We start from the raw sequence: 1,153,433 nt of genomic DNA, 5'->3' as shown, positions 1-1,153,433 counted from the left end.
GTTATGTTCTGCTCGCAGCTTGAGAAACCGTGATCATATTTTTCCAGCTTCCCGGTGTTTTTGAGCTTCTCTATTCATTCTTCACTGATTGATTAATTAAAAATTACAACATTCTTTACGAATTAAGAACATAGGAGTATGAAACTGAATCAAAATGTATAAATCTATCATTGCAGTACACTCTACTTTGGAAACATATTATGTGCAGTTATAGTATTTCTTATTATCAGGACAAAGTACCAATCTTTTGTTTGGTAAAAGGAATGGAATATACTTTCCATGGTACTGCCTGCAGAGGTCACTGTGCAGTTCTGTGTTTTTTTTGTTACTGCTATAATGAATGAAAAATTGTAATTCCATTTTTACTTTGGGTAAACTTGGTCATTAGAAATAACTTGATCATTCAATTGATGCTAATAAATACAATGCTAACATTTGTACAGTGTGACGTGTATAAGACTGACAATGTAATTTAATCACACATTATCAGCCTTAACTCAATTTTCATTATAATTCCGAACAGTGAAATAGCCTTAGTGGGTTTGTCAAACCATATAGCTTTCATATGTAACTTCTGTTTTGGCAGCAGTTTGATTTTAAAGGAGAAACCTGAATTAAACATTTTCTCCAGGAGCTGGCATACTCCAAAGGTTTCACCTTGATCTCATTTAATTTCTTGATAGATAACTATAAACATATTTCCATTCCCTTAATTATGTTTGTCTCTCAGTCAAAAGGCTACAATGAAAAGGGACCAGAAAGAAGGGCTGACACAGACACTAACTGCAGCATAATGTGTGAAAGAACACATTGAAGAGATGCATCCTTCAGCAATCATCCATCTGAAAGGATATTTAACCAGAGGACGTACTGAAACACTACAGTATGGTCATTCCCACCTCACTCAACAATTCTAAATAGTGCCCTGGAGAGCATGGCATCTTAATGGGTGAATCCAACCATTGCTTCCTCGAGGCAAAATATGCCTTTACTGCAACAAATGAGTTAGCACTATTGTTTGTGCTGGCTACAAGAGAGTGCATTACTCCAATCAGGCACAGTACAAATTTTCCAACAACCAGCTTCTGAATTTTTGGGACATATGCCAATTAGAGAAATTATTCTGAAAATGGTTCTGATGAAAGATCATTTATCTGAAACCTGCGATGGAATTCTAATGCCCCTCCCACCATGGGAGTCATTGACCTTGGGTGGGACTTTTTGGTTTCAGGTCGAGCAGGGTCACTTTCAATCCCACCTTTCAAAAAAAAATCAACAATAATGAGACAGAGTACAGAAAAGTGATAGAGAACTTGGTGAACTGGTCCAACAACAATAATCTCTCCCTCAATGTCACTAAAATGAAGGAGATAGTCATCAACTTAAGGAAGCATACTGGAGGACATGCCCCAGGCTATGTCAAAGGGGATGAAGTGAAAATGAGAGCTTCAAGTTTCTCAGTGTCCAGATCACCAAGAACCTGTCTTGATCCCTCCATGGCAACACTATTGTAAAGAAAGCCCACCAATGCCTCTACTTTCTCAGGAAGCTAAGGAAATTTGGCGTGTCTACTATGATTCTCACCAACTTTTATAGCTGCACCATAGAAAGCATTGTTTCTGGTTGTATCACAGCTTGGTGTGGCTCCTGTTCTATCCAAGACCGCAAGAAACTACAAAGGGTCATGAATGAAGTTCAGTTCATCACTCAAACCAGCCTCTCATCCATTGACATTATCTCTGTCTCAGCACGGTGGCACAGTGATTAGCACTGCTGCCTCACAGTGCCAGGAAGGGATCGATTCCCGACTCGGGGCACTGTCTGCGTGAAGCCTGCATGTTCTCTTTGTGTTTGCAAGGGTTTCTGCTGCAAGCTGTGGTTTCCTCTCACAGTATGAAAGACATGCTGGTTAGGTGCATTGACCCTGCTAAGTTCTCCTTCAGTATATCCAAACAGGTGCCAGAGTGTGGCGACTAGCGGATTTTCATAGTAACTTCATTGCAGTGTTAATGTAAGCCTCTTGTGACACTAATAAATAAATAAACTACACTTCCTTTTGCCTCAAAAAAGCGACCAACATAATTAAAGAACTCACGCAACCCCAAAATACTCTCTCCCACCTTCTTCTGTCAGGAAAAAGATACTGAAGTCTGAGATCACATACCAAGCAACTCAAGAACAGCTTCTTCACTACTGCCATCAGACTTTTGAATGGACCTACCTTATATTAAGCTAATCTTTCTCTACATCCTAGCTATGACTGTAACATTACATTCTGCACCCATTCCTTTTGCATCTCTACGTACGGCATACTTTGTGTAGCATGCAAGACTTGATGCTTTTTACTGTCTACTGTATACACTAAAACTATATACAATAATAAATCAATAAAATAAAAAAAACATTCAAACTGAATCCAATTCATTGATCTCACAAAAGGAACAATCAAGTTCCAAGCTGACAAGACCTTGGGCTTGATCTGACACTTCATCTTACCCAAAAGGCTGAGATATCTTTGAAAAATTACATCAAAGATCACCTTGGTTGTACCTCATCAGCCACCCTGATTGACTCAACCCTAGTCAGCAAAAACAACCTGCCTGATCATTGACTCTCCCACCACTTCTGACCCTAGCTTCTCTAGGAATGCAGAACTTACCTGGAATCAAACAGCTTCTTTGTTGCGCTGGATCATCAGAGGAAGGCAAACCATGTTTCCTTTGTATGGCACTTGCTGCAGTATTCTGGTAAATGTTCACTAACATCCTAAAAAGCTGGGACATTTAAACAGCTTTCCAGTGTGTTACTGTATGAATGAAAGGGTGAATGTATAAGTGGGTACAGGGTTAGTTAAGCGTTAAGACCTACTTCTGTTCCTACGTCTTATAGTAATCGGGTAGTATGGCAATTGGGTAGAGTTGTCGGTGGATAGGATGACAGGTGGTTGGGGGTTAAGGTCAAGTCAGGTCAGGTGAGGGGGCACTCGGGTCAGAAGACCTCCTCAGAAGACAAACACAGGACAAGGCAGACTGAGTATGCTTCGTCATCCAATACTTCCTCAGGACGGAGAAGCTATGACATTTTCTCTGGAGCTTTCAACATTTCATCAATGAAGACGAACATTTTGCCAAGGCCATCCCCACACCCTACTATTTGCCTTCGAACAATTGCGCAACCTCAAACAGACTATTATACGCAGCAAACTACCCAGCCTTCAGGAGAACCATGACCACAACACCACACAACTCCTTTGCAAGGCATGCTGGATCATCAACACGGATGCCATCATTTCACATGAAATCGCCATCCACCATGTACACGGTACATACACTTGTGACTCGGCCAATATTGTGTACCTGATACACTGCAGGAAAAGGTGTCCCGAGGCATGGTACATTGGCAAGACCATGCAGATGCTGTGACAACAGATGAATGGACATCTGTTCGTTTGTTCGACAATCACCAGGCAGGAGTGTTCTCTTCCTGCAATCATAGGCATTCAGCCTCCGATCTTCGGAAGTTGGCCTTCATGACACACAATGCAGAAACAATGAGCAGAAACTGATCGGCAAGTCCTGCACACATAGGATGACCTCAAGCGGGATTTGGGGTTCATGTCATGCTATCTGTAAACCCCATGACTTGCCTGGGCTTGCAAAATCTCACTAACTGTCCTGCCTGGAGGCAATACACATCTCTTTAACCTGTGCTCTCCAATCACATTGTCTGCATCTGTAAAGACTTAAGTACCAGTCAAGACTCACATTCCAATCATTATCTTGTAATTGAGTTTGTATCTATATATGCCCTGTTTGTGAAACAAATCCTGCACTCACCTGATCAAGGAGCAGTGCTCCAAAAGCTCGTGCTACCAAATAAACCTGTTGGACTTTAACCTGGTGTTGTAGATGACTTACTGATGGCAGCAGAGAAGTTGTTTTTGAGTCGATTGACATATGCCCTCAGTGTCTTGTACCTTGAAAAAAGTCCCTGGGAAACAGTAATTTCATTGAGCCTTCATGGGGCAAATGGAACATTCTGTGGTGGCATACAGAGTGGAGGACTCAATGATTGTCCAGTTTCATAATTGTCCAGGTACCGGACATTGATGTCAATACAATGGAAGGATTAAAGATAGGCAGACTGAAGAAGAAAGCATCTTTAGCAGATCTGGATATCAGAGCGGAAGACAGCATTGGAACATCAAAAATTGATTGATCTCTACCGGCTCCAGGGTTGATAGGATTGGAGAAGGAAGCAGATAAAGTGATGGGAGGAAGCACTGGAATGGAATCCTAACATTTTCCAATTTTTATGGAGGCAGTCAGGCAGTGCAGTTGAGCGCTTGCGGCATGTGGCATGCTATTTTGAACAGGTTTTTGAATTTTACCAAGACCACATGGGGCTTCAGTGGTTCACTAACTGTCAGGAGATGAGAGCTCAGTGGCAGGTGCGGTGACTGGAGGAGGAAGCAATTGAGAGCAGCAGTATTTCAACACAGAAAGAGTGAGAGACATTAAAGCATGGTAGGGAAAAGCTGGAGCTAACGCCAAGTGCATGTAAACATTGGAGGCAGATTATAGAAAGGCTCCCTTAGATGTGCAACTCATGAATGCAAAGTTTGGGATTTGAAAGGCTTCGAGGTGCATAAATTAGCAATGGGTCAAAGAGCATTAAGCTTTTGGCTCCTATAGATGAGGAGGAGAATAAGAAAAAGAGATAAGATACAACTGCAAGGAGTCCAGCTACAACACCTAGATGAGGAGTAGCACAGAGTAGGATGGAAATGATCACATATAGGGGTAGACACAGAGTGAAGTAGGGTGGAAATGATCATACATAGAAGTAGCAGAAGGCCCTACCCAATCAAAAGGGTCTACTGACAAAAACTCAACCCTATAGAGATCTTGCAGCATCAGTGTCATAAAATACCGTGGTTCTCCAGGCAGGTAGTGTCATAGCTGTATTCAATTCTGGATGAGGATTTGGATGTGGTTGTTATCCAGTTTCTCTGGAGGCGAGAGTCATCATGGCCCTCATTTTTTATGCCTCAAGATCATTCCAGGGATTCTTTATAGACATCTGTGGATCTTCTCATCAGCCCCTATTGGTGCACCAAGCTACTAACAGATGCCTTGTACCAGAGTGTGTAAGGTATGTAAAGAAGGGTAGCACTTCTCACAGATGAGCTTGTCAAAATGTTTTGGAATGGCTCTTCCTGTATTTGTCCTCACCTTCACCCAGTTCTCAGCTGTGCCTCCAATAAATTGATAGCATATGATGGTGGCCACACCCTGGTAAATCACATGACCAGACCAGGTAAAGGTCTCCCATCAGTGATTTAGGCATTTGTCTAACCTGCTTGTGAATACTGATTCCTGAAAACAGGCAATTTGAGACCAATTTAAGGTCCAATGATCTTGAGATGGGTTAGAATTGTATTGTGGAACACATAGAGCTTGACAAGACACAGAAGATCTCCCAAATACAAACTGCATCTCAATTTATCTCCAGCCATCTGGTCACAATTTGCCAATGGACCAAGATAGGTCAAGACAAAAGAGTGAGGCAAATGATATGGAATTCTCCCTCACTATAATCCAATTCATGTGCAAATCATGTTAATAATTTTTCTATCAGCTTTCATCCACCATCTTTCTGCCGCAAGGACTGGAACAATGGGTGAATGACATAGCAACAGGTGTGGATTCACTGAGAGGTGTAACCACAAACTGGTAGGCCGGTGGCTCAGACCATAGGGTTGTTTTTCACTGAAAGGAAGCAGAAGTGGGACTCACCACTCCCCTGGGTGACTGAGCAGCCCTTTTCAGAATGACATTGCTACTAGGAGGAAAGGGGGCTAGAAAAGTTGCTTTAAACATTTTCTGCTTCACCCTGCTGACCAATAGACTATAGCTGTCAGGGGTCCAATCGTCACAGTGGTAAATCAATGTCAAAAGAGAAAGTAAAGGTGACACTGGTTATGGACAATGCCACAGCTGACAGACCTGAGAGAAGAACTGCTGTATAATATCCAAATCACCATTCTCAGTGAGACTCATCTACCTGAGAAAGGTTGGCTCAGAGAAATCAGTGTAGGTTACACATGCTTTTGGACTGGCCATGAGAAGGATGAAAAGAGTTTAATGTCAGGAACCATTTCCTTCCCTGAATGGCAGCAGGGAAGTTACTCTCAGCAGTGTGTACATTTCTTTTATTCACTTGTGGGATGTGGGCCTTGCTGGCTGGGCCAGCATTTATTGCCCATGCCTAATTGTCCCTGATCTGAGTGGCTTGCAAAGCTATTTCAGAGAGTATGTGTGCAAGCACATGCAGGCCAGACCAGGTAAGGAGAGCAGGGTTTTTTTCCCCTAAAGATGAACTAGATGGGTTTCTACTGCAACAATTGGCAATGTTTTCCTAGTCATTATGAGACATTTAATTCCTACTTTAATTGAATTGAAATTCCACCATAAAGAACAAAGAACAACACAGCACGGGAAACAGGCCCTTTGGCCCAACGAGCCTGCACCGCCATATTAACAATGCATTTTTCCAACACCTCCCTCAACCCGTGTCTATGCTTATGGTACCCCCATTGGAAACCAGATTCAGGGGAGAGTAATTTAGGGACAATTTGTTACACCAATCAGCCTAAGAGCACATCTTTGGGGTGTGGGAGGAAACCGGAGCACCTGGAGGAAACCCACACAACCTCAGGGAGAATGCGCAAACTCCCACAGACACTGGCCCAAATCCAAGTATCTGCACAGCTAGCAGAATTTCTGATAGCCACTGAGCTGTTGTGGTGCCCATCTACTGGTCCAGTTTTAAGCATACACAAATGACTGCTGTGATGATTTGAACCTAGATCCCCAGAGCAGTGACAATACCAATCTCCCCATGACCAATCTTGATGAGGTCAAGGATGAATTCTATAATAACTTCCACTCCTTGATTGCCACTATTTCAACGTAAGACAAGTTAATCATTCTTGGTGACTTCAACACAAGAATTAGTTCAGATAACCAGGCGTGGGAAGGGCTCATTGGAAAAAAGCAAAGTTGGCAGTTGTGACAACATTGATCTTCTCATGCTTAAGATGTATGCTGAGCATGACCTCTTAATTATTATCAACAGTTTTGCACCTCTTTAGTCACATGAAGACATCTTGGATTTGCCTTTATTTTATGAATTGACATCTACATTACTGTGCCATCACCGGGGAGAGGGCCAGGTCCTCAAAAAGACATATGTCATTATAATTGCCACGACTTTATAAATTCTGAGATAGACTGCAGTAGATTAACGATTTGATTTTCTGTAGTGCAAATTGAAGCAAAAGAATCTAAGCCTGAATTCAGAATCTTAGCCAACAGGTGTTCTGGTGCTCAAAGCCTTGAACTATGTATATTTTCCATTTCAGTCTGCACTTGGTTATGCAGAACTGAACAGATCAAGAGTTTGGATCCCTTTGTTGATGCCTCCAACCTATATTGCATAGTCTGATGTGACTTCATTAGGTGTTGACATTGAGACACCAAAGAGTAATTATGGACATAGCTCTTGAGGTTTAAATCTCCATGTCAAGTCATTCAATTCCAATGCAAAATCAGAAGTGCACTTTCAAGACCTGTCAGCAGCTGGAATCAGGTCAGGTTAGTGGGGTGCAGCAACCTGGAAGACAGGAGGAGCAGCAATCCTGGTGATGTTGTACTGGAACTATGCAGATGTAATTCAGTACATAAGAAGATCCTATTCAGATACTTGTTACTTTTTTGATATTTTCTGTTCCCCTATCCTAGATACTTCGCCCTCCTTTTTTGATTAAAGGTTATTTGTGCTTTATTAGGATGGCATGGTGGCATAGTGGTTAGCACTGCTGCCTCACAATGTCAGGGATCTGGGTTCAATTCTGGCATCAGGTGGCAGTCTATGTGGAGTTTGCATATTCTCCCTGTGTCTGCATGGGTTTCCTCGGGGTGCTCTGGTTTCCTCCCACAGTCCCAAGGGTGTGCAGGTTAAGTGGATTGGCTAAGTTAAATTGACCCTTTGTGTCCAAAGATGTGTAGGTTAGGTGGATGCGCAAGGTTATGGGAATCGTGAGGGTGTGAGGGAGAGGTTGGGAGGGGCAGCAGTGGGCCTGCATAAGATGCCCTTTTGAAGAGTCAGTACAGTCTTGATGGGCTGAATGGCCTCTTTCTGCTCTTTAGGGATTCTATTGTTACATCAAAACTAACTTCACTGGAATAAAAAACAGAAAATGCTAAAGATTATCCAAAATATGTAAACAGAAAAGACAGGTTAGCATTTTTGGTTATATGCCCACAGTCATCTGAAAAGACATAAGGATAAACAAACAATTTAGTTAAATTGTTATAAAGAAACAAAAAGGGGTGTGTTAAGTGGAGACTATCAACAAAAACTCCAAGTGGCAATTCCCATTTTTGTCTTCTTTGTTATCTTTACTCTTCATTCATATCATAATGTGGTATGGCTTAATCTTGTTAGAGTCATCGTAATGGATACTGGATTTCTGCCTTTCCGTTTATTGTTTCCTTACAGTGCAATATATGATTTGAGGTCATAATTTCTTCTCCCTACTTTCAGCCGAGCAGCAACTACTGACTTCTGGTAACGTTTACCTAAATGCACTTATTCCATGTACAGTAAATATGGCATTTAAGGGCCTTAAAGAAATATCTGTCTGCATTATGATTATTTTACCGCAGCTCCAATACTGTTGAGATATTCTGTTTCAGTTGTAATTTGTTGGCATGTCTGGCAACATCTCACATGCTATTCTAAGAACTCTAGCAGATCTAAGTCTGTCTTCTATCAATATTTTCCTTTGCATCGACATTTCCTATAAAGTGATGCCTTATTACATGCTCAGAAATAAAACCATCAATGTTTTAGACAATTTGTTCAGTTCATTAACTGAGAAAAATATACACCACTACTACCACTGCTTCCTCTGGTTAAACTTGAATTGTTTGGCAAAACTGAGTGGCTTAGGGCTCAGGTGATTTCATTCAATGCAAATTTTCACTTTTATCTGGGCTGGAATGATCTGAATTCTCATTCAATGAGCACATTGCAGATCCACAAATACTAAGCAAAGCTGCTCTCTGTTAGAATCTATTTCAGGCTAATTTGCCTTAAAACAAAAATTAAGACCTGAAGTTTTGGCACAATGGGTGTTATTCTGATATCAAAATGGTATCTATGGTTGATGGTCATTCCTTTGGTTTGGACAGCACTAGGTTTAATTTGTGTGAGAGTGGTGGCACCAAGAATGTTCTGCAGAAGTATACAGAGTAGGTAAATTGTGACATACTTCAGTAGGTGCCAACCCTGCAATTTTTGATCCCACCATCCCAGTTAATGCTCTCTCTTAAACATGCACGTGTTCAGCAGAAAAAAATGTTGTTTCCCCCCCGCCAAGCTCACCCCATCTCATCACACTCAGCACTCCAACCAAACCTGCTATTTAAAGAGATGATCAACTACTTTGAAATTAGTTATTGGTTTCAATTGGCTCTATCTGAGTTTGTAGAAAGGTTATGAGTTTTCTACTGCTGCTTGATGAAGTTGACAAGGAGTCATTGTCACTGTAAGGAAAGCAGATATAACTTTAGATGAGCTATATTTGTACTGTTAAATATTAGAAATGCAGTATAGATTTAAGAGAGTTTAATTCAGTGTTTCTGTGTAAGGAAGAGTAAACATATAATTAGATTCATATTAGACAAAGATGTTTAACAAGTGTGGGGGAATGGGTTTCAGTTCAAACTGTGTTCCTATTGTGCTGAGAGAGTTTACGGTATGAAAAGTAAACATCAAGTTGGAGAAATAATGAGCTGTTGCTTAGCAATCAAGGACTTCTTTAGGTGAGGAATGCTTTTTCAGTTCAGTTTTAGCTGGATTCATAGCAGTTGGTTACGGAAGCCCAGAGAGGGAACATCTCGCTCAGTCTTGATCGAAAAAAAAAGCCAGACTATGACTGATGATTAACAAATCAAGTGCCAGAAACTTAAAGAACGGATAGTTAAGGATCTAGAGAAATGAGTTTCCAAGAAGGCTCAAGTTAAAGGAACAACGAGGAACTGCCTTGAGAGCAGGATTCTGTTCATGTAAGTTAAACACAGTAAAAAGCCTGACAACACCAGGTTTTAGTCCAACCTATTTATTTGATAATATACTCGCAAGCTTTCGGGTTAGCCCCTTCGTCAGGTGAATGGAGAGTTCTGGCCTCAGACAGAGCATATAAAGCACAGACAGTTTAGAGATTACTGATTAGAATGCGAATCCTTACACCTAACCTGCTGTTCAAGACCTGAAGTGGCTGATAATGTGAGTGGAAGGAGCACTGATCACAGTTTAAAGAGATGTGTATTGTCTCCAGACAGTACAGTAAGTGAGGTTTTGCAAACCCAGGCAAGATAGCCAAGTTCCGCACACATGAGGACGGTCTCAACAGGGATCTTGGGTTCATGTCGCACTATCTGTAACCCCCGTGACTTGCCTGGGTTTGCAAAACCTCACTTACTGTACTGTCTGGAGACAATACACATCTCTTTAAACTGTGATCAGTGCTCCTTCCACTCACATTATCAGCCACTTCAGGTCTTGAACAGCAGGTTAGGTGTAAGGATTCGCATTCTAATCAGTAATCTCTAAACTGTCTGTGCTTTATATGCTCTGTCTGAGGCCAGAACTCTCCATTCACCTGACGAAGGGGCTAACCCGAAAGCTTGCGAGTATATTATCAAATAAATAGGTTGGACTAAAACCTGGTGTTGTCAGACTTTTTACTGTGTTTACGCCAGTCCAACGCCGGCATACCCACATCATGTAAGTTAAAGCCAGACCTGGGAAGAGAAAAGCTGATGAGGTTGGCTGCCGACAAGCCACATATCTGAAACAATTGTAAGGTTTACTGTCTTTATTTCCAGTGTTTAGAGCAATAATATTCTGTTGGGAACTGGGTACTTGTGTTTATGTAAAATTTTGGATTCATGTTGCAATTCAAGAAAAGGAAACCTGAAAGGAGAGGTGGAAAACCTGATGCTGGATTCCTTCTTAAATGTGGAGTGGAAGTTTTGTTTGACAGGATAGAAGGATAGGGAAAATGTGGAATGAATTCTTAAATGAAAACAACTGATAGGAAGCATTGCTTTGAAAGAAGATTTTAAAGCATGTATTTATGGGAGTGGAGTTTGGAAACCCTCGCTTGACAATCAATTGTTGGGGGGTGGGTGGTTTTGAGAGAAATCCACAGAAGATTAGTCAAATGGCATTGGCCATTTGGTTCAGAGTGGAATGTAATTTTTGAAAACTGTATACTTTTGTGAAGCTGAGAGTGGGGGCTGGGGACCAAAGGAGTCTGTATCATAATCAAACTTTTCATGTTTAATAAATGTGTTTTTCTTGTTAAAACTAATTAGCAGTTCTGTGATTCCCCTCCTCCACATTCTCTAAAAAAAGGGAAAAGTTACAAACTTTTGAGCCACAGTTCCATTCTGTGATCTTCCTGTGAAATAGTAACCCCAACTGAGATCATAACATGATTGATTGAGCCTTTATTTGAGGACGATGTTTACTCAGAAATGTGAATTTCAGTTGTGGGTCTTCACATGATTGAACAGGCTGATTCTCGATCCATAGATCTTTGGGCACATGGGGCAGGATGTCCCATGAAGCAGTGGGATCAGGATTGCAGGATTTATTTTCTTTTTTCCCTTCTCTGCCATCATGCTACCTCATTATTAAGGCATTGGCACTCAAAGCGTGATTCCGCTTGATGGACAAGTTCTTGTCATTCTGAACAATTGACAGCAAGCTCCTCCCAGTCATTCAGGTCAGTGCTCTTCAAGGAGAGTTTCAGAGTGTTTTTGAAGTGTTCCCTTTGTTCTCGCATGAAATGTCTCTCATTAGAGAGAACAGGTTATTGGCATTCTGGACACAGCATCTAGTCCATCAAAGTTGATTTTGCAAGAGTTTTACCTGAATTCTTGTGGATCTTGCTTCAAGAAGCAGGTTTGTCTGACTGTCCTTCCATTGACCCTTTGAATCTGCGCGATGAGGTGGAGGCATTGCTTATGGAATATCTCTAGCACTGATACCCAGTCCAGGTCTCGCTGCAGTTCAGGAATGTGACGGGCATAGGAACGGGACTAGGTCATTTATTCCCTCAAGCTTAATTTGCCAAGCAGTGAGACCTGCACCTTAACTCCATAACCTGCTTTGAACCATGTCTTTTGTATCTGATTGTTCATTTAAAATCTGAAATTGGTTAAAAACAATCGATGTACCATCAATTATCTTTTTTAAACTTTTACCACCATATATTTGTAATAAATTTTGATAACTAACCACAGTCCACAAAGAACTGTGGGCATCTCTCTCTATTAGAAATGCAAGAACCATCTCCCTTGTTCATAAATAGGGGCAAGTGATATGAAGGAAGATGGGTTTGGTAGGAATGTTCTGTCATCCTCTGTGGTTTCAGTCCCACTGCTGCTCAGGGCCTCAGTTGTAGCCTCATCAGTGATGGTCGGCACTGTCTCTTCCATGCAGCCATGCCCATTTCCCATTGTTTAAATCTTACTGTTTCTGCTTATGTGTCACCTTGTCCCCCAAGAGGGAGGGAGGTGTGTCCGTGAGTGTGGTGGAACATGTTTGGTTGACAGGCCTGTCTTTTTTAAATAGCTGGTAGTGTGTTCAGGTTGAGAGATCTGGGTGTGAAGATGGGGTGAGGCTATCAATGTCATGTATGAATTATGATTGATAGAGAATGCTGGTAAGTGAGTGATGATATGGTTATTGATTAAGCAGTATGTGAGGCTAGTAATTCATCTGTAAGGATTCCATCACTGACCATAACCACTCATTAAACTTCTTCCTACACTGCATCTTCAGGGCTAGATGCCTGCATTGACAGCAGGATTTTTGTGTTCCCAGTGCTTTCTCAATGTCTGACGTGCTTGCCTGCACCTTTTAATTGATGACCTTTCTCCTCCTGTACTAAGGCCTCCAGCACAGCTTCAGAGAATCATGATACACTCTCTGCCCTGGTGTGCACTTTCACTGTTCATCATGTTGACAATGTCTTCCCCAGCCACTTTCAGCACCTGCTAAGTCACAAAACACCTCAGCTTTGAGAGGTGCTGACTGGCATTAAGTAATGCAAGCTAACTCTAAATGGTCCACGCAAACTTGTGCCCCCTGCACAGGCATGCAGATGTTGGATTGCATGAACAAAGAACAAAGAACAGGCCCTTCGGCCCAACGAGCCCGCGCCGCCGCATCTTCCCACACCTACCCCGCCCTGTGTGTATGTGAGTGGAACCCCTAATGTAGCCAGATTCGGGGGAGAATAGTGTCAAATTGGTACACCAATCAGCCTAAGAGCACATCTTTGGGGTGTGGGAGGAAACCGGAGCGCCCGGAGGAAACCCACGCAACCACAGGGAGAATGCGCAAACTCCCACAGACACAGGCCCAAATCCATGTATCTGCACAGCTAGCAGTGATAGTCACTGAGCTGTTGCGGTGCCCATCTGCTGGTCCAGGATTAAGCACACACAACGACACGAAGTACTAGGCCACTCCCGGAACCTCCAAGAGCAGCCCACGCACGACCCACCGTGTGCATGCCCCTCGTTTGACAACAAGGTGGACCGACCCTGTGGAATAAAAAGACAATACGTTAACATATAAAACTACATTTCCGGTGTCGTCCCGAGGCTCTGACCCTACTTAATACCCTCTGCTATAACCCTCCATCCTTGTTTCGCTCATGTGTCTGTCTAAGTAAACCTTAAACAAGTCCAACGTGCCTGCCTCCACCACCCTACTCGGTAGCGCGTTCCATACCCCCACGACCCTCTGCGTGAAAAACCTTCCTCTCATATCCAAATTATACTTCTCCCCCCTCACCCTTAGATCGTGACCTCTCGTAATTGTCCCCAATCTAGGGAAAAGCCTACCACTGTTTACTCTATTTATTCCCATCAGTATTTTATACACCTCTATCATATCCCCCCTTAATCTCCGTCTTTCTAAGGAGAAGAGCCCCAGTTTCTCCAACCTTTCCTCGTAACTCCATCCTTCCATGCCAGGCAACATCCTGGTAAACCTCCTCTGCACCCTCTCCAGGGTCTCCACGTCCTTCCGGTAGTAAGGTGACCAGAACTGGACGCAGTACTCCAAATGCGGTCTAACCAACGTTCTGTACAACTGAAGCATTAGACGACAGCTCTTATACTCTATACCCCTTCCTATAAAGGCTAGCATTCCATAAGCTTTCTTCACAACCTTCTCTACCTGTGTCGACACCTTCAGAGAGTTGCGCACCTGCACTCCCAGGTCCCTCTGTATCTCTATACTCTTCATTGGTCTACCTTTTATCACATAACTCCTCCCTGCATTATTCCTTCCAAAATGCATCACCTCGCATTTGTCAGGATTAAATTCCATCTGCCATCTATCTGCCCAATATACCAACCTATCTATATCCTGCTGTGTCACCTGACAGTCCTCCTCAGTATCTGCCAATCCTACCATCTTGGTGTCATTCGCAAATTTGCTGATCACACCACGTACACCCTCTTCCAAGTCGTTTATATATACTACAAAGAGGAGAGGTCCCAGTACTGAGCCCTGCGGCACACCACTGGTGACTGGCCTCCAGCCAGAAAAGGTCCCCTTGACAACTACTCTCTGTCTCCTATTTCCCAGTAAAAAGTCTGACAACACCAGGTTTTAGTCCAACCTATTTATTTGATAGGTTGGACTAAAACCTGGTGTTGTCAGACTTTTTACTGTGTTTACGCCAGTCCAATGCCGGCATACCCACATCATGACTCCTATTTCCCAGCCAGTTTTCGACCCACCTAGCTACCTGTCCTTGTATCCCATGTGCCTTAACCTTTTCTACCAGCCTACCGTGAGGGACTTTGTCAAACGCCTTACTGAAATCCATATAGATGACATCAACGGCTCGCCCATTGTCAACCTTTTTGTCACCTCCTCAAAGAATTCCACCAGATTCGTAAGGCAAGACCTCCCCCGAACAAAGCCATGTTGCGTATCCCTAATCAGATCACAACGCTCCAAATGCTCATACATCCTATCCCTAAGAATTTTTTCCAATAATTTTCCTACCACCGATGTCAACCTCACTGGTCTATAATTACCAGGGTTATCCCTACTACCCTTTTTAAACAGCAGTACCACATTAGCTACCCTCCAGTCTTCTGGGACCTCACCTGTGTCCAAAGATGAGACAAAGATTTGCGTCAGAGGCCCAGCAATTTCATCTTTCACCTCCCTAAGCAGCCTGGGATAAATACCATCAGGCCCCGGAGCTTTATCCGTTTTTACGCTACCTAAAAACCTTAGCACTTCCTCGTAATGGATATTTCCTTCCACTGATCTACAGCTCCCTCCAAGACACTACACGACACCAATCCCCTCTCCTTCGTGAATACCGATGCAAAGTATTCATTCAGGATCTCTCCCATTCCCTCAGACTCGATACATAGCTCCCCTCCCTTGTCCCTAAGAGGACCAATTTTCCCTCTAACCACTCTCTTGCTCCTAATATAAGAATAAAATGCTTTTGGATTTTCCTTAACCCTATCGGCCAAGGCCATTTCATGCCCCCTTTTCGCCCTTCTAACTCCCCTTTTTAGCTCCCTCCTACTCTCTCTACATTCCTCCAGTGCACTCTCCGTTCAAAGTTGTTTCGACCTAACACATGCCTCCCTCTTCTTCCTGACCAAGTCTTCTATACCCCCTGTAATCCACGGCTCCCTAATCCTGCCTTTCCCACCCTTCCTCTTTACCAGCACGTGCCTTTCCTGCAACATTTTCAGTTTGCCCTTAAAAACCTCCCACTTACCAACCGTGGACTTGCCAGCTAACAACCTCTCCCAATCAGTGTCCTTCAGCTCCCTCCTATCCGGCTATAGCTTCCCTTCCCCCTGTTCAGAACCCTCCCCTTCGGCCGGCACTCATCCCTTTCCATTTTTATCCTAAAGTAGACGGACTTGTGGTCACTGTTAGCCACATGTTCACCTATCTCAACCTCAACGACCTGCCCCGGCTCATTTCCCAGCACTAAATCCAGTATAGCCCCCTCCCTAGTCGGGCTAGTTACGTACTGCTCTAGGGACCCTTCCAACACACACTTTACAAACTCCTCTCCCTCCGTACCCCCAGCTCTAGGCACCTTCCAATCTACTCCAGGAAGGTTAAAGTCACCCACTACAACCACCGTATTCTTTCTGCACCTATCTAAAATGTCTCTGCAAATACCTTCCTCCACTGACCTCGGGCTGTTGGGTGGCCTATAGTATACCCCTAGCATCGTAATCTCTCCCTTTTTATTCCTCAACTCCACCCACAGAGACTCAATCCCTAACTCCTCCATATTGTCCTCATTTAAAATTAATCAGCTGCGGGAAATTTAGGTTCTGCCTGCATCGCAATGAACAGCCGTGGGTTAATTTTGCATCGCAATCCATGCATCCAATTTTGATCCTTTCCAATTTTTTCCCCAAAATCTTTCGACATAATCACAGCAGATGGACCCAATTTAGCTCTCCATATTTACCACCAATGTCGACATGTTATTTAAAAACTGCTGTGAAAATATTGCCCATTACCCAATAATAAAACTGCTAGCCTGAATTTTACTTGTCTCCAGATAGTAGGAGCAAAGGTGGGGGATTTGTAAAGTTGTGGTTAAGTCATTTCACAGCAATTTCCACCGCTGTTTCCTATCAGTGAGCTGCCCTCTCCAGGGAGACAGGAAGTCAATTTGCATAAGTAAGGGCACAGCTAAGGGCTGTTTTACAGGGCTGCTGGCCTTTGGTCAAAATTGGAGACAACTAGCTTCATGGAGGTGGCCCTCTGTCACAGTCTGAAGGGGGGCAGCTATCACAGCCGTAGGTCCAACAGAGGTGGGCTTCAGGAAGGGAAGGCAGCAGCCACAGCCCCAACAATCCCCTGGAGGATTTACCCCACAGTTGGAGTGGCCTACTGTTCTCAGGCAGCCCAAATTTAAATTTTTACTTCCCTGTATTAGGACAGATTTTGAGACAATCTGAGGCTTCTGTCTCTCCTGGTGGTGCTGATAGAACTTCAGAGCTGTCAGATCTCTTCTCCTTGTTAAAATTGGATGACGGCCTGCAGGCAGCCAATTAGGAGGCTGCCCTGCTGTAAAATTGCTGAGTTGCACTGGCTGACTTTTTGCCCCAACATTAGTCACAGTAAAATTCATATTTTATCTTAATACCAATCTGCTCTGCTCTGGGGTGTAATCAGTGTGCTCACTCCCATCAGAGGTCCTCTCATGTTCAATTAACAATATTGTTATGATCCTATCTTTCACAACTGTATTTTTCTTTTAAAATATGGAAAGATATTGCATTTTTTCGACACTTGGATGTTGACCTGTAGTTTCTTTAAAAGAAGAGTCACACGTTCACCTTTGGAGGTGAGAAGAGAGGCTGCCCTGATCTGCTTTCTGACTCTCTACCTTGCTAGAAATTCTGTGTGCGTGGTTATCAACCCCCTGCTAGAAAATCCTCATCTGAATATAACATATCTGCATTTGGAAACCTGTGAGATAAGAAGAATTGATCCTGCTCTATATTCTGCTCCATACCTTGCCCCTTTAAGGATCTATCTGCAGAGTCAAGATCACAAACTCAGGGAACCATTCAGGGAGCGGGGTGGGAGATCACCCTGGGAAGCAGGCTTACTGTTCCAGAACTTTCTCAGAAGCTGACTGGTAGCCATAAGGTTGATTGCCTCTGCAATTTAGTTATACATAAATAAATATTGTGGATGTTATTTACCCAACTGGTGAACAGGAATTATTACATTGACGATGAGGATAACAGGAAATAAAAATGGACATACAGGGAAGAATTGTCTGGAAGCATGTAGAACATTTACGAGGTCAGGAGTTGTCCCAGCAGCCAGTACTGACACCTGAAACCATGTTTCCAGCAGGAAATGTTGTTGAATACCCAAGCAGTGAAGTAACGAATCAATGAAGTAACAGGTGAGTCTGCTGTCTCCATGGAAATGGATGATGCTGAGTTATCAGTACCTGAGGCAATGCCTGGTATAGTGCTTTCTGCAGATAGCCAAAATGTTGTCAGTTTTTGGAAAGTTAGATTTGAAGTACAAGATTTGAGAAAACCAAAATACTGTGCTGTATTCTTTCAAAGAAGCTGAGATTCAGTGACCAAACAAAATATTTTAGAAGATAAAATCAAAATATTGCAGATGGTGAAAATGTGAAATAGAAACAGAATTCTAAAAGAACAAAGAACAACCCAGCACGGGAAACAGGCCCTTCGGCCCAATGAGCCCGCGCCGCCGCATCCTCCTACACCTACCCTGCCCTACGTGTCTGCGAGTGGAACCCCTAACTTAGCCAGATTCAGGGGAGATTCTGTTCAAATTCAGCAAGCCTGGCAGTGTCTGTGGAGAAAAACTGAGTTCATCACCGAAAATTTCTACCCTTGTCTGTAGCTGGATTCTCTGGTGCTGCTGCAATGAATGAAGTATCGGCTGAGCACCAAATTCTTCATTCTTGCTGTCAGCAAGGTGGTAGGGATGAAATTGAAGAATGTCGCCCAACATTTCAGATCTAAATGGCTCTCATTAGTTATCGGTGAACTAGACTTGAAATTTTGGCTCTACTCTCTCTCGCTCACTCGCTCTCTCTCTCTCCACAGATACCATCAGACCTGCTGAGATTTTCCAGCATCTTTCCATTTTTGTCTCATTAGTTACCTTTGTTTCTCTCTTCAGATGCTGCCAGATCTGATGAGTTTATTCAGCATTTTCTATTTTTATTCCAGAAGTTGTTTGACCAAGGCTCCGCAGAACTGAAGCATATATTTGTGTTGTTTATGTTTTCCAACTCCGCAAGATTAGGTTGACATTTCATTAGCCTTTTTGATTATGTTTTGTGCTCTACACTTGCTTTTAGTGCTTTGTATCTATGGACTCCTAAATCACTTTGCTTCTCCACAGTTCCTAGTGTCTCACTACTTCCCCTTGAATTTTTCTGGGTTTTTTACTATTTGCTTTCACCTCAAATTTTGTTAAAATAGTTGAGTACAAATTACAAAAGAGTCAATACATGCTTATCTCATTAAATAATACATTATTCAGTAAATTATACATGTAACCAGTCAGAATAGCAGGATCCATTTGTTAGTAAGGAAAATGAACTAACATAGAACTGATCAGCCATGATCAAAATGAACGGCACAGCAGACTCAAAGGGCTGAATAGCCTACCCCTGCTTCTATTTTCTATGTTTCTATAGAAAGTATGGGGCTGTTCTGTGGTTGCTGTGTGTTGTGTTCTGTATTTGTGTTCTTGAGGCCAAAGGATGAAAATCCATCTTTTAAGTCTGGTATTGTTTAATAAATGCAGCTACACACATGATAGTGTATGGCAGCAATATAACGAGCATTTTGCTGCACACCTCAGAAGCAAAATCTACATTGTGCATTTGAATTGTGTGAGTTGCCATCTTATTCATTGTGGCTTGATTATGCTTTGACCTTGAACGCTCTGATACATTGATTTCCTTGCTGTTGATATACTGTGATTTTTATCTTGAGTCAGATTTGTAGATTTTACAAAATTAGCAATAAGCATTTTAGAATTTTTAAGCAAATTGACAGTGACTGTGGATGTATTCGTTTTGGGAAATTGAGTTAACAAAGATAATATAAATGTTAACTAGTTGGTGGAGTAATGGAGAAAGGAAATGGAGAAGATTTCTGGGATGTGCTACACTGTTACAGCTGATTGTACTGCTTCAAAATGATGAGCACTGACACTGTTTTAATGTAAGGTATGTTGCTATATATTTTAAACTCAAACTTGGTGAGTTTGCTGAGATGTTATTTATAAAGATTGCTCATTAATTTTAGAAATTGATTGAATAAGTAATGAAAATCATACTCCTCATGCAGTTCAGTTAGCATCAACCCTGCACTGCTCATCCTTGCAGAATATGCATTATGGCCTTTTTCCTGTTAGAATATAGAATTGCTGTTCACTCTCTTTTCCCCCTTTATGCAGATTCCGTGTCCTACATCCCTGCTTAGTTCTGTGACACCTGGAACTAAGACTAGTGCAATGGAGCTTCCTAATTAGGAAGATACCATATGAAGTGCCTGGGCAGGGTTTGGGGGATGGGATAAGCCCCAGTGTGCAGCTGCTGATTATTTTGCATGGATGGCTGTAGAGAAAAGGGTGTTGTGCTGAAAGAGGTTGTTGGTTCTGGTAAGTGCAGATACAATTCACGACTGTCTTATATTATTTGTCTGTCGCACAGATTTTTTTATTAGAATATTCTGTTGCTGCTTGGGTTGTCGAGTAATGGATTTCAGTAGAACATGGCAAATTCTAGTTGCATTTTCACATCTATGATCTTATATATTATCTGAGCTAGAGCAAGACTTATTGCCGGTGAGTGAGCCTGATCTTTACTTTATGAATGTAAATGTGTTTAGTGGATTTAAAAAAACATTTTATATTAGGCATGCTTACAAGGAATAATGTATTATACTCACGTATTCCTGGAGAATATAAACTGCTGATAAAACAAAAGTCAGATTGTTCATGATTCATTTTAAGTTACACACACAAACTATTCAAAATAAATCCATCTTGCTTTTATTTAACAATGGGATTGATCTATTCCTATGAAGTTGTGGATCAATCTGATGGTAGCTGCAGTTGCCAGTTCACATTGTTGTCATGGTGATTGTACTATGAGCCTGAAATAATATAGCTGGATCTAGGCTGATGCAGGGCATTGTCATTGAATAGTTTGGGTTTGTGTCCTGCACGTGGCTTATTTTTGGCAGGTTAAGGATTAATTTAAGTAAAAAAAGTGAAGGATATTATACTAGATTTGTTAAATCTTGTAGTAATTAAAGGCAGGTATTGGCAGTTTAATCTGTTCTACTGCTCAGGCAATTGCATTATGGGCAATATGACTTTGAGGATCACATAATATTCTAATTATTTTTATAAAATGGGAGCATGCGACACAGGCAGTGCTGTAAAGGTGAACATGTTAATATGTAGAGCTAATAATTCATTGTTTTATATCATTGTTGTCAGTGTTAGCTTCATTAATTTTCTAGGTGTATTAGGGAAAAGCAATACTATGCTGTGGAAAGACATTGATGTATCTGATAAGCATATCTTGTTCAACATTATCAACCGTACTTGGAGCAAAAGCACAAATTTGATAAAAGGAAAGATTACTCAAAAGTTATCAGTAATTGTATGTAGTTGAACTCATGATTTTCTCCAAAGAATTTGAAATGCTTTAAGTTTTACAAACTCAATCCATTTAATTTTTAAGAAGTTTATAAAATTGTAATTCATGGCAATATTTCTAGTACTTGTAATTTAAAAATGATCTCTCATCCTATTTTTAACAATATACAAGGTTTAATCTGTTGATCAAGCACTTGTTTCTTCCAAAGTATTATGGAAGTAATAGATACAATTCTCATGGTTTTTAAATAGTGTTTAGAATGTTATTTCATTGACATTTTATCCTTTTTTAATCTTTGATTAAAATATCCAGTACATTGAACATCTGGATTAACTTTCTACCGTTTCTGTGGTGGGTTTAGAAAAGCCAGAATTCATAATGCAAATTAATTCATATGTTAATTCACATGTAAATATTAGAAATTGTAAAGTTTTTAAATAGTATGAGTATCTATACTACAGTGGAACCTGATTAATTCACCACAATAGAATATAATTACAAGCCTCTTAAATTTACTGTGCACTCCCTTTGCCATGCCTCTTGCTACATGTCTGCATTTGTCCTCCCAGTCAAATTTCATTCATATTACATTTGCTAGCAAAATCAGCTAGTCCAAGCCAATCTCCTAGGTCATTTGTCGACACACCCATTCAACATTCTTGCTGCAGACCTGGGAAAACTCATCGGTTGTGTCCCCATTAGATCCTTCAGCTACAGAAGTAAAGTTGCAGCCATTTGATGCACATGTCCAGTGATCAGATTGTCAATCGCCACATTATTGATCCCTGTTGATTGAATATAGTGTTTGTCTGTTTAAAATATGCTCCTGCAATTCTAATGACTGAATCATAGAGCACAGAGGGAAATTACTCAGCCCTTCGTGCCTGTATTGGTGCCTTGTAAGTTATTTAATGAATACCATTCCCCTGTTCTTTCCCCAGAGTCCTCTTCAAATTTTATATCATTCCCTTTTGAAAGTTCTTACTGAGATTACTCCCATCACCTTTTCAGACAGTGAATTCCAGATCATAACAACTTTGCTTTTTAGCCTCTCATGCTGCCTCCAGTTTGATTGACAAATACCTTAAATCAGCGTCTGACGCTTCTGCCACTGGAAACAAAGGGTGAGATTCTCTGGTCCCCCAACCGCGTGTTTCCCATTGGCGTGAGGTGATGCATTGTTTGCTAGTGATGGGATTCGCTGGACCTGCTACTGTCAGTGGGAATTCCCAATGACGTCACCCCACACTGACAGGAAACCCGCGAGCAGGCATGCGCTGCTGGTGGGACCAGAGAATCCCACTGGCATGAACTGCCAGAAAATTCCAGCCAAATTTTTCCTTATTTAACCAATCAAAATATTTTCTGAATGTCTCTATCAAATCTCTCCTTGACTTTTTTTCCTCTAAGGGAAACAATTCCAGTTTCTCTAGTCTCTCTGCAGGATCAGAGATTTTTATCCTTGGTATCAGCCTGGTAAACATCTTCTCCATAAGGCCTTGACATTCCTCCTAAAACTGATGCTTGGAATTAGACGTAATGCTCCATTTGTGACCTAACCAATATTTTACAAAGGTTAAGCATAATAAGGCAAACACTGGCATTTGAACTTATTTTCAAAGTTGGCAACTGCCTGAAATCAGTGCAACAGATGTTGCCAAAACAGAGGTGACCAAATGAAGTATCTAGGGGACAGTGGGTGGAATTGGTATGTTCTTCTTTGGCTGAATTGGTACTTTTGGTGTCATAGCTGTAGTTGTGCACATGGAAGGAGGATCTGTGTGACAGTGCAGGAATTGTTTGATAAGCTGCTACTTTGCCAAATGATTTATTTCAGGAGAAGAATGTACTGAAATGACAACAAAATTCTGGAAGTTCCAATTCCACTGGTCTTGCATGTGCAAAGATTCCTCCAGGTAATTAAAAATTAATATTGTAGGACCATAGATAATAAAGGCTGTATTGTAAGTTTAATGTTCTATTAATTCACAATGTTAAATATTGAATTACAGTGAACATCACACCTTAGGAAGGGTACTTTGGAAGGGGCAGGATTTTCCATTTTGTGTTGGGACTCCAACATCAGGGTTGAATTTGAATCCTGGACTTCAGTATGTGTGGAGCAGTCACACAAGTTTGATTTTCCTTGGATTGATCAATTAGTGGCCAGCAGGTGGATTTGCCAACATATTAAGAATGTCAAGCACTCTGTTGAAGATGGAGGGCATCCAGCGTGGCAGAAGCTACAGCCTGCTATTACATATAAGGAAAGAGAGAGGGTATCTCAATCTTGAGATGCACTCTCAATACTTTCAATTGCTTTGAAATAAAAAAATGACCACAGTTACTGGATCATCATTGTGGAGGATGTTCCTCTCCAGACAGCTGACATACTCCTGTTGCTGTGTGAGTACCAAAGGGTCAGTGGAAAATTTCAGTCCTCTGAGCAGTGGCCTTAGTTGGCCTTGTAAGGTGCTTGTGGGTAGTTAGGCTTTCTGCTCATGGTCTGGCTTTCCTGGACAGGATATAGCTGACAAAGCAGCACATCAGCCAATGATATGAAGTTATGTCTCCATCTCTGACCCCATTGCACTTCAAAAATTCTGTCCAAGAATTGCAGTGTAAATTTGCAAGATCCCAAGAGTCACAGCATGAGAAGAAATTATCTGCATACCTTAAAATATAGAAAGTTTAAAGAGATTATTTGTTTGTGTTCTCTAGGATTTTGGGAGATTAGCTGGTGAGAAACATTTTCCTTTGAAGCAAGTAATCTAGGACAAGATTCAAGACCTTAAGATAGGAGACAGGTCATTCAGAAGAAAAATTAGCAACCAACACACCAAGGCTGCTAAGATTGCAGGCTCTTCTTTAAAAAGCAGCTTATGTTAGCACAGTTAATCATTTAAAATCTCAGATAGATAGGTTTCTGCTCAGTAAGAGTACTAGTGGTATGGGCTGGAATTTTATCGCCCCGATACAGGGGCGGGCGAGGCTCACAGAATGGCATTTCCCGTTGGCCTCAGACAGGTGAGGTGGTAGAATTCCGGCAATGGAGTCAAGATCAACAGATGGATTTAGGATATATATCAGACATGACCTTATTAAATGACAGAACAGGCTCGAGGGGCTGAATGACATTCTCCTGTTTCTATACTTCTGGAATTAAATTGATTAATCACTATCTTATATTAGCATTATTGAAAATGCTTTATTAAAAGTTATCTGCTGTACAGTGTGCTGTATTGTATCTGAATGAAATACTGATATTGTCATATTTTATTGAAAAATATTAAACTTTCTAAGGACCATTAATATTGAAAGAAAAATCTGAACAACCAATGATCAACAGAACGAAACTAAGCCAGAAAATTTCATGTTTTAAAACAAAAGCATTTTACTATACAAGAAACAAAGAAAGCAAACACTACTAAATAAACACAGTTACGTTTTGTGGGGCCCCACCATATGTTTTGGGTGGCAGGGACCTGAAATAGGACAGGTCCCTTTATAAAATGGGCTGTGAGTGTGTCCCAAAATTGGCAGCCCACCCACCATATACAAATAAATAATCAAGCATCTATTAGACTTGTTAACAAGCTAATTGACCCTAACAACATCTGCCTATGCCCTAAAACATTTGGCATGAGCAGCTGGGCAGCCGAGTCTTAAAAATAAATTCTTCAATGGACAATAAGGAAAGGGGTGTTGGTTCCTCAGGTGCTGCTCTTTGGCAATCTCAAGGGAGCTCCCCTAAGTGCGAACCCCTTTCCTTCCGCACACACTTTTCCACCCCCCTCCCCCCCTTATCTTTGGCCTTCCCAAACCTTCCCTACCCAGGACTCCGGACTTGCATGCTCCATGATTGCTTGAGTTCTTTAGAATTTTGGTAGGTTAACTGGTGAGAAACATCATGATCCGTGAGTCTTCATCCCACTCCTGCATTCCTGGGAGCTGCCATTGATGTGCTCTCTGTGCTGCTGGGAAGATGGAGCTACTGGCCTGCAGCTCCAGTGGTGGGGACCTCCTCAGTGAGGGACGTGAGTCCCATTTGACTCCTGTTTAGCTGCCTTGCAGCACATTCCAGTGGCAGGGTTGGGTGGCGTGCTGCATGTTGCCTCTGTGCCAAACTTAGCTGCAATGGTGAGAAACTGAGATGACTAAACTTCCAACTACCCTGCCCCCGATATTATTCAGTCTTAGGTGAATAATTGTATTTTATATAGAAAGGTATTAAAAAAACTTCCCTTTTACCTTATTACTTCTCTCCAGAAAGTCTTTGGCCCCTTATCCAACTCCTGAGAGTTGCTTCACCCCCTGGGACCAAACCAAAGTGTCACAGCCCTCATAAATTAACTTTAATTTATCCTCAGTGTTCCAGCTGTTCTCCGATGTAAGATATGTTATAGGGATCCTTCCATTAGCTTTTGATGAAGAGATCCTCTGACATTTCTTAAAATCTTGTGAGTGCGGACTCCTCAGTTCAGACTTAGGCAACAATACATTCTCCAAGCTAACTGCTTTGAGCCTCCACCCCAGAAATACCTCCGATTTCTGATAGCTCTTTTGATTCCACAGTAGTTTTCTGGAACTTACAGTCATAGCAGACTCTTTCTTTCTGCTGCCTGCTGAATCGAGAGCTAATGCCCATCTTGGGTACATTCAGCTCCAAACCCAAATACCTTCTGGACAAAGAGCATAGGCAGCTTCTCAGACTTCCAACCAAAGCTTGCCACCCTGAATTACTTGCCATTAGGGCAACAAAGGTTAGTTGAAATGTCCACTAGATTAATTAACTTTTAGCTTTAAATTTAAACATTTTGGTTTTTCGACTCACCTGAATAATTAACAATTATAATGAAGTCAAGCAATTCATCGCAGATTTACTGTCTGCAGTTCCCTCATTAAATGAAGAATTGCCTACAATTTTTATGATTTTCACCCTGCTAACTCTGACCTCATGAGTACACAGGGAGCCCTTTGAATATCCTTAATTTGAGGCGTTCTTAAAATTTCTGAGGTTCAGCATTTAACGACCTTAGTCTTACGCAGTAATCTTCTGACAACTAAGCATGAATATGAAACGTGAATTAGATGATGATGACAACTATCTGATTAATAATGACAGCCTTGTTAAAAAGAGTATTTTTCATGATTCTTTACAGAAAATGATAGATGGTACAAAGCTAAATAAATCATACTCATATTGTGGAGCTTTAATATTATTTTGACATCTATCATTATACCTAATTTTTAACATGCCTTTGCTAGTAATCAAATAAGAAATGAGGACAATATTGTGCCTAGAGTGAGAAGAGAAATACTGAAACTATTATTTATCTTATCAGTAATAAGTATAACTGCAAGTTGCCTTCAGCTCACATTTGCAAGATGAAGAAGGTTAACCAATACCACCTATTCTGGATAGTTAGCGATGAACCATAAATGTGATTACCACTATTGCCATATCCTGAGAAAAATCAATTAAAAACACAATTTTGAGTGCTACAGAAGTTTGCTTAAGATATTACACACAGTGTACTACACAGTGGCATGGTGGCACAGTGGTTAGCACTGCTGCCTCACAGCACCAGGGACCCGGATTAAATTTCTGGCTTGGGTCACTGTCTCTGTGTGCTTTGCGCTTTCTCCCCATGTCTGTATGGGTTTCTTCCAGGTACTCTGATTTCCTCCCATGGCCCAAAGATGAGGGGTTAGGTTGAATGGCAATGCTAAATTGACCCTAGTGTCAGGGGAATCAGCAGGGTAAATGTGTAGGATTATGGGAGTAGGGCCTGGGATTGTAGTCAGTACAGAAACAATGGACCAAATAGCCTTCTTCTTTACTGGAGAGATTCTATGCTTCTATTCAAAGAAAAGCCTTAAATTTCTGAGCAGTGGCAATGGTTAGTGCATTACCATTGTGCACAACAGTTCTTTAAACCCAACACTTCTGCATATTCATTCCAGAATCTTCCAATTCCAGCTGTTCAGTGTCTCCTGGAGAGCTCCATTGGAATGGACTCAACTTGGGGAAAGAGGGGCATGCCTTCTTTTTTGGAATAGCTGCTGTATTCTGATAATAATTTAAAGATCCAGTCTTTTAATGAAAGCTAAAACATGGATGAGTGTATAGGTGGGAGGTGGGCTCTCAGTCAAGCCTGGACTCTTCTAAAAGAAATATGTGAATGAATTTGTTTACTTAGGTGAGAGAAGTTTGGTTTTGATTAGTTGACAGCTCTACGAAGTAATAATAAATTATTATTCTGTGATTTCTTTCATCAATGTTTATTTGCAAAAGGTTAAGAGGTGTGATGTATTTTCTGATACAGACTTTAAAAGTCTGTTTGACGTTTTTATAAGATTGGAGGAACAGCCTTTCTTTTTCAAATATTTATAAATGGGTTGTTTTTTATAAGTGGTTTCACACATGCCATTGTTATTGTAGAGTTCATTAAGTCTGTACATAAAATATACTGGTTGAATGGACATGGAGGGTCATGAAGGGTTTTAGGGGCCATTGGGGGTAAATAGGGGCAATGAGTTGACAGGCGAGCATATAAGTGGCATGGTGAGTGAGTGTGGGAGTGGGGGGCAGGTGTGAGGCCTAGAAGGCATAAAATGTATCCAAACAACTGAGGCAACATCCCAGAGAACTGAGGTAGGCCTTTTAACCTGTACACTTTCAGCTCTTGGTTACCTCTGTGGTCACCTCCGAACTGCTTCCTGGTGTCGGGCCCAACTCTATCCCATTGTTGTTTCCCTGAAACAAAAATAACACATAAGAGGGAACTTTAGACTAAGGTGTGCCTGCTGACTCTGGAAATTTGGCAACTTGAGCTACCTGCCTCGTTAGCGAGAATCTAGTCCATAGTTTGGATAAAAATGCGTATGATTGGTGATGGAACAATGACTTGCCAGGGCTGGAAGTTAAGAAAACTTTCCCCTTGATGAAAATAGTCAGAATGATTGGCCACTCATATTTTTGCTACCCACAGGTATAGAGTGCCATCAACTATACATTACCAATGCTGATACCCCCAAGAGCAACAAGGAATATTCATCATCTGCATGGATTTTGTTGTATTAATGTTGTACTGTGTGCAACTATGAGAAAATGTTCATGTAGGTATGGATCAGTTTCTCAGGGAGCTTGCATGATGTTGTATGCATGACAGACCAACAGTCCTGACCTGCTTAGATCTGGATAAAGCAATGAGAGAATGCTGTTAAGCAATGAAGGGTGTCTTATTCAATTCTGGCTGATGATTCCTATGATGAAATCCACCAATGAATATCAGGAGCACTACAATATGAGTCATATTACAACTAGATGTCATATTGACACGCTGAAGATGCACTTCAGCTTCCTAGAAACAGGTCTGGAGGGGTCCATCAGCATTTGCATCATTCTGCACAGTATAGCTCGCCAATGAGGACCAGAGAAGCCACTCAGCACTCCTCATCTGATGGTGCTTCCAAATGAGAGAAGGAAGTGTACGAAGAGGAAGTAGAAGATTAGGCCCTCAACTCCAGACTAGACAATTATACAGCTTCTCATGATGTCCTGTTAAGGTTTGGTTAGTCACTCACACTGGAAGAAAGTAACTCTCATGTTCCCTGGCTGCACTGATCTGTGACCAATCATCCACGCACTGCACATGCACCAATCAATCTCAGTTACTTCATGCCTTCACATTCTTCACCAAGCAACTGAAAACCCAAGTCACCAATAATCCAAAAAATGAGAAAATGGTGCAATATTTTCTGTGGCTTAGTAATTAAGCTTAACAAAACATTTTAATACACATACACTCAGTGAAATACAAAGCTGCCCCTTTCCTCCCCCTAACTCTCCTACATTGTGCAATCTCTGTGGCTTCAGCAGAGGTAGTGACAGGTGTTTGTGCCTTGCTCTGCCTTCTCTAACACTTGTAGCCGACGATCTTTAGGTGTAAGAACCCATGATGGCCAGGACAAAGACTGCTCCATCTGCAGCTGTGAAAGGGCAAACTGGGCCAATGGGAGAGGAGGCAGCATGTGGTTGTTGGTTGAGACATGTATACAATTTGAATGGAGTTTCATTTCCTTTCTGCTATCACAAACGGAGAAATGTACAACAGATAAGTTACATAAGTGACCATAATTCTATCTCCTGTGACCATAATTCTATCTCCTTCACAATTGCGTTGGAACGAGATAGGATCAGGCAGGCTAGGAAGGTGTTTGTCTGGGGTAAGGGGAGATACGAAGAAGTCAGGAAGTTACTTGGACAAATAAACTGGAAGGAGGCGTTCTTAGGGAAAAGTACCAAAGGAAGGTGGCAGATATTCAAGGAATGTGTGTCTGGAGCTCTGAATGACAACGTTCCAATGAGACGAGGGGGTTTTGGTGGGTCGAGGGAACCGTGGTGCACAAAGGATGTGTTGAACCTAGTCAGGAAGAAAAGGAAGGTGTACAAGAGGTTCAGGGAATTAGGAGATGTTAAAGATCTTGAGGAGTATAAGGACTGTAGGAGGGAACTTAAAAGGGAAATTAGGAGAGCCAGAAGGGGTCATGAGAAGTCCTTGGCGGGTAAGATTAAGGAGAATCCCAAGGCCTTCTATAAATATGTGAAAGGTAAAAGGATAAGAAGAGAAGGGATAGGACCTATAAAAGGTGAGGGGGGAAAGGTTTGTGTGGAACCAGAAGAAATGGCGGAGGTGCTTAACGAGTACTTCGCCTCAGTATTCACAGTGGAAGCCGATCTGGGAGATTTTGTTATGGATTTGCAGCAGATGGAAAGGATTGAGTATGTGAATATTAAGGAGGAGGATGTGTTGGAACTTTTGAATTCTATCAAGGTAGATAAGTCGCCTGGACCAGATGGGATGTACCCCAGGATACTGTGGGAGGCGAGGGAAGAGATTGCAGAGCCCCTGGCGATGATCTTTGCGTCGTCAATGGAGACGGGAGAGGTTCCAGAGGATTGGAGGATTGCGGATGTAGTTCCTATTTTCAAGAAAGGGAACAGAGATAGCCTGGGAAATTACCGACCGGTGAGTCTGACCTCAGTGGTTGGTAAGCTGATGGAGAGGCTTCTGAGGGACAAGATTTATGAACATTTGGAGAGGTTTGACATGATCAGGAATAGTCAGCATGGATTTGTCAAGGGCAGGTCGTGCCTTACAAGCCTAGTTGAGTTCTTCGATAATGTGACTGAACACATTGACGAAGGAAGTGCCGTGGACGTAGTGTACATGGACTTCAGCAAGGCGTTTGATAAGGTCCCCCATGCAAGACTTCTTGAGAAGGTGAGAGGGCATGGGATCCAAGGGCCTTTGGCCTTGTGGATCCAGAACTGGCTTGCCTGCAGAAGGCAGAGAGTGGTTGTGGATGGGGCTTTTTCTGAATGGAGGTCAGTCACCAGCGGAGTGCCTCAAGGATCTGTTCTGGGACCCTTGTTGTTTGTCATTTTCATAAATGACCTGGATGAGGAAGTGGAGGGATGGGTAAGTAAGTTCGCTGATGACACGAAGGTCGGTGGTGTTGTGGATGATCTGGAAGGATGGCAAAAGTTGCAGCAGGACATAGATAGGATGCAGGACTGGGCGGAGAAGTGGCAGATGGACTTCAACGCGGATAAATGTGTAGTCGTCCATTTTGGCAGAACCAACGGGATGAACGAGTACACTATCAAGGGCAGAAGTCTGAGTAGTGTTGAGGAGCAGAAGGATCTTGGGGTCCGGGTCCACAGGACTCTTAAATCGGCCTTGCAGGTGGAGGAGGTGGTCAAGAAGGCGTATGGTGTACTGGCCTTCATTAATCGAGGGATTGAGTTTAGGAGTCGGGAGGTAATGCTGGAACTTTATAAGACCCTTGTCAGGCCTCATTTAGAGTATTGTGCGCAGTTCTGGTCGCCTCACTATAGGAAAGATGTAGAAGCTATTGAAAGGGTACAGAGGAGATTTACAAGGATGTTGCCTGGACTGGGAGGCATGCCTTATGAAGTTAGGTTGAGGGAGCTGGGACTCTTTTCCCTGGAGAGACGAAGGTTGAGAGGCGACCTGATAGAAGTTTACAAAATGTTGAGAGGAATAGATAGGGTGGACTCTCAGAGGCTATTTCCCCGGGTTGAAATGGTCGCTACGAGAGGACACAGATTTAAGGTACTGGGAAGGAGGTTCAGAAGTGATGTTAGGGGTAAGTTTTTCACTCAGAGGGTGGTGAGTGAATGGAATCGGCTGCCGTCAGTGGTGGTGGAGGCGAACTCGCTGGGGTCTTTTAAAAGACTCCTGGGTGAGTATATGGGGTTTAATGAGATTGAGGGTTATAGATAGGTCTGTAGGTTGGTAGGTGATGATGTGCTCGGCGCAACTTGTGGGCCGAAGGGCCTGTTTGTGCTGTAGTGTTCTATGTTCTATGTTCTATGTTCTATACAGGGCTGGATGTTGCCATAGGGCAATGAGGCTGTTTCGAAGGCAGGTGAGTCAGCAAATTTGCTTTGCAGCGTGGCATGCCCGTTGCTTGATGTGTTGTGATCTCTTTGGTGGCAGGTTTGTGGCCTACTTAGGAATGAGGACGCCCGTGTGATTTTTCTGATGTTGGATTGGCTCCCCACTGAGTTAGAAGTCCATTGGCAGCTTGGAGGCAGCCACCTGGTAGCAAACTGTAGGATTATCATTTTCTCATTACCCTTCCTGGTGTAGAGTTCCCCTCTAGACTGATGGCCCTCTGAGCAATAGGTGCTCCATATTTTAATCTATTAATTAAGCTTCCTGAAAGTGCCTCCATTTTGAGGTGCTGTCGCACTCTGCTACCTGCTTTAGCAGCACCTGCCTCTGCAGGTTCATTGCTTCGAGCATTTTAATGCCTACCTAACTGGATGGCCTTCTAATAAGTTGCCTTTCTGAAGATTCCAAATGTCAATGTACTTCTGATCCATGTGGGATCAGGACCTCAAATGGTTCCAACGTCAGGATTGTTACAAGGTAAGGAAAATTCAGCCCTTTGTGAGTGTAAAGCTAATGCATTTGTTTTCTATTTAAAGCAGAAATGCTGACACCCATAGTTCGTGTGGCAATCATCAGGGCTTGCAAGGATAGCTTTATGTTTTGTGACTCAGATTCCACAGAGGTGATCAATCTTTCTTTGGATAAAATCCTCACATTAGCTTACATTCACATCCTTACCACAATACTGTACTGCTCAATGAGTTTCAAGTGCTAATGGGTTTCTGCACATTAGGAGCACTATTAATCTGAGAATGAATGACAGTCTTAAGAAATTGTAATAATAGATTGTGTCTTTGATGTGGCTTCTGGTTTGTTGATACAAGATAACAGGATTACGATAATACAACTTTTTCTGACATGGCAGAAAGGATTCTTTTCAGTATTTATAATATGAAGATTCTTTTATTAGATAGTGAGAGGTTCCTTTTCCCTGAGGAATGTAAAATATTTTTCATATTGCACGAAACCTGAATCCTGACATGGTGAGCAGCTATGGAGTATATATGGGGCCATAGAGTTGATGCCGCACATGGGTGATCTGTGGGGCATTGAGGTTATATGGAGCCTCAAGGAATAGCAGAGGTGTGGCATGATGTGAGGGGAACATAGGCTAACATGAAAAATAGTGGAGGATTGAGGGAGATGAGAATGATGTTAAGGGGACATTTAAACACTGTTGGGAACATAGATGCTCTCCTGGTGAACCAAGGTGGGCCTTCTAACTGCACCCCCCCCCACCACCCCCTAATGCCCACAAACCTCCCCACTCTGGTTCATTGCTCATTAACAACACTACGAACTGGTGTGAAAAACTAAAAAGGCAACGTTACACATGGGCCAGGTGTGTAGTTTGCAAGCTGCAAAAATGTGCATCTCAGATTTTCCTGAGCTCAGAAAAAGGTTCAGATTCCTTCAGCCAACTTCCCACGATATAATTTTTTATTACACCTCAGGGCTTGGGATTTTCAAAAAAAATGTTAAATATACCTTATCTGGCATCATGCAGTTACAATCATTGTGATCATGGCATACTTCTTCCCTCTTGATTGGGAAAATCAATACAGTACTTATCCTGATCCATTTGAAATGTTAACAACACTATATAAATACAAGCTGTTGTTGTCATACTCAAAGTTTCCTGAAGATAAACAAATCTTTTGCAATCAGCTGCATGCTCTGTAAAATTACACCACAAAGAGCGCTCCCTCCCCCGCCCCCAAAACTGCTAACGAAGAAAAGTTGTAAAGGATGGGACAATGTGATGACGATGCTTCCAAAGAAGCACAACCAGGTCATTCAAATGATCAGGCAGGGGATAACTGTGAAAATTGTCAGCAATGTCTAGCTGGAATCAAATGCTGAAAGGATTTTTGGGTAAATACACCACAAAGATAAAAGCTAACTGCAGGCAACCTTCTCTTGCTTCAATTTTCAGATTGACAACAATTGAATTAATATAACTTCATGGATAGCAGAAAAAAAGGAAATCAATTTTGCTGCATTGTTGCCGAGATGTAAACTTTCCACCGGAGTTTTGCCAAAATTTAGGCTCACCTCTCTCTCAGTACGACTAACGCTATTGCAAAACCCATAAATCACATTACCTTTACAGAGCTACAGTAAGCTAAACACTTGAGTCAATAACTGTGAGGCAGCAACGGAGTGGTGGCAGAGGGTGAGATTCCCTGAAAGCTCCTCCAGCTTTAAAACGGGAACTTGATTTGAATTTATTGCATGTGTTTCTCAGCCACAGTCAGCCAGGTGGAGAGGCTGACTGGCTGTTATGTGGGAAATCATTTGGAGATTGTAACAGATATGAGTTGGACTTGGGTGGATTGGTGGTATGGACTTGGGTAGGGTAAGGTGTTGAAGAAGAGAGTTGTAGATCAGGTAGTGACTTGTAGATTGGAGGCAATTCAAAGTCGAAAAGGCTGTGGAAACATCCGAGAATGGTGAATTTGACTTCAGAAGATCTTTGGAAGTGAATGGGTTGGGGGGGGGGGAGGGGTGGGGGGGGGTGGTGTTAGTGGGAAAGGAGCCAATTGTGGGGAAGGGGTGACATCAGCTGATCAGGAGTCAAAACTGCAGGACAAGGGAGGCACAAATCCGATCGATCCAGCCTTTCCCCTTTCCCTTCAGCTGTCAGGTTTCCTGATGTGGAGATTGGACTGAGGTAGGCACAATAAGAAGTCTCACAACACCAGGTTAAAATCCAACAGGTTTATTTGGAATCACAAGCTTTTGGAGCCCTGCTCTTTCAACAGGTGAGTATCAGCTTACAGCATCTGCCATGTCATCCCCAGAAACCATCAGAGATTCCCTCCCCTCCACACGTCCCGGAGCCCTGCATGGGGGTTTAGTCTCCGTTGCCCACCACTCAAATATGGGCCGAGGTGCCAGCGTGCATGTGGAGTTCAGGGTAGGAATCAGACTAGTTTGCATTAGGGCATCATCACAATGATGCATAGCTAATGGACCATAAGACATTGGAGATGAATTAGGCCACTCGGCCCATCAAGTCTCCTCCGCCATTCAATCAGGGCTGATATTTTTCTCATTCCCATTCTCCTGCCTTTTCACCATAACCCCTGACCCTCTTATTAATCTCTGTCTTAAAGACACTCAATCACCTAGCTTCCACAGCCTTCTGCGACAAAAAATTCTACAGTTTCACCACTCTCTGGTTGAAGAAATTCCTCCTCATTTCTGTTTTAAAGGATCGTCCCTTTAGCCTGAGGTTGTGCCCTCTGATTCTAGTGTTTCCTACTAGTGGAAACATCCTCTCCATGTCCACTCTATCCAGGCCTCTCAGAATCCTGTAAGTTTCAATAAGATTCCCTCTCATCCTTCTAAACCTCAACGAGTACAGACCCAGAGTACTCAACTGTTTTCTCATGTAACAAGCTCCTCATTCCAGGGATCATTCTTGTGAATCTCCTCTGGAGCTTTTCCAAGGCCAGCACATCCTTCCTTAGATATGGGGCCCAAAAGTGCTCACAGTACTCCAAATGGGGTCTGACCAGAGCCTTATGCAGCCTCAGAAGTACATCCCTGCTCTTGTATTTGAGCCCACTTGACTTGAATACTAACATTACATTTGCCTTCCTTACTGCTGACTTGGAAATCCTGGCTGCAGGGGTTAGAAATAACAAGCTTATTAAATTAGAAGAAGTCAGCATCCATTAAAATATTAAAATATCTTTGAGGTACGTTGGGGTTGGCTTCCAGATCTTTTACATTTCAATCCTGCTCCTCCCCTACCTCTATACACACACACACACACACACACACACACCGCACCCCCCCCCCCCCCCCCCGACTCTGGTTACTGCTGCCCATCCTAGGGATTTAAAACTACCGTTTATGTACTCTGGGTTTTAATAACGGATTGAATTAAGAATGTATGTAACAGAAGATGGTAGTCAAGACCACTAATTCGGCTTTCACAGAAAAATGAGCAGATGCGCAAAACTTGAGTTTGGAAATACCGGGAAATATTTCAGAATAACACAATAAAGGTGTGTTTTGAATTACTCAGTCACTGAACCTGTGGCCCTGATAACACATTGTGCATTGCACTTTTGTTGCATGTTAAAAAAGCGTATACTCCAGTTCATTATGTGGGATCTGCTCGTACATTAAAAATTACACAATACTTATTTATTCCCAGAGTATGATGCAGCAATCCTTCTGATCTTTCATGAATTCTTTGCAGCTTACATTCCTTGTTCAAAACCCTTGCCAACATCTTTTCACAACTTTCTAACCCCTCAACTGTCTATGCTGTCAGATCTTTAGTGCATCATCCAACAACAACAAAACAACATCTTATATTTACATAGCAATTTATCATAGTAAACACCCTACAACATTCCACAGGGCCATTTTCAAACAAAATTTGATACTGAGCCATATGGGATATATTAGAACAGATGACCAAAAGCTTGGTCAAAGCGGGAGGGTTTAAGAAGTCATGGATGAGCCCGGATAAATTGTTTGGAGTGTCTGCTCCGTAATGCTGACCAGCAAAAAGAATTGTGGAATCTTCAGTAAATTGAGTTCACTACAGTGCATTTTTGGTGATTTTTTTGCACTAATTTAAGAAGCATTGTGCATGTTCACAGAACAGGCCACTTCCAAGATGAATTAATCGCCATTGGGAATTTCCACTAATTGTTCTTGCTTGCAGGTTTTTGAGGAGGCTTCAAAATTTGAGCTAGATCTTTCAGTAGAGTCATTGAAACCCTACAGTGCAGAGAGAGGCCATTTGGCCCATCGAGTCTGCACCGATCACAATCCCACCCAGGCCCTATCCCCATATCCCTCTAACCTGCGCATCTCAGGGGCAATTTTAACATGGCCAATCAACCTAACCCGCACATCTTTGGACTGTGGGAGGAAACCGGAGTACCCAGAGAAAACCCACTTAGACATGAGGAGAATGTGCAAACTCCACACAGACAGTGACCCAAGCCAGGAATTGAACCCAGGTCCCTGGAGCTGTGAAGCGGCAGTGCTAACCACCGTGCTACCGTGTTGCCCATCAGAATCATTTACAGTTGAGGAGATGGCTATTTGGCGCTTGGGCACAAAGACACATCATTATGTTTTAAAAGTTATGAATGCAATTTTGAAAAAGAACAACAGTACTTCAATCCAACTTGAAAATAGTTTTCTTTATTTTCTAATGCAAAATTGGTACAATCACTGGTGGTGGATTGAAACTGAAATTAATTTTCTTTTGTGATAACCCTCCTCTCAGGTGTACTAATCAAACTTTACCAAGTTACCATTTTTTAATAGCTGAAAGAATATTTTTAAAGCATTTAAAAGCATTGGAGGTTATTTCTGCCGAAAGATGAAAACAGCCGCTAAATGGGTGCTGTGCTAATAAAACCAGCTTGTTTGAGAATCTGGATTTAACGCACAATTTTGTGTTTTGGATGACCTTCGTTTATTGAGGTTAGAAAATGGGAGGCCAGCCAGAACTGACTTGGTATAGTGAAATCCAGAGGTGACAAAAGCCAGATGAATGTTTCAAAAATAGATGTGCTAAGTGGAGTCAAGCTATGTTATGGAGGTGGAATTAGTCAGTCATAGTTGTGGTTCGGGTATGTGGTGAGAAGCTCATCTCTAGTTCAGATATTAAGTTCAATGACAGATAGTTACCAGGAACAGGGATGAGATCAGTGCCAAGAGAACAGAGCTTGAAGCTGGGACTGAAGACAATGGCTTCAGTCTTCCCATTATTTAATTGGAGAAAATATCTGCTCGTTCAGCACTGAATGTTGAATCTGAAAAATGATTCTCCGCGATTACAGTGGTTACACTGTGTGAATAATTAGGTGTTCTGAGGAATTTTCACTGGCATGACTGTAGTGGGGAGCCCAATCCATACAGTCTGCCAACGTTTTGGAACAGTTCTGGGATACTCTTCTGTTGAAGTATATGGGAGACATTTCGTGCACAGAAAAATGAGCATTCACTTGCTGTATTTTTCCATGGGCACCTCACAGCATTTGTGCATTATATTCTTTTCTGTTGACGTAGACCTGGAGACTTGTAAATTACATCATAGATACTGCTTTGTACCATGAGAAACCAGAATTTTAAAAAAAAAGCACTTCCTTAGTTTTGGGGTTTATCCTGAAATTCAATGAGTATTGATTTATGTAAAATCAGACCTTTCATCAGTCAAGAATTTGAGCAATTCAATGCATAACAGTTACCTTCAGTGACCTCTGTAGGTGCTTGGAATATAAATGATATAACGAAGTTCAACGCTGTTACCACCTTTTACTGGCAGAGCAATGTAATTATAGGTAGCTATGTCTATAACATAGAGGTGCTATTCTAGAATACGTTAGCAGGTCTTTAGTTCTCATCCTACTCTCTCCCTGAACTTCCTGTCGAGCACACCTATTGGACACTAACCTTGTCAACTTCCTTTTTGTCCCACTCACTGTTCCCTGTGCCAATTAATTTGTCATTGCAAGTGGATCAGCGTTTAGTTTCACAGTCTGCATCTCTCCTCAAAATGTACGTTGGCTTGTGAGCAAGGCCTGTGCTATCCATAACAGTGGTTGGTCACATCGATGCTGGAATTTGAAACAAAAACTGAAAATGCTGGAAAATCTCAGCAGATCTGTCATGATCTGTGAAGAGAGAATAGAGATAATGTTTCATGTGTGGATGACCCTTCATCAGAGCTAAAGAGAAGGAAAATTGGACAAGATTTATACTGCAAGATTTATGCTTGCATTGCAGGGGCTGGACTTGGGGTGGCTGGGATGTAAATGGTGATGATAAAGCTGAGAATAATGCTAAGAGCGTCCATTAATAGGAGGCAGAGAGTTGGTATCAATGGGTGCTATTCTGATTGGCGGTTGGTAACTAGTGGAGTGCTGCAGGGATCGGTGCTGAGGCCTCAGCTATTTACCATTTATATAGATGATCTGGAGGAGGGGGCTGAGTGTAGGGTGTCGAAATTTGCTGATGACATGAAGATGAGTGGAAAAGCAAATTGTGCGGAGGGTGTGGAAAGTCTGCAGAGGGATCTAGATAGGCTGAGTGAGTGGGCGAGGACCTGGCAGATGGAGTACAATGTTAGCAAGTGTGAGGTTATCCACTTTGGCAGGAATAATAGTAGGAGGGATTACTATTTAAAGGGCAAAAAGCTGCAGCATGCTACGGTGCAGACGGACCTGGGGGTCCTTGTGCATGAGTCGCAAAAACCCAGTCTGCAGGAGCAGCAGGTGATCAAGAAGGCAAATGGGATGCTGGCCTTTATAGCGAGGGGGATAGAATATAAAAGCAGGGAGGTCTTGCTGCAACTGTACAGGGCACTGGTGAGGCCACAGCTGGAGTACTGTGTGCAGTTTTGGTCGCCGCACTTGCGCAAGGATATTTTGGCCTTGGAGGGAGTGCAGAGGAGGTTCACTAGGCTGATACTGGAGCTGAGGGGGTTGGCCTACGAAGAGAGACTAAATAGACTGGGTCTGTACTCGTTGGAGTTTAGAAGGATGAGGGGGGATCTTATAGAGACGTATAAGATAATGAAGGGGATGGATAGGGTAGAGGTAGAGAGATTCTTCCCACTCAGAAAGGACAACAGGACTAGAGGGCACAGCCTCAAGATAAGGGGGGGCAGTTTAGAATGGAGTTGAGGGGGAACTTCTTCACTCAAAGGGTGGTGAATCTCTGGAATTCTCTGCCCATTGAAGTGGTGGAGGCTACCTCGCTAAATATATTTAAGTCATGGGTAGATAGGTTTTTGGTAGGCAAGGGAATTAAGGGTTATGAGGAGAAAGCGGGGAAGTGGAACTGAGCCACTTCAGATCAGCCATGATCTTATTGAATGGCGGGGCAGGCTCGAAGGGCTGGATGGCCTACTCCTGCTCCTACTAATTATGTTCTTATGTTCTTATTAAGAGATCAGAATGTGTTAATGACAGAACAAAGGTGCAGCATGTCAAAAGATAACCTGAGGAATGTGGAAGTTGGCCCCTTTGTGCAGAGTGAGGGGAGGGGGGATGTTGGGGGCTGTCGATTGAACATTGAGTTCAACAATGTCAGAGCATGAACTCTCTCCTCCACCTTCACCCCATTCCTATTTATTTTATTTCTTTTCATTTCATTCATCCATTTTTATTACTTTATATTCTTATTGCTATTTTTCCACTTCTAAAATTCCCTTCCCATCTTGTTTTCCAAACCACCCCCCTCCCCACTCACCACTCCTGCCTTGCTTCTTCAACTGCTTGTCTGACATTGTCTTGGATAAGCTCAGTTTCCTTTGTCTTCATATTGGAGAGCAAATTCTGTCCATTTTGATTTCAGTAAAATTCCACATGCCTCTACTTGTAACGCAACCTTCCTTCCTGACTAGACTAAATTATATTGCAACCACAAGAGTACTGCAAATTCTCAAACAGTTTCACCCACAACTATTCCATTATTAAGGTTGACCTTTTACACCTCTCAACATCCTGTCTTCTTTGACATGTTTAGGAGATTCCACAAGTTAAATCTAAATGTACAGTAAAATTTCTGTTATTTGACACTCTACCAACCAGAATTCTCTATTGACCAGCCTTTTATTGCTCTGTAGCACCACTTCTCAATGCCCTCACTCCATTTATACGCTCCTGCACTTCTCAAGATCCCACTTTTGATTTGATTTGATTTACTATTGTCACATGTATTAACATACAGTGAAAAGCCGTGGATAACAAAGGAGGTGAAGGAAAGTGTTAAATTAAAAGCGGAGGAATTTAGAGTAGCTAAGAGTAGTGGGCGAGAAGAGGATTGGGAGAGGTTTAAATGTCAACAAAGATTGACAAAGAAGTTGATAAAGAAGGGTAGGAGAAACTATGAAGCTGGGCTAGCGCTTAATATAAAAAAGGATAGCAAGAGTTTTTATAAATATATAAAAAGGAAGAGGCTGGCTAGGGTGAACGTTGGTCCTTTAGAGGATGAGAAAGGGGGCCTAGTGGTAGGGGATGGGGATATGGCTAAGGTATTGAATAACTTTTTTGTTTCTGTCTTCACGGAGGAGGACGTGAATAATTTGCCGGGTGTTAGCGATGGAAAGGTGGTAGGACTGGAGGGTCTTAATGACATTACTGTTACTAGAGAGGCGGTGCTCGACAGACTGGAGGGGCTGATTGTGGACAAGTCCCCAGGACCGGATGGAATGCATCCGAGGGTTCTGAAAGAAATGGCGGAGGTGATAGTGGATGCCTTGGTGGTTATTTTCCAGACGTCGCTGGATTCCGGGGAAGTGCCGGAGGATTGGAAAACGGCTAATGTTACGCCGTTGTTTAAGAAGGGTTCCAGGCAAAAGGCGGGGAATTATAGGCCGGTTAGTTTAACGTCTGTGGTAGGTAAAATGTTAGAATCCATCATTAAGGAGGAAATTGCGAGGCATCTTGAAGGGAACTGCTTGATAGAGCAGACGCAACACGGTTTCATTAAAGGGAAGTCGTGTCTGACAAATTTACTGGAGTTCTATGAGGATGTGTCTAGGGCGGTGGATAGAGGAGAGCCGGTGGATGTGGTCTTTCTGGATTTTCAGAAGGCGTTTGACAAAGTACCTCACAAGAGGTTATTGCAGAAGGTCGAGGGACATGGAGTTGGGGGTAGGATGTTAGCGTGGATAGAGGATTGGTTGTCAAATAGGAGGCAGAGAGTGGGGGTCAACGGGTGCTATTCGGATTGGCGGATGGTGACTAGTGGAGTGCCCCAGGGGTCGGTGCTGGGGCCTCAGCTTTTTACCATTTATATAGATGATCTGGAGGAGGGAACCGAGTGTAGAGTGTCGAAATTTGCTGATGACACCAAGATTGGGGGAACGGCAAATTGTGCGGAGGGTGTGGAGAGTCTGCAGAAGGATCTAGATAGGCTGGGCGAATGGGCCAGGAAATGGCAAATGGAATTTAATGTTGGCAAGTGTGAGGTGGTCCACTTTGGTAGGAATAATGGTAGGAAGGACTATTACTTACGTGGCGAAAAACTGCAGCAGGCGACGGTGCAGAGGGACCTCAGGGTCCTTGTGCATGAGTCGCAAAAACCCAGCTTGCAGGTGCAGCAGGTGGTCAGGAAGGCGAATGGGATGCTGGCCTTCATAGCGAGGGGGATTGAATATAAAAGTAGGGAGGTCTTGCTGCAGCTGTATAGGGCATTGGTGAGGCCGCAGCTGGAGTACTGTGTGCAGTTTTGGGCGCCGCACCTGCGCAAAGATATTTTGGCCTTGGAGGGAGTGCAGAGGAGGTTTACTAGGCTGATACCAGAGTTGAGGGTGTTGAGCTATGAGGAGAGGCTGAATAAACTGGGCTTGTACTCGTTAGAGTTTAGAAGAATGAGGGGAGATCTCATTGAGATGTATAAGATGATGAATGGGATGGATAGGATAGAGGTGGAGAGACTCTTCCCGCTCAAAAAAGACAGTAGGACTAGGGGGCACAGCCTCAAGATAAAGGGGGGGCGGTTTAGAACGGAGTTGAGGAGGAACTTCTTCACTCAAAGGGTGGTGAATCTCTGGAATTCTCTGCCCGTTGAAGTGGTGGAGGCTGCCTCGCTAGATATTTTTAAGACGCGGGTTGATGGGTTTTTGATAAGAGAGGGGATTAAGGGTTATGGAGAGAGGGCGGGAAAGTGGAACTGAGCCATGACAGATCAGCCAAGATCTTATTGAATGGCGGGGCAGGCTCGAAGGGCTAGATGGCCTACTCCTGCTCCTATTTCTTATGTTCTTATGTATTGTTTCTTGCATGCTATACAGACAAAACATACTGTTCATAGAGCAGGAAATGAGAGAGTGCAGAATGTAATGTTACAGTGATAGCTATGGTGTAGCGAAAGATCAACTTAATGCAAGGTAACTCCATTCAAAAGTCTGACAGCAGCAGGGAAGAAGCTTCTTAAATAGGTTGGTATGTGACCTCAGACTTTTGTATCTTTTTCTCGAGGGAAGAAGATGGAGGAGAAAATGTCCGGGGTGCGTGGGGTCCTTAATTATGACTGGCTGCTTTGCCGAGGCAGTGGGAAGTGTAGACAGAGTCAGTGGATGGGAGGCTGGTTTGTGCAATGGATTGACCTACATTCGCAACCATTTGTAGTTTCTTGCGGTCTTGGGCAGAGCAGGAGCCATTCCAAGCTGTAATACAACCAGAACAAATGCTTTCTATGGTGCATCTGTAAAAGTTAGTGAGGGTCATAGCCGACATGCCAAATTTACTTAGTCGTCTGAGAAAGTAGAGGCATTCACGGGCTTTCTTAACTATAGTGTCGGCATAGGGGGAACTAGGACAGCTTTTTGGTGATCTGGACACCCAAAAACTTGAAGCTGTCGACCTTTTCTACTTCATCCCCATTGATGTAGACAGGGACATGTTCTCCTTTACACTTCCTGAAGTCGATAACAATCTCCTTCGTTTTGTTGACATTGAGGGAGAGATTATTGTTGCCACACCAGTTCACCAGATTCTCTATCATCCTTGATTCACTTGAACATCCTTAAGTTTTCTTATTAAATGAAAACACAGAATGAAACTTACACCCCCATTAACTGGCATGTTTGATTAACTGCCACCTTCCATTCACAGAATCATAGAATTCCTACAGTGCAGACGGAGACCACTGAGTCTGCACTGACTTTCCAGCGGAGCGATTTCCCTCCCCCTGCTGCCCATTGCCCAATCTCTATAACTCCATGTATTTATGCCCCTAATCCCCTGATCTACACATCTTGGGATACTAAGGGGCAATTTAGCATGGCCAATCCACCTAACCTGCACATTATAGACTGCGGGAAGAAACCAGAGCACCCAGAGCAAACCCATGCAAACACAGGGAGAATGTGCAAACTCCACACGGGCAGTCACCAAGGTGAGAATCGAACCAGCATACCTGGCACTGTGAGGCAACAGTGTTAACTACCATTTTGCTGTACCACTCTTTCTCAGAACATTCCAGATAACAGAGATTTTCCCTACAAATTAAATTAACAAAATGGGTTTTAAGTGTTTCGCCATGTATTTTATTATACAATAAAACTATTAGATAATGACAGCAATTTATAAAAGTAATGAAATGTTAAATATTGTAATGGCTAGTCTTCATACAGTATTTATAATGGTTTTCATAGTATTTATCCTTACAGCATTTATTTTACTGTACTGATTCCATTGTCAATCATTTTATGTAGTCATAAATATAGATATATATTAAATTGATCAGTAATTGGTTATGTATTTCCAATTATAGCTAGGAAATAGTTAGCAGATCATGTGTTCTCTGTGGTACCATCAATCTCATTTATGGACATTTTTTGTTTATGGTATAGCATGGTAGCTTTATGTGAATTGTGAACTCACAGCTCATTAAACACAGATCATGAGGGGAATGCAGATAACTTTGGCTTAAAAGATTTATACATGCTGGGAATGAAAATGTCATTGTTTATGGGAAACCAAAGGGAGATGTAATTTATTTTTGAAGAAGGAGTTATCAGTCACGATGGCTGCTGGGTATGTCTCGGTAGCACACTTGTGGTTTTGCCCATTTTGGCGAAAGTGTTAGAGCAAGCATTAGGAGCATGAGCCACAGGCATGCAAGGTAGGCGGATCTGGAAGTTAGTCAGTGTGTGAAGCTGCCATTTTGTACCTTGTCACTTGATGTCCCCTCATGACCATGCAGGGCTGAATACCCATGCATGTCCAACAGGACTAGTTACAGGGATCATCAAACATTTTCGTGTTGGTTACTGCTTGATATCTACTGGTTCTTTCTGAGTTTGTAGAAGCGGTGTGAGTTTTTTTAGTGCTATTTAAAATTGTTGATGTCAACAGGGTGTGTTGCTGGATGTGGAGAAGGCCTTGGTTTTGATTTTAAGGATTCTACTTGGCCTACTTGCCCCCCGTCATGAGTGGTGTGCTCTGCAGAATGACAGGGAGGTTGAGCAAGAGACAACACAGAAGAGAACAAATTTCTTTAGAATGAGAATGGGAAGCGCTGTTAGCAGGAGGCTTTATTCTCTCTCAGTCTTAAGGGAGGAGTTCTCTTGCATCAAATTAAGCCAGGAATAGCGTGTATGTCATCTTTGCTCTATGAAGGAGATGCTCAGAGAAATCTTTCACTTGCCTCAAGAGCATGGCAAAGACAGTGCTGCTGTGCCATACAGATAACTGTGGCTGTGAACTTCACTGTGTTGGGATCCTTCCAGGCGAAGGTAGGAAACATCTCTAAAATTTCCCAGTTTGCTGTCCACTGCTATATAATGAAAGTTACCGATGTTTTGTATGCTAGGAGAGAATACATTGAGGTCTCTTTGACTAGTGAAAAGCAAATGGAGCTTGCATATGGCTTTGCCAAAATAATGGACTTCCCCTGTTGGAGGCTGCCACATGACTTTGTTGAGGCCACATCTAAATGTAGAGATGTATGACCATGATAAAGGGTTTGACTCCTTGAATGTGAGGTTAATGAGTGATCATGCTTAGCACACCTGACACGCAGGCTAATAGCCAGTTTCCTGGCTGTAATTGTGATAATTCCTGGCTTTATTTGCATCAGGACACATCAGTATTTAAGTCACCATGTCACACCCAAAGGATGCATATAATGAGAACCATGCTGCCCCATGAAGCAGTGAGAACACAAGGAATAGGAGCAGGAGTAGACCACATGGTTCATTGACCCCGTTCCGCTATTCAGTATGATCATGGCTGATTTTGGGCTTTAACCCCATTTTCCCACCTTCTCGCCATACATCCTTTAACTTCCCAAAAAAACAAAAATCTATCTCTCCCAACCTTAAATGTATAAAATGATGGAGCATCCAGAACCCTCTGAGGTAGAGAATTCCGAAGATTCATAACTGTTGAGTGAAATAATTTCTCCTCCCCTCAGTCCTAAATGATTGGCTCCATATCCGGAGACTGTGCCCCATGTTTTAGAATTCCCAATCAACAGGAACAATCTCTTTGTCTAAGTAACATGCCTCTTCATAATTCTGTCAGTTTCAATGAGATTGCCTCTCAATTTTCTAAACTGGAGCGAATATAAGCCCAATTTAGTAAGCCTTTCCTTAAAGGCTAACTCCCTCATCCCAGGGACCAATCTAGCGAACCTGCACTGTACTGTCTCTTATGCAAGTATATCTTTCTTAAATGAGGAGACCAAAACTTCACACACAATATCAGAGGTGGTCTCAACAAAACCCTGGACAATTGCAGCAAAACTTATTTATTCTTATATTTCAATCCCCTTGCCATAAAGGTTAATATGCCATTTGCTTTCCTCATTGCTTGTTACACCTGCATGCTAACTTACTTGTGTTCCTTGCACAAGCACACCCAAATATCTTTGAGCAACATTTGCAAGCTTACATCTTTAAAAGAAATTGTACTTGTCTATTCTTATCACCAAAGTGAATAACTTCATATCTTCCTACATTATTCTCCATCTGTAATTCTGTTGCCCACTTACTTAACCTGTCCAAATCTCTTTGCAGTCTCTCTGTGTCCCCTCCACTACTTACCTTCCCACTTAGATTGGTATCATCAGCAAACTTTGATACTTTACTTTCTGTCTCTTCATTTGTCATCAAAATAGATAGTAAACAGCTGAAGCCCCATCACTAATCTTTGTGGCACTCCTCTATTCACTGCTTGCCAGCTTGAAAAAGCCCCATTTATGCCCGGTCTCTGCTTTTTATCCATGAACCAATCCTCTATCCTTGCTAAAAATCCAATCCCACAAACCCTTATCTTGTCTGTTAACCTTTAGTGGGAAAACTTATCAAATGCTTTTTAGAAATCCAGGAATACTATATCTACTGTTTCCCTTTTACTACCCAACTAGTCACATCCTCAAAAAAATGGATAAATTTGCCAGACAGAATTGTTCTTTAGTAAAACCATGCTGACTTGTTCGGATCATTCTTTGCTTTTTAAAGTGCATTGTTAAGATTTTCTTAATAATAGATCCAGCATTTTCCCAATAACTAATGTTAATCTACTTGGTCTGTAGTTCCCTGTGTTCTCTCTCCCTGCTTTCTTAAAAAGTGGTGTAACGTTTGCCAGCATCCAATCTAATGGGACTTTTCCTGAGTCTAAGGAATTTTGGAAAACCACAGCCAGTACATCCACTATTTGTGGCTTTCTTGTTTTGAACCTGAAGGTGTAGACCATTAAGTCTTGGAGATTTGTCAGATTTTAATTCCTTAAGATTTGCCAATGCATTTTCCCTGCAGACATTAATTTCCTGAATCTTCTCACTCATCTAAGTTCCTAGGTTACCATCTCTTTTTGGTGTGAAACTTGTCTTCTGCTGTGAAGATAGATGCAGTAAGAAGTCTCACAACACCAGGTTAAAGTCCAACCAGTTTATTTGATAGGAAATCCACAAGCTTTCAGAAACGGTGTTCCTTCGTCAGGTGTGTGGAGGGTTCTGATCAGAGAAGGGCATATAAAGGCACACACAGTTTACAGAATACTGATTAGAATGCAAGTCTTTACAGCTAACCTGCTATTCAAGTCTTAAAGATGCAAACAATGTGAGTGGAGATAGCATTAGGCATAGGTTAAAGAGATGTGTATTGTCTGCAGACAAGACAGTAAGTGAGATGTTGCGAGTTCAGGCAAGTCATGCGGGTTACAGATAGTGCAACATGAACCCAAGATCCTAGTTGAGGCTGTCCTCATGTGTGCGGAACTTGGCTATCAGTCTCTGCTCAGCACCTCTGCGCTGTTGTGTGTCGTGAAGGCCACCTTGGAGAGTGCTTACCCGAAGATCAGAGGCTGAATGTCCGTGACCGTTGAAGTGTTCACCAACAGGAAGGGAACAGTCTTGCCTGATGATTGTCGGCCAATGTTCAGAACGTTCTACACACCTGGCGAAGGAACAGCATTTCCGAAAGCTTGTGGGTTTACTATCAAATAAACTGGTTGGACTTTAACCTGGTGTTGTGAGACTTCTTATTATGTTTACCCCAGTCCAACGTTGGCATCTCCACATTGTGAAGATAGATGTACAGGCTGGAATTTTTTGACCATTCACGCCAGTGGGAATTTCCCATCCAGCTGCAGTGAACAAAGGTTTGGCTCGTTGCCAAATGCTTCATCTTTGTTGCAGCGGGAGTGGTGTGAACAAGTGGTAAAATTGTGCCCAATATATTTGTTCAATTTCTTATTCCCCATAATAATTTCTCTTATCTTACGGCAGCACAGTGGCAAAATGGTTAGGGGGCAGCAAGGTGGCAGAGTGGTTAGCGCAGCTGCCTTGCCTGGGTTCAATTCTGGCCTTGGGTCACTGTCTGTATGGAGTTTGCACATTCTCCCTGTGTCTGTGCTGGTTTCCTCCAGGTGCTCCGTTTTCCTCTCATAATCGAAAGATGTGCGGGTTAGGTTGATTGGCCATGATAAATTGCCCCTTAGTGTCAAGGGAACTAGCGGGATAAGTATGTGGGGTTACTGGGATGGGATCAGGGAGGGATTGTTGTCGGTACAGACTCGATGAACCTCCTTCTGCACTGTAAGGATTCTATCTCTGCTTCTATTTATATGCTTTTTATATCTTTATGAAAACTTTTACAACCTGTTTTCAGAGTTTTGGCTAGTTTACTGTTATCCATTTTTTCTTTTTTTATCTAATTTTTGGTTGCCCTCTGCTGGTTTCTAAGACACTCCCAGTGCTCAGGCTTGCTACTGTTATTTGCAACATTGCATGCCTCTTCTTAATCCGTAACTTCCTGAGTGAGCTACTTTTTCAGGTTGAATTTTGTTTTTCAATGGAATATGTTTTTGTTAAAGATTTTAAATTGTTTCTTTTAAATGTTTCCTACCGTTCATTTACCTCCATACTTTTTTAGCCTACTTACCCAATTAAGCTTAGCAAATTCTCCCCTCATACCTATTTAAATTTAACATTTTTGTTTGTATGCCACTTTCAAGCTTAACATGGAATTCAGTGGTATTATGGTCACAATTGGGGTGGTCAAGCTCCATCTGCCTGGACTGTTTTAGAGGAACCCTACAGTGCTCACTGAAGGTTGTAGCACAATTCATTGTAGCCAGCTGTATCCTGTCTAATCTCACCATCATGACAGCAAAGCCCAATGCCACCAAGAGTGTGGTTAGCAGCCAAGAAAAGGGTGGAGCAAGAGGAAGAGAGGAGGCAATTAACACACTCCCTTTCGGACCAGGCTGTCTGTCATCAGCTCAACTAATTGCAGCACCAGTTAGTACAATCTCAGTTCCCTATTCAACAACAATCCCACACCTTCCTTCTTTCTCCGAGCATCGCAGCTTCCCTTGGCTAAATGCTGAAATACAAGCTAGCATAAAATAACCATTTAAACAATTTTATCAAGCATACCATCCAATATTTCATGCAAAAAAAAAACTGACCACCACTGTGCATTTCCTTAGTAGCTGTCTATGTTTGACCTAGTACCCTGTGCCTTGCTGTCCCACTGACTTTTGTGAGGGAGATGGAAGATACCTTTGAGCAACTACGGCCCTGGAAGGGCCTGCTTTGGATTGTATCACCCCAGCGTAGGCAGGAAGCTGTCTGAGCTGGTTGGCTGATGGGAGACAGCAATGGCAATTCCAAAGTGTCAGTGGTGATCAACTCAATGGCTTCACCCTGAAAGAGGACAGCATTCATAGTTCGTGGTCCATGGAGCCACAGCCACTCTTCTGGAGCGGCAGCTCAGTGAATCCAGTAATCTGTTCGAGAACAGATTGCTAGACTGCTGAGACATCCTTTGAATACTGATATTCACATCCATAGTGACAGCTGACTGAAACTGTGTGGAAGCAATCTGCTCTTACATTGCAACAAGCTGAGATTATATAAGTGTTGTTTGAGCTTGCACTGCAGTGCTGTCATTAGCTCATGCTGCAATGAAAGCTGAGACATCAGCCATCATATGCTCATCGGAGTTGAGTCCACAAGGATTTGCATGGAGCTGGCCACCTCTTCCATGCTGGACAGGATGGTCTCCCACGGTCTGAGCAAAGCCCTGTGCCAAGTTGTTGCTGGACTCCTCCATACTTCTTGAGAGTGACAGCAGGTAGTTTTCTGATAGGCCTGTCAATGTAAGTATTTCATTGTGCATACTCATCAGTCCCTGTGTGACATAGCACTGAGGACTGCAAAAATTGTCATCTGCCTGACCCTTTCTTCCCACTCCGACTACGGGCTACTTGTATCCGATGACTCAGCACATCCAAATCCTACCTGGATACCATCCTCAAAATTATGCACATTGGCATTATCTGAGCAGGTGGCTGCCATTATGAGGCTGAGTAACAATGTTTTATCATCATCGGTCTCTTTTCTTATCTTGGCTATCTGAAAGGAGAAAGACACATAGTTAGGGTTATGGCGAAGGAAAGCAGGGGAAGCCTACTACACCATTCATTGGGTGAGAACATGAATTGGAAGGATATAGCATTTGAAAATGCATTCACTGACATTGACCACAAGTCTGAGGTCATTGAAGTTTTGCAGCACTACATCCAGGCTCCTTTCCTGGCATTGACTACGATGTTAAATTGCTCCCACCGTGTTCTGTGTGTCTGCTGGAGGGGCTTCATACTTTCGCTCTGTTTCTCATATTCATTTCCTTAATGATCTTTCTCCAGTCTCTCCCAGTATGTGTCTCTCTTATAAAAGTGCAGTCTGGCTTTAAGTGTTACTGGCCGCACACAAACTTGGGTTCCTGCTGAGGTGTGCAGCCATTCAGCAGTGTGTTTAGTGCTGGCATGCATACAACTATTATTTAAATTAGCCAGCAGCGTGGAGTTTGTGTGCTGCTTGCATCATAATGAATGGTTAATGGTGCTTCACAATCCCTATGCCTGTTTTTTGGCTTACAGTTCTTCCCCCATTATCTTTTACCAGAAGTGGTAATTAAAGTAGAAATCATGACAGGTTTGGAATAATGGGGGTGAGGAATGCGGCTTACTGATGGATTGGCTTATAAAAAACCTGTCCACAACAAAAGCATATTGGGACTGGACTGAACAAACTGAGAGTTGGACCTTTGCCCTTCAGTGGACTGAAAGTCCCACCCTTGAGAGCTGTCCTGGCAGTGTCAGAGAATCATATTGGACACTGCTGGAACTGCAAGGAGGCACAGAAGAAAGTCTGATAGCCACGAAAGAAAGCTAAACCTTGAAGTTTTAGGATGGGGAGGGATCACAGAGCCTAGGGACTCGGGCAATGGGGGCTGGGTTTTGGAGGCGGGGGGGGTGGAATGAAGTTGTGGGGGGAGGGATTATATGGGATCTTGTGGCAGTTAATTGAGAAAAAGCAGATCTGAGGGGCAACCAATTTGGGCTTGAGGCAGTAACGGAGGCAGCTTGGTCAGCATTAGGTACTTAAAGGGCTATCAGCCTTAATTTGATGCTGCTAGGCCACAGAACCTTGACTGATTACTGCTGCCTTGAGTTCTCCTGCCACTACAACCTTAAGACAAATTTAATTTAAATAATGAAAATGCAAACCATTGAATTAATGGTTAGGTTACAGGAGGTTGAGGCATTTTGACCTTCTTTCAAGCACTCCTTGTCAGGAAGTCAGGGAGGTGCCATCATGCAGCAATGGGGAGGAGAAATAGTCAGGCACTCAGGGATCTTCATCACAGGACACTCTAAAGTTGTCCTACTGCTCCTCTGCGAGTGATCCAGCATATCTCAATCAAGCGGGTGTAGCAGCCAGCAAAATTGTCTCCATCTCAGCTGCAGGTGTTGGAGCGACATCTGGTATACAAAGAAGAACAAAGAACAAAGAACAACCCAGCACAGGAAACAGGCCCTTCGGCCCAACGAGCCCGCGCTCGTATGAGATAGCAAAAGATAGATTGAAGACTTTTGAAATGGCATAGGGAGCCACCAGTGTATATGTAGTGTAAATATGTTAAACACTTAATAAACTAATGATCGCACTTTAATGTGTCTTGGTGTTTGAGTGGACTCTTATGCAAAGATTGCATTCACTGAAATGCACCCCAGGCTTCTCCCAGGTGAAATTTCTCCGAGAGGAAATCAGATTGGGTCACATAATGGATGCAGTGAACACAAGCTCCGTAAAAACAAAGGACTGTGTTCTGAACTAGCAGTAAGAGACATGTGTTGCATCACTTTTCGAAGACGACCCACCAACTTGTATGACTTTCCCAATGTTATGATTAATCTTTCCTCTCTGACCCTTGAACCTCCCCCATTACACTGGACCTCATTATTATAACCATGCATATGCCTGCTGTACTTCCACTGAGCCCAATCCATCATCTTCTCCATACCCATTCTGACCTTGACGCCTCCCATTATTGAAACTACTTGTTCCTCACCTTTAAAGAGCCCCACTATGAAATCATCCAGCTCCTGCCTATGACTGTGGAGATCCCAACATACCATGTCCCACTCACCTCATCACTACTACTGTCCCATCCACTTCCCTGTACCCTCAGTTTAATCCCCAAAGACCCTGCTGTGGATACCACTAATCCCTCTCTCCCTTTGGTTCAATCCTCAACCACCAGCTTTGCACACAAAACCATTCCACTTAGAGCAGCACGCACGCTCACTAACAGCCAACCCTTCCACCCTTTTTTATAAGTCAACCCATTCAGGAGCAGCAAGCCGCATTCCTCACGCCCAGCCACACATGCGCTGTTCCCTAGTGACTCGTTCATCCTTACCTGGTCAACATCCCTCCCTTCTCAACACAGATGTGTGCTCTTCCCCAGTTAGATTTCCACTCTTGGCTAACCTTCCTGCTCTGTGTAACCTAGACTACCACCAGCAGATCTCAATCATGGCTTGGCATGGATCGCTGCTCAAAGAGGAAAGATCTGTGGCTACTCACTCCAAAGCACAGGTTGATGGCTACCTCACCTGGTGCACAGCACTCTATGCAGCTGTGAATCTGAAGGCTGATTGCTTGTGGATAAATTAATTGAGAAGGGGAACTTAATTCTGGCAAGCTGGCCTTTTAATGCGCATAGATGATATGCAAACGTGTGCTAAAGGACTTCCCAACGTCTGCTGTTGAGATGCTCAATCTGCCTTTACAATTTGAGAACTTATTAAAAGTCTACTTAGTATTCACGAGTAGGCTTACATTAACACTGCAATGAAGTTACTGTGAAAATCCCCAAGTTGCCACACCCCAGTGTCTGTTTGGGTACATGGAGGAAGAATTTAGTATAGACAACCCACCTAACCAGCACATCTTTGCTCAGTGGGAGGAAAGCAGAGAGCCTGGAGGAAATCCACGCAGACACCGGAGAATGTGCAAACTCCACACAGAATACGGCCCAAGCTGGAAATCAAACCCAGGTCCCTGGTGCTGTGAGGCAGTAGTACTAACCACTATGCTTCTGTGCCGCCCATTGAACTTGATTCTAAACTTTCAACATGCCCTTCACCTGCACAATTAAGTTTCCTTGCCCGCATTTCTTTCTGCTCACACTAGCATCAGAACATTCTACCCAACGTTTTTAAATCAGAAAATATCTCTATTGATTTTCAATCATTTCTTCGTTTGGTACAATGAAATGGGGCTTTTTTTTCACATTCAGAATGCACTTTGTGATGACATGACAGCAATTATTTTTATGTTGGATCATTTGCTGCAGGTGTAGCCATGTGTTGCAGTCCTAGCAAAGATGCTTCTGAAAACCCTGAGTTTGACTGCTGTGAGTCTCCATGTCGTATAATTACATTGTGATGTTTCAATGGAGCACATCGGTTTTGAAAGCAGACAAGTTTCTTCCAATGTAATTGTCTGAAGAGGATGGTTTGATGTTGGGTTTTTATGATGAAAGTTTTGTCTGTTGCTAATTATTCTGGGATTTCTGTGGTAGGCCTTACTTGATTTTCACTGAAAATCTTCCTCCTCGTTTGCAGCCGGAATTCTCCAATGCCACTGAGAGTGAATGGGGTTTTGGCTGGAACACCAAATTCTCCCATTCTCACTTGCAGTGGGTTGACCATGAATGAGATTGGAGAGTCCTGCTCATGATTAATGGAGATAGGAGCTTTGTAAATAAGTTTCAATTATAAGTCTTTGAGGGTAACTAGGTGGACATAACTTTTTCTGCACCCCAATCCTTTTGGTTCAAGGCAGAAGAGTCAGAAGAGTCTATACTAACTCTGTTTCTCTCTCCATCGCCAGACCTGCTGAATATTTCCAGCATTTCCAGTTTTTATTTCAGATTTTCTGCATTCACAGTATTTTGCTTTTATATCTTTCTGTCTTTATTTGAGGTGCTGCAAGTGGAGGCTGTAGTGCATTTTAAATTGTGTGTACATATACAGCAAGAGGTGAGCCCAGATTAACTTTAAAAGTACAGGAATAACTTGCATGATAAAAACATAATTTCAATAAATCGCATATAATTTCCTTTTCCATTTAGCTATTTTGAGGGATATTTTATCTATTTGTACACAATGTTTGAATTTAACACATTGGTGATGAACAAACCATATTAAAGGTAACACCTCCCCGTTCAATAGAAAACCAGGTATTTGGATGGCAATCTGATTTGGGGTTGTATAGGTATGAAACTACCAAAGAAAAACCAAAATGCTGGAAATGCTCTGCAGGTATGGCAGCATTTGGGAAGAGAGAAACAGAGTTAATGGGTGGGATTTTCCACACAAGAGGTGCTCATCATTGGCCGGTAGCAGGATCTTCTGAACCTGCCATTGTCAAGGCAATTTTCCGTTGAATGCACCACTTTTGCCGCTGGCATCCTACATTATAGAGAAGGCATATCCGTAGAGATGCAGAACAAGATGTGATGGGAGAGGTGCAGATACACAACAACATCTTGGCCACCTGCAGAGGATCTCTTGATGGGGATGTGACAGAAGGCTGCAATGGGTCTGCAAGCAGTCACCATTGTGGAGACAAAGGTAGCCCATGGCTACAGCTTACAGAACTCAGTGTCACCAATAGCTGCACCTTTTCTGAGAGTCCATGATTGATGTTGGAGGAATTAGAACTTCAGCTGTATTGGTAGTCACCCAATGCCAGCAGCATTCAGGGTGACCTTGACCTGAACTTCTATGCCTCAGGTTCATTCCAGGGCTCAGTGAAGACATGTGCAGCATTCCCCAATCTGCTACCCATTACTTCATCAAGGTAGTGACAGATAAGCTTTTCAGAAAGCTCAACCAGTACATAAATTTTCAAACTGATGCAGACAGGTAGATCAAGAAAACCAGAGGATTTTGCGCTGTTGTGATACAGTGGTTAGCACTACTGCCTCACAGTCCTAGGAACCTGGGTTTGATTCCTGGCTTGGCTCACTGTCTGTGAGAAGGTGACATGTTATCCCCATGTCTGCATGTTTCCTCCCACAGTTCCCCTAGGTGCAATATCTCATAGACTACATGTATATGACCATTAAAGCTTCCACAGTCCAGCCAGTGGTCTTCATTAACAGGAAGAGATTTAGTTCCCTTAGCATTCAAATTGAGCATAATTTTTCCCCTGCTCTTTCCATCTTCAAGATTTGTAGTCTTTTGCAGATTTTATTTCACATGGTATTGTCTTGTTCACATTTGGTCTTTATCTCACTTGTGCCTACTAACCACCTAGTCTTTGACTTGTGTTTATTAAGCTACTCTGTGGTACATTGTTAAAGGTTTCCATTTTTCATTAATTAGCACTTTCCGAATGTTAACTACAAAGTGAGTAAATTTGAAACTAGTTCCTTTGAATTTGGCCCTTTTAAATCAATTTTTATTTGTCCCACATCCTGCCAAATATATTGTGTAATTATTTAAATCCTGTGAGGAGTAAATTTCCTAACATTGTACTCTAACCTCGCATTGAAGTCTGCACTCCCTTCTGTACAAATCTAGGCATCTAAGTAAGGATGCCAATTTAAAGACTCATCCCACTTTTTCTGTTTTTACTACTTTGGCCTTGTAGTTCTCCAAATAGATTGCGATGACCCAGAATACTTCGAATTTTGTTTTTATTGGCCTGATATATAGGCCAATATATATATTCAGTTCCCAAGTTTCGGAAGTGAAAGGACCAGTCTCGCAATGTAATTGTGTTCAGTTTCTGCTTTTCTGATATTTTAGAGGGGTTGTGTTTAAGTTGTAAACCTTTAAGCACTGCAGTAGTTTCAACCTGTGATTCAAGGTAATATTGCTACCTTCTATGCTACATATATATATATGTGTGGAATAAAATAATTTTCTATATTTATTAATGCACTTGTATGGATAAAAGTTTATTTTATCTTTTGTAGTAAATATATTAATGACAGATTATTTAAGTGCATTTGCTTTATTTTTTAATCTAAATTGTTTGTCACTATCAGATTATTCCGTATCAATCAGAAGGATGGATGGCAAGGGCATTTTGGATTTTGCTTACATTGATAGTGCTAGCTACAAAACTAGCTGTAGTGGATGAATTATGCCAGTTTTTACAGGAGTCAAATTTGTTTAACCACATGTTGTTTTAAAACTGATTTTCACAATGGTTAATGGTTAAAGATATAGAATCCACAGTGAATAGTGCTACAAAATGTTAGGATGTGAATTTGTACATGTGAATTCTCACAGCAAATTCTGACTTATGTTGTCCAAATGAGCCACCATGCTCAAGGGCAAATAATAAATGGCGATTGCCTAAGGACTCAGCCTCTTTGTAGGTGCTACAGAGTTATTTTAGGGTGAGCATTAGAAATAAATTGTCCATTAATTTTACTGGGAGCATGTGTGGTTTTGAGAAAAATGACATAAAAAAACTCTGGGGGTGCCTTATCAAAATTTTTTCAGGCTGAGACAGAAAACAGGCGTGAAGCTTTCCAGCTCCACAGACCAGTTTTCTCTCCAGATTTTGAGCCCCTTAGTCAAAACAAAATGAGTGGGTGTGGTTTGTGCCCATCACTCTGGCGAGGCAGAGCCTCATAAAGCCAGCAAGACTGATTCCTCTGAGGTCGGGACACCATTTTTTTAAGGGTGCCTCAATCAGCAGAAAAAGTTAATCCCCTCCCCCACAACACCACAGAGATATTGGGGGTCTTTCTCCCCCCACCAATAATCAATGGCATTCCAATCCATCATCAGTGCCTTTTCTTCCTCCCCCTCACCACATATAAATGACTATTCCACCCCCCCACCCCAACTCCACCCCATCCAGTGAGTCTCCCACTAGGGTCACTCCAGCAGTGTCTCCTGGCACAGGTTGGCACTGCCAGTTGGCACTGCTAGTGGCCGCACCAACATGTTCCAGGGGGGCAGTGCCAGGGCAATGACTGGTCATGTCCCTTTCCTCTATATCTATCTCTGCACCCTGGAGGGATCTCCTCGACTGATTCTCATTTGTCTAAACCTGTTGTGAACCTTGCCGATGTGAGGGGAAAGAATCATGTGGCCAGGATGGGGAGTAGAGGCTGCAGTGAGCTGTTAATCATATTAAAATCTATTTAATTGAGTTTCCAGCCCTTTTATGGATATTTCCCGATTTTCTCCTCTTACGCCCATGCCGGCGATCCCGCACAGAGTGTGCAAGCTCAAAATCCTCCCCACATAATTGATAATTGTTTTAAAGTAGAAGAGAAATAGAACTTGAATTAATTGCTATACTGAAGCTTGTTGAATTTTAATTTGTTACGTAATTAACAACAGGTTTGTAACCGAGGTAGGGAAAAAAATCCTAAGTAAAGTGTATGAATTTAATGGGTAATTGAAAAGTTACCTTTCAATGAGTCACAACATTTCAACCTGCTTTTAAAAGACAAAAGCAAAGTCCTACAGATGCTGGATATCTGAATGAGAAACAGAAATGCTGGGCATACTAAACCCCCTCATGCCCTAATTCCTGTAAGGAGCCTGTTTCACTGTTTCATTCTCCCAGTTTCTCTGTCTTCATTGCATTTGTTCTCATGATGCAATCTTTCATACTATGCCTTTCTCCTCAAACAAAGACTACCTGCTCCTCTTCTATTCTACCTCATCTTCATTGACCCTCAACCACGTCCATTTCATTTTTTCCCACTTCTGCTTTAATTCCTTCCCACCCCCGCTCCCAGAAGCATGATAGCGCTCCCCGTGACCTCACCTTCCACTTCACCAGAAGATTCAATCATCCTCTGCCATTCCTGCCATCACCAAAAACATTTTCTTTTCCCTTTGAGTGTGGCAAAGGGACTGTTCCTTCTTTCCTGGTCCATTCTTCAGTCCCACCTTCTCTGGTACCTTTCTATCCCAATGCAAGAGATGCTACGCCTATTCTTTTACTTGCTCCCCACTCACCACACAAGTCTCCAAACTCTTTCCAGGTAAAACACATTTTACTTGTTTTACTTCATTTCTTTCAACTTAGTACACAATATTCAATGCTCAGAATGTGGTCTTGTCTACACTGTGGAGATCAATCACAGATTGACAGGCTGCCCCATGAAACACCTCTGTTCAGTCCATCACTTGTCATTTGAATTCTGCACCACTATTCTGTTCTGACTCTTCTGCCCTTGACCCCCTGCAGTGTTCCAATGAAGCTCACCACAAGCCATCTGGATTCAACATTTTTCTTTTTTTTTCTCTCTCCTTTTTCCCTTTCTTTCTTTTGGATGATAGCTGTTATGATTTTTCCATTTAAACCTCCTTTAGAAACACCTTTGATTCCTTTATTTTCCCTTTACTACTCTCTTTAGCCTTGGAGTGTGAACCCTTTTGTCATTTAATGTCTCCTGCCTTCCACTCTATCAGAGACCCTCCATTTTTTACCTTTTTCCACTTCCCATTTTCACTTGTTTAAAACCTATTGTATCTAATTTTTCACAGCCCTTTAATGCTGGGCTGAATTAAACAAGGCGCTGGATTCTTTGCCTCCTGGCTAAAATGTGGGCTGGAACCCACGGAGGGGAACAATTGGCCCTTAAAAGCCTTGAGGCAGATTTCAAGATCAGGAAGCCCCATGCTTGAGAGATTCCGACCAATCAGCGGCCAACCACTCTCCAGCATTTTGGGATTTGGATCTGGAGCTGGACTACAATAAATGTTGGAGGGTATCACTGGATGCCAAGCTGGCAGTCCCTGGCAAGGAGGAAGGGGGTGATGTGGGGTAGGGTGAGGAGGATGAGTGAACCAGGGTTCAGGAAAATGCAACCTTTGAGATTGGGGAAGGAGGGGTGGCTTGGGGGCCCTCCAATGGCTTCAGAGGACAGGATTATGAGGGATTCCACTTCTCACCTATAACCTTTGCAGGGAAACCTACTAAGTTGGCTGTTTGGCATGGACCTCTCCTGCCATTGGTTACATCCCAGTGGCGGTGAGGTGAGGACCTTAAGTGGGAAATAACTTGCCCACTTAAGGTCTCATTTGGTCTACTGATGGGGGTGGGGTTATATCCTTCACTACCACTGTGTGGTAAAATTGCAGTGGGAGCTGGGATAGGTGGGAAGGCAGTGGGCAGATTGCCAACTGGGTTTAATAAACCACTATCCTCCTGTCTTTCACCCTCTGATAGTGTAGTACAAAATTCAGCTAACTAATTCATTTTCTCCCTCCATAGAAATTATCTGATCTCTGAGTATTTCTGGCATTTTCTGCTTTTTGATAATATTGTTGACCATGTAATGTAAATGAAACTGTTCTTCCCGTAATTACTATTTCCTGTAAAACATTTGTATCCTAAGTATTCTGTCTGCTCACCATTGTTTTATTTATTTTTAGATCTACTGGCTGTTCATTCAGAAAAAAAAATGTCTTTTTCTCTCTTCTCTTATAGGTTTAAGTTTCAGCTGTATCAACTGTAAGTAACATAATAAAGTACACATCAAAAACTGGAAGATTGCCTAAATTTTATATAATCTCAACATGAACCAAGAAAAGAATGCTCTTTGTACCCCAGGGGTTAGGATCACGAACAAGCTCAACAATTTGGTGCAAGAAACAGCTATTCAAAACAGAAGTGAAAATCACCTGACAGCCACAGAAAGTCAAGCTCCAAATGGGGATGAACAGATCTTTCTAAAAATGGATACATTAAACTCAGAATACGCACAAGGAATAACATCTAAGCAGCCATCTTCTGATAAAAATTCACTTATAGGAGATGAGAAATCAAACAATGCAGCTGAACATCTGGGAACAATAGCCAAACAAGAACATAAGGCACAGGGTGTAAAAAGATTGCCTGAGCAGTCAGGTCAAGAACACGACACAGACAGGAAGAATACTTCTAGTCTCACCCTTGAGGTTGAAGCAATAGCAGAAACAAGCACAAAATGTCCTGATGGCAAAATTACTGAGGGAGTGACTGGAATAATGGCAAATGGAATATGTTGTGACTTAAAAGTCGGGGAGGATACTGGTCAAAGATCAGAAAATGCTATTCTCATGGATTTGGCTGAGAAAAAAGACAGCAGTAATTTTTTGGAGAAAAGCACAGCATGTGGAAAGGATGCACAGACCAAACGCTATGTAGAAGAGGAGCAGAAAAGGTAATTACTTGGAGGAGATGCATCTGGGGTTTGAGGTTCCTTAATTGCCTAGATATATGCTGCTGTTAGTGGTAACAGTACTTGATTTAGCAATGATAGAGTTGTTCTGATGCCAAACAAATTTGGTTTCAGGCTCATAGGAAACAATGGAAAGTATTGGTAGCATGAAAAAATGTTCTTTTGAATGCGTTATGATTTTCAAGCCATACTTTTATTTAAGAAAAAACAAAGTGCTGCAGAAGCTGGGAATCCAAAGCGTAAACAGAAATTTCTGTTTCTTTCAGATTTTGTGATTGTAATTTATTTTGTTTTAATTATCAATTGTCCATGAGAATTAATGAAAGCCAATTTCAATGATGCAGTTTATCACTTTTAAGATGTAGATGTTATAAGTGCTGGCAAATATCAGAATGCAAGATTGCCAATTAGCCCATGTTTCATTCACCCTAACATTTTGTGGCATAATTATGATCGACCAAGAGTATGCACAGAAGCAAAGTGTACAATCTGTGTCTTCCACTTCCTTCTGAGCCAATGGAGCAAATGAGGCAATGGCTGCTGAGTCTCAGTTTCTGCCTAGTTGTTATCCCCTTGGGCTGGTCCTCCAAGCAGCATGCTGCAAGTACTCCAATTCCACCAACACTTGTTCCTCCTCATTTGTGCTGTGTACTTTACAAAGTGCTTAATCCTACAACTCACCAATGTAATTCACTCCTGCCTCCACCAGTGGCAGAATATGTGCTCATACTAAAGAAAAGAAGCTGCTAGGTGAGTTGGTCGGTTGGGATAAATAGTACTGTGTGATTTAATAAATAACTAAAAGGAATAATTGAATTTGGTAATTAAGTAATTAATTAGAGCTCATAAGTATGGCAGGACAGGTGGTGTGTCAAGGCTGCAGTGTGAGGGAGCTCATGCATACTAGTGTTATCCAGGGCAAGCATATCTGCAACTCAGAGTCATTGAGTTGGAGGCTGAGGTGCAGGTAGAACTAAACATCAGGGAGCAGGAGAATTACCCTAAACTCTGTTTTAGGATGTGGTCACAGCCCTTAGGATAGGACCTTTAGGTTTGGAAAGTGTTCAGGAACAGAAGGGTGTAACTGCAGCTGGGGCAGATAAGGGGACCCAGAAGGCAGGATTTCAGGAGTGTCTACTTATGTAATTATCCAGCAGATTTGAGGTTCTTTCAACTCCTGGATGAGAGCTGGGGCTGCAGGTTGGATGAGCTAATTCAAGTGAGGGGGGACATGTAAGAATAGTCATTGCAGGCAACAGTATAATGAGGGAGATAAATACTGTTCTCTGTGGCAAGGAGCAAGAAGCCAGTTTTGACTGCCTGATGCCAGTGTTTGGGATATCTGCTCAGAACTGGAAAGGAACTTGCATTGGGAGGGGGAGGATCCAGTGGTCATGGTCCATGTAGGTATCAATGACATAGGCAGGATGTGGAAGGTGGTTCTGCATAGTAATTATGAGGAGCTGGACACCAAATTAAGATTCAGAACCTCCAAGGTTATAATTTCTGGACTATTACCTTTTCCACATGCAAATGAGTTTAGAGAAAATAATGCATAGCTCAAAGTTGGTGTGGGAGAAGTGGGTTCTGGTTTATGGGGCACTGACACCAGTGCTGGATAAAGTGGGATCCATACTGTTGGGATTGTCTGTACCTGAACCATGCTGGGGCTGATCTTAGAATAAAACCCCTATAGTGCAGAAGGAGGCAGTTTGGTCCATCGAGTCTGTACTGACTCTCCGACAGAGCATCTTACCCAGAATCACTCCCCTCCCTTTCCCTGAAATCCCACCATTTAGCCACATAATCCTCTAACATATTTGGACTCTTAAGAGGCAATTTAGCATGGTCAGTCCACCTAGCCTGCAGATCTTTGGACTGTGAGAGGAAACTGGAGCAGCTGGAGGAAAGCCACGCAGCAGGGGAGGATGTGCAAACTCTACACTGTCACTCCAGGCTGGAATCGAACAAGCTCCTTGGCAATGAGGCAACAGTGCTAACTATCATGATACCATGCTGATATTCTATGAGAGCTACATAACGAACAAAGTAGAGAGAGTCTCGGACTAAATAGTGGGGGCAAAAACATCAAATTTGAGAAGATGTGGTATGTCATAGAGTAGAAACAAGGCAAGGTGGTCAGTATTAATATGGGAAATAATAAATAGACCATAACAAAAAGAGTATAAATCTAAGAGAAAATGAATAAAAGGCTAAAACTTAAGGCTCTCTATCTGAGTGCATATAGCATTCAAAATAAAGGAGATGAACTGCTCATGTAAATAGAAATCTGATTGTCATTGCAGAAACATGGCTACAGGATGACACAGATTGGGACCTGAATATTGAATGGTATTTAGGAAGGACAAAAAGTTAAGAACAAGTGGAGGAGTGCCTTTGTTAATTAATAATTATTAGCACATTAGTGAAGGATGATGTAGGCTCAGGAAACTAGGAAGTAGAAGCAGTTTGGGTTGAGATGAGAAATTATAAAGGCAGGAACTTGCTTGTGGGAGTGGTGTATAGGCCTCCTAATTGTAACTACAGTGAGTTAGTGTAAATGGGTCTTTATCTGATTGGCAGGATATAATGAGTGATGTGCTGCAGGGATCAGTGTCAGGCCTCAACTTTTTACAATTTACATAAATGACTTGGATGAAGAGACTGAATATATTGTTGCTAAATTTGCTGATGACACAAGGATAAGTAGGAAAGTAACTTGTGAAGAAGATGTAAGGTGACTTCAAAGAGACCTAAATAGGTTAGGTGAGTGGTCAAAAATCTGGCATATTAAGTATGATTGGGCAAATGTGAAATTATCCATTTTCACGGGGAAAATGAAAAATAAGCTTATTACCTAAATGGCGAGAGATTGCAGAGCTCTGAAGTGCAGAGAGATCTCGGTGTCCTAGGTCATGAATTACAAAAGGCACAGCAAGTAATTAGGAAAGCAAATAGAATGTTATCATTTATTGTGAGGAGAATTGATTACAAAAGTAAGAAATCTGTACTTCCATTGTTTGAAGCATTGGTGAGACCATATTTGAAGTATCATGCACAGTATTGGTCTCTATTAAAGGAAACTTAAGGTTAAATTGAAGGACAGGAGAGCCTATTATCATCTGGGACTACAGCAACTTTACTTTTACTATATTAATACCAGGAATTGGTGGGTTGTTTTATGAGGGAATGTTTGATAGGCTAAGCTCTTATCCACTGGAGTTTAGAAGAATAAGAGTCGACTTGATCCTGAGGGGTATTGACAGAGTAGATGTGGAGAGGATATTTCTTCTTGTTGGAAAATCTAGGAATAAACATCCTTGTTTTAAAATAAATGCTCACTCATTTAAGACAGATGAGAGATGCTCACAGCTAGAGGGTGCTATCATGCATGCCCAGATCTCTATGTTCTATGGAAAGTGTATGTAGAACAGAGGTATCTGTCACTCTCCCAGGATGTTGTCCACCCCCGATCACTGGCCTCCCTGGCCGATTGCCTCCACCCCCCACCATCTGCCTCCCTTTAGGCCCTGTGCCCTTTCCTTAGGCTCTGCTCCATGGCACTGCCTGGTGGGTAGTGCCAGGGTTCCTGATGGATAGTGCCAGATCCAAAGTTGGCACTGCCCTCTCCGCCCAACCCATTCCTGATCACTCGAGAGACCTCCATGGTCTCAGGTCCTATCAGTGAGGCCATCATGTCAGGTCCTCATTGCGAAGGACAATTCTATTCTGGGCTCACTAATCATATTAAAATTAAGAGTGCACCTTTCCGTTGTGTGAGACTGATCACACCGGAGATCCAGGACTGGTCAGATCGTGGGAGGTGAGAAACTGATTGACTGGCGGGCCGAGTCAGTGAGATCACTTCTGTTGTGTGTTTTATACGTATGTTTAATTGCACTTTCTGAAACAAATCTGCATGCGTGTTTGAGATGTATAGACCCATTTCTTGAAAGGACTTCTCTGCTCTTGCTCTGAACTTGCATCCTTCTTTAGTTTCATCCTGTTTTCACTTATGCCCTCTTCAAACTCATCTTATTCAGAAGACTCACCTTCTGGTCCCCAGTTTAGCTGATGTCGTTAATAATTAGTTCTCTCCCCTGAGGTGTTGTTCCTCACTACTTTAATTCTGCTGTTATCACCCTCTTCAAAAAAAATCCTTGATTTACTGCCCTAGCTCTAATCTTTCCTCTTCAAACTTTTCGGATATGTTGCCAGCCACCATGCTCATCTTTCCCAAAGCTCCATGTTTGACTCCCTCCAATCAGGTTTCTGTCCTTGCCATTGTACTGAAACGACTGTTACCAAAGTCGCCAATTACATCCTCGGTGGCTATGTCAAAAATAAACTATCCTTCCTTGTCCTTCCTGATCTTTGATATGGTTGACCACACCATCCTCCTCCAACGCCTCTCCACTGTCACCAAGTTACGAGGGACTGCTCTCACGTGGTTCTAGTATCTCTAATCATAGCCAGAGTATCACTAGTGACAGCGTCTCTTCCTATTCCCACACTGTTGCCTCTGTTGCATCATGAGGATCTAATCCTGGCTGCTTCCTGTTTCTTGTCTACGCACTGCTACCTGGCAACATCATCAGAAAGCATAGCATGAGTTTTCTCATATCGTCTGTCCACATTCAGCTCTACCTCAGCACTACCCCACTTGACTGCAGAATTATCAGATTGCTTACCCATTTATATATTGGAAAATCTGAAGCCATTATAGTCTGTCTTCACTCCAATCTCTGTTCCCTAATTACTGATTTCATTCTTCTCCCAGGCAACTGTCTGAGACTAAACCAGACTGTCATATTTGACTCCAAGATGAGTTTCCAACAACATATCATCACCATCACTAAAACTACTCATTTCCACCTCTGTAACATCGCCTGCCTTCCTCTCTGCCTGTGCTTACCTGTTGCTAAAACCTTCATCCGTGTCTTTGTTACTTCTAGACTTGACAATTTCAATGCAGTCCCAACTAGAATCCCATATTCTACTATCTGAACTTCAAGTTAACCAAAAGTCAGTTGGCTGTCCTTGATTGTACCACATTCAGTTCACCCAATGCTTGCTGACTTATACTAGCTCCCAGTCAAATAACACCTCGATTTTAAAACTCCTTGTTTTTCAAATCCATCAATGTCCTTGCTACTCCCATTCTTTGTAAACTTCTCCACCCTGACAACACTGAGATAACTGCGCTCATCTAATTAAAATTTAGAGTTCATTTATTAGTACCACAAGCAGGCTTACATTAACACTGCAATGAACAAGTTACTATGAAAATCCCCTAGCCTCTGGCCTCTTGAAGATTCCTGAATTTAATTGCTCCATCGTTGGTGGCCAAGCTTTCAGCTGCCTAGGCCCTCAGCTCTCAAATTCCTCCCCTGAACTCTGCTGACACTCTTTCTCTTTTAAGATGCTCCCCAAAATCTATCTCTTTAAACAAGCTTTTGGCCACCTTCTTTAACATTGCCTTATGTGATGCAGTGTCTATCTTTGCTTTATAACATCTGTGAAGAGTCTTAGAATGTTTTGTTATTTACAATGTGAAGTTGTTATTTCTTTTCTGAATATGGGGCTTGGAAGCTCACCAATCAAAAATGCTCCCATGATTCCTGGTATCATTTAAGAAAGCACATTCTGACATGTGACACTTCAGTTTCAGCCTGTCTTCTTCCAATAAATAACCAGAAGCTGTCAGAGAGACAAAGAGATAAAAGTAAAAGACACTGGCATGGATAGTCCTCAGCAAATTGGTATGGAAAAAATGATTATTTAGGGCAGGGTTTTACAAACATTTCCAGCCACGGAACCTTGTTGACCTCTCAAGAGAACTGATGGAACCCCTGAAAAACATTATTCTTATGTTGAAGATCTAAATCACAAAAAAATTATTATTTTGCGCAATAGGCAGAAACATATAAAAAAAAAAGTATTTTCTATTCCTTATATGTCCACATTTATTATAATTTAAAATTACTGTTGGGCAGCACAGTGTCACAGTGGTTAGCACTGCTGCCTCAAAGCTCCAGGGACTCGGGTTCAATTCCTGGTTTGGGTCAGTGTATGTGCGAAGTCTGCCTGTTCTACCTGGGTTTGTGTGGGTTTCCTCTGGGTGCGCTGGTTTCCTCCCACAGTCTGAAAGATGCACTGGTTAGATGCATTGATCAAGCTAAATTCAGGTGCTAGAATGTGGTAACTAGGGGATATTCACAGTAACTTCACTGCAGTAATAATGTAAGCTTACTTGTGGCACTAATAAATAAACCTTAAACAAATACTTAAGTCTTACCTTTTTGCCATTTGTAATGGGAGGAGTGATGCTGCTTCTTTTACTTACAAAATTTGTTTAACATTTGGAATGTTGCTTGTACACATACAAAGACCCACAACCAAAATAAGCTCAAGCACACACACATACATGCTCCCCCCGCCTCATGTACAAACACTCATTCCCACACCCATCCCTTTCTCTCGCATACACAAATCCATCTCTTCCTCCCATCCACACTCCCAAGTATCTCTTTCTCCACCCACACTACCACTTCTCTTTCCCCATCCACACTCCCTCTTCTCTCTCTCGCTCCCATCTGCACTCTCATTTTTCTCTCTCTCGCTCTACACCTCAGCTTCTGCTTCTCACTCCCTGTCATGGCCTCCAAGTCGGCCACCCCTCTGCCTTGTGGCTGTGGTCTATCTTGCTGTCCAGTTGTCTTCACGCTTGCCCTGACTTTGCCTCTATTTCCAGCTCACCCAATCAGCGGCTGGGTTCTCAGTGCTTTCCCTGCTGATGGAACGGCCTATCAGTAGCCAATACAGTGTGAAAATCACTTTTGATTGGACAAGCTCATTTATAAAACAGAATAAAACTATTGAGTGATTAGCTGAAGAAAATGCCTAAAAATGAGCTTTATTCAAATAGAAAATGGCTGGACTTATCATGATATCCTGGTTTAGCCCCATGGTCCTGTGGATCCCAGTTTGGGAAACACTAATGTTGGAAAATATGGGCAGTTGAATTTGCATTACAGTTTAATACACCTGGGTATAATTTTCTTTCTTTGGAGGCAGGTTAGTTAAGCATACAAGTGCTGTAAATCTACTATTATTGCTTCCGTTCACTTATGCTTTTACTGTTTAACAAGTTGTAGCCTAAACTATAATAAAGAGAAGTCAAGGTAAATTATGTAAGGACATGAGATATCACCATAAATCAGAGTAGGATGATGAGGGTTCCCGTTTGATTATAAGATGCCTAGATGTTGGACAGTGAAATGCACTTTCTAGGTCACAGAGTCATACAGGTTTACAACATGGAAATAGGCCCTTCGGCCCAACTCGCCCAAGCCACCCTTTTTTTTTAAACCCCTGAGCTCGTCCCAGTTGCCTGCATTTGGCCCATATCCCTCTATACCCATCTTACCTATGTAACTGTTCAAACGCTTTTCAAAAAACAAAATTATACCCGCCTCTACTACTATCTCTGGCGGCTTGTTCCAGACACTCACTATCCTCTTGTGTGAAAAAAATGTCGCTCTGGGCCTTCTTGTATCTCTCCCCTCTCATCTTAAACCTCTGCCCTCTAGTTTTAGACTCCCTGACCTTTGGGAAAAGATAGTGATAATCTAACTGATCTGTACCCTTCATTATTTTATAGAGCTCTATAAGGTCACCCCTCAGCCTCTTACGCTCCAGAGAAAAAAGTCCCAGTCTATTCAGCCTCTCCTTATAACTCAATCCATCAAGTCCTGGTAACATCCTAGTAAATCTTTTCTGCACTCTTTCTAGTTTAATAATATCCTTTCTATAATAGGTTGACCACAACTGTACGCAGTATTCCAAGTGTGGCCTTACCAATGTCTTGTACAACTTTAACAAGACATCCCAACTGACCAATGAAACCAAACAGGCTGAATGCCTGCTTCACCACTCTGTCCACCTGTGACTCCGCTTTCAAAGGGCTATGAACCTGTACTCGTAGATCTCTTTGCTCTGTAACTCTCCCCAATGCCCTACCATTAATAAAGTCCTGCCCTCATTCAATCTACCAAAATGCACCACCTCACATTTATCTAAATTAAACTCCATCTGCCATTCATCAGCCCACTAGCCCAATTGACCAAGATCCTGTTGCAATCCAAGATAACCTTTTTCATTGTCCAGTATGCCCCCAATCTTGGTGTCATCTGCAAACTTACTAACCATGCCTCCTATGTTCTCATCCAAATCATTAATATAAATGACAAAAACAGTGGACCCAGCACCGATCTCTGAGGCACACTGCTGGTCACAGGTCTCCAGTTTGAAAAACAACTCTCTACCACCACCCTCTGTCTCCTGTCATCAAGCTTCTGGCTTCTGCCATCAAGGTCATAAGGAGTGTGGGTTTTTATTTTGCTGTGATCATGATGTTGAACCAGAGAATAAAACTATTGAGCGTGATTAGCTGAAGAAAACACTTAAAAATGTATCACCATCCTGTTCGCTCTAATAACATTCTTGATTGCAATGTTTCCCCCAGATTGATGAAACTTTCTCCATAGCATCTCCTGCAGATGCATTCCACAGCTGGACTATGGAAGAGCAATGCTCTTCCCCTCTGCTTTCCTTTGGATGTTAAATTTGATGCTAGTTCCCTTTTAATATCCCCTAATACTTGTGTGCTCCCAGTGAATCATGTGTGGTGTACCAGGACTGCTACTGTTCTATTTCAATGAGTTGACCTCACATTATAGCTAAAAGTATACCCAGCACCCCAGGAGCCTGGAATGGCAATATTCTCCTCTGTAGTTATAGAACTCAATTCATAAAATTAAATCTCTTAATGGAAATGATTCTTTTCTAACTGGAAGTAGGTAGGAAAAGATATATACATATGAGACTACCCAATTCACTCTTTAACACTTCCAGACTTATTTTTTCATGTAAGTGGAATAGAATTGTCCTTTTTTTTTATAAAATCCAGTATCTAATCTCCAACATGTTTCAAAAGGAGCTGAGTGCAAGTATCTTGATTTCCAATAAACTGTAATCCACCATCATGAATTGTAGAATGTAACAAGCATTTTTTTAATTTATTAGTTCTACAAGTAGGCAATGTTGCAATGAAGCCACTGTGAAAATCCCCTAGTCACCACACTCCAGCACCTGTTTGGGTATGCTGAGGGAGAATTTAGCATGGCCAATGCACTTAACCAGCACATCTTTCGGGCTATGGGAGAAAATCGGAGCACCCAGAGGAAACCCATGCAGACATGGGGAAAACGTGCTGACACCAAACCGGGACTCGAACCCCCAGGTCCCTGGCACTGTGAGACAGCAGTGCCACCATGCTGCCCTTTTGTTGATGGAATCAGTATTCTTTTTACATAGAAATGTGGACTTTGTAAATCTTTTTTCCCATGTATCGATATATTCACAACTATAACTTTTATAAAATGTTTCTTGTTTTCAGTGAAGTATTTCTATTTGTTCAGTAAAAGAGTAAATGCATTTATTAGAGCTATACGTTTAAATAAAGGTTTAAAATGTTACTAAATGTTATTCTGTTTGTGATGGTCTGTTAACAGGTTGATAGTCGAAGATATGATGCCTGATGGCGCAACTGCAGAAAAAGAACAAGTCCAAGCGAAAGACAGTCGAGATGGATTCAGCTCTACATTTGAAAGAATTGTGGAATCTGATCTTATGAAGGGGACTTCATACAGTAGCCTGGATTCTTTGGATGTATTGTCACTGACTGATGAGACAGATAGTTGTATCAGTTTTGAAGCCCCACTCACACCACTGATTCAGCAACGAATTAAGGAAACCCCTGAACTGTTACAGCAGAAACTGGTTCAAGTTGCTGAGCAGCGAGAAATCCTGGATGCTGGAAATAGCGATGACCAGGAATGTCAATCTAAGATGAATGAGGCAAGTGTTGAAAGTCCACTGAGACACTCACTCACGAGCAGCAGGTCTGAGAATGTGCTGAGCAGGTCCTCTTTGAAGTCCATGCCAAATGGTTTGCACAATGAGAGAGATGAACTAGAAGACGACATCAACAAGATAGTTAACTCCATCAGGTAAATAGGTTAAATAAAAGTAGTTTCATAGTAAATTAATTTTGTGTTGAACATTTTTAAATGTGTATTAACAAAAAAAATTGCTCTACTTTAACAATGAGAATTTTTCACTTTGGTCCTAGCATGTATGAATTTAATTATCAGGAAACTGTTCTCCGAGGCTATGAATTCCTTTCGAGTAATTTTAATGCAGTATGCAAGGCTAGATGTTCCCAAAATGATTCCTAGCTCATTAACACTCAGTAGTGGTGGGGAAGGTTTTGGGATGGATTTTGAAGGAGCCGTGTAATCTATCAAAATAGAATCTGAGAAAATTATTCCCGACTGTGTAGCTAAGAAAATTAAAAGCTGTACGGCTGGAGTTCTAGCAGAGGATGTGAAGACAAGTCCAGCATCAGAAGAGAAGAGTTGTGTTTAATTCACTCATTCATGAGATGCGGGCATTTCTGGCCAGGCTAATGTTTATTGCCCATCCCTAATTGCCCTGAACTAAGTGGTTTGCTAGGCTATTTCAGAAAGAAGAGTCAACCACATTGCTGTGGATCTGGAGTCACATGTAGGCCAGACCAGGTAAGGACAGCAGATCTCCTTACATAAAGGATATTAATGAATCAGACGAGGTTTTACAACAGTTGACAGTGGTTTCACAGTCATCAATAGACTTTTAGTTCCAGATTTTTATTGAATTCAAATTCCAATATCTGCCATGGTGAGATTCAAACCTGAGTCCCCAGAGCAGATCTTGGGTCTCTGGATCACTAGTCCAGTGACAATACCACTCTGCTATTGCCTCCCCATAGGAGCACAAGGCTAAAGAAAGTTGCAGAAATAGGAAGGGTGAGACAATGAATGATTTATTGATGGGGCAATGATTTTGAAATCAGTGTTTTAGAGGATAAGGAACTGATGTGATTGATGAAGATAGGGTTATTAGGGATGCGAGAGTTCATGTGGGATAGAACATGACAGAAGAATTAGAGATGAGTTATGATTTTTGAAGCAGAAGCACGATATTTCACTGGAAACCTTAAATTAAAACAGAATGCTGAAAATGTTCAGAGTATAAGCAGAGTCTCTGGAGAAAGAAAAACAGAATTACATTTCAAGTTTCTGGTCTTTCATAACTAGAAGATGTTTGAGATGAACAGTTTTTAAGCAAAGGAAAGATTTGTGATGGGGAAGAGCAGGAATGATCAAATGACAAAGGGGTGGAGGGGTGCAGAATAGCATAGAGAGAAGAAAGCATGGAAAGCCTAGCCCAGGAATACAGCAGAATAAGGCATGAACATCCAGTAGCATGAACCATCCCACCAATCAAGTACCAACAGGAGGGGAGGTGATTCTCCCAAAAAATTCAAAGTGTCAAATTCATGTAAAAACTGGAGTAAATCCCACTGTTTTTTTTCAGCAGAAGTTTCAAAATGAATCTCTACGCTCCATGTCCCACAGTGTGCACTTATGTGAATCATGTGAAAATTCTGTGGCAGGGCCTATTCCTGCTGGAGAGGCCAGCAGCAGGGGGTGGGGGGATGAGAGTGGTATGGGACAACATATATTTAATAGGCTAATTAACTAGAATTTGACGCTGAATTTTGGAATCTACCAATGGCACACAGAGACCGGGGGTTTGAGAACCTTGCCGCGTTGAAGAATGCAGCAAAGTGGGAGCTCAGTGCTGACTCTCTCAGCCAGCCTCTGACAAAGCCAGTGTGTGATAGCAGGGTGGGTGATGCACAGAGAGGGAAATGACAGAAAGGGAAAAAAATGTGTGAATGGGGAGGCATGCTGTTTGGTTACAAGGTTAACACTGGTACTATGGCACTTGCTCCCAAGGAACAAATTAGGATAAGGAGGAAAGTTGTCAGAGGGGATGTGGGGTAGATCAGGATAAAAGGCCTAGGAGAGAGGACATCTACCATAGGCCTCATCTAGCTAGGTTTCGGGGCCCTCTGGGAGTAGGTTGAGCAGCTCAAGAGGAAGGAAGGTCAGTGGGGCACATTGGAGGGGGGCAAACTCAGGTTGGGCAAGATGAAGAAGGGTACAGACAGCCATCCTAACAGCCTCCTATATACAGAAGTGACTATCCCCAGGAGAGAGTCCACTATTTGGACTAGGTGCTTGTGCAGCAGTGTTTATGAAGACTGTATCTCCTCAGGGCGGTAGTCTCTGCATAATTCTACAAAATGAACAGCAACCCATGGGAGTTAATAACTACCCAGTACCAGTGGTATTGAAGATCATTATGGTTTTCAACTTCTGGATGGCACGGTGGCACAGGAGTTAGCACTGCTGCCTCACGGCGTCAGGGACCTGGGTTCAATTCCCGGCTTGTATCACGGTCTGTGTGGAGTCTGCACGTTCTCTGCATGTCTGCATGGGCTTCCTCCGGGTGTTCCATTTTCCTCCCATAGTCTGAGAGACATAGTTCATTGGCCATGCTAAATTTTCGCTCAGTGTACCTGAACAGGCGCCAGAGCGTGACGACTTGGGGATTTTCACAGTAACTTCATTGGTGTTAATGTAAGCCTACTTGTGACACTAATAAATAAACTTGAAACACCTCCAGGTCTTTCCAAGGATCTATTGGAGACGTGAGGGATCTCTCAGTCTGTGGCCCATCTGTGCAACAAGGAGGTGGTCAATGCCATGTTCAAGAGGTCAGCAACTATGTGCACTACTACATCGATCAAGACAGTCAGGAGTGATATAATTTAAAGCTCATTTACTGAGTAAAGGAGTAATCTTGAGTCAGTCTTTTCTTAACATAGGCTTATTCACAAAATCAGGAAAACTCTAGCATGGTGTCCCTTTTCCTTCCATTGCCCCACCCCAGTGGAAACCAGGTCTTATATATAATGAAGAATAATGCCTTAATCTTTCACTAGTTAGTAACAGCTGCTCTCGCTTACAACTAGAGCATGCCCTTCATTCTGGTAAGATTGCAACAATAACAAAGAGGACAGTTCATTGGACTCAGAGCCATCATTGGCTCCCCTGAGTGTAGGGTAAGATCGATTGTGTGTATGTAACCTTAAAGGCACTCACGTTCAAAAGAAAGGGTTTCCACTTGCTCGATGGTCAACTACCAGATGTGGATCTTTAAGATGGCTACCTGGTTCCCAGGAAGTAGCCAAGTTGTCTGTGTATTTCAGCAGTTAAGGTACCACAACTTTTCTGGACCCTGTGTGCCTTCAGGGTTGGATATGTCTCATGCCTCATGCCTGTGAGGAACCTATGCTTGCACACAGAGAAGAGGCTCAACACCTGCCATGGATCCACCTTCAAGCAGGCTATTCAGCTTCTGAAGCTGTGATTCAGGGCTGAGATCAGTTTAGTGGAGCCCTTCAGTATGCCCTAATAAGGGACTTGTGAATCATGGTGGCCTGCTGGGCGGTGTTGAATAATGAGAACCTTGTTGATTGTGATGCTTCCTCAAATGATGAGGATCTGGAAGAAGGTGCTAATTAGGCAATGTAAGATGAATGAAACCTGGACCACAGGCAAGGTTCAATGAGATATACATAAGGAAGGCTCAGGACATCCAAATATATAGCCGTTTCTTGTCATTCTTATGCACTTTCAGAAATGGAAAAGTGTATGGAGAATGCACCTTGGCAGATAGAAGAATGTCATTAGCATGCCTGACACAGCGTGACACAAGATCAAAGTTCTAGGTGTAACCGATAACTGCTGACTTCCTCTACGATGCTTGGTTAGGTCTCCTTTGCCTATCCCTGGAGGACGACATCCTGCTTTTGTCTTTGTCGTGAAGGGGAATCTGCAGGGAGGCATTGTTAAACGATTGACCACCGGTGTCCAGCTTCTATTGTTCTTACTGCAGGCAGAAGGCAGCCATCAGAGAGAGCACTATTGTTTGAAAATAGCATTGGACAGAAAACTGGTTGATGGCGGAAACTTCCTGGCAGAAGCTATTTCAGACTGGTTTGAGGAAGTTACAAGCAGGGTGGATATTACATATTTAAAGTGATTGCAGGTTGCTTTAAGAACTGATCATATGATTTGAAGGTGATGTTGTTAGGGTGTTGCCACAGGCTGCTGTTTTACTTTCAGTTTTTTTTTGGGTGCAGTTCAGACAACACCTCCAAGAATAAAGCTGTTGTTGTTACTTTGAATCTACATATGCAAACCACATTTTTTTTAATGTAATACCCATAACCCCTAACATAGGTAAGGCAGTACAGAGGAAAAAAAATTGGCAGTGGCTCAGGACTTTATTTCATCGAGCAAAATTCCTAAGTAGAAAGGAAACAATTATCGTGGGTCTTCACACTTCGAATTTAGAGGACTGGGGAGAACCAACAACAGGATTGAAAATTAAAGTGCTAGGAAAACAAGTCGGAAAAAAAGCTCTCTAAGTGGTTTTAAAATAAGGTTTTTGTTTCTCCCTGATCAGAGAAGGGTGAGATTCTAAGTAGTATCTGGCATATTTTAAAAAAGTGAGACTGTGCTGTCATTTAGAAAAAAATAATCAAGTCGACGGTTTCCAAGGTAAAAAGAAGAGTACTTGGAAGTTTTAAATAAAGTACTGAGCAGTCTTGAGCCGCTAATGCATGCCATTGAAATGGCTGGTCAATTGGGATCCATGGGCCCTTAAATTAAGAAAATAAATCATTGCAGTTCCTGCGCTGAGTGTTTTCAGTGCTTTGTGTAAGTGACTAAAATTGAAAACAAGTTGCTCGTACCCATTTTTCTCAGTACAGTAGGAAGTAAAATTCACACCAGAACTTGGTTCATCCAACAAAGCCAGGAACAAATACTTACAATGACTTGATAAAAATCCTTGAAGAGCATACTCTCCAAAACCAATGATCGTTGCTGAAACAGCTCAGGTTCCACTGAAGGAAATAAGTGGAAGGCGAAAGCATTGCTTCATTTGTGGCAACGTTAAAAAGGCTGGCATAACACTGTGAGTCTGGGGAGTTATTCAAAGATTCTCTTCTAGATTGTCCAGTTTGTGGTTTCCAAAATGAGGCTACCCAAAGAAGATTGCTTACTGAACATGCTTTGACTTTAAAAACAGCAGTAGAAATCGCACTGTAGATGAAACTGGCTGCTAAAAAGACTTTGCAGGAATGAAGATTTACAAGTTGGAAACTACCATAAGTCGTCAAACTAGCAACAAGCAAGTCACAGATGTACAAAAATGGGCCATTCAGTGCGTGAACACTAGACCAAAGATAGTTAATGCAAGAATTATGGCAACAATGTGTCACATTGCAAAAGGTTGTTAGGCTAGACCAACTTCCCCTGAGAAGAATACACAAAAGGAGAATCTGGGTACCTTCAAAAAGAAGAACAAATTGCATTCTACGAAAAGAATTTGCAACACGGCAGAAAGGAATTGCAACTGTGAAGAAAAATATGTCCAGAAATATGACGAAGAATTCCAGCTGAGCATCTTATCCATACAGGTGAATCACATGACTTCTGAATCACCCAGAATCTAAGTGGACACCCTACGAGGATGGCGGTTGATACTGGTGCTGGTGTACATTAATTCCTGAGACTACATACTAACAAAAGCTGAAACATCTTCCTTTAAAATCCGCTGATGTGATTTTAAGGACATACACAAAATGGATTATGCCATTAAAAGGTCCCAAGTTGGCAGTTTATAATGTGGGAAAATGTGAAGTTGTCAGACAAATAAGCAGAGCATTATTTAAATGGAGACAATGTACAGAATGCTGCAGAGGATCTGAGCAACCTTGTACCATCATATTACAGAATAACAGAATTGTTATTGCATAAGAGGAAGCCATTTGGCTCATTGTTGTCTGCACCAGCTCTCTAAATGAGCAATGCACCTAGTTCCATTCTCCTGCTTTCACCTTGTAACCCTACACATTCTTTCTTTTCAAATAAGAGTCTAATTTCTTTTTGAATCCTTCAATTTAACTTGCTTCTACCAGACTCTCAGGCAGAGCATTCCAAACCCTCACCATTTGCTGCGTGAAAACGTTTTTCCTCATATCATTATTGCTTCATTTGCCAAGTATTTTAATTCTGTGCATTCTTTTTCTTGATCCTTTCATGCTTCTCTCCATCTACTCTATGCACACACCTCATGATTTTGAATACCTTCTCTCTTAGCCTTCTTTTCATGAATCATGAAATGTTAACATGCAGACACAGCATAAAATTAGGAAGACATAGAATGTTTGCCTTTGTTGCAAAGCGGATGGAGGATAAAAGTGTGGAAGTCTTGCTTCTATTGTGTAGGGCATTAGTGAGACCGCAACTAGGGTACTGTATAATGTTATAGTTACCTTATTTAAGGAGGGACATAGTTTCATTGAACATAGTCTCCATTGCTCACTGGATAAGATAATTTAAACACTAAAGATCCTTGACAAGAAGAAATTCCTGTTTATCTTTATTTTAAATAGAAGATCCTTATTAGACAATTCTAGGGTGGCACAGTTGCTAGCACTGATACCTCACAGTGCCAGGACCTGGGATAGATTCTCGGCTTGGGTCACTGTCTGTGCGGATTCTGCACATTCTCCCCGTGGATTTTCCCCTGGTACTCTGTTTCCTCCCATAGTCCGCAAGATGTGTTGGTTAGGTGCATTAGCCATGCTAAATCCTCCCTCAGGTATCTGAACAGGTGCCGGTGTGTGGTGACGAGGGGATTTTCACAGTAACTTCATTGCAGTGTTAATGTAAGCTTACTTGTGATACTAATAAATAAACTTTAGATTTCCCCAGGAGAGGAAACTTCCTCTCGCCACCTACCCTTCAAGCCCTCTCAGAATCCTGTGGGCAGGATTTTCCGTACTTCCCGCTGTATGTTTCACAGTGGTGGAAGTGGCCTGCCATTGACCAGCAGCAGGAGCCTTTGGTCCCGCCGTTATCAACAGGGTTTCCCTTTTAATGCAACCACACCACCAGGAACCCCAATGCGGGTGTTCTCCATCAGTGGGACCTGAAGATCCTGTCAGTGGAAATGCCAGAAGATTTCAGCCCATATGCTTCAATAAGATTACCTCTCATTCTTCTAAACTCCAATGAATGTAGGCCCAACTTGATCAACCTTTCTTCACTAGACAACTCCTCTTCCCAGGAACCTCCTCTGCAGTTCAGAGAGGAAGGTACGGAAAATCCTGCCCATAGAAATTCTGAAAGGGCTTGGCAGGGTAGATGGTGAGAGAATGTTTCCACTTGTAGGGAAATCTGGAACTGGGGCAAAGTTTAAAACTCAGGGGCCTTCCATTTAAAACAAAGATGAAGAAGAATTCCCTCTAGTCAAGGGTCTTCAATGTTTAAATTCTCTTATCTAGTGAACAGTGGAGACTGGGCCATTGAATGTATTCAAGACTGAGCTAGACAGATTTTAGATTGACAAGGAAGTTAGAAGTTATGAGAGTAAGCGGGAAAATGTAGTTAAGGCTACAATTAGATCAACCATCATCTTATTGCATGGCGAAACAGGCTCCAGGGACTGAATGGTCTACTCCTGCTCTGATTTTTAATGCTCTCATAGCCTCTTAAATATTGCACCAGTATCCCTACCTCTATTTTTCTTCTTGCCCTTGCTCTTCAATTGGACACTCCCTGTGCCTCTCCTGAATTAAGTGGTCAGCCACTGTGAAATGGCGAACAGTTGGCCAATGCATGTCTGAGCAGAAGCGGCATCAGTTTCCTGCAGCCTTGATTCAGAATGTAGCAGATAATGTTAGCTGCATCAACCCCTCACTAATACTGTATTCTGTCCAAAAGATAGGATTGTGTAGGGATGTAATTACATTACAAAACCATTGAGTGGCAGTGCTTCAATCTGTTTGCCTTTACGTTAAATGGAATTGAAATATTTTTATTAAAACCAATATTTAGATATCACTACTCCAAATACATTATCAATAATTAGCAATGCTTATTATCAAACTCCTACTCCAGCTCTAAACCTCAAAATTCCCTTGTGTTCTGCCTGAACAATTTTTGGCCTCCTCTTTCTACCTGTCCATGGGTGGGACCAGAAGACTTCATGGGCAGGAACGGCTTGAAAATTCCAGCCTATGTGTTTCATTGAATCCTTACAGTGCAGAAGGAGGCCATTCGAGCTATTGAGTCCGCACCATCAGCAATCCCACCCAGGTCCCATCCCTGTTACCCCATGTATTTATCCCACTTATCTCCCTGACACTAAGGAGCAATTTACCATGGCCCATCAGCCTAACTCGCACATCTTTGGACTGTGGGAGGAAATAAGAGCAAGTGTGCAAACTCCACACTGACAGTGACCCAAGATTGGGATCAACCCTGAGTCCCTGGCACTCTGAGGCAGCAGTGCTATTCACTGCACCTCCATGCCACCCTATTTCATCAAGATCACCTCTCATTCTTCTGAACACCAATAAATATAGGCTTGACTTGGTCAACCTTTCTTTTATTAGACAACCCAGATCTAGGAATCAGCCAAGGGAACCTTCTCTGAACTACTTCCAATGAAAATATGTCCCTCCGGCTGGAGTAGAATTTCTTACACAGAAATGTTTCGTCTTAATATCTGAAGAAACAATAAGGCTGTGTGATTGCTCCTCTTGGGTATAACTCCATTTGTCAGTCAAGACATACTGCCTTTTGCAACTCATCACTGAATTCTCGGTAGTTAAAATATTCTCCACGATCGTGGAACGACACACTTTCTGATATCTGTATATTAAGGGTCTGGTACATGTGGGATTAATTTGGGACTGAGTACAATACCACCCATATAGTGCTGTAAGGTAGCAGGTGGACAGAGCCATGTGTATCAGTAAGCATGGAGAGAGCTCCTAGATGGTATCCTTAAAAAGCTCCAAGGTAATGAAGTCATGGAATTAACCTACATATGACTCTAAAAACTTATTCAGATGTCCCAAACTGTAACCAGCACCCAACTGTAACCAGCATCCTACAACAATGTTCACTGTCTAGCTTTCCCATTGGCAGCGTATTTCTTCAGCAATGACTCAGCAGAGGTAATTTTATATTTAAAGAATAACTTGCTGGCTTCTCATGGGTGTCATTCTCAGCTTGTTCCGAAGAACAGGTTAAAATAGTAGCTGGATTGATATGGGATGCTGGCGGGTGATTTTAACTTATTAGCATTTAATCACCACAGTTGTTTTTGTTAAACTTCTTTGACATTTGCCAAGGAAGATAAAGGAAAATGTAATAATGGTGTCTATTCCTTTGAGATTTTTCAGGTAGAACCAGAGGATTAATTATTTCAAGTGCTTGCATTTGTTTTTACACTCTATTTGATACTATTTCTTGCAAGTACATATTTCCCATTAGGAGAAAGATTCAAATATACTGAACAAATGAATTAGAAGCTGGAAAAGGCTATTTGGCCCCTCGAGCCTGCACCATCCTATAAGATCAAAGCTGATCTGATTGAGGACCATTTTATATCTGTCCTCCATAACTCTTGTTGATCAAAAATCTAAAAGCCCTGAATATGTTCAATGAACCAGCCTCTACTGCTTTCTGGCAAAGAGAATTTCACAGACTACCGAACTCTAATGTTCAAACTGTGTCCCTTAATTCTAGACTCCTCCATGACTGGAAATATTTGTGTGTAACTACCTTGGAGTGGCAATCAACATTAGATTGCTCCTCTGTGCTTTAATTGTAATTACCATTTGTGGATTTTCTTCCATGCTTGTCTCACTCGTCCTTCCAACTCAGGCCAGGCGAGATCTAGTCCTCTAGATCCAGAGCTGCAGTCCAACAGAATTAGATTGAAGAAGGACAGACCCCTTTTTTATGACACTTAACTGCCATAAACCAGGTAAGTTAAAAGTCCAATTGAAATTGCCAAGCCAGGGAGAACGTAAGTGCATAGGGTTTCATGGGGGGGGTGGGATTTGGGAGGGTGGGAGTGGTAGGAAATACCATGGGGAGTTACATAGAAACATGGAAAGTAACAAATTAGAAGCATCAGTAGGTCATTCAGCCCTGCGAGCCTGCTCCGCCATTCATTTTGATCAAAGCTCATCATTGAATTCAATATCTTGATCCCCCCCATATCTCTTTATCCCTTTAGCCCCAAGAGCTGTATCTAATTTTTTGAAATCAGACAACATTTTGGTCTCAACTACATTCCGTAGTAGTGAATTCCACACATTCACACCCTCTGGGTGAAGACATTTCTCCTCACCTCAGTTCTAAAAGATTTACCCCTTATCCTCAAACTATGACCCTAGTTCTGGACTCCCTCACCACTGGAAGAATTCTTTCAGAATCTACCTTGTCTAATCCTGTTAGAATGTTATAAATTTCTATGAGATCCTCTCTCACTGTTTGAAGCTCCAGTGAATATAATCCAGCTGAGTTAGTCCCTCCTCATACGACAGATCTGCCATTCCAGGAATCAGCCTAGTAAATCTTCGCTGCACTCCCTCTATAGCAAGGACATCTTTCCTCAGATAAACACACCAAAACTGCACACAATATTCCAGATGTGGCCTCACCAATGCCCTATACAATTGCAGCAAAACATCCCTATCCTGATACTCAAATCCTCTTGCTATGAAGGCTCACATACCATTTGCCTTTTCACTGCATATTTGCAGTGACTGATGCACGAGGTCTGGTTGAGTACCAGCATCTCTCAATTTACATCCATTCAAATAATAATCAGTCTTCCTTTTAACTGCTAGCAAAGTGGATAACCTTGCATTCATTCACATTATACTGCTTCTGCCACACAGAGGCCCAACACTCAGCCTGTCCAAATTGCGCAGAAGCATCTTTGCATCTTCTTCACAGCCCACCCTCCCACCCAACTTTGTATCATGCAAATTTGGAGATAATACATTCAGTTCCCTCTTCCAAATTATTAATATATAATGTGAACTGTCGGGGTTCTAGCACCGATCCCTGCAGAACCCCACTAGTCATTGCCTGTCAATCAGAAAAAGAACTGTTTATACCATTTCTTTGCTTCCTATCTGCTAACCAGCTTTCTAACCATCTCAAGACACTACCTGCAATCCCATGTGCTTTATCTTTATATAGTAGTCTGTTATGTGAGACCTTGTCAAAAGTCTACTGGAAGTCTAAATAAATTACATCCACTGGCTCTCCTTAGTCAACTCTACTAGTTACATCCTCAGAAAAGTTCCAATAGATTTGTCAAGCAAGATTTCCTTTTGTAAATCCGTGTTGGCTTTGTTGATTATAATGCCGAGTTATGAAATCCTTGATAATAGACTCTAGCAACTTACCCAGTATTAATGTTAGACTCACTGGTTTATAGTTCTCTGTTTTCTCTCTACCTCCCCTTACATTAGTTACCCTCCAATCTGTAGGAACTATTCCAGAATCCGAAGAATTTTGGAAAATAACCACCAAGGGATGTACTATTTCAAGGGCCACTTCCTTAAGTACTCTGGGATGAAGATTATCAGGTCCTGGAGATTTATCCATCTTCAATCCCATCAATTTCCTCAAAACTATTTTTCCACTAATGCTGATTTCCTTCAGCTCTTCACGAAAACATGTTAGTCCCAGAACTTCTGATACATTATTCATGAAGCAAAGTGCAAACTTAATTCCTCAGCCACTTCTTTAGTGCCCATTACAAATTCTCCCATTCCTGACTGTAAGGGACTTACATTTGTTTTTGTCAATCTTTTTCTCTTTACATATGTATCAAAACTTTTACAATCGGTTTTTGTGTTCCCTGCTAGTTTACTTTCAAAAATTATTTTTCCCTTCTTAATCAATCCTTTGTTCCTCTTTTGCTGAATTTTAAACTGCTCCCAAACCTCAGGCCTATTGCTTTTTTTGCCAACTTGTATGCTTCTTCTTGAACCTGATACATCTCTAACTTCCCTTGTAAGCCATGGTTTGGCCACAATTGCCTTACAACTCTTGGTCGTAGTTAGTTAGGGTTTGGGAGAGTCCCCTGCAGGGGTGGGGTGAGAGGTTTGGGTGTAAGGAAGGTCCTCTGCTAGGTCAGGGATGTTGCAGGAGGCGGAGGAGGAAATGGGGGGAATCCCATGGCACTGGTCATTCTTGGTTTTTACAACTGTTACCCAGAAGGTAGAAAAGGTTTTAATTTTAACTTTTTCTGGGCAATTATGTGTAATATAGCCAGAATCATCTGAGGTTTGTGATTTAAATCGTATTTTCTGATGGCTCCCAGCCAATTGCTCCTGGAGATTTGTGCCTCTTACCTCTGAAGTTTCCAGACCTACCCAATCTGACACTGTGAAGCTCAGAAGTTATGAAATTGTCCCAACATCCATCCTTTCAAGTCCCCTCTGAATCTTATATGTTTCAATAAGATCACCTCTCATTCTGCTAAACTCCCAAGGGTAGCATCCCAACTTGCTCAATCAATCAAGTTAACTTCACTGAGTTGCATCTAATGCAGTTATATATTTTATTAAATAAGAAGTTCAAAACTGTACACACTACTTCAGATGCAGTCTCGCTAAAGGTGCTACACAGCAGGCACAACACTTCACCGTTTTTATACTCTATTCCCCTTGCAATTAATATCAACATTCCATTTGCCTTCCTAATCACTTGCTTTACTTGCATACTAATCTTTTGTGATTCATATACCAAGGCACCCAGATCTCTATGTTGTTCAGAATTTTGCAGCCTCTCCCCATTCAAATAATCTACTGTTGTTCTGCTCTTTGTGCTAAAGTGGACGAGTTCTCAGTTTCCCATATTATTCTGCATCTACCAATTCTTTCCCTGTTTGCTTAACCTATCTATATCCCTTTGTGAACTCTTGATATCCTCTTAGCTTATTTTCCTACATATCTTTCTCATCAGAAAACTTAGCTACAATACATTCGGTCTCTTCATCCAATCATTGAAACTAATCGTAAATAGTTGAGGCCCCAACACTGATTCTTGTGGCACTCCACCAGTAACAGCTTGCCAACCTGAAAATGACCAATTTATCCTTACTCTCAGTTTCCTGTTAGATAACTGAAACTCTATCCATGCTAATATATTATTGAATCATACTGCCTAGCCAAAAATTGAGAGCATGGAACACTAAAAGAAAATCTGATCAGAAACATAAAAACATAAAACATAAACAGAAACATAACTAAAAATCAGGTAGACAATGTTGGCCGAGTTGCAAGAGTATTTACCATGTACCTGGTGGATGGTATTCTCACGTGTGGTGATGGTATCCATGTCGATTATCCGGCATGTCCGACGACGAAGGGTACTCTGTCCTCTGTCGTCCAGTACTTCCCCGGAGCAGAGAAGCTACGACATCTTCTCCGGAGTCTTCAACATATCATTGATGAAGACAAACATCTCGCCAGGGCTATCCCCACACCCCCACTTCTTGCCTTCAGACAACCACACAACCTCAAACAGACCATTGTTCGCAGCAAACTACCCAGTCTTCAGGAGAACAGTGACCACAATTCCACACAACCCTGCCACAGCAACCTCTGCAAGACATGCCGGATCATCGACATGGATACCATCATCACACGTAAGAATACCATCCACCAGGTACATGGTAAATACTCTTGCAACTCGGCCAACATTGTCTACCTGATACGTTGCAAGAAAGGATGTCCCGAAGCATGGTACATTGGGGAGACCATGCAGACGCTACGACAACGGATGAATGAACATCGCTCGACAATCACCAGGCAAGACTGTTCCCTTCCTGTTGGCGAACACTTCAGTGGTCACGGGCATTCGGCCTCTGACCTTCGGGTAAGCATTCTCCAAGGCGGCCTTCACGACACACGACAGCACAGAGTCGCTGAACAGAGGCTGATAGCCAAGTTCCGCACACATGAGGACGGTCTCAACAGGGATCTTGGGTTCATGTCACACTATCTGTAACCCCCGTGACTTGCCTGGGTTTGCAAAACCTCACTTACTGTACTGTCTGGAGACAATACACATCTCTGTAACCTGTGATCAGTGCTCCTTCCACTCACATTGTCAGCCACTTCAGGTCTTGAACAGCAGGTTAGGTGTAAGGATTTGCATTCTAATCAGTAATCTCTAAACTGTCTGTGCTTTATATGCTCTGTCTGAGGCCAGAACTCTCCATTCACCTGTCGAAGAGGGAAACCTCGAAAGCTTGTGAGTATTATCAAATAAATCAGTTGGACTAAAACCTGGTGTTGTCAGACTTTTTACCGTGGCAAGTTAGGCCATTCTAAAATGGTCTGTATTTTCAGGAAATCTGTGTTTAAAGACAGGAGGAGAAATGCTGAAGGCACCTCTATTTAAGAATTTCATGACTTTGACAGCCAAGAAATCATCTTCCTAGGAGAAATAAAGGAAAAATAAAGCTCTAATGTTAGAGTGTTAACATTGATGTAAGCAGGCTAGACACAGTAGCTGGTGTCTCAGTGTTATCTGTCATAGCTTCATGGCTGAATGAAATGACACTGCTACAGTCCTCCATTCGACTCCAAGGATCACAGGAAGATATTGCAGATTTTTCAGTTCCATTTGGGGCAGGCTAGAAGAAGCAGAAACAGAATGCAGCAAGACAATATTCTAGACCTTTATTGTTTATTAAGGAAAGAGTGCAAGAGAATGAAGCCACTGTAAAAGCAGATGATCTGCTGGAAAAAGAGGTTCTGGACTTTACTACAATTTCTGACTCTACTACCAATGATCTTGAAGCTGTTGTTGCCTCCTTCAAGGAGAATTTCCCTTTTGTTGCAGAAAGTAATAAACAGGTGAGAAGTTTCTGCCTATCTACTCTATCTATGCCCTTCATAATATTATACATCTCAGTCATGTCCCCCCTCCATCTCCTCTGTTTGAAGGAAAACAACCCCAGGCTTTTCTGTGATTATCATAAGAAAATATCTAACATTAAACTTCAATGGTACTAACTGTTCACATGTCATGAATTCCAAAATTATGTAGAGAGTGAGGTCATTCTTATTACAAAACAGATATGTGACCCATGACAACATACCAAAATTCTTATGTGGACCACTCTGAAAATTATTATCCACCCCTAAGTTTGATACAACTGAGGGGCATTTCAAAGAACATTTAAGAGTCAACCACATGTGGGCCAAACCTGGTAAGGATGACAGATTTCCTTCCCTAAATATCGTTAGTGAACGAGGTGGGCTTTTATGACAATTGACAATGGTTTCTTGGTCACCATTACTGAGACTAACGTTATAATTCCAGGTTTAATAATTGAATTTAAATTCCACCAGCTAGCATGGTGGGATTTGAACCCGTGTGTGCCCCCAGAGCATTAGCCTGGGCCTCTGGATTACTAGTCCAGTGACATCACCAAACCTCTCCCCTATTGCTTGAACTGAAGCTATTTGAACTGAACCTTTATAATAATTATAGTACAAATATGTCTGCAAAGCATTTTCACTGCTGCACATGCTGGTTCTCTGCAAAGCCATGGAGAGGAGCAGCAAATTGAAAATGCATACAAAGTGCATGTTTCATTTTAGCTGGTTCCTTCGTGCAATGGGATTTGTAGAGTGATTAATTGAACCAGTTAGTATCTGCCAGACATACTTAATATCACAGGACCAAAAGTCACACAATCAAATTGTGATGTCACTGAGTAGAAAACGATTGAAACATATTAGCTTAAGCGATGCCATCTATTGTTTTTATACAGTCTCCATCATTATAAATGCTACTCTTCTGCTCCACCTTTTATTTTCATTGCAGATACAAAAGCATTTGTCCTTCTTAAATACATTTACAGATATGCTTTAGTTTTAATTTGTAAATTTCTTTGCAGCATTACACTTATCAGTATCAAAATCAAGTAGTGAACGTATAATTAATTGCAGCATCGTTTTCCATTGCTATGATCGTGAGTTAGAACTGAGCAGTGTCTGGTTGAGTTTATCATACCTTTTACCAGTATCCAGAGTCCGTAGACTGTTGAGGAAGTGCCATCTTATATAAAATTTGGCAGACAGTGTAGCTGCAGATTTTGTTGGCTGAGCCACAGAGTGGCACTGGTGCTCCAGTTGGAGACGTTGTAAGCCAGTTTAAGATAGAAAAATTGATGTTGATGTGAGAGACAAAGAGGCAAATAGCAGTCAAGAAAGATCAAAGCATTAAGTATGGTCGGAAAAGTTGGAGATATATTTTGCTATATCCTGTTCTCCCAGGGTTTGTCGAGCACTGGCCTTGAGAACAAAGGTTACGGATCACAATCTTTCAAAGAGTGCACTCAAGCTTTAATCCTTGAAGATGGAGAAAATGAGCTTTAGTGAAGAAGGAGAAACCTGTCTGCAGTACTTTTGTTGCAGCATCTATCTTTGAACGTTTTTGATGATTTTGAGGCTTGATTTGCAGTTCCTGACTGAGTTTAGTATAGCTGTAAGTGCCACATCTGAACATGACAATGTTTTGTACGAATTAATCAGAGAGTGATCCATATAAATCCACATGAATTAACTTAATTATATTAGTGAAAGGCTCAAAATGAATTGACACATCAGATTTTGGTCAAGATTTTTAAGTCACATCAGGAGCAGGTTTCATAGATCTATTTTGGGAGTAGGAACAGAGGTAGGCGGAGATGAAAATATTGATGTCGGCTAACGTGCCAGTTTACCAGCACCACCTGTACCCAATCTGCAATGATGTTGGTCCCATTGCTAAATTCATGAAGCACATGTATTGGACATCTAAAGTACTTGGTCCCTTACATAAGAACAAAGAACAGTACAGCACAGGAACATGTCCTTCGGCCCACCAAGCCTGTGCTGACAAATGTCGTCTTTCTAAACTAAAGACCTCTTGCCTCTAAGCAGTCCATATTCCTCTATTCGCTGCCTGTCTGTCAAGATGTCTCTTAAATGTTGCTATTTTATCTGCTTCTACCAACTCCTTTGGCAGCACATTCCAGGCACTCACCACCTGCTGTGTAAAAAAAAAACCTTGCCTCTCACATCTCCTTTAAGCCCCCTTAAACTTATGTCGCTTAGTAATTGACATTTCTATCCTGGGGAAGAGACTCTGACTAGCCATTCTATCTATCATAGCTTTGTAAACTTCTATCAGGTCACCCCTCAGCCTCTGACATTCAATCTCTCTTCATAGCTAATCCCTTCCAAGCCAGGCAACATCCTGATAAACCTTTTCTCTACACTCTCCAAAGCCTCCACATCCTTCTGGTAGTGTGGTGACCAGAACTGTATGCGATATTCCAGATGTGGCCTAACTAAAGTTCTATACAGCTCAACATGACTTGCCAATTTTTATTCTCTATGCCCCGACTGATGAAGGAAAGTATGTCATACACCTTCTTGACTACCTTATCCACTTGTGTTGCCACTTTCAGGGAACTGTGGATGTGTAAGCTTTGATCCCTCTATATGTTAATGCTTCAAAGGATTCTGCCATTTATTGTACCCTTTCCTCCTGCATTAGACTTTCCAAAATGGATCACCTCGCATGTGTCTGGATTAAATTCCATCTGCCATTTCTCCACCCAAGTCTCCAGACTATCTATATCCTGCTGTATCCTCTGGAAATCTTCCTTACTATTCACAGCTCCCCAAATCTTCCTGTCGTTCACAAACTTCTTAATCAGACCACCTACATTCTACTGCAAATCATTTATAAATATTACAAACAACAGGGGTCCCCTGCAAAACGTGATCACAGGTCTCCAGTCAGAAAAACAAAAATGTAACGATGACTGGCTGAGTTGAGAATAATACAGTTTATGTTTTGCTAACAAGATTCATGGCAATTCAAAGCAGGCACAGATTTTTCCAGTTAATTCTAGTATTGACACTATCCAATTTCTTTTTGCATCAATGATTTTTAGGATTCCCCAACCGATTTGCCAATTCTCAAGTTTTTAAATCAAAAATGGGTAAAAACAATATTTTTATGTTCCATTTGGTGTTCTACCTGAGACCCAACCAAGATGTTATGGGTTTCTGATATGGAATATCTGGAGTATTAACACATATTTTCAAGTTGCAATTAACCTAAAGGTTTTATGACTTTAGTTAGTTTATGGTCTGAATTTTAGAAGATTCTGCTTCTAGAAGCCTGGTTAGCTTATTTTGTATTAGCCTTTTACCAGCATTCCATTTAAGAACTGAACTCCATTTCATTTTTCCAGTTTTCAAGATGAAATTCAATCTTAGGTCATTTCGCCATATAACCTTGAAGGCACCCTTCAGTCAGTTAATGGGACACTGTTCCTACAGTATTGTACAAACAAGAGAGGTTCTGCCGTTTGAACCATAACAATTATTGCTGCTGAGAAGTCATTTCCAGTGAAGTACTTTGTTCTGTGCTGAAGATGTGAAAAGCACTGGTTATTTTCTTGTGTTAGTATGTTAAGCCAATCAGTTAATCAGGTGCAAACGTGATATCCATTTACACGCACAATGCTTACAAATATTGGCCAAAATTTTCCGGCCTACTACTGCTACAAGCGAGGACAAAGAATTTGGCATTCAGCCAAATCTCCGTTCACTGCAGCGGGACTGGAATTTTATGACCATTGAGTTTTCCTATAGGTTATGTAAATTTTGCATTAATATGATCAGTATTTTTATTCTTGTGCAGTTGGTCAGGAGGCATTTTTTTGCCAAGTGTATTTGCTACGCCCATAACGTTTGGGCAGTTGCTTTTTGAAAGGAAATTCTTCCTTTATGCTATCTGGAAAGAAAAGAAGGAACAGAGGAGGGGTGTCAGGTAGATGTGGCTGCACTAGAGAGAGACCGTAGTGTCCACATTTACAGGTGTGACCTTGTAACTGAATACAAAGATTTAAGGCCAGGAACATAAAAGTGCATTTATATAGTGCATTCAATAGAGAAAGTATCACTAATATGCTTTTCATAATAGGGAGGAAAAGTAAAATGAGCGGTGATGGAGTGATCACTAAGTCTTGGAGAGGCCTTCAAAAAATTGGTTGAAAAGTTGATTTTTGAGAAAGCTTTTGAAGGTAGAGAGAAAAATGGAGAAGGAGGCAGTTCATACAGGGAGATGATTCCAAAGAGTATTATCAAAGCAGTTGAAAGCTCTGCTACCAGTGGTGGAACAAAGGAACAAGGAGATGCAATAATGACCAAAGTTGGAAGACTGAAGGATACAGCATGGAATTAGAATTGGTTGAGGTTGCAGACCAGATATGGACTGCTGTTGGAGAATGTTGGACACACTAAGAATTCTCACAACACTGTGTTTACCCCAGTCCAACGCTGGCATCTCTACATCTGGAGATTGTTGGATACAGGGATTTTATGATGAGGATGATAAAAGGTCTAGATAACTTTTGTAAAAGATAAAAACAGTTCATCTCCATATGAGGTGATTTCCTTTTAAGCTGTCACAACCCTTAAAGGTACCAATAATCACTTGACAGATGTGCTAATTAGCTTTCAAGCACTAGATTTAAGATGAACCTGTAAAAATTATGCAGGGTCAGCATACCAACAGGTGCTTTAACAGGTGATCGACACCGGAACAGAAAAATCTATCCCACTGCTTTAATCCTTTTTTCTCTTCTCATAGAATCACTGAATCCCTACAGTGCAGGAGGAGGCCATTTGGCCCATTGAGTCTGCACCAACCACAATCCTACCTAGCCCCTATCCCTGTAGCCCCACGTATTTACCCTGTTAGCCCCCCTGACACTAAGAGGCAATTTACCATGACCAATCAACCTAACCATATCTTTGGACTATGGGAGGAAATCCTCGCAGACATAAGGAAAATGTGCATTCTCCACACAGATAGTGACCCAAGCCAGGAATCGAACCTGGGTCTCTGGCACTGTGAGACAGCAGTGCTAACCACCCGATCTATTGCTGCCCAATCTATATTTCGATCTATTGACAATGTTTTCTTCCAGATTAAACTGAACTGTTCTAAAACATTTCATATTTTAATTGGAGAGTAAACTATTTGTCTTTCATTGTGTCTTTCTCAGTTAATGAAATTTGCTTTAAAATCAATTGATTCAGAAAATGGAGATAGTTGATTAAATAATTTCTGTCACTGTCCACCACAAATAATTCATTATTTCATTAATGTGAAATCCAGTTGCATTGTCCCAAACGGAATTGTCAAGGAACTAATTGTACAGAAAATAAGGAGTGGGGGAGGTAAAAAGAGGGCTGTCACAGATGGGAGCAAGACCCCTTCCCACCTTTCAGCCTCAAGGTCTGAAAGAGCAGGCTTTTCCCTGCCCATCATATTACGGCAGCAGAGGTAGAATGAGGCCATTGACTGTCCATTTATTGGACCAGATAATTTATTTTTAAGTGTCACAATAGGCACAAGGGTGGGTGAGCTGGCCTTACCCACCCATGGTATAATGGAGGACAGTTCAATGGGTGCACAGCAAGGTAGTGGGGTGGCACCCATTCTATTGTACTTGTCCCCCTACCACCTGCAAGTATGCTAGTGGGAGCCTGACAAATCCCCCTTCAAATGAATGTAAGTTGTTGTTACTAGCAAAGGACAGGTTCTCAAAGCAGCTGAACTGTTTCTATTTATGACGATAATGCATCCATTGTTAAAAACATTTCTACTCTAGTTGTATGGCCTGTTAAATTTTGAAAAAAATCCTCCAATGTGGAGTTGTACAAAATAAAGTCTTTATCTTTTGATTCTAGCGATGCCAACTTTAAGGAAGTCCTCTCTGATTCTGATTCAGAAATGGACAGTACGGAACACCTTGACCATGGGAGCACTGACACTTTGGCTAATGGCTGCAAAACAGATATAGATCCAGCAAAAAGACTTGCCAAGCGACTGTACAATCTTGAAGGGTTTAAAAGATGTGATGTGGCACGCCACCTTGGAAAGAAGTAAGTTTGTGCATATTACTGGGAATTCATTTTCATCATTGGTTTACTAACTGCTTCCACCAAGTATTAGAATCGATATTTGAATGAAGACAAATACCACTGAAGTTCATTTAGAAGTGGACCCATTCATTTGTGCTATAACCATTAACTATTTGCATTAAAGCCAAACTGCCTTGTTTATTTTGGGCAGAAACAGCTGTAATAAGAGTCAGAACATTTCTAAATTATTGAGAACAGTTTGGAAGAAGAGTCATTTCACAATTGTTTTTCTCTCTCCACAGATGCTACCAGTCCTACTGAGTATTTCCAGCACTTTCTGGTCTGAGCCACTCAGGCAGTAAAGTAGATTAAAGTTGTTAGCTTTTCCTTTGTCACAGTATCAATAATATCCTGAAAGTGACTGCACAAATTTTTGACTGATTGTCATTGACAGAGAACTCAATACCTTTTCTTCACCTCTCTGCAATAAGAGTGAGAGAGAGAGAGTTTCATTAAGATGAATCACTCAGCAAAAAGGGAATGGAAACAGAGAAATTTTACTCTTATATTACATGGTACTGGCCATCACATTAGGCAGGCAAATCACATTCGCACAACTGCGCTCACTGTTAGCAATGGGGATTGTAGTATATAAATTCTGCCCTCATATTTCAGGGATGTAGTACATCAGACTTGTTATAAACAGTCGATCATTCATGTATAATTAAATGACAAAAAATGTATTAATTACACCTACCAAACTCTGGAGTCAAATTACAGATATGATTCAATAACTTCAACACTCTGGAAGCATTAAGAAGTCTGAGAAAGATTTGTGTATCATTGGTAGGGCAAAGCTGCAACTTGAAAATAGCATGGTGAACTTAACAGGAAGAAATCACAACAGCTGCAGCTAGAAAAATAAACCAATTGTTCGTGCAATGAGGCATGTCTGGGTAAAGAACAGTGGGGAAGTGTGGCAGGTGGATCTGAAACATTTTAAGGTGTGAGAACAATGCTAAACCAAGACAGATGTGGCTGTAAAAGAATGTTGTCCTCTCAAGGTAAAGCAAATCTGTAAATCAACTGAATTGATTTAAATACAATGTTAAGGTCAAGACAGATAAAATAGCATTTTCCTAATGTAAACGTTATGTGGAAGCAGAATGCAGCTAGAATAGATTGGAAAAGCAAAATATTTCAGTATTTGAGCAATCCAGCAATATTTTGAAATGAGCAGTTACTCAACAAGAAACAGTGATATGACTTTGTTATGAATAATTTGGTTTCCTGCCTCTTGATTCCCTTGGTAGACTCATTAACAGACATCTAAAAGCATGGTATGTGGACGCAATGAGATCTTGTTTAAAGGAAAGTTGAAATGTTAAAGAGTTGGATTGAATGAGAATACAGTGTTGCAGTATAGTTCCAGTAAGCTTTCAAAGGCTTATTGCATAACTGTGTGCCAGAAAGATTTACTGCCAGAGGGCAGGTGCAGCCATTGGTAGCAGTCTTCACTGAAAGGTGATTCCGTGATGCCAATGGGGACAGCCACGAACCAAGAGCATGTCTCAGGTTTTTTTTTACATGTTAGTGGATATTTAATATTTAATATTTACATATTAGTGGATATTTGCTGCTGATTCCACAATTTCTCAACATGCACTCCTTGCAAATTCTGGATCATGCAAGCCAGCCAGAAAATGTGCCGCTGATCTTAACTGGAGCCAGGATAAAGAAGAACTTGTTCTTAACTAACGTTATGAGTGCTGATGCATTGTAAATTCAGGGATAAAATCCGTTAGAATATTTTCATTTTGTTCTAAGTGTCTCAAATGCTTGTGATTGCCAGCTGAGAAATAGCACCTTGGTAGAGAGTTAAAAGCTGATAATATTTTAGGAAAGGACCAGGCAACATCATTATCACTACTGTATGGGGTAGGGGGTGGGATATTCTGTTTTTTTCAGAGTGACAATAGGCTAGCCTTGCACCTGCACCAGGCCACTCCTGTTTCTCTAACTGTCCATGGCAGTATGCATTGAAGCATTATCCTTGACACTTTAGGCAAATATATTGCACAACATACCCAAATTGAAACAAGTGGTTTCAGGCCCACTCACAATGTTTAGGCTGCCATGCCAATGAACTACCAAGGAACACTATACTGTTGGAGATTCTGTCTTTTGGATGAAACAATAAACTGAGGCCCCAATTGTCCCCTCAATTGGCTGTAGAAGATCCTATGGTACTACTTTGAGGAAGATCAGGTGATTTCTGCATAGTGTCCTGACCGATATTTATTTCTCAATCAACGTCTCAAAATCAGATGATCTGGTCATTTTTATATTGCTGTCTGTGGGATTTTTGTGTAACAACTCCTTATAGCACTACAATATCTACACTTAAAAATGATTTGTTTGGCTGTGAAGCACTTTGAAAAATGCACGACTTTCTTTCTTGCATCATCTAGTAAATTTGCACTGTACCCTGTTAACGGACAATATATCCTTCCTGAGGTGCAGTGCCCAAAACTGACCAAGCTACAGCTATCACATCCTCCTCTTTGTTTCCTAATCCAATAATTTGGTATTTCTTTCTTTTTTAGCAATGATTTCAGCAAGCTGGTGGCCGAAGAATATCTTAGTTTCTTTGATTTCACAGACTTGAATTTGGATAAAGCACTTAGGTGAGCAACAGTTGTAAGATGTAAGTATAGCCAAATCTGTTTTGTCAAAATAGAATTTTGTTTTATACGTTCATGGGATGTGGGTGTTACTGGCTGGGTAGCATTTATTGCCCATCCCTGAGGGCATTTAAGAGTCAACCACATTGCTGTGCATCTGGAGTCACATTTTGGACAGATCAGGTAAGGACAAGAGATCTCCTTCTCAAAAGGACATTAATAAACCAGATTGCTTTTTATGACCATTGATTCACAGTCATCATTAGAACTTTAGAATTCAATAAAAATCTTGAATTAATCATGGTGGATTCAAACCTTGGTCCACAAAGCATTACACTTGGTCTCTGGATTACCAATCCAGTCACAATATGCCACTACCTCTCCTTATTTGGTTAGGATAAATATGTTTTGTTAATAAAATATTTATTTATTATAAGAGGCATGATGCAATTAGCTATTGGTATTGTTAAAAATAAGATTTATGTTGCACTATTTTTATAAACTTTACATGAAGCTTTTATGCAGAAAAATATGTAATACATCTTAATATGATTATTGTGTTATTTCTATGTAATGACAAACAATGTTGGGCAAATTCTAATATGTTGACAAAGGGGTATTTCATACCACAGGTGGGCAGAATGGGCTTTTCAGTTTATCTTTTTTTTCTATGATCGTTTGGGTGCCCATGATCCTGGTGCTGTCTTCAAAAATTATACAAGGGTCAGAATTTTACTGGTCTGCCCGCCATGGAAATCGGAGTGGGCAATGGATGTACCATGGAAAAGTCCATAGACCTCAAGTGGGATTTTATGGTTTTGGGGCAAGCAAGGCCATAAAATCTTACCCAAGGTTTCGAAGAGATAAACCATGAGACTATTTCCATTGGATAGCCAACAGTAATGAGAGGACTGAAATTTTAGATAACCATGAAAAGAAAAAGGAACAGGTGAAAAAAATACTGACACAGAGGGAATTAGAATATGGACTTCTCTGCCACAAGTTGTTTTATTCTCAAGGTAAAGCAAATCTATAAATCAGTTGAGTTAATATAAATACAATTTTAAGGTCAAGACCGATAAAATTGTATTTTCCTAATTTTGTAAAAGTTATATCAAAGCAGAATGCAGCTAGAATAGATTGAAAAACAAAATGGTTCAATATTTGAGCATTCCAACAATGTTTTGAATTGTGCAGTTGTACTTTCCTCTAAAAGGCAATTGGTTAGTTGCTTGAAAAAGAGGAATGCTAAAGGGTATGGAGATCAAGGAGTAGAGTGGGATTGAACAAGATTGCTCATTTGGAGAATGCCAGCATAGATTTGATGGCTAAATGGCTGTCTTCTGTGCTATAATAATCTTTGATTCAATTTCACCGTAGTGGGAATCGTGGAGTTTCCACTTGACTGTGCTGGTTTTGTTTTTGTGAAATCCCCTGATACTGGCAACTGGCACAAAGGATTGCAGAATTTTAAACACAAATTGAGTTCAATAATCTGATTTTTATAAACATCAAACTGGAGGCAGGCTCGGTTAACGAAACTAACCAACCCCCAGGATGAATTAATAACCATTGAGAGTTTCTGCAAATGCATTTGTTTCCAGGCCTTTGAGGTTCCAAAAGTTAAAGTATAGCTTTGGGGTGCAAGAACACTAAAGACAATGATTCTCTTTACTGCTTTAGAGTTAATACCATAATTTAATGAGAAAATAGACTAGTATTTTTTAAGTTATTTTCAGCAATATAAAATCAAGTTGCTCACAGGTGGATTGACACTGTGACTTTACAATATTTTACTTTTTCAGCTGTGTTAATGAAATATTACTAAATTACAACTCTTAAACATGTCAGGAATTGTTTTAAAGCAGAAGAAATACATTGTAACACACTACCCGATTTGTGCAATGTTTGCTTTTGGCAATGTGTAATTGTTAAGTTGAGCAGAACTTCAGGGAAGATACGGGGGGGGGGGGGGGGGGGGGTGGTGGAAAGCACTCTTCAAAACGGGTGCAATTCAGTGTCCTCTTTGTAGCAAACTGGCAAATACCTCCTAGAACTGAAATTCTATCCCTTGTTCCCAGTATCTAAAGTTTTGATCACGTTGTAGTTCAGAATGTGCTCTTAGTATAGCTTACACTAGGTTTGGCCATCTTTAATTAGAATTGTAGAAATTTCAGCATGAAATTGCCCATTTTGCTGATGCAAATTCCCATTTAGCATTGTTTACACATTAGCCCAATTCTCTGTACTCTCCCCATATATGTCTTAATACTTTTTCTCCTTATGCTTATCTAATTAATTCTTAAATATTATTACTTATACTTGAGTAGCCATATTGCTGACAGCTTGTGTATTTGTGGACTCTGCTGTCCACATTCCTGTGACATGTTTGTCAGTCAACAGTTAACATTGAAACTGTCAATGTATGTGCATTTAGTGTAGGAATTACCACTATGTGCCTGACAACTGCTTAATCATTGGCCAAGCAGTTAATTCGCTTAAAATATGTAATGCATTTTTGCAGTAACTGAAATTTATAATTTTCAAATTAACATTTTAGAAATTTGAAATATACTATATTGCTGTGTGATTAAATTTTTCTGTTGAATTATCTTTTGTGTCTTTTAATGCCTTCTTTAAAGTTCTTACTTCAGGACCTCAGTCTGTCACATAGATTTTCAGTGGCCTTTCAGTGATGGAGACAGACGTATTTTAAAAATAGCACACTCTGATGGCATGCCAGTCTTCCGACGTCTCTGTGACGCAATGAAAGCTTTAAAGACAGAGTGGGAAGGTGACAGCAACCCATGCAGTCCCATTATCTTGCTGTTAATCTCACTGAAGAGCTATTTAACAGCCTGGAGAGAGACAGAATCGGATCTTTACAAATAAGAATGGAAGTGCAAAAGGTCTAGGGCCATTAGTTCACAGCTGTTGGGAGCACAGTGGGGAGCCATTATTTATTGTGGTTGCTGATTAAAAATCATTTACAAGAAAGGATAATCAAACTTGGGTGCTCATACAGAGACAAAAACTTTCCATTGCTTAAACAGAGTGGATTAAGTGCCTGACTAGTGGGTGTTTGTGCATTTGTTTTGAAGGCAGTTCTGGCTTTCTGCCCTTTCTTCTGCCTGCTCCATTCATCCAAGCAGCAGCAACCCCTGTTGTGGCTGCTGTTCCCCTTTGAAAATTGTCCTTCAGAACTAGTTCCCACCTTCAGGCCACGTCCACTCCACCAACTAGGTTCTGAACTCACTTCCAGCCTAATTAGGGCCTTTACCTTTAGAGGCTGTGTCATGCCATTGATGTGATGCAGAGGAAAGTGATTACTTATCTGCAAGGACTTGAGGTCTGAGATTCCTTGCTTTTGCCAAATGGCTTTTTACTGAAGTGGAGGTTAGTTTGAAGTAGTTCTCATTAAAATATTAATATTCTCTATTATGGAGTGCTCAGTCAAACAAAATCTCTGATTATCATGCCTGTGACGAGTGACAGCTGTTTCTCTTTCTGACTGTCAACAAAGATCATTTATTGTCAATGGATTTCTTTCTCTTTAATTGGTAGATTGAAAACTGAATTTTTAAAAATCCTTATGGTATTTTAAGGGTGCAGTTTTCTCTCATTTAAAAAAATCCTGGAAAACTATGGCCATGAATTTATGACTTCATTCCACCCATTGATTGGTGTGGTAAGGTGGTAAAATTGAGTGAGAGGCCAAAAATCAGATTTGCATTTGGTATTTCGTCACTCGCAATCTTACTGGCCCTGTTTTGCTAGCGAGATCAGCTTCATGCCCAAAAAGGGCAATGAAACTCATTTAAATATTAATGACATGCATTACATGTCATTAAGTGAGTTCCACACAGCATTGTCCAGTCTCACTTACACTTACCTCTTCGCCGGTTGGTCCTCTTGCAGGTGACAAACATTGCTTGTCTCCACCAGCAGAGACCAGACGTGATGGCCTTGCTGGGGATCAAAGGTCATCAAAGTCCCCAGGTGGTTGGAAGCGTGGGTGGGCAGTGCTCATGGTACAATGAGTGAGCATCAGGGTTAGGAGATGGGCATGGGGACATTCAGGGTGGACCATAGGGTCATGAGGGGGAACCTATCAGGAGGGTCATGTTGCAATGGGGGGATTACATTATCACTGAAGATGGGGGGAATGGGGGATGTGTGTAGTAGGAGGTTTCCCAATTGACTGGGAGATAGGGGCATCTGAGCAATGGGGAAGTTTCAGCAATATCTGCAATCCACTTGTATGCAAATTATGCATCCCTATGAAAAAACCAGAGTTGTAACATAGAAATTGTCCCCACCATAATCTGTTTAGAAGCAAACTTGTACTTGAAAGGAGTATTTACTTTTGTTGATTAATACCTAATTAGTTCTTGTTTCCCTTTTGCCAATAGGAGATTTTTGAAAGCTTTCCCACTGATGGGTGAAACACAAGAACGAGAGAGAGTTCTGATTCATTTTTCGAAGAGATACTGCCAATGCAATCCTGACTGTATCAATTCCGAAGGTATAAAAATTGCAATTAAAAGGTGTCGTTACACATAAATGATTGATTATTCGACATTGTTTATTGGTATAAGTTTCAGGAAAGAGAAAATGTATTTAAAGGTACTTAGCCTATATTGATTGCAGTTATATCTCTGTGGCAGATTCTGACAAACTTTTTTAGTGTCTCCTAAGCTGTATTTTACACAATGAGAACACTCCAAAATGTTGCAGTTAAAATCAGTAATGTTTTATATAAAGACACCATTCCATGTGGATGATATTTATCTGTCTTAAGTGTGAGAATGGAAAAGAATGTGTTGCACCATGAGTGCACAGATCTATGAGAGCCTGCAAAAACACTTCAGAAATAGGAATTTGGCCAGAGTGGAAGTCTGGTGAAGCAGGTGAAGGTGGAACCTTAAATCAGCAGCCAACAGTAAATAATCACAGAGGAGGAAAGAGAAAAAGGTGGCACCACAATCGATACAGAGTGAGGTACTGCAGAACCTGTGGAAGTGAAGATAAGTGTATGGGAAACGGGTTAGGTATCCCTTTTGTTTGATTAGAATCTGTAGGGGTTAATGTTAAGCTTGCATTAGTGAGGATTTAACGTTACTTCAGGTAAGTGTAAATCAAAAGTAAAATAAATGAACTAGGTGATTGAAATCAATACTGCAGTTAAAAATACTAATAACTGGCCAATCATGATGTAATTAATCATTGTAAGTAATGACTAATGTAAAGGAATGTGAAGTTGAGGTTAAAATCAGATCATTATGATCTTACTGAATGATGGAGCAGGCTCATTGAGCTCTGTGAAATACTCCTGCTTCTAATTTGTAAGTTTGTATTTTCAAATCAACCTGAATCTGTGCATTTGATAAATCCAGATCTCAAGTAACCAATTTGTTCAAGAAATAAATTACAGATAACATCCTTTAAAAATTAATTCATCTGTAAAGACATGGCAGTGCAGCTATTATGTCAGAATTGTAGTTTGTGGGAGTTTTGGACAACTCTGTTCCAAATGGCACATCTGCCTTGAACCTCAGTCATTGAGTTGGAGTCTGAGCTAGAGATAGCACATCACAATGAGAAGGAAAAGGAATTGCTGTCTAAGTTTCTCCAAAATACATTTACATATCAAAGGAAAACCTTAGTACAGGAAGACGAGAGTTTGACTGTCAGTCAGCCAGGTAAGGGTGATCATAAGTGAGGTAGAAAGCAGGATTTGCAACCAAGCATTTCGGCATATTACGCATGAAGATAGGAGAAGGGAGATGGAATATCTGTACAATAAAGTCCCATCATTCGTGACTTCCTCTTTCACAAATTTGCTTATCTACAGAAAAGACTTCGTACACCAGTTAACCCATTGCAGGCCCAAATTCACATATCAGCAGTTTAGAAAATAGAAGCCAAGATGCCAATTATAACGTGCACTCATTGTGCAGTATGCAATTTTCGGTGGAGAAAGCAAATTCGTGAAAGAGGAAGTCACGAACGAAGAGACTTAACTGCAGTTTCATTATTTGCAAAGTTTTGCAGGAATGTAACTCCCATCAACGGCAGGATTTTACTAGTTAAAGATAGGATAACGACAGTTGTAAAAAAGAGTGTAACTATCAGTCATTGCAATCAGAACCAATAGAGATTAAGATAAGAAGGGATCCATCACCCTAATAGGGATGTAGTGTCGATTAAATGGTGCATGGGAATTGGAGAAAGAAATATGTAGGTAAATCTGAGATGAGTAGCAGGTTAAGGATAATAATCGTTTCAGCCATCTTGAAGAAAATTAGCTTTTTATATCACTCCTGTGAAGGTGTATGTTATATGAAAGACATTATATAAATGCTCATGGTTGTTGTTGTAAACTGGCAAGAATATGTTGTGAAAGAATAAAAGTGAATCATGCTTTTAGTGTATGTGCAGGAACTCCTTTCTGACTCAATGTGTTAAGACGTCCAACAAGAAAATAATCACTGCTGGATCTTATAATGGATGATGAACCAGAATAGATAAAACTAGGATTAGGAGAACTTCTTAGGAGTAAAGGTACAGCATAATAAGGTTTAAGATTAATATTGAAAGTAACATTTAAGAGTAAGAACGGAATTTTACGAGATTTTTTTTGAAGTGTCGGGAGGGTATGAAACTGGGAGAGTTCCAGATCCATTTTTTGGGCACATTTTCAGGCCCAATTTTATGCACACAGTCTGCAAAGCTTTGGACTTGTCTGTTTCTGGCCAGAGAGGCTTTGGGCAGGGCTTAATGTGCCTGACAGCCTGTAGAGGGAGGCCGTGTGCATGTGAAGACCTCTGTTGCGCTGCCCCCCCCCCCCCCCCCCCACCCCCCCAACCCCCGGGACACTATGGGGCAATTAAGCATAGCCAATTCACCTAACCTGGACATCCTTGGACTGTGGGAGAAAATCAGAGCAGTCAGAGGAAACCCATGCAAACACGAGGAGGATATGCAAACTCCATGTAGTCACCCAAGGCTAGAATTGAACCCGTTCCAATAGATGATAAAAAAACAAATTCAGACGAAATTAAGTTCAATCTACAGAAAATAATCTCGGAGAAAGTTTTGAAAACAAACGGCAAACTCTCTACAATTTGAAATATTTCAGGTATTGGGACTATTCGGAGGTGCACTGACAGTGTAAATCTTCCAGAAGGCAGTCAGTTAAGAGGTCACTTCCGCATTTGCTGTCTAATTAAGGAAGGCAGCTGTATTCCTGAGGTGGGAGGCCAGTCAAAGGGTCCATAGAATTCAAAGAATGAAAGCCCCACCAGGAGATGTGGCTGCTGCTGAAGCAGGTCAGGGACAGTGAGGTTGCCATAAAACGAGGGTGACTTTTGAATCCTGCTGAAATGTGAATATGCTGAAAGTTCACAGCATTTAGTGCCATTAGTGTGTCGTACAATCCCTTCCTTAGTAATAGTCATGGTCTTGTCTGTGTCATTTCAATTTATGCAGCTTCATAATGGGGCCAGTGAGATGAGGGACCAATGGCAATGATCTGCTGGTTTGCTGCAGGGACACCACCTACCAGTGACTGCCTATCTTCTGACTCAGCAGGTGACTGGTCTGACACTGAGAATCCCATCGACACCTGCATCCTGGCACTAAGTGGATTATTGACTTACCAAAATTGGCTACTCACCACTGCCAGCTATGTAGCCACTGTTGCTTAGAGCCTGCCTTTAGCAAAATGATTTGGAAGCAGACACCCAGCAGGGAGCCAACTCGCTATCAATTTTTTACAATTTTCTCTGTCCTACTTTCAAACTCGCCTCCATAAGGCTGTGAGGTTTCCACCCCTCAAGACAAAAAAAGAAAAGAAATCTTTAAATGGGAGCCCATTGAAGTTCAAGAGAAATGTATTCTGTTAAAAGCCATAAAAAATTGGGAGTATCATAAATAAATGGAGAACTAAAGGAAAAATTGGATCTAATGAGAAACATACTACAGGAGAGGGAAATAAATGAAATATGAAGAACTTAGGGGAAAAGTTTAAAAAATATCAACATAGGAAATAGGATATAGGAGCAGGAGTAGGCCATCTAGCCCTTCGAGCCTGCCCCGCCATTCAATAAGATCATGGCTGATCTGAAGTTCCACTTTCCTGCTTTCTCCCCATAACCCTTAATTCCCCTGTCTATCAAAAACCTATCTACCCGTGACTTGAATATATTTAGCGAGGTAGCCTCCACCACTTCAACGGGCAGAGAATTCCAGAGATTCACCACCCTTTGAGTGAAGAAGTTCCTCCTCAACTCTGATCTAAACTGCGCCCCCCCCACCCCCCACCTGGAAGTTTAGGAAGGCAAAGAACAGTTTCAAATTAAATGATCAAAGTGTTTAAAAAGAAATGATAATGTATGTTATTGGCACACCAATAACAAAAAGAAAATTAAAATATGAATTAATAGATGAGCAAGAAAACTGATAGGTAAGAATTAAGAAATGGGAAACATCGACTAACAATTTCACTTCAATTTTTACAGAAGTTAGAAAAATAGACATTTCACCAGAGAATGAGCTTAAGAAGAATATTGATACTGTCAGGATAGAGAGGAAAAAGTAATTGACAAACTAACAAACTTGAAAGAGTACAAAACCCTAAAACCCGATGGTATACATCAGCAAGGACAGAAAATCAGTGATACTGCTGATTGATAATAAAGTGAGCCAAATAGAACTAAGGTCATCTTGGAAGAGTGTGGTAGACAAGCTAGTCTTTAAGGTATCAATTTAATCAGTTAGCTGCCACTCCACAACCGTTCAATGTCCTTATTGTATCCTTCTAGCATCTGGATGCTGCAGAAATCTACTGGACTGTCACTCTCTTGAGGATGCTCTGTAGCTTGTGTGAAAATTCCTAAAGTGTGTTAGAAATGCAAGAAGTGAATTCCTCTAACTTGTCCACCATCTTAACCACATGCATCAAAAATCATCTCCACTGCCTCTATATGAGATCAATATTCTCTGTGTTATTCTTTTGAAGACCACACTACTAATGTCACAATTACAATTAGCCTTGGAAAGTAGCACAACTTTGTATGTTACTGAAACATGTGAGCATGTCCCATGCTGTGAGTTGATTTTAATTCGCACCAATATCAGAAGGTTTGCGTTATAGCATTTTATTTCGATGTGCATAATTATAATCATTTTTTGTTTTAGATGGGTTCCATACATTAACCTGTGCACTAATGCTTTTGAACACAGACCTTCATGGGCATGTAAGTACATTTATTATTTTACAGATGTGATCCTCACTCTTCAATAGGAATTACATAATAAGAATAAAAATTCTGAAAAAGTACATTTTAATTTCAGCAAAGGGAAATAAACACAGCATATTGTTTAAAAAGTTGATCACATTAACCATTTCTCAGCTGACAATTACAAATGATCATTCTTGTTTCATGAAACCTGAGCATTAAAAATATTTTTCAAATTCATGTGTAATTATTTTTCTTCACAGCCCATCCTTGTTTTCGTTAAATATAACCTCAGATTGAGAATCAACATATTTACAAGTTCCAATAATAAATGAAATTGCAGGCCGAATCTCCTCACTTAAGTTCCTGCCGGAATGGCAGGATCATTTTTAGATTGGGAAACAAACTCTGATTTGTACAGTTTGTGGTTGCTGTTTCCCAGAGCAAACTAATTCTCCTCCTGCCTTTGGGTTCCAAGGCCAATCAGGGAGGATGGTCAGGATTATCACGCCTAAAGCAGCAATGAAGGATATTGATTTGAAGAAAGTGGAGGAGTCCACCCTCAGTATGAGTGCCATGATGTTTCAGTCATTTGTACTGATAATCACATCACTGAAAGTGTAGCCTAACTTATGGAGAAGTGTATCAAGTGTACCTTGGCCCGTACCAACTGCCTGCATGCACTGGTTGCCAATCCGCATAACCAGGATCAAAGCACTGCCTTGGTGACTGAACTCATATGAGCATGTGCATTCATCCACCAGAATTCGTCTGCCATGGCATCTTGTGGCAGAGCAAGGGAACGTGTAGCCTTTCTCTAGCTCTGCTTGCATTATTTAGAAGTAACTACACAAAGATGAGGTCTTAATTACACAAAGAGAATAATCTGGGTACCTATAACATTGTTTCATGAGCATTCCATTGTTGCCCTTTATTTGAATAAAATATTTTTTTGTTAACAAATGATTACCATATCCTCACTTTATGGATTTGCCCAGTGACTGGTCAGTTTAATTTTGATGAATGGCATGAACAGCTTTCATAAGAGAACTAGATGTGAATGGATGGGTGGCTTGTGCCTGTAGAAAGAAGGTTTGCTGGTGTTAAAGTGGGTTAGAGGTTTACCACAGGGATTATAATCAGAAGTTTTCAATATTCCCAGTACTTCTCAAGTCAAGCCTGTCTGGATGAGGGCATTGTGAGTGTCTCTGCAAGTGGATCTTTGGCTGCAAGCTCCAAAAGCACTTTCATGATGTTCTTTCTCCACCTCTTAATCTTCTCTACAGTGCCGTGTTATGAAGGACACAGCAACAATCAACGACACCCTTGTTGGGCATATTGAAGGGCACATCCAAAGCAGTCAAGGCATTGTATTCTAATTTAGATTAAACCAGTGGTTTGCTCTATTATAGTCCTTGAGGTAACTTGCCCTGTTATAGCCCTGAATGTAAGTGGGTATCGCTTGCCTACCAGATCGAGGCTGACTGGACAGAAAAGCTGTGGAACTTGAGACTACTGAAAGATGAATGAGTCTGTGGAACTCTTGCAAGGGACATTTATCCAACAGCCTGTTGGGGGCTTGGTTCCCTCAACCATCTCAAAGTGAATATAGTTGGAAGCCCTCACAAGCAAAGCATCTGGCTGATGTAGTTGTGAGCTGCAGATGGTGAGATTCTACGTATGTCAGTAACTGAACCCTAAAAGAAACTGCATGTAAAAAAGTTGAGGGCTGTAGTCACCTTGACAGCCAAGGCAACGATAGCCATTGCTTCTCTTGACATGAGGTCTGCTTTCAAGAGCCCACCTGCTGCATAAACCTGAGCCTTCAGAGTGTGAGCAGCAGAACCCATGCTGAGGTATCGCCCCCTCCAATGATCATCCTCTCTGTTTCATCCATTTTCATGTGGCTGAAGAGAAGGCAGCTGCTGGTGCTGGCATTGCTACTTTTGTTACTTTGGCAGCTGAGCTGGGGCACACCATACTTCCTCCTCAGAGATCTAACCAACTGTTGAATATGTAGACCCCATGTCACAGGGAACTTTCACAGTCAATAAGATAATAATATCAAGTGGTATCCGAGACCATTGATCGAAGTTACACAGTGTTGCTGTCCTCAAAAAAATCAGTGAGTTTAGGCTGAAAGAACTACACCTGTGAGTGGAAATCTTTTAATTTGACTGACCACAGGCTTGCTTGTTTCGCGCTTTGTAATGCTCATATCAAATTAGTTTTTCACTATGATTACTTCCCATTGTACACCCACCTTCCACCAAACTGGGGAATTGTAAACACAGCATTTAACATATGCGCTGTTGGGAAAGAAAGATTCCATGCTTTAAAAGGCTCAATTGTTTCCCCCCAGATCCTTTGGGTTCCCCACTGGAATTCAAAGCCATTCCAGAATAAGCTGGACAAGGATCAAATCACATCGGAATCTTGAACAGACGTCCTCTCCAGGACTTTCCCACCCCTAAGTCTACCTCCACCAAGCTGGAAAAATTCTAACCTGCATTTATTTAATAGCCTTAGCTTTTAATAACACTGATTATGTTGAATTAAACTCTTTCTTAGATGATGGTGCTTTATAGCAACTGTGGAGGTTCATATATAAAGGACGAGAAATAATTAGCACTTACTGGGCTATTCATATAGCAATTGTATACTTTCCAAACAGAACAAATTAATTTTCAAAAGAAGTCCTGGAATGAGAGTCAGTAAGGGAGAAATTGGGCTGTGTAGCACTAATTTAACAGGCACTATACACCCTCCCAATGTTCAAACATTGGGAGCACCCTGGCATCGAGAAACATGGCAGATGCCACATTTGGTAAAGTGGGTTGAACACATGCAATTATTACCGTCAGTAACATGCAAAACAGACAGATTATGACTTCAGTCAGTCTGCTGATTTGACCCCAATGCTGCCATTTACAAACTTCATGTTTCAGTCTAAACCCTGCGCAATCTTGCTCAACACATGTTAAATGGAATGAAGGAGTCCCCCTTCCACATCAGGCCTATTTAAAAGAATTATGAACTACTTGCAGGTTGGTTGCTGGATTCTTCATGCTTGCTGCTGGTGCAGCTGTGCCTGTTTCTGAAGTTTTTCTATTCTTGGTTAATGTTTGAATAGTCTACCAGGAATGGCCTGGCTGGGTATTGAAGTATATTTTTTATTGATTTTAAAGATTGTGCTGACATGAATGACCTGATGGGGCTTTTTCTGCGAATTAAGCATGACTGGCAAAATAAAGAGGGGCTTGTGTAGAGTGGGACAAGCTACAAGAAATGATGCAGGTGGATGGAGGAAACAGGCCATATCTGCTGAGGGTCTTTAGGAAGCAATTGATGTGCACCAATTTTCATAAGGACCAATGCTTGCGATGTCTCTGCTTCACAAAATAGGTTATGATTGAAATCTGCCAATTGCTGCAGTCAAGGTTGTCAAGCTGACAGGAGCTCTTAATGTTTAATGTATCCTACTCCTTTCAAGGTGACTGCTGGAGATATAAACAACATCTCACAATTTGTAATAATCGCTGCACAAAAATGTCACTGAGGCTCTCTATACACAGAGACAGGTTCATCTCATTCCCTTTTGTCAGAGACAAGCAGGTGGAACGAGGATCAGGGTTTACAGGGTTTGTCGGCTTTCCCTGTTTTGACTGTATATATACTGCCTTGCATGGGTCTCAAGAAACATTGGCCATTTTCATGATTCAAAGTGATTCCACTTTCCTCAACTCAAAAAGCACACTTTTACATTGAACTGGAAACAATACCAACATGTGAGGGAGTTAAGATATGGACATTGGATGGCCAGACACACAGGAAAGCTAAAAGCAGAGAAGTTGGTGGGCAAAGACCTAGATGCAGCCACAAAGAGAAAGCAGACAGACAGAGGAACACACTGATTTTTTGTGAGGCAAAGAAGCAAATCTCTCTCAGGAAGGGGTCTGTTTATCTGTCTGGCAGGAAAGGAGATGGGAGCTTTGGAAACACTCTGTGAACTGGCTAAAAAGGTCAAAAACTTGGAAAGCTTTGTGAATAGGTCAGAGAGACTAAAAAACTGGATGTTTTCCCAGAGATGGTGAAACTGAATCAGAGGGTTCCTGGTTGGTCAGTTGAAAAATAACTCAAGCTACATCACCAGGGTTGTTGTGACCCAAGAGCGAGAGGGTTTGCAGAAGTGTGCCTTGCTGATAATTATTGCATCCGTGAAACTCTGAGGTGAAAGCTATTGTTAGATGGGACTTCTGATCTATCATGCATGAAAAAGGAACAGCATATTGTGGAACGTTGTTGCTATATAGTGTCACATGTTCTCAGGAAGTGATGCAGTGCTTGTGGTTGTATGAAATATGTCTTTATTATCTCAATTATTTAAAGTGAAATTTACCATTTTAAAGTACCATTTTCCTGTTAATTCATGTTTCATTTGTGTTGGTTCCAATTTTTGTTAAAGTAAAAGCTACAAAAGATGAAATCTTGTAGGTAATTTCTTCTTTGGGACTCATTTGGTAAATTTGATTATTTTGCTTTCCTGTTTCTCCATTGGGGAATGATGACATTTGTTCTATATTCTTTAGATCTAAAGTGGGTTGCCAACATGTGCTTAAATTGAAATCCATTTGCAACAGTTTTGCCTGTTCACTGAATCTATCATTATCCCTTTGTAATGTTGTGCTTCCATTTATGCTACTTACAATACCACCTGATGTGTGGCTTTCACAAGTTGTTAATAAATAATTTACTAAATACATGAGATTCCAACAGACATCCTTTTTGGACAACTTAGTCACATCCTGCCAATTAAAGTACTTACTCATTAACTCCACTCTCTACTAATTTGCCTTCAATTCCATGATTTTAACTAACAGTGTCATGTGAGAGACATTTTCAAATGACTTGTGGAAGTCTATCAGAAGCTGCAATACAGTGTATTCCACAATGTGGTAATGGAGATGACCTCTGTTCTACCTTAGAAAGAATGGGCTCCAAGGTTTTGCAAAGTTTGTGCTGATCCTCTCCTTTCTCCTTGAAATTGAACACTTTTTTTGGCTTTCCCAATACACCAAATATTTGATTATAAACACAAATCAGCCTTCACCTGTAGTCTGGTCCCTCTTCTGCAGCATAACCAATATGTGACCAAACCCTCAGGAGTTGGCACCTGAGCTACCTTTATCCCCTGTCCTGGATCCTGCATATTTGTACCTGGTGTCTCACCACATGTAGATTGCAGCTCTGTTCTAGCCACTAAAACCAATGCAATGTCAGTGTCTGAACTGAACCAGCTGACAGCACATTCTAACTGTGGGTTTCCCAGTGTTGGGAGGGGTGGATTCAATGGAAAATCCCATTGACAGTCCTGGGACCAGAATGCTGGCCAATTGCGGGCTGCCTCCACTGCCGAGAAACACACTAACATGCTCTGGGTGGGGAGGGGGGAAAGGGCCCCCAGTGTCTGCTAATTTTCACTGCCTTCATCCCTTTCTTCACTGAGTGGAAATGTTCTAGCTCTTGGCTATCTGAAATGTAATAGAGACAATGATTTGCTTGTGGCAATTGAGAGAGGAGAAAGTGGGACGGGTGTTCTTACCTCATCTGCACATTGTAACTTGAAAGAGATTCTGGAGTGAGGGAAAAGTCTGAAGGAAGGAAGATCATGTGTATAGAAACCCTCAGTGGCCATGGCCTCAGTGATGTCCCTTCCCATCATGGCCAGCACTGTCTCCTTGATGAGATTTAAAACATGCAACATGCTTGGCAAATTACATCCCTCCACCTTTCCACCTATTCCACTAAGACCTTAATGCACTATCTAAAAACTTTTGTCCTTGCTTTCTCCCTTGTTTGGCCATCACTCAAAGCATTACAGCCCAAATTGTTTTTTGAAAAATATCCACAGTGCACTTTCCTTTAAACAGTGCAGTCTGCTTTTAAGTAGCATTTGTTTCTGAGGCTACAGCTGTTTGCGCAGCCAATGAACAGAATGCAGCAGTGATTTAAAAGAGTAGACAGCATTGATTTATCATGCAATGAATAGGTGGTGGCTAATCATGCACTGCAATCTCTTTGCCTGGTTCCAGGAGTTAGTCAATTTCTCCTCTCCGAAAAAGTCCATTGCACTTGGGGTGTACTGTCGCTTGCAGTGGTGGTTTGCCCAGGCTAGGCTAGAGTAAAGTCTCGGGGTAGCTACTGAGGTTAAACCGAAGCTTTACCTGATGCAAAGATGAAGCCCAGGATGGGGTGCAATGCCTCATCCTGTCAGCTTGGTTCTTCCTCACGTGGGACCATTAATTGGATTCAATTAGAATTTGTTTTTTTTTTGAATGGAATAAAAGTAAGTAGAAAAAAACGTAAATTTGCCATTAAGATTCGAGAAAATGCTCCAGACGACACAAATTAATTTGTTGTAGTCTGATATAGACTGTTCTAGAAAGATAGTGATAATGAATAAATTGAAATAAGGGACAGAAATTTGCAGCAAATCACCTGAAGAGTCAATGGGTAATGCATCCCAGCTGATTACAGTAGCACCATAGCTATTTAGATGCTGGAGATAGGACTTTCATACCCCACTAAGGGTGCAGATGATGTTGGTGGGGGTCTTGATAGAGAGGCCAGAGAGAGAGGGAGCAGCTGCAGAGGTAAGACCTTGGGAGTGGATCCAAAATGGAAAGGGGCCTTTTGAAGAGATGCTCCCTTCTTCATACCAGAGGCCCAAACAGAGTGACCTGCTCAGCATTCTCCCTACCCTGAGCTCCTTTTGCCAGCCACAAAACTGAGCCCAAGGTGCGAAATATCCCTTAAAGATCAATAATTGGCAATTAAGGGCATCAATTAAAGTGACAATGGACAGGTGGGTCAGGCCTGGTCCACTTCATGCATAATTTTAGACAGGAGGGCGGCAGAAAGGCCACCTAGAAAATTCTATGGGCCCTTAGAACCTAGGAACATAAGTCTTGGGAGCTGGGGTTGGCCATTCAGCCCTTTGAGCCAGCTCCACACTTCAATAAGATCATGGGTGATTTAGTTTTGGTTTCAGTTCCACTTTGCTGCTTGCCCCTACATAACCCTTGACACCCTTCATTGAAAAATTGGACTCAGGAGCAGACTTAAGAGCCTGCAAACCCACTAATGGGCGACCAAAACATACTACCCAATATATGATCAAATATAAATGCTGAAATACAGGTTTGGAGCAGAATATGAACAAATACATGTGGTACATGACTAATTTTCACTGTGGTATTTCACTAAGAACAACCCACATTCAGGGAATAGGTGGCCTTGTTGCACAGTGGACAGTGTCCCAGCTTCTGTGCCAGAAGCTCTGGATTCAAGTCCGATCCCAGGACTCGATGGCTGAAGAAGGTACATTCATAACAGGGCCAAATACATTTCAACTTGTCAATGCTCCCAACATATGGCAATGCAGGTAGTTAAAGCTAGACGGATTCCTTGGCAACTGTGCAATAGAAAGAAATTGAAACCTCTCCCATCATTATCCATAGCTTCAGGCAATAACACATATGTGAAAGTGTACCTTGTCACAGACACTCGGACTCCTTGGCGTGTCAGTTGGCTAGATGATTGTGTGAATCAGACTGGTGCCAACAGCATGGGGTTATTGGAAATTACAGTAGATTTGCTACGTTCAAGTTTAGAAAATATAGGAGAGCAAATTGAATATTGGAACTTATAACCAGAACAATGCTAAATGACTACACTTTGATTCATTCTTAGTTTTGGTGGAGGATATGAAAAAGAAAAATGGGAATGATATCAAGGGTAATGGGAGTGGGCTATAAGGAAACATTAGAAAATATTAAAGTGGAAAATGTTGCAATGCTACTGGATAAAGGTATAAAAAATTGAAACTATATAGGTAAGGTGAACCCAGTATATTACTTCAAGATATGCCAGGCCAATGGGTCAAGAGGACATCAATGTAATTGTGGAAAATTAAACCAAAACATAAGAAAATTGTATTTCCTTTAATGGGTGATTTCAATTTGCAATCATCTCTCAGTTAAGAGTGCAGTTAAAATAATTTAAGAGTGTTACAAATGCAGTTGAAAGCAAAGCTGGATAAATGGGCATATTTATGGTGCAAGCTCCAATAGATCAAATTATATTCTCAAACCTCTGTTCTTTCTTAAGTTTTTAAATTTTTTTTAATGGTTGTCATTAATGTTTTGCAGGATTGGAGGCAATAGTTTGTAATGTTACCTGAATTTCTCTAACGTATACTTCCAGTACTCTCCCATAAACCTGATGCTTGTAATCTGTTGTGAGCCAAGTACAATAGGGAGTATGTAACGTTGCATTGACATTCTCCAGCCTCCATTAGACCTGGTAACCTCCACTAGGAGAAATTTAACCAGCTGCATGTTAGATACTAACTTTTCTTTTACCTTTGTATCCTTTCTGATTTCCTGCGTTATTCTGGATCCTATATTTGGTGTCTCAGGTGGTAAGTGTAGTTCTGCTTAGTGCATGATTGTTGAAGTTAATGCAAACATCTGGTTATTTCCATCTCATGAACATTCACTTCTTCCAAATTCCATAAAATCAATGTATTCCATTTAATTTTGCTGATGATGAAAAATGCCTTCGTACGTGACAGTTTAGCTGGGTAGCAGAGAACCTTTCTATTGAATCACTAACATGATAGAAATATTTCTAATAAAAAGGATAAGGGGATATGGGGAAAAGGTGGGAAGGTGGATTTGAGATCAGGGAGAGATCAGCCATGATCTGATTGAATAGCAGAGTAGGCTCGAAGGGCTGAATTGGCCTACTTCTGCTCCTAATTCCTATGTCCCATTGATTGTGTTTTTGGTTCTGAATATTTGGTTGAAAGTGTAAACCAAAGTCATTCGCTGAGATATTATCTCTGTGGTGAGATAAAACCACAAAGAAATCTTTTACTGGTAAGTAATACATTAGGCCAGATTTCTAAACTGATCCTAAACTGCAGCATTAGTGAAGCAGCTATGCCACTTTTATACAATTTTATAGCAAATTAGTACTTGTAGAAAATTCTGTTTTTACGTTTTCTTGAGAGTGCTAGTTATTTTTGAAGACTTTCCCTGAATTGTATTTTAAAGTACTTTTGTAGCTGAACATGTATGTTTTCAGCAGTGTTCTTGATCATATATGATTCTTTCCACTTAGTAGAAATAGCTATAGCTACTTTAGGCAGTATTTACGTAAGTTTATGCTCATGAACTAAAACATCAACTGAGGCAATTACTAGGGATTGTAGAGGAACAGAATAAATTAACTTGAATTATAATGGCCTGTATGAATGTATTAGTTGCTACACAACATTGATCAATGAGCTACAGCTATGTAATTTGTAATGTGCACTTTTAATACGGTAATGTACATTTTTTTTGTTGCTGTCACTTTCTGTTTTGTATGGAGTCCCTACATGTGCCCTGCTTTCTTGGCTATACTTTTATATCTAATAATTATATAAATTCCAAATAGTTTTTTTCTAGCCACAGAATGTTTAATGTTGCAGTCAACAATTATCTGATTCATTCACTCATTCGATCATTCATTTTCATTCTCCTGCATGGTGCAACCTCATTGATATTTTAATTAAATTTTATTTGAGTATACGTGTAAGAACTATCAGATTCGTTGAAATAGTTGTGGTTGTGAAATATACTACTTAACATTTGCAATTTGGTTGAATATGTGGAATTTAAGTGACCGTATATAAATTACACGTGCCAATATTTGTTCTCAGCTGTGTTTATGAAGTTAATTTCGCTAACCTCAACAGGTTCTTGTCTTCACCGCGACCTTTTCCCAGTGTTACTTAAAATTCCTAACAGAAATGGTTGGGCCAATGAGCCTAGGCTTCAACTGACACTCTTTTACCTGTCTTCCAACATTTGCAGGAGTGTATTAGAGTCAATTTTCCTATTGGTGCATTTATTGCAAATATCTGTTCCTCAACTCTGGTGGGCAAAAAAAATCTATCCTTATCATCTGAATGGAGATATCCTGCTACTCTATAAAGCGTGATCTCATAACTGAAAGTGGTATTTGCATCCATTGGAGGACGGTTTTGTATAGATTTTAAAAATATAATTTCCAATATATTCAACACATCCTTAACCCTCTAATATTGGCACATAATAGAGAAATGTATTTCAATTAGCATTGCATGTAATTAAAACTCTGTTATGTTGAAATGTACCCATTTGAAAGAAAAGCTTCCAATTGGAAAATAACTGAAATTCAAAATACTTCAGTTTCATAACATTTTTGAAAAGATTTTTGGTGGCAACCTAGTATTTATGATGGTGAATTTCTGCCATGTTAAAAATGGGAATACAAGCACTATGATTATGATATTGGGCAATTTATTTCCAACACAATTTATCCATCAAATTGGTAGCATAATACAATATTGTGAAAAATACTTTTGGGGAAAAATTTAATGTTGATATTTGGGGGTTCCTGCTGAAATATTGGATGCCATTAATTGCCCACTTAAGGGGCTCAGTTGGCACTGAGTGGGCCATCCATGAGCTTTCCCATTTCCAATTTAATCATTCCCATCTGCCACCCTCCCATCCAATAAATACCACCCTTTCTACCAAATTTGCCTCGGGGAGGGCATTAAGTGTTCAGTTTCTTTGCACTACATAAAAAGTAGTTTTGCGAATGTTCTATGACTTTAAATTACAAGCATCATAGTTGCAAAAAGCAATCAAAAGAACAAATGAGCTGGTCAGAATAAGTGTGGAATATGTTCTAGCCATGGTACTTCAGTGAAGGAATATTGACATGATAAATAAATCATATATCAAAATGCGCTAGTCTGATCTCAGGATTCTGAGATCGGGCTCATTAGTTCCGCACAATAAACTTCTGGCCTGTTGCTAGCAGTTCACTGGTGGAGAGGGATAAATAATGTGCAGTGCAACTCTTAAAGGTGTTAATTATTACTTAAAGAAGTGTTTGTACTGTGACAAATATTATAGTAGAATGGTTAATTGTAGCTTTTAGGCAGACCTAAATAGAATTATGTTGTTTGTAATGCAGTTTCCATAGTTAGCACCTACAGCTTTTGGACAGGTGTTGGGAGCACATTTAATGAAAAATTGTAATTAAATGAAATTTAGAGGGATAACCATAGTTGAACAGGGAATGTCATAGGAGTGTAATAAAATTCCGGAAGCATTTACAGTACCTTAAGAACCATCTCAAACTCAACAGCCTTTTCTAAGACTCGGCACGGGGAGCTAGAAAGTGAATGAGATCTCCAACTTCAAGATTGGTCCATCAGTTCTCTGCTCTACTTTCTGAGGTGGTTGCACAAAAGTTGCCCTCTCCATGCCTGCAAGGAAGAAAAAGCAAATTTCGAACAAGTGCAACCCATTTACATCACTGGCTATCCATTTACAGCATGGTAACTCCAAGTTTTCCTGAAGCAGATGGCACAGTTCCACATCTGCCTTTTCTTTACTTATATCTGATGTGACAGTTCCATATGATCACTGCCTGTGTCCTATATTAGAACTTGTAGAAATTTTTGGTGGTTTCCTTTTGTTATGGCCAACCAGGCTATGTTGAACATGATTATCTCAGAACCTTCATGCAGTGGCTACCTTATTTCATGCTGTATCATTTAACACATGACATACTACAGTTGAGGTGTTTCTCAGAAAGCATCTGATTTCTGGCTGGACAAGTATTCATCTATTCTGATGGTGTCATTGGTCTTCTATCTAAATTCCTTTGGGAAGAGACACCTCTTATGCCTTATTTGTTTACAAAAGTGACAGGTACAGGTGTACAGATTCTGATAAGCATTTTCAGGTAGCTTGATTTGGTTGGCATTCTATTCTTGCCCATACATCTGAAAAGGGAAGTTCTATTGCAGTGGTAGTGATGCAAGGGGAGACATAAATAATACACAATAATTAACACAAACATCCCTGCGAGATGGAAAAGATGAAGAAAAGGAAACATTTAAGAAATGTATTTACTTTAACATAATTGTGCCATTTCCATGATCTCCCTTTGGGCTGAATTTTTCAAGGAGAGAAGTCCCACTGATAGGACTAATCATGAGAGTTTACCCTGCTTCAGTGGATTGTGGCACCATGGGGTGGCATTGTACTGATCAATTAAAGACGGTCCATGCCTTACAATCAGAGGGATGGCCATTCAGTGGCTTTGGCAGCAACACAATTGCCAAGCTACAGGACAATGAAGAGGCCTTCTCCGTGGTGAAATAACCTTCAAGAGAAGGATCTTTAAGCAAGTGGGGGCCAGGCAGGGAGGCCCTGGAAGTCGAGAGAAATGGCTCATATACAGACATTGCCGTTATAGAGGCCCTGTCATGACCTCTAGAGCATCCAGCAATGGTAGGCCCTCCCAACACGGGAAAAGTGTAAGTAGGTATTGATCCTTAATTGATCACGTAAATGGGTCCATGGGTAGCTGCACCACTGATAATATGCTATGGTGGTGAGAAGACTTAAGGTTATCTTCCTAACACCTTCCCCACCATGTTACCATACATTTTACCTCCCAGCTTGCTACAGAAAAAGAGTATTGTGGATGTACTTACACCACATGAAATGCAACATTTCGAGAAGATAGCTCACTACCTTCTCCAGGGCAATATACATTGGTAATAAATGCTGTGCCATTGTTTCTCACGTTTTGAGAATTAAAAATAAAGAAAGACAAAATTAATATTTAAGTAAATTGTCCATCTGAGTGAGCAGGGTGCTTCCATTGCCACTGGATCTGTCTACCTGAAACTGTCAAAGCAGACAGTCCAGTGGGGTGGAACTCGTACATTATTTTATCTCAGATGCCTATTTTAAGCTGCTACAATAGTCAACTAGGAGAAGAGAAACTAGGCTTGAGTGCACTGATATAATTGTATGCTGCTAATTACAATTTAAGTGCACAAAATGGGAGATGGTGGCATTGAATTAATGTCTCTGAACTAGTAACCCAGATGCTCAGATAAATGTTCCTGGGACATGGGATCAAATCCCATCACAGCACCCGGTGAGGTTTAAATTTAGCTATTAAATCTTAAATATAAAGCTAGTGTCAGTAATGCCCATGACAACAATCATTTTATTGGGCAGAATTTGTTGGAGAAAGAGATGGGCAGGCACTGAATGGAACAGGAAGCGAAGGTTCGAGTTTCTGCCTTTGGGATAGATACACCAAATTGTCTCGGCAGGTTGGAAGTGGGATGGCAGTGTCGATGGCAAGTGGTGAGGAGGTAACTGTAATGGACTTATAATGATTACTAATTAAAACACAAGGTTTTGCAATTAAATAATACCTAGGCTATTAAGTTGGAGGCGCATGGGAAACAAAGGCCTTCATGTTCGCGACTAATTAAAGCTGGCATGGAGGAGGCGTGACAGTCTTCGAGGTGGCAGCTGAGTGAGTCACTACTTGGAGGGATTGCAAGAAGAGAGCAGAGGAGGCTGAGCAGTAACATGAGAAGGATCGACAGTGAGCCAGGGAAGTTCAAGTGTGATTAAGGGTTCTCCAAGTTCAAGGGTGATCAAGGGAAGGTTTTCAATGGAAAGTCTAGGGTTATTAAGGGAAAGTTGAGAGCAATCGAGAGTGACCGAGGGAAAGCCCAGGGTGATTGAGAGGGGGTTAAGTGTGTACAAGGGAACGTTGAAGCTGATTGAGGGAGGATCGAGGGTGTTGAGGATAATCAAAAGATGGTTTTGGGTATTGAAGGAGGTGTCATGCAGTCAGCATCAAAGAGAAGCAGACTGTGAAGAATATCCTTCAGTCAGTTCTTGTTGAAAAAAGAGTCACATCACAGAAAAACCATAAGTTCATTGGTTGGTAAGAAACTGTGGTTAAGGATTGTCTATAAATTGCTGTAAATTAGAAAAGCATATATACTTTCAGCAAATAGCTGTACTTAACTGAGAAAGTTAGGGCCAAAATAATAACTAACAAAAATGGCATAAGGGAAGTAAAGTTCAGGCCTCCAAAGACTTAAGACATGAGGGGAGGCGATCTTATCAAACAATTCTAAGTCCAGGATGGGCAAGTAAATGGGAAAGCTGCTTGCCTGTTTTTTTTGGGTGAGTTCAAATCCCAAATCTTATGCACTTAGTGCATAATGGGCTAACCATTCCTCACCTGTAGGTGAATGGGACGGGACTTAAATCACCAGCCAACCTGCTGTAGCAGCAGAGGGCACTATTGCACATTTACAATGCCCCAACCCAGCCTCTCCCCCACCCCCCACCCCCCAGCTGTCACGGGGACCCGCAGGAGATTGTGAGCACTACATGCCCAGAAATAGACCAAGAGGCAACCCCACCTTTGTCATCGACCTTGCCAGGGGTGGGGAATCTCAGTAGCCTTCAGTCCTACCGCTGAGGTCATCATGATTGTTCCCTGTTCATAGGGACCAGGTGTTTTCCTCGCCGGGATGAGCCCGTCCTGGTGAGGCCACAAAGGCAAATGAGTTAGGACAATTGCGTCCTGGGCCCATTAAACCCAGGTAAAAGACATTTTACATCTATTTAAGAACATGGACAGGAGTAAGCCATCTGGCCCTTCGAGCCTGCTCCGCCATTCAATAAGGTCATGGCTGATCTTTTTGTGAACTCAACTCCACTTACCTGCCCGCTCATCATAACCCTCAATTCCTTTACTGTTCAAAAATGTATCTATCCTTGCTTAAAAACATTCAATGAGGTAGCCTCAACTGCTTCACTGGGCAGGGAATTCCACAAATTCACAATCCTTTGGGTGAAGAAGTTCCTCCTCGACTCAGTCCTAAACCTGCTCCCCCTTATTTTGAGGCCATGTCCCCTAGTTCTAGTTTCAACTGCTAGTGAAAACAACATCCCTGCTTCTATCTTATCTATTCCCTTCATAATTTCCTTCATGACTCGGAAGAGGGGACTGAAGAGTGGGTTAGTAAATTTGCTGATGACACCAAGATTGGTGGAGTGGTGGATGAGGTGGAGGGCTCTTGTAGGCTGCAAAGAAACATTGATAAGATGCAGAGCGTGGCAGATGGAGTTTAACCCTGAAAAGTGCAAAGTGATTCATTGTGGTAGGACAAACTTAAATGCAGATTACAGGGTCAACGGCAGGGTTCTGAGGAATGTGGAGGAGCAGAGAGATCTTGGGGTTCATATCCACAGAAAGGTTGCCACTCAAGTGGATAGAGCTGTGAAGAAGGCTTATCATGTGTTAACGTTTATTAATAGGGGGTTTGAGTTTAAGAGCCGTGGGGCTATGCTGCAACTATACCGGACCTCGGTGAGACCACATTTGGAATATTGTGTGCAGACCTGGCCACCTCACTATAAGAAGGATGTGGAAGCATTGGAGAGAGTGCAGAGGAGATTTACCAGCTGCCTGGTTTGGAGGGTAAGTCTTAGGAGGAAAGGCTGAGGGAGCTGGGACTTTTCTCTTTAGAGTGGAGGAGGATGAGAGGCGACTTAATAGAGGTTTATAAGATGATGAGGGGGATAGATTGAGTGGACGTGCAGAGATTATTTCCTCGGGTGGATGTAGCTGTTACTAAGGGGCAAAACTATAAGGTTCATGATGGGAGAAATAGGAGGGATATCCGAGGTAGGTTCTTCACTCAGAGTGGTTGGGGTGTGAAATGCACTGCCTGCTGTAATAGTGGAGTCGGACACTTTCGGAACTTCAAGCGGTTATTGGATAAGCACATGGAGCACACAAGAATAGTCGGGAGTGGAATAGCTTGATCTTGGGTTTGTACCTAACTTGGCACAATACCGAGGGTCAAAAGGCCTTGTACTGTGCTGCACTGTTCTATGTTCTAATTTTATATATTTCTATAAGATCTCCCCCCATTCTTCTGAATTCCAATGAGTATAACTCCAGTCTACTCGGTCTCGCCTCATAAGCCAACCCTCTCAACTCAGAATCAACTTGGTGAATCTCCTCTGCACCTCCTCTAATGCCAGTATATCCTTTCTCAAGTCAGGAGACCAAAACTGCGCACAGTACTCCAGGTGTGGCCTCACCAGCACCTGATATAGCTGCAACATAACCTTGCTGTTTTTGAACTCCATCCCTCTAGCAATGAATAAATTATTCAGCCTGTCGCTGGAAATGGGTGAGAGGCTGGTCGCGCTGGATATCTGGTGCCGGTAAGATCATGAGAGGCGAGAAGTGACCCACCCATCCAGAAGCAATTGTGGCACAAATGGCCAGTTAATAGCCTCTGCCTGCCACCATTGACAGTTCACCAGGTGAGCCATGTGCCTCTGGCAGGTTCGGAGGCGATGTACAGAGCATGAAGTTGCTTGGTCAGAATTCTCTCTAATTCCCACTTGCCGTTACCCCACAGTGATTTTATGCTGGGGCGGGCAAGGCCTCAGATTGGAAGCCTATCTTTACCCCAGTTAAGGCTCCAAGTGCCCAATTAATGACCACTTCAGTTCTGTTTCTTGCCCAGCCTCAATTTTTAGGTTGGTGGGCAAATACAGCTTAAGGGGAGAAACCTGGAAATAAGGAATGTTAGATCTTGGACAAGAAGGGGGCTGGATGACTGCCTCCATCTGACTGGAGGCTCTCTCCCCTTAAGGACTGGTGAGCTGGTGACCTTAGAACCTTACTCTGCGCAGCAACACCCCCCACCCTCCCCCCCCCACCACCCCTCCCAACTCCCCAGCTCCCAACCTTTAGTTTTGGAGGGAGGGTCATAAAATCACTGACGTAGATTGATTCTGGGACTCTGGTGCAGTTGGGGCACCAGATTCTTCTGCTTCCATCTTGGAATCCGTATCCTTATTATCCAAAGGGGCAGCTGTAGAGTCAGCTTCAAATGGTGGCCTGACACTGGCAGCAGCCGTCCCCATGGCTAATAACAAGGCCTGTACTAGCAAAGACTCCTTAATCCTGAGGTGGCCTATGTGCTTCCTCACAACTTTGCTCTGCACTTTTACATTATAAGACATTATAAGGCCTACATTCTCTGTTATGATCCCAGTTACTCAACTGAGATTTTCTGAAGTTCCTCATGTGAACCAGATCGCTGATTTTGAACTTTTTTTCTGTCCTTGCAGAATTATGATTATTATTCTGGTTCTCTTGATGCCCATTCAGAAGTACCTGAGCCATCAGAAGGTTTACCAGATTTTATAGGGGGTTTTCATTAGCCATATTCATATTTCTCTGGGTAATAGCGGTTAAAATGACTCCCTGAATTTAAAAAATAAAATCTGGAGAGAATTATAGTGAACACTACCTTCAGCCTTTCATTTTCAATACTGTAATATTGTCATTAGTCATGCCACAGATCCTTTGCCTTTGAATTCTTCATCTCTTCTCAAAATTTTACAGTAGGAATATTCAGTTCTCAGCACTTCCCTAACTGGAGCCAAGTTTCTGCCAAAACTATAGCAATATGCCTCGTCTTAGTAGTTGGTTTCACTATTATCCAATTTTATTCCTAATGCTTCAGGCATGCATCCATGGACACTTCAGTCCTATCTCATATTATTCCTTAGTACTTTTATCCCATCTAGTTTTGTCTGTTTTTCTACTTTTATCTTTGCAACTCTACTCAATGCCTCTCCATCTGCCCTCAGGTAAGTCTGACTTATTACGGAAGTTTATAATCAGAAAGTTTCTAATTTCACTGTAACTCCTTTTGGTTTAAAGTGAACTTATTGTTTTCATTCTCAATACCTGCATTATGTATCTTTAATTTTCTTTGTTATTTCAAGCAGTGTTTTGTTTGGTAATGTCCAGTTAAAAATGTATTTGATTATATCTGTGTATTCCAGAATATTGGAAAAAAGATGTCATGCCAGCAGTTTATTTCTAATCTGGATGGTCTCAATGATGGGAAGGATTTCCCAAAAGATTTATTAAAGGTATTGTTCATATTAATATAATAATAGCTCAATAACCTCTATTCACAGTTGTCTAGCAGGATAGGACACTCCTGGTTTTGTTCTCATTTATCCATTCATAATACAAGGGTCACTTGCAGTGGCTTTTCTTCCCACTCCCTGAATGTTGCTTCTGGCGTCTCCCAAGGATCTATCCTCAGCTGGCTCCCATTTCCTATATTTATGCCTCTCATCAACACCATCTGAAAACATCATTTCAATTTTACCACTTTCATTGGTGACACACAGCTCCAACTTACTACCAGCTCTCTGAACCCGTCCATTATCCCTAAATTGTCAGGCTACATGTCCAGCACCCAGTAATGGATGAGCAAAAGTATCCTCCAATTAAATATTGGGAAGATTAAAGCCATTCGCTCCTGGCAGAAGTGCCATTCCCTGACCAACAGCTCCATCCCTCTTTCTGGCAACTGTGTGAAGTTTGTTGGGGAGGAGGAGCGAGGTGAGGGGGTGGGAGGAGGGGTTGCGGATGTTGGGCCAATGTGGGATGTTGTTTCAGATAGTTGGTGCAGACTTGATGAGCCAAATGGCTCCCTTCTGCACTGTGGGGATTCAGTGAGCACACATTGATGTTTTTATTGAGACCGCCTATATCTTCTTAGCATTGTTTGATTCTGCCTCTGCCTTGGCTGATCTGCTGCTGAAGTTCTTTACTACCTCTAGACAGTACTATTCTAACACACTCTTGGGTGGCCTACCCTCCATTACTAGAAATTACCCAAAACTCTGCTGCATTGTGATAACTCACATCAGTCCCGTTCACTCATCACCTCTATGTTGCCTGTTAAGCATCACCTTGATTTTAAAATTCTTATCCCTGTTTTCAAATCCCTTCATGGCTCTCCATCCTGTACCTATTTCTGTATTCTCCTCTAGTCCAATGATACTCCAAAATATTTGCACTCTTGCAATTCTAGTCTCTCTTTTAATTATTATATCATTGAAAGCTATGCCTTCAGCTGCTATAGCCTGATGCTATGTAATTCCCTCCCTAAAGCCTCTTTTCTTCTCTTTCTTTCCTTAAGCTTTCCCTAAAAACATACCATTTGGACCAAACTTTTGACTATCTGACCTTGTACCCCCTTTTGTGTCTTGTTACCAAATTTTGTTTGATTATGTTTCTGTGAAGACCTTTGGGATGTTTTACCATGAATGTTTCCAAGTTTTTAACTTGAATACTTAGTCAATAGATGAATTTTTCGATAAAAGTCACACTGCAATTCAGCCTTTGGGTTATGAATGTGTTTTCTTGGCTAAAATACCATAGATACTTTAAAACATAATATACCTATAAATTGGTGCAGATTTTATAAAGTTTAATCAACTGAAATGTTGTAACCATGTTAAATAAATGTTTACTTGTGTAACTTCAAAGAACTGAAACGGCTGTCAAATTACCAAACTGCTGTTCATTGATGTACAAAATGTTCATTATCATAGTGGTATCATAAGAACATAAGAACATAAGAAATAGGAGCAGGAGTAGGCCATCTAGCCCTTCGAGCCTGCCCTGCCATTCAATAAGATCATGGCTGATCTGTCGTGTCTCAGTTCCACCTTCCCGCCCTCTCCCCATAACCCTTAATCCCCTCGCCTATCAAAAACCTATCAACCCACATTTTAAATATATTTAGCGAGGCAGCCTTCACCACTTCAACAGGCAGAGAATTCCAGAGATTCACCACCCTTTGAGTGAAGAAGTTCCTCCTCAACTCCGTTCTAAACTGCTCCCCCCTTTATCTTGAGGCTGTGCCCTCTAGTCCTACTGTCCTTTCTGAGCGGGAAGAGTCTCTCCACCTCTATCCTATCCATCCCATTCATCATCTTATATGTCCCAATGAGATCTCCCCTCATTCTTCTAAACTCTAACGAGTACAAGCCTAGTTTATTCAGTCTCACCTCATAGTTCAACACCCTCAACTCCGGAATAGTAATCATAATAGTAAGCTGCATTTAATGAGGTCCAAAGCTTACATACTTCATCAGGTGCAGGTTGCCATTGAAGGCCAAATAGGCTAGAGCTTGGCTATGTGATCTGTTGAAGCCAGGGTGTACCTCTAAAGCTGACGACAGATTCCCAAAATAATCATAATCTCGTAAGAGTGCTGAACATTGATATTCTGTAAAATGTATATCAAGGAACCAGAAAAAGCCATACTAAGCTGACACCCAGGTGTCTTGCCTCCCAGGAAAGATGCTGGATGATTCTCCACTTGACCAACCAAAATATCTCTGATTTAATTCAATTCAGATCAAATTAAATTTAGTTTACTAAAAATGTAATTTACTGAATTAGACCACGCTCCAGCTGCTAAGTGTGTTAAATCATTCTTTCTTGCCAAATCACCAAGGGATAGACCACAAAGTAAAAGTTGGTGCAAAGAGACTGAACAACATGTATAAAGTAATCAGAGTTATCTAGAAGTTAAGCAGCAAATTATTAATAGACAGTTACCACGATTATTGGACAATATTACTATACAAGACCATTCTGGCAATGGGGTTCTTAATTTTATTTGGATTTTCAGTTCTGTCTACACCCGCCTTACGCATGAGTGACAATATCTAAGCTGACTTGACGCTTGTCATTTTTTGATCTCAAAACTTTTATAAGATTAAATGTCTCACTCCCCTGCCTGCACCTGCCTTGTACTGTTTCAGCAATTGGTATTTTACTTCTTGTCTGAAAATACATTATACTTAAAATGTTTTTCTGCCTCTGCTTGGTAATGTTCTTCATGAGAACCTAAATGTGCTACCAAGAGATTGCTACTTCTGCAAGGACAAAGAGAGATAGCTTGCTCCTTCTAAAAAAAAGAAAGAAACATCTGCATCTATATGGTGCTATTTACAACCAACAACATCTCAAAGAACTTTACAGTTAATGAAATACACAGGAGCCAATTTGCACACAGCAAACTCTGACAAGCTGCAATGCAGCAATGATCAGACAATCAGTTTCTTTGTAATATTGATTGAGAGATAAATATAGGCCGGGATACCATCTGCTCCCTGTTAGACTGACTGGCAAATCATGACAAAAGCAGAGACCTTGAAAATCTGAATCCATGCCATTTTCTAATAGATCCCATCAGTGTTATGACAGAGGTTCGGTGATCCCCTCATGGATTTTCATGCCTAGAGTTGAGCAGAGCTTCTAAGTAGTACAGCAATCACTCTTCAAAAATCCATGACCAGAGATCCCACTCCTCGCTTTTATTCTGCTGTTGCGCTGATAGATTTGATAGGAGAGACAGAAGCATGATAATCTGTGTCAAAATGATTTGTGGCACAAGCTACAAAGTTAGAAATAATTGCATTGCGAATGGATGGAATTGAAGGATATGAATGGAACACGATTATCTGTAGTTGGAACCTGTTTAAACAAAATGTGTTAGTATTTATTTAAGCTTCATGGACTAATGTTGTAAATAGTATTAAGTTTACAGATGAGCACTTGGGACATATCACTGTTCTAGCAGCAACCGGGGCCCAAGGATTCATCAATGTCACCCTCAGCACACTTGCACATTGACCATCCACACTTACCTCGCAGGTTTCAATCTAAGTCTGCTCTTTTGAGCAATTAAGTGGAAAGCCGTCATTGGGGTCGAACTGCTATGTTACCCAGAGAAAATCCGGCTTTGAACCAATTTTTTCTAGTTTTCCAGTGCATTTTAAATGTTAAATATTATTTCTGACATTATTAGGAAAATTGCTTTCCAGCATTTTCTTTACCTTTTTCCTCCTAACATTATGTTTTTGTATAATCTGAAAAAGCTGAATTCTATCCTAATTCCCTGGAATTCAAGCCGTAACTGAAGCAAGGCTTCACTTTGCCACAAAGAATTGAAGAAAGTTGCATGAAGTATTTACTGTCTAAACTTTCAGGGGAGCTTAAAAAAAATCAAGGCATTTAAGTGAAGAGTTCCATTGTGATAGCAAATCAAATTAAAATTAGTGATGGGGATTGGATTTCAAGTAAAGTATTTCATGGCTAGCATGGCACAAGATGAAAGAAGACATGCTCGGACAATTACTGTGGACTACCCACACCTGCAATATATCTTCAATCAAATCCACAGGTAGTGGCGCAATTATCTGACAATGGGAAACTGGCCCTGCTGGCTCTGGTTAACCCAAAGTCATTTGGAGATTTATGCCATATATGTAGCAAGGCTACTTCCACTGCTGGTCAAATGCACTTCTTCCCTCAGCTTTTACTTTCTTCCAGGCCAATATAGGCAGCATCTGCAGTATTAGTCAATGTGCTGTCCATACATGTACCAAACTAGTGACTGATGCACAGGTCAGCCTGGCCAGTGCTTTCATTTCATTTCCCATTGAACTGCAGTTGCAATATCACAAATTACCAGCATCTATAATCAGCAAATGAAATACTGATGATAAATGCTTGGACAGTCCATCTTTGGCCCGTAAGTGACGATGGAGTTAGATGGTGCTAGTTTGATTGCTGAACATCTGGGTGTGCTAGAATATGGACATAAATGATAATCACCAAAAAAACTGCAAACTTGTATGAGGGCTTGTATGGATCAGTCGTAAATGTGGACCAATTTGGTAGGTAATACATATATATATTTGGAACATCTTCGTAGTTGAATAGTCTTATTCAAGGCAGCTTTCATAGTACATGTGCTTCATATATATTAATTCCCAAGTCTTACAGACACTATTCACATCTCTTTTTGTAATCTATCCTGTATTTCTGCCATGTGTCTTGAAGTAGCCTACTTCAACAGGAAACCCTTCATGCACCCTCACTTTGAAGGAGCAGCTTAATTTTTTTGAACTATTGTATTACACTCAGGAACTGTTCTGTTTTACTAATTGCTCACAAGTTCTATTTCTAACTTCCGTTGTTGTTTTCTCTTCCAAAGGCTCTATTTTCCCCAAGCAACTTATAGAAAGGCTGAAGAGTACTGGCAGCATTTTGAACTGCTGGTCTACATTTTTCCTCCTTATGTGGCCAATTACCTTAAAATGCTCATAGTCTTTGAATTTTGACTGTAGTTCTTAATAAAAGCTAATGGCTACAGCATTTCTCACCCAGCTTCCAGCTCATGTAGTAAGATTACATCACAATGTTCAATGTATCTTTAAACTGCATTTCTACAATGTATCATGTGAGCTCAATCCAGCCAAGAAAACATAATGGTCAAAGTTTAAAAACTTCTGCCACTTTAGTGCCTCGACTGTAAGGTCAATTCTCAGGTGTGAACATAACCAGCTATGATGATGCCTATAGCGATGGCCATCATTAAAACTCATGCTTCTCCACTTAAATGAACTACTGGAAAATGTCTCAATTATTGCCCCCACCCTTTCAAAGTTGCTGCTGGCTCGAAGGGCTAGATGGCCTACTCCTGCTCCTATTTCTTATGTTCATTCAACAGTCCTCAATAAAAAATATTGTTGACCCATCTGTCCTTGCACATTATCTCCCCATCTGTCATCTGCCTCTTCCTCTCCAAAGTCCTTGAACAAATTCCAATGTACCAAATCCCATGCCATCTTTCCTGCAATTCCTGGATTAAATCTCACCAATCAGGTTTCTTCTTCAACTATAGCATTAAAACAGCCTGAATCAAAGGTTCAGAATGATACCCAACGCATGGTAAATTTTCTTTCTTCACCCTTCTTGATTGGTCTGCAGCTTTTGGCATAATGGACCACATCATCCTTCTCAAATCAGAACCATAGAATCCCAACAGTACAATAGGAGGCCATTTGGCTCATTGAGTCTGCTCTGGCTCTCGTACTGAACTTCTTACTCAGGCCCAATCCCCTGCACCCTGCCCTTTCCCCATAACCCCACACATTTACCATGGCTAATCCCCTTAATTTACACTAAGGTGTCCTTATGGCATGGCCTATCCACCTAACCTGCACATCTTAAACCATGGGAGGAAACTGGAGCACCCAGATGAAACTCATGCAGACAAGGGGAGAACATGCGAACTCCATCCAAGGCCAGAATCAAACTCAGGTATCCAGCACTGTAAGGTCACAATGCTAACCACTTTGCCTTCATGCCCCCATTATTCATTTCAGTGGTCCCAGTTCAGTAATGTCTCTGTTATTAGAAAAGAGAGGTAAGGAGGAATTCCTTCTTTCAGAGGATCCACAGAGAGCAATGAAGGCTGGAGTTATTGAATATATCCCAGACACAGATAGTCTTTTATTAACTAGGGAGTTAAGGATTAGGGGGGATTGGCAGGAAAGCGAAGCTAAGGCCACAATCAGATCAGCCATGATCTTTTGAATGGTGGATCAGGTTCAATGGGCTGAATGGCCTCCTCCTCTTCCCATTTCTTATTTCTTCCATTATGTTCTGTCAAATATGATTTCCCTTTCTCAAAACCATGTTAACTCTGCCTAAATGTATTATTTTTCTTTAAATGTCCTGGTTAGTTCCAAAAGTATTGCTCCAAAAAGCATAGAAAATAGGAGTAGGAGTCAGCTATTTGGCCTTTTGTGCCTGTTCCGTCATTCAATGTGATCATGGGTGAGGTGTGCAGGTTAGGTTGATTGGCCACGCGAAATGTGTGAATTTACAGGGATAGCGCAGGGGAGAAGGCCTGGGAAAGATAGTGGGGGTGATTCTCCCATCCCACTGTGCTGCTTTTTCAGTGCAGTGGGCTGGGAGACTCCAGTGGAGGCTGTTTCACAGGCTCCCTGCTGGGCGCCCAGGCTTGCGCGCGTCTCCCAGCGCTGGATTTCCAACACTGTCGGCTCCGCGCCAGAAATCAATGTGAAAGTGCATAATGTATGCAGTGCCTAAATTAAATACAATTAACAGGCCCGGGACTGAAGTCTCAGGGCCTGCTATTAACTCTAGCGAGGTTCACTATAGCTCACCATTTGTAGGGAGTGAAAGGGGGCAATTAAGGCTTCTTAAAGGATTGGGTGCCGGGGGGAATGTCCCCTGGGCATTGTCACCTTGACAGTGCCAGCCTGGGGCAAACTGCCAATGCCTAGGGAGCACATTAGTACTGCCACCAGGCACAGGGCAATGTCAAGGGTGCGGGGCCTGATGGGGCAGGGCCTCATGAGGGTGGGGTCACTAGGAGGATGATCGGTGGGGGTGGGGGTGTGAGGTCCCACTGCCACTCTGCGCTTGGGATCAGTGGAGGAGGGAGGGAAGGAGGCCAGTGATCGGGGCTGGCCATCCGGGTTTGAGGGGGAGTAGGGGACTACAAATGAGTGGGAGTCCACATTGCGGAGTGGTTGGGGAGGTTGGGATTACCGGGGTTGGGGGGAAGGCCACAGCTGGCCTGGACATGCCTGGAAGATCACGATTGGGTTGTGGAGTGGTTGTACGGTCAGTGCTGCGGAATCACGGGGCTGGCCTGCAATTGGGAGGCCAGTGGACAGGGACCACCTGCGCCGATCTCGGCACTGACAGATCAGCGCGTGAGCCATGGCCCGCTCAGCATTATGCTGCCGGCCTCTCCAGCGGGAATAGGCCCCACCCACAGGTTTTTAACATAATTCATGCTCATGTACTCAACAGTGCACAGAGTGTGGGTGATTCTCTTTTACATTCCCCTATAAAACCCAATGTGATTTACTCCAGTTTTTATGCAAATTCGACTCTTAGAATTTTTTTGGGAGATTCACCCCCAGTCTATCAGAGAGTCGGTGCAGACTCGATGGGCCAAATGACTTCTTCTGCAGACTCCCATGCTCTCCCCATATCCCTAGACACCTTTAGTAATCTATCTATTTCCTTGTTAAATAGAAGGATGGTAGGAGTTGAGGGCCTGAATGCGATTACTGTCACTAGAGAGGTAGTGCTTGTTTGACTGGCGGGACTGATGGTGGACAAGTCCTCAGGACTGGATGGAATGCATCCCAGGGTTCTGAAGGAAACAGCTGAGGTGATAATAGATGCCTTAGTGATTATTTACCAAACTTCGCTGGATTCCGGGGAAGTGCCGGAAGATTGGAAAACGGCTGATGTTACGCCGCTGTTTAAAAAAGGTAGCAGGCAAAAGGCATGGAATTATAGGCTGGTTAGTTTAACATCTGTAGTTCGAAAAATGCTTGAATCCGTCATCAAAGAAGAAATAGAGAAGAATTGTTTGATAGAGCAGACGCAGCACGGATTCGTTAAGGGGAAGTCGTGTCTGGCAAATTTATTGGAATTCTATGAGGATGTGACTAGTGCGGTAGACAGAGGGGAACCGGTGGATGTGGTGTTTCTCGATTTTCAAAAGGCGTTTGATAAGTTGCCGCACAAAAGGTTGCTTCAGAATGTTAGGGAGCATGGAGTTGGGGGTAAGGTGTTAGCGTGGATAGAGGATTGGTTGTCTAATAGGAGGCAGAGAGTTGGTATCAATGGGTGCTATTCTAGAACATAGAACACTACAGCACAAACAGGCCCTTCGGCCCACGAGTTGCGCCAATCACATCAACACCTACCAATCTATAGACCTATCTATAACCCCCAATCCCATTAAATTCCATATACTCATCCAGAAGTCTTTTAAAAGACCCCAGCGAGTTCGCCTCCACCACCACTGACGGCAGCCGATTCCATTCACTCACCACCCTCTGAGTGAAAAACTTACCCCTAACATCACTTCTGTACTTGCCTCCCCGCACCTTCAATCTGTGTCCTCTCGTAGCGACCATTTCAACCTGGGGAAATAGCCTCTGAGAATCCACCCTATCTATTCCTCTCAACGTTTTATAAACTTCTATCAGGTCGCCTCTCAACCTTCGTCTCTCCAGGGAAAAGAGTCCCAGCTCCCTCAACCTAACTTCGTAAGGCATGCCTCCCAGTCCAGGCAACATCCTTGTAAATCTCCTCTGTACCCTTTCAATAGCTTCTACGTCCTTCCTATAGTGAGGCGACCAGAACTGCGCACAGTACTCCAAATGAGGCCTGACAAGGGTCTTATAAAGTTGCAGCATTACCTCCCGATTCCTAAACTCAATCCCTCGATTAATGAAGGCCAGTGCACCATACGCCTTCTTGACCACATCCTCCACCTGCGAGGCCGATTTAAGAGTCCTGATTGGTGGTTGGTAACTAGTGGAGTGCCGCAGGGATCGGTGCTGGGACCTCAGCTATTTACGATTTATATAGATGATCTGGAGGAGGGGGCTGAGTGTAGGGTGATGAAATTTGCCGATGACACGAAGATAAGTGGAAAAGCAAATTGCGTGGAGGGTGTGGAAAGTCTGCAGAGGGATCTAGATAGGCTGAGCAAGTGGGCAAGGACCTGGCAGATGGAGTACAATGTTAACAAGTGTGAGGTTATCCACTTTGGCAGGAATAATAGTAGGAGGGGTTACTATTTAAAGGGCAAAAAGCTGCAGCATGCTACAGTGCAGAGGGACCTGGGGGTCCTTGTGCATGAGTCGCAAAAACCTAGTCTGCAAATGCAGCAGGTGATCAAGAAGGCGAATGGGATGCTAGCCTTTATAGCGAGGGGGATAGACTACAAAAGCAGGGAGGTCTTGCTGCAACTGTACAGGGCACTGGTGAGGCCGCAGCTGGAGTACTGTGTGCAGCTTTGGTTGCTGCACTTGCGCAAGGATATTTTGGCCTTGGAGGGAGTGCAGAGGAGGTTCACTAGGCTGATACCGGAGATGAGGAGGTTAGTCTATGAAGAGAGATTAAATAGACTGGGTCTGTACTTGTTGGAGTTTAGAAGGATGAGGGGGGATCTTATAGAGACGTATAAGGTAATGAAAGGGATGAATAGGGTAGAGGTAGAGAGATTCTTCCCGCTTAGAAAGGATAGCAAGACTAGAGGGCACAGCCTCAAGATAAGGAGGGGTGCAGTTTAGAACAGAGTTGAGGAGGAACTTCTTCACTCAAAGGGTGGTGAATCTCTGGAATTCTCTGCCCATTGAAATGGTGGAGGCTACCTCGCTAAATATATTTAAGTCACGGGTAGATAGGTTTTTGACAGACAAGGGAATTAAGGGTTATGGGGAGAAAGCGGGAAAGTGGAACTGAGCCACGACAGATCAGCCATGATCTTATTGAATGGCGGGGCAGGCTCGAAGGGCCAGATGGCCTACTCCTGCTCCTATTTCTTATGTTCTTATGTTCTTAAATGTATTCAGTGACTTGGCCTCCACAGCCTCTGTGGTAGAGAATTGCACATGTTTATCACCCTCTGAGTGAAGAAGTTTCTCCTCCGTTCTAAATGACCCATCCCACATCCTGAGCCAAGGACCCTGTGTTCTTGACCTCCAGTGAGAGGAAACAACATCCCTGCATCCAGTTTTTCCATCTTGTTAGAATTTCTCAGGTGTCATTGAGATCCCCTCTCATTCTTCTGAACTGCAGTGAAGACAAACTCAGGTGATTCAATCTCTTCTAATCTGACAATCGTGTCAACCCAGGAATCAATCTGGTGAATCTTTGCTGCACTCCATCTGTGGTAAGTATATCCTTTCTTAGATAGGGAGACCAAATCTGCAGGTGTTATTTCACCAAGGCCTTGTACATCTGCAGTAAGACATCCTTGCTCTTGTACTCAAACCCTCTTGCAATGAAGGCAACACACTGTTTGGCATCTTAACTGCTTGCTGCACCTGTCTGCTTGCTTTCTGTGACTGGCATACAAGGACCCAGGTCATCAACATTCCCCAATCTATCACCATTTAAATAATACTCTTCCATTCTGTTTCTTCTTCCAAAGTGGCTAACTTCACATTTATCCACATTATACTGCATCTGCCAGGTATTTGCCCAATAGTATTTTACCTACTACCAATGTTAGGTTAACCCTATTTTCTCCCTATTTTATTGACATTGAAAATATTGTCATTCTCCAATTTGATGGGTCTGTTCCAGAATCTACAGAATTTTGAAAGACGATAACCAACGCATCCAATATTTCCATGGCCACCTTCTTCAGTAGCCTGGGATGTAGATTATCAGGCTCTGGGGATTCATCGACTTTCAGTCCCATTAATTTTCTCAACACGCTTTTTAGTAATACTAATTTCCTTCAATTCTTCCTTCCCAATAGACTCTTATAGTGGAATTCCCATCCTGCCTACCACAGGAATCGTAACGGGCGGGACACGGACCATGCAAAGGTCTGTTGACCTCGGGCGAGATTTTCCAATCTTTCTCTGTGAAGACAGAACTGAAGTAGTTGTTTCCTTGCTCTGTTGTTCCTTGTTATCTATTGTAAACTCTCCTGTTTTCAACTGTAAAGGACCCACATTTGTCTTAACTAATCTTTTTCTCTTTTGACATACTTATAGAAACATTTAGGCCGGAATTTTACCACCTCATCCATTCCAGAATCAGGGCGGGCAAGGCTCGCAGAATGGAAATCTCCATTGGCCTTGGGCGGGATTTTACGATCTCACCTGAGCGAGGTTGTAAAATCATGTCCTTAGACTCTTTTATGTTACTTTCCGTTTTACTCTTTTCCCCTCTTAATCAATCTCTTGATGCTCCTTTGCTGAATTCTGAACTGCTTCCAATCCTCAGGCTCACTACTCTTTCTAGCAACTTTATATGGCTCCTCTTTAGATCTAATACTGTTCTTAGTTTCTTTTGTTAGCATAATTGGGCTACTTGTGCTTTTGTAGCAGAAAGGAATGTATAACTATTACAATGCATACATTCATTCCTTAAATATTAACTATTGCCTATCCAATGTCATGCGTTTCAATGAAGTTCCCCAATTTATCATATTCAACTCACACCTCATATCTTTGCAGTTTCCTATGTTCAGATTTAGGATCCTAGTTTTAGATAGGAGTTCTTCACTTTCCATCCTAATGAAGAATTCTATAATGATATGATCCTGTTTCCTAAAGGACCCTGCCCAACAAGATTATTAATTAAGAAACTGTTCTTAACATGCTATGAACTGATCCTCAAGCCCAACTTTGCCAATTTGATTTAGCTTATCTCTGTGAAGATTGAAATCTTCAACTATTGTTACAATGTCTTTCTTACAAGCCCCATTAGATTCTGTCCTAGAGTGTAACTATTACACTACTGTCAGGAGGCATATAAACCATTCCCACCAGTGAATTATTTATTTTGCTCTTTTATGTCTCCACCCAAACTGATTCTACATTTTGATCTGTAAAACAATGGTTATTTCTCACCCTGGTATTGAGCTCATCCTTAATTACTAAAGCCATCTCACCTCCTTTTCCATTCGTACTGTCCTTCTGAAATGTTAAAAACATTTGAATATGTTTCTGTAATGGCTATCATGCTAATTTGTTTCTCATTTTGCTGTCAATTCATCCATTTCATTATGAAAGCTGCATATATTCAGATAAAGAGCACTTAATTTTGTCTTTTTACCAGTTTTCCCTACTCTAAGTTTATTTGCTGGTGCAGTCTTGTAGTTGTAGCTCTGTCCCTTCCTGTGACACCCTAATTATCAGTACTCACGTTGCTACCCCACCTTATTGTCTTTTCCTATATTTTTCCAAGCCTCCTCTCATGTGAATCCTCTTCCACCCTCCCACTATTTATTTTGATGTTCTTTCTACAGCCCTAGTTATACAATTCACCAGCATATTAGTCCCAGTGTGGTTCAGGTGAAGGCTGTTCCAATGATACACCTCCCTCTTTCTCAGTACTGGTGTCAGTGCCCATAAATCAAAACCCAATTCTGTCTCTCAATCTTTGAATCACACATTCAACTCTAATTTACCTCACGCCAGTTTGCACAGGGCTCAGTTCCACTTTTTAACGTAGTCCCCAGTCGCTCAACAGAACCTCTTTCTTAGTCCTGCTTACCTATGTTATTGGTATGCATGTGGACCACAACAACTGAATGTTTTCTCTTCCACTCCAAGTTTCTCACCATCTCTGAGGGCATATCTTTTATCCTGGCACCATACACACAGCACAGAACTTGGGATGCATGTTCTTGGCCATGAAAGAACAATATCTATTCCTTTAACTATACTGTTACATCCTACAACTGCATTCCTTTCTAACTTTTGAATAGCTTTCTGTACCATGGTGCAATGTTCAGTTTGCTAATGCTTCCTGCAGTCCCTCTCCTCATCCACACATGCTGCAGGAATCTCAAATCTGATGGGGAGTTGGAAGGGCTGTGGTTCTTACATTGCCATCTTTGGATTCCTTACACCTGTTTTACTTATGGTCACCCCCTCCTGTTCCTGAGCGCAGACCAAATCCAACAAAAGTGGTTTGAGAGATGTTGCCTCCTGGAACAAAGGCTGGGTTTGTCCCATGTGGGACTAAGTCCCATGGCGGGGAGCAACAGGGAGTATTTCCCATTGTGGAGCCCAGCAGAAAACATATCTTTTTGTCCCAACCTCATTAATTTTGCACCCATGAGTTTGGCACCAATTTCCGTGATGAGGCAGGTATGATCGTACTCGTCCTGCCAACTTGTGCGGGTGCCATAAATAAAAGTTGCCTAACACCACTGACCCACTGTTGAAGAAAGAAGATGGACCTCCTGAAATATGGAAGATGAATCTCCAGGAATACTCTTGAGGCTGTAAGATGGACTTCCTTAGTGACACTGAATCTGGAAGGTTCAGCTTTAGATGCTCCTGCCACATACTACTGTGATGTTCCAGGATCCATGTTCACTGGTGGCCTCCATCCCAAACTCCAGAGGCAGCTCCAAGCATTCTTCAGTTCAGTCCCAACTTCTGCATGGCACATTGTTCCAGACAACGTTTTTCCTTGCACTTATATAGACTCCTCCAATCTTCCAAGCATCCATCTCTGACCCCATCCCCACTCAACCAAACTTTCTGTTTTTCTGGAACTTGTGTTTCTCCCACTTCACCTCACCATGTCTTTAATCATGTGCAATTCCCTCCCTAAACTCCTTGCACCTCCTTATTAAAATCCTCTTTAAAAAAAACCTCTTTAACCTAGCCTTTGGTCATCCCTCCTAATAACTTTTCTTTTGGCTCAGCCACCATGTTTGACTTCCAAATCAATGAAGTGTCTTGGGGGATAGTCATTCTCTATTAAAGGCATTATATGAAGACAAGGTGTCTACATTTATGGAACCTTACCTCAACCAATGGGCTTGGATTTTCTGCTCAGTTGTACTTTTTTGACATAATTCATTCAAAATGAAACTGGTGGAAAAGACTGCAGAATTTTAATTGCCTAGAATGTTCAGCATAAATTGAGTCCACACTATATTTTGTGTTAGTTTAAAAAGCATTGTGCTGTATGGAAGTCCTACCCACAGAACTGGCTGCACTCCAAGGTGAATTAATCACCGTAGGGAGTTTCTGCTTGTTATACACATTGGTGGACTTTTGGGGAGCCTCCAAAAGTTTTTTTCTGGGTTCAAGCACGCTGACAGATATGTTTTAAAAGCTTACCAATATATTACTTTTAATTTAGTAAAAGAACGATGACTGTTCCTCAGTGTAAGTAGCAAAGTTGGTTACATTGTTTGTGATAAGCCTGTTTTCAGTTGTATTAATCAAACTGCAAATAAGCACTCTTAAATCTATCAATAAATATTTTTTAAAACAAAACTGTGCACAACTGCGCTGGTTCATGGTAGGTTTGACAACTGAATTTGACGATATGCAACTGAATTTGAATGGAAACTTGAAGAAAGATTTTATGTAAAACAAGCACAAATTTGTTTGTGATTTGAGCCTGAAGCAGAAACTCTATCCACGTGACATTTAAAAAGTTATTTGGTTTATAGGTCAGTAGGTTTACAAAGCACAACCAAAATTGGGTGACATTACATTTTTCTGATTGAACTAACCAAATAATGATGACCATAGAAAATAATTGTTTGCTAAGCATATTTAAATAATTCACTTTAAATTCAATTTTATGTTTAAATACCCACTAATAAAATGTAATTTATCTTCCTTCAGGGATTGTACAACTCAATAAAAAACGAAAAGTTGGAGTGGGCTGTGTAAGTGCAACTTTTATTTTGTGACACAAAAATACCCTGATGTATTTAAATTGTAATTGTGAAAAGAATTCAAATAAGTGTTTCAAGGCATTTCACAATACCAGTGATGAACCTTACACCTCTTCTGCCTATAGAACTTGCCACCTGAAATCTGTCCCTTGAATGCAGAAGCATCAAAAGGTTACAGCACAAAAAGATGTTATTTGGTCCATCAAGCCCCTGCCAGCTCTCTACAAGAGCAATTTAGTTAGTTCTACTTATCTTCCCTTCTCCTCTACCCTTTCCCTGTAGCTCTGCCAATCTGTTCTTTCCAGGTGCTTATAAAATTCCCTTCTGTAAACCTCAGTTGAATCTACCTCCATCCCCCATTTGGGCAGTACATTCTGAACCCTGTTCATTTGCTGCATAAAGGACTTTCTCCTTGTGTTCCCTTTGGTTCTTCTACCAAGCATCTTAAATCTATTTCCTCTGCTCTCTCTGCTGGTGAAAACAACCTCTCTGTATCTGTTCTGTCAAGGCTACTCATGAATTTGAACACCTCTGTCAAATCTTTTCAACTTTATTTTCTCCAGGGAGAACAACCACAGCTTGTCCAAGTTATCTTAAAAGCTAATGTCCCTCATCCTTGGAACCATTGTCATGAGTCTTTTTTGCACCTTCGCTGAAGCTTTCATGTCCTTCCTAAAGTGTGGTGTTCAGAATCTCGGCCATTAATATACATAATGAAAAGCCGTGGTCCTTGCACTGACCCTTGGGAAACTGAACTGTAAACCATTCTCCAGTCTGATAAACAGCTGTTTGCTACTACTCTGTTTCTTACTAATCATTTGTATTTATGCTTTTACTGTCCCTTTTATTTCATGGGCCTCAAACTTTCTGGTAAGAAAATAAAAGGAAGCAAATCCTGCACTCTAGATCCCACTACCTCATGGAATGTCCAACCCTATGTGCCCAAAGATCTACGTCAAAATCAGCCTGATCAGTTGCATGAAGACCCATGGCAGAGACTTCTGACTCTGAGTAGATGTCAACCTTGAATTAAGGGACACCCGATAATGACAATTATGTGGCATCTTATTAAAAGCTTTTTGGAACTCCATATAGATTATATCAATTGCATTACCCTCATAAACCCTTTCTGTTGCCTTGTGAAAAACTCAATCAAGTTGGTTAAATACAATTTGCCTTTAACAAAATTCATGCTGGCTTTACCTAATTTATACTTGTACAAGTGGCTGTTAATCTTGCCCCAGGTTACCATTTCTTCATGTTTCCCATCATCAAGACTAAACAGAATGGCCTGTAGTTTCTGGGTTTATGCTTAAATCCTTTTTTTGAACAAAGGTGTGACATTTCAACTTTCCAGCCCTTAGATTTAATTATTACTTGTGACAAATGTCTATTTTATTAGGTCATGGAAAGCTTTAAGTTTACCAGTTGACGTTGTAACACCTATTCTCTCAATTTCTTTCATGCCATCAGCAAACTGCCTGATTGAATTTCATGAGACCTCTTTCCTTACCACATCTACTTATATGTGTAGATTTTGCAATCAGCAGCAGTCGTATTGTTATAGTACCCGAGTTGAGAAATTTCTTGGAACTGCTCACATTCTGCTATTATTATATCACCAGAAGTGTGACTAAAACCCAGTTTATATGTGTAAAATGATGCTGTAAATAGAAATGTACTCTGAATTAAATTATATAATTACCAATCAGCATGCATGGTTGTAATGTGATTATTTCTGACCTTGAAGTATTTTTGTTATAAAAAAAAACTTTAAAATTTCTTTAGTAAAAGTGATTGGTACTTCCACTTTTTTTCTTTAAGAGATGAAGATGAGTTGAGGAAATCCCTGTCTGAGCTTGTGGATGATAAATATGAAAGCTGTCCTAAGAAAGTGACCAGAATAATTGATGGCAGTAACCCCTTCCTCGACATCCCTCAGGCACTGAATGCAGCAACCTACAAACATGGAGTTCTCAATCGTAAAACACATGCAGATATGGATGGCAAGAGAAGTGAGTATGTTTTCCAGCGTTGAGTTTTTTACAGACCAGTTAGGCAAACTTATATTCAGCAGCCTAAATATAAGTGAATAATTGAACAAAACCATTTTGGTGAAAATTGTGGCTGTGGCCACAGGTTCCTGATCCATGATGTTCCCAGTCAATGTATTTTGCTGAAAAAATAGTCTGTACTATGAGCATGAGTAGGTTTCATTTCCAAAGAATGGCTTTTTCAACATGGCACCTTGCCAAGTTCCCAAGTACAGATAAACAGGTCCCCAACACACACTGCTCAGTCAGCTGAGATTAGCATATTCAGCTTCCGGGACCTGGCCTGTTTTAAGCAGCTTGTTATGTTGGTGGCTAAAGTATCAGATGTATTTTGTGAATCTGGGATAGGTTTACCAATGTTTTTCCTTTTGTTAGTTGCCTTTGTTGAGATCTCTGCCATTTCATGATGTTCCCAGTCAATGGGAGTTTTCGGTGTCGGTATTCTCCTTTGCTGCTGGTGTTTAAATCGCACTGTGAGTAATGTTCATGGATGTTCTTTGCTGGCTTCTGAATGTGCTGGATGCTTTAAATCAAAGAGTAAGAAAGACCACCAAATGCATTACGACATCTGAGTTATTGTACTCACATTCATCACTAGATAGCAGGTGTAAGACATATAAACTTTAAAGAGGAGAGTAAACAGCAAATAATAAATAGCAACAATAGCAAAGAGATTATGTTAACTGACAGAAATGATTGATTAGACTATAGTTAGTAGTCTGTCCAGCCTTTAGGAGCTTTATTTTGGAAGATATGGAGGAGTACAAATGCAATTTTTGAAGATAATGGTCTGCATTTTTGTGGTCAGCGCCAAAGAAATAGCACTCACTCACTGCTTACGGCTGCAGTCTTTGTGCAGCCTTTTGAGTGCCAACGGTTGTCATCAGACATGTTATCCAGCTGCTATGGCCTGCTCACACACCATAAAGGATCTGTGGCATGTGAGCAGGACAAGTGACAGCCCAGCCTTCCAGTCAATCAAATCGAAGAATCCTTACCGAGGCATGCAGGAGGCGAACCAAAAAAGTAGAAATTAGAATAATGAATCAATGTACAGTACAGTAATGTGCAGAAGGAAACATAAAATTACAGAAAGAAAGATGGGATTAAGAGAGGCTCAAGAGATCAAAATGGAGAGTAAAATATAGTTTTTTGTATGTTTTATAGCTCCAACAGTAGTAAATTCTGATTCCACGGCCGGAAATCTTCCGTTCACACCAGCGCGATTCTCCGGTCCCACCGGCAGTGCATCCCTGCCTGCGGGTTTCCAACTGGGTTGGGGTGCTGTCAGTGGGAATTCCCATTGACAGCGGCAAGACCGGAGAGTCCCGCTGCTAGCAAACAATATGCCGCCTCCCACCAGTGGGAAACACACAGCTGGGAGGCCGGACAATCTTGCCCCACATCTCTCAAATTTAATTGTCAGTGCCAAGGAGATTGCTTAGTGATGATTAAGATATTTCACCGTGTTAAAAATTCACCCAACTTGATTGGACCAGCCCTAACTTTTTCCAGCATATTTATTGTTAACTAGTGGGTGTTTACAACAGCTTAGATGTATTTCAGTACCAAATCTAATGCCAAGTTACCAACAAAATGCAGCTTGTGGAGAAAAAGAGCAAATTAAGCAACGTCCTCACTTAACCGCACATGAAGAGACTTGGAAGTCACCGGCTGTTTTATTCCACAGTAATTATTTCCATTGGTCAATGAGGTGGTAACAAGAGGACCATCTTCCAGGCAAGCATCTATCACAGGAAGACTGTGGGAGAGAAATCCTGTTGTATAGAATGCAGCACAAGCATCTCAGGTAGTAACTCATGGTGCAGCAAGTTCCAAGGGAATCAATGCAAGTTTGTGCATAGAAAAGGTCCATGTAAATGCATTTCTCCGCAATGGATTATTATATGAGATTTGTCAGTCTTCTGCGCACCAATGTGCAATCCTTGTCATTTCTTAATAAAAGATCCTTGACATGGCTACGGCACTCTGCTTCTTTGACATAGCCCCATAGTTATTGACAACCGTATTACTTGGCTTCCTGTGTCTGTTATTTTAAACATCTTCAGTCTTATGAGGGAGCTGGGGAAAATACCCTGACAGAGTCGGTGCAGACTCAATGGGCCAAGCAGCCTCCTGCATTGTGGGGAGTCTATGAAAATTCCACAGTTCTAAAAAAAATAGAGTTAGCTCATACTGATATTTTAGCTTGAATCGAAATGTTTGTAGAAGAGAATTCTCTGTAGCACAAAATTTTGACTCCGTCCTTAGACGCAGCTCCACAAGAACACCCAAATTCTCTTTGTCAAAGGATGAAATGATGTCTCTTGGTGAAATTCCATTATTGCAGCACAGCATTTTTATAAGCCCAACAGGTATTTAATTTTCAGTCATAGAACTCCCCTTGCCTGTAGGAAGCACATGATGGTTGCGTAGATGACAGTTCCATAAACTTTGAATCTGGTGTGTTCAGCAGCTCCCCACTCCAAATCCAATATACTTTCTACTTGTGTAACAATCTTTAAAACGTTTAGCAGGAGAAAATTGATTTATTTGTAAATGGTATGCCCCAATTGACAGAAAGAGATTGATACACGCAACATATTCCATTGTACACAGATGGTCAATGCTTTGGATCCACTATCTATGTGTCCATTTTGAAGAGGTCTGGATTTGACCTGATAAACTTTTGTGCATCAACCAGTTCTGATTATGTTATTGTTTAAACTAACCAATCCTATTAGAATAACTATAAGTTGCTCAGTGAATGAGTTAACCTCCCCTCAAAGTCAACAAAGAGGAAGTCCAGTTCATAACATTATGAACTAATATTTTATTAGTACTTAGAATACTACTTTTTTAACATAATAAAAAAGTTGGAATTTGCTGAAAGCCTACTAGCGCCTCCATGTGTTCATCTATTTATAATGGTGCAGAAATTACAAATTTATTGTATAGGTTATGCAGTTATGCCAAGCCATAATTTCCTGGGACTTATTCACTGTTCTACAGACCTTCTCGCCAAAGCAGTTACAAGAGCTCTTACCCATCAAAATCAATTGCAAGTTTATAGATTTAACACTACTTTAAACACCATTGCTATTTTGTGCATTACAGATTGCTGCTAGTGGATTACAGGAAGGTTTTGGATGTACATTTTCTAACAAATAACAATCATGCTTTCTGTGTTATGATGTCTATATTATGACGATACTGTACCTTTAAGAAATGTATTTGTGTCATGTTTCTGGTGCAGGATTTAGTTTTAGCAGTTTCTTCTATTTATTGGTACCCCTTTGTCTATTGCTGGCATCCCCTGTTGTTATTGTAGCAGCATAATTGATCTTAATTGCTGGAATGTTTGTTTTAATCTGTTCTAACGCATGTTATGTCAGTTGTTACATTAGTTATGTTAATGTTTTCCCCTGGGCTTTTTCAGAGTGGGGTTTGGTTATAGTTTAGACAGTAAACATCATGTGGCTGGATGGAGCTAGGCTCACGGAGAGAAACCCAGTTTAGTTGCTGCATAGCTGTAGAGAGAAGTAGCTCCTTCTCTCTGTGAAGATAGGACACTAGGATCTGCTAGGAAATGGGTCTCTTTTTTCTAAAATTCTGCTGTTTGAAGTTAAATCTTTCTCTGGAGACTGTTGTATTAGAGTCAGAAGACAGATGTCTTTCTGTATCTGTCCAGAGGGCTAAAAGGCTGGAAACATAGCACCCACATGAGCATATGTGTTTTGTGCTGATTCTAAAGAACAATGTATGTCTGTGGGATATTGCTTAAAGTGGAAGTATGGAAATAGCTAGCCGTTAAGAATTATATCTTGCCAGTTTAAGCATTTCAATTGGTAAATATTATGCTAATTCCTTTATTATATTTTAACTGTGTTGTTAAGTAAAGTTTGTTTTAATAAATACTTCCTGGTGGGTCAATTGAATCGTACCTGGAGTGAAACACCTTATGCTCACCATAATGTCAAAATCAAAAAGGCTGGTGTCTAGTATAACTTTCGAATATACTTTGGAATCTCTGATCTAGTCCTAACAATATGCTAAACTGTAATTTTGTAGTTTAATAGAATTGCTGAAGTAAACAATTATTGCCACAATTTTCTTTACGGTGTGATGTAATAAATAACTGGATCTGCCCTCTGTTCTGCCCATTATTTTAACCTGATAGAACCTGCATAAATTTTACTTGTTATCTTTTGGAAACAAATCTAACTGAAGCAAAGGGGCATATAGTGTCTCTCTCTTTCTCTCTCTCTCTCTCAACCTTTCCTCGCCTGACTTTCATCTGTTTCAGTAGCTAATTATTCCTGGAACAGGTTGCTAGTCTGTTGGCAGGATCTCATAGCTTGAGGGGAACTGCAGCACATCAAGCATAGCACATTCACACTCATACACACAGACAAGCTCAGGGGCAATTTAGCATGGCCAATCCACCTAACCTGTACATTTTTGGACTGTCGGAGGAATGATATGGAGATGCAGGCTTTGGACTGGGGTAAGCACAGTAACAAGTCTCACAACACCAGATTAAAGCCCAACAGGTTTCTTTGGTAGCGCAAGCTTTCGGAGTGTCCTTCTTCATCAGGTAAGTTAGGAGTTGTGTTAATAAACAGGGCAAATATAGACACAAATCTAATTTACAAGATAATGGTTGGATTGCAAGTCTTTACAGGTAATCAAATTTTAAAGATACAAACAATGTAAGTGGAGAAAGGGTTAAAGAGATGAGTATTGTCTCCAGCCAGGACAGTTAGTGAGATTTTGCAAGCCCAGGCAAGTTGTGGGGGTTACAGATTGTGTGACATGAACCCCAGATCTCAGTTGAGGCCGTCCTCATGTGTATGGAACTTGGCTATCAGTTTCTGCTCAGCGATTCTGCACTATCGTGTGTCATGAAGGCCGCCTTGGAGAATGCTCACCTGAAGATCAGAGACCGAATGCCCGTGACTGCTGAAGTGTTCCCCAACAGGAAGAGAATGCTCGTGCCTGGTGATTGTTGAGCAGTGTTCATTCATCCATTGTCGCAGTGTCTGCATGGTCTCCTCAATGTACCATGCTTTGGGACAAGTCCTGTGCAGTGAAGAGATCTTGTCTGAACTTTTGCATAATGAAGAACCTTCAACCGATGCTACATTAGATGCATTGATGACACTTTGTTCCTTTGGACTCATGGCGAACAATCACTGAAACAACTATATAATGACATCAACAAGTTCCACGCCACCATCAGGCTTACTATGGACTACTCTCCGGAATCAGCTACATTCTTGGAGACATGCATGTCCATCAAGGGTGGTCATCTCAGCACCTCACTGTACTGCAAGCCCACGGATAACCTCACGATGCTCCACTTCTCCAGCTTCCACCCTAACCACGTTAAAGAAGCCATCCCCTATGGACAAGCCCTCCGTGTACACAGGATTTGCTCAAATGAGGAGGATCGCAACAGACATTTACAGACACTGAAAAATGCCCTCATCAGAACCGGATACGGCGCTCGATTCATTAATCGACAGTTCTGACACGCCACAGCAAAAAACTGCATCGACCTCCTCAGCAGACAAACATGGGACACGGCAGACAGAGTACCCTTCATCATCCAGTACATCTCCAGAGCAGTGAAGCTATGACATCTTTTCTGGAGCCTTCAACATGTCATCGATGAAGACGAACATCTCGCCAAAGCCATCCCACACTCCCACTTCTTGCCTTCAAACAACTGCACAACCTCAAAAAGACCATTGTCCACAGCAAACTACTCAGCCTTCAGGAGAACAGTGACCATGACATCATACACCCTGCCAAAGCAACCTCTGCAAGGTGTGCAGGATCATCGACATGGATGCCATTATCTCACGTGAGAACACGGTACATACTCTTGTGCCTCCGTAAACATTGTCTACCTGATACACTGCAGGGAGGGATGTCCTGAGGCATAGTACTTTGTGGAGACCATGCAGATGTTGCGACAACGGATGAATGAACACTGAACAATCACCAGGCAGGTGTGTTCTCTTCCTATCAGTGAACACTTCAACAGTCACAGGCATTTGGCCTCTGATCTTTGGGTGAGTGTTCTTCAAGGTGGCCTTCACGACACATGACAACACAGAGTCGCTGAGCAGAAATTGATAGCCAAGTTCTGCATACATGAGAATGGCCTCAACTGGGATCTTGGGTTCATGTCACACAATCTGTAACCCCCATGACTTGCCTGAGCTTGCAAAATCTCACTAACTGTCCTGGCTGGAGACAATACACATCTCTTCACTCACATTGCCTGTACCTTTAAGACTTAACTTGGTGTAAAGACTTGCATTCCAACCATTATCTTGTAAATTGAGTTTGTGTCTATATATGCCCTGTTTATGAACACAATTCCTCACTCACCTGAAGAAAGAGCGACACTCCGAAAGCTTGTGCTACCAAGTAAACCTTTTGGACTTTAACCTAGTGTTGTGAGACTTCTTACTGTGGGAGGAAACCAGAGCACTCAGAAAAACTCATGCATCACAGGAAGAATGTAAAAACTACACATGGATCCAAGTCTTTGTCGCTGTGAGGCAGCAATGCTAACTATTGCGCCACTGTGCCGTCCAAACAGCAACTGATATGTGTAAATATCTAGCATTGTGTCCATGAATACCAAGTTCAGCTATGGAGTTACCCACATAAAAATTTGAAGTCTTACTGTATTGCCCACCCTCAATTCACTCATATGGAAGGAAGTTAATGCCCTTCCTTGTGGCAGATTGGTGGTATGGGTCATTTAATCAGGCAGGATGGTGACAAGTGGGGACCTGGCTGCTTTCCTACTATTGCCCTGATTAAACCTAGGGCAATAAACCCCAGGAATTGCCTTCTGAGCCTGCTGCCAATTGAGATTCTATCGGTGTGTGTATTAATGCCTACCAAGGGGCCTCATCCTGCCTCTGATGGCATTCACCCAGCATCGGGAAAAAGACTTGCCATGTGGGAAGCCCCAACAGCAAACAATGGCAACAGCTCGGGCCATCCCAAAAATAGGTGACTGAGGGGCTCTCCAGGTGGGAGGCAAGGCTCCTGTCATCTTCATTGTACAACACCTAAGGACTCAGATACTGCATCCCGATTATAATCTCAGTATGATCAAGTCATTAGAAAATGACTATGTCCAATCTAAAACATTTTGCTTTTATAAATGCTATTGATAAATATGGCTTAGAATGTCTTTTTTCTTTTAGCTCCCAGAGGAAGAAGAGGATGGAAGAAATTTTATGCAGTGCTCAAAGGGACGATTCTTTACTTACAAAAGGTAGTCAACGAATAAAACATAATTGCATACATCAGGAATGAGAAATTTCTGTTGTTGGCAGAATACTAAATTTTGGATCAGGGAATTCTGCCATTTAAATTTATTTTTCAGCCCTCCGCCTGGCCTGAAAGAGCTATCACGCAACCCTGCTCTCTTGTATCCATCCCTAATTTTGACCTGGCTTTGACATACTGAGGACCTTAAGTGTTTTCCTGATATGGCCTCAGCTACATGAATTATTGCTACTGGACATGGCCAAGAGTGTGACCAGGGCCACAGGAGGGGGAGACCTGGTCAAGAGCTCCATCATGGCCAAGACAAGGATAGGATCAAGAGTGGGAGAGACTGAGCTTGAGAGCAGGAGAGGGGGCAGGGAGCGGCACTACGAGTGGAACCATTGAGGCCGGGGTGGATGAAAGGAGACTAGCTGAGGGGGCGGAGAGGTTGCATTGGGACACCAGGGTTACATGTGGAGCCCAGGCTGTTGGATCGGGGCCAACAGCAGGTGTGAGGCCAAGAGCGGGACTGGGGCAGGATCCAGGAAAGGTAAGAGTCAAAAGCAGGCATAGAATCAAGGCTGGGAGAGGTGCTAAGAGGATGGCGAGAATTGGAGTTGAGATCGGCGCTGAGAGTGGAATCAGGGCAGAGCGTGGGACTGGGGCTGGGAGAAGGAGCAGGGCCAATAGGAGCAGTGGAGCCAGGACAGGTGGAGAAATAAACGTAAGAGGGAAAAAGTGGGAGTGAGTGGAGATGGGAGGGAGGACATGAATGAGTAAATGAGGAAGGATGGGTTGGGAAGACTGTGTTGGGGAGAGAGGGACCTCAATTGAGAGTTTTATCACCGTGGAATATGACGTGTCTGGCTGAAACCTAGACTAGTGCATAAAAAAAAGAATATTTTTACAAAGCACTTCAAGAGTAAAGATTTTTATAAGTCTAATATGCTATTATATATTGATCTATAACATATGAACATTAATCCTAACATACCAAATGTTACTATGCTCCTTTATTGCTGTTTTGCTTTTGCTGGCATGTAAGGGTCACTGTAATTTTTAAGAGTAGTTTTTATTACATACATATTTGTTCTGGGATATGGGCTTCCCTAGCAAAGCCAGCCTTTATTTTATATCCGTAATTGCCCTTGAGAAGGTGGTGGTGTGTTCAAACCATTGAAATATAGCTTGCAAAGCACTGCCATAGTCTTTTGTTTGACTTCGCATGTGTATAATCTGGCAAGTTTCTTTCTGTAGTAGTATAGACTTTATCCTGTATTACATGTACTAACTACATTGACTGCTGAAATAGCACAATATTTTTAATGATTTGATATCAATGTACTGGTCCACAGTCTTGACAGGAATAGAAGATAAACAATGGAGAAACTAATGTTCCTACCCACTTAAAGTCTATTAATTGCACCCATTTAAAGTAGCCCAGAGGCAATTGCATTTCACTACAAATCATATAAAGTGCCAAATTACATGATTCCTTGCCACAAAAAAATTCAGGTCTTTGTCTTCTGACATGTATTAGAACTACAAATACCTGTAAGCACACGTTATCCAAACTAAAAGTTACTAGCAGCATGTAATGTTGTATATTTGCCCATTGTATTGAGCTGCTTTGTTAAAGTAGGGGCTAGGGGTAGAATTGTCATTTTTTAACCTTGGTAATATCAGCAACATCTGGGCAGAATCAACCGAACCAGCATGAAAGATCGAAAAATTTTAAACCTAAGTGAGTTATGCCCATAACCACGTCCATCTGCTGATTTATGATTCAGTTTGCCCAGATCAGGCCTTGCAAAACTGGTCCTGCTGCTACGTCAAGGTTACGAGATTCTGCCCAGGTAGTCATCTAGGAAGGCTGTTCAAATTGTGTGCATTTTCCTAGACACACTATCACAAGTAGGCACATTTTAAAAGTGTTTTTTTTTAATTAAACAATGTTTAATTTACTTATAAGCTGACCACTGTACATTAATGAACAATTACATGGTTCTGTGTAGTTTTATAAAGTAATTTTCAGGCATTTTAGTTGAAGTCTCACCAGTGAAGAACAGAGCACTGATTAAAAATGTTTATTTTTGGTGATGAACACATTTTCAGCTATGAAACAGTACCAGGAAACAATACCAAGATCCCGCCGGTTTAAATAGCCAGAAAATTCCCGCTGTGGTGTTTTTCTGCAATCCTGCCTAAAGTGGAGCAGGATAGCGACAAAACCCAGTGGTGAGGTCTACTGTCACTTCATTGTTCCAAACTACACTTCCTTCCACCATCCTGATCTTGAATAATGTTGACCATTACATCACCACTCCAACTTGCACATGTTGTCATGCCCTGAATCCCCAACTCATTTATCTCCCATCCTTGAGCTAATGCTGCATCCTGGGTCCATTTGGAAGTTGGTAATATGTTCAGGATAATGCCCATAATGGCCCTGAGGCCAGGGAATTCCTCCTTATAGACTCTGGTGAAGTTAATGGTATAGGTCTTGGTCTCTATTGAGGCCTGTAAAACTGTAGCTCCTCCAGTCTTCAAGCATCACTCTTCCTCTAAATCATCATCCAGTGCTGCAGTAGCAGCAGACTCACTAGAGCACAGCTTTGCTTTTGTGGCCCAGCAGTGGTGGTCTTCTTCTTTACATTGGAAAATTGCACTGGCATTTCACCAAAGAGAAGCACGTGGTTTGGAAGAAGTCAAAGTGGTAGGGAAAGGTCCTGCCCTGCTGCTGCTACTCTTTATCTCCTTAAAAATCTTGCCCACAATTTCCTGCCTGCCAAAAGTAAGCTATATTTAAATTAAGCATGTTGTTGTCAAATTATAAACCCTTACTACAATAAAGGGGAATGGAGAAAGGCATTTGGCAATTAAAAAAAACAATGAAAATTCCAATTAAATTTATGCTGTACATAAAATCAAGTATTGATTTCCATCCTATGTACTGTGACATTCTATTCTATTTCTAATTGGCGTTAATGAAAAAATGAAATGCACTAAATCAGTCCTGTCTCTTAGTATGCTTTGGGAAAATTAGCAACAAGTGGGTTAACACCTTTCATGTATACTGAAATGCATTTAACAAGTAGAAATATAAGAACAAAGGAACATGAGTAGACCACAAACCCGAGCCTGTTCCAAAGAACAAAGAAAATTACAGCGTAGGAGCAGGCCCTTCAGTCCTTCAAACATGCACCAAACATGCTGCCCGACTAATTAAAACCCTTTACCCTTACAGGGACCTACCCCTTTATTCCCATCCTGTCCATATATTTGACAAGACATCCCTTAAAAGTCACTGATTCCACTACCTCTCCTGGCAGAGAGTTCTAGGCACCCAAACCTCTTTGTGTAAAACACTTGCCTCTAAAACATGTCTCCTTTAAACCTTGCCCCTTGCACCTTAAACCCATGCCCCTTAGTACTTGACTCTCCCACTCTGGGAAAAAGCTTCTGACTATCCATTCTGTCTATGTCCCTCATAATCTTGTAGACTTCTATCAGATCGCCCTCAACCTCTGTCATTCCAGTGAGAACAAACTAAGTTTCTCCAATCTCTCTTCATAGCTAATGCCCTCCATACCAGGCAACTTCCTGGGTAAATCTTTTCCGTACCGTCTCCAAAGCCTCCACATCCTTCTGGTAGTGCGGCAGCCGGAATTGAATACTATATTCCAAGTACGGCCTAACTAAGGTTCTATAAAGCTACAACATGGCTTGTTAATTTTTAAACTCAGTGCCTCAGCCGATGAAGTCAAGCGTGCCACATGCCTTCTTGACTACCTTCTCCACTTGCATTGCCACTTTCAGTGACCTGTGTACCTGAACACCCAGATTCCTCTGCCTATCAATACTCTTAAGGATTCTGCCATTTACTTTATATTTCCCATCTGTTTTTGGCCTTCAAAATGCATTACCTCACATTTGTCGTATTCATAATGCTCTGGGGGCCTGGGTTTGAATCCTGCCATGGTAGTTGGTAGAATTTGCATTTGATAAAAAATAATCTGGCATTAAGAATCTACTGATGACCACAAAGCCATTGTCAATGGTTGGAAAAACCCATCTGGTTCACCTGTGTCCTTTAGGGAAGGAAATCTGCTGTCCTTACCTGGTCTGGCCTACATGTGATTCCAGAGCCACAGCAATGTGGTTGACTCTGAACTGCCCTCCAGGGTCATCTAGGGATGGGCAATAAATTCTGGCCAGGCAGCGATGCCCATGTCCCACGAATAAATTTTTAAATTCAGTTAGATCATGACTGGTTTATAACCTAACCTGACTTTGTTCCAAACCCTTGCCTACCAGAGTTTGCCTAACAAAATTGCCAATCTTAACCAATCTTCAGTAATTTTGTTTTCAGTACAATACAGTGCAGGCCTTCAGCCCTCGATTTTTTGTGGGAGAGTTTTTCAGATTCCATGTCAGATCCATCGGGGAGTCTCGATGGAAGCGAGTTTCCATTTCATCTCTAGGTCTCTAAATCGTGGTGGGTTCTGAGAAATGTGGTGTCAATTAGCTCATTAACATCTGGGAATACTGTGTCAGCTCCAACTGCCCTTCCCCTTAAACAAGGGAGGTTTTTCTACTGCCAGAAACTGAAATGGGGCCTCTTGTATGATAAATGGAATTTACATTACTGCAATTTACATTAAATCCAGCCCCTGATATCACCCCTGAATAGCGTAGCTTTAATTTTAAGGTAATTAGCCTTTCTTTGACGACCTCACTTGAGGGAATATTTTCTCTTCATCAACCCTATCAAGTTGTTTCATCAGTTTAGGCACCTCATTAGATCATTCCTTTATCTCTCTAGTCAAGAGTATACAAGCCTAGTCTAACCTCATAATTTAATTTGTTTAGCCCCACTATCATACTAGTAAATCTGCACTACTTCCAAAGTCAGTATATACCTCCAGGGGTGTGGTCCCCATAATTGAATGCAATTCTCTGAATGGATCTCACCAGGTATATCTGTAATGTAACGTATTCCACTTTTCAGCTCTCTTGAGATAAAGGCCACCATTCCATTAGCTTTTTAAATTAACTTTTATATCTGTTCACTAGCTCTTTCACCTGAAGTTTATCATAATAAAATCAATCAGACTCCATGAGGACTTCATAAGCATTATATTTCTTCAAGGTTAAAATTCAATGTGAGAAATAGCTATAGCACCTGCAACATGTTTTACTTAAATTGTCTGACTATCATCAGTTCAAATTATTGCTGAGAACCAGCTGAGTTAATACCTTTCAGAATATTTAAATGATATATGAGATAAAATATTCCTGAAAATTAGAAGTTTTAGTTGGCGTAATACATTTTCTTCATTGGAAATAATGTACATGGTTTCAGCAATCTTGAAACATTACAGTTGGTCTCATCACTTCTTGGGCTAAGGATAAAAAAACAAAATTCTAATGGGATGATGTAAATACAATTAGGCAGGAATAAGATTCTTCCACAGTCATATTGTTGGCTGACAAGCACTATCTTGATTCAAACTTGATGAATAGCCAGTTGTGTGAAATATGGAAGCACTGTTGGTGTGAATGAGGTGAAACAGGAATGGGAAGCAAATTTGACAAAAAAAAAAGTACTTTTTACTTTAACAGAATGGGATTGTTTTCATATTATACAATGGTCACCTTCTTCTCACCGATTTTGGTGAGCATCTAAAGAAAAATTTAATTGTTCTGTTTATCTGTATCTCCTGTAGGATGAATATAAACTAGACAGAGATTTGTCTGAAGTGGATCTGAAAAATGCTATTCGCATACATCATGCATTAGCAACAAAGGCCATTGATTACAGTAAACGGCCCAATGTTCTTAAACTGAAGACAGCAGACTGGAGAGTCTTTCTGTTCCAAGCACCGTAAGAATATTGTACATATCTATTTTAAGCATTTATGTTGTATTTGAACCAAATTTAATTTGGAAATACATTTTTGTGACATATTAGTTGTCAGCTAGTGTAACTCACTAAGTTATTTGTTCATTACCGACCGGCCGGCTCAGCAGATTTCAGGGCATGCTTTTCAGAGGCAACAGCTACTACTGAAAAAAGATCCACTGAAACACACTGAATAAATCGGTGCTGCAGCGTACTGTTTAGAGCACCAAACCTTTTATATTAAATGTGTTTTATAGTTTGGAATTTAAATTTAAGTGTTGATTGAAATCAACAAGATAAACTGATACCTTAATATCAGATCTATCATTGACCATAGCTCTCTTCACTAGCTGGGATGTGGATTTCGCAAGGCTGCCTGCTGGATGTCAGTCCCTTTTTAAATTAGTTGAATTAACAACCTGGAATTTGAACTAATAGGGCTACTTCAAAAACTAATAACTCATTCATATTACTGTCTTTACACTCATGAAATTCCGATTCAAAATCTGTTGTTGTGAAGGATGATATTGTAAACCATTTTGCAGGAGTTACACTGGTAAAGAAGTAGGCACAATTTAAAGCTCTTGGATATCAAAGATTTATATTAGCATCCTTCTTCCCTTAAATGTTCTCTTATTTATAAATGTGGACAGTGGGATTTGCATCATGACCCGTATGTTGGTTACAAAACAAGTTTTGCAATTCTGTCAGTTTTACATTTACATACAGTGTAGCATCTAAATCTGGGAGGTTTAGTTGGTCACTTTCTCGCATCTCAGTTATACTGCCTAAGGTTCAAATATGATATCAGCTTGAGAACATAATTTGGGCTTCAGTACAACCATCTCCTGTTTAGTTTTCCTAATGTGTTCCTAAACACGGTATGCTAGACAAAAACACACTAAATGAAAATCACTTTCCTGTAAGTAAACATACAAATATAAGAAATAGGAGCAGACGTAAGACATTTGGCAGGAATAAGTTGGAAGATCAGGGAGGGAGACAGGAAAGGAAGGGTCAGGGAGGGAGATGGCACGCAGGAGACGCAGTAAAGAGAGGCAACAAGTGGCAGTTTGTTTTCAAAAAGAAACTGAGCAAGTTTAGCCACCATGCTAAAATAGCAGCAGTATTATTAGAGAAGGTTCGTCATTTATCAGCCTTGTTAGATCAAAAATGAAGCATTTGAATGCATTTTAAATGGAGGATACCTGTACTATCCAGTGATGCACTTTCCCTTTCAAATCAAACATTAAAATGAAGACCTGTTTGTCAGTTCAAGTGAAGATAATATATCCCATCTATTCAGTGTCCTGCCCACCATTCATCTCTCAAGCAAAACATATCAAAATGAATTATTGGATCTTTCATTCTTTTACTATTTGAAGGGACACAATTACTGGACACAATTATGGCTGCCATATTTGCGTGTGGATCAACAGCAATAGCATTCAATGTCTTGAGGCGATAATGAGGCTGTTGCAGGCTTTGATGTTCAGTCTTTTAATTGATCACAACTTTAATCTTCAGGTAACTAGACCAAGTCATGGAGTTCCCTTAAACAGCTATTTTAATCAAGCTATATAGCTTGGACCCTAGAAAGCCAGTCTGTAACTAGCCAGAGTGCAGAATTGAGAAATATACAAGCAATTACAGTTTCAAATTTGATTGCAAGTAATTAGCAAGTACCAATCACATTTTAGGAATTATCTCTATCTGCTCAGAGTTATTGATTAAGATTACATAATTCAGATATTAAAACCAATCATCACGTTACACTTGCTTAACTGTAGTATTCAACTGATGTGAAGACTTGATCCATCATTGTTACAAGTTATTATTATTCCACTTGTGCCTGTGTCTGTATATCACTCCTTTTTTCTAGTTTCCAATGTCAGATTTAATTAATATTCTCAGACTGATGGCCTTGGTACTTATCCGTGAGGACTTTTATAAGAAGACCTTTTTTATAGCAGCTTATGTGATTTTTAAACTAGTGTGATGATTAACTCTCAGAGGCATTATTTAATTTTTTTTTTCTCTAAATAAAGTTGACTTCCTATGGATGCAAAACATAAACAGGACAACACTAATATTGTCTGCACTGATCTATAACCTGTGGGTAGATTTTCTGATCTCTAATGGTACAATAGGCAAAGATCCACCTTGTCTGAATTTTATCCATTTAGTAGTTAATTTTTGTACTGGCACCAGAAATGTCTACTAATTTACAGTTACATTTATTAAAATTAGCTCCTCAGTGATTTTATTTTTTGTATTTCCCAGTTTTTTAAGCCAATATTGTGGTCAGTTAACTGCTATGTATATAACATGGATGATGCAGAGTTGCTAGGGGCATATTCATTATGAAAATGCATTTAAGGAACCATACAATATGTAGTAGCTACTTGTGACTATTTCTGCAGTATTTTTGCTTAATTCTTATGTATTTGGTCAATACGTTTTGTGCCAAGTAATTTGGTGTGAACATTTTTTTGGTACTTTGTCATTGAACAATGTGTGCTAATTAATGGCTGTGTTCATTTTAACTGAATTAATTCATATAAGAACACATTTGCATGCTAAATTAGGCATTACACATCACTAAATATAATCTCAAATGCCTATCTTTCTTTATTTTCTCTAATTGGAAGCAAATATAATGGATGTAAAAAAGCTTTTGTACATGCTAGGGTAGGTCTTGCAATTGAGCTCCAAGTGAGCATTAGATGGGTGGTGAGATGCTTATTTCTACTTGATTGTTATATTTGCTGATTCCACAGGAAATTCAGTCTAACTCTGACAGTGGGAATCTTTAGTTGGTATTGGGCCTGGAGATGCAAGTGCATCAGTGAAGCATAGAAATGGGATGATGGGGACATTTAATGAGTTATGGCTCTTATAGAAATAAAATGATTGTTAGCCTCTAATATTTTAGGTATATTTCAGCCTTTGCACAATAAATGCAGTGTTTAGAAATTGAGTTAATATTAGCCATTAACTCCTTGGAAAGTTCAAGGACTTGACACAACACTCTATATTCGACTTATAGCGACTCTATTTAAATACATCTATGTTACTAGAAATACAGAATTGATTTTCAATGAGTTTTTCTCTGTGATAAGTGCAATATATTTCCTAAAAAGTTTGTTTTCATTTATCAATCAATAACATCTAAATCATGTAAGCAGAGCAATATAGATAGATTTTTTCAGGATCACGATAACATAGCATTTCTTAGGTTACAATTAAACGATGAAATATATCTGAATAACAGTCATAGTTCCACAAACAAGTTGGTGTTAAACCAACTGCTCTATATTTAAATTATAGTGCAATTGATGTATAGGTGTGGTGCAGAAGCAGTTTAGTCCTTCATTGCTGATGGCAGCAATCTGTCCCTGATTCAGTTGTTAAAAACAAATTGCTTGTGTAGTTAAAACTGTGTTCTAGATATATTGACAAGTTGGTGTGTTAAGGATGGCATGTTCTTTGATGTGATCCCACTTGTTACTCTGTGTGCTCTTCATTTAAATGCTGCTACATCTATTTCTGTTTTCCTTTTTCAACTAACTTTCTGCAGTTGAATCTTCCACCTCCATGTTACCTTTCCCAAAACTTACAGGCCCCATTTCCATTTAACCGTCTAGCACTGAATGGTCAATGTATAAACTTAAAAATGCTAAGCTGTTGCAATGAAGTCTTATTTAAGGAAGTCTAATCAATCTTGATTAAAACTCATTCAAATGTTTAAATCACACAAGCTCATTAAAACATATTGCTGTCTAGTGAACTTTATTTATGAAAGGGAAAAGTAATACCGTGTTGATTATTTCAGGTTAAGAATCATTATTCAATGAATCCACAGGTTTTACAGTTGTATTTTCATCTTGCCTTCTCTCTAGGATTATTTTCAGGGTAGCATGCTTTGCTGTAGATAGTGTGTTGCACAATATTGCAATTTCAGTAGGAAAGTAGCATGAAGGATACAGTTTTAAAATGCAAACAGCTGACTGCAGCCTGAACAGTGGCAATATGAAGATTTTTCTACAGTGCATTAGTCTGATTCTATCAATGTCTCAGAAAATGCCTTTTCTTTGGATATGAGTCATTTCCAAGTGGTTTAACCATAAACTGGATTTAAAAGCTTGAAACATTTTTGATGCAACATTCATGCAGTACCTATTTTCGCCTTTTCAGATTTTGGTATGTGTGAAAGAGAAAGGGCAGCTACATTAGATTTTCTTGAAACAAATAATTGTTGTTTACATCAATAGTATGTGCAATTTGCTTTCTAGATGATGTTGTCATTACAATTTGGATATTACCATTCTATCATGCCTCTAGGTGGCATCATGGAGTTTTCACATTTTAATGCTATCAGTCACACAGTCATATTTACAGTGGCATATCACTATCTGTGAATACTTATGATAATGTTGAATTCTAACCTAAAATAGTTAGTATTATATACTGACCTGATAGCTTTATTGCATTTCCTGTCTTTGCTCAATGACAACTAAATATTAAGTGTTAAAATAGACATGGCAGCTTTCAAAGTAACATGTACACTCCTTTTTCAACACTTAACAGAAGTGAAGAGGAAATGCACTCTTGGATATTGAGAATAAACCTGGTAACCGCAATATTTTCAGCACCCTCCTTTCCAGCTGCTATTGGCTCACTGAAAAAATTCAGCCGGCCTCTTCTCCCTTCGTCCACCACCAAACTCTCCCAGGTGAAATGTATACAGTTATGTAGTATGGAAATGATTAACTGTGAAGTGTAATATGCTACTGTCTGCATAATGATCTTTGCCATGGAATTGAGTTGGACCATTGATGGATCTATGGAGATTTTGTGGCACAGTGGGTAACATCTCTACCTCTGAACCAGAAGCTCCAGGTTTGAGTACCATCCCAGGATTTGATGGCCAAGGAAGCCGCATCCATAACCTGGCTGAACAGGTTGATTATCATCCTGCAAATCCTTCCAACACACACCAATAGAAGGTGGTAAAAGAGGCAGAGATTCCTGGTCAGCAATGTAATGGAAAGAAGGTTGGAGCCTCTACCATCATTACCCATATCTCCAGACTTCAACATGCCTATAGAAGTGCATGTTGCCACAGTAGCTTGGACTCCCCGAATGAATTACAGTGTATCACCACAACCTTAGTGATCTAAACACATTACTAAAATGAATTGAAATGTATGATATTGTAAACATTTTTGGTTGAACATCTAACTTGTTTTAATTCCATCAAAATGTTGCCCAGCCCAGAAAAAAAATTTCAAAAATTGCATGACTTATCATTATAGTGTTGCATAACCGTTAGTGGCAAGTAAAGCTTTAGTCAAAGAGTGGTCACTCTGAATCTTACTGCCTCATTTCAGGCCATTGATTTTTGAACCAGCAACAATTCTTTCAGTTTGATGTGGCTTCAATCTGAGTAAAGTTGAACATTACAAAAGCTAGAGCTGACTCTCTGGAATTTAGAAGGTTAACTGATGTTTTCATCAAACTTTTTGAAATATTAAGAGGAACTGATAGGGTGGGCAGAGATAAGCTATTTTCGATGGTTGGGCAGACTAGGACGAAGGGATATAGCCCAAAAATTAGAATTACACCTTTCAAAAGTATAGTTGGAAAAAGTTTTAAAATTCATTTATTAGTGTTACAAGTAGGCTTACATTAGCACTGCAATGAAGATACTGTGAAAATCCCCTAGTCTCCACTCGCAAAGAGTGGTGGTAGCTTAGATGTCCTGATGAAAAGCCATTGATCTGTTTCCCTCCACTGATTCTGCCTGACCTAGCTGCTGCATTTTTCCAGCATTTTTGTTCTTATGTTAGATTTCCAACATCTGGAGTATTTTTCTTTGTGTTAGTTTGTAACTCTTTTGCACAAATAACAGTTGATGTCAGATTATCTACTAGTTTAGAATCTCAAATGGATTGAGTTCTGCTAGCTAAAGATATTAAGGGGCAGAGGTGAGTTGAGGGAGTGAGGTCATAGATCAGCCATGGTTTAAAGGGTTAAGTGTCTCCTCTGTTCCTATTTGGAACCAATCTGAATCAGAAATAATTTGAATATCTGAACCAAAGTTTGTTTTTTTACCCTTAATTTGGGCATTGTCATATAAGGATAAATGTTCTAGTTTTCAACTCTATCATTGGTGGAATTGAGTGTATGCTGGCTGAGGACCGTTAATTAGAAATTCTGTGAGATCAAACCTGTTGATCATAAAGTAGGATATGGGAACTTTAATCAAAAACGGGTAAGAACTTGAAATATGGAAACATATTTTGAAAGTGTGCACATTGTAAAATACACAATTTCCTCTGGTTTTGGCAGTTTAGAGAATGGGCAATGAGGCAGGCATGTTCTTGGCTGGCAGGAAATCAGCATTTAAAGGATCAACAGCTGTTGGTTGACAAGACCATCAGAAGTAATGATTTTCTTTAGCTTAGTGCAAGGTGTTATTTTAACTCTTAATTTTTCTGTTTTGCTTTTGGAGAGAATAGATGGAGTTTTGGTCACCAGATTTTAGTTGTCTGCAATTCTATTTTTTTCAAATAGGCACTGTAATTGAGTTACATCTCTTTGTGTGTTGAGTGGAGAATGAGAGAAATAAATCAAGGATCGAAGGTGGATAAAAATGAATGAGAAGCCACATTTGTACACACAGCAATAGACAGAGAAAGAAGAGTCCACAGATGCTTGCTACACTTGACACCTGCTATCAAGGCATTTGAGGCAATCCTGAGCAGCAGAGTACAGATGCAACAAAATGTATTTACCTTCTTGGATAATTGCTAAATTACATATAAACATAAATAGCAATGATTCAGACACTTGGATCGATCTGAAGATCTAATAATACAGCTCCTTCAGCTCTGCTGCATACTGCGCCACCTTCTCATCAAAATCTGTACAAGCAGATAATAACACCAATTTACAGCAAAGAACAGAACAAGGCAGGGAGCCTGTACCTTCTTTTCTCAATGTACAAACACTTCTCTCCTGTCCAATTCAGTTTCCAAATACATTCTTCAGTTTTGGATTTTTTCTGACTTTGTATCTAGAGTATTTTATCTCCTGTATCTTAGGTCACTTGTATTTACTAATTCCCAACTCCCCTTAGCTTCAAGAGCATCTATTCTTGCCTTGAAATCTAGGTAAACATTTGAAAATGTGACAAGGAAATTGACAGTAAACTGTGTCTGGTAATTGTTTTTAATTCTGGATTGACCCGATGCCTCCATAAGATCTCTTGCCTCTGCATAATGTGATTGAATATTGCTATTTTGCTTCGAGCTTAAAATATCAAATGAATCTATTTGAGAAAAGATTAACAAATAACTAAGTTACAATCATTATAATTTAGCCTTATATTTACAGTAGTCAAACTTCCACCTAATTCCTCAAGTGGACAAAATAGTAAACACATTGTATATCTAAGAACTAAGCGAGGCCTTTGCAGTACTGTTAAATACTTTCTTTTTCTTACCTTAGAATATATTATCTCTGTGGGTGGGTAATAAATCTAAACTGTGGTATTGAAATTCAAATTGTTTCTGTTTTATTGGGAATGTCAAATTGATCGATTCTTTTCCTGAGATTTTAACAGTTTTTGATGTTCCAAAAAAGAGAGATTTCTTGTAGATAGGCCATCTGTTGTTGAAATTTAAGTTAGAACCATTAGCTATATGCAAATCATTCAATAGTGTTTAAATTTCAATTATTCCACTCTCCATCCTGAAACTTGTGCAGAGAGTTATGCTTATACAAGAGTTTGCAATAGCTGGTCTTTGTATAATCCGTGCATGTAATGAGGAGGCCACCTGTAGGAATTCAGGCAAATGCCAGTTTCCCAACACCCTTTATTGTGCACCAAAGGAAAAGGCTGTTCCCACAGTTTACAGACAGATAATCTTCATCTCGGAACCTACAATTCTGGTCCAGGTATGGTTTTGGGCTTAAATATCCCCACCGATTTGCTTTCATTCAAGCTAAGGACTGGTACTGGCAGCAGCTATTTCCATGGCTAATGGCATCTGGCCCTGAGATGGCCTAATTTTCTTTAGGGTTTTACCCTGAACTTTGAACTTGTAAGATATTGGTCCTGTTTTCTTCATTACGATCCCAGGGGACCCATCTGGGACCATTCCCATGAATCATGAATCAGATCGCCCTTTGCAAAAGTTCTTTCTATCCTTGCGGAATCAAAGTTTCTTTTCTGGTCCCTGTTGGGACTCCATCTTCCCCACCAAATTCAGGAATAATGAGCTCAGATGAATTATGGGTCCCGACTCTGCGACTCAAATGCATCAATCATTCAACACTATTTTTAAATGTAAATGTCCTGGCAGTGCTCAGCACTCAAATAGTTGCGCCAAGCACTTCCAGGAGACAGCAGCTACCTTCTGACACCCTCAGAAAAGGCAGTTTGCAGCCATGGTGGGGCCTTCCACTGCCTTGCTGAATAGAACAGGCTGTTTCCCAGAGGATCAGCAGTGTTAACATACAGGAAAGTAACCATGCAAGAAAAATAAAAGTGTAGCATTCAGCCCATAAAATTACAGCTTCCAATAAATAAAATGGAACTTTCTGATATCCCCGATATGAAACTGAGTGCCGGTCATTGACACACACCAGACTATTAGCCTTTTCCAATTCACTCTTTGAAAATTCTGTTTCCATCCCCTTCTGGTTCATTAACAAGCCTTCTAAAGGAGCTAAGTTGGCAGTTAATTGGAGGAGAGGAGATTCCTTGTTTACCCTGCCAACATTTTAAAAGTTTTATACTGCCCCGGAGGGAGCATAATCCAAAGACAACCTCTGGGATTGTGATTTTTAAATCAAACTCACAACAGGTCCCAACCCCACTGGCATTTGAAGCTCTAGCCCAGTGAGTCACTGAACAAGTATGACATCCTGCCAGGGCAGAAAGGATTGGGCTGGTTGCATATAAATTCTGCTGCAGAGAACTCAAAGAAGGACCACTATGGTGTGGGCCAATGCAATTGATTGCTTGCTACGTTGGCAAGCCTACTAGAAAACTTGCTGTCATTGCCAAGAAGCATGGAGCAGTCTGACACCAACGTGGCATGAGGATTTTCTCAGATTTTTTAGTTCATCCTTTCCAGTGTGGACATGATAGCCAACTCTATGAAGACATTTGTGGGCCAAACCACAGGGTTCGGCCTGTTGGCAGCTGCCTCAGCTTCCGTTGCAGAACAAGTTGAAGGCACCCAATGTCATAGTGGTGTAGTGGAATCTCAAATTAATGTTATACAGTTCCAGCTTATTGTAATGTTCCTGTCATGCACCCCAGTACCAAGACTCAAAATGGGTTTGTAGAGTCTCAACAGTTCAGTTCTCCAACAGATTAGTCAAATTGAATTGCTGCCCCATGGGAATGCCAGTGGCTCCACTGAGCATGAATCTGCTTTTCACCTTCAGGATGGCAGCATTTGTCCTCTCACTCCACTTATGCCCAGCTTACTGTGGACTGTCTGTCAAGCAGTCTAGGTTTCTGTCCTCCCATGCTGAGATGATGCAGTTCAAAACTGGGACTTCTAAGGCCAGAACATCTCAAGCTTGTGCTCTAAGTCCTGTTTCAGTCTCCTCCACTCAAACTGAGCAGCCTTCCACCAGCCATGTTGCAACCATTGGGATAGCTCTACATAGGAGCACTAAACAAGGCACAAGAACACGAGAGCTCGAAGGGAATGCCAAAGATGATTTGTTGCCTTTAGTGTGGAATATTGATTGGTTTGCTTGCTAAAGTTGGTTTGGATTGGTTGTTTTTTGGTGGCTTTTATTTCAACATTGTAGCTTGGAGGACACTGGTGGTCAGTAACAGAGAAAAGGCATGTTGTGGAACTGTAACAGAATGGGGAATTGGCATTGTGTTCAGTGAGATCACAGTCAGATATGCCAATTATGCACAGCTGAGTGGTGCTAGTTTCATAAATGCTATAGAGTCAGCTGGGTACTTCTTGCATCATCCAATGAAATTCGAAAAAGGGAGTTTTGTGAGAAATGATGACAGAAATACACTTTCCAAAATAGAACTTTCACAGCTAAAGGTACCATTTTCATTCGTTCCTCTGTAGAAAAATGAATGAATTGATAAAGAATAAAAAGTACAAATGGTGCTGCTAGCCCTATGCCTAGGGATATCTTCACCTTCACTATGATCTACTTCCTTTTTATCCTCACACCTCTGTGTTGAACTTGCCATGTTCAATTGACTGAGTGTTCTTAATATATGCACTACTTTGTCTTGCAAACAGAGAGGTACAAGTGTGGGAAGCACTTTGATGAGTGATAGCCAAGTGACTATCCTGCACTTCCCCTTATGAGTAAATGAACATATATCTCATGAATGTTAGCTGCTTGGAAAATTTGCTTTGTTGCAAGACCTTTTCAACTAATCACATTAAAACTGTCGCAGCATAGTCTGCATGTGAATCTTGTATTTTGTAGTCAGTATTGAAGCATTGGCACTTGCCACTGGGTTTCACCAAAATTTTCCACTCACCTAACACAGTGGTCCAGTGAAAACTTTGTTGAAAAGTCCAGAGGATTTCGCTATGAGATGGCCCCCACTGGATCCCTGCAGGATTGTGTAACTCACTTATACTGGAGTAATAAAGAGAAACCAAGCGCAACTTTTCCCAATGTGTCGCAGCTTGGTATGGCTCCTGCTCAAGACTGCAAGAAACTGCAAAGCATTGTGAATGCAGCCCAGTCCATCATGCAAATCAGCCTCCCATCCACTGACTCTGTCTGCATTTCCCGCTGCCTCAGAAGATTAAGGACCTCACACTCCCTGGACATACTCTCTTCCACCTTCTTCCATTGAGAAAAAGGTACAAAAATCTGAGGTCTTGCACCAACTGACTCAAGAATAGCATTTTCCCTGCTACCAACAGACTTCTGAATGGACCTACCTTATATTAAGTTGACCTTTCTTTACATCCTAGCTATGACTGTAATATTACATTCTGAACTCTCTCCTTTTCTTCTCTATGAATGGCATGCTTTGTCTCTATAGCACACAAGAAATAATACTTTTCACTATATACAAATACATATGACAATAGTAAATCAAATCAGAAGCTGTGAAAACAGACAGACCACAAGTAGAAAAGGCCTGTTTCTCCCTCACTGGCTTCCTCTGTTACAGTACTTGTTGAAAATATGGAAAATATAATTTAAAAGTTCAAACTCAGATGCATGTAAAATGGGCATTTGTCATAACTGTAAACAAAAAAGTGAACAGGTAAATAAGAGCATAATCATATTAAATGTCATAAAAAATTGCACAAAGAATTTTGAAAAGTCATGCCAATGTGAAGAGATTAAATTACTGTATTGCGAAACTGTGTCTGAAATCTCTTAAGTAAGCATTCCATGTAGAAACCCTCCTTCCAGTGCAATGTTGGCTTCATTGAAATTCATGAATGCGAGAAGAGCTTTTTTTTGTGTCCCTCACACTAACCCTAAAATCTTCTCTGAGAAATATTGTAAGAAGTAGCCAATTAACCTGAATTTAAGCCAATCCCTTGTTTTCTGAATCAATTTCAACATCAGAAAGTTAAACACTGCAGTATGTAGAGGAATTCAGAATCATCTAGAGCAACATCAGGATTTTGAGATATCTTGAGCATCAATGTTGCTGTCAGTTTTGGCAGTGTGATGACGGTTTTGCTGCCATTAGCCTTGCAAAATCTGGGCCATTGCTTTCTATGGATGACAGGAAATTGTATACTTTTGGCTATCTATGTGATAGTGCAGTGTCAGCCAACCTTAATTGGCAGACTTCCTGAGGCTATTTTTTTTCTCTCAATTGCTGCTATGGCTTCTGGATATTTGTGAGTGTATGGAATCTGGCAGCCACCTCCTGCTAAGCAACTGGGATATTCTGAGAGGAGGGTGTCCAATGATGTCTTTCCTGTACTTGTTCTACAGACATTTCCAAACATGCTGCAAAAATTGGAAATGATTAATCCCTTTCCACAGACATTAGTGACAGCTTTGCTCAGCAGTGACACTCTGGCAGCTTTTAAATCAGCTAAGAAAGCAAATGGCCTTTATAAATAGGAGCAGAGAGTGCAAAAAAAAACAATGCTAAAGCTTTACAAAACACTGGCTTCATCTGGAATATTATGTCTAAGTCTAGGCACGCTTTAGGATAAATTTGAACGCTTTGAAGAGGATACAGAAGTGATTTACTGCAAGAGACCTAACTAGACAGGAGAAGTAGGGGTTACTTTTCTTAGAGTAGAGGATAAGAGTAGATTTGATAGAAATGTTTAACACTTTAACTATTTCCCCTTTTGTTACTGCAAATTCAAGAGTTGGCTATCTACATAATGTCAAACCCTTTCCTTTTATGGTGCTTAGCATTTCTATAGCCCTGAATCATCTAGTCTCTTGGGGAACTTACCAATTCTGTAGCCCTGAAATCACCAGTCATTTCAGGTAAACTGTTTCTGCTTGGGGAACTTAATATTTCTCGCAGTCACCTAAGTAATCCGTTTCTACACCTAGAGCAATTCACGCCCGATCATCATTACGTACTCTCGTACCTTTGGAATGCCCTGATCACATTTAGATAGCTGTTACTGTTGCTGGGCAGATTTCTACCTTTCAGGCTTTTTAAAATTCTTGTTACTGTAGCTAGGCAGATTTCTACCTTTCCAGCCTTTTTAAAATTCTTGTTACTGTTGCTGCTAGACAAATCCTTGACAATATTTCAAAAAGGTAACCTGTAAGCATTGATGTTCAGAACTGGGACTTGGGAGTACTCGTACAAAGAGCACAAAGTTAGCATTCAGATGTGCAGCAAGTAATTGGGAAGGCAAATTGCAAGTTGGCCTTTATTACAAAGAGATTGAAGTAAAAATAGGGAAGTCTTGTAATGGTTGTCCAAGACTTTGGTGAGGCCATACCTGGAGTACAATGGGCAGTTTTTGGTCTCCACTTTTAAGGAAATATATATTCAGTACAACAAGCGTTCACTAGTTTGGTCCCTCAGATGAGGGACACATTCTTTGGGTCCAGATTTTCTGGTGTTTGGAAGAATGGGAGGTAATTTTATTAAAACATTCAAGATTCTGAAGGGACTTGATAGGCTAGATGCTGAGAAGTTGTAATCCCTGGCTGCAGAATCTACAACACAGGGACACAGTCTCAGGAAAAGACAATAATCATTTAGCACTCAGCTGAGGTGAAGTTTCTTTGCTTGTGAATCTTTGGAATTATCTACCACAGTTGGTCATGGATGTCCCATCATTGAAAATACTTAAACCCTGAGATAAATTTTTGGTCCCTCCGGGGAATTAAGGGATATGGAGAGCATGTGGACAAATAGAGTTGAAACTGAAGATCAGCCATATTGAATGCTGGAAAAGGCTCAATGGACCATATGTTCTACTTTTTTTTATGTTTTTAGTGACGTCCTGCTCCTCCTCATAGTGTGCTGTTGCAGTCACAGCCGATATAATCAGCATTAAATGATAATTTGACATGAAGTGCAACTTTTTATGCAGTATTCTTGATGCAAAAATGATTGAAATGGTTAAGCTTTGTTGTTGAGGTCCAACTGAGCTTTTGGCAGAGGTCTACATTTTAATTATCACTGAATTGTCTGACTTGGGAATCCGTATTCTAGAAGTCCCCTCTTTCAGTGATAAAAATAACCTGTAAGTTTTAAAACTGTAAAAATTTACTTCTGTTTTTGCTGAAGAATGATAGCTCATTTTTGCTTTAATCCCATATGCATGTTCTAAACAATATTTCTCGATGTAAAATGATTAAAAAATTTACTTAATGGTTATCTGTCTAAGAAAATTTTCCAGTCTGATTGTTTGCTCAGATTGCTTGGTGACTTCCCTGTCCCTGGTACTGTTAGTCCCCTATAGATGGTGCCAAAATGAGAGTAACATTTCACAAAGGGAAATCAGTGCCATGGAACAAGCCCATCTTTTAGCAGCTTTCTTCAAGGCCAGCGAAAGACGGGTGTCCCTTCCCCACTAGCTAGAAAATCTGATTCAGTAATGATTTGGATAACTTTAAAAGTGTGCCTGATAAATTCCAATGTTTAATTAGATTTTCCTCACACATAAATGCTCTCTGGAATTTAGAAGAATGAGGTGAGATCAAATTGAGTTATACACGATGGTAAAAGGTATGTATAAAGTAGACGTGGAGCAGACGCTTCCTCTTGTGGGGCATTCTAGGATGAGAGGTCATAGTCTTAGGATAAAGGGTAGCAAATTTAAAACAGAGTTGAGCAGGAACTACTACTCCCAAAGGGTTGTGAATCTGTGTACCACAAAGCGCGGTGGATGCTGGGACAGTGAGTAAATTTAAGGAGGAGTTAGACAGATTTTTAATGGATAATGGGTTGAAGAGTTATGGGGAGAAGGAAGGAAAGTGAGGATGAAGAGTACATCAACCATGATCGAATGGTGGAGTGGCCGAATGGCCTAATTCTGCTCTTATATTTTATAAAGATTTTCAATGGAATTAAATCACACAGGTCTTTCTCACAGTCCAAAAATGTGCGGGTTAGGGTGATTGCCCATGCTAAAATTGCCCCTTAGTGTACTAGGATGCTTAGGTTAGAGGGATTAGTGGGTAAAATATGTAGGGATATGGGGGTAGGGCCTGGGTGGGATTGTAGTCGGCGCAGACTCGATGGGTCGAAGAGCCTCTTTCTGCACTGTAGGGTTCTATGATTCTAGCTCTGATGAAGAGTCATTCAGACTCAAAATGTTGGCTCTATTCTCTCTCCATAAATGCTATCAGACCTGTTGAGATTTTCCAGCATTTTCTGTTTTTGATTCATATTCCAACATCTGCAGTATTTCGCTTTTATCGCACAAAGATGTATTTGTAAACTGCTTTAATCAAGCATAAATCTACAATAATTATAAAGCACTGACTCTTCCTGCATTTAATGTGTATTCAATTACAACTAATGTATAATATGTAAAATACAGGAGGAGCAGCTGAAGTCTCACGAGACCAAGTGGAAACAGATTTCAACTGAATTAGCAGAACATAGCACACACCCTCCTGAGAAGAATGTCAAATCGAAAGATGCAGAGGAATACAGACTTAAAGAGCATTATTTATTGTTTGAGGTGAGTATGCTTTTTGACATTTAACACCAAAAAAAAATAAGATGTGTGATGGCGGACCACTGAATATGCTTGGCATTCAAATGTATGCTTTTATGTTACATTTTTAATAGTCTTCTCTTTATACCACTTGAAAGTGAGAAGTTTCACAACACCAGGTTAAAGTCCAACAGGTTTATTTGGTAGCACGGGTTTCAGAGCGCTGCTCCTTCATCAAGTGAGTGAAGAGTTGGGTCCATAAACAGGGCATATATCGACACAGACTCAATTGCAAGATAATGGTTAGAATACAAGTCTTTACAGGTACAGACAATGCACGTGGAGTGTTTGTGAACCCAACTCTCCACTCACCTGATGAAGGAGCAGTGCTCCGAAAGCTAGTGCTACCAGATAAACCTGTTGGACTTTTAACCTGGTGTTGTGAGACTTCCCTTACTGTGCCCACCTCAATCCAATGCCGGCATCTCCACATCACTTGAAAGTGGCGCTGAGTAGCGGCATATTCACCTATTCATGGCCGTCAGTCGATTTATGTATATTGTAGAAGCTTGGTAACAGTATAATAAACATGCATTTCTACCTTCTCACTCCCTTCTTGCCCTCCTTCCTTCTCAACTGGGATTTAAAGGTTAGTAAGGTTATCTCTTCATCAAGATCCTTTAATGAAGGTCATTTTTTTCCTGAATTTCAATAGGAATAAATGGAAATTGCTTTCTGCGTTTAACTGTCACAATAGTTTGAATCCTTTTAGTCCCATAATGGCTCAGACGCAGGACAGCCTGGCAAGTAGGCAGGAGAGGCATGAGAATGGATTGCCATCATATTCCCATTGCCAGGAAATTTTCCCAAGGACAAGCAAGGAATTGGATCAATTACGCTTGTTCAGGCCTTGGGTGGTCAATTTTTTTGCAGTTTCACCAGCATTTTGTTATTAACACAGCACCACACTGCCCACCTCCCCCCCCACCAACCCCCCGCCCCCCCGCCCCTCGCCCTGTGCTGCCAGCTCAATGGAGGCAGATATGAAACTGTTGCCTTTTTACATGTTCCAATGAATGATTGATGTAATTAGCTCTGAAATGTATCAATGAAATGAAGTTTGACAGATGAAGATGCATTAGTCCAGTGATGAGTAAGGTCAAGCAGAGGCGAGCTTAATGAGGAAAATAACTTTCTAACATCTGACAACCTTTTACTATTCTGATTAACTTGTGGAGGATACAATATTGTAATCTTCAGACTGAATGAAAATCTTTTTAAGGACTAGTTAAAATTGTGAAAGTGTCATAATTGATTTAATTTGGAAAAAATCTGAATTTTAAAGTTCTAAGGCCTACATTTTTTGGATGGATTTTTTGGCGTGCATCCGCACCAACTTCAATAGCCCTGTTGTCAGTTAATGATCAACTGATTGGCAGCAAGTGGAAGGTATCCTGCCTTGGAGAGCTGTCAGACAATCAGATTGCCCATCTCACCCTCTTGCACACTGAGCACTGTGCCAAGGACTACGTTCAGGGAGTTGGTGTGCAGGTAAATGGCAAGAGTCCCGGGGAGGGGAATGGGGTGATTGGGTTAAAGAGGAATAGGCCTGGTTGGTGGGGAGGGGCTGGAGAGGTCCAGAGGTATCCGGTCCATGAGTGAAGGGTGCCTGCAGTCAGAAGAGGGCCTCCAATGGAGGCACCCTCCCCACCCCCCACCCCCCACCTCCTCCTGTCAATCAACCCATCCAAAATCGATAATGTTAACATCTATTTCGCAGCCTGGGTGATCCATTAACCACCAGCCTGAAAATTGAGGCTAGGCGAGAAAAGGCTCTTAAGTGGTCATTAAGTGGCCACGTAAGGATTTTAATGAAGGCAATGGTGGGCATCTTTCTTGAAGCCCTGTTCACCCTGGCATGAAATCATGTCCAGGTCAAGAAGGGCAGGTCCCAGAGGGAATCCTGACCATGCAATTCCCACCCCCCTCCCTCTCTCCCACCTCTAAAACCCACCAAAGGGGAGCATGACATGCTGATTCATCATTTCATTTTAATTTTTAAATTATTACATGAAGTAATAACCAGAGTTTGTGCAAAACAGCTTTTGCTTTTCCAACTTTTAAGTCAAGATTTAATGCAGTATGTAGATGATTCTCCATTGTTTAGCATTCTGTAATATGGAATGTTCTGCCCTCTTGAGTTAAACTTACTCTTGAATTATAATTTACCTCCACAGAAAAGTCGATATGAAGCATATATTAACCTACTGAAGGCAAAACTAAAGGTAGGAACTGATGATCTGGAAAAAATTGAGGCAATTATTTTCAGCTTTGAAAATGATGAAAATTCCTTGAGGAAGACTCAGTCTAGTCCTTCTCTGAACCAAGGACATTTTTCTCTAAATGGCAAAATGGAAAAGGACATTCTAGAACAGAAATGTTATCCCAAACAATGAGATGTACAGTTACATGAATTCACTAATTCAGAGTTACTCTTGCGTGGATTGAAGAATGGACAAGTTGCGAACGTGTGTTCAGAAATGTATTGGGCATAGTATTTAAAATTTACTTGTAATTTTTTTAAAGATTGCATCAATTCTAAATCTTTACTACTAACATTCCTTGAAGTTCTCTGTTTTGCTTCTCCTTCTCATCTTCTTACATGGTTTATTTTTCAACCCTGTTCAGGACATTATTTATCAAAATAAAACGTCCTCTGTAAGCACATATAACCCATTTTAATCTTTTTTAAATTCATATCTAACCCTGCTAATCTCTCCACTCATTGTTGCATGTTTCCATATATTCTTTCCTTACTGGACAGTGCACAGACTCAAGACCCTTCTAAGTTTTTGATCCCTGTTTTTTATTGATCTGTCAGGAGTGCTTCAAGCAGATTTGTTTTTCCATAAAACTTGTTTTTCTTTGGTGTTTAGCTACAACTAAAATGTGCAGATTTCATTGGTTAGTATGTTTGAATGTCAGTCTCTACGTGTCACTGCTTTAAAAGAAGCTCCCTGCAGTTTTTTTTTACGATTACTGTTATTTTCCAAAAATATTTTTTATTGCAGTGAGACATTAAATGACCGACAGTCTTTTGTAACATTACTGTCAGCCACTTTAAAGCTGCACTGTATGATAGGGCTCAACAATTTCAATGTCCTGAAAAATCAGGCAATAGTTTTATAAAAATGTGTTTTTAAAATGTTGTTTATAAATATCCACAGTGTGCATTATAAATAAATGTTCAAATAAGGGTTGAGCTCCTAGATTGCTTGTCATTATGATGGATGTTATGTATACATGGTAGTTTGCATGCTGGAAATCTGTTAATGTCTTTGGGGAAAGGAAGAGCTAACTTTCCTCATTATTGCTGCAATTTGTTATTTTTTAATCTCTAGGTCTCATTTTGCATATTAACTTGTTTATTCACTAAATGCCTGAGCCACTAGCTCCTCATTTTATTGGGGAAAGAAATGTGTTGCATCTTTATTTGACTACTGTTAAATTATTATCAAATATTGTACAGAAATGCTGATGCCTACGCAAGTATAATTTTGTGTATGGTGATGTGAATATTGTTAAATGCGATTTTGAATAACCAAGTATACTACTTCATTTTTCCTTACAAGAAGATAGTTTACTTGGATTTTGTTCACAGAATGCTAAAGCAATTATATGAAGGTATAATTTTTTTTCTTTGAAAAGCAAATCCTGACATCTGGCATCTAAGAGAATGCTGTATCTGTAATGGTGCTTCTTCTACCAATTGATTTTCTTTATGTGCAATATAATGTGTGTGATTGTGATATTAATCAAATTTGTGCCAGTATTTTTATCATGCTAATGTGCAAAATATAGCTTCTCTAGTATTGGGATCATTACTATCATTCACATTTGTTACAAGAATACAAAACAGTAAAATATGTTTGTTACAAACAGTACGCACACAAAATAAACAAACTGATATGTAGCCAGATAATGAAATTTGCTTTTTATTTCATCTTGTGAAATGCTTGGCCTAACAGAGCCATGAAGTAATTGGCAGATTACATTGATGGTTGCATAATATCTACTGTTAATTGTATTATCCCTTCCCCACACTGTTGCATTTTAATTCAGACTAGCAAAGCAATTTTGATCCTGAGCTCTCAAATATTTTCCAAATGGTTTTTGAAAGAACTGAAATGTATTCTTATTCTGAAAAGCTCAGGTTTCAGTAACACATTTATTTTCTATATATATATATATATATATATATATATAGAAAGGATTTTCCCAACCACCATTTTAGCAGCAGGCCTGCAACTTCAACTTGAAAAGCGCAGAAACAGAAATATCATAAATTGTGTTAATGTAAAAAAAAATCACTTTTCAGATTGTGACCATGTGGTGATTGTTAAATAGCGAGTATAATAACATGTGTAAGTCTGAATGGCTGTGGTGAAAGAGCTGACAACAGCAGATACAGCCTGGTCGCAACAGTTCCAGAAATTCTTTGCATTCATGTTGAACGGAAAATGGATCATGGTGACAAAGAAGCTCATTTAGGGACATTTTTTAAACATTGTGTCAGAGTTACTATGTGATAGTAATGCTATTTTTCTTCTGCATTTTCCAATAACCCTTGGAAAACTTAATAAGAATATCTATTTTATTAAATCCACCTTGTTCATTTTAGTATTTTGTATCAGCTCAGCAATGTAGTATTTTCTGGCACGTGCTTTGTCATTTCTTTCACCTTCACTATATTAGATATGGATTATCCAGGTGTATATGTAATAGTAATTGCTATTCTGAATTAAAGTGAATAGAAATTATAATCCTGCCATTTTCAATAGGTACCTCACACCTTACTTTTGTATTGATTTGTTTTTACTTTAATAATATACCCTACATGACTAGACGTTTATTTTACCTGGAAACAATGATACTTTCAGTAAATGTGCAATTGATAGATAGGGGGGCTGAAAATCTGAGAGAGACCACATCATGATGTACTCCACTGCTGATCCCAGGTTCAAAGGGTGTCCCTTTAGTAACATCAGTGACAGTTGACTATGTGGTTGGGATTCATTGATGGTGTCCACTTGCCCCCAGAGGCTTAAATTTATGGACGTAGCTTGTTGATGTGAATTGGTAAGATGTAGGAGCAGGCCTAGGAAGATCCTTGTCCTCTTTGTAAGAGCTGACATTACAAAATATGTCAATTTTCTTCAGTGGTCATCACCAAAATGCTCACCCAGACTCCAGGTCAGATGCATAGCTGTCGTTCTTGTCAGGCCAGTTAACCGGGCCTTATCTGACCCAAGGATGTAGAAACTCCTGACATTGGGAATTAGTAGGCACATTTTCTCCACGGGCCTTGTATGGGGTGGACAAGGCCCAAGAAGTTTCCCATGTAAGGCCATGACCCTAAATTAAGGTGGAGGTTCAATAGAAGGAACTCTAGACAGGTTTTCCAGCCACGTGCTCCCCAGGACCAGAAATTCTCACTCAAGGTCAACGGACTTTTACATGGTCCACTGAATTTTCTGTCCCCGCTGCGACAATTCCTGCGGCAGGCAGGACAGGAAATTTCCACCCTATGGATTGATAAGCTGATTGATAAACTGCTCTGAATTGAAACTAGTTTGAAATTACACCTCAGCAACTCAATAAAATAAGATACAAGTTAAATAACAGCATATGAAATTTAACTATTTGACATGACAATGTAACTTAGAGAATGGAAAATTCAATGTGGAAATAGTCTCACTTAATTTCAAAACATATACTTGAAGCAGTATTCCTGACCAGCAATGGCACAGATTATGTATAAATATAAAGCTCCTCTGCTTTGTGATTAATGGCATTTGGTCAGAAATTACTTAAATAGTCATTAATTTCACCATCGATAGGGTTGATTTTATTATGAGAGTGCCTAAGAAGTGGGTGTTGCTCATTGTATTTCCTCCCTAAATACTTACATTTGTGGAAAATGTCTGTACCTGTGGGCAGGACTCTCCATCTGTGCTCACCCCAAAACCCCGCTCGAGGTCAACAGACCTTTGCATGGACTGCCCCCTGTCTGCAATGATTCCCGTGTTGACGGGACAGGAAAATTCCAGTCTCTGAGTCAGATGTTCTGGGTTCAAGTCCAACCCAGCACTTGATCAAGGAAGGTGCATTCATAACGCAGCCAAACAGGGTTGACTATCAATCTGCAAATCCCTCCAAACGTGCCAATGGTTTGCAGTAAGAGTGGGAGAGATTCCTGGTCAGCCATGTAATGGAAAGAAAAATGGAGTCTCCACCATTATTACAGATTATCACATGCATGTAAAAGTGCCTGTTGCCACTGCAACTCAAATGCCTTGGGTGATGTGTAAGACACGCAAATATTTACATTGCCTGTATACACACCAGGCACAGCCCTCCTTTCCTGTACTGGGTCTTCTGCCTGAACTGAAGGAAGTCAGAACACAGCCAGCTCCTGCCATTCTGGCTGCTGCTCTTCAAAAGCAGATTTTAAAAAATTATTTCATGGGATGTGGGTGTCACTGGCGAAGTCAGCATTCATTGTCCATCCCTAATTGTCCTTGAGAGCAATTAAGAATCTGGAGTCACATATTGGCCAGACCAGGTAAGGACAGCAGATTTCTTTCCCTAACGGACATTAGTGAATCAAAGGGGTCTTTACAATAATAAATGACAGTTTTATGGTCATTATTTCTGAGGCTAGCTTTCAATTCCAGACTTTTCATTAATTGAATCCACATCCCCAGAACTTAGGAGAATATACCAATAGGGTTAGATGAAATAAGGTGGGAGGAGGCTCATGTGGAGCTTAAACACCAGCATGGGCCAAGTAAGCTGAATGGCCTATTTCTGTGCCAAAAGCTCAATGTAATTAAGTTTTACTGACTCTGCTTCGCCTTTGATCTGGCCCAGGACCTATGGATTCTCTTGGCATCTAATATCTCAGGGGAGGTCATTGTGCCAAGATTCTTCCATGTCCCTTTGGAAAGACTTCCTCTAACCTCACTAAAATACAATGCTTGGCAGATATCCATTAAAGATACAGAACTGCACTTTGCTAACACCACCTTTCAATACTGTCTTTACTCCCCTACCCATCTCCACGCACATCACTCACTCAGAATGTATGTGATGTGGACCAGCATGAGGGCTTCTGCATGTCACAGTGATGTATCCCTGCCCTCAGTCAACATTTAAGTCTGAGGACCGTTTTCGTGCTGGAAGCTGCAAAATAGCTTTCTCCTGGGTAAAAATTGGATCTCCTCTTTGCTCAACAGCTTGCATAGGTTGACTCATTTTTGTTCCCTATCTGCTAACCATTGAGTACTAGATACCTGAGCCAGTTTCAAATAATGCAAGCAAAGATAATAAATGTCCTTTGCACTTATGGGTGGTGCATTCTGAACCAATAGCGCTTAGCAGGAGCAGAAAGACAAAACCTGTTTTTCTGTACTGTGTGTAATAGAATTGATGCATAAAAACTGTTGGGTAAAGGTTATTTAACTCAATTTTTGTAACTGTAGTATTCTAAGAAATACTTACCATTTTAATTCCTTTTCAGGATTGTAGTACGTTGAGTATATTTAGTTTGAATCAATTTTTTGTACAATCTTCATTAGTGTTGATTATTATATTATTATGAATATTATTATATTCATTATAACACAATGAATATACAACTGATACTATTGCTTTTGCCCATTCTTTTTGTTAGCAGATTATGAAAAGGTGTTCTATTATGTATTACTGCTATGTTTGATTTGATCTCAGTTGTTGGTACAAATTGTAAATTTGCACTGTATAAATTTTTACCTTTTTTAAAAAACAGTGGTATAATTTTCATTCAGAAAATGCACATGTGGGGTAGCATAAAATGTATTTCCATATTTTTCAGTATTCTTCTAATTTATTTGTGTAGGAAGGTAGCTGAGAACTGTATTGTGGCCAAGGTGAAATTATTCACCAAGACGTTAATCAAAGTGTTAAAGAAACAAGACAGATGTAATTCTTTGAGAAATCTAATCGATGGTGCTAACTATTAAATAATGCTTACTGTACATGGAATTGCATTGTTTTCTTCAATTGACTTATTATCACTCTGGCTGTTAGGAAAAAAAAATATGTGTAACAAAGTATGTTAATTTATCATTTTGGACTTCAGCAAAGTATGGATCAATACAGAAACTGCCTGAAATCAACACAATCCAATTTTATTTTCACTGAATATTCTAATGAGGATATTGAGTCAAAAACCTTGATGGAATGTATACAATGTTTCATTTATTGGTAAATTTGTCTTTTTACATTTTCAAGTATGTAAACCTGCTGAGGCAACTTTAAATGATATTATTCCACGCTTGTAAACATTTCAAAAACTTGTGAAAGTTTATGTAATTATGTTAGTCAGAACACAACCTTTAGAAAGTGAAATAACAGTAAACCAAATTAAAGAATTGTTTAATTTTGTTCAATTCTGCCACATAACGAATGTAGTGCAGAAGGAAATGTGTGTACGTGTGTGTATTTAATTTTCACAATTAATTTTAATAATGCACAATTATTCTGCATTTTTAGTATGTACTTATTTGTATAAGTAGTAATCAATTAGCAGTTATCACACAATAAATAAGTAATATCAGAAGTCCTTTATTCTACGTTGTAAATACTGCTATTTGGAAGAACAACTTTGTTCTTATCATTTATCAATTGAAAATGCTCCATGTTAGCTAAGATCAAGCATCGGATCAAGCCACAGGTAGCACAGTGGCACAGTAGTTAGTACCACTACCTCATAGCGCCAGGGACCCTTGCACAATTTCCGGCTTGGGTTACTGTCTGTGCAGAGTCTGAACATTCTCCCTGTGTCTGCCTGGGTTTTCTCCACGTGCTCCAATTTCCTCCCACAGTCTGAAAGATGTGCTGGTTAGGTGCATTGGCTATGCTAAATTCTCCCTTAGTGTACCCAAACAGAGGCCAGGGTGTGGTGACTAGGTGATTTTCATATAACTTCATTGCAGTGTTAATGTAAGTTTACTTGTGACAATAAATAAATCAGAAAGCCCAAGATGGGGTGTAATGCCTTATCTTGTCAGCTTGGATCTTATTTGTCTCCCTTGGGGGGGGACCATGAATTGGATTCAATTTGAACTTGTTTTATGGAACAAACAAGGACGGATTTGGGTTTGCCCAGTCCATTCTGAACATTGGCTTTGTAACTTTAAGGATGGAGTAAAAATACTTTTAAAAAGATACCCTGTTACATTTTTAGAATGAGGGACAATTTTCAACTGTGTCTTATTTAGTTAGGGGCTTACTGACAATATTTCAGGAGAACTTAGGATAAATTGTTACAATTCCAGGTCTGGCCTGAAGCCTGTAAGCACTCTGAATATCTTTAATGTACTATATGCTAAAACAGAGTGAGCCAGGGTGGAAAAAGCCCTTCATCAACTAAACCAGATACTTGTGTCTTTCACATGTACTGCTGCAATTTCTCTAAAGGAACACTGAACAAAAATATGGTGACATATTGTTATATGCAAAGTAATAAACCACAGAATCAAAGGATATAGGGAAAGACTAGGAAAGTGAAGTTGATGAAGAAGATCAGTCAGGATTTTATTCCATGGGGATCAGGCTCTGGGACCTGCTCCTCTTTTTTAGACATGGATGAATGTACGTTTTAGGCATTTATAATTAGGCTCGCCTCTAACAGTAAACTTTGCAAAGTACTATAAAGAAAACATTACTCTTCCTCTGCCTCAGCATCCTTCTCTTCACCACTTCATTTCTTGCTTGATGTCCTCTCCCCCTATTTGCTCCAAAGTTGTGGACTTGTAGAAAAAAAAGACAAAGGTTAGAACGATGCTGCATTTTAATTCTTGTGTGTAGGGTTCACAGTTCAAGCAACAAAACAAGGAGCTTTTTAACTCACCTCACGCCATAATGATGCCACTGATCTTAGAACGTATTACAGAAAAAGCACTGTGAATTTTCTGGTGCTTGAGAATTCTCTCATAATGCACTGTTTGTGCCTTTAGGAAGACAATTACCCCTGCCCACAGTATGCTTATGTATTATGAGTTAACTCCACCACAGCCTTGCCCAGGCTACAAATTGCAGCATCTGTGAAATTGATCCTTAGCTTTGGGAGATACTTTTCTGATCCAGGGGAGTTGATGAACCTAGCTTCGTATGTCAGCCCTGCTGACCCATCATCTCTGCCCTTGGTGAACAACTCTTCATCTCCAGGTAGCTCAGTATTTAAAATTCCCATGTGTGTAAATTCCCTTCATCTGACCTATCCCCCCACTTTATAGCCTCCCCCATCCCAGCAATCACCATCCAACCTCTGATGTCCTATCCTGTCCTTTGCACAACCATTAGCAGCCATGCCTCAACTATTTAAGGCCCTCATTTTGGAAATAACGCCCTCCTTAAAACCCATGTGCTCAACTAAACGTTTAATTATAGAATCCTCAGATCATTGAGTCTGCACCAACCACAATCCCACCCAGGCCCTCTTCCCGTAACCCTGCATATTTACCCTGCTAACCCCTCTGACACTAAGGGGCAATTTAGCTTGGCCAATCAACTAACCCCCACATCTTTGTACCTTTGGGGGAAACCGGAGCACCCAGAGGAAACCCATGAAGACACGGGGAGAATATGCAAATTCCACACAGACAGTGAGCCGAGGCCAGAATTGAACCTGGGTCCCTGGCACTGTGAGGCAGCAGTGCTAACCAGTGTGCCATTCCTTATTATCTCATTTAACATCTCCTTATTTTTTAGTTTACAACTCTAGAAAGTGATTTGGAATGCTAAAGATGCTATTTAATTGCATGGTATTACATTGGACATCAATATGTTACCATTAAAATATGCAAGCTACAGATACTGTTACACACTACACTGTAATACAAATAAACGTGTTGTTTCACAATGCTATTGTGAGAACTTTCAAATAATCTCAGACCTGTCGTGACTGTTCGGCAAGATTGTTGATCTATGAAATGAAACCGCTGCAATATGCACTATTATTTCAGAAGTTAACATTTACACACAGTTTATCTTTTTCAATTCTTCGGGTTTTCATGGTTAGAAAGACAAGTCCACTAATCAAAGCCTCAAGATCAAGTGAGTGAATATAATACATCACAGCAATGACATATGACATTATTGAAGTTCATCAATAAAGTGAAAAGTTGGTAACTCATGGTACAGTCATAATTTGTATGAGTGAAAAACCTAATGATTTAATGTTCCATATGTGTTTAGATTTATTTTAGACAAAGTTATTGCGTTAAAATGAGAACATTTGTTAATTTAAGATGCAGACCCAGGCTGTGTTTTTCCTATTTTCACTTTAGCGGGAAAGCTGGCATTAGCAGTGCCTGTCGGATGGAATTCTCCCACGTTTAGCATGTTTAATTAGTCATAGAGTGGAACTTGCTGGGAGGCCTGGCTTTACAGAGATTGGGGCACCATTTTTAAAGGGCATCTTGATCCCAGCACTGAGAGACAGGCCTCTCTCTTCCCCCACAAGGGACATGGTGACTCCTGCTGATAAGCAGAACTCTCCAACCTGTCAGCACAGAGAGGCATCGTCTCCCCCACGTCACTGAGAAGAATGGGTCACCCACACACTGTGCAGGCATGTGGGCGCTCCAATCCCATCCACATCTCCCCCTGCTTCCCCCACACCCAGACAGAGCCAGGGATCTCAAGCCTCCGCTCCACGTTCACCACGAGAGAAACACTCTGGGATGGGCTCCCCTCCCCTCCTGGGCTTTCACATCAGGCTCTCTCCCCCCAACCCCACACTTTAGGCACTGCCCCCTTGGAAGTATCAACATTGTATTGCCCCCCTGGCCGTGCCACACTGACCTGGCTCCCAAGAATTGCAAGGAGGTAAGTGATGTGCCCTTGCTGCTGCCAGACTGCAGCAGGAAGGTTCCCCAAGGGACCCAGGGGTGATGGGGAGGCTTGGGCTCGGTGGAAGGGATTGACTTTGGGATTATCCCCAGGATGGGGTCTTGTGGCTGCACTGTCCTCGTTGTCCTGAGAAGGTGGTTGTTTGCTCTCAGGATGATTATTTCAGACACGATTCCATGAAACATTTTTGCTTTGAATTGCCATGGTCACCTTGGTATCCATGTCCTGTGGACACCTGGAAGCCTTCAAAATCACTGCAGCATTCCATTTTATGTTAGGGATTGGTCCAGGTGTTAAAAGACCTCTTTAAGATCTCTTATAGAAAGGACCTGTCAGTTTTATCCAGGAGATCCTCTTGCTTTCACTCATAAGGTCCAGCTGCTGTGAAATCCCTTTGAAGTGCTTTGACGGTCAGTTTCACTTTGGAGTTCTCCTTTTAACATTGAAAGAGTAGCATTTGGGCCCAGGATCCTCTGAAGTTGTTTGATTGATCGGTTGAATCACTTACCCTCTAGAAAAGAGCTATGTTTGTTTTTTTTCTCCCCCTTCACAGTTGAATGCATCTCGAGTGCTGTCTTTGTTTATAAACATTGCAGTTAGGAAAATTCTGACTTTGATTGACAGGTTGGATCATTTACAAGGTTTCACCTCTTCAACATATGTACACAGTTGCAAATGGTGCTGAACATTGTGCAATCATCAGCAAACATACCCACTTATGACCTTATGATATAGGAAAGGTTACTGATGAAGCAGCTAAAGATGGTTGGGCATAGGATGTTACCCTGAGGAACTTCTGCAGTGGTGTCCTAGAGCTGAGATGTTTAACCACCAGTAATAACTACCATCTTCCTTTGAGTATATATGACTGCAACAGATGAGGAGTTTTCTCCCAGACTCCCATTGACATTTTAATGCTAGAGCTCCTTAATGTCAGACTTGTCAAATGCTGCCTTGATGTCAAGGGCAGTCACACTCATGTCATCTCTTGAGTTCAGTTCTTTTGTCCATGGGTTAGACTAAAGTGATAATGAAGTCAGTATCTTAGTGGCACTGGCGGAACCCAAACTGGGCGGCACAGTGACATGGTAGCACTGACACCTCACAGCTCCAGGGACTTAGGTTCAATTCTTGGCTTGGGTCACTGTCTGCGTGGGATTCTCTGGGTGCTCCGGTTTCATCCCACAGCCCAAAGATGTGCAGATTAGGTTGCTTGGCCATGGTAAATTAACCCTTGGTGTCCGGGGATGTATGGGTTAGCGGGATTAGCAGGGTAAATATGTGGAGTTACTGGGAAATGGCTTGGGTGGGGTTGTTGTTGGTGCAGACTTGATGGGCTGAATGGTCTCCTTCCATATTGTAAGGTTTCTATAAACTGAACATCAGTAAGCAGGTTATTGCTGAGAAAAGTGTCACTGGATAGCACTGTCAACAACACCTTCCAACATTTTGCTGATAATCAAGAGCAGACTGGTGGAACTGTATTGGCCCAGTTCCATTTGTTCTACTTTTTGAAGGACAGGATATACTTGGGCAATTTTCCATATTGCCGGGTAGATGCCAGTGTTGTAATTGTGCTGGAAGGTTGGCTAAGGGGGCCGCTAGTTCTGAAGCACAGGTCTTCAGCACTATTGCCAGAATATTGTCAGGACTCATGCCCTTTGCGGTAAGCAGTGCCTTCTGTCACTTCTTGATATCACATGGAGAAAATTGAATTGGTTGAAGATTGGCATCTGTGATACTGGGGACCTCTGGAGGAGGCATCATCTACTTGGCACTTCTGGTTGAATGTTGTTGCAAATGCTTCAACCTTCATATTTTGCACTGTTGTGCTGGACCCCCCCATCATTGGGGATGGGGATATTTTTGGCGCTTCCTCCTTTGCATCTCCCTTTCACTCTGGAGAGTAGCTTTCAGGTGAATGGTATGATCAGCCTTAGAGATGTGAAGAAAAAAAGGTTGGTGAAGATAAATGTAAACTCTTACAACCAGAAACATGGGAATTTATAATGGGCAACAAATAATTGGCTGACCAACTAAATACATACTTTGGTTCTGTTTTCACAAAGGAGGACACAAATAACATACCAGAAATGTTGGGGAACACAAGGTTTAGTGGGAGGGAGGAACTGAAGGAATCCAGTATGAGAAGAGAAATGATGTTGGAGAAATTGATGAGATTGAAAGCTGACAAAATCCCCAGGCCTTGATAATCTACACCCCAGAGTACTTAAGGAAGTGGCCCTTGAAATAATGGCTGCATTATTGGTCAATCTTTCAAGATTCTATAGACTCTGGAACAGATTGGAGGGTAGCAAATGTAACTCCACTATTTAAAAAGGGAGGGAGAGAGAAAACATCAGCTTGATGTCAGTATTGGGGAAAATTCAAGAGTCCACCACAAGTTCGACCATGGTTAGCCAAGGAAGCAGGTCTCGAATCCATCCCAGCTGGAATGGGGATCAAACTCCGTGCTGTTGGCACCAATCTGATCCATCCTAATTGAACCAACTGGTCTCTGAGAAGTCTGAGTTGCTGTAGCAATATGCATTTTATACACTCGGTGTAGTCCAAAGCTATGAATGGTGGAGGCACCAATTCTTTCCATCATGTGGTTGACTAGGAACCATTTCTGCCCTTACCACCTGCACTACTATGTTGGAAGGAGTTACAAGTTGATGCTCATCCTGTTTAGTTGCATTATAAATGCACTTTCCTTGGCCATTAAATTCTAGAGGAGATTTGATCCTGGAACTCAGAGACACTACCCTCTCTGCCACATGATCTCCTATATGCATACCACATGTATATAATTTATAACATTCAAAAATGAAAGCTGGAGACAAAAACTATTCAATAATTACAGCTGTTTGAAAATGATAAGAAAAAGGTGCCTTCATATGGCATCTTTCATATTCTCAATAGATTTCAAGGAGCTGATTGGTCAATGGAGTGTAGTCACTCTTAATGTGGGAAAACACAGCACCACTATGCAGAAATCCATTCCAGCAATAGGATAAGTAACCAATTAAACTGCTTTACTGAAGTTGGTTGAAGGATAAATTGTGACCAAGACAGTAGGAGAACACAATTGTTCCTCTTCAATGATGCTGTAGGATTTTTTATTTCCAACCAAGATAGATGGAATTTCAGTTTAATGTCTTGATGTACTTCCCTTCTCCTGCAGTTGTTTATATTCTCATATTCATGAGTGACACGTGTGCGCAACAAAAGGTACAAAGGACAGACGTAGAAGATTTTCCCATTGAATGTGAACAAGCAGACAGCTACCACAGGGATGCTGCTGGATATATGATGAGATTTATTTTAATGTGATCAAATTAGTGTATAAGGGTTTTTTAATCATGTATTTCAGAAAGTATGTGACAAAGTTCCTCAAAAAGACTTTTAAATATGATTAAACCTTAAACTGCCAGCATATCAAGGGAAATTTTATGCTCTTTGAACCAACAATTATCAAAGCTTTCAGATGAAGAATCATGATGTTAAAATTAAAACTGGCTAAAAAAAATTTGGAAATAAAAAGCTGGTACCTCTAAAGATGACTGTAAATCTTTGGTATATTGTAAATACCCAACAGATTTAACTAATGTCCTTGAGAGAGAAAATTTGCCACCTTGATCCAGTCTGGCCTTTATGTAACTCCAGTCATACATCAATATGATTGATGCTTAAATGCCATCTTTATGCCGCAAAAAACACTTTATTAGATAAATCCACCACCTTCTGAATGCTACTACAGATGGGCTATTAATGCCAGCCGTGCCAGTGATGCTCACACCCCTGAATAATAAATAATAGAATAATACTGATATGCCAAAACACAGGCAGGGCCTGTCCTTGCGGCAGTGAAAAACACTGAAACTTTTACATTTAATATTGTAAAGCAGTTTATATCTTGTTATCACTACCCATCCATATTTGAACATGTGTTGCAACTACTCCCATCAATTTCCAGACTGAAACAGCTAAATTCAAATTAATGGATGCAATTCCTGCCTCTGCTGCTTGCAAACAAACAATGTTGACAAGTCAAATCTTGGCCATGATCTTAAAGTAATATCTTGTTGCAATAGCATTAAACCGCAATTTTCACATTTGCCATTCAGAAATGGGATTCACTCTAGGTCCTTGGTAGAATCAATCACCAGTTTGGGTTCTGCCAGAGCATCTTTGCTCCTGGCCTCATTACAGCCTTCATTCAAGCATAGACAAAAGAATGTTGGTGACTGTTGATGACCCCTCCCATCACTTTACTAATGATTGAGAGTGTGAGCGGACAGAAATTGGTCGAGTTGGATTTGTTCTATTTTTTGTGTACAAGATATATCTGGGCAATTTTACATATTGTTGGGTGGATGCAAGTGTTGCACCCAAAGGTAGGGGAGTCTAAAACTAGAGGGCATAGGTTTAAGGTGAGAGGGAAGAGATACAAAAGTGTCCAGGGGTGCAATTTTTTCACATAGAGGGTGGTGAGTGTCTGGAACAAGCTGCCAGAGGTAATAGTAGAGGGGGATACAATTTTAACTTTCAAAAAGCATTTAGATAGTTACATGGGTACGATGGGTATAGAGGATGTGGGCCAAATGTGGGCAATTGGGATTAGCTTAGAGGTTTGAAAAAAAGGGTGGCATGGACAAGTTGGGCCAAAGGACTTGTTTCCATGCTGTAAATCTCTATGATTCTATGACTCTAACTGAACTCCAGAGATGAGATGACAGTAAGTGCCCTTGATATCATGGCTGCATTTAACTGAATGTGGCATCAAGGAGCTCTTGCAAAACTGCAGTCAATGGCAATTAAGGGGAACTTCTCCACTGGTTCAATCATATCTAGCACAAAGGAAGATGGTTGTGGTCGTTGGAGGTCAATTGTCGCAGCTCCAGGACATCACTGCAGGAGCTCCTCAGAATAGTATCCTAGGCCTAACCATCTCAGCTACTTCATCAATGACCTTCCTCCCAGCTTAAGGTCAGAAGTGAGGGGTGTTCAACACCCTTTATGACTCCTCAGATACTCAATATACAGATAAAGCAAACCATATATTGAGAAGGAAAGGAGAGAGTGCAGAATATAGATGGTTCACAATCTACAAGGCACAAACCAGGAGTGTGATGAAGTGCTCTCCTCTTGCCTGGATACGTACAGCTCCAACTACACTCAAAAAGCTGACACTATCCAGGAACCTATCCACAGACATTCACTCTCTCCATTTCTGACACGCAGTGGCAGCAGTGAGTACCAATCTATAAAATGCACTATAGAATCTCACCAAGGCTCCTAACACAGTACCTTCAAAACCCACGACCATTAACAACTATACAAGGGCAGCAAATACATGGAAACATGAGCTTCTGAAATTTACCCTCCAGTCATTCACTATCCTGCCTTAGAACTGTATCACCGCTCCTTCACTGTCGCTGAGACAACTCCCTCCCTAACAGCACAGCGGGTACCGACACCAGAGGAGACTTCAGCAGTTTAAGAAGGCAACACCCCCTTCTCAAAAGCAATAAAGGATGAGTAATAAATACTGGTCTAACACCCGTGAGTGAACAAAATTACATCTTTGAACACCTTTCTGGAGGGGGGCTTAATGTGAAGATAAACAGCAAAATGTCTAGAAAACATTGGCCCATCTCAAAAGCTGCTTACATTGGGTCAGCGCCTGTTCCAGGCTCAGGGTCCATTGTGTGATCTTGGGGAAGCAGAGGAAATCTTAATACATTCTAGTGGGAGCTGAGAAGTTATAAAGTGGTCGTTTGCTTGCATTTGGGAACTGGGGACATGTCCCAGGCTTAACACAGAAGAAAGTTTCCAGTGAACAAATGAAAGCACTTCAGGCTAATTCAAGGAGATGCAGCTCCTTGGTGGAAAGGGAGAAATCTGATAAACTAGGTGAACAAAATAATGTTTGCTGTTTATTTTGCCCAATTTAGTAATTAGAAATTATGTTCAAAGTAAACAATGAGATTGTCTTGTTTGTGGTAATTATATAAATGAATTCATTTACAAATAGGTTTATGTTAATAATTCCTAATTAAAATAAGTCAAATGGGTATTGATCTGAGATACCCAACTATGAGTAATTGTCATTTACTGCATTTCAATAAATTCTACATTAGTGAAAGTCAAATATAACTGTTATATTAGATATTTAAAGTTTATTTGTTAGTCACAAGTAAGGCTTACATTAACACTGCAATGACGTTACTGTGAAATCCCTCTAGTCGCCACACTCTTGAGCCTGTTGAGGTCAATGCACCTAACCAACACGTCTTTCAGATTGTGGGAGGAAACTGGAGCACTCAGAGGAAACCCATGCAGATGTGGGGAGAACTTACAATCTCCACACAGACAGTGACCCAAGCCAGGAATCAAACCTGGGTCCCTGGTACTGTGTGGCAGCAGTGCGAATGACTGTGCCACCATGTTGCCCCATTACCATTTGATGCTTATTTACTGTGAATTTATAGAAAGTACAAAATAAAATTGCATGCATATAGTATATGCATGACTACTTCAAAGTGCTTTACAGCCAATGAAAAAGTTTTTGAACTGTAGCCACTATTGTAGAAAATGCAGCAGCCAGTTTGCACTCAGCAAAGTCCCACAAACAGCAATGCAATAATGGCCAAATAATCTGTTTTTGTTATGTTGATTAAGGGATAAATATTGGTCAAGACATCAGGCATCAGGAATAATTCCCTTGCCTATCTTTGAAATAGTGCCACACGATCTTATACAGCCTCCCAACAGGCAAGTGGTGAAAAATGCTATTAACTGCACACACTTCACTTTGCTGACATCACATGTTAGTTCAGGAATGAAGTACAACCAGGGAGATTCCACTCCCTCAATATCCTCAGCTTAACATCTCATCTGAAAGATCTACCTCCAACAGTGCAATGCTCCCTCAATTTGTACCTGCTGGAACCCAGAACCACTCAGAGGCAAGAGTGATACCCAGCTGAGCTCCAAATGATACTTCAAAGTGGAAGATTGAGGTTTGGGAGGTATAGTATTCTGATAAAACCCTGCATTATTGTTGAACACTCTTCTATGGTGTGACTGCAGCTTTAATAGAGCATTTAGAAGCCTTGATAGCCCCTGTGAAAAGAGGAATAGAGTGAACATTTCAGGTTGGAAGATTATTGACAGGGGAGCTGAAATGGCTGAGTGGTTAACTCTTCTGCCTGAGCCAGAAGAATGTGCGGTCAAGGCCCAGTCTGGGACTTGAAAACTATGAAAACAATTCACTGTGGTGAATTGGTGCCAGTTTTCAGCCTGGATAATGATAAGGAAGAGGACATCTGGCTCTCAGCCCACCTGCTAAATGCAAAAAGTTATGCTTGGTAGGAAAGATTGATCAACTAGTGTTGTGTAACATGGGAAAAGTAGGGGGAGAGCTAGAAAATCACTGACTGGAAAAGTTCACTCTTCATCTCTTTCCCCAGCTACTGCCTGATCTGCTAAGTATTTTTATTATTAAGAAGAAGTTGTTCAGAAAGGGGTAGAAGGGCTCTCACAGAAAGCCTTAATCGCACATGGTTTTCAGGGAGCAATTCACTTTCCACAATTTTAGCAATGGACAGCATGTAAATGTAACATCTCTACTTCATTATAAAAGTCATCAATGAAATCTGCCACCTATTGCAGGCAGAACTGCAGCCCCCAAGCTGAGCAAGGAGAGCATTACTACTGTTTGTGAAAGTGACCACAACTATAAAGGCATAGACCAGACCAAGCAACATTTGTAACACCTGCAGTTTGTCATCAACTATTGTATAAGAAAGGTGACTGAGGCTCTGCATCCAAAGAGAACTGACTACATTGAATTCTCTGCTGCCTGAGAGAAGCAGGTGGGTGAGCACATAGCTTCCTGAGGATTACAGGCTCCCCCATGGTGAAAAATGCTATTAACTGCAAACGTTTCACCTTGCTGACGTTGCTTGTCAATTCAGGGATGAAGTACAACCAGAGGGACTCCACTCCCTCAATATCCTTATACTCAGCACTTTATTCAGGTCAATGCCCACTATCCTGGCAGCAGTTGTGATACATTAATTCTCTGACGGTTCACTGTATCATCTACTTTTGAGCATAGCAAACCAGAGGATAGCTCCTGGATGACAGGGATTGTCCACTGACCACCTGCCTCCTGTAAGAGAGAGGGAAGTGTGTCAGTAAGTGTGATGCAATCAGTTTGAGTACTGAAAAAAAACCCTCAGAAGTCAGTGTCCCTTCACCATGTTCCCTTTATTTACAAACTCTATTCCACTTCAAGCGTGCTTCTGCTATACCCAGAATGCAGAAGACATGAAGTTCCCTATTTTGTATGTAGGTGAGGCTCCCTGACTGAGCAATCAATTATGAATCATTACATTCATACTCCAAGAGGCCAACCTCATGGGTCTCATTGAAGTCATTACAAATACCTGTCATGGTTCAATATGTGCAAATTGAGGGATGCAAATGTGAAGTTTGTAGGATAATTGCATGAGAATGAAGTGAAGCTATGAATGTGAGGTGTGAATTGTGGTTGATAGGTGAATGAGGGGGTAGATGGATGGTTGAATTAAATGTATGAAGCTGGTGGTTCAGTGATAAGGACATGGCATTTAAAGGTGCATTCACTCAACTTGGACCGCTTGTGTGATGCTATTGAACATTTTGCAGCACTGCGTCCAGGTCCTTTGTCTACTCTGCTGGCATTGACTGAAATTACGAACAGTTAATGTGTTTTTGTCCCTTACATATTACATGACTTACCTAGTTTGATGTTGCATTCATTCTTTTTTTCTGTCTAGCAATACTACACAGGTACATCTTTTGGAAGTATGTAAGTCTTGTACAATCACTGTTAAAATAAAATCCTGTTAAATTAAAAACAAAATATACAAAGGTATTATAAACTGCAAAGGTATTATAAACTGCATAAACACACATTAACCAAGTATTATGAGTTGGGTAAAGTGTTAGCATGAATTGAGGATTGGCTATCTAACAGAAAGCAGAGAGTTGGAATAAATGTGTGCTTTTCCGATCGGCAGTTGGTGACTAGTGGCATGCTGCAGGGATCAGTGCTGGGGCGTCAACTGTTTACCATTTACATAGAAGATCTGGAGGAGGGGACCGAGTGTAGGGTAACAAAGTTTGTGGATGACACAAAGATGAGTGGGAAAGCAAATTGCGTGGAGGACACAGAAAGTCTGCAGAAAGATCTGGATAGGCTAAGTGAGTGGGCAAGGATCTGGCAGATGGAATATAACATTGGCATGTGTGAGGTTATCCATTTTGAAAGGAATAATAGTAAAATGGACTATTATTTAAATGGTGAAAAATTACAACATGCTACTCTGCAGAGGGACCTGGGGGTTCTTGTGCATGAATCACAAAAACTCAGTTTGCAGGTGCAGCAGGTGATCAAGAAGGCAAATGGAATGTTGGCCTTTATAGCGAGGGGGGTGGAGTATAAAAGCAGGGAGGTCTTGCTACAATTGCACAAGGTACTGGTGAGGCTGCGGCTAGAGTACTGTGTGCAATTTTGGTCCCCTTATTTGACAAAGGATATATTAGCTTTGGAGGAAGTGCGGAGAAGGTTCACCAGGTTGATTCCGGAGATGAGGGGGTTAGCTTATGAGGAGAGATTGAGTAGACTGGGCCTGTACTCTTGGAGTTTAGAAGGCTGACTGGAGATCTTATAGAGACATATAAGATAATGAAGGGGATAGACAGGGTAGAAGCAGAGAGATTATTTCCACTTAGAATGGAAACAAGAACTAGTGGGCACAGCCTCAAAATAAGGGGGAGTTAATTTAGAACAGAGTTGAGGAGGAACTTCTCCTCCCAGAAGGCAGTGAATCTTTGGAATTCTCTGCCCATTGAAGCAGTGGAGGCCACCTTGTTAAATGTGTTTAAGTCATGGATAGATAGATTATTGACCAATAAGGGAATTAAGGGTTATGGGGAGCAGGCGGGTAAGTGGAACTGAACCACTATCAGATCAGCCATGATCTTACTGAATGGTGGGGCAGGCTCGAGGGGCTTGATGGCCTATTCCTGCTCCTATTTCTTATGTTCTTAGCAGTCCATTATCTATCCCTAGCAGAACAGGAATCATTGGGATTAAGGGGGAAAACTCTCTGTTGATTGGTTCATACTTAGCACAAGATGGTTATGGTTGTTGGTGGTCAATTATCTTGGTTCCAGGATATCAATGACCATTTCCAAAGTAATATCGCCCCTTGGCATTCATTGGAGGTCATGTGGTGCAGCAAGTAGTATCACTGCCTCTGAACCAGAGACTCCACGTCTGGGTTCCACCACAGAGCTTAATGGCCAAGGAAGGTGCAATCATAACACAGCCAAACAGATTGAATGTCAACCTGCAAATCCTTCCTACATGTCAATGGCTGGCTGTAAGACTGGGAGAGACTCCTGGGTCAGCCATGCTCGATGTGGGGTGGTGTGCCCTCAAGCTATAAGCTCCTGGTGACAGGGTAGCAACCTGCTCCAGAAACCATTAGCTATGGAAACAGATGAAAGCCTGTCTTAGTGCACCACTAGATGAAGGAAGAGAATTGGAATTGACATTCAATGGCATTAACATCACTGAATCCCCTGCTATCAACTTCCGGGGGATAGGGGGAGGGGAACTTGCAGGTGGTAATCACCTGTTGCCCTTGTTCTCCTTGATAGAGGTCATGGGTTTGGAAGGTGTTGTCAAAGGAGCCTTGGTGAGCTCCTGCAGTGCATCTTGTATATGGTACATGCTGCTGCCACTGTGAATTGATGGTGGAGGGAGTAAATGTTGAATACAATCAAGTGAACTGCTTTATCCTGGATGGGGTTGAGCTCCTTGAGTGTTGTTGGAACTATACTCAAACATGCAAATGAACAGTATTCCAACACACTCCTGACTTGTGCCATGTAAATGGTGAACTGGCTTTGAGCAATCAGGAGATGAATTACTCACTACTGAATTCCTAGCGTCTGGTCTGCTCTTGTAACTACAATATTTATATGGTTAATCCAGTTCTGTTTCTGGCCAATGGTAACACCCAGGATGTTGATGGTTGGGGATTCAGTGATGGTAATGCCACTAAATGTCAAGGGCACATGGCCATATTCTCTCTTATTGGGGGTATTATTGACTGACACTTGTGTGGGATGAAATTATCTGCCACTTGTCAGCCCAAGCCTGGATAATATTGAGGTCTTGCTGCATTTAGACATGGACTGCTTCAGAATCTGAGGAATGTAAATGATGCTGAACATTGTGTAATCATTCGTGAGCATCCGCACTTCTGATCTTATGATGGAAGGACAGTCATTGACAAAGCAGCTGAAAATGGTTGTACCTAGGATGCTACCCTGAGGAACTCCAATTGATTGACCTCCAACTAAGTTCCTCTATGCTAGGTGGGACTCCAACCTGCTTGGTCAAAGAGGTAGGTTTTAAGATGCATCTTATAGGAGGAGAATGTGGTCAAGGGCTAGTGAGATTTAGGAAGAAAATTTCCAACCTTAGGGTCTAGGTGACTTACGGTAAAACTGTTCATGATGTGAAATTGGCAATATACAGTTGGGGATTTCTCCCTCAACTTAATTTCCAAATGGTTTGCACTGGAAATATGTTGATGGACTTTCACATGTTCAGGTCCATTCATGGTTGGCTAAGGTTGCACTGTAGTCCAGTAGAAATGTGCCATTGATTTTTAAAGCTGACTTAAATCAAATAGCAACAGTGATATAGGGTGATTTCTGCATTATTGTTGGATTTTTGATTCCAGTCAGATCACATAATTACAGTGATGTTGTGCCTTCTATTACTGCTGTGCCTCCCTCAGGACCTTGATGAAAAATGCATACAATCATACTGTTCTTCTGTACTTAAACAACTGATTTAAAATAATCTGAGGAGATGAACTGGGAAAATCAACAAACCACATCAGAAGGCTTGAGTATTTGTTATTCAGTTTTACTATTCTTTCCCATTCTTTACCTAAGTGTTGCTATTTCTCAACAACTAAGCTGTATGTATTGTTGTGGCCCTTTGAGGGCAGAGGAAGTATAATTACAGACAATACAGTTTTTAATTGTATTACAACTGAAATTATTTCTTTTGATGAATTTCATGTCATCCCCGTATTTAATAGGTATGTTTTTACCGGGTACAATTTTCAATTAACCTTAACTGAAAGGCTTAGTTTCTAACGAGAGGAATAGTGTGTTTCTTATTCCTGAAGACGATAGTACTAAAAGTGAAGGGAGCACACATAGATGAAAGATGGCTACATTGATGATTGTACTGACAGATATGTGATTGACATTCATTACCGCAAAGTCTACACAGCAATGTTTCCAGAGGGAGGGTATATTCTACTGATCCCTCTCAAATTGCAAATCTTTCCATCAACACCTTCCTCCATTTCTTCTCTCATTTTTCTCTCTATAATGAAGGCTGTGGATGCAATAAATTTGAAACACAATGGAAAATGCGTGCTTGTGTTTTCTCACCAGGAGAAAAAATTCTCATAACTTTGTACAGCCTTGGAAAACTAAAGAATTTCTTTTTAAGTGCAGTCATTGCTATATAGGCAAATGCAGCAGTCAATTTGTTGACTTCAAGGCTCCATGAATAGAAATGAGCAAATGACCAAGTAACGATTTCTTTGTGATGTTTGTTGGGAGAAAGAATATCAGCTAGCGCACTGGGGGTATTCTTTCCTCTTCTTTGAAAAATTACCTGAGAGCCTTTACACCCATCTGAGCAGGATGATGAGATCTTGATTTAATATCTCTTTCATAAGCTGTGACCACTGTCCATGCAGCACTCTCTCAATACTGCAATGAATGTCCATCCAGTTTATGTATACAAGTACACAATGGGATTTGAATACACAATCCACTGATGCAAGTACCAGTGCTACCAACTAATATTTTTAGCAAAGGGTAGGAATATGGTTTTCAAGCATGGATAAAGTCACTACAAGATGTATACATATTTTTAATTTTACAGCTTTGCCTTCCAGTTATATTGTAAGACATGACAAACAGAATGCATAAAATATATTTTTAATAACCGGTGAAATAATCACTTTGGGCTTTGTCTAATCTTTGCTGTTGATGATATGGATTTGACATTTGATGCATTTGTAAGCCAGCCAAAGTAGAAGGGAATCATTTTGGATTTTACACTGAGTAATTCGAACCAATCAAAATAGTGCTGTGTAAAACGCAACTGCAGAATGTTCAAGACTATGGATCTGAAATAGGACAGACAGCATTTTGGAGTAAGTAAATAATTATGTCAGGAACACTTTACTGCACTATCATTATTGATTTTTTAAAATAATTCAATTTGCTGAAATGTACAACAAGAGTGAGACAAGGAAATAAATATATAGTGTGTTGTGGCAATGCTGTAAATATCCTCCCATCAATCATTTGGTGCCATAATTCCTCAGTGATTATGTCACACAGAGCATTCTCTTTGAGTAACACAATCCTGAAGATCATTGCTAGCCTGAAACAGTTCAACTGCATCAAAAACAGTACAACTAGTAAAGAAGAAACATTCTCAGGAGCAAATTAAAAGTTGAACCTAATCTTTGGTCCAGATGATATTTATACGGAGTTTAAGGTTTTTTCACCTGAATTGGAATGTTATAAGAAGCCTTCATTGACAGTAGCCTTGTAAATCTCCTTTCTACCTGCACAACACAACCTCCATTCCCAAAATCTATGTGTTCCCAAAGCTGATCATTAATAGTAGCAGCTATCTTGCCTGCACCTTTTGAAATGTTAATCTGCTGTTTGCTTCTGTAGGGAAAAATCAGGGGTCTCATTCTGTTTCGTTGTAGTCCTGGGTTGCAACACAGAAGTACTTTCATTTGGCCTTAATTAGCAATAAACTGGTATTTTCATTCAGAAGTGTGAAAAATGAAAAAATTCCATATGAACATAACGTGGATCCTCTTCTGATAATGAGATTATGGATTTAGTGTTCATCAAAATAGAGGATGCACTGAACCTGATCCAAGAGTCCTAGTTCTAGCTACTGAAAATGTAAAAGATGATTCACTTTCCAGGATCAGCATTGCTGAATTTCCACCAGAATATGAAATAGTAGATATTACACTTGTATTCAAGAAGGTAGGAAAGCAGAAAAGACTTTAAGCCATTTAGCTTGATGTCTGTCATGGAGAAGATGTTAGAAGCAATCGTTAAGGAGGTTGTAAGTGGAAATTCAGAAAAACTCAAGGTAACTGGGAAGAGTCAGCATGGAAATCATGTTGAACTCATTTATCGGAGTTCTTTGAAGGAGTAGCATGCACCATTGATAAAGTAGAGCCTGTAGACACACTGTAGTTGAATTTCCAGAAGAGATTTGATAAGATGCCACATCAAAGGTTATTGTACAAAATAAACACTCGTGGTGTAGGAGGTAACAAATTAGCATGGATAGAAGATTGACTGGCTGGCAGAAAATGGATAGTGTGCATAAATGGGTATTTTTCTTATTGGTAGAATGTGATGAGGGGAGTCTCAATGGGGCCTGTGTTAAGGCCTCAACCTTTTTCTGATTGATGTTATTGACTTCAACAAGGGCAGCAAAGGCATGGCAGCTAAATTTTTAGATGACATAAAAGTAGATGGGAAAGTATTGTGTGAAGTGTACACCTGAAATTGCAGACGGATATAGATACTTTGGGCAGGCAGACAAAAATCTGGTAGGTGGAGCATAATGTGAAAAAATGTGAAGTTGTTCACTTTGGAAGGAAGAATAAAAAAGAATTTTAAATGGAGGATGCCTGCAGAATTCTGGGTTGAAAAGTATCTAGGTGTTCTGGTGCATGGGTCACAAAACGTTAGTATCCAGGTATAGCAAGTAATTAAGATAGCAAATGGAATGCTATAATACAATCAAAATACTGCAGAAGCTGGAAATCATAAATAAAAACAGAAAATGCTGAATAAACTCACCAGTTCTGGCAGCATCTGTGGAGAGAGAAACAGAGTTAATGGCCGTGATTTTCCCATCCTGCCACGCTAATATTTTAATGCAGCGGGCCAGAAGATTATCATTTTGGCCAATTTGTGGGATTTCTGCATGTATTCATGCCCCGCTAGCATCTACCAGCGCCAGATTTCTGGCGGGGAAGCACTAAGATTATTTAAATGGTCATTTTAATATCATTTGAATGTGATTAGCGGGCCCAGAGCTGAAGTCTCCAGACCCACTAGCATCTCTCCCTTCCCCACCGCACCCCACCAGGAGTATTTCACTCCTGCGGGATTTACAGTAGCTCCCCACTTTCAGGGAGCTGGCAGCCTGTCCCCACTGGAATGAAAGGGGGCAATTGGGCGGCCCCCCAAAGTGTTGGATGGTAGGAGGGGGTACCCCCAGGCTTTGGCACTTTGGTAGTGCCCACTCTGTGCCACCCAGCACTGCCCATTGGGCAAAGTGCCAAGGCAGCAGAGCCTACAGGGCAGAGCTGAGGGGCAGGGTCTGATTGGGCAGGACAATCAGTGGGGTGGGGGGTCCTACTTTCACTGCAGAAAGGATCCATGAGGGAAGGAGAGAGTCAGCAATCGGGGCGGACTGGGGTGGTGGAGGTGAGACTGATGGGGAAGGGTCAGGACTTGGGTGGGGGTGGTGCGGTGGTGTCAGGACTGCGAGGGGAGGGCGTCAGGGCTGCAAGGGGTATCTGGACTGTGGGGGAGGGAAATTGATGGGGGGGAGCTGGAGATCGGGCAGGCTGGGAGCAGGTTTTTGGGACTGGCCTGAGAATTATCCTGGTGGGGCACCGATTTTAGCCATGGGGGAGGGAGGTGAAGGCCAGTGCTGCAGGTGTCACGGGCTTGGTCAATAATCGAGGTGGCCAGCAACTGGGAGGCCGGCAGTGTGGGGCCACTGTGCATACGCCGAGCTCACCACTGACAGCTCAATGCGTGCACAATGACCCGCTCAGCTCTATGCTGCCAGCCTCCCAGGCAGTAATCAGCCCACCCTCTGATTTTTAATAGTATACATGCTAGTGACCTCTGCAGTGCACAGAGTATGGGAGATTTTTCTCTGAACTCCCACTGAAGAAAAGTATAAATTATTCCCGTTTTCATGCAAATTCAACACTGAGTATTTTGTTGGGAGAATTTCGGCCAGTGTTTCCAATCTAAATGATCCTTCTGACATGTTTTAATTCAAATGTTCCAACAATCCGTATAAAATCCAAAACAGCATCTACTTTATAAATTATAATGTATCTATTACCACTGTTTAACTTCATATTGTACATTGGAAAACAGCACCTTTTATGATGGCCATGGAGGATATGGGGAATCATTGATAGATCTCCCCATGGTATATGAATTCCCCTATTGAGTGAGATGAGGCTTGCCCAATGGGGAAGGAGAAGCAGGATTTTAAAACCAGCTGTCTCTACATGGACCGGGGACTCTAGATCTTGGGGCTTTGACTTGTATACTGTAGCTGCAGAAGTGGTGCTTTATTCACTGTGTAAATACAGGGTGTTGGTAAACTGGCTTTGGTGACATTATTACACTAATAATAACAAAAAAGATCAAGGATATTTGTGAGTTAGAGAAATTCATGTATTATTTCCAAAATCAGTTTGGCTACCATTCGCTGAATGTTTAATTTATAATTGCAAAGTGATGGAACAATGAGCAAAGAAAGATACAGCACAGGAACAGGTCCTTCAGCCCTCCAGGCTTGTACTGGTCATTAAGGAGGTAGATGGCATAGCCTTTACAATATTTAAAATCATTTTGACTGGTTTTACTCAAATCATTTACTGATCTGCAAAGGGGCAGAGTGTTGCCATATAAGTATATTAAAAATGGAAAAGGGTCACAATATTTGATCAAAAACTTGTGCTTGTAGAAGATGCTTTCCAGTGTTTCTTGTTTAATTCATTAATGATAGTGCTTTGAGCTCACAAGACATGACTGTCCCACTGCATTCTTTTACCTCTAAGCCATAACCAACTCAGCTTGTGATAGGAAAATTCATGGTGAAGTCTTAGCAAGGGCAAATCAAAACAAATGCCTTTGGAGCTTTTGACCAGGGACATCAATCAACTTTGTCCCCATGTAATTACAAGACTCCTGGTAAAACTCACCACGATACTGAAAAAACAGTATACAACTGTTGGATCCAGCATATAAAGATACAGTCAGAAGGGGAACGAGGGAGAATTGTTAGATTCATTACATTGTAAAGATTGATACATATGGTTGCAGTTAATGTTTGGGTTTTAACATTTCCTCTATTCCTGTTACTTAATTGCTGTAAAGTTCGTTGGAGACGTCAAGTGGCCATGGAAGGTACTGTAAAAATGCAGATCGCCGTGTATCTAGAAAACAGATCAATCCAATTTGTAGTCTTTATTCCCAAGGAATCTATCAAAAAATATCAACTTCAGAAGTACAAACACCCTGCCCTGGAAATACCTGCATAGCTATGGCAGAGTCGAACCCCTGATGACTCTCAGCCAAGATATCTGATCTTGTGCTAAGTTCGAGAGGCAGGGTCATTCACACAGCAAGGATGGGCTACTGGTGATGGAAAAGTGGGTCAATGGCAGCCATCCTGACCTGTACCAATTTACCATTTGTTGAACTAGTCAAGTTCTCGCGAACCAAATGAGCTGAAGAAAAATCATTTGTCATTCTTCACTCCATCTAGAGCCACTGGGAAGAAAAAATGTACTCAACCCACTCTGGCATTTATTTCCTCACTCTTGGGTCTTTAGGAAGCCTAGGCCAGGTCTCCATTGGCATGAATTTCACCAAGGCCTTTCAAGGGTATAAAGGGTGGAATCTCCCAAGGAAGTGGATAGCACAATATGCAGTAGCTAGCACCTAATGCCTCACAGTGCCAGGGACCCCGATTCAATTCTGACATTGGGTGACTGTGTGGGGTTTGCATATTCTCCTTGTGGCAGTGTTGGTTTCCTCTGGGTGCTCCGGTTTCATACCCCCTCCCCCCTCCACTACCACCCCTCCCCCCTCCACCACCACCCCCCCGCCCCTTCCACACACAGTCCAAAGGTGTGCAGGTTAGGTGGATTGGCCATGTTAAAGTGCCTCTTCATGTCCCAAGATGTGTAGGTTAGGAGGATGAGCAGGATAAATATGTGGGGTGACGGGAATAGGGGCTGGGTGGGATGGTCTGTTGGAGAGTCAGTGCAGACTCAATGGGCCAAATGGCCTTCTTCTGCACTGTAGGGATTCTATGGTTCTAGAATTGTGATTCTAAGCACAATAACATCCTCAGTACCTTCTCCTCAATAGAAGTAGGCAGAAAATGTCCATGGTTACCCCAGACAAAATTTGAATGTCTCATCAAAATATGGCAAAATCCCAATGCAGCCACATTTGGGTCCATCACCTGCCAGTTGTCATTGCTGCTTTCACCCTCTCCAGCTGTTGGAACTTCAGGACCTCTATGTTATATTGGTGCTCAGTTGTATATATGACTCTGCTTCTCTTATTTTCAGTTTTGTTGCATTTGAGTTGATATTTTTGGTTGTGTTGTAAATTTGCCGCAGATATTTAGATTAAGAAGCCTAAGAATCTAAAAACACTGCAGATAGAACAGCAGATAATTGGGTTTGTCAATTTACATTAATTTCAAAACATGCTGGCTTTATACTTGACATTGTTTTCTTATAGCTGGAGCACTAGATGGCACTCTGCAGCAAAACAACACTGCAGCCCACAGTGAGGAGAAAAAGCAGAGCCTCTCTGCAGAAATCTCCATCTGCACTCGCACAAAGAAATTTCCCTACATATACATAGCACCTATCTCTACCACTGAGGATGAGCTCTGAATGGGGATCTGAAATGGTCAGGATTGGTTAGTGCAGTGGATTAAAACTGCCCCCCTCTACCCACCTTCAGATTAAGGATTTAAGTAAAAATTGAACCTAGTCTGTCAAGCTGAAAGTATCATTCTATGTGAAATAAACACATTCCTCAAGACTATAAATTCACAGCGCAAAGCAGCCCTTATAATTACATAATCTGACATCATGTGGCTCTGAATTGAATATTTCATTATGGAACTCGTATAGTAGCAGGACATCATAAAACAACCAAACAGGTCAACATGGTTTTATGAAAGGGAAATCAATGTAACAAGCAGGACGGATAGAGATGAACCAGTGTATCTTGATTTCCAAAAGCTGTTCAATAAAGTATCACATACAAGGTTACTATACAAGAGCTTGTGATGTTGATGGTAACATGGATAGACGATTGGCTAACTATCAGAAAGTAGGCATTCAGAGTAGATAGGCTGTCTTCAAATGAACAAAGAGGATGGAGTTCTCCCGTCCCACCCACCACAGGAATCTTAGTGGACGGGACGCAGGCCATGCAAAGGTCTATTGATTTCGGGCAGTGTTTTCTGGTGTTGAGTCAAGTGTAGTCAGAAAATCCCACCCCTGAAGTTCTACAGGGATCAGTTCTGCAGCCTCCATTATTGATGGTCGGTAATAATGACTTGGATGAGGGGGCCAAGTATATTGTAGCCAAAGATATTCAGTAAAGTAAGTTGTGAGAAATTTGCAAAGGGATATAGATAGGTTGAGTGGACAAAAATGTAACAGATAAAGGAATTTTCTGCTCCACCCAGCAATAGGAATTGTGGCAGCCTGAGGAAATAAATATAGCGTAAAGGAAAAGGTCAGCTCCCAGCCAACGGAAAATTCATTTGGAATAGAATTTTGTACTTCTGGCTTTGATGGCAGGTTATAGGTGGGTCGAGTTTACTGTTCAGTTCCATTCATTTATACCTCATGAATGCTCATTAAAAGGCCAACTCGCTGGAATTATATTCCCCCTTCAAATCAAATGCTTCACCTGTGAATGATTGGAATGGTCTGATTTGCGATGATATAAAGTGACGGCTCACCTACCGAACTTCACTACGTCTGCAACTTGGAGAACAGCAGACACTACTTTCAACTTCCTTTCACACCATAAGTGGCGCTTGTGGCACAAGATGTAGCAGGGCTGGGCATAGGAGGCATGATCAGCGGGAAATGGGTGAGACGGAGGCAGAAAAGGAGGAGCAGGGAAACAGGAGAGGGAAGAGGGAAATGGAGGCACAACTTGGACAGGGGAATACATGAGGCAAAGTAGAAACTGATGTAAGACTGGGAGGGATTAGAGAGGGGTGGCACAATGGTTAGCACTGCTGCCTCACAGCGCCAAGGCCCTGGATTCAATTCCGGCCTTAGGTGACTGTCTGTGTGGAGTTTGCACATTCTCCCCATGTCTGCATGAGTTTCCTCTGGGTGCTCCAGTTTCTTCCCACGCTTCAAAAATGTGCTGGTTAGGTTGAATGGTCATGTTAGATTGACCCTTAGTGTCAGGAACATTATAACCGATTATAGGGATAGGCCTGCGTGAGATTCTTGTCAGTGTAGGTTCAATGGGCCAAATGGCCTTCTGCATTGTGGGGGTTCAATGATTCTAAGACAGGATTCAGAGGAGGGGGTGTCAAGAAACAGAGTGGAAAATTGGCTTCAATGTCTGGGGCAATTGTTAAAAGAATGTCTATGGAAAAGTGAAAGACTGTCCAGGGGCAAAAGTTAGAAGCCTATTCAGGGATGTTTCAAGGACTGTCCTGGGACTGAGGTCACACCATCAGGGGTATATTTCAAAGACTGTCCTAGGGCTGAGGCCACAGTATCAGGGACATATTACAGAAACTGTCCTGGGCCTGAGGAAACACTCTTAGGGGCATATCACAGAGACTGTCCTGGGGTTGCATCGGACATGTTCGAGAGCTTTGCATGACATGAATGTCTTGGTCCCATTCTTGGACAGCGGAAGACCTCTCTGGGCATTTTTCATGCACAGAATGGTGCTGTTAGTCAACTGAAACATTTGATAATGTGGATTTGAGTATTGTGAGGCAGGACAGAGTAATATTTGGTGGAGTATCTGAATCCAGTATGGCAATAGCTGAAAAGTTATGTTTGTGGAGTATTGGATGGCCTAATAGGGAAGAAATCTGGAAAAGTAAATGTGCATGTGGCTTTGAGAAGGAGAGGGGTCAGGTTGACAAATAGCATAGGGACATCAACGTGAAGGTTCGGGAGGAGAACAAGAATACTGAATGAACAATGAGTGGATCAAGAGTAACAGGGGGAGACTGGAGAATCACAGGAGGAAGGGCAATTAGATGGTGGTGAGTATGCATTAGGATGGGAGGAACTTGGTGGGTTATAGGGGGAAGTTGGAAATAATCACGAAATAATGACACAGTTGGAAAAACAACCTGGAAAAAAATCAATTAGGGAGGAGTCTCAAGGCATGTGGGAGGAATTCAGCACAGCAGTTTTGGGCTAATTGAAGGGGCACCATATTAATTTCCTGCTCACACCATGGTGAGCAGTGCTCAGCTGCGTATGGAACCTGAAGGTCTAATGCACAATGAACAAGTTTTGCTCTTTTACTAGTATGAGCATTCAGGTGAGAATCCATGAGGTTTAGGTGCTGCGATGCACTTTGTCTTACAGAGGCAATGTGAAAATGGATACAGCATCAAACAATCAAGGTCACAGCTGTTGCATAGAAACGAATTGGACCTGACAAACATCAATGTTCCCTGTGTACTGGTCATGGTATACATGCTTACAGTCATGACATTGGTGGAGATTCTCCCAAGTCCATCCTCCCCCGCCACCCCACCCCCAACCAGAGATCCATCAGAGCCCATCCCCCTCTTCCAGCAGACGCCAGCGGAAGGCCAGGAAGGTGCTGCAGGCTGTCCAACGAGTGCAGTAAGAAGTCTCACAACACCAGGTTAAAGTCCAACAAGACTTCAACCTGGTGTTGTGAGACTTCTTACTGTGTTTACCCCAGTCCAACGCCAGCATCTCTACATCAACAAGTGCAGGTCAGAAGGATGGTGGAGGGAGAGCAGCCATCCAGATAGGTGGGGTGTGTGTTCTGCTGAGGGGGGAGGGGGCCTGCCTCCTGGGGGCGTGGGATCTGATCGCAGTTGGGGGGTGGGGGGGGGTCTGATCGAAGGGGGGTGCCTCCCTGGGGAGTCTGACCGTAGGGGGTAGGGGATGGGGGTGTGCTGGGAGGGCCTGCCTCCTGAGGGGGGGATGGGGGGGGGAGTTTGATTGCTGGGGGGGGGGGGGGGTGGCTGTCTCCCAGGGGGGTGGATTGCAGGGGGGTGTGCTCTGCCTAGGGGGGCCTGCCTCCCAGGGGAGGGGGCCTGATCACGCAGGAGGGGGGGGTCTGCCTCCCAGGGCGGGTCCGATTGCTGGGGAGTGGTGTGTGCCAAGGGGTTAGGATCGCAGGGCAGGGGGGTTCTGCCAGGGTGGTTAGCAGGGGGTCCGTGAAGGGTGTTTGAGGACGATGGGCTTCAGAGTTTCCCCTGCAGAATAGGAACCCGTTTTGGATTTTTATGCTGCAGGTTGATGACAGCGCGGATCCGGAACAGACCCGAAGACGGTAAAGTGGGGTTTGGCGGTAGAGCTGGGCGCACAGTTCATTAAGTCGATTTAAATGCATGCTAATGCATTTAAATCATCGGGCTGCCCGACTGGGGAGCAGACCGGATCCGCACCCATGTGTCGGTAAAGGTGCGATCTGCTTGGTTTTGGGTGCAGATCGCGTTACAGGCCCGATGTCCAAATTTACTGTGATTTCATGCCCGAAAACAGGCACGAATTTTTGGTAAAATCGGGCCCAATGACTTTTCATTCTAGATCCCCTAGCCAGAGGAAACAACATCCTGTGCAGTCTGTCCAGTCCTGTTAGAATTTTAGACATTTCAATGAAATCCACTCTCATTCTTCTAAATTCCAGTGAACACTGGCCCAGTTGATCCACTCTCTCTTCACAGCACAATTCTACCATAGTCAAGGCTCCTGGAAGATAACTGGCAATAGCTTACTGAGGATTACAGCATATGGGTCTACTGAGCCTTATTAAGACCCTCATTGTGAAGGAACAGTCACATCTGAGGGTAATGTTCAATAATCTTTCGACATCCAGAAGGTAAGCATCCTGCAACGGGTGGCTTGGGGATGCCATGTACTGACCGACGGGAGGTCAAAGCATTGAGACTGGATTCCTGTCTTGTATATAAAGGGAGACCATCCAAGGTGAACTACCATTGATTGCTCCATTGTGTCTGTTCACAGATACAGGGAAGACTGGACAAAGCAGGCTATAGGCAATGCTGCCTTGTTGATAGCTTTGATTAGAATGAGGAGAAAAATAGAGGCCTATTGTCAATTGACACAGCTCTGGGAAGACCATCACCCTGAGGAACAAGAGCCCAGCGGGCCTTCAGGAAAACCCAGACGCTGCTGAGGAGGGGCAAAATCCACAAAGGTATTTGGTTCAAAAAAGGGTCTGCAGAAGATGAAGCTCATTTATTGAGATGAGTGAAAGACAGTGCCACGGGCACCTTCGCTTGTCTAGGGATGTAGGAGCTCACATTTGCCACCTTCTACGTGAGGAACCCACACTACACAGACCTGGAGGGCTTCCAATGTGTGTTGCTTTGAAGGTTACCGCCGCACTGAACTCTTTTGCCAACTGATCCTTCCGCTAGAGACCTTTGCAGAATCCCACAATCGGTGACACACAAAAGCGTAAAGGAGGTGAGAGATGTCCTTTTCAATAAAGCTCACTGTTATGTACAGTTCCATATGGATGAAGCAAGTCAGGGTGACAGAGCTGTGGGATTTGCTGTGATATCAGGTTTCCCAAAAGTTCATGGTGCCACCAGCTGCACATATGTGGTCTTTAGAGCCCCTTGACAGTACCCTGTCAGACTGTTAAATAGAAAATGATTTCATTCTCAGAACGTTCAACTAATTTGTGATCAAAGAAAGCAGATCCTGCATGGATCCTACTGGTACCCAAGGGGCTCTCGTGGATCTTACATCTTGAGTCATTTGCAGGTGCCACAGGTTTTTGATATACCTCATCGGGGTAGGGTTGTCTCCTCAGTGTCAGAGGATACCCTCAAAAACATGACTGACATCCATTCCTCAGCCACAGAGTACGTCCCAGGAGAGCTACAATGCAGCAGGTTCAGTCACAAAGTCCTTAATGTAACAGACTATTGCCCTCTTAAAGCTGTTCTTTAAATATTTGGCTCAGTTAGGTGGGCTGTCCAATATTCACCACAGAGAATGTCTTGCATCATTGTTGTCTGCCATGCCCTGCACACCTTCATATGCAGAGGGGGGTACGTGTTGACGAGGAAAATACCAAGGAGCTAGACATCTCCTCGGATGAGGAGGATATGGAAGGGGATGAGGAAGAGGATTCAGACAAGCCACATGAGGATGTCATTACACAGACACAATGTGGCAGATGTGCCTTTGGCAACCTCATCGCTACAAAATTCCAGGAGAATAAGGGAAAGACACATTTTCACAATTGAATTTGTCTTCAGCTTTCGTTGCTGGGAACATAAGAACACCTTAATTCAAAGTGTGACTACCTCAAGAAAGTTCAGGAATATCACAAAAATCATGGAAGCAGCTTCAGCCACTTTATTCCTTATAACAATGCGGTCATCCTTGGAAGGCACAGTAGAATTGGCAACATGCAGCTGTTTTGGATTGCCTCTTAAGCAACTCCACATAGTGCAATCCTTTCAACCATGGTGTTACCAAGTCAGTGGGTATGGCAGCATTTAAGCAGCTGGAAAGTCAATTCAAACACAGATGCACTCAAACAGTATGACACCAGGTTAGTAAGACAGCCCTAACACAAAAACATTGTTGAATGGTTTGGACTTCCATGTCTCAAGAGGAAGCAGTATCTGGAGAACTCCACTTCAGCTCCTATAGATGCATAGTGCAGAGGGATCATCTTATTGCTGATCCTGAAAAGACCCTTGCACATCAGCTTGCAGTTACCAGTAACTCCACATCCTGCTGCAAATTTGTGAGGTTTGTTTGCATTGTCATCAGAGAGTGCTCACCAAGACCAGGGTTTAATTAATTACTAGCACTTTGAACCCTGCATTCATCACAAGGCTGACAAGTTTTTGTCCTGAATGACCATTGCGTTAGAGAGAAATATACTTGGCTCAGTCAGTACTGACACTGCAGTCAGCAACAACTTCTTCCCTTCACGGACCTTGCTGAAGACTTAGGAAATGTACAAAAGCATCATTTTCAGAGCCTGACTGTCCTTGAAATGGTCCAGTTCACAAAGGCCAATTCTTTCTAGATACTTCAGGTCAATGAGTGCACTGTCACCCAGTGAATTCCACATCGAGTTGTGGGTTGTGCTTTCACACAGGATCACATAAAGCCTTGGCTAAGCAACTGTCCAGGAACAAAGTAAGATCCTCACCACTAACATCTTCACCAAGAGCACACACCTCTGAAGTCACACACTCATACCCCTCTTGTAGGCATTTTTAATTTTCCCAATCGATCTTTAATTCCCTAGTTCAGTGTCATGCATGGGGAGATTGGGATCTAAGTTTGGAATGACGTTCAGCCTTAAACACCGAAACGACAACAAACTGTAGTGAGGCTTGAAAACATTTAGTGTTCAACATTTGATACAACTTTTTCCAAAAACTCGCTGTCACAAGATAAAAGTAATTTTAAAGTGCACTTTGGAAAAAGTTATAACATTCATCACAACAAATGCATGTGCTATCCGCAAACAACACTCATCAGTGCAACAGCTGCAGGATAATCACCAACCTGGATAAACAATTTTGCGGATTCGGATTTGAAAGGGGCCTAATCTTCATCAGTCATCCAAGTGTCTCTGGAGCTGTCATTGCCGTTGCCTGCTGTGGGCCTGTGTTGGTAAGATGACCCCAAGCCAAGTCTAGAACTAGCTCCCACTGAGGTGCATGTATCTGCACTGATGGAGGGTGCAGGTCAACACAGTGATGGTTCAGAGAGTATGTCTGCTTCCTCCTCAGACACAGTCTGGAGGCTGGGAATGAGTTGTCTGGAGGACAACTTTTCTTGCTAATATCTGAAACAGAGAGATGAGAGAATTAATAATTGACTAGGCAGGCTTTGACATTATAGATCACTGACAGTCATTGTCCATACGTTGTTGATGTATACAGAATGCACCATCACAAGCTTGTTGGGGTAGGCTGATCTCACCTTCTGCACAGGAATGATCCTTATTCTCTTCAGCCAGCTCTGTGGCCTGTACCCTGAGCAGAGAGAGTGTCCTCAACACTTTTTGTGGGAGATCTTGTCCTGTATAAATATAGATGGATTGATTGTGTGCTCTTCAGAAACACACATACCTGTTGATCCCCCATGCCAGTAGGAGTTCAAGACAGTTTGTGCAAAAACCCAGTCTGCAGGTGCAGCAGGTGATCAAGAAGGTGAATGGAATGTTGGCCTTTATAGCGAGGGGGATAGAATATAAAAGCAGGGAGGTCTTGCTGCAACTGTACAGGGTACTGGTGAGGCTGCAACTAGAGTACTGTGTGCAGTTTTGGCCCCTTTATTTGCGAAAGGATATATTGGCTTTGGAGGGAGTGCAGAGAAGGTTCACCAAGCTGGTACCAGAGATGAGGGGGTTAGCTTATGAAGAGAGATTGAATAGTCTGGGTCTGTACTCGTTAGAGTTTAGAAGGCTGAGGGGGGATCTTATAGAGACTTACAAGATAATGAAGGGGCTAGATAGGGTAGAGGTAGAGAGATTCTTCCCACTTAGAAAGGAAAACAGAACTAGAGGGTTCAGCCTCAAAATAAGGAGGGGGCAGTTTAGAATGGAGTTGAGGAGGAACTTCTTCACTCAAAGGGTGGTGAATCTTTGGCATTCTCTGCCCATTGAACTGGTGGAGGCTACCTCGCTGAATGTCACGGGTGGATAGATTTCTGATAGACAAGGGAATTAAGGGTTATGGGGAGCAAGCAGGAAAGTGGAACTGATCCACTTTAGATCAACCATGATTTTATTGAGTAGCGGGGCAGGCTCAAAGGGCTAGATGCCTTCCTCCTGCTCCTATTTCTTATGTTCTTATGAACTTCCATAATATAGTGATGTTAAAGTGCCTGGCAGATATTTGGTGCTAATGCCCCATCTATTAGTCGTGTGTGTTATCCCTGAGGAATCTCTAACCCTTAGAATACCTAATTTTCTTGTGAGAGTGTGCTTTTGGAGTGAGTAGACATTTCATTTATCCTGGTGGAGAGGAGCAGATCATTTGTCGCTTTGTGGCACTGCAGGCAGTCCTTCTTTGTTTGCTACCGTGTTAACCTTGTTTTGTGTTTCACAGAGAGATCTGGAAACTTGCATGGTTAAACATAAACAGTTTATTATAATCCTTAACTAAGTACATATCCAAGGTGTTGTCCTACAGAGGAACTGTCTCCATGCTGGATCCTTCCACAATCTACTCCACAGACAGTCTACAATCATATGATTCTCTATGCTAGTGCTCTGGGTGGCACGGTGGTGCAGTCTTTAACACTGCTGCCTCACAGCACCAGGGATCTGGCTTCAATTCCGGCCTAAGATCACTGTCTGTGGGGAACTTGCACATTTTCCCTACGCCTGTGTGGATTTCCTCTGGGTGCTCCAGTTTCCTTCCACAGTCCAAAGACGTGCAGGTTAGATGGATTGGCTATGCTGAATTTCCCTCTAGTGTCCAAAGGTGGTTAGGTGGATTAGCCATGGTAAATGCGCGAAGTTGTGGGGATAGGATGGGGAGTTGGCTTTAGTAAGAGAGACTGTCAGAGAGCCAATGAGCCGAAAGGCCTCCTTCTGCACTGTAGGGTTTATAACCCTACTCTGCCAAACATCCATATTCTACAAGCCTCCGAGGCTAATGTGGTCAGGTAGGAGGGTCTCCTGATCCCATCCTAACAAAGGAAAACTTTTCATCGTTCCTCGATAGCCAGGCCCAGGGTGGCTTTGCTGAAATACGTGAATGATGGTTTGGTTCTCCTCAGCATCATGGATTCCCTTTGCAACACCACACCTGGTCTGCAGTGAATGGAGGTCCATATGCCATTTAAATAAAACACCAGGACCTTCGACCCCATAAGTTAAAGCAGGATGGGTGAATCCCTGCTCAACCCACCAAAGGATTCACTAAGTGAATGCATAATTAATAAGCTTGAAAATGGACAATCACAAGTATTAAGCCGTCCTGCTGTCCAGCAGGAATCACACCAATATTGCAGCCTGCCCCTGCACTTAATCTACAGATGGAAAATTCTACCCTGAGTAGAATGTGGAGAAATGCTATTTTTGCAGGAAGAATGGAAAAGCAGAATATAAGTTAAACAGTGAGGGACTACAGAATACTGCAACGCAGAGGGATGTACACGAGTCACAAAATGCTGGCATGCAGGTACAGCAAATATTGCGGAAGATAAATGCAAGACTGCAAGTAGAGTATTGTTATATGGTTTGGTCCCCTTTCTTAAAGAGGGATACACTTGCAATGGAAGTATTCAGAGAATGTTCACAAGGTTTATTCCTGGGATGAAGGGTTGTCTAATGAGGAAATGTTGAGCAGGTTGGCCCATACTCATTGGATGAATGAGAGGTGACCTTATTGAAACTTGTACCATTCTGACTTGAGAGAGTAGGTGCTGAGTGGATGTTTCCTTCATGGGAGAATCTAGAACTAGGAGCACAATTTCAAAATAAGGTCTCTCCCGTTAAAGACAAAGATGAGGAGGATTTTCTCCTCTCAAAGGGGATTAATCTTTGGAATTCTCTGTCTCTGAGAGCAGTGAGGGCTGAATCATTGAATATATTTGTGGTGGAGTTGGACAGATTTTTGATCTACAAGCAAGTGAAGGTTTATGAGAGACAGGCAAGAAAGTGGAGTTAAGGTCACACTCAGGTCAGCATAATTTTATTGTCTGGTGGAGCAGGCCTGAGATGCCAAATGGTCTATTACTGTTCCTATTTCTTATGTTCTTAACGATACCAGATATGAAAAGTGGAAAAAGCCATTCTCAGGAACCTCCTCCACCATTTGAGTTAAAGTTTATTTATTAGTGTCACAAGTAGACTGACATTAACACTGCAATGAAGTCACTGTGAAAATCACCTAGCCACCACACTTCGGGAAAATTTAGCATGGCCAATGCACCTAACCAGCACATCTTTTGGACTGGGAGGAAACTGGAGCACCTGGAAGAAACCCATGCAGGCACAGGGAGAATGTGAACAGACAGTGGCCCAAGCCAGGAATTAAATCTGGGTCTCTGGCATTGTGAGACAACAGTGCTAACCATTGTGTCCATTAAGGCACGTTAGCTGACGAATTAATATGATAATCTCACCTATGGCCTCTTAACAGATACAAATTTGAGCTAAAAATATGAGTTATAAAATAAATCTAAACTAGATATTGCTGAACGATTGTGATATATATAACTGTGCAGTTTCACATATGCTCTATGTGGAAAATGCCTTCTGTCACTGTGTGTATGATGGCTCAAACAGCTGTGCATGTTTTGGTGGAGATGTGATTAAATTTATACTTCTGAGCATGTCAGGTGAAGAAGGATGCAAACAGTGTGAGCTTTGTCTGACTGTGATTTCAATCACTGCCTCTTGTGTTCCTGCTTTATTCTCCCTCTTCAACTGGAAAAGATCTTACACTTTCTTAGAAGAAAGCCTTATTGCCATTCTCCATGAAGGCCTTGCTTTCTATAACTAATTCCACCATTTGCTCAGCATGAGTGAACAATCATTGCAAACTACAAGCACTGATTCTTTTCTAAACCCGTAGTAAAGGAGGTAAAGCAATAGAGACAGGAAATTGACATTGAGTTAAGTGACAATTAGATACAGTAAATTAAACCAACATGAATTCCACTCTAAACCTTGCAATTTGTAACCTTGCAGTTTATTTGAATGGCTGATTTCAGGAATAAGAATGAGCTTTCAAATACATGAGAGTTCAGATTTGATCTTTTCATCAGAAAAAAATGGGGCCTAAATATTTTGGAGGTCAAGGTTTCCCCTTCCCGAGATCTATAGAGTCAGCAGGAAACACATCCACAATGACTCTGACTGCCTTGCAGCCATTTGTGTTAATTGGCTGTGGGCAGGATTCCCATCCTTTCTCTCAGGAGGAAGCCCCACCCTTGAGAACTGCTGGCCAATAGGACCAAGCTAGCAGCTTCTAGTCCCTGCAGTTACAAAAGCTGCAGTGAACAGAACAGCAACTTCAGGAAAATGCCTGAACTCAAGTCCTGGGAATGAACGGCAATGTACATTTACAGGGCCCTGGGAACAGGGTAAAGATGTTCGGTCACTAAAAACACAACTTGTTTACTTCCAGGTTAAAACGATATGGAGGCTTGCAATCCTGGCTGCAATCAGTACAGAAAGTGCATTTACCAGGGTGATTCCCTGACCCTGTGCCCCAATTGGTTCTCTGATCATGTGACTTTTACCCTGCAGATTGATCCTTAAAGGGTCAATTGTCACAGGCAAGGAGTTTGGAGAAGGTCTGTGGAGTGAAAAGGGGGCAATTGTGGTGTCAGGGGCAAGGCCGGGTAGAGGGAGGGAAGGAGTTGGGGGGTGCCGGGGGAAGATGCAGTGGCCATCAGACTTTAAGGGAGGGGAGGTGCACTCTGAATTGGATTATAACTCTAGCCAAAAATGTAGACTACCCTACATTGGGAACACTCTCAACAATCACTCTGACCTGAGTTAAAGGCAGCAACTTCACAGACACTTATTTTGTATCTGAGAAAGTGAATCACATCTCCCCCAACGAAAGCAACTATTAAGAGATATTACCTTTTTATATAACCTGCTAAATAATTTGTTGGCCAAATTGTAACTGCCGAGATATTATAAAGGGTCCAGAGATCTCTCTTCAAAAATTGTTTCTCCCCACTTTCAGAAAATACAAGAAAGGTGGGTTCAGAAGATTGTGTAAGGGACGTTTTACTTTACCAACAAGCTTACAAGTTTATTACAGACCTATTTAACACGCAATACATATTAAAGTGGATCTGAATATTGCACCATTAATGACTAAAGAAGATAAAAAGATAGATTTAGTTCTAATGCAGAATTCAATAAACTTTAAAAATACAACACTACATCTAAGAATATCCATCAATATTCAAAGTAACACTTGACTCAAGTCCCAGAGTGAGTCAGTTGTGGGGACAGTTGGATAGAAAAGCTATCTTTACGAATCCAATTACTTCACAGCTGGATAAACATTGATGGGGTTCTCCAGTACCATCTGCAATATTCTTGATGTTCTAGAAGGAAATTGAAACTGAGTAAAACCTTTCTAACCCAGGTTACTTCATTCTTTAACAACAATGAGTATTACCTCTTTGATTAACTCTTCCCCTTAGACGCATCCTTATTATTCTCTATTATTTGTTCAAATGGCTTTATTATCGTGAGCCAGGTATATAGTCATAATGGTCTAAAGTATACCCTTAATATCTTTCCTGTTTACCTCCTTTTTTCTATTTCTAAAGAAGTGATTTTAAACATTTGATGAAAAAATAGATTTGCAAAGTCTGTTTTTCTAATTTGCTGATGTAACTTTTAAGAGTGTCTTCAGAATAGGTAAACAGAGACAATGCCATCATAAAATCTTTTAAAGTTCCTTTGAAATGACTTTAAAGCTTTTTCTTATCTTTGCCAAGTGCGAACAGAAAACAAAACATACGCGACGAGGTCATAAAATTCCCCCAGTATTTCTAAAGAGGGATTTTTGCCTTGGGGGATATTGCTACATTAGAATTATAGAGATAGCTATGAGTATGTTAAGTATAAAAGCTTGTCATGTTTAAGTATTTCAATTGATAACATCTTTGCTAATTCTTTTGGTTATATTTTAACTTATTGTTAAATAAAATTTATATTAATAATAAAAACTTCCTAGTGGGTGAATCGAATCACACCTGGAGCAAAACACTTTAAGCTCATACTAATGCCAAAATCAAAAAAAAGGGGTCCAGGTTAACTTCATCATATAATTTGGAGTTTCTGAACTAGTCCTTAACAGTATTCTACATACTGATTCATGATTTCCTTCAGTTTGAAATCAGAAGGGTGGTTCTGATGGAAGCTTCCTCCTACACAGGTCCTCCCTTCCCCATCCATTCATTGTCAAACTTCCCCATGATAGGCTAAGCCTCCTGCCAGCCTACATATTGAGGTTGGGCAAGGCACGGTCCTTAAGTGACCAATAATTGGACAAGGTCAGATCCGTCCGAAGCATTGCCCACCCCAATGTAAAATCACTGAAAGGTTAGGATGGGCAGGAACCCAGGGGAATCCCATTTCTTCAATTTCAATTTTTGTGATCCATTCGTATTTATCTGAGTGCTCATTCCAGTAATTGCCCCATAATCAATGGGTGGCGTGGTGGCACGGGTGCCGTGGTGGCACAGCTGCCTCACAATGCCAGTGATCTGGGTTCAATTCTAGCCTTCAGTGACTGTGTGGAGTTTGCATGTTCTCCCCATGTCTGCCTGGGGTTCCTCTGAATGCTCTGGTTTCCTCCCACACTTTACAAAGATATTAAGTTAGGGTAAATTGGCAGTGTTAAATTGCCCCTTATTGTCAGTGGGATTATCAGGGTAAATACGTGGGGTTATGGGGATAGGGCCTGGTTGGAATTGTTGTCAGTGTAGGCACAATGGGCTGAATGACCTTCTTCTTCACTGTGTGGATTCTATGATTCTATGAAACACGATACAGTGCCTTTCACAACCATTGGTTTCCTCAGAATATTTTATAGCCAATTAAGTTTATCTGAAGTCAAATTACTATTGTAATGTAGAATTACAGCATTTACAGCACACAGTAAACTCTTATGAACAACAAAGTGATAATGACCAGATAATCTGTTTTTGGGATATTGACTGAGGGATAAATATCGGCCAGAACACGAGGGATACGCTTCTGCAAAATAATGCCACCGGATCTTTTAAATTGACCTGAGATGGCTGATGCAATCTTTGTTTAACAACTCATTTGAAAGACAACACTTCCAACAGTGCAGCAATCCCTCAGTATGACACTGGGATGTCAATATTGATTTTATGCTCAGGTTGTGGAGTGAGACCTGAACCCACAACTTCTGCCTCAGAGGCAAGAGTGTCTCTGAACCAAGGCTGACACAATTAATCACTATAATTGTACAAAATCTCCCTGGATTTGCAAATTGTGCATTTGGATTGGAAAATTGCAAATGACCCCCACCTCATGAAATTTCCGTCCACAATACTTAGTGGGGCTTGAGTTACACTGCGATTCTGGGGTTCTGATGCTTGTCCTTCCGGCAGCAGACATGGCCTCCTCAGGGTGCTACTGAGCTCAAGATCTGACAGCTTCTGATTGGTCGGCAGATCTCAGTTCTCAAGACTTATGCATCTGGGGTCTTGATTCTGGAGAAAGCCCACTGCTGACTGTGCTACTACCTGATTAGCATATGATTCAGAAGAAGCAGGACTGGTCTTTCACCAGCTCTCTAATCAGCAGACAAGATTGCATCCCGGGTAACTACAGGCCTGTCAGCTTAACATTGATTGTAGGGTCAGTTACTGGAACCTATCTCCAGAGATGGACTTGCAGATAAATATGAACTGATCAAAACAGATCAGCCTGGAACTCTAGAGGTTAGGTCATGCCAAAATTGAATTTTTTGAGGAATTTGTAGTCGGTGAACATGGAAGAGTGTCTATGGATACACCCCAAATACATTTGAAAAGATTCACAGAAGAGTTTATTAGTAAGCATGGAAGAATACGCAATTGGAAATAATGTAATGGGTTCTTAGTTGATTGGAATTTGATGATTAAGGTAAGGGATATAGAAAATGTTTCTCTACAAGTGGTTTATGTACATTGGTGTCTCACAAGGACCTGTACAGGGCTTTCAGCTGGTATCCCAGAAGTTGCAGATAACAATAAGTGAAGGGGCACAGTTAATTGTATAGATGGGAGCAGGACATTACAAAGGAACATGGATTAAATAAGTGGGCATAAGTGTGGTCAATGGAGGATAGTGCATGGAAATGTCGTCCACTTTGGACCTAAAATAGATCAATCTGAATATTTTTGTGACTCTGAGTTCAGGCACTTGAGGACTGGTCCAACAAAAATATTTGAAATTATAAAGAGATGATAAAATAGAAGGAAAGAAACTGATTCCTCTGGTGGTGGCAGCCAGTACAGAAAGGTACAATCTTCAAATCAGCAGTCAAATCAGGAAATGCATTTTCATACAATGGTTCATGGAAATCTGAAACTCTGTCCATCAGAAAGATGTGTATGTTGGCTCAGTTGAAAATTTCAAGACTGAAATCGGTAAATTATTGTTAGATTTAGAATTGAAAGGGGACACTTGTTGGCCATAACATAATCGAATGGCCAAATAGGCTTGAAGGGCAAACTGGGATAGTGATGTTTTCATTTTGCAATACATCGCAGTTGTGAAATCAGCAATAGCCCTTCAAAGTTTCTTTCTTTTTGTGACCATGTTTGTGGCAAACTTTCTTCCCAGCGAGAGGCAATGGAGAGTTTATGAATTACGGGTGATTTCAAGTCACAGTAAACAGATGGCAAATATCAGTAAGAATATCTTCACTGGGAAGGAAAGAGCACAGCTGCATTTGCTCTGCCAGTGCCAAGTAGTTGGTTCTTGGCCTGCAAATCATCTGGAAAGAATAATTAACAGTCACAATGAACACACTACTCAAATGAGACATTGCCGAACTCAATGTAGTGACTGAAGAAGCGATTTGTGTTAACTGCATTTTAAATTAGTACAATCGTGGCTTATAGCGCACTCACAGTTACAAGGGAATTCAACGCAGTAAATGTTGAGTTTTTTTTAGTCAGCTCTGCTCCTAATCATTATTTCAGCTGATGTTTTAATACGACATGCTAATACAATAAAGCTGCTTTCGTTCAATGTAGGAAGTGCAGACTGAATTAATAATGACAGTCAAGATAGAATGGCCTCAATTTGAATCTTACCCTTATCCAGACAGAATTATTATTAAGGGCAAAACATAATAAAAGACAATGCATTTAAGGGTAAAATGGTAGAAACAGAAGAATAACCTACTTAAAGATAATCAGTACATGACATCAGCCTGAGCCTTGTGCCATTTTGTTTGTTGTTTAATTTCATCGTTGAGCTTATGTGTTTTCAGTGATGCCAGGCAATCTACTCTATTGGAGGATAGGATTTCTGTCACCCACTTAAAGAATATCCACAATTTAAAATGAGGGGTCGATCTATTTGGTTAAAATCAGCACTGCAACTGCGGTGTTGGCTCTGGGAGAGAGAGAAGAGAGAGGGAGAGAGCAGGAGAGGTTTCAGCATTAATAATCCTTAAATTTCTGAAGGTATGTATTTCTGGGCAGTTAGGAAACCCATTTTTACTTTGCATAAATTTGTAGAGAAATATAGAGAAAGGATCAATTGGGAGAGTGCAATTTTGAGACAGTGTTGCATAGGTATGGTATGAGAAAGTCTTATTTTGTTGCTGGAACTGATCTGTATTTTTCTCTTCTCTTAGAACCCCCGTAACCTAGCTGTGGTGCTCAGTCTGGCCAGATTCATTATTTGTAAAGCCCTGCATGGCTGTTAGGCATCTTTCCTGTTGCTCTTGATTTCCTTGCACTGTGAAAACATATATGGGAAGACTACAAACTGTGGCAGGAAGCGATATGCTGATATAAAATCTTAGAATCCTACAGTGCAGAAGGAGACCATTCGGCCCATCAAATCTGCATCAACCACAATCCTGTCCAGGCCCCATCCCTACAACCCCATGCATTCACCTAGCTAGTGTCCCTGACTCTAAATGGTGATTTAGCATGTCCAATCCACCTAACCCATACATCTTTGGACTGCAGGAAGAAACTGGAGCACCCCACGCAGACCCCATGGAGAATCCTATGCAGACACAGGGAGAATATGCAAACTTCACACAGACAGTGAGGAGCACCCCACGCAGACCCCATGGAGAAACCCATGCAGACACAGGGAGAATGTGCAAACTTCACACAGACAGTGACCCAAGCCAGGAATCAAAACTTGGTCCTTGGTGCTGTGAGGCAGTAGTGTGAACCACTGTGGCACCATGCCACCCCACATTTACACATTTGGAACTGAATGGTCTTATTAGTGACAGGCAGCACGGTTTTGTATGAGGGAGGCCATGCCTTACTGATTTGATTGATTGATTGATTGAGTTTTTTGAGGAGTTGACAAAAATGATTGACAGGGTAAGGGCCATGGATGTTGTCTACATGGACTTTAGTAAAGCATTTGACAAGCTCCATCATGGCGGGCTGGTGCAAAAGATTAAATCACAAGGGATCAAGGATGAACTAGCTAGATGGATTCCAAACTGGCCTAGCCATAGAAAACAGAGGGTAGCAATGGAATGGTGTTTTTCTGAATGGAGGTCCGTAACTATTGGTGTTCTGCAGGGATCAGTGCGGGACCCCTGTTGTTTGTAATATACATAAATAATTTGGAAGAAAATGTAGCTGGTCTGATTGGCAAGTATGCAGATGATACTAAGATTGCTGGAGTTGCGGATAGTGGTGAAGCTCGTCAGAGGGTACAGTAGGATATAGATCGGCTGCAAAAATTGGGTGGAGAGATTGTAGATGGAATCTAATCTGGACAAATTGTGAGGTGATGCATTTTGATAGATCCAATTCAGGTAGGAGCTATCAAATAAATGACAACACAATCAGGAGCATAGTTACACAGAGAGATCTGGGAGTACAGGTCCACAGCTCCTTAAAAGTGGCAGCACAGGTGGAAAACGTGATGAAGAAAACAAATGGTGTGCTTGCCTTCATCGGCTGGGGCATTGAGTAAAAAAGTTGGCAAATTATGTTACGGGTATATAAAATGTCTGTTTGGCCACATTTGGAACGCTGTGTCGAATTCTGGCCACCACACCAACAGAAGGACTTGGAGATTTTGGAGGGAGTACAAAAAAGGTTTACCAGGATGTGGCCTGGTATGGAGGGTATTCGCTATGAGGAGAGATTGAATAAACTGGAATTGTTTTCCCTAGAAGGACAGAGTGGAGGGGTGACCTGATAGAAGTTTATAAAATTAAGAGGGGCCTAGATCAGCTGAACAGTTGGTAGTTTTTCTATGGCAGAAATGATAATTACAAGGGGCCACAAGTTCAAAGTAGGGGGGAAAGATCCAGTAGAGATGTACAGGAAATGCTTTTTTTAGACAGATGGTGGTGGGGGCTTGGAATGCACTGCCAAGTGAGGTGGTTGAGGCAGACACATTAGCGCCATTTAAGACTTATCAGGATAGACACATGAATAGGCAGGGAATAGATGGATACAGGTTGGTCTAGATATGACAACATGATCGGTGCAGGCTTGGTGGGCCGAAGGGCCTGTTACTATGCTATACTATTCTTTGTGCTTTAAAAGGGAGGACAGCCCTGCAGCGGATAAGGAGACAACCCTATGCCAAAGGGTGGAGGTAATCAAGGCACAAGTCATAAAGCTGGAAAATGTGCTGGCAGAGTCAACTAACTTGTCTATCTGTTTAATCTCTTCTCCTTCTCTCAAATAAGCATCCAGTAGGAGAATGGCACAAAGTATTCTCCAACATTGCTGTTAGAAGGGCAGCACCAGAGGTGCAGCAATGCCAAGGGCAAACCACCCCCAAATACTTCCAGAACCTGGAGACACAGCTATGGATCTCTGCAAGGTAATCTTAAATGGTTCTCATCATTTGGGGCTTAACTGTATGTGTAATATGACTGCAATATGAATAATAGAATATGTAATCTTTAATGTATTCTTTAAAGATTCTTTTCAAAAATTCATTTATGGATACGGGTACTGGCTAGGTCAGCATTTATTACCCATCCCTAATTGCCGTTGAGAAGATGGTGGTGAACTACCTTCTTGAACTGCTACATTACCTGAAGTAGGTACACTCAAAGTGCAGTTAAGGAAGGAGTTCCATGGTTTTGACCCAGTGACAATGAAGGAGCGGCAATATATTTCCAATTCAGGATGATGAGTGACTTGAATGGGAACTGGTGTTCCTATGTATCTGCTGCTCTTGTCCTTCCAGCTGGTAGTAGTCAAGGTTCTGCTTAAAGAACCTTGGTGAATTCCTGCAGTGCATCTTGTAGATGGCACATGCTGTCTCCATTGACAATGGAGGAGAATAAGGGATATGTCACAGGTTGAAATTATCCGTGACGCAAAACATCAAGCTGGAAAATGTATTGGCAGAATCAGCAAACTTGTCACTGTTGTCAGTGGCAGAGGGATTGAATGTTTGTGGAATGGGTAGCAATCAAGTGGGTTTCTCTTTCCTGGATGGTATCAAATCTTTTGAGCGTTGTTGGAGCTGCAATCATCCAGGCATGTGGAGAGTATTCTATTACACTCCTGATTTGTGCCTTGAACATGATGGGCAAGCTTTGGGGCGTCAAAAATGTGCAGGGAGAGAAAGGTCATGAGGTGAATTGCTTCTACTTTAACTTTTCTTATCTACTATGGTTTATTCCATATTACCAGATCCAATAGGAAACCCTCACTTGTTGAACTTTTTACATACTAGATTAGAATGATAAGTGTCTGTCCAGGTGTTTACAACAGTTGTCAGAGATTTTAATTTTTCTAACTTGTACTGGGTGTAATCCAGTCGGAACCACCTAACGTTGGCAATTTGAATTGCCCTTTCAGATGGTTCACAGCTTAAGGCAATTGGCCAGAGGAAGTTTGCACCTCTGGGCAATTGCCATGCAAATACTTACCTGTGAAGTTCCAAGAAGGATTCCCCAGCGCATCTTTGAGGTGACCCCTCAAAGCTGGGAACTTAGAAGTTATGGCTCATGATTTGCATTGACGTTTCAAGCCAGTCAGCTTATGGCCTATTACTCTTTGCAATTATAATAACCAACGTAGACTCAGGTGTAAAGCATTACAAAGTTTGCAGATTATACAAAATTTGGCAAAGTAGTAGATAGTAATAGGGATAATCATAGGCTTCAGATAACATAGATAGGATTGTGAAATGGACAGAAGAAAGAATGATCATGCTCAATTTGGAGAAATGTGAAGAGACTTAATATGTAAGGGCATCATACTATAAATGCTACAGTTTTGAGAAGTGTAGAAGAGCAGAGGAACCTTGGTGTCCATGTACACAATTTCATAAAGATAGCAGGTCAAGTTAATAATGTGGTTAAAAAGCATGTGTGTTACCTGGGTTTATAACCAAAGAGACAGAATACAAAAGCAAGAAATCATGTGAGAACTTTATAAATTATTGGCTAGGCCTCAACTGCAGTATTGTGGAAAATCTGGGCATCTTATTTCAGAAAATAGATAAAGGTTTTAGGAAGGATACAGAGGACGTTTAGCAAGAAGTTAACATAGGTGAGGGACATCAATTATAAGGAGAGATTGGAAAAGTTAGGACTGTTCTCCTTGTAGCAGGAAAAGTTAAGAGGTAATCTCAGAGTTTTCAAGATGGCAGGGCTTTGATAGAGTAGATAGAAGAATATTATTGCCTCTGGCAAGTAGGTCAGTAACTGAAGGACGTAGATTCAAATCATCAATTAAAAAAAATCAAGGGGAGAGATGAATATAAAAGTTTTAATTCAGAGTTGTCGGAGTCTGGAACGTCCAACCTGAAAAGGTGCTGGAAACTGATTCTATAAAGTCATTTTTAAAGGGACTTGGACAATAAGATAGACACATAGAAAATAGGAGCGGAAGGAGGCCATTTGGCCCATCGAACCTGCTCCACCATTTGTTATGAGCATTGTTGATCATCCAACTCAATCATCTGATTCTGCTTTTCCCCCATATCCTTTGATTCCCTTTGCTCCAAGTGTATATCTAACTGCTTCTTGAAAACATACGATGTTTTGGCCTCAACACCTTTCTGTGGAAGCAAATTTCACAAGCTGAGCATGTTTGGGTGAAGACATTTCTCTCATCTCCATCTTAAATGGTTACATTGTATTCTCAGACTGTGACACCTGGTTCTGGACACCCTCGCAATCCTTGCGTCTACCATGTCAAATTTTGTTAGAATTTTATGGGTTTCTATGAGATTCCCCCCTCACCTTTCTGAGCTCCAGTGAATACAATCCTGACAACTCAATCTCTCTTCCCTCGTCAGTCCTGCCATCCCAGGAAGCAGTCTAGTAAACCTTCTATGCATGGCCTTTAAAGCAAGAACATCCTTCCTCAGATAGAGACCAAAACTGCACACAATATTCCAGTTGTGGCTTCACCTTTATAATTGCAGCACGACGTCCCTGCTCCTGTGCTCAAATCCTCTTGCTATGAAGGTCAACATACCATTTGCCATTTTTACTGCTGCTGTACCTTCAATTCTTACCTTCAGTGACTGTTGTTCAAGGACACCCAGGTTTCCTTCTCCTATTTTCTGTTCATTCAAATAGCAATCTGCCTTCCCCTTTTTGCTACCAAAGTTTATTTTACCAGTATTACAAGTGGGCTTACATTAACACTGCAACAAAACTACCCTGGCGCCTGTTCAGGTATTCTGAGGGAGAATTTTAGCATGGCCAATGGACCTAAGCAGCATGTCGTTTGGATTGTGGGAGGAAACTGGAACACTCAAAGGGCACTCATGCAGACATGGGGAGAACGTACAGACTCCACACAGACAGTGACACATGCTGGGAATTGAACCAGGTCTCTGGCACTGAGAGGCAGCCGTGCTAACCAGTGTGCTACTGTGCCAAAGGTCTCAACATGAATGTAATATTTTTCTACAACTACAGTGCTGAATTTTGACAGTGCACTGAACATGCATATCATATCTAATTTCCTAGGATCCATAAGTACAATTCAGTCAGCTATCTCATTGAGTTATAAATTTTCTTTAGCTTTTACTATTTTCTGTTCAGTGGATTTGTCTCCTAGAAAAAAGTTCAAGACTTTTACTGAGGTATAATTTACAATGAATATTTTTACTGTAAAAGTTGTACTGTGTGGAGAGAGAAAATTAGACTGTTCCAGTAATTAGAGTATTGTAGCCTAAACTAGGGTAAGAGAGAAATGCAAAAGAGATGAGAGCTAGAACAAGGTCAGCCCAAGAGCCCCCTCACCCCCTGATTCTCTCTGTTTTGTCTTTCGAGCCCGGGCACTCTGTTTTAGATTTTTTTCGAACTGCGCATGTGCAATTCAGAGCTCCGATTGTTCCGGCAGCACTAAGCCCCGCCCCACAGCACAAATCGGACTGGAACCAGCAAAAAGCGCTGGAACGGAGATTTTGGGCTTGGATCTGTTTTATGTCCAGATCCGGCACTTAGCCTCTGAATTGTAAAGTCTGGCCCAGTATCTCTTTAGGTAGAAGCTGGTGCAACCGGCTACAAGCAGAAAGGTGAGAAGATTCTGAGGCTGAATCTTAGGATGAAAGAGTGTTGGAGGAAAATAGATCATAATAGCGACTGAAATTGGGTAAAGGGGTTAGTGAAAATAAATGTGAGCTTGAAATTGAAATCTGGTGAGCTAAGGAACATTAGATGGCCATGCCTGACTTGAAGGGACCTTTAATGTAATGTCAGGAGGCCTGTGAATGATTTGGAAACTTAGGGAGATTGGCTAAGACACAAGCATGGTAGGGACACGCCGGGAAACAGAAAGCAATCAGCTTACATTGTGTCTTTTGGAAATGGCCTTCATGACCTGGCTTCTCAATCCAGTTCATGCAAATTATAATGCCATGAAGTTAATACACACCAAGCAGCAACATGGTCTCCAACAAACCTTCAGCAATTAGGCTGTATTACAGACATGGAAATTTCAGTAACGTTGGAGAATTGTTTATGATTCATGTAACAACTTATTTTGACTGCATATATTCCAAACAGGAATGTTATTTGATGTGGAACCTGATGCTCCTATTAGTTGTTTAATTATCCACCACCATTCATGAGTGAATAATTTGGTTAGATTAGATTTGATTTATTATTGTCACATGTATTACTATACAGGAAAAAGTATTGTTTCTTGCCCAGTATACAGACAGAGCATACCATTCATAGAAAAGGAAAGGAGAAAATGCTGAATGTGGTGTTACAGTTATAACTAGGTTACAGAGAAAGATCAACTTAATGCAAGGTAGGTCCATTCAAAAGTCTGATGTCAGCAAGGAAGAAGATGTTCTTGAGTTCATTGGTATGTGACCTCAGACTTTTGTGTCTTTTTCCTGATGGAAGAAGGTGGAAGAAAGAATGTCCAGGGTGTGTGGGGTCCTTAATTATGCTGGCTGCTTTGCCGAGGGAGCGGGAAGTGTAGACAAAGTCAAAGGATGGGAGGTTGGTTTGCGTGGTGGATTGGGCTACATTTGTAATTTCTTGCAGTCTTGGGCAGAGCAGAAGCTGTGATACAACCAGAAAGAATGCTTTCTATGGTGCATCTATAAAAGTCGGTGAAAGTTGGAGCTGACATGCCAAATTTCTTTAGTCTTCTAAGAAAGTGGAGGCATTGGTGGGCTTTCTTAACTATAGTGTCGGCTTGGGGGGACCAGGACAGTTTGTTAATAATCTGGACACCTAAAAACTTGAAGTTCTTGATCCTTTCCACTTCATCCCCATTGGTGTAGACAGAGGCATATTTTCCTCTACACTTCCTGAACTCGATGATAACCTCCTTCATTTTGTTGACATTGAGGAAAAGATTATTGTCATTGCACCAGTTCACCAGATTCTCTAACTTACCCCTGTACTCCATCTCGTCATTGTTTAAGATCCGACCCACTACGTTGGTGTCGTCAGCAAACTTGAAAATCGAGTTAGAGGGGAATTTGGCCACACAGTCATAGGTGTATAAGGAGTATTGTAGGGGGCTGAGAAAAATTTTTGGGGCACAGGTGTTGAGGATGATTGTGGAGGTGGTGTTGTTGCCTATCCTTACTGATTGTGGTCTGTGAGTTAGGAAGTTCAGGATCCAATCGCAGAAGGAGGAGCCGAGGCCCAGGCCATGGTGTTTGGAGATGAGTTTTGTAGGAATAATGGTGTTGAAGGCTGAGATGTAGTTAATAAATAGGAGTATGACATAGGTGTCTTTGTTACCTAGGCGTTCCAAGGTAGAATGCAGGGCCAGGGAGACGGCGTCTGCTGTGGAACTGTTGTAACAGTAAGCAAACTGTAGTGGACCCAGGCAGTCCAGGAGGCTGGAACTGATTTGTGCCATGATTAGCTTTTCAAAGCACTCCATAATGATGGATGTCAAAGGTACTGGCCGATAGTCATTAAGGCACACTGTTTGGCTTTTCTTAGGTATTGAGATGATAGTTCTCTTCTTAAAGCAGATAGGGACCTCAGATTGTTGTAAACTTGTGGGTCGAAGGGCCTGTTTGTGCTGTAGTTTTTCTATGTTCTATAAAGAGAGGTTGAAGATGTCTGCGAATAATCCCGCGCAGGATCTGAGTGGTCATCCAGGTACCCCATCTGGACCAGTCGCTTTCTGTGGGTTGACCTTTGAGAAGGCTGCTCTGACATCTGCAATGATGACCCCAGATACAGATTCAACCAGGGCTTGTAGGGTGGAGGGCACTTGCTGACCTCATGGTCAAAACGGGCATAGAATGCATTGAGCTCATCAGGGAGGGATGCGCAGAGCTGGCAATTTTACATGCCTTCATCTTGTAGCCTGTTTGGTTTTACACACCTTGCCATAGCTGGTGGGGATCAGTGTGGCTAGCCTGGGAATCTAGTTTGGTTTGGTATTGTCTTTTGGCATTTTTGATGGATCTCCTTAGATTGTATCTGTTTTTCTTGTGTGGGACTTGAATGCCCCAGACCTGGACTTGAGCAAGCAGTGGACATCACTGTTCATCCATTGGGTCCAGTTGTTAAACACACAGATTTGCTTCATTGGCACACAGTTTTCTACACACTTATGGATGAAGTCAGTTACTGTAGCAGCGTCCTTGTTCAGGCTGGTCGCAGAGTTTTTAAATACTGACCAGTCCACTGACTCCAAGCAGCCCCATAGGCGATCATCCGATTCCTCAGACCAACATTACATGACTTTCTTTGATGGATTCTCCCACTTCAGTTTTTGTTCGTAAGCCAGGAACAGGAGCATAGCTTTGTGGTCTGATTTGCCAAAGTATGGCTGGGCGATAGAGTGATAGGCATGTTTGATATTTGTGCAGTAGTAGCCTAGGATGTTTGGGCCTCTGGTGGGACAGGAGACATGTTGGTGGTAACTTGGTAGTACACTCTTGAGCTTGGCCTGATTGAAGGATGTGGCAGGACTGCAGAGATTAGCCTTGATCCATTGGTTTTGGAATTGCCCAACTCTGTCTTTTGCATGCTATTTCCATTATGTGGCAAGCAAGTAGTCCTGTGTTGTACCTGCACCTGGTTAATACCTCATTTTTAAGAATACCAGCTGCTATTCTTGGCATGGCCTCCTACACTCTTCACTGAGTCAGGTTTGAACTCCCAGTTTGATCATAATGATACAGTTGGGGATATGGTGGGCCATGAGGTTACAGATTGGGGTTCTATACATTTCTGCTGCTGCTGATGGCTCACAACACTTCACAAATGCCTGGCTTTGAGTCGGTAGATCCGTTCAAAATCTGTCCCACTTTAGCACACTAGTAATGCCACTCAACATGATGGAGGCTATCCTCAAGGTGAAGTTGTGACTTTGTCTCCACAAGATGATTACCCCTACCTGCCCTGGATAGATGCCTCTGTGATAGATAGGTTGCTCAGTTAGTAATGGTGCTACTGAGCTATTCTTTGTGATACACATTTAAGTCACCCCACCCAGAGTGGTAACCGGCAGGGTGTTTCATTGCCCATGTTTGATGATGCCAAGAAACTTCATTCAGTTCAGAATTAATGTTGTGGACTTAAAGGGCTACTCGCTCCCTAGTGTACACCACTAGGAAGCGAGGTATAATTCCATGAGTGTGACTGTTAGGCTATTGCTTGACTAGTCTACGAGACAGCTCTCCCAAATCTGGCACAAGCCACTCGACTTTGCAGGATCGACAGGATGAGTGGCCTGCTAGGCCATTTCAGAGGGCTCTGGGTCTGGAGTCTCATATAAGCCAGCTGGATAAAGATGGCAGATTTCCTTCCTTAAAAGAGTACTACTGAACCAGATGGATTGTTACAACAGTGGTTTCATGATTTCACGGTCATTGGCTTTTTAAAAAAATTCCAACCTTATTAAAGCATTTAAATCCCAGCGACTGTCATAATGGGATTTGTACCCACATCACCAGAGCATTAGCCTTTGTCTTTGGGTTATTAGTCTACTATCATTAGCACTGCAATGCTGTCTACCCAGGCAGGCTGCTTCCTGTTGTGCAATCATTTACATAGGAAATTTTATTCAGACAGCACATAACTAAAATGCAGCTCATGCAAATTTTCTGAATTATGGCCAGATCTGAATGGGATCTAATTTTGCACCTTATATTTCAGTCACAAAAGGACTTGAAGTCACACATGCTTTATGACTACTTTGTCAGCAGTTTTTCTTACTCTTCGTTGAGACCTGTGATGTTTTTTCTGTAACTTTGAATGCATTTTTATGGCATTAGAATGATTTGCATTAAAAAATAACTTCAGCAATTGGATTTTCTTAAACAGAGCTTGACTAATGTGAATGGACGATTGTTTCATGGATTCTAACTTCAAACTATATGCATAAAGACAGACTTAAAGTTGGAATATGATATAAGTTTGCCAATTTCCGTGCACTGATAGTTAATTTTGATTTCTGCTTATCGTATGTTGTCTGTTATTGGTTATTAATTTCTATGTATGCTATTGAAAGTCTTGGGGACTTCTGCTCTAACTTGATATTGAGATGTTTGGGGTAATTTTGGGCTGAAATATATTTTGGTAAATAATTCATGAATTTTTTAGACTGGAAAATGAAAACTTTAATAATACCTGAGCATTGTTTTAGCACTGCACAGCAAAAGAACACAGAATATGCGATGCAGTCACAATTAAGCTGATGAGATAATCCAGCCAAAACTGAATAATTTAAAAAGTTGAAGCCCCAATGTTTATTGATAAACATCCATCCAAGTTCAATTTAGTAAATTGCTTGGCTCTAAGATCATCATCTTAGAAATGAAAATTTATACTGACTATAATTTGAGTATTGCTGAAAAAATGAAACAAACTGTTGAAGTTTTTCATCATGCACTCATCAGAACAGATGTAAGATTGCCAAATTTCAAAGGGAGCAACAATTTACACTGCATAAGAAAAGATTGATTGGCAAATTGATTCTGATTAGTTGCCATGAAGAATGCACCAGGAAACTAAAGTCCCTCTCACTTTTTAATTCAAAAGAGGTGCAAGGCATGGACATGTTAGTTTTGCTTGCAGAGGACATGTCTCTTCATATGAATAAATGTAACTTATAGTTAGCAGAAGTGAACCATCTTGCATGCATGACTGATAATGTAGAATTGGTTGTTAGTATAATTCTAAGCAGATGCAAGATAGTTCACCTTGTGCTTTCCAATCACAGAATGACATTGAATATTTGAAATTATATTCTGAGTTTAGCAAGCATGGATTAGTTGAATATGGTCAGTACTGTGCCTACTGGGAACAGCCCAAGGGTTGCTGTTTGATATGATCCACCAGTCATTAGGAAGTACTGCCAACATACCTGGCATCATACCAGCATTGAAACTCATATACAATATTACTCAATTATGTTTTTTTAAAATTCATTAATGGCTGTACAAAGGTTCCCCCCCCCCCCTCCCCCCGGTATGGGTACTTCACCCACTGGGCAGTGCCGGGGCACAGGCTGGCACTGCCAGGGTGCCCATGCCTAAGGGACACCGCCTCCCCAATGTCCATCCCCCTGGGAAGCCCTGATTGCCCCCTTCACTCCAGTAGGGTTGCCCCACTAATTCCCTGAAAGTGGAAGCTGATCTGAACTCTATTGGAGTGAAATGTTCCTAACAGGGTGGAAGATGCTAGCAGACCCACAGCAGAGTTCAGTCCCAGGCCCACTAATCACATTAAAATCAGATTAAAAACAGGTGCAAAGTACATACCTGGTGTTTCCTTTGGTTTCCAGCATGGCTCAGATGTGCCAGATACCTGGCACTGGGAGATGCGTGCACGACGGGAACGCATGTGCGAATTCTGCGAATCAGCAGACATATGATTCTCCTGGCCCACTGCACTAAAATGTTAGTCTAGCGGGATGGGAGAATTGTCCCCATAGTTTGTGAACAGCTATGGATCTGGCGCTGATCCTTGCAGTACCCCACTACTAACAGCCTGTCATCCTGGAATGATCCATCTATTCCTGGTTTCTGCTTCCTATGTCTTAATCAATTCTCAATCCACACTAGTATATTTCCCCCAATCCCATGCACTCCTATTTTACTTATTAAGTCCTGCGTGGAATCTTATAAATAACCCTCTGAAAATGATACCTCTTCCAAGGGCTGACATATCTTTCCTAGGTCTAATGTTCAAAACTCAACATTGTACTCTGACCCAGACACTGTATAACTGAAGCATCACTTGCTCATTTTGGTGTTTCAGATCACTTTAGATAAAAGCCAATGCTCCATTAGCCATTTTGATTAGTTTCTAACCTATGCTCTAGCTTTTATTGATTTACGTACACCAACACTGAAATCCTCCCTGGTTAAGAAAAGGATTCTGATTTGTCTTTTCGTCGATCTAAAGTGGCTGACCTCACTTCCCCACATTGACGTCAATCAGCTACAGTTGTGTCCACTCAGTTCGTTTGCCATTTCTCACTTGTAACTTTCTGCTCCCGTCTACATGATTTACAATGTCTCCCAGCTTAATGTCATCTGAAAACTTAGATATAAATCATTCTATTTCTTGAGTCAAGTCATTAACGTGGAAAGCTGAAGCACACCACTGCTCACCAACCAGAGAATATTCTCACTGTCCAAACTCTCCCCAGTTATGAAGTCACGTCGCAATTACAATGCATGATTATTAATTATCCTTTTGTGGATGCCTTCTGCAAATTTGTATTAAAAGATCATCCACTAGATATCCACTATGCCTGTGGTATCCTAAAAAAAATCAACAATTAGAAGTTCTTTACCTTGGCATATTTTTAGTTTTCCTTGTATGGTGGTTATTTTGTCCACTGCCTCCATTATGAAAAGGGATTCAAAGAATTCATTTAACATCTGCCACTCTTTTATAATCCATTTATAGTTTCATTTTCACCTGGCTTTCGTGAGCCCACATTCCCCCTTATTACTCTCTTTCTTGCAATAAATTTCTTGGGCCAGGATCACAAATACAAATCATGAACTCACTCATCTACAACTGGAGAATGGTTCCAGTGAGTTGGTAAATCAATATATCACAAAAGATGGCAGTTACGGTAAAGCTAAGGAAGTTGAATTGTTAGTGTGTTGTAACATTACAATTTTTAATTCTTTCATATGATATGTGAGTCACTGGCTAGCTATGCCAGTATTTGTTGCCCATCATTAATTACTCTTGGGAAGGAAATGGTGAGCTTCCTTCCTGAAGCACTGCAGTCTATGAGGTATAGAGATGCTGTTAGAAAGGGCATTCCAAGGTTTTAACCTCAAGAATTTGAAAGAATGGTGATATAGTCCCAAGTCAGGATGTTGTGTGGCTTAGAGGAAAGCTTGCAGGTGGTGGTGTTCCTATGTCTCTGCTGTCCTTTTCCTTCTGAGTAGGAGAGGGTGCAGATGCTGTCAAATGAGTTGCTGCTGTGTATTTTGTATACGGTACACACTGCTGACACTCAATAGTGTAGGTGATGAAGGGAGTGAATATTTATTGGGGAGGATTGGGTGCCAATCGACTGGGCTGTTTTGTTTTGGAAGGTGTTGACTTCTTGAGTGTTGTTGGAGCTGCACTCATCCAGTATTCCATCACACACCCAATTTGTGCTTTGTGGATGGTGGACAGGTTTTGGGGATTCAGGAGATGAAGAACTCATCATAGAATTCTAGACTCTGACCTGGTATTGTAGCCATAGTATTTATATGGCTAGTCCAGTCCAGTTTATAGTCAATATTAAAGCCCTGAATATTGAAAGTGAGGGATTTGATGACAGTAATGATACAAGGAGTGATAGTTAGATTTTCTCTTTTTAGAGATTGGCATTGCCTGGCACTTGTGTGGCACAAATGTATTTCACTTATCAGTCCAAGCCCCTGAATGTTATCTAGGTCTTGCTGCAAATGGACATAGACTGCTTCAGTATCTGAGGAGTTGCAAATGTTGCTGAACATTGTGCAACCATCAGCAAACATCCCTACTTCTGACCTTATGATGGAGAAAAAGTTAATGATGAAATACCTAAAGATGGTTGGGCCTAGGGCATTACCCTAAGGATCTTCTGCAGCAGTGTCCTGGAATTGAGAAGATTGCCCTCTAAAAAAACAAAACCATTGTTTTTTGTGCTAGGTGTGACTCCAACTACTGGAGAGTTGTCTCTCCCCACCTCTGCCCCCTCACCCCCAGGTTCCCAGCATCCACACCCCCCTACCCAATTCCCATTGACTCACGTTTTGATTGGGGGCTTCTTGGTGCCACAAGTGGTGGAATGCTGCCTCGATATTAAGGGCAGGCACTCTCACCTCACCTTTGGAATTCAGCCCTTTTGTCATGCCTGGACAAAGGCTATAATGAAATCAGGAGCTGAGTACCCCTAACTGAACCCAAACTGAGCATAATTGATAATTAAACCTAAATTTGCCATTTCGTGTTTGCATATCATGTGCCCATCCAATGTTATTGAAGCTTAAAGCTGCATTGGGACTTCATAAACACCCTGATTTATAAAAACCAATACATCCTGCAGCCATGATACGCCACTGATAGAAGGAATGGACTTTTAGTCTAGTGGATGTGATGTAAACAAGGAAAATGCTTTGTTCTAGATGATACTTTTCTGATTGTGCCCATCTAGGTAAATGGAAAACAGGCGACGGTGCAGAGGGACCTCGGGGTCCTTGTGCATGAATCGCAAAAACCCAGTTTGCAGGTGCAGCAGGTGGTCAGGAAGGCAAATGGGATGCTGGCCTTCATAGCGAGGGGGATTGAATATAAAAGTAGGGAGGTCTTGCTGCAGCTGTATAGGGCATTGGTGAGGCTGCAGCTGGAGTACTGTGTGCAGTTTTGGGCGCCGCACCTGCGCAAAGATATTTTGGCCTTGGAGGGAGTGCAGAGGAGGTTTACTAGGCTGATACCGGAGTTGAGGGGGTTGAGCTATGAGGAGAGGCTGAATAAACTGGGCTTGTACTCGTTTAGAAGAATGAGGGGAGATCTCATTGAGACATATAAGATGATGAATGGGATGGATAGGATAGGAGTGGAGAGACTCTTCCCGCTCAAAAAAGACAGTAGGACTAGGGGGCACAGCCTCAAGATAAAAGGGGGGCAGTTTAGAACGGAGTTGAGGAGGAACTTCTTCACTCAAAGGGTGGTGAATCTCTGGAATTCTCTGCCCGTTGAAGTGGTGGAGGCTGCCTCGCTAAATATTTTTAAGACGCGGGTTGATGGGTTTTTGATAAGAGAGGGGATTAAGGGTTATGGGGAGAGGGCGGGAATGTGGAACTGAGCAGCGACAGATCAGCCATGATCTTGTTGAATGGCGGGGCAGGCTCGAAGGGCTAGATGGCCTACTCCTGCTCCTATTTCTTATGTTCTTATGTTCTTATTCCATCACTCTTTTGTGCCTTGTAGGAACTTGGGAGGCTTTGGGAATCAGAAGGTGAATACTCAACACCAAGTACCAGTTTCTAACCTGCTTTAGGAAGAACACTATTTATTTCACTGTTCCAGTTCAGTTTCTGGACAGTGGCAACCCTTAGAATGTTGATAGTAGGGGACTCTGTGATGAGAATGCAATTGAATACTAGAGAAATGTTGTTCAGCCCGCTAATATTGTCGATGGCTATTGCTAGATATGACTCCAATTTGTATGGTGTGAATGCTAAATGCAATTTAGCCCAAGGTGTGCTACCGAGGTCTTATTGCATGCAGAAATTGTTTTATTATAAAAATTGATTATAAATACAGCTAAATGCTGCAATCACCAGTGAACAGCTTTGTCCAACAGCCTTTAATGAAGCAGCTGAACATAGCTGGGCCTCAAACCTTGTCCTGGGGAACTCGATCAGCAATGTCATGGATCTGAGATGATTGACCTTCAACAACCACAATCATCTCTCTATGTGCCAGGTATAAGACCACAAGGCCTTAAGATATAGGAGCAGAATTAGGCCATTCGGCCCATTGAGTCTGTTCCGCCATTCAATCATGGCTGATATTCTTCTCATTCCCATTCTCCTGCCTTTTCCCCATAACCCCTAATCCCCTTATTAATCAAGAATCTATCTATTTCTGTCTTAAATACATTCATTGACCTGGCCTCCGCAGCCTTCTGTGGCAAACAGTTCCACAGATTCACCACTCTCTAGTTGAAGAAATTCCTCATCTCTGTTTTAAAAGATTGTCTCTTTAGTCTGAGGTTGTGCCCTCTGGTTCTAGTTTTTCCTACCAATGGAAACATCTCTCCATGTCCACTCTATCTAGGTCACACAATATCCTGTAAGTTTCAATAAGATCTCCCTCATCCTTCTAAACTCCAATGAGTACAGACCCAGGGTCCTTAACAGTTCCTCACAGACAAGCTCTTCATTCCAAGGATTATTCTTGTGAACCACCTCTGGACCCTTTCCAAGGCCACATCCTTCCTTAAGTACAGGGCCCAAAACTGCTCACAATACTCCAAATGGGGTATGACCAGAGCCTTATACAACCTCAGAAGTACATCCCTGCTCTTGTATTCTAGTCCTCTTGACATGAATGCTAATATTGCATTTGCCTTACTAACTGCTGACTGTACCTGTACATTAACCTTAAGAGGATCTTGAACAAGTACGCCCAAGTCCCTTTGTGTTTCTGATTTCCTAAGCATTTTCACATTTAGAAAATAGTCTATGCCCCCTTTCCTCCTTTCAAAGTGCATAACCTCACACTTTTCCACATTGTTTTCCATCTGCCACTTCTTTGACCACTCTCCTAACCTGTCCAAGCCACACTGCTTCCTCAACACTACCTGTCCCTCTACATATCTTTGTATCATCTGCGAACTTAGCAACAATGCCTTCAGTTCCTTCTTCCAAATCATTAATGTATACTGTGAAAAGTTGTGGGCCCAGCACTGACCCCTGAGGCACACCATTAGTCACTGGCTGCCATCCTAAATAGGACCCCTTAATCTCCACTCTCTGTCTTCTGCCAATTAGTCAAACCTTTCTCCATGCCAGGATCTTACCCTTAACACAATTGGCTCTTAACTTATTTAACAGTCTTCTCTGTGGCACCTTGTCAAAGGACTTCTGGAGGTCTAAATAAATCATGTCTACTGATTCTCCTTTGTCTAATTTCCTTGTTACCTCCTCAAAGAACTCTAACAGCTTTGTCAGGCATGACCTCCCTTTGACAAAGCCGTGCTGGCTCAGTCCCATTTTATCATGCACTTCCAGGTACTCCGCGATCTCACTAAAATCTTGTTAATAACTGAAGTCATGCTAACTGGCCCACAATTCCCTGTCTGCTGTCTCCCTCTTTTCTTAAAAAGCGGTGTTATAATAGCTACTTTCCAGTCCTCTGGGACCTTACTTGCCTCCAGTGATTCCTGAAAGGTCACTACCAATGCCTCCACAATTTTCTCAGGTATCTCTTTTAGAATCCTGGGGTATAGTCCATCCAGTCCAGGTGATTTATCCACCTTCAGCCCTTTCGATTTCACCAGACTTTCTCCTTAGTGATGACCACTACACTCACCTCTGCCCCCTGATTCTCCTGGAGCTCTGGCGTCCGACTGATATCTTCCACCGTGAAGACTGATGCAAAGTAACTATTCAGTTCCTCTGCCATTTCTTTGTTTCCTATTATTACTTTTCTGACCTCATTTTCCAGTGGTCCAATGTCTATTTTTGCCTCTCTCTTACCTTTTATATATTGATAAGATTCTTCCTATCTTATATTACTAGCAGGCTTACACTCACATTTCATCTTCTCCCCCCTTATTGCTTTTTTAGTCATCCTCTGTTCACTTACAAAGGCTTCCCAATCCTCTGGCTTTGCACTAATCCTTGCCACTTCATTTGCTTTTTCTTTTGCTTTCATGCTGTGCTTGACTTCCCTCGTTAGCCATGGATGCCTCATCCTCCCCTCAGCATGTTTCCTCCTCCTTGGGATGAGTTTCTGCTGTGTCTCCCAAATAACCCCCAAAAACTCCTGCTATTGCTGTTCCACTGTCTTCTCTGCTAGGCTCTCTTTCCAATCAACTCTGGCCAGCTCCTCCCTTATGTCTTTGTAGTTACCTTTATTTAATTGTAATACCGTTACATTTGATTCCAGCTTCTCCCTCTCTCAAACTGCAGAGTAAATTCTATCATATTGTGGTCACTGCTCCCTGAGGATTCCTTCACCTTAAGTTCCCTAATCAGGTCTGCCTCGTTACACATCACCAAATCCAGAATTGCCTGCTCCCTAGTAGGCTCTGTCACAAGCTGTTCCAAAAAACCATCTCTTAGACATTCCACAAATTCCTCTTCTTGCAATCCACTACCTACCTGATTTTCCCAGTCCAATTGTATATTGAAGTCCCCCATGATTATTGTAATATTGCTTGTTTTATATGCCTTTCCTATCTCCTGATTTATTTTCTGTCCCACATCCTGATGACTGTTAGGGGGCCTGTACATAACTCCCATCAGGATCTTTTTACCTTTGCTCAACTCTACCCACAGAGATTCTATACTTCTGATCCTATATCGCTTCTTGCATTTGATTTAACTTAATTCTTAACTAACAATGCAACCCCGCCCCCTTTACCCATTTGCCTATGCTTTTAATAGGACACATATTCTTGGATCAAGGCCTGATTCCCTTGCACCATGACTCTGTGATGCCCACAACATCGTACCGGCCAATTTCAATGTGTGCAACAAGCACATTTACCTTGTTCCATGTACTGCGCACATTTAAGTACAACACTCTCAGTCCTGCATTGACTACCTCCCTTCTCATACTTGTCACCTTTTTTGCTCTGCCTGAGGTTAGATTCCTGCCATCTTCTATACTCTCTGTTCTATTACGTGGTCTGGAAACTTTACTAACTTCTCCTGAGCTCTCAGCTCCTTTAACTAGGCCCCCAGGTTACTGAGTAGCCTAGTACAGGCTCCCTGGCAGTAGTCAGAATGTGCAACAGAACATAAATCAGGAGATAGAAAAGGCATATAAAAAAGGCAATGTTACAATAATCATGGGGGACCTCAATATGCAGTGGACTGGGAAAATCAGATAGGTAGAGGATTGAAAGAAAAAGAATTTGTGGAATGTCTAAGAGATAGTTTTTGGAAACTTGTGACAGAGCTTACTAGGGGATAGGCAATTCTGGATTTGGTGATGTGTAGTGAGGTAGACTTGATTAGGGAATTTAAGGTGAAGGAATCCTTAGGGAGCAGTGACCACAATATGATAGAATTTACCCAGCAGCATGAGAGGGAGAAGCTGGAATCACATGGTTCCCTAATTCTCCATATAACTGAACCCACCCCCCACTATTTAGTTTAAGGCCCTATCTACAGCCCTAGTTATACGATTCACCAGGACTCTGGTCCCAGCACGATTCAGATGAAGGCCATTCCATCAGAACAGGTCCCTTCTTCTCCAATAATGGTGCTAATGTCCCATGAATTCAAACCTATTCCTCTCAGAACAATCATTGAGCCATGCATTTACCCCCTTAATTTTATTGACCCTGTGCCAATTAGCTCATGGCTCAGGTAGTAATCCAGAGATTATTACCTTTTTGGTTCTGCTTTTTAATTTAGCTCTTGTTCATTCTCCCTTAGCAGAACTCTGTTCCTAATCTACCTATGTTGTTGGTACCCACGTGGACCATGACAACAGGATCTTTACCCTCCCACTCCAAGTTCCTCTGTAGCCCAGAATGAGATATCCTGAACCTGAGCACCAGGCAGGCAACACGACCTTTGGGATTCTCAATCCTGGTCATAGAGAACAGTGTCAATGTCCTTAATTATACCATCCCCAATTACGACTACATTTCTTTTTACTCTCCCCACTTAACAGCTCCCTGTACCACAGTGCCATGATCAGTTTGCTCAGCCTTCCTGCAGTTCCCGTCCACGTAGGGAGCAAGAATCTCAAACCTGTTGGACAAGTTCAGGGACTGAGGCTCCTGCAACCCTACTCCTGACCCCTCTACTTGCCTCACTCACACCACACCCTCCTATCCCTGACCACTGGCCAAAATAAAGGTATTTAATCTAAGGGGTGTGATTGCCTCCTGGAACACAGTGTCCAGATTTCTCCCCCTCCCTGATGCGTCACAGCGTCCAAAGCTCAGAATCCAGCTCATCCATTCTGAGCCAGAGTTCCTCAAGCAACCAACACTTACTACAGACGTGCTCACCGGGAACCACAATGGGGTCCATCAGCTCCCACATCATGCATGAACAACACATCACCTGATCCTTTATCTCTATTTTATTTAATTAGTTTAGTTTTAATCTCTTTATTTCCTCAGTCACAATGCAATTTCCAACCAGAATTTAAATGGTTTTTCAAATTTAGCACAGTTCCCTGTTAGCCAATCAATTCACAGCCCTCCTGTGAAGTCATTTTTAAGATCTTTTAATCCAAATTCACTGTCAGTCTCAGAGAATCAAGAGCAGCACTTACTGACCAATCAGCACTCTCCCTTGTGGCCTCTGCTGCCTTTTTCACCTAACTCCCTGTTTTCATCCAACTCCAAAAGCACTCCTCATAGCCAGGCAGCACTCACTGTGTGACTGGTGGCACTGGAGGGCTCTTCTTAGAGCCAATTGCCTTTAATTTTACTAGGGTTTCTTGGTGGCACGTTCTATCAGATGTAGCCTGGATATTGCCTTCACTTTGGGATTGAGCATTTTTTCCATGTTTGGGCCTTGCTGTAAGTCTCAAGTTGAGTGGGCCTGATAGAACCAAAGCTTAGCATTGAAGAACTTTTTCACTATTGATGTCTGTGTGCTGATTGTGAGTAGGGTGTTAGGATGACAATTGATCAGGCTGGCTTTGCCCTGTTTTTGTAGAAAGAATATACCTGGATAATTTTCCACAATGTTAGATTGTTGCCATCATTATGGATGGGCAGAAATGGACACTCTCATAGTATGGTTAGGTCTGGACACAAGATTTCAGCAGTACAACTGAGCTGTTGTCTGCGTAAATCAAAGACTGCGGTGACAGAGGAAGAGGCTGAGAAAAAGCATTCACTCAGAAGCGAATGCCTGTACCTTCACCAGGTTGCCATTTTATTTTCAGAGGTGCTCAATCTGTTCTTTTACACTCTGCATTGAACTCAAGGTCAGTCATCTGGCTTGATGGTGAAGGATAGTCCAGAGCATGAAGTCACATATTGTGATGGTGTACAACTCTACTGCTATTGGATACCCAGTTTTGAGTTGCCATTTCCACTGTATCTCTTTTTAATATCTCCCCCATAGTGGTAGCACCGCATTATACAATGTAGGATATCTGGATTGTAAAGATGTGACTTGATCTCCTCAAGGACTATGCTCTGATAATTCTTACCTATAGATTTATGTGATAGGTAGACTGGTTATCTGTGCAGATTGATTTGTGTCAATGTGGTAAAATCTTGAGAGAAAGATTAACAGAATGCGCTCGTTAGTTTGTGTGTACTGAACCAAACGTCATGTGAGTGATGAGAAATAATTTAAAAAAAACGAATGAAAGCTAATAACATCCTGTCCCTGGTGCTGAAGCCCTGTCTACTATAGCTAACTAGCTAGCCATTATCAACCCTTTATACATTTAAATAAGGAGCCTAATGTTTGTTTGAGGCCTCCACTGCAGGTTTTCTCTGAGGCAGCTGGTGCCAGCTGTACCCAGAAACCAGGTTTACATGCAATCTTAACAGGGGCCTCTGCTGGCTGCAAACAACAAGATGAGACTTCAGAATATATCTATCTGACTGAACACAAAGCTGGGAGGAACAGGAATGCTCCTTCATATTCATATTCAAAGAACATAGGCCTCTACTGGCCACCACTTCCACCAATTACCATGGCTACCTCTAACCATTCCTCGGTCAATGATTCCTTCCTAACCCAGTCACTCTCCCTTCTCACATACCTGACAGTTTTTACTGGAATATTTCTCCTTCTGCATTAGTTGTGTCAGCATCACAGACTGTTATCTATATTCTGTTATGCTTACTTATATTTGAGTAATGGCTGCTAAACCAGATATGACCTGCTGATATGGTAGTCCTGATAATAAAAACTTATAAATAGAAATAATCTAAAGATGCATCTTGAAGATTTCAGTGATGGAGTTGTAACTACTTCCTTTGACAACTTGCTCTGTTGTTAATTGCCCTTGGGAAGAAAGATTGTTGATAAACTGTTTTTGGCCTTTTAGTTTGTGGACAACTACCTCATGTTTTGTCCTTGTTAGAAGGCACCAGGTACTTGTTTGAGTCAATGCCCATCGGTCCATTCCCTTCTGTCAGCCTAATTTTCCCCCTCTTTGGCTGCAGTCATTTACATTCCATTTGATTGAGGACATGACATTGGTATATTTCCCATCTGATTTGTGCAGAAGCGTGCAGTACATTTTTGGATCACTTCAAATTTATTTACATATCTTTCGCAAGTAAAGATCCCATGCACAACTAAGATTGGACAATCACATTTTTGGTGAGCTAAAATTCTGATATTTTTGTTGCAATACTAATGGGTACTTGCCAGAATTCCAAGAACCTTGTTTGCTTTGGATGTTATGTACTGAAGATTGAAGGCTGTTTTTATGATAAATTACAAGGTATGGTTATGTATCTACCTGTTGGAGAATTTGACTACAGAACTTAAAGCTATCTGTTGATGGATTATTTTTGTTGCTGATACAATCTGATATTGAATGCCATCTGCCATTGGACCTACATTTTTGCTATTTCAGAAGCTCATATTGCAGTTAACCAGAACTTTTCGTGATGTATAAACTGCACAATCACCTACAAATATCAAACCCTATTTTTTAACTTGTTGGGAAGCTTGTTATGTATGTCAAGAAGAGCAAATATCCCAACTCAGTTCTCTGCAGTACTCTAGAGAGAACATCTACAGGGGAAGATGATTCCCCATCTCACATCCTCTTTGTCTCTTGTTGGTCAGGAAGTGCTTAATCTGGATCTAATTTAATAATCAATTAGCAGCTTGAATGTGGTCAACAGCTCCACAGTTGAATGTGATCCAGACGCTAATGTTTGGATTCATCTCAAAATCACATCCGTGCTGGCACTCCATCCCGCCCTCATTCCCAAAAACGCAGGCAATCAAATGTATAGGCAATCATCTTAAACTGATGTGTTGTTCAGGTGCTTACAAGTTTCCTATCCCAACTAATCATCCTTATTATTCGATGGATGTTAACACTGTAATTATGTTGGTAAGTAGTGGGAAAGGCTTCAATGATAAAATAAGAGTAAATAATTGTTTTGCACCTCACTTAAACATAATAATGAAATCAAGGAGGTGGAATTGGTAGAAATTGCTGGTGATGATTGGCACAAGAGGCCTGGTGAGTTGATGGGCAAAGATGAGACACTTCCTTACGGGGCCAAAACATAATTTGCAGGAGATCCAATATAACCCGTGGCATCCAATATCAGATTACACAGTTGTGGGAACACACAAGCTTTGCTGGGGACCCAGAAGAGAATTGGGAAAGTAATTGAAAAATGGATTTCAACCAATAATTAAAATCAAGGAATATTTTGAATTTGATCTACTTGACTCTTAATATCTTCATTATTTTATTCTGTGGTGGCACAGTGGTTAGCACTCTGCTTCACAGCACCAGGAACTTAGCCTCAATTTATGGCTTGGGTCACTGTCTGTGTGGATGTCTGCATGGGTTTCCCCCCACAGCCCTAAAGACATTTTGGTTAGGTGCATTGGCCATGCTAAATTCTCCCTCAGTGTACTTGAACAGGTACCATAGTATGGGTAGTAGGGAATTTTCATAGTAACTTCATTGCAATGTTAATGTATGCCTACTTGTAATGCTAATAAAACAAACTTAATAGGCAGAGAAAGTTTGAATTTGACTTGTCTCACAAGTGTTTGTGTAAATTTGCCATCTCAGTCCTTTTAAACAGTTTAAAATTGCAGTTCACTTTAGGATTACTGTGATTTTTCACATCTGCAAATGAAATTATATTACTCCCTATTGAACAATCATATTCCTTTGTTTCTAGATTAATATTTGCAAATATAGCTGAATTCCAGTTCTTAAAATAAGAACATTGTGATCACAGTCTTCTTACTCGTAAATTTAAATTCTGAACAGGTGAAACATTGAGAAAGAAACCATCAATGAGCTGAGTGTTTTAGATTTAATCCTCTCAATGTGCATGGCCCACAGTTTGGCAGTTGAATGAGGACCCACATAAAAGTCAACATGTGTGACATTTAAAGAAGAAACATCTGGATTTTTTTTAAGTCTAAGACTTAGCAGAAGCAGACCAGCAGAAAGTTTGTCACACAGACATAAAACATGTCTTAAATTCTTCATTTTTTTCTGCTGCTTGCTGAGGAGAGCACCCCGTGAGGATATGATGTGCCAAAATCGCCAAAACTCTGGTGTACTATTATCATATACAGTGCAGGGAGCTGGTAAGAGGGAAAGAAGAATTTGTTGACTTTTTAAATTGGGAGCAGTAAGGAGTCAAAACATTGATGTTTCAACAATTGTAAAACTCTCAATCTCCACAGGATTCCTATGTAGTGTATAGATTTATTAAAGACTGGTCAAGCATCGGCTTCTATTTATTTGGAATGCCTGAGGGAACAAACAGCTCCTGCTGTTGATGCATTAAAAGGGTCATTATCACCTCAATGACACAGTTCCTGGCATTGCAATTCCTTCCATATTGGACACCAGAGAATATTCACATTCCATCTGCTCCAGAACTAACTTTTTAACTGTGTAACTTTTTAACAGTTTTAGTTCTGATTTTTGAACCTTTTTTCACTGTTAACAGCAAATGCAATCAGTGATGTGATTAAATCCTTCATTATGGTTAATCTAACAGGATAAACTATCAGATGAAAGCTCCCCTTTATTGTCCTCCCTCTTCTTAGGCAGCCCCCCAGGATAGAAGGTGACTTGGTTCCATTCCAGTATGAAAAAAGTAGGGTCGTTGTGGTGGGTGACTTTAACTGTGCTCGTATTGACTGGGACTCTACAGCCAGGGGCTTGGGCAGAGAGCAATTTGTTAAATGTGTTCAGGCAGGTTTTTTGATACAGTATATTGACAGTATATTGGGGGCGTTTAAGAGATCCGTGGATAGGTTTATGGATGGAAAGGGTTTGGTTTAGGTTAGAGGGTCATTGCTTTTTAACTGTTCGGCGCAACATCGTGGGCCGAAGGGCCTGTTCTGCACTGTAATGTTCTATGTTCTATGTTCTAATCCAGCCAGGGAGGAGGGACATATTGACGTGGTATTGGGGAATGAACCTGGCTAGGTGATCGATGTTTCAGTGGGGGAGCATTTGGGCATAGCGGCCATAATTCCATAAGATTTCAGATAGTCGTAGATAAGGACAAGAGTGACTCTCGGGTGAGGGTGTTTGATTGAACGAGGGCCAATTACATTCAAATTAAACAGGAACTGGGGAATGTGAATTGGGAGTGGCTATTTGAGGGCAAAGCCATGTTTGGCATGTGGGAGGCTTTCGAAGGCCAGTTGATTCAAGTGCAGGACAAGCATGTCCCCGCAGAAATGAAAGATAGAAATTGCAGGATTCGGGAACCATGGATGACAAGGGAAATTGTAAATTTAGTCAAAAGGAAAAAGATCTAGGCACCTAAAAACTCATAAAGCCCTTGAGGATATAGTGAAAGTAAGAAGGAACTTAAGTGTGAAATTAGGAGGGCTAAAAGGGACGATGTCATCAGCAAACAGGGTCATACAGTGGCACAGTGGTTAGCACTGCTGCCTCACAATGCCAGCGACCCAGGTTCAATTCCGGTCTGGGTCACTGTCTGTGTGGAGTTTGCACATTCTCCCCATGTATGTGTGGGTTTCTTCCATGTGTTCTGCTTTTCTCCCACAGTCCAAAGATGTGCAGGTTAGGTTGATTGGCCATGCTAAATTGACCCTAGTGTCAGGGGGATTAGCAGGGTAAATGTGGGGATTATGGGAATAAAGCCTGGGTGGGATTGTGGTCAGTATAAACTCAATGGGCCAAATGGCCTACTTCTGTACTGTAGGGATTCTATGATTTTATGAGAATCCCAAGATTTTTACTGCATAATTAGGAGCACAAGAGTAGCAAGAGAAAGAGTAGAGAAGTTATGCGTGGAGCGACGGGAACTGGTGAGATCCTTAATGCGTACTTTGTATCAGTGTTCACCAAGGAGAAGGACATGATGGATGTTGAGATCAGGGATAGTTGTATGATCACTCTAGAGGATGTCAATTTTTTCTTAGCAGGAAGTGTTGAGTATCTTAAGTTGCATTAAGTCCCTGGGGCTGAAGGAATCTATCCCAGGTTACTGTGTGTTGCAAAGAAAGAAAAAGCCCGGGCCTTGACAGATATCTTCACAACCTCTTTGACCACAGGCAATTTTCCAGAGGACTGGAAAATAGCCAATGTTGTTCCCTTGTTTAAGAAAGGAAGCAGGATTATTCCAGGAAATTATAGGCCAGTGAGCCTAACACCAGTGATGGGGAAGCTTTTGGAGAAGATACTGAGGAACAAGATATATGCACACTTGGGAGAAAATGGACTAGCTAGTGACAGGCAGCATAGTTTTATACAAGGAAGGTAATGTCTCACCTAACTTGATAGAGTTTTTGAAGAGGTGACAAATATTATTGATGAGGGTAGGGTTGTCGATGTAGTTTAAATGGACTTGAATAAGGTGTTTGGCAAGGTCCCACATGGTAGACTGTTGCAAAAACTGAAATCACATGGGATTCGAGGTGGGCTGCTAGATGGATACAGAACTGGTTTGGTCATAGAAGACAGAGAGTAGCAGTGGAAGAGTGTTTTTCAAAATGGAGATCTGTAGCTAGTGATGTTCCACAGGGATCAGTGCTGGGACCTCTGTTGCTTGTAGCATGTATAAATGATCTGTAGAGAAATGTGGGTGGTCTGATTAGTAAGTTTGTGCATGACACAATGAGTGGTGCAGTTGCTGATAGTGCTGGGGTTGCCAGAGGATAAAACAGAATATTGATAAATTGGAGACTTGGGCACCAAAGTGGCAGATGAGGTTTAATCTGGACAAATGCGAGGCGATGCATTTTGAAAGATCAAATTTAGGTGTGAATTATACTGTAAATGGCAGAACCTTTAGGAACATTAACATAGAGGGATTTGGGCATGCAGGTCCACACTTCCCTTAAGGTGGCAACATAGGTGGCCAAAGTGATTAAGAAGGCATATGGCATACTTGCCTTCATCAGCCAGGGCATTGAGTACAAGATTTGGGAAATCATGCTGCAGCTATATAAAACGTTGGTTAGGCCACATTTGGAGTATTGCATGCCGTTCTGGTCAACACAGTACTAGTAGGATGTGGAAGCTTTGGAGTGAGTGCAAAGGAGGTTCACTAGGATGTTGCCTGTCTCAAGGGTGTTGACTATGAGGAGATGTTGAATAAACTAGGATTGTTTTCACTGGAAAGGCAGAGGCTGAGGAGAGACCTGATTGAGATCTATAAAATTATGAGAGGCATACTCAGGGTGGAAGCGTCAATTACATGGGAGCACAGGTTCAAGGTAAGGGGGCAAAGTTTAAGGGAGATGTGCAGAGAAATTTCTTCATGCAGAGAGTGAATGCGCTGCCAGAGGAGTTGGTAGAAGTAGGCACATTAACAACATTTAAGAGGCATCTGAATGGGTACATGAATAGAGAGGGAATGGAAGGGTACAGACTGAGTAAGGACAGATGTTTTTGTTTAGTTTGGTTAGGGCATCATGATCGTCACAGACTTGGACAGCCAAAGGACCTGTTCCTGTACTGCACTTTTCTTTGTTCTTTGTTTGATGTGGTCTAAGCTGGCCGTTAAGTCCGGTTTGTGATCTGTAGACTCTGCACATGTAGAGCATGTGCTTAAACGTTTGATAGGTGAGTTGTTGGGAGTTTTATGCACAATGTGTTTGGTGCTTATCTGATTCGCACTGTTTTGGATGGTCACTAGCGAGGGACACCCATGAGTCGGCGGGGATATGTGATCTCTTCAGGGATGATTTGAGGATATAACTCTATTTATTTTTCCAAGACTTTTACTTTAGATGTTCCCCTTTGTGTTATTGTAATGCTGGCATAGGAGCTTTTCAGGAGTCCAAATGTTATGCTGGCTTTTTTGTTTATTAATTCAAACAGCAGATGCAAAGAACTCACAGAGGCAGTAAATTCTGGTTAATGACATATTTTATTTTGCCCAGGCCTGGTCCATATATATGGGAGAGCAATTTAAGACAACTGAAATTATTCTCATTAAATTAGCAGACATTCTGTAATTATACTTCAGAAATCATCTGACTGCCTACTCTGTTCATCTTAATAGTATGGACCAATTTATCATCAATCTATCAACTTAAAGGACATCCTTATTCATTTTTCAAATGGGAAACATTAGCTTAGATGTTCCTCTTGGAGTTATTGTAATGCTGGCATCATCAATTAAACATGAATGAGTTAACTCCAACATTAAAATAATGCACGTCAGTAAATCAAGGTCATTGACCTTTTTGTGAGGGATAGTTCAATGGAGCTTTTATTGGCTTCCAATAGTTACAAGTGCCCATTCTTCACTAGCAAATGTTGGCATGGTTTTTGACGTAAGAAGTCTCACAACACCAGGTTAAAGTCCAACAGGTTTATTTGGTAGTAAATGCCACTCGCTTTCAGAGCACTGCTCCTTCGTCAACTCAACTGACGAAGGAGCAGCAATCCAGAAGCTAGTGGTGTTTATTACCAAATAAACCTGTTGGACTTTAACCTGGTGTTGTGAGATTTCTTACTGTGTTTACCCTAGTCCAATGCCGGATCTCCACATTATGGTTTTTGACCACAGGGCATAACATGGCAAAATCTTAGACAGTTGTCATGCTGTGCAGTCATTCACACAAACTATAACAGTAGTCAGAATTCAATAGGCCTTTTCCCCATTTCTTCAACCACCTATTTAACCTAATGTAAAATGTTGACATGATCTGTGCTTTAATCTTTAACGCTACTAGTGCGTTCCAAAGTCACATTGAATATTTAGTTACCATTACACAATGGCTCCAGTTAGAAATATTGTCCCAAATTTTCACTACTATAAAGAGGCTTTCTACCATGCTGATAATAACAGAAAGAGTTGAAAATCCTAAGTCCTGCCAATGAGCTTGGCATTTCCTTTATTTGCAGGACGGAGAATGAATTGGGCCACAGTTTGTACATGTATGGTTTATAGAATTTTTGTTGGGAATGTGAAACATGCTATTTGTAGATTAGAGAAGGTAAGAACTGGTCCAAATTTGATAGATTCATTTGGACTTCCTCTTTGAAGAAGTAAGGTATCCCTTTGGATATAAGTTTAAGTTTATTTATTAGTAACAAGTAGGTTTATGTTAACACTGTAACTAAATTACTTTGAAAATGTCCTAATTGCCACATTCCAGTCCCTGTTTGGGTACACTGAGGGAGAATTCAGCATGGCAAATGCACCTTAACAATACGTCTTTCGGACTGTGGGACGAAATCCATGTAGCCACAGGGAGGATGTGCAAACTCTGCACAGACAATGGCCCAAACCAGGAATCGAACCTGCTAACCACTGTGCTACTATGTTGCCCTGGTTGCAGGACACCTTTGGAAGAGGCTAGGCACCTTTACAAAGAGGTAAGGTGCTTTTTGGGAGAGGTAGATTATGTCTTGGATTGTTGAAAGTAGAAATGATTGTGCATAGAAAGTGCACAAAATTGCTGTCAAAACTGTCAACTGCCAAAGCTATCAACGAATTGGCCAAGCTCTATTAAAACTCATTGGCATTGTCAAATTTATGAAGGGAATTAACACAGCTGGTATTTATATTTTTTTTAAATGTGAGAAGTTTTTAAAAAAGCGTTTGATATTTCACGCTGTTGACTTATCCTGAGGGTTATCATTATAGAATTTGTACTGCAATGACTGATTTTACGTTCTAACGTTACCACAATGGGGTGCCTGTGATGTGAGCAGTTTGATTGACATCTCCAAGTGGTTATAGAATAGAAATCTTTGTTTTCATGAGACATTAAGACCGGAAGTGAAATGTTTGTTTTCAGAAGACATCAGTTGAGGGAATTTCAATATATTAAATGTATTTTTAATCAATGAGATCTTTTTTACACTAGAGATGTCATCAACAGACATAACTTTTATTTTATGTTGGCATTGTTCTTGATGTTTCCCAAGTTGGATACTAGATGAGTTGGCATGGTAGGGGGTTAGAGCAAACAGTGGTGGATGGAGACCTGTGTTGGCTTGAGTTGGCACTAAGTTGGCATAAAGGCTACAAAGGGCTGGATGTGTGGGAGAATGAAGTGGCATTAGTTTTTGAGGGGCCACAGTGCAGGGCAGAAGCTGGCATGGGGCATAAGAAGCCTTGTTGTGGGTAGAGGGACATAAGGCGACAGAAGAGTTGTGAAGGGTCATGAGGGTGTGCAGAGTGCCACAGGTTGTCATAGGGTGTATGAGGGGCCATGGGGAGGGGGGCATGAGGTGGTATGGATTAGCATGGATGGGACATGAAGAGTGTGAGGAGTAATGGTTGGAAGGATGTTTTATATTGTAATCTTTTTAAAAATTTTGGGCACAGTGCTGAAGCCCTGTGCTGAAGCAAGATATTCAACCAGCTTCCCTCGCACACAGCAGCCTTCTCAGCTCTTCCCAGGTTAACCACACTGAAATATATTCCAGCATGCGCCTGCCCCTCCCAACTGAAAACCTAACATCCAAGCAGCCATTTTTAAAGGTTGGGTTCACAGTGCCAGGAATTCTCTAAAAATCTGGGCCATTGGCATTGATCTGACATAATGAATTAGCCACCCATTTTAGAGACTGACTCATTTTCATTTCCATTGATTCTAGCCGAAGTGAAAATTTGGCAAATTCTGGAACAGGCAAATTTATGCCTGGATCACGAGGTGAAAACCTACCTTTTTTAAGTTTGAATGGTTCTCAGAATTCCTAGGGTGAATGAAGAGAGGAACATTTAGGCAGCGATCCCAATACTGTTGTGCAACCAGTTCTGTTCACTGTGTACATCAATAGTTTTGATGTGTAGCTAAAGGTATCAGTGTCTACATTTGCAGATAGTATTAAAATGGCAGACATTTTTCCTGTGGTCCAGGAAAAAAGTCAGCAGCGGGACCAGGACAGCTCACCAATATGTTCCCGATACCAGGGAAGATTCCCGGGGCGGCCTGGGAAATGGACTGACTGTCCATTGAATGGAGGTGGGGAGCCAATTGCATACATTTTGCATGACTTTGCTACAACACTGGCAGATGCATCCCCATCCCTACTGCTGCCACTTCAGGAAACCCAGTAAAAAGTCTGACAACACCAGGTTTTAGTCCAACCTATTTATTTGATAATATACTCACAAGCTTTCGAGGGGACTGCCTCTTCGTCAGGTGAATTCGTCACCTGACGAAGAGGCAGTCCCCTCGAAAGCTTGTGAGTATATTATCAAATAAATAGGTTGGACTAAAACCTGGTGTTGTCAGACTTTTTACTGTGTTTACGCCAGTCCAATGCCAGCATACCCACATCATGACTTCAGGAAACCACCAGATTCCTGGAGAGAGTTTTCCCTGCTGCAGGCTAGCAGGGAAATTAGAGTTGGAGGTGCCATATTCCAAAGAGAGGACTGCTGGAAGGAAAGGTTACATTTAGTGCTCAGACACTTTTGCTAGAGAGGATTTCCCTCCTCTCCAAGGGAGCGCACGCTCGGCCTTCCTGAAATTCTCATTTATATTTTTATCTCTGAATGACCCTTTGTTTTGAATCATGCTTGTGGTCTCCATTCTTCCCTAGTAGTGGCCACCCCTCCTAGTGGGACCAACAAGACTCTGGAGCTGACAACATCTGGAGTCCAGCCACTGATTAATAGGATCTTAAAATTGTCATATTTTCTCAAATTGCAGTACTTATTGTCAACTTTTCCCTTTGTGTACAGGTAGTAATATGTGTTCCTCTTTGACCATTTCTTATGCAGATATTATAGCGAGGTCAATTTTAAGAAGGCACTTTTTTCTTAGTGACCTTAATGACACTTTTACTTCTAGGATTCCCAATCATGAGTTGTTCCTGGAACAAGAAGCTGAGGTCAGTAACACAAATGGATGACACTATATGTTTCCATAACAAATTATGACAGGAAGAAATGTGTTGACATTTGGGGAAAAATAGTTTTGCAACAAACATTGAACACTGTAAAATTAATCTACCCAGCAATCTATTTAAGATCAAAGTGACATGTTACTTTAAAGGTCCTATCTGAATTCAATAATTTGTTGTAAAAATGACTGCAGAAGCCAGAATGTGTACAATGTTCAAACAGGTTAGAGTTTGCAACATCTCACTGGTACTAAAACTAGGAGTCTTGCCCCGGATTTGTTAACCAGATCTGTTTCCACTGAAGCCTTGGAAATTCTAATACTGTCTTAACATTTCAAACTGGGTTTGCAGCATAATTCATTCAGGTAAGTTATATAATTTGTCATGTTTCTGTATCTTGGGCAGCACGGTGGCATAGTAGTTAGCGCTGCTGCCTCACAGATTTTAGATTTCCAGAAGGCGTTCGATAAGGTGCCTCACAAAAGATTGCTGCAGAAGATCAAAGTACACGGAGTTGGGGGTAAAGTGTTAGCGTGGATTGAGGATTGGTTATCTAACAGGAAGCAGAGAGTTGGAATAAATGGGTGTTTTCCTGGTTGGCAGTTGGCGACTAGTGGCGTGCCGCAGGTATCGGTGCTGGGGTCTCAACTGTTTACCATATACATAGGCGATCTGGAGGAGGGGACCGAGTGTAGGGTAACAAAGTTTGCTGATGACACAAAGATGAGTGGGAAAGCAAATTGTGTGAAGGACGCAGAAAGTCTGCAGAGAGATTTGGATAGGCTAAGTGAGTGGGCGAGGATCTGGCTGATGGAGTATAACATTGGCAAGTGTGAGGTTATCCACTTTGGAAGGAATAATAGTAAAATGGACTATTATTTAAATGGTGAAAATTACAACATGCTACTCTGCAAAGGGACCTGGGGGTCCTTGTGCATGAATCGCAAAAACCCAGTCTGCAGGTGCAGCAGGTGATCAAGAAGACAAATAGAATGTTGGCCTTTATAGCGAGGGGGATAGAATATAAAAGCAGGGAGGTCTTGCTGCAATTGTACAAGGTACTGGTAAGGCTGCAACTAGAGTACTGTGTGCAATTTTGGTCCCCTTATTTGCAAAATATATTGGCCTTGGAGGGAGTACAGAGACGGTTCACCAGGTTGATACCAGAGATGAGGGGGTTAGCTTATGAGGAGAGATTGAGTAGATTGGGCCAGTACTCGTTGGAGTTTAGAAGGCTGAGGGGTGATCTTAGAGACATATAAGTTAATGAAGGGGCTGGATAAGGTAGAGCCAGAGAGATTATTTCCATTTAGAAAGTAAACGAGAACTAGTGGACACAGCCTCAAAATAAGGGGGAGTCAGTTTATAACAGAGTTGAGGAGGAACTTCTTCTCTCAGAGGGTAGTGAATCTCTGGAATTCTCCGCCCATTGAAGCGGTGGAGGCTACCTCGTTGAATATGTTTAAGTCACAGGTAGATAAATTTCTGATCAATAACGGAATTAAGGGTTATGGGGAGCAGGCGGTTAAGTGGAACTGAACCACTTTCAGATCAGCCATGATCTTATTGAATGGCGGGGCAGGCTGAAAGGGCTAGATGGCCTACTCCTGCTCCTATTTCTTATGCTCTTATGTTCCACCAGGGGCCAGGGTTCGATTCTCAGCTTGGGTCACTGCCTGTGCAGAGTCTGCATGTTCTCCCTGTGTCTGCGTGAGTTTCCTCTAGGTGCTCCAGTTTCTTCCTACAGTCTGAAAGACGTTAAGTGCAATGGCTGGAAAAGAGAGTTCAAACTCTGGTTCGTGAATCACAAGTTATCCGAGAAAGTAAAGAGAACCAGATTGTTGAGTTGAAGAAGATCATTTAAAAAATGATTGGGAGAGAAAGGTAAAGGTTTAAAATACTTAAAGATTTGGGTTATTTTCTTCTCCATTTATGCATGCTTTTTAAAATAGTTACTCCACTTTCTTGGATAAAGTTTGCCAGCTCTGTGATTGGCAGAAAACTGTGTCCCAGGACAGAGACTGTGGGAATTAGAGTGTTAGAGGTTTACAGCATGGAAATAGGCCCTTCAGCCCATCTTGTCCACGCTGCCCATTTTTTAAATCCCAAAGCTAGTCCCAATTTTTTTAAACCCCTAAGCTGGTTGCAATTGCTCACATTTGGCCCATATCCCTCTAGTCCCATCTTACCCATGTAACTGTCTAAATGCTTTTTAAAAGACAAAATTGTACCCACCTCTACTACTACCTCTGAAAGCTTGTTCCAGACACTCACCACCCTCTATGTGAAAAAATGTCCCCTCTGGACCCTTTTGTATCTTTCCTCACTCATCTTAAACCTATGCCATTTAGTTTTAGACTCTCCTACCTTTGGGTAAGTATATTGACTATCTAGCTGATCTATGCCCCTCATTATTTTATAGACCGCTATAAAATCACACACCAGCCTCCTACACTCTAGAGAAAAAAGTCCCAGTCTATCCAACCTCTCCTTATAACTCAAACCATCAAGTCCCGGTAGCATCGTAGTAAGTCTTTTCTGCACTCTTTCTCATTTCTTTTATTTTAAATGTTTGTTTATTTCTTTATTAGTCACATGTAAGGCTTACATTAACACTGCAATGAAGTTACTGTGAAATTCCCCTAATTGCCACAATCTGGCACCTGTTTGGGTCAATGCACCTAACCAACACATCTTTCGGGGTGTGGGAGGAGGCCGGGGTACCTGGACGAAACCCACGCGGACACGAGGAGAGTGTGCAAATTCCACACTGAAACTGATCCAAGTCAGGAATCAAACCTGGGTCCTTGGCACAGTAAAGCAGCAGTGCTAACCGCTGTGCTACTGTGAATGTTTGGTTTTGTGAAGTCTGTAAAATAGCCCATGAGTTTACACAAGCAGGAAAATTGCAAGTATATTCTCTCTCATCAAATTTACAACTTCTGCAATTCTTTCTTCCCATTGGAATTGGTGGGGTATATGAGGACAAAAAAAATAAATTTGAGGTCTTGAGAGACCAGGAGCCAATACAGATTTCAAGTGATGGGTGAGTGAAACTTGGTTGGGATAAAATTCAAAGTTTGGGTGAACTTGTGAAGGACATTGGAATAGGAGGTGGCCATGGTGGTGAACCATTTTGTTTAGCTTGAACCTGGCTGAGAAGGCAGATGGAATTGATAGCAACGGTATGCACAATTACCTCAGCATTCCCAGTGTTTAATGAGATGAAACTGACCTTTACCGAATGCTGATGTTGGAGAAGGAGTCTGACAACACTGAGGTAGAGGGGTTGAAAGAGGTTGTGGAGGGAGAGAGAGAGAGCTGGGTGTTGACATCATGTGGTGCAAGCTGTGAATGATATTTTGAAGGTGATTCTTGTGGATGAGAAAAAAGAGGGATGCTGAAGATAGATACCTGAGTGATCTTAATGATAATGGTGCAGAGTGGAAAGAGGAGCCATTGTGGGAGATGGCCATGATTGGATAGGTGAAACTGGAAAAAGGAAAAATAGACCTAATGAAATGGCCAACTGTGAGAGATGTTGGAAGAGGATGGTCTACTGTGCCAAAGCCTGTAGACAGAATGAGGAGGAATAATTTGATACAATTGCAGAGGATGTCATCTGTGAATTTAGTTAAGGCTTTTCAGACTGTGGTAAGATCAGAAACTTGATCAGAGAAATTCAAATATGAAGTTGTGGGAAAGATGGACAGAGTTAGGCAGCAATTTTAAATAACTTGCCATTTAAAGGATGGAGATGGAGTCACTGTTAACAAGGATAGAGTGGTCAACAGTAGAATTGATGAACAGGGGGTTGATGATGTTGGTTTTGAAAGAGAGGGGATGGGACCAGAGGAGGGAGAACTATTTGCAATGTCAATTAGCAGGACAGAGGGCAAAGAAGTGCAATTGCTTAGTCAGCAGTTGGAATGGGATCAGTGAAGTTGGAGGTGGTGGAGACAGCCTGAGGGAAGTTATGAAATAAACTATTTGATTTGATTTATTATTGTCACATGTATTGCTATACAGTGAAAAATATTATTTCTTGCGCGCTACACAGTCTAAACATACTGTCCATAGAGTACATAGGGAAGAAGGAAAGGATAGGGTGCAAAATAAAGCGTTGCAGTTACAGGTAGAGTGAAGAGAAAGATCAGATTGATATATGATAGGATCATTCAAAAGTCTGATGACAGCAGGGAAGAAGCTGTTCATGAGTCTGTTGGTACATGTTTTCAAACTCTTGTCTCTTTTTCCTAATAGAAGAAGACAGAAGACAGTATGTCCAGGGTGCGTGGGGGTCCTTTATTATGCTGGCTGTTTTTCCAAGGCAGCAGGAGGTGTAGACAGTGTCAATGGATGGGAGGCTGGTTTGTGTGATGGACTAGGTTACAATTCACAACCCTTTGTAGTTTCTTGTAGTCTTGATCAGAGCAGGAGCCATACCAAGCTGTGATACATCTGTTAAAATTGGTAAGAGCCACAGTGGCTGTGCCAGATTTCCTTAGCCTCCTGAGAAAGTAGAAGCATTGGTGGGCTTTCTTAATTATAGTGTCGGCATAGAGAACCATGTGATCTGAACACCTAGAAACTTGAAGTTCTCGACCATTGGCAGATACTGAGGAGGACTGTCAGGTGACACAGCAGGATATAGATAGGTTGGTATATTGGGCAGATAGATGGCAGATGGAATTTAATCCTGACAAATGCGAGGTGATGCATTTTGGAAGGAATAATGCAGGGAGGAGTTAGAACATAGAACATAGAAAATTACAGCGCAGAACAGGCCCTTCGGCCCACGATGTTGCACCGACCAGTTAAAAAACAATGACCCTCTAACCTAAACCAATCCCTTTCTATCCATAAACCTATCCATGGATCTCTTAAACGCCCCCAAACTAGGTGCATTTACAACTGCAGCAGGCAGGGCATTCCAATCCCTCACCACCCTCTGGGTAAAGAACCTACCCCTGACATCCATCCTATAACTACCCCCCCTTTAATTTAAAGCCATGCCCCCTCGTGCTAGCTTTCTCCATCCGAGGAAAAAGGCTATCGCTGTCCACCCTATCTAAACCTCAAATCATCTTATATGTTTCAATAAGATCCCCTCTTAGCCGCCTTCTTTCTAACGAAAACAACCCCAAATCCCTCAGTCTCTCCTCATAGGACCTCCCCTCCATACCAGGCAACATCCTGGTAAACCTCCTCTGCACCCTCTCCAAAGCCTCCACATCCTTCCTATAATGGGACCAGAACTGCACACAATACTCCAAGTGCGGCCGCACCAGAGTTGTGTACAGTTGCAACATGACGCTGCGACTCCTAAATTCAATCCCCCTACCAATAAACGCCAAGACACCGTATGCCTTCTTAACAACCTTATCTACTTGATTCCCAACTTTCAGGGATCTATGTACACATACACCTAGATCCCTCTGTTCATCCACACTATTCAGAGTCCTCCCATTAGCCCTATACTCGACACATCTGTTATTCCTGCCAAAGTGAATTACCTCACACTTCTCCGCATTAAACTCCATCCGCCACCTCTCAGCCCAGCTCTGCAACCTGTCCAAGTCTCCCTGCAAACTATGACACCCTTCCTCACTATCTACCACACCTCCGACGTTGGTGTCATCAGCAAATTTACTAATCCACCCAACTATACCCTCATCCAGATCATTAATAAAAATTACAAACAGCAGCGGCCCCAAAACAGATCCCTGAGGCACACCACTCGTAACTGAACTCCATGACGAATATTTACCATCAACCACCACCCTCTGTCTCCTATCTGCTAGCCAATTCCTGATCCAATTACCTAGATTACCCCCAATCCCATACATCTGCATTTTCTGCAGAAGCCTACCATGGTGAACCTTGTCAAACGCCTTACTAAAATCCATATATACCGCGTCAACTGCCTTACCCCCATCCACCTCTTTGGTCACTTTCTCAAAAAACTCAATAAGGTTAGTAAGGCACGAACTACCCGCTACAAAACCATGCTGACTATCTCCAATCAATTCATTACTCTCCAAATAACTATAAATCCTATCCCTAATAATTTTTTCTAAAACCTTGCCCACAACAGAAGTAAGACTCACCGGTCTATAATTCCCGGGGAAGTCTCTGCTCCCCTTCTTAAACAATGCGGCAACATTCGCTATCCTCCAATCTTCCGGCACTATACCTGAGACCAACGACGACCTGAAGATCAGAGCCAGAGGCTCTGCAATTGCCTCTCTTGCCTCCTAGAGTTACGTGATAAAAGGTAGACCGATTAAGAGTATAGAGATACAGAGGGACCTGGGAGTGCAGGTGCACAAGTCTCTGAAGGTGTCAACACAAGTAGAGAAGGTTGTGAAGAAAGCTTATGGAATGCTAGCCTTTATAGGAAGGGGTATAGAGTATAAGAGCTGCCGTCTAATACTTCAGTTGTACAGAACGTTGGTTAGACCGCATTTGGAGTACTGCGTCCAGTTCTGGTCACCTTACTACCGGAAGGACGTGGAGACCCTGGAGAGGGTGCAGAGGAGGTTTACCAGGATGTTGCCTGGCATGGAAGGACTGGGTTATGAGGAAAGGTTGGAGAAACTGGGGCTCTTCTCCTTAGAAAGACGGAGATTAAGGGGGGATATGATAGAGGTGTATAAAATAATGAAGGGAATAGATAGAGTCAACAGTGGTAGGCTTTTCCCTAGATTGGGGACAATTACGAGAGGTCACGATCTAAGGGTGAGGGGGGAGAAGTATAATTTGGATGTGAGAGGAAGGTTCTTCACGCAGAGGGTCGTGGGGGTATGGAACGCGCTACCGAGTAGGGTGGTGGAGGCAGGCACGTTGGACTTGTTTAAGGTTTACTTAGATAGACACATGAGCGAAACAAGGATGGAGGGTTATAGTAGAGGGTATTAAATAGGGTCAGAGCCTCGGGACGACACCGGAAATGTAGTATTACATGTTAATGTTTTGTCTTTTTATTCCACAGGTGTCGGTCCACCTTGTTGTCAAATGAGGGGCATGCACACGGTGGGTCGTGCGTGGGCTGCTCTTGGAGGTTCCGGGAGTGGCCTAGTACGTCGTGTCGTTGTGTATGCTTAATCCTGGACCAGCAGACGGGCACCGCAACAGCTCAGTGACTATCACTGCTAGCTGTGCAGATACATGGATTTGGGCCGGTGTCTGTGGGAGTTTGCGCATTCTCCCTGTGGTTGCGTGGGTTTCCTCCGGGCGTTCCGGTTTCCTCCCACACCCCAAAGATGTGCTCTTAGGCTGATTGGTGTACCAAATTGACACTATTGTCCCCTGAATCTGGCTACATTAGGGGTTCCACTCACATACACACAGGGCAGGGTAGGTGTAGTAAGATGCGGCGGCGCGGGCTTGTTGGGCCGAAGGGCCTATTTCCCGTGCTGGGTTGTTCTTTGTTCTTTGTAAATTCTTCCTCAGTGTACCGAACAGGCGCTGGAGTGTGGCAACTAGAGATTTTCACAGTAACTTCATTGCAGTGTTAATGTAAAATTACTTGTGACACTAATAAATAAACTTAAAACTTAATTAAATAGATTAATAGGCCTAGATTATTGTATAGCGGAGAGGTCAATTCTCATAAAATGCTTCCAACACCAGGTTAAAGTCCAATATGTTTATCTGGAATTCTGAGCTTTTGGAGGGCTGCTCCTTCCTCAGGTGAGTAGAGAGTGGATTCACAAACACAATATATATAGACAGTGATGCAATTGCAAGAAAATGGTTGGAATATGAGTCTTTACAGGTAATCAAGTATTTATAGGTATATGCAATGCGAGTGGAGAGAAGGATAATCACAGATTAAAGAGGTGTGAATTGTCTCCAGCCAGGACAGTTAGTGAGATTTTGCAAGTCCAGATGTAACCCCCACCATTTGGCCTGGATTTGCAAAATCCTACTAACTATCCTGGCTTGAGACAATTCACACCTCTTTACCTTGTGATTATCCCTCTCTCACTCATACCTGTAAAGACTTGATTACCTGTAAAGATTCGTATTCCAACCATTATGTTGCAACTGCATCTCTGTCTATATATGCCGTGTTTGTGAATCCAACTCTCTACTCACCTGAGGAAGGAGCTGTGCTCCGAAAGCTTGTGATTCCAAATAAACCTGTTGGACTTTTAACCTGGTGTTGTGAGACTACTTGGTGTGCCCACCCCAGTCCAACACCAGCATCTCCACATCATAAAATGCTTCACACAGGTAGACAGATACATATCCAAACGGGGAGACAAGAATGCAATGCAGCTAGATATACAGACACACATACAAAACTTAATCATCATACAGGCACACGTTTCAACCAGCAGCTGCTTCACACCAAGTACTTAACTTGCACAAAGCCAATGGAGATTCAGTGCAGCATCTCTTCAATGTCAGGCTCCCTAATTTACTCAATTGAAAGGTCTTTTCTTTGATTACAAATTAATTTGGTGCTAATTATTTTGGTGCCCACCAAGGAAATAACCCGTTCAGAATAAAGAATGATGTCCGATGTTACAAGTTGTAGGATCACAAGACGAATTTTCCCCGCGCCCTAGCGAATATTTAGCCCTCGATGATAATTAATAGGGAGTAACAAAAGCGAGAGTGTAATTACCATTATGACTGCTTTAAGAATTTCAGCTTCATGCCAGTCTTCTCATAATTGCATATTGTCTGTAGGAGGCAGAGATCCACACTCTTGTCATCTCAGATCTCAAATAATGCCGGAGAACAGGTTTGTAGCCTACATTAGAAAGAAAAGTTGAACATATCACTGCCTACTCTGACAGGCCTGTTGCCATATCAAACTCTAAGGGGGCATGATTGGCAGCTGGCAGGACTTCCATCCATACTTGGAAGGAAGTCCTAAGTTGGAGAGCTGCCAGCCAATATTACCACCCACACAGGCATCAGGGCACTCTCCACCCCCTGCCCACACATACATCAGGGAACTCTCCCCAAACACTCACCCCATGAGCATTGGGGCCCTGCCAACCCCCCCACTCCCCCAGAGGCACTGGGCTCCTCCTCTCCACTCCACAAGCATTGGGACCTCCCCCCACCCCACAAGCATTGGACCCCCCACCCCACAAGCATTGGGGGCCCTACACCCCCCACCCACAAGCACTGAGGCCCTCCCTCCATCCCAGAACCATAGGGCTCCCCCTCTCCGCACCCCCTCTCCCCCCGCCAACCCCACCCCACAAGTATCTGGGCACTTCCCTCCCACCCCACAAGCATCAAGCCACTCCTCAACCTCCAAAAGCATCAGGGCAAACCTCCCCTCCCCAAACATTTCGGCACATCCCTCTACTACACAGCATTGGGTCAACCTGCACCCAACGACCGGGTGGGAAAATTGTTGAGGGCAGAAGTAGCAGAGGAAGTGAAGCCTGCTAATTATAATGTATGCAAATAAGGTTCATGCCCTTCCTGGGTGAGATATAGTGGCCACACTGGGATTTGTGCCCACAGTTAGTCTGTTCATTAAATCATGGCCTTAGTTTTTTTCAGCCTTACATGTCAGAGCGTGCAATATGTTAATATAATAGCTGAGGCATGGTCATTATGTGGAGAACACAACATACCAACTCTAGCGTGCTTTCTTGCCGAGGACTCCTGGATGGGTGAGGTTCCTTCGTTCAGACATTTAGTGCTTTATCAAGAGACCCAGCTTTGGGAAGGGGGAAGTCCATTGAGTGCCACTCTCCTGCCCTTCCTGCCAACTTCCTTAATACACCCATGACCACTGCTTTGCACTCACCTTCCTGCCAATATTCACCTATATCTAGGCCCAGTCTTGGGTGAAGTGCCAGCAGCAGCTGCAGCCTTCCTGGTGGCACTGCCAAATACAAAAGAGTGGTAGGCCTCTGCTTGGTTGACAGCTCGTGAGAAAGTAGGACTTCTGCTCCGGATGTGCTTAATCTTAGGACAAGACCTGGTGCTGGCCTGCTAAATGCTTGTGTGGCATAAGAAGGTGATGGGCTTTCTCGAAAAGAGGCGACACGAATGCATCACCAGCTATCCAGCTGATGGCTGAGACCCCCTTATAACACTTTGTCTCCACAAGATTCTGTCCTATGCGTGGACAAGAATCGGTCTGTGTCTCTCAAACCTTGAGGGTGCTTAGTAAGTGCTGGAGCATCTTGAGAGAGAAATGTGTAGACCTGAGGTACAAGGTGTATAAGTGTACAACTTTCAAACAGGTGTCCTGGATTGCTTCTGAGAAGCCTGAAGATGACATTTAAAGTGGCAGTGTCAAAGAGCAAAATTTCCTTCTAACAATAGAGATAATCATTTGCAATCAGTCAGCAGAGAGGGTAAGGAGCTCAGAACGGCACTCTGACGTTGAATGGCTGTCACAGAAAGTAGGAAGAAAAAATCGTCAAAGCATCTTGAGAAAAACAGAGCATGGGAAGAAATGGCTGAATCATCAACTGCATCTGCAATGTGCCACGGTAATGACCTCACCAGGAGAAGGACAAGTAAGCGTGAAAATTCCGTGGATTTGACTCATGTGCCAATGACCTAGCAGTTCATTGCATTCAATGTAATAAGAAGGTTAAAATAGCAACATGTAATGATGATACAGTTTCTTCCAAATCAGAATTGACTCAGTGGTCAATGCACGCTCACTCCACACAATACAAGCAAAGATCCAACGCATAGAAGATCAATAAAGCAGAACAGTTTCACTGTAGCTGAAACAATTTTGAAATACAAAGTGGAAAGGCACTGCAACTGGTCCAACCTTATGGAAGACATGGAAGTCTTTTATGAAACATAAGGATTTTTCAGTCTTAGCAGATGATTTTCTCAGATAATTTAAGCTCTTCAAAGTAGATTAAATGAATTCTTAAACTATTTAACCCTGATTAGTCCAAGGCAATGCACTTTTTAAGAAGAAACTTTTTAAGAAGAAACAAAATGAGAGAGTATTTAATGAATGGCAGGACACTGTAGATCCGAGGAACAGAGGGATATTGGGGTAAATGTTCACAGATCTTGAAGTTGGCAGAGCATGTGAATAAGATAATTAAGAAGGCATATAGGACACTTGCTTTCATCAGTCGTGATATAGAGTATAAGAGCAAGAAGGTAATGTTTGCAATGTATAGAGCATTGGTTAGGCCACAGCTGGAACACTGTGTGCCGTTCTGGTCACCTCATTATTGGAATATGTGATAGCACTAGATGGGGTACAGAGGAGGTTTACCAGGATCTTGCCTGGAATGGAGCATTTGAGCTATAAGGAGAGAATGGATCAGCTTGGACTGTTTTCTTTAGAGCAAAGAAGGCTGATGATTGAGGTGCATAGATTATGAGGAGTATGGACAGAGTGAGTAGGGAGTGAGTTGGTTTAGGGGTCAATCACGAGGGGGTATAGTTTTAGGGTAAGGGGCAGGAAATTCAGAGGGGATTTGAGAAAAAAAATCATTCAGAGGTTGGTGGGAATCTGGAATGCACAGCCTGGGAAGGTAGTGGAGGCGATAAGCCTTACAACCTTTAAAAAAAATTTGGATGAGCATTTGAAATATCATAACATTCAAGGATATGAGGCAAGTGCAGGAAGATGGGATTAGTGTGCCTTTATTGTAGTTATTGTTGGCACAGACTCGATGGACCTTTTCTACACTGTATGACTCTAAGCCAGGAGGTTGGCAGTGAAGAAGCCTGCTCCTTGCTTCGCTGAGGGGGCCCCTCACTGTCTGTTTGCTGCCATGGAGGAGAGAAGGGGAACAATCTCCCCTCAGGTTGGCAGGAGACCCTTGAGAAAGGTCACAAACCCCGCTAACACCCTCCACTAGAGGACGGAGGTGCAATGCTACAAGAAGATGGAACAATTTACTCCATTATGCCAGGATAAGTACTCCCTGTCTCTTCTCTACACTCCATCTTACCATCACCCCATGGAATGTAACTTCAACCTCATGTGATGCCATCTAACAGAGCCCCATTACCTGATCTCCCACAAGCTTCCTCACACTTTCTGGCACTCCTCTCCTCATTCCTCTCCTCAAGTCCTCACCGCTCACTCACATGCCTACTCCTGTCAAGCTTCTTCAACAACCAAGGGACCAGCTAGTATCATCCCCATTTGTGTTCCTGTAGGATAAGATTCCTCACAGTCACTGTAAGTGAGAGACGATAGGTAATGGATGCCAGAGCTGAGGATCCTGACTCCTCTAGAGCAGAGAGCACTGGAGCTCACGTGGAAGGAGCAGGAGGGGGCCTGTGCTGAGAGTGAGATGGGCTTGCAAGAGAAAAGTGAGGAACCACTGCACCTTCACCCAAATGGCCAGCCTCAAATGAGTTCTGAGTTCTCAAATGAGTTCCATTGCCCTGGCCATGCACTAATATCATGTTGCTCTCCTTGCAGGAACATCACCCAGTCAGCCTGGTCCATCCACCAGCAGGATCCTGCTACCAACCCTCGATACGAGCTTGGAGGAGGACACTGAAGATGCATACAGCTGTTGTCACTGGGCATTCATGCCCACTAGACAATCAGGCCCTCTCAGTGTCAGGCAACCCCCACCACCCTGAGGGGACTCAATAGCTTACAGCCCTACTATGAGGCGATCGCGAAGGTCCCCATTGATGGGGACATACGTGACCCTCGTCAGTGAAGCCCTTCATCGCCGAATTTGCAAAGTTAAATGAGCCTGGACGACTGCGTCCTGGGCTCACTTGTGATATTTAAATTCTGTTTTAAATTGAATTTAAATTCCAATCAGCCTCGCACCTGATCTTGCCGGATTTCTGGCTGTGGCAGGCAAGGTATCACTTGCAAACTCAATTTTTTGACCTGACCGGTAGGACGAGATGGTAAAACCACCCCCATGACTTTAACTTTTGTTTATAATCATGGAGGAACAGAGTCGCAGGATCACTAATTAATTTTAACAATAAGAACACCATATATTAAACTTTAGAAAATTGAATTTTAATCTTTTACTCCCCCTTTAGTTTAGTAATTGCAAAGTACATCTTAAAATACAATGGTCTCATTAACACAGAGGGTGGAACTCTCTGGCCGCGCTAGTCTAAAATCCAGAAATTCCCACCTGACCATCAATGGCATTTCACATTCTCCACAACGCACCCACTAAAATTCCAGCGGCAGGCAGGATGGGAGAATTCCAGCCACAAGGTCCCTTTTAAGCACAGAAGATGACTAGTCAAATACACACTCTGCTCTGAACCCATGCTAATATCCACAGCTTTCTCCTCAGCATCCCCCCCTTGGCAGTTTCCTAAATCCATTTCCAGAAACATGCTTTAAAATCTTCTCTCATAATAATGCTTTCCCTTAGCAGTTTGCATTCTAAAATTCAGACCAAGTTTTCCAAATGACATTTTAAACAAAGCTTCTGCCCTACCTTTTAACAAAGAATCCAGTCCAGGGTTTTACATCAACCCTTGACTGCTGTAAAAACTGTTCATAACTGCTTTAATTCTCAATTCCCAGAATATATTAAAATGGCATCAAATGTTCCATCACCTCTGAAATCTGCTTTCCCACCTTAAATGTGGCTACTGCATTTGCCTCTTTGACTCAGAACCCTTTGTCTAATCCCCCTTGGTTTCTTCTGAACAATACCTTTGATCTTTGTTCTCTTAACTCCAGTCATCTTAAATATTCTTTCTGTCTCAACGACCTGTTTATCTGCACTGTATCTTGTACCTTAGGAAGCCTGCATCTTTGCAACTCCTTTGTCCTGTCCAGTTTCTTCTGGCAGAGTTCAGAGGTACAATCCTCAGTGTCCTGTCTACAACTGCAATGTATCTAGCTAAAACTAAAACTTACAAAGCTTTTTTCTCTTAAAGAGCCTCCAGTTGCTATGCTATGCCATGCCTACATACCTCTGCTATAGCCCTCTTTAAACACAATAGAAAAACAGTTGGAACTTGTGGAAGAGAATTTCTAATGAACTAATTAGATTTATAAGCAGAATCCAGTCTTTCAGAGGACAAGAAATCAGTAAGGAGTTAAATGATTCTTAGACCATCTAACACAAATAGTTTTGCACATATGTGAGTGTAATATGTGAATCAAAACAAGTAATTAAGATTTCAAAACATACTTGCTGATATTTTATGATATCTTAACATATTTCAAATGCATTGTTCACTTTAGCCAAGCTAAGTTACCAAAAGGCATGGTGGTAAAAGTCATTAGTTTAAAGCCAAATGTCTGGGAACTTATCAGTTAGCAGTAGTCTTACTGAGGGGAATTTTATGAGGGTAAGCATTATGCAACACTATTGAATAGATGCATTCATTGCTCAGACATAAGGATAGATATGAATCTGGTCGCAGGAGCACATGTCATTTCAACTTGGCAGTGAACTGGTGGGAACGTCCATTTTGACCTTGCAGTGGCATCTGCTGTTACCAGGCAACAGAGATGAGTTAGTGTCAAGTGGGGAGAATACATCCGGAATCAGTTGGATGAATAAGATTTCACCACGCTATTAAGTATCATCTGGTTGGCTGATGTATTTGACAGGGATTTGTATTGATGTATCACTGCTAAATGAAATTGATTTTAAGCTAATGAAAGGCAGAATTATTGATTAGAAAAAACTGTAATTGATCTGTTTTTGACTGTGTACTTCAGATCTTTCAGAGAGGTTCTGTCACTCCATTCCAGAACTATTTAACCTTTTGTGAGACTCCGGTTGGCTCTACAGCTGTATGTTTGTATTTGTCTTGTTTTATATTTTATGTTTAATAAATTTTGTTACGTCTTTGCACAGAGATATTCACCTTGCAAGTTTTGAATCGTCTTTGTTTAAGATACAATTGGGCCACCTTTTAACATTTCCCCACAACAGAACCTAACCAATCCCCACACATAAAACACCTTTGTCCAGCATGAATTTAACTATAGATTTTATTCTTCCAGGCACAGAAACGTTACGTTAAACCCACTGAAAACTATGCCTTTTCTCTAATCTTTACCAATACAAACAGAAATCCTTTAAAACTAACTTTATTTTCCAAACAATATCCTTTGTCCCAAGGAACTAACTCTGTGGCCTGGGATGTTCCCCAAAGGTTCTAGGGTTCTGCGATATCTGGGAGTTCCCTTCATCAACTGGAAGAGTTTGTCCTCCCTCATTATCCTCCAGATGAATTTCATGCACCTATGTACCATTTTCCAGGGAGCATGCATGGCAGTTACATCTTTAGCCAGCAGTAGCACCTCCTCCCCCGAGTGGGCACCATGTTGCTTTCATTGCCCTTGCCACAGGCTCCCTTGCCACAGACTGCATACTCACACAGAACTGAATTCAGACTTCCAGCCACTAACACCAACCTACCCCATTGCACCCAACAAGTAGAGCCTTATGCCCTTAACAGGTCCCATGCAAACACTTCTAACCTCTGTTCCAAACACCCCTCCTACCAAGCCCTTCGCCCGGAACGGCACAGCAGCCTCTGACACCTTGGATTTTTTGGTACTCAGTGGTGACCATCTCCTTCTTCCCTCTTGGAGGCCATTGCACCTGGTTTCCATAGTGATTGGTGACATTACACATGGTGGATGGAAAGATTTGATGAGGGCTGAAGATGTGACATTAAGCCTGCTAAGGAGATGCTAATGGTTCAAATTCAAGTTAATCAGGTCCACGTTCTGTCTGGAAAGATCAACTGGCGCAAATCCTGTTTTTGGCCTCTTGTGATATTTAACGACAACAATGTGACAACAATGTGATGGCTAACAGGCCCGTTAAAATGCACCCACCATTTTTACAATTTATTGATGGTTTAATGAGTAACAAAGTCACACTGAGTGACAGATTTCAATACAATTTTTAAATTGTCCTTAAGTAGAATTGCAATAAAAACACATTTCAGGTACTTCTAACGGGTAGATTACTTGGCAGTACTAAAAATCAATCTTATATTGATTCTGCTGCTAACATGGAATATAAATCAACCTGTGTGAAGAAAGTCTAACTTATTTTGGTTCAAAAAAGAAAAACCCCATTTTAAGTGATTTTTATCAGGTACACCAGCTTGGATTATTTGCCTCAGGTAATCCAATGTTTGTGGCTTCAGCTGGCACCTTCACTACTGTCAATGTATTACAGTGGCAGCTGTAAGAGGCAATTTAGCCTCTGGAAAGGTAGATGAATGTATTTCTCAAAGGTGTTTCATATGACCTTGAGACCAGCAGCGCCCAGAATATGATTAAGCAAACCATATAGGCAGGAAAGTAGTTTATATTTTCAAAAACTATATGCACAGGTTCATGATGAATCCGATGTGAACAATTGTTCGCACATGACTCACCAGTGCTTCATATTTGCGGGTTCTGTCAACTAGAAATAGTTAATATCTGATCTTTGTTCTGTGATTAGCATATTTTGCTCTCTTACCTTTATGCCATTATCAGCACCTTCATTCACCTTCAACACTACCATTAATACTCCCTTTGTCTTGTGTTACATGATTTTTTTTCTCAAATCTCTTGTAGCTCTCCTCTATCTTTGACTTTCCATTTTATAAGAACATAAGAACTAGGAGCAGGAGTAGGCCATCTGCCCCTCGAATCTGCTGTGCCATTCAATAAGATCATGGTTGATCTTTTCGTGGACGCAGCTCCATTTACCCGCCTGCCCACCATAACCCTTAATTCCTTTACAGTTCAAAAATTTATCTATCCTTGCCTTAAAAACATTCAATGTGGTATCCTCAACTGCTTCACAGGGCAGAGAAATTCACAGATTCGCAACCCTTTGTGTGAAGAAGTTCCTCCTCAACTCAGTCCTAAAGCTACTCCCCCTTATTTTGAGGCCATTCCCCCAAGTTCTAGTTTCACCCACCAGTGGAAACAACTTCCCAGCTTCTATCTTATTTATTCCCTTCATAACCTTATATGTTTCTATAAGATTTCCCCTCATTCTTCTGAATTCCAATGAGTATGCCCCAGTCTACTCAGTCTCTCCTCATTAGAAAACCCTCTCAACTCCAGAATCAACGTAGTGAATCTCCTCTGCACCCCTTCCAGTGCCAATATATCCTTTCTTAAGTAAGGAGACCAAAACTGTACACAGTACTCCAGGTGTGGTCTCACCAGCACCTTATACAGCTGCATCATAACCCCACTGTTTTTAAACGCAATTCCTCTAGCGATGAAAGACAGAATTCTATTTGCCTTCTTAATTACCTGCTGCACATGCAAACCAACTCCTTGTGATTCTTGCACAAGGACATCCAGGTCCCTCTGCACAGCAGCATGCTGCAATTTTTTTACCATTTAAATAATAGTCCATTTTGCTGTTATTCCATGGCTGATTATCTCTTTTGCTACAGTCCTTCCTTATCACTGCTATATACTTTTGCTGAGCACTGTGAAAGATCGCTTTGAAAGTCCTCCATTGTTCCTTAATTGTCCCACCATAAAGCTTTTGCTCCCAGTTTACCTTAGCCAACACCTCCCTCATCCCTTTGCAGTCTCCTTTGTTTAAGCACAAGACATTGGTATTGGATTTTATCTTCTCACACTATCTGTATTTTAAATTCAACCATACTGTGATGGCTTCTTCCGAGAGGATCCCTAACTGTTAGATCATTCGTTATTCCTGTATCATTACACAGGACTAGATTCAGGTAGCTTACTCCCTCGTAAGTTCCATTACATACTGTTCAAGGAAGCTATCGCGGATACATTCTATGAACTCCTCCTCAAGGTTGCCTTGACTGACCTGGTTTGACCAATTGATATGTACTTTAAAATCCCCCATGACAATTGCTGTACCATGTTTACATCCATCAATTACTTCTTTGTTTATTTCTCGCCCCAAAAGCACTCCTCTCAGTCAGGCAGCACTCACCGTGCAGTCAGAACAGCACTCTGAGGCCTCTGTTTTTATAGGCACAGCTTACAAAACCTTGCAACTGGTTTTAACTCATTGTACAAACAACCACGTTGTTTTAACAAGGAGCAGGAAGGAAGACCCCGAGAAAATTGAATATATGAAATAAAACATCTTTCAACCGCCAGTATATCTCCACGTGCTCCACCCCCCTGCTTAGACAATATAAAACCCAACACATTTCGCACTCGCTTTAGCTCTGGTGAAGAATCATACAAGCATGAAATGTTCATTCGTTTCCTTTCTCCACAGGTGCTGTTAGACTTGCTGAGTTTTTCCACCATTTTTTGTTTCTGTGTTATGTCAGAAATAGTTACTGGTTGATTTGGTAATTAATTGCCCTCACCGTAGGTTATTAACTCTTGGCGTTCAAAGTCAAAGTAAGAAGTCTCACAATACCGGGTTAAAGGCCAACAAGTTAATTAGGACCTGCTGGACTTTAACCTGGTGTTATAAGACTCCTTAATGTGCCCACCCCAGTCCAATGCTGGCATATCCATCTCCATTTATTGACCACAGCTCAGCCTTCAAAACCATTGTTACCACTAAACTCATCTCCAAACTCCATGGCCTGGGCCTCAGCACATTCTCTGCGACTGGGTCTTGAACTTCCTAACTCACAGACCACATTCAGTAAGGATAAGCAACAGCACCTCCTCCATGATCATTTTCAACACTGGTGTCCCACAAAGCTGTGTTCTCAGCCCCCTACTATACTCGTTATGTACCTACGACTATGTGGCCAAATTCCCTTCCAATCCAATTTTCAAGTTTGCTGACGACACCACCGTAGTAGGTTGGACCTCAAACAATGGTGACACAGAGCAGAAATGAAATAGAGAATCTGGCGAACTAGTGCTGCAACAATAATCTCTCCCTCAACGTCAATAAAACACAGGAGATTGACATCGAGTTCAGGAAGCGTAAAGGAGAACATGCCCCTGTCTACATCAACGAGGACAAAGTAGAAAGTGTCGAGAGCTTCAAGTTTTTAGGTGTCCAGATTCCCAACAAACTGTCCTGGTCCCCCTATGCTGACACTATAGTTTAGAAAGCCCACCAATGCCTCTACTTTTTCAGAAGACTAAGGAAGTTTGGCATGTCAGCTATGACTCTCACCAACTTTTACAGATGCACCATAGAAAGCATTCTTTCTGGTTGTATCACAGTTTGGTATGGCTCCTGCTCTGCCAAGACTACTAGGAGCTATAAAAGGTATGAATGTAGCCCAATCCATCACACAAACCAGCCTCTCATCCATTGACTCTGTCTACATTTCCCACTGCCTCAGCAAAGCAGCCAGCATAATTAAGGACCCCACACACCCTGGACATTCCCTCTGCCGCCTTCTTCCGTTGAGAAAAAGATACAAAATCCTGAGGTCACGTACCGTCTGACTCAAGAACCGCTTCTTCCCTGCTGCCATCAGACTTTTGAATGGGCTTACCTTGCATTAAGTTGATCTTTCTCTACACCCTAGCTATGACTATAACACTACATTCTGCACTCTCTCATTTCCTTCTCTGTGAACAGTATGTTTTGTTGTATAGCGCACAAGAAACAATGCTTTTCGCTGTCTGTTAATACATGTGACAAATCAGATCAAATCAAATCAAAACCATGGCTACTATTCAAAGTTAACTCAAGGGGTTTTTAAATTCACAGCCCTCTTATTAAACATTTGAATTTTAAAAAGGTAACTTGTCTTTGATTGAAACAAAAAAAGCACTTTGAAGCAGGACATTGCAGTTTATGGGAAGTAGCCCAGTAACTGTGGACACAACCAATCAGCCAAGTCTGTCACCAATTAACAGTCCACTAACTCATCTGAAAGCAAAACATTGTGAATGCTGGAAATCTTAAATAAAAACAGAACATGATTGAAATACTCAACAGGTCTTGCTGCATCTGTAGAGAGTGAAAGAGTGAAAATTCTGTCTTCACAATGCTACCAGACCTGCTAAGTATTTCCAGAATGTTCTGTTTCATTCTATCAGCTATTTAATTGCACTGGAATATTTTTTGACTCTCACTTGAATGAGATCTGCATATTTGTAATTCTTAAATTATTATTATGTTAACTGGAAGATTAGACATTGTAAATTAACATTGCAATTTATTAGACAAAATATTGAGTTAGTTGAGATATGATGATCCCTCCTGAGAAAGCAAAGTCTTGGTCAAAAGATTTAATTTGCTTGTATGTACAAGAGAGGAGATTCATTCTTACATTCACTGTACAAGTTAATCCATGTGTAGCCCCTAAGCGTTCTTCAATCTGTGGAATGTTTGAATTGCTATCTCTGCCACTGCTTACACTCTACAAGTGAAAACCAGTCCAATAATGGTAGAACTAAATAGACTTTGTGTACCAAGAACACACCTTAGTGTTTGACATTTAACAGCATTATTTAGCCGAAAAATAATCAATTCATTTTTAAAAGCTAATTTATCGGCGTCACATTAACACTACAATGAAGTTAGTGTAAAAATCCCCCCATTTGCCACACTTCAGCACCTGTTCAGCTACACTGAGGGAGAATTTAATATGGCCAACACACCCTAACCAGCACGTCTTGGGGACTGTGGGAGGACACTAGAGGAAGCCCATGCAAATGCAGCAAGAACAGTGACCCAAGCAAGAATTGAACCCAGGTCCCTGGCATTGTGAGGCAGCAGTGCTGACCACTGTGCCGTTGTGGGGCTTTTGAATTGTTTTAATTATAGTTTTGTTTTATTTGGAATAAATGGCTAGACCTTGTTCAAATGCACATTTCTAAAGTATATCAATACTTGTATATTTTGCAAGGGTCTTTTGACAAAAATTAAGTGTTAGTGTTTTAACAGCATGGTAGTATGGTGTATAAAGCTACAAGACTTTCAACATGACAGTGAGTTAAGATGATGAGCAAACAGGGCTGGATTTTTATCTTTGAGGTAGAAATTTGGAATCAGGAAATTTCCACTCATCATGATCCAGACTTCTACCTGATAATGATGCCTGCCTGGAATTTCATCAATGTGCGGCTGAGGTGGAGATGGAGGTGGACTGGTGCTGCAGTGACCAGGTTAACGCGCCCTCCACTGGTCACAGAAGCCTCAGTCCAATTCTAGAGGTCCGTTTAAGGATCACATAACTCTCACACCACCCATTCCCCTCAGCTCCTTCATCCACACGCCTCCAGCCCCAAAACCTACTTCACCCCCCTTAATTCCTTCACCCTTCACCCTTTAACCTCCCCAATTTACTCATCCAGTAGCCACAATAAATGGGATTTTAAAGTCTTAAAATAACACTTGGACATCTTTGAAAAGCTCATAAGTCTGTCAAAATAAATCAAACATTACTTGAGTAGCCACTAAAAAATCATTATCCTTTCCAGAAGCACATAAATTTGTCAAAATAAATAGGTCCACATGCCTCTGGAAAGCTGCATAAACCACTAATGATAAGAATCCATTAGTGGTTTGAAAGGTAATCAAACATTCAAATTGACATACCCCTGAAGGTTGTGTAAGCAACCCCACCTGAGCAGAACTCAATAGAGAATTTGGAAACAGCCAGAGCCTCAGCCATCTGTCAAAGGTTTGAAACAGTTGAACAGTTGGCTAAGCTGAACTTCAAGGAACATTGAAACCAAGAGAAACATTTTATGCAATGAAACTAGATTCCAAACTGAGCTGATCTTTTAAAATTGTACAATGCTAAATAATACTTTATCCTGTAGAAAATCTATACTAATGCACATGAAGACTTTTACACTTTCACAGTGTTGCACTTTCCCTTAGCAACATACCAGCTGATAGAAGTAACAACCTGACAACCATATTATGTAATAGCCATGTACCTTTACAAATCAAAGCACAATCATCTTTCACTGCAGTGAAAACAGACACACTCAAACAGATTCCAAAATATTCACTTCTGCAATCGTGCCGGCAATATCTAAATAAACAAAGGGGTGATTCTCCCAAAAAAATTCTAAGTGCTGAGCTCACAGGGAAAATGGTATGATTCACACTTGTTTTTTCAGTGGAAGTTCAGACTCAAATCTCCCGCACTCTGTGCACTGCAGAAGTCACAGTCATGAATCTCATTAAAAGCTCAGGGGGTGGGACCAATTCATGCCAGAGTCTGACAGCTCCAGAACTTTACACATACATAGTGGCCCCGATCAGTCAGCTTGCAGTTTGCTGGCCAACTTAATCATTGGCCAACCTAGGACCCCCAGAGTGCTGCCCCTGCAGCCCCCTCCCTCATGACTCAAATGCAACCCCCATGACCATTCTCAGCCCAGCCCATGACCCCCCCAAAGCCCCACCGGAGCGCCCAGATCTCCAGCACCCCCCGCAGCAATGATGATCCCCCCACACTCCCCCCACCCTGGCAGATGTTCCCCCCCTCCGGCAGACATCCCCCATGGCAAGTAGACCCCCCCCATGGGAGGCAGACCCCCTGGGAAGCAGACTCCCCAGCAGACCAACGCCACCTGCCCCCCACCCCCCAGCCCGCCCTGATCACTGGCTTCCTTCCTGCCTTGACCAATCCCCATACAGAGTGGAAGTGGGATCCTCCCACCCCCACCAATAATCCCTAAGCGCCACCCACAATAGACCCTGCCCCTTGGCACTGCCCAATGCCTAGTGGGCTCTGCTAAGGTGCCCCTTGGTCATGGGCATTTTGCCCCTTGGATGGCGCCAGGGGCACAGGCTGACACTGGCAGAGTGCCCATGCCTGGGGCCACTACAGCCCCATCATCTGACCGCTGGGGGCCCCCGAATGCTCCCCTTCATTCCAGCGGGATCTTCCACTAGTTCGCCAAAGGTAGGGAGCTACTCGAAACCCCGCTGGAGTGAAATTGCACTGGCAGGGTGGGAGATGCTATCGAGCCCAGAGAATTCAGTCCTGGGCCCAATAATCACATTTAAATTACATTAAAAATAAATTTAAAGTACTTACCTGGTCTTCCCGCCAGTTATCAGTGTGGTCCTGAATGCTCCTGTTCTCCAGCGATGGGAGTCAGGCATGAGCCAGCAACGTACATGCGAATCCAGTGAATTGGGGCACTCACGCATCTCCCAACCTGACGCATCCAAAAGTTAGTGGGTCAGAATGGGAGAGTCATCCCCAAAATCTTTGATAATGAATTTCGGCACTCTCCCCACTACCGAAGTCAGGCTGACTGTTTTCTGTTCACCTCCCTTTTTAAATAGTGGGGTTATATTAACTACCCACCAATCTGTAGGAACTGTTCCAGAGTCTATCAAATACATCCAATATTTCTACGGCCACTTCTTTAAGCACTCTGGGGTGTAGAATATCAAGTCCTGGGGAGTTATCGACCTGCAATCCTATCAATTTCTCCACACAATTTGCGTACTAGTATTCATTTTCTTCAGTTTCTCCTTCTTATTAAATCCCTTGTTCCTAAATATTTCAGATATGTTATGTGCGTCCTCCTTTGTGAACTAAACTATGTATTTGTTGATCAGTCAGTTCTTTGTTCCCCATTATAATTTCCCCTGTTTGTGGTTGTAAGGGTTTAGATTTATCTTCACCAATTATTTTCTCTTTACGTACCTACAGAAAATTTTAGAGTCAGTTTTTAGATTCTTCACAAGCTTACTCTTGAAATCTATTTTCCCCTTCTTAATAAATCCTTTGGTCCTCCTTTGCTGAGTTCTAAACTGTTCCAATTCCTCAGGTCTGTTGTTTTCTTTCCAGGCCAATTTGTATCCCTCTTCCTTGGATCTAATATTATCTTTAATTTCCCTTGTAAGCTGTGGCTTAGCCAACTTCCCCATTTTACTTTTGTACCAGACAGGAATAAACAATTGTTGCAGTTCATCCATGTGCTATATGAGTGTTTGCCATTATCTACCCATTATATCCCTTTAAGTAACATTTCCCAATCCATCAGAGCCAACTCATGCCCCATACTATTGTGGTCTCATTTATTAGGATTCAAAACCCTCATCTCAAATCAATTGCATCACTTTTCATCTTGATAAAAAATCCTGTCATATTATGGTCACTCATCCACAAGTGGTCTCACATAACTATATTTCTAATTATTCCTTTCTCACTAGACAATGCCCAATCTAGGATGGCCTGTTCCTAAATGTATTGGTCCAGAAAACCCATCCCATATATACACTAGAAATTCCTCCTCTACACTATTGTGACTAATTTGATTTTCCCAGTCTATGTGCAGATTAAAGTCAGCCACAATTATAGTTGTCCATTTATCACATGAATCGCTAATTTCCTGTTTAATGCCACTCCCAATATCAACACGACAGTTCATGGGTCTATATACAACCTCCACTAACATTTTTTGTTGCTTAGTGTTTCTCAGCCCATTCAGATTCCACATCGTCGGTTCATGACCAATAACAAAAGGTTGGTTGCAGTAACATGTTGTCTTACATTCCATAGAAGATAAAATACATTAAAGTGACCTTGTAAAGATAAGTTTTAGAATACTGCAGATCTGATGAAATACTATCAACCTAACATGTTGGGCCAATTTTCACCAATACAGACCCACATGCAGTGATGCAGCTGGTACAGGGTGACAGAAATGTTTTGTCAGCAGACTTTGGATTGGCATTTTAACTCAGCTATGACAGAGTATCCTGTTTCCAGGTTTCTTGACCAAGCAAAGAGAGTGGGCTGGATGATGCCAAATACATCAAAAGAATGAGTTCCAGGGAAAGTGGCTCTGATAGCAGTTAGAATAGTTAAATTGTCCTATGATTCATGTGGTTTCAGCAAGCACAGGAATGATGATTCATATAGTAGCAATCACAATATTCATAGAATGGAATGGCTAATATAAAGAATACAAAGCGTGGGATCATGAATGATAGTTGCTAGAAAAGAAAAACCCATTACTAATAGCAACTAACAGTTCATCTCCTAAGCATGTGTTTTCCTTATCTGGGGGATAAAGAGCTTGACAAGACATATCATTAAATGCCAAAAAGAAAGCAGAAGCAAGACAAATAGGATTTTGGATAAAATGAATTAAATCATTCAACTGTGCATACATCTTGGACTCTTCTTCCATTCCTAAAATATATTGTGCAAATTAATCAAAAACGTCACTTTTTGCCATGTAAAATGCCATTTTTTGTTGAGTTTCTGAAACTGCGCCCCAACACTTGGGAAGTCACACAGCCATACCTTTTTGTTTTGCTGCAGAACCTTGTTCATACATTCATGCATAATGTGTGCTGCATGACCCCAAAAATAGTTCAAAAAGCATCCCTGCTAAAGGCTTAAGGGAGAGTCTTCAAATATTTGCAATACAATTGTTTATATTTTGCAGGAACATGTGGTGAGAGAGGATTCAATGTCAATCACGCAGCTATGATGCCATCTCCACTAGTTCTATGACAGAAAAAAGGGCAACTGTTTTGAGCAGCTACAGATCACACCATAGCCATTAACAGAGATAATTTTCAAACTCCAGCTTTCAAATTGAAACTGAATGGAGCTGGATTAATGTCCAATGGCCATGCAAGCAGGAAATGTAAAACGCAGGATCAATCTTCTGTTACAAAAGTAAAACCATCCAAGCAATAAATAAATAGTGACAGATTGTATGTGTTTTGCAGTTGAAACACATGATGAAATCATCAGTTAATCATGAGTAACTATTTCTATCCATTATAATTACACAAACTGAAAGAAAAAAAATGTTCATGATATTGTAATATCGAACATAAAGACTACTGGGATGTATTGTTTGGGTCATTTTATTTGTACTCTGTTCCATTGTTACATTCTTTTGCTTCTGAGAGGTTCAAGCATTTTTCTTCTTAATACTAAGAATTTCCTCAATCATGTGGGATGGGATAGGCCAATGATTATAAAACTGTCAAAGGTTTTCTTTTAAAATCTTAATGAACATTGAACAGTCACTGTATACTTGATAAGATATTTTGATGTTCATAAAGTCAGGGTAAAGATATTGGCTGCAATTTTACCGCCCTGCCTGCCACGGGAATCAGAGCGGGTGGGAATAGGCAATAATAAGGTCTGTTGACCTCGGGTGGGATTTTACAGTTTTGGGATGAGTGAAGCCATAAAATCCCACCCATCAGGTGCAATTGAATAATTTCATTGACAGCCATTTTATCAGATCCCAGGTACTGATAATGATTCTGCTGTTGCCATTTCCAATTTCTTTAGATCCGTCAAATAATTTTTTCTTTACTTGTTCCATTACCTTTTCCCTTACATCTGGTTTCCAATTGAATCTCAGCCAAATTTGGACACCTGAGGATTCTTGGCCCAAGGCCACCTGAAGTTGAGGAAAAGCATCCTGGGAAGAGTTGAACACCTTGAGTTTCATCACGGAGAACAAACTAAAGCCAAGTATTGAGAGTGAAAGGTGGGCATGACAACCCAGGAACCCCACCCACCTGATCCTCTAACCACCATCTGCCCCACCAGTGACAGAGACTGTAGATTGCGCATTGGACTCCTCAGACACTTTTATGTAACTCATTTTTATTGCAGAAGCAAGCCCCCTTGACTCTGAGGGTAGGAAGAAGAAAGAGAGTTTCGGTGCAACTATAAAATTAAATTGGGGATAACTAGAATTCTCATATGCTCTGCACAATCAAGAAAATTGTTTGGATGTGAAAATAAAACCTCGAATACTGAAATAGGAAGGCAACTGGAGCTGTATGACATGAGATGTTACAGAATTAGATGAAAAATAATCCAAGAAGTAAAATTAAAGAAAAAATTGTTTTCAGGCTGTTTATCAAAATGCAATTATATTGTGCACATTATTTAGAAGGCACAAGATATTTTGGTGGTGTTATTGTTTGAAAAACATTGCTAATAAATGGAGATATGGACAAAGATTAATATGGCACAGATATGATTGAATGTGCAGATTAAATGGGACATCAAGGACTGATCCAATGCTTGTGCAAAGGAACTTGGAAGTGCACCTGGTGCCAACAATCAGAGTAAACATTGGTAATAACAGACAACAGCACCAAGAAGGCCTGCATTCTCTTTACTCATTTGCACAAGCAGCCAGTTTAATGAGATTTCTAAAGATAATGACAAAGTCTATGAGTGGAATATTCCACAATTCCCATGGCAGGTGGGGTGGGAAAATTCACCCTATGTTAAGGTAAAAGGCAGGAGAGAATTCAATGACAATTACTAATTTACACAAGCAACAAATTCAATGAGATTTCTATTAAGATAATGAATTCTTATTTAATATTTTCTGGCTATATTTTGTTTTCCAATTGGACAGATAAAAAGCCTAGCAATTTTAATAGTTTATATATGTCCACATTTGGCAAATATTTGTTTGAGATTCAGATGAAACTAGTTTTCAAATAGCATTAACTATGAAATTTGAATTGATGTAGAAAACACACAAAAGCATAGAATGATGACATTTGCAGCATTCATGATAAGGCAGGATTTATGACATACAGTGAGGGCTAGTTTTTTTCACAATCCACTTATCTCCACTACTTATTCTACTTCCTCCTCATGTACCACATTTTATATAGACTTCTAAAAGAGAATTGTATTTTCAAATAAACATATGTGGGATCTTTTTTTGTCATAAATCTGGCAGATCTAATAGGACACTGGAAAAGACAGAGAGGCTTGCATAGTGTTATCATCTTTTATAGAGAAGTTGTTTATTTAAAAACATGAAGATGTTTTAATGTGCAGTGACAATATGCTGTGAGCATTAATACAAGCTTTTCCATTCTCTGCACCAGACATCCTAAACAAAATCTTTTCAGTGAGTTTACCACTTAGAACCAATCTGTGTTCAGTTTGAAATAGTGTAGTTTTATTTGCTGATTTCCAATTTAGAATGTCAAAAGGGATTTTATGTTGGACCCATACAGCTGTCAGACAGATAGCTTTCAGGATGGTCTGAATTCAAACCAAGTTCTCTTCAAGCTAAAAGACAACAAACAATCCATTTCCCCAATAAAGTTAGAAAGGCTGGATAACCTTTCTGTAATAATGCAGGAAGCTCGACTGCAAAGGAACATAATTTATTCCAGACTGCAGAGTAAAACCACTACCATGATGTACACACACTAATCCCTGCTGGGGATTATTGTTCAGCAGGCCCAGTCCTGTGCCTGCCTTATAAAAGGCTCAGGTGATGAGTTCCAAGTGTTAACAGAGGAACTCTTACTCCACGAGGAGATCAATCAATGATTCCTCATGGGAGTTATCACACTTTCCTGTGTTCCTGTTTTGCTGAAGTGGAATTTACAGCTTGCATTTAGCTGCATTCATTATTGAAATAGCATCTTTGTTCATTGCTGTGACAAATAGTGGCAACTGTTTTCAACAGCAAGTTTGCAAACAAAACATGGATGATTCAGTTGAATGTGTTTAAAGAGTAAGAGATAGGACTAACATATTATGCAGTGGATGCCACTGAAAAGTAAAATTAGGCACAGTGTATATCAGGGACAAATGCTCTTTTCCACATTTGCTGATGTTGAAAGTTCTCCCTCTCATCTTTAATTTCCTCTTTGTCTCTTGTCTAATTGAAATTTTTTAATAAATATATCTATATTACAATTTCCCCTATCTGCTAATATGTAAAATTCATTGATGGGCTTTGTCTTGTGGACCACCAGTGAGCCAGAAAGCAAGTGAGTGGAGCGATAAATTACAGTGCCATGCTATGGGCATCATCCCCACTGCTGCCCCATCAGTCCTTGCCCCGTCACAGTTTTACAAGCAGTGGGGGAGATGTAAGGTGTGTTGTTTGCCATTGGCCCCATCCTGTTCCTTACTTAGGCAATTAACAAGTGGTGGGAGAGGTCTGCTTCAAATGGAGCCCTGCATGGTTGTCCCTGTGAGCCACTTGTCAGTTCAATGGGGAATGTCTCCCCATCACACTTCACTGCCAGCCCTCCCAATCATTGGCCTGTCCAACAGGTCCTGTGGCCTTCTCACTGGGGCCTGTCAGCCTGGTCCAGTGAAATTCCAGAGCTACTTGACTGTCTGACTCCATTGCTTGATGTGGGAATGCCGGCGTTGGACTGGCATAAACACAGTAAAAAGTCTGACAACACCAGGTTTTCGTCCAACCGATTTATTTGATAATACTCACAAGCTTTCGAGAGGACTGCCTCTTCGTCAGGTGAATGGAGAGTTCTGGCCTCAGACAGAGCATATAAAGCACAGACAGTTTAGAGATTACTGATTAGAATGCGAATCCTTACACCTAACCTGCTGTTCAAGACCTGAAGTGGCTGACAATGTGAGTGGAAGGAGCACTGATCACAGGTTACAGAGATGTCCATTGCTTGATGCCAGCTCCTTAGCCTGCCTGCAGTACCAACAATGTCCACTGCTCTGATTGGCTGGCAGCACTTTTAGGCAGGACTTCCAGCTGGAGACTGATGGTAGCCTTGCTTCTTACTAACCCATAGCTGGCTCATCCCCAAAAAATTAATGCAGGGAGAGCCGAGTGTATGTTATGCTTACCGCTTGTTAATCCCTACAGGGGGTGATGAATGTTTCCACAAACCTTGGTTCTGAATTGTGCAATGAACTCCAATACTTACCTTGAGTTGAGTTTGTGAGGTGCAGTCCAGAAACTGCATTTCCTGGCATGGTGTCACTGTGGTTAGCACTGCTACTTCACAGCGCCAGGGACCCGCGTTCAATTCTGGCCTTGGGTGACTGTGTGAAGTTTGCACATTCTTCTCGTGTCAGCATGGGTTTCCTCTGGGTGCCCGGTTTCCTTCCGCAATCCAAAGAATTATGGATTAGGTTGATTGGTCTTGATAAATACATGGGGTAAGTACTGGGATAGGACCTGGGTGGGATTGTTGTGGGTGCATACCCAATGGACGAATGGCCTCCTTCTGCACTGTAAGGATTCTTTGCGATCTCAGAACTCCTGCTCATGCATTTGCTGGGAAATAGCCGTGCATGTGCAGTTCATGTTTTTCTCATAATCTTCCAACATTGTGCATGTACAACAGCCAGAAAAGGGACATGCACAGTTAGTCTTTTTATGTTCCTTAGGTCAGAAACCAGGAAGAAAAGGAAGTAGAAGAATGCAAAACTGCAAGTCAGGTGACCAATTGAGAGAAGGTGTTCCAGGGAACAAGACACAGAGAGTGGAGAAAACCAAGGAAGTCTAAAACCAGGAAGTGGTTTAGAAAGATGTCCCAAAATAAGATCCCAGGTAGGAACATAGACAGGGATCACAGATCTGAGTCAAGATAAGTAACAGGAACTGAGGAATAAAGTGTTTGTTAAGTTAAAGGGAGAGCTGCAGAAAGCAGGCTGGAACTGAAGCAGGAGTGAAAGAAACCCAGAAGATCTGAGAGCACAGTTGGAGGTTGGTGATTCCGTGCTGCAGGCCATATGGGCAAAGATATCCTTTTGGAGCAGTGGTGTTCTGCTTGGTGTGACCAAAGATCTGAAAGTGTGCTTGGAAGGCGAAGCTTAATTTATGCAGAGATCCAGAGGAAATTAATCTCAGAAGGTGAGACTGAAACTCTGGAGCTGGATCCCTGTTGAAGACATTCGTATAGGAGCTATATGAAAATCAAGGTGAGTTCTTCAAATGTGGAAATTGGAAACTTTTGTGAGAAAGACCAGTGAGACTGGTTTGCTCAATGTGTGACAAGTGTTTAGCTGAGTTTTGAGATATCCATAGAATCTATTTTGATCACATCTATCATTTACATTGGAAGTAGTATATCCGAGGTGTCTGTGGAGTTCACCAGCTAGTTTGCATGTATTGAATATTAGAGTATAAGATAGAAATGGGCTAGGAATTTACCCTTTCCACACAGTGAGAAATTATGACCCTGCCAAAGGTACTGGAAAGGTACCACATCTGCTTAGCGAGACACATCAAAGTGGGGCTGTAAAATTCTGGCCAGGGTAAATTGCTTTACCTATCCAAATTTCTATGTGTCCATAAAGATAAAGCTGGTGTGGAGAAATAGTGAATACTTGTGCTTGTATTCAGATCTTTCCAACCTTATTTTCTGGCATTAATAGAGCTATTTGTGTTGCTTAATAAATATTTTATTCTTTCTGTTCAAAGTTCACCAGCAGACCTTCATGAATTTGTCCAGAAACTTACCACCACAATTTGTTAAAACAAATGGAAGTTAGGATCTATCAAGCCAGGTTTCACTTTGGGATCTGACTTGTCCAGCAGTAACACCAGCTGGAATCAAAACAGTTGTAAATTACATCTGTGCATTGCTCTAGTGCAGAATCTGGATGGATCAGGTAACATTTATACTCAAGCCTTTGGAACATCCTAAAAATGATGGCAAAATTGAATCACCATTTAACAGAATACACAAAGAATCCTGTGTATCAGCAGTAAGATAATATGGCTTTCAAAAGGAAGGGCTGTTGGTAAAATACATCAGACAAATTGTCAAAATCTATAAATCAAAACTACAACGCAATCTTCTTGAAGAGTTTTATCTTTGCTGTGGCATATCATTATCTCACTAATGGAAAAAGGATTTGCAGAGGAATGAGGAGATTATTTTAAAATTTGTATTATTTACTTTGTTCATGTCACCTAACAAAATGTTTTAAATGTTTATTTTTTAAGTGTCTGAATCAAGTAGCATTTTATTTTTGTCAGGGAAATTTTTTGATTTACGAAAGTCTTATGTGTAACGACCAATTCAGAATGCAATCTTTTTCAATCCAGTGTTAAATTGTTTTGGCCATTTTGAGTTTTGTTCTGATTTCTTCAGACGGATTCTTTGTGCTCAATATGCTTCAATTTTATTTCTGTCATGCATAATTAATCTTGCTTCATCCATCAAATATATGCTTTGAAGATTTTTGTGGCTGGAGAGCTGTGTAATCTGATGAAGTAGGATATCATATTTTAAATAGATTTTCTGCACTGATACATGACTCTGTGACCTCTGGATAATTTTTGACCTAGATTTTCCTGGCCACTTGTGCTCCTGTCATGACATATCTATGTCTGGGGGCTCTGGTGTGTTGCAAAGTAGGACATTCTGAACTGAGTTATGCCATTAATTAGTGACTCCACATTTTAATTCTGTAAGGATAGAAAAGGCCTGATCTTCTTGTCTATCAGGCACAAATTAGATATCTAGTATAACAACTCTAGGAGTCAGCTGTAAAAGAACAGTGCTTTATTGCACAAAATAAAGTAAAGCAAAATCACAAGCCTTTGGTGAATGCACACAGGTCCCAACTGGACTATGAATCCAGGAACTCATCTGATGTTCTAGAAACTCAGGTTCAAATCCAGCCACGGAAGATGGTGGAATTTGAATTCAGTAAAAAAATGTATGGAATTAAGAATCTACTGATCACCGTGAAAACACTGTCAATTCACCAATGTCCTTTAGGGAAGGAAATCTGCCTTCCTTACTTGGTTGAGCCTACATGTGACTTCAGAGCCACAGCAATGTGGTTGATTCTTAACTACCTTCTGAAATGACCATACAAATCACTCAGTTCAAGGCGACTCTTGATGGACAATAAATGCTGGCTAGCCAGCGATGCCCACGTCCCACAAATGAATAAAGAAAATACAATACTGGACTCACTCAAGGGCCTGCTGTATAAAGGGCTTAGTTTACAAGTTCCACCTGGTGAGTTAATTACCAATTCTCAGGGAGCTCGTATTCAACGAGGGAGGTCACTCAGTGGTTCCTCATGTATGTCTTGGGAGTTATCAAACACCAGAGAATGTTTATAAATTTATTAGAGAACACCATAGTGCATGTGGTGTTTTTAGATTTCCAAAAGACATTTGATAAGGTGCCTCATAAAAGATTGCGACAGAAGGTTAGGGTGCACAGAGTTGGGGGTTAAGGTGTTAGCATGGATAGAGGGTTGGCTGTCTAATAGGAAGCAGAGAGTTGGTATCAATGGGTGCTGTTCTGATTGGTGGTTGGTGACTAGTGGAGTGCCGCAGGGATCGGTGCTGGGGCCTCAGCTATTTGCCATCTATATAGAAGATCTGGAGGAGGGGGCTGAGTGTAGGGTGACAAAATTTGCCAATGACACGAAGATGAATGGAAAAGCAAATTGCGTGGAGGGTGTGGAAAGTCTGCAGAGGGATCTGGATAGGTTAAGCGAGTGGGCGAGGACCTGGCAGATGGAGTATAATGTTAGCAAGTATGAGGTTATCCATTTTGGCAGAAATAATAGTAGGAGGGATTACTATTTAAAGGGCGAAAAGCTGCAGTATGCTACTGTGCAGCGGGACCTGGGGGTCCTTGTGCATGAGTCGCAAAAACTCAGTCTGCAGGTGCAGCAGGTGATCAAGAAGGCGAATGGAATGTTGGCCTTTACAGAGAGGGGGTAGAATATAAAATTAGGGAAGTCTTGCTGCAACTGTACAGGGTACTGGTGAGGCCGCAGCTGGAGTACTGTGTGCAGTTTTGGTTGCTGCACTTGCAGAAGGATATATTGGCCTTGACTGGGAGTGCAGAGGAGGTTCACTAGATTGATGCCGGAGATGAGGGGGTTGGACTACGAAGAAAGACTAAATAGACTGGATCTGTACTCGTTGGAGTTTAAAAGGATGAGGGGGGATCTTATAGAGACGTATAAGATAATGAAGGGGATGGATAGGGTAGAGGTAGAGAGATTCTTCCTGTTTAGAAAGGATAGCAGAACTCGAGGGCATAGCCTCAAGATAAGGGGGGAAGCAGTTTAGATCAGAGTTGAGGAGGAACTTCTTCACTCAAAGAGTGGTGAATCTCTGCCCATTGAAGTGGTGGAGGCTACTTCGTTAAATATATCCAAGCCACGGGTAGATAGTTTTTTGATACACAAGGGAATTAAGGGTTATGGGGAGAGGAACTGATCCACTTCAGATCAGCCACGATCTTATTGAATGGTGGGGCGGGCTCGAAGGGCTAGATGGCCTACTCCTGCTTATGTTCTTATGTTCTTATAGCAATGCAAATGCTATGGAAGATCACACGTTACCGTCATAAAGGTGATTAGTCCTCTCAAACGTAACTTTGCATTACAATTTACACTCTCAGCAGATTTTTATCTCAGCTCCTGCATCTCGATCTTTAGGCCTCAGTATTCAAGAGCTCAAAGAATGGGCTACCTCTTCTGAGTCCAATTGGATTTGTGTCAACAACAGGAGGAGGAGGAAGGAGACACAGGGCCAAGCATCTGACCTTATCTTGACATTTTCAATTCCTTAAGTGAAGGGATTGTTCTGTGAGGGAAGATTGATTATAGCTGGAATTCTCCAGCCATTCACCCTCCGCTGCCGCTGCAAGCGAGGACGAAGAATTTGGTGCTCAGCCAAATCTCCTGCAGCAGGACCAAGTATCCCAGCTGAGGGCAAGGTGGGAGAACCCAGCCCTATATGAGGCATACAATCCCTGGCTTTTGAAAGAATGAGAGGTACTTTCATTGACACATACAAATACTCTTCAGGCGTTTGCCTGGGTCGATCCAGCAGAACATTTTCCTAACTGGAGAGTCTAGAACAAGGGGTCATTGTCTCAGAATATGGGATCAGCTATTTAGCACTGTGATGCGAGGAGGTGTCATCACTTAGAAGATTGCTTTCTAACTCTTTATCCCTACAGATACTTAGTCATTGAGCATATACAATGCAGAGATTGATAAGATTTTTGAATATTAAAGGGAATCAAGGAATATAGATTGAGGTAGATCAGCCATGATCTTACTAAATGGTGGAACATGCTTGATGGGCTGAATAGTCTACCCTTGCTCCTGTTTCTCATGTCTTGGACAGAATGAATGACAGCAAATCAGAAGCCACCTTCACCTGATTTTTCGCATTTTCTCTCATTGAATTCAGTAGAAAGAAACATCAGGAGAGGTGTCAAGTTGGCCAGCAATTTGCTATCATCTGTTTTCACCCAGAAAAAAGCATTAATATTATCCTCAATGCCTGTCTGTCACCTTCATTCAGTGCTCCTTAACACTGGGAATGATGTACTGCTCTGCCACAACCCCTGACAAAAAGACACGGTAATTGTGCCTCAGTCAAATCAATGGTGATCCATTTTCCTGTATTTAAGCCAATTTTCATACCGTTGTCGCTTAAGATGAAAAAGAATGACACTGGTAGCCTAGCAGCATCCCGATTTAAAGGATCAACAGAAAAACTGACTGGAATCTTGAAATGTGAAATGAGACACGGTAGCTTAAAACAAATAACAAGTAGCAGAAATCATTCACACTTACAAGTAAAATGCATTCTAAAAATAATTGAACCTTTTTAGAACAAAGAACAAGGAAAATTACAGTACAGGAACAGGCCCTTCCGTTCTCCCAGCCTACACCGAACATGCTGCCCAACTGAACTAAAACCCCTACCATTCCAGGGACCATATCCCTCTATTCCCTTCCTATTCATGTACTTGTCAAGATCCCCCTTGAAAATCACTGTCGTATCTGCTTTCACTGCCTCTCTCCAGCAGCGAGTTCCAGGCACCCACCACCCTCTGTGCTAAAAACCTGCCTCGTACATCTTCTTTAAACCTTGCCCCTTGCATCTTACACCTATGCCCCTTAGTAATTGACTCTTCCATGCTAGGAAAAAGCTTTTGACTATCCACTCTGTTCATGCCCCTCATAATCTTGTAGATTTCTATCAGGTCACCCCTCAACCTCTATCATTCCAGTGAGAACAAACCAAGTTTTTCCAATCTCTATCATCTTTGGAAACAAAACTATCGTGGAGTTGTTTCCAGATTTTCCCAGTAGAAAATTAACAAAATTGTAGGTTTCAACTTGAAAAGGTGCTTGTTACATTTTGCAAATACATTAACAGACATCACTGACTAACTAATTGGTTTCAGTTTCGTCTTTGTTATTTGGAAAAGGTAGTTAATGCCCATTAATAGTTCAGTGTCAATGTATAAGATGCTCATTGATTCAGTGCATCTTTAATTCCCCACACTATGGGTGTATCTACACATCAGGGACTGCAGCGATTCAAGAAGGCAGCTCACCACCACTTTCTGAAGGGCAACTAAGGGCAATAAATGCTGGCCTAGCCAACAGTGCACACATCCCATAAAATGAATTTATAATAAAAAGACAGATATACAAATTGATAATATGTCTATTAATTGAAGCATATAACATTATTCAAAAGGTTATTGGTATCTAAACTGATGTTTGATTTAAAAACTGATTAAAGAATTTAAATTTTTTATTTGTTTGGATATTGATTTATTGCAGTTTTTCAGACATCTTGTTCAAGCAATGTTTTAGCTACTTTATTAAATTACTTCAGGGCTATATTTGAAAGTGACAGGAAAGTCACACAGCTAGCCTGAGTCCTCTTCACATCTGAAATAATTACGGAGTGGATCTATGGCATAAACACAATCCCTGGCAGTTAAAATTCCCCAGACTTGAAACTTAGGCCAAAGAGTTTGTTTTCTAGTTACCCCAGTCCCAAGCAAACTCACTCGGGTTTTAAATTAACTGCTGTTTCATTGTTTCTTGCAATTGCAGCCGAACTTGGCCAAATGCATTAAAAGGCCTGCTTCATATTACTTGCTTGTTTCATGTCACTGCATGTTGCAACTCTACATTAATATGAATGCTGACAGAATGATGGGATTGTGTCTTGACAACCAGAGGGCATTCGTATTCTATGGGCTCAATTTTCATGGGTTGGGGAGATTTCTTGGACATATGGAGGCTTGGATCTGGATCCATAAGTCTCTCCCCCACCCCCATTGATATTCACAGCAGTGTGAAAGGGGGTTGGGATATAAAGTTCGCTTGTGGCACTCACAAATCAGTCGGTCCCTTAAAAAAGATAACAGCGTAAAGAAACTTGTGATTTACACTGTCAAAAGTGCAAAAATTATTTTGGGTGTTCCACAACTTGCCACTGGAGATGTAAACAGTTCTGAAGGCCTGAGGTAAAGGAGTCTAAGCCTTATTTAGAACAGATTTAAAGCTGAATTTTCTTCCGAGATAGAGGCCCCTGTGTGACCTCAGGGAAGGGGATGCGGGCTGGTTAGAAACGTGTGAGGTCACATCTGTGTCATTCCTTGCTGCATAAACCCTAGAGGGTGACATTTCAGATTGCCAATCTTGCTGTGTGTATCTGGTGAAATAGATCACTCACTGGAAGAAGAGATGGAGGAGGAAGTAGGGCCATCTGCTTCAGATGAGAATGTAACTGCAGAGGGTAAGCAGAAGGATGAGAGGGACAGGAAAATGATGGGAGGCATGTCTGGCTACTTAGAGACAGCTCAACTCATGACAGGGAGAACTTAATAGCAAGCCACTTCTCCAAAGCCACATGCAGGATATAGATGCAAATGGTCTTGCTCGATGAATGCATTTCTAGCAGATGTCTTACAACCACAAGAGATAATATATAAAAGTGTCCTTGAGAGTCTGGCTGCAGTCCAAAGATGTGCGGGTTAGGTTGATTGGCCATGGTAAGTGGACCCTAGTGTTAGGGGGTTTAGCAGGGTAAATACTGGGGTTAAGGGAATAGGGCTTGGGTGGGATTGTGGGTGGGTAGATATGATGAGTCAAATGGTCTCCTTCTGCATTGTAGGGATTCTATGATTAACAAACTTCAGTGGCATTGGTGTGATCATTCATTTGTGTAGTTAACTGGTTATTGTATGCAGCACTGAGCAACTATACAGCTTCGATTTCCTTTGATTTATGTTGTTCATTTACAGAAAATGAAAGAAGTACGATGAACAAAGTGAATTATAATGCCACATGTAAATCCAGCAGTAATGGAAATGCCATAGTGCCTTTCAAGCTTGACGCCTTTCAACTTAAACATTCCCACGTGGTGCCCTCTCTGCTGCCTTGGAGAAGGTGGAAACTGGCTACTTATCTCTCTGTCTGTAAGGCAATGAGGAGCTCCATGGTCAGCTTGTCTGTGTAAGAACGTTTTGGGGACCTTCCTGAGACTATGGGACCTGCAATTCTGCAGGGGCAGTCGTGGTCACTGGAGCACCTACCATAGATGAGGTCTCCGGTGAATCCATGGAATGAGTGTGCAGAACTACTCACAGAAGACTCACCCTCCTCTGAATCCATCTAAGCCCTGAATTGGGTTTCCGAAGGCTTGGATCAGATGGACTGCTGTGGTGCAGCAATCATCCATTCCATTATCCATTGTACCACCAGAGAGAATGTCCTGTTATGCCTCTGCAGCTCCTCATTATTCTATGGAGGACAGCACTCAGCTGCTGAATGGACTGCTCTGGGTTATTTTGTGAGTCATCTTCAGTGCATCCACTGGGAGTAATCTTCATGTGACTCTCCATGAAACCAGCCCCAGGGCACTCCACCAGGTATCCACACACCTGCTAATGTCCCATAAAGTGACTCCTGAGGCCCTCATCTCTATGCCAACAGAAGCATCATTGTCAGTGCCTTTCCTCCTTTGAAAGAGCTATGTACAGACATCTCTGACTTAGACACTTTAATTTATTTCTTATTGATATACGGAACTGATGACATGCATTAAAAGTATAAAATGCTGGAAATACTCAGCAGATCAAGAAGTGTCCATGGAGAAACATTTTTGGCCAATGTTTACCAATTAGAACTGGTAGATGATAACCTGGTTTCTGTCTCCACAGATGCTGGATGAACTGCCGAGTATTTGCGGCATTTTCTGTTTTTAATCCGGATTTTCACCATTCAATATATTTTCTTTCTATGTCTGTGATGACGTGTATTGCTGAGCTAGAGAATTGGAATATTTGATGTATTTATGACTATTAAGGTAACCTGCATTTATTTTCCTTAGAAGATTTATGCTACAATGTCTGATACTTTAACTGGATTTGATAATAAAAGTAGAAAGGCAAGAGGTTCGGTAGAGCTGGAGTGCAGCTTGTAACACAGATAACAAATATGAAATTTTCAGCATCTTAAATGGATATTGATTTTAAGGAAACCTCATGAGAGTTATAGTTTGTTGCTTCTGTTGCTCTTTCATTAAACATACGGTGAAGTTTTAGTCCTGTTCAATAAAACTATGATTCAGGCTCTTGGATGGCCTTCCCTTACGCATGTCTATGATCAGCACGACTACTTATAAAGCTAATGGGCTTTCATTATTATACAAATTTATTGTTTGAAAACAGTTTTGTTTTCCTAGACAGACAGAAATTGGATTGAAAATGCCCAATTCACTTAAACAGTTTTCCAATTGGAGCAAAAGAACATCCAGATCAACTGAAAGACAAAACTTTGATGTGAGTAACTATGCCATCCAGTCTACAGATTACTTATTAATTTTCTACATATATTGAAGCAGTCAAGGAGTAAAGCAGTGTCTGTGTAACTATAAAGACCACTTGTTCATATACAACTATCCTACAACCCTCGTCATGAAGCGGAATAATTAATCAAAGGCTGAATTGCAACTCATGACTCAGCTATTTTGTTTTATATTTTGTACACGTAGAAAATTTAAGGACATGCATCTTTTCTGATTCTGTGACTAAGCATAGCAGTGAACTATTTTTTAAGTTTTACTGACTTTTCAGGGATTTCAGGAATTCAAGAAACCAATGGTGTAATACTCAAAATTGTTAGAGGACAATTGGAAGAACCATTCTATCAGAAAATAGAAAATATAATGAGCATAACTATTTTAATTTCCCTATAAATTTCCAAATATGTGATTCATTTCTTGAAATCGTAAATTTATTCCATTGTTTTGTTATTAGTGTTCAAGTTTATCTGGTGATTTTTTAAAATATTCCATTTTTCTATTATATAAATATATTCAGGATCAATAAAGTATCCAAGCGTTATTTTTTCAACATATTGCAAGTGTTCATCATTTAATATGTACAAAGGTCCTGGTTAATGATATTGTCATGAGGATATGCCATTTATTTTTCAAAATATGTTTTAAAGTATCAGTTGACTGGATATTTTGCAATTTGAAATAAACAGAATCAATGACTTAAAATACAACGATGTGGAAATGCTGGTGTTGGACTGGGGTGGACAAGACGAGAGGCTAGACACTAAGCTATCCAGCCCTCAGGGGAACAACGATCACGACACCACACAACCCTGCCACAGTAATGTCTTTAGGACATGCCAGATTATCGACACAGATACAACTATCACACAGAGGGAACACCATCCACTAGGTACACAGTGTATACTCATGCAACTCGGCCAATGTAGTCCACCTCATATGCTCCAGGGAAGAATGCCCCAGGCCATGGTGCATCGGCGAGACCATGCAGATACTACGACAGATGAACGAACACTGTGCAACAATCAGCAGGCAGAAGCGTTCCCTCCCAGTCGGAGAACACATCAGTGACAAGGACATTCAGCCTTCGATCTTCAGGTAAGTGTTCTCCAAGGCAGCCTTCGAGATGCATGACAACGTGGAATCGCTGAGCAGAAGCTGATAGCCAAGTTCCACACCCATGGAGACAGCCTTAACCGTGCTCTTGGGTTCATGTCGCACCACATGTAACCCCACCAGACTGTTGTGTGGGGGAAAACCTCCCTGACTGTCCTGTTTTGACAACTTTGCTTATGGGCGATGATCTCTCTACCCAAATTAGTTTGTATAGTGTTTAACACCATCTCACTCTATGTTTGTAATTATCTCTCTGACTTAAATTATCACTTTCTATACAACATATCAACACTTTACACATATTGATTATACTTAACTGTTTGTGCTTGACTATCAGCACTCATGATTACTTGTAAAGCCTTGTTATTCAGATAGTGTATCTATGCTTATGCTTTAATATTCTTCATTACCTGTTAGTGTCGGGCCTTCATCACTCCGCCAATATATTCTGTGCCTGGGCACTTTGATCCATTTGACCTGATGAAGGAGCAGCACTCCGAAAACTTGTGATTTCAAATAAACTTGTTGGACTATAATCTGATGTTGTGTGACCTCTTATCTTAAAATATAATGCCACCTTTCAAAACATAAGTGAAACAAATGAACAAGTCACTTTTGGGAGAGTGTGAAGAGGAAGGCCTTTCCTATCAGCTAGAGGTCAATCAACACTGTTCACTGTCTGAGGAAGACACATTAAAATACAAAGTGTTGGATATTGAAGTAATGGCCACCATAGACAGACCCATGTAAAACCTCCACGAAATACTCATTGCGTGAAGTATAACAGGCCAGGCTGCAGCTACTGCAGAGAAATTGAAGGAAATTTTCAGAAGAATAAACAGGCTACATTTTCGGCTCTCTTCTTCCTTCCCTTTTGGACCAGTTCAGAAATCACCTCTACTTGAAATTTGCCAGCAAACCAAGGTTTACAGCATGGAAAAAGACCCTTCAGCCCAAATTCTCCATTCTGCCCATTTTTAAATCACTAAGCTAGTCCCAATTGCCCGCATTTGGCCCATATCCCTTTATAGCCACCTTATTCATGTAACTGTCTAAACACTTTTTAAAAGACAAAATTCCACCTGCCTCTACCACTACCTCTGGCAGTTTATTCCAGTCACTCACCACCCTCTGTATGTAAAAACTGCCCCTCTGGGTCCTTTTGTACCTCTCCCTCTCAGCTTAAACCTATGCCCTCTAGTTTTAGACTACCCTGACTTTGGGAAAAGATATTGACTATCTAGTTGATTTATGCCCTCATTATTTTATAGACCTCTATAAGATCACCCCTAAGCTTCCTACACTCCAACCTCTTCTTATAACTCAAACCATCAAGTCCCAGTAGCATCCTGACAAATCTTTTCTGCATTCTTTCTGATTTAATAATATTCTTTCTATAGTAGGGTGAACAGAACTGTGCACAGTTTTCCAAGTGTGGCCTTACTTCAACAAGACGTCCCAGCTCCTGTATTTAATGTTCTGACTAGTGCAAGCAAGCATACCAAATGCCTTCTTCAGAATTTTGTTCACCTGTGACTCCACTTTCAAGGAGCTATGAGCCTGTATCCCTAGGTCTCTTTGTTCTACAACTCTCTCCAATACCCTACCATTAACTGGGTAATTCCTGCCCTGGTTCAATTCACCAAAATGCATCACCCCACATTTACCTAAACTAAACTCCATCTGCCATTTGTCAGCCCACTGGCTCAATTGATCAAAATCCTGTTGCAATCCTAGATAACCTTCTTCACTGTCCACTATGCCACCAACCTTGGAGTCATCTGCAAATTTATTAACCGTGCCTCTTATATTCTCATCCAAATTATTAATATAAATGACAAATAATAGTGGACCCAGCACCAATTTCTGAGACATGCCACTGGTCACAGGTCTCCAGTTTGAAAAATAACCCCCTACAACAACCTTCTGTCATCAAGCCAATGTTGCATCCATTTGGCTACCTCACCCTTGATGCCATGAGATTTAACTGATGCAACAACCTATCATGTGGTATCTTGTAAAGGCCTTGCTAAAGTCCATGTAGACAAGATCAATTGCCCTGCCCGCATCTCCCTTCTTAGTTACCCCTTAAAAAAATGCGATCAAATTTCTGAGATATGAATTTCCACTCACAAAGCCATGTTGATTTTTCCTACTGATCTTTTGTATCTGACTGCATTCACAAAATCAAATCATCTAAATTGGCTCAATGTTTAAAGATCTACACCTGAAGAACTAAAGGATACTTGAATGTACATTATTTTAACAGTTTCTTGATTTAGACTCTCACTTCCCTTATTTCTGAAGTGTGTGTGTGTGTGCGTGCGTGTGTGTGTGTGTGTGTGTACACGCGCGCATGTATACATGTGTGCGTATGTGTGTGTATTTTCTTCCTAGGTAGTTGTTAGTAAATTTGCTTTCTCTGACTCAAGAAAACCTTATTTGATTGGCTCCTTATGGGTCATAAGAACATAAGAAATAGGAGCAGGAGTAGGCCATCTAGCCCTTCGAGCCTGCCCCGCCATTCAATAAGATCATGGCTGATCTGTCGTGGCTCAGTTCCACATTCCTGCCCTCTCCCCATAACCCTTAATCCCCTCTCTTATCAAAAACCCATCAACCCACGTCTTAAAAATATTTAGCGAGGTAGCCTCCACCACTTCAACGGGCAGAGAATTCCAGAGATTCACCACCCTTTGAGTGAAGAAGTTCCTCCTCAACTCCGTTCTAAACCGCCCTCCCTTTATCTTGAGGCTGAGCCCCCTAGTCCTACTGTCCTTTCTGAGCGGGAAGAGTCTCTCCACCTCTATCCTATCCATCCCATTCATCATCTTATACGTCTCAATGAGATCTCCCCTCATTCTTCTAAACTCTAACGAGTACAAGCCTAGTTTATTCAGCCTCTCCTCATAGCTCAACCCCCTCAACTCCGGCATCAGCCTAGTAAACCTCCTCTGCACTCCCTCCAAGGCCAAAATATCCTTGCGTAAGTACGGCGCCCAAAACTGCACACAGTACTCCAGCTGCAGCCTCACCAGTGCCCTATACAGCTGCAGCAAGACCTCCCTACTTTTATATTCAGTCCCCCTCGCTATGAAGGCCAGCATCCCATTCGCCTTCCTGACCACCTGCTGCACCTGCAAGCTGGGTTTTTGCGACTCATGCACAAGGACCCCGAGGTCCCTCTGCACCGTCGCCTGCTGCAGTTTTTCGCCACATAAGTAATAATCCTTCCTACCATTATTCCTACCAAAGTGGACCACCTCGCACTTGCCAACATTAAATTCCATTTGCCAGTTCCTGGCCCATTCGCCCAGCCTATCTAGATCCTTCTGCAGACTCTCCACACCCTCCACACAATTTGCCGTTCCACCAATCTTGGTGTCATCAGCAAATTTCGACACCCTACACTCGGTTCCCTCCTCCAGATCATCTATATAAATGGTAAATAGCTGATGCCCCAGCACCGACCCCTGGGGCACTCCACTAGTCACCATCCGCCAATCCGAATAGCACCCGTTGACCCCCACTCTCTGCCTCCTATTTGACAACCAATCCTCCATCCACGCTAACACCCTACCCCCAACTCCATGTCCCCTGACCTTCTGCAATAACCTCTTGTGAGGTACCTTGTCAAACGCCTTCTGAAAATCAAGGAAGACCACATCCACCGGCTCTCCTCTATCCACCGCCCTAGACACATCCTCATAGAACTCCAGTAAATTTGTCAGACACGACTTCCCCTTAACGAAACCGTGCTGCGTCTGCTCTATCAAGCAATTCCCCTCAAGATGCCTCGCTATTTCCTCCTTGATGACGGATTCTAACATTTTACCTACAACAGACGTTAAACTAACCAGCCTATAATTCCCTGCCTTTTGCCTGGCACCCTTCTTAAACAACGGCGTAACATTAGCCGTTTTCCAATCTTCCGGCACTTCCCCGGAATCCAGCAACGTCTGGAAAATAACCACCATCTTAATTAAATGCATTCTGATTTGGAAGAAATTTGTCCTCATGAAGAAGATACATAAATCTTTGTTCTGACCAGCTGAGGAGGATGAATACAAGAGAGGCAGTTCAACCCTTCTCAGCTGATCAGAACAAAATGCACAATAAACGCCCCTACTGGAGCAAAGCTTTTCCATCAACTCCAGAGCTAATCTATCCAGATCGCTATCCAGTCACAAACATCTTAACCACTCACTATAACTGTAACACGTTCTGTAGTTACATTCTGTAAAATTCAAACCATATTCACACTGTCACAATTCTCTCTCACTTATCTTAAGGTTCTGTTTCGCTCAATTGCTCAGGTTTTGCTGTGAAAGGGAAAAGAATGGTGCTGTGTTATTTATTACACATACAGATGTCCATAGATCTTTCATGACTTCCTTTTTGATAGAAATCTTCTGAGCATGATGCCTGTAAAGGAAGATTTAGTGTGTGTGTGTGTGTGTATGTGTGTGAGAGAGAGAGTTTGGCAAGCAACATTGTGGACTATCAAATTGATGAATCATTTACTGAGACATGCAATTCGCTGAGACAACCCTAAAAATGAGTAAGTTTGGGTTAAGTAAGGTGTCAAAGTTTTAAAAATCTCAAATCTGAACTCAAACCACCCACTTTCTATTAGAGGTGGGCTGAAGGTGGGTTGGTGGTGGACCCATTTGCTCTCAGGTGTGTGGTGGAGGCTAGGGTTTGATTATTTAACTATATTAATGTGGCTACATGCCTCTGATTTTATTTCTGCTTTAAATTGTATACCAGCTAGCTGGAAAGTGATGGAATTGTCGAATCTGGCAGTCTTTCCAGCACTGCTTCTGGGTCAGGATGAGGTACTACCATCGACTGTAAGCATCTAATTTCTAAAATAAGAAACTAAGTAATTAAATTGGATTTTCATTAGGTTGATGTGGAGTCTGAAATTTAACTTCTGATAAATTTAGCGAGCTGTGCAATAAATAGAGGCACAGCAGGACACATCCTGCTACACATAGAAACCCCAGGACAGCTGTTGGGTCCTAAACAGCCACATGTGCAGGAAGTGTTGTCTGCTGGACAATTTTCAATAGCAGCTAGGGCCACTGTGAAGCACCCACAAGACTGACTTTCAGGAATATCATGTTTCTGGATGTGGTCACCATGCAGCTTAATGGTGTGAAGACAGAGATGGAATGGATGATCACAAGGCAGTGAAGCAGAACCACATACAAACTGCAGGAGTAATTTCAGTGCATCCCACTCTCCAGTATTCTGAATAGTGATGAGAGTAATGGTTCCTCTGGGGGGTGCAGCTGCAATCAACCGACTTAGCTGAGAGGAAGATTGGGAAACAATAGGGCTTGGGGATTCTATAGTTTGAGGTAATCCTGTGGCTGCAGGCATGATTCCAGATGGTATGTTGCCTATAATGAAAGCAGAATATGATTGAATGGTGCCAGAAAGTAGATCTGGCAGCATCTGTGGAAAGAGAAGCAGAGTTAGCAATTTAGGTCAATACTCTTTCATCAGATCAAAAGTCAGTAATCTTCACTGTTAACTCTGTTTCTCTCTCTGCACATGTTGTCTGGCCTATTAAATATTTCCAGCATTTCTGATTTCCAGCATCTGCAGTATATTGTTTTTGTATTAGTGACCATATTACCTCCCTGACACCATGATCAATGATATTACTGAATGCCTGCTGTGCACTCTGAAAATGAAGACTGAAGCATCCTTGACATCAATCTACAAGACTCACATAGTGTGTGCATGTGTGGAAGATAGAGAATTTTTATTATTTTTGATAGGAAAACAAAGGGCGTTTTAAGGGAGTAATATTTGTATTGGTAAACATTAGAATTAAGTTATAGTTTTAAGTGTGTATAATTTAATGGTTCTGTACCTATAAGGGTTAGGTTCATGCTGGATAAAGGTGTTTCTATGCGTGGAGGTTAGTTTCAATTTTAACTATAATTATATTGTGCTTGGAGAGGCTACAGCATAAAAATTAAGTAAACTGTAGTTATTGCATAGCAATTGGGGCCTTGTAAGGTAGAGAAGCTTTTAAGTTTTAGTCCAGCTAATTTGGAGATAGGCAGTGAGAGAGAAGCAGCTCTCATAGCTCTGTTAGAAGCAGTTGGTTTTCGAAGGCTAATGAAGAATATCTTTCTCAGCCTCGCTAAAAGAAAAGCCATACTATGGATTTATGGTGAAGAAAATAGTTACCGGAAACCTAAAGCTCAGCTAGTTAAGGAAACTAAAGAAATTAAGAGAATTTTCCAAGAAATTTGGAGTTAATGGTACCAATTACTGTTCAGTAAAGTCATGTGGAGTTAAAAAGGCATTGAAGCATGAGAGGTCAGAAGGGTATCTGTAGTGGTGCTAAGATTTGTGAGAAATTATGACAGTTTGAGAGACAGTATGGGGAAATCAATATGCACCTCAGAGATTATGTAAAAGACTTTAAGACAAAAGAAATCCAAAAGATAGTTGTGTAAATCCTCAACTGGACTCGCTGCTAAAAATGGAGCAGAAACTTTGTTTAAAAGAATCATTTGCAAAACCTGGACTGGAGTTTGGAATGCAAGTTTGCAAAGGAAAACATCACTATGAGAAAAGATTTTAAAGCATGTTTTGAGAGCAGAGTTTAGAAACTTCCATGTGACAATCATCTGGGGGGATTCTGAGGAGAAGACTACAGACATTAACTTGGATTCTCAGTGGAGTATGTGTTTGATCATAGTCAATCTGTGTGCTTAAAAAGAGCTTTGCAGTAATGGGATTGTTGTAATTTAACATGCACTATGTAATCCGTATTAATCTTAAAACCTGTCTGTTTGTTAAGCTAAGAAGGGAGGTAAATGGAACATTGTATCATAATCCAACTTTTAATGTTTAATTTTTTTGTGTTCTTAAAAGTAATTAGCAGTCCTGTGACTCTATTCTTCCATGTTTTAGGTAGCACAGTGACACGAAAGTTAGCTCTGCTGTCTCACAGCGCCAGGGTCCCAGGTTCAATTCCTGGTTTGGGTCACTGTCTGTGTGGAGTCTGCTCATTGTCCCATGTCTGCGTAGGTTTCCTCCAGGTGCTCCGGTTCCCTCCCACACTCCAAAGACGTGTGGGTTAGATAGATTGGCTGGGGTAATTTGCCCCTTAATGTCAGGGGGATTAGCAGGGTAAATACTTGGGGTTATGGGGATTGGGCCTGGGAGGGATTATTGTTGGTGCAGGCTCAGTAGGCTGAATGGCCTCTTTCTGCACTGAAAGGATTCTATGTTCTATTTTAACATAGAACATTACAGAACAGTACAGGCCCTTCAGCCCTCAATGTTGTGCCGAGCTTTGACCGAAACCAAGATCGAGCTATCCTGCTCCCTATCATCCTGGTGTGCTCCACGTGCCTATCTAATAACTGCTTGGAAATTCCTAAAGTGTCCAACTCCACTATCACAGCAGGCAGTCCATTCCACACCCCAACCACTCCCTGAGTAAAGCACCTACCTCGGACATCCCTCCTATATCTCCTACCATGAACTTTATAGTTAAACCCCTTAATAACAGTTACATCTGAACGTCTACTCTGACTATCCCCCTCGTTTTAAAAAAGTAAAAGTTGCCATTTTGATTCTAAGTGCTGAATCTGGGAATGTTTCAAATTGACTTTTAAACCCATTCTCAGGTGCCCCCATGCACGTTCTGCCTGCAAAAATATCAATGATTCTGAATTGCGCTACCGAAGCCTGTGGGTGGAGTTTATCGCACCCGAAATCCTGTAGCTCCGATGGGCAACTCAAACTGCACATGCTCACCAAAAATAAGATAGAATGCTGCTCCCCTATCACATCGTTCCCAGGCCGGGTGATGCCTCACCCTGGTCCCTACAAACATTGCCCCATCCGCACAACATTACTGACACCCTTGTCCTCCCCACCTGCCCGCCATCCAGACCGATCGCGTTCCCCTCCCCCTTCCCCACAACGATCTCAGGCAGAGTGGCAACACCCCCCCCTACTTTTTCCCCCAGTGATCTCAGACAGAGTGGGAGCGGACCACCACCCCCCCCCCCCGACTTCCCCCTCACTCATCACAGACAGAGTGGCAGGGGTCCCGCCCCTTCCCCAATGATCTCAGGCAGAGTAGCAAGGAACACTGCCCCTAACCCTTCATTCATCACAGACAAAGTGGTTGTGGACACCCTTTCTCCCTCACCCACCTTAGGCAGAGTGACAGCGGACCTCCCCTTTCCCCCTCACTCATCACAGGCACAGAGATCCACCCTTCCCCCTCCATCCTACAGATATCAAGCAGAGTAATTCCCATCATCCCCACCTCAGACCCTTCCACACAAGGCCTCCATCTCCTCTGGACTCTGATGGCTGTGTGACACATCCCTCTCTCTCCCTGTCCCCAGTCATTGAGGCACTGATCCACCATCACCCCGCCCCCTCCCCATCAGAACACCTTGCCTTTCCCCTCAACGCTAACAAGCAAACTGCTTGTAATTTACTGGAATGTTCCACCAAACTGCCTGCAGCTGAACTGCCCTAACGAGGGGCAGCTCCATTAAAAACTCAAGAATGGACAGGCAGACAGGCTCCTGCACAAAATGTGTGCATGACCAGCTCCCGATTTTATAAGGGAGACCTGGGGAGGCTACTGGATGCAGCAGAGGCGAGGTGTCCCTTTCCCCCCAGGAGGACGCAGACCAAGGGTTCTGATAGAAATGCAGCCTTGGAGGAAGTTGCCGCCTCGGTCAGTGCCAGGGCACTGGTCCCCCGAACCAGGAATCAGTGCCGGATAAAGGTCAATTACCTCATCTGTGCAGCAAGAGTAAGTACTGAACCCCATCTTGCATCTTCCCCCAAATCTCCCCCAGATCCTCCCATCCCCGGCACCCTGCACACTTCCAGCTCCTGACCCCCAAGCCTCTCCCTCCTTTCCTCTCAATGCGCTTGCCCTCTAAGGGCCAGCACCTCACACTCTGCAGGAGTCACACAATCATTTCTTTCATGGCTCCATCTGTCTCCACAGGAAAAGACCGACCACAACACCTGTGAGAGGGCGGAAACAGGGAGTGGTGAGCCAGACCTCTGGCTCCTCACTCCCTCCAAGGAGCGGGCACTGGAGCTCTCAAGGGAAGGGGAGATGCGGGCTGTCAGCGACAGCATGGTCGGGCTGCCCTCAAGATGTGAGCAGCTGTCATTCCTTCAATCACTTTGAGGCAACTTCTCGGGGGCATGAGTTTCAGGTATTTGGGGAAAGGTTTAAAGGAGTCTACAAATCATGTTTATTTGCATAGAGAGGGCAGTGGATGCCTGGAACTCGCTGCTGGGGGACGATGTGGATGCAAATACGATAGTGACCTGTAAGGGACATCTCTACAGCTTTGTGATTGGGATGGGGGTAGAGGCATATGGTCCCTGGAAGGATAGATGGGCAGCCTGGTCACTGCATGCTTGGAGGGCTGAAGGACCTATTCCTGGGATGTAATTTTGTTGGTGCTTTGTTCTATGCTCAATGGAGACATGTGATTTATGCGTTCGACATCCCAGAATCTTCTCCCTCCCTTATACTTTACCTTGTGTCCTGTGTTGCAGGGACACGTATGGACGCATCAGGGCCTTCTGGGCTCCAGGCCCCTACGCAACTCCCACCCATCCTGATCCAGACAGGATCGGACGATATGACTGAAAGGACCTCCAAGGGTGGCACTGATTTTGTGTCAGATGCCACCCCACTACTCCCAGGTACTGACACGTCGATGGATCCAGTTGGTATTGAGGCTTCTGGGTCACTCTCTGGTGAGCATGACACATTTACTGATGTACATCAGGTGGAGGCCTCTGGCACATGGGGCCTGCTGGAGGTGAGGATACAGCTGGCACCAGGCTATGTGCTTGTCACCTGAGTTCACTTCTCCCTCAGCTGCTGGAGATGCAGCAACAGAGTCAAAGAGTACAGGAGGAGCTGATGGCCACACTGGACATAATGCAAGGTCGTTGGGAGGAGTCCCAAAGCTTTCAGGTGGACCGGCTATTGCCTGTCTCGTGTGCTTCCCAGGCCAACACTGCAAGGGTGGCATCTGCAGTGAAAGCAGGGGATCCTCACATGAGTGGCAGGCTCCAAGCGATGGCCGAGTCACAGCAGGCCACAGCAGAGTCCCAAAGGGCTAAGGCTGAGACACAGTGGGTAACAACTGAGGGATTGAACAGGCTTCCCAAAATTTTGCGGTCCATGGCTGAGACGCGTAAGAGCTTGCGGGAGATCCAGCAGGACAGCACGGAGACAGCAGGCTACAGCAGTAGCTCTTGAGAACATGGCCCAGTGGCACAGGGTCATGGTTGAGGGGCTGCAGAACATGGTCCAGTCTCACTTGCTGCGGCCATTAAAAGGTGGCCCCCAATTCAGGTGGCCATCACAGAGGGCTCGACTACCATGGGTCGGAGCCAGGTGGTCCTCCAGGTGCCAGTGTGTGCATGCAGAGCTCAGGTAGGATTCAGTCTAGTTTGCACCAGGGCATCATCTTAATGGTGCTTACCGAATTGTCATCACTCTCCTGCCTGCCAAAAAACTGGCTAACATAAAGTACCCAGGCCCACCACTCTAGTGTGACAATATTGCAGGAGATGGAAGGATTTCTTTTGGGGGGTTGCGGAATGGAATCCACAGACACTTGCCCTCACCGACTGAACCACCTGGTGATCAGGGCCTCCCCTGCTGCCCTCGCATGCCTCATTTCGGCTGCCAGCCCGCGAGCGTCTGAGTGGTGTTCCTTGGCATGCTCCTCCTCCTCCTGCTGGCCATCTTCCCCAGCCATGCTTGGCTAGTCAGCCTCCACGTTCTCCTCCTCCTCCTCCTCCTCCAGTAGGTTACCTCTCTGCTGTGCCAGATTGTGCAAGGCACAGCACACCCCTACAATGCAGGAAGAAATCACTAGGCTGTATTGGAGGGCTCTGCCAGATCAGTCCAGGCACCTGAATCGCATTTTGAGGAGCCCAACGCATCTCTCCACTATCATGCAGGTGGCTACAAGGGCCTCATTATAGTGAGTCTCTGCCTCAGACACAGGTCTCCGCATAGGTGTCATCAGCCATGTCTGAAGCGGGTAACCCATGTCGCCCAGCAGCCAACTTCGTAGCCGGGGCTCCTTCACAAATGCCTCCAGGATGTCCAAGCTCCTGATAATGGAACTGTTGTGCATGCTGTCTGGATGTTTTGCGCAGGCATGCATGATGCTCATATACGATTTGTACATTCAGGGAGTGGAACCTCTTCCTATTGACAAATCTCTGTGAATTCTTTAGGGGAACCTTGAGGGCAACATGTGTGGAGTTGATCGTTCCCTGCACATTAGGCATCCCTGCAGCCCAGTCTTCCTGCTGTGCCTGGTCCAGGTTAAAGTTGATGAACTGCCCAGCCCGGGCAGGGCTTCTGTGACCTGCCTCACACAGGTGTGCACGACAAATTGGGAGACACCACAGACGTCTCCGCTCAGAGTCTGGAAAGAGCCAGTAGCGTAGACGATCAGAGTGGCCATCAATTTGACAACTACCAAGAGTGGGTGTCGCCCCCACCCCCTCCCCCGTCCCGCTGCCTCTAGATGCCATGTCCTGCAACAGATTGAACAGATATTGCACGGTCTCCTCTTTGGAGTCGGAGATGTCGGTGGCACATGGCGTCCAACATCTGCTGGAAGGACATTCGTGTGCAGAACTGCCAGGGTGTCTGCTCCCTCCTTCTCCCACGCTGCCCTCCCCCCCCAACCGCCCCCGTCCCACACCCTGTCCCTGGGTGAATGGCAGCCACCTCCTGTCTCTGGTGGTTGTCTCCCTCTGGTCCTGGAAGTGGTAAGGCCCAGGCCTCCTGTGGCCAAATTCTTTGTCCTCAGCTCCAGCAGCAACCAAAAGGACAGCTAGATCAATTGGTTGAACCAAAATAGCCATGTTATCACTCCGAAGGGGGTGGGGAGGGGAGATGGAGAGGAACACATATAGAGGTTATAGAATGCTGCTTGCCCCTACCACATCCACAGTCACTGTCCATGCCTCCCTAATTCCCCCAGCCACATGCTCATCACAATCACAACCCCTCCAATTCCCCCAGCCAAATGTCCCCACAATCACAGCTCCCCCAATTCCGCCGGCCACATGCTCCCCACAATCACAGCTGCTTGCAAAGTTGAGAGGCTGCAGCAGTGCTATTAACAAGGGCTTTGTGCACATCCTTCAGCTTGAAGTGAGCTGAGTGCACTAGGACCCAGCAGCACCACAAGACCCCAGGTGAGTGCTGAGACTTGTGTCCGCGCTATAAGTAGGACATCGGAAACTCTGCAGAGCAACAGCCCCCAACCCCCCACACACCCCCTCAGAGCTGACTCCAAACTGAGACAGAAAATGGCCACAACAAAAGGACACCAGTAAGTCGCAGAGAGCCATCAGATTCTATAAACTTACCTCCTCACTAACCCTCACTGACGACGCACTCGAAGCGGACTTTTATAGAGCATGTCTGTTTCTCGCTGATTCTGGATTGGCAAACATGGTGGTAAAGGGGGAAGTGCTGGTAAGGTTGGGCGTCCAGTCCATTATTTCAATTTAAATGCATTAAAATCCATTGCCATCTCACCCATTTCTGGCACAGTCCCGATCGCAGCCATTTTCGACCCTGGGTAAAAGGGGAACTGGTGTGGAGACGGGCATGGATCGCATTACTTGCCTCACTCCTGACTTCACCAAGTTTTCGTGCCTGAAGGCAGGAGCAGCCTGATGGTAAAATCAGGCCCACAGCTTTTTGACCCAGGGTTCCATTCTGGGATCTTCCTAATTAATAAATAAACTTTGAACTTTTAGTTACAACATGAACTGGGATTGAGTTAAGCACAACAAATGCAATCCTCTTTCAGAGAAAAACTCAAGGAAACCTGTGAGTTTGCCTCTTTCAAAATCACAGCATGTAAACTGTCAAACACTCATTGAACTGGCACATACCCTTTAAAAAAACTTGTTGTGGACAAATGAAGGTTGGGAAAAGATAGAAGCCAAACCCATTCTTTGTACCTGATTGTGATAGTGTATGTCTGGATTTCAAAATTGTGCTGGAGGAGGGAACCGAGTGTAGGGTGTCGAAATTTGCTGATGACACCAAGATTGGTGGAACGGCAAATTGTGCGGAGGGTGTGGAGAGTCTGCAGAAGGATCTAGATAGGCTGGGTGAATGGGCCAGGAACTGGCAAATGGAATTTAATGTTGGCAAGTGTGAAGTTGTCCACTTTGGTAGGAAGGACTATTACTTACATGGCGAAAAACTGCAGCATGCAACGGTGCAGAGGGACCTCGGGGTCCTCGTGCATGAGTCGCAAAGACCCAGCCTGCAGGTGCAGCAGGTGGTCAGGAAGGCGAATGGGATGCTGGCCTTCATAACGAGGGGGATTGAATATAAAAGTAGGGAGGTCTTGCTGCAACTGTATAGGGCACTGGTGAGGCCGCAGCTGGAGTACTGTGTGCAGCTTTGGTCGCCGCACTTACGCAAGGATATTTTGGCCTTGGAGGGAGTGCAGAGGAGGTTTTCTAGGCTGATACCGGAGTTGAGGGGGTTCAACTATGAGGAGAGGCTGAATAAACTAGGCTTGTACTCGTTAGAGTTTAGAAGAATGAGGGGAGATCTCACTGAGACATATTAGATGATGAATGGGATGGATAGGATAGAGGTAGAGAGGCTCTTCCTGCTCAGAAAGGACAGTAGGACTAGAGGGCACAGCCTCAAGATAAAGGGGGGGGGCGGTTTAGAACAGAGTTGAGGAGGAACTTCTTCACTCAAAGGGTGGTGAATCTCTGGAATTCTTTGCCCGTTGAAGTGGTGGAGGCTGCCTCGCTAAATATATTTAAGACGCGGGTTGATGGGTTTTTGATAGGCAGGGGGATTAAGGGTTATGGGGAAAGGGCGGGAATGTGGAACTGAGCCACGACAGATCAGCCAAGATCTTATTGAATGGCTCGAAGGGCTAGATGGCCTACTCCTGCTCCTATTTCTTATGTTCTTATAAAGTGTCACACGAAAGGTTTATACACAAGATGAAGAGTCATGGAGCTGGGGAGTATATATTAGCGGATTAGTTGATGGATTAGACACCAAATGTATGGATACAGGGGACATTTTCATGGTGCATGCTATGACTAGTGAAATGCACAGTGCTGGGGCCTCAGTTATTTATGATCTACATTAATGATTTAGACAGAGTAATGTGTCAACATTTTCTGATGATATAAAGCTAGGTGAGAATGAAAGCTGTGAGGAGGCTACAAAGAGGAGGCGGCAGATGTACTACACTGTGGGGAAACATGAGTCTGTTCACTTTGGTCCTAAGAATAGAAATGCAGAATATTCTTAAAAAGCTTGAAACTTATAAATGTTGATGTTCAGATATACTTGGGTATACTCATAGAAGGAACACAAAACTTTCACATGCAGATACAACAAACAATTGGTAAAGCAAATGGCGGGTGGTCTTCAACGTGAAGGGCACAAGAGTAAAGAATTATTGCTACAAGTGGCTAGAGCTTTGGTGAGACTGTACGTGGAACAATGAGTACAGCTTTGGGTGTCCAGATTTAAGGAAGGATATATTTGCACTTGAGGCAGTATCCTTGGGATGAGAAGGTTGTATTATGATGGGGGGGTGGGCTGTTAAAATTGGGTTTATATTCTCTGGAGGTTAGAAGAATGAGAGGTGATTTCATTGAAACATTTGAGGTTATGACAGGCCTAGGCAAGGTAGATACTGAGAGTATTTTTGTCCCTGGCAGGGAATCTAGAATAAGGGAGCACTGTTTCAGGATAAAAAGTCAATCATTTGGGACTAAGATGAAGAGAAATTCCTTAAGTCAAAGGGTCGTAAAATTCCTTACCCAAGAGGAATGTGGGTACATTATAATTCATTCTATTAAAGACTGAGATAGACTGATGTTTGGTTTCTCAGGCAAGAAAGGGATATCAGGAGCAGATATAAGGTGAAACCCAAGATCAGCTATGATCCTATTGAGCAGCAGAGCGGACTCGACAGGCCCCTGCCCCTCTTTCTTATGTCAAAGGTTTGCTGGAAAACTTGATACTCATGGAATAAAAAGGAAAGTGACAGCATGAATATAAACTTGGCTGAGTGACAGGAAACAGAGGGTTGTGATACATGATTGTTTTTCAGGCTGAAGCAGGATAAGTAGTGGGGTCCCCCATGTTTTTGTACCAGGATCACTGATTTTCTTAATATACACTAATGAGGTAGAGTTGGGTGGTGCAGGGCACAATTTCAACATTTGCAGATGACACGAAGCTTGGAAGTATTGTGAATTGTAAGAGGGATAGTGATAGACTTCATGAAGACGTAGACAGGCTGGTGGAATATGCAAGCACATAGCAGACGGGCTTTAATGTGGAGAAGCATGAAGATATACATTTTGACAGGAAGAATGAGGAACGTATAAATATAAAATAAAAGGTACAATTTTAAAAGCTTACAGCTTTAGTATTTAACTAGGCAGCAATTTGTCATTGCCTCTTCCCCTCCTCCTGCCATCCCTGAGAGGCTTTTTATTCCTGGTAAGTTTTCAGGACAAATAGCAGGAGCTACGCCAATAACCATAATGCAAATCAAGAGTAGTTTTCTACAATAAGATTGTGAATTTATCTTTGCCAAAGTTCTGGTCTATAATGAATTCCCCTTTTCACTTTCCTGGAAGGTTCCTTGGCAACAGGCCCTTTTACAGAGCTCACTTATTCAGTTTTAAATTTCTTTATTGTACTGCTTCACATCATCCAACCTTTGCTTGGTTCCATGTTAATGTTCCTATTGACTTTTGGTTAGAATCATTGTCTGGCCAACAGTTCTGCTGGGAATAATTAGATTACAACACAGCCATAGCTGGAAAGAATATTAAAAAAAGGGGTTGGCTGTCATTGTCGTTTTGCTACTTGACTCAATGTAGCAGAAATTAGTTCAAATTCCACCAGTATAGTTTGAGCATTTGAAGTTTAATTTTAAAAATCTGATAATCTTTAAAAAACGATACAGTAACAGTAAAACTGATCATGAAGCTATCAGATTGTCATTAAAAAAAAACACAATGGTTCATAATATCTGCAGGGGAAGGAAATTAGATTTTCTTACTGGATCTGTCCTGGTGGACAATTGGTGAAGGAGGCTCCATGAACATTCCTTCCTCAATGATGGCAGAGCCCAGCAAAAGCAAATGGGTGAAGATAAAAAAAGTTGAAGCATTTATAACTGTAAAAAAGGTCAAATCAAACTCAACCAGTTACTGCTTTATTACAGGATCACATAATTGTTGCAATGCTGAAAGAGGCCATTTGGTCCATCGTGTCTGCACTAGTTCTCCAAAAGAGCAATTGACTGAATGTCATTCCCCACCTTCTCCCTGTAACCCTGCATATTCTTCTTTTTCAGATAGCAATCTGGTTCCCTCTTGATAGCTTTGATTGAACCTACCTCCACCACACACTCGGACAGTGCATTCTAGACCTCAACCAATTGCTGGGTGATAAGGCTTTTTCTCATATCACTTTTGCTTTAAGTCTGTGCCCTTTCATTCTCAATCCTTTCACAACTGGGAACAATTTCTCCCTGTTGACTCTGCCCAGACCCTTCATTCTCCAGAATACCTCTATCAAATCTCTCTCAGCTTCCTTTTCTCCAAAAAGCTTCCAATTTTATACTGCCTCTCCATGTATTTTTCTACCAAAATGAATCACTCTGCATTCTCCCTATTGATTCTCTGCATTCATACATCACCTGTCTTCCCCTTTCACCAACTTGCCTGTGTTGTTTGAAATATTGTGAACTGTGCAAAGGATTTCAGAGAACTTCAAAAGGAGCACATGATCAAGCTCTAGGTCATTTATATATATAGTATATATAGATACATCAGAAAAAGCAACAATTCCAACACTGACCTCTGGGGAACTCCTCTACAAACTTTCCTTCAGCCTAAAAAATATCCATTAACCACCACTCAGTTTCCTGTCACTCAGCCAATTTGGTATCCATGTTACTAATGTCCCTTTTATTCCATGAGCTATAACTTTGCTCACAAATCTGTTGTGCGATACTGTATTGAATGTCTATTGGAAATCTATGTACAGCACACCAGCAGCATTGCTCTCATCAATCCTCTTGGTTGTTTTTACAAAACCCTCAGGCAAACTAGTTGAAAATGATAATGCAATTTCCCCTTAAGAAATCAATGCTGGCTTTCCTTAATCAACCTGCATTTCTCCATGCGACTATTAATTTTGTCTTTAGAAACGGTAATTGGAAAATTGCTGTTTCTAAAAGATATCCTCACCATTGCGGCCAAGTACCAACTGCCCTATAGTTGCTGATCTTAACCTTGCACCAATTTTTGAACAAAGGAATAACATTTGCAATTATCCAGTCCTCTGCTATTAATGGATCTGCTATCAATTCCTCTGCCCTTCAATCTAAAGAAGACTGCAAATTGATGGCCAGTGCCTCTGCAACATTCACTCTTACTTCCTGCAGTATCCTTAGAGGAATATTATCTGGTCCTATTGTATAATCATCTTTCAACCTCCTCCTTATCCTTCTCCTTTCCAATTTAAATACTTCTGAATTACCGCCTCCTTCACTGTGGCCTGGGAAGAGCCTTCTTCCTTTATGAGGACAGAAGCAAGGGATTCATTTAATACTTCAGCCATGTGCTCTGCCTTCATGCATACATCTCTTTTTAGTCCCTAATTGCCTTACATCTCCTTTCACCACCCTTTTGCTATTTATACACCTACAGAAGACTTGGGGTGGAATTTTACTTCCCCTTCTCAATGGGAGGTGGGACCATAAACTATGGCAAGCCTTTCAAAAGTCCATTGACTTCAGCTGAACTGGAAAATGCTGCCTTTGGGAGGGGTCTTAAAATCCAAACTTGGAGATTCCCTTTTATGTTCAATTTCTTTTCATATTCCCTCTGATTTCCTTTTTCACCTTCTCTTGGAACCCTTTGTATTTAGCTTGATGCTCAATTGTACTTTTTACCTGACATTGTATGCACACTTTTCTTCTTTATCTTCCTTTCTATTGGCATCAAGAAAGCTCTGTAGCTGTTTGCCCTGCCTTTCCCTTTCTGATTGTGGTACATAGATTTTAGAGAGGCCCTTGAACTTTCCAGGACATCCCCTTTCTCCGGCACTAGATTGGTTTCCTTGGTCAATACCAACAACCCTCCCCATTTTCCATCTTTCCTATTTTTCCTCAACACCTTGTATCCAGGAATTCTTGCTCCCAGAGAACTGATTGAAGGAAGGAAATATCAACAGTGGTATCAAGAGCGCCGACTCATTAATAACCTGGGGATCAATGTTCAGATTAGATTCCACTTGGAACACTTGATACCAGGTCTCTTGACAGCCTTGTTCCAAAAATGGACACAAACTGAATTCCAGAGGTGAAATAAGGTGACAGTTGTTCATGGCAACATTTAACCAAATATGACACCAGAGACCCTGGTTAAAGCAAAATCAGTGAGAATTGGGATAGTTGGGGGAGAATCTCTCAATGGCTGGCATCGTACGTAAAGTTGACATTTTTTAAAGTTTATTTATTAGTCACTAGTAGGCTTACATTAACACTGCAATGAAATTTCTGAGAAATTCCCCTAGCCACCATTCTTCGGCACTTGTTCAAGTACACTGAGGGAGAATTTAGCATGGCCAATGCACCTCACCAGCGCACCTTTTGAACTGTGGGAGGAAACAGAGCACCTGAGGAAACCCACACAGAGACATGCAGACTCCATACAGACTGTGACCCAAGGCAGGAATCAAACCCCGGTCCCTGCTGCTGTGCAGCAGCAGTGCTAACCACTATGCCACCGTGCCACATACATGGTGCAAAAGAAGATTTGTCATGGTAATTTGGGGCAAAACATCTTAGCCCCAGGACATTGTTACAGCAACCCTGCAGAGGAGTGCCCTAGTCCATCTATCTTCAACTGCTTCATCAACAAATGTTGCTGTGTGCTGGTGATTGCAGCGTTTCACCCCAAACACAATTTCTCAAATAATAAATCATTCCATACCAGTAGGCATAAAGATCTGGTGCCATATACACATGAGCTGTTAATTGGCAAGAAAATAATATTCATGCCACGGAAGTGTCGAACAATAACCCTCTTTGAACGTAACCAGTTCCCCGTGGCATTATCGTCACTGTTTCCTGCACTGGACTAGCCAAATAAGTGCTGTGAATACTTGAGTATTGGTTTTTCTGTGGTGAGTGGTTTACCTGTCGACTCCTCAAAGCCAATCCACGAGTTCAACATGACATGTGCTAGGATATTTTCCAGTTGCCTGATTGAATCCCACAGCAATAACACTCAAGAAGCTTAACACCATTCAGGACAAAACTATTTAACTTGATTCACATCCCAGTCACAAACTTTAACTCCAACTCCCTCCACAACCTGTATACAATGGCTGCAGTGTTACCATCTACAAGCTGTGCTGCAACAATTCATCAAAGTGCACACAGCACCTCCCCAAACTCTCAACCCCTGCCACCTAAAAAGATAAGGACAGCAAGTGTACGAACGCCATCATCTTTGAATTCCCCATCAAGCTTAGATGAATACCTCAATTCCTTTGTTGTTACTGTTTGAAAACCCTGGAACTCTCTACGGGACAGCAGTATAATAGTATCTTCAGCATATGGATTGCAGTGGCTCACCACTGCTTTCTCGTGGGCAGCTAGAGTGGGAATTAACACTCCACTCACCAGCAATTATCAAATCACAAAAAAACCTTAGATTATTTCTATTTCCTATTTTAACCAATATTTTGCATTTTTGGTGTATGTCTAAATTTGAGCCTCTATCCCCTTTCTCACTGTTACCTTGATAGTAAGCCAGCAAAGCTAAGTTATAATATTTTCCAATAAATTACATTAAATGACTCCATAAGGAGATGATGAGTGGTAAATAAATTAATCAGAAGATGTTTACATCGCAAGAGCTGAGGTTCTTTCTAGCAGCAGTGTATTGCTTTAGTAAAGCTAGTACTCTGCATAATTTATAACCTTGCACAATTATAACTTTCTTTTCTCACCCTTTAATGTTTAGGTTCAATATGATTGGAGACCTGCAGATTTTCAGGAAAACATTAGTTAATAATGACACTCTGTAATGTTGCAACAGGGTAAACCATATTTGCAGGAAGACTGGGAAACATTAATGAGTGGAGCCACAGGATTGTACCCAAATGCGATGTGAATGATATCTCCAAATACACGTGTCCCATGCTTGACTTCTAAGGAGATCGGTGCAGTTTTTCACTGTGGCGCGCCTTGCGGTACTCCACTTTCCAGCTTCCACCCTAAACACGTTAAAGAAGCGATCCTCTACGCCTTCATCAATCGAAGAAATGAGTTTAGGAGTCGGGAGATAATGCTGCAGCTGTATAAGACCCTGGTCAGACCCCACTTGGAGTACTGTGCATAGGTCTGGTCGCCTCATTACAGAAAGAATGTGGAAGCCATAGAAAGGGTGCAGAGGAGATTTACAAGGATGTTGCCTGGATTGGGTGGCATGCCTTATGAGGATAGTTTGAGAGAGTTCGGTCTTTTCTCCTTAGAGAAACGAAGGATCAGAGGTGACCTGATAGAAGTGTATAAGATGTTGAGAGGTATTGATCAAGTGGATTCTCAGAGGCTTTTTCCCAGGGCTGAAGTGGCTGCCACAAGAGGACGCAGGTTTAGGATGCTGGGGAGTAGGTACAGAGGAGATGTCAGGGGTAAGTTTTTCACTCAGAGGGTGGTGGGTGCGTGGAATCGGCTGCCGGCAGTGGAGGCGGAGGCGGATTCAATAGAACCTTTTAAGAGACTTTTGGACAAGTACATGGAACTTAGTAAGATAGAGGATTATAGGTAAGCCGAGTAGGTAGGGACGTGCTCGGCGCAATTTGTGGGCCAAAGGGCCTGTTTGTGCTGCAGTTTTTCTATGTTTCTGTGTAACCCACATGACTTGCCTGAGTTTGCAAAATCTCACTAACTGTCCTGGTTGGAGACAATACACATCTCTTTAATCTATACTTAACCTCCCTCCACTCACATTGTCTGTACCTTTAAGACTTGATTACCTGTAAAGACTCGCACTCCAACCATTATTTTGTAAATTGAGTTTATGTCTTTATATGCCGTGATTGTGAACAGAACTCCCACTTACCTGATGAAGGGACAGCGCTCCGAAAGCGAATGGCTTGTGCTACCAAATAAACCTATTGGACTTTGACCTGGTGTTCTTCTTACTTGTTTCTCCCTCCAGTGGACTTCAAAAGATTCCGCACAGAACAGAGGGGTCGTCCCCCAGTGTATACGAGCCAATATTTATCCCTCAACCAATATCATTCTGAACAGAGTATCTGTTCAATATTGCCATTTGTGGGTCCTCGTTACATAGAAATAGAACAGTACAGCACAGTACAGGCCCTTCGGCCCTCAATGTTGTGCAGAGCTATGACCGAACCCAAGATAAAGCTATCCCACTCCCTATCATTCTGATGTGCTCCATGTGCCTATCCAATAACTGCTTGAAAGTTCCTAACATGTCCGACTCCACTATCACAGCAGGCAATGCATTCCACACCCCAACCACTCTCTGAGTAAAGAATCTACCTCGGACATCCCTCCTATATCTCCCACCATGAACCTTATAGTTATGCCCCCTAGTAACAGCTACATCCACCTGAGGAAGTACAAGTTAAAGCATCAGCTCACTAAAATAAATAACAATCTATCACTTAAAGGGATTTTAAAATAAATCACATGGAATTTATTACATTAGTTAGGATTTTTAAAAGGTTTAGTAGTGGAAAATCAGGCGGATCAGTTGAAAAGTAATGGCCAAAAGTTTACACTCTCTGCAATACACCGCCTTCCCTCTGCCCCCCCAACCCCTCCTGCCCTCGAGGTAGGGTCTGAGGTGGACGGGAGTGTAAAATTGCAAGAACAGGGTTCTCTCTGGGATCCCTTCCACTCTGGTCAGGATTTTATGTTGGGGTGAATGGGGCCTTAAGGTAGGAAATCAGTCCTTGTCCCAGTGACCCTCTGGCAAATTTAAAGCATGATGTGGGTATGCCGGCGTTGGACTGGCGTAAACACAGTAAAAAGTCTGACAACACCAGGTAATATTATCAAATAAATAGGTTGGACTAAAACCTGGTGTTGTCAGACTTCTTACTAAATTTAAAGCACCCATGAGTGCATTACTGCTCATATTGAGACGATGAATAATCAGACGGAAGTTTTGGAAAGCATTTAGTCCTGTCATTAGTATTTTTTCTGCAGCAGATCATAGATTAAAGCAGCCAGCCAACACGCCTCAGACACTTCCACCCATCCCCAGGGAGGAGGAGTTTTCATATCCTCCACCAGTGCAAATCATGTCTGTTGGTCATCACACGTGCTTGGAGAGTCTCTATCTGGTGAGCACAGCACAGATATTCCTGAGCAATTCATGAGGCCGTGACAGTCAAGGTCACGTGCATTCAGCACACTGTGAGAGGCCAGGGAGATGCTCAGTTTCAGGCTGATGATGCATGCCTGGAATCTTTCACAAAGTGGCAGATGCTAGAACTGCAGTGTGAGATAGGTGAATAACTGTCAGAGATTCTGGAGGCTACGCACACCCATACACATAGGGGTCTATCTATGCCATGACTGATACCACAGCTCTTCCTCCTTCATCAAGAGAATGGCAAACTTCATGAAGAGCCACTTAGCCCAATAATCCACCAGGTGGATGCTAGAGTGCACGAGGACCTGCACCCATTCCCGCCTCTATGAACTCAGTGAAGAAATGGGTGAGCGAATGAGAGGGACGAGATGCCTGAGGCCATTAACAAGTCTTCGGACTCTTCAGGAGAGCAGGAAGAACTAAATGCGGCCTGCAAGTTTGGAGGAGCAGCCACCTCCAATACCTCCTACTGGGGTGATCCTGGTCTGGACACAGCTCCTTCCCCCCTCCATCAATGACACCAATTGCTCACAATGCTGTGGAGAAAATGGCCTCAGGCATCTCGTCCCTCTCTTTCACTCCTCCACCTATGGAGGAGGCCTTCAACATGCCCGGGTCCTCAGGATCACAGGCAGCTATAGCAGTGTTGTCCGGTTGGACTTTGATGCCCACCAAACCTATAGCATTCATGTCAGCATGTTCAGTACGATACAAAATATATGCAATATTAATAAAATGTACAACCTTTTAAAAAAGGTTAGAGGTTTTCAATTGTCAGCAATGAAGACTGATACACTCACTGCTAAAGCCAGAAGAACAGCTACAGAGCGGTATTTCAATCTATCTGTTCTGCAAAGCTGTATTTACTCTCAAAATGTGCTGACAATTAGTTAACGGAAATGTTCTGTTTCTGGCAAGGTGCTCCAGGTTGAATAAAAAAAACTGATTTCTTCAAGTGGGAACTGTTTCTATTTTAGCAGAATTGATGTTTCGGAAAGTTGGAATAAAAACTATCAACAAACCTCAATGTATTGGCTTCCACATGCTGACTCTTGCCTTCCTTACATTTTGCCACCTGCCATTTACAAACACAACATCTGACATTTAATGGACCTTTGGCTCCCAGCCAACCTCCTGTAATCTCACCATTTACGCCAACTGCACCCTGGCCCTTTCAATTGCTCATTTCAACAGATCTATTAAGATGAAGGTTGAACACGATTGGATGTTGTTTGCACCACCACAGCTTTCTGAAATTGCAGATTTCAGATCTCATTGGCAGCCATGCAGTGATCAGATGCCCATCGCTAACTACTAGCTTAACATAACCAACCATCCAGTCACCATCAAGTGTTCCCAAGAAATTTCAAGAGCAATTGGACTGCTGTTTTTCTGAAGCTCGACTCTGTTTTCACAGTACCACACATGGAGATCCAACACAGCGCATAGCGTGAACCCACATGTCTAAGTACACAGACAGATCCCACATGTCTAAACACACAGAGATCAAACACATCTAAATACATAGCGTGATCCCACAAGTCTAAACACACAGAGAGATTCCACAGGTCTAAATACACAGAGAGATTCCACATGTCCAAACACACAGATCCCAATGTGTATACAGCGAGATCCCACGTGTCCAAAAGCATGGAGAGATCCAAAATGTCTAAACACACAGCTCCCACACATATAAACATCCTACACATCCAAAGATACAAAGTGGTCCTACACATCTAAACACACAGAGTGATTGCACATGTTTAAACACACAGAGTAACTCCACAGGTCTAAATGTGAACACCAAGAAAGCATGTAATAAATGACTGACTATCTTTCTTGTTTCACTGACCAAATGACCCTTCAGCTTCCAAGTTGCTAGAATGAGATGGCCAGCAGCTCCTCAGCTTGATCAGCGCCAATGTTATTAATGGCCAGTTCTGAGGCTGCATCATAAAAGAAAGGGTGCCGCATTATCGCGTGACCCTCAAAGTCAGGTGAATTATTTTGGAGAAGCTGGTTTGGGCAGGCCGCCAGGGCATTAATTGTGGAGAGCAGAGAACTGTTCTGACATTGCCACCAGTTCTATGGGCCATGGAGTGGCCATCAAGGAGACACCCACCACCTCCCAGCCACCTCTGCGAACTTAGCAAGAGGCTGCCAGCGTTTACCTGATAGTTTCTCAACACAAACCCTCCAGGCACAGGCCCCTGGGGTGAGAAGTGGCCTGTTAATTGGCTAAATTGGGTGTTGGGCAGCGGTACAGGTGATGTTCTCACCACTGACAATATGCCACGGTGATAGGAAGATGTCTGGCTCCCCCCCTATATCTATACCGGCTGTATTGACAGCCTTCCCACCTCACAGCCGTTACCTAAAAAGCTGAAAAAATTCAGCCCCAAATTTCTCCAACTTTGGCCAGGCCTGCCTTTTGTGTATACAACACTGTCTCACAATTGGCAGTAGCGCCTTCACTCACTTAAACCTTCTGATCTGGAATTACTCCCTAAACATCTCTGCCCTTCTCCCGCCTTCCTTAAAACATGTTGTTTTCACCAAGCATTTAGCTATCTATTTTAATGCCCCCTCCTCTGTCTCATTGGCAAATTTCATCTGATTCCTGTGATGCACTTTGAATGCTTTTGACCACATTAAAGACATTATACAATGCATATTGTTATTGTTAAGTGATACAGGACTCCAGAGAATAGTGCATACCTGGAATTTAAAACTGAGATATATTGTTAGACCCACATATAGGATACAAAACCTAGAGCAGCACGGTAGCACAGTGGTTACCACTGCTACTTCACAGCTCCAGGGACCTGTGTTTGATTCCCAGCTCGGGTCACTGGCTGTGTGGAGGTTGCATATTCTCCTCATGTTTGTGTGAATTTCCTCCGAGTGCTCTGGTTTCTTCCCACAGTCCAAAGATGTGCGGGTTAGGTTGATTGACCATGCTAAAATTGCCCCTTAGTGTCTGGAGATGCGTAGGTTAAAGGGATTAGTAGGTAAAATATGTAGGAATTTGCGGGTAGGGTCTGGGTGGGATTGTGGTCGGTGCGGACTTGATGGGCCGAATGGCCTCTTTCTGTACTGTAGGGCTTCTATGATTTCTAAAACCTGCAGCAGAATTGAGGGTTGAAAATTTGTTTATTTATAAATAATGGTGGCACAGTGGTTAGCACTGTTGCCTCACAGCACCAGGGACCCAGGTTCAATTCCCGGCTTGGGTAACTGTCAGCGTGAAGCCTGCACATTCTCCCCGCATCTGTGTGGATTTTCTCTGGTGCTCCAGTTTCCTCCCACTGTCCAAAGATGTGCAGATTAGGTGGTTTGGCCATGCTAAATTGACCTTTAGTGTCAGGGGCGACTAGCTAGGGTAAATACATGAGGTTATGGGGATAAGGCCTAGGTGGAATTGTAGTCGGTGCAGACTTGATGGGCCGAATGGCCTCCTTCTGCACTGTGGGATTCTATATAGATCACTGTAATTTGTAAGTAGATACCTGTTTTCTAAAAAAACATTGCTAAAGCATTTCCATTTTATGAGTATTGTATATATAGTATTATCGAGTATTATATCATGTAAATGGAGTGTCCTTGATCAGCAATCTATTTGAAAAATGGACCTTCATCCAAAAACAATTGAAAATAACAAAACTACACTCAGGAAGGGACTCCATGCACCTGTAAACATGTTTATGTACCACATTAATTTTTGAAAAAATAAAATGTGCAGTTTACCTTAGGAGAATTGGTACGACCAAGTAAATCTCTCTTTTTGTTGTGGAATAGGAGAAATCTATCAGAGAAGGAACCTTAAAAATTCTTCAGCCACATGTACTAAATCTCTCAGTTACCAATAGATTCATTATCTATTTAATTTCAAAATATACGATCTCAACCAACCACTTTTTCATGCATGATAACTTTAATAAAACACTCTTTTCCCTCCTATTAGCTCAAAATATACTAGTTACCAACATGAAGATCTCAGATTTCTGACTTTATTTGAAACTACAACCACTGACCACATTATTTATCTGAACTTGTTACAAATACCTTAATTAAAACCTGAACACTCCACTTAGGACTAGTCTCCCTGCAATCTCACAACTGTTCAAGGTGGACCCCTGGAGGCACGGGCATTTGTTACTTACATGCAAACTTTACGTGCAAAGAGGACAGTGATAGAGGTCCGGCGTACATGAGTCTCAGCACTTACAAAGATTTCTTGCTTCACCATTTTTAAGACTGCTAGTTGAGCTCCTGTGCAATGCTTTTTAACAATTAAATCTGTGAGGTTATATGTTATTGCAAGTTAATACTAAAGAGGCCGAAAAATACCATGTGAAAACAATTTGCAAAAGGCAAATAAATTTAATTAATTTTTTCAGGCCTTCTGATTTAGGCCGGTGAGCCATTAGAGGAGGATCTATTATCTGCTATGATAATCTGAGCAGATGTTTGGTGGATCAGGCTGCAGTGGAAAGATGGGCATGACTTTTATGTCTCCCCGTTCTCTCTGCATACGTATTGGTAGTTTTTTTGCGGGGGGGAGGGTCTTAAAATTGGGCAACATGATAGCAGCACTATGCTTGCAATCTTACCAGTGGTAGGGAGGTTCCAGGCAGCCCACCCACCCATCTTAGGTTTGAGGCTTTTTTGTGGCCCATTAATGGCCTCTTCCTACCACTGCTGAGATATAACCCCAGGGGGAGAGGTCCTCATAAAGTATCCAGTCTTTCAGGTTTCACTCCTCAGGTTGCTGACCACTCAAGAAGGCGATAGCTCCACTATTGGCTGCCTGAGGTGATTGGAGGCCTATTTCCCATACCTCACTCCCCATCAAGGTCTTCTGACATGGCACTTCCCTTCTCTCTGCTGCCCTCTTTACCCCAGTACCTGCCCCCTCATGTGGGCAGCCTCGCATGAACTAAATTCCCTCCATCACTTTTCTATCTGGCTCCATTGATGATTGCTTTTGTTGAGGGTTGGGGAGGGGGAGGGAGGGAGGGGGCTGGGTAAGCATGGTGAAGAAAGGCTGGGGAGGAGAAATGCAGAGTTGCAAAGTGGTTCATAAAGAAGTTACTTTTTGGGGGTTGACCTCTCCCGCCATAAGTTAAGTCAAAGCAAGAGCAGGAAAGGGTCTTAATTGACCCATGGGTGAATAGGCCTATTCCTCCCCCATTATGAGTAAATCAAACCTCTGTCCCATCCATTTCCCTGCTTCCCCTCCCCAACATCTTCATTTTAGCTTCTCTGACATTTAGCTATTCACACCCTTTATTCTCTCTGTGGACAGCTATTAACTGGTTTCCCTGGTTCCTGTGGCTACGGATCATTTTTCACTCCCCCACCCTGCAATTTAAATATCTCCCACTTTCTATGCCTTTTAGTTTTGACAAAAGGTCGTCTGGACTCGAACCATCAGCTCTTTTCTCTCCTTACAGATGCTGCCAGACCTGCTGAGATTTTCCAGCATTTTCTCTTCTTGTTTCAGATTCCAGCCTCTGCAGTAAGTTGTTTTTAACGAGTAAATCAAAGTTGGGGAAGAAAACAGGGGACACGGCCTGGCTGACACGATGCCCAATTTTAGCGGCACCAAGCTCCCATCCGACCTCTTATGTTCATTAAAGCCTGTCGGACCAGCCTGCCAAGCAGGGGCTGTGTAGTGTAGGCTTTATTACCTCTGTGGTGGTTTCTCACATCAATCATACAATGCACTGAAGCTCAAAAACTTATCTATTTTATCTGATATTTTTGTTTCAATAATAAATCTATTACTTTATTATTGAAATAACCTAACTCATATCACTTGAGGATCTCAGTCCACTGTCACTTGTGAGAGAATCACAAGGTTAATGCTATCTGCTGTTAGAATAAATATCACTTTTAGAATTTCACATTAGAACAATTTTTGTGAATAATCATTTTATTTTCAGTCATGTGTAATTATTTTCATATACTACAGCAGTGTATATAAACGCCTGTTTTGACTATAAAACATTGCAGAAATTGGTTTAGCAAAATCATCTTCATAAACACAGAGTACTTTGCAGTGGTTGCTTGTTTGAGACCTCATCACTGCTGCTGGATGTCGTGGCATTGATCCTGTTCTCGGGCAAATCCTCGGGACTTGTCCTCGATATGTATATAGGCAAAAGTCAGACATGACAAGTAGTTGGCTTTGGCACTTGTAGAAAAGCCTAATAAATCTTCTCACATCGGGGACAGATGGTTGCTGAACTGCCACTTCAATTGTGAGATTCATCAGGGTCTCCAAAAAGCATTTGCAAACCTTTTCTGAAATTCATTTGTAATTTCTTTGCACAGTGTCTTGACCTATTCAATCGTGAAACATTTTGTATTCTTGCCGATGAATAGCAATGAGATTCTCCAAAATATCCTTATCAATGATCAACTCACTGAAGTAAAGAGGAAATTGCCTTATCAGAACTGAAATATTAAATATTTTTTTCTGAGTAATGCTATTAGCACAAAGGCAAGTTGTTAATGAAGGGGATAATGAATTATGACCACAAATTATGAGATGCACTGCAGAATCCATCTGTAGAGCATCAAGTGATGAGTGTCTAATGCAGCTTTGAAGATTAAAACACCACTTCATGCACTGGGCTTTATAATGATTTGAATAGAATCTTGTAATTAGGGAATAGAAGAATCATTTACTTTGTCATCACCCACTCAAAGCTGGCATAAATACTTGTGAATTCCCATTGGAAATGGTCAAATCTTTGAAGCACACGGTGAAAGGGTTTGGAATGAAGTACTTCTAACTAGGAAAGGAACGGAGCTCTATCTGCGGTTTTGTATCCCTGTGACTGGATATAAAACATGTGCCAGCTGGAGAGAATGTATTCATGGGGGACATAAATAGGGGGGAAAAAACACCATAAAACAAAATTGTATGAATTTAATACAAAATAAGATCCTGATATGTATCACATGCTAATGTGCTAGAACTGTATTAGATTATTTCAAAATAAGCATCAAGGTGGCTGCCACATGAATCAGCCAGTAACAAACAAAACTAAAAGGGAAACAAAATGTCGGTAATCTTACTTTACAAAAGAGGTAAATGTTGCAAGTTAGCCTCCTCAAAGTACAGTTGAGGAAACTTTTAATAACGTAAAGATTTAGTAGCTTGGCATCGAGATACAGAATTAACAGCAGTATAAATATACACAGTTGTACCGAGAACCACTGTAAATATAATTCAGACTGCATGACTGTAACTGATGAATTCTAAACGTTGCATTACAATGTAAATCCATTTCAAAATGAAGAACGACCCAACTGTTCTGATCCACATTGTCTTCTATACCATGCACCTTTGATCAGTATTTTAAAAGAGATTTTCAGTGAGCAAGCAAGGATGTCATTTTGGAGTATCTGACTGATTAATGTAAAACAAAATTGCTCTAAATTATGCCTTTGATTTATTACATATAATCTTCGAAGCAGTGAAATAATGTATGTGATTAAAAAATAAACACATGTTCTGACACTAGTTGCATCATATAATCACACCTTATCACTATAATTATAGCCCCAGGTTTTTGTCTTTGACGTACATTGGGTGAAATGTGCTGAATGATTACAGTATCCACCCAATGTTGTTGGCAACTGTTTCAATGTTTGGGTTGGAAATTACCAACAGGGACCAGGAGCCGCAACAAAGATCCATGCTGAAGCCAATTAACTGCCAAACAAATTAACTTTTGTTCTTGTCAGACCTGCTTCTTAGGATTGTTTTAAGTGACTTACTCAGTTAGTTTGCCATCCTGTGGGGTAGGTTTCTCCCTGGGTGGGTGCCATGTTAGCAGAATAGCATTAACATTCTAACTACTTCATAGGACCCTGATTTGCATAGCTTAATGAGGCTTTTGCCTTCTAACAGCAGGAGCACTGGTGCTTAAATTGAGGCCTACACGAAAATCACAGCAGGCAGGCCTCAGACCGGAAGTAAGTCGTCAGTAAGTAATTGTTTGCAATTTTAGTCTCACTGCTCATGTAGTGAAATGAAGATCAAAATCGGGGCTTATTTTTCCCACCCACCTCCTTGGTATAAAGATTGAAAGTTTTAATAAATAAATTGATTTTTTTTTTAGGAATTAATCCTGAGCAAGCAAATTCTTTAACCTTGATATGCTTCACATCAGGAAGTTTGGCTCAATGGATAAAACAATAGTATGAATCGCCAGAGAATCAGAGGTAAATTGCTGTAAAATAGGAGCGTTTCTCAAATAAAATTATTACTTGGCACACAGCACGTTGGGTTGTAAAACATTACTTCAAATGGTTTCTTAAGGTTTAAGGGTAAAGTGGAAATTAGAAAAATCAAATGAGGAGGCAATGCTGTCAATAGGTGAAGTGAAATAGGCTTCCCATTAAATAATAAAACAATTATGTTTCTTTTAATGAAAACATAACATGAGATTCACCTTCTGCAAAGATCTTCTCTTCCCATCCCTCCCTCCCCTTCAAGCACAAATCTGTTATGGTTTCACGTCTTTTATTGTCCAAAGTATGTTATGTTTATAAAAACAACCAGCCTCGGGACTTGGATTCACAGATCTTGAAAGTAAAAATCCAGCAGGGTACGATTCCTTGCCAGAAATGATTCATTGCCAATAAACATAAGAATCACAGGAGTGCACAAAATTCCTGCTTTTTTTTAATGCGCGTGATAACAGTCTTTTGAAGAGCTAATGGCAACAACTAACTTTAAATGAAGTATTTAAAAGTCACATACTGTACCCTACTCTACAAATAAAAGAAAATGATGCCGTTAGCTTCATCCCTTCTGCTTTATCACTTGTGAAGCAAGCCAGTTATGGAAGGTGTAACATAACTGAATCTGCACAGCTGGCTGCTGGGACCTGTCACTACCTTGCTGAGGATGAATACATTGTGAGAATTTTGGAAAACGGTTAATCGTTGTATTGTGGGCGCTGCATTTCCTCAGTAGCATGTTATAGATTAATGCTATGTGCTGTTTGGCATGCAGTGTTTTACACCAAGCATTTGGGGTTCATTGGAAGTAAAGAATATAGGTTTATTTCAAAATGGATAATGCTAATTCCATATTTCAGCCCTGCATGGCAAACGGTTGAAATGTACCAGTAAAAGATTGCAGAACCCATAATAAACCTGCACTAAAAGGGACAACAGATGAAAAGTTATGCAGTTCATTAAAAAACATGTTAAATCTCTCATTCCTAGCTTCCCATGCATCAGTCCATTTGGAATGGTAAAGACATGCAAAATCATGTTGCAAAAAATCCCATCAAAAACAAATACCACAAAGTTGTTGCTTATTAATTTCCAGTTTCCAATCTGACCATTTTCAAAGTATATTTGAAAATAACATTAAAATGAAAGTGGTCTGATGTTCTTGTCGAATGGTGCTTTTGTACTTTCCTGATGAAAATAGTTGAGAATACTGATAAGGAAAACCCAAATAACTGCAAATGTTGCAGACTCTTTAGTGACGTCTGAATGTCATGTCTGGTTTGCACTGACCTTCGAGCTTTTTTTTAGTGTTGGTGAGACTGTCAGTAAAGTGGACTCAAGATAACATGCTGCCAATCTGGTGCCAAGGGATCTTATCCTGGTAAATTCCTAGCTTGAAATGGGCTACAAACATTAATCTAATCTTCACTGTTATTTTCTTCTTGTAAAAAGTAAGAAATATTTATTAATTGGGGGGGGGGGTGCGGGTGGGAAGGCAGAAAAATAAATATAATTATGTTCTGTCCTCCCAATCAAATAAACTAAAGAACAGAGTTCAGCCAGGATGTCACTTGATGTTTCAGGAACCAGTACATAGATTAATAGTATCAGATACAGATGTCTGTGTCCAGAATTCAAAGAAGTATAACTGTCCAAATGTAAGAGAGTCCATGGTACAAATAAAAAAAAATGAAATAAAGGGTGTGTAAGATAATGAGTCCAAGGTAGAAATACTAAAAAACTGAAACATCAGCAGGAAATCTGGTATCAGCATACAGCAAAAGGCACCACAATATTATTCTATTTATGATGTGAAAAACCGACACACCATCATCATCTTTAACTGTAAATCATATTTTACATATAAATACATGTTTTCCTATAAAAGACTTTCCTGTTAGCTGTAAGACAACTTTGCTAAAATGAAAATAAAATGTTTAATTTAGTTTTAGAATATTTGATAATTATATAAAATAAAATATTTTTACAGTTGCGGATCTATGTCATTTACACAGTTGTCGTGTCTTGATTTGATTTTACCCGTGATACTCGGGTGTGTCCGTCCTCTCGCACATTGTGCCTATTGGATGAGTAAGTCCTATTATCAGAAGACCGGAATACTGACGCTGTTTCTGTGCTTGCTGCTGGAGGGTTCTGAGTGCTTAAGAAAGGTGTATGCTCTCCTGCTTTCTCACCATCAGAATCAGTGTCAGAGCAGCAACTTTCTGAGTTTGAGTCACAGTCGCATTCAGCTCTGTGTGAAATGTGACCATTTGGTTTTGTTTTTCTCCACCTTCTACTGCTGTTTGCCATTTTCTTTGGTCGATCTAGTGCTGGGATGTACTCTTGTGTCGTCTCGTACTCATCATCCTCCGCCATTCTCATCGGACTAGGGGGGAGACTTCCAAAGCTGTCATGAAGGTAGCTGTGGCGCTGCTTGTAGGGATCGTGTCTCTGGATGTCCTGTTGGTACTTGTGGTATCTTCTCAACAAAGGCTGTTCATCCTCCACTGTGTAACCAACTGCCGCTTGAGGCATTGATGTTGCGTGGGTAGATCCACGTGGAGACATCTCAAAACCGTATGAAGGGACGGAGTAATGCAAATCAACAGGTGATAAACGGGCTGGTGTTGTGAGGGCAGACACGTACCTAAAGAAAAATCACAGCAATCAACAATTGAAGTAATGTAAAATAGGGCAACTAAAAGATTGTACCATTTCAATTTGTCTGTATGCATGATATGTTGTATTTTTTTCTTTTTAAATTTTCTTTCTAATTGTGTTGGTGAATTCTACCCTCATGCTGGATTATACTCTGAAATTTCATTTGAGGTCCTGATCCAGGTATTAGGAACCCACATAAGTTGATATCGGATCCCAGAATGTAACTTTTGAGGAGGCGGCCAATTAAGTGATCACCTCCAGCAGCCCCATCCAATGAAGGATGGAGGTCAGGGTCCCGAGTCTGGAGGGTCATTGGTGAAAGGCCTTCAGCACTGACATGTATTGGCAGCCCCACTATGTGAATTTGCAGCTGCCAGTGCGATGGGTGAAAGAGACTTCCGAAGACATGATAAACATCTAAAAATGAATGGAGGCCAAAGCTGCTAAGCTATCACCATGGAGGTGGAGCTTATCACGTGGGGAGGCCTGTGGCAATAGCTCTGGCCATCATACAATCACGGTGATGGTGGGGAGGTTAAAAAAAATATGTGGAATACTGTCAGCTCCCCCCACCTTTTCCTGCCATTTCCCGAGAGGTTTGCTTTTGGGCAGCCCTCTCCATTATTCGCCCTTAGTGGATTCCAACTACTGCCTTGCAAATTCCAGCCAGCATCTGCACATTAGTCTTAATCAGCACAAAAAGGGGATTAATTAGCTACTCATCACCACCACCCCTACCTCCCATAACCAGGCTATTCAAAAATGGCTCCAAGGCAGGGCCACGTCAACAAACCTGAACACTAGCTGACAGCAGGAAATTGTGGGCTGACTGTCCATGATCCTGCCTGAGCCGACTATGGATTTACTAATTGCAACTAGCCCCTAGTTCCTCACTAGTGGTCATCCTTCCTTACTAAATGTGGACAGTGAACTTACTCACGCTATTTAAGCCTAAACCTATCCTTAATCACACTTAAACACTTCCATCAGGGATTATGCATAGGACTCAGGATTAGGAATTTTATTCAAATTTTCCAGCCCAAATGTGGAGTTACTAAGCACCGTGTAGACACCTCCAGTGTCACATTGGATGAGAACAGTTAAAGATTTGTAAGGTTCAATGCTACAGGACCTATTCCATCCACTCAGTGAACTATAGCATTCTTGTACAGGATACAAGAATTGTACATTTCAACAAATGTCAACAAAGAATGTAAAGATAAGAAACCTAACTTTAATATTGTATCTTTACCAAAGGTAATTCAGCATCTTACTTTATAATGGGGTCCAGCAAAACTTGCATGTTCTTTGTAAGTTTGTTGATAGATATATTTCCCCGTCAGTTTTTCAGAGAAAAACATTGCATGTTCTTTCAATAAATGCGTACCGTAACAGCAGATTGACCTTTAAAGTTAACTAAAGCTTTACACATTCTGAGATGGAAAAAAGTAAGTCAAATAAGCATTTGGATTTTGGCACCAAATATTTAGAAGTATTTTTATGTCTGTCAAAAAGTTTAAAGCAAAATTGCATAAGCCCAGAAAGTATACAGGATGGTAATCCCGGTAGTTCATACTTTATGCTTGCTGCAAAACATCTCTAGATAAGCTCATCCTATATAAGTTCACAGGACCAGGGGAGGGACTTCCATGTGCAGATCTTCAAAATGATGGGTGGGGAGGAAGGAGTCCATCAGAAGTCTGCCACCTCATAAGGCAGAAGTATCTGCTTGTTGCCCTCTAATCTTTTGGGGCCCAGGTCACAGCCCAGTTTTGCACCCTCAGATTAGAAGGACACCTTCTGCTATCATTGAGATAAGCCTGGTGAGTCCAAATGTACTCACGCTGATGGTATACTGAGGCCCTAGGGTTTTCTGCCCCACGTTACGTTGAGAGACCTAGGTCCAATAAAATCATGCATGTAAACTTGCACACGAGGCAGAGTATTCAAGTACTTGGAGTTTTGTGGCCAAGGCAGTGGACTCCCGCCAGATTTACAGCTGGAGACTGTCACACAATTGTTGGGGGAATAGCTTGTAGTGATTCAGTCCACAAATAAATACATGCAGAACACAACCTTGCATTGTAATATGATTCATTTCATACCTGTCACTATGAGGTGAGTCTCTGAGAGAATCTATTGAGTCCCTGCAATGGAAGATCGGATGCCTTGTGTCATGGTGACCACAAACTGCACTTAGTCTGCCTCGTGGTTCTATGGGGCTGTTACATTTACTGGTTTCTAGTGATGATGTCATCATCCCCGAGTGCATTTCTGAAGTTCCACTCTCGGTCCGCTCTATGCTCCATGTGTGATCTCCATTTCTATAGGAAAGAATCACATGTTACTCAGAATTTGTTGGCTGCACACCAGTAATTGAGTTTAATTGATGTGAGGTTATCCTGCTTGGTAGACATTTGTCTTAATAAAACATAATCTTGGCTGATAGGATGACATAAATAATAATTCTTAATTTATGAGCACTTGTTGCTACCACAATGCATCAAATCAATTACCCAAAATTATAGAAACACCACCAATGTTCAGATTTTATGAAGGAAATTTTAAAATTTCTTATTATTGGGTTGCTCAAGTGTGAGGGTCAATGACTTGCTGCAAGCTGCCACTAGGAGGCATAAGAAAACAACCTTTGGGGGATGGGCAGCACAATGGCACAGCGGTTAGAATTACTGTCTCATAGCGCTAGGGACCTGGCTTTGATTCCGACTCTGGGTGACTATCTGTCAAGAGTTTACATGTTTTCCCCATGACTGCATGGATTTCCTCTGGATGCTTCGATGTGCAGGTTAGTTGGATTGGCCATGCTAATGCAGAACATGCCCCTGTCTACATCAATGGGGATGAAGTGGAATGATCGAGAGCTTCAAGTTTTTACGTGTCCAAAATACCAACAACCAGTCCTGGTCCCCCCATGTCGACACTATAGTTAAGAAAGCCCACCAATGCCTCCATTTTCTCAAAAGACTAAGGAAAATTGGTATGTACGCTATTACTCTCATGAACTTTTACAGCTGCACCATAGAAGGCATTCTTTCTGGTGGTATCACGGCTTGGTATGGCTCCTGTTCTGCCGCAAGAAACTACAAAGTGTCGTGAATGAAGCCCAGTCCATCCCGCAAACCAGCCTCACATCCACTGACTTTGCTTACACTTCTCACTGCCTCGGAAAAGCAGCCAGCATAATTAAAGACCCCATGGACCCTTTGCACACACTTTTCCACCTTCTTCCACCAATATCTGAGGTCACGTACCAACCGACTCAAGAACAGCTTCTTCCCTGCTGAAATCAGGTTTTTGAATGGACCGACCTCGCACTATGTTGATTTTTCTCTACACTCTAACTATAACTGTAACACTACATTATGCACTTTCTCCTTTTCTTCTATGTGAACAATATGCATTGTCTGTACAGCATGCAAGAAATAAATAAATTGTCTCTTAGTGTCCCAAGATGAGTAGGTTAGGGGGATTAGCCATTGTAAATGTTTGGGTTACAGGGATAGGGTGGAGGGGATGGCCTGGGTTGGATGCTCTTTCAGAGAATTGGTCCAGACTCAGTGGTTCTATGGATGCTTTGGTTCTAATCAATGCTTCTAACAGTCAGCTTGTTCCAGTGTGGGAAGTTGCAATGTGCGCCATACTGACTACAAGTGTACTGCCTTGAAAGTTAGTCAGGGGAATGGGATTGTCACTTGACAAGACCAAGTGAACACTCAGGGTTTGAATCCCACCTTGGCAGATGGTGAAATTTGAATAAAATAAAAATCTGGAATTAAAAGTCTATTTATGACCATGAAATAATTGTCAATTATTGTAAAAGCCCATCTCGTTCATGAATGAGGAAATCTGCCATCTGATCTCCATGTGGCTCCAGACCCAATCTGCCCTCTGAAATAGCCTAGCACTCAGCTCAAGGACAATTAGTGAGGACCTAACCAACAATGTCCACATTCCATGAATGAATAAGAAAACACATAACTTGTTGCTGAAATAGCACATGCCAATTTTAGTTAACATTTATTATTTAGACTAATAGTCATGAAAAGGTTGCCAAAAGTTAATATGGATACGAGAAAACATGATATAAGAAGAAATCATTATGCCTTTTTTTCACTCATTAGAATGAACGAGCTTTTAGCTTAATGATAGAATTCAGTTCAGAAGATGCAGGATTTGAACCATGTGCTTTTGAATGCAGATCAGCGTTCTGACTGTAAATTCTGGGTTGACATTCAGCAGGGTACTCATGTCTAATGCGTATGGGAAACCTCCTTGTACAGGTACTGTTGTATAATTACACAGGACTTAGGCTCCTTTCCTATCTAACATTTCTTAGGTAACTATCCAGGTGAATAAGTCCCTCTGAAGTCTTGACTCTAACTCAGAGTTTGAGACTTTTTTGGAAGGCTGGGAAATTTTCCGCTGCAAGTTGAAATGTTCCAAGCAATTCCCATGGAGTCTTTGCTTTGGGACATCTGAGGGACTCTGTAGCACAGAGAACAGAAGATCTGGACCTATGATTTCTGGACATAACAGATCTGAAACATTGTTAACTCTGTTTCTTCTGATCATAGAGCTGCTGAATGTTGCCAGTATTGGCTGCTTTTAGTTCAAATTTCCAATGTCCACATGTACGTTGTCCATTGGAGTTTAATTTATTGGAGAAATTTTAAATTCTGAATTATAGCCAACTGGAATTACACACCAAATTCTGCCAATGCATATCTAGTTTCATAATCTTAAAATCTGAAAAGATCCACCAGCGGCAAATATAATTTGCTGCAGGGGCATTTTTGCATCCATGAAACTTGATGTTTTACAAGTTTGGGTCTTACAAACCCTTTCTGATGACTAAGAACAGACTCACTTTTCAGCACAATTAATGCACTAACAAATTCATAGGAATGAATAATTTCAAAATATGCAGCTTTGATGATATTGAAAAACTAGTAGTAATTACAATGCACCTGAATTTAATAGTTGAAAATGGCTAATGATCCATTTAATGAGAATAAATGGCAAAGAGTTTATTAATCTGGCTGTGGAATACAATTTTGTTGACAATGGCTGAACAGCAAATTGAAAATTTAACAATTATATCTTGCAATTGCTCATAGTGGAAAATGACCACATTTTAATCCTCACTGTACTTATATTCAAATGCAAAACTAACGCATATAGAGGGACACTACATTCAATGGATAATTGCACTTGTGACATTAAACAACTCTGCATTTAAGGAAAGTAGAACTGGCTCACTCAAAGAGAAGGCATTGAATATGGAGATTGAATTTACACACAGAAATCATGAAATATATCAAATTAATCATATATTCAATGATTTGTATTCTGTGCTCATGTAGCAGCATTGTGAGCGGATATTTCCATCAGTGAGATACTTGGACTAACAGTCAGCAATAATTCTGCATCATCCGGTACTTTTGAAAGATCACAAGTATTATTTATACTATTCTCTTTTATCTGTAAGTGAGAATGCTTTTTCATTGATATTTTAGACTAGAAATGGAATTGGACTGGCCATATAAATACTGCGTCTATGAGAGCAGGTCAAAGGCTAGGAATCCTGAGGTGAACCACTTACCTCCTGACTCCCCAAAGCCTGTCCACCGTCAACAAGGTGCATTTAAGGAGCTCAACACCATCCAAGACAAAGCAGCCCATTTGATTGCTACCCCTTCCACAAATCCTTTCATATTGACAAACGGCAACAACCATGTGTATCATCTACAAGATGCACTGCAGGAACTCAGCAAGGTATCTAAGGCAGCGCCTTCCAAACCCACAACTTCTCCAATCTAGAAGGAAAGGACAGCAGACACATGGGAACACCACCAGCTAGAGATTCCCCTCCAAGTCACTCACCAACCTGACTTGGAAAGGTATTGTTATTCCTTCAATTTCACTGGGTCGAATTCCTGGATTTCCTTCATTAGCAGCACCTATATCTCAGGGACTTCAGCAGTTCAAGAAGGCAGCTCACCATCATCTTCTCAAGGGCAATTAGAGATGGGAAATGAATATTGCCCTAGCAAGTGATGCCGACATTCCATAAATGAATTTAAATAAAAAATTACCTATGGCTGGATGTGTGTGTAGCCGTGGAAGAGTGATGAGATGTGGACGATGGCTGGCTTGCAGAAAATGAAGTTTCCGTTTCATGTCGCCTCACATGTTCAGGGGCCGGAACATTTTTTGAAATGTACTGTACATGGAGAAGAGAAATAAAAAAAACTTCAAAGTCAAGCAATAAGGACCTCAGCCATTATGAATTAAATGTCATTCAATTTGAAACTTAAATAGTTAAAAACACCATGGTAAATTATTTGCAAAACAAATGATTAGAAACAAATAATTGCAATTACTCAAAAACCATATTTTTATAATAGGTTTTGAATGGATTTATATATTTTAAATTTCTTTAGAGGATTTCCTGGCTGTTGTTCCTTGCAGCTCAAGTTATTCCCTGGAAGGCTAATAAAATATAAATTAAATTCCCCAAATCATTCTGGTAGATTAAGGGTTAAGGAATCAACTGGACTTAAAATGCTTTCGGTTATCATCCAATCAAAGGAATTGCACTGCACAGGGAAGGCATTTAGTCTCCTGCACCTGTGGCAGCTTGTGTGTCACTCAAAACATTGTGGGTTTTGCATCACAAACTCGAATCCTTACACAGACTTCATAATTATCAGATGTGCCTAAAGGACAATTCACAAAAATATCTTCGCTGTGGAGGATGGGAAGGGAGATTTGCTTTTTGCACTGATTGTAACAGAATTGTAAACCTCAGGGCGTGTTGATAAGATTGCGAGAGAGGCAAAAAAAAATCAGATTTCTCGCCTCTCGCAATCTTGCGTCCGAAAAGGGCGTGAAGATGATTTTAATAATGAAATTTGAATGTACATATAATTAGTGAGCCCAGAATGGAATCAACCCACTTGTTTTAATGGCCTCACTGGTAAGGAACGTATGGTCCCCATCAATGGGGACTTAATGTGGCGGCTTCGCCGTTAGGATTGGCGGCCAGTGAGGCCCCTGCCTGGTCCCTGGTAGTGCCAGTCTGCACCCTGGCACTGCCAACCAGGCGCTGCCCAGCAAGCACCCTGGCACAGTACACTCTGCACTGTGCAGTGCCAAGGGGTGGGGCCATAATGGACCGGGAACAAAGGCAGGGCCATGATAGGGCAGGAGCTGCACACTCTGCAACCAGAGAACGGCCAAGTGGGGTGGTTGAGTGGTGATTGATCAGGGAGGGGGTGCAATCGGCCAGGGAGTCCAGCAATCAGGAGGGGGCTAGGGTGTCCGTCAGATCTGCATATACACAATAGCGCCCTCTAGTGTAAGCAGCTGGCTTTCCGGGAGCATAGAACCTGACGACTCCCTCTACTGGCAGGAATCAGATTGTACATTATTCTTTGCACTATGTGGCATAAGATTTAATTTGTGGCCTTGCCAAAGAAATGGATCTGAAACTCCTGTTTTCACGCTCGTTCAGCAGTTAGAATCTTTTTGGTAAGATCGCCCACTATGTCTTTGAAGTAGTCTATGATTGCAGCTTTGCTTTGAGCTGCCTGATACTCTCCCTGTTGCAAACTGCAGACTCTTATTTAGAATGAACTCAGAAATCTTTTAATCAAAAGAATTTTAACCCAAAAAATTGCTAAGCATTAAACAGGATTATTCCTAATTAATCTCTTCTTACAGCTCATTTGGTTGTCCTAAAATCAGTTTATTAAGTAGTAGCACATACATCAACCATCTGAATATCTTCTGGGAGAGGGCCAGGATGATTGGGTCCATTGGCAAGGTTTCGGTTTTGATGGTCTACACAAAGATTTTGCCTCAAATGGCTGTGCATTTTCTTTCTTTGTTTTCTAAAGGAATACAATAAGTAGAGTAAGTTCATGGCAGGCTGTTGAAATTACTTCAACAAATTGCAAGACACCTACAAACATATTAGATATCGGAAATGTAAATGTATCCAGTAAATTATATGCATTGTTTTAAAAACAACAGATTACTTAAACTGCAACAGTCTGTAAACTGTTTTAAAATCTGATAAGAAACTTTACATTTTGGTAACAGACAAGTTTAAAGACTCACTTTGTTTTACAGTATGCCACTACACACACTATTCCAACAACAAGAAGGGCAACACAAATGCCGGTAATGGTCAAGACTCTCTTTTGATACAGTTCCTCAGCTTCTGCAAACAGAAACACAGCAAACAAAACAGTTAAATACCTCAGTCGGACTTAAACATAAACATCACTTTAAGTTGCAAGTTACTCATAAAAACCCAACAGCATTTCTCACTTTACTTTGACATACAAATATATATGCAGATACAATAATAAGTAATGCCCAAAATAGAAATAAACTGTACTAAATACACAGCAAATAAAATTATAATTACCACCACCCTCACCAACACACTCAGGACAGACTTCATAATAAAACTTTTTAAAAAATTATTTAAAAAGCTGAACTATTTCAAACTATGCCACAAAATAAAAATACCTAGGTATTAAAGGTAAAGCATCAGTTTATTCAATAGAAAGTAAAGCTTCAGAGAGAGTTCAAGTTAAGGAGGAATAGTTATCTTGAATGATATTTTCATTTTTGTTTAAATATTCTAATTTTGATATTCATTTTCAGCTGTTGAAAAGCAGTTAAAACATTATTTTCTGCAACCTAACAATTATAGAGATTATGAATTGACAGTAGTCAAGCTAGTTGAATGATCGCTGTTCATATGTGTGTCGATCACAGTAGTGAGAATATAAAGAAATAAAAAGACAATGGAAAAATGGGAGACACAAAAAGTTTTTTTCCATACAAATATCTTGTCAGGGTTGGGGTGGGGATTGGGGGTGGGGTTTGGTTGCGGGTGGTGAAAGAGGGAAGTCAACAGCCTGGCATAGCATGCTTGTTACTGAAGAGGAGAATGGGAACATTGAGGGAACGGGTAAAGCAGACTGTGAAAGGATGTCCCAGACTAAATAAAAGGTGTCCTGACAAGACATGGGAGTTGGAACTTTTTTTTTGTGACCAATGATTAGAATGTCAGCAGCACTCATTTTGCTGAAGATGAGTGACACAAACAAGTTTATGTGTTATTAATGTTTCATTATTACCCTTTTGCACTTTGTAATAGGGAAGTGCTGTGGTGATAATCATATTTATCACCTGCATAACTGGGGAACAACCTAAGTACACAAGTGTAGCTCAAAATCTGAAATTAGTTGCACAATCTTACCCAGGATGAGGACAAACTTGTTGGAAGCTTATATTTCAAATTTGGAACAAGATTATGAAACTGTTTAGTTTGCTCTCAATAAATAAATTGCATTTGCTTCAGCTTGAATTTTTTTTTGTTTTTCTTAGTTTGGTCCATTTCTAGTTTTTAAGCTGCCTGCCATAAAAATTGTTTATATTAGCTGCAACTTCAACAAAAACATTATGACCTGCAACCTCGCTTGATTTACTATTAAATCAACTTTATTATAAACCAAGTTTGGAGTTCAAAGAATAAGGTCTCCCTAATCTAAATACCAGCTTCGCTTATTGAAAAGCTAACAGATGACACAGACTTACATACATCTGGAGCTAACATGAAATTTATAGGTCAAACATTTAAGCAGTGGTTTTATGCTGTCTATTTACAACAGTTATAAATCTGGAAGAGTTCTCCTGGGCCAGCTGCAGCTCATCTCTAGTCAAAAAGAGTGCTGCTATAGAAAAGCTGTGCTTATCTGTAGCTCAATGTCATCATTAGATACTGGACTCCTTTATTTTGGTAATGGATGGATTCATACAACTAGACAGCTGCAGTCAGATCATCCCTTCAAAGCAAAAGAGGTTGCTAGAAATCCAAGGCAGCTTTTTACATTTGCAGATTAAAATGAATGGTTTTCCATACCCATAAATTCAAATCCAAGATGCTCTGCCAATGCAGAAAGTTGACAAAAAAGAAAGAAAAAAGGAGAACAGTTTCAGAGAAAAATATTTAAAACATACCAAAAATTATACATGTTATGTGGTTAGCTCAAACTTTGGTATAGAAACATGGTAGGTGGAACATTGACATGTAACATAGTGCTCAGGGATCCCGGACAATGGGTACTACCTTTACAGGCAAAAGTTTTACACATGCAAAACAAGACAGGAATGGGCGGCATACAGTTAGTTGCAAATAATTACTTCATTTTTTTTACCATTCTAAGGAACAATATTGTGAAAATCATAGGTAATTATTTAGGAGTAAAAACAGTTATTATTTATGGCTTTATCAGGTTTGATAGCGAAGTGGCATTCTCTCTGCTGTAAAAATCATTTTTTTCCATAAACTAATGTATGTATACTAACATTAAAATAGGGTTGAAAATCTTAATAGCAATTCAATCTTGGTACATATTGTATGCACTTGTATAGCTCCTACTTCACAAAAAATAAGCTTGATATGTTGTTCTTGGCAAAAAGACTATGAAGGAATATTCATGAATAACAACAGTGGCAAATGAAATATTTTCTCATTTGTAGAATGGACGATAATAATTGGGATTTTTATAGTTTATTCTCTTGTCAATTTTCTCCCCTCCCTTCCTCTTCTGGAATCATTGCCATCTTAAGATATAATCCAATAGACCTCATTTGCCTTCTAGTACCTTAATCCAATGCCTTTGGACTTGAAAGTGACTATAGGGAGACTACATGGGAACATCACTGAACCTGGTCCTGTCCTTACTTAATGTTCATATGTTACAAGACAGCAGCAAGGAACAGGAACCTGATCCAATTTTACCATCCTTTGCCCAAAGTTATTTAGGTCAATTGTAGCATCACATCCAGTTAAATAAGCACTGACAGGGGAATGTTGCTGGGAACTTGCTGACCTTCGTGCTTTAACTTCTTGTTGCTTAAGTTATCTGAACTATCCAGTTAGGGAACACAATGATGGCTGTTCAAAGTTACACTATGATTTACAGTGAATCATTCTCGCTGCACGTCACAATAAACTATGAGCTGGTATGTTATGATGCTGAAACCACAAGTGGTTAAAAATGCAGCAGGACTTTGGAACAGTAGCTTCACTGATAACTAAGGAACAAAATTTATGGGTGTGGATTTTCATAAAATTTTTCCCATTCATCAAAACTGTAACTTTGGCAGAAGAAGCATAGAAACTTTAGATGTTACAGCAAAAGATCACAAGAAAGATGCCAGAAATTCACCCCCATAATATCGAACTCTGCGTAATTACTATATAAAATAATGGATATAAGAGAATGGATCCAAAGCTGTGAGTTTCATCTAAGTTTGACACACTATTAGGTCTTTATTCCCATGGTCTTGTAACAAATACTTAAATGTCTATAATTTTAAACATTGAATAACCTTGAAGCATCTGAATATCAGGATTATCCCACACCTTCTGATATGGTATTGCAGGAGTAAAAGTGTCGCAGGGACAGGCATTCACAGTCAAAAAAAGATTATAGTATAAAGCAATGGCTGTAAAGTAAATGGGAGAAGGAAGGTTACAAAATTGAAATAAGTGCGAGGAATGTATAATGCCTCATAGAGTTCTTCCTCCAAGTGCTTGAAATGAAATAATAATTTGAAAAGAAAAACATTCTTGTACACTAGTTATTGAAATGTCCCTAACTCTTTTAACTGTTAAAGTATTCTAAAACGTTCAATGCATGCGCTGCCAGCCATGTGTAGTCAATTGGGAATTTAATTGTAGCTAATTGCATTTTTGATTAGTAAATAAAAAATGAATAATAGGCAATGTCATTGGGTATGTAATTCTCCAAACTCATACTCACACAGCACATGCTTGTGTGTTTCAATTTCTATGTGCACTGGGCAGTAAAATGGTAAGACAAAAAACCCAGTGTGTGAGTATGCTTTGTTTTTGTGTGTTCTTTACTTCCTTGGTTGCTGATTATTTGTTAAATTAGTGCATTGCATGGGTGAAAAGGCTGCACGTCAGCACCACAGGAACACTAGCACCATTGCACAAATTGAAGAGTTGACATCATGGTCAACAGAGAAAACTCTGATTAATGCAACAGACCTCCACTGGTTTCATTTAAATTAGGCTGGTGAGCTGTGGACATCAGGGCAGCTCCCAAGTCTGAGAAGGACCGAGGGAGACAATAGACAAGGAGCCAAGTAGAAGGCTTCCAATGGTTGTTGGGCTGATGTGAATCCAGGAGGGACTGGAGCGCTCCTTTAGGTTCAGGTAAGCATTTTTTTTTTAAGAATCTCTTTACGGGTTACTGACTAATCTACCTGGACTGCCAAAACATGGTGCCCACAAATTTAACAGTGATAACAATACAGTGTAGATTGGGCACACACTATGCCACTGTTAAGTGATTCTTAAGTCTCTTGAATGAGGCTCAAAACACAACCTTCTGACTCAGAGATGAAGCTGTTGCCAACTGATCAATGTCTCTCACCCTTTCAGGAACATATTATAAATGGAAGCAGCAAAATGGGAACGTTTCCAGAGATATTAAGGCTGAGACAGATAGAAAGATATTTTAATTGTCTAATTGGATTTTCCAAAAAGGAAAGAGTTAAGCAGAGACAAGTCCATCATTATGTGGGGAGAGTGTGTAAGACTGGATAGAATTGCATTCTGGTACTTTTCAACTGCAATGTTATATATTACAGTTGAATGGTTGATTCTGTGCTTTTATCAATCAGTGCATTGCCAGAAATATCCAACCTTTTGGAGCTGAGGGTGAAATCTATGCCCCCGTATACAAAAAAAAGACCCAAAAATCTTTTTAAATAGAGGATTTTATATGCACAGAAGTGGTATGTCCATATAAAATACAGCAAGATTCCCTTCTATAAAAATATGTGGGTCCCCCACAAAGTAATATCCCTATTCAAAATGTGGAAGTAGAAATCCCCATCCCTCCTTCTAGTTGATCCACTGTAGCAGTACCAGTAGCAATAGAGTATAATTACAGGGTGACAAGTTTATATTGGCAGTTTCCATTATAAATCTGGAATTAAAAATTTATAGTGCTATGTAAGAAGAAAACATTTAAAAGATAACTGAGCCATGTCTGTGCAGCTTGCTCGAATTATCATGCGTCCTCTATTCTCAGTTCACCTGATGGCCACACTGTAGATTGACTTGCTACGTGCAGTATCACAGGAGATTGATTTAACATATTAACATATTAAAAAACCTTATATTGTGTATGCTTTCTGTACAAGAAAGAATTTCCATGGAACTGCCACGATTAACTAGTTAAGTTGTAATTATACCCTTCCTCACTGGAGATGTTGCAGTGCACCAGTAACACATTAGTATCACACATAGGCTTACATTAACAATTCAGTGAAGTTACTGTGAAAATCCCCGAGTTGCCACACTCCGGCACCTGTTCGGGTACACTGAGGAAGAATTTAGCACAGCCAATGCATCTAACCAGACTGTGAGAGGAAACTGCAGCACCTGGAGTAAACCCATGCAGACACGGAGAGAACATGCAGACACTGCACTGCCAATATCCCGAGACGTGAATCAAATCTGGATCTCTGGCGCTGTGAAGCAGTACTGCTAACCACTGTGCCACCGTGCTACCCCATTTACATAGAGACTTCCATTAATTGACCTATGAACTACATTTTGAACATCACTGATCTACATTACAATGGTGTGGAGATGCCATCATTGGACTGGGGTAAACACAGTAAGAAGTCTCACAGCACCAGGTTAAAGTGTGACAGGTTTATTTGGTAGCACTCCGAAAGCTAGTGGCATTTGCTACCAAATAAATCTGTTGGACTTTAACTTGGTGTTGTGAGGCTTCTTACTACATTATGATAGCAGAGGGAGCCTGGGTGTATAGACCCAAAATATCACAATAGTAGCAGCTAATTATTTTTCCTTTTACAATGTAGTAATAATCTCCAGAAACTTCCTCAGGATTCTCCTGATTGGCTGCCTTTGAAGAGTGCAGATTTTCTGCATATATTTAATACAAAGTTAACTTAGAACTATTTCTGAAGTAGGGAAAGGGTTAATGAATTTGATGCATTTTGTACCTAGCATATGTCACAAACATAACCCTTCCTCATGGCTGATCTCCTCAAGCTTATATTGCTCCTAGCATCAATATAAATTATTTATTCATGTTTTCCTTACTTGTTCATGTCTTTCATTCTTTTAACTTACATTTTCCATAAAGACAGATAGTTAAATGTGAATGTTGTTTTGCAGACATTGCAAACCTTACCCATTTGTACCAGCTAAACATAGTTAAACAGCTGCAGATGGAAGAGTGCGATAATGGCTATTTGACAGGAGGACTCCTGCTGGGAAGCCGCGACCACACAAGTTACTTCAATGGAGAAGCTGCCGAAGCTGCTGGAAAGGCTGTGAATCGTGACCGTACTAATGCCTGCGTCGTGACTGAAGCTGCCAGACAGGCTGCGGGTCCTGGTTGAAGCCGGGGGCTACGTCGTGTCAGGAAGCAGAAACATTGCGGGTCCTGACTGATACCAGTGTTTGCATTGTGACTGGTGCTGAGAATCATCACGTTTAAATACTTATCTGTATTCAGTGAGAAGCCTGGTAAACCACTGTTAAGGGCCAGGTCTCTCCCAAAAGCTTTTGAAATAAACCTACTGTATTTTGACTCACTAACAGTCTCAGAGGTGTCTTTTACCTACAACAATTTCTTTAGGAATTTAAGCCTCATGTGACCAACAATTGACTGTACAAAGTTATTTTCTGATACATAAAATTGGTAGTTGACTGCACTTGTGATCTTTAAATGTAACCAAACTTTACTTTCAATATAAATATAGGCTGGGATTTAACGCAAAGGGCACAATATTCTGACCTCAGGGTGGGCTGGAAAGTGAAGAAATTGAGAAAATAATGGGGATGACTTCCTGATGCAGTCCCATTGATAGACAGCAAAGTTAAATCATTTAAGATCCCGTTAAAGGCAATTTTATGGGGTTGGCAGCACTGCTCCCCGTTGACTAGGAAGACCTTCAGCCTCATGGAGGTTGCCTCAAAGCCAGAAGCTCCATGCCCCATGGAGGTGGCCACCTGCAGGAAAGGCAGCCTTGAAACTCCGATGATTGCCCAGAATGGGTTTCCCTTCCGATTGCTGGGGCCTCGCTCCCTTAACCATCCACAGTTGCCTCTCCAAAGTCTCCTGGATTCCTCGGCAGCACCCACCTCTCTTGCTGGGACTGTAGATGTCTACAAGCTCCTGGCCCTCTGATTAAACTGCCAGCATCAGGCACCTGCCCACCATGCTTAAACAGACGGCAGATCCAGAAGTGGCTAATTCGGAAGCTGCTTCTGGTAAAATCACTGAGCCGGTTCCGCAGCTGGCAAGTGAAGGCTCAAAATCGCCATTTGGTCCCAAAGTTAGGGTCCTAAAGCTGAGGTAAAATTTAAACCAAGGTATCAAATAATTACATCTCAGTCAATACTTTACCAAGGTGAAATAATGTCTTCTTTAAACTCCTTTGGTTTGCACCTCTCTCACCAATGTTTTCAAAATATATTTTGTATCAGTAGCAATGATCATTAAAATCTTGAGGATTCACTAAGTTCCACAGCGTCAGGGAGTTGAATTAATATGTTGACAAGAATGAATGCACCTTAGTATTGAGTCTCAATATGTTGTGTCTCAACATTACCTTCTCAGGAGACTAAGGAAATTTGGCATGTCAGCTACTATTCTCACCAACTTTTATAGATGCACAATAAAAAGCATTCTTTCTGGTTGTATCACAGCTTGGTACGGCTCCTGCTCTGCCTCAGACCACAAAGAATTACAAAAGGTCATGAATGTAACCCAATCCATCACGTAAACTAGCCTCCCATCCATCAACTCTGTTTACATTTCCCGCTGCCTTGGCAAAGCAGCTAGCACAACTAAGGATCCCACGTACCCACATTCTCTCTTCCACCTTCTTCCATTGGGAAAAAGATACAAAAGTCTGAGGTCATGTCCCAACTGACTCAAGAACAGCTTCTTCCCTGCTGCTGTCAGACTTTTGAATGGACCTACCTTGCATTAAGTTGATCTTTCTCTACATCCTAACTATGATTGTAACACTACGTTCTGCACTTTCTTGTTTCCTTCTCTATGAACAGTATGTTTTGTCTGTATAGTACGCAAGAAACAATACTTTTCACTGTATGTCAATACATGTACAAAAATCAAATCATTTGATAATTCAGTCTTGTCGTACAATCAGAATCAGCAGCTGCATAATGCAGCTCCTTAGTACCCATAGTTTTAGCACTAAAATGCCACTTTGGCATCAGTGGAACACAATCACCTTTCTGGTGCAAGCAGGCTTGCAACCATTTTAATGAGGGTGTTCGCACATCCGCTGATGTGAAGTCAGAACCACTACTTTGGTGCAGGGTGTTATTGCCTGCACACACATTGCTTTGTGCTACATGTCAACACCGCCCTATTCCACTCCTTCAGTGGCCACCTAACCATAGACAGCATATCTTATTGCTCAATGCCAGTTTTCCAACAGCAGTCATAATGCCTTCATTCAGCAGCAATCTGCTGTGCCATCAGCATTTCAGCACGACGACAAATCAGAGGGTGACAACCAGGAAATGGCGTCTGTGCTTTGATGGGAATCATGACTGCAACAGTCCATGTAGGAGTTAAAGAGGAGTTTTCAAGATCAATAGTGATCTGCTGCACGGCTTTGGCCTTGGTAACAGTTATATAACAAACAGCTACACAGCACAAAGAGGAACAGGAGGAGGAAATGAAAGAGGAGGACACGAAGCAATGTAGGCAGCCCCTTGCTAATGGGAATTCCTCAAATGAATCTTGGCAGTAACTGCAAACCAAATTCCATGTTCCCCAACAGTTCCACATTTTATCTTTCTTCTGTCACTGAGAAACAGGATTAGCTATGAGGATACTGTCGTCTTTGATGTTTCTAACCCATCAGTGGCTTTAACCTAGCAATAGCTGCTTCAGCTTAAAGTTTAAAGTTTATTTATCAGTGTCACAAGTAGGCTTACATTAAGTTACTGTGAAAATCCCTTCGTCCTCACACTCCATCTTCTGTTCAGGTACACTGAGGGAGAATTTAACCAGTATATTTTTGGACTGTGGGAGGAAACTGGAATACCTGAAGGAAACCCACGCAGACACAGAGAGAACATGTTATACAGTGACTCAAGCTGGGGATCAAATCAGGGTCCCTGGCAGTGCTAACCTCTACTGTGCTGCTTCAGTAATGGTCAGCCATGTCCCATCCATAGCCATTCCTGTCCACTGCCAGTTAGGTGATGCTCTCTCTGGTAATGCTCCACCTTGCCCCTCAAGAGAGAGGAAAGTGAGTCAGTGTGTGTCTTGCAGTCTGTTTGAGTAGTCTGACTGAATAGCTGACAGTATGGCCAGGCTGTGAGATGTGTGGGTACGAGGCTTCTGCAGCAGTGCCAGGTGTCTGAAAGGAGTGGGGGGGGTGGGGGGTTAAATTATGAATATTAAGTAGGAGTCATGACTGATAGAGAATTTTGTTGAGTGAGTGATGGAGCAGTGTCATGGCACAGTTGATGGGATATAGATGATAGACCCATCAGAGGATGGAGAATAGGAGCTCTAGCAGTGATTTTTGTGCGAACAGTCTTCATGCTCTGTTTCTCCCTGTAAAAAAAACCTACTACTTACTTGAATTCTACATTTTTTTGGAGCTGCTTCCAGAGATCACTGTCATTTTCAGTCATCTCAAAGTGTGAGCAGGATAACACAGCATCATGTGTGTTATCTTTAAAATTACATCAGTGTCCTATGTGCATCAATGAATCAGGCAGATTCCACAACAGTAAGTCAATCTGCTCTGCCAGGTTACTGCCCAAGCAGCAAGGCTGAAAATCACCCCTAACTCTGATTACAAGATGATTGCATCTTATTCATGAAAGTAAAGGGATTGAAGGGGAACAGTTGTCAGTAAAAATGTTAACATGTCCTGGATTTTACACACAATCGCATGTGGCTGTGATTTCCGCTTCTGTCCACCGGTCGGAATTTCCTGAAGGGTGCCCGGAGCTGATGAATTGATACAAAAATTGGCATCAGTTATGGCCTCAGTACTAACTGGGCATGGTGCAGTGGGCACTCTGTCCGCGGTCAGAACCTGAACGCAATTTCATGCTGGCTGACCAATTAAAGGCTGACCAGCATGAAATGTGACCGGACACTGGCACAGCGCTGCTGGCAGGGGCTGGTGCATGGTGGGCGCTGGGTCTGAAGAGGACCCAGTGGGGGATTTAAAGGCAGCAGATTCAACTTCCTGAATGGTGCCCAGAGCTGATGAATTGACACAAAAATTGGCATCAGTTATGGCCTCAGCACCAACTGGGTAATGCCAGTGGGCACTCTGCTCCTTGCTTTTTGGGTAAGTGCACTGTAGTGTAGACAGCGAGTGCCAGGTGGGATATCTTAATGCCGCAGGTGGCAAGAGGAGGCCACTACACCAAAGGAAGAATGTCTGATCAGGGTTGGCAGCCCAGCTCAGTGGGCATGATTTGGTGCATTGCGCACAGATCATGCAAAAAGTTTAATGATCTTCTGTGTTTGGCAAAGATGAGTGTCGAGTTGTCCAGATACAATGTGGAAATGTCCTGTGACACTCAGAGCTACAAAAGACTCGTAGACCTGTGCCAGCCAAGGCTGGGGATCTGTCCACTCGCCTTGGGGAGATAGAAGGACAAGATGTGCAAATTGGACAGTCACCTGAACCTGGCTCTCCTCACAATGCAAGGGTGGTCTAGTGTTGGAAATAGAGGGTAGACAAATGAACGCACAGATGAAAAGCAGCCACAATGATGTGGCATTGACATGAATTGGTGATGGAGTGGCCAACCTGCTTATGCTGAGCATATTTCAGATGGTCTCCATCATGTTAGAACGTGAGCGTGGAGCAATCACCTCAGGTCACAAAGTGAAAGAGGTTTTGGAGGAGATTAAGAGTCCAGCAGACAGATGCGAGTCTGTTAAAGAGTGCAAACAATGAAAGGTCGTCTCATTCCAAATGAGATCTCTGAGCAGAGTGGTACAGCAATGACGATGCCACAATGATGCAACTTCTACAGTCACACTAGTTTGCCCAGCATGCACATTGACTATGTGGTGATTGATACTATTGACATATTATTTTCCTTACACTAATGCACCATCCATCAGAGACTGCCTGGGCCCCAAGGAATCTCCCTTGACAACTAAGGAGGAGCCATTGGCAGACTCATCTGCATTATATCCTCTCTGGCTAACAGGCGCTAGTGTAGATACAAGAACATTTAGCAGGCATTAGTTTATTGGTTCAGCTGGTAGTGTACATTGGGGAGGGCATAACACACTCGCATAAGGAGCTGATGGGAGCCGAGACTGGCGTGGGTGCAGTCAGGGGATGGATGGAGACCAGGGCCACACTGAGTTTGATGTAGATAATGAGCTTTCAGCATTGCCCGTAAGGTGGCAAATGCTGGATGTCCAGTGGAATGCATGGGGAGATCCGGTGGAGATCTCTAAGGCCTGTCTGCCATGGTCTCTGTCATAGAAACCATAGAAAATTACAGCTCAGAAACAGGCCTTTTGGCCCTTCTTTCATGGAAGAATTCATGCAGAGTGTGAACACTGTGTTAACTCTGAGCTCCAAGCACACAACCTCCACTACTGAGGGTGGTAACTATCACAGAGAGGCAGATCCAATACATAATTTGGGGTTCCTGGGGTTGTGCTCAGATCGGCAAGCCCACACACTGGTAGTGAACCCAGGAGGTCCCTGCCAGCATGAGCGATGGATGAGGCACCTTAGTCTCCCTACTCGGTACCCATCCATTGGTGGTCAGCAGGGAGGTCCAGGCATTCCTCACTTGGACAGTCAAACAGCCTGTCATCTCTGTGTGCTCCTCTCATAGCACTCCAGAAGGGTGAGGGTCTCCCTGAGGGCTCATCACAGCTGTGCCTATATCCCTATGCATGCATAGGCTCCTCTTCAGATCAATCTGCTGAATCTTTCTCTGAGGCATGTTGAGTTGCCCCACTACCCTCATTCTCTAGTGGGTACTCCCTAATCAGTGCCAGGTTATGTGGAAGACAGCAGACCATGACGATAAAATGGCATTCACGCTGGAGAATATTGCAGCACACCCCCAGGCAAGGGAATCTCACCTTCAGCAATCCTATTGTCCTCTCAGCCAGTGTCCTTGTGGAGGCATGACATGGATTGTATTTCTCTTCCATCTCTGTCCTAGGATGTGAGATGGAGTTATGAGTCACCTTTCCAATGGATATCCTTTGTCATTCAGCAACCAACCATCCAACCAAGCTGAAGTCACAAACAGTCTTGGCACCTTGGAGTGTCACAGAAGAATGCGTCATGGGAGCTGACTGGGTACCTTGCAGTGACTTGAAAAATCTGGGTCCTGTGGTCACTAACTATCTGCATTGTCACGGAGTGTTAACCCTTCCTATTCACTAAGGCACCTGGCAGACCATCGTGTGTCTTGATGGTCATATGAATGCAGTCTATGGCAGCTTGGATGTGGGGGGTCCATGTAATAGCTGCAAAGCCTCTGACTTGCTCAGCCTGGCTGACCTGGTCTATCGGGTAATGAATGAATGTGCATACCCATCTGAACAGAGCATCAGTTACACACTTGACACAGTGATGGACAGCTGATTGGGACACTCCACACAGATACCCTTCAGACCCCTGAAATGATCCAGATGCATTAAAATTGAAAACTGCTGTGACCTTCACAGTCACCGGTATTGGGGTCCCAGGCATACAGATGGAGCCAATCATGCAGCATAACAATGTCGCAGTGTCCCCAGAGAGATAGAGCCACCTATGGCAGCGGACCTTGGACATGTTGAGGTAGCTGCATCTCTGTCTGTTATAATCTAGCAGGAGGATAGCGCCATCTGCTGCAGTGCTGTCTGTCTTGCTCTTCCCGTTGGCCTGCCTTCTCTCCCATAGGTCTCTCCCTGAGATGCTGTCTGTGGACACTGGCATCCTCTCTCTTTGGTCCCTCCAAAAAAGGTGCCCTCAGCAGGGTAGACAATCTCCAACTGCTGAAATACAGATGGCACTGCCTTGTGCACTGAAGGCTGCAATAGCAGAAATCTCCAACAGATATAATAAAACAAATGAGTCCTCAGAACAAAGCAAATACTTCATAAGAAAACAGAGGAAGATGTCTGAAATCTCAAGACCAAAGCAACAGCAAAGTCTCATCTTAACACCTAACAACTCACACAGCCAATGCTCCAGTCCCCTTTTAACGTGCCGTTGGATAAGAAAAATGGACAAACAGATGTTACCACTGACCAGAAACTGATCTGAAGTAGCTACATAAATATTTGACTACAGTAGCAGATCAGAGGCTGGGAATCCTGTGGTTGAGTAACTCTTCTTTTGTCTCCCCAAAGCCTGTGCATCATCTACAAGGCACAAGACAGGAGTGTGATGGAATATTCTGCACTTTTCTGGATGAGCGCAGCTCCTTCAACACTCAAGAAGCTTGACACCATCAAGAACAAAGCAGCTCATTAGACTGGCAATCCATCCAATACCTTAAACATTCAATCCCTCCACCACCGACGGACAGTGTGTACCACTGTAACTCACTGCAGCTCCTTTGACAATACCTTCCAAACCCACAACCTCTACATAGAAGGACAAGGGCAGCAGAGCTTCCACCATCTGGAGATTCCCCTCAAAGGCACACAACATCCTGACTTAGAAATATATCGCCATTCCTTCATTGTCACTGGGTCAAAATCCTGGAACTCCCTTCCTAACAGCACTGTACATGTTTATACAACACACAGACAGCAACGGTTCAAAGAAGACAGCTCACCAACATTTTCTCAAGGACAATTAGGGACGGGCAATAAATGCAGACTGAGCTATTGATGCTTGTATCCCATGAACGAATAAATGAAAATTTGTAAGATTGTGATGAATGAAAATTAAGGCCTGAATTTGGCCTCTGTGTTCGCTGTGCAAAATTGGGAGAATTTCTGTCTCTGTAAACTTGACATCATAAAACTGGCCCCAAGCTTCTGATTTTCGCTATAATAGGAATCAGGGCAGGCAAATCCAGAAGTCATGTGGGGTTAGAGATGGGCCCAACTTGGTCTGAGCAACTCAGATGGACATAGAAAGCAAGCCTTCAGAAAGGCTGGTTTGTGAGTTAAAAAGTCCATTGTGTTGTCCCTGTGTCTTTGAGGAGAGGATGGTGTGAAGACGCCAGCATTGGACTGGGGTAAACACAGTAAGAAGTCTCACAACACCAGGTTAAAGTCCAACAGGTTTATTTGGTAGCAAAAGCCACTAGTTTTCGGAACGCTGTTCCTTTGTCAGATAAATGGCATTTCTTCCAACAGAACTCCCACTTACCTGACAAAGGAGCAGCGTTCTGAAAGCTAGTGGCTTTTGCTACCAAATAAACCTGTTGGACTTTAATCTGGTGTTGTGAGAATTCTTACTTTGAGGAGAGGAGACAAGCTTTTTAAGTGAGTGGGAACTCTTTAAATATTGTCCAGATGTTTGCTGATCCTGGAACAGAATGGCCCATCCTGGGCTTTCCCTCAGGAAGACACTGTTAATGTTGCTACCTATTTACAGCGTACTGCTCTGAGGCACTAAAGGATGGAATGGCTTCTCAAGACACAGCTATGGAGATGGCACCATGTTGATACCATAACCTGACAAAGATATTCTGTGGAAATGTAATTAGAAGTTTTGCCTCAGTGGATGAATGATGAATCTTGCCATATTAGCCTATCCAAGTGCCCTCACACTGCCCATCTATCAGAATGCAACTACAGTTGATCCTTGACCAAGTTCCTCACATCCGTATGCATTCATCGCATGGCATCACCGCTCACCTGCATGAGATCCAACCATGAGAGATTGTCCAAAGTCATGGAGAGATACATGCAGCAGTATTTGGTTTGGATGCAACAGCAGTATCTTGGTCAGGAAAGGGTGCAAGCTTCACTCAGTAGCCTGGATCAGTCTGCTCAGAGTATGAGTTTGAGAGTATGACATCTATGCAATAAAATAGTTTTTAAGAAAAATTCATTCAAAGGACATGAGCTTTAAGGGCTGAATTGCCTACTACTGCTTCTAATTTCTATATTAAGACATGATCTCTGCTACACCTTCCCAAAGAGTAACACCTGGTAGTCCTCCCTGATGATGTTTTGTGGCACCTGTAGCTCCTGATTTACTGCCCTCCCTCGGGTGCATTAAAAATGTTATTCTGAACACAGTAGAAATTGGCAGCTTTCTACTTTAAAAGCATTAACTCTTGTACCTTCTTGCTTCGACAGTGCTTATGTGTGAGGGTGCCATGCCCAACTTGTCTCTTCTAGCCTTTCTCAAGCACAATGTTTTTCCTGCCCTCTGCCCCACTGTAGGGGCAAAAAAATTGCCCTGCCAAATCCAGAAGCCCTGCCCTCCTATTCCCTTGGATTAAAGAACTGCGGCCTCAAAGCGCCAAGGACCTGGGTTCAATTCTGGACTTGGGTGACTGTCTCTGTGGAGTTTGCACATTCTCCCCATGTCTAGGTGGGTTTCCTTTGGGTGCTCTGGTTTCTTCCCACAGTCCACAGATGTGCAGATTAGGTGGATCGACCATGCAAAATTGCTCCTTAGTGTCCCAAGATGTGCAGGTTAGGGGGACATGTGAGGATGCTCTGTCAGAAAGTTGATGCAAGCTTGATGGGCTTCCTGCTGCACTGTAGGGATTCGAGGATTCTATTCTATGATTCTAAAGATAAAAGCTTGCAAATTAATATTTACCACTTCTGTGGCAATCAATGCAATTTTTAAGCATTTCCAAATGGGTCTCTGTAAAGAACAAACTCCATCCTTCCAGGTCTACTCTGCATATGTCATGTTTCACACTCCAAGGTCACCAAAATCAGACATAGCTGATTTATATAGGCAGCTGCCTCTGCGTGTGCAGGACTCAGTAAAAAGTCTGACAACACCAGGTTTTAGTCCAACCGATTTATTTGATAATACTCACAAGCTTTCGAGGGGACTGCCTCTTCGTCAGGTGAATGGAGAGTTCTGGCCTCAGACAGAGCATATAAAGCACAGACAGTTTAGAGATTACTGATTAGAATGCGAATCCTTACACCTAACCTGCTGTTCAAGACCTGAAGTGGCTGACAATGTGAGTGGAAGGAGCACTGATCACAGGTTACAGAGATGTGTATTGTCTCCAGACAGTACAGTAAGTGAGGTTTTGCAAACCCAGGCAAGTCATGGGGGTTACAGATAGTGCGACATGAACCCAAGATCCCTGTTGAGACCATCCTCATGTGTGCGGAACTTGGCTATCAGTCTCTGTTCAGCGATTCTGCGACGTATCAGGTAGACAATGTTGGCCGAGTTGCAAGAGTATTTACCATGTACCTGGTGGATGGTATCCATGTCGATGATCTGGCATGTACGTTGCAAGAAAGGATGTCCCGAAGCATGGTACATTGAGGAGACCATGCAAACGCTACGACAACGGATGAATGAACATCGCTCGACAATCACCAGGCAAGACTGTTCCCTTCCTGTTGGCGAACACTTCAGTGGTCACGGGCATTCAGCCTCTGACCTTCGGGTAAGCATTCTCCAAGGCGGCCTTCACGACACACGACAGCGCAGGGTCGCTGAACAGAGACTGATAGCCAAGTTCCGCACACATGAGGACGGTCTCAACAGGGATCTTGGGTTCATGTCGCACAATCTGTAACCCCCGTGACTTGCCTGGGTTTGCAAAACCTCACTTACTGTACTGTCTGGAGACAATACACATCTCTGTAACCTGTGATCAGTGCTCCTTCCACTCACATTGTCAGCCGCTTCAGGTCTTGAACAGCAGGTTAGGTGTAAGGATTCGCATTCTAATCAGTAATCTCTAAACTGTCTGTGCTTTATATGCTCTGTCTGAGGCCAGAACTCTCCATTCACCTGACGAAGAGGCAGTCCCCTCGAAAGCTTGTGAGTATTATCAAATAAATCGGTTGGACTAAAACCTGGTGTTGTCAGACTTTTTACTGTGTTTACGCCAGTCCAACGCCGGCATTCCCACATCGTGCAGGACTCAACCAGGCCCATTTCCACCATATTTGGTGTAGGACTTCCATATTTTAGCCTCCTCTGCTATTTCCTCCTGTCATTGTGAACACTTAAGCCTTAGTAAGGATGCTTCATGAGAATCAAATAGTGCACGTACATAGAACTGATATTGACTCACATTCTGTGTATTGCATTAGCAAAATTACACTCAGAATAGTGACTCCTGGCTGCAATTGAATTTTTAAGTGTCTTGAGAGCATGAGTAATATATGACCCACTTTTGTTGAAATAGCATTTAGAATGCAAGTCAGTAAATTCTGTGAACTGAATCTGGAATCAAATACAAGAGTTAATGCTTTTAAAGTAGAAAGCTACCAATTTCTACTGTGTTCAGAATAACATTTTTAATGCACTTGTTAAATTATCAGATAACTGCAGTGAACTGATGGCTTTTGTTTTCAAGGAATTTTACAAAATTTCTGCTCAAGAATGTACAAAATAATATAGCTACTTATCACATATCAATGTTCAGTGAAACTTGAAAATTTGAAGAATGGAAAATCAGCGGAAAACATTTTCTGTATGTAGCACACTTGACAAAACAGACACGTTAGGCCAAAAGACCCTTCTTTCTCTCTGTTCATTTGTTTTTGTTCTGAACACATTTGCACGTCAGGTAATAATGATGTAGGAGAATAGGAGTAATTAGTTTCCTAGCATGGCAACACAGTGGTTCGCACTGCTGCCTCACAATGTCAGAGACCCGGGTTCAATTCTGGCCTCAGGTGAACGCGTGGAGTTTGTACATTCTCCCTGTGCCTGCGTGGGTTTCCTCCGGATGCTCCGGTTTCCTCCCATAGTCCAAAGGTGTGCAGGTTAGGTGGACTGGCCATGCTAATTTGTCCCTTGGTGTCCAAAGGTGTGTTAGTTAGGTTGGGGGGTGGGGGTGGGTTTGTTGGGTGGGGAGGTGGGGGAGGATGTGTTGGCCATGGTGACCATGTGACTTTTTCAGGAATAAGGCAAAAGGGTGGGGTCCTCTTCCAGGCAGTCGGTGCAGAGTTAATGGGCTGAATGGCCTCTTTCTGCCTTGTAGAGATTATATGGTTCTAATTTTATTCTGTCGACATTCTCAGTATTTTCGCCTTCCAACATGATAATCAGCTTTGATATGAATCAAAAGAAAATCATATGACTGGAATCTTACCACCGGTCATGCCAGTGGGATTTTCCCATCCCGCCGCAATTTACGGAGATTTGGATGGCCGCCAAATACTCTGACTTCACTGCATGGAAGCATGGCATGAATAGCAGGTAAGTTTGCGCCTATGTACAATTTAGAGTCCACGCTGGAACTGGAATTTTAAACCCGAGCTTAACAATGCTCAGAGAATAAAAAGTCTAGGCTACTTCAAGTCAGTGCATCTAACTGATCTTTCACATAAGCTGAAACTTTGCAAAGGTACGTGGCAGGATTCAAGCTACACATTACCATGTCTGCATAACTTTTCCTCTGCTTTGTCATAAAGAGTTGCTTAATTCATTCAGGGTTATAAGTAATAAATCTGATTTCTGCCTTTTTGCTGCCTTTGATAATGTGTGGAAATTACTCCAGGATCTTTTGACTCTCCAGTTTAATTCCTCTTCGGTCCCCTATTGGGATTCAATAATACTGGCTGATGTACTTCAGAATTTTGTTAAAAAGATAACTGAACTAGGCAATATGATCTACACCAAGTAAGATGCTGAAGATGAGTTGAGGCAGAGAGTTGAAATGACCCAGAAAAATTTCCATAAGCATCAAAGACATGAAAGTCAATTTCTCATATATACTCATACATATGTATTACAATCTACTTATCATCACAATACTGATAAAAAATTCACTTACCCTACTGACACTGTGCTTTAAAATCAAATTGGTTGTTTCTCTTTTTATTTCCTTTCACGAAACAATATTTATTCAAATTTGAATTCAGAGTTAAGCATGTGGTTTGCACCAATTTCACGGTAATTTTTGGTCATGTTCAGCACCGAATATGCTCGTATTTGCCTGAGTCATTTGCTGAGACATCATATGAAGGCCTACACCTTTAGTTTGTTGGCGGGTTTTGTATTACATTTTATAACCCAATAAAAAACCTAAAAGGGACAAGGATTAAATTATGGGATCTTGTGGAAATGACTGCAGTGCAGCAGACAAAACTTGTTGCTGAATACATGCTCCAATGTGGCAAGTGGCAGTGGAACATAACATGTGCAATAATCTGGAAGTGCATCATAGTTTTAAGGGATTTATATTTGTACTGGTAAATATTAGAAATAAGGTACAGTTTTAAGTGTCTTGATTTCATGTTACTATGGTAGGATGGATAAAACTTATAGTTAGATTCACGCTGGACATGTGTGGGGATTGGTTCAGTTCCAACTGTGTTTCCATTGTGCTTAGAGAGGGCTACGGCATGAAGAGTAAATGAACCATCAGTGGCTGCTTAGCAACCAGGGGCCTTGAAAGATAGAAAAGCTTCTGAGTTTTACTTTTAGCTGGATACATTGTAGTTGAAAAGGACACGAAGAAGTGAACATATCTCAACTCTGCCAGGAGAAAGACTGGACAGGATGGGAGCTACAAAGAGGCAGGCTTCCCAATGAATTAGTTAAGTCCAGATAAACAGGGCATTAGGACAGAAAGAATGATTTAAGACAACTGAAGTCAAGAGAACAGAGATCAAGGTACTGTTCAGAAGAACTCAAGCAAGAGTAAGTAACATGTTCTAAGTTAAAGACACAATCATAGTAACCAGATTTGAAGTGGGAAAGCAGACTTCAGAGGTAGATCAAAGGTTTGGTGCCATTAAATAGAGTCTACAAATCGAGAGTTAAGCAACTGTCGTCAGAACAAAGAAATCCTAGATGGTGTAAAACCTGGATACTGGATTTTTGTTAAAAGTGGAATGGAAGTTTTGTGTAAAAGAGACATTTGAAAAACTTGGATTTCAAAATGCAATCACTAATGGAAAGTGTTATTGTGAAAGAAGATTTCAAAGAATGTTTTGGAAAGGAGTTTGAAAACTCTCATGTGACAATCATTTGGAGGAATTCTGTGGAAAAATTCACAGACACTAATTTCGGTTCAGAGCGGAATATGTATTGACCACAGCCAATCAGCATACTCAAAGGGACTTTGTATCACTTAGACTATTGTAACTTAAGATGTACTTTGTAATCCATGTTCATCTTAAAATCTGTGTGCATTTGTTAAGGTAATAGGGGGGAAGTAAAGGAGTATTCTACCATAACCTAATTTTTCATGTTTAATAAATGTTTTTCCTTATTGTTAAAACTAATTAGCAGGCCTGTGATTTTGTTCCTCCATGTTTGATAAAAAAGATAAAGGTTACAGTCTTTTGATCCTGTGTTTCATTCTGGAAACTTCCGGTCCAGTTATAACATCAACTGGATTGTAACACAGAGGACATTGGAATGATCAAGCATGTTGTACTTTGGAAAACCTGAAGATTTGGGGTGATAATGTAATATACTTACTGTCACAATAAATGGAGTTTTATATTGGCAGTGCAGAATAAAAATCAGGTTGTAGTGACTTGAAGAGGGATTTTGGATTTTAAGTTTCAAATTGTATGGTAACAATGCATTCTAGTGACTTGAAATGCAGAGGAGGTAGGGTAGAACTTAAATGGTGTAGTGGTGTTTGAGCTGATAGTTTCCTAAAATTGAGGTGTGATGTGAGAGGAAGTGGGCAGGAATTACATTGGAAAAGAAAACAAAATAGTGATAAGAGATGGCCTTGTCACAAATTAAAATCTTCAAAGCGGCAAAGACTTGCAAGGTCAAATGGGGAATGGAGAAATGTGTGAATGGAGGAAATTGAATGAAAAGTCATTGGGAGGACTGGGGGCATTTGGAGTAAAACTGTAGTTATCAAGGATTGAAATCATTACATACAGAGCCTGAGGGAGGGGAGCTTGGTAAAAGCAGTAGGGAGAATAAGAATTATAAAGAGAATGCTAGAGGAATGACAGTAATACACTTGAATGAATAAAAAACATCAGAAATATAAAGGATCGGTAGTATGGGCAGGCGCATTGTAGGAGGAAAGTAAAACTTGATATAATACTACAACTAGAATTAAACCCTCACATAAAGAACAAATAATAAACTGGAATTCAAAATACTCAATCACTTTGAAGAGATTAATATAATCCTGCACCATTTCTTCATGCTGTATCAAAATTTCAACACTTTGCATTTTCATACTTTATTATATCTTATAGATATTAGTCCATACTGAGTCCCACCTAATCAACATCTGAAAGTTAACTGAAATTATAACCACTGTAACAATCTTTCACAGGATTTAATTATTCAATCAATGCAAAACAATTTTTAGGCAAAAGAAATAGATTTGTTTGCATAACAAGTGACACCTGCTATAACATGAGCCTTTGATGAACTTAGAGCCTTGATTCATGCGTGGAACTTGGATGTGGTTGTGGGAACAGAGATTTGCTTAAAAGAGGGACAGGACTCGTAGCTAAATGTTCTGGGATAAATATGTTTTAGATGAGACAGAAAGGAAGGTAAAATAGGTGGGGGAGTTGCAATACTGGTTAGGGAACATATTACAGCTGTATAGAGGGAGGACACCTTGGAAGAATCATGTAACAAGACTTGTGGGTAGAGCTCAGAAACAGAAAGGGGGCAGTCATTATGATGGGGATGTATTACAGACCTCCCAACAACCCACAGGGAGTTGAAGGATGGATTTGTAAGCACATTCTGGACATGTAGGAATAATAGGGTTGCTGTAGAGGGAGACTTTAATTTTCCTCATATTGACTGTAAATCCCTTAGGACTAAGAGTCCAGATGGTAAGGAATTTGTTAACTGTGTCCACGAGGTTTTTTTGGAACAATATAAAGATTGTCCGACTAGAGAGGGGCCTATATTGGACCTGGTACTAGGGAATGAGCCTGGCCAAGTCATCAAAGTTGCAGAGGGGGAATATGTGGTGAGCAGTGACCACAATTCCATAAGTTTTCAAATACTCATGGAAAAAGGAGGCGAGGGCCTAGTGGTATTATCCTCAGTTAATGGTCTGGATTACTACTCTAGTGATACCACTAGGCTATCGCCTCCGCCACAGCAGATGGTGGAATCTGAATTCAATTTTTTAAAAATCTGAAATTAATATTCTACTGATGACCTTAAAGTTATTGTTGATTGTTGTAAAAACCCACCCGGTTTACTGATGTCCTTCAGGGAAAGAAATGTGCCATCTTTACCTGATCTGGCCTACATGTGACTCCAGAGCCACAGCAATGTGGTTGACTCTCAACTGCCCTTGGGCAACTAGGAATGGACAATAAATGCTGGCCAGCTAGTGATGCCCATGACCCACAAATGAATAAAAAATACTGTTGTCCTCGGATTAAGGTGCTAAATTGGGGGAAAGCTAACTACAATTGGATTTGGCAGGATTTGGAGGCTGTTGTTTGAGAGAGGCTGTTTCAGGGTAAATCCACATCTGGTGTGTAGGAGTTTTTTAAGAAGCAGTTGATCAGAGTGCAGGACAGGCACGAGCCTGTTAAAAAGGACAGGAAAGACAGGATTCGGGAACTGTGAAAGACCAGGGAAATTGTGAGTCTAGTCAAAAAGAAAAAGGATGCATACAAAAGGTCTAGGCAACTAAAAGCAGATGAAACGCTTGAAGAATACAGGGAACTTAGAAAAACACTCAAACCAGGAGTTAGGAGGGCAAAATGGGGTCACAAAGTGTCCTTGGCAGCAGGATCAAGGAGAATCCCAAGACATTTTATACATATATTAAGAACAAGAGGACAGCTAGAGAAAGAGTTAGAAACATAGAAACACAGAAGATAGGATCGGGGGAGGCCATACAGCCCTTCAAGTCTGCTCTGCCACTCATTACGATCATGGCTGATCATCCAACTCGACGGCCTAGTCCTGCTTTTTCCCATGACCTTTGATCCTACTCGCCCCAAGTGCTTTATCCAGCTGCCTCTTACATTCAATGTTTCGGCATCAGCTACTTCCTGTGGTAATGAATTCCACAGGCTCACCACTATTTGGATGAAGAAATGTCCCCTCACCTCCATCCTAAATGGTCCACCCTGAATCCTCATAGACTGTGACCCCTGATTCTGGGCTCCCCCACCATCGGGAATATCCTCCCTGCATCCACCCTGTCTAGTCCTGTTAGAATTTTATTATTCTCTATAAGATCCCCCTCATTCATCTGAATTCTCGGGAAAACAATCCTAAACTAATCAATCTCTCCTCATACATCAGTCCCGCCAGCCCCAAAATCAATCTGGGAAACCTTTGCTGCACTCCCTCGAGAGCAAGAGCACTCTTCCTCAGAAAAGGAGGCCAAAAACTGCACACAATATTCTCAGTATGGCCTCACCAAGGCACTGTATAACTACAACAACGCATCTCTGCTCCTGTACTCAAAACCTCTCGCAATGAAGACCAACATACCATCTGCCTTCTTTACCACCTACTGCACCTGCATGCTTACCTTCAGTGCACAAGGACACCCAGGTCCCGCTGCACACTTCCCTCTCCCAATTGATGGCATTCAGGTAATAATCTGCCTTCTTGTTTTTGCTTCCAAAGTGAATAACCTCACATTTATCTAAATTATACTGCATCTGCCATTGATGTGCCCACTCACCCAACCTGTCCAGATCATTCTGAAGGATCTCTACATCCTTGTCACAGTTCAGTCACCCAACTTGGTATCATCTGCAAACTTTGGGATGTTACATTTTGTTCCCTCATTCAAATCATTAATATGTATTGTGAATATCTGGGGTCCCAGCACCAATCCCTGTGGCACCCACTAGTTACTACCTGCCAATTTGAAAAGCACCCTTAATTCCAATTCTTTGTTTCTTCTTTGCCAACTAGATTTCTATCCATCTCAATACACTTCCCTCAATCCCATGTGCTTTAACCTTGAGTTGGTCCACTCAAGGACAAAGGAGAGAAATTATGCATAGAACCAAAGGAAGTGAGTAAGATCCTTAATGAGTATTTTGCATTGGTATTCACTAAGGAAAGGGACATGTTGATTGATGGTGTCTTGGAGGGGTATGTAAACCCTCTTGAGCAAGTCATCATTACAAGGAAGGAAAATTTAGGTGCATTAAAAAGCATTAAGATAGACAAATTCCCAGGGCCAGATGGCGTCTATCCCAGATTTCTGAAGAAGGCAAGAGAGGAAATTGCTGGGCCTCTAACAGAAATCTTTGTCTCCTCATTGGCCACAGGTGAGGTCTCAGATGATTGGAGGACAGCCAATGTTGTTGAGTTATTTAAGAAGGGTAGCAAGAATAACCTGGGTAATTATAGGCCAGTGATAGAGAAATTGCTGGAGAAGGTTCGCAGGGGTAGGATCTATACACATTTGGAGCTTAATGGTATTTTTGGGACAGACAGCATGGTTTTTTACGAGGGAGGTCAAGCCTCACCAATTTGATTGTGTTGCCTGGCGACGAGAGGGTTGTGGATGTTGTCTATATGGACTTTAGTAAAGCATTTTCACAAGGTTCCTCTTGGCAAGCTGGCACAAAAGGTTAAATCATACAGGATCAAGGGTGAACTAGCTAGATAGATTCAGAACTGGCTTGGCCATAGAAGGCAGAGGGTGGCACTGGAAGGGCGTTTTTATGAATGGAGGCCTGTAACTAGCGGTGTTCTGCAGGGATGAATGCTGGGACCTTTGTTGTTTGTAATATATGTAAATGACTTGGAAGAAAATGTAGCTGGTCTGATTAGCAAGTTTGTGGATGATACTAAGATTGCTGGAGTTGTGGATAGTGATGAAGATTGTCAGAGAACACAGCAGGATATAGACAGGCTGGAAAATTGGTGGAGAAATGGCAGGTGGAATCTAATCTGGACAATGCGAGGTGATACATTTTGGTAGATCCAATTCAGGTGGGATCTATTAAATGAATGGCAGAACCATCAGGAGCATAGACACATAAAGAAATCTGGGAGTACAGGTCCACAGATCCTTAAAAGTGGCAGCACAGGTGGAAAAGGTGGTAAAGAAAGCATGTGGCATGCTTCATTGGTCAGGGCATCAAGTATAAAAGTTGGCAAACTAGGTTACAGTTATATAAAATGTCAGTTAGGGCACATGACATTTGTCATGGAATACTTTGTCCAATTCTGGTCATCACACTACCAGAAAAAGTGGGGGCTTTGGAGGGAGTACAGAAAAGATTTACCAGGATGTTATCTGTATTAGCTATTAGGACAGAATAAACTGGGATTGTTCTCCCTGGAAAGTCGGAGGCTGACGTGTGACCTGATAGATATTTATAAAATTATGAGGGACAAAGATAGGGTGAACAGTTGGAAGCTTTTTCCCAAGGCAGGAATGACAATTACAAGGTGGCATAAGTTCAAGGTAAGGGGAAAAGGTTCAGTAGAGATGTACGGGAGAAGTTTTATGTAGAGGTGATGGGGGCTTGGAATGCCCTGCCAAGTGAGGTGATTGAGGCAGACATGTTGGTGACATTTATCTGGATAGACACATGAACAGGTAGGGAATAGAAGCATAAGTGGTTGGTCTAGATAGGGCAATGTGATCAAATGTGGGCCAAAGAGTCTGTTCCTGTGTTGTACTGTTCTTTGAATGTTGTTTGACCACTAATAGCTCCTTTATCTCTCTGCCTTGCATAGAAGCACCTCTCACATTAGGTGCATTTCTATTTAATTTACAGAGGGGGATAGGAAGAGAATTACACAATTAAAGTCAGATGAGATATAAACAAACTGTAAACTGTTCTCAAACATACTTTTGAATTAAAAAGTGATTGAAGACAAACTGCATACAAATCTCATAGACATTGAAATATTAAATTAGTTAATTTTGGATTACTAATGCTTATTGCTATTAACAACTAATTATTTTTAATAAATGTAACACAATTTCCTTCTCTGATCACCTGTATAGAATGGTCATTTGTCTATTTCTGCAGCAAATGTTTAGTCTGAATGATGTTAAGATACTTATGAAAGATGGTTGGCAAACATTCTTTGTTTTCAAGTGTCATGGCATAACCATGCAAATGCATGACACTGATATAACACCCCGCCCTCATAGAGATTAGATCCAAGTCCTCAATAACTCCAACTAAAAAAACATGTTTTCCCTAACGCTTTTCAAGGAAGGTAGAGCCCAATTCACATAGCTGTGTCACTCAAATGGTACAACTGTTCCATTGAATTCTGAGTTCTATTGCTCTCACTATGTTGACTGACATTTATGGCCTTAACAAGGAACCAAATGCTACTGCTAATAGCTGATATGTCCATGAAGTATATATGATAACTATATGGTTTGTCTGATCCTATATTCAGCAAAAGACAGTTCGAAGTGCAATCTTTGATCAGATTCATTGGAGTTGAAGAAATTCATGTTTTCCATGCACCCTACAGTAAAGTGTATTGAAATGGAATTCTATAGATATTCATGGTTGTATTATGTGTCAAATGGACAAGGTGTTTATAACAAAAAATAATCTTATTCTGTCAACTGTGATGTCTAATTTTGATATTTGATGGAAACAAGACATCCTCTTATATAACATCCAATAAGTGATACTAACCTTCTAATTTCATTTCCTTATTCTACTCTGAAGATACATGGGTTTAATAGTTTCAGGGAGATTATTAGGGGTTGTGATGTAGGAAAGACAGGTAAATAGCATCATCAACAGAAAACAGTAGCAGAAAAGCATGCTATGATTCAGCAATAGCATGCTTCAGTTTAAGAAGAGAAGAAATGGACGTACTGTAGAAACTGGCCATTACGTAGTGTTGGCAGCGATCACCTGTAAATTCATTTGGACACCTGACAAAAGAAACAAAAACCATAGAGAAAGAAACAAGATAGAAAGGATTTAACATTAGAACAGAGCATTCGAGGACACACATCCCAAAAGCATTGGTGAGACCACTGGGTTATTCAGCAGCAGAAGAAGAGTTATCAAAATAAATTGTTTCTTTCAAAGCCTAGTCGCCTTAACATGCTGCTTCTGTAAAAACCCCCAACTTCAGTGGTGTCACCAAGGATACCTAGAAGTAGTGCAACACTTCCTTACATAACATACTTAGATCAGGTTTATATGTTCTCAAGGGCTCAGTCTCCAAACATCTTTGTCCGAAGAATCCAGGTTGGCATCTGGGGGAGGAAAAGGGGACAAATCACAAAACAAATGTAGGCAAATGCAAGGCCGAAGTTACAAAATAACTTCAATCCCCAGTGGAATAATTTATGTTATCATGAGACTGCAAAGAAGCTGCTGAAATAGCATGTTCCTGTTAACCACCACAGGTGGTTCCACTGAAGGTTGGAACAGTTTATTTCAGTACAAAGAAAACGTAGAAAAATGATAACAAGTGCATTAAATCATTTTAATTAAACTCAATAAAATTAAATAATGAGTAAGTTTGGACGAAAATGAACAAAAATGTTGGTTCGTGCTTCTGATTCTGCATTAAAACAACACTAACAAAATTGTACTATATACTTCTGAGAACTGCAGTAAAAAGGTAAGAACAGGCAAAATTATGGAACTTGAAGTAATTGAAGCTGCAATGACAAGTCAGCGTGAAAGTTATACTAATATATGAAATTATTATAATTTAATGAATGGAGTTACCACACGTCAAGTACGAAACATATAAATAGCATCTGGTAAAGTTGAAGGTTTATATAAGTATTTAAAATATAAATATAATTTTAAGTAACACAACTCATGGGGCCATAACTTCCTTGGAGTGGCAATCAATGGCAGATTGCTTACTTTGATTACTTGCGCTTACATTCTTAAGCACTTCTCTCGCCTGACCTTCCTGACTCAGTTTGGGTAAGACTCAAGAAGCGAAGTCTGCCCCAAGATCATGTGGCAAAGTGTAAAAGGAGTGGAGCGAAGGAGGATGCACTCCCTTTTTACAGTAAGCACTCTCACAACACCAGGTTAAAGTTCAACAGGTTTATTTGGGAGCACGAGCTTTCAGAGCGTTGCCTGTTGATCAGGTTAGTTTTATTCACCTGATGAAGGGGCAATGCTCCAAAAGCTCGTGCTACCAAATAAACCTGTCGGACTTTAACCTAGTGTTGTGAGACTACTTACTGTGCCCACCCCAGTCCAACGCCGGCAACTCCATGTCATGACTCCGTTTTTACAGCACTAGGTGTTGTAAAGTAGATGAGTTTAAAGATCCCATTGAAAGGGAGAGGTAAGTTTCTAAGGCAAGTGAATGGGTTGTGTGGAGTGGAGGTTCAGACATTGGAGGATTGGGGGCTTTGGACCTCGGCAGGGGTGAGGCATTTTGGGCATCGACAGAGGTAGGGAAGTAGACATGGGGAGGGGTATTGGGCATCGCAGGGTGGTGGGTGCAGACATCATGGTGGTTGGGGAAGTCAGACATTGGGGGAGAGGTGATCTGGGTCAGGTCGGATGGGGGAGTGTCCAGTGGTTTGGGAGATTGGTGGTGGAGGGAAGCAGTTTCAGATTGGGGGATTGAGGGCGTGGTCGGGTCCAGCTGGATTGAGGGTGGGATGCATAGTTGGGGGGGGGGGGGTTGGCGGTGGTTGGCAGGGATGTCTGTTGTGGGGGGGTGCGGGGGGCAGGGTCATGTGAGCAGGGCTTAGGTTACCCTGCAGTTACTCTGTAGCCAGAAGTGCTTTCTTTCCTTCTAACTCCTTCAGAGTAACTGAGTATAAAACAGACAAAACCATCCTAAGTTAACGATTTAAATCGCTTTGTTGGATGGTTCCCAGTGCAACACAATTGTCCAGCGAAGTTAGCGCTTCTGGACAACTGCCAGGTGAACCCTTACCTGCAAACTTCCAAGAAGGATTCCCCAGCACATCTTTGGGGTACCCCCAATCTGACCCTGGAGAGCTAGGAAGTTACGGGCCATGGTTTAACCTATGAAATTGTGTTAACACATTTCAAAACATAACTTTGCAAATTAGTTAGATATTAGGTGGAGAATTTTTGTAATAGCAACAAAATCATAGTTGTATTGACAATATTTTGTAATAACCACTATGTGTAATTTTTTTTCAAAGGAAATTCACCTCATTTAATTCTAACAATGTTTCTCACAAGCACAGGACTCTGAATTAAGTTTCAACATATTGTGGAGAAATCAGCTTGCAACATGTGTGGTCAACAGCACTTCTCTATCTTCCCCATGCGTCCTGGATAAAAGTCCACAAACTTGACGTTTGTATATAATCGGTAATCTTGTATTATATGTTTCTACATCATTTTGTCTTACTTATTCAGTTTGCTGAAAATCTACTTAGAAATATATGTGAGATTCGTATGTTCTAAATATCTTTAAGAATAAGTGAATAGAGCATTGATCAAAAATAATAATTACTGAATTGGCCATCTTACAAAACATGATTTATCTCATTATGTTTTCCTCACTGACCTGTAGAAAAGCTAATTTTTCTTTACTTTTTTTTGCCTCATTCCAGCTAATTTGCCAATTCCCTCCTTTTGTTTGTTGCTTTATCCAGATTCCAATTTAATTAATCTATGTTCTCCCAATCTTGTTGAAAAGCTAAAACAAGTCTTCTTTTGGTTAAGAGAACACATTATAAGCATATAGGGTCAGTTCAATTCTGCAGATTGATGAAATGAAACCACAAGTTACATCTGAAGAGGCTGACAGAGTGAAAAATGCAGTCTGGTTTCGTAACCAGAGCTGTGAAGGTTTCCAAAGAACCAACTGATACTTTTGCTAGTCCTCTGAGGTCATCTATCTGGCACAAAACCTAATAAATTGAGTCATGTCACAAAGAACTTTTGCTCTTTAACTGTGATGTTACACCATTATAAGGATTTTACACGGGGCCTATTAGTTACGTGTTGAGAAAGGTGAGAAGAATAAACATGGCATGTACATGCAATCAGTTTAAATTCAGTTACAGAGAAGCTTGTAGAAATAATGATGTGTGAAAATTAACTGTTGGGCATGGATTAATAAAGAAGATGGACTGAATGGCCTCCTTTTGTATTATAGGGATCTTATAAGAGCCAGCACAGACTTCATGGAATCCCTACATTGCAGAAGGAGGTAATCCGTCTCATCGAGTGTCATCCCAGGACACTAAATGGCAATTTAGCATGGCCAATTAACTTGACCCACACATCTTTGGACTATGGGAGGAAACTGGAACACCCAGATCAAATCCACACAGACATGGGGAGAATGTGCAAACTCTACACAGACAGTGGCCTGAGGCCAGAATTGAACTCAGTCCCTGGAGCTGTGAGGCAGCAGTGCTAACCACTGTGCCACCGTGCCTGCCCTTGTGGTGTGTAGTGGTAATATCACTGGACTAGCCATCCAGAGGTCCAGCCAAATATTCTGGGGACATGGGTTTAAATTCCACCACAGCAGCTGGTGTATATTAAGTTCAATCATAAATCTGCAGTAAAGCCAGTCTTAGTAATGGCGGCCATAAAAATACCATAGATGGTTGCAAAAACCCTTCTTTAAGGAAAGAAATTTCCCATCCTTACCTGGTCTGACCTACATGTGACTCAGTCCCTCAGCCTACTGCCCTCAGAAATGACCTAGCAAGCCACTTAGTTCAAGGACAATCAGGGATGGGTAACAAATATTGGCCTTGGCAGATTTGCCTGCATTCCATGAAAGAATAAAAAGAATAACAAACTTTTGAAGTCAGCAAGAAGATTAACAAAGCAGGGATCCTACACTTTGTAAAGAGAGACATTGGCTGGAATTTTACCAGCCCGCCCACCACAGGAATCGGAGCAGGCAAGGGGGGGGAGGGACCATGGAAAGGTCTGTAGACTTCGGGAGGGATTTTACGGCCGTAAAATTCCGGCAATAGGGCGGTGCTTTCCCGTCCTGCCTGCCACTGGAATTGAAGCGGGTGGGATATGGCCCACCCAAAGGTTCGTTGGCTTCAGGTGGGATTTTCTGTTCTTGGGGCAAGCACGGCTGGAAAATCTGACCCATAAAGTATAAAAGCCAGGAACGTTATGCTAAAATCTATATAAAACACAAGTTTGGCCCCAGCTGGAATGTGGGTTTAAGAAGAATGTATTAGGGGCTACAGAAGTGACTGACTAGAAAGATACCATAAGTGAGAGATAACAATCACATGAATAGGTTGAAGAAGCTGGGACTGTTCTCCTTAGAACAGAAAACAGTATTTGATAGGGAAGTTTAAAATCATGAAGTGTTTAGATAAAGTAAACAAAGAGAAACTGGCTGAATTTTCTGGAGATGGCAGAAGGCCCAGAGCCAGAGCTGAAAGTGGGAAGTGACCTGTGTTGGTTGACAATGGGATCTAGGGCACATATTGCTCCGAGAGTTGGCAAAGAGGGCTGGCAACTCAACAATGCTACCATTAGCAATGACGGTTGCTGAGGCTGTAGCTACAAGAATATGGTGCTTCAGTGGCTGGGCTGTCTCAAAGGCAATTAAATACTGAGGTTGGGAGGTACCTTGGAAGGGGGAGAAGAATGAGAGGTGGGCTCAGAACTGGCAGCTCCAGCCACAATGGGGGTGGAGGGGTTAGTCTTTCCATTGGCAATCAAGTGTCCGTGAAGGAGAACTCCTCATGGAGCCCGCTTGGGGCTGTTGCGTTTCACAGGGTGATCTTCATATATGGTCAAGAGCCTTCTAAATGTGAGCAAAATGGCCATAGTGGTGGGACATGGTCCTTACTTGGCCCTTTAAGTGGTTCAATTGGCCTTGGTTGGTATCTGAGCCACCAACTTTCATGCAATTCCCAAAATTGCATGGTACAGAAAGAGATCAGGGATCCCACACTTAACACCTCTTTGTGCCATTTTATCAACTTTGTTCCTCCCAGTCCATCCCCAGTGTGCCTGGAAAATTGTCACCACTGCTTCAAATAGTTGAAGTGCCAATAACCAAAGAGATGAGATTTAAGGTGATTAGCAAAAGAACTGGGTAACATGAGGAAAAATCTTCTTATGCTAAATGTGGTTGGAATTTTTAATACACCAGCTGACAGATTCAAAAGGGAGTTGGATAAATATTCGAAGGAGAAAATATTACAGGAATACAGGAAAAACACCAGGAGTGAGAATAATTGAATTACTATTAAAAACAGCCGTGCAGAGTTAATAAGGCAAGTAGTCTCCTTCTGCGCTGTACTATGATAGCTAGTTACGTTCTTCCAGGAATAATGAAATATAGTTGGTCAGTTTAGCCTAATTGGTTGGTTCGTGATGCAAAGAGATATCAACATTGCGGGTTCAACTCCCATAGTTGCTGAGGTTTTTCAATGAAGGCCTTCCTCCTCAACCTTGCCCCTTGCCTGAGGTGTGGTGATCCTCAGGTTAAATCACCAACCGTCAGCTCTCTCTCTGCAAAAGGAAGGGCAGCCAATGATCATGTATGAGTATGGCAACTTTACTATTAGCTTACCCTGTTGAGAAGAGTTGGCAAATTTCTTCTGCCTTATGTCTATTCCAGTCAACAATGCAAGGCAGGAGAAAAATAATCCTTCAATGTAAACCAACCTGTTAGACTGCGGGTTGACTCTCACGAACATACATGTACAAAACTATTTTAAGTGTAATCTGATGTGAAAGTGTCACTCAGGAATCTGATTGCCCATCGAAAACAAGAGTTATGAGATACCTCTAACAGAATACCTTTACACAATTTGGGCTTTGTACCAGGTATAGTGTAACTCTAGAAGAAGTCATATTCCAAGTTATGTTCCTTTCAGTTTTATGATATTTTGCTTAAGTGCACATTTTTATCATAAAAAACCACCTTAGAACTTGTAATATCAAAGGATAGATTTCTCCACAATACCAGAATACTTGGCAGAGGACCATGTTTGTAAACTTTTGGAATTTACTGCTTTCGAAACATAAAATTACTTCATATTTTAAGGAGTATATTAGAGCCAAAGTTTTCAAAATCATCCTTTTCATTTTAAAAGCTTTGAAAATAAAAAAAAATTATTTCGAATTTAGCATTGCAGTTAATTTGCTTGCCTTTCTTTTTCACCCGTATATGCAGAAAATCAGAAAAATAGCGGGACTATGAAGTATATAGTTACAGTTAAAATTGCTAAAAGAAAATGGCTGTGGGCCAAATCATCATAAATGTGATTGAATCATGCACAAGTGTGATAGGATCAGAGGTGAAAGCAGCCAATTGAGGTTGATTCTGCTTGTTCCTGACACAGCACATTAGAAAAAGGTTAAATGCAAGAAGACTGCAGATGAACAAATGCGATAACCAGGGGAAAGAGCATTTCGTCTTCAGAAAAATAAATGATGCCTTGCATGGATCGATAGTGTGTGAAGTGAAGCATGTATGAAGCTTTTGAACAAAGGAGTGTTGAACATAATGGAAGCCACCAATACAGAAATATAATTTATGTTAAATGCTCATCACAAAAGTTGCTGGGGTGACTGGACAAAGTTTAATGACCCGAACCTTTTGAAAAGCGACAAACACTGTCAGGTTGCTGTTATGCTCCTACTTTGCTGCGCCATGACTCTACTCCATATTTCTGGTTGGATTTACCACTCCCTGCTTCAGAAATGAGGAACAGCCTTCCATTGAACTACTTCCTTGTAATGCTGGATCATTGCGGATCGGGAAGGGACATAGCGGAGGACATGACATGCCTCCTTTTTTTGGCACTAGCTGCTGTAAAGTATTCACTAACACACTGGAAAGCTCTGGGTGTTTAGTATTTGTGTTAGTGTACAAGTGTATAAACCAATGAGTGGGTATAAATGGGTAGGATGATAAGTGGATAGGGTGGTACTTGGATTGGGAGGGGTTGTCAGGTTGGAGCTAGACATGTCTGGTCAGTTGGGAGTGCGGGAGGAGTCAGGTGATGGGGCTAGCTAGAGTGAGTCGGTGAGTTGGAGAGCAGTTTGAGAACTCAGTGTGTGTTTAGGGTGTTAATTGTGTAGTTATCCTGGAGTTAGACTAAGATTTCTCTGGCTAACATTTCTTGAGTAACTGTCTGAAGTTTCTGATTCTAAGAGTCTCGGGAAGCATGGAATTGACCATTTGAAGTCAAAATTCCCAGGCAATTCCTACAGAATCAGTGTGTTGGGACTTCTACAAGGTCCTGAAGCCATCTTGTGAAGGCAAGTCTGGTCTTTTGATGATTCAAAGACTAGAACATCTGAGACAATTGTCATCTACTATTCTCTCCAAACTCCTCAATTCTTATTTTCATAATTTAAATGACCATGGATTAAATAATCAAGTCTATTCTTTCAGCTGCGGTATTAAATGTTATTAATAAGGCAGTTTCATTTTTCCATAACTATGTTCAGATGGTTGGAACTGCAACACATGTATTCATCCACTTGTCACTAAATATGAAACATGCTTTTGTCTTTCTGATTTACCATGTGGCAAGTTTCACCACCTCATAATGCAAGATGTCAGCAGATGTGTACCAATTTAAAGAAAATTAATGAGCTGATCATGTCACCTTACCCTCATAAATCTGCTCTTGACTGATTAAAAGGTATTAGATGATCCTGGGAATGGTTTTCTAGCCCATACGTTTAGATAATGAATGATGCATTCAAAAGGAATCGAGCAGAATGTATTTACAAAATGCTTGAAAAATAACTTTTTCAGATAGAATCCCTGTGGGGGTTCTCCAAATCTCCAGCCATAACGTCGAAAGAAACGCTGGAGAATTAACATAAACAGCTGTTGATGCGTTAACTCTGGAGTTTCTGTTGAAGTTATGGGAGTATATCAATAGAATCCTTGGTTAGCATAGATATTGCTGAATAGGCCCTGAAGGAAAGAACATTAAAAGAATTTGGTGATGGGCATGTTGTTTCGTTTCCTGCACCCAGTGGTGCCATAGCAAGGTTTTTCCTCAAACAGGACACCAGCCTGTGCTGTTGCCAGAGGCTTATAGTTTGAGGGGCGTACAACACCACATCAAGTTTGGCTGCCCTGGAGTCTATTACCTGCCTTTGGAGTGTTGGAACGACTTTGCAGATTTGATATGCAATCTGTTGGCCACATTATGAACTGTCCTGGAGTGGGACTTGAACCTGGAATTTCTGCCTCAGGGGCAAGGATGCTACTCGCCACTCCATAAGACCACTGGAGTAATGGACCTGAAAATATTATTAAGTTTGCCTTGTTTTTATAAAAATAGTGATGAATAGTGTGGTCAACTGAGTGACTAAAGGCAGAGCTAAGGTACGATGTGGAGATGCCAGTGCTAGACTGGGGTGGGCATCGTAAGGAGTCTTACAACACCAGGTTAAAGTCCAAGTCAGAAGCTTTTACCCAGGGTGGAAGAGTCAAATACTAGGGGCATAAGTTTAAGGTGCGAGGGACAAGATTTAAAGATGTATGAGGCATTTTTTTTAACATGGAGGGTGGTGGGTGCCTGGAACTCACTGCTGGGGAAGGTAGTGGAAGCAGATACAATATTGAGTTTTAAGGGGCATCTTGACAAATACATGAACGGGATGGAAATAGAGGGATATGGTCACACATAAAATAGTTCAACAAAATCACTTTTCAAGTTTGCACATGGCAGCTTTGGCTGTCTACTGCTGTTGTTGGTGGAATTATATCTCAGCATAAAACAATATTTTCAAAGTAGGAAGGTTAAAAGAGATAAGTTGGTGGAAAATAAATAAAAATGCCCAGCAGTGATTGGGTTTTTTTAGTAACATTTATTTTCAGAATGGATCTTTTACCAAAGCAAATCTTCAATTCCTGACGTAAGAATATTTTTGAGGAATTAGCTGCTCTGAATTGAAACCCCAGACTGCAACAACCTGATTATCTAACTTCTAATAGCAATTGGTGATGGAATATAATGTCATAACCTACCTGCTTATTAGATTAAACTGTCTGAGCAATGACAAAAGATGTTGTGGAAATTTCCTTGTAATTCAGTCTGGTCCTGGTTTTAACCCTGGTACAATTTGAGGACAGAACGGGACCAAAAGAAAATCTGGGCATCAGTCATATTAATACAAATTTACCTCTGCGGCCTTCACCTTTGTAAGATTGGCTTAAATCTTATCGAAAGGTGTTATTAATTCCTTTTATGGTTCACCTTTTCCAGTTGATTAATTATACTGGCTTTAATGAATCAAGCTGGTTGTGAAACTGACTAGTGGAGCAAGTCTATGATGCCTCGTTACAAAGGCAAAACAGGCCTACAAGACATGAGAGACAATAACTGCTTCATTCATAGTCAGCACAGGCTGTTCATTTTCTTTTTGCCTGAACTTAAATTAATTCCGCTGTGAAATTAGTTAAAATCATTTGGTTATTGTTGGTTAAGACACAAAACTTTATGGTGTGAAGTGTTACACACCATGTGCCCAGTCACTCAGCAGATTAGGGATGAGAAAGTAACAAATATAAAGATGGCATGCTTGGTGGTGGTAGTCATGGTGTTTGTTCTGTCATTATCCCCAGATCAGAGCCAGGCACCTATTCTTTGTAGGCCAGTATTCAGAGCAATCACCTTTGAAAAACAGCGTGTTAGTTGCACAGCACAGAGAACACTTAACATCAATTGACTCTCATTAGTATTTAGTACATTTAAAAAAAGATACACAAACTCTGATTATACAATGACATCTCTTCTATGAAAAATTGACAATTTACTTTTTCATTGCATCCATCATACAGCACATGTTAGATTCATGGTTTTAATATTGAGGTGCTAAAAAAATGAGTTTCCAGCAAATTTTCCATTTTTATACCAACATAAAGTGACTAGTTTTTCTGTTCTGCCTTATTCATTTTCAAATCGATGACTTGCATTAAAGAATTTGGTAAGCAAGATTCTAACCATTCATTTTGCTTCCTTGTATGCTACCAATTATAATAGGAATGGCTTTATATTACAATCCAACATTTTCAGTATTTAGTTAATCCTTTTGTTAAGCTTGATAAAACTTGCTTTTATATTGTAGGATGAATCTGAGCAGAGTGGTCACAGTACTCATGCATTTACATCCCAATTGTATGGCCAGCTTTCCTGTAAATTGGAAGCGAAGTTGGTCTTTTTTTTAACATATTGGATGTGACAATTTGAATAATATCCTACTGTGAAGTACTGGCATCATGATGTCAGCAATTAGTTATATCTCCATGCCATATGGAAACATTGTACGTTTGATGATGTTGTGATGTTGATGGGGATGTCTAATGGGGCTGTAATGCTAACAGCAGGGGAGCTACTTCCAGGAAGACCTTTGGGAAGACTCAGTTAAAAAATGTGGCTTCTTTTCACCAGTCATAAAAAGTCTGGCACATTTATCTTTTGGTCGTTGTTGGTTATGTGAGAGCCATGTGTCGATGATGCTTATGGCATCAGAAATAAGGTGAAATCAGGAAGCATTTCCCACAAATAATGATCAGAAAAACTGGTGTACCATTTCCAAAATGTAATTTAAGAGGCTGTTTGACTATATGGCCAATAGCAGCAGAATGTTGTAGCTGGAACGCACAGAGCTCTCCAGCAGTGTCAGACTTCCAACCAGGCCTGAGTTTAAATCCTGCTCTTGGTAATCATTCAAAGGGTAAGTTTTATCAGCTCTTTACCAGATTATTGGATGGAGAGCCTTTGAGGGGTTAGCACTTCACCTCTGGGTTGAAAAGATTAGTCCTCATCCCACATAAGCCATATACCACCTTCTTTCATATATTTGCAGAATAAGCTTCAAGGTCAGGTGATCCTACTTCACTAGATGAAGGACAAATAATGCTGCAGGCAGTAATAGGAAAGATATAGATAAGGGATTGGGGGAGGGAAGATGGAGAGAGAAATATCACAAAACACATGTAAGTTAAAAATACAGACAAGTTCAAAGGTGCTGAGTGGTATATTATTTCCAGCCATTTGATCTGCCTCTAAAACTTTATGGAACAATGGGAAAATCCTTTAACAAGATTATCATAAAGTAATCAGGAAGCATGATAAATTATTTTAGCTCTCCCAGAGTCAGGTAAACCCAAATCGACTAACACCTCTACGTGCCGGTACTCATTTTGATAGCAACTCAGAGGTCTGTAAAGCCGTAGATCTTTAGCAGCTGTGAAGGCAAGAAATGCACCCATAGATCAATTTCTGTGATGTCACTCAGAGCCAAGGTCAAAAGGTCCGTTGACCTGGCAACATCAAGCCTAAAATTCCAGTGCAAAAGCGGTTAAGTAATAAAATGGCAATGCATTGTCACTTTATTTACGTTTTTCTAAAAGTATTGCAATTAACTACACAATCGAAAACTTTCTTTGTAAACTGTGTAAACCGAGAAGCCTATTTTTATCCAATCCAATTGCAGCAATCGCTAGTAGTTTGAATTTGACATTCTTAACTGGCCTACATGAACAAGGTTGTTAAAAGATAAATTCCAACATTTAATATTGAATCTGGATAGTTCCATAAAAATGAGCATTTGTCCCAAAGACGTGAAACATTCCATTTAGCCATGACAGCAAAAACACAAGAATAGTGTTTGGTGTCAAATGCAATGCAATGAGTCTTGTCAGGTGTTTTTACACACTTAATGTACAGTTTCAAATATATTTGAGGAGAACAATGTTTCACTAATGTGGATCTAAAAGTTAGTAACTATTACTTTTCTTGTCCCTTAACAGTGCAAGGAGGTGTGTAGATTGTTTTTATCAATATGACAGTTCTAATGCTGAAGACTGAAAGAGCGTAGGATTATGAGGTTAATCATTCATCAAGTTCCAGGTGATGCAAAAAGCATTGATGGTGTTTTACGATGTTTCACATATGGGAAAATGATTGCCAGTGGAACAAGTAACTGATAAATATGCACCAGGCTCTTGAAAGCGTAATTTCTAAAGAGAGATGAACAATTTTGGAAGTCACATGCTTGTATTTCCTTTCATAGAAGAAGTGATACAGTGAAGATAAACGTACAGTATTGGAGCAATACCTGTAGTTTTGCAAACTAGTTTTAGCATAGTTCCATTATGTCACTGCAGTGAGCAGTTCATGTTATTGAATAGAAATGGAAGCAAGTATGCTTTTCATTATAACATGAGGTGTTCCCTTCCAATGCAACCTTCTGTTTGAAGAATGGAAGACCCTGAGGGGTCCTGACAGGGTGGATGTGGACAGGATATATCCTCTTGTGGAAGAATTGAGAATGAGGGGTCGCTGCTTAAAAATAAGGAGTTGCCAATTTAAAAAAAGAGATGAGGTGAAAGATTTTCACTCGGAGCATCGTGAGTCTTGAAACTATCTTCCTGAAAAGGCAGTGGGAGCAGATCCTTTGAATATTTTTAAGACAGAGGTGGATATTGGTAAGCAGTGGGGTGACAGATTATTGGGGTAGGCAAGTGCAGGTTTGAGGTTAATATCAGATCAGCCATGATCTTATTCAATGATAGGGCAGGCTCGAGGGGTCGAATTGCCTAACTCCTGCTTTGTGTTCATCTGGAATGTATGCTAGGGAGGCAGAGAGAGAATGCACTTCATTGGAGGGAGCATTCAAGCTACACTGACTCTGGGGAAGTATTGAGAATCCAATGCTGATATACATAGAACTTCAGTTTAAACAGGAGAGGTTCCGTTAAATCATCACTTAGGAGAGTCGTAACTGACCACATTAAAAAGTGACATTTATTTTCCAGATAATTTCACTGGGAGAAAGTCTAAAACCCCATTGAAACAGAGAATTAAAAGGCTTCATTACTTTTCTCTGACTCTATTTTCTTCTTTTAACTTTGATTTTCAAATATAGCATTGCAAACTGACATCTATTAATTAACATTAAGACTGACATCATCAGAAGCAGATCTATGGATATAAATTATACAAAACATGTATGGGTTATATACAGTTCAGTAACTGGACCAGGCAGATTTTTCCATATTATGCAGAGGGAATAGAGAATCATAACACTATTTTAACAAAGATTGAAAGCAAAAGAATTGTACAAGTATAAATTTCAGTAGAAGTAGGAAAAGGCTAAGGTAGTAAAATATCCATCCAATACTTTATTAATGGGACTTTTGTTTATAATGGATGGAGTCAGAATAAGGCCAAGCATTCGTTCCCCATCCCTGCTACCTGCTATTATGCTGTAAGCATCTACACATCTTCTAAGGCCTGGATATACCTTTCATTTCTCAATTTTATTTCTTATTATGGCCTCCCTTTGTCATTTTATTATCATTTCTGTTATTAATCATCTCCTGTCCTCCATGTTATCTCACACACACTTTCCCAGATGTTGTTTTTCCTTTTCAGTTTTTGATGTGTTACACCCCTCCATTCTAACAAAAGGTCATTGGCCTAAAATATTATGCTGGATTTTACAGACCCATGACAGTGGGTAAAATGCCGTGAATAGCATGCATGCTGCAACTTTACCTGCTTTTGAGAAGCCTGCCTACCCTATGGCCAACTAACACTCTTAAGTGACAAATGAATGACCATTTAAGGACCTCAATCTACCGCTTCTGGGACTTAACCAGCAGTAGCAGAGGCTGCCAAACATCAAACCAAGCAGCTATCACTGCACGAGCTCATGTCAGGCAAAGGGAAGACACCCCTTTCCTCCTCTCAACATTCTGCGGTTCCCTTTGCCCCTTGGTACCCCCTCCTGCCCTCCCTCTAACATATATCTTTCACATAAGTTCTTCAGCACAGATGGCTTTTTAAAAAACAATTACTCCATCCTTAAAGCTGTGAAGCCATTGTTTATTAGACTGGGCAGATCTAAATTCATTCCTTGCTTGCTCCAAAAAACAAATTCCAATTCCAATTGAATCCAATTCATGGTCCCCACAAGGGAGACAAACAAGATCCAAGCTGCCAAGATAAGGCATTGCACCCCATCTTGCGCTTGATCTGATGCTTGATCGTGGCCAAGAGGCCTTCAGCACTGGAGGCTATTGTAGGCCCAACAATGGCCACCATACCCGATGGCGCTATTAGGACCAGAGTGCAGGAAGCCAGTTGACTGGCAGGCAGCTTGCTGAGGTGGGATTGCCTATCCAGATGGGGCAGAAGGTTTGCTTTAAACCAATTAAAGCCTCTCTGAGAGTTAGATCTCTCCAGGGCAACCCTTGAATTTTTCAGTGGAGGGCAATGGTCACGGCATCCATTGAATCCAACCCATTAGGCCTAATTTCCCCTCTCTGCTGCCTGATTTGCTGAGCGTCTGCAGCATTTTCTGCTTTTGGTTTAGATTTCAACTTTAGAAACATTTTGCTCTTTTGCTGCACTTTTTAAAAATCCTCTTTAAACTGTGTATTAAAGGTCAATATTTTGCATTTAAAATTTAATATTAATCTGATATACAATTAATTTCCACCTCCACTACCTACATTATTTTAATTCCTCACCATCTCAATTCATTGTAGGATAGAGAGTGGACATAGAGCCTCGAAAGTCCCTGAACATAAAAGTTGTCCTCCTCCCAACTTCCAAATATTCTCACACATACATTAGTACACATTTTTGAACAAAACTGTGTCTACTTTGAACAGGAAATTGAATCCAGAGCAGTTAAATTCTTATCCAATTAACCATGATGATAAGGTGAATTGTAGCTACCATTACTGTCTTCATAACTTATTGCAATTAATAATGTTGTGATTGTTTGAAACTTATCTTTCCCCCAGTAAATAAAACCAGTTAGGAAACTTGGATCGTTGCTCCATCAAAGATTTTGGAAACCAGTCACTCGTACGAAAAGCGGTTACTAAAAGTCCCAAATGTAGTTAATTCATTTACAGCCATAGGATTAGAGGGGAATGATCCTTCATCCTTGTGTAAATGCCAGAATCACATAGTAGCAATGATTTAGATTGGTAAAATGCACGGTGGGGAATTTAGCTTAGGACTGAAAATATTAAACTGATGCAAGGTAAATTGTGTTGGTGAGAGAGCTGTTAGGGCATACAAATGAATTAACCTATTTGAGAAATATTTCACAAACAATATAGATGTTGCCTGAAATCACTTCAATTTGTCAGATAAGAAATGCTTTCCGTTGGGTTTGTACAGAATGATTTGTTAACAAAAGCCTCTGAACAACTTTATATTTCAAAGTGAAAGATTTAACAATAAATAAGGAACAGCTTGTCTTTTTTCTCTTGTAAAGGGATAAATTATTATGTAGCAGGAATGTACCTATTGAACATGGCAGCTTAGGGCTTCAAATCTCAAGAGGCATCAATGTATTATCTGATTTGTTGGACTCATACTATCTTTCTAGAGAATAAACTCTAAGGAGTGAGTTATTGCTGGTTTCAATTTATATCCTGTTACTTGAACATTTCTTCCAGTATTTAGCTAAAATCAGAAATGCCACACTGCACACTTGTTAAGATTCATATACCCTCTGCATGATACAATAATAGGTATATCTGTGTATATATTAAGCAATGAGTACTGAAGGTGCCTTTCTGTAATTTTTTTTTACGGGGGTTTCATTTTTATTACAATAAATATCACCAAAATATGGGTAGTTTTCAGGTATTTACTTAATTTAGTTGACACACAATATGAAAGAATCCTATCAGCTACAAAACAGAATACAACATGAAAATTGTTCATGAGACCCATTTCCTGCTCCCTTAACACTACTTCCTTTAAAATGTTGCCTGCCCAACTTCCCTTCCTGGCTCTCATAATAGCAGATATTATTAACTACTCTTTCCCCTCAGGTAGTGTCTCTTTCTCCCTCAAATATTCCGTTATTCAGCCTCTTCTCATAAAACACAACACTTGATCCCTCCAAATCTTGCAAACCACTGGCCCTTCTCTAATCTCCCTTACCACTCCAAAGCCCTTGAACATGTTGTCACCTCTCAAATTATTGCCTATCTTTCTCAGAATTCCATGTCTGCAGCCTTTGACTCAGCTGACCACAATCATCTACCTCCAATGCCTCTCAACAGTCATTCAGATGGGGTATATACCTACCTAATTCCAGTCTTATCTGATCAACCCTCAATGATGCCTTTGTTACTTCTGGACACAAAAATTTGAATGCACTCATTTGGCAGTATTTTTCAAAGCCAAAGCCTCTACCACTGAGAAGGACAGGGGCAGCAGATGCATGGGGACACCATATCCTGCAAGTTCCCCTCCAAACCACACACTAACTTGACTTGGAAATATGTCGACATTCTTTCAATGTCGCTGGGTCAAACTTCTGGAACTCCCTTCCAAACAGCAATGTGGATGTTTCTACAAGACATGGATTGCAGCAGTTCAAGAAGATTGCTCACCACTACTTTGTCAAGGCAATTAGGAATGGGCAATAAAGGCTGGCGCAGCCAGCGACAGCCAGATTCCATGAACAAATGAAAAAAAATTCCTGGATGCTCCCCCACATTCTCTAACTTGACATCATCCAACTGTGCTACCCATGTCCTAATGTGTACCAAATTCCTTTTACCCATCACCTCTGTGCTCACTGATTTAGATTCGCCCTTGATTTAGCAATACCTCAACTTTAAATATTTCATCCTTGTTGTAAAGCTCCTCCATGGCTTTGTGTCTTCCTACCTCCGCCAGCCTCCCAATATATTTGCTCCCCTTTAACTCTTACCTCTCGAACATCCCTGACTTGAGCTGTCAAGGTCTTACACTCTCCTTAAACTCTTTGCCTCTCTAATATTCTTTCCTCCTTTAAAGGTGCTCCTTAGTGTCTACCACTTTTGGTCATATGTCCCAGTAATTTCCAATGTGGCTCAGTGTCAAATTTTGCTTCACAATAGTTCTTGTCACGTGAATTGGGGAATATTATGTATCAAAGATATTGCATCAATATTAATTGTAGCTATTGTTGAATATTTGCTACATTTAGCAGTACAATGAAGTGACAACTCTTCCAACACTTACATTTCTGGGCCCCCTGTGCCACAGTGCTGTAATTTCATAGTCCAATTAGTATAATCAGTGCCTTGATTATCATCAAACTAACCCTTCAGTACTCGAAAGCCAAAATATTTTCAATATTATCAAATGAAACATGCTTAATCTCAAAGGAGATACTGAATAAACCCCTTCTAAAATATTATAGAAAAGTGCACTCACTTACTTGCAAGAAATTTTATTAATACCATCAATATAATAACACACACCGCCATTGACACAATAGGATTTCTCAGACTCATTGCATCTTCGAGCATGGCCAGATTCAGGTGAAAGTGTTGTAGTAGCAGCTGCAAAAGAAAACATGGGACAAATTTAGAATTTCCTGCATATCAAATAAAGAGGTCACAGAATTCATTCTATCTGATATGGTTCCCTTAAAGAGCAATCCACTTACTTCCATTTCACAGCCCTTTCTCATGCCTAAGGCCTGAATTTTCAGGATAGTGAGTGCTCAGCACCTGTATCCAGAGAGACTGTGACTGGTCCATTGCCATCTCAAACTCAAAGGAGGTGCATAAATTATTTAAATGAGCATCTCCATATATTTTAAATACAATTTGCGGGTGTGGAGACTTCAGTTCCAGGCATGCTGGGACTGAAGTTTCCAGGTCCGCTAGCATCGCCCCCACACTCGCCAGGAGAGTTTCACTCCAGCGGAGTGTACAGAAGTTCCCCACTTCCAGGGAGCTGGCAGCCTGACCCAGCTGGAGTGAAGGGGAGGGCAATTGGGGCATGCAGAGGGTTGGGTGATGGAGGGGGTGGTGCCTGCTGGACATAGGCAGCTGGCACTGCCCAAAGGGCAAACTGCCAATGCCCAGGGAGCAGCTTGGCACTGCCCACCAGACATGGAAGGGTGGGGCCTAATGGGGGGAGGAATCGACGGAGGTGTGAGGTCCCACTGCCACTCTGTACTTTGACATCGGGCAGAGGGAGGTAGGCCAGTGATTGGGGCTGGGCATTGGGGTGGGGATGGGAAGGAGGTTGGGGCTGCAGGGTGTGGGTGGAAATTGGGGTGGGGTAGGCGGCAGGATAATCGGGGCTGTGGTGGGGGGGGGCAGATTGTGCCCGGGCTAGTGATTGGCCCCCTGCCCTCCTGTGAAGGAGGGGTGGGGGGCAGGGCAGAGGGCCAGCATTGTGGGAGCCGCGGGACTGGCTAGCAAATCGACCTGGCCAGCAATTGGGAGGCTGGCAGTCAGGGGCCATTGCGCATGCGCCGATCTCGGCGCTAACAGATCAGTGCGTGCACATGGCCTCCTCGGCGCTATGCTGCTGGTCTCTTCCATGGAGATAGGCCCCACCTGCATCATTTAAACATGAATCATGCTGGTGCACTCTGCAGTGCACACAGTGTGGGATATTCTTGTGTAAACTCCCACTGAAACAAACCAACATGATCTACTTCAGTTTTGATGCAAATTCAACACTTAGAATTTTTTGGGAGAATTGCCCCCTATATCTTTACTCATTAAAACCAAGCTGTCAGTTTGTTTATCATTCAGCTTGTCCTTCCACAGATAAGCTAGAATTCCCTCACCATGCCCGCAGCTGGGATTCTCCGATCCCGCTGCTGTGAATGGAGATTTGGCTGAGCACCAGATTCTCCATTCTCACTGGCACTGGTATGTATGACATTGGAGAATTCTCACCTTAATCTTTCTGCTCCTCCAATCTTTCAAGATTTAATTAGGTATGTCACTTGTTACTCTTTTCCCAAAATTTATTACCTAATATTCCTTTGCTTTACATTTCATCGGATCGCTAGCTGCTCAATCTGCTAACCTGAAGTCATTTTGACTAGTTAATTGCAATCCCTATTTTTGCATTATTAGCAGCTTTTGATACTCAAGTCCAGACTATTTTATATATTGAAAAAGCAATAGTCCCCATGTTAACATATGGAGCCCAAAGGAATGCCATAACTGTCATCTCTCTGATCTGAAAAATATCCATGAATCACTACAAATGTTTTATGTCCACAATAAGCTTTCTACAATTGTATCACAGAACTTATAATATCAATCTAACTCATTTCATCAATAAGACTCTCAAGATTAACCTTACCAATAACAACATTTACTGCATTTCCTCTATCATTGTATTCCATTATTTCCTCAAAGAATTTTTTATTAAATTCATCAGACATAACTTGCATTTTTTAAATCTGTACTGACAATCTTCAGAATCATAGAATCCCTACAGTAATGAAGGAGGCCATTCAGCCTATCAAGTCTGCACCAACTTTCCGAAACAGCATCCCACTCAGGCCCATCCTCCCCCCCTCATCCTATGTCTGTAAGCCCATGCATTTCCCATGATTAATCCACCCAACCGACACACCTTCAGACAATAAAGAGCAATTTAGCATGGCTGATCTACCCAACCTACACAACTTTGGACATTAAGGAACAATTTAGCATGGCCAATCCATCTAACATGCACATCTTTGTGATTTTGGGAGGATGTTGGAGCATCCGGAGGAAAACCATGGAGACACGAGGAGAACTCCACACAGAGAGTCACCCAAGGCTGAAATCGAACCTGAGTAACCACTGTGCCACCATGGCTGCAAAACCATGGGTGAGAAAGCAAAATACTGCAGATGCTGGAAATCTGAAATTAAAACACAGAATGTTGGAGATATGCAGCAGGTGTGATAGTATCTATGGAGAGAGAAACAGAGATAACAATGAAAGTTAACGCTAATTCTCTCTCTACAGATGCTGCCAAATTTTCTCAATGTATCCAAGATCTTTTGTTTTTAAATCCTTAATTAAGGATGTCTTTCCTGGATGATTCATACTTTAAATTACAATCATTTACGTTAGCAATGGGATAGCCTATCATTTCAATCACAGATCACAGTGACGTTGTGAAGATCCCATTTTATTTTCAAGTTGGTTAATTATTTCATTGAGTTGTAATATTGCAAATAAAAGGCTAAGGCCAAAATGTTATGGCTTTTCACACTGGTGGGATTTCCCCATCCCGCTTCAGTGAATGAAAATTTGGCTGGACACCAAAGTCCCGACTTTGTTGTAATGGGAGCATGCTGTGAACGGCCAGTAGGAGCGTACCCTAAGGATAACTTGGTCAGTATAATAATCATGTTCTATTTGTAAAGCCTGCATGATATTGTTGGCCTGTTCCCTGGTAAGGATGCTAGTCAAATCAATCTCCAAAATTGTCATGATGACAATTAGTTACACAATGTCAAGAGTAACACACATATATTATATATATATATCTACTTATCATTTATCAAAGTAACAGTTAATTGATTTCTCGCTTCTAAACTGTCTTCAAGAACATATAGGAGTCACTTAAACCCACAGATTTGTTTCAAGATTACAAATTTATTTTTCTGGGGCAGATTTTGAACTTGCTGCCCTGTATACCTCTGGCATTGTGAATTGGTCGCCTATTTTAGTAATGGCCCTATTTTCTTTCCCATCAGTAGAAATGGAAATAGGACAGTTTCTATCGCTGACCTTTAATGCTCTGGTGGCAGGATGGAAATATCTAAAGCGATGTTAGAATCAAACCTTTTAGTGCAAAGTTTTGTATCAAATGGAAATTAAATGAGTCAGGAGACATGTAATGCCTCTTTTGCAAAAATCATGAATATGCAATTTCATATCATTTAAGTCATGTATTAATAATTACTCATAATAATAAAGTTAAAGTGTTGAAAGTAATACGATGAAAACTTGCCAAACATCTAAAAGTGCAGAATATGTAACTGATGACAGCTATAAATTCTGTAATGCAATGGTTTTCAACATTTTTGATTGAAGGGCCATTTTCAAATGGAATAATGATTATAGAATATCCATCTAAATTACGGTGCTTGATCAACTTAAGCTTGTACCTTGAAACTAGTCCAAAAACATTAGCCAGCTTCTTTAACTGCTATGATCAAATATTTTTATTGACTTCTTTTTACCACCTTCATGCTCACAGGAAAGCTTTTATAAAAAAAATCTACTTTCCCTAAATTTTGTTTTGGTTCATTGATGAAATGTCATATGTTGACTGGATGTCAGTTATTAGTAGTACCTTTGTAAACATTTGAAATATTTCTGTGCAAAAGCAATCACAGTTGAAGTCATGAATATTAACAATAACCCAGAGAGTCGCAAATAGGTACTAATGATTGGCTTCCAATTCAATTGCCCCAGTAACATTTCCAGCCACCGTTCATTCACTTATTTCACAGATCCCTGAAAAGCCTCTGTGGCCTTTAGTTTAAGATCAATTTTCTTTCTGCTATTCACAGTGGAGTGGCCAACCTAGGATCTCAGATTGACTCTACAACAATTTCAAGTACCTCATGTATAAACGTTGTTCAAGTGCCATACAATGGGGACATTTTAAACTCTTCCAACTGGTGGAAAAAGAATGATAGTGGAGTCAAGATGGACTCTTCGACTGAGCAACACCAGGCACCTGATAAATCATAGCTTTACGCAGGAATCTTCTGCAATCTTCTGGGGCGGCATGGTGGCACAATGTTTAGCACTGCTGCCTCACAGCACCAAGGACCCGGGTTCAATTCCTGGCTTGGGTCACTGCGCGGAGTCTGCACGTTCTCCGTGTCTGTATGGGTTTCCTCCAGATGCTTCGGTTTCCTCCCACAGACAGAAAGACGTGCTGGTTAGGTCATTGGCCATGCTAAATTCTCTCTCAGTGTACCTGAACAGGCGTTGGAGTGTGGCAATTGGAAAATTTTCACAGTAACTTCATTGCATTGTTAATGTAAGTCTACTTGTGACACTAACAAATAAACTTTAATTTATAGCAGTTTAATGGTGTTTTAAATGCCTACTGAACAGAATATCCATAGTGTATATTGCAACAAATGAGAAACTTTATAAGGTGATGATGTTTTAAACTGCTGATTTTAAGTTGAGGCAAAGCAGAATGCCCTTGAGATGGGGATGGTAATCATCTGCCTAGAGACTGGCCCATGTGATCTGGTATTGCAGAAGAGGAGGAGCTGGTCTGCTGGATGCAGACTCTCAGACACACTAAGGCAGAGGGGCCTAAAGAGGAAGACCAAAAACAGTAGCTGTGCTGCCTAGCAGAAGGGAAGATCATTTTGCTGTTAACCCAATGCAGAAGGATGGTGATAACAGATTCCCTATTTTAAGAGACAGGATCTGTCGTCCTTTCAAGACCAATGTGACTCCAGACTGTACACTGCTGCTGGAAGTCAGTTAGATGATGCCTAATAGATCGGCTGAACACTCTCCTTGGTGTGACAGGGAGAAGAGAACAGTTTGAACAGCCAGGAGGAGGTTAGAACTTCATCTAAAGTTACATTTCTGCTGGCAGCGTGGCATAATGTCTGATGGTGGCGTGAGGTTTACAGTTATGTTAATTAGTTAATGGGAAAAGTATATTTACTGGAGTTTACTGAATTAGTTGCCCACTAAGTAATGTTTAGTCAATGTTGATTTTAGTTTGTTTATTACAGTCACTGTCGAAAACGTCAACCTCTTGTTATGCAATTCTTTCCATCGGCCTCTGGGAGATTCATATCTCTTTTTGAAAGTTAGCAGTCTCTATGGGCATCATAACAATATTACTCTCAGTAAACCTTGATTGTATAGCAGAAGAGGCTCAGAAAGGAAAGGGCTAAATTTATTTCCCTGATATTCTCCTCTGGGCACCACAAGAACAATATAGGTTGCTGGTACACTAGGCTTCTCTTTTACCTCTGTAGTCATACCTTCTCCTTTAGGTTGACCAAGAGCCAGCAAGCTGACAGTTTGCCACCCAAAGCCTGCCAAATCATGTTAAAGAGGCTCGACCCTCAGTATCGATCAGTCCTTGCGCCAACACTAATGGGCTACCAGCTAGTTCAGGGGTTGGTTAGCTCAGTTGGCTGGATGGCTGGTTTGTGATGCAGAGCGACACAAACAGCGCAGGTTATCCATGAAGACCCCCCCTTCTCAACCTTGCCCCTCACCTGAGGTGTGCTGACTCTCATGTTAAATCACCACTAGTCAGTTCACAAAAGGAAGAGCAGCCCCTGATTCTCTGGGACTATGGTGGAGCACACTCACACACACACACACACACCAGCTGTTTCACTCCACTGGCTGGATACCTAACTAAAACATTCTACTCAATGTGTGGGACATAAATGAGCCATAATCAAGTGTTATTTGGTATTCACTCTACATATTAGTTTGTGGAAAATACAATTAATAGATCCAGAAAGTGCTGTTTGATCAAGTCAACCAGGCTCAAGAGACACTTTCTTCCATCTCCAAGATTCAGTAAGTCTCTAGGCCCTATTGTATTTGTTCAAGCAGCATTACCATGTTGTGGACTTTTTAATTAACCTTCTAAGATGACTTTCCTTGAACTACATAAGACCAACAATGGGGACCAAGAAAAATAAGAACATCACCTCTAACAGGTAGCTGAAAAATTATGTTGCTGCTTTTAACCAACTATACAATTAAATAATTATTCATGTAAATCCTTGAAATACATATACCACATGCTATTTTAGGTTTAATTAACAAAATTAGCTTGATTACATGCACCAAAAATCTGCTAATGCCTGCACTTTATAGAAGTTAACAAGACAGAACTATTAATCATTGTCAAAAGTTACTAGATGACAGTAATTTCCATCTGCTGTTTGTGTGTGTAAATGCCTTTGTAACTCAAGTTTGAATTCAAATCATAGCACAGTGTAATGCATTTACATAGTTCTACTCGTGTATGATTTAATCTATACATAATGGCACAACCATGAATAACACTCCATAACTGGACAAAGCAAATTGAACTAAACAGGTAAATACAAAGATTTGCTTTCTTCTAACAATAAAACAGTGCTCCCACAGGTGTTTATACTTCGGAGCTGAACAGTCAGCGAACTACAAACATCATAAAAATGTTACGCCTTCAACTCAGTCCCATCAAAGTGCAAACTTGTATCTAGAAATACAATTCAGCAACCTAAACAGCAATTTATTTTACAGAAATGTCTAATGGCTGTGCAAGCGTGCAAGAATAAGACCTGCCTTACAGTCTGGGACTTGTTTTAAAAGATTGGACAACAAGCAGCACATTGTTGAGTACTAAGCAACATTAATGGTATTTGAGGGAAGATCATATTCAGATTCACTGGATTGCCTCAATGCAGTAAACATCAGAAGTTAGCTGAGTTGGACTGCAAGTATAAAACAATCTGCTCAACTTTCCTCCATTGATGCCGATGTGCAATTACAATGTGGACATGAATTTGTCTGCAGATTTTCTTAATTGAAGAATCTCAACATTAATTTGTATGATATGTGTAATTTCATATTCGTCTTCTCTTCCATATCTAACAGCCCACGAGGAAAACCATTTCTTTCACTGATTTATATGCAGGAGATTTTACTCTGTGCTGTTTCCATAACTTAGTCCCTTTTCATATGACAGGTTGTGAGCCTGGCTCACATCTCCCTACTTGGAGATATGGTTCAATGTGATGGATGGTTGTTTGTTCATTCCCATCAAGCTCAAATACCCCGCTGATGTCAACATAATATTCAGAAACTACAGCTCTGGTCACCTGCTTGGTGTGGATAATTTCATATTACTTCATGTTAATTAAATACCACACACCAAACACAGAGCTAGTGCCAGATTATTGAAGTCTGCCTTTTAAAATGAAGCTGGGAATTAGTGTCAATGTTAAACTTAATCTATGCATTGTTATACAATAATGCTTATCTTTAATTTGTGTCTATGTGCAGAGCATTGGAAATTGTTGGAGGAAAATTTTGCAATAAAGCTACAATCCTCAGCCAGACTCCAAATCAACTGCATCTTCTGTTCAAAGCATTAGCAACGATCATGTGATTTACTGTAGTGGTTAAAATTCATGGCCTGGAAGTCTTATTTATGGGTGAACTAATGCATACATTCATTTGAAACTTTATGGCTTAGAGATTTGATTGCATCTGAAAATATATGCAAACAAATTTCCTCAGGACTCATTAGGTGAATATTGGGAAGGGCTAAAAAGTCTAAGGGTATTCAGGGAGTTTGATGATGGGTGGAAAACCAGCATAAATTGTTTTCCATTCCATTCTGCTGCCAAAAAAAGTTATCTTTTCAGCAACAATAAAACACTGCATTTATATAACACCTTTAAATGTAGTAAAGCATCCCAAGGTGCTTCACTCATGTAACTTCCAAATTTACACTGAAATTAATCAATGAAGTGATGTAGAATTCCTGGTCAAGTTCTGGGAATAGGCCTCATCCTACAGCTCAAAGAAGCGGTTGGAAATGCCAGAACAAATGTGCAAAAATGACAGAATTAGCTGTGGATTTAGCAATGCAACAGAGAAGACGAGAGCGCTTGGCACTAATTCAAGTTGCCTTTCAATGAACTAAAGATGTACCATTACTCAAAGCTGCAAATTACATCAATAAAGCAATTTTACTGAAACCACCACCTCCTAGACTTCCATGTTCAGTTCTACAAATGTTATTTATAGTTCTATTATGCTGGATTCTGACTTCATTAAAACCAACGTCATTGGCAGGCCTTTTTTTTTCATTACGCAGGATGTCAGCTTGATATGTGAGATGTTGCCCCTTGACGCTTATACTTTGTTTCACATATGCAATATCTGAGCTAATAGTCATTCAAATTGGTTCCCTTTGTTTAAGGAGTTTGGTTTGCTGACCAGCTGCAGGGTTTCACTGGAAGAATCTGATGAACATAAATCTTCTTGAATTGTGCATTGCAGCAAGCCGGGACTGGATCTTAAAGGGTGCCATCACCCCACCACCCCTGCTGGGTGTGGGGCTGAACAACAATCTGGATGGCTGCTCTCAGCAATTTAGCACTGGGAGCTGCGTTAATTGTTTTATGGTGAGATTGCTGTTTCTAAGTGAGGAAATCTCACTTTAAGAGAGCTGCCAGCTAATTTGATGACTAGGAGCTTTGTCGTCCCACCAGCACCATTAGAAGCACTGGCAACTGGGTGGGACTACAGACAGTCCCACCATGCAGATGAGCCCAAATAAGTTTGGGTTTGGGTGATTCTGCAGTGTGTACACAATTTGGTGGTGGGGGGGCGGGGGGGGCGCGGATGGGTCATAAGTCCTGATTCAAGAGGACGGGAGAGGGATTGACCTTTGGAGAGATGTGATTGCCCCTACTGAGTCCAAGGGGCCTGCAAAGGAGATCTGCCTATCTTGCTCTACACAGTAAGAAGTCTCACAACACCAGGTTAGAGTCCAACCAGTTTATTTGATAGTAATCTCACAAGCTTTCAGAAACGGTGTTCCCCCACACACCTGACGAAGAAAGACCATTTCCGAAAGCATGTGGGTTTACTATCAAATAAACTGGTTGGACTCTAACCTGGTGTTGTGAGACTTCTTACTGTGTTTACCCCAGTCCAACGCCGGCATCTCTACATCATATCTTGCTCTACACCAGCCGTTCCTTTCAATGTGTGTCATTGCTGTCCAATTCCTGTGAACAGAGTGTTTTTATATCTGCAGTGAAGTTAAGTTTTTCCAACTCTAATAGCCCAATTCTTCACCCACTTTGCTCATTTAATTCTTGGCTTCTCCATACCATTTAATCTCTTTTATTGTATCACAATTGCAGTTCACAATTGATTATATTCAACAGACTCTTCTACAATTTCACTGTTATGTTACAGGATGGCAGGTATCACCAAGTGGAGCACTTTTTTGTGCATCCCGCCCTTCCTCTTTTTCCCTCTTGTCATTTGTTCAACTCCTTTATTTGGTCCTTATTTTCCTAAACAAATAACTTCTCAAGTTGGACAGTTAATGTGTCAATTTCCCTATTCTTCCCCACTTCCTTTGAATTTGTATTTGTAGTCACAGTTACCTGTCCCTGTCGGTATTTTCACTATTAGCTGCAATTTTACCATCCTTGACACAATGTACTGTCAATTGAACACAAAATTGCAAGCAGGCATGCCCTCTTATTACTGAGGGGGCACTGCACTGGTGGAGGTGCTGAGTCTCTGATGAGATGTTAAACCGAGAAACTGTTAGGTAGATGTAAAAGAGATCATAGCACTATTTCGAAGAAGAGTTTATAACAGGGTTATCCCTGTTATGCTCATAGAACTTAGAATCCCTACAGTGCAAAAGGAAGCCATTTGGCCCACTGACTGTGTGCCGGCTCTCCGACATCTCACTCAGGCCCACCTCCACCCTATTCCCACATCCCGAAATATTTACTATGTTAATCCCACTAAACTACACATCTTGAGACATTAAGGACCCTATTATACCATTTTGATTCTAAGTGCTGGTTGAACTTGAAACTGGGAGTGTTTCAGATCTGACTTTTAGACCTGTTCTCAGGCACTCCCATTTACACTCTGCCTGAAAAATTATCAGCAATTCTGAATCGCGCTGCAGAAGCCTGTAGGTGGGACTTAATGCGCCCAAAATCCTGAGTTATGATCGGTGTCTCCACCTGTGCATGCACAGAAAAAAATACAGAATGCGGCTTCTCGCCACATTGCTCCTAGGCTGAATAATGCCTCCCCCTGGCCCCCACAGACATGACCCCAACATCACAACATTACTGACCTCCCCCCCTACACAATCCCCCCAACCCCCAGATTGATTGCGGCCCCCTCCCCCACTCCCTTAGACAGATCTTAGACAGAGTGGCAGCAGACCACCACGCCGCCGCTGCCCCGCCCCCGCATTCAAACAGAGCCCTCAGATGCTCGGCACTTACTTCTTCACTAACTGGAGTGCCCGAATTGGACTTTTCTAGTGCATGTCTGTTTCATGCCGATTCTGAATGGGTGAAAGCGGTGGTAAAGAGGCAAGTGCCGGTAAAGTTGGGCATTCAGCCCAATAAGTCAATTTAAATGCATGCAAATGCATTTAAATGGCCGTCACGACTGTTTCGGGCAGAGTCTCGATCTTGGCCATTTTCGGGCCTTGCTAAAGGGGAATCGGCATGGAGGTGGGCGAGGATTGTGCCACACACCTCATGCCCATCTTTACCAAGTTTTTGTTCCCAAAAACGGGTGCAACCTGATAGTAAAATCGGGCCCTAAGGGGCAGTTTAGCATGGCCAATCCACCTAGCTTGCACTTCTTTGGACTACAGGGGAAACCAGAACACCCAGAGGAAACTCACAAAAGGCACGGGGAGAATACGCAAGCTCATTTTTTTTCACCCAAGGTTGGAATAGAACCCGAGTCCCTGGCGGTGTGAGAGAGCAGTGTTAATCACTGTGCCATCCCTTAAATAGTTGGCACCCCTCCAGGTGCTCCTCCATTTCCAGGAGTCAGGCCAAGACCCTAGGCACCTAGAAGGAGGAGCAGCAGCAATTGGATCTCCCTGTGTTTGCTCTCTCTGAATCCCTTCAGCCTTCACTCTGTCACTACAGAGGGAGCAGCTGGCCCATCAATGGAAAGCAAAGGTCAGCTGGGGCCCTCATGGCCTCAGCACTTGGAGAACAGCCACCGAACTTATCAGTGACAACAGCGCCAGTAACTCCACAGACTGCCTCTATTCCTGCTGCAGAAACCCTGGCAGCATCTAGAAGTAGTGATAGGCTGAGAAAAATAAAGAATTTTGAGCACCTGGTTGCATGGGTGAGCACTGTCACTGTATTCTATATAAATATATTCACTAAATTACGAGTGTTGTCTTTCAGTGTCATTCTACAGGCTTTGCGAAGCCTCCCCACACCCCCACAACACTTGCAGTTCAGCTGCACCATGAGTGATTCTGAGGGGGAAGTGTCTGTGCCATAGCATTGTGCAAGCACTTCCTCACGCAAATACATCCTCCATCCACCTCACTGTCCCAAGATTTTCCGATGCTGACCACTGGAGTTCTCTTTTAGTTGTCCACTTGCACTGATCAATGTCTCTACCCATCCACTCCCATGGAGTACCTGTGTCTGTTCCGCATATGGGCTGAATTTTTGGTTCAGGCATGATGTAAGGATGCATGGTTCAGATTGACACCATCTGACATTCTCTCTTCCCTTCGAGCAACCCTTCATCCATCATCTCCCTCAACCCCAGCGTTATCATTCCCTCAAACCTCACTCTCCACCCCTCCATCCTACAGTATCCCCTCCTATCCCTTACCCTCCACCTCAATATTGTCCCTCACTTCATCCTCTTCCTCCAGTCTTTCAGCCTCCCTGAGCCTGTTCCCTAAGCCCCTCTTCGTTCAGCGTTTCTAACTCCTTCCCTCACCTCTTCCTCAACCGCTACTCCTCCAGCACTCAGGACTCCCTCCTCCACTCCTCATCCATCCCCACTGCAACCTCATCCCTTACCCCCACTTACCCCACCGGTGCAGTCATCTTCCCTCACTCCTATGTCTTTTGCTACACCTTCCCCCATGGCCCCACCTCTCTCCACCAGCACCCTGTCTTCTTCCTGGACACCCTCGGCCATCTGCAGCCTCTCCACAACCCTTTCCCCCCTTCAAAACCTTTGCTAACCCTTTCACCCATGTCTCCAATCTCCACCTTTAACATCTTACTCTCCGGCTCAGTGTTAGATTTTGTTTTATAATGTGTTCGCTGAAGTGCCTTGAGATATTTTGTTGTGGTAAAGGCACTATATAAATGCAAGTTATTGTAACTACAAATTATCCTATAGAAATCGGTGCCGTGCAAGATTATACGTCTTTTAAATATGCAGAACAGGAATCATTCCTCATGCATAATTCCAGACCATTCACTCAGAGTGTCATCTTGCTTTGGTGGCACAAAGCCAAAACATATCATTCATCTTCAGGTATAGAAGACAGTCAGTCTGAATTTAAAATGATTAAGCACATATGGTATAAATAATTTGTTATGATAGTTTGGAAGGATATGATCCTGAACTCATGGGGAATAAAAAAAATCCGAGAAAAGGTGTTGTAAAATAACCCTAAGAAGACACGATGCAGGATACACATGCGATTGGATCAAATGGAGTTAGAATGATGGCAGTCAGCAGCATAAGATAAGCCACATAAATTAATTTGTAAATGGGTTTGCATTATTAGCTAACATAGGTTTTAAAATTACATGGTGGGATTCCAACAAACACTTCATATGTTCATTTGACATTTCTCTTATCTGCTATTTGAACAAAGATGCATAACCACAGCACAGAAATAAATTTCAGATGAAAACATTAAGTATTTTGATGCTTGTATTCCATGGGGAAATTGCAAAAGTTTTTAAGCAAAACGAAAACAACCCTTGGAAAAATGTGTCGATCTCAAGGGGGAGAAAAAAATCCTTTGTCTCTCTTCCTCAGCTTGTATTTCACAGGCTGGTTCTGTCTGTCTTTCTGGCTTCCTATTTGTCTTCCAAATTTTCCATCTGAGACCACGGTGAAAGCCCAAAGAAAGGAGGCCCAAGCAAACGAGGAGCCAGGACTGAGGTTAGCTGCAGTGTGTACTGGAAATGTGAGAATTACGTGCTTTGACTGACAGTGCTTGTGAGACTCTGGGTAACAAGCAACAATACTTACATATCACCTTTAACACAAGACACCCCAAGGCACTTCAACATTATAAACTAAAATCTGACACCAAGCCACATGAGATATTATGACAAATGACCATAAGCTTGATCAAAGAAATGGTTATAAGGGGTGCCTTAAAGGAGAAAAATGAGATAGAGGTCAGGTGGAAAGGCTCAGGGTGAGTATTCTAGAGCTTGGGGCCTTGGAGGCAGGGCCACCAATAGCGAAGTGATTCAAAACAAGGGTGTAGAATTAGAGGAACACAGACATCTGAGTGTTAGAGGGCTGAAAGAAATTCTAAAGATAGAGAGAGAAGAGGCCATGGAGGCATCTGAACACAAGGACAAGAGGCAGTGGCTGTTGTCAGTGGACTAGCAATCTAGCGACCTGGGTAATGTAGTAGGGACCTCGATTCAAATCCCACCATGGCAGATGAAATTTGAATTAAATTAAAATCTGGAATTAAAAGTCTAATAATGACAATGAAACCATCGTTAATTGTCATAAAAACTCATCTGGTTCATTTGTGTTCTTCAGGGAAGGAAATCTGTCATCCTTACCTGGTCTGGCCTATATGTGACTCCAGAGCCACTGTAATGTCCTCAGGGATGGGCAGTAAATGCCAGCCCAACCAGCGACACCTACCTTATATGAACAAATTATAAGAAGAAAATAAAATTGACGTGTTGCCTTACAAGGACCAAATGTAGGCCAGTGAGCATAGCAATGATGGGTGAATGGCATCTGATGTGAGTCAGGGCAGAGGGTTTTTGGATGAACTGGTTAATATAGGGTAGAACTCAAGACCAGCCAGGCATGTACTAGAATAGTCAAGTCTCATGGTAACAAGAACACGGATGAGCTGAGGCAGGAGCAGAATCAGGTGATAATAAGAAGGTGGAAAAAGACAACCTAAGTCTATTTCCACCTCCCTATTATCACCTGATTCTTGTCTCAGGATATGGAGGCTGTGAAAAGTCTAGTGCAACCATAGATACTTGCCAGGGAGAAAGATGGTGCCAGTGGTGAGGGACTAGGGTTCATTCCGGAAACCAAAGGCAAAGGCTTTAGTATTCCTAGCATTGAATAAGAAGGAATTTCTGTTATCCAGTATTGGATGTTGAACAAGATGATTGAGAGATAGAAGGGGGGTCAAGGAAGATGGTGGTAGGGGAGAACTGGTTGCCATCAGTGCATAGAACTTCCTTTTGTCCTTACCCACCCACTCCTTCCTCAAAACATGACTTTTCCAAGCTTCTGATGGAAGGTCACTGATCTGGAACACAGATTCAGATTTTCATCATGACAACTTCTACATCCTGGTGAAAATCTTTAAGACCTGCCCTCAAACCCAGCATCTGGGGCGGCAGAGTGGCACAGTGGTTATCACTGCTGCCTCACAGTGCCAGGGACCCAGGTTCAATTCCAGCCTCTGTGGAGATTGCGCATTCTCTCTGTGCCTGCATAGGTTTCCTCTGGGTGCTCCGGTTTCCTCCCACAGTCTAAGGATGTGCAGGTTCCGTGCACTGGCCATGTTAAATTGCCCCTTCATGTCCAAGGATATGTAGTTTAGATGGATTAGCCATGCTAAATGTGTGGAGTTATGGGGATAGGGTCTGGGTAAGATACGCTGTCAGAGAGTCAGTGCAAACTCAAAGGGCCAAATGGCCTCCTTCTGTACTGTAGGGATTCTATGATTTCCGATCTTCATTGAGGTGGTTGGACTGGAGTTAGGCAAGGGTTCATGCATTCACAAAGGCAGCTGGCCATTTAAAACACTAGCTGCCTGCACTGAAGTGGGCTTTTGGAAGGAGTGTGGAATTGAGAATGTGCAGATTAGAACAGTTAAGAGGAGGTCTGAACTTGGTGGATGCATTTGAATAGTCTCCATTTGAGAGGTAAACTATCTCACTGGATAGGGCCCTAGGGTGTAAGTGGGGGAATTATAACACTCTTTGGGAGAGGTAAAAGCACCCTTTATGATTGTTAAAAGTGAACATGATTTGTACTTTTTACACACAAAACCATTGGAAAATTCAAGCTGTTAAAGAACTGTCAAGGAACTTTACAGAAACTGTTAAAGATATGTCCTGTTGCCAAAGCTGTCAAAACTATCTAGGAAGTGTCAAAGCTCTTCCAGGAATTGTCCAAGGACACTAGGGTGGTTGGTTTTTGGCATAGATCAACATGAATCATAGAGTCATAGAATCCCTACAGTACAGAAGGAGGCCATTTGGCCCACTGAATCTGCACCAACCCCAATCCCACCCAGGCCCTATTCCTGTCACCCATACATTTACCTACTAATTCCCCTGACACTAGGGTCAATTTAGCATGACCAATCAATCTTTTATTTATTTAAACACAGTTACTTTGATGGCTGGCAGATGGGCACTGCAGCGAAAGATGGGTGAAGTGCTGACAAATGCAGTGTCATCTTAGGACTGAGAAATCATCCGTCAAGCATTGGAGACACTTTCTGACAAAAAGAATAGTCTCAACAGCAACCTCTCACCTGGCCTTGGCTACAGCTCTTCAGCGTAACTTATCAAAGCTGTCACTACTTGTTCAATCTCACTGAGGAAGTTCTTGCTAGCGTGCACTCACCTCTTCTAGCCTTCCGAGTTGCGGATATAATAGGGAACTCAGGTGCTAACAGGGAATCAACACCCAAGTTCACTGCTTTTGCCTTTTTAAGCTTCATTTGGTTCCCTCCTTCAGCAGGGATTCCTAATGTCATTTTCTGCAATCTTCGTAATATCAATCCAACATCAGTTTGTGCGCAACCATCCCACCTCACCCTGATAAAATTCTGTACCAAAGGTCAACCCCTGCCCAACAGAACCCATTACCACGATAGAGAGAGTGGTCACCCAGTCCAGTCAGACCTCATACTAGGAACAGATAAGCTCAACATTCTTTTCAAATTTATAGAAGTGGATTTCTGACGGCACTTCTCACAGTAAGTCGAAGGATATATTATTTTAGAAGGGAAAGGACATTATATCAAGCACCATGCAGTGTATTAGCTCTGTGTCTGCAGTCTATCCCTTTAACATGACAAGACTAATCATCATAAGAGAAATATTCCAAGGGCAATCACAAGCAAATTCCTCTGAAGGGTATCATGAGGTCAATTAGATGGTAATTATTTCTCTGTGTAAATTAGCAGCTGATTTTAAACTTCCAGACACTCTCCAAGGTCAGAAGAAGCTATTGGAAATGACTGGGTCTCTCCTTCTTAAAAGATTATTTTTCACTTTGAATGATTCATGCTAGATTTGCACTAAAGGCAAGACAAAACTCACCGCTACAATTAAGGTTTAGATTCTTCTAAGTTGTATCCATAACTTTTTTCATTTGGAAAACATTATTCTTGGGTAAATATTCCTCCTTTTCTCAAAACTGAAGTACTGCCAGTAGGCTATGTGAAAAATGGCTCCTTCTTTATTATTTTGTAGAATACAGCAGCATTATGGTGATTTGGAAAGAGTAAGTCTAGAATTTTGTGTGTGTCAAGTGAGTTACATTAAAATATGTAAAGTAAATCCCCGAGCTACATATCTAAGGTTACAAACTGTCCACGTGATCGTCACCTCCAACCTGGGAAAAAGCGTCCCGCTGTTCACCCTATTTATACCCTTCATAATTTTATACACCTCTATTAGGTCTCCCCTCATTCTCCGTCTTTCCAGGGAGAACAACCCTAGTTTACCCAATCTCTCCTCATAGCCAAGATCCTCCATACCAAGCAACATCCTGATAAAAATAATCTCTGGCATGGGATATGCTGCCTGGTATGGAAGGACTGGGTTATGAGGAAAGATTGGGAAAACTGGGGCTCTTTTCCTTAGAAAGACGGAGGTTAAGGGGGGATCTGATAGAGGTGTATAAAATAATGAAGGGTATAGATAGAGTCAACAGTGGCAGGCTTTTCCCTAGATTGGGGACAACTATCACGAGAGGTCACGATCTAAGGGTGAGGGGGGAGAAGTATAATTTCGATACTAGAGGAAGGTTTTTCGCACAGAGGGTCGTGGGGGTATGGAATGCGCTACCAAGTAAGGTGGTGGAGGCAGGCACTCTGGACTTGTTTAAGGTTGACTTAAATAGGCACATGAGTGAAACAGGGATGGAGGGTTATATAAGACGGTTTTAAAAAGGGACAGAGCCTCGGGTCAATACTGGAAATGTAATAGTATATGTTAATGTTTTGTCTCTTTAATCCACAGGTGTCGGTCCACCTTGTTGTCAAACGAGGGGCATGCACACAGTGGGTCGTGCGTGGGCTGCTCTTGGATGTTTCGAGAGTAGCCTAGTACTTCGTGTCGATGTGTGTGCTTAAATCTGGACCAGCAGACGGGCACCGCAACAGCTCAGTGACTGTCACTGCTAGCTGTGCAGATACATGGATTTGGGCCTGTGTCTGTGGGAGTTTGCGCATTCTCCCTGTGGTTGCGTGGGTTTCCTCCGGGCGCTCCGGTTTCCTCCCACACCCCAAAGATGTGCTCGTAGGCTGATTGGTGTACCAAATTGACCCTACACTATTCTCCCCTGAATCTGGCTACAGTAGGGGTACCATTCGCATACACACGGGGCGAGGTACGTGTAGGAAAATGCTTTAAAATGGCGGCGCGGGCTCGTTGGGCCAAAGGGCCTGTTTCCCGTGCCGGGTTGTTCTTTGTTCTATATGCATGCAGGTAAAAAGCCTACACATGGCAATCTCAATCTGGCTGGCTCCATTGCAGGAGTAGGCATCTCCCAGCATCTTGCAATTTTTATTGAGTCGGGCCAGCTTCTCCATGACTTCAGTTATACAGGAATTGGTGAGATCACATTTTAAATATTACGTGCAGTTTTGGATGTTTAAGGAAAGATGTAAATGCATTAGAGGCTGTTCAGAAAAGGTTTGCTAGATTGAGCTTTACTAGATCCTCTTCAGCTCTGAAGAAGAGCCATATGTACTCAATATGTTAACTGTGTCTCTCTCTCTACAGATACTGCCAGATCTGCTGAGTCTACGCAGCATTTCTGTTGCTATTTCAGAGTTTCAACATACTCGACATTTTGCTTGAATTCAAAAGCAAAATACTGCGGATGATGGAATCTGAAACAAAAACAGAAAATGCCGTAAAATCTCAGCAGGTCTGACAGCATCTGTGGAGAGTGAATAGAGCCAATGTTTTGAGTCTGGATGACCCTTCACCAGAGCTGTTCAAAAATTCTTGCCCATGCCCTCTCCATTCTCCCTACCATGTCAACACATGCCCCCAACGCATCCAGTGAGTCTTCATACACTCCGAGCCAAAAAATGGCCTTCCATGATTATTCATCCAGTCTACATTCTGGACAGCACCAATGAATTCTGCTGTATCAATATATGTACGAAACTGTTTTAAAAAAAACACCCATTTACAAAGCATTTTATTCCAAACAAGCTGCTGTTCTGATAACCTTGTAAAAATGTCAATCAGACATACTATTAAAGTATCAAAAACAGAGAGGCTCCAAAGACTTTATACCTCTTAAGCTTGTTCAAGTAAACACTGAGATGTTGGCAAAAGAGACCACAAAAAAAAGAACTGTTTATAACCACGACAGGTGTCAACCAAGTAAAGTCAACAGTTACCTCCAGCTATCAAAATAAATGCCCACTTAGATAATCATTTTGAGAGTCTGGGCTCTCAGCCAAACATACACAATGAAGGTGCATCTTATTTTTTCCAAGTAATGTTTTACAAAACAATCTTATTTCTCTTTAAAGCATAGATTCTCCATAGGTTTAAAACACATTAATTAATGAAAAGGCAATGTTTATGCATATTATGTTTCAAGATGATGTACTAACTATGATTTCCATGATTAAACTTAATTAAAAATGCAAGGGAGCTGTGGGTCTAAATTGAGCTGTGCGTTGAGATCTCACTGGAGGGGTGGGGAAAATTGACAGGATGCGGAAAATAAAAGGTGTGCCCATGTGTAGGGACAAACATTTTATAAGCCCTCATTTATGATGCTGTTAATAATTTTAATGAATTTTGACCTTTCCAGATGTGTCTTAAGAGATGGCTGACAATGTAGGGTTGAATTTTGTGTGTGTGTGTGTGTGTGTGTGTGTGTGTATGTGTGTGTGTGCGCGCATCTCCCCACCCTCCGAGGAACATTTGGGGATAAGGGAGCCATTCGATTTGGCAGATTCAGGGGGTATGTGTTGGGCCTCTCTGCCTTGGTCTTATGAAGTCTGGCTCAGCTTCCCACTCAGATATCACTTGAGGGCCTTAAGTGAGCAATTAATGGCCTTAAGTTAACAATTTGGCTAGCAGTGGGTAGGGTCTTATCATGTGAGGTGCATGTCCCTTGTTTAAAGGCACTCAGTGCCTGATTGAAAGATCCAGCATTTTGGGCTGGATTTCCATCCGATGGGCAAAGTCCTGGAATTAAATGTCCCCCATGGAGATGGGAGCCCCATCAGTTGGATTCTTGATGCCAATTAGGGAATTAATGCTCCATCCACAGCTGGAGATTGAATTGGACAGAGCGGCACTGTTTCAATAGTCTGTCTGCTGGACCATCCAATCACTCATGTAGTAGCAGTCACTTTCCAAACACCAATCTTTTCTATATTCTTTCTAGTTTAATAATATCCCTTCTGCAATATAGTGACCAGAACTGTACACAGTATTCCAAGTGTGGCCTTACCAATGTCAACTTCAACAAGATGTCCCAACTGTGAACATTGTGAGAAAAGACTCTTGAGAGGGACATGAAGCTGCTGGCATCAATTAGGTAGCAGAGGAAGTCCTGGTGAACCAACCAGAAGTGAACAGAGAGCGCCTGCAAAGGAGAGAAGGTGCTACCCATGTGATTGGGTACAGAGTGAGCTACCTTCAAATCACAAAGTGCTAGTACCATAGATAGCAGTGCCTACCCAGGGAGAGGGTCTCCAAATTTTGTGCTCTGGTCCGTAATGACCTGAGTCTGGGTGCCCCAATGGTAACCATCTACCTGCAACCATCTAGACACTGTTGCCCCGAACTTTTTGAATTCAGGTCACTCCAAGGATCATCTAAGAACATTGATGGCATCTCCCATTCAGAAGTTCATCACATCATCAGACAGGTCAGAGATATTTAATTGTGAAGAGTCAGGTTATACATTCATTTTGAGAGAGGTGTGCCAGCATAGGCACAGAGGGCATTTGGGTCTGCCACCATCAATGGATTCCTCCCAGTCCAGGGCATTATTAATCGCACTAGTGTGACCTTCAAGGCGCTGAGAGACGAGCCAGCAGGAAATGTGAACAGTAAAGGCTTTCACTCACTGAACATCCAGCTGCTCTTTGACCACAGGAAGAGTATACTGCAAGTCTCAGTTCGGTTCCCAGACAGCTGGTATGTTTCTTTATCCTTTAGGACTCCCAGGTGCTATACTTCTTCAGGCCAACATCCAGCTTCTAAGAAAGTAACTCCTGATTCCCATTTGTACCCGGACCTACGTGAGGCCCTACAACCAGAGCCAGCTACTAGCATGAATCTATACTGAGTTGACCATTGAGACCTTGAAGATGCTTTTCCATTGCCCTGACTAATCAGATGGTTTCCTGCAGTACAATCCAGACAGTGTGTCCTGTTTTGTGGTCACCTGCTGTGTCCTGCACAAAATGACAAAACAAGGAAGCTGTCAGCTGGCTGAAAAGGATGACCTGGAATATCTGTACCTGGAGAATGAAGGGGACAGCCTGGAGGCGTACGCCATATGTTACAGGAAGATTGCCATAGGTGTCCTGAGGCTCATGGCAAATGTTAGGCTAGCATGGCCAAACTAATGCAGCAATGCTGATTCTGCCTCAATCTCTCTTCCTGGTCACCCAGTGCTCCCCATTCTAACCTTATTTTAGGCCCCACTGGGGTAAATGGATCCCCACTACTGGGTAGGGCGGAGGAATTGTTTGTTGGTGCTGGCTCTGTGAACAGTGTGCCTGTTGAAGACGCTGACAGTGACTGAGCTCGGATACACAGCTTCTCTTCTCTTCTGAGGGAGAGACAAGGAGATTGCTAATGAGAACTGAGATTACTCAGCAAATACACCAGCACTGTTAACTCCATGTACACCAACAGTAGAACAACCACAGTTCACACTGGGTAGACGTTTCTTCTATTCCCTTCACCTAAACATGGAACCATCCAATAATCTTGTGCTTTATGACTTATCTCCTTGCCATCACCAACTGCGACAGCACCCTCGCAATATCCATCACCATCTCCTCCACTGGGGTTGGAATGTGGAACTCTGCCACACCACCAGCTGTCTGAGACATTTCCTGAGATCTGTGCACTCTCTTTTCCTGCCTCTTGAGGAGACAATGATATAGGAGTAACCTGGAATTGCTCACTTATTCCAGCATCACACTGACCTGAGCTGTTGGACTCCTCAGTGATGCCCCTTCTCAATTACGCCCATTACGTAAAGCCGACTGGCATCTCAGTGATTTAACTGACCACTTGTTCTGACAATGTTGAGGAGAACAATGGGCACTCACCTTCTCAGATCGGGGGGCGTGCTGCTGCTGCATATAGACTGACATCTGGGTGTTGATTGCTACTCAGCTTTCCAGGTGTATCAGGTCATGGCATCTTTTTCTACATTGGACCCACATTCATCCAGTCACTCCTCCGCTACTGATGTCCATTCAGGCCTCCCTGATGTCTCTGGATAGGTTACTTCTGCCAGACTCCTGGAGCACTATCTCATGCTCATTAACCACTGCCTGTGCTAAAGTCATGAGGAAGCCAATGGAGAACCTTTGTGCTGCCCATAGGCACCTGTTTGTGTCAGTGCTGGCTTTGTGAGCACTCTGCTGAATCATAGAGAGGCCACAGCACAGAAAAAGGCCATTCAGCCCATTGTATCTGCGCCAGTTAAAAAAAACCTAACCAATCATTCTAATGCCACCTGGTCTGTAGCCTTGCAGTTTGCAGCACTTCAGGTATAGATCCAATTATTACTTAAATGAGTTGGTCTCCATTATCAAACCAGGCAGCGAATTCCAGATATCATCACTCCCTGGACGAAGATGTTTTTCCTCCTGTCCCCTCTAAACATTCTACAAATCATCTTAAATCTTTGCCTCATTGAATTCTATTTGCCAGTTTTCCACCTCATCAGCAAAGACCAATCTTGAGTCATGGCTCCCACTCTCCTTTTCAAATGGCCCTCATTTTTCAAAGGGTCCCACCTCCAGGAACCTCTATTTGGGCACCAAAATCACACCTGGGACCTATTAGGCACTTCGCAAGTGAGAATCCCCAGCCCCAGATTGAAATCCAGCTCATGGAGTCTGTAAGCAAGTCTTGGAATGACATCGTAACCACATTGCTCATCTGATTCTGTGAGAAGTTGAGTGCTACTGCATGGGATGGGCATGGGATGATTTGCTTTTTTTTGAAAAAACACTCTGAAGATCTCATCCCAAAGTCCAGATGAATACCTAACAAAAGATGGCAGTGAAAAAGATGAACAGAAAGAGATAACATTCGTGGACATCATCCCCTGACAAACTTATCAGCCACCATTGAATGGTGGAGCAGACCCGATGGGTCGAATGGCCCAATTCTGCTCTTGCATCTTATGATCTTTGGGGATAAGTTGATTCAGGGTGCCCATGTACATCTGTGCAACTGATGCTATGCCGACCCAGTGCTCGTAGAGGTGGTTTCTCGGTCTCATTGTGACATATGCATGCCAGGATCTGATGGTATGGATGATCGTAAACTGTTTGGATCTGATGCCTGCTGACCTCCCATGCCAGGCAGGAATTTATGGCCTTGCCTATCCCGAAACTGTAAAATCCTGCCCAAAATCAGCAAATCTTCCCATTGTCTATTCCTTGTCCGCTCCAATTCCCGTAGCAAGCGGGGCGGTGGAATTCTGGCTGTCTTCTTTCATCCTGTATAATTCTAAGCTTTCGTGAAAATTTGTATTGTAGGAGTTCCTTTTTCATGTCTCTCTTTCAGTTCTCTTGTTTTGTCAAGCACACACTTTATTTACTCATGCTTCTAGTGATTTGGCAAATCACTATTCACTTTGTTTGGATTCTTTATACACATTCAGAGAAAAATAAATGAATCACAAAACTGTCAGCAAACATTTATAAACTGAATGCCACACTAAAAACTTTCTGTGAAAGAAAACAAAGCCAAAAGTCCTGAACTTTTCAAAGAGCTCCCAAGCTCATGATGCTTTTCATCCATTTCAAATGCAGAAATGAGCAGCCAAGTTCAATCTTGGCTTAAACAGATGAAAAATGATGCTAGGTTACGAATGTGAAGTGTGAGATTCTCCGGCTTCCCTCCAAGCAGTGTGTTTTCTGCTCTCGGGAGGTGGCGCATTGTTTGCTAGTGGTGGGATTCTCTGGTCCAGCCACTGTCAATGGGAATTTCTACTGACGTTCTCCCACGTTAGCGGGAAACCCGCAGACGGGGGTGTGCTAAGGGGCATCTGTTTGTACTAGACATAAATGATTTGGAGGAAAATACAACTGGTTTGATTAGTAGGTTTGCGGATGGCACAAAGGTTGGTGGATTTGCAGATATCGATGAGGACCATCAGAGAAGATAGCAGGATATAGATAGGTTGGAGACTTGGGCAGAAAGATGGAAGATGGAGTCTAATCTAAGCAAATGTGAGGTAATGCATTTTGGAAGGTCTAATAAAGATAGGAAATATACAGTAAATGGCAGAACCCTTTAGAGTATTGATCTGGGTGTACAGATACACAGGTCACTGAAAGTGGCAACAACGGTGAAGAAGGTACATAAGGCAGCATACGGCATGCTTGCCTTCATCAATCAAGGCATTGAGTTTAGGTAGGCGCACTTCTGGTCAATTCTGGTTGCCATACTACCAGAAGGATGTGGAAGCTTTGGAGAAGGTACAGAAAAAATTTACCAGGATGTTGCATGGTATGGAGGGCATTAGCTATGAGGAAAAGTTGGAGAAACTTGGTTTGTTCTCATTGGAAAGACAGAGGTTAAGGGGCGAGCTGATAGAAGTCTACAAGATTATGAGGGGCATGAACAAAGTGGATAGTCAGAAGCTTTTTCCCAGGGTGGAAGAGTCAATTATTGGGGGCATAAGTTTAAGGCACAAGGGGCAAAGTTTAAAGGAGATGTACAAGGTAAATTTTCTATACTGGGGGTGATGGGTGCCTGGAACTCGTTGTTGGGGATGGTAATGGAAGCAACTACGACAGTGACATTTTAGGGGCATCTTGACAAATACATGAATAGGGTGGGAACAGAAGGATATGGACCCCAGAAGGGTAGGGGGTTTTAGTTCGGTTGGGCAGCATGGTCATGCAGGCTTAGAGATCTGAAGGGCCTGTTCCTGGGCTGTAATTTTCTTTGGTCTTTTGTTCTTCTTTTGAATCCCAACGGTGTGAACAGCCAGAGAATTCCAGCCAAACATTTTGCATTGAAGTTAGAAAAGAAACTAATAGCCAATTGCAATGAATTTAATTAGTGCATCGATGTTGAGAAGATCATTAATCTCCTGTGGAGTGGATACACTTGGAGGAAAATAGTCAACTCAACGGATGACCTGCTCTTGAGAAGTAGCCGGATTTGAAAGCGAGCACAAAACAAATCATGAATAGTGTTGCTGTGAAGTAAGAAGACAGAACATTTGAGGGTCAGATTTGGCTTTGTGATTAGGCTGTCACCTCTGAATCAAAAGGTTATGCATCAAGCCTCACTTTAGAAATTTTTCTCATAAACTGGCCTGATACAATAAAATATTGAGTGAGTAGGGTATTGTTGGACATGTCATTTTTTCCATGATCCTGTTTGCCCTCTTAAGATGGGCATAACAGATCCCTTGTCATTATTCCAGCAGAAGAGGAGATCTGCAAGCAGGCTGGCTATTATTTCTCTCTCAAGCAATGTCATTAATATCAAATAATCAGATGTAACCGGGCATTTATCTCATGCTGAGAGACCTTTGACTGACACAGATAGGCTGCCATATTTTCTGACATTCCTAAATTTCAAAGCATTTAACTTGTCACCCAGTATACAATGTCTTGAGCTGTGAATGATGCAATACTTTTTTTTGTTATTATTGTCACAAGTAGCCTGACATTAACATTGCAATGAAGTTACTGTAAAAAATCCCTTAGTCGCCACACTCTGCCGTTGGTTCTGGTATACTGAGGGAGAACTTAGCATGGCCAATCCACCTCCAGCATGTCTTTCGGACCTGTGTGAGGAAACCGGAGCACCAGAAGAAACCCACACAAACACAGGGAGAACATGCAGACTGCACATAGACAAAGACCCAAACTGAGAATCAAACCACAGTCTCTGGTGCTGTGAGGCAGCAGTGCTAACCACTGTGCCACCATGCTGCCCCTGTAGGGACACAAAAGGAACTAGTATTTGAAAAACATGTACGATAAGCAAAATCACTTGTAATGCCGACTAAAAACATTCCAGAAGTAGAAAGTAAAGTGGTGAAAATGAATAGAGAAGGTTATACAAATCCAATATTTTTACCATAATCATAGATAGAATGAAGAAAGCTATTCTGTGTATCTTAATGGTAAAGTTTTCTACTTTGTGTTTGTTTTCCAAGACTCATTGAACTTTCAACACCTTTTAACCCACCCCTTTATCTTCAGGTGTTGTAAAATCTCATTAAAATGTAATGATACAAAGACACCAAAAGACCTGAAACCTTTTAGCCACAAATCTATCCAGACTCCTAGGCACTAAGGTTCATAAACAAAGCCTACATGAAACTGGAAACATTTTTACCTTTCTCAACACAAAATGAAAACTGACATGTCACCACACTCCCACAGACTGCTCTCACCTTTTGAGAGAGAGAGAGAGAGAGCTGACTGGCAGTGGTTTAACTTGAGGGTCACCACACCTTAGCTGAGGGGCAAGGTTGAGAATAACCTCAGGTAGGAGGGGAATTTAACCCACGCTGTTAGCATTGTTCCACAACACAAACCAGCTGTCCAGCCAACTGAGCTAACCAACCCCTTACAACACTCCAATATATATAAATTCAACTGAAAATTATACATTATTCAAAACACCATCTAATGGAAATGATCCTAACATTACACTTATTTACTATTTACATAACTCTAGATTTATTAGAATGATACCAGGAATGAGGAATTTTAGGTGCAAGGAAATATTAGAGAAATTGGTCTTATTCTACTTAGGGCAGAGAAGATTAGGAGGTGACCTTATTGAAGTGTTCAAAACTATGAACAATTTTGACAGGGTAAAGTAGATATTCTGTTTCCATTAGTTGGTATGTCAGTGACTAGGGGGTGACAATTTCAAGACGGCCAGCAAAAAAGTTAGGAACAAGCTGAGAAGAAACTTCTTTATTTGGAAAGTTATTGGGATTTGGAATGTACTGCCTGGGAGAGTGATGGAGACAGACACCTTAGGAGACTTCAAAAGAGAGCTGGATACATATTTGGAAGTGATGAATTTTGAGGGCTAAGGCGATAGGGCTGGAGAATGGGACTAGGTGGGTAGCTCTTTGGGAGCTGGTGTAGACACGATAGACTGAATGGCCTCCTTCTGTGCTGTAAAATTCTATAATTCTATGATTTAGCATCTGATTTTCTTTTCCAAGATTCCAGTTTTTTTCCACCTATTCAGCCTTCCTGCAAGCTTATTCTGCATGATGATTACTGTTTCCTTTAAACAATTTATTGACTTCAGTCCAAAATTTAATTTTGGTTAATTATTTATCTATGTCCTTTTCTCCTACTCTCATTGGTTGTCATAACATTTCATGTTTATTTTTTCCATTCTCTTAACTGTTGCTATGAGATAATTTGTTAAACATCCCTTCAACCTGAAAAACCCAAGATTATCCAGTTTTGTTTTGGCAACCAAGACCCATGACACTAGTGATTAACTCTATAGCAGTTTTCTACACTGTCTCGAGTGCCTGAATGTCTTACTTGTGTGTTGTAATCAAAGCTATGCAAGGCACAGTTGACTGGAACATCAGTTTTTTTTTACATTTCATTTTAATTATTTTGTTGACTAACACTAACATGTAATTGGTGATGCTGATTGCTGCTTTTTTTTGGGGGGGGCATGTTGAGACTTGAGTCAATTTGAGTCTTGGGAATTGATGAAGGAGATTTGGTGGATAGACACAATTCCAAAATAAGGACAGAGATGAGGAGAATTTATTTTACTCAAGGGTCAAGAATCTTTGGAAAATCAGAGGGCTGTGGAAGCTTAGTCATTGTGTACGTTTAAAGTAAAGCTTGACAGATTCCTAAATACCAGTGGCATAAAGGAATAAGTTGATGGTGAGCATAAAAAGGCATTGAAGTGAAGGATCAGCCATGGTCATATTGAACAGCACAGATGGAATGGCCTACTCCTATGTTCCTAACTAAGGCAGCATGGTTTGTTTCATCTTCTTCCTTAGCTATTCTAATACTATTCAGGGGATGCATGCATTTCCTACTTTCACTTCATGTCATTTATCAGATTTGTCTGCATTAAACTGCATTTGCCATTCTCCTGCTTATTTATTGATGCTATCCAACTCATTCTATTAAGTTCACAATGTCTCTTCTGAATCAACTCTGAATGAATTGGTTTCATTTGCAAAACTGACTCATTTGCATTGTGCTTCTGAAGCTAGGCTATTAGATATATTAATTGCCCCAATCTGAGCCCTGGGAATCCATTCTATTTTCCAGTGCTACAAATAATGGGATTAGTTTTGACTTTTGGGGGACAGATTGGTGGAATTTTCCAGTTCACACTATTACACAAAGAAGAAAATATCCTCCTGCCGAAGCTGACCACGAATAATGCTACCTGGGATTTTTTTTTCATATTTGAGATGTCTAACCAGCTTGATCCTCCCATTAAATCATCTTGATTTGCAAGTGTTCAATAGAAGCTGGCATCTCTGTTTCGGCCTCATCTCATTCTGCTTTGATGGTGTCCTGGATTCTGTTTGATTCATGTAATCTTCTTCCTTAGCTATTTTAATACTATTCAGGGGCTGCCAGCGTTGGACTGGGGTAAGCACAGTAAGAAGTCTCTCAACACCAGGTTAAAGTCTAAGAGCAGCACAAATTTTATCTTTCCTACTATAATAATAAATCTTAATGCAGCCCAGGTGTATTCACTTGCCAAAGTTATCTGCTGTTCCTCGAAATTCCTCCTCACTTTTGTATGCCCTTGTAATTTTCTATATGTTCTCTGAAGTGGCAATCCTTGCTTTTAGCTAGTACATTATAGGACACCCTATTAAAATGTTAAATTGGCTTAGCTCCCAATTTTGGAGAAGGTTCCAGCTGCCTAGCGCTAAGGCCGGAAAACACTTCTCAGCCACAGGGATGGCAGTGAAGCTAGCTTATTGCCTTGCATCTTTGATATTGCTCTTGGACTTTAACCTGGTGTTGAGAGATTTCTTACTGTGCTTACCCTAGTCCAATGCTGGCATCCCCTGGATAGTATTAAAATAGCTAAGGAAGAAGATGAAACAAACCATGCTGCCTTAGTTAGGAACATAGGAGTAGGCCATTCCATCTGCGCTGTTCAATATGACCATGGCTGATCCTTCACTTCAATGCCTTTTTATGCTCACCATCAACTTATTCCTTTATGCCACTGGTATTTAGGAATCTGTCAAGCTTTACTTTAAACGTACACAATGACTAAGCTTCCACAGCCCTCTGATTTTCCAAAGATTCTTGACCCTTGAGTAAAATAAATTCTCCTCATCTCCGTCCTTATTTTGGAATTGTGTCTATCCACCAAATCTCCTTCATCAATTGCTCTTCTTTACCATTACCAATGGAATGAATAAAATGTAGTAGTCTGCCTTTGAGATCAGCTGCTTCATTCCATCTCTGCCCCCATCCCGCCTCGCGAAACCTTTGTTCTGCCAGTCGAGCTATTTGTATAGAAACAGTCACAGGCAGATATGTGAAACATGCAGTTCTAAGAGAATTTACTGTATTAAGATTGTGTGCGAGCCAATGCGTCACAGGACAGAACATTTCACCCATTTAATTCCTTCATATCCTGACATTTAATGTTTATAAACCTGAACAGTAACCCTGGAGCAAAGGCAGTTCCTTCCTGAATATGAGAAACCCTTACTCATGAGCATTGCATGCAGACACAAGTAAGCCATGATGGTCTTATGCATAAATGAAGCACTGCCTGGAGCTCAACACCAGCTGGATGTTTTTATTCTATGGGAATCCTTCTCCCAATACAGTCTCACAGCCATGCTGAAATCAATTCTTAAATACCACACCCTTCTCTCAAGCACTGAATGATAATTAACACACAACTTAAAGAAAATAACCTGTGCAAGTTAGGCCACAACAATTGTGAACATTAAAATTCCATAATTGTCAAAAAAAGTCAGGTAGTGGAAAATGTTTTTTTCAGCATACGAAGCCATCGCTTTCATATTTAGATAAACAACTAGTCTTCACCTTGTCTAAGTTCCGTAAACATTTTGTTCCCAGCCTTCTCCAGAGGATGGAAAATAAGCCAATTCCATAACAAAATATCAAGGAGCAAAATATGGGGACATATTATGCTTATGAAGGAGACAGATTTTTATTGGATAAGAAAGGGCAAAAAGCTATGCTATGATTGGTGAATATGTAAAAATTGGCAAATAAAGGATTAGAAATTTCCTTGTTTCTTATTTGCTGTCATTAACTACAACTGCTAAATTGTACGTGTCAACAGAGCACCTTGCAATGCATTATGCTGCACCATGTTCTCACTTTGCACAAGTTATTAAAGCTTGGAAATTGAGTACTCTGGGTTTAAGTGTTGTTTTGTACCCAAAGCCGATGACAGACTGTCCCATAGACAGTAAGGTGCCGATACAACATTAATTCAGTTTGGTTATTTCGAAAGGCATCTTCCATATTACACGACCAAATACTGTTGAAGAGGAAACAAGAGACATGTGCAGCATTTCTATGGCTACAAAAATTGTTCTATTACTGGCTGAGCATTGAAAAAAGAAGTTACGTCACAAACAATATTTTCATAAATATAATGGGCTCCATCATGTTGGGTAAGGGATAGAAGAGACTAGGCTGATCAAAGCATATTCCCTCGAAGGTGAAAGGTAAGACAAATACATCCAGAGCGTCCTAGATGACGAGCGGGATAGAGGTGAAGGTGAAAATGAAGCAATGTGTGTATGACAGATATCAAATAGAAAATACAATGGAGAATCAGGCTGAATATAGAAGGACCAGAGTGGAGCTGAAAAATTGAAAAGAAAAGTAAGGAGAGAGCATGAAAAGAAACTGGCAGCTAACCTAAAAGGGAATCCCTAAGTCTTTTCTAAACATAAATAATAAGAGGGTGGTGAAAGAAAGAGTAGGGCTGATTAGGGATTTTAAAAAAAGGCACTTGCATGTAGAGGCAGGAGAAATAGCAAAGGAATTAAATAAGTTCTTTGCATCCTTCTTTACAAAAGAAGATTTATCCAGGCTGAGACAAGAGAGGAGGCAACTGGTGCACTAGAAAAAATTACAATTGAGAAGGTGTTACAAAGACTATGTTTATGTAAAATTGATAAGATACCATGATCAGGTGAGATGAATTCAGGAGTACTGAGGGAAATAAGAATGGAAATTGCAAATGGCACTCGTGATAATCTTTCCGTCTTCCTTAGACACAGGACTGAAGAGCTGTGAATGTTACATCCTTTTTCACAAATGGGTGCAAGGATATATTCAGCAACTAGAGATCAGTCAGTTTGACTTCACTGGTATGGAAACTTCTAGAAACTATAGTTTGGAACAAAATCAATAGCAACTTAGACAAGGATAATTAAGGAAAGCCAGCATGGATTCATTAAGGGAAAATCATGTTTAACTAATTTGCAGAAGTTTTTTGAGCAGGTAACAGAGAAGATTGATATGGTAGAGTTGATTTTTAAACGGTATTTGATACAATGCCATACAACAGACTTGTGAGCAAAATTCTAGCTCATGGAATAAATGGGAACATAGGAACATAGATAAGAAATTGCCTGAGTGATGGCAAACAGAAAATAATGATAAATTGTTGTTTTTTTCAGACTGGGAGGAAGGTTTGCCATGGAGTTCATTAAGAGTTCAACGGGAGTTAGAGTTGGGAACCCTGCTCTTCCTCATATATATTAATGATCTAAACCGTGGTGTTCAGGGCATGATTTCCAAATTTACAAATGATATGAAGATTTGAAACGTTGTCAACTGTGATGAGGTGGAGATGCCAGTGTTGGATTGGGGCAGGCATGGTAGGAAGTCTCACGACACCAGGTTAAAGTCCAACAGATTTATTTGGAGTCACGAGTTTTCGGAGCACTGCTTCTTCATCAGGTGAGTGACACTGTGATGAGGATAACATTGAACTTCAAAAGTTCAACACAGAGAGGTGTGAGGAGATTTATTTTATGAGGAAGAATACAGAGATGACATAATATGAAGGGAGCAACTCTAAAGGAGGCGCAAGAACAGAAGGACCTTTGTGTATGTGTACATAGGTAACTAAAAATGGCAGGACACTTTGATAGTAAAAGCATATAATAACTGAAGTATTATTAGTAGGGACATTGAGTGCACAAGTATGAAGGTCATGCTGAATTTGTGTGAGACACAAGTTAGGCCTTATCTGGAGTACTGTATACAGTTCTGGGCATCACACTTGATGCAAAGGATGTGAAGGCATTGGAGAGAGTACAGAGGAGATTTATAAGAATGATTCCAGGGATAAAAAAATTGTAGCTGTGCGGATAGATTGGGACTTGTTTTCCTCGGAGAAAAACGGCTGAGAGGAGACTTGATTGAGGCTTATTAATTACGCAGTCAGGGGTTTCCTGATGCATTGTGTTTTGTGGCAGGCTGGGTGATGAGTGTCCCGCCATCACATTCATGCACCATATTTAAAAAGGTGTCTGGCACCTTTCTTTATTACAAACCCACAGTGAAAGACAGCTGTGAGCCATGATCCCAGGGAGCTCCAGTCCCTAAATTTAGCAACATTTTTCTCAATGTGCTTCTCAATGCAATGTAGACCAGGGAAGGGTGTCCAAGAAAAAGTTGCAAAAGCTACTAAATACCACAAAAAAATAAAATCCTATTTCTATACTGCACCAACAGTTGTTTTCAGATGTTTTGCTATGGTGAATCCCACACAGCAACTTGAGATTCTGACTATAAATATTCATTGGCCTCAATCTCAGTGTCTACATGATGACCGGCGGAGGATGCCAAATTAGCATTGGGGTTGGAGAGGGTATTTGTAACTCTGGCTCCTTCTATGTTTAATTCTGCCAGGAAATCTAGTGTCTGGTCACTCTGTGGGAGGCAGTTCCTCTATTCCATAGAAATATCATGGAGTCCCCTGTCAATATTTTGTAGATGAGTGCCAATCCAAGAGTTTTAGGATAGTTTTAACTTTACCGTTGGTGGTTGCTTCTGCTTTTGGGATTCTCCAATTCCCTTCCTAATCTATTCATAGGTGCCCCTTTGAAGGCCATCATATGTTTCAGCTGCCTTGACATATTGACCACCACTATTGAGCTGGGTCTCTCTCGTAAAGTGTAACTGATCAGCGAACAAATATTTCATCCCAACTACTTCCATCTTACTATGGCAGGGCCAAGATTGCATTCCGCACAATATCTTCCAACACTGACCAGGTTTTCACAGCACTAACTGGGATCTAACATATCTGGGTCCCAGTTTCTGGCACATTCCACTGGAGTATCGCTTGAATTATGACAGGAGCCCAGCAGAACTCACCAGAGAATTCAAGGTCAGTCTTGTCTGTTTTGGAACTGAATCACAATTTGGTGTTCTTTCAGTATGGAACATTTATGCACAAGTTAATGTGATTCCGGATTTGTTTACTGGGTAAAATAAATATGAAACAATCAGAAACAAAGAATTCATGAAAGACTGCTGACAAAGGTAGTTGAGAAAAGATCTTAAAATATGGTGTGATTTTGGGTGCTTATCTTATAGTCAGAGAATCCCTACAGTGCAAGAGGAGGCCATTCGGCCCATCAAGCATGCACCAACAATAATCCCACCCAGGCACTATCCCTGTAACTACAAATATTTACCCTGCAAATCCCCTGACACTAAAGGGACAATTTAGCATGGCCAATCCACCTAACTTGCACATCTTCAGACTGTGGGAGGAAACCCACACAGACATGGGGACAACATGCAAACTCCATAAAATCACCCAAGGCCAGAATTGAACTTGGGTCCCTAACACTGTGAGGCAGCAGTGCTAACCACTGTGCTACTATGTTACCCTTTCTTAATCAGCATTTGCTTCTTCCCTCAAACAGCTTACTTACGTCAAACCATTCATACATGCAAGTTTTGAACTCAATGGCAGTGACAGGACTCTGGAAAGTCAGAAAAAGCGTTTACCACACAGACAACTTAAAAACCAGGAAATGTCAAGATCGATGGATTTTAAATAAGAATGTATAAAAACCCTCAGTCACGCATACATATCTCTCCTAATCACAGCCTCCTGGCCAGGAAAATGAGTGGTATTTAAAGGCACAAATGAGAAGCACCAGGGAGAAGAAACCTTTTCCAGACCTTCAAAAATTTGACAAAAGAAAGAACTGTTTCCTACTGCATCTCCCTTATGTCCTGATACCACTTTTGGGACTAGGTATGGAAGATCCAAGGCCTCCATCATTAGATCCAGGTCAGCACTGATGAAGCAAGGAGCTGCCCTGCCGCGAGTGTCAGGCTTCCAGCTCCCCTGTAACATCTTGCCTTCCTCTGGTGCCATGGAAAACTGTGACACAACCAGCAACCCCAATAAGGCTGTACTAGGAAGTCTAAGTAGGTCACATACTTCATCTGACCCACATCCCTTCTCAACCCAAGTATCCCGAAGTGGACAGGAAAGCTGCCCCATTATCAATTAAGGACTCTCCGTGTGGAAGTTTGAACTTTAGTCGGTTTCCTACCAGAGGCAAATTTCTGATCCAAAAACAAACCTGTCTCTATGGTGGATATTCAGTTCCAGGACTCTGCAATCTATCCGAGAGTTCAGCCACATCCAGGGATGTGGTTACTGGGACCAGCAGCAATATTGACAGCCTACAACAGCTTTGTTGGAAGCTCAAACAGTTCCCCTACAGCCTTTGGACTCAAACATGTGCTTCAACTCGTACAGCTAGATACCCATCTTTGAAAGGTCGGCGGAGCAAATGGATAAAGATATCATTTAGCTCCTATAGTTTGCTTTTCTGCAAATCGGTGGAAACATTAATAGGCTTCTAAGGGCATGTGTTGCCTTTTCTCAGGATGTCATTTGCATGCTTCCTCGCCACTCCCAATACTAATCACAGTGCCAGAACATCAGTACAGATGGCTGCCGTCTGCAGCTGGGGCTTCAAAGGCCTGAAATTACCATCAACAAGAACCTCAAGTGGCCCCACAGGAGCAACAGCAACCTGCTGAATCCACTGGGAGGAAACCACATAGGAGCAGCAGTGTTAGTTTGTTTTTAAAAAGAAGATAGATTGACCATTTGGATGACGATAAATAAATACCATGTTTGGAACAAAACTCAACACCACGATTAATCACATTAGATATTTAGGTCTGTGGTTTCTTCCCACTGCAATTTGCCTGATTTGTCGCAATGTCACATAGAGGATAGCTAAGTGCATCCAATGCTCTAACGTATGCGGTGAAGAGTAACAATGATTGTTACTGAGGGTTTTTTCTGAGTTTAAGTAAGGGATTGAGGGGGTAACCAAAAGTACTGCTCTCAACTGCCCCCTGGCTCTTCTAACTGCAATGTGTTCTGCTTGCCCTACTTCTTGTGGTTGGTTCTCTCTCACCTTCATTCAATTCTTCTTTATCTGATGTTGTCTTCTCTTGTTGTTCTGCCTCCTGCAAATCCAACTGCATTGCAAGGTTGTACAGAATGCACAAAAGTACAAAGATGCAGCCCATTTCATCTCTGCCATATTTTGCAGGGATTCCCAGAACGATGGAAACATCTGAAATTTTGCTCCAAAGCCCCATGGTATATTCTAGGAGGCTGAATTTCACAATCCCCTGCTGGGCATGGTTTCGGATGGAGAGGAAACGTATTAAGTACAAGGTGTGGCAAGCCCACTGCCCCTCAACCATCCCCAATCTGGCCCCTATAATAGTGGGTGGGCTGCCACCAACACTAGCAGCCCAGCCAGCCCACCATTTAAAGAAATAATGAATGGGTAATTGGGTTTGTTACCAAGACAACTGACTTGTATTTCATGTCTGCTTAAATCATAAAATGGTTGGCATGGGCAGGTGGGCAGAAGTGGGGAGCCCACTTTTGAAAAAAAACATTTGGGAAGAAAAGTGGGTGCACGGCATTTGAGGGTGTTCTTTGTGCATCGGAGGCACCCCATCCCTAGGATGTTGCCCAATATTTGTTCCTCCCCTCCTGGCCTCCATAACTATCCACTCTCCCCCGCCCCGCTCCCACCACACTCACCCCTCTCTACAGTGCCCAATTTCCTCATGCCCTACATGCCCTATCCAGTCTAGGATCCATCAGCAGTGTTCGTGTCCATATTACAACATATAAGAGGCATCTTGACAGATACATGAATAGGCAGGGAATGGAGGAATACAGATCACGTAGAGACAAAAGATCTTTAGTTTAGAAAGGCAGCATGTGTTGGCACAGGCTTAGTGGGTCAAAGGGCCTGTTTCTGTGCTGCATTATCCTATATTCTCAGTTCTGGTGCTGCTGGGATTGACAGAGTTTCCAGCCAATCAGATTGGCTGGCAGTTCTTGAGGATGGGTCATCCTCCCACTCTCTATTTAACCCACCCACAGCATGTTATCACTGTAGCACGTTGTTTTTTATTTCAGGTCTGTCGACTGCTGGCTGATTCTTGCAATGGTGTATGGGGATTAGCAATATACTCCTCTGTGAAATTCAACCCATGATGTTCTTGGTGGTCCCATGTGTTGGTCAAGAACAAGGAGGGATGTTATCAGCCTGCTTTCAATGGGATATCCCTCAACTCTGAGAAGAACCAAAGTGAGATGATGGATGAGTGCCTCAGAATGAAGGTAATGTGGCAGCTGTCAGTGAAACTGATGTAGGCTTGCAATATCTATCTGTGATGATCACATACCAGTTCAACATTGGTACAGCGGAAACTTTGACTGTTCGATGTCGGATGTTGGCCTTTATGGCAAGGGGAATGGAGTATCAATGAAGGAAAGTCTGGTAACAATTGTAGTGACACTGTGTCTAGAGTACTATGTACCTTATTGGTCTGCTTATTTAAGGAGGGATATAATTGCAGTTCAGTGAAGGCTCATTATGGAGATTCCAGTGATGAAGGTGTAGTCTCATAAGGGAAGATTCAGCAGGTTGAGCCTGTACTCATCAGCATTTAGCAGAATGAAAGGTGACCTTACTAAAACGTAACATTTCTGAAGAGGGTTTGACAGGATTCTTCCTCTGGTGGGGGAATAGCTAGAAGACAAAGCTTCAAAATAAGGAGTCTTCCATTTCTGAGAATAATGAAGAGGAACTTTTCCTCTCAAAGGATCATTAAATCTGTGGGATTCTCTGTCCCAGAGATTGAGCCATTAAATATTTTCAAAAAAGATTTTTGATCTACAAGAGGATCAAGGGCTCTAGGGGCAGCAAGGAAATGAAGCAAAGACCACAATCAATTCAGCCATGATCTAATTGAATGGTATTGCAAGCCTATTTGGCTATATGGTCTATTTCTGTCCCTATTTCACATGTTCTGATGTCCACATAATCTTCTGATAGCTATCTGAGTAAAATGTCCTGCACAAGTAGCAAAACCAGTCACTGCTGCAAATCTCACAGCTCTTCCATTCTGCCTGTTGTCATCCACTGGGAAAGTAATGCACGAGCTTGCTTTTGCAAAGGAAGCCTTTGGTAACTTATTTTATGTAGTATTGTATTGTGAACTAGGAGATGTCCTCTGCAGTGAGAAAGTTATGAGCGATGGTGAGTGTGGCAAAGTATGGCTCCTGATCCACCAGGCAATTGATCCTTGCCGCAACAGGCATTACTCATCACATCAAGGAGGAGTTCTGGCCTATTGATCCTGTAGACTAAGTAAGACCTTTACAAACAGACCTGCTATCTTCTAAAAGATCCTCCAGCTGATTTTTTTCTGGTTGTTCAGATTGCTTCTCCATCTCTAACTGTTCATCCTTCCAAATAAAGTGAAGCAAAATCTGAGTGTGCTCAATGAGGTCAAGTTAGGGGATTAAAAGAAAAACAGAAAAAAAATCCAAACTGGAAGCCCATAAAAGCCTTTGGAATGCTCCATTGACAATGGCAACAGATTCTCATGTTAAGTGCAGTACTGGTGAATACCTTTTTATATTTAGCTTTCAGTCATGTCAGCCAGTTTGTGAAACCAATGCTGCCAAATTTTACTCAGTGGGTTAGTTACTGGGCCGACTTCCAACTCGCCCAATTAAAAATTACAATGGGTTCCAAAAGACATGATTAGATCTGTATTTGAATTAATTCACGAGGAACACATCTGTTTATAGAAAAGGCTTGTTCCTGGCCTTTCAGATCTGGAATTAAAATGGCTGTTTCCAGCTGCAAGGGTTTTTGCAATTCTAACTGCTCAACCCATTCTCTTCCCATAAATCAGGGTGAGTTAAATTTTGGACCTGGGTGCTGGAAGTGGAAGATTTTGCAATAAGTCTAATTTTAATGATTCCCTAAAATAATTGTAAGTGTAACAAACTAGAATGATAATGATGCTTGAAAACCATTTTTAAAATATATTCTTTCTGGGCATGTGCGCATCTCTCGAAAAGCCCGCATTTGTTGCATTCTAGGCCATTTCATAGTTAAGAGTCAGCTGCATTGCTAGGAATCTGGAGTCACATGTCGAACAGACTAGATAAGGACAGCAGGTTTCCATCCACAAAAGGACATTGTTGAACCAAATGGGTTTTTGCAACAATCAATGATAGCTTCTCAGTGACTACTATTGAGACCAGCTTTATAATTCCAGATTTATAATTGAAATCAAGTTTCACCAGTTGCCGTGGTGGGATACGCCCAGATCATTAACCTGGGCCTTGGGATGACTGGCCCAGTGACATTGCACAACACCACAGTCTCCCCATAAAATGATGAATTAAATAAACACTGAAATATATTTTCCTTGAAGAAATATTAGTAATCATTGTATTTGTCATAGAAATAGAATTCACATCTGGGGCTGCTAGATTATTGACAATAAATTACTTTGGCTGTTGTTAATTATAAATCCATCACGCATCACGCAATACCACACAATGGTTTATTTCCCATGAACTTTATTCCCTGAGGTGTTTCCTGTAAGTATTACATGAAAGGTAGTTACTAATGGAATTTGGCTGAATACAATGAAGCATATCTTTGAAGTGGAAGTTGTGGTTGACAGACCAACCCACAGATCAATTGATGGACAATGCTACAACATGACATTCCTTTCAGTGGGAAGAGAGTTTGAGTCATCATATTCCCACTGGTTGGTAATTTTCACAATTTCACGCATCACAAGTACTTATTTCCACATTGCTGATGCCTTTATCAGGCTACCTACAGAAGTGCAAAGCACTAGTTGAGTTGTCCTGTCACTGAAGTTTGAGCAGACCAAATAACTCTGCGTGCAAAGTGTCCTTGAATTTCATAAAATCTGAATGAATTATTTTGACCAAAGCAAGTTTGAAAATCAATCGTGTTTGCAACTGACGAGCAGTTGAAAATGCAACTTGATTCAGCTCTTACCAGAAATGTTGCACCTAAGATGCCATTTCTGTTTGCCTCCCGAGTTGCTCGCTCATACAGAATCCACAAGGCTGCAATCACAATGTCCATACTGATCTGGAATTGTATTTCTAGTCCATTGCCAAAGCTTTTACTTCCATCTCTGGAACAACACCCATTTCAACCCTTACACTGCTAAAACTTTCTTTCATATCTTTTTGTGTCAAGCTTTGATTTCACAAACACTTTACTCCCTGATTTTCTCAACTTTACACAACTCCTAACTTACCTAGAACTCAATAGCTGTAATCTATTCCCACAAATATTTTTCACCTCCTCATTACTATTGACCTCATCAAGATCCATTATATCCCCATCCCCTGGTCTATGGATTTGATATTGTCCATCCTCAGAAAGGCCAGTAGGACTAGGGGGCACAGCCTCAAGATAAAGGGGGGGCAGTTTGGAACGGAGTTGAGGAGGAACTTCTTCACTCAAAGGGTGGTGAATCTCTGGAATTCTCTGCCTGTTGAGGTGGTGGAGGCTGCCTCGCTAAATATTTTTAAGACGCGGGTTGATGGGTTTTTGATAAGCGAGGGGATTAAGGGTTATGGGGAGAGGGCAGGAATGTGGAACTGAGCCACGACAGATCAGCCATGGTCTTGTTGGGTGGCGGGGCAGGCTTGAGGGGCTAGGTGGCCTACTCCTGCTCCTATTTCTTATCCTGATCTTACACATTCCTATTTCCTCACTCCATCCTAAATCAGGGTGGCACAATGGTTAACACTGCTGCCTCACAGCCCCAAAGACCTGGACTGAATTCTGGACTTGGATCACTGTCTGTGTGGACTGTGCACATTCTCCCCGTGTCTGCATGGGTTTCCTCCGGGTGCTCTGGTTTCCTCCAAAGATGTACTGCTTAGGTGGATTGGGCCATGCTAAAATTGCCCCTTAGTGTCAGGGGAACTAGCTCAGGTAAATGCATGGGGTTATGGGAATAGGGCCTGGATGGGATTGCGGTTGGTGAATTAAGAGTTATGGGGAGCAAGCGGGTAAGTGGAATTGATCCACTTCAGATCAGCCATGATCTTATTGAATGGCGGGGCAGGCTCGAGGGGCTACTCTTGCTCCTATTTCTTATGTTCTTATGGTGCAGACCTGATGGGCTAAATCATCTCCTTCTGCACTGGAGGATTCTACGAATACCCTCCAGCCCTACATCCCAGCTCATTCCCTCTATTCTTCAGACCAGTCCGAAGCAAGTTTTCCTATCTTGTTCCATTGTTAGTGGTAGAACATTCAATTACTAGGTACCTACACTCTGGTATTCTCTTCACAAAGCATTTTGCTTTGCTACTTGTCTCTGTCACATTCTGGAATCCACAGAAATGCTAGGAAACATATCTTTGTTAGTGTTGAGTTTTAAAACAGAATGCAAGTCTAGATGCTAATGGGCTAACATCGTCTGATTGGCTGTAAATGATGAGCAATTTATTAACAGGTCCTGATAAATGATAAAGATCTCATGACTATTGTATAGTTTTTGATCATGTTCTATAGCTCTGAATAGTGAAGGATATAAAACAAAATATATGAACACAGGCAATCAAGCATAGATCATTGAAGAGACGGTTGCAAAGCCCAGAAAAGGCAACACGATGGTTAGAATGTAGGGTGGTTAATTTCTTTGGGTGGAATTCTCAGTGAGATCTTCCAGTCCTGCTGAAGTTGATGGTGATGTAAATTCTTCAGTCCTGATGCCATCAGGGAACCTGCGGCAGGAGTTGACTTTGACAAAACCAGAAGATTCCGCCGGTGGGAAGTGCTGGAGAAGATCGCCCATGAGTCAAGGCATATAGTCACAGATGTGACAAGAGTGGGATAGTTTCACTTATTATTGTCATGCAAAGATAAATGATTAACTTGAATCTGACTGGAATGGATATTCCATGAAACGAATCAATTTAATTGTTTGTATCAGACTCGTCTAACCAAGTATTTTTTTTAAATCTACGTTCATGGTTTTTAAGACACACATACAAAAAAATGCAGAAATCCAGCCCAGATGCTACTGTTTCCTCCCTAAGTTAGACTATCAAACAACTACAGAGCAATGTGAGTCAACAGTTATAAAATGAAGATACTTAGCATGCAAATGAAAACAATACTACTGAATCCAACAAGTTATCTATGGCGTTCCTGAATTCCTAACAGTTTCCTTATTTCAAAAGCATTCTTACGAGTTGCTTCTTTGACCATTCTTTCAGCCTCCCACCTTCAGCTTGATGACTACAACTATCCCCATAAGCTACATTTGTATTCTATCCCAGAACAATGATCAAAATGAATGGCGGACCAGACTCAAAAGGCCGAATGGCCTAAACCTGCTTCTGGCTTCTATCCAGGGTGTATCTTATGGCACAGAGGCCCTTAAATAGCGCAAAGAATAAATTAATTTCTGTAGTTTGTGATATACCCATCATTATCCTACTCCATAGTTTCCTGAGACATTTGTGCTGTGCCACATTTACCTCAGCTGAAAACAGTGGGATAGAAACTAGAAGCAAGTATAGGCTGTTCAGCCTTCTGAGCTTGCTCCACCAATCATTTTGATCATGGCTGATTATCAAATTCAATATCCTGATTTTCCCTCCTTTCCCCCATATCCCTTGATCCCTTTAGCCTCAAGACCTATATCTAATTTCTTCATAAAATCAGACAATGTTTTGGCCTCAACTACTTTCTGTGGTAGTGAATTCCACACATTCGCCACCCTCTGGGTGAAGAAATTTCCCCTCACCTCAGTTCTAAAAGGTTTACCTCCTATCCTCAAACTATGTCTTCCTAGTTCTGGATTCCCCCAGCATTGGGAACATTCTTTCTGAATTTATTCTGTCTAACCCTGTTAGAATTTTATGAGTTTCTGTGAGATCTCCTCTCACATTACTAAACTCCACTGGATATAATTATAACCGACTTAGTCAGACATTAATTATCATCTAGCTAAATGAAGGGCAATCCAGATAGTTCTGGATTATGCCAGTTTTCACAGTGCTGTCATTTAACCTTAAAAATAATGGCACTGTCCGTTGGGTTCTTTGCGATTAAGCAGCAGCCTGAGATATGGGTCCAAGATCAGTTACTTATAAGCCACTGAAATCATAAGAAATTGTAAACACAGGAGACCCTGATCAGCGCCCTGTAAGTCAGTAGTTTTCAAATTGGGGACTACAGGAACTCTCTGGGGGGTTTATGAAGCAAAGCCAGAAAGAGGGTAGAAAAGGTGGTCAGATCAAGAGTAAGCGAGTGAAAGGCAACTAGAAGTGGTTTATGTCACCCCTTTGCTTTTGCCCTTCTGCTGCTCCCCTGGCTGCTACCAACTGCCCACTCCAACCTTGCTCTCTTCTTGCTTTCTTTGGATTCTTGCTCTCGCCATGGTCCTGCTCCATTTCTGTATTGCTTCCACAGTGCACCTGCTCTTCCACTGATCCCCAAGTCCTAAGATTTTGCTCTCTCTATACTGTGTGGCATGGTGGCACAGTGGTAAGCACTGCTGCCTCACAGTGTCAGGGTGCTGGAAAATTCCTGGCTTGGGTAACTGCCTGTGTGAAGTCTGCACGTTCTCCTCATGTCTGACTGGGTTTCCTCTGGGTGCTCCGGTTTCCTCCCACAGTCCAAAAAATATGCTGGTTAGGTGCACTGGCTATGCTAAATTCTCCCTCAATGTACTCAAACAGGCACTGGAGTGTGGTGTCTGGGGATTTTCACAGTAACTTTATTGCAGTGTTAATCTAGGCCTAATTGTGACACTAATAAATACATTTTTTCAATGCTCATGATCTCCTCCATTCCCCACTGCTTTTTATGTCCTCTACCTTCCCTAGGTGACTGATGTCTCTCGGTCCTGCCCTCTCTGTACTCCTACTCTCTTGTGCTCCATGAGGGATAGAAAGGCTCCAGGGTAAGAAGCAGGTACATCCAGTTCACTCACTGAGATTGGTAAAACCAGTTTTCTTAAAAGCATTATCAACATGCTTCTCACAGAACTTTTGTATTACGATTATTATGTAGCATTATAATTTAGATGGGAGTCGGGGTCTGTGATAACTGCACCCTTTGAAAAAGGTTTCTTTAATCAAAAGATGTGAGAACCACTGATGTAATTCAAACCTGATGAGTGTACTTTCAGAAATAATATCCAAGTGCTTTACAGGATAACATTATTTTATTGAGTGGGACAAATTCCATTTCTAATGTGTATTTAAAATACCTCAGTGACAAGCAGCTGGTCCTTCACAAACATTTTGCAAGAGAGAAACTAAGATAAAGAGCCTTTTGACAGTCACTTATTGCCGTAGAGGGAGAAGTGAACTCATTGGAAGCTATGAAATGATGTTGGACTCATTCCTGTAAAATCTGCAATTCTGCAGATAGTGGGCAATGAAGTAAAACTAGTATGGGGTTTTTGGTCGTATTAATGGAGGTATCTTTTCAGTTGTTTAGAATATTAGTTTCCTACTAAATAGCGTTTGGTCAATATCGCTTTTAGCTCATTTGTTCCAATAAAAGTCTTAACGTGAAATATTGTTGTGTGCTCCTTTCAGTTGATCACGGGAATCCAAAGGGATTCTAACAACAGAACAATCAGTCTTATACTACAATTATTAATGCATTGTGGTCTAATGTTAATTTGCTCTTGCAGCCTGTGTTTTCTTTGCATCCACCTTCAGATTTTAACTATGTGGGTTGAAAACTCTGAACTTCAAAAATTTTGGTGACAAAATCATTTTTATGTCCCCATCATGCTTGCAACTATAACAAGACTTCAGGAGCAATTGTCTGGGAGTTGGCCAATTAAGAATCCACTTTCCAATGTGCCACTGGGGCAGGCAGCTGGGGTTTTGAAAGGATGAGATGGATACAGTACAGCCAATCGCTAGAGTACACAGGAGCCTTACTTCGTCAGTGAGGTGATTGCTGAAGATCAAATAGCTGGAGTGGCAGGAAAGCATGCCTTCTTAAACCTCTGACCTGGGGAGATATCAGCCTTGCCCTTTTGTGCTAGTACATGTTAAAACCCTTTCAAGTCTTACCGTGTTATAACCACAACTTGCTGTGGTGCAGCTGCCTCCTCTGAATTGCAGGATGCTGACACAGTGGCTGCATCCAAGCATCACCTGCAAAAATTGCCTTGAGGTGGGAAACTAGCTGTAAACTGATCCTTTAAGTGTCTCAACAAGATTTGTGCTTCCGACATACAGGCTGCCAACACTGGACTCAGCCCGCCCCTGGTAAAAGCACAAGGAGGTGGGAGCACACCAGGGAAACAGACCAATATATTTTTTTCCCGATCAGCCCTCCCACCTCTAAGCCTGCCTTGAAAGGGCAGAGAAAATTCCCCCCTATGGCACAGTAATTAATAACCATTAAGCTCAAAGCCAGCATAAGCTCAAATTCAAATCTGATTACTTCATTCAAAGGCACAGATATTCAGTTACAACGATAAATGAGGTTATTGCAGTTAATAGTCTAATGTTACCATAAATTTTGAGTTTTTTTTCAGTAGTAATCCTTTATTTCAATGTAGTCTGTGATGTCCAAAGTAAGTCCGTGAGCAATCACTGAATTCTTTCATATCCAGGAACACACATGATTAACCAGTTCTATGCTAACAGGAACATCTGCTGGTTATGGTGGTAAATGTCTCAAAGACTTTTCCACTACAGATTGGTAATAAACAATCAATAAAGGCTATTAATAAATACATACATCACTACGAGCATTAAGAATGCAAATTAAAATGAAATTATTTCAGTACAAGATCTGATGTACTCTCATAGTTTCAGTTGTCAGCAGAGATCTAACCTACTCATCAACAGCACGTATTGCCACTGTAGTTACATGGAAAAGCTGATCCTATATACTGACGCTGTATGAGCAGGTATCTGAGGGAGCTGGTTAAAAGTGTTTCACAGCAGTAAACCAGAGAAGATCAAGAACATTGTCTCAAGCTAAGGCACTACAACAGGAGGACAACTGACAGATTGTGCAAACATGAGAGAGTTATTGTTGTTGAGCTTTTAGAAGCTAGTTAGCTCTTTGGCAAAGACCATCAGGAGCTGATGTAGGCATGATTAGCAGCAGAACAGCAATGTTGACTGTCCACTTGAATCCACTGTTAATCCATTTGTTATATCTGTCACCATAGTGAGTTAAAGGCCCTCATCTATCTTCCAGCTGTTGACAGTCAGCAGATGTTTCAATGATCACCAGTCTCAGGAAGAGAGGGGGTGGGGTGAGTTGGTGGAGGTGGAGTGGTTGTAGAAAGAGAGGGCTGGGGTCAGCTGAAATCAGAGCTCCCAGGTTTTCAGATGAATCCATGTTGGTCCTTCTGACCACAATCAAGAGTCCAAAAGACAGAGTCTAGGGTATTAGCCTTCAGTTTTGGGCACTGAAACTCAGAAAACATATACTAGCCTTAAAAAGTATTATTAGCACCCAATGAGAAGGGACGAACTGGTTCCCTTCTACTCAATCTCCTCGCTGGTTACAACAAAGGTTCAAACTTCTTTTTCACAAGGAAACACATTTTCCGAATCCACATGTATTTAAGCTGTGAACAACAATCAAGGATGGTTTTCTTCAGTAAAAGAAAGAGCAGACACATTCCACAACTGAGGAACAGTCATTCATATATTCAGCCCTTGTGCGTGTGACATATGTGTGCAAACGCACACATGCACTCTAAAGGAATATGGGAGGAAGGCAGGATCAGGGTATTGAATTTGATAATCAGCCATGATCAAAATGAATCATGGAGCAGACTTAAAAGGTCCGAATGGCCTGCTCCTGCTTCTATTTTCTATGTTTCAGCACGTGGATGCAGCCTTCCCTTATTGTGTGTAAGAGGTTTTGGGTGGATCTGTTTTTGTTAGCCATTGTTTCAATATTCAGCACTTGGCATTTCTATATTTCTTCCTTAGAGAGTAACAGGTTTTGAGTAGTCTCTGAATTATAGGGAATGGCCCTCTCTTCACATCCTCCTGAGGGTGATTTGATTGTTTTTTTATCTTCACCTTGGAAGGTGCCCTTGCATTTTTAAGTAGTTTGTTCTGTCACATTTTAAATAGCAAAATTTCCAATCAATTAAAAGTTGAAAAATCATATTTTCAAAATTAAAGGGGCATGGACTCGTAACAGGATACAAGAATTAAAGAGTTAAATTATGAGGGAATTCTCTTGAGTTTAAAAGAGTTACGGATGAACTAATTGTTTGTTTAAATTGATAAAAGGGTATCGATAGGGTAGAAACAGAGAAACTATGTTTTCTGGTGGCTAAATGCACAATCTTAAAATTGGAGCTCAGTCTTTTAGGGGTGAAATCAGGAAATACTTCTTCACACAATGAATAATAAATACAGCACAAGAGGAAGCCATTCAGTCTATAGAGTTTACACCAGTTCTTTTGAAAAACATAGGAGCAGGAGTAGGCCATGTAACCCTGTAAGCCAGCTCCACCATTGCTGAAAGCAATCCATTTAACTCCACTGCATTTCCTCATATTCCTGCAAACTTTTTTCAGCTTCAAACATTTATCCAATTCCCCTTTGAAGACTATTAAATTTGTATCCATGCTCCATCAGGTAGTGCATTCCAATTTATTAACTACCTGTCCTTCCTAACAAATGAATATCCCTATATCTTCAGTTCCTAATCCTGGTCACTCTGTAACCACATCTCCATAATGGTAATTATATCATACCAATTTCCATTTATTTGTACTTTCAAGCAATCTACCTTGTTGTAAATACTGTGTACATGCAGATAGAGTGCCCTTAACTTTGCCTTTTTAACATTATTCTGCATTCTGATCCTATTTGATGCTTGCCTTTGTTTTGTCTGCTTTCTAATTTTGCTTAATACCTTTCTTTTTCCCGTTATCTGTTTTGCTTCCCTCCAAGCTAAGCTCTCTCTCAAGTTCCCATTCTCCTGCCAATATAGTTTAAAATGCCCCTTTACCACTAGCAAACCTCTGCAAAAATGTTCATCCTGATCCTACTGAGGTGCAAGCCGTGCATCTTTTACATTAAGAAGTTATTTTCCCCAGGGTTTTCCCACTTCTTTTGCTAATTGTTTAAAATCTGTGCCATCTGATTTTGGCCCTTCAGCCACTGAAAGTAATTTCTCTTTATTTACTTGATTGAAACCCTTCACGATTTAAACAACTACATCAAATCTCTTCTGAGCCTTCTCTGCGCTAAGGAGAATATCCCAGCTTCTCCAATCTATCCACAGCGCTGTAATTCCTCATCTATAGAGCAATTTTAGTAAATATCTTATGCCCCCCTCCAAAGTCTCGTGACCTTCCTAGAGTAGGGCTCAGAATTGGACACAGATTTCCAGCTGGGGCTGCACTAATGTTTTTATATAGGTTTAGCATTACTTCCTGACTTTTGTATTTGATACTTCTATTTTTCAAGAATAGGATTGTTTTAGTAATTTATTCAGTAATCTGTCCTGTCACCTTCAAAGATATGTACACAAATACCCTGAGGTCTCTCTCTTTTTGCAAGTCCCTTAACATTGAACCAATTAATATGCATCTCTACATTCTGCTTACCATATGTACCACTTTGTTACTTATCTGCATTGAGTTTCATAAGTCATTCATCCATTCCACTGACCTGTTTATCTTCTCTTGCAGTCTAATATTATCTTCCTCACTGTTTACTGCATCTCCAAGTTTTGTAACATCTGCACGTTTTGAAATGGTGCCCCTACATTCCCAGGCCATTAATGTTTATCAAAAACAGCAATGTTGTTTGTACTCAGTCTTGGGTAACTCCAAGGTAAACCTTTGGATAAACCTTGGAGTAAAATCAACTCCTTCGAGTCCAAAAGACAACCATTCAGTGCAACAGAGCACTTAATCAATTTTGTATCCGAGCTTCTCATGTCCCTTTAATCCATTGAGCTTCACTTTTGCTGACAAGCTTAATGGGCGAAATCCTACTGGAACCACGGAATTGTTATAGCTCCGAAGGAGGCCATTCAGTCCATCATGTCTACCTGGCTCTCCAAAGAAGAAATTCACCTACTGCCACTTCCCTATCTTCTTCTTGTAGCCCTTCACATTCTTCCTTTCCAGATAGCAATCCATTTGCCTCTGGATTGCCCCAATTGAACCTGTCTCAGACACACTCTCAGGCAGACTGCTCTAGATCCTGACCAATCACTGCGTGAAAACGTTTTTCCTCATGTTGCCATTGCTCTCTTAAATCTATACCCTTTCTCTTAGACACAATCAAAGTGTTAAAGCCTGAAATCGAGGATTTTGTTTGATGGGAGTATCAAGGGATATGAAGCAAAGTATGCAAATAAAATTAATGTACAGCTCAGCAATGACTAATTGAATGGCAGACAGGCTTGAGGGGCTCAATGACCTACTCCTGTTCCTGTCTGTTATGGATGATCACAGAGGTTTTGGGTAGAGGAGGAGTCAGCCCTGAAGTTATGTGCATGCTGGGACCAGTGGCATATAAGAAAAATGAGATCCTACCAAAGGAATCTTAAGAAATTGACAACTGTATGAGTAGCATGCTGTCAGTATTGGACAGAATATTGAGAAATTAAATGCATGCTTGGAGAAATATCATAGATGAGAAGCATGCAGGCTCCTGGGACGAGTTCTGGTGCATGAGTGGCCTGGTAAACAAAGGAAAAAGCATGATGTGGAAGCAGAAAGAAAAAGGGAGAGGTGGCATAGGCAAATATTCAAAAAAGGGAGACTATAAAGGAGGAAGGATTAAAATGCTTTTGACTGCCGAATAGATAGATGCCGGTTTAAATTGTAGTCATGTAAATACACAACATGTTATGAATAAAATTGGCGCATTAGTGGCATAAGTTACTGTAGGAATTATGAATCTATGATTCTGCTACAACCAATGTTTTTGTAAGCTGTGTGCAATGCACAGCAGTACAGGAGGTTTGAAGGCATCACAAAGGCCTTGTTCTATGTTAAAAGATAGGCATGTGTAGCCACACAATAACATTTAAAAGCACATAACAGCAGAATTTTACAGGGATATTGGATATGACAGTGGGATATATGGATTACGATAATAGGGGATGTTGCAAAAGCAGATTCTCTTCCACTACTATTCTGGCTAGCCACTTTTAAAACATTCTTTTCCTTAGTATCAGTGATATCAGATCTCTCTTCAATATCTTTCCTGAGGCTTTATTTGGCTCCTTTGGCTTAATTGCTGAATCCCCAAAATGTGCCATGTCCAATGTCCATATGGGTACCACTCCCACAAACCTGCCCACCAAATAATGTAGCTCAAGAGGTTAAGATCAAATGTAGTTTTGACATGCTGTGCTTGGTTGAAATCATTAGGTTACATTTTAGCTTCATTTGAAGCAATTTTTAAAAGCAGCATCTTGGCCTTTTGGCTAAGATGCAAATGAGATCAAGCCTTGGAGGAAGAGCTATGCCTACTCCAATCAGCTTGGATCATGTAGATCAAGCCCAAGACAGGAGGTGAGAGCCCCGTATTGTCAGCTTGGATCGGAAATGTCTCAATTTGTTGAGACTCTGAATTGGACTTGATTTGATTGAATTGGAATAAAAACAAACAAAAAAAAGAAACTCCTGAAACTTCCAGCAGTTTCCAGTGTTCTGATAGGTGCTACTTTACAGCTTGCATCATGGGCCACAAACTGTGAGATTTCTAATTAGTCATGGCATTGTGCGAATTAAATAGTGGCAAATTTAATATTTGTTGTTATATCTCTCATTTCTTTATACACCTGCAGAGGATTACAGGTTTCCATTTAGCCTGGACCAGGGCAGGAAGATAGCCAAGAGCATAAATGTTTCCTCAGGCAGAATTAAGATTATTCAGGTGTTAAGGTGAGGGGACACACTTGTATCTGCGGGAACTGATAACATTAATTAATCCCTCCCTGAGATAGCTCCAATGTAAGCAACATACTGAAGTTGCAAGTGTTACAACAGAGATCATAGAATGTAGCATCATTCTAACACAATGCATGAACGAAAGGGAAAATCATTAGTTCCAAGTAGACGTCTGATCAAGCTTAATTCAAAAATCTGAAAACTTTATTACAAGAAGGTTAATTAGGGCAGAAAACAAATGATTCTTTTGAAAATAAAACATCTACATCTGAAAATCATTAAAGTAGACACTAGAGTGGCTGAAAGGGAACAGCGCTTTCATCCTCACAAGGCTTCTTGTCCTATACATTAATTGGCTAAATTGGGATTGCTGATGATTGCAGCATACATCAAAACCTTGCCTAAATACAAATGGGCCATTTTAAAAGAGCTGTTACAAGTTATTAGAATCATCAGTGAAGATAGAAAATAAATGAACAAATGTTGCCAGAATTCATTAAAGGCGTATAACTACGTCAGACACCAACCTTCACTGTGCTAATATATTTTTTATTTCCAGTCATGTTCAGGGGTCATATACGTTCATCAGTGGCATCACTGCATGAATCCACATGATGTGGGGGGGGGGAATGATCAGAATAGGAGCCAGCAATAATTTGCCAGGCTCCCACCAACAAGCTGCATCTAGATGCCCCAATTGCCTTGTCAATTCTAATGAGGTCCAATACCGAAGCGGTCGCTAAGTTGTCAAGGCCCATTCGTCTGAAACAAATGCTTCAGTCAATCACCAATCCAAATTCTCAGCACCATTAAACCTATCCAAAAATCACACACAAACAATAAAACAAATGCCAAAAAGTATTTGTCAGGAATAACTTACCTAAAGGTTTTAAAGAGTCATAATCAGAAAACAGCAACCATGTCTGGAATAGAACTGACTCAAAAGAGACTCATTCATTATGGTGCTGAGTCATAACATTTAAAATGTTTGAATACAGAAATTTACACGCTGAACATTGCTATTAAAGTTGAGACTTTCCAGGAGAATTTTAAGTTAACTTTACTATTTTCTACTTGACTTGGGGAATATGAAGAATTTCACAGTATGGCAGATCCAGTTACGTAGCAGGAAAGATTGAGTAATTTGACCATTTCCTCTGAGAGATAATGTCACCTTTACGGTAATACTCAAATAAAGCATTGTTTTGACTTTCAGCCTTCCCAAACCTCACAGAAAATGTACGAAGATTTAGAAATAATTAGAACCCTGCCCTACCATTCTTTTTCCGTGGACCATTAAACTTTTCTTTTGACAACACGTTTCATCTTGAATAAAGTAAATATTCTTTCAAGGAGATGATGTAAATGACTGCACATAAGTCTGATGTTTCATAGACTAAAGCACAATTCATAAATGGCATTAATTATAATGAAACTTTGTCAAACTGAAGGGACTTCTGGGGTGAATGGAGGGGTAGGGATTTAGATGGAGACTATGCAGGGTCCAACTTACATACCATTAGAAATACTAACTGTAACCTCAAAGAATTAAGCAAGTTCACGCAGATCATCACTGTCCCACACACCTCTTTAGAAGTCAAAATCAAATACTACATCTGATTTAAACCAGGTTTTGAGTGTAACCAGACCAGAACCATCAGCACTTTGTCCAAGTAATTTGTCAGCATTTAAACAGACAGACCGTGGCAACTTCAGATATAATAACAGAGGAAGTGACAGCACATGTGCTGATCATTACTGGAGAATTTCAGGCCAAAAGTGAGACTTGTGTAGTTAGAATGGTCTCGGATGTATTAACGGTATATTTGAAAAATAAACTAATCTTTTTCATTTCATTGTATTTTCTAAATGAATTATCCACTCTTTGAAAACTTTACACTGGTACAATTTCCTGAAAGACTGCAATGAAAGCCATGAATTTGGGAAACTAACTGAGGTAAGGTGGAAGGAGAAGTTGGCACACAAGTTGTCAAACAACAACAGTGTGAAATTGCCAAGTTGCAGCTAAAGAATACTCAATTAAGAAAAGGAAACTACTCGTACTTTCAGGATGTTACGATATCTAAAGAGATGCAAGACTAACAACGATTAAGTAAGTGGGACAATAAAAGGGTTACATTGCCTTTGATGAATTTCATTGGAACAGATTCGGAGAGCAGCTCCAATATTTTCAATGCTTCCATTGAGTTCTGATGAATGAGATCAGGCCACAGATTAACGAGTTTGCTGCAGATATTGCAGTTTCAGCTAGTTTCCCAGAAATATCACACTGCTGACCAGTGTGTTCGGATAGCAAATTGTTATGTGAATTGGAGTCAAATTTTGTTTCGTCATGCCCCTGTGAAGTGTCTTGGAGAGTTCTATTAGGTTAAAAGTGCTACATAAATACACACTGCAGTTGTTGAAAACTAGTTTGCTGGGGATATTACACTGAACAAAATTTGCCAGTGATATTGCAGGATGACACTGGGCTCCCAATGCCACCTTAAATCATCCTTTTTCCTTCTTCCCTTGCCCTTCTCAGCACCTGGGTGGTGAAGAAAATGTTACTTCGGGTGTGATAATGGAATTCTAAGTTTGAGCTAGGAGGATTTAGAATATAAAAGCCAATAGATGGAAATGACTATGATCTCAAATCACTATGTGTAATATTGGGCTCCGCGCTACAAGAAGGATAATGAGGGTTTATAGAGAGTACAGTGCAGGCACATTAAGTTGCTACCTGGTTGGAAGAAATACAAATAGAAAGAAACACTTGAAAAATGAAGTCCTTTTCCATTTTAATGATAAAATTTGTTTAATATTATAAAAAGGTCAGTCAATGGAAAGAATGAATAGTGATAGATACACGATTAAAGAAATTTAGGACAAAGGGCAGAAGAGTTTATGCAGAGAGTTGTATGGATGTGTTACTAATATCCAGAATTACTGAATGGTGCAGAAGCTATGTCAACATTTCAGATAAGATAAGATTGGCTAATTTGGTAAAGGAAAAGGGGTTAAAAGGAAATAGAAACAGAGTGATTAACTGTGATTCGGATCATTTTCCTTGCATGGAGGGCAAATGTTGCTTTAAGCTGACTGGGCCAAAAGGCCTAGTTCTATATTCCATGTATAGTTAATTCAAACTGAGATAATTGTTATCAATAAGATCCATTCTATAATTTTAGAATGCATTCCGATTGATTTGGGTAAACGCAATTCAACAACAAAAAGTAAATTCATAGTGGGCCCCCCAGTATAATAAAGCATCCGCAAAAGGTTTTAAAGGGGCACTATCAAACAAAATTTGACATTGAGCTACATTATGAGAAGCCAGGGCAGGGAACCAAAACATGATCAAATATGTATCTTCTAAGTTCAATGATAAGTTCAGGAGTCGCAGCGTCATGATGCAACTGTACGCAACTCTGGTGCAGCCGCACTTGGAGTATTGTGTGCAGTTCTGGTCCCCACATTACAGGAAGGATGTAGAGGCTTTGGAGAGGGTGCAGAGGAGGTTTACCAGGATGTTGCCTGGTATGGAGGGGAGATCCTATGAGGAGAGACTGAGAGATTTGGGGTTGTTTTCGCTGGAAAGAAGGCGGCTAAGAGGGGACCTTATTGAAACATATAAGATGATTAGAGGTTTAGACAGGGTGGATAGTGATAGCCTTTTTCCTAGGATGGAGAAAGCTAGCACGAGGGGGCACGGCTTTAAATTAAGGGGGGGTAGTTATAGGACTGATGTCAGGGGTAGGTTCTTTACCCAGAGGGTGGTGAGGGACTGGAATGCCCTGCCAGCTGCAGTTGTAAATGCGCCTAGTTTGGGGGCATTTAAGAGATCTGTGGATAGGTTTATGGACGAAATGGGATTGGTTTAGATTAGTGGGTTAGTGTTGTTTTTTTTTTAAAAGCTGGTCGGCGCAACATCGTGGGCCGAAGGGCCTGTTCTGCACTGTAATGTTCTATGTTCTATGTTCTATAAAGGTGGGTTCATCTTAAATGAGGACTCCTCCAGTGTTGTATTGACATTGGATGAGCAAAAATAACATCACTCGACTTTGCTCCTATCTCAGCACATCTGGTGCTGAAACCCTCACCCATGTTACTTTTATTACACTTAGTCTCAACGTTTGCAATTTTAAAGGGCAATTAGGGACGGACAATAAAGGCTGGCCTAGCCAGCAAAGCCCACATCCGTGAATGAATTTCAAAAAATGCACCCAGAAGAAGGAAAAGCAGTAGGCTGTTCAGCCATCAAGGGTACCCCAACATTCAATAGGATCATGGCTGATCCAACATTCCTCACATCCTTGTCCTCTCTCTAAAACCCTTGATTTCCTTACTGATTTAAAATCTATCTATCTCAGGCTTGATTACACAAAAGACTCTGGCAATACAGTTCTCTGTGGCAAGAATTCCAAAGACTCACAACCCCTGAGAGAAGAAATTCCCCCTCATCTCAGTCTTAATTTGGCATCCCTTTATTCTGAGGCTATGTCCTCCCTACTCATAGACTCTTCCATGAGGGGAAACATCCTTCTCAGCATTACCCTGTAAAGCTCCTTAAGAATCCCATATGTTTCAATGAGATCACCTATCATTCTTCTACATTCCAATGAATAGTATCTCAACATGATTAGCCTTTCCTCCTAAGACAATCCCTCCATACCAAGGATCATCCTTGTAAACCTTTTCTGAACTGCCTCTAATGAAATAATACCTTTCCTTAAATAAGGGAACCAAAACTGCTCGCAGTACTCCAGATGTGGTCTCACCAGTATCTGGTACAGTTGCAGCAAGACTTCCCTACTCGTATACTTCAACCTCCTTAAAATAAGAGCCAACATTGCAATGGTTTTTCTGATTACTTGCTACACTTGTGTGCTACCTTTCTGTGTTTCCTGCATAAGTACATCCAAATCCCATTGTGTTACTGCTTTCTGCAGTTTTTTTTCCATTTAAATAACATTTTTCTTCTGTTCTCCTTTCCAAAATGAACTTTACATTTTCCTATATTGAACACCAATTGCCAACTTTTTGCCCACTTATTTAACCTATCAATCAATATCTCTTCGTAAATTGTTTGTATCCCTCTCATAACTTGCCTTTCCATCTATTTTTGTGTCATCTGCAAATTTGGCTACAGCACATTCGTTTCCTTCCTCCAGGTCATTAACATATATTGTGAACAATTGCAGTCCCAGCACTGATCCCTGTTGAATCTCACTGATTACAGGTCGCCAACCTGAAAGAAAGCCCCTTCTCCTCACTCACTGTTTCCTGACCATTAGCCAGTTCTCCTGGCTGGTCTCCCACACATTCAATCCTCCATAAACCTGAAGGTATCCAAAACTCTAGCGCTTGTGTCTTAAGTTGCAAGTCCCTTTCCCCCATCAACCCTGTGCTAGCTGACATATTAACATCTTCATTTGAAAATTGTCAACTTTGTTTTCAAATCCCTCTGTGGTCTTGTCCTCCCAATCTCTGTAATCTCCCCTGGCCTTACATAATCCTATGAGATATCTTCACACCTCGATCTCTGTCTTCCTTTGCATTCGCTCCACCTTCATACACCCAGGCCCCAACTCTGGAATACCCTCCTTACACCTCTCTGCACCTGTACCTCACTTTCTACCATTAAGACTGTTTGGACTCGATTTTATCATCGTGTTGCGCCCATTTTCGGGCACAAAAACTTGGTAAAGTTGGGCATGAGGTGAGTAGCATGATCCGCGCCCACCTCCGTGCTGGATCTCTCTTTACCGAGGCCCAAAAATGGCTGCGATTGGGACTGCGCCTGAAATGGGCGCGACGGTCATTTAAATGCATTTGCATGCATTTAAATTGACTTAATGGGATACATGCCCGACCTTATTGGCACTTCACCCTTTATCACCGTGTTTGTTTACCCATCCAGAATTGGCATGAAACAGACATGTTCCACAAAAGTCTGATTCGGGCACTTTGGTGAAATAGGAGGTAGGTGCCTACCATTCGATAGATCTCTCCTTGAGATTGGTGGGGGTGGGTGTGGGAAGGCAGTCCGCTGCCACTCTGCCTGAAATCGGCGAGGTGGGGGGGGGGGGGGGGGTGCGAAAGTGGGGAGGGGACCGAGATCCGTTTGGGTGGCAGGAAAATGGGGGATAAGGGGGTCAGTATGTTGTGGGGATGGGGCAATGTCAGTGGGGGCCACGGGGACATTAACCGGCTCGGGAGGATGTGGCAGGGGAGCACCATTCTATCATTTTTTTCGTTGCTCATGAGCAGCTGGAGGCGTTGATTGTAGCTGCAGGGTTTTGGATGTGTTAAGCCCTGCCCACAGGCTTGTGCAGAACGATTTAGAACCGCTGATATTTCTTCCGGCAGATTGTGTATGGGGGCACCGTAGAATGGGTCTAAAAGTCGGATCTGAAACATTCCCAGTTTCAAATCCACCCAGCACTTGGAATTAAAATAGTAAAATAAGGCCCTTTTTTTTTCAAACCTACCTCTCTGAGTAAGCTTTTGGTCATCCAACCTAATTTCCTTCTGTGCCTTGGCGTCAAAGTTTGCTTTGTGATGCTACTGTGTCTTGGGACATTTCATTTAATCACAGTAAAGACACTATATAAATATAAACCATTGTTGAGAATGAGTAGAAGGATTGAAAGGTTTAGGAAGAGAATTGCAGAAGTTGGGGCCCAAACTATAGGCCCTTCACTGAGATTTCAATTTGCAATAAAAGAGACCAAAAGCTCTATTTCTGCTTTGTTCAGCTCTCTTTCCTACTGTTGTATCCAAATTAAAATTCAAGGAAAATCTGATTTATTTCATTAAATTCTACATCTTGCGCAGTATTTATTGCCTGATATTGTTGGACAGACAAATTAGACAGGGTGAAAAAATAATAGTGGGGGGAATTTTACAGGCCTTCTAGCTGTGTTTCTCTTGGTGGCACACTGTTTGCTAGTCATGGGATTCTCCAATTCTGCTGCTGTCAGTGGGATTTCCCATTGAATCCATCCCACAGTAGTGGGGAATCTGGGATGGGGAGGTGAGCTGCCAGCGGGACCAGAAAATCCCACCCGTGTGAATGGCCAAAGAATTCCCCCGCAGCATTTCAATTAATGTTTTTGGAAATTGGGTAGCACGGTGGCACAGTGGTTAGCACTGCTGCCTCACAGTGTCAAGGATCCAGGTTCAATTCCTGTCATGGGTCACTGCCTGTGCGGAATGTGCATGTTATCCCCATGTCTGCTTCGGTTTCATCCCGCAGTCGGAAAGATGTGCTGGTTAGGTGCATTGGCCATGCTAAATTCTCCCTCAGCGTACCCGAACAGGTGCTGAAGTGTGGGGACTCGTGAATTTTCACAGTAACTTCATTGCAGTGTTAACGTAAGCCGACTTGTGGCTAATAAATAAACTTACCTATCAGAAATTTTTAAGCAGCACTTCCTTTAAAGGAAAATACAAATATAGAATAAGACTACTCAGAATACTGACAGTAAAGATTCGTTCTATATGCAGCACGTTCGTATGAATCTCTACTCCTCTTAGTGACCTCCATGCCCTTTTGACTACTCACTGATGAAGCACAGATTCTTCTTGGTATTTTTTTCAGTTCTGTTCTAGTGATTGGTTCTTGCCATCTATTAATTCTGACATTTTCTCTAATCTAAATGTTTACACGTCTTCAAATTCATTGTACTTTTAAAAGTTAAACATTAACAAAATAAAACACATCTGGCACTTTGACATTTTGAAGGATTCATGACAATATTAGAAGTGTTTTAAATCAAGGACTAGGCAACGAGCCAGTGAGTGAGAATATTATGAACTGTAGAGCACAGGAAATGCGACTATATGTGTTTCACTGGGACAGAAATAATGATACCATGGTGCAGTACCAAAAACCAATTTGAATTCAGAAGCAACTTTACAAATAGGAAGTATTGGAAGTATTTAATTTTACAGATTTTTAAGGAACAGATGATACAAATAAATAGTTGTTTAATAATTAGATCATGATGCTCAATGTTAGTATAATAAACCACAGAGTAAGTTACTTACGGAATTCCTGTGTTGTAATCATGTTGTGCTCTGTGGTAGATAAGGATTGTGTTGAAATCTCTGCCACAGATGACGACTGTAACAATAACTCCATAGTTGAGGATATGGCCGAAGAGTAACTGTCTGAACTTTTGAAGGAAGAATTTGAAGTGGGTCTCGCTTGCAGCATATCAAAGAAAGTTGTAGCCTGTTGCTCTGTCTCGAGAAACAACCCTTCCGAAGTCACTTCACTTGAAGGCACAGATAACGTTTCAGTGAAGTAGGTGCCGGTTGAACTCTGCGCAACTCCTTTTAGATCAAGTAAATCTGGAAGATCGCGCTCGTCATCTTTTCCATTCACAAGAAACCATTTTGCACCAGCAATGCACAATATCAAGAAAATCAAACATGCCAGGGCCAGAATGATACAGATCTTGTCAGGGTTGATATACCTTTGCACATGGCTCCTCTCTGTGCCGACACAACAAAAATAATCAACAGTAGGTTCTGCTGGGCTTGGATCATGTCCATCAAGTTGGCTTTGGGTTTCCTCATCCTCACCTGAGGCATCAATGGGGATGGAGGCAGAGAAACAGGGCACAGGTGGTGCCAAAGAGTAAGCTGACCCACCTTGAGCCATTGCCGATGTCTTGAAATACACGATTAAATCCAGAAAATCAGAAAATGTTAGTATCATAGAAAAACTGGGGGAAATGCACAAATTATTCCAAAATTATGTTCTCCACTTCACCCAGGGTAATAAACAGAAGTTGTCAAAAATACATTGCGTAATGCAAGTTCTTTGTTTCTTTCTTCTAACATAATGGAGTTAGGATGAGTAGAAACAAGAATTGATATTATTTTAAATTGCGCTATTTCTTACCAAGAGATAAAATATTGCAGCTCCTTTTGCTGAGAAAGCTGTTCCCTTTTACTAGAAATGCACAACTGACAAGCAATCCCCGACATCTTGCAGATGAACAAGGTCTCTGAACACCTTAGCTGTCAGTTGTATTAAAATCTAACTAGTAGCGCGGCAGTCTGTCCTCCAGTCAAAAACCATTCGCAATCGAAATATTCCAATCAGAGCTGCACACCGTCTAAACAACCTTCAGCACATCGTCATAACAGGGCACAAGGAAAATCATCTAATATATCTCTAGGTGAGAAGGATGAGCAATCGATTGTGCTAATATAAAGAGTCACATATGGAGAGCTGCTGGTAAACTGATATGAAGGGCACATGATGCTGCCCTGGGGAATAGCAATCACAGTTTGTCTTTCCATGAGGAATACCAAACGCAGTTTATGCACATACTGATCAGATTTCAGTCGACTACTTATGAACAAAGAAAGACAAGAATCTTGTGACGCAGCTCCTGGATTATGAAAAAAAATCTTCAAATATTCAATCATTAATGCAGTAACTTTTTTTTTGCTTTTAACCCTGAGACATGGTGTAGCTGAGCATTTCCATGGGCAGTTTTCTGTTTGAACTATTGCCCACAGGCAGCTGTCAGTCCACCAGGCTCCAATACCACCCACTAGTTTGTAATGTAGGAAATCGTGGAACTCACTTGCTGTGGGTGGGAATTGTTCTCTTACGTACCTCAGTTGCAGCAGTAGCCAACGTGTATTGTGGCAGATATCTTCCAGAAGACCACCATTGCAAAGTAATTTGGTGTGAAGAAGTGCACTAGCAATACAGTTTGCTATTAAGTTGACCCCAGTTAGGGTCAGGTAATGCAAGAGCCAATTCATCAGGTTCCTCAACAAAGTCACACAATATATAATGCCTGAGGAAAAGCAAGCCAAATATTAATGTAGCAGCTTCAGACAACTAATTTTCCTTTAGTTAATAAAATTTCTTTCGTATTGAATAAATATCAAGACGTCACTGAAAACAACATTTTGTCACAACTACCCAGTAGAATAGCACATTAGTAATGGAAACACATGAGGCAGGATTTTCCAGCCACACTCATCCCAAGAGCAGAAAGTCTTGCCCGAGGTCAACAGACCTTTGTACAGTCCGTGTCCCACCTGCTACAATTCCCGTGACGGGCAGGACAGTAAAATTCTGCCCTTGGCATTAAACTGGAAGTCTCATTAAGTAGGCTGTTTGAAGTCAACAGGAAGGAAATCAGCTGGAGTGGATAACAGATGCATTAAAGTGTGTCATTTTGGGTTCAACTTCTCAAATTATATTCCAATGAGACTTTAGTATGATTTTGGTTTAATTTTAAGACCAACTTTTCACATTTTGAAAGAGAAAACTAGGACTTACATTTGAATTGAGGGGATTATAGGAGTGAACTTTAACTTTGGTATTCACAAAACTAGTGGGCGAGAATTAGTCAAACTTATGTGTCCCACCTAGCTTTCCTTTCTATTGAACTCAGTTGTGTTGGGCAAAAAGCAGGCAGCCAATTCATTACCGTGCATCTTATGCTATTGCCATAGTTGAATTTCACTGCATATAAATGGTAAATGGTGGATGGATAGAATTGTATACTACTGTTGCGGTAGTCTGTGGAGAAATGTTACTTGTGGGACCTATTGTCAAGTGTTCTTTAAATCAATCTTTGTTTGTGCACTGAATCAGCATGCAGAATTCTAAATGCTGTTGGCCTGAGCAAAAAAAATCATATTCAATGCTTCTGCAGTCCCAAATGATAGGCTAAATTTCATAGTATTTACACAGTTTGGAAGGTTTAAGAATAATGCAATCAATCTATCAAGGTCTCTCTTTACAAACTACATGCAATCTGTTCCATTGCGAACACACTCAATCTATTCATTCCATCAAAGAAGACACTGAAAACAGGTAGCCAAAAGCAAAGATAAGTAAAAGTTCTCCCTGCTTTTCATTGTTTCCTCCATTCACTAATGATGGCATAACCCAACTTCATACTAATGACAACCTTTTGCTAATACTAGCAAACAGAAGAAGCTATAACCTCAGAATGTTAATTTGGTCATACAACACAAACACACAACTCTAACCAGCTGCTTTGCATAGACAACTTATCCATGTTCTCAGGAGACCATGAACCCTTGTATTCCATAATGTATTACATCATGTGAGACTATTCTGATAAACTGCAACCTAGTTTTAAACAGACACTTGTCCAACTCCCTTCAAAGGAATTAATTAGCCTACCATTAACTGTTTTTCTGGGAATCAGTTTTGCATATTCATGTTTGGAAAAGAAAACAAGTTTTCCTCATCTCAACATTGCTGATTTATATTAATATCTTCTGCTTATACATGGGCATAAATATGCTACAACAATATTCCAACAAGGCATTATCTTGACGTCAACTGATGATTCTTGCTAATTGTAACCACAATGGTTAAAGTGAAGATGCATGTTCTGGTCACTGTCAACCATTATTACCTGCAAATTAATTCCTAATGTCTTAATTCATGACCATCAGGCTTATAAAGAACATTTGAAAGAAGTCATTTTTCATATGAATATAAATATACAAAAATAACAATTCCAGCAGCCTGCAATAAGAAAGCATTTTTGAAAGATGATACTCCAATGCAGCGCCACAATGAAAACGAGCATAACTTAATTAAATGAGCTCCTTTAAAGAGTCTAAAGCATTGGAGCTGTCTCACTTAATTATGAATCCATTTTTCACATTCTGCTTCCATTTCTGTAATCTCTGGGTAAGGCAGACTCTCTGTTCAATCAGTGATCAGACATCTTGCTCATATTAATTCAATTTCTTCAGAAATAAAAATAGAAAATGCTGGTAAATCTCAACAGATCTGACAGCATCTGTGGAGAGAATAGAGCCAACATTTCGCGTCTGAACTTGTCAGAATTAAGAGCAAAGAAGATCAGAAAAGATTTATACTGTGAGGGTGGTGGGAGACGGGGCAGTAATGTGACAAAGAGAATGTAAATGTGGATGAAGAAAATGAGAGGTCACACAACACCAGATTACAATCCAACAGGTTTATTTGAAATCACAAGCTTTCAGAGCATTGCTCCTTCATCCTTTCTAGTTCTTAGGTCCAGAACCTGATCTGTTGGACTATAATCTGGTGCCGTGCGACCTCTCATCTTGTCCAACCCAGTTCAACACCAGCATCAGTATATTGAGGATGAAGAATGCTGAGAGAGGTGCTAAAAGTATCCATTAAGTGATCAGAATGTGTGAACAGAAGAGGTACAGATAGTTAAGACAGTTGCCCTGAAAGGGTGGGGGAGGGCAAGAAGAAGATGAAAAGAAGAAACAGGATGAAAAAATAAAAGGAAATGAGGGAGAAGGTGGAGGGGAGAGTTTGTGCTCTGAAGTTGTTGAACTCAATGTTCAGTCGGGAAGGCTGTAAAATGCCCAATCGGAAAATGAGGTGCAGCTCCTCCAGTTTGTATTGGGGCCCACTAGAACATTGCAAAAGCCCAAGGATGGACATGTGGACAGTAGAGCAGGTGGTGTGTTGAAGTGGTAAGCGACAGGAAGGTCTGGGTCCCGATTGTGGATGGACCAAAGGTGTTCTGCAAAGTGATCACCAACATACATTTGGTCTCTCCAGTGTACAGTACGTTGCATTGGGAGCAGCAAATACAATACCCCAGATTTAAGGAGGTGCATGTGAAGCACTGCTTCAGCTGAAAGGGGTGTTTAAGTCCTGGGATGGTGAGCAGGGAGAAGGTAAAGAGGTTGCACCTTCTACAATTGCATGGGAAGATGTCTTGGGGACGGGGTGAGATGTTGGGTGTGATGGAGGAGTGGACCAGGATGTTCCAGAGAGAATGGAATGCTGACAGGGTGAATGAGGGGAAGATGTAGTGAGCAGTGGCATCATGCAGGAATTGGCAGAAATGGCAGAGGATGATCCTTTGAATGCAGATGGGGTAAAAATTGAGGACAAAGGGGACCCTGTCCTGGTTCTGGAAGGGAGGCAAGGGGGGGGTGGGGGGGGAGCAGCGGCCCTGGGGATGGGTCAGATGCGATTGAGAGCCCTGTCAACCACAGTGGGTGGAAAACTACGATTGAGGAAGACATATTGGCAGCGCTATGCTGGAAAGTGGCATCATCAACAGATGTAGCAGAGGTGAAGGGACTGAGAGAATGGGATGTGGGATGTGAAGTGCTGCAGTCAAGGTAGTTGTGGGAGTCCGTGGGCTTGTATCAGATGCTGGTGAACAGTTTAACCATGATGTGGAGATGCCATCGTTGGACTGGGATAAGAATAGTAAGAAATCTCACAACACCAGGTTAAAGTCCGAAAGCTAGTGCTGCCAAATAAACCTGTTAGACTTTAACCTGGTGTTGTGAGACTTCTTACTGGACAGTTTAACACCAGAAATAGAGACAGAGAGGTCAAGGAAGGGAAGCAAAATGTCAGAGATGGACCATGTGGAGGTGATAGAGGGGTGGAAAGTGGAAGCAAAATTGATACATTTTTCCCAGGTCCAGACGAGGGCATGAAGTGGCACCGAAATAATTCTACCGATAAAGTTGTTTGAAAAATAACACTGCAAACAATATGTGAACAATGCGTAAATTATGCACATCAGTATCTATGTATGTATGTTGGGGGGTGGGGACGGGTGGTGCTAAACGGTAGCACAAAACTGGACACTTGCAAATTGGAAATCCATTTTGGTTTTCTACTAGCTTTACTGGAAAACAATTGGACAGGCCGTTAAAAAGGCTGCAGATTCAGTAAAACCTGTTCTGTTCTGCCACTGAATATCAATTTCACTCTGTGCCTTTGAAAACAAATGATTTGCTTTTACACACTGGAGGGTAACCACCAAGAGAGAGATTTGCACATTTCACAACTGTTGTCTAGCAGACTTCAGTCATTCATTCTCAGATTTTCTGACTAAAGGTTGCAAGTGCAATTTTTCACTTTAACTATCCTATTCCTGATTGTAAACATGTCGGAGCTGTACAAAAGAGTTCATTCTGCAGTAAGCTGTTGAGTTATCTCTTTTTACAAATTACATACCCTACATTTCTGACACTTGAGGATTTATGAAAAATCAAACACTCAACCATATGCTTTCAATGCAAGCACTCTTGACATCCAGTCACTGCTCCCTCAGACTGAGTAATTTACTTGCTTTGCATTTGCTAAGGTTTTTTTCTGCTTGTAAGCTCAGAACTGGCACAAATATAAAGAAACTGCCAGCTTTTATGTATCAATGGTGTACAAAGTAGCTTCAGCCAAAAACAGACTGTTTAAGACGTTCAAATCTCATTCCTAATCAGGCCCGTAGCAAATCTAGTCAATCCATGCAAAGTTATTACTTCACAACTGTTTTCTGGAGTGCTGCCTGAAGGCTCAACTGTACAATAGTTTTCACTCCTCGTTTTAAAATTTGATAATTAAAGTAGAAATGAATCAAGTAAAATTTTAAAATTGTTCCATTTTATGTTTTACAATATCCACTTACAAGGACACAATCTTCTACATGATTTTTGATGTATATATGTGGTTGCATGTTGTCAATATAAACGATGGTCACAGATTTTAAAAATATGTGCTGTTTATTATTGCAATTGGGGTTGATATTCTGTCCCAAGCACTGAGGAACTTGGGCTGTGTCTAAATCTGTGGTTGGGGATCAAGACAAGGGGGTGGGGGATGATGGGGTGAATGGGCACGTTCATAAGGCCAGGGTAGGGGGAAGGCGGGGAGGGGTGACTCTGATGGGCCGAGGGACACCCAACAGGAAATTCCCCCCACCTTGCATGACACCAGCCTGTGAAGCTAAAGCTGTTGAGTTTCCTGCATGGCAAGAGGTGGAGTGGGACCCTTTGGTAGTCATTAATTGGCCGGCTAAGGGTCAGAATAGGCCCAATGATTGCCAGCCTGTCCAATGCTTCTCCCTCCTTCATACAATTTCAGAGGAATCAAGGTGGGTGGGGGATGGGAGGCCATCTGCTAGATTTTACATGGTTCCCCCAACCTTGAACCTGCTTTTGTTGGTGAGGGTGGATGGGGTATGTGGTTAGGGGATGTAAATTCTAGCCCCATGTCACCAGATTATTCGCACAGACCTCGGGATTTTTAATCCAGTAACAATTAATGCTGCTGTATTCGAGTTTTTTGATCGTGGTGGATTTGATTTGGTAAAATGAACCATATGTTCTAAGACTCCTAATTTACTCCCAAGTTCGGCGCAGCATCTAATTTACCCACAGAGTAATTTGAAGAGCAACATATACTCAATGTGCTATTCTTGCTGCTAAGTGGTAATACTATTATTGACTTAAAGTTCGGTTTGTCACTTTTAAATTGTCAGCATTTCTAAAATTACGATTTATCTTTGAACCAAACAGATTTTCCTGAATTACTTTAGATTGCAGTTTGCCATCATACACTCGACAATATGGCACTGATTATGAAGAGAGGATTTCAGATGATAAAGAAAAATGCACAAGAAGAAGAGATTAATAAGTAACAAATACTTGTATTTTTTGACCACAGGTAAATATATTGACTACTATTTTCCTCGTAACATTTGACGCAAGAACAACAATGCAAGAGCCAAGCACTTTCACATTTTTCAATTCTGGCAGTGTAAATTAACGTAACTGTAGTTACTCATCTTGTGGATTTGGGAGACTTTAGCCATGCAATTTAATATTTATTTCCATCCTCTGCACTGAGTGGTTGCATTTATTTGAACACACACATACACCCACCTCAGTCAATCAGTTGTGCATCTCATGTTCAGAAACATACAAAATGTTAGCCATTCATGTCATCACATTTTAGAACTCAGAACAATTGCACCTGCTGCCTAGGATGACTTGTTGTATAATTACAATAATTAAGTCTTGTGTATCACAATGGAAAGGTCAACCAGCTCATACTCTGTACAAAGGGAAACTTACGACTGACAGTAGATTTCTTACTTGGAACAACAGCTGTCTTTTGCATCACTGCTTCACTCGGCCTGTAGACAGCAAAATGCCTAACAATATGACAATATAGCACCATTAGGAGATAATAGCTGATGTATAATTGTCACACTGCCCTCTAAAGGATGATACAGTGAGTTCAGCTTACATACCTGCTTTGCATCTGCTATTGGAGCATAAGTCATTATGTATATATAAGGTCATTTAAGATTATAACAATGGAGTTTCATTGGCTTTAATTGTACTTGGTGAAATTACTGTGAAACTTGAAAATGATAAATTATAGATTCCTCAATACGAAAGACATCAAGAAAGGCTATTTTCCATAATACTTAGTTTTTTTCACAAAAGGTTTTCTGTCCTGGCCACTTGGACCTGGCAGTGGAACGCACTGGAAAAAAGACTGAATACGCATAACCTGCCATGTTTTAAAGTAATGGATATTGGGCACTGAACCCGGATAAAAAGCCTGAAGACAAACAATAGGTCAAACCTGTAATCAGTGCCGAGATACAAGGTGATCATGTTAATTTCAGTTCTGTAAACTTTCTATCTTAACATTGCAAAGATAAACAGGTTTAACTCATAGATTTTGGCACAGCTACTTGCTGTGGAGAGAGTTATTGCCTGTGCAAAAATTAATGGCAGCAAGTGCAGGTTTAAGAACACATTTATTTATGGGCTGGTCAGCACTCGATGAACCCATTGACTTTATATGAAGTAAAAGAAGCTGCTGCTGGTAAAGAGAAAGACCTTGTGGAGTTATCACTTTCCTTTTCTTTGCAACGTGACATGGTTTCCATTCCACCAAGATTAGAAATGCTGGAGAAGGTAGCTCGGTAATCTGCTTAAACAAATGTACCACTGATAAAACAGCCTCTGTCTTGGATTATAACCTGATTCTGATTGCTCCATAATTATGCAATTTAACTACTACTGCTGTAGGTTTTGGGCCCCCTGTATAATTATCTAAACCGCTTTATTATGCAGCTAAAAATCCTTAATTCACAGCAGTAGATCAATATTACACATTACTGGCAGAACTGTAACAGCATCACTGCTTTCATTGTCCTCTTGCTTACAAAGTTGAACTCAAGTACAGAAGGCTATTACAATTGATCATGCTTGCTCTTTCCTAGAATTTATTTGGATCCCAAGTTGCCAATTAAAAAATCTGACGATGGAAATCACCTGTAACTTGACTTGAGAAGATGACTCAAAAATGTAAAGGAAGCAACAATTTTAAACTTCGTAACCAAAGATATTGTTTCTTTTAAAGCAAAGGCCAGAATGCCTTTAAAGACCAATAAAGTTAAAGCTTATTTATTAGTCACAAGCTGTTTTACATTAATACTGCATTAAAGTTACTGGGAAAATCCCCTAGTCGCCACACTCCGGCACGTGTTTGGGTACAGAGGGAGAATTTAGCATGGGCCATACACCTAACCAGTCTTTCGCTCTGTGAGAGGAAACCGAAGCACCCAAAGGAAATTCATGCAGACACAGGGAGGACGTGCAAACTCAGCACAGTGACCCAAGCCAGGAATCGAACCCAGATCCCTGGTGCTGTGAACAAAGGCAAAGAATATTACAGCACAGGAACAGCACATGCCCTCCAAGCTTGCACCAATCATGCAGCCCGACTGAATTAAAACCCCTTACTCTTCCAAGGACCATATCCCTCTATTCTCATCCTATTCATATATTTGTCACAACCCCCCCTTAAAAGGCGCTATCATATCTGCTTCCACAACCTCTATTAGCAGCGCGTTTGTGGCACCCACCACCCTCTGCATAAAGAACTTGCCTTCTACATCTCCTTTAAACTTTGCCCCTCACTCCTTAAACCTATGCCCAATAGTAATTGACTCTTCCATCCTGGGAAAAAATTTCTGACTATCCACTCTGTCCATGTTCCTCATAATCTTGCAGACTTCTATCAGGTCACCCCTCAACCTCTGTCATTCCAGTGAGAACAAACCACGTTTCTCCAACCTTTCCTCATAGCTCATGCCCTCCATACCAGGTAACATCCTGGTAAATCTTTTTCTCTACTCTCTTGAAATTCTCCCCATTCTTCTGGTAGATGTGGCAACCAGGATTGAACATAATATTCCAAGTGCAACCTAACTAAGGTTCGATAAAGCTGCAACATGACTGCAAATTTTTAAACTCTTTGCCCTGGCCAATGAAGGCAAGAATGCCGTATGCCTTCTTGACTACCTTCTCCATCTGCGTTGCCACTTTCAGTGACCTGTGTACCTGTGCATCCAAATCTCCCTGCCTATCAATATTGTTAAGAGTTTTGCCATTTACGGCATATTTCCCATCGTATTAGACCTTCCAAAATGCATTACCTCACATTTGTCTGGATTAAACTCCATTTGCATCTCTCTACCCAAGCCTCCAACCGACTTATATCCTGCTGTATCCTCTGACGGTTCTCATCGCTCTCCTATCGTCCACCAACCTTTGTGTTGTTTGCAAACTTACTAATCAAACCAGTTATATTTCCCTCCAAATCATGTATATATATATTTCAAACAGGACAGGTCCCAGCACTGATCCCTGAGGAATGCCACTTGTCACAACCTTCCATTCAAAAATAGACCCTTCCACTCCTACTGTCTGTCTTCTATGACTGAGCCAATTCTGTATCCATTCTGATCCCGTGCGACTTCACCTTCTGTACCAGTGCTAACCACTGTTCCACCATGCCGTCCATAATCAATCAATACGACTTGTGATGCAGGTCCTCAGGAGGCCCCAAAATTACTTGTTAGGGAAATAATGTTTTATATAATAATCCACTGAATATCAACTCTGTATCTGGCACAAATTCTGTTCACTAAGATTGCTGCCCTGTTATGTTCTGCCATGATGTGGATATGCCGGCGTTGGACTGGGGTAAACACAGTAAAAAGTCTGACAACACCAGGTTTTAGTCCAACCGATTTATTTGATAGTAAACTCACTAGCTTTCGAAAGCTAGTGAGTTTACTATCAAATAAATCGGTTGGACTAAAACCTGGTGTTCTCACACTTTTTACTATGTTCTGCCATTGCAGTTGTTGAGCTGCAAACATATAATATGGCAGGCATATGGGAACTTTACGTCTCGTAAGATGATGGTTTGTGCTGTGGTCATCAACTCTGTGTTAACCATTACCTGCAATGGCTCAGAAATCCCACTCTGGCATGGCAGTCCTTCGCTGCAGAGGAAGACAGTGCGCTGAGAAGGTGCACATTCCGCAAGCCTCTTTTCTCTGGATTCTCTTCGCAGCCAGTTCGGCTTTCCATTTCTGCTCACCTCATCCATTTCCCTTCCAAACAGTCCAGGCTCCAGAGGTCATGACCATCAGCAATTATCAGTGTCAATATCCACCATTTTCATATCTCGCTTGCAGGTGGAGGTATGGACAACCATGAGATCATGACTCAGTGGCCAATTCACTGTACAGATGGTCTTAGGGTATACAGTTGTCATCCAGCTGATGAGCCAGTGCAGACCTAGCAATGTAGGCTGATGGAATTAGCACACTCCACCACCTCCAAGTCGGTGACCTTGTCCTGCCAAGAGATGCTGAGGATAGACTTGAGGCAGCAAATTTGGAAACTGTTCAAATTTTTCTCCTGCCTACCACTGAGTGCGCTGAGGATGCAAGCTTGGTCAATTCACAGTTTGGTGTTCCTATTCAGCCCGATGTTGTTTCACATTCTTACTCAACTTGGATATAACAGCTGCAACTTTTGCCATACATGTGTTGATTTCAGCATCAAGTGACAGATTGCTTGTGCTTGTGGAGCCTAGATATGTGAACGACCTCCAGTGTCATACTGGCTGTATGGCTACATCCTGGGCTCCCTGATGCTGATGGTCAATTGAAACTAAATAGCCTGACAACTCCCATATTAAATTGCTGAATGATTTGATGAAAGAATGAATGAACAAAGCAACAATGCACAGAAAGAAAGAAAAAGCCACAGACTGTTATTTTGTTTATTATTCTATTATGTAGCTGTCTTCAGAAGTTTCTAAAGATGAGATAGCAAGCCAAAATACCAGACATTGAGGTGCTCACTCAAGCTGGTGATCCAAGCATCCGCACCATACTGAGAACAGTCACAGCTGAATTAGGCTGGCCATGTATCCAGAATGCCTGTCATTTACATATCAAAGCATATCTTCTGTGGAGAGCTCAAGTCTCTCATGGTGGTCAAAGAAATTCTACAAAGACACTCTGAAGGTTCACTTCAGAGTTCTGACAGCAACTATTCATTCTGGAAGAAGTTTGCCAGGAACACTGCAATCAAATAATAAAGGGTATGGTCTCGTTTGAAAACAAAAAAATACTAGAATCAGTGAGAAAATTCCAGGATAGGAAATTCTAAACCAGTAACTCACCCAAATCTCAATCAATTATTTTTTTCCTACCCTATTTGCAGCGGAAGTTTCCAGATGCGGATCAGCCTTGGCAGTTATCTACATACCTATCGGAACCTTACCAAACACCTCAGAGGATGAACTTTGTCATCTTTGCCTCCAAGAACCAACAACCAATTGTATGTCATGATTTTCCTGCTATATGCATTAATTGTGAGAAGGTGGCTGGGTGGTGCAATCATTTTAGTTTCTTCTGCTAAGGTATGAATGAAAATCTTGTTTTACGTGCTGTACTTACTGACCCATTCTCACCCCATTCCTGTTTGCCATCATTTCCCTGGGGAAATGTTTGAGGCAGGAGCTACTTTCCAAAATGATATATGTAGCATCCCCAGGCAATTTTTAGGTACCAATGAACAGAACCTGATACCAGATGTTGAGTGCTGTGGCCAACTACAGCTACTCAAAACAAGGTCATTCTTGCTTTTTGTTTGGATATAGGCATCACTAGCTAGGCCAGCAGTTATTGTCCATCCCTAATTGCCCTTGAGAAGGTGGTGGTGAGCTGCCTTCTTAAACTATTGCAGTCCATGTAGTGTAGGTACACCCACAATGATGTTAGGGTGGGAGTTCCAGGATTTTGACTCAGCGGCAGTAAAGGAATGGTAATAAGAGCAACGTACTGCAGATGTTGCAATCCAAAACCAAAAGAATGTCAGAGAGAAGAGGAGTACTTCTTCAGAGTAGGCATTCCTGGAAGAGAAGTCGGAGGCATCGGTGATATATTTCCAAGTCAGGATGGTAAGTACTTGGAGGGAAACTTCCAGGTGGTGATGTTCCCAGCTATCTGAACCTTGTTATTCTAGATGGACAAGGTGATTGGTTTGGAAGGTGCTGCCTAAGGAGAATTGGTGAGTTTCTGTAGTGCACCCTGTAGGTGGTACACACTGCTGCCACTGTTCATTAGTGGTAGGGGGAGTGAATGTTTGTGGATGGGGTATCAATCAATAGGGTTGTTTTGACCTGGGTAGTGTAAAGCTTCCTGAATGTTGCTGGAGTGGTTCGATTCTCTGTTATTAGAGATGATCATTTCTTGGCACTTTTACTTGTGGTAAAAATTTTACTCGTCACTTGTCAGCCCAGATCTGGATATTGTCCAGGTCTTGCTGCATTTGGACTTGGACTGCTTCAGTATTTGATGAGTTGTGAATGGTGTTGGACATTATGCATTCATCAAACATTCCCAATCCTGACCTTATGATGGAAGGAAGGTCATTGGTGAAACAACTGAAGGTGGTCTTTGCTGGGAATAAGGGTACCAAAAGCAGAGGTGATTACAATTTTGCAGAAATAGTAGCAGTTCAACAAAACCGAGAGAGAGAGATCAATGGTTTCCTTTCACAGAAGCAGCACTTAATGCTTCAGTACTTGAATATCTCTTTATAAAATTGAAATAGGACCCCAAACAATATTTCTTCTTCATCAACAAAAATTGCCAAAACTGTTTTGTTAAAAGATGCATAGGAATCAACAGCCTTTTCTTGGCCACAACAACAATGACAAAACAAAATATTTGAAAATCCATTTGTCTGCATAAACTCCCCCCTTCCAGTGTGGGTGAAAGAGTTTACTCATTATTTCGTTCCTCGTTAGACTTTAATTAGCACTGTCCTGTTTACAATTATGTTGATTGTACAAGAACATTCAGATTATGTATAAATTCTTCCTTATGAAGAAAATTCATAATTTTTAACTCCCTAAAACTTGTATGATAACATTCTCCACTTCACATATTAGAAACATTACCAAAGCTATAGTATATTTACATACTCACCAGCTTGCACATTAATGGTAGTTTTTGAAGTGTCCTTGCCTAATGCATTCTCAGCCTCACATGTATATTCCCCAGCATCTTCCACCTTCAGTTTATTTATCTGAAGCCTTGAGTTTTTTCTGCAGAAAGAAAATGAAATTGAATCAATCTAAACTATATCTCCATGTAAATTGTCAGAGTAATGAAACAGAAATGTTGAACAAGTTACAGTTTTACTGAAGACGACATGTGTAATCTGCACTTTGATTCATTTTCTTTGCTCTAAATTGTGTCACAACAGGAAACTGTGACTGAGTGAGATCTGTCTACATCTTTACCAGCTAACTACAGACATATTAAATTGTTTAAAAGAGATTTGTTTCAGAAAATACAAGAAAAGACATTGATCAAAAATGACTGCCATGGGTCATCTGACATCTAATACTGTAAATTGATCACATCTCTGGAAAGTTTTTATATGAATTGAAGTGCAGATGTGTTGTATGGAACTTTTTGGGGAATGAGGTCAATTTCAATTCTACCAAGACAATGGGAAGTGCTAACCAGCCAGATATACAGCCGACATTCAGAACCCCCTATGGAGAATGAAATAACCTATTTCCAGTTGCTTTCTATCCTGAAATGTGTCAAATGTGTCAAGGTGAGAAGATCAAGAGATAGGATTACTTGTTGTGCGACAATGACTGCAAGACATGCTAATCAAATTCCTCTCTGAGAATATACAGACAGAAGTTTTAAAAACTAACTCTGTCAAGCAGAATCAGGAGGAGGAAAATTAATATTATAGTCATCCAAAAAATACTAATGGTACAGAGCAATAGAGATCTCTCTCTCACTTTCTCAATGAAGGCCAGTCTTTAACAAAGCATCGACCTGGACCAGATCAACTCCAGAATTCTGCAGGAAACCAACTAACTTCAAATGGTGACATCGTTTGTCTTTAAAGGCAAGCAAAATACATAATCATGTATTCTTTTAACTTTTTATTAGACTCTAACTTTCTTCTGATATCTGTGTGATAGTGTGTTTAGTAGCTAATAAAGTTACTCTTCCTTTGATTCAAGAAATCCTGGTTTGATTGGCTCGCAATTAATAAATAAATACATTTGAATTGGAAAAAGCATTTATGGGGAATATACATTTAAAAACCTTTGTTGCGACCTGTTGAGTGCACTCCTCCTCACCCTGTCATAATAATTGTTTAAATGATCTACTTCAGCATAAATTACTGATACATTTGTCCTGATAAATAAGATTGACAACACTGAGGAATATGGCGAGGCTACCAATGACATTAGTATCTGACCAGGAGAATATGGGCAGCACGGTGGCACAGAAGTTATCACTGCTGTCTCAAAGCTCTAGGGACCTTGTTCGCTTCTTGGCTTGGGTCACTGTCAGTGCAGAGTTTGCACATTCTCCCTGTGTCTGCATGGGTTTCCTCCGGTTTCCTCACACTAATGTATTCACCCACAGGAGATGAGGAATTATCCTTAACTTTTAGTTTATACTTTTCAGATAGCAAAATTAATTCAGATAGTATCTGAAATGTGAATATAAGCAGGCTTTTCAAAAAAATTTGAAAGTTTTTAAAATCACAGTGGGGAAGTTTGACATTCCACAAACAAAAAATGTTTAACAGTAATTGTGAAATTAGGATAGCATTAAAAATTCAGTTATGCCTCATTCAACAAAGTGCAAGTTTTACAAGATTTTTCACAGTGAAATTAAGTGCATATGATTGGAAGTTCTCATCAATTAATAAGGTATCCTACTGATTGCAGTATAGAGGTACCTCAATAGTCCACCTTCTGGAAAAGCATAGAACCGCTAGCAGCAACTCCTGGATTTCCACATTATTCTGCACATGTGTAGACTTTGAAAGTTCCTCGCAGTTTCAGTGAAGTTATGACAGTGAATTTTGAAAGTTTCACCATCATTACCACCAGAATATATGTTTTATATTAAATGTAGTAAATGCAGGAAATTTGTGTCCTCCAGTTGTTTACATGAGAGCGGGACCATCCAAAGGAGCTAAGTGGTGTTCCTTCAGGTGAATGTGGGATAGTGGAAATGATTAGGAAAAATTGTCACCATGTTTCAGCATTAAACTCCATAAATTGCTTGCGTACAAATTTGCTCTGAAAACAAAACAGTGCACCTGTGATATTGGGCCTTAGTTATGCCAAAACCTTCCAAGGCATCCCAGGGTATCAGTGACCAAAAGGGACTGAGGTAAAAATTGGAGGTCAAGTCAAGTTCTGATGTCTTCTCAAACATCACAGCAATGGATTCAATACTAAGATTAAATCTCTATTCAGCCTTTCTGTTTAGTAATGAGCTGTGGCACTGTGGCCTTTTTTTTATTCAGTCATAGGACATGGGCATCACTGACTGGCCAACATTTATTGCCCATTCCTAGTTGTCCTTGGAGGGCTGTTGACAATCAATTACATTGCTGTAGCTCTGGAGTCCCATGTGGACCAGACCAGATGAGGACGGCAGATTTCAAGTTGAGCCGAAGGGCCTGTTTCTATGCTGTGAACCTCTATTTCCTTCCCTAAAAAGGACATCAGTGAACCAGATGGATTTTTCCAACAACTTGCAATGATTTCATGGTAATCAGTAGATTCTTAATTGCAGATTTTTTTTATTGAATTCAAATTCCACCAACTGTCCCCAGATCTTAGCTGAGTTTCTGGATTAATAATCAAGCAATAATACCACCAAGCCATCGCCTCCCCTAAATTCAGTGCAGCATGTACCAAAGTATTTTGTGTACAAAGGCTTTCCAGTCTTCTGTTTTTGATACTTACAGCATAGCTAAATTATTTATAAAATGGTTGTTAAAGACAGAATTGTGCAAAATTTCTAGAATGTTTGATCATTGATTTGTTTAGGAGTTAAGAGTTACTTAAAGCATCCTCACCATCCTCTTAACATAGGTGAGCAAATTGCTTCACTCATCCTAATGATTCAAGAATTACAGAGAGGAATTTACTTGGGCTCATTGTAATAGATCAAACTGCTTTGTTTATCATTTAAAAGTCTAGACATATTCAGTTGAAAGTGCATTTGCAAGGCTAAGACTGTGTGTGAATTTTAGAGCACAGGTCTCTAACTTTCATTTAAGAGCTTTCTCCTTCAGTTGTTTATGTTGCATGAAGAGCTATATGGTTAGTTTCATTTTTCACATTTAACACCAGTAGAAAAAGCATCTCAACTCCTCCAACTTTGCCTATTTACACCAAATGAAAATTTACAACTGAATGTGACCTTGTTCTCAGAGGTAACATAATTATCGTAAACCAGAAACATAAAAACTATGGTGAATTGCAAATACGTGTGGAAAAGGCACTCCTCATGACAGTCGTGCTTTCTCCCCCGCTGTGCCAAACTGGGGGTTTTTGACTTCAACACTGTCATTAGAGAAAGATACCAAATGAACAGAAGGCACTTACCCAATGTGTGAGTTAAAATCAAAGGCAAGTTACCAATCTCATCACCAGTCTCCAGTTATGTAGCAGAGTTAGCAGAAATACTCGATCAGTTTACATCTCCTCACACATATGCTTCATTGATCATAAGAGGAATGGCACTTTACTCATCATGCGCCACATGTGTCCATTCCTCCCATTAGCAACAGTAAAGATTTATTTTATGAGCTGACTATACAAAACACATTGTATTTTGACGGGTACCAGCAGGCAAGATAATGGAGCTGTTAAATGAGGCCGTAAAAATATTCCAGGCCCATTGCATCCTGATGATGTCACTGTACTCTCAAAAAAGCAGTAAGAAGTCTCACAACACCAGATTAAAGTCCAACAGGTTTATTTGATAGTAAACATCACAAGCTTTTGGAACACTGTTCCTTCATCAGATGAGTGGAGAGTTCAGAACTTTCCACTCACCTGACAAAGGAACAGCATTCCAAAAGCTTGTGGCAGTTACAATCAAATAAACCTGTTGGACTTTAACCCGGTGTTGTGAGACTTCTGTGTTTACCCCAGTCTAACGCCAGCATCTCCACATCATGACTCTCAAAAAAGCAACATAAGGTGAGATTTTCCAGCCTGCCAACCACATGTTTCCCGCTGACGGGAGGTGGCGTGTTGTTTGCTAGTGGTGGGATTCTCTGGTCCCACTGCTGTAAATGGGAATGCCCACTGATATCACCCTAGGCCATCAGGAAACCCATGGGCAGGGATGCGCTGCCAGCAGGACTGGGGAATCCAACTGGCATGAATGGCCGGAGAATCCCGGCCACAGAGTTTATTTTATTCTTTCATGGGATGTGGACTTTGCTGGCAAGGCTAGCATTTTTTGCCCATTCATAATTGCCCCTGTACCATTGGGTGAATTTGAAGGTTGGAAACAAATTGTTTCTCATTTTCTGCACGTTTCCAAGATGCATGAAATACTGGCCTGCTGCCCACTTGTAATATCTAAATAACCTTACTCCAGGAAACTTAGGGGGGTCAGCTTTTGAGTCACTGACAAGATGTTGTTATGGTTCCAATTGATGTTATTACTGGACAGGTCAGATCCCACAGTGGAATGTGGCTTGATGGATAATGTTTTTTTAAAGAAACCATGGAGAGCAGTTATTGAACACATTCACAGAACTCTGTTATTGTACTTTTAACACAAAGGCTAAAATGTTTATTAAACAAGGAAAATACTATATTGCACTGGACAAAAAGGTTAGAAATATTTCAATACAAATGTCAGCAATTGAATCAAATCACAATTTGTTCACCTTAACTATACCTTTACAGATAAATGCAAATTTGTAAAAATAACACAATTTACAATATCCATCTTATACTCTAATATTCATAGTAAGTATGCAGTACATGTAAACTAATAGGCAAACTGTGGTCGGACATCCCACACTCCAAAACCAAGTGACAGATGCCACCAAAACAGATTTTATGGATTTATCATTCCTCATTCCCACCCTCCCACTGACGCTTGTCACATCATAAGCCAACCAGTCTTGTGAGGGCTTCCAATCTCCTCGCTTGAAGAACCTACCTTGGGATAATATCAGAAATTCCCTAATGATGCTTTCAGCCAGATGTCTTCAACAATGATCCACCTCCAGGGTTTCAATCCCTCTTTCTGATGTTCCTTTCCCCTGGATCTCTACATGCATTCACACTTCGTCTTCTGCACACACTTTCAGATATTTGGCAATACCAAGCAAAATGCCACTGCTCCAGAGGCCTGCAATACAGCGTCACCAGCCTTTGGTTGCTGCCTCGGATCTTCAGGCTTCTCTCAAGCCCACTTTGCTCTAAGTCTGCTCATTGAAGCTCTCTCTTTAATTCTGGATCTTCTTTCTCTGCTCCTTACATTTAATTGCAGTTAACAGGAGCTGTTTCAGACCGTCATTCTTGTCCCTTAACTAGACTGTCTTCTTGGGGACTCTTTCCATCCCTTCCCCTTGTTTGGGAATCTTCTCCTTTGTTTGGGACCTGCTCCATGACCTTCTCTGTTTGGTACCTTCTTCGTAATGGTGTTCCTCTTCCAGATCAAATTACCTTCTTTCATGCTGTTTCGCTTTCTTCCTTATTCCTTTCTGTGCAGAACAGTTTCAGCTGAAAATATATAAAAATACAAACTGTGCATATGCACAGGGCTTTTCACCGACTTGAAGACAGTGAAAATGGACCAACTGAGCATGTGTGGCCATTTTACATACAGCCTACTGGGAACTGCAGTTCCTGAACTCAAGTGGGTCTGACCTCTGATTTAAGGACAGATTTTTTTCCTCCTTTTTTTCTTTGGGGTTCATCACAGCGTGATTACTATCCTGTCATAGAGCAGGAACTTGTATTTTCAGCCCCTATATCCAAACCTCTTGTACCAGGGTCAATGTTCCATGCATGCTCCCCTCCTTCAACCCCAGCCAATTCTCATGGCCTTTCTGCTGGATTTCTTACACTGGAAGTTGCTAAACTCCCTTCACAGGATTCTTACATCAATCAGAAAACGTTCAATCAACCAATCTAGCTGAATTCAGTCCCAGGTGCAGGTGGTGTGTCAAACCAAAGCAACTCCTCACATCTACAAATGTGTATTTACTGCATAAAGTTACCCTTGTACTTTTGTCTCCAACTGTAAAATCCAAGGTAAGTGGAACATGATTTAAACAGTGTTCTACACAATTGCCTAGCGAATTAATAAAAACTCTCGTGTCAAATATAAATGCAGCAATGCATATTTTGTGAACTTACTTCCCAGTTTTTATCCTGATTTCTTTGTTTTTCTTTATCTCTCTTCCATCTTTGAACCACTTATATGTGGGTCGGGGATTTCCTACAGCCTCACATTTCAGAGAAAGCTTTTGTCCTTCCAGCAGAGTCTGATTCTTCAGTTTCTTAAGCTTTGGAGGGGCATCTGTGAAGACACAAATTAGCCTTGAAATCAGTTCACTGAAAGAGCCTGTTGACCAACTCTCTTCAAATACTAACAGATATTCAAATTAAGTAATCATTACTCTAAAAAATGGTAGCCAGAAATTTCCTCAGAGGTTCTCCCAATTGGTCACCAAAATTTTAAGAGAAGGCCCGGATAAAAAAAGGGGCTTTTGTCGATAGTGACTTCTACCACAGCCATGGTGATAACTATTACTGGTAGGGAGAAACCCACAAGAAAATTCCTGATCTTGGACGGTTGCTAAGAATTGATGCACATTGTAATATTCAGCACTCATTTGTTAATGCTTCTCTAAGCTCATAGCAGAAACTGCGATAAAATGCCAAATGAACATATACCTGATACCAAACAAATAAAATGAGGAGCTCCAGAAAGATAATATCTGGCATGTATTTATAAGATTAACTGTGAAAGTGTTTTGGGTATAAATACACAAAGTGGGAATTTGCTCCTACTCTGTGTGGTTACTCAAAAACACTTGATATTAGTGGGAGCTTGTCAAAGTTCCTCAATTAGTTTAGTTAAAGTGTAGGACTTCATAGGACTATTTTCAATGATCTATTGACACAAGTGTATCGTCTGCTGGAATGCTGCAACTTAATTACTGAAATCTCTGTCAGTGATTTAACAGCATTATTTTTACATTGTATATTCAGCTATTCAATGCCAGTTTGAAGGGTGGGGAGGTACAAAAAGCAAATTAGATACAGCAGGGATCTATCATTCAATTCTCTGTTGATGCCTGCATCTCCAAGTCAATCTGAAATGCATAGCACTTTACTCACAGTAGAATTATGCAAAAAAAATGCCTTTGGTCTGAAAACATAAAGCTAGAGGGGGTGAAATTCAACTTTGGCAGGGTTGCAAAACATAGAGTAGTGGATTAGTCGCTTGCTATAAATCCCCACCCACTTTCACTTTCCATTATATAACACAGAGCATTACATAACATGGTGCAATGTGTGTAACAAGAATCTGTTCCACTCCCATCCATACTACACACTGCCAAACTTCAACCACATAAAGTTATTCATACTTGTGTAATAGACTTACAACATGTTAAATAGAAATTATATGGATAGTAGGCATCAGAGTCAATATCTGATAATAACTAAAGCAGATTTTAAAAGTTCTATAATTGCTTCCTTTGGAGATAAATATAAGTTACTCTTTGGCAAATAGTGAACTCTGTGAAATAAATCATTGCATATTATAAAGCTACAGGACTTGAGTGTTGCAGTACAGGAGCAACATGGGAATAAGGAAAACAGTGGTAGACCATTCAGCTGCTGGAGCCTATTCCACATACAATTAGATCATGGTTCATCTACACTTCAACCCTGCTTATTCACATTTGCTTCACACCCCTGCATATCCTGACCTGACAAGAATCTATGAAACATTATCTGCATGTACTTTTTTATCTTCCATTATTCTTGTATTCCTGATATTTGTTTTTTGTCCTGATCTATTCAATATTATCATTTGAAGATCTTTCCGGTAGTATATTTTGGTGGAAACGCTGGCTGTGAATGGAGAGCTGATACTAGACTGTGGTCCTCAGGTCAGTCACTGGGAGATCTGTCTGTCATTGCGAGGTTATTCATTTGCAATGGAAGTTCAATGAAATGAGTTGTGGGGTCAGAGTGACAAAGAGGTGGAAACAATCAGGAAACACACCTGGAGACAGATAAAAATATGCAGAAGAGGAATAAGCCGGCAAGAGAGCAATTAGGAGGGAAGGGAGAAACTGTTGGCCAATAAAGTTAAAGTTTATTTATTGGTCAGAAGGAGGCTTCCATTAACACTGCCATGAAGTTATTGTCAAAATTCCTTTTGTCGCCACACTGCGGCGCCTGTTCAGGTGCACGGAGGGAGAATTTAGCAAGGCCAATGCACATAACCAGCACATCTTTGGACTATGGGAAGAAACTGAGCACCCGGAGGAAACCCATGCAGACACAGGAGAACGTGCAGACTCCAAATAGATAGTGACCCAAACTGGGAATTGAACCTGGGCTCCTGGTGCTGTGAGGCAGCACTGTGCCACCGTGCCATCCCATGGCTCAATCGTAAAATGGCTTTAACAGCACAACCTAACACCCGTAAATCAATGGGTATAGTTCACCGAGTTAAATCATACGCGTTTAGTACAACTTGAGAAAGGCAGACAGAAGAGGAATACAGATTTGACTTAGGAAACAGAAAATAGCTTGACTCTTGGATGACATAGACACAAGAAAGTCATTCAAGTTTTTCAAAAAGGAAAGTTGGGATGTTACTCTGCAGACACACCAGCGAAGTCACAGGAGGAGTGACTGTTCACCTGCTGTGCGTGTGTGGGAAAGAATTCATTGCTTCATCCCACCTGTGGAGACACCAGTGAGTTCACAAGTGATGACAGGGGTTGGATTCTGTTGGTAATCACATCCAAGACTGAACCGTGTTCATTCTGACAGTTGGTGAAGTGGAAAGGTCAGAGGGTTTCTTTCTGCCAGACTGGCCGGTTTCACAACTTTGCTTCCAGTGGGCAGATGCTTTTTGAGCCTGGGAGAACACATTTCCACTGAAATGATCCACAAAAGCTGATGCAGGGCATTTATTTTATCCTGGATAGTAAATAGTGCTTTTCCCACCAGTACAGGTGGATCTAAAATAACTATATCTGTCTCTGTTCCATTGAATCTATGGCATTGCTGAACATTTTCTTTGTGGTTCTGTCTCCAGTACATTTGGTGGAAGCTTGGTGGAAACCAGTGGAGTGATTTACAACTCAGAAAGGCAGTGGGAGAATTGCTCATGACTCATTCCTTCAGTCACTGCCTTCAGGAGCCCAAGTCATTTTATATGTCTGGGCTTCACTTGGTTAGTTTTGACCAAGCAATTACCGTAAATGAACTTTCAGAAATCTTGAACATTAAATCTTGCTGGCAGCATTCCCTGGCTGATAGCTGACTGCTCTGGGCTTCAACTACCTTCCCTCCCCCGGCAGAAATGGACAACCTTGAAATATTTCCTAAGAGTTGCACATTCCTTCTGAATCATCACACAAAGCCCATTGAAAGACTGATCAGTGATGGATTATGTATCACCACTGTCAGCAGTTTAATTTGACTTTCAAAATATGTGTGATAGATAAATCAGATATTGATTCTGTACCCCTCCTTTGCTGGTGCCTCCCCATGCTGTGCCTCGCCATGTTGGCTCGATTTCTTGGGCAGTCCACTGAACAACCCCCAGTCCTGTGTTCCTCCTTTCCCTTACATTTACATAGCATTTTTGACATCCTCAGAGGGTCCTGAAGTGCTTCATAGTCAATATAACACCTGTGAAGTGCAGCCACTGGTGTAAAGTATGTTTATATAGTTTGTGCCAAGCAACAACCCAAACAGCGGTGAGATAAGTGACCAGTTAATGAAACTAAATTCAACATCTTGCAATGATTTCAACCAGGCCATTGAGGTTGCCCTATTGGAGTATAAACTCCCTGATTAAGGATCCAATTGATGGGCCAATCAGGGAGTCTTTGCCTACTAGTTACTCAGGTGTGTCAGTTCGTCTAACACCCCTAGAGATAGACTGTTAACTGCTAACACTCTGTGTACTGCTGTTAAAGTTTGTAAACAAAGGAATTTTGGTGAAGGGACTTCTGCCTCTGAAGACTTATTACAGTCAACATGTGCTAAACAGGCTGACATCTCAGGAAAGAAAAATCAGATTGAACACAAGATGGGAAGATGACCCATGACTGATATTTTGCACAACTTCTGAAATTGAATTTTATCCCTAAATCATGTTGGTTGAAAGATACATCTTGGCTAGAGCACCTCTCGGAACACTTTACTCCATTTCCTGCTGTGTGCCCCCCACAGCCACAGAGGAGGTCATTTGTGATTTTCATTTGGTGCTATGGCAAGGGTGGAGTCATAGTGTCATTGAGATTTGTAGCATGGAAACAGGCCCTTCAGCTCAACTTGTCCATCCAGGCGGAGCTGGCAATGTAATGAATTGGGAAGGGGGAATTTGCCAGAAGTGGGTATTTGGTACAGAGGTGGGAAGGATGTTCTCAATAAAGTAGAAACACAAATACAAAATAGAAAATAAAATGGCAAAGGGAAAATTCAATAATTTTAACTAAATTTGTCTTTTCTGTTGAAGTTTGTGGCAGAACCTCTGAAATATTGTCTTCCAGACTGAGATTCTGGTAAATAACTCCTGCAACAAGTGCAAGTTGGTTGATGGACTCAAGAATGAAAGTGAGCACTTGATCATGCATCAAAAGCTTAGAAAGGTTTATGTTTTTGTGGAAGACCACACTGAGAGTCAGTGTAGGGAAAATAAAAACCCTGGTGCCTTAAGGAGGAGGATATGGGTGGGATTTTATGACCTCGCTTTTTCTAAGACCGTAAAATCCCGCCCGACATCAACAGACCTTTCCATGATCTCCCCCTTGTCCGCTCCAATTCCTATGGCAGCCAAGGCAATAAAATTCCGGCCTTTGTTAGAAAGAAGTTACAAATGGACAGTAGGATGTCCCCAGTACTCGCCAGCAGTTCCTCTCATTTCGAAGGAAATGATGTGGAGACTTAAGAGATATACCATTCGCTGAATCAATTCTGCAGCCTGTCAGTGTAAGTGGGAAAAAAGTAACAGACAAGTTGTGTTCTGAGGTGATTCGATTATCTGACTCACACTAATATTCTGAGCAAGCTGAACTCAGAAAAATGAACGGTGCAATGCCTGTAAGGTGTACAGGTTGAGAACCCAATGCCCCAGTTTTTTTAAGAATATCAGCAGGTATAGGTGAGCAAAACTGTTGTCACCCATGTGGGAACAAAATAACATAAGTAAAGGCAGACAAGAGGTAGCTCAGGCTTAATGGAGACAATAGTAAGGATCAAGTTTAAGGGAAGGACCTGGAGGGCATTTTTTTTTTGAAATATTACAATTGCCACAAGCCAGTGATGAATGGTTGAAGGTAATTAGGCTGATGTGTGGCTGAGGCTTTTCAAAACTTGGGAAAGTCTGGAACATTACAGCTCACACAGACTCCATCTGAACAAAAATGATGCATAGAAATGTTGACAGACAGGATAGAGAGAATGGTAGGGAAGCATGAAAATTAGAAGTAGGGATAGTTGTGACGACTGTAACTATTTACCCATCAGTATTAATGGGGTAAAAATTCTCAGTCTATTTTCAGGCTAACCAATCAGATCATGCCTCCAGGAGTTTGACCATCTCCAAAAATAAAAGCAAAATACTGCGGATGCTGGAATCTGAAACAAAACTAGAAAATGCTGGAAAATCTCAATAGGCCTGACAGCATTGGCTCTATTCTCCCTACGCAGATGCTGTCAGAACTGCTGAGATTTTCCAGCATTTTCTGTTTTTCTGACTATCACCAAAAGTGTGTAAGGGAGAGATGAAGGCAAGGGTATCCAAGGGAGTGTCGGATGGTGGAAGTTAGCTCTCACATGCAGTTAATAAGGAATTACTTCCATCCTTCATCACAGCTGTTGGTTAAGCTGCAGCCAAAGCTGGAAAAGCTGAGGATGTGGGTTTCACTCAGGATAGCCCAGTTTCCAGTAAGGATGCTTAAAATCAGGTATTACACCACTGGAAGCCCTCAACATTTTACTCTACATGACCCGAGGTCTCAAGGCATCAGGTCAAACATAAGCAAGGAACCCTCCATACAAGTTAACACCTTGTTTAACTGAACACCACTGGAAAGAAGCACTAAAAAGTAGTAAGGGCACAGAACGTATCCAGGGGGATGGGTGGGGGGAATGCATTTGGGCACTTCAATGCCCATCACTAAGAGTGACTTGGTGGCACCATCATTGACCAAACTGGCCAATTCCTTAACAATATAGCTATTAGACTGGGGCTGCAACAGGTGGTGAGGAAACCAACAAGAGGGAAATACTGACTTGACCTCACCCTCACTAATCTACCTGTTACAGGTAATCTACCTGGTAATCTACCAGGTAATCTACTAATCTACCTGTTACAGACGTCTCTGTCCATGACAGCATTGGTAGGAGTGATCACTGCAAAGTGCTTGTGGATATAAAGTTCCATCTTTACACAAAGGATACCATTCATTGGGTTGTGTGGCCCGGGGAAAGCCTTGATTTGGAATGGTTGGGTGAAGGAGACTCGTAAGGGTCCAGCAGGAATAGCTGATGTTTTTAAGCTTACCAGAAATTGATTGTCATAACAATGTCTCTGCTGGCAAGGCAGGAAAGGGGTGTCTGGAGTTCATGAAAGATTGGTTATGTTTCGATTTGTTAAATTGTCAACACGGGAAAAGATATTTTTGATTTGATTATATATCGTAGGGACAATTAAATCCCTAACACAAAGGCGGGTGGGATGTTAAGTTCCGATGATCATTTTGTGATTGCATTTGAAGTTACAAGGACTGGAGTAGTTATAGATACCTTAACAAACTTGTCAGATTTTAAGAGGACAAGTTTCTGTACTTGAGCAGTTTGGACTTGACGGGTTTGAATATTAAGAAGTAAATAGAGAAATTATAGCACTTGATTCTGAATACAGTGGACTAACATGCACCCCTGAAAACTTAAAAGCATTTTTGCCTGGCTGAACGAGGCTGCTGTGTAATCTGAAGAAGAAATAGGAGGAATTCTAGGTCACGCTGAATGAAGCTGGATACAATGTATTCCGGGAGTGTAATAAAAAGGTATTAGAATGCCACATAAGCATTTTGATTTTGACATGGCCACAAAAGTAAAGGATGACCATAAAAGTTTGGTTTTTAAGAGTAAAAGAAAACTCAAAGATTGTGCAGGGATACCGAAAGTGGGATTCGATGAGAGCATGACAGCTGATGCTGCACAGGCTGCGAATGTTCTCAAGGGGACAGGCAATGTTTTGGATCTGAAAAAGGAAGAAAAGGGAGTTGCAGTGGTGTGTTGTGACACTATTCACTTTACTACCAGCATGGGTTGCCAAATAGCTGAGCCTCGGATAAATAAATCAAAGGATGAGATTGTCAGAATCCTGGCATGATTCTTCCAGAAATCACTGAATACTAGAGAATGCCTGAGTCTGGAAAAAGGACAGATGTTGGGCTGCAAACGTGACCTAGAAACTACAGGCAGTGAAGCCTGATGTCCACTGTGTGTAATGCTCTGAATAAAAGATAAGAACGTGAACAATCGGATAGAAATAGGATCACGTGGACTGCAGCTCCAAGAATAATTGGAGATTAGCAATAAATGCTGGCCTCACCAGTGACACCAAAACCCCAAGAATGAATTATAAAAATTCATAGTCAATATGGGTTTATGAATTAAGGGGGGTCATTGCAATCTAAATTGTTGGTTTTCTTTGTGGATGTGACAAAGTTAGTTCTTTGGGGTAAGGCACTGTAGGCAGTATGCTCAGATTTCTGTAAGGCCTTTGAAGTAAGATGTTTGGAAGTTTTGTATTGAAAATACTACAATTAATGGAAATATTTTACAATGGATGTGTTGATTAATAGAACCCAATGTACAGGGATTGCTATGAGTCTGGGAGAATATTGTCAGTGGGATCTCATTCAGGGCCTGTTTTCACCTGCTTTGTTTAATACACCAAGACTGTACCCACCCAGATGAACCTGGATATAATTCTGATGAAACAAAAGCTAAATACAGTGGATGCTGGGAATTGTAAATAAAAATGGAAAATACTGATCTATGCAGCATGTCTGCCAGTATCTGTGGAGAGAGAAATGGAGTTAACATTTCAGGTCAATGACCATACATCAGATGCTGGCAGCTCCTGCTGAGTATTTCCAGCAATTTCTGTTTATAGTTCTGGTGAACCTGCACTGTATCCTTTCCAAGACCAAAATAGCTTTCCTGAGGTTTGTTGTCTAAAACTGACAGGTTATTCCAGGTCTGTTCAACTGAAGCACCATTTATTCACTCTTGAAATGCAACCTTTTGAGATAAAGGCCAACATGACATTAGTCTTTTCAATTACTTTCTGTACCTGAGCACTGGCTTTTGGTGATTTGCGTACATGGACATATAAATCTCTTTACTCCTCCATCGCTTTTAGTCTTCCACCAGTCAGGTAACATTCCACTTTCTCTTTCTCGGATTCAGCACTCAGTGCATGTGCCAATTTATAAATTCCAGCTCTCACTTAAACATCTTACTTTGTCCCCTAGCAAGTGTTAACTACCAACTTGGATACATAACTTTCTCTTCTTTCATCCAAGTCATTCATATTGACACTGAAAAGCTGAGGCCCCTGTATAGATCCCTGAGAAACAGCATTGTTCTTATCCCACAATAAATTACATAAGCAGCCCCAGCTGGGAGTCTCAAGTTCAGTGGCTAAATTTGCAGAAAATGCAAACATATGGAGGGGGCAGACTGGAAAGCCGAATAGAATAAACTTACAGGATGATTAGAATACACTTCGGAATTTGGCAGACGACTAGCAGATGAAATTCAATGTAGAGAAATGTCTGAGGCAAAAAAAAATCAGCAAAGGATTATTACTGAAAAGGAAAGAAAATAATATATGGTAAATGAAAACGATCTGGAAGGCTAGATTGACAATAAATTGAGGCTATTGCAATAATGCTCGGTGGCATTGAGGAAAGCAAATCAAATTCTGGCATATATTAAAAGGTCAATATTGAGCTGAAATGTTAACACTTCAAAAGTGTCAGAAGTACAATAAAAAGGAGCGGGAAAACAAGAAGTTATTGCTCATTTTTTCCTGACCGGCAGACAGAAATTTACAAACACCTTTCAAGCTACAAGCTTCCATCACTAATTGGATGTGCAGCACTGGTTTGCATCCCAACCATGGGTCATACAAACATGCAGGGTATAAATGGGAGCTTAATGAGTCATTTCATTTCAAGAAAATCTCCAATGGCAGGCTCAAAAGTCAAAGTTTATTACCAATACTCATATATTATTCCATTCCTTCCTTTCCCCATTCCACAAATATACACTACACTGATTGCTGCAGAGAAGATTCATGAGATCAACCTGAAACAAATGGATGGAAATCTAAAAGCAAAACAGAAAATGCAGGAAGTACGCAATGGATCAATCAGCATCCATGCAGAGAACAGATAAGTTAATGTGTCAGGTATAGATTCTTTGTCAAAATAAGAGAAAATTCTAGAAGAATGGCATTTCAAAGGGAACAAAATAAGGTAAGAGGAAAACAAATCAAATATATACAGATAAGAAATAAAATAACCATGCTTAAAAAAAGGCTGTTATATAAATTTCTGATCTGCACTGGATATTCTCTTGGGTTTGGCATCGCTTAGTCTCTGGTTGCTCTTCTAAGCAGAACCTGTACTCCTTTTAATCAGGAGTAGTTCATTGTTGCTGCTCAATATCTAATTACATGATATTTACACTATTATCCCACATGGCTCATTATGTCCATTACACCAATCTTCCAAAGGCACTCTGATAAATACTTCACTGAAGGTGTAGCTGATTATAGATCAATAGGCAGCTCCATTTTAAAACAGATTCACATTTTATAGCAAGTCTCATTTTACTTCATTGCAAAGTATGTTGCACTTAGCTCACTTGGCTGATGAGAGCCCATATTTTCACTTCCCCTGTCAGGTGCTCAGAGATGGGAAGAATTCCCAGCTCTGCCAACCCAATCTTAAACAGTGACTGCCCGGGTATTGGATTTATTCAGCATTGGATTAGATGTTAGGATGGGCGACTGGGAGAAACTGAGGAGGATGCTGAGTGCGGAGGAAGGCTGAGTAGAAGACAAGCCTCAAGGCGCAAGCACTATGTCCAACGTTTAAAAATTATGTTTAAAGCATGAAACATCCCTTCAACCCTCATCCTTTCTACCCCCTCAATGCCCCACACACTCCCCATGTCTCATCTATGCCAAGCCATGCCATTTTATTCTCCCTACCTACCCCATAACCCCTCTGACCCTTCATGACAACCCCATCGCCCTTATAGTCGCAATGCCAACTTCATGCCAACTGAGGCCAACTCCACCCAACATGTACCATGCCATCTCACTCAGTGTTCACCATGGACAGACCTATCCAGAGATGAGGTAAAATGTTTAAAATAAAGTCCTAAGTGTCCAATGCATTGTTTACTATCTTGAAAGAAATCACTCATTCACAAAAACCTCCGCAGCTCCTCTTACCTGGTGTAAAGTGCATATTTTGGGTTTCACACTCTTGGCCTGACATGATTTAAATGGCCAGCTGCCTCTGTAACATGTGCATGGTGAAATGAAAACCCTCCCTCCCCCTCCACACCCCAACCCACCCCACCCCAGTCCTACTCCCATGAAAATAGGGAGTGCCATGTTTGGAAATGGGACTTTAGATTTTTGGGCATTTGTGTATTTGCTCCACAACTTTCTCCGTCATAGCAGAAATCTATGGAAAAATGTACAGTATTGACTGGAGGATTCCCTAACTCAGGTGGAAGAGGAACGTAAGAGATCTTTCGCACTTTAAATCAGACTTCCTAACCACAGAACTACATGAGCATTCAGCATAGAGAAAAGCCTTTTGGCCAAATGGGTAATGGTAATGTTGCATGAAATGTTTATGTGCCACTTAGCCACTGTCCATCCTTCCTTACCTAATTGTCTCAGCATAACCACTGGTGGACAAGACAGTGGCACCATGCTTAGCATTGCTGCCTCACAGCGCCAGGGACCCAGGTTCAATTTTGGCCTCGGGTCACTGTCTGTGTGGAGTCTGCACATTCTCCCCGTGTTTGCATGGGTTTCCTCTGGGTGCTCCGATTTCCTCCCACAATCCAAAGATGTGCAGGTTAGATTGATTGGTCATGCTAAATTGACCCTAGTGTCAGGGGCTAAATTACGCATTAGCAGGGTAAATATGTGGGGTTACGGGAATAGGGCCTGGGTGGGATTGTGGTCAGTGCAGACTCCATGGCATAAATGACCTTCTTCTGCACTGTGGAGATTCTATTCATAACAGACAATTCCCTTCTCTATGTTTTTCTAGCCGTCCTTTAAACTATTAAATCTGATGACTCTTTGCTGTAGTGAGTTCCACGTTCTCACCACTCTTTAGATAAAGGAGCTTCCTCACATTTCCATTAGATTTCCTGGTGGCTATCTTATATTGAATTGGCATGGAGGGTGTAATAGTACAATTGGCATGAATGGGTTGTGTGGGAGGTGATGGAGTGTGAAGGCCAAGGACTAGAGGGCCTAATATTTAACAGACAACTGAGACAAAGTCCCAGGAGACTGAGGGTGGTCTTTTAGTCAACACACCATGGCACTCAGCACCCTCTGTGGCCTCTTCCAGTCTGTATCTGGGAATGTCGAGTCTGTTTCTCCGCCCCACACTCGATCTCCCTGCCACCGAATGAAAATTTGAGCCATTCAGGGAACTTTGTCCCAATGCTGGAGCACCAACATGAAAAATTTCCCAAATTGCACTATTTGCCTTTCAATAGCCTTGAAAGAGAAAATCCAGCCCATTAGCTCTGTTCCTGTTTCCTCAAATGCTGCCAGACCAGCCAAATTCTTCCAGCATTTTCTGTCTTTTTTTTGCATCTTTTTCCTGGAAATATTTTACTTTTGTGTGTGACTAACTACTTTTAATAATTTGCATGCATGGGGATGTTCCTTTGCTTCTCGCCAAGGGCTTAACCTCTATCACCCAACTCCCAAAGCACATAATACAATGAATGCTGGAAATCCAAAAACAAAAACTGAAAAGTACCAAATCTGTGGGAAAAGTATGAAAAGTTAATGCTTCAGGTACATAACGCTTGGACTGGCAAAAGGTCACATTCCTGGGACGTGAACTTGATTGTTTTTCCTTAGGTGCAGCCTAACCTGCTGGGTTTTTGTAGCATTGGCCTGTTTTTGTCTCAGCTGTGTGTGTCTGGGGATCAACCAGCTGTGTTTCCAATCAGATCTGCCTAACCACCCTCCTAGGTGTGAGCTCCTGGCAACGAACCCCAGCTGACTTCAAATGAATAGAGCCATTCCAACATCTCACGCGTAAATGTTTACTGAGCTGTTTCAAACGAACGTCTATTGTTCCAAAGGATCTGGATTAATAGCTACATCTGAAATCTAATCTGCACTCCCTTGCAAAGCTGTTGTATGGATGGAATCTCTTGCGAATGAAATTTAACTTCAAAGTAACATATTAGCATCAGTTTCATCTGATTCCTTCCTTTGCCAAATAGACAGAAATCCCAAAACTTAACAGTGGCACATCTAAAGAACAGTCCGCAATGGCTCATATAACTAACAGATACTATCAGAAATCCTTTAGACGACCAAGGAAATGAATAGATTCTTATTCCACCAATATTTGTAGCCAGTTACCTCTCAAGTAACATTTCTTGCCTTGAGTCAGGAATTTGGGAGTTTGAGAATTACTTCAGGATATGGTAAACAGATCATTAAGATACTGAGCAAATTCTGCAATGTTGGGATACTGGTGAAACCCTTAGTGCTCAAAATGGGCACATAAATGGTGGCGTTATCACACCATCTGTCTGTTCGTGCCAGCGGGAGGCCTGAACCACTGGCAAGCTGTAAGTGCTAAGTAGCACCTCGCCAAAGCTTTCTAGTTCTGGATCAGTACAAAATAAGTCTACACACAGCTGGCAGTCTGGTCGGGGCTGCGGGGTGGCGGGACAGCTTTGAATTCCTGTTCCCTCTGAGGCCTATCAAAAAGCCAACTTATTAGCTGTTTGGTTAGCTTTGTACAAGTGTTGGGTTAAGCATGTACGATACAGGCTCTAGCCACATGTAACTCTACGGCTGGGATTTTCTATCCCATCGCCCAAAGTCAATGGACCTTTGGCTGGACCATCAAATCTGAAAATCCCCGCAGTTATATTTAGTAATGGGAAGTGAGTATTGCTGGCAAGGTCTGCATTTATCGTCCATCCCTAATTTTAAGATGGTAGTGAATTGCCTTCCTCTACTATTGCGCCCAGTGAACAGAGGTCCTACAACGAGTAAAGAATCCGGATTTGCATCTTATACAGTCTTTCATATGCTGCTCCTCTACATGCAGGCATTATGAGGTAACTGTAATGTCCATCCCAACATCTGATCCTATTCAATTTTCCACTGTGGCTGCCTATGTTTGATAATAAGCAGGCAGCCAGTAGTTGCAGATCAGCACCACATAGTATTCGAGTGTTCAGAACTGTAAGGGTTAATGTAAGACAGTACCGCCCACATGATGACGCAGAGAGTCACACAGAGTGGGGCTGGTAGAAATTGGCATGAAGTTCGTACCCAATCAGGGCTGTATCCTGTATGCTTATATATAGATGTGTTATTAATAACAGTTATTGTTCAACTATACAAGCCCCTAGACCTCTTTGTGAGACAGCACACACCTTAAAAACACTGCCAACGCCCCCGTTAAACCAAGACCCAGTCTGATTGTTTAAATGGATCGAAAAATCCTACAGGGCGACACAGTGGGATACCGGTTAGCACTGCTGCCTCACAGCGCCAGGAACCTCAATTGTGGCCTTGGGTGACTGCCTGTGTGGAATATGCATGTTCTCCCTGTGCCTGCGTGTGTTTCCTCTGGGTGTTCCGGTTTCCTCCCACACTCCAAAGATGTGCGGGTTAGATTGACTGATCATGCTAAATTGCCCCTTAGTGTTAGGGGAATCAGCTGGGTAAATATGTGTAACTATGAGGATAGGGCCTGGGTAGGATTGTTGTCAGTGGAGGTGCGATGGGCCGAATGGCCTCTTTCTGCACTGTAGGGATTCTATGAATCCAGGGCACTTTTCAAAGATCTTGGTTTCCTGGGCAACATTCATCTCATCTACAAACTACCACCAAACAGGAAAGCTGGCCATTCATCTGACTGCAGTCTGCAGGACCTTGCTGTACTCAAATGTTAGCTGTGTTCAAAACAACATCATTTCAAGCATAATTTGAAGCAGTTTGGCATATAATTAGACTATGAAAACACACATTCACAGTTTTTCTTCTTTAATAACTTGCAGACAACTGCAAATGATGTAGATTATTTATTGTTAGGCAACACATTAATCAACTGTAGAACTTACGTTAAATTTAATACTATATTGTATGCGTATTATTTCAAAAGAATTTAGACCACATCAACTCTCTCTCCAACAGTTCTTCTGACATCATCTCTTTGGTCTGGAAGGGCACTTTATGTTACGCAACATTCTAATTAGCAATCGGTCTCACTTATATGTTAAGATATTTTAAAGACAGCGATAACTTCAACAAAGGTTTAACAAAATTCAGTGGACATTGTGTAAATACATTACTTAATTTTCAAACTGCCCTCCATTCACAAGAAAATAACTGCTTCAATTTTAGTTTATGCACATAATCTACATTTAATCAGTAGAAAGATGACACAGTCTTTCATATTGTTGCGCTAATCCTGTAATTGCTCAGCAAAATGGCTCACATATTCCATCATGCAGCACTCAGTTTCTGGGAACTGATTGGCAGAGGCCCCAAAATGGTGGGTAGGCAACGCGTACATATTTCTGGCCTGAAGTGCAGCACTTGCGATATCAAAAATTGGCATTCAGGGCCTACACCTGAAACAAGCATTTTGCCTTTGCAAAGAAGGGGCTGTGTTACTCTTAAAGGGACAATCACCATTGGGCCTAACCCTTTTGGAGGCCTCCACTTTAAGAAGTGGCTTGCACTCACTAACACTGGCTACACTCAGTAAAAACAGCGCCATGTTGTTGCAAGGTTGTTCCATTTTCTTTCATTCATTCGTGGGATCTGGCCAGCATTTATTGCCCATCCCCAGTTGCCCTTGGAGGGCAATTGAGAGTCGACCACACTTCTGTGGCTCTAGAGTCACATATAGACCAGACCAGGTAAGGACAGCAGATTGGCTTCCCTAAATGACATTAGTGAACCAGATGGGTTTTTCGATAATGGTTTCATGGTCATCAGGAGACATTTTTTATTGATTTCAAATTCCACCATCTACCATAGTGGAATTTGAACTCAGGTTCCCAAAGCATTAGCTGAGTTTCTGAATTAATAGTCTAGTGATAATCCCACTAGGCCATTGCCTCCCCCATGTCCCACCAAGAGGCCAGAATGTACGTGTGGCTGAACATAAAGGGTGCGACCTTACTGGCCGTCCACGCCACGGTCCTGTTGCAGCAAGGTCGGAGAATTTGGCGCCAAGTCAAATCTCCATTCACTGCAGTGGGATTGGAAAATCCCACCGGTGTGAACATACTGGCCAAAGTATTTATTAAAAATTTTATATTAATATAGATATCTCCAAGGTGTAGACCTATCTGGGTGCTGTGATCAAGTCAACAGTCCATCTTATCTGTCTGCTGTCATGTGATTCTCTACAGCATACTGCTTTGGTGGAACTACTCTCCAGGGTCCCCGTTACTAGTCTAAATATCCTTATACTACACTTTGCGCACGTCTTTACCAAACATATTAACAATATAATCTGTCGTTACATGCTTTCTTTTTTTGGCAATAATTTGTACTCAGCCACTATGTGGTATGGTACTGACTTTGAACTCAGCTCCAGCACTCCTCCAGCTGTGCTGGTTAAATAACCAGTAATGCACTGCCTGGTTAGTCCCCTGATTATTTGTAAAGGCAAGTTCAGACTTTTTTTTGAATTCTGCTCACACTTTTTGTGATCTTTCTAGATGATTTAACTCTGCCTCTAATCAAGTTTGGCTTTTGAATACCATTTTGTGGTTTTGCTAGGTCATCTGACTTTATTTTCGATCTTGCTGGGCTTTCGGCTCATCCTTTTGTGATCTGACTGGAGCCTTTGACTGTACATTTCATTACATTTGGCAACGGCATTTCCCTGAATTTTTTGCATCCTTTTTATGATCTGGCTAGATCTGTCTCTGGCAAAGTCCTAACTTATTTCAGTTCTATATTTGTACTACTTGTGGCTTTATTATCTGCTTGCAACTTGGAAAGCTCTATGGTTTAAAGCCTCCTCTTTTCCATTTAGCTGCTTCTTCAGCTCTCCAGTCTCTTTGGGGGGCAGGTTTGGATCCCACTGCTGCCACCATGCTATATGGTTGTTCAGCATCTTAACAAAGAGATCTAAAGCTTTTGAGTGAAAAAGTCTTTATTGACAATTCATAATGATATAAATATCTCTAAGTTATAGCCCTATCTGGATGCCATCATCATGTCAGCCTCTCTCAGATTCTTCCCACACACTTGCCAGAAATTTAATGGCACGCCCACCCTGAAATCAGGATGGGTGAAGCTCGGAGACCAGCATATAACAAAGGAGGGCTATCAAGACTAAGTAGACAATAAAAATTTAAAGGTCACTCTCTATCTTCTATTGGAAATCACTTGGCCATGTAAATGAAATCCCACCTAATTATGAAAGACCATGATTTATCTTCCATTGTGTACCAATAACCATTTGGCCATTTATTATGTGATCAAAACTGTCCTCTGATTTTTGAAGTCCTTTTCTTCAAAGACTGAGATTAGGCAGCTCGCAGAACACCAACAACAACATCACAGCTGTAATTAAAACAAGGCTGCACCATCTTGCCTTTTCAAGACCTGTGGGTCTTAAGTCTTTTAAAAGTCTTCTCTAACCTGTTTGGAACAGCTCCAAGTTTGTCTATAAGAAACTGGACCCCCGATTACAACAGCCATCAGACATTATCCACATGCCTTGCAACAATTTTTACTTTGCAGGAGCCCTGAAAATAAGTGGGGTTTGACCCCATCCATGTGAACTTTCCTGAACTTCAATTCCAGAGCTGGAAAATTTCCCTCCTTCATTGTATCCTCCAGGATGCGTGAACTGCTAGCTACTCTGTTTGGTTTTAATATTTATGAAAGTGCACTATTGTCTTTAATTGTATCTTTTTTGGGCAATTGCAATGTCTCTGATGTGGTGATAAACCTTTCTGGTTTATAATACTCCTTATTTAATTTCATGGAAATTTGCTGCTGATGACATCACACTAATGGGGGGTTTAAGAACATACATCAGCCTTATAAAAATTAAACTGACTACAGGCTGAAGGCAACGGGGAATTGGTAGGTTTATTATTCCACATGTCAACCTAAGCAGTCACATGTAGTGTTTATAATTGAACACTGCCAGCCAGTCACTGTCTAATGCACTTTTCTTTGAATAGAATCTGTTAGAACACTGACTTGTCTTGATGCATTATATTTTGAACCTGCCTGCAGACATAGATAACTGGCAATTTTTAAACCACGCTCTTGATGACAATTTTGACAGCAGAAATATTGTGAGCCAACCTTTGCACACCTAAAATTTTTCACACTTTCATTAAGAGTGCCCATGCATTAGTTGAATAATATCAGCTGCCAAAGCTCACCGTATTGTGTACTGCAGTGGAACATAAACCAGACAAACCCAGTTTCAGATTTGATTACTTTTCCCCATCCAGTGATACATCAGTAACCCCTCATGGAAATGAAGTATAGAATTTGTCCACAAGCTTGGCAGTGAGTGAATTAAAAGCGGAAATGTTGTGACGGAGCAGAGGGATCAGATTCTATTGCAAGAGGAGCAAACTACAGTGGGTTGAGATACACATTACTATCTGCTGCTACAGTGGGCTGAGGTACACATTAATATCTGCTGTTCCAGTGGGCTGAGGTACACATTACTATCTGCTGCTACAGAAATCAGGTTGTGTGTTTTCAAGAAATCAATTCTGAATTTTTTCATTTTACGAATTTCATTGCTGGATGCTGCAATTAGATAAGTAAAGTTGAATGTGACTGGCTTTTCAACAACCTAATGTCTTTTTGAGTTATGGCTTATCAAGGGCTGCACAGCTCCACACTACATTGAAGTTCAAGTGCAGCACAACAGAGTGTCAGAGGCTACCATCCACGTTGAGCTGTCAATCTCAGCCATGCAGAAATAAGGAGGCTCCAAACAAAGTCACATACTTCCACATGGAGGATGGTTTCATTCACTGCCTTGCATCCAGTTTGACAGCAACATTGATAATGGGCTGGGTAAAAGATACACATCTATCCTCTTGGTAATATTTGATTCATGGCACTTGGGCACAATTTTAACTACTCAATGTTTTACTAACTGTAATACAGCATGGAAATTATTTTATCATCAGCTTAAAGAAATGCAGAAAGGGATTACTTGTTTAGAAATTAACATTGGGTTGAATAGATGTATTGCTTTGAGTAATGATACAGTTAAATAAAACTATTGCACTTTCAGTTTGACTTATCTACCAATACTAATCGTTGGTTAGTCAAATTAAAGTATATAGCATATAATTCATTTCAGAGATCGTGTTTAAACATTGGTAAACAAATAGTTATTAAACGATTACCAGCACAGAAGCTGTCAACACACATACACTTGATATGTTGCAGCCATAACACATTGGAAAATCCACTCTCTTTAAAATACACTGAAAACTATTCAAAGGAAAACTGCTATTCAGACTTATTCCAAGTCAAAATCTCACCAAGGTTACAAGTTACAATAGCCATGCCTTAATGGTTATAGCAGTACAGGAGTTTAAATTGAGCATAAAAGTTAGAAGAAGTGATATTTCCACAATGAACTTGGCATAAAGGAATGCAGCTAGTATTAGAGATGGCACCATGATTCAACACACTGCACAAATAAATCCACATGCTTGAGCCAAACTGTCTTTCCAGGTACCACAATGGGGCATGAACATTACAGTATGCCAGGTTACTCCCAGAGGGGATTCTGCCCAATTTTACAAAAGAACTTAAGAAGTGAATATTTGACTGCATTTATTTTCATTTCTTCCAGTTTTAGCAAGTAAATTTCAGAATATACATTTGCTACTTCTTAAGCATTCCATCAAGACTTTTTGTAAATACTAAATTTATTGCATTGTTTATCTTTAAAAGTCAAAATAACCCATGTTAACCTTACATGTTAAAACTCATCCAAATCATACCTTCAAAAAGATTACACTGATTTGCAGTAACTTGTCCTTTTTTGCATAAGGGCACAACTTTTAAAAAGACAGAGGAATAGCAAATAATTTGAATTTGTAGCTTCACTAACTTTAAGGAGACATTGTTTGAAACATTTACCTCTTCTTTTCCCCTTGCCTTTACCACGTTTGTCACCTTTCTTTTTCCCTCTGCCCTTTTTCTTGTTTTCAGACATTCTGTGCAGTTGAAAACTAATCCTAACACAGACGCAACAGACTGTACTATATGAAGATTGGCTTAACTTCCTCGTCCCTTATGTTTATTCAATATCCACTAGGGTGCCTCCTACTACTGATGACGTTTACTTGAGGCTGCCCAGATGGGGGTTTCCCATCCAGCAACCATTAACTAAACGAGTTGCTTTTCTCGCAGTGATTTATTGACTGTATGTTTTAATTGTTTCGGTTAAAGTAGCATAGAGGCAATTTTGTTTAGGCCCAGAAAGGCTATCGCGAAACATTATTTAGCGGGGAATGGACACACTTGTTTTTAAAATCAAAATTGATTTACTCAATGAAAAGCCAGCAGAAAATAGTACCAATCCTAAAGATGTACATTTTCAAAAATAGTTTTAACTGGTTGAGTTAAATTGTGTTGTCATGAGAAACCATCATTAACAAATACTCACAGCAACGGAGTATCATATTATTTCAATCATTACAGTGATAGGAGACCTGAAAATGAATAAACACTGACCCTGCTGACAAATGCTAATGTCAACTCTGTGCTCTTCTGAAAAATCAAATTTTGTGCACACTATGAATAACACTGTGGGGTCATTTTAATCCTGAATGGGTTTCAAGTGGATGGGAGGGTGAGCGGCTGCGAAACACACTTGCTACCATAAATTTTGAGTCAGGAGAGATTTTGAAACCTGGACCTCATTTATATTTGACAAGCAGGTTTTTCACTCATTCATTATCCTGCCATTTGGAGGAAGTATTTCCTAGTGGGCCTCCTATTTACAGAGGGAATGCACCTCTTAAGGGGAGGTTGAGCTCATTGCTACACGATTGATCTTAATCATAGTCTCCCTACAGCGCAGAAGGAGACCATTTGGTCCATTGAGCCTGAACTGACAACAATCCCACCCAGGCCCAATCCCCAAAGCTCCACATATTTACCTTGCTAATCCCCCTGACACTAAGGGGGAATTTAGAATGGCCAATCCATCTAACCTGCAATCTTTGGACACCAAAGGACAATTTAGCATGGTCAATTCACCTAACCTTCACATTTTTGGACATAAAAAAAGCAATTTAACATGGCTAATCACCCTAACCTACACATTTTTGGACACTAAGGGGAAACTTAGCATGGCCAAGCTGTCTAACCTGCACATCTTCAGTGTGTGGGAAGAAACTGGAGCACCTGTGTGGAGGAAACCCACACAGACATAAGGAGAATATGCAAACTCCACACACAGTCACCTGAGGCTGGAATTGAACCTAGGTTTGGCACTGTGAGACAGCAGTGCTAACCACAATGCCACCGTGCATCCTGATGCAAGAAGATTTTCTGCAGCTATGTTATGGCAGAAAATCCTCAGTTTACCTGGGGTATCCCTGGGGATCCTAATCAAAAAGATGAGAATGCGAAGAGAAATCCTCTTTTCCATCCATCAGAGGAAGATACAAGAATATACAAGCATTGCATAATTCAATTATAATTTCTTGGGCACCATAAACCTTTGTAAGCATTCATCTGACACAACCACTGCAAGTCAATTAAAGACAAGTATGTTGTAAAACACATAACATAATGGACCACAGAATGATTACCGTATTGCACTAAGAGCAGTGATCAGTTTATAGTAATTGACATGGCCACTTGAGCCAGTAAGTGTAATACTTCTAGTAGCCAGTAGGTGAAAGGATAAACCAGAGTCTACTTGGAATACATTTATTCACGAAGTCAAACATGACAGGCTCATATCTCCTGATTCCATTCTACTCCTCTGTCAGTAAGTACCTCTGGACTAGGAACCCAGATGCCTAGGGCAAGATCTGGGGACCCCCCCATTCAAATCCCACCATGGCAGATGGTGAAATTTGAATTCAATAAAATATCTGGAAATGCAAGTAATGTTAAAACCATTGTGAATTATCGTAAAAATCCATCTTGCTCACCAATCCTTTAAGGAAGGAAATCCACTGTCCTTACCTGGTCTGGCTTATCCAGATCCATAGCAACGTTGTTGATTCTTAAATGCCCTCTGAAATGGAGGGCAGTTAGGGATGGGCAATAAATGCTAGCCCAGCTGGCAATGCCGAATGTCCCATAAATTGATTAAAGAAAAGTGCTGTTGAACACACGGCTAAAATCATGTTGGTGTCCTTATGACATCTTACGACAATCTACTTTGCACACATTCATGAGCCTACTTCTGACAGACTCTGAAGCCACTCAAATGAATTGAGTAATTCAAATGGGGCCTTTAAGATTACAGCCAGAACAGTGTGAGATTAGTCAAATTGATCAGTTTAATTACCCATTCACCCTGTTCATCCAGCTGGGATAGGTTATAGTTGACATCCTAGTTTCATAGAGTCGTATGCAGCTAGGATTTGAGGTAATATCCTGAATGTCAGTCCAGCCTACATGTAATACGTATGTAACATGCATGCAGGAATCTATTTTTATTGCTTTTGTTTAACCAGTAGAGCCATTTTGGTAGACAATGACAAAAGAGAGGTTCTTAACAATCTCATGATATTGACGTTTATTTTGCTGTCTGATACAATGGCCTGTCAGAGATTCCATCCAGTGCACCATTGGACAGGATTTAATGGAGCCAAAAACCTCGTTCCCCCTCTGAAAAAGTTAAAAGTGACCAAACCCCCACTCTGGCAACTCACCTTGCAGGCATTTCATTCTTGGAGGGACATTAATCACTTTAAGGCAGGACTTGTGCTTTCATCTGAGTAGGTGGTACCATCTCTGAGAACAGCAGGCCTATCAAATAGCCAACAGCTCCCTGACCCCCTCTGTATCACCGAAAGCAGTGGAAACTGCTGGGACTGCAACAGTCCCCAGTTCTGAGAAGCCAGAACTGGAGTGAAAGTGGGGAGGGAATATTGCCAGGCCAGGCCAGAAGGCCCTGCTGATGTGCTGCAAAGGGGTGGGGAATGGGATGGATAGTCCAAGGCTGAAGAGGAAAACTAGAACGGTACGGATAACATGGGAGGGGGTCTTTAATGGGCGTAGGGAAACTCTACTCCTCCCTTCCCCTCCCCTACCCCCCTCCCTCTCTCCTCCCCTCCCCCCTCCCCCCCTCCTCCTCCCCTCTCCCCCTTCCTCCTCCCCTCTCCCCCCTCCTCCTCCCCCCCCTCCTCCTCCCTCCCCCCCTCCTCCTCCCCTCCCCCTCCCTCCCCCCCTCCCCTCCCCCTCCTCCTCCCCTCCCTCCTCCCCTCCCCTCTCCCCTCCCTCTCCCCCCTCCTCCCACTCCCTTCCTCCCCTCCCCCCTCCCTCTCTCCCCCCTCCCCTCCCACTCTCCCCTCCCTCCTCCCTCCCCCTCCCCCCCTCCCCCTCTCCCCTCCCCCCCTCCCCCCCTCCCTCTCACCCCCCTCCCCTCCCCCTCCCCCCTCCCCTCCCCCCTCCTCTCTCCCCCCTCCCCTCCCCCCTCCCTCCCTCCCCCCTCCCCTCTCTCCCCCCTCCCCTCTCTCCCCCCTCCCTCCCTCTCTCCCCTCCCCCTCCCTCCCTCTCTCCCCCCTCCCTCCCTCTCTCCCCCCTCCCCCCTCCCCCCCTCCCTCCCTCTCCCCTCCCCCCCTCTCTCCCCTCCCCCCCTCTCTCCCCTCCCCCCTCCCTCCCTCTCTCTCCCCCCTCCCTCTCTCTCCCCCCTCCCTCTCTCCCCCCTCCCTCTCTCCCCCCCCCCTCCCCCCTCCCTCCTCCCCTCCTCTCTCCCCCCTCCCCCTCCCCTCCCCCCTCCCTCTCTCCCCCCTCCCCCTCCCCTCCCCCCTCCTCTCTCCCCCCTCCCCCTCCCCTCCCCCCTCCCTCTCTCCCCCCTCCCCTCCCTCCCCCCTCCCTCTCTCCCCCTCCCCTCCCCCCTCCCTCTCTCCCCCCTCCCCTCCCCCTCCCCTCTCCCCCCTCCCCTCCCCCCTCCCTCTCTCCCCCCTCCCCCTCCCCTCCCCCCTCCCTCTCTCCCCCCTCCCCCTCCCCTCCCCCCTCCCTCTCTCCCCCCTCCCCTCCCCCCCTCTCTCCCCCTCCCCTCCCCCCCTCTCCCCCCCCTCCCCTCCCCCCCTCTCTCCCCCCTCCCCCTCTCCCCCTCCCCCTCCCCCCTCCCCTCCCCCCCTCCCCTCCCCCCTCCCCTCCCCCTCTCCCCCCTCTCCCCCCTCCCCTCCCCTCCCCCTCTCTCCCCCCCTCCCTCCTCCCCCTCTCCCCTCCCCCTCTCTCCCCCCCTCCCTCTCTCCCCCCCTCCCTCCCCCCTCTCTCCCCCCTCCCCTCCCCCTCCCTCTCTCCCCCCTCCCCTCCCCCCTCCCTCTCTCCCCCCTCCCCTCCCCCCTCCCTCTCTCCCCCCCTCCCCTCCCCCCCCTCCCCTCCCCCCTCCCCCTCCCCCCTCCCCTCCTCCCTCCCCCCCCCTCCCCTCCCCTCCCCCCCCCTCCCCTCCCCCCCTCCCCTCCCCCTCCCTCTCTCCCCCCTCCCCTCCCTCCCCCCTCCCCTCCCCCCTCCCCCCTCCCCTCCCCCTCCCTCTCTCCCCCTCCCCTCCCCCCTCCCTCTCTCCCCCCTCCCCTCCCCCCTCCCCCTCCCCCCCTCCCCTCCCCTCCCCTCCCCCCTCCCCCTCCCCCCCCTCCCCTCCCCTCCCCCCCCTCCCCTCCCCTCCCCTCCCCCCTCCCCTCCCCTCCCCCCTCCCCCTCCCCCCCTCCCCTCCCCCTCCCCCCCCTCCCCTCCCCCTCCCCCCCTCCCCTCCCCCTCCCCCCCCTCCCCCTCCCCTCTCTCCCCCTCCCCTCTCTCCCCCCTCCCCTCCCCCCCTCCCCTCCCTCCCCCTCCCCTCCCCCCTCCCCTCCCTCCCCTCCCCCTCCCCTCCCCCTCCCTCTCTCCTCTCTCCCCCCTCCCTCTCTCCCCTCTTCCTCCTCTCCCCTCCCCCCTCCCCTCCCCTCCCACCCCCTCCAGCGGAAGCTGTTGGGTTAGATGATTGGCATGAAACTCTCCTGTTGCTGATTGAATCACCATGGGAGCAGACGGAGACTCTTAATGGCCATTAATTGGTCACTTAAGGGCTTCAATTGGTCCATGGACAGAGAGAGAGAGAGAGAGAGGGTTTGCTTGTTAAATGTCTCCCATTTCACTGGTAAAATTGTAGCAGTAACAAGGAGGGCAGGTCAATAGTACGCATGGCATGCACTACATTTTACAGGCCCTTACCTGCAAACCCACCACTGGGAGGCCATAAAATCCAGAGCATAGCATTGTAATATCACAAACCTTCTGCATTTATGTGCTTATAGATGAGTTGTTTGGAGGCACCATCCTGGGATAAGGCCAGGGGCCTATCACTCCATGCAGGCTTTGAGACCTTCCCTGCCTGCTTCTCCACAGCTTTGAGAACCCACTAATTGTGACCCCCATTTGACCTTGATATGGGCGTCTTGACACAAAACCCTGCTTGATGGTTCAAAAACGAAGATTTGGTGAAGCCCAAATAAAAGACACCAAAGAAATGATTCTCCAAAGAAACGAGGGAGAAAAATAATCCATGATCGGTACTCTTTGACTCTTGTAAACTAGCTGAAGAGCACTCAGAATCTATAGGTTTAATTATTGAGTTTTAATTATGATTGAATCCTATCTGTTGCATGATAAATTCTGACAAGATTTCCTCAATGTGTCCTTTAAGGTATTGAAACACCACAATGTATAATAAGGAAATTGCAGAAGTCATCTAATTTGACATGTAAATTGAATTACTGTTTACTTAAAGTGGCCAATTTATAAAGATATTGAAACCAACACATTTTAATTCCTTTGATCAACCCAAACATCACTGCTATAATTTATTACAGGACTTCTTACAAAGTTACTGCAGCAAGCTTTTCAGATCTGAAGAAGCCATTGTTTGAAAGAATTCTTTTATTCAAAGCAAATAATGTTGCTCAACCCATTCATTCAATTCAATCTCACTGTTATCTAGAATAGATTCTGGAGAAAACTGACAAAACCAACAGCCTAAAGACAAGTATTTGCAAATAATACTTTGCTGATAGGGTCAGATGGAGGAGGTTGGAAGAGTTTTGTGTGGACCATAAATGACCGCGCAGATCAGGTGGGCCAAATGGGCCATTTTTGTGTTGTACATTCTCTGCCATTTCTCCCCATACAAATTGTGAAATTTCCATTTGATTTACGCTGTCAAGTACAAAATCGCATTTTCTGATATGCATTAAGTAAACGTGCGGCATGACACAACAAAGATCCTCTCATCACAGACAAGAACTACATGGATATTGGAGGTGGATTAGGAGGATTAGTTGATTAAATAGCAGTGACCTTCATGCGATCCACTTTTGAACAGTTTCGATAACTTGAGATAAGACATAATGCAAACGATTTTTTTCAAAAGATGGGCGTAAACAACATTTGCATCAAACTTTCTCTGCATCAATTACAAGACTGTAACCTTCTCTAATCATAAACAAATAATAAACATGAATTAAATCAGAGTTTTGTGAGAAAACAACTCTTACTGAATGCAGGTTTACGTGTGGTTGTGAATGTTTGTGTGGGATGTTAATCACAGGGGCAGAAAAGCCACAGAACCACATGACTATACCCTTTCCTTGAGCACATCAACCAAAATTAACATGAGATTCTTAACCCTTTCAAGATAAACTTTTTCATGCCAAAGCTTTCATTATAACCCTGTGGTCAATTCTTGTGAAACAATCGTTTGAATGTTACTTTTTATTTACTTACATTGTTAACAGAATCACCATGTTCGGTTTACATTGAAAAGCAAGATAAATCACTCAAAAGCTGTTTGTCGTCAAGTAAACATTCCGTTAAAGCTTTGAATAGGGATCTGCACTGGACAAGGATTTTACACATATTATACTTTGTTTCTCAATAGGATAAACATTAGAGAATTTTAAAATTATCTAATTAACCTTAAACCTATTTCTCTAAAGTCATGAGTGGGCTGGTACTTGCTTTCGTAACTGATTAAATCTCCGTATCATACACCTTTTTTTCCTATTATGGGATTACAAATGGCTCAGACTCATGCTGAAACTAGTCATCATAACACAGAGCTTGGTGGGAGAATACAACTGTGTGCGGAAAGGGCGCGTATAAAAATTCACACATTTTTGTGCTTCAAAGTCAACAGTCGCACTTCGTAGGTTATCACGAACATTGAACCGGAAATAATCTGATTTATGTTGCTTAACATAAGGTTAGTAGCAGTGAACAATATTTTATCAGCACAGAAACTGTTCATGACAAGGCATCAACTGGCAAGTTAAAATCAAAGACTTGGCCTTCCATGAAAAAAACGCTTCCACCCTTAAAAAGCAAGCAAGGACATGCATGTGGACGTATATGTGTTTTCAAGCAGCTTATTAACTTCTCCCACTGCTGCAAGTTGCCCAATCGCAAAGAGTTTCAATTCAACTGTGCACAGATACTAATGCTCCATGTAGGTGGCAACAGAAACTTGATAATAGGTTTCAGCAAGTTCTCACACTCTGAAAAGTGCAGTCCTTGCAATGACAAATACATGACTTTTACCTGAAACATCATCTTTATTGTAAAAACTGAAACTCTTGTACCGACCCATAAATACAAAGAGAACTGGATCATGTCTGAGGTGCTGCTGAAACTGTTTATTTATCATTGTAAGAAGGCACTATGGTGATTCCAAGAAGAAAACTTTGCCAAGTAATTCGAAGCATGGTCTATGCATGTGAGGTTTTTAATATATATCAGATCCTATCAATTTTGTGAAACATTTTAGCCCTTTACAGAATCACAGAATACCACAGTGCAGAACATAGAACATATAGAACATAGAACATTACAGCGCAGAACAGGCCCTTCGGCCCACGATGTTGCGCCGACCAGTTAAAAAAAAAACAACAATGACCCACTAACCTAAACCAATCCCTTTTCGTCCATAAACCTGTCCACAGACCTCTTAAACGCCCCCAAACTAGGCGCATTTACAACTGCAGCAGGCAGGGCATTCCAATCCCTCACCACCCTCTGGGTAAAGAACCTACCCCTGACATCTGTCCTATAACTACCCCCCCTTAGTTTAAAGCCATGCCCCCTCGTGCTAGATTTTTCCATCAGAGGAAAAAGGCTATCACTATCCACCCTATCTAAACCTCTAATCATCTTATATGTTTCAATAAGATCCCCTCTTAGCCGCCTTCTTTCCAGCGAAAACAACCCCAAATCCCTCAGTCTCTCCTCATAGGATCTCCCCTATCGGCCCGTCAAGTCCGAACTGATGCATGAAAAGCCCACCTAATACTTTCAAGAAGTTTGTTGTTATCTACTTAAAGATCTGATTTTAAAATAACATTCATCTAAATGATGCATCCTTTCTCCATTCCATTTTTAGCACATTTTATGTCAGGATTTGTGAATGAAAAGCCAGGTCATATAGTTACAAATATGGTTCATCTGTGGTCCAAAGTGCTGCCTGACTTTGACATGCTGAGTCCTAACCCTGGGAAAAAACAAAAATTGAACCACACTGCAACATGCTGTTTTTCAAATTTAAAAACATGCCAAGTAATTTAGTGGGCAGCACGGTGGCACAGAGGTTAGCACTACTGCCTCAAAGCTCCAGGGACCTGGGTTCAACTCCTGATTTAGGTCACTGTCTACGTGGAGTTTGCACATTCTCCCTGTGTCTGTATAAGTTTCCTCTGGATGCTCTGGTTTCCTCCTGCCACATTCCAAAGATGTGCATGTTACATTGATTGGCCATGCTAAATTGTCCCTTAGTGTCCCAGGATGCATAGATTAGAGGGATTAGCAGGATAAATATGTGGGATAATGGGGATAGGGCCTGGGTGGGATTGTTGTTGGTGCAGACTTGATGGATCAAATGGCCTTCTTCTGCACTGTAGGGATTCTATGCTCTCAGTTTAAATTATTAATTCCATTTTCAGTTACTCGCCTATATGTCAGCAACTAAAGCCTTGTTACTGAAGTTACTGAGTTATGCCAGGATTCTCAAGGTGTTACAAAAATCATCTTTATTACAAAGGTTTGAATATTTCCAGAGATTGGGTTCTTTGTGATCTCTTATAGTTTGATGTCCCAGTGTTAACACGACTAGCACCCCTAAATTAACTCCTAAAATAAGTGGCTTGACATTATTCCACGTTTTGTTTCTTCAAACAATAAAATTTGAGACAATTCACAATTTTTGCTAATTTTCTAATTAGAAAAGGCAGCAGTGATGCTTGAGTGCTGAAGCAGGCACATGCAGCTCCAATGATTAGAAGTTGCAGTACATGCATCTTTTCAGATTCCAATATTTTTGTCAGTCTCACTGCTGCTTATAAGGTCCAAGTTCTGGTCATTCCAAGCCACTTCATTAGAAATGATCTGCGCTTTAGAAAGTAAATAATGATGAACTTACGAAGGCAATAAACTAACCGAGAAGATCACAACTGTTTGCGGTCATCAGTAAATGATAGTGATGTGCTGACTCTCTGTGTAGGTAACCATCTTGTCATAATGTTTGTCCACAACTTTTAGCAATTGATGCCACGCATCAAGATCTAGTGTGGTTCAAAAAGTACCATTTAAATAATTATTTTAAATGATGTTGCATCAGATAAATGGGCAAACACTTGTTATCAAAGTTAAGTCAAGAGCACTCATTATCTAAATCAAATTTATTTAGTAACCAATTCTTTTTATTCTGCATTATCTTCATAGATTATCCTTGCAAACATCAAGGCTGAAATGTCCACTTTACAGAGTTTTGCTGGCTATCTAGGATCAGTTTTCCATTAAACTGTACTCATATTAGTTACACAGTCCATGTGCAAAACCCACTACAATTATATCTACATTGTCACAAGTGACATAATTGAATTCATCATTTTTTTTGCGGGATTCTAGTCCTGGATCTTGTAAGGATCTCTGAATTAGTGCATTAGAAGTAATCACACTGCAATCCCCCAGCAATGTAACTGGCTTCTCTTAAACTTTGCTGTTCAAAGAAATAAAATGTGGAATAATGCCAGGCTATTTATTTCAATATTTTATTTATGGTGCTAATCGTGTTAACATTGGGACTTCACACTAAGAGAGATCACAAATATCTGGCACTGCTACATTACATAGCACTATTTGGAGCTGTTACTTTTTTGGTGTGGCAAAGGTTAAGGGCAGGGTGGTGGTGGGGGGGGAGGCATTGGGGGCGTTGGCTACCTTTCACCTGTTGTTTCACTCTAATTTTCTTTCAGCTTCAGTTGTCCACTTTTCATAGTTTTCAAAGGTAAAGCAACTAGTATCTGAATATAAATCATAAATAAGACAAATCTGGTCTCAGCAGCAGATAAGCATCAACGGGTGTGTTTTTCAGTAGGTTGTATAATTTTACTTGGAGCTGGTGTATTTGGTCCCCCCCAATACAGTGTGCTTGGCCAATCCTCCAGAGGAGCAGCAGGCACATGGTGGTCTGGAACTCCTTGGAGCTGATGGCACTGCATTTGTTGTAATGAGCCAGGCAGGAAGCCTCACCCACAACGTGCTCAAAAATGTCGTTGGTCAACGAATTCATGAATTCCTGAGTTTGAAGGAGATGCTAGACTTGGGGTGAACATGCTGCATCACTTAGTAGATGTCGATGGAGTAACTTTCTTTCCTGGCTCTTCTCCCTTTCTTACCGCTCCTCATTGACAGCTTCTGCAGCCCTTTCTTGCCATCCTTCTTGGAAATTGCCAGCTTCTTTTCCTCACCCATGGTTGCGTTCCATTTCAGAAACAGAAGGGCGACACCACACACAATTCATTCAAATAAAGCTTCAATGTGCAGGTTAATGAGATAACTATATGAGACCACACAGCTGGAAGGGACCAGATCACCTGCAAGTGATCCAATTCATAAATTTGGGTGTGTACCGCCCACATATTTTTTTTCATTAAAATGAATAGGTAGAAAATCATGCAAACAAAGCACCCACGTTTCCCGTTTGCATTTCCAGTATGAAAGATGCCACGATGGCAACACTAGCTTTAAGCTGGTATTGCGAGACTTCTTCCTGTTTATAAAGCTCCCCGGTGCAAAAGACTGCAGTTCAAGACCAGAGAATGTTTTGAGAATATGGTTTGCTGTTTTTTTCCTACAAGTAAAATATCACCAACAGCCTGCAAAAAATGACTTTAGTTCTAATCCGTTGTGTGCCAGCATGGTTTTAGCAACATTTTGTCTCAACTGACCTGGTACATACCATAGATAAAAATAACCGAAGCAGTCAAAAAAAAATGACCATTGTTGATTACACTAACATTGCTATGTCTATAAATTAATGAGAACTAATTCTGGCTCATGGTTCAATCTATAAGGTAACTTCACTTGCAGGTGGGGATTGTATATTCAGCATCTACTTTAGTGTTATAGGTAGAGAACCCTAATTGATAATTAACATGATTACTAAGATGCACACAACAAAGTTGATGAGATAATCTCTCATCTTTACTCAAGGTTGCAGCTGCAGTAGAAAAAGCAGACTGCAAAACCATCATTGCTTTGCTTGCAGTTTGACATTGTCGAACAGTTATTGACAATGTCAGGTCATGTTAAAAAGGAATCAAAACCCAGTTATTAGAATATCACTAGATACCCAAGTGCGAATTTAGTAAAGATCAGAACTGAAGGCAATAAACTGAGCAGAAGAATGATACAGTTACTGTTGGTGAACATGTGACACATATGAAGCATTCATGCTAAGACACATCATAGCATTGCTGCCTTGCTGTCTCTATATCATTGGCACACAAAGGATTAAAGTCAGCTTCACTTACAGAAAAATGTGCCAATTTGTTTGGATACAATCACCGCAGACTTAGTTGTTCGATTAAACTAAAGGGGGTCTTTGTAATCGAATCCACTCAGCAGGAAATTGATGGGAAGTGATTAATTTCCCATGTTACATCTCAAGCTATTTCATTTCCCATTACCACTGAAAATGCCCCCTTGGAGGGGGCAATTCAAGTACAAACATCTGATGTGATGGGCTCAAATATGCATTTGACTGACATCTCTTTCCAAGTCTAACAGGATAATATAAATGATTTGTTTGGTAATTTTTAAAATAGAAATTCTTCCTATTTCATTCAAAGTGGATGCTTTCAGAGCTATTGAGGCCAGATGGGTCCTGTGGGTAGTGAGAAAAGTAGAATTGCCGTGTAAGAATAATGTGCACTTTGTAATTTAGAATAGCAGTCAAAGCAATTTGCCTTTTCCAACTTATTCGAGGAGTTAGTTAGTCTGAGTAAATACTGTAATATTCATTGCTGAAAGAAGACATTTTCTCAAAGCTTTTCATCTTGTAATGGTCAGGACAATCACAAGAATACCAATTACAACTTTATAAGACCCTTGTTGCAACTTTATAAGACCCTGGACAGACCCCACTTGGAGTACTGTGCGCAGTTCTGGTCACCTCACTACAGGAAGGATGTGGAAGCTATTGAGAGGGTGCAGAGGAGATTTACAAGGATGTTGCCTGGGCTGGGAGGCATGCCTTATGAAGATAGGTTGAGGGAACTGGGTCTCTTCTCCCTGGAGAGACGAAGGTTGAGAGGCGACCTGATAGAGGTTTATAAAATGTTGAGAGGAATAGATAGGGTGGATTCTCGGAGGCTATTTCCCAGGGCTGAAATGGTCGCTACGTGAGAACACAGGTTTAAGGTGCTGGGAAGCAAGTACGAGGAGATGTTAGGGGTAAGTTTTTCACTCAGAGGGTGGTGAGTGAGTGGAATCGGCTGCCGTCGGTGGTGGTAGTGGCAAACCCGCTGGGGTCTTTTAAAAGACTTCTGGATGAGTATATGGGATCTAATGGGATTAGGAGTTTCAGATAGTTCTATGGCTTGGTAGTTTTGGATGTGATCGGCGCAATTTGTGGGCCAAAGGGCCTGTTTGTGCTGTAGTGTTCTACGTTCTAAGTTAATGTAAGGAAGACAACAGGTTTATACTGTATGAGAAGGGGGTGCTGATTGGTGGGCAAGTGGACCCTGATAGGCTGGTGTATTCTCCATGGCAACATGCTTCCCAGAGCTCACTTGTCAACCAATCAGCACTCACTTCTTGTGCAGAATAAAGTTGTATGCCAGAAACCTGCTAACTTGTCCATGACTGGATTTCTTGGGTGCCGCTGCGATGAATGGAATTTTTGCTGAGCGCCAAAGTTTTCATTCTTGCTGGCAGCAGAGGCAGGATGAATAGGATTGGAGAATCCCTGCCATTGTTTCCCTGGACATTGGTATTCTTGTGATTGTCCCAGTAAGTGGAAGACAGAATGCATATTTTCAATAATACACAAGTTCTGTACGACCAAACAAAAATTCACTGCATTATTTCCATTATTCACTTCTTATTTTAAAAGTTTAATTATTTTATTTGGCAGGTAAAACCTAATTCACCATCCAGTGAAATATTACTTGGTGCCAGCCAAGCTGAAGAAGATCATATGAAGGCAAGTCGATTGGACTCCCTGGCCCTCCATTCCATAGCATCCTATTGTTCTCTCACTGGTCATACAGAATTAAAGTTTATTAGTGTCACAAATAGGCTCACATTAACAATGCAATGAAGTTACTGTCAAAATCCCATAGTTACCACACTCCAGCACATGTTTGGCACACTGAGGGAGAATTTAGCATCTAACCAGCACACCAAGGGACTGTGGGATGAAACTGGAATACCTAAAGGAAACCCACACAGACATGGGGAGAACGTACAGGCTCCACACAGACAGTGACCCAAGCTGGGAATCGAACCCAGGGCCCTGTTGTATGCCAAGCCTTATTAGGCGTGGGTCATTTTCACCAGTTTCCACTTTGGCCTGCAATAGCAGAAATTTTGTTAACACATTACCCGGTAAACAATTGGCTAAAGATGGGCTACAGCATAATGAGGGGTGCATACTGCTGAACCTAAGTTGCAACCAGCAGTAGAATGTCAGTTAGCATGAGAAACAAGAGGCAAATGGACTTCCACAAAGTTGCATGTGGTCTCATTGATGTTCTGGCTGTGAAAGAATTGGGTGGCTTTTTATTAAATGATTGATTGGCCCCTTTTGCTCAGAGCTGAAGGAAGTGGTCTCCACCTATTGGTGGGCAGCTGTTTTAGTTTGTCAGTGGAACAGCAGGTAATAAAGATGCAGCATCTCAAGCTGGCACTTGTGTCCATCTTTGTTGGAAGTCAAACCTCTTCTACTGAGCTGTGAAATTGTAATGGGGCTGATGTTGGAGGGCATCAGCATATGTGATTCCTATGCAATTCCGGGGATCTCAACCAGTAGGATTACAAGAACAGTAAACCAAAATCAAATGATGAGCACCTTCAGGCATGATCAAATTTTACTTTGGTTTCTGGATGACTGATAGTGTTTTCTATGTCAAAGGAACGGGGTTCATCTACAGAAGTAATCCAAAACAGTGTCCGCCCCTCCCTCCCACCTCCACAAACAAAATAGAGAGAATGGAACCCTCCATAATTTAACAGGATCTATACAAAAAGAAAATATTGTAGCTAAATATGCCCTGATATGGATAATCCAAATTACATTTAGTTGGAGTGTGAATTTCATAGCGGGAAAGGCTTCTGAAACATCCTTGTTTTTGTCTTGTAAAGATATCGGTAACAGGCCCCAACCCCACCTTCCCTCCCCCCCAAAAAAAATTAGAAGCTTTCTGTTGGAGGGTAAAGTGTCCCCATCTTTCTTTGGTGAGCAGGTAAGTCAATTGTTAATCAATTCTTAGAGATAAAGGGAAGCACAGCTGATAGGTGGTTGATATGAATTTCTCTTCAGATAGTTCACTGAATGTGAGAGTGTTAGTGAAGGATATTGATGACGTCCTTCTGCGATTTGGCAATTCTGTGATTCTGTGATGTTATTCCATTCCCCTTTGAAAACATTAATTTTGAGGGTGACATATTCACTGATCCTGTTATCATTGGTGTCGTTTTTGATTTGCCTGTGAAAGGTGTGGATTTTTTGTTGGGACATGACTTGGCTGGAGAAAAGGTATCTGCATCTCTAGTGGTTTTGGGAAAGCCCGCTAATGCTGCTGAAATTGAGGTTTCACAGAAAAAGCTGGGTGACTTGAGGGAACTCATTACTCTTTGTGAATCAGCTGCTAAGATTGATGCTCCTACTAAAAATGTGACAGAGCAATTAGAGAAATTCGGTTTTCTGGTTTAAAAGCGACATCACGCTAAGGAGGAAAAATTAATGGCAGCTGGGGAAGCCTTAAAACAGCTTGAACTAAAAACGCAGAAAAGGCATTTCAACCATGTTGCAAGGCAGTTGAATTAAATTGAAATAAGTTGAATAAGCTGGTTACAGTTTTAACACTATGGAGCCACAAGAAAATATACTTGTTCTTGAATACAAATTAAAAATTCAGAAAGAAGAAGTGACAGTATTTGCCAGAGCTTTTGGGGAAGAACGGCTTGTGTTATCATAACATTCTCATAGATAACGGCAATTCAAGCAATGACATGAAGAATCAACAATCAAGTCCTATGTTGGGCAAGAGCTATTTTGAGATATAGGGGGCAGGTTACCTTTGTTCTTTGTGCAGCAAAAGTATTTTTGAGGAACAAGTTTACACTACTGTTGCATGTAATGCACAGAATAAATGTTCTCTGATAAATAATTAATTCATGCCATTGAAACTGATAAAGGTCATGTCAGGTCAAAATTTACTGCCACTGGTTGCTTTCTGCACTTGAAAATAGGGTACTAGTTGGATGGCACAGAGAGTCTGATTGACATGTTTGCCGAAGCATTGCCACAGTAAATACACCAGTTGATGGTATCTGTCAGTTAACTGCCAAGCGTGGGTTGAAATTTAAACCAGCAAACTTGACTCTGGTCAAGACACTGCCCTTTGGAATGAAGAAGTGAATGGCTACCAATTATTTTATTTAGCTGAAACAGATGCAATGTGTGTATATGTTCTTTCTGTCTGCAAAGAACAGGGTACTGTTTATTAATTTATCCATCTTCCGTATATGCAAATGCATCACACTTGAATCTTGAATTGGTTGTCAGTGTAATTATTAACACATTGAGGATTATTTATTTAGTCACATCGAATGTTGGATAATGTGTTTTGCATTTTGCAAGCACAGGCTGATTTTCAGATTTATCACTAGATTAATAATTAATCTACAAATGAAGCATTAATCTCATTAGAGTCATGGTAGTTGTTACCTAAACTGTATAATAAAAGCAAGAATATTGGTATTATAAGTTATTTATATTTGGAGGAAGAAATAATCACCCCAAATCATAATACATTGAATATGCTTTGAATACATAAGAGATTAGAAGTACTAACATTGATTTTCAAGATGTCAAATTTGAAAAAAAAGGAAAGAATGGGGTTAATTTAAGAAAGAAAAGTGGCACAGTCTATTAAAAACTGACATGAATGACCCAAAATGTCATTACAGCATAACAGTCTTGAACGTGCAAGTAATGGGACAGATTTTATTCATGATGGTTGATGGAAGAAGTTCTAAAGAATTACTTGGGACTGTTAAAATGAACTAAGGGAACTGTTAAAACTCTGTGGTTTTTAATGCTGATATTTGTTATACCAATTGCATAATTTATTTTGCTTCTTGCAAAACACTGATGGTACAGAGATCATATAAAATGTCTAAAAAGTCCAGAGTGAATTACAACATACACACCACTCAAACAGTACCCTCCATCTCTCTGTCAAAATCTAAATAGATTGACCTTACTGATGTGTGTGCTTCATTGCCATCCTAAGCAATGTTCCACTGCTGACATGTTTTGCTGGGTGCTGCTGCTTAAAATTAATTGCAGCCTTTTGTCACCTACTTCCAGTCAAACTGGTGCAAATAACATTTTATTTTATTAGCAATTTTTAGAACATTGCCTTAATGGGAATATTGCAGAGAAGCTTCTAACTTTGATGGAAAAAATGGAAATCGGGGAGACGATTTTCACAAAAGGTTTCTAAGTGTCACCACAGTATGAAAACTGGAGCCCTCCATGCCAGTTTGGGTGAGCTTGGCACTGCAATCTTCCAGCCGACACTCTGTCAAATCTATTGACAGCCGGGAGCTTTGTGGAGATGGGGGGAGGGGGGTGGGGGGGATGGTGTGGCTAAGTGCACCAGTGAATTCAGCTTTAGAGTGCCCAAACGCCATTGTGCTGGGTGCCCCTATCTAAGAACGAACAGGAGACCTCCCCTCTTCTGCCTCATGGACATCAGACCTCCAAATCATCGGTGGCATTGCTACCCTGCCCTCCCCTCCACTCCAACCTGGGTCACCGGCACTGGGGGCATCAGGAACCAACTGATGCGTCCCCTGAGAGACTCCTGACCACTGTGCCATCGTGCTGCCAGGACACCACCAGAATACCAGCTGGGCACTGCCCGATCATGCCCCCGAACACCCAGGAGCTTCAATGGCTTCCGATCCCCCCAGAATTGCCATGGCACTGGGTCTCTGCTATTGCAGAGCAGTAGTGATTCTCGCTGGTGGGGGGACGAGGCATCCAGAGGGGCGGAAGCAGCCAGCTTGAACCTGGTAAGTGGATGTTAGTAGAGGCAAACCTATGCAAAAAGGCTTTGTGCTCTTTTTGGGAGCGAAGCCATTCTCGCTGGTAATTAGGTGCCATGCGTGAATTGGATTTTTGGCCTCTCAGGCTATCTTGCCAGCTCACTGTGCTGGTTGACTGGTACGGTGAGCCAGTAAGATTGCACCAGAGGTAATTCACTTTTACATACTTATGTAATCAATTATATTAACTTTGAGTTCTGATGATGAGTCATGATTGACTCAGAATAACTCTGTTTCTCTCTTCACAGTTATTGTCAGACCTGCCCAGTTTTTTTCCCAGTATTTTCTGTCTTTGTTTCAGTTTTCTGGCATCCGCAGCATTTTGCCTTTGTACTAACTTTATCTTCAATCTCCTTTTCTTAAACAGGGTCATCCAGACACGATAGTTGTCCTGCGATGTGTAGTTTTAGTATATAATTGGCTATTTTTAGAAAGCCAGTGATCAGAAACTGAAAGCTGCAATAAATTACTATAATGGCCCAGATTCTGCAGTCAGCAGTGAACAAATGGCATTATTACTGTTACACTTGCCCACTTATAATGAAAGAGAGAATGAGAGAAATAAGTGAAACAGAAAACAATCAAACTTTTACAATGTTGGAAATCTCCAAGCAAAGTAATTAAAATCTGAAAACATCAGTCTCCATATTTGTATATATTAATTTCCGGTGTCAGAGAGGTTTTTGGCAGTACTTAAGACATATCACAAAGTTAAAAAATCACCGTCACTTGACTGGATAAGCCCATAGCATTTTCTGGATAACTGGAGGGCAAGTATTGCAAATCAATGCCCTTCCACGTGTTTCAATGCCATATCTCTTGGCACAGTGAAAAGTCTCACAACACCAGATTAAAGTCCAACAAGTTTATTTGGAATAACGAGCTTTCAGAGTGCTGCTCTTTCTCACGCACCTGATGAAGGAGCAGCGCTCTGAAAGCTCGTGATTCCAAAAAAACCTATTGGACTTTAATGTGATGTTGTGAGACATCTTACCATGTCCACCCCATTCCAACGCCAGCATCTCCACATCATGTCTCTTAGCAGGATCCTGTTGGGAAGGTTTTGGAGGACTGAGCTAACTTGGATAGCAATTCCTGATTTCTACACTTAACTGCTTACGTACGATCACCGAAAATTGCTGTCAAATTTACTCTTTAATTAATTATGGTGAATGTTGATAGCCTCAACTCTATTGCGAAGTACAGACCATTGTTCACAACAATTCATACCGCCATATCTGCTTTACAAAACAGCCTTCTTTCATTCTCCGCAGAATGGACTCAAACCGGTGGGGATGGGCTGGGTTGGGGAGAAAATGAGACCAGTTTGTGCTGCACCAGAGTCTGTTCGTCAGCTATTTGACAATTCAGAACCTCACAGATGACCATGTTCTGGTTTTCCAGCTTCAATAAAATGTTGCCTACTGGCTCCCTTGGCCTGCTTTCCCCATTTCATTACAATGAACAAATAGGTAAGCAAAAATGATTAGCCATCATCTCTGTCCATTGCCTGAGTTTTAAACCACTTAGAATCTTTATCAGTATTCAGGTCTCTTTCAGTTCCAGTCCAATTGTTTGAATCATCTTTCCTCCTCATTTCTACCCAGCCTCAGGACCTAGTTCTCTCACCTAAATGTGCTATGCCAGCTCCCAAATTCCACTTTATTTATCTGATCATGGATCCAATTACACCATGCAGAAAGCTGAAAGCCAGAATGTAAGCGTAGATCAACACAGCCCTCCCCAAACAGGTTGCCTTCCAATTCAAGAAAAAGGAGTGTTGGACAGATGTAAAGGAGCAAATTAAGGGAGGGATAAAAGAGCCGTAAACGGTGAGAAAAAGAGATATAAAGTGAAAGGGTCCAAATGAATCCAGCAAGAAAGGCTATTAAAAAGAATAATTCATTTACAGGATGTCCAAAGATGTGCGAGTTAGGTGAATTGGCCATGCTAAATTGCCCCTTAGCATAAGGGGGACTAGCTAGGGTAAATGCATGGGGTGTGCGGATGGGGTTTGGGTGGGATTGTGGTCGGTGCCGACTTAATGGGCTGAATGGCCTTCTGCACTGTAGGATTCTATGATTCCATGATGTGGGCATTGCTGGCTAGGTCAGCATTGATTATCAATCTCTTGTTGGCCTTGAAAATATGGTGGTGAGCTGCTTTCTTAAACTGCTGGCGTGCCTGTGGTGTATGTGCACCCACAGTGCTATTAGGGAGGAAATTCCAGGATTTTGACTCAATGACAGCGAAAGAACAGCGATATATTTCCAAGTCAGAATAATGAGTGGTTTAAGGGGACTGTCAGGTGGTAGTGCTCCCATGTGTCTTCTGCTCTTTTCTTCTAGATGGTAGATGTCATGGATTTGGAAGGAGCCTCAGTGAGTTCCTGTAGTGCATCTTGTAGATGGTACACATAGCTACCACTGTTCATTGGTAGTGGAGGGACTGGACACTTGTGGAAGGGGTTGCAATCAAATGTGTTGAGCCTCCTGAGTGTTGTTGGAGTTGCATTCATCCAGGCAAGTGGGGAATGTTCAATCACACTCCTGACTTGTGCCTTGTAGATGGTGGACAGGCTTTGGAGAGTCAGGTGAATTACTGCAGCCTCTGACTTGCTCTTGTAGCCAAGGTATTTATAGTAAGAAAGAGTGAAATCTAAACCCAGTAAAAGAGCAAAGCGTGTGGGAAACAGTGGAAGACAGTCAGCAAGGTCAGAGACTAACTTCTTCACTTTTGAAATATTGAGTAGCAATAGCAGAATTAAGTTAACTGCTGGTTGAAGCTGATGTAGATTACCCATCCACCTTGTGCTATTCTATAACATATTACTGATGCTTGTGGCAAAGGAGATCAATTAGTATGCAGGCTGCTTAGCAGTTACAGTCAGAATAATTGAAATAGCAGTGACTAGGTTCTGAAATGTTTGCGAGCGGCTGAAGATCTGTGTTTGCTCCTGGCACAAAGCATCAATGAGATGTCCAACTTAAAAAAAGGACTATAAGAACATAAGAAGTAGGATCAGGGGTAAGTAATTCAGCCCTTTGTGTCTACCCAGCCAATCACTGAGATTATGGCCCATCTTCTACTTCAGTGCCACTTTCCTACATCATCCCCATATCCCTTGAAAGTTTTTAACACTTAGAAATCCTATCAATCTCAGTCTTGAATTTACTCAACGACTGAGCCTCCACAGCCCTCTGGTGTAGAGAATTCCAAAGATTCACCACCCTCCAAGTGAAGAAATTCCTCCTCATCTCTATCCTAAATGGCCTGTTCCTTATTCCGAGACTACGGCCGATATTTTACAACCTCACTGGGGCGAGGCTCGTAAAATCCCACCTGAGGCCAACAGAGAATTCTGCTCTGCAAGCCGTGCCCACTTCAATTCCGGGGTGAGCATGGCAGTAATGTTCTGGCATGTGTGTCCCCTAGTTCTAAAAACTGTCCCCAGGCAGGGGAAACATTCTTCCTGTGCCAATCCTATCGAGCCCCGGGAGAATTTTGTATGCCTGAATGACATTACTTCTCATTCTTTTAGACCCCTGAGAATAAAAGCTCACTCTATTTAATCTCTCCTCATAGGACAATCCCTGCATCCCAAAAATACAGACAATATGCAAGACATGTAATGGTTTCTAGAAGGTCACCATATTTGTTCCCATAAAAATCGTACCACTCAACACAGGTCATCAGAGGGATTTTTATTTAGCCGATAGAGTTAAAATAATTGTATGGTGTAAAGGTTAACAAAAGTGAATGAAGCTGTCATTTCAAAGGTATTGTATGTGAAAAGGAGGATAATTATGTATGAATGAACACGTGAGCTGTGGAAACTTGCAGCAGGAAGCAGCTGAACATCTTGCGCAAAGCGTAATTGTCAAATTGAGTAGGGGTGGCGAATGTTTTCATTTCATTTCATGTATATCTGTAACCGCCAAAGTGTAACCATAATGGCAAAAACTTGGATTAATGCAAAACAAGTTCCACAGCACCTTTATTTCATTCGACCACACAAGGTGTTTCACAGGACAGTTGTCAAAAAAAAATCTTAACAACCAAACCACTTGTTAGAACAGATGACCAAAGGCTTGGTCAAAAGAATAGTAGGTTCTCAAGGACATTTAAAAAGAGGAAAACAAGGTGGAGAGGGGAATGAGGTTAGAATCATAGAATCCTGTAGTGCAGAAAGAAGCCTTTTGGTCCATTGAATCTGCACTGACCACAGCACCCCCCAGGTCCTATTTCCATAACCCCACATATTTACCCTGCTAATCCCCTACACTAGGATCAATTTAGCATGGCCAATCAACTTAACCCGCACATCTTTGGATTGTGGGAGGAAACCGGAGCACCGTGAGGAAACCACGCACACAAGGACTGAATGTGCAAATTCCACGCAGTCATCCGATATTGGAATTGAACCTGGGTCCCTGGCGCTGTGAGGCAGCAGTGCTAATCAGTGTGCCACCGTGCCATCCCAAGATGAGCAAAAGAATGCCAGGACCTAAGAAACCAATAACTGAAAACAATGGAGAAATTAAAACTCGGCCATGTAAAATACCAGGATTGGAGAGGACAAAAATCTCAGAGCTGCGGTGATGGAGCAGGTTAGAAATAGCGAGGGATAAGGATATGCAAAACGTTGTAGACGAGCATGAAAACTTTAGAATCAAATTACATGAAGAAATGTGAGGTAATCAGCTGCAGTGGATTATACCAAACCAATACAGCAATTAGAATGGCTAAAATGGAATGATTAGTACTGCTAAAATTCAGCCGCCATTATTGCTAAATTGCAATGGTCAGTACCGCTAAAATGCAGCAATGTCGCTAAAATGGAGCAGTCAGCATCAGTAATATGGGATGATCAGCATCAGTAACATGGAGTGGTCAGCATCAGTAATATGGGATGATCAGCATCTGTAAAATGGAGTGGTCAGCATCAGTAATATGGGATGATCAGCATCAGAAAAATGGAGTGGTCAGCATCAGTAATATGGGATGATCAGCATCAGTAAAATGGAGTGGTCAGCATCAGTAATATGGGATGATCAGCATCAGTAAAATGGAGTGGTCAGCATCAGTAACATGGAGTGGTCAGCATCTGTAAAATGGAGTGGTCAGCATCAGTAAAATAGGATGGTCAGCATCAGTAACATGGAGTGGTCAGCATCTGTAAAATGGAGTGGTCAGCATCAGTAAAATAGGATGGTCAGCATCAGTAAAATAGGATGGTCAGCATCAGTAACAAAGAGTGGTCAGCATCAGTAAAATGGAGCGGTCAGCATCAGTAAAATGAAGTGGTCAGCGTCAGTAAAATGGAGCGGTCAGCATCAGTAAAATGGAGTGGTCAGCGTCAGTAAAATGGAGTGGTCAGTGTCAGTAAAATGAAGCAGTCAGCATCAGTAAAGTGGAGCGGTCAGCGTCAGTAAAATGGAGTGGTCAGTGTCAGTAAAATGGGGTGGTCAGTGTCAGTAAAATGGAGTGGTCAGTGTCAGTAAAATGGAGTGGTCAGTGTCAGTAAAATGGAGTGGTCAGTGTCAGTAAAATGGAGTGGTCAGTGTCAGTAAAATGGGGTGGTCAGTGTCAGTAAAATGGAGTGGTCAGTGTCAGTAAAATGGGGTGGTCAGCATCAATAACAGAGTGGTCAGCATCAGCAAAATGGAGTGGTCAGTGTCAGTAAAATGGAGCAGTCAGCAACAGTAAAATGGAGTGGTCAGTGTCAGTAAAATGGAGCAGTCAGTGTCAGTAAAATGGAGCAGTCAGCAACAGTAAAATGGAGCGGTCAGTGTCAGTAAAATGGAGCTGTCAGCATCAATAAAATGGAGCGGTCAGTGCTGTGAAAACGGAGCAGTCAACATCGCTAAAATGGAGAGGTCAGCATTGCTGGCATGGCTCAAATGGAGTGATGATGTGAAGATGCTGGCGTTGGACTGGGGTAAACACAGTAAGAAGTCTCACATCACCAGGTTAAAGTCCAACCAGTTTATTTGATAGTAAACCCACAAGCTTTCGGAATGCCGTTCCTTTGTTAGGTGTGTGGAAAGTTCTGATCAGAGAAGGGCATATAAAGGCACACACAGTTTACAGAATATGGATTAGAATGCAAGTCTTTACAGCTAACCTGCTATTCAAGTCTGAAAGATGCAGACAATGTGAGTGGAGATAGCATTAGGCATAGGTTAACGAGATGTGTATTGTCTCCAAACAGGACAGTAAGTGAGATGTTGCAAGTTCAGGCAAGTCATTAGTGTTACAGATAGGGTGACATGAACCCAAGATTCCGGTTGAAGCCGTCCTCGTGTGCGGAACTGGACTATCAGCGACTCTGCGCTGTTGTGTGTTACGAAGGCCACCTTGGAGAACGCTTACCCGAAGATCAGAGGCCAAATGCCCTTGACCGCTGAAGTGTTCGCCAACAGGAAGGGAACACTCTTGCCTGGTGATTATTGGGGCACAATCGCTGGGGCCGTGATCAGGCGCAGGCTGCAATTGGGAGGGTGGGTCACAATTGCAGGGGAGACGCAAATAGCCGGGATGACAATGGTGGGGAGTGTGTCGCTATCCGTCTGGGGTTTGACAGATCTCCCAGTGCACCTTTAAGACTTGAATAGCAGGTTAGCTGTAAAGACTTGCATTCTAATCAGTATTCTGTAAACTGTGTGTGACTTTACATGTCCTTCTCTGATCAGAACTTTCCACTCACCTGATGAAGGAACAGCGTTTCCGAAAGCTTGTGGGTTTACTATCAAATAAACTTGTTGGACTTTAACCTGGTGTTGTGAGACTTCTTATCAAATGGAGTGGTCAGTGTTGTTAAAATGGAGCAGTTGGCAGTGACATCAGCCTTGTGCCCAGGATGTGCCCGTGGCTGATTTAAATATTAATGACATATTTAACGCATCAATAAAGAGCCCAGCGTGCAATCGCCTGGGCTCTCTTATCTTTATCCCTTCACCAGTCAAGGCCCTCTCCAGAGAGGATCACACATGGTTCCCACCAACAGGTACTAAATGTGATGGCCTCGCTGGTGGGACCGGAGGCTATGGAAGCACCTAGGTCATCGTGGTCAGGGCTGGCCAGTGCCCCTTGGGCAGTGCCTGCCTGGCACTCCCCAATGGGCACTGAGCAGTGCTAAGAGGGTAGGACCTGAGAGAGTGAAGCCTTGGTAGAGGGGAGACGGGAAGAGGTCCATCGGATGTTTGGAAAGGGGAGGTTGACCGGCGGGGGTGTGATCAGGGTGGGGTGGAACAAGCCGCATTGGGGGCGGGGAGGGGGGAGTGTGTGGGTGGGGGGATGATCAGCTGGGGTGGCGACCAGTGGGGTGATCGGCTTGGACCGTGATTTGGGGGGGGGGGGGGGGCGCAATCGGTGGGGCCCTAATCAGGCACAGGCTGCAATTGGGGGGGTGGGTTGCAATTGTGGGGGAGACGCAAATAGCTGGGATGACAGTGGTGGGGAGTGTGTAGATGTCCGTCTGGGGTTTGACAGATCTCCCAGTGTACGTTGGGGAACCTGCGCAATGGTACCCCTAGAACTCAGCAGCTGGCCTCACAGGCAAGCTGAGACTCCACTCCTCCCGCTATTGCTAAAGATTACATTGTGGCCTCTGTTATTGCACACAGTGCCGTAAATTACCATTGCCTACCTCGCTGAAAAAACAGGAAAGAAAACCTCCCATTTTCTCACTTGTTTTACACTTAGAATTGTTTGAGAAAATCCCACCCATAGTGTCTTAGCAACTGCTGCTTTATTTTCGTCCTGGCCACATCTTGGCCTGGGTGTTTTTCATGATGGATCTTAATTTTTTAAACTGTGTTCATACATTTTCCCTTTCTTCCACATTCACGCTCTTGCTAAAAGGGTGCTCAGATAGTCTGACAGTTTAAACTGTTTTAATATATCCTACCATACATTGTCAGGAAATAGAATACACAACACAGACACTCGATCATTGTACCACACTGTTCTGTCTCCTTCTACATTTAAAGCGTCTGATAAAGTTTACAATCTTTTCAGGCAGTTTTACAATGAAACACACTGCGCTGCAGTGCGTGGTCCCGACCAACGGGGGCACGGGGGGTACAAACTGAGATGTGGCGATGGGGGGTACCCGTTAGAGACGATTAGCTCTGAATTAGTGTGGTTTTCAGGGAACAATGGGGCCATTCAATCAGAGGCCAGGACTGAGAGTAAGAGGGTGGGTGCAACCGGACTAGTGAGAGTGAAGCCACTGACAACAGGTGAACCACCAGCACCTGCAAACTTACAATGCCAAGGGGAGCAATTGTAGCTCAACCCCCAGGCCAGGACTGAGGAGGGCTGGGCAGGCAAGGGCAAAACCCTTGTAGGTGGACCACCATGTAACCAGGGGATGGGGGCATGATGTAATGGGGGGCCCCCGCAAGGAAGCAAAGTGTAAGTATGTCTCTGTGTGCTTATTTAACTCAAATCCACTTCTTTTGAAATAAAACTTAGATAACAATGCAGATATTTTTGTACTTTGGTAACTATACAAATGTGCAAATAAAGTTTACTTTGTGATCAAATTTTGATTTTTTAAATAGGATAGTATAAAATCTAGCATAAATTTGTTGCTACATGTAGGAAAATGACTTGGACTTTTGCAAATTTGAAGTTTACCTCAAACCTAAGCGTGGGTGCATTTTACAATTATTGACTTTGCAACAAAGATGATTACGAAGCAGTCTGGAATTCATGACAGTGTCTGCTTTTCTGCAAAGTGAGTATCCTTTAGCTATTCCGATATATTTTTCAAAATGTACAATCAAGAAAAGGTATAGTACAGGAGATCCCACTGTTATATCTCCAGTACTCCACCTGTAACAAAATGAGGTGATACCTGAATGAATGGCGTAGGAGTGGGACCAGGTACCAAAGAGGAAACCAATCCTTAATCTGAAGATCAAATTCTTTTAGGGCAGGCAATGACATGTGGTGTGAGCAATATGACTGTATTCTTACATACAATCTAAATTAAATAGGTGATTCATCAAAGAATAAGGTGATACCGGGTGTAATTTAACAGTAGCACAACCACAAACCATGCAGGAAAACTAATACCCATAAGATAGATAGTCAAGTTTCATGATCTCACTGTGCTAGTCAAGTGCCCTTGACTAAATTCCTGTTAGAAAACCACCTGTGATTAAAAAGTAAAAGCCATACTCTCATACCTTTTTGGTTTCTGCTGGGTACTGATTTAAACAAGGGAAACATGATGACTAACTTTGAATAATGAGGGCAAAGTGATTTGAATGACTCAGAAACAAGACAAGGCACTGGTGCCAAGCCAGTCTGAAATTAGATCAGCACTGGCTGCAGTCGTGATCTCAGTTCACACGATTTCCCCCGCCACTGTGATGCCAAATAATGTGTGAGCAACCAGGAGCTGCCCACTGTGTGTAATTACAGGGACTAAATGTGATGGCCTCACTGGTGGGACCGGAGGCTATGGAAGCACCCTAGGTCATCGGGGTCAGGGCTGGCCAGTGCCCCTTGGGCAGTGCCTGCCTGGCACTCCCCAATGGGCACTGAGCAGTGCTAAGAGAGTAGGACCTGAGAGAGTGAAGCCATCTCCTCTTCCTCCCCCAGCCTCCTTCCCATTATGCCCCAAAAGCATGCCTCAGTTTAATGCAAAGGATCAGTACATGTAAGAGAACGGACCTTTTTTTAATAGAAGCCTTATAGTGCAGAAGGAGGCCTTTCGGCCCATTGAGCTGACACTGACCACAATCCCACCCAGGCCCCATCCCCATGTATTTCCCCTACTAATCCTCCTGGCATTTTTACCAAGGGCCAATATATTAATCAACCTAACCCACACATCTCTGGAGTGTGGGAAGAAACCGGAGCACCTGCAGGAAACCCACGCAGACATGTGGAGAATGTGCAAACTCCACACAGCTACCTGAGGCTGGAATTGAACCCGGATCCCCGGCGATGTGAGGCAGCAGTGCAAACCACTGTGCCACCCCAATGTGTAATTTAAAATTCTAAACTCAAATTAAGTGTGGGATGCAAAAATGAGGACCGAAAAAATTAATCAAGAATATTTCATGATGCAAATTAAACTATAATGGATAATAAGAAAATGGCAGAATTATTAAATGAGTACTGTAAATCAGTTTTATGCAGTGGAGGAAGAGGTCAAATTAATGGATTTAATACAAGTTAAAATTTTCATCATGGCGGGCGTAATGAGCCTTAAGGTAGACAAATCTCTCTCACCAATCACTTCCAGCCAAGCGTATTAAAATAATTAGGTGAAGAAACTGTAAGGATGTTAGTCATAACCTTTCAAAGCTCTATAGATCAGGAATTCTGCTTTTAGTTTGAAAAAAAGCAAACATCACTTAATCAATTTAAATGGGAAGGAAGGTGAAACCAGGTAATTACCAACAATGAGAAATAATTTAATTGCATTCCATCATGCTCAAACATACATTCTGAAACAATATGCCGTTTGCCTGTTATAAACATAGAAACTAGATTTGGATACAATATTCTAACTAATATTTGATTTGATTTATTATTTTCACACATATATAGTGAAAATTATTGTTTCTTGTGCACTGCATAAAGTAGAGCGTACACAGAGAAGGAAAGGAAAGAGTGCAGAATGTAGTGTTACAGTCATAGCTAGGGTGCAGAGAAAGATCAACTTAATGCAGGGTAGGTCCATTCAAAAGACTGATGGCACCAGGGAAGAAGTTATTTTTGAGTTGGTTGGTACATGTCTTCAGGCATTTGTATTTTTTTCCTGATAGAAGAAAGTGGAAGAGAGTATGTCTGGGGTGCGTAGGGTGCTTAATTACGCTAGCTACTTCTCTGAGGCAGTAGGAAGTGTAGACAGTGTAATGGATGGGAGGCTGGTTTGAGTGATGGACTGGGCTTTGTTCACGAGCCTTTGTAGTTTATTGCGGTCTTGGACAAAGCAAGAGCCAAACCAATGAATATCACAATTGTACTGCAGGAAGACACCTTGGAGGGCTCATACAGCAACATAATATGGTAGAGCCCAGGAATAGGAAGGGTTGTCACAATTTTGGGGGTTTACTAGGCCTTCCAAGAGCCAGCGGGAGATAAAGAAACAGATATGTAGGCAGATTTTGGCAAGGTGTAAAAGTGTAACAAGACATGGTATTGGGGAATGAGCCCAGCCAGGTGGCCGAAATTTCAGTCGGGAAGCAGTTTGAGAACAGTGACCACAATTCAGTAAGCTTTAAGGTACTGACGGAGAAAGACAAGTGTAGTCTTCGGGTGAAGGTGCTAAATTGGGGGAAGGCTAATTACAACAATACTAGGCAGAAACTGAAGAATGTAGATTAGGGACAGTGTTTGAGGGCAAATCAACATCTGGCATGTGGGAGGCTTGCAAGTGTAAGTTTATAGGGATGCAGGACCGGCACATTCCTGTAAGAATGAAGGATAAGTATGGCAAGTTTCGGGAACTTGGAAAACAAGAGATATTGTGAGCCTCATTAAAAAGAAAAAGGAAGCATTTGTCATGGCTAGGAGGCTGAGATACACGAAGCAAATGGGGAAAACAAGGAAAGTGGAAAAAAGCATAAGCAAGGAGACAGGAGGGCTAAAAGGGGTCACTAAAAGTCATTTGCCAGTAGGATTAAGGAAAATCCCAAAGCAATAAAGAACAAGAGGGTTTGTCCACTCAAGGGCAGGAGAGGGAATTTATGCATGGAGCCAGAGGAAATGGGTGAGGTATTAAATAAGTATTTTGCGTCAGTATTCACCAAAGAGAAGGATTTGGTAGATGATGAATCTGGGAAAGGATATGCAAATAGTTTGGGTCATGTTGAGATCAAAAAGGAGGAGATATTGGGGGGTCTTGAAATACATTAAGGTAGACAAGTCCCTGGGGTTGATGGGATATATCCTAGAATAGAGAGAGGCAAGGGGGGAAATTCCTGGGGCCTTGACAGAAATCTTTGTATCCTCACTGGCTAAAGGGGAGGTCCAAGAGGATTGGAGAATAGCCAATGCTGTTCCTTCATTTAAGAAAGTCTGAAGGATAATCCAGGTAATTACAGGCTGATGAGTCTAACGTCAATAGTAGGGAAATTATTGGAGAGGATTCTTTGAGACAGGATTTACTCCCACTTGAAATATTAGCAAGAGACAACATGGTTTTGTGAAGGGGAGGTCATGTCTCACTAACTTAATCGAGTTTTTTGAGGAAGTGACAAAGATGGTTGATGACAGTAGGGCAGTGAATGTTGTCTACATGGACTTCTGTAAGGTCTTTGACAAGGTCCCTATGGCAGTCTGATAAGAACGTGAAGTCAGGATCAGAGATGAGCCGGCAAGATGGATACAGAACTGGTTTGATCATAGAAGATAGAGGGTAGCAATGAAAGGGTGCATTTCAGAAAAGAGCATTGTGACTAGTGGCATTCCTCAGGGATCAGTGCTGGGACCTTTACTGTTTTAATATGTAAATGTAACTGGTTTGATTCATAACAATGTTTGATGGAATTGAGGATAGCGATGAGGACTGTCAGAGAATACAGCAGAACATAGATCGGTTGGAGACTTGGGTGGAGAGATGGCAGATGGAATTTAATCTGGACAAATGAGAGGTAATGGATTTTGGAAGGTTGAATATAGATGGGAAATATACAGTAAATGGCAGAACCCCTAAGGATATTGATAGGCTGAGGATGTACAGGTACATAGGTTACTGAAAGTGGCAACACAGGTGGAGAAGGTAGTCAAGAAGGTACATGGCATATATGCCTTCATCAGCCGGGGCATTGGGTTTAAAAATTGGCAAGTTGCAGCCTTATAGAACCTTAGTTAGGCCACACCTGGAATACAGTGTTCAATTCTGGTTGTGGTACTACCAGAAGGATGTAGAGGCTTTGGAGAGGGTACAGAAAAGATTTACCAGGATGTTGCCTGGCATGGAGGGCATTAGCTATGAGGAGAGGTTGGAGAAATTTGGTTTGTTCTCGCTGGAACGACAGAGGCAACATAGAAGTCTACAAGATTATGAGGGGCATGGACAAAGTGGACAGTCAGAAGCTTTTTCCTAGGATGGAAGAGTCAATTACTAGGAAGCATAGGTTTAAAGTGTGAGGGTCAAGGTTTAAAGAAGATGTATGAGGTGAGTTTTTTTACACAGAGGGTGGTGGGTGCCTGGAATTCGCTGCTGGGAGAGGTAGTGGAAGCAGATATGATTGTGACTTTTAAAGAGCATCTGAACAAATACATGAATAGGATGGGAATAGACGGATATGGTCCCCGGAAGGATAGAGGGTTTTAGTTCACACGACAGCATGGTCATTGCAGGCTTGGAGGGCTGAAGGATCTGTACTATGCTGTAATTTTCCTTCTTTAAGCTGTGATATAACTGGAAAGAATGCTTGGTGAAAAGAAATTGATGAGAGTCGTAGAGGACATGCCAAACCTCCTTAGTCTCCTGAGAAGGTAGAGGCATTGGTGGGCTTTCTTAATTTTAGTCTCTGCATGGAGGGACCAGAACAGGTTGATGATCTGGATACCTAAATTTGGAGCTCTCGACCATTTCTACTTGTCCCCATTGATGTAGATATGGGCATGCCCTCCACTACACTTCCTGAAGTTGATGACTATCTCCTTTGTTTTGCTGGCATTGAGGAGAGATTACTGTCATCGCATCAGTTCACCAGATTCTCTATCTCTTTTTTGTACTCTGTCTTATCATTGTTTGAGATCTGATCCACTAAGGCGGTGTCATCAGCAAACTTGAAAATGAAGTTGGAGGGGAATTTGGCCGTACAGTCAGAGGTGTATAAGGAGTACAGTAAGGGGCTGAGAACAGAGCCTTGCGGAGCACCAGTGTTGAGGATGATTGTGGAGGAGGTGTTGTTGCCTATGCTGACTGGCTGCGGTCCATGGGTTAGGAAGTCTAGGATGCAGTTGCAGAGGGAGGAGCCGAGCACCGGGCCACAAAGTTTCAAGATGAGTCTCGTAGGAATAACGTGTTAAAGGCTGAGCTGTAGATTATGGTTTATAAGGTGAAAATATCCCATTATTTGTTTCAGATTTTACACTATTTGTAGGTATTCTAGTATGCTAAATGCATTATTAATAGCAGATCCTGTAGTCAGATACATTTTAATTTAGCTGTCATAACAAACTGATCATGTTTATCCTTTGCAAGAGTTTACCTTAATCTCCTTTATGAATACATGCTTTTTTTCTTACTGCTGAGCACATTATATCGACTACCCAATAGTTTTAAAAGGATGTGGATTTGCAGTTCTGAATTGTATACACATTTTTCCCCGTGTCGTTATTAATCTGCTATGAGAAAAATTCACCGCAGAATTTGGAACAACTTATCAATCCTTTCAAGTAAACCACTTAACAATCATACATCAAAATGAGCTTTTCATGATTGCAACTCCTGAAAGGTTGGCACTGTTTAGGAAACGTAGCACTGGAAATCATACGTTTATATCGCTTTTGCTAATTTACATTTAAATCAAACATCCATTTATGCAAATCACTGCAAAGTCAAATCAATTCCATGTGAAGGAGTTGGGAGGGTATGGCTTGCAGCCAATTGAGTGAATGCTTACTACTTTCAAATTTATATGTCAAATTTTTGATATGTCAACACTAAACTTGAAAAATGATGTATTAATGGGTTCACAGTGTCTTATCAATGACTTGCACAAGCTTGCTGCATTTCTGTAGTAATGTTTGAAATAATTCAACAAAAGCCTGTTAACTTGGTAATAGCTGCAGTATATTTAATGTGGCTGAGATGTGGGTTGATTCATATTTGTCACTTATGGCAGGAAAAATATTTGGGCTCAAAGTTAATTCTGAAATAAAAACAGAAGATGCTGGAGATGTTCAGCAGTCAGGTAGCATCGGTAGAGAGGGATACCCAGTTAGCATTTCAGATAGAGTCATAGAGGTTTACAGCATGGAAATTGGCTCTTCAGCCCAATTTGTCCATGCCGCCCTTTTTCTTTTAAACCCCTAAGTTAATCCCAATTGCCCGCATTTGGCCCATATCCCTCTATACCCATCTTACCCATGTAACTGTCTAAATGCTTTTTAAAAGATAAAATTGTAGCCACCTCAAACACTACCTCTGGCAGCTTATTCCACACACTCACCACCCTCCGTGTAAAAAAATTGCCCCTTTGGATACTTTTGTATCTCTACCATCTCACCTTAAATTTATGCCCTCTAGTTTTAGACTACCCTACCTTTGGGAAAAGATATTGATTATCTAGCTGATCTGTGCCCCTCGTTATTTTATAGACCTCTATAAGATTACCCCTCAGCCTTCTATACTCAGAGAAAAAAGTCCCAGTCTATCCAGCCTCTCCTTATAATTCAAACCATCAAGTCCTGGTAGCATCCTAGTAAATTTCTTCTGCACTCTTTCTAGTTTAATAATGTCCTTTCTATAATAGGGTGACCAGGATTAGAAACAATATTCCAAGTGTGGCCTTACCAATGTCTTATACAACTTCAACAAGATGTCCCAACTCCTGTACTCAGTGTTTTGACCAATGAAACCAAGCATGCTAAATGCCTTCTCCACCATTCTGTCCACCTGTGACTCCACTTTCAAGGAGCTATGAACATGTACCCCTCGATCTCTTTGTTCTGTAACTCTCCCAAGCGTCTTACAATTAACTGAGTAAGTCCTGCCCTGGTTCAATCTACCAAAATACATCACCTCCCATTTATCTGAATTAAATTCCACCTGCCATTCATCAGCCCACTGGCCCAACTGATCAAGATCCCATTGCAATCGGAGATAACTTTCTTCACTATCCACAAACCACCAATCTTGGTGTCATCTGCAAACTTACTAACCATTTCTCCTATATTCTCATCCAAATCATTAATATAAATGACAAATAACAGTGGGCCCAACACTGACCCCTGAGGCACACCACTGGTCACAGGCTCCAGTTTGAAAAACAACCCTCTACAACTCCCCGCTGGCTTCTGTCAAGAAGCCAATCTTGTATCCACTTAAACACCCTGAGATTTGTTCTTATGCAACAACCTACCATGCAGTACCTTGTCAAAGGCTTTGCTAAAGTCCATGTACACAATATCAACTGCACTGCCCTCATCTACCTCCTTAGTTACCCCTTCAAAAAACTCAATCAAATTTGTGAGACATGATTTTCCATTCACAAATCCATGCTGATTGTCCCTAATCAGTCCTTGCATTTCTAAATGCCTATAGATCCTGTCTCTCAAAATACCTTCCAACAATTTACCCACCACAGATATAAGGCTCACTGGCCTGTTCCCAGGCGTTTCCCTGCAGCCCTTTTTGAAACAAAGGCACAACATTTGCCACTCTTCAATCTTCAGGCACCTCACCTGTGACTATTGATGATTCAAATATCTCTGCTAGGGGGCCCTCAATGTCCTCCCTAACCTCTCACAATGTCCTTGGGAGCACTTTATCAGGTCCTGGGGATTCATCTACCTTGACGTGCTTTAAGACTTCCAGCACCTCCTTCTTTGTAATATATACACTCCTCAAGACATCACATTTGTTTCCCCAAGTTTTCTAACATCCATGTTTTTCTCAACAATAAATATTGATGAGAAATATTCATTTGTCATCTTACCCATCTCTTGTGGATCCGCACATAGATGACCTTGTCGATCCTTAAGAGGCCTTACTCTCTCTCGTTAGTCTTTTGCCCTTTGTGCATTTGTAGAAGCTCTTTGGATTCTCCTTTGCCTTATATGCCAAAGCAATCTTGTGTCCCCTTTTTGCCCTCCTGAATTCTCTTAACTTTACTCCTATATCCCCTAAACTCCTCAAGAGATTCACTTGATCCTAGCTGCCTATGTATGTCAAGTGCCTCTATTTTCATCTTGACCAGGGCCTCAATATCCGAGTCATCCAGAGTTCTGCCAGCCTTACCCTTCAGTCTAAAAGGAATGTGCTTATCCTGAACCCTAATTAACAAACTTTTGAAAGCCTCCCATAGGCGACCATTCATCAGAACTGATGTGTTAACTCTGTTGAACCCCACCAGCTTGAAAATTAACATTTTATTCTGAACATCCAGTTTCCGTTCATTAACCAATCCTCAATCTATGTTAAAATGTTACCCTGCAGTCCCATAAGATGAAGAGTGCGATTCTCCAGTCCGGTGCATTCAAGCGCAGATAGCACTGGGGCCGCATGTGGCCTATGAATCATGGGGGAGGGGGCATAGCACATTTAGCATCGTGAAGTACTCCCTTTGGGATTCTCCCCACCCCTGTGCTCCAAGGTAAACTGGTTCATGTCCAGCGAGAGCGTGAACCAGATTAGTGCATTAATCCTCATTTAAATCTTATCTGTCAGTTTTAAGCCGGATTGTCCCTGCTCCTGGGATTCTCCCTGTGCCTGAGATTCTCTGACCCTTGGGGGGCAGCAGAAACCTGGTGTGAGTCACTACTGGTTTCCAAAAATGGAAACCAATTGCAATAGCCATATTGGGGGGCTCAGAGGCCACTGAAGCCCCTAGATGTTCAGGAAAATGGCTGGGTAGTGCCTGCGCACTGCCAGCTTGCCACAGGAAAGGGGCAGGGCCTGAAGAGGTCACCCTCATGTCAGCATTGTGCTGGAAGAAGAGGGGGAGTGATAACTTGGACTTTTAGTGAAGGCGAGGGGGTGGAGAGGTTGCCACTTGCTGTTTTGAGATCAAGGTTGCAAGCGTTCCTCAAGTCTGCAGGGGTTAGCTACATCTGGGGGGAGAGATGGAATGGGGGACTTTCAACTTAACTTTGAGATTGGACTGCCCTTAAAAATAGCAGCCCAATCTCCGAGGAGCTAGCCTTACTGGCATCCGTAGGTCCTCATTCCAAAAAACATGTCGGAGAATTCAGTGAAAATCTCCCAGGCTACAAAAAGTTTATGAGTAGTTGAATTGCAAATTACATCGCCCCAAAAACATCCAGTGCAAATCTTACCCGTTTACCCACTGGGGGCAACACTTGCCATAATTTAATGTAATAACTTCTAGCATGTGTCTCACTGAATGTTTCTTGAAAATCCAAGTATACCACATCCAATAATTCCCCCATATCTATCCAACTCATCCTAATCTCAAAAAGTTAACAGATTTGTCAAAAGTAATTTTGCTTTCATAAAGGGAAATGCTGACTTTGCCAAATCACATTATGATTCCGTATGTGTCCTCATGCCATGTCTCATAAAACATTACAACATTTGAGTCTGCTGACGAAACCACGGCAGATGAAGTATAATATTGGGTAAGTGCGAAGTTTCTACTTTGGCATAAAAAATGGAAAAGCATTTTTTTAAGTGGTGAGAAACTGGGAAATGTTGGTATTCAGAGAGACCCAATTATCCTGTTACATGAAACACAGAAAGTTAACAAGCAAGTACTAAATGGCAAACAGCATGTTAGCCTTTACTATAAAGGGATGGGATTATAAGAGTAAAGAAATCTTACTACAATAACGTTGGGCCTTGGAAAGATCTGCTGGAGAAAGTGGTGTTGCATGTCTTGGGACTGGCTGCAACAGAACCTGTCCAAGAGCATCTTAGAAAGCAGGATGACAGAACATTAAGCCCCTTCTCAAATCACACTTCACTTCCATCCCGTTATATGACTGCAATTTGTGTGGTCCATGCATAAATCTCTTACTTTAAGCTTCAGTGCCCATCTCCCACTGCCCCCACCCCATGTAATTCCCTGCTTTTAGAACTGCTTGCTGCGAAGCCAAAGCAGCTCACAGAGAAAGAGGGAGCTACGTCAGACCTCTGGTCAATTAGCACTGCAACATGAACTAACATTCTGTGCCACCAGCTCAGATACAGATATTCCATGTGGCTGTGAGGTGAGTGTAGAGTTGAGATTTGTATGTAGTGAATCACTAGGCACAAATTAGCTGCAGCAGGCCAGGAGGAGGGGATAGTGTGGACGACAGTTCACCAAGGTTGTAATCACGGACAAATTCTGCTTCAGGGGAACATGAGGATGTAGTGGCATATAGGGGAACAGTGATGAACATGCACATCGAGTTGCTTGGTGCATTGGCAGGCCTGCTAGGCAACCTCCTGTCACTGTCAAGTAGCATGGAGGAGTACAGCTCCAACGTGAGAGAGGGCATCATGTGGAGCATGTTGAATTTCCAGCATAGAAGTGGTAAAATCCCTGGCAATACTTGTGAACCCAGCCATGATGCCATGTCTCACAGGCACTGTCAAAGCTGCTACTGCAGCACAGGAAGAATTCACCAATATCTCACTACTGAAAGCTCAGATGGATGCCATGAGATTCAAGCCTGCTGCAATGTAAGCTTAGACAGCTGCCAACATGCTTACAGACCTCAGAGCTCAAACAGGAATGCAGAGGGAGCAGCAGACCAGCACAAACATGGACACTCACTCCACTGTTATTGGGGGGATCAAGCCATATGACCCAGGCATTGAAAGCTTTGACAGCGTCCGTGAGACATGGCATCATGGCTGGGTTCACAAGTATTGCCAGGGATTTTACCATTTCCATGCTAGAAATTCTACATGTTCCACATGATGCCCTCTTCCATGTTGGAGCCATACTCCTCCACACTACTTGACAGTGACAGGAGGTTGCCTAGCAGGCCTGCCAATGCACCAAGCAACTCGATGTGCATGTCCATCACTGTTGCCAATTGTCTATTCTGTGATATTCCTGCTGACATCATGGCCCTTGTTGTATGCCTGTTGCCCATTAATAGCCATGTGTTGGAGGAGGTGCATCAGTCTCATGTAATTGGGATTTCCACAGTAACTTCATTGCAGTGTTAATATAAACCTACTTATGACACTAATAATTAAAATTTAAAATTTAGTCTTTAAATCCCAACAACTATCTTCTGGATATTCTTGGAAATGTAAAGACAGTAAGAACTGTGGGCTGTCTCAGGATGAAGGCATTGTTCTATGTTCATGACTGTGACCAGGATAGCGGGCATTGACCAACATGTTATGCTATGCATGGTCGTACACCAACTGCTCATAGATGGAATGGTAACCCCTGCAGTCTCTGTACTCTCCCCATCGGCACAGAGAGGGGCAGGGGTGGGGGCTCATAAAAGTGTACAGTTGATGAGTCACAGCCGCATCCGGAATCCTGCTATCCTGGGAAAATTACATGCCGATTCATTCTGCTTCTCCCTCCTTATAGAGGTCATGATTTGAATAGAGAGCAGCAACATTTCTGTTTTTTTTAAGCATCAGAAAACCCAGGTATTTATGGAAAAGAATGAAACCTCAAGGTTCACAGTTTAAGCCAATAGCATTTTGCCACACAAAAATCATTTGCTACATTCCACTTTAAATAGCCAGTTACATTAAAGTACAGTTATTTATACTTCAACCAAACCTCCTGACTCACTTTTACTGCACACCCATTTAGCTTACAACCCCAAAGACTCAATTCAGAAACTTATCTGAAATGGGAAGATTAGCCACTTGGTCTGAGTGCTGTTTCAAAAATTCATATAAAGGTTGAGACTTTTTGGGCCATTGGCTTACTCCCAGCAAGGTTTCCTTTGAAATCTTCTCCAACCTCCTCCCCCCCCCACAAGCCCCGTGCCACCCCTCCCATTGGTTGTAGGCTCCCAGTTCAACACAGACTTCACTAATGCCTTAAACACGGTCGTCTCAGGCCAGAACACAGCTAATTCCAGTGCCCTTTAATCCTGGTGTCTTCAGTCTAAAACACTCTCTCTCTCTCTCTTTGTCTTCTCAGCTTGGCTATCCTTGAAAGATGTACCAGAATTGGCCAATTATGTAGCCCCCATTATTTTATTCCTTTGGGGCCTCCTCACCCCGAGCATCAGATGCTGATGATGGAGGATGACTGCACTAGGGGGTGGAATTGGCAATGAGACAAATGCAGCAATGTCATGAAACCCGAAGAGGTTAAGGACAAGTTGCCATTTTCACAAGGCCACAGACTAAATCATTACCAAGTCAAAATTCCTGGGTATTCCTTGCTCATTATAAGTTGTTGGATGATGTAAACATTAATAATACCATGGTGGGAGGTATTGTGGTGCAGCGGAAGCATCCCTGCTTCTGCGCCAGAAGTTCCGGGTTTCAGTCCCACTTCAGGACTCAATGGCCAGGAAAGGTGCATTCATGACATGGCCAAACAGGCTGATTATCAGCCTGTAAATACTTCCAACATGTCTGATGGCAGGTAGGCAGTAAAGAGGGGGACAGTTTCTTGATCAGGCATACTGCAGAAGGCAATGGCAAACATTCTGACAGGGAACGGTATCTGAAGCGGGAGGAAAACTATGTAGGCAAAGCACCTATTTCCCAGCTTTTCAGTGATGAGGTTTCTCAATTACTTCATGGGTGTGTTTGACATTATGCACCGCGTGACAGGAGTACACTCTGTACAAAAGCCGCAGGCACTTGGATCTGAAATATTATATAAGAATTCAATGAAAATATACTTTCTACACTCATAGTTCCAATTTGAGAGTTAAATGTTATGAACAAGGGCATGAATGAAATGGGAATAAATCTACCGTACAGACAGCCAAAAAGTGAAGTGAAATGTGGGTCATTGTTGATTGGACTGTCAGATTCCATACAGCTACATCAAAAGCTTTACCTATTCTAAGACCCTCAGATCTATTGCTACATCACTGAGGTTACAACATAGTATGTATGGACCTCATATATCATAAGCAATTTAGTTAACAAATTTAAACCTGTTATAGAAATCTATGCTCGAGTGCTGGAAGAAAAAGGCATGCGATCAGTTTATTTTTTCAGAGCAAAATCTTAAACAAAATGACAACCCAAAATCTGGTTCACTCAACAATTAGCACAACTCCCAGTGTGCAATATCAAGATGATATTGTTGTATGCATTTTTTAAAAATTCATTTATGGAATGCAGGTATAGTTAACTGTACCAGTAGTTAATGTCCAACCCTAAATGCCTTTCATTTCAGATGGCATTTGAGAGTCAACCATAATGCTGTGGATCTGGAGTCACGTGTAGGCCAGACCAGGCAAGGACAGCAGATTTCCTTCCCTAAAGGACATTCATGAACCAGGTGGGTTTTTGTGGCAGTCAACAATGGTCTCATGGTCATCATTTTTATTTAATTCGATTATCACCATTTGCCATGGTGGGGTTTGAATCTGAGTCCGCAGATCTTGCGCGGGGTCTCCAGTGACAATACCACTACTTCCCCATATTTGGGGCATATTGGAAATATACCCTGAAAACACTGAGCAAGTTTCCAATAGTATTCCTCAATAGTCCAGCAAGCGACTTCACACTTAATAATGAAGGATGTTTATCCGTACCTGCAGACTTCTGTCCCAGAGGAAACAACTGTCAAACAATCAGAGCAAAATGCGCTGATTCATTCATATGCTTCAAGTTGTTCTAGCTGCAAATACTTCTTCCAATCAATCTTTGTACTTATCTATGGGAGCTGTTGTTGAGTATGCATTAAAATGCACAAAACGTTACATGGCATATTTATTTTTTAATTTACATATATTTTTACATTATTTTTGCACATTAATTTTTATATTGCACATATTTATTGAACTGAAAAATCAAGATGATTGATACAAATCCTGCAGGTTAGCTATGTTGTCCAGAAAGAGAAAATATTTTTCCTGAGGCTACAGTTTCAAGCTTATCATAGGATGTTTTCAGTACGGTACATTTCAATTTTCACGTAAATAATGGAAGGCCTGAGCTGGATCATGAATTGAATTGTTCACACAGCATACAGAATCTTGTGAAAAACTTTGCAAAGGAATTAAATAGCTGCAATAGCTCTTGGGGCTATCTATCAATGCTAGTGGTTTGAAATGACAAGTTAAAAGCGGTTGGAGATTTTATCTTGTACTATAACGTGACAATAATATGTTAGATCATATTCTCAGGTAAATTCTGCAAATGTTTTTCCTTTGAAGGGAAATTATAAGTACAGGTGTACACCACTGGCACTGACAAAAAGAGGAAGATTTGGCACTTGGACATGTTATCCTATGTATTCTTTAGAAACATGGCCAGGTAACGTGGGAAAGCAACCTCTGAACAGTGCCCTTCTCCAGCTGCCTAGTTCATAATGCAGTAGAGGGTTGATGACATGCTATTTTTCAATACAATCATAGAAGCTTAGGTGTTGGCTGCTTTCCCCTTGGCTTCTGTCTCAATGTGAAATTGCTCCACTTGAGTCTTCTCCGAGCAGTGACTGCATTCAGTCTTTCTAGTTTGCTTTAGATTTCTAGTTTTGGATTTAGTGACCACAGTTCTTTGACTTGGTTAATATGGGAACTTTGACTTGACGTCTGTATTTTGATACCAGGTCATCATCTACAGAATGGACCATAGAGGCAAGGAGGTAATTGTATGACAAGATTTTTCACAAGCCTCAAACCACTTAAAAAATAAAATTCATGTTTGCCTTTTGTCATGCAACCAATTTGAAATTGGACTTTGCATCTCAACCTACTTGCGTTTGATTTCATGATTTTAAAATGATTCTGGCTGCAATACATAAGATGATTTCCAAAGCAGATTTGGATTACCTGCACAGATGCCAAAGCAATTTGCAGCCTGCTGTGCTGAATCCTGTTAGGATTCCTGAATACAATACAAAATGGATTATAGTTGTTACTCAGTGAACTGCAGTACAATTTTAAACCATCTTTCAAAGCAATAGACATGTTTTTTTCCTATTTATTTCGCTACTACATTATAGAACTAAGGAGGCAGAGCGGTAGCATCCCTAACTCTGGACCAGAAGCTCCACATTGAAGTGCAAGGCTACAAGCTGTTGACCATGGAAGGAGCGTTCATAACAGATTCAATGGTCAGCTTGGGAATCCGTTCATCATTTCCCCACTATTCCCTAAAGAGGAAACAGCATGCTTGTGTGAAGAAATGCTAAAAAAAAACAGAACTTGCAATGAACTAAAAATGTGAACAAATATTTAATAAAAATTATAATCTAGGCCAAAGGAAAGCATGGATTATGCCTTGGATTGGAACATGCATCCACCTGGGCTTGTTTCCTAAAAGCTCTGGTATTTAAATGCATATCTACCCTTTCCCTTTGCTATGCCTTATTCCCTATCTGCAGAGGGGGCCTATTCCCAAGGATAGAGCTTACAAATTCAATCTTTGCCACAGAGAAAGAAGAAAAATCAGCTATGAATTCTCTTCCAGACCTATAGGTCTGACAGTTACCTTATTGTGGGACAAGTGATACCCACCTGACTACAGTCACCTATTCTTATGTCATCTGGAATCATTTCTCTAATTATACACAAATATTTTAATTGTACGTAATAGTGTCAATAATGCAATTTAACACAAAATTGAATACACCTTCTGTTGGGAAGTTGGAACAAAATGAAAAGTGAAGAATTGCACTAAGGAGTTTGAATCACCTTGCCAGCTTACCTCTGATCCCATGTGACTTCACCCTCTGCACCAGTCTGCCATGAGGGACTTTGTCAAAGGCCTTACTGAAGTCCATGTAGACAACATTCACTGCCCTACCGTCATCAATCATCTTTGTCACTTCATCAAGTTAGTGAGACATGATCTCCACTTCACAAAACCATGTTGCCTTTCGCTAGCATGTCCACTTATTTCCAAGTGGGAGTAAATCCTGTCTCGAAGAATCCTCTCCAATTATTTCCCTACCACTGATGCAAGGCTCATTGGCCTGTAATTATCTAGATTATTCTTGCTACCCTTCTTAAACAAAGGAACAACATTAGCTATTCTCCAATCATCTGGGACCTCCCCTGAAGCCAGTGAGGATACAAAGATTTCTCTCAAGGCCCCAACAATTTCCTCCCTTGCCCCTCTCAGTATTCTGGGGTATATCCCATCAGGCCTTGGGGACTTGTCTATCTTAATGTTTCTCAAGATCCCCAATACCTCTTCCTTTTTGATCTCAACATGACTCATAAGAACATAAGAACATAAGAAATAGGAGCAGGAGTAGGCCATCTAGCCCTTCGAGCCTGCCCCGCCATTCAATAAGATCATGGCTGATCTGTCGTGGCTCAGTTCCACATTCCCGCCTTCTCCCCATAACCCTTAATCCCCTTGCCTATCAAAAACCTATCAACCCGCATCTTAAAAATATTTAGCGAGGCAGCCTCCACCACTTCAACAGGCAGAGAATTCCAGAGATTCACCACCCTTTGAGTGAAGAAGTTCCTCCTCAACTCCGTGCTAAACCGCCCCCCCCTTTATCTTGAGGCTGTGCTCTCTAGTCCTACTGTCCTTTCTGAGCGGGGAGAGCCTCTCCACCTCTATCCTATCCATCCCATTCATCATCTTATATGTCTCAATGAGATCTCCCCTCATTCTTCTAAACTCTAACGAGTACAAGCCTAGTTTATTCAGCCTCTCCTCATAGTTCAACCCCCTCAACTCCGGTATCAGCCTAGTAAACCTCCTCTGCACTCCCTCCAAGGCCAAAATATCCTTGTGTAAGTGCGGCGACCAAAACTGCACACAGTACTCCAGCTGCAGCCTCACCAGTGCCCTGTACAGCTGCAGCAAGACCTCCCTACTTTTATAGTCAATCCCCCTTGCTATGAAGGCCAGCATCCCATTTGCCTTCCTGACCACCTGCTGCACCTGCAGGCTGGGTTTTTGTGACTCATGCACAAGGACCCCGAGGTCCCTCTGCACCGTCGCATGCTGCAGTTTTTCACCACGTAAGTAATAGTCCTTCCTACCATTATTCCTACCAAAGTGGACAACCTCACATTTGCCAACATTAAGTTCCATTTGCCAGTTCTTGGCCCATTCGCCCAGCCTATCTAGATCCTTCTGCAGACTCTCCACACCCTCCGCACATTTGCCGTTCCACCAATCTTGGTGTCATCAGCAAATTTCGACACCATACACTCGGTTCCCTCCTCCAGATCATGTATATAAATGGTAAATAGCTGAGGCCCCAGCGCCGACCCCTGGGGCACTCCACTAGTCACCAACCGCCAATCCGAATAGCACCCATTGACCCCCACTCTCTGCCTCCTATTTGACAGCCAATCCTCTATCCACGCTAACACCCAACCCCCAACTCCATGCCCCCTGACCTTCTGTAATAACCTCTTGTGAGGCACCTTATCAAACGCCTTCTGAAAATCAAGAAACACCACATCCACTGGCTCTCCTCTATCCACCGTCCTAGACACATCCTCATAGAACTCCAATAAATTCGTCAGACACGACTTCCCCTTAACAAAACCGTGCTGTGTCTGCTCTATCAAACAATTCTCCTCAAGATGCCTTGCTATTTTCTCCTTGATCACGGATTCTAACATTTTACCTACAACAGACGTTAAACTAACCGGCCTATAATTCCCTGCCTTTTGCCTGCCACCCTTCTTAAACAATGGCGTAACATTAGCCGTTTTCCAATCTTCCGGCACTTCCCCGGAATCCAGCGATGTTTGGAAAATAATCACCAAGGCATCCACTATCACCTCCGCCATTTCTTTCAGAACCCTTGGATGCATTCCATCCGGTCCTGGGGACTTGTCCACAAACAGCCCCCTCCAGTCTGTCAAGCACTGCCTCTCTAGTAAGAATAATGTCATTCAGGCCCTCCACTCCTACCATCTTTCCATCGCTAACACCCGGCAAATTATTCACGTCCTCCTCCGTGAAGACCGAAACAAAAAAGTTATTCAAAAGTGGCTTAAATTATCTGTGCACCCTTTCCCAGATTCATCATCTACCAAGTCCTTCTCTTTGGTGAATACTGATGCAAAGTACTCATTTAAGGCTTCGCGCATTTCCTCTGGCTCCATGCATGGATTCCCTCTCCTGTCCTTGAGTGGCCCAACCTCTCCCTGGCTACCCTTTCGCTATTTATATATGTATAAAAAGCCTTGAGATTTTCTTTAATCCTGCTGGCCAATGCTTTTTCATGACCCCTTTTAGCCCTCCTTACTCCTTGCTTAAATTTCTTTCTAATTTCCTTTTATTCCACACTTGCTTCATGTGTTCCCAACCCCCTAGCCTTATTCTCTTTGACTAGGCTCACAATACTTTAGTATTAAAGAATTGGTAAATTTAGTTACATCTTCACAGGATACAACTGAATAAAATAGAAAACATAATTAAAGGCTTTAGGTAACTCTTATTGTCATCCTAGTCTCAGTTGAAGATCAAGTAGACTTAAATATTTTCAGAAACAGGGACAAAATCATCAATAAACAAATTAAAAAGAAATTCATTTCTATTACTGAAATATTTCTTATGAATTTGTTTTGACTTTCCTCAGTTAGGCTGCCATCTCATCAAAACATTCTTAATTTGTGAAAGAGCCAAGACTGAAATCATGCAGGCATTATTGTGCTATTGATACATGATCGCAATGATTCCTGATTGTCAGTGAATCTCAAAAATACATGTTTCTAACCTCAAACGTCCTTGGCTGCTCCAACATCTGAAACTCTGAGAATACACCTTTCCCAAAACAACATCCCATAGTTTTTAACACAATGAGTTAAATCCAGTAAGTAATTATCACACAAGACCTGTATTTTTGATGGAAGTCATCATCATAGAATCATCATAGAAACCCTACACTATAGAAGGAGGCCGTTTGGCCCATCAAGTCTGCACTGACAATAATCTCGCCCCAGGCACTATCCCCACAACCTCACACATTTACCCCGCTAATCTCTCTAACCTACACATGCGGGGGCACAAAAGGGCAATTTTAGTGTGGCCAATGCACCTCACCCGCACCTCTTTGGATTGTGGGAGGAAACCACAGTAGAAAACCCACGCAGATACAGGGAGAATGTGCAAACTCCACACAGACAGTGACCCAAGACAGGAATCGAACCCTGGAGTTGTGAGGCAGCAGCGCTAACCACTGTGCCACCATGCCGCCCCGAGGTCTATTAGAAAGGCCAATACTTGATTACACTGTCTGTGTCTTGTTGCCAAATTTTCTGGATAAGCTTATTACAGTGTTCCCGCTCCTGTCTCCACAATCTGCCACCCCCACACCAGCTAACAAAGAGAAAATCACAACCCTAGCCATTAAAAGATCAACTGGGAATGAGACATTGGCCGAACATCATATTGTTTTTTTTATATTTCAACTCTTTGCTCTTTCGAGGAGATCTGGGGGCTCCTACACATTTCCCCAAGAGATTCCCTTGTATCCCATCTGCCAACCCAGGCTGAACCTTGCGATCCCTTTATATTCTCAGCACTAGAATTCAAATCGTAAACTCTCTTCGAGATCCTTAGAACCTTTTAGGCTAAAAAGAAATGATTTGCATGCACCTACAGTTTGAAAAACAACTTAATACAGAATGACCACTGGGAGAGTGGCCATGTAAAATCTGTGTAAAACAAGACTATTTGAATGCATGGACAGCAAGTGCAACCATTAGAGGATCAATTCTGATTGAATATTTTAGTTGCAGGTTGAGGATCAGCAAGCGTGTATAAAACAATACTTACTCACTTGGTTTGCCTGGTCAACAGCATTTCTCAGGAATAATTTTTTATCCCATTTTAATTAATCTACCAGAGGAAAAACACATAGATAGCCATATAAGTGACAAAAACATTGCATAAATCCAGAGAAAAATATACTATAATTTTAGAGTTTGACCTGTGAGTCCTCTTAGATAAAACTGAACTCCGGAGACATAGACTGCTTAGTTTCCATTATAGAAAATCCACTAAAAATGTCATTTGTAATATTATAAAAGGAAAATTGTATCCACACTGGGGATCAGTAAGAAGTCCCACAACACCAGGTTAAAATCCAACAGGTTTATTTGGTAGCATGAGCTACCAAGTGTTGTGGGACTTCTTACTGTGCCCACCCCAGTCCAATGCCAGCAACTCCACATCATGGCTAACACTGAGGATCAGCACTCCTTTACTAGGGCTGAAGACTGGCCTGGCCCAGTCAGATTTCTTAACTTAGCAGGACTAGTTTTCAGCCAAAGCAAAGGAGAGCTGATCCTCAGTATAAATACTATTTTCCTTTCAATATTACAAGAGTCTTGAATAGGCTCCTCAACATTCACTCACATTTTCTAACGCTGGGACCTAGCAGTGATAATTTAATTTTATAATAGGAGGGATCCAGTATGATAATGTCACTTTTTAATGATAGGACCCATATTACAATATAATTATCAAATGGTGCAGCAGTATGATATTCATATATTCGAATAGGTAAGAAGACGAGGCATAATGTTGAACTTTGTGATCTGTGGGTCCTAGTATGATATTCATATTTTTAAGTGGTGGACCAAATGTGTTACAGATTATTTTTGATGGGTGTAATTCTGGAATAGGCAGAGTCAGTGTGATTTTGCCCTTTTACAATGGGTCTGATTCAGTATGATATTCACAATTTCTAATGGTGAAATCCAGTATGAATTTCACATTTTATAATAGGTATTATTAATACATATTACCATTTTGTAATCAGAGTCCCAAGTGTGATATTGCTATTTTATAATGAGCAAATCCCAATGTGATATTCATATTTTCTAATGGTTGGAACTCAGTTTGATATTCATACATTTTAATCGTATTTTAGTATATATGTACATTGGCATTTTCTAATTATCTATTAGACAAGGCCCAATATGATATCATTTATATTTTCCAGTGTGACTGTTTATAATGGGAGCAAGGATGATATTCCATTTTTGTTAATGGTGGAACATTGGGTGATATTCACACTTTCTAATGGGTAACATCTAGTGAGATAATTTAAGTTTGCTAATAGTGGAATTTTCTTGATGGGTCCCAGTAGAACATTGCCATTTTCTAATGGCGGGACCCAATATCATATTGATATTTTCTAATTTGGGGGACCCTGTACAATAATCAATTTTCTGATGAATAGGACAGAAGAGTATAGCTGCATATTCTAATGGGGAATCGCAATGGGATTATGGAAATTGTGTCAGTAACATTAAAACTGGCATGGCAAAATATGTTCCTAAGTGTTAATAAGATTGCAAGCAGTACAGCTCTGGTGGTGTGATCAGAATTTGCATGCTTGATATTATGTTTTATCAGAATGTTGCATCACATCATGAAAATGCTCAAATAGAGAATCTGCTAGCTATGTGTTAACGTATTTCATACTTTGAACTGTCACCTCATCCATAACTTGAAACTGGCCAGTCTGGCCTTTCTCTTGTTATAGATTAATGTAAAAGGCTCAATTTCAGGGAGTCATATATTAAATGAGACTGTCTTCAAATTAATTAACTTCAGAGGTTATTGTGGGCTAATGGTTATAGACTCACGTTAATATGTTTGCATTGTAATGACATTGATCTATAGTACTGTTGCTTTTATCCAAAAGTGAGATATAGTGAAATTCTCACGAGATTAATAATTGTTGCAACTGGCTAGCTCAGCAATAATGAGTTAGTGATTGTGCAATTGGCACCCAATGGTATGGTGACACTGCACGTAATTGTGAGCAACCTCCAGGTTTAAATTGCAAATTCATCCATTAGTAGGCAGGTAACTGTGCACTAAAAGTCCTATGTATCCCTAGTAGTCTACCTGCTTTTGTAGCTCTGGAAAGAAATCTGAAGTAGAATGTAACTATGCCCATAATCAGTACTCAGTCTAGCAAAAGTGCATCTCAAATATTATTGCAGCAAGCATAATAGAGGTGAGTGGGGGTGAGGGGGCGGGGTGTATGTTTATGTAGATGGCAACTGATTGCCTGGATAAAAGGCAGAGGATGTATGTTGGGAGATTATTAATGGAAATAATGCTATCCAACAGTATTGCAAAACTTCTAATGACCTCATTAGGTGTTGTAAGATAGGAATTCCCAATCTAACCTCAGTTTAATGCTTTGTACAGTTACCTCCCATTCACAGTCTAGCAAAACCTTGACTTTTTTCACATAAATTGTCATTACAGAGTAAAATATATTTTGTCACAGTTCCCTTTCCAAGCGAGACTATTTCCCTTGGCTTCTCAAATGCTGTTCTGCTTAACACATCTTTCCACCTACTACACTTAGGACACATGTTCTATATGAGCGCTTCTACTATGGGAGACATGCTGTTTTATGGATATCCGAGGGCATTTTGTACATTTTGAGCATTCAACAAAACCACTTCTACTCATTTAGTGGTAGTGTTTACACAAGGAAGAAAGACAGGACAGCAAAAGAAAATAATGAAGAGTTAAGGAAGTAGGAAGCCTGGTCACAACTCAAGGCTTGAGATTGCACTGGTGCTGTTTAGTTTACAAAGGGTGTACAATTAGAATTTGGTGAGGAAACCATTGGAATAATGTTCCCATCATATTTTTCCTGCATTTTCCAATTTTGTTCTCCATTCTTTTGGCCATTTTCCGGTACTTTTCCTCAATATTTGCAAGAAGAAGTGTGCAGCAAGAAAAGTAAATTTGGATAACCAGTGCCGAAATGTAGCTGTTTGAGAGCAGCATAACTCTTACGAAAACCTTTGTTGGTGCATTGAGATGTGCTGCTGTGCGGACATTTACTAACATTTCCAAAACGTACATGTCATGCCTGTTCTGTAATTTCCTAGTTTTAGCAATACAACAACACAACCATGGAATATTATAATGTATCCATCACTGATTATAGCCATCTTTCATTAGTTTCCCCTTTCAAATCTCGACATATGTAGATTTCTTTCATATTAAACAAGAATTTACATAGATTTTGGGACAAGACTTTGCTGCAAGGAAGGAAACAAAAAAGTAATTTTGAAAAATGGTGAAATCTGTGCTAAACACTGCACATCTCAATGTGCAAGACAAAGGCTTAGAAGAGGTGCGTTGACCTAAAACAGCTACATTTCTGCATGTTATCCGATTTATTTTAATGAATGTTTGCACTTATTTATACTCTATCTACCTCATCTGCATTATTTTCTTTAACTTGCTCATGATTTTTATCCCTCTTTTCGGATTTCTTCTGGAAAGCAGTTGTTATGATTTTAACAAGCCTTGAAAATAGCGTAACATTTTTAAAAAATCCTATGGATTAGTGGGATTTACACATTCCTAGGCACACTACTGGGCTGGCATTGGATCTCCCTTAAACTATGCTCTACATTAACTAAACAGTCTGTGGAAATATCTTGTAATTGATTAATTCTTCTCTAAACATACCACATTAAATGTAATTGCACAGCAAGTTGATTATTGTGAAAACTTCCCAAAGGCTTATTGTGCCAGCAGGTATGCGTGACAATGTAACATTTTTGCTATCACACAAGATGTTGTAGCATGAGCAAGGTAGGGCTGGAGTTCTGGTAATATCTGTGGGTGTTTGTACACAAACCCAAAACATGAATCAGGCTCATCGCTATGGGGAATAAAAAACCCTGATGATTTTAAACGCTATCATTAACATCATCAAAGGCAAAGAAAATGTTTCTTCATAATAATTTACTTAACTGAAAAATTGTGAACCCTACAACTTTAAACTAAACTATGTAAAGACTTACTGGAAGCAATTTTGACTTTGGCAGTAGTGTAAAACAGGTGATGTTAAATCAGCCACTCATTTTCAATAGTTTGAATTTTGATGTGTACATAAGAACATAAGAAATAGGAGCAGGAGGAGTAGGCCATCTAGCCCTTCGAGCCTGCCCCGCCATTCAATAAGATCATGGCTGATCTGAAGTGGATCCGTTCCACTTTCCCGCTCTCTCCCCATAACCCTTAATTCCCTTGTCTATCAAAAATCTCTCTACCCGTGAATTAAATATATTCAGTGAGGTAGCCTCCACCACTTCAATGGGCAGAGAATTCCAGAGATTCACCACCCTTTGAGTGAAGAAGTTCCTCCTCAACTCCAATCTAAACTGCCCCCCCACCCTTATCTTGAGGCTGTGACCTCTAGTTCTGCTATCCTTTCTAAGCGGGAAGAATTTCTCTACCTCTACCCGATCCATCCCCTTCATTATCTTATACGTCTATATAAGATCCCCTCTCATCCTTCTAAACTCCGAGTACAGACCCAGTCTATTTAGTGTAACGACTGCTGACATGGTATCATGTGTTTTACACTGTGGACAAAGGTCAAACCTAATCTCACTGAGTAGTGTTCATTTAAGGATCCCCCCAAATAATGAAAGCTTCCATATGAATTGTATAAAGGAACTTGATTTATCTTGGACTCCGATTATAAATGAATTCATGGACAGCACAGGAACATGTCCTTCGACCCTCCATCATGCCAATCATGATGCCCTAACTAAACTGAAAAAAACCTTCTGCCCTTACGTGGTCTGTATCGCTCTGTCCCCGCCTTATTCACTTACCTAACCAAATGCCTGTTAGATGTTTCTAAAGTGCGTACTTCCACCACCTCCTCTGGCAGCACATTCCAGGCACCCACCATTCTCTGCATGAAAAGCTTCCCTGCACATCTCCCTCTCACCTTGAACCTGTGCTCCCTTGTAATTGACACTGGGACAAAGCCTCTGTCTATGCCTTTCATAATTTTGTAGACCTCCATCAGGTCTCCCCTCAGTCTCCTAGTTTGTTCAAACTCTCCTTTTGGTCCCCACATTTGAGAAAGGATATATTGGCCTTGGAGGGAGTACAGAGAAGGTTCACCTGGCTGATACCGGAGATGAGGGGGTTAGCTTATGAAGAGAGATCGAATAGATTGGGTCTGTACTCGTTAGAGTTTAGAAGGCTGAGGGGGGATCCTATAGAGACTTCAAGATAATGAAGCGGCTAGATAGGGTAGAGGTAGAGAGATTCTTCCTGCTTAGAAAGGATAGCAGAACTAGAGGGCACAGCCTCAAAATAAGGGCGGGGGGGGCAGTTTAGAACTGAGTTGAGGAGGAACTTCTTCACTCAAAGGGTGGTGAATCTCTGGAATTCTCTGCCCATTGAAGTGGTGGAGGCTACCTCGCTGAATATATTTAAGTCATGGGTAGTTAGATTTCTGATAGACGAGGGAATTAAGGGTTGGGGGAGAAAGCAGGAAAGTGGAACTGATCCACTTCAGATCAGCCATGACCTTATTGAATGGCAGGGCAGGCTTGAAGGGCTAGATGGCCTACTCCTGCTCCTATTTCTTGTGTTATGTTCTCATAAGCAACACCCTCAAGACCAGACAACATCCTGGTGAGCCTTCTTTTTACTCTCTCCAAAGCATTCATGTGGGCGACACAGTTGCATAGTGGTTAGCACTGCTGCTTCACAGCGTCAGGGACCTCGGTTCAATTCCCGGCTTGGGTCACCATTCTCCCCATAACAGTATCAGTTTCCTCCTGGTGTTCTGGCTTTCTCTCACATTCTGAAAGATATGCATTGACCCGGACAGGCACTGGAGTATGGCGAGTAGGGGAATTTCACAGTAACTTCATTGCAGTGTTAAATGTAAGCCCACTTGTGACTAATAAATAAACTTTAAACTTTTAAACATCCTTCTAGTAGTGTGGTGACCAGGATTGCATCTAATACTCCCAATGCAGCCTAACCAAGTGTTTATATATCTGCAACATGATTTGCCAATTCTTGTACTCAATGCCACAATGTTTACTGTTACTTTCATTAGCGCAATTGATGATCTCTTCATAAATTGTAAAAATTATCAAGCAGTTGTTTGGTTTGGCTAACCTCCCATGTTTATTGGTTATTTGGGATCCCACTCTTTTATTCTTCACTGACATTTTCTCAGAAATCATTGGATAGGTTTTTCATTGCATCTTGTGCAGTCATTTAACAGTGAAATAATCTGCAAGTTTTGTTGACCACATGGAGAGGTACATTACCTGCATCTGTGCAGCCATGTACAGTGGCTCACCAAAAATGCAGGGCACCACACATAGGCAGAGAGTTTCCAGTGACGCCTGCAGTGGTGCTCCCAATTAGCAAAGATCTTTCCTTTGGTGGGAATAAATGCTCACAGTGCCGTAAGGGAAGTGTTGCCTTCAATTTACTGCATGCTCTTTTGTCTGGTTTCAACATGATATGAATCAGATTGAAAGAGGATTTCACAGATCATTGTGCATGAGAGTATCCAACAGCAGAAGTATGGATGCAGTGGTACAGAAGTTGTGTTGGAGGACAGTGCCTAATGCCTTCCTACTTGAATAATGTACAACTAACAGTGTCAGACAGCGGGCAGAACCAGCCAGTAAACAGAACAATAGATGTGACAAAACTATTTTCAGGGTTATATCAGGAGTCATTCCCAAGAAGCAGAGTCAACTCAGGCTGAAGTGGTGCCCATGGACATCTAGTAGTCAACTGTGTTATGTCCATCTTCCTTAAAGGGTTTTTTAAATGTTCTAGAAGAAATATACCAAATATAATCAACCAAGAAAAAGAATAAGGAAAGCACAATTTTTAGTTCAATTATAGGACTTGAGCATTGTTGGGATGAACATCATGTATTGCCAATCCTCATAGAACCCTACAGTGCAGAAAGAGGCCATTCAGTCTGCACCGACCACAATCCCCATAAACCCATGTGTTTACCTAGCTAGTCCCTCTGATACTAAGGGGCAATTTAGCATGGCCAATCCACCTAACCTGCACATCTTTGGGCTGTGGAAGGAAACCGGAGGACCCATAGGAAACCCACACAGACATGGCAAGAATATGAAAACTCCAGACAGACGGTGACCCAAGCTGGGAATCAAACCCAGGACCCTGGCACTGTGAGACAGCAGTGCTAACCCCTCTGCCACCGTATCACCCCCAGCTTGGAGAAAATGGTGATGAGCTCCTGGCTTGGAGAAGATGGTGAAGAGTCATCTTCTAAACCATTATGCTCCATGTGTTGTAGGTAAGCTATATTGGGCATACCAGGATTTTGACCCAGTGATGGCAATGCAATATAGTACTGAATCAAAACAGGGTATGACCTGGAGGAGAATTTGTAGGTGCTACTGCTCCCAGGCATCTGCTACCGTTGTTCTTCCAGGTGATTGGCTTCCAACTACCACAATCAGCTTGCTTTGTGCTCAATGACTACAGCCAGTGGAGAGTTTCCCCTAATTTCCATCGACTTCAGTTGTACCAGGCATTCTTGCTGCCACAACCAGTCAAATGCTGCCTTGATGTCAAAGGCAGTCACTTTCACCCCATCTCTGGAATTTGAATCAATGCTGCTATGAGTGCCAATTAGCCCTAGCACACTCCTAACTGAGCATTCCTGACCAGGTAATTGCTGTGAAAGTGCCTCTTAATATCACTGTCAACAAGAGCTTCTATCACTTTGTGGATGATTGAGAGATTGAGAGGTTACTGCTGGGATGGATTGGATTTGTACAGATAATGGGCGAATTTTACAGTCACTGTGCTGGGCCAGCTGTTCAAAATTCCACTGACTTCAATGGGGCCAGATGATGCCCTTGACAGGAGGGGCCATAAAATTCCACCCAACATCTGGGCAATCTTGTACAAGGTTGGCTGGATGCCAGTGCTGTAGCTTGGCTATGAATATGGTTCTTTGCTATATCTTGACAGCCAGGATAAATAAGACGCAAATTAGCTACACTTGTGATAAACTGATGAAACTGTTTACTCTGGTAAACAAAGCGTCAATGAATTGCTTCATTCATCTGTGCACATTAAAGTTAGTGTTAGATATGACTGAAACAGCATGAATGCAGTGGGATAAAGTTTAAGCACTGTGATGAATGCCCAGGTGTTATCTGCACATCAGATTCCAAAGGACAGCACATATCAGTCATGACCTTCCAAGGAGATATGGTTGGGTTTGCACATGAGTAAGTCTGCATGAGTAAGAAGAGTGCAGGCAGTCAAACTTGGCTGGTAGCGAACCTGAATTTAATCCTTCGTTTTAGCATCCTCAGCCTTCTCCAAGAGTTCAGCCACAGAAAACTCCGACTCCTGGAAGGTAGATTATAATAATTCAAAAAAACCTTGCATCCTGAAAAGCCACAGGTGCCTATTTTGGATGAGCCAAGCAAAAATAGCATGTCAACCAAAAACAGCGAAAAATCCCATTGCATTACGTTTCACGAAACTTAGCATTTAAATGAATCTGGTGCACATTCTTTGTGAATGTGAAAAGGCCAGGTGGCAATTCCCACGTTGCACAATTCAGGTGGGAAACTTGCATATTTTTTCCCTGTCTGATCCATCAATGTCCAGCATCCCCAATCTTGCGCATTGGACCAGTCCTACTGATCAAAAATCTACTTTCTTAGTCAAGCTATTATATTTTGTCTCCATTATACGTTACTTGGTAAAGTTGTTAATACTACATAACACTGAAGTAATTAATTTGAATTGTTGCTGTATAGCTGCAGGATCATTATAATTCCCCATTCCACAAGCACGCACACACAACCTTGAGGTTCATAGTGACTGTATTCCAGAATGGATCAGGTTCTGGTGTCAAGTCGGTGATAAATAAATTTTCTTTTATTGGCACCTTTCAGTACTTTATTTCTAATTAGAAAAGCCAATTCTAATCAAGTCCAATCATGGTCTCCAGATGAGGAACAGCCAGATCCAAGCTGACAAGACAAGACATTGCATCCCATCTTGGGCTCGATCAAACACGATCCAGGATTTGAGGCTGAGCATTTATCCAACTTCTTTTAAGTAACATGAGGCATTGTGCATATTTCTGAAGAAATACTTGGCACTGGATTGTGTAAGCACCGTTTCCTCTAAGCTGTGTGCATGCCCGGCCTCATAGCAACCCAGAAAATACTGCACAGGCCATTCGCGAGCTAATGATAATGTGCATGAATGGCTTCTTTGGTACTCTGTATTAAAATGAACAAGCCACGGATAGAAGAAAATGCAAATTGTGGGAATATTGCTTGTAAACCCTTTAGTAGCGCGGCTTTGAATCTACGTACAAGTCCTCAATTTCCCCATTTGTCTGCGATTACGTGTGTGTGGAGGTAACATGAGGCACATTATTCTTTAGCAAAGATTGGGTAAGAAAACCAGCTCAGAAGATTAATGATGAGCATTATCAAAGGCTAGCTTCACAGGGTGTCCATACCTAGAAAGCAATGAAGCAGCATAAAAGCTGAGTGCAGAGGTGAGGTCTCTGCAGTCCAAAACGCAGTTTACATTTCAGGTCGATGACCCTTCATTGGCCCTGGTGAAGGGTCTTCAACTCAAAACGTTAACTCTGCTTGCTCCAGATATCACAGGCAGCCATCTATTACTTCATCAGGGAAGTCACAAAAGTGCTGTTCAATAGACCGAGAGATTTTGTCCAATTCCATTAACTCAGATAGTCAGGATGAGAGATCCACAAGTCTTTGGGGCCATTGCAGCCTTCTCACATGTGTAGGGTGTGATAGATTGTACACATGTGGAAAGAAAAGCTGCATCAGAATGTATTCAAGAGGCAGCTAGATATAGCACTTGAGGCAAATGGGATCAAAGATTATGGGAAGAAAGTAGGACTGGCTATTGAGTTGGATGATCACCCATGATTGTGATGAATGGTGGAGCAGATGTGAATGGCAAAATAGCGTCCTCCTGCTCCTATCTTCTATCTTTCTATGGTCCAGCCTACAGCATTCACCAATAGGAAGAATTCTATTCACTTAACATGCAGCTGGAATGCAACAATGGGGCGCACATCCTCCAGGACATATGATTGTTTCCCAAGAAGCATTCATGATTCATTCATTCTCCAAAAATCATAACTGCCACAGCTGTTCAAGCTTCCCAAAGCTCAACAGATGGATCTTCAACAATAGTGAGTATTCTGTCAAAATATGGCTGTCAACACCCGGTGAGAAACCCTCACACTGATGGCAAGGCATAGTACACACAGCCTGCTACATAGCTCCAACCAGACCATGATGGAGCAGACAATAGGTCTTCTCAAAATTACATTCTGGCATCTAGACTATGCTGTGGTGCTCTGCAATATGATCCAGTGGAGTCTCCAGGATCATTGTTGTTTCCTGTACTCCTCACAATTTTGCATAGCAAAGAGGGGAGGCTTTAACTCCAGGCGAACTGTAACAGATTGTGTACTGCACTGGCGAGGAGGATGTGGAGGAGGTGAGGAGGCTAAGGAAGCAGGATATCACCTGGTGCCTGCACTTGAAGTCACAGCACTGAGGCAGCGTGCCAGAGAGGTTCAAACGAACCTTATTCAGACTAGTTTCCTCTCTCCATGCAGTTCCTGAAATGTCAGGCATTCAGCAAACATTGGAGAAGTCTCCCCTAACTTGTCAATATTTCCACCAGCCATCACATGGCTCTCTGGTGCTCCATCTATGGAGATGGTATGATGACAAAGTGGCAAATTTGTAAATTCTGCAGATTACGTACCTACTGTCCTACTCCAATCTCGCCGTGACTTCATAAACAGCAAGTGAGGTCTAGGGCAAACAGCCCACACTTGCCCCAGTTGAAGCCCTTAAATGAATAATTAATGGCCATTAAGGATCGTTTCCTACCTTGGCTACTATCTGATGGCCATCGGGACGAGTTCAGGGATGCTGGGGGCAGGAGGAGGGCTCCTCGCAGAGCAGCCTGCTTGGGCCTTGGTGGTGGGAAAAGAGGGTACCTTCTTTATGTACCCCTTTTTGACAGAGGATACTAGTTTCTCTGAACAATTTTGTTCAGAGAGGACACCGATACATTGATGGAGCCTGCAGTCAAAAAGGGTTGACATTGGGAACAAGGTGGATGAAAATTTCACAATAAATGTTTGCCATTATGAGAATTGACAAAAGAAATTGTATGTGATCTTACCGGCCGTTTACGGTCAGAAAATTTGGCGACCAACCAGACCTCCGTTCCCTGCAGTGGGATGGGAAAATTCCACTGGCATGAATAGTGATAAGATACTGGCCTTTGCCTTTTATGCACAAAGTCATTTGCGGAGAATAAAATGGCTAATTTGTAGCAATATTTTAAAATATGTGCATTAAGAATTTGGCAGAAATTCCCAATCAGTTTGTAGAAGAAAATATGTTTGAAACCTCAGCTGAAGCCAACTTCCCAGTCAGCAGAAAATGGTCTGAAACTGGTTCTTTTTAGTTCAGAGCTTATAACTTGGGCCAATTACAAAGCTGGTTGGATCCTTGTTCCAAAAAAAAATCCAAGAGAGAGATGGTGAAAGGGATTGTAGTGACAGTTATGAGCATTTGACTGGAGAACTCTGAACTGAAGATCAGAAGTAATATTCTGCAGAAGATATGAGAACTGCAAATTGGTGATCAGGCAGTTCATCATTGTTTTCTGGATCTGTCTGGCAATACTGAATTTCAGCTGAAAGCTAAACAAAGAGCATATGAAAAATTATGGACAGGGAAAGAACTACTGGTTCATGTAGTCTGTCCCATAACATTGCGATGCCAAGTGAATCACAATACAAACACTCCCCATCCTCCCCAGAGCTATGTGATCACCCAGGGAGAAAAAATTAGAAGTATAGGCCAATGCGAGTATTTAAAAAATAAATCAGAAAAAAATCCTCTCAAAACCACTTAGGCACTGAAAACTGAAGAACATTCTGTTCCCTATATACCTCCTATATGAGGTGACATCCATTCCAGACAGATATGGCTTTCAACTGAAGGAAACAAAAAAGAACTAATAGATTTTACATTTCACTTGCAATAGACAAATCCTGTGATACACAAGGCAGCATACATTAGCCTTCCGGGTAGAATCGGTAAGCAACCGCTTGAAATAAATGAAACTGTCGGTATTTGCTGGACTGAAAGACCCAATTCTGGTACCTCAGATTAGCACAATAAAAGGAGACCCATTCAGCTGACTGTGACTGCACTGGTTCTTTGGCAGAGCTACTCATTCCTCTGCTCTTTCTCCATAGCCCTGTAATTACTTTTCCTTCAAGTATTTATTCAATTGTCTTTTGATAGTTGCTGTTAAGTTGTCTTCCACAAATACTAAGATCCAGTTTGCTTCTTCTTGCTGCACTAATTATTTTTTAAGACCTCATGTCATCTCTGGTTCCTTTGCCAATCACCTTCAATCTGTGTCCAACCTATATAGCACAGGAAACAGTTTCCCCTATCAAAACCATCCATAATTTTGGACAGCTATCCTGAATCTTATTTTAAACCCCCTGCTCGAAGGAGAGCAATGCTTATTTCTTTAATCTTGCCAAATAACTGAAGTCCCTTAGCCCTGGTAACATTCCAGTAAGTCTCTCCTGCACCTCTAAGGTCATGACATCCCTCCTGAAGTGCAATGCTGAGGCATAATATTCCAGCTGAGGAATCCGCAGGCTGAATTTTCCCATCCGCCCCCCTCCACGAGAATTGTAGCCGGCGGGACACTGATCATGCAATGGTCTGTTAACCTTGGGTGGGATTTTCTGGCACTGGGGCAAGCACAGCCTGCAAATCCTGCCTCCAGTGTTTTAGACAGGTTTTGTTGAAGGTTGTTTGGTATCTCACTAAGAGGTCCGGAGGCTTATGGTAATGAACATGAAGTGTTTATTGTTAACACACAACTACATCTCCCAGGGATAGTACTATCTAGGTGATATCTTCATCCTGACTTCTCTCAAGTGACTCTCTACATCAGCATGTGGGTGAAACTATTCCCTAGTTCCACGGCACGGTAGCATAGTGGTTAGCACTGCTGTTTCACAGCTCCAGGGACCTGGGTTCAATTCGTGGCCTGGGTTGGAGTTTGCACATTCTCCTCGTGTCTGCCTGAGTTTCTTCTGGGTGCTCTGGTTTCCTCCCACAGTCCAAAGATGTGCAGATTAGGTTGATTGGCCATGCTAAAAATTGCCCCTTAGATTCCTGAGATGATTAGGTTAGAGGGATTAATGGGTAAATATGTAGGGATTTGGGGATAGGCCCTGGGTGAGATTGTGGTTGGTGCAGACTTGATGGGCCAAATAGCCTCTTTCTGCACTGTAGGGTTTCTATGATTAACACTTGCTATGCTGAACACCTTTATACCACAGGTTTGCTATGATTTCCTAGCTCTATAAAGTCAAGGATCCCATATGCTTTTTTTGGCTGATATTAAACTTGTCATCAAAAAAATTTGCTCTGTATCACAAGAACCTAACGGTGCAGTTTCCACAATATCTAGTCATGTCTCCAGCTTTGCCTTTTTTAACCAGGGCAGAAGAACTATTGGAGTCAGATCAGAAGCATGTAATAGGCACCGGTCTCCTTTTTGCGCCGAATCCATGAAAGAATTCTTTGTACTGAGATGCAGCTGATGATTCATTCAAAGGTGTAATGAAAACCTGTAAGGATGATCTATTTTACCTGGTCCTTGAGCCAAATCATCAGTAATTAGTTGAGCTGCTGAAAGAAACTGATGCCTCCTATTTGGGAAAATAAAAGTTCATTTAGTGAATATACAGTAAGTCGTGGCAAAGTGTCAATTTCTCAGACTGTTGCAAGCGAAGAAATTTTCTTGGGAAAGCTAAATGTGACCATCTCTTGTGAATTGTAAATGAAATTTAAAACTGCAATTTCAGGAAAATAATGATGATATCAGGGAAATCCAAAGTATAGGAATGTTTTCTGCTATTTATATAGTTTTAAAAATTATTACAAAATGTTAGCTGCTTGAAGGCAGGAACAGTTTGATTATGTCAATAGACTAGTGTTTTGATATGTTGATAAGCTTTGCAGAACTGCAAACAGATGTTTACCTAAGGCAAGCTGGTAACAATGGGAACAAAACATAAAGGTTTCGAATAATAGGTTAGGGTTCAAAGGAGGACACAAGGTGTGAACTTTGCATTAACATTCAAAAAGGTAGACTCACAAAATGAAAGTAATTAAGTTTGACTTCTGAAGAGGTTTGCTCAGATAAGGGAAGATCAAATGGGAAAAACTATTAATCAGGAGGTGACTAAATCTATGCAAGTATAGCTGCTTCTGACCTCAACCAAAACAGGAAAAGTTGTTTAACACCCGACAAGTTGGGTGTATGAAGAAGGCTTGTCTTGAAAAGCTAGCTGTTTGCTTAACCTCAGAAGTAAGCCCCAAAGAGATACAACTGCCTGGTGGGGTAACTGTTACTGGATTGTGGCTATAGTTTAAGAAACCTACATGATGTTGTGGAATGCTCAGGGAGAATTAGCTCTCAACGTAACCATTGCCTGAATTAAGGTTCTTTGAGCTGATTTTATTGTTGTTTATTTTATAATTTAATAAACCTTGGTTTGTTTAAAACCATCAGAAAATGTTTGAGGCATTATTCTCTGGATTTCATACCTCCCCTCACACTACATCAAAATGCAAAATAGAGTGGAGGGCATTTGTTGCAAGATTCATTCTGGGATTTGGAATGACCCCATTTGGAATGTTTACCATCAGCCTTGTTCTTAATATAATCCTTGAATAGATGTACAGGTGAAGTACAAAATAGGGTAGCAGCTTTCTATTTCTTTTCCTTTTGCACAGTTGTGTTACCTGTGCAAAAATGGGCACAAATGTCAGGAGAGTACTGTAGAGGAAAATAGTACCCGATATGCTGAGTGCCTGGCAACATCTAAAAACATCTAGAATCTCACCATATATTGATGTTTACAACTCAACATGAAAATCCACAGTGCTGTCAGGGAAGGAGTTCCATGATGTTGCAACAGTGAAGGAATGGTTATATATTTCTACATCAGGATGGTGAGTGCCTTGGAGGGAAACCTTCAATTCATGATGTTTCCAGGTTTCTGCTGCCCTTGTACTTCTAGATGGTACTGATCGTGGATTTGGAAGGTACTATCTAAGGAACCTTGATGAATTCCTGCAGTGCATCTTGTACATGGTACACATGGCTACCACTGTCCGTCAGTGTTGAGGGATTCAATGTTTGTGGAAGGGGTAGCAATCAAGCAGGCTGCTTTGTCCTGGATGGTGTCTAGCTTCTTGAGTACTGTTGGAGCTGTACTCATCCAAGCAAGTGGACAGTATTCCATTACACTCCTGACTTGTGCCTTGTAGATTCTGGATAGGCTTTGAGGGGGTGTCAGGGGCTGAGTTACTTGCCACAAGACTCTTAGCCTGCTTTTGTAGTCACAGTATTGATATGATTTGTCCATTTCAGTTTCTGATAAATAGTAACCCCAAGGATGTTGATAGTGTGGGTTCAACGATGGTAATGTCATTGAATGTCAAGGGACGATGGTTAGATCCTGTTTTATTGGAGATGATCATTGCCAGGCACTTGTGTGGTGTTAATGTTACTTTCCACTTGTCAGCTCAACTCTGATTAATGTCTAGATCTTGCTGTATTTGGACATGAACTGCCTTAGGTTCTGAGGAGTGGCAAATGGTGCTGAGCATTATGCAATCATCAGCAAACATTCCCACCTCTCACCTTATGATGTAAGGAATGTGGTTGATAAAGCAGCTGAAGATGGTTGGGCTCAGGACACTACCCTGAGGAATTCCTGCAATGATGTCCTGGAATTGAGATGATTGATCTCCAACCATCACAACCATCTTCCTTCTTGCCAGGTATGAGTCCAACCAGCTGAGAGTTCCTCCCTCAGTTTCCACTGACTCCTAATATTTCTAGGACTCCTTGATGCCACATGTAGTTAAATGTTGCCTTGATGTCAAGGGCAATCACTCTCACCTCACCTCTGGAGTTCAGCTCTTTTGTCCATTTCTGAACCAAAGCTGTAATAAGGTCAGGAGCTGAATGACCCTAACAGAAACAAACTGGGTACCCATTAGTAGGTTATTGCTGAGTAAATGTTGCGTGGTATCACTGTTGATTACTCCTTCCATCACTTTACTGATGATTGAGAGTAGACTGATGAAGTAGTAATTGGCCGGATTGGATTTGTCCTGTTTCTTGTGTATAGGATGTACCTGGATAATTCTCCAAATTGCCTGGCGCATGCCAGTATTCTAACTATGCTGGAACAGCTTGGCTAAGGAACCACAAGTCTTCAATACTATTGTCGGAATATTGTCAGGGCCCATAATCTTTGCAGCATCCAGTGTCTTCAACTGTTTTTAGATATAACATGAAGTGAATCAAAGTGGCTGAAAATTGACATCAGTGATGCTGAGGGCCTCTGCAAGAGGTCGAGATGGATCGTCCATTTTGCACTTGAGACATTTGGCCGACTTAGGCAATTAAAGGCCCAACTTAGGGCCATTTTTCTGGGCTGCTGACATTCTGTTGGCAGTAGGCTGCATCCTGTTGCATGGGGAGGCCGCTGGCTGAAACAGCGCAATCTTCCTGTCTCCATGTGTTTCTCAGAGGTTGGCTTGTGGGGAGGGGGATGGTGGTATTGAGTGGCATTGGAACCTGAGATATACATGTATATGTATGAAAAGAGGTAGAGGTGTTTTCTTGAATCATTGCAATCAATATGTGTGGTTACATCCACAATGTTATTGGGGAAGGAGTTCCAGGTTTTTGATCTAGTGCCAATGAAGGAACAATGATGTATTTCCAAACCAAGTCAAGATGATATGTGGCTTGGAGGGGAGCAGGAAGATGGTAATATTCCCAAATATCTGATGCCTTTGTCCTTTTAGGTGTTTGAGGTGGTGGGTTTGATTAATGAATTATTAATTCAACTACTTTTGTATTATATGTGTTAGCTATTAATGGAAAGCTAATTATTCTCTACAGATTATGAATCACAAAATAGTAAGCACTCTCTAGAGTGAAGTAACCAGCATACATCAATGATTTATGATCAATCTCCTAATATAGGTTGATACAGGAGCTTTGATTAGTCTGCTGATTTTAGCAATAGTCTTCAGAAAACACTGTTTTTTCAAACAAATAAACTTACCTCCCAACATCAGTACCCAACAGATTGTAAATGAATAAAGATCACTTTTAAGTGGTCTCACTAATCTATAACAATCCGCAACAACATTGTGGAGCTGAAAAACCGATGTACCTAACATGGAAAGAAGCTAGCCTTAACATGATTGAAGATTTTTTGACTCATTGTAAGAACATTAATAAATAGCAAGCCAAGTATAGGCATGTAGCATTGTACATATCACCTCATCTGTGGGTGTAAGTCAATTAATGACAACAGAGGCAAATGTAATCATTTACTACTAACTAATAAGGACCCAACAAAAGTATGGTACAAGAAAATAGTATCGTCAATTGAGATATAGATCAGGCAAGTGGGGAATATTACTGTAGTGTAGTCAGGTTATGTAAATGTTCTGGCATTTTTTAAAAATGTGACCTTCTATATGTAATCAATATTACAGAGACAACGGGTATCAACATTAACCAAACACAGGGTTTCTAAATGTAAGAACTGGAATGGAAAAAAACACCAAGATGCTTTGGGCAAATAGTCCAGCATAAAACATCAGAGTGAGAGCAATACAACTTCATTCAAGCAGGGAGTTCAGAAAAGAAGCCGGCCACTAATTCATGACTGTATTTGGATAGGCACAGAGAAATGCTTATGTTGCAAGAATACATTCTAGGCTCAAACCTATTCAGTTTATAAATCCTCAAAATTCTTCTTCAAGTTGAAATGTATATTAAGCAATAAATACTGAAAGAATTCTGCTCCTATCAGTGGAAATACATTATGTATTCCAAGAACTCTACATATTTATAATGTTGCCAGATCTTCCAAGAATCTCCAAGTCGTAAGCTTTCCTATAAATAAAACCTGGATCAAAACCAGATGCAACATCTCAGACTGCAACTTTTGTTATAATATTATTTTACCAAGGTTAAAAATGGTTAATAATTGCATATCAATTGCATTAAACACCATTGGCCTCTTTATTCACAAAGTACATATCCTTATTAACATTGCAGAAATGAATTATCTGGTCATTAACGCATTGCTGTTTTGTGTGAAATTGCTGCTTGCAAGTTGACTGTCATGTTTCCTGTGTCACAACAATGAACACATTTCAAAAGTGCTTCATTGATTGTAAAGTGCTTTAGGATAACTTAAGGTTGCGAATGACACTATATAAATGCAAGTCTCCTTCTTTGTTGATGTTGTTACAATATTATGATGCTCAATAATTAGCTGAATTGGTTGATGTACAAGAACTACAAAATCAGAATGTTAATTTGATTCGTACATGTATTCAGTGCTTTTATGTTGGCAAGTTAACTATTTAGACTTGCAACAGAGAACAGCTGGAGACATTTCACCCAACTTTCATCTTTGAGGCTGGAATTGGGAATTGGGAATTGGGAGTTTTTCTGACTTCACAATCGCATCTAATACCTGGCAGTGCCTCCTAACACTATTTTCAGGGCAAGGAGGCGGTGTTGACTTGAAGTCAGAGAAAGAGATGAGGGGCCAAGTTAAAAGACACACCTCCATTCATTGACCCAGTTTTGGAGATTAATGTGAGGCCCCTAACTTCAGCCCCTCTACCCTACAAGTCCCTCACCACCATAACACCTTATACCCTCCAAACACACTCACCCAAATTCCACTATAACTAGAACTCACAAGTCCTACAATGACATTTGGAAATCCTTGAAGAGCTCATTAATCTGTCAAAATAAACAAAAATTAGTTGACTTGCCACTTAATAAACCCCAATATCCTCTTTGAAAAGCTCAAATCTGTCAAATAAATTAACACTTGATTCTCCATGACAGCACTATTACAAATCTCTACTAAACAGAATTAATTAACAGGTTTGGAAGCATTCATGAGATGCCGTGGAATAACTGTGTTAACAACCACTACCAACCTCACTCCAGGATGAAACCTTTAAACCCGAGTGCAGTCAGATGCTCAGCTAACTGTCCAATCTTTTAAACAGCCAAACTGATAGCTGAACAGAGCTTCAAAGAAAATTATCAAACCAAATGGTGAATTGCACGCCATTAGATCTCAATTTCACGAATGTACAATGCAGATTAGCACATAATCCAGTGGATAATGTGCTCTAAATCAACTCAAGACTTCTGCGCTTTCACAATGCTGGTCATTCTCTTGACAGCTAACCAAATGTCACAGGTGGCAATGTGGCAACCACACTAGTCAATTGTTGTTTACCTTTTCAAAACAAAGCAGTATCATCACTTGCTGTATTTAAAAAAACTCATACTACAACATTTCTTTATAACTCCTGCCTCCAAACCATGGTTCCCTCATGGTTCACAACACTTCTTTGCTGCTGTGAATCACATTGCCTTCCAAAACCAGCCTAACCCTATTAAAATTGAGAAAGGTCAGAAATGTCCACTTCCACAATGATGCCAACAATGCTATGACATCAGTGTGTGAGCTACTGCCCTGCCAAAAAGTATCCAGCAGCCATGAAAATTGTCAGCACCAGAAATGGAGGTGGTAGTCCCAGATTCAGGTTCCACACACTACTTACAGCCTACCTAACACACTTCGGCCCCATCAGAACAGGAAAATCCAGCCCATTAGGCCAAGGAGGCTGTTAAGGAAATAATAACCAGTAGATATTTGCTGGGATCTATTCCGAGTTCTGTTGTTTCCACTATTTATAAATAACTAGCGATATGAAAATAAAAGATACATCTCAGAGAGAGCATCGACTTATAAGCAATACTACAGGAGATCAGCTAGTTATTAAATTTATTAGTTTATTAAATTTATTAGTTTATAAATAGCACATTCTGGAACATTGTCCCCAGTGACTGAACATGATGTTCTAAAGTCATTTTCGAATGCTAAGTATCTGAGATCTGGATCTTGAAACACTTCAAATCAGGAATTGTCACCTTGTACACCTCTGAAAATGGAAGCTTCCTCATATTTCACCTTAAGTTCCTCATGCTACTTATGTTCAGGTATAATCTTGTGCACTCTTCCCACTTTAACTGATTTCCCAATGTATTCCTCCCAGTCTGGCACATGGTAGTAAGTGACTGACAATGCACACAAAGACAGGTCAGATGCAATAGTACTTCTCAGTGTATTTTCTCAGCTTATTTTTGTGGTATACTTATGAGGACAGAAAAAAGTTAGTATGGTATTAGTGTACTTACTAACTACGGACTAAAGGTTAGTATAAATGTGCTGTACAATGAGCTATACATTCAGAATAATGTATGAGCTTAAGCGTATACACTGTGCTGTGATGATGATTTATCATGAAGGACTTGGTAAAATTCATAAAACAAGGTGCTGGAAAGAGAGTGTGATAACCCCCATGACCTGAATGGGGAATCACTAATTGACCTCCCAGTTGGGCTTGTTGAATGCGAGCTCCCTCGGGTTTGGTAATTAGCCTACTACGTGGAGCTCATATACCGAGCCCTAAAAAAGTAGGACCCTGAGAGGGTCCATTAACCTTTTAGTCCCGGTTGGGACCTGTTGTGTTCACCACAGGCTTGTGGTTATTGTTTATTTTCATTTTGTGCAACAGAAGAATGGTTCCTTCACAGTCGATTCCTGGAGTTCTTTTAGAGAGGATCAACTTGTTTAATCTGCACGATTAAGACATAAAGCTGAATATTTATTATATGTGAAAAACAACATCATCTGCCAACATTACAGATGTTCAAGGTCATAACCTTTCTCTCTCTCTCTCCACAAATGCTACAGACCTGCTGAATGTTTGCAGTATTTCTGACTTGCAAGACAGATGTCCCAGTCATTTAACTCACTGCTGTCAGTGGGATATTGTTGTGTACCTCTATTTCCTTGCACTACAACAGTAATACCACTTCAAAAGTGATTCACTAGTAGTGTAGCAATATTAGAACATCCTGAGGTCACAGAAGGCATGATATACAAGTTATTAGTTTATCTTTGTCATGCCTGGATTGTAACTTTACTGCTGTCTGCTCAAAGTGAGCCATGTAATATCTGTAAAATATTTGCAACAAAACCATGAAGCAAATACAATTAGTAAAATGCACACTTTTAGAAATTACTGAATATGTTTCCAATATATTCTTATTGTGATACTACTTCTCTTTGGTGTAATATATAAATCAAATATTCTTGAAGCTTTCCTGAAGATCCAACATCCTTCATAGCATTTGTGTTAATGTTATGGGAATTGCCCATGGAAAACAACTATTCTGATATTTTAAACAGTACTGGCAAAAGCTGTCTCTAGTTTTCAAGTCATTAACAAATGCATTACCACCACATGAAGAAATGTTACTTCTTGGCTACCACTGCAGATGCTGTAGAACTCAGGAAATCACTTAATCATTCTCATTATCCATTTGTATTAAACATTACATTGATCGATAAAACTAGAATGAAATGCATGAAAACTAGAATGAATGTTTTTAATGTTCAAAGAGGAGGCCAAGAAGCTTGGAAGCCAGTTAAACATACCTATTTCACTGGCCCAAAGGTGACCTCCCAATTCTTGGGAACAACAGCGTCTGGCAAAAGGCCTTGAGCACAAATTTTCGACTACAGGGAACCAATCTTCCATTAGGTAAACACAATGAGCAGATGTCACCTGGTCAGTTATCACATGAGCAGAAGTCACTTGGCCAGAACATCACGTGATCAGAATGCCATGTGATCAAACTTCCATGGTTTCCAATCAGAATTGAAAATGCTGCTCACAGAGTGGCAGATTAAGAACAGATTTGTGTTCTCAATCCATGCCCAATAAGAACGGAATTGAGACTGTCCCAGATCACTTAGCATAGGTCTACTACAACTAGCAGATAAGAGATTTTCAGTGCATGAATCAAAACTGGGTTTTATCCATAAGAACATAAGAACATAAGAAATAGGAGCAGGAGTAGGCCATCTAGCCCTTCGAGCCTGCCCCGCCATTCAATAAGATCATGCCTGATCTGTCGTGGCTCAGTTCCACTTTCCCGCCTTCTCCCCATAACTCTTAATCCCCCTGCCTATCAAAAACCTATCAACCCGCGTCTTAAATATATTTAGCAAGGCAGCCTCCACCACTTCAATGGGCAGAGAATTCCAGAGATTCACCACCCTTTGAGTGAAGAAGTTCCTCCTCAACTCCGTTCTAAACTGCCCCCCCTTTATCTTGAGGCTGTGCCCTCTAGTCCTACTGTCCTTTCTGAGCGGGAAGAGCCTCTCCACCTCTATCCTATCCATCCCATTCATCATCTTATACGTCTCAATGAGATCTCCTCTCATTCTTCTAAACTCTAACGAGTACAAGCCTAGTTTATTCAGCCTCTCCTCATAGTTCAACCCCCTCAACTCTGGTATCAGCCTAGTAAACCTCCTCTGCACTCCCTCCAAGGCCAAAATATCCTTGCGTAAGTGCGGCGACCAAAACTGCACACAGTACTCCGGCTGCAGCCTCACCAGTGCCCTGTACAGTTGCAGCAAGCCCTCCCTACTTTTATATTCAATCCCCCTCGCTATGAAGGCCAGCATCCCATTAGCCTTCCTGACCACTTGCTGCACCTGCAGGCTGGGTTTTTGCGCCTCATGCACAAGGACCCCGAGGTCCCTCTGCACTGTAGCATGCTGCAGTTTTTCGCTATGTAAGTAACAGTCCTTCCTACCATTATTCCTACCAAAGTGGACAACTTCCCACTTGCTAACATTAAATTCCATTTGCCAGTTCCTGGCCCATTCGCCCAGCCTATCTAGATCCTTCTGCAGACTCTCCGCACAATTTTCCGTTCCACCAATCTTGGTGTCATCAGCAAATTTCGACACCATACACTCGGTTCCCTCCTCCAGACCATCTATATAAATGGTAAATAGCTAAGATAAATTGCTAAGATAAAAGTCCATATTGCACAATTCAGTTTCCCAACAGAATCTTTTGGACAGAAGAAATAGCTATATGATTATACGCCACAAACTCTCATGTTATTGTTGAATGCACCTCTTAAAGGCCTCTTGAATAAAAAAAAAGCTCAACCTTTTCTAAGTTCTTCAAAGCAAATAACATCTTCACTTTTTTGCAAATCATTGCATCTGTATGGCATTTCAAGGTACAAGGATCTACTCTTGAAAATTTATAAACAGCACTTTGTTAAAAAAAATCAAAACACATTTTGTGGAAAAATGAATCTATTTAAGATTGGCAAGATCTATACAAGTAAGTACATAGTAAGTTGATGAGTCTTGAAGCTTGGTCAATCACTTCAACCAATAGTTATACACTGCCTTTCAAGCTTTCTTTTGTACCATATTGTAGAGTACAGTTGATTACAGAACTATAGAGCTTTTACTTCAATGCTACAAAAACACAAAACTAATAAATCATTGCAAGGCAAACACTGACTCAGATATGATCAAAGTCAGGCAATGTAAGAAAGTAGTGCATACTGATGGGTTCAACCTGCAGTGCAGATGGAAGATAAACATTCTGTTAAAGGGCAACAAACCTAAAATAAAACTGTAGGGTTAAGAGTTCATACAATATTGCAGATTCATTTTTGTTTCTAGGTTAACATTCTTATTGGCTTACAGTTGCTTGTAGAAATGTTTTAAAATGAATTGAAAAATAAAAAAAACTATTTCCAGTAAAAGAAATGGTTGGAATAGAAATTTTACATCCTTGGAAACAGAAGGCAGATTTCATTCTGGAAAGTTAAATTTATGGATTCATCACAGGAAAAGACATGTAAGTTTAAAGTTTATTTATTAGTTACAATTAGGCTTACATTAACATTGCAATGAAGTTACTGTGAAAATTCCCTAGTCGCCAGAATGCAGCGCCTGTTTGGGTACACTGAGGAAGAATTTTAGCATGGCCAATCTACCAACACGTGTTTCAGACTGTGGAAGGAAACTGGAGCACCTGGAGGAAACTCACGCAGACATGGGAGAACATGCAGACTCCGCATGGACTGTGATCGAAGCGGGAATCAAACCTGGGTCCCTAGTGCTGTCAAGATAAGTTGTCATGGTAAGTGAATATGCTTTTTATTTTCTGTTAGACTTATGTTTGTTCACCATTTAACAGAAAACTAATTTGTATATTTAAAATAATTAGATAATTGATTCACAGCTGGACAAAATTAGTGCTGAATCAGTACACCTATATATTTGGTCAGCAGGTATCTAAGGTAAGTATGATTCTGTTCTAATCCCAGCTGCTGAAAAAATCCACACAAGCAGAGTGTCTGCTGATTTGATATTGAGTGCTCTTTCTCACCCAGAAAGGACACACCACAGTAGATAACAAGGAGCTTACTTGGCAAATCTCAAGGCTTCTACAGGATGCTTCTACAGTTTAACCACCTCAAATGGTACAGCTACCAGCACACAGCACTGCTAAATGTCCTGCTGGTGACCCAGACAGGACAACTATGATCTGGGATATTTAGAAAAGAGAGAATCCCAAACCCCAACGATGGTTTATTCCTCTAACCCCCATTACTGAGTCAGACTGAGTGATCAATCAATGATATCTTGAAATGCCAAGGTAGAGGTTAATTTAGTTCCCATATTCAATTGCCAGAGGTAATGTTTTTGAGTCTGCTTGACAAATATCTTTTGCTATGGAGGAGAGACACTATTTGATTATTAGACATCATATAAGCATGGATCGAATCCTCATTAGGAAGAAAGTAGCTAGCAAGAATATCATAGGAGCAGCATTGTCAGGAGCATTGACTACCATAAGATGTACAAGAAGTACATTCTTGTACTTTCTTGCTAAGAATGATTACAAATATCCCTTCAAATGATTGTTCCACCTATTATCCAAATCTTTAAAAAATATATCCTATATCTGGCCACTTCTCTGCTCATCTTCTTGGTCCCTGTTGAGTTGAACACACATACTTCAAGACATTGAAAGTATTAAACTATTCTTATCCTATTAATATTGATAACCCTCATATTTAAATAAACCCTACATTGATTTTGTAAATATTCTACCTAAAACAACCAATTCCTTAAACCATAACAACCAACATTGCCTGAACAATGTACTTGCCTCACAACTAAATCATTTTTCTTCCCATCTACTATTTGTATTTGAGAATTGAATCACTACCTGAAGAGGGAAGGTATGAGGACTATAGGGAAAGGGCACAGGAGTGGCACTAAGTGAGTTAATCTTGCAGAATGCTGGTGCCATCCTCTTTTTTTCATTGAGACTGAGAGAAGAAATAGTGCATTGTTCTTCCATAATCACTCAGTTAGAAGTTATATTTTTCATCAAGGAATACCACGGTACCTAAAATATATGACTATCTAGTTTACTCTAATTCTGAAATTCAAGCATTAGAACAAACTACACAATTTCAGATCTGACTTCTTTCATTTAAAATTCTGTGTCGCATAGTCTCGTACTGTGGAAGATGAGGACAAGTTGTCCCTCTTATGGTTATGACATAGGGGAAAGGTTAAGACCAGAATGGGCAGCACGGTGGCACAGTGGTTAGCACTACTGCCTCACAGCACCAGGGGCCCAGGTTCAATTCCAGCGTCGGGTCACTGTCTGTGTGGAGTCTGCCCTTTCTCCCCGTGTCTGGGTAGGTTTCCTATGGGTGCTCCGCTTTCCTCCCATAGTCCAAAGATGTGCGGGTTAAGTTGATTGGCCATGCTAAATTGACCCTAGCATCAGGGGGACTAGCAGGGTAAATGTATGGGGTTACAGGAATAAGGGCTGGGTGGGATTGTGGTGAGTACTGACCCAATGGGCTGAATGGCCTCCTTCTGTACTGTACAGATTCTATGATTCCATGAGAAGTGCCAGAAACCAAATAATATCTGACCCCCCCAAACACCATGGGGGAATCCTTAGCTGTGAAGGAAGATGGATGATGCATAAGAATATTAAGAAACAGGAGCAAGTGTGGTCTATATGACCTGTCAAGTCTGTTCCGCCATTGCAGGAACTTTCAGTATGAGGTGGTGCTAACTAGAGCAAACATGGTGAATAAGAATAGAAGAAAAGGAATGCAGCCCACATAGGCAGCAGGGTGGGTAAAAATCAGAAGGCAATAAAGTGTATGCGTGAGTCAGTGGGCTTGCAGCAGATGTTTGCGCAAAGCCCAACCCTGAAGATAGGGAGGGGTCCAGGAAGGGAAGGGAGGAATTAACAATGAGCCACATAAAAGTAAAGGATGAGTGAAATTTTAAGCAATGTTAATGAAATTCTGTAGATTGGGGCAAGAGCAGGGAGCAGTGCGTAATGGAGAAAAAAAAAAGGTCAAGAAAGGACCTAGGCAGGACTGGAACAAAGGGAACATATCCTATAAAATGACAAGCATAGTTGGCACCCACGAGGATTACCATAGCAACAGCTTACATCTGGAGGAAGCTTGAAGGAGAAATTATTCAAGGTGAGAACAAGTTCAGCCAAGCAGAGGAGGGTGGTGGTGGATGGGTTGGGTCAACATGCAAGGAATAAATGGATGTCCCGCAGGCTGTCCTAATGAAGGATAGAGGTTTTAAAGGGATTATATGGCATTATGAAAAATAGGCAATTGTGAATGCAAAACTGGAATTTACTAAGTGCCAGATGCTGTCAGAAAAGTCGTGGGTGTAAGATAAAGGCTGAAGAAAGGGACAGCAGTGGATATGGTGAGTGAGGGGGTGGCGAAACAACAAACGGCATTTATATAGCAATAATAATATAGTAAAATGAACTAAGGTGTTTTGCAGCAGGTAAATTAGGTAAAATATGAACACTGAACTGAAGAAAAAGATACTGGGACAGATGCCTCAAAGCTTGGCTAAACAGGTAGGTTTTAAGAAACACCTTAAAGGAGGTAGATGAGTGGAATGGTTTCAGAAGATGGCATTTTGAAAATTACAAACGTCAGCTGAAGGTACTGGCATCAATCTTGAGCGGGGCGGTATTGGGGGGTGGTGAGGTAGAGTTAGGGGATGCACAAGAGATCAGAGTTAAAGCAATACAGCATTCTCGGATGACTGGAGGGGTTGAAAATCTTTCAAAGATGGAGAAGAGTGAGGCTATTTTGGGGGATTTGGACATGAGGTTAAGAACCTTAAAATTGAGTGGAGTGGAGGAGGCGTGGGGTGTGGCAGGAGTCGGGGGCAGTGTTTGGAGGCAAGGTGGGGGGACAGAACTGAGGCATTATGGTCTTGAGGCGAGGCAGATGATCTCAGGCTGGGGAACAGTCGGGCTACTTTACAGATGTGGAAAAAGACTGTCTTAGTGATGGGACAGATGATTGTCAGAAATCCTCGCAGGGTCAAATATAACACCAAATTTTTAAACAGTCTGGTTCAGTTTCGGACTGGTGCCAGGGCAAGGGATGCAATTGGGAGCTCGGGAATGGAGCTTGTAGCAGGCACAGACAACCACGGGTTTGGTCCACCCAATAATTTAATTGACAGAAACTTCAGTATGGATGTTAAAATACATCTTCCAATAATTTAGCGACAATGGTGGAGTCAGGAGAGGTGATGGTGAGGTGGATCTGTATGCTAGCAGTGGTTACGTGATAACTAATACTGTGCTTTTGTGTGATATCGCTGAGGGGCAGCATGTAGATATGACGATGAGAAATAATGGGGAGAAGGCAAGGATAAATTCTTGGAGGATAGAGTTAACAATGTAGAAGCAGGAGGATAAGTTATTGCAGCTAACACGCCAGATCGATAAGAATGGAGTCTCGTGAATGCAGTCACATCAGGCTGGTTGATAGTGGAGAGGTGTTGGAGAAGGGTGAGCTGATCAACTACAATAATAGCAGGTTAAGAAGGGAGAGATTGTTTTATTCTTTCACGGGATGTGGGCATCGCTGACTAGGCCTGCATATATTGCCTGCCCCTAATTTCCCTTGAGCAGGTGAAAGTAAGCTGCCTTTTTGAACTTTTGTAGTCCATGTGATGTAAGTACATCTGCAATGCTGTTAGAGAGGAAGTTTCAGGATTTTGACCCAATGCATGTGAAGGAACAGTAGTATATTTCGGAGTCAGGATGCTTTGGAAGTTCATGAGTTCCTTGCATTTACTGAGAAATTATAAAGGCAGAGTCAATTATGGGAGTGGTGTACAGGCCCCCAAGTTGTAACTATATGGTAGAACAGAGTATAAAAGAAGTGATAATAGGAACTTGTCAGAAATCATGGGGGAGTTTAAACTACACATATAAGAATTAAACAAGTAGTTTGCATTGGCCTTCACTGTCGAGGGCACAAGTAACACCCCAGAAATAGTTTAAATCAGGAAATGGAGAACAGCTTAAAAGCTGTGGGGACAGTGGAGTTGTTTGAGGGACATCCAAACCATAGAAATACAATACTGAGAAGAGGGAGGAACTTGGGAAAATTACAATCACTAGGAAAATGGGATTGAGTAAATTGTTTGGGGCTGCGATCTGACAAATCCACAAGCTTCAGCTTAAGGTCTTGAAAGAAGTGTCCAGTGAAATAGTTGATACATTAGTTTTAATTTTCTGAAGTTCCTTAGACTTGGGGAAGATTTCATTAAAATGGAAAACTGTGAATGTAACCCCTTTATTCAGGAAAGGAAGGAGACAAGAAACAGGAAACTATAGGCCAGTTAATTTAACATCTGCCAAGGGAAAATGTTAGAAACTATTATAAAAAATGTTATAGTAGATCACATGGAAACATACAAGGAACACAGGCAGAGTCAACATGGTTTTATGAAAGTAAAATCATGTTTACCCAATTTATTGGAATTCTTTGAAGGAGTTACATGTGCTGTGGATAAAGGAGAACTAGTGGATGTACTGTACTTAGATTTCCAGAAGGCATTTTATAAGATGACACGTCAAAGGATATTGCGAAAAAGAAAAGATCATGGCGTAGGGGATAATATAGTGGCATGGATAGAAGATTGACAAGCTAACAGGAAACAGGATGTAACTAATGGTATACCACAGGGATCAGTGCTGTGGCCTCAACCTTTTACAATTTATATAAATGACCGGATAAAGGGTCCAAAGGTATAGTTGCTAATTTGCTGATAGCACAATGATAGGTAGGAAACTGTGAAGAGGACATGAGGAGACTGCAAAGCGACATAAATAGGTGCAAGTGGGCAGAAATCTGGCAAATGGGGTATAATGTGGGCAAATGTGTAATTGTCCATTTTGGCAAGAAGAATAAAAAAGCTCATTATCTCAATGGAACAGACTTTGGATGTCTGAGATTCAGACGGATCTGAATATCCTCATGCATTAATCACAAAAGACTAGTATACAGGTTCAGCAAGTGAGGGGAATTGATTACAAAGGCAGAGAGGTTATGCTTCAGTCGAACAGGCATTGATGAGATCATTTCTCGAGTAAAGTGTACAGTATTGGCGACTTTATTCAAGGAAAGATGCAATAAGTTAGCAGTTCAGAGATGTTTTGCTGGATTAATACCAGCAAGGGATGGATTTTCTTAGCTGTAAATTTATGCTGTATCCACTGAAAGTTAAAAGAGTAAGAGGTGACTTGATTGAAATCTTTAAGGTGCTGAGGGATCTTGATAGGGTAGATGTAGAGAGGATGTTTTATTCTCCTGTGGGAGAATCTAGAGCAAAAGCTCACCGTCTAAAAATTATGGATAGTTCATTTATGACAGAGACAGATACACATTTTTTTACACCGAGGATCACAAGTCTTTTAAACTTTCTTCCTCAAAAGGCAGTGAAAACAGAATGTTTGAATATTTTTAAGACAGGGCTTGATAGATCCTTGATTAATGAAGGGGGTGAAAATTTATTGAGGATAGGCAGGAAGGTGGGGTTGAGGTTACAGTTAGATCAGCCATGATCTCCTTAAATGGCACAGCAAGTCCGAGGGACCGAATGGCTGACTCTTGCTTCTAATTCCTGTGTACTGAGAGCAGGGAGAGTGGCAGGTAAAGGTGCTGATTGTTTGCAGTACAGAAAAAAGCCAGGGTCTTCCATTTCAGCATGTTCTTGGAAGACAACAACTTTAGCAGACTTGAGCAGGTCCTGAAAGCGCTTTATGTGGTCCAGCCAGATCTGATGGAGAATGATTGAACTATTTTCTCAGTAGAAAATGACAAAACTGAAGTGTGATTTCAGCAGCCACTTCCAAGTTTGTTTATTCTAAGCAATGAGCATCTTTTAAATCAGATTTAGTGGTACATGAATGTGCATTGAGAAAAAAAAACAAGCCTCTAAGGCATCACAAGCAGTTTCTGTTCACGAATTTGCTATTGGTTCACACATAAAATTGGAGTAAGTCTATCTAGAGATCCACACTTTCTGTAGCAGAGTCATTGCAGTGCAGACTGCGGTAGTTATCTGAATATTAGATTATGCTGGGTCCCTGTTGTAATCTTACTTATGTCACTTGCTTTACATAAATGTCTGCAATCCTCTGGGATGATCCCACATGGAGCATACATAAAATGGATCTGTATTAATAATGGAAAACATCAGAACAGCTCAGCTAAATGTAAGATAATCAAAATTCTACCAGTAATTGATGCAGATAATTAAAGGGCTTTGACGAATTTGCAAACTACAGGTTTCAGATAAACAGGTTTGAGAACATCAGCAGTAGCCTAAGATTGGATTACTGCTAAAATCAATATTAGAATAAAGCACAAACTTCTGTAATTTCTGTTTTAGAAAATACAGCCTTTTAAAAAGAAACATTCAATAGAGTGCACCCCAATAATAGTATAGATGACATTTTAGCCAAAGATATATAAAATAATCTCCTGCTCCATTCTGTTACAAATGCTGAAGTTAAACCAGTGCTTTCAATTGGATGACCACAGTCCGCAGCTACATTTGTAAATTCTTAAAGGTAACTTTAACTTTAGTGCTAAAGATGCTCTATCAGCTCGATCATTCGCTAAGCATCTCTCCTGATTTTCATTTACATTGGCCCAAAATTTGCAGCACACTGCAACCTCTTCAGTCTGGAACACTCAAAATCCGGAAATACCAATTGTTCAGAATTTCTTCCTGCCCTCCCAACCCCTGAAACTCATGGTGCTGCCCCGAATCCACTTTATCGATGCCAGCAAGGTTCAAGGGGCAGACGGTGAGCCCAAATGTGCTCCTTGAATTTGGAAACATGTTTGCAGCAAGTTCCAAATGAGACCGGGAAGTTTGTGCGCCAACTCGGCGCAGGCTGAGGTCAGCAAATGTAACTACGTTACAGATTCCTGATTCCCTGAATACGGGAAAAACAAGGAGATCACACAGCTTAGCCAGGAAGGGGAGAGGCAGCTTTAAACCTCATTATGTTCCTGCTCCTGTCAGCCTTGTGTACCACCAACTCTACCACAGAGTTTGGCCCTTGAGCCCCAGCTATTTACAATCCAAATTAACGACTTGGGTACAGGGATAGAAGGCTCTACAGCCAAATTTGCAGATGACACAAAAATAGGCAGGAAATAAGAATGTTACAAATGGATATGGATAGATTAGGGGAGTGGACCAATATGTGGCAGATGGAGTTTAATATGGATAAGTGTGACGTCATGCACTTTGATTGCAAAAATGGAAGGCAACTTATTATCTAAATGGAGAGAGACTTTGGGGTGCTCCGGTGCAGAGGGATCTGGGTGTCCTTGTTCATGAGGCACAGAAAACGGGCATGCAGGTACAGCAGCTAGTAAAGAAAGTGAATGGAATGTTGGCATTTATAGCTAAAGGAACAGGATATAAAAGGTAAGGAAGTACTGTTGCAAATATACAAGGCATCGATGAAGCCGCACCTGGAGTATTGTGCACAGTTTTCATCCCCTTATTTGAAGAAAGAAATAGTGGCATTGGAGGCAGTTCAGAGGAGGTTTACTAGATTGATCCCAGAGATGATGGATTTGTTGTATGAAGAGAGATTGAACAGTTTAGGCCTCTCTGGAATTTAGAAGAATGAGGAAAGATCAAGTTGAGGGATGCAAGACGATGAAAGTTGTGGATAAAGTAGATGTGGAATGGATGCATCCTCTTGTGGGGCATTATAAGATGAGAAGCCATACTCCTAGGATGAAAGGTAACAAACTTAAAACAGAGTTGAGGAGAAACTATTTCATCCACAGTCTGCAGCTACCTTTGTAAATTCTTAAAGGTAATTTTAACTTTAGTGCTAAAAATGCTCTATCAGCTAGATCACTTGCTACGCATCTCTCCTGATTTTTATTTACATTGGCCCAAAATTTGCAGCACACTGTAATCCCTTCAGCCTGGAACAATCAAAATCCGGAAACACCAATTGTTCAGAACTTCTCGCCCACCCCCGCAACTTATGGTGCTGCCCTGGATCCACTTCATCGATGCCAGCAAGGTTCAAGGGGCAGACGGTGAGCCCAAACATGCCCCTCGAATTTGGAAACATTTTTGCAGCGAATTCTAAATGAGGCTGGGAAGTTTGTGTGCCGACTCAGCACAGGCAGAGGTTAACAAATGTAACTATGTTGCAGACTCCTGATTCCTGGAATGCAGGAAAAACTAGGAGGTTTGTGAATCTATGGAATTCGTTACCACAAAGTGCAATGGGAGCAAACAGTGAGTAAATTTAAGGAGGAGTTAGATTTTTGATTGGTAATGGGTTGAAGAGTTATGGGGAGAAAGCAAGAAAATGGGGATGAGGAGCATATCAGCCATGATCGAGTGGCAGCGCAGACTTGATGGGCCAAAAGACCTAATTCTGCTCCTATATCTCATACGAATTTGAACAAAAATGGGGGAAAGGGGCTGATTTCATTGTGTGTGGGGGGAGGGAGGAGCTGATCACTGTGTGTGTGTGTGTGTGTGCGCGTGCGCGTTACACAAGAAATAATTTGGGAAGTACTGGTGTGGAATGCACAGTTTATGTAAGAACTTCTGAAACTTGTGATAAGGGAGGCACGTTGGCACAAAAGGTGTCACGGTGTCACAGTGGTTAGCATTGCTGCCTCACAGCACCAGGGATCTGGGTTTGATTCCTGGCTTGGGTCACTGCGTGGAGTCTGCATGGTTTTGCGCTGGGTGCTCAAGTTTCCTCCCACAGTCAGGAACATGCGCTGGTTAGGTGTGTTGGCCATGCTAAATTCTCCCTCAGTATACCTGAGCAGGCACTGAAGTGTGACAACTAGGGGATTTTCACAGTAACTTCATTGTAGCGTTAATGCAAACCTACTTGCGACACTAAAAATAAATTTTAACTTTAAACTATACAATCTTTGGTTGTATATTATGAATAAATTAGCAATTACATGCCTTAAAGAGTATTTATAAAATAGTTTCATTGCTTAACTGTAAGCAATGTTCAATTTTATTCTAGATCCTTGTTCACTGGTGCACCAGCCCACATTTTAAAATTAATAAATTTGAAAACACGCATGTTTGTATCTTAGGTTTTGTACTAGCTACAATTCTTCCAAATTGGGACCAAGTCCCGACGCTCAGTGGGAAATCTGGAGTTTACCCACTGGCATTAGCATCATCTATCAGATGGGATTTACGCAGCTGATGATGCTAATTTATTCATAGCAGTCAAGCCAACGGCCAAACTGCTATTCCGAGACTGGCAACCCAACCTCCCCTCAAAAAATGAAATAGTGCCCCCCCTTCCCCACTGACCAGGGCAGCACTACCTAGCCCTCATCAAAGAGAGGCATCCTCCACCCCACCCATAAATAATGGGTGACCCTACCTCCCCCCCCACATTATGCAGGCATGTGGAGTTGAGGGGTAACCTGACCTGACTCCCCCACTCAACTGTGTTTCACCCTCATACCCCCCCCCTCTCTAGCCCCTTACCCCCTCAGATCACTCACTTAGGTCTGCCCCCGACCCGACACCCCATTCAATCTGCCTTTAGGCCAAGTATTTGGCAGTGCCAACAGTGCACTGCCCCAGCATCCTGCACTGACGCCCTGTACTGATGACGTGGGCCCCGAGGGGTCTCAAGGAGGTAGGTCCAGTGGCTATTTACCCTTCAGTTGCTACCAGGCTGCAAAGGATGGGTTCATCAAGGATCCTGAGGGTTGGGTGGGTTCTGGCTGACCTCACCACTCTATATGACGTGTGGCTGGACTCCCCCTTCGAGCTCTGGCAGTCCTGAAGATCACCCCTGGCAAGATGATATAAGGGGTGATTTGTAATCAACATCTGCATTCCTGTCCGTCAGTTGTGCAAATTCTGAAATGATCAGCTAACTTTAACCTTCATGTCCCCTGGTCACCTGGCTGGATTTTAAATCATTATAGCTCTCCTTTCTGCAGCAGAGATTTTACTTTCTCCCTGTCAGAAGCTGCATGTGAAGCAGACATTTTTAAAGTCCTCTGAGAGAGAGGAAATGTCAATATCACCATAGGAGGGTGATGGTTTGTTCCACTCTGTACAACCGTGCACTCCAACCCAATGTATGCACACACCTTTGATTTGAAGTTGCTGTGGCTTCCCAGCAAGAGAAGCCATTGAAACCTTCTCCACTTGCATTTAAACTTTTGACCTGTAACAGGTTCAACTGCAGTGTATCCTAAAGGATGCAGCTGTCAGATTGGGGGCTTTCCATCAGCCTCCTCTGTGTTTATTTTTCCTGGGCTACACCTCAGGTACCCCATTGATCCTGACAGCAGAATTTACAGGCTTTAATCCTGATTGATAGCTTGTGGTTTCAATTCCTCTTTTGCAAACCGCCTCAAACTTCAAGCTTCAAACTTTCTCCTGCTCAGGAGCAAAAAGTAAACATGAACTTCTGTGTGACACAAGACCATAAGAAATAAGAGCAGGAGTTGGCCATTTGACCCCTCAAAGCTGCTCCATCATTCAGTAATATCATGCCTGATCTCATCATGGCCTCAACTCTGTTTACCTCTCTGTCTCTCCCAAAATGTAGTTCAAAAATGTAACTCCACTTTGAGTATTCAAATACTCCCTGTGGAAGAGAATTCCAATGATCAACAACTCTAAACAAAAAGCTTGCCTCATCTCATTATAAATGGGAGACCACCTGTTCTAAAACTATGCCTCCTCACTCTAGATTCCACCATGAGCGGAACCATCTCCTCAGTATTTATCATAGGAGCTCCCCTCAGAAGCTTATATTTTTAGATAAGATTGCCTCCTCTTCTTCTGAATCCCAATTAATGCACAACATTTCCTCATAAAACAACATTACATTTTCCCACGTTATACTCAATCTGTCAATAGTTTTGGCAACTGGCTTAACCTATCTATATTCCATAGAGATACCCCATGTCCACCTCTTACTTTTTCATCTATCATTGTATTGTCAGCAGGTTTGGCTATGCAACACACTCAGTCACTTAATCCATGTCACTAATATAGTTTGTAAATTATTGAACCCTCACTGATCTCTATAGCATCCCATTAGTTACTGTTTGTCAACCTGAAAATGGCCAAATTATCCTGAGTTGCTGTTTCCAGGCAGCCAATCCTCTATCCATGCAATTATATTATCTGCTGCTACTTCTTCAAAAGTTGGCAAATGTTTTACGTTAGCTATTCCTTAAAAACGTTGAACTAATGTTTTAGAAGTATTATTAATGAATCAGGAATAATAGACACATGTAAACAGGAAAACACTATGGACATGATCTCCCGCTGCAACGAGGTTGGAGAATTTGGTGGCCAGCCAAATCTCCGTTCACTGCGGTGGGATGGGAAAATCCTGCCGGTGTGAATGCTGGTAAGGTACCAGCAGATCATAAAGTAATGTGCTGTCAACCAGGAGTAACAGAACCAGAGTTACAATCCAAAGAGGACAACATGATTAAAGATGTACAGGATGGCAATTCAAAATTAATAAGGAGATCTTTTTTGGTATCTAACACAATTCCGAGGCTTAAAAACATGTTTCATTACCACTTCACTTTTTAATCTAATATTATCCCACAAGCTTTCCTATGCAGAAAAGCAGCTAAACTCAATTTGAACAATGTTAAAAGGAATAAAAGGAATGGTCTTCCTCAACATTCACTGTCTCCTCCTAGCAATTGTAATCTTATGTTGCTGTTTTATGCCATCATTCCATTTTCCATGGCTCTATGAGCTTTTATTAATATATCATCCATGTTCTTGCTTTTAATTTTATTTCCTTAGACAATGAAACAATTACCCAATGTTCCATTCATTGTGCTTGTCATCAAAACCCAAAACCCCACTTTGTTTGTTTTTGTTTCATTTCTGTATTAGCGTCCATTAGTGAGGAAGAACTGCTGAGTAAACAAATGTAGAACCATCCAAGAATGACTAGAGAATTGAGAACACACAAATTCACTTATTTTCTTAACATCCTAATTCCAGCGCCCTCAAAGTGCAAAAATAAATCCTTAGTCCATACTGGACTAATTAATTGGAAACAAGTTTTTGTCGTATGTGCTCCTGTTTAATACATTAAACCTATTGTATGCCTAAAGACCTGGATAACATTCAGACTTGGGCTGATGGATGACAAATAACATTCATGCCACACAAGTGCCAGGCAATGACCATATTCAGCTATGACCATAATCACACAATGGAACCACCTCTCCTTGATGTTCAACACATTACCATCATTGAATATCCCACCACCTAAATCCTGTATGTTACTATTGACTAGAAACTGAACCTGACCAGTGATATAAATACTGTGGCTATAAAAGCAGCTGCTGGAGGCTGCAAAATGGTAGAAAAAAAGTGCGCTTCTTTCCCATTCTGCACATGAAACAAATTCCCAAATTTGTATCTGGGCTCCATCTCTCTCTCTCAGGCATAATTTCCTCTCAGTGTGGTCTACTTTTACAGAATACTTACAACTGACTCTCAAGTTGCAATGCTTTAATAACTAATATCTATTCAAGGCAACCACTTTAATCTTTTAAAACAAAGACGAGGAGGAATTTCTTCAGCCCGAGAGTGGTAAATCTGTGGAACTCTTTGCCGCAGAAGGCTGTGGAGGCCCAGTCATTGAGTATCTTTAAGACAGAGGTACATAGGTTTGTGATTAATAAGGGGATCAGGGGTTATGGGGAAAAGGCAGGAGAATGGGGATGAAAAGAAATCAGTCATGATTGAATGGCGGAGCAGATTCGATGGGCCGAATTGCCTAATTCTGCTCCTATATCTTATGGTTTTATGATTAACAGCAAATACCACTGCCAGGCAGCTCCTGTTGAACTGGGGATACTTAACTGCTTGCAGTTTGAAAGTTTCATCTCAGAGCTTGTCTTTAATCTATATTTAAACTAGAGAAAAGCTGACTAGAAATTCCTATGGTTACCAAATTCCCGACTTTGCACTCACTCTATAACACACTCAGGCATTGCCCCCTCTCTGTGTGTCCCCTATCACGCACAGATTCTTACTAAATTACACCACTTGCTACTCTCTCCAGCACTCATCACAAAGGTCTGAGAAAGCAATAAGTACCATGAACTGGTATTTGCAAACTAACTTTTCATGTTTTTGAAATGCTCCAAATATGAATAACTTTCCAGTGAAGTCACTGTTGTTAAGTAGGCAAACATGATAGCCAAGCATGCAGGCACACTACAGCAAGTCCCACAATTAATAAATGAGTTAATGATCTGTTTTTTGGTAGTGTTGGTTGTGAAAAGTGGGGTTCAATGTTGGCTTGGGCACCAGGAGAGCTCCTTACTTTACTCTGAATAGTGCAATAGGAGAAAGTGGTGGAAGAAAATCCAGGTGGGGCACAAAAACACAACCACTCCTTGTACACATGTCCCATCAAGGAAGTCAGTGCCTTTAGCAAAGATTGTAAGGGGATGCTTGGAGGGAGAAAAGGTGACACGAATCTTTCACACAAATGTCTTTGCATTGGAAAAGAAAAATAAATCAATCACCAATTATATTCAAGATGCCACGAAATATTGAAATATAACAGCAAATGGACATTACTTTCTATTTTTTACATTATATTTCAGGCTTAAAACACACTTCATATTAACCAGTTTATTGGTATAACATACATACTCTCGTTACCTCGGTCAGTTAAAGTTACCATAGTCCCAGATGACCATAGGCTACTCTTCCCTTTGAGGGGGAAAGCTGACTGGTAGCGATTTAACCTGAGGATCACGACACCTCAGGCAAGGGGCAAGGCGGTGACTTTGTAGAAGTTAAAATGCTCAGATTTTAAAAAATCATGCCTTCTCTGTATCAGCTTGTGAGAATATTATCAGTTGCAGACCTTCAAGGGAGCTTCAGACTAGGCCACATAATATTCTGCTTTTTGACCTTCACTGGAGGGTGAACAAGACCAGACTTTTTCCATAACAAATACCAAAGGTGAGATATGTGGATATGCTATGCAAATGAAGGATTAGCAGAAGTCAATTTTTCATCGAATAAGGGCGAAAAGCCAGGATTTAATTGGCAAATATGTATGTTAATGAAAGATGTGAAAAATCCCTTGTTCCTGATTTGCTGGAATTGACTATTACTGCTGAGTTGTTTCTCTGTAACTTCAGAACGACTCCAGCCATTTTGATGGAAGGAAGAAAATTCTCCTTGTGCACAAGTAATTAAAGACCTTGCATTGGATGCCTGGTGTCCAGCACTGTCTGTATTAAGAGTCGACTAAGCATACTGAAGGTTGCTGGTATCCAAGGATCTCTGACAGTTTTTGGAGGTTCTGCTGAGATTGCAAACCCCTGGAGTATCTACATGGGAAGGAAGCAAGGTGCCCCACTGACCAAAGGCCCAGAGACTGCGGCTGCCTGGTGCCTGGTTTTGGACATTGAGCCATCTTGAATAATCTCAGTCGGTATGGGAATTGAACCCATGCTGTTGACATAGCTCTGGGACATGAAGCAGCCATCTAGCCAACTGAGCTAACTGACCCCACTATCCCCCATTCCAGACAGTAACCTCGTACAGAAGTGCTTTTACTTTTACATTATAATCTGTTGCTATGTTTTATTTTGCTGACATATTTACATTTACTTCCTCAATTCCTGATACTGCTATCTACTCCAATTTGAAGCATTACAAAACCACTAAGACATCCATTATAAGCATACAATCAGCTTCCTCTCAGATGTGAGAATTTTACAGCCACTTCCACCAGTGAAATCTTCTATTTCCATGCAGTTTTGAATGGCTTGCCATATTTCATAGTTCCGTCTGCAACAGAGCTGTACAATTCTACCTGCAGATTGATAACAGCACAGAAAGTCCATCATGTCAGTACTGGCTCCCTGAGGAACAATTTGTCTTGAACCATTCCTCTGTTTTCTGCCACTATTCCGAACATCCTCCCTTTTCAGATTATAATGCAATTTCTTCTTGAATGCCTTAACTGAACCTGCCTCCATCATGTTCTCAGGGAGTGCATTCCGGATCTTAACAACAGTCTGAATGAAGAAGCTTTTCCTCTTGCCACCACTGCTTCTTTCGTCAATTATGTTAAATCTGTGTCTGCTAGTTCTTGATAGTTCCACCAACTGGAATACTTTCTCCCTATCCAATCTGCCCAGACCCCTCATAATTTTGATTACCTCTGTCAAATCTCTTCTCAACCTTTCCTTCTGCAAAGGAAAGAGTCCCAAGTTCTCCATTTTATCTATGTTGCTGGTGTCTCTGGTCCCTGGAACATTCTTGAGAATCCTTTCTGCACCTTCTCTAATACCTTCACATTTTCCTAAAGTGTGGTGCCCAGAACTGGATTCAATACTCCAACTGAGGCGAAACATCATTCTTGTACTCTATGCCCCTATTGATTAAGCTCAGGATGCCGTATGCCTTATTAATCAACCTATCCTGCCACTTTTGATGATTTGTGCACATTTACACCCAGGTCTTTCTGCTATTGCACCCACTTTAGATTTGTACCTTCTATTTATTGTCTCTGTTGTTATGAAGTTCTACACTACCCTCATGGTTCACAGTATTTCCAACCCTTCAGGAACTCCACTAAAACCTTCTTCCAGTCCAAAAAAAAACCATTAACCACGGCTCTCTGTTTCATGTCATTCAGCCAATTTTGTATCTATGCTGTTACTGTTCATTTTATTCCATGAGCGCTAACTTTGTTCACACGTCTGTTGTGTGGCACATCATCAAATGCCTTTTGGAAGTCCATGTGCATTATATCAACAGCATTGCCTCATCAACCCTCTCCATCACCTCATCAAAAAACTTAAGCAATTAATTAAACACAATTTTTCCTGAACATTTTCTCCTAGCTCACAATTGTTCAAGTGACTATTAATTTTGTCCCAAATTATCATTTCTAGGAGCTTCTCCACCAGGGGTTAAACTGACTGGCCTGTAATTCGTGTATTTATCTTTATATCCTTTTTTGAAGAAAGATGTAACCTTTGCAATTATCCAGTCCTCTGACACCACCCCTCTTATGATGGAAGATTGGAAAATTGGAAAATTATGGCCACCATATCCACAATTTGGACCTCCAAGCAATGAAAGGATAACCCTGAAAAAAGGGAACCCCAAAATGCTGTTGTTGGTATGTGGCGTAGCAGCATATGCTCTCACGCACAGAGACGAGCAATCCAAGGACTGTGCTAACCATGGCTAAACTCTCAACATTAGAAGCCTCCTTCCTCCCCAGCCATATCAGCGACACTGATTAGGCTCCCCATTCCCCATCAACTTAAACCATTTTCCACCAAGAAAACCCCACTAAGAAGAAGAAGAGTCATCAAGATGGCCATCAACAGCGTAAACTGGGGAGAGATATGACCCTCTTCCTCCCGCCCAGACAAGGGAAACCCTCCAGGATTAATTATATCGAATCAAAGCCGATATCAACACCCCATCACCCAGATGAAGAAAGGAAACCCCAGAGAATGAGGAGTATCAGGATTATCCAGTAGATTCAGGCATTGTTTTTACAAATACAGGAAGGATACCAAGAACAGAACTATAGAACCTCACAAGGGACAGGGCACTCCCCTCCCATCCTCCCCCATTCCCTCCACCCACCACCCCGACACACACACACACACGCACGCACAAACACATGGAAAATGGACAGATTGGGAGTGTCCACATATGGCCATTTGGAGGAGGCAACCTACTCCCTCAACCAGAATAATCCGAGATTCTAACAATGCTGAACTGATGCCCCCTGACTCACACTCAGTCCCCGTCACCCAACAGGACACTGGGGAACCAAGTCACAGGAGGGAGAGCAATCCAGAAGCCCCAGAAGGTGTTGCCTTGTGGGAGGGAGACATATTGTCCCATCTAACATACCCTCCACCTGACCAGGATAAACACAGCTATTACTACTCTGACCTGCTCTTACAACACCCCAAAATCAGAGCCAACAAGCCAAGAATACTAACATCATTCCTATACATTGAACAAAACAAACCATCCCTTTCTCTAAGTACCATTTAGGCCTTCCAATTCATCAGTCAAGCAATCAAATAACTACTGACACTACCCGCACAGCAAAACCGGAAAGTAAAATCAACCTAACAAGGCCAGACATCCAAGGATAAGCCAGTGGCATTCTACCCCACGTTTTAATATCACCAGAATGCCAACAACAAAATAAAAAAACCCCAGTCTTTTCCAGGATATGTGATTTCTTCGGAAACAAGCAAGGATCCCTAATCCAAAGATAACAAAAGTTCAAAAGAACATCGTAATCCCCAATAGTTCTAAGGGGGATTTTCCTCACCCACAGCGAAGACCTATAAGGCCATATCAACTATCACTACAACAAACCACCCATCCGTCGTCCTGCTGTGGCGTGACTCATCTTACCTAAAAGGTAAAGTGAAGGGCAGTAAAATCTGTACTCCCTCAGTGCAAATGCAAGGATTACAGTACTTAAAAGGAAAAGCAGATCAGGCAAATACCGCACAACCCTCATGTCATATAATCAACTCAGTATACTCACCAATGGAAAGAAGGAGACCCACAAACAATTAAACTGTAAACACATTTTCTGCATCATCTTAATTTTATCTCTTTTGTCATCCAGGGAGCTCTAGGTTTTCTTGCCTACATTTTCCTGTCATGTGTAAATAAATGTTCTTGAACTATCCCTTCTTTAAAGGCAGTCTATTGTTCAGTTACAGTTTTGCCTGCCATCCATGGATTCCAATTTACCTGAGTCAGATCCATTCTTACCCCCATTGAAGTCGATGTCTCTCTCGTTAATTATTCTTACTCTGGATTGTTCCATGTCCTTTTCCATTGATAACCTAAACCTTAAGATGCAATGATCACTGTCCCTGAAATGGACCTCTCCTAACACTTGATTCAAGTTGACCCACCTCATTGCCAAGATCCAGTTTAGCAACGCCACCTTTCACATTACTGGAGAAGATGCAAAAGAAGATGGAACTTTACGCCCACACTTACTTTTTTCAGCAACAGAAATGAATGGAGAAAAACATACTGCAGCTTCTCTTATCAAAGAGTCCGTAAATAGAAAAGTTCTTTTGCCCAGAAAATTTGTGCAAGGGAATTGGAAATCACACATATTCTTGTGATGCTCTACAGGTTCCAGTGGAACCCTGCCGAACAACTTTAAAATTGCCTGAGATTTTTAGTGTTCACAGATGTATCACTGCAGAATGCTGCAACACCACAGAAGGAAGTAATTTGGCTCATTGTACTTCTGCTGGCTTCTTGCAATGTGCTTTCCATTTTCATTCATTTCAATGGCAGCAAAAATGTGCCAGATTCTTTAACAGGCTGGCCACCCACTCTGTGAGTGAAGGTAAGAATTACTCTCACTTGTCTCGATGTTATTAATCAGCTTTCAAAGTGTCAGCCTTCAACCAGTGGTAGTACACATGCCTGAGATCAGATGGCATTAGGATCATGCCCTGTTGCAGAGTCTGGAATACAGTATAGGTTGAAAATAGAATACCTGGAATGTCAGCCTTTATTGCAAGAAGGTTGCAGTATAAAAGCAGGGAAGTCTTGCTGCAATTATATAGAGATCAAACCAGGAAAGCTGTGTACCATTTTGGTCTCCTTACCTGAACAAGGATATAAATGTTGTAGTGAGGCTGCAACAAAATTTGCTGGTTATGAAGAGAGATAGAGTGGAATGGTCCTTTGTGCTCCAGAGTTTGGGAGAATGAGGTCAATGTAAAAAAAACTCAAGATACAAACTGAAGAAAAGCAGGGGATATGTTCTGCGCTTCTGGTCAACATTAATTCCTCAAACGAGATCACAGTTTATCTGGTCATTTATCTCATTGTTACTTGTGGGATTTCAGTCTATGAAAACTGCCTGCAATGCTTGCTTCCATAATAACTTTAACTACACTTCAATAGCTGGGAAGTGCTTAGGACCATGTCGAGTGCAGCACGATATAAAATCATTTTTTTCTTATTTTTACACCGCATTGTATCAGACACAATGGAGAAAGAGGACTGGGTTGTGGGTCCTCTATCACGCAACAAGTAGGTTGGTAATTCTTCTGGTAACAGTCAGTCTTATCAATTTGATTATCTGGCTATATGGATGTACAGTTTAATGCACCAATGGAGAGTATTCAGCTGAACAAATTAGTGATTGACCATATGGTTGGAAGCAGAATTGGTACGTTATTAAAATGATTATGTCCTTTGTTTATCTGGGACATTGATTGAAACAATCGAACCTTCATGATGCAACACCATGGTGGGGCACTGCTGTTGGATAATCAAAATTACTGCAATCATCAGGAGTCTCTAAGTCTTGCCCTAGTATGTGTTCAACAATACTGTAGCCATGAGAAAGAAAATGAAACAGCAAGAGTTCAATTCACTCTTTGATGGGTTCTGATTTTGATGGGTTGCTGAAAGAAGATTAGTGCTAATGTGCCACACAACAAGTTGATGCATTGCACAAGGCTATGTCTTGTGAAAATAATTGGAGCACAGATAATGGATGTGTCATTATAATCATTTATGAATTAGAAAAGAAATAGGGGTGTCCAGAAAGTAAAAATAATTTGAATGCTAGAGCATCCCTTCTGTGAAGGTTTGGCTTCAGAATGCTGATCTCTGGAGCGACTGAGCCCACTCATGTTGGCACAGCAATATTCCCTAAGGTGCCGCCTTAATTGCCCCACTTTCACACTTGCTGCCCTGGGCTTCTGGTGCTGCCAACCCAGTCAGAGAACCATCAACTCTAGAGACTTGCTACCTCACCGGGATAGGTGGACACTGCTGAAGGTCAGGGGCCTCAATGGTGCCTCAAAATGGAGGTGTCCTCAAAGCAGGAAAATTAAATCGATGAATCAGAAAGGGGATGGTGGTCAACCACTCGGATTGGAGGGTGGGGACAGAAACTCCTCTGTTAGGATTACTGGGGCCACAAAATCTCCCTTTCATGTCTAAAGCTGCCTCTTTGGGAGAGGAGGAAACGCAAACGAGAAAGGAAGTTTGCCCCTAATTAGGACCTTATCTTAGTTGCCTGTCTCCATGATGTGGGCAGCTAATTGGATTCCCACCCATCCCTAGGGACATTTCATGGTGGTTGAAATGCATTAGGGAGTTATTCTGACGTGATTCCTCTGGATTTTCCAGGTTCCTATGCCTCCAAGCTCACCAGGACACTGAGAAAATCAGCTCTTTATTTATAAAGGGATCTATAGATATGGGTGGGAAGCAGGATCAGATTTAGTGAATTTGATGACAGCCATGATCATAATGAATGATGGAGCAGACTTGAAGGGCCAAATGGCCTACTTCTGCTCCTATTTTCTATGTTTCTATACTGCAAAGCTATTTTGACTGTAATTTATCCCACTTCTTTACTTGTCGCTTGCTCTGCAACTTCCTCTATTCTTATATTTAATAGGTTCAGGGCTAAACCATTGAATCCGATACTCATGAGATCTCAGATGCCTTGTTGATGTTGCCACACCATTATCAATTCACACTTTCAGTAATTTGCAGATCCAAAATAATATAAGCTAAAGGGTGAGAGGAAAGGAATCCAACCCAGGTATTTACCGCAAAAGGCCCTGCTCCAGCAATTTCTGGCCCAATATCTTGCAACAAGGTTACAAGCCACCTATTCATCCCAAAAAAATCAATAAACACTCTTCAATGTGCCTTGCTCAATCTGCCAAAAGAATGCACTATCACAGGCATATCAGGAGTATTCACACAAATAATTCATACCTTAATAACGGGCAAGAGATTTATTGTCAAAACATTTCTTCGAAGGATCCTAAAATGGCCAGTCATAGCATATCAATTACATAAACAAACACTTAATTTGATGGTGATAAAATGATTAACATTGACATTATATTGATTTGGTAACATATATCAAATCCAACCAGAAAAGTTGTATTTTCTGACATTTGTACCAGTTGTCAGCACATAAGTGCTCATGCAAGTGCTGATGCTTTGTAAATAGAATGCACATTTTCAATGGTTTTTACATACTCTACTGATTAGGACTATTATGATATAAATTTCATTTCTTTTATCAGGAAAAGAGTATATTTGCTGTGGTACTAGACTTATCAAGCCATAAACTTATTGGTCTATATCAGCCTTGTCCAATCTTTTGTTGGCAGGAACAACTTCAGAACAAATATGAAGCAGTGTCAGAATATTAAATTGATAGCTTAGTAATTGTAATGAGAATAACTAATAGCATCCACCAGGTGAGAGGGTCAGTAGGTCCATCTCACTCCCAGTATCGGGTGCTCACTAATTCACCATCAGCCATAGAGTGGGAGGGTGAGTAGGTGTTGCTGTGTGTGGTGAGAGTGAGAAACAGAGGCTGGGACGAAGGTGCATAATCTCATCCACATAGACTTACGGCTAAGGCACACCCTCACTGTCCCCAGTGCGCATCTTGACTGCCCCCTGTACACACCACACTGTCCCTCCTGAGTGCACCCTCACTCCCTACCCTCTCCCTACCCCCCATCCCCCACATGCACATTCATCATGCCCCATGCGCACACTCCCCAGGTAAAGGTAAAGTCACCATTGTCCCAGATGATCATAGATAGGCTGCTCTTTCCTCTGAGGAGGAGCAGTGATGGTGATTTAACCTGAAGATCACCACACTGCTGGCAAAACAAAGGTCAAGAAGGTGGGCCTTCATGAATAACCTCATTCCAGTACAGGAATTGAATCTGTGCTGTCGGTATAGCTCTACATCATTTACCAGCTGTCCAGCCAACTGAACTAAACCAACTCCCATGACACAAATGCACTCACTGCCCCCTATATACACACACACACTCACTACCGCTCCCCACCTCCCCCCCCATACACACACATTCATTACCCAACCCCACACACACCAGATTCACACACAGACACACACATCGCTGCCACATACACACATAAACATATTCACTCACTCACTGCCCCTCCACACATACAAACACACTCACTACCGCTCCCCCCCCCCCCACACACACACAGTCCAATGTGCGCATGCACTACTGAACATGAACTTCCCCAGGTCCATCTGACTCCCGCTGAGCTCCATTCAACCCCAGATGCAGCTACCAAGATCAGTCTCTTTTACCTCACCTCTGGGATTTAGCTTGTTTGTCCATATTTGGACGAGTCTATAATGAGGTCTGGAACCTAGTGACCCTGGCCGAATCCAAACTGAATGTCAATTATTGGTGAGCAAGTGCCATCTGATTGCACTGCTAACAGCATCTTTCATCATTTGGCTGATGTTTAAGAACAGTCAGCTGGAATGGTAGTGGATCAGATTATATCTGGTTCTTCTTATTACGAATAAGATATACTCAGACAACTTCCTATTTTGTTGTGTAGATGCCAGTGTTGTACCTGCACTGGAGTAGGCCTCTTCATTCTGGAGCACAAATATTCAGCATTACAGCTGGGATTTTGTTGGGGCCATAAACTTTGCTATGCCCAAGGTTTTCAGCTGTTTCTTGGTGCCACATGGACCCTCAGCTTGATTCTACCCTCAAACTTAGTAGATGTTATTAATTATCCTTATTAGAATCAGATTATATGAAGACTGGCATCTATGGTGGCAGGAAACACAGGAGGAGGCCAAGATGGATCATCCATTCAATACTTCTGGCTGAGGGTCACTGCAAATGTTTTAGCCTTGTCTTTTGTACTTACATTGAGGTAGAAATGTTCATCAAGCCTCCTCCATGATCTCCTACAAGACTCACCCAGAATGTTCTGTAATGATGCGACTGAGCCACTCTTGGTGATGGACACTGAAATCCTCATTGAAGAGTACATTCTGTATCATTTTTCTTAGTGGCATTCAACATAGGTGAGTGCCCATTCATCATGAGATGCTAGGTAGATGTTTTTGTGCCCATGTCCGATCTGATGCCACGAGACTTAATGGGGTCCAGATCAATTCTTGCAGACTTTCAGGGCATCTCCCTCATGAGTGTATACGACTGTGCTGTCACTTCACATGGGTCCGTGCTGCCAGAGAGATGGGATATACCCAGGGCTGATCATGGAGGACACTGGGATGTTGGCTGGATGTTCTGATTCCATGACTATAACATTGTCAGCCTATTACTTGACTGGTCAGTAGGACAGCTCTCCCAACTTCTGTACAAGTCCTCAGAGGATTTTTCTGCTTTGACTGGACAAGGTATGCCTTTGTTGCACTCAGCGCCTAGGTCAGTGCTCAGATTACCCTTGGGGCAGGATTTTCCAATCATGTTTGCCCTAAGACAGGAAAACCCTGTCTGCGGTCAACGAACAATCTACATGGTCAGTGTCCCACATTCTCGATTCCCCTGGCAGGCAAGATGGGAAAATTCTGCCCATGCTGTTTTTGTAGTGCTTGAAAAGTAAGTAAAAATTTAAAATCTGGTCAATATTGTAATCTAGCCTCATTACAAGGTCTAATCAAAGGTGAACGCAGAGTTTGATTTACTTCTTCAAAAGCTTCACATATAAAAATACCACTGTAAGAGTCTCATAATCCAGCTGTAATTTAGTGCTGGTATTTCCACAGCGATCAAATATCAATGCAATACTTGATCACCAGATAAAGAGGTTACACAAGATGGTGATTGCATTGAGTTAGACTGAAGTTGACCCTGAATTTCCACAGTCTTCCTGCCATTCTACTGCTGCAACTTCATTGGCGGTGTGGTGTAAGTTCCATTCCTGCACATCAGCAGGGATTTCCAGCAAAGCGACAGCAGTAGGCTGGCACAAGGTCTGAGAAAGTTATTATGGATAAAGATTATTTTTTTAAGTCACCACTACACTGACACATTCCCAACAGCTAATAAAAAAGGGAACTAAGAGCAATCTGAAGTTCAGATCTGTATTTTGTTCAGTTTACTCAGCAAAAATTATTAAACATCTCGGGGGTAAAAGTAAAGGCACTGTTATAAAGCAGTTTCAGCAACTTTAAGTAAAAGCAGATTGTTTTGCAGGAAATTACAAGAATGTTATTTATGAGCTCTGGATATTGGAGTTTTTGTAAACTGCACCCCGGCGCAGAAAGGCCTGGTTTCCTTTATCATTTGTAAAATGCACCATTTGTATTCAATTTTAATTCTGGCCCTCAAAAGTCTAGTCCTGTGTGCAGAGACATTCAGCATCATGCAGAAGGGGGCCACATGGAGGAAGCAAGATATCGTATTTACAACCATTTAATGGCAACTGAAAAATCCCAAGGGTTAAGTTACAGACTTCAAAAGTTTTTGTTTCACGACTGAGAACCATCAAAGCTAGAACATTGAAAGAGGTCCCTTGATCCACCGCATGCCCTTCTTCTGTGCCAGAACTACCCAAAAACTAATCCCAATGCCTTGCTCTCACCTTCTAATGCTCGTAGTTAATTTAAGTCTTGCACTGGATACTCTCTTTGAGTCAACATTAGTAAGTTCTCAATAAGCCAAATTCACCACGCAGAGGATGGTGAATTTGTGGAACTCGCTGCCCTATGGTACGGTGGAGTCTTAATCATTAAATGGTTTCAAGAAGGAGATAGACAGGGAACAGGTAGGGAGGTGGATTTAAGACCAGGGAGAGATCAACCATGATTTGAATAGTGGAGCAGGTTATTCGGGGCTGAATTTGCCTACTTCTGCTCCTAATTTCTATGTTCCAATGTAAATTGATTCCCCCAAGTTTGCCTCTACTGTTAAGAATATAGAGGGACAGATAGAAAGACTCAAGACTCAGAACAATTAAATCCCTGGTTCTGTGTACTGGATACTGCTATCTTACACAAAGGCAAATATCATGGATGTTGGAAATCTAAAAGAATAACAGAAGATGCTGAAAATGCTCAGCAAGTCAGATGGCATCTGCAGAGAGAGAAACAGGAGTCAACAGTCAAGGGAAGGTGGCTGTGGATATCTGGTAACTGTTTTGTTTATTTTCTGTGGAAGGTTTTGATTTTATTAAGCTCTGAGGTGACATTCTGTTTAACGGTTCTCTACAGAGGAGAAATGTGTACTCTTATGAATAATATTGTACACTATATTTTATTTATGTTTCATTTCACAATTCTGGCATTCCAGTTAGATTTTACTGTGCAGTGATAGTGCCCCCCAAATGTAATTTGGCCAATGCTCTCGGCAAATATATTACAGAGCATTATTGCATAAAGTGAAGATAAATTTGCTGGTGGTGCCAGATAGAGCAGTAACGCACACTGATACCAAATCTCTTGGTAACTCCCATCTGAAAACCTTACAACAACCATAACAAACAACATGATAGAACAATCCTATCCCCAGGCTAACCCTGTGCTGTTGCACATAAGTGCTAATTCTTGCTTGTCATTGCAGTTGGCACTTGGCATTAAGTGGCATGCCTTGTCCTGTGTCCTGTTTTTATGAGTTTAGCTTTTGAATGATCCTAATGCTTTTTTTCAAAACCTGAAAAATTCTTTCAACATGTTGCGCGATGAATCGCCGAGATAATAGTAACAGGAGTCTGTGTCCTCAGGGAGGGAAAACTGAGTAAAACAAAACTCAGGAAGCACACTGGACTAGGTTTCTGAAGAAGCTCTTGCCATCACTATTTAAAAGATCTCGATCCCAAAATAGTTAATGGTCTGACTTAATTATTTACTATTTAATGCAAGCATAATGTGGAAGCATGTTAGTAACTTTAATGTTTACAAACATAAGAGGAAATATGAAATAGCCTGACAGAGAGACTGATAAAATGGAGCACAGGAGGACATTCAGCCTGTCAAGTCCCATCCTCCACCCTTTCCCCAAATCAAGGCATTCCAAATCACTTTACAGTGAGTGACGTGTTTTTGAAATGCAGGTTGTGCTATAAGGTAAGAAAGGTGACAACTAATTTACACACAACTAGCAATGAGGTAATCTGTTCCAATAATGTACTTTGAGTAGATGATCTTGGCCAGGCCCTCGGAGTATTATCCTGCTTTTACTTGAATAGCCTTTTATGCAGAAAGGTACATGTGGCTTTGGCTTAACATCTCATCCAAAAGATACTCTTCAAGCTAACACACTTAGGGAAAGCATTCTTCCCCATCTTTGCTGTCCCCCATTTCCCTTAAATAATCGAAGTCAGAGAGACTGATCTGGAAAGAGCGGAAAAATTAGAAGTACGAATCTTGCTGTAAACCTTAGGATGATATGAATGGTCTCTCCTCAGGTACTGTCCCTCTCTTCTTTCAATCTGCCATCAACTCCCTTCTCCCCAATAATCCAACTCTTGACCCCGTCGTCCTTGCAAACTACCGTCTGATTTCTGAACCTCCCTCCCTTTCCTCTTCAAAGTCCTTGAGCATGCTGTCACGTCCCAAATTCAAGCCCATCTTTCCAGGAATTTGATGTTTAAATCCCTCCAATCTGGTTTCTATCCCTGCCACAGTAACAAAAAAAGCTCTTGTCAAAGTCCCAAATGATAGCGTACATGACGGTTATAAATTCATAATCTATTATCTTTGGTTACTTTAAACAATTGAACAAATAGAAGCCTTTGTTTACCATGAGGCTATTGTCATCCAGCAGAAACTGCTGTATTGCCATAAAAGGAAACCCAGAGGACTGCAACAGACTTCAAATGCCAATACGAAAACAAACAAGAAGTTCACTCTCTAACTCTTAAAACTTTATCTCAATTTCAAGCTCTTTGCCAAAGCTGCATCACCGCACTGTTTTAAAAATGGAATTTCCCATTATCGGGGCAGCTATAACATACAAAACTATTCTATTCTACCATTAGAAATTTTACACCTAAAATTTGACCTGCAAATTACATACTAGACTTTGAAATGTGAACAAACACATGCAAAATTTCCCATCACTGGATCAATTTTGATATGTGAATTTAAGATTGTTTTATTCGACGTGGTTTACAGGTCGACCATTAAAACTATCATGGACTTAAAGGATAGCAACCCACATGGACGGGCATTATTTTAAAAATACCAGCTTACAGCTCATGAAGGAAGTGTTTATAGTGTTTATAATAACTCCAGGAGTCGGTTGTGAAGAACAGTGCTTTTATTGCACAAAATAAAATAAACAAAAACCACAGGCCTGTGGTTAGCACAACAGGTACCAACTGGAGCTAAATGTTAATGGACCCACTCAGGGTCCTGCTTTATACAGGACTCAGCATACAAGCTCCACCTGGTTGGTTAATTACCAACTCCCAAGGAGCTTGCATTCAACGGGTCCCACTGGGATGTCAATTCGTGATTTCCCATGCAAGTCATGGCGGTTATCATAATGTTTTATGAAAAATTCACCATGTTTTCAAGTGATGAATTCCAAACAGTTGTCTGTCTACCTCGCTGAATAATTCCCAAGAAGCATTATAAATTTCAGGTGAAACAAATTAAGGAGCTGGCCTCATATGCCATGCAGTCATTGCGTGCAACAAATTTGCAAGCATTAGCCCTCTTTCATTTCAGTCATCTAGACTTTCATGTAGCACTTTGAAGGTGGAAGTAATCTTCTGGATGGGGGTGGGGGGAAATCATCCAGAGGGTGGGAATAAGTTCAAGGCCTGCATTTGTCTTCCTGGTCAGGCCAATAAGAACATAAAAGGGAAAATGAAAGGATGGTTCAATGGTAATGTCAATGAATTAGAAGTTCAGGTTAATGTCCTGGGACAGGGGTTACAATTCCATTTCAGTTGTTGGTGGAGTTTAAATTTAATTAACAGATCTGGAATAAAAATCTAGTCTTTGTAATGATGACCATGAAACCATCACCAATTGCTATAAAAGTGATCTTGTTCTTTAACGGAAGGAAATCTGTCATCCTTACCTGGTCTAGCCTACATATGACTCTAGACTCAATGCAATGTGGTTGATTCTTAAATGCCTTTGAAATGACCCAGGAAGCAAGTTCAGGAGTAAAGTGGGGATGGACGATGAATGTAGGCCTTGCCATGAAGTTCACATCCAGTGAACATAGAGTATTCATAATGGTCAGTCCTTCAGCTCATTCTCTAACTTTTACTGCCCATGTAATGTGAAATTTAAACACGTGATTGCATGAAGGTTAAAAAACCCATTTCCTTTATTCCAATGGTATTAAAGCTGTATAACCCTCAAGGAAAGAAAGAAATAACCTCAAGGTATAAACTATTTACATTGAATACTCACGGCTGATGAACCAGATACTTTCACTATTTGTGGTTTTGATTCCTCAACGTCTTGACTCACCAGTCTTGAACCGCTGCTCCTTGCTGCTACCTACTCTCCTCTTCCTGATTCCCTCTCCACCATCAGAGGCTTCAAGCTGCCCTATTCATGGTCTTGCCTCAAACTGCACTGCACCCAGAAGCCCCAGCTGTCTTCGCAGCTTTCTCCCCCACTCCATGGCATTTGGTTCCCTACTTCAGCTTAGCACTGCTTCCTGCAAAAAGTGTCCCAAAAGAGCTGACCAATTGTATTGCTTGGTGCTCTCTCCCACCACTGCCACCTGCTGCCTGAGATATCATGGGAGTCAATTTTTGCATATCTCTTCCCTTCCGTTTCTTTTCTGTATGTCTTAGATATCAGTTTTATTTTGTATAGGTAGTTTTATATAGGCAATGGGTTTTGATAGTCTTAAATTCCCCATTTATGGACTATGAACAAGGACAATTTCTTCCACCTTGGGGGCAGATGCCAGATGCAATTTTGAAGTTGCTTCCTGTAGAGTGGATAGTTATTGGAAATGATCAGTCCACCTTATAAAAACTGAAAAGGTCCATCTTTCTTTGCCATTCTTTTGATGCTTATTTCTGTTGATGTTTTGTTATTTGAGGAGACTTCTTTTAAACGATTCGCTGAACCTAGAGAACTAACAGAGTTCTGTCACAGAGCTGAACAAACAGACCAAGTAGCACTGATTACATTGAAACCCTGAGGTTAAATTGTTTTTGCGATTCATGTTAAGTTAGTTCCTTCATGCCCTTAGGACAGTAAAACCTCCAATTCACCTCACCAATGATGTCAGCAATGCAGCTTGCTGACTTTAAAAAGAAACAGGCAAGTAAATATATAGTCATGATTTAAAATTTATTTTTTAAAGTTATAAGGCTACCAGCTCCTAATGAACTCTGAATTACATTGTGTAAATAGGATGAGGACTGCAAAGGCCCTGGGCTCTTTTGAAAAGACTGAATGTAATGTCAACCATAGATTGCTGAATCTTTATAGCTCAATAAATCAGCAATGGACTAATCTGAAACACACAGAGAATAACCAACTGGCTAGATTTTTGGAGGCCTCTACAAGGAAAGTAGTTTAAAAATGGAAATGGGAGTGAGTCCGAGATCCTTCAATTTCACTATAAAACTATTGAAAATTCTGTACTAATTTTAATGCAAAGATGAGTAATCCCACAACTGGAACCAAAAGCAGGACCTGAGCTGATACAGCCGGATCACCAGATCCTGGGTGACATTTTATCATTGGTGGCCTCTTAATGGGATGGAATCTGGACTGTCATTCAGAAGGCAAGCAGCACTATAGCCTCACCTTCGAGGTGACACTGCTGAAGGAGGAGAGGGTGCCTCCATGTTGAGGTGTCCTCGAAGGTCAAAATCTTCCATCCCTTTCAGACACTGATATTTTCCAGTCCCACCGATGGCAGCACAGTGCATTTCCTGGCAATGGAGGGTGTGGAGCATGTAGAACCCCATAGGCTGGACGTTCCTGGATGTTTTGTTATAACCGTGCCAAGGTCAAGCATGCAGGCCCTGGTGATTGGCTGGGGATGTTTCTCCTTCCAGTGGCAGCACCACTGCTATGGCAGCTGGAGACCGTTTCCTTGGGCCATGGAGTGGACATACAGGAGGGCCTCTCTCCAGGAGCCTGCTAGGAAGCTGCCAGAAATTACCTAGCAGTCTCTTCACATGGCAGCAATCCCTCTTGACGTGAGTAAAATATCAGTAAGGCTGGGAGCCGGTCCCTAATTGAGCACTTAATTGGCTCAATTGATCTTTTAGAATCATAGAATCCCTAAAATGCAGAAGGAGTCCATTTAGCCCATTGATCTGCACCAACTTTCTGACAGAGTATTTTACCCAGGCCCTGTCCCCGGCCCCATCCCTGTAAACCCACACATTTTCCATGCTTATCCATCTAATCTTTGGACAGTGGAAGCCCTCAGAGGAAACCCATGCAGATAAGGGAAGAATGTGCAAATATCATACAGTCACCCAAGACCAGAATCGAACCTGGATCCCTGGCATTGTGAGGCAACAGTGCTAACCATTCTGCCACCTTGGTGGGCACCGACACCACTGGGGTTCTCACCACTGGTAACTTTCCATGGCTTCCTTCCTGATGATTCCCGCTGTCAGTTTACCAGCCCCCTTGCCTCCCAGCCCATCCAAACAGGTCTGGTAAAATTGAGCTCTTTATTTCTAAATAGACAATAAGAACTGTCACCACTTTTGCTGGATCAAGGAATAAACAAAATAATTAAGGTCTAAACAAAGGAAAAAATTGATAATGCAAAATATTAGTGGAAAAATATTATGTACTGTGTGTAAGTTTTAAAATATTCTTATTTAAAGAAAAACATAACACGGTGGGGCTGCATTTTATGTTTCTCCTTCGAGTGTGTTTCCAGTGGGCACTGGGGGAGTCACATAAAATAGGACAGGTGGCTAGTCCACCATGTACCAGCTCACCCCTGAGCCCCACATCAATAAGTGAGCAGCAGTCAAAATAATTCAGCAGCAGAAAAGTAACAAAATGTTAGGGGCGATTCTCCCAAAGAAATTCGAAGTGTGAAAACTGAACTCCCCCTGATTTTTTTAGCATGATTTTCAGAATGAATCTCCCACATTTTGTGCATTGCAGAGTACCCGAGGGGGAATCACACTGAGCACAGATCGGTGCAGGTGCAGTAGCCCCACACTGTCAGCTCCTGATCGCCGACCAACTCAATTGCTGGCCAGCCCCACGGGCCCTCATCACTGTCCCTCCAATCCCCCCACATCACGATTGCAGGCTTCCTGGACCTTTCCGTGCCAGCCACGATGTTTCCCCTGCCTTCCACCAGCCCCGATTTCCCTAACTAGCCCCCCCATCCCCTGCAGTCCTGAACCCCAGGCTCCCAACACAGATAGCTAGCCCCGGTCACCCCCTTCCCTTCCACTGCCTACGATCCACTGGCAGGGGGCCCCTCACTCCCGCTGAGCGCCTCCTGTAGGCCTTGGGCCCATTCAGAAACAGGCCTAACTTTTGCCTGAAGGAACATCCACCGCACAAACTGGCAGCCAGCTGTACTTTCAGGATAACCTTGAACTGGCTTTGCACAAGTTAATATTGCAACCCTGGTTCTCCATAAGCTACTTCATTGGAACAGTCAGCTAGAAAACAATCAATTCCCTTCATCATTGGATCAGTTTAAATCAAGCCACCCCTAAGTTACCACTTCTCTGAAGTGCAAAGTTGCAGCTCTTCGAACCTCTCCGCTGACTAAGATACCTTAAACTGGTAATTAATCGAGTTGTCCTCCTGTACCCAAAGTTCCAACATGAAATCAAACTGGAAGTGACATTGTTTTAATGAGATTGTGAAGTGAACAGCTGGAAGAGGTCAGAAACAGGTGACTTACACTTTTATCAATCTGCTGCATCCAACTTAATGGTGATTTTGGTGACTCCAGATGAGTTTTCTTAAGCAAGCTGAAGGCATTGAACTGAAAAACCTATCCCTAGAGAAGAACAATGTAATGAAAAATACTTCACTTCTAAGATTTAGACCCATTTAATGGGGAGTATCACTAATTTTGCCTGATTGTAACAGTGATAAAGTACATTCATCTTTCAGAGCTCAATATACATTTCTATCCAATTAACAGCACAGGTAGATAGAACTGAAAATAGTTTGGTGGTCAATGCATTCAGATGAACAACTCCAGAATGCATTAACCAGCTTTATAACATTATTCTAGATTGCAGAGTATATCAGCAATTCAAAACCAAGAAATCTGCTGCAATCTAATCATTTTGCTTGACAAATTATCTGTCGGTGATAATTGAAAGACCGCCTTTGATGCTCTTTATAGTGACAACAAGCAGCTATTCAGAATCCACAGCAGTCTTTTCTAGCATTTACACAGTCTCAGGGACCACAAAGAGCAGTGTTATTTATGAGGAGGATCACCCTCACAATGAGAATATAAATAGAATGGAACAGTGTGGAATGAGATATTCTCCATGTACATACTTCATGTCATATGTAAAGGGTGCTACATGCTGCAGGCAGCATTTTTGGGGTTTGGAAGGCAATTGCTACAAGGGAATGTTACAACACAATTCTGGCTTGTGTTCACACAGCTTTCTGTCATTGTGTACTCCTGACGTTGAGAAATCCTGCAAGTAACAACTAACTCTGGCACAAGCCATTCCTCATAAGACATTCAGATCAGCTTTCCACAGAAGTTTTATCCAGATCTATAAGCCCTGGTACTCTTAACTAAGCAATGTATTTTTACTGCTTGCTATGTACACGACTAAAAACTGTAGCCATGTCCTGAATCTCAGCACACAAGAGAAAGTAGGAGAAATTTATAGTTCCTCTATTGTGAGTCTTAATTATGCTGGAGATTTTATTCCACAGTATTTTTCAGTATAAATGTTTCAAATCTGCAATTGCATCACGATGAAAAAATTGCCTTAAATTGAATTGGACACCATAAAACTATTGTTGATTTGATACCAGTTTAAGTCAGAACAGCACCCTGGAATAAATTTGCTGCTACTTCGGCTGAAAGACAACAATGCACAATCTATATTGCATTATTTAATTTGACTTACATTTACATGGGTTTTTACATATTCTCCCATTCTATTTCTATACATACACACTCACATATTTTATCATTAGAAATTCCAGTGCATGTTTTCAGAAACAGGTAGACTTCATTCTTGAATGCATTTAAAAAAAATTCAATTGTTAATTCAGGGAGTTGGCAACTCTTAAACTTTCCTTTCAACTGCTACCCTGTCAGCTGGAGATGAATTTTGATGATTGGAATCCTGCCACAGCAGAGTTTTCCAACAAAGGGAAGATCAAGTGAAAAATTGCTTCAGGTTGGAGAATTGTAATCAGTGGACTGCAAGGCAGTGTCAAATATATCTCAATTGAACCATCGGGCAATGAAAGTTTGTATTATTTCAGTGTGGGATGAGAAACCTTTCATCAATCACATGAAATGCGGTAAATTCAATACCAATTTCTTGAATATGCAATTAAACCAATTTGCTGGAGGATTCAGGGAGGATTATATGTGGATTACTGACATTTTCTAGATACTGTTAACAACATAACAGAGCCTGGAGAGAAACGTATCACAATTTTTTCACCGAGAACACCATGGTCTAACTGTGTATCACAATACTGATTCATCACCCTTCAGCCTATCTGTAAGGATTGCTTGAGGCCAAGCCAGCACTCAAAAACAATGAGGCCTGAATTTTCGCCAAGACATGGAGCCACTTCCTATTTTAATTGGGGCAGGAATCGAGTCGGGCCAGGGTTCGGCATGAACCTGGTTCATCGAGGCGGCTAGCTATTTAAATCATCAATTGCTTCTACAATTCTGATTTTTGCATCCCTGCAGTGTGAAACCCAGAGTGTGCAGATTAGACCAAGTAAAAGCAAGTCTGAACTTTGTGGGTTCATATCGATATCCATGATTCCTCTTTGGAAAGCTAAGATTCTGGTTTGGATCTGGTTACAGGACATTTCTGAGGGAGGTAATGTGTCCTTTGGAACAGAAACTCATGATTTGGAACTCCTTGCCACAAAGAACTGTGGGAGCAGAGTCATTGTGTACATTTAAGGATGAGATAGATAGATTTTTGATCAGCAAGGGAATCAAGGATTATGGGGAAAGGGCAGAAAAGTAGACAAGAGGAATGTTGAATCAGCCATGATGCTATTGAAGGGCAGGCAGGCTTGAGGAGCTGAATGGCCTACTCTTGTTCCTATTTCTTAAGATCTTAAAGTCTAAAAAGACGCATAAATACATTAGGGCCAGGTTCATTGGAACTGTCCAGAACTATCAAAATCAATTGTCGAAACTGTTAGGAGCACCTGTCAAAGGGAGTTGACATAATTGTCAAGAGAGTCTGTCAGAACTACAATGAAGACCTGTCAAGACCAATTGTCAAAGGGAGCTTTTAAGTTTTCAAGGAATTTAAAAGTCCTGCCCTTTTATATTTTTGAAAACATGTTTGGAGTGTTAAAAGTCATTGCTTGCAATGGGTACGGCACATAGGCTGGTCAGGTACATTATAGGGCTATGGACATGAGTACAGGGGCAGAGGCCAGCAGGGAGGGCGTGGGAGATTAAGGAGGGGGGTACATGTAGAGGGACATAAGCCAGTCTAGAGGGTATGGGGCTTATGGGGGTGAGTGCGGGGTATGAAGTGGCATGGGTTGGCATGGGAAAGGACATGGGGAGTGTTAGGGAGAGGAGATTAAGGGGTGAAGGGGTGTTTTTTTGCTTTACTGTTTCTTTTCAAAGTTTGACAAAGTGCTGACTGACTCCCATTTCACCATGCACACCCCCGCTCCCACACCCCAGAATGAAAATTCCAATTCTGGGCGACTTTCTTTGCAGAGCCAGGAAATGTCTTGACTCTACATTCTTGATCCAGGAGCGAACATAAGACCTGATACTCATTCATGTTTCTCCAGGAGGCCATTAGATAATGGCGACTGAGAATGAAACCTCAGCCAGCTATCTGCTTGGATAACTGAAGATGGTTGCAGCAGAATGCAAACTGCTTTCCAATCCATTCTTTTTTTCCTACGCCAGTCTCTTAAATTAATGTTCAGATCACGTGCTGAACCACTAATATGACACTGAATTCTAATTAACTAGGAAATTTCATGTAGTACTGTCTTCCAACATTGGACTAAAGATTTATTTTTGTCATAGGTTCCAGCTACCCTGAATTACTAGCAAATCATTGACCCTGAACTTCAGAAAACAAGTAGCCAGATAGTGAACATACTTCATAAGTACTTCATTAGTTGTAAAGTGTTTTCAGATGTCATGTGTTAAAAAAATGTGAATCTTCCTTTCCTTTCAATGGCAATGTACAAAAAGTACTTGGTTAGGATTTGACATTGAACAAGAAATATAGGTTCTGTGCAGCTGATAGAGAAGTACTGAATAGCGAATGCAATACGCAGTCTTAGTCCCTAAGCACTGTGTGGTGTAGTAATAGTCACTGATAAGCAAATGAAATGAGAACACATAATCCACCAATTCACTTTCACTACTACAGTCCAAGGTTGTCTTATTTAAATGAGAAGAATTTTATTATCCTTTCAACAGGATACATCTCTCAAAAATAAGGTGGGGGTTCACCTGATTTTATGTTATAATTAATTTTCAATGTGGATTCAAGGCTATATCATCATTTACATAAGTACATTTTTGTCAGCTCCTTCAGGAATTCAGTGTCACATTGGTGAAAAATCACTTAAGTTTGTGACTCTGAGTTTAATGTACTGTGGGAGGCATGTTACGGAGGGCAAAAGAATATGCCATGACTTGCTGCGTATGGACTAAATTGGGGAAGTGTAGGACTTCTGCTCCTCACAGATTTTGCTTATTTATTAGTGTCACAAGTAGGCTTACATTAACACTGCAATGAAGTCATTGTGAAAATCCCCTGTGGTCGCCACACTTCAGCACCTACTCAGGTAAATTGAGAGATTATTTAGCATGCTCAATGCACCTAACCAGCACGTCTTTTGGACTTTGGGAGAAAACCAGAGCATCTGAAGGAAACCCACGCAGACATGGGGAGAACATGCAGACTCTGCGCAGGTAGTGACCCAAGCCCTGAATTGAACTGGGTCCCTGGCTCTACAGGCAGCAGTGTTAACCACTGTGCCGCCCCATTGTGCCACCGTGCCGCCCCACTACTGAGGAGGTGGTCCTGCCCTGCTCGCCAGTCTGACTGGCCGGCAGCTCCATCAGTTCGGACAGTGCCAAAAACACAGTAGTGGGCATTGGTGGGGATTCAATCAGGCCCAGGGTGAAGGTCCATGCATCCCGCAGGCAAGGTTAAGTCCACAGTCTTCGGCTGGGAGGGTTTGGGCAGTTTAGGGAAGGGTTGGTGTGTTTTTATAGAGCAGGTGGGTAGGAAGAAAGGGGGAGTACTACCTTAGAGGAGCTACCCCCAAGGTGCAAAGGGCACCCCCTGAAGATAGTGCCCCGTCTACCTTCCCACACCATGGTAAGGTTTTTTTTAAATTGACCTGCTCAGTCCCTTCTGATTATCCATGCTTGTGGACAGGGAAGTTGTTTCCACTGGCAGTTAAAACTAGAACTAGGGGGCAAGGCTTCAAAATAAAAGGGAGCAGATTTAGAACTGAGTTGAGGAGGGACTTCTTCATCCAAAGGGTAATGAATCTGTGGAATTTCCCTGCCAAAAACCTGCCTATTAGGGGCATGTAAAATGCAACCCTATGTATTGAAGGAGGGCTGGGCTAGGTTGAAAATTAGAACTCATGCCCGGCTAGATCAGTTGGTACAGCATAAGAGTCATAGGTATGGAAGTTTGGCTGGGCATGAGGACCCTGACATGGGATCTATATGGGGATTTCAAGGCCCCGCCTCCCCAAGGTTGGTGGCATACCTGCCAGCACAATCTTGTAGGAAGCCTCCTGACTGGTTGCTTCCATGTTGTCAAGGGCCCATAGTAATTTCAGGTTGGCAGTTCCACTGGGAGATGTGGATATGGCAAGTGCAGGCGGGCATTTGTGAAGCTACACATCATGGAAGTGCCCTAGGTTACCTGTAGAAATGTGATAAGGAGAACTGAAGCTGGTCGGGCCACGTCAAAAGCAGTAAAATACTTGTGCCTTTGCAGACTGCCTCCTCAAGGGGGCTTTAATATAAAGCCCCTGGAGATGGGTCAGGGAGCTGTCCCAAAGGGTCCTCACCCTCTTCCCTGCTCTTCCTGCGTCCAATCCCATCTCCACAGAGCCAGGAAAATAGCCCTTAATCTCTGGATTGTGAGTTCAAGCCTCACATTGCTAAGTGATTTGCTGGCACAGAAGAAACCTGCTAAATGACATCTTTCCAAGTTTTTGTGAAAAAAGGGATGATCCACTTAAAATGGATAAATAACGCATAAATAGAGTAAATAATTTGGATTATCAAAATTAGTAAGAGAAGTTGATTCCTTAAAGGGAAAATGATGGAAACACATTTGCTTGAATTTTTAAGATGGTGGAGCTCGGAATTGGAAATCAGATATCTCCAAACCTAACTGAAGCTTGATTTTAAAATTCTCTATCATGCCACCTCCAAAATTTAGTTTTTCTAAAGAAAGATGTCCCAACCGATTCAATCTTTCCCGAGAAGTGTCATCTCTTATTCCCAGTACCGTCCTTGCTCATCTTTATTCAGATTAATTCTTCAAGATGATTCTATGTATTTTTATTAGACTGGACATCAGAACTGTGCATTTAGTAATGTGTTCCAAATTATCCCAACTTCCTTTTACTTGGCCCCCACCATCCAAAGAATTCCTCACCATCTCTGACATGCCTGCTGCCATTTCACACTCTAACAAGTGTTGACTGGCAGAAGGCAAGATTTGCATTGTCACTTGGCCAGAAATCCCAGAGAGGGATTTCAGCCAATCAGATTGGTGGCAGCTTGCCAGCTCCTCCAGATATAGCGCTGCAGTGGCTGGAAGAGGCACTGCACCAATATGCCTGGAACTAAGTACCCACTTGCCTAAAATTTGAAACTGGGAGGGAAAAGGCCCTTAAGTGGCAATTATGTGGCCACTTAAGACCCTAAAATGGGACAAGTGTGGGCTTCCCTCCCTCCCTGAGGCCATGCCTGCCCCACCATTAAATTGCTTCCAGGTTTGGGGGTGGATAGGAGCCCAGGTAGGAATCCCCTCCATGAAATTTCATATTCACTCCCCCATCTGAAAATCTGCCTGGGGAGGTGGAGAGCTTAAAATTCTGGTTATCAAATACTTCTCCACATTAATGAGCATCTTCTTTCAATAGAACACCTCATTTATCCCATTTTTATAGTGTATCAAACTAATGCTAAATCCTAATATTCAAATTCCCAACCTTGGTGCAGTGGTGTTTATGAATTCAAGTGAGTTTCTATAAGTTGCAAATTAGTAAGAAAGGTGTGACAATAGCCCTCTCCGCAAGGTGCGGCACTGACCACAAAAATTTTCTGAACAAGTAGCCACTGCTTCCTCTTGAAGCCAATTTCTTACATGCTCTCAGGTTGTGTCTTGAGACTCCATTTTAACTAGCGGGCATTTGAACAAAACATTATCAAAGATTTTTTGAAAATCTAGAAAGATCAAATCACTTTCTCACAGATCCAAGAGATTAATCAATCAGGGCCTCCCCTTGCCAATTACAAAGAAGATTGAGCACAGAAGCAGGCTATTTAACCCCACTGGTTTGAACTGTTGTTTCTATTCCCAGGTATCTCCTCCCATTCTACCGACTTGATTTCAGCCTTTCGATATATCTTCCTATTCTCCTTTCTCATGTATCGTATTTCCTGGCTTGTAAGTCGATGTGGAGTATAAGTCGAATTGATTTGTTGTTTTTTTTCAAACTCTACTCATATACAAGTCGACGCAATGTGTAAGATGAGATAGACCAGCCTGAGATTCCAGAGTTTGTAGCAACCTGATCCTCAGATGGAGCTGAACTGTGTTTAACCTGCGGCAAGCATCTCATTGTGTCAACACACGCTCTTCCAATTTCTGTTTGATGTTAGTCCACCTGGCTTTAGACCCACAGTTTGCTTTTTTGGTCTTATTGTTTGCACGTAATACATCTTTCACCTGCGCCAGTCCCAAACATTTTTCTCGCTAACTCTATATTTACAGTGAGCAGCCATTTTATTCTGTATATTTCATGAATTCTAGTTTGAATCCTGCTGCGCAGGATTGACATAACTTGACTGCTGGTATTTTGGTATGAGGCATGAGGTTTGCTTGGATTATTTATACATCCAAATCATATAATTGAAATGATGATTCCAATAGATGAGGCGCATGGCTAATTCATAAATAAATCAAAGTGGAGTATAAGATGAGGCCTGATCTTCCAGTGGAAAAAAAAGTCCTGTTTTATATACCACAAAGTATGGTACTCATTTTGTTTCCTTTTTAAAAGCACATATTTACCTCTTCCACTACTTGTTGTAATGAGTTCCATATCGCTCTAATCACTGTCTCAGTAAAGAAATTTCTCCTTATTCCTCTATTGGATTAATTACTAACGACCTTTCCAAATCTATCAGACCATAATTTTAAAATCATCTGACATGCCATCTCCAAGGCTTCTCTTGTCTAAAGAAAGATGTCCCAGCAGGTTCAATCTTTCTCTATAACAATGATTTTGTATTTCTGGCACCATCCTTGTTAAACTTGTACTTCCTCCAGAAGCATCTGTCCTTTTAATTGTCTGAACATTAGATCAGTGCACATCATTTTAAGTACTGCCTGACCAGGGTCCAACACAGGTTTAACATAACTTGATTACTTGTGAATTTTATGCCACTAGAAATAAAACCCCAGGATTTGTTAGCACTTTAATTGCTTTGTTGACCTGCAATGCTGCATTTAATGATTTTTTTCATCTTTCTCCTGAGTTCCTTTTGCTCTTCTGTTCAATTCCATTTCTTATTTTCTAAGGTTTCTATTTTTCCTACCACTGTATGTGATTTCTCAGTGCTGAGTTCAACCAGACCCTTATTCATTGGAGTGAGAAAGATTTGATGTAAATGTTTCTAAGCTGTTCAGTTATTATAATCCCCTATCCTTTAAACTTTTCAGGTAAAAAACAGCCTGCCTGGTTTGTAGTTCGAATAAATATTTATTTACATAACCCTAAGTACTTTCATTGTAGTATTATGGCTGTTTGACTGCCATAAGTTCACAGTTTGATTGGCAACACCAAGATTTTATGAAAAGGTTAGCTTTTTTGATGTGGGCTTTTGAATACAAATGTTTGCTTTTATAAGAAATTAACTCATGGTAGACAGTTATATGCATCTGGTTTTTATCAATGAGTGTGTTTCTTTGTATTTAGTAAATTCTATAATACTTAGAAGTTTATTTTATTTCTTTTCAGCTTGGCTCCTGAAATCTGCCTAAAGTGGATATTGGATGAATTGACGTGGAGATCGTAAGGGCAAACATGGGTTGGCGTGAGTTGACACCATATTGATCTAGGAGTGATAAGGGGCCATGCGGGTGTGTGGACAGGAATGAGTTGGCATGGATAAGTGATGAGGAATGGTGGGGGGACTGAAGGATGGAGGGATAGAGGGCCTGATAAATAATAACATAGCTGGGGCTAAGACCTTGAAAACAAAAGTAGGCCTTCTATCAAAACCTAGCACTTGGTAGCTTCTATGGTAACCTCTGATCTGTGTCGGGGAGGTGGACCCAATTACCCAACTCCAGTATGCATTCACACCTCACCCTCACCAATCCCTGAATGAAAATCCCAACATTTGAGGCTGTTTTTCCCATGGCAGATGCAGTCTGAGAGAGGGAGACAGAAACAGTTCCTGTTGTGATAAGCATAGAAAAATGCTTTTTTTAGCAATCTAGCAGGATGCTGGTGAAGATTGATTTTTTTTCTATTTGAAGAGTTGAGACTTGTGGAGATTAAGGAACTAACAGTCGGCAGAATGGATTGCGCTGCTCAAGACTTCAGCTCTAAAGTCTTGCTGTCTTTCACACCATCTCCCAGACCATTCCTCTTCTTTCAAAAGATCAGAATTGCGCCTTTCCACTCATTGTGCCAAATTCCATCACTCACCAAATGTCTGTGTTCAGTATTCTTTTCAGCTGTACTCTGTGCTACTTATTCTGTGCATTAACAAAGATTCATTCACCTATTATGGAGCAACTTATTAAAGATCTTTTCAAAATCCATATAAATTACATCTTCTACATTACCATCAGCCTCTCTTTCCTTCTCAAATATTTCAACAAGGTTGGTAAAACAACATTTTCCCTTTTGAAATCCATGGTGACCATTTATTATGATATTTTCTATGTCTAGAGTTTCTTTTATTCTCTCATTTAATAATGATTGCATATTTTCCTACCAAGCTCTTCAATATTTTTTACCAGTTTTCTGTGACTGATGAGTTTATCTTTTGGGAGAAATATCTTGACTTGAATTTTCCTTTTATTACTTATCTGTCTACAGAACACTTTGCATGTTTGTTGATAATTTGACTTCTTTCCCTGTATTCCTTTTGGTGTCTTTTTAAAAACTTTCTGTTCTATATCCTTCAGATTAGCTTTTGTCCCCCATCTCCTTTAGTATCTAAGTACATCTTCTATGTACTTTGCTTTATCATAGAAACCCTACAGTGCAGGAAGAGGCCATTCGGCCCATCGAGTCTCCACCAACCACAATCCCACCCAGGCCCTAACCTCATATTCCTACATATTTTACCTGCTAATCCCTCTAACCTACACATCTCAGGACACTAAGGGGCATTTTAGCATGGCCAATCAACCTAACCTGTACACCTTTGGATTGTGGGAGGAAATTGGAGCACCCGGAGGAAACCCACGCAGACATGAGAAGAATGTGCAAATTCCACACAGACAGTGACCCAAGCCAGGAATCGAACCCAGGTCCCTGGAGCAGTGAAGCAGCAGTGCTAACCACTGTGCTACTGTGACATAAAAAGATAGAACATTACAGCACAGTACAGGCCCTTCAGCCCTCAATGTTGTGCCGAGCTATGTCCAATCCCATGATCAAGCTATCCCCTCCCTATAATTCTGGAGTGCTCCATGTGCCTATCCAATAACTGCTTGAAAGTTCCTAAAGTGTCCAACTCCGCTATCACAGCAGGCAGTCTATTCCACACCCCAACCACTCTCCGAGTAAAGAATCTACCTCGGACATCCCTCCTATATCTCCCACCATGAACCTTATAGTAATGCCCCCTAGTAACAGCTACATCCACCCGAGGAAACAGTCTCTGCACATCCACGCTATCAATCCCTCTCATCATCTTGTAAACCTCTATTAAGTTGCCTCTCATCCTTCTCTGCTCCAAAGAGAAAAGCCCCAGCTCCCTCGACCTTTCCTCATAAGACCTACCCGCCAAACCAGGCAGCATCCTGGTAAATCTCCTCTGCGCTCTCTCCATTGCTTCCACATCTTTCTTATAACGAGGTCACCAGAACAGAACACAATATTTCAAATGTGGTCTCACCAACGTCCGGTATAGATGCAGCAAAACACCACAGCTCTTAAACTCAAACCCCCTGTTAATAAACGCTAACACGCTATAAGCCTTCTTCAAGGCTCTATCCACTTGAGTGGCAACCTTCAGAGATCTGTGGATATGAACCCCAAGATCTCTCTGTTCCTCCTCATTCCTCAGAATCCTGCCGTTGACCCTGTGACCTGCATTCAAGTTTGTCCTACCAAAATGAATCACCTCACACCTATCATGGTTAAACTCCATCTGCCACTTTTTAGCCCAGCTCTGCATCCCATCAATGTCTTTTTGCAGCCTGCAAGAGCCCTCCGCCTCATCCACTACTCCACCAATCTTGGTGTCGTCAGCAAATTTACTAACCCACTCTTCAGCCCTTTCTTCCAAGTAAATTTGGATTAGTAAATTTGCTGATGACACCAAAGTTGGAGGTGTGGTAGATTGTGAGGAAGGGTGTCATAGTCTGCAGGGAGACTTAGATAGGTTGCAGAGCTGGGCCGAGAGGTGGCGGATGGAATTTAATGCGGAGAAGTGTGAGGTAATTCACTTTGGTAGGAGCAACAGATGTGTCGAGTATAGGGCTAACGGGAGGACTTTGAATAGTGTGGATGAACAGAGGGATCTAGGTGTGTGTGTACATAGATCCCTGAAAGTTGGGAATCAAGTAGATAAGGTTGTTAAGAAGGCGTACGGTGGCTTGGCGTTTATTGGTAGGGGGATTGAATTTAGGAGTCGCAGTGTAATGTTGCAACTGTACACTACTCTAGTGCGGCCGCACTTGGAGTACTGTGTGCAGTTCTGGTCCCCGCATTACAAGAAGGATGTGGAGGCGTTGGAGAGGGTGCAGAGGAGGTTTACTAGGATGTTGCCTGGTATGGTGGGGAGGTCCTATGAGGAGAGACTGAGGGATTTAGGGTTGTTTTCGTTGGAAAGAAGGCGGCTAAGAGGGGATCTTATTGAAACATATAAGATGATTAGAGGTTTAGATAGGGTGGATAGTGATAGCCTTTTTCCTCGGATGGAGAAAGCTAGCACGAGGGGGCATGGCTTTAAATTAAGGGGGGGTAGCTACAGGACGGATGTCAGGGGTAGGTTCTTTACCCAGCGGGTGGTGAGGGATTGGAATGCCCTGCCTGCTGCAGTTGTAAATGCGTCTAGTTTGGGGGCGTTTAAGAGATCTCTGGATAGGTTTATGGACGAAAAGGGATTGGTATAGGCTAGTGGGTCATTGTTTTTGTAACTGGTCGGGCAACATCGTGGGCCGAAGGGCCTGTTCTGCGCTGTAATGTTCTATGTTCTATGTTCTATGTTCTAAGTCATTGATAAAAATCATAAAAAGCAGAGGACCCAGCACTGACCCTTGTGGTACACCGCTGGTAACTGGCCTCCGGTCTGAAGATTTTCCCTCCACCACCACCCTCTGTCTTCTATGATACAGTCAGCTACTTACCCAATTGGCCAAATTTCCTTCTATCCCACACCTCCTTATCTTCTTCATGAGCTTACCATGGGGAACCTTATCAAACACCTTACTAAAATCCATGTGTACGACATCAACAAGTCTACCTTCATGCACACACTTAGTTACCTCCTCAAAGAATTCAATCAAATTTGTGAGGCAGGACTTACCCCTCACGAAACCGTGCTGACTATCCCGGATTAAAATGAATCTTTCCAAATGGTCATAAGTCCTATCTCTCAGGACCCCTTCCATTAACTTACCGACCACCGAAGTAAGACTAACTGGCCTATAATTACCAGGGTCATTCCTATTTCCTTTCTTCAAAAGAGTCCTCTGGCACGATCCCTGTGGCAGATGCAAATTTCCCTCCCAGGATATTAGCGCCCCTCTGTTTCAGGTGCCAACCGTCCTGTTTGTACAAATCCCACCTTCCCCAGAACGTGCTCTAATTATCCAAGTAAATGAAACCCTCTCTCCTACACCATCCCTGCAGCCACATGTTAATCTGCACTCTCTCCCTGTTCCTCAACTCACTAGCACGTGGCACCGGCAACAAACCAGAGATAACAACATGCTTTGTCCTAGCTTTCAGCTTCCAGCCTAGCTCCCTAAATTCCTGTTGTAAATCCCCATCCCCCTTTCTACCTACATTGTTGGTACCAATGTGCACCACGACCTGCAACTGATCCTCCTCCCCCTTAAGGATCTTGAAAATGCGGTCCGAGACATCACAGACTCTTGCACCCGGGAGGCAGCATACCATCCGTGAGTCTCTTTTGCTGCTGCAGAACCTCCTATCTGTCCCTCTAACCATCGTGTCCCCAATTACTATTGCTCTCTTGCTCTCCTCCCTTCTGAGGCACAGGAACGGACTCAGTGCTCGAAGTCCGGGCACTCTGGCTTACACTGGTAGGTCATGCCCCTCAACAGAATCCAACACAGAATACTTGTTGCTGAGGGGAACAACCACAGTTATTCTGTGCCGCCCTTTAGATTCAATACTCCTCCACAAAGTTCTTTATTTACTCACGGATGGTATGCTGCCTCCCGGGTGCAAGAGTCTGTGATGTCTCGGACCGCATTTTCAAGATCCTTAAGGGGGAGGAGGGTCAGTTGCAGGTTGTGGTGCACATTGGTACCAACAATGTAGGTAGAAAGGGGGATGGGGATTCATCCACAATGCCCCATAATTAGCTTGTATGTTTTAGCTCTTACTTGAATACATTTCTCTTGAATTATATTGATTACTCTTTTAAAGATTTTTCACTCGTTTTTGTCTCCTTTTTCAAGATGTTGTAAGAAGTCTCACAGCAACAGGTTCAAGACGTTGGCCAGGATTCTCTGGTCACGCACGCCCCGCTTCTGCTGCCAGCGAGAACGGAGAATTTGGCACTCAATCAAACCTCCGTTCACAGCAGTGAACCTGGATAATCCCAGCTGCAGGCAAAGTTTAAAGTTTTTAAAGTTTACTTATTAGTCACAAGTAAGGCTTATATTAACACTGTTTACAATGAAATTCCCCTAATCGCCACAGTCCGACGCCTATTCGGGTCAATGAATCTAACCAGCACCTCTTTCAGAACGTAGGAGGAAACCAGAGCACCCGGAGGAAACCCCAGACTGGCATGGTTTCACATTGATGGTCTGGACCAACGAGATCCTGGCGAACGGTCCTTGCTGGGAATGCACAGGTAACCAGAATCCTCAAGATTATGCCCTGGCAGTAGCCTGGCAGGAGTAGTTCCAGGTTGAGTTTCTGTTGGAGAAGGTGTGAGCGGGGGAGGGGGGGGGTGGTCCATGCGGGATTGATCCCATTTCCAAGGGGTCGGGTTCAGTTTTCACGTGGGGTTGGGGGCAGGGGGTTTGGAATCCTTTTTTAATGTTTTTATTTTTTAAGGGCCCGATCTGTCAGAGGCGGAGGTTGCTGAGGGGTGGGCTCATTCAGAGTCCTCTCCAACAGCATAACATTGTGGGTTCCGACCCTTCCATTTTTTAATCGAAAGTGCTGGAAAATTTGGTGGGAAAAGCAGCAAGGCAGCTGGTGGGCAGGCCTCCACTTTTCCTACCAAAGACAGCACTTCAAAGAAAGATTATTAAATTCCACCCATTATTATTTCTTCTTCATTCTCTCTTATTAATCTTCCCAATCTATTTTTTTCTTTCTCTTACTTATGCCACTTGCCAACGTAATCTTGAATCTCATAAATTAAAAGAAATAACAAAGAACAGTACAGCACTGAAACAGGTCCTTCAGCTCAGGAGGGCCACACCAATCATGATGTCCTACTTAAACCAACAGCCTATATCCCTCTATTCCCCGCCTGTTCATGTGCCTACCCAGATAATTCTTAAATGTCGCTAAGTTCTCTGCCTCAACCACCTCACTTGGCAGTGCATTCCAGGCCCCAACCACCCTCTGTATAAAAAACTTCCTCTGCACATCTCCACTAAACCTTTCCCCGCTTACTTTGAGCTTGTGTCCCTTTGTGATTGTCATTTCAGCCCTGGGGAAAAAAAGCTTCTGACTGTTCACCTCATCTATGCCCCTCATAATTTTGTAAACTTCTACTGGGTCGCCCCTCAGCCTCCATCTTTCCAGAGAGAACAGATTCATATGAAGGAAATGCAGTACCATTAAAGATTTAAGGAACAAAGTATTTGTTAATACATCGATCTAAAGAGAAACTTAAAAAATACAGCCCAGTATTTCAAAAAAAAATTGTAAAAAGAATTTAGTGCAATAATACTTGCTTAGTTTGGGCTGTGTCTAGCTCAGCTTTAGACCAAATACATGAGTTGTTGAAGCAGTAATAGGATCAGATCAACTCTTGACTAAACAGAGACAAAGGGCCCGATTTTTATCAACAATTTGCGCCCGTTTTCGGACTTGCGAAATAAAAGTCTGAGTCGGGTGCTCCAGCCTCTGAAGAGCACGTTCAGTGTTGCCAATGGCTCTCTGACTCAAATCAGTGGTAGGGGTGGGAGTGGAGGTGGGTCTGATCACTCTCCGGTTGGAGGGGGGAAGGAGGGGAGTGAGGTCAATAGTTGGCAGGTTGTTGGCGGGGGAGGAGGGGAGTGAGCGCAGGTCGTTTTCTGGTTGGGGTGGAGGAGGGAAGTGGGTCAGATGGATCTCTGGTGGGGGGAACAGGGATGTCTGCTGCCACTCTGTGGGTGATCAGTTATGGGAGGGGGAAAGGGGGGGCAGGGGTGGCAACTGGTCTGTGTAGTGGGGGGGGGCGTGGATAAGCGGGCAGTGATGTGTGTGGGTTGTGGGGGGATGGATAATGGACACACACACGCACATCACCGCCCCCACTATCCACTCCCCCACTACACAGACCAATCGCCACCCCTGCACCCCTCCCGCCCCACCGATCACCCGCAGAGTGGCAGTGGTCCCCCCTGCCCCCCAATCAGAGATCTACCTGCCCCCACCACTCCAGAGATCCATCTGATCTGCCCCCCCACCCCAAGATACATCTTACCCAACCCCCCACCCCCTCCCCAAGATACACCCTTGTTCCCGAGCCACTTTCTCTGCTTTCTGTGGCTTGAGAGCGATTTGACATGGGCGCGCTTTTTCCGATTTTTTTCTAACCGCGCATGTACAGTTCAGAGCTTCGATCGTTCCGGCAGCACAGCGCGAATCAGACTGGAGATGGCTGAGAGCGTATGGGGGCGCCTGAAAGCGGATTTTTAGGTCGGATCTGTACTACGCCCAGAATCGGCACTTAGACTGAAAATGGTAAAATCAGACCCAAAGACAAAAAAAAAATACAATCACATTATCATGTTCAGAACTGTAGTAAAAATACATTAGCTACCTGTTATCTGTGCTGTGGAAACTGGTGACACGTAGAAACATTTCCAATCTTTTGCACTTGTGATAAATATCTGAAGGGCTTTAAAACATGAAACATGATTTGAAAGCAGAAGCAGATCCACTATATTTTAATGATTTGGTTGGCTCAATAATCCTTTGTTATGTCTGTACTCTTTTAATTAGCACATCAGCATCTGAAATTTCTATAGGGCAAGATTTTTCAAAGTTGGGGTCACAACCTGTGCATGGTTCGTGCGGATTTTCAAAATAGGTCACCAAATAACAAGGGCGTTTCACCCCAAAAAATTCTAAGTGTCAAATTCACGAGGAAACTGGAGTAGATCAAGACTTGTTTTCCCAGCAGGAGTTTAAAAAAGAATCTCCCACACTCTGTGCACTGCAGAGTGCAGTAGCGTGTATCACTCCTGAAATCAGTGGGGGTAGTTTATACCCGCGAGAGAGGTCAGCAGCATAGCCACCGCGCTGATCTGTCAGCGTTGAGATCGGTGCATGCGCAGTGGCTGCCCCATGTCTGCCGGCCTCCCAACTGCTGGCCACCCCCATGGTCCCCACAACACTGGCCCTTCCCCACGTCCCCTCCCCCCATGACCCAATCGCTGGTCCCTCAAGCATACCCGGGCCCAGCCTCGAAACCGCCCCCCCCAACGTCAGCCTCGATCCTGATCTCCTGCCCACCCCCACCCCCACTGACAGTCCTGAGCTCCCCCTTCCCCATAGAACTGATCTTCCCCTGAAGCCCCAACACACCCCTGCAGCTCTGACAACCCAAAGCAGGCATTTAAATTGACTTACTGGCAGTTGCCCCTTTACCACCACATTCGCCCGTCCCGATTCAGCGCAAAACAGACATGGTCTGCAAAGGTCCAATTCAGACACTCCAGCTTCTGAAGAGGTAAGTTCAGAGCTTCTGGCAGCTCTCTAACTCAGATCAATAGTGGGGTGGGGGTGGGGTGGGGGCATGCCACATGGCTCTTCTGGTGGGCGCAAGAGAAGTGAGCCAGATGGCTCTTTGGTGGGGGCTTGGCGGGAGCAGGGGCAGGGGGGATCCGTTGCCACTCTGTGTGTGATCAATAGGAGGGAAGGGGAGAGCCGGGAGTGCGATTGGTGGGGGTGCAGGAAGGGTCTGCTGCCATTGCATGTGCTCGGTGGGGTGTGGTGGTGGGGGAGGGAGGTGGGGGTGCGCAGGAGGCTGCGATCAGTCTAAGTAGCGGAGGGGTGGGGGGATATTGCTGTGGGGTTGGGGCAATGAGGTTGGGGGCCAAGGGGGAGGCATTATCCGGCCTGGGAGCGATGTGGCAGGGGAGTGTTTTTCTGCGCATGCACAATTAAAGGCACCAATCGGAGCTGCAGTGTTTCGGGCACAATAAGCCCCCCCCACAGGTTTGTGCCACGCGATTCCGAATCGCTGATATTTTTCAGGCAGAGTGCTTATGGGAGTGCGGAGAATGGATCTAAAAGTCAGATCTAAAACATTCCCAGATTCAATCCGCCCAGCACTTCAAATCAAAATGGTAAAATCGGGTCCTTAGTATCTGATTGCAAATCTGATCAAAACAGGTTTCAGATCATATAATAGATTCTAGCTGATTTTATCATACCGCTTCTACATTTGCTGCCAAGTGGAACTATTCTGTTTTTACAGTGACCCATCCTCATGGCTTTGCGTTTACATTCTATTATTCAAACTGAAAAATAGACAAGAGATACACTCCTTGCCCCGACCTGTGCTCAAGTGTGCTGAGATGCTGCCATCCTTGTGGAAAGCAAAAAGAAAAAGGTTGGAAGTGTCCTGATTACTTGGTCTCATTGAAATACTGTCAGCCCGTGGTGGTGGTACAGGTAGGAGAGTCAAAGCTGTACAAAAAATGTTACGAAATGCTTGGAAAATAACATACAACCATTGTAAAATAACTTTCTGGATTCAAAATATTTGAGACGTTCACCATCGGGATGCCGGTCTCAGACAGTAGTTAACTCAGAACAATAAATTACATTAAAAAATGATTCATCCTTCTCACTCAATGTCATTACTACATAAAGTTCTTTAAGGAGCACGTTGTGCCTGATATTGTCTTGAACTAATATGTGTCTCCACAGTAAAGTATGTAAACCTATTTACCTTTTATTTGGTAAGAGAGATTTCTATTCATGCCATACATTCTTCTTCAAACTAATGCAAGTTCTTTCAAGTCAATGCATGTTTATGGAATACAGACTTCTCTTATCCAAGAAAAGGCGTTTTCATAGCAACCAATGAAACCAAAACCAAGCTGAAGTACAAATATATTTACTCAGCTACTTGGTTACCAACATCATAATTAATATGAAATCAATACTTTTGTTCCAGTTGCTCCTTCTTTATTGAAACCAGTATGTTTCTGCTGAAGGCAGCCCATTGAAACCAATCTGTTATTGATGTGTGGAAATCTGTAAGTTTGCACTGTATCAGACAAATGGATATTATTTCAAGTTTCGTGCCTGTCATAATATTTTCCCAGGTATACTGGTGATGATGACTCCTGTAAATAATCTCAGTATTTTACATTCAAAATTGATGTCCATGATGGCTGGAATCTAATGAGAAGTTTGTCTAACACCCAGGGGGTGCCTTAGTAGGACCTCCCCCTACTCTCCCTCTCATTCCACCAAATGGACACTGTCTTTCTCCCGTACCCTTAAATATTCAAACTTTTTGTAGATGGATTAAACAAAGTGAGGAAATGAGACCTGCTACCAATTATTAAACTGATTTATTTCACAGAGAAGTGAACATTTCATCCATCTCCTCAAAAATTCAGAAACATATAGCTGGAAGAACATGCAATGTCCATTGTAGGCTACACTCCTTGTTAATGATATGGTTCATTCTTCAGCCAACTTCTAACCCGGACCAGCCAACCATGTGGGACCAGTAGCCGATGCTGCAGTCCCAGATTTATACTGCCAGTGTACAGGAAAATGTCCTAGAAGCCAAGGCCTTCAATTTGCAGACTCCCAAAGACCAGGAAGACACCGCAGAAGCTGTGGCCTTCACTCTGCTGGTCTCCAACGATCAGACCTGCATCTCTGGAGTTGGAGCCTTCTCCTCCCAGCTCCCAACTTCTCTGACCCGGAAAGCTGTGACCTCCTGCAGGCCTCAAGTGCTCCCTCCACTCCCCCCTTCTACAATCACCCCACACTCCTAAATATAAACTCCCACTGCCTAAAAATCTCTAACACTGCTCACTTACTGGTCAAGAGATCCTCCGACTGGAAGAGCCTGACCTGGCAGGGGCCCAGCAGACCCCAATACGTGGACCCGGCCATCGATTCATCCAGAAATATCATTCACTCAGCAGCTTTTGACCTGTCCACGCTGGAGCATGGTCTGGACAGCCACTGACCTGCGAAGTCAAACCGCAGCCTGACAGTCCAGAACATCTGACCCCACAGACCCATCTACTGATGCAGGAACCGCAAATAAGGCAACAAATCCTCTGTTCACACACCGACTAGAGAGAAGAACTTCACAAGAAGCATCTATACCTTAACACTGCATACTACTCTCATCATCTCCCAGGCCCGTAAAAAAGCAGTCACTCCAGGAAAGATGGAAACCTTGTAGGCCTGAAGATGAGAGTGAAACAATGCAGTCCCAAGGCCCCCCTCTCCAGCTTACTCCTGCAAAATGTCCTACCTCTGGAAAACAAGCTATAGATGAATTAGAGCCAGATTCACTTTTCAAAGAGAACTGAGGGACTGCTATATACTCTGTTTCACAGAGACATGGCTCATTCCCGTTTCATCGGACAGTGCCCAACAACCAGAGTACTTCTCAATCCATCAAATGGACAGCGGAGGGGCCTCAGGTAAGGCTAGGGGAAATGGGGTCTGTCTCCGAATCAACACCATATGGCACCTAGACATAGCAACATTGGCGAGATTCTGCTCCCTGGGCCTAGAAAACTTGATGTTAAAATGCAGTCTCTACTACCTTCCGTGGAAGTTCACCTCTGTTATCCTGACAGCAGTTTACACCCCACCCCATGTGAACTTGAAGAGCTAGGGATAAAATGAACGCCATTACAAATAGCCTTGAGACCAAATATCCCGAGGCCTTGTTCATCATGGCTGGGGACTTCAATTAGGTGAAGCTCAAGAGCATCTGACCAAGATACCACCAACATGTCTTCTGTTTCTCCAAAGGCTCAAACATCCTAGACCACTGCTACACAAATATCAAACATTCCTACCTCTCAATTACCCACCCACACTTCAGTAAATCAGACCATCAGGCTGTGTTTCTGCTCCCAACTTACCAGCAGAAACTGAACGTGGAGAATCAGTCAAAGAAAGTCATATAATGTTGGTCTGAGGAATCGGATGATCTCCTACAGGACTGCTTTGAGTCAGTAGACTGGTCAGTATTTAAAAACTCTGTGACCAGTTGAATGAGTACGCCACTACAGTAACTGACATCATTCATAAGCGTGTAGAAGACTGTGTACCAAAGCAGCAAATCCGTGTATTTCCCAACTGAAAATCATGGATGAACAGGGATATCCACGGGCTGCTGAAATCCAGGTCTGAGGCGTTCAAGTCAGTTGACCCTGACTTATACAAGAAAGCCAGATATGGGGTGGAATTCTCCCAAAAAATTCTAAGTGTTGAATTCGTGGAAAAACTGGAATGATGCTAAATTCTCCTTCAGTGTACCTGAACAGGCGCTGGAGTGTGGCAATTTGGGGATTTTCACAGTAACTTCACTGCAGTGTTAATGTAAGTCTACTTGTGGCACTAATAATAAATAATTTAAAATAATAAACTTAAAATAAAGTAATTCCCACTGTTTTTTTTTCAGTGGGAGTTCACACCAGAATCTCCCACACTCTGTGCACTGCAGAGGCCACTAGCAAGAATAGCATTAGACTTCAGGGGGGCAGGACCTATTTCCAGCTTGGTATGGTTCCTGCTCTGTTCAAGACTATAAAAAACTACAAAGCCCAATCCATCATCCCACCCACTGATACTGTCTACACTTCCCGCTGCCTCAGAAAAGCAGCCAGCATAATTAAGGATCCCATATACTCTTCTACCTTCTTCCATTGGGAAGAAGATACAAAAGTCTGAGGACATGTACCAACCGACTCAAGAACAGCTTCTTCCCTGCTGTCATCAGACCTTTGAATAGACCTACTTCGCGTTAAGTTGATTGTTCTCTACACCCTAGCTATGATTGTAACACTACATTCTGCACCCTCTCCTTCTCCCATACGTACTCTATGAATGGTATGCTTTGTCTATATAGCACACAAGAAACAATACTTTTCACTGTATGCTAATACATGTAATAATAAATCAAATCAAAATATCTAGGGTCAGACTTTTAGGGTGCAATTTCAACCCATTACCTTTCACACGTAAGTCAGGATCCTAAAACACAATTAGGGCTTCAATTTGATTTTAATAGTGAATTGCAGAAGTCCAGCTAAGTACCCAGTCCACAATGTCCAAACTCTAGTGGGATTGAGCCACAGGAACCCTATTAAAAATGGAACTCAGCCGGAGTTGCCCACTCTGACAGGACATATTCCAGGAGATGTCTGTGGAAGTGATGTCATGGAAAGCTGATGGCATATTGCGAGTGGGGAGAGAACACAAGAGCGGATACAAAACCCTGGGGAAAGACTCCTGTTGTTAATGTCCCAGAGTGGCAATGTATGCTTTTTACACACAGCACTCTTAGGAAGTCAACATTGTCCAATCATTGCAGCATTGTGTAAGGGAGCAATAGTGCAGGATTTCAATGAACCACCCTGAAGTTCATTAGGTCTTAAAGTGGTTACTTGAAAAACAACTAAATGCTTCCAGTTCATGCCTGGATTAAAATCTCAAGAAGACTGATATTTCCACCCTTCTAAACAGAATCACATTGGGATCAGCCACCACACAAAAGAGAAAGAGGGTGGGACACATTTTACAGATTCTTGAAAAAGAAATTAGGAGGGAAAAGAGGGGCCATGAAATATCACTGGCTGATGAGATTAAGGAAAACCCCAAGGCATTTTATAAGTATATCAAGCATAAGAGGATGACCAGGGAAAGAATGGGATCCATTTATGACCAAAAGGGCAATCTGTATGTAGAGCCAGAGGTTGTGTATGTGGTCTTAAGTGAATATTTTTCATCTGTATTTACTCAGGAGAAAGACATTGTAGCTGGATATTTCACTTGGGACAGTAAAGTTCTAGAACACATTAAGATTAATAATGAGGAAGTATGAGAAGGGCATAAAGGTGCATAATTTCCCAGGGCCAGATGAGGCTACTATGGGAGGCAAGAGATGAGATTACAGGGACCCTGACAGAGATATTTAAATTTTTGCTGGCCATAGCTAAAGTACCAGATGACTGGAAGATAGCCAATGTGATACCTTTATTCGAGAAAGACAGCAGGGATAAGCCTGGTAATTATGGGCCAGTTAGTCTAATGTCAGTAGTAGGAAAATTATTGGAAAAAAAATTCTGAGTGAAAGGATTAGTCAGCACCTGGAAAGGCAGGGATTGATCATGGATTGTCAGCACGGATTTATCAGTGATCCTGTCTAACCAATTTAATCGAGTTTTTTGAAAAGGTAACTAAATATGTTGATGAGGATAGTGCAGTTGATGTGATTTCCACGGACTTCAGTAGGGCCTCTGACAAGGTCTCACATGGAAAACTGGTCCAAAAGGTTAGAGCCCATGGGATCCAAGGCAAGTTGACAAATTAGATTCAAAATTGGCTTGTTAATGGGAGGCAAAGGGTGATGGTGGAGGGTTGATTTTGTGATTGGAAGCCTGTGACCAGCAGTGTATCGATGCTGGGATCCTTACATATACAAAAATTTTATATGTGAATATAAAGGATGTAATTAGTGAGTTTGCAGATGACACAAAGATCGGCGGTGTTGTTGACAGTGAGGAGGACAGTCTTAGGCACAATCTGATAATGATCAGCTGGTAAGTTGGGCAGAGCAATGGCAGATTTCATCCAGATAAGTGCAAGGTCGTCATTTTAAGAGGCCTAATAAAGGTAGGCTATACACCACGAATGGTAGGTCCCGAGGGAATATTGAGTAACAAAGGGATTTTGGTGTACAAGTCCATAGATTCCCGAAGGTGGCAACACAGGGTGGTGAAGGAGGCATATGGAATGCTTACCTTCATTAGCCAGGGCGTAGAATATAGAGGCAGAGAGATCTAGGTACAATGTTTTACAACATTGGTTAAGCTACAGTGGAAATTACGGGTGGAACTTTACTGGTTCTCCGCTTCGATGGTTGCAGCGAGCCGATAAAATCGCATGAGAGTCCAGGAATCAGGATCACACCTGATTTCTTGGCTCTTGAGATTTTATGCGAGCCATATTTCCAGCAAGGTTAGCCTCTCACCGGAAATGGGTGAGAGGCTGAATGATTTATTTAAATTCATTTAAATCTTCATTTACATCTGTTCAGCGAGCCAGGCGCTGAATCGTCATTTGCCGGGCGAGGTTCTCTCTGGCAAGGAAAACATCTGGACCCCATGAACAGGGTACAGTCATTTTGGTCTCACTGGTGGAACTAGACACCATTGAGGGCCCTGGGGAGGCTGAGGGCATGGGGAGCATGCCCTTTGGGCAGTGCCAGGCTAGCAACTGGGCAATGCCAGGGACTGGTGCCTATGGGGGCAACACAGGTGCAGGGTGTGAAGGGGTGGCCCAATGGGGGGGGTGGTGGGGAGGGAGGCGCTGCTGCTCTGCAGGAATTCCGATCAGGTGGGAGTACATGATTGCCTGAGATGCCACCCACGCAGACCAATGTGGGGCTCATGATCGGCTGCGAGTTATAAGAACATAAGAACATAATAAATAGGAGCAGGAATAGGCCATCTAGCCCTTCGACCCTGCCCCGCCATTGGCTGATCTGAAGTGGATCAGTTCCACTTTCCCGCTTTCTCCCCATAAGCCTTAATTCCCTTGTCCGTCAAAAATCTATCTACCCGTGACTTAAATATATTCAGCGAGGTAGCCTCCACCACTTCAACGGGCAGAGAATTCCAGACATTCACCACCCTTTGAGTGAAGAAGTTCCTCCTCAACTCCGTTCTAAACTGCACGCCCCCCCCCCACCCTTATCTTGAAGCTGTGCCCTCTAGTCCTGCTGTCCTTTCTAAGCGGGAAGAATATCTCTACCTCCACCCTATCCATCCCTTTCATTATCTTATATGTCTCTATAAGATTCCCCCTCATCCTTCTAAACTCCAACGAGTACAGACCCAGTCTATTTAGTCTCTCTTCCATGATTGCAGTGGGGGAGAGAGTCTGTGAGGCTGCCTGCAACAGCAGGGGCTTGACAGCTCTCTCTCTCTGTCTCTCTCTGTCTGTCAGACCCCTGCTGTTGAAATTGTGCACGTGCAGCATCATAGATCTGCACACGCACAATAGCTCCCTCTACCGTTGTTATTGTGTATGTGCAGCCACAGAGGTCAGTGCACGTGCAATAGCTCCCTCTGCAGGCAGGCTGGTGAATTAAGCCCAACTTACTGCCTGCAGTAGCTAGAAACAGTCTATCCATATTTTCAATACCAAGTGCGTAAGATTGGGCATGAAAACTCATCTAAAAAACAGATCAGGAACTTTCTCATTTTCATGCTAACTGGACACTTAGAATCAATCTCATAAAATTCCACCCATTGTGTGCAATTCTGGCTGCCACACTAGCAGAAGGACATGATCGCACTGGAGGTGGTGCAGAGGAGATTCACTGGGGTGTTGCCTGAGATGGAATGTTTCAGCTATGAGGAAAGACTTGGTTTTGTTTTCCCTGGAGCAGGGGATTTCATAGGACTATACAAAAATATAAGAGAAATAGATAGATCGTAATAATCTTTTCCCCATGGCAGAGGTGTCAAAGACTAGTGGGCATTAGTTTAAGGTGAGGAATAAGTTATTTAGAAGGGATCAGAGGAAATGTTTACCAAGCAGAGGATGGTGGAAATACGAAATGTGCTGTCTGAGAGGGTGGTGGAGTTGGTGCTCCCACAACATTTAAAAATCAGCTGGATGAGCACTCAAATCACCATGGCATTGTAGGATACGGACCGAGTGATGCTAAATACGATTAGCATACATTGGTATTTGATGGTTGACATCGACATAGCGGGCTGAAGGGCTGTTTCTGTGCTCTATGAGTCTATGAGGTGCAGCTCTGGTAGAATGTATTTCTCCCCCAAAATCTCATTAAAGCCTGACTCTCCCCCAACCCAATGAATTCCCACTAGGATCAACTCCTAATCCACCTTCATCTGGCAATCAGGTGCATTAACCCAGAGCCTTTCACCCAGAAGCTTAATGTCATTACTGTGGGCCATGGGGAGTGAGCAGGAGCAGGGGGATCAAGATCCAGAATCAGTAGCATTCTCTAGCACTGTTTGTGGCTCACCGTCTACCTCGGCTCTCTGAGGGTTGCAGGGGTCAAAGACTGAGGTGCCCTCATGTCCTGCACACAGGGTTCAAAACAAACAGTGCTGTAAATTTTCCTCATCAGTGAATCCAGTTTAATTTTTTTTTATTGTTTTATCACATTGTTAAAACCAGGACACACGATAGAGAAATCAGTCAAATGCTTATCAATACTATTAGGCTAGGGGAACAGGCCTTTCCTAGTTTTACCTCCTTCTTTCCTCGAGAGAGACTCAACACCAGTGAGGAACGGAGACAACACAGCAACATTTGTAACCACAGCACACGTGTGCATCGATTTATGTTTTATCTCAGCATGCTGCGAGATTAATCAGATCACCGTTTTCAATGAATGTTAATTGGCCAGAGATTCAGTACCAATTATGAGCATCATGTGCTTGAAATATTGTTTTAAAATCTCCTGAATTGCTTTTAATAGCCACTGGGAGGTTGGTAGCAAATCTGGTAGATCTCTGGCCATTCTGGGAGTGTCAGCTTCCTAAACTCACATGCAGCTAAGTAGATTGGAGCTTCGATGTGGAATTATGGTGCTTAGATTGCCTGAAGCGTTTCCAGCTGCCAGATATCACTGTTACTGCCAGTTTCCTTTGGAAGGGGGAACAGTTGAATAGTAGTAGCAGCAGTAGCCTCAATAGTTAGCAGCTGTCCTATTAGAAGGTTACAGCAAGCACATAGGCCAAGAATGACTTCCTTGGATTGATCCAAAGAGCATCTGGAGGCTGTAAATCACCAAGGGGGTTACTGTAGGCTTCTGGAACCTTCTGCAACTGGATCTGCCATCTGCTAGACTTTACAAATACCAGGCAAAGGCACCACAACTCTTAAGTCCTTTACCTCTGGCTCCTTCTAGTCTGTAGCAGGGGACATATCTTACATAGCAAGGTTTACAGTAAATATATGAAATAACCATAGGGACATGAGCAGGCCATTCAACCCTGCCATACAACTCGATTATGGCTGATCATTTCTCTCAATGCCATTTTTCTGTGCTACCTCCTATCCCTTAGTGTCGAGAAGTCTATCAATCTCTGTGTTGAACTTACTCAATGACTGAGCATCAATGGTTCTCTGGGGCACCAAATTCCAAACATTCCAAGAAATTCCTTCCTAACTCAGGCGTAAATAGCCTACATGTTATTCTGAGACTCTGCCCCTTGGTTCTAGACACCTTCCAGCCAGGGAAAACATCCTTTCTGTATCTATCCTATCCACCCTTTAAGAATTTTGTAAGTTTCAATGAAATCACCTGCCATTTTTCCAAATTCTGGGAAATAAGGGTCCAGTCTCCTCAATTTGTCCTCATAGGGCAGGTACACCATGCCAGGAATTAGTCTGGACAATGTCTGCTGCACTCCCTCTATGGTAATTACATTCTTCCTCAGGTAAAGGGACCAAAACTTCAGGTGTGGTCTAATCAAGATACTATACAATTGAAGCAAGGCCTTTTAATTTCTTGCTGCCTGTGTGTTAACTTTCAGTGACGCATGAACAAGGACACCCAGTGCTTGCACGGCACTCTGCCACAACCTCACCAGATATGGCAGAGGATGCCTATCGAACAGATTGAAATGCTGCAGCACAAATGTGCTTTGACAGATCTGAGGGGAGAGGGGCGAGGGAGAGAAGAGGGGATGCTGTGCTGCTCTAGCAGCGCAATGGGCTAGGAGACATCAGCGGAGGCTGTTATGCGGGCTTCCTGATGGGCACCCGGGCCTCCACGTGCCATCTAGCCCAGGATTTATAGCACCATCAGCTCCACAACAGAAATCGGCACTGATTTCGGTATCAAAATTTAATATTAGATCTGATTAGTGAGCCTGGGACTGAAGTCTCCCCGCCCCTCCAGGAGTGGTTCCCTCCAGCGGGGTTTATGACAGCTCCCCACTGACAGGAAACAGGCAGCCAACCCCACTGGAGGGAAAAGAGACCACTGAGGCCCTCCAGGAGGTCAGGGGTAAGGGGAAGTGCTCCCTGGGCAGTGCCAGCCTGGCCCCTGGGGTAATGTGGCAAACCCAAGGGGCACCTTGGCACTGGCTTTTGGGCATTGGACAGTGCCAAGAGGTGGGACCAGGGGTGATGGGGTCTACTGTGGGGGCTATGGGGGGGGGAATTGGTGGGGGTGGGGAGTCCTGCTGCCACTCTGCATGGCGTCGCAAGCATAGGGAAGGAGGACAGCGATTGAGGCTGGCCATCCGGGTGGGAGGGGAGGGTCGAGGCTGCCAGCAGGCCTCTGGGCTCCTGGGGAAAGGGGGAAGGGATTGGGGGGGTGGAGTTGGGGCTGGCAGGGGGTTGGGGGAGGGATATCGGGGCTGGTCAGGAGACATCCGAGAGGCCAGTTATCGAGGGTCAGAGAGGCAGGCCAGTGATCGAACTGTCTAGTAGTCGGGAGGCCGGCAGTGTGTGACCCTCTGATTTTCAGAGGGATTCCTGCTACAGCACTCTGCAATGCTCAGAATGTGGGAGATTCATTCTGAAAATCACACTAGAAAACCAACAGGAGCTACTCCTGCTTTCACGTGAATTGGGGACTTTGAATTTTCTTGGGAGGATCCCAGCTCTGATGGTTGTCTGCACTGATCCATAACTTTCTGATTCCCTTGTGTGGCATTTGGAGGGGAACCCCAATGATGCGGGAGGGAATCCCTCTAAGCGGTTCCCAAGTAAAGGGAACCCATCAATTGCCCAGGAGTGCTAACTTCCCCTGGACAATTGTGCTGGGATGGGAACTGTCTGACAGGAGTGACGTGAATCGATAACAAAGGCTAGTTCTGCCAGTTTTACCCCAATCGATACTCCAAAAGCGTAAGAAGGAAAGAAACAGTACTAACTCCAGAATAATTGCCTAAACAACCAGACCCAGCCTCGCAGGGAACACCGTGCGTACAGCCAACCCCTCCCCCCTACCCCAGGGGCCCCATCTAGCTCCTTACCCCCACCCCGACACAATCCTCCCTGCCTGACCAACCTCAAACATTCCCAACCCCCAGCTCCAAAAGCCTTATAGTAGCCCCCCTTCCCAGCTCTGATTCCTCCCCCACTGCAGTGCAACATCCCCCTCCAAACATCCTGTTCTGACACCCCCCCCCACCCCCAGTCCAGTCCACTCCTGCTTCCCCACCTCCCTTTTACCTTTAAACATCCCTCTTCATGGAAGCTGCTGATTTTTTGATCTTTGATTTGATTTATTATTTTCACATGAAAAGTATTGTTTCTTGCGCGCTATACAGACAAAGCATACTGTTCATAGAGAAGGAAACAAGAGAGTGCAGAATGTACTGTTACAGTCATAGCTAGGATGTAGAGAAAGATCAACTTAACATGAGGTAGGTCGTTCAAAAGCCTGATGGCAGCAGGGAAGAAGCTGTTCTTGCACTTCTCAGACTTTTGTCTGCCTGTAAAACTGCTGTAAAAAGGGGCTAAAACTGGCAGAACCAGCCTTTGTTATCAATCCACGTAATTCTGTCAGATGGTTCCCATCCCAGCATAACTGTCCAGGGGAAGTTAGCACTTCTGGGCAATCGCCAAGTTCCCCTTACTTGGGAACCTCTTAGAGGAATTCCTCAGTGTATCATTGGGGTACCTCTCTGCACCCCATCCACTCTGATGCTGCCAGGGCGTGCTGCACAGCTGCTGTTTCACCCAGCCCAAGGGTGGAAGGTTGGGTGGGGCAGGAGCTTTGGAATGCCAGCATGGGTAAATCTGCTGTGAGTGGCATTCCGACAGAGACTGTCACTCTGCGTAGGTTACGGGCAATCTGTCCCGATCCCTGTGACGTGCTTCATGATTTACACTGTCATCAGCAGTGACGGCAATAATTCACATCAGGGAATAAAGATCATGTGAGGATGAAGAAACAGCAAGGAGGAGGGTCATCTAACACTGCATCAAGAAAGATCTAATTGCTCAGCTATTCCAATAAACTGCTCATTCCCTGTTCCAAAAGCTTGGACAGAGTCCCTCTGAATTAACAGCCCTTGTTACATCCTTCAGAAGTCCTTAATCCATTATTAAAGAACGTTAAAAACATTCAGCCAGCTTCTTTAGCAACGACAGACTAACAATATAGAATCAGAAGCTGTTGTGAAACATTATGCAGACAAAAGTACCAAATGTGATCAGTTGTATGCAATAATTGTCTTACTTTCATTTCTCAACCAAGTATTAAGCTATGGTGCCTTTCTTATAACAAGGTTTCTTAATCTCTACTATTTCCCCGTGTTGCACCCCCATTAGCCTCAGCAAACTGGTGGAAGGCTGCTTATGTCCATCTTAGGATCCTTAAGATTCAGCGCTTCCTCTAACTTCTGTTTGTTCTGCTTGTTGCATCACATTATATAACTTAAGATTGGTGCATGGCCATATAGTGTGCATCTTAAAGATAATGGACAGAATTTTCCCAAACTGTATCGGAGCTTTGACTGAAAACCGGTGTGCATCTCTCCAGAAAGACATCGGAGATTTCAGACCAGATTTCCCAAGGCCCCCCCTCCCCCCACTCCACCTTACCACCCCCTCCCGCCACTCACCCTTCACAGGCATCAGGGCTCCTCCCTCCCCCACCCCACCTTACCACTCATAAGGGAAGCCCCCATATGGAGAGGGTTAACCCCCGCCAGGGTCCCCTTGGCACTGCCCCCTTCATGTACCTCCTTGGCACTGTCTTATTCATGCAACCCCTTGACAGTGCCCCCTTAGCAAGGGTGTCAGGGGCAATGCCCAGCTTTGTCTCTCAACCCCCAGGAACACCAGGAACCACCGGGGTCACAGTCATCACGACTTTTCTACTTTTGAAAACCACGGTAGTGATTTGCCTTGGCATGATGTCATGCCATCGAGGGAAGGATATATTGCGGGCAGAAGCGACAGCATAAAGACCCTCATTTACGTTAACATTTACAAGGATTTACGGGTTACAGGGATAGGAGCTGGGTGGGATTGTTGTCAGTGCTGGCTCAATGGGCCGAATGGCCTCTTCCTGTACTGTAGGGATTTTATGATTCTATTGTTCAAATTCATGGAAATCACATTCACGCTCAGAAGGCGGGGAGCATCTCAAACCGAGAACACTCTGGCACAAATCCTGTTGACGAGATTTAGTGGCCATTACGTGATTTGAGATGAACTAGATCGTGCCACAGATTACTTGAGTGCAATCTGTTTGTTCGCTGCGTGGCACATTCAAGATTGCTGCACCTGCATAGTTCAGAGGGAACGTTGACGAAGGTGCTTGTGAGCTGTGACGTTTGGGTGCTCGAGCTTCTGCCTGACTGACTGCAGATTGCTGCATCTGGGTTGCTGCTGAGGCAATCTGACCCAGGTGATTTGCTGGTGGTATTAATGGAGGGGATGGCAAAGGAGCTTATATTCAGATATCCTGAAGAGAGGGTATCATACTCTGCTCCCGTCAGACCACTGCCATTCCTGTGGGGCTCAAGTTCTCATCATTTCCAGCCGTCTGCAGCTCGCAGAGTGAGCTGCAGAAAACAGAAATCCTTTAACTATTGCTGTATCAATCTCACCACAAAGTGAAGCACATTTTAACTCTGAGTTTGAGCTTGCAGCAAAGCTACAAAGCCAGTGACACAGTCTCCCTTTGTTCAGACCAGGGTGCAGTGCCCCTTGTTGTGGTCATATGCAAGGTGCTGATAAATTGGAGATTACATTACACAGGATGCATAGTAACACCTCCACACTTTAATCGTCATTCTGAAACCTCTTTTTAGGCCTTCCATCTCTGGCTTACATGCTTGTGTGAAGCCAGCAATTTTCTTTTCGTGGCTGTGCCCTCAAGTCCTCATTTTAGACAGCATGATGAAATGGGCAGAAGTGCAGTGGATAGAGTTCAATACAGAGAAGTGTAAAGTGATGCACTTAAGGAGGGCTGAGGTGTCAAGGCAGCACACTATAAATGGCGCAATTTTGAATACTTTTGAAAAAAAGTGTTTGTATGAACAGAGACACCTTGGCATCCATCCACACCAATCTTTCAAAATGGTGGGACAAGTTGATAGGGTGGTTAAAAAAAATATGGATTATTTGGGTTTATAAATACAGGAATTGAACATAAAATCAAAGAGACCATGCTCAACCTTTATAAATCATGAGCTAGACCTCAGCTGGAGTACTATGGATGATTCTGACCAACACATTTCAGGGATAATGTGAAGGGATTCGAAAGACCACAGAGTAGAGTTTGTTACCTGGGATCAGGGACTTCAGTGATGGTTAAGGTTCTCCTTGCAGCAGAAAAGTGTTCAGGGTGATGAGATATTTTTATAAATTAAATAGGAAAAAATATTTCCTCTGCAGAAACTTCATGGGCATGTCACCTGACTTCTCCCGATTAAGCCATTAAAGGGAAGATTGAAGTCAGTCTTCCCCTACCCTAAGCCAATTGGGATCCTTAAGTCGTCAATCAATAATCACTGTAGACCTCATCCTACTGTTTAGAAAATTGTTAGAGTCTAAAATGAGGATTCATGTCAACTGCAAACAATATTATTTCTAAAATAATGTATGCCCAAATACATGAGAAAAATAATGCAGATGCTGGTAATCCAAAAACACTGAAAATGCTAAAAATACTCAGCAGGTCAGACAGCAAACGTTTCAGGTCAAAGGTCACAGCCTGGAAAAATACTCTCAGTCAATCCTACCAACAACTCATCCCCATCGCTTTCCCATCCAAGTGCCGAAAATGTAACACCTGCCATATTACCTCCTCTCTCCTCACTTTCCAAGTCCCCAAACATTCTTCGAGGTGCAGCAGTAATTTATATGTACTGCAATCAATTTAATGTACAATCTTCACTGTTTATAGTTTAAACAGGAAGGAACAGAGTTTAACTCGGAGAAAGTAGTACTAATGTTTGATAAAAGAAGTCATCTTCATACATGAAAAAATTGCAGTATAATTCGTTAAAATTATTATAAATGCAAGTTTTCTTTATTTTAAATGTAGAAACATAGTGATTAATGAGGTAAAAGGAATATTTCATCATTTAATTTGATTTATGACTGAGACACTCAGCAATTTGGTTAGAAAAGGATAAGCACTAAAAGCTAATTATTCTCATTAACACTAATTATATTAACTTATGTATGAATGAACTGAATTCTGTAATGAGTAAAACTTCTACATCTATCTGTCTAGGATGACAGGTTAGTATTTTTACAATTAATTCAAGTAATTATAATGCTTACTGTTTTCAGTTAATTTATGTGCATATTTTTGACTTTAATGTGTGTGTTGCAAAATGAGACTCACATTAACATCACCAAGAGTTGACTGAGTACAAAGGTACAGACCCTTCTGCATTTTGTGTATCCATCTTGCTTATTAGCATAGATGAGCTCCAGTTCTTACAAATATCCCGACTGAGGTTTTCACATTTAGTGTGAAAAATATTGATGCAGTAACTTAATGGGTGCAATGGTCTGTAGGGGCCAATAAACACAGCCTTGCATACTAATATATATTTTCCACGTGAAAATGTCAGAAAAAATTAGCAAAGGACACAGAACCTCTTGATTACTGGGGGTTAATGATGAAGTTACCAAATGAAGGAAACCTTTAGCAAATGACTAGAAGGAGAAATTGATGCCAACTTCCACCGATTGGCACATTGTTCATTAATTTCACTAATCTAATAAGCTCAGAAAGTCATATAAAATACAAGAAAGCAGCCACATCTTTCAAGAATACACTGTGCTCAACATATGTGCCACTTCCAAAATGTCTCTTCTGCTGTTAAAGTGCTTGGACAGCTTATCGTCAGTGGCTGTGAGGGAACACGACCTACGCCCCAGCCTTCACCGAGAAACATTCTATCATTCATATCTTTATATAAAAATTCATCCCACAAATGTTGCTGTTGAAAAGTAGTTATTGTGCATATTTGTTATCTCACCAGTTGTGTATTTATTCATATCTTCCTTTTGTTGCATGTCTTAGAACACTCTCTACATTCTTTCTGAAAAGAGAAGACAGCCTTTAACAAAGGAAGACTGACAATTACAAAATGGCTTGCTAAATGTAGAAATTAGCTTAACATGCTTCCGATGTGAAATAAAATGAACAAGTGACAGAGTACTAAAGTTATGATCTCTCAACCCAATAAAGAGAATGCTGTGGAAGGTGACATAGATGGCAAAGCATGGAGGATATGTGCAAACTGAAGGTAAGCCATGGCATTCTGCTTCACACTCTCTATTGGACCTTATGAACCTTATGATGAAACCCTCATTACATGTCTGATTGGGTATTGACCTGTGCAGCAGATGAGAAATCAAGAGGAGGAATTCGTGAATGGTATCTGTTTTAAAATGATGTCTGCGGTCAACCCTGGAACATATCTACCAGCTCCAGCGATACTGGAAGAGACCCATGTCAGATGCTAGAAAGACAACCTTTTTCTCTAATTGTGAAATAGACAAAACTCTCACATGATTACTTTGATCTTATTTGTAACATTAGGTTTGCTTATCATACAATGGCCACGCAGAGACATTGCCCAGCATTTCTCTCAGATCACACGGTGCAAAGAGATTCACACAGGCACCTTAGGCCAGCATTATGCAATAGAGTGAAGCAGAATGTACCTGCTAAGACCTGGAAATCGTAGCTAAGGGTTCACACCTCACCCACTAGCACTGAGCAGGAGCTTGTGAAAAAGGACTACACACATGTACACACACACACACACACACACACACACACACACACACACACACACACACACACACACACACACACACACACACACACATATACAGTGCTTTTGTTTACAATAATCATTGCACAGCCAGAAGTTGTTTGTGCAACGATTGTGCTGTTCAAGATTTGGAAGAAGTATTTGGTTGCCATTAATGTGAACATATACAAGGAATGTTCTGTGGAAATGACATATTAATGGTTTGGAGAGTGGGTCAAGTCACAGATTTGTACGGTGACCAAGTATGCCAGATAAGAAGATTTTCTGTATCATTGTGACATGAATGTGTCTTTCAAACAAAACTGCATTAAGGAAAGTACCATATTCTCAGGTTTGATAGATATGTCAAGTAGGTGCCAGGTGTCTTCACTGTGGCCTCATCAACCTGATTTGTCCTGTTATTTATTCTTCCAAGAAGCAGATGTAGAAATGTCAACTGCTGTCCTGTCTAAAAGTGCCCAGTCAAGGAATTAAATAACCTCCCAAGAAGCAAGGCATCAAAACTAAAAAACTCAATTCCAAAATTGATGGAGAAATAACTGTTCAGCAAAGTTTTAGATTTGTGTTCAAATGTTTCAATTTACTTCTGCTACTTCCTCTGGGCTTGGCAATGCTGCATGTTCATAGAACCACAGAACACCTGCCATGCAGAAGGAGGCCATTCTGCCCATTGAGGCTGCACCAACCGTGATAGAGCATGTTACCCAGGCTCACCAACACCACTCTCCCATAATCTTGCGCTTTTACCATGACTAATCTACCTAACCCATATGCCTATGGAGTGTGGGAGGAACCCAGAGGAAACCCATGAAGACATGGGGAGAATGTGCAAACTCCACATAGTTATCCACTGGTGTCCCTCAGCATGTGTTCCTGGACTTTGGAATGTGCCAATTTGTAACACTCATTGAATTCAACTTTTTCCAGTGGAAAACAAGCAGATTTGGTCAGATCAAAGACGTTTTTCACCAAGCTGGTGATCTTTCAGCTGCAGCTGATGTTTGTCCCAGTGTACGTCCCTGGGAATAGAGCACAGAGGCCCGCATCATGGAGCTACTCAGGATGAGCTTTGACAAAAAACACTGCATCTCTCCCCAGACTTTCTTTGCAAAGGCACAGTCGACAAGAAGGTGGACAACAGTCTCTTCCCACCATAGCCACCTTGAGGGCAACATGCAAAGTGGATGAGACTGCAGTCATGTAGGAAAGATCTGACAGGCAGGATCTTTGTCACCACCAGCCAAGGTAGGTCTTGGCATTTGCTGAAAGTTCTAGTGATAAAGCATTCTATCAAATGACTTTAATGTCTGCCCAGGGAACCTTCCAACAGGGTCCTTTTCCTGCAGGACATCCAGGATTTTACATGCAAGCCATTGCCTGAAGGAATTGTGATCAAAGGTGTTTCTTCACATAAACGTTTCCACAAGAGACAAGTGATCCAACTACTTGGAGCATTTTGTAACAGCATGGCCAAGCTCATCCTTTGCAACACCAGCGGGGGGTAGAATCTCAGCTTGCAGTGATACTTGGTGCTTGAGTACCAAAAGTCTATGCACAGCTTAATGCATCCATGCACAAAGGCATTCATCAGAATTAGGGTAATGTTGGGCATGTTTCTTCACCTTTATCTAGAGATGTGTACATCATGTCCAAATGAGTATGGTCCATTGCTGACTTCCAGATAAAGCAGAAGATGGCTTGGCTAATCACCATAACACAGAAGTGAGGAATGAACCTGCGCCACATCCAGCAACATCAAGATTGCCTCAAACGTGATAACCATACCCACAATGGAGGGGGAACATTGCTCCCACATGCCAAGTTTTTGTTTGACCATAGTTATTTGCTCCTTCCAGTTTCTTCGGCATGCGCTGGTCCTCCTGAACCATATCCCCAGCACTCTCAGGCATTCTGAGCTGACGCTGAAGGGGGCAAAGGATCAATCAGTTCAGTTCCCAAAGCTTTTGTCATGATTTTCTGTAGCCCTCAAAGCCAGTTTGAACTGGTCGCAGATGATTTTCAATCTGCACACCAACAGGGGATCCGAGAAGAAAACGGCGACATTGTCCATGTACAGAGAGGCTTTGACCTGAATGCCACCACTTCCGGGGATCGTCACTCCTCTTATGCCCAAATTCTTTCTGAGAGACTCAGCAAAGAGTTCCACGTAACTGACGAACAGGAGAGGGGAAGGGCAGACAGCGCTGCCTGACTTCAGATTTAGTTGGAAAGCCTGACGATTCTCACCTATTGATTGAAACTGCGCCACTGAAATTTATGTCAGCAGTCAGACCCAATTGCAGATTCTCTCCCCAAACTCCCACAGCATAGCCATCATATAGATGTGCAGCACTTTGTCAAAGGCTTCCTCCTGGTCCAGGCTGATAGGCAGGGTATCCACACTCTGGTCTTGAACTTAGGCATTTGTATTCCTGGGTAGCATGAGGCTATCAGAGATTTTCCTGCAGGTACAGCGCAGGTCTGGTCAGGGAAGAATAGTGCACAAAATTACATTGAATTCATAGGAGTGTCTGGACTAATTAATTTGTTTTCTTTCAATAAAGGGTATCAATGATAACATCTTTCTCTCAAATGGTGACTGATGTGAAGTGCACACTGAGCCTTTAAGCAGCAAAAATACCATATAACAATAACTGCACAATGACACAGCAAACCTAAGCAAATTGTAAAGTGCATATTTCTGAAAGTACAGCACAATATATCACACTAGTGATACAGGATAGTCCCTCTGGAATGTGAGTGGTCAATGTAAACAACAGCCAGTAGAAATTTTCACATACACATATTTATGTTTGTTTTGAAGCAATGACTCAGAGCTTTCCAGTGCTTATCAAATTTCATCATTCTGTTAATTGTATGTTAATTGTGTTTCATAATATGAAAATGGTAAGCATTAATTTGAGATTCACTTGTGCTGCTATAGACACAGACTGAACGTGTGGTTTTTGGTTAGGGGGTACATGCTTGTAATATGCAACTTTGTAAATAAATGCTTGTAAAAGTTGTAAAGATTGGCTCCAGTTCTAGTCTACACTAACCGGCTTTCCGGAATATAACACATTCATGCTAAAATGTATCTTGTAATGATTCTGAATTTATTATACCATGTAATGATGTTCAATTTATGGAGATAATTCCATACATCTACATTGATGTAAAGTTAGAAGTGGCACTCTGATTCTACTAATGCGTATTCCTTTTCATTTGAATAAAATTGACAGAGCTGCCGATGAAACGCCAGCAGGTCAGTCATTAGTGCTGACATATAAGAGAACAAGTTCATACATTCTCAGATTGGCCATCTAACAAGCGAAAACCAGTTTGGATCTTAATTCATAAAGCTCAGTAACAGTAATGAGGGATGAGAATTTACATTAGCTAACAAAAGGTTCCCCATCAGTGAGATCCATATTAAAAAAATGTCAAATACAACTAAAATCTGCATGTCACTAGCCGAATTAGATAAACCATTTAGCTTCTCAATTAGATGATATGTAAATATAATGTGTGACATTACAAGGCATAAAGCATTGATATATTTTTCTGCAGCCAGGATGCAATACTCAATGAAATTCTAACATGTTTTATTTAAACTCATTTTAGTTCATTCAGAGTTACCAAGTGCAACTTTCAGGAACTGAAATTGGCACTTGCTAATTTTGCACTTGCTGGAACTTGCCAGCCTGCTTCACTACTCCTAAGAGCTTCCACTTGCCTGAATTGCAGGACACTGACCACGTCAGAAATGCTGAGGTCAACACATTTAAATAACATTCAACAGAAGAAGGATATGAATCACCCACCAGTAATGCAGTTAAATTTTCTGGTTTGCCAGTATGTAAGAGATGGGATGGGGATGAAGGTTTAAGAGATGCCAGAACAAGACTTACAGGTACCTGATGCTTCAGATTGCTGGAGCGAGAAGGAAATGTTGTTTGTTATAATGCAGCACTTCATGTTATGTGTAAGGGGGTTCAGCCAGGAAACCTGCTAACATTAAGGGCTCTCCTATAAACTAAAGAGGAATTGAGTAACCTCAAAGGGCATCAAATATCGGAGAACTGCCAGAGAACGTTCTCCAAGGTGGCCTTCACGACACATGACAATGCAGAGTCGCTGAGCAGAGACTGTTAGCCAAGTTCCACACACATGAGGACAGCGTCAATCAGGATCTTGGGTTCATGTCACACTATCTGTAACCCCCACAACTTGCCTGGGCTTGCAAAATCTCATTAACTGTCCTGGCAGAGATGATACACATCTCTAACGTGTTCTTAACCCTCTCTCCATTCACACTGTCTGTATCTTTAAGACTTGATCACTTGTAAAGACTTGCATTCCAACCATTATTTTGTAAATTGAGTTTGTGTCTTTATATGCCCTGTTTGTGAACAGAACTCCCACTCACCTGATGAAGGGGCAGCACTCCAAAAGCTAGTGGCTTGTGCTACCAAATAAACCTGTTGGACTTTAACCTGGTGTTGTGAGGCTTCTTACTGTGTTTACCCCAGTAAAACACCGGCACCTCCACATCATGTTTCAGGTTCAACATCTTTGGTGTCATTGTTACAGACCCCACTCCAACCCACCCTGCCCCACCTCCTCCCCAATGACCTCCATCCAGCCCACCTTTACCTACTTAGACGTTCATTGCTAATCGTTCCTGAAGCCCAAGTGTATTACCAGAAATGGTTACCACACCTGGTGACATTGCTGACACTGGAGAGCTACTAGCCTCTGGTTGGCTGATAACTCTTCGGACAGGGCTTATTCAAGTGAGGTGGGCGGGGGGGATGCTAACCAAGTAAGTTCCTGATTACTCCTAAATTGTATCTGGCCTCCCAGAACAAATTAATATTGGGTTTCCACTAGATCTTCAATTGGTTTGTGAACACCCTGTCTCATCTGTTAAATTTCGAAGTAGGGTCATGATCCACAACAGTGCCACAGACTAAACTGAAACTGATGCTGTCTAATAGGCAGGGAAATAGGGGAGCACAAACTGAATGGAAACATGGCAAATATTGTTGTAAAGATGACTGTAGAACGCACAAAAAAGAAGGCTGTATTGTTTTCCCCTGGTTGGAAATTAGCCTTTGGTTTTACTACACTGAAACTGTCTAAATGATACTCAACCTCAAAGGAACTGCAGCAGGCTTGACCTGACCATTTCGCTTTTGCCTATCATTAAGCTCGCGAGATGATCAACAGTATCATAACATAATATATACTCATCAATATAAGCTTGCATACTGAGTTCTGCAAGCCAGATGTTCTTGACAGAGAAACAGAGCTGGCTTGTCCATCTTGATCAAGCCCACTAGTATTCTGCAGCAAATGCTGACATGCTGCAGCAAATACAGTGGCGCAATCTAAAACATTCAGTGGCAGAAATATATTCAATTCACATTGCAAAATATGTCTTATTTCCGTTGAATACCCATATTACTCCAATTGCCTTTTCCCTTCTTTCTCTTTCTATTTCCCTACCTTTGTTTGTTTATTATTCATATATTGTATATATGTTCCATGGAGATTCAAACCAAACAAACTTAAAGGGAGACAGAAGAAAACATCCAGGGCCAACTATGGTTAGAGAAACAATCATAGAGGCCAAAATTCCTGAATTGGGGCAGGGCAGAAAAATGAGTTCTACAGATAAAATCAAGGAGGTGACAGGGTAAAGGACAGAGAATAAACAAAGTGATTGGGTATGGGAATAAATAGAACATGGAAACATAGAAAATAGAAGCAGGAGTAGGCCATTCGGCACTTCGAGCCTGTTCTTCCATTCATTTCGATCATGACTGATCATCATATTCAATATTCTGATCCTGTCTTCTCCCCACATCCCTTGAGCTTTTCAGCCCCAAGAGCAATATCTGATTTCTTCTTGAAATCACACAATGGTTTGCCCTCAACTTCTTTCTGTGGTAGTGAATACCACGCATTCACCATCTTCTGGGTGAAGAAATTTCTCCTCACCTCAGTCTAAAAGATTTACTTACACTATGACCCCTAGTTCTGGACTCCCTCACCATTGGGAACATTTTTTTCTGAATCTGTTTAGTTCTGCTAGAATCCCTGCAGTACGCCACAATTCACTGCCTGCTAATGGGAAAAGATCCACTTATGCCAACTCTTCGCTTCTTATCTACTAACCAGATTTCTATCCATCTCAAGGTACTACCAACAATCCCAGACACTTCAACTTTACTAATAGTCTGCTATGCGAGACCTATGTGGGTAGAATGGCGGCACAGCGATTAGCACTGCTGTGTCACAACGCCAGGGACCCTAGTTTGAATCCTGACTTGGGTCAATGTCTGTGCGGAGTCTGTACTCCCTGTGCCTGTGTGGGTTTTCTCTGGGTGTTCCGGTTTTCTCTCACAGTCCAAAAGATGAGCTAGTTAGGTGCATTGGCCATGCTAAATTCTCCTTCAGTGTACCCGAACAGGCACCGGAGGGTGGCAACTAGGAGATTTTCACAGCGACTTAATTGCAGCATTAACATAAGCTTACTTCTGACACAATAAATAAACTTTAAACTGAACCTTGTCGAAAGCCTTCTGAAAGACTAAATAAACCACATCCATTGGTTCTCTTTGGTCAACTCTACTAGTTACATCCTCTAAGAATTCCAATAGATTCACCAAGCATGATTTCCCCTTTGTAAATTTTGTATGACTTTGTCTGATTATACTACTGCTTTCCAAATGCTGAGCTTTGACATCCTTGAATATTGACTCTAGAAACTTTCCCAGTGATAACATTAAGGGAACAGAATAGAGTGTTTACTTCAAATTCAGTATTTTGGTAGCTCCTGAAAGGGGCAATATAAGTATATGCTCTTTCGAAATGAACAAGGAACTGGGAAAATGAATCAAGTGAGACTGCAAACTCATGAGTTTAAAGATTCCAAAACTCTAAAAGGGAGAAAAACTACCAAACCAGGAAAGAAAGTTGGCAACGATGATGAGAAATTAATCAAGCATAATAGGGAGAAAGTTGACAAAAATAGAGAAATAGGATTAATAAATTGAAAGGGCCCTTACACATCAGCAAAATGAATTAAACAAACATCTGGGCTTCAGTCAACAAAATTAATTAAAAATTGGGGCTTCACTGGGAAAACTAATTAAACAGAGATCAAGCTTCACTGAGGAAAATTAATTAACTGAAGATTGGGACTTTGCTGGGAAAAATTATTTAAATGCAAGAGGTTGATCACTAGGGATGAGAAGAAGCACCAACAACAGTTTTATTTTTCTGGCTTGTTACCACAGAGCTGTCAGGGGTGCTGACATTGAGTGACAGTGCTACAGTATTGCAGGACCAGCAAGGTGGGCAGGTAAGGGGTGACCAGCTGGCAAGTGATCAGGCAAGGACAACTGAACAGTGAGCAGCAGCAGACAGAATAGCCCATTGGTCGGGGCCAGGCATTTAACAAATGCTGGGGGATAAGCTGCACAGCAGAAGTTCAACTCGTGCCAATAATCAGACTGAGTTGACAAGAGTGGATCCCAGAAGAACAGTGACTACTTGGAAACGGCAGGAGCTTGGGGAACACAAAGACAGAGATTTCTACAGGGCTCAGGAGAGTCAAAGGGCTTGCTTTTTAAAACATGCTCAACGCTGCCTCGAAAACACACTGTCAAGGTACCAGTTGCCAAACAGTGAGATACATTTTGCAAAATAGAGATAGTTGTGTGGTATGGTTTTAGTCTTAATCAACTGCTTTTTTAATTAAATTAAACAAAAGTCTCAGTTTATTAAAATATTTAGCAGGAAAGGGAAACTTATCTAAAATAGTCTGCTTAACAAGTCTACTAATGATGTGAATGCACCAACTAACGTTTTATTATTTGTTACACATCTTCCTTAAAATTGCATGCACAAGCATATTTCTGTATTATACTGCATTAGATCATTTCAAGTGACATCAATCGGTTGGGGCTTTCTATTGTTTAAACTTGTATGATATGTTGCTTCTCAAAACTAAATGCTAGAATTATCTCCGCTGTGCTTCGTAAAATTTGGTGATGTAGTAACAAGAGGAAAAGAAAATCAGATGGAAGGGGCTGTGCTCCATCGCTGTCCCTGCCATGGATGTTCCTCTCTCAATCACCTTCACTGCCATAATCGCTGCTTGCCAACGCAGTCAAATAACTGGAGGGATTGTGATTGGGGGCCTAGAATATTTCTTTTGCCTCAATCGTCAGTGACTCCAGGGACCATCTGGAGATAGGCCTCAGGAGCTTCTGTTACAAGCTTGCTCTGGGCAATGTTGAACAGAAGGCCAAGTGGGCTCCTCTAGTTCTTTTCGGACTTGGCTCAGTTCTTGGAAATCCTGCGGGAAATAGGGGAGAAAAATTCTGCAACATTCTAGCCCCTTTAAAACTCTGCCTCCTTCTTCTGGCAATGGTGGCCACGGGAGTCGGAAAGGTCCATTGACATCTTTGGGATTTTTTGGTTCCAGGGTGAACACAGCAATAAAATCCCATTGGCGAGTTGGAATTTTAAACATTCACAGATATATTTTACAAAATGATTATACATTTTGGTGTATATTCTCATAAGATGGCAATATACACTAATGCACTGATACATTGATTTGATTTATTATTGTCACATGTATTGGTAGACAGTGATACGTATTGTTTCTAGATTTCTTGACACTAGTAGTAATGCAGATCAAGAAAGTAGCCAGCTTGTTTGGTCACAGACTCTAACCTCATGGGCTGGAATGTCAGGGGAGATAAGACACACTTCATATTTTTAGTTACTTTGTTTGGAATTGTTGCCCACTTCATGGCCTGTGGGTGCATTGCTGCTTTTAGATGTAGTCAGCCATTCAAGATGGTCAGTACCTGTCACCTATGTGAAGTGGATGTTAACTGCAACTTAAGATTCCAAGTCTGGATGTTGTCCAGGTCCTGCTGTAGGCAGACGTAGACTGCTGCGTTTTTAGGGGAATTGAAAATGAAGCCGCAAACTGTAGAATCATCAGTAAGCAGTCCTGCTCCTTACTTTATGATGAAAGGAAACTCACTGATCAAACAGCTGAATGTTTGAGCTGAGGACATTTGCCTGAGGAACTCGTGCGACAATATCCTTGGCACTGCAATGACTGACCTCCAATGATCACATTCCTTTAGATCAAGTACACCACCAACCACTTGGTCAAATGCTGTCTTCATAATTGAAGACACCTACTCTCCCTTCTGGCATTCAGTTCTTGCATTTATGTCTCCATCAAAGCAGTGATGAAGTCCAGAGCCAAATGGTTTGGATAGCACCCTAACAGTGAATTGCTGAGAACGTTATATGTGAGAAAGCATTACTTGATAACACTGTAGATGGCTTTTTCATCACTTTATTGAAGAATGGAGGATGTTGATAGGACATTAATTGACTGGGTTATATTTATCCTATTATTTATGGGCAGGACATATGAGGCAATGTTCCAGAGTTTTATGCAAGCCTTTTCACATTACAGAAGCAATGACCAGGGGAGCAACTAGCTGTCTTCAGTGTTACAGCTGGGATCTTGCCAGGATCCATAGGCTTCATTGTATCTAACGTCATGTAGAGTATGCCAAATTGGCAGTACATTAGCATCAATAATCAAGGCGACCTCATTTGCGAGCAGCCTACGTAGGGAAGTGCTTGTGGCATTTTGGCTTATTCTGTTTTGAAGCCCTGGTTTGGTTGTTCTGCAGTATTACTGACATTTATCCAGTAAAGTAAAGGTCATATGTCACCCCATGGGGCAACATGGTGGCACAGTGGTTAGCACTGCTGCCTCACAGGGTCAGGGACCCTGCTTGGGTCACTGTGTGGCGTTTGCATGCTCCCCCTGTGTCTGCGTGGGTTTTCCCCAGATGCTCTGGTGTCCTCCCACAGTCCAAAGATGTGCAGGTTAGGTGAATTTGCCATCCTAAATTCTCTCTCAATGTACCCAAACAGGTCCGCAGCATGGCGACCAGGGGATTTTCACAATACTTTGGTTGCTGTGTGAATGTAAGCCTACATGTGATTAATAAATAAACTTTAAAAGGTATTTCTCGCCATTATTTTGCTTTTCATATTCAGATAGTTGGTAATTCTGTAAACAAATATATTTCAAAGGAGCAAAGACGAAAGTTCCCTTCTTACAGGGTGGTACATTTTAGTGTGACATGAACACCAAGTTAACACTCAGCTCCTGTACAAAGGGTGGAATTTTCATTTCAGTATACAGTCCTTCCCAAGGGTAGGCCAGGGCCTGAGTTTTAGAACTTATCTTTGATTCTTTATAATTAAAGAGCTAATAATGCGTCTTTAGTTACTGGCTGAAGTTGAAAAATAACTCGCACATTCATTTAATTGTTGTCCTTGTTTTTGACGTACTATGGCTAAACATTTAATTTGAAGTGATCTTGTTCTTAGTGTCTCTGACCTCATTAAGACTCAGCAGATTTTGTATTATTTCATTTATAAAATTTTAAAGCTTTTCTTGATAGAACATGAATTTACAATGGACATTTGAATTGCTTTGTTGATCGTTTGCTTTACAACATGTCTGATAATTGTTTTAAACTAATGAATGAAAAAATATAAAAGTTTGGAATAAGTTAAAAATGGTCTTTGTTTACAGAAGTACCAAGTATCCAAATATGAAAAGCGAAATAATGGTGAGAAATATCTCTACTTTGATGGATAAATGTCAGTAACACTGCAAAACAACCTGAACAGGGCTTCAATGCAGAATAAGATCAATTTAGTTCAGCATCAAGTAATTAATCTATATATAGATCATCTGAAAATGCTTACTATAAACCAATTATCCCAAAGCTTCCTCTCAATGATCATTTATTGCAATTGTACATATATGCCATTGAAAAGGGGTTATTTTCTAAACTATTAATTAAATATTGACTCACACTACTCCAGCCAACAATGAAATAAAATATGCCAGTTATATCTTTTCTTTATTGTGATAACTTAATGTTACAATGTAAAAGCAGTTAGTAATTTAACCAATTTATTTTTATGCAGAATTTGTGGATAATAAACATCATAGAGCTTCTAATGTCAAATAAGATTATAACAACGTGAGCGCAGTTCCTAATGGACGTCACTGCTTTCAATCTCCCTCTGAACAGCCAGTAGGGTACTGTTTATATGAGAAATACATGTCAGACTGATGCTGGATGGCACTATTAAATACCACTGGGTGTGAAATCTAACAAGCGACTGACCTGTTTTAACCGGCAATATGTGTGAAAGCAAAAAAAAACCATTCCATTCCTGACAGCACATATTTATTATCTCCCAGCTCAGAATACTGCTATTTTTAGCACTTATCATTATACTAACAGACAGAAAGGAGGGAACTGAAAAAGCTAATGTAGAAGGCAAAGAGAACTTATGAGAAAATATTAGCAGGCAACATTAAATTGAACCTTCAAAATGTTATAAATATCTAGGGGTGGGATTTTCCAACCGCGCTTGCCCCAAACTGGAAAGTCCTGCCCGAAGTTCAATGGACCTTGGGATGGTCTGCCCGCCTTCACCCCCCACCACTGCCCTCCCACCCACTACGATTCCCGTGGTGGACAGGACAGGAAAATTCCCCCGTAAAGTGTGAGAAGTAAGGAACAAGTTGAACCTACTAAGGACTAACAGGAAAATCTTCACAAAGCAGCAGTGGACATGGTGAAAGAACATGTGAATTAGAAGCATAAGTGGGCCACACATCATCTCAAGACTGTCCAGCCATTCAATAAGATTATGAATAAACGTTCACATCAATTTTAAGTTCTTGTCGTATCCCTTAATATCCAATATTCATATATTTATCAATGGGCATGTGCAACCAACAGGGTTAGAGAATTCCAAAGGTTCACAACAGGGATTGATGGAGGAGAGTTAGTCCATCTGATAACTTGTAGCTGCAGCTGTAAAACATCTGTTCTCCATGGATCCAGGGGGTGGGTGGTTGGAGATTATGCAAAGGAGTCCTCACTGCCCTCCTGGCCTTGCAAAAGGCACTCACATCCAAGTAGTCTCAGCAGGGTTAGAGTTCACCATCAGAAAGATCTCAGTGGCATCATACATTTAATTGAGCCTTATTATCTACTTGCCATTGCCAGCAGCCAGTGCCAATTAGACTCTGTCTTCCAGACAAGCATTTGGAGGCAGAATTGCGCCGGGCAGTTTCCTGAGGTGAGATTCCCTCATTTTCTTCCTTGTCTCAGCAGAACATCCATCTAAGTAGGACTGGGAAAATTTGGCTCTTAATTTGATCCTAATTCTAGACGATCAGCTTGAAGAATGCATCTTGTTAAGCTATCTGTGAATTTTATACATTTTGGTGAGATCACCTCTCATTCTTCAAAATTCCTGGAAATAAAAAGCCTATTTGCTAGGGGCCATTTTACGCAAAGGACATGAAATATTAAAATATATTTGCATTTGTTTCCACAAAAGGAGAAGACATTGTGAAGAATAAACTAAGGGAAGAGGCTTGGTGTAGAAAGGATAGTAAGAGATAAAGTAAACGCACTAAAAATATTAGCAAGTCTAAAAGTAGATTAATCATCTGGTCCCGATGGAATACATCCTAGGTTGTTGAAAGTAGAAAAGGTAGCAGAGACCTTGGTCACGTACTTTAATCCTCATTGGATACATGAGTAGGACCAAAGGAGCAGAAGATTGCCATGGTTTATAGCACTATTCAAGAAAGGGAGAGGTATAAACCAGAAAACTAGGTACGTTAACCTAATATTGATAGTGGAATATCGGACAACATTATCAGGGACAAAGTTAACTTTCGTTTGGAAAACCATGGATCGCTCAAGAAAGCCAGCAAGGATTTTTCAAAGGTAAATCAAGTTTCACTTGATTTCTCTGATCAGGTAACAGGTCAAAGTAGTAAAGTAGATGTTATACATTTTTAAAAATTATTTCATGGGATGTGGGCATTGCTAACAAGGCCAGCATTTATTGTTCATCCCTTATCGTTCTTGCATGGACAGGATTGCCTCCAGGATCAGGCCCACCTCTGTCCAAGTATAATTTCACAGTGGGGCAGGCGGGGCCTCGGACAGGAACTTGCCCTTGTCCCTGTTGAGGCCCATTAGTGGTCACTTAATGGCCACATAAGGGCCTTTCCCTGCCTATATTCCAGATGTTGGTTGTAGTAGGGTGCCTAACTGAAGAAGTAAAAAAATCTCCATCTCAGGTGGCAATGGGGGAGAGGACGGGGATGGGGAGATGAAGAACTTCAATCTGAAAGTTCTCTCATGACTGGAGCGGCCTCCTTTCTGGGACCTGGGAGTTCCAGCTCCACTAAACTACCCCACCCTGTCCTCCGTCCCCCACACCACTGAGATCACACCAATCCTGATTACTAGGGCATCCCCTACACTCCAATCCCCAGAGCCCTCAGTATTTACCTGAAGTGCAGTCCTAGGACTTTGGCTCAGACACAGTGCTGCAGTACCTCTTCTGGCTATTGCAGCACTGTGCCTGGAGAACTGTTGGCCAAACAGATTGGCCCTCTCTAAGGCGTGAGCTCTGTCTAAGATCAGACAGAAGTCTCAGCTGCTGCCAATCAATGCTCAACTGAGAGTAAAATTGTTTTTCTTTCATCTTATTTGCAGTGATTTACCTTCTAAAATGTGCATACTGTTGCAACCACTCATCGCTGGGCTGTTGAGGAAGCAAACAGCACAGTTTGGTTCCAATGCATTAAAGACAATGGGGTCCTTTCTGATTTTCTGTCTCAATTTCTGTTTGCAAGTCTACTCCTCAAGATAAATTTCATAATTCTGCTAAATGATAGAATGGATTACAGTATAATTACAATAATCACTTTCAGTGTCTTGCCACTATAAGCTATTCAAGCTGTCAACTTCACAAGGAAGCCTCCGTGATTATTATAAACCTCTACAGAAACACAGGAAGATACAGTGAAGAAAAACACTGCATTTTTTCCAATATTAGAAATCTCTGTCATTAAGGTGAGGGAGGGGATCATATCTTACTGCTGAGTCAAGGCAGAAACTTACAACTAGGAAATCAGAGCAGAAGGCCACTCTTGATGCTAGCTGTGACAGATAAAACTGATGAGCATGTACTTCCCATTAAGATTTTAACCCTAATTTTCCTGAGATGGGGATACTGATGAGAAATAAGACTGAATGTGCCCAAACCTGTAGTGATGAATTATAACAAAGTTTTCTGGTAAAATAATTAGAATGCACACAATGAGTATAGCAGTGTACCAGAAACAGGAAGATAATAGCCAATTTTCTTTCAAGGAACACAGAAGTGAAGGGGGTATTAACACTGCACTAGAATGTGTAAGGGTGTATTCCTTCACATTGAGTAGAGTGCTATGCTGTACTGACCCCGATACTTGTTACCTGCTACATTAATCCATCTCAATTATCCTTCTGCTCTTTAATCCATGCTATTAAAAAAGTGGATGCTCCATGGGAACTGTGGATCAGCTTATCTCCCAGTTAAAATTAAAAGCTTTGCTCTTGGGATCTTGCAGTGAAGAAGATCCTAGCAGTGATTCTATTCAAATGTGCAGTCCACATACAACACTTGGATTTAGAGACAGGGCTAGGATGATGCTGCACTATAACAAATAAACATAGAAGTGAGCAGACCAGCAGGACTTTTAAAACTCACCCCGAAGACATAAACTGCTATCACTAATGTAAATGGATCATTTCATTAAGCCTTTTTACTGTCCCATAAAGCATTGTTTCCTTGCAATTCAGCTGGCTGGGTAGGATGGGTCTTTAATTATTTTTAACAGAAGGGCATTAAGCTTGCATTACAGGTATATCTGATTACAATTAGCCTTTGTTTATTTATATGTTGTGAATCGTTGCACTGCAAATTACAGTCTATTTAGTAAGAGTGCTTGCTGAAGACTACGGCATTATTTCTGATCTTAAATGCCAGTACAGGCACAGTGTCTCAAATCCAAAAACACAAATTTTCCAAAAACAGGAGGTGAGGGGAGGGCGATTCTCTCAAAAACATTCTAAGTGTTGAATTTGCGTAAAAATTGGAGTAAATCACACTTTTTTTCAGCTGGAGTTTAAAATTGCATGTTCCACATTCTCTGCCCTGCTGAGTGCACCAGAATCAATCCCATTGAAGAGCTGTGAACGGGACTTATCCCCTCTGGAGAGACTTGCAGCATAGCGCTGAGCGGACCACTGCGCATGCACTGATCTGTCAGTGCCAAGATAGGAGCAGGCGCAGTAACCCCTGTCTGCTGACCTCCTGATTGCTGGCCAGCTCAATCGCTGGCCAGCCCCACAACCCCTGCATCACCAGCCCTGTTTTCCTGCCATCCGCAACCCCCCCCCCCCCCCCCCCCCGCCACCCCCAGCCATCTCCACACCCCTCCCACCCCTCCCCTGAGTTCAATTCCCAACTTGGGTCAACCGTCTGTGTGGAGTTTGCCCATGTCTGCATGAATGTCCTCCAGGTGCTCCGGTTTCCTCCCACAGTCCAAAAGATACGCTGGTTAGCTGCATTGGCCATGTTAAATGCTCAGCGTACCCGAACAGGCGCCTGAGTATTGTAAGTAGGGGATTTTCATAGTAACTTCATTGCAGTGTTGATGTAAGCCTACTTGTGACACTGATATATAAACTTAAACTTCCAACAACCAACTGTTGACCCCACTCGACCCAATTTTGCCGCAAACCACCCATGGCCCAAACCTCCTGGCCCGAAATCTAGTGAGATCCAAAATCCAGTATGGCCTCAGTCCCAAGGTTGCCGGTTTCGAGATACTGCGCCTATGATGTGGGAACAGATGTGAATCCAGGAAACTCTTAATGCGCATTGATTTAATGGGAGTGGAGCTGTGGTAATTAACTTCAAGGAAGCTAACAGCAGAGCGACACAACACTCCCGAGAAAATATGAAGAGGCATAACGAACATAAGCGCACAAGAATGTAAGAAATGAGAGGAGTAGGCTATATGACCCTTCAGCGTGCTCCACCACTCAATAAGACCATAGCTCACCCTGGACCTCAAAGGTTACTGACTCAACAATTGTCACTTCTTGGTTTTTTGCACTGATCTTGGTTTCTCTGCCATGCAGTGAATTTGCCTTTATGATAACACAATTGCCCAAGACAATCCGGGCCAGGAGTTCAAGTTAATTACAATTCATGGCAAGCTTTAGGATTCCTATTAATAATTAATTAATGTCACAGTGCTGAAGTTATTTGGAAAGAGTAGAAATGATTACATTCCTTTCTCTTAATACACCAGTTGGTTGTGTATTAAATCGCCTACTGTTTCTTCACCTGTGGAAAGTACATGGCACAAGGGCACATTAGATCAGACAGTTTTATCAACATGCATTCATCACATCAGTTTTGTTTGACACTCTACAGCTATCTGGTTGCGAAATAAATAAAACATTCAGCTCAAAGTGAAACATTTACTACATAAATAAGTTTATATACTGTGAAATCTATTTGCACCACCAAAAGTCTTATGTTCTAGTCCGGCATTCTGGAAAAGGGCATGTTGTAGTTTATCTCATCTATGGGACTGGCATAAAGCAGATCCAATTTAATCATTCAGTTAAGCGTGTAGCATTGCAGATTGCCCACTGACATTTGGGGGATCATTTTTCTAATCCTGTTTCCAAATTCCACTTTAGAAATTTATGGGAGGCAAAAAATTTGGGATTACAGAAGTGAGAATACAGTAATGAAGGGGAATGGTTAATTCTGCCTGAACATCAATAACATTTCAGTCCAAGATCACATTTCAGTCCACTCTTCACCACAATTCCCAATAAACACTTCCACCAGGAAAATAAAGCATGTTGTATGAAACGAAATGGTCAAAAAGAAATGAAAATAATCTAATTCTCTTTGCGTTGTAGCAAAAAAACTGAGAACATCGATCACTTTTATTTCGGCTCCGTAATGTAGCAACAAAAGAAATGAGCTGGAATTCTCTGCCTGTTCACACTCTGTGCCCAGCCAAATCTCCATTCACTGCAGTGGTACCAGAAATTCCCAGCTGCAGGTGAGCTTGGAGAATCCAGCCCAGAGACTGAGAAGCAAAAGGCTCCTCAAACTTGCTTTCCTGTAGACAATAAGAGACCATGGCTAATTATTAACTTCAACTTTACTCCCACCCAATGCTTATATCCCATGATTTCAAAGAATCCAGAGAATCCCTACAGTGCAGAAAGCAGCCATTCAGCCCATTAATTCTACACAGAAATTCCCACAGAACATCTCACCCTAGTCAACACCCCCCCTTCCCCCACCGTATCCCTTAACTCAATGTATTTATTGTGCTAATGCGCCTAACCTACACATCTTGGCTAGTCCACCTAACCACTATGTGAGTGAGCATTTGCATGGCAGATGCAGTATAATGTGGATAAATGTGAGGTTATCCACTTTGGTAGCAAAAATAGGAAAGCAGATTGTTATTTGAATAGGTATACGTTAAGAATTACAAGCTCTCGGAGCGCTGCTCCTTCATCAGGTGAGTGATGTCATGCACCTGATGAAGGAGCAGCACTCCAAAAGTTCATCTTGCTACAGAGGGAGTGCAGCAAAGGTTTACCAGACTGATTCTTAGGATGGCAGGGCTATCATATGAGAACAGACTAAATTGGTTAAGATTATATTCATTGGAGTTTAAAAGGCAGACAGAGGATCTTATAGAAACTTATGCAATTCCAGTCAGGATTAGTCAGGGCAGACTCAGAAAGAATGTTCCTGATGGTGGGAGAGTCTAGAACAAGGGATCATAATTTGAAGATAAGCAGTAAATCTTTTAGGACTAAGGTGAGGAGAAATTACTTGACTCAGAGTGTGACAAATTGTGTGGAATTTGTTACCACAGAAAGTAGATGAGGCCAAAATGTTGCACGATTTCAAGAAGAAATTAGATGTAGTTCTTGGAGTGGAAGGAATATGGGGAGAAGGGGGGATCAGGATACTGAATTTGATGATTAGCCATTAGCAGGCTCATAGGGCTGAATGGCCCACTCCTACTTCTATTTTTATACATGTTTCTATGTAACATGTTTGGATTGTGGGAGGAAACCTCAGCACCCGGAAAAAACCCACGCAAGCTCAGGGAGAAAATGCAAACTCCACACAGACAGTCATCCAAGGCCGAAATCAAACCGAGGCCCCTAGTGCTGTGAGGCAGCAGTGTTAACCACTGTGCCACCGTGTTGCCCTAATTACCTTAAATTGATACAAGCCATCAATCTCATTCTTGCATGTACTTCAACGACTGAGCATCCACTTCCTTCTGGGATAGAGAACTCCAAGAATTCACAAACCTCTGAGTGAATCACAGTCCAAAATGGCTGATCTTTATCCAGGGTCCTAGATCTAGATTCCTGAGCCAGGGGAAATAACCTCCTAATACCTATTCTGTAGTCCCCTCTTAAAATGTTACATATTTCAATGAGCTCAGATTTCAATCAGCTAAACCCCAGAAGGTATAAGCCCATTTTATTCAATTTCTTCTCTGTCATCTCTGAAATCAATCAAGTGCTGCTTCAAAGTGGCACAAAATAGGTGGAATCCTCTAGCCCTTCCTGTCAATAGGATGTCTGGCTGTACCAAAGGTAAACACAGTAAAAAGTCTGACAACACCAGGTTTTAGTCCAACCTATTTATTTGATAATAGACTCACAAGCTTTCGAGGTGACACCCTGTGGCAGGATGAGTGAGCCACACAAAACACCATAGACATTGGTGGGACAGGAAGATCCCACCAGCAGCCAATGGCAAGCCGCCAGAAAATATAGCATGTGGGGGCAGGGGGGCAACTGATAATCCCACGCTAATTATATTCCCTCGGGGCAGCAGGGTGCTGGAAATTGCAACCAATAAGGCATGCGCTACAGATTCTCTCCTCTCTTCTATTTTATCCACTATATGCTCATTTCTAAAACTCTCCCAATCTTTAGCCTTACCACTGCTCTTGGCAATGTCATAAGCCACAACTTTGAATTGAATGCTAACCTTAAACTGCTTAGTTAGCCATGAATGGATAACTTTTCTAATAATTTTGTTTTTTCCCAACAGGATGCATATTGTCAAGAGTATTGAAAATTTTCTATCAATGCTTACTATAGCATTTAGTCTAATTTTGCAATTTGTTTTAGAGAACTCGCCTCTTGCACCAGGGCATCGAGGGAAAATTCTCCACTGGTTGGAGTCATACCTGGTACCTAGGAAGATGTTTGTGGTTGTGGAGGGTCAGTCATCTGAGTTCCAGGGCATTTCTGCAGGAGTCCCTAAGGGTAGTGTCCTAGGCCCAACTGGCTTCAGCTAATTCCCTCCGTCATAAGATCAGGAGTGGGCATGTTTGCCAATGATTGCAAATGTTCGGTGACCATTCATGATTCCTCAGATATTGAAGAAGCCCATGTTGAAATGCAACAAGATCTGGACAATATCCAGGCTTGGGGTGACAAGTGAAAAGAAGTAACATTTGTGCCACACAAATGCCAGGCAATGACTATCACCATTAAGAGACAAACAAACCACTACCCCTTGAGATTAAATGCTGTTACCATCAATGAATCCTCACCGTCAACATCCCTAGGGTTACCATTAACCAGAAATTCAACTGGACTCACCATATAAACACATTGGTTATAAGAGCAGGTCAGAGACTTGGAATACCATGGCGAGTAATTCATCTCCTCACTCTCCAAAGCCTGCGCACCATCTACAAAGCTAAAGTCAGGTGAATTATGGAATACTCCCCACTGGCACCCCCACCAATACTGAAGAAGCTTGATACCATCCAAGACAAAGCAGCCCACTTGATTGGCACCACTTCCAAAAACAACCACTCCCTCCACCACCAATGCCTCATAGCAGCAGTGTGTACTATCTGGAAGATGCACTGCAGCAATTCACCAAAACTCCTTAGACAACATGTTCCAAACCCAAGGCCACTTTCATCTCGAAGGACAATGGCAGCAGATACATGGGAACAAGTTACCCTCCAAGCCCCGCACCATCCTGACTTGGAAATATATTGCTGTTCCATCGCAGTCACTAGGTCAAAATCCAGGAATTCCCTCTCTAATGGCATTGTGGGTCAACCCACAGCACATGGACTGCAGCGATTCAAGAAGGCATGTCACCATTGTCTTCTCAAGGGCAACTAGGTTAGGACAATAAATGCTGGCCAATCAGCAGCGCCCATGTCCTACGAATTAATTTTTAAAAAAGCTTAATTTGTTTTATTTTGATGCATTCCATTAACTTGCCATCCAAACTATCTTTGCCAATCTGAATTGGCAAATATATGAATATCCAGGATTATTGAACTTGATTTGTTACCACCTCTTCTTATTTTGATTAATAGTCTTTCCAAACAGTTAGACTATAGCTACATTAACTGATGATCTATTACCGCCTGTCTTTTGTGGCCCTTATTATTTCTTACCTTCACCCATATTCATTCTACTTCCTGTTCTTTTTTCAAAGTCAACATCATTCCCTTGTGTAATGCTTTATATTCAAGGCTAGTCTGTCTTCTTTTACATTTTGTCTATCTTTTCAAAATGTCAAATATCTAGGCATATTTAGTTCCGAACTTTGGTCACAGTGCAACAACATCTTTGTAATGACCGTAGGTCAAACCCATTTGTTTCTATTCGTGTCATCAATTCGTCTATCTTGTTACAAATGCTTATTACTTTAGAGAAAAAAGACACCTTGAATGCTACTTTTACTGTTTTCTCCAGATTTGACCTTATTCACTGATGCACTGTTGCTGTTACCTCTTAGATAGAGGTTAGGATAGACACGTGTAAATAACTACCTGTCACTTCTACCACCTTTAGTAATACTGCAATTAAATCCTGCACAGTCCAAAGAGAACAAGCTGCACATGAACAGCTTCCTATTATGTGCTAATAATATGAAACCATTTTCTTATGTACTGGGGCAGGCAGTGCCACACCATATTTTGTCCTTATTGTATGAGATCCAAGGCTTAGACTAAGGAGTTGGTGAAGGCAAGAGTTATTCAAGAAATCCACTGCACAACTGACCTTCTTAAACCAAGTCATTTCCTTAAGTTGCTTATTTAGGCTGTGTTAGCAGAATTCTATAAAGCAAAAGTCAATGCACCATTCTTGTGGCTAATTACTTTTCGTTTAACTATATTTCCAATTTGACTATCTTCACTAAGGTCTATGTTTAATTTTGGAGACAGAAAGCTAGAGTTCTGTGGAGTTGCGACAATTCTACAGGCCATTAAAAATGGTGAATGAGATCCAGATGCAGAACTCACACCTCCATTTCCGGCAGATCCAATTTTTGTAGGTGGGAGAAAGGGGTGAGGTGTGATATGGACAGGGATGAAACTCAAACTCAGCAGAGCCATTTGACTTTAGTGCTAAGTTCACCAAACCCCATTTCCACTGTTTCAAAGATCTTAGCTCACAATCTTTGAAGGACACATAAACACTCATGAAGGTAGATTTAAGGTCTGTTTTAATGCCGTAATCTTAAGTGATTTAATTCTCCAGTCCTCTAAAAATAAAAAAAAGACTTCCAGTTACACCAAAACAGCAGATACTATTGTAATGCATTGATTGACAGGCTATCTGGTGTAGCTTAGATAAAACAATTTAAAAATCAATCTGTTCCTACTGTTTCAATATAGTTAATTGTTGGCATTTCTCAAGGGTTGTTATTGCAACTTAGCCAATGTTTGGCTGAGTCTCAAAAGTTCAAAAAACACTGATTTCAGAATAGACCTGAGTTCACATTTTGACTGATAGCTTTAACTAATTTGAAAAGTAAACAGTTGGTTGCTTCTGGTAGTTAGTGAATAGAAGTTTGTTTTTACAACAGATTGAAGGGATTTAATTTTTAATGGGTTTCATGGATGAGAGCTTTTTCAGTATCAAGTGTGCATTCATGAAAACTGTCTTAAATCATTAGTTTTTTTTCATCTCCACATGGCTCCTGGGGTCTTTCTTTAATGAGTACAGGATGATTGGCTATGGGGCTGGCACAAGCAGTTTGGAGGGCATGGTGGTTACATGGGCTATGAGGGGGCATGGGATAGATGGGAGAAATTGAGGGATAGAGGGCCTAACAGCCTTTAATACAACTGAGCTGATGTCTAAGAGAACTGAGGTGGGACTTCTAACCTGTCTGTGTCAGCACTCAGCCACCTTCTTGGCCACCTCTGAACTGCCTCTGTAGGCAGCTAGCTCAACTGCATTGCACCCTCACCTCCAAGGAATGAAAAAAAGTTGGATTTTTAAACAAGGTAGATTAACAGATATGACCTTCATGTCTCGATGGTGAAAATCTGGTCCAGGATTGCAGGAACCATGGGCATACATTTGGGAAGAAAAAGCATTGACGGCTTTGAGGGAAGAAAGGAATTGAAGATGAGATAGTAGTATGGAAGGTCAGAGGGGTAAAGAATTCTTACAGAAGCATCATGTTCACGGCAAGAGGCTCAATAACTGAGAAAAGAGAGCTGTTTATAATGTCATCTAGTTTTGGGAGGAGGGAGGAAAGTGGGGTTGTTAGCATTTCAGTAAGAATGAAGTTGAGAGAGCAGGAGGCAGGTTGCATGGACAAGGTGAACTTAGAGAGGACACGATAAGCATGATGCTATAATTAAGGCTATTTTGCATCGTCAGGGTTTAATGTAACTTGAATTCTTCCAAGGCAGGAGCAAAGTTTAGTATGGCTACTAAGCTCCAAAGTGCAAGGCACAAACGACAATTAGATGAATGGCCGAGTGTTGTACCCTGGAAACATATATAGTTTCCTCGTTAATGGGGAGAACAACATATCTTGCTACCAGTACATAGACAAGTGCTAAGCATAATTGGGTTCTAGTATTTTGGTGGCCTAATCTGAATATGTCCCGACTGAACTTACGTCAAAAGATGATTTGATTTCCAGCCTTGGGTTTGGGAATTTCAAGATTAGAAACATGTTGCAGAAAACCAAGCTAGGACATAGGCCTTAAATTTTTGGATGAGTAAAGTTTTACAATTCAGAGGAACCAGTTTACACTATATTGTTGATATTGACAAAATATAATTTTTTTTTGAATTTGTCATCACCTCTATTTTTTAATCTCTTTCCCTATCTATGATGCCATATCCAATGGTATTTAGTAGATGGTATGATAGGTAAAATGATATCCTTTTTCTCGTAAACAGACAGACAATTAATTTGGACTCATGTCTGATTAGACATCTTAACATGGCTTCAGTTAATTAAGATGCCATTAACAGAATTTCCAGCATCTCTATCTGGAAAGTAAGCATTAGCAAATGTTGCTGCACAATTGCTTAAAATGCCTTAACACTCAGATTATCATTCACACATTGCTTCACCCACACAGTGACCAGGGTGACAATTTATCAATGCGTTAATTAGTGATGATTTATGTTCCATCCAACCATAGCCTTTAAAGTATGACAGAGCAAGCATTTGCTATTTTAAAAAAATGTTATGAATCAAGGGAATGATTTTATTGATGCAAAATTTGTCAGGGAATCATAGACATATTCATAATGATGTGCACATCAACAATTCCCGCTGCCCCTTACCCATAATCATTAAATCATTTTGCTTCATATTCTGTTACTCTTTCTCTTAACTCATTGTATAGTGCAAGTAAATATGTAATTATATCCTGCATTCTGCTCTCATTGAGCACTTCGACAACTAAACATTGCATGACAAAGATATCTGATTATAATAATTGAGATGGTTGTTAAAATGTCTTAGATTTACCAATTCTTAAGTGGCTTTATGAATTTCATAACCTGAGTTTTTTTCACAATGTACTAAAATATAGTAAAGCGATAATGGGTTCTCAACCAATCACACTTGTCTTTGGCCATGCACCTATTTTTTCCAACAATCTTTTCTTTTCACTTTAATTATAGGAACAAATGTGGATAAGTTGCTTTATTGCTACAACAAACTTGGAGGAAAGTAATAAGCTTTTGAACCATGGATCATTAATCATTGAATGTACTGAAAGAAGTTGTAATGAGCACAACATTCTACCACAAAAGAACGCTACCGATGTGGTTTATCTTGCTAGAAAATTGCCCCGGTAGGAAAATGCTTCTTTTGTTTTGTAGGAAAACCCTGATTGATGCTTTACATAAGGCATATCACTGATGAATGAAGGGTATAAAAGATGAATACAATGGACTGGAATTAGAACGATTAGGCTGGATTTAATGTTGCCCATCACAATGAGAAACATGGTGGCCAGGCCGACTTAATTGCTGGAAAGGCTGCAGGTCAGTCTCCTGGCAATGGAAAACCTACATGATTAAGCTGGAGACAAGAATGGGCCCATGGGAGAATCTCACCGGCTTGAACTGTGTTGTCAATTAGGCTCACAATTGAGCCAATTTACATCAATTATTTGACTCCAGTGGAATTTAGTGGTGGCACAAGGATGACAAGAGAGTGGCATGGTTCATGGTGAGGTTTGTAGTGAGATTTATGTTGGTGAGGCTTGTGTGGTGAGGTTCAGGTCAGTGAAGTTCAGGTCGCCTCGGGTCAGGGACATCCTGCATATCAAGTCGATGAGCTTCATAAAAAGTCGTGTTTTTGGATGCATTTGGTTTTCAGATTTATGGATTACAGATACTCAATTTGTGGCTGACCTCTATGCTTCACCAGAATGACCAACATTTCTTCTTTCCTAAACGTACAGAGCCATCTGCAAACTGCATAGCCTTACTACACAACTTCTGTTTGGAAACGACATGCTGCTGGGTTCTTTATATCATCAGTAGGATCTGAAAATTTTCATCCTTCCCTATAAGCAGAGATATCCTGAATATTGCAGAAACCATTCCAACTTTTCTACCTAGATTTTGGACTGCCAGCAAGTGGTGGGCAGAAGGTCTTTGACTTGTTAACTCTGCTTTTGCCAGAACGCTGTGGATACTCAGTTGTTGACAGATCGACAGATAAATTCTAAGGGAATCAAAGGATATGGGGATAATGTGGGAAGGCGAAGTTAAGATAGAAGACAAGCCATGATTTCATTGAGTGGAAGAGCAGGAGTGAAGAGCTGAATGGTCAGCTCCTGCTGCTATTTCTTATGTTCATTTGGTTCATTAATCTCTACCACATCTGCTCTTCCTGTCGTAAAGCCATTTGGAATACTTTCAGCATAGGTGTCGTTTCAGCGTGTAATCAAAGTGAGTCACTTAAATTGGCCGAAGTTATTTATTCCGGTTTTTCCACCTGAATAAATCCCGTTCCCTGGCAATTTCAGCTCCTTCCTACAATCTGGCCGCTGGAGGATCTAATTGCTGTACATATAATGATGGTCAGTGGTACTGCAGCTCTGGGTTCTCTACTTTTACACTTGGAATTCACTTGTAGCAAAATGGAATGGAATTATAAGGACAGCTACTTTAGAATCAGTTTTTCACCCTGAGGATTGCGGAATCTCTCCGTTACAATTTCTGAAGGTCTGAAGCAATTTGATTTTTTTTAGTTCTGGGCTTGCTTCAAGCGAGAGATTCCTTAATGCAGCAACACAAGCTGACAGAATCATATAGAATAATGAAATGGTTACGGCACAGGAGGAGGCCATTCAGCCCCCTGTCTCCATGTCATCAATCCCCAGGGGCAAGTCACTCACTCACACTCTCTCATTCCCTCTCATGGTGCGAATGTTTTCTCTTTAGATGCTTATCCAATTTTCTTTTGAATTGCTCTTTATCAATTAATTCTACCTCCACCACACTTTCAGGTAGTGGATTCACATCCTAATCACTTAATGCGTAAAAATGTTTTCTTCATGTCGCTGTTGCTTCTTTTGCTCCTTGCCTTAAATCGGTATCCCTGGGTACTCGTTTCTTCCACCAATAAGAACAATTTCTCCCTATATCTACTCTGTCCAAATCTCACTGACCGTGTCTATCGAACCTTCTCTTAACCTTCTCCAAGGAGAACAAATCTAACTGCCCCAATCTGTCCTTATAACGAAGTTTCACACCTGGAGAACCATTCTTGTGAATCTATTCTGCGCTGTCTCTAATGTTGTTCCTCCTTCTTAATGTGTGGTAACTAGAAATTGGCGCAATGCTCCATTTGGGGCCAAACCAGTTTTTTTTTGTACAGATTGATCAGAATTTCCTTGCTTTAATTGTACTCTCTGTCCCTATTTATAAAGCCCCGGGTCCTGTATGTTTCATTAACCACTTGATATGTCACGAATCATCAGATCCTGCTGTGCCCTGCACAACAATGTCACAGAAATATACCGGCACCTGTATAGTAATGTAGAAGCAGTGCTGGTGGTGATGCTTTCTTCACTTACCTGCTGCTCCCCAGCCTGCTGCCAAAATCTCCAGCACAAAATGGCTTTCAAAATGCAGCATCCGCATTTCAACACAGCGCAGCACATCATTGCCATCCTACCTGTGCTGCAGGCCTACCATCATCCTGATAGAAATACATCTGCGTCGCCCCATTCAAAGTCTGGTGTAAATTCCTCTGCAGACCATTAGTGGATATTACTCATTTTCCACTGGTATAAATACCCATCACTGAGCTTTGCTTGTGTGTTGCCTTTGAAATAGAATACCATTTTCTTGTGGTTTAATGTACTGAAATATGAACCTTCCATTTAGTTTCACTGTTTGGAACATTTGATACACTCCGTACTTTAATTGCTGAAGGGAAATACAGTTAAATATAGCCACCCCCTGGTCAATTATCATATGGCTATTAAAATCAAACATAAAATCCAATCACATCTGTTATTCCAAATACAAACCGAACAGAGATAAATCTATGTTAGAATCGTGCCAGTGCCTGCTCTTTGAAAAAGCTATTCAATTAGTTCCACTCCCCTGCTCTTACCCACGGTACTGAAATGTTGCCTTTTCAAGATTTATCCAATCCCATTTTCAAAATTATTATTGAAACAGCTTCCACCAATCTTTCAGGCAGTATGTTCCAGATCATTAAAAAAAAATCACCTCCTTTGCAGTTTTTTTTGCCAAGTGGTGTATATCTGTGCTCTCCAGTTATCCAACATATTCATCCTTCAGTTTTTATAAAATTCCAATACCACCAATCATTTCTGCCTGCTCTTACTTCTGGATTCCTGGACATGACATGGGGAAAGAACAGATGAGTGTGAGTAATTTGGTATATCATTTTGAAAACAAGTCAGGTGAGCTGTAATAGCCAACTTGGGAGGGTGAAATGTACTCCTGAAGTGGGGCAGAATTTTTTGGACCTGGCTAAGGTCAGAAACAGTGGCAGACGGGATGTGAAAATAGCTGGTGCCAGATGGTGTGCTGGTTCCTCCACATTGTTCTCACCACCAGCCATCTTAGCGGGGTTGAGTTTGGGGTTCAGCAAGGGTGCCTGTCCTCACAAGGGTCGGTAATGAAGAACAACTTGGATTTTCCAGTTGGCCTGCAGTTTCAACAGTTCTACTGCCTGAAGGTGCACACAGCAGCAGGCCAGGGTTTGAAGGGGGTCTATAGACCTCCCTGCCTGCCTGGGTATATACCAGGCCTAAGGCTACCATGTACAGGAGACATTCCCCCAGCCTCCACACCTCTCCCCTACCTTGGTGCCTTGACTGCTTTTTATCTTTTTTAACTGTTTGCTGAGAAGGCACCTTTGGGTTGAAGCATCCTTTCAGTTATTCACCATTCATTGCAGCCAGCTGCTTCTCTGAAGTTGGAAGGCCTCTGATTGTCAATGGCTTCTGGAGTCTGCCCACCACCTTTAACTGGGCAGTTACGGGGGCACCTCCCTCAAAATCCCCAAATAGTCCTGGCTCCTCTTTCCCATCTCCAAGCAAAGAACTTAACATTGCATGTGCCAATAAAAGGAGAGTCCACTCATTTTAAGACTCCAATAACTTAGCAAGAATACATATTCTTTTAACAACACTAGGCACTGAAATCTGTCTTAGATGGAGGGACGATCAGGGCAGTATCCAACTGGTGGCCTGTTATTGGCTTGTGCAAGACTGTCTTCCTGCACCAGTGCCCAGGACAATTTCTGTTGCTGGATTGCTCAGTGAATCCAGAACATGATGAACATTTTCTACTGGTTACTACTGACTTCTGTTTCTGGGGCTGAAATCCGATGATGAACCAAAGATGTCAAACTTTCTTTTAGTGCCAGACGCATATTAAATATGCACATTTTAAATTATGATGAATGATGACTATTTTTAAGGAATAGTTTCAAGCGAACTGGTCTTTTAAATAGTTGTGTACTTAAAATAATCAAGATTGTGAATTGACATGTCGATCAGTGTGGTTCTGCTTCACAAAACAACAATCAGATTGCTGAATTCACTGCTTGAAAGGCATAGCAAAGCCAAAGTTTTAGTGGGTTTATCACACTCCAAGATGTTAATGGAATTTCCATGCTAATAAAGTATTTAAAAATCCCTTTAAGTGCATTAAGAAAACGTTTGTAGCTTATAAAGAAGGAAATTTACCTTAAAGCCTACTCTCATATTCAACAATGATCCGGCAAGCACACCGCACATAAGCGTTAGCATTCCTCTTTCTGTTCATCTTCCCAAAATGCACTGTTTCTATTGATCTGTATTTTTCTTTGCTACTTTACAGTCAACTTCAGCGCAGAGTTTTGTTTTTATCAAAACGACTTTCAAACAAAACTTGCTCCTTTTGTTTCAGTCACTTCAACACATGCTTGCTTTTTAAAATGAATTTAGCTTTGTGTTTACATGCATTTCTGATCAGCTTTTTCTCTTGCGGATCATAAATCTCACAGCTGCTGTTCCACAATTCTACCACTTAACTATTTGTTACTGTCCTCCACATGTGTCTAATCAATTTGAGTGGCCTTGTCAGAGGAGGAGAGAAAAACAGTTGGAGAGAAAGATGGAAGGAATGGGAGCTACACAGGCAATGTCAAAATGAGTGGGAAAGTCACCCAAACACACAAACGGTAACGATAGGCATGGGGAGAAGCACGCAGAGGACTCATTAATTGACTGACTAGCACAGTTGGTTATTGTTACTTTTCTTACTTTTTTCCCTTTGCTGTATATGTTTTTTAAGCTTATTTATTAGTTGCACAAGTAGAGCTACATTAACTATGCAATGAAGTTACTGTGAAAATCCCATAGATGCCACACTCTGACACCTTTTCGAATACACTGAGGGAGAATTTAGCATGGCCAAAGCACCTAACCAGCACAACTTTCGGACTGTGGGAAGATCTGGAGCACCCAGAGGAAACCCATGCAGACAAAGGGAGAACATGCAGACTCCGCACAGACAGTGACCCAAGCCAGGAATCGAACTCGGGTCCTGGTGTTGTGAGGCAGTAGTGCTAACAACTGTGCTACCAGATTCCATCATAATGAATGTCCAAATGTCCCATTTCACTAAAGCAACTCATTTGTCCTTAATTCCTTCTTGACAGCCTAACAATCACTATTTTCGCTTTCTCTGCATACCTTTAATGTGCAGGATGGCCACATCTATAAACATGTGGGTAATAGTGTTTCTAACAGAGTGAGCAGCAATGCTATTAGCATTAATATAAGAAGTATCGCGAGTGGAGTTTAACAGTCGCTACCATTCAGCATATATAAAGGTACTGGCATGGCAATATTAGACAGAGCTCATTCCACCTCCCATTTGGTAGCATATTGATAGCACCACAGAACAGGAAACAAAGAGAACAGCATCTCTTTAAAATAAAAGCATCCTGCATTTGAGGCAACTGTCATACTGCAGCGTAGGAACATTGTTAAAGAATGCCATTTTAATTAATACAAATTACTATTGCAGAAAAGAAGATAATGCAGCATGAAGCCTAACAGTCCCAGTGTTTTCCATGCTGTTGGTGTCATTACATTAAGTGAATATACATATAATGAGTAGATTACTAATAACTATTTTAGCAATCATATCATTAATCATTTATCTTCCTTCCTCTACTCATGGGAATTTAACTTCTCCAGATTTTCAACAATTAAGATTTGTGGGCATGAATAATACAGAGGAGCTGATGACACAGCCATTCCCCCACTCTCCCCCACCCCGCTCCACTCCCATGCTTACCCCTCTGTGTCAGGCCAATTTCAATGCCCACCCTCCACCCTCCCCCCCACCCCCCTTATAATTGGGGTGAGCTTGTGGGTTGGGCAGGGATATGGTGATATGGGTGCCCACTCTATTTTAACATGCTCCCACCTTGCAAGAGGCATGTTCACCTGGAGCATGTAAAGTTCAGCACTTGGTTGTAAATGAAGCAATAACACCAGCCATCTTAATCACTACAGAGAAAATTAAAAGAGAATTTTTTTTTTCGCGTTACTCCATTGGTCCCCTTGGATTGTATACTAATTTTAGCCAAGAGAATGGTTCACCTGCATTTTGACCTGCTATGCCATTGGGAGGAAAGCTACAGGATTGGGTGGGAGGTAATTTATTCTCCCTATCTTCTTCTGGGACTCATGACGTGGAGATACCAACATTGGACTGGGGGTGGGGGTGCGGGGGAAGCGCACAGTAACATGTCTCACAACACCAGGTTGAAATCCAATAGCTATATTTGGAATCACAAACTTTTGGCATCACCTGATGAAGGAGCAGCACTCTGAAAGCTCGTGATTCCAAATAAATCTATTGGACTTTAACCTGGTGTTGTGAGACTTCTTACTCTTCTGGGAGTGACATCACTCCATTCAGCAAAATACTGCTGAGGGAACAAATCACTAATTACTTTTATTGTACCTTTTGAGGCTAAACGTTTGCTAATAATGCTAAATTCATTACATTTCCGAGAGAATCTCATGGTTCTTTGTAGTAGAAAATCATGCAATTGTGTTTCCAATGAAGAATTTCTTACCAGCAGAGCAAATAGCAACATTGTTATGAATACAAGAAGTATCACGAATAAAATTTAATAGTAATTAGAGTTCTGAACGTCTTGGATATCACAAACTATTAAGAGGACCTGAGCTTTATTACTTGCATGAATACTTACCCAATGTCTAGCTAACACAATGGATTAATATACTTCACCTCAAGGATACAGAGCTGGTGGGTTAAAATTTTCCTCTGCTGCTATAAGATAAACTTGGGCAGTGTCAAATAGTACATTGCCAGTGCAGAACATTGCATAAAATCATCCTTAATTGAGCAGAAATTGGTATTGTCAGTCAGCAGATTATCAGGGGCATAGATTTTGCCTATCAAGTAGATGAATGGATTTACTTTGTCAATACGCATAACAGACACACAGACAAACATTTCCTCGGGGCAAGGCTGAAAATTTTTACATTGATGCTTTTCTAAGCTCAGCTGCCAGGTACATTGGGCAGAAAGGCAATTTTGTACCAAGTAACAATGATGATCGGCCAAACTAAATTGTACCAAGAGTCCCAAAATGCTTAGGTTAATGGGGTAAACACATGGAGTAATGGGAATAAAGCCTGGAGGGGATGCTCTTTTAGAGAGTTGGTGCAGACCCAATGGGCTGAATGGCTTCCTTCTGCACTATAGGGATTCTATGAGGGAGTGCTTCAAAATAAGAAAATGTTCCATTCATCAACATGGACAAAACTTCATAGAATCATAGAAGAATTCAACCCATTGAGCCTGTACTGACAACAATCCTATCTCTGTACCCCAACATATTTGCCCTGGTAATCCACTGACACTATGGCATCACTCCATTCAGCAAAATACCAATTACTTCTATTGTATCTCTTGAGACTTAATGTTTGCTAATAATTCTAAATTTATTACATTTTCCTCGAGCATCTCATGAAAGTCATGCAATTGCGGTTCCAATGGAGAATCTCTAACTGGAGAGCAAATAGCAACATTGTTATGAATACAAGTAGTATCATGGTAATTAGATTTAAATTTAATCTAATGGGGTTACCAGCATTGAGCATCGGGAATCCTGTAACTCCATTGATGGAGGAGTGAGGAGAAACGTGATGGGACTTCCCACTGACACATAAAGCGATTGGAGCCTCTCACAAGATGTTGTCCACCTGTCACCATTCACGCCTGATGGGAACCTGGGTGAAAAATCTCGAACAAGGTGTGTCACAACAATACTCGATTCTACAACTGCTTAACTGACAAGAATTAGTTTCAAACCAAAATGAAACATTGATTTTTTTTGTTTAATAACCTTTTCTGAAGTTGCTTTAAAACTCATGATGAAATTTACATGCCATAACTAAGCCTTCTGTTTTTCTGCTCCCTCTTGTCCTGAATTCAGGGGAAGCATTTGGGTGACATCAACTTCAAACAAACGTGCTTTTGCAGGTCAGGAAATAAATAACGTGAAAAGACAAATCCGGGTTTAATTAGCAAAATAACAGCGGAAGGAACCATGAAGATGCCTTCATTAAGTTATAAATGCTTGCAATTCTCATAACAATGTATAACACTAAAAGGGGCTGACATGAATCAATGCTGCATCTCAGCACACCCTCCTTCATTCAGTCATCTGTACATGATGCAGACAAGTGGTGGCACAATCTACACTGATGCTGCTTCACAGTATTGGCAGAAGGATGTCGAGCTTCCTGCATTAAACATTAGAGCAGCTGTTTTCAACACACCTGAACTGTAGGCGGCTAATATTTTGGCACAAATTATTCTGCTTGCGAGGTGTGGTGAACACACTTTCACTTCGAAAGCAATGACAATAATACCATAATACGGACTATTCTCTAATAATGGTTCCCTGATTTGTTGGGGGGGGATTTTACGGCCTCGCTCATCCCAAAACTGTAAAATCCCTCCAGAGGTCAATAGACCTTTCCACGGTCCATCCCTCATCTGCTCTGATTCCCGTGGCGGGCGGGCCGATGAAATTTGGGCCACTGAGTTTCCCCATATTTTGGAGTTTGCCTTTTGTAGTAATTATTAGCACTAGGCTGAGCATTTTAGTCCAGCATTAATGTTTAGTGGCTGAACACAGGCTCGCAGTAATCTCTTCTTTTGTACATTTTACAGAAAATAACAAACGCAAAAAGTCCAACAATGATTTGAAGTAACTTAGAAAGTTAGATTTCAATTAGCGTTAAAATTTATTTGAATTGCTTTAAACCAAGTCCCCAGTAAAATACAAACTGCTGGAACAATACTTGCCTTCCGTAAACAATATCATTAATTGTTTAGCAATAAATGACAACAACTTCCTTATGTTACATAATTATATAAGGGCACCATGATCCCTACCATCCCTGGCTAAAAGGTTGGGTGAGGAGCTTTCCCAGAGGAATAACAGCTGCCCTGTGGTTATTTAAGGATCAATTAGGCTCAAGGTAGAATTTCCACCCCTCAGACGCAGGAGGCCTCAAACATTTGTCAATATCGTACTTGGATGATAAGTCGCAACTTTGCAGGTGTTTGAAGGGTGGGGTCAGGGTTTGAGAAGCCTTAGGTGAGAAGAACCTTTGTGCTGAGGGGTGGTAGTAAGGGACTGTCTTAAGGGCTCAGGGAGACCAGTTAAGGAGGAAATACCTTCCCTTCCTGCACTCCTCGTCCATTATCAGCCTGAGCAAGGAAACCAATGCAATAAGAACATAAGAAATAGGAGCAGGAGTGGGCCATCTAAGGCCTCAAGCCTGCCCTGCCATTCAATAAGATCATGGCTGATCTGATAGTGGTTCAGTTCCACTTACCACCCCCCTGCTCCCCATAACCCTTAATTCCCTTATTGGTCAAAAATCTATCTATCTGTGACTCAAACACATTTAACGAGGTGGCCTCCACTGCTTCAATGGGCAGAGAATTCCAAAGATTCACTGCCCTCTGAGAGAAGAAGTTCCTCCGCAACTCTGTTCTAAATTGACTCCCCCTTATTTTGAGGCTGTGTCCTCTAGTTCTCGTTTCCTTTCTAAGTGGAAATAATCTCTCTGCTTCTACCCCGTCTAGCCCCTTCATTATCTTATATGTCTCTATAAGATCATCCCTCAGCCTTCTAAACTCCAACGAGTACAGGCCCAATCTACTCAATCTCTCCTCATAAGCTAACCCCCTCATCTCCGGAATCAACCTGGTGAACCTTCTCTGTACTCCCTCCAAGGCCAATATATCCTTTCGCAAATAAGGGGACCAAAATTGCACACAGTACTCTAGCCGCAGCCTCACCAGTACCTTGTACAATTGTAGCAAGACCTCCCTGCTTTTATACTCCACCCCCCTCGCGATAAAGGCCAACATTCCATTTGCCTTCTTGATCACCTGCTGCACCTGCAGACTGAGTTTTTGTGATTCATGCACAAGAACCCCCAGGTCCCTCTGCAGAGTAGCATGTTGTAATTTTTCACCATTTAAATAATAGTCCATTTTACTATTATTCCTTCTGAAGTGGATAACGTCACACTTGCCAACGTTATACTCCATCTGCCAGATCCTCGCCCACTCACTTAGCCTATCCAAATCTCTCTGCAGACTTTCCACGTCCTCGCAATTTGCTTTTCCACTCATCTTTGGGTCGTCTGCAAACTTTGTTACCCTATACTCGGTCCCCTCCTCCAGGTCGTCTATGTATATGGTAAATAGCTGAGGCCCCAGCACTGATCCCTGCGGCACACCACTAGTCACCAACTGCCAATCAGAAAAGCACCCATTTATTCCAACTCTCTGCTTCCTGTTAGATAGCCAATCCTCAATCCATGCTAACACTTTACCCCCGACCCCCTGTACCTTAATTTTACGCAGCAACCTTTTGTGAGGCACCTTATCGAACGCCTTCTGGAAATCTAAAAACACCACATCCACCGGTTCCCCTCTGTCAACCGCACTTGCTACATCTTCATTAAAAATCCAGTAAATTCGTCAAGCAATGAGCTGGGAGAGTCACCCCCCTTCATTTCATGAAGATAAAGGATGGGATTAACAAATCCAAAGCCTCCTGGAAAGCAAAAGGCTTAAAGAAGAGGATAAAGAAAAACAGGAAAGGTTATGACAGACACCAAAACTCAATAACACAAAGAAACCTACAGTGGTAAAGGTATAGAGCAGAAATGAAAAAAAAATCAGGAAAGTTCAGAGGATGTGACAAAATATTGGAAAGTCAAATCAAGGAAAATCCATATTTTTCAAAATAAGTAAATATAGAACAAGAGGATAACTAAAGAAAGATTAGGGGCCAATAGGTGTGTAGTTTTTTTGATCCACCTGAAAGGTAAATGGGGACTCAGGAAAATGCTTCATCTCATAGACAGTACCTGTGACAGGACAATACTCCCTCAGTAATGCACCAAATGTGCCAGCCTGGAATTTGGGCTGAAGTCTCTTGAGTGGGACTTGAAACCATAGCCTCCTGATTCAGAAGTGAGAGCACCACCCACTGTGACACATCTGCCGCCATTTGGAGGGTGGACAAAAAGGAGATATGGGGGTGAATTTTCCCGTTCCGCTCGCCAGAGGAATCGGAGCGAACGAGGGACGAACCATGGGAAGATCCGTTGACCTTGGGCCAGGTTATTTGGTTTTGGGGTGAGCATGGCTGGAAAACCCTGCCCATAGCTTTTAATGAAGGCTTTGCGTTTATTTTCACAAAAAGAGAGGGATGAAGCAGATACTGCTACCACGGAGGAGTGTGAAATATTAGACTAAATCAACGTGGCAAGAGACAAAGCATTGAGGTGTTTAATATAATTAAATATGGATGAATCCCCATATCTGGTTATATCTCTATGCTAAGGGAAGCAAGAAAAGAAATAGATGAGGCTCTGACCATCATTTTCTAATCATCTATGGCTACAGATTTGGTGCCCAGAGGACTGGAGGACAGCAAATGCTGTATGTTTAAAAAGAAAGAAAGTGATAACCTGAAGAATTCAGGTCAGTCAGCCTAAACCTTGTCTGGTGGGAAAATTAATGAAAGAATTCTGTGGGACAGAACAAAGCATCATTTAGAAAAGAGATTATCCAAAGGCAGTCAGTACAGATTTGTTAAGGAAAGGTTGTATCTGACATAATTTTTTTTGAGGAAGTAAAAAGGAGGGTCAATGAGGGAAGCACATTTGATGTAGCCTATATGGGTTTAAGCATGATTCATAATCAGGTCTCACAATGCAGACTGGTCATGTAAGTAAAGGCCCAGGGGAGCCAAGGTAAAGTGGCAAGTTGCATCCAAAATTTGCCCTGAGGCAGGAAGCAAAGGTTGAAAGGTTGATTTTTTTTTCACTCTATGGCCATTTCCACTGGAGTTCCATGGGGCTCAGCACTAGATCCCTTGCTTTTGTGATATATTTCAATGATTAGGGCTCGCATGTAGGAGGTACGATCAAGAAATTTACACTTGATTCAAAAATTGCGAGCCGGCTTCCTGAACCAATGCAGTCCATTTGCTGCAGTTATACCCACAGTGCTGTTTAGAAGGAAATCCCAGGGTTTTGACCCCAAGAAAGAGAAAAGACACGTTATCTATTTGTCTGGTATGTGAATTATAGAGTCATAGAAGTTTACAGCATAGAAACAAGTCCTTAGGCTCAAATTGCTCATGCCGCCTTTTTTTTTAAACCCCTAAGCTAATCCCAATTACCTGCATTTGGCCCTTATTCCTCTATACCTATCTTACCCATGTAACTGTCTAAATGCTTTTTAAAAGACAAAATTGTATCCGCCTCTACTACTACCTCCGGCAGCTTGTTCCAGACACTCACCACCCTCTGTGTGAAAAATTGCCCCTCTGGACACTTTTGTATCTCTCCCCTCTCACCTTAAACTTACGCCCTCTAGTTTTAGACTCCCCTATCTTTGGGAAAAGATATTGGCTATCTAGCTGATCTGTGCTCCTCATTATTTTATAGACCTCTATAAGATTACCTCTGAGCCTTCTATGCTCCAGAGGAAAAAGTCCCAGTCTAACCAGCCTCTCTCAATAACTCATTCATCAAGTCCCGGTACCAGATTACCCTGGTTTTAGAGGTCTTGTTTTCATTAATTCTCAACCTCCCCTCAGTCACACAACTTCCCTTTAGTGATCCTCAACCTCCCCTCGGTGACCCTCAACCTCCCCTCAGTGACTCTCAACCTTCACTGCAATGCTTCTGAACCTCCTCTCCTGTCTACAAACAGGCAGTTCTAACTAGCTCACCATTCCAACTTGCTTGTTCATCGTCAGCTTTAAATGGTTATGAAAATGAAATAATTTCTGAGCACCTCTAAGTTAATTGCAAAGGTGACACTGAATCACTGGAAGTTGCCATTTAGTGAGTATTAGGAGTAATAATTTAATGAATATTAATGAGGTAATAAAATTACCTTCCAACTGTATGTTGTCAGCATTGCCGTCCCACTTTTTCCCTGTCACTGAGGTAACTTGGCACTTTCATCCCATGTCAAGGGCTTGACACTGGGCTTTTTGTGCGATGCAGTGACCCCACCTACCTCTCGCCCTGCTTCCTCAGCCAACATTGAATTCTGCCCTTCACCTTATTAATTTTGAGCATAACTGTTCACGGACAGATCACAAAAGGGGAATTAAGTTAACACAATGTTATACCAACTGGATACACTTCCTGTTCCATTTATGCACATTGGCAAGATAACGCAGATGTCAGCAGCCATCCAGTTACATTAGCCATTAATTTTTGTTTCACTTCTTGTGCAAGATAATGCTCTTCCACTGGTGGGCATATAATTTTCAAGCAAATTCTGAAGAAAGCAATACTTTTAAGTGGAAAATACCAGCCATTCAATAATAGGTGGATCGAGATTTCTAAATTAAATGGTAATGTTTTATTTGTTAAAATTGCTTATGACATTGCAGCTGGTTTGTTCTCAATATCTTTCAGTTAAAGCAATGTTCCAATGCAAATGAAGAAGTTTTCCTTCAAATAATCTCATAGTAAAGGAGCCTCGAGGCTACAGTTATCATACTATAATAGAATTTCAAATTCAGTCTGAAGGTGAGAAGTGTGGATTAAGACTAGTGTGTGAAAGCTAAATAAATGTAAGTATAAGGAGATATGACGCAATCAGGCAGAATCAACATGGTTTTGTGAAAGGGAAATTTTGTTCAACTAATTTATTAAAGTTCTTTGAGGAGGAAGCAAGCAAGATGGCTAAAGGAACATCTGTAAATGTGGTGTTCTTTGATTTCCAAAAAACATGTGATAAGGTGCCATATTAAAGATTACTACACAAAATAAGAGCTCATGGTGTATGGGGTAACATATTAGCATAGATAAAGGATAGGGTACCTAACAGGAAGAAGTGCAGAGATAAATGTGTGTTCTTCAGGTTGGCAATTAATGGAGTGCCGCATGGATCAGTGCTGGGGCCTCATCTATTTACAACCTATATCAATGACTTAGATGAAGGAAGCAAATGTATGGGATCTAAATTTACTGATGACACCAAGACAAGTAGGAAAATAAGTTGCCAAGAGGAGGTAGAGTGCCTACAAAGGGAAGTAGACAGATTAAAGTGAGTTGGGAAGAAATCGACAGATGGAGTGCAATGTAGGAAAATGTAAATTTGCTCACTTTGGCAGGAAAAATATACAAGCATTTAAATGATAATAAGTTACAGAACTCAAAGGGATCTGGGTGATTGGAAAGGGAAACTGAATGTTGGCATTTATCACGAAGGGGAATTAAATATGCAAGTAGGGAAGTTATACTGCAACTGCACAGGGCATCAGTGAGACACATCTGGAATCCTGTGTACAGTTTTGATTTCATTATAGGATAAAGCATAGTGCCAACCTGTGCCAAGGTGCAGTGCCAGGGACATTGCCAGGCGAATATTCACCTTTATACCCTGGGGAGGGGGGTGGGGTGGAGATGGGGTGGGGTGGATGGGGATTCTCACGACAGGTTCATATCTGGGTGAACCTGTTGTAATGCTCGTCAACATGACGTCACATCAGTGTGGTTTGAAAATATGCTTCAGGCTCAAAATACAGCCGGTGCGGAGGGGTTCTTTAATAATATGTAAATATATAGACATGTATTTAATCAGGTTTACACCTGTTTTGTAGCATGAAATTGGAAGTCGTGATCTTGCCGGCGCCATTCTCATGGATGGCAAGCACAGACTCAAGATCACCCCATTATCTTACTGAAGCACATAAGATCGTGAGGGGACTGGAAAGGGTGAGTTCTGGGAGGATGTTTTGTTCTTGTGGAGGAGGCTAGAACTTGGGAGCATAGTTTGAGAAGATGAGGTCTCTCGATTAAAATGGAAATTAGGAGAACTTTGTCTCAGAGGGTTGTTAGTATCTGAAATTCTCTTCCCCAGATTGCAATGGGAAATTGAGTTGTTGAATTTATTCAAGATTGAGTTAACCAGATTCTTGAAAGACAAGGGAATTGAGGATTACTGGGGGAGTTGAGGCTAAAATGAATCAGTCATAATCTTTTTGTATGTATAGCAGCCTCAAAAGGCTGAATGGCATGCTCTTTATGTTTCCAATACATAGGAAATAAAACAGGGACTGCACAAATACTCTCTTTACAATAGTATCAATATAAATTAAGATGTACTATTATGAAAAACATTTTTACTCCGTTCTTTACATTATGTGAAACTGAAAGTTGCAGATGTTTTAACAAGATCCCTGGCAGCACTCTGACTCTACAAATATAAATCTAACAGTTGTATTGCTTTGGCACAGTGTTGAAAGGAGGAAAACTGGGCTCCTTTGTAACAGCCAAATTCAAAAAATTGAAGCACTGAGAATAATTCTGAGGCAAGAACGCTGGTTAGAATGTAAAAATGGAGCCACCCAGCCTTCTTAAGAGCTTTCAAAGGCCAGCCCATTTCCTGTGAACAAAGTGGTCACAGGCCATCTGTCCTACATTAAAGCCAGAACTGAGCAAATGTGACCGGTTTGGGTTTTTTTAACATCCAGTCTAACTCAAACTGACCCACGTGCCTAATTTCAGCAGTTAGAAGTCAAACAAAACTGATCATTTAAAAGAAAAAAATATTAAAAACAAATAATATAACAGGATAAGTGAGCTATTAAACTTTTATTTTACGATTTCGGGATATATTTTACCAACTTTGTCTCTTCTTGATAGTTTCAGGTTGTTGACACTTGTTGAGATAGCAATAATCTGACCTTTAGCATTCCCAGACAGTGAAAAGGTACAAAAACTGTCCTTAAACAATTTAATTTAATTATGACTTATTTTGGTCTTATTTCATTTGAAATAACATGAAATGTCATGATTGCCTTGAAAGGTCCTACATAATCTTTGATTGCCATCATTACTCTGGATGTAGCTATTCCATTAGTGATCCTTCTAAATAATTACATGTTTATTAATGCTTTACTGCATTTATTGAACTGCAGTCCCCCTGATAACAGGCTTTGGTGACTCAGGAAGTGATATACCTCAGAATTCCTTTCTTCTGACCTGCCCTGTAGCAATGGGATATATATGGCTAATTCAGTTCAGTTTTGGTCAATGGTAACTTCAGGATTCCAAAAAACAAAATGCAGGAACATCTCAACAGGTCTGGCAGCACCTGTAAGAAAAGAGCTGGTGTTTTGAGTCAAAGTCCTCAGGCAACATTCTGAAGTAACCTCAGGATGTCGACAATGGAGGATTAGGCTATGGTAATGCCACTGAATGTCAAGGAGAGATGGTTAAATTCTCTCTTGCTGGATGTAGTCACTGCCTGGCACTTGTGTGGTATAAACGTTACTTGCCACTTATTAACGCAAGCTGAATGCTGATCAGTTCTTGCTGCATATGGACACAGACTGCTTTAGTATTGGAGGAATCTCAAATGGTACAGACTATTGTTTAAATATCAATGAACAGCGTGGCCGGTATTTTACGACCTCACTCGGGCGAGGCTCATAAAATCCTGCCCGAGGCCAACAGAAAATTTGGTTCTGCGAGCTGCACCCACCCCAAAATCAGGGCAGGCGTGGTGGTGAAATTCTGGCCTACATCTCTGACATTATCATTGGAAGCTTATTGATAAAGCACCTGAAGATGGTTGGGTCTAGGATACTACCCTGAGAAACTCCTGAAGTGATGTCCTAGGGATGGGATGATTGGCCTCCAACAATCAAAACCATCTTTTTAGGGATGACTCCAATACATGGAGAGTTTTTCCTGATTCCCATTGACTTCTGTTTTGCCATGGTTTCTTGATGCCACACGAGATCAAATGCTGTCTTCACATCAAAGGCAATCCCTCTCACTTCACATCATAAGTTTAGCTCCTTTGTCCACATTGGGACCAAGGTTGTAATAAGGTCAAGAGTTGAGTGGCCATAGTGGAACCCAAACTGAGTGCCAGTGAGCAGGTTATTACTGTGTAATTGCTGCTTGAGGGCACTGTTAATGACAATTTCCATCATATAGCTGATGAACGAGGGGAGGTTGAAAGGGCAGCGATTGGTTTTGTCCTGCTCTTTGTAAACTGGACATACTTGGGCAATTTTCCACATTGTCAGATAGATGCCGTGTTGCACAGTGAAAACTGCTCAGCTAGGGGTGCAGCCAAAATTATATTCATTAAACTGACTATGATTTGCTGTTTTGTCTGGCATCCTGGTGATTCGATGCCAAGAAATGTTGTTAATGATAAATGTCTCATTGAGCAGACTTGAGGAATAATTTTTCAACTTTGTGTAGTGCAAGATTTTCCCACCATTCATTTAGTTGGAAAATCATACTCAATGCACGCTCGATAAACACTTTGACAGTTAAGGTTTCCCACTGGGAGTCATACAGTCAGTAAACTTTCCCAATGGTCCAATTGATTTGATTCTTTTTGTGATTATTCAGCTCCAGTTTCTTTTATATCCCAGCCAATGATAAATGAAGCCAGTGTGACATACAGAAGGCCTACACTAACTTGCGTTTAGCTGATTAAATTAAATTGAGTTTCTATTGTAAAATGCTGTATCATGTTTCACTGATGTAAAAGTCACATTATAGGCAGTTGGTAAAGCTATGATCATACCAATTTCTAAATCAATCTGCCAAGTGAGCAGGCTTTTAAAAAAATACTGAAGTGAAGGTGTGTTCCATATGCAATGCTTTTGGGCAATAATATATTTAATACGCCTTACATTTATTATTATGCTTCTTTAGGTTAATTATTTTTTAAACAATGACACACAGCTTTAGCTTTAAATGGTACAGTGGGTTCTACTATGTGGCTGTGTGACTTTTCAAACACTTATACATTTTGTGAACACAATAACTTTGAGTCAATTCGCAATTGGATTTTGGTTTTGAATGTGTGTGTGTATTTATAGATTTAAATACGTATATGTGCCCATGTTCAAGGCAGAATCTTAAGGCATGAGGAACGATGATGTTACTAATTATTGCTGTTGCAATGTTACCCTTCATGGGGGCTAAACATGTATTTTTCACAATAAAACAGAACATTGTGGCTCGGTGATATAAGGAAATCGTGCAAAGAAATTTAATAATTTGGTCTGTGTTCTGGTGGTTTAAAGCTTAAAGTTTATTTATTAGTGTCACAAGTAGTTTACATTAACACTGCAATGAAGTTAATGTGAAAATCGCCCAGTCACCATACTCTGGAGCCTGTTCAGGTACACTGAGGGAGAATTTAGCGTGGCCGAAGCACCTAACCAGCAAGTGTTTTGGACTTAAGGGAGAAAACCGGTGGACCCAGAGAAAATTTACGTAGCCATGGGGAGAACGTGCTGACTCTGCACAGACAGTGACCCAAGTTGGGAATCGAACCCAGGTCCCTAGAGCTGTGAGGCAGTAATGCTAACCATTGTGCCACCATAAAATGGAAACTGTGAAAAGATAGGTTGGCTGAGTTGATGGAACTAAGGTTTTTGATGTACTGATTAGCCTAGCAGCACTGTAATCAGATGTTTACCAAAAGCAGATTGGTGACAATGGAGAATAGAGTGTCAAAAGTTAAAGATGGTAAACATTCAAAAGAGAAAATAATGTAAGATTACACACTTACATTCTACAACGTGACTTCATGTAATAAAAGTAATTAGGAGTGCCTTCTAGGAAGGTTAGTTCAGCTAAGGGAAGATGAATAGGAGAAGTATATCAGGGGCAAGTTCTCCCTGTGCAAAGGAGCTGTTTTGAGACTAAAGCCCACAGCAGCAAGCTGTGTCCACTCCCAACAAGCTGTATCTGCAGAAAGCCTTTTTGACAATCCAGTTGTCTCTATCCTAAGCCGGAAGCAACCCCAAAGGAGATGGGTACCCAGTGTGGTAACTATTGCTGGACTTTGCTTATACTTTTAAAATCTATGGAATGTTTTTGGGGAGGCTTAGCTCTGAGCTGAGGAAAATAGAGTGATTTGGAACAGAGTAAACTTCAACTTTTTAGTTGACTTTCTCATTGTGTGTTTAGTTATTTAAGAAACATTTATTTTGTTTAAAGTCATCACAGAAATGTCTGGGACACCTTTCACTAGTCTTCAACAGTGGAATTCTCCCAAAAAAATTCAAAGTGCTGAATTTGTGGGGAAACTGGAGTAATTCATGCTGTTTTTTTCTGTGAGAGTTCACACACTAGAACCTCCCACACTCTGTGCAATGCAGAGGCCACCAACATAAACATCATTAGGTTTCAGGGGGTGGGACCTATTCCCACCCCAACACTGAACTCCGCAGGCCTCTGAACATGCGCTGGCCCCGAACTATCAGCCTCCTATTTGCTGGCCAGCCCGATCAGTGGCCAATCCAGGATCCCCACAGTGATGCCCCCACCCCCCAACAGCCACCTATGATTCAATCGCTGTTCCCCCCAACCATTCCCGGACCAGCCTCGACCCTCCCATCCCAAACCACCCCAATACACCCCCCCAACAGTGCAGACATCCCTGCAGGCAGACACCCTCTGGAAGACCCACTCCCTCTGGCAGGCCTCCCACCACCCTGCATCCATTGATCCCAATGGCAGAGTGGCAGCAGGATGCCCAGCCCCACTGATCGCCCTCTAGGCCTCACCCCCATCAGGCCTCACACCCTAGGCCCCAACCCCATATGGCCCACCCCCTTGGCACTGCCCAATACCTGACGGGCAGTGCCAAGGTGCCATTGGGCAGTCTCAGGGGCACTTGCTGGTACTACCAGGTTGATGTGGGTATGCCAGCGTTGGACTGGCGTAAACACAGTAAAAAGTCTGACAACACCAGGTTTTAGTCCAACCTATTTATTTGATAATATACTCGCAAGCTTTCGGGTTAGCCCCTTGCCCATGCTCAGGGGGTACCACCCCCCTGCCACCTGACCATCCCCCTTCACTCGAACAGGGTCGGGCCGCTTGTTTCCCAAAATTGACTCTGTCCTGCTGGCTTAATACAATAGATGAGTTGTTGGACTTCATGCTCCTCTGCAATCCCCTCCAAACTGATAAGCTGGTTGTCAGGCATCATTTGGTACTGGCAGCTTGCTGATTTTTGTTTTAATGAGGCTTACTCACCAAAGTCAATTGCTCCTCTCATTAATGAAATCTAATGCAATTGCCTTGCCTCATTATTGGACACAATCGCTCCATGATACCATGGCTCGTGAACATCTTTAAATGCCTTAATTACTGCTTCTGTGATAGCCGTAACTTGTTGCTTCACCATAACCCATCTGGAGAAGTAGCCCATCATGATAAGGAATGATTAGCTGTTGAAAACAAATGGGTAAATGCCCAGCCTCCCCCATAGCCTAGTAAGGAACTGTGTAGGGATGAGGGATTCTCTTGAGTCCTGCCAGTGTAGCTCACACACTCAGAAAGTTGCAATGGTATGTTCAGTCGCTTTGGAAATGTCTGGCCAACAGACAGCAGATTGGGGCCCCATGCTCTGCACTTGGTAGATGCCAAAGTGGTCCTGGTGTTTTTTCTGAAAGATCTCTGGCTGCAGGAAGGCTGGGATGATCAGCCACAGTTATAGACTGGGTGGTCATCTATAATCATAAAGTGTTACTGTTGTTTCAACCAGGTTTTTGTGGCCCTTCTGTTGGACCTCTGCTGAGGCCATTATTGTTGGCAGTATCTCCTCATCAAGCATTTGTTCATTTGTTCCTGGTAGTGGGCTAGGTTGGATTGTATTGGATCAGAATGTCCCTGGAGGGTAGCATCCCCGTTGATGTGAATGAATGCTTGTTGTTGGTGTCACCATTAACTTGGAGTCAAAGGGATTAGCCTTGCTTCTGGCTTTGGAGAGCTCTGCGGCATTGGTGATCACACTTAGCCTGAAAGGGAATTTTAACAATTTCTGCCTGGATCAGTTGCCTGTACAGTTCTTTTGATTGATATTTTATCTGAAGTCACAAATTTGATGAATGCTGGTGTTTTTATTGTTCTCAGCTGAATTTAAAAATCATGATCCTTTGAGATTATTTCATTACATTTCCCTTTTTGGAGTGAGTTCAGAGTATTCAGGTACCGACTTGGGAATTGGGTTTTAGTGACAGGTTTTTTCAAACTGCACTTCCAACGCTGAATTATTTAAAGCTTTTTTAGGCATTGCTGTAGACTGGAATTTAAAAAAAAATTAGCTCACCCCTGCTGGTTCTCTGGGATTAGAAGTTGGACGGCCAAAAAGATTCAGTGGAGTATTCTGCTGTGCTAATGAGTTTAAAATTCCTGCCTTCTGCTGGCAAGCCTTTCTTTGGAGCATTTTTCCTGACAAAATCTTTCTCTGCGCCTCTGTTGCTGAAGCCTCTTTTCAGGTCAGATTGCTTTGCTGAACTCTTTTCTCGGTCTTCCAGGATTATAGTTTTTCTGTTAGGTCTTGGGTTTTTCTATCAGCTACCATAATGTTGTTCGGTGTTGGTTACAGTTTAGTTGGTCCAAAGTCTTCATACCCACACATAGGTTAACTATACGTCTTTATTGACTCTTGGAGTTATTTACAGATGTACAGTAAAGGGTACAATCTAGGAGCTGTCTCTGTGCTTGCTCATACACACAGCTCTGTTCAACACTAGAGTGACCCTGGGTGCTGGTCATGTGCTATCTTATATCACTGTGTGGGCAGTACTGTACTCTATATGTGCCAGACCCTTAAAGTTTTGTTTTAATGTTTATTTCTGAGTGTCACAAGTAGCTTACATTAACAATGCAATGAAGTTATTGTGAAAAATCCCCTAGTTGCCATACTCAAGTGCCTGTTCGGCTACACTGAGGGAGAATTTAGCATGACCAATTGCACCTGACTAGTAGGTCTTTCAGACTATGGGAGGAAACCAGAGCATTCGGAGAACATGCAGACTCTGCACAGACAGTGATCCAAGCTGGGAATCGAATGTGGATTTTGCCGCTTTGAGGCAGCAATGCTAACCATTGTGCCACTGTGTGGTTCACTTCCATCTATCTCTGGTTCAGCCTCCAATCTCCCAGTTTGTGATTGCATACTGCATAACTTTACTGCATAGGCCTGCACACCAGTAGGGTCTTCCATAACAAATGAGGAAAAGACCAGTGACAGCGCAGGGAAGAACAGATGCTGCAGGGTGGCTTCAATAGGCTGAAGCCCAATTTCTTTGTTAGCAGTTACCACCTATATCAGTACACTTCCATCTCCCATGCTAAGGCACTGGAAGAGTACATCATATGAGAATTTTCACTCATGTTAACCTTCAGTTAAAAAAAATCATATTTGAGAATTCAGCATAATCAAAAACATCAACCCTATTAATTTGCCAATGACTGCATTCATTTGTTTTTACTATGTTAAAATAAAGTGAACCTTTGTTACTTTAAATGCCGGTCACGATGAAGCTTTTTAACCCAGGCCAGTTTTAGCAGCAAGTGAAACACTTGGGAGAACTCGTACAATAAAAGAGATCAGTCTTGAATTAGGTTTCTAGGATTTATCTCAAGAGAGTAGAAAAAAATCTAGTAATTTAGAAAATTAAATTTAAAATTCAATCTCATTTATTGCTACATTTCAAAATTGACTGGAGATTTCAAAGCAACATTTTGTCAGTGACACTTATACAGTGAATTATCCTTTAAAACCGAGTAAAGTAATAACAGAGATTTTAACTCTTAAAATTTATCTCTGCTTTCTGTTTTAGAGAAGTACGCTTCTCTAAAGACCTCCTGCAAGCTACAAAAGGATTCAAATATAAAAAACACTCACTGAATTAATGGTTTAGACCTGAACTAAAATGTATGCAAACGTTTATTTTGAATGTTTTGTCAGGTATGTTGAATTTAAAACATTCTGAGTGTCCTGAGATTTTTAGCAGGCCAGTAGATAGAGATACATACACAGACAGACAGACAGACAGACAGATTAAAGAAATAAATAAAGAACACAGCTGGCAAGGGCATCACAAGTCAATCCCAACCAGGATAGCAAGGAAATACCTAGTGCAATCATAGTACAGAAAACCTAGTTAAAGTCGAAAAAAATCTCTCCTTAAGAACTATCAAGAGATGGACAAAAACAGAATTTAAGGGTAATAGATCTATCTACTGTCAATAAAGACTGCTTTAATGGAATCCCCAAGTCCCTACTCAGTCCCTAGTTCTTCAGCTAAGGGTTAAAGCTTAGTGATCCATTGAATTAGGGAACCTTTAGAAAGGGATTTATGTGGATCAAGAAAGAGATGAGTTCTCAAGACAGATCAGTGAGACCTAAATCACTTCATCTCAACAGACTGAAGATTATATTCTTTCATTTTTTAATATTGTGTGCACTGGCTACTAGAAGGATTCAAAAACAAACCTGTTGTTGATTGAATAGAGATCCTAGAGGACAGCAAAAATGAGGCCTAACTGCTAATTCACATGGAAGAACATTGGTTTCCTTGAGAAAGTTATGGCCACATCTGGGTTATCCAAATATTCTGCACCTCTGTCCTTTAAAATCATTTGTCAGAACACAACAGTAAGCAACCACTTGCAGATAAATGTCATATCCAAGATTTCATAATGATTGTTCCGTAATGATTATTTGCTTTGGCTGAGGCATCACAAAATGTGTCATGGTGGAGGGACAGGGAAGTGAGAAACTATCAAGGCCCTTCTGTGATGGGTGGGAATATGTCCTCTTTAGGCACCTGTGAAGACCAGTCATGGATTGGTATGGACATCTGCTTCAAATATGAAAGCAGAATTTTGCAGCAGAAGAAAATAGTGAAAAGTCTTAGAGCAAAACAGCTGTAGGGTGGCAGCCTGAAACCTTTGCCAGCAGCAAATGTTTGTATCAGTACCCTTCTATTACCATGCTAAATCCACTGGGGAAGAGCACCTCATTTGGATATGTTCACTTTCATTAGTGTTCTATATGAGAAAAATAGCAACCAGAATCTTATCACTGTTCACCCTGGCAGGATTTTCCCACCCTGCTGCAGTAAATGGTGATTTGGCTGGCCGCCAAATTCTCCAAACTTGCTACACCGGGATCATGGCTTAAGAATTCATGTGCTCCATGACAACATTGTGCGGGTGGCAAGTTCTGCTTTCGGTAGACAGCGCTCCGCTGTATGGGAATGTTGAGGAATCAGCCCAGCAACAAAACTGAAGGCCTACAGCGCCGTGGTACTCAATACCCTCCTGTATTCCTGTGAAATGTGGACTGTATATCGAAGGCATGCAAGACAGCTCAATCATTTCCACATAACTTATCTTCGCAGAATATTATGCATCAAATGGCAAGACAAAATACCAGACATTGAAGTTCTCTCTAAAGCAAGTCTACCATCAGTCCGCATGCTGTTGATGAGAGCACGGACCCGGAGGGCAGGTCATATCATCTGTATGCCGGATGAGTGCATACCCAAGCAACTCCTTTTCAGGTAACTCTCTGCTGGGAGACAGTCGCACGGAGGGCAGAAGAAACGTTACAAAGACACACTTAATCCTCCCTGAAGTCGCTTGACATAGACGCGACCACCTGGGAAATGCTGGTACAAAACCGCCCCACCTGGCACTACCTCATCCACAAGGGCTGTCAAGCTTATGAAGGAAGGTGCAATGCTGAAGCACAACTTAAATGCGAGCTGCGCAAGTCCAGAGCCAGCAGCGCAACAACTACAGTGCCTACACAAGTCTGCCCAATATGTGCCAGGACATTCTGTACCTGAATTGGTCTGATCAGTCATCTTCGGACACATCGCATCCAGCCTCAAAATGACTAATGGTGTTGAGGTCCTCATCGATGATGATGGATGAATAATAAGTGTGGATAGTCGTGTACTCTGTCCCACATTAACCCTAAATGTTCCAGATCCTTATAATACAGCATGATTAGCCTGAACCGGTCCGTGGTTCAGCCTACAGTTTCCCAGTTTGTGGCTGCATTCTGCATAATTTTACTGTGCAGGCCCTACACAATAAGAGAATCTTCCAAAATCTGATGAGGAAGTGGCCAATGGCAGTGATGGGCAGAACAGAAGCAAGTTATTTTCTTTTGCCGGGGTATGGATATAAATTAAAAATATCTAAAAACAACAGGTCTTAAAAATAATAAAATGTTTCACAAAAGTGGGAGCTGGCACTGTTAAGATCGTAATATATTGATGTATTGCAGTTTTAATTTACTAATAGAATTAATTCTGCTGATTTTCAAGTGAAAGGCACAAAATGCAATTAATTGGAATGGCATTTTTTGAACCACTGGGACCTAGAGACAATCATGGTAACCTTGGGGTAATGTAGCTTTTATATATAATTAATGAAGCAACTGAGGCAGATTGCTCAGATCTGAAGTTAAAAGCAGAGATCAAATTAATCCAAGAATTGGCCCTCAGTGTATATATACTGTAAATTGGTGAAAATTACAAGATGTCAATTAACAACGAAGGGAGGCTGAAAGGCAGAGTGAGGTAGCACAGGAACTGCTTGCTTTACAGAAGTTTAATTCAGGAAAGGCCAGCTACTGCACAGCAAAAAATTATCCAACAACTTTTAATCCTGTATATTGTTACATTTGGCTCTGGGGCAAGAATTTCTGCTCTGGACGCATTAGGCAACCCGGATGTAGAGTGCAGTCAAAATTCCGCCACTTTTGCTAAATTATTATTTAATTCAAAGCTCCACTCGAATGTATTTGTATATTGCCAAATAGGGAAATTTCCCATGAACAAATGCAATTCTGCAGTGTTACAGAACATAATACTTTTATTTGCAATTGAAAAGCATGATGGCCATGATTCTCCGCGAATAAACTAAGTGCCCACGCCAGCGGGAAAATCATAGATTTTCCTGCTGGAGCTGACAGCATCTCCCAGGTGGGATTCACCCATCTTCAGCATGCAAACTATGCATAGCAAGAGGCATGTTGGTCAGCCTGCCTCCATTGAGATCCTTTTTCAAGGGGTGCCCTGATCTCCATGTTCAGAGAGAGACCCCCCCCCCACCATGGAAATGGTGAGCCTCCGCTAAAAAGGGGAGCGCCATCAACCACAAGCAGCTGCAGGCAACATCAAAGCAGCTAAGTGCTTTTCAGTTCCTTTTTTGTGTAAACGTTGCAGCTAGGAAAAATAATGTGGTGGGAGTTGGGTACTTGAGATGCATTCAACTCGGTAAGGAAAAGTAAATGAACAAACTGTCTTAAAACTATTAAGCTGTCAGTCAAAGCGGAGTTAAAAGGACTCGACTGAAATTGAATGGAAACAAAGCTTTTCAATAGTTTTGAATGTATTTTAACTTTCTATGAAGGCTCAGAGAATTGAAATGAATGCTGCGTTAAAAGAATGAGGCTGAGTGAGCAGCTGTAGAGAATGGAATTCCCCCCACTAGTGAAGTAAAGGACTTGAAAGGGGTCTTCTCACACCTGTGGCTTCTTAGAGAGAGAAAGGGGAATCCCTTCTGCAGAATAGAGCGCTATTGGGATTTGGAAATCTGTCAGGTGGCCAAGGGGCATAGAGATTAAAGTAACCAGTCTGTAGACTGTGGAAACTTTGATGTAGTGTGATGCCCATAATCACTGTGCCAAGAGTGATGTTCAGGTTTCCATGGGCTAGAAGAGGCAATCTAGCCAGTGGACACCCTCTCAGGGGAATAGTGCTGAATTTTACCCCTTGTCCCCAGTCCAAGCCCACCCAACTCCAGGACCCCGGGGGACCAGCCATCTGCAGCCTGGCAATGGCAGAGGGGCATATGAGCACAGTGCTTATTTCCTTGACTCCCCCTTCGGAACCCAACATTCAGGCTGACATTGGTCATGATGAGCACCAAAGCCCGCCCGGTGCCATACCTGCTGGGGCAGGAGCCTCAGTGGGATGCTGCTGAATGGGCTGTCTGGCTCACTAATGATATGTCAATTGAGGATTTTACATAATTATTGAGTTGTCGCCCGCTTTGGGTGGGAACCCAATCGAGGCTTTGTCACCTGGCAGAAATCTCGTTTCAGTATCGATGCCTGATTCAGCGGGCAATCGGAATTCCTGCCAGCAACTATCAGGGTGGGAGAGTACCCACCCTCCCGATGTGTTTCCTTATATATATGTATATATTATATATATTTATAGTAGTAATCTGATGCAGTTTTAATGCAGTGACATGGGTTGATAGACTGATTAAGGCCTAAAATGAGGCCATCTGGCCTACCATGTGTATACTGAGAGAAAAAGATCAGGTCTACTACCTATGAGTAACTCAATATTAAATAACTGAGAATAACATTAAAAGCCAATGCAGAACCATTTGTTAGTTAAATTGCTGCATAGTAGCCGGTCTCTTGGTAAATCTTTCAAAAATGCTTTGTAAAGACAAATTTTCTACAATTTTGTCTAAAAAAAAATGAGTCTCTCTCTGTAGTTGCAAAAATTGGCATTGTTAATAAAACTTGCCAGGGTTACTAATTTGATTTGGGGTCATGGCTAGTTTTGTGGGTGGACTAGCCTCTAGTGCCATGATTTTATATTAGTACTAATGATCACAGAATTCCAATTTGCATGGCTGTAAGTTGAAATTCTATGATCTTTCACTAGTTTGACTAAATTGCTCTGGAAATACCAGCACAACCGAGCAGAAGCCCCATGTTTTTATTTTTGGCTTGTACTAATATAACCTGTTTATTGTAATAAAACATCCAAAGGCACTTTACAGGGATATTATGAAACAAGATATGACACTGTGCTGCCTAAGGAATTATTAGAGCTGATGGCCAAAAGGCCAAAAGAACTAGATTTTGAGGAGAGTCTTCAAAGAAGGAATAAGTATAGGGAAGGAATGCCAGAGCCTGGGCTCCGGACATTTGAAAGCACTGCCAAGAAGCCCCAAGTTAGGGCTTTCAAGTTTCAGCCATCTTTAATAAGTAAAGATCAAAAGGATGCCAAAACTCCAAGGTACTGAGCAAAGCATGCTGAAAAATTTCACAAAGTTTCAGAACTTCATTAATGAGGTAGGCCCAGGCATTTACTGAACTTACTGCAGCATGGTAAATTTTAATGGTTTCTAGTACAAACTGGATTTGTTTGTGTTTATTTTAAAAGTACCCTGGGGCTGATTTTCAGCCCACATTCACTGTCAGAGAATGGCAACACAGGCTGAAAATCTGGAGAGGATCAGGAAATGCGATTCTCTCCGGGGAGATCGTGACTGCGGTTTTCCGCATCCATTGCCACCGATGTCACAGCGCCAACCTGGCAGTACCTAACTATGCCGGGGGAAGTGTCAGAAGCAGACCCATGGACCTCATGGGTGGGGTTGAGGGGGTCATGTATGTGTAGTTGGGGTCAGGCAGAGTGTGTACAAAGGAGATGCCGGCGATGACTGAGGATGGATGGGGGGGGGGGCGGGAGGGGTAGTGAGAGGGAGATGCTACTGATAATGGAAATTGGGGAGCATGGACAGATGTGGGTGGTAATGGGGGGGTGGCGTGGAGAGGTGCTGGTGATGATGTGGGGGCGTGGGGAGATGCTGGTGATGATGGAGGGAGTGGGGAGATGCTGGTGATGATGGGGGGGCGTGGAGAGATACTGATGATAATGGGGGGCATGGGGAGATCCTGGTGACATTGGGGGAGCATGGAGAGATGCTGGTGATGATGGGGGAGCATGGAGAGATCCTGGTGATGATTGGGGGGGGGGCATGGGGAGATCCTGGTGATGATGGGGGGGGTGTGGTGAGATGCTGGTGATGATCGGGGGGGGAGCGTGGGGTGATGCTGGTGATGATGGGGTGACAGTGAGATCCCAGCAGTGATATGGAGAGACAGCTTGTTTGGGAGGAAGAAGTGTTTGCGATGATGGGGCAGAAGTGGTGGGGGAGGCAGTGACAGGGAGATGCTGGCAATGATGGGGGGGACGGTGTGGCAGGGTGAGAGGTGAATACTGCCGATGACTGTTTGGGGTGGTGAGGTTGTGGGGATGACAGTGGGGGGTGGGGGTGGGGGTGGGGGGGGAGGGGAGGGTAGATGCCAGTGATGACTGTTTGTGGGAGTGAGGGAACTCTGATACCTCCTTGGTAGGGTGAGGGGAAGGTTTTCTTTTTGCTCTGATCAGGGCACCATTTAAAAACAGCACCCTGATCTCAGTGCAGTAGGCTTTGCTGGTGTTCTTAGGCTCCAAAATGACAGTGTGAAACACACCCCCACCCCCACTCTTTTTTGACCAAGCGCCATAAGGTCTGAAGAAAAACCTGCCCGTTTCTCTGGAGAGAAACATGCCGGTTTTCAGTCAGACCCTGACACCCTTTGACATTTTTTGGTAATATTCTACCCCCTAAATTCCATCACTTGCAATCTGTAATAACTCCAGAGGTGAAAGTCCCATCACCAAGTTACTTTATCTACACCACACATTTGTACACAACCAGCTCTCCAGCTGCTCCCTGCTGAATACAGGCTGGGAGTCTGACACACCTTCTTTAAATAGGGAGCATGGGGCTCCCTGATTTAACCATCAATTAAGACTCATCAGGAAGCTCTTCTCATTCCAACCAAATAAACCAACTCAAATTAACATAGGGACAAAGTAAAAGTGGCAGCTCCCCAAAAAGAGGAGGAAACAGCCCGAACAAAAAACAAAGTCAAAAGGAAACTTAAAGCATTAAATAAGACTCATCAGGTCATTCATACTCTAGCAAGCCAACCTCATTAGCCTGGCTGAAGTCATCACACAATCAGTTGCCACTTTGATAGATATGGTATTCTGTATTGATACAACAACCTTGTGGTTTGTATCATATATTAACAGCTTAGTTTTGAAAATTTATGGTCATTGCAATTACAAAAACTAGTAGCCCCAAGCAGATGCGTGGGTCAACTAAGGCAATAAGTTTTCTTGAACAATATGCAGTGAATGTAGAATGCTATTAGTTGATTTATTGAAGGATTATTATTGCCCTCTCGCAATTCATATATATATGCATAAATCTGTTTCAGTGGAGTTCTCTGGTGTATTTTTAAGCACGGTCAGAATACCTCCCAGCATTTTACTTTTATTTGCTTTGGAAAGCACTGACATTGCAACTTGTGCTTAATTTGGGTGGTCAATTCAAACAAATCAACAAGCAAGTTACCGCAGTTTAACTCTGTTTCAGGAGAAGGTGTCTATCCGCATTACATTTTTAGGGTTTAACAATCTAATTTCTTAAGTATAGTGCCATGCCACGATTCAACTGGATCCAATTCAACTGGTTCAGCACTCTGAGATAATTTGCAACCGCTGGAATCAATGGATTGCCATTTCAGAATTGGTTAGTTGATAGTAAATATTGACCCTTTTCTTGTGTGGCACTTGCACTACAAATAAATAATGAGGCACCATATGGGACAATAGTAAACATCCATGATCACCACCATTTTTTTTTATTTGATCAACCCTGATTATAGTCAGTAAGTTAGATATTGGAAGTGCAACTACACTTTGCCCAATGTAAAATGAGTCACTGATCCACTGTCCACTATTGCCAATTCTGTACCACAGCTAAAGACATAGCTCACAATGACTCACCTTTATAACATTCTACTGTTAAGATGGAGCTGTGTTTAAGCTTGCTTGTCTGCCAAAGTGCACACAAACGAATGGCTGCAAAATCCTACTATGAGATAGCGGTTAATTGCAGTTGGTGAAGAAATTTTTTCATGCTGGCAACTTTTCTGTGGCAAATCAAAAACAACAGCACAAGATGATCGCCTTTCTCTTTCCTTCAATTTTTTGAACATTTTGAAGTTCAATGTCTCTACCATGGCAAATGTGTGCTTGAGGCAAGACTAAAATCTTTGCAGTAGATGAAGATTGCAATTACAGTTTGTGGAAGGCAGTTTTCATGTTGATCAATGATATATGATATAATCTTAAATATATACATGCAGTAATACATAAAAGCACCTTGAGAGTAGCACTTTGCAATTCTGAATCTAGCATCCAAAGTCACTGAACCACCCATTTTTAAGAAAGTCTCGAGCAATCTGACTGGGGATGACAAATTTACAAAGTAGAACTCCCATTTGCAAACAAATTGTCCCGTTCCGAGAGTTTAAAATGGCAAAGGAATAGTTACAAATAGCCCTGCATTTCAAAAGTTACAAATAAGTCATATTTATACATGAAGACTTTGAATTTATTCAAAATCTGCTTTCTAACAAAGAATGAGGCAGGATCACATGCTGCTTAAGCGAGTTCCAAGTCTTTGCTATGGCAACAGATTCCTCTGAGTAAGTTATTAGCATACATGTGCTGCCTCTCACTATGTTGGATGGGTGAAAGGCCCATTTGAGTGAGAAAGATGCAAGAATGTTTGAACTAAGCTTACATTTTCCTATTAATTATAGATGCTGCATTTCTGCTAAATAACGCTTTTTGAAGTGATTTTCTTTCAACCCAAGTGCAATTCCTCAGGTTTTTGAAAACTTTGTATTGTTTTGTTTATTTTACAAATCATTAATTAATACTGTATAATCCAGTATTCAGGCTGTCCATCAGTAATTCAAAACAAATCCTGGCAAGTGAAAAATACAAATTCACTATTGGGTAATCCACATCATAAGCAGAATAATAAAGGAGTTTTTGTTAAACAAATTCAGAATTGTTAAATGTGCATTTCTCTTTTCCTTCCATCTTTTGAAGAAATGTTATGACTGTTTCATTTACAAATATACGCTCAGAATTATTAGTAGCTTCTTGATAAATAATTCTGAGCAGCAAAACATCAGCTTTTAAATAAGAATTTGATTTCCAAGCATCAGTGCAACAAACATATCTATCACTTAAAAACAACTATCCCAAACCTTATCAACCAATTTAAAGATCAGAAATCATTACAAGCAAAAATGTGCTGAGAGCAATTTTAGTTAAGAGAGAAAATCTTGTTGTGAAAATCCTAATTTACAAAGAATTAATTGTAGTTGCACAATATACTGCCTCCAATTGCAAGGCCTTAATGTAGGTCCCTGTAGATAATTGGTTTCCATTACAAAGAGAACAGTTCTATTCATCACAAAAGCTTTTATCTCATAGAAACAAACTTACAGCACAAAAGGACACCATTCAGCCTGCTGTGCCTGTACTAGCTCTATATACAAGCACATTCTTGCTTTTAGTTCTTAACCCTATAAATTCCTCAACCTTAAGTAGCTGTGCAAAACCTAATTATGGAATCTGCTTCCAACCTCTTTTCAGATGGAGCCCAAGAATTCTGAGTGAAACAATTTCATAGAATCCCCACAGTGCAGAAGGAGGCCATTTGGCCCATCACGTTTGCACCAAACACAATTCCACCCAGACCCCATCCCCTTAATCCTATTTACGCTGCTATTCCCCATGACACTATGGAGCAATTTAGCTTGACCAATCAGCCTAACCCGCACCTCTTTGGACTGTGGGAGAAAACTGGAGCACCCGTAGGAAACTCACGCAGACACAAGGCGAACATGCAGACTCCAAGCAGATAGTCACCTAAGGCTGGAATTGAACCCGGGTCCCTGGCACTGTGAGACAGTAGTGCGATCCACTGTGCCACCAAGGATTTCTCATCCACCACATTAGGTCTTTTTAAAAGTTTTTTGAAGTCATGATGTCTAGTCATCGATCAAGTTGCCAGAGGGAATTCTTTTTCTATTTATCTTTATTGTGATGAGATATGTCTCTCTTTATATTTCTGTGCTTATGTATATATGCTGTGCAGGTCAGGTAAAACCATGTCTGTGCATGTGCCCAGGGTTAATCAAAGGGGAGTTTGTTGAGTCAGATTGTTGAAGGGATGAAATGCGAACAGATGTTATCTTCTTGCACTTTGTAATGAGGTCTTATGGTGGTCTTAACTTACAAATAAACAGAGTAGATTTGAAATTTGCATTTGAGGATAAGTGTTGAAGTTGAGGTGCGGCTGTTAAATTTCAAAGGAGTCTCAAAAGTAGCAAATAATATTTGCATTTACAGGAGATTTGTAAGTAAACAGGGTAGGCATTTTAAAATTTTATTGATTCAAAATAGAGGTAAAATAGGAACATGGAAGTTTTTAATATTTGGGGCCTTGAGTTTTGAAAGGAATACTTGAGGAAAATGGAGAGATAAAATGAAAGGGGTGGAAAAATATTTATGAAAATGTGTTCTCAGTTGGAGCTAACTGTTTTAGGTGGAAATCCCATTGATAGCCACATCCTGTGTTTTGGACCCTGTGCTTAAAAGAAATTAAAAATCACTCAGTTTTGAGCCAGCAAGATATTCAATCTAAGAAGCAATTTGTTTTGACTCTCGCTTTTGAAAAACCACATCAGCATTGATTAGTTCTGACAAATTGTGGATTCTTCTTCCGTTTAACATGAAAAAAAATTTAATTTGGGTAATATTTCCTCATTTCATGCTTAAGAATCTTAAGGTTTGCGGCTGAAAAGATAGTTTTATTGTATATCTTTGATAAAGCGGTTTGAATGTTACTAAATGTGTGTCATTTATCCTGTGCATCCACGTTTTTCTTTTAATAAGCATCTTAATTCTTCAAATTTTAAAAGTTTTCACTGGAGTCCTGTGCTTTTGTGTCCAGTAGCCTGCCCTTCCTGTTTATACAATACAAAAAACAAATTATGAGCTGATGAGATGGATTCTAATCTGAGATTTGGCTTGTTCAGCATTAATAGGAACAGCTGCAACAAATTTCATAGGAGGCCATTCTGCCCTTCGTGCCTGCTGCACCATTAAATAAGACCATGGCTGATCTAGTTGAGGTCTGAATTCCACTTTCTTGTCTGCACCTCGACTCTGTTGTCTAACAAATATCTATTTAACTTGCCTTGAGTAAACTTAAAGACCCAGGCTACACAACCTTTTGGGGAACAGAATTCCACATTTTAATGACCCTTTGAGAGAAACAAAAAATCTCCCAATCTCTGTCTGTTTCATTCCCCTCGAAATTCCATTAGGTCACCTCTTAAACTTCTCTATTTCAAAGAGAACAGTCATAACGTTACCAACCCCTCCTCATAACTGCAGTCATCCTTGCTGGCAACCTCATAAACCTCCTCCGTACCCTCTCTAATTCCTTTCTGTTTTGCTGAAATGTAATGTCTTGAATACTCACAATATTCCAGCTGAGGCCTAACCCAGTGTTTATAAAATTTGAGAATGGTCACTTTGTTATTCCACTGGGAAAATGATGTGCAGGACCCAAACTTGATATCAAGGCTGGCTCCTCAGAGATCGGGGCATCCTTTTTAAAGGGCACCACAGTCTCCAGACAATCCTATTGGTGCCTCCTCCCCCCCATCCCCCTATTCAATGGCAAAGACACCTCCCCCCATTTGCTGACATCATGACCCTCCCACACTCACTGGTATCAGGGCACACCTTAGGCCTCCTATTGGCAGTGCCAGCCTGTCATTGGCAGTGCCAAGGTAACATGGGGTAGTGCCAGAGCACTTCCTCACCATAATCCCTGACCATCCAAGGGATGCAATGGCATCTAAGTCCCCAGTGTGCTCATCACATCTGGTCTGCATTTGTGGAGACCAGTAGTGATTCTTGCCGGTGCAATAGGTGGGAAAATCGAAGGACCCAGGGAATTTGGCTGAAAGCCAAATCTGAATACGTCAATGAAGATTTAAATATGGTAGTTTGGTTCATGCCCTATCTCAAAATGAATTCTTCTCTGTGCAAATTGCATTATGGTCCTTAATAATGGAGGTAATAGGAGCACATGACAGACGTTAGACTAACTGGCCTTTAAATTCCTTCTTTCTCTCTTCTTCCTTTATGGAACTGGAGTGTTTCATTAAGGATTTTCCAATCCACTGGGACCTTTGAGAAATCTATGAAATTTTGGAAGATTACAGCTGTGGCATCCGCTATTGCTGCAATCACTGAACTTAAGACCCAAAGATGCATATAAGATTATGAAGGGAGCAGATAAGATAGAAGCAGGGAAGTTGTTTCCACTGGCAGGTGAAACTAGAACGAGGGGGCATGGCCTCAAAATAAGGGGGAGCAGAATTAGGACTGAGCTGAGGAGGAACTTCTTCACCCAAAGGATTGTGGATCTGTGGGTTTCCCTGCCTAGTGAAGCAGTTGAGACAACCTCATTGAATGTTTTTAAGGCAAGGATAGATACATTTTTGAACAGTAAAGTAATTAAGGATTATGGTAAGTGGGGCTGGGTCCATGAAATGATCAGCCATGATCTTATTAAATGGCGGAGCAGGCTCGAGGTGTCAAATGGCCTACTTCTGCTCCTAGTTCTTATGTTCTTATGCAAATCATTAGGTCATGGGGATTTAACAAACTTTAGTTCTAACAGTTTTTGTGGTAATTTTCCAAAGTGATTCTTCTAAGTTCCTCCTTCCCTTTTATGCCTTGATTTTCAAGTATTCTTCAGATTTTTTATGTCTTCTATAGTGAAGGCAGACACAAGATACCTGTTCAATGCTTCCACTATCTCCTTATCCCCCATTATTAATTTCTCAGTTTCACCTTCTGAAGGACTGCACTCATTTTAGTTACACTTTCCTTTTTAAATATCTATAGTAGCTTTTGTTATCTGTTTTTATATTTCTAGCCAACTTCCTCTCATACTCTAATTCCTCCCTCTTTATAATTTTTTTTGACATTCTTTGCTGGTTCATAAAATCTGTCCAATCTTCTGACTTATCACGAATCTTTCCATTATGGTACACCTTTCCTTTAAACTTAATACTATCCTTAACTTCCTTGTTAGCCACGGATGTTGCATCCTACCCACATAATCTTTCACAATGGAATATATCTTTGCTGAGAGTCATGAAATATCTTCTTAAATGTTCGCCACTGATTTTCTACTGTCTTCCCTTTAACCCATCTCCCAGTTCACATTAGCCAACTCTGCTCTTTTTTGCTTTTCTTTAAGTTTATGACACTGCTCTGGGATTTTCATTTTTCTCCTTCAAATGGAATGTGAAATTCCATTGTTTTTCTCCTCATTCTTTAATAGGATGTAGGCATCACTAGCAAGGCCAGTATTTGTTGTCTATCCGTAATTGCCCTTGATTAGAGTGGCTTGCTAGGCCTTTGCAGATGGTATTTAAGAGTCATTGGTCTGGAGTTACTCGCAGGCCAGACCAGGTAAGGATATCAGATTTCCTTCCCTAAAAAAATGAGCGTACCAGATGTATTTTTACAAAAAATGACGATAGTTGTCATGGTCATTATTATTGAGACCAGATTATATTCCAGATTTATTAATTAAATTTAAGTTTCCCCAGCTGCCTTTTTGAACCCATGTCTCTAGAGAATTAACCTAGACTCCTGGATAATTAGTCCAGAGCTACTATACCACAGGCGCTCTATAGGTGTGCCATGATCACTGTTGTCAAGATGCTCCTTTTCAATGTGGACATTAATTAATCCTGTCTCATTGTATAATACTAAGTCTAAATTCGTCAGCTCCCAGGTTGGCACTGCTCTAAAAAAAAACTGTCCTGAATATATTCTAACAAATCATGTTCCAGGCTATCTTTGCCAATCTGATTCATCCAATCTATATGAAGATTAAAATCACCCATGTTTATTGTAATACCATTTCACAAGCTTCCTGTATACTTTATCCCCCAGAATAGGTACTGTTGGAGAGTCTATAAACTACTCCCACAAGTCAGTTCTTACCTTTGCTGTTATCTCTACCCAAACTTATTTATAACATAATCTTCTGAACTCATGTCATCTCTCAGTGCTACACTAACATCATCCTTAATTGGCAGTACTAGCCCACCATCTTTTCTGAGTTTCTTGTCCTTTTGAAATGTTAAATACCCTTGAGTGGTTAGGTCCCAGCCTTGGTGACCTTGCAATCTGAGTTATGCAATTGGCCTGAACACTGGTCCCAGCAAGGCTCAGGTGAAGACTATCCCAATGGTACAGCTCCTACTTTTCCCAGTATGGGTGTGAGTTGTCCATTTCTCTCACATCAGTCTTTGAGCCATTATTCAACTTTCTAATTTAATTCATCCTACCGTCTTGTGACTCAGATAGTAATATACAGATTATCACCTTTGTTATATTGCTTTTAAATTTAGCCCTAGATGCTAAGAAGAATCTCTTTCCTACTCCTAGCTCTGTCATTGGTACTCAGGTAGACCATTACAATAGGATCCTATTTCTCCTCCCACTTTAAGTTCCTCTCTGGCCCCAAGCAGGGTCCTGAACCCAGCATTGGGCAGGTGACACAGCCATCTGGCCTCATGTTTTTTGCTGCAGAGACTGTGTCTACTTTCCTGACTATACTGTCCCTTACTACCACTACATTTCTATTTACTCACCCTACTTGAATGGCTCCCTGCCCAATGGTACTAATCACACTGGCATCCACCAGTCCTTATATACTACAGCTGCAACACATCACCTGCCCTGCCATCATTATTGTTTTAAATAACTAATTTTTTTAAATGAAATTTTAATTAATGATTCTAGTCCCACTTGTGCTTATATTCTTATTATTTCAATTAATGTTAGACTTACCCCAATTAAAATTCCCTAGTTTAGATAAGAAAGCAAGAGATAATGCTCACCAACTAATCAAGCACTTACCTTCTTTCCTGTTATACCACACTTTGATTTTCTTTAGAATGTTGATAATCAACAGGCTCATCCCCCTGAGCTCTTCAAACTCTTGCCGCTGTCTCTAGGTTACCCTCTATTTCAGTGTGCAATTTATATCTTCTGCTGCTACCAAAGGCTGAAAGAAGCTGGAAAAATGAGCACCTCCATCCCTTCTGCATTGAATTCCCAAATAAACCAAATTCCCAACTTTGCATAGGTCTTTTTGCATTCTGACATAGATGGCTATCTGTGTGCTCCTTGCTTTTTGCTCCCTGTAGTTTGCAAACCACTTTGCTTTTATAGAACACTGATGACTCATTCCCAAGTTGAAATTCTAGCTCACCTTCCTGATACAACAATTAAAGCCCAATGCAGGAAAACACTTCCAGCTAATTGGCAGGTAACAGCCAGTGCCAGGCATCTCCCTGTTTAACAAGACTAGTTCACCAACTTTGCAGTTTGAAAATTCTCTGTTAAAGTCTAACTTTTAGGCCAGAACTTTCTGATGTCGGCCTGCTACCTATACCAGCAAGAACAGAGAATTTGGTGCTCCGCCAAATCTCCATTCACTGCAGCTGGATAGGCAAACCCCAGCCACAGGCGAGGTCAGAGAATTCTAGCCTTAACTTAAATTTAAACGTGAGAAAACCCATACCAGAACTTACTACATGAACCAAATTCCTGACTTTGCACTCAATCTTTACAGTACGCTGGCACTGTCTCCTCTCTTTGCATTCCCTTACTCCCAAATAACTTTGCATCATCAGCAAACTAAGATGATTAAACAGGCTGCAATGTGTCTAAATCAATGTCATTGATAAAAATTATGAATAGCTGAGACTCAAATACTGATCCAGCTAGGCTGAAAAATCTGCTACTCAGTATTCACTGTTTTCTGTCCTTAACCAATCCTCAGTCCATGCTAATATGTTGCTTCCAATTTCATGACCCCTAATTTTGTGTGACACATTATCAAGTTTTTTTTTGAAAATGCATCAAATCAATTGATTTCTCCCTCATCTACACTGCCAGTTACAGCCTCAAAACACTATTAGATTTGTCAAACATGATTTTCCTTTCATAAATCTTCCTATTCATATTATGATTCTCCAATTGTTCTATGATGATGGTGGAAAAATGACCATGGACTAGAGGTGGGAAGACTATAAAAGGTGAATAAAAGACATGTTGCCTCCTTTATATTTTACCATGAACTGCTGTAGCTCGAGCTACAACTATGTTTAGAAGCACAAGTGATGACAATGCTGTGTTCAAAAAAAGCGACCATTAGATAATGTGCTTACCTGGTTTCTACCTTTGACAAGTAGCAAGCTGTCATGGAAATATCAGCATTGTAAAAGTGGAAAGGTCATCTGATGCATTATGATAGATTATCCACTAAATTATCCATTACAAGCTTTTCCAGTGTGAGATCTAGCACTAATTGTTTAAACTCTCCCAATATAAGTCATCCATTCACTTATTCTTTGCAGAACAGCTCAGCAATCTGTTTGGCTGTTTGAAAACTTTGACAGTTCCATGAATTTTTGACTGCCTTTAGAAGTACTGATTGGTTCTCTTCTGGACAGCTTGTGTACACATTCTGTCAGGGGATGCAACTTTCATTGTTTGGCTATATTCCAAAACACTAACTGATTCTGTACTGCAAAATTTATTTCGCTATCATGAGAATATGAGTTTGATTGATTTGAAAGATTTATGAGATTCTGAAAAGGATGGCAAGTGCCCACTTAAGTGTTGTTTATTTTGACAAATTTCTGAGCATTTCAATGACTTTCAAACCTTATTATAAGGCTTATAGATTTTGTCTTTTAAGTGCACACAGGGTAAATGGATGAGGAAGGGTAGGGAGGCTTTACGCTGATCTGAAGAATTACTTGTGGGAGCAGAAGTGGTCCTGTAAACTAGCCAGCTCAGCAATGCTGACCTCTGACCTGCCCTCCAGGCCCTGCTGCATGGCAGCAGACGAAATTCCCAACGGCAGGCACTGCCAGGTTGGAGGTGAGATCATGATGTTTGAAATATTCTCAACTTCCAAATTCCATCCCCATGATGAAAATCCAGCACAAAGTAATCGTTTAATGTCTATTCCACCTTCTTATTTGCTACGACAATTTTTTTCTGCCTGCCGTTCTAATGGACCCACATTTACTTTCCTTAATCCCTTTCCCACACATGCAGATCAATGTTCGCTCTAAACTGCAGAATTGGGCAACAACCCAAAACTTCACACACAGGCTGCACACAAGGTGGCCTGTGTTACCATGCAAAAAATGTAAAGTAGTCACACATTGAAATAAATCACTTGTACATTACAAAAAATAATTAGAGGATATGTTACTATAGAAGCTTTGTTTCTATATATCTTGCAAGTCGGTTTAGCTCAGACGGCTGTACGGCTGGTTTGTAATGCAGAGCAACGCCAATAATGTGTATTCAATTTCTGTACTGGCTGAGGTTTTTCATGAAGGCCTGTCTTCTCAATCTTGCCCCTCACTTGAGGTATGGGATCCTCGGGTTACATTGCCACCAGTCAGCCCTCTTCCTCAAAGGGGAGGACAACCGATGGTCATTCGGGACTATGGCTAGATTACTTCCATATTATTTTTTCCCTCTGTTAATTTATTTTTTGGTCACACATTTCTGAATTCTAAAACCCTCCAAAACTCAGGCATACTACACTTTGTGACAACATTTGAAGCTTCTTCCTTTAATTTAGTGTTATTTCTAAATACTCTTGTTAGCCACAGTTGAACCACTTTTTTCTGGGCTTTTTATTCTTTAAAGGAATTTACACTTTATGAAAATTAATTCCTTAAATATTTGCCAGTGCTTCCACATTGTCATATCTTTTAATGTTGTTTTCCAATCCACATTATGCATCTCACCACTTATACCCCCGATGTTTGTTTTATTCAGGTTTAAGACCTTAATTTTGGAATGATCTAAATCACTTGCAAACTCCATATAAAGTTCTCTGTTATTATGATCAATTTTCCTTTACTAGGAGCTTATTAATTAATTCTTTTTCACGGTGCAACACGAGATCCAAGGTAAGCTGTGTCCTACTTGTTTTTCAATCTACTGATCTTGAAAACTCTCTTGATTTAATCTCATGAACTTGTCCGCTACATTATCACTGCACATTCAATTTGCCCAGTCCATCTGAAGATTAAAGTCCCCCATGAATATTGCATTACCTTGTGATATGCACCTCCAATTTCCTGATTTCTATGCCTGACACTGTAACTACTGCTATCGGGACTATTAACTATTCCTTCAGTGCTCTCTATTCTTTGTTATTTCTTAGATCCACACAAACTGACTCCACATCTTGATTTTCCTGGGGTTAAAATTCTTCAAATGTGATGTCAGCAAGGACAGCAGTTAGATAAGGAACAGAAAGGGTCTTAGATTTATCCTTTAGGGACTTCAGAAATAACTATGCAGGAGAAGGCAACAATGTTATATTCAGAGAGGTTCTGGCTCTGAATTAGAGAGATAGGAGTGATGCTCTGGATATGACCTGATAGATGATAATAGAACGAAGTGAGGGCAACCTACTGAGTTGGGCAATATAGGAGAAACAATGACACAGAGTGACATATTGAACCTTACAAAAAGTTGCAAGCAGATTAATTAGGGATTTTTTTTTTGGTATCTTCTGGACCCAGGTCTACCTCCTGCGCCGAAGACCTGTTTTCATGCTGTAAACCTCTGTGACTCTATGACTCCTGGTAGATTAATCTGGCAGGAAAGCCACAACAGTTTCCCCACTCAATCCACCAGTTAAAACAGAACTCATGGTCTGATGATGTTATCGAACACTGCACAGCTACAGCAAAGCTGACTTTGCAGCTTAAAACTAAAGACAGCAAGGTTGTAACAAGGCATCAGTGGGCAAGTCTCCCTGCCCATTTTAAAAGCCTGCATGTCTGCTGCTGGGTGGGCAGGGTTAAAATTGATCCTAAGAAGTTCCTACAGAAGCTGAAATTCCAATAAAACGAATCTGGTATATGAACTTCCTTGCTGGTCTCCATGAGATCACAATAAATGTCTAATCACTGAAGTACAATGTGACAATTCTCAGATATTAATCATACTAATCGCCCTCCTGAATGTTTCACTTGCTTTAACTGAAGCAATCAAAAATTAAAGGTTTTTTGGTGCCAACAGCATCCTACTTTTTGAACCTACTAAATTCTAAAACATAATGCTGCTCATCTCAGGAAAATCAATAATGCAGTACAGAATTAATGAGGTCCACTAAAATCCTTGCAACTGTAATGCAAAATATGACTCAAAACATTGGAAGGAAGTATGTGACTGGGCAAGTTATAGTGAGAGTTCAAAAACATAAAATATAGATTTTTTTTCCCTTCTAAACTACACCTGCAACTCATGCTGTCAATAATGACAGAATGATTTATCAGCAATAGGACTGACATATTTAAAAATCTACATAGCTCAAGTCAGAAAAAATGTTGTTAATACATCACATTTATTACTATTACATTACTGTAATTAATAATCAAGAATTTTATAGCACAGAAGGCACCTATTTGGCCCATTGCAGGACTGCCTGCTCTCCAAAAGAACTATCCCAAGGTCCCATTCTCCATATTCTTCAAACATTTTCATCTTCAAGTATTTAACTTTCAAAAGCTATTATATATCCTCAGTATTTTTCACAAATTCTGAGAATGATGTATGGATTGATTAAATGGCCATTTCATGTTCCATGGTATGCCCAGAACAAATCTATGCCCTTCTGCAAAAGTATGTAGCTTGTCTATGGGACTTAAAAGAATAACACACCCAAGAGCTGTTCATTGAATTAACTAGGCTGTGAAGTAGTATAAACTGTGGGCTCTATACTGTAGATAAATATAAAATGAAACTCTGAACTAAATGTGTTTGTGCTGTGACTGGGTCCATTCAATGCATTGCCCAAAAATTAATTCAATCACAGATCCTCTCCATAATCCCATCCTTCAGAATCGCCACATCACATCTATTGATTCTGCTGTTTGCGAAGAAGCTACTCTGAGATGACTAAGTCACAGTTTTCTGTTGAAGTGAAGTGGGAAAGGAAAGAAAATTACTCATATAGTTTGCAGAACTATTTTACCAATTGAGTTTCCATCTTCCTCTCCTCCTGATTTTTTGAAGCTCAAGTTCACATGCACTCACTCGTTAATTCAGGGTGAAGATAATGCAAGGTGAGACAAGTGTATTTGTGACGTGAATAGAAGTCGCTTGAATAGGAGAATTTGATTTCATGCCTTGAAGGGAACATCTAAGACTTGGTTGTGAGCATTCCTCTACAACTATGCCCAAGTGTTAGATTGTTATTTACATGGGGAGCTAACTCATGTTTAGATTAAGGATGAATCCTTTTAGGATGATTAGATTACTTTTGGAACATTTGAAACCCACTCCAAACAATCCCAGTGAGTTGAGACCATAGTTCCAGCTCTTGATCTCTGGATTGTAATTCATAGAATCACACAGTGCAGAACACGCCCTTTGGCCCATTGAGTCTGCACCGACACATTAGAAACATCCAAACTTCTACCTAATCCCATCTGCCAGCACTTGACCCATAGCCCTGAATGTTATGATGTGCCAAATGTTCATCCAGATACTTTTTAAAGGACGTGAGGTGATCCGCCTCTGCCACCCTTCCAGACCTTCACCACCCTCTGGGTAAAAAGGTTTTTCCTCACATCCTCCCAAAATCTTCGGCCCCCCACCTTGAACCTATGACCCTTGTGACTGACCCTTCAACTAAGGAAAACAACTGCTCCTTATCCAATCTGTCCACGTCCCTCACATTATACACCTCGATCAAGTCACTCCCTCAGTCTTCTCTTCTCCAACAAAAATAATCCAAACCTACCCAATCTCTCTTCATAACTTAAATGTTCCATATCAGGCAGCATCCAGGTGTACCTCCTTTGTACCCCCTTCAGTGCAATCACACCCATCCTATAATGTGCTGACCAAAACTGAACACAGTACTCTAGATGTGGCCTTACCAAAGTTCTATACAACTCCAACATGACTTTGGTGCTTCTGTAATTCACAATGAGACTTGCATTTGCGAGTGCGGGTGGCCTACACTCTTCATTGTAAGGAGATAGGCAATCATAAAACTATTCCAGATTCTAGGACTAACTATTCTGAAGGCTGAGCTAAAGATTTTTTTGTGCAAAAATACACATTAGGCCTGATTTTACCATTGCGTCGTATCTGATTTCCGGCACAAAAACTTGGTAAAGTCAGGCATGAGGCCATTAACGCGATCCACATCCACATCTGCGCAGATGCCCACTTTACCAACGCCTGAAAATGGCCACGATCTGAACCATGCCCGAAAAGGGCGCAACGGTGATTTAAATGCTTTTGAATGCATTTAAATTGAATTAATGGGCTGCGCGCCCAACTTTACCGGCATTTCTCCCTTTATCAGATTTGGCACGAAACAGACATGCTCGGCCTAGGTCGGTTTCGGGCGCTCCAGCTCCTGGAGAGGTAAGTTCAGAGCTTCCAGCGGCTCTCTGACTCAGGTCGGCGGTGGAGAGGCCTGATCATTCTCTGGCAGGGAGGACGGGGAGGGAGGGAGGAGAGAGGCCAGATTGCTCTCTGGTTCGGTGGAAGGTGGGATTGGAGGAGGGAGGCCAGATTGCTCTTTTTGTTGTGTGTGGGTTGGGAGGTAAGGGGGGAGGGAGGCCAGATCATTCTCTGGTGGGGGTTGAGGGGGGGGTGGAGGGAGGAGGGAAGCCCGATCGTTTTCTGGTTGGGGGGGGGGGGGGGGGAGGAGGAACGCCAGATTGATCTCTGTTTGGGGGGTGGGGGGAGGAGGAAGGCCAGATGGATCTCTGATGTGAGGGGAGATAGGAGTTAGGCCCGAACATTCTCTGCTGGTGGTGGTGGTGGTGGGGGGGGGAGGCCCAATGGCCCGATCATTCTCTGGGGGGAAGGGGGGGGGATTGCCTGCCCACTCCCTGGGGGGGGTGAGAGGCCCAATGATTCTCTGGGGGACGTGGTGAGGGGGGGGGGGTGGAAACGGCCTGATCATTCTCTGGGCGGGCGGGGGCAAGCCCAAATCATTCTCTGGGGCGGGGGTGGGGTGGGGTGGAAGGCCTAATCATTTTCTGGGGTGGGGTTGGTTGGGTGGGGGGGGGGGGTGGTGAGGAAGTGGGTAAGATGGATTTCTGGTGGGGAGAGAGGCCCGATCACTCAGTGGTTGGGGGGGAAGGAGGCCCCCTCTGGTGGAGGGGGCAGGGGAGTCCACTGCCACTCTGTGGACGATCGGTGGGGGTGGGGAGGTAGAGAGTTGCGATCAGCCTGGGTAGCGGGTGGCGGGGGGGTGGGGGGGATGTTGGATAAGGGGGACAGTTACGTTGTGGGAGTGGGGCAATATCCGCGGAGGCCATCACTCCCACTTTTCGCTCTCGGGCCACTTTATCCACTGCTTGCGACCCGGGAGCGATGTGATGGGCACGTTTTAAAATCTTTTTTCTCACTGTGCACGTGAAGCTTAAAGCTCCGCTCGGAGCTGCAACACTTCGGGTGCGATAAGCCCCGTCCACACTGCGATTCAGACTCACGACTTTTTCTCCAGGCTAAGTGTATATTGGGGGCGTCGGAGAACAGGTTTCCAAATCGGATCTGAATTGTGTCCAGATTCAGCACTTAGAATCAAAATGGTAAAATCGGGCCCATCGTATCATAAAATACCTGAAAGATCATTTGAAACATTTCAAAATGGTCATCGCAGAAAGTGCAATGATATTCAGATTTTTTTTATATAGATCGTGTTGCATTCTGAGGGGCTTCAATACGATCAAAGGACATTACAGACATTTCAAAATGTTCATTACAAAAAGTGCAATGGCATTTAAACTGTCTACATCAATCATGTTGCTCTCATAGGTGCTTCAATATATTTCAGCTGTGTGTCATGTCAGTCATACAGCCTGAGGGATTCTATACAATTTCTGGCTCCAAGTTCACTATGGCTGAAAGAGTCTAGACTGTGACCTTTCCCCATTTCACCTCTGTGGCAGCTACCCCAAGTATTAGTACATCTCTCAGCACATAGCCTTGAGCTTTGGAATGTGCCAGTCTGCAATACTCGATGAGGGACAATTCCGCACTAAAAGACCAACAGATTTCAGGCAGACCAAAGAGCATCTTTCACTGAGTTGATGATCCTCCAGCAACAGCTGTTGTTTGTCTCGGTGTGCATCCCAGGGGACCTTAGATCACAAATCCATCAGGCAGTGAGTGGTCTGCAAGTAACATCCTAGAGGCCCTGTGGGAAAAGGAGATGGTGGATCAGGTTGGATGGTTGCCTGAGCAGACTGTCAAAGTCATTTGGCAGAATGCCTCGTCACCAGAACTTCCAAATAAAATATAGGTTGGCTGGTGATGAGAAAAGGAACCTCCCTGTCAAATTTTTCCTACAATCTCACCCCATTTGTATGTTAACCTCGAGGTGACCATGGTGGGGAAGATGCTCTTGTCCACCTCCTTGTGGAATATGCCTTTGCAAAGAAGCCCTGGAGACAGATGAGGTTTTTTTTGTTGATGTTCATCCTGAGCAGTTCTGTGGCGCAGGACTCTGAGCTCTACAAACAGTTGCCTGCTGGTTAAGGTCATGAAGGGAACTTTTGTGGCACAGTTGTACTGTCCCTTCCTCAGGGCCAGAAGTTCAGGGTTCAAGTCTGTCTGTCTCCATGCTGTCTGTGGAGTTTGCAAATTCTCCCCATATCTGCATGGGCTTCCTCCTGGTGCTTCAGTTTCCTCCCACAGACCAGTGATGCGCGGGTTAGGTGGATTGATTATGTTAAATTGCCCTTTGGTATCGGGGGACTGGCTAGGGTGAATACATGGGGATATGGGGATAGGGCCGGGTGGGATTGTGGTCGGTGCAGACTCAATGGGCTGAATAGCCTCCTTCTGCACTGTAGGATTCTAAGTCCCATCTCAGGATTTGGTAGCTATGAAAGATATATTCACAACATGGCCAAAATGGTTGATTATCAATCTTTGAATCCTTCTGATATGCCTGATGGCAGGTAGTAAGAATGGGAGAGTTTCTTGGTCAGCCATATTGCAGAAGGCAATGGCAAATTTCTGCAGTACTTTGCCAACCATCAACAACCAAAGTGATAGGAATCTACAGTCACCAATGCCCTCTTAGAGTCTGGTACCTGAAAAAGGAGGAGGAGGAAGGCGGCTATGGAATGAGTGCTTAATCAGCCTGCAAATTCTTTAATACTTCACAATATTCTCTAAGCATGTGAAGAGATAAAAATGCATGAATCATAAATTAATGCTTAGGAATAAGCTGTAAAAGAGCATTGAAGAAATATTGTAGTGATACATTTTGATCATAATATAATAAATGGAAGCATTTGGAATGTTTCACCATTTGTTGATTTATAAAATTTTATGTTGATCTTTTTTATATCAACCTTATGATGCATAAACTACTAATGCAATAACATTTATCATGCATCTATCCTTTAAAAAAAATGATGGGATGTGGGCATTACTACCAGCATTTGCTGCCTATTTCAACTGCCCTTGAACTGAGTGACTTCCTGGACCATTTTAGAGGGCAGTTAACAGTCAAGCACATCATACTGGGCTTAGAGTCACATCTAGGCTAGACCAAGCAAGACCAGCAGATTTTCTTCTACAAAGGACATTAGTGAACCAAATGGATTTTAACAACAATCAACAATAGTTGTCATGGTCACCACTACTGAGACTTGATTTCAATTTCAGATTTAATGAATTGAAATTAAGTTCCACGAGATGCTCTGGTGATTTTTGAACCTGTCCCCAGAGGCATTAGCCTTGGATTACTAGTCCAGTGAAAATGCTGCTACCCCATCATCACCATCCTGTCATCATTAATGTCTCCCAGTGAGAGTTGGAAATGGGACATCGACCCAGATTTTGGTGGAAGCAGTTGAATCCAGAACCATTTGAAAATGGTGAATAGGATCCAATTCCTGCCAGATATTCAATGTCAATTATTTCTGCTGGCATGGGGTGTGAGCTTGCATCCCTCCAAACCTGGCTGGCTCCATTGTGATGGTAAGCATCTTGTTGCCCCTGTATTTTTCATGAAGTCTAGACAGAATCTTGGTTCATGACCCCTTAGAGGGGTATAGATTTGGGAATCTTTTGTAAGGTAAGGTCAAAAGGTCTTACTGAAACTCCCCTCTGCCAACATCTCACCTCTATGCCCACGTACCCAGAATGCACTGTGTACAGAAACAATGAGCTATAAAACAATGATAAATGTTGAAATGCTGAGAAATAAAAATGCCCAATCAGAAATTTTATCTGAAGGAAAATGGCTGTTCCTATAAAACTATAAAAGTCAGACAGAGCAACTAAAGTATCAGTTTAGAAGCTTTAACAACTTCACATGTCTTAATCTTTTCCATGTAAACATTCAGATGTGACAAACAGCTGACGCCATCTCCCTGCATTCAACCTTGGGACACCTGGATAACAAAGACACCTATGTCAGACTCCTATTTATTGACCATAGCTCAGCCTTCAACACTATTATTCCTACAAAACCCATCTCCAAACTCTGGGGCCTGGGGCTTGGTTTCTCCCTCTGCAAATGGATCCTAGACTTCCTAATCCACAGAATGCAATCAGTAAGGATAAGCAACAACACCTCCTCCACGATCATCCTCAATGCCGGTGCCCCACAAGGCTGTGTCCTCAGCCCCTTACTATACTCCTTATACACCTATGACTGTGTGGCCAAATTCCCCTCCAATTCGATTTTCCAGTTTTCTGTTGACACCACTGTAGTGGGTCAGATCTCAAACAATGATGAGACGGACTACAGGAAACCGACAGAGAATCTAGTGAACTGGTGCAACAACAATAATCTTCCCTCCAAGGTCAACAAAATGAAAGAGATAGTCATCGACTTCAGGAAGCCCGTCTACTGTCTACATCAATGGAGAAGAAGTGAAAATGTTCCAGAGTTTCACATTTCTAGGTATCCAGACCCCCAATAGCCTGTCCTGGTCCCTCCATGCCGATGCTATAGTTAAGAAAGCCCAACAACGCCTCTACTTTCTCAGGAGGCTAAGGAAATTTGGCATGTCTACTGTGACTTTCACCAACTTTTTCAGATGCACCATAGAAAGCATTCTTTCTGGATGTATCACAACTTGATAAGGCTCCTGCTCTGTCAAAGACTGTAAGAAACTACAAAGGGTTGTGAACGAAGCCCTGTCCATCACACAAACCAGCCTCCCATCCATTAACTCTGCCTACACTTCCCACTGCCTTGGAAAAGCAACCATAATCAAAGACCCCATGCAACCAGGACATTCTCTCTTCCACATTCTTCCATCAGGAAAAAGATACAAAAGTCTGAGGTGACATACCAATCAGCTCGAGAACAGCTTCTTCCCTGCTGCCATCAGACTTTTGAATGGACCTTCCTCTTATTAAGTTAAAAATAAATTGCTGCAGATGCTGGAATCTGAAACCAATCTGGGATCTGGAAAATCATGTCATGTCTGGCAACATCTGTAAGGAGAAAAAAGAGCCGGCATTTCAAGTCCAGATGACTGTTTGTCAAAGCTTTGACAAAGGGTCATCTGGATTCGAAACATCAGCTCTTTTTTCTCCTTACAGATGCTGCCAGACCTATTGAGATTTTCCAGCATTTTCTCATATTAAATTTATCTTTCTCTGCACCCTAGCTATGATTGTAATGCTAAATTCTGCACCCTCTCCTTTCCTTCTCTATGTACAGTGTGCTTTGTCTGTATAGAGCGCACAAAACAATACTTTTTACTGTATACTAATACGTGATAATAAATCAAATCAAAATCAAATCAAAAAGAGATTACAGGAAAAATAACTTACAATCATACAAAGATGGCAATCAAGCAAAGTAAATGGTCCACTTCATTTTTCAAAGCAGAAATCCCTGCTGATCTATTTGTAAGTATATCTTGACACTGAGCCAAACATTCATAATGAGGCCATCTGGCAACCTGGGTTTTCCACCTGTGCTTATTATGAATAAGAACATAAGAACATAAGAAATAGGAGCAGGAGTAGGCCATCTAGCCCTTCGAGCCTGCCCCGCCATTCAATAAGATCATGGCTGATCTGTCGTGGCTCAGTTCCACTTTCCCGCCCTCTCCCCATAACCCTTGATCCCTTCTCTTATCAAAAACCCATCAACCCGCTTCTTAAAAATATTTAGCGAGGCAGCCTCCACCACTTCAACGGGCAGAGAATTCCAGAGATTCACCACCCTTTGAGTGAAGAAGTTCCTCCTCAACTCCGTTCTAAACCGCCTCCCCTTTATCTTGAGGCTGTGCCCCCTAGTCCTACTGTCTTTTTTGAGCGGGAAGAGTCTCTCCACCTCTATCCTATCCATCCCATTCATCATCTTATACGTCTCAATGAGATCTCCCCTCATTCTTCTAAACTCTAACGAGTACAAGCCTAGTTTATTCAGCCTCTCCTCATAGCTCAATCCCCTCAGCTCCGGTATCAGCCTAGTAAACCTCCTCTGCACTCCCTCCAGGGCCAAAATATCCTTGCGCAGGTGCGGCACCCAAAACTGCACACAGTACTCCAGCTGCGGCCTCACCAATGCCCTATACAGCTGCAGCAAGACCTCCCTACTTTTATATTCAATCCCCCTCGCTATGAAGGCCAGCATCCCATTCGCCTTCCTGACCACCTGCTGCACCTGCAAGCTGGGTTTTTGCGATTCATGCACAAGGACCCCGAGGTCCCTCTGCACCGTCGCTTGATTAAACTCTAAGACACTCAAATGCATTAACTCAGCAGGGGGTTTCTGTTTTGCCAAAAGAAATTGAGTTTTTTGTTTGCTCGGCAATGCATTACAACCACATAAAAATGTGATCTCTTTTGTCAATGTACAAATATGTGTCCATGGTAGCACTTAGGTATGTCTGTCCCATGCAAACTAGATGACACTCCAGCAAGATCAGTGCTAAAGGGAACCTGAAATCACAAAGGGTGAGTACCCAGTTGAAATCCTGAAGATTTTTATGACCAACAAACAACTGACTTTGATCTCAATGTACTGCTAGTTTCAAATTCATTGCAGTTTTTGGGAAAACAGATACACTTAGCCCAGATAATTCATAGAACCTGGAATGCTTTAAGGCATATAGATCAACTGACCAACAAAAACACTTGAATGTCAAAACAAGATAAAGAAATCAGAATAATAGACCAGCTCTCCATAGTCATTCCTTCTGGGCATTTTAACAAAATCATAAAATGTTATCGCGTTGAAGTGCAGCACAAGTATGGCTCTGTACCAGACTCATTTCTAATATGAAAATTCTTAACAATGCAATTTAAATACAAAAGGGTACACTTTCATCACTGTCTGGCCCAGTAATCTAGTGAAAGGCTGTGGTTGCACACATCGGTTTTAATACCATTCAAATAACTTAAAACAAACATCAGATGGCTTCTAGAATGATGAACGATCCATATTGCCAGATAATTACCCATGTAGTGAAGATGAAGATTTGCCACAATATTTGCAAAGCTTTGCAGATTATAGAAGTGGACTATCCACAACCAAAGTGGATGTATTTTTTAATACACTGGGATTAAGTTAATCACTTGAATTTCATATTTAATAAAACGTCCACTCATTGGTGAATTACTGCTTGGAAATACGAGCCAAACTATCGCCACAATTTAGTATAATAATTTTAGTGAACTCGGTGAATATTTTGTTCTAGTCGGAACAGTTCTCTTCATTTCACTCTAAATTTGCAGAATTTATCACTCAACACTTAATCAGTTAATAATTGAAAATATGGACAGCCAAGTTCTTCATGCCCTTCCTTACCAAGTTTAGGACAAACAAAGGAGTTGAAAGCACATTTTGTCACATCAGTGAGGTGATAGGATATTTTTTACTGATTCAAGTGTCCTGATCATCAGAAATGCATTAATCCACCATCCTAAGTAACAGTTTAGGAATATGGTCAACAATGAAAAACTTACACAGCAAAAGGGAACATACGTCACGACAAGTTAATTACATGCATGGAAATACTACAATCAGATATTTTCCTTTCCTTTGGTGTGATTGCGTATTCGTAAGAATATTAAAGAAAATATCTATTCAATAATCACAAATGTCACAAAATGCTCAGCATTTAAAGAGCAGTTTTCTTCTTTTTTGGGATTGACAATACTCTACATAGATGGATGTGAAAGAGTTAAGGATGACAGTATCATGCTGTTTGATGGTTTGAATTTTAAAGACAAAGAATTATATCTGAATTAGTTAAAAGGGGAAGAGAATAAGGCTGGAAAATGTATCCCATTTTGCACTGAATTACCTGTCAGTTGCAGTGATCACTGGCAGAGTTATGCAAGGGCAGAAGCTTCAGTCACCTGCATCGAATTGGGAGGCAAGGTCTATATCAATTCCCAGCTTGGCCACAAGTCATTTTGAGGGTGTCGCTCAGTATACAACTGTCCATAGGGCCTGGGTAAGATGCTGTGTCAGAGAATTGGTCAATGGGCCAAATGGCCTCATTCTGCATTGTAGGATTCTATAATTGCCCAGTGACATCTACCTGCAGCACAATGCAGGTGCGGTCTGCCTGCATCACATTGTCTGTATTTGTCTTTTAATAATGTTAATCACAGTCAGCCATACATGGCAGCAGAGGCTGAGCATAACGTATGGGCTTTAGCACTGGCTTTCCACACTTGTGCGACAGCTGCCTGGGGGAGCCTGGAGTGCCCAGCTCGATCAGATGCTGACGCAAGAGGCTGCGTGAAGGCAGACAGAGGATGTCGACCTTGCAACATCATCTAAAGTTACTGTAATTCCATCCTAAAAATGTGCATCAGTTTAATACTGGTGAATTGTGTCACATAATGGTGGCTGAATTCCATATTCCGTCCATGGTGAAATAGCCTCATGAGTCTCTTCAGCACAAATGAAAGGTTTGGATGTCATAGTTTGGAAGCAGATTGAGTTTCTCACCTAGCACAGCAGATTCAGCTTGGCAGCTGTCGCACAAGTGTGGAAAGCCAGTGCTAAAGCCCATACGTGATGTTCAGCCTCTGCTGCCATGTATGGCTGACTGTGATTAACATTGATTAAAATACAAATACAGACAATGTGATGCAGGCAGGCCACATCTGCATTGTGCTGCAGGTAGATGTTACTGGGCAATTATAGAATCCTACAGTGCAGAATGAGGCCATTCGGCCCATTGAGTCTGCACCAACTTTCTGACAGGGCATCTTACCCAGGCCCTATCTCCGTAATCACATGTATTTACCATGCCAATCCACTACACATCATGGGTCACTCAGGGGCAATTTAGCATGGCCAAGCCACCCAACCTACATATCTTTGGACTGTGGAAGGAAAGAAAAGGAGCACCCAGAGGAAACGCAAGCAGACACGGGGAGAATATGCAAAACTCCACACAGTCACCCAAAACTGGAATTGAACCTGAGTCCCTGGGGCAATGAAGCAGCAGTGCTAACCATTGTGCCACTGTGCCAAATCCTATATATCCCATGGAATACCTACTGAAAGGTTTGACGAATCATTTTCTCAAGGACAAAGTGTACAATTTTTGCTAATGTTAGAGTAATGAAACCAAAGAGAAACCTCTCTGAGGGGAAGAATGTTATGACAACACTTATTCTTGTCTTCTTGTTCTGTGTTCTCCATTTGAACTTAGATTTCTTATATTAAAAATAGGTTCTTTTAAGAAAATAACTACACTCAAAATGTCATCTGCAATAATAAGCTGAAAGGACAATGATTAATTTCACTGAACATTAAGTATCTAAGAGCACATTTGATTAATAACAGCTTATGCATCTGAGTAAATAAGCACAGCTCCAATTGTTAACCATAAATATCTGGAATTCAGAAGGCTGCCAATGGTTTTGTACCTGTTAAAATATATTCCAAACAAATATCAGTCCCTATATTTCTCCAGTTCAGATGAAGCCTTTATAAGAATCGGGCTTTTAATATACTTGTTAATTACAGTATTGATCATGCTGTAACCTTTAGGAACGCAAGCTATAGATCCGTATATAGACATGTTATGAAATTCTTGGAATATAGTCAGGAGCAAGTGGCTTCGAAGAAGCTTTTATCCATATTTTGTGAGAGGAATCTTTGGGGAAAATAAAAATAAAGTGTCATAATGGCCAAGGGAATGATCAATAGGTTTCCTCAAGGGCCTCGTTGAAGATCAGCTCCCCTATTAGGCAAGTGGAGGCTTGCCCAATAGGGAAGGGGCAACAGCAGGATCAAAACCAGCTGACTCCACTCAGGCTGGCAGTCGATAGACACTGGACTGATCTGCACTCTGGGGACGTTGACAGGCGTTCAACTATCACTGTAAATAAAACGGTGATTTGTGATAGAAGAATGGACTCAGTAAGATTATTATGAAAAGGAGTTTAACTAATAGGTTTGTTTGTTTGACCCTTTCATGGACCTGCTCAAAGCTGCCAAGTAATTTGGACTGGCGTCAACAATTTACTATTACTGCTTGTTTCTATAAATGACCATCTGTGAATAAACCTATTTGTTAAGTTAATCTGCTACTGAAGTCCCTAGTGTGAATGATGATGCCTTCAGAAGTGTCCAAGGCCTGGATCTTGTGAACAATGATGATTGTATTGCTGCTGCACTTGTAAATTCTCCTGACTCAACACTGCTGTGCATTTCTTTTGGGATCTTCCAATCCTAGCATTCACCAAAAAAACACACAGTCTCTTAAGGAACTCAGTCAAAGTGAAGTAGAGGCAGGGCAGTACAAGACAGGCCCCTTTTTACAACATGAGCTGCTGTATGGTAAGTTTAAAGATCCAATTTGAATGTTAGTGAATGGATGAGCGAATAGGTACGTGGATGATTGGGTGAGTGAGCGAAGTGGGTATGTGGGTCGTTGGGTGAAGAGGATGAGATGAGTAAGTGAGTAATGGGATAACTGGGTGGGTGGGTTAGGCAGGTAGGGGATGAATGGGTAGTCGGGTTGGGAGTAGTCATATAGTCTGGAGGGGACTCAGGTTGGCACTCGGATGGTGATTAAGTTTTCTTTGATATTTAGGAGGAGTGGTCAGGTTGGGGGAGGGAGGCAGTCAGATCTTGTCAGGAGGGCGTTAGTCAGGTCCAGTCAGTAGTTGGAAGGGGTGTTCCGTGAATCTTATTGGAGACAGTTGGGTGGTTGGGGAATATTTCTGTCAGATTGGGAAAGTTGTCAGGTGGCGAGGGAGATATTCAGGTCGGGTGGAGGGTGGAGGGAGTAGTTGAGGGATCAGTGGGTAATTGGGGATTCGGTTATGTAGTTCCCTAGATGCTAGACTAAGATGTAATCCGTTTAACATTTCCTGGCTAGCTACTCAGATAAGTTTCATGGAACTATCAGAGACATTCACCGAGGGTCTGGGAGTAGTGGGATTTACCCATCATAAGTTTAAACTTCCTTGGTAATGTAGGTCTGCATGTCAGACTACCATAGGGTCCTAACATGCCTTTTCTGATCTATGTCAGTCCGGAGATCAGAAGATTTGGACCTAAGTCACATGGAAGAAACCATGTTAATGTAGAGACAGTAAATGGCTCTGTTGTTTAACATGGACATAATAACCCAGATTAATTTGTACGCAAGGCTTTCTTCAGTTTATGTATTCTTATGGTAGGTTACTACTTTTGGGAATGAGAAAAAATATTGAGAAAAATCTGAATCGTGAGAATTTGGTAACAATCATTTTCGTAATAAAAGTGACCACATTTTATCGCTTCAATTGATGGAACCAGAGGTTCTGAAAATCTGCAACTGTTACCAGATTTCAGAAGGGCAAATTTCACTCAAATAGCAGATGATTTGGAATGGGTGGTAATGAGACCAATATAGAAAGCAAATGGAAATAGTTTAAGAACAAAATAAAAAACATGAAAGGCAAATATTGTCATGAGGTGATGCCTTTTTTAAAAATATGATTTTTCAACTGACTGGAAATGTTGTACTTTGAGCTGAGACAGAGTAAACTGATTAAAAATGCAAGATCGCATTTCAAAGTGAAAGTGAGAAACAAACAAATCCCTCCCAGGGGAGTGTGAGGAGAGAGACATTTCTTATAATCCACACACCATTGAAACTGGTAACTATCCAAGGAAGAGACATTAAAAATCCAAAGTACTAGGTATTGAAGCAATGGTTGCTACAGACAGACATGCCAAAATCTCTTGGAAATACACAATGGGTGAAGTATTTCAAGACAAGGCTATACAGCATCAAGAGAGAGATTGCAAGTGAATCAGGTGGTGTCAAGAAAGTCTTCGGCAGACAAAACAATCTGAAGGCTGCTCGGTCTTCCATTCTCTTTTAGAATAAGACGGTCGCTGACTAGAGAAGGCAACACTACCAGAGGCCTACCAGAGAACCAAGATACACACGTATGAACAGGAATAAGCCATTCAGCCAATTGAGCCTGCTCCACCATTCAATAGGATCATGGATGATCTGACTATTAAATCTTCTACATCTTATTGCATCCAAGATACCAGCTAACTTAAATCAGCTACATAAGTGTATAGTATTTCTTTTATTGGACTCTAATTCCCCTTATTTCTGATGTCTGTGCATGTGCCTGTATGTGTATGTGTATCTGAATGACTGCATGATGGCCATATGTTTCATATTTTTATTATTTTTCAAAGATTTAACGGTTAATAAATTTATGCCTTCTTTGACTTGAGAAAAACCCTGTGTGATTGGTTCCTATTGCTTAGAGCTTAGAAGTGAAATAATTCTGATTTGGAAATGGCACATTCTCGTGAAAAAGAAACTTGAACAAATTGCTGTGGCTAACTCAGGAGGTTGGAAAGGGAGGAATCAGTTCATCCCTTCACATTTGAATGTAACAAAATATATCTAATATCCAAAGTAAAAAAATAGAATGGTAAGAAAAGCTTAATATATGATGCAAACAAAAATGTTTCTATAAATTAAAGATATCTAATAATCTACTAATTAAAGTCGAATACAAGGAATAGAAACGAAACACAAAGACTACTAGTAAATCAGCAAAAAGGATAGTAGGAAACAGGACATGGATGATGTGGAATAATGGAAAAATATCATATGGTTAGTTATGCAAAGAGTCAGGACTGTTGGAAACTAAAAAGGGCACTGAAGTTTGTTCAAAGACAGGTTACAAAGAGATATGGGTTTGACAGAAAATCTAAATAAGTATCTTGTTTTCAAACACAATAGGGGAGATTCTCCAATCCTGCCACACCACGAGCAGATTGCGGCAGTTCCGGAAAATAGTGTGGGTATTGAAAAATCTGTTTCAGGCCTGGCACCAAACAGTTTGCAATTCTCTTGCCTCTTTCTAATGGCATGAACTGGTTCGTGTCCAGAAAGGCACAAGACCAATTAGCATATTTAAAGTAGTTTTTAAATACACATCGCCCATTCAAATCTCAGAGCATGGAATTCACCGGCCTTTGGGAATGTTGCAATAAAAGTGAGAATCACTACTGGTCTCCACGAGTGGAAACAAAAAGCAGTACAGCACAGGAACAGGCCCTTCGGCCCACCAAGCCTGCACCAATACATGATGCCTTTCTAAACATTTGTCTCTTTGCAATCCAAATCCCTCTATTCCCTGCCTATTCATGTATCTGTCAAGATGCCTCTTAAACGTGGCTATTGGATCTGCTTCTAACACCTCCTCTGGCAGCACACTCCAAGAACATGCTGTCCTTTCTGTAAAAAAATTGTCCCTCACATCTCCTTTAAACTTTCTTCCTTTTATCTTAAACCTATGTCCCCTAGTAATTGACATTTCTACCTGGTGTAATGGTCACATCAGGGGTCTCAGAGGCCCTTGAAGCCCCTGGGTGGTCCGGAGGCAGGGCCACGCAGTGCACTTTCGCACACCAGTGGTGCCTGGCAGTGGCCACCAGCCAGCCCTGGCAGTGCCCCTGTGGTGCCAGTTGGGCATTGCCAGTGTGCTGAGGCAGTGCCAAGGGAGTGGTGCCTGGGTGGGGGCCACGATGAGGGGGGGATCTTGCAGGGTTGGATTTTGATGGTGTCTCACTGGGGCTTATTTTGGGGATCAGGCAGAGGGACCTATCAGAAGGACCTTGATGCCCTGATGCTGGCAACCCTTGTCGGGGATGGGGTAGGGGAACATGACACATGAAATCAATGGTGGGGGGAGGGAGGGGACGGAAATGGCGGGGGCGGGGGGGGAGGAGGAGGTCCCAATGGCCACGGGGGGGTAGATCTCCCAGTGCACTCTGAGATCGGGGCGTCCTTGTGAAATGGCATCTGAGCATTCTGGTGAACTGGAATGTTTACGCCACGCCACCCACACCACCGCACCACCCCCCCCCCCCCCCCCCATCACCCCCACCCCCCACATTTGACGAAAAACCCCAACTTCCAAAAAAGAAGTGACAAAGTGACGGAGTATGGGAGGATTGCAGTGCGGCGCTGCCTGAGACCCCGGAGTGGATCTCTCCATCATTCTTGCCATTATGACACTTAGGTACATTTTGGGAGAATTGCACCCAATGTTTGACTGTTAGATTTATAATCAACATCATCATAAAACATTCTAAAAATATTAACAAATTTCTCTAAATTATTGAATTAAGAACTCAAAATAGATTAAGCCACCAGGCTGAATGAGATCCAGCCAAGAGTCCTCAGGGAGATTGGAGAAATATGTGTCCTTATCTTGTCCACCTCCAAGCCCTTAATAGACAGTTTTATAGTTTGATACTTTTACTCAGTACATTTCTTTTATTGCTTTTAAGAATTTCCCTTTAAAAATATTCAATCGCATCAATAACAAGAAAATTGTCTGGGAATTCTATGTTCCCTCCCAGCCCCTTCTCAAATTTAGCAATGAGATCAATACTTGTGCAGGTTTGGTATAGTCAGCCCCACTGCTCAACTGATATACCTAACCCCCATTTCATATCATAGGTAGCACAGTGCATACCATTTTCTAACACACGCTATTTGCATCAAAAGGAAGTTATCAGACTGTCTCAGCTATTCAATACAATCAAAATAAAACTGTAGAGTTCAATCTGTATTGCTACTAAAATAAATACATCAAGTGCTATCTTCCTAAAACTTGCTAATATCATAAACAAAGAACAAAGAATAAACAAAGAACAATACAGCACAAGAAACAGGCCCTTCGGCCCTCCAAGCTTGTGCCGCTCATGCTTCCAACTAGACTATCTGTTTATGTCCCTCCATTCCCAGTCTGTTCATGTGGCTATCCAGATAAGTCTTAAACGATTCCAGAGTGTCCGCCTCTGCCACCTTGCTTGGCAGCGCATTCCAGGCCCCACCACCCTCTGTGTAAAATACATCCCTCTGACATCTGTGTTAAACCTTGCCCCCCTCACTTTGAACCTCTGACCCCTCATATTGGGTCAGAATCATTTAGTACAAATTCAAATCATTGAATTCCAAATTGTGGATGCCTTCTGTTCATTTATCAGAGAAGAAAATGTATAAAGTGTCCTCTCACGACTACAAGCTCTATCTGTAAGAATTAACATTAGCAAGAACGTGCTTCAAAATAGTATATTTTGAATTTGGACATTCCTCAAGCTTCATTCTTGGGGTTAATGATGTGCTAATGATGTGATGAATACACTAATGTTCTACCACTTTGAAACACACCCTGGATGAGATAAGAATAGTAAAATCTGAGGGTCATGGAATTTTGACAACATGTGGAATCCTCTTGTTGACAGTACAGAACTATATTACCACCCTATTTCAAATGCATTTAATACTGATTTGGTTCTAGTCTGTATCAACTAACCTCATCTTCACCTGAAAGGATAGAGAAAGCCAATAACATGTTTTGAAATGGTTCACAAGGCAATGACAATTTCTCTTAATTTGTCCAAGGCTATATTGGTAATGCCCATGTATTAAAATCTACTTCATAGATTCAGCACCAGAGGGCAGACTTCTACTTGGTGAACAATTTGATGAAAGCAGGATTATCTGAGTTAAATTACTACAAAATCACAGTCCTTTTAGAATCCATGGTCCAAGTTAAAATGTAGTGGGGTGGATTTACCCATTCCATTCCTGCTTCAATCTGCGCAACTGCAATTTTAAAATCAAAACGTGACAGGGAGATACTGTCCCAAGTTGGCATTGTGCTATTTAAGCATTTGTCTGAACTCTTAATAATATCATTGGGGCCCAATCTGTGATTTTAACCTGAGAGTGTGGAAAAGATCAAGGGCCAGATGAGGCCAGGGACATTTATATTATTGTTACAGTTTTCAGTCATTATGCATACCTTTTGGATGTTTTAAAAGTCAACAAAACCAAAACCATTTGCTATTAAACTGTGATGTAGGGAGACAATCAAAGAACACGAATTTGAGACTGATATCATTGAATCTCACCAAGTATCATAAGTGTTGATGTGGAAATCAATGGGAATAAAATTGGGCAGCTTTTATAACAGACAGCCGATGCATTCTGTCAATATCACCCAAGCAGGGAAGACAAAGTTCATTCCAGCATTTTCATTTCACCATTTCACAGTTTTTTTTCCCTTCTGGACAGTGTTTGATCTTCTAAAATGAGATATATGCCGGAATTCTTCCGCCCCGCCTGCCACAGAATTGGAGCGGGCAAGGGGCAGACAATGGAAGTGTCTATTGATCTCGAGCTGGATTTTTCAGTATTGAGTCGAGCAAGGCCATAAGATCCCACCCATAGGGATTGGGATAGGGTGATAGACAGGTGGGATAGATCCCATAGGGTGGGATTTTCGTAGAATCGTAGAAACTCTACAGTGCAGAAGGAGGTCATTCAGCTCTTGAGTCTGCACTGACCACAATCCTTCCCAGGCCCTATTCCCATAACCCCATATATTTACCCTGTTAATCCTGCTGAGACTAAGGGGCCAATCATGGCCAATCAACCTAACCCACACATCTTTGGATTGTGGGAGGAAACTGGAGCATCTGGAGGAAACCCACGTGGAATGGGGAGAATGTGCAGACTCTGCACAGTGACCCGAAGTTGGAATTGAACCTGGGTCCCTGGCATGGTGAAGCAGGAGTGCTAACCACCGTGCCATTGAGCCACCATTTCCTCTTCCTCTGCAGTGTGTTTCACAGCAGTGGCATTAGTGCACTGTTCACTGGAAGTGGGATCTTATGGTCCACCATTGTCGACAGGGTTTCCTGTTGAACATGCCCTTCACCACTGGGAAACTTGTGGCGGGGATGCGCTGTCGGCGGGACCATTAGGTCCTGCTGACATAAATGGCAGCAAGATTTCCGTGATACTCTTTCTTCCCGATATACTTTCAAATAAAGTGACCATTATTAGAATTATTATTACTATTAGACTACAGTGCCCAGACCATTGCGTTCAGACATCTTCAGCACCAGAACTGGTTAGATGGAAATGATGCTCAAATGTGTAATCGCCTGAGGAAAAAAGAAATACACGAGCAGATTTCATTGCTTGGCAAAATAACCCAATGTCGCAACTCAAGAAAGTAACATAGGAACAGCTTGAGAATGGCATTGAAAGACAAACCCAGAGAAAAAAGACATGTAGTGGGAAGAGAAAGTCTGAGAGAGACAGTATGCTGATCATTATAACAGGTAATGTATTTTTTTGAAGCCACAAAGACTACCTATAGACTGAGATCAAACGGACAAAATCCCTTCTGTTCACAAGATGGAGCGTCTCTTCCTAAAGATGACAATAACGTCCAGATAAAAACACAACAAAGCCTGTGGCCCCAGTTGTATTCCAGCTGGGGTCCTCACAGCCAGCAGACCTTTGTGCCACGCAGTCATCCTACAGCTCTGGGAGAAAACAAGATCTCCTGCAACAACCCTCCTCAAGAAATGTGATAATTACAACTATCTTCAAGAAGGGAAATAAATCATGCTGTGGAAACTTGTCCCCAGAGGGAAAAACTGCACACATTCTCCGGAATTGCCTATTCCCTGTACTTGAGGAATTCCTTCCAAAGACACATTGGCTTTAGACCTCCCAGAGGAACACCCAACTTGGTCTTTATCGGCAGAAAAATTCAAGAGAAATGTCAAGGACAACACCAGGAACTTTTCATTGCATTCTTCAACCCTGAGCAAAGCATTTGATGCGCTAAATCATGAGGGTCTTAAATTGTGCTCCAGTGATTTGGATGTCCAAGAAACTGCAACACAATCCTGCAACTGATTGCTGACGATGTGACTGAAATTGTCTTGAATGGCAGATCCGAAACTGATGTCTTCAAAATCCAGACTGTGGTCAGCTGTGTAACAACCTCCACATTATTCATAACCTACCTGATGATGGTTATTCATGACAAAGATTAATTTTTCTCTGGTGTCAGTATTAAATAACTTCTAGAAAACCTTTTAGTTGGAATAGTCACCCTTATCAAGTGCAACGATATCAACAAAATGCACACTGTTCCTGATGACAGTTCCAGTTTCAAATCCATTGGACTTGCTGCTCAGCAACACTGCTTGAATGTAAGTTACAAAAACATCTCGTTGGACTTGTGTTAAGAGTAATGAGCTACTTGGCGATGAATGCAAATAGCCTTATCCTCACAGCACACCGCGTCCACATATGTATGGGCTGCCTGAGGCACACAAAAGTGAAGCCTATAAATACCCTATCTTACCTATGACTGGTTCTGTTGGAATGAGTTGCTACAACTAGTTCTGAGCAAACTTTCCACATGCAAGATGAAGGATTCCCTAATCTTTGCAAAAATTATGCAGGGCTTTCATATCAATAGCGAAGCCATTCTGTGTATCTGTTCAACACTGCTAACCTATTCACCAACACACCACTCAAGGAAACCACAGACCTTTGTGCTGTGTCACTACATCACAACAATCTGTATTCACCACCATTGTCTAAATTGATTTAAGTTAAATTTATGAACTCAGTAACTCATGCAGTTGAGTTCAGTTTTAACAAAAACATTTACGCCCTGATAGATGGAATTGTTATGGGATCCCCTGTAAAGTTCTCACAAACATTTTTCAAAGTTTTCACGAGTTTTTGATGGAATGACCCCTAACCTCCTACCCCTTACATACTTGCATATCATCAATGAATCTGTTGCTGTATTTGAATCTGCATCTGCCTGTAAGAATTTCCTTACACCTTAACAGGCTTCATGCTGCCCTCAGATTTACTTTTGGAATGGAGTAATCAAATAAGCTTCCTTTCCTTGACGTGCTAGATGAGAAATCCACCAATGATTTCGCAATACAAAAATCAAAGTAGAAAATATTGGATAAACTCAGCAGGTTTGACAGCAGCTGTGAAGAGAGTAACAGTGTTACCATTTCCAGTGTGTATGACCCTTTTCTAGGACCAAAGAGAGGTAGAAATGTAATGAATTATATCATTGCAGAGGTGGGTGGAGGAGGTGGGCCAAAATAGAAGATGGGGATAGATGAGAGCAAAGAAGAGATCGACAAGGTTCTCTACCACTGTCCATCCCATGTCTACCTTCACTGGTCAATGTGCATGACAGGATTCCTACTGTTTCACATGTATAATGTTGGCCTTGTTGGCAACCTTGTAAATGGGGTTGAGCCATTTGCTCACCATGCAAGCTTGATGTTGAAACAGGGCGCACCAAAGCCATCAAAGTGGAATAATGGTTATCCTGATCAGATCATTGCTCGCTGTATATCACGCAAACTCATAAATGGAACTATGGCCACCTCCATTTGTACCTGAAAAGTGCCAAGCCTACTTCAGATTGGAGGTCTTGTGATGCATTGAGTAGCGTCCCCCTCCCTCAGAGCCAGAAGATTCTGGTTTGAGTCCAGTACTTGCTGGCCAAGGAACGTGCATTCATAACACAGCCAACAGGTTTAGTGAGCATCAACCTTCAAAATGTTTCCAGTATGTCAGTGGCAGATGGTAAAAGCGGGAGAGATTTCTGGTCAGCCACGCTTGATGCAGAGAGACAACCCTCAGGCTCTAAGCCTCTGGTGACATGCTGGCAACCTGTTCTGGAAAAAAATCTCACAATGGAAACAGATGAAAATCCATCTTGTGCGTCACTAAGTGCATAAAGAGAAACAACAGCAACCTTGGATTACCCTGGAAGGGTAAGGCATCTTAAAAATGTGTGCTACAGGTAAATCTAGCCATTTCACACTACTTCTATGGAGTGGCAACATGAGTGATATTCTCCACTAACAGGATTCTGTCATCAAGCCACAAAGAGCTGCAGCCTATCACACAAATGAATAATCTGGTATCTGAACTTGAGGGCCAGTGTGATGTCAGATATGTAGGCCATATGTTCCAATGATTGGCAGATCATATCAAACAGCATGTCCTCTTGCATGTCTGCAATAAGACCATCCAAGGCTGTAAGAAACTACGAGGTGTCATGAACAAAACCCAGTCCATCACTCAAACCAGCCTGCCATCCATTGACTCTGTTTACACTTCCCGCTGCCTTGGAAAAGCAGCCAGCATAATTAAGGAAGCCACGCAACCCAGACATGCTCTCTTCCACCTTCTTCCATCAGGAAAATGATACAAAAGTCTGTGGACACATACTAACGGACTTAAGCACAGCTTCTTCCCTGCTGCCATCAGACTGTTGAATGGATCTACCTCATATTAAGTTGATCTTTCTCTACATCCTAGCTATGACTGTAAAACTACATTCTGCACCCTCTCCTTTCCTTCTCTATGTACAGTATGCTTTGTCTGTATAGCGTGCAAGAAACAATACTTTTCACTGTATACTAATACATGTGACATTAATAGATCAAATCAAATGGAGATGTTAGGGGTAAGTATTTCACTCAGAGTGGAATCGGCTGCCGTCGGTAGTGGTAGAGGCGAACTCGCTGGGGTCTTTTAAAAGACTTCTGGATGAGTATATGGAATCTAATGAGATTGGGAGTTACAGATAGTTCTATGGCTTGGTAGGTATAGATGTGATCGGCGCAATTTGTGGGCTGAAGGGCCTGTTTGTGCTGTAGTGTTCTATGTTCTATGTTCAAATCAAACAGATACCCATCCACCCGTGCTTGCAAAACTCAAAGCAGTGTCCAACATTGGACGTGAATCTGCAATTGGACAATACTTGCTAAACAATCCGTATTATGTCAGGTGTTAGGAACAATGTATAATTTTTAAGTTGAATATATATATTTGTGTGTAAAGTGAAGTAAAAATGGTTCCAGGTTCAATTAGACTTTGTTTGTGAACCTTGATCTGGATGGATTCCTAACTGAAAGGTCAGTTATTTTGAGTTTGTTTGTGTATATACATTTTTAAAGAGATTTTAGGATGCCTGAAGGTAAAGAGATGAGTTAAAAGTTTATCAATTGTGGGGAGAAAAACACAAAGTAGAAAGAACTTTACTGTTGCCTATAGAGAGTGTTCTAGGGACACAAACACAGAGAAACTACTGAACGAGAGTTCAGTATGTGTCAGAGTGTGAAGACAAGGATTTTCAGCTCCTTGAGAAAAAAACATTACAAGGCCATTCGGACACTGGTTGACTGAATAGAACTCAATAAAGTGATCTGTTTTGCCGAGGTGTCACTGGAAAACTGTTTAGAGTGCATTTTTTGGGCATCTCAGGGAGAGGTGCAGTTGGGTGAAAAGTATCGAGTGAATATGTAGGAATTCACTGGAAGAAAACCGCTTGCAACTCTGCCAGTCCCAAGCAAGAAGCCTTTGCGTATCAAGCTAGTGGTAAATCTTTACTGATTTATGAACCTCTAACTATATTGCTGGAGAAAAGGAATAGTATGAATTTGAAGCACCTTCTTGTGTTTTTAATTGAGGAATTTCTAACCTTTTTATCTGGTGTAATATCATTCATTTTTTTCTTTTTTAATAAATACTTTGGATGGAATTCTCCGGCCGTACTCGCTCCAAAACCGTAGAATCCCGCCTGAGGTCAATGGACCTGCGTGTGATCCACCCCTTGCCCACTATGGGACAGGAGAATTCCCCCCCTTATTCTTTGTGCTAAAGTTTCCTCAGCAGACTCGTGTGAATTTGTTCAGTAACTTTCCTGCACAGTTTATGAAAACTAAAGCATAGGTCTATTGAGCCAGCTTTCACTCTGGGATCCAATTTGTTCAATATTAATATCAGGTGGGATTGTAACATTAAGAAGTACACTACGTTCAAGATGATCAGTCGGGATCCCAGTGTAGCTCACCAATGTGTGTTAGAAGTTACTTATATTCATACACAGGGCCTTGTCCTTTGCCAACAGAAGAAGCATGTGCACACATTGGGCTGTTTTCAACTAAATAAAAGCTTGGCAGACAGCCATTCCCTGGTTCATTCCCCATGGCAATGCCTTGACCAATCAGACTCAACCTGCATAGTTTAAATTTAAACAAAAGTTTGGTTGTTATCCATTCCCTGGTACATTCTCCATGCAACACATCTACTTGCTAAATAATCAGCATTTTCTTAGCAAGCAATATAAATTGTTGTTCCCTTTACAATTGGTATACTTGTAAATCTGTCTTGATGAGTGCAAGAGTAAAGCTTTGACAGCACATCTCTTTCTTCCACAGCACTCAAATTCTGTACTATCAAATGTCTCATCTATAAGAATATGGCAATTTTGTTGCAAAGTCTGCACCAGTTTCGTAAACTACTCTCAACCTTTTTCAGCATTCAAGAAACTCAACTAGTCCTTGAATGTTACCAAAACAAAACAAAACCAATTTGTGAACCCATGCCTTGACAGCTCTGATATATGTTTGAGGACACAATCTGGAATACATTGAGCACTCCCCATATCTTTGCAGCCCTCCCTCTCAAAAGCCTATGTCAACAAGGAGATCCAACACCAGATCAGCTGCGCTAGTTCCACCTTCTACAACCTAGACAGTGAGTGTTTGGCAACAAAGATGCCCACAAGTCAACAAAAGTCTTTCTTTATCAAGCAGTTGTCATTGCCACACTATTGTACTGCAAAAACACCAGGACTGAGCTTCAAAGACACACAAGAGCTTTAGAAAAATTCCATCAGCAATACCTCTGCTACATCATCTGAATTCAATGGGCAGGCCTGTCAAAAAATCACTAATGGTCTTCTTGAAGCCAGGTCCACAATCATTCAGGCAAACCTCTTGCAAAATCAATTCAGTGGACTGGCCACTGTGTTTGTGTGGTTAAATATTGTCTCTTCCATCCAGTCTTGATCTCTACTCTTGAATGGCCAGCATGACAAAGGAAGTGCTTCAAAGAAACTCTCCTTGAAATACAACAGTATTGAAGTTAATGACTACAATCTCTCATAATGGTGACAAATAGTTCATCAAGCTGCATCACATTTTGCATCCTAACACTTTAATGGTGAGACAGAGCAATAGTAGAGGAATAAAGAAAAGTAAATAAATCCTGCACTGCACTACTACATGGGACATTCTTTTCCATGTGCCCAAAGATCGGCAGGTTGAAAATTGGCCAACAGTCACATGAAGACCAGTGACAGAAACCCACAACTCTGAATAGAAATTATCTTCACATCGAGAGACAGCTGATGATAGTTATCTCAAATTTATTCAAGGATAAGGAGATAAGGAGAAAACAAATCAAACTGGATGCCATACACAAAAAATCTTTTGTAGAGCTCCACAAAGTGAGTAATACTCAAGTGTCCAGAGAAACAATCTGCTTCAGATTATGCATGAATCCAGGCTCTTGAATGACTTGAAGGCATCATTCCACCAGCAGGAAATCTAGGAGAATGTAATCACAATACTTTGCCATTAGATCTTACAACACATTCAACACTTCTCCAGAGAGAGTTTGTTTATTGCTCATGTAGTATTTAGCAGTAAGGCACAATGTCGGGGATCTCGTGTAAAGGTATGCCAAAGAAGAAGACACCATTTAAACTACTAATTAAATTCACAATTGCTGAAATGTAAATGAGTTTGAAAGAAAGTTTGCAAAAAGAAATAGTTCTGAAAAATAGTGCAATTGTGAGCACAATTTGCACCTAGATTGCCAATTGCAGCCACAGTAGAAATCCTTAACCAAGTTGTTGTAAAATTGTGGAAAGTGTTAGCTTGTGGGGCCTCAGCTTTAAAGGTAGCTCTATACCCCAACCAACTCTACTTTGCTGTTTACCAAATTGTCATAAGTTTTGCCAAATAACTATAAATAATAACCCAAGATCAAATTATGTATCACGAGAATGAAGTGTATGATTTTAGAATAGGCTCTTATTTATATCTAAAGTCCAATTATACCTCATCCTTCAACCAAGTTGCACTTTAAGACCACTTCTCTGTGTGCAAGATAACAGTATATCGACTAATATATCTTGTGCAAATATAAACCTCCTATTTAGCTTGCATTTGCAGACAGTCTTTGCTCATGTATTTATATTGATGTTTAACTATGTATGCAAACATATAGTTTATTTATCTACTTATTTATTGTTTGTCACAAGTAGGCTTACATTCACACTGCAATGAAGTTACTGTGAAAATCCCCTAGTCGCCACACTCAGTGCCTGCTCAGACACACTGAGGGAAAATTTAACATTGCTGATGCACTTAACCAGCTGTGGACTGTGAAAGAAACCAGAGCTCCTGGAGTAAACCCGCACAGACACAGGGAGAATGTATAGACTCCAGACAGACAGTAACCCAAGCTGGGGATTGAACTCGAGTTCCTGATGCTGTGAAGCGGTAGTGTTAACCACTGTGCCACAGAGGAAATCCTGTATATAAATAAATATGTATATACCTAGAATGATGTGGAGATGTTGGCGCTGGACTGGGGTACACACAGTAAAAAGTCTCACAACACCAGGTTAAGGTCCAACCAGTATCAAATAAACTGGTTGGACTTTAACCTGGTGTTGTGAGACATTTTACTGTGTATACCTAGAATCACAGAATCCCTACGCTGAAGACAAGTCCATTTGGTTCATTGAGTTTGCACTATCTCCCTGACAGAATATTTTACTGAGGCCCTTGCCTCAGCCCTATCCCTGTAACCCCACCCTTTTGCCATGGCTAATCCATCTAACCTACACATATTGGGACCCTAGGGGGCAACTTAGCATGGCCAATCCACCTAACCTGCACATCATCTGACCATGCGAAGAAATCAGAGCACCCAAAGGAAACCCACGTGGACACAGAGTGAATGTCCAAACTTTACACAGACAGTCACCCAAGGCCAGAATTGAACCTAGGTCCCTGGAGCTATAAGGCAGCAGTGCTGACCACTGTCCCACCGTGCTATAATATATTAGCACAATCAGGCAGTGGTCTAGATTGTAATTTATGTAAGTTGCATTAAATATATACCTTGATATATTTACGAGTGTTGCAACTTTACTAATACAGCTCAAAATGGCCTCATCACAAAAACATTTTTAATCAAAGCGTCTGGTTCTCCAGCTATGAATCATCACATTTTAAATAACCGGGCACGATTTTAAAAACATTAAAGAACCATTTACGAGGTACATTTGTGCACAGTAGTCAGTTTCTTAGGTAAATTATGACAAAATTAAGAGTTAAAAGCTTTTTAATACAAGGCTATAAGTGCCATTGCATTGAAAAAAGCTTAGTTTTCATACACTCCTCAAAAGGCCAGAAATTAGCAGAATTAATTTGATCTCAGGGCGTGGCCGGTTTTGTGGCAGGGCCAAATTCTTGTACAATGAATTCTAAATTGCACAATAGATCACACAAATTCTATTTGTGCTGATTGTAATTGGTGCTTAAATCTCTGTGACCTTTGGCACTGCTTTGACTGACAAATTGTGGTGGACAAAAAGTACAATCGAACCAATTGCTTTCCCTGGATTTATGTTGGCCAGGAATTTGCAATCAGTGGTTAAAGTGACTGCGCTCACCACTGACCTTGAGCAATGCTGTCCACCGATATCTAGCAAACTATTTGGTATGGATTTCCCCTTTCCCATTGTTAATCTGAATCTGATGCCAAGTCATGGCATCCAGCAATAGTGATATCATCCAGCAGAATAAATAGACAAGTGTTGTCTCAAACAGCGAATGAGAAAGTGAAGGCATTCATTATCCTTCACTTTTTAATTACATTTTGTAAGGAGCTAAATAAAATGATTCAGGCCTGCATATGGGATTAAGGTAGTAGCTGAAATTTCATAAACAGTCTTTAAGAAAAAAAGTGGATTTTTAAAAATTGCACTTGAGAATTGTGAAATTCCAAAAATATAAGATTGACTTTTCAGAAATAATTAACTTAGGACATCATGGAAATTCCAGCTGCACTTCATCCAACGAAATATAACTTTTTCACAAGATTAATGGTGTGAACGGGCAAATTCTTGTTAGCTCTGACTTCCAGATGACTGCCATCTGTGGGGATTGCACAAATATATAGGAGCACTGACGAAGGGTCATCCAGATTCAAAACATTGGCTCCATTCTCTCTCCAAAGATGCTGTCAAACCTGCTGAGATTTTACAACATTTTATGTTTTTATTTCGGATTGCAGCACCTGTGGTATTTATACAGGCTTTATACCTGAGCACTTTTGGATTCCTGCATTTCACTGTGCATGTATTGATGGCAAACATTAACATTTCTGCTGAGATTATGGCCCAGATGTTGGTTTCTTCACATGGAAAAAAATAGCCCAAGGTGCTTCACAGAGGCATTCAAATCAAAAAATAATGGCTAATTATTTGTTTAAGGAAGCTTTTTTTACTCTTTAATATAAGCAATCACGTTAATCAAGTATTTGATATGTACTTAACTTTTCTTTGTGCCTTTCAATTTTACACCTATTCATATTTCAAAGTCAAGCCAAGAACTGACATGAACTGATACATTGCGGACAATGGCAATTATAGCTCTGTTACCCAATACTGTCCTGTATTAACAAGTCTTAGTCATACCCAAGGATCAGTACAGCTTGGAAATTACCTTTCATGCTTTAGCATTATTTAGTTTTAGGCTATGCTCCCTATTCTGGAGAGTTGAATGATGGTCATCTCGAGCTGTGAATGATTTATACATGGATAAGAATCAGAGGCCAATCAATCATTCAAATATTATCTTAAATCGTAAAATCACTTATGCTGCAGATATTTATTTTCTTTGAAGCTTAAATGCAATAATTATTTTAATCAACTGAGTATATGGCAAATCATGGATTATTAATAGTTTAAAATATTTATGAATGTTTTACAAAATTATAAGCATTTATAACTACTGGGCAAGTAAATCACAAAGCTAAACTGATCATGCTGTAGCCAAGATGTCCTGTTTTCAGAGAGCACAAGAAGTAGGTACAAAACCATGCATCCAGCAACTTAAATGGGTGTAAAGTAAAAAAAAAAATCTGAGTACAAAAATATTGCACAGATTTTGCTCTCAATGCTTCTGAACTCCAGATTGGGTTAACTTGAGTTTCTAATGAATGTGCAAACAGCTGATCAAAATTTTGCTTCCCCAGTGATTATTTTCCAATAATCACAAGATGAAAAGATAAGGCAGTGAAAGTTGACTCACGCTAGTTTCCAGTGCAAAATGTTTGACATGATCCAAACATGGAACAAAAAACGTCAGTCTAAGGCCCAATTTGAATTAGGCCTTGAACATCACATATGTTGTGAGGCTAAGTTACCTGTCACCTTGTTTTTCTTCATGACCATTTGACATAGAATTCCTTTCTTCTTAATGTTAAAATGGATTTTACTAATTTAGTGTCAGTGTGCCTTCAATGCTTGGGTTCTTTCTTTGGCCTAAATTATCCATCCAAAAGCTGTTTTCTCCTCTGCTCAACTGCTGAACAATTGCCCTGCCAGTCATTTGCCCTGTTGTCTGCAGTCTCACCAATTCCTAGGGATCAATGACCAGTCTGTTTATATGTATGTGCTCAAGGGCGAAAAGTCAGAAGGAAGGAGAACTAATATGAGAGCGAGAAGAATAACGGGAAATAAATAGGAAATCAGCATGTTGCTTAAATTTCCTACCACACAAAGTTCTACAAGAACTCCCCCTTGGACTTATGATTTATTATTGTAATTATACATAAAATGGTTTTGTGTAAATAAAAGGTTCTGCCTGTGCTAATGGATATTGATTGTCAGCACCAAAAGGTGTACTATAACATTTCCAGTACTTCAGGATAGTAATGATATGAATAAAATACTTGCACAATAACACACAGCCAACCTTGTGGGGTTCATACTAACGTAAAACATAACAAGCTATTTTAGCCTTAGTTTTTGGAAGTCTCTTCCTAAAGCATTCAGCTCTTCACCTTTTCCCCCTTTAAAAATGCCGGGCTGGATTCTCTAACCTTGCCCACAGCCGGGATTCTCCGGTCCTGCTGCAGTGAACTGGCTAAACTTCGAGTTCTCCATTCTCACTAGCAGTGGCAGCGGGGTGTGAATGGCCAGAGCATTCAGGCCGCCAGGTTTTTATTTTCCATCTCTCTCTCTCTCCATTATACAATATTCATTTTGTTACATGCTGTGAAGGGCCTTGACATTTCTATTTATTTTGAAATTGTTTTGAAACAAAAGAGCCAAAATTCTCTCCTCTCGCCCATCGTGGGAAAGGTAGCTGGTGAGACAGAAAATTCTGCAAACCATTGGAAGATCAATTGAGTTCAGATGGGAACTTCCAGTCTTGGGGTGTGAATGGCCAGAGAATCTCGTCTGTTCTTCTCTAAAATAAAAAACTTTCATATTTACATTTTATCACAAATATTTAACAAATATAAAGACTACAAGAAAATAAATGCAGAATTAAAATTGAAGCATGATTATGCAGAGTTATCCTGGCTACTCTTGTTCACCCTCTTGTAGTTGGTAACGTAATGTCTTTGATAGAGGCCTGGTCGCGAGTCACCTTGCCAGTCAAATAATAAATATTACAATTCCTGCTCAGACAATAACATTTGAAATATATTTGAATTCCCAATGATTGACTTAAATAAATTGCACAGTAAGATTCAAGTCTTAAGACTTTTACTTTTAAAAAACAAACTAAAACCAACACTGGGGGAGGGAAAAAACATAAACTAGTAGGCAATTAATTATTTAAACTACAGAAAAGATAATCCTTATTAATGTTTTAATGCAACCAATAATCCCATGCCACATACAAACACATTATGAAATGCAGGATTACAGCCTCTATGGGAAAAACCACATGGACACCCCCAGCTCCCAATAAGTCCACTTGTCCACATTTTGTTGGTCTGTTACAGTGGGTGACCATCAAGAGGTGCTTTCCTCAATTTTCAGAGTATTTCCAAACCGACTATTGGCAGCCAGGTCCATTCTGGTGATTCCCTCTCCCAGCTTTACCATGGCAAATCTTCCAGAGTCTTTAGATTGCCACATGATGTGTTTCTTTGACCACAGCTTACCCTCTCCCTTGCATTCCTTCTGGTAGCTTGCCAAAGACTCACAGCCTTCTCCACTTAGCTGACCAGACCAGCCGCAGCTTTTGTCTCTGCGAGGCATCTCGTTCTCTCTTTCAAACAAAACTTGTGAGAGACTAGCAGCATCTCCACAGTCAGCCAGCAGCTCTTGCTTTTGATTTTGGGTGTAGAATATGTCATGTACATTTCAATAGAATCATAGAACTCTACAATACAGAAAGAGGCCCTTTGGCCTATCGGGTCTGCACCGAACACAATCCCACCCATGCCCTAGCCCCATATCCCTACATATTATACCCACTAATCCCTCTAACTTACACATCCCTGGACACTAAGGGGCAACTTCTTAGCATGGCCAATCAACCTAACCTGCACATCTTTGGACTGTGGGAGGAAACCGGAGTACCCGGAGGAAACCCATGCAGACATGAGGAGAATATGCGAACTCCACACACACACAGTGACCCAAGCCGGGAATCAAACCCAGGACCCTGGAGCTGTGAAGCGGCAGTGCTAACCATGGTGCTACCTTGCCGCCCACGGTAGCACAGCTTCTCACCTGGACCCCCACCCCTGTCCCCATGGTAAAACTGGCTTGTGGTCGGGCAGAACTCAGAACAGGTCACATAACTCTCTTCGTTCCTCCCTTTTACTTTGAATTAAAGAGACAGTCCAAACATAATCATCTTATGAAACCTTGCATTCATAACATGAAGCATTGCCCCTGAAATCTCAGCAGGGAGGAAAGATACAGTCAAACATTTCACAAAGCCTAAGTGAACTCCTGACTAAATGGGAAATATACCTTTCATTTGTAGTTTCAAAATTCTTTAGCAAGATCATTTGGGTGAGTTTCAACACAATTTGGGGTGACTCAGTCCACTCCAAAAGAGGCCCATAACTTTGCACTGAATAGGCAAACGCACAAGGAAATCTCGTATCGAAATGTCACGTTAGTATTGTGATAAGCGTCCTTACGTGATTAATTTAAAGGATCACTTGGGGAGAAATCAGCTTGCGCTAAAACTAAAATGAGAAAATGATATGCAAGCTCCATGATGTTGACACAGGCACATACAAACTGATAAGTGCACCTCATTTAATTAGAATTGGAGAGTTACCAATATACAGCAAAGTGAAGTACTGGCATCTGTAGTACTGTAGCAACAAAAATTGAGGAAGGCATCTTTTGATGGTCACCAATCTTAATCAAATAAGGCACATTCATCAAGTGTGCATGAACCTTCAACCTTGGAGTTGTAGGACTATTGAGTGGGGGCGGTGGGGAGACAAAACTGGGGCCTAGATTTTCACTCGAATGGAGAGCCTCCCACCATGGCAAAAATCCTAGAAATGGCCAAACTTTGTACATCCTGCCCCATTACCCTGCATTTCCCATCTTCACGGGAACAGACTTGAAATTTGGCCAGTGTTCACTCACATGCATGATTCACAGATACAGCTGGTCACTTAAATCATCTGCTGTCTCCACTGAACAGAATTTTGGAAGAACAGGAAGGTGAAATCTGGAGTGTCCAGAATAAGATAGATAAGAGGAGTTCTGAAGTTGGTTGATTCTTATGGGTAGCTGGGACACTTTTGGGAGAGATAAGGCACCCTGTGGGATTGTTAAAAGTGAACACGATTGTGCACTTTTTAAACACAAGCTCTTTAGACCGGCAAGCTGCAAAACAGATGTCCAGCTGCCCAAGAGATGTCCAGCTGTCCAGCTGTCAAGAAACATTATGCAGATGTCCAGCTCTCAAGTTTGTCAAAGCTATCCAGGAAGTATCAAAGCTATCAAGGAACTGTCCAAGGATATGTGGTAAGTTGACATGGACATATAAGGGCAAAGGGTGGTTGGAGGAAATGGGCTGGCATGAGTTGATACCAAGTTGGCATAAGCATTGGGAGCAATGAGGTGGGTAGAGGGACATTAAGTTGGCATAGGGTGTGAGGGACCATGGAGGTGGGTAGAGAGAAACTATGTTGACATTGGTGGAGGCATGGGTTAAGCATAGGGACTGTGTGGGAGGGTGAGGTCTAAAGGGATGTTCTTGGTTTTATTATTATTTATTTATTTAGCACAGTGCTCATACACAAAGACAGGTCTTTCTCCCACGGGCCACCTCTGTAAAGTAATACAAAGCTTTCCCTCCCACAAACAAAATGCTGACCCATTATACCACCTGTCACAGGAAAAGCATTCTGCTGTCCAAATATCCACTTATATAGTGGCAGTTTTAAGTAGGGTTGGATTTGGGTGAAAATTGGGAAAAATACAGTCAAGCTCCACATTTAACTTGTTAACTACAGGAAGATTCCATGCCTTAATTTCAATTAAAGGAAGTCAAATTCATTCAAAATTAAATTGTTCATATTAGTAAATTTTTACTTTCAATGATTCAACAATTTGATCTTTACAGGACTGGCATCAAAATGTTACTTAGGTGAGTGTTGACAGTGTTAGGGGTCACTTGATGGTGTGTCATATCAACAATGAGTAAGCCATGTGAGGAATTATGAAGTGATGTGGAGGTGCCAGCATTGGACTGGGGTAAACATAGTAAGAAGTCTCACAACACCAGGTTAAAGCCCAACAGGTTTATTTGGTAACAAATGCCACTAACTTTCAGACTGCTGCTCCTTCGTCAGGTGAGTGGGAGTTCTGTTCACAAACAGGGCATATAAAGACAGAAACTCAATTTACAGAATAATGATTGGAATGTGAGTCTTTACAGCTAATCAAGTCTTAAAGGTACAGACAATGTGAGTGGAGAGAGCGTTAAGCACAGGTTAGAGAGATATGTATTGTCTCCAGCCAGGAAATTTAGTGAGATTTTGCAAGTCCAGGCAAGACATGGGGGTTACAGATAGTGTGACATGAACCCAAGATCCCAGTTGACGCTGTCCGCATGTGTGTGGAACTTGGCTATCAGTCTCTGCTCAGCGACTCTGCACTGTCGTGTGTCATGAAGGCCACCTTGGAGAACACTCACCCAAAGATCAGAGGCCGAATGCCCGTGACTGCTGAAGTGTTCCCCAACAGGAAGAAAACACTCTTGCCTGGTGATTGTCGAGCAGGGTTCATTCATCCATTGTTGTAGCATCTGCATGATCTCCCCAGTGTACCATGCCTCGGGACATCCTTTCCTGCAGCATATCAGGTAGACACTGTTGGCTGAGTTGCAAGAGAATATACCATGTACCTGGTGGGTGGTGTTCTCACATGAGATGATGGCATCCGTGTCAATGATCTGGCACGTCTTGCAGAGGTTGCTGTGGCAGAGTGGTGTGGTGTCGCAGTCACTGTTCTCCTGAAGGCTGGATTGTTTGCTACGGATAATGGTCTGTTTGAGGTTGTGCAGTTGTTTGAAGGAATTATGAATTATGAAGTCCAGCCAATTTAAAATGAAAATGTTTCAACTTGTTGTCAAAATTGCTGATTTTTCTTTGCTCCATGTCAGTGTTCCATATTAATGATCACTACAATGCAGAACATTATTTGGCTGGTGGAATAAAAATACCTCTGGACTTAGGAAGCTGTAATAACCATTATAAAGGGATCTTTCCACTCGATTTACATACCTCCCACACAAAAATAAATCTAGGTTTAATGACTATGTTTTCCAGAAAGCTTTTCTCATGTTAGGGAACAGAATTAATAATACATCTCCCGCACAACAAGTACAAATTTGAGTTATTGCTTTGTAAAAGTAGTGAACCAGAAGACAACCACACTCAGATGATTGCACGGTTCACCCACGCATTACAATGCAAACAATTCTTCAACTCCAGTTATGGTTTGTTCGTTACAACTGAAAGACCAGCTAGCATTAGGCAACAATTAATATCAGGCTTACAATTCTATCCCCTTTGAAGTTTCTCAAAGAGCAAAGATAAATTATAATGACAAATGTAACAACTGTTTTAAATCATCATTTGAAAGTTAGCTGTCAACATGATATGTTCTATCTGTTGGTTGAGAATTTGAACTTTTGCCAATGATAAGAAAGGGATGCTTTTGTGCCATTAGCCCTACATCCATAAAGTAATTTACAAGATATGTGCGTTCGTAATGAGGTTGGGAACCATCATCTGAGTGGTCACAGTGCATTTCTCAGCATCTGTGCAAGCGCAGAGCTCATTAGTGATTTGTGGTGTACATTTCTCTACTACAGCAGAGTATTTCCTTATTATTCCTCCCACATTGCCCCATTCTTTCTCTTCCTGGATTTTGTTCAGTGTTTCTCACAGCGAGAATATTGCCGCAATCTCCGAAATGCAGAGGCACTTAAACGGTATATGCACAGTCACCAGAATGAAGAAATATAGAGGATTAATGAATGTCAACACAAAGAAGAAAAGGAATAAATGTAATTCATAAGTCTCAACGTGGTTTTTCACCAGGTTACATTGGTGTATGTTAATACCACTGCTGTGAAATTGCTATAGCAGGATTTTAGCATTGATTTGCATTAAATTTTTACCATTTTGTTTATTTTAGAAATCTGATGCAGCATCACAGTTTATTTTGCATTGTCAAGGTTGCAGGTGGGGATTGAAGAAGCAGTCCTTGGTTAGTGACTATCCATTCTTCTCAAATAAGTATTTAATTCAATCATCTCACGGTCATTGTGCACAAGATTGTTCCTTTAACAGGTTACTAATCACTAAATCCATAATGGCCCACTAGCTTATAGATTCTAAAATATATTGGTCCACCTTGCTTTCTCATCCTTAAAAATCTCTTCTTTCATAGCTATAATTGTATCTTTTACCAGTATTGCAATTCTCTTTCCCATTTCTATTCAGCTCCCAGTCATGTTCAGCCTGCAATCAGGTTTCTACAATGGTTACCACGTCATACGCTACAAGTGTTCACTCTCCATCAATTAGTCTCAGTGCCGTTGGCCCATCTTCTGTATTAAACAAAATCAGTATCTCTACTTCTGGGTCTTTTCTGAACTGTTCCCTTTCTTTAGCAAAGAGAAGCCTGTCCTCTGTCTGTCCTTGGAGTGTCCAGTACAGTGCTGTGATTCTTCCTTTATAAATGTCACAGTCTTGTCGTAATTCAGCAGCACCAGCAGTCTTTATATGATTAGTCAATCATACAGACTTCTGTTGAGCACCTCTTGCCACATCAAAAAGATGCCAGATATTAAATCAACCATATGTACCACTCAAATGTTGGATAGAATAACTGAGAGGAGAACCCCCAGTGATCGGTACTAAGAGCCCTACCACTGTGGCTTCTACTGTTTCTAATCTGTGTATGCAACTTAGATGCTGAAACCAATGCAGTTTACTCACATCAGATTAATTGATGAGACTAAATCGGGATGGTTGGGGGTGGTGTGGCAAGAGATGGTGGAGTTTGACTGATCGCTTTACACCAGCTGTAGTGGTAGTTTGACAACTACAAATGTGTTCCAAACTGCAATTAAATCTCTTCTAAGACAGTCTGAACAAAACTGTAAAAAGCTTTGACGTACAAGGTAACTGTTACAACAACTTGCATTTTTAATCTCACCTTTAATGTAATGAAACACCTCAAAGTACTTTACAGGAGCATAGTCACACAAAAAATTGGCAATGAGCCAAAAAAGATATTAACATGGATGGCAAGATGTTAATCAAAGGTAGGTTTGAAAAAGCATCTGAACAAAGGAGAGAGAGAGAGTGAAGATGAGGGAGCAAATTCCAAAATTTAGGGTCCAGATGAGGTATTGCTACTAATGTTGAGATTAAAAGGGACCAGAATTGGAGGAACATAAGGTTCTTGAATGCTTGTAGGACTGGAGGAAATTAGACTTAAGAGGACCAAGGTGGTCCATGCTAGGATTTGAACATATTAAGACACAGGGGAGCAGAGATCTGGATGAGCTGAAGTGATGAAGTATATGATAGTGATAGAGCAGCCAGGACAGTACTGGAATAGTCACCTCTGGAGTCTGGTGGTAATAGCAGGATCAGTGAGTGTCTTTTTTTATTTGTTCATGGGATATGGGTGTCATTGACAGGGCCAGCATTTATTGTCCAGGCAAGGCCATTTCAGGAGGTATATGAGAGTCGAAAACATTGCTGGGGATCTGGAATCACATGCAGGCCAGAGCAGTAACAATGGCAGGTTTCCTTCCCTAAAGGGCATTAGTGAACCAGAATGGTTTTTATGACAATTGACTATGGTTTAATGGACATCATTAGACTTTTAATGAATTCAAATTTCACAATTTGCCATATTGGTATTTGAAGCTGAGCCCTTAGAACATTATCCTGGGTCTCTGGATTACTAGTCTATAACAATACCACTATGTCACTGCACCTCCTTAGCAACAGATGAGCTGAGTTAGATGTGGAGATGGGTAATGTTTACAGAGATGGAATTAGGCGGTCTTTGTGACGGAAAGAATATAGGAATCAGATAACTCAGGGTCAAATAGAACACAGGGGTAATGAACAACTGGGTCCAACATGGGACAGTGGCCACAGAAGGGGTGACTTCAGTATTGTGGGAAAGGGATCAAGGTTAATGGGTGGAATTTGTCAGGCTCTGACTGAAAATTGGCGTGTTTCTCTCCAGATGTATAGAAGAGTTTTCAGTCCAGATTGTCTGGCACTCAGAGCACAATGAATCTGGGGGCTTGATTATGCCATCACTCTGGCAGTGCAGGGCCTGATAGGCCTGGCAAAGTCATCTTCCCAGAGATCAGAGCACCATCTTCAAAGGGCACCCCAAACAGCGTTGAAAATGAACTCCGGTTCCACCCCGCAAGAGTCACCACACAAGAACTGGGGGCTCTTTTCCCTCTACACTACCACCACACAGATATTGTGACCTCTTTTTTCTCCCCCCACCATCAAAGATTGGGTCCCCTCGCCCAATTAGCCCTCCTCCCACCACACATAAGGGAATCCTCAGAGGGTGCATCTCTGGCACCACCCCTGGCAAAGAGTGGCACAGCCAGTTGGCACTGCTGGGTTGGCACAGCTGACCTGTGCTGGGGGCAGTGCCCAGGCATTTCCCTCTCTCCCCAAAGAGCTATCCTTACCTTGGCGCCCCATTGGGTTCTCATGAACAGATGCCATTTGTATAAAGTTATTGGCAAGGTATGAATATTCAGTGAGTGAGATCATGTGGCTGGGAAATTCATTAGCTGGAAATGTATGGAAGTAAGCTTCCCGCTGAGACGGGAACCTTGTTACATCACTGGAGAGGGATGGGCAAAATCAAAAAATGAGATCTCACTGGTGAGCATCTCATTACCTGACTGTGGCGGGAGTTTGCGTTCACATTGCCATTTATGTTTGTGGCGAATGTGGGCACAAACTCCCCACCCCACCTCACCCCTATAGTTTTGATTTTCCAAATGTTTAACTGAAAGAATTTGTAACTCAGCCAAGGCAATAAATCTGACAATAAGGGCAGTGAAGGGGTTCAGCAAAGCTGTGGTGGGATACATTACAACGTGAACTATACTTCATAAGTACTGCATTGACTGTAATGTCCTTTGGGTTGTCTTGTGGTGGTGAAAGAGGTGGTATAAATGCAAATAAAAATACTGGATAGGATCAGCGGGTTTGGCAGCATTTATGGAGAGGGAAATAGAGTTAACGTATCGGGTCCGTATGACTCTTCTTCACAGCTTTCACTATTTCTCTTTTCTTCTTTTTTGAGTATCCTTTGTTCTATTGTTCAGTCCTCCTTTTTCCTATTCACCTTGTCTCTCCTCTCTTCTGCTGGGTACTGGTATTCCTATCTCTGCCAATTTAGTTCAAGCCCACCTCCATAACACAAGATAACTGCTCAGAAGTCCAGCATACAGTACAGAACACGCCACACATTAATTATCCTTAACCTTGTTCTGGTGTAATGCATGCAGCTTCTGGTGCTTCTTCCCCCAGTACTGAAATCTGACATAATCTCACAGATAACATCACAGTGTCAACATGTAAATGAAAAAAAGACCAAAAGTCAAGGATAGATTATTGGGCAACTGCAGAGGTACTGGTGTGGGGATAAGAAGAGAACCCATTGCAGGAGATTTCATGATTGTGACAGAACGGGTGAGGGTTGTATCGGTCAAGAGGACAATGACGAGAAGGATTGGAGGAAGACGATGTGGTAAACCATGTCAAAGACTTCAAATAGGACACAAAAATTCAGGAGTGATGATGCACCATGATCAAACTCATATCATCACAGAACCCCAATAGTGCATAGGAAGCCATGCAGCTCATTGAGCCTGCACAAACAACAATCCCACCCAGGTCGTATCCTTGGAACTCCACTTATTTACCCTGCTAATTCTCCTGACACTAAGAGACAATTTAACATAGCCAATCAACCTAACCCGCACATCTTTGGACTGTGGGATGAAACCGGAGCACCCGGAGGAAACACGCGCAGACACGGGGAGAATATATAAACTCCACACAAACTGTCAGTCAACCAAAGCAGGAGTGAAACCCAGTTCCTTGGCACCATGAAGCAACAGTGTTAACCACTGTGCTGCCAAGAAGCTGGAATTCTCCAGTCTCGCACGCCCCATTACTGCTGCCAGCGGGAATGGAGAATTTGACACTCAGCCAAATCTTTGTTCACAGCAACGGGACCGGATGATCCCAGCCACTGGTGAGGTCAGAGAATTTTGGCCAGAACATCTGATTAAGACTGATTCAGTGTTGGGACAGGGGTACAGACCGGACTGAAGAGGCTGAAACATGGAGTTGCAGGAAATACCTGAATGGATTTGTGAGCCACCAACGAATTTAAGGACTGAAGAAGAATGGGAGGTCAGAGGTGAGCCATTAGATTATAAGGCTTTAAGATTTCATTAGGAAGATTTTCTGAGAGCAGATTCAAAAGTAAAGGAAACAGTGGGTTGATTTTTCTTGAGATGCCACAAAGGGGCTGCAGAAAGGAGGCAACCTCACATCAGCATGCAGCAGATGACAGGACTTGGGGAATCATGTGCCAACAGCAGCCAATGCAGAGGCCTCCACTGAGGTTGCTGTCCTATTAAAGAGAGTGAATCACCCCTAGGAGCTGCTGGCCCAGTCTAAAGGCTGGCAGTTCAGCAGCGCCACCTTTAATTGTGGCCATTGCTGAGGTTGCAGCTGCAGAGATAGAGCAGCTCAATGGCCAGACTCCCTCAAAGAGAGATCAGGTAGGTTTATGAGGCTAATTCAGGGGGGTGGAGGGTGGTGTATGGTTGTGGGGGAGTGGCAGTTGTAGTTGCCAGAGATTCACCATTGGCATTGGGGGGTCTTTATGGAGTGCCCATGAAGAAGCCCTCCCCCTACCCTGCCCCTGCAGCCCATTGCGATGCCACCAAGTTTCTCTGTGCAGTCTGCCAATGTGGCAGCAGGCCTTCCCAATTCAGACAAAGTGTGCACGGAGATAGGATGTGGGTTTAATTGGTCATTTAAGTGGCTCAACTGACACCCCAATGAGTGGCCGTTCTGTCAATTTCCTTACTGTCACGCCATATTGTCAGCAACAGCAAGGGGTCACCACCACACCCACCCCAACGGTCTCCCCAACCACTCTGCCAGTCCTCATGCCTCCCAGCCCATTACCAAAGGGCCCAGCAAGTTGTAGCCAGTGGCTGAGGAAAGGGAACTGTTTGCAATATCAATTAGCATGGGGCCAGGAAGGGACATTGGGTCATCAGCAGCTTTGTAGTAAGAAAGTCAGAAAGTGGGTCTCACGGACCAGATGGGCTTAGAGGGGAAGAACTGAAGTTCACTAAATTTAACAGATATAATGGTCTAGTATTGTATGATAGGCCACATTTCCCTCTGTTTAAAGACTAAATATATTCGACAGTTAGATTTATAAATAAACAATTGTTCTGCCATATGGAACCCTACAGTGCAGCAGGAGGCCATTCAGCTCATCGAGTCTGCACCAACCACAATCCTACCAAGACCCTATCCCTATAACCCCATGCATTTATTCTAGCTAGTTTCCTGACACTAAGGGGCAATTTAGCACGGCCAATCCACCTAATCAGCACACCTTTCAGACTCTGGGAGGAAACCGGAGCACCCAGAGGAAACCCACACAGACACAGGGAGAACATGCAAACTCCACACAGGCAATAACCCAAGCTGGGAATCAAACCTAGGTCCCTGAAGCTGTGAGGCAACAGTGCTAACCACGGTGCCACCATACCACCCATATTGCGGCAGATTTTTATTTAATCATATTTTGAATTAATTAGGTAGACATAAAAGTTACATTTTTGTACAACTGAAGGATTCATATAGTAGCTTTTCTCCATACACAGAATGTATCATTATGGGCAGAAACATTACCAGTTAACTGGTGACTGTTCATTTTCCTACAAAGAGAATTGTAACAGTTCCTAAAACTCTGAGCATTTTCTAAAAAATCACTGCCCATCCTTCCTGCCCCAGGACACAGAACTACAAAAATATAGCATTTGTACAGCTCAGCTCTAATATCACTAAGGCACTAAGAATATCTGGCTACAGTGCCCAGTGCAATAATTCCTTCAGGCTTTGATGCTCACGGCTAAAATTGAACATGCTTATAAAATTAGAACAGACAAGTAAATGGAAATTTATAATTTGGATAAAAATTATGAAAAGGTCACCTCAATGATTTCATTCTTTTTCAAAGAACATCTGAATACTTTAACATAATTATTGGTTTGTATAAAATGCTTCAAATTTAAGTCCCATACGTAACTGTTGCAAAACATTTTGATTCAAATACTTCATAATTGAGCAATTTGGATATTTTGGGCAAGACACCTTATACAAATGCATTAATGTGATCAGTGTTACCTGTTGAAAGAAAAACTGGCATTTACATAGCACCTTTCATGACCTCAGTACGCAAGTTAAGAGAGGAAAGAATTCATGAGAACCTGAGGAACAACTTTTTTATTCAGAGGGTGGTACACATGTGGGATGAGCTGCCAGAAGAAGTGGTTGAGGGAGGGACATTGACAGCATTTAAAAGACATTTGGACAGATTCATCGACAGGAAAGATTTAGAGGGATATGGGCCAAATGCAGGCAAATGGGGTTAGCTTAGATGGACATTTTGGTTGGCATGGAGCAGTTTGAGCCAAAGAGCCTGTCTCCCTGCCATTGATTCTATGATTGATACATCTCAAAGGTTCACTATTGCCTTTAGAGAAGGAAATCTGCCATCCTTACCTGGTCTAGCTTACATATGACCCCAAAGCCACAGCAATGTTGTTGACTCCCAACTGCCCTTTGAAATGGCTGAGCAAGCCACTCAGTTGTATCAGCGTTTCAAGAAGGTGGCTCACCACCATCTTCTCAAGGGCAACTAGGGATGGGCAATAAATGATGGCTTAGCCAGCAACGTCCATGTACCACAAATGCATTTTTAAAAAGTGCTTTGCTGCCAATTAAGTAATTTAGTTTTATGGTCACTGTTGTAATGTAAGAAATGTGATAGATAATTTGCACCCAGCAAACTCCCACTAACAGTAATGGGATGATGACCAGATAACCTATTTTTGTGAGGTTGACTGAAGGAGAAATATTGGCAAGAACACCTGGGGATAGTTCCTTACTCCTCTTCTAAATACTGCCATACAATCTTTCACATGCACCTGAGGAGGCAAATGGGAAATACGTTTAACATTTAATTCATAAAACTGCACCTTTGACAAAGTAACATCCCTCAGTACTGCACTGGAGTGTCAGTCTTGATAGTGGAACTCAACTTGAACCCACAACATTTTTACTCAAAGGCAAGAGTTACCCATTGCACTACAAGGACCAACTTGTGCTTTTATGGTATTGGTTACTAAGTTCTCTGAAGTGTTACACCATAATTTTTGTCAGATGCATTGGCCCAGAACTTCCGATCTCCTGATAGTTGTGGAGACCAGACATACCCTAGAAGATGTGCTATGGGACCCCTTGGATGTCACAAAACACTGATTCTGTGGAAATTACCTGAAAAGTATGAACTTCCAATGGGCAAGTCCTTGGCTCCCTGGGATCCTCCGCAAAAATTTCCAGCTCTGAGTTAGCATCGGAGACTTTGGATAGTTCCAACTTACTTACTGAATAATTACCCAGAAAATGTTAAACAGCGAAATCCGAGTCTAACTCCCGGGCAACCGACCCCCAAACATTTATACCAACCCACAAACCCCCAACCCCACTTGACTAGCCATCTAGCCTTCATCTGATTCTGCCCAGACCTGACTTCCCCATCAAAACCCGATCTGACTAGCCCCCCACCACCCAGCTACTCTCACACCCCAATCCAACCTGACTAGTCCCAACTTTATTAGCCCTCCCAATCCGACTATCCCCGACCCACCTAGCCACTAACCCACCTGCCTGCTGCCATCTTACCCATTTGACCAACCTCATCTCCCTGCCACCCTACCACATCATCCTCCTGTCATCAAACCCGCTCGACCACCCATCAAATTTCCAGGCTGCCAACTTGACATCCTAACCACCAGCCATCCAACCCACTTACCCACTCTAGCCAGCTGTTATCTTAACTACCTGTTACCCTGCTTCCTTTTGCGCTTGTCTTCTTTCCGTAGCTTTTCACAGAAGCTTTGGAACATCTAAACGTTTCCCAGAATCCGGCAGCTAGTGCCATAGGGGGGTCTTCCTTGTCTTCCCCTGACAATCCAGCACTATGATGAAGTAGTTCCACTTCAGGCAAGCTCTGTACTCCTGAAGAAACCATGCTTGGCAGTTCCAGTTTTTAAACGTTATTTATTAGTGTCACAAATAGACTTACATTAACACTGCAATGAAGTTACTGTGAAAATCCCCCAGTCGCTACACTCCGGCTCCTGCTCAGGTACACTGAGCGAGAATTTAGTATAGGCCAATGCACCTAACCAAAACGTCTTTCAGACTGTGGGAGGAATCCGGAGCACCCAAAGGAAACCCACGCAGACATGGGGAGAACATGCAGTCTCCACACAGACAGTGATCGAAGTCGGGAATTAAACCCAGGACCCTGAGGCAGTATGCTAACCACTGTACAACCGTGCCACCATGACGGAAATGCAGACCTCCAGTCAGAAATGCAGAGTTCCAAATGAAGAAAATAGCTAATGCCACTCCCTGGAAGATTCAGCCCATTATTGTTAAATTAAAATCATTAGCCCGTTAGATACGAAAAGCAATTTTAAAAATCAGACATTGAAAAAGTAATATTCTATTGATGGTGTGCCTTGCTTGCTGGTAGCTCATTTTGGAAATTAATGGATGCTTTACCCACCATTTTGCATCCCACAATTTTAAAAGAAGACCCATATATTCTAGCTAAGGAGTTTTCTGATGGAATCACTATAGCTCACACCATAATTTCAATATCAAATTGTCTAAATCCTAAACAAGATTATTTTTTGCCACATTTTTCTCAGATTCAGTGAATCAGCAAATTACAAGCCATTTTCAAACAAGGCACCAAATGTTGGATTCTTGCAAGAAAATAAAGCAAGCAGCTTGATCGCTTAGTAAACGTATTACCCAGTATGGAATTGAAGTCATACAGATTAGGCAGATTCCAAATTAGATGCCTGACTTGTGCTCAGTCAATTGCTCACAATAGTATTTGTCTCAGTTTTAATTACCCTGGGCTAAGGGGCTGGAAAGAAAACAGAATCCCTTTTCCGTTCCATCTTGTCATCCCATTGGAGAATATATAGGCAAGCTACATAAATGTTTGTTGAGATCAGCATTGTGCACAATTGTGATGACCACTACATTGGATAGCCATGTTTTTTTAAAAAAGAGGAAGAAACTGAAGAAAATACTCAAGAAAATGTGATGAATTGTGAGACATGAAAAGCAGAAAACATTATGTAGCATCTTCATACAAGGAAAGTCAGTGGAATTATTTAGAATCATAGAATCCTACAATGCAGAAGGAGACCATTCAGCCCATCTGCACTGACCACAATCGCACCCAAGCCCTATCCTCATAACCCCATACATTACTCTACCTAGCCCCCTTGGCACTAAGGGGCAATTTAGAATGGCCAATCCACCTAACCCACACATCTTTAGACTGTGGGAGAAAACTGGAGCACTTGGAGGAAACCCATACAGACACAGGGAGAATGTGCAAACTCTGCACAGAGAGTGACCCAAGCTGGGAATCGAAACCAAGTTCCTCATGCAATGAGGCAGTAGTGTTAACCACTGTGCCACTGTGCTGCCCAGTTTCATTATATCCCAAGGAATTTGCATATTTTGAAAGAGTCTGCATCTCCAACATTTTACAGAAAGCTTTAAAATATACCAGTTTCTCGCAAAGTCATCAGTTACCATTCACAATTCCAGATAAAATCTTAAGTGCCAGATGCAACTTAATGTTTGGAGTTTCCAGAAAGGTTTATCTTTACAGGAATCATCCATCCACTTTACCACCTGTGTATTTTTTTAAAAAATTTCACTCATTTTATGATTAAAGTCAATGTTTGCATGGGTTTATATGGATAAGAACATAAGAACATAAGAAATAGGAGCAGGAGTAGGCCATCTAGCCCTTCGAGCCTGCCCCGCCATTCAATAAGATCATGGCTGATCTGTCGTGGCTCAGTTCCACTTTCCCGCCCTCTCCCCATAACCCTTAATCCCTTCTCTTATCAAAAACCCATCAACCCGCTTCTTAAAAATATTCAGCGAGGCAGCCTCCACCACTTCAACGGGCAGAGTTAATGGGCAAAAATTGCAAGTCCAGCAAGAAACTGACTCCAACTCACTGATTTCTGGGGTTTACAGAAGGCACAAGGAATGGCAAGCCAATGCAGTCAGAGGAAGGCTGACATTTTGCATCCATTTATAAAGTTGGAGGCCTCATTTTCACTATATTTGCAGTCATAACTATAGTCATTCCAATTTTCCTAACGTCAAGAAACCTAAAAACTCTAGCGGGACAGGAGTAGCCTTGGAGAGAAGGTAGGTTCCTCCATAGATTCCTTATGGCAGAAGAAACAACCATGCTCCATCTCAGCCATCTAAATTCTCCTACCATTAGATTCCAACCCTTTCCCTTACCAAGCACTCTAACCCCCAATATTCAATCCTACCCTGTCCTTAGATCAGGCATCACTTGGGATTTGATCACTCATCCAAGATAGAAGATTGGGCTCCATTCTGGGATCCTCGAACCAGACTCCCCACATTGGGATCAATGACCCCCATGGTTGAGGATCAGACCTACCTGATTCTATGGCCGCCTCTAGAGTTTTCCCCAGCTCACTGGAAGCCATGCAAGACAGGCACATAAGCAAAGCATCATGACAAATTCACCTCTGATTCATATTATCCGAACCTGGAACTACATTAACATTCCTTCACTGCTGCTTAAAATCATGGTACTCCTTTCCTAACAGCACCATGGGTGCACCTGCAACACATGGAGTTCAGCAGTTACACTTCTCAAAGGCAGTTTTGGATGGGCAACAAATGCTGGTCTTGTCAGTAATACCCTTATCCACATTAATGAATAAAAATAAAATAAGGCAAGTATCCAGAAGGGAAAAGCTATTAAGATCAAAGATCGCATAAAGGATGCCATGATTCTTTGGAAACAGCCCAGCAGAATTTCAAATTTGGCAACTGCCTGTCAATAAGAAGGGGAACAGAAGGAGTTATTTCACTCTATTACCTCCCTTTTGATTTTTACCATTCTCCCCATAGCCAACAACTAAGGGGACTGATGTAGAATTTTTAAAAAAGATTACTTTCTTCCAGTGGCCACATCCACCTGTAGGCAGGCTGGTTGGCCTCACGTTGCAAGGCATTCTTCCTCCAGAGGTCCAGATTGAGTTAGTACAGCAGAAACCCCTGGTGTTAAGAGCCCCCTCCAGCCCCCAGTCCTAAGTACAATTTGCCTTAGGAGGGGCCTTTGGATATACTACCCCGAGAAGGAATAATGGGTTTTTTTTTGCCACTTTCTGGTATGTTTCATCAGTAGCCCACCTGAATGAGAGCAGCAGACTGGTGGAACCTGCATTGATTTTTTTTAGGGCTGATTAATGTATTTAATCTTGCGGCTGTCTCCTTTGCGTTTCTTTGGCTCTTAACCAAAGCTGGCAAAGCTTACTCATTATAAGGAGTGCTCTCTAATTTTCAATTAAAAAAGCAATCTTGGTACATCTTACTTACTGCAAATCAGCCATTTGCAATGTTATAGCCTTGAGATATCTGAACAATGCTGGCTGGATTGTGGAAATGTGTGCTCCCTCAGACATTCTCTGAACGTGTCTACAATTCCAGCATTATTGGTCAATAATTTTAGTGGTGATTTCACCAATATTACTTCACAATTCAACACAATAAATGTGATTTCCTCCCAAAGAATTCTAAGTGCCCAACGGGCAGGAAAACCAAATGTTCTCCTGCCCGTTTTTTGGGGAGCTTAGTGAAATGAATTTATGGCACTCTGTGCAACACAAAGGCCATGGGTGATTCACATTGGTATGGGAGCCTAATCCTGCTTGAAAGACCAACATCAGACTGCTGAGGGGGCCACTGCGCATGTGCCAATTTCCCAGTATAGAGTGTGCCATGCTGGCAGTGTCAGGGTGCCCAATGGGCACTGGCAGGGTGTCAGGCTGGCACTGCCCTAGGGACACTGCCCCCTTGTCCCAACTTCCTGGGGGCCTCAATGACCTCCATTCCAACCAGTGAGGCCATCACACCTTGTCCCTGTTGCTGGGGACCATATATGATCCCCGCTGGTGTGGAAATGTTAAGCGAGCCCGGACAATTGCATCCTGGGCTCACTAAACAGATGCTAAATAAGGAAATGAATATTTCACTTCAGGGACCGGCGCAAGGCAATTTATGTCAGACAGCGGTCACGATTTCTGTTTGTGGCATCATGCTTAAATTTCCTGCCCTGTTATGCTACTTGAGCAGCATAGTGGGCTGGGAAAATCATGCCCATTATATTGCTTGTTACAATCTCCAATTAAGGTTGTCTTAAGAGTCCAATTCATTAATTTCCATCACTGCCTTACCAGATACTAAGATACTCCAGCTGGTTTGGAAAATAATCCAGTTTGAAAAAATGTGTTCTTTTAAGTCCATGCTCCTTAACAGAGGAGCATGAATTTTTTCACACAGAGGGTAGTGAGTGTCTGGAACGAGCTGCCAGAGGCAGAGGAAGAGGTGGTTACAATTTTGTCTTTTAAAAAGCATTTAAACCTTTACATGGGTAAGATGGGTACAGAGGGATGTGGGCCAAATGTGGGCAATTGGGACTAGCTTAGTGGTAAAAACTGGGTGGAATGGACAAATTGGGCCGAAGGGCCTCTTTCCATGCTGTAAACCTTTATGACTCTGAGAGATAACCTTTTCCTTCTGTCATTAGAATTTTGGCAGAAATGCTCACCGAAAGATTTTCAAATGGCTCTGTGATTATCTCTGCATTGCCTCCTACCCACTGACTTACTGCATTTAAAATCCTCATCTTCAATTTTACCTCTGCAAACTCTTCCAGAATCAGTCTGCATTCCACAGCCTTTGGCCAGAACTCTACCACCTTGCCTACCATGGAACTGGTGCAAGCAAGGGTCCAACAATAGAAATCTTTGTTGAACTTGGGTGAGAATTTCCAGTCTCACCCGAGCAAGGATGTAAAATCCTGCCCTTCATCTTTCAATTATTGCCTTCTGTGGACACCACCCTCATTTCATTTTATTGTCTACATTTATTTTGCGTTTTATTCCCCTAGACTTTGCTCTCTGAAACTCCACCTTTCTATCTTTCCTCACTTAAAAATCATCTCCAAGCCTTCAATGATTCATGAACGCTCTTTTCTGACTTAGTGTCTACATTCCTTTACTACTTCAAAAAGGGCTTTGGAACATTTTATATATTACATATGGAAGTTGCCGTTCTATAGCACTAGGCCCAGTTTATGAAGTCAAGAGTTTCTGAAATACTTTCCAAATGAAATATTCCCTCATCATATTTCAGCTAATCCTTCTCCACCATTTACTCACATTTAGATTTACATGGAATGCTTTCTAGTTTCTGCATTCTGATCGCCTTGGTCTAATGTACTGCGCGTCCACTCTTTCATTATGGACTTATTTGTTGAGTTTTCAATAATTTGATTTGTTCTCATTGCTTGTTCCATTATTTACAATTTCTTGCATGGGCTTATTATACTCTGTGTGTTTGTTCTACTTCAATATTATCACGTAAAATACCAACGTAAAAAGAAAGTGACTTCTGATTCATCCCATGGTCAAAATGTAGAACCTGCCTCTTGACGGTCATTAATCTTTTTCCCAACATTTGCTGCGATGCTTTAAGTAAGTGTGGTTGCTCCTTAATTTCAGTTTAATCTACTCCTTGTGAATAATAGGTGGGGAAAAGTAAAATCCACCTCAGCCATGAGTGTAATTTAAAGGAATGGAGATCACATAACAGAAGGGAATAGATAATGCCAGTATTGAATTATCGGAAACATACACACATTTTCCCTCATAATCCAACTCAGAATGTTAAAGGTGTTTAGGCCTTTAAGCGATGATGGATAGGTGACAGCACTGACTTTGGACTCAGATATGGGTGGTCTTTTCTTCTTCAGTTTGGGGCGGGTAGGGTGCTGAAGTTGTGGCATCCAGAGCTGTCTCAAATGTGTTTTGTAGGTGTCTAAAAACCAACTCTTTGCTGAATGAGTGAATAAATTAAATTGTCTTTTTCACTCATTGTAAATTCAATTTATTAAATATTATTCGGTGCCGCAATTCCAGGGATAGAGATCACAGCAGGCATGTTAATATAGAACGTGGGTGAAACAACCAGATAATACATCTATAATGTATTCTGAAACTGTACTGTGTCATTTCAAATAGATCCTGTCAAAATATCTACTGCTGTTATTGCTGAAAACAATCAACCCAAAAGCAGAGAGCTAGGTTAGTTCAGTTTGAACTGTCAAAATGTGAAAAAAAATTATTTAAAATTCTTTCTTTCCAAATGAAATAACACGGCATTCACTCCCAATAGAATGTGCCAATTCAAGCTGTCTGGTGATAATCCCTCCACTCCCAGAGTCATTGTCAATGGTGCTATTAATAAGGAAATTAATTAGAGTCGCCAACACAACATGGATGATTTTTAAGCCTTTACTGAATGATAACTTAACTTGCTTGCTCTCTCACCTCAGATGCATGAATCATTAGGGGTCAGTAAGGCTCCTATTAAATGTCCTAATGTCCCTAGTTAATGTAAACGCTGCTGAAACAGACAAAAGGAGCAGGGCAACAGGGAAAATCTTGTGTTGGGATTTTTAAACCATTTTTCCACCGGAAAACTTTACTTTTGCATCCTGCGCTTTCATTTCAAAAAAATGGGTCAGCTTTTAAAAAAGGTCACAGGTCATGGCTTTAGTTATTTGACGAATGCCGATTGAAGTCCTTAGTCCCATTAATTTCTCCAGTATTATTTTATACTAATATTAACTTTTAAGTTCCTTATGCTTGCTACATATAGAATGTTTCATGAATTTGTACGGGGGCCATGCTAATCATTTCTGTGCCATTCCAACTTTAGTGTATGTGTTGCTGAAGCAAGCTGTGTCCAACAAGTCAGAGTGGTGAATCTAATATCAGCAAGTTTGACTTCCAGACTTGCAATGCACAGGCCCATCTGCATGTGGATATACCCTGGCACTCATGAAGCAAACTCCCAGTTATGGGTGAATATTTCCAATACCTTCTGGACACTTGGGTGAGTTGAAGTCTAAGGGAGTAAACCCTGATTAAAAAAAAAATCTGGAGTGGAGCCAATGGTGGACTGATATCGTAATTGTCATCTCTCTGGCAATTCTCGGAACCATAGTCTTGGCATTTCATTGGACTCAACCAGGGAGGTTGACAGGGGAACCCTTATATTTTTGGTAGCTCACATCTCCATAAGGTTTGCCCAGACTTGCATTCTGGAGAGGTCAGAATTCAGATTGTTAACACAATAGAAAACAGGGCTGTCTCCAACAGTGGCAGGGACCAATGCCACCACCAACTCAATTTGGCAGCCCCAGACCAGAAAGGTGCTGACCTAGTGCAGACCATCTGTTTCTATGATCTCTGCTGTAGGGCAGCACAGTGACACAGTGGTTAGCACTACTGCCTCACAGCACCAGGGACCCAGGTTCAATTCCAGCCTTGGGTGACTGTGTGGAGTTTGCATGTTCTCCCCGTGTCTGTGTGGGTTTTCTTCAGGTTTTCTGGTTTCCTCCCACACTCCAAAGATAGGTGGGTTACATTGATTGGCCATGTTAAATTGACCCTTAGTGTCAGGGGGATTAGTTGAGTAAATACAGGGATAGGGCCTGGGTGGGATTGTCGTTAGTGAAGGCTCGATGAGCCAAATGGCCTCCTTCTGCATTGTAGGGATTCTATGATTCCATGAACAGTTGAACCTAATAGCAACACCTAGGAAACAAATAAAAAGATGTCCAACTTTTTAATTAGTAAGCTTGAATGTCAGGACCCTCTGCGTAGAACTGGCAGATAACTTACAGCTAGTTGATAATGTGTGCAAGGTAGCTGTGATCAATGTAGAAGCTGATAGATTGAATCTACATCCCTACTACAGACTAAATTTGCTGAGAGTTCATACAAGGAAAGAATTCAGAAGAAATGTGTGATCAAGGTGTAGGGTTCGCTGTAAAGAACTCGCTACTCTCATTGATAGAACCCCTCACAAATTCTCTCCATCAATTTCTCAACTCAAACAGGGCCAATTAACCTCATGAGTATCAGTGCTCAAATGTTATGCTTCACTACAAATATAGAAGACCAATTCCATCAGGAGGTTGATGCTGTCATCAGCAGAACCCCTCAGTCAGAATATCTTCATCTGTTGGGAGATTTCAATCCAAGTTTGAACACAGACCATGCGGCATGGCCCTCCCACCTCAGACATCATTACTTGGGGAAGATAAGCAAGAATAGGCAGAGACTGCTTGAGCTTTGCTGCCACCATGAGTTTTGTACAGCTAACACTTTCTTTCAAAACAAACTATGCCACAAAGTGTCCTGGAGACATCCAAAATTAGGGCATTGGCACCAGCTGGATCTATCTGATTATCACCTGAAATGACTCTGAGAATATGCTTAACATGAAGAACATTGACTATGACACAGATCACTCAAGTCTTTTCTTTTTCCCTTACTCGGCCTTCCATTTGATGCACTCAGCTTTCGCTTTCTGTAATTCTGGACTAAAACTTGTTTCTTTTTCCAAAAATCACATTCAATGTGGCCTTTTGTGCCACAATTCCTGCACATGATGTCTTTGCACCAACAATCTGTTGCTGAATGACCAGTTTTTGCACACTTCAATTTTGGCGATTGAAAGTCTGTGTTCAAGTTTCAGCTGACATTTTATAAATTCTTGTGCTCAGAGTCAACTGTTGAGCTTCTTTGGCTGCTAATTCCATGGATACAGCAACCTCCAAAGCTTTCTGTACAGTTGGTTGCTTTCTGTTAACAACTGCTTTTGAATAGCTTTGCTCCTTAAGCCACAGACTAATCAATCTCTAATGGTGTCATCCGACACAGCCTGGAATTCACAGTGTTCAACTAGTCTCTTTAAGGTAGTAACAAACTGTATGATTGAATCAGTTTCTTGTTGGGTTATGATTATGGAACCTAAACCTTTTAGTGATGAATAAAGCTTTTGGGGCAAAGTAACGTTGTAGTATTTCCATTATTTCATAGTGGGCTTACATGCCTGGCTTTTCCAGTTGTGCCAGATCTCTCAGGAGATTAAATGCTCTCCCCCCACTCCCATTAAGCTCAGGAAAGTTGGGGTGGTTATATCTGCCGCTATCTTGTTTGTTTGGACAATATAGTTGAATTTCTCTGTATCTGGGCTCCATCACTCTGCATTTTCATCAAACAGTGATCAAAACTCTTGCCACCTTTATTATGGAAAGAGATTGCGTGAGCACAATGTGCCATGAATTTTCTGCACTACTTTGTTTCTTTCCTCCCTAAAGCAAGGCAAACCCAAGCTCAGCCCTGTTTTCCTTTATGTTTTGCAACACCCCCAGCCCTAGATCTGGTGTTGCAGGGTACTTGCTACTCATGGTGCTCCTCGTGTTGTTACAGATCTTTGTGGGAGGACCAGGTGGTGAGTTTCTTTCCAAAATTATTTTCTCCAGGACCTTTGGTTGTTTTTCGGTTCCTTCAGTGACTGCAACCATTACCTGGCACCCCGCCATCATTGTGTAGCGGTGATTATAATTATTTATTCTTTTGTCAGGTGTCTGCCTTTTAAATTTTCTTTCCTTATGGAGTAGCTACAAGTGTGGTCTGACGACCTCATTGCCAGTTTTCTAGATGGTGGTTCTAAAAGATAAGCTGCAGGTCTCGAAAGTTTAAACAAACAAACAGTTTAATTGAAAGCATATAAACACAGCAAGCTGCTGAGATATAGACTGCCCATTTGCCCACGCAAACAACCAATGGTGTCATCAGTGATGTCACATGATCGGGCTCTTAAAGTGTCCCTGTTTCACTGCAAAGTGCTACTGAAGAAACACCAGAAATAACATAAATACACAACAGATTGGGTAGTTGATCTGCAATTGTTCTAATTATTCCCCCAGCCACCCAACTTAAGTTTCACCACAGAATATTTTATATATGCTTTTAACCCTTGAATTTCATGATTACAGAATTTAAGCCCCCATACTTAAGCCGTTGATGTTACTCATCTGCCAAAGTCTGAACCCAAATCCCAGAGATAAAGGGCTTTTGCCTTCTTATAAAAAAGAATAAACATCTGAAAGGCTGAAATAGTTTTGGATTTATAAGCTGTCATTTTGCCTAACTGAACACTTCTTGTTCAGATCGTTTTTAAAGCACATGGTTACCTGGAAACAAGAGGTACTTTACATTACATAACAGCTTTGACGTAAATTTGTAAATTTCAGGCACTTTTGTTGACAGCAATATACATTCTCCGTATCTTATAAGAAAATAGACTGTTTTCATTGACATGGTTATAAATTGCTTCTACTCGTACACAAAATTATTTTTTGTGCACAAATGTATTGGTACTCATTAGGAGGCAGAAAGATAGTGCTACAAAATGGAATTGCTTTCAACTCTACATCCAATCACTGCATAAGCACTCCACACAATCTGAAGATATGCAGTGGGTTGCAGAACCAGCCTTGTATTAGACTTTGACGTACTTAACCCAACAGGAATTGAGTTTTGACCGTAAAATTGAACAAGATCTTGGCCCATCCAAATTCAAATGTTTATCCCAGAAATTAAATTTATGCTATTAAGTCCTTCACTGTTTGTACAAGTTTCAAAATTTTGACTGGTTCAGCAGCAATGAAGCACTTCAAAACAACATTTAAAGGGACAAGAAAGATTGCGATCACTTACTCTCAGAACAACTGTTCAAAGCAGGCTAAGCATCTCCCTCACTTTGCTATGCCTCCTAATGCCCGTTAACAGAGCAGCGGTGAGTAACAGCCAAAAATGTATTTTCTTCACTCATAGCAGGAGATTGGTACTTATTAGCATTACAATTATGAAACTTATAAGATTGTTATGCTTTTAGACTACAGCAGTGATCTTACCATTGCACCCACTGGCTGATGGGTGGGGTGAGTCGGTAAGATTGCAAGAGAGCCAAGGAATCCTGATTTCTCGCCTCTCGCGATCTTACTGCCACCAGATATCCAGCAGAATCAATCTTGTGCCCAAAATTCTCATTTAATTAGAGTTAGGGAGCCCAGGACAGAATTGTCCTGGCACACTTGCCTCTGTGGTGTTACCAGGAAAGGTTCTGTCCGGCGAGGATCAGCCTAGCACCCTGGCAGTACCAGCGTGGCTCCCTGGCACTGCCCATTGGGAATGCTGGCACTACCAGCCTGGCACACTCACAGTGCCCACTGGGCACTGGGCTGTGCCAGACCAGGAGAGGGCCTTTCAGTTCGGGAGAGGGTGCTTGCCGCTGTGCACTCTGCAGTAGCGATCAGTGGGGAGAGGGGGGAACCTCTGCCACTCAACAGTGCAGGTCGTGATCAGCCACGGCACCCCACAGCAGTGAAAGGGATGGGGGTTCTGGGCCACAGAGGTCAGCTGATAGCAGCAGAGGCAGTGACAGATGCTATCAGCTAGGTTTCGGGCAATTGAGGCCATGCCCACTCCCCCTATCGGCGGATTTAAAGTTTGTCAATATTGCGGATAAAATCCTCATAGATTAGTGAAGATTTTAAATCATTAGATGTTTAAGACTCAGACAGAACTACCAGCATCAAGATAAATGATTTTAAATCAGACTTATAAACTAACAAGGGAGCAGACTGCACTCATATGAAATGCAGTAAGAAATTTAAACAAATAATGATGATTCAAAAACATATATGTTAATATTTTGGAATGTATTAAATTACTTTATAAATGTATTTTATAAAGATCATTGTTTGCTTAGCCAAAAGCAGATTGCCACAAGACATGATGGTAAAGGGCACTTGACAGAACCACATTCAAAGAGAATAATGAAACCTTGGAAATATGTAAGTTTTATCAGCAGAGTTTCTAATGATGGAGCACTCAGGGCAACTTTATGAGTAAGCTTATTCACTGTCCAGATAAGATGGATGCATGCCCGGATGTGGGATCCTGTGTTGGTCTGACTTGATACTGACCTGAAGAGAAATTTGTGGGAATGTTAACTTTGAACCTAGTGGCCAGGAATCTGGTTACTAAGGAATACAGGATGTTGAGTTAGCCAAAATGGGAAGATATGTCTGGATTTTTGACAAATGGAATATCATTATGCCAGAAGGTAAGGTGCAATTGGCTGCAGCATATGACAGGTATTATTGTTGATTTATGTATATTGTTGCTTTACACTGGAAGGGCCTAGGACTCTTCGATAATTTCTTCCTACCATCATAGGTCAAATAAAATTACGTCTTTAACTGAGATGCTGGCTTTCATGAGTCTTGTAAAGTCTAAAGTTTCAGTGATACCCAGCTACCTTGCAAATCCAGCAACAGTCAAGACTTTTTTTGCCAGTGTCAGGTGAGATTTGATTTATAAGTTGCCCAAAATAAGGCACAAATTCTCCCATTTTCACGCTTGTTTGGCACTTTGAATTTTTTTTGGTAAGATCGTCCCCATGTCATTAATTTAAGATAAAATGAAGAGGGTTACATGATCTATTCCAAAGTCTGTTTGACAGTAAGCCTGGGCGGTTTCATTGTTAGAGATCAAAGGAAGGCTTAGATTGTTTTAAGCCACAAGGTTTGGAGACAATGGCGAGTAAGAGTCTCAAAAGAGCCAGGCAAGTGTTGAGAATGTTGGCTTGTAGACAGTTGTGGTTCAAGCTGTTTTTTGAGTTTCAAGATGAAATAGAGTTGGGCTTTCAAGGATAGCTTATTAGCATTTCTATCCAGGTCCAAGGCTAATGTGTTTCACATTGCCGTGGAAAGGAGTGTAAATAAAGCCTTTTTTGAGATAAGGTTACAGACTTCCCTACAAATCAATGAATATCACAGACAGTGGTTGTGTGTGGTCAACAAAGAGAAGAGACCAATTGACTTTGCAAGATACCACAATCGGATGTGGGAAGGAGACAATTTCTGTTCGAATTTACTCATCCTGCAGCCAACTCAGAATTCTGGGAAGTTTGTTCAGACATGGTCAGATGGGAAGAATCATCAGACAGGCATTGCTGATGGCAGTGGATTTTGGATACTCTTGTGGAAACTAAGGAGTAGAACACTCATAGCTACTACTCAGTGAAACATGAACCCATTGGAAGATGAGAACAACAGTAGACTGTTTGCTATAAGGAATGTAATTCTGTGGAGAGTGCAATATGTGATAAGGATAAAAGGGGCATGTTCTTCTCTAGAGTTTAAAGGATAAGTTGCCTTCAAAAAATAATGTTTAGTTATTGATGTTTTAGCCATTTGTTATAACAAAAGCCTTCAAATGTGAAATCCTGTTGTGTCATCCTTTTTAGCTATTAGCTGGAAATTTGAATTTCTTTTCAAGAATAGTCAGTCTCTACAGGGGTCGTAACAGTTGATTTAAAAGGGGAAGTAAATTAAAATTAAAGGAGACAAAGGAAATAATCTATAAGAAACAAAAGTACCATGATTAATAAAGAAATAGGCACTATTGGAATTCCCAGAATAAAAATAAGATTATAAAATAAAACTACACTGCCCTAGATTTTATTCATTCCTACATCCAGTACAGAGCTCGTAGCCAGGAATCAATGGACAGATTATGTTGCAGGACACTTTGATCTCTGTCTCCAAATTCTCGTTGCGTTGAGTTCATTCATTCATAAAATCTAACAGAGTAATTAATGTAATTAACTTAATGCAAAACTAATAAAATGCATTTAAAGACCTCTAAAATAATTTATGTATACCAGAAGTCGAACAACTCCAAAGCCAAAGTCAAAAACAACAAAGGAGATTTTCCTCAAAGTATAGAAACAGTCAGTCTCATAAGCAGCCAGCTCATCAAGGGATTTCTTCTTTTGCCTAGGGTGCCTCCTTGCATTTGGGGGTTGGAATGTAATGGTTTGATGCAGCCTGGGTTAGAGGAGGATGGAAGTATCATTGCCGCTGCCCAGGAAAGCAAGCGTACAAATGGGGCAACTCTTGATGTGATCATATGATGTCAATTGGATGTTAAGGGATTAGAAGCCCTCCCTGTTGATGGATCAAACTGGCCAGCTACTGGGTGACCTTTGGGGGGACCATTATAGGTAGAAGATGAAAGAAATGAAGAAGATGCAAGAATGTACCAGGGATGAAGGGTTGTAGCTATAAAGAGAAATGAGAATTTGGGGATATTTACGACCATGGCTGAAAGTTTAAGGATGATCCCACAGAGATAGTGTGTTAGGAGATAATCAGAAAGTTGAGATCATTACAGTAAGATTTAAAGTGAGGCCAAAGAAAATTATACAGACAGTGATTAGATTGTGTAATTCCCTGCCCCAAACTGTTATGAAGCAGAATCCATAGATTATTTTTCAAGTCTCTACACAGTTCACTTTTAAAAAGAGGAACATGAAACATATGGGGAGTGGGATTACAATAGGCACACTTGGCACAATAGGCACACTGGCGCATTCTCAATGGCAGGAAGGTGGAGGAAGATGTGTCATCTGGAATATCTCAATGGCTATTCCAGTCGATGAAGGCACCACTGTCTCACAACGCCAGAGACCCAAGTTCGACTCTGGCCTTGGGTGACTGTCTGAGGAGTTTGCATGTTCTTCCCATGTCTGCGTAGACTTCCTCTGGGTGCTTTGGTTTCTTCCCCTACTTCAAAGATGGGTGGGTTCAGCTGATTGGCTATGTTAAATTGCCCTTTAGTGTTAGGGGGACTAGCATGGTAAGTAAGTAGGGTTACGGGGATAGGCCTTGGTGGGATTGTTCTCAGTACAGGCTCAATGGACCAAATGTCCTCCGTCTGCATTGTAGGGATTCTATCATTCTAAGATTTCAGAATACATCGACAAACAACTTAAGAGACATTCATAACATACTTAAGGTTATTGCATGAGCAAAAGACTGTAAGTGACTGCACTACTGAAATATTTTAGGGTTCCAAAGTCCACCCCTTTGTCCTTACCACAGAACCTGGGCAATGACTAAGAAAGGGTTGATCAAAAGCGGGTAAAATACAGTGGACCTCCTTCTGACTTAAACTGCAGTGGTTATCATGAAAGCCTTTTAGGAACCTTAGAAATACTCAGCAGATGGGACTCAGGGAGGCAAGTTCTCGATGGCAGAACAGGTAGAGGAAGATGTGTCAACTGGAATATCTGAATGGCTGTTCTGGTGGACAAAGGCTATAACGGAACGAAACCTCCAATCGTCTTGGTTTCCTTCTCATTAGATGAAGGCTTTGTTCTGCCAAGGCAAACGTGGAAGCTGCTGTGTAACAGTTTATCTACTCTAAAAGATGTCACCCACAGGGATCTTTCTCTCTGAGCACAGAGTCTCAGCTGCTTTGTTCAGAGTCTTAGAAGACAATCACCCTTACTAGTGAGGGATAGCTGAGAGTACTGAGTTTCTGAGTGTGATCTTACAGGCTGTTCACATCAGATTCCTGCTGCAGTGAAGTCGGAGAATTTGACACCCGGCCAGGAAAATCCCGCCAGCATGAACAGTTGTAACATTCCGGCCAAAATTTATTTCACATTGAATAAACTAAAACAACTTCTGTAGCACCTTAACCTAACAAAATATCCCTAGGCATTTCACAAGAGGGCTTACTGCAGATTGAGGAAGATATTCACTGTGGAACCCAACTCTTGTACATTAATTCTTGTGGGAAAATTAGATTCAGTTAACATTATTCTGATTAAAGTTATATTTCACACTAAGACAAAATTTGACACTGGGCCACATGAGAACGTTTCTGGGCAGACAACCAGTAGCTTGTCAAATAGGTACGCTTTCATGAGCATCTTAAAAGGAGGTAGAGTTGGTGAGGCTTGTTTTACTCCAGATAGCCAGTTGATGAACAGTAGAACTGGACTTAATGTTGTTTGATTTCAAAGTTGTTTATTCTTTAGGGCCTGTTTCTCTGACTTATGTTTTTACTTTGTTATCACACATTGTGTGGTTTTTGCTGCCACCAGAGTAAAGGAACAATACTGTCAGGAGGTTTGTTTGCAACCTCAGGAGTTGGCTTGCGACAAAAAAGATGAGGTCCTAAAAGCAGAATACAGGGAGATAGGAAGAAAGTTAAGAAATCAGACCTCAAAAGTCAGATCTCAGGATTACTATTGGTGCCATGAACTAATCAGAGCAGAAATGACAGGATATATTGGAAAAATACGTGGCTGAAGAGATGGTGTCAGGGGGAGGGTTTCAGATTCCTGGGGCACCGGGAGCAGTTCTGGAAGAGGTGGGACCTGTACACATTGAATGGGCTACACCTGGACAGGACTGGGACTGATGTGCTGGGGGAGTGTAGGCTCGAGCAGTTGGGGAGGGTTTAAACTAATATGCCAGGGGGATGGGAACCTATGTAAGGAGTCCAAGAAGGAAGGAGTAAGGACAAAATGTGGGGAGAATGTTCCAACTACATCAAAAATCAGGAAAAAAGTTAAAAGGAAGGACAACTCACTAGAAGTTATTAATGTAAGTGTTAGAATTCAAAAGAAGGTACAAAAACTAGCATAAGGGCACTTTAGCTCAATGCTTGTAGCATTTGAAACAAGGTAAATGAGTTGACAGCACAAATCACTGTAAACGAGTATGATTTGGTGGCCATTGCAGAGACATTGGTTGCAGGATGATTGTGACTGGGAGTTAAATATCCAGGGGTATCAGATTGTTCGGAGGGACTGACAGGAAGTTAAGGAAGGTGGTGTAGCTCTGATATTTAAGGATCTCATTAGGGAAATAGTGAGAGATGATAATAGGTTCAATGGAAAAAAAAGTTGAATCCATTTAGGTAGAAATTAGAAATAGTAAGAAGAAAAAGTCACTGATAGGTGTAGTCTGTAGGCCACCAAATAATGACATCATGGTGAGGTGAGAAATTAACAAAAAAAACTGATGCATGTAAAAATAGTACAGCAATTATCATGGGGGATTTCAATCTACATATCAATTGGTCAAAGCAGGTTGGTCAAGGCAACCTTGAGGAGTTCACAGAATATATCCATAATAGCTTCCTTGAACAGTATGTAATGGAATCTACAAGGGAGCAAGCTATCCCAGATCTGGTCCAGTGTAATGAGAGGGAATAATTAATGATCTTGCAGTTAGGGATCCTCTTGGAAGAAGTGATCACAGTATGGTTGAATTTAAAAAACAGATGGAGCGTGAGAAGGTAAAATCCAATATCAATGTCTTATGCTTAAACAAAGGAAACTGCACAGGGATGAGGGAGGCATTGGCTAAGGTAGACTGGGAGCAAAAGCATTATGGTGGGACAACTGAGGAACACAGTGATCTTTCACAGTGCTCAGCAAAAGTATATACCAGTGACTGTAGCAAAAGAGATAATCAGTCATGGATATCTAAGGAAATAAAGGTGGGTATCAAACTGAAAGAAAATGCATAGAAAGTGGCAAAGATTAGTGGGAACCTAGAGGATTGGGAAATCTTTAAATGTCAGCAGAAAGCCACAAAAAATGCTATAAAGTAAAGTAAGATGGATTGAGAGTAAACTAGCTCAGAATATACAAACAGATAGCAGAAGTTTCTACAAATATACAAAATGAAAAAGACTAGCTAAAGTAAACATTGATCCTTCAGAGGATGAGAAGGGGATGTAATAACTGGAAATGAGGAAATGGCTGAGGCATTGAACAGGTATTTTGTGTCAGTTTTCACCGTGAAGACACAAATAACTTGCCAAACATTGATGACAGGAAGGCTATGGCAGGTGAGGAGCTAGAAACTATCATCACGAAAGAGGTAGTGTTGGGCAAGTTGATGGGGCTAAAGGTAGACAAGTCTCCTGATTCTGATGGAATGCATCACACTGTACTAAAAGAGGTGGCAGGAGAAATGGCAAATGCACTAGTGGTAATTTACCAAAATTTTCTGGACTCTGGGGTGGTTCCTGCAGATTGGAAAACAGCAAATGTGATGCCACAATTTAAAAAAGGAGGTAGAAAAAGGCGGGTAATTGTAGGCCAGCTAGCTTAACTTCTGTAGTAGAGAAAATGCTTGAATCTATTATCAAGGAAGAAATAGCAAGACATCTGGATATAAATTGTCCCATTGCTAAGACACAACATGGGTTCATGATGAGAATGGCATGTTTGACTAATTTGATGGAATACTTTGAGAACATTACATATGCCGTGGACAATGGGGAACCTGTATCTGGATTTCCAGAAGGCATTTGACAAGGTGCCGCCCCAAAGACTGCTACATAAGATAAAGGTACATGGTGTTACAGGTAATATATTAGCATGGATAGCGGGTTGGTTAACTAACAGAAAGCAAAGAGTGGGGGGTAAATGGATGATTTTCTGGTTGGCGATCAGTGACTAGCGGAGTGCCTCAGGGATCAGTGTTGATCGTAAACAATTGTTTACGATTTACATGGATGATTTGGAGTTGGGGACCAAGTGTAGTGTGTCAAAATTCGCAGAAGACACTAAGATGAGTGGCAGAGCTAAAGCGTGCAGAGGACGCTGAAAGTCTGCAAAGGGATATAGATAGCCTGAGTGGCAAGGATCTGGCAGATGGAGTACAATGTTGGTAAATGTAAGGTCATCCATTTTGGTAGGAATAACAACAAAATGGACTATTATTTAAATGGTAAAGAATTGCAGCATACTGCTGTGCAGAGGGACCTGGGTGTCCTTGTGCGGGAATCTCAATGAGTTGGTTTGCAGGTGCAGCAGGTAAGTAAGAAGGCAAATGGAATTTTGTCCTTTATTGCTATACGGATGGTGTTTAAAAATAGTGAGGTTATGTTGCAGTTGTATGAGGTGCTGGTGAGGCCGCACCTGGAGTCCTGTGTACAGTTTTGGTCTCCTTACTTGAGACAAGGTATATTGGCACTGGAGGGGGTGCAGAGGAGATTCACTAGGTTGATTCTGGAGTTGAGAGGGTTGGCTTATGAGGACAGACTGAGTAGACTAGGGCTATACTCATTGGAATTTAGAAGAATGAGGGAAGATCTTATAGAAACATATAAGATTATGAATTGAATAAATAAGATAGAAGCAGAGAAGTTGTTCCCACTGGCGGGTAAAACTAGAACGAGGGGGCATTGCCTTAAAATAAGGAGAAGCAGATTTAGAACTGAGTTGAGAAGGAACTTCTTCACACAAAGGGTTGTGAATCTGTGGAATTCCCTGCCCAGTAAAGCAGTTGAGACTACATTAAATGTTTTTAAGGCAAGCTTAGATACATTTTTGAACAGTAAAGGAATTAAGGGTTATGGTAAGCAGGTGGGTAAGTGGAGCTGAGTCTACGGAAAGGTCAGCCATGATCTTATTAAAGGGTGGAGCAGGCTTGAGGGGCCAGATGGCCTACTCCTACTCCTAGTTCTTATGTTTTTATGTTCTTATTCCTAGGTAAACACATGCGTGCACTCTGCATCTGTTATGCTCACTGCATCCCTCACGTCTTGCTTACTCGCAAATTGCAAAAAATACTTTCAATTTGCTGTTTCCACAACCAAGTAACACAGGCAGGAGGGAAATTTTTTGGAGATCAGGGAGAGAATCTTTGGGGATCGGAGAAATGAAGAGGATCGGGGAAGAGACTTGCTAAGGATTGGGGGAGACTTGTTGCAGATTGAGGAAGAGACTCACTGTGGAACCCAACTCCAGTTTAGATATTAGTTCTTATGGGAAAATCAGATTCACTTAACATTATTCTGTTTAAAGTCACACTTTTAAAAAATGCACCAAGAACATTAAGTGAGGAATTACTGTACAGTTAAAAATGTTTAGGGATGGAGTTCTTGAACTTAGGGCTTAGACAACGGAAGATTGAAGATACAATGATAGGACAATTAAAATTCAAGAATGGTTAAATTCTAGACTTAGGTCAGCGATATATTCAGAATATGACATGGCTGAAGGATGTTCCAGAGATCGTGAGGGACCAGGCCATGAAGGGGTTTGAAAACAAAACTGATAGTTTTTAAATTGAAGTGCTGATTGACGATGAACTAGTGTCAGTCAGTAAGCATAGGGGTGATAGGTGAATGGCACTTGGCATGAGTAAGGACACTGGCAGCAGAGGTTTCAACCTCAAGCTTAAGAAGGGTTAAATATGGGAGGCTGACCAGGATTGCATTGCAATAGAGGTCTAGAGGTAATAAAAGCACGGATGAGGGTTTCAGCAGCAAATCAGCTGGGACACGGCTGAAGTAAGGTATTGTTGTGGAGCTGGAAATGCAGCCTTAGTAATGGTGCAGATATCTGGTTGGAAGCTAATCTTGGGATTAAATATGACAAGAAGATTGAGAAGTGTTTGGTTCAGCCTCAGACAGTTGTCAGGGAGAGGGATGAAATCCCAAAGAGTTTGTGATCTTTTCATTGTGCGGAAAAGAAAATGTCAAACCTCCAAGGGAAAACCAATTGGCCAATTCCTGCAAAGTCTCTGATTCCTTCCGACATAAAAGGCAGCTGAAATGTGAAACTCTGCCACTGGTAGTGACCAACCACCTCTGTCGATTTGTGACCCCCTGCAAGCCTTCAGTTGTAACTTTGTGAACTGCTCTTTCACTGCACTCAAGTAGCGGACTCTTTTTCACAAGGCAGGAGGCAGGATTTTTCTCAGTTACATAGCTGGAAAGAAGTAGGTAAACTAGGAATAGGTGTCTCAGAGACTTGTTACATCAGAATAAGATCAGACTAAGGTTGGGCAATCATTGCAGGAAACTGGAGAAGAACCAAAATAGATTATCAACAAAGACTGGATATTAAAAGAAGAACTAGAACCTGAGGTACTGAAAGATGAGATAAATAAAGTACATCAATAGTGGAAAGGCAGAAGGACAAGCTCGTATACCAGTGGGACTGCTAAATGTGGGAGGTGAGTATTGATGCAATATGGACAAGTGGAAGGCCTTGCAAGTTGACTTTATGTCTGAGATGGGCATAAGGTACAGAACAGCATTAGCCCTCAAGACTGTCAAAAGTATTGTAAGCAAAGTCTCATCAGTCATGCATCTAAAGTACTCCATGACATCACCAGGCAGAGAGTGATCTCTGTGAATTGTTCTGGGCAGAATGTCGCTATTCATTTCCTGCCAATAACCTGTATGGAGAGAGGGCACACACACACACACAGCCACATGGACACACACACACACACACACACACACACACACACACACACACACACACACACACACACACACACACATATGCAATATGCCCAGTCTCCCATACAGCAGGTCTGTGGTTTCTTCAATAATTTGATGATTTTAAAGTTGAATTGAGGATCTTGCAAAACAAAGACATGGAGATGCCAGTGTTGAACTGGGGTTGGGAGAGTAAGAAGTCTCACAACATCAAGTTAAAGTCCAATAGGGTTATTTGGAATCATGAGCTTTCTGGGCAAATCCCCTTCATCAGTTGAATGATGGAGTGGTGCTCTGAAAGCTCGTGATTTCAAATAAACTTCTTATTGTAAAGCAAAGGCTTCAAAGCAGGTTGTGCAGTTTCCTGGAGAGGTATATATAAGAGGTTAGCTCTCAACTGGAACAGGTTAAGTACTTTGGCTGCTTAATGGTTTACAGGTAAATTTAAGAATCTGGTTCTCAGACTGACTGATGACTTAGAACGTGACACTACCTTTCCTGCAGATGCTGTATCTTTAGTGTTTTTCTGAAGACAGCCTTGGTCTCTGAGACTTTATCTCAAGCTGGTTTTGATTGCATGACCAATACTAGCATCGGCCAACCAGAATGATTTTGAAGTTCAAAGCCATTAGTACACAAGAGGAGATAGGTTGTGGTCTTTGACATTTAACTGATCAAAGAACATAGAACATAGAACACTACAGCACAAACAGGCCCTTCGGCCCACAAGTTGTGCCGATCATATCCGTACCTACCAGGCCATAGGACTATCTATAACTCCCAATCCCATTAAATCCCATGTACTCATCCAGAAGTCTTTTAAAAGACCCCAGCGAGTTTGCCTCTACCACCACCAACGGCAGCCGATTTCACTCACTCACCACCCTTTGAGTGAAAAACTTACCCCTGACATCTCCTCTGTACCTGCTCCCCAGCACCTTAAACCTGTGTCCTGCCGTAGCGACCATTTCAGCCCTGGGAAATAGCCTCCGAGAATCCACCCTATCTATCCCTCTCAACATTTTATAAACCTCTATCAGGTCACCTCTCAACCTTTGTCTCTCCAGGGAGAAGAGACCTAGCACCCCCAACCTAAAGCATGCCTCCCAGTCCAGGCAACATCCTTGTAAATCTCCTCCGCACCCTCTCAATAGCTTCCACATCCTTCCTGTATTGAGGCGACCAGAACTGCGCACAGTACTCCAAGTGGGGTCTGACAAGGGTCTTATAAAGTTGCAGCAAATGTGATCATTTATCACATTTATGTGATCTGAACTTAAAAGTTTACTGATGACTGCGAAACAATTGTTGATTGTCAGAAAAATCCATCTGGTTCACCAATGTCTTCAGGAAGGAAATCTGCAGCCCTTACCAGATCTGGCCTGCATGCGACTCCAGAATCATAGCAATGTGGTTGATTCTCAAGTACCCTCTGAAATGGCCTAGCAAGCCACTCAGTGCAAGGGCATCTCGGGATGGGCAATAAGTGTTGGCCAGCCAATGACGCCCATGTCCCACAGATGGATGAAAAAAAACTTGTAGGTTATTGGTTTCAGCAGTTTTCCTTTGTTAAGTTACAATCCTGGAGACATCGGCTAGGATTATCTGGCTCCAGTCCCCCTCTCCCCACTGTAATGGGTATTGCCACAGAGGATGCCGCAAGTCACTGGCAGCCTGTGGGATCTTCCTGTCCCGCTGAAATCTATGGGCTTTTTTGTGGTTCGCCTGCCCCACTAATGGGGAACCCATCACAAGGGGTCAGCATTGGCAGGGCCAGAAGATCCTGCTGATGGGAAGGAGCAGAAAATCCCATCCATTGAGTCTGGGAGTCCATGGACACTGTGTTTTAAGTAAGCTTTGAATAATAGCAGGTGTGAATTGCACAGAGTGTCATTGTCTAAATATGTCCATTCCAGGAACAGATCCACCACCCAAGTTGATTCCTTTATAACTTTCTGGAAGCTTGATTGTCTGCGTTGACCAAGCAAAGATCACCTGACTTCTTACTGCCAATTCATCAGTCTCCATTTTAAATAAATAGAAGACAGTTCCAGAAGCTTCAATATTTCACGTCCGTGGTCCATGTTTAAAGTTATGAATAAGATATGCCTTTGCTGGACATGACAGAAGAGAGAAGTGACAAAGGTTCAATCTGGTTCATTTCCTGGAAAGGTACAACTGATGCTATACTTGCCTACAGAAAACTCACAGAGAGATGTGAAAATAAGCAGTAAGCTCAGTTATGGCACTGGTACAGAGACTACGTCGAAACTTTCACACTTTCAAGCATGACGTTCAATGGCAGATGCATATAGACCCAAACGTCTTCTGTGGATAACACTAGAGCAATGCCGATATGCTTCAGGAGCCATCACAGTTAGAGATGGGCAGACAAACCAATTACAATTTGAGAAGGAAGTCACCCATGCTGTTAAACCATTGGGTGAGAAGATAATGAGAGTGGGACAGAGAGATGTGGCTGCATCATCGGAGATCGTAGCAATTGGAATCTCAGGAAGGTGAACACTATACTCATAGGCAGGACAAAGAAGATCTACAGACTATGACAAGCCTTGTTAAAGGATGCAGTGAGTATTTTCGACTGAATAATGATACAAGCAATAACATTACAATTCCAAATGACAATAAAGAAAGATTGGAAGCACAGAGATTGAGACAGTCGACAAGCACTTTGGCTCAATGATAAAACCAAAGATTGCATTAAGGAATGAAACCTAGGTTAAATTAGTTATGGCAAAAGATGTGACTAGTGACTTAAGTAGCACCTGGAAGTCTAAAAGCATCAGCATGAAATTGATACAAGGACTGGCATAGTCATTAGGGTGGAGTGTTGCACTCTGTGAATGTGAAAGTTGGACTCTGAAGAAAAGGGATGGGAGGAGAACAGCTTTTGAAATGTAAGCATTGGTATAAACAGAATCAGCTGGATGGACAGAATGACAAATGAGTGTGATAGCTCAGGAATAGAAGCTCAGGCATCAAAAGAGTTGCTAAGTATAGTTTGAGAGAGGAAGATAGCAAGGATGGATACTGTCATCAAAGACCCAAGAGCCTGGACCTGGAAGCAACTGAAGTGGAAATTAAGGGTAAAAACAGTAGAGGAAGAAATTAGATCAGTGGATGATGTTGAGACATGGACTGAGGGAAAAGGCCTGAGAAGAAGCAAGACAATGCCAGTGACCCCACTAAGGTTATAGGGACAACCAGCAACAAACTGCTGGTTTTAGATGGTAGTGAAGTTCTCGTTTGAAGAAAATCATCTTTGTCAAAAATATGTGGAGGTTGGAACTCAATGAATCTGTCAGTGGATAGGAGCAGTGATGGTAAAAGGGATACACATATTTATGCATTTTGGAGAGTGTCAAGATTGCAGACTTGGCATGCAATGCTCTGGATGTTAAAAAGAGGCAATAGCAACATTTTTAGGCAGCTGCTGAAAGATCAAAAGGATATTGTAAAAAGAACGTAGTGTTATTTTTGCCTGTTACTTTAGTCAACTTGACAGTCACGTTTTTGCATCTTTATGCTAACTGCAGCTCCCATTTCCCCCCCACCCCCCCATGGTGCATCTCAGCCATGATATCAGTCGCAAACTGGCAGTGCAGCTGAGAAAAATTCTCTCTAGCCTCTTGCAAAACAATCCAGTACCTGAGTACTGTGGAAGAACAGTTCTAGAAGGTACATCTGAAGGATAGAAGTAGAATCACAGGGAGCCTCAGAGAACCAACAATTACATAACTTGATCACTACCAGTCATAGAATCCTAACAGTACTGAAGGAGGCTATTCAGCCCATCAAACCTGCACCAACAACAATCCCTATACCTGTAATTGTTGCTCATCCTCTTGACACTAGGGGACAATTTAGCATGGCTAATTAACCTAAATCACACATCTTTGGACTGAGGGAGGAAACCAGACCACCCGACGGAAACTCACGCAGACACAAGGAGAATGTGCAAATTCCACACTCAGTTACCCAAGGCCGGAACTGAACTCAAGTCTCAGGCATTGTGAGACAGCAGTGCTAACCACAGTGCCACCATGGGAGAGAAGATTCCATCTGCCCTTATTCTTCATGAAACACAGGGATTGGTCAGACTCTTTACGGAAAGGTTTTAACTCTGTTTTTCCCCATGGGTTTCAGGAGCCAAAGGAAGGTAGTTCCTATGGAGGAAGACTGGGGAGGTTCAAAGAGAAAGAGGAAGAGAAATGGAAGCATCCGCAAGAGACAAAGGGAGATGGACTCCGTGCAGCTCATGCTCATTGAGCTACCAGAGGAAGGGCTGGGGAAAAATGAAAGCTCCTTCCTGGAAATGCAGTTATTCCCCATTAAATTCAAACCACCCACATCAGAGAAAGAGTCACCCAGCCTCCGTAACCAGCCACCATCGTTAACACAGATAACCATGCTGAGCAAATGATTCAGCAGCAGGTTGGTTCTTAGGTATCTTAATCCAGTACTAAGGTAACCAAAACTTGGAGGATATGCATCATTTCTTCTCTTGTTGCACAACAGATTAATCCAGCATGAATGAGCCATCCATAACTCAAACATGTATTTCCTGCAAAGTTAATTACATGACAGAAAGAAGGAAGAATATTTTTCCAAGAGGACTAACTTAAATCAGTGCGATGCCACTAGCTCAAATTAGCAAAGATTCCCATAACATTAACTATTGTTGTTGCCAAAACAAAAAAGACTTAATGATTCTCAAGCAGGAATAACATTTTGTCTCTTAATATTGAACAGCATTTGTATCAGCAATAAAAATCAAGATTAAATGTGTAATACATAATTACCATTGAGATATTTTTCTATTCATGACCCAGCATTAAGACAACTAATATGAATGCATATTGGCTTAAAAAAGAGATTGGGGCAACAGTCAAATTCATTAAACATAAATTTCTGGTAATAGAATCAATATTTGCAAAACTAAATAAAAATACAAATCACTCCTCCAATGCCGTTGTCACATTTTTCTAGGTATTTCTTTCGTTTTCACTGCCTCAGACCATTTGTGAGCAAGCATTTGCTCTTCATGACCCAGAATATGCAATTACCTGCACAATACCTAGGCAATTTGTAGCAAGCCAGCTGATCAAAGCTTACTGGTTATATCAATATCATTCCTAGCTTCACAATGCAGTAGAATGAATATTAGATGCAAAACAGATGTATTAACTAGTAAACGGATAAATTAACAGAAGTAATGGCATGGTTTCAACTTAACTATCCATTCATTATGAAGAGAGGAAAAAAGAAAGCTGTGCCTTCGATATGAATCTTCAATGTTAAATAGAATTAGCTCTAGCCTCCTGCTTATTAATCTTTATATGGCAGGCTGCTGTTGACCATCTGTAGATACTTTCTCTGACCTACTTCTCCCTCCCTAATAGCTTCAAACAGGTTAAGAAATACTTTTCTAAAAAATGACAATCATATAAGAAATTTGAATATGTATCTCGTTAACTACAAAAAGTGCTAAACACATACAAACAAAACTTGGAAAATGTTTGTATTTGAGCTGAATTCAAGATATCTGGCTTGACAGAACAATTATACTCTGAAGATTTATGTCCCTAAAAATTTAGCTCACGGGGAATAATGTGCTTAGTTTGTTGCCACTATTATTAGCAAGCTATGTAGTTGTTGCTTCTTGCAAAGGAACTGAAACTAAACACCGTAACCATTGAACATTCAACTTCCAAGATGAAACGAGAATTTACTGGAATTTTTGTATCTTACTTGAAATTATCATTCCACTGATGAGAAAAGAGGTCATGACAAATTGTGAAAAGTAAAGACTAAGCTTCAATGACTCTCACAGAGAATATCTAAGGCTTAGACCATTGCAATTATTAAGGAAACAATTGAATAAATGCTTGAAGCAACCAAAAATACACAGAGACACACATAAATACATCTGCATACATGACTGCATACTTACTGACACATATATATTCACACATATACACAGAGAGACAGCAAAAAGTCTGATATTAATTTGGGTTGTTCTAGAATTGGTTCACAATACTCAGGTAACCTTTCCTTGTGTGGTATAATTATAATTTTATGGAATGACAATGCTTGTTTGTAGCGAAATAATACAGGTCAGCAAGAATGAAAAGATTCTAGGCAGGATTTTCTGCACCCATCCGTCCTTTCAGCCACACAGTTTGCTTTCCAGGAGCGGAGATGGCACAACATTGACCACCGGTAGGATTTTCTGGCCCCACCAATGTCTACAGAATTTTGCATGGCTTGCCTGTCCAACCTCCGGGGAAATTGCCATTGGGGTTGCTTCTGGCAGGACCATAAGGTCCCACAAGTAGGAAGAGCTGGAAAATCCTTTCACTTTAGAAGACTCACACTCAACAGGCAGGGGTGAATGGGCTGTTTTTTTGGATGCTGAAGCTTTGTGGCTGTACCAATTAACTCGAGTTAATGTATTTATAGACAGGCATCCTATTTTAATACTCAACCGCTCAATTAACCAAAAAAGGGGAAAAGGAACATGAGAGAAATGTATACCTTGGATTTTTGAAAACGTTACCAAAGAGAAGCATAAGAAAGAAGCCTCACTTTCATAGAACAATCACTCCCCATCACTTCCCCCACCTCAGAATTTAATCTTCCAGTGACATACAGCTAAAGAGCACAAAACAGTCCACAAACAAAATTAAATTGCCAGTACCTAGACAAAAAAGGGCTACAAAATAGATAACGTAATGATTCAGCACTGCTTTTGAACATTTTGCAGAGAATGGTTTGTGGGCAATTTTACCTTTTTAATAAAACCAGGGATATAATTTCCTTTTAAATTTATAATAAATTTAATATTTAGCATAAATCAAGCCCTTTAAGTTTATGGAGACTCACCTGAATTACATTTGAAAATGTTAGCAGTTATCAACATTAATGTTCCATGTGCCTTTTGCAAGACGCCTGCCTATGAGTTACATACGAAAGAGTGAGGTATTAAATATTTTTATCATAATTTCCTGACATTTATGTTTTTTGGAGGTTAGCGAATGTTGTCCCATTGTTTAAGAAGGGGAACAGAGACTTCCCCGGGAATTATAGACCGGTGAGTCTCACTTCTGTTGTGGGCAAGGTTTTGGAAAAAATTATTAGGGATAGGATTTATAGTTATTTGGAGAGTAATGAGTTGATTGGAGATAGTCAGCATGGTTTTGTGGCGGGTAGGTCGTGCCTTACTAACCTTATTGAGTTTTTTGAGAAAGTGACCAAAGAGGTGGATGGGGGTAAGGCAGTGGACGTGGTGTATATGGATTTTAGTAAGGCGTTTGATAAGGTTCACCATGGTAGGCTTCTGCACAAAATGCAGATGTATGGGATTGGGGGTGATCTAGGGAACTGGATTAGGAATTGGCTAGCGGATAGGAGACAGAGGGTAGTGGTTGATGGTAAATATTCATCATGGAGTTCGGTTACAAGTGGTGTGCCTCAGGGATCTGTGTTGGGGCCACTGCTGTTTGTGATTTTTATTAATGATCTGGATGAGGGTATAGTTGGGTGGATCAGTAAATTTGCTGATGACACCAAAGTCGGAGGTGTGGTAGATAGTGAGGAAGGGTGTCATAGTTTGCAGGAAGACTTAGACAGGTTGCAGAGCTGGGCCGAGAGGTGGCGGATGGAGTTTAATGCAGAGAAATGTGAGGTAATTCACTTTGGTAGGAATAACAGATGTGTTGAGTATAGGGCTAACGGGAAGACCTTGAATAGTGTGGATGAACAGAGGGATCTAGGTGTATGTGTACATAGATCCCTGAAAGTTGGGAATCAAGTAGATAAGGTTGTTAAGAAGGCATACAGTGTCTTGGCGTTTATTAGTAGGGGGATTGAATTTAGGAGTCGTAGCGTTATGTTGCAACTGTACACAACTCTGGTGCGGCCGCACTTGGAGTATTGTGTGCAGTTCTGGTCCCCACATTACAGGAAGGATGTGGAGGCTTTGGAGAGGGTGCAGAGGAGGTTTACCAGGATGTTGCCTGGTATGGAGGGGAGATCCTATGAGGAGAGGCTGAGGGATTTGGGGTTGTTTTCGCTGGAAAGAAGGCGGCTAAGAGGGGATCTTATTGAAACATATAAGATGATTAGAGGTTTAGATAGGGTGGATAGTGATAGCCTTTTTCCTCTGATGGAAAAATCTAGCACGAGGGGGCATGGCTTTAAACTAAGGGGGGGTAGTTATAGGACGGATGTCGGGGTAGGTTCTTTACCCAGAGGGTGGTGAGGGATTGGAATGCCCTGCCTGCTGCAGTTGTAAATGCGCCTAGTTTGGGGGCGTTTAAGAGGTCTGTGGACAGGTTTATGGACGAAAAGGGATTGGTTTAGGTTAGTGGGTCATTGTTGTTGTTTTTTTTTAACTGGTCGGCGCAACATCGTGGGCCGAAGGGCCTGTTCTGCGCTGTAATGTTCTATGTTCTATGTTTTATATGAATTGCAGTAATATATTCCTGCAATGCAAAACAGAAAAGCTGTTTCAGCCAATATTTGTCAAATTAGAAGAATATATCGGCAGAATTTTCATCGCCCCATGGTGATGTGGGGGAGTAAACTGGGCTAAAAAATAATTTGTCCAGCTCTCCAACATGGTCCCCCTCCTCCCCTCAACCCTCTTCATGCTTTTCCTGAACTGGGGTGTGCAGCTTTGACAGCAACCCGTCCAGCAGCTGTGAGAATGCAGTAAAGCTAATTAAGAAGCAGGACAACAATTTTTCTGGCATTGTGTTGGCTGTCCACTGTATCCGCACTCTGGTGAGTGAGGAGGCAATGGGACAATAGGACGTCAAGGCTGTTTTCCAACTGAGGGTGATCTAAACGTTTCTGGCAGAAATGATATGACTTCTGTCTTCCCATCTTACAACCTTGCCATTGAGTGTAGAATCCCTGGAGGCAGATGGGTCCCATCATCATGGATCGAATGAGTCCAAATTTCTCTCTTCATATTGCTGATGGCAAGAGGTGCTGCCTTCTTCTCCTGTCACTTGGGATCGGCAGCACTTTCATTGGTCAAACTGGACTTCCTTTGCAGGGCTATCTACAGCTCCTGTTGGAACCCACTGTTGCTAAAATTCAGCCCGATGACGCATTGCCACCTCGAGCATGTTCACAACCACAAATGACTCTGGCGTCAGGTTCATAGCACTCATGACAAAATTCATCCCATTCCCTCTGCAACCTATTTAATTTCTTTCATTTAGTGCAGAATGTTAACATTAATTAAAAATCTGCTGGAACTCCTGAGCAACTTTTTTATTCATCTTTCCTGCATAAATGTAACACTGCAGCGTGGGAGATTTGCTGGGTCTTCGGTTTAAGATAATGGACAAAGATTGCTTATTTCCTTCATTAAATAACTACAAACCTAAAGCACTAACGGCAATGATTTAGGATTTATCCTTGCCCAAAGAGCTGAATAATACAGATAGCTGGGTGAATGAGCATGGCTGTTAAATGCTCACTGTTAATTCTTCCTTATGACCATCCAACAGAAAGCAAACTACACAACTATGAATGAAGACCAACCAAGATGGCTCCTTTATTCACACAGCATTATCAATATCTTTCCCACGGGAGGGGTTGGGGGGAGGGGGGCAGTGTGTCTGTATGTGTGTGTATACGTGTGTGGTGGTGGTGATGATAAGGGAGTGAGGTAGAATAGGAGTTCTTGTTCCTCCTGAATCTGTAAGAGGAGTGAATGGAGCCTTGACGTGAGCAAAAGCCCATCAGCTTTGAAGACCTCAGCTGGAATACCACCATGGCTACAGGCTTTGCTGTTTTTACCATTTTCACTGCTTGCTGCAGCTCTCCTGTCAGTGGTAGTTCACCCATGGATTTTCCCACAGGCTACTGGGGATAGCTTGGAGTATATCAGCTGCCACTGTGGTTTCACAGTTGCGGAGTTTTTGAGAATGTTCTTTCCAGCATTGACAGATGGCATTGTTATGCTTAAGATGTGTACGTATTTTACACATTTCCTAGATGACAGAGTTGATGCTGGATGTTCTGCATGAAGTGCCCATTCATCTCTGTGCAATTGAATTAAGTTATCCTACCTTTAGGTGTTCCCCTTCTACTTTTGCACCGATCATTGCTTTTTTTCATACTGATTAAGTAGCATTGCTGCTATTGGATGGATTTCCATTTAAACATGACAGTCATCAAAGGGATTGGGACTACCTCAACTTATTGCACATGGAACCCTTACGGTCTCAAGAGATCTTTGTCTCGTTATTTTAGGTTGAATTTTAACCCAGGTCCCAGAAGCGAAAAATTTACTGCACTATTTAGTTCACACCATTGTTCTTTTGTAACAGAAGAAAGCAAGGTGACCCATTAATAAAGTTTCTGTAACCCATCACTGGCTGGAATTCCAATTTATGCTCTCTCTACGAGGTTTTTGCTGACGTTATGGTGGAACATCAATGATGCCCTGGTGGGAATTCTACACCTGCACTTTAGAGGTAGTGATCGCCGTTGCTAAAATTAAGTTGTCATCTTCTCTGTATGATGAACTAAGCCATTAATTAGATCTCATAGAGACCAGCACCCTTATAACTTAGGTTTTTCAACCAGGTCCTTTAATGCACTCACGTACTTCAAAACATTAAGACGTACTGAGCAGAGGAAAATAAATAGCATAATCTGCAGAGCAGGGACTCCATCCAATATATACACTGATATATTAATACATCAAAATTTATAGCTCATTTAGACCTTCACACATTATCACCCAATTCAGATAAGGCCAGAATATCACATAGTCCTCAGAATAGCAAAGGAGGAATGGATTACTTACTGAGGGTTGGGGAAAATTCAGTCCAACCAGATACAATTGCCACAGATTTTTCTTTTAACAGCTGTTCTGGATGTAATGGTACTCAACACACATAGGCCATAATTTTAATCGGCATGCCCGCCCCGATTCCGTGGGCGGGCGAGGCTCGGAGAACAGCATTCACCACAGGCCTTGGGCAGGATCGTATGAACCTCGGGCAGACCTGCTGGTAAAATTCCGCCCATATTCTTTACGCTACCAATTGACAAAAATAAGTTCAGAAAATTCCAGTTCATGAAATCAGTTAAAGATAGAGCTGCGTTTGTTCTTCTGGAAGAAGCTGCTTTAAGTAACAAATGACCTTTTATAAGTATTTGGTCTGTGCTATCTCACAGGAGTACATCTGCAATATGTTCATTCGCCAAACCTAAGCTGCGCTGTGATGAAGGATCATCCAAATTCAAAGTGTTAGTTCTATTCTCTCTCTACAGATGCTGCCAGACCTGCTGAGATTTCCAGCGTTTTCTGTTTTTGTTTCAGATTCCATTATCCACAGTATTTTGCCTCCAACTTAACTGTCAATAGCTTTACATCAGGTGGAATATTACAGTTCTTATTCACTAACCATCAACTAAATTGAAAAATCTACTGATCACATCCAATACAAATGAAGTAACAAACGGATAGCTGTGAACAGTAGAGAGGACAATAATTTCACACATGGAACAACAAATAGATATGCTATAAAAGTGCAATAATTAAAAGATCTGAAAACTATAAAGTTTGATAGCCAATACTAAATCTATAACTGGTTTTGCATGGATGTTAAGTCAATTGACAAAATGTAAAGTAAATTAATATAAAACCTGAATTACCGCATTTGAAATGGAAAATGGAAATTCATTATTAGCATTGTTCTATCATTAGTTTGAATAATGAACATAAATTCAAGTCTGTGCATACACAAGCTTTACCTGTAATATAATGAATAATGTTTTGCAAAGGTATATTTGTATTTTTGCAACAAGTTATTCAAATCTAAAATAACTTCACTGCTAGAATTTTTAGAATATGCTGTAGCAATGGTTAGCTAAGGGGAGGTGATGGCCTCGTGGTATTGTTGCTAGATTATTAATCCAGAAAGTCAACTAATGTTCTGGGGACCTGTGTTCGAATCCTACCACAGCAAACGGTAAAATTTGAACTTAATATATATCTGGAATTATGACACTACTGATGATTGTCAGGAAAAACCCATCTGGGAAAGAAAATCTGCCATCCTGACATGGTCTGGCTTACGTGTGACTTCAGACCCACAGTAATGCGGTTGACTCTCAACTGCCTTCTGGGCAATTAGGGATGGATAATAAATGCTGGCCAGCCAGCAACGCCCATGTCCCATTAATGCATTAAAAAATTATAAAGCTGTATACCTATATTGTGACAGGTGATTAAATATTACAAAACTCAAAAGTTTATCGGCATTTACAAATAAACTAGCTCTCAATGGTTCATTAGTTTGTAAACAAAAGATATGCATTTAGGAACAATGGCCCAATAGAGGCAGAAACTACAAAAGCAAGTAACTTACAATAAACCTTTAAAAATCACTGGTTAGGCCTCACTAAGATTAGAGTGTCAATTCTGGCCAAGAATGCCAAGGCCTTGGGAATAGTGCAGAGGAGATCCATCTCAATGGTACCAGAGATAAGGGACTTCCGTTATGTGAACAGACTAGAGAAACTGCTTAGAGCAAAGATGGTAAGGGGAGGTTAAACAGCAATGCTGAAAATTATGAGTTTTACACAGTATGTCAGGAGAGACCCTGTCGATTGACAGGTGGGTTGGTTAACCACAGGAGATAGATCTAAGATGGTTGGCAAAAGAATCAGAAGGTGAGACTATTTCATGCCGTAGGTTGTGATGACTCCATAAATGATGGCTATGGGGAAAGAACTGAGGACTGGGACTAATTGATAACTCTTGCAAAGTGCCAGCAATGTCACAATGGCTCAAATGGCCTGTTTCTGTCCGATGGAATTCCATAGACAAGGAATTTGAGTTCTGTTGAAGGTTGGCTATATTTTACTGATTTTATACCCAGCTATACAAGAGAAATCATCTAATCACTGTCACTTGCAAGCCTTTTATTTATTAAAAATAACTTTTTGCAAAGGCTGCAACATGCCAAAGTGAATGATGTATGGCTACTTAACTCAGTTTGGTGTCAAAATAGTAAAAATAATTTGTTTCATTTTTTTACTGTTGCAATCACTAAGAGATCATTAAATCTATACTAGTTCAAAAGGCCAAATATTGTGGCTGGGATTTTGCATCTCCCCTTTACCATGGGTGCAAATGCGCGTTAGGGGTATAACATATTGCCGGGGCCAATAAGTGGGATTCATGATGGAGAGATTTCCCACAGTGACTGTCCGCACCATTGACATGATGCAATTCCTACCCACAAACATCAGGAATCTTAATTCATTATCATCTCATTAATGGGCAGTCCCACTGTTACCACCCAGATGGTCATTAATTTTCCCCCAAGCATTATGAAATTACGCTGGTGAGTTTTACAAACGCTGTTCTAAAACTGGGAACTTGGTGATCTCACTTCTGAAGGGGAATTCAGAGCGTGCAGGTTGGCACTGGCTACCAGGGACTGCAAGGAGAGAGGAGGCGACAGGCAGTGTGGTGTGGGGGTGGATACCCAGCCCCAGGGCTCATGACGCTGGGGGTTTATTCACACCGAGTGTTACAGGTCCGGAAGGCAAGGAGGGAGTGTACTAGGTTTGGCCATTTGGGTCAGTAAAGGGTGGTGGGGTGGTGGTGGGGGGGGTGGGGGGGGGGTGGCACTGAAGATCAACAGGTAGGGGGAGGAGGGCACAAACCATGAGCAGGGATGGAGCAGAGATATGGAGTGGGTAACAAGCAGATCACATCGCAGGGGGAATGATGCTCCCAGGGCTGGCTGGACAATGGGTCAGGGCAAGGAGTCGACGGCATAAAGTTCAATCTTTCTCTTTCTTGCCAAGCAGTTATTACAGCGAGATAGAGATGGAGCCAGTAGAATTGGCTGTGATCCTTCTCACTGTAAGGCATCAAAGGTGGTGAAGGCGTCAAAGTCTCCAGAGGCAGCAGCAGAACCTGAGCAGGAAGGGTGGGCAGGACCTACTCTACAGCCAGAAGGGGACACCACTGAGAGGGGCTGTTCAGAAGCAGCATCTTCAGACCAGGGTTCACAGAAAATGCCTAAATGTCTTGGAGCTGAATGAAAACCAGTGTCGGAGGAAACTCTGCATATCAAGGACACTCTCACTCATTCCTGTGCCACCTATTCCTGGAGCGAGTGCCACACAGACTTGCAGGGCATCCACTGCTGTTGCTCTTTAAGTGACAGCCACCCTGAACTTTTATATGAGTTGCTCCTTTCAGGGCTCCACTGGTGACCTTTGTGGCCTCTGCACATAGGTGCATCAAGGAGCTCACGGATGCACTGTTCCCGAGAGCTCACAACTTCATAAATCCTGACTGAGACAGGGCTAGCCAGGGCATGGGAGTCTTGGGATTCTCTCAGATTACTGGCATTATAGGTATGTTAAGAACAGAAGGTTGGTTAGGGCAAGATTAGGGCCAGTTACAGACAGCAGAGGGAAGTTATGTGTGGAACCGGAAGAGATTGGAGAGGCATTGAACCAATATTTCTCTTCGGTGTTCACGCAGGGGGACATGAATGTAGCTGAGGAGAACACTGGGTTGCAGGGGTGTAAACTAGACAGTATTGCAGTTGATAAGGGGGATGTGCTGGATATTCTTGAGGGTTTGAAAATAGATAAGTCCCCTGGTCCGGACGGGATTTACCCTAGGATTCTCTGGGAGGCAAGAAAGGTGATTGCAGAGCCTCTGGCTCTGATCTTTAGGTCGTCGTTGGTCTCAGGTATAGTACCGGAAGATTGGAAGATAGCGAATGTTGTCTCATTGTTTAAGAAGGGGAACAGAGACTTCCCCGGGAATTATAGACCGGTGAGTCTTACTACTGTTGTGGGCAAGGTTTTAGAAAAAATTATTAGGGATAGGATTTATAGTTATTTGGAGAGTAATGAATTGATTGGAGATAGTCAGCATGGTTTTGCAGCGGGTAGGTCGTGCCTTACTAACCTTATTGAGTTTTTTGAGAAAGTGACCAAAGAGGTGGATGGGGGAAAGGCAGTTGATGCGGTATATATGGATTTTAGTAAGGCGTTTGATAAGGTTCACCATGGTAGGCTTCTGCAAAAAATGCAGATGTATGGGATTGGGGGTAATCTAGGAAATTGGATCAGGAATTGGCTAGCAGATAGGAGACAGAGGGTGGTGGTTGATGGTAAATATTCATCATGGAGTTCAGTTACGAGTGGCGTGCCTCAGGGATCTGTTTTGGGGCCACTGCTGTTTGTAATTTTTATTAATGATCTGGATGAGGGTATAGTTGGGTGGATTAGTAAATTTGCTGATGACACCAAAGTCGGAGGTGTGGTAGATTGTGAGGAAGGGTGTCATAGTTTGCAGGGAGACTTAGACAGGTTGCAGAGCTGGGCCGAGAGGTGGCGGATGGAGTTTAATGTGGAGAAGTGTGAGGTAATTCACTTTGGTAGGAATAACAGATGTGTCGAGTATAGGGTTAACGGGAGGACTCTGAATAGTGTGGATGAACAGAGGGATCTGGGTGTATGTGTACATAGATCCCTGAAAGTTGGGAATTCAGTAGATAAGGTTGTTAAGAAGGCATACGGTGTCTTGGCGTTTATTGGTAGGGGGACTGAATTTAGGAGTCGCAGCATCATGTTGCAACTGTACACAACTCTGGTGCGGCCGCACTTGGAGTATTGTGTGCAGTTCTGGTCCCCACATTATAGGAAGGATGTGGAGGCTTTGGAGAGGGTGCAGAGGAGGTTTACCAGGATGTTGCCTGGTATGGAGGGGAGGTCCTATGAGGAGAGACTGAGGGATTTGGGGTTGTTTTCGCTAGAAAGAAGGCGACTAAGAGGGGATCTTATTGAAACATATAAGATGATTAGAGGTTTAGATAGGGTGGATAGTGATAGCCTTTTTCCTCGGATGGAGAAAGCTAGCACGAGGGGGCATGGCTTTAAATTAAGGGGGGGTAGTTATCGGACGGATGTCAGGGGTAGGTTCTTTACCCAGAGGGTGGTGAGGGATCGGAATGCCCTGCCTGCTGCAGTTGTAAATGCGCCTAGTTTGGGGGCGTTTAAGAGATCCATGGATAGGTTTATGGACGAAAAGGGATTGGTTTAGGTTAGAGGGTCATTGTTTTTTAACTGGTCGGCGCAACATTGTGGGCCGAAGGGCCTGTTCTGCGCTGTAATATTCTATGTTCTATGTTCCCACAAGTGCTGGGAGCCACTGACTGCACACACGTGGTTCTCCGAGTCTCAATGCATCAAAGAATCCCCTTTATTAACCACAAAGACTTCCACTCCCTGAACATGCAGTTAGTATGCGACCAGCACAAAGTACATCCTACAGGTGTGCACTATGTTCCGAGGCAGCTTCCATGACGGTTTCATCCTTAGCTACTCACAGATACCTAAGGTGTTTGGGGAACTGTGACAGCTGCCAGCGTGGCTCCTCGAGGACAAGGGGTACCCTGAAATCGTGGTTGATAATCCTTGTGTGGACACCACAAAGTGCAGCAGAAACCCGATGAAATAAGGCTCATGCTGCCATCCACACTTTGGTAGAGCACATTATTGGGATGTTAAAGAAGTGGTTCTGGTGCCTGGACCAGTCAGATAGAGCCTTGCAATACAGTCCCCTGAGGATCTCTCGCATCATCATCATGTGTTGCACCCTCCACAACTTCAACGAGGCGAGGGGCTGGCCATGGAAGGGATGGATGAGGTTTGGATGGAGAGGAAGTTGAGGTAGGCAATGAGGAGGAAGCCTTGGAGGAGACAGTGGTAGGCCATTGGGCAGCAGCGAGGGAAAGAAAGGGAGAGGAACTCCTGATAGCCTCACATTCCACCCTTGACCAGAATGAGATTGACCATTAGACCCCATCATAGGAGTTGGCCCTTGCTGACTGTTTGCTGCTCACTGAAACCTGATATGGCTCATGTCATGGGACAGGAGTGGTCACCCGTCATCACATACAGGAAGACAATGATGATTTGAAATGAGGAGACAGCATTGCTCCTTGAAGAGCTATTGCGAACGTCTGACTCCTGTTTGGCTGAATGCAGCACATAAACTCTCACGGACCAGGGTGATATCAGGGCAATGTCATGTATACAGACTCATCTCTCCTGATGTAGGCTTCTCTGTAGTTAGGGGTGCCCTTGGGGATCGCTGTTGCCAATGCTCGAGGCATGGTTCTCACAAGTGTCTAGCACTGGGATCGATGTGATGAGATCAGGGTTTCTCTATGCCTGGGTTGAGTGGTAGGGTTGGCCAAAGAGGGGTAGCTCTACATTACCTGAGACACACTGATATTACAGAGTGAGGGAGCACCATTCAATGAGCTGCCTGCATTGCAGAGAGGAGGTTCTGTGTGTGAGCATCTAGTCTTTCAGTGTCAGATGGATGCAGTTGTCTCAGCGGCACTTTATGGAGAGATCAAATGAGCAGGAAGGCACAAATAAGGTGTCAAAAATGAGATTTGGCAAAGGTGGTTTAATTCTTACATACATGCTGGCTATCTACAATTACCCAACAATACCTGTGCCAATTCTGTGCAACTCAAATTTCCTCACCTTTCCAACCCTAGCACAACCTGGCATCCACGGCAGAGGTGAAGGCAGCCTTCTGGGGCACCATATGTTAAAGTGCTTCATACGAATACAGCACTCAGGAGCAATGTAAACCTTCCCCGTCAAAGGCAGATTTTCTGAATAGTAATAGGAAGATGAGTAGATCATTTAGAGCCTCAAGCTTGTTCATCGATTCGATGAGATAATGTCCAATCTATGACATAATTCCTTATATCTGCCTTTGCCCCATATCTCTTAATATCTTCAGTTAACAAAATCTATACATATTGGTTTTAAAATTATTAATTGCTCTCATATCAATTGTAATTTGTAGAAGAGAGTTCCAAACCTTTACTCGATCTTTTTTTTTGTGGGTAGATGTGCTTCCTGTAGCTGAAATATACGAGGCACTGGATTCCCCAAGCTTCCAGATAAAGCTGATAAATCTGCGGGGGTGGCATAGCTAATCCGCTCACTCAATTTAATGTGTGCCCACCTTCAAACTCATTGGTAACGGAAGAGCAAAGTCAAAGAACAATGAACAGTACCAAAATCTTCCATACTCATGAAAGTAAACGTGCAGCAATAGGCCCTTCAGCCCTGAAAGCCTGCCCCAATCATGATGCTGATACCTGCCTAAACGAAAACCGTATGCACTTACAGAGTCCATATCCTTCCATTCCCATCCTATTCACATATTTGTCTAATTGCCCCTTAAACACTGCTATTGTACCTGCTCCCACCACCTTCCCGGGCAGCACGTTCCAGACATTCACCACCCTCTGTGTAAACAACATGCCTTGCAATCCTCCTCTAAACATTTCCCCAGGTACCTCAAGCCCCAGTTACAGTCCATCATTGTAGACTCCTCCACCAGAGGTAATGCTTTTTACGCTTATCTGTTCCCCTTCATATCTTGAAAACTTCAATCAAATCACTCAACCATCTAAATTCAATTATCTTAAGTTGCTCGTGCTGCCAAACTTGGATTACCCTACAAGTTAAAAGATACTACATTGTCCAGGTCTATAAAATCAATTGTCATTTACTTTCATGGGTATGGGAAAATGTTAGTATATTTAAGACATTCATTGCACGATCTCACAACATATGTTTTCCTAAAATATTGATACATTCAAGCTTATACAAAATGTGTAAAATGTGTTAAAATATGGGTAATCTGGAATGCAAATTGCCCCAAGATAGATGTAATGGATTTATTGCGACTCTTGGGGAAAGCTGATAGTGCCCAAAAATTATAGTTCCTTTCATTATGTCAATAAGGAATGTTATACTATGTAGCTTCCACTCATGCACCACTGTGGACATTTTGGGCAGCTATGGCAGAATAACATGGCCATTATGAACACATATAGTTTTCTTCATAACTGAAACTGAACAGATTACTGTTTCTGTATTAGGACAAGGTAACACTGGCTGTACTTCTACAGATTAGTACGCTGGACAAAATCTGGTGCTAGAAGGTTGGAAGAAGCAGGAAATGGAGAAAAATCAGCAAAGCATACATCTGTGCACTCATATTTTGATGTCAAATTCTATTATCCAGCTGGAAGCTTCCCCACGCTCTAAAGAAAATAGAGGCCCCTTTGTCGTTATCAAAAGTTGACCAATTTAATTCTCAAATCTCGTTGTTTTTAAAATCATTTGGTATTTAATATTGAACAAACTGGAAAGATACAAGAACAAGGAGAAGAACACAGCACAGGAACAGGCCCTTTGGCCCTCCAAGCCTGCAGTGACCATGCTGCCCGACTTAACTAAAATCCCCTACACTTCCGGGGACCATATCCCTCTATTCCCAACTCACTCATGTACTTGTCAAGATGCCCCTTAAAAGTCACTACCATATCCGCTTCTACTATCTCCCCCGGCAACAAGTTCCAGATACCCACCACTCTCTGTGTAAAAACTCTGCCTTGTACATCTCTTTTAAAACTTGCCCCTCTCACCTTAAACTTATGCTCCCTAGTAATTGACTCTTCCAAGCTGGGAAAAAGCTTCTGACTATCCAATCTGTCCATATCTCTCATAATCTTGTAGAATTCTATCAGGTCTCCCCTTAACCTCTGTCAGTCCAGTAAGAACAAACCAAGTTTCTCCAACCTCTCCTCATAGCTAATGCCCTCCATACCAGGCAACAACCCAGTAAATCTTTTCCGTACTCTCTCCAAAGCCTCCACATACTTCTGGTAGTGTGACAACCAGAATTGAACACTATATTCCAAGTGCAGCCTCACTAAGGTTCTATAAAGCTGCAGCATGACTTGGCAATTTTTAAACTCAGTACACCGGCCAATGAAGGCAAGTGTGCCCCATGCCTTCTTGACTACCTTCTCCACCTGCACTGCTACTTTCAGTGACCTGGGTACCTGTACACCCACGTCCCTTTGCTTATCAATACTCTTAAGGGTTCTGCCATTTACTGTATATTTCCTAGCTGTATTAGACCTTCCAAAATGCATTACCTCACATTTGTCCGGATTAAACTCCATCTGCCATCTTTTCACCCAAGCCTCCAACTGATCTATATCCTGCTGTATCCTCTGATGGTCCTCCTCACTATCCGCAAATCCACCAACCTTTGTGTCTTCCGCAAACTTACTAATCAATCCAGTTACATTTTCCTCCAAATCATTTATATATATTACAAACAGTAAAGGTCCCAGCCCTGATCCCTGAGGAACACCACTCGTCACAGCCCTCCACTCAGAAACGCACCCTGCCACTGCTACCCTCTGTCTTCTTTGACCAACCCAGTTTTGTACCTTGCCAGCTCACCTCTGATCCCATGCGACTTGACCTTCTGCACCAGTCTACCATGAGGGACCTTGTAAAGGCCTTACTGAAGTCCATGTAGATGACATCCACCGCCCTACCCTCATCAATCATCTTCCTCACTTCCTTGAAAAACTTGATCAAGTGCATGAGACACAACTTCCCCTTCACAAAATCATGTTGCCTCTCACTAATACGTCCACTTATTTCCAAGTGGAAATACATCCTGCCTTGAAGAATCCTCTCCAATAGTTTCGCTACCACTGATGTAAGGCTCGCTGGCCTGTAATTACCTGGAATATTCTCGCTTCCCTTTTTAAACAAAGGAACAACATTGGCTATTCTCCAATCCTCTGGGACTTCCAATATAAGAAGTCTCAGAACACCAGGTTAAAGTCTAACAGGTTTATTTGTAGCAAATACCACTAGCTTTTGGAATTGGTGTCGTGAGGCTGCTTACTATGTTTACCCCAGTCCAACGCCAGCATCTCCACATCATAAACTCCCCTGTAGACAGTGAGGATACAAAGATTTCTCTCAAGGTGCCAACAATTTCCTCTCTTGCCTCTCTCAGTATTCTGGGATATATCCCATCAGTCCTTGGAGACTTGTCTACCTTGATGTTTCTCAAGAACCCCAATACCTCCTCCTTTTAGATCTCAACATGACTCAAACTATCCACACATCCTTTCCCAGACTCATCATCCACCAAGTCCTTCTCTTTGGTGAATACTGACACAAAATACTCATTTAATAAGAGTACTATGAGCTGAAATTTGTCTGTTGGACTAACTCGCACAATGAAAAATATAGAACTTGAGTGGAATACCGCAACAAATTATTCCGAAAGTCGAGAATTTAAATGTTGTGCTTAACACAACAATACGCAAGGTTGTTGTACTGAAATAATAATGTCAATCATTCTCATGACAAAGTAGTATGAATTGTGAAACTTTGCTGAAAACTTTTAGGCTTTTCTGAGCAAAGAGAGATGCAGAATCATGACCTACTGCAGTCAAATCAATTATAAAGAAAAGAAGTATGATAGGACATAGTGAGCTACATTTGCTTTCACTGCAACTGGAAGAGCAACACAACTGTACCATATCAAACATGAAGAGCCTAATTTTACTGTTATATCGCACCCAAAAGTGTGGTAAAGTCAGCTGTGAGGCCAATAACACGATCTGCGCCCGCGTCCGTGCAGATGCCCACTTTCCTGAGGCCCGAAAATGGCCGCAATCTGATTCGCGCTCGAAACAGGCACAACGGCGATTTAAATGCATTTGCCTGTATTTAAATTAAATTAATGAACTGCCAGCCCAACTTTATCAGCCTTTCCCCCTTTTACCATCACGTTTGTGCCTACAGATTCAGCATGAAACAGACCTGCTCGGCAAGCAGATCATTGTCTGGTGGGGAGGGGAAGGCCCAAACTTTCTCTAGGCGAGGAGGTGGGGGAGGGGAGGAGGCCCAATCATTCTTTGTAGGGAGGGGGGAGTTAATTCTATCCCATCACATTTCTAATTCTGATCATTGCTATTATAAACGCTACTTAGATTATATTTCGTTGCCACAAATGTTTTTTTTTGCCCTACATCAGCAAGTTCAAAAGAAGTAGAAATTGTCTCATTGCCATTTCCCAAATTAACCTCTAAACTTGGAAATGCGGCTCTTAGAATTTACTGCAAGCTATTTGTTGCTAAACACGATTGCAAAGATTGTTGAATCAAGCAATGGTTATTTGTACACATACCTATATGTTTCATTACACAACTTCAATAAAGCCCTGGATATGTACCTCAGTGGATTTTGCAAGTACAGGCAGAAGACAGAAGGGATTCCGCAGCTATAATAGTGCACGTGCACTTAATTAGTGAAACTGTCAAAGTATTCGGCTGTGAGTATGTGAAATATACTGGGAGGGAGACCAGATGGATCTTTGTGGGGGTTGGGGGGAGGGACGGAGGGAGCAGGGAAGGGTGGAGGGCAGGGGCATCCACTGCCACTCTGTGGATGATCGGTGGGGGGGAAAGGGGGCAGTGGGTCATGATCGGTCTGGATAGCAGGGCTGTGGGTGGATAAGGGGGAAAGTTATGTTGTAGGGGTGGGGGTGATGTCCCTGGGGACCATCACCCCCCAGTCCGCTTTATCCGCTTTTTGCGGCCCAGGAGTGACGTGACAGCGGTGTGATTTTCAAAATTTTTTTTCTAACTGTACATGCGCAGTTCAGAGTTCCGATCATTCCAGGCGCGCTAAGCCCTGCCCACAGCACAAGTCAGACCCGCAATTTTTTTTCCAGGCTAAGTGCATATGGAGACGCCTGAAAGCAGATTTCCAAAATGGATCTGATTTGCGCCCAGCACTTAGAATGAAAATGGTAAAATCGGGCCTGAAGTGTCTCAAGGATTTTGTTGTCATACATGACAGATGCACAGATACACGTGTTCTGGACAATACTCAGTTAAGCCATTGAGATGCACAATGCATCTCAAGTCTGAACTGAACTGGGGAAGTAAAGGCAAATCACGAAATCTCTCATCATTTTTTATAATTCTGCAGGACAAAAATATTCAAGTGTATTCACAATAGAATAAAGGCACTGAAAAAAAGGGCAAAGTTCCAGTAGTGGAAGTTTGTGATTAACATACTTAAAAAAATTGCATCTTTCCAATTTACACAAAGGAACTGAAGAAGCCTACCTCCATAAGTAAAATGTTTCTCTTTACAATTTTCAGAATCATTCATTGCAAGATATTTCATTTTCACAGCAGTAGTTAATTCCTGCTTTATCAACACAAACTCTGCTTTCAATTTCAAGGCACCAGTTTGTGATCAGCGGGAAGTTCTGCCACACTTCCTGTGAAGATGTGAGTATCTGAATTGAATGAGATAAGGTATAAATGTGAACAGAGGGTTGACATAATTTAAATACAAGTGCAGATAAGTACTGCACATGTTGAGTACACACATTCCACAAATATTTATTTGAAAGGGGCCTAGAAAATGGCACTGGATGCAATATGAAAAAAACCCATGCAGAGACAGTGCTCGATAAAACCAATGGAATCTTGAACTCTATTACCAGAACAATCAGAGGAGGAAGTGAACACTAAAATGAGGCTCCTGCATCTATTCCTGGACATGTTCACGAGATTCATTTGAAATAGCTGAAGCTCGCAAAGCCTCATGAAGTGTGTGGGGGAGTGGGGGTTGGGAGATGATATCGTGAGCAGCTATGACTGCAGCAAATATGTAGCCATCGAGCCAGTACTACTGGGCTTTACTCATGTCAACACCGTGCATGTGTAAAATGAATGAATGATTAATGGAAACTCCCATCTGGGCACTAGCGTGCATCAATCTGTACCTATATTGAGGCCAGCTGCAAATTCACATGACGGAATCCCTTCTGACACATGGAGCCTTTGAAAGTAAGGCAGGAGCCCAGGATATGGTCACTTATGTATCAATAGTGCCCAGCACTTTGAGGAATCCAGCTAGATCGTCAAAGTGAAGGCATATCTTGTGCTGCTCTACAGAGGAATATATAGAAGCCAAGGAAACAAAGCTTTCATGATCTGTTTGAAACAGAATTGTATTGCTGTTTGGAGTTTGGCAGATAACTCCTGTTGTTACATAGAAGGTCCAGGAAGCAAAAATGTCCAAGCCCCCACTCACCTCATCAGCATCGACTGAAGTGGCTTGGAAACCTGGTTACCAGCTGCTGCAGAATTTAAGCATCATCTCTGAGAAGGATCTCAGGGACGCATTTGCATTGTCACCTCCTGTGCAGTAACCTGGCTGAGCAAACTGTCTGGCAGTTCTCGAACCCAGCCAGTTTCTATTCCAAGAATCCCAGGCACTGAAGATGAACATTCACCCCCTAGTCTTTGTTACAGAGGAAATCACTGCAGTACCTTGCCAAGCATAGCTGTGACTAACCACATGGAAGTCCATGGTGACCAACACCCTCTCAGGGCACCATGATATCTGCAAAGAATGAGTGCCTTTGCTGCACATTTATGAATGATTGTCTGTTATGTCAGCTGACGTTGTAATAATGAGGCCTAATTCATCTCATGAGGTGGCAAGTCTCATGTCATATGTCTCCTTCGTCTCAGTAGCAATGATTTCAACCATTTTTAATGGTGAGGTATGTACCCAATTAAAATCCTCTGGCCTCTGACAACAGGTTATCCTGACTTGAAACGTTGGCTCTATTCTCTCTCCACAGATTCTCTCTCTGTTGAGATTTTCCAGGATTTTCTGTTTTTGTTTAAAATTCTCCGTCACCACTCTTTAGAATAAATGTCCATATACAAGGCTTTTATCTACAAATTGCAAGTACATATGAAAGAGATAATTTTAACTGCATCCACCCCTCAACCCATCAGCCCCAACAGGTAGTAGGTTAAGATTTATAAATTTCAGACTCAAATCTAAACTTCCTCAAGCTTGTGATTTTAACAGAAGCAGCATTGAGAGCCAAATGGTCATCTTGTTTTCAGGAGGTGGATTTCTCTTTTCAAGTATGTTAATAGGGCAGCGTCTTTAAAGCTTATCATCTGGTTTTCCAGTATTTAGGAAACCTGGCACTGAAAGGAGGCTGTAGTTCTGAGTGGAATGGGTTAAGTGCCTTTCCACACTAGGCATTGGAAGGAACAGGAATTCTCCCAGCCCCACATTTTCTTGTTAACCCCACAAACCTCTGTATCCTCCACCTGTCATCTCCCCACAAGTGCCCACCTTCACCACATGGCCACAATTGTCTTCTTTCGCCAAATATCTCTCTGGGCTCCAATATGATTTTTTTTCTCCTCAACCCCTAACTGTCCAGATACATCCTCAATGGCATCAGTCCCATCTCATGATCTTTCTAGCCAACCTTATTTCCTCAGTGCCAGGGACCCAGGTTCAATTCTGGTCTTGGGTCACTGTATGGAATTTGCACATTTCTCTGAGTGCTTCAGTTTCTCTCACAGTCCAAAGGTGTGTAGCTTAGGTGATCAGCCATGGTAAACGCACATGTTACAGGGATAGGGCAGAGGCGAGAGCTTGGGGTGGGAGGCTTTTTTGGAAATTCATTTCAGACTCTATGGGATGAATGGCCTCTTTCTGTGCTATAGGTTCTATGATGATCTGCTGCCACAGACCCACTGCTGCAACTAGGAAGCAAATCCCAAAAATGGGAATCAAGATTAGATTCAACAGGACCTAATGTAAACCAACACATCCTTCTGGATTTTCAAACTACTTAATATTGTGGGCAATGTTTTAAATCTGCATTTTTTAAATTTTTTATACTGTATTACCCTTTCATGCTTAATAGAATAGAGGCAGATAATCTTTTCCAAAGACACTGTCTATATTAACCCAAAACTAGAAGAATGGCAGATGTGACAATCTGATATATGATCAGAGGTTCATTTGTGAGATTGTATTCTTGGTTCACCCAAGGGCAGTGTCATCTCTCCTCCTACTTCCTCTTGAATTACAGCAAGAGAAATCAAGGGAGTTCTAAGAGGTGAAGTTATTCCAGCACTTACAGTAGACTCATAGGGTGGAATTTTATGACCTCATTGAGCCCACTTTGCAGCAGGAAAATGTGGGGCAGGATGTGACTAGCAGGAATAAGAACATAAGAAATAGGAGCAGGAGTAGGCCATCTAGCCCCTCGAGCCGGCCCCGCCATTCAATAAGATCATGGCTGATCTGTCGTGGCTCAGTTCCACTTTCCCACCTTCTCCCCATAACCCTTAATCCCCTTGTCTATCAAAAACCTATCTACCCACGCCTTAAATATATTTAGCGAGGCAGCCTCCACCACTTCAATGGGCAGAGAATTCCAGAGATTCACCACCCTTTGAGTGAAGAAGTTCCTCCTCAACTCCGTTCTAAACCGCTCCCCCTTTATCTTGAGGCTGTGCCCTCTAGTCCTACTGTCCTTTCTGAGTGGGAAGCGTCTCTCCACCTCTATCCTATCCATCCCATTCTTCATCTTATATGTCTCAATGAGATCTCCCCTCATTCTTCTAAACTCTAACGAGTACAAGACTAGTTTATTCAGCCTCTCCTCAAAGTTCAACACCCTCAACTCCGGTATCAGCCTAGTAAACCTCCTCTGCACTCCCTCCAAAGCGAAAATATCCTTGCGTAAGTGCGGCGACCAAAACTGCACACAGTACTCCAGCTGCGGCCTCACCAGTGCCCTGTACAGTTGCAGCAAGAACTCCCTACTTTTATATTCAATCCCCCTCGCTATGAAGGCCAGCATCCCATTCGCCTTCCTGACCACCTGCTTCACCTGCAGGCTGGGTTTTTGCGACTCATGCACAAGGACCCCGAGGTCCCTCTGCACCGTTGCATGCTGCAGTTTTTCGCCATGTAAGTAATAGTCCTTCCTACCATTATTCCTACCAAAGTGGACAACTTCCCACTTGCCAACATTAAATTCCATTTGCCAGTTCCTGGCCCATTCACCCAGCCTATCTAGATCCTTCTGCAGACTTTCCACACCCTCCGCACAATTTGCCTGTTTTTACACCCATGCACATTTTATGGAGAAAAAAAATCTGGCACAATTGGGAATGCGCCCAAAATGAACGAAACGTCAATTTGCATTTTTTTGCATTCATAAGCTTCACTCCCAATCATCCCAGCTTACCCACCTTAACAACTTCATGGACCCAAGTCAGAGCGCTAACCTTGGATCTTAATGTTGACTCTTGGTCCTAGTGCTGGCAACAGCAAGCACTGTTGCAGATGGGGGATGGGCTGGGAACTTTCTGAGTGGCAGTGCTGCAGCCTCAAGACGTATCAAACAGCACTGTCTATGGCCACTATGTGGATATGTCGGCATTGGACTGGGGTAAACACAGTAAAAAGTCTGACAACACCAGGTTTAAGTCCAACCGATTTATTTGATAGTAAACTCACTAGCTTTTGAGGTTTCCCTCTTCTTCAGGTGAATGGCCCCATTCACCTGAAGAAGGAGGAAACCTCGAAAGCTAGTGAGTTTACTGTCAAAAAAATCGGTTGGACTGAAACCTGGTGCTGTCAGACTTTTTACTATGGCCACTACTGCATGGGTTCTGGGTGTGTGTGCGCGGCAGGGAATGGAAGGCGGGGGTGATGCTGTGTTGTCATTCTGAGATCCATGGGGGAGGGTGTGGGGAGTGTGTGCTGCTGTGCTGCTGTGTGGGGCTAGGGGAAACGTGTGTTGCTGGGATGCTGTGAGGGGAGTGTGTGTTGCTGAAGGGCTATAGACAGCACCCACATTGACCTCAAGAAGAATCCAGGAAGATTCATGAACAGAAAGGGCTTCCACTCAATAAATGTGCAATTGGTGTGTGACCATCAGCTGAACATCATGCATGTCTGCGCCAGACATCCCGGCAGTGTGCGTAATGCTTTATATTGAGGAATTCTGATGACACAGTGGTCTTTGAGAAGGAGCTGGGATGGCTCGAGGGGGACACGGAGTACTTGACTTGGACTTGGCTGACGACTAGCCGAGAGCCTGAGACTGATGCGGAGACCTGATACAATGAGGCCCAAGTTGCCACCTGCTCTATAGTGGAGCAGTGCATAGGGCATCACAAGATGTGGTTCAGAAGGCCGGACTGCTCTGGCAGGGCCCTCCAATACAGCCCCCTGATATTGTCCCATTGTGGTGGTATGCTTTGCCCTACAAACCTGGCGCAGCAGTGAGGAGATCTTTTGGAGAAGGATGTGGAGGCCAACCACCTGGGCATTGCTGGGAAGGTCACCCAGCAGGAGGACGAGAAAGTGGAGGAGGAAGAGGAGGAGGAGGATGACGACGAGCAACACCACCCAGGCACTTGAGGGCTGGCGGCAGAAAGGGTTAGGCATGCGAAGGTGGTGAGGGAGATCCTGATCAACATGCGCTTTGGTCACAGGGGCCTAGGTAGCCACACATGGGTTCCAGTTCCCCGCAGCACCCCCTCCATCCTCGCACCCCAGAGTCCTACAATCTCCTGCAACATTGTAACACTAGCATGGTGGGCCTGGGTACATTGTGTTAGCAAGTTTGTGTGGCAGGAGGGTGATGATGACTTGTTATAGAAGGTAAGAGAGTGGCAAAAATAGACATTGGATCTTTGGAAAATGAGGCTGGAGAAGTAATAATAGGGAACAAAGCAATGACAGAGGAACTGAATAGTTAATTTGCATCAGTTTTCATGGGGGAAGACACCAGTATAGTACAGAGCTCCAGGAGAGTCAGGGGGCACAGGTGAGTGTTGTGGCTGTCACTGAGGAGAAGGTTTGGGGAAACTGAAAGGTCTGAAGGTGGATAAATCTCCTGGACTGGATGGAATGCAGCCCAGGGAACTAAAAGAGATAGCTGACAAAATTGTGGAGGCATTGGTGGTGATCTTTTAGGAATCATTGGAGGGCAGGGGGAGTACCAGAAAACCGGACAGTAGCAAATGCAACACCACTGTTTAAGAAGGGACGGAGGCAGCAGACAGGGAATTATAGGCCAGTTAGCTTGACTTTGGTCATTGGCAAGATTTTAGAGTCCATTATTAAAGATGAGATTGCAAAGTATTTAGAAGTGCATGATAAAGTAGGATTGAGTCAGCATGGCTTTGTCAAGGGAAGGTCATGTCTGACAAATCTGTTAAGAGTTCTTTGACGAGGTAACAAGGAAGTTAGATAAAGGAGAATCAGTGGACATGATTTATTTAGATTTCCAGAAGCCCTTTGACAAAGTGCCACTGTTAAATAAGTTAAGTGCCCATGGTGTTACAGGTAAGATCCTGGCATGAATAGAGGATTGGCTGACTGGCACAAGGCAGAGAGTGGGAATAAAGGGGTTTTCTTCACAATGGCAGCCAGTGGATTAGTGGTTTGCCTCAGTGCTGGGACCACAACGTTTCACAATATACATTAACGATTTGGAGGAAGGAACTGAAGGCACTGTTGCTAAGTTTGCAGATGATACAAAGAGATGTAGAGGGACAAGTAGTATTGAGGAAACAGAGGGGCTGCAGAAGGACTTGGACAGGCTAGGAGAGTGGGCAAAGAAGTGGCAGATGGAATACAATGTGGAAAAGTATGAGGCTGTGCACCTTGGAAGGAGGAATGGAGGCATAGACTATTTTCTAAATGAGAAAATGCTTAGGAAATCAGAAAAACAAAGGGAATTGGGAGTTATTGTTCAAGATTATGTTAAGGTTAAAATGCGAGTTCAGTCGGCAGTTAGGAAGGCAAATGCAATATTAGCATTCATGTCAAGAGGGCTCGAATACAAGAGCAGAGATGCACTTCTGAGGCTGTATAAGGCTCTGGTCAGACCCCATTTGGAGTACTGTTAGCAGTTTTGGGCCCCATATCTAAGGAAGGATGTGCAGGCCTTGGAAAGGGTCCAGAGGATACCAACTGTCATCAGGAATGATGCCTGGAATGAAGAGCTTGTCTATGAGGAACGGTTGAATAGTCTGGGTCTGTATTCATTGGAGTTTAGAAGGATAAGGGGGAACCTTATTGAAATTTACAGGATACTGCAAGGCCTGGATAGAGTGGACGTAGAGAGAATGTTTCCACTAGTAGGAAAAACTAGAACCAGGGGGCATAACCTCAGGCTAAAGGGACAATCCTTTAAAACAGAAATGAGGAGGAATTTCTTCAACCAGAGAGTGGTGAATCTGTGGAATTCTTTGTCGCAGAAGGCTGTGGAAGCTAGGTGATTGAGTGTCTTTAAGACAGAGATTAATAAGAGGGTCAGGGGTTATGGGGAAAAGGCAGGAGAATGGGAATGAGAAAAATATCAGCCGTGATTGAATGGCGGAGCAGACTCGATGGGCCAAGTGGCCTAATCCATCTCCAATGTCTTATGGTCTTATAGCTATGCATCATTGTGATGATGCCCTGATGCAAACTAGTCTGATTCCTACCTGAACTCTGCATGCGTGCTGGCACCTCGGCCCATGTTTGGGTGGTGGGCAAAGGAGACTAAACCCCCATGCAGGGTCCCAGGGTGGTGGGGGGGAATCTCTCGTGGGTTCTGGGATGACATGGCAGACGCTGTAAGTCGATACTCATACATGCCTCCTATTGTAGCCAGTGAATTATTTGAACATCTTGATTTTCACAGTAGCAGTGTGTTGAGGGGCCTCCCCCAGTGACATCAACATGTGGGGATGCTTGACAACCGTTGGGGTAAGTGCAACCCTTTTAAAGGCTAATTAGAGACTAGTTAGTTACAGATGTAGGGTGAAATAACATTTATTGTTGTCAATCATAGTGTTTTCAAAATAAATGATAATATAAAATCATGTGAATGTGAGACTTTAAAGTGCCTAAATATTCTATTTACCTAGTGCTGCCCTTCGCCCATCCATCTTAGTGCCGCTACAATTTCTTAACTTTATGTGACCAACCACAATGACTCAGTGTCTCCCAAGGATATATATTGGAGGTAGAGATGGCCAAGTGCCTACAGTGCGCTATGGCCTATGATGCTCCTGGCGATCATCCTCTGGAGGGCCTGGACCTCGAGGGCCCTGGCTGGCTTCCAGGCGTCAGGGACATGATATGACACCCTCTTCATTCCACTGCCCCTGAGATGCCCTGGGTTTTAGGAAATGGGGAGTTAGAAAGTGTAGCTATAGCCACAGTTCCCTGGATGGAATGCCCCAGTATGGGTTCAGCCCTTCCTCCTCCCTTGGGCTCCTGTGGGCCCTATGTTACTTCATGGAATAGTGGTACTTCTGCGGTGATCTCCAGAATCCCCGGCATCACCTGGCCCTGTCAGTCCTGGAGGGCCACCTGCATTCTTGCTCTGGTGTTCGAACCCACAGTGATGGATCTCTGAGTAGCAGGTCATTTGTCAATGGCAACAGCAAATGCCCTCTGAGACTGGGCCACATTCTGCAGCCCTCAGCCATGATCCTCTATGACTGGACCACGTTCTCAATGGCTGTTGCCATAGCCTGCTGTGTCTTGGTGCTGTCCCAGTGGGTCTACTGAAAGCTCTCGAGCCTCTCAGACATGGGCCACAGAATTTCTGTTGAGGCCCTCAGTTGTGCCCTGCTGTGACTGGGCTGTGACCCTCTGGGACTCCACCATGGCCTGCTATGACTCAGCCATTGCTTGGACCCTATCACTCATGGTGAGGTTCCTCTGCCCCAGACTTTCCACTGTCGATGCCACCCTTGCAGCGTTAGCCTGGGAACCACACAAGACAGTCAATAGCTGACCTGCCTGAAAGCTTTGGGACTCCTCCTACCAGTCTTACAGTTGGTCCAATGTTGTTGTCAGCCCCTCCTGCAATGCCTGGCTCTGTTGTTGCATCTCCAACAGCTGAGGGAGAAGTGATCTTAGAGGCCCAGCATTTAGCCTGGGGCCAGTAAGCCCTCACCCCCAGCAGGTGCCTGCATGCCAGAGGCCTCAGACGTTCCTCCCTTCGCCTGATGTACATCAGCCGATGTGTTGTGCGTACCAGAGAGCAAGACCCAGACACTTTGCCACTAACTTGATGCATCAATGTGAGAACTCCTGGGATGGTGAGTTGTGAGGTGGAAGCTGATGCAAAACTGGTGCCAGCCTCGGAGGTCCCTTCATTTGTTTCTTCCGAGCAGTCTTCTGAATTGTCAGGGGTGGGATGGGTGTGAGCAGCAGTGAGGACCGCAATACCTGATGCATGGGGTCCCTTCCTGCAGCACAAGACACAAGGTGAAGTGCAAGGAAAGAAGAGGATTTTGGGCTGCATGCAACTTACTTGAGATTTCTCCAACATTTGGAGGATTGGCAGGTGCTCACTTCTATGCTCCAGCCCGACCATGCTGTCACTGATGATCGGGGTTGTGATACTCTTGTGGTGGGAGAAAGGAGGTTCTTGGGGGTCAGGAGCTGGAAGCATGCAGGGTGCTGGAAGTGGGGAGATCTGGGATCATTGAGGGGAAAGATGCGAGGTGATTAGGTCATTCAGTTTCTTGCGGCACTGCTGCCTGATTCTCCTGGCCAATGCCCTGGTACTAACACAAGTTGTCACTGCCTGCCTGGCTGCGTTCCCATCCCTTCCTCTGGGACGGTGTCCTGCTGTGGGTAAGGTGCCCACCTTGTTTCCACCGAACCCAGCAACCTGGCCAGGTGAGCATCTGAAAAGCAGGCAGCTGTCTTCCTGGAGGCCATTTCTGCCTGCATTGCCTGCCTGCCTATTCATCCTTCGGGGTATTATGGAGCCGTTCCTTCTTCGGGCAGATCAGCTGCGGGCAGTTTGGGCGAGTCATGTGCCCTTTAGAACATTCCAGCGAGCTTAATGCAGTTTGCCTTGTTAGCATGGAGGGGAAGCCAAGTCAGCATTTGCAGGTGTGACAATGGAGGGGGTGGTGGAGGGGGGATCTGTGCCTCTGCAGCAATTGGGAGTAGGGGAGAGAGATGGTCATGTTGGGCGTGGGGGATGATGAGGGGGCCTTATGCAAGAGGGTCTGGGGAGGGGGGGGGGTAAGGGAGTCAATAATGTTGGGAGGGGTCTCCAATGTCCATGGGGGGGGGGGTGCAGGGGAAGGCTATATCTGACCCCGGTGGGTTCTGTCAGCAGAGCTGGGTTTTTTCCCGCTTTTCCTGCGCATGTGCACTTTGTGGCTCCAATCTGAGCTGCTGGCTACCTGGGGAATTAAGCTCCGCCCACTGCCTCAAATGGCTAGAAACAGTCTCGCCCATATTTTAAAAGACTGAGCGCATATGATTGGGCGTGAAAACGCACCTGAAAAACAGATTAGGAATTCTCCCATTTTCAAATTAGCTGGACACTTCGAAAAAATCTCGTAATATCCCACCCATAGACTCCCTGCAGTACAGAAAGAGGCCATTCAGCCCATTGAATCTGCACCGACTCCCTCGGACAGAGTACCTTACCCAGGCCTTTTCCCTCACCCTATCCCTATGACCCCACACATTCACCATGGCTAATTCATCAAACCTGGGATACAAAGGGACAATTTAGCATGGCCAATTCACCTAACTGGCACATCTTTGGAATGTGGGGGGAAACCAGAGCACCCAGAGGAAACGCATACACACGCACACAGGGAGAATGTGCAAACTCCACACAATCACCCACATCCGGAATTGAACCCGGGTCCCTGATGCTGTGAGGTAGCAGTGCTAACCACTGTCCCACCATGCTGCCCACAGTTAAGGTCATCTAAAGCTATGAAAAAAAGAAAAAATGGGGCCAATAGAAAAAAAAATCGCACTAGAGAAATAGCATTGTAGAGAAGGATAGAAGGTGGTGTTCCAAATACATGCTGCCTTTGTTCGTGACGCACACATTGCTTGCTGCCTTTTAGCTTTATGTTATTGATTCAAGGCAACAGCTCAGAATTTTAATAGGGAGAGAAATCAGGCAGGATTTATAACAAGTTGTCATCGGTACTGCCCGTTTCACACCATCACCTAAAGTTGAGACGACCAATCATGTCAAAATTCACTTGTCATGTTTGCAATTCAGGAACTCAAGTTCCATATTCATAAAACAGCAAATCAGCATTGAGCAGGCACAGAAATTGCAAATGAAACATGAGGAAAGATAAACTTTCAACCAGAACTGGAATCATATTAAAACGATAAATCAAATGTACACAGTAGGAGAATCTGTGGATGAAGGAAAAGCTGAATCAAATGCTTTCATCAGCTATCTTATTTCCTCCTCTAAATACAGCATTTAACATTTGAAAGATCTGCAAAGTAATAAAAGGAATTTGCAAAGTAATTAAAGGAAGTTCACATGAAAATTATTAAACCTACATTAATCACCACATTTAGGCATTTGAAATATCTGAGACAATATTTTAAGCTGGCTGGAAAGTGACTTCATGCAGGTTCCCAGTGGGTTAAACCTGCCAGTCCAACCAATTCTGCACTCCTAAATTTATCTCAAGATTGATATCACAGGACAGGATTTTCCTGACCCGTCCACCATGGGAATTGTAGCGGGCAGGACACGGGCCAGGCAAAGGTCCACTGACCCTGGGCAGGATTTTCCTGTCTTGGGGTGAGCATGGTTGGAAAATCCCGCCCCAAGACTGGGCACTCCCAGAGTATGGTCTATAATGCAATAAGCTGGAAAACACTGAGGTCAGGCAGCATTAGTGGAGAGGAGCCAGAACATTGAATTGGATTTTAGTAAGTTTTCTTCTGCCACGCATTGATATTTACAAACCATTTCCATTCCTCAGATATAGTACCTCAATGGAAAATTCCTAAAAACTCCAGGAAACCAATTTACTGGCTTTGAAACTGAAAGGAAATTGGAAGAGGGATGGTTGTACAAACCATGAAAACAAGGTTAAGGATTTTTGGGAAGTAATTTATACAGTATAAATATCGGGATTTTAGAAAGGCAATCCCACAAAAGAGAGTTTTGAATTAGACTCAGTCCTATGGTTTAGGTGGCGAAACACTGGACTGGATTAGAAATAGTTTGGTTGATAGACTGCAATGAAAAATGGTGCATGAGAAGCCATATGGGTGGTTGCCAGCTGTTATGGGCATTAGTGTTAGGAACGCTTGTTTATAATTTTTATAAATGATTTGGGGGATTGAATCATGTCCAAGCTGTCTACATTTGCAGATGATAACACATTGAGTACTGTGACAGACAGTGATCGATGCACATAAATATGAAAGAAATACAAAAGATGTGTCTAAATATACTCAGTTTTTAAAAATCTCATTCATGGGATGTGGGCATCATTGGCAAGGTCAGTATTTATTGCCTAATCCCAACTGCACTTGAAAAGGTGGTGAGCCACCACCTTAAATTACTGCAGTGTGCGTGCTAAAGGTACTGCCACAGTGGTCATGGTTTGATCCGACTGAGTGGCTTACTGGGCCATTTCAGAGGGCAGGTAGGAGTCAAGCACATTGCTGACAGTCCCTGGTCACATATGGGTCAGACAAATAAGCACAGTCAATTTCCTTCTCTAAAGGACATCAGTGAACTAGATGGGCTTTTGCGTCAATCTGGCAGTTACATGGTCACCATCACAGGCACTAGTCTTTGATCCTAGTTTCTTTTTATATAATTACTTGAATTTAAATTCGGCAGCTGCCGTGCTGGGACTGTAGCTCATGTCTCAGATAATTAATCCAGTCCTCTCGATTACTAATCCTGTATCAGAACCAGCAAGCTACTGTTCACAACCAAATGGAAGATGAATATGAAATAAATATTGAGAAGTATGAAGTTACGAGATTGAAGAGAGGAAAGGATGACATGGATTATGTATTCAATGGAAATGTGCTTGCAGTACCATAATAGAAAAAAAGATTTGAGGTTTTGATGGACAGGTTGCTTAAACCTTCATTGCGTTTCGCAGGCTATTTAGGGATATGACTGAATGTAAATGTTAGACTTGTAACTTATAAGTTGAGGGAGCTAAGTTTAAAATTATATCTGGCTTTCAATAGTTTTGACCTCATTATTTTAAACCTGTGTCCTTGGAGGAAGTGAGAAAGTGAATTACGAGATTAACTTCAGGGCTATGGTTATTATGATGTTTTCAGTCTTGTAAAGGGAAGTCTGAGGTTTGATTTGTTAAGAGTATTCAGGATTATGAGAGGTTCGGAGGATGTGAATTTTGATAGCAAAGGCAACACATTGTGGCTTCTAGCAATCCAGCCTGGAAGTGTAACATGGTGGAAAACACTCAGGTCAGGCAGCATCAGTGGAGAGGAAACCAGAACATTGAGCAGAATTCAATTTTAATAATTTTTCTTCTGCCATGCATAAAATTCAAGAACAGGAATTCATCGATTCAAATTAAAGTAAGGTTAAAGTTTATTTATTAATCACAAGTAGGCCGACATTAACACTGCAATCAAGTTACTGTGAAATCCCCCTAGTTGCCACATTCCGGCGCCTGTTCTGGTCAATCCATCTAACCAACACGTCTTTCAAACTGTGGGAGGAAACCGGAGCACCTGGAGGAAACCCACGCAAGCACAGGGAGAATGTGCAAACCCCACACAGGCAGTGACCCAATCTGGGTCCCTGGCACTGTGAGGCAGCAGTGCTAATCATTGTGCCACCGTGCCACCCCAAACTCACATTTAAGGTCATCAAAATAAAATTGTAAATACAATATCGATTGGTGTATGGTAAATAAGAGTTGACTAGCAAGGATAATGAAACAATGGTGGGTTTCATAAATGAAGTTTGAATTTGCAAGACTTCAAAGGGAAACAGTGTGGGTTTGTAGTGATTTGTATGTTAGATAGATGGAATAACGTCATAGTCCTGCATGAACATCGCATATTATTGGCAGCAAGAATAATCAGAGTGCTGAATACAGAAACAATTGAGTGGAAAATCTACAAATTGAATAGGGTATACATGACTTGGGCCATGATTCTCCTGAATAAAAATTAAGTGTTGCCACCAATAGGAAAACAGGAGTGTTACCCGCTGATAGCACTTGCCAGGTGGGATTCAACAACCCTTCATAGGGGGAAAAAAACCTAACACGAAATATGCTAGCCAGCCCGGCCTCACAGAGGTGGGGCACCCTTTAAAATGGCACACTGATCACAGAGTTGAGTGACAGGCTCCTCTTGCCCACGGCCATGAATAGGGCAAACCCAAAGACCAGGATAGCACTCTCAAACCATCACCACCGAAGAGCAATCTCCCTCCCTACCACTAAATATACGGATTGGGCCTCCCCCCCAACCAAACATCACACAGACATGAGGGTGACCCATCCCCAGTCAGATGTATCACCCTCCCCTTTGGCATCCCTTCAGGCCCCAACCCTTAGTAGTGCCAACTTGGCACTGCTCCTGCCATCTTGGCACTGGAATCCTGGCAGTGACAATGTCACAGTGACACCCTGACAGTATCGTGTTACTACCAGAACATCACTATGACACTGTCACTGTCAGAATGGCAGGGAGCATTGCCTGGGTGACCAGGGTAGCGGTGCCAGCCTCTTCTATGGCTGCAAGTTACCTTCAGCGCAAGCACGCTATTCCAGCATGAGAAAATGCACTGCGGAGAAAAAGTCAGCTCAGATCTTCAGAACAAAGAACAAGTCTGTTTAAATAAACTATGGTTAAAAACCAGCAGCTGCTGACATGAATAGGCAACTGAGAGCAAAGAGAACATCTGTTTGAAAAAAACTGTCAATGTCAAATTTAATCAACCGTAAAGGAAAAATGAAATAAACAAAGCTACTGCCTTTGTGAAATAGCCTGAACCTGTCAATCAGGAGGTTAGTTTTTGGAATTGAAGCATAGAATTGAATGTAAACAAAGCATTTCAATGCATTTAGGCTTCTCAGCACTGCCAGAGACTTGAAAAGAAACTGCACTGTTTGAAAGAATGGGGCCAGACTAACATGTTTTGGAAAAAAGAAGTACTTGAGGCTTATTGGAGAATGTACTGGTTGTGTCAATAATGAATTGTTTGATCCGCTCTGGAACTGTCAATCAAAGCATTTCAAAATGGTCAGGCAGCACCTGCGGCTCATTCAGGCTACAAAGGGCAATTTCCCCCAAGAAATTGACAGCTCCTGTCAATCAGAGCTCTTCAAAGGGACTTCTAAAATCAACTAAGAGTAATCCTTTTTGTAGGATGGAGTGCTGCTGTGATCTTGAAGCTTCCAGGTGTTTGTGGCATGGATATTAATGTGATTTCAAAAGTTTTATAGCTTACAGGCAGTAATAAAGTTTTAACAGAATGTTGCCTGAAATCACCATACCAAGAGTGATCTCTATGTATCCCAGGGACGGAAGGGGTAGTCCAGTCACCAGATCCACATCCCTGGAGAGAGACCCAAGTCAACCCCTAGTCACCCTGCCTCTCCCCCAGCCCGAATCTACCCAACCTCTAGGTCCCCTTGGGGATCTCCCTCTGAATCCTGGTAAAAGCAGAGGGGTACTTAGAATATCATAGAATCCCTACAGAGAAAGCCATTCAGCCCAAGTTTGCACTGACTCTCAAACAGAACAGTCCACCCAGGCCTTATTCCTGTAACCCCACATATTTACCCCACTCAGCCCCCTAACTTACACATCTTTGGACAGAGGAGCAATTTGGCATGGCCAATCCATCTAACCATGGACACAGTCCTTACTTCTTTGCCATTCCCTTGAAATTCCAGACGCCTAGTCTATTCTTATCAGAACCTGCACTGAATTGGCACCTGTTGGACCTCCTGCTGGAGGGAAGGGGCGGGGGAGAGTGAAATGTGGGGAGGGGTGGGGTGGGAGCATTCCAGAAGGCCAAAGCACCCAGCCTCAAACCAGGTAATTAAATTTAAATGAACATCAATGAGTATACATCAGGTTCTTGCCTGCTCCGGGCAAGAACCTGCTTGGGGCCAGCAAGGAGGGCTGGGAGGCTCACATTGGGTTTGACTCCTGGAAAGAATCCCGTTTTTGCCCTCATGTCCGTTTGGGTGGGCCATCGTGAATCCGGCCTACAGCTAGTAGCCCCAGGGAATTGACCCTTCGGATTGAGGTTTCACAGATCAGGAATTTCCAGTCTCATCCCTGCAGGACCCATTGTGTGACGAAGGGGCTAACCCGAAAGCTTGCGAGTATATTATCAAATAAATAGGTTGGACTAAAACCTGGTGTTGTCAGACTTTTTACTGGACCCATTGTGGGCAGGAAGTCTGGTGACCCAGTAAAATGTCCATTAACCTTAGGCAAGAATCCTGGGCTTGTAATGTACTTCAAATGGCCATGCCAACTGCATTTCTTTTAAAATATATTTTGACATTGATGCTAAACAATCAAAAACTGCATAAAGAGAAACAAGGAAACGAGGGGACAATATTCAATTCCCCAGACTACAGGAATCGCTTACAAAATTCTTTTCAAATTAGCTCATGGAGATATGAGCCCCTCCTCCACTCCCACATTGCTGCACCTCTCTCTTGCTATAGCGTAAGCTGATCAATAATAATAGACAAAAAATTTTCAATTGCCTGTACATTCATAAGTTGCTTCAATGTTGAAATTCCTGAATCTTTAGAATGAAATTAAAATGAACAAGTACTCAGGAAAAATACAAACTCTTAGCCGAAATGATCTGATGCTCATCAAGCCGTTTTGACACGTAGGCAGTTGATTGGTGGACAGCCAGCCAGCCACCTATCAAATTAACAAGAGGGCTTTAGAAATCAAGCCTCACTGACATTATCGTTAGCAAGTTCCATTCCCCAAACGGATACCCGTGGCAGCTCACTATCACTGAGCCAACGGGATGGCGCCGCAGTGACAATGTCACAGCGACACACTGGCAGTGACGCCCTGGCAGTGTAGTGTCACTGCCAGGATATCACTGTGACACTGACACTACCAGGGTCTAACTACCAGAATGGCAGGGGACATTGCCTGGGCGATGAGGGGAGTGGCGCCAGCCTCTTCTATGGCTATAAGCTACCTCCAGTGCAGGCATGCTATTCCAACGTGAAAGGTTGAAGAAGAAAAAGGTTGAAGTGGAAAAACAAGATCAGTCCAGGTCTTCACATCAAAGGGCAAAGGTTAAAAAAAAACTGTGCTAAGAACCAGCAGCTGCTGACTTGAATAGGTAGTTGAGATCAAAGAGAAAGCCAGTTTTTAAAAAAACTGTCTTTGTCAAATTGAATCAACCGTGAAGAAAAACAGAAATAAACAAAGCTACTGCCTTTGTGAAATAGCCTGAACCTGTCAATCAGGAGGCTAGTTAATGGCGCTGAAGCATGAAATTGAATGTAAACAAAGCACTTAGACTTCTCAGCAGGGCCAGACTTGAAAAGAAATGGCACTATTTAAAAAATGGGGCCAGACTAACAGATGTGGTGAAAAGAAGTACTTGAGGCTTGATTGGTGGAGAGCCAGCCAGACGCCTATCAAGTTGACAAGGGGACCTTAGAAATCAAGCCTCACTGACATCTCACTAGCAAGCTCCATTCCCCAAACAGACGCCCATGGCAGCTCACAATCTCTGAGCCAATGGGATGACACCACATGGAAACAGGAGGAGTACTGGCATTGGCTGGTACACCTGTGTAAATCCACCTGAGGCTGAGTAATAATCCAGTTCAATGACTGAAAGCAGAGCAGGAGTCAAATCTCTGTTTAGCTTTTGAAACTCGCCATGATATAAAGCATGAAATGCCATCATCTAAATAAAATTTTGGATTAAATTTGGCTCTATTCTAATACAAACAATTTGGGGAGCTATCTCAAATGTCCAGCGATCAACAATATGTAATATTAATATCACGTGCTCAGACCTAGAAGGCAAAATGAGAAAAGCAGGATTAAAAAAAAATGCATTTGAGGCTCCGTGGTAATGAAAACTCAACAGTAGTTTCAGTTTGTAGTGAACAAGATTAAGAATGTGCTTATACTGTGATATTAGCATTGCTGCAAAGCAGTTTGTGCTTCATCGTGACCTTGGAGTCACGGTATTAATCAGTCTCTGATGCTGACCTAACTCCACAGAGAAGAGGTACAAGACTCCAGTGCTGTGTCAAACATGGATTTAAAGATTGCTTAGGAGAATCCCATGAACTTTCTGTACTCCTTTTGAATTAACTAACCATAGTGTGAATGTTTCCATTCTCTGAACATAGAAAACTGAACAATTGGGAGTGGAGCTCTCCTGCCAAGTGTACGAATAGCTTTCTTCACGGCAATCTGAGGTAGGTGGCATTGTTGGATGGAACTGATACCATCAGATACCACCCAATTATCCCTATCAAAGCTAAGTTCACTCCAAGGACAAGCATCGCCAAATATATGTCCAGCAAGGCACCTAACAGATGATGCCCACAATGAACTATTGCTGAGCCTGCTCTCAAGACACTCAAAAGTAAGCTGTGGAGCAGGAATTTTACAGCCTCACTCGTCCTGAAACTGTGAAATCCTGCCCGAGGTCAACAGACTTTTCCATGGTCCACCCTTCAATTCTCATGGCAGGCAGGAAAATAAAATTCCTGCCGTGGTCTCAATGGTGTATAAACCACAGTATAACTGTCCAGTAATGGCACAAGCTGCCAATCTATCAGCCTACAGGCTGCTTATGAAAATTACCAGAGAAAATCATCCCATATCAGCTCCAGGGCACCAGTTTCAATTCAGACCAATGATGGATTCAGAGAGGAAGAAGCACCAGCGACACCCCGCTGAGATTATTATAACACATTCTTCAAGTCTTTAAACCAGAAATAGCGCCCGTTGGCAGTGTTCTTGGAAGTGGGAAAGATTTGATACAATGATTAGAGTGCATCATCCTCCAAATTAACATCACTGGTGAACTAATTCTATGGATAATGAATTTCCTGCCAGAATACATAATGACTGTGAAAGTGAGCAAAATAATTTCCACAAGTGGAAAGAGAACCTCAGTTCTGAGCTTATGTCTCATGGAATGGTACAGCCAAAAGAGGAGGCCATTTAACCCAGTAAGTCTGCACCAGTTCCAGTGAGAAAGATGTTTGCCCACTGCTTCTAATGGCCATGTTACATGGCCAGTGATATTTTACCAATATTAGAGACCCCCTCCCCTTTCTGCCAGTATTGGAAAGCCGTCAGCTGCATGGAAGCAACCTTTCTTCGACAGTTTGGAAGGAGTGGGAGGGCCAGCAGTGCATCCTGAGGCTTTTTGACTCAAAGAGGGGACCACGGACGTGAAATACAGGACATTAAATAGAGCCCCTGCCCCCCCATCAATCCCTCCAGAGGGGCTTTCTGTGTCCCATAGACCCCACTGGCCTCAGCCTTCTGGATATTCATCTGTACTTGCCTGTCTGAGGCCACCCATCCCAGTGGCGTTGCTGAAGCTTTAGAACTGCGAGGTCTTTTGACTGGATTCACAGCACCAGGATCCCAAAGTTATCCTTACCGGATGGCGAGCCCGCAAGAGACCAATTAGGCTCCACCTGCAGTAAAATCATAGAACCTGTCCTACTGCCAACCAACGCAGACTAAGAACCTGCTTTTCAGCCTGACATTGGGGTCCCGAGGCCTGTGGTAAAACTCAATCCACTGGGGGAATTGAAACTTGACATTAGATACAATGGGCAGAATTTAATGCTCCCCCTGGAATCAGGTTGGGAGGCAGAGGCCTGTACCATAGGGCACTGACCCTGTCACCTTCTCGACTCCTCCCAGGTAAGTCCAGGGTCGAAGGATCAAAAATGACCTGCCCACCTGGAGACCAACTGAGGCCCATCAGTGCCCACGTAAGGACCACATCCCACTGCCACTGATACTCAACCAGTGGCAGGTGGGTGACACACCTTATGCAAGAGATGCAGGTAAAGACTGGCTAGCATGCCTACAGCCTGGTTGGGGGAGAGTGGGGGCTTCCTTCCTTCTTTGGCACCGTGTACACATCATCGGGAGCTGCTGATGGTAAGCAAGGGGCCCGAGGAAGATACCCCCTGCCCCTACAATGATGCCCTCTCCTGTTCCCTCATCAGGGCCTTGCTGACTGGATCCAGCATTCCTGCTGGTAGCACTGCAGGTATTGGAGAGCTGCTGGTCTCTGACTGGTCACCAGTTCTTCTATGCAGGACATCTGCCCCACACCAGAAAGTGCAGTGGGAAGTTGACCCCTGGTAGGGCAATGGCAGCCAAGGGACCTACTGAATTGGAACTTAATCCAGATAGGGCTCCTGGAACTGACCACTGGTGGCCTTCCCATAATGGCAGGAGGGACGGATACACCGCTACAACCATTAAATTCTCCAAGTAGGTGTAATTGTAACCTAATTTGCTTTGCAGTAAATCAATGGAAGGGGATAGGCTGTCTGTTTAACTTCAGAGTTAAATCAGGTGTGAAACTGGCACCTAATCCAATACCTACAATTTTCTACGGGATGTTTTAGGTTAAAATTACCCGTAATGTGACAAACAAGTCTTCATTGTAAATCACAACAGTTACAGTTCCATTGTCTCAATTTAAACATTCCATTTGATTCTCTTCCTCTGAGAACATCAAAATAAAAGAAAATGATCTGTAAGTAATCATGTGCACCGTCATGGGAAAAGTGATATTCTACTAAGTAGTGCGATTAAAGGATATGCCCCCATCTGATAACTACAAATTGTGCTCCCTTCGGAGCACTTAAATGTCAGCGCCACATGTTCCTTATGATGTGCTGAAGAAGAAAAATGAATTGTAAGAGTAAGGTCACTGTTGTCTGGTAGGAAGGGAGCCCCTTGTGTTATATTATAAATTCTGGTAATGCTGAAAATTGAAAACCTAATTGAAAAATGACAACTTTGCGTCACACTGAGAATGGCAACATTCACAGATTCAGGATTCAATCTGTCCAAACGGAGAAGCAGCAAGGGTTTGAATTCCCGGCATGAGGTGACAGGAATAGACAGCAATCCACCGCAGGACTCGTCATCCGCCTGCCACAGGTTTCGAGAGGGAAGGGGCAGCTGGTCAGTGGGGCTGAGGGCGGTCAGATAAAATCAAACAGCCCTGAAGCCACAAGCTGCCAACCCTGCTTCTCATAACCTCACTGATTACATTTTTTTTCTTGATAGTCTCACTGGCCTCCCCGACAATTTAACTGGCTACAGTCAGGAGTGAGTTAATCTTCCAATGGGACAGCACATTTTGCATTATCAGTAATAAAATGGGCAATTTGGTGAATGATGAAGAAAATTTGATAATTACTGCCTTGCTCCTTTCTCGTTGATCATTTAATATTGCCCCCAATAAATAAATAATGATCCTGGGTCAAAACTGGGCAGCATGGTGGCACAGTGGGTAGCCCTGCTGCCTTACAATACCAGGCACCCAGGTTCAATCCCTGGCTTTGGTCACTGTCTGTATGCACGTTCTCCCTGTGTCTATGTGGGTTTCCTTCGGGTGTTGTGGTTTCCTCCCACAGTCCAAAAGACGTGTTAGTTAGGTGCATTGGTCATGCTAAATTCTTCCTCAGTGTATCCGATCAGGCACCAGAGTGTGGCGACTAAGGGATTTTTACAGTAACTTCATTGCAGTATTAATGTAAGCCTACTTGTGGCACTAATAATAAACTTAAACTTACAATTCTTATGGAATCATGCAGCACACTCCTCAGCGGGAGAGTTTGCAGCTGCAGTGTTATTTTCAGTAAAAAGTCTGACAACACCAGGTTTTAGTCTAACCTATTTATTTGATAATATTTTCAGCCAGATTTACACTCCTGACTGAGACTGAGTCATGATGTGGGTATGCCGGCGTTGGACTGGCGTAAACACAGTAAAAAGTCTGACAACACCAGGTTTTAGTCCAACCGATTTATTTGATAATAGACTCACAAGCTTTCGAGGTTAGTCCCTTCGTCAGGTGAATGGAGAGTTCTGGCCTCAGACAGAGCATATAAAGCACAGACAGTTTAGAGATTCTTGATTAGAATGCGAATCCTTACACCTAACCTGCTGTTCAAGACCTGAAGTGGCTGACAATGTGAGTGGAAGGAGCACTGATCACAGGTTAAAGAGATGTGTATTGTCTCCAGACAGTACAGTAAGTGAGGTTTTGCAAACCCAGGCAAGTCACGGGGGTTACAGATAGTGTGACATGAACCCAAGATCCCTGTTGAGACCCTCCTCATGCAGAGTCGCTGAACAGAGACTGATAGCCAAGTTCCACACACATGAGGACGGTCTCAACAGGGATCTTGGGTTCATGTCGCACTATCTGTAACCCCCGTGACTTGCCTGGGTTAGCAAAACCTCACTTACTGTACTGTCTGGAGACAATACACATCTCTGTAACCTGTGATCAGGGCTCCTTCCACTCACATTGTCAGCCACTTCAGGTCTTGAACAGCAGGTTAGGTGTAAGGATTTGCATTCTAATCAATAATCTCTAAACTGTGCTTTATATGCTCTGTCTGAGGCCAGAACTCTCCATTCACCTGACGAAGGGACTAACCCTGAAAGCTTGTGAGTCTATTATCAAATAAATCGGTTGGACTAAAACCTGGTGTTGTCAGACTTCTTACTGAGACTGAGTCTGCAGTTGTTCCTCTGAGAGTGTTGTGTAAATGCATCACCAATGATTCTGTTCGATTGTATGTATTAGAATATCAGATTCAAAGAGTCTACCAAGGTAAATTCCTGCTATGTGAAAATATATTCCAGGACTATATTTGATTTTGCACCAACATGAAATCAATGGGTAAGATTTTCACCAACAAGTACAAACAAGTGGGAACAGATTGTCAATCCATTTTACAAATTGTCCCATCTTCTTTCCAACTGACATCAACGGAAGGGGTGTATAATTGGGACTGACATCTACCCCCAGGGGCAGTAGTGGAAATGAATGGGTAGATTTTAATTTAAGAACATAGAAATAGGAGCAGGAGTAGGCCATCTAGCCCTTTGAGCCTGCCCCGCCATTCAATAAGATCATGGCTGATCCGAAGTGGATTAGTTCCACTTTCTCGCTTTCTCCCCATAACCCTTAATTCCCCTGTCTATCAAAAACCTATCTACCCGTGACTTAAATATATTTAGCGAGGTAGCCTCCACCACTTCAACGGGCAGAGAATTCCAGAGATTCACCACCCTTTGAGTGAAGAAGTTTCTCCTCAACTCTGATCTAAACTGTCCCCCACTTATATTGAGGCTGTGTCCTCTAGTCCTGCTATCCTTTCTAAGCGGGAAGAATCTCTCGACCTCTACCCAATCCATCCCCTTCATTATCTTATACGTCTCTATAAGATCCCCCCCCTCACCCTTCTAAACTCCAACGAGTACAGACCTAGTCTATTTGGTCTCTCTTCATAGTCCAACCCCCTCATCTCTGGTATCAGCCTAGTGAACCTCCTTTGCACTCTTTCCAAGGCCAATCTATCCTTCCGCAAGTGCAGCAACCAAAACTGCACACAGTACTCCAGCTGTGGCCTCACCAGTACCCCGTACAGTTGCAGCAAGACCTCCCTACTTTTATATTCTATCCCCCTTGCTATAAAGGCCAACATTCCATTCGCCTTACTGATCGCCTGCTGCATCCACAGACTGGGTTTTTGCGACTCGTGCACAAGGACCCCCAGGTCTCTCTGCACCGTAGCATGCTGCAGCTTTTCACCTTTTACATTTGTAGTGGAGAATCACATGGGCAAGTGAGGCTCCCACCCACTCTTGGCAGAATGAGGGAGATGGTGGCATTTGTGTTAATGCGACCATACTGGTGATCCAGAGACACAGGATAATCATCTGGGAACATGAATTCAAATCGCACCAAGGTAGCTGGTGTGTGGAATATCATGCTAGTCTCTGTAATGATGACCCATCTGGTTTAATAACATCCTTTCGGGAAGAAAATCTGTTATCCTTACCTGGCCTGGCCTATCCGTGACTCCAGATCCACAGCAATGTGGTTGACTTTTAACTGTCTTCTGAAATGTTCAGTTAAAGAGCAGTTCGAGATGGGTGACAATTGCTGGCCTTGACAGCAACACCCATATCCCATGAAAGAATTTTTAAAAAAGAATTAAATTGCCTCATTAACTAGCCAACTTCACACCCAGAGCACAGCAGGAACTGGGTGACAGGCAGATATGGACTTCGAATCAGTCAGCCCTTGGCGACTAGCCAGTACATGAGTAAACGTGAAGGTGGAGAAGAGGGGTTCTAATCATTCTTCTGCATTCTCAGTAAGAATCCCTGCTCCACAAAGAAAAATAAAAACTTTTGTCAAGCAACCTCTCCCACTCCCATTCTTCAACAGACAAGCTTTCACCCTGTGCGAAAGCTGCAGCAAGCTCACCACTCAGGCTCAATTAATATTGCAGTCAAAGCAATGATGTCATGAGACCTTGACTGGCATATTTAAGAGAACATTCCAGCAGCTTTGGGGGTTGTGTCATCAGCGACTGATGAAAGTTTTAAAAAATGGGTTCAGAGTCGTCACCTGGTACCTTTTAACTGGCTACCCACCTGTTTTCCACTAAATAGGCAAGGTTAAAAATCCATCTCAAAAATCTACCCAGAACATTTTTTGACCTAGTGTGTGGAAAGAGAGTGAAAAAATGGTTGGAGAGTCCCCTGGGATCTTAACTCTCCAGCTACTCCCATTACTTCCGATTAATCTGATTAAAGCCACCCCTTCTATTTCCAGGAATTTCTTTGAATTTGACAGAAGTATTATAGCGTCTGAGTCATAAAAGCAGAAGAAGGTAAAATGGCTACATTTTAGTCACAAGGTTAGGGAGTAGAGCTGATAGTCATCATCATGAAGTTTTACAGCACCGTAAGAGGCCCTTCAGCCCATTATGTGGTAGTGTTCACCATCACCAGTTCTTCATTTGATCTTTCCAAGTAAAGTAACAGTGAATACAATACCTGAGAGTGGAGAAAGAATTCATAACTTGGTGTCTCAGCTGGATGGTGTGAGAAGAAGCAAATCGATTGATCTAGATACTATGATACTATGGAGGAAAGGGCCAAGGGAAAGCCACTGACCTGCTACTACTTCTGCTTATGCTGAGCTGCTCCATAAAAAAAAATAGCTTCAGCTATCTTCCTGTATCCAATCCTGACAGGACTATTACCCCAAGCATTGATGTGTCTTGTCTCATTTTTTTTTAGATGAAATTTGTTGTAATATGCCTTTAAGACAATCAGTATGTGTCTATATATATATCACCTGAAGGGAAATAATATCTGTATCATGTGTTCCAGTTTTACTTCCACTTTTGTTGTAAGCAGCAGAACAACTCCTCATGCCCCAAGCTTCACAACTATGTAAGATTGTTTTTATGTGCCTAAATTTAATAAATGAATACACATTCTCTGGTCGTTCATGCCCCTCCGCCACTGCCAGCGATAATAGAGATTTGGTGCTCAGCCAAATCTCCGTTCACTGCAGCCAGATGGGAGAATTCCAGCTGTGAATGAAATCGGAGAGTCTGGTGCAATGTTTTACCCAATCCCTTATGAGTGAGTCTTGTGATACATACAGCAGTGGTTCCCAATCTTTCCTATGGCAGACTCCTATTTATCGACTACAGCTCAGCCTTCAACACCATTATTCCTCTGAAACACATCTCCAACCTCCATGGCATGGGGCTCGGCTCCTCCCTCTATGGCTAGATTCTGATCTTCCTAACCCACAGACCACAATCAGTAAGGAAAGACATCAACATCACCTCCACGATCATCCTCAACACCAGTGCCTCACAAGGTTCTGTCCTCTGCCCCTAACCATACTCCTTTTATACCTATGATTGTGTGGCCTAAATCCCCCTCCAACTCGATTTTCAAGTTTGCTAATGACACCACCGTAGTAGGTCAGACTTCAAAAAGTGACAAGACGGAGCACAGGAAAGAGATAGAGAATCTGGTGAACTGGTGCAACAACAATAATCTCTCCGATTTCCTCCCACAGTCCTTAGATGTGCAGGTTAGGTGGATTGACCATGTTAAATTGCCCCTTTGTATCCTAAGATGTGTATGTTAGATGGATAATGAAGTTACATGGGGTGTCGCAGGGGGCTGGGCTTGGGTGAGATGTTCTTTCGAAGAGAAAGTGCAGACTCAATGGGCCAAATGGCCTCCTTCTGCACTGTCATGATTTTATGATTCTTCTATGATCGAAGAGTGTTGAAAACACAATGTTGTGACACTAGACTCCCAAAAGCAACTGCTCTGATGAAAATTAAATTGTTGCAGGAAAGTGCCTGGAGAAAAAGAAAATGCTTTAGGGATGTCCCACAAAAATCTCTGAATGGTGAAACATTACTACTCCTCATGTGAGTCCCTTCAGAGGACCTTCATTTGGGAAGGCACCAAACACATGGAGGGACTTTGTTGGAAACACATGGAGGCAAAATTAAGGCTGCGCACAAACTTCCAAGCAGCTCATCAACTGTCACTCCAAGAATCACATGCCCCGTATGTGGCAGAGTGCACAGGTCATGCATTGGACTTATAAACCTTCTGAGAACCCATCAATATAATGAAAGGAAGACACTGCAGATACTGAAAATCTGAAATAAAAACAGAAAATACAAGATAAACTCAACAGGTCTGGCAGCATCCATCGAGTAAAACAGAGTTGATATTTCAGATCTAAATTATCTATTTTGTAAAAGGATCATTTAGATCCGAAACATTAACTTTGTTTCTTCCACAAATGCCGCACACCTGCTGAGTTTACCCAGTTCGAAACCATCAAACAGAGTGGTAGCAAGTTATCCTCTATCTCAAGGGACTGCCTCAGAGGAAGAGACGTGTTTTGTTACAGTGGGAGAGGACTACCCTACGCATCTTGAATGACTATCATACTGCTTTCATATCATTAAAAACTCATCAAGTGCATGGTTTGGATGGGATCCAGCTCTATGCAGTAATACAGTATTTATATCTACATCTTTTCTCCTAAGGTGACAATTCACCTGCACCAGATTCTAATTACTTTGAATCACTGTTGTTTTATTGAATCAATTCAGGCGATGAGTTGCTGAGTTTTTTGGAGGCACGAGGACAATTCTTGGTCTGTTCTTTATCTAATTACAGGCAATACTTAAGTAGTTTATTTTAATATAGTAACACCAGGTTAGTTTGCCAACACTTTGCTCAGTCTGCATTATTGTGCAAGGCTCATCATCTGCCTTGCAGATCAATATGTGACATATAAATCAGTATTCAAATCAATGTGCTTAAGCTGCTGCTTTCATTTAGAACGCTGTACCTAATCTCAGTGTAGTCCTTGTGAACTTGTATAAAGTATTGTGCCACGGGGTGCCACTGATTTGTGGAAGATTTTTTTTAACCTTCTTCTATTTAGGCCTTACAGCAACCAGAGCAGCCACACATTAAGGTTAGTGCCCCAGCTTCGAGTTAACGCTAGGCTTCAGTGTGAAAGTTGCAGATGTGTTTTGATATCCTTGAAACCACTGCCTTCCTAACTTTCTTTCATTCCTTCTTCAATGGTATCCTTCTCCAAGTGACTCAAGACTGGAAACTTTACTTTGGCAATAGTTGTGAATGTGCACGTACTGCTTTATACAAGTAATTACTCAAGTCCATCATTTACGTCACTACTTTTATCCTTGTATAAATCAGGGCAAATGTGGGGTTTTGTATTTCCAGATGTGTTGGTATAACTAGAATCAATGCAGGCGCAAAACCATCCAGATAGACAGCACAGAGTGAGCTCAGTCAATTCAGGGGCATTTTCCCATCCTGCCGCCATGCGAATCATGGCGGATGGGGGGGGGATGGACCACGCAAGTGTCCGTTGACCTCGGGTGTGATTTTCAGCTTCTGGGATGAGCCTAACCGTCTGTTGTTGCTCTTTGCTAGAACAATCTAATTGATGTCATACAGCCTCCCATCTCGCCCCCTATCTTTGTGCTTTCTTCTGCCTCAAAGGATTTTCCTATCTTCCTTTAATGGAGCATAAAGGTTACAACCAGTTTCAAGCGTCAAGAAACCAGGTTTTTCTTTTCACTTATTCACTCAACAATTGATATTGCAGCCTGAGACAGGTTCGAGCAGGTGATGTGTTTAATACAAAAAAAAGAGAAAAATATATATCAACGTATCGGAAAAGCTAAAATAAAAATAGTATGAGGGTCAGAGAAAAAGAGAAACAAGTAACTTAATTGTTTCAGTATTGCAGCTCTAATAACAATTATTGCCATGATGTGGAGATGCCGGCATTGGACTGGGGTGGGCACAGTAAGAAGTTTCACAACACTGTGTAAAAGTCCAACAGGTTATTTAGAATCACGAGCTTTCGGACCACTGCTCCTTCATGCATTCCAAAAGCTCATGATTCCAAATTAACCTGTTGGACTTTAACCTGGTGGTGTGAGACTTCTAACAATTATTGCAATAATGCAACTGCTAATATGTGTAATTCTTAATGTAATTTTAATGCTGATTTCATTATCGCACTGTGGGGCTGCCAACTTCAAGTTGTCAGTGCAGGGAGTTTGAAGTTTCTCAGCAGCTATTAGTGGGTTAAAAAGCAAATGAGTGTGGAGGAACGAGAATGAGAGGTTCATTATATCAGCTGCAAGTCAGGCTCTAACTTGACAGTGGAATCAGAGGAAAGTTAATGAAATTTGGGGATGATATAGAAGAGACTATTATCCTATTGTCATTCCATGGCTGAATAACTAAAGAACTTCATACATCCTCGTCAAAAGTTTAAAAGTAGAAAATTCAATACATTACCTAGTGCCCTTAATATAGAAAAATGGCCAAAATGCTTTGCAGAAGAATAATCTGACAAAAATGGATACCAAGCCATGGGAGATATGAGAGGAGGCTTAGTCAAAGGGTTTTAAGGATATCCTTAAAGGGAGAGAAGCAAATAGAGGAGTTTTTAAAATAGTTTAAATGACGGCTGCCAACGTTAGGAGAGAAGGATTCATTACTCCAGGCCCAATCTAGAAAGAGAAGGAGGCCAGAGATGGAATAGGGTAGCATTTCTGGAATGTTTCAGAGAGACTATAGGGAAAGGGGAGAAATCATTAAGAAAGTTACAACAGGGGCAAAACCTTTCAATCTAAGGCATAGCAGGATTAGGATTTAAATCACTTTGTTGGATGGTTCCCAGTGCAGCACAATTGTTCAGGGGAAGTTAGTGTTTCTGAACAATTGTTGGATAAACATTCACTCGGGAACTTCCGAGAGGGATTCCTTAGTGCATCCTTGGGAAACCACCTCGCTCCCCCCCCCATCTCTCTGTGCCTCTGGGGAGCCAGAAAGTTATAGCCCAGGTGCTGTGGGCTAAGGATGGTCGCTTTGATCTTTCCAATTTTTGACTGGAGAAAATTGGCTCATTCAGGAGTCGTTTTCAGACAATCAATCTGACACCACAAAGACAATGAAGGATTAGAGAGATGAATGGAACTGGATATAATCAGCTTACATGTGGAACTTTGACTTTATGTCCTGTTTTTGGATGATGTAGTGAGGGAGAGCATAGGGATGAGAAAGTGGATTTTTCAGATGAATTATTGGGAGGAAACCAGAGATAACAGTGCAAATGGTGGAAGATAAATTATTCATAGGAATGCTCTGGCTGAAACTAAATAGGTAAGGATGGCACTAATTGAGGGCAAAGTCAGGGATGGTCGTGAGTATTTGAGTTCTTCACATGTGGATTTGTAGTTAGAGTGAAGGGTCCAAGTTCTTTAAGGAAACAATTTGTAGCGGAGGAAAGAAGTCATGTAATTATCCTTATCTTTCTAGATTGAGCCTGGAGCAATGAATGGTTTTGGCATAAGATCACGTGCCCCAATGATGCTCCATGTGACTGAGATAGGTATTTCACTGTAAGGCAATTTTTTCACTGGTCCAAACAAACAATATATCTGTGTGCGCTTCTCCACTGTCAAGTACTAGTGTCTTCTTTCAGTGTTCTTATGCAAAGCGACAAATTCTGCTACCTCTGGTCCACAGTGACAGGCAATGTGTCCCTTCATATAAAAGTTGAAACAACATAGCAAATGCAGCTACCACCTTCCACTGACTCATGAAGTTGTGCATGGCATAACGACAAACTGAGCCTTAGGGCCAAGCTGATAGTTTATAAGGCCTGTATTCTCAGCATCTTCCTGTTTGGTTGTGAAGCATGGACACTTTGCAGCTACACAGATAAAAAGCTCAATAATTTCCATCTTAGATGCCTGTGGTACATTCTGGGCATGTCCTGGCAAGACAAAATCATGAATGTAGAGGTCCTCTGAAAGACAGCTTTCCCATCAAACAGAGGTGACTTTGTTGACTTGGCTGTGTCCATTGGATGGAAGATAGTTGTGTACTCAAGGTTTTATGGTGAGCTAGCTGGAGCCAGGCGATTGGTAGGATGCCCCAAAGCTCTACTTCAAGGATGTTTTCAAGTGTGACATGGAAGTCCTAAACATTGATTATTGCTGTTGGGAGTCACTAGCTGACAACAGGGAAAAACAACAACATCTCCTTAGGGCTGGCATGCACTACCATGGTGACTATTAGTTACAGCAGCTTGACATCAGACGCCAACAACAGAAACAACAACCCATTTGGTATCTTCATGTGTGGCACATGTGACAGAATCTGTCTCTCAATGATTGGCAGCCATCAACAATGGTGCACCATATGAAGACACCCACCCCAGGATGGAAGAGTCAATTCCAGGATGGAAGAGTCAATTACTAGGGGTTTAAGGTGCAAGGGGCAAGATTTAGAGGAGATGTATGAGACATTTTTTTTTTACATAGAGGATGGTGGGTGTCTGGAACTCACTGCCGGGGAGGCAGTGGAAGCAGATACAATAGTGAGTTTTAAGGGGCGTCTGGACAAATACATGAATAGGATGAGAATAGAAAGATATGGTCCCCGGAAAGGTGGGAGTTTTAGTTCAGTCGGGCAGCATGGTCAGTGCAGGCTTGGAGGGCTGAAGGGCCTGTTCCTGTGCTATAATTTTCTTTGTTCTTTGAAATGGATTTGCTTGCTGCATGTCTGTTATCTTTTGGGGTAGAAGAGTAATACTTCTTACTCAAGGTGTGCTTTCATCAATGTCCTGTACAATTGTAACAAGACTTCCCTGCTTGTATCCTCCATTTCCCTTGCAATTTTTTTGCCTCCATTTCCGTGTCAATTTGATTTTCTACTGATACATGGAGGTTGAAAAATCTTATTGCATTTTATAATGTTGTAAATATCCTCAGATTTAACATTTGTCTCATCAAATGCTGAAAATTTGATGTTAAATATAAGTCCAGTGTTAGGATTGTACAGATTTTGTTATTAAATTTGTATACCATGTTGTTCGATAACATGAAGGATTACAATAGCGTGTATGTAATATTAGATCTTTGCAATTAGCATTTACAAATATCATTTAAAGATGCTTTTATAGTACTGGGACATGACACTAGTACAGGAACAAAGAAAAGTACAGCACAGGAACAGGCCCTTCAGCCTTCCAAACATGTGCTCATCATGATCCTCCAGCTAAAAGTTGTAGTTTCCTATAATTTTTTTAAAAAACCTTAAACTAAAATAAAGACATTCTTCCCTTACTTGATCCTATCCCTCTATTACCTCCTTATTCATGTACCCATTCAGAAGCCTCTTAAATCTTGCTAATGTGCCTACTTCCATCACCTCCTTTGACAGCACATTCCAGGCACTCACCACTCTGTGAAAAACTTCCCCCCACACATCTTCTTAAACTTTTCCCCGCTCACTTTGAACCTGTGTCCCAGTAGTAAGTAGTACATTGACCCTCTCTTTCTTACAGGTTATTGTATAACAGAATAATCGTATTCTGCAATAGAATTTTGAACCTAAGTCATGCAAGTGTATCCTAAAGCATTCAAACCACGCAATACAACTGATATATTTAACATGTGAATTTAACCAGATCATAATCCAATTAGTTTTTTTTTCCAATTTGTTCTGCAGATATAAGCAACATTGGTATGGCAGCATTCATTGCCCATCACAAGGTGTCCTGAGAGTATGGAGGTGGAATGGTGACATAATGATTAGCGTTGTTGCCTCACAATTTCAATTCCCAGCTTGGATCACAGCCCGTGCAAAATCTGCACATTTTCACCGTGTCTGGGGTTTCCTCCAGGTGCTCCGGTTACTTCCCACAGTCAGAAAAGACGTGTTGGTTAGGTGCACTGGCCATGTTAAATTCTCCCTCTGTGTACCCGAACAAGTGCCAGAGTGTGGAGACTAGGGATTTTCGCAGTAACTTCATTGCACTGTTCATGTAAGCCTACTTGTGATACTAATAATCAACTTTAAACCTATTATATTCAGAGACAAAACTCAAAAATGGACCAAAGAAGGTAGAAATAGCATTTTTCCATGGAGCCATAGAAAAAGAGGCCATTCGCCCCATCATATTTGCACCAGTAGAACAATTAAAGATAAAATAACTAGGTGCCCATTCTATACCCATTTTCCAGCACTCAGTCCATAGCCTTGCAGGTTGCAACAATTGAGGTATAGATTCAGGCACCATGTTGAGGGTTTCTGCCTCCCCTACCAAACCAGGCAGGGAAATTAAGGAAGGAATCTTGCAACTTGCTTGGTCATTTATTCATGTACTTGCCAAATTACTGGATTCAATTTTACTGCTTGCCATAGTGAGGTTTGAGCTTGAGCCATCTGGGTACAGCTAGTCCAGTATTAGACTATCATTCTACATAATAGCACATTCGTACCAAAATAAAACAAAAATTAAATAGTAATCAGCTCAGAAATGTGAGTTGCAATACCAGCCATTCCTGCCAACATTCTTTGTTGTAATGTTTGAAGTGGAAGCAAAATAATTATACTTAATTCTAACCTAGGAGATATGACAGTGAAGGTCTAATTTTAAAACCAAGTTTCAATATAAAATAGACTGGGTATTTTAAGAATTCATTGTCCCAGAAAGTGTTCTGTTCAAGGGATGAAGTGATGATTGTGGTCTTTGCAGCAATAGTTGCAAACCCTTCCTACTCGAAGATGATAGTGTGAACAAGCATAGGACACGAATTTGTGCAAGATAGCTATGATCTTAACTACGTCAGTCATTATGCCATTAATATTGTCTACAATAAATGGCACAGTGCCAGGGACCCAGCTCAATTCACGGCTTGGGTCACTGTCTGTGTGGAGTCTGCACATTCTCCCCATGTCTGTGTGGGTTTGCTCCGGGTACTCAGCTTTCCTTGCACAGTCCAAAAGTAGTACTGGTTAGGTGCATCGGCCATGCTAAATTCTCCCTCAGTGTATCCAAACAGGCGCCAGAGTGTGGCAACTAGGGGATTTTCACAGTAACTTCATTACAGGATTATATGGACCAAGTGCGGGCAAATGGGACTAGCTTAGTTGTCAAAAATAAAGGGTGGCATGGACGAGTTGGAGCGAAGGGCCTGTTTCCATGCTGTAAACTCTATGACCCCACCTGTGACTCTAATAACCTAAACTAAAAACCTTACATAACACTATTCCCAGCCTGTTATTTGCTCTGACATATCATTTAAAGGTGCTTTTATAGTACTGGCTCAAGACTATTATTCGCTCTGACATAGTCGTTCCTTCTATCTCTTGTATTACATTGACATGGAGTTATAGCTCAAAGATCTTCTTTCACCTCAGCACATAGTTATCTATCAACGGCCAGGGTTTCGTAAGAATCAACAACCATATCACACTACTTCAAATGGCTCTTCAGTGTGTCCTTTCAAGGCCTTTGTTGTCCAACATCCTTTCTTTTGCCATTTATCAGTTCTCCATAAGCACCTACTCTGGTAGCTGTACGTCGTCCATCCTAACATTTCCAGTTCAATGGAGCTGAGTATTGATTACCACAACCTCAATACCGGTGGTGTCAGCATGTTCCAGTACTTCATTGTTAGTGATCTTGTCCTGCCACACAATACAATGTGAGGTGGCTTCAGTGAAACTTCTCCAGCTGCTAACAGTGCCCTCTGTATGCTGTCAGTGATTTGCATCCGTAGGAGAGATTGGTACAGACAATTGCTTTCAGTTTAATGATGCCCTGAATACTGTGCTGGTTCCAAATACATACCTGGACAATCCAAAAAGGATTAGTCCTGCTCTATAAGTAAACCATCCCTTCCTTAACTTTTAAAAATATCCAAATGTTATTGAAATACATTGTAAATGGAATATTTGAGAACTGACAGTAGACAGATAATTACCATAGTAGCTGCACGCAACTCACTATTTACTTGTAACTAGTGCTTAAGATGACAGTTTTCCACTGATGTTTTTGAGGAAAATCAATATTTATCACACAAAATGGAGGTTTAAAAGGTACCTTACATTATTCTTCCTGGTGCTGTGTTTTATGAGCTCTGTATGCCCCTTATTTGTGAAAGTAACATGATTAATACAAATGTAATAATTAAAGTAACACAGTATTCTTACAGGATTAAAAGTAGGGAACGAAAGGTTTGAAGAAGAATCTGGGCCCACTGGCACCCAGTGATCCAAGATGACATCCACAGTGCATGTGGGCACACATGTGAACTAAATCATTCCAAGTGCTATAGGGACATAGTGACCGCCTGCTGGAAGCATGCAAAGTTGGCAGATTGTGAAATCAATCAGCAATTAATGCTGATTTGATAACAGCACAACCTTTTGTTCTGATCAATGACCTGAAATATTGGGTGGCATTTAATCGCTGTGGCAATAGCCCATCCAATGACTAGACAGCCAGTGACAATAACCTTACCTTGGTCATTTCCTGAAACCCTGTCAGGATTAGCTCCCAATTAGGCAGCTGACTGGCTCCAGCAAGGGCAATTTCCAATCAGAAGACAGCAGTCCCTCCCTGGTATTGGAACTGCCATCAGGAGTGGTGGCCAGGGCTGGAGTCCTGGGATGAAAGTTAGTGAGATGGGATGGCCAGATCAGGGAGGTCCCAGCAAGCAGGGGGAGGAAAGCATTGTGAAGAGCAGTGATGTGGCTCCTTCATTGGGCACAAGGTGTCTGGAAAGGAAGGAGTACCTCCCGAACAATCAGATCAGAGGTGGGTTTAGTTTGTGCATTCCTGAACTTAGCCTCATTATCCAGCCTCCCACCTCACAAACTGGATCGGAAGGCCGAAGTCCATCCTCTTCATATCCACTCTCTACCCAACCCCTCGCACACACTCTCCACCCATCCCCTTGCACACACTTTCTACCCAACCCCTCACACCCACTCTCTCCACCCCACCGTTCACACACACTCTCTCTAACCCACCCCTCGCACCCACTCTCTCTACCCCATCCTTCAAACACACACTGTCTACATAACCTCTCACACCCACTCTCTCCACCCCACTCCTCACATGTACACTCTCTACCCTATCCCACAGTCACACAGCTTGTTTCCTCTTCACTGCTTACACCTTCTCTCTACTCCCACCTTACATACACACTCTCTGTTGCCCTGCCAGCCCTCATGCACATTCCCTTTTCACTCCACCCCTTGTGTACACTCTCTCTATCCCAACCCTCACAGACACACTCTCTACCCCATCCCTCGCACACACTCTGTCTACTCCACTTCTCACACACACTCTCTACCCCATTCTTCACACCCACTCTCTCTACCCCATCCTTCACACCCACTCTCTCTACCCCACCCCTTGCACCCACTCTCTCCCCATCCCTCACACACATTCTCTCTACTCCACACCGCCCCCCCCCCACCCCCACACACACAGGTTTGTTTCCTCTCCACTACTCACATTTTCTCTACCCCCACCCCTCATACATACTCTGTTGCTCTGCCAGCTCTAAACACTCCCTTTTCTATCCACTCCTTGTGCGTCCTCTCGATTCCGCCTTCGTCTGCCCCAACCACCAATAATGTAGTGGAAAGTTCTGAGATGCAGGAGCTCCAAGAAGCTGTGTTGGTCATATCATTTTGTAATGCGCTATTACGTTATTTTTCTATGTGATAGTTACTTGAGTGTCCAAACATCAGTAAAATTGCTTTTTCAGTGAAAAATATTAATGCTGGTTGGCATTTTATTTCAAACCATGGATCACTGAATCATTAGTCTTTAGCTCAGATGGAAATTAATTATGCAACTGTTCAATTATGCATTTCAAGCTGATTAAGAACATGAATTATAAAGCTTTACCAACAAGATAGGGAACAAAATTGGGTAGAATTAAGATATAGGTCAGCCAGAATGGCAGAACAAACTTAAGGGGCTGAATGGTCCGTTTTTGTTCACGTGTTCCTAACTAGACATTAACGTATGGAGCTTGGCACATTCGTGTAAGCATTCATGCATCAAGCTCTTTCTTCAGTAAATTCAAACTAGTCCAGATCTCAAAGAACTATTAGTCAGTTAAATTAATGGCTCACCACATATCTCTCCTACAGCATTCAAGCTTAGATGTTATCAGGGCTAGCAATCTGATCAGTCTTCAATGCCTCAAACCAAGCTAAAGCCATTTATGCATTTGCATTTAAGGAGTCAAGATCTAAAGCATTTATCATCTTCAACCATTAAAATGAATGCAAAACAGATATATTTACACGTCAGCCACATCCTATTCCTCAATCTAACCACGATGCTAAGTCTTTCAAAGGAGCTGTGTGGCTTTTCTGGCCACTAACGGAATTCATGAAGCTTTACCATGTGAATGCCACCCGATCAATTGCTTTTTTTTCCCCAATGCATTTTTGGCATTTAGTGGCTTTTGTTCACTTCAGTTGTGTCTGATACTTATACATGCAACTTTGCCACTGTTTTATACTTTGTGAGCTATTTATTTTTGAGGCAACTTTCTAACTATGAACACAAGAACATCATCTTGAGAACTTGAATGTGAAAACATCATCCACCACATAGACAGTACATTCTCATGTGACTTGGCCAACATTGTCTACCTGATACGCTACAGGAAGGGGTGTACCGAGGCATGGCACATTGGCAAGCCCATGCAGACAGTACGACAATGGATGAATGAACACTGCTCAACAATTACCAGACAGGAGTATTCCCTTCCTGTCGGGCATTCAGCCTCTAATCTTCAGATAAGCATTCTCCAAGGCGGCTTTCACAACACACAACGCAGAATCGCTGAGCAGAAACTGATAGCCAAATTTTGCATTCGTGAAGATGACCTCAATCGGGATTTTGGGTTCATGTTATACTATCTGTAACTCCCACAACTTGCCTGGGCTTGCAAAATCTCACTAACTGTCTGGCTGGAGACAATTCATACCTCTTTAACCTGTGCTTAACCCTCTCCACTCACACTGTCTGCACCTGTAAAGCCTTGATTACCTGTTAAGACTCGCATTCCAACCATTATCTTGCAATTGAGTTTATGTTTATATATGCCCTGTTTGTGAACCGAACTCTTCATTCACCTGATGAAGGAATAACACTCCGAAAGCTTGTGCTACCAAATAAACCTATCGGACTTTAACCTGGTGTTGTGAGACTACTTACTTAACTTGAAAATTGAATACAGCAGGTATCAGGTTACTTTTCTCAACCAAATGAAGGATGATGATACAATGACTGTTGATATGTTAGGTAGACCATCCATGAGCCTTCCTGCCCCAGACTTAATTGGATACCACACCACAGCCTCCAGCCTGGTTAAATGCCCCCTGTCTCCAAACTCATTTCGGGGGTGGGCATTAAATTCAGCCTAATGTAAAAATATAGTCCCAAAAGACAAATTCCTAGTAAATGTTTAAACTACATTGATAAAATGCAACCTTTCCATTACTGATGCTCAAAAATGGATTCACTACTGATAAGAAAGGAAATGTATTTAATACTTTTACTGTATCAGCTTTGCAGCCAGTTAATGAATTCCAGGATGAGGCTTTATTTTTCTTGGATTCTGCCTCTTTAGGAGATTAACACTTCATCTCATCAAAATGCTTCTTCCGGGAGAAATTATAGGTCCATCTAAGAACTTCAGACTTGACATAAACAAATGATTAAAAACGTATCAACTTTTTGACAACCATAAAGGTAAAAGTGAATCTTGCCTTCAAAATAATGGTATCTGGATATTTTATTCGTACCAGATGCAACAAACAAACCTGATTCCTCTCTCAAACAGAGAGCCATATAAGATATTACAAATCTAAAGTCGAAGGCAGTAATTTTTTAAACGGGGAGAAAGATTGCTTCATGGATTTTTGAACAATGACACAGACCAATGTTTCTTCTAAAATGAGACAGGCAAATATCATAAGGCATTGAAGCTTTAAATTATTCCAAATATATCAAATATAAACTACCATTTAAAAGAAAATTACTACTCAGACTGTGAAGATAGTACAAACATTATTAGATTTCAAGGACTTGCTGAGGAAAGTAAGGCTATTTTGTTTTTAATGATGTAATATTTTTCTACCATGCACATTTTTAAAATATAGATCTTGCATTGTCAAAAACTGCTGTTCATTTTGTGCTACTGTGATGTGCTGTGTTTACCAATTAGAACATTTTAATATTTATTTCACAATTCCTTAGGATACATTGCTTAATGGATAATACCATGCAAGCTATGAGTGGCACAAACCAATTGGTTGGATCTTTTCTGCAATCAGCAGAGTCCAACGTTGGGCAGGAAAAGCAGCATTGAACCCACTGACGGCAATGGTGGCTTTCTCCACCATATAGAATCATTCAGTGCAGAAGGGGACCTTCAGTCCATCGAGTCTGCACTGACACACGAGAAACACCTCAACTCCCACCTAATCCCATCTACCAGCACTTGGCTAACAGCCTTGAATGTTATACATGCCAAGTGCTCATCCAGGTTTTTAAAGGATGCTACGCAACCCTAAGTATGGCACTTAGAAAAGAAACTTGAAGTCACAGGTTCCACAGCATATCGCTGGTGGGCAGCTTCTGATTCACCCACCCCACCACCAATTTCAACACTTTTTAAAAAGACTTTTACTCCTCATCCTTAAAGTTACAAGGCCAATATTCAGGATGGACCAGGCTAAACCCAAATCTATTCCTTGCTTGCTCCAAAATTCAAAATCTAATTGGATCCAATTCATGGTGTCCTCAAGAGAAATGAACAAAATCCAAGCTGACAAGATGAGGCAATGCATCCCATCTTGGTCTTGATCTGATGCTTGATTTTAGCTGAAAGACCTGGTGATCCAGGAAGCCAATTTTAAAGGCTACCCCAGTGTACAGTGAGCACAGTTCACCCAGGTGAACCCCCAGCATCACTACACTGGCACTCCCCTCTCACCCTGAGCATTGCACTAACCTTTAAGCTCCCCTTGGACGTCTGCTCACTAGCTACACGTCTGCTGAGACCAGTCATGCCATTCTGCCATCATGCCAGCACGGATGGATTTTTTGATGTGGGGTAACTATTCTGGTATAGAAGCCTAATAATTATATGTAAATCTATTAAAATGAGGTTCCTGACACTGAACGTTAGAAAACAGTGCCTATCCCTGACTGGGGAAGGGGGCAATCACTCCCTATTGTCACGATCAACAACTTTGGTCTTTTCACAATATTTTTCACTCCCATCGCCGATCGTGCTCCATGTGAACGTTAGCAGAAATTCCCAGCCACTCTCCTGACACTTCGGCCGAATTCTCTGGCCATTCATGCTCCGTTGCCACTGCCAGCGAGGATGGAGAATTTGGCGCTCAGTCAAATCTCCCTTCACTGCAGGACTTAGAGAATCCAGCTGGATATGGCGATCAGCAAAAAATACATTCTTCATATCTACACAAGGGCGTTGTTCCTTTGAGGGCAGGTGGCTGCAAACTCGGTGAAGTCACAACTGAATGAACAGTGAAATAAAAAGTGTTACTTTTATCCATGGGACATTTTATTTGCACCAGGAGCAAAGCCATTTGCAAAGAATTCCATTCCATGAGATCCCCAATACATATAAAAAATGGAGTATTTCTTCAATGGCACAGTGATTAGCACCACTGCCTCTCAGCACCAGGGACATGGGTACGATTCCCAGCTTGGGTCACTGTCTGTGCAGAGTCTATATATTTTCTGTGTCTGCGTGGGTTTCTTCCAGGGGCTCCAGTTTCATCCCATAGTCCAAAAGCCATGCTAGTTAAGTGCATTGACCTCAACCAGGTGCCAGAGTGTGGTGACTAGGAGAATTTTACAGTAACTTCACTGGAGTGTTAGTGTAAGCCTTACTTGTGACTAATACTATACTTTGAACTTTTTTCCATTACGTTGATGAAATGTTTGATTTTCAGCTCAAAATTTTCTAAGCAAAGACTTGGATGAAACAACTCACGTTGTTAAACCCAGCCTAATGTATGCAATTATTTTGGCAAAACACTTCTTAAAAAGACACCTCATCACAACTGTTCTTAAATGCAACATATAATCATTACTGGAATAATATACAGTGTGTGGGGCTCAGAGTACATGAAACAGAGAAGATCTGTGTCTTGGGCATTGCTGCCCATCAAACGCTGAATTACAGTATAGAGATTCCAGGTGGTAAATTACAGACATGCCTGGTAGCTTTTTGGCATATGAACAATAATACAGCCAGAAATAGCACAAAATGTTCAGCAGAGGAGGGCCGAACCCAGCTGCTCACGTAGAGTCTCAAAACTGGCAGAAAGAGAGTAAAATTATCCAACAGACACAAACTTAATTGTTGGACTAGGCAATCACAGATGTAATAATACCTCTGAGGTTTACATCGGTGACTACCTGTTCTAGAAAAGCTGGCGTCCATGTTTGCTGGATAGGTTTGCTTGCTTCACTACAGCTTTGAGACTTTGTACAAGTAGTTTGGGCTTTTCTCCGCTGGACATTTTGTGCTGTGCTCACCTGTGTTTTGCTGTCTTATTTTCATGCACCAGCAGCCACCCATAGCGGATCAAGCCAGGCTAAACAATTTTGCAAGAATTTGGTCCCCCCAGCTTCAAAAATACTTCATTTTCCAAAGTGACTCAGCTGATATTTCCAGGTTCAGAATTCATATGCCGCAGTTTTAGTTTGATGTGGTTAACAGGAAATCCAGAAGATTGCCCAGGTCCAGATCACTCAAGTGAGATCAAGATGGCACTGCCCCTGAGGCTCTGAATCAGTTTGACAAGCCCGTTACAGGCATGAAGATACTACAAATGATGAACTGTAAACAATCTGGGTTTGTTCCTCTTAGAGTCATAGCGGTTTACAGCATGGAAACAGGCCCTTCACCCCAACTTGTCCATGCTGCCCAGTTTCTACTGTTAAGCCAGTCCCAATTGCCCACAGTTGACCCAAATCCCTCTATACCCATCTCGTCCACATAACTGTCGAAATGCTTTTTAAAAGACAAAATTATACCCACCTCTACTAATGCCTCAGAGTTTGTTCCAGACACTCATCATGCTTTGAGTGAAAGAACAGCCCCTCTGGACCCTTTTGTGTATCTCCTCCTTGTTTTAGCTTCCAAAGTGAATAACCTCACACTTATCCAAATTATACTGCTTTTGTCATTGATTAGCCCACTTATCCAACCTGTCCAGGTCATTCTGAAGAATCGCTACATCCTTGTCATAGTTCCCCCTCGCACCCAACTTGGTATCATTGGCAAACATTGAGATGTTACATTTTGTTCCCTCATCCAAATCACTAACATATATTGTGAATAGCTGGTGTCCTAGCACTGATCCCTGTTGCACCTCACTAGTTACAAAATCCTACCAACTGTCTTGGCATGAGACAATTCACACCTCTTTAAACTGTGATTACCCCTCTCTCCACTCGCATTGCCTGCACTGTAGAGACTTGATTATCTGTAAGGACTCATATTCCAACCAATATCTTGCAACTGAGTCTCTGTCTATATATGCTGTGTTTGTGAATCCAACTCCCCACTCACCTGATGAAAGAGCAGGGCTCCGAAAGCCTGTGATACCAAATAAACCTTTTTTCACTTTAACCTGCTATTGTGGGACTTTTACTACATACAGTGAAAAGTACTGCTTTTTGCATGCTGTACAAACAAAGCACACCATTCATAGAGAAGGAAAGGAGAGAATGCAGAATGTAGTGTTACAGTCATGGCTACGGAGTTGAGAAAAATCAACTTAATATAAGGTAGGCCCATTCAAACGTCTGATGGCGGCAGGGGAGAAGCCGTTCTTAAGTCAGTTGGTATATGTCCTCAGACTTAGCAACTGACACAAGTACAGCTTCCTCCCTGCTGAGCATATCGGGGAAAAAAGTAAAAGGTTATGCTCTGGCACAATAACTTCCCCAGTTGAGGGTTCAACATACATTATGCAGGAGAAAGATGAGGGCAATCTAACAGCAGATTGATTTTAATTCAGATGTTGTTCAATTCTTCTTTAAAAAAGTGAATATCTTTTGGCGTTGATAACAGTAATGCATTGGTTAACCATCACCTCAGTTTAACCAAAATCATTTTTCCAGTCTGTTGTTTGTTCTTGCTGTAATCCTAGCTCAAGTACACTAACATTGCTCTGCCTTTATGACCTATAAGGAATTGAATAGGAGAGGCTGAGATTTCAAGTACAGAGAAAGAGGAGCATTTTTCCCTCAACATGTGAAGTGGTTGTTTTAAACAATGCATGTTTTATGATTGCAGATTAGAATGTTGCTCAAGTAATTAGACTGGATTTTTAAATATTCTGCTGATTGCAACAATCATTCACAATCCAAGAATTTTTGCAATTAGAAATTCTGCTGAATACTGTGCAATAAAACAATTTGCAATGGGAAAAAAAAGGATAAATATGGGTCTTTCATCAAGTAATTATTGTAAAATGAAACTAAACATTTGAAAACTGCAACATTAAATACAATTATTCTGCAATGAATGTCTGTCATCAAATTAGATTCAAGCTTATGTTTATAATAAATTTCAAGTGCTACAAATAGAATCGCTTCATATTTCAAATTACTAGCAATTTTTCTTCTTATAATGCAACATCATTTCATCTTTGAATATTTTTGCTGTTTTGGTGAATAAATGTGGGGTACTTAAGATATACTCAAGCAAAAACCTGAGGTAAGACTTGTTGTTAGACCTTGTTGTTTTAGCATTTTGACAGTTCTGAGAAAAAGATGCTTTTATGATCCACAAAATGGCCACATTCCGGATAACAGGAAGTTTCACCTTTGCAACTATAATGACTTCTTCTAGGATAATATGAGTAGAAAACAATCACTAAACAGATAGGTAAACGAGCCCAATGCTTTGTCACAACAGGGCGGCACAGTGGCACAGTGGTTAGCACTGCTGCCTCACAGCACCAGGGATCCGGGTTCAATTTCTGGCTTGGGTCACTGTCTGTGTAGAGTCTGCACGTTCTCTGGATGTACTGTGCATGCTCCAGTTTCCTCCCGCAGTCTCAAAGACATACTGGTTAGGTGCATTGACCTGAAAAGGCACCAGAGTGTGGCGACTAGGGAAATTTCACAGTAACTTCATTGCAGTGTTAATGTAAGCCTTACTTGTGACTAATAAATAAAAAGTTTAACTTTATTTGTCTTGTAGAAATTAAGTGACTTTGGAAGTGAAGACTTCTCCCTGTCTCTACAAACTCCAACATATTAATTGTCCATTCTTTCAAATGTTTTGTAATTATCCCAGAGGTCTAAAAAGCACCATTATCAATCGCTGAATTCTTAAGTGTCTCAAATTTTCTTTAATGCATTAATATGTGGATATGACTCATACATTTTCTCTACAGATATTGATTTCTAGTTCATTGAATGCCCTCTCAAAATTCAGAGAACATGCCTGGGTTCCACAACATTCCATGATGTTGAGCACCATAAAGGATGAGAAGGAAGGTTTCCACCACTTAGTCAGTACTGATCAATGCAAGTTGATCAATAAGGTGCTTCTTTCACTTGAACGTTAACTAGATAGGTTTTTTAAGCTTGTGCAACAATGAGGAAGCTGAGAGGGACTCCATTGGGAAATTGTCAGTGCTGTAAGATTTATCTGTTGACTAAGAATTCAATATCGGATTATTCCCTGCTAATTGATACTTCCAGATGTTCCATTTTGAAAAAGTGGTCGACTTGGAAAATTCAGTGGATCCAAAGTATTGTTTTTTAAACCATTTGCGGATGGGGAATTGTATTGAGAAACTAATTTACACAATGAGTAAAATTCCTCATTTATCTCTGGGGAACACAGAGGGTCTACTTGTGTAATTTATAGCTGAGACAATATTATCTCATCAGTGCTCTTCGTAGATGAGCTGACAATATCAATTTTATTCTAAGCTCATCACATCATTGTTTATGGTCTCTGAAAAAGACAGCTGAGCTAATTTAATCAAATTGGCTTGAGATTGATTCCCAGGAGGCTAGACTGTTTAGGCTATGATCTAGCAGACAAATCTCCTTGTGTAGAGAACTTGTCATCCTTTCTTTAAGTTTAATGATATGTCATCCTTTCATTTATTACTGCTTTATAGCTGCTATGGGAGACAGTAAAGTGCAATTTTCCTTTTGTGAGAAGGAACAAAGCTCCTATACCTTAATAATAGATGTACTGAACTTCATCTTCTGATTCTGCTTGTCCATTTGTGATCCATTACATCATCCCTAGATCATCAACAGAGATCAGAGAATTCTAATTCTGGCTCATACCTCGTTATGTATTGCAATGTAATGAGCAATAGCATGTAATTAAAATGAAAATGGGGAAAAACCTCTCTTTAGTATGATCCTGATCCATTGTAACCGCCAACATCACCTTATTTTACAATAATTTGTTACTTTTGACAAATGTGAATCTATTTCAGTACATTATCTTGGTGCAGTTGTAAAATCACTGACAAGGGCAGCACAGTAGTACAGTGGTTAGCACTGCTGCTTCACAGCTCCAGGGACTTGGGTTTGAATCCCGGCTTGGGTCATTGTCTGTGTGGAGTTTGCACATTCTCCCTGTGTCTGCATGGGTTTCCACCAACACTCCGATTTCCTCCCACAGTCCAAAGTTGTGTGGACTAGGTTGATTGGCCATTCTAAATTACCCTTAGTGTCCTGGGATGCATAGGTTAGAGGGATTTGTGGGTAAATATGTAGGGATATGGGGATAGAGCCTGAGTGGAATTGTGGTTGGTGCAGGCTCAATGGGCCAAATGGCCTCTTTCTGCACTGTAGGATTCTATGATTTCTGATTAAACAGCTCAGTGAAAGGCAGTAATCTGGAAGCTAACTTACTAGCAAGATTTCTGCATCTAAAGTGGATTTATTTTCAAGTTGGATACCTTTAAACAACCCTTATGGTCCCTAGAAATGTACCTCAATATTATTGGTGTAGAAAAGAATATCTTTAAATTAAATATTGACGCTGTAGTTCATCCTGTCCTCCTGAATTCACCCCCCTACTGTGGCGACATAGTGTTTAGCACTGCTGCCTCACAGCACCAGGGACCTGGGTTCAATTTCCAGCTTGGGTCACTGTCTGTGCAGAGTTTGCACATTCTCCCTGTGGGTTTTCTCCAGGTGCTCCAGTTTCCTCCCACAGTCTGAAAAATGCGCTAGTTAGTTGCATTGGTCATTCAAAATTCTCCCTCAGGCGCTGGAGTGTGGCAGGCAACTAGGGAATTTTCACAATAACTTCATTGCAATGTTCACGTAAGCCTGCTTGTGACACTAATAAATAAACTTAAACCCCCAAGACCCACCAGAGAAACACATCAGCGTGAAACCATTTTACATGTTGAGCAGCCCCGTAGCAATAAAGCAGTGTGGGGCTCAATAACGAGTGCTGAATGGGTGTGGAGCAAGATTCCCACCCTCTGGAACCACTCTGATTGGCTGGTAGATCCATCGGAACGGGGGTCAGAAAATCCCATCCAATAATTCAGGAAAAAATAATCACTGGGACATATTCAGGTTAATTAAGGAAAGCAAGCATGAATTTCTTAAGGGAAATTCCTATTTAGTTGACTGGCTGGAGTTTTTTTGAAGCAATAACAGAGAATTGATGGGGGCAATGCTGTTGATATGGCATACATGGACTTCCAAAGGGCTTTTGGTACAGTTCTACACTATAGGCTTGTGAGCATAGTTAAGGCTCATGGAATAAAAGGGAACGTAGGAACATGGATACAAAAATGGCTGAGTGACAGGAAACAGAGATTATTGGTGAATGAATGTCTTTCTTGCTGGAGAAAGGTTTGTAGCGGAGTTCTCCAGGGGTCAGTGTTGGGACCCCTGACTTTCTGATACATATTAATGACATATTAATGTCAAGGTCACAATTTCAAAATTTGTTGAGGATACAAAACCTGTCATCTGTGAAGAAGACAGTGTGGAACTCCAAAAAGCACAGACAAATTAGTGGAATGGGCAGACGGGTGGCCAACGAAGTTCAATGCGGAGAAATGTGAAGTGATTTATTTTGGTAGGAAGAACGTGGAGAGACAATACAAAATAAATGGGAGAATTTGAAAAAGTGTGCAGGAGCAGAGAGACTTGGGTGTTTGTGTACCTAAGTCATTGAAGATGTCTGATGCTACTGTGCCTTTATGAAATGTACCTTTAATCCTGTTTCTCCGCTTCTTTTTGCATCTTTGCCATAATGTCTGCTGAAGGCATATAATGGGCCTTTTTGTTTATTTTAATTTGGGCCTAATGCAATGTACTGAAGTTTTATGAGTTTATAACCCTTTTCAATTGTTGGGGAAGAATGATTGACAGGTCAGGGGAACAGCTTTTTTCCCCCTCACAGGAAGATGTCATTTTCAGATTGTCTTGTTAGAAGCTGTTAGGACTGCATTTGCAAGCAGTATTTCTGTGTCTCTCCCTGGTATTGGAAATTTAGCCCTTGCTGGCTGGTTTGCTAGTAACTAGAGGTAAGGAGTGCTGGTTTGCTAGTAACTAGAGGTAAGGAGTCCCCCTGCCTCTTGAACTTTTGCTGGCTAAAAGCTGGAATCCCAAAATGGTTCTATCTCTACCTTAAGGTGTGCTGAGAGCTACAGGATGGGGAAGTCAGAGCTTCAATTCTCCATCCAAAGGACTAAATAACAGCAGGTGTTGCAAAGCTGCAAGATCCAGCATCATATGGGCATAACTTTCGCTGCTAAGCATAGGATGACTATGTGTTTGTAAGAGTGTTTGTTTGTTTGGAAGAGTACATTGAGCTGTTAAGGTATATACAATATCATTGTTTATTTTCCTATTTGTAATTGGTAAAATGTATTGCTAATTTTCTGCCTATGTGTTAACTATACGCATAAATAAACTTTGTTTGAGAAAGGCTCCCTAGTGGGTCGTTTGAATCATACTTGGAGTGAAACATCTTACGCTTACTTGCACCAAACTTCAAAGTGCAAAACGTATGATCTAGGCTGCCTCAATAAAACACCTGAAGTTTCTGACCGGGATTATAACAGGTTGGCAGGCCAGGTTGAGCACACAGCTAATAAAGCATACAGATTATTGGGTTTTATTAATAGCAGCACACTATATAAAGAGCAGGAGGTTATGTTTAACTTGTAAAAACACTGGTTCAGCAGCAGTTGGTGTACTGTGTCCAGTTCTGGGTGCTGCACTTTAGGAAGTCACTGGAGAGAGTGCAGAAAAAGTGGTTCCAGGGATGAGGAACTTCAGTTTCAAAGATTGAGTGGAGAGGTTGGGGACTGTTTTTCCTTGAGAAAAGAAAGCCAAGAGGAGATTTGATAGCAATATTCAAAATCATGGTGGATCTGGACATAGTAGATAGGGAGAAACTATTTCCACTTGGAAAAGTATCAGAATGCAAGTAGACAGACTCAAAGTAATTTGCAAAAGAAGCAAAACTAATATGAGGGAAAAAAATAATCTGTGTGGTCAAAGTTTGGGAATGCACTGGCTAATAGTATAGGTTTCATTAAAGTATTCTAAAGAAATTAGTCTGTTATTGGAAAAGGAAGAATGTGCAGGGTTACAGGGAAATGGTAGAAAAAAAAAGGCACAAAATGAATAGCTTACTCAGACAGCGGTGAATACATGATGGGCCGAATGGCCACTTTCTGCACTGTAACAACTCTGAGATCCTGTTTCTCCTATCCCTGAGCAAACTGGTCCCTTTTTTTCCTGTAAGGGTGTTTGATTGTAGACTGATCCATTGTCTTTCTTGGGTGTTTAGTTGTGAATTAACCTCTAAGGGGAAATAGCTAGCAGAATATGCAGCCAACTGTATATTAAACACATAATAAACAATGTGATATAAAAATAGGGGATGATTTCTTTGGGGTCTCACACATAGAGGGTAAGAATGTCAGTTATTAAATGTCAATTATCTTACTGTAAGTGGTGAGTGACAGAGTCTATTTGGACATACTGAAAAATAATGATGGATCTGTTCCTATATTAGGTTTCAACCAGTAGCAAAAGAAATTTACCTTCTAATAACATAAGAGTTAGAGACCCTATGGCCCTGATTTTACCGGCACTGCTGCCTGAGACTCGTAAGATTCTGCCTGAGGCCAATGGGGAAAGCTGTTCTGCGAGCCTCACCCACCCCGATTTCAGGATGACTATGCTAGTAAAATCAGGGCCTATCTTCAGATTAAATAAGCAAATTCAAAGGTTTGTGGCCAAAATGGGTAGGATTTATTAGAATGGATTCAAGATTGTTCCTAATTTGTTACGTGGCATATCCAAGATGGTATCGGAGCCTAGCAACTTCTTGCAAGCAGTCCCTAGTGTACCCTCTAATTCTATCTTTTACTCTTGTTCTGTGCTTTTAAAACTCAACCATCACTATATTTTTCACTCCCCCCTTTTCTTCTCCCCATGTACTCCAATAACAGTAAACTTTGTATAGTATAGCGTGCAAGAAACAATACTCTTCACTGTATCCCAACACATCCCATGCAACAATAATGAATCAAATCAACAACGGATAATGCAGCATGAGATCTAATTATGGGCTGATGAAGTAGCAATAGAAAGCTGCCTAAAAGTAGGTGCACACTTGGGAAATAGTGGCTACAACATCATTAAAGTTCACATTAAAAATAAATAAAGAGAAAGGGAAAGGTAAAAATATTAAAGTGAAAAGTAGCCAGTATTAATGGGTTGATGGAGACTAATTTGAGTTTAGAGATTGGAATAAAGGTTTTTCTCAGCCTGTTTAGAAAATAGGATGTATTTTAAAATGAAACTAATAAATTATTGATTAAACAAATGTTAAGAATATGGAAGAAACAAAGTTTGCTGACTCTAGAATAAATGGGCATGCAAGAAAAAAAGCAGATTTCAGGAAAAGAATGCGATAAATATAGGAACATAATAAAGAAGGAAACAATGAGATATATAAATAGAATGAGGGTTCAAAGTCTGACACAAGTTTGAAAGAGTATTGGTGCTCGATAAAAGGGGGGCAAAAACCAAGATTTTTATAGGTCCCACTGAACGGCCAATGAATATTTAAATAAGCTGTCCCCAACAACATCAAAGACAAAAGGCCCAGCTGAGAGATGACACATGGGATGTATATGACTCCGTGGAACTTCAAGGCTATTCAATCCAATTGAACTCTCCAGTTGAAGTGCTAGCACTAGGCAGGATGGTAGGCCAAATGTTGCCATTGCTATAATTCTCTCTCTTTTGCATTCATGTTAACATGGGGATTGCTCAGAGTGCTTTGGTCATTGGGATGCTAGTACCGAACAGGTTCTCATGGTGTGCTGGCGTTTGAGGCCACAAGAAATGAATCTAATTCCATACTCTTGGCTTACTTAAATTTTTGCTATTGGCCTATTTGTAATTTGGATTGTGTACTGTATTCATATATTATGAAGACATGTGGTGTGCGATGACACAATAAACACTCATACAAATTGGCCATTCTTGGCATCTATCTTCATTACTACTACCACCTGACAAATCTTGATAATAACCATTTTATATGGTCAAATATTGGCAGCAAATGGCAGTAGAGAGCTCAGTGAATGGAATCAGTTGGTTTCCATTGGCCTGTCTGCTCAGATGATGAATATTCTGACCAGGTTGTATAGAGCCTCACCATTTTTGCTTTTGTGAAACCAAACTCCTGCCCCCCCAAGGCAGTTCAGAGCAGACTTTAATTGCAGGCTTTAATTGAAAGGATGTATTGCAGCGACTTACCAAGTGAAAGGCAAAGCAAGGAAGAGAACTCATTCCAGCGGTGATGGAAAACAGTGAGGTCACAAAGATAGAGTTCACAATCTCAAACTGAATCCAGTGCCTAAGAGGAGCCAGGGCTGCACAGCATTTATGCCACCATCAATCATTCAAATGACAGAGGCTTTTGTACCAAGCCTTTGGTAAATCAACAACTCATTAACATTTGCGTCACCATGACTGCAGATTGTTCCATTGAGTGGAAACCAGGTATGAGAGCAAATTCAGTGACGTACCTGAGAACACTATCAGTTGAAAATCTACTCTGGTGAGATATTAGAAATGTGTGGACAAATAAAGTGCAACGTCCATCATGGGGACAAGGCCATGATTGCAGCAAGATATGTTGCAAACCAATATCAATAAGCAAAGACTGGCTGAAGTTGGACTGGAAGCATGTTTTCCAAGTTGAGAAAACGAACCAACTTGATCAGCTACAGTTATGGTAATGTTTTCAAGGATAGTTATGAAGGATACACAGGGAAGTATGTATCCTAACCAGCCTTATGCAAAAGCAGCAAATTGCAAGACCAGTTCCTTATGCTATGAAAATCTGAGTTGAAGAGAGGAACAATGCAAGCTAGAGAGAAGTGGTACGCTAGTGAAAACTGAACAAAGAGATTGCAGAAGCCCAACTCATAGTCCCCCACTCAGGCAAAACTGGAAGACTATGCTGGGATGACATATCAAGCAGTCAGTGGATTATGAGCAGTATTCCTTACCGAACTCAAGATTTTGATGCTAGGTTAGTAAGAGCCAAGATAGTCACAAAATTGGATTTGTCTCATCTTTGGCTCAACGTAAATCAAGAGAGTCAGAAGTACCTTACAATATCTATACACATCTGGGTCATACTCCAATTCACAAGGCTCCCTAATGGCATGAATTCTGGCAAAATGGCAAAAATCTTCCATGCAACAATAGAAAACATTTTTAGGGAATGCCACATCCTATCTATAATCAGGGCGACGTGTTGATCACAGCCACAAAAGAGGAAGAGAATCTGAGATAGCTTACCTTGTCCTGGAAATCAATGAAAACAGGCTAAAGTCAGTGAAAGCAAAAATAGAGGCTTTTGTTAATGCCCCAAAGATAAAAGATGAGTCCAAGTTTAGATCTTTTCTAGGCATGGTCCAATACCATTTGCAACTTCTGCTCAAACTTGCAACGGTGTTGGTTCCACTATCTGAAATGTTGAAGAAAGAGGAAAAACAGAAATGGCTCAAAGCATAGCAAGATGCTTTTGGTGCATGTGAAGGGAGCTTGACTAATGAAGCACTACTTGTTCATTACAATGCAAATCATGATGTGAAGCTTGCATGTGATGCTTCAAATTATGGAATAGAACCAGTGATCAGTAATATTATGGATGATGATCAAAGAAGCTCATTGCATTCACATTGCACACTCTAATAAAGAAAGAATGCAATGATGCACAGATAGAAAAGGAAGTGCCCAGAATTATTTTCAGAATCAAAAAGTTTCTTCAGATTTTGTTAGGTAGACACTTCATGCCAGATCATATCCCCATGACTAAAATTTGCAATACCAATGATGTCAGAGTCAAGGATGCAATAGTAAACTGATTTGATTTATTATTGTAATGTGTATTAGCATACAGTCAAAAGTATTGTCTCTTGCACACTATACGGACAAAACGTACTGAGAGGAAAAGAAGAGAGTGCAGAATGTAGTATTACAGTCATAGCTAGGGTGTAGAGAAAGATCAACATTGTGCAAGGTAAGTCCACTCAAAAGTCTGATGACAGCAGGGAAGAAGCTGCACTTGAGTCGATTGGTACGTGAGCTCAGACTTTTGTATCTTTTTCCTGATGGAAGAAAGTGGAAGAGAGAATGTCCAGAGTGTGTTGGTCGGGTCCTTAATTATGCTGGTTGCTTTGGCGAGGCAGTGGGACACAGTCAATGGATGGGAGGCTGGTTTGCATAGTGGACTGGGCTGCACTCACAATCTTTTGTAGTTTCTTGCAGTTTTGGGCAGAGCAGGAGCCATACTATGCTGTGATACAACCAGAAAGAATGCTTTATATGGTGCATTTGTAGAAGCTGGAGAGAGTCATAGCTGACAAGCAAAATTTCCTTAGGCTTCAGAGAAATTAGAGGCTTTGGTGCCTTTCTTAACTATAGTGTTGGCATGGGGAGCCAGAACAGGTTGTTTGCAATCTGGACACCTAAAAACTTGAAGCTCTTGACCATTTCTACTTCAGCTCCATTGATGTAGACAGGGGTACATTCTCCTCGATACTCCCTGAAGTCGATCACAATCTCCTTCATATTGTTGGCATTGAGGAAGAGATTATTGTCATTGCACCAGTTCACAGATTCTCTATCTCATTCTTAGACTCTGTTTGAGATCTGAGCCACTACAGCAGTGTCATTAGCAAACTTGAAAATCGAGTTGGAGGGCAATTTGACCACACAGTCATAGGTATATAAGGAGTATAGTAAGTGGCTGAGGACACAGCCTTGTTGGGCACCGGTGTCAAGGATGATTGTGGAGGAGGTGTTGTTGCTTATCCTTACTAATTGAGGTCTGTGTGTTAGAAAGTCTAAGATCCAGTTGCAGAGAGAGAAGTTTTGAGGTGAATTTCAATGGGTGTTGAAGGCTGAACTGTAGTCATTAAATAGGAGTCTGACATAGGTGTCTTTGTTACCTAGGTGTTCCAGGGTTGAGTGCAGGGTCAGGGAGATGGCATCTGCTGAGGACCAGTTGCAGGAATAGGCAAAATGTAGTGGATCTAGGCAATCCAGGAGGTTGGAATTGATTTGCGCCATGACTAACCTTTCGAAGCACTTCATAGTGATGGATGCCAGGGCCATCAAATGATAGTGATTTAGGTGCACTGCTTAGTTTTTCTTTGGCACCAGAATGATAGTTATCTTCTTGACCTCAGATTGTGTAAAGACAGGTGTTGAAGATGTCTATGAATACCCGCGCCAGCTGATCCATGCAGGATCTGAGTGCTCATCCAGGTATCCCATCCAAGCCAGTCGCTTTCCATGGGTTGACCTTTGAGAAAGCTGCTCTGGCATCTGCAATGGTGACCTCAGATACAGGTTCATCTGAAGCTTCAGGGGTGGAGGGCATGCTCTTGCTGACCTCTTGCTCAAAACAGCATAGAATGCATTCAGCTCATTAGGGAGGGTTGCGTTGGAGCCTGTAATTTTAAATACCTTATACATGTAGCCTTTTACATCTGGCAGACCTTGCCATGGTCAGCAGGGGGTCAGTGTGGCTCACCTGGGACTCTAGCTTGATCGGTACTGTCTTTTGGTATCTTTGATGGATCTCCTTAGATCATATCTGCTCTTTTGTATAGGTTAGGGTCGCCTGACTTGAACGCCTCAGACCTGGACTTCAATCCACATTGGAGATTCCTGTTCATCCATGGTTTTTGGTTGGGAAGCACATGAATTTGCTTCTTTGGCACACAGTCTTTTACACACTTAATGAAGTTGGTTACAGTTGTGGCGTAATTGTTCAGGCTGGTTGCAGAGTTTTTAAATGTTGACCAGTCCACTGACTCTAAGCAGTACCTTAGGAGATCATCTGCTTCTTCAGACCAACATTGCATGACTTTCTTTGATGGATTCTCCCACTTCAGTTTTTGCTTGTAAGCCAGGAGCAGGAGCACAGCCTTGTGGCCTGAGTTACCAAAGTATGGGCTGGCAATAGAATGGTCAGCATGTTTGATATTTGTGTAGCAGTGGTCTAGGATGTTTGAGCTTCTGATGGAACAGGATGCACGTTGTTGGTAACTTGGTAGTATGCTCGAGTGTACTGTAACTCTCTCACAGTATGACTGCAACATTCAGTCCAATAAAGGCCTACATTGAGAAAGAACTGCAATTTTTTAACATGAAGCATGGTGTCAGAAGTGGAGAAAAACATAGTTTTGAAACACTGGAAATGATGCAAAGAAACTACAGCTCAGAAAGGCAAACAGAAATGTTCAAAGCTTCTACAAGCTGCTGAAGAAGGACAAGGAAAAACAGACAGTGAAGGCTGCAAGTAAAATACTGGGAGAGTGAACATAGCTGTAAACTTTCCACTCTCAGTCATGTCAAAATGAAAAATGATATCTAGCAGAACTGGCAGTTTTTCCACCTGCATTCGCAAAACTACAAGCTTGCAACAGATTTAATTAATGAACTAGAAATAACACGAGTAGTCATAATTCTAACACTGCTGGGGAGGAATTGCTAAAAACGTTAAACTTCTTTAAATCTAACCGATGTATAAAGAAAATAGATGACAGAGATTTTGAAAACCTTGAATGTATACTCTGAACCAGAATGAACATTACTTATAAACACTATGTATTCAATACTGGAGCTCAAGTGAAAATGAACACAATAATCAGAATGCAACTGCAGTAACACAGCTGGCAAAATCATATGATTTTGGACAATGAAAAAATGATCTGATTAAAAGTAGAATTATCTTTGGGCAAATGGGACCTTTAAGTGAGGGTAGGTTTATTGACAAAGAAGAAACCTATGCTCAAGAAAGCGATAAACACATGTCGAAGTGCAAAGGTTGTAAAACATCAGTTAGAACACATTTATGACAGAACCAACCAGGAAGCACATTATACTGAGACACATTTCAGGACAAATGAACAGAGCGATTACAGACAAAGGGCAAGATGCAAATACAGTGGATGATATCATACAATGGAAAAGATGGATTACCCAACATGAGAAAAGCAGTATTTTAACTTCAAGAAGCTAAATAATTTCACATACAAGTGTTCGGGTGCCAAGCTAAACAAACTAGACAGTCTTTAATGGGTCAGAGGTCCCAACAATGAAAGGGAACAACATAAGCTACCACAAATGCCACAGGAACGACACACTCTGGACAAGGAACATCACTCAGACAAAAAGCCAATGACAATGAAGCCTGTTACACAGTTTAAAGACTATGGGTGGGATCTTTTGGCCACACTCAGCCCAAGGTCAGATTTTCTGCCTGAGGTCAATGGACCTTTGTATGGTCCACCCCTGCCCGCTAGGACTCCCATGGCAGGCAGGACGTGAAAATTCTGCCCTATTATGCAAAGCAGGTGCAGAGACCAGCCAGCAGAATGAATAGTTGTTAATGCATGAGAGCAGTCAGTCTATAGTGGCTGACTTGGGTACAGTGAGACATAACAGTGCATACAAATTTGTCACTTGTTAGAAAAAGGAATTTTTTTGTTCATTATGAAAAGGGGGGCGTTTGGGTTTTGAAATGCAACAGTACTGCATGTCCTATCTGGCTTGCCCCGGTCATGCAACCTCTGCCACGAGACACTCTGTCTATGAGCAGACATTTGACATCAGTTCAATAAGGCTTACACTGAGAAAACGCTGCAATCTGTGAACTCGAAACACATTGCAAGGAGTTTTGTTTATTGACCTAGATCAGACAGTGACCTAGAATCATTGTAAATGAAAGTGCCATCTGCCAAAACTGTAGAAACAAGACATGAATAACCTCACTTTTTTTTTTAAATCATTCATGGGGCATTGGCTTAGCTGGCTGGCCAGAATTCATTGTCCATCCCTAGTTGCCTGCGGGCAGTTGGGAGTCAACCATGTTGACTCCCATTGCTGTGGATCTGGACTCACATGTAGGCCAGACCAGGTAAGGATGGCAGATTTCCTTCCCTAAAGGACATTAGTGATCCAGGTGGGTTTTTCTGACAAATCAACAATGGTTTCATGGTCATCAGTCGATTCTTAACTCCAGGTATGTTTTATTGAATTCAAATTCCATCATCTCCTGTGGTGGGATTCGAATACGGGTCCCCAGAACATTAGCTTTGTTTCTGGATTAATGGTCTAGCAATAGGCCATAACTCCTCCTGTTTTGATGTTCATGGCCAACTTGACTATTTCAAAGACTTTGCATAAACTTTGTGAAAAATGAAATAACAATCATTAATTACCTCTCAATGTGGATTATGGTAAAATACATGGGTCTAAACACCAATCCAATATGAACAATATTATAATGGAGGTGGTGGTGATAAGGTCACTGAACTAGTAATCCCAGAGGCTCCAGCTAATGCTCTGGAAACAGGTTCAAATTCCATCACAGCCATTGTCAGAATTTAAATCCAATTAATGTAATGTGGAATTAAAAGCTAGTCTTTGTAATGGTGATCACAAAATCATTGTTGATTATCATAAAACCCATCTGGTTCATGGATACATTTCAAGGAAGGAAATGTGCCATCTTTACCTAGTCTGGCCTTCACGTGACTCTTAAATGACCTAGCAAGCTACTCAGTTGTATCAAAGTCTAACATGAATGAAGCAAGACAGACAGCATGGCATCGACCTGGGCACCACCAATGATAAAGGCAAACTGAGCCCTATTAACCCTACAAAGTCCTCGTTACTATCCATTTGCCTTCATTATCTGCTGTACCTGCATACATTTGTGATTCATGCATGAGGACACTCAAATCCCTTTGCACTGAAGCACTCAGCAGTTTCTTTCCATTTAGGCAATAATTTGTCTTTGTATTTTTCCTACCAAAATGGATAACATCACACTTATACATATTAAATTCTATCTGCCAAATGTTGCCCCTTTAACCCATTCATATCCATTTGTAAATTTCTTATTTCATTATCACAACTTACTGGCCCACCTACTTTAATATAATTTTCAAATTTGGCTATGGTTTCTACTGTCCCTACATCCTAGTCATTAATATTAATTGTAAATAGTTGGGGTCCAAGGACTGAACCCTGTGGCACCCCACTAGTTACATCTTGCCAACCCAAAAAAAGACTCATTTATGCCAACTCTCTGCTTTCTGTTGGCTAGCAATCCTCTATCCAAGCTAGTAAATTACCCCTAATCTTATGTGAACTAAACTTGTGTATTATATAAGATGCACTGCAGCAACTCACTGATGCTCCTTCGATAGCACCGTCCAAACCTGTGAAGCAGCTAATTGGACAAAGACATCAGATACTCGGGACCACCACCACCTGGAAGTTTCCCTCCAAGTAACATACTATTTTCACTTGGAAATATATCACTAGTCCTTTCCTCACCAGGTCTGATAATGACCCTCAATTTTGTTCTGCTCTGGTCCAAATATTTCTGAAACAAAATGGTAGCAAAAATACCCTCACTCATCTTTACCATCCGGCTTCTAAATGGAACAGCTGATAAAACATCCTGTTAAAGTTTCTGCAGAACAACCCCACATTCCACTGCATGATGACCAGCTGTCGAGTTTTGATGAGGTGGTGGTTAAGGACAGGTTTGAGTCAGGTTCTCCCAAACTCGACTGATAAAGCTGACATAATTCAGTCAAAACCATCCAGTGTGACACAAACAGAGGAGGATTCAGTTTCAGGCAAAATAAGCACATTCATCTTCTGAGCCCTCCTCACACGTCTACTTACATGGTGCATGGGGAAATGTGGCAGGTGTGAGTGGAGCCAAAAGATATTTGAAATTGATGGAAGGGTGAGAAATGCTCATGTGGATCACATGATCCCAGCAAGGGATGAGCCAAAACATGAGTAGATCTCCTTGATCACATGTTCAAGCCAGAGTCCGAATCAGTTCAGACTTCAAGATCTGAAGCGCCAACTTCTGAGGAAGAAACAGAATGTTTGAGCACTGAACCAAAACCAAACAGATGAAAACCTGACTAACCCAAACCTGAAGATCTGGAAGGCTTAATGTAAACCAATTACTCGACTTGATTTGTAGATGTAGTTCAAAACACAGAAACAAAAATACATTATTTTTAAAAGAGGAAACCAGTGTATTGTATTGATATAATAGCAGCAAATGTATTGTGCGATGATGTAATCAACACTCACATGAGTTGGCCATTCTTGGTGCCTGCCTTCTTTGTTAGTGCCACTCAATATGCAACAGGTTGAATCTTTTTCCTTAATCCAGTTTAATTTTTGGAGCCTCCTCGAAGGCCTGCAAACAAGAGCAATTAATGGAAAATCCCAACAATAAGTAATTTACCCGAGGTGGCATAGCTCGACCTACTTCCAATGCAATGCTTTAAACTACTGCAAATGATCTGATTGCACGAGATGCAATTTGCCTGAACATTTCATGTCCTTTTGTGCTGAGTAGGCCATTATCAGGTTAATTGCGCAGAATAAATCAGAGCAATTGAGCGAGGCCACTAAGTTCTCAGTGAGAGTTGGACACTCAGAGCTGGATTTTCACATAGCTGTGAAGATTCCAGAGACCATGAAAAGTAACGGATGGAGCAAAAGCAGAATCTCCGCACCAATTTCCAACCAATCCAATTTTTGCTAGTGGGAAACAAGTGGGCATAAATCACACTGGATGGAAACCCAACCTTAGCGAGATCAATTGAATTTAGTGCTGAGTTCAAGAGGCCCATTTTGCCTATTGTAAGGGCCTGAAGCTACAGTGTGGGAGTTACAAATTGATGAGTCAATGCAAATTTTAAAAAATTAATTCATGCGATATGAGCGTCACTGGCTGGTCAGCATCTATTGCCCATCCCTAGTCACCCTTGAGAAGGTGATGGTGAACTGCCTTCTTGAAACACTGCAGTCCAGGTGCTGTGGGTTGACCCACAATGCCACGAGGGAGGGAATTCCAAGACGCTGACTCAACAACTGTGAAGGAATAGCGATATATTTCCAAGTCTGGATGGTGAGTAACTTGTAGGTGGAAATTGCAGGTGATGGTGTTCCCATGTGCCCTTGTCCATCTTGATGGAAGTAGTTATGTATTTGGAAGGTGCTGTCTAAGGATCTTTAGTGAATTGCTGTAGTGTATCTTGTAGATAGTACATACTGCTGCTACTAGGTGTCAATGGTGGAAGGAGTGGATGTTTGTGGACGTGGTGCAAATCAAGCAGGCAGATTTGTTCTTGAAGTGTGCATAAGGTCTACATAACGATGGTAATCTGAATTTTTAAAAATCTCCGGCTTTTTAATTGTGAAAATGGAACGGCTGAAGCTGTCAGAGTTAAAAAACAGCTGCAGAATTTGCTTGATTGACAGGCCAGCTGGTGTAGGTTACATAAATTACCATCTGCTTTGTTGACATTTCCCCATGGGCTATTATTATGTTATTACGAATGATTGGCTGAGTTTCAGAAACTAAAATTATCACAGTGGGGGTTCTTTCATTTTGGTCAGACTAGATAGAGACTATTAAAGGATTAGTTTTCTTTGATCTGGAGTCTGAATACAAGGCTTTTTTTAAATAAGAGATTAACGACATAAGATTTGAATGGTGTTCTTGAATGGGAGTTTTCTTTTAAGTAATCAAGTATATAGAAGTATGTGAGAGTTGTATTTGCTTGCTAAATGTTTTATTCATTTTCACATGACTTCTGAGGTCTGCCTATGGTGGATACAGGGTGAGTTGAGGTGGCACTGGGGGGTGGGAGAAGGGCCTTGAGTTAGAATTTTTTTTTTAAAAGGAATGTGGATCATAGAATTCTTACAGTAGAGAAAGAGGCCATTCGGCCCATCGCGTCTGCACCGACCACAGTCCCACCCAGGCCCTATCCCCATATCCCTACATATCTTACTCACTAATCCCTCCAATTTAGGCATCTCAGGACACTTAGGGGCAATTTTAGCATAGCCAATCAACCTAACCCACACATCTTTGGGCTGTAGGAGGAAACCAGAGCACCTGGAGGAAACCCACGCAGACACGAGGAAAATGTGCAAACTCCACATAGACAGTGATCCAAGCCGGGAATCAAACCCAGGTCCTGGAGCTGTGAAGCAGCAGTGCTAACCACTGCGCTACCGTGCAGTGAGTTGGCATGCAGATAGCATGGTGTATGGGCCTACGGGATTGGGTGCGGGTATGTTTTGTCATGCAAGTTGCAAGGGAGTATGGCAATCATGGGGGAGTTGCTGGGAGTGTGAAGGTTGCGAGCTAGTGGGCCTAACAGTATCTAACACAACAGGGATGAGGTCACAGAGAACTGAGGCAAACCTTCTAACCAGCCTGCCTCGGCACTTGCCCTCGTCAATGGCCACCTAGGACCTGTTTCCAAGATTGGTGGGCCCAACCTGATTCCTCTCCTTCCCCCTTCTGAGGAGCAAATATTGGGTTTAACAGAGCCATTTATACTGAGGCAAGTCTGTTGGGAAATTTCTCCACTCCAGCTACCTGCCTCAGTAGCAGAGACATAGCCCTCTGTTTTGCAAACAGTTTATGTGGATGACTCCACCTCTCATTCTATATGGCTCTTAATTATTTACAAGTACAGATGTGAAAACTATGAACAAAAGAACCAGAGCTGGCAGTAATTTGCATCCCTTTAATTAAAATATAAATTGCTATCTGATTGCTATTCAGTAATAGTGTGAAAAAGAATCGCCTCTGCAGATAAATGTGCCCTTTTTTTAGCCTCTCATTAATGTTGGGCACAGCACTTCATACGATTTGCAAAGCTATGTTGTAAAGGAAAAACCATCATGGAAATATATCTGACAAACCTTTTCTCATTTGTGCAGGTACAAAATGTCAATTGATGCAAACAATGTCTCTAAACACCACTACCAAAATGAGACATGGCTTTTTTGGCATTCATCCTGGCCCAACTGAGAAAAAAAATGTCTTTCATGAAGACTGCAAGATAGATTTTCAGCTTCCACACAAAACTGATTCAAAGTCTGTGAAGCATCCAAGCTACCGACATGACCCTGGTCTCAGGCTGGCCAATGCAGGTCACCATCATTGGGAAGGCAAAGAATCAATTAGCTTTTGCTGGGAAAATAAGTCAGGTAGGGAGGCAATAGGCGGTGGATTATTTGTGGGCTCAGAAGGAACAATCCTACTCTTCTTAGCCCCCAAAAAAATGGCAATTATAAATTACCTGGCTTAGAATCATAGAATTCCTACAATGCCAAAGGAGGCAATTTAACCCATTGAGTCTGCACCCACCACAATCCCACCAGGCCCTATTCCTGTAACCTCACATATTCACCCTGCTAATCCACATGACACTAGGGTCTATTTAAAATGGCCAATCAACCTAACCTGCATAGATGTGTGAGGAAATCAGAGCACCCAGCAGAAACCCATACAAACACAGGGACAATGTACAAACTCCAGATAGACAGTAACCCCAGGCTGGAATTGAACCTGGGTCCCTGGTGCTGTGAGGCAGCAGTGCTAACCACTGTGCCACCATACTGCTTGTTTGTGAGCAGCCTCCAGTGGTCCCTTTAAAGACCACTATTAAGTTACTTGCCATATGGCATAAATGTACACAGAATGTGTAGCTTAGGCATTGCCTATTTATACTTGGGAGTTGTAGGCAGTGCAGGATTCCAATTTTCATATTTCAGCAGCATTTGCCCATTTCAGCAAAGGTCTGTGATTTTTGCATAAAACATTATTATGATTGTGGCTTGACCAAAGGCCTGCCAACATGTTTATTGCTTTATAATAAAGGCTGGCTTTGACAGAATTACTCTGGCACTCCTCAGATGAGGGGTTGAAGGATCAGGCTGGGCCTGCTTACCCTGGAAGCAGATGCTAAGTGGCCATTGGTGAGGGTGAGTGCTGAGGCAAGCTGGTTAGAATAGCTCGCATCAGTTCTCTGCAACTTCATCCCTGTTGTGTCAAACACTGTTAGGCCCTCTAGCCCTCAACCCTCACACCCCCTATGCCAGAATGACTCGTCAAGTATAAGTATCATGTCCCTAAATATGATTTTGGTGCAGGCCAGTCAAATCAGACATGACTCATTTGATTTGAATTATTATTTTCACATGTATTGGTATACAGTGAAAAGTATTGTTTCTTGCACGCTTTGCAGCATACTGTTCATAGAGAAGGAAAGGAGAGAGAGAGTGCAGAATGTCCTGTTCCAGACTATACACGCATATTTCAAAAAACACCAGTAAGCTTTTACTTATGACAGAATTCAAGTGCTGGATAAGCAGCAACACAGCCATAGTAATAAGTGGGCAAGAGTGCTGTACTGCTGCAATGGGGCAAATATTGCCAGAAGAACAAAGAGGTTCTTCTGGAATTTTACCACCCCAATTCGAGGCAGGTGAAGCTCGCAAAACGGCATTCTCCATTGGCCTCAGGTGAAATCTTACAAACCTCAGGTGGGCGAGGCGGTAAAATTCCAGCAGTTATCTCTATTCCAAGAATAAGTCAGCCCAGCTTCTTTCTACTTTCACCTTTCCTCTTATACCCTTCCTTATCATGTCAATTTTACTCTAACTCCTTATGTTGTTCAACTTACATCACTAACTTAGTTCACACGCCCATGAACAGATCATGTGCCTTCACTGCAGTCAGTCCTGGTAAACATCATTGATCTTTCCCAAAAGCAACATACTGCAGCTGCTGGAATCTGAAACAAAAACAGAAAATGCTTGAAAATCTCATCTGGGCTAACAGCATCTGTAGACAGAGAATAGAACCAATGTTTCTGACCTAACTCTGACAAAAGAGTCACCCTGACTCAAAACATTGGCTCTATTCTCTCTCCACAGATGCTGTCAGACCGTCTGAGCTTTTCCAGCATTTTCTGTTACCATCTACTTTTTGTTCAGCATCCTCTTTTTCTTTCTGAATTCAACCCGAGGAGCTTACTGGGTTCTTTAGGGAAGAATCTCACCTCCGTATTTTCCATACATGCAAATCGATACTGCCTGATTCTTCCCATGCAAGCTGCCTTCCAACTAGTCCAAAAATTGATCAGCTGCTTGGAAACATGACGGTTTAAGGCAATGCAGACTGCACTGATAAGGAGATCTTATTTCACATAGTTACAATTGAAACAGTGATATTACACCAACAAGGTTCTTCAACAAAACACAAGCAAAATATTGTGCTAGATCTGAAATCAAACTGCAAAATGTTGCAGGTTCTCACGGGTCTGGCAGTAGCTGTTAAGGGAGAAACGGAGTTAACATTTCAGATTGATGACCTCCCATCAGAATGGGAAAATGTTAGAAATAAGTTTTGAGCAAATGAAAGGAGTGGGAAAAGAACAAATGGAAAAGTCTGTTTTGGGGGAGAAGGCAGGTGAGAGCTAATGACCAAAGGTTTCATGGTGCAAGGCCAAAGGGAGTTATAATAGGACAAATAAAGAAACAAAAAGGTGTGACTGGCAAGATCATGAATAATTGCTGCCTGAAAGCAAAGGGAAATAACTATTTTGATGGAAGGTCACAGATCTGAAATGTTAACTGTTAATTTTGTTATTCCCACCACAGATGCTGCCAGACCTGCTAAGTATTTGCAGCAATTTCTGTTTTTATTTCAGATTTTCAGAATGCAATGTGGGTAGAATTTTCTCAACTTGGGCAAAGAAAGCTTGAGTAGCCCTCTGGCTGCGCTGCATCTTTCCCCACCAAATGTTTTAAACACTTAGAGAGAATAAATCCTGGAGGTGGTTCCCATGTCACAATGCTGGCAGGATAGACTCATCTGTCAGCAATCTTGGCACCTGAGGAACCAGGACGCCTTTTATTCAAAGGGTGCGCTGATATAAAAAAGAATAAGAATAAAGAATGAAGCCCCCCCCCCGCCGCCACCGCCCCGTAAAGGACACTGAACCCCCCTCCACCCAGGGAATGCCCCCATCAGACAGTGAAACCTCCCCTCAACCCTGAATCTCCCCAACAGAAGTGCTCCCCACCCCAAGCATTGCCCTCTGGCCCCTGCCTCTGCCATTCTCACATGCTGAAACTCCCCCCCAGCTCACCAGTATTTTGCTTTTGTATTACTGATGGGACCCCACCCACAAAACTCAAAGGAATCCCACGCAAGGAAATTGGTCAGGTTCACTGCTGGGTGGCAGCAGCGGGAAAAGTGTTATCCTTCTGCGAAACTGTCAGGAATCCTATACGGGAATATTCAATCCAAAACTCCAGGCCTATTTATGGTGTTCACACAAATAAAAGAAAAGCTAGCTCATAATGTCAATGGGAATGGTTTTCTTACCCCGCCACACCTGGCATAGAACACGTCAATCCCAGAAAATAGCGTGCAGTCTAAAAATCGGTTTTGCGGCCAGTGCCAACTCATCCTGGTCCCTTTCTAATGGCACAAACTAGGTCACACCCAGAAAGGACTTGAGGCCAATTAGCATAGAATGACAAGAATGGCAAGAATCAGTACTGGTCTCCACTAGAAACCAGGTGCAATGGCAATGCTGGAAACCTCAGAGACCATTGAAGCCCAAAAAAGGTCAAGAGAATGGCTAAGCAATGTGCACTAGATGCACGGGAGGTGCTAGCTGGGCATTGCCAATGTCCTAGCGGCAGTGCCAAGGGGGTGGGCTCTGAAGGGATGGAGCATAAAAGGGGTCATGCAGGGGTGGAGCATGGTCGTTGGTCAAAATGGGGGGAGGCATATCAGTGGTCAGGCAGGGGGAACCCATTTGGGAGGGCTCCAATTCCCCGATATCAGCTGTCCGTGTTGGGGAGGGAGTGGTGGAACATGCCAATGGGGAGATGGGGGGAGTCGCAGTATCCATAGGGGGAGAGGGTCTCCCAGTGCACTCTGAGATTGGGGTGCCCTTGCAAAATGATGCCCAAGAGCTCTGAAGTCAGGCTCACCAGTGTGTGTTTAGGCCCCACCCCTCTCAGTATCAGAGCAAAACTCTCAACTCTGCTAAAAAGTGACTGAGTGTGGGCTGAATGCGGTGCAGACCATGCCTGGCGTGAACTAGTCCAGTACTTTCACCTTTATAATTTTTTGGGGGGGGGATCACACCCAATAAATATCGGTGCTTTCCTTTTGACACTGCATCAACCAGCATTTTATAATTCCCAAAGTTCTTACGTTAATGAGTTTTTCTAGTATCTATTGATATGGTCGATGTACCAGTGACTTATCCACCAATGCTCTGAAAACTTAACACGCTTTGCACAGGGCTCATTAATTTATCGGCAAGGATATCTGTGCATTTATGATTAGCAGACAATTAAATCCACTATTAACTCAGAAAAGATTTCAGGCAACCAGTTAATCCTCCGCTATATTCCAATTTTAGTAATCTTTCATCTCAGGAGTTCAGTATTCAATATCTTTGAGGAAGCGCTGTTTGAAAATTTCAATCAGGCAAACAACTCAGCAATGTTAACAGATTCTGAATTTTATAACAAAGTCCAGCCTTTATCAGGTCATGAAAGAAATCAGTGGATTTATGGTAAGTTAGAGAAATGTAATAACGAGCAAATATAGTTACTGGCTGAAAAAGAACTTTCATCTGCAGTTTTGTTCATTATTGAAGCAAAAGATATATCTGTAGCACCTGGAATTTGGTGGCCTTAATCTACCTATGTAGATAAATGGATTTAAATTATTCATGCCTGGAAATGAGTCCTGCACACTCTTCAGGACTCATCCATGATGTTCATCTACCAAAAGCAGAGCAGAAACTGCTCCTACTGCACACAGGAGCCTATAATCATTTGTGCTCTGGGGAAACCGGAAACCATTGTAAAGTCTTTTGTGCCCTCTTCCCCTGCTTCTTTGTAGACATGTGATACACGTTACTTCACCTTAACGATTACATGACATTTCACCTTAACTATTCCTGCACAAGTGCTCCATGGCGGCCTGGGTCATCTTCAGGTCTTGCAACGTGGTAACTCAGTTTTCAAAATCTCTGTAGACTCAAATAGTTGGCCAATGACCTCCTCTGTAAAGCAGAGCTGACACTCAGATAATTCCTTCTCCTTGAATGTCAGTTGAGGTTCATGTGCTGGCTCGGCTAACAAGCTGGAAGGAGCACTTTGAAGATCACTAACTGAGACTGTGGGGGGCATCTTATCAAAAAAAATGGCAGTGTTGTTTCCAGTGAGAAAACCGATCTGTTTCTCGCCAGAGAAAAGACACCGGTTTTTTCTCCAGATCTTACCACATTCTGTCAAAAAAAAAAGGACCATGTCAACATGCTGACAAGACCCAGCTATGATGTGGATATGCTGGCGTTGGACTGGGGTAAACACAGTAAAAAGTCTGTGAACCTGACGAATTCACCTGACGAAGGGGCTAACCCAAAAGCTAGTGAATTTACTATCAAATAAATCGGTGCAGAAGGATCTAGATAGGCTGGGCGAATGGGCCAGGAAATGGCAAATGGAATTTAATGTTGGCAAGTGTGAGGTGGTCCACTTTGGTAGGAAGAATGGTAGGAAGGACTATTACTTACGGGGCGAAAAACTGCAGCAGGTGATGGTGCAGAGGGACCTCGGGGTCCTTGTGCATGAGTCGCAAAAACCCAGCTTGCAGGTGCAGCAGGTGGTCAGGAAGGCAAATGGGATGCTGGCCTTCATAGCGAGGGGGATTGAATATAAAAGTAGGGAGGTCTTGCTGCAGCTGTATAGGGCATTGGTGAGGCCGCAGCTGGAGTACTGTGTGCAGTTTTGGGCGCCGCACCTGCGCAAAGATATTTTGGCCTTGGAGGGAGTGCAGAGGAAGTTTACTAGGCTGATACCGGAGTTGAGGGGGTTGAGCTATGAGGAGAGGCTGAATAAACTGGGCTTGTACTCGTTAGAGTTTAGAAGAATGAGGGGAGATCTCATTGAGACGTATAAGATGATGAATGGGATGGATAGGATAGAGGTGGAGAGACTCTTCCCGCTCAAAAAAGACAGTAGGACTAGGGGGCACAGCCTCAAGATAAAGGGGGGGGCGGTTTAGAACGGAGTTGAGGAGGAACTTCTTCACTCAAAGGGTGGTGAATCTCTGGAATTCTCTGCCCGTTGAAGTGGTGGAGGCTGCCTCGCTAAATATTTTTAAGACGCGGGTTGATGGGTTTTTGATAAGAGAGGGGATTAAGGGTTATGGGGAGAGGGCGGGAATGTGGAACTGAGCCACGACAGATCAGCCATGATCTTATTGAATGGCGGGGCAGGCTCGAAGGGCTAGATGGCCTACTCCTGCTCCTATTTCTTATGTTCTTATGTTCTTATCTCTGAAAGACTGTAGGTCATGCATTGGACTCCTCAGTCACCTGCGAACTTGTGTAGTGTGGAAAAAGTCACCCTGGACTCTAAGATACGACCTAAGGGGAAAGCTAAATAATCCAAAGAGGTGGTGTCACTGCTGATGGTGCCTCACTTCTGGGCCTTATTTTTTCTTCCTCTTGTTCTTCTTACTTCATTGGCACACAAACCAGGGAAGGAGGGAAATTAGAGCTGTTTTTAATCACTGTTATCAAGATTAAATAGCTGCCTGCAGTAACACAGATGTTAATGTCTTCATTGCCCATCACCCGAATTAGGAGATGAAGAATAGAGAAAAAAACTCCAATAGGGTTGGTTCACAGTTCATATACTTTAGTTTGAGAATTAATTTAGAACAAGCTGGAATGAAGAAAACATCTCTTTCAGCAGAAGTTGGGTCAGATTCTGGTTTTTGGCACAAATTGAAGGAGTATATTAACAGTGTGTTGAACGTCTGGGGTAGCCAAGCTGAAGAGGGAAAGAGAGAGTTCTAGATACAAATCTCCATAGTTAGAGAATATTAAATTGAACAGAGTTCTGACTCAAGGTAGCTGAGCTGAAGATGACAGAAATGCCGATGTTGAGTTGACAAACTTAGGATGGTTAGGGGAGATTTGAAGGGACAAGCTTGTTGGCAGTAAATGGAAAGCCCAAAAAAATCTCTGTCCATATTTGAATCAATGACGTAGCACCCATGCCAAACGGTTAATCAGTGATAAATATCTGTAATGAGAGTTTTGAGGTGCAAGCCTAATGGGTATAGAAGGAAAGTGGAGTCAGAGCAATTGATTTGGGAATAAGGAATCGTGTTTATTGCATTTTTTTATTATCCTTAACATAACTGACTATTTATGAAAGAGTGTAATTACAGTCCATGTTCTTTAATTCATGTAGTAAAATTCTCTTGTTTAAACTGTGAACCTTGAGGTTTTCATTCTTTTGATAAATAACTGGGTTTTTGGATTCTTTAAAAACAAAAGGTTACTGGTTTCTATCGAGTTTATAATAAACTGCTTCAAGTGACTGCAGTGCCTTTCTAATAAAAAAAAGGGATGTGAGGAACAGATGGGGAGGTGGATTTGAGACCAGGGAGAGATCAACCATGATCTGATTAAATGGCAAAGCAGACTCAAAGGGGTGAATTTTTGCTCCTAATTCCTATGTTCTTTGCCTCATAATCTGGTTCAATTTTGAGCAAGGTCTCTGAAAATGTGCAAATGTGTTAACTGGGGGCAGGGCCACTTTATGGGCAAGGATGTGCTCAGATGAGAAGTTCTTTGATGAGTGTTTGGATATAAGTCATGCACATAACTCACTTATTATCAAAGTTACCTTACCCTCTAAGCTGCACATTTCATTTGTGCCGCAATTTCATGCATTTCTGGAAACATACACAGAGGGAATTCAAATCTGCTGGCAGCAGCCAGTTAAGAATCCATTTAATTGGAATAACTCCAATTCTCCAATATCTTCCGCTGAGCTCCACACACCACCCGCAACAACAGAGTCACTAATCAATTGAAACAAGGCCATTGATACAGAGAAATGGCACCATGAGCGTTCCCACTTCCCTGATCCTAAAGGTATGTTTGCGAGCTGATCCATCATAAGGCAAACCAGCCTCCAGTACTGTGCAAATGGGCCCCACCAGAGGCCAGGGAAGCACTCAGACCGTGACAGGAGAATGTTAAAGGAAATAAATTTGATCAGGGAATATTTTTAATTTCTCTGAATGGAGGTGGAAGGTTGGACATTCTTGCCCTCCAGGGGAAAACATGGATCACAATTTCCAGTAATATAGAGCTGGTAGGACTCTGACATATGCTCACAGTGACGTGGATGCCCAATGGGTCTGCCAGCAGATGAGTGCTGGTGGGCATTGCCAGGATCACAGCCTAAGGACTCTTGTGCTGTTTAATCTTAATAATCAAAAAAAATTAATAATCTTAAATTAAATTAATTTAAAAAGTATGGAAGCAACATCATAAAGCCATTTACTTTGCATAACTTAAATGGCATGCTTTCATTTTAACCGATTAATAAGTTACTGTGTAAAAATGTTAATATTTCATTGTGTCATTCACTCTACAACGCAATTTATACCAAAACCATTCCAAACACTCTTCCTACAATGTATTTTCTTTTTACAGGCACACTTCATCGTAGCTCCCAAAGACAAAATAATAGTGGCTTCGCATGATATTCTACGATTTATTTAAGTGTCACAGTTCAGTTAGCTTTTGCTGTCATTGGATGCTGTGTCCCTTTCAATTACACGGAAGCAGGTCACCAAATGAAGGGCTAGGCAGAAATGCAGTCCCCAAGTTTTCAAAGATTTGATTGCTTCATTAGAATGAGCGCTAAAGTGCCTGACTTTTTCATGTCCTTCTATATATTTTGCTGAACATGAAGGTTAATTGATTCATAGAATTGTGCAAACTTTACATCTCTGCGACATTAATAAAAGATTCATACAAATGTCCACAGGAGTCAACACTGGCACTGATTACTGAGTTCCACGTGCCCATCTGCAATAGCTCCCCCGAGTGCACTAAAACCATGTTTAAACTAATTGAGGCCTTCTGCTTCAATTCATACTCCAGAATCTGAGTCGCAAAATTTAGTTGCACCGACACAAACACGGTTTGATGTGAGTGATCATTTCTGAATATTGGGCTCACAGTCCTGTCAATCTATTTCTCCGATGAGAACCAGCAATTGAAGTAAAACTGCGAGATTTCAATATTCAGAAGTCATTTGCTCACAAAAAATATCAGAAGCAGACGATTATAGTGGTACACAAAGCACTCTATAACACTGACTTGTCTTTTGAAGAGCCAAGTTACGTTAAACAGCAGCAAGTGACAACCCCTAATGATAGATTCTACCATATTTGATCTGCTGTTTGATATGCACATACTCAGCATACAACTATACATGATTTAATAAGGGTAGATCAAGTAATTGGCACGCGAGTTAAAAACATTAATGGGTGCACAAAAAGATATTCACATATGTTGAGGATGCTGTGGTGCGTCATTAGTGATTTGCTTCCATTCTGGCGTTGCCAGTTCAAATAATAAGTGCAAATGGGAATTCCATTCTTTGGTGATAAGTATTATCAATGAATTGAACAATTTCTTACAGAAGCTTTTAGTTATAGTTGTCTAGATTGATTCAAGGCTAGTACGTCTTCTTTTATTACTTACTGTTACATGTATATGGACTGGAATTCTCCGATTTCACATGCCACTGCCAGCGAGCATGGAGAATTTTACCCTCAGTCAATCCTCCATTCATGCAACGGGACTGGAGAATCCCAGCTGCAGCAAGGTTGGAGAATTCCGGCCACGTTTCTTTTTCATCCGGAATACTAAATCACAAAGAGGCAGCTGCATTCATGAGCTGAATAATATGGTGGGGAGGGGTGGAATAGTAGTCATGCTGCAACCACCCCATCCTCTCTTTGCAAAAAAGATTTGTGTGAAGCCAACTAACACACCCAGCAGTCCTGCAGCAATAAAGCACTGTGAGGTATAGTAACAAAGGATGAATTGATCTTCTTGTTCCCTGTCCCTCCCTCCATCAGTCCCAGCACTGCCAGGAGGGCATCAATGGCAGATGCCGCAACTGCAGCTGAAGACAGGAGCCCAAGACCTATGATCCGTTCTTGAGCCAGGAGGGTTTGGGACCACATCATGGTGTGGGCAATGTATTATTGTTATTACAAGTTTGACAACAAGCCTAATTGATTTTTAAATGGTCATTTTAATATGGCAGGCAGGCGGCCAGTTTCAGTACCACCCCGCATATTATGAGAGTGAGCTCCAGGGTGGGCAGGAAGATATGGGATTGGCTCCCAAGCCATTTAAATGTGCTCTGCCCTACAGGAAACACGCCTGCTGAGGCACATACATTTTAGCCCTATATTTTCAACTATTACGTAAGATTAAGGTGAAATTGTACATCAGTCAATTGTCTGTGAGTTGTAGAAAGTCAAACAAATTACATGCAAAATTTGTGATATTGACGTGACTACTCTCATTATCAGTGGGTCACCTAAGGGAAAATTCCTAATATACAGCTGGGCCTAAAGGGAGCACAGGTTATACAATGGAGCTGCAGTGTTGAATCCACAGTCTCTTTAAGCATGCATTCTGGCTTGGGAGACAGGTTCAGGGCACTTGAGCAATAGGTTTTCCGACTTCTCAAAACACTTGGGTGGAGTAAGACCACCTTACTGTTGGTTTAAATATCTTACAATTTGGAGAAGGTGTCCACAAAGCTTGAACTTATGGATGCCCCAATCTGTTACAAGCTCATTAATACATCACTGCAATATCATCCCCAGCTTTACCCAGGATCAGCCTTTAAATATGCAGAAAATAATCACTTTGGATACAAATTACCTGCACTCCCTCAGGCAGAATATGAAACAAAACCATTTACACACCGTACAGAGAACATTGAGAAATAAAATTATGGGAAGTCTGGATGTAAAATGAATTGCTTATTTGCAATGGCTCCATTCACATGAATATAGGTTAAAAAGAGGAACAAATCAAAATAATTACAACTACTTTTCTCCCTGGAAACAAATTTCATGCAATATGCATAAAAGCACGCATGTCCAATCCGCACAAAAAGTGTTTCTGCAACTGAACATGGCAAATATAGTATTTGGTATATAAATCAAAGCAATCCAATGCTTAATAATTGAATACTCACCTCAACACATGCATACAATTACTGTGCAATTTAGTACAGCAATTCACATTAAATGAGATAATGACTGTTGCCCATGAAAGAAAATTCATTAGTACATAGCTCCAACAGAGACTAAAATCATCTCCTAAACATTACACATCGAAGTTTCCTTTGAAGGCACCTTTCAAAATTAATATATGCATATCTCTCTCCGTATATATGTCTGCATACATATATTGCCACACGCATACAGAGAGGCTGGATTAGCCCTGGCTACGAGTCTGCAGCACAGCTTCTCATTAGCAACGACTCTTATAATCAGCATGGATAGAAGGTTGTCTTGAGCTTCAAGTTTCAGGAGATAAAGGATTGAATTCTATTCTTCTGGAAAGTCATTCTGCCTTTCCAATCCATTTTTTGACAGAGCGCTTCAAAATTATTCAGTTTGATCCCTTCTACAAGTCGTACTCATGCAGAATATTAAAATGAATAAGAATAAACCAATGCCATTTTTTCAAGCAAACTTAAAGTCAAGGCCAGATATTTTTCAAATGACACATCCGTTACTGAGTTAGCATTTCAAACAGAATAAAATGGTGAATATGACTTATCGTATGCTAAGCTGATACCACTTAGTAGTATGTCATGTGAAAGTAACACAACAGCTTACATTTACACAGCAACTATGATACAGTGACATGGAGTTTCACCTGGACATCATCAAACACCAAACCACATACAGAGATGGTAGGAGAGATGACTAAAAGCTTGGTCAAAGAGGTAGAAGGTGGCACAGTGGTTAGCACTGCTGCTTCACAGCGCCAGGGATCCTGCCTCGGGTCACTGTTGGTGCAGGGTTTGCACATTCTCCCTGTGCCTGTGTACTCTGATTTCCTCCCACAGTACAAAAGACATGCTGGTTCGGTGCATTGGCCATACTAAATTCTCCCTCAGTGTACCCAAACCAGTGCTGGAGTGTGGCAACTAGGGGATTTTCACAATAACTTCATTGCAGTGTTAATATAAGTCTATTTGTGATAATAATAAATAAACTTAAACTTAAATGAGGACAGAGAGGCTGAGAAGCAAGTTTCAGAGCTTAGGCCTGAACAGCTGTAAAGACCCGGTTCAATTCTTGGCCTTGGATGACTGTCTGTGTGGAGTTTGCACATTCTCCGTGTCTACGTGGGTTTCCTCCAGGAGCTCCGGTTTCCTCCCACAGTCCAAAGATGTGCAGGTTAGGTGGATTGGCCCAGTTAAATTTTCCCTTGGTGTCCAAAGATATGCAGGTTAGATAGATTAGTCATGGGAAATATTTGGGGCTACATGGATAGGATGGGGGAGAGGGTCTGGGTAAGATACTCTGTCAGAGAGTCAGTGCAGACCCCAAGGGCTGAATGATCTCTTCAGCACTGTAGGGATTCTATGATCTTATGCCCCATAATGTTTCAGTGATTATACACAGAAGATATGCAAATGAAGGAGTGTTGTGCTCTTGGAAGCCTGTAGGGCCAAAGGAGATCTCAGAGATTGGATGGGATGATGCAATGGAAACATTTAAAAACGCAAATAAGAATTTTAAAATCAAGGTATTATTGGGCAGATGACCAAAACAGAGCAGGGTGAATGAGGCTCGGTGTGAATCAGGATATGGGCGGCACTACAACAGTGAGCACACTTCAAAAAGCACTTCACTGTCTATAAAGTGCTTTGAGAAGTCCGATGATCATGAAAAGAACTACATCAATGCAAGTATTTCTCTCGTTTCTTCCTTGCAGAGTTTTGGATTTGTTCAAATTATGGAGAGTTGAGGATGAGGCGCTAGAGTATTCAAATCTAGAGGCAACAATGCCACAGATGAGGGTCCAGCAACAGGCAATGTGAATCAGGCGAGGAGATGGCTGATGAAAGAGAGGTGGAAGTAGGTGGTTTTGGTCAACAAGCAGATATATTGTTGGGGGTTCTTCTCAGAGCCCAGTACACCAAGTTTGCACATAGTCTGGTTCAGCTTCAGAGAATTGCCAGGGAGAAGGGTGGAATCAGTGGCGAGGGAAAAACATCTTTGAAGGTACTCAAGACAATGACATCAATAATTCCTAATATTTAGTTGGAGGAAATTACTGCTCATCCAGTATTGATGTCGGACAAGCAATGTTACAATCAGAGACACTGGAGGTGTTGAATGAGGTGGTGGTGACGTCAACTGCATGCAGTGCAATTAAGAGAATGCAGTGCTGCAGTGTTGCAGCCAGAACTCAAGTCTGTATCTATTTCATTTCACTGCTGAGATGACAAAATCAACCTTGGCAATAATTAATTCATGCGTTAAGATTTGTTCCACATATTGTACCTTGTTATAAACCTTGGATGAATGCTATGCCCGAAGGATTTTCTAAAAGATCCTCTCCTAAACGTCGCAAACCTTACAAATTAAACATGCAGATTGAATAGTGGACTATATGCAACTAACTACAACTGAATAAATAATAGCATGTGATCAAAGTGATCTTGATAACATTGTGAGCACACAATAACATTTTCAATGAGGCTTAAATGCGCTCATTATAACAATTGCACAATCTGTCCATTTATTGCTTCCAGACAGTTTGCTCATTAATTTAAGAACCACCTGAAAACTATCAAAGCAGAGCCTAAAGTCAATGTAAAATAGCACTGCAGAAAGTGGGAGCTGTGGGAATACTGCCAAAACAGTGACATGGCAGGAAATACTGATCCATGGACCAGATCACAGAGCTGAGAGAAAAAGAATGAGTTTAGATTTTGAAAAAGCTTCTGGAACCCATTGAATTTTTATTTAAAAATTCATTCATGGGAAGTGGGTGTCATTAACTAGCCCATCATTTATTGCCCACCCCTAAGTGCACTTCCTTCTTAAACTTCATCAGTTCACGTGGTGTAGGTACACCTACAGTGCTGTTAGGGAGGTAGTTCCAGGATTTTGACCCAGTTGCAGTGAAGGAATGGAAATATATTTCCAAGTCAGGATGATGAGTGGATTGGACCAGAACTCCCAGGTGGTGATGTTCCCAAATGTCTGCTGCCCTTATTCTTCTAGATGGTAGAGATCATGCATTGGAAAGCGCTGTCTAAGGAGCCATGGTTTGTTCCTGCAATGTATCTTGTAGATAGTACACGCGTCTGCCACTCTGCACCAGTGGTAGAGGTGGTGAACATTTTTAGATGTCAATCCAATGGCCTGCTTTGTCCTGGATGGTGTGAAGCTCCTTAAGTTTTGTTGGAGCTTCACTCACTCAGGTAAATGGAAAAGATTCCATCACATTCGTGACTTACGGCTTGTAAATGGTAGACAGGCTTTGGGGAGTCAGGAAGTGAGTTACTCACCATAGGATTCCTAGCCTCTGACCTAGTCTTGCAGCCAGAGTATTTATATGGCTATTCCAATTCAGTTTCTGGTCAATGGTAACTCCCAGAGTATTGATAGTGGGGGAATCAGCAATGGTAATGCCACTGAATGTTGAGTGGTAATGACTAGATTCTCTCTTGCTGGAAATGGTCATTGCTTGACACTTGTGTGAGGCAAATTTTATTTGCCACTTGTCAGCCTAAGCCTGGATATTGTCCAGGCTTACTACACTTGGACATGGACTGTTTCAGCATCTGAAGAGTCACAAATGATACTAAACATTGTGCAATCATCAACAAACACGCTCACTTCTGACCTTCTGATGAAAGGGAAGATCAGTGATAAAGCTGCTGAAGGTGGTTAAGGCTTGGGTACTACCCCCAAGAAACTCCTGCAGTGATATCCTGGAACCGAGATAACTGAGATACTTTCCATTTCAGGCACCAAGATAGGGAGTAGCATGATTAAATATGGAGCAAACTCTGCATACTTTCCCCGTAAAATATGACTTGCCTCAACGTCCAAGGTTACTGTCTCCTAAACTTTTGTAATCAAGAAGGCATATGGCATACTTGCCTTCATCGTCTGGGGCATTGAGTTTAAAAATTGCTGAGCCATGTTGCAGCTTTATAGAACCTTAGTGAGGCCGCACTTGGAATATAGTGTTCAATTTTGGTTGCCACACTACCAGAAGGATGTGAAGGCTTTGGAGAGGGTACAGAAAAGATTTACCAGGGTGTTTCCAGGTATGGAGGGCATTAGCTATGAGTAGAGGTTGGAGAAACTTGGTTTGTTCTCACTGGAACGAGGGACGTTGAGGGGCGACCTGATAGAAGTCTACAAGATTATGAGAGGCATGACAGAGTGGATAGTCAGAAGCTTTTTCCCAGGATGGAAGAGTCAATTACTAGGTGACATAGGTTTAAGACGTGAGGGGCAAGGTTTAAAGGAGATGTATAAGGCAGTCTTTTACACAGAGGGTGACGGGTGCCTGGAACTCAATACCGGGGAAGATAGTGGAAGCAAATACGATAGTGAGTTTTAAGGGGCGTCTGGCCAATACATGAATAGGATGGGAATGGAGCGATATGGTCCCCGGAAGGGTAAAGGATTTTAGTTAAGTCGGGCAGCACGATCGGTGCAGGCTTGGAGGGCTGAAGGGCCTGTTCCTGTGCTATAATTTTCTTTGTTCTAAACTATTAGTCATCATAGAAACCCTACAGGAAAGAAAGAGGCCATTTGGTCCATCAAGTCTGCACTGACCACAATCCCACCCAGGCCCAACCCCCGTATCTGTACATATTTTTTAACCCACTAATCCTCTAACCTATACATCTATGGTCAAATTAGCATGGAACATAAGAACATAAGAAATAGGAGCAGGAGTAGGCCATCTAGCCCTTCGAGCCTGCCCCGCCATTCAATAAGATCATGGCTGATCTGTCGTGGCTCAGTTCCACTTTCCCGCCTTCTCCCCATAACCCTTAATCCCCTCTCTTATCAAAAACCCATCAACCCGCGTCTTAAATATATTTAGCGAGGCAGCCTCCACCACTTCAACGGGCAGAGAATTCCAGAGATTCACCACCCTTTCAGTGAAGAAGTTCCTCCTCAACTCCGTTCTAAACTGCTCCGCCCCACCCCCCTTACCTTGAGGCTGTGCCCTCTAGTCCTACTGTCCTTTCTGAGCGGGAAGAGCCTCTCCACCTCTATCCTATCCATCCCATTCATCATCATATACGTCTCAATGAGATCTCCCCTCGTTCTTCTAAACTCTCACAAGTACAAGCCTAGTTTATTCAGCCTCTCCTCATAGCTCAACCCCCTCAACTCCGGTATCAGCCTAGTGAACCTTCTCTGCACTACCTCCAAGGCCAAAATATCCTTGTGTAAGCGCGGTGACCAAAACTGCACACAGTACTCCAGCTGCGGCCTCACCAGTGCCCTGTACAGTTGCAGCAAGACCTCCCTACTTTTATATTCAATCCCCCTCGCTATGAAGGCCAGCATCCCATTCGCCTTCCTGACCACCTGCTGCACCTGCAGGCTGGGTTTTTGCGACTCTTGCACAAGGACCCCGAGGTCCCTCTGCACCGTCGCCTGCTGCAGTTTTTCGCCACGTAAGTAATAGTCCTTCCTACCATTATTCCTACCAAAGTGGACAACTTCACACTTGCCAACATTAAATTCCATTTGCCAGTTCCTGGCCCATTCGCCCAGCCTATCTAGATCCTTCTGCAGACTTTCCACACCCTCCACGCAATTTGCCGTTCCACCAATCTTGGTGTCATCAGCAAATTTTGACACCTTACACTTGGTTCCCTCCTCCAGATCATCTATATAAATGGTAAATAGCTGAGGCCCCAGCACCGACCCCTGGGGCACTCCACTAATCACCAACTGCCAATCCGAATAGCACCCATTGACCCCCACTCTCTGCCTCCTATTTGACAGCCAATCCCCTATCCACACTAATATCCTACACCCAACTCCATGCCCCCTAACCTTCTGTAACAACCTCTTGTGCGGTACCTTATCAAACGCCTTCTGAAAATCAAGAAACACCACATCTACCAGTTCTCCTCTATCCACCGCACTAGACACATCCTCATAGAATTCCAATAAATTCGTCAGACACGACTTCCCCTTAACGAAACCTTGCTGCGTCTGCTCTATCAAACAATTCTCCTCAAGATGCCTCGCTATTTTCTCCTTGATTATGGATCAAGCATTTTACCAACAGACATTAAACTAACCGGCCTATGATTCCCTGCCTTTTGCCTGCTACCCTTCTTAAACAACGGCGTAACATTAGCCGTTTTCCAATCTTCCAGCACTTCCCCAGAATCCAGCGAAGTTTGGAAAATAATCATCAAGGCATCCACTATCACCTCCGCCATTTCTTTCAGAACCCTCGGATGCATTCCATCCGGTCCTGGGGAGTTGTCCACAATCAGTCCCTCCAGTCTGTCGGGCACTGCCTCTCTAGTAACAATAATGTCATTCAGGCCCTCCACTCCTACCATCTTTCCATCGCTAACACCCAGCAAACTATTCACGTCCTCCTCCGTGAAGGCCGAAACAAAAAAGTTATTCAAGGCCTCAGCCATTTCCCCATCCCCCATCACTAAGGGTTCAACGTTCACCCGAGCAGCCTCTTCCTATTTATAAAAACTCTTACTATCTTTTTTATACTTAGCGCTAGCCCAGCTTCATAGTTTATCCTACCTTTCTTTATCAACTTCTTCGTCATTCTTTGTTGATATTTAAACCACTCCCAATCCTCTTCTCGCCCACTACTCTTAGCTACTCTAAACGCATCTGCTTTTAATTTAATACTCTCCTTTCCCTCCTTCGTTATCCATGGCTGATTATCTCTCCTCCTACGATCCTTTTTAACCATCGGAATAAATTTCTGCTGAGAACCAAGAAAGATCTCCTTAAAGATCCTCCACTGTTCCTCAGCAGATCTACCTTCCAATGTGTTCCCCCAATCAACATTCGCCAATTCCTCTCATCCTACCGTACTCCCCTCTGTTCAAACAAAGGACACATGTCCAGGAACCCACTTTCTCCTCCTCCAACTGCATCAGAAACTCCACCATACAATGATCACTCTTCCCAAGAGGATCCTTCACCACAAGGTCCCTAATTCTACCTGCCTCATTACATAACACCAGATCCAAGATAGCTCGCTCCCTCGTCGGCTCCAACACACACCGTTCAAGGAAACTATCCCGGCAGCATTCCAAGAACTCTTCCTCAAGCCCATCTCGTCCAACATGGGTTGACCAATCAATATGTAGATTGAAATCCCCCATAATTATCGCCGTTGCATTCCTACACGCCGCATTTAATTGCGCGTTAATAGCCCGCCCCACCTCCAGATCATTATTTGGGGGCTTATAGACGACACCCACCAGCGTCTTCCTCCCTTTGCTGTTCCTAATCTCCACCCACAACGATTCCACCTTCTGCTCTTAGGCTCCTATATCTTCTCTTACTACCACCCTGATGCTATCCTTAATCAGCAGAGCTACGCCCCCCCCCCCTCTTTTCCTCCCGCCTATCCTTCCTAAACACTTGATACCCCTGTACATTCAGCTCCCAGTCCCTGTCACCTTGCAGCCACGTCTCTGTAACGGCTACCAGATCATATCCATTTGTGCTGATCTGTGCCACCAGCTCATTCACTTTACTCCGAATGCTTCATGCATTCAGATAAAGTGCCTTCATCCCAGCCTTCACCTGTACCCTATTTGCAGGAACGCCACCAACCTTACTCACGCACCCTACTCCCTTTATTATTGGGGCATCCTTGGCCTCTTCCCGTACCTGTACCCTCTCCTTTACTTTAGGCCCTGTAATTTCACCTACCCTCGCACCCTCTCCCCCCCCCCCCAATTAGTTTAAAGCCCTATCTACAGTCCTATCTACACGATTCGCCAGGACTCTGGTCCCAGCACGGTTCAGCCCAACACCATCCCACCTACCCCAATACTGATGCCAATGTCCCATAAATTCAAACCCATTCCTCCCACACCAATCCCTGAGCCACCCATTCACTTCCTTAATCTTATCAACCCTACGTCCGTCTGCACACGGTTCAGGCAGTAATCCAGAGATAACCACCTTGTCGGTTCTACTTTTTAATTCCACTCCCAGCTTTTCATACTCCCTCCCCAGATCCTCAGTTCGCATTTTGCCTACGTCGTTGGCACCCACATGTACCACAACAACTGGATTCTCACCCTTCCACTCCAGGTTCCTCTGCAGCCCAGATGTAACATCCTGAGCCTGAGCACCAGGCAGACAACACACCCTTCTGTGCTCTTTGTCATTGTGACAAAGGACAGTGTTAATACCCTTAACCATACTATCCCCAATTACTACTACATTCCTTTTCACCTTCTCTTTGTCAACGCTCTGTGTCTGCATCACTGTACCGTGTGCAGTTTGCTCACCAACCTCACAGCCCTCGTTCTCGTCCACAGTGGAAGCAAGAACCTCAAACCTGTTGTGCAGATTGAGAGGCTGAGGCATTTGGTCCCCACCCTCCTTCCTCCTCTCAGCAGCTCCCTCCTGTTCCTGACCCTTAGAGTTAGCCAGTCCAGGGGGGGTGGATGTCACTTGCACCCCATTATCAATGGCACCCTCCCTCCCCCTGATGAGCCTCAGTGTCTGAAGCTCAGAGGCCAGCTCATCTACCTTGAGCTGGAGCTCCTCCAGCAACTGGACTGTGGGAGGAAATCGGAGTATCCGGAGGAAACCCACGCAGACACAAGGAGAATGTGCAAACTCCACACAGACAGTGACCCAAGCAGGAATTGAACCCAGGTCCCTGGAGCTGTAAAGCAGCAGTGCTAACCACTGTGCTACCATGCTGCCCATAATATATCCAATTCTCACACCAATTATCTGTGTCCATTAATTTGAGATTCTCAAATTAATGTCAAATGGATCAGGGTATATGTTGTGCCATGGGACTCATGTCAACAGGAATAAAGTGACCCAAAATTATTTCACAAATGAAATTTTGAGCCGGCAGATAGAGGAGAATTTGGATATTAGTCTCTGCTGGATTTAAATTCTGGTCCCTGAGATTAAATATCAATCTAACATAATGTGTAACAATTCTGTAGTTTCAAGACTTTAAATACATATATTTTAAGTATCAGTCATGAACAGACATAGAAAAGACTTCCTATTTAGTACCTGAGAAAGGCAGAATGCCATTTATGGTACGATAAAATCACACTAATACAAAAATTAATTTCACCAATAATATCTGTTTTGTAAAGTCTTAAAATAATAACTTGTAAATTATCAAAAAATAACCTTTTTTGGTCATGATTTTTCAGTAAAAAAATTTGGGCTGGGCCAAACTTGTATAAGCTCAGTCTGAGCAATAAAATAACCAATGGTCATCCCTCAGAAATCAATCGTCTATAAATTAAAAGGCAAAAATGCTACACAAATGCAAGTGAAAAGAAAACAAAATGATGGACATGTGCCCAAATTGAAAACAACTTTGGCTATGGGGAGGAATCTCCAATGTACCCTTCACCAGGAAGTTAGTTTGGAGATTATAAATTATCCGTCTGGCAAAGAGAAAGGGAAATAAGCCAACAGGAGTTGAAAATAGCTTTGGACAGGTTCCTGATGAATGGTGTCCGCTTAAGGGGCATAGGTTTAAGATGCGAGGGGCAAGATTTAAAGGAGATGTACGAGGCAAGTTTTTTTTTTACAGAGGGTGGTGGGTGCCTGGAACTTGCTGCCAGGGGAGATGGTGGAAGTAGATATGATATTGAGTTTTAAAGGGGTGTCTGGACAGATACATGAATAGGATGGGAATAGAGGGATATGTTCCTGGAAGGGTAGGGGGTTTTAGTTCAGTCGGGCAGCATGGTCAGTGCAGGCTTGGAGGGCCGCAGGTGCTGTAATTTTCTTTGTTCTAGTAAAGTATAACTACGGAGGGCATTTTTGGTCATTTTAAAACTTAAATGGGGGATTGTTTCTGGAGTTCAAAGTATAGGTTGTCTAGTGCATAGCATTTGCACTATTCTGCTTTTAATTTGTTCGTTGTAGTAAAAGTCTTCAAACTTGAAATCCTATCTGTTTCTTCCAGTCACCGGCAACTGAAGTAAATTTTTAAAAAGTTAGCCACATCTACAGATATTCTAATAAAATGGGAACAATAATCCTGCAAGTAGAGGAAATATTTATGGCTTGACTTCTATTTCACAACCCATAGAATGCCTACAGAGCAGAGGGGGGCAGTCAGCCCATTGGATCTACATCGACTCTCTGAAAGAGCATCTTATGCAGGTCCTGCCCTGTCCCTGTAACCCCGCGCATGGCCAATTCACCTTACCTACATTTCTTTGGACGGTGGGAAGAAATCAGAGCACCCAGGGGAAACTCATGCACACAGTCACCCAAGGCTGGAATCAAACCTAGGTCCCTGGCACTGCAGTGCCATCCATCTTACATTGTGTTAATTTGCTGACATGGTTTATTCCAGGCAAACAAAAATAGTCAGCATGGTTCATGCATACTTTTGTTGTGCCAAGTACCCACGAGTTTCATTAAGCATGGCTGTAACAGTTTAATCAGAAGGTCTTGTCGAAATCGCTTGACAACCTACACTTATTTATAGGAGTTGACAATTTAAGAGCACTTTATATTTTAAGATGTGATGTTGTTCGTAGAAATGTAGAAACATAGAACATAGAAAATAGATGCAGGTGTAGGCCACTACGCTTTCAAAGAGCGTTTGAGAAAGTCCTGCACAAGAAATTATTATATACGATTAAAGCGCCTGGGATTGGGGGAAGTGCACTGAGATGGGTAAGAAACTGGTTGGCAGAGAGGAAGCAAAGAGTAGGCATTAATGGGTGCTTTTCAAATTGGCAGGCAGTAACTAGTGGAGTGCCACAGGGATCGGCACTGGGACCCCAGCTAGTCACAATCTATATCAATGATTTTGATAAGAGAACAAAATGTAACATCTCAAATTTTGCAAATGATACCAAGTTGGGTGGGAGGCTGAACTGTGACAAAGATGCAGAGATCCTTCAGAATAATTTGGACAGGTTGGGTGAGTCGGCTTATCAATGGTAGGTTGCAGTATAATTTGGATAAGTGTGAGGTTATTCACTTTGGAAGCAAATACAAGAAGGCAGATCACTACCCGAATGGTTGTAAATTGGCAGAGGGGAGTGTGCAACAGGACCTAGGTATCCTTGTACACCAGTCACTGAAGGTTAGCATGTAGGTGCAGCAAGTGGTAAAGAAGGAAATCATAGAATCCCTACAGTGCAGAAGGAGGCCATTCAGCCCATTGAGTCAGCACTGACAACAATCCCACCTAGGTCCTATCCCTTTAACCTCACATATTTACCCTGCTAATCCCTGTTACCTATACATCTCAAGACGCTAAAGGGCAATTTGGCATGGCCAATCAAACTAACCCACACATCTTTGGACTGTGGGAGGAAACCGGAGTACCCAGAGGAAACCCACGCAGACACGAGGAGAATGTGCAAACTCCACGCAGACAGTGGCTCAAGCTGGCAATCGAACTCAGGCCCCAGAGTTGTGAGGCAGCAGTGCTAACTACTATGCCACTGTGCTGCCCCAAATGGCATGTTGGACTTTATTGCAAGAGGTTTTGTGTACAGGAGCAGGGATATGTTGTTGCAATTATACAAGACCTTGGTGAGGCCACGCTGAGTGTATTGTATGCAGTTTTGGTCTCCTTTTCTGAAGAAGGATGTTCTTGCTCAAGGGAGCGCAGCGATTCCCAGCCTGATTCCGGGGATGGCGGAACTGATGTCCGAGGAGAGATTGGCCAGGTTAGGATTGTTTTCGCTGGAGTTCAAATGAATGACGAGGGATCTCAGAGACTTATAAAATTCTAACAGGCCTCGACAGGATAGGTACAGGATATTGCCAATAGCAGGGGAGTCCAGACATAGGGATCATAGTCTGAGGATTCTGGGTAGACAATTTAGGGTAGAGGTGAGGAGATATTTCTTCACCCAAAGAGTGGTGAGCCTGTGGAATTCATTACCACAGGAAGTAGTTGATGCCAAAACATTGAATTTATTCAAAAGGCAGCTGGATATAGCACTTCGGGTGAATGCAATCAAAAGTTATGGGGAAGAAAGCAGGATGATCAGCCATGAACATAATGAATGGTGGAGCAGGCTCGAAGGGTCAAATAGCCTCCTCCTGCTCCTACCTTCTATGTTTCTATGTGGCCCATCAAGCCTCCACCACTAATCAATATGATTATTGTTGATTATGCAATTTCAGTTTCCCACTCTGATTTACTCTCCATATCCACCCCTTGATTCCTTTAGCTACTAGGGCCACGTCCTGCTCCCTCTTGAACATACCTAATGAATTGGACTCAACAGCTCTCTGTGGCAAAAAATTCCACAGGTTCACAAATCTGAGTGAAGAAGTTCCTCCTCATCTCAGTCCTGAATGGCTTACCCCCTTATTCTTAGACTGTGTCTCCTAGTTCTGTGCTTCCCCAACATCAGGAACATTCTTCCTGCATCTAGCCTGTCCAGTCCCACCAGGATTTTATATGTTTCTATAAGATCCCCTCTCATTCTTCTAAATTCCAGTAAGTACAAGCCCAAACAATTCAGTCCATCTTCAAATGTCAGTCTTGCCATTCCAAGAATCAGTCTGGTGAACCTTCGCTGGACTCCCTCAGTAGCAAGGATGTCCTTCCTCAGAGCTAGAGACCAAAACTGCACACAATACTCAAGGTGCAGCCTCACCAAGGCTCTGTACAACTGCAGCAAGACATCCTTACTCCTATACTCAAATACTCTTGCTATGAAAGCCAGCATGCCATTAGCTTTCCTCATCACCTGCTGTACCTGCATGCCAACCTTCAGCAATTGCTCCACCATGACACCCAGGTCGTGTTGCACATCCCCTTTTCCTTAAACGCCATCATTCAAATAATACTCTTCCTTCCTGTTTATGCCACCAAAGTGGAAAACCTCACATTTATCCACATTATATTGCATTTGACAAGTATTTGCCCACTCAGCCAACCTGTCCAAGTCACCCTGCAGCCATAGCATCCTCCTCACAACACACACTGCCATCCAGCTTAGTGTCATCTTCAAATTTAGCAGAAATTGCATTCAATTCCTTTATCTAAATCATTATTGTGTATTGTGAATAGCTGGGGTCTCAATACTGAACCCTGCAAAACCCCATTAGTCACTGCCTGTTACTCCGAAAAAGACCCATTTATTCCCAGTCTCTGCTCCTGTCTGCCAACCAGTCTTCTATCCACATCAATATATTACTCCCAATACCATGAGCTTTAATTTTGCTCACTAATCTCTTGTGTGGGACCTTGTCAAAAGCCTTTGCAAAGTCCAAATACACAACATCCACTGGTTCACCCTGTCCACTCTATTGGTCACATCGTCAAAAAATTCCAGAAGATTTGTCAAGCACAATTTCACTTTAGTGAATCCATGCTGACTTGGTCCGATCCTGTCACTGCCTTCCAAATGCTCTGTTATTACATCCTTAATAATTGACTCCAGCATTTTCCCCACCATTGATGTGAGGCTAACCAGTCTATAATTCCCTTTTTTCTCCCTCCCTCCTTTTTTAAAAACATGGAACTACATCAGCTACACCCCAATCCACCAGGACTCTTCCAGAGTGTATAAAACGCTGTAGAAAGATCAACAAAGTGTCCACTATTTCCAAAGCCGCTTCCTTGAGTGCTCAGGGATGCAGAGATGTATTGGTTTTTTGATCCCAGCAATTTCCCCAATACAACTTCCTAACTAATAAGGAATTTTCTTCAGTTCCTCCTTCATACCAGATCTCTGTTCCTCGTATTTCTGGAAGGGTATTTGTGTCCTCTTTTCTGAATTCACATCCAAAATATTTGTTCAGCTAGTCTGCCATCTTTGTTGCCCAGTATCAGCTGCATCTAACTAGAAGGGACCTACATTTGTCTTCACCAGTCTTTTTCTCTTCACATATCTATAGAAGCTTTTGCAGTCAGGTTCTTTGTTTTCTGCAAGCCTACTCTCATGTTCTATTCAGCCCTTCCAAATTAATCCTCCAATGCTGGATTTTAAATTGCTCCCAGTCCTAGGGTTTGCTGCTTTTTTGGGGCCAATTTATATGCCTCCTCTTTGGCTTTAACACTAATCAGTAATTTCCCTTGTTAGCCATGGATGAGTCACCTTCCCAGTTTTACTCAGGGATATACAGTTATTGAAGTTCATCTATGTGTTCTTTAAATGTCTACCATTACCTATCCACTGGCAACCCCTTAAGTATCCTTTGCCAGTTTATTCTAACTAATGCATATCTCATACCATTAAAGTTAGCTTTCCTCAAGTTCAGGATGTTAACCTCAGATTTAACTGCATCACTATCTATCTTAATGAAGAATTCTGCCATATTATGGTCACTCTTCCCTAAAGGATCTCGCACCACAAGGTTTCTAATTAATCATTTCTCATTACACAATAGCCAGTTTTGGATGGCCTGCTGTCTAGTTGGTTCCTTGACACATTAGTCAAGAAAAACATCCCTTTTACTGTCCAAAAAAATCCTCCTCCATCACGTTGCTACCAATGATTCATTTATGATGTATTGTAATTATTGTACAGAGTAGCATAATTCTAGAAAAAATGCCTTGTCACAACCCCTTTCAAATGATTTTTGGAATAGCCAAGGTCATGAATGGTGGAGCCCGTAGTCCACATAATCCAGAGCAAACCTAATACCACTATGGTTCATTCCCAATTTCAATAATGTGACACTTTTGTTTTGTACATTCATACACAAAGCTTAACAATACAACTGTATTGAGAAAAAAATTTAAGAAGCAGAAAGGTGACTCAGGAAGCAAAGTCAGTGTGGAACCAACTCACTCCACCCCAGCCAACCACAGTAATAACATACTCCAGCTAAATAAGCAGCCACCCACGGAAGCCAGATTGGCCAGCTACTCCAGCATTCCCAACAGCACCAAGAGTGCATTAAAGGGCCCTGCTAGGATTGCAAGCAGGCCCAAGTATCTTGGAGCAAGGTAATTCCAGGGTCTCCAGCAGAGTCTTGGGCAGGGAACACAGACAGTTTAGGGATAGCAGTGGGGTTGGGTTTGGCTTTGGCTTGTTTTTTAAAGCAGACAGGGAGGAGAAAATAGTGGTTACTGTCTTAGAGGGGCTAACCCCAATGTGCAAAGAGCATCCCCTGAAAATAATACCCCCCATTTTGTTCCCACTCTTTTAAAAAGTTTAAAATAGCCTGCCACTCCCACCTGACTGTCCACGTCAACTGCATTATGGCATGGGCAGTGTATTATTGGGGTCAGTGTATTATTGCTGAGAAGCACAATTAACCTTTTATTATTTACTTAGATATGGCAGGCAGGCTGCATTTTTTAGGGGTGACCGCAGGGGTGGACGAGAATGGTGGTGGGATTGGCACCTGCCCTCATGCACGTGCCTCCCCACTGAAAAGATGGCTGGCGGGGGCAGATAAAATTGATTTCACAAATGTCATTTGTTGAGTTTGTAATATAGTACAAAAGCAATGAAGTTGCACTTATATTGCAACACTGAACCTCCACAGAGCTGCCCTGATCTCAGTTAAGAACATTGGGAGATTGGCAGAACTCCCAGAAGAATAGCATAAAAGGTGAGTTTAGCCATTTAATCCATTGTCCCAAGGGATCACCGTAAAGGCTGCCTTTCATGCAGAAAATTGCCCTCAAGCAATTCACCGGGTTGTAAAGAAATATGTGGAAGTCAAGCCAAAGAATGAAGTTTTGAGAAGCATGATCAAAAGCTTGATCAAGTAGGGAGGATTTGAAGCAGTTCTGCAAGTGGGAGAAGGAGATGAAGAAATGAAAAAGTTTAGGAAGAGCTGAAAAGCAGACAGATACCGCAGAATGCTGTGGCAAATAAGGATCTGTATCCTTATACATTAATCACAAGAACATTAGCATACAGCTGCAGCAGTTAACTAGGAAGACAAATAGAATGTTGGCCCTTATTGCTAGGGGAATGGAGTATAAAAGTAGGGAATTTTTTTTAAAAAAAATAGCACAGGACTTTGGCGAGACAGCACATAGAGCACTGTGCACAATTTTAGAAGGGGGATACACCTGCCTTGGAGACAGCCCAGAGAAGACTCCTGGAATGAGTGTGCTGCTTTATGAAAAAAGTCAGCAGGTTGGGCCAATATGCATTGGGAGTTTATAAGAATCAGAGGTGGTCTTATTAAAAGATGTACGATTCTGAAGGAACTTGACAGGTGGACGTTGAGAAGATATTTTCCTTTGTGAGGAAGTGTCGGAGATAAGTAGAATCTCTTCCACAGTGAGCAGTGGGGCTAGATCCATTGAATATGTGTTTGACAGATTTTTGATCTACAAGGAAGTCAAGGATTATGGTGGGGGGGAGGTAATGGAGTTGAGGTCACAATCAAATCATGATCATACTGAATGGTGGAGCAGGTTCAATGTGTAAAATAAATGTATCTTCAGCACTTTGCCATAGCATTCACCAACAACCTGTCCTAATCCCTCTATGCCGACACTATAGTTAAGAAAGCCCACCAACGTCTCTACTTTCTCAGAAGACTCAGGAAATTTGGCATGTCAGCTACAACTCTCACCAACTTTTACAGATGCACCGTAGCAAGCATTCTTTCTGGTTGTACCAAAGCTTGGTTCCTGCTCTGCGCAAGACCACAAGAAACTACTAAAGGTTGTGAATCCATCGTGCAAACCAGCCCTCCATCCATTGGCTCTGTCTACACTTCCTACTGCCTCGGAGAAGCAGCCAGCATAATAAGGGACCCCACGCAACCCCTGACATACTCTCTTGCACCTTCATCTGTTGGGTAAAGAATCAAAAGTCTGAGGTCACTTACCAACCTACTCAAGGACAGCCTCTTCCCTGCTGCCATCAGACTTTTGAATTAAATTGCATTAAGTTGATCTTTCTCTACACCCTAGCTATGACTGTAACACCTCATTCTGCACTCTCTTGTTTCCTTCTCTATGAACGGCATGCTTTCTCTGTATAGCACACAAGAGACAATACTTTTCACTGTATACTAATATATGTGACAATAATAAATCAAATCAAATTAGTTCTCCATCCTATTTACACTATCACTGTAGTAAAAACCTGCTGCTTTCAGCAAAAAGTTCAACCCATAAAAATATCCTGTTCCAGTCTGCCAAACAGTTTTCAGGATTGGGAGATAAATCTGATTTCTAATAATTCCACGCTAGTTTTAAGAAACTAGGGCATTTTTCAATCCCCAAAAAACAAGTATGATTGGTAGAGAAGAATCTTCTGGGAATCTTGCAGATCCATTGCTTACCTGAATCAGGCCAACCATTAAACAGATGCACAACATTCCCGCTCAAAGCAGTTTGGATAATGATTCAACAATGTAAATGGGGTCCTGTGCCTGCTCTAGCCCACTCACCCAGTGTGCACTCCAGAACCAATGAGCCATACAATAACAATGGCAAATCTTGAAATATAGTTTCAAAAAAAAACACATCCATTCACAAATCTGTTTTGAAAAAAAAATCTATTCTCACAACTTGATAAAAGTGTCAATCTGACAGAATTATTACTATATCAATAACAGAAGCATTATCTCACCCCACATCTCTTGTGTCTAATTAAGCATGCAGAATTTAAAAGAAAGAATTGAAGGAAATAATAATTTACTATAACCTCAAAGATGCCAATCAATTAATGCAAATATTCCACTTCCACCTGTGAAAACAGACCCCTGCCGATCTAATCCGCTAGAGAATCTTGAAGTAGAGCCAAATATTCATAACAAGCCCATCTGGGAACTGGATCGATATGTACCTTAGGAGGTGGCATGGGGTCATGGAGGTTGCTTGGGCAGTAGTTGGTAGGTGAGGGATTTGAGTGAGGGCTCCTTTCATACAAGTCCTAGAGAACTGAGGTGACCTACTAAGCAGCCCACTTCATGATTTGCCCCATCTACCCCATCTGGCTCTAGGAGGTCTCCTCAAGACACAAACTGGTCACCACTTGTGAGGACCGAGAAAGCAACTGGAAAATCCTAGTCACCCCCTATTAATTGGCCTCAATTGGAGGTTGGGAGTTATGAGTTGTGTTGCCACCCTCATAACCCACACATGGGGGAACTCACATGATGGTTAGTTGGGCTATTTAGCAGCTGCCCTCTTTCATTCCCAAATTCTGCCCTCCATTTCTCTCTCCCTGCTGAGTATTTGTGCCACTTGGTTTTTATTTCAGGTTTTCAGAGCATGCAAAATGCAAGCTAGGCCCACTTTGTCCTGGCATTTTGCAGTCTAACCAGTCAGCTATAATGGGTTTGGCTCTCTTTTTTTCCAAATCGTTCTGAGTGATGACCCTGCAAAGATGTTCCAACTTGCTGCCTTCCCATTCTCATTATCTGGGAGCTCTTCGCTCTTCCTTTGCCCACTTCTCCACAGTAGGTCTTGCCTCTCTGCTGAAGCCAGCAGATTTTTGCAATGCCAGGCCAACGAGCACCAGTCAGGCATGTGGAGCCTGCTGTTGCACTTTAAAACAGGTCACCTAATAGTGGCTGAGATATTTTAGGCCCAAACTAAGATCTCCCCCAATTGGTCTGCATATGCAGCCAGGAATTCAGTATAAAACTAAGGCAAGAAGTAGAGGCATGATTCCTTCATGGTAACTGCTAACAAATTCTGAGTTTATATAAATTACGGAACTAAAATTTTATACTAGCTCCATTACTCACTGCTGAGAATCAATTTGCACTTGGGGCCATGCTATCCCTGTGAATTTATTCTCTCTTGGGGCATTTTTCAAGATTGAAGATAGATACCTTTGCAGAAAAGTGAGAGGTAGTTCATATATTAATGCTAAAGTGCTATTAAAAATAAATCAAAAGTGGAGTTTTAAATTAATGCTGAAAAGTACATTTTCCTCCAGTAATAATCTAATTTCATTGCAGGGGCATGTTTATTTATTCCTCAAATCAACTAAATTTGAATCACTCACCTTTACCAAAAACTTAACCATTAATGGAATGTCCCAGACCCACAGGAGTCCCTAAGTCGTCTTCTACACAAGAATTTAATTCATCATTCCTCAATCGTTGTGCCATCTTAGATATTAGATCAAAAGGTATAATTGCAATTCCTCAAACCCCAGCTAAGCTGAAAGAAAACCATTCTTTATGCTGACCTCAACCTACAATCGATATTCATCATTTTAATGTGTTGTTATGGCGGCTTGTCATTGTTTGCCTCTGGGATCTTCCGGTTTCGCCGCCCACACCCCTCCCCCACACACACCATGTCTACCACATTTTGCATGGCTCGGCCATCCCACCACTGGGGAACCTGCCAAACGGGGATAGCCTTCAGTGGGAGCTGAAGATACCGCTATCAGGAAGGGCCAGAAAACCCTGCCTGTAGGCTGAAGATTTTACACTGGATCGGGGTCTTCATCTCTAATGTAAATGGGGTAAGCTAAGCCGCACTCTGCCAGCTTACTCCATATTTAGCGACCAATGGGCCAATATTTGACTTGGGATGGGCAGGGATAGGGGGAAGGGGAAGACCTAGCATGGGATTTTCTAGCCACACTTGCCCCCAAGTCAATGGACCTTTGTGTAGTTCGTACCCCCCATGATTCCCATGATGGACAGAATGGGAAAATTCTATCCCATGTGTGTGTGGGAATGGTGTCTTCCTAAGGGATACGTAAAGGAGAAACTCCCCTCCCCATACCACCAGACCAAGCAGTGAAAGCTACCTGGCTTCATACTTGGCACAAGTTTCCTCCCACCGCAGGATGAATGGGACAGGCCTTAAGTGGCTATTAATTGGAATTAGAACAAAACAAAAAACAAATAAAATTACAGCACAGGAACAGACCCTTTGGCCCTCCAAGCCTGCATCGACCATGCTGCCTGATTTAATTAAAACCCCCTATCCCTTCGGGGACTATATCCCTCTATTGCCATCCTATTTATGTACTTGTCAAGACGGATTGAGGATGGGAGTGTCAAGGATGGCTGGTTAGGAGGCCCACTTCAATTCTCTGGGGCTTGTATTAAAGGTTATTAGGCCCTCTAGTTTTCACTCCTCAAATCCCTCACTGCCAGATACTGCCGAAGCCACCTCCATCATCCATGTCACCTCCCGAGACACGTATCAATACAGTTTACAAATGGCCTCGTATGAATTATTGCCTCTACTCCAAGACTCACAAGTGGATTAGTTCAGCAGGGATCTGTTTTCACAAGTTGCTTTTTTTTACCGTATTCCAAGATTTGCCATTGTGGCTCACTAGTTCTGTTGTGCACACTGGCTGAGGATGCAAGGGGGCATGAAAGAGACGTGGTGGGCATGGGTAAGTGATTAACCTCCAAGTACCTAATTAATGTGGTGAGGCTAGAAGACACTGAGCGGTTTCCCATTGGCCACGGAATCGGAGCAGGCGAGGATCCGACAACATAAATCTCCATTGACCTTGGGCAGGAATTTTTGGTCTGCCCAAGCGAGGCCATAAAATCCCACCCAGAGTGTTGGGCTATTGCTTTCAGAAGAGAAAGGCAATGCCCCTGAATGTGTGCAGAACCCAGGCTTTAGAAGTTGATTCACAGTCTCACAACCTTAAGCATGTCTTTCATTCATTGAGATCATTAATTGGAAAAGTCACAGTTCCATCCAAAATAATTGGTCATATTACAGAGGTACAAGTTTAATTCAAGAAGAGCTCCAGGGTAAACTATTACAAAGTTATATCAACAAGTTGAAGCAAATCTCAGACCACTGCAGCCTTGGAGCCACTTTGAATGATATGCTGTGGGACAGATTAGTTTGTGGGGTGAGGCTACTCAATGGAAGTTACTAGCAGAGACAGATATTTTAAGCAATGTTGGTGATAGTGCTGGCAATGGAAAACACTGAAAAGGGTGCACAAGAGATAGAAAGCATGCAAAATGGCACCGTTCACCAGTTAGGTCAGGAACCTGCAGTCAGCAGTGATGCCAAATGAAATGGTGTATTAGTGAATTGGAAAGCAAATTCAGCCACAAATAAAACAATAAGATTTAGAAGTGGAAATCAATCAGCAAAGATTGAAGCAGAATGTTATCGTTGTGGGGATAACAACTCCCCTGGATCCTGAGGGAACGTCTTCTCTGCCACGGGAAAGACCATTTATGGCACTGGTGCAAAAGCAAGTCAACTCTATCCTGTAGCTGATTAAGTAGAGCATCAAGTATATAATGTGGAAGAAGCAAATCAGATGTTCACTGCCTGTTTAATGTGAAAGTGGGTAAGATAGTTGCCCTTACAGTAATGTTCCTGGTAAATGGAAAACCTTTTAAGATGGAAATAGGCACCAGAGCATCTGCTACTATGATAGGTTAACCTATGTTTTGATACTTAGGAGAAGGAGCTTAGCCATTGAACTTAAAGAGTGCTACAACAAAGTTAACTTACACAGGAGAAGACATAAAAATAATAGGCACAACTAGTACCTCCTTGTAAGCTATGGACAACAGTCTGCCCAGCTCCCCATAGTAATATCAGAGGAAGGACAAAGCCACAATTGGCTTAAGGAAATCGAGTTAAATTGGATCAAGATTTTCCAATTACAAGACTGCTCAAAGCGATGAAGAAATATGAAAGTGTCTTCAGTGATGCGTTAGGCAAGATAAAAAGCCTGCAGGCAAAGATCCATGTGAAATCATAGGTGATCCCTCGATTTTTTTTAGAGCAAGACCAGCACCATATGCCTTATGAGGAAAGATGCAAATTGAATCAGAGATTGAAAGAATTGGGCATTAACCAGCTAGTTCAGTTAACAGAATGGGCAGCACCTATAGCGCCCATGTTGAAAACCAGACAAGACCATGCGCATTTGTTGGGGCTACAAGTCAACAGTTAATCAGGCTACCAAGCTGGATAAATATCCAACCCCAAAGACTGAAGACCCATAAGCAAAGCTACCGGAAGTTAATCTTACACAAAATTGGGTGGCATGGTGGCACAGTGATCAGCACTGCTGCCTCACAGTGTCAGGGCCCTGGGTTTGATCTGGCCTTGGGAGGAGTTTGCACATTTTTCCCGTGTCTGCATGGATTTCCTTCAAGAGTTCTGGGTTCCTCCCACTGTCCAAAGATGTGCAGGTTAGGTGGAGTGGCTATGTAAAATTGCCCCTTAGTGTCCAAAGCTGCGTGGGTTAGCTGGACTAGCCATGGTAAGTGTGCGCGCTTAAGGGGATGGGGAGAGCCTGGATGAGATGCTCTTTTGGAGCACAACTGGTTTCTCCACAGAAACAATGGAACTGAACTGCTTCTTCCTGAAGAGACACCTTTCATTGTAGTTTCAGCTGACAGCAATTCTGGGGAAATCGCCTTACACAGAGGAGTTATGCCACTCCACAAAGATTCGGAAACCTCCTGAAAAACTTAATTTGAAATTGACTGTTATTTACTTAATTATCATGTACTATGCAAATTGAATATTGATATTTATATAAAAGGACTTAGAGGGGAAGGAATGTGGCAATTGTCCCTTTAAGGATCAATCCGCAGAGTAAGGATCACGTGATCAAGGAAAGTATCCAGGGAGCAGGGTGGTGGAATCACTCTGGTGAACGTCGATTTCTGTTCCAGAACATTCTTGGGAGCTGGCTGCAGCCACAAGACTGCAAGCCTCCGTGTAGCCTTTACCTCTGTATTGATGCGTTGTTGTAACACGAATTATTACAAAAAGATACCTGTTCAGGGTAAAAGGAGGAGGAAGCCCAAGAAGAAGTCTTACTACGTGGGCAAGGGGAAGGGAAGGAAAGGAGCAGAAACAATTACTTGGATGGTCTAAATACTGGTGATAGCTTCTCGTATTAGTTTATGGAGGCAAGAATGGGCAGACAGAGGATAAGTGTTTAAGGAGACAGCTTGCAGCAGAGGAGCACGGTGACAGTGGTTAGCACTGCTGCTTCCTTTACATTTAAGTGATGCAGGCTGCAGGCAGTTCCAATCCAGCCCAACCTCTGTTTAAATATTTCCTTCAAATTCTTATTCTTTTAAAAGAAATAAGGGTTGTTTTCCTGCTCTGGGACCCGGGTTGGATTCTGGCCTTGGGTAACTACGTGGAGTTTGCATATTCTCACCGTGTCTATGTAGGTTAGGGAGATTAGTGGGGTAAATATGTGCGTTTACGGGGATAGGGCCTGGGTGGGATGCTCTGTCAGAGAGTCGGTGCGTTCTTCTGCACTGTACTGATTCTATGAAAAGAAACCAGGATTATCTTTCTTTCAATCCTGAAATAGTGAGCAGTTTTCACAAGGAAAAACAGAACCCAATGGTGTTTCATGTGGTCCAAACAGATCTGGCAGTGAACAATTGTCAGCTATTTCCCTTCAAACTTGCATCACTTAAACGTAAAGGAGGGCAGATGAGGGTAGCACCAGGGCAAAAAGCCAAGGTGATGGAAAGTAATGGCTTTAAAGAGGGACTGGGGTACCAAAGGTAGAGTTGAGGATACAGTTGTAACTAAATTAAAACTAGGGAAGAGATTTGACTACCCTAAATACATCAGGCATCAGACATGCATATTAACGGTCATGGCAAATGGAGGTGATGGATGTACTGATGATGTGACTGGCATTGTAATAACTGTGAAGCTTGTGATTCAGATTCACAATGGTCTGGCTAGAAGCCCAAAACATCATTCCCAGAGCCATCCAACTGCCCAAGATCAGGCAATCAAGACCATTTAGTAAATACATAATAGGACTTTCCATTTATCATCAGAGTTTCACAAAACGTACATTTCAAGATTGATAGTTTGCAAAACGCTAATGTGAAACAATCCACTACATAACTGATTGGAAATGCTGCAAAGCCACAAAAACACAAGGAAATATTTAAACAAAGAGGTCGAGCTGGACTGGAACTGCCAGCAGGAATATGCTGGTGAGTTAATTTCCCATCCACTCAGTACTGTGAATATCATTTAAATCCTGCCAGCTGATCTACCACTCCAGACAGGTGGGAAGTCAGCAGAAAGCTGTGGTCATTCAAAGGTCTCCTACCATCACAAGGTAGGCAGTGGGATCCGATTCTGGGAATAATTTGCAGAGGTTTCACATTTGAGTTTAGACGGCAGTCCAAAGCAACTTAGTTTATGGATTTGTAGGAGCACTCCTGACATTCCTGGTCCTGTAATGGGAAGTAAAAATTTTTCTTACAGTCTCTTGATCCTCTCTGCTCCAAGTCGGCTTTTCAGGCAAATTAAATTTGTAGTCAGGTCCTAATGATATCATCAGGACCAGCCATGTAAATATAAAGACGGACCCCCACTGGCGATGGGGTGTTGTTGCTACAGGCTCCTGAGGTCAAGTTAAAATTATGGACAGGTGGATCCTGATGTCTTTAGAGTGGGCAAGTAGCCTACTAGCTGAGTTTCCAGGTTGTATCAGGTTTGTCACGAATCTCATGATAATGCAAGAAAAAGCCTAGCAACTTTGCTCGACTCCTGTTGAAGTTGGGCTGCTGAAAACTAGGCTGGGCCCAATTATGCCAGAAGTACAGTATTGTCATCAATGCAGCGGGCAGCAAGAACAGGGTAAATGATTGCAAATATCACAATTCTTTTGATTCGAGTCTGTACAGAGACCAACTTATGGTCAGTATGGTTATCTCCAACCTGGCACATCAGCTGATAGTGCAGATACAATAGTGACTTTTAAGGGTCATCTGGACAAATATGATGAATAGGTTGGGAATAGAGGGATATGGTCTCTGACAGGTTGGGGGGTTTTCGTTCAGTTGGGTGGCATGCCGCTGCAGGTTTGGAGGGCCGAAGGGCCTGTTCCTTGTGCTGTAATTCTCTTTGTTCTTTGAAAGAGGTCCTATGGGGGGGGGGGGTCAAGGGCAAGATCAGTGCCTGGCCACCAAATAAACAGCTTTCATTTTAAGGTAGCTCACTACCAGAAGTCGTGCAAACTGAGTGAACCTCTCTGCAAACTTTGGCAACAGCCAGGGACATCAGCCGATCGGGAAACTAAAATCAAATCACTTGTTAAAAAATTTACAAAGACAATAATAAAGGTTGGGGGCATTCACATGAAGTGATGGTAAAAACTGAGGTATCAAGAAAAGCCTTTTAAAAATTATCTTTAAAATTTTGACTGAGATTTTAACCCCTCCCCCTACATCATATTTCCAAGGGTAAGAGGTGTTTCTCCACTGGTTGCTACTGCCACAATCTTCTAGTCCGACCAAGACTATGGTCTTAATGTGTTGTCTGCCCCACCACCTGGGAACCTGCCCGAGGGGGCCACCTTCGACAGTACTGGAAGATTCTAAAATCTAGTGGGTGGAATTTTTCCATAAAATTGGCAAAGTGCCAGCTGTAGTCAGAAAAGTGGCATTTTTCTCCCCAGAAAACCAGGCAGGTTTTCCAGTGTGATCCCAAACTTAGCCTTTTTTTGAAGGAAGATGTGTTTTATGCCAAAATTGTGAGGGCATGGCCTAAAGGGCAAGCCCAGCATCACAGAGATGGGAGAGCCATTTTTAAAAGACACCCCTTCCCACCCTGACAGACACTGGAATCCCTTCCCCATCATTGATGGCATGTTACCCTCCCCCGAACATTCATTTGTTGGCAGGAAAACCCCCCCTGAACATTTCACTGGCATTGGGGCTCTCCCAATGGGTGAACCTATCGATCCTGCCACCTGGCCTCTCATTCCCCCACCCCTTACAGACCCAGGCCCCATCAGACCACACACCTTCCAGCCTTACCCCTCAGGCCCCACCCCCGTTAATGCCAACCTGGCAGTGCCAATCTGGAGGTATCAACTCGTGCCAGGGCACTGCCCTGACACGTCCAGGACCTCTTGGGAGTCACAGTGGCCTCCGAGCCATCTGGTCGTCACATTTGGTCACCATTTGTGGAGGTCAGTAGTGATTCCCGCTGGCACCATGTCACGCCGGAAGATAGGAACATTTGACATTCCTGGAAGATTTGGCGTTAAGTGGAAGCCGGAGCACCCGGAGGAAACTCACGCAAACACAGGAAAAACGTGTAGACTCTGCACAGACACTGACCCAAGCCAGGAATCGAACGCTGACGCTGTGAAACAGCAGTGCTAATCACTGTGTTGTAAGTAAGTATAGGTAAGTACATTTAAATGTCTGGAAATCAGGTGCATGCCCTCTCTGGGGGTGAACTTGATTACATCTGCTGGGAGAGACAGGAACAAGCCTGGTACAGCACAAACTGTTTAGCGCCCAGCACAAATCTCATTTCAGGTCTCTCCTGGGATTTTCCAAACATTGTGGGATTTCCAACACTCACCCAGAAAATTGCCCCTAGCAAGTAATTCATTCACATTGAACGACACAGAATATCTATTACTTTATCAAGACCAGATCAATTGATTAGCAGTTATTACTCAGATTTCCAATAAAACCTAGTTTTGCCTGGCCAAAATAAGGCGTGATTTTTTATGAGCTTGTTTTAGCACGCACAATAATCAGCAAGCCAGGCAATAGCTTCCGCAGTGGCTAAATGAAGCTCTCGGAGACCTCCGCTGGATTTCCTCAGGGGGCAGTCTTCAATGAAGCGAGTCATTGATTAGGATGCATCAGACTGCAGGGGTTCCCCTCAAGGCCCCACTTGTGCTGATTTGCTACACAAAGGCCTTGGTGGTGCGCTAACAGTTTTGGAGTGCCCAATGTTAGCCTGACGGGTTGAAGCTGGATGGGCAGGCTATGGGATCTGTGGTGGTTTTTACTGGTGGCCTGCTGGTTCCATTCCTGCAGCCACGCAAACTCTGCTGTTATTCCTTGGCATGGTGATCTCAGCCATACAGGATATGATGGGTGGAGCACAGAAGGTGGATTGGCAAGATTCCCGTGCAGCGATAGGCATGGGCCAATGTAAAGCTTCTCCAGGGGCTTCCATATTGCATTCTCCCTTCTTTTGAGGAGACAGAATGGTGCTCAGGAGCCGGAGGATTTGAGTTGATTGGAGGGTGAGCTGGCTATCTGCAAGACTGAGGTTTCTAACAGTAATGTGGGAACAGAAAAAGGAGAAAGTATCATCAGTTGATTTTGCCAATTGCTGGCTCCGAAGAGGCCTGCACATTACAGCCTGTGGTGCAGCACTGAATAACAATCTGCAACTTTAAGATTTCCATGTTCTTCTGCACTTGCACTAAATCCTGAAGTTACCATCATTTCAAAAGGGAAATGATGCCAAATACAAAGAGTATGCCGTCAAAATTCAAAAAAAAATAGAGCAATGTAAAAATTCAAATAAAATGGTGTGAAAATGTTAAACAAAGCAATGAATTGGTAGTGTGTCACATGTCAGCATTTAAATAAAGTCCATTCCACATTCATTTAAAATTCTGACATGCACAAATGGCCCAACATTAAGAACCAGATGTATCTCAGAAATTCATCCCAATCATTACATTAAGCATAATCTATAGATGTTTTTTTTTTTACACAGTTTTTTTTACTTAGACTTGCCCAAAACTAAAGGCTAATTTTGTGTATGTATATGTATTTAAAATGGAAATACCGGTTACATGATCCTTGTCCCTATAATGCAAGATGTATTACTTAAAAACAACAAATACCACATAAAGCCCTAGTGGATTCCTTTACATGGGCTTAGAATAAAACAGAATCATTCAATTTTAAGCAACTTGGGTTTGATCTCCCCAAAGAACAAATTCTGTTAGAGACTCCACATGACCTCTTGAACTGCAGTATCCATACTTTGCCATCAGGAGGGTGCATCAAGCCATCTGATGGTCAAACTTTGAACAATGATCTTAATTGGCTTTTTAAGTGACTTAAAAAGCCACCTATTGCCCACTTACCTCCATTGCTGCTGCTATATAGGTGCCAAAATAATATCCCATTACTAGGACAGCAAAATGGGAAAGATGCAACTTCATATGGAGAAGGATGATATATTTTTGGCAGCAAAAAGAACGGGGTTGTATATTCAATTGCGAGATTCTCAAGCATGTAGATGTGAGATTTAGAATTAAGAATGTTAATGGGGTATTAATTGTGTTTAATTGTATGCAGGTGGTTGACAATAACTGGGAATTCACTCGAGCTTTCTACAAATTGACACAAACTGAAACTGTAGTTGTTGGATTATGAAGTGTATGCTTGTAATGTGCGACTCTATAAACAAATGTGAAAGTATGTAAAATTGGCTCCACTTTTATGCTTCACAAACAGTTTTCTGAAATAAGACAAGAAATGCTTAATTATTTGAAAATATAGGCAGATAAGATCATGAAAGTGACCAGTTGTGAGTTGGGTTTCTTGATTGAAGCACAAGGTTTTGGAATTCATGAGTGAAGAGGTTATGATAAATCTGTAATGGCTAAGCCACAATTATAGTCTTAGGCTATAGAGACAGCTATAGATCACAAAGTAGATTCACCATAATGACACTCTATTCTTAATGTTACAAGGCCCAATCATTCTGGGCATTGGCTAACACAAATCCATTCTTTGCTTGCTCCATAAACCAAATTCAAAAACCAAGTAAATCCAATTCAAGGTCTCCATAATTTAGACAAGGTCTCCACAAGGGAAACAAGTAGGTCAAAGCTGACAAAATGAGGTATTGCACCCCACTTTTGGGCTTGATTTAACACAAAGGATGATAAACTCTGCTGAATATCAGGGGTGGGATGAGACGGGATGGGGAGAGGGTGGCGGGGGGGGTGGTGGGGAAGAGGGCAGAGGAGGCGGGTGTTAGTTGCAAACCCGCTTCAACAGGGGACGTGACACTAGACCACATTTTTCCAGCAGTAGCCACATGTCTTATAGATCACCCAAAAGCTACAACTGAAGCAGAGGGCAAGCTGCTCAGTAGCCTCAACAATGCCACCCCTAGACAAGGAGGGGGGCACATCAATAGGTATGTACTCTTAAAGTCAGGCAAGTGTGGCAAGGAAGGGATAAAGTTAGTTGAGGGCAGATTATGTCAACGCCATTAAGGCATTGCATCATCCAGTGCCCAAAATGGAGACTCTCCCATCTCCCAGTTCCTTCACTGAGCCCACTGTGAGGACAACTTAGGTTTATGTGGCAGAGGCCCTTCCCTCCCCTGCTGGTACAATGCTAGCAACGGTGGCAGGAGGAACATCTTAATTGACTATTGAAGTGGTCACCCCACCTCAACCCCTCCCACAGTGTTTAACTAACCTTACTGCCTCTAAGTCCATTCCCAAAGATCTTGCAAGATTCTAACCTGTAAGAGTAAGCTCAGAGCAAGTTTAATATATGTTTTCAAAATTATCAAATGTTACTTGCTGCACATCTTTTAGGTGAGAAGAGATTGGCTGACAGTTGAAAATCAGCCCCAAGTGTTCAAAGTTTTGGGCTGTGATTCTCTCATTCCGCTGTGTTAATTTTTTTTTTAAGCACAGTGGGTCAGGAGAATCTCACGGTGGGTGATGCGTGAATTTTCACATGCGTTCCCATCACGATACTATCTCTCAGTGCCGGATTTCCGGGGGTGTCTGCTCTGCACTGTCAATCGGCAGGGAGACACAGAAGTAATTTAATATTATTTTGCACCTGATTTAAATGCAATGAATCAATAGCTTCTACCTCCTGCCAGGATATTTCACTCCAGACGGGATTACAGTAGCTCCCCTCTTTCGGGGAACTAGTGGCCCGAGCCGCTGAAGTGAGGGGGGCAATCAGAGCCTCCCAGAGCTTTGGGTGCCGGGGAGCACCCCCTAGGCACTAAGGGACAAAGTGCCAATGCCCAGGGCCACCTTGGCACTGTCCATTGGGCATGGGACAGTGGCAAGGGGGTGATCGGTGGGGGAGGCGATCAGGGTGGGCTGAAGGGGGGGATGGGATCAGCCATGGGGGGGGGCTTTAGCCTGCTGGGGGATGGTACTGCAGGGCGGAGGAAATGGATAGCAGGCATTGCAGGGGTCACGGGACTGGCCAGCAAAATCGAGCTGGCCAGTGATCGAGAGGCCATCAGTGTGGGGTCATTGCGCATGTGTTGATCTTGGCACTGACAGATTGGCACATGTGCAGTGGCCCGCTTAGCAAGCTGATTTCAGCCTCTCCAGCAGGGATGGGCCCGTCCCCTAGTTTTTAATAATATTCGTGCTAATGGCCTCTACAGTGCACAGGATGTGGGAGTGGGAGATTCTTCTCTGAACTCCCACTGAAAAAAACCAGTGTGAATTACTCCAGTTTTCATATGAATTTGGAACTTAGAAATTTTCTTGGGAGAATTTCGACCATGGATCTGTTGCGTTTCTCACACCCTACAAACATAAATGGCACAGTTTTAAAGTAACTGTAACATGGAATGACTATCTAATAATAAACAGAAGTTTCAATTCATTTCTCCATAGAATCTTAGAATCCCTACAGTGCAGAAGGAGGCCATTCGGCCCATCAAGTCCTCACTCTTCAAAATGAGCATTCCGTCTAGGCCCCTGTCTCCACCCTATCCCCATAACAACCTCTACAGCGCACCCTACCCTCTCCAACCATGGACACTAAGGGTCAATTTAGCATGGCCAATCCACCTAACCTACACACCTTTGGATCATAGAAGGAAACCAGAGCACCAGGAGGAAATCCATGATGTCATGGGGAGAACATGCAAACTCCACACAATCACCAGAGGCTGGAATTAAACCCAGGTCCTTGGCATGTGAGACAGCAGTGCTAACAATAGTGTCAACGTACTGCCCCATTGTGATATTCAAATTGCTGTCATTATTTTTACTTGCTATAGGCAATATCTCAAACTCACAATGCAATAGGAATTATTTAACCCTATTTAGTGTAACTTTTTTTAAACATAAAGAGCAATCATATTTAAGACTGAAATTGAGTAGATACGTATAATATATATTTATGCATCAGTCATCTATTCTTTTTATTTCTATTAAAGATTTGATTTAAGCCTTGGTATCTGAGAATGGCAATGTCATTAGTACATGCCCTTCATTGACTAACATTTTAAATGTCAGTCTGTTATTTTTATTACATGCTGACCTTTTCTTGCTTTAATATCAATCTTCTCTCAGCCAATTCTCAGAAAGGATTAACAGAAAGAAAAAATATGATAAACAGTTTTGACTTTAAATTTAACAAGGTGACTGCATTTTGTAAGAGCTGTAAGAGTTATTTTGGACAGTCTAGCCATTTGATCAAACAGTATTTTCAAAAATTTTCCAAAAACATGCCTTGAAAATCTGATAATCTTGGTACATTGCCAAGCCAACGCAGGAGGATTTTATTGCTATTTCATGGAACCCACAAGGATGGAAAACTTGGTATGTGGATGTGACTTAATTAGGAGTGATGCAAAATCTCAATTTCCCAATAACAGGTGGAGATGCAGAGATGAAGCATGTTTGTTGCAGGTCAACATCATAGCAACCAATGGAGAGCTCTACTTGTAATACATTTGCATGCAACGAACACTTATTAACATAATCATTCTTTAAATTATGTCCTACCTTCAAGACAAAGGCTTGGATTATATGGCTCCCCATGACAGGTATCCAGCAGTGGAGGCAGCTTGCCAGTGGCCACCATTGGGATTTTCCAGTCCCTCCAAAGTCAATGGGTATTTGCATTGCTCACTGATTGCGCCATCAGGGAATCTGCCATGGGTGGTGGGGGTGGAACAGGGAGGCGTTGCCCTTGGCAGGAGCAGGAGATCCCATTGACAGGAAGGGCTGGAAAATCCTACTCCAAGTCAACGGCACGAGAATCTCGAGGCACCCGGTTCCTCAGCATGTAAAGGTAGAGTGCACCAGTCAGCTTCATGCAGTTGTGTGAAAGGCCAGCAGCTTCCCTTTTTTAAGCAACAGTACAAGGGAGGGGAAGCAGGCAAATGGACTCTTAGAGGCTCTGGACTGACAAAGGTGATTAGGAGATGAGGCAGTAGCATCATGGGGATGGGTTCATGGAGAAGTTGAAGAGGGATTGAGGGAAGGACAGGGTCAGAGACATGGAGGAATCAAGTGGGAAAGGCCAGACATTCTGGTGTGCTGTGGTTGGGTCGTGGGGCGAGTCAGTTAAGGGTAGAAAATAAGGGCCTAAAGGGTAATGGGGTGGTCTCTCATTCAAAGGCACTTAGTGCCTGACTGAGATACCCAACATTGGGAAAGGGCCTTGGAGGGTGCTGGGAGTGTGAATGAGAACCACCCCTTGCTTTTGCTGCAGATCCTACCCATTGACCCTGCCCAAACCACCACTACTTAGGTCCATCTTTACTTTTGCATGGTTCCCTCAGCAATATTGTGCCTTCATGAGTGCATTAGCAGCAAACATCCCTCCCCTTTTATGGTGGTGGGCAATGAAGAGCTTCTGGCCTCTAATTAGCTCTCTGCAGGCAGGCTCCCTGACCACAGGGAAACTCACCATTGCCCATTTAGGTGCCTGATAGCACAGCAGGCTATCCTAAAAAAAAAGTGAAACAAATCTCTCTGGCTCTCCAACCAATAAGGAAGGGCCTCCCCACCCCCAATCATGTAGGTTAAATTACAACTCATGTTTGTCTGGTATGGCATCAGAATGAGCAAACCAGGCTTCCATTCCCATATACTCCCTTTCTCAAAGATTACTTAATTTTGCTTTTGTAACATTTCCCTCTCCTGCCTAACCTGGTGTTTGTTGCCTCCAGATTGGATTGTTCTAAATGTCACCAGAACAGCCTGTCACCCTCTACTTCAGCTCATCCAAATTGCTATTGTTCATATCCTTTCCCACACAATAAGTGGAATTTACTGCTTTCCCCCAAGTTGGGGGGTATTTAATGTGGTGGGAGATGTCAGGGAGGAACTCCACCACCTTCCTGCCTCTGCCCAAATTAAATCCAGGTGAGAACAGCTTTCCCACCTGACATCAATTGAGATTAAGTGGGCATTTATTACTACTCAAGAGCCTCATCCTATTACACTGGATTCAATCAGTGGCAGACATCTGAGGAACCTGGAAAGCAAACCTAGTTAAAGCTTTCTGGCAGACTCCAAGCAGGAGGAGAGCTGGATTCCTTGTTGTCCAGCACCATGTGCATAAAGGAGTGATCAGCATCGAGAAGTGGTCTACTGAGAGCCAATCCCTGCCCTTTTGTCCAACCCCCTGTGACACAGACATTTTGGTGGCTCCCACACTAGCGGGCTAGACTCCTTTGCTCTGGATTAAATTCAGCCCATATACCACTTGACAATCCATGTTATCAATATCCAAGTTCCTGGTTTCCCAATGTCTCAGTTTAATATTTTCAACACTGTGTCTAAATCTCTCCATCACGTCACTTCTGCCATCTCTTCAGGACTTACCATATCCTCATACTCTCCCTTCCTCTATCTCCCACCCTTTGTGCATTTCTCCTCCCTTGGTTCTACCATTGGTGTCTGTGTCCATGTACTGGAGCCTCCTGTCTAAATCCCTCTATCTCCCCATATATCTCTCCTACTGGGAGACTCCCTAAAACTCAGCACATTGATCAACATTTGGGTCATTACTACTAATATATCCATTGGCTTAGAGTCAACAGGATGGAAACAGGTCCTTCTGCCCAAGCGGTCCATGCCAACCCAGGTGTCTTCCCAACTAGTCCCAATTGTCCGGGTTTGGCTTGGTGGTCACTCTTTTGTTTATGATTATGTGAAGTATGTTGGGCTGTTTTTTCTACATTTAAAGGTTAAGCAGATTGGTGTTACAACAGACACAACTTGCCAAAGCAAATGGTGGATTTGGAAGCTTTGGATGTTGGTAGCTATTATCTTCCTTAAGTACCACATATCTCCTTGTATTCAAACACTATGCATTTGCACGCTTAAATTATGTGGACGAGAAATGCTACCCAATCCCCATCTATAACTTCAAGAATATGTGTTTGTTGTAGAGAAAAACACAACAATTTAAGATTATAAATCTAAGAAACTATTCGACTCTTGATAAATGTCACTGTAACAAATGTGAAAGTAGTTTCTTCTAACTATGGCAAGTGGCTAGACTGATTGGAAACCAGTGTGAGTAAAAGCCATGGCTTTTGTCCAAGTGAAAAAGAACTTCAGCAGAAGTAAACTAAAGACATATAATAGTTGAAAATCAATTGCTTCATTAAAAGGAAATGACCTGTAGTACTCTAATCACTGACTAATCTATTACCTCTTGTGTCCAGCAATATTAACTCCTGCTATAAAAATTCTCCACTGACTTTTTAAAATACAGAAACTAATATGTGTGCATCAACATGTAGTACACAAATAAAAAGATATCTGTCTTTTTGAGGAATTACTGTATGTTCAGGACTGATTTATTAGTACACAGTTATTTCTGTTTGTAATGAAACCAATACTTCAGTGTTGTGTTCCTAAGGAACTATTTATTCAGTCTCTTCATTCCATAGTCTAGCAGTAGGATTGATGACCTTGACTGCATGAGTTGAGCTGCCCTTTCCAGTCACTTTACCAGCTTGGAAGAGACACATGAAATCTGTGCACAGTAGAACTTGTTGAACCTTGCAAACCTTCAGTTTCTTGTATATGCAAAGAATGTTTTAATTGCTAAGAACATTACAGGTTTGCATGACTCTCATACCATCAGCAGACATTCCTTGAAGTATCACAGCATTTTCTTTTGTTTTTTTTGGTGAATTCCTGCACAAGGGACATTATAACGAGTATGGATACAATTTATATGCCAATTTCTTTTCAAATTAAGGTGTGACAATTCAAGAAAATTGCCTTGTAGAAAATAGTTATTGTGCAAGAATAATTATATGTAAATAGTACAGGTGCAATCTTCATTCTCGCTGCTTGATTTGTTTGTTTCTCTCCTCCACTATCTTGTCCTCCTGTGTTTGTTGCTATTCTACTTTTCAGTCAGTACTTGCTCCAGCTGCTCTGCACCAGCAAAAGGACAGGTTTTTAGCAGTAGCTCAGGATCACTGAGGGAGCCAGGTCACATGTAAGTGCTAGCGGAAAGAGTTTGTGGGGTAAAGGCATGGGGGAGGGGTGTCAACAACGATGATGGGATGGTTCTTAATGGTAGCCCCTTCCCAAAATCAGATCCCTCAATCAGGCGCTAAGTGCCTTTGGATGGGGGAACCTCTCTCCCCACCGGGAGGCTGACAAGAAACCCTGGCAGAGTTTGCTTCCTGCATGGTGAGATCTCCTGCCCACCAGTGACAGTAGGATCAAACTTGTTAAATGGGCATTAATCGCTCATTTTAGGGTCTCAATTGGCAGTGGGGCAGTGAGGCCATCCACAAACTTTCCCATCATTGACAATTTCAAGGAAGAGATGGGACGATAGCGAGGACCCCAACTTAGAACATAAGAGTGTAGGAACTAGGAGCAGGGGTAGGCAATTCAGCCCCTCGAGTCTATTCTGCCATTCAATACAATCATGACTAGCTGAGAAACATAGAACCATGGAAACCTTACAGTGCAGAAAGGGGCCATTAGGTCCATCAAGTCTGCACTGACTCTCCGAAAGAACATGCCACTCAAACCCTCCCATCGCCCTATCTCTGTAACCCGCCACATTTACATTAGTTAATGCTTCAACTCCACTCTCCTGTGCATTCTCCATAACCCTTCAACCCATTGCAAATTTGTCTGTCTCCTCCTTATATTTAGTCATAGGCTCAGCATCCACCACATTCTGGGGTAGTGAATTCCACAGATTCACCACCTTTCGAGAGAAATAATTTCTCCTCATCTTCGTTTTAAATCTGCCACCCCTTCTCCTAAAACATAGATCTCTTGTTCTAGATTGCCCCAAAGAGGAAACATCCTCTCTAGTCTACCCTGCCAACTCAATGGCCAAACTCCCGTCAGTGAAATGAGAACCAAAGCTGCCATGGCAGAAGGCATTAAATTTCACCCATGCTGTGAACACACAAAAGCAGCATAAGTAGTGATATTTAAAGTGTTTTGTGAAGTCTCTGAATCATTGTTCTTGGCTTCTGGGAATTTCTGGAGTCGTTATTTGGCTGATTTTTAGTGGCTTTTGACACAATTACGGGGTTGGAGTGCAGACTTTGATGGCCTTTGTAACAGTACTATAAAATGGAAATGATCAACTCAAGAACAGCTTCTTTCTTGCTGCCATCAGACTTTTGAATGGACCTACCTCATATTAAGTTGATCTTTCTTTACACCATGGCTATGACTATAACACTACATTCTGCACTCTCTCATTTCCTTCCCTATACATGGTATGTGTTGACTGTATAGTGCTCAAGAAACAACACTTTTCACTGGATACTATACATATGACAATAATAAATCACATCAAATTAAAAAATGTTGCTTAGAGTATCACTGAGTAAAAGTACACGAGGTGGAATGGAACATACAATGCTATGCCACAGCTTTTAAGTTTTTAGACGAACGCTATTGGTTTTGAAACAAGTGCACATTACTTATTCATGAGGAATTAATATGGAACACTGATAAAATTAACAATTTCAAGCCAGTTAAAATAATTCATTTTTTTGAAAGAAATGGATAGATTAAGGAGATGATACTTGTGAAAAAATGTCCAATTCTGTCAAATCTCTCATGTTGTACAATTGCACGAAAAAGGCACCAAGAAAACCAGCTGGAACTTAATACATGATTTCCACATTTTTTCAAACATACTCATGAGATGATATGCTTGAATTATGCAAAACAAAAAAAAAGGAGAGAAGCTATCTGCATCTGTTAAGGAATAAATCAGGTAATAACCTATGGCATCTGCACAGGCAGGAAAAGTCTGGTGCCCCATTTATCCTGCTCCTCAGAGGCATGTGCTACCTGAGTGTTTCACCAATAAACTCAACATTGAAACACATACAAGGGTGTGAGGTGGCAGTGCAAATCAATTAGTTAACCATTAAGTACATCAGACAAAGTTAGAGCTGGCGCTTTTAAATATAAGGCGCTCTGTAACAGCAGTGAAAGTTTTAATCATCGCCAAAGAACTTCTGTGATCCTGAACATTTTATTTTGTTAGTGTGGAGTCTCATTCCCTCTGACATTAATTATTGTTGTAGGTTTCTGAAAAAATTAAAATATGCTTTTCTTTTTTTTTCCTTTCCATTTCTTAATCAGTGAGAATTCTTCAACTTCATTGATTGAAGAGTCTTGCTTTCACTGTTCACACACACTGCATTTACTTTGTAAAGCACGTTGAGCTGGATCAAACAACTGAGGAGCCTCAAAAGGTCCATGAAAAGTCTGTAGCCAGCTTTTTATGTAGCCAGCATGTTTATTGAACACTGAGCATCGTTCACCCACCACTGGCTGCAAATTCCAGGCCAATATTAATTGAATATGCAGTGCTATCATCTTGAATTCAACTCTCACATTTGATTAATCCAAGCTCGTCTTTGTTTCAACAATACCCAAGGATAGAGCAGGTACTTCAATTATTCACTAAATTATTAATTGCAGCCTTCTTGAGTCTGTCACACAAATATAGAAATTGAGAAAATTAAATTAATTATGAACAATATGAGGTGCATGTTACATTGAAAAATCACTGTAAATTTCTGAAGTATACCAGTTATTCCTGTAGGTGGCAAAGTGCTAAGTATTTCCATTGTTAAAGATGGTGAGCTTTGTGACATAACTTATGCTAACTGCTTTCTAAACATTAGGGCATAATCTTACATAACTGGCATCATGGGCCATAAACTTATGAAAAAAGAGTGGACATTTTATCTTTTAAACAAAAAGCACGTAATATGGACAATTTACCTTGACAAGCTGGATCTGGAGTGGTGGGGGGTGGAGGGAGTGGTGTAAAGTATGTTGGGGGAGGAGGGGGAGGGAAATGTATGTCAACTGATCTGCCCCCTTTGACTGCAAAAAATGTAAAACTGCCTGAGGTGGAATTAAATTGCCTGTATGACATTAAAATACAAATATCTTTTGAGAGACATTCCATTGAAGGGACATCAGAATGCAACAGATCCATTATTGCAACCCAGTTTCTGTGTTGCCTACAAAAACTGGGATGCAATATTCACCCAGGCTTGTTTGCAAATTGAAATTCCACAAAGATGATTGTAAAGAAAACCACTTTATCACAAGAAGGTGCAAATGACAGACATTCATTCCTCACTGTGTGACAATTGCTTAGCCCATCAAACTATGTGTATGGACGATGGGAACACTGATACTACGGTCACATGACAGAAATTACCTGTGGTAGGTATCACCTTACTCACAAAATGGATAGGATAGATATTCTGGCAGAGAAACTAAGAACAAGAGGATGAGTGATTGGACAAGGGAGCTACAGAGATACAAAGCTCTCTAAGGTGCAGCCTACAGTCTGACGAGTTTTGTCCCCACTATGCACAGCATGCTACTCACCATTCCCCATCCAAAAAGGAAGAAGCAAAGGCAGAGAAACGAGAAGGATAGAGATGGTGGCAAATGTGAGAAGAGATACAGGGAGAGAAACAGCTAAAACATAAAATAGAGTTAGACACAGAAGAAGAGGAGAGAGATCAAAAATCAGCAACAGAAAGACTTCAGGGGTGGGATTCTCTAGCCGCTCATGCTAGTGGGGTTCCCCTGCTGCAGTAAATGGAGATTTGGCTGAGTGCCAAATTCCCCATCCTCACTTGCAGTGGCAACAAGGTAGGGAGAGCCAGAGAATTCCGGCTTAGATTCAGATTAGAAAGAATAATCACATTTTTCAAGAATGTAAGAAATAGGAGCCGGTTTGGATCATAGGTCACATAGCCCCTTTAACCTGCTCTAATTGTAATGAATATGGTCATTTTTCTTCAACTTCTACTTGACCCCATACTTCTTCACTCCCTTAGAGTCCAAAACGTTTTCAATCCTGAATATACTTATCAACTGAACATCCACAACCATCAGGAGTTGAGAATTCCAAAGATTCGCAATCCTCACCAGTGAAGAAATTTCTCTCCCTGAGACCATGCCTTAGACTCTCCATCAGGAAAAAGAACCTCACAGCATCTGTGTCACAAGAGATCCATTAGCATACCCTTTTAAGACACAGAACAACCAGATAAACTGAACTTAACAGGTGGAGTAAAAATTCTAAAGGGCCTGTCTGAAAAGAGTTACAATGAGCCAAAGACTTTAAAAGTCAACCATTACAACGTTGTTGAGAAGTAATGATAACTGTGCAGCAGCATAGAAAGGATGCCGGTGTGACTCATTTTGAGGTCTGGACGCAGAAGGACATTCTGGACAGCAAGCAATCAACAGTTCATAGATATCTGCCTTTGATATGCTATGCTTTAATTATGATTTCATACTGCAATTTTTTGTAAGTATGTAGCAGTGCATTAAAATTAAGCTTATGATGGCAAGAATAGCCATCTCATATTGATAGCAATCTCAGTAACTTGCAGATGTGACCAACCCCCTCCAATGTGAATACTTTGTTAGTCCCTTAAGGGTTGAATTATTAATAGTTAGATGAGGGCAGGGGTGTTCATTTTTTACAAAGCTGGCTGATTGTACTGTAGATAAATAGAATTTAGTGCAATCTGTCCTAAATTTTGGAACTACTGAGGTAACGCAGCGAGACAGCTATTTAATATCAGAGAAGTGACCCAATTTTTGAAAGGAATGTACGATGATGAAATAGGCCTTCTAAAATTTAATTTCATTCGATTTAATTTCAATCTTTGACGTTTTCTGAAACACTTGAGGGGACACTAGAAACAATATGGGAATAAATACCTTGAATTTTCTCTCAGCAAAAATAAGTTAAACAGCAGTGTAATGGTTTCACATTAACAATTCAGAGTTTTAGTATTATGGTGAAAACCCCCTTCCCCCACATCTTGAATTTCAGTAGAGATAACTGAATAAGTTATCTCAAGGGGAACTAAGAGTAAAGGAGAACCATTCCATCAGGTTTGTCACAAAGCTAGCAATATCTTATTAAAAGCAACAAACATTGCTCTTAATTGCAGTGCTCTGAATTTGAAGTGCTTCCAAGGAGAGGGGAAATTGCCATGAGTGGAGAATAATGAATTTTTCATGAAAAGGTGGTAGAAGTTTGGAACTTTCTTTAACAAGCCATGGCTGCTAGATCAATTGTTATTTTTAAATCTGAGACTGATAGACTTAAGTTAACCAAAGTCATCAAAGTTATAAAGGGAGAGGGAACAAAAACAAGCATATGGGCCAGAATTCTCTGTAAGCATTTCTAAGTGTCAAATTCGAGGGAAAATGAGTAACTTTTTCAGTGGGAGTACACACTAGAATCTCCCATACTCTGTGCAATGCAGCATGAATATCATTTGATTTCAAGGGTGGGGCCTATTTCGGCTTGGGAGGCTGAAACTAGCAGGCCTCAGCACATGTGCAGTGGCCCCAAATTGTCAGCCTCCTGTTTGCTGGCCAGCTCGATCACTGGCCAGCCAAGGACCACCGCAGGGCTGTCCCCCCCAATCTCTCACAGCCCAATCATGCCCCCACCCCACCAGCCATTCCCACACCAGCCTCCCCCATCTCAGACTGCTCTGATATCCAGCCCCCTACCCCTGCAATGTAGACACCCCCGCTGGCAGACCTCCCTCCCACCACATTGTTGACTTCTCTCCTTCCCCCCTCCCCCGCCATTGATCCCAATGGCAGAGTGGCAGTGAGACTCCCCCATCGATCGCCCCCTTGGCCACGCCTCTCATATGCCCCATGACCTTGTATTGCCCCATGCCTGATGGGCTGTGCCAAGGTGCCCCCCGGGCATTGCCACTTTGCCCTTTGGGTAGGTTAATTTTGGCAGGGTTGAAAGATCCAGTCAGTGGGAAAGGCAGAAAAATCCTGCCACAGAAGTGGGATGTTCACTGATGATTGCATAATGCTCAGCACCATTCACAACTCCTCAGGTACTGAAGCTGCCCATGTCGGTTCGCACCACAGAAGACCCAAGCGATTGTCATTTTGTACATCTATCCATCTCTTCTCAACGTTCAACAACATTACTATCAACATGTTGGAGGTTAGCATTGACCAGAAACTGAACTGGACTAACCATATAAATACTGTAGTTACAGGAGGAGGTCAGAGATTGGAATTCTGTGCAGAGTAACTCATGTCTCGACTACCCAAACCTCTCAAGGCAGAAGTTAGGACTGAGTTGATACTAGCTGCATGGATAATGGCCACTAATTCCCAGAATGTCAGGCATGATTTTTTAGGTCTGTTCCTGAAGTCATTGTGACTGGAAGGTCCGTGTGGCCGTGTTGCTCATGACTTTTTCCATCTCACGGAATAGGATAGTGTCAGAGTGAATGGCAGACAGTACAATGTGGGGTATTACCAGGGGCTACTTTACTGGAGTGGATTTAAGCATTCCCGACACTGTATTAATGGCAGAATTTTGCTGCACATCCAGGATCTTAGAGTGGTAGCTGTAGGGTTATGAAGATAACAGTATTCTTCAGCAAGATAGACCAGGGCCACTCTTGCAGTGTGAAGTGATCCAGCTCTGTTCCCCCATGACTGTCTAGTTGGTTTCCATGACAGGTTCACCTTTTTTAATCCAATGTTGATGAGATGAGGCTGAGAGGAGGGAGACTTGCCCAGAGTGACTCCCAGGGGTCACGGGTAATTCATCTTCCACCCAATCAATGGATTTGGGTGGAAATTTTCTGGTAGTGTTAATGTTCAGGTAGAATGTGACAAGATTCAATGCAGCAACTCAAGGGCCTTCCAAACTTACAAACCCTACCACCTGGAAGTTCAAGGGCAGCAGAAACATGGGAATACCATCACCTGCAAGTTTCCCCAGGCCCTCCCTGCAACACCATGTTCCATCTTAACTTGGAGCTATAATACTGTTCCTTCATCATCACTGGGTCAAAACTAGAGGGCACAGGACTAGAGGGCACAGCCTCAACATAAAGGGGGGAGCGGTTTAGAACGGAATTGAGGAGGAACTTCTTCACTCAAAGGGTGGTGAATCTCTGGAATTCTCTGCCTGTTGAAGTGATGGAGGCTGCCTCGCTCAATATTTTTAAGACGCGGGTTGATAGGTTTTTGATAGGCAAGGGGATTAAGGGTTATGGGGAGAGGGCGGGAATGTGGAACTGAGCCACGACAGATCAGCCATGATCTTATTGAATGGTGGGGCAGGCTCGAGGGGCTAGATGGCCTACTCCTACTCCTATTTCTTATGTTCTTATGTTCTATGGAATTCACAACAACACCAAGGGGGTATCGAGAGCACATTGAGTGCAGCAATTCAAGAAGGTGAATCAGCACTTCTCAAGGGCAATTTGGGTTGGGCAATAAATACTCGCCCCACGCGATATCCACATTCCTTAAGCTACGCAAAATGTAAAACGTCCCAAGATGTTTCACAACAGTGATCATCAAACAAAATCTGTCACAAACCACAGAAGGGGATGTTAGACCAGGCAACCATCTTCGTTCCAAATGTGTTTTAAGTAGCAGTTTAAAGGAGAAGGAAGAGAGTTAGAGAGGTGGAGAAGTTTCAGAATAGAATTCCAGAGCTTAGAGTCCAGACAGTTGAGGACACGACCACCAAAACCTGAGCTAAAAAAAAAATCAGGGACCACGTGAAAGTTGGAGGTGAGGAGATAACTCAGAAGGTATGAGGTTGGAAGAGGTTACAAAGATAGGAAGAGATGAGACCACGGAGGGATTTGAAAATAAGGCTGAGAATTTAAGAAACCGAGTCATTGCCAGAACGGCAAGCACAGAGGTGATAGCTCTATAAGAAAGTGTTGACAATACATTGGAAATAACAAACAATGCTTGACATCATGAACCGAATTATAACACACAATAATGCAAGCAACTCTTTCCTATAGAGGTCTGCCCCAATGCTAAGTCATTTATGTTCATTAAAGGGGGCCTTTGGAGGAAGAAAAAAGCACCATTGAAATGAATAAGAAAGAATATATTATTCTGCAAAACTTGTCCAGCACACAAATTATATTTGAAATGATCATAAAATGTGTGGCATAAATTGAATTGCAGTTAACGTAAAAGAGCTAAAGTAAGATTTTCCTTCTTCACATTTATGTTATGTTATATATCATATTAACAGGGTTAGCTGCGTAGCCAGGAAGAAGATCGGGAGACTCCTGGAAAAAGTTAGGTTGGAAATGGGTTTGAGATTTTTAATTTTTAACATCTCACCCAGTCCAAACTCACTCATTTATCACTTTTGTGTCTACATTTCCTGAAGCTGTTCAAGCAACGAAATACTCTGATTCTAAAACCCATTATCAAATAAGGTGCAATGCATTTCAAAGAAAAATCAATAACCCAAAGATAGACCAGTTACTCTTTTTCAAAAACAAGTTAAAGAAAACAATAACAGCAATGGAAAACATTTTCAGTTTTTCTTTTAAAGTAAAGTTTATTTATTAGTCGCAAGTAAGGCTTACATTAATACTGCAATGAAGTTACTGTGAAACTCTTCTAGTTGCCACCTGCTTTGGTCAATGGACCTAACCGCACATCTTTCAGAATGTGAGAGGAAACCAGAGCACCCAGAGGAAACCCACACAGGCATGGGGAGATCATGCAAACTCCACACAGACAATGATCCAAGGCAGGAATTGAACCCAGGCCCCTGGTGCTGTGAAGCACCAATGTGCTACGATGCCACCTTTCTCTTTCCTTCACCAAATAGATTTTACTGATCCTATCCTGATCCCACCCTGAGCCAGGCCCAGCTTCCTGACTCAGGGGTGATTAGATACTCAATGAATAGGACGCTGCCTCAGAGAAATCATGGCAATGCTGCAGCACCTGAAGAGGCAGGAGACAATGAAGGATTTACAAGGTCTCAAAGTCTGGAGCAGCATCTTGACAAAGATTTCAGCAAAGACTGCAGCTTCCACTAATATTCTTAAACAATTCACAGGGTGTGGGCATGGCTGTTTAGGCCAGCATTTATTGCTGATGACTAACATTTGTGATATTGGGGACCTCCAAAGAAGGCCAAGTTGGATCATCCACTCAGCACTTCTAGCTGAAGGTTGTTGCAAAAGCTTCAGCCTTATCTTTTGCACTGATGTGTTATGCTCCCCCCTCATTGAGGATGGGGATAGTTGTGGAGCCTCCTCCTCCAGTGAGCTGTTTACTTGTCCACCACTATTTACTATATAACATGGCAGGACTGCAGAGCTTAGATCTGACCCATTAGTTGTGAGATTTTGAGAGACTGACACCTCATTTTGAAGTATGCCTACTGCAGTTCCTGGTATACCCTCCTGCACTCACCATTGAACTAGGGTTGATCCCCTGATTTGGTGGTCGTGATAAAGTGGGGATAAAGAACTGTGATATATTTCCAAGTCAGGAGTGGCTTAGGGGGGAGCTTGCAGGTGGTTTATCTGTTGTCCATGTCCTTCTTGATGGAAGTGATCATGGGTTCGGGAGGCGCTGTCTAAGGATCAATGGTGAATTTCTACCATGCATCTTGTAGATAGTACACATTGTTGCTACTGAGCATCAGTGGTGGAGGAACTGGATGTTTGTGGATGTGGTGCCAGTCACATCTTTGACCTGGATGGTGTCAAGATGCACCCATCCAGGCAAGTAGGGAGAATTCCAACACTCTCCTGACATATGCCTTGTAGATGGTGGACAGGCTTTGGGAAATCAGGAGGTGAGTTACTCGTCCAAGTATTCCTTATCTCTGACCTGCTTTTGTGTTTATGTGGCATGTTTCTGGTCAATGGTGACCCAAGGCTGTTGGCAATAGAGGATTCAGTGATGGTAACACTACTGAATGTCAAAGTACAGTGGTTAGATTGCTCTTATTGGTGATGATTATTACTCAGCACGTGTGGCATGAATGATACTTGCCACTTCTCAGCCCAAGCCTGGATATTGTCCATATCTTGTTGCATTTGAACACTGACTGCTTCAGTTTCAGAGGAGTCATGAATGGTACTGAACGTTATGTAATCATTGGCGAACATCCCCATTTCTGGCCTTATGACAGAGGGAAGGTCATTGATGAAGCACCTGAAGATGATTGGTCCTAGGATGTTATTCTGAGGGACTCCTGCAGAGATGTCCTGGAGCTGAGATGACTGATCCTTCACAACCATAACCATCTTCCTACGTGCCAGGTATGATTCTAGCCAGCAGAGAGTTTGCCCCTGATACTCACTGATCGCAGTTTTGACAATGTGGAGCTATTCCCATAATTTTCCCTGCCATAGTTTAAACTGGCAGTGCCTGGTAGTGGTATCTGAAAGCAGAAGGGGAAGAGCTGGACAGGAAAAAAAATAAGCTGCGTCCAGAACTTTCCCCTCTGACTCAAGTGGATTCAGGCAAATAGAGAAGGATTGACCAGTAACAACTGTCACAGAGATAGGGGGAGAGAACTGTAGGGCAGTGAGATAGTAATAGGCGCCATAGTCCAATTTTGTTACATTTCTTATAACATAACATTCTTATTACCCTAATTTTGGATAACATAGTGGAGGAAAATCCTGCCAATCATATTTTCACTTGTGCTGATTGTGTATTTGTGCAAGATCAGTGAAGTTGCATCCATGAGTAGGATGGTGTTTTGCATTATAAAATTGATCTGCAATGATTACCATACTCTGATGGATCAACATCTGAAAATAAACTCCCATTTAAAATTACTCCTTCAATGGTTATAGAATCATCAGGGAGATTTTTCTTTTGATGTTGGGGGGATCAGGATATTGAATTTGATATCAGCTACGATCAAAATGAATGGCAGAGCAGACTCGAAGGGCCAAATGACCTACTCCTGCTTCTAATTTCTATGTGGGTTATGGATCATTCTGCACATATTACAATAATGGTGATCCTGTGCACAGTACACTGCAAGCACCGGCAAGACACACTGCTGGACGGAGGCCTGTATAATCGCTGAAAAAAAAACTCTGTTGATGTCTTGTAATTTCTTGCACGAATCAGTTGACCATCTGCAGCCAGACAGTGAACAATTTGTTCTGCTGCCTGACAGGTATTAGTTCTCATGACTTTCCGAGGTGATTGAATATGTTTATCCTCTCAGTGTAAGAGAGCACCATGAAGCACACTCATTCTGTTCCTTCTCCTGAATTCTCATATACAAGGAAACATAGGCTGGCAAAAGATGGGAGATGCAAGGAGAACAGAGGGGAAAGCTATCAAGAACAGTGATAGGCAGTCCACGTTTGGAAATGCTTTCAGTGATAGGATAGGCACAAGTGTTTCATCATAAGAACTAGGAGCAGGAGTAGGCCATCTGGCACCTCAAGCCTGCTCCGCTATTCACTAAGATGGTGGCTGATCTCTTTGTGGACTCAGCTCCACTTACCCGCCCGCTCACCATAACTCTTAATTCCTTAACTGTTCAAAAATTTATCTATCCTTGCCTTAAAAACATTCAATGAGGTAGCCTTAACTGCTTCACTAGGCAGGGAATTCCATAGATTCACAACCCTTTGCATGAAGAAGTTCCTCCTCAACTCAGACCTAAATCTGCTTCCCCTTATTTTGAGGCCATGCCCTGTAGTTCTTGTTTCACCTGCCAGTGGAAACAACTTCTCTGCTTCTACCTTATCTATTCCCTTTATAATCTTAAATGTAAAATCTCCCCTCATTCTTCTGAATTCCAATGAGTATAGCCCCAGTCTACTCAGTCTCTCCTCATAGGCCAACCCTGTGAACTCAGAAATCAATCTAGTAAATCTCCTCTGCACTCCCTCCAGTGCCAATATATCCTTTTTCAAGCAAGAAGACCAAAACTATACACAGTACTCACCAGCATCTTATACAGCTGCAACATAACCTCGCTGTTTTTAAAACTCCATTCCTCTAGCAATGAAGGACAAAATTCCATTTGCCTTCTTAATTACCTGCTGCATCTGCAAACCAACTCCGTGACTCTTGCACAATGACACCCAGATTCCTCTGTACAGCAGCAGGCAGCAATTTTTCACTATTTAAATAACAGTTCATTTTGCTGTTATTCCTACTAAAATGGATGACTTTACATTTACCAACATTGTACTCCATCTGCCAGACCCTTGCCCACTCACTTAGACTATCTATATCCCTTTGCAGACTTTCAGCATTCTCTGCACACTTCGCTCTGCCACTCATTTTAGTGTCATCTGCGAATTTTGATGCACTACATTTGGTCCCCAACTCCAAATCATCTATGTAAATTTAAACAATTGAGGTCCCAACACTGGTCCCTGAGGCGCTCCACTAATCACTGATCACCAACCAGAAAAACACTCACTTACTCCATTCTTTGCTTTGTTAGTTAACCAATCCTCTATCCATGCTAATACATTACCTGTAACACCGTGCACCCTTATCTTATGTAGCAGTCTTTTGTGCGGCACCTTGTCAAATGCCTTCTGGAAATCCAGAAGGTTCCCCATTTGCACTGCACACTGTTCAACACCCACACCCCTCCTAATGCTGCTCACCCTGGCACACCCCAGCATTATTTAACCCCCTGCCATCCCCAACACTGTTCACCACTCCCTCTGCTCCACTATCTCCAGAGATAATTAGTTCTATATCCATTCCAACCTCTAAACGCTTCCCTCTTAGTTTGAATCTGTACTCACGAGCTACACATCTGTAGATATGTCAAAAATATTGAGGTTTAACTTATCTCAGCACCATAGAATTTTTAATATTTTGATCATTTTCTAGAATCTTTATTATCCATTCAGCATAGCATGACTTCCTTCATGGCCCAAAATGGAACAATGAATGTTCAAACCATAATCACCAGTTCTTACAATTGATAATTCCATCCTTAGTCCTTCTTCCTCCATTGACATCCTTAGCTCAAATATTTCTTTGATCCTAATATAACAGGGTGAAAATACAATGGATTCTAAAACAGATAGGGAGTTAGAATTCATGTGCATGGTTTTTGATTTCAGTGGTCCTGATCCGTGGCCTACCCACACCTGGTCCATTCAAGGTGAACAAAATACATTTGGTGGATCTACAACATGACTGCAATGTGTGACTGAGTGGGTTGTTTATCTGCTTATTGTTATGGTTCAGGTTAGAAACTCCAAAATGTTTTGTGAAGCCCTCTTCAATCATAAATTTTGTGTCTTGAATTTGGCTAGGATAAGCATGGGATGTTTCACTTCACATATGATTCAAGTGACCTACTGGGGAGCTTTCATCAAACAAAGTTCATTTAAGAAAATAGTTAACATGTAAGAAAATTAGCAAGAACTTTTATCAATTACAAATAAGAAAGAAAGAAAGAAAGAAACAAACAAACAAACATATAGTGTATAACTCTTAACAAAGATATCTACAATGTTCCATTCAACCCAATTCCACAGACAAAAGATCCTTTTTACAGGTTTAACACAGACTTACATGATACTGAAAATTGAGTCCTTTGGTTGGATAATTGAAACTGTCAGTCTTAATTCACTCAGAACAGGTTGAAGACAAGACAGCTTCCCAGAGCACCAGGCAGCCTCTGGTCCTGCCCCCAACAACAGCAGATTTTCACCCTTCAGAAAAGCAACAGAATTTCCAGAAAAGAAGCAGGGAGAGAGAGACTTCTCCTTGAGCTTGATGCTTCTAATCTCCAACTCCCAAAACTGAAACTGAAAATGAACTCCCATCACCTGATCTGCCCACAGTTTTTTTCTTCCTCCCAACAAGGTACACTAACACCATATTATCAACTGACTGACACTGTTATACAGATACAGCATGGTGCAGCCAGCTTGCTCATCATAAAGGCTTCTCTTCAAAGAGAACATTGACAGAATTTAAATACGGAACAATTGAACACTAGTGCAGATCAGGATTCTGTACTAATGGATGTGATGCTGAAGGCACTAGTGGTGGAGTTGGACAGTGATAAGAGGAGAGATATCATGGCTCTTTGAGGATGAATCCGGGGCAGGGGGGGGCGTGGGGGCGGCAAGAGAACAACCTTCAGAAAGGAGTGGGAGCAGCTGACCAGGACCAATTCCAGAACGTGACAGCAGTCCAACAAAAAGTCTGTTGACCTCATGAGAATGACTATTTGTTCCTGCCGTATGCCTCTTGTCAACTCCCAGCCCACCCTCACCTTGCTGAATGACAAAACCATAAGAAATAGGAACAGGAATAGGCTATTCAGCCCTGCAGGTGGTATGATCAAAGACCCCTTGCTTTCCATCCCACCCCTCACTTCCCTCACACTATAGGAAGCTTCCAATTTCCAAGACACCCAACTTTTACATACTAACAGACCCAACTGCTATTGAGAGGGTGATATCCAGACCTCTAGCATTATGTTATAAGAATCGATTATGTCAAAATGTAGGTACATGAGTTCAGAAATCCCTTTAGTTCCCAATAAAATTTTGATACTGTGTTTTTCTTAAAACTTGGCAATGGAATTGCAGACAAAAGTTTTCTAGGGAAAATTTGAAATAACAAACTGTTTTGATTGTCTGCTGAGACAACTATATGTAACAGGAACAAGTAATAGAAATGTCCCTGGGAGAACTACTTAGGACTATTTTACATTGTTATATGGCTACCATAAGTTAGCTGGCCAAGTCTGTACCCGGAATGTGATAAGCTGTTTAGTCGTAATACGAGAAGATACTATCATTGTTCTGGAATATTTTAGTGTTACAGCTGCATCAGACACTGGTAGTTTGCAAATTTGGACAGCTGATTGTTTACTGGTTCTTATCCAAGGGGCAGGTGTGCTTTCCGTATTTTTGGCATTTGTTGCATTACAGAGAAACTGTTTACAGCGGAATCCAACCCATAATTAAATTGCTACATTGGAAGGGAAAACAAAATATGTGGCTGCTTGCCAGTTTTCAAAACATCAAGAGGGCTTTATGTAATTTGCTATTCAAACAGAAGTGCTCAAAAATGCAAGAAAATTATGCTTAATTGTTTTGTAAAAAAGCGGGTTGTTAATTGGGTAAAATAAAGCATGAAAATGCAATATCATGCATTCACCAGACGTACACAGAGGCCCAATGGCCAGTAGCATTTGATCAAATAACTCATCAGCAACAATGTTATCACAAAGTTCTGGTCAGCTTTGGTTAACATGTGATTGTGATTTAAGCATTATATTTATAATGTTAACACTGCCCATTGATATTATTTTTAGGCCAGGAGTTTGCATTGCTCGGGCAGGCATGCACCCAACCCAGAAGTCCTGAACTCATGTGAGAAGGTGTCAGGCATGTGTTCTAACGGCACTGCGCACTATTTTGGTTTGTGGGCTTGTGCAAAAGCTGGAAGTGGGCCCATCCACAAACAAGCAGGCAATTTAGCCCATTAAAGGGACCAATGGAATATAATTTTACCAACTGGCCAGGTGGCCTTTGCGTTTTAGCTTCAGCTTCGATACAAGACAGGATGTAATGTCAGGGCTGGAATAAAATTTTAATATGTGTCTGAGGACTGAGATTTGTGTTTGAATGTGTTTGCTAGACCCTCCTTGCATGACTTTTCACAGGTCAGCAGCTTCCTGGGAGCGCTCCGCAGCAGCTGTCTTCTTGAGGGAGCCCACTGGATGTGCCAGCCCAAACCTTCCCTTTTCTCAGTGCCCACCATCCCTGACAGTGCTCAGACTTTCACTGAGTGTGTTTAACACTGGGTGGCCTTTAAGTGGCCAACCAGGGTGAAATTGTGTTCTGGGGCCAATAACAGCCAGGAACATTTCATGCCTGCTTCTGGGCCTACCAAGTGCACATGCCCAATGGGCAAAAAATTTAGGCCTTAAACTATCTGAAAACGTAAAACACAAACCAGCTTTTTGAAAATGTGTGAAGCGTTTTGTGGCAAATATGGATTATTGCACATGGTATCATCATGGCACATCTCCCAAGGGCCCTATGTAATTTGTTCTTATTTTGATTTTAAATGCTGCGTGAAGACCAATTATTATCAATGAGAAACATTGCAGAGAAATAGTAATGGTCATTGTCAATTGATGAATGCTCTGCATAATGGTAAGAACTGCAACTCTGGAAGCAAAGCAGCCAAGTGAAGCAACAGTTGCTGGAAATATGGTCCTGGAAGGTAAGGGAGAATTGCAGCTAGATATTTGGAAGTTTTAATCGCTACTCTGGGCAATGAAACAACAATAATATTTAGAGGTGTTCAACTGCTTTGAGATCCAGTCACAAAGTGGAATGAGCCTTGCAAGCTTTCCATGTTTGGAAATAATGTGGCAACAGAATTCTTAGTTTTATTTATACAACTATTTGTCCACAGAATTCTAATGACCAAAAGAATGACACCTAATTATACCTGTTTGCATTTCAGGTATATACATTGCTCAGTTATGAATGAATTAGTCAAGTATATAAAAGCAAAATACCACAGATGCTGGAAATTTTAAAATGGAGCATTAGATCTTGCAAATACTCAGCAGGACAGGCAGTGTCTGTGAAGAGTGAAAAAGACTAAACATTTCAAGTTGATGACATTCCATCAGAACAGACTGATGTAAGGTCATCAACCTGAAACTATTTCTCTCTCCAGACGCTTTCAGACCAGTTGAGTATTTCTAGCAATTTATACTTTCAACTTCAGAATGTAAATAACATAAGCAACATATTTAAATAATGGCTATCTATTGTACGCATGGGTTTTTTTTGGCCATGTTAAAAAATGACTTTTTGTTAGGATTCAAAATAAAAACTTAAGACTATCTTTTCCTATCCATTCTATTCTACACATAGAAAATTGGTGATTCCAGTATACAGGTCTGACACATTGAGGCTTAATACGGGACTGAGTAAAGTCCCACTCACACAGTGGTATAACAGAAAACACAATCTGTATCTAAGGACCAGCCCACTATTGGAAAGAGTTGTGCGCACAAGTGAGCACTGAGACAACTCCTAGCTTGAATCCTTTACTGTACTGTACTTGTTGTTAATAAAATACATACAGTTGACTTAAGACTATGAAAACTCATCGGTATCCAACACCTTACAACAGTAATGATAATGAACTATAGACAGATAATGTGCGACAGGAATAACACATTTCTTCTACATTCACTTGTGGTGGCAAAATGCATTATTTGTTCATATTTCTTTTCATAGGTGAAGCAATTGCACATAAAATATTAACACACTTTTCATGCAACCAAAATGCTGAACATGGGCTCCTAATTATGTAAAACAAGAAAGATTTTTATTTTACAATAGGATTATACTGCATTGCTACATTTTTCAATTATTTTAAATCACTTGATCTGAGAAATTACAAGATGGGTTTTTTAGCCCTATTTCTCTCCTCCTTTTTGGTACTGATTTGTATTTTTCCTCTACAAATATGACAAAAAATGTTTGCAGTGTTCTTTGCAGTGTTAATCTGTTCATCAATAACCATTTGTTCAAATAAAAAGTGTGAAAGCCACACTTCTTATGACCTCTCCCCTTTATACTTCCAATCCAAATTTTGAATTTATGCCCACTTGTTACTGATTCATCAGCAGTGAAAACAGTCATTTACCACTCAACCTCTCAGATATTTTCAGAATGCTACATTATTGTTCTCTTTTTCTGTTACTGTGAAAAAGATATTAGCCTTTGTCACTTTTTTCATAACTAAAGGCTATCATTTTTGGTATCATTCGAGTGGATCTTTCCTATTGCTCTTGATAGTTCAAATATCCTTTCCATAAGTGGTGTTCAAAATTGTAACTGCGACCAAAATCATCTTTTAATCAAAATTCAGCCACTTCCCTGTTTTTATAAAATCAACTGCATCTAATAAGTCATCTCTTAAAACATTTCCCATGATCTGCACCTCAGAATACTTATTTTACTTCCAGTTGCTGGAAGTTTGACTTCTTCAATAAAAGACTTCAATAAAGTTAAAATGGTATTTCATTACTGCTATCCATTAGTTCCTGAAAGCTCAAGTTATTGCCAAATGATAAGAACTTCTGTTGTAGCACTTCCAGTATTTGATGAGAAAATGAATTCTCCATCTGGGACTAAGTCTCGGGGCAGGAAAATGATACTTCCATGGTACTTCCTGTCTTACTTGCTCAGTTGGTCATCCATGCCAGTCAGGGAAAGGGACTCAGCACTGATCCTTAATGGCTGATACTAAAGGCTTTTTCCTTATTTGCTTCACAAAATCACTAATACTTTGAACACCTCTGGTCGATCACTGTTACCTCTCTTCTAATGAAAAAAAATCCCTGCTTCTGGAGCCTCTCATAGCTAAAGCCTTGTGGCCTTGATATTACCTTAGAAAATCTCTTTTCTTTCTCTATAGCCTTGGCTTCTTTTTCTATTGTCGAACCCTGTTTCATTTCCTTGAACAATCAGGTTTGAAATGAGACAAATATACTGCCTGCAAACTCCATTTGGTGACATTTCTTTTCTGGTTTTGTAGACTTAGTGTTATACTATACACTGACTATACAAAATTTTGTATTTTACATGATTTTGTACTTCATGCATTCTGCATTTTTCTGCCTTTTTTAACCTTGGTAATTATATCACCAGAAATGTTTGCTACATAATACACGCAGGTTAGCTGTCTTACGCTCTTGCACCTTCAATCTATAACTTGGTAAATAGCTATTTCAGTTGAATAACATAAAGAGTCTTGGGATGAAACTGTGCCTTTAAGACGTGTACTTGTTTCTTGTGTAGGGTCTGGTTTCGCACTCAGTTATATTAGCCAGCGTCAATTAGTCTGTAACCGGCAGCACTTGTTACAGCAGGAGCATAATTGAATTTAATTGCTAAAGTGTTTGTTTTAATCTGGACTAATGCAATTCTGTCAATTTAGTGTTTTCCCCTGCTGTTTTTCAAAGTAGGGCTTCATTAGGTTGATTGACAGGAAAACCATGTGACTGGGCAGGATTAGGCTTACACCAAGAAATCAAGTCTGTCATTGCTTGAAATTCTGAGAGAAAAGTGCCTCGCTTTCTCTCTGAGTTTGGAGACTGGAATTTGCCAGGAAATAAGTCTTTTTTTAATGGATGCTGCTATACAGGGGTCATATATATCTTTTTGTATCTTTGCCCAGAGGGATTAAAAGGTTGGAAAAGTAACACCCACATGACCATTTCTGTTTTTGTGCCGACTGATTCTGAAGGAGTATGTATGACTGTGGGGATACTGCTTACACTGGAACTAGAGATAGTTAACTGTTAAGAATTATACCTGGTCATCTTTAAGTATTTCAATTGGTTAAAGTTATGTCAATTATTTTTTTTTAAACTTTATTCCAATCCAATCAAGTCAAATTAAAGCCAATTGGGACATTCCCGATCCAAGCTGATAAGTCAGGGCTCTCACCTCCTGTCTTGGGCTTGATCTACATGATCCAAGCTGATGGGAGTAGGTGTAGCTCCACCTCCAAGGCTTGATCTAATTTGCATCTTAGCCAAAAGGCTGGGATGCCACTTTAAAAAATTGCTTTAAATGAAGCTGAAATGTAACCTAACGACTTCAACCAAGTGCAGCATGTCGATACTACACTTGATCCCAGCCAAGAGGATATTTTAACTGTGTTGTTAAATAAGGTTTGTTTTTAATAAAAACTTTCTTGTGGGTCAATCAAATCATATCTGGTGCGAAACACTTTGTCAAAATAAAAAAAAAGGTTGGGATCTAAGTTAACTTCAACCTTGGAATTTCTGATCTGGTCCCTAATACTCTGTTAAGTGTATCTTTAAGCCATCTACTGTTGGCCACTTTCAATTGGCATGATTTATTCTCACCATCTTTCCTTCCTTCTACTCTTAAATTAGTCATTCAATATTGAACAGTTTAACAATTTCTTGGAGTGGCTCCAGTGACTTCAATCAACAAAACTTAAATTGAAAAAACCCAAGAGATTCAGAGTCAGAATTGATTAAGATGACATGTAACTGCTTCATGATCGAGTACATCAGGGAAGTGCTTACATTGAGCTGATTTCCAGTTAACGTGGCACTTATGGTATTCCTGAAACAACAAGAGAATTATTAAATTCAACTTGCTGTAAATTTTAGAAGTTCCAAAGAGGTATTTAATTTTAAATGGGCAAACTTCAAAAACATAAGAACATAAGAAATAGGAGCAGGAGTAGGCCATCTGGCCCTTCGAGCCTGCCCCGCCATTCAATAAGATCATGGCTGATCTGTCGTGGCTCAGTTCCACATTCCCGTCCTCTCCCCATAACCCTTAATCCCCTCTCTTATCAAAAACCCATCAACCCGCGTCTTAAAAATATTTAGTGAGGCAGCCTCCACCACTTCAACGGGCAGAGAATTCCAGAGATTCACCACCCTTTGAGTGAAGAAGTTCCTCCTCAACTCCGTTCTAAACTGCCTCCCCTTTATCTTGAGGCTGTGCCCCCTAGTCCTACTGTCCTTTCTGAGCGGGAAGAGTCTCTCCACCTCTATCCTATCCATCCCATTCATCATCTTATACGTCTCAATGAGATCTCCCCTCATTCTTCTAAACTCTAACAAGTACAAGCCTAATTTATTCAGCCTCTCCTCATACTCAACCCCCTCAACTCTGGCATCAGCCTAGTAAACCTCCTCTGCACTCCCTCCAAGGCCAAAATATCCTTGCGTAAGTACAGCGCCCAAAACTGCACACAGTACTCCAGCTGCGGCCTCACCAATGCCCTATATAGCCGCAGCAAGACTTCCCTACTTTTATATTCAATCCCCCTCGCTATGAAGGCCAGCATCCCATTTGCCTTCCTGACCACCTGCTGCACCTGCAAGCTGGGTTTTTGCGACTCATGCACAAGGACCCCGAGGTCCCTCTGCACCGTCGCCTGCTGCAGTTTTTCTCCACGTAAGTAATAATCCTTCCTACCATAATTCCTACCAAAGTGGACCACCTCGCACTTGCCAACGTTAAATTCCATTTGCCAGTTCCTGGCCCATTCGCCCAGCCTATCTAGATCCTTCTGTAGACTCTCCACACCCTCTGCGCAATTTGCCGTTCCCCCAATCTTGGTGTCATCAGCAAATTTCGACACCATACACTCGGTTCCTTCCTCCAGATCATCTATATAAATGGTAAATAGCTGGGGCCCCAGCACCCGACCCCTGGGGCACTCCACTAGTCACCAACCACCAATCTGAATAGCACCCATTGACCCCCACTCTCTGCCTCCTATTTGACAGCCAATCCTCTATCCACGCTAACACCCTACCCCCAACTCCATGTCCCCTGACCTTCTGCAATAACCTCTTGTGAGGTACCTTGTCAAACGCCTTCTGAAAATCAAGAAAGACCACATCCACCGGCTCTCCTCTATCCACCGCCCTAGACACATCCTCATAGAACTCCAATAAATTTGTCAGACACGACTTCCCCTTAACGAAACTGTGCTGCGTCTGCTCTATCAAGCAATTCCCCTCAAGATGCCTCGCTATTTCCTCCTTGATGACGGATTCTAACATTTTACCTACAACAGACGTTAAACTAACCGGCCTATAATTCCCCGCCTTTTGCCTGGCACCCTTCTTAAACAACGGCGTAACATTAGCCGCTTTCCAATCTTCCGGCACTTCCCCGGAATCCAGCGACATCTGGAAAATAACCGCCAAGGCATCCACTATCACCTCCGCCATTTCTTTGAGTGAACAAACTCTCAGCAAATTTATTTGGGGAGCATGTTCAATAATATTTTGACGGAAATACATATTTTTGGTGGAAAGGGAATAATGCCTTGGTAAGATAAGCAGGATCATGCATACCTTGTCCCTGCAATCTCAGAATTAACAATCATGATTGAAACAGAATCAAGAACTAAAAGCAGAAAAACATAATCTGCAACAATCTTGTGGAGAAAAAGCATAATGTTCAATATGTTGCAAAATGCTAAAACGGGAGGCTTGAAGGGTAAAGAGAGCCCAAGAATAAAAGCATAGTTAGAGGCTGTAACTCTGGCATCCAATTGGCAATTGCCCAGCAATTCCTTGTCCATAAAAACCAGGTCAATCCAACCCAGCCAATTATTGCTCCATTAGTCTACTCTCGATCATCAGTATAGCGATGGAAAAGTAATCAACAGTGCTATGAAGCAGTACTTACTCTGCCATAGCTGCTCATTGATGTTCCGTTTGGGTTCCGCCAGGACCATTCAAGCTCCTTACCTCATTACAGCCTTAGTCCAAACATGGAGAAAAGAGCTGAACTCAAGAGGTGAAATGAGAGTTATTGCCTTTGATATCACTGCACTTGATTGAGTAAGCCCCTAAGGGCAATCGGAATTAGAGGGAAAGCTCTCCACTGGTCATACTCAGCACAAAGTAAGATGGTTGTGGTTGTTGGAGGTCAGTCATTTCAGTCCCAGGACATCACTGCAGGACTTTCTCAGGATAGTGTTCTGGGCCCCACAATTTACAGCTGCTTCATCAATGACTTTCCTTCATTCACAAAGTTATTATTGGGGATGTTCAGCACCATTCACAACTCCTCAGATGCTGAAATGGTCCGTGTCCATATGCAGCAAGACCTGGAAAATATTCAGGTTGGGCTGACAAGCGGCAGGTACCATTGCACCACCCAGGCTATCACTATCTCAAACAAGAGAGTATCTAACCATCAGCCCTTAATATTTAGTGGCACTACCATCACGGAATCCTCCACTATTAACATCCTGGTCACCATTGACCAGAAACTGAACTAGAATACTAAGTACAGTGGCTACAAGAGCAGATCAGAAGCTGGGAATCCTGTGGTCAGTAACTCAGCTCCTGACTTCTCAAATCCTGTCCAACATTTACAAAGCACAAGTCAGGAGATGGAATCCATTCCACTTACCAGTGAATACAGCTCAAATACTCAAGAAGCTCAACACTGTCCAGGACAAAGCAGCCCGTTTGAATGCTACCCCACCCCTAAAGAATCCCTCCCTTCACCCACACACAGTGACAGCACCATGTACTATCGACAAGAGGCACTGCAAGAACTCGACAAGGCTCCTTAGGCAGCATCTGCCAAACGTATGACCACAACCACCTAGAAGGACAAAGGCAGCAGACACATGGCAACACCTCCACCTGGAAGTTTCTCTCCATGTTACTCATCATCCTGAATTGGAAACATATCATCATTGCTTTACAGTGTCTCGGTTAAAATCCGAGAATTCCCTCCCTAACAGCACCTACACTACTGAAAATACAGCAATTCAAGGAGGCAGAATACTCACTATCACCTTCTCAGGGGAAATTAGGGATGGGCAATAAATGCTGACATAGCTAGTGAGATTCACATCCCATGAATGAATATCAAAAAAAAATTACCTTAAGAAAGTCTTTTGGTATTTCAATACTAAGATGACAAACTAGAAACAGAAAGTAATTGTTAACCATTCCAAGTGATAAATTCCTCCAAGTATTCAGAGGGAAGATATAAACAACCTACCTTTCCCAAACAGACAACAGAAGCAAATTAATTATTTTAATTGAAATGAAATACAAGTCCTATAGTAACTGAAAATGCTCAAACATATTAATCTCCAGAAATAGATGGCACTTATTACAGAGTTCCAAGTAAATTTAGGATGATGTCTGTGAGGCATTGGAAATCATTATGAGGGTGTTCCTGATTTTTATTCATTCATTTATAGGCTCTGGGCATTGCTGGCAAGGCTAGTATTTATTGCACACCACTAATCGTCCTTGAGAATGAGGTGGTGACCTGTTTTCCTGAACCACTACACAAGTCGGGAGATTGTAGCAAACACTTAGCTTTTAGTTATATGCAGTGATCAAGTAATCGAAGCATATTAATTAACTTAATATTATATTCTGCTTAATTGTAATCAATGTAGGTCACTATTGCCACATGATAGAAAATCCTTACTTGTCAAGTTAAATATTACACATGGCCCTAGGCATGTGCAAAGCTACACTTGCATGGTTTAATTGCAGGCTATTGCTATGAAATCAGCGTTGATTGAATAAGCCTGAGCCTGGAACTGTTGCACTACCTAGCAGTGTTGATGGAGTTACACTCATCTAGATAAGTAGTGAGTATTCCATCACGTTCCTAATTTGCACTTTGTAAATAATGGACAGACCCTGGAAAATCAGGAAGTGAAATACTCACCACAGAGTTTCCAGCCTCTGACCCGCTCTTGTAACACAGTAAAAAGTCTCACTGCACCAGATTAAAGTCCAACAGGTTCATTTGGTAGCAAAAGCCACTAGCTTTCGGAGCATGCTCCAAAAGCTAGTGAGACTTCTTACTGTGTTTAGTCCAACGCCGGCATCTCCACAACATGACTGCTCTTGTAACTGTAGTATTCATCTGGCTGGTGCAGCTAAGTTTCTGATCAACAATAACCCCCACGATGTTGATCATGGGTGATTGATGAATGGTGATGCCTTTAAATGGCAAGAGATGATTAGATTCTCTCTTGTTGGAGATGGTTATTGTCTGGCACTTTTTTGGCACAAATGCTACTTGCCACTATCAGCACAAACCTGAATGTTGTCCAGGTCTTGCTACATATGAGTACGAATTGCTTCAGTATCTGAGGAGTTACAAAAAGGACTGAACGCTGAAATCATCAGCAAACATCCCTACATCTGACCTTATGATGGAGGGAAAGTCATTGAAGGAGCAACTGAAGATGGTTGGACCTGAGGAACTCATGAAGTCAAGTCCTGAGACTGTGATAAATGGCCTACAGCAACCACAGCCATCTTTCTTTGTGCTAAACATGACACTAGAACTGCCTGTCAGTTGGAAAGAGGTTAATGAGCTGCCCATATTTTAACACCTTAATTCACAGACCCCATTGTCCTCCTTCCATTCTGTGTAAAATAAAGGAATTGATTGTCATGGAAAAACTTGAGAATTATCTGTATAATAATAACTTAACAACATGGAAGGGGACATCCTGCCTGACCAAGCACTCTGATTCTTTTAAGTAACATCCCAGGTGGCCTTCAGAAAGCCCTCTGGTGTGTTGTATTGAAAACAGTAATGAAGAAAGTTTAACAGGGATAGTTATGAATCAAGCACAAAGTTTTGGGAACTCAGAGAACGCCTTGTCAATGGATAAGAAAGTGGCCGAAGGATGGAAAATAATGCATACTTGTGAGAAGGGTTCTGTCAGATGCAAGATGCACTAATCACAGGGCCCCATGTTTGGCTGAATTTAGTGGGTGAGATCCCTCAGAATGGGCAATTCCTGTCGGTTCCATTTATTAGTGCTAAGTGGCTAGCATTAGGCCTTGACCAAGATTAAGGACATTCCTGCCAAGAGCTGCCAGCCAGAGGCTCTCTATTATTGACAATGCCACCAGGACTGTTGGCAGCTGCCGGGAATGTCCCATGATCACCAAGAGACCTCAGATCAAAGGTGAGTATGAGCAGAGCAGTCAAGTGAGAGGGGGGTACGGGTGGAGTCGGAGTCAAGGGCTTTCAGTGCAACCTCCCTCCCACCCCCTTTTTAATGCTGGATCCCTCAACTGGACACAGAGTGCCCAATAATGAGGAGCCACCCACCCTGACTCCCTAAGCAACGCACCCCCCCCCCCCACACCCCCCTCCACCTCCCCCTGCTCACTGTAAGCCACTGCTAAACCCAGTGGGAAAGCCATATGTTCCAAGTTAATCCTCCCACCACCATTGAATTGCGGTGGGTCTCAGAGATAACGGGCAGAATTTTCCAATCCCACCCGCCATGAGAATCATAGCGAGCTGGTCACGGATCATGTAAAGGTCCGTTGATGTTGTGCGGGATTTTCTGGCTTTATGGTGACCATGGCGGAAAAATCCCGTCCAACGGATGTTAATTGTCTCATCAATGAGCCAAACGTATATCCTGCTATTGGCAGCCAGCAATCCCGTATCAGTTCCTTCAACCCTCCAAATTAATTGGAAGTTTTGCCACTGTCAAGTGACTATTTTGGGACTCTCCTGCGATTAAGAGGACCCACTGCATCAGACTACATGAAATGCAATCTGTCAATTACAGCACGGTTTCTAATTTATATCACTGACTTAAATAAAGAAAGTCAAAACAAAACCATCATATTTACTTGTGGGAATAGTGGAATTGGTGGGACTAGCACAAAAATTACAAAATGAGTTGAAAAAAAATGTTTAGTTTGGTAATAAAACAAGTGAACGTTAGGGAGAAAAGCATAAAGTGCCCTATATAAAGAAACACTGGTATCACGCTGACTCCTTGATACGTATGCAAACGTCTAAGAATGAAGTTGAAAGAGACCTAAGAGTCTCAATAGACTGGATGATAACATTCAACCAATGCAGGACAGCAGTCATCAAAAGCAATAGAATGATGAAATATGTAGCTAACAGGTAGGATAAATCAAGAGGAAATCATGGTCAGATTGTATGGCTTTACAGTCAAACCTTGGGCTGGATTTTCAAAGGGCTGCAGCGTCAAGGCCTGGTGCAAACAGGATTTGGAAATCATAGTCCTGGAGTTCATCTCAGAGTCCTAGCACCTCCAGGAGGGTTTTGTATTTTCAAGGCGCTAATCAGTATTCCAACAGGAATATCTTTACCTGAGCCTAGTCTCTGCCACGTGGGAGCAGAAATTTCATACAAGGTTACCTATCCTTGGAATGTGGTGTACGTGGATTTCAATAAAGTGTTTGATAAGATTCCCCATGTTAAGTTATTGCAGAAGATACGGAGGCATGGGATTGAGGGCGATTTAGCGGTTTGGATCAGAAATTGGCCAGCTGCAAAATGACAGAGTGGTGGTTGATGGGAAATGTTACTACTGGAGTTCAGTTACTAGTGGTGTACTGCAAGGATCCATTTTGGGGCCACTTCTGTGTGTCATTTTTATAAATGACCTGGATGAGGGTGTAGAAGGATGGGTTAGTAAATTTGCGAATTACACTAAAGTTGGAGGAGTTGTGGACAGCACGGAAGGATGTTGCAGGTTACAGAGGGACATAGATAAGCTGCAGAGCTGGGCTAATATGTGGTAAACAGAGTTTTATGCAGATAAGTGTGAAATGATTCACTTTGGAAGGAGTAACAGGAATACAGACTATTGGGCTAATAGTAAGTTCCTTGGTAGTGTTGATGAACAGAGATATCTTGGTGTCCATGTGCATAGATCCCTGAAAGTTGGTATCCAGGTTGATAGGGTTGTCAAGAAGGCATTTGGTGTGTTAGCTTTTATTGGTAGAGGGATTGAGTTTAGGAGCCATGAGGTCATGTTGCAGCTGTACAAAACTCTGGTGCGGCCGCACTTTGAGTATTGTGCACAGTTCTGGTCGCTGCATTATAGGAAGGATGTGGAAGTATTGGAAAGGGTGCATGTAGGACTTCACAATGGAATTGCAGTATCTTCCATGTTTTGTTCACTCAATGATTCCTATACTGGAATGATTAAGGTTAAGGATCGGTAATGGTTTTTACGTCATTGACAATTCACATGAATCACTATGATCTGAACTTCATGCAGGATTTAAGGTGAGATCTGACAAGGGCACCGCACAGCTTCAAAATGACCTGGGGATTGGATTTGGCAAAATAATTCACCAATCCATCTACGTATTGTCATCTCATATTGTTTAAATATGTGAGTGAAAGGTCAACCAATATCTCAAGGTCCCATGTTGTCAATTTTTGTTCATCTATAGTGTGCACATGGCTTGTGCTTTACTATTCAAAATTCTGTATGTTGTATAGTCAGTTAATTGTCACTGATCAGATGCTATACAAACGTGAGTAAGCTCTCGTTGTAAGGTTTCTGACTCTAACCCTAATGGACTATTTGAGTCCATTGGCATCTTCTGCAAAACTTTGCATCAAAATTAAGAAGCTGCTGTTATATTTACCAGAACAGACATTTTGAGGCACTGTATTCAGCATCTCGTACCCATTCAGATTATGTCTCTTTCACAGCATATGGTTTTACAAAAGCTTATTTTACGTCGTTCCCTTTTGACTAAGATCAAGCCCAGTATGGGGTACAATGCCTTATCTTGTCAGCTTGGATCTTATTTGTCTTCCTTGTAGGGGCCATGAATTGGATTTTGAAAGTGGGTTTTCATAGATTATCATAGAACCCTACATTGCAGAAAGAGGCCCTTTGGCCCATTGAGTCTGTGCCGAACACAATCCCACCCAGGCCCTACCCCCATATCCCTACATATTATACCCACTAATCCCTCTAACCTACACATCCCTGGACACTAAGGGACAATTTCTTAGCTTGGCCAATCAACCTAACCTGCACATCTTTGGAGCAAGATGGGATGGATTTGGGTTTGCCCAGTCCATTCAGAGCATTGGCTTTGTAATTTAAGGATGGAGTAAAAAATATTTTTAAAAATTTACATAAAATTCCTAAAATGTAATGCATTGGAGAAAGTAATGGTAATAATTAATAGATTCTTCTTTTCTTGAAATAGCAGTTCTTATAAATTTAATTTTAATGCAATTAAAGCATTCATTTAAAGATGATGAATAAAATATGGCTTGTCTGGTAGCTAGCTATCAAAAATTTTGTAACTAAGTATTGGTTGCTCTTCAAAAATTTGGGCCCAATTCTCCCATTGGGTCGGGTTGGGAGAGGTGCGTGTCAGCCATTATGCAGGTTCCCTGCAAGAATTTACAACCTGTGCGATCTCCCAACCAAAAGGAAATGGCACCACCCGAATGCACCGAAGTCCGGCGGGAAGTGGGGTAAAAATTTCAATGTTTTAAATGTAATTTAAATGTCACTTCAATATGATTATCCATTCCATAGGAGAGTGGCATCTCCTAACCCTCCAGTTCTTCATTCCGGCGGGGATCAGAGTAGCTCCCCACATTTGGGGAACTAGCAAAGATCCCGCCAGAATCCCAGGGGGTTAGCGGTGGGTGTTGGTGCCCCCTGGGCATGGACATCCTGGCAGTATCAGTCTTTGGCACTACCCACTGGGCATCAAGCAGTGCCAAGGAGGTGGGGCCTATTGTGACCTGGGCCTAGAGATGATTGGTGGGGTTGGGGAGGGGGGGGTGCAGCCACAGCCACTCTGCATTGCCATCGGTCTGGGCGGGAGGGAGGCTAGTGATTGGGGTGGGCATGGGGGGGGAGAGGAAATGAGGAAGGGGGGAGGGGGATTGCCACTGCTTGGGGGTTGGGCTGGGGATTGGGGCACTCTGAGGCAGGGTGGGGTTCAGGGCTGGCCCCAGAATTGTTGTGGGGGCCACGATCGGGCCTTGGGGCAGCACTGTGGTGGTCCCAGGTTGGCCAGCGATCAAGTTGGTCGACAACCGGAGAGACTGACAGATCAGAGCCACTGCGCATGCGCAGAGTTCCGGAGCTGTCAGACTCCAGTGCGAGTAGGCCTGCCGCCCCCCCCCCCCCCCCCCCCCAGGAATTTAATGATACTCACAGTTGTGACCTCTGCATCACACAGAGTGGGGAGATTCGAGTGAGAAGCTGCTCTGAAAAAGCAGTCATGATCTAGAACAGTTTTCCCACCAATTCAGTACTTTTGGGAGAATCGCCCCCTTTCAGTTTAAAATCTAGTGTCATCAAACTTTCTTGATTAGACCAGAGATTTTGAAGAAATGAAAAAAAAAATAGGCAGATTGTAGAGATCTTTGTCATTATTGCCCCATGTTCACCCAATTCACAACAGGGGGAAGCAATAATATTGTGCCTTCTTCCATGGTAATTTGTCTTGGGGGAAAGAAATAACCATCTTCCTTTTACGTACTTCATATAGCACCACATTGCTGAGGAGATTTTCAACTACCAGGCATCTGTTGCTCCCTAAGAAACAGGCAACCACAGAAGAGAAGATGGTGGACACCTGGGACACTCAGTTATCCTCCTGATTCAATTTTCAGACAGCATTTAGATGGTTACTGAGCACTCCCACCCAAAACAGGCAAGAGACTGATTAAATATGTGTAAATCGGGGTCAAAGATGGGCATAGGACAGTGATTCTAATTTTAATGTACCAATTGGCAGAGCATAGATGATACATACAGTGCCTGTTGTAGTAGGCATGGATACAGCAGTTCAAACAAGCTTCTGCAGGCTTCTCTGGAAAGAAAATCAAATCTTCCTTTTTAAAGATTCTATTGAAGCTATCTTCTGGCCAGTTGCCAGACTGTTTTAACTCTACCCATCCCTCACCTCACCACCCACAACAATCCACCTCCTCCTTATTAACAAGCCCTACCTACTTGGCTGTCTGCAACTTGGGCGCTGCTGCTCTGCAGTCTTGATTAAAGGCCATGGATGCACCACAAACCTTATTCCAATTTCAAGCCACTTAGGCCACTCCGTACACATCAGATGTAGTTCTACACGCTCTGCTACTTGGTCTGAACACTGGGTTTCCCTTCCTCTCATTCTCCCCTGCCCATTAGCCTTTCCCTTCAGCATTTGCCAGAGATTCAGTTGAAATGTTTTCTGGGCCTTTCAAAGCTGTAATATATTGTGTCCTTCTTTCCTGCTAGCTTCCCTTTAATTGTCCTCGTCTCTTTAAATTTCATCATCATGCGATTTGTTATTCGCACCATTAGTGCACTTCTTGCACATGTCCAAATCTGCACCTGGAGCTGCTTATAATCGATGCAAATGAGCTAACCCCTGAAATTTAAATCCTATTTGCACATTACCAATTTAGTTAGATTTGCACCAGTTGTTAATCATTGCAAACTGTTTGAGAGTAGCCAATAACTTTCTTAAGCTTCGGCTGCAATGTGTGAAGCTAGTCTATCATTACCTGGTCTGCCATTTAATGATTATGGATTATACTTTACGTCTCCTGTTAATCTGCTGTACATATGTTTGTATATCAACGATGAACTTCAGTTTCTTTCTGCAGTGGGTCTGAAATGTGAAGTTATCAGCAAACACTAATTGCAGAATAATTTTCAATGTGCAGTAGTAATAAATCATTTCTATATTGTTTATCAAACTCCATATTAGCAATGTATTGCCACCACTGCTACGTAGACTTGTGTTAAATTCTTGGGGATAGGGTGTGCTGCGGGCCACTAACTGTGCTGCCCACACAATGTTCTACAATGATATCAATGAAGAATGAAAATAAGAATGTGTTTACCATGTCTCTTCATTGTGGTATCTGCTTAATACATATGTTGTAAATGAAGAACATTGCACCTTAGTACAGCCATTAAGATTCCCTATTGTGGTATCTGCTTAATACATATGTTGTAAATGAAGAACATTGCACCTTAGTACAGCCATTAAGATTCCCTATTTTAGAGAACTGCATTCAACTACCCGCGCATGTTTGCTGTACATTTTGGATGATGATTGTGATGAATTTAGAGGGTAATTGGCGCAGCCGAGCAGTGGAGATAATCAGATTATATGATTTTCTCTGCAGCCCTATTTTTTTCCATGGAAGCTGTTCTTTTTAAGTTCCGTGTCTCTGACAGGTTTTAATCCAGATACTGTGCGATCTCTGTGAAGCTACTTTTGAAACCAAGTCTACAGTTTTCAATGTTCACTGCAGTCCTACTGCAGCCTAAATAGAAGTGATTCCCCAGTGCTGTAATACAGCAGATTTACTGAAGCAGTGTATCACTGTGCAAGCTGGAAACATTGTACATCACACCAACACTGAAACATATAGAGCATCATAAATGTAAAATGCTCCTTAACATCTTCTGTACTTTATGGAGCGCTTTGTATATGTATAATTATTAGTGTATTTGCAAATATGCATATAACACAGAAGTTGGCATGGTGGCACAGTGGTTAGCACTGTTGCCTCACAGCACCAAGGACCCAGGTTCAATTCCTGTCTTGGGTCACTGTGCAGAGTCTGCATGTTCTCCCCATGTATGCGTGGGTTTTCTTGGGTTCTCTGGTTTCCTCCCACAGTCCAAAAGACGTGCTGTTTAGGTGCATTGGCCATGCTAAATTTTCCCACAGTGTGCCGGAACAGGCATCAGAGTGTGTCAACTAAAGGATTTTCACAGTAACTTCACTGCAGTGTTAATGTAAGCCTACTTGTGACCCTAATAAATAAACTTAAACCAGAACTTAAACTAACTTCATTTGTTTATTCATCCTGACACCCCTTATTCAAGTTGCTTAAATTTAAAATGAATTTCTTACTCAACCATAGGTGGTGAAATGCAAATATTTGATTAAGATGTAAATATTTATTTGTTTTTCTTGCCCTTCCCCCACTTCCACAATTTTTTAAGAAGTTATTTATATATCTTACTTCCTAAGATGGACTGGCACATTTTGTGAATGCAAATCTGCGACTTATGAAAATGCATGTGTTTTAGACTGGCATCTGGCCTGAATTTTCAGAGGCCCCATGACAATAACAGCACTGAGCGGCATGTCACCCTCAAGGTTCCAATCTGGTGCCACCAACTATCAGCAGTGCATGGGAGGGCTGACATGAATCCCTCTCTCCTCCCAGTTAAGGTCAATTTTGCCTGTCAAAAACATGTTTCAAGCTTGTGAAAGACAATGGGAAATATTTCAGGGGTTGTAAAAGCTAACAGCTTTAGAACAGTTGAGGGGTGGTGGGTAAAGAGGGAGCCAGGGCATCATTTTAGCCCCATAAGAGAGTCAGCGGGGCAACAAGGGGCTAGGCGTTTGTTATAGGGTGCCCTTGGCACTGCACAGGTGGCATGGAATTTTCACAGCCCGTGGGGGCATGTGGTTGTCAACTCCTGACATTGTGGGGACAGATGAGTAGACGGTGGGGGCAAAATTGCCCAGCATAATTGGGTGGCCACCCATCCAGAAGGAAGACTCTACCTGGCAATGGGTGCACAACTGTCAGATTGTGGGCCCCATGATAAGGTGGGGCATCTGGAGGGCCTGGGAAAGAAGGGCAGGAGTGGAAGCCTGACCACTGAAAGTGAAGCCACCTGAATGAGCGATAGCATCTGTTAACTGATAGCCAATAACGCGGCACACTGCTGCCTCACGGCGTCAGGGACCCAGGGTCAATTCTGGCCTCGTGTACCTATGTGGAGTCTGCATATTCTCCCTGTGTCTTTCCTCTGGGTGCTCCGGTTCCCTCCCATAATCTGAAAGATGAGCTGTTTAGGTGCATAGGCCATACTAAATTCTCCCTCAGTGTACCCGAGCAAGTGCCAGAGTATGGCGACCAGGGGATTTTCACAGTAACTTCATTGCAGTGTTAATGTAAGCCTATTTGTGACACTAATAATAAATTATTAATATGCTTATAACATGTCTATGGATGTGCTGCTGGGTGCCTTCAGGACAAGGAGCCTTTCCTTAAGAGTGATAAAAGAAAATCAATGCCACAAAAAAGGGTATGACTGGAGACTGAGCCAAGAAATAAACAGCAGGAGTGTTATCATGAAGAGATACAGATCCAATTCTGAAGCATTTCAATGACCTCAGCAGCTCTGAAAACTGGAGCAAAATTCACCTATTCACCTACATCCTGAAGTGTCTGTCTCACTCACTCCATCTTGCCAAATGAACTCTATTCAATTACTCCTCACGCCCACATAAATTCTAGCAGCATCAATGTATCTTAGTGGGCTGGAGATTACAGACAGGAGAGAGACGGGTCCGCACAGGTGGCATGTGGGGTCCCACTCCCTGGTGTCAAAGTCAGTGGCGAGCCCCCCTCCACGGCTGGCTCACCCTTCAGCCACAGCACTCCCGTTGGGCATTAAATGGTTTGAGCTGGGACGACTGCTCCCATCCACCCAACCCCATCCCATCCTAACAGCACTACGGGTCTACCTACACCACAAGGACTGCTGTGGTTTAAGAAAACAGCTCAAGGGTAACTAGGATTGGGCAACAAATGCTGGTCTTGCCAGTGATGCCCTTTGGGGAACAATGGATGGCAGTTCTCTAGCTCCAGCAGACACTACGGTCAGTCCTGGAGGTGATAATATGCAAGGGAGCCAGAGTTTAAGGTAAATCTGCAGTCACACCACAGTCTAAGACTCCATAGGCAGAAAGGGAATGGGTTACCATCGGGCAGAGTAAGAGGAATAGGCAGGCAGTGCAGGAATCTCCTATGGTTATTCCCCTGTATATCAGATATAATACTTTGGGACTGTTGGGGTGAGTAGCCTCTCAGGGAAAAGCCACACTTAGATCAGAACATCTCCAAATTTGCAGTTGACACAAAGGGAGGGTGAGTTATGAGGAAGATGCAGAGATCCTTCAGTATGATTTGGACAAGTTGGATGTGATCTTACTGGCTCGCCACACCAGTCAATCAGTGTGGCGAGTCGATAAGGTAGCTTGTGAGGGGAAAGAATCATTTTGCTATCCTTGCAACCCTGTTTTGCCGGAGAGAATGGCTTTGTTCACTCCCTCTTACCCCCTACTACCACCATTGTGCACACCCCCTCTACCCGCAGACCCTCCCCCGTCACATTTCCTGAATTTGATGACTTAACATTTAAATGAACCACCTCCCCCTTCCCTGTCCCCATCCTGCCAAGACCCTCTGCCCAGGTCCTGGGGTTAACGGCAAGCAGATACTATTTGATTAAGGAACATGAGCTGTGAATTTAGTGGGTTGCTGCTCTGTTCCTTTGGAGTGGTATGTGGAGATGATGGCTTGACATTAGCACTAGCGAAGGTGAAAGCTATCCACTGTACGTGTCATTGAGACAAAACTGATTAAGAATGGTCACGTATAGTTCAAATCTCACTCTAATTCTCACCTCTGTCAAGGACTCATTGAGAGAGTAAATTAAAAAAGATGTGAAATTACAGAGAGAAGTTAAACACTTTGACGGTGACAACACACTGTTGATACCACAATTGTTAGTGTTCTACTTTGGTACTCAGTGGGCATACAAAGAAGACGTACTGGCCCTGGAGCAACACAAACTCAGGTTGATGAGGCCAGGAAGAACAGAATGAAACATTATGTTGATTATCTGTTGCCTCCTACAGAATAACGATACATCAAATCGACTAGGAAACATTTGGGGAATACAGTATTTCTAATGTATTGTCACCATTACATTGTCATTTTGTTTAAGGCTAAAAAGATTTTTTTGAAGTTTATTTATTAGTCACAAGTAAGGCTTACATTAACACTGCAACGAAATTACTGTGAAATTCCCCTAATTGCCACACTCTGGCTCCTGTTTGGGTCAAAGCACCCATTTAGCATGTCTTTCAGACTGTGGGAGGAAACTAGAGCACCTGGAGGAAACTCACACAGACACAGGGAGAATGTGCAAACTCCACAGACAGGGACCCAAGCCAGGAGCTGAACCTGGGTCCCTGGCAGTGTGAGGTAGCAGTGCTAATCACGGCGCCACCATGTCACCCATTTTTGTATTAAATTGTTCTCTGCAGATCCAGAGGTGGGCTTTTCAATTTGCAATGATATTTTGAGTATCATGTAGCTGAAAGCTGAGTTGATATGTCACAAAACCTAAACATAGGCTTATTAGAAATTTTTCATCAACAGGCCTTTCATACTTTCATTGCACATTTGCAACTCCAAATACATTGAAATTAACAACATCAAACGAGAAACAAAAAAACTGATATTGTAGTGTTACTGCACAAGTAATTCCTTTTATTATTAATTCATGGGATATGTGTGTCATTACCAAGACCAGTATTTGTTGCCTACCCCTAATTGCCCATGAAAAGGTGTGGCTCTCCCATAGTGCTGTTCAGTAAGGAGCTCCAAGATTTTAATCCAGCAGGATGAAGGAACATTAATATATTTTCAAGTTGAGACATTTGGGAGTTGGAGAGCAGCTTGCAGACTGTGAATTTCTATGTGCCAGCTTCCCTTGTTATTTTAGGTGGTAGAGCTTTTGGGTTCGGATGGTGCTGCTGAAGAACCTTTGCTGAAATGTGGCATTGCATCTTTTTTATACTTTCACAGGATATGGCTAGGCTAGCATTTTTTTATTGCCCAGCCCTAATTGCCCTTGGGAACGTGGTGGTAAGCCACCTTCTTGAACCATTGCAGTTCACATGGTGTTGGTACACCCACAATGCTGTATGGGAGAGAGTCCCAGGATTTTGATCCAGCGATAATGAAGCATGAATGTTGTCTGGGTCTTGCCGCATTTTGGGCAGTGACTGCTTCAGTATCTGACAAGTCGTGAATGACACTGAATGTTGTGCAGTCATCTGCAAACATCCCCACTTTGACTTTACGATGGAAGGAAGAGCATTGATGAAGCAGCTGAAGATGTCTGGGCCGAGGACACTACCTGAGGAACTCCTGCAGTGATGCTCTGGGACTGAGATGATTGACCTCCATTGTACATCTTATCACTAACAGATCATTGATTTGTTATACCTGAAATACTGCATCGTAAGTCTTCCTTTTTGATTTGATTTGACCTGATTTATTATTGTCACATGTATTAACATGCAGTGAAAAGTATTATTTCTTGCCTGCTATGCAGACAAAACATACCTTTAATAGAGAAGGAAACGAGAGAGTGCAGAATGTAGTGTTACAGTCATAGCTAGGGTGTAGATCATAATCAGAGAATCATGAGTACAAAGTCTTGTGTGGTTAGCAGACATGGACAAGAGTCTAAGGAAACTTTGCATCCTTTATGGTTTGCCAGCTACAATGGCGGAGAAATGTATTCTCATATGCAGAGGTGGAGGCCACTAATTACACAGCCTGGGGAGTTTGCTTTAATGATACCAATGAAGAAAATTATATGTATCCGGCAGGTAGTGAGTGGCCAGTTGTGTTGCCTGTCCATCGGGAATCAACACATATCTGCATGACAAATTTCCCTCATAGAATCATAGAAGCCTAAAGTGCAGAGGGAGGCCATTCAGCCCTTCGAGTCTGCATTAATCACAATCCCACCCAGGCCTATCCCCATAACCCCATGCATTTACCCTAGCTAGTCCCCTTGACACTAAGGGGCAATTTAGTGTGGCCAGCCTCCCCAAAAGCAAGTGCAATTTTTGCATTCCCCTTCTATCAATGGCAGAATCTACCTACTCTCATCATCTACAATTACTCATGATTTCCAGAAATCGATAATCTGAATTTGATGCCTGCTCAAATGACAGTTAAGCACCTCAGCAAGATCTTCTGCTGTTAATGACATTTCAGAATTTGTCAAGTTTGATAATAGAATTCAATTAATAGGACAGAATTACAACAGTTCTCAGAGTATCCTGGCTTTTGTCAGAGACTATAATACCCCCTCCATTTTCTTCAGACATTATAACAGACATTTAAAATATAGATAATCTGAATAATAATCATGCAAGCAAAAAATACCTGTGCGTAACTACTGATACTCAACACACACACACACACACACACAAACACACACATGCACACACATAGAGTTGATGCGCCGATGATAATTTCATTCAGTCACAAAATGACGATTTAAAGCATAGTGACCTAATATAGAAAGACAAATATGTCAAGGTGGGCCTAGAGCCTAAAAGCAAAAAAGGATTCCAGTTATTCTCAGCCATCCAACATTCCCAGCTTCCTTCAACTCCTGCTGTCAGGCAAGTCAATGTGGGAGCCTTCCTGAATTAGTGACCAATAGCAAAGATGAATGGCAAGTTGTAAATTAAGCCTAGATCTCAAAAATGGCAAGGCCTCATGCCATCTGCCCATCACTCAGCCAATCTCTTTTAGTAGATAAAATTGGCTTTTCCATTTACACTGTCACAGGAGATCAAATAGCAACCACATTTGTTTAATACATTCAGAGTTAATTCCTATCTACCATTGATTAGACAAGTCAGTACGCTTAGCAGTTAAGCCCTCTCATCAAAAGGAATGGGATGGAGGGTTTAAAGCTATCTTATTTAACTGTATATCACATATATGTAACATTTTTAAATCCTTATTTTACATTTATTTGTGGATGTGGAAGTCACTGCCTAGGCCAGAATTTATTGCCCATCCCGAGTTGCCCTTGAGAAAGTGGTGGTGAGCTGCCTTTTTGAATTGTTGTAGTCCATGAGCTGTAGGTACACCCACTATGCAAATAAGGAGGGAGTTCCAGGATTTTGACCCAGTGACAATTAAGGAGCACTGGTTTATTTCCAGGTCAGAATGGTGAGCAACTTGGAAAGGAGCTTCTGGTGGTAATGTTTCCAGATATCTGCTGCCTTTGCTCTTCCAGTCACGGGTTTGGAAGGTGCTGTGTAAAGAACCTTGGTGAGTTCCTGCAAATGTACACATGCTGCCACTGTTCACCTGTGGTGGAGGGAATGAATATTTATGGATGAGGTACCAACCAAGCAGACTACCTTGTTCTGGAAAGGTTTGAGCTTCTTGACTGTTTTTGGAACTGCACTCATCCAGGCAAGTGGAGAGTATTCCAACACTCCTCACTTATGCCTTGTAGACGGTGGACAAACTTTGGGGAGTAGGGACATGAGTTACTCACAGATTCCTAACCATTGACCTGCTCTTGTAGCTACAGTATTTAAATGCCTAGTGCAGTTCAGTTTCAATGGTAACCCCTAAGATGTTGGTAGTGAGTATTCAGCAATGGTAAAGCCATGTCAAGTGGTGATGGTCAGATGCTCTCTCGTTGAACTTAGTACAAACATTACTTGCCACCTGTCAGGCCAAGCCTGGATACTGTCGTGGTCTTGTTGTATTTGGGCAGTGGCTGCTTCAGTATCTGAGGAGTCGTGAATAACACTGAACATTGTGCAATCATCTGCAAACATCCCCACTCTGACCTTACGATGGAAGGAAAGTCATTGATGAAGCAGCTGAAGATGTTTGGGCCAAGGCCACCACCCTGAGGAACTCCTGCAGTGATGTCTTGGAGCTGAGATGATTAACCTCCAGTCATCAAAACTATCTTCCTTTGTGCCAGGTATGATTCCAACCAGTGAAGTGCTTTTATGCCTGATTCTCATTGACCCTAGTTTTGTTAGTGCGCCTTGATACTATACTCGGTCAATTACTGCCTTGATGTCACACCTCATCTCTGGAACCAAGGCTATAATGAAGTCAGGAGCTAAGTGACTCAGCGGAAGCCAAACTGAGCCTCAGTGAACAGGGTTCTTGCTAAGGAAGTGCTGCTTCATTATGCTTTTGATGATCCGTTCCATCACTACTAATGATTAAGAATAGACTGATGGGGTGATAATTAGCTAGGTTGGATTTGTCCTTTTTCTAGTGCACAGGAATACCTGGGCAATTTTTCACGTTGTCGGGTAAATGTCAGTCGTTGCTGTCCTGGAACTGCTTGGCTAGGGGTGCAACAAGTTCTGGACAGCAAGTCTTCAGTCACCAGAATACTGTCAGGGACCATTGCCTTCGCACTATCCAGTGCCTTCAGCTGTTTCTAGATATCACATGGAGTGAATCAAATTGGCTGAAAACTGGCATCTGTGATCTGGGAACCTTCAGAGCAGTTGGTGATTGTCCACAGAGCACTTCTGGCTGAAGATTGCTGCAGTCTTATCTTTTGCACTGATGTGCTGGGCTCCTCATTCATTGAGGAGGGGGATATTTGTGCAGACTCCTCCTCCTCGTCCAATGACTTATTTAATTGTCCACCACCTTTCACAATTGAATGTGGCAAGACTGCAGACTTAGATCTGATCCATTGGTTGACGAATCATTTAACTCTGCCTATTACTTGTTGCTTATGCTGGTTTGCACAGAAGTACTCCTCTGCTGTAACTTCACCAGGTTGACACATTTTTAGGTATGCCTGGTGCTGCTCCTGGCATGCCTTCCTGCACTCTTCATTGAACCAGCGTTGATCCCCTGGCTTGGTGATAATGATAGAGTGGGAGATATGCCAGGCCATGAGGTTACAGACAGCAATTGACTCCAGTTCCGCTGCTGATGATGACCCTCAGGGTCTCCTGGATCCCAGTCTTGAATTGCTGGATCTGTTCAAAATCGATCTGATTTAGCACAACGATACTGCTACACAACATGGTGCAATTTGGATCACGTTTGATATGCTACTAAGTGAGAGCAAACTAGACTCATAAATATCCTTCGAAAACGAAATATCAGTTTTTTGAACATTAAGGAGCTCAGATAGATATTTAGAGTTACAATCATAGAAGGTTTACGGTTAAGAAAGAGGTCACTTGGCCCATCATGTCTGCTGAAAGACGAGCCCCAGTCTAATCCCGTTTTCTAGCATTTGATCCGTAGCCATGCAGTTTACAGCACTTGAGGTGCATACCTCTGCTAAAGTAAACAACTGCTTTCCATCCATTCTATCTAAGCCACACAATTTTATATGTCTCAATCAATTCCAAGAAAAACAACCTCAGCTTATCTTGTCTTTCCTCCTAGCTGTAACTTTACAACCCTTGTAACATCTTCGGCAATCTCCTCTGTACCCTCTCGAGTAAAATGAGGTGACCAGAACTGCATGTTTTATGAAGTTTCAACATAGCCTCTCTGCTCTTACATCCTCGCCTAAGAAATGAGAAGATTCCATCTACCTCCTTAACCACCTTTATCAACGCGTTTGCTACTTTCAGGAATCTATGGACATTCACTCAAAAGTCTCTTGCCTCCTTTACACCTCTCAATATCCTCCCAATTATTGTGCAATCCTTTGCCCTGTTTGATCTCCCCAAACGCACCATCTCACACTTCCCTGGATTAAATTCCACTTACTACTTTTCTGCCCATCTAACCAGTTCATTTGTATGTTCCTGCAGTCCACAATCTATCACATGGTCAGCTGTGAACTTCTTGATCATGCCACTTACAATTATGTCAAAATCATTAATATACACCAGAAAGAGCAGAGGACCTAGACACAATTCATCCTGCACTCCCCCGACACTGCTCATCTATCCTTCAGGCTACTCCCTCTCTCTACCCCCCTATATTCTCTCAACCCCTCAGCAATGCCAACCTCCCACTCTCAACCACCCAGTGAAACTGCTCACCTCCTTTCCCTCCCTCACCACCCTGACAATGTTCACCTTCACTCCTCCAAGATAATGCTCACCCTCTTTCTCTCACTTCCCAACAATGCTTAACCCTTCCTTCACTTGCCCTCCCCCCCACCATCCCCCCCTCCCCCGCAACATCCCCAGAAGAATTGACCTCCAAGCACCCCCAATTATGCTCATTCTCCCTCCAGCACCCAGAAGGATGCTCACCCTCCTTCACTCGCATTCCATTCTTGGCAATGTCATAACTCACTGCCTCTTTGACCCAAATGTGCTGACACTGTCAACATTGGCAAGACAGGAGACAAGTATTCTGGTAGGTCAGGCTGGAGACTGGATGAGGGAGAGGTGCGTGTCGTCTGGGAGAGGGGATAGGGAGGAGGGATGGCAGTGAAGTGGGGAGGATGAGCATTGCCAAGGATTGCGTGGAAGAGGCTGAGCATTGGCAGCGAGTTGCGAGTAGGAAGTTGAGCATTATTAATTTTTGAGATGGAGGGCCCGATTTTACCATTTTCATTTTCTAAGCGCCGATTCTGGGTAGTACAGATCCGACTTAGAAATCTGCTTTCAGGCGTTCTCAGCCATCTCCAGTCCGATTCATACTGTGGGCAGGGCTTAGCGCTGTCAGAACGATCGGAGCTCTGAACTACGCGTGAGCAGTTAGAAAAAAACTGGAAAAAGCGCAGCCCGGGTTCCGAGCTGCAGAAAGCGGAGAAAATGGCCCAGGAGTGAAAAGCGGGAGTGAGGGTATATCTCGGGGGAGGGGAGGCAGGTATGATGTATCTCGGGGGGAGAGGCAGATGGATCTCTTGGGGGGAAGGGCAGATGGATCTATGGTAGAGGGGAGCAGATGGATCTCTGGTGGGCGGGGGCAGGGGGTCTACTGCCACTCTGCAGGCAATCGCTGGAGGGGGAGGAGGGCAGGGGTGGCGGTCAGTCTCGGTAATGGGGGGGGTGGATAAGGAAGGCAGTGATCTGTGTGGGTAGTGGGAGTGTGGATAAGGGACACACACACTCACACACACATCATTGCCCCCCTTATCCAACCCCCAGTACCCAGTCTGATTGCCACCCCTGCCCCCTCCCCACCCACCATGGATTGCCCACAGAGTGGCAGCAGACCCCCCTCCCCCCTTACCAGAGATCCATCTGACCTGCCTCCCTCCTCCTCCTCCTCCCCGCCCCCCCCCCCAACAACGATCTGGCCTCACTCCTCTCCCCCCAGTGAATGGTCTGGCCTCACTGCCCTTCCCCCTCCAGAAGAACATCTGACCCGCCTTCTCCCCCCACCACCAGACAAGATCAGCCCTCCCCCCTGCCAGAGATACATCTGACCCGCATCCTCCTCCTCGCCCCCCAACCAGGCAATGATTTAACCTCACGCCCCTCCTCCCCCCTCCAACCAGAGAATGATCTGATCCAGCTCCACCCCCATCCCAGCACTGATCTGAGTCAGAGAGCCGTTGGAAACTCTGAACGTGCTCTCCAGAAGTTGGAGCGCCCAACTCAGACTTTTATTCAGTAAGTCCCTAAAACTGTGGTTCCAGATTAGTAAACGCGATGGTAAAGAAGGAAATGCTGATAAAGTTGGGCGGGCAGTTCATTAATTCAATTTAAATGTATGCAAATGCATTTAAATCGTCGTTGCACCCGATTTGGGCGCGGAACAGATCCCCGCCATTCGCAGGTCTCAGTAAAGTGGCGATCTGCACGGACTCGGGTGCAGATCACGATAAAGGCCTAACACCCGACTTTACCACGATTTTGCACCTGAAAACAGGCACAAATTGTTAGTAAAATTGGGCCCAGAGGGTGGGTGTAATAGTGAATAATTCAGGAGTTTGGGGAGGTAGGTGAGCATTGTTTGGGTTGCAGCTGAAGCAGAGGCAGTGGTGAGGATTGTGGTGTGCACAGAGGGTGAGTATTGTCGTGGTGTGGGGGGCAGGGGGTGGTGAGTATTGTTTAAGTTTAAAGTTTATTTATTAGTATCACAAGTTGGCTTACATTAACACTGCAATGAACCTATTGCAAAAATCCCCTAGCTGCCACACTCTGGCACCTGTTCGGGTACACTGAGGAAGGATTTAGCACAGCCAATGTACCTAAACAGCACATCTTTTGGACTGTGGGAGGAGACCGGAGTACCCAGTGGAAACCTACTTAGACATGGGGAGAATGTAGAGACTCGGCGCAGATAGTGACACAAGTTGTGAAACAAACCCGGATCCCTGGCGTTGTGAGGCAGCGGTGCTAACCAATGTGCCACTGTGCCACGCAAATTGTTGGGGGTGCAGGGAGGAGGTAAGCAATGTCAAAGATGAACAAGATCAAGGTACAGGAAGGGAGTGAGCTATATCATGGGTGCAGGGAGGGGGTGAGCTACGTCTCGGGTGCAGAGAGGGGATGAGCTACATCTTGGATGCAGAGAGGGGGTGGGCTATATCAGGGGTGCAGGGAGGGGATGAACTACATCATGGGTGCAGAGAGAGGATGAGCTATGTCATGGGTGCAGGGAGGAGGTGAAGTGTGTCTTGGGTGTAGAGAGTGGGTGAGTTATGTCGGGGGTGCAGAAAGGAGGTGAGCTACATCATGGGTGCAGGGACGGAGTGAATTATGTTGGGGGTGCAAGGAATGGGGGTGCAGGACGTGATGAAACCTGAACTCACCTTCCTTACTTCAGAGGTTGGAAACTCTGACTCCTGACAATCCTTGGATCTCCTATGCTTGTACCAGCCAGAGCTGGCTGCACATGTGCAGTTTTTTTTGTTCTTCAGGTTGAGAACGGGCCCTGCACACCTGCGCAGAAGAAAAGAAGAACGGCGTGAAAATGCAGGTCACATGACCTGGAACAGCGCGCCATAATCTAGTTGGTGTCTCTGGGGGAGAAAATAGGAGCAATATACAGGGAGAGATTGCAGACCAGAGAGGAGGACAGGGAGAAGTCCCAGAAGGAAGTCCCAAGTGGTGAAAGACAGGGGACAGGAATATGTCCCGTTAAGTTTCATGAAAAGAAAGGAGTGGAGAAATAGGTTCCAAACTAAAGAAAGAGCTGCAGGGTGCTGAATTTAAGTGAAGTGAACTTGAGAAAAGCCCTGAAGGTCCAAGAAGGCAGCTGAAAGCTGGTGACTTCATGCTGTGGGCCTTTGGGGAAAAGGTGCTCCTTCGAAACGGTGGTGTTCTACTTGGCAAGGTCACTGATCTTGAGTTCCAACTTGCTTGGAAGGTGTAGCTTGAGCATGCATAGATCTAAGGGGAAAGAATTTCATAAGACGAGATTGAAGCCCTGCAAGGTGGGTCATTGCTACAGCCAACCGCATGGAAATGATTTTTGGAGAGAACTCCAAGACGATATCTTCAAAGGTGGAGGTTGGAAGCCCACATGAGAAAGACAAAGTTTCAGTGAGATTGGTTAGCTCACAATGTGACTAATGGCTGGGTGGGTTGTTGAGAAATCCATAGAATCTGCTCCAGTTGCATCTGTCATCTATTGTGTACTGTGGTATATCCGACCACAATTCGCCTATTAATTCGCGTGTATCTCATGCTTACCCTGAATGTTCATGCTTAAGATTGGTGTTGTAAATTGTTTTATCTTTTTGAATTTGTTTATCCGAAGTCTGTGGAATCTTGTCACTTTGTTCACTTACTAAGCATTTTGAATCTCAAATTTTTGCTACTGGAAGCAAAACATTATTGGTCTCTAACCAGATCTCCTACCCAGCTCCACCACCCCCCTCCCCACCCCTCCAACAACAATATGAGATTTGGCCGAGGATCAGAACAAGCACATGTAAGCATTGGCAGACGCAACGGGTGTAAGCATCGTTGGGGGTGCAGGAGTTGTAAGCATTGTCAGGATGCAGAAGGGTGTAAACATTGGTGGTAGGGGGCTGGGAATGGGTAGGGTAGTGAGTGAGTAAAGATGGGGGGAGGGTTCTTTAACCCCTTTCCAAAACAGCTCCTGTTGTTAGTTACTGTCTTACACCTGAGATTTACAGTAGGCGAATACTAGAATAAATTTCCATGTAAATATATACCATTGAGCCTAAGCCTCAACACTAGAATCAGTGTCAGAGAAATTAACAAAAGGCCACAGCCAGCATAATGATAACCATCAGAAGTTTAAACTTCCTTGATAAATATTGTGTGTGTACAAGGGTCTGATTTGCACAAGTTCCCAAAGTTCAGTCACCATCAAAAGATTTTACCATTATTATTACAACTTACAGTTTTGACTTCTTTTGATGTTACAGTCTTGGACCACATGGTGGGACTTCATCGCTGACAAGCCAGAGAGCGTATTACCTTGTCTAAATATCTAGGTAAACGTAGTGATAAGTCAGTGATAGAACAGGCTACTTGATTTTAGCTAATTAATTTTAACGAGTCCTAAAGTTCACTTCCTTGACTTCAGAAGGCAGCAAAATAACACCTCACTAGACTTGAACTTTAACTGCCAATCAGATATGTTAAACTGCAAAAGAAAACATGAAGAGTGATTAACTGCTTCAGGAACAAATAATCACAATTGTTGTGATGAATTATAACATACATGTTATAGTGCAGATGCTGGAATCGGAAACAAAGACAGAAAATGCTGCAAAATCTCATCAGCTCTGGCAGCATCTGTGGAGAGAGAATAGAGCTAACGTTTCAAGTCTGGGTGACCCTTTGACGACTTGAAACATTGGCTTTATTCTCTCTCCATAGATGCTGTCAAACCTGCTGAGATTTTTCCAGCATTTTCTGTTTCTGTTGTATAATATTCTTACAGAGTGATCTCCCTATCCGTACTCTTCCTAGATGCACTCGATATGACATCTCTTTCCAATGTCTTCACTCAGGTTTTCCATTTTTAACTCCAAAACACAACCAGGGCTGAGTAATTTTAAATATTTGTCTATTGAAAAGAACCACCAATCAAGTATGTATAAAATCCAGTCATATAATTGTTTGCACTGGAATTGAATGGACTTGGTTCTTTGCTCATGTAACTGACTCAGGGAAATGACTAATCCTGTCGCACATTTAGCTTAATAAGCAAGTAAATATTGTGTGTCTGCATCTAACTGGTTTTTAACCTCTTCAATGCCCTGACAGAAAAAAAGAACTTGGTGCCCTGCTGCATTTAATACCAACATTACTTTTCTTCATTCTTTCATGGGATGTGGGTATCACTGGCTGGGCCTGCACATGTTGCCCCATCCTTAAATGCCCTTGTGAAGATTATACTGAGCCAACTTCTGTAACCACTGAAAGCCATGCGGTCACCCACAGTGCTATCAGGCAGGGCATTCCAGATTGTTGGCCCAGCTGCAGCGAAGGAGGGGCAATTTAATTCTATGCCAGGACTGTGTCTGTCTTGTGGGGAATCTTATATGTGGTGGTGTTGCCTTTATCTTTTTAGATGATACAGGTCATGGATGTCTCAGGAACCTTGGTAAATTGCTTTTTTTTAAATTGCATTTAAGTGGGAGTGGAAAACATGATATATAACAAGCTAAATCTTCAACAAACAACAACAATTTGTATTTAAATAGAACATTTAATATAATAAAACAAGCACAAAATTCATCATCAAGCCACATAAGCAGATTTTAGGCCAGGTGACCAAAAACCTAGTCAATGAGTTAGGTTTTGAGAACATCTTAAAACAGAAAAAGAGATGCAAAGAGATTTGGGGGGTAATTCCAGAGCTTAAACTTCTCAGGAGCGAGGACATGGACAATGGTTGCCAGTGGAATGATTAATATCGGGGATGTTCAAGAGGCCAGAATCTTGGGTCATGAAGCCAAACCAGACTACAGAGGTAGGGAAGAACAAAGCATTGGAGAGATCTGAAAACAACATTTATGATTTGAAAATTAAGATGTTACTTATCCAAAAGCTAATATAGATTAGTAAATATGGGTAATAGGTGAATCAAACTTGGTGCATCTTAGAACAAAGGCAGCAAAGTCCTGAATGACCTCAAGTCTATAACCAGGTAACGGATGTGAATGAAGCTAGGCAGTAGATGAGCTGAGGGAGAAATGGTAGAATTGGGCGAATATTATGAAGGTGGAACTAGACAGTCTTAATAGTGTTGTAAAATTATGTTCAAATATATCAAGATTGCAAAAGCAAATGGTTCAGCCTCAGACAACTGCCAAGCGAACGGACTTTGTGGCAGGGACTGGAAAATGATGGCATTCCCAATATTTAATTGGAGGACATTTCTGCTCATTTAATACTGGACATTGGACAAGCAGTCGACTATTTAGGAGAGAATGGAGGGGTCAGTTAGAGGTAGAGTAAATGTCATCAGCGTACCTATGGGAGATGAGAATGACGTCGATGAGGAATAGAAGTGGGTCAAAGGTCGATCCTTCGGTGACATCAGAGGTAAAGATGTGCGGAGAGAAGAGAAACCACTGCATGTGATTCACTATCTATGAGTTGATAGATAAGAAAGCAAGTGTAGTCCAACCCACCTGGGAAGATATTGGAGGAGGATTGTGGGGTAAACCAAAGAAAGATTGTGGACAGGAAGTTGAGAAAGATAAGGAGGGAAATCTTATCACTGACGTAGTGGCACACAGGATGTCATTTGTGGCTTTAATGAGAGCCAATTCATTACTGTGAGAGAAATGGAAGCCTGACTGGACGAATCAAGAGTAATGGTTAAGGAGACAATAGCATATTCAAGGATCCTAGAGAGGAAAGGGTGGTTGAAGATGAGTAGTTTTCAAGGGTGGAAGTGGAAAGATTTTTTTTTGAGCAGAGGAGAGATAATGACAGATCTGAAGGAAAGGAAGTAAGTATCTGAAGACAGAAAATTGTTAACAATATCGTTAAGCTGAGAGCCAGGCAGGGAAGTTAGCAGATTAGTGGGAATTGTGGAGTGTGGGAATGAGGTGAGTCTCATTAATAAAATGAAGAGGACATGAGGGAGATCAGAGAGAAACTAGAGAAAATCTAGGTCAGGAAGGGAACCTTCAAGGAAGTTTGACCCGATGTGCAAGGGGAGGGGAGAAAAATGACAGGCAGCTGTTCAAATGGTGTCAACCTTAGAGATTTGATCTCATCCTCCCCAACATACCTTCTGCAGATGCATCTATCTATGATAGTCCTGGTAGAAGTGACAGCCGCAAATCCTTGTAGAAATTAAATCCCGTCTTTACATTGCAGATACCCTCCATTGTAATGCTTGAAATTTCCACTGTATTAAATGGAACTGACTCAGAACTGATTGAGCAGCTCAAAATTATGCACTCATGAGGTGTTTTGGGCCTTCAGCAGAAGCAGCTGAGCTACTTTCCATTAATTAATTAGCTTCATGACCCAACAAATCCCTCACTTTACTATTACCATCAAGCCAGAGAGCAAACTCTGGTTCATCTATCACATGATAGCAGCAAACTGCTGAAGCTCCTTCGACAGTAACTTCCAAACCTGCAACTTTTACCACCTAGAAGAACAAGGGCAGCAAATGCATGGCTACAGCACCACCTACAAATTCCCCTCCAAGTCACAAATCATCCTGGATCATTCAGTGTCACTGGTTTAAAATCCTGGAACTCCCTCCTTACTGTACATGGATTGCAGAGGTTCAAGAATTAAGGAAGCCCACAATCACCTTGCCAAAGAGAAGTGGGGAAGAGCAATATACTATTCCAAAAATTAATATATTTTTTAAAAGTACCAAGAAATTCCATTCACTCCTCATATTGTTGGGTGTCAGCACAGAAGAGGCAGAAGGTAGATGTATGAGAAGATGGCTTGCAATAAGGATGAAGACAGGAATTTTCCAATTGTTCATGCCAGCAGGATTCTTCGGTCTCACTGTAGTGAACGAAGATTTGGCTGAGTGTCAAATTTCCCATCCTTGCTTGCAGCGGTAGTGGGGACAGCCGGGAAATTCTGGCCATGATGTCTGTAGTTATCTTCATGTCTCAGATGAACCTGGGATAGCGAGCAATGTAATAGATGGGTAAAATTGTGCATTATATGGTCCAGGAAAATCTGACTGTGAATGGCCAAACCAGTAGTTCTCCAGTATGCTTTCAAGTTTGCATCCCTTGGACTCTAGGGTACAAAAATGAGAGCCATAACGAGGGGAATGGCCACGGTGAGAGAAAGTGCAATAGATTTAATGAGCTTCTCGCAATGAGTTGTACAGTTTGGTGTTCTATTCAGTTTTACAATGTAATAACGAATACTTGATTCTACCAAGGAGATAATTTACCATGGATAAGAAAGTATCTGTATTTCATTTTAAGTTTTTTTTTCATTGGCCATCAGCTAGCTTCCATTCCTCTGGCCACAGGCCCCTAGCAGTCTGATAGGAACAAACTAATATTAAAATCCAACCTCATCTAAGTCACATAAACCTAGGAGGGATTTGGAAGGCATCACAAGAGTTTTGAAGTTTAATGTGTTAATGGATGTGGAGTCAGTGGAGGTCAATGAAAACAGAGGCCATATATTATCAGGACCTGATTTGGACAGCCAAGAAGTTCTGGATGAGTTAGAGTACAAATACAAATAACCTAAGCACATTACAGACAGTCTAACCTACAAAGACAATGAAAGATTTATTAAAACACATAAAAAAGAACTTGAAAAGATGTTCTGCAAATGTCAACATAGCTACTTACAGAAAAGAGCTCAAAGACTTCAAAAGAACTTGAGAAAATAGCAGTAGATTAGCTGCCACAGGATGTGTGACACCCATCTTTTTGGATACATTTTTCTTTCAAGTAATCCATTTGTTTTCTCCAATGAATTGTGCTCATTACTCATATTGTCTAAAAAATTTTTCAATTGTTTTTCCCAGATGAGTTAAAATGTTGGCAACATCGTATTCAAATATAACAGATTGACAACAGCTTTGATGACAGCTCTGCTGCAGGTATGATTTTATCTGATGAGCGATTTCATTATAATTCTCATTATTCTTGTGTAATCAAAGCAGTCAATCCATAACAGGCTGATTCATTGACGAAGCTCTGAAGCACAGAACAATGAACAGCGGCATAAAACTAAACAGTATACTTGAAGAAGTACTTAGAAGATTAAGTCCTGCTTAGGCTGACAGTGTGTCACACAGCCTTTACACTTACTAAAGATAGGTTACCTTGAGCATTTCACTGAGACGGGGATAGATAATAAAATTACGGGTTGGATTATATGCTCCCCACCAGTGAGTTTGAAGGTGAAATTAAATCAGCAAGCGTTGTACTCACCACCTACCCACCTGCCTCTGCCACCAGCACAGTTAGACAGTAACAGAACTGTCAGGCAGTCTGCCAACCCTTGAGCCTATTGATGCCCTTAAGTTAATTAATGATCACTTAAGTGCCTCATCCCACCACTGCAGGTATGATGCAGGGAAACCCGTCAGCTTTAGCTGTGGGGGTTGCTGTTGGGGAAAGGGGAGGACATTCTTTGTGGTCCCTTCCCTCACACCCGTTAGAGGATTGCCCTCTGTTGTGGGAATTTCACCACTTTGGAGTCAGATTTGGAGGTTCAACAAACAGTTTTATTTGGACAAAGCTTTGGGAGAAGCGCTGGCACTCCACTGTACAGCCAGTCACCTTCTCAACTACACAATCGTAGTTGGGCATCTTTTACATCTTTTAGATAATAGACAGTATGGACATTTAGCCGTTAGCACATCGTTACAAATTGAGTAGACAAGTACGGACATCGACAGTTAACGCATTGTTATACAGAGACAAGTACGGACATTGACAGTTATCACATCATTGTACATGGAATAGCTACATTTATGCAGTTATGTTCTCTATCAATGGCTGATCTTGTTATATACATTTATGCATTTATGTCCCCATCAGTGGCTGATCTCGTTATCAAACTCATTGTTCTGGGTCTGCTTTTATCTCAACTTTAAGGTGCCTCAAGGTCTGACCTGTTTCCTGCAGTAATTCAAACACTACAGGTTTTAACTTTGTGGAACGTATGTGCCCAAAGTCAGTGCCTTTTAATGTCCCTCCCCAGCGTCCATTTTGTGTGCCAAGTAACCATTTTGTGTCCTTTACTTTGATTTCACTCCAACAGCCTCCCACCCTCCCCCAGGATAATTCCACCCTTTAAACTTCCCCCCAACCCTTCTCCATCAGCTTCTCAAAATCAGTCCCTCGTCCATTTTGCTGTGGCCTGCCAACCTGACCCCAGTGACCCTGTATGTATATGGGCTCCTACGCATGGTTGGTCCGTCAGTAAGTTCCAGCAATGGTCAGTGCTCCCAGTGGTACTTCTGGCATTAAAGAGCTGTTGGCCACCCAACTGGTCAGCAACACCCCAAAGCAGGGCATTCCCCCAAGAGAGGGGCAGAATTTTCCTGCTTTGGGGCAAGCCAGGCTAGAAAATCCTGCCCAAGAAATGTAGGGCATGTGAATAGAATCCAAGCCTGTTGGTGGAGTCAAAACCAAGACCTAGAGCTTTTCTTTATAGAGGGTGTTTATTGACCTTGTTCAGTCTTGCAGCTCTCCTCACACACACCCTGTATCCTAGATGTTCCCTATCTATAGTCACTTAAACTAATGAACCAGGGTGACCAGCTGTTAGTGGGGCACCGGAACAAAAAGCATAATTTTGAAAGGAGACTTACAAAATCAAATCAAAATATCATTTCTGGGGGTGATGATGCACCTCAACCTCTCTGTTGGTCCTCTATTGATATGTGCTCCAAGTATTTAATTAAACAATGCTCTTCCACTCTGCATTCTAATAACATCATTAACACACCGTTAACAGATTCACCTTTCTTTCTTCAAGCAATGACTTTATAACATGCACCAATAATTTCAAAACAAAGCAAAAAATATAGATTTTCCATATTTCATGCAGCCCATCATAATACAAGACATTCCTCTTCTAAGACCTCCAACAATTTCTTTCAGCTCGCGTTCCTTTTGTAAAATTGTCCAATAATTGTAACATAAAATATAGGAGCAGGAGGAGGCCTCTTGGCCCTTCGAGCCTGCTCCACCATTACATGACTGATCGTCCAACTCAGTAGCCTAATCCTACTTTTCCCCATAACCTTGAATCCCATTCATTTCCAGTTCTATATCTAGCCGCCTCTTGAATACATTCAATGTTTTGACATCACTACTTCCTGCGGTAATGAATTCCACAGGCTTACCACTCTAATTCATGACTTGCATTGATCCATTTTATCTCGGAGATCTTTTTTCACTCCAACATTTCTTTTATGTTAGCAAGGTCAATCCTTAACCTTCTTTCTTAGTCACACTCTTTTCTTTGAACGTGCACTATCCCACAGAGAATGGTTATCTTCGCATTCAATGGGCAAACATTTCTCAGAATGCCCCTTATATGCAAATTGCCTCAAAATATTTGGTAAGCAAAATTGCATTATCCATCACATCTCCTTGATAGTGTTTCTGCAGCTCAGGCACTTTTAATTATCCTTTCTATTTTCTTCACTTCCCAGGCCGATGGACAACATTTGTCATTCTTTCTTGTCAAAAGATATGATAAACCCTGCTATACTAGAAAATCCATCTGGGATGATTGGCATGTGTAGCATTGCTAAAATGACTAACTTCAGGATCACCAAAGGCTGCAAACCTGAGTCTGAAATCAATTTCTTTAATGTTTTATTTGTTCTCAGAACTTTCTCAACTGTAGCATGTTTCATAATAATATTCAGTTCCAATACATCATAACCAGCTTCTGGTCCAGTCTGGGTGTACGACCAGGTCAGTTGTCCAATCAAACTCTTTACTAGATCTATTTCTTCCTTGGATGCAGGACCTCTCTTTGTGAGAACCTGAACCGATTTATTGAGATGCGACTGACATTTTCTAAATAAGGCAGTTGATTCAAGGTCAGTCCTAACTTATTCTACTTAATGTCTATCCATATATTTAAAGGCCCCCAAAGGGTTACCAATCTTAAATCTGTCTTTATTTAATCTATCACCCATTGCTCAAATTCTGTAGAACCTCCCCACAGAAAATCATTAGTGTGCACCATAAAGATGTCTGCTTGTTTCTTCTTATACCAAAGGAACATTGGGCTTGCTTTTCGCTGAATCCAACCGGTTTTCAGTAGGACAGACCTAACTGAGAACTACCCCACTCTTGATGCGTCACTCAAGCCATAAACAAACCTGTTTTATATCGCCAGCTTCTTTAGGTGATTTCAAAAACACTTCCCTTTGAAATTTCTCACCCTGCAAAAGTGCAGTTTTTATAGCAATCAATAATTCCAGGAATATTTTGCCAAAAGAACTAAGAAAATCTTCAGGCTGACTTTTCCTGCAGTGGAGGGAGTCCACTTGACCACCAGGTCTCTTGTTGAAACCCAAAGCTGGTCTTAGCCTTATTCGTGCCATCAGGAAATAACTTTTCTGTGTATATCCACCTGTGTGATCAGGCTGGCCATCCCCTGTCTAGTGTTTCACTGTATACACCAAATTCTTTCCAACTCTTTTTGTCTGGCATCCTTTATCAACTTTTCTTCCAGCTTCTTGATCATAAGAGTTTTTACTTCTCGTGGCATTCTTGATCTATTCTATAGTTCTTTACCGTGTCAACTTCCGACCTCTATTCATCTTCCTATCTCTAGGACACAATCTCTTTCTCCTGCAGTCCTTTCTCCTGCAGAAGGCTCTTTTCACAAATCTGTGATCTTTTGCTAAGATCATGACCACTTCCAGGTGCACTTTCAGAACTTGCACTGCATGTTCTGGCCTTCGAGATCTTGACCTCATTTTGCTAATCCGTGGATATTACCTGCCGTCCCCAATCCTGTACATTCAGCCAATGCTTGTATTTGCTGGTGGCTTTTCCTGTTCGCCCGATAACGGTGGCATCCCTCCATTCACAAACCCCTTCTGGAATGTATATTACTCTAGTGCCAATTGTAGGTTGTTGTCCTTTGGGATAAATAGCCTTATCCTTTCATATCACTTAGTCCATATTCATTCAGCCCATAATCTGCTCCTTGTAATTGTCCAACATATGTGTATGTGAAATCATGGTGCTTCTTTACTTTCTGTTATCTGTTCGGATTCCCACAATTAGCCTCCAGGAATTTTGATTGCCATGCTATAAAATTACAATGTTAATGAAGTGTTGATGATGTCGGTGGGTAGCAGTTTAAAGGGAAAAAATGGCAAATTGTTTTAAAACTACATCTGCAGTTCTCATCTATCTAGTTACGTTAAAAATCCAATCACTGCCTATAACCTCACACAGACTTTTACACTCTTTCTGCCCTTCTCTTCTGTAATATGCCATCTTCCAATTAAAATTTATTTCTGATGGCCTTATTCAGTGCCATAAGGCTCGCCACCTTTTCTCCAAAACCTCGGCCTTGATAAATACCCTTCTCTCTGCTAGCAGGGCATTCCAGTGCTCAGAAAAAATTGATCGAATCAAAGTCCCTCCCAAGGCCGGGGTGGGGTTGATCCCACATGAAACATAGTTTTGGATTTTTCCCATGAATTAATAGATAGGAGCTTTAGCCTCCAACTACTTGAAATGAATTCTTTGCATTGACTCCCCATGCCCGTTCAGACGTCAGCTGACTGACTGAGCTGTAAACCAAGCTTTTTGTGAAGCATTTCATCAATTACTAACCCCGTTAATTAAGAGGACTTTCAACTGTTGTGTTCATTTCATCATATTTTCACATATACTTTTAAATTCATCACTGGCAAATTAACTCCCATTGTCAGTCAGAAATTTAGCCAGTGCTCCCTGTTCATTTCCTATCCATTCTTGCATGGTCTTGTTCACTATTACCTTTTCGCATTTATCATATACTACTGCTGACAGGCTGAATCTAGTTTCTATATCTACTAGGTGTAAGATTAAAATATTTTTGTCGCTACTCCATCGTTTTCACCCCATTGCTCCAAATTCATTCAGGTTTCTTGCTAATGGAACTTTCAATATGGGCTGTGATGGTGTTCTCCTAAATTTTTTACATACACAACATTACTAACTGATCCATCATCCATTACCCCAGCATCCGTTTGTAGGATTTTTAACATAACTGGATATATGAGAACTGTGGATGTACTATTAAAACAATTTGCCATTTTTTCCCTTTAAACTGCTACCCACTGACATCATCAACACTTCATTAACATTGTGATTAGAAATGTTAAATCTTGTTCGGGGGATACAATAATGTCCCAATTTTGTAAACTGTAAATCTACAGATTTCCCAAAAACAACTGCAATATCATGTTCCATATCAAATTTCAGATGCTTTACAGAACAGTAAGGGTATTTCACTGTAAAATCACAACTGTGCTGATGAAATGGGTGACCCCCGCTATTTTACACCGTATTGTCCTTACTATCCCTGAATCTGAAATAAATAGAAATTTCATCTTCCTTAACCTCACTTCAGTGTATAATATCTAGAGAATCCAGGTAACACTTTAATCAATCATCCACTCCACTTGCTGTGGAAGATTTCTCGCTGTCTAACACAATTGAATGATTTCACAACTAGAACATCCATTGTCAGACTAAAGCTTCTAGTGACCAATACAATTCCTTTGTGACTGATCAGTATCATCATCTTCCCATTTCGAATCTTCCCTATCTTGTGTCATTTCAAATAGCCTGTTATTCTTTTTCAGACAATTCATTGCATCAAGACATTTCGAATCACATCTGAAATACCTGTTGACCACTCTTTGGTCATTCATGGAGGTTCATTCTCCTGCTATAGTTACCCAATTCCTGTCATCTGCTAGAGCTACCAAAAGTGTTTCTATCCCCATTTCTTTTGTTTGTGGTTCTTCTTCCGTATTAATGTTTGCACCCCATAATCTAAACAGATTCAAAACTCTGCCAGCATCAATTTCTCCATCTATTGTCTTACCACTGAAGATCGTACAGGTGCCATGAAAGTGGCTGAAAATAAATGTTTTCCCAGATTATTTTTAAAGCTTCATACATCTGTCCCAAAAACACATCTTTTTCTGAGAATCTAACTCCAATCAAAACTAAGAGCTTATCCACATTTTACATTTCAGCACAATCTAACAATTTGAAAGCATGCACTGAATTTTGCATCTCCAATTAGAATTGATAAGGTGCTAAATTCTATGACATACTCTTTTACGGAACGACTGTCCATCCTTCTAAACTTATCAAAGTCTTACTATGTCTTATATGCATTCTACAGATCACATTTTTGATAAACATACCCTGTTCCACCTTCTTCCATCAGGAAAAAGATACAAAAGTCTGAGATTGAGTACCAACCAACTCAAGAACAGCTTCTTCCCTGCTGCCATCAGACTTTTGAATTGTATGCTGATCTTTCTCTATATTCTAGCTACATACTCCATGAACAGTATTCTTTGTCTGCATAGCATGCAAGAAACAATACTTTTCACTGTATACTAATACATGTGACAATAATAAATCAAAAGATTACCCAAAACTTCCTCAGTGTCCAACTGATGAGCCTCTAGCTTTAAAAATGCTTAATACCTGATCCTGCTTCTGTTGGAAAGTGTAAGTGCCAAGGCCATACCTTGCTTTTCCTTTGGTAAGGACATAACCCATGTCCACATATTCATTTCATTCTTCCATTAGTCATATGGTTCTGCTTCACAGAACAACATTGAAAAATCATACCCTGATACTTTACAATTGCTTTCAGTCATTTTTCTCCAAAATAACACCAAATACAACCTTCCGTCAGAATAAAAAAAACTTTAATTTCCAATCTCCACCTTTAGGCCAACCATCCTCTGCCACTAAAGTTATCAGGATTTAAGCTGGTCCCCTATTTATACTTAAAAAAAAACAAAAGGAAACTTAAGTAATGAAATTAAAATATCATGGATGATCCACCCTACGCCCCACAGCACCTACTGGATGCGGAAGGGCTTCAGGCAAGCTCCCTCTCCAAGGATACCCAGCTGCAAATGTAACCACGGTAGAGGGGCAGACAGTCAGGTCAGCTGACCCTCTCAACTGCCTGCTGCATGGATCTGTTAATGGCCACCTTGTCCAGGAGCTGAAGTGTAATGAAGGTTGAGCAGCAGCCCCTCAAATATCTAAAAAAAAAAGCTGCAATTTCAAGCAACCTACATAAATGTGGAGCACGGACTCCCCTTGGCAACAGAAAAGTCATGCGGCCTGGGAGTCCGTGAATCACTAATCTATGGTAGCTTGGCACTGCTGCATGCAACACCCCATATGACAAGACCCTGATGGTAAAAAGAAGGGCTCCCACGTACAGAGTCCTGCACTGGGGACCTCCCTCACTTTCAGGCGATAGGACAAGTCCTGCCAATAAAGTAGGGCAAGGAGGTGAGGAATGTGCAGCAACAGACCATACAGGAAACCCCTCTGCACTGAATGGAAAAACATAGAGGGATGCCCTATTTATATGTGTTCAGAGTACAATGCCCTTCACCTGTGTATTCGAACAATATAATTACCATACCTCAATGGGCCAGGATGGTCTTTTCTCACTTAGCATTTATCTATTTAATTTGCTGCATGTACCTAAGGCAGCTAACAAGATGTTTAGATTTTTCACATGCCAAGTTACCACATATTTTTTAGCATTGCTATACATAATACATATGACTAACGTATGCACAGGTTTTTGCACTGGTTTGATTGCGCTAAACTTAAGCTTTTACTGTCATGCAATATTATAATCATACCTAAAAATAACAGAGTTAGATTAAAATATTAAGTGATATTACGAATGCAGTGTAGGAAAATTGCAAATGTGAACAGCTCCAATGAGCAATTTTGACATTGTTGGTAGAAATGTTTAATTACTTCCAAGTGGTTCAGCAAAGATACTGTAAGATGAGGAGGATTAATAATACCCTAGTCAGAGTATTGTACTTCATACTCGATCATGCATAGACTACATAAAATTAAGTTAGAATCATGTTAAAATGTGGCATTGCCAGTTAAAACCAATAATTAAGTAAAAATTGACATTTTTATTTGAAGTTTTAATTTTGGAAATTGCAAGATGAAAGATATGAATGCAAGACTATAAAGCAGTGCAGCGTTTTGTTGGAGAATATTCTGAGAAAGTTTTACATTAAGTTCAAAGAGACTTTTTCTATGTTAGAAGAGACTCCATAAATCCAAGTCATTGTTATCGTTCATATTGTACATGTTCTTACTTCTTTTCTATGTTATGTTTGCATTCACTTTTATAATTGCTCTAATGAATTCCATGTTGTGTCCAACTTCCTTTGTAATTTCTCAGTTATTTTCACTGCAAGGTGGTTTATCAACCTCAGAAAAATTTGATAATTTTTTTTACCCTCCCGCAGTTTTGCAGTGGCAAAAGTGGCCCAACTTTGGCAGAGGGTTTGACATCAGTGGGACCGGAAGATCCTGCTGTCTGGCTCCAAAATATTGACATGGAAATGCCAGTGTTGGACTGAGGTGGGCATAATAAGTCTCACAACGCTAGGTTAAAGTCCAATGGGTTTATTTGCATTCACAAGTTTTCAGAGTGCTGCTCCTTCATCAGGTGAGTGGGAAAATATTGATGCAATTCAAATAATTGATGCAAATTAAAAATAATTACTGAGGCATTCACAGATTAAGCTGAAACCATAATCAACCCAAATGGATTTGATCTTCCTCACACTCTTGCATAACATCTGAGAACAGTACCTTTACTTTCCACCCTCCGACCAGCTCTGCTGATGTATGCATGCTTAATGTTGTACACTAATGTTTAGTTATATGGCTGAATTTTCCCAAGCTCCAGTTAAATGCAATTGGAGTATAGAGCCCGTTGCCTAATGGATCTGTTACTTCTACACTCAGACGCAGGCTGACTCACTCACAAAAATGCCTAAAAGAGAAATGCTTCTTATAGATTCTCTGATGCACTGAGCCAGGAAATCACCATGGATGAGTTCACATTGCTTCTTATTTAATGTTTCTAATTAATATTGACTGCATGAAGGGGCTCCTACATCTCCCATAATTTACTTATGCCATTCCACTTGTGTTATAAATTGACAAACCATTCTTATTTTGGTGACTGTTCATCCAGCCTGAAATTTCATATTATGAATGTAAGAAATAACAGCTGGACCAGGACTGTTTCTCCATCAAGCCTGCTCCACCATCTATATTCAAACTGATAAGGTTGTGGCCTTTCCTGCCTGCCCCACAGAGCCCTATACTCCCTTGTCAATCAAAAATCTGTCTAAAGCAGTCCTGAAAGTATTTGATAACTCAGTTTCAATTTCAAAGATTAATGACCCTCTGGGAGAGGAAATTCCATCTTCACCTCCATCCTAAATGGGAGACCACTAACTTTGGAAATGTGCCCCCTAGTCCTAGATTCTCCCATGAGGCAGAACATTCTTTCAGCATCTAGCCTTAAAGCTCCCTGAGAATCTACCCAAGGATCATCTAGACTCAAAACGTTAGCTCTGCTCTCTCTCACGGGCCTGCTGAGATATTCCAGCATTTTCTGTTTTTGCCCCGAGAATCAACAACATCTCTCTCATTTTATAAATTCCAATGAGTATAGGCCCAACCTACTCAATCTTTCCTCTGAAACAAGCCCATTCATCTAAGGAATTAACCTTCCCTGAACTGACTTGATTGCAAGTATATCCCTCCTTCCAAGTAGGAGAGCAAAACTGTATAAAGTACTCTGGGCGCTATCTCACCAAATGCTCCGTACACTTGTGGCAAGGTTTCCGTGCTTCTATATTCCATCCCCAATGCAATAAAGGCTAATGTTATATTTGCCTAAATTACTTGCTGTACCTGCATGCTAACGTTTTGTGATTCATGTACAAGGGCACCAGAATTTCTCCAGTTTTTCCTATGATGTTAGGTCCAGTATTACCAGGTTCCTCTTATCCTTATGTACCCTTTCAACTTTCTCTGGTTTTCCTAGTTTCCTGAGTGAATGTGCACTACTAAATCATAATCACTTCCACTATTCTAGTTTACACAACTTTCTGATTTGTAAGATATTATTGATATCGGCTAGCTGGGGTGTGGTGCAGAATAATGATAACAGCTTGGATTCAATCCTTATATCAGCTGAAATAGCTCTTGGAGCCTGCCTCCTTGCCTTGCCCCTTGGTGATATTTTGGTTTCAGCACAATTAGGGAAAGAGAAACATTATAATTTCTGGTTGCAATCAGTACTGCTGATTCAGCACTTTTATTTTGCATGCTCCTGGTGTTGATGGTTCAGTGGTATCATTCTCACTGCTAAATGTTATGATCCTGTTGGGATGTTAACATAGAAACTAGAAGCAGGAATGGGCCATTTGGCCCTTCGAGCCTGCTCCACTGTTCACCTTGATCATCAAATTCAATATCCTGATCTCTCCCTTCCTCCCATCTCCCTTGATCCCTTTAGCCCTAAGAGCTATATCTAATTTCTTCTTGAAATCAGACAATGTTATGGCCTCAACTATATTCGGTGGTAGTGAATTCCATACATTCACCAGCCTCTGGGTACAGAAATTTCTCCTCACCTCATTTCTAAAAGATTTACCCCTTATCCTCAAACCATGACCCCAACTTTTGGACACCCTCGCCATTGGGAACATTCTTTCTGAATCTACGATTGAAAAAGAAATGCAAACAGCCAGCCTTTAACTAGCAGATCTACAAGATTTCACATTTTTTATTGTATGTATGAAAGAGAAATTAAGCAAAGCAAGCACTATTAACTTGAGAATAAAGCTTACAGAGACTTATGCTATAAGCTCAATTCCTTTTATTATCCTTCTGCCTCACACCCTCTGAGAGTTCCCTAACTCACAAAATCTTGAAGGTTCACTCACTCCTCTGGGGGTCAAACCAAAAATTCTATAACGCAGTCTGGTTTCTCTTCAGTGTCCCAACTATTCTCCAAGGTACAAGACTTCATGGACATAATTCCATTAGCTTTTGACTAACTGATCCTCCAACATTCCTTTAAAACTTCACAACTCAGGGATCCATAGCTCAAGTACAGGTCTCCACGTGATTCCTGCACAGTGGCTTAAAACATCAGGAAATACCCTTGGCTTTCAACAGCCCATGGCCAAAGTTTCAAATTGCAACCAAACTGATCACTTCCAGGACTCTAACTGCTCTTCACTGAGAGGATTATGTGCATTTCTTCCTTTAACTTCCAGATAAACTAATCTTCCAGTTGTTTTTCGCATAAACAACTTTGTTTTATACTGAATCCCAGCTCCCACTCAATGGCTGCATCATGAATGACTGATGCAGTATTTTTTTCTACTTCTAGTGTAGGTCGAGCTTTATCTCTCAACTTCTAAGGAGCTACAAGCTATGTAAAATCCAAAGTTGACAGTTTCTTGGCTGCTTTCCAAACACTAACCGGTCTTGCCTGCCAGCTATACGCTAACAGAGTTCACTGAGATAAACTCAAAACAAAGAATCTCACTAAGTTTCACCCATCTCTGTGGGTAAAATGTGACACACATGGCCTGTTCACAAGTAAAAATGCCAATTACCTACATTTAATTCAAAACCTTTATTTAGTTCTGGGAAACCAAATCAATAACTTATACCCTTTTACTGGAATAACTGCAGATGCCATGTCTCCAGTTCTTTAGCTAAGTAAGATCACCTGCTATTTTATGACCCACGCTTTTACTTTGACTTTATCTGGGAAACACAAATTGCCTTTTGAATTGGAATTGTCTTAAGACTGTCTGGTTTACCAGTCTTTGGATGTTTACCAAGGTTTTTGCACATTGAACATAAATTTAAAAATCAATTTCATTCCTCTAAAACACATGAACTATGACATGAAGCATACATAACATAAGCCAGGTGGGTGTGGATTCAAGACCCACTCTTAAACCTTGAAAACAAAATCTAGGTTGACCCTAAGGTACAATACTGAAGAAGTCTTTTGGATGAGATATTAAACCAAGTCTCATTGTGCCTTCGCAGGTGTATGTAAAAGGTGCTGTGGCACTATTTCAAAAAAGAGCAGGAGAGTTGTTTCCTGCTTAAGATTTATCCCTCAGCCAACATCACTTAAATAGGTCATTATCACACCACTGTTTGAGACCTTGCTGCGTGTAAATTAGCTGCCATATTCTCTACACTGCAACAGTGACTACACTGAATACAAAAGTGTTTTATTTGCTGTAAATCACTTTGGAACAACCTGAGGTCACAAAAGCCCCTATATAAATGTAAGTTTTTTCATATACATCTAACTTGAATCTGTACGTCTGATATATGGTCATTTCTTTTACGTATATAGTTATGCAAAGGCTAGAACTTGGTTGGATCTTGACGATAAAATAACAACATTTTCCAAAGTTAGAAAGGTGAAAAGATTACTTTGACACTGGCTCTTACAGTTAATAGTTAATTATCATGAAGTGTTAGCTGAATGTAGAAGAAAGGACACTACAAATCATTTTCTAAAGGTGTAATTCCACAGCCTGGATCCCAAATACTGCACTGTACGATAGAATTGTTTCTCTACAATAATTTGACTGTTATTAGATCAAAAAGGTTCAGTGATCTTATTTTAAAACTGTCAAAGATATAGTCCATGATTTTACAATACCATGAAGTCGACGGACCTTTGGTTGATCCGTCAAACTTTCCATCCCACCAGCAACACTCTTGCACAAGAGATGTAGGACCAGAAGATCTCGGTTGTAGGCACTATGCAATGTCTTACTTTGCTCTACAAGATGAAGAAAGCTAATTTTGCCAAGCTGATGCATTAATTATAATCTTCAAAGCTGAACATCATTGGGCTCCTACGTTAAATTGCGATTAAGTAGATAGTGATACTGCATTTCCTAAAAACATTATGTTTTACTAAATTGCATGGTCATGGCTCTATTATTGTAATTCCTGAATGAATCAAATAATGTGCTCATCATTCTTGTGTCAATTATTTTATCCTTGAATACTTTAAACTTAATTATGCATCAAACTCTTGTTGCATCAACATATCTTTCAGAAAACCATGACTTAAAAGTTATTGTAATTATGTTAGGTTTTCATGTAAAATGACTGAAGAGGTAAACCAAACTTCGTGTCATGGTAAATCTTAATCTATTATTCCCATAACAGTTATGATGTAATCCAAATTATTAGAACATTAATCTTATCTGAAAGTATCCTGAATGAAACAACTTATTCAATCTCAACCTGTTTCTACTGGATGCAGAATCATCATCAACCATTTGCATAGAAATTTGTAACAGTTTTCACCTAATGCGTCATGTAGGTGAAACGAACAAGGATTCCAATATCACATTTGATTTTTAAAAGGACTCAACAGACCATCTAAGTACTGAAAGATTTAATAAAATGTTATCTCATGCGTGTCCCTATTGAATGCATTATTAATTACTATATTGTCGGGCCTTTTAGAAACTAAGTAATGAGATGTTCCACAGACTTGATGTTAAGATTGGATGTGGTTTGATGTTCACACTGTATCAAACCTCAAAATGCTTCATCAATGTCCAAAGTAATATTCTTTCTCCAGGAAGATTGCTGGTTTTCCACATACAGATTGTGCATCTAGAACAATTGATTCTTGTATTGAACTGAGAGATTTGTGTATGTGGGTTACTCACTGTAATAATGGGCTGATTCTGCTGGTGCTGAAGCACTACTGTTTGCTGGGGAAATGCTGTTTTTCACCATGACTCGTAATCTAAGCACTGAAAAAAAGAACAGTTGATTGGTGAATAAATTAACAATGAATGTTTAAAAGAAATTTTTAAAATGCAATTGATGACTTTACTCTCCTTTGTACCTCTCAAAATAGTGGGTTAACCTGATATGCACTTACACACTGCGATGCCACCCACACACCTCAAAATTATATTCAGACATTTTTATTATAAAAAGTATAAGTTTTATTAATGAGTGTCACAAGTAGGCTTATATTAACACTGCAATGAAGTTACTTACTGAAAGACGTGCTGGTTAGTTGCATTAACCCGAACAGATGCCAGACTGTGGCGACTTGGAGAATTTCACAGTAACTTACCTGCAGTGTTAATGGAAGCCTTACTTGCCACTAATAAATCAACTTTAACTTTTTACTGTAAAAATCCCCTAGTTGCCACATTATGGCACCAGTTGAGGTACATTGAGGGAGAATTTAGCACCTAATCAACATGTCTTTCAACTGTGGGAGGAAATCGGAATGCCCAGAGGAAACCCACACAGACAGGGAGAGAACATGCAATCTCCAGACAGACAGTGGCCCAAGCTAGAAATCAAACCCAGGTCCCTGGCATTGTGAGGTAGCAGTGATAACCATTGTGCTACCATGCCGCCCCAAAGTATAGCTGGCTTTGATGCTAATGTATTTCCTACCGTAAATTGTGTTAAGAATAACAAGAAGCTTTCAGTGGCCATTTTTACATCAACAAGCCCGGGAGCTAACAAACAGCCATCTAATTTTCATAATCCAACGGCCAAAGATGCCATGTGATGACACAGGAGGGTTATCCCTCAGCTGGATATCAAATATAGTTGCATCAATGTGAAAAGTAAATGCCAATTTTACTCATTGTTGATAGGATGTTCCATAAAGATTCACCTAATTGGAATATTTCAAATCTCTTTGATTGGTTTCGGGACGATAATTTGTGGCTTTATGGTATATTTTTCAAAGTTCTAACTTTAAAACAGCCCATTAATAAATGAATTTGTTCTTGGATGAAATGACAATAGTCTATTGAACCTTAAAAAAAATATGATTATCTGATTAAATAAGGAAACGTCGGACAGTGTCCATTGTTGTCTCAGAAATTGATGGTATTATTTCTGCTCATGGGTTAGATATTTTAGAAACGAATGCCATAAAAATGTGGGGTTGGTCTGTTATTCCAAAACTAGCCTCATTTTCAAGACAAATGTTGTGATGGTAAATTAGAAAATAAATATTTTCAAAAACGGTTTCTGAATGTTTAACATCAATTAATCACATCAACTCTGTCAACTTATGTGTTATGGATGCCTTCACATATGATGCCATATGCTGTGTTTCATGAAATATAATTTGAAGATTAAGACTTAGCAACTAAGGCCATGATTCTCCCATCACAACCCGCAACTTTTGTGGCGGGTCGCAGTGGGAGATGTGTGTCGCCGGCTTTGTACTGGGATTTGCGCATGCGCCAGGGATGCACACGCATCTCCGAGAGCCAGTGAACTGTTACCGGTCAGACCGCGCTGGAAACTGGTGGGAAGGCAGGTAAGCAATTTGAATCTTTTTAAAATGCATTTTAAATGTATTTTAAATCTAATTATCAAGAAATTTCAGGTGCCGATTGAATCTCCCACCCTGCCAGGAGTACTTCATTCCAGTAGGATTTACATTAGCTCCCCGTGTTTGGGGAACTAGCGGGACACCATGCCGGAATGAAGGGGGGGCAATCAGGCCCCCCAAAGAGTCAGGCAGTGAGGGGGGATATTACCCACAGGGCATCGGGTAGTGCCAACAGGGGGGCCTATTATGGGTGGGGCCTAGGGGCGATTGGTGGGGATGGGGGGGGTCCCACTGCCACTCTGCAGACAGGATCATTCTGGGATGGAAGGAGGGCAGCGATTGGGGTGGGCTGGGGAGAGGGGAGGTGGTCTAGCGGGGGTGGGCCTGCCTCAGGGGGGTCTGACCCCGGGGCAGTCAGGGGTAAGGGAACGGGGGGGGGTCTGCCGGGGTGAGGAGGGTGGGGGACAGGCCACTGCAGAAGAGGGAGGGGTGGGCTGTACATCAGGGCACTCTGGGACAGGGGGAATCAGGCCTGGGAATTGTTGTGAGGGCAGCAATCACACAGTTTGGGGCTGGGGTGAGGCAGGTGGGGCTGGGAGGGCAGAACTGCGAGGATCCTGGGCTGGCCAGCAATCGGAGAATCTGACAGATCAAGACCTGCGCACACGCAGCGTTCCAGAGTTATCAAACTCTGAAGTGAATAAACCCTGCCCTCCTGGGTTTTTAATGATATTCATGTCTGGGACCTCTGCAGTGCAGAGGGTGGGGCAATTTGGGTGAGAAACTGAACTGACAAAACAGTCAGGATGTAGAACAGTTTTCCCGCCAATTCAGCGCTTTTGGGAGAATCGCAGCCTGGATTTCTCTGGAAGTTCCAATAGTGTACGAGGTTTTTGCGTGCTCAGAGAGACAGTATATTTCTAAGTCAGGACAGAGAGTGGCTTAGAGCGGAACTTCCAGGTGGTGATGTTTGCTGCCCTTGTCCTCCTAAATGGTAACGGTTGTAGGTCTGGAAGATGCTATCTAATGATTTCTTGGTGAATTTCTGGAATGCATTTTATAGCAGATACAGATAGACACAGATTGCTGCTACTGTGCACAATAGTGGAAGGATTAAATGTTTGCAGATAGAATAGCAATTAAGCAGGCTGCTTTGTCCTGGATGGCGTCAAACTTCTTGAATGTTGTAGGAGCTGCAGTCATCCAGGCAAGTGGAAAGTATTCCACCACACTCCTGACTTGTGCCTTTTGGATGGTGGACAGGCACTGGGGTTTAGTAAATGAGATACTTGCTACAGGATTTCTGGCCTCTGACCTACTCTGGTATCCACAGTATTTATATCGCTAGTCCAGTTCAGTTTCTGGTCAATGGATGCTGATAATGGGGGATTCAGCGATGGTAATGCCATTGAATGTCAAGGGCTGATGATTAGATTGTTGGAGATGGTTATTGCCTGGCACTTGTGTGGCGTGAATCTTACTTGCCACTTGACAGCCCAACTCTGGATATTGCCCAGGTCTTACTGCATTTGGACATCGACTCCTTCAGTATTTGACGAGTTGCAAACGATGCTGAACATTGTGCAGTCAGCAGTGAACATCCCCACTTCTGACCTTATGATAGAAGGAAGGTCATTGATGAAGCAGATGATGTGTCGATATTTGTGTCACTTCCACATCAGTTTCAGCAAAGCGGTTCGTGGCCACAGCTGGATTTGAGTGTGAATTAATTTCTGGACCCTTCCTTACAAATTCAGATTTTCTCAACTTTAAACATAACCTTAATAGGGCAACATTATTCAGTGCTAATTGTCATACCCTGATCCTGATTTAAAACTACAGATCGATGCAGGCAATGCAGTATACTGAATGAGATTTCTATTGAACCTTATCGGCATATGAATCATCCTGAATATCCATCAGAATGTGATTGAAGAGGACCGTAAGAAACCACAGAATCATGGGTGTGGCCCTCGTTACACTAACCAAACACACTGTAAGCAGAGTGTGTGAAGAATTCCGTGTAACATTTTGAACAATGAGGGCACTGTTTCTCGTTGGCGGGCAGACATATTAGAGTAAATTGAGCTTTCAGAATACAACAGCTACCCACCTGCTCCTGCCCGAACCTTCTAAACCCCTTTGGGAAATGCATTTTGGATGGAATTTTCTGGCTGTTCGTACCCTGCCACCACTGCATGCAAGGACGGAGAATTGGGCGCTCAGCCAAATCTCCGTTCACTCCAGCAGGACAAGAAAATCCTGCTGGCAAGAACCACCGGAAAATTCTGGCCATTAGGTCTCAGGCCCCTTTTCTAAACTGCTGCAACTGAACACCGTGGTCGCACTGCATTTCAGGTCCATCCTGAGGGGAAGCAAAATGGTGGACCAGCACTGTTTGTATGATGAGGGAAATTTCGATTCTCTTTCCGCACCCGAGTGGTGAACAAAGGCAAACTTGCCTCTTATTTCCATAGCTGGCCGTTCCGGGAACAGCTTGCTGCTCTGTCACCAGAGGCTTATATAGGCTGCAGTTCTTCTGAATTGGGACTCGGTGCCCACGCCAGCCAAAAAATGGGAGGGTTTCCCACTGACCCTGGGATTTGCCCACCTGATGGATGCAAATTCACGCATCCCAGGAAACCCGACGGCCAGTCCTACTGTTCAGATAGCATGGCGCCCATTTTAAAAGTTGCCTCAATCCCAATGCTTGGAGACAGGTCCCCCTCCCCACAAAAAAATCAAATGGTAATTCCCCCTCCCTGCTGACCAGGGAGTACCACCAACTCCTCACTAAAAGAGGGTCATCCCCCATCCCATCCAAGAAAAACAGGTCACCCCTCTCTCCACCACCACCACACAGATATGAGGGTTACCAAATCCCTCCACTCATTCCCTCCCCATTCAGCCCCTCCCCACTCAGACTCTCCATCAAGCCCCGTGCCTTGGCAGTGCCAATGATGCACTGCCCTCTGGCACTGACAACCTGGCCTGCCACTTTGGAGTCTGGGAGTGGTGAAGGGGGTAGGTCCAGTGGCTATTTGCCCCTCTACCACTGTCCTGCTGCAGATATACGGTTCCCCCAGGATTGATGTGACCATTGTCCCTCGGGATGGGGATCTCATGACTGGACTGCCCCTTCTAGCCCAGGCAGACTTGAAAATGAACATTCTCATTCCTGCCTGTTAGCTGTGAAAATTCTGAAGTGCCCATGTCACTTTAATCTTCATACCCTCTGATCGCCTGACTGGCTTTTAAATCACTGCAACACTCCATTCTGCAGCAGGGATTTCTCTTTCTCTCTTTCAGAAGCTTCAGGGCAGACATCTCGAGGTCCTCTGAGAGAGAGATGCCAATTTCACCTGCGGGAGGAGGAAGGGGATCCATTATTCTTAGCTGTGCATCAACCCTAGTGAATTCACAGATATGAAGTCTCTGCACCTTCCTCACAAGCTGAAACCTTTGAAACCCTCTCTATTGCATTGAAAATCTTTGACCTCTGTCAATTTCAAAGTGCAGTGCTTTGAAATAAACTTCCGTTGACAGCTTAATAAGTTTCTACATCGCCTCCAGTTATCTGTATTTTCATTTCCCTTCAAGCTTGAATGTATCTCAATATCTCCATTGTTCCTAACCACAATGCTTACATAGACCCTAAGTCTAATTGGCAGCTGTGGTTTCTTCAACAGGCATCAGTGGTTTAACTTCCTCTTTTTCAGACCATTTGGTGGGTGGCAACTCAATCAGGATTGGCAGGACAAAACCTATGTTTTGCCTGATGCCCAATTCTCTATCCCATCGCGAATCTCGCAAGTAGCTAGCCGGCTCGGATAATCTCCCCACAGGTTGAAGGACACCAACCCACATCAAATGTGGCTGACCAGCTATCTCTCCCACTCTTAGTGCCAGCCACTGACTTGATTGGAAGGGTTTGCAGGTTGACACTCAACCTGTTTGGCTGCAATATGAACGCATCTTTCTTGGTCATCAAGTCCTCAAGGGGTTCAAGGGGTGTGACTCAAACCTGGAGCTTCTGGCTCAGAGGTAAGGACACTACCCACTGTGCCACAAGACCTCCTAACCATGAAAAAAATTGGATGCAGTTTCTAGAGCCAACAGCAGCCATCCACTTCAGCTGTCCTCAAAAGTTGCAATCAGCACCCTAAGCAATAATAAAGGATCTGAAATATGCATAATGTAGAGACCAGCAGAAACACAGGAAAATGGCGAAAGTGACAGTATTAATGGAATGGTTTTGATAAGACCTCTTAAACACTGATTCTGCTTAATTAGAACAGACCCCAGTTAAGAATCGGAAAGGGAATCTTCAGGTTTACCAGATTAAAAAAGAAGCATCATTTATAAACTTATTGCATCAATGCGATCGATCTGTTCCAGTTTTTTTGTGTTTGGAGCACAGAAGATGGGAATGTCTGTGCTCTGAGGAGGGGGATGTGGCAGCAATTCTGGACAATAAACACAAATAGGCACATTGTAATAGACTGCATTCAGCCAGAAGGTGAAAATATAACACCTGCTGCCAAACAGCCACTCCATAAGATTAAAGGTTTCCTCTAGTGTGAAAGTATTGTCTCAAAAGATCATTATTCACAATCACCAAGCTTTTTCTATCACATTAGGCACAATCTGTGTTTTTTTGATTATTTAAAGGGCCATTAGGAACTCTGTCCTTGCGCAGTCTTTGAATCACAACTTTTGACAAATTCAAAGCCCAAGTTAGAATTTTTAAAAATCCCTATTGGTTAAGGTATTTCACCAAAGATTTGCTGAACAGTACCTACATTCTCAAATGATTCTTCACTTGCTGTATCCTGGCTTTTCTCCAACAATTTCTTAATTTCCTCGAACCCTTCTCCATATCTGTTTTCTGTATCACCGGTCTCCTCTCATTCATCATTCAACCGTATAAACTGCCTTGCTGATGAACCCACTGCATTCATCAACTTCCTTAAGAGATTATCTCAAGAACACACTATTTTCTCCTTCTGGTGGGTAATTATGCAATCACCATCTTTTAACTATTCCATGTCCTTTGATAAGTCGAAGTGGCACATGCTTTAGATCTGATTGCAAACTAAAGAGCCTGTTTTCAGGTGACATGTGGCCACCAAAGTTCTAATATGACATACATGTGCTCAGCCCATGCCAGAAGCACATGGCAGCTATTAGGAAACAGAGGTGTTGTTAAGTGACCTATAATTATGGGGGCACGGTGGTTAGCACTGCTGCCTGGCAGTGCCGGGAACCCAGGTTTGATTGCAGCATTGGGTGATTGCCTGTGTGGAGTTTGCACATTCGCCCCGTGTCTGCATGGATTTGTTCCAGGAGCTCTGGTTTCCTCCCTCAGATGCCGGTGTTGGACTGGGATAAGCTCACTAAGAAGCCTCACAATACCAGGTTAAAGTCCAACAGGTTTATTTGGTAGCACAAGCTTTCGGAGTGTCACTCCACTCACCTGAAGACTGAGTGACACTCCGAAAGTTTGTGCTACTAAATAAACCTGTTGGACTTTAACCCGGTGTTGTGAGACTTCTTATTGTGCTTCCTTCCCCCAGTCCAAGGATGTGAGGTTAGGTGGGTTGGCCACGGTAAATGCACAGGGTTATAGGGATAGGGCGGAGGGTAGGACCTGCATGGGGTGCTCTTTCGGAGATTCCGTGCCGACTCAATGGGCCGAATGGTCTCCTTCTGCACTGTAGAGAGATGAAATTATCTGTTTAAATAGAGATACTTTTAAGTGAATTTTCATCCAAATCCACAGAAGATCAATTGAGTGGTATCTGCCATTTGGTTTCAGAATGGGGTGTTGCCTAATTACAGTTAGCCTTTTGGGTTACAGGGACTGTGTGTTTATTGAGAACACTATAGCACATGTATATTGTGTGACCTGAGTTTTTCTTGCAATCTGGATACATTTTTGAAGGTAAGGGGGAAGTGAAGAATTGTTGTGTTATGGTCAAACTTTTCATGTTTAATAAATGTTTTTTTCTTGTTGTTAAAAACTAATTGACAATCCTGTGACTCTGTTCCTCCACATTGCCCAAAAAATAGTTTAAGTTATGATCTTTTGAGCCAGTGTTCCATTCTGGGATCTTCCAATCCAATTACATCAACTGGAATTATAACAAAAATGGGGGTTCTTGCGGGATTTCAAAAGTTATGAGAAGTGTTACTGGATGCTGATGAACAGAGGAATGGGGGATATAAGCAGTTGGTCTAGACTGGACAATGTGAACGGTGCAGGCTTGAAGGGCTGAAGGGCCTGTTCTTGTGCTGTACTGCTCTTTGTTCTTTGTATTAGCAATAATTTGTTGGGATTTGAAACATGAAAAGCGGGTCATAAGAACATAAGAGCATAAGAAATAGGAGCAGGAGTAGGCCATCTAGCCCTTCGAGCCTGCCCTGCCATTCAATAAGATCATGGCTGATCTGTCGTGGCTCAGTTCCACATTCCCGCCCTCTCCCCATAACCCTTAATCCCCTCGCTTATCAAAAACCCATCAACCCTCGTCTTAAAAATATTTAGCGAGGCAGCCTCCACCACCTCAACGGGCAGAGAATTCCAGAGATTCACCACCCTTTGAGTGAAGAAGTTCCTCCTCAACTCCGTTCTAAACCACCCCCCCTTTATCTTGAGGCTGTGCCCCCTAGTCCTACTGTCCTTTCTGAGCGGGAAGAGTCTCTCCACCTCTATCCTATCCATCCCATTCATCATCTTATATGTCTCAATGAGATCTCCCCTCATTCTTCTAAACTCTAACGAGTACAAGCCTAGTTTATTCAGCCTCTCCTCATAGCTCAACCCCCTCAACTCCGGTATCAGCCTAGTAAACCTCCTCTGCACTCCCTCCAAGGCCAAAATATCCTTGCGGTCATTGGATACAAAATAGTAAAACATGGTCTAGGCTTTGTTGTTAAAAGGTGGGATCTGTGAATGTTAAAGGAAAGAATAAAGGGAGGTATTGCAGTATTGGACATAGGAATTGGGAGTTGCTGTAAGGTATATTGTATGGATTAGAATCCAAAATAGCACTTAAAATTGCTAAATATTTTCTAAATATGGAAGATGTTACTCTGAGTGGTTTCCAGAAAGTAACCAAGAGTCAGTTAACAGAATTGGCAGATAAATTGGAATTAGGATTACCTGCAGGAGTAAGGAAAGCTGATGCCTTTGAAATCATAGCAAAATATTTAAAATTACAAGCCTTGTCTGATAGACTACATTCTCCAAAAGGTGAGACAATTGAGTTGGCAAAAATTCAATTACGACGGGAAATGTAAGTGAAGAAACTTGAAATGCAATAAAAAGGGAAAGGGAAAATAAAAGGAAAGCCTTTCTAAGAGAAGTGGAGATGAGAAAATTTGATTTGGAAAGGGATAAGTTAGAAAAGGAAGAAAGAAAAAAGAGAGGAACAAAGAATTTCGACTTAAAAATTTATAGTTAAGGCAGAGACACTAGAGCAGTTGAGGGAGAACATAGTTACATATAAGAACCTAGTGGAGAAATGTATAATATATGAGCTCTTCCAATATTTGAAGAAGATATGAAAACATTTTTATGTATTTCGAAAAGGTAGCAAAATAGATGAAATGCCCAAAAGAATTTTGGACAAAGTAGAATAATAGGTAGGGCTACTGAGCCATATGCATCCTTTCCAGAAGACATATCTCCACATTATGATTTAGTAAAGAAAATATCCTTGGTGGATATAAGTTGTTTCCAAGATATATGGTCAAAAATTTTGAAATGCAAGCACAAAGCCAAAACAAACTTATACTGAATTTCAGAGGGTAAAGCAAAATAATTTTGACCATTGGGCATGGGCATATGAAGCCCTTAGGTGATTCTTTTAAAAGAATTTAAAGATTCACTGCCTTTGCTTATTGTAACTCATGCTGAGGAACAAAAAAGTTAAAACTGCTAGACAGGCAACAGAACTAGCAGATGATTACAGACTGGTCCATAGAACCAAATCGTTTCTTTTGTCATTCTCTTAAACCTGAAAAAGATGGAAGGTCAGTAGAACAAAGGAAAACAAATAGTCAAGGAAAAGATGAAACAGTAGGGAATGGTTGGAAAATTTCATCTCAGATCAGAAGAGAAAGCGCTGAGGGTTGAAGTGACATTCTGAGGCCTAAGTGTTTCCAATGTAACAAAGTGGGATAAATGTGGGCAGATTGTTGGGCTCTAAATGAGATAACAAGTTGCAGTCGTGAGAAAGGTAGCACAGGAAAAGAAAATGGTTGTTAAATTGTAACAGTGGTACAGGTGAAACATATTCCTTTAGACTCTGTGAGAAAGAGAGATAGATTTCAGGATTGTTCAGAGAATTATTTGAGTCCTAATGAAGGAAGGCAGACTATTGAACATTGTGAATGTTTTGTTTCAAAGGGAGGTGTATTCCCTTACTTGTCTAACAAAATAAGTAAACAAATCAAGATTTTGAGAGACATAGAGCAGATCAATCATTGATAGCAGCTGACGATACAACTTATATCCCAGAAAATTTTTTGAAGGGAAAGTGTTAGTAAGGGGAATTAATGGAAGGGATGAATCTATTTCTTTGTATACAATTAATATGAGAAGTAACTTTGTAAATGAAATTGTTGCAGTGGGAATTATTCCTACTGGAGGAATAGGTTTCACCCTAAGTAATGATTTGCCTTGTGAAGGCAATAATGTGATGACAACTGCATTGCAGCAGGAAGTTCATAGAATCGGAGAATTCTTACAGTGCAGGAAGAGGCCATTCGGCACATCAAGTCTGCGCCGACAACCATCTTACCCAGGCCCTATCCCCGTAACCCCACATATTTACCTTGCCAATCCCTCTAACCTACGCATCCCAGGCCACTAAGGGGCAATTTAGCATGGCAGCATGGCCAATGCACCTAACCCGCACATCTTTGGACTGTGGAATGAGGCTTATTTTCAAAGCTTCTCATAGAATCCCACAGCGCAGAAGGAGGTCATTCATCTCATCGAGTCTACAACGAACACAATCCCACCCAGGCCCTGTCTCCATAACCCTAGCTAGTCCCCCTGACACTAAGGGGCAATTTGGCATGGCTAATCCACCTAACCCGCACACCTTTGGATTGTGGGAGGAAACCGGAGCACCCAGAGGAAATCCACGCAGACGTGGCAAGAACATGCAAACTCCACACAGACAGTGACCCAAGCTGGGAATCTAACTCGGGTCCCTGTCGCTGAGAGGCAACAGTGCTATCCACTGTGCCACTGTGCTGCCATTTTGATCTTATACTTTTGAAAACTGTGGAGAAAATTGAGACACTTATTACAGATAACAAGCAAATGAAGGAAAATCTGATTCATGTAGAAAATCAACTTTCATGTTGGAAAGAGAAGTTTGAGAACTAAAAGGAAGAATCGGTGAGAACAGTTGAAAATCAATCAGGGAAACCAGAACTGAGTTCTTGACTGAGGACTTGAATATCCAAAGGATAAACTTGGCAAATCAAAGGCTGATCTTCTGTTGAAACTTGGTGAATTCTAGCATCAGACTTCATTATGAAGTATGCTGGAAAATGCCTTGAACAAGAAAAGGAATTTTGGCTAAATCAGAATAATTGGTTGAAATGCAAAACATAACGAACTGTTAGAAGTTTATTGTGAAAACAATGAGATTCTTGAAATTGGAAGCAAATTGGAGAAGATGAAGAAGAGGATGGGTGGGATGCATGTCACAATTCTAAAGTTGTTCCCATGAATAAAAATTCATTGTCAAATAGTGATACAGTTGAATAAAGAACTGATCCAAGTAATATTACTGACAAATCAAAGTTAGTAATGGACCACAAAAAAACAAATGCAGCACCTACAGAATAGAAAATTACAAATTGGGAACAAGGAGGACTGAAATTGAGATCTCATTGAGACATATAAGATGATGAATGGGATGGATAGGATAGAGGTGGAGAGGCTCTTCCCGCTCGGAAAGGACAGTAGGACTAGACGGCACAGCCTCAAGATAAAGGGGGGGCGGTTTAGAACGGAGTTGAGGACGAACTTCTTCACTCAAAGGGTGGTGAATCTCTGGAATTCTCTGCCCGTCGAAGTGGTGGAGGCTGCCTCGCTAAATATATTTAAGACGCGGGTAGATAGGTTTTTGAAAGGCGAGGGGATTAAGGGTTATGGGGAGAGGGCGAGAATGTGGAACTGAGACACGACAGATCAGCCATGATCTTACTGAATGGCGGGGCAGGCTCGAGGGGCTAGATGGCCTACTCCTGCTCCTATTTCTTATGTTCTTATGTTCTTAAATTGCAAAATGATCTTTCTGTGTCAATGTTCAGAGACACTGTTTTAAAAATGCATGCCAGTGACGCTAAACAAGATGTAGCAGTTGGAATAAAGGCAAGTGAACAGCTTGTAAAACACCACAAAAAAATATTGAGGACTGGGTGCAAAATCATTGACGATTAGAGTGGACAATGAAACTTCAGAGGAAGGAAGTGATTCTTAAGGCTCAAACAGAATTGAAAAGAACTTGCATGAAATGAGACTGGAAGACACAACAAACTCACAAAAAATTCAAATAACAGGCAAGAATACAAAACCATCAGCAGCTCAGCAACATTCTTGAAATAGCTCAAAGAGATTTTCAGAAAAGAGATGAGATGATGCTGGCATGCAAAAATGACATTTTGACTGTGTTGAATCAAAATGCGAATTTACAAAAGGTGAATGTGTGAAGTGGGCTTGACAGTGGATCTATACCGACAAGAAACGAAAAGGACTGCAGACTTAAAGGAAACATTATTGACTGAGTTAAAAACTGGCAACCAAAAGAATAAGAAATAAGAGAGGTGCATTATGATAATGATGTTACATTTACTGTTTTGTTTTTGGGTACATCATTGTATAGCATGATGTGCAGTTGCAAAATTTTCTCATATGGTGTAATGGGTTATGTTGTTAGATATTCGTGCTAAGTTTGGGTGAAGTGGAGGTCACACCAATATAAAGAAATCTTTGTGGTTCTGAAGATTTCTTTCTTTCAAAGGCGAAGATATCAGGAAAGAGGTAGGTCGGGATTCTCCAGCCTCCCAGCCATGTGTTTCCTACCAGCTGGAGGTGTCATGTTGTTTGTGAGCAGCAGGATTCTCTGGTCCCACTGCTGTCAATGGGAGTTCTGATTGACATCACCCCACACTGGCAGGAAACCCATGGGCATGGGTGAACTGCGTTGCGGCAGGACTGGAGAATCCCGCTGGCTGAATGGCCGGATAATTCCAGCCGTAGTTTTAAGTGATCTGTAATTGTATTCTGAAACATTAGAATTAAAGTATAGATTTAAGTGTGTTTAATTTAATGTTTCTGTACAAGGAAGGGTAAACCTGTGGTTAGATTCATGTTAAACAAAGGTGTTTGCATGTATGGGAGTTTTACATTTCAGTTCAAATGGTGGATGCATTGAGCTGAGAGAGTTTACAATGGGAAAAGTAAACATGAGCTTAGGGAAGGCCTGAGATGTTGCTTAGCAAGCACCAGGCACTTTTGGGAAAATCTCTTTTGTGTTTTAGTGCTTAACTGGATCTAGACAGTTGGAGATAAGAACCCAGAGAAGAAATAACTGTCAACTGTGCTAGAGGCAAGAAAGCTGTACAATGGAGTAATAGGCACAAAAGCAAGCTCAAGAGAAGCTAAAGAATATTTAGTTCTAGAAACTAGAAGTTTCCAGGCAGTTTGAAGTTAAAGGAACAAAGAGGAATTGCCATTGGCACAGGCAACAGGTCACTGAAGCTAAAGACAGAACTGATAATGAAGACCTGGATGAAGTTGGCTAGGGAAAAGACAGGCATCTGAAGCAATTGTAAGTTTGTTGAACTTATTTCAATCCTTTGGAAACAATAATATTCAACTAGGGACTGAGTGCAGGAGATTTGTGTTGAAATTTGGATGCTTATGGCAATTCAAGACAATTAAATACTGAAAGGAGAGTTGGAAAACCTGGAGGCAATTCATAAGAACATAAGAACATAAGAAATAGGAGCAGGAGTAGGCCATCTAGCCCTTCGAGCCTGCCCCGCCATTCAATAAGATCATGGCTGATCTGTTGTGGCTCAGTTCCACTTTCCCGCCCTCTCCCCATAACCCTTAATCCCCTCTCTTATCAAGAACCCATCAACCCGCTTCTTAAAAATATTTAGCGAGGCAGCCTCCACCACTTCAACGGGCAGAGAATTCCAGAGATTCACCACCCTTTGAGTGAAGAAGTTCCTCCTCAACTCCGTTCTAAACCGCCTCCCCTTTATCTTGAGGCTGTGCCCCCTAGTCCTACTGTCTTTTTTGAGCGGGAAGAGTCTCTCCACCTCTATCCTATCCATCCCATTCATCATCTTATACGTCTCAATGAGATCTCCCCTCATTCTTCTAAACTCTAACGAGTACAAGCCTAGTTTATTCAGCCTCTCCTCATAGCTCAATCCCCTCAACTCCGGTATCAGCCTAGTAAACTTCCTCTGCACTCCCTCCAGGGCCAAAATATCCTTGTTAAATTCCTTGTTAAAGTAGATGAGAGAAGGCCATGTTTGAGAAGCAGTTGGAAAACCTTGATGAAAACAGTTGTGGGAAAGCATTGTTTAAAAAAAGATTTTAAGCCATATATTTTTGAGAGTGCAATTTGGAAGTACTCATGTGATAATCATCTGGGGGGATTTCAGAGATCGATTGAGTGGCTTAGTTTCAGAGTGGAGTGTCGTCTGACCACAGTTATTCTGGAGGGTTACAGGTGCTCTACATTTATTGAGAACATTATAGCATAAAATGTGCTGTGTAACCTGTGTTATCCTTGAAACCTGAGTACATTTGTAAAGATAGAAGAGGAAGTGAAGAAGTCAAGTAAATATTTTATAGTCAAACTTTTCATGTTTAATGTATGTTAATTCTTATTTTTAAAAACTAATTGTAAGTCCTGGGACTCTCTTCCTCCACATTTATTAAAAAAGAGTAAAATATTCAGTCTTTTGAGCTAGGGTTCCACTCTGGGATATTCACATCCAATTATAACATCAACTGTTATAATTGATGTAACACTTATTCTCAACATTTTTCATAGAATCCTACAGTGCGGAAGATGGCCATTCGGCCCATCGAGTCTGCACCAACCACAATATTACCAGGCCCTATTCCCATAGCCCCATGCATTTATCCTAGCTAGTCCCCCTGACAAATGGGCAATTTAGCATGGCCAATCCACCTAACCCACACAACTTTGGACTATGGAAGGAAACCGGAGCACCCCAAGGAAACACATGCAGACACGGGGAGAACATGCAAACTCCACACAGACAGTGACCCAAGCCAGGGATCGAATCCAGGTCCCTGACACTGTGAGGCAGCCGTGCTAATCACTGTGCCACTAAATGTTTTTTCATTTTAACATCTACTTTTATATAATGATTAGTTTTGGTAATTTCCTCCACTATAAATAGGCACTTTTCACCAAAGGATTCTCAACAAAAATGTCAAGATCAAATGCATTTCTCAAAGGAGAACTTCTAAAGTTTAAAGGATGTAGGCATAAAGTTTGCATATCATGTTTAATTTAAAGTGTAGCCCACCCTGAAGTCATTCCAGCACAAATTTGGTAGTTTAAGGATATACTTTAAGATATAAAGTACAATTAAGGAAGTGTTCCACATATAAATAATTACTGAGGTAATGCACCACTGCAGCACATAGGTGAAATAAATGAGGCTTTGATTACTTTTTAATGTAGTAAAACTCAGCATTTTACAACCCAACCCATAATATGATAATTTATTGCACATGCTGAATTAAGTTAACATCTTTGCTGCCAATTTTTTTAAACCCACATTACTTCTGATTTTCTGAAGCATTTCAAAGCCCTCAATGAAATCTGACAAATTTGATTGAGTTCAATTGATCTTTAACCTAAGTTGGCAGCTGGTAGACCTTGCCAAAAACTCTTGCTCTTGTTATTGTAGTGGATAATCAGAAGTGATTTATCCTCCATCAAGCAGAACACTGGCATGCATTTACCACACTGATGGACCCGATTATCCACGTTTTGGAGAGATGTAGGCTTGATCCCTTGCAACACTGAACTGTAGCAAGATGCACTCTGTTGGGGAGTGAAAATTTATCCCTGGTAGCTACTGCATGAGTTCTATTATCCTTTCTATAGAGGTTCATAAGAACATAAAATATAGGAGCAAGAATGGGCCATTTGGCCCCTTAAGTCTTCTCTACCATTCAATAAGAGAATTGTTGATCTGATTGTGGCCTCAACTCTACTGCCTGCCCTATGTAACCCTTGACTTTGTTGTAGACCAAAACTTTGTCCAACTTTGTCTTGAATTGACTTAATGACCCAGCATCTGGTGCTCCCTTGGGTAGTGAATTCCAAAGATTAATCACTCTCTGAAAGAAATTCCTCCTTATCTCAATTTTAAATGGAAGACATCTAATTGTGAAACTGTGATCCCTAAATCTAAACTGTCCTATGAAGGAAGACATCCTCTCAGTATGTACACTGTCAAACCTCCTGAAAATCTTATGTTTCAATAAGTTCATTCTCTCATTCTCCTAAACTCCAATGGGTGTAGGTCCAAACCAGCTCAAGCTTGCCTTAGAAAAATCTTAGAAAAATTATCTGTTCATCCCAGGAATCAACCTAATTAATCTTTTCCGAACTGTCTCCAATGCAACCTTATCTCTCCCTAAATAAGGACAGCAAAATTGTTGCTGTACTCTAGGTGTGGGCTCATCAATTTATATTATGACTGCCCTGCTTTTTCACACTATCCCCTTGCAACAAAGGCTAACCTTCCACTTGCCTTCTTATTACTTGCAGTACCTACATGTTTTGTGACTTATCCCTCCATACTGCAGCATTCTTGTTCCATTTAAGTAACATTCTGATTCTCTACTCTTCCCACCATAGTGGAAGACCTCACATTTACTCACGTTGTATCCCATTTGCCAATTTTTACCCAAGCACTTAACATATCAATAATCTCTTTGCTGCATATGATGCACAAAAATGATTCTAAGATGAGGAGCTTCTGTTATGAAAAGAGGTTGGAGAAATTGGGCATGTTTTCCTTGGAGAAGGGGAAGTTGAGAGGAGATTTGACAGAGGCATACAAAATCGCAAGGGTCTAGACAGAGAAACTAGGGAGAAACTGTTCCAACTTGTGAGTCGGCATAATCTTTAAAGCAATTATCAAAAGAAGCAAAAGCGGCATGAGGAAAGTCTTTTTTCATTCAGAGAGTGATTCAGGTCTGGATTGTGCTGCTTGACAGTGTGGTGAAGGCAGGGTCAATCAAGGTATTCAAAGGGAAATTAGTCCATTATCTGCAAAGAAAGAATGTACAGGGTTATAGGGAGAAGGGGGAGAATGGCACAAGTAAATTGGTCATTCAGAGAGCCAGTGCAGACACAATGGGCCTCATGTTGCACCTAGCAATTCAGTGATTCATTATGTCCTTCTCAAGCTTTCTTGCCCACCAATTATTGTACTGTCTGCAAAGATGCCTATAACACACTCTATTTCTTTATCCCAGTCATTAATATAGATTGTAAATAGTTGAGGCCCCAGCACTAATCCCTACAGAACCGCACTAGCTGCAATTTTCCAACCTGAAATTAACCCATTTATCATAACTCATTGTTTCCTGTTAGTTAGTCAATCTTCTATCCATGCTAATATATTACACCCAACAGTGTGATCATCTCTTGTGTGGCAACCATGTATGTAGTGCCTTATCAAACTCCTTTTGGAAATCTAAATATCTGACACTACAGGCTCTACGCACTCTACTTGTTATGTGCTCAAAGAACTCTTAATTAATTTGGCAAACGTAATTTTCTTTCCGTAAAACCATATTGATTTTTCCTGATTATAGAATGATTTTCCAAATATCCTGCTACTGCCTCCTGAATAAAAGAATCCAGCATTTTCCAAATAGCAGATGTTACACTAACTGGCCTATAGTTGTTGTATGCTTTCCATCACCCTCCTTTCTTGAATAAGGGACTCATATTTGCAGTTTTTCAATCCTCTGGGACCAGTTGTGAATGGAGGAAAAATTGCAACCAAGGCATCCAGTTTCTGTAATCACTTCTCTTAAGACTCCAAGCTGCAGGCCATCAGATCTAAGCCACATGTCAACCTTTAATCCCATTCATTATTGTAGCGATAATGAACAGTTAAGTTCCTCTTGCCTTTTTTCCTTTGAGTTTCTATTATTCTTGTGTAGCATTTACTGTCTTCTACCATGTGAAAAAAAAAATTGTTCAAATTTTCTGCCATGGTGTTGTTCCACATTGTTGTTTTCCATTATTAATTCCAGTCTCATCCTCTAAGGGACCAGTGTTTACCTTAGCTACTCTCCATCTTTTTATACTTGTAGAAGCTCTCACTATCCTTCTTTATATTCATTGCTGTATACTCACAAATCCTAACTTCTCCCTCTTTATATTTTTTAGTCTTCCTTTCTAAAATTTTCACAATCTTCTGCTTGATTCCATTCTTAGCTTCCTTAGTTAACTGTGGATGGCTCATATCTTTCTCATAGGATCATAGAATCCTGCAATGCAGAAGGAGGCCATTCAGCCCATTGAGTCTGCACCGACCGCAATCCCACCCAGGCCCTATCCTCATAGCTCCATGCATTTGCCCTAGCTAACCTCCTGACACTAAAGGGCAATTCAGCATGGCCAATCCACCTAACCCGCACATCTTTGGATGGTGGGAGGAAACCGGAGCACCCAGGGAAAACCAACACAGACACAGGGAGAATTTGCCAGGGTAGGCACTTTCTTTTTCAATGGAATATATCTTACAAAGTAATGTCTGCCCGTGATTATCTACCACCATATCACCATGTTTCCTACTGTTCTTTATCTTACTCATGTCTTCCTATTATAACTGCTTAAGAAATTAATTTCACACTCAAATTTCTCAGACTCAAGCTGATTGTGAAATTCTATCATGTTCTGATCACTCTTGCCAAGGCAAACTATTGTCAATGAGATTATCAATTAATCCTATTCCTTTACACATTACGAAAAATAAGATAGTCTGTTCCTGATTGATTCCACAACTGTTTCACTGTGAATTCATCTTCAAGATATCATTGCCAATTTGACTTGTCTAAAATTTATGAAGATTAAAATCATCCTTTTTGTTAATTGAATTACAGAATGCGGGCATTGCAGGCTAGACCAACATTTATTGCCCATCTATAATGAACTGAATGGTTCGCTTATATGTTCCAGGAGGCATTTAAGTATCAACCACGTGGAGTCACATGTAGCCAGACTAGGAAAGGATGGCAGGCTTCATTCCCTCAAGGACAGATTAAAGACTTGAATGTATGACTCAAAGTTTGGTTTGTGAGAAATGTATTTCAATTCATAGGGCACTGGAACCAGACAGGGGAATGAGGAAGCTTTTTAGATTAATTGACTTGAACTGTGCTGGGACCAGTGCCCTTGTAAATTAAATAACTGGGGCGGCGGGAGGGGGCAGTTTGTATTCCTATTAGAGGATCAGCAATGGGAGTGGAGTGGGATTTTACAGCAGTCGACAATGGTTTCATGGTCATCACTAGACATTTAGTTCCAGATTTTTAGCAAATTCAAATTCCACTACCCACATCCGCAGCGCATTACACTGTGACAGTTCAGTGACAATACCAGCACCCCACTGCCATTCTTATAAGCCCCATAATTTCATGATTTAGCTTACTGTCATAGTGTCTATAAACTACTCCTGCAAGTGATTTCTTTCCCTTGCTATTTCTTATCTCAACCCAGAATTGACTCTCCATCATAAATCTTAGGAGCCAATGTAATTTCTCACGACTTTTCTGATCTCATTCTTCATTAACAGAACTACCCCACACGCTTTTTCTTTCTCCTTATCCTTTTAAACTGTCAAATATCCTTGAATTTTCAGTTGCCAGCCTTAGTCAATTTGCAATCATGTCTCCACAATGTTTATTATATCATATTTGTGCCATTAATTCATCAATCTTGTTACAAATACTGTGCACATTCAAATGAAGAGCCATTCATTCTGTCTTTTTACCATTTTTCCCTACATTGACAACTCAAATTGCTGGTGCACTCTTACATTCCTACACTCTGTACATTCTTTCCCTACCCCAGTTATCATTACCTATGCTGCTATCCTGGACAATTGCCTTGTTCTTTCTCCTTAACTGCCTCAATTTCCCTTCATTTGAACCCAATTTTATCCCAATTATTTAATTTCAAACCTTCTCTACAGTCCTAGGGCCGAATTTTCCCATTTTTTTTGCAGAGTGCCGCAGCAAATGGGAAAAATGGCGTGGAAGCCATCAGTCGCAAGGGCAGCTTCCATGCTGTATTGTTAGTGACTTTGGTACAAAAAGCAAAGTCACAGGTCCCATGACATCATAAGGTCAGAGCGGCATCTTTAAAGGACACCCCAATACAAAAAAAAAACCAAAATAGAAGCCCCCCCCCCCCTCACCAACAGAACAGCCACCCATGCAATACTGCCCTCCCTTCCACAGAACACCTCCTGTCACCAGCTCCAGCCACAGCCCAGGAGCACTGTTAGGATACTGCCTGGGCATGACCGTACCCCTGCTGGTGGATGTACTCACCCATATGCCTCCAGCAGGTTCTGCTCACCAGGTTCACATCGTTGGGAACCTGTCATGATTGACACTGGCATGAATGAACAATCTAACGGGGAAGAACTGTATTTAAATATATTCAAATAGGGATCCCAACATTAATTGTTGAGATTCTAGTTATGTCATCAACGGGAGATGGGGACAATTGGAACAAGAAATCTACTTTTTGGGATTCTGAAGGATTGCCTGCTCCCATTGCTGATCCCCTCCTCTCAAACAGGAATGCAAACCACCCCCTCCCACATCCCCAGTTATTTAATTTACGAGGGCACAGATCCCAGCGCCATTCAAGTCAATCAATCTAAAAAGCTCCCTCTTTCCCCTGTCTGGTTCCAGTGCCCTATGAATTGAAATACATTTCTCACAAACCAAACTTTGAGTCATACATTCAACTCTTTAATCTGTCTTACTCTACGCCAATTTGCTTGTGGCTCAGGTATTAATCCAGAGATTATTACTTTTATTGTTCTCCTTTTCAATTTAGTCTTTAGCTGCTCATATTCCCTTAGCAAAACATACCTACGCCTTTAGTAGTTATATGGACCATGATAGCTGGATGGTAGCCCTCCATTCCAAGTTATTCTCCTGCCCTAAGAGAACATGGAACATCGAACATTTACAGCGCAGAACAGGCCCTTCGGCCCACGACGTTGCGCCGGCCAATTAAGAGAAAAGCAATGACCTTCTAACCTAAACCAATCCCTTTCCATCCATAAACCTATCCACGGACCTCTTAAACACCCCCAAACTAGGCGCATCTACAGTCTTTAATCCCAACACTGTGCAGGAAACACAGTCTTCAGGACACACATGCTTAGCTGAGAACACTATCTATTCCCCCTAACCATAATATTCCTGCTTTATATTCCTTTTTACTTTCTCTTCCTCTGCGCCTTCCGGATCCTCATACTTGCCTCACTCATAGTCACACTTTCCTGGTCCTGACCATAGACTAAATCTGAAGTACCTAACCCAAGTTCCAGGACTGCCTCCTGGGATAAGGTGTCCAGATAACTATCCTCCTACCTGGTGCATCGTAATGTCCAAAACTGAAATCCCAGCTCAACCCTGAGCTGGAGTTTCTCATGCTGAAGACATTACTGTAAATATGATTGCTGTGGGCCACACATGTGTCCACTAAACTCAACCTGCAACACATCAGCTGCCCTGGCAACTCTGGCGCATTTTATTTAACTAATTATAGTTTCAGAATTTGGAGTATCATTCACTGATTATTTGCTGTTAAATTGGTTAAGTGATTAAGTGAAAAATTGAATACAATACTCACATCTCCCCAGTCCTAGTTTAAATTACTGTCCTAGTTTAGAAAAAAGAAACATAAAACTCACCAATCAATCACCTACCTGATCACTTAAATAATGTCTCCAGACTCAGCTCTCAGGTCTCAGTCTCTCCTGCTCCCTCTCTCGGACCGATCCCTGTGTTGTGAAACACCAGATTGCACCTCTTCTCTCATAGCATCGAATTCCTGTCAAGTACTCCATTGAACTGTCCTCTATGCCACTTACGTGAGCAATCTTGCAACAGCATTGACAGTGGAGTGGAAATCATAGCTTCCAGGTCATATACAGTCCATAGATGATATTGGACGGGATTCAGTATATTCACAAAGTAAATAATAATATGCCAAACGTTGAGCAGAATCCATAACAAGTTTAAAAGTTAAGTTTCATTTCTTGAAAATTAAGATTTGTAATCAGCCAATATTGATTTGGATTTTTAATGTTTTTGTCCGCAGTTAATTTTAGAGAATAATGTTCTACTGAATCTCAGCTCCACATCTTAATCACTGTTGTGGTGTTCTCTTAAACGTAGCCCTTTTAAATTTATTTGTTGTGATCTCTGCTGACAAGATTAAGATGCCCAAAAGGATATCATTTTCCAGACAAAAACAACTCCTAAACATTTAAATGTAAGTCCCAGTTTTTGGTTAATAGATTATCTTAAATCTGCTTAATGAAATTATGAAGCCAAATGTAATATATGTGCCTAAGCACATTTATGCACATGACAATATATTTCTCTGAAGATAAAAAGTAATTTTTGTCTTATTATTCCTCTTCAATTATAGCAGTATGCCACACAATGTTATTTTATCTGATGATAATTAAAAAAACAAATGTGCAGATAAATAAAGGTTGAGAAGGATACTTCCCAAATGTTGATTGCTTCAAGAATTATGCGTTAATATTGTCCTAAGAATTATATAATGCAATGAAAATGTGAGAGTTATGTTTACTTCCTTAAACCTTTGGGAAATATATTAGCAATTACAACCTGGTAATCATCATCAGTAGGCTCTATTATACTCTGTTAACAATGTTTTACTATTACTTCAACCCTACATAATTATTTTAGTGAATACATCAAGTAACTACCAATTACGATATTAGGCCCCAGATTACTCGATTATAACATTACTCTGTATAAAATTATATTTCAAATTGATGTCTCTTCTTGGAGAGAATACATATCTGTGTAGCTCTTCAAGGTTTATCTTTGTTTATGAGTTACTTACAACATCTTAGATTGGAATCTCTTCCTATTCGCATGTTAGTAGTGGCTACGTCTCCCAACATGCACACGTGTCCAGTGCTAAGCAACTCAGGTTTCCTGAACTTGTTCTCATTAGTTATCGGGAGTGTGTTGATCGTGCAAACACTGCTGCATTTTGGATTACCATCGCTAGAAGAGAGAAATTCAATGTCACTGCAGTATTTAAAGCACAGCAACTAATTAAATGGATTTTTTTTGGCGGGAGGCAGAATAACAAGAACTGAGGACGAGGGGTGTCAGCAACAGGAATGCTTCCCAGATTTGCTGAGTGACCTTCTAGCAGAAGGAAGCTCTAGATGAGAAGTCCTTCTGAGTACCAAAAGCCAGTAAACTCATAATGCAGTGTTCTGGAACTAATGAAAGGAGGTGATAGAGGCTGTCAGTACAACCTCCACCAGACAGTGCATCTGGTGTAGGATAAAATTTAATAACTTGACATGATTGGCTATGGTATTTTTGGATGCTGCATTCAATGCACATCGTGGCTTCTCATTATCTAATTAATTGAAAATTGACTGCCTCACAGAAAACTGCTAGAAGCAGCAATGCAGCATTTTAAATTCCACATTACTGTGAGAACTCACCTTGCCACAGTGAACTTGAGGAAGAGATGTCTAAATAGAACATGTATCTGAAAGCTTTATAATATTGGAATGCATGCTGCCACATGAGTGAGAACAGGAAGTGTTTTTGCCAGTCACATTTTTTTAATTGTACAATGTCTGGTTGTGAAGGGAAAGGTAAACACTGCCAAAGAACAGCTCCTGCAGAAGCAACTCCAATTTGAGAAGTGTTAAATCTGGGGAGGGAGCTTTGCAGCACTTAGGAAGACAAAAAGATAAATAGAAGGCAAAGTGCCCAAATTAGGTGAATAAGCGAAGGGCAAGGGTGATGGCAGGTTGTTTCAGGCTTCTGCATCCAATGCTCTGAAGGTTCTGAGCTAAACCTCCCCCCACCACAACCCCCAAACCTCAACCGCTGACCCATCGCTCCAGCGTGAAAGTTGTTCTTCAAACCTGACTCTAACCAAGCTTAAAGTCATCCATTCCAGTGTCTCATTCTTTGACTTGGTGCCAACTTCTGTCTAATTACACTTCTGTACAGTGCCTGGGGACAGTTTCCAATGTTAAAGACTCTGCAAAATTGCTAGTTATTGTTGTTGTGTTGAGTCAGATTGGTTTGCATGGGACAGAACACTGAGTAGTGAGAATGAGAACCTGGAGTGACTATTCCTCTTCATCACTGAAGTGTCAAGTGAGCCAGATTTCAAGCACCTAATCTTCAAAAAGAATAATTATTCCATAGATTTATACAGATTCTGTGCATAGGGTTCAGATTATGGGAAAAATGATTTCATTTCACACATAAGAAAGAAGAGGTATCCCAATTGTAAAATGAATATTTCTAGATTACTGCCTTAAACATAACATGAGAACACTGCCTGCATTGTGGTTTGAATAATATTTCTGAGGTGGATTTACTGCATAGATTTTAATTCGCTCTGGAACCTTTACAAAGACTTCCGACAGTTTTTGGGATTAAAGTAAATTCAAATTAAAAAGTCACTTTAAGTTGATCTTTCTCTACACCCTAGCTATGACTGTAACACTACACTCTGTACCCTCTCCTTTCCTTCTCTCCAACATACTCTATGAACAGTATGCTTTGTCTGTATAGCGCGCATGAAACAATACTTTTCACTGTGTACCAGTACATGCGGCAATAATAAATCCAATCAAATCAAATAATAAATCAAATCAAACTTGCATAAGCCTCCACTTAAATTGGGTCTGAAATGAGTCTTCATCCAGCACCAGTAAGCCAAACAGGTAGCGGTGATATGAAGGAAACACACAAATAAACAGACAGAATTCATATGTATCAAGAAACTATACTTTAGAATTGTGGAAGTGGATATAAAGAATAGCCTTTTTTCACCCAGAAGCCTGAAAACATATATTGGCAGCACTAACTGACAGCTTTCATTTCAACAGGCGTTAAATGGACATCATCGGTACCATACAGAAAGTAATACCAGGGCCTTTTATGTTCTCTTCACACTAAGGAAAGACAAGAAAAAGTTCTAAAGTCATTTTCAAAGGTACTTTAAAAGCTTTTTTGATGATATTGTCTCTCCTTATCTTTTCAGAAGATGTTCTCAGTACTTACCTCAAAAAATTAGAAAAGCAGTCTTTTAAAAAATCTATTCCTCTATTAAAAATTTTAAATCTCTTCTATAAAAATAACAAAGAGGTAAACAGGAGAGATATTAAGATCATGGTGACCATATATAGGCTCACATTGTGGATAATAAAACCATTTTAACAATTAAATCATGGTGAATAATAAGGACCCATCTAATAGGAGGAGTTCATTAAAGAGGCAAAATTCATTGCTGCCAAATAATGATGTAATCTGATACAGAAGGATATAACTGTTCCAGTTCCATTTCAGAAAATCAGGAATATTATAAAAGGGTACTAGAAGTCCTGCCTCAATGTTCCCCAGGTTGTCAATGAGCTGGGTATCACAAAGCAGACTATTTTTCTATCCGACTGCACGCTGGTATGCTCAGGAATTCAGGTATAACATTGCTTTGAATACAGATGAGCATTCTAAAATTGACATTAGCCATGGCATTGTACTTTTAAAGTTTTATTAGATTCTGTATTTGAACTAAGTTTTTTAAATATTTTATAGTAATTAACATTGTGATGTACTTATTCACTTGAAAGTGCATCGTTTGTAAAACAGCTCTGTAATGAACTTGTAAATAAGTTGGTAGAGTATAACATCTGTTGTAGTCTTCTGAATGCAGTATACGCACCCACCTCTTCTTGTATTTTCTGAAAGTGAGAAGATACCATTTTTGAAGAGAGACACCCAAACCCTTTTACAATCTGCGTAGTTATAACTTGGCCAATAAATTATTTAACAAGCTATCTGGGAAATGGTAATATCTCTTAATGGTTGCATTCCTTGGGCGAGATGTGGTTTACTTTTTCTGACCCAAAGTAAATGACAGTGTGAAGTTGTTGCCTAGAATTCAGGTGAGGGTGAATGTTGAGGGTGTGCTCACAATCTATATTTGGGGCGAGAGTTATAATCCACTTCAGTAACAGATGAGTAAAGAAAAAGTCTCCAATTTTTTTGGAACTATTCAGTTTGAAATGAGTCTTGAATATTCATCTAGCACCAGTGAGCTACGCAGGTAGTGGTAACAGATATTGCCATCTTCCATTTTACAGGTAACATACTTGCTTCATAATGGCTTCTTCCAATGCCACCACCGAAAGGACTTTCTGAATTGGGCCCACTTTTCTCAGCACTACAAACAAATGAAAACCAGTAGCAGATCCAATAGCAGTAGCGAATTCCTTGGGGGCAACAGTTTCACCAAGATGAAAGACACATCAGACTGCTCAACCTTGCAATACCTAGCATACATTTCAAAGAAGCATCAGAAAAAGAGCTGGAGCAAGCAAGGTAGCTAGAAATGGTAAAGAGCTGAGGATCATTCCACCATGGAGTGTGAATAAATGACCAGTGGGTCATTTTAATCAGAAAAGAGAAAGCAAATTATAGCTGAGTGTTCTCACTAAAGGTAAAGTAATGGATTGTGTGATAACCCCCATGATCTTTATAGGGGATCGTTAATTGACCTCCCAGTTGGGCTTGTTGAATATAAGCTCCCTGGGGAGCCAACCAGATAGGGCTCGTTTACCAAACTCTGTATAAAGCAAGACATTGAGAGGGTCCATTAAATTTTTAGTCCTGGTTGGGACCTGTTGTGTTCACCACAGTTCACCACATATAAGAATTAGTTGCAATTAAGAGTTTAGGAGGTAAATAACACCTTTTGTGGAATCTTGTCATGGGATCCTAAGGACAACTCAGACATCAGAGTTCAATTCTGTGGGTGATTGCAATTTACTGGGTGCAAGCGTATATACTCTGTATAGTGGAATCAATATGCAAATAATGCCTGGGCTTACACATCTCAGTAAGGTGGTTGTAGATAATATAGGAGAAAAATAGAAACTCTGGAAATTGCATTCTATGATAAATCCAGGAGTCGGCTGTGAAGGAACCATGCTTTATTGCACAAAGTGAAAATATACAATAATCTTAAGCCTGTGGTGAACACAGCAGATCCCAACCAGGACCAAAAGATTAATGGACCCTCTCAGTCTTGTTTTACACAGGGTTTGGTATATGAGATCTACCTGGTTGGCTTCCCAAGGAGCTTATATTCAACTGGAAGGTCAATTAGTGATTCCCCCATACAGATCATAGGAATTACCACACATTCCATCACTTTACCTTTAGTGGGAACACTCAGCTATAATTTGCTTTCTCATTTCTGATAATAGCTTGTAATTTACCTTACTCCACTGTTTTCCATCCTGGACAATCTCCTCATGGTGTGAGGATGAAAGATTTAACTCTTGGCATCAGTTTCAGGGAGTAATATTCCTTTTGCACAGCAACATGATGCAGGACACAGCAAGTAACAATAACTCTGAACACTTTTACTGGGTACTGCTGTAGGAATTCACCAGGTGTCTAATGTGACACTTCGCTCCTGTTCCATTTACCCGGTATACTTGTTTTAGTTTTCTGCTTGAGATGTTCTTTTGGAGTTATTATACACAATAGCTTTATCATCAATGATCCTGATAAGCAGTTCTGTTATATGAGGAATAGAATGTTGAATTATTTCAGATATCATAGCAGCTTAAAGGTAACTACTTGGATATTTAATGAATAAATACATCTTTGATTCATGAAACTGAAGAGTTCGCCATTTTGGACAACCAAACACACAATTGTTCTGTCAATTATTCCTTGTATCTGTCGGCCTCATCATTCTATCGAATTAGGTTATTCCATCCCTGTTTAGAATGTTCTGTTGGAAATAACAAATTCCAAGTTTCACCTGATTATAAGGTCAGTAATTTTCTTTGTCCAGCAGTATGTGTTACTTATGCTCTTATGGACTAAGGGTGCATAAAGAATCACAAGGGAGGCTTGGTGACTTGACCATTAGGAGTTCTTTATTAGAGGTGTACATTGTTCCACAGTCAGATCTCAGCTGTCCAACAAGGCTCAAACTGGGTGAGACTAATTGCCTGGGGGTCACCTCACCCATACTCTTAAAGGGACAGTCCGCATCCTACACTCTAACATATAATATATACATTTACCATAGTGTGTCATGACCAGACTTTAAAAAAATCCAAAACCTGCTTGAAAGTAGCAAAACATTTCAAGCCAATGGTTACTTTCACTGCAACAATATTGGTCTCCTCATGCAAAAGAGCTGCAAATTTTCACTCAATAGCTAAAAGTAAACCCTCAAAAAAGGGAAAGTAGAGCCAAATGAGATATTTGTGGGCAAAGGAATATATGTAAGACCTGTTGGTCTCTAAACTTTATGGAATGATTATCAAATGTATTGAAATCAAACATCATCTCTTGTCGCCTTCAATTCATTCTTGTTCCATAATCTCATATTGTACAAGAATAGGGAATCATAGAATCCCTACAGTGCAGAAGGAGGCAATTTGGCCCATCGTGCCTACACCATAAACAATCCCACGCAGGCCCTAACCCCATTATCCCACAGATTTATCCTGCTAATCCCCTGGCACTAAGGAACAATCCACCTAATCTGCACATCTTTGGAATGTGGGAGGAAATGAACGCAGACATGGAGAGAACGTGCAAACTCAAGGCTGGAATTGAACCCAGGTCCCTGGCACTGTGAGGCAGCAGTGCTAACCACTGTTTCACCGATCCACCCATGAGGCATCCAATTTTTTTTAAAAAATCAATATTCCCAGGGAACTGCTTTAAACCTAACTTAAGAACATTACTTGTCTCTATTTAAATGCTCTGAAGAAGACTTTCAGACTCAAAACATTAACTCTGTTTCTCTCACCACAGATGCTCTCAGGTCTGTTGTTTTTTTTTCAGTATTTTCTGTTTTATTCTGTGTAAGTGCTATTTTCAGCAGTATTTCTCAGGTGGATATGCTATACTTGGGCCATTTTAGTGTTACATTTAAATTTACTTTGCCCCAAAAACTGTCTGAAGACTTCAGAAAAAAGTTTCCGAAAAAGTAAATCCTAACCCACTCTCAATAGGTCAGGCACTATCTAGATTACTGAGTAGCAAGGAAGATGATTTTGGTTCAAATGTTTGGGGTGGTATTGTGGCAGTTGATTTTTGTGCCCCAAAATCACCCAAAAATGAGGTGCGGAAAGGAAAACCCATCCTCATTTATTTGAACATTGTCGATATTTATTTACCTTTGGAATTCTGGACCAGGAGTGTAACAATTGCCACCTGCCACTCAATCAAATAATTCTGATTCTGAACTCTGCCATGTTTTATAGCACGGCTCCCACTTGACGAATGAAAAAAAGCCAAGAGATTAAAAATCCAGAGGTGGTGGACACCAATCAAGTGAGCCTCACAGCAACATCTGTTGGATAAATGAGACAGCTCAGGGAGCCCTGAAGCAACGGTTCAGAGATAAGAGATAAAGATTTTAGTAATGGGAGCAAGAAGGTTTGCAGCGCTGAATATTAAGTACATTACATTTCTGGCATATTTGGACATTGTCACTGTTAGATAACAGCAAACTGCATGAAGGAGTTGTTACATGCAAAGTTTTAAGATGTTGACATCTCCCTGGTCATCAGGCAATTCAAATCCTTTGAGTTAACATGAAAATCATGAGGTAGCATCTACCACATCAGGGCTAGTGGTCCACAGTATATTTACATTTCTTGTTTTAAATACAATGACGGTGTTCATTTTAGCATTACTGTGTCACTAAAATGATCATATCAATCAACTATGCCTCGCTGATATGAACGTGTGTGTGTGTGTGTGTGTGTGTGTGCGTGGTGTGTGGCATGTGACCCACACGTTTAGTGATGAGGGGAGATTACCCCTCGGGAGTCAAGTGTTGGGGGTATTTCCCATGTCTGGAGATAATCACAATGTCTGTGGTCGGGGGAGAGGGACATTCAACTTAACTTTGAGATTGGGGCACCCTTTCAAATGGGCGCCTGGATCTCTCAGGTGGCAGCCTTGCTGGCATTTTTCCGTCTCACACATCCCTCTGCCGGTGGCAGTTTTCCCAAAGCTCCAAAAGGTTGACTAACTATGGGTGAATTGTGATCTGGATCAGGCTGACCCACCCAGTGGAATTCTCACCTCTTTTCCCACCAGAGATGACATTGAGGGCTGAATTCTTCAAAGAAAAAAACCAAGTGTCATTTTGGCAAAAGACTGGTGGCTGGCACGATCCTGACCCCCACCCCGCCCACCCCCCGGCTTAGCCATTTAGCGTAATTATTGCTCTCTCACGTGAAACAGTAAGGTAGGGTAGGTGAAGTCACCTTAGTCCTGGATGACCATAGGCTCCTCTCCATTTTGATGGGGAGACTTGACTGATGGTGATTTAACCTGAGGGTCACCACACTTCAGACAAGGGGCAAGTTTGAGAATGTGGATCTTCATGAATAATCTCAGCTGGTACGGGAATTGAACCCATGCTGTTGGCATCGCTCTGTGTTAGTAACCAGCCGACTAGCTAACCGCGCCTGACTAGCCAGATACCTGATTTGCTCGGGTTCAGCTGAGTGTTGCAAGCTGAGAAGCTGCATTTCAATGGTTCTTCAGTGCTCAAATCCAGGCAAGCCAGGAGGGTGGCTGAAAGAATACCAGCTTCACCAGGAGGATGGGGGTCCAATTCCACATGAAGATGAATGACCTCTCAGAAGCTGCAATGATGAGTGACCACCTATTTCATTCTGGCATTAGTCCCACCCGTCACCCCCGGAAGGTCACCCTTAATCCACTTGCTGGCACCTGGTAGCCTCCAAACACATGACTTCCCAGCATCTTTCTCCAAATCCCAGAACTCCTTATCACAACCCTTTTGTGCCTAAGCGAGGTGCCCAACATGCCAATTATTATAGATTTCCGATCCACCAGGACCTGACTCACAATGTTCTCTTTGTTATCCTCACAGGAGAAGATAGCTCATGATAAAAAGGAGAGGAAGAAAGGCCAATGCACAGCTGTGTCCTGGGATCCAGCAGACCTTCAACTGTCTGATCCCTGGGCCTTTCCTGTCTCCACTGATGTGCATCAGAAGCAGTGCAGTACTCACCAAATAGGTGAAAGCCAAGAGCGAGTTGTGACTGGGGTTAGTTGTGGTAGAAAGTGAGGATGTACTGTACCTTCATCCAGATGACCTGTCTTAAGTGAGTTGCCCAGACCCTTGTCCTTCCCATTTAATGAAACCAAGTCTCATGTCTTTCAGGATCACTATCCAATGAGGCCAAGCCATCCAGAGCTGAGCCATAGATGGTGGAGTCTGTGGCATCAATCAGTCTCTGAGGACCAGCACTGAGAGCATCGAGAGCATGGCCCAGACACAGATGACCATAGCTGAGGGGCTCCAGTGGTTGGTCCACACACACACACACACACACACACACACACACACACACACACGCACAGACACACACACACACATACACACACACTCAGCACCATCACTAGGAGCTTTGACATCATGGCACAGACGTTGTAGGGCTTCCAGGACTAGAAGCGCCAGGTGATGCAGAGCCTTCTGGAGCTTATTCCAACAGGCGCTCCTTCCCATTGAGCAGCCCAGAGACCCATGAGCACACTGAGGCAGGAAGGAATGCTGGAGCCCTTGGCAGGGCTTTCCACCAAGGAGACTCAAGTGATCTCCAATCATTCTGAAACCTCCCTTCCTAACACCAACGCATCTAAGGGGCAGCAGGCAGAACAGGGTAACATGGAAACACCAGTGACATCCAAAAATCTGCTGGGATCTAGTGGTCACAAATTAGTTGGATAGTCAGGGAGCAGAACTCCTTATGAATGACGAAGGACACTCCCTGATGCCACGGTGCACTCAAGGCCACATCTGTCCAAATGATGGCCTCCTGAACTTAAGGCATCCCAGTGTTGGCAGCGAGTCCTGCAGTCCAGGCAACCTGGTGGGCTTGGTCAATGTTAAAGTGGATTGGAAGCCCAGGCACTCGGAGCATCTCTGGCCTCTCAGATGCACTTGTGAGCTAATGATTGAGAGATTTCACACAAACCACTGATTGAGCCCTGGAATGACCCCGGTGCAAAGGGGTTTAGGGTTGCAGTAAGTTTCACAGCAACAGGGAGCAGGTACCCTCCTCTTCCACACGGCATTAAGTCCGCAAGGCAGCGGTGCCGCATTGTCTCCTCGTTCAGACAGAGTCTTCTGTGGCACATGGTATCCAGCAGCTCCAGGAAGCACCAGTAAATCCGAGAGCTCCTTCTCCAATGTCTTTGACCGCACCCCCCTCCTCCCCAGCCTGATGTGTGACCAGGTTTTGATCCTGACCAGTGGTCTCCTGTTCTACTGGCACAGGCTTCACCTTGGGTTGGGCTTCTCAGAGTTGGCATTATCTGACCACCTCCACTGCTGTGATTAGAATAATCGCCAGCTCCGCCGTCTCCACACAGAGACAGTATTGGTAATCTGGGAGGAACGGGAGAGAGAGAGCGCGAGAAAGTCAGTCAGGTGATCCATGTCATGACCCTCAATCATTCTCAATACCCCTTTCCCTCATGATCCTGGAGTGTGACAACCAACTCGGTATCCAGCGGCCAGCACTACCTCCCTTCACAACAGCCACAGTGCAGTACATCATATGTTGTGACAGATGCATGCCCATGTGAACCTTGAGGGCCCTTGGATCCCCCTGGTGATCGCTGCTGTGAGACACCGCCCTATTCCTCTCAATGTCCTGAACCCAACCTTCAACTCCTGGAACCTAAGGGTTCAAATCCTCATCTTAACTTGGAGTATGTGGGCAGCTGACATTAATGAGGTTAAATGGTTAGAGGAGCAAGACTCACGGGAATGTTAGAGGGCACAAGTACTCTCTGAGGCAGACAAAGCACCAGTAATAGGCATCGTAAATACTCAGGCCTGATCACCCCATAAAATCTAACTTCTGTCATATCTTGACACCTAAGATACCTGGGCAGCGACTGCACTACCGATAACCTATGACTTAAACAAGCGGGGGACAAGACCGGAAGATCCCACCAGCCTGAGCAGCCAGAGAATTTTGGCCCTATTCAAAACAACCTTTGGGAGCTGAGGTCAACCTGGTTGAAAATCCCTATTCAAAAAAAGGTCCAAGTGAAGCCAGTCCACAGCTGTATAACCACAGAGCCCATTCAAAGTGAATGGAGTTAAAATGCTCTGTAAACAAACAACTTCAAGAGGATCTGTGAAGCTAGATCGCATCATGGGGTGTGAAATACTGTTCCAACAGACAAGCTGCAGAATAGTATTGGCCTGAGTGAAGATTTTAGGACGGACAGGCTGCAGATTTACTGTGGACTGTTAAGTAGTTTTAAACAGGAAAGACAGCAGGCTTCAAAGCTACACAGACCAATCACACCTTCCATCTCAGGGGAGACTGGGTCCTCTTACTCCCCCTGGCACAACAACTCCCCAATCCCAAACTTCCTTTAAAAAACCCTCCATCAACCGCACCACCGCCCCCCCCCCCACCACCACCCCTGATGTGGATAGCAGTTACTTGTGCACCTGGCACTAAGTGGACAGCAATACTCACCTCCTTCCTGGCTTTCAGACTCCATGGCGCCTGGTCCGCATTTTTAAAGAGCAGCAGCAATTGTTGTCCATGTGATACCCCGCCAGTGAGCGGGAAAATTCAGTGAGGACGGAACATCTGTCTTTAACCTTCCTAAGGACATTCAAATGGATTTAAATCAAGTTCTCACCCTCTCTGGGAAGGGCCAGGAAGTTCCCGTTGGCGCAACTCCCATTTCTGGCCTCCCACCAGATTTAACGGCTGTAACAGGATTTACGCTCATAGCGAACAGGCCTGGGAAATTGAGGCCTGCAACTCCAAATGGTTGCAATGCTCTGAGCAGAATGCAGCATTCTCATGTCAGAGATAGCATCAGGAAGCGGAACAAGAGAGTGGTCCAATTAAGTAAGAGCACTAGAAAGTGTTTTTGTTGCTGGCAATCAAGACCACATTCATCATTACTTCATGTATGTGTATGTAGATTGCTACTACTAAATCTGTAAAGCATTTCATAGTACTGGGATTGGTAATTTAATCTTCTGGTCCAGATTTCAGTTTTTTTCAGCCTGATATCACAGTCTCTGTAATTTGCTGATAAGCGCAATTTATAATTAATATCTCAATTATCCAGGCCGCCGCTTTTCTACACACTCTCAAAGAAGCAAATGGAGTTGATATTAGATCATCCGTATGACGTCTACAGGATGTAAAAATGGGCAGGTAATGGCTAGATTTTCTCTATTACTTTAAGCTTGATATAGTACATGTCTCTGGGGGTAGAATCAGCTCTAGTTTTCATTTGTCTTTCAAAAGAAAGCTGAACGTTACATTTTAGGTTACCTACTTTCATGACTCCACGTGTTGCACAGTGGGTTCTGAAAAATCCTCCAGAAGCCATTCATCACAGATTAAATAAAAGGGAGCTGAAGATCAAAGAAGTGCTCTTCTCCAATATTAAATTCACAAATTTACCTCCAGTTTCCAAACAATACCTCAATTATTGTGCTATTTGAATAGCTCTGCTCTTCCTTTGAGGGAGGCACCGTGGTTAGTACTGCTGCCTCACAGTCCATGGACCAGGGTTTGATTCTGGGTCACCTTCTTGTGGAGTCTGCACATTCTCCCCATGTCTGCATGGGTTTCCTCCGGGTGCTCAGGTTTCCTCCCAAACTCCAAAAGATGTGCTGGTTAGGTGCATTGGCCATGCTAAATTCTCCCTCGGTGTACCCGAACAGGCGCCAGCCTGTGGCAACAAGGGGATTTTCACAGTAACTTCAATGTGAATGTAAGCCTACTTGTGACAGTAATAAATAAATAAATCTTATAGTTTTAAAAATACCATGGCAATAGGAATTCACTATCCTTGAACACTGTCAATCAAATAAACAGGACCGGATTTTCGTTACCAAGGTGGGTAGCTCAAGAGATTTGCCAAATTGCCAGACCTGCCTAGGTAAAGGCATTATTTTTGCTTGAGGGTGGAAGATCAAGGCAGGGAGGGGTGGTGAGTCGTGGATAGAGTTTGGTTTTTGAACCCAGAAGCAGATTATAGGTCTTGGTCCAAGTTGTTTTCGAAGTTGTTAAGCTCTCCAGCTGTCACCCCTCACAGCCTATTTCATGGGTGGCACAGTGGCTAGCATTGCTGCCTTATAGCGCTAGAAACCCGGGTTCAATTCTCAGCTTGAGTCACAGTCTGTGCAGAGTCTACACATTCTCCCCGTGTCTGCGTGAGTTTCCTCCGGGTGCTCCAGTAACCTCTCACAGTCTGAAAGGCAGGCTGGGTTAGGTGCATTAGCCATGCAAAATTCTCCCGAAGTGTACCCAAACAGGCGCCGGAGTGTGGTGACCAGGGGATTTTCACATTCATGGCAGTGTTAATGTAAGCCTTATTTGTGACATTAATAAATAACCTTCAAACTTCATTCTTTCCACCCAGCCCCATGAACCCCAGTAGCCCCATATCAAATCAATGCCATCTCATGTCCCATCAACCCAATGTCCCTGTGTAGTCTCAATGCCACTACCTTCTGTCTCTTTAAAGCCCCATGCTTCTTCATGACCATGTACCCAGTGTCCATCATGGGCAGATCTCAGGCACCGAGTGATGACGTAGATTAAACTCCTAACAATCCAATACACCTCTCACTCATACATACTCGATAATGAAATAACTCCCATTCATGAAATCCATTCAAAGCTTTTAAAATTACAAGTGGTTAATCTCTTATAAAAGCAAACTTCTATTCAGACCCCACATCAAAGACTTCTAATTCTTAAACAGCCCATTTAAGCTGCCAATCTAACAGTGGGCCCAGAGAACTCAATTGAAACTGCGTGACAAGATACTACTTATTTCCCTAAACTGCTGCAGATGGCCTGTCAATGAATGCAGTCCACCAGAGATTTAAAAGAAAACTCACAGTGACAGCTAATTTTTTTTTCAGTTCAAAGAGCAGGGTATTTAAAAAAAACTTCAGTTCATGACAGTTTTGCAGCCCACAAGCCACCTTACAAACGTGTTTACATCTCCTCCATCAATATGTGACTCCCACATTGTGGATTAAGGTCCTTGCAGCAGCCAAAATGGGATCTGGTTGACCTCAACACTCAGTTCAAATGGCCCTAGTGAGTTTGGGTTTCCTCCAAAGCAAATCATGCCCAACTCTTTTCCCTTTCTGATAAAAGTTAACCTGTTGAAAATTGGAGCAGAACATTCACATTCAAGTCCCGCCCACCATTTTGAAAGTCTGCTAAATCTTCACAACCCCACAAAAGTCCGGCCCACGGCCTCCTACATGGCGCGTATAGCACATGGTTTTAAATGTGATTGCTGTGTTTTGTTCCTTTCTTCAGCGAATATGTTTAGCATGCCTTTATTAGGAATGTCTTAAGAAAGAGTGTACAAAATAGCCAACACAAAGCTGTCTTTTATTGGTTACCTGAATGAAAAGCTTAACTTTTCTTTCATTGGCAATATGCTGTTAACCATACCGGTATGAGATTAGTTCTCACTGCCCAGAGGCTCTGTCAAGTTTAGCAATTTCAAATAGAATTGCACTGATGCTTATTTGTTCACTCAAATTCAAACTAGTAAAAGCATTCCAAGGAAAGCGATGAAAAATGAAATTGTATTATGCTGTTTTGCAGTTTGTGTAAGTATTTACATATATAAATAAGTAAACATCCAAATATGCACATAGAAAACACAAAGGATGAAGAACTCAAGTACAAATCATTTTCACTTATCTTGAAAGCAGGTTTGCTAACCTCTATAGAATACCGACTGTAATTCTGCATGTTTTTTCGTACCAAATGAACATTTCCACTTATGTTTCCACATTATAATGCAACTCACCTTCGTTTTCTACAGCAGGGTGCCTTGCGCAGCACATGTATGTGGGCATGCCTGGCACATAACCGCCCATTCATTAACTAGTCAAAAAATCCAAGACAGCGCACAATTGAATTTCCCAAATATACTCTGGCAGGTAATGTTCCCAGACAAAGTGTATAGTCAGAAATTTATCTATGTATATTCAATGTTGTTTGATACATTTTAATTGAGCCTGGAAACTGGGGAACGATACATATGAAAGGACAACCTCCCTCGGGTTTACTATGTATAAAGTCCAAAGATGTGCGGGTTAGGTTGATTGGCCATGCTAAAATTGCCCCTTCGTGTCCTAAGATGTGTAGGTTAGAGGGGTTAATGGGTAAATATGTAGGGATATGGGAGTAGGGCCTGGGTGGGATTGTGGTCGGTGCAGACTCAATGGGCCAAATGGCCTCTTTCTGCACTGCAGGGTTCAATGGTTCTATGAAAATCAGCAAATATTGGAAATACACAGCGTTCTATCAGCTGTGATTTCATTTTCTACATTTATGGATACTCAAGATAAAGTTAAACCGTGAGATTTTCTTTCAAATCTCAGTAATCAAGTTGCAGAACTCAGATTGAAAATCAGACACCTATTTATAACTTAAACCATTTCAGCACCACACTTTTCAGAACATATTGGCTGAAAAGATAAAACAATTGGTAAAGGTCCTAACATTTTCTTTGCACTGGAAACACGTTTTTGAAACATAATTTAGCACAAAATGAACAAAAGTGGCAATATTAGGTCAATGTTACCAATGTTAATAGTTTCTGCATCTAATCAATCTTGGAACAAAATCCAAACTTCCCCGCTGAAGCTAGTAACTGTTTTGTGATTTAAGCTATGTCATTAACCATCCAGAGCTGCCTGAATATTAATAGTCCAAATCAAATAATTCTTGTGCAAAACTTGACTTCGAAGCCACATTTCTGGCCAATGGCAGCAGCCCAAAGCCTATAAAAAAAATCACCTTTTCGATGCTTAAGCTTCACTTTTGATCTGTTTTGCAAAAGATTGCCAAACAATGTAAAGACCAATCAAAATGGTGCATAAAAGGTCTGATGTTTCTCATCAGTTAGCCCACAAATTTCTCCCATTCATGTAAACATTCTGCACATATTGAAAGATGTAGCAGAGGCACATACACAGACATACACATAAATAAACAATACATTAGAAAAAGGAATAAAGCTAGATCACTCACACAGAACTACTGTGATTCCCCAATTTAACATGGGAGATTAAACAAGTCCAGAGAACTATAGAGCTTAACATCAATAATAGGAAAAATAATGGAATTTTTATACAAAGATGTAATAAGAAAACATCTAGAAAATGAAGTGTAATCAGCATGGATCTGAAAAGCAAGAGACTTGCTTCATCAAATTTATTTAATTTTTTTGGAAAAGTGAACACGTAATCAAGGGTAATGTAGTAGATGTAATATATATGGATTTTCAAAATGCTTTTGGGAATTGATTCATGACTAAGATCAGAGTAATGTCAAATGACAAGTTGTAGAGTGAATAGACAACTAGCTACAAAACATAAAACAGATGATTATGGACTCAGGTTGGCAAAAGTTGGAAAGTAATATTCCACATGGATCCATGCTGGGATAATCATTGATTATCACTGACATAAATTATTTAGACTTGAGAATCAGAGATATAGAGTGGAGTTTTACGAGACTGACTCTAAGTGTCCAGCTAGCCTGAAAATGGGAGAGTTCCTGATCTGATTTTGGGTGAGCTTTCACGCCCAATCTTATGCACTTGTAACTGAAAAAATGGTCGAGACTGTTTCTAGACGCTGCACACGGTGTGTGGGCTGGCTTAAGTTGTCAGCCAGCTTGAAGAGGAGATACTGCACATGTGCAGACCTCTGATTCTACACATGCTCAGTAAAAACTGCACGGATCTGGGAGACTCTGAGCGGAATTTTACCAGCATGTTTACCTAAGGTTTGTATGATCCCACCCAAGGTTAACAGCGAATGGCACTCTCTGACCCCCTCCCGCCCCCAGAATTGGGGCAGTCATGCCAGTACAATTCTGTTCAGAGAGTGAGCTGTCAGGCCCCTGCTACTGCAGACTCCCCTCCCCTCCCCCAACAACTGCATGGGCCCACGACTGATCACAGACCCCACAACATGTAAGCATCTAGCCCCCATTACCTTGGGTGGACATGCCGGTAAAATTCCGCCCATAGTCTGTCAGACCCCTGCAGTTTTTACTGAGCATATGCAGAATCAGAGGTCTGCACATGCGCAGTATCTCATCTTCAAGCTGGCTGACAAATTAAGCCAGCCCACACACTGTGTGCAGCATCTAGAAACAGACTGGACTACTTTTTTAGTGATGAAGTGAATAAGATTGGGCGTGAAAACTCACACAGAGACCGATCAGGCTCCCTTTCCCTGATCTGATCCCATTGCAGAGTATGCAGCGGGCCCCCTCCACTCCCCCAATCCAGCTGTCCCTTCATGTCCCACCCCCATAGGCCATGCCCCCATACGCCCCACCTCCATATGTCCTGTCCTTGTAGGACCCACTCCTGGCACTGCCAAGGTGCCCACTGGGTATTGCTCAGGTGCCAGGCTGGCAAAGCCAAGGTGCCAGAATGGCACTGCCAAGACGTAAAGGCACCTTGGATCTCCCCAAGGGGTGGTCCCCTTGCCCTCGGCTTCCCCAAGGGGCCTCAAGGGCCTCCAGTTTCACCAGTTTGGCTAACAGGACTGTTCCCTACTCATGGGGAGCAGGTGTTTCCCTTGCCGGAGAGAATCTCTCCAGCGAGGCCATAATGGCAAGTCAGCCTGGCACACGTAAATCCTATTTAAATATTATTCAGCCTCTTGCCCATTTTCAAGGAGAGGCTGACCTCGCCGGAAATCCAATTCTCATCAAATCACAAGAGCCAAGAAATCGGACATGACCCTGATTTCTCAGTTCTCGAGCGATTTTACTTGTTTGCACCAGCCATCGATGGGTGGGCGAGCCGATGAAATTCCACCAACAATTTCAAACTTTATGTACGACACCAAACAGAGAGGATACTGTTAAGACTGAGGAAGGCTGCAACAAAACAAAATAAGACACTAATGAACTTGCCAAATGGGTGCGCATTGGCAAACGAATGTCAATTTGGATAGGCAGTAGTAGGACGAATTAGGAGATGACATTCTCCTTGGAAAGTGACAATCCAAGTGGGATAGAGTAGCAGAGGGATCAGGGATACAAGTACAAAAAATCACTGAAATAGTGGTACAGGTTAACTGGACCATAAAGAGCAAAGCATTGGGGTTCCTTTCCAGGAAGATGAGTTGAAAAGCAGAAATATTATGTTAAACTTGTGTAGAACGTTAGTATCAACAGTTCTGGCTATTATAAGATGGAAATGGAGGAACTGAAATGGGTGTAAAAAGAATTTGCACTGATGTTTACATATCATACTGAGATACCCTGGCCGGAATTTTCCAGCTGTTCACGCCCCGCCCTCACAGTCAGTGAGGAGGGAAAATCTGGCATTTATCCGATCTCTGTTCTCTGTAGTGGGACCAGAAAATCCCAGCTGCAGTCGCGGTCAAAGAATCTGGTCCTATATTTCTCATAAACGACTGAATAAGTTCAGACTCTTTTTTTTAAATTCCATCATGGTATCCTACTGTCACTGTCAAGGCCAGCATTTGTTGCCCGTAGCTTCCTTTTAACTGAATAGCTTGTTCAGCTATTTCAGGGGGCATTTAAGAGTCATCCACATTGTATGCGTTTGGAGTTACCGGTAGGCCAAAACAGCAGACTTCCTTCTCTAAAGGACCTGAGTGAATTAGATGGAAATTTTTAACAACCAGTGATAGCTTCATGGTAGATAAGCATTACTAAGACCAGCTTTCAATTCCAGATTCATTTATTAATTATGTTTAAATTCTACCACCTGCCATGCTGGGATTTGAACCGATGTCACCAGAGCCTGGGCCTCTGGATTACTAATCCAGTGGTTATACTAGCATCACTCCAGGAAAAAAAGAAGGCTCAAGGGTGATTTAATAAGGTCTAATATTATGAAAGGGTCTGATAAGGTAGACATAGAGAAGAACCGTCCACTTGTGAGAATCACCATAAACCAGAAATATAAAGAAATAAATTAAATTTGGAATGCGGGAAAAAATATTTACTAAGTGCTTAGAACGTGGAAGTTGTTGCTATGTCGAAAAGTAAGACAAATAACAGATGTATTTAAGGAAAATTAGATAAACACATGAGAGGAGAGGAAGTAGAAGATTATTTGATTGGGTTAAACAAAATAAGACTGAAGGAAGCTTGTGTGAAGTATAAGTATGGGCACGGAGTAGTTGGGCTGAATGGCCTGCTTCTGTGCCGTAAAATATGTGGAAATCAGAAGCTGACAAGCACAGTAGCAGAAAACCACAGTAAAGATTTTAAGCCAGCTGCCCGCTGTTCTCACCTGAAAATAACATTTTAGCTTGCAAGCAACTTTCAACAAGAGAGAACTCACAAATTAGATTAGGTAGAAGAGATTATTATGATCCATCAATAAAAAGATTTGACAATGATTAAACTTGAAAGACTGAATTGTAGTTTTGAATGGAATATAATTTGGCCATTTACTCAATAAACTAAGAATGTCCACACAGCCAATTTAACATTGTTAAATAATCAACATAAACACAATCCTAAATTTTTATTTCAGACTTTACTAAAGATGTGGGTTGGTTTGAGATGAGAGAATATCTAAAGTAATTGGAAAACATATTCAAAGCAACCTGAAGTGGAGATCTCTTGATATGCTGCTAATGTCAGCATTGGTACCCATATAAAAACGGCTAAAATAGTGTTGATTTTAATGTTTTGTTCAGGTCAGATTATGGAAGATTCCAAAAGTGACTGCAACAAAGCTTGCTCTGGACAGGAGGAAGTGTGAAAAGGTAGGAACACATTTTCATATCTACCAAATTCATCATATCTTTATGTGGAAAAAGATTTGCAGAGCAAAAAAATAAACCTTGGCAGTTAGCAACCTTGACAAGATGCTTTGGAGAAAACAGTTGTGCCAAAAGAGAAAAAAATCGCAAACATATGTTTAGCATTACCACAAGTCTGTCACCTTGAAGTAAATTTAAAAAGTGTTGTCCACAATTAAAACACGGCTATGTTAATAAGGAATGTGACAGATGAAGAAAATTGCCCACAACTTAGCAAGAATCAACTGAATGAATTATTTATTCGGGATCCAACAACAGCATATCTTGATCGCAGTGGCACAACCTTGACGGTAGGAAGAACAAGAGCACTTCATGGTATTTTGTATGATTATACATCAGTGCCTTTCCCAGATGCTCCAAATACTTACCAATAAAGTGCTATTCTAACAAATGGCATTTGAAGAACATAATGCTTTCACGTACCCGAGGACACAGGCTCGGACAACTCTGCCCAATGCATAAAGGTGGATTTGTACTGTGATGCTTGTTTTGTGCAGAATACATACTGTTGAAAGGATCATAATATCCCTACAGTGCAGAAGGAGGCCATTCAGCCCATTGAGCCTGCCAACCACAATCCCACCCAGACTCGATTCCCGTAACCCCACATATGTACCCTACTAATCTCCCTGATACTATGGGGTAATTTAGCATGGCCAATAACCTATACATCTTTGGACTTTGGGAGGAAACCTGCACAGACACAGGGAGAACATGCAAATTCCACACAGACAGTCACTCAAGGCCGGAATTGAATCCAGGACCCTGACGCTGTGAGGCAGCAGCGCTAACCACTGTGCCGCCGTGCCGTCCGTATCAGCGTGTTATTTAGAAATGATTCTTGTGGCTGCAGAAAATCAAGCTTGGAGTAGTTACTCACTGACTGAGTGAGGGGGTTGAATTTACACATTCAGTTGAAGGCACACCACCTGATATTAATTTAGCTAGCTCACATCATCAAGATCAAAATTGCTCCAAGGTGTTACCCTCAATGAAGTGCATAGTATTTACTATCCAGAACAAATATTTACAACATCAAAGGTTACAAAGACTGGTTGAATGTTGCTTTCCAGCTCCAGTCATATCTCCTCAAGTTTTCTGAGATCCTCTGTGCTTTTAATGTGATACATATATTTAAGAGGAAAGCATGGAAATAATTACAAAAGATATCAAAAAATTGATATTGCTCTTAAAATTGTTTTACCTTAGAAAATGATGATAATGGAAGGAGCTATTTGAAGATTTCTCTGTCACTGCCATTTGACAAACCAAGAAGACAATTGTGAAGAGAATGTTGGGGTGAAGTGGTGCAGTGGTAACGTCACTGGACCAGAGGCTCAGGCCAGTGTTCTGGAGGCATGGATCGGAATTTTACCGGCTCGCCTGCCAGTCAATCCCAGGTTATCTGAACTGAAATTAAATTTCACCAATTGATCTGGTGGAATTTGTACCCATGGCCGCGATTTTACATCCCCGCTCGGCTGAGGCTTGTAAAATGCCGCCCAAGGCCAATGAAGAATTCCAGGCCAAGGCTCGCAGAACAGAATTCTCCATTGGCTTCAGGCAGGATTTTACAAGCCTCGCTCAAGAGGAGTCGTCAAATCCCGGACATGGGTACAAATCCCACCAGATCAACTGGTGGAATTTAATTTCAATTAAAATAACATGGGGTTGACAGCTCGTCTCTGTATTGGTGACCATGAAACTTTTATTGATTACTGTAAAAAACTATTTGGTTCACTAACGTCCATTAGGGAAGGAATTCTCTGCCCTTCCCCAGTCTGGCTTACATGAGACTCCAAACCCACAGCAATGTGGTTGACGCTAATTGCCTCTGGACTGGCCGTGGAGGCTACTCAATTCAAGGGGCATTTGAGGTTGGGGCAACAAATGTTAGACTTGCCAGTGATGTCCACATCCTGTGAAAGAATATAAAAAAAGATTTTTTGAAGCCTCGAGTGTATTGCTAATTAGCCAGCTTGGTTTAATTATCACTATACATACTTGTTTTACTTTTCAATAATGATTAGTGACTTTAAAGGATTCCCTTTAAGTCATGCTGAGTCTGGCATGGCCCTTTAATCTGTAAAAATGAACACCAGCATGTAAAAGTTAGTCTTGGAGATGTAAATTGGAACATATTACGACTAACATGTGGAAATTCAACAATAAACACGAAGAAATGTGACTACATAAACCAACTACTGTAAGACCTGGCACACAAACATGTGAATTTTGGAGCAGTAAGAACTACAAATTATGACTACACAATATCCATCATGCATAAATATACTAACACATAGTTAACGACAGCATATTCCTCACATTCATTCATTAAGCACAACCAGAATTCATAGAGCTAATATCCAACATGCAGTCAGTATCACCCAGGTAAGGAGAACATAAACTTGCAATGCTTTTTTTTAGAACACAATCGAAAAAATGACCTGGAATATCTATTAAAAGAAAAGAAACACACTACACGGTGAGTGAACATGCATTCAATAGTTAAATGATAAACTTGTTTGTTGTATTAGAACTAAATACAGAGGCTCATAGAAACCTTGCAGTCCTATGATTAAAACTGAGAAACTAAGCTTCCAGTCCTCATAACACTGATATATTTTTGGCCAATTATAACGCAAAAATGGGTCACCTGGACAAGGAGATAGGTTTCAGAGAAAATTAATGTGGTGTGTGACAAAATACAGCATCAGAACTCCCTCTAAGGTATTAATCCCATTCATTGAGTGTCATGGGTACCCAGTACGATGCTAATGTTAAAACCCGACCAATGGAATGCAGTCCATAGGCTTGCAAAGCCAACCTTAGATTGACCTAAATGGTTGGCTCTTAAGTGTCTGTGCTCCATTTTGTTACTTGAGGTGACATAATTACTGCACATTAAAAAGTATCACAAAACATTTACATGAAAAAGGTGAAAAATAACATCCGTGAACGAACAATGCAAACTAAAAAAAGAACCTTGTCCCTAAAGGACGATCATAAATGCAGGCGTGAAAAAGGGGAGAGGCAGCTTAAAAAATATACAAGAACCCCCTCCAATAAATTCAATTTGAACACAGTTAAAAAAAAACCCGAATACAACCTGCCTCTTACCAAGGAAGCGACTGCAACGAAACGTCCCTAAAATCCCATCGTTGTCCGAATTACACCGCACTGAACTAAATCCATAGAGCAGAATTGCACCAATATTTTTCCCGCCCTTGTCCAATAGTTGGTGACTGTCTCTCTCTCCCCCTCACCTCCACCCACCGCACCCCCGCCCCCCCCCCCCCCGCCAGCACCCCACACCCCACCACCTATTGCTAATTTCCTCTGAACACTGATGTGCCACATTATGAAATGCTCACGGTCTATTTAGCGCTCGTGAGACACCCACCTGCATAATGATAAACAGCGGACACAAACACACCAGATGCAGTCTTATTCAGCTAACTCATAAACCTCACCAGCCCGCAGCTTGCAACTGTGTGTCTCCCACCCCTGCCCCCACACCCCCCAAAAAAAGGTATCAAAAACCATGCGTCATTCAGTGTAAAACTTATCAAATCGAAAAGTAACCTTTCTTTAAAACGCTAAAACACACATTCAGAGAGGGCTATATTTCCCCTCACACACACACACACATACTTTCCAATTCAGGTGAAAAGTCTTCTTTTGTTGTTGCTGCTGAGACGATAAAAGAAGGAGCCGAGGAAATTGTGGCAAAGTTTTTTTTCAGATGGTCCTTAAATTGACACAACACCAACACGCAGGGACGATGGCAAAAAAAACGCCCACCAACACGAAGCTCCTAAATATTTCAGCTCGAATTGCCCATCTCATCCTGCTATCAATGAAGGTAACCAGAGCTAGGGGGTTCAGTCAACCTGCAATCACTTCGTGTGCGACCAGAACTGTCATAATGCCACACAACACCAGAAAAAACACAATTTCAACACGTATTACCAAAATATGAGAGAGAGAAAAAAAACTTACCGCAGTCCTCACACAAGATCCTCCCAACATCTTTTTTTAGATTCTTTCCGCCTGTGTCTAGTGGAGCAAATGATGTCTTGAATACTAACGGCTCATCTGTTGGGTCCATGAAAAAGATATATTTCTGGTTCTTCTTTACTTTGATGCATGGTGCTTCTGATCCAAAATCCCCGATGGTGATGAGCTGGTCTCTCTCCAGTCCCCCGCTGTTGACTGGCCACACGTCCAGCACTTTGACATTAACACTGTAGGGCTCGGTGGCGTTGTGTGGCACTGACTGCACCTTGCCTTCGATCACCACCGCTGAACGGTAGGCTTGGTCCTGCAAGGAATTGAGGCTGGGGGGAGAGCAGGCGAACGACACCCCCACGGCGAGCAGCATGGCGAAGCGGACAGCACCAAGCCTCATCGTGGAGATGCACGCCCGCGCCCGGCCGCACTGAGGTGTAGCGGGGCTGAGTCGGGAGGAGGCAGACTTGTGACAAAGTGGACCGCAAATCGCCTCGAGTCGCACGGCTGGGCGAGAGATCTTGCGTAAGTGTCCATGGCATTTGGGTGTTTGCATGGGGAAACACCGCTCGGAACCGGAAACGGCGTAATACTGTACTGCTGCCTAAACCTGACACTGCATCGACTGGCAAATATCAACAACAACAACAAAAATCCACTTTTACTTTCATCAATTGTAACACGATCCCACTTACCGTCATTTGTTAGGAACAGCGGTTCCATCGCAGTGCTGTGCGTGTGTCATTTAACAGGCGCAGTTCTCCTGCATCTCCCACTGAGCTCCCCAGCACCTAGCACATCGCCTGATGATTCCCCAGCTCTTATTAACGAAGTTCAAATGATGTTGGAAATGCTGTCGCTATAGTAACTAAACTGGGTTTTTTTCCCCCCACCAACAACTATAGTTTCCGAGGACCCGAGCTTGCATTTTCCACAAATCTCATACCTCAAATCAATCGTTTAGATGGGCATTAGATTCGGGTTTTACAGTCTCTGCGGCTCCCAGGCACATCTCATTTCCTCAGAAGGTAATCAGATCAAAGGGTTTGCACAGAAACAGTTAACTGATCATTTCTCCCCCCCTGCAAGGCAGACACTTGAAAAGATGGTTTAATGATTATGATCACGGGTCCCACCGTGGACCGGTGCCTCTGCATATTAAAATAGTTGTGTGTCCTCGCGTATTATTTTCCTGCCTTTTATCTATTCACAACTTGGATGCATTCCGATCACATCCACTTAGTACTACAGACCTCTGGGTATGAGGATCTTCGCTGCTGCCTGCACACCTATTCTGTACAGAAACCGCGATACTAGATGTAGAAAACAACCTGAATAGGAATAGGGAGGAGCGATAGAAAATGCAACAGAGCATCTGCAAAACACAGGTACAGAGTATTTTGTCAACCACCACGTGAAAATACTGTACACTTGTTTTGTACAGGTGTTATAGGCTTCACACATGCAGTGTTTGTGTGTTTGTTCAGCCTTAGACTACAATTGTTTTACTGAAAATATATACTATTAAATCTCCCAGGGTAGTATAAAGCTGGGGTTTGATAGGTTACACAGCTGATGAATGCGGACCACCAGTGAAGTGTTTTGGTCATGCACAGCGACTCCCAGCGTCTGAGTTGGAATTGCCGTTTACAAAGCAGTGTTCCCTTGCAAATTGCAGGAGTCTTAAAAGCCCATGTGCGCTCACTCACCACCAACATCACCACCCCGCCCGCCTCCCCTCCCTCCCACACACACACACACATACACAAAACAACCCTTCTCCAGTGTGGCACTGATGTGGAGAGAATGTTTCGTTCATTGGTGTTCTTCTCGAAAAGCAGATCCTTGGCTCATTGTCAGCTGATCCTTCATCCTGAGCCATTGCCTACTTTTCAGCGTTGGTTTGCCAATGCTTTCCAGCATCAGGATCGAAGTGAAGCAGCAGGACCCAGGTCTACCACAGCTGGGGCAGGAATTAAATCTGTGCTATTGGCATCACCATACACTAGCCTTTTAGCCTACTAGTTGCCGACCCCCCCAGAGTGAGTTTATGGCCACAAGCTTATGTTGTGTATCACCCATATTGCAATTTTAGGCCTCTGAGATGGCATCTGCAAAGTGTGCATATCCTTCCAGAGTGGGCTGTCAGTCACTGTTTTGGGTAGATCCTTAACTTAGGCATGGGGAAAATACATTGGAACTACAAAGAGTAGGTAAATTGTGATAGTGGGTAATGTGTAATGCTGCACTTGCCAAGTGCATCACTCCAGCTGACATCCTCACTTAATCTTATACAGCTGAACAGTCAACAGCAGCAAGGACCACACCTAACTCCCAACCAACATTATTTAAAGAGATTATAAATCACTTTCAGGTTAGTTACTGAGTGATTTCTACTGCCCGTTGCTGATGTGGTAGTCGTTAATCAGGAAATGTGGAAAGTAGGGAGAGAAATTAGGTGAATATTTCAGGCCATTGACTGTTGAGTATTTCCAGCATTTTCTGGTTTTATTTCAGATTTCCAGCATCCATGGGTCTTTTGCTTTTGAATTAGGAGAGGTGTTTGGGAGTTTCTACTGCTACTTAAAGCTGCTGACATTTGCAAGGAGTGGTGGAAGTTTTGGTCTCACTTAAAGAATTCTCCTCAGACCACTTGTTCCCAGTCACGGGTATTGTAGTTTCCATCTTCCTTGGCCTGCAGCATGACTGGAAGATTGAGCAGATGTGACACTCTGGAGGGCAAGTTGCTTGAAGAGGGAAGAGAAGGACTCACAGCTGGAGACCTTAGCTGCCCAGGCTCTTCTGAGCATATATCCTATCCCAGTTCAGTAAGGAAGTGTATGTAATGTTTCCATTTCACTAAGGAAGTGTTCATTGAATTCTACCATCTGCAACATACAGAACTGCAACCTCAGAGTAAGGAAAGGATGGCATTGCCAGTGTGTGTAAAGGTGACCATGGCCATGAATTTCTTTGTGCCATGTTCCTTTCAGAGAAGGCAGGCAGAGTATACAGATGCTTCATCTGGATAGCAATCTTCCCCATAGTGCAGAATGTCAATTGTGTTGCAACTGCATCAGATATGTACCACAACATCAAAAGGTTTCCATTCCCTCAATATTCATACTTAGTTCATTATGCAGGTCAATGCTGGCCAGTTATGAAGCCTTCATTCTTTGGCAGGCCACTGCACCCTCATTACTGGAGCAACTACAAGTGAGGTGACTGCTGGGCCATCCACTGAGCACCTAGCTTATGACTCTGATGTACAATCTAAGCACACATGGACAGCATGCAGATGATGACAGCATCCCGTCGTACGAAAAATAATCAAGCAGATCACTGGAGTTCATAAGCAACATCTCTGCTGCTTGACTAACACTGGAGGAGCCCTGCAAAACTTTCACCACGTCTCATGAGTTATTGTAGTCTGCTGCATTCTGCACAACCTCACCATTATGAGGGCACAACACTTGATACAAGGGACACAGCAAGCAGCTGAAGATGAGGAAAAGGGGAAGGAAGAAGAGTAGAAGGAGGGAGGACCCAACCAACACAACCTGTTTCCACATGAGTAGTTCAGGATTGGCTGATTCAATGGCATAACCCCAATTCTACGCTCAAAAGCAGTCCTTCAACTTCACTTCCCTCTGTTAGTGACAATCACAATGTCCTCTTGATCACAATGCTCAAACAAAAACAAAGATTCCAAACCAACCTTATCAATCAAATTATCCAATACAATACAAAAGTTAGTGTCTGTGTTCCATGTGCTTTTGCTTGTCCGAGTGCTCCTGCACAACAGCAAATGCACAAGTGAATGGCAGTGATGAAAGAGTGCATGTGTTGTCCTGAGAGTCCACAGAGCCACGACTACTGTCCTGAGAAGAATAGTTATAAGCCAAAGGATTAAGAGTGTTTTAGAAACCAGCAAAGCAAAGCCATCAAAAAGCTGACAAGACAGGGAAAAATAGAATGAGAGTAAACTAACGGGATTAAAAAAACAGATGTTTTCAATTCATTCGTTCACAGGATGTAGGCACTGCTGGCTAGGTTGCAAAGGGGCGTAGACAAATTGTGTGAGCGAGCAACATGGTGATAGGTGGAATCTGTGTAAAGTTTGTAGAATTTTAATGCTGGAATCCTCCATGTTCTTTAACAGTTACAACAGGCTTTCTGGCCACACGTTTCTGCGAACATGCCCATCAGCTGCTTTCCTGTGCTGCCACATTAAGGTCCTCTTGTGACTACTCGACAGTAGAATTAATACACAACCTCACACTGTGGTAGGCTGGCACCTCTACTATCCTCCTCCCCATCCCCTGCCTCCAAGCCATTTGTACCTGAGGTCTTACCACTAAGGTAAGCTTTAAAGTACGCACCGTATCAGTAACTGAGCTGGTGGCTGTGAATTTGAGAACAGGTAAAGGTGTTTCTTCATTGCCAGTGTTTATTCTTCTTTTTCCATTCTTCCTTCCGCAGCATTCCCTGGCCAGGTTGCATTTCAGGGATGACTGAAAGAAGAAAGACTGTAAGGATAGGTTGTGATGAAAGAAGGGGAGTGGGGGATGTAAGAGATGTATGCTTACAACATCTGCAACCTGTAAATCAGAAATAATTGTGGGAAAAGAGGGAAGTGAGATGTGAGAAGGAAGATTAAGAATAAACATACCAACTTCTTCAACTCACAGTCCTGTTGCTGGCTATGTCTCTGACAAGGCAGTGGCAATGATGGCAAACACTGTGTCCTCTATTGAGATAATGGTATCCAACCGTGCCTGTCCCCTGAACATAAGAAATTGGAGCAGGTGTAGACCATTTGGCCAATCGAGCCTGCTCTACTATTAAAGAGGATAATAGTTGGTCTCATTGTATCTTTAATTCCACTTTCCAGCCTGTCCCCATAATGCTTGACTGCCTTATAGTTCAAAATTCTGTCTAACTCAGCCTTGAATATATTTAATGATCCAGCCTCCATTGCTTTCTGAAATGGTCAATTCCAAACATTACTGACCCCCAGGAGATCATTACTCTTTGGAATTGACTAGTTCAATTCCAAACTCACCCCCATTTTAAATGGGAGAAGCCTTATTTTGAAACTATGATCCCTAGATATTGATTCCCCAATAAGGGGAACTATCCTTTCAGTATCCACCCTGTGAAACCCCCTCAAAATCTTATGTTTCAATATGATCACCTCTCATTCTTCTAAACTTCAATGAGTATAGGCCCAACCTGCTTAACCTTTCTTCAGAAGACAATACCTTCATCCGAAGAATCAACTCAGTAAATCTTCACTGAATACTATAAATTCAAGCTTTTTAAAATATACTTGTTATTTTATGTGAGATGGGCATCACTGACAAGGCTAGGATTTGTTAACCATCCCTAACTGCTCTTGAATTGAATGGCTTGCTGGGCCACTTCGGAGGGCAGTTAAGAGACAACCGCATTGCTGTGTGTCTGAAATCACATGTAAGCCAAACCAGGTAAGGACGGCATATTTCCTTTCCAAAAGAACATTCGTGAACCAGATGAGTTTAATTGCCATGCTCACCATGACTGAGACCAGATTTCAATTCCAGATTTTATTAGTAGCCATGGTGTGATTTTAAGCTGTGGAGATGCCAGCATTGGACTGGGGTAAACACAGTAAGAAGTCTCACAACACCAGGTTAAAGTCCAACAGGTTTATTTGGTAGCAAAAGCCAGTAGCTCTCAGAGCGCCGCTCCTTCATCAGGTGAGTGGGAGTTCTGCCCACAAACAGGGCATATAAAGACACAAACTCAATTTACAAAATAATGAGTCTTTACAGCTAGTCAAGTACAGAGGGTATAGAACACCATCCACCAGGTACACAGTACATACTCTTGCAACTCAGCCAACGTTGCCTACCTGATATGCTGCAGGAAAGGATGTCCTGAGGCATGGTACACTGGGGAGACCATGCAGACGCTACAACAACGGATGAATGAACACCACTCAACAATCACCAGGCAAGACTGTTCTCTTCCTGTTGGAGAGCACTTCAGCGGTCAAGGGCATTTGGCCTCTGATCTTCGGGTAAGCGTTCTCCAAAGCAGCGTTCACGACACACAACAGCGCAGAGTCGCTGAGCAGAGACTGATAGCCAAGTTCTGCACACATGAGGACAGCCTCAACCGAGATCTGGGGTTCATGTCACACTATCTGTAACCCCCATGACTTGCCTGGGCTTGTAAAATCTCATTAACTGTCCTGTCTGGAGACAATACGCATCTCTTTAACCTGTGATTAACACTCTCTCCACTCACATTATCTGTACCTTTAAGACTTGATTAGCTGTAAAGATTTGCATTCCAGTCATTATTCTGTAAATTGAGTTTGTGTCTTTATATGCCTTGATTGTGAGCAGAACTCCCACTCACCTGACAAAGGAGAGGCACTCCGAAAGCTAGTGGTGTTTGCTACCAAATAAACATGTTGGACTTTAACCTGGTGTTGTGAGACTTCTTACTGTGATTTTTAAGCCACATACCCCCAGAACATCAGCCTGAGCCTCTGAATTACTAGTCCAGTGACAACACCATCGTGCCACCATCTCCCCCTTAAAAAGTACATCCTTTCTTAAATAACAAGCCAATGGGCTGACTTTTTTAGCCGACAACACCAGCGGCATCATTGCGGACAGGATGCGATAATTTGGAGAACCATTAAAGATCTGCTGCTCTCCAGATTTTCCCATCCCACCTGAGATGCTGCCCACTGTAATGAGACTGGAAAATTCCAGCACAAAACTATATACAGTGCTCCAGGTGTGGTGTCACTAATGCCCTGCACAATTGTAGCAAGACTTCTCTATGTTTATATTCCATCCTCCTTGCAATAAAGACCGATATTCCATTTGCCTTCCAAATTACTCACTGTAACTGCATGGTAATTTTTTGTGACTCATATATAAGGACATCCAGAGCTTTTGTTACACTTAAATAATATTCTGCTTTTCTATTCTTTCCACCAAAGTGAATAACCATAAATTTTCCTACATTATACTCCATCTATCAATTCTTTTGCCCGTTCACTTAACCAATCAATAGGCTTTTGCAAATACTTTCTGCCTTCCTCACAATTGTTTTCTCACCTATCTTTATATTGTCAGTAAATTTGGTCACAATGGGTAGGATTTTCCAGCTCTTCCCACCCAGTGGGATTTTCTGGCTTTGCCAATGGTGACATTCTGCTGTGGGTTCCCTGGTAGTGAAGGGTACAACCGATGGGAAACGCCGCTGACAGTGGCAGGACTGGAAGATCCCACCACCTGCCAAAGACAGGCCACCTCCACTGCCACAGTACATGCTGTGGAGATTTCAGAAAATCCTGCACAATGCAAGAGGTCCCTTCATTTAAGTCATTAACATAGATTGTTAATAGTTTTGGCCCCTGCACTGACTACTGTGGCACCACAGGAATTACAATTTGCCAACCTGCAAGTCACACGTTTATCCTGACTCTTTGTTTCCTGTTAAAGAACAACGAAAATTACAGCACAGGAACAGGCCTTTCGGCCCTCCAAGCCTTCACTGGCCATGCTGCCTGACTTAACTAAAACCCTCTACGCTTCCGGGGACCATATCCCTCTATTCCCATCTCATTCATGTACTTATCAAGGCAGCCCTTAAAAAGTCACTCCCGTCTCCGCTTCCAGTACCTCCCCTGGCAACGCATTCCAGGCACCCACCACTCTCTGTGTAAAAAATCTGCCTCGTACATCTCTTTTAGAACTTGCCCCTCGTACTTTAAACAGTTAGTTAGCTAATCCTCTATTCATGCTAATTTACCACTCCTATGCTATGAGCTCTTATGCAGTAAACTTTTATGTAGCAGCTCACAGAATGCCTTTTGGAAATCCTAACACACCAGATCTACCTGTTCCCCTTACCAACCTTGCTTGTTACATCCTCAAAGAATTCTAATAAACTTTTCAACCACAATGAATGGGATTTTATGGCCTCACTCATCCCAAAACCACAAAACCCTGCCCAAGGTCAATGGACCCTTCCATGCTTCACCCCTCGCTCACCCCAATTCCCGGGACGTTCGGGCGGGGCTGTGAAATTTCAGTCAATTTCTGTCTCACAAATCAATCTACCTGATTGTATTATGATTTTCTAAATGTCCTACTAATACCTCCTTAACAATGGATTCCAGCATTTTTTAACTGCAGATGTTAGGCCAACTGTCCTATTGTTTCCACCTCGCTGTCTCGGCCTCCTTTCTTGAATAGAAGTGTGACAATCCACTGGAGCGTCTCCAGAATCTATGGAATTTTCAAAGATTAGAAGCAACCCAACTACTGATTGCTGTGGCAATTTCAGTTAAGACCCTAATATTTAGGGGATCAGATTTTGTGCCTTATATCACGAAAACAGATGACAAAATATTTATTCAAAGGGCGTGATCTTACCACCCATTCACACCATGCTCCAGCTGCAGTGAAGACAGAGAATTTGCCAACAAGTCAAATTTACATTCGCTGCAGCAGAATGGGAAAATCCCGCTGAAGTGAACAGAAAATTAGGGCCAAAGTCTCTGCCATTTCCTTGCTCCCCATTATTCATTCCAATTTCACTCACCAAGGGACGAATGGTTATTTGACTGCTTATTTCCTATTTATGCACCTGTCGAGGCTCTCACTTCACATTTTTATATTCCTTGCTAATTTATTCCCATATTCTACTTTCTCCTTCTGTTTATTTAGTCATTTTTTGCTGGTTTCCATAATCTCCCAATTTACCACTAATCTTCACAGCTTTATATGCCTTTGCTTGTAATTTGATACCGTCCTTAACTTCCTTAGTTATCCATAGATGAAACAAACTTCTCTTGGAGCCTTTCTTTTTTTTAATGGAATAAATCTTAGTTGAGAACTTGGAAGCATCTCCTTAAATGTCTGGTACTGCTAGTTTTCTGTCTTACCTTTTAATCTATGGCCCCAGTTCACTGTAGCCAACTCTGTCTTCATCCCTTAGTAATTTCCTTTACACAAGTTTAAAACACTGCTATTTGTGTGCTAAAGGCAAAATAGTAGACGCAGGAATCTGAAATAAAAACAGAAAACTGCTGGAAAATCTCTGCAGGTCTGATGACATTTGTGGGGAGAGAATAGAGCCAACGTTTCAAGTCGGGATGACCCTCCGTCAGAGCTGCCATTGCTGTTTGTGTGCTGCTGCCTCTGGTTATGGGCCATTTTGCCCTGCAAGGGAGAAGGGATCACGTCAGTAATTTTGATCCAATATGTTTCGATGATGTGACTTTCAGGATTGAATAGTTGGCAGTGTGTGGAAGCAGTGAGATGTGGACGTGAGATTCGCAGCAGTGCTAAGTACTTGAGAGTGAGGTGAAACTATAAATGTGAGGTATGAGAGATGGTTGATAGAGACGGTTGGTTGGTGATTGAAGATAAGGTAGTGAATTGAGCAATCTGTAAGCTTAGCGGTTCAATTGTGAGGATACGATATTTGAAGATTAAATGGCCTTAATCATTCATATGATGTCATTGAACATCTTGCAGTAAAACATCCAAATCCTCAGAGTTACACTGCTAAGCTATCCACTCAAACTGTCTTTGCTGTGTCTGTCTGGAAGGCCTCCTCGGCCCCTGTGTATTGTGAGTCCCTCTCCTTTGTTCATGAGTAGGCAGAGCAAAATCTGTGTGCTGCCAGCAGTGAAAGGAATGGATGCAGGTTAATTGCACAGTGTCATCCCAGATGAGAGGGGAAAATTGATTTCTGGAGTTAACTAGTTGAGTGATAGCAATCAACTGAGTTACTTAAAAGTCAAGCTACTAAGAAATTAGTGTGGGTACAGTTTTGGATTTGCCTAACATGGAGTGCAAGCTCTCTCTGTAACAACACATTTCTGCTTACGTAACCAGTGAATTATGGCACAGGTAGGCAGAGCCAAGGCTCAAGGGCTCCAAAGTGCTGCAGAAATACTGCCAAAGTTTAATCAGCTAAAACTATGAGCATTGGTAGGCTTTCAACTGCTTGTCCAACAAGGATCACCTACCCCATAAGGAATGCAATTTGCTCAGTGCAATCCAGAGTCAATGGAAAATAATTTTAGCTTCCATTGCGAATCATATTAATGAGTCAGGGTTGTTAGGTAGCCAACAATAGTGTCCAGGAGTCTTGCAGGTGCGCTGGGCTGAAGTATATACATAACGTTTCTGTCGCTAAGGTGGAACCTAGACAAATCTTTCACCAACAGAGATGTTCCCTTCATCCTCAAATTAACACTGCTTCCCTTTCACTTCAAGGAGGATTGTAGGTGTTAGTTATTAGAAAACTAACAAGCATAAGTCAGAGCCTTCACAAGACAACAGATGAAACAAATTCAATGAAACAAGTCAATGAGCAGCACTGCTTATCATAAAATATCTCAATGACCAAATGTTCACAGCCTTTGCAGTATTCAGTACCTTCAACCATTTTGTAATGTCATGAGGAGTGAATTGAATCTGTAATGCTAGGGATCTCCAGTGGAGGCTGAGATGGGTCATCCACTCCGATTGCAGCAAACTGTTCAGCTTTATTTTTTACACTGATGTAATGATGGGCTCCCCTTTAATTGAGGATGCAGATATTTGTAGAACCTCCTCCTCCAGTGTGCTGTTTAATTGTCCATCATCAGTCACACGGGCCGTAAGAGGACTGCAGAGTTTAGATCTGAGCCATTGGTTGTGGGATTGCTATCTATCATTTGCTGTTTATGTTGCTTGGCATATAAGTAGTCCTATATTGTAGCTTCATCGGAATGACACCTCATTTTTAAATATGCCTGATGCTGCTCCTGGCATGCCTGCCTGCATCCTTCATTCAATCAGAGTTGATCCCCTGGCTTGGTGGTAATGTTAGAGGAAGGGATATGCTGGACCATGAGGTTACAGATTGTGGTTGAGTACAATTCTGCTGCTGCTGCTGATGGCCTCATGGATGCCCAGTCTTGAGTTCTATATTTGTCTGAAATCTATCCCATTTAGCATGGTGGCAGTGCCTATGGACCTGATGGAGGGTATCCTCAATGTGAAGTTGGGACATTGCCTCCGCAAGGACTGTGCAGTGGTCACTCCTGCCAATACAGTAATGGACAAAGACTGGGCATCCATGAGTCATCTGCAGCAGACAGGTTGGTGAGGATGAGATCAAGTATGTTTTCCCTCTTGTAAGCTATTTTACCATCTGCTGCATTCCCAATCTTGCAGCAATGTCCTTTAGGACCCAGCTAGCTCAGTCAGTAATTATGCTACCGAGTCGCCCTTGGTGATGGGCTTTGAAGTCTCTCACCCAAAATAAATTCTGCACCTTTACCACACTCAGTGATTCCTCCGTGGAGAAGTACTGATTCATCAACTAAGGGTGAGGGGGGAAGGGGGATGCGGTACGTGGTAATCAACAGAAGGTTTTCTTGCCCATGTTTGACCTGGTGCCAGACATTGAGGACTCTCAGGGCAACTTCCTCCCAACTGTATACCACAGTGCCACCACCCCTTCTGGGTCTGTCCTTCTGTTGGGACAAGACAGACCCAGGAATGATGGTGTCTGGGGCATTATCTGCAGGGTATGATTCCGTGAGTATTGCTTGACCAGTCTGTGAAACAGCTGTCCCAATTTTGGCACAAGCCCCCAGATATTAAAAAGGAGGACTTCACAAGGTCAACAGGGCTGAGTTTGATGTTCTCATTCTGATGTCTGGTGATCCATCCAATTCCATTCATTTGACACTCTTTAGCAGTTTGATATAACTGAGAGGCTTTCTAGACCATTTCAGAGGGCATTTAAGTGTCAACCACATTGCTGAGATCTGGAGGATCACATGTAGGATCAGCAGAGTAGGATCAGCAAATTTCCTGGCATTGGTGAACCAGATGGGTTTTTATGACAATTGACAATGGTGGATTTTAACTTTTTTGTTATTGAATTCAAATTTTACATCTTCTGTGGTGTTGTTCAAATTCAGTTCCCCAGGACATCACCCTGGGTCCCTGGATTACTAGGATGGCAATATTACCACTGTGACACCCCCTGGACCATGTCTTCAATCGGGTGGAAAGCTATCCAAGCACAGTTTGAGATCTATCAGTGGGCTGCCTGAAGCCTCCCTTGCTACAGATGGTAGGTAGGTAGGCGACAGGCATGGTGCTGCCTCCATGGCATTAGATTTTATGCCTCACCTGCCAACTGACAATGCGGGTGTAGAATTTCAGTCCAATACTTTCCAGTGATCAAATGCACCAGCCTCCAGTACTTCTAAATTCCAGGTCCCCGATTGCTCAGAGATACCACCTCTCAGTTCCTCGACTAGCAGAGTGCTTTCTAGTCTTGCTATTCCCTATTGCTCCAAAGTCCCATGGGTTATCGTCCCAAAAAAATTCTAAGTGTCTAACGAGCACGAAACGTGAGAGAATCATACCAATTTTTTGGGTGAGTTAAAAATCCAATCTTACCACGCTGTGAGCAACAAATAAAACAAGATGTTTCCTGCCAGCAAGGAAGGGGAGGTGCCTAAGCTTGCCAAAAAGCCAGCAGATTACACCAGTGTGCACCATTGCACATGCACAGATCCCTATCTGTTCTGTGCAATAGCACGGAAAGAGATATGTCAGGCAGCCAACCCTGGGTAATGCTGGCCTCCCCCCCCACTCCATTATTGCCAGACTCCCATCCCCCCACAGTCACACTCCACACCCGACCCGGCCAATTGCCCCCACCTGCATGGGCCAGCCAATCATCCCCCCTCCTCCGCCCAATCGCAGTCGTAGAGCCTGCAGCGTCCCCACCTCAGGCCCTGCCTCCTTAGAATTGCCCAGTGCCATGCTGGCACTGCCCCAGGGGCACACCCACCAGCCCCAACCTCCGGGGGGGGGGGCCTCAACGGCCTCTAGTCCCACCAGTGAGGCCATTATGACAGGCACCTGTTGTGACCATACGTGGAGACCCTACATAATACTCACCAGTGAAGATCTTCACCGGCAAGACCATTTAGTCAAGTGAGCCCAGATGATACCGTCCTGGGCTCACTAATAATATTTAAATTCTATTTAAAATAGAATGTAAATATTGAGTTCAGCCTCACACCCAAAAAGGGCACAAGGCTATTCTCACTGGATATCTGATGCTGGTAAGATGGTGATATTGAGAAATCTGGCAGAAGCCCAATTTTTCACCTCTCTCACGATCTTAGCGGCTCGTCCCGCCCATCGACTATAGGACAAGAAAGGAAGATTACCCCCACCCCACAGACTTTTGAAACTACTTTTCTAACTTCTGCTGTATCCCATCAACCAAGCAGGTTTTAGAAAGGTACAGAGAGATTAGGAGACACGCAGAAGAGAGAAGAAGCAGTAAAGGAAAAATTTAGAAGGAGTCAAATATAATTGAATGATTGGGACGTGACCTCAGACTTCTGTATCTTTTTCCCGATGGAAGAAGATGGAAGAGAGAATATCCGGGGTGTGTGGGGGTCCTTAATTATGCTGGCTGCTTTGCCGAGGCAGCAGGAAGTGTAGACAAAGTCAATGGGTGGGATGCTGGTTTGCATGACAGATTGGGCTACATTCATGACCTCTTGTAGTTTCTTGTAATCCTGGGCAGAGCAGGAGCCATACCAAGCTGTGATACAACTTGAAAGAATGTTTTTGATGGTGCATCTATAAATTTTACAAGAGTAGCGCAGAAAGATAGAGAAGTGTGTGATAATCTTAGTGAGACAGGAAGATTATGTAAGACTGTCAAGGCACAGAGAATGGAAAAAGAGTGAGATTAGGAGGAAGAAACTTTTATTTTCCTTCATCAGCAATGTCACAGGAAATCAAGGTGTAGATTTTTTAAAGGGTGCAGATTAAATATAAATTTCTCAGACAGTTTTTTAATAGATTTTACCTGAACCATTACTGGCTTGTAACCTATTGCAACCCATTTGATTTGATTTATTATTGTCACATGTGCTACAGTGAAAAGAATTGTTTCCTGCGCTATACAGACAAAACATACCATTCATCGAGAAAGAAACAAGAGAGTGCAGAATGTAGTAAGAACATAAGAACATAAGAAATAGGAGCAGGAGTAGGCCATCTAGCCCTTCGAGCCTGCCCCACCATTCAATAAGATCATGGCTGATCTGTCGTGGCTCAGTTCCACTTTCCCGCCCTCTCCCCATAACCCTTAATCCCTTCTCTTATCAAAAACCCATCAACCCGCTTCTTAAAAATATTTAGCGAGGCAGCCTCCACCACTTCAACGGGCAGAGAATTCCAGAGATTCACCACCCTTTGAGTGAAGAAGTTCCTCCTCAACTCCGTTCTAAACCGCCTCCCCTTTATCTTGAGGCTGTGCCCCCTAGTCCTACTGTCTTTTTTGAGCGGGAAGAGTCTCTCCACCTCTATCCTATCCATCCCATTCATCATCTTATACGTCTCAATGAGATCTCCCCTCATTCTTCTAAACTCTAACGAGTACAAGCCTAGTTTATTCAGCCTCTCCTCATAGCTCAATCCCCTCAACTCCGGTATCAGCCTAGTAAACCTCCTCTGCACTCCCTCCAGGGCCAAAATATCCTTGCGCAGGTGCGGCGCCCAAAACTGCACACAGTACTCCAGCTGCGGCCTCACCAATGCCCTATACAGCTGCAGCAAGACCTCCCTACTTTTATATTCAATCCCCCTCGCTATGAAGGCCAGCATCCCATTCGCCTTCCTGACCACCTGCTGCACCTGCAAGCTGGGTTTTTGCGATTCATGCACAAGGACCCCGAGGTCCCTCTGCACCGTCGCCTGCTGCAGTTTTTCGCCACGTAAGTAATAGTCCTTCCTACCATTCTTCCTACCAAAGTGGACCACCTCACACTTGCCAACATTAAATTCCATTTGCCATTTCCTGGCCCATTCGCCCAGCCTATCTAGATCCTTCTGCAGACTCTCCACACCCTCCGCACAATTTGCCGTTCCCCCAATCTTGGTGTCATCAGCAAATTTCGACACCCTGCACTCGGTTCCCTCCTCCAGATCATCTATATAAATGGTAAATAGCTGAGGCCCCAGCACCGACCCCTGGGGCACCCCACTAGTCACCATCCGCCAATCCGAATAGCACCCATTGACCCCCACTCTCTGCCTCCTATTTGACAACCAATCCTCTATCCACGCTAACACCCTACCCCCAACTCCATGTCCCCTGACCTTCTGCAATAACCTCTTGTGAGGTACCTTGTCAAACGCCTTCTGAAAATCCAGAAAGACCACATCCACCGGCTCTCCTCTATCCACTGCCCTAGACACATCCTCATAGAACTCCAGTAAATTTGTCAGACACGACTTCCCTTTAATGAAACCGTGTTGCGTCCGCCCTATCAAGCAATTCCCTTCAAGATGCCTCGCAATTTCCTGCTTAATGATGGATTCTAACATTTTACCTACCACAGACGTTAAACTAACCGGCCTATAATTCCCCGCCTTTTGCCTGGCACCCTTCTTAAACAACGGCATAACATTAGCCGTTTTCCAATCTTCCGGCACTTCCCCGGAATCCAGCGACGTCTGGAAAATAACAGCTAGGGTGTAGAGAAACATCAACTTAGTGTGAGGTAGGTCCGTTCAAAAGTCTGACGGCAGCAGGGAAGAAGCTTCTCTTGAATCAGTTGGTACATGACCTCAGACTTGTGTATCTTTTTTCCAATGGAAGAAGGTGGAAGAGAGAATATCCAGGGTGCATGAGGACCTTAATTTTGCTGGCTGCTTTGCTGAGGCAGTGGGAAATGTAGACAGAGTCAATGGATGCGAGGCTGATTTGCATGATGGATTGGGCTACATTCACGACCTTTTGTAGTTCCTAATGGTGTTGCCAGAACAAGAGCCATGCCAAGCTGTGATACAACCAGAAAGAAAGCTTTCTATGGTGCATCTGTAAAAGTTGGTGAGAGTCATAGCTGACATGCCAAATTTCCTTAGTCTTCTGAGAAAGTAGAGGCATTGGTGGACTTTCTTAAGTATAATTTTGGCATTGGGGAACCAGGACAGAAACTTAAAACTTGAAGCTCTCAACCCTTTCTACTTCATCCCCATTGATGTAAACAGGAACATGTTCTCCTTTACGCTTCCTGAAGTTGACGACAATCTCCTTCATTTTGTTGACAGTGAGAGAGAGATATTGTCACTGCACCAGTTCACTAGGTTCTCTATCTCATTCCTGTACTCTGTCTCGTCATTGTTTGAGATCCGACCCAGCAAATTTGCAAACCAAATTGAAGGGGAATTTAGCCAGTCATAGGTGTATAAGTAGTAGAGTGGGGGGCTGAGAACCCAACCTTGTGAGGCACCAGTGTCGAGGATGATCATGGAGGAGGTGCTGTTGCCTATCCTTACTGATTGTGGTCTGCCAGTTAGGAAGTTCAGGATCTAGTCACAGAGGAAGGAGCCGAGGCCCAGGCCACGGAGTTTGGAGATGAGTCTCATGGGCATAATGGTGCTGAAGGCTGAGCTGTAGTCAATAAATAGGAATCTGACATAGGTGTCTTTGTTATCTAGGTGTTCCAGGGTTGAGTGCAGGGCCAGGGCGATGGCATCTGCTGTTCACCTGTTGCAGCTGTAGGCAAACTGTAGTGGATCCAGGTAGTCCGGGAGGCTGAAATTGATTCGTGCCATGACTAACCTTTCGTAGCACTTCATATTGATGGATGTCAGAGCCAACGGCCGCTGCTTGGTTTTTCTTAGGTACTAGGATGATGGTCGTCTTTTTAGATAGAGACCTCAGATTGTTTTAAAAAGAGGTTGAAGGTGTCTGTGAATACCCCTGCCAGGTGATCCGTGCAGGATCTGAGTGCATGTCCCTCATCCAGGCCAGTCACTTTCCATGGGTTGACCTTCAAGAAAACTGCTCTGACATCTGCAATGGTGACGCAGATACAGGTTCATCCAGGGCTTCCAGAGTGGAGGGCCTGCTCTCGCTGACCTCTTGTTCAAAATGGGTGTAGCATGCATTGAGCTCATCAGGGAGGGTGTGCATTGGAGCCAGCAATTTTACAAGCCTTCATCTTGTAGCTTATTATGTCTTGCAGACCTTGCCATGGTCAGTTTGGCTAGCCTGGGACTCCAGCTTGGTCTGGTACTGTCTTTTGGCATTTTTGATGGATCTCCCTAGATCATATCTGGTTTTCTTGTATAGGTCAGTATCACCTGACTTGAACACCTCAGACCTAGATTCCAGCAAACAGTGGATATCCTTGTCCATCCATGGCTTCCTATTGGGGAATGCACAGATTTGCTTCTTTGGCACACAGTCTTCTACACACTTACTAATGAAGTCAGTTACTGTAGTGGTGTACTCGTTCAGGCTGGTCACAGATTGCAGGAGATCATCTAATTTCTCAGACCAACATTGCACGATTTTCACTGATGTAATGTCAGATAATAGTTACTTCTTTTAAAGAAGGGTGTAACTTATTAGAATGTGATTGAAGAGAAAAATTAAAACAAAATCACTCTATAAAATATAAATAACCTTCATAGTTGTTGCAAATAATCTTTGTGTGCAAGTCTTTATAATCTGTTCTACATTATGATATGTTTATGACCATTATTTATACAGTTTTCCTAGACTTAGCAAAAACAGTACACACAATGAATATAAACAAGTAAAAAAATTATCTTTTAATACATTATATAAAAATGAATGTTTTGGGAGATTTGCAAGTTCTGTAGGCCACGATTCATCAAGTTTTCAGCTTGGATGTATTTCGCACTCTACCATTTATGTATGTACTGATCAAAACTAAACTCAGACACCTATAATCCACCAGCAATTATTGAGTTTTTTTAAGCTTATTGGTACAGCTGAACTCAAAATATAAATTCAGGGCACAATGTTAAATACTTGCAGAAAGAATATTAACATAGTGCTATAAATAAAAGGTTAAAAAATTCTGATGCTTGAACCCTGAAACAAATATACTGGAAACCTCACAGCAATCAGTCAATATCTGCAAAGAGAATAGGAAGGTTAATGTTCAGGGAAAATTGTGACATCACTGAAAATTGAAAGATAAACTGATCCAATAGTAGGATTGAGAAACAAAGGAAAACTGATTGCAGCAATCTTAGACAGAACACTAATGAGAACAAAGGAGTTGCTAATCTACCAATCTGCCGGCTGCTTGACACAACGATAATGGAGTTATTGACAAATCATGGCAATCAGTCTCTATCTATGCGTCTACTTGAGATCCAAAAATCCAGTGAAGAAACTTTGTGCTGTGGAAGGTTTTGAGAACCATAGACCCAAAGTCATTGGTTTCTCTCAGATATACTACACTTATCAAATTCCAAATTTTACCAAGTTGCCAGGAAAATCCAGGCCTTGAACTCTGAATATTCATGCAATCTGTGTTCGCTTAAAATAAATACTGGGTTTTGTATCCTTAATAAGACATTGCTCCAACTTTTCAGAATATTTGATTGAGTAGTCAATTGCATACCCTTGCCATCCACAAAAAATAGAGACACATCTGATGTACTGTGAGCAACACCTTGGGAGACCCACTGGTCCGATGCGAAAAATCTCCAGCCTCCCAGCCGCATGTTGCTTGGCAGTTGGGAGAGGGCATGCCATTCACTGGTAGTGGGAGCCTTTAGTCCCACCACAGTCAATGCAATTTCCCACTGAAGCCACCCTACTCCGCAGGGAAACCCGAGGACAGAGTGGGCAGCCAGCGGGACCAGAAAATCCCACCACCAGAAAACGACCGGAAAATCCCACCTGTAGTTACAGATGAAAAGCAACCTTAAAATGTTGTTTGCTGATGCTGTTCAGGCGAACCTGAGCAATGATTTACAATCTACAAAATTCATTAACCAAACAAAACTCTGAGTGACGTCAGATCATGCATTGTGTGCACTCCAGACACCTTTCGTATGCCTAGTGCAAAGGATTACTTCCACATACAAATGCACAATCCCCATGAACTGAAATGTGATCAAATTCCTCTGAGAAGTCTGGTGGTCAGAATAAAAGATAAGCCCCTGACATTGATGATAAATTCACTGGAAATTTATGTGAGCCATCCCAAACACTCCTCAACTCTCTGTCAGATGGACAAATAATACTCTGGTAAACTATTGCTCAGCATTGAATCAGGATTATGAAGTAATAAAATCAAATAGAAGTGTAGAACAGGCACAGCAACCACCCCTTACTGTTATAGTAAAAAGGAACACGTTAAATGGGAAAATTGTGCCATACTTATATCCAGATCAGCCAGCATCTGTGTTCGTAAATAAAGTAAAAGGCTCCAGAACTGCTTCACCAAGCCTTTCTTCAGTCACTTATCCATTTTCTGATTCAAGTTACAATGCTAACCCAAACTACCACCCACTCCAACCTTGTTCAGACAGTCATCACAGCTGCTGGCTCTTTAAAACCTTGGTATATGAAATAAACTGTAGATCTGAGGGAATCAAAGTACTACTCCCCCAACCCCCCAAAAAACAAAATATTGATCATGCTGAAAATCTGAATTAAAAGGAGAAAATTTGGAAACATTCACCAAGTCAGCAGGTCCTGGGAGAAAGGTAGCATGAACATTCTTACATTGCAATACTGACTACAGTTCAAAGGTACTTTATTAATTGTATAGTACTTTGTAAAGGATATTATAAGAGTGAAAGTCTTTTTTTTCAAATTTTACTCCATTCCTAAAGGGGATTTTCACAGTAACTTCATTGCAGTGTTAATGTAAGCCTACTGTGACACTAATAAATAAACTTTACTTTTTAAATACTTTAGTTATGAGGCCAATGTGCAGAGTGGGCTGGGCAAACCTGAATCCAATTTCTTGCTTGTTCCAAAAACGAAATTCAAATTGAATCTGACTCATGGTCCCCACAAGAAACACAGTTTTTACTGTGTTTACGCCAGTCCAACGCCAGCATTCCCACATCATCCCCACAAGAAAGACATACAAGATCCAAGCTGACAAGAAGAGGTACTGCGCCCCATCTTGGGCTTGAACTGACACTTGATCTTAGCCAAAAGGCCGAGCCTTCCTAATCATTGACTCCACCCTGCCATATAAGTGAAAGTCATCTTTTAATTAGGTTGACAATCTTAGCTAGAGCCCTTTCATGCAAGGCTATCAATACTGAATACTGAATCTACCTTTCTTTCTCTCTACAGATGCTACCTATAGTGTTTTGAATATTGCTGGAAGCTGAGCCCTGAAGATTCAAATTTCTATCACTGAGGTGAATTATGTGTTTTTTCTCACTTCCTGAATAATAGTGATAAATCTCCCATTCTACCTGTCTGGCTTCTATATTTCCTTGCATGTAATTGATGACATCAGGGGACCTGAAAGACATCTGATTTGCATAGCCATAAAGCAGTGAATTCTGTATTCTGGCTACACATCTTGTGTTCAGTCAGAACATTAACTCAATTTCAGAGCTAGTACAATTTTTCTAAACCATGAAATCTCGCAAATTCTTATTAGCCCAGATCCTCTGGTCTTCAGATTGTTGGAGACCAGACATACAAGCCAAGATGCACATCAGGAGTCCTTAGAAGTCCTGATGTGCCAGCTTCCATGGGAATTGCCCAAAAGGTTTGAAATTGCCCAGGAATTTGCTCCACAAATGTTTCCTGCTCTGAGTTAGAGTCAGAGACTTGGATAGTTCCTTGTACCTATCTGAACAATTCACTAGGAAATGTTAAGCAGACAAATCTTAATCTAATTCCTGGGTAACTACAGTACTGACTCCATCTTCCAATCACAAATACTAACCCCCCCTGACTCCCCCACATAACCCAACATGACTACCTCTACCACACAACTAACCAGCAACCCGACCTGACTAGACCCTGAAATAACTACCCCTCCTGGCCCAACCTAACTAACCCTATGATCCACCTACCCATTCAACCACTTAACACCCTACCCAAAACCACTTCATTTACATTCCATCCTATCTACCTGATCAATCTACCCACTTACCTAACTTCCATTCTACCCATCTACCACTCTACACATCTGCCACCCAATCTACTTACCTCACCCTGTCACCTTACCCATTCACTCATTCATCCACTCATCCATTCACACACTCACCACCATCCACATTGTACATTGAAAGTTATCATGTGAAAGTAGTACTGTAAAAAGGGGCCGTGCCTTGTCTTTCCCCCATTGCTACAGCACCGCAAGGGAGCTCTTCAATGGACACCGAGCTCTGCCTTTTTCAAGAAACCAGGCCAGGAAGACCTGCTAAGAAATGCAGAGTGTGGTCTAGATGTAGAAAAGTTCAAGTGGAGAACAATCCAACAATGATTGCCACATCATGAGAGATATTAGCCAATAAAACAGAGAGACCAATTTACCTCTGACTATCAGAACTGGTGGGATTGAGTGAAGGTGCCCCTTCATCATCACCGTCTTCTTGCTCTTCCATTTGTTGTTCTTCCACCACAACCTAGTCAGTTAGAGTTCTTGGCTAAATGAAAGAAGAAAAGCACAAAGATAGCATTTTGGTGAGGGGAGGGGAGACATAAGTAAGTGGTATATACCCATGCCATGTGCTTGTAAATCAGAAGAGATTGCGCAATGAGGGTGAAGTGGGACTTGAGTCAATTCTAGGTATGAGCTTACCATCAAATTCAAAGATTTCAATCTCAATCCTGGCCGCAGCTTCAGTCATGACCACTCCATTAATGGCCAGCATCATTTTCTTCATGGGGATCATAGAATCATACAGTGCAGAAAAGTTTCTTTCGCCCATTGAAGATATATTTAAAATACATTTAAAAAAAGATTCAAATTACTTACCTGCCTTCCCACCTGTTTCCAACTGTTCTGCACTCCGGGAGATGTGCATGCGTTCCCGGCGCATGCGCAAATCCTGGGAACAAGGCCGGTGACGCACATTTCCCATCCCAACCCGCCAGGGAAGTTGTGGGTCAAGTTGGGAGAATCGCAGCCATGATCTCTGCCATGGGTGATTCCAAGCAGCGGTGAACTTAATTGGGGCAAAGAGGTGAAGACAAAGTCCCCTACTACCACCCATCCTCTGGGTTAAGTGTTCCCTCATCACCAAACCCACCTCAGGAGAGGTCATTAAATTCCACCCATGGTTTTAATAGACAAATGCCACTTCCATGTTTAATGGGATTAAGTTAACCTTAATAATGTAAAGTTATTGATGCATTTGGATGTATGGAAACAAATAACATATTGTTGGATAAACAATAGTATTTGGGTAAGTTTTTGTGCATAGGAAAGCTTTTTGGAAGTATTGTTTATTAAGAACAGTGGGGTAGATCTTGATTTTTTGATATAGTGTAAGATAGGTGATAGCAAGTCAGCAGATGGGGTTGTTCTTTGAGACTTCTTCTCCTTCCTTGGAACTTGCAAAAAATAAAATTGTTCTTGTACTCAGGAAACATTACCATAAATTCTGCATTATGCAGAAAAAATTTGTATCTCAACATAATGTGAAACCCAAGGGTTACAAAATGGGCTTTCCCATTGGGAATCCCATTTGCTGTGATCATTATTCACTGCATGATATGGCACAGAAGGAGGCTATTCAGTCCATCTAGCCTGTGCCAGTGCTTTAAAAGAGTTATGCAATTTCTCCTGCTGTTTCCCTACAGCCCTGCAATTTCAATTCGATTATATATATACAATTCCCTTATAGAATCTGCTTCACCTCCTTTTCAGATGGTGCATTCCCGATCATAACAGCTGCCTACACAAAATCAAATCTTCTCATCTTCCCTCTGGTTCTTTGCCAATTATCATAAATTGATGTCCTCTGATTACCAACCTTCCTTCCAATGGAAACTTACTTATTCTATCAAAACCTTCATAATTATCCCCTTAACCTCCTCTACAATCCCAGTTTTTCTTGGTTCCCCAATCCTTCATTCTTGGTATCATTCAAGCAAATTTCCTCTGCACCCTCTTCAGTAAGTTGTTTAAATTTAAAGTTTATTTATTAGTGTCGCAAGTAGGCTTACATTAACACTGCAATGGAGTTACTGTGAAAATCCCCTAATCGCCGCACTCAGGTGCTTGCTCGGGTACACCCAGGGAGAATTTAGTACGGCCAATGAACCTAACCAGCAGATCTTTCAAACTGTGGGAGGAAACCGGAGCACCCAGAGAAATCCCACGCAGACATGGGGAGAACATACAGACTCCACATAGGCAGTGACCCAAGCCAGGAATTGAACCCGGGTTCCTGGCACTGTGAGGCTAAGCATGCCGCCAAAAGGACATGAGTTCAGGTTTAGGACTGGGAAGATCTTGAGAGACAGTCTGGCCAGATGGACAAGTGGAATAGAGGGAAGCAGCAGAGACACCTGATCGGATTATCTCAATCTTAGTGACAAAGAAGCTCCACGAGCTTCTTATACTTGCTGTTGGAGATGATGATAGAGAAGACAGGGGAGAAGGAGAGCCGTTCAAAAGGATTTCCTTCATGTTAAACATATTAAAAAGATTGGACAGACTATTTAATGCAAAGCTTGTTTATTTGGTTTTTGTCCAGAATATTTACCGCCATAACTAAACTGGCTTTTATTAACATCAGAAGAAATAGATCCCATTGAACATGGTTTGGTCCTAATGGAAGAAGAAGGGGAAGAGGAAGACCAGTAGGCTCTAAGGCAAGTCAGGTTAATCAGGCAGCACCAAGAGAGCATTAGACTACCCCATTACTAACTACCAGCAGCAGGATCTACAGACAACTGCCCACTTTACACATGAAATAGTGATGATTGACTACATGAATAACTGGCGGAGGATTAGATATTTCAAACAATCCACATGCAGTAAAGTGAGGCACTGTGGTAAAACATACTTTCACATCACACAAAGCAGGAAAATCACTGCTTTCCATTCAATGTGAACTCTGTGCTGAGAGTGACTGCGATTGTGCAAGGGGATAGATGGTGTTTGAGGGATTATATATAGGGAGGAATGCTTCATAAAGGGACAACTCAACATTCATCTTAGTGCACCTTGCCAATGACTTTTGAACAATTGCAGCACCAGAATAAATATGGTCAAGGCCCATCTGATATTGTGGTTCAGGCTTTATTTTCATGAGAACTCCTTTCTCTGACAGCCTTTCTAACCTTCCATCCCCTACTGTCTTTCTAGATTGAAAAGAACAAGATGTGGCAAAGGAGGTGGAGTAAGATGAAGGAGGCCTCCACAAGCAGGTGAGAATTTTGTCAGAAGTACAAAGCCCAAGGCAGCTAGAGGAGGAGACTGTGGCAGAAGTGGAGACTGGCAATGCTGGAGGGTTCAAAATACATGGGCCAGTGGGCAAATTTACTCTCAAAAAACCCCCAAAACATCTGGAAAAATTCAACCACAATGAGAATAAAGTCTCCCTCATGCATGAAATTAACAGAATTGGGTGAGAAGCTGTTCCTCCAGTCACGTGCTAGTACTCTCCAGTGCTTACAACTGATCGGCTCACTAATGGCCACCACCAGTGGAAGGGAAACAGTTTATCACTGGAGGAACAGGCGAGTGTGAGCTTATAAGCTTGAGCACAGAAGTGGCAGCAGCAATGAGAGCCTTTGGGGCAGGGCGGGTGGTGGGGGGGAACACAGGTTATGATGATGGGAGGAGGCTGTGATGAACAGGGGCGGGGGGGAAAGGTTGTGATGAGAGGGACTTGAATTCTTACTTAGTAACTCCAGAGAGAAGAATGTACCGATGGTAGACACCCATACCATTAGTGGTACATGGTCTACCTCCCATTGCAGCATCTGCTGATTGTCTGGCTGAGGTGGCACATCAAGGACTAGTGGTTGTGGTGGGATGAGGGGTTAGAAGCTACAAACAAAGTGTGGTTATTCCCTTTTGCAAAGGTATCACTTTAAAAAAAATAGTTTTTAATCATGCAGTGATCTGATCAGAGGAGCTACACCTACTGCTGGGTCAGTTGAGACATCCCTGATGGCAAACCTGCACTATCTGTATGCTGGGTCATAATGAAGGCCTCAGTCATAGGGAGTCTAACATTCAAAGAGTTCCAGCCCTCAGTTAACCCCACCCTCTAGTCCCCATATAAATACAGTAGCAATACGCCAAATAGCCATAGATTTTCAAGCTCAATATCTTTTGTAAAAATCAATGTTCTCCATGGTTTGCACAGACTGACCTGTCGTTAGAACTGCGCCACAGATTTCTAAGCGAACCAGCTTAGAGGGCTAACGCAATTGAAAGAAAATCTGGCAGAAGTCAGAAATATAAAAGCAGCAACATTACGAATGAAATGAAAGCATTTATGTTCCAGGGGCCTCTTATCCTGCCCTTGAGTAACAATTTGATTTAAAAAAATTCTCATCTCCCCTTTTGCCCATGTGATAAGCAGAAAATCACATGGGCAACATAAAATCTTGGTCAATTGGGCATCTTAATGGTCTGATAAGGCCCTTTAATTGCTGGTGGGCATGGCTTCAACTACCATGTGCATCTGCCGATCTCATTATTGCACACGTGCGCAATGAATTCGGGGTTCATACCTGGCATCGATTCGCCCAATTTTATGTGCACTTCAGTTGGGTGCGCACCCATCCTTGAAATGTAAAATCCAGTCCATGAAGTCACTGAGGTAACAAATTCCTTGCAGATGAATGTGGAAACTCTAGCTTAAGGCTGGATAAGTTCAAAAGCTACTGTATGGGGTAAATGTAGCGAATACTGTTGTAATGGACGCTGTGTGAATATTGTGTGATTATTTTATAAGGAAGTTTTGCATTCACCTCTCAAAGCTCTACAGACAGTGTGAATTACTTGTAGCACAGTGATTGTGTTTGAGACAAACATGCAACCGTTTTGCATAGACCAAATCCTAGCTATTGAGACAGAAAAATGAGCCCCTGAAAACCAAATAGTAGCCCCCAAATATCTCAAAAAGAACCCTCAAAGAAGAGAAATTGTTCTGACCCCTGCTGAGTGGAGGTTTATGAAGTTCAGCTCATTTACTCAAAAGCCTGCAGGATACAGCCTGAATGGTTACAAACGGGGTGTGCATTAATGGAATAAAAGTCCTTTTAGAAAGGGAATAAAGGCGTATTATCAATCGCGTTCTGCACTCTTGGAAAATCAGCAGTTTGATGGATTTGGGCACCTATGCTGTGATTGCTGGTAGACAGAAAGAAAGCATAAAGCATTAGTCACCTTTTTGAAACATTTATGGACTGTAAAATGGCTAATATTGCTGATGCCTGTTATGTTAAAGTCGAGGCATACAAATATGTGTTGTGGTTACCTTGGCAGCCATTAGCAATGTCTAAAGATGATCCTGAGTTGCAATTTTGTATGTCCATCATTATTTGCATGTCTTCTGAAATAGGGAGTACAGCTCCATGTAACTGCATTAATGTTACAGCTCGTACTCATAGACAGTGCTCCTTAAATATTGCCAAATAGTTGTCCATGGGCTAGTGGATGTGATGGGTGGTGTAGTGCTATATCTTGACATTTTTGGAGCAACCTAATTTCTCTGGCAGCCCTTCGCTTCACTTATCTTCTTCAGCTACGTTAAGTGCCATGGTAACATTAAATGGAGTCTCCATTGCGGTGAAATTTCTGTCAGTGAGCACTCAATGAAATAGTAATTCTTTCCAGAATCTCAACAAGCTCAGCTGCAACACATGATTCACTTTGTCCATAGATCCTTGTTGCATGTCCATTGCATGAAATCTGGCACTTTCTGCACTATTCTTAAGATATAATTATGCCGGCAACAGCTACCATGACTATTAAATTGCATATCGGGATTAAATTTGTCAAAGTATAAAAATGAGCATTTCAGAGTGACAGCCTGTTTTGCCCTGTGGACAATTTTCTTTTCCATTGTCAGAAAATGGGTGTTAGATGTGTGGAAATCCACATCACTGGGTGCTACTGCTCATTTGCTGCTGGCATTGCTGTAATTGACAATAACACTTTTCAACCTCTTGCTGTCGATCTCAGGCACATCTACTGAAGTTTGCACAAATCCTCTGTACAGTATTTATTTCATGTTACTTGTAGGAATTTTTTATATGTTATATACACATTTTAACAGTACACGTTAAATTTGTCCATCTCCGTTCTTTTTGTATATACGTCTTATTGAAGGGAATCTTAAGGTTATTTGAGAGTTGATGTTAAGATGACATTTAATAATTTAAGAGGAGTTAACTTCCTCTGGGCAATTGCCATGCGCTGTGAACCATCTGTAAATGTGATTTAAACTTCTGATGATTCTGCTTGAGTTACACCAATAGTAACTATGAAGTTGGATGAATTGAAACCTCTTCTAAGCTCAGGGTAACTATTGTAAAGGCTCAGACCAGTTGCCCCTCTGAACTCCCATATCACCCAGTTGGCCATCCCCGGCCAAACACCCCCTTCCTCTACCAACAGTATCCCTACTACCTGATCCTCCCCAAGGATTCCCCCTATTGCAGACCCAACCCAGCATTTCCAGCCGTGACCCTTGAAACTGGCCTTACCATTCTCCCTGATTTGTGGACCTGACCCAATCTCCCTGAGCTGAACCACAAACCTGACACCTGACCTGATCAGAACACTTCCCCTGGAATCACAGACCCATGCCAACACAACTGCTACCCCCCCCCCCCCCCCAAACTCTCTCAAGGTTCACTGAGCCCTTTAAACTAGATGCTTTACAGCAGCCAGTAGTGTAAAAAAGGAGGCTTGGCTGCTTGAATGCCTTGGAGCTAGACTGCCCTGGAGGGTGCAAGGAGTCTTTCTCTGCAGTTCCAGTGATTGGAAGGTCCAGTGTAGTTTTTCAGAGCAGGTAAGTTCACATTAAAGTCTTCTAATTCCTGAAAGCCATTGCTTTCCAACACAAGTCAAAAAATATGGCCCATTATCGATGACACACATATAATATCATGAGGGCACCACTAAAGCAGCCAGCAACATTAATAAATAAAAAGAGCTGTCAGTCCATTAATATATAGCTTGATACTGATCACCAAATCTGGAACATCAACTTTTTTAAATTGTTGAACCTTTTCTCAGAACATAGGAGCAGGAATAGGCCATGGAGCCGATCAAGTCTGTTTGGCCTTTCAATCTGATCATTGCTGATTGATACCTCAAATCTAATTGTCCGTTTGTGCTCCAAATCCTTTCATATCAAATTTGGGAGTGGAATTAATACTGATGGAGGCAGCAACAAAATAAAAGGCACTGATAAACTTATAGAATGAGCATGCAAATGGCAAATAAATTTCAATATGAGTAACTGTAAAGTGATGAACTTCAGCATTTCTGAAAAAAAGAGACATGCTGCTGAAGCTTTTCTCCCTTCGCCCATCAGGACAGACTCAAGAATGCCAAATTTCAAAGGGAGCAACAATTTCCACTGCTTGAGAAAAAGGTGCTGGTTAGTTAGCAAGTCAACTCTGGTTGTTTGAGGCATTGCCATGGAGACAGCATCAGAGATCTATTGTTCCCCCACACTTCTATTTAACTCAAAAAGAGCAATGTTTGGATATATTCCTTTTGCCTGCAGAGAGGAGGACAGGTCCCTATACATGAATAGATGTTGCTTTCAGCAAGTGTAGGTGAGCCACTGTGTGAGCTCAACTAATAATCATTTGTCATTGTAGTTCATTGTGCATTCATGATTGTTCAGTAAGTGCTGTGGGATCACGTTTACCTTTGAATTTTGCAAACATGGGGTGGTTGAATACATTGAGTACTCTGTTAGCTTCAAACAGCCAATACTGCAATTTGATACGATCCACCAGTCATTAACAGTAATTGTTCCTTCCTTTGAAACTTGGCATTCTTGCATCTTCCTGATGAATGGAAAACAAAAAGCTTTAACAGCATGTCTGTTCTTTGGCAGTATTTAAATGTGATGTGTTGTACATTAACTATTCCATTTCACTCATAAATGATCTCCCAAATTTTACCCTTCATAAACTTGAGGCCATCCAAAGCTCAGCTGCCTATGTGTTAACTCACATCATGGTCCATTCACCCATTAACCCTGTGCTTGTGACCTACATTGGCTCCTGGTTAAGTAAAGTCTCGATTTTAAAATTCTCATCTGCATTTTTAAATCTTTCCATGGGCTCACCGTTCCCTATTCCTGTGATCTCCTCCAGTTCCACAACTGTCTTGAGATATTTGTGTTCCTCAAATTGTGGTCTCTTTAGCATCCCCATTTTAATCTATCCACCACTGGTGACCAGGCTTTTAGCTGCCATGTCTCTGGAATTCCCTCCTAGATCTTTTAATTTCTCCTTTAAGACAATCCTTAAACCAAATTATTTGACCAAAGCTTTGATCATCTCCCTTAACAGCTCTGTATGTGTTGCGTATCTGTGACATTTTTTTAATTATCACACTTCTGTAAAGTGTCTTGGGACATTTTTCATAGATTCATAGATATTTACAGCTCAGAGAAAGGCCATTTGGCCCATCATGTCTATGCCAGTCAACAAAGATCTGACTACATTCAACCTATTTTCCAGCACTTGGTCCATAGTCCTAGAGACTATGGCAGCACAAGTGAATATCTAAATATTTCTTAAATGTTACAAGAGTTTCTGACTCAACCACATTTTTAGGCAGTAAGTAACAGAATTCAAAAACAAATAAGTTACTTTAACCTTATGTAGAGCATTAATTAGACCACATTTAGAGTGCTGTGCACAGCTCTAGTCTCATGACTGCAGTAAGCTTATGGATATTCCTGGGTGCAGAAGCCAAGTCCACATGTAGTAGGGTAGTGAAGGGAAGACATGGGCTATGTATACAACCTGTTGCCAAGCTGCCATCTTCTGGTTTATGGTGGTGGCTCACAGTTGAGAGGAACGGCTGACTGGCACAGAATAAAAGCATTGTGATTGCTGCTGGTATAATGGATATTCACCAATGTGATGCCCAGAGCATCATCACACAGCAACTGCATATCAGAGAGTGGACCCCTTTGTGTTTCCAGTACATATCGCCATGGATTGTATTTGCAGTCAGTGGGAAGCCGATTACCACTAAACAATGCCATTCCTGCACCTGCCCTTCTCGCTGCTCAGCAAGAAGTTGTTGAAGATCACTCTCCTTGTGAACAGGTCTCCCATTGCATCCTGATGCAGCAGACTGAGATTTTTTTGCCTCTGTCTTCTCCAGTCTGGAAGGATCTTCCGATGTAGAAATTGGTGGCCACTGGTATCACGATCCTTCCTCTCCTCTGTGGCTAGCTGGAGGAGATGGCACAGTTCAGTGACCATCTCCTTGGTGAATCATACCCACCTCAGATTTTGTTCCTGGCTAGGGTGGAGATGGGAAAGGGTTCTCAAAAGACCTTGGTGGCTATGGTCTGCTGTTGAGAGCCCTTTGCTTCCTCCCACTACTGTAACTTCCCTTCTCTGCTTATGCTCTAGCTGCATATGATGGTACAGCCCAAGAAGGACTGTAATTATATCCCCCATGACTGTGCACAGGTTTTCTGCTCAGAGCCCTTTAAACTGCACTCCAATCTTTTTGTGAGCTTCTTGAATAAGACAATACACAAGACTTTCACTAACTCCATGACAGCAAATGAATGTCAGAAGCTCCTAATCTGAAAGTTGGATCTCTTTAAATAGCACTGTTAATCGGAGGTTGTGTAAGTAGGAGAGGAGTTTCTTTGAGTAGGTGAATGCATATTCATCTGTGCTTGTGTAAGAGAGGGCATTAATAGGATCTGCAAGGTGCACAATGGGGCGGCACAGTGGCTCAGTGATTAGCACAGTGCCAGGGACCCAGGTTCGATTCCAGCCTCGGGTCACTGTCTGTGTGGAGTTTGCACATTCTCCCCGTGTCTGCATGGGCTGGCAATGGCTGGGATGGGGGTATGGTCAGGAGAGCTGGTGGTTTTGGGGGTGGGGGGGGCGGAGTGGGAGATCAAGGTGGGCTAGGAGAGGTGGGGTCGGGGCTGGCTGGGACATGTTCGATGGGCTAGCAATCGGGCTGTGGGGGGTGGGGTGGGGGCGTTGGTGAGAGGGCCAGCAATGCGGGATCATGGTGTTGGCCAGTGATCGAGCTGCCCAGCAATCGGGAGGCTGGCAGACAGGGCCCACTGAGCATGCGCTGTTCTCAGTGCTGACAGATTGGTGCATGCGCTGTAGCACACTCAGTACCACGCTGCCGGCTTCTCCAGCAGGAATAGGCCCCACCCCCAGCTTTTTAATGTGAAACACACTAGTGCACTCAGCAGTGCACAGAGTGTGGGAGACTCGTGTTTAATCTCCCGCTGAAAAAAAAAACTAGTGTGATTTACTCCAGCTTTTACTCAAATTCAACACTTAGAATGTTTTTTGGGAGAATAAGTGCAGTGTCCAGTACTGAACACAAAGCATCAGATGAGGTCTGACCAATGGGATACTACTGAAGAATCATTTCCTCCACATAGTATTCCAGCTCACTTGAGATAAAGGCCAACATTTCCTTAGCTTTTTTGATTACATTAATCCATTAGCTTTTAGTGATTTGGGGGTTTATAGACAAGGATAGCCAAATTGATTTGCTTTTCCTTAAACCTTCACTTCTAACTATTGAGCAAATGCTCTTTGTCTTTCTTGTATGCCATGCAAAACTCCATATCCAACAGTTTTAGCCATTCATCTGTCTTTTTGTAAGCTTCTACGCCCAACTCTACAAATTACTGAGAAGTTACGATAGTGGAATACTACCTGAACTGTGTATCATTCACAAGCTTGAATGTATAAATCTCTATTCTATCACTTAAGTCATATGATTAAAGAGCTGAGACCCCAGCACACATTCTGTCAATCAGACCAGGCGCCCTTTACACCGTCTCCTATCTCCCAGTGAATTTCCAACCTATTTTATAAGCTTGCCCTATTTTCATCTGTTTTCATTGTTACTAATTATCTCTTTGTTAATTATCTCCTGAGCTGCTCCTGATGCAACCAAAGCAATGGGATCACCAGAATCATCATTAAACACGCCAATAGGAATGTTGAAGCAAAGGATTACGCGTTGCAATAGGTCTGGTGTTCCCAACAATATGAAGATTGTTAAACAATGGTGTTGGTTGCTGAACTTCACAACCTTACCGGTACAGAGAAGACTCTATATAGAAAATGGCACAGGAATTGAATGAGCAAGATCTGGGTAACATAAGAACATAAGAAATAGGAGCAGGAGTAGGCCATCTAGCCCTTCGAGCCTGCCCCGCCATTCAATAAGATCATGGCTGATCTGTCGTGGCTCAGTTCCACATTCCCGCCCTCTCCCCATAACCCTTAATCCCCTCCCTTATCAAAAACCCATCAACCCGCGTCTTAAAAATATTTAGCGAGGTAGCCTCCACCACTTCAACGGGCAGAGAATTCCAGAGATTCACCACCCTTTGAGTGAAGAAATTCTTCCTCAACTCCGTTCTAAACTGCCCCCCCTTTATCTTGAGGCTGTGCCCCCTAGTCCTACTGTCCTTTCTGAGCGGGAAGAGTCTCTCCACCTCTATCCTATCCATCCCATTCATCATCTTATATGTCTCAATGAGATCTCCCCTCATTCTTCTAAACTCTAACGAGTACAAGCCTAGTTTATTCAGCCTCTCCTCATAGCTCAACCCCCTCAACTCCAGCATCAGCCTAGTAAACCTCCTCTGCACTCCCTCCAAGGCCAAAATATCCTTGCGTAAGTAAGGCGCCCAAAACTGCACACAGTACTCCAGCTGTGGCCTCATCAATGCCCTATACAGCCGCAGCAAGACCTCCCTACTTTTATATTCAATCCCCCTCGCTATGAAGGCCAGCATCCCATTCGCCTTCCTGACCACCTGCTGCACCTGCAAGCTGGGTTTTTGCGACTCATGCACAAGGACCCCGAGCAGAAGAAGGAAGGTCATCTTAACACTTAGAAAGAGGAATCAGCACATTGCTCAGTGATTCCAGTAATCTATTCATTCCTCGCCACCAGAAATTTCACAGAGCCCTTCTGCTTAACAGTCATTGTTATATTCTTCATCACACTTAATCCTGCATTAATATTTAAACCATTCAAACAACTTCTATATATATGACACACTGAGAATGCCTACACAGAACCTGCTATGATAGTGTACTGTCGATCAAATTGCCAAATGTGAAACAGGTGATAAATTTAATGCCATGCGTAGCCTTCAATTCATTTCATACCTCTGTGCTCATTGCATTTTTCTTAAAAGGGAGATTCTTAATTCTGCTATTCCCCACAAAGTAGAACATAGAACATTACAGCGCAGAACAGGCCCTTCGGCCCACGATGTTGCGCCGACCAGTTACAAAAACAATGACCCACTAGCCTATACCAATCCCTTTTCGTCCATAAACCTATCCAGAGATCTCTTAAACGCCCCCAAACTAGACGCATTTACAACTGCAGCAGGCAGGGCATTCCAATCCCTCACCACCCGCTGGGTAAAGAACCTACCCCTGACATCCGTCCTGTAGCTACCCCCCCTTAATTTAAAGCCATGCCCCCTCGTGCTAGCTTTCTCCATCCGAGGAAAAAGGCTATCACTATCCACCCTATCTAAACCTCTAATCATCTTATATGTTTCAATAAGATCCCCTCTTAGCCGCCTTCTTTCCAACGAAAACAACCCTAAATCCCTCAGTCTCTCCTCATAGGACCTCCCCACCATACCAGGCAACATCCTAGTAAACCTCCTCTGCACCCTCTCCAACGCCTCCACATCCTTCTTGTAATGCGGGGACCAGAACTGCACACAGTACTCCAAGTGCGGCCGCACTAGAGTAGTGTACAGTTGCAACATGACGCTGCGACTCCTAAATTCAATCCCCTTACCAATAAACGCCAAGACACCGTACGCCTTCTTAACAACCTTATCTACTTGATTCCCAACTTTCAGGGATCTATGTACACATACACCTAGATCCCTCTGTTCAAGGTTGTCATTATCATCTATCCCTCAAAAATGAGGCTTCAGAATTTGTGTTCTGAGGTTACTCAGCAAGCCAATCTGCAGAGGTCTGCAGAGAGGATAGACATTATCCTGAAAAAAGGAGTGGTGGAGGCAGGATATTCAAACTAGACTTCTGCTCTTCTTCATGCTTTTATCCCATGTCTGCAGCAGAGTTTTTGTGGTCAGTTTCTGACTTGTTGCAGCTTGTTGGATGAGATCTTGTAACATGCCACAGTTCCAAAGAGAATACAGTTAACAGTTTAAGAGTGCTCTGAAGACCTCTTTGAAAAGGACATGAATGTGTGAGAGGAACTCCCACCCATGATAGTCTGAGAAAAGCTGGTGAAAGGCTGTATCAGTGATCTCTGCGGCCAGTCTGTTCTGGATGCATGAGACTGTGATAACTGCTGAAGCAGTCTGGCCCAGCTAATTTTCTGGCACCAAGGCAGATATTGGTTGATGGGGTGATAAAGAGGAAGCCAAGATGGCATCCTGAGAGAGAGAGAGATTGAGAGAGACATGTATATTCCCACTGCAGTTCCTGTGGCTATCATTTTCAGTGGAATAGACTGCAGGAGATGAGTGACTTCTTCAAAGCTCCGATCTCTTCCTCTGTCTAACAGTATATCCAAGATGGGCAATTAAACCAAGATGTGAGAGTATAGTTTCTTGCCCAGCTATAGTATCTTAGAGTTGGACACGCTCTTGTTGACAGACTGAAGAATTCTGAATCCATGTGAGATGGTATTATCTAGGCTGGAAATGCACTCCTTCATTTGTGAAGTCACTGTGATGAAATTCTTTGACTGGCTATCCAATTCATATGTAACTCCTTCTCAGGGCTGCACCCCTGGACTTGAAGATGACCTTGCACTCCAGTTAACAATCGCCTGGGCTGCCATTTAGAGTGTGCTGGCTCCTCTTTCTGATTATCTAACTCCTGCAGAGTGTTTGTGTCTGACTTGGGAAAGAATTGACACACGGTGTACCTTCAGGAAGATGTTCCTTCTACAAGGTGAAGGTAATATTACTGTGAAGAAACTAGAGGAGAAAGGACAAGGGGAGATTTTATAGATGTGTTCAAATTCATGAAGTGTTTTGCAACTTTTTCCACTGACAAGTGGGTCAATAACTTTACAGTCAGATACTGTAATTGGCAGAACAACCAGAGGAGAGATAAGGAGGATATATTTTTCATGCAGTGAGTTCCTATGAACTGGAGTGCACTGCTTGAAACAATGGTGGTAGCAGATGTTGTAACTTTGAAAAGGGAGTCAGATAAATGAACTGGGATTAATTGGATAGTTCCTTCAATGAGCTGGCACAGTTCTGATAGGCAAAATGGCCTTCTTATGTGTGGCATCATGCTAATCATTCTAAGAATTAGGCTAGCAGGCAAAGGTTGGATATTAGTAGATGACGATCCTGAGAAAACAGCTTGAAATAGTGGATCTTGCTCCATCTGTGCTGAGATAAATGAAGAGTTACGATAATTTGTTGGTGACCTATTGTGGAATTCCTCACCTTCACCAGTGTTTGGGGCTGTTCCTGCACAACGGATCTCCAGGCTGTTCTCTCTGTCTAGGGTGCGTGAGTAGATTCTCTTTGCCTGGCTGCACTGACTGACTCTTAATGATGGACTGCAGAATGCTGAATCCATATGGGATAGCATGCTGAGAGCAATTATGTTGTCTCCCACTACCTAAGGGCTGCTTGGTCTTGCAGGAAGGGCGGGTAAGTGAATGCGAAAAAAAAATAGGTGTGACACGTGCAACTTGTACGATGTGTTGAGAGGTGAAGCAGTAAGATGGAATGAGGATGGGAATGTGATGAATGGGAAAGGAATTGCATTGAATGTGAAGTAAAGAGAGAGGAGTTGGTGATTGTACCTGAGAAGAAATGCAGTGTGCAGGGTGGAAAGGAAAAGTGAGTGTGCTTCGAATGAGATAGAAGATATTGCAAGAATATGAATTTGGAGGATGTGATGGTGATTGTTAAGAGTGTGGGGGAGGGATGGGTAAAATTTTCAATGAGAGTGATGGAACAATAAAAGCTGTATTCATGCTCACTGCTCCTCTGATTCCGTTGAATTTCTTTAGGCATTGCAGGCATATCAAGATCTGATGTGGGTGGCAGCTAACTTTGTCTGCATTCTCTGTCCAAGCCTCAAACACTGTTTCCTTCAAAACTCTCATCTGGGTGGGAAGCTGACTTCCATCAACTCTTCAATTAAAACCTCCAGAACACCACTGAAAAGTCCCAAGCTGCTCTTCTCGCCTCGCCCTTAAGAATTGGGTTCGGAGTCCTCCAAACAAGGCACAGTGGCTACAGGTGAAACCTGAAGTGCGAACTCGCTATGAGAGCTACATTGCTACTTTAGATACCCTTCGAACTTTGGGCCCAGAGATGGCACGAGCCAGTTTGGCAGACTGCCCGAGTCAAGGTAGTATTCTTATTGAAGTGAAAACTAGGAGGTCTTGAGGGATTTGTGCTCCTACTGCAGCCTGTCTTACTGAAGTGCTCAGAGTTAAAATCAGCACTTATAAATTGTTTGATGGGAAACAAAATCATAAAAGATACAGAAAGTTGTTTATTGATTGTGAAACATAAAACACCAAAGTAATATTGTTACAGGAAAGAGCACTGAAAAAGAATTCATCATTCAAAGTCTGAAAATACACACAAAGCAAAGTAAACCATTTGAATCTGGATTGTTTCTGAAACTCAACATGTGGAACAGAAGGTGATGGTCTGAACATTTCATGATATAAAAGTCATTTCAGAAAATCTGAATATTAATTAAGTGCTATGTTAACAGCCGTGTTCGAGTCAAATTGTTACATCGCAAGTCGAGAAGCCCAGAAGCAGGAATTCTAGCATTCTGCACTGCCAATTTTGCTGTTGTTACACGAAGAGAACACAAGTCATAATAAGAATGGAAAATGTCATCAGATTCACCAAAAATGGCGGGATGGTGTAACTAATATTAAAATAAAAGTGTGGGGGCAGTCTTCACCTCCAGTTGGAGAACATCGCAACCTGGAATTTTTCATCTGTGAATTTTTATTTTCCATTTATACTTCTGACAGCTTTAAGACACTGGAAAATTGACGTAATTCATTTTATCTGATCTTTATGATTTGCTTTAAATGGTTTCTGTGGGAGAATAAGCTCTGAATTTGGCAGCAGACGGATCCTTTCACAATATGAATATCCAACTGATTAGGAGTTTGTCACTAGGCTTATGAAATATACGGGCTCCTGATGGAAAATGCATCAGAAATATTTTGAAAACTATTTCAAAGAATTTCCCAAAATGGGCAAAAAAAATTGTATGCTAATAAAAACACAAATTTGTTTCCCATTAATCCTGGTGTATTTGTAATCATGCAACAAAAGAGTCCTGTGGTGGAGTGGAACTTTCACCCACTTGTTGCCCAAGTCCCTGGACCTTCCTGAAATCCTGGGTTCAGGCTAATTTCAGAAGCTGGGGCAAACACTCGGATAGTTAGAGCACAATTGGGGCAGCCATCTATATGTTGCAGGATTTTTCTGCAGCAAACTGAAGCTAAGTTGATGCAAGTAAAAAGAAAGGTTAGTCGCGAACCCAACATTTAGGGTGGCATGGTGGCAGAGTGGTTAGCACTGCTGCCTTATAGTGTCAGGGACCCAGGTTTGATTTCCAGCTTGGGTCATTGTCTGTGCAGAGGCTGCACGTTCTCTCCATATCTGCGTGGGTTTCCGCCGGTGCACCAGTTTCCTCCCACAGCTGAAATACGTGCTGGTCAGGTGCACTGGCCATGGTAAACTCTCCTGCAGTGTACCCAAACAGGAGCTGGGGTGCAGCGACTAATGGATTTTCACAGTAACTTCATTGCAGAAGAATAAGTTTACTTATTAGTGTCACTACTTGTGACACTAATAAGTAAACTTTAATTTTAAACGTTAAAAAGTGGCTATAGGCCTCACTTTCAATACAACCCATGAATGTATTGCGCATCTGCTTCATGGTTGTAGAGCATAATGGAAACAACTGAAGTGGAAGTGGTAAGATTTAGGAAGTCATTCTGACAGTCTTGCCCATTCCCACAATGTCAGAATGAAAGGGGAGGTGGGTGTAAGCATCACCCACTGCCATTCCCACAGAACCTCATGACCAAGTCAGGAGGAGAAGGGACCAGATCCTGCCCCAGGTCCTAGACACCATACTTCCCCTGCATCCGCTCTGTACCCTTTTCCTCTCCTCAGCACAATTCCCACCCTCCACCCCACCATCCCTTTGCCAGACCAGAACCTTGGACCTCATTCATTTATGCTTATTCTTTTTCCTTGAGTTAGCTTTAAATTAACTTGAGTTTACAAAATATATAAAGATTCATATAGAAGTTTGGTGGTACAGAGTTTGAGTAGTGCTGAATAAAGAGACATTTTTGTTGAAGTTTTTCATCTTGCACTCATCAGGAGAATTTAAATCCAAGAGAGACAGCATATTGATACAATATGAAAAGAGAATGTTGACTCCTTAGCAAGTGGATTGTGATTGGTCGAGGCAATGCCATGGAGAATGCGCCATGATGACTAATAGTTAACTGCCAAGGGTTGTTTGATTCTGATTAGTTGATTCTGATTGGTCAAGGCATTTTTCCGAGGAATGAACCAGCAATGGCTGTCACTTAGTTTGTATATAGCTGAAACAGGTACATGCAAATGCTCCACACTGCGAGTCCCTCTGACAATCATAAATTAGTTGCCAGCATAGTTCTTTGCTCCCTGAGAATTATTTAGCAAATGTTGTCCAATTGCAAAATCACATCTAACGTTGGACACTGTGTTGGGTTCCATGAGAAATGATTTAAAGATGATACCTTTGCTATATTCAAATATGCAGCTACATGAATAATTTCTTTACATGTCTTAATGGGCTCCATCCTGCACTCAAATTCACCTTTGAAATGGAGCAGTCAGATGAACTCCATTTCCCTGACATACTAATTGAGAAATCAGCCAGGCGGCTCTCTACCATGGTCTACTGCAAGTCCTTCATTGGTCAGTATTGGCATTGGGATTCTTAAAGTTTCACATCCCAATTATTAATAATAATTATATTATTAATATAATAGCATGTGGAACTAATAGCATTGTTCCACATGCTGTTATATTAATATAATTATTAATATTAATAATAATATTAATTATGCTGATAGTTAATAGACATTATCAGCAATCTTGTAAATAGGGCCTGAACCATTTTCTCATCATAATAGTTTGTTGCTGAAATAGAGTGCATCAAAGACATCCTGTGGGATGTCTACCCCGATCAGATCATTTCATACTGTAAATTGTGCAAACTCACAAGTGGGACATCACTTTTGGCCTGGAAAGTGCCAAGTTACCTCAGATTACCCTGAAAGGGCAAAGCATCTCAATCATTTGAGCACGAGGTGAAGCCAGCTGTTCCAGTGGCAATAATAACATGAATGGTGTTCACCATTAAAAGGGTGCACCATCAAGCCAAAAAGATGATCAGCCCATCACACGAATAATTAATGTGGTGTATGAATTTCAGTGTATATGTGATACTAGGTATGTAGGCTCTACATCCTAATGACTGGTGAATCATATCAAATAACATGTCCCTTCTGCAGTTTACAACGTGCAAGGTATAGAATGTATTCAACTAGCCTGTGCTTGCAAATCTCAAAACACAGTGGGTGGGATTTTCCAGGCCTCCTTCATTATGTTTTCTGGCAGTGGTGTTGGTTGGCCACCAGCTGGATCTTGCAATCCCACAAATGTCTGGAGAGTTTTGGGTATTCACTCATTCTGAAACCAGGGAACCTGCCACAGGGCCTCATGTTCAGCGGGACTGGAAAATTCTGCCCATAGGAAGGACCAGAAAATCCTGTCCAGTGTCTAACATTTCATGACTGGACAGCATTTGCTAAATTACACTGGCAACCAATGCAAGATTGTCAAAGGGGCTTGCAATATGGTGCATTTAGATGTAATGAAAGTTACATATATTAGTGCACAGAATGAAGACTAAAAGCAAAGCAAGTCAGAGCCATCTGCTGATTCAGGGAACAATGACTTAACCAATCAGAACAAAGCTGCCTGGTTTTAAATTTGGCAGCTAACTGTCTGTCACTATCAATGGGTGCATTCTCCATGGCAATGCTTTTGAGTCTGCTTGCCAGCCAATCATACAGTTTAAATCTGTTGTCTTCTTTGGATTTATATATATGTGAAATTCCTGATGAATGCAAAAACAAAGATCTTTGGCAAAAATGGCTGTTTTTACAGCAATACTAAAGATTCATGGCTTTTCAGCCCTGTTTTCCATGATTGCAAAACTCATAATGACTGCTAACCCTTGCAGAGGATCATAGCAGGATATGCGCTGGGGAGATCGCAGAATGAGATACCTCCCCTTCCCCTCCCCCCCAAGTCAGGCATTAACCTGATTTCCAAAGTATGCAGTGGATTCCGGGTTCTCCATATGATTTCTCCCTCCGACCTGACTCCCTACAGATCTCCAATAACAGTAACCAGTCATGGTGACAACACCGGAGATGAATATGGTTGTTGAGGGAAATGATTTGGCTCTTCTCCCAAGCATCCTAGCAATGTCAGGACTGGGTCCAAAGGTGGGATTAGGGCCTTTGCCAGGAGGAAACCCCACTGGGGGCTTCTCATTATGTGAGCTTGAAGGTGGGGAGACGGGAACGCCTGCATGTGGGGGCCTTGGATGCCCCAATGCTGATGATGATAGGAGAGGGGGGTTTTAACTTTGATTTGTGATTGTGAGCACCTCGATTCTGTGAAGTCAATCTTTCCGGCTGTATGGCGCCCCACCCACCCAGCCAGAGCTATGGCATAAACCACAGCCCCAGATTTTCTGTGCACTATGTACCAGAAAATCTGGTCTGAAAATTCAGCTGTGATTCTGGAGAGATACAGGCGGATTTTCAGTCATCTCCTGACACTTTGCCATTTTTTTGACAAATATTATCCATTGACTTTGGCAGGACCAGAAGATCCACCAATGACCAATGGTTGCCTCCACCACAGGAAATCTTGGCCTGTGACTAGAATATCAAACACTTGTATTATTACACTGACTAAATTACTTTAAAATATTAAGGGAGCATTATCCTAGGCATATCACAATTAGTAGCTCTTAGCATAGCTTCGTACTCATAATAAGTGTCATCACTTTCCAATATATCGGGGGCTCAAGTTGCAATGGAGACCTTTTGGTGGCAGATGTGTGTCAGGGCAAATGTTTAGCCCAACCAGACTCATCCTAAACTCTGAGCTTAGGGGCCTTCCTTTGCCAATTTAATCTCCTCAAAGAAGTTCTGTACAGATGTTTCCTGATCAAGCAAAACTACAGAATGCTGATCAAACCTCACACTTCCACCATTCAACCCTAACCTGTGGCCCTTCACTGACATTTTCCCTCTAGTCCCGACATGAATATAAGATGGTAAGTGTTTTCCATGGACCCACAAAAGGTCATGAATGTGGCCCAATCCATCACGCAAACCAGCCTCCCATCCATTGACTCTGTCTACACTTCCTGATGCTTCAGCAAAGCAGCCAGCATAATTAAGGACCCTAAGCACACCGGACGTACTCTCTTCCACCTTCTTCCATTGGGAAAAAGGTACAAAAGTCTGAGGTCACATACCAAACCAGCTTCTTCCCTGCTGCCATCAGACTTTTGAATGGACCTATCTTGCATTAAGTTGGTCTTTCTTACACCCTAGCAATGACTGTAACACTACATTCTGCACTCTATCCTTTCCTTCTCTATTAATGGTATGCTTTGTCTCTATAGTGCACAAGAAACAATACTTTTCACTGTATGCTAACACATGTGACAATAATAAATCAAATCAAATCAAAGTATTTGGTCTCACATTCTATCCCTATCACCTGCAAGACAGTCCCAGATATTTATCCAGCTATGTACTTAGAATGGAAAGAACATAGCTTTCAAGACTTTGCTAGGAATATGCTCCATATACCCACTATGGAGTGAGTGTAGGAGGTGGAGATTTTTAAAAGTAGCTATTAAGGCATCTTCGTTTCAGACTTCTGTCCACTGGCTCTGTCTCCTCATTTGGTCTGATTTCCTCCTCAGCACTTTTTAGACTCTGGACCATACCTTGCCTCTGTTTCTTTTCTCCAAAGAAGACAAGCTGAGCTTTCAGAATATCTGCTCATAATCTGAGGCTCTACAGCCCGGAATCAATTGGTTAGACAATGAATTAATATTAATTGATAAGAGCACAACACAAGATCACACAAGTGAGTAACATTTGAGGCTATACAATGTAACCCCAGGAGAAATGTGACACCACTTTTCACACAAATGCTTGCAATTATCACTTCTCTGATTGTCACACTGCTCCTATCGCATTTTTTCCCTGGAAGTTCACAAAAAGAAGCCAAACAAAAAAGGAAAAATAACACTACAAGGAATTTTTTAAGACTGCTCTTGCTTTGTTGTTCCAATTTTGGCAGAAGGCTGGCAGGAACCCAATATACAAGCATAATGTGGGTCTTCTGCCAATGTAATGCTGGCAAAGGCAGACAAGCTCCAAGGAAATTTCTGAACTTCGGAGAGAAATATCCAGATTTGAGAACTTACAGTATAAAAACTTTCAATATAATAAAGACCAACTGACTATATTATGATAGAGCCACATTATATAAAAATTAGTCTTATCTGATTTATAACATTACCCTCCATGACAAATTCTTTCTTATTACAGGCCACTCCAGGCTGTGATATATTTTATTGATGTTTTTGCAAGTATCAGTTCTGGTAGCTTTTCCTCTCATCAGATCCAATTAATTGTGTATATTTTCCTGTAGAAACAATGGGGGGAGTTTCTCCAAAATTTGTCAGAGTGTTACGCTCTGACTGAAAACTGGTGTGTTTCTCTCTAGACGAAATTCCAGGATGGAATTTTCTCTCCGGACAAAATTCCAGGATGGAATTTTCCTAAAAAATGATGAAGGCCAGAATTCTCTGACCTTGCTTGCAGCTGGAATTCTCCAGTCCTGCTTCAGTGAATGGAGTTTTGGCTGATCTTGAAATCCTCCATTCTTGCTGGCAGCAGTGGCAGAGGACGCTTGCCGCGAGTATCTCAGGAAACAGGGTACGGAAGGCAGCAGACTACTGCCATTTATGACGTACATCCTGGGAATACACCCAGACATAATGGGAAAGTCCGCAAGAGTCAGGAATTGTATGGGCACCGCTTGATGAAGAAAGGTGAAGAAAGGAACAAATAGTTGGGGGTCATAATCAAATGTAGCAATTATACATGGCACCTTATTAAAACCTCTTGTTATTCACAACCTTAGGGCCTCACTCTCATTGATTCTCCTTCCACTAGGATGGTACTTCACCCCATATGAACACAGCAGGTCCTTGATGTAAGGGAAACAATTAGGCCCACTCAAACCAAGAATAACATACATCCTGAAAAAACTTGGGCATTAATCAGTGAATCCTAGTCCCTCGCCCTTAATCCTATTTTAGTGGTACAGGGACAAGTTTGTAAGGCCAAACTTCACTCACACGTGAGGCAGGAGTCAGTGGAGAGGCAGCAGACTGACATAAGTCAAAGCTGAGGAGTATCAGAGCCTTCCTCACTGTGGTTCATCATCACCCTCCTGCATTGACAGGCTAAGCAAGCACAAGGACTCCCCAGGCCCAGCACCATAATTAGTTGGTTTTCATTTGGATATCGTCCTTTGGTCACAGCAGGGTCATGAAGGTCTTGTGGGGATTGTTGTAGTTTGTCTAGTTTGAGATCATCCAGATGGAACTACAACTGGACCATCAGACAACATGGTGCTTCTATTGTGTGAAGCACGAAACAATGAGGGCATCCCTGGTTCTCCTGCCCACGCGAACCCTCACTCCCAACTGGCCTCCATCTTCCAGCACTTCTTCAGCCTCTCCCTCCACTCCCTCCTGTACTTTCTCCTCCTGGTCACCATCATCAAGCACGTTGCCCCACTGCTGTGCCAAGTTATGTAGGACACAGCAGACCACCATGATGCTGGAGACCCTCTGGGGAGTGTACTGGAGGGCCCCACCAAACCTGCTGAGGCAACAGGTGTGGCTTAAGGGGCCCAATGAACCATTCAATCATAGACCGGGTGGCACTGTGAGTCTTGTTGTAGTGTCTCTCAGCTTTGGCCTCAGGCCTCTGCAATGGCATCATCAGCCATGAAATCAGCAGGTATCCCTTGTCCCCAACTAGCCATACCTGCAGCTGGGGTGACCTTCGAATATTGCAGGGATTTGAAATCGTCAAAGGGTGACGCTATCATGCATGCTCCCTGGAAAACATGCACACATGTGCATCATTCTCATCTGGTGGTCACAGATCATCTGGGCATTAAAGTAGTGGAACTCCTTCCTGTTTATAAATGGGACTTTCTGATGCCATGGGGTGCGGAGTGCCTCATGAGTGTAACTGATGACCATCTTCACCTGTGGCAGACCATTGATGGTGCCAAATGCCACAGCCCTCTTATCCAGCTGGGTCTGGTCCAGGTTGAAATCTGTGAAGTCCGATGCTCTCACATCCGCACTTGAAATGTTGTTTCCCTGAACACTTCACAGATCACAGACATGGAAGACCACACCCATAAGCATCGCCTCCCCCCCCACCCCCTCTCCCGCTACGTAAGTATCTGTGAAAGAAATGAGAGGTAACTAGTACATGACTTGTACTGCAGAACAGGAGACATTGCTCACAGCATCATTGTCTAATGGATGCTGTAGTGCTGAATCTTCATTTGATCTGGCACCGCTGACCACAGCTTCAGCACAAGAATGGTTCACATCCTCACTGGCAAATTGGATGGTTCCATTTTCAAAGGCAGGTCAGGACTTTGCATTTGAGCTCCACTTACCAGTCTGGGATCTCTTCCACACAATCCAGAGAAGATAAAGGTGTGTGTGAGAGAATTAATTATGATATTAATTATGATATTAATTATGATATGAAAATTAATTATGATCAGGAATAGTCAGCATGGATTTGTCAAGGGCAGGTCGTGCCTTACGAGCCTAGTTGAGTTCTTCGATAATGACGAAGGAAGTGCCGTGGACGTGGTGTACATGGACTTCAGCAAGGCGTTTGATAAGGTCCCCCATGCAAGACTTCTTGAGAAGGTGAGAGGGCATGGGATCCGAGGGCCTTTGGCCTTGTGGATCAAGAACTGGCTTGCCTGCAGAAGGCAGAGAGTGGTTGTGGATGGGTCTTTTTCTGAATGGAGGTCAGTCACCAGTGGAGTGCCCCAGGGATCTGTTCTAGGACCCTTGCTGTTTGTCATTTTCATAAATGACCTGGATGAGGAAGTGGAGGGATGGGTAAGTAAGTTCGCTGATGACACGAAGGTCGGTGGTGTTGTGGATGGTCTGGAAGGATGGCAAAAGTTGCAGCAGGACATAAATAGGATGCAGGACTGGGCGGAGAAGTGGCAGATGGACTTCAACGCGGATAAATGCGCAGTCGTCCATTTTGGCAGAACCAACGGGATGAACGAGTACACTATCAAGGGCAGGAGTCTTGGTAGTGTTGAGGAGCAGAAGGATCTTGGGGTCCGGGTCCACAGGACTCTTAAATCGGCCTCGCAGGTGGAAGAGGTGGTCAAGAAGGCGTATGGTGTACTGGCCTTCATAAATCGAGGGATTGAGTTTAGGAGTCGGGAGGTAATGCTGCAACATTATAAGACCCTTGTCAGGCCTCATTTGGAGTACTGTGCGCAGTTCTGGTCGCCTCACTATAGGAAAGACGTAGAAGCTATTGAAAGGGTACAGAGGAGATTTACAAGGATGTTGCCTGGACTGGGAGGCATGCCTTATGAAGTTAGGTTGAGGGAACTGGGTCTCTTTTCCCTGGAGAGACGTAGGTTGAGAGGCGACCTGATAGAGGTTTATAAAATGTTGAGAGGAATAGATAGGGTGGATTCTCAGAAGCTATTTCCCCGGGTTGAAATGGTCGCTACGAGAGGACACAGGTTTAAGGTGCGGGGAGGAAAGTACAGAAGTGATGTTAGGGGTAAGTTTTTCACTCAGAGGGTGGTGAGTGAATGGAATCGGCTGCCGTCAGTGGTGGTGGAGGCGAACTCGCTGGGGTCTTTTAAAAGACTTCTGGATGAGTATATGGGGTTTTATGGGATTGGGGGTTATAGATAGGTGTCGATGTGATCGGCGCAACTCGTGGGCCGAAGGGCCTGTTTGTGCTGTAGTGTTCTATGTTCTATGTTCTATGATATCCTTTGAACTGGCAGCGAGTGAGATGTGCAGACATGATGGGCCGAATGGCCTCCTTCTGCCCTGTAGGGTTCTATGTTTCTATGAATGGCCTCCTTCTGCAATATAACAATTTTGTGATTCTGTGAGATCCTTGTGGATGTGTGAGTGAGCGAGATAAGGGCGACGTACCTGAGTGGAATAGAGGAGATCATTGATCCTGTTCCTGCACTGGGCGGCTGTCCTGTTCTGTAGGGCAGTGGCAATCACTGCTGCCATTGCCTTTCATGCTGAATTTATCACCTCGGATAATGTTCTTTTCCAGAGCAGGGTAAAGGGCTTCACAGTGGGGCTCCTCTGTGTTCAGGAGGCACTCAAGAGAGGCATCACTGAATTTTGGGTCAACATATTTCCTCCTTTGGAAGCTAGGACTTTCCACCAGCTTTCAACCCTCCAGAGACTGTGCAGCAGTGCTCATTAAATATCCCATCTAGATTACAGAGGTCCCGGTAGGACAGACAAACCAAAGGCCATCCTGCAGGTGATTCAATGCGATACCCATGCATCAGAAATCTTTGCACCAAGTTGCACACGATAAAGGGTGAAAAGCCACCATTGCCATTGGCAGGTCAAATGCCAATTCCCCCGTCTGCTTTCAGAGTTAGTCGATGTAACAGAAAATCTAATCAGTACCACAAAAATACAAATATTACCAAGGAACTTGAGACTACTAGAGGATGAGCCATCAGATAATAGGCAGTTGGGCCGCTAACAGCCAGCAGGATAGGCCACATTTGGAGGCCTAAGTGCCAAGAGAAGTTGGAAAAGGCTAAACGGGATCATCATATGTAGTGTTAATGTTTTGTCTTTCCTCAAAAGTGCTGCAATGATCTTACACTTAGCTGTTATTTCTTCAAGGGTAAATCTGACTGTACACCATTAAATGAGCTTTTCTGTCTTTGACTCATAGGAGAACTTTCAAGGATGAAGCTAGTCACTCTGAGAACCACTTCGAGATCAACAGCTGCTGCCACCAACTCTGCTCCAGAGTATTGTCGGTGCAGACACCAATACAGAAATACCCGCCTGAGAGAAATTAGTCTAACATTCAGGAGGTAAGCATACTACAAAGTAAGCCTATCGCACAGCATGAATTTTCCTTCACCACTCTGTTCAGAGAACATAGTTTATTAATTCATCTGCAGGTCCTCTTTCGAAGGCAATATTAGAACATAGAACATAGAACATTACAGCGCAGAACAGGCCCTTCGGCCCACGATGTTGCGCCGACCAGTTACAAAACAATGACCCACTAACCTAAACCAATCCCTTTTCGTCCATAAACCTATCCACGGATCTCTTAAACGCCCCCAAACTAGGCGCATTTACAACCGCAGCAGGCAGGGCATTCCAATCCCTCACCACCCTCTGGGTAAAGAACCTACCCCCTGACATCCGTCCTATAACTACCCCCCCTTAATTTAAAGCCATGCCCCCTCGTACTAGCTTTCTCCATCCGAGGAAAAAGGCTATCACTGTCCACCCTATCTAAACCTCTAATCATCTTATATGTTTCAATAAGATCCCCTCTTAGCCGCCTTCTTTCCAGTGAAAACAACCCCAAATCCCTCAGTCTCTCCTCATAGGACCTCCCCTCCATACCAGGCAACATCCTGGTAAACCTCCTCTGCACCCTCTCCAAAGCCTCCACATCCTTCCTGTAATGTGGGGACCAGAACTGCACACAGTACTCCAAGTGCGGCCGCACCAGGGTTGTGTACAGTTGCAACATGACGCTGCGACTCCTAAATTCAATCCCCCTACCAATAAACGCCAAGACACCGTATGCCTTCTTAACAACCCTATCTACTTGATTCCCAACTTTCAGGGATCTATGTACACATACACCTAGATCCCTCTGTTCATCCACACTATTCAAAGTCCTCCCGTTAGCCCTATACTCAACACATCTGTTATTCCTACCAAAGTGAATTACCTCACACTTCTCCGCATTAAACTCCATCCGCCACCTCTCGGCCCAGCTCTGCAACCTGTCCAAGTCTTCCTGCAAACTATGACACCCTTCCTCACAATCTACCACACCTCCGACTTTGGTGTCATCAGCAAGTTTACTAATCCACCCAACCATACCCTCATCCAGATCATTAATAAAAATTACAAACAGCAGTGGCCCCAAAACAGATCCCTGAGGCACACCAATCGTAACCGAACTCCATGACGAATATTTACCATCAACCACCACCCTCTGTCTCCTATCTGCTAGCCAATTCCTGATCCAATTTCCTAGATTACCCTCAATCCCATACATCTGCATTTTCTGCAGAAGCCTACCATGGTGAACCTTATCAAACGCCTTACTAAAATCCATATATACCACGTCAACTGCCTTACCCCCATCCACCTCTTTGGTCACTTTTTCAAAAAACTCAATAAGGTTAGTAAGGCACGACCTACCCACTACAAAACCATGCTGACTATCTCCAATCAATTCATTACTCTCCAAATAACTATAAATCCTATCCCTAATAATTTTTTCTAAAACCTTGCCCACAACAGAAGTGAGACTCACCGGTCTACAATTCCCGGGGAAGTCTCTGTTCCCCTTCTTAAACAATGGGACAACATTCGCTAACCTCCAATCTTCCGGTACTATACCAGAGGCCAACGATGACCTGAAGATCAGAGCCAGAGGCTCTGCAATCACTTCTCTTGCCTCCCAGAGAATCCTAGGGTAAATCCCATCTGGACCAGGGGACTTATCTATCTTCAATCCCTCAAGAATATCCAGCACATCCTCCTTATCAACTGTAATACTGTCTATTCTACTCCCCTGCAACCCAGTGTCCTCCTCAGCTATATTCTTGTCCCCCTGCGTGAACACCGAAGAGAAATATTGGTTCAATGCCTTTCCAATCTCTTCCGGTTCCACACATAACTTCCCTCTGCTGTCTATAACTGGCCCTAATCTTGCCCTAACCAACCTTCTGTTCTTGACATACCTATAGAACGCCTTAGGATTCTCCTTAATCCTATCAGCCAAAGTCATCTCATGTCCTCTTTTAGCCCTTCTTAACTCACTCTTCAACTCCCTCCTAGCCAATCTAAAGTTTTCTAGTGCACTACCCGAGCCCTCAAGTCTCATCCGAACATAAGCCTCCTTTTTCTTTTTAACCAACAAATCAACTTTTTTAGTGCACCACGGTTCCCTAGCCCTACCAATTCCTCCTTGCCTGACAGGGACATACCTATCACAGACTCGCAGTAGCTGCTCCTTGAAAAAACTCCACATTTCGGACGTTCCCAGTCCCTGTAATCTCCTAGTCCAACCTATGCTTCCTAATTCTCTCCTAATGGCCTCATAATTACCCTTCCCCCAGCTAAAACTATGTTCCAAACTTTGCCTTGCTAGTTAAAAGCATTAATTCAAATAAATGAACCATTTGCCTCTTATTATTTGTTGCTATTGCTAATCACAGCAGCATGCTTGGTTATCAATATGTGCTACAATTTGGTCGCAATACTGGTTGCAGATAACAAATGGTGAGCAAAGCATTCCAGAATCGAAATAATTCTTTTCATTTCTGTAAATTCAATTTGACGTTTAAAAGAAAATCACAGGACAAATACATTACACCAGTGATGTGCTTTAGGGTTTAAACACTTAATGGGCCAACTACCGTGACAGATTCGCAATTGATACTTTTCATTTCACACAGTTGCAGCATTTGCCTTCACAGAAATGAAGAAAATCTCAGATCTGATGAACGGAATAAAAGATTTTCAAATGTTTCATTCTCTAAAAGGAACCAAAAATAAAACCTATTTTCTGGAATGTCCAAAGGAAAATGCTTGCAAATTACTACTTGTGGAATTAATGGCACCAATTTGAAAAGCGGGACAGGAACGGTGCATGTGACCTGAAGTAGGTGGTACAACCGTTTGGGGATGTGGACAGCTTGCCTATTTTAATGACCAGTACTCATTAAAATAAAAGTTTAAGTTTAAGGCGGCATGGTGGTACAGTGGTTAGCACTGATGTCTCTCAGTGCCAGGGACCCGGGTTCAATTCCAACCTTGGGTGGCTGTCTGCGTGGAGTTTGCACATCCTCCCCGTGTCTGTGTGTGTTTCTTCTGGGTGTTCTGGTTTCCTCCCACAGTCCAAAGATGTGCAAGTTAGCTGGATTGGCCATGCTAGATTACCCCTTAGTGTCAGGGGACTAGCAGGGAAAAGTACATGAGATTACATACATGGATAGGCCCTGGGTGGGGTTGTTGTCGATGCAGACTCAGTGGGCTGAATGGCCTCTTTCTGCACTGTAGTGTTTCTATGCTTCAATGAATCATATCCAACATCCAGCTAGACCCACTTGCTGCAGACGGACCAGAATTTGGCAGTAGGAGGCTGCAACAGCAGAGTGTGGTGTTGACATTTAGTGGGTGCAGAGATCTGAAGGCGATTAACAAGTACTCCTTGCAGAGCCTGAGAGCAGCATTCCTGCTCCTCAAGCCCATGAGGAACTTGGAATGGAGTAATGCTTTACAAATTGTCTTGGTTTCTTCTGGCCAGCCCATGCACCTGCTGTGGTTCTGCAGAGAGTGTAGAATTCCTCCTGACTATTGTTAAGGTATCATCATTGAAATGACTTTCCATTGTAAAATAGCAACCTGTTTGCCTGCCGGTTTGGCCAGCTTGGAAGGATAAGATAGTGTCGAGCAGAAATGGAGGGCAGATTCTTCCATCTGGAGCTAAGTCATAGGGCCCTATTTTACCATTTTCATTCTAAGTGCCAGATGGACTTGAAACTGGGAGTGTTTCAGATCGGACTTTTAGACCCATTCTCAGGTGTCCCCATACGCACTCTGCCTGCAAAAATGGCAGTGATTCTGAATCGTGCTGCAGAAGTCTGTGGGCAGGGCTTAACACAACCGAAACCCAGCAGCTCTTCTGCCACATCACTTCTGGGCCGGATGATGCCTCCCCCTTGCCCTCACAGACATTACCCCACCCCCACAACATTAATGACCCCCTTATCCCCCCACCCCCCTGCTACCCAGATTGATCACGGCCCCCTGCTCCCCTACCCCGCCCCCCCAACGTGCACATGCAGAGTGGCAGTGGACCCCCTTCTTCTCCCTCAGTGAGAAGAGGTAGGGTGGCAGTGGACTCCCCTACCCCCTGCCTGTCCAACCCCTACCACCTCCCCCCACCAATCTGAGTGGAGCCTCTGACCTATCTCCCTCCCCCCCACCCCCACCACCGATCTGACTGGAGCCTCTGACCTATCTCCCTCCCCCCCACCCCCACCACCGATCTGACTGGAGCCTCTGACCTATCTCCCTCCCCCCCACCCCCACCACCGATCTAAGTGGAGCCTCTGACCTATCTCCCTCCCCCCCCACCCATTTACTGATCTGACACAGAGAGCCGCCAAATGTTCTGAGCTTACCTCCTCAGGAGTTGGAGCACCCAAATCGGACTTTTGCGGACCATGTCTGTTTCGCGCCAAATCTGGACAGGCGAATGCGGTGGTAAAGGGGGAAATGCAAATAAGTTTGGGTGGGCAGCCATTTAAGTCAATCTAAATGCATGCAGATGCATTTAAATTGATGTCATGCCTGTTTCAGGTGTGGTCCTGACGGCGGCCATTTTCGGGTCTTGGTAAAGGGGGAACCGACATGGAGGTGGGCACAGATCGTGCTACTCACCTCACGCTCGTCTTTATCAAGATTATGCACTCAAAAATGGGCACAACTTGATGGTAAAATCGGGCCCACAGAGTCATTGAGGTATACAGTCCAGAAAAAGGCCCTTCAGCCCATCACATCTGCACACTTACTGATCAACATCAGTAATTCAAGTCTAAATCATTTATATAAGCCACAAACAGCAACACTGATCCTTGTAAAACACCACTGGACACGGGCTTCCAGTCAGAAAAACAGCCCTCAACCCATCACCCTCTGCTTCCAGCCACTCAGCCAACTCTGGATCCAATTTGTTAAATTTCCTTGGATCCCATTGGCTCTTATCTTTGCTCAGATTGGTGCGGGGGGGGGGGGGGGGGGCGGCAGGGTGGGTGGGTGGGTGGTGGTGGTGGCAGTGGGGTGGGCAGGTGGGGATAGGGAGGTCCATATGGGGCCTTATCAAAAACCTTGTTGCAATCCAAGTAAACTTCGATAAACGTATTGCCCTCATCTACACACTTGGTCACTACTTGGAAAAATTCAGTCAAGTTGGCCAGACATGACCTCTCCTTAATAAAACCATGCTGACTGTTCTTGATTAATTCTTGCCTCTCCAGATGCAGATTCATTCTGTTTCTCAGAATTGCTTCCAATAGTTTCCCCACCACTGATGTTAAACCGACTTGCCTGTAGTTTCCTGGCTTATCCATTCCTCCTTCCTTGAATGATGGTACCACATTAGTTGCTCTCCAGTCCTCTGGCACCTCTCCTGTGACCAGAGAAGAATTGAAAATTATTGTTAGCGTCCCTGCTATTTCCTCCCTATCCTCACTCAACAACCTGAGATACAGTTCATCCAGCCCTGGAGGTTTATCTACTCTTAAGCCTGCCAGACCATTCAGAACCTCCTCTCTGTGTATTTAATTTCATTAATTGTATCACAGTCCTTGTCCCTGATTTCTATATCCACATCATCTCTCTCACTAGTGAACCCCAAAATATTCATTTAGAACCCTACTTACGTCCCCTGGCTCCACACACAAATTACCTATGTGATCCTTAATGAGCTTTATTCTTTCCTTAGTAATCCCCTTTACTCTTAATGTACTTGTAAAACAACTTAGAATTTTTCTTTATTGCCAGTGTCCTTTTATGTCCCCTTTTTGCCCAACTATTTTTTTTAAGTTCTCTCTTGCACATTCTATACTCCTCTAGGGCTTCTGTTCTTTTCAGCCATTGATATCTGCCATAAGCCTCCCTTTTCCTCTTTTTCCAATACTTCATATCTCTCGATGTCAGCGTTCACCAGATTTGTTGGTCCTGCCCTTTTTCTTTATTGGAATACATTGGCCGTGTACCCCCTCTGTTTCCTTCTTGAATACATCTCACTGTTCTGTCACAGATTTACCTCTAAGTGTCTGTTCCGAGTCCACTCTGGCCACTGCAGAGGCCAACAGGAAACCAAGCCATATCTTGCCATAAGTAATTAATTATGCGTCTGGGATTTCTCGCCAAGGCAGGGTGGACCTGATAGCACACATCCCGCCATCACATTGGAGCATCATATTCAAAAAGCGCCCAGACATTCGGGACCAAAGAGGTATGCAGGGTCACCTGCCAGCCCTGCTGTGAAGTTGAGGGACACCTCACTGGATGTCCTCCTGAACACGTCCAGGAGCTCAGGAAATGCCTCTACCCACCTGATAGGAGGGGTAGGCTAAACAGGAATACTAATGCTGCATGGGCACCCACAGCTGATGCCATCAGTGCCAAGGGTGTGCACAAGAGGCTGGCCATACAGTGACAGAAGGGGATGAGTGACTTTATTTACTCTGCCAGGGTAAGTCTCATTAATCGCTGCAGAAACCACAAAGTCTGCCATATATCAGGATCCAAGGCCCAGGGCAATGGCATGTCCTGCCAAACAGCCCCACTCCAGTGAATCCACACTATAGTGGATGTAGCCATTCTTTCACCCTTCAGCAGACATGGAACATTGCATCGAATGGGAAATGGGGCCAGTGGGGAACATAGGGGAGACCAGTGTAGGCACAGACAGAACCAGGAACCTCTGGAAATTATATGCCTGTCTCAGCCTACCCCTTGCGTGTGGATGTGGAGCAAGCTGGCCCACAACACTTCTGCCCAATTTACACCAGTGATGACCTGCTTTCCAGAATGAACAATTTTGTAAGGGGAGGAATAATCAATGAACCAATTTTCCATGCTCAAATCAATGCAAAATGCAAATCCTCTTAAACATGTTCTCTTCTTTGAGCAGGAGAAGCTCCGTCACAATCGTACATAACGTGAGAAGACATGAGGGCAAACCATTGTTCAGGTCTTTGGTGGAATTTGAGGAGAGGGCATCTGAACTTACAGGAATGGAATGGGATTGAGAGACTGAGCCATTGGTGATGGGGAGTTTGGCCTTGTGTGTCCATTTAGTAAATATTCATCCATTCAATGCAAACCTGAAGGTTGAATGTGCCTTTATGTCGGAGGCAGCTGATGCTGTCACTTGCACTCTCACTTACAGGTAGCCTCCAGGAAAAGACCAAAGCCTGAGGAAGGGTGAGGACTCTTTACCAGTCCTCAACTTCAGCCAAGAGATGAGTCAGAAGGGAGTAGAAGAGGAGAACCCCATATCTATTGAGACATCACAGTGCTCACTTGAACCCTCCATGGCACAGGACGCAGGTTCAACCAAGCTTCCCAGATCTCAGAGGACTGCAGGGGAAGTGGCATCTGTGAGGTCCCATTCAGATGGCAAGCTTCTGGAATCAACCTTCCAACTCATGGTGGAGAGTCAGCAAGAGGCAGAGTTGTTGGAAGCCCTCAACAAGGGGCACCTGAGTCAGAAGAGACTCTCCGCCTGCTCCCAGTGAAGTTGTGTCCACTTGTGCCCCCATGGAGGTCCCCATAGAGAGGATGGCAGATGCCATGGAGACCCTGGTCCAGCAGAACACCAACTTTCTGTTGGAGATGCATGCAGACCCACACTTCATTCCCATTACCACAGCTGAGTTCATGCAGTGGAGATGCCCCTTTCCCTTAACAAGCCAAGCTGGGCTCCTCGGGCACCCAGGAGGAGGAGGAGCAGCCAGACATGCCTGGCTCATTCAGTCAGGACTCTCAGGTCCTGTCCACTCTCTCCGAATCCCCTCGGCTTGTGACCCCTTCAACTTTGTCCTGCAGCGCAGAGGGAGCAGCTGACCCACAGGGGGACAGCCAAAGTAAGCCACGGCTCTCCAAGCCTTGGCTCTCCAGGGGACAGTCACAAAGTTATCAAATGCAACAGTGTCACCAACTCTACAGGCTGCCTGCACACCAGCTGTGGATGTCAGGGCAGCACACAGGCATGTAAAATCATTGGTAATTGCATAGGTGAACACTGTCACTGCGTTAGCTGTAAATATATTCACTGTCATTAAGCATGTCTAGCGTTGTCTTGCAATGTCATTATATAGGCTTTGCGAGCACTCCCCACCCCCCGACCTCCCACAACATTCACAGTTTAGCCGCACACAGCTGCACTACGTGATTATGGCCTCTCCGAGCCTCATGAAAACACTGCCCCGTGCACATGGAGCCTTCCTCCGTCATACTCATCTCACTGCCCCAAACTTTCCAATGCTGCATATTAGGGTTCCCTTTCAGTTGTCCAGCTGAGCTGACCCGCATCCCTGTCCATCCATTGACTACAATCCCATGCAGCATCTGTTCAACACCAGGCTATGCTCACTTTCAGTTTTGAAAGAATGGTAGTTGTCAGGTTCTCACTCAGCTCCACCCTGGTTTCCCCTTTCCTTGTAACTCATGTCCTTTCCCCCATCATTGTTGACCCCCAGTGGCATCACCTCCAACTTCCCAAACATTATCCAATAGCCCATACACTTCTCCTTCACAAATCTCCAGGTGAACATGCATGCTCTGTGGCTTCATGGCAACCCCACCCCCATCCAAGTGATTACCTCCGTGCCTCGATCAACCACAATCGCTACCCCTTCTACCATTCCTGCTAAATCTTCACCCTTCCAACCGACTGGCTCCCTCTGCCCCCTCTCACACTCATCATCCCATCCCACCACGCTCACCCTGACTTCACTCATCAGGAAGTAGTCAATTACTCCACAAACCCCTACCTCGCACATTTACTTGGACATTCTACCTTTCCTCCCCACAACACACACCTTACACTTTCATCTCCTACTTGATTTCCCCCCCCCTACACCTAGCCCCTTCCAAATTCCCACCTTCCCCCAGACACCTTACCGCCTCTGAATGCCCTCCCTTATACCTCTCTGCTCTCTCTCTGTACATCTAACTCCCCACTTGCATCACTTGATCCTGCCAGCGGGGACATGAGAAAATTTGGCCCAGAGACACCTTAAGCAGCAAAGATCACTCACCCTTATTGTAACTCCTCCCATGTACTATTCTGACTGTGCGAGGTGGGTTAAAATACCGGCCAATGAGATAAGTTAACAAAAAAAAAGTAAGCACACAGTATCTGAACCAGATGGTACAGATTTCAGGTCCCAGAACTGTAGTCTCATGAATCCATCTGTCACAGTTGGAATGTGTTTCCTCAGTTCATGGCCAAGCTATTATTTGGAGAGCTTTGCAACAGCAGAGCTTTCTATCCTGAGAGGCAGGAGGATCTCTGCATTATCTGTCTCGTCTCGATATGAGGAATTCTCTGAGCAACACCGTGTTTCCTACAGATAAAAGATTATGCAAAGTTAGGAGGTCGTGTTCGGAAGCAGGGAACATAAAAAATATCAAGCATCTTTACAGTGAACTGCAGTTTTTGGAAATATATTAAATAGACTGCATAAAAATGTCAAACTATACTGAAATACCTCTTTCTGTTTCTTTGAAATGACTGTGAATATTGTTTACTTCAATTCAGAGGATCTCTTTCCAGCTGTTGTTTTTCAGTCTTGAACAAGTTCAAATATGAGCTTTATTGTCATAGTGGCTCATTAAAATCCACAAGCTATTACATGGAGTTTCTAGCTCTTATGTAGAAATTAAGGAATAAGTACTAAAATTGATAGTATCCCTGCTTTTGTTTTACATTATTTTTCATTGCAATTTGTTTGCAATCATTTTATTAAGTAAGGACACCTACAATAACTTGATTTATTCTTGTTGCGGTTCTTGAGTCTTGGTAGTACAGCTGCACAGTAGATTTGCAAGGCGTCAGGATTTTGTTTGATAGATGGGTGGATAAACACAGATTTTTTTTTTGCCCTGCCATTGCAGTAGTACACTCTACATGTCTGCTGCTTCTCCATAATTCATGTCAGCTCTGCCTTCTAAACATGGATCAACATTTTCAGTGTTTTTCAGCTCACAGGATATCAATAATAAAAACAGACGACAGGCAAGTACATGTGCACTTAAGAAAACTCTGCTATTTTTAAATTTTGAGCTACTATTAACTGTGTGCTTTTATCTATTAACTTATAATCACTGTTAAATGGACCCCTATATGCAGACAAGTCTCAATGAGCATTGCCTTGTTAAATCTGTTTCAAATGCAGCAGGTATTTTACCTGTGAAGCCAGTCAGGTGACTTTTTTTTAACATTGCCGATTCTGTCTCTTGGTGAAATATCTACAACAAATCAGCAAACGGTTTGGTTACAAATGAACTACTGCAATATAAGAGTTTGTGGCTATATTTAAATTCAAAATAAAGAGGGACAATAATTAACTCATTGGAAAAATAAATTCCACAGACTTAAAATTGAACGAAAAATTGGAATGAATAAAGATGGCTAGATTTTAACTGCAGATGGGCTTTGGCAAGCTATACGAAGGGGTGAAGTAAGTTGGAAACTCATCCGCCATTTATAAATGAGGTCTGGGATATTTTAACTCATGGGCCTTAGTTAAATGATGATGGCCAACTTCCCTCCTCTCCTATGTGGTAAGTTGGAGAAATGTGTCAGAAAACAGAGTGACCATGAAACTACCTATCGGTGAGTGGCAGAAATGGCTTGGCGGGGATCATCTTGGCTCCGTTTCATGTTATGAGGGTAATCCGCACCAATGGAGACGCAAGCTTTCCTTGAGGAGTTCGGGAGACTGCAACTCTGTCTCCTGGCCCCATACAACAAGTTGGAGAAACCTACCTCTTTCGGCCGATTTGTGCCTCCGCCCCCTTCTCACCTGGTAGAATGGGTTACAATGCCCTTTGCGTTCTGATGACATTTTCAGGACCCAACCTCCTGTACATATGTAATGAAGGATCCCAAAAGCAGTGTTATTTCCTTGCCATCAGCTCGATGGAAAAGGTAAACATTTGGCCAATTTCTAGTAGGTTACAATGGGTAAATAACTTGAACAATTTTAACTGACAGTGATCAGTTTCTACAAGGCAAATGGGGTTAAAACCATCCCCACAGACTAGAAAATTATCTCTAAATCAATCATTTAATTTGACCAAATTAATAACAGTGTTGCTCTACAAGTTAAATTTTATTCTGGAAAAATACAGAATCACAGAATTCTTACAGTACAGAAGGAGGCCATTGCCAGTACTAGCACTTCAAAAGAAATATTTACCAAGTGCCACACTTCTGCCTTCTTCCCAAAGTCTTGCACATTCTTACTTTTCAGATAATCCAATTCCCTCTTAAATGCCTTGATTGAATCTGCTTCCACCACATTCTCAGACCATATATTCTAGATCCTAACTACTTGCTGCATGAAGAGGTTTCTCCTCATGTATCCATTTCTTCTTTTACCATGTTCTTGATCTTTCCACCAGTTTTCTCATATCCATCCTGTCCAGACCCCTCATGATTTGGAATATAATTATTGCAAACCTACATAGCATAAATACTTGATATGGAACTGCTGGATTAGTATCCAATTCATGCAGTTTGTATCTGTAAAGGGTTAAAATAGCCAGCTGTTGCAAAAGACTCCAAAAGATCTACTAACCATGGCTCCTTTAATGCCACGCAAATGAAATCTTGAAGCAATGTTCTACAGAAGTATTCCAACTATGGGATGCAATATTGATTCAACATTGTGTAGGGATACAATCTACATCTTTATGGCTATAGAAGCTAACAAGTAAAAATATAGCTGCCATTATCAATCCAGTTCCCACAGGAGAATCATCAATTTGGAAATCAATGAGTTTTATTTGCAGCGGTTAATTTTGTGTCCCTTGAGATGTACAAACAAGAGAAAGTACAGGAATAGAAAATACTCTGCAGCCTTTATGACCAGGCAACATTTTGAAAATTCACTCCTTTAATCTACAGCCTCTGCTTCCTAGTTTGAGTGTGACAAAGGTGCACATCCTATCAGGGTCAATGTATCTGTTTGTTTAAAGCTCTTGGATAATACCATTCCTAAGCATTCTCTTTAGAGTCAGTCTCAAGGTAGCCTCATAGCTCAAGTTCTGCCATTAGATTATTGTCCTTTGCACTGTATTCATTATTTATGTCCCATTGCTGGAGTACAGCAGCCAGAAATGTTCATTGTATTCAAAGTGTAGCCATACCTATGCATAATTACAGCTGGAATTTGTGCTGCATATCCCTGTCTTTACATCTCAAGATCTGGTTAGCTTTCCTCAAGGTTTCTTCGATCATCCTGTGATGTTGGTCCCAGTGAATGATCCATCAATGATCTTTCAACGACTTGAATTCATACTGTTTCAGTGCAGTAAAACGTCCTAAGGTACTTTGCAGGAGCATTCTCAAACAAAAGGAGGGGATTCACTAGCCCCGTTCACCACTTCCTGGAATCCTGATGTCCTGCTGAATCGGGAGTGATGCTGGGGCTGACAGGTGGGTTCTTACCTTGAAGCTCGGAGAAGGTCATTCATCTTCTTTTGGCATTGAATTGTGATGCTGTTGCAGCTGATTGCATCCTCCATCACTTCCCAAGCATGACCCACCAGATTTGGAAGTTGTCTCCTCCCAAGCCTTGGAAACAGGGTGGCCCTCCCCTCCCTGATGATGTCAGGAAACAGGCTCATGTCAGTATCCAGAAACCTTGGGGCAGCTCTTCCTGCAGCCATGGTGCCAGCTAAAATGAAGCTGGCTGCTGGAGGGAGCGCTGGAATGCTGTTCCCACTTGTCAGGGCTGACAGTGTTGGGTGCCACTGAAGCCTGAAATAGGCTGAATGGGGCCTGCTGAGTGCTGCCAGTGCTAGGGGAACTGTGATGACTTCAGCCAGGCTAATGAGGTTGGTTTGCTAGTGTATGAACTACTTGATGGGTTCTAATTGATGGTTAAATCAGGGTGCCTCATGCTCCCTATTTAATGCTGGTGGTCAGACTCCCAGTCTGCATTCAGCAGGGAGCAATCATAGAACCCTATAGTGCAGAAAGAGGCCATTCGGCCCATTGAGTCTGCACTGACCACAATCCCACCCAGGCCCTACCCCCATATCCCTACATATTTTACCCATTAATCCCCCTAACCTACACATCTCAGGACACTAAGTGGCAATTTTAGCATGGCCAATCAACCTAGCCCACACATTTTTGGAATGTGGGAGGAAACCAGAGCACCAGGAGGAAACCCATGAAAACACGAGGAGAATGTGCAAACTCCGCACAGACAATTCCCATGTCAGGAATTGAACCCAGGTTCCTGGAGCTATGAAACGGCAATGCTAACCACTGTGCTACCGTGCCGCCCAACTGAAGATCTAGCTGTGTACAGATGTATGGTGTTGTTGTAGGTAAAAAGACACCTCTGAGACTTAGTGAGTCAAAGTACAGTAGTTTTATTACAAAAGCTTTTGGGAGAGATCTGGCACCTAACAGTGGTTTACCAGGCTTTTCCCTGAACACAAATAAATGTGGGTATTTATACATCATGGTTCCCAGCACCAGTCATGACACAAACTCCGGTATCAGTCAGAACCCGCAACGCTTCTGACTTCAGTCACGATGCAGTCCCCGGCTTCAGCCAGGAACCACAGCTCGTCTGGCAGCTTCAGTCACGATGCAGACATCAGTACAGTCACGACACGCAGCTTTTCCAGAGGCTAAGGCAGCTTCTCCATTGAAGTAACTTGTGTGGTCGCGGCTTCCTAGCAGGAGTCCTCCTGTCAAATAGCCATTATCGCACTCTTCCATCTGCAGCTGTTTAACTATGTTTAGCTAGTACAAATGGGTAAGGTTTGCAATGTCTGCAAGATAACATTCACATTTAACCATCTGTCTTTATGAAAATGAAAGTTAAAGAATGAAAGACATGAACAAGTAAGGAAAACATGAATAAATAATTTATATTGATGCCAGGAGCAGTATAAGCTTGAGGAGATCAGCCATGAGGAAAGGTTATGTTTGTGATATATGCTAGGTACAAAATGCATCAAATTCATTAACCCTTTCCTTTCTTCAGTGTAAATAAAGTAACTTGGTGACGGGACTTTTTGCCTCTGTGGAGCTATTACAGGAACACATCAGTTTTCCCGCTTGCATGGGTGAATTGCACCCAAAGTTTAACGCAGACGGGGCGATTTAACCTTTTTCTCTAAGTGCTGGGTGGACTTGAAACTGGGAGAGTTTTAGATCCTTCTTTTGGATGTGTTTTCAAGCCCCACCTCCACCGCGCCCCCCCCCCCCCACCCCTCCTCCGTACACACTCTGCCTGCAAACCTGTCACTCATTGCAGAAACATGTGGGTGGGGCTTAATGCACCCAGAGGCCTGCACAGGGAGGTAGTGAATATGTGCAGACATGTGCATTAGCAGTAGCAGGGATCTGACAGAAAAGAGAGAGCTGTCAGGCCCCTGCTACTGCAGGCTTCCTGAAGCAGCTCCTCCCGCAATCGCGAGGGCCCGCAGCCTGAGAGTAGCCCTGCCAATGCCCCCACTGCTCTCCCTCACCAATCACAGACCCCCGTCCACCCTCCCATTGATTGCTACAGAGTGGCAGCCGCCCCCTCTCTCTCCCTCCCCCCACCCCCCATTGCTGCAGAGTGACGGCAAGCCTCCTCTCCCTCCTTTATCCCCAACGGTCCCTGCAGTGGACCCTTTCTCCCACTAGCCCCACGCCCACTGGTCCTTCCCCATTAGCCCTGCCCCCTGGCACTTCCCAGTGGGCATTGCCCAAGTGCCAGACTGTTATTGCCCAGGAGTCAGGGTGGCACTGGCAGTCTGACAATGCCTGAGGGGTACCCCAACTTGCCCTTGGCCTCCCCAGGGAGCAGTCAACTGGGCCTTACCAGCAAGGCCCAGTTGACTGCTCCCCACTCATGGGGCGCCTGAACTTGCTGGGGAGAACCTTTCCCTGTGAGGTCATGAAGAGGAACGGGCCTGGACGATCGAGTACTGGGCTTACTAAGCAGATGCTAGGCAGCATTAAAATAAATTTAAATATATTAACCTGCCTCTCACCGATTTCTAGCGAGAGGCTGACTGCGCCCGAAATCTGGTACGTAAAATGGCACCAGTCACGAAAACCGATGCCAATCACACTAAAGATTTTCTGCCCCTCTTTACAACCATGTCACGCCCAAAACTGAGTGCAATGCGATGGTAAAATCACATATAGAGATATTTGCCAGTTTCTCCTTTTGGAAACACAAATAATCAAATGTTGCAACTAAATACTTTTTTATAAAGGGAAAAGTATATTGATGTAACACTCACGTAGGGCCGGATTGTATGGCCTCGCTCAACCTGAGACCAGAAAATCCCACCCGAGACTAATGGACCTTCTCATTGCCCGTCCTTTGCCTGCTCGATTCCCATGGCGGGCGGGGCATTAGAGTTCCAACGATGGTGTTCCTAGCTAATGAATACTATCTATAATCAGGACTGCAAAACCAACATATTATCATATTCTGCTTGAAAATCAGTGTTGCTGTTATAACTATTTTTATGTAGTCATTAAACTATTGTAGTTCTTATTCATAACTGAGCGTGAAAATGGCTTGCTACAATCTCCAAACAATATGCTGTGTATAATCTGCTAAGTACTGGAATTCAGAACACAGACCTATTACTGAATTAATTGCTATTTGTGGCCTTTGTGCTTGAAACATCCCAAGATGTATTATCATTGACAGGCTTCTTAGGAATCTGGCATCTCAAGAGACCATTTCAATTGTTATCAAGTAAACAGACATTAATGTATAATGGATAAGCTTTGACATCCAGGCATTACTTTTAATTTTTATTTATAATTGCTTAAGCTATTGCAATAGCTAAGTATCAGTCACAGCTCAATGTTCACCCAGAGGGGTAATTTTCAAATTGCTTGCCTGGTACCACTGGCAGCAGTTTGGCATGGTGCACATTTTAGCCATGTGAAATGCACTGTTTGCCATTGAGGTGGTACAAATTTAGGTGGGAGCCATGTCATTCAAAACTCTTTATGGGATGCGTTTTGGAGTTCCACTGAAAGTGCTGCTTTCCCGGAAGTGCAGGAAGTCAGGAGGAGGCAGAACATTCGTTTCACTTGGTTTTGCTCTCTTTGCCATAGGATGGATATAATTTCCTGAGCAGGAGTGCAAGAAAAGTTCACGAGGCTGATTTTTGGGATGAGAGGATTGTCCTTTGAGGAGAGATTGAGCAGACTATGCTTTGCAAAACATGAGTAAATCTTTGCATTTCTCAACTCTCAAGTTCATAAGTTCATAAGATATAGGAACAGAATTAAACCATTCAGCCCATCAGGTTTGCTCTGCCTTTCGATCATGGCTGATATGATCCTTATCCCCATTTTCCTGCTTTCTCCCCATAACCCTTCAACCTATTACCAATTAAAAATCTGTCTAACTCTCCCTTAAATTTACTCACTGTCCCAGCATTCACCACATTTTGGGATAGTGAGTTCCACAGATTCACAACACTTTGGGAAAAGTAGTTTCTCCTCAACCCTGTTTTAAATTTGCTACCCTTACCCTAAGACTGTTACCTCTCGTCCTAGAATGCCGATAAGAGGAAACATCCACTCCTCATCTACTTTATCCATACCTTTCATCATCTTAATTACCTCAACTTGATCTCCCATCATTCTTCTAAATCCCAGAGAGTATAGGCCTAAACTTTTCAATCTCTCTTTGTACGACAAACTCCTCATCTCTGGAATCAATTAGGGAAGTCCTAGAACAAGTTGAGTAAAAGCAGATGAGGGCATCTGAAACAAAAACAGAAAATGTTGGAAAGTCTCAGCAGTTCTGACAGCATCTGTGAAGAGAGCCAATGTTTCAAATCAGGATGACCCTTCATCAGAGCCTCGAACAAATTATTGACTCTGTGCTCTGTGCCTAACTTTTTGGGAACTGCAAGGTTGAATCTCTCCAATCAGGTTTCCACCTGTGCCACAGTACCAAAATGTCTCAATCAGAGGTACAAGTGACATCCCTGGGTGGGATTTTCTGTTTTTTTTCCCAAAGGGCTGGATAGGTGAGAAAATCGGTGTGCATCACCATCCACCATCCACCTGTACTGCTGGACTTTCCCATCATATTTTTTTCAACACTTTAGAATAAAAATGCTGCAGGCATATTCCCTGCCCCTTTGGCAACATCAGCCTTCTAGTGATTAAAGGGCCCTAAATTTACCTGCACTAAGAATAAAACTAAATATCCTCCTCCTGGACACGAAGATCTTGTTCCTGCCCATGCACCACTACTACTAAGTATTACAGTACTTACTTTACTTCCAAAAGGCACTTGATACAGTGCTGCACAACACACTTGTGAATAAAGTTATAGCTTTCGATAGCTATGTCAACATAGATACAAAATTGACTGGGTGACGGGAAACAGAGAGTAGTGATTAATGCACGTTTTTCAGACTGGAGAAAGGTTTGTAGTGAAGTTCCCCAGGGGACAATGATGGGACCATTGTTCTTCCTAATGTATATTAATGACCTAGAACTTGATTTATAGGATGCAGTTTCAAAATTTGTGAATGATATGAAACTTGAAAGCATCATGAATAGGGAGGAAGATAGTGCAGAACTTCAAAAGGACATAGACAAGGTGGTGGAATGAGTGGACAAGCGGCAAATTAAGTTCAATGCAGAGAAATGTGTGGTGCTTCATTTTGGTGGGAAGACATGGGGAGTATGGAGTACTGTTCTAAAGGGGGTGCAAGAGCAGAGGGAATTGGGTGTATATGTGCATAAGGCATTGAAGGTGGCATGACAAGTTGAGAGAATGGCTAATTAAACAAAGTTTATTAATTGATATGTGGGGTGGGATTTTCCGGCCACGCTCGCCCCATCTCCAGTAAATCCTGCCCAGGGTCAACAGAACTTTCTGTGGTCTAACCCCAACTGCTATAATTCCCATGGTAGGTGGGATGGGAAAATTCCCCCTGTAGAGTACGAGAGCAAGAAGGTTATGATAATGTTCTTCAGCCTCAACTGGAGTATTGCATCCAATACTGTTCAAGTGAAAGAGATATGTATCATGAAAGAAAAAGGTCCCAATACTGACCACTGGCGAATCCCACTGTAAACCTCCCTCCAGAAGTTCAATACTGCTCCCATCACAATTTACAATACTTCCAAGTTTAGTATCATCCACAAACTTCAAAATTGTCTCCTGCACACCAAGATCTAGAAAGAGGGAACAGGGAGGATAATATCATAACGGTTATTATTTAACGCATGGATCCCAGAAATGGAGCACAGGACTACATGATCTTTATTTCTGATTTCTGCAGACTGTCCACCTTATACCCAATAACAAAGGCTTTACTGGCTTGCTTCACTTTCTTGATAAAGCACCATTATTTTCCAAACTAGCATAGTTGATAGGATTCTGTTTTTTGAGAATATTGGGGTAAAGTAGTGTGCAGAACGCAAAACAGGTTTTCCTCAAGCAGCTGGAGAACAACTGACAAGATCTTTTTTTTAAGATGTGTGGGTCAGGTGGATTGGCTATGCTAAATTGTCCCTTGGTCCCTTGGTATTAGGGGGACTAGCTAGGGTAAATGCATGGAGTTATGAGGGTTGTGGGGATAGGACCTGGCTGGGATTGTGGTCAGAGCAGACTCAATGGGCTGAATGACCTCCTTATGCACCAAAGGATTCTATGATTGGTGTCACAAGTAGGTTTATATAAACACTGCAATGAAGTTGCTGTGAAAATCCCCTAAGCGTCACACTCTGGTACCTGTTCAGACATACTGAGGGAAAACCTAGCGTGGCCAATGCACCTAACCAGCAGGTCTTTCGGACTGTGGGAGGGAACCCACTCAGGTACAGGGAAGACGTGCAGACTCCACACAGACAGTGGCACAAATTGGGAATCAAACCCTGGTCCCTGGCGTCCTGACGCAATGGTGCTAACTACGCCACCGTGCTGCCCTTACATGTTTACACATTTTACATATTTATATGTATAACTGCAGATTCATTATTTTCCTTTCCAGGAGATACATCCGTAATCATAAATATGTGAAACAACTGATTTTTATTCTTACATTAAGCTGCTAACTATCAAAATAATTTGTGGTTGAAACCGTTTCAGACTGCCAGGAAAGAATCCTGTCTCTTTAATTGAGGTCGATTTGTAGATAGTGTTGTCTATTTGGAAAATTGCAGTAAATTAATGTGTTTTTGTAATAATTTATTTTCCTAGCCTGGTTCCCTTTTTGTGTTTAAATCTAGCACCACCTAGCTGAAAAGTGATGAACAATGGACTGCAGAGCAAACTGAAATAAATTGCTAATCATTGAATTGCAGTAGACTAAGGCAGTACACTTAATATTTGAGTAAATGCAATTTTCTTTCAGCTGAATTACTGAACTACACGTTATACCAGGTATAGCACTAATAAGGTGCATACCAAAAAGATTAATTACGCAAAACATGTTTTTATTGATTTTTATATTGATTCAAGTCTGACGCAGCAGAATTTTGATGTCCCTATAATAGAGAATTGAACCATCTACGAAATTAAAACAATAAAATAAAGTTCTGGCTGAGGTTGCAGATTTTTATTCGAAGTTAGAAATCCTGCTTTGGCTGGGGGTTTTGAGAGCAATGCAATAGCTACATTTTATAGGGTGGCACCTATAGATTTCTGCAGTAGTACAGGAATAGGCAGCCTGCATAGCTCACAGGCATTAACTCTGATAAATGAAGAAGCTTTTTGTATGCAGTGGATGTGCCACACTCACTGTTCAGTTGAGAGAGAAAAATCTGAAGTTGACTATGAATGAATCTTTCTGTCTCGACAGTTGAAAATTCTTTTCTTTGCCACTGCAGATTTCATTCCCACTCACATACTCTGTCCTTTTTCCTCATCTAGGCTGAAACCCTTGAAAATTTTAGCCCTGATTTTAACATAGATCCCTGATGTGAACAGGGCAGGGGTGTGGTTGAGATAACAGTGCTCACTGCTATATTCCCGATGCACCCACATCCCAGCCCAATGGCCATTCTATCTGTGCATTTTTGAATTCAGTCCAGGTGCCCACTAGAGGCAGGCTTAATGAGAGATTTCATTGATAGGAAAGGTTTAGAGGAATATGGCCAAATGGAGGCAAGTGGGACTAGCTCAGTTTAGGAAACTTGGTCTGAAGGGCCTGTTTCCATGCTGTAAGTCTCTATGACTCTATGAAGGTGTGAAAACAGGAAGGTTTCAGATCGTTGTTTTTGGGGCGAGCCTTTACTCCCAATCTTATGCACTGAGCGCATGCAAAAATGGGCTAGACCATTTCTAGCCACATCAGCCAGCTTGTTCTCGCAGCAGAGCAAGTTATTGCGCATGTGCAGACATCTATGGCTGCACGTGTGCAATTGCAACAGCAGAGGCCTGACAGAGAGAGATTGTCAGGCCTCTGCTGCTGTAGCCAATCTCAACCCAGCCCCCTCCCCACAGCCATTGCGGGAGCCCACAGCTGATCGTAAGCCTCACACCTCCCCCCACCAATTACATGCAGAGCAGCTGTGATCCTCATCCCTTCACACCCCCCATGACCCCACTGATCGCAATGCAGAGTACACAGCCGGCACCTCCTCCTCCCTGACTCGGCATTGGCCCTATCCCCCTCAGACCCCTTCCCAACAGGCCCTGCTTCCTTCAGGACCTGCCACTGCAGGTCCCACCCCTGGAACTGCCTGGTGCCAAGATGCCCAGTGGGCACTGCCAAGGTGCCAGGCTAGCAGTGCCAAGGTGCCAGGCTGGCACTACTAGGCACTGTCCAGGGGACATCCCCCTTGTCCTCAACCTCTCCATGGGGTCTCAATGGCCCCTCGTTCTGCCAGTGAAGCCAACACTGTTCCCTGTTCATGGGAAGCAGATGTTTTCCTCACCAGAAAGAAACTCTTCCGGCAAAGCCGCAAAGGCAAGTGGGCTCAGAAGATTGTGTCTTGGGCTTGATAATCACTTGCTAATGATGTTTAAAATATTATTCAACCTCTCACCATAATTGGGCAAAAGGCTGACCAAGGCAGAAACCTGATGCTGGTAAGATTGCAAGAGCTGAGAAATTGGGAGCGATCCTGATCTCTCGGCTCTCACACGAGGGAGGGTGAGCTGGGCCTCTGACTCTAACGCACAAAAATCAAAGTCCTTTGATGCAAATAGAGCCGTGACACCATTTTAATCTTATATTTCAAATGTCCTGCCCAGTGTCCCACCAGCGTCAATCAAATCTGCTGAGATTGGTCTCAGAATCACCTCAGCAGTATTTATGGAGGCACTAGTCAGCCGCTAATTGGATCACCAAAATGCCGATAAAGTTTCCAGGTTCCAGATTGCATCTTCCTTCTTGCTTCTTTTTTTTTGTCTTATTGCCTTCCATAAGCTTTATTAGAACAGAGAACACTTAGAAGAAGAGGAACAGCAACAGTAGTCCCAGTAACAAACTCCCAGTGTAATTATGCAATGCCAGCAGGTGAGAAGACCATTGTTATAACACCAGATAGGATGTAGAGAGTGTATGGGCTGAGAGTGTGATTTTTGGATCTAAGAGAGGAGCACCAGGAAGCTGTGCTTCTCAAAGCAGATCTATCGTAGCCTTTTGTAACAAGTCCCGCTGCCTGCTGAACCATGCGTTCCATGATCAGTAGCCGCTATTATATGGGCAGTTCTTAGGCTTCATTTCTTTGCCACAGGATCCTACCGTCCTGCTACAGGGGAGATCTCTCACATATCTCAGTCTGTGGTTCACAGCTGCATTGAGCTGCTCAGGACACCCGTGTGTGAATTCCCCTTTCTTTGCGCTCCGTCCATCTCCAGCCTTCCACAAGCTAAGATCAAAGTTTTTGAGTCAAGGTGCCAGGTACAAAAACAGTCTTCACCACAACAACTAACATTTATATTTTGCCTTCACCACAGAAAAATGTCCCAATGGACTTCACAAGAGCATAATCATACATCATTTTACACCTTGCTACTTAAGGAAATATTAGGATAGAAATAATGTTTAAGGAGAGTTTTAAAGGAGTAGAGAGACATCACTAGGTTAAGGGATGTTATTCCAGAGCTTCATGCTAAATTGATTTTTTAAGCTTTATTTACAGGATGTGGGCATAACTGGCTGGGCCAGTATTTATTGCCCATCCCCAACTGCCCTCCATTTTAGCAGGCATTTGAGAGTCCACCACATTGCTGTGGGTCTGGAATCACTTATAGGCCAGGCCAGGTAAGGATGACAGATTTCGTTCCATAAAGGACATTAGTGAACACGATGGATTTTTATGATAATCAACAATGGTTCCATTCCTATCATTAGACTTTTAATTCCTGATTTTAATTAGTTCAAATTTCACAATCTGCCATGGTGGGATTCGAACACAGGTCCGCACAGTATTACCCTGGGTCTGTGGATTATGAGACCAGCGAAAATTCCACTACACCACTGCCTCCCCAAATCATGGCCACCAATGATGAGGCAGTAGAAATTGGGATTGTGCTTCTGAGTCACTGTAGAAGGGCTCAACTTTCAGTCCCAGCGTGATGAATACTAACCACTGACTCACTGAGGCATTAGGAGACATCGGTGTGAGAAACCCCAAGGAAACAGGTTCAGATCTCATTCTGGCAATTAAATGATAGTTTTCTTTAATTCATTCTATGGTACCCCTAGGATATGGATATGTCTTTGCAGAATATTATGCATCAGATGGCAAGACAAAGTACCAGACACTGAAGTTCTCTCTAAACAAGTCTACCATCAGTCCACACACTGCTGATGAGAGTGCAGACCTGGTAGGCAGGCCATGTCATCCGTATGCTGGACAAGCGCATACCCAAGCAGTTCCTTTTTGGGGAACTCTCTGCAGATAAATGCTCACATGGAGGGCAGAAGAAATGTTACAAAGACACAGTGAAGGCTTCCCTGAAGTCACTTGACATAGACACAACCACCTGGGAAACGCTGGCACTAAACCGCCCTACCTGGCACTGTCTCATCCACAAGGGCTGTCAAGCTTATGAAGCAATTGAAGCACAACTTAAGCGCGAGCTGCGCAAGTCCAGAGCCACCAGCGCAACAACTACAGTGCCTACACAAGTCTGTCTAATATGTGCCAGGGCATTCCGTGCCTGAATTGGCCTGATCAGTCATCTTTGGACACATCGCATCCAGCCTCAAAATGACTAATGGTGTCGAGGTCCTCATCAACGGCGATGGACGAACAACAACAAGGATATGGATGTGAATCGCAGCCAGGAATGTCACTTGTTGACGGGACTTGTCTTTCCAGGGTGGGAAAGCAGCTTGCTGAGTAGCTGGTCTGTCCAGGAACAACAAGAGGAAGCTCCATTAACATGCTGTTGGCATTTTTGTAAATGCTGTTGCAACCAAAATGGAGACCCAGAGACAATATTTACACTTGGGCTGATAAATGGCAAATGACATTCAATGGTGGGCATGGCCAAAATGACCATCTCTGAAGCCTAGTTCCTGCTCCAACAAAGCTAATGGCTACTAGGGCAGGTCAGAGGCTGGGAATTCTTTGACAAGCAGCTGACACCTTAGAGGCCGTTCAACATCTAGAAAGCACAAGTCAAGAGTGTGGATGGAATACTTCCAATTCACTGGATGAATTCTGCTCCAGTGCACTCAAGATAATTAGTAGACCCAGGATAATGCTGTCTCCTTGACTGACACTCCATCCATCACCGTAAGCATTCACCCCCTCCACCACCAGTGCACCATGCACCAAGTACAAGATACGCTACAGTAACTTCCCAAGCTTTCTTCAATAGCACCTTCCCAAAGCTGCAGCATCTATCATTTAGAAGGACAAGGGCAGGAGATGATGGGATATCACCACTGCAAGTTTGTCTTTGAACCACACACCATCCTGAATTGGGGCTACATTGTCATTCCATCACTGGCATTGGGTCAAATTCCTGGAACTCCCTTCTTAACAGTATTGTGAACATACCTACATTACATGGACTGCAGCGATTCAAACTCACCACCACCACCTCAAGGGCAATGAGGGATGGGCCAGAAATGCTAGCATTGCCAGCAATGCTCACATCCAAAGAAGTGATGTTTTGTTGGTGTCAAAGTAAGTGCAGTGGGAGGATTGTCATTCTGGGGCAGTGAACGGACAGAGATAAGAAAGTGAGGGTTGTCTGAGCAAGCTAAGTCTATTTTTCCTTTGTCGCACCTGGGAAAGTTTAAAACTTAGCTTCTTGGATTGTTTTGATGGTTTGATTAGATTCTTGCCACTGGGCTGACTGCTGCACCCTATTAACCTCTAGGTTAAGATTGTATTCAACTACTGACAAATTGGGATGCAGATCTGCATAAATGTATGAGTGTCAGGTGAGTTTCCCAAACACCTGAATAATCAAGCAGTTTAAAATGATAACAGATTGAAAATGGAATGTGTAGTTCAACTGATCCACTTTAATTGGCATGTTGCACTCTCGCCCACTTGCCACTTGCTTTCCACAAAATGAAGGAAATAATTACTTATCCCCCTTAATTTCTAATAAGCGACCTTTGCCTGAATTGCATGCATACAGGAATGAAGTGAGAATTGGTTCGTGTTCAGCTCTGATATTTTCAATAATCTGCCAGAATCAGCTCAAAGTTGACAAATGATTGGTAGCATTTGAGAAGCCATTTGAGATTGGCTGAGCACATTGAATACAGCAAAGAGTATGGCTGGATTGTTCGGTCCTTCCCACCAGTGGAACCTTCAGAACTCACCAAAGGCAACCCATGAAGCAGGTTCCCAATGGCATAGCCAACGACCAATGCAAATGGCCATTGACTTCGGTGGAATCAGAAGATCATGCTGATGGCCAATGGCAAACCAATTTTACCACTGAGAACCACATTGTGGGGAGTTCAAAATCCCAGCCTCTGGGTCTTAACAACATCCTGGCCAGGTGCTCCATGTGCTCCAATACCAGCTGTGACCCCAGCTAAACTGTTCCAGTGCAGCTCCCACACTACCTTCTACCTGACAGTGTTGGAAATTGCCCAGGTATGTCCTGTCCTATCCACAAAAAGCAAAATAAACCTAAAGCAGCCAATTACCAGCCTAGCAGCCTACCCTCAATCATCGGCAAAGTGATGGAAAGTGTTATTGACAGTGCTACCAGCCAACACTTACTCATCAATAACCTGCTCATTGATGCTCAATTTGAATTCTGCTACTTGGCTCTAGACCTTATTAAAGTCTTGGTACAAAAATGAACAAAGAAATAAATTTCAATGGTGAATTGTCTACTCTTAACATCAAGAGAGCGTTTGACTGAGAATGGCATCAAAGTGCTATAGCCAAACTGAAGTGGATGGAAATTGGGGGAAAGTTCATCTCAACCTTGTGACATCTCTGCAGGAGTTCCTTCCTGGCCATATTTAGCTGCTTCATCAATGACTATTCCACTAATATAAGGTAAGAAGTGAAGATATTTGTTAATTGTAACATTCTGCAATGCCTTCTTGAATAATGAGACAGTCCATGCCCAGAAGTTTCCAGCCATTCACGCCAATGAGTCTTCTAGTCTCACCAATGGCTTACCCCTGCCATAGATTTCCAAGCAGTGAGATGTACATTCAATGGAATCCCCATTGACAATGGTGGGGCCAGAAGATCCCACTGCTGGCCAAAGACAGGCCACCTCTCCCAACGCAGGCTGAGCAGAAAATCCCACGCCATGTTCAGCTACAGTAAGATCTAATTTGGATTGATTAGTGGCAGTAATAAGTGCAGGTGCCGAGCAATGACCAACTCCAACAAGACAGAGTCCAATCTTCTGTTGACATTCAACAAATTATCATTGCTGAATTCCCCATCATCAACATCCTGAGGGTCCCCATTGAACAGAAACCTACATGACCAAGTACATAAATACTGTGGCTACAGGAACAGGTCAGATATTGGGAATTCAGCAGTGAGTAATTCACTTCCTAACTCCCTAAGCTTGCCCATCGTCTAGAAGACACAAGCCAGGGGTGTGATGGAATACTTGCCTGGATGAGTGCAGCCCTAACAATACTCAAGAAGCTTGACACCATCCAGGACAAAGCAGTCCACTTGACTACCATCTTAAATATTCATTCCCTCCAGCCCTGGTGCACTGCATACCATTTAAAAGATGTATAACAGAAACTTGCCAACAGATTTTATTTATTTTTTAATCACAAGTAGGCTTACATTAACACTTCAATGAAGTTACTGGGAAAATCCCCTAGTCCCCATATCCTGTTCAGGTACACTGAAGGAGAATGTAGCATGGCCAATGCACCTAACCAGCAAATGTTTTGGACAACAGGGGAAAACAAGAGTACCTGGAAGAAACCCACACAGATACAAGGAGAACATGCAAATTCCACACAGACACTGACCCAAGCCAGGAATGAAACTTGGGTCCCTGGTGTTGTGAGGCAGCAGTGCTAATCACTGTGCCATCAAGCCAACCCACTTTTCAGCAGCACATTCCAAACATGTGACCTTCAATGCCCTTGAGGGCAGCAGCTATCAATATTTTTACTCGTTCATAGTGTAAAACCCAGCATTTATTGACCATCCTTAATTTTCCTTCCGAGATTGATGATGAGCCACCTTCTTGAAACAGCAAATTTCCTTCCAAGTCACAAACTCTCTCTAGCAGCCCTGTGGGAGTACCTTCGCCGTGGTGACAGCAGAACTCAACACATCACCACTTTAAGGATGATTATGCATAGATAGTAAATATTTGACTTGCCAACAATACCTCTATCCCATTTGATTTTATTTGGTTTATTATTGTCACATGTTATTGGGATACAGTGTAAAATATAGTTTCTTGTTCACTATACAGACAATACATACCATTCATAGGGTACAAACAGGACAGGGAAAGGAGACAGTGCAGAATATAATGCTGCAATCACAGATAGGGGGTAGAGAAAGATCAGCTCAATATATAGTAGATCCATTCAAAGGTTTAATGGCATCAGGAACAAACTGCTCTTGAACCGGGCAGTATGTATTCTCAGACTTTTGTATTTTTTTCCCAGAGGGAAGAAGGTGGAGAGAGTATGTCTGGGGCGTGTGGGGTCCTTGATTATGCTGGCTTACGTTTCCGAGGCAGTGGGAAGTGTAGAAGGAGTCAATGGATGGGAGGCTGATTTGTGTGATGAACAAGGCTATGTTCACAATCCTTCATAGATTTTTGTGGTCTTGGACAGAGCAGGAGCTATACCAAGCCGTGATACATCTGGAAAAGATGCTTTTTATGGTGCATCTGTAAAAATTGGTTAAAGTTGTAGCAAACATGTTGAATTTCCTTGGCCCCCTGAGCAAGTAGAGGTGTTGGTGGGCTTTTTTATACTGTCAGCATGAAGAGACTATGTCAGGTTGTGAATAATTGATCTAATAATCAATAAAAAGAAAAGTTTCTGTGAAACTATAGCCTCTATGGATGCAGGAGAGAATCAACAGTGAAACTTTCCAAATCTCATTACAACTGATTCCTAAAATAGCAGGATATGATGTCCTCTGCTAAACAAGAAAAAAAAGCTCATACTTATTTTTATTTTTGCTTGCTTTCTGTACTAACATTCAGGTCTCTGACTATATTCCAAATTGCCAGCAGTCTAGTGTCTCCAAAGACAGAGAAGAGCAGTTCCAGAAATATCCCAGAGTTGTGAAATATAAACAAGCTGGATCAGACAACCAGTGAAATGATTTCATGAGTGCTAATGAGTGTTAATAAGTAGCGATATAAACAATAGTGGGAGTAACTGAAAATACCAGGAGCTCAGAGAGACAGAGGAACCTCGACCATGCTGCGCAAAGTTCTGCTCTCCAGTTATACAAAGAAAGAAGAGAGACGGGAAAATACAAATTCTTTTTTTACAGATATGATACTGGAACTGAAATATTATAACTATCAGGAAAGACAGAATAAGCTGGGCAACCTTTCCTCAGATTCAGAAATTCAAAGGCTGATTTCATCAAGAGCTTTAAAATTATGGGAGAGTTTGATAGGGGAGAGGTAAGGTAGTGGATGAGAAATTTAGTTTATTAGCACCCATTTCCCAACATAAGTATCCTCCAAACTCCAACAATGCTGTGTGCAAACTTGTAGGTCGAATCATGCCAGACATGTATTGATGCACACTGACAGACTTCACAGGAACACAAAAGAGTTTTAAGCTTTTAAGTTTATTTATTAGTATCACAAGTAGGCTTACATTAACACTGCAATGAAGTTACTGTGAAAATCTCCTAGCCACCACACTCCGGCGTCTGCTCAGGTACATTGAGGGAGAATTTAGCATGGCCAGTGCACTTAACCCTGCACATTTTTGGTTGGACTTGGGAGGAAACCAGAGCACCCAGACAAAACCCACAAAAACATGGACAGAATGTGCAAACTCCTCACAGACAGTGACCCAAGCTGGAAATCGAATCCAGGTCCCTGGTGCTTTGAGGTAGCGTGCTGACCACTGTGCCACCATTTATTCTGATGTTTATTAAGATGTTTACTAGTAAGGAAATCTTTACAGAGGTTTGCCCCCTGGCTGTCCCAGTCCCCACATGTCTTCTATAAATCTTCTGCCCAAGTGAAGTCTCAACCCCCTGGGGTGATTATCCATTCTCATCCCAGTTGGTCACTCAAGCCATGTGACCCTCTTCAGCTGTATTGCTCTTAAAGGGGCAATCACCACAATCACCACATCCCTTTCCCTTTAACTCCTTTATACAGTCTTCAAAAACTAAGTTACTCAGCTGTAAACTCTAACTAAGCATTATACACACTAGTTTGCAATTATGAATTTGAGTCTTTGAGGGATTTTTCAGTTTCTTGTAGAGAGGTGCAATTCTATAGGCTGAGATGCTTCCACTGGATCTGTGTTAACAGGAAAAGCAAATAGTGGATACCTTTTCTGGCACAGGCAGTTCAATACTACTTTTTCCACAGGGATATCTGCTATGTCTATAATAGGTCAATCAGGTACTCAGTACTTCGGTGCTTACAGATTCAAAAACAGATCTTGATGATAACACTGATTGCTGGGGTGTCTTTCTACACTGCAGGCGATCTACATGTTTAAGAACAATCCATCCCTCCGTGTATACTGGGTACAACAGGAGTCCAGTCAGAGACAACAATTGTAGGGATTTAACTTGATCCACTACCAAAGCTTCATATTATGTCACCATGGACAGGATCATAGGGCCTCGCTCAAGCGAGACAGGAAATTCCCATCCAAGGTCAACAGATATTTCCATTGTCCACCCCTCGCCCACTCCTATTCCAATTTTTCTTATTGTTTTTTATTGTTGCTGTGGTGATGGCTCATTGATGAAATGTTGAAATGTGTCCAAATATAAACACATATTGGTAGCTCGTTCCATGGGCTCCTGGCACTGTAAGACAGCAGCGCTAACCACTTTGCCACCATGCTGCTCTTAAGCCACTTAAAGGCCTCAGTTGGGGCGAGTAAAGACTTTCCAACTGGAGCTTTACCTGTTCCAGCATAAAATCACTGCTTCCAAAAGAGGAAACGCTGGAAAATCTCCGCAGGTCTGACGGCATCTGTGAGAGAAAAGAGCTGACATTTTGAGTCCAGATGACCCTTTGTCAAGGCTTTAGGAAGGCTTTGGCAAAGAGTCATCTGGACTCGAAACATCAGCTCTTTTCTCTCCTTACAGATGCTACCAGACATGCTGAGATTTTTCAGTGTTTTCTCTTTTGGTTTCAGATCCCAGCATCCGAAGTAATTTGTTTTTATTAAAATCCCAAAGGAGGACACAAAGAGAATCCTGTTCCTTTAACCCACCAGTGAGGGAACCTAAAATTCTAGCCCATGTTAAGCTTGAAAGCAACTTATTCCAATCACAAAGAACAGAGAACAAAGAACAGTACAGCAGAGAGACAGGCCCTTTGGCTCACCAAGCCTACACCAATCACATCGTCCTATCTAGACGAACTGCCTGTATCCCTCTATTCCCCGCCTGGTCAGGCGTCTAAATGTCACGAATGTCTCCATCCCAACTGTATCATTTGACAATGCATTCCAGGCCTCCCCACCATTCTCTGTGTAAAAAATCTCACCTGCACATCTTTACTGAACTTTTTCCCCCTTACTTTGAACTTGCGCCCCCTTGTATTTGTCTCTTCTGCCCTGGGAAAAAGCTCCCAACTGTTCACCTTATCTATGCCTCTCATAATTTTACAAACTTCTATCAGGTCGCCCTTCAGCCTTCATCTTTCCATGGAGAACAATTGCAATTTATTCAATCTCTTCTCATAGCTGATACCCTTAATTCCAGGCAACATACTATTAAACCTTTTCTGTACTACCTCTAAAGCCTCTACGTCCTTCTGGTAGCGTGGTGACCACTGCCAGGTCCAACAAGATAAGAAGAGCAAGTTACATCGTTCAATAATTTGCAGTACAGACAACGTGTACACTAATGGGGCTGGGATTTTTCTGCCAACCCGTGTGATTTTAGTTGTAGTGCTTTCCAGAATCCCATTTATACACATCAAGTAGCTTAGGAACGATAACGTTCCTCATGTAAGGAAAGGAAGTGAAAAACCGTAGCATTGTTTAATAGTTTAAATGCGAAATTATTTATTAGACAGTAGGATTCACTAGTGATAGGAGTTGGAAACATTTGTAGACTCGGGGGTCAGCAATGGGAAGGTTCTTAGATATATGCATGGATGGCTTATTGGCTGAACTAAGAGTTAGAATGTATTGACTCCTGTGGAGCAAGGGCAAGAATCTCTGTCGAGTTATGCAGGGAAAAGTTACTAAATTAGATAATAATACCTCCATCGCCTGAAGACTGCAAAAGAATGGCTGAGGTAAGTCAAGGCATTGTTTTTAGTAGATATCTTATACCAGTGTGAGAGGCATCCCTCAGGCTTCATCCTTCCTATTCTTTCTGTATCAACACCAAGGTCTCAGGGAAATTCAGTTATATAAAGAGGAACCTCTCGAAATACCTGAACACCAGCTTAACTCAGGACCACTCTTATCACATTACAAGGCTTGCTGGAAGGATTCTAGAGGTACTGAAGGCAACTTGATTCAAAGCAGAAATGCCCCTGCAGGTTTGAACATCATGGTTTGCATGTGCTGACATGGGGCAAAAGAATTAACCAAATCACAAACATCCCTTTGATGCTTTGCTTTCATCCTGCAAAATAAACAGATCCTGCGCAACTAATGATAATAGCAACTTGTACTTATAAAGCCCTTTTAAGTTTGAAAAATTTCTTTAGACATATCTCAGAACCACAATCAGACAATGTATTAATCTCATAAACAGTGGTTACAATTTATATTCATTTAAAATAATGGATCAGCAGGCGAACTTTTTGCAATTGCAACACATTTGTATGACATTTATTATGATTTACAGGACACTCTGGAGGGAATGTCAGTCCAAGAGGTTTATTCTTACAACAAGGCAATAGGAAGAGATGCTGTGGACATTGGTGGTTTCTAAAGTGGCAGCTACCGTTGCATCAAAAGCTGCCTTTGAAGTCACCCTTAATGCCATACTTCTGTGGAACTTTTAAGACCTAATTCAGACTATATTTTTCATGTAATGATACCAATCAGTTGCACCTCAGGACCTGTACTCTCCAATGAGGAATGGTAAAAGAGTTGAGTGAGTAGGAATGAATTCCCTTTTTTTCCAAATCTCACTTATAAATGGCAGTTTGGCACACTCCAAGGGAAAGGCTGCTGGAAGGTAATCCATCTGAATTGTACGTTATGAAGTGTCCTATGTTATGAACGTTCAGTCAACACTTCTGAAATTGGACAAACAACTATTAAAATGGTTGTGACAAATGATGTGACCATTGGTATTTTGTACTTTGGACACTCCTGAGTCTGAAGTGATTACCTAATTAAGTATGGACGTTCATAGCCATTCACAGAATTCACACATACCTTTGCTTAGGGATGGATCATCAACAAAGGAACAAAAGGACTCCAGCCAGCCTATCTCTCTGTTTTGCCCTGGACAAAAGGGAACATTGAATCTCAATGTATGCATGATCATGTGAATGGATCCTATCGACCTTTTATTGTATAATGGTAGTTTTCTGCAACCAAATTCAGCTGGGTGATTAGAACATAGAACACTACAGCACAAACAGGCCCTCCGGCCCACAAGTTGCGCCAATCATATCCATACCTACCAGGCTGTAGAAATATCTGTAATTCCAAATCCCATTAAATCCCATGTACTCATCCAGAAGTCTTTTAAAAGACCCCAGCGAGTTCGCCTCTACCACCACGATGGCAGCCGATTCTACTCACTCACCACCCTCTGAGTGAAAAACTTACCCCTAACATCTCCTCTGTACTTGCTCCCCAGCACCTTAAACCTGTGTCCTCTCGTAGCGACCATTTCAGCCCTGGGAAGTGGTCTCCGAGAATCTACCCTATCTATTCCTCTCAACATTTTATAAACCTCTATCAGGTCACCTCTCAACCTTCGTCTCTCCAGGGAGAGACCTAGCTCCCTCAACCTATCTTCATAAGGCATGCCTCCCAATCCAGGCAACATCCTTGTAAATCTCCTCTGTACCCTCTCAATAGCTTCCACATCCTTCCTGCAGTGAGGCGACCAGAACTGTGCACAGTTCTTAAGCTATCAAACACAAAGTGATTAGAATAAACATATATACCACCCTTTGTTTAGAAAAAGGAATTTGAACTCGTGGAAATCACATGATAAGAGAGCTGTTTAGTTTTGCTTTTAAAGTCAGCAAGAACTGCAAAGGCAGAGGGAGTATTCCACCAAAAGTCATTAAACTAGCTACGAGTAATCCAACTAGCCAAGGTAAGAAGCAACAATACCATGAAAGTGGGAGATTCTGACAGAGTGACAGACTTAACAAGCTTTTCCAAATTTGAGTTCACCTAAGATCTACCATTATGGGGATTTGACTACGAGAAATCTCACAGACTGATAAGAATATTTCACTTTACTATCTTTTACCTCAGTTAAAGTAGCAACCTCATCAAAGAAACTACAGGCCTGCCACAAAAATAACTGAGATATAAGATGTAAAATTATACTACCTTCATCTGCGTCTTCTTTGTATGTGAGAAAAAGTGATTTATGATGCATGTGTGAACTTGTGCATTAAATTTAGGATAGGTGTGTGACAGTAAATAACTTTTATTTTTAAACTTAGTGCTGGGCTTATTTAATCAGGAAACTCATTCTAAGGGTAAGAAAACATTCACTTCTAACACACTGATCATCGGCAGAGAAAGGAAACACAGATTCCGTCTGTGATGCTCAGTTATAAGTTGCCTCATTCTGCCAGAATCCAAAGGAACTTTCCCCTAATTCAGTTCTTCACGTCACTGCACTCACAAAATGCAAGTACTTTAGTTGGCATAAAGGGGAGGTGTAGATAATAAATAATTCGAAGATTTTCTTTGCACCTTTTGGTGAATGTCGCTTTGCAAAGTAAATATACTTGACCAGAGAGGATTTGGCATTTGTCTCTGTGTTCATTCATGGATTTAGATGATGGCAAGAAGAATATAGACTCATAAATAAATAGCTCTTTGACAGTGAGGAACATTTTCAGGTTAGGGAAGGTGCAGAACAGAGAGACGGAGCATAAATTATTTGCAAATTCAAAGAGATCATTGATCTCATTGAAACTACAGAGCTCTAAGTTGTGTCCTCCATTGATTCTGGTTGATGGTGCTCTTGTTCCACATTCTATCCTGTCATGTTGATAGCAGAGGCTAAAGATTTACCTTTTCCCAAATTCCAACCTCATCATCCGCCCTGTTAGCTGATAGAATCAGAAAACTTTTCTTGTTGTGATATTGCAAAGTGCACAGCAAGCTACAATGATTTCAGTGTCTCCCGCCAGGGCTGTACCAAATTTATCCAGGTGTCAAAGATTACATTTCAGAATAATTATAAACTGTATTACATTTCTTGGATCTCATTTTCTTTGTTGTCCCTTTATTTTTGAAAGGCTTAGTGAAGTCATAAGCCACGGCTGCAAACAATCACTAAGCAACCACCCCAATACATGCTTTCGAAAGGAGACTGTCACATATTGAAAGTATCTTGACAGCTTCCTGGGCAGCAGGATAAGATGATTGGCATCACACACAAGCTGCACATTAATTGAAGAAACCTGAGGATTTGTCATATGGGACATTGAGCCCTGCATATGTTCTGTTAATTCCTCCTGGCACTTGTGGAAACTCTGCCAGTCTGTAAAATTGGATAGCTTGCATTTTTGTCCCCCTCGTTCCACTGGGAAGCAAATGCAATCTGTTGCCTGTCCGAAGGGAATATCATTGGCGAGCTGTTTCCTAAGTAATGTGACAAAGGTCTCAAGATGTTGATTAAAGGATCCAGTTGCAAAAACCTCAAGGCAGAGGTGACTTTGACTGGTACAGACAGTTCTGTTTCTTGGTAGAGGTGGGATACTGGTCTTCAGCTAACAGTTGACAAATCTCCCAATAATCTTCTGGGGAAATGAGCAGCCATCTCAGCTAATAATGGGCTAAGAAATCTTAGTGTGATCATGTCGTTTTGTAAATGCTGTGAATGAGTATCTATGCATTGGGAACAAATATCCCAATGTTTCAGACTAAGTGCCCTTACACTGCTTCATCCACGTCCATTTATTTTCTTCCTGGACGACATTCAGGCATGGGCTGATAAGTGACAAGTAACATTAGCTCTAACTAAGGTGTATCTCCAACAAAACAGAATCTAACCATCTCCCCTTGATATTCAATGGTATTATCATCATTGAATCCCCCACTATCGACATCCTGGGGAGTTAACATTGACCAGAAACTGAACTGAACCAAACATATAAAGATTCTTGCTACAAGAGCAGGTCAGAGACTAAGAATTCTGCAGTGAGTTCCGGACTCCCAAAAGCCTCTCCACCATCTAAAAAGGCACAGTCAGAAAAGTGATGGAATATTCTCCAATTAAATAAAATTTAGAAATATTCTTTAGCATTTCTTAAATTGCACCACCAAATATTGGATAAGTTAGCTAGATTTAAAAGTTAGTTCATGCATTAGTGTCACAAGGAGGCGTACATTAACATTGAATTAAGTTGCTGTGAAAATCTGAGTTGCCCACACACTGGCACCTGTTCAGGTACACTGAGGGAGAATTTAGCATGGCTAATGCAGCTAACCAGCACATCTTTTGGACCGTGGAAGGAAACTGGAGCACCCAGACAAAACCCAAATCAGACATAGAGAGAACATGCAGACTCCGCACAGACAGTGGGCTAAGCTGATAATTGAACCTGGGTCCCTGGCACGGTGAGGCAGCAGTGCTAACCACTGTACCAACGTGTCACCCTACAGTGAGTGTTATTCTCAACCAAAACAGAAAATGCTGGAAAATCTCAGCCTGTCTGATAACATCTGTGGGGAAGGAGCGTTGTTCTCAGTTGGAATCATGGTAATACTTCAGGAAATCAGAAATGAAACAGTGCTCCCAAACACACTTTCATATAAGCAATTGAACGAAGTCTTGAATCAGATTATCCTTCCAGAGAACATTGCACAACAGTGAAATATCTGAAAAAAGGGGGAAGGATAATGAGAAAATTGGAATGCAAAACGGATTTGCTGCAAAAAAATGGTGACAGAGCCACAAGAGATAAAATGTACTTCAATGGTGTGTTTGAGAATGGAATGACACCTGAATGGTCAAAATTGGAAATGGTAAAATAAATTTGTCTTTTCATTACCTTTGGATATGCTACCAGCACATAGAAGGAAAATCATCTCATTTAAAACAAGTAATAAGAAGGAAAAAATTGCCTTGGCCATGAAGAACAAAGATGAAATGTGATTTTCAGTCACACTAACCATGGTTCAGTTGATAGCACACTTGCCTCTAAATCACAATGGGCTGGATTCACTTCCCACCCCAGATGAAATGTTAAAAATTGAGGCCCCACCTGTCTACCGAGTCAATGTAAAAGACCCCACTGCATTCTCTCACAAAAAGGGGGTTATCCCCATTATGCTAGCCAATATTTATTCCTCAGTCAACATCATAAAAATCAGATTGTCTGCCCAATATCATAATGCTGTTTGCTGTGTGTAAATTCACTGCTGCGATCTCTACATTACAACAGTGATCACATTTCAGAAGTACGTCATTGGCTAAAAAGTGTTTTGAGACATTTGGTGATCATGAAGAGTGCTCCAATTAATACAAGTACTCCTTTCAGTTAAGTCGATGTCTGGTTGTAGCAGAACTGATCCTGCTGAAAGTTTCTAGATTAGTACTATCTGACCATAATACATTCCTATTCAAAAGCCTTGATACATGACAATTATTATTAAATAAGTTGTTTTTGGTAACTGAGAGTCTCAGCCCTTCAGTTTAGAATTTAGATGTTAACACTGGCTCAAATATTGGTTAAAATAACTTCAAACATTTTTGAAGGATACTTCTTTTAAAATTATTTTGCATTCTGTACTTTGTCATGTTTTGTATAAATGTGTGTAACAGAGAATGAATTAATGTCACAATGCTAGTGCAGCATTAATGTCATTAATGCTGGATTATTTTCTCATGTGTTCATATTTGTAATAGTTTGATCTGTGTTTTGCTTCTTCCTTCAGTGTGAGCTAATTCATTGAGGTGCATTTACTGACATCTATTTGGCAGCTAGCAAGATAACCTAGAAAGCATTGTATCTTGATTAAACTTTTGCTTACATTACACAAACTACAGAGTAGATCAAACTGAATCAAACTGCCACTCTCCAAATCTAATTAACCTTGAACCTTGATGTTAAAAGTTGTTGTGACAGCCTCCATTAGCCAAACTTTGATATATAACTTGCAAAATGTCTTAAAAATTCATAGCTCACATGCATTCACATCTTATAGGGTAATGTAATTCAGCTTTGTGGTCTTATAGAGCACTCATATGGATTACATACTGCTGTAGCAGTCAATAAAGCTCAGCAGTGGTGACCATCTTGTTATATGTATTATTAATAAAAGCCAGCGAGGTCACAATATCTGATTAGGGATAGGCTGAGAGGACAGTAATTGGGTTGCGTTAGATATATTGGTAAGAAACACCTGGGCAATTTTCCACATTGTGTGGTCATTGTCCTGGAATAGCTTGTCTAGGGGACAAACCAGTTCTCCTTGTGAGGTCTTCTGAAATAGCATAAGGATGTTGTCAGGACTCATGGCCTTTACAGTACTGAATGCGCACAGCTGCTTCTTAACAACACATGGTATAAAGCAGATTGGCTGGAGACTGGTATCTACAGTGGTGGTGCCAAGCATTGTCTTTTTCAGCAGCAGTTAAAAAGTTGTGTTACAAAACAATAAAACAATCTGAATGAAGGACCACAAAACTAATAGATCCTCTAACTCTAAGCAGATATTTTTACTAGAAAAAGTCCAAACTTTTCAAAGAGCATTTTCATTTATCGTATAAACTCTGAATTTCATGTATATTAAATATATTTTTTATTCTGGAATTTTGATCTTTAAATGCCCCCTTATGTGATGTTGATTTTTTGCCGCCAGAAGGTATCTTTGGCAGCATCTATAGAAAATGTATTTCTCACTGTGCGGTGACTCATTTTGTATTGAGTCTGCCTTCAAAATATGAGTCCCAAATTTATCGGGGACGGGGTGGGGGGGTTGGAATTCAAACTGATGTGCTAATTCAGCTTCAGTTTGGGCTGATGCTTAGACAAGGAGGGATGAACTTGATGTTCAACCAGTACAACACTGCAACGGTCTACAGTAAACTCCCAGAGCTGCCAACATCTAAGCTAGGTTAGTGAGATTTATGATCAAAAGAAATAGCATCGACAGTGAAACAAAACACCACCTTGTGGTTTGTGGATGATGCTGTGGCACCATTTGAAGAGTGGCATTGCCTTCAGGTTCTGACCAATATTTTTCCCTCAAGCAACTGAACCGAAATTAATTAATTTTTCGTGTCATTGGCATTTGCAGCATCTTGCTGTGCACGTAATCAGCATAACAAATATCAGCGAGCTTAATCCACTACTCCTCTCCTCCCCCACTCCTCTGGACAACCGACAAAGACAACGGGAGTGAAAAGCTGCATGTTGCAAACATAATTAGAGCTCTTAAAAAATAGGGGCTGAAATAGGCCATTTGGCCCTTCAGGTCTGCTCTGCCATTCAATACAATCCTGACTTAACGTCTCCCTCAACTCCATTTTCCCATACTATCCCCATATCTCTTGATTAACTTAGTATCCAAAATTGCATTAATGCCTGTCTAGGGTATATTTACAATTGGCCACCCCACAGCCCTCTAGAGTAAAAATATTCCAAAGGTTCATCGCCTTTCGAATCAAGGAACATCTCATTTGAGTCCTACATAGCCACTCCCTTATTTTGAAACCGTAACCCCGAGTTGTAGGCTCCACAGCCAGCAGAAACATCCTATCAGTGTTTATCCTGTCAAGGACCTTAAATCACCTCTTCTAAATTCTGGGGAAAATGGGCCCCAATATTTTCAATCTGCCTTCATAAGACTATCTTCTTATCCCATGAATTAGTCTAAGTGAACTTTGTGCAGATGACACAAAGTTGGGTGAGAGGGTGAGCTGTGAGGAGGTTGCAGGGATCCTTCAAAATGATTTGGACAAGTTGAGTGAGTGGGCAAATGAATGGCAGACGGAATGTAATTTGGATAAATGTGAGGTTATCAACTTCAGTAGCAAAAATAGAAGGAAGATTGCTTTCTGAATGGCCATAAATCAGGAGGGGGGAATGTGCAATGAGTCCTGGGTGTCCTTGTACAACAGTCACTGAAAGTAAGCATGCTGGTACAGCAGGCAGTAAAAAAGGCAAATGGTATTTTGGCCTTCAGAGTGAGAGATTTCGAGAACAGGAGCAAGGATCTCTTGATGTTATTATACAGGGCCACTACCCACAAATAACATGTTGCCCCCACACCCCCCTACCCTGCCCCCTCCCCAACACCATTGCAGGCATGTGTGGCTCGGCCCAGCTTGTGAGGAACTGTATGAAAGCCTGCCTGGTACAGATGCCGCTGGGGAGATGAGTGAACAGTGGGAGCTATTTGAATCAGGCTTCAAGCTGGCTAGTTACATTTAAAGCAGCGAATTTGAATACATATCAGATTCCCACCAGCTATGAGCTGGGACCCATATCGGGGCCAAGAAGATGGGCGGGGAGCATCGTTACAGGTTTGGCACCCAGCGCAAATCTGCTTTTGAACCGATGCCTCATGGACATGACATCTGTGTGGAGTTTGCATATTCTCCTCGTGTTTGAGTGGGTTTCCTCCGGGTGCTCCAGTTTCCTCCCAGAGTCCAAAGATGTGCGGGTTAGGTTGATTGGCCATGCTAAAATTGCCCCTTAGTGACCTGAGATGCGGAGGTTAGAGGAATTAGCAAGTAAATATGTAGGGATATGGGGGTAGGGCCTGGGTGAGATTGTGCTCAGTGCAGACTCGATGGGCCAAATGGCCTCTTTCTGCAATGTAGGGTTTCTATGATTCTATAACTCTATGATTCTTATTGTCCAGGCTATTGGAGCAAACGGGCCCGATGTTTGTTTTTCCTGGAGCTTCTATGGTACTTCATTGGAACAACGTGGGAGATCGACGACATGGAGGTCAGTGTGTGTGATGGAGAGCTAAAATCGAAAATGAGTGGCAGTTCTGGGTCTCACTTGCAGACTGATGTGACTGAGGGAGACACACTGAGCGGCAAATAGAATACACTAAACAGAAATAAGTACAAGTAAATTGCTGTTTCACCTGATCAGAATGGTCTTGTAGGTGGGAAGGAAGGAGGTTGCATCTCCTGTACTTGCATAGGAAGGTGACGAGAAAGGTGTAATAGGGTCTGGCATGATTGAAGAGTGGACCCTGGGGGATTCAAAAGGAACACAAAACATAAATGGGGCTAGAGAGACAGTATAGAATCATTGGATCCTACAGTGTAGAAGGAGGCCATTCGGCTCATCGAGTCTGCACAGACCACAATCCCACCCAAGCCCTATCCCCATAACCCCATGCATTTACCCTAGCTCGTCCCTCTGACACTAAGGGGCAATTTAGCATGGCCAATCCACCTAACCCACACATCTTTGGACTGCGGGAGGAAACCGGAGCACCTCCACGCAGACACAGGGAGAACGTACAAACTCCACACTGACAGTGACCCAAGCTGGGATTCAAACCCAGGACCCTGGCTCTGTGAGACAGCAGTGCTAACCACTGTGCCATCGTGCCACCCTGTCAGGGGAGGTGTGATCAGAACTGAAAGGGAACTGATTCCATTCAGTCTTGCAGGATTGTCCAATGTCAGGAATCACCATGCTGCTTTTAGAGAGTCCATCCATTATTGCACCCCTAGATCTGAACCTAGGGGTTCAGATCTTCCACTTGAATTATCTCAGAAATAACACCTGCTCAAATATAAAAGCAAAGTTACCCAGGGAATTTCCGTGCTGCTCTCCTTGCTGGAGAATTGTTCCTTTTTCTGACATGTTAACAGTAACTTGGAGACTGAGGAATCTCAGACCCATCTATGTCTTTATTTACCTGCTTCAGTTGTTGTCCCAACATTGCTATTTGAATATTTCTCCCTGAAAGCCAATGCTTATTGGAGGTCTGTCAGAACCCAGCTAATAGCCAAGGTCTAAAAATAAAAGTGAATAAAGACCTGTCCATAAATGTGGGATAGCAATTCAAATCAAATATTCTCATCTTCTTTACTGAAATGCAAATTGGTCTCTGTTCCATTTTCCTGTCCAGTCTCATCAGTTAAAAGGCAGAGTGAGAAATGAGCCAGCAGAGGGAGTTATACGTAAAGTGGAATATATTTTGTGCTGATGTGGTCTAACAGCAATGTTAAATCTGCAAGGCAGAAATTGATATACAATTTGCCCATATTTTGGCTTCAAAATGGGTAACATTCAGGTGAATTCTGCAGCGTGACATTCTGCAGTGAAACATTTTGTGAAGTGTATCTGACATCATAAGCAGGATTTCCAGCCACGCTCACCTCAGGACTGGAAAACCCCGCCCAAGGTAAACAGACCTTTACACGGTACCCCCTCCCCAACATCCCCCCGCCACCCCCCACTACAATTTCCATGGTGGGGGAAGGGGGGGTGGGTGACGGGAAAATTCCACCCCATAAATGTTTCAGATATCCCTAACAGCCACCTACAGCAAATGAGGACATCATTTAAATAGATTACTTCATATGAACGTATGAAATAAGGGCAGGGATAGACTTTATGGCCCTGGTCATTTAATGCAACCATGGTTAATCTTTGACCTTAACTCCACTTTGCCATCCACTGCCCATGCCTAATGGTTCCTTGAGAGACCAAATAATCTGTCCATATCAGCCTTAAAAATGTTCAACAATGGAGAAGCCACAATTCGCTGGAGTGGGAAATTCCAAAGATTTACAACCCTTTAGTACAGATTTTATGCTCTCCCAGTGATGGGTTTTAAGACAGGGAAGTACGTAAAATCCTTTCTTCCACCTATCCACTCGACTTGTCTGAAATTTTACAGCTGATGAGGTCCAAGCCAAGTGGAATGAATAGTTACTTTAAGGGTCTCATCCCACTCCTGCGAATATTTTACCCATGGCAGGGAAGGAGTCTTAGTTCTCAAATCTTTAACTGTCTTTGGGTAAGGAGATACCCTGTTGGTTGCCCTGTTCACTCAAGCCCTGGGTGCCCTGTTCCCCTTGTTGTAACATTATTCCTTCTCCTGGGCTACAGTCAATGCAGTAAAAAGTCTGACAACACCAGGTTTTAGTCCAACCTATTTATTTGATAATATACTCGCAAGCTTTCGGGTTAGCCCCTTCGTCAGGTGAATGGAGAGTTCTGGCCTCAGACAGAGCATATAAAGCACAGACAGTTTAGAGATTACTGATTAGAATGCGAATTAGAATGTGTAAGGATTCGCATTCTAATCAGTAATCTCTAAACTGTCTGTGCTTTATATGCTCTGTCTGAGGCCAGAACTCTCCATTCACCTGACGAAGGGGCTAACCCGAAAGCTTGCAAGTATATTATCAAATAAATAGGTTGGACTAAAACCTGGTGTTGTCAGACTTTTTACTGTGTTTACGCCAGTCCAACGCCGGCATACCCACATCATGACTACAGTCAATGCCCAGAGCAGATGGAGCAAACCCCCAAGTCACATCTCTACCTGCCCCAAAAACCAACCCACACTCAATCTATTTCATGGTCCCCAGACAAATGGACATATTTATTTCAGCTGTTAAGTCATGAGGAGGTTGACCAGCTCATATTCAGCAAATTAGTGGCCACTTGCATTTAGGGTCAAGGACACAAGTCTAACTAAAGGCAAGTACTGTTAAGTACCCTACCATTGCAAACTCTGGGTCGATATAGCTTCAGTTCAGACTAGTATGACTATCAGTTTGAATCTGGCCAGAAGTCAGGTATGTTATAAATACTTCAGAGTTCCAATGGAAAGATAATGGAGGAGATTATCCCAAAAAAATTCCAAGTGCTGAATTTCTGTAAAAACTGGAGTAACCCTGCTGGTTTTTTAGCATGACTTACCAAATGAATCTTCCATACCATGAGCACTGCAACCTAACCCTAACCCTAACCCCAGTGAGATTCACATTGAAATTCCCACTGGAGAGGCTGGAAGCATAGTGCTGAGCAGGCCACTGAGCACATGCCGATCTGCCAGAGCAGAGAGCAGTGCATGTGCAATAGCGCCGCACTGCCAGCTTCCCAATCACCGGCCAGCCCCGTGACCCTGCATCACTGTACTTCTGCTCCCCCCCCAACCCCCGATCGCTGATCTCATGGACATATCGGGGCCAGCCCCAATGTCTCTCCCACCTTCCTGCCAGCCCCGATCACCCCCCCAACCCCCCAGCTGCCCCAACACTCCCCAGCAGGTCAACCAATATCTCCCGCACCCAGATGGCCAGCACCAATCACAGCCTTCCCCCGCCTCCAACTTTGCCACCGATCCCTATGCAGAGTGGCAGCAGAATTCCCACTCTCACTGATCTCCCCCCATAGCCCTCACCCCCTCATCGGCCTCTCCCCTCTGGCCCCACCCCCTTGGCACTGAGGGTGCCAAGGTGTCACTTGGGTATTACCAGTTTGTCCCTTGGGCAGTGCCAGGGGGTCAGGCCGGCACTGCCAGATTGGCAACGTTCAGGGAGTACTCCCTTACTCCCAACCTCCTGGGGGAGCCTCCATGATCTGTTCCCTCCAGCGGGGCTGAGCTGCCAGCTCCTCGTTAGTGGGGAACATTTGTAAGGTCCACTGGAGTGAACCACTCAGGGCCCAAAGACATCAGTCTCAGGCCCACTAATCAAATGGAAATCCAAATTTAAATATTTATATTAGCTCTGTGCCAATTTTTGGAGGCTGTGGCGCCCAGCTGGAGCCCACTAAATGGCCTCCGTTGATGTCACTCGGTCCACTGCGCTGCTAGAGCAGTGCATCTAGTTGGGAGAATAGCCCCCAGTATTCAACTAACACCTCTGGTTAAGTAGCTGCAGAAGAACTTGCACTGCACTAAATTCAACATTAACAAATGGGTGCAGTTAAAATTCCCCTTATCCAGGCATCTTTTTGTTAAAGTATTTCTGATAATCACCACATGTATGTTAGATGTACGACCATATTTAATTGTTGTTTCGTACTCTGGTGTTTTTGGAAAGGATGAATTGCATTTACACAACGTTGAAAACTTCAGGAAAGTGTGCTAATTCAATCCTTGTAGCAGGTATTGTCTGGAGACTTGTTTCTTCTTCATGCCTCACCCACACTGAATTCCTTTAACTCTATTTTCTCTACAGTCTGGACTTTTATTCACTTTCTTCACAGAGAGGACAGAATTGTAATTAACTTGAGCCAGAAAGAGGTCCATTGTCCTTTAAACCTTTCAGGGAAATACCTGCTTAACTCATGATGGACTCATGATGCATTGACATTGAATGTCATTAACAAGGAGACTCAACCATCCCAGATAATCATCTCTACAGGACCGTGCCAATTTCCTCAGAGGTTTGAATGCAATCTCCTTCACAAAGGCTGACCATCTTTGCCACTGGAGGGTTTATTTCTCTTCGTTAATCCTGTTACTAGCCAGACAGATTATTATAATATGAGAAGGCCAGTGTATTATAACATTTTCATGTTACTAGCTATTTTCATTTTGGTGCATTCAGCAAAACATTATATTAACAGCTCAGATACTCTCTACTGACTTCTATTTGGAATGGACACTGCAACAATCTGCTATGAGGAAGGAATTGTAAAGGCAGTAAAGAATACCCCTGTCCCATGTGCATAATTAAATAAATACTCATTGTTTAATCAATACAAGGAGGAAATGTTTTTATTTACTCCACCACATGAATTTAATGTAACATTTGCTAAATATCTGATCTTGGGGAAATGTATTTATATAGTGCATTTATATAGTGTCTTTCACCATGCAGCTAGTAAGTGGCACTCCATTCTCACCATGAATAATAACAAGTTTAGTGAAAAGTGCAGGCTACAGGTTAATGGATGGCCATCTACTCATTTACCACTGTATCTCCATGAAATAACAGGAACATCCTCACTCTTCACTGTTGCCTTAAACTCCGAAGGTTAAAATTACACTTCCTTCATATATATGGCCCTTCCCTGTAGGAACAAAGAGCCAAGGATATTGAAGAAGAGGAAAATAATAATGAGGACAAGAAAAGTTAGGAAATAAATTTCTTTCTTGGGGACTACTTTGCTGATGGTCGTGAGGACGTGATGATGAAAATGAGATCGATGAGGATCAGGCCTTGCCTACGCTCAGGTACATTCAGTCAAGAAGATCTAGATAGTCAGCATGTAACACTGGGTAATTCACAGAGCACCAAGGAGCCAGAGGGATAAAGAATAGATGAGGTGGCGTCACCTTCCAAATTTGGTATTTTGCCCAAATACTGCACATGTGTGACGATAAACTGCATTTAGCAATAAGAACACCAATATTTTGACATGATAGTAATTGAGGTTTGAAATAATTTATCTTACAGTAAGAAGAATATGAGTTTTGTGAAAATTAATGAGCTTGTCACGTTAAAATGATTGTGGAATAATTTTTGCTCTTCCTACTTTGCTACATTTCTTGTGTAATAATCCTCATAGAGACCAATAATCTTTAAAAAAATAGTTGAATTGTTGTGACTGACTAAAAAAATCACAATGTGAAGATGCCGGCATTGGACTGGGATAGATACAGTAAGAAGTTTCACAACTGAGTCACTCACCTGATGAAGGACCAGTGCTCTGAAAGTTCATGATACTATATAAATTCATTGGACTTTAACCTAGTGTAGAGAGACTTCTTACTAAAATGATCACACAAGATTTCAAGTTTTAATACTTCTACTATAATAAGAGCAACTAAAAGCAACAATGTCTAAACACTATTCTGTTGGCATCTTATACTCTAAACTACAAAATAGATCCCCTGTTCAACTTCTGAAATGATTGAAAATCCCCTTCCACTGTTATACTTTATTCTGTCCCTTAAGTGGACATTAATTCTCCAAGAACCAGTCCAAAACTATTCTAAGCTTCCTATGGCTTGCTTCTATTTTCCTTTTCCAGTTTGATAGCTTCTAACCCTGAACTAATCTTCACAGTATGAGTTACCCTGGAGATTCCTCCCACTAACCAAAGCTAGGTGAATCTTACAGCCTCTTTAACTCCTCATGAACCTGATCATTTAAATTCCAAGTAAGATCCTATCTACATTTTGCATAGTGAACAATAGAGTCTGGTTTCTTCTTTCTTCTCACTCTCTCTCTTTCTCTGTTATGAAGAGGGACTAAATAGACTGAGTCTGTACTCATTGGAGTTTAGAAGGATGAGGGGGGATCTTATAGAGACGTATAAGATAATGAAAGGGACGGATAGGGTAGAGGTACAGAGATTCTTCCTGCTCAGAAAGGACAGCTGGACTAGAGGGCGCAGCCTCAAGATAAGGGGGGGGGCACAGTTTAGAACCGAGTTGAGGAGGAACTTCTTCACTCAAAGGGTGGTGAACATCTGGAATTCTCTGCCCGTTGAAATGGTGGAGGCTACCTCACTAAATATATTTAAGACACGGGTAGTTAGGTTTTTGGTAGACAAGGGAATTAAGGGTTATGGGGAGAAAGCAGGAAAGTGGAACTGAGCCACTTCAGATCAGCCACAATCTTATTGAATGGCGGGGCAGGCTCGAAGGGCTAGATGGCCTACTCCTGCTCCTACTTCTTATGTTCTTGTGCTCTCTGTTTCTGTCTTGCTCTTTCACTCTCATTCTGACCTGGTAGATTCATTGATATCTTAGGAAGAACCTACAATCTGATCCTACAAAGACTTTTTATGGACTTGTCCCCTCTCATTTCCCTTCTCCATGGCAATCTAAATCAAATGTCCTTGTATTCAGGTATATATGCTAATCAGCTGTCCTCAAGATCCCCCAGCTCCATTCTATGTTAGAATTAAATAGACACTTTAAAATATAACCATTTATACAAGTTGAAACTCCTAACAGCTTCTTCTGAGATTTGGAAGCTTAGGGCCAAATTGGGAAGACTTTACAGACCTTTAAAAATAGTAGGTAGATCATAAAGGTTTACAGCATGGAAACAGGCCCTTCGATCCAACTTTTCCATGCCGCCACTTTTTTTTTAAGCGAGTCCCAGTTGCCTGCATTTGGCACATATCCCTCGGTACCCACCTGACCCATGTAACTGTCTAAACGCGTTTTAAAAGACAAAAAAGTGTACCTACCTCTACTATTACCTCAGGCAGCTTGTTCCGGACACTCACCACCCTCTGTGTGAAAGAATTGCCCCTCTGGACACTTTTGTATCTCTCCCCTCTCACCTTAAAATTTTCTCCACTAGTTTTAGACTCCACTACCTTTGGAAAAAGATAGTGACTATCTAGCTGATCTATGCCTCTCATTATTTTATAGACCTCCATAAGATCATCCCTAAGCCTCCTATGCTCCAGAGAAAAAAGTCCCAGTCTATCTAGCCTCTCCTTATAACACAAACCATCAAGTCGCAGTAGCATCCTAGTAAATCTTATCTACATTCTTTCTAGTTTAATAATATCCTTTCTATAATAGGGTGACCAGAACTGTACACAGTAGTCCAAGTGTGGACTTACCAATGTATTGTGTAACTTCAACAAGATGTCCCAATTCCTGTATTCAATGTTGTGACCAATGAAACTGAGCATGCCAAATGCCTTCTTCATCACTCTGTCCATCTGTGCCTCCACTTTCAAGGAGCTATGAACCTGTACCCCTAGATCTCTTTGTCCTGTGAGTCCTGCCCTGGTTCGATCTAACAAAATGTGTCAACTCGCATTTATCTAAATTAAACTCCACCTGCCATTCATCAGCCCACTGGCCCAATTGTTCAAGATCCCTTTGCAATCCTAGATAATCTTCTTCAATGTCACTATGCCACCAATCTTGGTGTCATCTGCAAACTTACGAATGATGCCTCCTATACTCTCATCCAAATCATTAATATAAATGACAAATAATAGTGCGCCCAGCAAATAACAGTGATCCCTGAGGCACACCACTCCAGTTTGTCTCCAGTTTGAAAAACAGTCCTCTATAACCACCCCCGACTTCTGTCATCAAGCCAATTTTGTATCCATTTAGATACCTCACCCTGGATTCTGTAAGATTTAACCTTATACAACAAGCTATCATGCAGTACCTTGTCAAAGGCCTTGCTAAAGTCCATGTAGACAACATCAACTGCACTTCTCTCATCTACCTTCTTGGTTACACCTTCAAAAAACTCAATCAAATTTGTGAGACATGATTTTCCACACACAAAGCCATGCTGACTGTCCCTAATCAGTCCTTGCATCCTTAAATGCCTGTAGATCCTGTCTCTCAAAATACCTTCCAACAACTTACTCACCACAGATGTGAAGCTCACCGGCTTGTAGTTCCCAGGCTTTTTCCTGCATCCTGTCTTAAACAAAGGCACAACATTTGCCACCCTCCAATCTTCAGGCACTGCACCTATGACTATCAATTATACAACTATCTCTGCTAGGGGACTCGCAATTTCCTCCCTAGCTTCCCACAATGTCCTGGGATATATTTCATCAGGTCCCGGGGATTTATCTACCTTGATGCACTTTAAGATTTCCATAACTTCCTTCACTGTTATATAAGCACATTGCTCATGATATCACTATTTATTTCCCCAAGTTCCCTAACATCCATTATTTTCCCAACAGTGAATACTGTTGAGAAATACCCATTTAGAATCTCGCCCATCTCTTGTGGATCTGCACATAGATGACTTTGTTGATTCTTAAGAGGTCCTACTCTCTCCCTAGTTACTCTTTTAGTTACAGGGTAGGGCAATGATGAGGAAGACCAACCCCCATTTCCAATAGATCCCATTTTGTTGTCGGGGGAAAGAGGCACAGTGTGACTCATACAGAGGGAACGTCAAATGCAGCAAGCTATTTGAATTCTGTGCAGAATTCAAACAGACCCTATTTTGGCTCTTGCAGGGTCATTTCCCTCAGTTGGAAGTGACAGATTGGTGGAGCAGATGTACAAGTTTTTGAAGGGTGGAATGTGGTCTGAGTAACTGTCATGATAATTAGTTTTTTAAATACACTTTAAACTTTTTAATGTGGCACAGCGGCACAGTGGTTAGCACTGCTGCCTCAGAGTGCCAGGGACCTGAGTTTGATTCCTGGCTTGGGTCATTGTGCGGAGTCTGCACGTTCTCTCTGTATCTGCGTGGGTTTCCATCAGATGCTCCAGTTTCCTCTCATAGTCCGAAAGACCTGCTGGTTATGTGCATTAGCCAATTTTTCCCTCAGTGGAACCGAACAGGCGCTGGAGGGTGGCAACAAGCAGATTTTCACAGCAACTTAATTGTGGTGTTAATGTAAGCCTACCTGTGACAGTAATAAATAAGTTTTAAAACTTTTGAACAAGACAGACCGCAACTGTCAACTGTTAATAAAACCCTCTGCTGGACTATGTTTGACAGACCATGTTTTTATTGAGATGGGCTGGGTGAGTCAGAAAATTTCCTGAATCAGGCTATTCACTTTGGTAGCAGAAATCCAACCCTAACCGTCCACCCACAATCATCACAGATACTCTTGCCATTGTCCATGAGTGTGAGCTTCTTGCACCTTCTTCCCAGTAAAACAACCAGGGCTTCATTGTCCCCATGGCAACCACACCAAGCAGCCGTGTTGACATACAGAATTCAGAACAGGCTCCATGTCTCCCTTCCCTCCTCCATTTTATCCTAAATTAAAGAGACAATCCCTCAACATAACACACTTTATATTTTCAATGCTTGACCAGTTCAATTAAGCCATGAGTGAACAAAATCAATCAAAATTCGATTGGACTATAACAGTCACATCAACAACAAAAATTGTTTTTTGCATCTTCTCTTGCCAAACATCTAATTTCAATTGAATTGATTTTTTTTCTGCGCCAACCCAGACCAATTCAAAAGAAATCTACATCTAAATACTTACGAACACACTGCATTTCACCTTATCTATTACCAATTAAATATTTTTACTGTAGAATATTTCTTCAGAGGGTATGAATATTGTTTCTTATGAAAATCACAACATTGAAGGAATTTAGTATTTGTCTGTCACTTCTAAGCTAGATAAGGAAGCTCTGTCCAACTTATGTCTTCAGTAATCAGCACAGGGTGATCTATAATTTACAAAAATTATAATAATAGTTTTCTAAACCACCAAGCATGTAAACATCTCTAATATTAGCAAATGTTTTGGTTCATACTTTAGCTGTGCAAGTTTGATTGCCTGGCTCAGCCACATTTACATTGGTCACAAACACGTTCATGCAATATTTATCATTGAGTAACTTTTAATGACATTTGGCTGGTTATTCATTTGTCAGTAATTGTGCTCTATGTGAAAGAAGACTTGTCCAGAATATATGGCCGTGAAATAACCCCACATAATATTTGTGCTGCCTGCATTTTGAATGATTGCGGCATACGGCCAATGCTTAGCAACCGTTGAATGGCTGCACAACTGAGCAGGGGCCACAAAATAGTGGGAGGCTCGTAAGGATTCCATCTAACCTGCGCTACTTAAAGCCGGTCTGCACTGTTCTAAATCAGAGGGACATAAAGTCATTGTTAAAGCGAGCTTGGCCTGGCAAAAGAAAAGTGCTAAATCGCAAAAAGCAGGATCCCGTGGCATCTGGACTCTGCACTGGAGGCGTTAATGCAGGAGATGCAGAGCAGGAGAGATGCCAGTCTATCCATATCAAGCACCTCCTGCATCTGCTGCACAACATTATAGAAGTCAAAGAAACCCTACAGTGCAGAAGAAGGTCATTCAGCCCATCGAGTCTGCACTGACAACAATTCCACCTCAGCCCCATCCCCGTAACCCCATATATTTACCCCACTAATCCCGCTAACCTACGCATCCTAGGACACTAAAGGGCAATTTATTATGGCCAATGCACCTATCCCGCACATCTTTGGATTGTGGGGGCAAATCAGAGCATCCAGTGGAAACCCACACAGACATGGGGAGAATGTGCAAACTCTACACAGACAGTGACTCAAGTTGAAAATCAAACGTAGGTCCCTGGTGCTGTGAAGCAGCAGTGCTACCCACTGTGCCACTGTGCCACCGTGCGCCCCTATCCCTGTGCCTTTCTCCTTTCAGATACCAAAAACTGCAACCTGGCCAGGCGGTGATGAAAACAGGTGGAAAAGTAGAAAGTGATTCAAACAAAAAGCCCTGAGACTCCTTAGACTCAGAGCCTTCCAGCTCAGACAATGCATGAGTGAGCTGCAGCCAGGACGGAGGTGGTGCAGGTATCAACTTGCTGATGGACAAGATCACACACAAGTTATAAGATCATTGGAAATAGGAGCAGGAGTCAGCCATTCAGCCTCTCAAGCTGCTCCATTGTTCAATCAGTCTGTGGCCTTGACTCTACCTTCCCACCATACCTAAGAGCCACCATTCCCACTCCACTTCCCACCATCATCCCAAAGTCAAAACATAAAAGCTCAGACATCCAGATAAGGACTTTGATGGGACAGTCCAGTGAAGAAATCTAATGGATATGTACACTGAAATGCTTGGTGTATTGGTCAGCCTACTAAAAAGACTGTGATTACTGACAAGAAGAATTCAGCATTAACCTTTCACGTGACTTGTCCCAGAACTTGGGGCCAATCCTTTCCAATGTGGAAGTTGTGTCCAACTCCATGAGAACATTTCAGGACCCATTCATGATGCAGCATCCAATGTCCAGTATTTCTGCTGCCTTTCAGCAGATGAAACAAAGTGTCTGGCCATTACAGTGGAAGCTCTGGCAGAAGGTAATGATTACTTTACACTACACTGCAGCAATCCATTGCACAATGTATTAAAATGGGTGTTAAATGACTCATCCACTGCCTGGACCAGTTGGGAGGAACCTCTGCAGTAATTGGCAGAGTGGATGCCAAGATGTATGGTGGATTGCTAGCCATCGTGAGGGCACGACCATTTCCACCAATTATGTACTGAGGAGGAGGAAGAAGGCGATAACTGCAGTCTTTTTCTGACTGAGCTCCCTGTGATCAACTCATCTGACTGCAGTATCAATGAATACAATTCAAACTTTCCAATCACCAATGGTCTCATACCATAGCCTCCCTTTGTTACTGATCACAGTTCCTTCTGACCTCAATGATAAAATCACAAAACAAAAATCCCAAACCAAATGAATAGATCAAATTTTGCCATGTTGCATACAAACGTTAACTAATCACCCTTGCACATTTCCTTATTGTCTGTTTTCTATGTGCTTCTGCATGTCCTCGTGTTCCCACACAATACTAGCCCAGTGGCTGCAGCATGGCTAGCAAAATGCTAACTGGTACCCCATGTGTTCACACAAAGAACAAAGAACAAAGAAAATTACACCACAGGAACCAGCCCGTCGGCCCTCCAAACCTGCATCGACCATGCTGCCCGACTTAATTAAAACCCCCTACCTTTCTGGGGACCATATCCCTCTATTCCCATCCTATTCATGTACTTGTCAAGATGCCCCTTAAAAGTCACTTCCGTATCCACTTCCACTACCTCCCCCAGCAACGAGTTCCAGGCACCCACTACTCTGTGTAAAAAATCTGCCTCGCACAACTCCTTTAAACCTTGGACTTCGCACCTTAAACCTATGCCCCCTGGTAACTGACTCTTTCACTCTGGGAAAAAGCTTCTGACTATCCATTCTGTCCATGCCTCTCATAATCTTATAGACCTCTATTAGGTCTCCCTTCAACCTCCATCACTCCAGTGAGAACATCCCAAGTTTCTCCAACTTCTCCTCATAGTTAATGCCCTCCATACCAGGCAACATCATGGTAAATCTTTTCTGTACCCTCTCCAAAGCCTCCACATTCTTCTGGTAGTGTGGCAACCAGAATTGGACACTATATTCCAAGTACAGCCTCACTAAGGTTCTATAAAGCAGCAAGATGACTTGCCAATTTTTAAACTCAATATCCCGGCCGATGAAGGCAAGCATGCCGTATGTCTTCTTGACTACCTTCTCCACCTGCATTGCCACTTTCAGTGACCTGTATACCTATGCACCCAGGTCCCTTTGCCTATCAATACTCTTAAGGGTTCAACCATTTACTGTATATTTCCTATTTGTATTAGACCTTCCAAAACACATTACCTCACATTTGTCTGGATTAAACGCCATCTGCCATCTCTTTGCCCAAGTCTCCAACTGAACTATATCCTGCTGTATCCTCTGATGGTCCTCATCGCTATCTGCAAATCCACCAACCTTTGTGTCATCCACAAACTTACTAATCAATCCAGTTTCCTCCAAATCATTTATATATATTACAAACAGCAAAGTTTCCAGCACTGATCCCTGAGGAACACCATTTGTCACAGCCCTCCATTCAGAAACCACCCTTCCACTGCTACCTTCTGTCTTCTTTGCACACACCAGTTGGATTTTGAGGAAGTGGAATCCTTTTAAGTTGTAGGCATCAGAGTTGAAATGCAGCATCGACAATGTGACGTGCATGAAGTTAATGTTATCTTGCACCAAACCGAACCTGCAATCTTCACAAAGTCATATAATTGGTTCACCTGTTTCTCTCTGGCAAGACAGAATGAAAACCAGAATATTTTGGTCATTTCCACTGTGGGTTTCCTGTTGGTGGATACAGCTGGAAACCTCATTCACAGTGGTGGGAGCAGAAGATCCCACTACCAGCCAATGGCAGGCAGCCTCTGCTACCTAGTAACACATCACAAGGGTCATGGAAAATCCCACTCTAAGTGTATTCACCACTTTTTGAACACAGTGTCTCTGTGATTTCCTTTATGCAACTGTGAGTAGTGAACTAGAAAACATTGCAAATATCCATTGCTATAGCCTGGAGAGAGCCAGGCACATAAAGGTTAATGACTAGTAGCAATGCTGTCCTTGCCCTGCTCTACAGGCTATGACATAGTTCAACAAATAGATTCTTAGTGAAACACAGATGTCTCCTCACTTAGTTTGAGGAAGAAGAATTCCTCCCCTGTGCATATATGGCTTCCTGCTACAAGTCTTTCTAATCCTCCTCCTCCCTCTTCCAGCATATTGTCCTGCTCTCTGCCACATCTAAACCTAACCCAAAACCTATCATTCCGTCCAAGGGAAATATACATTACTGGACCCATGTCAGATAGCAAATGATTAATGCAGAATGTTTGAATCAGGACAAACTCCTTCAATACATGCCACACCATTACTGCCAACTTCAGAAATTTTAATCAACTCTGGAAAATGCAAGATGATTGAGGGGGAGGTTGGGAAGGGGACCTGTTACATTTAAAATATATGCCTGACAGGTGGATCAAGGTACAGAGCAAAATGATGGTCATTTTTAAGGATGGGTCTTTGGTAGAGGACCTCCCCACCCTATTTTAGTTATCAGACTGCATCTACCCAAAACTTTGTCTTTTTTAAAAAGAGAATTCAAACCCTCTGGGCATGGTGGCTCAGTGGTTAGCACTGCTGCCTCACAGTGCCACAGACCTGTGTCCAATTCCGGCCTTGGGTCACTATCTGTGTAGAGTTTGCACATTCTCCCCGTATCTGCATGGGTTTCCTCCAAGTGCTCTGCTTTCCTCCCACACTCATAAGATGTGCAGGTTTAGTTCATTGGCCATGCTAAATTGCCCGTCAGTGTCAGGAGGACTAACAGGGTAAATATGTGGGGTTCTGTGCAGATTCAATGGGCTGAATGGCCTCCTTCTGCATTGTAGGGTTTCCATGATTCAAATTGGCTGCCATGTGAACCACAATTAGTTGTTTATTACACTTGGTTCTGAATTTCACCCTCTAAGGAAAAAGAATAGATTAAATCTTCCTTTGATGCATTTTATGTAACTCTTGCACTTGCATAGTACTTTCGGTTTCACTTAGTGTCAGAATGTGTTGTGTTTGCATGTAGATTGTTTTTTTTAATTTGACTGAATCACTTTGGTAATGCACAGAAAATTCATGCTGTAGGTCAGAAACTATTCCTCTGCAGTTTAATATAAAGGATATTGATTACAATCAGGCTGGACAGATTGTTTATATTGGATTTTCCCCGAGGATCTTATTTTGTGTCACAAAAGTGATGGAGATTGGCAAACCAGACAAAGTAATGAAGATCCTGTGTTGACCTGTTAGCTAGGCAGTGCCTGTATCATTTAAAACTAAAGCATTGCACTACGCTGTATGTAATGTAATTGTAATGTTCCCTTTGGTTGAAAATGTAGGCATTTTACTTGCCAATCTGATACATTTATTTAAAGATACTTGATTTTAAAGTAGTCAAAATGTTTTCCTTTAATTGCATGTTCATTCATAATTAGATCGTGCATACATTCACATATTCACCTAATAATTTTTATTCAGGAATTTATTGGGAGGAGATTTTTGTATATAGTATGGATGATATGTTTAGGAGGAGAGATTTCAGAATCTAACTGCAGTGAAAAAAAATCACCTCAACAACACAAAAGTACCGATTGATTTCTGTGACAACCAGCAAATGAAAAATAAAACATACCTTGGTATGTGATAATGAATCATATCTTATTCTGGACAGTGAGAAACTAAATGTTGCAGCACAATCGCCCTCCACTGTGTGGAACATTAATTCAGATTTGTGTTTTATGTAGGAAAAAAGTCAATACTTTGATGAGAACAAAGGAAAGCAAGTTATTTGTTCTTTCGAGAGAAAAAGATATGATGAGTGCTGGAAATCTGAAATTAAGAATGGAAAATGCTGGACCTGATAAATATTTCCAGCATTTTCTGATTTTAGTTACTTCTTGCTCAGCTCACATCTGTTGGACAGCCATTTCAAAAGTTGTCTAATCTCAACTGGAACTGATAATGTCTTTGGAGCCCTAGCTAAGTATTGATCTTTAGAACATTTGCAGCAACATTTGCACTTGCTAGACCACATCAGATAACATTAAGTGTCCAGCAATTAGTGTGACTTTCTGGAAGGGCATTACTGAACTAGGCAGATTTTTTTCCAACAATCCTACAGTTTTCTTAGTTATTTTTCAAACCCTAGTCCATAAATTATAAGATTTATTGAATTCATTTTCACAAATTGTCACAGCAAGAGTTGTACTCATGACCTCTGTATTTTTTTCATGGGACATGAGTGCTGCTGGCAAGGCAGCATTTATTATCTATCCCTAATTGCCCTTGAGGAAAGGATGGTGAACCATTGCTACACTCCATGTGATGTAACTCCAACCACAGTGGCGCTCGGGAAGGAGTTCCAGGATTTTGCCCCAATTCCACTGCACCGCCATATCTATATTTCAGTCTCCAAACTCTTCTCCATAGCATTCCCACCCCTGCAGGGAAGGGTAATAGCATTAACCTTGGAAAACTATCATCTCCATGTTCTCTTTTAATCATGCATGTTCCTCATTTGGGTATTTTTCATCATTCGTTTACCATTGCTGGATCAAAATCCTGAAACTTCTTACTAATGAGATCAGTGTCACCATAAAGTGTTCAGCCGTTCAATAGAGTTTGGATGCCCTAGCCTTTTGCAATTTGGTAGTGAGGGGGGTGCTCTGTATTTTGTAGCATTGCGAAGGGGAACTCTGTGACTTGTCAGAGCTGGGAAGGGAGATAAAACATAAGCTTGGTGATATTCGGAGTGGGTACCTGAGTGTGACTAGTTCATCATTTTCTAAAACATTTCTGTAAATAATGTAATAAAAGAAAATAAGTGATTTTTCTTTAAATAAATAACTTTGCTCCTTCCTTGATATCTATATATTGCATATCTTCTGTCTTGCTTCTCTAGAATGACAAATGTCTACTTTAAGGAAATAGATTTTTACTTTGAATTTGTAAAATTCAGTCAACAATTTTGAATAGCTTGAAAAGAATGCTTGGTCCATATGGGCATGATACTAGCTTCTCAGTACATGCCCAGAATTTTTTCTATCAGAAACATTTTTAAACAGAGCAGGATTTTACGACCTCGCATGGGCAAGACTGGAAATTTCCCCCCCCCAGGTCAATGGAGATTTGTTGTCAGACCCTCACACCCGCCGTTTCCGTGGCAGGCAAAGTGGTAGAGTTCCGACCAATGTCAACTCAGAAAATATTAATAGCTCAGAATTCACTGTCAAAATAAAAATGAAGCCAACGGTACTCATTGTTACTAATATGCAAATCACACAGTTGTTTCAGGCATGGGCAGATGCACAATTAATACAAAAATTCCAAAGCTGATGCCTGAGATGCGGCACTCTGCAGTTAGTGCCTGTGGATTCACCTTCCAATACTTGGAATGGAATGAAGATCCTGTACTTGCACCATACAAATCTCACCACAGAACGTCACTGCTTGCTCATTTCAGTCTACTTTCCCTTATCATGGCAGAAGCGTTAATTACTGTCAGTCAAACCCTCTGACACTAAAATTAACAAGTGTAGAGCCTTCTGCCCTCAAAGTCACTTCATTTCCCTTCTCTTAATTCAGCATTTCCTTTACTTTCTGTACCTCATCTGACGTTGAATTCACAGTTCTACCATTAAGTTCCTCCTCAGCTTTGTGTTGTTAATTTCATAACCCTGCAATCTGACCAGTTAAGGAGATAATGATAATGAACTACCTTGTTTATGAGGTGTTGATTCGGAACTCACGGTGTATTGCTTTCACTCTATAAATCATTGCATCCTTATATACTAATAATGACAAGCACAAGCAGCATGAGCGTGATATTATTTTCCTGGGAAGTTCTGGGCTAATATTACCCTGTAGAGATGTTCTTTAGAGGGAACTGTGCTGTTTCCATCTTACTGTTCCAGAAAATTGTATGGCAAAATATCATTGGGATTAAACAGATAGGGCAAATCTAAGTAACAGTGGGAACCATTTATTGGCCTGCCATTGCAATTTACATTAACCAAGAATTATTTTTTTCAAATTATAAATGTAAGCCACAGTTTAATATTTCAATCTGCCTGGCTGTCTCTCATTCTCTCTGTCTCCCTATCTGAATTAAAAAAAAAGATAATTTCTAACTAAAAGTTTCATTGTAAACCTCATCCAATTTATATTAAAATTATTTTGTACAATACATAAATTGAAAGATTGTTACACACAATGACATTCACTGAAATCTTGCTGCCATTCACACTGATGGGACTCTAAAGTCCTGTCGACAGCGTATCACCGCAGCAGATTTCCTGCAGCGAGGGGTGCAGTCAACAGGAAACCCCATTGACAACGACGGGACCATAAGATCCTGCCAACGAGTGGCAGACCACTTCTTCCTGCCATGAAACATGCAGTGAAGAGGGAGAAAAAAATCCCTCCCCAATGTCTTGACTTTTCCGTTGGGAAAAATAATGACCCAGAATTTTCTGGAGCTGGGCACCATGTGTTGAAATTCTTTCCTCACCCATCATTTGTTTTGCACCACAAGGCTCAGGAAGTCTAAATTGATTGTAATACCTTGGTGGGACGTACAAACTATTTGGGAGCAGCACGTGGCACAGTGATTAGCATTGAGAATACAAGAGCAGGGATGTACCTCTGAGGCTGTATAAGACTCTGGTCCGACCCCATTTGGAGTATTGAGAGCAGTTCTGGGCCCCATATCAAAGGAAGGATGTGTTGGCCTTGGAAAGGGTCTAGAGGAAGTTCACAGGAATAATCCCTGGAATGAAGAGCTTGTCGTATGAGGAATGGTTGAGGATTCTGGGTCTGTACTCGTTGGAGTTTAGAAGGATGAAGGGGGGAATCTTATTGAAACTTACAGGATGCTGCGAGGCCTGGATAGAGTGGACATGAAGGGGATGTTTCCACTAGTAGGAAAGACTAGAACCAGAGGGCAAAATTACAGGCTAAGGGGATGATCCTTTAGAACAGAGATAAGGAGGAATTTCTTCAGCCAGAGAGTGGTGAATCTGGTAAATCTGTGGCACTCTTTGCCACAGAAGGCTGTGGAGACCAGATCATTGAATGTCTTTAAGACAGATAGGTTCTTGATTCATAAGGGAATCAGAGATTATGGGGAAAAGGCAGGAGAATGGGGATGAGAAAAATATCAGCCCTGATTGAATGGGGGAGCAGACTCAATGGACCAAGTGGCTTAATTCTGCTTCTATGTCTTATGGTTTTATGGTCATTGCTGCCTCACAGTGCCAGGGGCGTGGGTTCAATTCCTGGTTTGGGTAACTGCCCATGCACAGTCTGCACATTCCCACCTGTCTACGTGGGTTTCCTTCGGGTGCTGTGGTTTCCTCCCGCAGTCCGAAAGACATGCTGGTTTGGTGCATTGGCCACACTAAATTTCTCCCTCAACATACCTGAACAGATGCAGAAGTGTGGTGACTAGGGGATTTTCACAGTAACTTCATTGCAGTGTTAATGCAAGTCTATTTGTGACACAAATAAATAAACTTTAAACCTTAGCAATTTGAGTAGAATGTGCAGGTACAGGCTAAGGGAACATAGAAATTATCAGAACAAACAGTCAGGGACATACTGAGGGAGAGGAACTATAACAGACGTTGTTTGACTGGAGTCATCAGTTCAAAAAGGATTTTATTCTAATCAGGTGGCAACAGTGTTAATGTAAGCCTACTTGTGACACTAAGAAATAAACTTTTAACCAATTAAATTTAAGTTTGGCAATATAATGAATGGGAATAGGATGAATTAAAGTAAATTCCTATGCAGAAAGGAATCAAGAGAGAGAAAGAAAGCTTGGATTGAGATAGGGAGTGAAAAGAGACAGAAAGGGAAAGAACACATTTTAAACATTTAAATGTTAAAGCTTCTCCAGGAACTACCCTGCCAGAGTGAGATTACACAGATGTTCTTTTTGGGTGTCTCAGTCGAGTGACATAGGACCATAAGTCACCCCATTACCAAGGCTCTTATGCCAAGAAGTAGCAACCCGTAACTTTCTGCAGTGAGATTAATTCATACTTATGCCGCAAATCCAGCAATTGTTTTTCACCCATGGGGTTGTTGTTAGCAGTGAAGTTCCAATTTCTTATAAGGTTAAGGGAAGAATGGAGTGGCACAAAGCATCTGGCAATGTGTGGTGATTCACATTTCACAGCGTATTGCTTCCTCTTCACAGAGTCTTAATGCAGTAATAATGCCAAGCAGCATGAATGGACTGTTAGTTTCCTAGTAAATTCTGAGCCAATACCATTTGTAAGTTCAAGATGCACAGATGCATGGTCAGTGCCTCCCTGATTGTATTTCTCTCTTTGGATCACAATCAGCCTTTCTGTTTCAACAAGAAACATTCAGTTTCTTCATTCATTCAGTTTAACATTGTCCCAAAGAAAGCTTTCAAAATTTGCCCTCGGTTCTTTTTCTGCAAAAATTAAAACAAAATAGATAATGTTGTATGCAGAAATGAAACAGTTCCAACTGAGATGACAAACTGCTGTTGATATATTGAAATTGCATATTAACTCTGCCTACAGAATCTGTCTTCAGCTAGATTCATTCCTCTGGGTAACAGGATCAAATCCAAGGCTAGGCTTGTCAGAGAGGCGAAGGTCTTCAAGTAAAGAAATAATGAAAATAATACACTAAATAAATTGTAATTACTTACTGGTGCAGATTGGTTGTTAGTCTTCTTTTCCAGATAATTTTCATTATCCTTACTTTTGATCCATAAACTCCTAATCCTTCAGTTCTGATTTACTGTTATTTTACTTTGTCTCATAGGATCAGAATCCTTACAGTGCTGAAGAAGGTCATTCGGCCCATCAAGTCTGCACTGACCACAATCCCACCCAGGCTCCAGTCCTGTAACACCACAGATTTATCCTGCAGATCCCACGACACTAGGATCAATTTTAGCATGGCCAATCAGCCTAACCTACACATCTTTGGACTGTGGGAGGAAACCAGAGCACCTGGAGGAAACCCACACAGACACAGGGAGAACGTGCAAACTCCACACAGACAGTGACACAGGCCAGGAATCTAATCCGGGTCCCCAGCGCTGTGAGACAGCAGTGCTAACCACTGTGCCATTGTCTGGCCTAGTTCGCCACTTAAAATATGGTGAGAACGTGTTACAGGAAATAAGGGTGATACTTACAGGAAATACTTAATGTAAAATATTAAAGTATAATAATAGAAAAATGTGTAAATGCAAACTGGGTAGCTTCTTTTTATTAAATTATATACTTTGCAAATCAAGTCCGCTTAGAAATATAAACAAAGTACTACTCTTGAAATTCAGAAATTTACCTCTAATATTTCGAATCATGTTTATTATTAGTCATGTCAAATCAGTGCATGAAAAGACATAAATTAAAAATAGTTAAGGTATATTATTGAGCAAAATGCATATATTTTCAGCAATATCTGAAAACAGATATGTGCAATTAAACATTCAATTTAAAATACTAGTTTCAGTGTTAAAATTATATCTTTACTATTGTACTTTGAGAATGTTAGCATGAAAAACATTTAGTAAATTCTGTCATGAAGATTTTAGATATCACGTAATGAACAAAACGATATGAAATATTGCAAGTGGACCATGACTATTGGTAACTATACCTTTGCATAAGCAAAATGGAACCTGCCCCCAGAGCCTTTGAAGGGCACATACTTTCCATTGCTTTCTGCATGCTTCTGCTTTTTTCCCTCCAGCAGTTTTCTTATCAGCAGATTCAGCTGGAACCTATCAGTAAGTGACAGGATTGATTTTCTCAAGTGGAAAATGTCACCATGTCCTCCCTGCAGTGATGCACCCTCTATGACAGATTAAACCCTGCTGAAAGCTGCAGAGTCACAGGCTGCTGGAGCAGAACTCCCTAATACAAAAAGTCACTGAGGTTGTCAACTGTCCTCAGCAAAGCTTCCACAGTATAATAAATTGTGTTTCATTTTCTGTGCTTCTTGCAACACTTAGACTTTCTCCTGGTTCTTAATGACCTGTGGAGAAAATAACTTTGGCAGCTGCAGCCTAACTGAGCTTGACATTTCCTCCTGTTCGATGACGGTAATTTTATGATATGCAAATTCTGTTCATTATATTGCTCAACTTGAGTATTGTGTTTGTTGGCACGCTGCTCATTCTAAAGTTTGTAAAGGTTACTTAATACACAACAAAAACATTTATTTATGAAGTGCTTTGAGCAATATTTACTTCAGCAAATTAATGGAAATATATTTTGGTCTGATTAATGCAGTGCAGGGATGTTTCCCACTGCAGGCAGGGGCCCAAATTGACTGCCCGCAGAATGGAATCAGGCAGCCAACCACTAGAGTAAAGGGCCCATTTAGGGGCGATTTAGATGGCACACTGGCATTGTGCTGGCAGCAGAGTGCCCCTTGCCCATGTGGGGAGCTGCCAGCTCAGCAATGGCTGCCTCCCTGCAGCAATTCAAGGAGCCACTGAAGCCAAAGACTTCATGGAGCAAAAGGGGAGCCATGGGGAGGAAAGGTTATTCACCACCCACCCTACCATGATGCCATTCAGAGGGGTTTCCTCTCTAGGCAGGCGGCATGCCTGCTGGTTCTCATGCATTTTTATGTTAAATCAACTTCTCCAAATGCATCTCCATGTTGAGGCCTTCTTGATCTCTGACCTGCCTTAGCAGCACACTCTCCAAGTGGGGGAACTGAAACTTCAAAGCTATGGACCCTGTGATTGGGCTGGTAGCATCAAGAGCTCACCTTCTGTCCTTATTTTTCCAATTAAGCGCCACCTCCAGAAATACTCTCTATATTGGAGAAACCAAGCATAGACTGGGTGATCACCTTCGGTCTGTGCGCAATCAGGAGCCTGACCTTCCTGCTGCTTGCCATTTTAACACACGATCCTGCTCCTATGCCCACATGTCTGTCCTTGGCCTGCTGCAATGTTCCAGTGAAGCTCAAAGCAAACTGGAGGAACAGCATCTCAGCTTCCAGTTAGGCACTTTACAGCCTTCTGGTCTCAACATCAAATTCAGCAACTTCAGATGATTAGCTCTACCTCGCCTCGACCCCTTTGTTTTCATTTTGTTTAATTTTTACGTCTCTCTACCTTTTATTTCTTTACTGTCTTTCTTTATTTTTTCTTTCCCCCTATTTTGTCCCCCCTTTTCTGACCTGGTCTCCCCCTTGGCTTCCCTTTTCCCCTTTTTCTCAATTTTACCTCTCTCCCATCCATCTCCTCCCACATCTTCATCTGTCACAGCTCACCCTCTGATTTCAGCTTCTCTGCCATTTGGCCAGTCACACCTTCTATTCTCTCTATGTGCTGCCATTAGCACCTCTTAGCATTTTCCCTTGTTTCTATGGCTATGGCTCATCTTTCATTTCCCCACTCTACAGTATAAATATCTCCCACTTTCTGTGCCTTTTACCTTTGACAGCGGGTCAGCTAGACTCAAAACGTCAGCTCTTTTCTCTCCTTACAGATGCTGCCAGAACTACAGAGATTTTCCAGCATTTTCTCTTTTGGTTTCAGGTTCCAATATCTGCAGTAATTTGCTTTTATACCCTTCTGTTAGTCCTGCTGTCATCAAGTGCAGGCTTGTGGCCTCTATTTGGTCCTAATGTTGGACTTGAAAAGTGCCTGGTTTACGTTAAATTACGCTGGAAAGACAAAGTACCTTAAAAATTTGAGCAAACTATTTCATGCCGTGAAAATACAATGGCTAATACAAGTGATGTTTTCCCCAAACAGGTGCTGCTTCAGCCCAAAAGGACGTTCTGCCTAGCACACAACTAAAGAACATTGTGTATGAATTTCACTGCTGGTGTAATGCCAGGTGCATAGGTTCAATGTTTGCCTGGTCAAATCAAATGGAATGTTGTTTCTGTTGTTCATAATAGGCAGAGTACATAGAATCATAGAATCCGTACAGTCCAGAAGGAGACCATTTGGCCCATTGAGTCTGTACTGACCACAATCCCATCCAGACCCAATTCCCATAACCCTGCACATTTACACTGCAAATCCCCCCGACACTGTGGGCCCAATTTTACCGTTTTGATTCTAAGCACCGGGAGGTCTTGAAACTGGAAATGTTTCAGATCCAACTTTTAGGCCCGTTCTTGGGCGCCCCACATGCTCTGAAAGAAAATCAGTGATTCTAAATTGCGCTGCACAAGTCCGTGGGCCACTAACTGCGCATGCTCACCAAAAAAAAGGTAGAATGCTGCTCCCCTGCCACATCGTGCCCGGGCCAGATAATGCCTCCCCTGACCCCCACAGATATTGCCCCACTCCCACCAAGACTGATGGCCCCCTCCCCCCTACCAATCTCAGGCAGATTGACAGCTGGCCCCCCTCCCCCCTGAATGACCTCAAGCAAAGTGGCAGCAGACCCCCCTCTCCACTTTACTCATCACAGGCAGAGAGATCCATCCTCCCCCTCCATCCTACAGATATCAGGCAGAGTGATCCCCCTCACCCCAATCCTGGACCTTCCTGCACAAGGCCCCCATCTCCTCTGGAGTCCGATGGCTGTGTGACACCTCGCTCTCTCTCCTCTGTCCCCAATCATTGAAGCACTGATCCACCCTCCCCTCACCATCTGCCATCCCCCCTCCCGCCCACCCCCACCCCAGCACACTGGCAAGTGCTTACTTGCTTTCCCTTCAATGCTAACAAGCAAACTGCATGGAGCTTGCTGGAACACTCTGCCAAGCTGACTGCAACTGATCTGTCCTAAAGAGGCGCAACCCCATTAAATACTCAAGAATGGACAGGCAGGCAGGCATTTCTACACAAAATGTGTGCATGACCAGCCCCCTGATTTTTTGGAGGGTGACCTGGGGAGGCTGCTGGATGCAGCAGAAGCGAGGCAGGACACCCTCTTCCACCCAGAAAGATGCAGACCAAGCCGGGGGGCTGATGGAAATTCAGTCTGGGAGGAAGTCACCACCTCGGTCAGTGCCAGGGCACTGGCTCCCCAAACCGGGAAATGATGCCAGAAAAAAGTCAGTGACAGCTATAGATAGTTACATTGGAAGATGGGTATAGAGGGATATGGGCTAAATGCGGGCAATTGAGATTAGTTTAGAGGTTTAAAAAAAATTGGTGGCTTGGATAAGTTGGGCTGAAGGGCCTGTTTCCATGCTGTAAACCTCTATGACTCTATGACCTCATTCGTTCAGTAAGGGTGAGTGCTGAACCCCATCTTGCATCTTCCCCTAAATCTCCCCCAGATCCTCCCATTCCCAGCACCCTGCATGTTTCCAGCCCCTGACCCCCAAGCACTTCCTTCCTTTCCCCCCAGTGAGCCCCACTGCCCTTGCCCTCTAAGGGCCACCAGCTGATACTCTGCAGGAGTCACGCCACCATTTCTTTCATGGCCCCTTCTGCCTCCAAAGGAGAAGATCAACATAACACAGTGAGAGGGCAAATTCAGGGGGTGGTGAGCCAGACCTCTGGGTCCTCACTCCCTTTGAGGAGCAGGCACTGGAGCTCTCCAGAGAAGGGGGGATGCAGGCTGTCAGCGACAGCATGGTCGGGTTGCCGACAAGACGTGAGCACCTCTCATTCCTTCAATCACTTTGCAACTTCTCAGGGGCATGAGTTTCGGTTGCAAGGGGGAAGGAGAGGCATGCTTATTTGCACAGAGGGTAGTGCATGCCTGGAACTCGCTGCTGTGGAATAGAGGCATATGGTCCCTGGAAGGGTTGGGGGTTAGAAATCAAATGAGCACCCTTGTCGTTATAGGCTTGGAGGGCTGAAGGACCTGTTCCTGTTGTGTAATTTTCTTGGTTCTTTGTTCTATGTTCAATGGAGACATGTGAATCATGTATTTGACATCCCAGATTCCTCTCCCTCCCTTGCACTTAACCTTATGCCCTGTGTTGCAGGGACAAATCCGGACACTCCAGGGCCTTCTGCACTCCAGGCCCATATGCAACTCCCATCCAACCTGGTCCAGACAGCTCAGACGAGTCCTTGGAAGAAACGGATGAAGGAACCTCCAAGAGTGGCACTATTTTGGCACCAGCTGCCACCTCACAACTCACCATACCAGACATGTCGGTGGGTCCAGTTAGTGCTGAGGCTTCTGGGTCACTCTCTGGGGAGCACAACACATCTGCTGATGTAAATTGGATGGAGGAGGGAACGTCCGGGGCATCTGGCATGCGGGGGCTTGCTGATGGCAGGGACTCAGCTGGCCCCAGGCTACATGCTGGTCCTCTGAGATCACTTCTCCCGCAGCTGCTGGAGATGCAGCAACAGAGCCAGGGAATGCAGGAGGGGCTGACGGCCACACTGGACCAACTGTGAGGCTACTGGGATAAGTTCCACAGCTTTCATGTGGACCAGCTATTGCCTGTTTTACATGCTTCCAAGGCCAACACTGCAAGAGTGGCATCTACAGTAGAACACCTTGGGCAGGGGATCCTCCCCATGAGTGGTAAGCTCCAAGCGATGGCCAAGTCACAACAGACCACAGCAGAATCCCAGAGGGTCGCAACTGAGTCACAGCGGGCCATAACTGAGGGTTTGAACAGGCTTTGAGATTCTGTGGTCCATGACTGAGAGGCTCGAGAGCTTGCAGAAGACCCAATGCAACAGCACTGAGACACAGCGGACTACAGCAGCAGCCCTTGAGTACATGGCTCAGCCACACAGGGTCATGGCTGAGGGACTGCAGAGCGTGACCCAGTTTCAGGGGGCACTTGCTGCAGCCACTGAGAGATGGCTCCTGACTCATGTGGCCATCATAGAAGGCTCGACCACCATGGGTAGGACGCAGGTGGTCCTCCAGAACTGGCAGTGCCAGGCAATGCCGGAGATTCTGGAACTTACTGCAGAAGCACCACTGTCCCATGGAGTGACCCAGGTGCCCAGGGAGGACGAAGGGCTCGAGCCTGTACCGAGGCTTTCCAGCCAGAAGACTGTGGCTTTGGCTACACCTTCTGACTCCTCGCTTCCTGACACCAGGGCTCTCAAGGGCAGGGGGATGAAAAGGGTCATGGAAACATCCTAGACACTTGGAAGCAGGCCAGGGCCCTCAAGGTCCTCCAGAAGACACCTGCCACACGCATTACAGGCAATGGGACAAGGTAGGCAGCTGCCCCCTCCACCTCCAATGTACATGTTGGGGGGTCACTGAGACATAGTGGTAGGCCACGTTAGGAAGTTGTAGTTGCACTGAGATGGCACGGGTGAAGGGCTGTACTAGTTAGAAAGATATTTAAGCACGTTAACGTCTTCTGTTCACACGTTTTCATGTTAGAACTTATTATTTAAACGCCTTTATTGTAATTAAATGTTTTCTCACCACCCACCTGTGACTAATTTGTCTCAGATTTGTCTCCAATAGGAATCCTGCATCATTGACAATCTCTGGAATGATGCTTCATGTTGATGGCAGTTGAGGAGGCCCCTCAATGCTATGTCACTGGGAAAGGGAAGGCATTGGTTCCCCAGACCCCACAAATAATTCCCTCCTGTCCCCCACGCCACCCACTCCACGGCCCTGTAGGGGGGTTTCAGAGCCCACAGACATAGGCCCAGGTGCTAGCATGCATGTGGATCTCAGGTAGGATTCAGACTAGTTTGCATCAGGGCATCATCATAATGGTGCTTAGCGAGTTGCCATCACCCTCCTACCTGCCAAAAAATTGGCTAACAGAGTGCTCAGGCCCACCACTCTGATGTGACAATGTTGCAGGATATAGAGGGAATTTATGGGGTGGGATGTGGGGGTGGATGGAACCCCCAGATACAAACCTCTAGCAAGTGAACCACATGGTAATCAGGGCCTCTCGTGCCACCCTCACATGCCTCATTTGGGCTGCCAGCCTTTGAGTGCCTGGTTGGTGTTCTTCAGCATGCTCTTCCTCCTTTTCCTCCTCCTCCAGCTGGTCATCACCCCAGCTACACCCAGCTTGTCAGCCTCCATGTCCTCCTCCTCCTGCAAGAGGTCACCTCTCTGCAGAACCAGACTGTGCAAGGCACAGCACATGACCACCATGAGGGAACAGATCACTGGGCTCTAGTGAGGGGCCCTGCTAGATCGCTCCAGGCACCCGAATCGCATTTTGAGGAGCACAATGCACTATTCCACTATCACATGGGTGGCTACATGGGCCTCATTATAGCAGATCTCTGCCTCAGGCATAGGCCTCTGCACAGGCGTCATCAGCCAAGTCCGAAGCGGGTAACTCATATCACCCAGGAGCCACCCCCACAGCCTGGGCTCTTCTTCAAATGCCTCCGAGATGTCCAAGCTCCTGACAATGAAGTTCTCATGCACTCTGCCTGAATGTCCCACGCAGACATGCATGATGGTCATATTATGGTCGCACACTAGCTGAACATTCAGGTGTGGAACCCCTTCCTATTAACAAATCTCCATGGATTCTATTGGGGGGCCTTGAGGGCGACATGTGTGCAGTCGATGGCCCCTGCATGTAAGGCATCCCTGCAATGGCTCTGACCCCTGCAACCCTGTGCCTGGTCCAGGTTGAAGTTGATGAACTAGCCAGACCGGGCATATTGGGTTTCAGTGACCTGCCTCACAGGTGTGCATGGCAGATTGGGAGACACCACAGACATCTCCACTAGGGGTCTGGAAAGAGACAGTAGTGTAGAAGTTTAGAGTGGCCATCAATTTGACAGCCACCAGGAGTGGGTGCCCTTCCTGCCTCTAGGTGCCAGGTCCTGCAGGTCCTTTTGGAGCTGGAGATGTCAGCGGCACACGGTGTCCAACATCTGCTCGAAAGACACTCGTGCACAGAACTGCCAGGGTCCCTGCTCCCTCCTTCTCCTGTGCCCCCCTCTGGATGAATGATGACCACCTCCTGCCTTTGGTGGTCTTCTCCCTCTGGTCCTGGAAGTGGTAAGGCCCAGGCCTCCTGTGTTCACAATTCATCCTCCTGTTTCTCCTCTTCAGCTCCAGCAGCAACCAAAGGAACAGCAAGATGGATCGGTTGCATAGAAAAAGCCATGTTGTCACTCCAAAGTGGGGGGAGGGGGGGAAAGAGGGAAAATGGAGAAGAACACATGTAGAGGTTATGGAATGCTGCTTGCCCCTAGCACAGTCACTGTTCAGGCCAAAAATTCCCCCATCCACATGCTCCTCACAATCATAGCCCCCCCTTTCCCCCAGCCACATGCTTCCCACAATCACAGCTCCTTGCAAAGTTGAGAGGCTGCAACAGTGCTATTTGCAAGGGCTTTGTGCACATCATTTAGCTTGAAGTGAGCAGAGTGCACTAGGACCCAGCAGCACCACAAGACCCAAGGTCAGTGCTGAGTAGCAGCTCCCCCCCACCAACCCCCCACACACTCAGAGCCACCACTGACTTGAAACAGAAAATGGCAGCAACAACAGGACACCCTTGAGTAGCAGAGAGCCGTCGTTCACCATGCACTTACCTCCTCACTAGCCCTCACTGATGGAGCACCTGAATAGGACTTTTATTGAGCACGAATGATTCGCACCAATTCCTGATTGGCGAACATGGTGATAAAGGGCGAAATGCCGGTAAAGTTGGGCGTCCAGCCCATTAATTCAATTTAAATGCATTCAAATTCATTTACCTTGCTGTCGTGACCAAAATGGGTGGGGTCCCAATCGCAGCTATTTTCAGCCATTGGTAAAGGGGGAACCAGCATGGAGGCAGTCACGGATGGTGCTACTCACCTCATGCCTGACTTTACCAAGTTTTCTCACCCGAAAACGGATGCAATTTGATGGTAAAATTGGGTCCTAAGGGTCAATTTACCATGGCCAATCAACCCAACCTGCACATCTTTGGACTACCAGTTGAAACGAGAGCACCCAGAGGAAACCTGCGCAGACACACGGAGAAAGTGCAAACTCCACATAGACAGTGACTCAAGACCAGATTTGAACCTGGATCCTTGGCACTGTAACGCAGCGGTGCTAAGAACAATGTCACCATGCTGCCCACTCTACTCAACTAGCCCACACTCACAAAACCCAAAACAAAGCATCTACACTCTAAGGTTAAGAAGCACATGCTGAACAACCCTGAGTGCATTGATTATTACACAAAAGGCCAATTTAAGATAATCTGTTAACCTCATAATGTCATAATGTGGCTCAGCTACACTTGCGCAAAGCAACATACATTTATATCTGCCAAAAAAGGAATATGTTTAAGCTTTATGTTTCTTTTGAATTATCCAAGAGCTTGGGGAGCCTATACCTCCCTGTTACTTTCTCCATTGCAAAATCTCATCCAATTAGAATTGAATTTTCAACCAATCAACCCCCTTTTCTCCTGTAATATAAATAAAAATTTATTTATTAGTCACAAGTAAGGATCATATTAACACTGCAGTGAAGTTACTGTGAAATTCCCCAATTCATCACAATCCAGCGCCTGATTGAGTCAATGTGTCTAATCAGCACGTCTTTCAGTAAGTGGGAAGAAACCGGAGCATCCAGAAGGAATCCACACAGACACAGGGAGAACGTGCAAACTCCATACAGACAATGACCCAAGCCGGGAATCGAACCTGGGGTCCTGGCGTTGTGAAGCAGCAGTGCTAACCACTGTGCCACCCCATGCTTATGGCTTGAAGTTTAACATTCTTACATTTGTCCTGATGAGTAAAAGATGAAAAAGCTTCAACAACATGTCTCTTTTCAATAATATTCAAGTTCCATACTACACTTGTAAACAGAATACAACAGTTGCCAACAGTAACAATTCAGGGTAAGCTTGAGAGTTTCCATTCACTAAACAGATTAAAACCATCTTTGCTACTTAGCTGCCTAGAGCTGTTTGGTTGTGATTCCCAAACCAAACAGTTAAGTGTAGCTAAGAATTTATATATCATAAAGTGGGGATGTCAAATATCAAGCTCAATTTTTGTATCAAATTGACAACATTTAATCCAATTCAGGCCACATCTTATTGCAGTAATGGGACCAATGCTGACAAACACAGGAACAGAAAAAACACTGTTCAATGAGGTCATGACTGATCTGATGTGATAATCCTCAGCTCCACCTTTCTACCTCATCCCCATATCTTTGATTTCATTACTGATTAAAAATCTGTCTATCTCAGCTTTGAACATACTTACAACAATGCAGCTTCTACAGCCCTTTGCAGCAAAGAATTCCACAGGTTCATTACTCCCTGAGGGAAGAAATTCCTCTTCACTTGTCTTAAATGGCATCTCACCCAGGCACTCCCCTCCACCCTATCCCCACGACCCTGCAATGGCTAATCCAGCTAATCTATACACTTTTGGACACTAGGGGAAAATTTAACATGACCAATCCACTTAACCTGCACACCTTTGGACATTAAGGTGCAATTTAGCAAGGCCAATCCATCTAACCTGCATACCTTTGGACACTAAGGGGCAATTTAGCAAGGCCAATCCATCTAACCTGCACATTGTTGGACTGTGCAAGGAAATCAGAGCACCTGGAGCAAACCCATGTAAACATGGGGAGAATGTGCAAATTCCACACAGACAGTCACCCAATTCTACTCTGATCAGGGGGTGGGGGGAACCCCTGGAGACTCAGTGGTGGGATGGGGGAGGTTTATTGAGGTTCTGATCGGGATGCCCTTTAAAGTTGGTGCCCCACTATCTGTACATTCAGGTTTTGCTGGTGTATTTAGGCCCCTCCCTCCTCCATGATAACATCAATCACACCCCTTGAATTTCTTTGGCAGAGTGTGGTAGAATCTGGAAAGAAACACCCGGGTTTCTCGTCAGGAACAACACTCTGCCATTTTTTGTTCAGATTTTGCCCTGGATTTCCAAAGGAGGTTCACTGGAGTTTTTGGCTGCAGTAAGGAATTTTAAGTAAGGATGCACTATTGGACCTGATTCTGGGGAATGAATTGGCCTAAGTGGATTAAATATCACAGAGAGAGCACTATGGGGACAAGGTTTAGGGTGGGTATGGAAAAGGACAAGGAACATCCAGAGCTGGGTTAATTACTTGGAGGAAAGCCAACTTTGATGGTATCAGAATCAAGTGAGTTAGAATAAAATGTTGGCAGAAACACTGGTGGCTGAACAATGGGCCAACTTCAGAGAAAAGGTATTGCAGGCAATGTCAAGATGTATTCCCTCGAAGGGGAAAGATAGGGCAAGTAAATCCAGAGCCTCCTGGATGACGGGAGGGATAGCGGTGCAGATGAAATGAAAAGCAAGAAGTACGTGTATGACAGATGTCAGATAAAAAAAAAGAACCGAATGGAAATGGAAAAAAACAAATAAGAAAAGCAAGGCGAGAGCACGTAAAGAGATTGGCAGCTAATGTAAAAGGGAATCCCAGGAGGAGACCGGAGCATCTGGAGGAAACCCATGTAGACATGGGGAGAATATGCAAATTTATAAGCATATAAATAATAAGGGTGGTAAAAGAGTAGGATGGATTCGGGATATAAAAAAGATACTTGCACGTGGAGGCAGGAGAAACAGCGGAGGTATGAAACAAGTACTTTGTATCTGTTTTTACTAAGGAAGATGAGGCTACCCAAGCCAGGGTGAGAAGAGGAAGCAACTGGTATGCTAGAGACTCGATAGAGATATTCAAGATCCTGAGGGATATGGCCAGGATAAGTAGTGAGTAACAGTTCACGCTCCAGACAGCATTTAGAACTAGAGGCACAGATTCAAAATAATTGGCAAAAGGAGTTATAGTGACCTGAGGAAAATTGACCTCCTGTGAACTGTATGAAAATGGGGTGTGGAGGGGCAGTGGGGGTGGTGGGAACAACTGCCATGGTACAATGTTAGGGTGGCCTCTTTTCTCACTTTGCTTTGCCCTGCACCATGCTACATCATTTGAGTGAAGATAATTTCAGCAATGGATGCCACCTGACATTTAAATTAGGCCTACTACTGCATGTATCTTGTCTCTTTCCCATATCCACCATCACTAAGTGGGAATTGACCATGACTCCAGGTCAATTGTTGCTTTACATAAGAAACTTGCAATTCATGCGCATTGCCAACATGGTGTGGGCTCAGAAAGTGGTTGTAACGTTGAGGCCCGAATCCCAGAATGGAAGTCCCACCCACGCTGTTCAATGACACTGCATTGTGAAACAGATACGCAGCATGTAATTCAAGACAAAGATTGGAGATGTGCTCTACTGTTGAGAGCAAATTTAGTTATTTTCACCAGACTAGGAAACCTGCCTTAGAATCAAAATGCAGAACTAATTTCAGACAGGTGCCTCGTGTTCGTTGAATGCATCTTTTCACATTAAGAATGGAGAAACACCTCCCTATCATTCTGGCTGATTGAGCTGCCTTATCCACCAGCAGATTCCTGTTCTCTGAACACTGCTGCAGTGCTTAGGGCTGTGAGCCAATGTTGATGCACAACAACTTGGATAGGATGTGGCATTCTGCAGCGTTAGAAATGATCTGCTTCATCTGAACCCAAATGAGGTGTGAAATCTTTTGACTGGCAGATGTGATGCCAGTCCAAGGTAGCAACTTGCCATTTGAGATAATTCCAATTCCTAAAGCCAACCCAATGTTTTGAATTTTTTTTCTGGGTACAAATTAAAGTCCACTTAAAGGCAAGCCAACAGGGCTCAAATATGCCAACAATTATTCCATTGTGTATTGTTAGGTGATTAGTTCCAGAGATGTAGAGGAAACGATTGCAAAGATGATTCTGGATAGGAGCGAAAGTAACAGGGTAGTTTTTCAGGGGGACTTTAGCTTTACAAATACTGACTGGAAACGCTATTTAGATGTAGTACTTTAGATGGGTCAATTTTTGTCTAATGCGTGCAGGAGGGTTTCCTGACACAGTATATAGATAGGCCAACAAGAGGCAAGGCCACATTGGATTTGGTACTGGGTAATGAACCAGGCTAGGTGTTAGATTTCGAGGTAAGTGAGCACTTTGGTGATAGTGATCACAATTCAGTTACATTTATTTTAGCAGTTGGAAGGGATAGGTATATATCACAGGGCAAGAGTTATAGCTGGGGGAAAGGAAATTATGATACGATTAGGCAAGATTTAGGATGCATAGGATGTGGGAGGAAACCGTCGGGGATGGGCACAATTGAAATATGGAGCATGTTCAAGGAACAACTACTGCATGTCATTGATAAGTATGTACCTGTCAGGCAGGGAGGAAGTGGTTGAGCGAGGGAACCATAGTTTACTAAAGAAGTTGAATGTCTTGTGAAGAGGAAGAAGGAGACTTATATAAAGGTGTGAAAGCTCAGTTAGGGCGCTTGCGAGTTACAAGTTAGCCAGAAGGACCTACAGCGAGAGCTAAGAAGAGCTAGGAGGGGACATGAGAAGTCTTTGGCAGGTAGGATCAAGGAAAACCCTAAAGCTTTCTCTAGATATGTCAGGAATAAAAGAATAACTAGGGTAAGATTAGGGCCAATCAAGGTCAGTAATGGGAAGTTGTGCGTGGAGTCCGAAGAGGTAAGAAAGGTGCTAAATGAATATTTTTCATCAGTATTCACAGAGGAAAAAGACAATGTTGTCAAGGAGAATACTGAGATACAGGCTATTGGACTAGATGGGATTGAGGTTCATAAGGAGGAGGTGTTAGCAATTCTGGAAAGTGTGAAAATAGTTAAATCCCCTGGGCTGGATGGGATTTATCCTAGGATTCTCTGAGAAGCTAGGGAGGAGTTTGCAGAGCCTTTGGCTTTAATCTTTATATCATCATTGTCTGCAGGAATAGTGCCAGAAGACTGGAAAATGGCAAATGTTGTACCCTTGTTCAAGAAGGGGAGTAGAGACAACCCTGGTAATTATAGACCAGTGAGCCTTACTTCTGTTGTAGGCAAAGTTTTGGAAAGGATTATAAGAGATAGGGTTTATAATCATCTAGAAAGGAATAATTTGATTTGGGATAGTCAACACAGTTTTGTGAAGGGTAGGTCGTGCTTCACAAACTTTATTGAGTTCTTTAAGAAGGTGTTCAAAGAGGTGGATGAGGCTAAAGCAGTTGATGTGGTATATGTAGATTTCAGTGAAGCGTTTGATGAATTTCCCCATGGTAAGCTATTGCAGAAAATACAGAGTGAAAAGTCTGACAACACCAGGTTTTAGTCCAACCTATTTATTTGATAATATACTCACAAGCTTTCAGGGTTAGCCCCTTCGTCAGGTGAATGGAGAGTTCTGGCCTCAGACAGAGCATATAAAGCACAGACAGTTTATATGCTCTGTCTGAGGCCAGAACTCTCCATTCACCTGACGAAGGGGCTAACCCTGAAAGCTTGTGAGTATATTATCAAATAAATAGGTTGGACTAAAACCTGGTGTTGTCAGACTTTTCACTGTGTTTACGCCAGTCCAACACCAGCATACCCACATCAGAAAATACAGAGGCATGGAATTGAGGGTGATTTAGCGGTTTGGATTAGAAATTGGCTGGCTGAAAGAAGACAGAAGGTGGTGGTTGTTGGGAAATATTCATCCTGGAGTTCAGTTACTAGTGGTGTACCGCAAGGATCTGTTTTGGGGCCACTGCTGTTTGTCATTTTTATAAATGACCTGGATGAGGGCATAGAAGGATGGGTTAGTAAATTTGCGGATGACACTAAACATGGTGGAGTTGTGGACAGTGCAGAAGGATGTTGCAGGTTACAGAGGGACATAGATAAGCTGCAGAGCTGGGCTGAGAGGTGGCAAATGGATTTTGCCATTTACTCCTTATCCTCAAATATTTACCCCTTATCCTCATACTATGATCCCTAGCTCTAGACTCCCCCACCATTACGAACATTCTTTCTGAATCCACCCAGTCTAATCCTGTTAGAATTTTATAAGTTTCTATGAGATCCCTTCTTATTCTTCTATACTCCAATGAATATAATCCTAACTGAGTTAATCTCTCCTCATGTGACAGACCTGCCATTCCAGGGCTCAGCCTGGTAAAGCTTAGCTGCACTCCCTCCATAGCAAGACCATCCTTCCTCAGTTAAGGACATCAAAACTGTACACAATACTCCAGATGTGGCCTCACCAACGCTCTATACAACTGCAGCGAAACATCCCTATTCCTGTATTCAACCCCATACTTCATAGAATCCCTACAGTGCAGAAAGAGGCCATTCAGCCCATTGAGTCTGCACCAACCACAATCCCATCCAGGCCATATTTGCACAACTCCGTGCATTTACCCTGCTAATCCCCCTGACATGAAGAGGGAATTTTATCATGGCCAATCCACCTAATCTGCACATCTTTGGACTGTGAGAGGAAACAGGAGCACACGGAGGAAATCCACGCAGACATGGGGAGAATGTGCAAACTCCACACAGACAGTGGCCCAAGCCAGGAATTGAATCCAGGTCCCCGGTACTGTGAGACAGCAGTGCTGATCACTGTGCCACTGTACTGCCCATATATTATGATTGAAATATTGCCATTAATTTGCTGATTGATAGATAAATAGTTTTGCTGGCACAATTTCGCGTTGTACTGGGGTTCAGACAGATTTTGTATGTAAGCACAATAAAGTTCTTTGCATTAAAAAAATTGTATTTATATGGCATCTTTTCAAATCTTAAGATGTCCCAAAGCAAGTTATAATCAATAAAATATTCTGTATTGTTGTCATTATTGTAATTTGGGGAAATTCAGCAGCCAATTTGTGTACAACAACATTCAACAAGCAGCAATGAGATATGTGACCAGGTAATCTGTTTTACTGGTGTTGATTTATCAAATGTTGATCAGGATGACTCCTCTGCACATCTTCACATAAAGTTGTGGGATCTTTCATTACTACCTAATGGTAACATGCAAGCAGATAATTCTGCTTATGACTAATTGTTCTATGAATATCCCTACTTTAAAGCTGTTACTGGGTGAGGTGTGTTAAGATCACCCGATCTGCTATGGCAGCATTTATTTTGTTGAACCTTGAAGGAAACTTTAAGAAACCTTTGAATCCTGTTCCATTACTGGAAGTATGTCAAGGTGGCCATGTTCCAAATCTTGAGGATTAGAATTTGTTGAGGCTCTGCATGGGCGGGGTGCAGGAAGAAATGTTGGCACCTTTTGAGGTAATCAGATATTGTGAATGAAACTAGCTTCTTTGCACAATATGCATCTGAAAATTTATGTCACCACACTCCTAACTGCGGTCACCTCTACACGAAGCCACAATCATAATATAAATATACCTGCCTCATGCATGTTACTTGGTTCCAGTAAAGTCAGATTTCTGGTGGAGATTAAAATTATTCCGCAATCTTGTATCACTGAATGACATTGTGACAGAAGGTGTTAGATGAAGAAGTACTTGACCCCTCACACTTTCCCCAAATCAGATTTCCCACACTTAGAAAAAAGGACAGAGTCCCAGTGGAATTAAGTGTCAGAAGAAACCTGATATATTGGACAAGAATTAATATTATTTATCTCTGCAAGTTGTTGCTTCAATGGTGAATGAGGCACTTCTGACAAGGCAAATTCTTCAACAAGAAATTGTTGCTAAATTTACTTAGGTGTCAGAATCAGTTAATAATGATTACCTTGCAATTAATCAGTTACATGTGTACGTGGTATCTGCTAATTGTCTTATCAAGAGTCTTCAGGCTGCCTGGGGCTCAAGTGCATGAGATTAACTTATCTTCACACATGCAAATGTTATGGCAAATTGATTATCACTTTGGTGTGCCTCAAAATGATTTGGTGATTGACAGCTTTTCGTGTTTGTGGAAAAGTTATTCATCTTTTACCGCAGTTTGGACTTCAAATCAAAGATCACTTGATCGTAAGAACATAGAAAAGTATAAAAAGGCCATTTTAGCCCATCAAGCCTGCTCAGCTATCCAATAAGGTTATGGCTCATCTGACTGTGGACTTAAGTCCACTTTCCTGCCTGTCCCCATCATCCTGAATGTGCTTGTCGATCAAAAATCTTGCCTAATGTAATGCTGAATAAAATCAATGAACCGTCTTCCACTGTTCTCTGTGAAAGAGAATGCCAAAGTCTAACCACACTCTGACAGAAGAAATTGCTCCTCATCTCTGTCATAAGTAGAAGATACCATGGATGGGATTTTCCAGCTCCGCCCACTGCTGCATTGTCTGATCCTGCTGAAGGTCAATGGGCTTTTGACTGGGCTGTCGAGTTTCCTGTGGCAAGTTCTAATACGACTGGGCCATAAAATCCCGGTCCTTATTTTTAAAACTATGCACCCTTATTCGAAATTCCCCAAGCATCTACCTTGTCAAGCCTCCTCAAATTCTTATATGCTTCGATAAGATCACCTCGCATTCTTCGAAACTCCAAAACTATAGGCCCAAACTGTGCAACATTTTCTAATAAGCCAAATACCTTCATCCCAGGAAGCAGCCTCGTGGACATATTCCAAACTGCTTCCAATGCAAGTAAATTCCTCCTTTAGTAAAGAGACCGAAACTATTCACATTACTCGTGGTGGAGTATCACCATTGCCCTCTACAAATATAGCAAGGCTTCCTTACTTTTATACTCCATCACCTTTGCATGTAGAACATTATATTTGCCTTCCTAATACATGCTGCATGCAAACTTTTTGTGTTTCATGTACAAGAGTACTCGGATCCCTCCGTACTGCAAGCATTCTGCAGGCTCTCTCCATAATATCCTGCTTTTTGATTCATCCTGTCAAAATAAACAATGTCACATTTTTCCCAAATTTACTTGCTCTGCCAATTTTGTGCCTACTCACTTAACTTATCAATGTCTCATTGCATACTCTTCATATCCTCTCCATAACTTTCTCTCTTGCCTATCTTTGTACCATCAGCAAATGTGGCTATCATACAGCCTGTCCCTTCATCCAAGTCATTAAAATAGATTGTAAATACTTGTGATCTCAACAGTGCTCCACTAGTTACAGTTTGCCAATAGATAAGTGGTCTATTTATCCTGGTCCTCTGCTTCCTGTTAGTTAGCCAATCTTCTATCGATGTTAATATATCATGCTCAGAACAATCAGTTCTTATCTTTTGTAGTAACTGTTATATATTTGTCCCTTTCAGCTCACTGCGGTGCGCTGCTGTAGTAGTACATGCAAGGAAGTGATGTAATTTGATGTAGAGCGGGAAACAAAGATGTAACAGGTATGAGAGAGAACACACTGCAATAAAACAATGTTCATTTATCAAATGTTCCTGAGTATCATTCTCCTCATACTCAACAAACTTGGCAATGACGATAAAGGACATGAACTTACTAACCCACTCAAAAGAAAATGTTTAAGCAAAGAAAATGGACAATCACTGCACTCAAAGGCTTGCTGCGGTACAGAAGTTTACCATTTAGTATGACATCTGCTCCTGCATTGTTTCAAAGGACAATGAATCAGATCCTGAATGGAGTGAATGGAGTCCAGTGTTATCTGGATGACATCCTAATCACTGGGAGAGATGAAAAGGGACATCTTCGAAACTTGGATGCCACTCTCCAGAGAATGAAAGACTATGCTCAGAGTCCGTTAGGGCAAATGTGAATTCTCCCAATTCCTGCATTGAGCACCTGAAACATGTGATTGATGCCATTAGCCTTCACAAATCTCCTCCTAAGGTGAAGGCCATCACAGAGGTGCCAGCTCCTCAGTTTATGAGCCAGTTACGTTCTTTCCTGGATTACTGTACTATTACAGAAGAATTGTCCCATACTTGACAAATATTCTGAAACCATTACATACATCTTGTGCCAGAACAAGATGTGGAAATGCTCTAACCAATAACGCCTTCATGCCGGCAAAGTAAGTGTTAGTTACGGCTGAAGCTCTCATGAACTTTGATCCTAATTTATCTTTACAGTTAGAACATAGAACATAGAACACTACAGCACAAACAGGCCCTTCGGCCCACTAGTTGCGCCGATCACTTCTATACCTACTAAGCCATAGACCTATCTATAACCCCCAATCCCATTAGATCCCATATACTCATCCAGAAGTCTTTTAAAAGACCCCAGCGAGTTCACCTCCACCACCACCGACGGCAGCCGATTCCATTCACTCACCACCCTCTGAGTGAAAAACTTACCCCTAACATCTCCTCTGTACTTGCTTCCCTGCACCTTAAATCCGTGTCGTCTCGTAGCAACCATTTCAGCCCTGGGAAATAGCCTCTGAGAATCCACCCTATCTATTCCTCTCAACATCTTATAAACCTCTATCAGGTCGCCTCTCCACCTTCGTCTCTCCAGGGAGTAGAGTCCCAGCTCCCTCAGCCTATCTTCATAAGGCATGCCTCCCAATCCAGGCAACATCCTTGTAAATCTCCACTGCACCCTTTCAATAGCTTCCACGTCCTTCCTATAGTGAGGCAACCAGAACTGCGCAGTGTACTCCAAGTGGGGTCTGACAAGGGTCTTATAAAGTTGCAGCATTACCTCCCGACTCCTAAACTCAATCCCTCGATTAATGAAGGCCAGTACACTATACGCCTTCTTGACCACATCCTCCACCTGCAAGGCCGATTTAAGAGTCCTATGGACCCGGACCCCAAGATCCCACTGCTCTTCCACACAGCTAAGACTCCTATCCTTGATATTGTATTCCTTCATCCCATTGGTCCTGCCAAAATGGACCACTACACATTTATCTGCGTTGAAGTCCATCTGATGCATCCCAAGTTAGCTTGGGATGCATCTTCTTATGGTGTAAGATGAGTAGATATCAAGTAAAAAAGTATCAGGTCTTATAAAATGTGCCAAGTTAGTCAATAATACTATTGTACATTAAAAATACCTGCCCCAACTTTACAAGCAGGAAAGTCCACTCTCCTATCAGCCTAATCCTTTTTTGTTACTTGCTATGAAATGTTATTTTTATCTGTATTCATAGAAGTAGAAGAACTCACTGCCAGTTATATTTCTGTGGAAGCTAGCTCCTGAATTGTACTCTATGTCATCGCTGGTGAGTATCTCCAGAATTACACACACTGTGGATACAGACAGAGAGATTGAAAGAGAAATATAGGGCAAGCCCAGTCCGTAGGTTCAATGTTGTAGACCACCCAAGTCTGTTACTGGCAATTACTGGAAAAAAGAAAAATAGTTTGCATGTTGAGCCAGAAGTAAAGAAAAACAGTCTGCAGCATCTTATGGGGAGGAGGTGATAATATGGAGAACTTTAATACCTGGATCTGCACAATCACAGTTTACCTGCATAGCATTCTGCAGTGGAATACATGGAAATTCATGTTTTTCTGCAATGGGGCCTTTGGTGGCACACATCACGGAAAAATGGGAGCATTTCTCGCAAATGCTATTCTTGGCCAGCTTAAAGGGGTTTGAGATAACTTTGAAGGTACATCTGCACCCAAAAAACTGATAGCAAGTTCTTCAACTTCTAAAAATACAGATAAAAACACACTGAAATATGATCTTAAGTAACAATAAAGGATAAGGCTGACAGGAGAGAGAGGACTTCCTTGTTTGCAAAATGGCTTCTGATATAGAACACTATAACTAGCTTTTTTTGGTATCATTGTTGTCCAAAGATTCTGCTCTGGGACTGATCAATGGACATGTTGAGAATGCCCAGTGATATTGTCAATCCTGCAATCATTGCTGATTCTGAAGCCAATCCTACATCTATGCCATGAAATGTCTCACTAAAAGCAACCTGCATGGTGCGAGAAAGCATTTGGGACAAGATTTACCAGACATAAAGTAAAAGTTTATTTATTAGTGTCACAAATAGGCTTACATCACCCTGCAATGAAGTTACTTTGAAAATCCTCTCAAAGCTACACTCTGGCACCTGTTCGGGTACACTGACAAAGAATCTAGCTTGGACAATGCATCTAACCAGCATGTCTTTGGACTGTGGGAGGAGACCGGAGCACCCGGAGAAAACCCATGCAGACAGGGGGAGAACGTGTAGGCTCCACACAGACAATGACCCAAGCTGGGAATCGAACCTCGGTCTCCGGCAGTGTGAGGCAGCAGTGCTAACCACTGTGCCACCTGACTTGATTTAAGGATATTACAATCCACATGGCAAAGAAGTCTAAGATCACCAGAATCCCAGCAGACTATCAGTGAAACCCTTCAGTCAGCCAGCGTACTTATCTATTTCATTGAGGACAAATGGGTGCCAAGTTGGTAGAATGCTTAATTCTTGGCCATCTTTGCTAGCCTAAAGCCCAAGTTAACTTCATCACAAGGCTTTATTTCAAAGCAGCAAGGAGTTGTGGAAGCTAAATGGCTTGATGCAGTTCATTCAAATTCCAAAATGAACTGCAGGCATTGTTGCTGATATGCCTGCCTATGGCTAGATATTGGCAGAAGCAAGTTGAAGGGGTCAATTCTGAGCTGGCAGCAGCCTGCAGTATTCCTGTGGAGTGAGGAAGAGCATTCCTATTCCTTCGAATAAATGGAAACAGTGGAGTAAGTCTTCCACTGTGATGAGAGCTTGTAAATACACAGTATAAAAAAAACTGCATTGTGATACCTTTGAACTTACACAATGTATGAAATGATACTTGAAAATTGTACATCTGATGTGCTAAGTGTAATTTTACAAGATGTAAATTTTAAATTTAAATACAGGGTAAGATTTTATGGCCTCACTCGGGCAACACTAGACATTCCCACCCAAGGTCAATGGAGATTTCCATTGTCAGAACCTGGCCTATTCCCATTCTTATTTCTTATGGTCTTATGGTCAAAGCCTTAGGAGACACCACTTGTTGCATCCCGCGAACCTACTCTCTGCCCCCTAATTACTTTCTGACACATATCAAAAGGTTAACTCCAACTCTATGCAACTTGATTTTATTGCTAATAATCACTTGAAAGAAACTTTATCAAACATCTGTTGGAAGTCCATTTAGAGAACATCCATAGAAATTTTCTTATCAACCATACCAGTGACTTATTTTTAAAAACTACCTTTGCAGGAAATTAACTGCTTCACACAAATCTATCACTTTTTTTGACCAACTGATACTTGATCAAATGTTTAATCATTCCATCCCTGACAACAAACACCAATAACATGCACACAACTTATGTTAACTGATGTGTCTTGAATTACCTAGTTTCTCCCTCACTCCTTTCTTAATTTTTATGTTGACATTTTAAGTTTTCTAATTCAAAGGTACAATTCCGAACCTAGCAAGCTTTGAAAAATGATGACTAATACATCTGCAATTTCCTCCCTTAACTTTTGGAGTGGAAACCATCTGGCCCTGGAGATTTGTCCTGCTTAAGTCCTATGATTTTCTCCATTACCAGTTTTGAACTTGTGTTAGGTACACTAAAATCCTCCTCATAACCAATTTACACATTCTCCTGTGCTGTTGCTATTTTGTCCATTTCCTCTATTGGTAAACAAATATGAGGCCGTGGTATAGTGGTATTGTCACTGGACTATTAATCCAGAGATGCAGAGTAATGATCTGGGGACTCGTGTTCAAATCCCACCATGGCAGATGGTGAAACTTAAATTCAATAAAAATATCCTAGAACTTTCAAAATTTAATTGGAAGGCAAAGGGATGTTTGGTAAGTGGGAGGCTTTCAGAAGTGTGTTAACCAGGGTTCAGGATAAGCACATTCCTCTTAGAGTGAAGGGAAAGGCTGGAAGGAGTAGGGAACCTTGGATGACTTGGGATACTGAGGCCTTGTCAAAGAGAAGGAGGCATATGACATGCATAGTCTGCTGGGATCAAGTAAATCCCTTGAAGAGTATAGGGGGTGTAGGAGTAGAGTTAAGAGAGAAAGTAGGAGGGCAAAAAAGGGACATGTGATTGTTTTGGCAGATAAGGCAAAGGAGAAACCAAAGAGCTTCTACAAATACATAAAGGGCAAATGAGTAACTAGGACAAGCGTAGGCCCTCTAATGGATTGACAAGGTCATCTATGTGTGGATTCACAAGACACGGGTGAGATCCTAAATGGATATTTCTCATTAGTATTTACTGTTAAGAAAAGCATGGATATTAGGGAACTTGGGGAAATAAATAGTCTTGAAGAGTGTACATATAACAGAGAAGGAGATGCTGAAAGTTATAAAGCACATCAAAGTAGATAGATCCCCGGGACCTAATGAAGTGTATCCCAGGACACTGAGGGAGGCTAGGGAGTCTCCTAGCAGAGATATTTGAACCATTGATAGCCACAGATGAGGTGACTGAAGATTGGAGGTGCACATTTTTGCCTTTGTTTAAAAAGGGCTGCAGGGAAAAGCCTGGGAACTACAAGCCGGTGAGCCTCACATCTGTGGTGGGTAAGTTGCTGGAAGGTATTTTTTGACAGCCAGGATCTACAGGCATTTAGAGATGCAAGGACTGATTAGGAATAGTCAGCATGACTTTGTGAGTGGAAAATTGTGTCTCACAAATTTTATTGAGTTTTTTGAAGGGGTAACCAAGGAGGTAGGTGAGGGCAGTGCAGTTGATGTTGTCTACATGGACTTGAGCAAGGCACCATATTGTAGGTTGTTGCATGAGGTTGAATCTCATGGGATCCAGGGTGAGTTAGCTAAATGGATTCAAAATTGGCTTGATGACAGAAGGCAGAGGGTGATTCTTCAAACTGGAGGCCTGTAACCAGCGGTGTGCTCCAGGGCCCACTGTTATTTGTCATTCATATTAATGATTTGGATGAGATAATAGGAGGCATGGTTAGTAAGTTTGCAGATGACACCAAGATTGGTGGCATAGTGGACAGTGAAGAAGTTTATCTCAGATTGCAATGGATCTTGATCAATTGGGCCAGAGGGCTGTCAAATGGCAGAAGGAGTTTAATTGAGATAAATGTGAGGTCATGCATTTTGGTAGATTGAACCAGGGCAGGACTTACTCAGTTAATGGTAGGGCATTGGGGAGAGTTACAAAACAAAGAGGTCCAGGGGCACAGGTTCTTAGCTCCTTGAAAGTGGAGTCACAGGTGGACAGATTGGTGAAGAAGGCATTCAACCTGTTTGGTCTCAATTGTCAAAACATTGAATACAGGAGTTGGGATGTCTTATTGAAGTTGTACACGACATTGGTAAGGCCACACTTGGAATACTGTGTACAGTTCTGGTCACCCTATTATAGAAAGGATATTATTAAATTAGACAGAGTGCAGAAAAGATTTACTAGGATGCTACCAGGACTTGATGGTTTGAATTATAAGGAGAGGCTGGATAAACTGGGATTCTTTTTTTCTCTGGAGCCTAGAAGGCTAAGGGGTGATCTTATAGAGGTCAATAAAATAATGAAGGCCATAGATCAGCTAGGTGGTCAATATCTTTTCCCAAAGGTGGGGAGTCTAAAACTAGAGAGTATAGGTGTAAGGTGAGAGGGGAGAGATACAAACTTGTCCAGGGGGGCAATTTTTTCACACAGAGGGTGGTGAGTGTCTGGAACAAGCTGCCAGAGGTAGTAGTAGAGGCAGACACCATTTTGTCTTTTAAAAAGTGTCTAGACAATTACATGAATAAGATGGGCATTGAGGGATATGGGTCAAATGCGGGCAACTGAGACTAATTTAGGGGGTTAAAAAAAAGGGTGGTATGGACTATGGACAAGTTGAGCCACAGGACCTGTTTCCCTGTTGTAAGCCTCTATGACTCCAATTAAAAATCTAATAATGACCATGAAACCATTGTCATTTTCATAAAAACCCATCTGATTCATTGATGTTCTTTAGGGAAGGAAATCTGCTATTCTTACCTCGTCTGACCTACATGTGACTCCAGACCCACAGTAATGTTGTTGACTCTTAACTGCCCTTTGAAATGACTGAGTGAGATACTCGGTTCCAGGGCAGTTCAGGATAGACAATAGGTGCTGGCTCAGCCAGTGACACGCACATCCATCGAAGAACTAAAAAAAACAAGATGTTCTCATGATTCTTTCTACTGCATCTGTCTTTAAGGGGCACATTTGACAATTTTATTTATACTTGTATGAAACTTATACTTAAATATCTCAAAATAATTTTTGAACTCTCCTCACATCCTGTCCTTTCCATCCTTCACTCAAACTTAACTGTTTTCTTTAATTTCCTCATTAGTTATCTTTTAAATTCATTTTAATCACGCCTATATAATTTAATTCATTTTATTTAGTATTTATTTCCCACACATTTTTGGATTTTCTGGCTGAGCTCACCCTGAAACCTGAAAATCCCATCTGAGATGAATGGGCTTTTGCATGGTTTGCCCCTCTCGTGCTACAACTCCTGCGGTGGGTGGAATAGGAAAATTTGCCCCATGGGTAAAATGCCCACCGGCGTGATTTTCCAGTCCCATTAAAGGCGACCCCCTGTGGCAGGTTCCATGGCTCCGGGCTGGGCGAGCCTGGCAAAACATCATAGACTTCAGTGGACAAGAAGATCCCTCTGGTGGCCAATGGCAAACCTTTGCTTCTGGAAAACATGCCACGGGGTGGGGGATTTCCACCCATAGTAATGCAATATATACATTTGGTCATTCATTTGCTCGTATCGAAAGTTATTCCTTGACTTTTTTTGTCCTAACGAACACCTAATTCCTTTACTTTTTTCCCTAAATTAAACCAATTGATTTGATTTCCCTCCTCTTCTGCCTTTGTTTTTTTTCTGGATGCTTTCCTCAGAAGCATAATCAAAATTCCAATTGGATCAAGCTTTGTTTTCAACGCAGCAATGGTTCACAATTAAAGACATGCTATATTTGTTTTTGAAGTCGACCATAGATTGGGGGACCAGTGTAACATTTAAACAATTGAAGATGACTTCCAAGGTTGTCAAAAAATTATGCTGATGCAATATTGCAAGACTTATTTTGATATCGGCACAGCGCTGGATTAAATCTTTGAAACGGTTTTGAAAAAGAATGACTTTTCAACCTTTCAAGATGTATCTCTAGGCTAATTGACAAGCTTATCACCAGTCCTGGAATATTTCTGCAAAAACAAATTTGTTGGAATAAATGTAAATAAATACTGAGAGAAAAATTTGAAAAGTACTCGTAACCTGCATTTTTTTTAATGGCTGCAAGAGATAGCTAGTTAAGCATGGCATATTTTTGGAATATATATACACTTAATAACAACACTTTCAGCAAAACAGAATTACCTCCAGACTCTGGACCCAAATTGATTTAATGCAGAAGATTAGACGTGCAATCTTGAATGGCAGGTATTTAATGGATTCAATTTTTTTGGAAAGAAATTGAACATCCAGTTTGTTGATGTGATTCATCAAGAAGCACAGTTGTCATTCATTCAAGGAAGGATGGCATGTATTCTCCATCAGTTGGACATGAGAAAATAACATTTTATCATGTGCTCTTTTTATAGTAGTATGCTCTGCTGTTTATGGTGGCAGTATTTCCAGTACGTGTGTCAGTTGCAAATGCATGTTTCATCTTGATTTGTTAAAGTGGCTTTTTTTTTGTCATGAAGACATAGTGAGGAAAACAAACAGGTCATCAAATTCGCCACAAAAGCCTACATCATGAAGCTGACATTTAACGCGAAAGAAAATCCAGTTCGTTAACAAGATTTTGCTCTATCTGCCTCTGTACAGTCTTGTTGAAAAGCACCTTTACAATGCAAATAATGTCTGACAAGTCCCATCAATAAAATGATGATGTAATTGTCCAAGATATGATTCAAGCTTGAAATCCTTCTGGACAGAATCTGAACTCCAAGAATATAGTTGGAAGGTTCCAACGCAGATTTCCCAAAGGAAGATCATGTTTGACAAATCTGATTCAGTTCTTTGAGAAAGTGACAGAGGCAGTGAAGGGGAAAATACAGTCATTGTGGCATGCATGAACTTAAAGTATATTAAATCGAGAGGAGGGTCGCATATTGGATCAGAAACTGGTTAATTGGGAGGAAAGGGAGAAAGGGAATTACAGGCAGATTCTCACGACTGTTGAAAATAGGTAATGGTCTCCAACAGAGTTCTATTCTGGGACTGCTGCTTTTCACTGTGAAGCAGCTGGAGGGAGTGATGCAGAAATGTATAAATAATATCAAAATGGGAGGTACAGTAAATAATTCTAAGAGTCAAAGCTGCAAAGAGCAACGAGATATAGTCATAGGGGTTTACAGCGTGGAAACAGGCCTTTCAGCCCAGCTTGTCCATGTCTCCCAGTTTTTATCATTAAGCTGGTCTCAACTGCCCGCGTTTGGCCCATATCCCCCATACCCATCTTACCGATATAACTGTCTAAATGCTTTTTAAAAGACAAAATTTTGCCCACCTCAACTAGTTCCTCTGGCAGCTTGTTCCAGACACTCACTACACTCTGTGTGAAAAAAACTGCCCTTCTTGACCCTTCTGTATCTCTCCCCTGACACCTCCTAGTCAATCCAGCCTCTCCTTATAACTCAAACCATCAAGTCCTGGGAACATCCTAGTAAATCTTTTCTGCACTCTTTCTAGTTTAATAATATTCTTTCTATAAGAGGGTGACCAGAACTGTACACAGTATTCCAAGTGTGGCCTTACCAATGTCTTGTACAACTTCAAAAAATATCCCAACTCCTGAATTCAATATTCCGACCAATGAAACCAAGCACGCCAAATGCCTTCTTCACCAGCCTGTCCACCTTTGACTCCACTTTCAAGGGACTATGAACATGTACCCCTAGATCTCTTTGTCCTATAACTCTCCCCATTAACTAAGTCCTGTCCTGGCTTGATCACCTCGCTTTATCTAAATTAAACTCCATTTGCCATTCATCGGCCTACTGGCCCAATTGATCAAGATCCCACTGCAATCCTAGATAACTGTCTTCACTATTCACTATGCCACCAATCTTGATGTCATTTGCAAACTTACTAACCTATATTTTCTTCCAAATCATTAATATCAATGACAGATAACAGTGGACCCGGCACTGTTCTCTGAGGCACACCGCAGGTCACAGGCCTCCAGTTTGAAAACAATCCTCTACAAACACCCTCTGTCTTCTGTCTTCAAACAAATTTTGTATCTAATTGGCTACCTCATCCTGGATCCCTGATGCAACAACCTACCATGCTGTTCCTTGTCAAAGTCCATGTAGACAAAACCGACTGAGCTGCCCTCATCTACCTTCTTGATTATCCCTTCAAAAAACTCAATCAAATTCATGAGACATGATCTTCCACTCACAAAGCCATGTTAACTCCTTAATCAGTTCTTGTGTCTCTAAATGCTTGCAAATCCCGTCTCCCTGAATACCTTCTAACAGTTTACCCAGTACAGATGTGAGGCTCACCACCCTGTCATTCCCAGACTTTTCCCTGCAGCCCTTCTTAAACAAAGGCACACATTTGCCACCCTCCAATCTTCAGGCATCTCACCTGTGGCTGTCGATGATTCAAAGATCTTTGCTAGGGGACTTGCAATTTCCTCCCTTGCCTCCCACAATGCCCTGGGATACACTTCATTAGGTCAACTAATATTGTTAGAGATTAGAAATGTGCTTAATCATCTAGAAATCATTTAGTGATTTAAGTTTTGTTTTCCTGGAAACGGCTTAGAATTTCATATATCCAGAAAGAACCCATTAAAATGTTTATTCAAGGGTGATATAATTCCACCTAGTTCCAAAATGGGCCATTGTTGTGTATATGCATAAATAAATAACCATACTAATAAGCTGCGCTATTCATTCAACTGTATTTAATTAAGATGCCAATATAAAAACAAAATACTGCAAATGCTGGAAATGTGAATTAAAAGCAGTGCTGGAAATGCTCAGCAGGTCACAGCTTCTTTGTAGAGAAAAACTGTTTGGAATTTAATGGTCACAACAGTAGGTTCGTCCACTGGCTGGCCAGCCGACGGTAACCCCACCACAGCCATTCCAGACCCCCAACCCAATTTATCTTATCAGGTACCCACCAGAGACTGGCAACTAACCAGTGCTGGCAGTGCCACAGGATGCAATAACCACTGTCAGTATTGTAACAAGCAACACCGATAGTGGCTACTGCATCCTGTGGAGGTTGGGGATTGTCGCGCGAGGACTGGAGGAAGGGTTGGCGTATGATCACAGAGACCCAGTGAGGAGGGCCATCGGGGTTAGTTTAAAGAAAAGGTTAGCGAGGTGGGTAGGGTGACAGGTGGGTGAGGTGACAGGTGGGTAGGGTGGCAGGTGGGTGAGGTGACAAGTGGGTAGGGTGACAGGTGGGTGAGGTGACAAGTGGGTAGGGTGGCAGGTGGGTGAGGTGACAGGTGGATAGGGTGGCAGGTGGGTGAGGTGACAGGTGGATAGGGTGGCAGGTGGGTGAGGTGACAGGTGGGTAGGGTGGCAGGTGGGTGAGGTGACAGGTGGATAGGGTGGCAGGTGGGTGAGGTGACAGGTGGGTAGGGTGGCAGGTGGGTGAGGTGACAGGTGGATAGGGTGGCAGGTGGGTGAGGTGACAGGTGGGTAGGGTGGAAGGCGGGCAGGGAAGGAGGTGGTAGGTGGGCACCCTGGCTGGTGGGTACGGTGGTATATGGGTGGGCGGGAGGGATGCTGGGTGAGTAAATTTGTGGATTGGGGTAGTCAAGTCAAAAGGCTGGGTAGTTGGTCTACACCTTGGCCCTGAGAGGTAGTTGGATCAGGTCAGTGAGTAGTTGGTTGGTGGGGCGGGGGGGGAGATATTGAGTTTGTGTCAGGTCAGGGGTTTAGGAACATAGGAAAAGGAGTAGGGCATTCAGCCTCTTGAGATCTTGGCTGCTCTGTGGTGTAACTCCGTATACCTGCCTTTGGGCCCTCTCCCTGAATACCTTTGCTTAACAAAAAAATTAGCTACCTCAGGTTGAAAATTACAATCTAGTAGATGCTAAGAACAATGCAAACCAAATTCCGAAAGAAGAATATTTGATAAGCAATCACAACTACTTGTATGCTGCCACAAGAAAATATGTGTACTGAAGTCAGGTGTCACAAATTCCAGTAACACTTCTAGAGATTTTAAATATTAAAATTAAAACATTTATTAACAAAAGAAAATGAAACTTGAAACACAAGATGATTTTTTCTCCGAAAGATTCTTCCTTGGTTAGACTCACAATAAACATCCCATTAGGCAACAGTCCTGAGAGATATAATGGACGATTCTTCCAGCCCACTGTGCTACTCCAGTCATGCAGCGGGTCAGGAGCCATCAGCTGAGGCCATTGTGTGGGCTTCCTGCAGGACGCCATGGCCTGTGCGCGTTTCCACGATCAAGATTTTCAGTGCAATCAGCTCCACGCTGGAGATTGGCTTGGAACTGATTGCAATGTAGAAATCCCCATTTGCATCTGATTAGCAGGCCCGGGACTGAATTCTCCAAGCCCGCTAATGTCTCCCTGCTGCCGGGGAGTGGTTAACTCCAGTGGCCATTTAACCTACAATATTTGAGTAATATTAGTTTTTTTTTAAGTTTTTTTTTGTTATTGTCACAAATAGACTTACATTAACACTGCAATGGAGTTACTGTGAAATCCCCTTGTTGCCACACTCCGGCTCCTGTTTGGTTACAGTTAGGGAGAATTTATAATGGCCAATGCACCTAACGAGCACATCTTCCAGGCTGTGGGAGGACACCGGAGCACCCGGAGGAAGCCCATGCAGGCAAAGGGAGAACATGCAGACGCCACTCAGTGACTCAAGCTGGGAATTGAACCCCATCCCTGGTGCTGTGAGGCAGCGATGCTAACCACTGTGCCATTGTGCTGCCCAGTACCACAAGACACAACCCACTATTGCTCTGAGGCAGTATTTCCCAGACTTTTCTCTCTCTCCTGATCGGTTGTTGAAATTCAAGACTTTAAACCGAAACCCTGCTCTCTGGAACAAGCAGACACTTTTCTGAGATGTCTGAACGCTGATCACTTCTTTGTGGTTCTGTATCAGCACAGTCTTCTCTCTTTGGGACATTTTACATGGTCACCCCTTGCAGAACATCCAATCTCTCTTTAAATTTGTTTTTTCCCTCTTTCATCTTTTCCCATTGTTGGAATCTATTCCCTGTCTTGAAATTTACCTTTCCCAAGGCATTAAAAATCATTTCTGTTCTTCTTCTGGCCATCACTTTTCTAATATTTTATAACATTGCCTGATTTGTTTATGACCTTTTCTAAGTTGTAACCTCTTTCTTACTGCTTTTGTAAATTCAGGAGCTAAAATCCAAATCCTCACTTACCTCCTAATTTCTATCCCTATCATGTTTAAGTATAGAACGTCTAACTTGGGCCTGCTCATTTCAAATGCTTGCTTTTCACACACCTTTTTTGATTTCCTCAACTTTGTAGACACTAAGTCCCCAACTTAATTAATCACATGCACACACGCGCACACACGCACACACACGCACACACACACAAACAAAACACAATCCTACTTTCTAGAATACCAGACTAGACCCCAGAAATATTAAAAAATAACATTTCCTTCACACTAAAACTCCAGCAATCATTTGTCACTTTTAAGTTTCTCAGTCTTCCCTTGTTCCCGCCTTTTCAAACCACATCTCTTCCATGAGGTTGTCCCATTTCCTTGATCAACCTCTCACTCAACTTCTGGCTTCTGACCCATGAGATTGTTGATGTTTCTCTTTGTTTATGCATGATGCCTCTCCTTTTCAAAACTACAGTCACTGTTTTCTTCCTCAAAAGGCCTGAATATTCAGCATTTTTATTTTAAAGATATTCCATTTGTCTTCTATTAAATTATTGACAAAAATGCTCCATTCATTTGTCTCAATTCACCTGTCTGTCTGAATGTAGTTTGTCTAATGTCATGAACCTTCCTCCTGGTTAGTAGTTTAATTGAGTCTAAGATCATGTTAAATTTAACTATCCTATGGCTACTGTCTATTTAATACTGTTGAACAATTCACTTGGAGGTCTAATAGTGCAGGTAGCAGAATAGAAATGAATAATTTGAAGGATAAGATTATTAACAATATAATTGGGAGGAGGGACAGGAGGAATAGAAAGGGAAAAATAATTAGTCAGGGTTTTAATAATTTCCTTGGCAAGTGTTTTAGTAAACTTTTTAACAACAGCAATTGGGTCCTTGATGAATAAGGTCAAGGTCAGCCTTGGCTCTTGTAGCTCTACTGAAACTGAGTCATGAAAATGTCATTTGCGCTGACTCTAAACAATTTGGGATTTCCAATTTATAATCTCCCATTAAAATAACATCCCTCTTCTCCCACACCCTTCATAGAATTGACTGCCCTCTACTACAGCCACAAGTTTCCTGTCATCTTGTCTCATTTCCATCTTAATGTGGATTTGCCTTCATTCCATGTCTTCCAATGTCAAGTTTTCCCTGGATGTCTATGCATGGATGTCTTTCAGAATTACTGTGCTCACATTTACCTCTTTATGATTTTCTGCTTCATGATCCATTTCACATGTAATCTAGTTTTCTCCCTGCCCCCAGAGTGTGAATGGGCTGAACAATGACCGACGCAATTTAATGCAATGCAATTTAATGCAATGGGAACAGAAGACCACTGTAGCCACCAGCCTTGGGCACAGTGTTGGCCAGTGTCTGCATGAGTCCCCCAGCACAGTGAAGTTTTTATAGACAAGGTTGGCATGAAGTTGGAGGGCACCAACTGTTCTACCCCAGTGGTGTGATGATCAGCAATATAAGATGGTACGTAGGTTATGTATGTTGCACTCACCTTGAGGTTGCAGGTGACCTGAGGTCTGATTGTGCATGTCACACATTTGAAGTAAAGTAAATTCATTAGTTACAAGTAGTCTTACGTTAACACTGCAATGAACTTACTGTGAAAATCCCCAGTCGCCACACTCCGGCACCTGTTTGGATACACTGAGGGAGAATTTAGCATGGCCAATGCACCTAACCAGTCTTTTGGACAGTGGGAGGAAACCAGAGCACCCAGAAGAAAACCACGCAGAGAAGGAGAGAACATGCAGACTCCAAACAGACAGTCATCCAAGCTGAGAATCGAACCTAGGTTCTTGGTGCTGTGAGACAGCAGTGCTACCCACTGTTCCACCATGCCACACATTTTCAAAGGAGTTTTAGGCCAAAGTAATTTCCCACTAGCATGATGCAAAATTGGAAGGCATGAGGAGATTCCGGTGAACAGCTGTTTTAATGAGCATTCACAAGATGCAAACGGCAACAGGCAGTGGAATAACCAACCCGCCACTGGGGAAATCACAAGTGACTTTTATGCCAGTGGGTTTCTGATTTTTTGGTTCCCATTAGATTCCCTGCTCTCGCCGGCCATGAAACCAGCTGTGGGCAGGGTAGGAAAATTCTATTTTTAGTATCAGCTCCAACTTATGAGGAAATACTGGAAGAGACTTGAACTTTTCAGTCTCAATCTATGAAATGATTTGTGAGAGAGATGGAAAGGGTTAATGTGGAATACGACTTTATATTAAAGAGTGCATATGTACAACATAGGAACATAGATTTCAATTTGTAAATAGTAACTTGTAAAACTGATTTCAGCAGGTTCCCATAAAAAGAAGAATCAATGCACAGAATGGACTGAACGGTAGAGACATAAACTCTGGAATAAGTTCAGAACAAATTATGTGGAGCAATGAGAATAATGTCATGTTGTCACAAATGAACGTAGTAAAACAGTCACCCTCATCATAAGTAGGTTACAATCTTAGGAACCATGAAAATGCAAAATAATATTGCAAGGACTTCAGCATGACAAATGTTACACACTTATTCAAGAAAAGGCAAGTGACATACTGGAAAATTGTTGTCACTCACTGTGAAAGTGGGTAAACTTCTCTGACTTAAAAATTTTCCTCCTGCTCCACCAGTAAGATAGAGAACCCTCACTCCCCAAAGTCACTCTATCTTTCCCAGTTCAGACTATTTTAAAAGTAAATAAATTACTTGGCTTATATAGAATTTTTCATTGCCTCAGGACTTTCCAAAGTGGTATACAGCTTGTTAAGTAAGTATATCATTGTTGTAATGTAAGGGAATTTGGTTAACAATCAGTGATGTTAGGAAAACATAGGTAGTTTCAAGGGACATAAAAATTTGTGGATTCAATGGTTCTACCATGGCCAAAAGATGAAGTCAGAGGCATGGAATTGATATGCCAATTTAGTCTGTAAACAGAAGAGCAACATGGATCAGACAGGGCAACTTGACCGATGGGAATTTATGATGCAATATGCTATGTTTACAATCTTGACATGTTGCACATAACATGGATAGGTATGCTAATTTTCCCTTTACTTTCTTCAGGAAACCAGGATTGGTAAGTAAATAAATGCAACTTTGTCAGCATTACCTTGTCGCTATATCAAGTTTTAGAAGTTGTTAAATCTGGATAGTTCACTGAGCAGATATTGACAAAGATTGTGACTGCCATAGTTGCATGAATGAATTTTTCACAATTACAGTGGCTTGCTAATTGCTTGAAAGGGCCTATTATAAGCGCCATGACTGGTTACTTAAATTCCACAAACAAAATCACATTCTCAAGGACTATACACTTTAAAACCATATATTTCTGCTGTGAGTTTGAAACTAACAATAAAAATGCAGTGTTTAATCAATTTTTCAGAGGAAAATTTAATCTAAGAACTTTTCATTTTCAAAACCATAAAAATGTTCAGCTGCAAAAGGTTGCCATCTGGATCAATTGGATAACAATGAACTCTACTTGATTTACTATTGATACTGAAAGTGTTTGTACAGTTCTTTACAATGTAGATTGATGCTTCCACATTAAAACATTATTACTGACATTTCAATCAAGTTAATAGGATCTTGCCTGCTAATTTGCTTCATGAGCGTAACCTCCCATTGCACCAAGCAGAATCCATTAAACAGCTTATTAACTCCTCTGTGTCAGTGGGATATCACTCGCAATACTGAAAAACCTCACAGGATTTCTTAAGTACTGCAGTGTACTGCAACCTCTAAAATTATGACTGCTTATTAATTAGCACTTGCACAAACTACCAACTAAGTTCATCAAAATAATACAAATAGATTAACCAATTGACTAAAAGTTTGAATATTTTTTGATTTGATTTGCACATTATACAGACAAAGCATGCCATTCATAGAGAAGAAAACGAGAGAGTGCAGAATGTAGTGTTACAGTAATAGCTACGGTGTAGAAAAAGTTCAACTTCATGAGAGGTAGGCCCATCCAAAGGTCTGATGGCAATAGGGAATAAGTTACTATCAAAATCTTGAGTTGGTTGGTCCACATCCTCAGACTTTGTATCTTTTTTCTCAACGGAAGAAGTGAAAGAGAGAATGTCTAGGGTGTGTGTGGTCCTTAATTATGCTGGCTGCCTTTCCAAGGCTGTGGGAAGTGCTTTGTTTTAATGAGAAATGATGTCCCAAATATCAGCAAATGTGCTATGTTTTAGCAGTAATTTTGTGTTAATTGGAATGTATTTGAGTCAAGATATGGGTTGACCAACTATCACTCAATACAGTAAGAAGTCTCACAACACCAGGTTAAAGTCCAATGGACTTATTTGATAGCACAAGCTTTCAGAGCATTGCCCCTTCATCAGATGAGTGAAAGGTTGGGTTTACAAGCAGGGCATGTATAGACACAAACTCAATTACAAGATAATGGTTGGAATGCAAGCCTTAACAGGTAATCAAGTCTTTACAGATACAGACAATGCAAGTGGAGAGGGGATTAAGCAAAAGTTAAAGAGGTGTGAATTGTCTCAAGTCAGGACAGTCAGTGAGATTTTGCAAGGCCAGGCACATCATGGGGGTTGGATAGTGTGACATGAACCCAAGATCTCAGTTGAGGCCGTCCTCATATGCACGGGTCTTGGCTATCAGTTTTTGCTCGGTGATTCTGCATTATCACATGTCTTGAAGGCTGCCTTGGAATAAACGCTCCATGAGCCTGACACGATTTGAACATGCAACCTTCTGGTCTGGAGTCAGACACATAACTGTTGTGCCACAAGCTCACTCAAGCCCAACTCTTCACTCACCTGATGAAGGGACAGTGCTCTGAAAGCTCGTGCTAACAAATAAACCTTTGGACTTTAACTTGGTGTTGTGAAATTTCTTACTGCGCCTACCCCAGTCCAACGCCAGCATCTCCACATACCTCAATAAACTGAGGCCTTCTCATGATGAAGAATTTAGTTTGATATTAAGGAAGGATTCATTCCACCACATAGATAACAGTTAATGCGCACTTTGGAAACTGTCTTTTAACTAAGATCTGGGAAGCAAGTTTTGAATTTTGCATGTAATACTTGAATCCCTGGGATTAAACATGCAAGTGTTAATTGCCTTATTGCAAACAATGTAATTTTTCTGAAAGGTTTAAATGGTGATCATCTGTTGCAGTTCCTTTCCCCCTTATTAATTCCACAGTTACTTTTGATGGGTCAATTGTTTTGAGTTAAAGCTGAATAAAAATATTATTTTAAAAGTTTTCAGAAGGCAGTAAAATGTTATATTATTGCTAGAAGCAAGATTTACAATCACTCTGATTTCTCTTGATCCTATGAATAAATACGAAGCCCAGTCCATTACTCAAACCAGTCTCCCACCCATTGATTCTGTCTATATTTCCGCTACCTCAGAAAAACAGCCAGCATAACTGAGGACCCCATGCACCCCAGACATACTCTCTTCCACTTTCTTCCGTTGGGAAAAAGATACAAAAGTCTGAGGAAATGTACCAACTGACTCAAGAACAGTTTCTTCCCTGTTGCCATCTGACTTTTGAATGGACCAACCTCACATTAAGTTGAACTTTCTCTACACCCCAGCTATGACGGTAACACTACATTCTGCACTGTCTCCTTTCCTTCTCTATGAACAGTATGCTTTGTCTATGTCACGTGAAAGAGAAAATACTTTTCATTGTATACTAATACATGGTGATAATAATAAACAAATCAAATCAAATCAAAAAATATTAGGTGCCATTGCTCCAGTGTGTTGGAGTATCAACAAGCGCATCACAATTGATGGGAAATGATTTTCTAGATACAAACTCCTAGGCACGATCTTACCTGCTGATCCCATCATGCTCTCACTTCAGCGAGGTTGGAGAATTTGGCGGCCAAACAAATCTCTGTTCATTGCAGTGGAATGGAAAATCCTATCGGTGTGAATAGTGATAAGATTCCAGCCCTAATTTAAATACCAGTCACTGCAGGAAAGGAACAAATTATTGCCATATATTTTGTGGCGCTTGATGAATTCTTATCACAAGATAAAGTCTGCCCCTTTTCATGGCAGGCTGAAAGAACTGCAACTGCATGCCCAAGGCCACCTGCTACCACACATAGTTTAGCAGCCAGCATGGGATCATGTATAGACACAATACTGTATATCCTTTTCCCTATGCAGCAAATCAAAGTGGCAACATACAATCATTTGGATTGGGATATACAAACCACATGTAGGACATGTGGTCTCAGTGGGCCTGAAAACAATTGTGAAACACAATTAACAGACATCCAGTATGAAATGCATTCAGGGAGAGCAGGAAGAGGATGGATGCCAAGTTCAGGGAATGTGCAGGTTGGGGCTTCCGGCGGACTCCCCCAGGGGAACAGCCGCTGCGGAACGGTATTAGGGAGCTGCTGACACCTGAAAAAATAGGGCAGCATGATGGCACAGTGGTTAGCACTGCTACCTCACAGCACCAGGGATCCGAGTTCGATTCCCGGCTTGGGTCACTGTTTATGCAGAGTCTACACGTTTTCCACACGTCTGCACGAGTTTCATTCTGGATGCTCCAGTTTCTTCCCACAGTCCAAAAAATGGTTAGGTGTATTAAACATACTAAATTCCCTCTCCTTGTACCCGAACAGTCGCTGGAGTGTGGTGACGAGGGGATTTTCACAGTAATTTCACTGCAGTGTTAATGTAAGCCTACTTGTGACACTAATAAATAAGCTTAAAAAACCATGCCATTAGTGATTAGGCAGCACAATCACACATACACCTCGGTTCCCAGACTCAACACTTGGAGGAAGTACTGAAGGTGGCAAGGGCACAAAATGTACAGTGGGTGGGGGAATGCAATGCCCACCATGAAGAGTGGCTCGGCAGCAGCACTACTGATTGAGCTGGTCTGGTCTTAAAGTATATAACTGCTAGACTGGGTCTGCAGCAGGCAAGGAAATAACATACTTGACCTCACCCTTACCAATCTGGTGGCTCCAGATGCATCTGTCCATGACAGTATTGGTAACAGTGACAACTGCACAGTCCTTGTGGAGATGAAGTTCCACCTTCACATTGAGAATAAACTCCATTGTGTTGTATGACACTACCACCATGCTAAATGGAACAGACTTCCATCAGATCTAGCAAGTCAAGACTGGGCATTCAAATGGCGCTGTGGGCCACCAACAGCAGTGGAACTATACTCAAACACAATCTGCAACCTCATAGCATGACATATCCCCCGTTAAACCATTATCGTCAAGCCAGGGGATCAACCCTGGTTCAATGGAGAGTGCAAGAGGGCTTGGCAGGAGCAACACCAGGCATACCTAAAAATGAGGTATCAACCTGGTAAAGCTACCAAACAGGACTACTTGGATGCCAAACAATATAAACAGCAAGTGATAGACAGAGCTAAGCAATCCCACGACCAACAGATCAGTTTTGAGCTCTGCATTCCTGCCACATCCAGTTGTGAATGGTGGTGGACAATTAAACAACTCACTGGAGGAGGCGGCTCCACAAATATCCCCATCCTCAATGATGTAGGAGCTCAGCACATCAGTGCAACAGATAGTGCACAACCATTCGCAGCAATCTTCATCCAGAAGTGCCAAGTGGATGATACATCTCGGCCTCCTCCAGTTGTCCCCAGCATCTCAGATGCCAGTCTCCAGTCAATTTGGTTCACTCCACGTGATATCAAGAAATGGTTAGAAGCACTGGATATTGCAAAGGCAATGGGCCCTGATAACACTATTGTAATAGTACTGAAAACTTGTGCTTCAGAACTTGCCATTCTCCTAGCCAAGCTCTTCCAGTACAGTTCCAACACTGGCATCTACCCAGCAATGTGGAAAATTGCCCAGGTAAGTCCTATACACAAAAAGGAGGATAATCCAACCCAACCAATTACCGCCCAATCAGTCTACTCTTGATCACCAGTAAAGTGATAGTCATCAACAGTACTATCAAGCAACAGCTGTTCAGCAATAAGCTGCTTGATAACACCCACTTTGGGTTTTGCCAGGGTCACTCAGCTCCTGATCTCATTACAGCCTTGGTTCAAACATAGATGAAAAAGCTGAATTCAAGAGACAAGGTGAAAGTGACAGCCCTTGACATCAAGGCTGCATTTGGATGAGTGTGGCATCAAGGAATCCTAGCAAAACTGGAATCAATGTTTATCAGGGGGCAAACTCTCCGCTGGTTGGAGTCATACCTGGTACATAGGGAGATGGTTGTGGCGTTGTATGTCATTCATGTCATCCCTGGGTATTACTGCAGGAACCGCCCAGGATAATGTCCTTGGTCCAAACATCTTCAGTGATTTAATTACTTCACAGTGCTTTCTTCAATATCACCCCTTCTTGAGAACAAAAAACACCAAATGATAACAATTGTGATGCATGAGTATTAAGTACAAATTTTCACTTGATGATGTAGTCATTACAATTTGCCCATCCAAGTCAATAGATTTAAAAGAAAAGTTAAATAGAAAATGCAAAACAGGGTACTATAAATCCAAATTGAAAGAATTTATTAAATGGTTCTAGAATTGAATTTATTTGTTTCGTGTTGAGGAACAGAGCTGGAGATGTTACATTGTTGAGAACTCACTTTTTATTGAACTCCGAACAGTGAGAAGGAGAAAGGAAATGGATGAGCAAATGTTTCATAAATCTCAAAGGTATGTATCTAAAGTCGAGTAGCAATATTAGAACACTTTAATTACCTTAACATAGCCCGAGAAAAACATAGTGCTCAGTAGGGAAGAAGAAGAAATTCTGATATATATGATTGATTGTAGCTTCTTCAATCAATATATCTCCAGTCCAACAAGGAAAGAAGCAGTGTTGAATCTGTTTATGGGAAATGAAGTAGGGCAAATGTTATAGCAGGAGATCATCTAGCTAACTGTAACCACAATATAATTCGGTTTATATTAATTATGAAGAGAGAACAAAGGATCAAAAGTAAAAATGTCCAACTGAGAAATAACTAATTTCAATGATTTAGGAAGGGACCTGGCACAGGCAAATTGGAAAAAGTGATTGCATGGTCAGGCTATAATGGGGCACTACAGAGCGTTTCAGGGAAAGAGATATTTCAGGTACAAACCAGGCATGATCCTTTAAAGAGAAAAGGTAGAGTCTCCACAGGTATTACACTCTGGATGAAACACTGAATAGAAGTTAAAATAAAACTGAAAAAGGAGGCCTATGACATACGTTAGCAGCAAGCTTCAATTAATAATTAGAAAGAATATGGAAAATACAGGTGGCAAGGAGAGGTTAAGATTAAAAGGCAAGCTTAGATTGACGTCTAAAACTCTTTGTAAACAAATAAAATGCAAATGGTTTGCAAAGGTAAAGGCTGGGCCTATTTGGGACCCAAAGGAAACCAGAGATTTGTTAAAAGAAAATGGTGTTTGAATTAACATGATTGAATTGTAGAAGGAGGATGTCTGATCAAGGTAGTGCTGCAGATATATAAATGGATTTTTGGAAGGCATTTTACAAAGTGACACATGAGAGGCTTATTAAGGAAATGGAAGTCCATTGTAAGATTTTATTGGGGTAACAGATTACTCAAGAGTTAAGAAGACACAAGTGAATTTCTTTAAAGGTCCAAAGTGGCTTAGTTTAACATTATGATGTAGTTTATTGAGAAGTGACAGTTAAAAAACAATACATAAGAATAGATATAGTAGGTATACAGGGCAGGATTTCCCAATCACATCACCTGAAAACTGGATAATTCCACCCAATATCAATGGACCTCTTCCTGGTACACCACCCTCCATGCCCCCCCTCAGCGTGCCCCGCCCCTCTCCCACCCGGCCCCTCCCCCCCACCCTTCACACCCGCTACGGGAAGGATGGGAAAATTCATCCTATGAATTGTGAGAGGTAAGAAGGTTTACTGGCTCCATTTTATATAGCTGGAACAGCTTGACCTCTGTTGTCTGCTGTAATGATCCCTGTGAGAAGTCTCACAACATCAGGTTAAAGTCCAAAAGGTTTATTTGATAGCACAAGCTTTTGGAGTATCGCTCCTTCTTGATGCCTTCCAGGCCTTTAGATTAATCAGAGTGCCAAGCTAGCTAGCAAATAAAGAGCCTCATCCCTTCATCCGTGTTTGTTCCTTCTTGACTGCCTGTTTATATATTTATTTTTTCATGTTTGATGGGCATCTAATCGCTTATTCAATTACTTCCTTCCATTCAACTTTCCAATTACTAAATGACAAGCACCCAAATTATGCTCCTCCTAATCCAGTCCCTACTTTGTGAGGTCACCTTTCTGCTTATCTCATGCAATTACATTTTATTAATCTTGCTCAGACTGTCTGTTTAAATATAGGCTATACTTAAATATAGATTCCACCTTAACAGCCCTAGAGTGCCCTACACAAAGACATAAGGCCGAGTCTCAAAATGAAGAGGCGTTAATTTAAGACTGAGATGATGGGGAATTTTGTCTCTCAAAGGGTTGTGAATCTTTGGAACTCCTTGCCACGGAGACTTTTGGGGGGCAGAGTCCTTGTGTATATTTAAGGCTGAGATAGACAGATTTTTGATCAGTAAGGGAATCAAGGGTTACACGAAAAGGCAGGAAAACAGACATGAGAAATGTTGGATCAGTCATAACCATATTGAAAGGTGGAATAGCCGTTAGGAGATGACCGGCCGATTCCTGTTCCTAATTCTTATGATGTTTTGGTCTTAAAGGCATATGCCAAGATTTATGGCCTTGGCAGAGATAATGGGAGTGGGATTTTACAGCCTCGCTCGACTTGAGACCAGAAAAACCCAGCAGAGGTCAATGGAGCTTCCCATAGTCCACCCCTCACTCACTCCGATTGCTATGGTGGGCAGGACAATAGAATTCCAGGCTACGCCTATTCTATCCTATGTCTGTGTTATCTCTGGTAGGCTGCTTTAGAATACTTATTAATAAGGGACAAAGTGAGAGAGAGAGTTGTTGAGAGATTTATTCAAGTAATAGTCAATTAATTTGCAATACCATAGAAATAAGTAGAAACTCATCATTTAGGTACAATGACAGGGAGCAGAGGGTGGTGGTGGATGGGATGTGGTTTGCGGTGATGTTTTCCAAGAATTAGTTTTAGGCTCATTAGTCTTTGTAATTTTTAATAAACGACTTAGATGCATGTGTAGGAGGCAACATTGTAAAGTTTGCAAACAAAATGAAACTTGGTGTAATGCTAGATCATGATGAGAACAGCAATGGGCTCAAATATGGCAGGCAGGATAGTGAAAATGGGCAGATGCAAGGCAGATGCAGTTCAATGTGGAAGAGTAAGAGATGATACATTTTGGGAGGATTAATATAAAACGGAAGTATACTATAGAGAGGAATGATTTTGAAAAGTGTAGAAAGACCTTTTTGCTTAAATACACAAACCCTTTGGTAAAGTAGGTCAATAATTAAATGGATCCAAAATAAGTGAGAGGGAAAATCCACAGAGTTGAAGAGAATTGTTTCACTGAGAGTTGTTGAGGTTGAATCCTGCAATGCTCTGCCTGAAAAGGTGATTAATGCTGAATGCTTACTTTCCAAAGAGAACAAACAATAATCTGGGATGAAGAAAGTCTGCACTTTCAAAGACCCAGACAGGCATGAGGGAGCTACTGTGCTGTAAACAAGTAATTTTTCATTTAGAAGGTGCAACTTCCCATGTAGCATATTTTACATACCATCAAATTAAATATATTCCATTCTACTTTTTTGTTACGTTATAACACACTCTGATTTCAAAAAAGAAAATGTTCTAAATTTTCTGGACATACATTGTCAGTCTTGGAGGAATTATTGGCTTCAATGAGAAAGCAATCTTTTCCCCAAATGAAAGCAAACAAATAAATTTCTGTTTTCCCAGATTCATCAGTGGATCATGAAATTCATTTCCCAAAACACAAATGGGAATGTAACGTAACAAAATAACTGTATCAAAATTTCTTTTACCAGGATGCCACCGGAACTTGATGGCTTGAGTTATAAGGAGAAGCTGACTAGACGGGGACTTTTTCTCTGGAGCATCAAAGGCTTAGAGGTGATCTTACGGAGGTCTCTAAAATCATGAGGGGTATAGATAAGGTAGATTGTCAGCAACTTTTTTCCCAAAGATAGGGGAGTTTAAAACTAGAGGTCATAGGTTTAAGGCAAGAGGGGAGAGATACAAAACGGTCCAGACAGGCAATTTTTTCACAAGAAAGTGGTGAGTGTCTGGAATGAGCTGCCAGAGCTAGTAGTACAGGCCGGTACAATTTTGTCTTTTAAAAAGCATTTAGACAGTAATATGGATAAGATGGGTATAGAGGGATATGGGCCAAATGTGGGCATTTGTAACTAGCTTAGTGGTAAAACCTGGGTGGCATGAACAAGTTGGGCCAAAGGGCCTGTTTTCTATGCGGTAAACCTCTATGATTGTATGTTCAAATTCCCTGAAATATTTACCCTTCCCTTTGCAACACAATCAGAGTCTGGATTCTGACTGTGAAAACCTTCTTAACTTATTTAGGATATTCAATTCATCCCTGCTTACTGACATGAATCACTGAGCAAGAAATATGGTTGGCACCAAATTTTTGAAGCCAGTATTCCTCTTCAAATAATATTCCCAATTAAATATCAGATACTTACAAAATTTCATAGATGAACACAGTTTCCCTCTGGTTCACCATTCTTCTTAGTTTTATCATGGGAAATTTTGACATAGTGTCTGATAAGAGTTAGCTGTGTTCTACGAGCACCTTCTACTGAAAGCATGTTACAACCACAGCTAAAGCAGTACAAGAGTAAATATAACAGATGTGTAATTAGGCTGCCCTCTGCTGCCAAGGAAACTGAACTGCATGATTTTGAAAATATTTGGTGGGTGAAATTTGACTTCTGCAGGGGTGCAAATAGTGACAGTATGAGCAGCTTGTCAGTTCAAGTATCATTTATTATGTGGCACTGTTGAAGTCAAATTTTGTCCTTTCTTCCCAATCTATTCCTTGAACATCAGTAATAATGTGGCATTATAATTAATGTATGATAGTTATATGTATCAAAATTTAATACTTTAGTTGCTTAATATAATTTTTATTCATCATTATATCTCTATTGGCTATTTCTTGCTGAACAAATTGATTTATTTACTACATTCATTTGTCACTAAACTGTTTCTTTTAAAGCAGACAATATTTATAGTTTTTTTGCAATTAATAATTCAATTATTTTTTAATTTAGTCTTTAGATCAAAAGTGTTCAATTTAACACTCAATGCAGCAGGTTGTATGAAGGTTACTTTCCCAGATAAATTAATTTTAGGACATGTATTTATTAACTTCAAACAAGGAGTACTAACTAATGTGTCATTAACTTTACAGAGTTATTGCTCATGGGAAAATGTTCATTGAACACACAGATCAAGGCAAGTTTTACTTATCCCTAAACTATCAACATAAAATCACATCACCTGATCTTAACAAAGGAAAACAACCTGACAAGTTAGTCTCCCTCAGGAACTCCATCATTGTCACAACTAAAGAGAAAGTATTTTCCAGTGTAATGAAACACTTCTCTTCCTGCACCATTACTTCTGTATCAATTTGAAATGATTTTCAGTTTACATATAAATAATCATGTAATTCTACATCTGAGTTTAATAGACGTGCAAAACAATGAACTTTGGTCTTTTTTTGCTGGAAAACAATTTGCCTGTGCCTCCCCACCCCAAACCATTTTCATGGGGTTTGGTGATGATTGGGAAGGTTTTTGCTGCAAAACAGGCTTGTACCTCTTTCAAAGTCCGGGTTCCCATTGTGAAGACCGTGGGTAAATTCCATTTCCTCCTGTGTGATACTTTTGTGTGCTGCTGTGGGCTCTGGGAGCACTAAAAAAAATAACTCTTTGAGGAGTGTGCAACCACTATGGGATGCCTGCTGAGAAGGTGAGAAGGTATCTGCAAAACATTTTGTTACTTTAAATGTCACTGTTAGACATTCAACTGTAATATAGATGTATTGTTAATTCCGTGGAATCTGCCCTGAAAAGATAAATTGATCTTGACATTGACCAGCATTGTGTAATTGTTATCATGCATGACAGTGCTTCTCCAGTTGTGAAAAGTACCATAATGTTTTAAAAATTAAAAGGAAAAAAAACTTCTCAGTCTTTACTATCATGTTTTGTGCCAGCACTGTTTTTTTTAAACCCTGCTTTTGAAAGTTGAAAAAAAATCTCTGCACCTGTTACCCTCTGCTGATTGAAAGGTATTCTGGTTTGAAAAAGAAATGGAAAACCACTCTGTTCTACCAGCTTCAGGCAGGAAGCTTTTTTTATGACAGCTGTGGCCATTATGGATGCTTGATTCTGCAGAACAGCCAATAGCTTCAGCTCAGGATCTTTTGATCCTAAATGTACTGTTTCTAAATGCACTGTTCTAAGCAAGTGTCCTAAATACGCTCTATGAACTCATCCTCCAGGCTACTTTGTCAATTTGATTCATCAGATCATTATGAAGATTAAAATCTCCCACAACTATTGCAGTATTTTTTGTACAGGTTGCCATTAGTTCTTGATTTATACACTAGCCCTAAAAATAGCTACTATTAGGGAGGGCCTATAAACTATTCCTACCAGTAACTTATCTCCTTTGCTACTTTTTAATTGTCACCCAAACTGATTCTATATGTTGAGGCTTCAAATCAAGATAATTTCTTACTACTGAATTGAATGCATCTTTTATTAACAGAGTCATCCCACTTCTTTTCTTTTCTTCTTGTCTTTCCAAAATGTCAAATACCCTGAAGTATTCAGGTCCCGTCTGTGGTGCCTTTGCAATCATGTCTCTGTAATGGCTTTCATATCATGTTCATTTACTTTTATTAATGCTGTCGATTCATCCATCATATTACGCAGGCAGCATACATTCAGGTAAACAGCCTTTAATTCTGTCTCTTTCTCTACTCTGACCTTATCTGCTGGCACACTCTTACATTTGTACACTATGTCCCTTCCTCCCATATTCTTGTTTATCATTACCCCATCACTATCCTGCACTACTGCCTGGTTCTTTCTCTTTAACGTTCCAAATTTCCCCTTCAGGTGAACGTTCTTCCATACTATTAAGTTTAAAGCCCTCTCCATAGATCTAGTTATATGACTTGTCACTACACTAATTCCTGTGCTGTTCAGGAGAAGGCAATCCCAACAATACAGCTTCCTCTTTTTCCAGTTCTGGTGCCAGCGCTCCATGAATCAAACCCTATTTCTCCCAAACAAAACCTGAGCCACACATTAAACTCTCTAAATTTATTTATCCCGCCCCAATTTCTTTGTGGCTCAGGTAGTAATCCAGAGATTTACTTCTGTAGTTCAGCTTTTAACTTTAGTCCCTAGTTGCTCATATACCCTCAACGGAACCTCTTTTCTAGCCTTACCCACAACTTTAAAACTTTATATTTTTAAAACTTTAAAACAGATCTCTTTGCTGTGAATCATACTGGTACCCATCAGCTCCCACACATTACAGCTGCAATACATCACCTGCTCTGCCACTTCTTTGTGTTTAATTTAACTAATTAGGTTTCAAGCTGAGAAATATCACTCCGTTTATTAAAAGGTATATAAAATTATATATAATTTATTTGTTGTATTATTACATTGTATTGTATACATAATATAAAAAGATATGTAAAATAAGAGGTATACAATATTTTAAATGGGATTGATAAGGTAAAGTAGCCCAAATGTTTCCTCTTATGGGGCAATCTAGAACAAGAGGTCACAGGTATAGGTTGGGAGCTATTAAATTGAAGACTGAGAAGAGGAGGAACCATTTCTCGCAGAGGGTGGTGAATTTGTGGAACTCGCTGCCCATTATGGTGGTTGCGTCTGAATCATTGAATGGTTTCAAGAGGGAGATAAATATATTTCTAATTAAAAAAAGGGAAAGAGGGATAAGAGGAAAGGTGGAGAGTGGATTTGAGACTAGGGAGAGGTCAGCCATGACCTGTTCGAATGGCGGAGGAGGCTCAAAGGGCCAAATTCCTATGTCCCTATATTTCTATGTTATCTAGTTAAGCTATAAACATAACGCAAAATTTACATTTGCTGGGTATCAGTTTAAACTACTGTCCCCCGTTTCAAGGACTAAGATAAGAACATAAGAACATAAGAAATAGGAGCAGGAGTAGGCCATCTAGCCCTTCGAGCCTGCCCCACCATTCAATAAGATCATGGCTGATCTGTCGTGGCTCAGTTCCACATTCCCGCCCTCTCCCCATAACCCTTAATCCCCTCGCTTATCAAAAACCCATCAACCTACGTCTTAAAAATATTTAGCGAGGCAGCCTCCACCACCTCAACGGGCAGAGAATTCCAGAGATTCACCACCCTTTGAGTGAAGAAGTTCCTCCGTTCTAAACCGCACCCCCCCCCCCCTTTATCTTGAGGCTGTGCCCCCTAGACCTACTGTCCTTTCTGAGCGGGAAGAGTCTCTCCACCTCTATCCTATCCATCCCATTCATTATCTTATACGTCTCAATGAGATCTCCCCTCATTCTTCTAAACTCTAATGTTTAAACACCTGCCTGCTCATTATAGTCATAGAGGTTTACAGCATAGAACAGGCCCTTCGGCCCAACTTGTCTATGCTGCCCTTTCTTTTTTAAAACCCCTAAGCTAATCCCAATTGCCCATATCCCCTATACCCATCGTACCCAAGTAACTATCTAAATGCTTTTGAAAAGACAAAATTGTACCCACCTCTATGATTACATCTGGCAGCTTGTTCCAGATACTCACTACCCTCTGTGTAAAAAAATTGTCCCTCTGGACACTTTTGTATCTCTCCCCTCTCACCTTGAACCTGTGCCCTCTAGTTTTAGACTCCCCTACCTTTGGAAAAAAATATTAACTATCTAGCTGATCAGTGCCCCTCATTATCATATTGACCTCTGTAAGATCATCTGTCAGCCTCCCTCGCTCCAGAAGAAAAGGTCCCAGTCTATCCAGCTCTCCTTATAACTCAATCCATCAAGTCCTGGTAGCATGCTAGTAAATTTGTCTGCACTCTTTCTAGTTTAATAATATCCTTTCTATAATAGGGTGGCCAGAATTACAAACAGTGTTCCAAGGGTGGCCTCACTAAATGTCTTGTACAACTTCAACACGACATTTCAACTCCTGTATTCAATGCTCTGACCGATGAAACCAAGTATGCCGAATGCCTTCTTCACCATTCTGTCCACCCGTGACTCCACTTTCAAGGAGCTATGAACATGTACCCCTAGATCTCTTTGTTCTGTAACTCTCCCCAATGCCCTACCATTAACTGAGTTAGTCCTACCCTGTTCAAAAATGCGTCACCTCACATTTGTCTAAATTAAACTCCATCTGCCATTCGTCAGCCCACTGGCCCAATTGATCAAGATCCCGTTGTAATCAGAGATAACTTTTTTCACTGTCCACTATGCCACCTGTCTTAGTCACCTGCAAACTTACTAACCATGCCTCCTATATTCTCATCCAAATCATTAACATAAATGACAAATAACAGTGAACCCAGCACTGATCCTTGGGGCACACAGCTGGCCTCCAGTTTGAAAAACAACCATATATAATCACCCTTCTGTCAAGAAGCCAATTTTGTATCCATTTAGATACCTCACCCTGCATCCTGTGGGATTTAACTTCTGCAATAACCAACATGCGGTACCTTGTCAAAGACTTTGCTAAAGTCCACATAGACAACGTCAACTGCACTGCCCTCATCTACCTTCTTGGTTACTCCTTCAAAAAACTCAATCAAATTTGTGAGACATGATGTTCCACTCACAAAGCCATGCTGACTGTCCCTAGTTGGGTCTTGAGTCTCTAAATGCCTGTACATCCTGTCTCTCAAATACCTTCCAACAATTTATCCAACTTAATTTCAAGCCTTGAACACTCACCAGCTTCTGGAGGCTGGAAAAAATATATACATAGAAGCCCCCCAGCAGGCTGCCCCACCCTCACCTGATGGCTAGCCCCAACTGCTGACCTCCCTCTCTTCCCCCACCGATGCTGACTGCAGAGTGGCAGTGAGACCCCCACCTCTACCGATTGCCCTCAGAGGCCCCACCTATCAGTCCCTGTCCCCTATTAGGCCCTTCCCTCTTGCCATTGCCCCATGGCTGTTGGACAGTGCCAAGGTACCCCCTGGCCATTGGCACTTTGCCCCTTGGGCCATGCCAGGGGGCCCAGGCTGGCACTCCCAAGGTGGCAATGCTCCAGGGAGCAGTACCCTGGTGTCCAACCTCTGGTGGGCCTCCATTGATCCACCCCCTTCACTTCAATGGGGTCAGACTGCCAGCTGCCTGCAAGTGGGGAGCGACTGTAATCCCCACTGGAGTGAAATATTCCTGGCAGGCACAGTGAGAGACCAGCAAGCTTGGAGACTTCAGTCCCTGGCCCACTAATTATATTTAAATTATATTTAAATTTGCCCCCTGAATATAGAATACAACCCATGCCAGAAATCCGGCTCTGGGAGACATGTTGAATGCTGGACACCCAGCATGAATCACACAAATCAGGCACTACTTAAATCTCCCAACCCACTGAAAAATCAGCACAGTGAGATGGGAGAATCACCCCTTATATATCCCAGGAAAAGTGCCATGTAAAAATGTTGAACACCTAGGAGAATAGATACTAGAACTTAAAGATTTAGTGGAATATTAATTAAACTATTACAAACTAATGAATTTTACCAGGAAGTTCCATCAGAGTTCTCATGTTCTAACTTCAGTAAAAGACAAAGTGCTATGACCATAGGCTGCTTTTCCCTGAACTGACTGGCAGTGATTATAACCTGAGGATCGCCATACCTCAGGCATGGGGCAAGGTCGAGAAGGCAGGCTTTCATGACTAACCTTGAGAGAAATTGGCCCCTCACTGTTAGAATCATCCTGCATTATAAACCAGCCATCCAGCCAACTGTGCTAACCAACTTTGGCCTTGAACAGGCAGAACTGCTGAAGGAACAACATAGATAGTCATTTATGCCGTTTTTCCAGAATTGCTAACAATCTCTTGTTGAATTAGATTAAGAGAATTTTGGAAATTCTATCCCTGCGTCTTTTTTCTTAAATGTAGGCAGAAAAAAGGCAGCACTCCCAATAACACAAAATAAAAATGAATGATACTGTTTAGCCACAAGAGGTCACTGTTGGGTATAATGATTCCAACATTGGAATGACATTTTTAAATTCCTAATTCCACAATAAAACATGACAATTTTTGCAGGAAGGAAACTGGAGATTTTGTAGTGTTGGTTAAGTTTGCACACTGCTCCAATAATGCTACTCATCAGCTGGTACAAACATTTTTATTTTTATTTTGGTCCAACAAAATAAAGAAATATCCCACCGTAGGTTAGGGAGTGAGGGAATTTGCCACAACTTTTCTCTCTCCCTGTCTTTCCTGAAGACAATGAAGCTCCTTTTGTGTCAGAACATTCAGCAGAAAAAGTGACCTCACCAAGCGCTCAGTGACGTGCCCACAACGCTTTCATGGCAGAGCTTAATCTGTATCTGTCTGGCAGGATGCACATACTGATAGGCAGCTTGCCTGCACGACAACAATCCCATCCTGGCCCTATTCCTGTAATTCCACACATTTACCCCGCTAATCCCCTAACACTAGAGACAATTTAGCATGGCCAATCAACCTAACCTGCACATTTTTGGACTGTGGGAGGAAACCGGGGCACCCAGAGGAAACCCACACAAATACAGGGAGAAAGTACAGACTTCACACAAACAGTGAGCAAATGCCTGAAATGAACCTGGGTCCCTGGCGATGTGAGGCGTCAGTGTGACACTGTGCCACCCTAGAATGTCCTCCTTTAAGCAGCAATGCAGTGGGTGGAATTTTCTTGCCCTCCGCAATGTATTTCGTGGTGGTGGGATGGTTCATTGTGCGCTGGCGTCAGGGTCTTATGGACCTGTCGTCAATGGGATTTCCAGTTGAATGCACGCACGCTGCCAAGAAACCCACGGTGGGGGTGCACCATCAGAGGGATCGTAAGATCCTGCCAACGTAAACAGCAGCAAGAATTTGACGATTGTATCTACGTAGCCTCTTTTCACATAGTAAAATATTCCAAGGTGCTGTAGAGTTGTCCAACAACATTTAACACCAAGTTACATCAGGAAAAATTAGCACAGGTGACCATAAGTTTGGTTAAAGAGATAAGATTAAACGTCCTGACAGAGGAAAGAGAACTGAAATCCCAGTTGCCAACAGTGAAGTGATTAAAATCAGAGTTGTTTAAGGATTAGGATTGGAGGAGAACAGGTACCTCTGTTCGTAGGGTTGGGGGAAATTCAAAAATATGACTAGGTCATAGAGACATTTGATACAAGTTTTAACTTCAAGGTTTTGCTTAACTGAAGTCAATATGCACACAGGGATGATGGGTAAACAGGTCTTGGCATATGTTTGATTATGGGTTGCAGATTTTTGTCTTGCTCGAGATCACAGAATGAAACCAGGCAGAATTTTACTCGCAGAGTCAAATTTAAAGGTGACAAAGGCAGAAAGTGTCAGCAGCAGATGTGCTGTGGCAGGGCGGAGTCCAGCAATGTGACTGAGGTGGAAATAAGTGGCCTTGGTGATGGTGAGGATAAGAAGTCAAATGCTGATCTTGGGATCACAAGATGATACAAGGTTACAAACAGTCAGTAATAAAAACAGAAAATGCTGAGATATATTCTGGATGAGATGCCATTGCCCTGAAATATTGGCTCTGTTTCTCTCTCCATAGATACTGACAGATTTATTGAGTGTTTCCGTCATTATCTGTTTTTATTTCAAATTCCCAGCATCAGCAAAATTTTGCTTTGCGAATGGTCTAGTTCAGCTGAGATAGCTTCTGGGCAGAGATGTATATATGTAATCAGTGGTTAGGGACCAAAGTTTGTGGGAGGAACTGAAGGCAATTTTCTAGGATCTTCCCAATATTTGACAGGAGGGAACATGGGCCTACCCGATACAGGATGACAAACAAGCAGTCTGACAATTTAGAGACAGTGATGGAGTCAACGGGGATACAAAGAACAAAGAACAACACAGCACGGGAAACAGGCCCTTCGGCCCAACGAACCTGCACCGCCATCTTAACAAAGCATTTTCCTACATTTACCTTGACCCGTGTGTATGCGTATGGTACCCCCATTGGAAACCAGATTCAGGGGAGAATTGTTTTGGGACAATTTGTTACACCAATCAGCCTAAGAGCACATCTTTGGGGAGTGGGAGGAAACCAGAGCACCCGGAGGAAACCCACACAACCACAGGGAGAATGCGCAAACTCTCACCGATACTGACCCAAATCTGCACAGCCACCAGTGATAGTCACTGAGCTGTTGTGGTGCCCATCTGCTGGTCCGGTTTTAAGCACACAACGACATGAAGTACTAGGCCACTCTCGAAACATCCAAGAGCAGCCCACGCATGACCCACCGTGTGCATGCCCCTCGTTGGACAACAAGGTGGACTGACACACCGAAGGTGAGATCAAGCTATTACCTGTGTGCACTGATACCATGTGCTGGAATTTCATCTTGTAGTGGAGGTGAGAAGGGAGTCAGCAACGATAAAAATTAAAGAACTTCTTGCACTAACTTCAAATTTACAGAATCTACCCAGCCTGCTCTACTTTTGTGTGGGGTCAGGGAAGCTTTGAGTTGCAACCCTGCAGTCATCTCTTCTGAAGATGGGGTCACCATCTGGTTATTTTTCAGTACCGGTGGGGGTGTTTGAAGGCACTTAAAAAGACTTCTAATATCTAGTAGTGCTATCATGTCCGTACGTAAGATGCTCTCCTGTGAGTCGGTACAGTCTCAATGGGTGAATTAGTCTCTTTCTCGCTATAGGGATTCTATGGTTCTATTCTATGGTTCACTCATAGTGGCTGAGCTATAACAAATATTGGGAAATGCTAACAGTGGAATCTACTGAAACTGATAAAACATTTATTCTTTTTTCCCCAAAGCTGCACCAGGTGTCCTGTCAATCAAAACAGTCCAAGAGCAAGTGACTGTTTTCCTTTCTAAATGATGGAGTGTCACTGGGGGAACCCTGCTGAAAATATGCATGAATATCCTGACAGGTAAGTATTAAAAGTTTTGACACTTTCAATTGTCATTATTAGGTGTTGTATTATAATATTGTAATTGTATTATAGCTGTGTTTTAATTGCAGTGATTCATCACAGAGCTCTGTCCTATAATGGTAAGTTAACCATTACATTGACCACCATTGGTTGTGTTCAGATGCATTAGAGTACTTTTCAGATTGGAAAAGTGCTCTTAAGCTGCAAAACAGTTGAAAACACAGCTTGATACCTCTGGCATAATTATCTGAAGCATTTAAATGGCCAAGGCCCTTTAAATTGATTTTTAAAAGCCTTTGGCAGCTTTCATTTAGAAAGGAAAACAGTCACTCATTCTTGGACTGCTTTGATTGACAGGACACCTGGTGAAGCTTCAGGGGAAAAAAGACAAATGATTTATCAGTTTCAGTAGAATCCATTGTTTGCATTTCCCAATATTTGTTACAGCTCAGCCCATTATGAGTGAACCATAGAATCCTTGCAGTGCAGAAAGTAAGACCAGTTCAGTCCATTGAGACTGTACTGACTCTCAGAAGAGCACCTTACCTCAGCACATGACAGCAATATTAGATAATAGAAGTTTTTGTTTAATGCCCGTATCAAGGGCATGGCTTCTGATGTCTGCACATGTCTGCACATAGCAGATACATGTGAGAATACATGGTGTATGGATAACGTGAGAGTGCATGCAGGAGCATGGGGAGTGTGGCGGAGACATGAAGGACATGGAGAGGGCATAGTGAGTATGAGGTGGCATGGAGAGGAATGGTGGGCATGAGGGAGTGTGGTGGACATGACAGGCATGGAAACAGGATAGTGGACATAAGGAACATCGAGGGGTGGAGAACAGGGACCATAAGAACAACGTTGGGAGCTGTATTGCAGCCCCCAAACACTGAGGTCCTTCTGACCAACCTGACTCTTCACCCACAAACCTCCCGCACTACATCATAGCTTGGAAATCGTAACACCTTCCCACCACATTTCTTGACGGCGGCATTAGGTGGGAATGGAGTTTGGAGGAGGGCTTGGGTTTCAGATGTTGAGAACAGGACCAACTTGCATTTCCTGAGCTTGAGACAAAAGTCTGGACCAATATTTTTGGATGACATCACCCACCATAGGAGGGGGCCAAGAATATATCCCTCGGGGACACCAGATGTAATGATGCAGGAGTGACCACTGCAGGTGATTCTTTGTTATGACGTGTGGCATAGTGGCACAATGGTTAGCACAGCTGCCTCACAATGCCAGGGTTTAATTCCAGTCTGAGGTGACTGTCTGTGAGAAGTTTGCACATTCTCCGCATGGCTATGTGGATTTCCTCCAGGTGCTCTGGTTTCCTCCCACACTACAAAGATGTGGGGGTTAGGTTGATTGGCCATGATAAATTTCCCATTGGTGTCGGGGGATTAGCAGGGTAAATACTTGGGCTTATGTGAATAGTGGGATTGTTGTCATGCAGGCTAGATAGGCGAAATGTCCTCCTTCTACACTGTAAAGATTCTATGACTGGATCAAAAAGAATAGAATCAATTGAGTCCAATCTCAATCAGCTGGATAATAAGAGTTGGTGGAGGATAGTAAGAAGTCAAACCATGTGGAGAAATTAACATGATGAAAATATTACCTTTTCCAATGTAGGAAACAATGCTATTATTCTCTTTAAAGTAACTGAAGAGATGAGGTTATATCTGAACTTGTGGAGAAAATAGATTAATAATTAAATGGCCATTAAAAAGTGATGTACTTGAATATTCAGAAGGCATAAGGATTAGATGAAATAGAACCAAAAGTACTTAAAAAAGAGGATACGTGAAAGGGAACTGTAGTTCAAGTTAAATAAATGATTATAACACAAAAGACTGAAAATAATAGGGTTCACATTTTAGGGTCATCAAATTTATCACTGAATGATTTTGGCATTTCGAATTATTGTGATGATACGTAGTTGTTGCTAAGGGTTCAGAAAACCAGATTCATTCATTGATCACCTCCAAATACTTTGAATGATCTACGAGATGGATCCTCATCCATGGATCAATGGAAGCAATCGTCAAAGCCTTCCTGAAGTGTATTTTGAGCTTCCGATTACCAGTTTGGTCTCAGCCCAGAGCAGTATGAAGTTTCATGTGCATTCTTCATAACTTATCTGATTTTTCTCCTATTCAACAAATACAAAAACTAATGAACTGCAGATCAGTTATGTTACTTTTTGCTCCCAACATTCTGGTTAGCACCCTGTCACATTACATTAACCATTGGAAGTATCTCACCATAATGTGCAGGTGGAAAATTTTATTTGCATCAGGATTAAACTAATGTTTGTTCTGCAAAGGTGACAACTACATTGTGGCAATCAAAGGGAAAGGATGGGATTTATGTTTTTGCTGTGAGCAGATATAAAGGATTCAGGAGGAACGGGTACGAAATATTGTAGTGCAGAAAGTCTGAAGGAAAGGGCAAAAGAGTGTGAAGAGTACAAAACTGGAGTGTACTACATTATGGTTAGGGGACAAAGAAGTCGGAAAGTTAGTAATTGCAGGGAGCAGAAAAACATTACAGAATAATGTATGAGAAGGACCAGAGTCCAATGAGAGACAGAGGAGTAATAACAAACAGGAGGGTGGCGAGAGAAAAAGGATATATGCAAACATGGTTATGTTGTTGGGAGGTAATCTTGGGATTTGAAGTATTGGGTAAATTTCAAATGTGTGAATTTGGGTGCGGGATTTGTAGTTGGAAAGATGTTTCCCGGTTAGGGAAAGACTGGGTATTGAATTGTGGGTCATGAGAGGAGAGTCCAGTGTCTGAGTAGTCTGGGAAAGTGGCACTTGCGGAAAAGGAGTTACTGCATGTGTCAGTTGTGGGATGGTGAGGACAGGACGCAAAGAAAGCACTTGCATTTCTGTAGCTCCTTTCATTATGTTACAATGTGTCAAAGTGATTTACCTTTAAATTAAGTTATTTTAGAAGTGTAGTCATTGTTGTAATGTCAGGAATACAATAGCCAATTTGCACACTTCAATCTCCTACAAAAAGATAAGTTAATGACTAGATAATCTGTTTTATTATTTGAAGGATAAATATTAGCTAAAGCAAAAGAAAGAGCTGTCATGTTCTTCTTCAGTTAGGGCCATTGGATCATTTGCACCCACCTAAGGGGACTGCATATAAAACATGTCATCCAAAAGACTACCTCTGCCCATGCTGTATTCCTTCAGTTCTATACTCAAGTGTCAGACTAGATGGTGTGGTCAGGTGCTTGGAGCACGATATGAACCTAAAATCTTCTGACTTAAAGGTAAGAGTGCTTCCACAAAGCCAAGATTGACCTTGACGTGGTAGAATTAATGAGGAAGAAATGGATATTGTGTTGTTTGATGGAGTAATGGATGTGATTCTCCAATATGGAAATATTGGGGCAGGCTTCTGCAATACTCTAGTACTGAGGGTCTGCACTCAAGCATGTGCCCTTTTTTCAAAAAAAATGCACCCTTTTTTGAAGGAGAAAATGTACTCTTCTACGAAGTTTCTTGTTGTTCTTATTGGCACAGTGGTTAACACTGCTGCCTCACAGCGCCAGGGACCCAGGTTCGATTCCCAGCTTGGGCCACTGTCTGTGTGGAGTTTGCATGTTCTCTCCAGGTCTGAATGAGTTTGCTCTGGTTTCTTCTCACAGTCCAAAAGTTGTGCTGGTTAGGTGCATTGGCCATACTATATAATGGTGGCATAGGGTCATGATACGCAGATTTATTTCATTACTTTCATATAGGTTTCACAGCTTGAGTTATGAAGTCAGATCTAAATGAGGCAACTTTTCAATCTGGCAAAACAAACTTGTTAAAATGTTTAGCTTCGTTGTTCCTGGAACTACAAATTACATTACCTTATCTGACCTCTTCTGGCAACTAAATGCTGGCATTACTCGCTGTACAATGTAAATTTCCCTGCTGCATGGTGTGAATATTTGAATATCTTATAAGTAAGAAATACTTTATCAAAACAAAACAGTTACATATTTAAATATGAAACTTAACCTAGTAGAAAGGCTTTCAGAATGACAGAATTTGAATACACAAGGAGTAAATGCATGCAAGGCAACAGTGGAATGTAGTTTATTATGACAATGAGAAAGATCTGATGAATCACAAGTGGTGAAAGTTTTATTCATGACTGGTGCAAATTGTACTCCACTACCCTGCATAATTGCCATGAGGGGAGAAGGCAAATGTTTTTATATTTTTAAATTATTATCCTAAGAGGATGGTGGAAGCAAGTTCAATCAAGATATCCAAAAGGGAATTGGATTGCTGTCTGAAAAGGAATAATGTCCAACATTATGGGGCTAAAGATGGGGAGTGGAACTAGGTTAAATGCTCTTTTAGAGACCCAGTGCAAATTTCATGGACCAAATGTACAGATTCTAAGATTACATGCCTTATACCCAAAGGATTTATTCAGGCTCAGGGGCTTATTTAACGTAATATGATATACATACAATGGTGTGTGATCAACACAAAATCTTATGATAATAGATTTTTCTCAAACTTATGGCAGTGGCTGTATTAATGCCGCATAGAAACTGAGTATAGGTCAGCCAATTTGTACTTCAATGCCTGTTCACCCTGCAGTGAGACCAGCTCAGATTAGGTTGTCTGAGACTGTGGTCTAAATTCAATTATACAGCCAGGGCTGGCAAAGTTTCCCAGAAACTACTTCAAAGAATGAAAGAATTTGTGTGTATACAACACCATGAAGCCAACAAAAAAATTCTTTACAGCCAATGAATTAATTATGGTATAGTCACTTTTGATAATTAAGCAAATATGGCAGCTAATTTGCATAGAGCAAGATCCCACAAACAGCAATGTGATAAATAATCAGTCAACTTGTTTTGGAAATGTCGATTGCAATATAAATCTTGACCAGGACATCTCCACTAATTCAAGTGGTGCCATTTCATTTTTTTGTTTTTGGATTCTGATAGTGTTTTAAATATCTTATTCAAACTTCATGTTAAAGTTTAGAGAAAACATTTAGTTTCAAGAAAATTGTTGTATAATGACATAAAGAAATGGCAGTTCGTAAGGTTAATGTTTAATAGAGTCAGGTTAGTTGATCATAGAATCCTGACAGTGCAAAAGGAGGCCATTCGGCCCTTCGAGTCTGCACCGACAACAATTCCACCAGGGCCTACCCTATTAATCCCACATATTTAACCTCCTAATCCCCCTGATACTAAGGGGCAATTTAGCATGGCCAATGCACCTAACGCACACATCCTTGTATTCTTTGAATCTCTGGGTTCAAGTCTCACTCCAGAGCAGGAGCACAAAAGTCAAAGCGGACACTCCACGGAAAGAGTGCTGCATTGTTGGTCATGTTATCTTTGGGGTGAGATATTAAAGTGAAGCCCTCGCTGCCTGCTTGGGTGGATTAAAAGATTCCATGTCACTATTTAAACAAAGAGCTGGGGAGGCTATAGCGTAATGGTCTTGTCACTGGACTAGTAATCCAGGGACCCAGGATAATGCTCTGGGGACCCGGGTTCAAAACCACCACGGCAGATGGTGAAATTTGAACTCAAATTTTCAAAAATCTGGAATTAAGAATCTGCTGATGACCATGAAACCATTGTCGATTGTTGTAAAAACCCATCTGGCTCACCAATGGAAATCTGTCATTCTTATCTGGTCTTGCCTACAGGTGACACCAAATCTTCAGCAGTGTGGTTGACCTTCAGGGATGGCCATTAAAGGATGGTGTAGAGATGCATGCGTTGGACTGGGGTAAACACAGTAAGAAGTCTCACAACACCAGGTTGCTACCAAATAAACCTGTTGGACTTTAACCTGGTGTTGTGAGACTTCTTTCTGCATTAACTGATGGCCCAGCCAACAATGCCCACATCCCATGAACAAATGGAACAGTTAATTCTTACTGCCCTGACCAAGGTTTAACCCTCCCCCCCTAACATCCATCACAAAAACAGCTCATCTGGTCTCAATAAGGAATTAGAAGAGATGAATCTATAAAAAAGGAAGTGCGTTACTCAGCTGGAGAATGGAGACATGGGCTGGAATTTTCCCATCCAGCTCACCACGGGAACTGTAGCAGGCGGGACGCAGTCTATGCAAAGGTCCATTGACCATGGGTGGAATTTTCTGGTCTTGGGGTGAGCACAACTAGAAAATCTCACCCATGATGTCTAAAATGCTGATAAAGAGGTGTGGTCAAGAAAAATGACTTTGCTTCTGGAGTTAGGACTAAATTAGATTAAAAGCATTAGAAGGATGCAAAGCCTAATTTATTTCATCAGATCAAAAAATTGTAAATCAGGGATAATTAGTTCGTGGACAGCCCAGAACAAGCTACGTTGTCATTTAGATGGCTGGGGCTTAGGAAAACTCAGCAGTTTCAATTTATCTAAGTATTTGTTGAGAGAGATTTTTAGTTGCAGTTTGGACTTCATGTGGCTTGCAGTTCACTGGCAGAATTTAGGCAAAATAAATTACATCAGATGGATCTGTACTGTAGATAGGGTTCATTATCGGCTATGTGGAAGGCAGGTAAGACTTCATCTCAGTTTGAATGCTGTGGAACAGAAGCTGGAACATTGCCTATTTTGAACTTAGTGGGAGAATCTGCAGTGGGACCTCATATTGTTTTACTGCAAAATAAAAGTAACCAACAGATTACCTTGTCAGTATTGGAAAAGTAATGAGAACAAAGAACCAATATCTCCACAGACAAGAAAGGGTAAATGAAAGCTTTTTCTCTGAGAACAGCTGTAGCTGAGAAGAAATCTCCAAAGGTGGTCCCTACAGAAGTAAATAACTTTAAGATGATGTGTCTTATCAAAGGAATTCTTAGAACAAGTAAGAAGGAAGAAGGGGAGTTTCACACTAACTTCATTGCAGTGTTAATGTAAGCCTTATTGTGACTAATAAATAAACGTTTTACTTTAAGTAAGCCTGAGCGCATAACATTCGTAGTCACCAAGCATATTGTTAAGTTAATAGTGTTCATTTGTTTATGTTTTTTATACAATCAAGTTGTTTTAAATTAAGTCTTGTGGGCTTAGTTCTCTTCATTTAATCAACGCATTTGGATTCTGTGTTCAGCCTTTAAGCAGGTTGCAAGAGCTGACAGAGGATTGCTTTAATACTTCATCCCAAAATTGGTTTAAGAACATAAGAACATAAGAACATAAGAAATAGGAGCAGGAGTAGGCCATCTGGCCCTTCGAGCCTGCCCCGCCATTCAATAAGATCATGGCTGATCTGTCGTGGCTCAGTTCCACTTTCCCGCCCTCTCCCCATAACCCTTAATCCCCTCTCTTATCAAAAACCCATCAACCCGCTTCTTAAAAATATTTAGCGAGGCAGCCTCCACCACTTCAACGGGCAGAGAATTCCAGATATTCACCACCCTTTGAGTGAAGAAGTTCCTCCTCAACTCCGTTCTAAACCGCCCCCCCTTTATCTTGAGGCTGTGCCCCCTAGTCCTACTGTCTTTTTTGAGCGGGAAGAGTCTCTCCACCTCTATCCTATCCATCCCATTCATCATCTTATACGTCTCAATGAGATCTCCCCTCATTCTTCTAAACTCTAACGAGTACAAGCCTAGTTTATTCAGCCTCTCCTCATAGCTCAACCCCCTCAACTCCAGTATCAGCCTAGTAAACCTCCTCTGCACTCCCTCCAAGGCCAAAATATCCTTGCGCAGGTGCGGCGCCCAAAACTGCACACAGTACTCCAGCTGCGGCCTCACCAATGCCCTATACAGCTGCAGCAAGACCTCCCTACTTTTATATTCAATCCCCCTCGCTATGAAGGCCAGCATCTCATTCGCCTTCCTGACCACCTGCTGCACCTGCAGGCTGGGTTTTTGCGACTCATGCACAAGGACCCCGAGGTCCCTCTGCACCGTCGCCTGCTGCAGTTTTTCGCCACGTAAGTAATAGTCCTTCCTACCATTCTTCCTACCAAAGTGGACCACCTCACACTTGCCAACATTAAATTCCATTTGCCATTTCCTGGCCCATTCGCCCAGCCTATCCAGATCCTTCTGCAGACTCTCCACACCCTCCGCACAATTTGCCTTTCCCCCAATCTTGGTGTCATCAGCAAATTTCGACACCCTACACTCGGTTCCCTCCTCCCAATGCAGCACTCTTATGCTGTGCCCAGGTTTTGTGGTGGGGTTTAAACACATAACTTTCCAACTGTAGGAAATGTAAACATTTTTATATCTTTCTTATTCCTTTTTTATACTGTGTACATAATTTTGCAAGATTTGATTTGATTTATTATTGTCACATGCATTATCATACAGTGAAAAGTATTGTTTTTTGCACGCTATACAGACAAAACATACTGTTCATAGAGAAGGAAATGAGAGAGTGCAGAATGTAGTGTTACAGTCATAGCTAGGGTGTAGAGAAAGATCAACTTAATGCAAGGTAAGTCCATTCAAAAATCTGACAGCACAGGGAAGAAGCTGGTCTTGAGTTGGTTGGTACGTGACCTCAGACTTTTGTATCTTTTTCTGAAGGAAGAAGCTGGAAGAGAGAATGTCCAAGGTGCGTGGGGTCCTTAATTATGCTGAGGTCCTTTTTTGCTGAGGCAGAGGGAAGTGTAGACAGAGTCAATGGATGGGAGGCTGGTTTGCATGATGGATTGGGTTATATTCACAATCTTTTGTAGCTCCTTGTGGTCTTGGGCAGAGCAGGAGCCATACCAAGCTTTGATACAACCAGAAAGAGTGCTTTCTGTGGTGCATCTGTAAAAGTTGGTGAGACTCGTAGCTGAAATGCCAAATTTCCTTAGTCTTCTGAGAAAGTAGAGGCGTTGGTGGGCTTTCTTAACTATAGTGTTGGCATGGGGGGGACCAGGACACGCTGTTGGTGATCTGGAGACCTGAAAACTTGAAGCTCTTGACTCTTCCTACTTCATCCCCATTGACATAGGCAGGGGCGTGTTCTACTTTATGCTTCTTGAAGTTGATGTTACAGCACGACTTAGATAGATAAAAAATTAATTCTAAATGTATGCTTAGGATGCATGAGGACAAATTTTCCCATTCCACCCACCACAGGAATCATAGCAGGCGAGGGGTAGACCATGGAAAGGTCCGTTAACCTCGGGTGGGTTTCAGGGCAAGCGCAGCCAGAAAATCCTGTCCATGGCCTATGTGACTTGGGTCAAATTGAAGTCATGCTGCAACACAAATTGATAGTTTGAACAGCCGAAAGGAAGTAGGATAGATGTTTAAAACTATGGGTGGGATTTTTCTCCCTCTCTGTGGTGAGTTTTTCTGCAGTGGGAGGAGCATGCAGCTCACTGTTATCAGCGGGGTTTCCCATTAATCATACCCATCATTGCTCGGAAACCCGCGACATGGGTACGCCATCAGGGGGATCATAAGATCCTGCCAGTGTGTACGGCAGCAAGACTTCAGCATCTGTTACTAATTTTGATCAAAGGATGTGCTTTGAAATGTAAAGAGCAATGGACTTCAGAGTTACAACCAAATCAGTGTAAGGGTTATTAAGTTTAGCAAATAGAAAAAAGTTAGCAAGGGACTGTTAATGTTTTTAGGATATCCTGTTTGCAGATCTGTGACTATTAACAAATAGAATCAGACTTCCTACAGTGAAGAAGAGGCCATTTGGCCCAACGAGTCTGCACCGACTCTCTGACAGAGTATCTTACTCAGGCCCTCTCCCCCGCCCTATCCCCATAACTCCATACATTTCCCATGGTTAATCCACCTGACCTACACACTTTGGGATAGTAAGGGTTAATATACCATGTCTAATCCACCTAACCTGACCATCTTTGGTCTGTGGGAGGAAACCGGAGCACCCTGAGGAAATTCACGCAAACACAAATGCAAATGGAATAATAAAGTCAAAGTACAATAGCAATATTAGAACACAGCATGAGTTTGGCTGCAAAGAATAAATATGAGCAGCAAAACTAGGGTTAGTGCGCATACTTAAATATATTGTAAGAGAAAAAGGAACATACCATAAGCTGTCTGCTATTACTAGAATCAATGGGAAGCAAGAACCATCAAAGTCTATGCTATTGTCTCTCTTCATTTGTTAAGTACGAATTTTTGTTGCTTAATAAATTGTCCTGATACCTCTGCATTAAATGTCTCCTCATCCAAAATGTACTGTCTGGTCACAAAATTCCTTAGAGATCAGGACACCACCACTAAGGCCACCCTATTAAACATCAATCTAATATCCGTGAAGAGGCTATTTGTGCAAGTAGTCAGAAAACACATTTAAGAGTATGGAAGGTAGTGAAGTGAGTCAGATAAACAATGTTCACTATTTCCCTCTGGAACTTTGACCAACTTTGTACATCCAGGTATACCAATTCAACATCAAACATGCAATAGCACTTTTGAATTTGACCCCTGAAAACAACTGTCGGAACGATTTGGGCATCTTAAGTGAAACAGTTTTGTTTAGTGTCCTTTATACGTGTGATTATCTTTAAAGTAACAGGACAATGGACGCCTTCCCAATCAGAACTGCAGAGATCAGATATCTATCTCTTTTAACAGTCAGTTATAACTCAAATACAATGATTGCTATGAATTGTAATTCTGTCCCAATGGGCCAGATTTCAGATGGTGATCTTTGTGGTGATAATGGAATACACCACACCAGACCTTTTAGAATTCATGAATTATTTCTCAAAAGAGTAGCTACATTCAAACTTAAATTATTCTGATTTAGCACAAGTTTTCATAAACTCCTGAAATGTCTCTCAAGTATTCACTTCAAATTAGGGTAATTTTTAAAATTGCAGTGCTTTCACAAGGTGCTCTCACAGGCCCACTGATCATCAGCTGTTTCATTACTGACCTTTCTGCCATAATAAAGGCAGAAGTGAGAATGTTCATAGATGATTACATAATGCTGAGTAGTACCCTTTGTGACTTCTCAGATATTAAAGTAGTCCATGTCCAAATGCAGCAGCACCTGGATGACATTCAGGCTTGGAATGATGAGTGACAAGTAATATTCATGCTGAATTTGACCAGCCATATAAGTATCGTGGTTTCAAGAATAGATCAGAGACAGTAACTTCTGAGCTGAGCAACTCACCTTTTGAATCGCCAAAGCCTGTCATTCACAAGATAATGGTATGATCTCTACTTGATCGGTAAGTACAGTTCCAACAACACACAAGAAGCTACATACCATCCAAGACAAAGCAGCCTGTTTGATTGGCATCACACCCACCACCTTAATCATTCACTCCTCCGCCACTGACACACTATGGCAGCAGTGTGTATGATATGCAAGATGCACTGCAGCAACTCACCAAGGCCCCTTCCAAATATGTGATTTCTAGTGCCTAGAAAGGCAACAGATTCATGGGAACACTAATGCATGCAAGTTCCCCTCCAAGCAAGGCAGCTCAGCACCACCTTCCCAAGAGTAATTAAGATGTATTAACTTTCCCTTGCAATAGACAATAAAATTCTATTAGCTTTTGTACTTGCTGTACCTGCATACTAATCTTTAGCCATTTGGTAGTACAGAACTTGAGTATTGCTGAAGAAAGAGTCGTTTCAAAACTTTTCATCTTGCACTCATCAAGCCACTTCACAAAAATATCAATATAAGGGAAAAACAACAACTTATACAATGTGAGTAGAGTATGCAGGTTTGTTGATTGGTTGGCAAGTGATCTCTGGTAGAGGTGTTGTCATGGAGAATACATCAGTTGACTGATAGATAACTGCCAAGCATTGTTTGAAATTTAAATCAGGCAGCTTGACCTTGATTGATCAAAGCATTGCTCTGGGGAATGAATCAGTGAATGACTATCACTTATTTTGTATAGCTGAAATAGGGCAACGAGTGGGACATATTTTTCCTGTCTGCAAAGAACTTGAAACTTCCAGTACATTCAAATGTGCCATACTGCATGCCAGATTGATAATCTTAAATTGGTTGTCAACATAATTTTTAGCACACTAAGGATGATTTAGGAAATGTTGTCCATTTGTGGAATCACATTTAATGTTGGACATACATCTACCAATCAGAGTCAACTTGCCAAACAACCAATCAATATTCTGTTCTCATTTAGTATAAATTTTTGTATTCACCTTATACTGGTTTTCTTGTGAAGTATCATGTTGAGTACAAGACAAAAAGCTTTGGCATATCTCTTTTTTTTAATACTAATTTTCTGTGATTCATGCACTAGGACTAGGACACCCAGATCGCTCTGCACCTCAAAGCTCTGCAATCTTCCGCCATCTAGGTAATATGTTTCTTTTTATTCTCCCTGCCAAAATGGACAATTTCACATTTTCCCGCACTATACTCCATTTGCCAAATCTTTGTCTACTCACTTAATCTATCTATATACCTTTATCCTCTTCACAACATTCTTTCCTACCTATCTTTGTGTCATTGGCAAATTTAGCAACAATAGTTTTGTCACTTCATCCAAGTCATTTTTATAGGTTGTAAGAAGTTGAAGCCCCAGCGCTGTCCCTGTGGCACACTCCTCATTACATGTTCCCAACCAGAAAATGATCCATTTATGTCCACTCTCTGTCTCCTGTTAGCCAGCTCACCCACCTCACCCGACTCCTCTCCCACTTTTGAGCAATCGCTCTGCATAACCACTCTGTGCAACCACTCTTCCTCATTCCTCCACCTCAACAGCTCCTCCCATCCACTCCTCCCTCGACCCTTCTCACAAATTCTCCCCTTCCCATAACCTCTCTTCCTGTTTTCAACCTTTTCATTCCTACCAACCCCTCCATTGAGTTCTTGGCATGCCAAGTCACTTGTTAAATCCCTGGTTTATTAGTTGTTTTGCTAAGAATGAGATTGCACAGATCCAGATAAGACAAGACATTTTTATGTTCCTCTTAACAAACTAGCTTTGGGCCAGTGATCTCACTGTTTTGGTTTCTATTCCGGGTTAATTTTGTTTCTATCAGACTTAGCCTTAGCACTTTAATTTTCCAACATTCTCTCTGACTACTAACTCAATTTTAAGGACATAGTTAATGCAATTCACTGAACATTTCATCTGCTTCATGATGGACCCACCCAAGGATGCTATGTTGGGCACGGAGGATGAATATGGACATTTTTCAAAGGAGATTTGAGGTGGAGAAGTGGCAGGATAGGAAATGCTAAGGATAGTGATGGTCTAACACAGCTCCCTTGGCCAACAAAAAAGTCTTCAAAGTGCCTGTATTTAAAATGCAACTGCTGCAATCAAAACTTAAATATTTAATATTTACATCTAATTGCTGAATAGCAAGAATATATACTTACTATTAAACTTGATTATGTTCGATTTTATCTTTCATGCTGATGCATTTTAAAATTGACAATAATAGTAATAAGGCTTCAAATTACAGATGCCTTATTCCTCGGTGTATGAGCATGTACCATTCTGGGCTGTTTCTATTTTCAGCTCCAACTGCAGACATGGAATACGACCTAGTCTGCGTTCTATAGTTCTGTCTAAATGCAGCTGTAAAATGATGCAGTGTGCCTTTCCAAGGATGATTTAGAATGTGAAATTGGCAGGAGTTCCACGGAGAGATAATCCCTGGCCCCTTTAACAGGCTGCCAAACCACAGTATTTCTTTTCATTGACATGGTAACTTTCTAAGAAAAGATGATCAGACTGTGGCTAAGCATTCTGGAGATTTAATCTCAGCCTCTTCTGGGTACGTGTGAGATTCTTGCACATTACTATCAGCCAAGTTAGGCCATTGCCTTCAAAATTCCTCTGATCCTGTTTTGCCATTGTAAGTGTGAAGTGGCAGCAAATGGAGCACCAGCAGCAATGGGGTGGGGGGGGTGTTCCGACACCACTTTTGTGTTGCCACTGTTCCATTTGTCACAGGCAAATGGAGTGAAAATTGGTTCCTCGATTTCCTGGCTTGTGTGTTAAAGTCTATCTTTTTGCCATCTCCAATGCTTTTATAGTTGCTAATGCCTCTAACCAGTGCTTTGTTTCTCTCAACATCCTTTTTTTGTTGCTCAGTTTCTATCTTTCCACTATTCAATTTAATTATATCCCACTATTCTATGATCATCAGCTCCTTCTGGAACATCCGGTCAAACTCCCAATTTCCCATCCCCAGGCCCTCCAATCAGGATAACACTATTGCTATGGATAATCTCTTCAATTGCTCCCTTAACTCTGCTTCTGATGTTCCCCTGGTATTATTTCTACCACCAAACAGATTGCAAGGGTTATAATTCAGGTCAGAAACTCTGAAGTGTTTTGTGAAGTCCATCTGGATCATAGGTTTTGCAATTTGAATTTGGTTAGGGTAAACATGAGGTGTTCCACTTCAGGTATGATTCAAATGACCCACTAGGGAGCTTTTATCCAACAAAGTTTATTTCAGAATACAGTTAACATATAGCAATAACTTTTACCAATTACAAACAAGAAAAAAAATGACCATGACATTTTATAAACCCAAATGAAATGTTCCAACCAAACACATTTTCCTACAAACATACAGCTGCCATAGGTTTAAAATAGAAAATACGAATGCTCACATGATGCTGGAACTTAGTTCTTTGGTTGCATTTGGCAGCTTTCTTAACACAGACACAAACAAGCTTGAAGTCAGAACAGCTTCCTAAAACACCAGGGAGAGCGAGACTCTAGTTACCAGCTAGCAAACTACCAAAGCAGAATTTTCACTCCAGGAAGGAAAGAAGACCTGCTTCCAGCAATACTAGGTAGAGAGAAGCACAGAAACACTGTTTTTCAGTCTGTTATCCAAACACCTTCTAAATTAAAACAGTAGCCAACAATCCAAATCTAAAAATGAAAGAATTCCTAAGACCTGACCTGTCAATCATTCTTCCTCCTAACGATGCATAAGTCATAAAATCCCAGACACTGTCTGAAGTCCGGAGTAAAAATAATCAAAACCTCATTTAAGCCATTGAAGCAGGAATATAAAGACTGCTAAGCAGGCAGCCAATGCCACAATGAAACCAAAAGGCCTGCTTAGGAACTGCAGAGAATATGATTTTTAAAAAAGCATTTCTTAAAAGAACACTAGAATCACACACATTTAAGTGTAATTGGCTGATAACTGACTCGACCTGTGGAGGTAATGGGTTAGCATGCTCAAGGAGGGTTGAATGAACAAATAGCTGGTGTTATTTAAAGAGGTAAGATGATAGATGAAGAGGTGTGACCACCTTGTTGCTCACTTGGGCCATTAATCCTCTTTCTATAT

At 42.1% G+C, this 1,153,433-nt stretch overlaps 2 protein-coding genes across 2 annotated transcripts; one reads left to right on the top strand and one right to left on the bottom strand.

Annotated features, from left to right (window-relative positions):
• Positions 1–44,998: 44,998 nt before the first annotated feature.
• On the top strand, positions 44,999–169,879 carry LOC145351497 (PH and SEC7 domain-containing protein 2-like). The gene is made up of 16 exons (XM_080201096.1): positions 44,999–45,064; positions 59,611–60,325; positions 69,919–70,416; positions 91,032–91,226; positions 93,812–93,892; positions 98,302–98,414; positions 103,091–103,149; positions 106,572–106,574; positions 120,951–121,040; positions 135,951–135,994; positions 137,828–138,018; positions 145,293–145,363; positions 151,089–151,246; positions 155,855–155,999; positions 166,285–166,428; positions 168,642–169,879. The coding sequence occupies exons 2-16, from the start codon at positions 59,700–59,702 to the stop codon at positions 168,858–168,860; spliced, it is 2,637 nt and encodes an 878-aa protein (XP_080057222.1). The 5' UTR covers positions 44,999–45,064; positions 59,611–59,699; the 3' UTR covers positions 168,861–169,879.
• A 148,593-nt stretch (positions 169,880–318,472) lies between these two features.
• Positions 318,473–977,461, bottom strand: nrg2a (neuregulin 2a). Its single transcript, XM_080201095.1, is given in 14 exon segments — positions 318,473–319,641; positions 321,761–321,979; positions 325,772–325,899; positions 327,448–327,571; positions 327,801–327,903; positions 355,007–355,077; positions 372,002–372,125; positions 444,279–444,397; positions 450,524–450,686; positions 930,924–931,010; positions 976,897–977,328; positions 977,331–977,354; positions 977,357–977,395; positions 977,398–977,461. Coding segments are annotated over 14 exon segments (2,340 nt in total). The 3' UTR covers positions 318,473–318,998.
• Between the last annotated feature and the right edge of the window lie 175,972 nt (positions 977,462–1,153,433).

This window comes from Carcharhinus amblyrhynchos, chromosome 13, assembly GCF_965287045.1.
Source record: "Carcharhinus amblyrhynchos chromosome 13, sCarAmb.v2.hapA, whole genome shotgun sequence".
NCBI lineage: Eukaryota > Metazoa > Chordata > Chondrichthyes > Carcharhiniformes > Carcharhinidae > Carcharhinus > Carcharhinus amblyrhynchos.
This window is presented reverse-complemented; position numbering and strand designations above follow the sequence as displayed.

Coding starts and splice junctions, on each gene's coding strand:
- LOC145351497 (XM_080201096.1), top strand. CDS start 59,700: ATGAACCAAGAAAAGAATGCTCTTTGTACCCCAGGGGTTAGGATCACG. Junction 91,227..93,811: donor GCACGCCACCTTGGAAAGAA/GTAAGTTTGTGC, acceptor TTTCTTTTTTAG/CAATGATTTCAGCAAGCTGG. Junction 138,019..145,292: donor AGATATGGATGGCAAGAGAA/GTGAGTATGTTT, acceptor TTTTTCTTTTAG/CTCCCAGAGGAAGAAGAGGA.